Source organism: Lissotriton helveticus, chromosome 2_1 (assembly GCF_964261635.1).
Source record: "Lissotriton helveticus chromosome 2_1, aLisHel1.1, whole genome shotgun sequence".
NCBI lineage: Eukaryota > Metazoa > Chordata > Amphibia > Caudata > Salamandridae > Lissotriton > Lissotriton helveticus.
In genome coordinates, this window is record NC_136059.1 from 999,765,681 (window position 1) to 1,000,784,441 (window position 1,018,761).

Below are 1,018,761 nucleotides of genomic sequence, written 5' to 3' on the forward strand. Positions count from 1 at the left end.
CTCGTGACCGCTCCTGCATGCGGAACAGACTTCTGAGGCCCACTAAAATAGACATGATGATCCCTCCTCATTCTCTCACAGAAACCAAAGCACACACGCCCAGAGCTCAGAGCCACACTAACAAGGATGTGGAGACACAAATACAAAGACCATCCAGAACAAAAGCAGCAATGTCCGCTAAAGAAGCTTTGGACCTAGCCTCCACCTATGACTCCTCTTTCCTAATGCCCTCTAACTCCAATATCCAAGTAATTACAGGCTTTGGAAGAGACCGCCCTCCTGCGAAAACTGTAAGACCCCCGCCCTACCTCACCTCCATACCAAGGGCCCCACTGGAAAAACACCTGAACAAAAATAATCCAGCAACAAACTGCATGCTCATTAACTGTAGATCCGCCCCCAAACATACAACGGAATTAGCTGAAACCATCCTATCTCAGAACCTTGAAATTGCGTTCAACACGGAGACATGGCTAAAGGAAACCTCCCCACCCTGTCTAGACATGCTGGTACCCCCAGGTTTCAACATCATCAACAAAGACAGAAAAGGTCAACGCGGGGGGTGTAGCCATCATACATAAAGATGACATTGACATCGCTGTTACAGACTCATGCAAATACAGCTCTTTTGAATGTCTATCTGTCTCCGCCCTTTAGTTGTTTACCTTCTCTACCACCCACCTGGCAATTCCTCCACTTTTGGCGAACACCTATCTGACCTGATTGCCCACTGCGCTCTCAAAGACACTAACTTCATAATCCTGGGTGATCTCAATGTACGCTGGAACGTTACCAACAACACATTAATTCAATCTCTCAACAATCTCCTCTGGGACAATAACCTTACCCAACACTGCTCTCAAGAAACGCACAACAAAGGAGCAACCTTGGACGCCATCATTGCCCACCAAGACGTAATCACGATTGACAACATCCTCCCAGTGGACTGGTCGGACCATCACATCATTCTATTCCGCATCAACCAAAGAATCCTATCCCTGCCCCCTGCTCAAGATCCCCCAAATGGTCAAGAAATCTAAACCTGATCCCCTTGGACATCATGGAGGAGAGACTCAAGTTTCTCCTACCCAATGACAAAGATCTCTCCACAAATGACCTCACCTCGCTCTATAACGAGAGTTTGGGCTCCCTTCTTGACCAACTAGCACCCTTGAAACTAAAAAAAAAGCGAGCCACCCCATCCAGATCCTGGTTCGACTCTGACACTAATGAAGAAAGGAGACAATTAAGGGCAGCAGAAAGACGCTGGAGGAACTTGCCCTCTACCTACCATCGTGACAAACTCAGAATTATCCGGAATTAATACAATAACCACATCAAGAGCAAAAAATGTATGTTCTTCTGCTCTGCTCTGGAGAGCGAAAAAAATAGACCTAAGGAACTCTTCAGTATCATTAGACAGCAAACCTCCCAACCAGATACTTCCCTGGAGCTGGCCTCCAAAGAACGATTCGACAACTTCGACAACTTCTTTGATGATAAGATCTCCAAGATCGAACAATCTCTGGCCACGACCACTCCCTTCCCCCTCACAGCAAACTAGGTGGGTTGCCTGATAGCGCCCCCCTCCTTCTATTAAACCCTGGTCATTCTTTCAGCCCATCCTAGAAGAAGAGATAGTCAAACTTATCGCCACCTCCAAACCTTCATCTCACACCCTTGACCCCCTTCCTGCTCAACTCACCAAAAAACTAAAACTCTCCCGTGCCCAACTATGGTGCAGGATTATCAACAGCTCCCTAAAATATGGAGTAGTCCCAGACTGTTTGAAAGTGGGACAAGTCACCCCTCTATTAAAAAAAACCTGGCCTGGACAAAAATAACTTAAACAACTTCAGACCCGTCTCTAACCTTCCTCTTCTCTCCAAAATCCTAGAAAAATGTGTTCTCCACCAACTAACTCGGCACTTGGACAATACCAGTCTCCTCAACTCACATCAATCGGGATTCAGGAAAAGGTGCAGCACAGAAACCGCAATCCTCAAAGTAATTGATGATCTGCACAATTCACTGGAGTCAGACCATTGCTCCCTCCTCATTCTCCTAGACCTATCGGCGGCTTTTGACACGGTCGACCACATTCTTCTACTCAATGCTCTGGAAGATAGGGCTGGACTTGACGACGTGGTCCTTAACTGGTTCTCCTCATTCTTACACAACCGCTCACAAAGAATCAAAATCAGAAGCTCCGAATCCGACCTCCATCCAGTCATAAGGGGAGTACCTCAAGGCTCAGTGCTCTCCCCTCAACTCTTTAACATCTACATGGAACCCCTCACCACCCTACTCAGAAAAGCCAACATGCCCTTTCACCTCTACGCTGATGATACACAACTCTACCTAGAAATTTCCTCTTCTAAAGACATCCATAGACTAAATGAAACACTAAAGGAGGTCTAACGTTGGCTGTCAAGCAACCATTTAAAGCTTAACCCAGACAAAACTGAACTACTTCTTATCTCGAACAAAGAAGAGAATCCACAAATTGAACGAATGGCTAAAAGATATCGACACGCTCAATGGGAACCTCTCCTTGGCTGACTCCGTCAAGTCATTAGGCATCACGCTAGACTCTAAACTTGATCTGACCAAACACATCTAGATTTCGGCCAAGAGTGCCTTCCTTAACTTGGACCTTCTAAACAAAATTAAACCTTTCATTCCATCCAAAGATCTCAAACAAGCCACCCAAGCATTGGTTCTGTCACAACTAGACTATGGAAATGCAATCCTCTCGGGAATTCCCAAATCTCAACTTGCTCCTCTGAAAACAACCTTCAACGCGGCAGCCAGAATGGTCACTGGAACAAAGAAATTCGATCACATTTCTCCGGCGCTAATAGAACTCAAGTGGCTACCTATTGAAATGCGGGCGAACTTTAGAACTGCCTGCCTCGCCCATAAAGCCCTTCACACAGGCAAACCCGAATATCTGGCATCCAAACTCAGAAAAGCGGGTCAGAACAGGACTCTCAGAAGCTCTAACACCCTACTTCTCATCCCACTCAAAGTACGAAAACAAAGAACCACGACCAGGTGCTTTGCCCGAAATGCCCCCAAAATATGGATCTCTATCCCCCCACATTAGAACTATTCCTCACTTCCCGAAATTCAAAGGCCAACCCAAAATCCTTTTCCTCGACCCCTCTCTATCGAACAGATAGGAACCGTTTGGATTGTTCAAAGCGCCTTTGCTCTCATCTTCGATGCGGTTGACCATTTCTACTTGATTCATATCCTAAACGCCTTGCTGAATGTATTATATTTGCTTTCTTTTGCACTGCTTTCTACTTGTTGTAAAGCGCTCCGATACCTTCCGGTCAGGCTAGCGCTATATAAAACTTCTTAAATAAATAAATAAAATAAATAAAATATCCCCCAATAGATTCCAACTGCTCAAACTCTGTCAATGGTATTTTTATATTATGCTCCTTTGGTTTGAGATAGAGAATAAAATCATCTGCAAACAGTTTTAATTTGGGCTTACCCTCTAATGGTGCCTTTATCTCCTGATTAGCCCTGATCCTAGCAGCAAGTGGTTCATTAACCCCTTCGCCGCTAGGCCTTTTCCCCCCGTGCTAAGCCTTTTTTTTGCTATTCGGTGTAGTGAGCGCTTAGGCCCCTGTAACCTTTAGACCACATAAGGTATCCACGCCAATTTTGCGTCCTTTTCTTCCAACATCATGGGGATTCTAAAGGTATCCAGGGTTTGTGGATACCCTTGGAGGGGTCCCAAAAATTAGCTAAAATACAGAAAATATTTGTTTGTTTTCGAAATAATTAGTAAAACGGGCTACAAATGAAAGCGTCTGGGTTTTCCCTACAAATGTTATCAAAAGAGGCTTCATGGGGCTGAAATCACAATTTTCCCAGGTTTTAGGGAATGACAGACTTTTGTCAGAAAACCAACATTTTTTACACAGTTTGGCATTTTTCTGGGTCATAGCCTATGATTGCTATTTTTTGTGCTTTCAACCTCCTTCCAGCTAATGGTAAAAATTAGTGTGAAAGCAATAATGGATCCTGGAAAGCTATACATTTGAAAAAAGTAGTCAAAATTCTAAATTCAGCAAGGGGTCATTTGTGTAGATCCATCAAGGTTTCCTTATGGAAAGTAACAGTTAAATATTGGAAAAAGTGAAAAATAGTTCAAAACAGCCTTTTGTGTCAACGTTTTTAACTGTAACTTCTTGTAATTATGACAGCTCTTTGAAAGCAATATACCATTACATCAGCTGGACCTTCCTGGTTTTGGGGATATACAGAAGTTATAGGTTCACCAAGAAGCAGACGAACCCAGAGTCAAAAACTGATTAGAAATTTGCAATGGCTTTTTATTATGTACAAGGTATATAGCAATTATTGTGTGAAAATGTATACATGTAAAAATCGGTAAGAAAGACACCTATGTATTTCTGAAATGGAAACAAATTGTAGAGTTTAGAAACAGTACATATTTGCACATTTTCAAAATTGGGAATATTCATACTAGCATGAGAATTATTGGTCATTTTTCAAAATGACTTCTTTTTTACACAATGTCTTTCATTTGGAAGGCAGAAATGCATCACAAACCAATAGGTAATAACAGTTGCTTTACAAATCTGAATTACTCTAAGTCTCCCAATAAAAATGGTACCTCACTTGTGTGGGTAGGCATAGTGTCCACGACCGGAAAGGGCTCAAAACCCAATGTGAACACACCACATTTTCTTAATGAAAATTTACCCTTTTTCTGCGAAGTGTATAGCTGTCGTTTTTTAACCCTAGCGCTGCCGGCACCTAGGGAAACCTAGCAAACATATACATTTATGAAAACTAGACACCCAGGGAAATCCAGGATGGGGTGACTTGACTGCTTCCCACTAGGTTTTGTTACCCAATATTCCTTGCAAACCTAAGAAACTGTCATATAAAAGACATTTTCCCCCCATTTCTGTGGTGGAAAGGTCTGGAATCTGCGTGGATCTGCAAATTTCTACCCACCCCGCGTTCCCCAAAGCCTTACAAGAAAAATAATACCTCACTTGTGTGGGTCAGCCTAGTGCCCGTGACAGGAAACGGCGCAAAACACAACGAGGTCACACTTCAATTTCACAGTGAAAAATAACCCTTTTTTTGCAAAGTGCCTAGCTGTAGTTTTTGAACCCTAGCTCTGCCGGCACTTACGGAAACCTAGAAAACCTAAACATTTCTAAAACTAGACACCCAGGGAAATCCAGGATAGGGTGACTTGACTGCCTCCCACCAGGTTCTGTTACCCAGAATCCCTTGGAAACCTAAACAATTGACAAAAAAACAATTTTTTTCCATATTTCTGTGGTGGAAAGTTCTGGAATTTGCATGGATCTACAAATTTCCATGCATCCCGCGTTCACCAAAGTATTATGAGAAAAATGATACCTCACTTGTGTGGGTCGGCCTAGTGCCTCCGATAGGAAATGGCGCAAAACGCAACGTGGGTACACCTCAATTTTGCAGTGAAAAATGACTCTTTTTTGGCCCAGCTGTCGTATTTGAACCCTAGCTCTGCCAGCACCTAGGGAAACCTAGCAAACCTATACATTTCTGAAAAGTAGACACCCAGGGGATCCCAGGATGGGGTGACTTGAGTGCCTCCCATCAGGTTCTGTTACCCAGAATCCCTTGCAAACCTATAAAATTGGCAAAAAACACATTTTCTCCACATTTCTGTGCTGGAAATTTCTGGAATCTGTGTGGATCTACATATTTCCACTCACCCCGCGTCCCCCAAAGTCATACAAGAAAAATGGTACCTCACTTGTGTGGGTCAGCCTAGTGTCTGCGACAAGAAACGGTGCAAAATGCAACGTGGTCACACCTCAATTTTGCAGTGAAAAATGACCCTTTTTTGGTAAAGTGCCTAGCTGTCGTTTTTGAACCCTAGTTCTCACGGCACCTAGGGAAATCTACTAAACACACACATTTCTGGAAACTAGACACCCGGGGGCTCACAGGGATGGATGGCTTGCATGGATCCCCCAGCGTTTCCTTACCCAGAATCCCTTGCAAAGCTCGATTTGTGCTGCAAAAATCACCTTTCTCACACATTTTTGTGTGGGAAAGTGTGGCATCACTGGGCTCACACAAATTTCTTACCACCCAGTGTTCCCCCAGGTCTCCCGATAAAAATGGTACCTCACTTGTATGGGAGGCCCAAGTACCCGCGACAGCCAAGGGCCCAAAACGTAGTGAGGCGACATTAAATTTGCCTATCTCCAAACCACCTGTTTTTGCAAGGGGGGTCACCTGGGTTTTTGGCCCCATACTCGGCGGCCATCTAGGGAAACCTACCTAACCTACACATTTCCAAAAACTAGATACCCAGGGGCCTCCAGGGAGCTTTGGCTTGCGTGGATCCACCAGCGTTTCCCTACCCAGAATCTTTTGTAAACCTCAATTTTAGCTGAAAAAATATTTTTTTGTCACACATTTTTGTGTGGGAAAGTGTGGCATCACCGGGCTCACACACATTTCCTACCACCCAGCATACCCCCAGGTCTCCCGATAAAAATGGGGCCTCACTTGTGTGGGAGGCCCAAGTACCTACGACAGCCAAGGGCTCAAAACGTAGTGAGGCGACATCAAAATTGCCTATCTCACAACCACCTGGTTTTGCAAGGGGGTGTCTAGTTTTCAGAAATGTGTGGGTTTGGTAGGTTTTCCTAAATGGTTGCCGAGCACAGGGCCAAAAACTCAGGTGACCCCCACCTTGCAAAACCAGTTTGTATGGTGATAGGCAATTTTGATGTTGCCTCAATACGTTTTGGGCCCCTTCCTGTTGCTGGTACTTGGGCCTCCCACACGAGTGAGGCACCGTTATTATCGGAAGGCTTCGGGGATCGTGGGGTGAGTGGAATTTTGTGTATCCACGCAGATTCCAGAACTTCCCACCACAGAAATGTGAGGAAAGTTTGGTTTTTTGGGACAAATGTTTAGGTTTGCAAGGGATTGTGGGTAACAGAACCTCGTAAGAGCCAGTCAAGTTACCTCATTTTGGATTCCCCTGGGTGTCTCATTTGGAAAAATGTACAGGTTTGCTAGGTTTCCCTAGTTGCTGGCTGCGCTAGGGCCCAAAATCGACAGGTTGGCATATTGCTAAAAAAAAAGTCAGTGCCTAGTCTGCTTTCTGCCGCCCTGGGGGGATATCGGGGAGGGGGGCGGTGTTGCCCACATATGCCCCCACGGGAGTCAGAAACACTGTGGCTATTTGTTTGGGGGGTGGGGGCATTGGTATGCCCATTCTGGTCAGCCCCCACCCCCACACATAAAAAAGACAGCGTAATCATTGGCGTCTAGCGGGCTTTTTGCCCCCCGGGGCGGCAGATTGGGAGCAACTGCCCCATCTTCCCCCCAGGGAGGGCATAAAGGCTGTAATTGTTGCAGGTGGGGGTGGGGGTGGTGGCATGCCTGTTTTGAGCAGCCCCTACCCTAATTAAAATTTCCCCCCCAAAAACCCTGGCATCCAGTGGGCCTTTGGCCCCCCCGGGGGCAGATTGGGGGCTACTGCCCCATATGCCCCCCAGGGGGAGTTGCAAGGCTGTCATTTTTGTGGGGGAGGGGTTGGGGGCATGGGCATGCACGTTTTGGGCAGCCCCACTCTAATTCAAATTTGCCCCCCCAAAAAACCTTGCATCTAGTGAGCTTTTGCCCCCACCCCGGGCGGGGCACATTGGGTGCTAATGCCCCCATCTGCCCTCCAGGGGGGCTGAAAGTCCACTAGACGCCAGGGAGTTTTTTGGGCAAATTTTAATTAGGGAGGGGGTTGCCAAAAACGGGCAGGCCAATGCCACCACCATAATTAAAATTTGCCTGGAGTCTAGTGGGCTTTTAGCTCCGGGGGGGGGGGGCAGATTGGGGGCTACTGCCCCATCTGCCCCCCATGGGGGCAGGAAGGCTTTTATTTTTGCAGGGGAGGGGGTGGGGGCATGGGCATTCCCGTTTTGGGAGCCCCACCCTAATTCAAATTTGCCCCCCAAAAAATCTCTGGCATCTACTGGGCTTTTTGCCCCACTGGGCGGGGCAGATTGGGTGCTAATGCCCCCATCTTCCCCCCAGGGGGGGCAGAAAGTCTACTAGACCCCAGGGAGTTTTTGGGGCAAATTTGAATTAGGGTGGGGGCTGCTCAACATGGGCATGCCAATGCCCAAACCTTAATTAAAATTTGCCCCATAAAATCCCTGGAGTCTAGTGGGCTTTTAGCCCCCCCGAGGGGGCAGATTGGGGGCTAATGCAGCCATCTGCCCTCAAGGGTTGGCAGGAAGGCTGTTATTTTTGGGGGAGTGGGGTGGGGGCATGGGCATGCCCATTTTGTGAGCCCCCACACTAATTCAATTTTGCCCCCAAATAATCCCTGGCGTCTAGTGGGCTTTTTGCCCCCCCCCCGGCAGGGCAGATTGGGGGCTTCTGCCCCCAACTGCCCCCCAGGGGGGGGCAGAAAGGCTGTAAATTTTGCAGGGTGGGGGCACAGACATGAACTTTATGGGAAGCCCCACCCTAATAAATTATGTGGCAATATCTAAATATCCCTAGGGTCTAGTGGGCTTTTTGCCTCCCCCGGGGGGGCAGATTGGGGGCTACTGCCCCCGTCTACTCTCCAGGGGGAGCAAAAAGACTAAATTACACCCAAACAATTTGGGGGGAGCAAAAGCCCTTGCCCAAGGGGCCGCTCCCCCCCCCTGGTGTCTAGTTGGTGGATCCCTGCTTGGGGATCGCCCTTTTGGGGCAATCCCCAAGCAGGGATCCATTGTAAAAGGGAGATTCTCCCGTTTCCAATGATACATCTCCCGTCTTTCTACGTGCCCGGGGGGCTGAGATAGTTTTCGGTTTCTGTGCAATGACGACAGCGCGATGTGCGCACTGATCGTCATGGCACAGAAACCAGGGAGGGGGCCTCGGGAGCTGGGGAAGCTCTTTTCCAGCTCCCGAGGTCACAGGGGAGAGAAGGAAATCCCTCTGCTGTCTGCAGCAGAGGGATTTCCTGCGACTGTGCTCATGATGGAATGGTTCCATCATGAGCAAAGGGGCACTGATGCTCATGATGGAACCACTCCGTCATGAGCATCGAAGGGGATAAAAAAGGTAAACAATGCAGGGGATAGGGGACAACTCTGGAGAGTTCCGCTATTTATATCCACATACCCTGCTAAATGTAACTTTATAAAAACTTGAGCCTACGCCCCTTGATATAAGTGTCCTAGCATTAAATTATTTGTATTTGGAACTCCAACCTTCTGAAACCATAAAAAAAGAGCGTCCCAATTAACTAAATCAAATGCTTTTTCAGCCTCAACCATTATTAAGACTGGTAGCTTGTTGGTATTAATAAAATCAAGTGCTTGAAGTAAAAAAACTGTATTTGATGACGTGTCTTCTAGAGACGAATTCCATCTGATCTTTGTGTATTACCTACTGAGTTAGTTGAGAGAATTGATTTGCCCAAATTTTCATTAGTATTTTATAGTCCAAATTTAGCAAGCTAATCGGCCTATATGAGTTAACTTTTTTAGGGCCCTAATCCTTTATAACAAAGCTAACTATGGTAGATTCTTTGATGATAGATGGAAACCTCGGTCCCCACTTTCACAAAGTTGAAAAGCTCTACCAAAAAAGGTGCTAATTCTTCTGAAAATACCTTATAAAACTCGGCTGGAAGGCTATCGTTACATGGGGCATTCCCACTGGGCATTAAAACTAGAGCCCTCTTTATTTCTGCAATTGTAGTTGTCAACTGTGGAAGCTTAATAACTTTGAAATATTGACTTATCGCCTTGTTTGAAGCTGTATATTTTGTTGCATATAGCTTGTGACAGTGGTCAAGAATGACTCTGGTTCTTCCAATTCTGTTAATACTGCGGCCTCCTGCTTAACTCTGCTTGACCAAGTGAGCAGTTTCCCAACCATTTGACTTTCTTCATACATGCTAGAATGTCCGTGAGCTAGTTAGTTCTTCAAGAATAAACATTTGTCTTAGCTCCTGCTTAGCTTTATCTAATACTTCCTTAGCTACAGAGCGCTGAATTGAGCCACTATTTATCTGCATTAAGGCAGTATCAACTGCCTGTTGTAGTTCAGCTACATGTATCCTCCGAGCTTTAGACTGTGAGACCGAACAAGCCAACATCTGTCCCCGCTATGTGACCTTAAAGCACCCCCAAACCGAAAATAAAGCTGTTGTGCCCTTATTCTCCTGCAAGAATCTTTTTATCCATCTTTTTATATCCTCCACTCATTGGAGATAAGAGAGGAGGAGACGATTCATCTGCCACCCGGACTTCTCTCTCCTTGTTGCCTATATTATAATTTCAATTATTACCAATGAATGATCTAAGAATTAATTTACTCCAATTTTTGGTCTTAAGCAATTAATGTATTGAGGGATAAGAAAGAAATCAATATGCTACACTAACTGAACTCAACAAGAGTAACAACTAAATTGTGAAATATCTTTATGAGCCTTACGCCATGGGACTATTAAATGATAATCCTGTTTTATACAATCTAATACTTTTTTAGTCTTAGGCCTTAGTTGTTTTTTAGTTCATTTCAAGGTATCCTTTTTCAAGTCTTGAATAAAGTTACAATCACCCCCTAGGATTAAAGGACTCACTATCCCTCTGACCAACTCATTAATCTTCATAAGGGCTTTAGGATCATCTTCTTTCGGGGCATAATAGTTTACAAAATTAAAGAGCCTCCCATTGACCCAGACAGTAACCCAAATCCACCTCCCTTTTGGGGCTCTTAAAACCTGAGAGATGTCCCAATCGATCCCTTGCTCAAAATAGATAGGTCCCCCTACTGCTAATCCAGCAGAAGCAAAGAATACCTTCAAATAATATTTTTGTATAGAAAGTTTTGGTGTGTTTGTTTTTAAATGGGTTTCCTGAAGATATAAACTCTGGGGAGAAAAAAAAGTTAGCCCTCTAATCAAACCACAATATTTTTGCTTGTTGGACAGTCCATTTACATTAATCAAGATTATCCTTACTTTCTGATCCATTTCACCTAAAGGATAAAATCCAGTAACCAATCCATCTGTTTTCATTATTGCTCATTCAAAATAACACAAACACCATCCCGGATTTGTTTTCCTTATCTACTTTTCAGTAGTAACTTTCTGTAACAGCTCCTGAGCCTCATCAATATTTGAAAACATATGAAATCTCCCTTGCACCAGGACTTGTACCTTAGATTGCTGAGCTATAGCCGCCTGAGCCCCCTGTGCCTTAAAAAAGTACAGAAGTTTAACAAATTCCTTCCTACGTGAAGCTGCTGCTGCTGACATGTCAGAGAAAATGCGACAGCTAGGAACTTCGCGAGTTGAAAATGGTCTCTTTTGGATGGCCCTGGTCGATACCTGTTCTTTGACCCAAACATCTGCCAAGTTCACTAATATTGTTTGCAGCAACTTTGGGTTCGGATATGGCCGGGCTGGGACTCTATGTCCTCTCGTGATAGTAAGGTCTCCTGAGAATTCTGGCAACGTATTGCCCTTAATAAATGTCTCAACGCATTGATGCACTTGTGATCCTTCGCAACCTTCTGGAACCCCGACCAGCCACAGGTTGGAGCATCATGAATGGTTTTTCAGCTTCTCCAGCTTGCTTTTGAGTAAAGGTTTCTGTTTGTTATCCGAAGTAGCCTGGTGCTGCATTGTGTTCATCTGGTCTTCAAGCTGTGATATCTGAGACTTGGCCTTTTGCATTCTTGCCGCTTAGCTACCAACTGCCTCTTCAGTTTTTGACAAGCGATGATGTAATGCTGCTAGCTTGCTTGCTTGCGTTGCTTTAAGCTAACATATCTCATCCAAGATAAGATTTAGCATGGTTTTTATGTCATATTAGATGACACCCCTTTCTTCTGACGTCTGCTTTCCTGAGGGTTCTTCTGATGTTTCTCGAGCCTGATCTTGCTGTCTTACATCTGGGATTTTACCCCAAATGGAGGATAAGGGCTGACCTCCCATCGAGAGCCCCTTCTGCTGTTCTAGGGGTCAACGAGGCCCCATTTCTTTTTCCAATTCAATCTTTGACGAAGTAGAAGCCTGAACGCCTTGTGACACCTTCACTTGCTTTTTACTGCTGGGCTATTGCTCTTGAACTTGTGCAGACGATGAGGATATTTTAGATTTCATAAATAATGGGTATTCCTTTGTTTTCCCATAAAGCGAGCTAGAGGAAACTTCCTTTGAGTCTTACCTCTCCTCAATATTCCCTGTTATCCCGCTGTCTTCATTAGAAATTACAACTTTCCCAGCTGAGCCAGATTGAGCCTGGGGTGATCCCTCACAGTCTAATTTCTCAAAGGATTTTTGTTGCCGAGGAGGTTCCAGGGCTTGATCATCCCCTTTAACCACAACTCTGTCCTCCACTACATCCTCTTCAGAGCTCAGAAGGCTTGGTATAGGGTCTGACCCTCGGCGAGATTTTTGCGCCCGATCGGTTCTTGCTGCTGCTGAAGCTATCTTTATCTGCGCTGCTTGAGATTTAGACTTAAGACCCACACTTGATTCAACAAGAGCCATTACATTGGCAATCTTTAAAAGCTTCCCCATCATGGTCAGGATCAAGAAGTCAAAACCGCACTTTTTTAGTAAGAAAAATCGCTGCCCCAACAGCAACTGAATATGCCAACTTATGTGCAGAGTTATATACTATTTTCTCAATAAGTCTCAGATGTCAACTTTAACAAATAAAAATAGAAAAGAAGGGGCTTGCGAAGTAGCAATCTCCACTTCAGAGTATGCCCCCACAGCTCCATAGCCCCTGTCAACAGTTAATAGTCCTTTAGATTTTTTTTCCTTTTTCCTTCCATTTTCTTTTTCCTGCCAGTATTCCAAAAAGGACGATATTTGTATCCCCTAAGGGGGCCTCTAGGGCATCCCTGTAGCAGCAGCAAAAAAGAACAAACAGAATGTCTTGGGGGGGGGCGGGGGGGGGTGCCTACATAGCCGACTCACCTCAAGCTGACAGTCTGTGAGGGTGTTCGTGCCCGACTTTGGGATTCAAAAGAGAGCCCTCCACCACCACAGCACTCTCTTTTACACAGACCCCCTTCAGTCGGGGGGTGGGGGGGGCTGGTCCGTTCAAGAGCAGGAAAAAAAGGCAGCAAAACTTCCCGGGTAGTACACTTTAACTGGGCCTTTGTCACTCGGCTTGGCATTTTCTCTGCGTTCTCGTCATCTCCTTACCTTGCTACAGGCAGAATCAGCTTAGAGACAGGGGGAGGGGCAGTGCGGTCACCTGCGGCTACGCGAGGTGGGATTCGCCGTTGCCGACCATCTTCCCAGTAACTCTTTTTTTGTTGCTGCATTGGAGGTTACTTATTATCATAAAAAGGTGGTACCTTTAGGGGAAGTGTACCCTTGGACTTCCACAGCAATAGCGATGTAAAGAAACTCTTCTTCAGGTTATTTCAATTTAGCAATAAATGCATTAATTTTGTTTATCATATTCAGATAATGTAATAACGATCCATAATCATATGGCACAGCATTTGTATTTGCCCAAAAATAGGATGCTACTATAAAGGGACAGCACAGTGAAGGTGAGTAAAGTGACTAAAAAAGTACACTTGTGTTATATACAGAAATATATAAACGTGACTGATTGGGACAGTATGTTGTTACAGATGGCACTCAAAACATGAGTGACAAAAAACACAAATACATTTAAAAACCGGTCCACATATGTTGTTGTCAACGTTTCAACCCACTTGGCACAATTATTTAGGTCAGGATTGTCATCAGTACAGAATAAAGGTAGGAGACAGCAAGGAATTGGGGAAAAGCGACCCACAACCATAGATGTGTCAAATGCAACTTCAAAGGAAAGTCTCATAGAACTGTATTAAATAAGCGTGTCATAATTCCTTACAGGCACCGCTGACGCTTGTGTCCCATCTGAATACCCAAAAATAATTTCTGGTTCAGTAAGTATTTAAGCGCCCAACAGTTCAAGGAAAGGTTGCCTGCATGAGTATTCGCTTTTATCTGTGTTCTCTGAGCCTAAACCATGTGCAGGAGACTTCGCCAAGAGATGGAAAAGAGTCAAATTATATTCATCTCTTCGTAGGTACATAACATAAATTACCTTGGTGGAAGGATGCAAAACAATTCTCCCAAACTCAGGGAATAGTTTAGTAAGTGTCTCTATTTATAGACACCCAAAAAACTTGCTTGTATGTTCCCAGTGTGCTCATTTTTCCCCATTTCAACTTATAGGGGAGATATTGAAACTGAATAGCGCGCAGGCTGGGTCTGACTCCTTAGTGCAAGCAAGTACTTTGGGTTTCTTTAAAAAGCATGATTGCTTTTGTGCCAAGCTACCAGAAGGGTTGGCACAGGTTAGTTTGGGGTTTGTTTGTTGTTTCACCCTGGCCAATGTTGTGGTTTCTGCTTGAGAAGGGTTCCACCATCCCTCACCCAGTAACCCAATTTCCAACAATCAGTATACAATGTACAAGAAACGTGTATATAGTGAGAGTCATATTTCCCTTGCGTGGGAATGAGATTTTTGCCTGGTTTGTTGCAAATGTAGATATTCCCGATATAAAAATGCAGACACATATCAGATCCTATTTTAATATTGTTGTGTTTAATATTTGAGAAATAAAGTCCAAAACATGTATTATGCTTACAGGGATATGCACAATACTCTGTCCTTTTCTACGGCTATTACAACAATATTAGGACAGTTGGCTGGCTGCAGTTCCGGTTGCCTCTCTCCTACCTACTAGTGGGACTTGGAACCCTTGCTTATAGCTTCATGGTGGTAATCAGAACGTGAGTATTTAAAAGACATGTTAAATTTTAGAAAAAAGTTATTTTTTAATATGGTGTGTGTACACAGAAGACAAGTCATATACCGGGGGGGGGGGGGGAAGAGGGGTTGAAAGTAACTGCAGAAAGGTCGAACGATTGCCTGAAGGAAATACCAGGATAGAACAGGACAGTCTCAGATTTTCCCTGTGGAGTTGTCTTAAAAGCAAGAAATAACTGCATTAGAAAATATAAAAAGAAAGAAAGAAAACGTACTTGCTGGTCACTGGTCACCAGCTGCCACCTCTCCTCTGCACAGGAAGCACCCAGGTTCCCAGACTCTCCCAGCCAATCACAACGCTGCCTTTCAGCAGCATTGTGATTGGTCTGAGCATCGTGGTTAGGTGCTCAGAGAGGGATAGGGAGGCTAGGCATGTTCTCCACCCAGGTTGTGCAATATAGCTGGTGGAGAACATGCAAAGTGCGCATGACTTTTTGTTCTGCCCGAAAGGGCCGACTAAACTGTCATGCGCACTATAGAGTAGGCTCAACACTCCTCCATCTGGCCCCTGCTCTGGTCAGCCCAGTCCTGCACCTAAGCAGGAATGGAAAAATAAAATGACAATAACGTTCCTTTATTATCATTTTATTTTTCCTCTGCACTGCGCTTAAAGCAGTGGGGCGATGCTCCTCCGTGTTAGCGGATGAGCTGCCGCTGGTCAGTATTAAGGAGACATAAGGAGAGAGAAAAAATAGAGATGGAGATACATAGAGTGAGAGAGTTTGAAAAAGATAAAATAAGACAGAATTATAAAAGAGGGGTAGAAAGAATGATACAATGGGGCATAAAAAGTTAGAGGCCTGTAGAGGCCTGAAGAGAAAGTAAAAAAAGTATGACTGAGTACAAGATGGTGTCAGATAAAGAGGGAGAAGGACATGCATGCACCCATCTGCTGCGTGTAAACCCCCTTGAACCTTTCTTTTTTCCCTATATCTCGTCATTGACCACCACTGGTCATTGTGGCCTATAACTTAGCCGCAGAACTAATCTTTTTCTGTGTACACTTAGCAACATGGAATCACTTTACAGACCCTACTATAAAACAACCTTTTACAGGCCTGATGTACAAGAAAATAAACTTTTAATGTGCACGTTGAAGCCTTTTATTTGCATATTGACAGATGACTTTACAAAAGATAGATAGATTTAAGGCATACGTAGTGACGAATACACAATTATCTTCTTTTAGCTCGTTCTGCAAAAATGTCCGATGACCTTTTAATTGAACGAAAAACACATCTTCCTAGTGGTGACCACATTTTAAAGGTGTATGCAAAGTTATTTAAAAGGCCTGGTTTAAGTAGGATATTGTTTCCAAATTGCGTGTTTATCAGAGGTTAAGAAAAGTGTTATAGAAATTCAGTAAGCCTACATTGCAAATATGTATTCTTTTTTGGGTGCAGAACTGAACATGCTAATCTGCATAATATTTATCTTGCCTGGAATCCCCAACCACAAGTTGTTACAGGTGCACTAATCAAGGTGAAAATTACATCAGTATTTAGGATGATTGGTCTCTGAAGACCCAGATCTGATCACTAACCCACAGTCCAACGGGTGTTTTCCTCCTCCTGCTCTGACGGAGATGTGGATAGGGAGGGTAGCATTAGGAAAGCGCCTCTTCTCAGGTTGCAAAGGCATGTAATATGCTGATTATGGGAAGAAAAACACTGTATGACTTGGGATGCACCAAACTAAATGTGTCAGAATTTTGAGATGGTACATAGTGGCTAAAGGTGTTGTTAACTAGCTTAGGAAACAGCATAGGATGTGTGCCACCTTGATAGCTTTACTATCACACCAATGGCATTGAAACTTCCAGTTATAAAATAAATGGCAATTGCATCTTACATATTGTCAAGGTCTTCCTATAAAATGATGTACCCCTTATGAAGACCCTTGATCAAGAAGCAAAAAAATCGCTTTTCACGTTTGTTCTTTTCTAAACTTAACATACCTTCCAGCACTAAGGAACCATCTTTTTGATGGAGTTTTCTGGGCTAGTGTCTGCTGCTGTTGCCCTGATTGGTGGCTGTAATATCTAGCAAAAAGTGAGGATAAGTAGACCTGTCAAAGATCATTCTTAACGCAAAAGCCCAGCTATACTAAGCCCTGAACCTAGTTGTTTGCAGGAGAAGTTCGACAGACAAAGCTATACTCAAGGTCTGAAGATGACCATGCGAAACAGTCTTGTCTTATTTTCAGAATCTGAAGTCTGCAAACGGCCATCTGCAGAATTACTGTGGTATACAAAAACTATACTACACCATTGAGAGTATTTGTTTAAGGTCTATACCCATTAATTGAGTGCATACTGTAACACAGGCGTTTCACCCATGTGGGCAGAATCAAAAAGGGAGATCTGTGTAATTCTGTATGCTATAAACCGATCTCCCTTCTCGATTCCTTAGCAAAGATAGCTGGTCATATCATCTTGAATAGGCTACAGGATTGGGCAGAATCTTATGATATTTTGTCAGATCTACAATATGGAACTCGAAAGTATACCATACTGGGCTGGGCGGCCGTCTGAAATCCGGTGAACGTTCACCAGACCTCAGGATTCAGTCCTGCTCGGCACGAAGATCTTTAAGGACTCGTGCTGGCTCTTGGCGGATTTCAGACGGCCACCCAGCGCTCCATTGCCTTGCCCCATACAGGCTTGAAATTCATTTTCTGACGATCGTCACTGATCGCCCCAAATCAAGTTCCGTTCCAGCACACCCCAAGTCAGACAACCAAGTCCTGATGACGATCCTTACTAACGTGGATCGAAACGCCGTCGACTTTACAGCTTATTAATAGGCGTACTTTTCTAATGTGGTTCAAACAATGAAAAGAAATCTCTTATCTGTGATATCACTTTGTCACATGATCTGAGCCACTCACTGTAGATTACTTGCACCTTGTTCACAGTGCGCCGTCCATGCTGTTCACTCTTTCACTTGCGTCGCCACCTCCACTACAGTCACTTTTGTAGAGCACCAAGTTTTATATGGTTGTCACTACGCTGAGTTTATGCAGTGCTGCTCATAACTGTATACTACTGACCATGAACTTGCATCATAAAATAAGATGATTGACTATCTTGTCTTTAATCAAAGAGTGTTCTCCTTTTTCCTTGCGAGCAATGCGATGTGCATGCATATTTAATTGACTGTTTATTCTAACCTATTGGGACATTGTTTTTTTGATTGCAATCCCACTAGCATCATTTAATTTACAGGCCCTGGGCACAGGTAGTGCCACTTTACCAGGTACTTAGACATAAATTAAATATTTCAATTTAGTATAAGCCAACATTACCATGTTTTACGGAGTGAGCATGTGCACTTTAGCACTGTTTAGCAGTGGTAAAGTATGCAGAGTCCTAAGGCCAAGATCAGTAATAATAAGGGAAAGACAGTAAAAAGTTTGGAGGGACACCCCCTAACACGGAAAGGTCTAACTCGTGTCTCCTCAGCTAAAAGTGGAGAGAGCTACCCAATGTCCTTGGAGTTCTCATCACTAAGGCGTAAAACTCTCAGGGACCATCAGCATTTGTGTGTCCCACCCAAAGGTCCATTCCATGTAGGGAAATGGACCACTTAACAGTTTGGGATTCTCCTTCCTCATCTGCACCAATCATCTAAGGGGACTTTGGTCTATCTGAACCAGGATTTGATTCCCAAATTGGTATGGTCTCGGCTTCTTCAGTGCCCGGGAAAGGCATCTTTCTTGACAGCACTCTACCTCTGTTCCTGGGGAAGTAGCATCCTGCTGATGAAGGCTACAGGCTGGTTTAGGACCTCCTCATTTAACTGTGACATTACTGCCCCTATATCATGCTCTGATGCATCAGTTTGCACAATAAATTACTCGGAAAAGTCAGGGGCTTTAAATCAAATCTAGGGGCTGTACACATGGTCTGCTTGAGGAATTCAAAGGTTTTATGACAGGCCTCAGTCCAGATCCCCTTGCTTGGCTGCTTCATCAAAGTCAGCTCAGTCAAAGAGGCAACATGGATGCCATATCCCTTGACACACTTCCAATTGTGATCAGTGAGACCCAGGAAGGCCCCCCTTACTTCTGTCTGTGTCTCTGGGGCTCACAGGCCATGATGGCTTCCATCTTGTCCTGGACGGGCACCTTACCCCTGCCCATCAGTTGTGTCAGGTACACCACAGACCCTTGCCCATCTGGCACTTAATGATCCTTATAGTCAGGCCTGCCGGTTGCAGAGCCTAAACCACTTCCTGAAGGTGATACCAGTGGTGCTCCCAGCTACTAATGAAGACAGTTATGTCATCCAAGTAAGCAGCACTGAAGGCCTCCATTAAAGCCAAAACATGGTTCATCATCCTCTGGAAGATGGCAGGGACATTTTTCAGGCTAAAGGGCTTTACCCTGAATTGAAAGTGGCCCTGTGGTGCATACTTCTCTTTAGTCCCCTTAGTCAGTGCAATCTGCCAGTGCCCTGAAGTCAAGTCAAAAGTACTCAGGAAACTTGGCAGCCCCTAACTGATCAATGAGCCTTTCAGTTTGAGGAATGGGGTCAGCATTAGACTTTGTAACTGGGTTGAGCCCCCTGTAGGTAGTACACATGGAACAAATGTTCTGGTGTGGTGCCCAGTATGGCACTCTTTGGAATCAGCACCAAAGGGCTGGACCAATGACATCTGGAGTGCTCAATCACTCTCAACTCCAGCATGTTGGACACCTCTGCTTGATTCTAGCCCTCACTTTGTCTGACAGTCTGTAGATTTTGTTCTTGTCATGGGGCTATCACCATTGTCAATATTGTGGGTCCAGAAGTGTGTTAATCCAGGTGTGCGAGAGCACAGAGAGGCAAACTGTCCCAATAGATGACTACGTTCCCTCTGCTGCTCTGGGGGTAAGATTAGGGGGGAGACTGACATCCTCTACAGACCCATCTTTGTCCTTGGAGGCCAGAAGATCAGGGTGGGGTTCACTTTCCTCTTCTACTTCATCATCTGTACCAGCACCATGGCAAACTTAGACTTCCCATGGTGGGAATTCAGGCGATTGAGATGGAGGAGCAAAACACACAAGATGATGGACTTAATGTTGCACATTGGCAAAACATTCACCCCCAGTCACAGATCTGGGTTTAATCCATCATTATTTTGCTCACCACGCCGCCCCAATTTAGCAATGGTCTTATGCAAATCAGTCTTAAGCCTGTGCCTCATGGGAACAGTCCAGCCCGAACTGCCAAGCCATGTCTTCCCTGGACCGGAATCAAGCATCCTAGGACCGGTTTCTGGCTATCAGCCGTCATCAGCCAGGAGAGCTTGACTCCAGTGGTGTAGTGAGCACGGGACCCATGTCTTTGCATAGCCTTCCCACATAGGGCGAACAGCAAAACACACAAGATGATGGACGGAATGTTGCACATTGGCAAAACATTCACCACCAGTCACAGAGCTGGGTTTAATCCATTGTTATTTTGCTCACCACGCCACCCCAGTTCAGACATGGCCATATGCAAATCAGTCTTGAGCCTGTGCCTCATGGGAACAGTCCAGCCCGACCTGCCAAGCCATGTATTCCCTGGACCGGACTCAAGCATCCTAGGACCGGTTTCTGGCTATCAGCCATCATCAGCCAGGAAAGCTTAACTCCAGTGGCGTAGTGAGCACGGGACCCACGTCTGGGCATACCCTTCCCACATAGGGTGAACAGCAAAACGCACAAGATGATGGACGGAATGGTGCACATTGGCATTCACCCCCAGTCACAGATCTGGGTTTAATCCATCGTTAGTTTGCTCACCACGCCACCCCAGTTCAGACATGGCCATATGCAAATCAGTCTTGAGCCTGTGCCTCATGGGAACAGTCCAGCCCGAACTGCCAAGCCATGTCTTCCCTGGACCGGAATCAAGCATCCTAGGACCGGTTTCTGGCTATCAGCCAGGATGGAGGACCTGTAGAGGAGCTTTTGGGGGTCTTGAGGCCAAGATAGGTGGCCTCCCCCTTCCTCTTAATCACCTCAAAGGACCCGGTCCAATGATCTTGGTGGGCCCTGGGCTCAACTATCTCCATAACCCACACAAGGCTGAAACACTACCAGAGAGGTTTTCCAGTCCTGCCACTGTTTTATCACCTCCTGGCTAGCTCCTAAGTTCTCAGAAGCCTTCTTCTAGAACTTCTACACTTGGTTGTGGAGTGCTAGCTTGTAACTAGCCATGTCCCGCAGGGGATTTCTAGGGAGCTTGCTTCCACCCCTACTTAACGAAACTGAGATGTCACCTGACAGGTTGACCAAAGAAGAGTTCAAAATGGCTAAACCCCACTCATTTCTGTTTTACCTCCCTGTAGGCAAAGAGCAGACAGGGCAAGAAGATGTCCCACTTCTGCCCCATGGGCATTGGTAGGCCCATAAATATGCCCTTAGGAGTCTTGTTGAACCTCTCAACAAGCCTATTAGTCTGGTAGTGGAGAACTTGTAGGTTACCCCACATTCTTTCCCAATGGAATGGGGAAAGAATGGCAAGTTAGTGCCCCTATCTGGCACCACTTCCTTGGGGAAACACACTCAGGTAAAAGTCCCCACCAAGGCCCTGGCCACGGCCGGTGCAGTTATGGTCCTCAGAGGGATGGCATCTGTGTATCGTGTGGCATGGTTCACCAAAACCAGGATAATCCTATTGCCTAGGACAGTTTTGGGGTCCAAGGGCACAAGAATGTTGATGCCCATCATCTCAAAGGGGTGTCTATGACCGGTATGGGAGTCAAGGGAGCCTTGAGCTTCTTCCTTGTCTTCCCACTCAATTGGCAGGCAAAGCAAATACTACTGAAAGCATCTGAGGTTCTTCCCATCCGGGACCAGTAAAGGGGGTGACAAGCCTGTGAAAGGTCTGGTCCTGCCCTATATGTCCTGCCAAGGATGTCTCATGACCCTCGAGGCAGAACCAGTAGGAAGGCCCTGTGACATTGGGGAACTACCAGCACATGTGCTGCTCAATGTACTGGTGCCTTAGGTTGTTCTCCCAGCAGATGGCTGGGCTATGTCCTGTTGCCTCAGCCTCTCAAGGGTTGGGGACTCTTTCTGCTTGTCAGAACTCCTTTGCTGGTGGACCCAACCTCAACTTGCCACCCTCAAGCTCAGGCAGGTCATATAGGGAGGTAATATCCTCCCTGGTCAACTCCTCTGGTGCCCCATCCACCAGTACTGTGGGAGCTGCCAATGTGGGTTACCTCTGTCTCCTGTTCTTCCCTTTCTTTGCACCCACCTGTGCCATTTTTCCATCTCTCTTGATTCTCCTGACGGGGCAGCCAATGACCGAGTGATCACACAGACGCACTGAGGCAACCCCAACATTTCCACGTAGGACTTGAGCTCCACTTCATTCCAGACAGTGTTCTCTAAGTCATTTCCTAGAAAAGAATCCACAGACATAGCAGAACTCACAGCTACCTGAACCCCCCACATCACTCAAAAAGTCTTTCACTGTTGTCCATTACTACAATCTGGTGAAATGTATTGGTTATCACTTGTCCGGATGATACCAGATGACACCTTTCAGTAGTCCCTCAAACCCTATACCCTCTGCCCAAGGATGGTAACCCACTGCCTATACATGGAAGTATTTGAAGACATGTCGGCCTTAGGTACAATCTCTCCTTCACACAGGGACACTAAGGTTACCTCAGCATCCCCCCTCCACTGACTGGGACTGCCCTATTACAACACTTGGCATCTGCCTTGATATGCGCATACTGGTGGCACTTATAGTACTTAGGGACAATTTTACCAGAAATGTTGTCTACAAAATCTTTCTTAGGGTGGCCAGATTGGGAATGAGATGCTTTCCCTTGAGAACTATTTAGGGGGCCTTGCAAGAACTCTTTTTTGTTTTTATCTCGCCTCTCTTTCTTCTGGTGGAAATCCTAACCACTATTTTGTGAGTCCCCACCAATGCCTTCTTGGACACCAGGGAGCTGACACATGTGTCTGCCACCTGAGCAAGCTTCCTGGGATCAGTCTAGTAGATCCTAGCACAGCTCTGTGAAACAAATATTGAGCATCTGGGCACTCATAATTAGGTGTTACAGCCCATCATAACCATTGCCTTTGTTGCTCCTCATCCAACCATTCAGTGCCTTTCTAGAGTAACCTAAGAAGCCTACTCAAGACTGATGTGGAAGTTTCTGGCTGTCCCTGAACTACTGGTGGTATTTCTCGGGGGTCAGCCCAAATGTTGTGAAAGGGTGGCCTTCACGGTGCATACTTGATCTGGTAATCTACCACTAGTGTGAGTATAGGATCCCTAGCCACTGCAGTCATATGTTTCCACAAGCCACCCCCCAGTGTTCCTCAGGCACCTGTGCACCCTCAGTGCAACCTTATAAGGAGCAAACCACATGTCAATATCATCACTCACCATATAGTTGGGCACCAAGTCTTTGGGTATATGTTCCTTTTTGTCACTTTCAGACACTGCATGAAAGCTTCCACCATTGCTGTATTTGAGCATTGTGTTGCTTCAATCTCTAATTCTTTCAGGCTCCTCTCATGCTTTAGTAGCATTTTCTTTTCTTCCAAGGCTTTCTCAGCCTTTTTATCCTTTGTTTTCATTTTGGTGATTTGGAGTCTGACCTCCCTTTCTGCTTTCCTACTCCGCCAGCTCTTCTGGGGACAAGTTCCTGGAAGACACACTGTTGCCTGCCCTCACTCTGGGTTCTCTTGGTGTAATGGCACCTTCATCTATGAGGCACAGTCTCGAGGGACCCAGAGACCAATTCTCATGGGGAATTGTTCCCGCATTTAAGGGAGTACTACTACTACACTTTCCCAGTGGCACTAGATTACTATAGGCCATTATCTTTCTTACTCTTTATAAATTATCTTTATTGGTCCTGAAGAAGCACTTTTGGATCTCCTCCAGAGACCGAGATTTAGCGCGACCTAAAAGCATATCCATTAGGGGTATGCTACACACCTAGCTACAGCGGGCCATTATATCCCTCACAGCACCACCTTCTTAGTTTTTAACAATAACAGAGGGACTTCTTTTTTCAATAAATTCACCTACTACCCCTCCAGTCATTTTTTAACTTCACATTAGGGCTTCATTGCCTCTCACACCCATGCACCCACACAGCTTTAGCAAAAGATTTCCATCAAAGTGACCCTTCGGTGGACCCGTATGGCATTGCAGCACCGGCCCGACGAGGAGAATAAGCCTAAGGATGAAGCATGACATCCTGGGGGTGTGTCAGGGCATCATTATCAGGACACACTGTCCCCCACAAACAGAGTTCCTTTCCCTAACTTTATCTCTCTTCTGATAGGAACAGTGACTCTTGTTGGTTGTAAGGTTCTCCTCGGGAGCATGAGTCACTGGACTTTATGTAGCTCCCTGTGTCCCCCTTCTCTTTAATTTTGTATATGATAAGAACTATAAGATCTAATGTGTTGGAAAGCTGCAGCTGTGCTACTGTGTTATGTTTAAAATATTAGGAATTGTTGCTGACTGGGCAAATAAAACAGTGCACCATGTTGCTATTTATTTTAGGCAACCTTAGATAAAATGTACAGACTGAATCCCAAGAAGAGTCACTGCATAATAAACAACAAGTACAGCGTATTCCTAAAATAATATCACAAAAACAAATGTGTTGTGCGTGGCTGTGTAAAGCAGAGGCAGCCTAAAACATATAAAACGCAAAACTAAGCAAGAACCAAAGTGGGCTCAGAAGGGAAATCACTACATACCTTCCTAGATTGGAAGAGTAACTTAGCAACTAGCAAATTAATAAAAAATACAAGAGAAGCAAACTCAATTTGATGGTAATAAGCATAATATTCAAATTTATAGGTATAATAAAATTTTTAAAGAATGGAACATGAACATTTAGAAAAGGGGACCAAATTAGGTTTAGCTGGAGGCACTAAAGAGGTCTTCCAGTAGACCAATGTTTAGTGAATCCAGAATGGATTCTGTGGATGATGATTCCTCAATAGCCTCAGTCAAAAGCTCCAAAGAACAGATATGATCCTTGTTACCGGCCAAAGTGGAGTAATTAGTCTGTTGTCCTGCATCCACGTTATTAGAAACTGAGTTCTGAAATCCTGGTGCTGAAGCACCCATCTCTCAGTAGAGAGCAACTCACACCATGCATCTTAAAGCAACTGCTAGATCATGGAACTGTCCCAAAAATGCATTGGTATTGGACTCATTAACAGGTTCATGTCGGAAGGAACAGGCAATTGCAGCACAAGGCAAACATCAAGTGCCCACTCGAATGGACACCATATGCAATAAAACACAAGTTATACACTGGTAAACCAGGTGGGTCGGAATGACAATGACCAGCCAGCATTCAAGTCAGTATGGAGCAGGGGGATTACAAGGAATCGTATCATGCGCTCACAGCACAGCTAGACCAGTGGTAGTTCCATTATCAGTGGGCGTTGAAAAGGAACATCTTTTTGTGGCATAACTAAAATCTAACCAAAATGCAGCAAAGAAGAATAACATCAAGTGTATGCCCCCAAAAAGTCTGGAAAACAAAGAATGTATAAAGGCTGGTGTCACTCCGAAAATTTTCTGAAAGGTACTGATGAAGCCAGTTCTGATTGTTTAAAAAACGTGTCCTCTATATCAGCAGTATTGGAAGCAATAAAGATGTGAATTACAAGTGTGCCGAAATGTAGCGCTAAATTGGTGCTTAAAAAGTACTGTATTTCGCTCAATGTCCTCGCAACCTCCAGTTCAAACGTTTCTCAAGCAGATGTTAATGGCACATCTTTTTGAAACACTATGACTCTGAGCCAGCTTTACTTATTGAAATCTGCCTTCAAAGTTGGAGTTGAAGGCCATAATGAACTATCAGAAACTGAATGCATTTGAGGGAAACACACGGTATTTCAGCAGGTCACTATCTGAGAAAAAGAAAGGACATATGGGATGTTGGCCTTCATTGCACAACAATCTTGGTCGCTTAACATGAAATAACTTCTACTGGAAAGGTGCTGGTATTCCTTTTAGAAAAAAGGCCAAATTTGCTGCTGAAGTAGTACATGCTTCATGAATGGGAACATGTTTTCAAACAAGTGAGTGACCGACAGAGGAGTCGCATTCGTTTCCAGTAAGGAATACCTCTCTGTCCGCCATTCACATCGGTAATCAAAAGGAAGAGACCACAACTTGTGAATAAAGCTCCCTCCCAGGGCTTCATATCTATCTACTGGAAAACGCATCATACAAGATGCAAACTGGAATGTTGAAATTGGCAAAGATATTACGCAATGTATTAACCACACTGCGGAGGGTGTTTTAGCTACTTTGAATGGCAATTCCTCTAACTTAGATCAATGGAAGAACCACAGCACTCCGAAGTGATATAATGTAATCAATGCTTTAGTAGAAAGTTAATCCGGTATGAGGATGTCGAGATGTTCGCCTCCTGACGTGAGGCGCAGCGATATGCAGGAACTCAATGAATCTCACACAGTGTGAGATAAATCTCGAATCCTCCCAAAACGCCAATGCGCGTTGAATGATGTAAATAACAAAGTGATTTAAATTGTTTTTCAGAAGTCAATGGTTTAATTTGAACCAGTCTTCAAAAAGCTTAAATGAACGTTTTGTAAATTCAAAGTAAAGTTACTGCATCATTGCAATTTTTAGAAAGTTTAATATGTACACGCCATTCATAGATGCATCCCCAATGCATTTCGAGGGGTACTCTTCATCAGGGGGATTTCGCAAATATGAAAGAAAACGTGCTCAGGTCACAAACACGAAGTGAAACGATGGTATCTGCCGTGCGCGATAGTGTCGTTTGCCAAACGTTTTCTTTCATGTCTGTCTGACTCTTTATGTGAAGCCCTCATTGTGGTTTTATTCAAGTCTGGTAGGGACCCCCTAATGGTCAGCTCTTATCATTCCCTATCAATGTTGACCATTGATTATAAGATCTTGAGTAAAGTGTTAGCGAATTGATTGCTTCCGCTCCTCCAGGCATTGGTATGTACCAAACAATGCATGTTCATACCCCACAGGGCCACCTCTGGAAATATACATATGCTGTGTCATATCATGGGGGCGGTCGAGGGGTCCACAGAGCTCCCAGTTGCGATCTCCCTTGACTTTGAAAAAGATTTTGACACCTTGGGGCAGTCATACTAGCTTCATGTCTTGGAGGCCCTGGTAATGGGTCCCGAGTTCTTGGGATAGGTTTGGCTGCCTTATGTGGCACTGCGAGCCAGGGTGCAGATGGGATACCAAATCTCTTGTCAGTTTTCTATAGGTAGGGGGACTCATCCAGGGTGTTCAGTGTCTCCTGTAATTTTTTGCACTGGCTATGCAACCCTTGGCCACTCTGCTACAAGTTAGGGGCCCGGACTAGGCATCTCGGTGGGCTGCAATTGCACGCAGTCTCATTATATACCGATGGAATTCTGGTTTATGTACGGGAGCCTGCTAAGGACCTCCCTGCTCTTTTTAATTTGTTGGACCTTTTTGGAGATATGATGGGACTTCAAGTTAATTGGGGTAAATCGTGTGTCTTTTCCCTGTGGGGTGAGCCGTGAGGAGGAGAAAAAACTGGAATTTGATTTTTTCCTTTGTCAACTTGAGTCATTCTGGTACCGAGGGGTCAACTTCGATCACAGTGACAAATATCTCCTGGGCGGATATAATATTGTTGGACAGGGTGCACCTATCAAATCTAGTCAAATTAACTTTATTCGGCACATGCCCACAGAAGTTTCGACAAACGAACAATACAAATTTAAAATACATTTTGTTTTCTAAAAAACATTAAAAAAGATGAAAGTTCCTTTGCAAGTTTAAACCATACTTATGCATAGGTGTAATGATGGCTAAAGAATTTCGCACCAATTTGACATAAAAAAGAATGCAAATCATTTCATCTCCCCACCCAATTATTGTGCTTCATTGTGTTTCCTAAACCCCATTGCTGTTTTAATAAAATTTAACACAGCAGTGCAAATAACAGGATTGAACAGTGATTGCAAATGTCTGTACCCCTCAATATATGTGCATGTGTGAATATTCATTAGTAAGGGTATCAAAAATCTACTCCTTGGTTCTTTATAAAATGCACAAAAAAGAGTAAAGTGTAAGGTGTTCCAGGAAGTTCTTTAGCTCATGGGCAAGAAATAAGTTTGACCATCCACCGAGATTGTTTGGAGAACGCTACCAAAAAGTGCAAAGTGCAAAGTGCCAAGGCGGAATCTTGTTAAAAGAAAACGCATCTTGTGGTTCTGTAATTCTCAAACCTGACTCCATTTTAGTCTTGCCCTCACGTAGGCCTGTGAAGTAGGCCCAACGAACAAGTGGTCTGCCCTTCTGAGTTCGTGCATATATTAACTTGGGTTTTTCTGACTCTGAATGAACTGCAGAGAGAGTAACCCTTTTCACCTGAAACTGACCTTTTGCAAAAACCAGTTTCACTAGCTGATCGTTGTCTGAGTTTTTCAATCACTGTTCAGGACCTCGTTAACCTTTAGTTTCCTTGCACATATCTTATCCTAAACAATATCTAAATTGTTTCTTTCCTTACGACTTTCTTTTCTAAACATGGGTTTTTGCCATGTGTCGTGACTGCCATCTGGTGTTGCCTTTTACTAGGCCTCAGAAGTTATTCTGCGAGCAAAGCAGTCTGACCTTTTTTGGGTCATATATACATTAACTAAGGTTTTGTTCGTGCACTGGAGTTAATTTCAGAAAGCTGGCCTTTCACCTAGAATTGACCCTGCCAAGTCAATTTCCCTGCAAGATCGTTATCCACTTTTCCCAATCACCATTCAAGACATTTGTTAACTTTTAAGTTTCTTTACGTTTCTGTTATCTTGCACATTATCTGAAACTACTTTTCTTTACTGTTTCTTCATTTCATGGGTTACACTTTTCAATTAAGGGTTTGTTCGGCCCTTCCAGATTATTATTTAGATATGCCTAAATATTAACTTGTGGGTTGGGACACTGTAAAATGAGCTTTACTGTATGATGCTGTGTGATGTCATGTATTTTCTATTGGTTGAGTTTTGGTGCAGGGGTGTGCATTTTACATGTACCTTTTTTGTGTATAAATAGGGATGTCTCGCCTTAGTAAAATTGAGCAGTTTCTTGAGTTGTACACCGTGTTGTATTACTGGGATTTCTGCTACTGGCTGCAGCTAATAAATTTGATCTCTGACGCCACCTAGAAGTATTCAGTGTCTCTGTATACCAAGGCAAGGGAACCCAGAGGACTTTGGACGTGTCCCTGGCGCTGCTGGGTACTTGAAATCCCAGTTCTTCAGTTGGCACCCAACGTGGGGCGACTTCAGTAGTACCGGTCCAAGCCCGAAGATTGCGAGGAGCCACGTGAGGAAACTCTGGAGGAGGGCCCCCACTTCATCGACCCCTGCATGTCGACGTGGACCGAAGGGCTTTTCTGCGAGGCTTCCCGCTTTCCAATGGCTACGAAGGACTGCTGCCCTGACTATCGCCTTGCCTTGGACCCTCCGATTGATGTTCATATAGCAAGACGATAGACGGTCTTCTGGTGGCGTGACAGATATTTGGTTAAGTATAAGTGGGTCGCTCCCAAGACTTTGTTTGGTTCCTTGGTTTTGATTTGGTTGCTGCAGTACCCAAAGCCGAAGGGCTTGTATATTTACGAGTGTATCATTTTTTGATTCCCTTTGGAGTTTGAAACCAGACTAGTGAGCAAGATGCCTGGTCTTGGTAAATTTGGTAATTGGTTTGTTTGTGGTAGTAACAGGGATTCCCGATTGGAGGATTCATGTCCGATACCTCCGGTTGGAACTCCGACTTATGACCTCTATTCAAAACACGGAGTGGGCCCATATGGGTCCACTACTCTAAAAATGATGTTGTTTTGCAATGGCCCCCACATGGTAGTTTTGAAACAGAGATTTCAGACAACCTAGAAGTTAAGCTATTTAAGAAGAAAGCCCGACCGGCAATGTTTGACTCTTTCCGCCTTTGGCGTAAGGAAGCCAAACAGAGAGAAATTAAACAAGCAAAGAGAGATAGGAAAGATAAGAATATGTCAGTATTACAAGCTGCTAGACAGTTTAAGGAAGATGGAGAAGAGCGTGCGAGTGAAGTTTTAGATAGACAGCGTTGTATGGCCATAGATAAATGTTATCCGGCCTTGCTGTCTTCTCCTCCAAAAGTGATTGAAGACCTTGAAAAAGATCCTTTGATCTCTCATTTACTGAGATTGCCACCTCCCTATGTGCAGGGTGCTACTGCGCCTCTATTACCGCCGGTTGTTCCACCCTTTGTTGTTCAACCTCCTGCTGTTGTTCAGCCACCCGGTGCTCCACAGATGGTTTTGCCTCCTCCTGCGCAACCCATTCTAGGGTCACCAGCCTTGCTACCAGCTTTGCCTCAAACTCCTTTGCCTTCTGCTTCTGCATCTTCGAATTCTACTGTTCTTGTCCCTACACCTTCTTTGCCTCAAAATACTTATTCTCCTGTTCTTATGTCTGCTTCTTCTCCTTCTGTTCGAAAACGAATGACAGAAACCGTTTCTAATTTGTTGTCACCATTGTTTGGGTCACTGAATATGACTCCTGTTTCGGAGCGTAAGCAGAGTCATAGTCAGCTTCCTGGTTCTGAGGAACGGGCTGTGTTGGATTTGTTGGCTCGTAAATAGATTATAAATGCCTCAAGGTATAGTTTGCCAGCGGTTATGGATGTTTTCTTTCAGTGGGAGCCGCCTAAGCAAAGGTATGTTTTTAATATGATGTGTATGTTTTTGCGTCAGGAATGGGAAGATAATGATTTGGGTTTGATCCCGCAGGAATTACTTGATGTTCAGTCGGATTTTGCTAAAGGGATGATAGTAGAATCTGATATTACAGATGCCGTAGAGACGATACTGGCTTTTAGATCTAGCCTTCCGCCTCAGACATTGTATGAACCTGATTCTTCTGTTAGAAGAAAAGCGAGACAGTATCCAATGAGAGAAGTTCCCCCAATTTGGAAGGAAGGGGACCCAAACGCTAATCCAGTTATTCTGCCGCATTTTCAGCGAATATGGGTACATGTCCCTTGGAAGAGAGCAGAGGTCTTGGCTCTTAAGCAGTCCTTACCTGACCCTCGTGAGAATCCTGCTGGTTATTACAAGGAGTTGTCCCAGACAGTTGAAGCGTGTATTATGAATTTAGCTGACATCGATATGTTGATGGGTAATGTAGTCCCCCAACCTTTGTGGGCGAAGATTCGTCATGAGAATCATGCTGCTGAATTAGGTGATACCTGGGCGAATATTGTTGCCGCAGATGGTAGACAGGAGGGAGGTTCTAAACCTGAACCTCTAGTTTCAGAATTACTAGATAGAATTATTAATCTGATGAAAACGATGATGCCCGCTTTACGAGTGAATTGGGATAAGTTAGCGGCATGTAAGCAGAAGAAAGACGAGAGTGTATCTGATTTCTTCACTAGGTTTGAAGAGACGTTTATTGATCATAGTGGTCAGGATATGAGTACGGAGGGTGGTCAAAGGTTGTTTGTGGATAAATTTGTCTTTAATTTGCTTCCCGAACTTTCTAATAAGTTAAAGGACTCTGAGAGTTCATGGGATGTCTCTTCGTCGGCCCAGATATTGGCTACTGCACAATATTACGAGAATAGGGATAAAGATGAGAAGGATAAAGTGGAGAAGAAAACGAAAGAGTTAAAGACGAAAGTTCTTTTGCAGCAAGCTTATCCGCCTCGTCAGAATCAGCCTCAGTTTCAGCAACCTTCACAATTTCAGAGATTGTTACAGAAGCCTGAGCCTTATGTTCAGCGATTCTTTCCTGGCCCTAATCAGTGTGCCTATTGCAGAGAGGGAGGTCATTACAAGAATAGTTGCCCGGCTTTGTTACAGCGTGCGAATGGTGTATCTGGTCAGAGAGGTCGTGGTAGTTTTCAGCAAGCTCCTAGGGGTAGGGGATGTGGTGTGTTTCCCCAGAATGAGCGTTCCTCTTCCCTACAGAATTCTGCGAATTATTTTGACAGACAGAATGTTCCGAGTGGTCAGTCTGCCCAGTATTATGTTGAGGATTACTATGTCGAAGGTGAGTGTTCTGGTTATAATGATAACTAGGACAGCCAAGGACAAAGTGAGGGAGTAGTGTCAGTTCCAGTAGACCAGAGTTGACCTTATGTTGAAGTGATTACATCAGGTGTGGTAGAACCTTTTCTTTTGGATACTGGTGCGATGAAGAGTTCTATTATGCATTTTAAACTTCCTGGCGCACCTTTGTCTGGCTTGACCAATGTTTCAGTAGGATTTTCAGGCGCCCCAGTTCGTAATCCGGTTTCTAGTCCTTTGTCCCTTTTGATTGGAAGCTCCACTTATTTTAACGACTGGTTGTGGTGAGAATCTGTTGGGTTTGGACTTGCTGAAAAGATTGTATGCAACATTGCATTGTTCTCCTTCGGGAGTACAACTTACCCTTGGTAAGAAAGTGATTTCCCCAATGTAATTTTTCTAAGGATTGTTTGCCACTGGAATTGCGTTCGCTTCCTGATACACTTTGGGCTACAGGTCCAAATGATGTTGGTCTTTTGCAGATTCCTCCGTATGTTGTTACTCTTAAGTCGAATGCTAGGCTACCTCGTATTCCCCAATACAAGATTTCGAGCGATGGTGAGAGAGCTCTTTTAGCGATTGTTTATGATCTGGTTGAGAAGGGTGTAGTTGAGGAAACGGGAGGTAATGTGTGTAACAGTCCTGTTTTGCCTGTTCTTAAACGTACTGATGCTTCTCAGCCACCTGTGTACCGGTTTGTGATCGACCTTCGAGAGGTAAACAAGATAGTCGTGGCACAGTTTCCTGTGGTACCTGCTATCACTGCTTTGTTGACTTTGATTCCTGCTTCGGCAGCTTGGTTTTCTGTCATCGATTTGAAGAATGCTTTCTTCAGTATTCCTATTGCTGAGGAGAGTAGGGATATTTTTGGCTTCTCATTAGGAGGCCGAATCTTCCGGTTTAAGAGAGCTCCCCAAGGTTATTGTGAAAGTCCCTCCATCTATAGTCAAGCGTTGAAAACTCAGCTTGACGGTTTTGTGTTACCTGTGGGTGCTACTCTTATTCAGTACGTCGATGATTTGGCGGTTACTGCTGATGATGAAAAGATTTGTAAAGAGGCTACTCTTTCTTTGTTGCGGTATTTGTCTGACCTTCATCATAAAGTGTCACCTTCAAAGTTGCAATATTGTCGCCAAGAACTGACCTACTTGTCTTGTCGAAGGAGGGAAGGAGATTGACCCCAGAACGAATTCAAGCAATTGCGCAAATGAATGTGCCATCCACACAGAGAGAAGTGCGTGCCTTTTTAGGTATTACATCGTATTGTAGACAGTGGATCCCCAATTTTTCACTGTTGGGCGAAACCTCTGTTAGCATTGACTCTGAAAGATACTCCGCATCCTCTTCCTTGGTCTGACGAATGTTAGAAAAGTTTTTCTGAACTACGCGATGCATTGTGTTCGGCTCCTGTGTTGGGTACTCTAGACTATAGTAAGCCTTTCACGTTGTACGTGCACGAGAGAGAAGGTTGTGCGTTGTCAGTGTTGACACAACCATTTGGGGACAAGCAGCGTCCATGCGCGTATTTTTCAGCAACGTTAGACCCAGTTGCTAAGGCGTTGCCGAGTTGTCTGAGAGCTACAGCTGCAGCGCCTGTTTCTATCCGACAGTCTGCTGGTTTGGTATTGGACAATACGTTGATTGGGATGGTCCCACATGCAGTGGATACCTTATTAAACAGGACTAAGACACAGCACCTTACTAGTGCACGTCTTTCAGGTTACGAGTTGACACTGTTGGCTAGCCATGTTCACATCAAACGATGTAATGTGCTGAATCCAGCTACGTTGTTACCGATCTCTACAGAGACGGATCCTCAGGAACAGCATGATTGTTTTCTTCGTACAGAGGAAGAAACGAAAGCTAGAGTTGACCTGAGGGATACTCCCCTTACGGATGTTGATGGTACCCTATGGGTAGATGGTTTGTGTTTTAAGCTTCCGAATGGTGAAACGACTGCAGCATATGCTATTACAACTTTACATACAGTTGTTGAGACAGCACGCATACCACAGAATTCTGCGCAAGCAGCAGAGTTGATTGCACTGACTAGCGCTTGTGTGTTGTCAGAAGGAAAGCGAGTGAATGTTTACACCGATAGTCAGTATGCGTTTGGAGTTGCCCATAGTTTTGGGCGTTTGTGGAGAGAGCGTGGGTTCCTTACTTCGCATGGGACAAAAATACAGCATGGACAGTTGGTGAATGAACTTTCGGAATCTCTCACTCTCCCAAAGCAGATTGCAATTGTGAAGTGTAGTGCGCATAAGAAAGTTGTGGACGATGTTGGTCGAGGGAATGCGTGTGCAGATGAAGTTGCGAAGGAAACGGCGAAAGACATGATGAGCCGTATGTATGTTGCAGGCCCAGTTAATTGGGTTATGGCTGGTAGAATGTGTGAAGACACAATAGAAAGTGTGAAAACGATTCAGGCTGAAGCGACTGAGAAAGAAGTGAGTGTTTGGATAGAAACTACGGGTATGTTGAATTCGACAGGTTGTTGGGTTGAGTTGTCAGAACACCAGCGATGGTTGTTGCCTGATGCATATGTGCTCCCAGTGGTTACAATGGCCCATGGATTGGCTCACATTAGTTCAAAAGGGATATGCAAGTTGTTGGCTCCGGTATGGCAGAATAGTGGAATTCCCAAATGTGCAGAGAATCTGGTCAAGAATTGTATGGTGTGTTTGATGCATAATCCTGGCAAGGGAACTCCAACTCCTGCAGGTCATTTTGCTCCTCCAACGTATCCGTTCGAGGTTCTACAAACAGATTATATACACATGGAAAGATGTAATAACTTGAAGTATGTCCTTGTGGTTGTTTGTGCCTTTTCCAGATGGATAGAGGCCTACCCCCTAAAGGATAATACTGCCTTGTCTACTGCCAAGGTTTTGCTCAAAGAATTTTTTTTCCCCAAGGATGGAATGCCACGGATTGTATGGTCTGACAATGGAAGTGAGTTTGTGGGTCAGATAATGAAGAAAGTGTGTGCGGGCTTGTGCATCAAGCAGAAATTTCATGCTGCGAATCACCCACAGTCAGCGGGTTTGGTTGAGGGTTATAATGGGACATTGAAGCTTAAGTTAGCGAAAGTGCAAGCAAGCACTGGCCTTACATGGCCCGATGCTTTGCCGTTGGCTCTTATGTCGACAAGGACAACAGTGTATTCTCGTGTGGGACTTAGCCCATATGAGATTGTGTTTGGGAATCCTGCCAACGTTTGGGGTGTCCCTAGACCGAAGGAATATAGCGACATCGAACATCCTATGCTAATTGACTACTTGCACAATTTGACTATTAAACTGCATGTCCTTCATCAACAGGTCCACAACCAGCTCCCCTCAGCATATGTGGACCCAGGCCATACCCTCAATCCAGGACAATGGGTGCTTGTGTGTAACTTCCAACGAACAAAGAACCTACAGCCTCGTTGGACTGGTCCCCACCAAATTCTTTTGGCTACTCGGACTGCTGTTAAGGTGTTTGGAAAAAAGAATTGGGTGCACGCTGCCCATACGAAGCGCGTACCCCTGCCTTTGCCGTACGACACTTGGGTTAGAGAGGGTGTGGGAGATTTTGAAGGAGAACGTGTCCCTAGGTTTGTCCCTTTTAATGACGCACAGCTTGAATGGACTCAATCTGAACTGGAAAATGACAATGTGTTGCAAGAAGCTGTTCCTCCACGTTTGAGATTGGACACTACCGAACCTGAACTTTTGTTTACGGACCAAACTGTGCCGACTAAATTACGTTACAACCTCCGATCTCGGAATAAATAAAGAGACTTTGAACATTATTTTTTCCACACTGAGATCAAAAAGAGACAATTTCTTCGAGTATTTTGCATTTGACTTTTGTTTTTTTTCTCTTGCTTTTTCTGAAATTGTATTATGGTTTTCTGTTAAATTTTTGATTGGTTACCATTTGCCAGTTGCAGGGTCACGTAGGAGTACCAACGGTTCAGTTTGTGACCTGAGTAGTGGCAATAGGTCTGCAGGACTTGTGGTGTCCTTACGACCTGCTAATAATCACAGCTGAAGTACTCTGTCAAGATTGCGTGAGCAACATTAGAAAATGAAGATTGTATTGGGGAATGACGATAAAAGGCGAGAGATGAAAAACCGATATTATAGAATGTTGTTCTCCAAGTGCGGTATAGCTTTATCTATTTTAATACTTTTATGCATTCTATTAGGTACTATATTCTGGTTTGTTCCTTTTACACAATTGACGTCTGCACCAACTTCTCAACCTATGCTTTCCTTTACTACTGTTTCTTCGCACCAATTTCATACTTTGCCTGAACACGAACAGATAAGGAGATCAGAGTTTGTCAACAATTCGTTTATTCAGCTGTTGCATCAGCATCAGTTAGTAGTCAATACCACTAATTGTTGGGTGTGTGTTCTTATGCCTCATACAACAGATAGAGGCATGCCATATTTGGTTTTGCCCTATAGTTTTAATGGTTCTGCATGGGCTTTCCAGACTATGTTCATCTATGCCAATGAGGTATATCCTTTACGTTCCATGAAAGACAATCCGAGCAATAGTGCCTTGATAAAGGGAATAGCCGATATGATCAGAGATATTGATGCGTACAAGGCTATCCCTAAGGATGAGGTGCTGCCTTACATTGGTTGGAATGTGACTGGATACAGTGCTAAGTTGACAGAGAAGGAGAGACGAAAAAGGTCTCCTCCTATTTGGATTGTGCCTCATCGAGGTCAATTTTGCTTACAGCGTAATGGTCGGAATCCGAGAGCTCAGTTAGGTAAAAGTGTCTGTGATCACACCTACGTTTATGCATCCAGAACTTCTCCACCATTTGTGCCAGCTAAAGGTACATATTTTGTTTGTCACGACAGAGCCTACACTTGGTTGCCACCTGATTTTTCAGGAACGTGTTATGTGGCGTTTCTGCTTCCCCCGACATATACTGCCTCCTCAGACTATCATAGAACAAGATATGGTAGAGCTGTCTTCGATCAGGAAGATACTGCTGCACAGGAAGTAGGAGACTTCTTTAAGGGTTTCCTGGCCTTTTGGGGTCCTATGATGAATAGTAGGCATATTCGACAGCTTGTCCGCGTAGTTGAAGCTACCATTAACGAAACAGCTGGAGCGTTGAGTAATATTACAGAGGAGCTTCGAGCGGACCGCCTTATGACTTTGCAGAACCGTATGGTTTTAGATATTATACTTGCAGATCGAGGAGGAGTATGCAAATTGATCGGATCCAGTTGCTGTATATACATACCAGATAATGCCCCGACAGTGTACCAGGCCATCTCTAGATTGCACAAGATCTCTGAGTCTATTCACGTAGACGAAGGAGATTGGTCATTGACAGGATGGTTTTGGGGACTACTGTCCACATGGGGATGGAAGATCTTGACGTTCCTTGGTATGGTTTTGGCTATTCTCTTCTCTTGTTGCCTTTGCATCCAGTGTGGTCCCGCCATTTGTAGTCTTTGTGCTACAATCTGTGTGAAAAGACCCGTCCCGAGAGAAGTGAAGGATAATAAGATGATGTTACAGCAACACCTTGATGACCTGATGAGAATAGATATAGACCTAGATTCAGATTGACATGAGTTTAGGTTATTGCCTACGTAATGGCAAAAGGAGGGTCTGTGGTTCTGTAATTCTCAAACCTGACTCCATTTTAGTCTTGCCCTCACGTAGGCCTGTGAAGTAGGCCCAACGAACAAGTGGTCTGCCCTTCTGAGTTCGTGCATATATTAACTTGGGTTTTTCTGACTCTGAATGAACTGCAGAGAGAGTAACCCTTTTCACCTGAAACTGACCTTTTGCAAAAACCAGTTTCACTAGCTGATCATTGTCTGAGTTTTTCAATCACTGTTCAGGACCTCGTTAACCTTTAGTTTCCTTGCACATATCTTATCCTAAACAATATCTAAATTTTTTCTTTCCTTACGACTTTCTTTTCTAAACATGGGTTTTTGCCATGTGTCGTGACTGCCATCTGGTGTTGCCTTTTACTAGGCCTCAGAAGTTAGTCTGCGAGCAAAGCAGTCTGACCTTTTTTGGGTCATATATACATTAACTGAGGTTTTGTTCGTGCACTGGAGTTAATTTCAGAAGCTGGCCTTTCACCTTGAATTGACCCTGCCAAGCCAATTTCCCTGCAAGATCGTTATCCACTTTTCCCAATCACCATTCAAGACATTTGTTAACTTTTAAGTTTCTTTACGTTTCTGTTATCTTGCACATTATCTGAAACTACTTTTCTTTACAGTTTCTTCATTTCATGGGTTACGCTTTCAATTAAGGGTTTGTTCGGCCCTTCCAGATTATTATTTAGATATGCCTAAATATTAACTTGTGGCATGGGACACTGTAAAATGAGCTTTACTATATGATGCTGTGTGATGTCATGTATTTTCTATTGGTTGAATTTTGGTGCAGGGGCGTGCATTTTAAATGTACCTTTTTGTGTATAAATAGGGATCTCTCGCCTTAGTAAAATTGAGCAGTTTCTTGAGTTGTACACCGTGTTGTATTACTGGGATTTCTGCTACTGGCTGCAGCTAATAAATTTGATCTCTGACGCCACCTAGAAGTATTCAGTGTCTCTGTATACCAAGGCAAGGGAACCCAGAGGACTTTGGGCGTGTCCCTGGCTCCGCTGGGTACTTGAAATCCCAGTTCTTCAATCTGGCTGCTCATTGTAAAGGATAGTTAATATTGCTATTTGGGCATGAAAGGGCAGCTAGGCCGGGTACCTCCAGTTGGGATTGACATAAATTTGCCCAGACTCTGTACTCCTCTTTAATTGTACCCTTCGCATTTGTGGTGCACCTATCAATATCACTGCTGGTGCAGAATGGCGGTCGCACACTAGAAATTGCTATGGTTGGATGAAGTTGAGAGTGTTCATATCAATATCACTGTTGGTGCAGAACAGTGGTAACACCTAGGATGGAGTAGGAAGTGCTCATATCGTGTAACTTCATAGTGCCAGTGATTGAGAAAAGAATTATAAAGAAGTAGTAGGGGGCGTACCGGTGTTGATGAGAATAAAAGTCCTTAAGCCTAAAATATTATTGTAAATATTCCATGAGCATTTTCTAAGGATACACTCTTAGGGCCCCATTAGGATAGCGGGCGGAAAACCACCCCGCCCGCCATGGAGGCGGAAAACAACCGCCCGCCATGGAGGCGGTGCAACCGGCAGACAAATTAGGATCGACCGCCACTAGAGACCGACCGCGGCGGTAGCGGTGAAAATAAAACCGCCCGACGTGTGCGGTTATGACAAAACTCCGACCGCGGCGGTCGGAAAAGCAGCGGAAAAAACAAAAACGCCCACAGGGAAAGCGGAGACACCGCACAGGAAATTACGATATCCCCGAGGGTGGCGCGGGCGGAACCGCAGTCACCGACCGCCGCGGTCGAAGGCAGGATTGTATGGGATAAATGGCGGACAAGCACCAGCAAAGTCACCGCAGCGGACGAACATGAAATCCATGGTGGTCGATGTCAAAGCACCGCAGTGATGCCAAATACTGCATAAACAAAGTAGCCCAGCCTCCAATAGATACAACACACACACACAGATACAGAAATGGGAAAAAAATATACAATACTACATAACAACACCCACAACACACCTGACAACCACTATCCAATTGGACACACCCACACAGCTGGGTACAAAGCCACCCCCTCCACTCACCACAATCCTTTGCATCTTTCCAGAACAGAAGGCCATACACCACATCTGAGAGGAGAGGCAAAATCGCACACCACACCCACCCACCCAAAACCACCATCAACACCACCATCACACCATCACAATCAAACCCCCAGCACATAACACACCTCATCACCACACCCCTGCACCCACACCCCCCTGCACCCACAAACACCTCAACCCCCCCACACCATGACATCACTAAAAATGCCAAAATTCACAGAGAGTGAGTTGACAGTCATGGTCAACGAGATTGTGAGAGTAGAACCACAACTATTTGGGAACCTGGTCCAACAGACACCATTAGCCACCAGGACACAAATGTGGGAAAGGATTGTCCAAAGGGTGAATGCAGTTGGGGCCACCCCAAGATCCAAGAAGGAGATCCAGAAGCGGTGGCATGATCTCAAGAGGGTTGTCAAGGAGAAGAGGAGCAAGAACTGGAATCTGGCAAACGTGACTGGCAGTGGCCCTCCCATCCCAATGAAGACATTCACACCATGGGAGGAGAAGGTGCTTGCTATCCTGCTACCTGAGAGTTACACAGGAGTAGCCGGGGGAGCGGAGGCTGGTAAGTACAGACAAATGTTTAAGACCACATTGACATTTACCTCCTTGCAATACCCAACCACCAATACACTGTCCATCCCTAATCAACATGTAGCCAGCCATTCTGCTGAGGAGGCCTGTATGGGGCCGGAATGTCAGTACAACAACTCCCAGCATGCCCCCCTGTCCCACAGCCCAGCAGCATGGAGGCCTGCCCCACCCAGGAGAAAGTGTCAGCCATTGCACTGTTGAACAAACAAACTCACAGGTTGGTAGCCATCTTCACTTGGAGCCTGTTTGTGGGTGGGAGTGTGGAGGGAGGCCTGTCTCACTACTCCCAGCATGCCCCCTGTCCCACAGCCCAGCAGCATGGAGGCCTGCCCCACCCAGGAGAAAGTGTCAGCCATTGCACTGTTGAACAAACAAACTCACAGGTTGGTAGCCATCTTCACTTGGAGCCTGTTTGTGGGTGGGAGTGTGGAGGGAGGCCTGTCTCACTACTCCCAGCATGCCCCCCTGTCCCACAGCCCAGCAGCATGGAGGCCTGCCCCACCCAGGAGAAAGTGTCAGCCATTGTACCCTGCACACTCACCTTACAGGCATGTAACTACCATATATCTACATGAAGTGTGTGTGTGTATTAATCAATTTACTATTGTACAAAATGCATAGACAATCAACCTTTAGGACACCATGATGTAACTCTCCACTATGTAATGTAACACGGTGTTGCCATGATTTGTACAACTGAGGACAGCAAAATGCACTAGTGTACAGACAGCTGATGATACGCAGATGACACAAACACTGACCACTCCCCATCTACTCCACAGGTGATGAAGAACTCACTGCTGGGGACAACACCAACGACCAGCAGAGCCAGTCTCCAACTCCGGCACATGGACTCACAGATGCAGACTCCCAGGACAGTTTGGATGATGAGTTCCAGGCCGGCTCATCCGGTGTTCCACAGACCCAGAGGTCCCAGGCACCCATCCTCCCCACCACCACCTCTGCTGCAACAACAACGCAGCAGACCCCTGCTGTCACGGCCTCTGCCTCCACCGCAACCACCACCGCAACCACCACCGCAGCCACTGGCACCAACACCACCACTACCACCAGTACCACCTGCAGCACCCTCCGTGTTCCTAGGGATGACCAGCCCACACCAACAACTGTGGAGGGCAGGGAGCCAGTGCGTGGCGCACCAGTGGCGAGGGAAGAGGTCTGTGGCAGCAGAGCAAGTGGGAGGGCAAGGGTCAACACCAGACCTCGGGAGGAGTGGACACCATCCCTGGACCACTTCACCAGAGTTGTGGACGCCTACCAAGAGGTCCAGGGACAAAGTGGCCGGTCGGATGAACTATTAAGGGAGCTCATCCTAGTGATGAGGTCCATCGATAACCGCCTGGGACAGATGGTGGACCTCATGGGCCAGCAAGTGGCGTTGCAGAGGGACAGGCCTGTGTCCCAACCATCACCCTCCTGTTGTGCAGCAGGATGACAGTCCACCATCCTCCCCTGCGCCAACAGAGAGGGGCGAGTCCTCTGACCATTCAGCAGGCCCCCCACCGCCAAAAAGATCTAGGGGGCGTCCGAAGAAGAGCCTGGGAGTCTCTGGAAGCCAAGCACCTGCCACACGCCAGTCACGGAGCCAGCCGTGAAGACAACCCTCTCCCCAACTGCATTGACTGTTTTGGACTATCTTTCCCCACATTGCCTTGGCAATGTCACCTGTCTGTTGGACTGGGTCACCACATCCATGTGGTGTCTACTCTTGCATCTCTGCGACCATGACTGTCAACTCACTGCTCATTCCCCACCTTCCTGTAAATATTCCCGGACAATTCACATGTCCACCCCGTAAATAAAATACCTTACAATCCAGATTTTGTGTATTGAATTCTTTAGTGCAGTATTTACAATGATGATAATGTCCATGATATGTAAACATGAAGTACAGTATGCAGGGCAGGAACACTCTGGAGCACCTAGGGAGACACAACAGAACTACAGTCACTGGTCTCATCGTGGCAACAGACACAGATCACAGCTCCACAAATATCCAAATTATCACAGGTACACTACACATTGTCTAGCTGATATGCACAAATACCGTCCAGAATACATCTCCGTACGTAACGTCCATTCCAACAATACCATACATAGGTGACAGAACATGTGGCATTGTGAACATCTGCGCATATCCATTCACAACATAAGCAACCACACTAGACTATGTAGACGTTGTAACTCGTCACACACCTTCAAGTGAAGTAGCGTTGGATTAGCTGCTGCCGTTGGTCAACTTCTTCCTCCTCTCCACTGTCCTCATCACTGGATTCAGGTCCCTGAGCAGGTTGTGGCCTTGGTTCCTCACCGTCGTCCAGGAGCAGGGGGACCCCCTTGTGGATGGCCAGGTTGTGTAGCATACAGCATGCCACAACGATCTTGCACACCTTCCCAGGCGAGTATGCGAGTGCGCCTCCAGTCCTGTCAAGGCACCGGAACCTTGACTTCAGCAGCCCAAAAGTCCGTTCAATTACCCGTCGTGTCCTGCCATGGGCCTCATTGTAGCGGATCTCAGCTGGTGTCTGGGGATTCCGGAGTGGGCTCAATAGCCATGGCCTACTGGGATATGCAGAGTCCCCTGTGAATAAAAAAGACCCATAGCAATGTTGTACGACCACAGTAAAGCCAGTGAAACATAGCACGTGATAGCAGTAGTGTAACTCACCCACAATCCAGGCACGTTCAGGATGCAGATTCTCCATCATCCGTGGCACCATGCTGTTCCTCATAATGAAAGAGTCATGTGCGGCACCGGGATACTTAGCACACACATGTGAAATTGTCATGTCTGCAAGGCACACCACCTGCACATTCATGGAGTGGTAGTGTTTGCGGTTCCGATAAATGTGCTCCGTCGGCTGCGGTGCCACCAGAGCCACATGGGTGCAATCTATTGCACCGACTACATGTGGGATGTGCCCAAGTGGATAGAAGTCCCCCTTAACGGCAGCCAATTCACGTCCCCGGGGGAAATGGATGTAGCGATTCCGATAAATCATCATGGCCTCAAGTACATCCCTCAGCACCATGCTGAACATGGGCTGCGACATTCCCCCAGCGTTAGCCACGGTCTCCTGGAAGGAACCAGTCGCAAAGAAGTGTAGTGCTGCCATTACCTTGTAGGTGGGTGTGAATGCCGTAGGATAGTGACGGCGAGGCTGCAGGTGGGGCTCCAATAGATCACACACGATCTTCAATGTCGGTCTGTCCAGCCTGAATTTCCTGATGATTGCCTCATTCTCCATGTCCTCAAGCACAATCAACTGACGTAGGAGATTTGGCCTCCTCCTAGTTTAGGATTAAAAAGAATAGGTCAATGACAAGCATCATGAGATGGCCATAGCACAAAGCATCAATGATGTAATGGGGAAACAACAAGCGCCAGAGAGATGCATGGCACATCTGGTTACATGGCTGCCCAATAGCTACACACAGAGGGCAGGACTCTCCAGTGACAATACCCAAGTGACAGCAACACATCGGGGACTGTGAAAGTGGATACAATGATAGAACTTGTGACATGCGCAGACATGGAGCTACTAGAGCCACAAATCTAATGTGACTTAACATGTCTGTCATACCCATCTGCCGTACCTGCCACACCTCAATGCATCATGTACATTCTGCAAGCATTCATTAACACAATGATCACAATAGCAGGGACACTTCTGGTTGTGTGCATGATCAGTTCTGAATGCACAAGTCAGGTACGATACAATGCAGTGGCACCAGCCCGGTCAAGGTCTGCACTGACCAACAACACATTAAACCTCACGACATCTATGTAGAGCACCTGACGTCTGTCAATCATCATCACCCATCAGAACCCTTACTAAAATGGCACAAACACATGCTAAAGTGGCTCACACTGAACGTGCGTCCTCCTGTGGATGCAATGGCTCTGTGGCATCGTGTGTACAATGATGTGCCCTACACCATGTAGCTGCATGGTACTTATACATTGTCCAGGATTGACATACACAGCACTGTGTACGAAAATGCCAGAACCTACCGCCGGTCCCCAGCGGTGTGACCCCAGCACCACCATCTACCCAGCCAAGGTAGCCATTGGCACATGGACTTGTGGACATGCCGCTGGCTATGCTCCGCCGCATGAGTCGCGGTACCTACCGCCGGTCCCCAGCGGTGTGACCCCAGCACCACCATCTACCCAGCCAAGGTAGCCATTGGCACATGGACTTGTGGACATGCCGCTGGCTATGCTCCGCCGCATGAGTCACGGTACCTTCCGCCGGTCCCCAGCGGTGTGACCCCAGCACCACCATCTACCCAGCCAAGGTAGCCATTGGCACATGGACTTGTGGACATGCCGCTGGCTATGCTCCGCCGCATGAGTCGCGGTACCTACCGCCGGTCCCCAGCGGTGTGCCGCCGCCGCGGAGGCGATCATTGGATGCTTTTGAATGATGCACCATCGCGGTAGCGCACCCCGGACACCCGTGGTGCGTCACCGCCGTGGAGCATTGCATACAGCCAATGGCATGGGTGTTCTATGTGGCATGATGCAGATTTGTAAAATGCGGAAGCGGTGCGCCGCCGCCGCGGAGGCGGTCATTGGATGCTTTTGAATGATGCACCATCGCGGTAGCGCACCGCGGACACCCGCGGTGCGTCACCGCCGTGGAGCATTGCATACAGCCAATGGCATGGGTGTTCTATGTGGCATGATGCAGATTTGTAAAATGCGGAAGCGGTGCGCTGCCGCTGCGGAGGCGGTCATTGGATGCTTTTGAATGATGCACCATCGCGGTAGCGCACCCCGGACACCCGCGGTGCGTCACCGCCGTGGAGCATTGCATACAGCCAATGGCATGGGTGTTCTATGTGGCATGATGCAGATTTGTAAAATGCGGAAGCGGTGCGCCGCGGAGGCGGTCATTGGATGCTTTTGAATAAGGCAGACCCAGACAACCAATTGTAGCATCTTATCAGCTTCCTAACGACCCCCGGGGCCTATAAATCTGTGGGAGTGAGCCACACATTCCCACTGCTCACAGAGCCTGCTGCCTGGGACCCTCTCCTGCTGCTGCCTGGGACCCTCTCCTGCTGCTGCCTGGGACCCTCTCCTGCTGCTGCCTGGGACCCTCTCCTGCTGCTGCCTGGGACCCTCTCCTGCTGCTCACAGAGCCTGCTGCCTGGGACACCTCAGAACACACTTCCGCCACAGGTCTGCCATATCCACAGGGATGTCAAGAACAGATAAGATCCGTGCCAGTCCATTCACGAGTGAGGAGCTGGATGTCCTTGTGAATGAGGTGCTGGCACAGTACCCACGCCTGTTTGGTGGCCCCAATGTCGTGGTAAGTCACCATGTAGGGAGCAGTAGGGCAGGGTGGTGTCAGACGTGTATTCATGATGCTGCAGTATGTTATTTTGGATGTGGGGTGCTGACAAACACTGACAGACAAGAAGTTTCCAGGTGGTGGGAGTGTGTGTTTAGCATTGTGACTCTGTCCTAGGCCTATACTTGTATGTGTGAGTGGGATTTGCTAATTTTTGGGGCAGACATGACCAACGGTTGTTTGCCTTGTAGCTGGTTGGACAGTGTCCGCTTGTGATGTAATTTCAGGGTGCCCCTGTAGTCATCGTCAGTGTGGCCCACAGAGTAGGTTCAGTGGCTGCACAGCCAAAGTTTGTCCATCAGCCAACTTACATGCTACAGTTGCTGCACACTGATTAGTGGATATGCCCCATCAATGCCCTGTACAATTTCTGATTTACACAGTGCTGTCGATGCATTACTGTTGAAGCATCATTGTTTAGCGTGATCATCATGGAGACTACGAAGCTCAATGTGTGCATGCATTCACTAATGTTTATGCCATGCAGAGTGGCCTTGTGAGGGTACCCCCAGTTCTGGAGGGAGATTGGTCACTGTGAGTCCAGAATCTGTGTCTGGCTGCTGTACTGAAAGATGCTGACATATGACAATGTGTAAATGTTAATTTGGCCTTCTTTACTCTCATACCTGCAGCTCAAAGTACACCAACGTAAGGCTGTCTGGAGGGCCATAGCAGCAAAGGTGCGAGCCCTGGGGGTATCAAACAGACGACACACACACTGTCACAAGAGGTGGGACGACATCAGCTGGCTGGCTAAGCAAGTGGCAGAGATGACCTTGGGGATGGTACCACGCACAGGGCGTGTGGCACGGCGCACCATGACTCCGCTGATGGCACGCATACTGGCAGTGACCTATCCAGACCTGGATGCACGTCTGAAGGGGCTTCAGCAGCAAGACAGAGATGGTGAGTATCCGGGGAGGGAGAGTTTGTCTGGGAGTGTATGCATGTGTAGAGTGCCTGTGCCTGCGGTGACACATGTGATGTGCGTGTGCTGCCATGCTGTGATATGTGATGTGAGTGGCAACTGTGATGTGTGTCTGTATGAGGCATTGGCACACCATGGCCTTACTCTGCAGCTCCTGCCTGCAGTTTTCTGTCCTTGACATATATTTTGTTGTCCACATGGTCACTCTTCTTTGTGATGGTGGGTGGAGGCCCTATTATGCCGTACAGCTGTGTCCACTTAATGAGTGTGACACCATGTCTGTCTACTTTGCATGCACCTGCATGGTAGTGGCCCACACATCTGACAACAATGTGAACCCAGATTGGCACATGGTGATTGTAATGGCCTATTTGACAATTTGGCATGTGTAGACAATACAGGTGTGTGTATTCCCCTCTGGATCCCTTTAGGGTCTGTAAGTGGTGATGTTAGTTGTGGCTACATCATGTCCATGGGGCAGGTCAATGTGGGCTGGGGGAACACCATCCATGGGCAGGGTGTAGTGCTGTGTGTCAACGACATTGGTCCACTCCTGCCTGTTTGTCCGCATGACAGGCACTGTTGTGGTCTATATGGTGTGTAGCTGCACATTGATTTGAGGGTGTGGTGGTTACCATGTAGCTGTAGGCCTCCCATGTGCTGCATTGCTCTGATATCGTGTGACCAGACAATGACACTTATACAACCATGTTTCTGTCACTTATGCAGATTCGCAAGACACCACGGCGGAACATGATCCTGAAAGTGGTGGTGAGACCAGCACGACAGCGGCAGCAGAGCATAGTGCGACGTAGCAAAGTGACACTGACCACACCAGCGCTGATGAGGGTGACAGGAGTATGCATGAGGAATCTGTGGCTGAGACACAGAGTACCACTTCATCTGAGGGCAGGGGGGATGCGTCCCTGTTAGCAACCACAGGAGATGGGGAGTCTGCTGCTGCATCTGACTACCAACGGCCACTGCCCACCCTCCCATCCACTTCCTCTGGGGCTGGCCGTATCCATGTCACTAAGAGGGGACGTGTGACATTCACACATGGCACCGCTGCACCTGCACCTGTCCCCCCTGCTGCCCTCAGTGCAGAGTGTGTAGAGCTCCTGCGGCAACTTTGCGTGGGCCAGACCGCCCTGCTCAATGCCTTCAGTGCACAGGATAACAAATTAGGCCAGGTTCTGGCATTCATGGAGGGCATACACTCTGACGTGGGTGGCCTACATCGTACACTCCTGTCATTGTCAGGTACAGTGACGTCAGCCCTCCAACAAGCACATGCCCCCTTTGCAGCTCAGGTGCCTGTGACGTCCACCCAGTCAGTGGCCACATCAGATGACAGTGAGCACTTGGGACATACATCAAGTAAACGTTACAACACTAGGAGCACAGGTCAGACCCAAAGCAAACAATCCCGTCCACAGACTCCATCCCCAAAGAAGAGCAGGGACCCCCCAATATGCACAGACAAGCTGAAGTCACAGAAGAGCAAGGCCAGAAGAGCATTGTCTCAGACAACAGGCTCACATGCTGCAGAGCCATCACCAGCAATTGACTCTGCTATGCCCACAGAGGATGTGTGGGATGAAATGGCTACACCTGGGGAGAACACAGGGACAGACCCACCTACCACATCAACCCCAAAACAAAGTACATCGAGGCAGGTGGAGGGAAGCCCTGTTGTGACCAGCCCGGTCATTGTGGCAGTGGAGACCCCTGTCGTGACCAACCCAGTCATTGTGGCAAAGGAGGGCAGTGTAGTGGCCATCCCTGCCAAGAAGGGACAGGAGGGCACTGTAGACACCACTCCTGGGGTAAGTGGGAAGGTGGTCACTGTGGGGGGTACAACATCCAGAGAGGGTAAAGTGGTCCGGAGGCGTAGCCAGCCCAAGCGTACTGCAGGATCAAGCACTTCTCCAGAGGGAGTGCCAGTGTCTGCCCCTGATGTGGGACAGTTGGGGTGTGTGCCGGTGGTGTCAACGCCACTTCCCATCAACCCCATGACAGGGAAGCAAATTCATATTCCAAAGAAGTGGAAGGGCACCCCTCCTACCTCTCCCACTCACACTGTGTGAAGGGTGTGCATGACTCCACCTCCACGTGCCACAGTGCCACCTGGTCCGCACAGCCCTCCACCTTGCAGGCCCTCTGTTATAGCCACATCACATGTCCCTCTGTCACACCAGTCAAGTGGCCCTGCAGTCCCTGACACACAGCCAGGTCCCACTCCACATGACAGCCAGGAGTGAGTTGTCAACACCCTCAGATGCCTGTGGCACACATAGGTGTGCTACACTAGACCATTGTTAGCGACGTGGGTGTGTTCCTGGGCCTGTTGCTCTGAAGTGCTCTCCCCTGCCAAGGACTCTGGGCCTGTTGCTCTGAAGTGCTCTCCCCTGCCAAGGACTCTGGGCCTGTTGCTCTGAAGTGCTCTCCCCTGCCCTGCCAAGGACTCTGGGCCTGTTGCTCTGAAGTGCTCTCCCCTGCCAAGGACTCTGGGCCTGTTGCTCTGATGTGCTCTCCCCTGCCAAGGACTCTGGGCCTGTTGCTCTGATGTGCTCTCCCCTGCCCTGCCAAGGACTCTGGGCCTGTTGCTCTGAAGTGCTGTACCCTGCCCTGCCAATGACTCTGGGCCTGTTGAACTCTGATGTGCTCTCCCCTGCCAAGGACTCTGGGCCTGTTGCTCTGATGTGCTCTCCCCTGCCAAGGACTCTGGGCCTGTTGCTCTGATGTGCTGTACCCTGCCCTGCCAAGGACTTTGCACTTCCCGATTGTGATTCACCAGTGCATAGTCTGTGCCATTAGTACATGATTTTGAGACTTGCTGGTGTCTACTAATGTTGTGTACCTACATCTGTGCAATATGTGAATAAATACAGTACATTATGGTGTTTTTTCTCTGTCTCCTTACTGAATAAAGTCATTTTCTTGTTTGCATATGCTTGACTGAGTACCATGGTCTATTTTGTACATCACCATTGCAAGGCTCTATGTGGCCATATGATTTTTAGACAGGGGGACAGGGTCTTCAGTCCATTGTGGCCCTGCTGATGTTGTACTCTGTGATGGTTATTTGGCAGGCCATGCAGTTTTCGTGTTGGTGATTTGCTATTGCTGCATACACTGTTCACAGGTCACCTTGGGGGACACTGGCAGCACAGGGTGTGCAGCTGTGCTGTGGTGTAGTCGATGTCTATGATGTGATGAGGTGTGTGTTTTCCTTTCTGTGTGCCCAGGCGTGTATGTGTATGTTCGTCTTGTGTTGGCCCTTAGTCCTGGTGGCATGGCTTACATGGCATGTGTGGTGTTGGGTGTGGCAGAGGTGTGCAGTGTGAAGGGCGTTAGTTTGTAGTGTATGTATGTGTGCCCCTGTATGGTGTGAGACACACATGTGTCAGCCAGGAGTTGTATGCCTGTTGTATGTTTTGTCTTGCCCTGTGTGGATGATTGTATGCAATTGTGTGGGCTGTGGGGAGTGCACTGGTGTTGTGTGTTCGTTGTCAGCCAATCCTGCAGTGCCTGTGTCCCTGGTTGTGTGTCGCAGTGTGTGTGTATTGTGCTTGTTGTTACAGTGCTTGTTGATGTGCATGGAGGTGCACGGGATGGGCACCTGGCCTGTGACTAGTTAGGGTGGTGTGCAGTGTTGGTCGGGGTGGTGTGTCGCAGTGATGTTTGGGAACTGCCCATGCCTTGGTGTTGCCCTGCCTTCTGCATAGTGCGCATGTGTTGACCGCGGCGGTGACGTGTCCATGACCGCGACGTTGCTGCAGGTTGGCCGACGTAGTGTGTTCCGGATGCCGTGGGGTGCCTTGTTGTGAGGTGGGTGATGTGTGGGTGCCCATGTGGATGTGGTGTGCCCCCCAGCAGGATGCCAGTGTTTAGTTTGGGCCCTGTGTCGGCATGTGAGATGTGTGGTGCATATGTGTAGTGGCGTACCTGCGACGGCGTCCGCGGCGGCCCATCTGGCGATAGTGTTGCAGCAGGTACATGACCGGATGCATGTGGAGGGCTGGGTCCATGGGGTTCATGTCGGGTCTCGGCGTGCGTGCTCCGCTGTCGACTTTCCGCCTGCTAGAGCTGTGCGGTGTCTCCGCTGCGGTGCGTCTGCTTGTTTGGGCCATCCTAATTTGTTGAGCGGGGCGGACGTCATCGGCCGCGGCAGAGGGTGTCGATTGGCTGCAGCCGCCGCGGTGGCGGGCGCACTTTGATGGCGGTGCGCGGCGCTCCGCGGCGGACGGGAAATGACCTGTGTTTACCTATCCTAATGTGGCGGACGTGAATTCCACTGCTCGCGGGCGGAAAAAGCTGTTTTTCCGCCCCGCCGACATCCTAATGGACCCCTTAGTATCCACGCATATATCAAATGGAAGCAGTCAATACGAGTAAGTCCTACATCTGTGCCGGTTATAATTCCGTCCCAGCCGTTAGGAGGCTGGGAAAAGGTAAAGATGCTCCAAGTTTCTAGTCCTCAATGGGATCTGAAATCTAAATTACAAGTGCCCTTATTATTGGTAATCATATATCCACGATGAAAAGTGTATTACGGTGTGAAGTGCCATAATGTCAATTCCTGATCCCAGAAATGTATAGGGCAATCAAGCTGACATCTCCTTCCTTCCATAGTGTGCAAATCAGACTTGTGAGTTCTGATCATTAACTCAGGTTAAGCCCCCCATTTAGGCTACTTGAAGTGCCTACAAGGTTTAAATAAGCTCCTAAAGGGTATTGGGCCATGAAATGATCAAGTGCGCAGGCTGCAATGTAGTGTCCTTTTACAAGTCACATCGGGGCATATTATCAAGCGGCAGTGATAATTATCGCTGGCTGCTCTTAGCCAGAACTTTTTTATCGCCGGCTATTGCTGGTAATTATTGCCATGCTATCGCTGTATTAACAACGCATAGCGCAATGACGATAATTTTCCAGCGATATCGGTGTTTTCCATGGAACATCGCTGATTTTCCAGCGATGTCTGCAAAAATGCATGGGCCTCCTTGTAAATATTGCAATGTACATTTCGCGATATTTTACAAGGTAGTCCATCAGGGGTACACCCAGTGACACCCACTTTGCATCTCATTAGAGATGCGAAGTTAGGCATGCTGGAAACGGGCACTAAGTCGAGGAAACACTTGCTAGCGTGTCCTTGATGATATTGCGATACAATTATCGCCGCTTTTCGCTCACAAACGGATGCTCAAGCAGCGATAATTATATCGCCAGCCCTTGTTAATATGCCCCTAATACTTTAAAATCGTGTTTAAGTGTTGGTCGCGTCATAGAGACTCGGTTGCCCAGAGTTTCTCCGATATGCTCGTTGTGTTGAGTATTCTCAAAGTTAAATGTTAAGTTGGAAGAAGAAAGAGAATGTCTTACCCGACATCCACGGTGAGTGAGACAGTTGACGAGCCTCCAGTGATAGCTCGTTATGGCACTGCAATCTGAACAGTATCAGTAAATCAATAGTATAGTTACAGAGTGTCCCAACTAATAAATCCCAGTCTTACCTTTTGTGCACGGATGTTTCTCAGCGTCCAACACCGGCTCCTATTATGGCCGTTGCATGTGAGAAAACCAGAAGTCACCGGTGTATTTAAGGATTTCAATTGTCAGTTAGATCCCTAGAGATAATACCTTCGGAGGAGTGGATGTTTCCTCCTGCCTTGAGCACCATAATAAGGAATAACGAAGTGGAATAGGACTGTCACTAGTGAGCGCCAACACCACACGGGGCCATATCACCCAACACAGTATTTACTTTACAACATACTATACATAAAGAAAATGGCTTAGTGCCCTTCCTGTCAGCAATTAGTTATTGCAAGCGGTGATGATTCTTTAAGCAGCTATGGTGTAAAACAATAGTTTGTTTTCTTATGCATTTTACATTATTATTTGTAATGTCTTGGAAATATGCAAACATTTCAGCAACCCTCCAAAACCCACACTGATGTAACACATGACTCATTTATGGTCAAATTATGAATGGATTGTACAATGGTTGGTTGTCAATACTTGTGCCTATAAGCATGTTTTAGATATTTGGTACAGCGGGACGTGCAAACTCTTTCTTGCCCGGTCATGTATTTTGCCAACACAGTGTATACGTACTAACTCATACTATGTATCCGAAAATAGGATGGCAAAAAATGCAAATGATGAAGGCGGCGGGGATGACAACAGTTTTAATTTCAGCTGGAAAATGTATACAAGTTGGGATTACTTGATTGGCAACCCAGAAACTGCTGACAACAAGTTTGCATCAATCACAACTAGCTTTAAGGTAAGAGGGGAGTCTAGTGGGTTTGTTTGTACTGTCCTATATGAAATACCATCTCAGATTTGCAATTGAACTTTATTGAAGTGCCAAAGACGATTGTAAAAGTAAAAGACAAAGGCTTCTTGAAACTAAATATGGCTTTACCTTAATATTTCTATGTATCCACTTAATGGAGGCGATTTTATAGAATGAGGAGCAACCATCCATACATTCATAAATAAAGACCATGAATAATAAAAAGACACATGTGAGAAATTGTGTTGCTAGTTGAGGGATGTGTGAGCCCTTCTCATGCAGCAGCCACAGTCCTCGTCGGGGACAACCACAAAAGTCACTAAATTAATCTACGCTTAACCTTCCGGTTGGTTGGCACAAAAACAGTCAGGCTTTATTAAGAGTCAATGTGTAATGTATTTATGCAGCACTTCAAACAGTAATAAATTGAAACACAACACAAGGAAAATGCAAAAAATCCAATCAGTAGATCCTGTGATTATCCGGTCTTGTGAGATTGGGTGAAAGTCACAAGTTCAGGCCGACCGCAATGGATTGTTGACCGGATACAGGGATACACTGCAAGAGTTACCTTCTAAAGTCCAGGGCATAGAGTTCAGTTCGTGGAGAAGGGGGCTGCGAGGAGCAGGAAGAGCGTCACAGATGCTAGTCACTGTAGGGCGAAGAGCAGGCCAGGTGTCACGGATGGGCGTCACTGTAATGCAAATATACTGTCACAGACAGCCATTGCTGGAGATTCATGTTGGCGGTCACAAAGGGCTGTTGATGCTGTGGCGCAAAGTGCAGCTTTCGCGTTGCCGGTCATCACTGACTGGCGATGTAGCAGGCAGAGTCGAGTATCCTGGAGCTTTGCGATGATGGTCAACTGGCTGGCATGATCTTGGCATGAACTGGCCTGTTCGTGATTGTGAAGAGCCCCAAAAGTCAGGATTTCTCCTTTTCGTAAGGGAGGAGCTCGACTGATACCACAGAAGGGTCAAGGACCTGAGGGGCACCTCTTGAGTATCAGGAATTCACTCAAGCAGAGGCCAGAAGGGCTCAGGAAGGTCCCTTTGCAGGTCCAGGCAGCAGGTCAGCTAGGCAGATGCCTGTAGCTCAGAACAGGAGGTCAGTCAGCTGACCCTTGGAGTCACTCCGGTCTGGGATGAAGGGTGCAGGGCCAGTCTTGCTTCTCAGTGAGCAGGGCAACAGAGCAGTAAAGTAACAGGGCAGCAGAGTGCCAGCGCTTCTGGCAGTAAAGCAGCACAGCAGTCCTTCTGTAGTATCCACAGGTTCAGTAATGTCCTGAAGAATGGGTCTGTGGGTCCTATTTTTATACCTGGCACCTTCTCTGGAGTGGGAGAAATTTCTCGAGAATCCCCTCAGAAGAGCTTGAAGTTTCCAGCTTCCCCTGCCCTGGCCCCTGGCTGTCCACATGAACAATGTAGGGGTGCCAAGTTTCTGTAATAAAAAGCATTTATTTTTTGCCTTTTTTTTGGCATGAACTCAGTTCTTTATGCTGCCAATATTTATTCCTGTTTAGACTCTAGTAAATTGTGTTTTCCTGATGAGGAGTGTAGTCTCTGGAGACGTTGGAGCTAAATTATTTAGGTCTATTTCAGGATATCAAAATAATGAGGTTCAGATGAATATTGTGGTTTGGTTCCCACAAACCAGTAGAAGCAAGTTCTCTAAAGAAAGGTGAAGGTTTGATTAAGCAATGTCATTCTCTTCCCATAGTATAGCATTTTCAGCTATTCTATCATGTCCTATATCATCTTTAAGGCGTAGGTCAGCTTTGGTGCTAATGCTCAGGGGGCATGCCGAATAGAGAAGTTCATATCCACTTCCTCCTTTACCAATGCCTGATAGTCAGTGCAAAATCTTGCGCTGGCTCTGGATTTCACAGCTTCATCTGTGCATAACATCCTTGCTGGTATATTGTTATATTCAGTATAATTTACATATAGCCTATTTAATTGAGACTGGTGATAGCGTATTTTGTACAACATGAAATGTCCTTCATTCTTTATATGCTTTCACCCCCTGTCCTTCTGTGTGCATACATGTGTACTGTCTTAACTATATTTGTGCTATGTGGACTCTAGGTCTGCATGCATTTTTATTGTCTGTGTTTGTCAGCCTCAGATGTCTTTATCCAAGGAAGAGTGAGTTTATTGCTGGTAAATAGAAATTACAAGGATGACATTTGACTTTGTTTTTTCTATAATTTGTATTTTTTCTCCTGCAGAAAATAATTTACATTGTTTCCCAAAAATCTCACAGGAATCTATTTTGGAAGAGCAGGAAAACCGTAGAGATGAAAATATTCATTTAACACGATTCTTGCGAGTGCTGGCTAACTTTCTAGCCCTGTGCACCCTTGCTGGAAGTGGCTACCTAATTTATTTTGTCGTGAGGCGATCCCAAAAATTTGCACTGGAAGGCCTGGAGAACTACGGATGGTGGGAACGAAATGAGGTCAGTTTTTCATGCTCATTGACTGTATAATATGTTTTAGAATATATTCCAACAACAGCTAGAGATGCTTGCCAATCCACAAGAAGCAAAGTGGTTAATTTAATTTAAGGTCAGTATAGTGAGATGTATTGAAGAAGCAGCAAGCACATCCTAATCACCTTCTTGTACTTTGCATGCATGAGAAAAGACATTGGGATGCTGTACAGCTAGCAATAGAACACCCATAAGATTATATTTTGTCCAGTAGTAGAACTTGGAATAGTATTTGTTTAATAATAATTGATTTAATGACTTACAAATATATCTAAAAAAACCAAATATACATTTACATAATTGGTGGGTGGGATGTGCAGTCACCGAAGAAACATACACTTCAACCAAAGCACAAACATGATGGCCATATAGTACTCCCTCTGTGCTAATCTCAGGGTCGTCTTCGCTGACATACAATAATTCTGGCGCCAGCAGAGCTCCAGCCTCTTGCACCGCAGTTTCAAGTCCCTGAGCTTAGAGGAATACCAGGGCTGCGAGGGGAGAGAGCGCCGAATGCTACCACTATTAGCTTTGGAGCTGGCACTGACCCCTTGACTGATACAGTGATCAAAGTTGTCTACCGCCCCTGTTAAATCCGAAGCGGGAGCCGGACGAGCCGGACGAGACTGGCGTAAGGCCATTGTGAGGGCTGGGAGATTAATCTTCCTGAATTGTAGAGCGGGAGGTGGGACAGGGCTTCTACAAGTCCCGTCATATGACCAGGAGAACCTAATCAGGTAATGGTCGGACCACGTTACAGGCTCAGGATCAGCGACTTGGATGGGGAAGTTGGAGCAGACCAAGTCAATGAGACGGCTGCCCACGTGGGATGGAAGCATCGCATGTTGAGTCAGCTGGGCGAGGCCCAGGGAATCCAAGAGAACCCTCGCCTCGGGAGCGGATGGGGTATCCAGATGGATATTAAATTCTCCTAAAAGGAGAGATTTGGGGTAGTGGAGGGCACGTGGGATGATAATATCATCAAATTCCTTGAGAAAAGCTCCGGGAGGACCTGGTGGACGAAAAATCAGAGTCCCACCCAGTGTAAAGTGAGGGGTGATGGTGAGGGCAAGATCCAGGGCTTCCCCCTCCGCCCAATCCCCTATAGCTTCACTAGTGAAGGTCCACGAATCCCTAAACACTACCGCCGTCCCACCCCCTCTCCCAGATCCCTGATCGGCTCTGGCAATTTTGTAGCCCCTAGGATTGGAGAACTCCACTATTGGAGCACAAGACTCGTTGAGCCAAGTCTCCATAATAAAAAGGACATCCAATTTGGCATCCAATAACAGCTCAAAGATGTCAGACGCATGCTTGACCATCGAGTGTGCGTTAATGAGTGCTGCCTGAATCCTAGGTTCGCCGGAGACCGGGGGAGAGGGATAGAGCAGCTGGTTCAGAAAACAGAAATTACAAGCCAGACATGTCCTAAAAGATTGTCCAGGACATCCCACTGCCCACCAACATCACAACTAGAGCCCCTCAACTTTAGCAAAGCATCACAGGAGTAAATGATCTTCCTGTTAGATGGACTGGGCACACTCTGACCAGAGTGGCTGGCGCTGGTCGCTTCTGGGGCACGGACAGGCGCAGACGGGCTTGCCTTTGGCGCGCCTTCGGCACGTCACCTGTGCGTCTGGATAGCCATGTGCAATAAATAGCCAAGCCCCTCCCCCAGCTAGACCGCAGCCTACAGTCCCACCGGGATCCGGGACTCACCTAAGATGGGGCCCTGCCCTCCACTCAAACGGCACAGCAGCCGCAGTGGACCGGGGCAGGGGGAGCACACCTCCCACACAGGTGAGTGATAGCGAAATCAAAGGCTATCCGCAGGTCAGAGTTAAAAATTACAAGAATTTAAAAGTAGCTGTGGTTTTAAAAAGGTAAAAACAAGTGGCGATAAGGCGGGGAACAGAAGAGTCAACACAACCACAAGTGCCTTGCAGTCTGCCCCCAGCGCTCAAGCGGTCCCGTAGGAGCTGCCACCACCTACGAATGCCGCCAATGTGGAAAGAAATAAAGAAGGAGCTTTTTCCACAACTCGTAAAGATCTGCTGCCAATCCTTGAATAGCGTAGGACCATCACTCTGGAAACAGGCTGCAGTTACACCACTTTTGAAGAAAGTAGATGACCCAGAATTGTAGAATGCAGAATGCACCGGAAAAAGGCACTTACGAACTATTGCATATTCGAAGTCCCAGTACACCTTATATCTAGTTGTATCCGAAATCTACCTCTTGTCACTGTATATATTTTTGTTAACCCTTTATTTTTGTTAACCCTTTAATATTGTTAACCCTTTATGGATGCATCTTACCTACGTCATATCACCGTGAATTGTTAGACTATACAAGACTTGTCTCTCACCTACCTCATGTAATGTGAAGCGCTCTGCTACCCAAGGGTCATGTTCGCGCTATAGAAAACTCTTTAAATAAATGAAAAAATAAATATGTTAGATCCTGTGAGCCCGAAGAACTACAAGCCTATTTTCCTTTTACCTTATCCGGTGAAAATAATAGAACAGTTTGTCAGCAAAACACTTTCTCGCTTCCTAGAAACCAATTGCAGGCTGGATAATGAGCAATTTGGCTTCCGGCCTGGACATGGAACAGAAACCGCCATACTAACAGTCATGGATGAACTTAGAACACTAGCAGACAAAGGACAATCAGTTATATTGATCCCACTGGACATGTCTGATGCATTCGACACGGTTAACAACAGAACCCTCAAGAAACGGCTTACTGCAATTGGGGTAAGTGGCTCCAGTCAAACCTGTCAGACAGGCAATAGGCGGTGGCCATACCCTCCTTCCAATCTAAATTGGGAAATATTAATTACAGTGTCCCTCAGGGATCGGCAATTAGCCCTACATTATTCAATATCTTTACGAGACCCCTGATTTCAATCATCAAGTCATACAAAGTTAACCTGGTGAACTATGTGGACGACAAACAACTTAACCTGTCACTGGAAAGGAAGCAATCAGTGTTACTCGACAGTTTCCATGAGTGCATGCAAAGGACTGCAGGATGGCTTAAAGATAACTCCCTGCAGTTTAACAGTGAAAAAACTGTGATCCTATACTGCATGGCAACGAACATTCCCTTCCCCCTCCCGACTAATTTTTGTCCTATCCGTACAGATAAGCCACTGATACCCTCAGAGACAGTCTGTAATCTGGGTGTAGTTTACCACAAAAAACTTAGTCTAGAAACGCAGGTGAATAAAACAGCTGGGACTTGTTTTTCTCTCATCACAGCTCTACAAAAAATGCATCCAATATTACCTGTTTCAGCCAGAGCACTAGTAGTAAGAAGTGTCATCCTGAGGCGATTAGATTACTGTAATGCTCTGCTACTAAGTGCCCCAAACTTCCTGATTAAGAGGCTTCAGAGAGTCCAGACAATGGCTGCAAAACTAGTCCTAAACAGACCACGCCGGTCATCGGCTTCCATGTCTCTAAGGGAGCTCCATTGGCTCCCGCTGATGCAGAGGATACAGTTTAAATCACTCTGTATTATGTTTAAGGCACTACATGGTCTTGGGCCTATCCCGCTGCAAAACAAATTCAAATGGTATGTCCCGACCAGAAGCCTTCGTTCGTCATCAGCCAACCTGGTTAGCAGATCCAGGTTTAGAACAACAAGATTTGGAGGAAGAGCTTCTAACACCGAAGTAGCATGACTCTGGAATGAGCTCCCTTCAACCCTAAGACAGACAGAAGATCTATCAGTTCAGAAAGAGGCTTAAAACATGGCTCTTTCCAAAGGAGTAACTCAGATAATCTGATGACACCCGGCAATTGACATCTGTCTAGCAATATGTGTCAATAGTGGTACTTACGTAATACAGTAGCAGCATACCCATGGGGTGATAGTGCGCTTTATAAATATATATAACATAACATAACACCACCTGATACGTTAGGTAGATGTTTGCAAATTGACACCCTGATGAAATATGACTGACTATGACTGCACCTGATTGAAAGTTTGTGTGAGTACCAAAAAAGACAACGCCTAAAATGTTCACTCTTTTGTCAAGCGGGTGAATGTGGCTGTGCCATACAGATGTCTAGGGGAAAAGTAAATGAACGTATGCCTTATATCTTTTCATTATGTTGTTTGTATTGTTGTGAAACCCAGGCTTTCTGCATAGACTTCTAGAGCACAACATGCTGGCTTACTGCATGCAATGCAAACAATATGTTAGGAGGGCTTTAAATGATGGAGAATAAGATTTCATCCATGAAAGTATGTTGTTTGATCATGAGGGTATTTCACTTACGTATTGTTTCAAAATATTACCAAAATATCGTGGCAAAAAATATTGAGGACTAAAATGTTGAGCAGGTATTTCTATATAGATCAGTATAATTCCTATTTAATTTAATTGCAAGTACATACACTTTGACTATATATTTTGTTTCAAGGTACATAGGTGTGCAGTCAAGAATAAATCTATGTTTACCTATATGTACTAAATGTTAGACACTGGGTTACAGGTTGAGGGGTGCAACACCCTACTCAGGTAGTAACCACAATCCTTGTCAGGGTGATACACAATCAAACCCTAAATGAACCTCTGCTTAATCCTCTGATAGCTAAGCACAAAAGAAGTCAGGTTTAACTGAGAGGCAATGTGTAAACTATTGTGCACTTGAAACAGTAATACTGCGAGAACACTACAAAAGTAAAATTCCACTTGGAGTTTGTTTAAAAAAATTATTTGGCACCAAAAGAGCAAAACTCCAATCCTGTGAACTGGAGAGATATGCAGTGTTAAAGGTTTAGTTCCAAATAGTGCTTAAAAGCACAAAGCACCAACAGTGGTTATCTGGTTGTGCTGGACTGGAACAAAGTCAGACTTTCAGGCTGACCACAAAGGAGCACTGGCCGAATACAGGGACCAAGTTAGTCCAGCTGAACAAAGTAGCTGCATTTCTGGTTGAGGAGCAATGCGAGGTCTGGTTTGAGGATGCATTGTGCAACAGGGGTGGTGAGGCTGTGATGTGAGGTCCTACATCGAGGATACATCGCATAGTAGTAGTTCTGAGGAGCTGCTGGGCTGCAATGCGAGGTTCTGCATTTTAGGATGCATCGTGCAGTGCCAGTTCCGGGAACCTGCAGACTGAGATGCGAAATCCTGCATTGAGAATGCATTGCACAGCAGCAGTACAGATGAACTGTGAGGTCCTAAGTCAAAGATGCGTCATGTACCGGTGATCCCGATGAGGAGCTACGAGGCGTAGTGTCGTGCTGCATCAGTTCTTCTAGAACCATGATAGGACTGAGAAGGCATCTTCAGGCGCACTTCCGTGGGTCCAGGACTAGGGTGGCAGCCCTGGCGAATGAATTCACAGCAGGCAGAGTTCTGGTACAGTGTACAAGGTGGTGGGAGACCTTTCTGTCCCCGAGGCTCTGATCAGGAGTGCAACTAACTAGCCCTTGGAGTCAGTCTTGTGGTCCTGGGTTCCATATGAAGTTCCAGTCCCTATCCTTTAGGTAGAAGGGCAGAAGAGTAGTAGGGCAGCAGAGTAGCTGTCCTTCTTGCAGCAGAGCAGCACAGCAGTCCTTCTTCTGAGTCTTACATAGGTTCAGATGTATACTGAAGAGTTGGGTCTGAGGGTACAATATTTATACCTGGTGCCCAATTTGAAGTGGGAGAAGCTTCTGGAGACCTCACCTTACAGCAGTGTCTGTAATTTCTTTCCTCACTGCCCTGGCCCCAGTTTGTTTGGGGGCACAAAAGACTAGTGGGAAAACCCATTGTGAGTGTGCTGAGGCAGCGCCTTTGTGATGTGCAAGTGTGGGGGGTGACAGCTCCTCCGTCTCATTCTGACAGAGATGCTAACACCTATTCCCCTTTGCATCAATATCTGGGAGCAACACACAAAGATCAGCTGCCAGCTACACCTAGTCATGTGACCCTAAATACAGGTTGCAGGCACCAAATAGTTTGGATAAGAAATGCCAACTTTCTACAAATTACATTTTCAAGAATGTGACTTAAAATGTTACTTTCCCATTAAAGAGGAGAGGGTTCTGAAATTACAATTCTTTATACACCAAACTTGACATTCCTACCTGCTCCAAATTGAAAGTAATCACTTATTAAATACAATAAGGTAATCAAAATGTTATGCTGTGGGTGAGGTAGGGCTTGCCGTAGCAACATATAAGTCACCTCTAGGGTCATCCTCAAACTTTTTGCCTTCACACTCCTGTTTTCTTAAGCCCCCTGCCATGCAAATTGCTGTAATCAATTATGCCATTTTAGATGTTGCAGTGATGTTATCAATGATGTAATTGAACATGCCATGAGTGATGTAATATTTGAGTTGAGTTATAGTTACTTTAAGGCACAATTATAATTACTTGAGATAACTATAATCAGTGAAGTTCAGTGGTTTTGTTTATTTAAAATGGTATCTTTTTAACTGACATTTTCACCTAACTATACAGTTCCTTTAACCTTTTTTTATTTCCTAAAAATAACTGTCACTTTAACCTTTGTTCTTTTTGTGAATTTGTAGTGTTTAAAAATGTAAGTTAATGTCAATATATAAAGGGCAAGCCTATTGTTTTTGGCACTGAACATCTAAATAAAGTATTGAGAGTGGAAACAACATTAAACATGTGGCAGAGTCTTTTATTTACACTCTTCAGACACCATAATGCAGCAATGAGACTAACCACAAGAGGTCCCTGCACTCACAAGCTGAAAGCTCCAGTTCTGGGGCTGCTTAATATAACAAATACCTTTTCTTGGGGTCATATTCTGTAGGCCTGGGCCACATTTCATTCATGCTGGAGAAATAACAGTAATTCTGGTAACTCTGCATTACTCTTTGACACAAAATTACCGATAATAATATGAGTACGCCCACTCATGTAATTAGGAGTAATTTGAGGGGAAAAAATCCTACCAAGAGAGCACATTTAGTGAGCAAGAGAGGATGCTCCCACTGCTATTTATGTTCTTGACAGGAATTGGCATGTTGGTTGACTGGGGTGTGAGCCCTGGTCAAGCAGCAGCCCCAATCCTCGGAAGGGTGAGTAACAAGCCAACCCTAAATAAGCTTGTGCTCAACCCTCTGGTAGTTTGGCACAGAGCAGTCAGGATTAACTTAGAATAAAATAAGTATTTGTGCAACATTTCGAACATTGATAAAGTGAAAAACACCTCATAAAAGGATAGCACACCAGTTTAAATAAAGGTAAGAGTCATTTTTAATAAATAAATTAAGACCAAAGCAACAAAAATTCGATTGGTTGAACCGAGATATGCAGTTTTATAGATTCTAGGGAACGTAGCACCAAAAAGCACATAGGGCCAACTGTGGAATCTGGTCCCACCGGGACAAAGTCACAAGTTCAGGCCAGCCACAATAGATTGTGGACCAGCTACAGAGACCCCGTTAGGCAGCCGAACGAAGGGGGATATGTACAAAGAAGTGGCGGAGGCTGTCATTAGCCTCCTTGGATTAACGACATGCTGCGCCACTTCTGAAATGCAAGGCTGCACCTTATTTACAAGAATGTGGTGCAGCCTTGTGTTTCCCCCTGTGATAGGGCAAAGTTTAGCAATTAAGCGCCAACGCAGGCACCCTTGCACCATAGTGGAAGGGTGTCTGCGTGCTGGGGAGGATTGTTTATGTGTAGGAAGGTATCCCTTCCTGCACATAAACAATCCTAAAATGTAATTCTCTTACTTTCAGGTTTTTTTATCGAAGGTTTGTTTATGTACAGGAAGGGAAACCTTCCTACACATAAACAAACCATGAGGAAAAATAATGCATTTTTCCTTGATTTGCCAACTTAAGACCAGGGTTTACATAGTCTTAATTTTGGCGCTGCCTCCTATGTACGCCACCCTTTTACATAGGGGGCAGCGTCAAATACAATAGGTGTTGCGGTGGAATGCCCACCACAACACCCACTGCACGCCCCTTGCCTTATGTGCAAGGCAGAGTTAAGTCACGTTAAGTGGCTTAACACTGCCTTGTCCATAAGGCGCAGCTCCTATCGCCACCACAACGTCTGTAAAAGTGACATTGTGGTGGCGATGGGGGCTTGTACGTATGCCCCAAAGTATCTTAAATCCTGGCTTTGCAGTGCGTTTCAAGGATCTCTGTCAAAGATGTGTTCTGGAGCCGAAGCGATGAATCAGTTTTAAGTTGCAGCAAAGCTGCCATGTGAGTTCCTATGTTGTCATCAAGGATTCTCTTGATGAGGGCTTACAATGCGAAGTCCAGCATTTAGGATGTATCATGCAGTCATGGCAATACGTTGGTTCTGAGGAACTGTGAGGCTTTGATGTGAAGTCTAGCATCGTCATCGAGGATGCTGTTGAGGAGGAATTCAAGGGCCTGCGCCAAGGATATATTGCACTGTGGCAGTTCCAAAGAAGTTGCAGAGGTGCTGCAAATCTTTGCGACAATTCTGACCCACACAGCAGCATCAATGCACCGGGTGCTGTTTGTGGTTGTACCGCACAGCAGAGGAGATGAGTCTGTTCTGCTGGATCCCCAAAGCCTTGCAGGGAACAAAAGGCCCACTTCTAAGGGTCCAGGACTGGGGTGGCACCACTTGGTAGGGTAGACTCACAGATGGCAGAGTCCAGGTGCTGGGTTCAAGGTTGTTGGAGCATTCTGTACCTTAGGCTGGAGTCATCTAACTCATGGAGGCATTCTGGAGGTCCTAGGTACAACAGATGCAAGTCCAGTCCTTCACACCTAGGCAGGAGAGCAGCAGGTCAGCACATCTGGTCAGCAATTCTTCAGAGCAGCAGCCGAGAAGAGTGGCAGTTCTTTCGGCAACACAGCAGTCCTTCTTAGCAGAGTATTCACAGGTCCAGCAGTGTAATGAACAGTTGGTGTCTGAGGTCCTATTTTTATACCCTCGTACCCTCTTTCTGGAAGGTGTGAGAAGCTACTAGACAGTGGTTTTGAAGTGCGTGGAAATTCCTGACTCCCCTGCCCTGGCTCTAAACTGACTGCAGTCACAATGTGGAGGTGATAGGTCATTTGTGTGAAGGCATTCACAAAGTCTAACTATCAGTTACACCCAGTTATGAGACCAAGGTCAGGCTGCAGGCACCAAAGAACAGAAAAATGCCAACTTTCTAAAAGTGGTATTTTCAAAATTGTAATAAAAAAAAACAGATTTTGACATTAAATAGGGTTTTTCATTACAATTCCAAAAACATCAAACACGATACAGCTACCAGCTCCCAACTAGAAATTACAGCATATTAAATGTAATGAGTCCCCAATGTTATCCTACCAGAGGGGTAGGCCTCACATTAGTGAAAAATGAATTTAGGAGTTTTTCACTACCAGGACATGTAAAACCTAAGAGAATATGTTCTACCTTTCAAATACACAGCAACCTGCTCTATGGGTTACCTAGGTCCTACTTTAGGGGTGACTTCTATGTAATAAAAGGGAAGTTTAAGGAGTGACAAGGGGGTTTAAATGCCAAGTCGACATGGCAGTTTAAAACAATAAGTGCTGTAGGCCCACTGGTAGCATTTAATTAACAGGCCCTGGGCATATGGTAAGTCACACTTATACTTAACTAAAACATACCAATTGAGTATAAGCCAAATGAACCATGTTTTAGGGGAGTGAGCACAAGCACTTTAGTACTAGTTAGCATTGGTAAAGTGCACAGAGTCCTAAGGTCATCAAAAATAAGTTCAGCAAAATGGAGGAGTGGAGACAAAAGGTTTGGGGGAAGGCTGACAGGTATAACAGTACTCCTGCATTTAGCGCTATATTCTTTCTGGATGCAAGGGTGCATTTTGCAATAAGAAAATAGTGCTAAATGCTGTGAGTAAGCTGGGGGAAAATCCTACACCAAGTGCACATTTAGGCCCTAAATATGAGTCTGGTGGTCCGAGGCCCGCCAGATTCGCTGGGGTGCGGTGGTGGCAGTACAGCAACGCCTGCACCAGCAGTCTGACTTCCCCATTACGAGTTGGGTGGTTGGACCACCCTGGAGCTGTCGCCGCTGCCAGGGAACCACCTTTCCCTGAAGGTTGGGCAGCGTTTAGGGTACTGCAATATGATTCACCAAGCATATTACGAATTTCCCCTCCGCTGGCGATGCCGTGGAGGTTCCTCCTCCATGTACACTGTGGCAGAGAGGATACAAATGGGGCCCTACAGGGCCCCCTTTCCCTCCTACGCTTGTGGATGCACATGGGGGTCATAACAACATGTGCCCCCCTGTGTGCAGACATAACAGTTTCTGCATGGCATGGATTTTCAAGTCAATGCAGTGCAGGATCCTTGAGAGGCGTCTATTGCTGTGCTGCCACCTTTGAAAGAAGTACCGCCCTGGGACAGCCATGCCTCCAACCCGCAAGACCACTTTAAAAATGTCATTTGACGGGTGGGCGGAGGCAAGTTTGGGCAGTGTGGTGGGGAGGGGTGGCGTACCGCCTGTCTTTGCACCAGTGAAACTCGTAATCAGGCCCTTAGTGAGCACAACCAACTGCTCAATCTCTCTATTCATGTTCTGTTCCATTTAGCACTATTTTTTTGCACAAAATATATCCTTGCTTTGACGCAAGCGGTCATTTTTGCGCTAAGAAAATAGAGCTAAATGAAGGATTACCCATTTTTGCGGAAGTCTGTTTAATGCAGCAGAATTCTTGGGTAATTCAACATGATTAAACTATACCGAATTATGCAAGTTATGCCCATCCCGAATATTCTATAGATCCCAGGAAAAAAAGTTTTTTTATTTTTTAAGGAGGGCTGCTTACACCCTGTAGCTCCCACAACCCTTAATATGCTGCTGGTGCCCCTGTCCATATTGGAGCACCACCATCAAGGAAAATGTGTGCAGATTAGCCCAGGGCATTATGGAGCACTCTTTGCCAAGAACAGTAAAAAAAATAAATGAACGGCTCCAGATGCTCATTTGCTATTCTTCTGTTCTTAATTTATTTTTGTTGGTGTCCTTGTCCCACCTGGGACACCCACAGTTTTTATTGTGGTAGAAGACCATGTGGGAGTTTTAGGGCACTCAGAACCTCACCGGCTATCTTCATGCACCCTTATTCGTTGGGCCCATATAGGAGCCAGCAACAACATTTAAAAATACCTTGGAGTGCCTGTGCTCACCTGGGCACCCCGCATCATTTTAAAATATTTTGGGCTGCAGGGCCACAGCTGCACCAGCTCCCTACAAGTGCTGGAGCTGGCCACCTTTATTTATTTTTTAAATAGTGGGTTGCTCTGGTGCCTACCGAGGGCCCCTCATAAGATCTACCACATTGGGGTTGTGGGGTGCAGCCCGTGGCCACTGCAGCCCCGCCAACTTCCTTGCCGGCACACATCCCACTGGTATAGACATTGAGTGGTTAAGGTAATGTTATATAAGGCTGTTTCTGCCTTCTGACTGACACAAAACATTAGGCTTCACCTTACCAGAACTCCATTGTGGCTGTCTACAAAGGCACCTAATATCTGGTCACCCATGAATGCTGGAGTAATATGTACTAATGAGATACCCTCTGTTTTATGTGGTATTTTCTATAAATGTGCATTACTCTTAAACTGATTTTTTTTTATATCAATGTTGTTTTCTTCATTAACATTTCCATTGTTTTACTCATTTCATTTGTGAATTATATTTGGTTTACTTTTGACATTATCTTTTTGGTGCTGTTAAAATACTTTACTCTCATATTTTCTGAGTGAAGCGTTTTGTTTAGGCCATAGTTTCAGGGCAAGCCTAGGATTTCTTACCGGAGACAGATGGCCAGATGTATGACCTGCAAAATAGCGCATTGCAAATTACGAGTCATTTGCGAATGGCAATTTGCGAGGCGCTATTTTGCATGTACAACAGTGTGTTTAACACTGTTTGCGATTCCCAAAGGGGTCGCAAATTGTGAGGCTCATAAATATTAATGAGCCTCCCACAATTTGTGAGCCCATTGGGAATGACAGGCCCTCCCAGGGATGGTGGCCTGCTAGGCTCAGCAGACCACCATGTCTGGGACTGCTTTTTTAATAAAGCAGTTTTTAAAAAAAAATGCAGCCCGTTTTCCTTAAAGGAAAACGGGATGCATTTAAAAAAGCAAAATTAAACTTTTCAGTTTAATTTTTTTAAGGGCAGGCAGTGGTCTCTGGGACAATGCCTGCTCTTAAAAAATATTTTCCAACATACTCACAAAGTGAGTGGTTTACCAGCTACTTGAAGTAGGTGGTAAACTACAAGTGTTTTGCGACCGCAAATGTGGTTGCAAAACATTAGTACATAGCGTCCCTTCCTAATAATGAGAGTCGCACATGCTATTTTACGAGTCAGTGACTCACAAAATAGCATTTGTACATGCTATTACCCTTTTTTACAGACGCAAACAGGAGGTCCTCCGGTTTTCAGTCGCAAAAAGGGTCATACATCACGCCCTGAGTCACTAGATTATTGAAAAAGACACACAACCACAACGATTCTACTCATTTATTCATTCTTCCTGTTGCGTTGGCAGAATGCACGAGAAAGAAAGCCACTTTAAATCAGGATACACAGCAACATATGTATAGGATCAAGTTCACTTGATTCTCCTACCACAGTCAGGAAAACAAACCACCACCAGATCAATGTTATAATAAAATATTCTTCAATTCATTCGAAACAGCAAATGATAAAATTCACATTTTGACATACAATCTCCCCATCAAAATTCAACAGAGGGGAAGAATAGCAAACTGAGTTAACTTTATTGCAGTGCTTGAAGTACAACATTAAATTGGTCTCTAACAAATTCAAATTTCTCAGCAAGATTCAGGAGGATCAAACCCTGCAATCATCAGAGATGAGATTCATTCTTGAGATTCATTCAAGCACTCCACCCATCGCTTTATTTTTCAAAGTGAGATGTCACAAGTGCTATGTTTAAGCCTCATTGACTGTAAATGCTATGGGTAAGCAAAGTGAAAGGTCCTATGCTCCATCTTTCATTGGACTCAAGCTGCACCTCAATCATTCAAAATACCCAAAATGTGTCTAGAGTTGATTATTTTTCCATCTGGAATGTATCTGACCTGGCAGGTCAAGCTGGCATGTTCCTGGTTGAGCAGCACCAAGTCTGATTTGCATATAGATGTTATCTCTCTAGATTAGTAAAGTGGGTAAAACATGTTAGACTACAATATCACCTGAGTAGTTACATGTGGCTAATTCAAGCATTCTAGTTATAATTTACATGTTTTTTAGCAGACACCCTGGGGCCGATTCACAAAGGGCCTCATCACTCGTGTAGGAGGCCCTGCAGTCTTGGCGTAGGTCCCACATTCATGGTGGGGACCCACACTCATGGCGGGCCATCTGCACTGCTGTCACTCATTGTGGATGTTCACCAACAAGTGCGGGCCCCAGCAACAAGCGCGCCCCTCCCCCCCCCACCAGGAACGCGGTCCCCGCCATGACTGTGGGACCTCCGCCACATGTGCGGAGGCCCTTTGTGAATCGGAACTTCTAAGTCGAACAGGTATGTCTAGACAAGATTCTCATACTCACTGTGCCTTTGGACGCAAGCTACATCTCACTGATGAGGCCTAAAAGGTAACAAGAGGCCTGGAGTTGCTTGTGTTCCTTTCTAGAGGGGTCCTGGCCATTCAGCGATGACGGCTTTGCCTTGTGCTTTTGAACTTGAGTGGGATCACCGATTAAGAAGATGGATACTTCCTGCCTGCTGAAGAAATGCCTGACAAAAGGGAATTGTAAGAGTTTGTTTCTCTCCCTGTACTGAATGTCGGTGCCCAGGAATTTTGTTCAGAACTGTTGAGAGCAATTCAGAACTCCTTGTACAAGGTTATTTTGACATGTGGCTTCCAGAAAACACTACCTGCTGGATGGAGTTTCCTCACATGTTCTATGTGCTTGGAAGCAGTGGATGTCTTGGACCCTCAGGAAAGTGCTGATCACATACTAACATAGAGTACGTGACCTGGGTACTCAAAGTTTGGTCTTGAAGCAGTGTGAGCTTGGAGGTGATATGCTCCGTCAAGCTAGAGAATTAATTCTGCATTGGAATAATTTGTTTCTGACTTGTAGAGTACTGGAGAGGTTAGGACAGATATGTGTTGGTGCAAGTAGGTTCAACAAATATTACAGATTTGTAAACTCCTTCTAAGCTTCCGTTAATATCCCCATTAGAAAAGAAGTGTTGTTTAAATTATGTTAAATTACTTTTCCCCACCCTATCCATCTTACCACCAACTTTCCCTTCAATAACCTACATTAATATACTCATTGGCTCTGGTGGACAACATGCTTTATTGCTTCATTTTTTACCAGTTCCTATTTTGCAGCCCATTTTTTATCAATCTGAATTCTGTTATAATCTATGATTGGTTTAAGGTATTACTATTTTTAGGATACTTTACCTGTCAGATTCATTTCTGTTTGATTCCATTTGTTTTGGACTTTTACATTCTTTATTTCTAATGTATATGGTTGTTTGGATGTGCTGCTACATATAACACTTCATACAGTTTCCTAAGGTATTGACTTACTGCTTAGGCCTAGCAGTTAAAAGTGAGCAATGGAACCCTTTGAGATAATAATTTCATCTCAGTGGATTTATCATTGTGGTATGACCAACTAAACCAGTTTCCTATGATAGGGAAAAGTAAACCACATTGTAGAATGTATAGGGGCTGGGACTGTCACAATACTATGGGCCTCATTTACAACAAAGTGACTCAGCACGGTGCTGCAAGCCATTTTGCTGTGCCGCACTTAGTCACTTACAAAGTACAGGAGATGCATTATATCTACAACAATATGACGGATCCCTGTGCTCCCACCTGCGCTGGTGCACAATTGGCTTCCATGCGCCAACGCAGGCACCCTTGCAACATGGTGCAAGGGTGCCTGTGTCGCTCAGCGATTGTTTTTCTGAAGGAAGGGGTACCTTCCAGCACAAAAACAATCACAAGAGGTGATTTCCTCTTACTATGTGTGCTGCAGAACGCAGAAATCATAGAAAGAGGAAACAATGAGGAGAAATGAAAACATTTCTCCTCGTTGTGCCTCCCCTATGCCTTCCCGTGGGTGTAGGGGGGTAGCATTCTGATACATTCCCAGGTTTACAACTTTTTGTAATTCTGGGAATGTGTTAAGTTCCATGGTTGATGTTTGGGAACACCCACAGCAACACCCATGGAACGCCGCTTTAATGCCAAGTATTGTGTGTAAATGGGCCATATTTACAAGGACAGGAAAAGACACGCAGGGTGGATTTTTGTGTCCTTGTAAATATAGGGCAGCAAAATGCGCACCCGGTTTCGTCACAAAAAGTGACACATCGACGGTGCAAGGGGATTGTAAATATGCCCCTATGTTTTCAAGGAATGAGAATGCTGGGAAAACAAATTTGTTATTTAGGAAAATGTGTTATTAATTGCAAAGGATATGGATTCTTTCCGAAGTAGTATGTCTGCAAACTCCTGTCTATTGGGAATCTAGTATCCAGTTGTAGCACTTGACTTTTTCAAGTAGTGAGAGGCAGAACAGTCCAAAGCTTACTCAGAGTAGGTGGTGTGCTAGTACCGAGTCTATAGGCAACAAATAACATCCAATAATTCTTTGTCTAGCTGGTACGTTTACTTATAAGAAAAAGTACATTGTTACAATTACTATAATCAATACTAGACATTAATTTATATGATGTCATGTGGGAATATCTATGGGTCACAAAAAAATCGAGTACTTTGAAAGAAAACCTGCCCAAGGGAAATGATACTCGGATACAGTGAGAATCCACTGTATTCACTTACTAGAAAAAAGCTTTTTTGGAGACCCATCACCCACCAGGGTTGCTCCTATGTGGCATGCTTCATCATTGGGTTTCATCCTAATCCTCTACGCATTGAGGCGTGCTGCGACTAGACGATTGCGCAGGAGCACTAACTGGTTACATATCAAAAAGTGAAGTGGAGGGGAGTGTTAAAAGTGAGGTTAAATATGCCTAACCAGTAGGCCACTGTTTTATTCCCGCCCCTAGTTGACAAGGATAAAATCAGGGGTAATGACTGGAAAAAACAGACCTTAATGAGTCGGGTTATCTCAGTAAAGCATACTATCTATGGGAACAACCCCCCCAATAGTTTATACTCCTTCATGAACCCTAAACCCTATAACCACAATGCGGCACACATACACTAAATACAATATAACAGAGTGTATTTATCAAAAGGCAGCTCCCTTTCTACTCTTGGTCAATGGCGCAAGTACTGGTAGGAGCAAGTTTAAGTGTTCTTTCTGTACATGCTGGCTGCAGGTGGGAGAGTTGCTGTCAGGTGTGCTTGTCCCTCCCAGATACTGCCATGTGGCATGGAGGCAGCACCTGACACACTCTCCAGTGCCTTTGGTCCCTTCGAAGGGGGGGGGACACAGAGACCCACAATTAGAGAGCACAACTGTTGGTTGTTGCATCAGTTGATTTAATTGTAGTGTTGGTTCCCAGGAACTGGGCTTCCCTGCGAATAATGGGCATTTATGGGGAGGTGGCCCACTCACATACCCCCTTTAATGCTCCATTTTGTTTGCACCAACCGTTGGGTTTTAGTCCTCCCCAGGAGTATCCTGGTGGTACAAGGACGAAATCTGCTTATGTCGAACTGGACTCGGTTCTTCCATTGGAGGAAGAGGTTTTTCTTGGTACAGATGGGCCAGTTTGTAGGGGAAAGATCTCCTCTTGCTCCTGGTGGTCTGCTTTAGCCACCATGACTGTTCATTCAAGACCTTCTGGGCTCTTAATTGGCTACATGTGGAACACCTGCTTCCACTCCTTCTAGAAGTCATACTCCTGCAAGACCAGTTTACAGGAAATCAAGGGGAGTCCTCTTGGCCCTCCAGCAGGTCGATCCCTCTGTTGTCCTGTAGACACCAGATGGGGCCAGAAACAATGGCCCCAGAGAAACAAATTTTAGTTTCTGTCAACTGAAGTCAATGTTCTTGAACTCATCATTGCAGAAGGGATCAGGTGTGTTGTTTCTCTCAAGTGGCCATTCCTCAGTGTCGCCCTGCCCAGGCCCAGATTGATCTCTCTCTCGTGGAGGGGTTTGTAAGCATTGGTGGAATTTTCTATAAGGTAGGCACCTCTGCCCAATCCTGGGTTAAAACATCATCACTCCACCCATGCCCACCGTTGTGCCCACCATTTTGGAACAACAGGGGGACTTGAACGGATCGACAGAAAGATCCCTCTAAAATTAAGTTTTTCAACTTCTATGTATGCTGCATATAGCAGCACACATAGAAGTTACAAAAAGCCATTTAAAGATTGTTTTTGTGAAGGAAAGTAGACCTTCCTGCACATACACAATTTTCCCATCAATGCAGATCCCCTATCACTAAGGTGCAAGCGTGCCTGCGTTGGTGCTAGGCTGATAAATTTAGCGCCATTGCAAGGGGAAACACAGGGCTGTACCATATTGTTGTAAATAAAGTGCAGCCCTGCTTTTCAGAAGTGGCAGGGGGTGGCATTAAGCCAAGGAGGCTAACGCCGCGCTCCGCCACTTCGCATTAAATATGCCCCTAATTGCCTTATCTTGAAATTCATACTCACTCAGGAAAAGCATGAAAAGAGATTAAAAAGAGAGTACAACTGTGAAACTCCCTCAAAGCGGAGCTAAAGAACATCCCAACATCCCAAGTTTACCATCTTTCAAAAAAAACTTAAAACCCACTCACTGAAAGAGGCTTTCCCCTCTTCAATCTATATGGCCTAGACTATTTCCGACTAGTAATAATGTCTGGACCCCAAGGAGCATGGAACAACTTTAGACAAGGTTCAACCCTAAATTAACCTTTTATCAGATTCCAAACCTACCTCAATTGATTCATAAGCAAAGGGGATCAACCAATATTATTGATTGTCTCCCTTTGTGGCAAAAACAATAAGAAGTGACTCCTGCCACAAGCTAGCGGGTTACAGAACAATGAAATAGGCAAATACATATATAAGTATAATGATGCTGGCTAAATTTGCTTAGACCCAAACAGGAAAGACATCACTTTAGAAAAGCTTTCCTGGCACACGATGATACAATGGGGCCTATTCACAAAGGTAAATCTACACATGTAAGTTTACTCTTACGCTTTTGAGTAATTTTACTACTTTTGGCTATTCTTTATTTAGGAGAGTGAAGTAACTCAAAATTGTTAACGTACTTGTTAAACACCTAAAACAGGGGGTGGAGCAAAATGAGCAGGACTTCGACTACATAGAAAATAAGGGAGGCAAGCAACTTTTTAAATATTTACATAAAAATAAATGTAATAGTAAAAAATAAAAAATAACTAAAAAGAAGTATTTATTAAATAAAAAAATGTATTATCTTTTTTTCTGCTGACCCCAGTGGCAGATATCTCCATATGGTAAAGTACAGGGAAAATTTGAAAAAAAGAAATTATAGTAAAAATACATTTATGGTAAACATTAATATAAATTAATGTTCTAATGTATTTTAAATGTAGAAACAAAAAGGAAAATGCTATTTGTAAATAAGTCCCATTAATTTCATGTTCATATAAAATGTATGTTACATTTAATTTTCTGAACTATTGAAAGTGAATTCCAACTCAAATATGTCATATTTGTAAATGTATAGAAATGCCATATACATACATACATGAATAAAAAATTGCCACGCCTGCAATGTAACAATAAGTGATATTTTTACTTGTCTTTCTCTTTTTATAGGTTAACATGGTTATGTCGCTCCTGGGCATGTTTTGTCCAACTTTATTTGATGTAATTAGCGGTTTGGAAAACTATCATCCTAGAATAGCACTGAGATGGCAGCTGGGACGTATCTTTGCTCTATTTTTGGGAAACCTGTACACGTTCCTTATAGCCCTGATGGACGAAATCAATCTGAAGGCAAGCAGCTTACATTACGTTCACCCTCACGAGATCTAATTTTGAAAGCTACCCATAAAGGGATGCATCTATTGTGCCAATACTGTATTGTTAACCTGCCTTCTTTCATACTTTTAGCGAGAAGAAGAAAAGGTAGTGATGTATAATATGACTATATGGGAAGCAAGTTTGTACAATGGAACAGTATCTGGAAACTCCACCGCCCCCCCTATTCAAGTGGATCCGTCCGACGTTCCCAGAGGACCCTGCTGGGAGACAATGGTTGGGCAGGTAATACTAGATTCAGCCAAAAGACTCTGGGCAGGACTGCACTTTGTTCTTTAGAAAAGCAAATTAAAAAAGATCCCACCTGTTACAGCAGGTGCATCATACTCACAGATTTGTCCTTGAATATGGCTTACAGGTTGTCTATTATTTCCACAATACCTAACGTCATAAATTTGACAGAAATCAATTCACTAAGGTACATTATGATACAGCTTGATATTAGTATTACTACCTTATGTGAGAGTATGTGTTATATGACTCATTTAAATGCATCACTGAAATATTCAAGTGACAGGCAAACAAGTAATCATGTTTATTGAAGATAGATATTATTGAAAGATTGAGTTATGCCATGGTGTACCGTTTCAGGTACCAAACACAGCTGATTTATCTGACTTTTTCCGTCTGAACATGATGTTACAATAGAGGAGAATGTGAATTGTTGACATTGACAGTCAATGGGAGCGATCACCACACTATAAAGAAACATGGTAATAACCTATGAAGCTTAAAGACATGTGCATACATGCAGTGGTTAAACATTCCCTTTTTTATGAGTTGGGCTATTACTTGTGACCCAGAGTAAACTCAAATATTATGTGACTTGTTTTCATTGACGCTCCTTATTTGTATTCACAGGAATTTGTACGCCTGACGGTATCTGACATAATGACTACATACATTACCATTCTCGCTGGAGATTTTCTGCAAGCTGTTTTTGTCCGTTTTTTCAATTATTGTTGGTGCTGGGACCTGGAATATGGATGGGTGAGTTGCATTTTCTTTAATTGTATTATATAATTGTTACTTGCACAAAGATAATGCAATATTAACAGTAGGCAACGCCAACAAGAATGTGCTTGTGATTAGCACAGTTCAAAGTTTCAAAGTCAGGAGACTCACGACTTTGTAAGTGTTGTGATGCGTGCAAAATTTTCTTTTTTTTAAAGGGGGCAGAATTATACCCGGAACACTTGAATGAAATACTGTGCTTCTTTCAATTTCTAAAATGTAGTCCTACCCAGCCAGCCTTACTCTTTTGCATGTGAGCTTAAAGTGTGTATCCAACTCTTAACTTCTTACATTTCCAACATAGTTAATGCACAGCTATATTTTGGAAAATGCTGCCCTGCTAGAAGGAGCTTGTCACGAGGAGCCTGGACAGGATTTTTGAACTCAGAAATTGGATTCTTCCAGCCACGGAAAAACTCAGGACGAGCAGGGTTTCGAGCCAAACCAAGCTCACCAACTCAATAGCTGCAAGTAGTCATAAATAACCCCACACCATGACTGGACAGTGTTTCCAGTGAGCAGCCCTCGCTTATTTGAGATCCAGCCACCCCTTCATAGCTCGACCCAATGTTTGACACCACCTTGCTGGAGTTTCAGCACCATCAAGCTTCTTTGATCCAGTGACTGAGGAAGCACAGTTCTCCTTGGATCAAGAAATCCGACTTAGTGACCCATCATTTTCATGGCTACTTTTTGACGGTGTTGAGACAGATCTCCAGTGCTGCATCTTTGAACCTTCCATGAGGCTCCTGGCGAAATCAACATTGCTTGACTGGGTACATCAGTGTTGCCCATCCTCCTGAGCTGATATGAGAATTGCACTTTCAAAGTGGACCTGACTCCTGCGGGTCTATTTAGAATTTGGCGCAGGCCTTACCTCACCCATCCACCTCCAAACTATGTTTCACTTTGAGGATATGACGCATTGACAATGTCCCTACCTATGCCCCACATTCTAATTTGTAACTGAGGAGCAGTAGGCAGACATTTGCAAAACAAATCAGGGTGTTAAAAGCTATGCACTTATCAGTGCTTGTCCAATGCCAGCTATATGGTACATGTTCTGATAGTGGAAAGCTAGTCCAGAAATCTAGATGGACGTTGAATCAAGTCCACGGTTTAGCAAAGATGTAGCTCAGAAATATCTGTTTTTAATACCCAATTTATAATCTGTTGTTAAGAACTTTGGAAGTTTTTAACATGATTGTATGATTGTAGTTTAACACCCACCAAATACCACCCTTACATGTAATGCAGGTCTGCCTGGATTAATACTATTGTCGTCCACTGCTGAAATTAAAATTGTATTTACTGTAAACTTTACCCTTCTGCATTAAGAGAACCAAGCTGTGTCCACTATAAAATCATGAGAAATGAAGAGTAATCTAAGATTCATTCAATATTCCCCAATGCAGACTTAGATAAAGGGAACCTTTTGGATTGGTTGAGGATAGTCGTTCTCATACAAACAAACATTGTTATGCTTAACAAATCCATTTCTGCTGACTTAAAGGACATGATGACAAAGATACACTAAAAAGAGTCTCATCTTAGGAAATACCGGGATATAAGATAGATATATGTAAGGACAGCTTTGTCCCGAAATCTGAACTTTGTTGTCATCCCACCAAATCCTAGGGAAAAAATAGAAGCCTACAATCCTGCGAGCTTCAGTCCCAGAGATCACAAACAAGCAAGCGTCGGAAAACTCATGAAGTATAATATGAAGAACACTAAATAGTATAATCAATGATGTAAGGGTTATGATATTACTTCCGTAGAAAACAACTCAATTGACGTAGTGTTCCTTAGAGAACGAGAGCATTTAACATGCTGTTTCTCCAGCAAAGGATTCCTAAAGTATGTAATTGTAGAAGCTGCTTGATCTTTTATACAGCTGGTTAGTATGGTAAATTAAGTTTAGGCAAAATAATGGACCATATTCTACACGTCTTGCAGAAAATGTATTAGTTTGCTGGCCATTGTTATACTTGTTAGAAAGTTTAATTTAAAACATATGCAATTATCGACAGACTGTCTATGGGTTAGTGTATCCGGAGCACAGCATACAGTCACATTCTACTTCATCTTTCTCAGTACTGCTGATTATGTTCTCAGATCCCCGGATGGTGGGTGCGACATTAAATGTTACATGATGATATTAATGATGTGGCTTTGCCTTCTGCTGTCAAAAGTAAAATCAGCTATGAACTATATTGGATCCTTTTCTTCAGTGTGTCTCTTGTACTGCTTTAAAAAACGTTAGTTCACTTTCACAAACTTGCCTAGGACCATTATGCTCTTTACATCATATCTGTGTAAATGTTTGGTAAACCTTTGCACATAAACTGCACATAACACACACTAAGAAATGTGAGACACGTTCTTCTCACAGAAACTAGTTTAATCTTGTGGATCACAGTGTCGAACGGCCACATGCATCAATGTTGCCGTTTGTGAATCCTTAATTGCGAAAATTAAGGAATCGCAATTAAGAATTCGCAAACGGCAATGTATGAATAATTTGCATTTTTTTTAGCGATTTCTTATTTTTCCTTAATTGCGATTCACAATTTGCGAATCGCAATTAACCGCATGCGTGCGGGCGGAATTCCGCCCGTACGCTGGGTTTTTCGTAATCGCACTTTACGTGACGAGCTGGGCTCGTCATGAGCGTGCGAGGAGGCTACGCCATGACGAGCCCAGCTCGTCATGAGCGTCGAAGGGGTTAAGGAAAACCCTTCCCATTGATTCCTATGGGCCAAGAGCCCCATAGGAATCAATGGGAAGGCATTTACAATTTGCGATTTTCAATTTGCGAATCGCAAATTGAAAATGCAATTTCAAGGGTGCAGGGGGGTCCAAAGAACCCCTCCCTGCACCCCTGAAATTAAACTTAAGTGCAATTTACACACACACATGTCCCAAGGACATGTGTATATGTAAAATGCAACTTTCAAAATGCATTTTTGTGCATGTTTGACGGTTTTCGGTAAATTAGCATGAGGTTCAATCTCATGCTAATTTACCACTTCCTAATTGCCAATTCGCAATTTAAAAATGATCATGCATTGCATTTAAGAAATCTGAAATTGCGATTTCTGAAATGCAATCGCAATTTTAGAAATCGCAACATGATTGCGATTCCTAAAATTGCGAAATACATGATGAATTCCAATATTGATAATTGCATTCGCAAACGGACGAAAATTCCGATTCGCACCGTTTGCGAATGCAATTATAGTTGATGCATGTGCCCGTTAGACCCTTATTACGAGTTCACCAGTGGACCGCCGATCCTGTGGCAGTCCATCTGCCACATTAGGACCGTCACAGGACCACTGCTGCTGCCAGGGTTCCACAATCCCAGGCACTGTCGCAGCGGTCTGGGACCCCTAATATGCTGGTGCTGTCACTGCAGCACCCCCGAGCATATTAGGAATTTCCTCACTGCCACAATTTTCATGGTGGTCCTGTGGGACCCCTGTTGCCTCTGCACCATGGGGTGCATGCAGGGGGTGTACATGTTGTGCCCCCTGTATGCATGCAACCCCAGTTCCTGCAGGGCATGGATTTGCCAGTTGATGCCATGCAGTAACTACCTTTAAAGCTCCAATTGCGGTGATTTTTTCAAAGGCACGGCAGTGGGACCGCTGAAGAACTGGCCTCCAGAATAAGTCATACTCTGGCAGGCGGTCTTTAATGGCTTTGGTGGTCTCGGAGTGGGGCGGCAGCAGGGCGGCCCGCTTGAAGACTACCAAAGTCACAATAAGGTCCTTATCCTTGTAGCCTTGTGCAAGCTCAGTCCCAGCTCACATCAAGACTGCGGTGTTTCTGCCCAAACCCTTGAATTTTCTTTACCAAAAATGGGGTTCTAATTTTATCGAGCATACACTGTAACGAACTCTCTTTTATCTTTTCGAAATTTAGTACACGTGTGCATTTTCCATTTGTAATTCTATTTTGCATTTTTCATAAAGCAATCTGTTTGCCTTTGCAGCCTTCCTACTGTGAATTTGATATCAGTGGCAATGTCCTTGGATTAATCTTCAACCAGGGCATGATCTGGTAGGTGATGCATAATTGCGTTTTAATGTTGCAAATTAATTATTAGGTGAACATTGCATCCACAAGCATTTAGAAGCACACAGATGGGCATCAATGTATGTAATTGTATGTGGCTTTTGTTGGCATTATTTGGGTAATTGTACACTGTCTTGTTACTTGGTTTCCACATTATAATTTATTTATGGGCATGTTTATCAAATTTACACGCAACACAAAACAACAAGTCACCTTGCTGCGCTACATGAAAGAGAGAGAGCAGGAATGCCCGTATTTAACATTATACGTATGTATTCCTGCTCCCTGCCTGCTCTGGTGCACAAACTGCTGCCTAGCACCAATGTAGGCATCCTTGCACCACTGTGCAAAGATGCCTGCATTTAGGCAGGATTGATATTATGCAGGAAGGCATACCTTCCTACACAAAAACAATCCTCATAGGTGTTTTCCTTTTTTTATGTGTGCTGCAGAATGAAGCCCACATAGAAAGAGGAAACAACGGGTAGAACTCAACATATTCTCCATGCAACACCTGTCCTGGGGAGGCTCAGCATTTTGAGGAATTCCCAGGTCTACCACTAATGGCAAATATGGGAAAGCGCCAATAAGCATGAGTGGATGCGTGGGAACACCCACACTTCTCCCATGTAATGCCTCCTTAGGGCAGACTAACGCAAGGCAGCAACCTGCGCTGACTTGTGTTACTCCACATTTACCAAGTCATGCAGAGTCATGTAAGATAGCCTTGCATGGCTTGGTAAATATCATTCAAGGTTTTTCATCACCCTCACGAGGCACAAGGGCAGTGCAATCCCATGATAAATATGGGCTTTAGTGTATTCCAGCATTCTGCATGAAGAATGAGATTTAGCACTGAATGGTAGCAAATCTATTAATCTTAGTGGACAGGCATGTCATTCTAAGCTAGAGAAGTTGTGGATGTGTCATCTTTCTTGAGTCTCAAGCCTATAAAGAATTGCTAGGAAGGTATTATACGAATAATCAACATTTTTTCAGCTAAGTGTTGAGCTCCTATATAGTGATATTATCGATGTTAGGGGACTCTCTATGTTTTAAGACTGTTTTAAGTCACATAAATGATCATTAACAGCTCTGTTAATTTCACAAGAGTAAGGGGGTTCTTTATGAAAGGCATTCTACCTTGAACCAAACGGTTTTGCCACCACAGAGGAAGTTTATCTTTTTCAAGTGGTGCTTAAAAAACTACTTGATGAGAAGCTAAGGGTTGATATGAGACTAGAGGGTCTGGATCCCAAAGGATCATGCTGCTGTATGGCTCTCCCTTATGGCATGCAGCGTGCAAGGGGGCTCAATTGCACTAGCACTGGTTCATCCCCCACCCCTATGCAAGGGTCAGTATAAAGTGATCTCTCCCCTCTGTATAGGGTATAGGTTGAGAATTTGGTCTGAGAAAAATAATGGGGATCTCCCTGAGAAGGTACTATTAATTTGTACTTGTCTGTGAGGTGGTAAGTTGTGTGTGAATTAAAGTGTTTTCCTTTTTTCAAAGTAAAAACACTGGCTGGACATTGAGATACTATATCTTAGCGTGTTGTTTTTTTTCTGAGAATTGAGTTTCTATCCCATATCGACATCCTGTGCATGCCTTTGTCTGCACAGCCTCACTATGCTGAGAGTGACTTGCTAATAGTTGTGTACATTGAATTCAGTTTGCGTACAATAGTAGTGAGTCCGCAGGCCAGGACACCAGAGTTGAACAACCCTAATTGATACAGCTTGGGCCACGCCATCACTGGTTGACGGGAGATTACAGAACCATTGTTAATCTCAGCAAATATATGTTAATGTAGGTCTTCCCATTGCAAGTATGGTATCTACAGAAGGTACAAGCTATACTAACAGGAAAATAATGCAATGTCTGCCCTAAAAAAATGAATAAATTAAGGTACACAGAGGAATATGGAATAATAGAAGTTACATGATGTCTCATTTCTTTTTCTGTCAGGCATAGAGGAAGGCCTGGATTTTAACTTAAATAAAGACAAGGAGGGTCAGAGGGGAATATTTAATGACCGTACAATGATATCATCCCCTATACCGTAATTCTAACAAAGATAACAGTAGGTCAAGGAAAGTAGTAAACTATCTAAAACTATGTGTTTGATTAGGGAACAGTCACGAGGTCCATATAAAATGATACGTGGTGACCATCAAATGATTCCCATCAGATACCTGTCCTGTGCCGCCCTACATCATTTGGGATCCTTCAGCCGAAGGAAGTGATGTACAACCACTAAAGATTAGGTGAACTGTAACCCAATCAAGTGGTATCGAACTCAAATGTGGTAGCTTGGTTTATGTGGCATAAGGAGGGTAAACTGACTAGCAGTGCAAAAAGTATGATCAAATAACGGTGCTTAATCTAAAAAAGTGAGTGCTTTAAGATTGGGTTGTGGAAGTGGAAAAAATATATTTTAATAGTATCCTATCCACACCCAACAATAAAAACAGTGCAAGGTAGTTTATACAAATAACTACTCAGATGGATTAAAGGTCGACATGTTTCTGCGGTGGACATGGAGTCTCGAGATCTCCTCCTGCTTCATCAGGACCTTATAAAAATGCTACTGCGTGATGTGAACAAATAAGAAAAAGTGAAATTGGTATCACCTGAAATTCGCCCAATTTGCGGGGAATATACGCCCCACCTCACCTGGCTACAGCGCAGGTAGAAACGGAGCACCGCTCTGTCCGTCGGTACTCCGGACATCCGTCTAGGCTGTCATGGAGGGAGGCCTTCCTCCATGACAGCCTAGACGGATGTCCGGAGTACCAATTTCATTTTGTTCACATCACACAGTAGCATTTTTATAAGGTCCTGATGAAGCAGGAGGAGATCTCGAGACTCCATGCCCACCGCAGAAACAAGGCGACCTTTAATCCATCTGAGTAGTTATTTGTAGAAAAAGGGCTGCAGCACAAGCCTCAATGCGGCGAGGCATGTTTGTGAACATCCCTGCAGGCGGTGCCTGCCACATGGTACATGGATGTTTATGGAGGCACCATAGGTGCCTCCCAAGGCCCATAGCTGAGGGCCAGAGGGGAAGGGGGGCAGGGCCCATTGCAGAGGGCCAGCCGGGAAGGGGCCCTTAAGTCACTTTCCGCCTGCCTTTTAATGGCGGGTTAACCACCATGAAATGGCCAGCAGAAAGGGACATTGTAATCCCTATGACGGTGCATGAGCAGGCACTGCCACTGTTGTCCGACAGTCAAGGAGCCCCTCGAATTTGTGGCGGATGGTCTCTCTGCCCGCTCACCATCTGCCCGCCATCTTAATGTGGTGGACAGAGCTGCAGGGGCAAATGGCAGTGGGACAGTCACCGATGGCTTGATAGTGGCGGTCCCACTGCCATCATATTCATGCTCTTAATGTCAATTTATAATATATTTATAGTGTTAAGGCTAGAAATTGCATATTCATAGAGTTTGAACAAGCTATTTTTCAAACAATTCTAAAAATATACTCCTACACAGTCATATAAGGCTGTTACTATTATTTTAATCAAAGTGTGTGGACACAACACTAAAATCTACAGTAAGGGCCTGATTATGAGATTGGCGTTCCGTGAACCACTGTACCCACAGTTGCAGCCTGACCACTGTGATCTCGGTGGTCTGACCGCCGTATTACGAGATTGTTGGATTGCCTTTCAAATACAGAGGTCAAACTGCCGACACCACCAGCCATCCACAGACCGCTGCAGGTGCAGGTGGGGAACAGCAGCTTCCATAGAGCGGAACTGAGAAGTCTCACTGCCGTCGGTATTATGAGTTGGCTTTCCGATGAGCTGACCATGGTAGTGGGACCACCATATTCAGATCGGAGGATACAAAGGATTTGGGGTGCATACTTACCCCTTTCCTGTTCTGTCTGTCAGAGTTCAATGCGGATCCCTTTCTCCAGGTCCCACCTTCACAGCAGCATCTTTATCCAGAAAAATATGACCCTGTTTGGCGTAATCTACAAGCAAGTCCATTTTGCACAAATACACACTAAGTGGACTACCCACATATCGGCCAGACTCTGGCAATGGGTAGGTGTTATTTTTCCACATGTATCATGTTTATTTGTGCATTCGACACATATGCAGTTAAAATACTCACACAGGCATCAATATAAATGGTAAACAATTCTCCACCGCCACTAGATCTCAGGAGCCACAACGCAAGCTTCGGGGTCAACACTCAATAGGGCTGTCGAGAGATCGCCGGCACTGCGGTCTTCTAGAAGCCGCATCGTTTGGGCTGTTGGACCGCCAAATTCGTAATCAGGCCCTTTGTGGAGAAAAGTCCACTAACAGCCAATTCGCTATCAAAATCAAAAAAATGATAGCACTAGCCTACGGCCCTGTCACAGAGGTAGTCAACCACTACCACTTACTAATAGAAATCCCTTTCTACCAACAAAATGAAGGCAAACATAGTCCCCATATAGACTATTTAAAAGATACATGGGTTGGCAGACTGCATCAGTCGGGAAACAGATGCCAAGCCAAGTACCAGATATCATGTTGGAATGTCCATGGCAGCACCTTGGCAGTGGAAGGATGGCACAATGCCTTCCAATCCACACTATGCAGAACTCGACCTACATTATACAGCTTTTTCAAAGCATGAAAAGAGCAAAACCACCAAGAATTAAGAATAGAACAATCTGTTACCCAAATTGCCTCTAAACTAAGCAAACAAACTAAAAGAATATACAATATGTTGCAATTTAAAGTCAACCTCTTCATAAATAACAAAGGACCACATTACAGAGAAATGATAGCCATAAGCATAATATGAATAAAATATACATCCATCAAAAACCTCAAAAACCACAACAAACTGCAATTCATTTTATTTTCTTTTTTAAAATATTAACATTAATGTTTTACTACATCAGTGAAGCAGTTGTAAAAAACACCAAGTTATTCAACACTGATATAATAAAATATATACAGTAAATATTTAAAAACTATGCCAATATTCCACCAACCAATGTAAACAAGTTCAATACAGAACATCAAATAAATGTAACAAATATTCAAAATAATTGCACATAATATTAACATACACATAGCAAAACCAATATAATATCAAGGTTCCCATCCACACAAAATAGTAAGAAATAAAACTTACTGCTTTGCAGCTGCAGATCTTTCTGCATCCCCTCATAATAAAAAATAAGAATCTACAAAAAAGTCATAAATCCGAAAGCAAAAAGCCCCCCAACAAAATCCAAACACATAAGCTATGCAATCAAATCCCCTCAAAGTAATCCAAAATCTGCAGGTTCCATACAAAAACAAAAAAAGTATTAAATAAAAAAGAACTGCTCCTGGAAATCCAAAAAAGGAAAGGAAAGGAAATCTAAATAAAAACCCTTGGTTTATTGCAGTAAACCAATATAGATTTCCTTTAAAAAGTAAACTCCAAACTCCCATAGAAATAGTTCAGGAACAAAACCTCTAAAACAAACATTAAACTGCTGTCAGAGCACTGCCTGCATGTTCCTGCATCATGTGGCATACATGCCACACCATGCAGCAACCGGGAGTGCAAATCCAAGGGGGCACTACATGTGCCCCACACATGTGCCACCTTGGGCCCAAATGTGTCAGGGAGTCCTATGAGGGCCCCCTTAGTTGCCCCACTGCCACCCTTTTCATGGCATGCTTACCGCCATGGATAGGGTGGTAGTGTGGTAACTCATAATATGCTTTGCTGTGCTACTGTGATACCGCCAGCTTATTCCGGCCTCGGACCACCACCCCCATGCCGCAGGAACCTGGATCCTGATGCAGGTGGCGGTCCAACTGTCACACTCAGGATGCGCCCACAGTGCCACAGTGTAGCTGTGGTTGAACCACCACTGCAAGTACGCCATTCTTGTAATCAGGCCCTAGGTGGTGTGGTGTAGCTCTGGCTCCTGTGGTTGTCATCACACTGGCACTGCAGGTCCTTGATGTTAGACGCTTTGGACAGATCCACAAACTGGAAAATGTTTTGTTAGTAACATAAATATCATAAGCCAGTGGGCTTCAAAAACATTGGTCACCTAACCCCCACTTCTGCTGCACTCATCCACATACATTTCCTTGTTCCTTCTCCATTTAAATGAATAGATATCAATATGATTAATAGTGAATAAAAATTATTATTTGGTAAGCATTTATTTTGAAGGAATAACAAATGAAGAGGAGGGTTCAATTCTATACAGGAGTATCTGTTACAAAATCAACAGATGGTTAAACTGTCATGATGTGATGAATGAAAGTTATTAAATAAAAGTTATTTGAATGTCCTATTTGTTTACGTGAACTCATATGAAGCAGAAAGGATGAAGATAAGATGGGAGCGCAACACACCATCAAGTGGTAAAAAATTGTATATATGAGGATTTATGAGAGAACAGGAGCCAACACGGGGTGGAAGACAACATTGGGATATTGATCAAGCCCTTATGGAGTTCCACAAGGATGAACAGCGTTGGCTGGGCTGAATGTATTGCTTCTACCAAATTGGCATTTTTTGAATAAAATTAGAATCACAGCAACTTGCAAGACTCCTGAATAACGTTTATTAATAACATCATGAGTATTTGACCAATTGCTGGAGAACAGGTTAACCATCTGTTGATTTTGTAACAGATAATCCTGTATAGAATTGAACGCTCCTTTTTTATTTGTTATTTCTTGACCTTGTGTTGAGGTGGCCTCTTGGCAATTGGGTCACAAAAGTAGCGCGCTGGAGGAACCAGAATTGGCATTAATTACACCCCATTGCTTTTTTCTAGTATTTATTTTGAAGAGGAAATGTGCTCTAGCATTTTTATTTAATAGTTGCAGGGTACAATGAGTATTTTAATATATTTTACTTTCATATTTTACGATAAAACAAATCAAATACATACACTTTTTTTATAATTACCAAACTTTAATCATTTTCCCTATTCTTTTCATAGGACAGTCTGCACCTCAGTGATGGAGATCTCCCCCATAGTGGCAGAGATCTCCATCCAGGTGCTCGAGATCTTCGCCTATGTGTGAAAACCTACAAGTGTTAACATTAGACTAGTAAATGTGGCTCCACCCCTGGTGCAGGCATTCAATTCTATATGTTTGAGTACATTTACATTCAGAAATGGTGAACATACAAAAGTAGTTCAAAACATAAAGAACACCCAATAGCCATATATCAAGCAGTATTTGAAACGTAACACAACAAAGAACATGAATCATGTGTGACAAGAAAAAATCTAGCAGTATTTCATCATTATTGTGCTTAGCATTACCACAAAGAAGTTTTAGTATAAGTACACGCTCAAAATAAAAGACAATTCAAAAACAAACTCTTTTGCACCTTGGATATAATAAATATCTGTAGTAAATCATGATAGCTCAAAAAACAAAAGAACTGACATAGATTGTGCATAGTTATGGGTTACAGCTTTCTAAACATGACATTTTCAAAATTGTAATCTAAATTCCAACTTTACAATTGGAGTGGATTATAGATTACAATTCATTTGAGTGTAAACAGTATTTCTCTATTGAGTCCCAAACTGGAGCTAGCAATTGAAATAAGGTAACACAGAGTTAGTCCATGGGCGAGATAGCCTTACAGCAGTGAAAAACGACTTTTCCGAGTTTTTTACTGCCAGGACATGTAAAAAATACCCACATGTCCTACTTTTTAAATACCCGGCACCCTGCCCAATGAATCTTTGGGGCCTACCTTAGGGGTGACTGATAAGTAATAATACTTACTATACATGAATAATTGGTTTTCCCCCAATACCAAAGTATGCTGCTTCTTGTAGATTGTAGTTTTAAGTAAAATGCCAGATGTAATCTTTTATACCTAAAATAGTATTACAGTTGGTTTTAGGATGTAAATTATATTGTCAAAGACCTTTTATTTCTACTTTTATGATTATTAATAATTGAATAAAGAAATATTGATTGGTATTAATACTTTGCTAGGTTGAAATGACAGTTTTAAACTGCAGTGTAAAGTGACAGGGCTGAGACATGTTTTAAAATGCCAGTTTAGTGCTTCGGGCAATGAGTGCGGCAGTCCACGAGTAGCATATAATGTGCACCCCCTGGGTACATCTAGTACCATTTACTGGGGACTTAAAAATAAATTAAATGTACCATTCAGGTGTAGGACAATTTTGCCATCCTTTAGGGAGAGGGCACTGGCACTTTACCACTGGTTATCAACAAAAATGAATTCAGCAGAAAGTCAGGGTGCGAAGGCACCACTTCTTTCCTGTACAAAAACAAAGCTCTGCCTATCACATATGGCTTTGTATTTAAATTGAATTTTTTTAATATTTCTGAGCTGAAAACTATGAACGTCTTATACCTTTCCCATTTCTGAGATGTGGGACTCACATGTGCAAATTAGGCAGCCAAAATACCTTCTATGACCATGAAAGAACTTCCCATGGCAGTATATTAAAATCACACTATTGCATTAAGGATCCAGATGATGTCTAGATTTGCTCTGAGGCTAAGAAAAAGTCCAAACAACATCTTACTCCGTAATCCAAACATCTGGCTTCTCCACCAGAATGAAGTCAGGCCCTGCTTGGATATTTTCCTAGTCTAAAAAGTTATACAAACAGTGTTGGGCACAGGCACAGACACACTGTTCTTTTATTTCATGGTGCTTCTGTTGGACTGAGTAGCATTGTGAAATGAAGGAACTGCCTGAAATTGAATGTGGATTTGTTGTTTGGAAAGAGTGGGATTAGGAACATTGAATGAATGTAAGTGAGCATGAGTAAGAATGTGTTATTTGTGAATCTGTCTTGGCAAGCATCTGTGAGAAAAAGTTGACACTGGCATACTGGACGTACATACTAGAGCTAGTTCTAGGTATATTGGACACCCTCGGAATGAAGTTGGAATAAAGTAATTCATAAAGAAAGGCCACTGTGGTATATGGGAGGGAGGGGCGGACATGACCATATGCTGTCCCTGACATGCTAGAGGTAATCTGCTTTAAATGTCACTCATGGTATATGGAAAGTAAAATGATGCCACAGATATCATATGTAATTTTTAAACTAAGGACAGAATCCATGGCATACAGGTGCCCCCATGAAAACATGCTGGACTTGGCACAAAATAGGTAAAGCCTCCTTAGGAGCATCCTTCGTCCAGACACTTATACATCTACTCATTCTTCAATATGTAAAACATATTTAAACTTTACAGAAACACACAGTCACTGGATGATGTCATCAGTGATGTCATCAGTGATGTCATTTGAGATGTCATCAGTGATGTCATCAGTGATGTCACTGACCATGTCATGAATGATGTAATATGTGACATCATCAGCAGTGGATTGCGGGTGCGCGATATATAGTTAGTGCAACTAACTATATATGGAATTTCAATGGTTTTGTGTGAGTAAAATAAGGTTTTTTAAATGCTAATTCCTAACTATATATGGTCTATAACCTATGGTTTTTTCAGTGAATTTTCAAGGTTTTGTAAATGCTAATTCCTAACTATATATGGTCCATAACCTATGGTTTTTTCAGTGAATTTCAATGGTTTTTTAATAGCAAATATCATAAGCTGTCGAATGTCAAGTACGTGGTAAGTGAAAACATTTTCGTGTTTATGCACACTGATCTGCTTTGAATGGTGCCCCCCCCCTCATTTCTATTAGGAGTACTCTCTCTTTGCAGATAGTGAAAGGTAGTTAACGCAGGCCTTTGCCCCCGTTGTAATACGTCGTGCCTGCTTCTCTCTCCATTTGATTGATTGTTATCCAAGCATTTACTGTTTTAGAATTGGTTCTCTTTGGTTCATTCTCTATTTACAAACAGACACAGAGTCGCAATACTCTGTTTAGTCTTTGCAGATAACGAAAAATCGTGTAAAAAAAAAAGAAAAGGAATCGAGCAAAATCAGTAGGCCACTAATGGGATCTCTTTTTGACCTCGCTAAAATAGAAACATTAGGAACAACCCCTCATGACAAATACAAAACTAGTGAGATGAACTGAACTCCACACAATGATGGCTGCAAAACAGCTCGGCTCCGCCACCCACCCCGCCCAAAATAACGATAAAGAGCGGCTGCCATGATTGGTTGCGGAATGGCCACGACGGAGCTACGAAATGGTGGTGCTCTCATGCTAACCCCAGCTTCAGTCTGAAACATCCAGAAACACTGTAGACTACCAATTCGATCAGTTCCGGTAGCGCCCCAATGTAACCCGGTAGAGAAGAACTAGCCCTCCCCTCTTTGACTGATGGTTCTTGTTGCCTGTCCCTTCTGTTGTCATTTAACAGAACTATTTAGCCTGCTGAAAGGGGTTGTGTTCCGACCGCTGGTTGGTGGAGACATTTTGACTATATTCTGGACCTGCGTTGTCGCGTAATGCGTCATATGACGCGCCGCGTTAGCGCATCCGGAAGTCATCCGGGGCGCGACGCGCAGCGCGTAACGTAAGCATACCAAGTCATGTGACTTGTTAATAAAACTTTTCATTGGTTCATTTTACTTTTCTTATTCTAATGATGAAAGGCTTGGTCATATGACCTAAAAATTACGCTTTTTATTACTTCCGAACATTATTTTTTCTTAAATATATGTTATAATGTTCCAGGCTAATGTACTTTCCCGGAAAATTTACAACTGTCCTGCAAGTAAAATATATTCTTTTTTCGAGAAAAAGAGCGTTTCTTCGTCCCATGACGGAGCCGTTGAGCAAAAGAGGGTCGACCTGCTGTCTTAGTCGCCGATACGCCTGAATATGAGATTCTTATCGATCACTTTATGTTGCAGGAGTAGAAAACACAACAGCCCTTGACCATTTATCTTTACTGCGTTCCTGCGTATTATACCTTTTACCCTTCATGTAATTGGTCTGCTTTATTTCACTTGCCTTTTAATGATTCTAAAACAGTGACTATTATTAAAAACTTTACCAATGTATATACTACTACCATGTTTTCTTTTAAAAACCTTTATTGTGAAAATTTCATTATACAAATACGAGCCTATAACCACGTGGGCCGGCCACGGAGCAAACTGTAATCGTATATGATGAGTAGACATTTACACTGTAGAGGAACGTAACGGGCGGGCCATTAGGTTGCAAGAACTAAGGTGTCTAACAGTTGCGGAATCGGTGGACGTACATTTTATAATTAAAATACGACAGGGCCAGTTACAATAAAATTATCTAGATATACATTTGCGGGCAAGTACCATGGGTGACGTTAATTCGAACTTTCAATAGTACAGTAATCAATAACACATCAGAACTTAATATCAATAGGGATGTCGAAATATTCAATCAATTCTCGTCCCCGCCCGCCATATGCTTCAAAACTGCATACGTATCTCGTGATTTCAAGGTTCTGCAACCAGTACACAACAAGGAGTTACGAGTCCCATTTATTCCGGCGCCATTTTGGGCGAGGACGGGCAGGTCCAGGATATAGTCAAAATGTCTCTACCAACCATCGACTATGATGATGTTCATATGCTGTATTTATTAGAGTAACACTCATCTGTCCACATGAAATTAATTTGCCACAATCTAAACATGTCATTTTAATCTTTCCAAAGTTCTAAATATTTGGGACCATTTCCCTTGCCTCTGATGCTGTCAGTGCCACTTCTTTGATGAATGTACTGGCAGGTCGGGGGTTCTCCTCCAAATCTCTCTTTTATGCAGCACTATAATTAATTGGTGCCACCTCTCCATATGACTATGCATGGTATAGTTACCATAACTATATTTTTTTTCGGTTCCTCTGGAGAGTACATCGTGGCAGATGAAGCGTGTAACGTACCGGGCATTTACCTTTTTTTGCATGTACAGGAAAGGAAAAAAAAAAATCGAGCGTCCGAGTTCTAAAGTGTCCCAGGGCCATTTTAGTAGACAAGGCCCAAATCCAAAGAACAAGCCGCCATTTTGAGAGTCCTGTTGCAGCCGCCTGTCGCTGTAGCATCAAGAGCAGCCGAAACTCAGCTGAATGGCAACTGAAACGGTAAAGGGGCGCCCCACTACAGCAGACGAGCCTCCACCTAGGAAGGCCCGTTCACGCCGCCTCCCCCCCCCCCCTTCGGGCACCCCACGCCGTTATTCGTAGCAGTATTGTAGGATGGCCACACCAGTGCGGCAACTTGCTAGACATCACCTCGGTGGTAACCGAATCTCAGCGCCTTGTGGTGTCTTCTATTCAGAAAACATTGTTGTGCTGCCTTCGACCTATTCGCCGCAAGTGCGCACGCAACTCAGCTGCATAGCTTGCTAGACACCACCTCGGTGCCATCCGGATCTTGGAATCTCAGCGCCTTTTGGTGTCTTCTCTTCAGAAAATATTGTTGCGCTGCCTTTGGCCCCATTCGCACATCGGTCCGCTACTGACGCCATCTCACAGGCTAATGGGGCGCCCCACGCCGAGTTTCAGCATTGTAGGATGACCACACCAGTACAGCAACTTGCTAGACATCACCTCGGTGCCATCCGGATCTTGGCATCTCAGCGCCTTGTGGTGTCTTCTATTCAGAAAATATTGTTGCGCTGCCTTTGGCCCCATTCGCACATCGGTCCGCTACTGACGCCATCTCACAGGCCAACGGGGCGCCCCACGCCAACTTTCAACATTGTAGGATGGCCACACCAGTGCGACAACTTGCTAGACACCACCTCGGTGCCATCCGGATCTTGGCGCGTTGTGCTGCCTTCGGCCTATTCGCACATCGGTCCGCTACTGACGCGAACTCACAGGCCAACAGGGCGCCCCACGCCGACTTTCAGCATTGTAGGATGGCCACACCAGTGCTGCAACTTGCTGGACACCACCTCGGTGCCAACCGGATCTTGGCGCGTTGTGTTGCCTTCGGCCTATTCGCACATCGGTCCGCTACTGACGCCGCCTCACGTGCCAACGTATTTTCTCCGCATTTTATACCCTATGCCGCATAACAGGTCATGTGACTTGTTTATAAAACTTTTCATTGGTTCATTTTACTTTTGGTTTCCTAATGATGGAAGGCTTGATCATATGACCTAAAAACAACACTTTTCATTGGATGAAAACTTTTTTTTTCCCCAAACGATGAAAGCCCCACCTTGTTTCTGGATGTTTCAGACTGAAGCTGGCGTCACCATGAAAGCACCACCATCTCGTGGCTCCGTCGTAGTCATTCCGCGAGCAATCATGGCAGCCGCTCCCCACCAGAAGCCTGCAGGAGTCGGGGGCCCCCAAAACTTTTGATGAATCCTCAAGGCGGAGGGGACGTTTTCGAGAATGGGGTCCAAGACCTAGCAGACAAGCGTCCGATTTCCAAGGTGTCCCAGGGCCATTTCAGTGAAAAAGGAAACAGCCTGCCGCCATTTTGAGAGTCCTGTGACAGCCGCCTATCGCTGCACCGCAAGAGTGGGCGCAACTCAGCTGAATTGCGGCTTTTGACACAGTGGACCAAAAGCGGACGGAATGGCAACTGAAACGGTAAAGGGGCGCCCCACTACAACAGACGACACTCCACCTGGAGAGGCCCGTTCACGCCGCCTCCCCCGGGGCGCCCCACGCCGTTATTCGGAGCAGCATTGTAGGATACCAAAACCAGTGCGGCAACTTACTGGACATCACCTTGGTGCCATCGTTCTGCTGCCTTGGAACTATTCGCACAACAGTTTGCTACTGATGACCCACCCCCCGCGACGCCCCACGCCGGATGCCGAAATCAGTGAAATCTGGACGTTGTGCTGCGTTGGGACTATTCGCACAGCCGACCGCTACTTCGTTGTTTTTCCCTAAAAATGTTTATATGTTATTACTGTTTTTGTTTTCTTGTATATATTTATAAGTTATTAAAGTTTTATAATCTTACTACTTTGTTGGAGTGCTATATATTTTTAATGTGACACATAATTGTAAAAACTTTGATGTACAAAGAGTCATCCCTGGAATCTTCCGCTTCAGGCTCGGTCCCCTCCCCAATCACAATACAGGATGGTTTTCAGATAATAGGAACGCGTCTGCTGTGACGGATCTCATCGAGTGTGGGCCTTGATCTACTATAACTCCTTTGAAGAGGGGTGATTCTTTACAGCTGGGGCCATAAACTACATCTGCAGGGCTAGCTGATACCCTAGGACCGGCCTGGACAATCGGACACAGAGGAAAAGGAGTGTCAGAGGGTGCGGTAGTGAATAGGGCGAAAGGGAGGTGTCGGGCGGGCACAGGGTGTGATTCTCAGTGAAGAGCAGCGCAGATGGGGGGTGGTTTATTACCCATGCATAAGACAGAGAGCGGGGGTGACCACTGCCTGGGGGAGATGCTTGCGAGGGTGGGGAGCCATGCTAAGGATCGACAGCGTGCAGAGAGTGGGTCTGGTCAAGGCATCTAAAATGACTGCCGTGCACGACAAAAGTGTGGCATTTGAAAAAAGGCAAGATGGCGCAGACAATGTTTTTCAACACTTCCTGATTTCCTTCGAATCGAACGTTAACAGACGTTGGGGCATATTACCAAAGTTAAGCGATATTTATCCCTAACGATGCTTAGCAACAAATTTTTTACCGCTAAGCATCTTCAGAAATTATCGCAGATAAACCTTGCTATTATCAAGGTTTATCGCAAATACGATAAAAAACGACCGCAATGCATTAATATCGCTGAAAACTCAGCGATATTCATGCATTACCGAGCTAATGCTCTTAGCCATGTTATCCACCTCCCATTGGATAACATGGCTAAGAACTGCTCAGGGCAGGTGGTAGCTTTTGGAGATATTCGCGCTTATCGCGAATATTTCCAAAAGTTGGTAATAGGAGATAGCGATGTTAGCGACTGTTTCCAGTCGCTAACATCTTGGCATGCCCACTTTGCATGTCATTAGTGATAAATATCACTCACATGCAAAGTGGGGCCCAAGATGGTCGCTATCTCCTACTAGCCGTCGCTAACTGGTGTTAGCAACAGCTAGGTAATACAGAGATAATTTTATCTCCGCGAAGCGGAGCGCTGTTACAGATATATATCTTGTTTTTGAACGTTAATTTCTCAAAATCCACTGAAGCACATATATTGAGACCTAGCAAAGGCACATCGAGCTACCAGTCCCTACAATTTTGCCAAGTTTCGTGCAAATCCATTCAGCCGTTCGATTATTATTATTATTATTTTTTTTGCCCCGCGGGGCCCTTTTAAAACCTCCACATCAAACCTAAGAGGTCAAGGAGGATCTACTATGCCCCCTTATGGTCATTTGCCCCTTCGCTTTGGCCTCCTCTTGTCTCTCGATCCTACCGAGAGACAAGATGGCGGCCGCTACGGACTGTTTGCAATGTTTACAGACGCCGGAGAACCAATCAGCTTCGCAAACCTCCGTTACGCGAAGCGGAGCGCTGTTACAGATATATATCTTTTTTTGAACGTTAATTTCTCAAAATCCACTGGAGCACATATATTGAGACCTAGCAAAGGCACATCGGGCTACCAGTCCCTAATATTTTACCAAGTTTCGTGCAAATCCATTCAGCCGTTCGATTATTATTATTATTTTTTTTTTTTGCCCCGCAGGGCCCTTTTAAAACCTCCACATCAAACCTAGGGGGTCAGCGAGGATCTACTATGCCCCCTTATGGTCATTTGCCCCTTCGCTTTGGCCTCCTCTTGTCTCTCGATCCTACCGAGAGACAAGATGGCGGCCGCTACGGACTGTTTGGAATGTTCACAGACGCCGGAGAACCAATCAGCTTCGCTTCACAAAGCTCCGTACCGCGTAAAGTCCGCGAACCGGAGCGCTGCCCGGTCCGCTGTTACAGATATATATCTTTTTTTGAACGTTAATTTCTCAAAATCCACTGAAGCACATATATTGAGACCTAGCAAAGGCACATCGGGCTACCAGTCCCTACAATTTTGCCAAGTTTCGTGCAAATCCATTCAGCCGTTCGGGCTAAAAGTGAGGCCAACCGCCCTATGGAAAACTCAATGTTAAAAACACGTTTTGGGACCCCCCTTTTTTGTCGGCCCCCCCTTGACGAACCCCCCCAAATTTTCAAGGGCTGCTCAGAAACAAAATGTGCCATTTTCCTGAAAATTTCAGCCAATTCCGTCCACAAACGCCAAAGTTATTAGACATAGAATTTTCAAAAATCCCATAGAGAAAAAATCCTAACTATATATACCTACTGGCGACCGCCAGTAGGTAATATATATTTGTCTGTGTTGTGTTCCTATATCAATCATGCAGCTACTATGGAACTTCGACAATACCAATTACTGTCATCAGATTTATTGTCAGGTGACAACATTTCGAGTCATAGGTCATATGCTGTCTGTGTGATATTCGGTTGTTGGTTGACTGGGGTATGAGCCCTGATAAAGCAGCAAACCCAGTCCCTGTGAGGGTGAGGCACAAGCCAACCCTAAATTTACCTGTGCTCACCCTCTGGTAGCTTGGCACACAGCAGTCTGGCTTAAGTTAGAGGTAATGTGTAACGTATTTGTGCAAAACTTCAAAAAGTAATAACACCACACAAAAAGGATCCGACACCAAGTTAGAAAAATAGAGTAAAATGTAATAAATAAAACAAGACCAAAATGACAAATTTCAATCGTTAGAACCGAAGGTATAAATTTGTAAAGATTTTTGTGAAAATAACACCAAAAAGCACAAAGCATCATCTGTGCACATCTGGTCATCGTTGGACTGGGTCAAAGTTGCACTTTCAGGCTTACTGTGATGGAGCACAGGTCGGATGCAGTTCCCAAATTGGGCCTGCTGAAGTGTACCTTCTCAAATCCATGGCAAGAGTCCTGTTCAATGTTGAGGGGGTCCGAAGAGCAGGGAGAGTGTTGTTGGAGGCTGTTAGCGTAGCACGAAGATCCTGGAGTTGCCATGGACATGCATCACTGGAGCTTTGCAGTGGCAGTCCCTGCTAGTGGAGGATGCTGTATTACAAAGAGGGTGGCAGAATGGGTGGCACAATCAGTGCTGGAAGGTCCAGTGGTAGCATTTATTTAAGAGGATCTGGGCATAGGTAGTGCTATTTTACTAGGGCCATATATTCAAATTAAAGATGGCAATTGGGTGTAAGCCAATCCTACCATGTTTTTAGTAGAGAGCAGAAGCACTTTGGCACTGGTTAGCAGTGGTAAAGTGTGCAGAGTCCTAAAGCAACAAAAACAAATTGAGAAAAAATTGGAGGTCATAGGCAAAAGGTTTGGGGATGACTCTGAAGAAAGGGCCCAACAATGTCCCTTCCTGTGATGTTATAGGTACAAAGGGTAAGTGATGTTGGTTCTCCTACCCCTGCCATTTTGGTATTGATAAAAACAGGAAGAATTCTGTCATTTCTGTCCCATCAAGAATCCAATGTAAACTTTCAAATTCTAATAGATTTACCACAGGAACAACCATGTAAGAAATGAGAAGAAAGATGGAGAGAGAGAGAGACGAGGAGTGAGAAGGGACAGAGAAAACTAAAGACAGACAAAGGGAGATGAAGTTAGAAAATTAGAAAGAAAAGAAAAATACAGCGATAGCTGGCAGGTGAAAGAGAAAAATAGAAAGTCAGAAAGCGAGCGACAACAGAGAAAGTGAGAGGGAAGAGATAATGAAAGACAACGAAAGAGAGATGGAGAATATCAAGCTTTTGCATTTACCTCTCTCTCTCTCTCTCTCTCTCTCTCGCTCTCTCTCTTTCTCTCCTTAAGTCTAATGATCAACAGTGTTCTTTTTTCTTGAGGTAACTGACATATGTAATGCCTCGTTTGACGCAGCATGTATATTATATTGGGCCCGATTCACAGAACTAACTTAAGACAAAATCCTAAACTTACTACCATTTTGGTATTCACAGAAGGCACTTACTCATTATGGTATTCACAGAAGGCACTTACTCATTTCGGTATTCACAGAAGTTAGGAGTCCTAACTTTAGGACTCCTAAATACCTTCTGTGAATACCGAAAGTCTTAAAGTTAGGATTTTTCTCAGTTTAGGAGTAGTAAAGTTAGAAGTCCTAACTGGAACAGATATGTTTACATTATTTTGCATCAATGTAAATGAAAGTTCTATTGAATACATTCTTTTTAATGTTTTCCAGGATGGGTTCCTTCTATGCGCCATGCCTTCCTGCTATCAATGTCCTCCGTCTCCACACCTCTATGTACCTGCAGTGCTGGGCCGTCATGTGCTGCAATGTTCCTCATGCACGAGTCTTTAAAGCATCCAGGTCCAACAACTTTTACATGGCAATGTTACTTTTCATCCTGTTTTTGTCCATGCTACCCGTCGTCTACACAATTGTCTCCATTCCACCATCTTTTGACTGTGGTCCATTCAGGTGATTCACATTTATTTATATATCTTCATCTATATCCAAATATCTATCTATCTATCTATCTATCTATCTATCTATCTATCTATCTATCTATCTATCTATCTATCTATCTATCTATCTATCTATCTATCTATCTATCTATCTATCTATCTATCTATCTATCTATCTATCTATCTATCTATCTATCTATCTATCTATCTATCTATCTATCTATCTATCTATCTATCTATCTATCTATCTATCTATCTATCTATCTATCTATCTGTCTATCTGTCTATCTGTCTGTATATCTATTTAAGCACTATTAGAGTTTATGATTTACAAAAACCTTTGCTCTTCCGCTTAATAGTATTGTGGGTGAAGCACAGCAGGTCTTGTGACATATGTCTGCACTTAGTCAATTGTTATCTTATTCAATAGAGATGTAAAAAGGGGCACTTTCAAGGAATATGAGCTCACTGCTCACCTTTAACAATATGTGTAGCAGATTAGAATGCTTTCACCCTATAATTCTCAACCTTCACTTGTTTTCTCTTATTTCTTATCACATTTATCACTGTAAAGTAAAATTCGTTTAGTCTGATGAAGTGAAAAACCTTTATTTATTAAATGAAATTTAACATTGACAGATCTTCGGACAGCCAATGCAGTCCCATAGGGGACTGCATTGGGACATCGTCTAGGTTGGAAGGTGGGTTCAACTCCTGGATGTATCATACACTTTTGCCAATAATCTGAGTGCACCCGTTGTCATGGTGAAAATAAGGCTTATTTTATTTCTATGTTCTAATTCATTTTAGTTTATCCCTACTTTACTGTTATCTTTATTTTCTACTTCTCCTAACATAATTATTTGGTTTTCAATACAAATATGAAGGTATTTAAAAAACTGTTGATGCCAGATGTGGAGGACTGACTGGCTGTTTAGAAACCCTTACATACATGGGGGTGAAGGCAGTCCTCTCTCTCTTCACCCTTGCAGACATGGCCAAATCCAGGAGTGCAAAACAGACAGTCATGTTGATGGTCTGTATCCTAGATGTCACAGACAAACCAGAGATAAGGTGGCTGTCGGCTAGATCGATAGAATATAATTTGTCCTTAAACCTATTCAAGCATTTGGAATAGTGATGGAAGCTAAAAAAGACTCTGTAGCCTTGAAAAAGGGATTACTATGAACAGGTTACTGGAAGCTAGTCGACCTGGTTGATTCCATGGAGCAAAACATTGAAGCACCCCATCAGAATTCGGAGACGCAAGGAAAGAGATGTCAGATGTGAGATAGGATACATATTCTGGAGCTCCTTGTGAAGGATGCAGGGGAATAGTGAGGACGACTATGATTGAGTAGTTGGGCTATCACAATGTATGGACAGAAAGGACAAGGTTGAGTTTCAGGAGCACTAGACACAAAATTGTGTCCCTCTAGGGGTACTTGCCGGAACTGGAATTTATGAATCTCAAACGTCGGGTATAATCATCATGCAAACCCTGCCTGTCGTATGGACCTTTTGTTAGTTGACATGGAGAGTAGATAAGTGTGAAAAAGTCAACTTTTTTGCTATGATCACCCTAATTTTTTGACTGAGACTGGTGGTTACTGTCTTTACTGTGTCCTTTGCTCTGCTAAGCAGACCCAGGGCCAGAACTCTGTTTAAAAGGTATATGGAGTGGCTACAGGAAGCTTTTGATATCCTGATACCACTCAAACCCACACAACAGAACAACAGAAAACAAGCACCTTGGAAAAATACAGACATAAAACTACAAATTAGAAAGCTGCAACATCGATTAGAAAGAAAGAGCGGCTGACCAAGGTTATGCAGACAGTATTTCAGAGTATGAGATATAAGTCCAAAAGTTGTGCACAAGACATCCAGAGTATGCCACACCAATACTATCTTGCAAAGCAGATCCCAAAGTTCATGTGAAAAAGGACGGTGCACCAAAGGAAGTACTCAGAAGCTCCAGAACTTGATTCAAGAAATTGTTTTATTAAATTTGTTTCTCATTTAAAACAGACTCCTCAGCCAACGCGTTTCGTTCACATTGAACTTCGTCAGGGCTGAAACAATTAAAAAAAAAAGTGTAATCAATACACAATTTCAGAAAGCCCAATAGAAAAAACACCAACTTACAAAACATGACAACATTACAAACAAATAATTACATATACCTTGATCACATAATATAACATTAATTCATAACCTGGAAGGAAAAGCAAGAGAAAAAAAAACAGTACATAACAAAATACAACATCTAAAATCAATTGTTCCAAGTGTAAGAACATCATCACCTAATACAAACCACTACGTGTGCCTTTTCATAATTTGTATAAACCAGTAAATATGTGAACATATTATGTACAAACATCGTGTGCTCCCTACATCATGAAACATTTAATTGAGTTCTTATATTCAGTACTAACAATACGAGGGAGAAGAAAAGAGAACGAGAAATACCTATGTATCTCTAGTTATCATGGAGATATGAAGAAATCATGATCACCAAGTTTCCACCCGACCGTACCCTATTAAACGCAAAATCCTCACCTTTTAAGGTGAAGGAACAATTCCGTAGTATTTAGCTCGTCGCAGAACTGTTATGATCTTTCCAAACACGAGAATTCCAAATATGACCGTACAATGGTAGGCCAATTTATGAATAAATAGGTGGTTGTCCGTTCTGTAAAGAAAACCAAAAACAAAACTAATATCGAGGGTTTTTTGATGTTAATGAAATTCAGATTATAAATGGTATATATCCGTCCATATCCCATTATCCCTAAGGAGATTTTCGTCGGGTGTCATAGATCAAACGTGTAACCTGTACTTAAAAGACAGGAGAGTCTTACCTCACTGAAATAGCTGATTAGGTCCCAGTAGCCTGATAACTCTGGGAGGGTCCGACCTAGGTCTTGGTCGCCCGTTCTACCTTAGAAATAGAAAAGCGAGGGGCATCAGTTAGAATATAAAAGTACTACCCACAAAAGAACATATTTTATAGGACAAGTCTCCTTAGAGCAATACTAAAGAAGCTATAGTAGCAAACATAATTCACCATATCTAGCTCCCACCATATTGAGGCGTGGATGTATATATATATCAGTTACTCCCAAGGAAACCTGGACAAGGGCATGTCAAAGCCTGTACCGCCGAGAAAAACTCATATATGGGAAACAGCCAAAATATATAAGAAAAAATTTGCATTTGATGAATATGGCGTGACGTTAGCCATAATATCAACCAGATAGAGCGGATAAACGGTACAAATTAGTTGAAAGTATATGGGGTCCTCCATTGTTACACTGGAGCCCCAGACCATGATAAGACAGTGTTAGAATCCTATTGGTAATTAAATGGCACACATGGTTAAAATCTGTGTCAAGATACGAGCCACAGTGTTAGAAACCCGAGGACAAAACCCCAAGCCCCTTCCTTCACACTCACCGGATAACTCGCAGTGTCTCGATCAAAGTGGTCGCAAACCGAGCCATAGTCGATGCCCGGTTTAAATATCCCGGCAAACCTCCTTAGGAATCAATCTCCTGCCCGAGTGAGTTAGGTCTCCACTATTACTATGTATTGACATCGGCGCCATATTGGAGTGTTTGGGATCACATAAATACATATTGCATTCGTCTATATTCCAAATTCCAGACTGGGATTAATATGGGATCTATACATATATGATTAAGTAATTTGAAAACGTTATACTAAGTTTGATTCGATAGATCTGTTACGATGATATCGATCCAATATACATTACCATCTTTGCAAATTGTATTCATGTTCACAGCACCAATATTTAAAAATGTATTCATATTTCATCAATTCACCATCGACGTAATAGCCGTATGTATAAGCGTTTTCTAACTCGCAATATGCATAGAAGAGGAATTTGAGACATTGAAGATGGACTCCCCGGGTAATGGCATGGCCGCCATCTTAAGACGGTCAGGTCATTCATACCGCATTTTGCAATCAGACCGAATGTGATCCTACTCCCCCTGAAGTACATGTTTGTAATTTTACTAGATGCCTCATATGTTATAATGGGTCCAAATAGTCCAATTCTGGTCACGAATAAATAAGAACGTGATCTAAAATTGGAATATCTATTACAAGAAGGGCGCCACTATTTCTGGGTCCCATCACATATATATTGGTACTGTCTGTTCAACAGACAGTAGGTTATCTACTCAGGTGCAATCGGTGAAGGAAAGATTAAAGAACATGGGCTAAAAGAATAGAATTTAATGCATTACATCCACACGATTCAATTGTAGGATATTTTGCTTAATACAAAATGTCAAATATTTCATCTACATTGTCCTGATTATAGGGGTTCCATAAAGTATCATAAACAAGTGTACCCACTGTGTTGTGTAGAATTCTCCATTGTGGTACAGTTAAATTTCAATTTCATTATTAGAAACACACAGCGATTCATGATAAATTGTCTCATTCATACATCCCACTGGGCCAGTGGGAGATGATTAAAAAACAGTGTACCTCACAGAAAGCTGCAACATGCCTGGCTCAAAACAAAAACCAAACAAGACAAACTTTGCCTACAGAAAATTAACAGATTATACAAGTCAGCTATCAAAAAAGCAAAGAAAAGGTACTATTCAGATAGAATTAAAAATGCTAAATGTGCAAATAAAGAATTCTATCAAATACTCAATGAATTTTGTAAACCAAATTGCCTAGACAGAACTCATCCCCTTATTCAAGATTTCACAGACAAACTGGCAAATCATTACATAGACAAAGCAGACTTGTTGAACTCATACTTAAAACTGAGACAATGCATCAGCACTAACCCTCTTACAAAACAACAATCCAAGAATACTCTAACTCAGCCTCTCAGTTCCTTCCATCACATTTCACACAATGAGCTTATGGACCTGGTCAAAGCAATCAGGCCTGTCAGTAGCCTTTCTGACCTGTGTCCACCGCAACATTTCAAGACAATTCTTCTAACAACCTCTACTGCCACTCCAGGAAGAAAAATCATCAACGATTCCTTAACTACCAGAACATTTCCAGAAGAACTCAAAAGTTATACATATGCCCTTTACTGAAGAAAACAAACTTGGACCCAATAAACCCTGACAACTACAGACCCATTACAAATGGGCTTTTCCTGGGCAAACTGATAGCCCAGATGTCAAAATTCATTGAAGAGAATGTCATACTACTTCCAAACAGGATTCCACCTGGGAAGGACACAGAATGTACCCTCCTTGCCATTTGGGATTACCTGAAGAACACAGTTGACGGCAACAGGGCTGCTGCGTTACTCCTCTTGGACCTCTCGGCTGCCTTTGACACGGTTGACCATGACACTCTGATACAAAGACTCTACGAAGCTGGCATAGAGGGGACTACTCTAGACTGGTAACGTCCTACCTTTGAAACAGAACTAATGTCATCCATACATTACCTTTCTTGTCCAAACCATACTCCAAAAAAGTTGGGGTTCTTCAAGGCTCTATATCTTGCCCATGCTTTTCAACATCTACATGAAGTCATTACTGGCACATATCAATCACTTTCACCACATGTGCTATAACTATGCAGATGACACAGAAATACTCCTTCAACTGGAATGCCCCAAAGACATTGAAAACTCGCCAGTTTTCCATTGTCTCAGATCCGTGTATCAATGGATGACTTGGTGCCATCTCAAATTGAATGCTTCTAAAGCAGAAATACTCATGTGTGGCAAATGGAAACATTATGACCTGCTTGCCTCTGGCCTGATGAACTGGGATCACTGCCTAAAGTATAGTAGGAAGTAAGAAACATCTGAATGACTATGAATTCCAAGCTATCAATGAATGCCCAAGTGGACAAACTAGCAAGATCAAGCTTTGCTACTATAAAAACACTGCGACAAATCTTCCCCCATTGGGATTTCCACACAAGGCCCAAGCTACCATCTCCCTTGTTTTGGCCAAACTCGATTACGCCAATAGCTTCTACCACAGGTCACTTTTAACAACCATGAAAAGACTACAACGGATTCAGAACTCAGCTGCCAGACGACTGTTGCATATCAAACTGTGAGACCACATCTCCCCTGCCTTGAAAGACCTGCATTGGTTACCGGTTGCAAGAACATCCACGTTCAAGATGCTTTGTATCACCCACAAAGCAATACATGGAATGGGACCACTCTTAATCAGGAATAAAATCACCAAACACATTCAACAAAGGAACCTCCGCTCTAGAGTGGCCCCTCACCTCACAATCCCAAGATACAAGAAAAAAACCATGGGTGGCACATCCTTCTCTGTTCAAGCACCCAAACTATGGAACTCTTTACCCCCCAATATAAGATCCACGGACAACCACCTTATCTTCAGAAAACTCCTCAAGAATTGTCTCTTTTCCACATAAGCACCATAGGCAAATAGAAATACAGCATATCCCTCTGTATATAAGCATTTATTTGTACTATAAATATGTACCTATATATGTGTATTTCTTTAAATAAACATGCAGAATAATTGTTTTAAAAAAAAATAAAAAAATTACAACACTTTAATACCAGAGTTTATCTAATCCATCTTTAATCTACATATACTTCCTTCCTTTATGCATCTATGTACCTTCCATGCACTTGGCTCTATATCTGTATTACTTTTCTCCTCCCAAAACGTTTTCAATGCACTGCCCTACTTTTTACCCTTTACCTCTATCAATATCTTTGGTCTACCTATCCTTACCCCCTTTATGTATCTATATACTTTCCATGTACTTATAGATCTATATATTTATCACTTTCTTCTAATTCAGCATGTCCAATACCCTACCCTATTTCTCACCTTATACCTCTCTCAATATATCTTCTACCTCAACTCTCTGACTCATCTCAAACCTCTTCCTACTACTCTTTACAATGCACTACCCTATGTTCCACCCTATACCTCTATCAATATATCCTCTACATCCACTCTCTCATGCATCCCAAACCCCACACCACTACTATGATCACCAAAATAACCCTTTCTAGACTCTCCCCTACTCTACCCCTTCTTGTGCCACCTGACACCTCTTTTACTATACTGATCCCCCAAAACAAGCCTTTCTAAATTCTTCCCTCTGACTCTTCCCCTCCACATATCTTTTTACTCATACCAAGCCTCCTCCTACTGCTATGACCGCCATCCTTCACTCTTCTATACTTCCACTGTCCTTTTCAATCAAAATAACAGACTAATATGTCCACTTCTCAAATTTCATATTTCAGTATACTAATTCACCACTAATCCTTCATAGGTTCCAGATTAGCGTGCTACTCGCTGAAAAAAGCGTGTCAACACCTCATCAGGGGTAGCAAGCACTATATAAATGCAAACCATTTTCCCTCTTCTATCCCTCCGCTACCCTTCTCTATCCAAAGAACTGAATAACATATCCACCTCTCAAATTACTTTCATATTTCACTATACTAATTCACCACTAATCGTTTATGTGTTCCGCAGTACCGTGCAACTCGCCCAAAAACGCTTCAACACCCCATCAGGGGTAACAAGCTCTATATAATTGAAAACCCTTTTCCCTCTTCTATCCCTTCACTATCCTTCTGAATCCGAATCACTGAATAACCTATCCAGCACTTTCATATTTCACTGTACTAATTCAAAACTAAAAGTTTGAGAAAGGTCTATAGCTAAGAAAAAACCCAGCGATAAGTGAACTAAATAAATAACCAAAAAGCCAATGAAAAAGCCCATATTAAAAGGACTAATCACTAAATTGATAGAAAGATTCTTATATTTTTATTAGTCAAAAGTACTTATTTTGTAATTTTTTGGTTAAATTTCATAAGGTTTGGTTTTTTAGGAATAATCGATTATTTATACAATAGCATCATAAAAATTCATAAAAAACATGACAGACATAGACAATGCATAAGACAAAAAAGACAATGGAGGCAATGCGGTAGATAGGAACACTACGCGCGTTTCGGCTTGACAGCCTTCATCAGGTGACCGTCTAATGTACTACAATTAAATAAAACATATATAAGTAATAGTCAATAATGTACAGTGGGCAACACAGAATAGAGAAAATTTGTTAAACATAATCTACCTAAATATATAGTCTCACTAAGAGATAAATATTTACACAACCACATATGTTATATATACAAAGCCACATATATTATATACATGTATAAATCTGATATGTACATAGAAAATGGAAACTTATATTCAAATAAAGAGATCAAGGTGCATTCATCCGCTTCACTTCCTAAAAATTCAAAACTAATCCTTTATGGGTGCCGGAGTAGCGTGCTACTCGCCGAAAAAACACTCCAACTTCTCCTCAGGGGTTGTAAGTGCTATATAAATGCAATTGCAATACAATGGTAATTAGGTGTAATTACAATTGGCATAACAAATTACCTGTAAGACCATAGTATATGGAAGGGCATGTAGGTTTAGAGGCCCAGTAGATTTCATGCACTTAAGTGTGCACTGCTGTGCTGCCTCCTGTCATTTTAAAAGCAGTCCTGCTTTGCAGGCTGCTTTTATAGTAAATCATTAAAGGGAATTCCAAAGTCTCAGACTACCTTATTTATACATATAGCTTGCCCCTGAGGGAAAAACTGCTAATTTAATTTTTCCTCATTATAGCCTAGTGACTTTATAGTCTAACATGGTAATACCTAAATAAAGTATAACTACTGATAGAAGTGAGCTAAAAATATACTTCAAAGTGTCAAAATGATAGTTAGAATAAAGCTACTATGTTGCCACTGTTAGATTTATTATAACTATCACAGAAAGGAAGTTATATTGCTTTTCTGATGAGCCAAACTCCAGCCTTCCAGCAGCCCTTCTCTGAGGCTGAGCCAAGCTGAGTCTGAGCCAAGCTGCCTTAATAAGGTAGAGTAGGTCTGAGCTGAGACAAAGGAATCCTCTTGTAGTAGGAGATTTGCAGGATGGGATGGAGTAGCCAAACTTGTCTTCAAAGAGGGAATGATAATTTGGACAGGACACAGGATAAGCACCACATCCTGCCACCCTAGCCAAGCAGGAGGCCCGGTAATTTGATTAGCTGTGGGGCTGGAAGGGGAGTGTTAGGGAAACTTAAACACACGAGTGGGATGGCTTAGCCAAATCTTAACCTCCAGGAGAGAGTTTCTCCATTTTGGATTTTAGAAGAATAATGCTTTCTGGGTCAAGAATATGCCACACCTTGGAGGAAGTAGTCATACCTGACAGTGACACCCTGCACCCCATTGGTCAGGGGATAAAAATGGAAGCGCTCCCCAGCAATTAAGCTCCATGCCTAAAACTACAAGGTTCAGAGGGACTGCCCTGCTGGATCCCTGGTCTGCACCCCGAAAGGTTTGCACTTTGAATGACTGCACCTGCTTCACACTATGGAACTACAGCCCTAAGGACTTTGCCTTGCTTCAGTATGTGAAGGAGCGGACTCTCTGTTAACACAGCTCACCCTGCATCATCTCCAACAAGAAGATCTGAGCTGGACAGCGCCTAGGGAACTTTTAAGGTTTTGGCCAGGTGCATTGAGGGAAATGCAGTCCCAACATCCCAAGGAACATCTCAGAGGTTCTAAACCATTGGATGCGTGTTCTGGACACTTCGAGACCCACAGAGGACCTTCTGGGAGGAGATCCAGAAGTTTGGAGACGACTGGAGAAATATTTGTAAAAATCTCCATAAGGTGACCAACCTGTCGACGAGAGTCAAGCCAGCAACGTGGAACTGCGACCCAGCCTGAGATTCAGGTTTGCCCCGCTGAGCTATGGAACTTTTCATCATCAATGAGATTTCCAGGGGATAACCGAGGCATTGTGCTGAGCCAAGCCGCTGCCTCGAAACCTGGCCTAACAAGGGGCCTCGTTCTACATCAAGATAAAAAGCTCCAGAAAAACATCTAAGTGAGAAGGTAAAAACTTGACTGAGGCCTCCACCTCAGTGTACCCGCCCCGCACTCCATTGTGGTCAGCCTCAAACTTTGACTTTGTTCAGTCAAGCGTGGCCAGGTGTCCCAAGTTGGCGCTAGAAAGTATTTAATCTTTAGAAATTCATATCTCTGGTTCTCTACATTGGATTTTTGTCATTTGATAGAATACCCCATTTTTATAAATTGGTTTTGGATTTTGGTTGAGCAAGTGAATAATTTATTGAGCCCTTGACTGAGCCTTTCATTGTGATTGTGCCCTTAACATTAGTGGCAAGTACCAACTTTTACCTATTAATAAACCACCTTCCAACAATAAAGAGTTATCATTTATATGTAATTTCAATAGATAGTGAATATTTGAGTATATTTATCAATACGTGACGCAGTAAGCGCAACAAGCTACCTTGCTGGGCTGTGTGGCAAGGAAAGGGAAAGAATGTGCCGTATTTAACATAAACCGGTAAATTTTTGTCTGTTCCCAGGGCAGGCGCACAATGTTCTGCCTAGCATCAATGCAGGCACTCTTGCACCATGTTGGAAGGGTACCTGTAGTGTAAGCAGTCCTGCATCTTGCACAAAAATAATCCTGAGAAGCATTTTCCCCTTTCTATGTATGCTGTAGATGCACACATAGAAAGAGAGAACAAAGAGGGAAAATAAATAAACTTCGCCTCACTGCACCTCCCCTGGTGATGCGTAGCAGTTTTGATGCATTCACAGGTCTAACACTTATGGTAAATCTGCGAATGCATCAAAACCCATGGGTGCTGCGGGGAAATACCCCCGCACCACCCATGGAATGCCTCCTTGGGGAAGAGTAACGCAACAAGTGATTTGCACTGAATTATTCCAGATTTATCAAGCCATGTAGGGCCAAGCAAGGTGGCCTTGCGGGGTTTGATAAATTGCACTTCAGGGTTGCGTGATGCATGCACCCCATTCCATGGTGCAAAAGCAACCCAACCGTTTAATAAATATGGCCCTGAGTTTAAAGGGATTTATTAATACATAAATTCAAACCACATCATTCGTTTATTAAGTATTTATATTTTTGTCAGCATTATTACAAATTTACATGATCTAAATTCGATATGGCAAAATAAGATGAACTAGAACATTAGTAAGAATTACAAATTGAATGCAGAACATGCAATATGTGGGAAATTGCTAATCTAAATTAAGGAAGGGTAGATCAAGGAATGAGTTTGGTTTAGGTAAATAAGGTAAGGTGTCATCTTCAGAAAACCAAATGAAGGTTTCTAATGAGAGAATAGGAATGCAGAGGCATGAAGCCTTAGCACTCAGGCTGTGGAGATTAACAGAGGCAAAAAGTACGTTCTCAGCTGGAAGTGGGCAAGAACCTCTGAGAACTGCACTCTTTCTCCTAGCTAGTCTAAGGAACACACGCTATTAAAATCCTACCAAAATTAATTCCAGCATTTCAGCATGTTCCCACTCTCGTAAACCAAGCTTGGGGAGCAGGGGAACTCCCATATTTTTCAGACTATGACAATGGTACAAACATGACTACACCATTCAGTTGTTACAGTAGACAGAATCTTGTGGTTCAGACAGCTCTTCCCATGAGTCCCGCTTACAGGCATCTTCCACTCCTCCCAATGGGAACCTCACTTTCAGTTGTCTAAATACATACCAAATGCCTTTTTACTAGCTAACAGAAAGTTTCTGGATAAATACAGCATCTGCAGTGAGAAAAAAAAGAAAAACATCTTGTGCAAAGCAACTGTGCATATATGAGAGCTGTCCTTTTAGTCTTAAAGTGTAAGGTCGGCATTCAAAATTATATTAATATTATACTAAATTAATTTAATTTCAGCATATTAACCTGAGGGTTTGCTTATAATAGCTAAATGTGCTTACCTACGTCAAATTACATGGTAAATGTGCACGTTATTTAGCATGGTGGATCACACTTTATTAATGAATGCATCTTGTTTTGCAAATTGAGAAATTGTACTCTATCAGTTACCCCCTCTGATGGCTAGAATAACCATCACATTAAACACAAACAAATCTTCAAGGAACACTTCATCTCCCTGCTTAGTCATCTATCTTGCCCATTGAGTTTTTGCTTCTCCTTCCTCTCTTTGTAAGCCTTACTCTTTCTCTCTTCCATTTCTATTTTTTCTCTCCTTTGCCCCTTTCTTCCCTCCTTTTCCTTCCTTCTAAATCCCTAATGTAAAGCAAAGAAGCAAACACCAATATTTTAAATAGGTTTTGATATAGCACCTAAACATCCATCATCAATGTTTCCAAGCCACCTACCTATAGCAGAAACTCTCTTATCTAAGGTTCCTAAAACACTTGTTGCTTCTAAATTCTCTAATTCAGGTTTTAAGTCAGAAATGTTATTAATAAATTCTTCCATTTTCCTGCTCTTGTCTGGTATGTATGTGCAACAATGTTGCATTTTCAACATTTTACAGACTCCATTTCTCTGCTAACAAAGGTCTAAAGCTAATCCGTCTTTCAAAATCATTGAGCTAACTGCTACTAATTCTTATTTACTGCTAACAAAGGATCAGATGTACTAGTGGCTAATTTATCTACTACTGTAGAAAGCTATAAAGATGAGGTCTGCACACATTCAATAAACTATGGGGGATATTCTCAAGAACGTGCGATAATCATCGCCAAAATAGTTTAACACAAATTTTCATATCGCCGCCTATCGTGGGAAAATAACTCTGTGTTAACGTTGTATTCACAAAACGTGGTAACAGGCAATAATTTATCAATAACGTGTCAAATGTCTGCGATAAAATCACGGGGATGGCGATAAAAATCTATACCCGAACCTGAAAAAAGTTGCGATGGGCCCAACTGCGATAAAAAACTACAGCGATAAGCAGTTCCAGGCCTGCAAGTCCCACAAGTCAGGTGGGAAAAATCACTATAAAAGCGGCAACAAAAACACAAACAAAGCCCAAACAACTGCGAAGCACCAAGGAGGTAGGCGGAGCAAGTACAGAGGACAACCAGAACCCTACAAGCCCCTCGGAGGACCAGCCTGGGACCATCATTGAGGAGACGGTGGAAGGAGTTGGGGTTCCGGACGCTGCACAACATGACCTGAGCCAACAGCAACAGGGTGAGTAACGACCAGGGACTAGGGGGACGGCGGGAGATGGGCACAATGGCACACATGCACAATTAGGTACAGCACATCTGTGGACAAACCATGCCCAAGAGTCACAACTCCGACCAAGAGCACAATTTACCCAAGTCTGCAACACCTCAGCACTGTATAAGCTCAGAAGTGAAAGGCACACCGCTTGAAAGGGATAAGGGCCAGCCAAATCAGAGCTGAAGGGGCAGCTCACCCATAATGCAGCACACACACACATAAGAATCAGAGCACCTCAACATTGACAACAATGTGGTACAAACTGCAACACTTTCACAACAGAACAGAGGACACAACTGCTGCCGCTTGTGTGTAGAAAATGGCCATTCGCATTTGGCATAGCAGGAAACTGTGAGATGACAATATACAAGTACAACCTCACATCCGTGGTGGTATAGAGATGTTAACTGTCCCACATCAAATAGGCATTTCCTCACAAACAGTCACAATGTACATTGTCATGCAGTCTGTTACTAAACTTGTACAATGCGTGAACATACATGTGAACACAATGTCAATCTACATCTCCCCTTCACATAGCAGAGGGAGAATCAATACCTCCTGCAGAGCAGACCCACAACACAGCACTGATGATGAAGAGGACCTCCCCAACATCGACACCTACGCCCTCCAACAGTTCGTGGACAGCTCCGGCACCCCACCTCCAGGAGCAGGGCATCCCAGCTGCAACGAGGAGACCCCCACCCCCTACATAGACCACACAGGAGGAAGCACCCACCACCACAGATGTCTCCCAGGATCCCCACAACCAACATATGGCATTCCAAAGCCATGTGTTAGGGTGCCAGGAGAAGATGGCGGATCAGCTGTGGGTGGGGTTCGACCTCATGGCAGCCAAACTAGATGACATACGTGAGTTTATAAGTACCATCAGGGACCACTTACAGTCCCTAATGGACAATCACTGCATGCTCCATGCTCTCCAACAATCCATGGCTGACATCGCTGGAGTCATGACTCTGAGTCAAGAACAACAGTCTATTCAGAGTGGCTCAAGAGATGCCAGCCGGGAGTTGGGACACATAAGGAGAATGATGAAGGGCTTGGAGCGGATGAAGGTGGAAAGAATGTGTGCCATGGCTGCACACCAGCGAGATGTAGCTGTGAACTTCCATGCCCTGCAGATCCTTTTCATGGCATTGCCACCACAAGGCTTGGCGCAGATGAATGCTGCTGCTACCACTCCATCGACATCTGCACCTCCTGAAGTGTCAGTGCCACACAGTGTGGCAGACATTCCACCTCTGGCCCCTGATGTGTCACTGCCATACAGTGATGCAGACAAAACACCACCACCCACATGTGAGGCACCTGACACATCAGAGGACGAAGATGATGATGAATATGGCTTTGTGGTAAGAATGAAGTGGTAGCATTCATCTCCGCCAAATGGCTGGTTTCAGCTTGGTTTTGCCCTCTGCATCATGCCCTGGAATAACACCTTCCACTGTCCCCGATACACTCAGCGACACTCACCTTGGACCTCGACATGGACTGACATATTTGACTCGTTACCAATGACACAGCAATCACACTATGGACTGAAGTTTTCCACTTCCGATGAACTTGTCAATCCCTAAAGGACTTTGGCTGGCCCTCAACGGGGCAACAATGCAAAGTGGGGCTTGCATGGCCCTGTACTGGTCCAGCTTCAACACTCCACTGAATATAAATAAACATTCTAATTCACACAGATGTATCATGGCTATGATCAATCAAGTATGTAAGTGTGGATGAATGTAGGGACAGTGATTCAACAAAAAGGTCATCCCTGGGTAATGCTATCAATGCACATGTATGGCCGTGAGACACATATTGTCATTCAAATCAACACTCATCACAGTTGAATACAAGTGAAGGTGCGTAGACTTTATTAGCATATGCATGTCAGTACGGGCAAGATAAGTGCCACAACATACAGACCAATGCAGCAGTATGTCAGAATGAGGAACGTTGCCAAGCGCCCCTGTCCACTCGGGGGGAGTGCCTCGCCTTTCACAGGTGTGTGTTAACCTGCGTCGTTGTCCGCTCATGCATCCAGAGTCCAGGTAAATACAGACATGTCCACTGTTGTCTTGGGATATGTGACCAGATCCCCAAGATGCAACAAGGTGTTGGAACATGTGCAATGGGTTTCAATCAGTTGTGACTCCAGGTACGTAGTTACTCGTTCATGAAAGCGATTGCAGCTTCCTAGGCTATCATTTCCGACATGAGGTCGTTATCGACTTCATCAAACAAAGCAGCGAGTCGATCCATTAGCAGATCCGGACAGATGTGCTGCGTCCACTCCTTTCACCAATTAGCACTACAGCCCAATAGGGGAGCGGTTCAATCTGGTCACTGCACACAAGAATTTGTGAAATCTCCCAGGTCCAGCTGTCAGCATGTATGGCAAGTATCACGGCATCCCATAAACGGGTATCACGGTGACACTGCTGCTTGTGTGCCAACAGGGGGCGCAGACACATGTCAAAATCCAGTTCAGCTACCGTCTTGTGGGATAGGCCGACATCCATGGACCACTCGAATATATACAATCGACAATACAAAACAGACTGTACGCAGGTGAAGTTGGCAAGGCGGAAGCTTAGCCGGTAACTGATCCGTAGCACTGCCAATGGCAGTGCCCAAGTAAATGCAGCATATGTGCACGGTACAGTTCCATGTGACAGGGGTTGTGCATGTATCCGGGATGTTCTGCCATCGCGTCCGTGGCTCTCGTTGAAGCAGCACTGTTCTGACCTGCGCCAGTTCTGTGGATGAAATGCCACAGCTCGGATCAATGAGTTTTCTTAGTGTGCAACAGTTGTGTGCCTGGGGGGTGTGGGAGTAATTGTGAAGGCCATTCCATGCAAATTATTTTCGAGCAAGGACTTCTGTCAGTGGGGTGTGTATAGGTTGGTCTTTCTTCAGGCTGTGCATAGTGTGGGAGTCGTCATCAGCTGCTACAGTATCTGTCAGGGGATGCCTGGCACATGCAATTCCGATTTCGGAGGTGCAGATGTGCTCCTGATAGTTCATACAAAGGAGCTTTCATCCCTAATGTTAGTTTGTCATCCGCTTGCATTCAGAAAATGTGATGTGGCTTGTTGGGGGGGGGGATATGTGCGACTTTGGGATTCATGTTTGACATGTCTTGCATGTGGCAAATGTGTGGCATCACTGTGTGTTACATTGCCTCACAGCTGCTCCTACCTCCCCCGAGCCTATTTACTTGTGTGCGCTGATGTTGGCCGTTGAAGGTGGGCGGTAACTGAGTGTAGGCCTATTGTAAGGATAGGGCGGACACAGATGTAGAGTTAATGCCTGGCTGAACCCTCGCTGCGATTAGGGCTAGGTATGTGGCTCATGCTGTGGCAATACAGATACACACAACGCTTGGCATGTATGAGCCAAGACCCCGAGCGGTCTTCACTCCTTTATTTCTCAGTTTGTGCAAGCCCGCCCACCGGGTGCATGCTACATTGCAACATTGTCGATTGCGGGCCAGGTGGTGCCGACACTACAACAGAAACACACGCATTAGTTACTTCCTTGTCCAGGCCAGAACTGAACCACGACCAGAGCCCTGGGCATATTCTTCACACCCCTACGCTAGACTGGCGTACGCCAGCCCAGCCCACTCCGCTTACGCTTACAGGGGGGATGACAAAGCTACATGACCGGGGTCTTCCCCACTGCCTGTGATAACATGGTTGCTTCCGCTGTCCACAGCACAATGTAATGTGGTAGGGCCTGGGGCCATCATGCATACATAATGACCACACATACACACTTAGGTCAATAGTGGAACTGGCTACGGTCATGTGCTCCCGGTCCCTTTTTATTACCAGGGTCACATGTCCAGTGACGCCTGTGCTGGATGGGTGTGGGGTGAGTGTAAGCAAGCCTTCAGGGAGTGGTTGGTGCTTGCAACAACTAGAACAGTGATCATTGGATCACACACACATGTTAAATCATAAAGGTTCCATGACTACTATTCTTTATTGTTTGGTTAAAAACCATTACAAATTAAAACTTGATCAGTTCATTGTAAAAAGGACCGCTGAGTAGAAACCCACTAGAGCATTGTTAATAAATGATAGTCAGCATATAAAACAAGCATTTGCAATGCATAAGTTCTCGCATTAGGAAAGTTTGAGCTATTGGTATTGTAAATGACACATTTTTTATTTATGTGTTGGTTTTGAAAATAGCAAAAATATTAGCTTTGTCATTTACAATGCCAATAGTTATAACTTGTGACACCTATAGCATTTGTAATGCAATATGTGTTGTATTCACGTGACTTAGATGTATTGATATTACAAATAACAATGACTTTAAATTTTTTTAATAATTAATACTTAAATAAAAGTTATTGTAATTTATAATGGCAATAGCTTAAACTTTTGTAAATAACTTTTGTGAAGAATATGTTCAGTGTATTTTATTGTGACGAAAATCCAAGAACAGAAGTGAAATACTAACCTCTTTTTGTGACATTTGTAATAAAGCTTGAAACATTGAGAGAACATATTTGACCCAGTTGTTGTTGAATGGTTGCACAGATTGATGCTGTGGTGGCGCTGAGTGATGTTGTGGTGGCGACTAGTGATGCTGTAGCATTCAATGATCCTGTGGTAGCGCATAGTGATGTTGTTGTGCCCCTTAGTGATGCTGTGGTGGTGCTGAGTGATGCTGTGGTGATGCGATAGATAGAGTGAGTGGGATAGATAGATAGATAGAGTGAGGGCGATAGATAGATAGAGTGAGGGCGGTAGATAGATAGAGGGAGGGCGATAGAGAGATTGAGTGAGCGAGATAGATAGATAGATAGATAGATAGATAGATAGATAGATAGATAGATAGATAGATAGCTAGATAGATAGATAGATAGATAGATGGATAGATAGATAGAGTGAGGGCGATAGATAGCTAGACAGATAAATAGAGTGATGGCGATCAGTATCTAGATAAATAGATAGATAGAATGAGGGCGATAGATAGATAGATAGATAGATAGATAGATAGATAGATAGATAGATAGATAGATAGATAGATAGCTAGATAGATAGATAGATAGATAGATGGATAGATAGATAGAGTGAGGGCGATAGATAGCTAGACAGATAGATAGAGTGATGGCGATCAGTATCTAGATAAATAGATAGATAGAATGAGGGCGATAGATAGATAGATAGATAGATAGATAGATAGATAGATAGATAGATAGATAGATAGATAGATAGATAGATAGATAGATAGATAGATAGATAGAGTGAGGGCGACAGATAGATAGATAGAGTGAGGGCGATAGATAGATAGATAGATAGATAGATAGATAGATAGAGTGAGGGAGATAGATAGATAGATAGATAGATAGATAGATAGATAGATAGATAGATAGATAGATAGATAGATAGATAGATAGATAGATAGATAGATAGATAGATAGATAGATAGATAGATAGAGTGAGGGCGATTAGATAGATAGAGTGAGGGCGATAGATAGAGTGAGGGCGATAGATAGAGTGAAGGCGATAGATAGATAGATAGATAGATAGATAGATAGATAGATAGATAGATAGATAGATAGATAGATAGAGTGAGGGCGATAGATAGTGAGGGCAATAGATAGATAGATAGAGTGAGGGTGATAGATAGATAGTGAGGGCAATCGATAGATAGATAGAGTGAGGGTGATAGATAGATAGTGAGGGCAATAGATAGATAGAGTGAGGGCGATAGCACGATAGAGTGAGGGCGATAGATAGATAGATAGAGTGAGGGCGATAGATAGAGTGAGGGCAATAGATAGATAGAGTGAGGGCGATAGATAGAGTGAGGGCGATAGATAGAGTGAGGGCGATAGATAGATAGATAGATAGAGGGAGGGAGATAGATAGATAGATAGTGAGGGCAATAGATAGATAGATAGATAGATAGAGTGAGGGCGATAGATAGAGTGAGGGCGATAGATAGATTGATAGAGTGAGGGCGATAGATAGAGTGAGGGCGATAGATAGATTGATAAAGCGAGGACGATAGATAGATAGATACATTGATAGATAGAGTGAGGGCGATAGATAGATAGATAGATAGAGTGAGGGCGATAGATAGAGTGAGGGCGATATATAGAGTGAATGCGATAGATAGATAGATAGATAGATAGATAGATAGATAGATAGATAGATAGATAGATAGATAGATAGATATTTAGATAGATAGATAGATAGATAGATAGAGGGCGATTAGATAGATAGAGTGAGTGAGGGCGATAGATAGATAGATAGAGTGAGGGCGATAGATAGATAGATAGATAGATAGATAGATAGATAGATAGATAGATAGATAGATAGATAGATAGATAGATAGATAGATAGATAGAGTGAGGGCGATTAGATAGATAGAGTGAGGCCGATAGATAGATCGATAGAGTGAGGGCGATAGATAGACAGATAGAGTGAGGGCGATAGATAGATAGAGTGAGGCCAATAGGTAGATAGAGTGAGGGTGATAGATAGATAGCGTGAGGGCAATAGATAGATAGATAGAGTGAGGGAGATAAAGTGAGGGCGACAGATAGATAGATAGAGTGGGGGCGATAGAGTGAGGGCGATAGATAGATAGATAGATAGATAGATAGATAGATAGAGAGAGAGATAGATAGATAGATAGATAGATAGATAGATAGATAGATAGATAGATAGATAGATAGATAGATAGATAGAGTGAGGGTGATAGATAGATAGTGAGGGCAATAGATAGATGGAGTGAGGGCGATAGCAAGATAGAGTGAGGGCGATAGATAGATAGATAGATAGAGTGAGGGCGATAGATAGAGTGAGGGCAAAAGATAGATAGATTGATAGATAGATAGAGTGAGGCCGATAGATAGATAGATAGATAGATAGATAGATAGATAGATAGATAGATAGATAGATAGATAGATAGAGTGAGGGCGATAGATAGATAGATAGAGTGAGGGCGATAGATAGAGTGAGGGCGATAGAGTGAAGGTGTTAGATAGATCGATAGATAGATAGATAGATAGATAGATAGATAGATAGATAGATAGATAGATAGATAGATAGCGAGGGAGATAGATAGATAGAGTGAGGGCGATAGATAGATAGTGAGGGCAATAGATAGATAGATAGAGTGAGGGCAATAGCAAGATAGAGTGAGGGCGATAGATAGAGTGAGGGCTTTAGATAGAGTGAGGCCGATAGATAGATAGATTAATAGATAGATAGATAGATAGATAGATAGATAGATAGATAGATAGATAGATAGATAGATAGATAGATAGATAGATAGATAGATAGATAGAGTGAGGGCGAATAGATAGATAGAGTGAGGGCGATAGATAGATAGATAGAGTTAGGGCGATAGATAGAGTGAGGGCGATAGATAGAGTGAAGGCGATTGATAGATAGATAGATAGATAGATAGATAGATAGATAGATAGATAGATAGATAAATAGATAGATAGAGTGAGGGCGATTAGATAGATAGAGTGAGGCCGATAGATAGACAGATAGAGTGAGGGCGATTAGGTAGATAGAGTGAGGCCGATAGATAGATAGAGTGAGGGTGATAGATAGATAGATAGAGTGAGGGCGATAGATAGATAGACAGATAGAGTGAGGGCGAAAGATCGATAGACAGATAGAGTGAGGGTGATAGATCGATAGACAGATAGAGTAAGGGTGATAGATAGATAGATAGATAGATAGATAGATAGATAGATAGATAGATAGATAGATAGATAGATAGATAGAGTGAGGGCGATAGATAGATAGATGGATAGATAGATAGATAGATAGATAGATAGATAGATAGATAGATAGATAGATAGATAGATGTGTGTGTGGTTGTGTGTGGTTGTGTGTGTGGTTGTGGTTGTGTGTGCGTGGTTGTGTGTGTGTGGTTGTTTGTGTTATGCTTTGTTTTGCTATGCTATGTTTTGTTATGCTATGCTATGTTTTGTTGTGTTTGGTATGCTATGCTATGTTTTGCTAGGCTATGATATGTTTTGTTTTGTTATGCTATGTTTTGTTGTGTTTTGTTAAGCTATGCTATGTTTTGTTGTGTTTTGCTATGTTTTGTTATGCTATGTGTTGTTGTGTTTTGTTATGCTATGCTATGTTTTGTTATGTTATGCAATGTTTTGTTATGCTATGCAATGTTTTGTTTTGCTATTCTATGCTTTGTTTTGTTATGCTATGCTTTGTTTTGTTATGCTATGCAATGCTTTGTTGTGTTTTGTTAAGCTATGCTATGTTTTGTTGTGTTTTGCTATGTTTTGTTATGCTATGTGTTGTTGTGTTTTATTTTGCTATGCTATGTTTTGTTATGTTATGCTATGTTTTGTTATGCTATGCAATGTTATGTTATGCTTTGTTTTATTATGCTATGCTATGTTTTGCTATCCTATGCTTTGTTTTGTTATGCTATGCTATGTTTTGTTGTGCTTGTTATGCTATGCTGTGCTTTGTTATGCTATGCTATGTTATGTTGTGTTTTGCTATGCTATGCTTTGTTTTGCTATGCTATGTTTTGTTATGCTATGCTATGCTCTGTTATGCTATGTTTTGCTATGCTATGCTTTGTTTTGCTATGCTATGTTTTGTTATGCTATGCTATGTTTTGTTGTGTTTGATATGCTGTTTTGCTATGCTATTATATGTTTTATTTTGCTGTGCTATGTTTTGTTGTGTTTTTTTAAGCTATGCTATGTTTTGTTGTGTTTTGCTATGTTTTGTTATGCTATGTGTTGTGTTTTGTTATGCTATGCTATGTTTTGTTGTGTTTTCTTATGCTATGCTATGCTGTGTTGCTATGCTTTGCAATGCTGTGTTTTGTTATGTATGCTATGTTTTGTTGTGTATAGTTATGCTATGCTATATTTTGTTGTGTTTTGCTATGTTTTGTTATGCTATGTTTTGTTATGCTATGCTTTGTTTTATGTTATGTTATGCTATGTTTTGTTATGTTCTGCTGTTTTGTTCTGCTGTTTTGTTGTGTTATGTTATGCTATGCTATGTTTTGTTTTACTATGCTATGTTTTGTTTTGCTATTCTTTGTTATGTTATGCTATGGTTTGTTTTGTTATGCTATTCTATGTTTTGCTGTGTTTTGCTATGTTTTGTTATGCCTTGTTTTGTTATGCTATGCTTTGTTTTATGTTATGTTATGCTATGTTTTGTTCTGCTATGTTTTGTTGTGTTACGTTATGCTATGCTATGCTATGTTTTGTTGTTTTACTATGATATGTTTTGTTTTGCTATGCTTTGTTATGTTATGCTTTGTTTTGTTATGCTATGCTATGTTTTGTTGTGTTTTGTTATGCTATGCTATGCTTTGTTGTGTTTTGCTATGCTATGTTTTGTTTTGTTATGCTATGTTTTGTTTTGCTATCCTATGCTTTGTTTTGTTATCCTGTGCTTTTGCTATCCTATGCTTTTGTTTGTTATGCTATGCTATGCTGTGTTTCGTTATGCTATGCTATGTTTTGTTATGCTATGCTAGTAAGGGTATGTGAGGGTGTGTGTGTGAGTGTGTGTGAGGGTAAATGAGGGTGAGGGGGTGAGGGTGTGTGAGGGTGAGGGTTTTTGAGGGTGATGGTGTGTGAGGGTGAGGGGGTGTGAGGGTGAGGGGGTGTGAGGGTGAGGGTGTGAGAGTGAGTGAGGGTGTGTGAGGGTGAGAGGGGGTGAGGGGGTGTGAGGGTGAGGGGGGTGAGGGTGTGTGAGAGTGAGGGGGTGTGAGGGTGAGGGGGTGTGAGGGTGAGTGAGGGTGAGAGGGTGAGGGGGTGTGAGGGTGAGGGGGTGAGGGTGTGAGGGGGTGTGAGGGTGAGGCGGTGTGAGGGTGAGGGGGTGTGAGGGTGAAAGGGTGAGTGATGGTGAGGGTGTGTGAAGGTAAGGGGGTGTGAGGGTGAGAGGGTGTGTGAGGGTGAGAGGGTGAGCGAGGGTGAGGGTGTGTGAGAGTGAGGGGGTGTGAGGGTGAGGGTGAGGAGGTGTGTGAGGGGTCGGGGGTATGAGGGGATGAGGGCGAGTGAGGGGGGTGAGGGCATGAGGGTGAGTAAGGGTGAGTGTCTCCAATGAATGTCGCTGCTTCGCCTTCTTTGAAAATGTTCAGTGCTGCAAAGAGGGCATGCCGCCCTAATTATCACAGCATGAGGCCCCAAAGTGATAATTATCACAGCATGCAGATAGGCGCCCCACGCTGCTGGAGCACTCAACTGCACATTAATTATAGTTGAGTGCTCCAGCAGCCTGGGGCGCCTGTTGACATGCTGTGATAAGTGGGGTCTCCTGCTGTGATAATTGTTACTTGCGGCGCACAAGCTGTTCCACTGTGAAGCGCGTTCACAGACCTGAATCGGCTCGTGCCCATACTACAATCAGCTCGTGCACAGGTCTGTCTCCAGGTCTGTCTCCCTTGGAGGCAAACACGGTGACTATAAGTCTCATTGGCAGCAGCGCTTCGCGCTGCAACGCCAGCAAGACCTAAAAATGGGTATTTTTTCTAAAATAGAATGCAGAAGTTATAAGTTATTTAAAACATTTGAATGCATTGTGGGCAGATTGTCTTCGCCTGGAGGACCGGGAACAGTACAGCTGATATTAGCAATTTGAGGTTCTGTTCTTAATCTGGCAGGCTGGCTCCCGCCCTGCTTCGGAGGGAGAGATTTGGCAGCGCTAATTTCTTCCAGCTGCTTTGATGCTTTGTGGACTAATTTAGTGAGCCCAATGTTCAGCTTGGAGTTTTCAGGATTGAGGGCTGCTATTATGGTCTGACGGCAGGTTCGAACTCATAGCCTAATCCATTCACCTCGCAGTATTAGCCGTCTGTCTGTGAGCATAGCGGGGCATGCACAAACTATGTGTTCCAGTGTCTCAGAGTGATAGCCACACAACCTGCTTTCGATGTTGTTATCTGGACAACGCCAGTCGGGCAGGTTTTTTAAGAATGGCCAGTCACCCATCCTTAGAGCTAAGAACTTTTGTTTCAAGTAAAATGAAAAGGAGCTGTATAAGTGAGGCGACTCAACTCCTGGTTTGAAATTTGTGATTACTGCCCAGGCGTGATTCCTTTTTAACAGAATTGCCCTGTCTGAATGAAATGACCACAGTCGGACGCTCTTCTTAATACCAGCCATAAGCACCTGCTGGGAAGGGTTTGTTTCCCAGAATTCTTTGACTCCTAGTAGTTTTAAACTGTGATCCAGGTGATGACAATGATTCAGGCTGGACTGGCTTTTTGCTATTTCTCGCCAGCATTTTGCCTCCAGGAAGCCCTCCCTTGAATGGTGCAGTCTATTACAGAACTTTATAAATGCGCCGGCCTCGATGCTGTGATGATCCAATAGGCCCGGTTCAAGATGAACCTGCGATGGTGAACTCGATTTTGGTAGGCGGAAGGCACGTTTAAAGATTTTGGTTGTTAATTTGTTTAATCATGAACTAGTTGTCCCCTTCATGATCTCTTGCCCATACGACAGAGAGTTGATTATCCTCGCCTTCATTACTTTCAGCATGGGAGTTAGACTTGGGCCAAGTAGTTGTTGTGATAATTTGCGGCAGCAGCCTCTAGTGACAGGGCTTTGGTCCTTAGTGTTTCTTTTTGTTTGACGAAAGAGCATATGCGGTCCAAAAAAATACCCAAATATTTATAGTGAGATGTTGGTTCGATTTTTGTTTCCATGACTTGTGGTGCACTGAGGTAGGGGCACCAGATCTGAAATCACACATAAAGATTCAATCATAAAGGGTCCATGACTTGTGGTGCACTAAGGTAGGGACACCAGATCTGAAATCACACAAAAAAGATTCAATCACAATGGGTCTATGACTTGAGCTGCACTGAGGTAGGGGCACCAGAGACGAGCGTGCTCATGTGAAAAAATTGTTATTGATTGTGTCCCTTTGGAATAATCCTGATGCCGCTGCAGTGGGGTGTGGTACACCTGCCTCACCTTCATCATCATCGTCCCAGGTCTTCCCCACTGCCTGAGGTGACATTGTTGCGTCCGCTGTCCACCGCACAAAACTCAATCATAAAGGGTCCCTGAGTTGTGGTGCACAAAGTTAGTGGCACCTGATGAGCTCAGCGTTTGCGCAGCCAGTAATGATGGCGTGTCCTTGCAGGTCAGGATAGGATTTGATATGTGTGAGCCCTGCTGACCAGAGTGTAGGCCGGAGGCAGCGGTCAGCAAAGGACCACAGCCATGTGGCGTTGAATTGAGCTGCATAGAGTTAGTGGCACCTGATGAGCTCAGTGTGTGCGCAGCCAGCGATGATTGCGTGTCCTTGCAGCCCTGCTGACCACAGTGTAGGCCGGAGGTAGCGGTCAGCAAGGGCCCACAGCCATGTGGTGTTGACATGAGCTGCAGAGAGTTAGTGGCACCTGATGAGCTCAGTGTGTGCGCAGCCAGCGATGATGGCGTGTCATTGCAGGTCAGGATTGGATTTGATATGTGTGAGCCCTGCTGACCACAGTGTAGGCCGGAGGCAGCGGTCAGCAAGGGCCCACAGCCATGTGGGGTTGACTTGAGCTGCACAGAGTTAGTGGCACCTGAAGCTCTCAGTGGGTGCACAGCCGGCGATGATGCGTCATCCGGGCGGGCTGCACTGGATGCAATGTATGTTGCCTACTGGACTGCGCCATCAATAAATAAAGTCTCAATTTGAATTGGGGAACCTGCTGACCGCAATGTAGGCCGAAGGCTGTAGTCAGCACACATGATTCTGTGGTGCTGTGCCGCTGGGTGCGCTGGGGGCCTGAGTCGCAGAAGCCAGCAATCGGCTGGGGAGGCTAGTGGTCATGGTGGCGGGCTTGTGGGAGGGTGAAGTGTACCGCCCTGGCAGATGCGTTGGCCATCCTGGAAGTGAACCACGCCCAAAGCCCCGGCCTATTTATTCACACTCCTATGCTGGACTGGCATAAGAACGGCCAGCCCACTCTGCTTATGCTTACAGGTGGGGACGACAAAGCTACATGACCATGGGCTTCCCCACTGCCTGAGGTAACATTGATGCATCCATTGTCCACAACACTACAAACACCAGCCGTATATGTCTACATGGACATGTCTGTGCTCTGCATACTGAAGTCTGTCCAGCACATCACCACCACACTTGGCATTATGTACATTCTTATTCATGGGTGACTTGCCTCCTTTACACATACTTGGTTCACACCTCTCCCCACATTCTGCAATGGTGTGGCTGGGGGCCATACCGTTTTCGGAAGGTCAGCTGTCTTGCTCTGGGCTGCCTCGGTGGTAGTCCGGGGAGGGGTCCTGGGCGGGTCTGGGGATGGTGGCGGTGGGTGTTGTGGCCCTCTTGGGTCTCCGAACTGCAGGATCAGTAGCTCCATGACATGTGTTGGTCTTCAGATGTGGCTCTGGGCTGGGCTCCCTTTCATACTGCAGGTTGTCATCCTGCTTAACACCAGTAAAAGGCAGGTGTTAAATCCCTGCTGCTAACGTGCATTAACGCCTGTTTTTAGATCGTATCCCAGATCTGGCTGGTCATTGAGAATGTCGCAAAGTGGTTTTTTTGTGTGTTTTTGCACGGGAATGCCTACTCTGTATACCATTAGCGTTAGTTGTCGTTCTCATCCGTGGCAATGTTTTTTGCGCCAGCTATCGCTGGAAAACTGGAGATGTCAGCAGTTTGCACCAGCTTGAGAATAGGGTGATAAATCTATTGCTACTTTTGCGGCGCTAAAGTGCCGATAAATCGGCAATAGGTCCTTGTGAATATGCCCCTATTTCTTTAATTGTTGAGTCAGATACACATCTCCAGCTGACCTACTTGTGATCCTCCCACCTCCCCAGCCTCTCTCTCCATTGCACTCTGGTGACACCTTCCCATCATCACATTCTACTTTCCTTGTGGAATTCCCTATCTTATTTCCACACATCCCCCCCTTTATACCATCATGAACCTTAACATTTGGACAATATACGTACAATATAATTCACATTACAATATCACAAGAGTCATTTTTAAAGTGCCTTACAATACAATCATCACATGTAACAATAATAATAACATACAGTACATATATATACTTCTTGACAGATAATAATATCAGCTTTCAAACTTTCTTTACCCATTAACATTACACATACCTCCCCTATTCCTCATAGTTCCAAACTCCCGAATTACCACACTATTTTTGATTTCTTTTCCTCTGCACGGAGTGAAATACGTACTGTCTCTTTTATGGGCAGAGCTCCATCTCTTACAACTACCCAATCTCTGTTTTTTACACAGTGCCTCTTCACGCCTCTCCTTCTATTTTAACACCTTTCATTCTTCTCTTGTGATTCCCTAAAAATCTTTTCCACATTTCTTCACGATCAACTCTTATATTCACTTTTCCACTCAACCACACAGGGCATTCCTTCCTGCCAGGTTCCATTCCTTCACGGATACAAATGGTTACCCGTCCGAGAATGTGGAGCTGTTCTGTATGCCCAAATCATCCTCCTTAACTGTTTGCTCCAGGAAAAATGATTGGCCGAAGACAACTGGATATTTTCAGTTATTAAACTGTTCACCCTCTCTACCAATCCTTTGGCCTGTGGTCAAATGAGGGCTACCTTCTCATGGACTATTCCTATACTCGAACGATAGCTGTTAATTTCCCTAGAAGCAAATTGCACCCCATTGCTAGATACAATGATTGCCATTATTCACTCTTCCATAAAAACTTCCTCTAGAAACTCAATGACCCCTGCAGTGTTGACTTCCTCCAGTTTTTGCAACAAACCATAAAGGGCCAGATGTAGGTAATTCCGATTTACCTACTCTTAAATACCGAATCCTACCGATTCGGTATTTAAGAGTAGGTAAATAGGTAGGAGGCAGATGCAGGTAATTCCGATTTCACAATTACCGATTTTGTAGGATTCGGTATTTACCGATTCGGTAAATACTGAATCGGTATTTCCCATTAATTCCTATGGGCCTTGAAGCCCATAGGAATCAATGGGAAATACCGATTCGGTATTTACAGAATCGGTAAATACCGAATCCTGGCAGGGGGAACGGGGTGTCACTTTGACACCCTGTAGCTCCCCAATTGCAGGCTTGTGTGCCATGTGGCACACATACATGCCCTAAGGGCATGTCTGTATGTCACATGGCATAGGTGTACATGCACAGATGTGCATGTACACTGGAATTCGGTATTTTACCACCCAATAGGATTCGGTGGTAAAATAAGAATTCCTAAGGGCCTATGGCACTGCAAACTGTGCCACCTACATATGGATTTACAGAATCGGTATATTTACCGATTCGGAAAAATACCGAAGTGGTAAATTTACAGAAACGGTAAATATACCGATTCTGTAAATTCCGAGCCACCTACATGTCAAAAGCCAAATACCGGTCGGTAACGGCCGATTTCGGCCGTTACCGACCGGTATTTGGCTACCTACATCTGGCCCTTAGTCTTATAATCCACTAAAACTAGAATGTATTTGTCTCTTGATCCCAGCCATGCTACAGGCTCAACTAAATGAATACCATTAAGTATAATGGGGCGACCCTGTAACCCTCAGAACCTGGGCGGGTAGTTATACAATCAATAATGGTTCTGTCGGACGGGAATACCTAATGATACTTTCATTCTTTTACTTCATCAATATGTCCCTGTAGTGCATATATAAATACGTGATGAAACAATTATTAAGGATTGTCAACTGTGAACACAATAGCCAGGTAGGCCAATCAATTAGTTTTTGTTCCTAGTAGACTTTGTACAGTCGGATCTCAAATGTGGTGCATCACTTATTTATATATGTATGTTTTAATGTGTACCAGTCCTTCACAAATCTCCGTGTTTTGTATTGTATAGCTGTTGAGGAGAGAACGGAAGCCCTCTAGGGTGTAGTCATGAGTCACAAACCACCCTGCTGTGGTCATGAGCCGTGGTCACATGTCATCAACGCAACACTTCACTGAGGAATAAGGAACAATGATATGAGATAACAAAAGATCACGTTTGAAGTGGTATTTTATTCGTTAATCCTTAAGTACATCAGAAAATGCATTTATTACCCATGCAAGTTTAACATTCCAAAGAGATCCAAGGGGCATACGGACTGGGATCATTTAAAAAGGCACAATTGAAATTAGTTAGGGAAAGCAGAACACTCTATAAAGTCTAGTGCTTAGAAGCACCTCAGCTATGGAGACTTTACCAGCAGGCCCTAATAGCTTAAGGGAACCTAAGAATGCACGGAATTAGGTGTGAATGGAAAATACAGAGCATGGACAGACATTTACAAAGACAAAAGTATTATCTGGCTTTGGGAGCCCACCACCTGAGAGAGAGGAATTGACACCCTAAGTCAGACAATCGACTAGCCGGAGAGCTTTGCATGCAAAAGTCGCATTAGCAGAACTCTGGCTTCAGATTTGATGGGCTGAATCTAATATACCTGAAAAATGCAGAACTAACACTGTTCTGACGCCTTTTCTGACGTACTCTCTGATGCAGGTGGTTTGGCCACATATGTTCTAGGACACCGGAAGGACACCTTTAAAGAACATTTTGTTATTTAAAAGAGAACATTTTGTACATTCCAAAAAAGAGAACATTTTGTTACGTACATTTCTAAAAATCTATTGTGAGAGCGGAACTTACGACAGTTGCTGAGGTGCTGTGACATTTATCTCATGCAAACTATCTTTCAAAACAACATTTCAGCCAGAGTCCAAGATGAGCCAACTTTTACTGGCTGGGTCTGTACGTGTGTGCGTGGGGTGTCTTGCAATGGGGCTTGTGAAAGGCTACTGTACTTTCCAGCTTTGCTCAATTGCCTCGCTGTGTTTAGTACATCAGAAATGCACGTTTAAAACTTATTTAGGCCCAGTGGATTTTGTTAACATAAGGCGGTGGCCTTTGGCCTTTGGCTTGGGCCTACAAACCCGGGATTCAGGGAATCCGTGGGATTTCATTTGCTCTTTTTATATGGTGAAAATTGGTCATTTTAGCATATTTTCAGATTTTGTCAAGTAGGGCTCACATCAGACCTTCATCCTACCAAGGTCGATAAAAATGTCCTTTCTGTGTTTAAATGGTAGAATACGACTCTCTATCATCTATGTTCATTTGTCGCTTGGACAGCACAACTAATGTTTGAAAATAATTAAAAAATAAGAGAGTATGGGCCAGATATACGTAGCCAAATACCGGTCGGTAACGGCCGAAATCGGCCGTTACCGACCGGTATTTGGCTTTTGACATGTAGGTGGATCGGAATTTACAGAATCGGTATATTTACCGATTCGGTAAATTTACCACTTCGGTATTTTTCCGAATCGGTAAATATACCGATTCTGTAAATCCATATGTAGGTGGCGCAGTTTGCAGTGCCATAGGCCCTTAGGAATTCTTATTTTACCACCCAATCCTATTGGGTGGTAAAATACCGAATTCCAGTGTACATGCACATCTGTGCATGTACACCTATGACATGTGACACACAGACATGCCCTTAGGGCATGTATGTGTGCCACATGGCACACAAGCCTGCAATTGGGGTGCTACAGGGTGTCAAAGTGACACCCCGTTCCCCCTGCCAGGATTCGGTATTTACCGATTCTGTAAATACCGAATCGGTGTTTCCCATTGATTCCTATGGGCTTCAAGGCCCATAGGAATCCATGGGAAATACGGATTCGGTATTTACCGAATCGGTAAATACCGAATCCTACAGAATCCGTAATTGTGAAATCGGAATTACCTACATCTGCCTCCTTCCTATTTACCTACTCTTAAATACCGAATCGGTATGATTCGGTATTTAAGAGTAGGTAAATCAGAATTACCTACATCTGGCCCTTTATGACTAAAAATGTACCCTCTCTACATGTGGGGTCAGTGTTTTGTTTTAGGTGTAAGTGCCACCACATATGTACCCCGACATATTGATGAAGTAATAGAATTTGAATACCGTATCATTAGGTATTCCCGTCCGACAGAACCATTATTGATTGTATAATCAACTAAATGAATAGCCAACTTTTCCATTGTCTTTCAGGAAAAAACATCCACTCCAATAGAGCTTACCTTGGTTTTATCACTGTTGAGGCAAACAACACAGTCACTTCATTTGTAATCCAGGGATGGGGCTGTAGAAAAAATGTGTCCCTTGTACAGACAATGCTCTTCTCCCATCCTTGTGGCCAACATAAACATGAGGTCTGCACTCATTCAATAAACAGTGTCTTTAATTTTAGATTCAGGTATTCATCTCCAGCTGACCTTCTTGTTGTCCTCTCAGCTCCCCAGCCAGTCTCTACATTTCACTCTGATGACACTTTCCCATTAGCACATTCTGTATGCCCTGTATAATTTCCTTTGTGATCGTCACAAAAGCTTTCTAATATTCTCATCCTTTAGGACTATTCCTACTGGAGGAAAAAGTGCATTGAAGATTTTTTCCATTAATTGTGCCCCATCATTAGTACCAATTCTAGGTCAATGACAGGGATTTATCATTAAAGCTTCTATACTATTCACATGATACATTTTCGGGAACACCGAAGCTAAATAACAAGTGCCTTCTGAATCAATGGACAGTTGGAAATATGCATTCTGTCTGCCTGCAAAGTATACTACAGGGATAACTGCTTCTTCTCCTTGTAAAATTTGAACAGACCCTCCAAGAACTTTGAATATGTGTTCCCAACTACTTATTCTTATGTATGGAGTATTCCCTGAGAGGAAAACAGGGAACTGAGAATTAGCGCCGGGCATTTCTCTATTTTTCCTATTTTGGGATTATATATAAATGCACATATACATATGTACGTATGTTAGGTCTAATCCTGCACTTGCACTTTTTGTAACTGAATGTACTGTAAAAATAATGTCAAAATGGCCGATAAATTAATCTGTCTGATCGAGAGGATCAGCAGTCTAGTTAGTAAACATTAACAAGGGGTTAAGCACTGAGCACTTTAAAAGTACAGTCTAGATGCGAAGGACTCTATGGTCCAGTAGAAGGTTATTGGAAGCAGAAACGCATATACCGTCCTGTTTTGCTTGTTTTGCACTATGGTGTGGTAATAATTTAACTTTAAAATAATTACCTCCCTTGTGGTGCCGTGACTTTCACAGTGCAAAATAACTACACACGGAACGCAAAAGAATTCCATATATGTGTGTATATATAAATATATATATATCCTGAAAAGGGTTTCTATGATTATGAAACAGACTCCAGCACGCTCGGGATAGCTGCAACACAAGTTTATTATCCAACCATGCAAACCAGGTATATATATATTCTTTATTTTTTGGTTAAAAACCATTACAACTTGATCAGTTCATCGTAAACAGGACCGCTGAGTAGAAACCCAATAGAGCATTGTCAATAAATGATAGCATATAAAAAAAAGTTTTTAAAAAAATAGAATGCAGAAGTTATAGGGTATTTAAACCCTTTCAATGCATTGTGGGCAGATTGTCTTCGCCTAGCGGACCGGGAACAGTACAGCTTATGTCAGCAATTTGAGGTTCTGTTGTTAATCCGACAGGCTGGCTGCCGCCCTGCTGCGGTGGGAGAGATTTGGCGGCGCTAATTTCTTCCAGCTGCTTTGACACTTTGTTGACTACTTTAGTGAGCCCAATGTTCAACTTGGTGTTGTCAGGATTGAGGGCTGCTAATATGGCCTGACGGCAGGTACGACCTCCTAGCCTGATCCATTTGCCTCACAGTAGTAGCCGTCTGTCTGTGAGCATAGCGGGGCATCACGCAAACCAGCTAACGCTTTTCGACCATACAAACGGTCTTTGTCAAACCTGTTTTTGCCCCTATTTTTTGCCCTTTTATAGCCAGCTAAATTTTAAAAGTGACAGTGCAACAAAATAAGTGACGTTTTTCAACCAATTTACATTAAAGTGACAGTGCAGCATTGGTAGCCAAAGTGACATGTGCAAAGCAATAGATTGGAACTTATCCACTTAGCCAAGTGGCCTATATGCTGTGCAAAAAAGCGTTGTCAATAAATACAACATTAAAATCGCATTAAAATTGCATTAAAATCATGGCGATTATTTAGGTGGGATTCAAAGTCATTATTACTTTGCTCTCACAAACTGCAATTAAATTCATCATTTAAGAGAATGATGCATGAAACAAGTAGACATGGGACTAACTTCATTTGCCCAGTCTTTGGCAAGTGCCCACTTAGCATCATAATCCTACCCGCTTTGACCAAAACTTCCGGCCTTTTGCAATGCTCAATACATAAGCATAATGAAAGTGCTTAGTGCAGTGTCACTTGGACAATAAAGTGACCAGTGCCTCAGAACAAATATCCTATCACAATTAAAATTCATAATGACATAAAACTGTTTTCTAAAAAGGTACATATATAGATGCATTGAGGACTGAACTATAATTATTTTTCCACTGTTGTTCAGTCCCTCTTACTATTTCTGGCCAGTGCCCGCAGTGTTGTGCTCATCTGCACATGTCACTCGACTCCAACCAATGTAGCCTCCTCATCTTCCTTGACCTATCGGCAGCGTTCGACACAGTGGATCATACCCTGCTACTCAACGTCCTCCAGGAGAGAGCTGGCATCGAAAAGACGGTCTTAAAATGGTTCTCCTCTTACCTCAACAACCGCACTCAAAGAATAAAGATCAACAGCTTCGAATCAGACCCCCTCCCCATTAGCAGAGGAGTTCCTCAAGGGTCAGTACGCTCGCCACAACTATTCAACATTTACATGGAACCCCTCACCTCACTTCTAAGGAACTCCAACTTCCCCTACCATCTCTACGCAGACGATACTCAACTCTATTTGGAAACCACTTCGATCAAGGACATTCACAGACTAAACGATACACTCATGGAGGTCCAACACTGGCTCTCAGCCAACCACATCAAACTTAATGAAGAGAAAACGGAAGTACTCCTCATTTCAAATAGAGATGAAAACCCACAAACAGTGGAATGGCTCAAAGCCGTAAATGCCCTCAATGTCTCTCTTGCTCCAACGGACTCCGCAAAATCCCTAGGGTTCACGCTCGACCCCAAACTGGACATGAAGAAACACATCTCAAAAACCGCCAAAAGTGCGTTCCTGAACTTGAAACTTCTCTACAAAATCAAACCTTTCCTCCCCTCTAAATACCTGAAACAGGCCACCCAGGCATTAGTGCTCTCCAGAATTGACTATGGCATCGCAGTGCTGACTGGAACAGCCAAATCGCACTTGGGACCTCTCACCTCCACCCTCAATGCAGCAGCAAGAATGGTCACAGGAACAAAAAAATATGAGCACATCTCCCCGGCACTCAAGGAACTGAAGTGGCTCCCGATAGACCAACGAGCCAACTTCCATACGGCTTGCCTCACACATAAAGCCCTGCATACAGGCAAACCAGAATACCTGGCCTCAAAACTCAAAAGGGCCGGTCAATCCAGGAACCTCAGAAGCTCCAACACACTCCTACTCATCCCTCTGAAATCTCAGAAACACAAAACCGCGAATAAATCCTTTGCGGGCAATGCCCCAAGGATCTGGAACTCCATCCCCCCCCACATCAGAATGACCGCCTCCTTTCCGCAATTCAAGACGCTACTCAAACCCTCTTCCTAGAGTGCTCTGGTTCGTAGTGAGAACGCCACACCGGACTGCGAAAGGCCGCCTTCTCTTTGAACCCAGAGCCGGATGATTCGCTCCTGATCTCCGTCCCGTAAGCCGCTCAAGATGTTGATGTACTATCTTTATGTCCGCCGGTGCGCCTTGTTCTTTTATTGCATATGTGTCTTTGATGTGAAGCGCTCTGATACCCTCGGGTCCAGCCAGCACTATACAAAACTTCAATAAAATAAAAAAATATTAAAAAATTGGGATCCTACTGTTAAAGCGCAAAATATATCGTGATTCAAGTTGTCTCAGGCATTGCTCTCTATTGCCCCGTCTTAATCTTTGTGGTACTTGATCTAATGCAAAATACCTCTGATCCTCCAGCTTATTCTCATGACACTGCTGGAAATGTCTGGACATGGGATATGCCTTATCCCTATTGTTTATTGCCCTAATGTGTTGTAGGATCCTTTGGTGCACTGGTAAAATGGTGCTCCCTATGTGCAGTTTAAGGCAACTATATCTCAAGGCATATACCATAAACTTACTCTTACATGTTAAGGGCTTAAAAATCTGCCATTTCTTGTCTGTGAACGGTAAGGGTACTTCCGTTGTATTCTCTCTGTACCTGCATGCCTACACTTATGGCATCTCCTGAAACCCTTGCTTTTACTGAGCCAAGTCTTAGGAGGTGGAATTCATGGAATGTTCGTTACCAGTGCCTGCCGTAATGGAACTAGCCTTGCGGAAAGTTATTAATGGTCCATTCCCCAACTTTTGTTGCAGGAAAGCATCCCCTCGTAGTACATGCCAATGTTTCTGTATAATAGATCCTATATTTTCGTGCTGGTTGCTGTACTCCTTAATGAAACGGAATTGTATTTCTGCTTTTTCTGTTTCTTCAGACCCCTTAGCATCAGAAGAGTTAGCAAATAGTAGCCGATCTCTAGGTTTTGCATTAGCCTTCTCCCTTGCTGCTTTTAAAATTGCCTTCCTGTATGCCCGCTGCTAGAACCTTTCATTCGACTCTTCCTGTGCTTGATACAGTTGACTAGGGCAGCTACAATTTCCTTTCATTCTAAAATTTTCAGCGTAAGAGATACTATTCACTAGTTTCAGAGGATGAAAACTGCGGGCATGAAGTATTGTGTTGCCCGCAGTCTCTTTTCAGAATGTTTTTGTGTTTGTTTCACCCTACTTTACATATATATATTCAGTTCCCTGTTTTCCTCTCAGGGAATAGCCCATACATTTGGTCATGCACTGAGAAAAACACACTTTGCGTCTTGAGTGCCCATACACATTCTTTTATTGCATGTCCTTTTTACGGACACTTGAAAACGTTCATCTTCTCTTTGAATAATAATCATATTCAGAGAACATCATATATATGGTGACAAATCTTCATCAACATGTAGTAGATTAGACAGCCGAGCCAATAGTATCATGATACTATGCACACTGACAAGAGGCTACTGCCGGATTATGTTATTGGAAGCTATTATTACATATGCCATAAGGCCATCAAGAACATTTTGAAACCTCTTATCAAGAGATTGGAATGAACTTCCCTTGGATGAATTAAATCTCTTAAACCCTGAAGAAGTGAAACAATTTTGCAAAAAACGTGTTGGCTTGGCTGTCTAATCTACTACATGTTGATGCAGATTTGTAACCTAAAATATGATGTTCTCTGAATACAATTCGTCCATGTTGCCATAGCCTTGATCACACACATATATATACATATATATTCTCCACAACTTCATTGTTCAGGAAAATGAAAACGCACTCACAGGAATCAGCGTTTCCCCTGTTTCCTTAATTCATAATAACACCCAGGTCACAAAAAATACGGACGCATTTCGTTATCAACTGATAACTTGATCACGGTTGATATCAACCGTGAGCAAGTTATCAGTTGATAACGAAACGCGTTAGTATTTTTTGTGACCCGGGTGTCAATATGAATTAAAGAAACGGTGGAAACGCTGATTCCTGTGAGTGCGTTTTCATTTTCTTGAACAAGGAAGTTGTGGAGAATATTTTTTCAGCGTGGCTCTGCCGAGGATTTTCGCACCGGGAGGAGAAGCGCCATAGGTCTGTTTTTTTTAGCCTTGCTGTGGTATATATATATATATATATATATATCCAAGCTCACTGCTCCAAAGTCCGGTGCACACTTGCAGCGGGTGCTCGTCTCAGCGCGTCAGAGCTTCGCGCTTCTATATGAAAGCTCACTCCCTCCCAGTCCTGGGGGAAATAAAGACAGCACACACGGGAATCTCTATAATGGCAACTTTACTCGCACAGTTTACTGTGCGAGTAAAGTTGCCATTATAGAGATTCCCGTGTGTGCTGTCTTTATTTCCCCCAGGACTGGGAGGGAGTGAGCTTTCATATATATATATATATATATATTCACTGAAAAAACCATAGGTTTGACACCAGTTATAGTTAGCTGGAAATTTTACTGATATAAAACCAATGAAATTCCACGTTATAGTTAGTTGGACTCACTATAACTTGCGCGTGTAATGCACTGCTGATGACGTCACATATTACATCACTCATGACATCACTGATAACACCATCCAGTGAATGTGTGTGTTGGAAATGGGGGTTGCCCACGTCTCAAAGGGGGTAGCATGGCATCAAGCGGGCAGGCCAAACTTCGAGGACATGTGAAGCATTCACGCAGTACCCACAGACGACACACCAATCACACCACAAAAGAGTCACGACACCACCTTTGGTTGGAAAAGAATAAGTTTAGTGTTATCTCCAACCTGCAAGGTAAAAAGAAATAGAATAGTGGTAGTCACAACAAGGCGCCAACTGGCACCAGAGCCAAGTACATCATGGGGAATTATTTACATGGGACAAAAGGGATGAGTCCATAAGTCCATGCTGCAAGGAAAAAGGGATGGTTAAATAAACATTAGCCCTGGAGCCAATCTGGCGGGGCCAACTCAGGCTCTCATCCTTAGGGGGTTGTAAATGCAGAATACCACATTAGCATAGGTATATATATCATGCACAATCACGCCAACCCACCCCTGTAAAAGAAAACAGAGCATCACAGCACATCTAATATTAGACAGGAGCACCTGTCATGAATCAACCTGGCTGGCTCATTATCAAGGGCCCTGAACAGGGGCCTAGAATAACTCATCAGGCCAACAAGGCATTTATGCATTTAACATGGGCCTGACTTTAGGCCTATGAACCTCAACCTAGGGCAAACCCTCCTCAGAGTATAGACATATAGATTAGATGTCAGGCCTAACATTTCAGGGAACATCAGGCAGAACGGTGGCATCACTATAAACATACACAGCAGGGTGTACACAACAGCCAATCCCCTGCATGAACATTAAGCCTACACATTATAGAGCGATGTTAGGCATTAACCCATGAGCATGAGCCTAATCCTCCACACTGGTGCACCGTTTAATGAAGGTTCCCTAGGCATCTGTTCCCTCCCAGCTCACTCAAGCCAACCTATATGGGGGTGTGCCCTTAGGCCTTGCCACACTAACACAAATCCCAAGCCCTACACTAGCTGGCATTCACCTCGTCACCCCAGGCAGGGATTACTAATGTCATGGCCCAGCTCAGAGGCCTGGCAATCCTGCTAGTACTTCTCCCGGGGGCTCCGGTGTATAATTAGGGCCCACTAGCTCAATTACAATGTCTCCCGGGGGAGAGGGGGGCGAGCACCGACCCTGTGCCCCGTTGCCCTCTTCACTCCCCACACAGTTTAATTAAAGCCCCACTCACCGGGCTACTCCGGGGGTCCTCTTCCCCTGCATGACTCTTTTCCGTGAAGGGGGGCAGGCACCGGCAATGTGCCTCGATGCCCCCTCCTCTCTCTCAGAATGACAGCCGGGCCCCACCTTTCTCACGGGGGCCCAGGACTCCACTGTGCCGGTGTGCAGGGCTCTCCTCACTGGCTGGGAGCCCCGCAGGAATACAGACTTCCTCCGGCCGGCTCCTGTGCGTGATGGCAGGGCTCCTCCACCACACGGAGCCCTGCAGGCGACGCGCTGCTCTCGTGGTGCCCTGCTTTGCTTGGGGAGGCGGGGCTAGCACCGACAGTGTGCCCCGGCCCCGCCTATCCTCCCGGCCCCACACTCAGGGCATAGACCGGCAGGGTAGGCTCCTGCTCCGGTCAATCTCAATCGGGGCTCCCCTCTCGCGATCACGGGGCCCCGCAACGACTCTTCACCCGGGTCCCCCTCCTTCCTCACGGGGACCCGGGGCTTGAATTCAGCTTCTCCGGGCCTTCCCGGCCAACCACCAATCCCTGCGCGGCCTTCAGAGGTCACGGCTGCGCAGGCCAATCCGTGCGCGGCGGGGGCGGGCCGATGACGCAGCCTGGCCCCCTCGTCACGTGTCACGGGCCGGAACGGCTTCAGGGCCTAGCGCGGCCCTCTCTCAGCTTCGGCGGCCCCCTCCTGGTATCGGGGGCTGCCGCAACGTTGCACACCCCAGCAAGGGGGGGGAAATCTCCTCAAGACAGCGCCGGGCTGCGGCGGTGATTTTCGGCGCTGCCACACAGCGCGAGGACAGGACAAGGGGTAGGCTCCCTTTCTTGTTATAAAGTCCCCTCACAGTCTCCTCAGCACCCGGGCTGCGACGGTGATCTCCGGCTGCGACAAGGGGTAGGCTCCCTTTTTAATTAATTATTTAAATCGGCCCAAAGCGCGCCTCCACAACAGCGCTATTCACAGGCTGCCAGTCTCCTCAGAAAACAGCGAAAACGGCGCTATTCACAGCGCACTGCTCCTCCCTCTGCCCAACAGAATAGAGGCAGTTCAGGGCTTCTAGGGACACGCAGCTCCTCACAGTCCTTCTCTAGCGCTTCCAAATTATAGCGCTTTCCAGGCAGGACAGTTCAGGTCAGGGCAGCAACAGTCTTGGAGTTTACAGCGCTTAGGTAGGCAACCCAGGGCTTCTAAGTAGGCTCCTCACGGAGGGGGGGCGAACAGTTCCACAGCCAGCCCCAGGGGCACACTCCTCACCTCCTGGGGGGTTCAAGCCCACAGCATTCCTCCTCTTCTGGGTACCTTTTTCCCTCAGCGCTGGCGTAGTCCAAGGTCCCACAGCGTCAGGGACCTATGAAGAGTCCTCCCTTGTCAGGGGCCCATGGGGACAGCAGCGGGGGGGTTTATAGGGGTGCAGGGCCCAGCTCACAGGTCCATGTGGCGGTAGCACCTCACAGCAGGTCCCCCTCCCTTCCTTGTCCCAGCGCTGACTGACTCTCTGGTGACACTTCTCCCTATTTATACCCTCCTCCCAGGCAGTGCCAGGACCTTCTAGAATGTTGGCACATCTAGCCTAAACTGGTTCTAGGGGAGGGGGTGAGCACCCTGGGTGCCAGGCTTTCCCTCCAAAACTAGGGGTAGCTGGGTAATATTATCTAGACTGCTGACCTATGTCAGTCCAGTGGCAAAACCCATGGCCATGGCATCCATTTTAAAAACAATACATTTCAGTCAGGTACATTTCCAAAATGGGAGTGCAGTTTTAAAATGGGGGATTTTACAAGTGCTCACATTAGGTCAGGTAATTACATTTTCACAAGGTGTCTCACACCACTCATGGCCTATACAGGTTTAATCCCATGGGGGAGGCATTCAAGTTAGGGGGTCAAAAGCGAAAAATTTTGGGGGGAAAAGGCCAAGTCCAACAGTGTGTCTTTCTGAAAAATAAATATGTGTTACATATGTATATATTATTGAATATCTTAGTGAATACATATGTTACTGAGTAATGCTTAAATATTTAAATATAGGTATTAGTGTTTCACTTTGTGTATAAGTGGCTGCATGGGTTGATGAGTAAATACATGTGTATGTATATAGGTTATTAGATGTTTTTCTTAGTATCAGTATGAGTGTTTGCATGCTTTGGTGGGAGTATTACTTAGTACATAGATGCAAGAAGGACTGAGTCTGTGTTTGTATGTGTTTTGAAGACAGCATATGTGCAGGACTGTATGGGTGGATTAGTGTGCATATGTCTGTGTTAGTGAGTGAATGACTGTCTTATTAGTGTCTTTATCAGTAACTACATATGTTTTAATGTAGTATATGTGAATATTGATGTATATAAGTGACTATATGTGAGAGTGAGGTATTGTAAGAGTTCCTGTTTAAATTAGTATGTGTTTCTATAAGTGATTTTTAAGAGAGTAAGTATGTGTAAGTTTCCTTAGAAGTAAAGTGGTAGTGTGTGTATAGCTGTTTATGCAAATAAATGGATGTTCAATAGTTTATTTGCATGTGTGAGTATGTGTGTGAATAACTTTTGGATGACTGTCGGTGTGTAACAGGATGTGTAGGTGTATCACTACATATGATTAGTGAATATATGTATGAGTGACTATATAGAACTGTTGGTGAATTAGTGCATGTGTATATAGATGGTGGAATTATTGAATTGGTTGTTGTAACTGGTATGAGTATCTCCATTTTTTTGAACATTTTAGTTTCTATTTTTGAATATGCGTTTCAAGGGTTAGATTACAGTGAAAGGAGGTCTGTCACTGTGTCACAAGGATGGTGTTATCAGTGATGTCATGAGTGATGTAATATGTGACGTCATCAGCAGTGCATTACACGCGCAAGTTATAGTGAGTCCAACTAACTATAACGTGGAATTTCATTGGTTTTATATCAGTAAAATTTCCAGCTAACTATAACTGGTGTCAAACCTATGGTTTTTTCAGTGAATTTCATAGGTTTTGTAAATGCTACTTCCTAACTATAACGTGTGTAAAACCTATGGTTTTTTCAGTGAATTTCATTGGTTTTTAAAATGCTAATTCAAAAATATCTCGTGTATACAACCTATACTTTTGTCCATAAAGTTCTGGCAATATTTTTTCGGAAACAAGCCGTTTTCTTCACTGTTCAAGTTGCATAGAGACTCCTTGTAAAGCGATACAGAATTAGAAAGTCTGTACCTTGCCTTTTTTTCAACGCATTAAAATTTGTCTGTAAATAAAAATAGCCTTTCTAAACTTTCGTGCGCGACCCGGTGTGCGCACTCTCGGCAACAGTTCTCAATAAAATGGATAGCGCATTTCCAGGCTTTCGTGCGCGACCGTGTGCGCACACCCACCTATATATTTCGTGAAAACTTTGCAATCTGAACTTATTGAATTTCTTCATAGACCCATCAAAGAACTTATAATACGTCAAACAGACTAAACCTAGGCTTCTTTTTTAATATTATGAAAATTTTCATTAAATGGAGCCGAATGTCTTTTTAAACTTTCGTGTGTGACCGAATGTACACACCTTGGTATTTTAATAAAATATATAAAAGGTTTTATACTTTAACAATTGTATGCTTGAATCGAGCTCAAAAGATATATTAAATCCGAATATGTTTGAATTTACTTCTTTTCACGTTTTGAAACTTCGCTGAATTAGACCGCTACTTCCAAATGACATACGTGACTAGATACTATCACCACGTACACGTCCTGAGACGCGCATGTGAAGTCATGTGACTTGAAAACAACACTTCCAATTGGTTCTTAGTAGTTTCTATTCTGCAATTTACACGGAGGACTCCACCCACTTCCCTCACTATCTTTTGTACTCTCAAAAGAGAACAACGTTCAACACCCTTCGGAAGACTTTGCTGAAATGGCTGCCGCCCCGCATTCATCTTCCGAATCTGAAGGAAATGAGCGACTACCTTTAAAAAGAAAAAAGGAATGTTTTATTTGGACATTTTTTACTTATCCTGAAGAATTAAAGAAAGTAAATGCGCCAAAAGTTACCTGCACGATATGCAATTCGGTTCTCTCAAGAGGAAATCCAAGAAAAAAATATTCCTTTTCCATACATACCATGATGCGGCATGTCAAACAAGTGCACCCTGTGGAATTTGCAAAGGCATCGACAAGAGCCCTGGCCACGCTATTACCATCAGAGGTGGCCAGCACATCTTCTGGTGGACGACCTGTATCTCCATCGAGTGCTGTGATGGACTTGAGACCATATCTTGCAAAGGTGCACATGAAATGCAACAAGTGTGGAGAAATTCTTCTGTACGGAGAGCAGAGCCTCATTCTTACTAAACTAAAAATTGAGAGTCATAAATGCCCCGAGAAAAGATAAATTTCTTCATTTCATTTAAAAAACAACATAACAGTTGTTTTAAAAAAAAAAAAAAAAAGTTCTTTTCAGAACTAACTCATTGTACCAAAAACAGCTCCAGGAGCATATTATAAAGGGCATTTATCTCCCCGTTTTTGGCTATCGATCGTGCGCGACCGTGTGCGCGCACCCGCCGATATATTTCGGGAAAACTTCGCGATTGTAACTTATTCAATTTCTTCATAGACCCATCATAGAACTTATACTACTCAGAAGATATATTCAATCCGGATGTGTTTAGATTTACTCCTTTTCACGTTTTGAAACTTCCCTGAATTAGACCGCTACTTTCAACCAGATACTATCACCGCGTACACGTCCTGAGACGTGCATGTGAAGTCATGTGACTTGAAAACAACACTTCCAATTGGTTCCTAGTAGTTTCTATGCTGCGTCAATACCTACGCCTGCTTCAAGCACATGCACAGTTTTGAAACAGCATGGGCCTGAAAGTCACTGAGTGAAATATCATACATTACAGTCAGCCACTTTCAAGACGCATTCCTTCAGAGGAACACTTACCGTTTATTATTAGAGGTAGATCGTCCGACTCCACCGGAGGACACCCCTAATAAAAAAGACATATATATGAAATGCGGACTAGCCGCTGTATCGTACTAGCAAACTTTAACTTAAAAATCGTTAGAGAAAACAAAAGGAATCGAACAAAATCAGTAGGCCACTGATAGGATCTCTTTTTGACCTTGCTAAAATAGAAACATTAGGAACAACCCCTCATGAGAAATATGAAACTAGTGAGAGAAACCGAGCTCGACGCCATCTTGCCCCCTTTTAGGCCCCATCACGAACATAGATAGCCCCACATAGCAAAACGTGATCTTATCGCCTGCCCAACTTCAGATCTGACCCCCCCCCCTTTTGCTCTCATGTCCTGTCGGAATGTCCGGCTGTAGATTACAATCACATGTTACATTTGGGAGGGGAAACGACATCAGAGCGACAAATATTAGAAATATACCACACGACAGCAAAATAACAGGTTAAAACGTTTTTATTCTTGAACAAAAATATATTAAAACAACTATGGAGAACCATTACGTGAATAGTCCGGAGGCGACACCACACGCCAAGGCCTGTCCCCAGGATGAACCAAGGTATCCGTTCCTGGGGCCGTGGCAAAGAGCAGCCGGCCGCCATCGGCCGGAGAAGGCATGGGCCCGACCCGAGATGTAGTTGTGGTCCCATTCTCTTCCTCTTTCGGCGCCTTGCAGGCCACGAGGGGGGGATGTCTTGCATATGCCTCCGACCCCCCCCCTCTCTTCATCGCCTGGTCCGGCCATAGCAAATGTCAGCAAGACGCCGTGGGGTGCACTGGGAGAGAGAGGCGGCGCGGACGATCCTCTTTCGGCCCCTTGCAGGCCACGAGGGGGGATGTCTTGCATATGCCTCCGACCCCCCCCTCTCTTCATCGCCTGGTCCGGCCATAACAAATGTCAGCAAGACGCCGTGGGGTGCACTGGGAGGGAGAGGCGGCGCGGACGAGCCTCTCCCGCCTCCCCACGTGGAGGCCCCTCAGCTGCACCCCCAACGCTCCACGCACCCGTCAAAGGACTCGTCCACTCTTGCGGTGCAGCGACGCTCCACGCACCCGTCAAAGGACTCGTCCACTCTTGCGGTGCAGCGACGCTCCATGCACCCGGCAAAGGACTCGTCCACTGTGGCGGTGCAACGATGCTTCGCCCGACAGGCTTGAGTCCATCAGCTCCTGCAACCCAGTGACTGCCGGTGGTTGCAGATCTTTCCTTTCAAAATGCTGCCAACAATATTTTCTGAATGGCGTAGCCACGAGACGTTGGCGCTCTCATGCTGACGCCAGCCTCAGTTTGAATGACCAACAATCCGGGGCGCGGCGCGGAGCGCGTAACGTAAGCATAACAGGTCATATGACTTGTTAATAAAGCTTTTCATTGGTTTAGAAATATTTTTATGAGCATATTTGACTATTTTATTAAAAACACTACACATAACCTGTTTTTCAAGTTATGTTTAATTTTAAATGAAACGGTTTACATTTTCACTTTTTATTTCCAGTACATTTTAAAAATAAATGTTTATAGTTCCATATGCTGAAGCACGTCAGCTTCCCACCCTATGTCATACAATTCTGACAAATCGGCATCCTCATCATGTTCTTCATCATCCTCAGGATTTAATTCATCTAAGGGATCCACTTCCACTGACGTTTCAATGACAAGTTCAACGATAAGATCGAGATCAACGGATTGCTTATTATCACTCATGGTTAATGTTGTCGTTATCTTTAAAGAAAGAGAACAACAATGAGATGTTGCAGAGTAAGAGACAAATCTCAGAGACTATAATAGTAATTTTTTTTAACAAGAGTAACATTTTGCAGCTATTATTTAGCCATGTCCAGCGATGCTGAGGAGGTGAGTCCTATGTCCAAGTTTTCAGTGAACAGGACTCATCTCTTTTTAACCTTGGATAAGCCTCACCAAAACTGTGTCCCCTGCTCATACTTAAATGTAAAGGGGCAGATTTATGTTAACTGGCGCATCCCCAGAGATGCACCAGTTAAAGTGCACCGCTGCTCTGCCACCCATGGTGTGCCGCATTTACAATGTGGAGCACCATTGAGCAAAAACAACACAGATGCGTCACGCACCTGTGCCGCAAAAGCAGCACATTGCAGGAATCATGTCGTAAGCACGACATGTCTACTCCAATGCACAGGAGCAAGCCACACATTGCATGGTGCATCACTCCTTATGCCTGTTTCAAACAGGCGTAAGTATTTGATTCAGGAATGCTATAAAGCTGACTCAGTGAAATCTTCTAAATTTCACTGTGTTAGTTTTACATGGCTTTCATGCAAATGAATGCCCACCTGCAACAAAACGCCTATATGAAACCTGACGCAGGTTTCATGTGGTGTAGAAAATGAAAATGTATATGTACATAAGCGGCGTTCATTTGTGTTCACCCTCACCACTGTTGGAGTTAAAGCGAAAGTCACGGCACAGTGGCCCCGCCATCTTGCCCCCTTTTAGGCCCCATCACGAACATAGATAGCCCCACATAGCAAAACGTGATCTTATCGCCTGCCCAACTTCAGATCTGACCCCCCCCTTTTGCTCTCATGTCCTGTCGGAATGTCCGGCTGTAGATTACAATCACATGTTACATTTGGGAGGGGAAACGACATCAGAGCGACAAATATTAGAAATATACCACACGACAGCAAAATAACAGGTTAAAACGTTTTTATTCTTGAACAAAAATATATTAAAACAACTATTTACATGACAAACGGCCGCAGCAACAAACCCACAATGCATTTCGCCGTCTACTTGACGAGGTCCCTATCCCTCCTTCCCCAAAGTAGCAATGTTGGGCTACTTTTGGGCTGCTTTCTAGTAGGGTTTTGGAGCGTCAGAAAGTCTACAAAAGCCGTCGGCAACGGCCTGGGGTGGAGAACCATTACGTGAATAGTCCGGAGGCGACACCACTCGCCAAGGCCTGTCCCCAGGATGAACCAAGGGATCCGTTCCTGGGGCCGTGGCAAAGAGCGGCCGGCCGCCATCGGCCAGAGAAGGCATGGGCCCTACCCGAGATGTAGTTGTCTTCCCATTCTCTTCTTTTTTCAGCGCCTTGCAGGCCACGAGGGGGGAATGTCTTGCATATGCCTCCGACCCCCCCCCTCTCTTCATCGCCTGGTCCGGCCATAACAAATGTCAGCAAGACGCCGTGGGGTGCACTGGGAGGGAGAGGCAGCGCGGACGAGCCTCTCCCGCCTCCCCAGGTGGAGGCCCCTCAGCTGCACCCCCAACGATCCACGCACCCGGCAAAGGGTTCGTCCACTGTGGCGATATAGGGACGCTCCACGAGCCCAGCAAAGGGTTCGCATACTGTGGCGGTATAGGGACGCTCCACGAGCCCAGCAAAGGACTCGCCCACTGTTGCGGTACAGCGACGCTCCACTCACCCAGCAGGGTCTCGTCCACTGTGGCGGTGCAACGATGCTTCGCCCGACAGGCTTGAGTCCATCTGCTCCTGCAACCCAGTGACTGCCGGTGGTTGCAGATCTCCTAAAAATGGCGGTCGACTTTGCAGGAATGGGCCTGGCGTGAAAAGTTGGCCTGGTCGCCTGTTAACCAGAAAATGGGCCCCTGTCTTTCCTTTCAAAATGCTGCCAACAATATTATATCAGACTCTGCATCGGTACTTACTTATAAATGCAGAAACAACTCAATTAACACAAGGGCTCTTTTCAGAGCCACCTTATATCAAAGCACTCAAACTTCTGATTTATCTCCATTTTCACACTTTTGTAAATAGTTGTGCGCGCCCGAGTGCGCGCACCCCGCAACTTTTTTCGGAAAAAAATATATATATATTTTCGCCTTTAAGGTCCTTACTGCACACCCTGAGAAAACCTACGCAGCAAAACAATCTCTACCTTCTCCCCTTTCCATGTTCCAACGCTTTGAAATGACAATATATTTACTCGCAGTAACAAAATGGCGGTCAACACTTCCTGATTTCCTTCGAATCGAACGTTAACAGACGTCACGCAGCAAAAAAAAATTCCGCGCGTGCACCCGTCCGCGTTTATAGATATATAATTGACTTTAACTTTAATTTTCTCAACAACTACTGAACGGATTTACACCATTCCACAAAAAGCGTAATAACTTCAGATCTGACCCCCCCCCCTTTTGCTCTCATGTCCTGTCGGAATGTCCGGCTGTAGATTACAATCACATGTTACATTTGGGAGGGGAAACGACATCAGAGCGACAAATATTAGAAATATACCACACAACAGCAAAATAACAGGTTAAAACGTTTTTATTCTTGAACAAAAATATATTAAAACAACTATTTACATGACAAACGGCCGCAGCAACAAACCCACAATGCATTTCGCCGTCTACTTGACGCCGTCCCTGTCCCTCCTTCCCCAAAGTAGCAATGTTGGGCTACTTTTGGGCTGCTTTCTAGTAGGGTTTTTGAGCGTCAGAAAGTCTACAAAAGCCGTCGGCAACGGCCTGGGGTGGAGAACCATTACGTGAATAGTCCGGAGGCGACACCACTCGCCAAGGCCTGTCCCCAGGATGAACCAAGGGATCCAATCCTGGGGCCGTGGCAAAGAGCGGCCGGCCGCCATCGGCCAGAGAAGGCATGGGCCCTACCCGAGATGTAGTTGTCTTCCCATTCTCTTCTTTTTTCAGCGCCTTGCAGGCCACGAGGGGGGAATGTCTTGCATATGCCTCCGACCCCCCCCCCTCTCTTCATCGCCTGGTCCGGCCATAACAAATGTCAGCAAGACGCCGTGGGGTGCACTGGGAGGGAGAGGCAGCGCGGACGAGCCTCTCCCGCCTCCCCAGGTGGAGGCCCCTCAGCTGCACCCCCAACGATCCACGCACCCGGCAAAGGGTTCGTCCACTGTGGCGATATAGGGACGCTCCACGAGCCCAGCAAAGGGTTCGCATACTGTGGCGGTATAGGGACGCTCCACGAGCCCAGCAAAGGACTCGCCCACTGTTGCGGTACAGCGACGCTCCACTCACCCAGCAGGGTCTCGTCCACTGTGGCGGTGCAACGATGCTTCGCCCGACAGGCTTGAGTCCATCTGCTCCTGCAACCCAGTGACTGCCGGTGGTTGCAGATCTCCTAAAAATGGCGGTCGACTTTGCAGGAATGGGCCTGGCGTGAAAAGTTGGCCTGGTCGCCTGTTAACCAGAAAATGGGCCCCTGTCTTTCCTTTCAAAATGCTGCCAACAATATTATATCAGACTCTGCATCGGTACTTACTTATAAATGCAGAAACAACTCAATTAACACAAGGGCTCTTTTCAGAGCCACCTTATATCAAAGCACTCAAACTTCTGATTTATCTCCATTTTCACACTTTTGTAAATAGTTGTGCGCGCCCGAGTGCGCGCACCCCGCAACTTTTTTCGGAAAAAAATATATATATATTTTCGCCTTTAAGGTCCTTACTGCACACCCTGAGAAAACCTACGCAGCAAAACAATCTCTACCTTCTCCCCTTTCCATGTTCCAACGCTTTGAAATGACAATATATTTACTCGCAGTAACAAAATGGCGGTCAACACTTCCTGATTTCCTTCGAATCGAACGTTAACAGACGTCACGCAGCAAAAAAAAATTCCGCGCGTGCACCCGTCCGCGTTTATAGATATATAATTGACTTTAACTTTAATTTTCTCAACAACTACTGAACGGATTTACACCATTCCACAAAAAGCGTAATAACTTCAGATCTGACCCCCCCCCCTTTTGCTCTCATGTCCTGTCGGAATGTCCGGCTGTAGATTACAATCACATGTTACATTTGGGAGGGGAAACGACATCAGAGCGACAAATATTAGAAATATACCACACAACAGCAAAATAACAGGTTAAAACGTTTTTATTCTTGAACAAAAATATATTAAAACAACTATTTACATGACAAACGGCCGCAGCAACAAACCCACAATGCATTTCGCCGTCTACTTGACGCCGTCCCTGTCCCTCCTTCCCCAAAGTAGCAATGTTGGGCTACTTTTGGGCTGCTTTCTAGTAGGGTTTTTGAGCGTCAGAAAGTCTACAAAAGCCGTCGGCAACGGCCTGGGGTGGAGAACCATTACGTGAATAGTCCGGAGGCGACACCACTCGCCAAGGCCTGTCCCCAGGATGAACCAAGGGATCCAATCCTGGGGCCGTGGCAAAGAGCGGCCGGCCGCCATCGGCCAGAGAAGGCATGGGCCCTACCCGAGATGTAGTTGTCTTCCCATTCTCTTCTTTTTTCAGCGCCTTGCAGGCCATGAGGGGGGAATGTCTTGCATATGCCTCTGACCCCCCCCCCCCTCTTCATCGCCTGGTCCGGCCATAACAAATGTCAGCAAGACGCCGTGGGGTGCACTGGGAGGGAGAGGCGGCGCGGACGAGCCTCTCCCGCCTCCCCAGGTGGAGGCCCCTCAGCTGCACCCCCAACGAACCACGCACCCGGCAAAGGGTTCGTCCACTGTGGCGATATAGGGACACTCCACGAGCCCAGGAAAGGTTTCGCATACTGTGGCGTTATAGGGACGCTCCACGAGCCCAGCAAAGGACTCTCCCACTGTTGCGGTACAGCGACGCTCCACTCACCCAGCAGGGTCTCGTCCACTGTGGCGGTGCAACGATGCTTCGCCCGACAGGCTTGAGTCCATCTGCTCCTGCAACCCAGTGACTGCCGGTGGTTGCAGATCTCCTAAAAATGGCGGTCGACTTTGCAGGAATGGGCCTGGCGTGAAAAGTTGGCCTGGTCGCCTGTTAACCAGAAAATGGGCCCCTGTCTTTCCTTTCAAAATGCTGCCAACAGTATTATATCAGACTCTGCATCGGTACTTACTTATAAATGCAGAAACAACTCAATTAACACAAGGGCTCTTTTCAGAGCCACCTTATATCAAAGCACTCAAACTTCTGATTTATCTCCATTTTCACACTTTTGTAAATAGTTGTGCGCGCCCGAGTGCGCGCACCCCGTAACTTTTTTCGGAAAAAAAAATATATATATTTTCGCGTTTAAGGTCCTTACTGCACACCCTGAGAAAACCTACGCAGCAAAACAATCTCTACCTTCACCCCTTTCCATGTTCCAACGCTTTGAAACGAGAATATATTTACTCGCGCGCACCCCGCAACTTTTTTCGAAAAAAAAAAATATATATATTTTCGCGTTTAAGGTCCTTACTGCACACCCTGAGAAAACCTACGCAGCAAAACAATCTCTACCTTCTCCCCTTTCCATGTTCCAACGCTTTGAAATGACAATATATTTACTCGCAGTGACAAAATGGCGGTCAACACTTCCTGATTTCCTTCGAATCGAACGTTAACAGACGTCACGCAGCAAAAAAAAATTCCGCGCGCGCGCAGCAGCTTGAGTGCGCGCACCCGTCCGCGCTTATAGATATATAATTGACTTTAACTTTAATTTTCTCAACAACTACTGAACGGATTTACACCATTCCACAAAAAGCGTAATCTGCGAGCCGGACTCTACAGTTTTGCCAAATTTCTTATAAATTGTTGGACTTGGGCCCTTAGGGCAGGTTCACCCCTAGACTTTTTGCTTGAAATGGTGACCTGGAGATGGTGATTTTTGGATTCTGCGCACTTTCACTGTGTCCCAGTGGAAAGTGCGTGCGCACTCTGAGTGCATGTGCTGAGCTAGGCCTGCCCGCCCAATGGAATGCATGGGGAATGTATGTGTCCCTGGTAGTTCCTGATGCGTGGGGTGTACAGGCTTGAGTCTGGTATGTGTGAACTCGTGAGAGTGAATGCTGCGAGATGGTGTATGCAGCATGTATGTGTCTAGTAGAGAAGCGCCATTTCTAGACATGGCTGTACGTGTGCTGTGAGGGTGCTGGCGTGTGATTGGCTGGAGCTGGCTGGCATGCCAGGCTCCAGGAAGTCTGGATGGGTCTGCCCGGTGGTGAGTGGGAGATCTGCATGAGTAATGTGTGGGAGGAGTGTACCTGTGTCCTGGATGGGCTGGGTTTTCCCCACACAATGCTGGCTCCGCCCCCCTGTGGTGTGTCTAATGACCCAAGCCCTGCCAGTGAATAGAGAGGGTGGTTGAGGTAAACAGAGTACTCAAGAACCAGCTGCGACTGGTTCCGCCCCCACTCTGCACCCTTGAACAAAGGATTTCTCTGTATAAAAATGGGGCTGTGTCCCCACAGAAGTTGTTCTACTTTTGGATCCTTGCCAGAGGGGGCTGCTGCTGCTGCTGGGGCCAGGAGGACCGCCACTTGGACTGTCTCCCTGCCTGGAGACCCAGTGTGCTGGCTCTGGCCCTGCCCTGCCCCTCTGCCTGCCTCCAGTCCCTGCTGGAGCTTTTGCTTTTTGCTTAGAGTGCCTGGAGGCGCTCTTATTTGATTTATAGCGCTAGGAGCGCTTTCCTGGTGCCCCAGCGCTCAATAGCGCTTTGCTGATATTCCTAGCGCTAGGAGCGCTTTTCTTTAGCCCCTAAGCGCTTAGGAGCGCTTTCTTTAGTCCCTTGGCGCTTGAGAGCGCTGTGCCTTGTCCCCGAGCGCTGGGGAGCGCTCGTTGTACAGCCGGTGCCCACCCGGCATCTGCCCGACTGATTGTGCCGATTTGCGACATTCGCGAGTGCCTACCTCGCTTTATATTTTATTTAAGGCCGGTGCCACCCGGCATTGCCCCGTACTTGGATTTCGTAAATTACCACGAGGGAGCCCACTCCTCGGGTACTTAGAGCCCGCCTGCCTGCCTAGTACGAGCCGCCGCGCTGCCCGCGACGACCCGGAAGTGCCGCCTCCACGTCTCCAGGGCCGCGCTACTACTGGCTGCCCTCAGCAGCGCGACCCGGAAGTGCCCGCGACACGCCTGGTTGTAGGCGGGGCTTCAGGCAAAGGAAGGAGGAAGCCCGAGGCTGCCGGGAGCCGACCCCGGGATCCGGAAAGCGAGGAGTGAAGCCGGCGTCTTCCCTTGTCCCCCCCCCGGGCTCCCAAAGCGAGGGAGAGCCCAGGAGAGAGGGGAGAAGTGCTTCAGGGAGCGAGGCTCCCGTGAGAGGAGGAGAGCCCCGCCCGTCCGGGGGAAGCCGGTGAGTGGGCCTTGTCGAGTCCCTGAGAGGGACCCCACCGCTATAGTTTGTGTAGAGCCACGAGGCTCTGGGGGCATTTCCTCCTGATGCAGAGTCCCCCGTGAGGGACTCCAACGCCCCACATTTGTGCCTAGAGCCCTGAGAGAGGCTCTAGGCGCGCCAAGTGTTCCTGGGTCCCCCGTGAGGGACCCCACAGCCCAGTGAGGCTGCACCTTTGTTTTGAGAGCCCAGAGAGGCTCTAGGGGGGCATTTTGATTTACTTGGAGCCCAGGGAGGCTCAAAAGCGCCACAGTTGTGTCTAGAGCCCTGAGAGGCTCAGGGGGACATTTGATTTCTGCAGAGCCTGTGAGGCTCCAGCGTTGGCCCCATCCTCATCTCCAGCTGCCCAGCACTTCGTGGGCAGCTGCCACGTTTAGGCCCTGACATTGGGACACATGGACAGTCACAGGTGGTGACTTGTGAGTTTGGCGCAATTGTTCATTTTGCTTACACCTCTGAATGTATTGTTGATGCATCATGTGTTTTCCTCCTTTACACCTCTGCAGGTATTGTGATACATAGGTGGTTGTTTTCTCCCTAGTGCAGGTGGTGCTAGTGAGGTCCTGTTACCAGTAGATACTGGTTGTGTGCTATTTTGTGCTAAAGTACATTTATATTTTACCTTCTACGTGCTGTTTCTGAAAGTGCTACTTCTGATCCCTGACAGTGGTCCAGGTGGCCCTGTCTTGTAAATATCCCCTTGTAAATTCTGCCCGTGCCTCTGGCACATTGTAAAGTGTGTGTTTTATCTAATGTGTTTTGGTGTAATACAAAGGCTATTTTTATATAACCTTGTGTGGAGTTTCCTTTTTGGTGGGCCTTTGGTTGTTGTTGCTGGGGTGCATGCGCAAATACTTAACTTACATCGCCTCCAAGTTTAGCCTTGCTGCTCGCGCCACGTTACCTAGAGGGTGAGTAGGGGTTATCTTGGCGTGTAACTCCCTTGCCCTGACTTGGGTGTGGTGGTCTCTGACTGACTTTGGCGAAAGCCCTGGCCAGCCGGGGATCACATTTCCAACATTGGCGGCAAGCGGTGGGATAAGGATTTGTGTTTGCCTTGTACCTTAGTAGCGGCTGGCTGCACCACAAAACTCTGCATTTTAGATGACCACATTTTAGGGGATTGTTTTTTTTGGGAAGTTTCATATTTTCTTCTCCTGAAGGTATCATTGTGCAATTGTGTCAGTACATTTGTCCCCTACCCTGCGCCCAGAGTCGGTACCTGTGTCACTTGTGGTCGGGTTGAGGAATCAGGGGTGGTAGAAACTGCCTTACCAGTCCGAGGGGAGGGTTGTGTGTGGATGAATGGTGTGTGGCACTAGGCAAGTGAGTGTGAGTTCTCTGGGGTAGAGAGCTTGCTGATACCTTTGTGAATTGTGTACTCCTGTGTTAGCTCAGACCCCTAGGTTCCCTGTGTGATCTTGTCTCTAGAACGTCTGCCAGAATGGATCTTGTTTTTGATTTCAGTGATCTAGATACCTACAGTACGTGGGAGCTGGTAAGGTTCTGTGAGGAGAGAGACCTAGGGAGGGGTGAGTCAAACTGGTACGACCTTAGGGACCGCCTGGTCAGATGGCACGATGGTCACTGGGATCGTGAGCGCAGTGAGGAAAGGGTCTGGGCCCCACACCAGGAGGGTGGTGGGTCTGTGGGGACCCCTGAAGATTCAGAAGAGGAGGAAGAAGATGACAGCACCTGGACGCCAGTAGAGAGTAGAGACCCCATAGATAGGGAGTCCCTTGCTGGGTCCAGTGTAGGAGGCAGCGCCTCATCCCTTTCCCTGTCCCCAGAGGAGCTGGAAGATAGGAGGAGAGAAAGGGAGCACCAGCTGGCTTTAGAAAAGCTCAGGTTGGAGCATGCCCAGGCTATGGCGCAGCTGGAGCTTAGGAAGCAACAGCTAGAGACCGAGATGGTCTTAGCGCAGGAAAGGATAGAGGAGGCTGAGAGGGCCTCCACCAGAGGCAAAGTAGCTCTGGAGGATAGACTATCCCCTGCGCGCAGTTTTAATTTTCTGGATTCCCCAGGGAGGGCTGAGTCCAGTGGTGGCAGCTATTTAGACTTCAGTGCAGACAGTCCCCTACCCCGTGCCCAACGAATGGTCCCTTGTTCCCAAGAGGAGGAGTTAAGGTTAAAGTTCAGGGGCAGTAGGAAACCGCCTCAACAGAAGTGGGGTTTTTTTGTGGATGACTGTTCTGATGCAATGTGGGATTGGCTGGCGGCTAGCTCGGATGATGAGAAAGACGGAGTACTGAATATGTTTCTCAAGGAGCAGTTGCTCAGTGTTGTTTGTCCAGAGTTGCGCCAGCACCTGTTGAAGTCTGAATCCCTTAGTCCTTGGGCGCTTGCTGAGGAAGCAGAGCGCTGGGAGAGTGATAAAGGTTCTCTAGGGTCATTAGGGAGTGACTCCAAAAGTAGTGGTTCAGGTATCTTCCAGCCCAGCGTGGTGGAAGAGGCTCAGTGTAGCCCAGCTAGGTCCCAGGATAGCGAGGAGGGTGTAGGGGCTCACTGCCTGGCTCAGTGGAGCAGGAGTGAGGGGGAGACCGAGGTTCCCCGGACGCCCGAAGCCCTGCCTCAGGACTTGGATGGTTTCTGGAGGGAACACCAGGTTGGGGACCTAGGCTGTCCTGTTAGTCCACTTGAGGAGGATCTCTTAGTGAGTAGAGGACCTGGAGCGTCTGTAATCAGAGCTCCTGTGGTTCTAGAGGCTGGCAGTACCGCTCCGGTAGGGAGGGTACAGGAGTCCAGCGTGAGGAGTGATTGGGGGATGAGTTCCCCAGTGGAAGGACCAGTGGGTCAGGGACTACCCAGTTGGGCTAGGTTCCCGTGTAGTGACCCGGGTGGCACCACTTCTGGTCTGGGGGATCGTCACGCACTGTCAGGTGGACAGAGGGCGGGAGATCTGCGCCAGACAGACAGTCACACAACATATGTCTCATTTGTTAGCCTCAGGGGGATGGAGTGTAAGTCCCCAGAAGTCCTGGAGTGCCAGGCAATTGTTTCACCGAAGGTTTTAGACCAGAGGTTGGAAGGCCAGGTTCAGGATCAGCCTGACCTGAAGGGTAGGACGACTGTAACCAGTGTCCTGACCGGTTCTTCTTCCAGAGGAACTTCTCCAGGTGGGAGAGGGCAGACCTCTGGAAGGGGGTGCAGAGGGTGGGAGAGCCCACCTCTGACCCCGGTGCAACCTGAGTGGATAAGTCCTGGGTTGGAATGGCGTTCTAGGGGTACCCCTCGCAGAGGGAGGAGGAACCCTAGAAGAAGAGGTAAGGGGAGGAGAGCCTTCCCTGAGACTCCTGGTCCGCCTGAGGTTGTAGGCCTTAGGCTGGAGAACCAGTGGCAGTCTAGTCCTGTCTTGCAGACAGGAAGAGTGGAAAATGGCCGCTATGTGCCAGGGGTTACTACCCCCCGCTCTGCGAATTGGCAAGGACCAGTGGCACCTGGGTGGCCCAGGGCCTGGTCCTGGCCGCGGACAGCTTGGGAGTACCAGTGGGGTAGCCCAGTTGGTCCGGATAGTGGTTCTAGAAGGAATCCCATGGGTTCACCGTGGCGTAGAACAGGAGGGTGTCCCTGCAGTTGCGGGCCCGCGTCCGTGTTCTATCGCCCCAAGCAGGGAAGTCCATCACGGTGGTGATTGTTCTACCCTGCGTTTTGGCTGGAAGGGGGTTGTGTTGGACTTGGGCCCTTAGGGCAGGTTCACCCCTAGACTTTTTGCTTGAAATGGTGACCTGGAGATGGTGATTTTTGGATTCTGCGCACTTTCACTGTGTCCCAGTGGAAAGTGCGTGCGCACTCTGAGTGCATGTGCTGAGCTAGGCCTGCCCGCCCATAGGAATGCATGGGGAATGTATGTGTCCCTGGTAGTTCCTGATGCGTGGGGTGTACAGGCTTGAGTCTGGTATGTGTGAACTCGTGAGAGTGAATGCTGCGAGATGGTGTATGCAGCATGTATGTGTCTAGTAGAGAAGCGCCATTTCTAGACATGGCTGTACGTGTGCTGTGAGGGTGCTGGCGTGTGATTGGCTGGAGCTGGCTGGCATGCCAGGCTCCAGGAAGTCTGGATGGGTCTGCCCGGTGGTGAGTGGGAGATCTGCATGAGTAATGTGTGGGAGGAGTGTACCTGTGTCCTGGATGGGCTGGGTTTTCCCCACACAATGCTGGCTCTGCCCCCCTGTGGTGTGTCTAATGACCCAAGCCCTGCCAGTGAATAGAGAGGGTGGTTGAGGTAAACAGAGTACTCAAGAACCAGCTGCGACTGGTTCCGCCCCCACTCTGCACCCTTGAACAAAGGATTTCTCTGTATAAAAATGGGGCTGTGTCCCCACAGAAGTTGTTCTACTTTTGGATCCTTGCCAGAGGGGGCTGCTGCTGCTGCTGGGGCCAGGAGGACCGCCACTTGGACTGTCTCCCTGCCTGGAGACCCAGTGTGCTGGCTCTGGCCCTGCCCTGCCCCTCTGCCTGCCTCCAGTCCCTGCTGGAGCTTTTGCTTTTTGCTTAGAGTGCCTGGAGGCGCTCTTATTTGATTTATAGCGCTAGGAGCGCTTTCCTGGTGCCCCAGCGCTCAATAGCGCTTTGCTGATATTCCTAGCGCTAGGAGCGCTTTTCTTTAGCCCCTAAGCGCTTAGGAGCGCTTTCTTTAGTCCCTTGGCGCTTGAGAGCGCTGTGCCTTGTCCCCGAGCGCTGGGGAGCGCTTATTGTACAGCCGGTGCCCACCCGGCATCTGCCCGGCTGATTGTGCCGATTTGCGACATTCGCGAGTGCCTACCTCGCTTTATATTTTATTTAAGGCCGGTGCCACCCGGCATTGCCCCGTACTTGGATTTCGTAAATTACCACGAGGGAGCCCACTCCTCGGGTACTTAGAGCCCGCCTGCCTGCCTAGTACGAGCCGCCGCGCTGCCCGCGACGACCCGGAAGTGCCGCCTCCACGTCTCCAGGGCCGCGCTACTACTGGCTGCCCTCAGCAGCGCGACCCGGAAGTGCCCGCGACTCGCCTGGTTGTAGGCGGGGCTTCAGGCAAAGGAAGGAGGAAGCCCGAGGCTGCCGGGAGCCGACCCCGGGATCCGGAAAGCGAGGAGTGAAGCCGGCGTCTTCCCTTGTCCCCCCCCGGGCTCCCAAAGCGAGGGAGAGCCCAGGAGAGAGGGGAGAAGTGCTTCAGGGAGCGAGGCTCCCGTGAGAGGAGGAGAGCCCCGCCCGTCCGGGGGAAGCCGGTGAGTGGGCCTTGTCGAGTCCCTGAGAGGGACCCCACCGCTATAGTTTGTGTAGAGCCACGAGGCTCTGGGGGCATTTCCTCCTGATGCAGAGTCCCCCGTGAGGGACTCCAACGCCCCACATTTGTGCCTAGAGCCCTGAGAGAGGCTCTAGGCGCGCCAAGTGTTCCTGGGTCCCCCGTGAGGGACCCCACAGCCCAGTGAGGCTGCACCTTTGTTTTGAGAGCCCAGAGAGGCTCTAGGGGGGCATTTTGATTTACTTGGAGCCCAGGGAGGCTCAAAAGCGCCACAGTTGTGTCTAGAGCCCTGAGAGGCTCAGGGGGACATTTGATTTCTGCAGAGCCTGTGAGGCTCCAGCGTTGGCCCCATCCTCATCTCCAGCTGCCCAGCACTTCGTGGGCAGCTGCCACGTTTAGGCCCTGACATTGGGACACATGGACAGTCACAGGTGGTGACTTGTGAGTTTGGCGCAATTGTTCATTTTGCTTACACCTCTGAATGTATTGTTGATGCATCATGTGTTTTCCTCCTTTACACCTCTGCAGGTATTGTGATACATAGGTGGTTGTTTTCTCCCTAGTGCAGGTGGTGCTAGTGAGGTCCTGTTACCAGTAGATACTGGTTGTGTGCTATTTTGTGCTAAAGTACATTTATATTTTACCTTCTAAGTGCTGTTTCTGAAAGTGCTACTTCTGATCCCTGACAGTGGTCCAGGTGGCCCTGTCTTGTAAATATCCCCTTGTAAATTCTGCCCGTGCCTCCGGCACATTGTAAAGTGTGTGTTTTATCTAATGTGTTTTGGTGTAATACAAAGGCTATTTTTATATAACCTTGTGTGGAGTTTCCTTTGTGGTGGGCCTTTGGTTGTTGTTGCTGGGGTGCATGCGCAAATACTTAACTTACATCGCCTCCAAGTTTAGCCTTGCTGCTCGCGCCACGTTACCTAGAGGGTGAGTAGGGGTTATCTTGGCGTGTAACTCCCTTGCCCTGACTTGGGTGTGGTGGTCTCTGACTGACTTTGGCGAAAGCCCTGGCCAGCCGGGGATCCCATTTCCAACATAAATCCATTCAGCCGTTCGACCTGTAGCCGTGTCTAAACGTCCTATGGAAAATAACATGGAGAAAACACGTTTTGGGACCCCCCTTTTATCTCAGCCCCCACTTCACCAATCCCCCCCAAATTTTCAGGGAAGGAGCGCAGCGGACCGAGCCATCTTCTTTGAGAAATTCGCAAAGATTCATCCACAAGGGCCAAAGTTAGTCCAAATAGAATGTTGACGATTTCCTATGGAAACTAGGTCCTAACTACAACTACCTACTGTGCCTTAGCCAGCCAGCGAAATACAGAGGACAAACACAAATGGACCGCAGATGTATCAAGGGTATCATCTGGCCAGGTAAACAGCAGTTGGGTATCATCTGCATACCCTATGATCTTAGCCCCGAACTGTTCCGCTAGATAGACCAGGGGGGTGATGTAGACATTGAACAGTAAGGGGCTAAGAGTTGACCCCTGCGGGACACCTGTAAGCAGCGGTTTGGACTCAGAAGCATGGGGGGGCAACCAGACCTGCTGAGTCCTATCAGAGAGGAAGGAGGACAACCAGTCTAACACAGTCCCTCCAATGCCTATGTCAGCCAGCCGGTCAAGGAGAAGCTCATGCGGGACGGTATCGAACGCGGCAGAGAGGTCCAATAAAATTAGGACCGCTCTGCCACCTCCGTCTAAGCAGTCCCGGATGGCCTCACTAATCTCCAGCAGGGCCGTCTCGGTGCTGTAAGTGGCCCTAAAGCCCGATTGGGCAGGGTGGAGGGCATTGGAAGTTTCGACAAAGCTCTCTAATTGTCGAAATACTACCTTTTCACAGATCTTCGTCAGTGCCGGCAAAAGGGAAATGGGTCGATAGTTCCCAGGGGCCGTCCAGTCCAGTCCGGGTTTCTTCAGAAGCGGCAGAAGCTTAGCCTGCTTCCATGCAGGAGGAACCTCGCCCGTAACCAGAGAGAGGTTCACTATCTGCGTAATTTCAGTGCAGACTATTTCTGCGACCTCCGAAAGCACCCGGGCCGGGCACGGATCGGCTGGAGAGCCTGATTTCAGGGACTGGAGTAGCGGAAGAGTAACATCCTCCGTAATATGCTCAAAATTCAAGAGCTACTGTTCAGGACTAGGGCATAGGGAGGGACACGGATCAGCTATTAGGCAATCGGCGGGAAGAGCTGCTAAGAGGTCTTGTTGGATCCTTGTTATTTTAGTGACAAAAAAGGAAGACAGCTCCTCGCACCATTGCATCGAGGATGGGTGAGAGACTGCCTCAGCGACGGGTGCCACAAAGCTTTTAACAATGGCAAAGATCTCTCTGCTGTTATTATCTGCCTTGGCGATACGCCCAGCATAGTAGATCCCTTTAGCAGTCTTGATAGCTGAGTAGTAGTTTTTTTGGGCAAGCCGTAGCATAGATTTGGCCTCAGGGCTGTAGCCGTGTCTCCACTCACGTTCATGCTTTTTACACCCCAGTTTTAATTCCCTTAGTTCAGGGGAAAACCAAGGTTGGGAAGGAATGCGTCTGGATCTGGTCAGCGTGGTCTGCTTAGTAGAGGCGGTAGCCGCCTGCTGTACCCACTCATTAAATTCGCACACCGCGTCGGCCAGAGGCAGCTTAGAATTTGGACGAGTTTTTGCCAAAGCCTGTCTAAACGCTGGCAGATTAATCTTTTGGGATTGGCATATAAATAGCGGTGGACAGAACTCCGCAATCTCCCACTTAAATCTGACCAAATCATGGTCAGACCAGGTCGTTTTTTCAATAGCCACAGCCTGGATGGGGAAATTCGAGCAGACCAGATCAAGCAGATGTCCCCCCGTATGCGTCGGGGCAGTCACCCATTGCTTGAGCTGTGCAAGCTCCAGAATTTCACCAAGCCTGTAGGCTTCAGGGGAATCGGGAGCATCCATGTGAATATTTAGGTCCCCGACCAATAAAAACCTAGGGAAACCTAGGGCCCTCGGGACCAAATATTCTTCTAAGGAGTCCAAAAAGTGGGTAGCCAGGCCCGGGGGTCTGTAAATCAGAGAGCCTCCTAAGGTAAAATGAGGAGAAGTTTTAATAGAAAAGTGGAGGACTTCACCCCCTACATCCGCAATCGGGGGCTCAGAAGCAAAGCTCCACTCTTCCTTAAAAACAATTGCTAATCCACCCCCTCTACCCAAGGGTCGGTCCACTCTGACGATCTTAAATCCCCTGGGGACAGCGAGTTCTACGCTAGGTGCGGAGGTGCTGGTCATCCATGTCTCCGTGAGGAACAGCACCTCCAACTGGCCGTCCACCAGTAGTTCAAAGATCTCGGCGGCATGCTTAACCGCAGATCTAGCGTTAATCAGTCCCGCCCGGATGTTAGCAACCGAAGCGTTGCCAACAGAACGGGGAAGGTGGAGTGGTTGGGGCAAAAAATCACAGGTGGGGCATTTGAGCATATCATAGTTCAAGTCGCCAGTAGGTATATATAGTTAGGATTGATTTCCATAGGGAAATCGCAACATTCTATTGGGAATAACTTTGGCGCCGGTTGAGGAATCTGCCTGAATTTTTCAGCAACTTTGCCTCGCGGCGCTCCGGTCCTTCCCTGAAAGTTTGGGGGGATTCGTCAAGCGGGGGCCGAGATAAAAGGGGGGTCCCAAAACGTGTTTTCCCCATGTTAATTTCCATAGGGCGGTCTGTCGCACTTTTAGCTCGAACTACTGAATGGATTTTCACCAAACTTGGCAAAATTGTAGGCACTGGTACCCCGATGTGCCTTTGCTATGTCTCAAGATATATGCTCCAGTGGTTTTTACGAAAATTAACTTTGAAAAAATATATATTGGGCTACATTGGGCTATATATATATGTTAGAGCCCAAATGTAGCCCAATGTAGCCCAATGTAGCCCAAAGATGGCCACCAGAGACAAAAAAAAACAAATGTAGCCCAAATATCAGCCAGATGTAACCCAACTATAGCCCAATGACAGAATGTCCCAGAGTGTTCTAAAGAACAACTAGAGCGCTAACAGTCTTACTTATGACAAAAGTATGGCACATCTGAAGTCATCTTGATTGGAATAAAGTGTTAACACTTAAAACATTTAATTTGCAAAGGAACAAAATGAGGGGGTTCATTTTGCCATAGAAAATATGATTAGTGCTGAAGAAAGAAAAATTAGGGCACATTTTGAGTGACTTCTCAAAACCTCTTATATTTCATTAAATAAATTCTGATATGCAGTCTCCCAAGATGGCCACCAGAGACAAAAGAGCCCAAATGTAGCCCAAATATCAGCCAGATGTAGCCCAACTATAGCCCAATGACAGAATGTCACAGAGTGTTCTAAAGAACAACTAGAATGCTAACAGTCTTACTTATGACAAAAGTATGGCACACCTGAAGTCATCTTGATTGGAATAAAGTGGTAACACTTAATACATTTAATTTGAAAAGGAACAAAATGAGGGGTTTCATTTTGCCATAGAAATTTTATATATATACGGATTAACATTGGCAATCGGCTGCTCGCAGCTTTGGGACATCGAGGTATCGAATTAGCCGTTGACCACCAGGAACCACGAGCCGGGATGAGCGGACCGAGCTATTTTAGCTCAATGGGGCGGGATGCCTCTACTTGGTAGCCCCTGTTTATTCACAGTCTTGTGGCAACTGGTTGCTGTGGCACGAGGGGACTCGGGGTAGCAGCTGTGGACTTCGCCTGTTCAGAGGTTCCCCACACCACCCTTCTGCATGCCCGCACCGACCTATTGTCTAAACCCACTTCCCTACGCCACCTACCCAGCCTGCCGCCACAGGGCATGTTGGGATTTGAAGTTCGCGCACCTTCACGAACATCTTCAGGTGTGCCGACTGCATAAAGGGGAGGGGCCTAGTGTGCGAGCAATCACTGGAGCAGTAAGGAGCACATTGGTGCAGGACTCGTAACAGCGCAGGGCGCTGAGGAAGGCCGACATGGCCGAAATGCATTCGCCGCCGCTGTGGACATTTGAATAAAGCACGCTGTGATCCCTGATACCCCCTCTGGCCTCTGATTTCTTCTTGGAGAAATGTTTTGGATTATTTACTACGCTGGCCAAAGGCGTATACAGATGGCCCTGCAGCACTAAGTGTCACGGATTAACATTGGCAATCGGCTGCTCGCAGCTTTGGGACATCGAGGTATCGAATTATTCGTTGACCACCAGGAACCACGAGCCGGGATGAGCGGACCGAGCTATTTTAGCTCAATGGGGCGGGATGCCTCTACTTGGTAGCCCCTGTTTATTCACAGTCTTGTGGCAACTGGTTGCTGTGGCACGAGGGGACTCGGGGTAGCAGCTGTGGACTTCGCCTGTTCAGAGGTTCCCCACACCACCCTTCTGCATGCCCGCACCGACCTATTGTCTAAACCCACTTCCCTACGCCACCTACCCAGCCTGCCGCCACAGGGCATGTTGGGATTTGAAGTTCGCACACCTTCACGAACATCTTCAGGTGTGCCGACTGCATAAAGGGGAGGGGCCTAGTGTGCGAGCAATCACTGGAGCAGTAAGGAGCACATTGGTGCAGGACTCGTAACAGCGCAGGGCGCTGAGGAAGGCCGACATGGCCGAAATGCATTCGCCGCTGCTGTGGACATTTGAATAAAGCACGCTGTGATCCCTGATACCCCCTCTGGCCTCTGATTTCTTCTTGGAGAAATGTTTTGGAATATATATATATATATATATATATATATATAAGTAATCGGACTCCTCACAGGTTGGAAAGGAGAAGAGGCCACAGAGGGAAGTAAGCAGGAGCCGTTTAATGATGGACAGCATTGCAATATGCATTTCGGCGAATAGCCTTCTTCAGTTGCTGTTACTGTCACGTGATCACCCCGTCTGCACCTTTGAAGTGTCCAATATCACCCTCATTGGAAGGTGAGTATGATCCCGCCCCCAAGTCACATGTTGATTACACCATGGTGGCACAAATGAGACTTCAACTCCCAGAAGCAATATTTCTGGCGAGCATGTCGTGGGGACGGCAAATGTAGTAAGGGACAAAGATGCAGTGATGAAAAGAGGTTTTGCACGTCAAATGAAAGTCACACACACTCCTTCCAGTCCCCAACAGTCCAAACCTCTAGTGAATTGCCGCCAGGAAATAAGCCAAGTGTGGAGCCGAAATAACAATGAATTCGACTCCTCGTTCGGTGACGAGCTGCCGCTGGCAGTGGGCTGAGGCGAACAAGACGCTTGAGGCGGGCAGGAAATGATCCGGGGAACGGAGAAACAAACAAGCCTTTACAGCTGGTGCCAGCACGTTCCTGCCGCTTGTAGAACCGGAGCCTCCAGCGCACCTCTGGCATGTGCGCAAAATAGATAAGTAATTTGACTCCTCACAGGTTGGAAAGGAGAAGAGGCCACAGAGGGAAGTAAGCAGGAGCCGTTTAATGATGGACAGTATATATATATATTACCTACTGAGTAGGTATATATAGTTAGGATTGATTTCCATAGGGAAATCGCAACATTCTATTGGGAATAACTTTGGCGCCGGTTGAGGAATCTGCCTGAATTTTTCAGCAACTTTGCCTCGCGGCGCTCCGGCCCTTCCCTGAAAGTGTGGGGGGGATTCGTCAAGCGGGGGCAGAGATAAAAGGGGGTCCCAAAACGTGTTTTCCCCATGTTAATTTCCATAGGGCGGTCTGTCGCACTTTTAGCTCGAACGGCTGAATGGATTTTCACCAAACTTGGCAAAATTGTAGGGACTGGTAGCCCGATGTGCCTTTGCTATGTCTCAAGATATGTGCTCCAGAGGATTTTGATTAATTTAGGTTAAAAAAATTAATATATCTATGGCCGCGCCCCGGTACGCTCACCGGGGAGCGCTCCGGGCGCGCCACGCGACTTGCGCACGGGAAGCTGATTGGTTCTCGGGTGTCTATAAACATTCGAAACAGTCCGCAGCGGCCGCCATCTTGTGTCTCGGTAGGATTGAGACACAAGAGGTGGCAAAAATCAAAAGGGGAAATGACCAAAAGGGGGCAGGGTAGACCCCCCCCGACCCCCTAGGTTTGATGTGGGGTCCATTAAAGGGTCCCGCGGGGCAAAACATTTTTTTTTTTTTTCCGCGGGGGGGGGGGGGGGAGCGCCCGGTATGAGCACCGGGGAGCGTACCGGGGAGCGTACCATGGGGAAAAATAGTGAAAAAAATTATATAATCATAATAATAAATAATAAAATAATCATTTTGAGTGATTACAGGTAGGGTAGCTCTGAAAAGAGCTTTTGGTTCTGTGGCTGTTTTAGGTACCTACAAGTATGTCCCACACACACCCACACGCACACAACCCCACACCTCCACACCCACACACTCCCCACACACACCTCACACACGCACACCTCACACACGCACACCTCCACCCACACCCAAACACCCCACACCCCCACACCGACACCTTACACATCCACACCCACACCCACACATCCCACACACACTCACTCACACACACACCTCACCCCCAACACACGCACACACAGATACCTCACAGACACACCTCACAGACACACCTCACACATCCCACACACACACCTCCCCCCACACACACACACACACGCACACCTCACAGACACACCCACACATCCCACACATACACACACATCCTTCACACATACCCCCCACACCCACACGCACCCCACACACACCTCACACACCCACACCCCCACCTTCACCCAAACACCCCACACACCCACACCCACACACACACCTTACACATCCACATCCCCACCCACACCCACATACCCTACACACCTACACACACCTATACACCTCATCCCCCTCAGACACACACACACACACACCTCACAGACACACCCCACACATCCCCCACACACACCTCACCCCTTCCCCACACACACACACCTCTGACACACACCTCACACACACACACACACACACACACACCACACACACCTCACACACAGACACACCCACACACACACTCCTCTCACACACACACCCACACCCCCCCCCCACACACACACTCACACACAGACCCCACACACACACCCACACATCCTACACACACACTCCCCACACACATACCCCCCCACACACACACACCCCACTCCCACCCCCCCACACACACACACCACACACACACTCATTATTTTTTTTATTTTTTTGAGGGGGTGCCCCACACACATACCCCGACACATGCACACCCCACACCCACCCCCCACCATACCTCATACACCCACACCTCCACCCACACCCAAACACCCCACACACCCACACACACACCATACACCCCCACACCCCCACCTACACCCACACCCCCCAAACCCTCCCCCACACACACCTCACTCCCTCCCCACACACACACACACACACCTCACAGACACACCCCACACATCCCCCACACACACCTCACCCCCCCACACACACACACCTCTGACACACACCCCCCCCACACACACACACACACCCCACACACACACCTCACACACACACACACACCCCACCCACACACACACATTCCTCACCCACACACACACATTCCTCACCCCCACACACACACACACACACCCCACACACACACCCACACATCCTACACACACACACCCCCCACACACACACCCACACATCCTACACACACACACCCCACACACATACCCCCCACACACACACCCCACACCCACCCCCCCACACACACACACCACTCACACACACACCCTCATTATATATATATTTTTTTGAGGGGGTGCGCGCCCCGGTACACATATCGGTACACGTACCGGTATGCGTACCCTGGAGAAAAAAAGAAAGACAGAGTTTTTTAACAATGTAGCATTTTTATATAAATTGGAGGTAGTTCTGAAAAGAACTGTTTTTTTATTCTTATTGTTGTTTTATATTTTTTTATTGTTTTTTTGTACCCCGCGACTTAAAAAAAATATATATATTTATTTTGCGTTGGGGGTCCTTGTGGGACCCCCTGAGCAGGCCTAGGGGGTCAGGGTGTTTCTACTCTGGCCCCTTTGCGAGTTTCACACCTTTGTTTCACTGCTTTCTTGTGCCTTGGTTCGAACAAGGCACAAGATGGCTGCCAGGGACACCCAGTATGCAAGGGGAATTAGTTCCCCCCTTCAAACATGCACGGGGGCTGCGTTGCAGAGAGGTGTAAAAAAGGGTGTGGCCTCATTACACCTCTATGCAATGCAGCCATCTGGCGCATACTGGAGGCTCCTGGTGGGCTTGTTGGCCCCCAGGGACCCCATTATGCAAGGGGAATTAGTTCCCCCTCTGCAAACGCGCCAGGCGGCTGCGTTGCAGAGAGGTGTAACAAGGGGCATAGCCTCATTACACCTCTGCAATGCAGCCCCCTGGCGCATACTGAAGGTTCCAGGTGGGCTAGTTGGCCCCCAGGGGCCCCCAGTATGCAGGGGGAATGAGTTCCCCCTCTTCAAACATGCACGGGGGCTGCGTTGCAGAGAGGTGTAAAAAGTGCCGTGGCTTAATTACACCTCTCTGCAATGCAGTCCCCTGGTGCATACTGGAGATTCCTGGTGGGCTTTCAGGTCTTATATAGTTAGGAATTAGCATTAAAAAAAACTTTGAAATTCACTGAAAAAAAAATAGGTTTCAGGCCTTATATAGTTAGGAATTAGCATTTAAAAAACCTTTGAAATTCACTGAATAAACCATAGGTTTCAGGCCTTATATAGTTAGGAATTAGCATTTAAAAAACCTTTGAAATTCACTGAAAAAACCATAGGTTTCAGGCCTTATATAGTTAGGAATTAGCATTTAAAAAACCTTTGAAATTCACTGAAAAAACCATAGGTTTCAGGCCTTATATAGTTAGGAATTAGCATTTAAAAAAACCTTGCAAATTCACTGAAAAAACCATAGGTTTCAGGCCTTATATAGTTAGGAATTAGCATTTAAAAAACCTTGCAAATTCAATAAAAAAAACATAGGTTTCAGGCCTTATATAGTTAGGAATTAGCATTTAAAAATCCTTGCAAATTCACTGAAAAAAACATAGGTTTCAGGCCTTATATAGTTAGGAATTAGGCACAAGAAAGCAGAAAAACAAACGTGTAGAACACAAAAAGGGGGCAGGGTAGGGACTCCCTGACCCCCTAGGGCTGCTCAGGTGGTCCCACTAGGATATTAATATATTTAAACGTTATCCGCTAATAGAATTAGCATTTAAAAAACCTTTGAAATTCACTGAAAAAACCATAGGTTTCAGGCCGTATATAGTTAGGAATTAGCATTTAAAAAACCTTTGAAATTCACTGAAAAAAACATAGGTTTCAGACCTTATATAGTTAGGAATTAGCATTTAAAAAAAACCTTTGAAATTCACCGAAAAAACCATAGGTTTCAGGCCTTATATAGTTAGGAATTAGCATTTAAAAAAACCTTTGAAATTCACTGAAAAAACCATAGGTTTCAGGAGTTATATAGTTAGGATTTAGCTTTTACAAAACCTTTGAAATTCACTCAAAAAACTATAAGTTTTAGTGGTGTTATAGTTAGCTGGACATTTTACTCATTCAAAACCATTGAAATTGCTCCTATATAGTTAGTTGTACTAAGTATATATCGCGCACCCGCAATCCACTGTTGATGATGTCACATATTACATCATTCATGACATGGTCAGTGACATCACTGATGACATCTCAAATGTCTCCCGCCTTGTCATAGCAAACTGTGGTTTGGATTTTGTAAGCGAGAGCAGGTTTCCTGCTCTCGCTTACAAAAGTCAAACCACATTGCTTTTCCACAAGGGGAGCTGCATGTCAGCAGCTCCCCATGTGGAAAAGCAATGCCAGCTCCCGCAGGACGCGGAGAGCCGGCAGGGACTGTGGGGGCATTTAGTCCCCAACGAAGAGGCAAGGCCCCAGGGGATGGGGTCCTTGGGGCCAGAAATGGCCCGGGAGGGGGGCCACGTGGCCCCGCTCCCAGGTGTATAACAATTTATTTTTTAAACGGAGAGGCCGGCCCTGGGGGATGGGGTCCCCGGGGCCATGTTTGGCCTGAGGAGGGGGGCCAGGCCCCGGGGGATGGGGACTGGGAGGGGGACCACATGGCCCCCTCCCCAAATAAATAATTAATTAATAAAGGCCGGCCCTGGAGGATGGGGTCCCCGGGGCAAATAGAGGCCTCAGGAGGGGGGCCATGCAGCCCCCCTTCCTATTAAAAAATGTGTGGCCATGCCTCGGGGGATGGGATTCCGGGGGTGGAATTGGCCATGTGAGGGGGGCCCACGTGGCCCCATCCCCATTTGGCCCCAGAAAACACAAAATAGTTTTTTTTTTAAAAAGCCGCCATTGTGGCTAGCCCCCGCCCCCTCCCTGCAGCACTTAGCAAATGCGCCCCCTGGCACGTTGTAAGTTGGGGAACGAATTCCCCTTGGATACTGAGGGTCCCTGTGGGCCAACTAGCCCTCCAGTATGTGCCAGGGGTCTGCATTGCAGAGAGGTGTTCGGGGGCCACGCCGCTTTTTACACCTCTCTGCAACACAGCTCTGTGACGCTTACTGGAGGTACCTAGTGGGCTAGTTGGCCCCCAGGGACCCTCAGGACTCAAGGGGAATTAATCCCCCAATTTACAACATGCCAGGGGGTGCGTTTGCACAGTGGTACAGGGAGGGGGTGGGGCTAGACATAGCAAGGGTGCAAACGCACCCTCTGGCACATTGTAAATTTAAAGGATTAAGTCCCCTTCAATCCTGAGGGTCCCTGGGGGCAAACTATCCCACCATGTACCTCCAGTATGCACCAGGGAGCTGCGTTGTAGAGAGGTGTTCAGAGGCCATGCCCCTTTTACACCTCTCTGCAACACAGCTCTGTGGCCCTTACTGGAGGTACCTTGTGGGCTAGTTGGCCCCCAGGGACCCCCAGGGACCCTCAGTACTCAAGGGGAATTAATCCCCCAATTTACAACGCGCCAGGGGGCGCATTTGCACAGTGGTGCTAGTTGGCCCTCAGAGACCCTCAGGACTCAAGGGGAATTAATCCCCCAATTTATAATGGGCCAGGAGGTGCGTTTGCACTTTGGTGCAAGGAGGCACTCATAAATTCACTATGCACTCTCATTGCAGTACTCTAATCTTCCATTCAGTACCCATGTATTCATGTAGTGACCAGGCACTAACACATGCAGTGCTACAATCCCCTGTGCACTACCCATGCAGACCTCTAACCACCCACACAGTACTGATTCACTCTTCCAATTACCCAGGTTGTACACATGCACTCCGGAAATCCCTCTGTCCCTGCCCATGCACTCCTCCAATCACCCATCCAGCATCATGTACTTATCCAATCACTCCGCCAAAATCCAAGCAGTAATAAAATTACCATGCACTGTCCTTGCAGTACTCTAGTCATCCAGTCACTACCCATGTACTCATGCAATGACCCAGGCACTAACTCATGGCAAATACAGAGGAGATCATGCTCATTACAGGGGTACCCCAACTCATAGTGTTCCCTAGTGTATGTAGGTGTTTTCACTGTATTCCAAGTGTCTTTCATAGCACTTGCTCCGGTCCTGGTTAGTCAGAGTCAGTTACCACCAGTACCCGTCACTAAAAAGTTGGGGGCACAGGAAGACTTTCTGCTCCTCTGTTGGTTCTTTCTGCACATCTCTTGCTTCTTCCTGCACTTTTCCTCGTCTTTCTGGACTTCTGTTGCCTCTTTCTGCATTTGTCTTGCTTCTTGCTGCGCTTTTCTTCCTCTTACTTCACATGTCCTAACTTTGTAGGCATAGTTAGAAATTAGCATTTAAAAAAACCTTTGAAATTCACTGAAAAAACCATAGGTTTCAGGCATGTTATAGTTAGAAATTAGCATTTAAAAAACCTTAGAAATTCACTGAAAAAAACATAGGTTTGAGGAACGTTATAGTTAGTTGGACAATTCACTCGTACAAAACCATAGAAATTCCCCCGTTATAGTTAGTTCAGCTAACTATAACTCGCGCGCCGCAATGCACTGCTGGTGACGTCACATATTACATCATTCATGACATGGTCAGTGACATCACTGATGACATCTCAAATAACATCACTGATGACATCATCCAGTGACTATGTGTTTCTGTAAAGTTTAAATATGTTTTACAAATATGTCATGTCATATTTCGATAATCTTCATCAGTTGCTTGTCGCATACTCTTTATAAGTTCTTTATATTCAAAATGTAACCATATATTCACATTTCCAATACTTCACAAACATTTCCTAGTGTCTTTATGTACAACTGTTTTGAAAACTGGTTATCCTTTTATAGGAGTTAGTTGTAGTTGATATCCAAATACAATTATATATTTGCCTCCAAACAGAACATCGTAATCTGTTTTTAAAACCTTTTGCATTCTCAAGGGTACAAAAGCAAGCATTAAGTTTGAGACCATGCTCACCTCATCTATGATGTGAAGTTTCATTTTCTTCAGCACTCTTGCCACTTCATAAGAAGCATCTCCAGACAACTTCTGACATTCTAATTTATTATCATGTTACACATAGCACACAGAAATGCCAACTTCTAAAAGTGTAATTTCTAAAATAACCACAATAAATCTGCGCACACCATTACACACCATTTATTCTCACAATTTCATACATACTAAATTTGACCACACTGCTCCTCCCATACCATGAATTACCACTGACACACACTGATCAGGGAATCTCCTTTGCATTCCTATGGGAGGGCAGGCCAATCTCAGCAAGGTAACACAGAGAGCGCACGCACTTTACACTGGACCACAGTGCTAAAGTGCCCAGAGGCCTAAAGCCACCAACACCTTGTCAGAAATAAGGTAGGGAGAAAGGAAAAAAAGTTTAGGGATGACCCTGCAAAAAGGGCCAAGTCCAACAATTATCATGTTCAACTGGTAACATAAGTAGTCTATGTAAAGAAATTCCTTTAATATTGTGCGCTGCTAATCTAGTCGGAGCTGTTACAACGCAAGATAAATGTGAATCTGTAGTTTTTTGGAGATAACTAATCAAAACTTTGATTAAAAAACGTTTACCTGTTCCAGTTTGACCACTGATGTACATAAGAATAGGTTTAAATGATAAACATATACATTCCTTTGTTTCATGCATCAATTCATGATGTATCTGTTCTGTCACTTGTACATATATTTCTTTCTGCTCAACATTTAGCTGTTCTTCCAAGTTTTCCAACGTAGTATTCTCTTGTTGTGCTTGTTGCATTGCAATTTCTACTTCATACATGGCTAATGCTGCTTCATTTTTGATAATTGGTTGTCCCAGTGGATCTTGACTAGCTGGACCAGAACTTTGACTATCTTGAGAACTGTTGTTAGCTATTTCAGCGGTAATAGTCTTTTCTTGTTCAATTTCATCACTTAACATTTGTAGATATGTAGGAAACATTGTACATGCAATGTTATCTTTGCATGCATTAAAAGAATCTTCATAGCAATCAAAATGTCCAAGTAATTCAGTTTAGCTACGCCATGGCTTGAACAGTTGCAAAAGTGCTAAATATGGAGTTTTGCGACTAAGTTTTCTATGAATAATGAGATTTTCTTTGGCATGTTTCACTACAACCATCACGTCCAATTACAGCATATTCATTTAAATTCTGTGTAATATTTCTTTGAAAGTTGTAATGTTGAAGTATTTCATACAAACAAAGCTCTTCCAGATGTGGACTCATTTTAGGATAGTATGTATCCAACATATGAGTTTTAAGAATTTCTGTACTTTCCGGATCATTCTCTGCTAAGTATTGAATTTCTTCTAATGTTTTCAACAATCTATTTCGTGTGCAGGAAAACCTAAACCCAAATGATTCCACATGACTTTGAACATAAATTAGAAGAGCACAAGCGATCCGAACATTAGTAGGATCCAATTTCTCTGTGGGAAAGCATTTTCAAGCTAAAGCTGTACAATTTTTTGCTATAGCTCTTCTCTTGTGAAATTTCTTCCCTCATTTCTTTCATCTTTTTTTCTGATTTAATTACATATGATGTAACATAGGGTGCAACTGCGATTGAGTTATCTGCAACATATTGAATGTCCATGTTTGCATTCCACATTTTCAAAATAACTGGATTGTAGTCATTAATATAATTTGACTGTTCTGTTCTTTTTAAGTTTTACGTATTCTTCAGCAATTTCCGAGTTATTGTGTGCCTCATAGCAGACATATAAAGAATTTACTCTTCCTTTAGAAATTACTGGACATGGGAATCCAAACCGACACTTGGTATAAAATTTTCCTTTAGACTTGTATTTTCGTCTATAATACTTTCCACAATGGTGACTCTGGAAATGTAAAACTTGTTGTCTCAAGCTTTTTTCTCCTCCTTCTCTTGCGATCTCACACATAACATACTGTTCGATGAAAGACATTTCTGTTTCATCGGAATCCGTTCCAAATTTTGGAGCATTTTTTATCCATAATAGCATGTGTGTATGTGGAGCAACTCTCGCTTGATACTCTTTTCGCCAAAAAAATCGATAACTTCTCCAAGAGGACAATTATTTTTATTGCAGATAAAAGACATCATAGATTGAAACCTATGATTAAAATACCTGCAAACATTTACAGGATCCAATGAACACATTTCAATATTTTTGATATTGGAATTTGCTTCTCGTAGAAATTCAAGTAAATCTTCCCATGCATACTCAGCACAGCTAAGTGTTACAAACCATGTTTGTGTACCTAAGTTTCTTAATATACACTTAAGTTCACCATGACAACAAAACCATTACTCATTGGTTCCACATTGACATGCCATTAAATTAATTAACTGTGCTTCTAAATTTTCAACTGTACGTTCAACTTTGTCCATGAATTCTTTGGCTGAAACAAGTGATTGATGAACTCCTGTTTTAAGTATGTGGTTCACTGCATAAAAAAGAGAAGACAAATCACTTTCAAACAAAAGGTGAAATATATATGGAAAGCACTGTCGAAACCTTGGATCTTCATAGTATAATCTTGTTGAGCAATATTCTGAAGCTGGAATCCGTACAGGTCGCTCATCAAATTGTCCACCTTGTCCAGTAGATACCAGCTGTGAAAAACAACGAGCTTCTAAGCTTTTCTCCCATATACTCATTGGAGTTCCCTTTGATTTTTTCATTTGAAATAACACAATGCTGTTTCCCATTACTTCTTTTGAATGTAGAGGACATATTGTATAATGTTCATAAATCTCTTCACTCCTCGACTTGTCCACTTTCTCTATTTGACCACTTGAAATTTCTGATTCATCAACTAAATGTATTACCTCTTCATCAACATTTACATTTTTATAAAAAATATTGTTCTGTACAAGATATAACGTAGCCTTTTGAAGTTTATTAACATCTACCAACTCTTGCCATATTTTCCGAATCTTTGTTGGTACACCATTTACTAGACTACCTACTGCCTCATTTTCCTCTCTGTCTCCATCAACAGTTTCAATATTTTTCTTAAAATCTAAAGGTAAGTACACTACACTTCCTTTCAGACCTCTTTGTAAGTCTGTTGGTGGCAGTTTACCTGTTTTAGGCTCCAGGCGAATTATAGCTTGAAATGGGTGAACAGATTGAATAAGAACTGACTCATATGTATTCAAATTTAGCCAGTTCCTCTGGAATAGATACTAATTCTAAGTTGGTTTGTATTCCTCTAGCTGGCATTTAGTTCTCTTCTAAATTGTTGTAGCAATATTTACAAATACGTTTATCAGTACCCAACTCAAATTGACCTTCCACGAACAAGTAACCTCCAAATTGCTGCTAACTATCATTGTTCTCCTTTTCGCTTTTTAAATACAAATTAACATTCCTAGTTTGACTTTTATAATGAGTACATTGACAACAAATACAAACTTAGGGCCTAATTAGGATGGCGGGCGGACTGGCCGCCACTGGTGCGGCGGTCCTGCACCTGAAATTAGGATGCCACCGCCACCGTGGCGGTGGCATCCTCTATTCCCAGCATTGTGGCGGCCGGTGCTCACAGCACCGCCCGCCACAATGTTGGGAATACACTGTGTGCATTGTCATGCACAAGGTGACAGGCACCGCGCAGTGCCTGCCACCTTGTCCATGCCAATGTAGGGGGAGTACCATTGGTACCCCCATCCCCCCATTGTCCTGGGGCCCACAACGGGCCCCCATCAGCAGAATCCGCATGCCTTTCCGTGGCGGCATCGTGCTACCCGCAACCATGCTATTATGGATGGCGGTGTCTAGCAGGCACTGACACCATATCAAGCCCCTTTTCCGCCCAGTTGACTGGTCGACCCGCAGAAAACCGGCAGACGGTCTTTCCATCCGCCGGGGTCCCCCAGCCATACTAATATGGCGGAGGGGAAATAAGTGGCGGGTGGGAGTGAATGTAGTGCGGATCACCACGGCCAATCGGGCGGTGGCGATCCGCCCTACATTCTAATCACCCTCTTAGTTTGGTTTTTCAGAACACACTGTCTTAAACTACCTGTATTTTATAGATATCAGATATTCTAATACATAACTTGTGTGTAAATTGATGTTAAAGCATAGACAAAAACTGTTAAGACAAATCATCAAGCAATGTAAATTGGAGTCATATGTAAATTGCAACTGTGTGCAGTTTTTTCCTATACCGTAGAACTACATTACGACTTTCTCTGTGCTCCTCACATGTCCCCAGAAGACCAGTGAGGACTATTCGCAGATAGGCCTCTGTTACCTTCCTTTTGCAAAGAAAGGGACAGGAACTATTACACACTGGAAGGAAACAGGAGAGGAAAGGGGGGCTCAAGGGATATGTCATTCCAGTCTCTCAATCTGCCGCCCTTGTGATGTATGCAGGTTCAGCACAAGCAGGAAGCTTGACAATACCTTAACTTATATTCATGTGTGCTTCACAAGTATGCACAAACTAATACACGAAGTGTGCAAAGAACATTTAACTTTTTGCTTCTCACTGAAGTTACTAAAGCATGTCTGTGTTAAAGACCCCTCCAACAGTATTTTCCCACAAGCTTCAATCCACAGAATGTCATTTTTTGTACATTACTTCAGCACATTTTAGACCTCAATTCATCCCTTTACCTTAGACACAAGACCACGTAACCTTTGCAACATAACACACGCCACTCATTTACCACTGAAACCAATTGCACCTTTCTGTGCGCTGCACAGATGCTACCAATGAGCCATGGAAAGTCTAACTTCTATTTTTTCATGTTACATGGGCCTCTCTTACCTTTCTCTAACAAACGATGGGACAAGAACCATCAGAGAGCGAGAGGAAGGAGGAGGGGGCTCAACAGACGTGTCATTCCAGTCTCTCGATCTGCCCCCCTTGTGATGTATGCAGGTTGAGCACGAGCAGGAAGTTTAACAATACCTTAACTTATATTCATGTGTGCTTTACAAATGTCCACAAACCAATGCACGAAGTGTGCAAACAACATTTCATTTTTTGCATCTCACTGAAGTTACTAAAGCATGTTTGTCTTAAAGCCCCCCACTTAGTATTATCCCAAAAGCTTCAATCTGCTGAACGTCATTTCTTGTACATTACCCCCGCGCATTTGCGCATTTTAGACCTCAATTCATCCCTGTACCTTAGACAGGCGACCACGTAACCTTTGCAACATCAAACACTGCACTCGTCTACCACTGAAACTGACTGCACCATTCTTTGCGCTGCACAGATACCACCAACAAGCCAATGAAGGTCTAAGTGCTATTTTTTACGGTACGTGGGTCTCTGTTACCTTCCGCTAACAAACAATGGGACAAGAACAGTCACAGAGCTGGAAGAAGGAGGGGGGCCCTCGAGGGACTTGTCATTCCCAGCTTCTCAATCTGCCGCCCCTGTGATGTACACAGGTTCAGCATGAGTAGGAAGCTTGACAATACCTTAACTTATATTCACATGTGCTTATTAAATGTCTACAAACCAATGAACGAAGTGTGCAAACAACATTTCCTTTTTTTCATCTCACTGAAGTTACTAAAGCATGTCCGTGTTAAAGCACAATCCCCCCACGCCCTCCCACTATTTTCCCACAACCTTCAATCTGCTGAAGGCCATTTCCTCTACTTTACCCCAGCCGATTTTGGACCCCAATTCATCCCTGTACCTCAGACACAAGACCATGTAACCTTTGCAACATCAAACACTGCACTCATATACCATTCAAAACGATTGCAACTTTCTGTGCGCTGCACACAGTGGTGGATCCCCCACTGGGGAGTGGGGGCATTGCCCACTGCTTTCTCGCAGTGCAAGAAGGCAGAAGCATAAATGGTAATAACTACCATTTTATGTTTCTGCTTCTCGCACTGCAAGAAAGCAGAAGTGCCTGGTTCCGGAAGGGCGGTCCTGCTCGAGGGCAGGGGGGCTTGCTCACTGTTGTGGGAATTGGCTGTTTGGTCGGCCCTGGTGCCGACCAAATAGTCACTACCCACAACAGTGGGCAATCCACTCCTCCCTGCCCTCGAGCAGGACCACCAACTCTCCCTTTATCTCTATGTAGGCTGGTACATGCAGCAGCCTACATAGAGAAAATGGCCCAGGTGGGGCGCTCTCTGACGCCTCGCCAATCACAAAGCTGCCATTACAGCGTTGGGATTGGCGGAGGGGAGGGAGTCTGCCTTTCCTGATGACGAGAGCTGCAGGAATTGAAAATGCAGGACAGCTAGAGTCGTGGGGCCCATCCAGAAGCGGGACGGTAAGTTTTATTTAATATTTTTAATGAACACCTCCCCCATCCCCCACGCGACGACCCCATTTACACCCCCTTCACCCGCACGTCATGCCGCGACTATGGCTCATTATCTTTAGGTTGTTCAGGAACGTGTTCCAAAGTTTGCAAGTCCGATCACCCACCCCATCGAGTGTTTTTCCTATCTGTCTTTTTTTGGGGGGTTATACAAGGGGGAGGTGGTTGGCAATGGTGCCATTGTCTATCTGGCAATCCTCATTTGGTAACAGAGTGGCCGTTTAAGAAAAGTGGGATCACCCGCTTAACCATACAGGGAGCTTTAGATAAGATTTACCTTCTATCCTGTAGGAGCCAGTGCAAGGCCGTCAGCACCGATGGGATGGGGTCACACCTGAGAAGGTTGCACAGTTATCGGTCTCGCCTACAATCTTCATTTTCCACGGGGTCAGTGGTCAAGCTACGCTGCAATGCCTGCTTGGAACCAGTTTCAGGTAGACGGGGGCATGGCAGTCTTTGTGCGACGGTATTTACACTTCAGTTCATGCCTGTATTCCCTCAGCTGCAAGAGTTTGGCACAAAACAAGCTTGCAGCCAAGTCACTAGGGCCGTTTGCAGCCGTGCAGTCGATCAGGTCAGAGTATCTAGTTAGAACACCGGCACAGAGTGATCAAGTAACTTGAGTCCATAGCTTCACTCTCAGTGGTCTATTCCGCTTGGGCAGCGCCATACCAAAAGTCTTTTCAGAGGCTCAGGTCACTAGGGCTCACTTACAACAAATGCCACAACTGCAAAGGCAGAGACTAGCTAGTTTGGGCACACTTGGGAGAGTGTTGCATGTTTGTCAAAAGTCACTCCTTCAGCAGCACAAATCACTTAGGCATACTCAGGGTACCCCTGCTGGAAAGTTTGCTATCACACTTACTATGTATGCGTATGTCTATAGTAGAAAGTTGCCATGATGAGAAAAGATGTTTTTCACCCGCAGGTCAAATGTAACCCCTGGGCTTTGTGTCTTGAAGCACGTGAGGTGCCAAAGTCTAACATACCCCCACCACCCTTCCTCACCTTAAACACGAATGAAGTAAGTAGCGCTTTACCCGGGCACGGTCATTCATTATCTGTTGATTAGCCAGCGGCTGGTAAATATTCTCTACCCTTGATCGAAATTCTTAAATTCCTGATGGTTCGGGAATTAGATATTATAAACTGTACTCCCCTCTCCACCCCCCTTCCCCTCCCCCCACACGCACACTCCTGTTCCCATGCACAGGACGAGCAGCACTGAGGCAGGTAACTACAGGAGGTAGAAAGAGGCAGCGAGTGTCAAGAAGGCATGGACAGAGAGAGTGGCACAGAGAGTGGGATGTAGAGGGGAAGGGAGAGAGATCAGGAGAGAAAGGGGCAGCGACAGATGCATATAGCTTTAGGTAGAGACAAGCAGTCAGAGCTAATGAGACATTTATAAACTGGGAGAGAGAGTTAAAGAGTGAGATAAGGACAGTTTCGAAGGAGGAGAGAGAGAGGGAGACAGACTGTGAAAGCTAAAGAGACTCAGCGATGGGCAGGGGGAGCTCCATGGCGAGAGGCAGTGAAAGGCAGAGAGAGCGAAAGAGAGTGAGTGAGAGACAAAGAGGGGAGGAGACAGACAGTGCAAACACAACTAAGAGAGAACTAAAGAAAGAGCACAAGAGGCAGAAATCCACAGCCACAGAAGAGAAACGGAGGCGAGAAGAAAGAGTGAGAGACAGGCAGATAGAGCCAAAGACCAAGAGAGTGCGAGACACAACCACATACTGCTGAAGAGTAAGAGACAGACCAGGGAAGAGAAGGAGAGTGCAAGAGACGAACACAGCAATAAAGCAAGGCAGAGAAAGGCACTTATGGCTAAATATAGAGAGTGCCAGAGAGAAAGTGAGTGAGTGACAGACAGAGATCTAAATAGAGTGAATACAGGCACAGAGACCCAAAGAGAGTGAGAGACAGGCACAGAGGTCAAAAGAGAGCGTGAGAGACATGCAAAGAGATCTAAAGAGAGAGTGAGAGACAGACACAGAGGTGTAAAGAGAGAGTTCGAGACAGGCAGATAGAGCCAAAGACCAAGAGAGTGTGAGGGGCAAGCACAGAGTGCAGAAGAGTGAGACACAGACACGGAAGATAAGGAGAGTGCAAGAGATGAACACAGCAATGAAGGTAAAGAGGGATACATAGAGAGAGCGCTATAGAGAAGGAGAGTGGGAGACATCAGAGAGATCTAAAGAGAGATTGAGAGACAGACAGAGAGATCTAAAGAGAGAGAGAGAGATGGACAGAGCACTCTGAAGAGAGAGAGAAAGACAGGCACAGATCTAAAGAGTGAGAGACAGGCATGTAGACATAAAGAGAGATCTAAAGAGAGTGAGAGACAGGCAGATAGATCTAAATAGAGTGAAACAGGCACATAGGTCCAACGAGAGATTGAGAGACAAGCAGAGAGATCCAAAGAGAGAGTGACAGACAGGCAGAGAAATCTAAAGAGAGTGGAGATAGGCAGAGAGAGCTAAATAGGGTGAGAGACCGGATCAGAGATCTAAAGAGAGAGAGAGAAGCTGGTACAGAGGTCTAATGAGAGAGCGAGAAGCAAGCATAGAAAGCTAAATAGAAAGTGTGAGACAGAGGAGACAGCTAAGGAAAGAGAAAGAGAGTCAAAGAGTGAGCTACCAGCAGAGATTGCTAAAGAGTGAGAGACAGAAGGAGAGTGCAAGAGGCGAACACCCCCCTGAAGCCCCCGTAGGTTGTTCGGTCTCGGTCGATATGCTTGCCGCAGTACAGTATGCAAATAATTTTACTCCGCACCACTTTCAAATTCCACCAGGCGCCACTGGCTGCACAGATGCCACCAACAAGTCAATCAACGTCTAAGTGCTATTTCTCAGGGTACATGGGCCTCTCTTCTGTTCCTTTTACAAACGAGGAGAGACATACCATTAAAGAGCGGGAGCAAAGACAGGGGAGAGGGGGTCAACGGACTTATCATTACCAAACTCTTGATCTGCTGCACCTCTTATATAAACAGATTCAGCACAGGGAGAGACCGTGACAATTCCCTCCATTTATATTCACATGTACTTCACCAGTGTGAACAAATTTGTACATAAAATATGCTGAGAACATTTCCATTTCTTTTTTATCTCTCACACATTCATAAAACATATCTCTAGCAAATAAACACACACACTTCTCTCCACCACCTGTATTTTCTGACAAGGCACAATCTACAAACATTCCTATTTCTCTTACATTCACTGGGCCCATATTCAATATTAATTCAACCCTGTACCTAACTCGCAACACTATGCAGACCTTTCAAAATAAGAGACTGCAATCCTCATTTCACGAAAATACTTAAATATGTATGGCGCATTTCAACAATACCTTCCCAAACACTCATACAAACTACCATAATCACTAATCCCTTTACCACCATGTATTTCACCTCATCTGTCTTTTCATTCTTCACTACTCACCAACTACTAAGAGTCTTCACTCTATCCAAATGCAAAGCACAAACACTTTTCATATCACAGTTGACTGTCACCATTTCAATGAAAGCATGCGTACATACAGCTGTATCTTTTCCTAGTAGCACATACTTTAAAGAAACATACACATAGATGGATACCACTGTTATATAGTTATCTAATCTTCCGATGCATAACACATGTAAAAATACATATAGAAAGGAATGTATCATTCTTAATCTCTCCATCTATCGCCTTCTAATATCTGCACAATCTGCACGGCCAGGGACTGTCAAGGTTGCCTACACTTACATACAAATATAGCTCACCAGTGTGAAAAGTCCAAGCCCAACGACTGCAAGCAACATTTCTTGTTTTATGTTTCCCTCAAGTTAATAAACCCCCTCCCTACTTTTTTTACACAAGTAACAATGTGAAAATATACTACAATTTCTTTATATAGACCAAATTCATTTTCGAGCGCAAATTAACTCTGTACCTCACTTTCAAAACCATATACTACTTTAAACATGACAAACTACACTTCATCCTGTAAAACTCCTAAATATATATGGGGACTTGTTCAGCAACTACTCATACTCTATGCACATTCTGTACAAAATGTGAAACAGCACACTTCACTATTACAATGTGATTTACCCCCAAAATTGTTTTTCAAACTTACAAATATCGTCTCAAACACTCAACCACTACTACACAATATATAACATGCCTTATTGATTTGTAACTCACCTCTGTAGTTGGTATTTAAATTTCCAATTTCACAAACACATGCAATATTTTCTTTCTCAGACAATAAATGTAATTCTAGACTATCGTCAAGAATAGAACAAATAATGGCAAAATGCCCCTCTCTTTTCACACATAAATACATGTACGTAACAAATCACAATCCTTCCTTAATTATTTTTAATTGCAAAACACATTCCTATTGGTTACTCATATTAACACTCTCTAACTTTCTTCTAAAATACCAACAACTGGTTAACTTATTTTGTGGATTGAACACTCCCCCTCACTGCTGCATGGTCATAGAGCCCCAAACCCTTACAACAATTTAGAAGCCTATTTCTAATAATACTACTGCAAATTTTAAAGAACACACTTCTTCTAGACATGCTACTTATTTTGAAAAATTAAATTTAATAGCTTAGCAGTTGTAATTAATTTTGCATTTCATATTTTAATACCACAGTTATTTCTACTGCGCCACCAATCAACTTTTCGCCAATTTCCATGCCAACCGTTTCTGCAACATTCAACAAAAGACTGCAGGTCACAAGTTCACCAACTTTCATCCCAACAGTTTCTTCAACATTCAACACCACATGCAGGTCATAAGTTCACCATACTTCATCCTAACAGTTTCTGGAACATTCAATGCCATGTGCAGGTCATACGTTCACCGTACTTCATCCTAACGGTTTCTGGAACATTCAACAGCACCTGCAGGTCACAAGTTCACAATTTTTTAATGTTCAGAACAGTACATTCCAAATGCAAGTTGCAGGTGTGGTTGCGCTCCGCACACGTGATCGTATCCAATGTAGTGTACATTTCAATTTTTTTTTATTAACCAATCAGAAACATACTTTCTCACCAAACTGACATGCACCCTACTTTCAGTACGCAATGTTCTTTACCACACAATCAGTTGTCGTTTTACCCCCAAAAAGCTTCTTCTCCACCTTTCAAGATATCTCTCATTCTACCAACGGACTACAAGAGCTACAGACATCATTTGATTCCTTCCAGCCATACCTTCATAATGCTAGTATAGATCGTAGGACACAACAATGTTTTCTGGTGCAAAAGGTATGCTGAACACTGATGTATTGACAGAGACCTAGGTTTACAAAATGTGGACATTAAATGGTTTGCCCAGAGAGAATTAAAGTGGCACCAATTGTTGCCTTCGGTTAAAACCTCTTTGCATCTCCGACCCCCTGACCTCATGATTGTGCACTGTGGTGGCAATGACCTAGGCACATTGACTGGGGGAGGTCTGGAAATGCTCATGAAGGATACCTTTGGACAATTAATGTTGCTTTCACCTCAAACTTTCTTTGTGTACTCCAATATATGCCAAAGACAGAAGACAAATCAATTCTGTCCTCAGATTGAGAAAGCTATGAAGAATGTAAATAAAGATGTGTCTCCATTCCTTTGAGATCATAGAATGGGGTCCATCTACAACAACAACATACGTTTTGATATGGATGACATCTACAGGAACCTGAAGCTGTGCAGCTGCACTTACATGTAGTTCCAACAAACTTACAATTAACACAAGGGCTCTGTTTAGAGCCACGCTATAACTCACCAACACAGGCCCCCCCAGGCCTCAGGGGGCCCCTTCAGCACAGTGCTCCAGCTGGAGAGCTCCTGATTTACTCAGGAGAGAGCCCCTCCACCTACCTTGCAGGAGGGCCCCCTCAAGTTTCGTTGTATCACCTTACCCAGACCATTTTAAACCAACACCAACTTTCCTCCTCTCGCTTCCATCAAGCGAAGCAAATGTTTGCTATCACATAGCTGGAATTCTGTATAGAATCCTGCATTGCCATAGCAAACCACAATGTCCATGAGTTACGCACAACGGCTCATTGTTGAATCTAGCCCTCGGAGATGGTGATACCTAGGGCCACCGAAAGCTCCTCAAGGGAAATCGGACGATGCTCCTCCATCCAATTTAAAGCCGACAACATCCTACTCCCCGGGGCCGGCAGTCTGCAACAGACCACACATTTTAATTCATAAATGCCCAAAGAAGTAGTGCCCCCCGGGAGAGTGTGGGCAAGCTTGACCCGTCCACACTTAAATTTTACATATACCTCCAAACACGTGCTGCTCCTTGGAGCATAGGGGGAGTGAACACGCATAATCCCCTCCTACCCCATATCATTATATTTGCTCCAAGGAAGTGTCGCTCCCCGTGACAGAAGTAAACTCGCATCATAACTAACCATTTCTCCCGGAAACTACCCACCGGGTGCCTTAATTAAATGAAGCACTCAACACAGCGCTTCCTTTTTCTCTTTTCCCACCGCTTTTGCAGCCCATACGCAAATCCTGCCGAAAGCATATAAAAAATGTTTTTACGTTCGGACTCCCTCTGACACGCCCTCAGCACCCTAAAAAGATCACAGTGTTCCCAACCCTACCCTCTTCTACTTTTTTTCCCCTTTTACCCCCTACTCGTTTGAACCAAGTCACAAAATGGCTTCCAAGACTTCCTGGTTTGAAGTGTTCGCAGCCAATCAGAGGCACCCTCGTGCTCCGGAGCGCTCAGTCAATCAGATCTCTCAATTTTCAAATATCGATATCTGTAAATCTTTAAATATCTCAATAACTACTCAACGGATAAAAAAAAGCATGCTTTCTGGACCAAGAGCTATCTTTCTGCCAAATTTGATGTAATTCCGTTCAGACGTAAACAGTGATGTCATCAGTGATGTCACTGACCATGTCATGAATGATGTAATATGTTACATAATCAGCAGTGCATTACGGGGGTGCGAGTTATAGTTAGCTGACCTAACTATAACAGGGGAATTTCTATGGTTTTGTACGAGTGAAATGTCCAACTAACTATAACGTCCCTGAAACCTATGTTTATTTCAGTGAATTTCTAAGGTTTTTTAAATGCTAATTTCTAACTATAACGTGCCTGGGCCGCGTGGCCCCCCTACCGGGACACTACTGGCTTCGGGGACCCCATCCCCTGTGACCTGGCCACTTCGTTGGGGACCGTGGGGGGAGCCCCAATGCTCCCAGTGGCAAACACTGACAAAGGCAACCCGAAACGCGTCTGTTTTGTGAAAAATAAAGATTTGAACATCCCCCCGCGAGTGTTGACACTCTTTTCTGAGCAGTGGAAATCAGTGGAAATTGAGAGTAAGGAGCAGGATATAGTGTGGTGCACCACCACGAGAAGCACCCGCCCGAGAGTGACCCGCATGGTGCAGATTGGAGCGGGAAAATATATGTATATATACATATATATATGTGTGATAGATTTGGGGGTCTCTATTTGGCACAGGTAGGTACTTGTGACGAATAGGGACCCTTGCCTCTAGTCAGGATAAGGGGATTACACTCCTAAAATAACCCCTGCTCACCCCTTTGGCAGCTTGGCACGAGCAGACAGGCTTATCTCAGAGGCAGTGTGTAAAGCATTTGGGACCACATACAGTAACCAAGTGACAACACTACAAATGGACACCACTCAGGTTTTATATAAAAAATATGTAGACTTTATATAGAGTTACCACAAGACCATAAATGACAAAAATACACAATACGGTTACTTTAAGATGGTAGATTTAGCTTAGTTTAGTTCAGTTATATAGATGCGACACTTTGCATCAATGTACCTTGCGATGCGTTGCGCTTCCACGACAAGCAATGTCGCAGCGAGGGAAATGCGGCAAAGTTCAGGTGCAAAGAAATAAAGACGTGAAGATCTTCCTGATGTGGCACGCTTCTCCGGGGATGCGAGCAGTGCTAGATTCGATGCGTGAACTGCAATGGTGACACCCTTGTTTCGCAATGCGACGGCAGCAGCTCCACCTGCGACACTATTTTCCCACGATACATGAAGCTTCCGCACGATGCGACAACTACAGCGGCGACATCCACGATGCGACGGCAGCAGCTCTGACGGCGGCGCGCTTCTCGGTGATGGGAGGCGCTTTTCTGCGATGCGTTGCAGTTCGACAGTTCCAGCAGTGACACCCTCCTTCGGAGTTGTGACGGCAGGCACAGCGACAGCGACACGCTCTGACCTCGTTGCGAGACTCTTCTCTCGATGCTGTGCAATACGACAGCTACAGTGGCGACACCCTCCTTCGGAGTTGCGATGGCAGCAGCAGCGAGGGAGACAAGCTTCCTCTTCGTTGCGGCACGCTTCTCTCGATGCGGTGCAATGCGACAGCTACAGCTCCAACATCCACGATGCGGCAGCAGCAGCAGCGACGGCAACACGCTTCTTCTTTGATGAGTCGCGCTTCCAGCTCCTTGCGACACGCAGTTCCTCAGAAGGCCCAAAATAGCAGCAGGCACTTCCACAAGAACTCTGGGGAGCTGGGGGTTGAAGTCTGTTGTCCCTGAGACTTCAGCAGGAGGCAAGCTCTCTTCCAAGCCCTTGGAGATCCTTCACAAGTTGAAAGCAAAGTACACACAGTTTCTTTCTCCTTCCTTTGGCAGTAAGGCAACCACTGCAGGCCAATCCCCCAAGCAGCACTTCAACTTGGGAATAGTCTCTCCTCAGTTTCTTCAGGTTCCTCTCCTCAGTAAAGGTTTCTTCTTGTAGTCCAAAAGTGATCTAATTTCATGGGATCAGGGTCCCAATATTTATACCCCAAAAATCATTTTGTTCTCTGAGGGGAGAGGGGCCTTTGCCCAGTCCAAACCAGTTCTGAAGCACTCTGTTTACCAGACTTCTCCTTTCCTTTCACAGTGCAGGGCAGGCACATCAGATACCCCACAGGAGGTGGAGCCAGCAACGTGGAAGGCAAGTACAGTCCTGGAGCACTTTGTTTACAGGACTCCTTCTCTTCTTTCAGTGTGCAGGGCAGAGACATCAGCCGCTCCCCAGGAGGTGGAGCCAGCATTGTGGAAGGCAGGCACAGCCCCATTCAAGGTTCAGGTGCAACTCCTCCCTCCCATCTAGATGTAGATCTCTCTATTCACCACTGGGCTGACTCATTCTGTCTCTTAGAATCCCCCAGCCCTGTCACTCACAAAACCAGATAAAGGAATATACAATCTATCAGAGGCAGGCTTGAAAGGTTAGACAAGCAAATACCTACTTTCTAAAAGTGGTATTTGCAAACACAGAATGTTAAAACCAACTTCACTAAAAGATGTATCTTATCATTCTGAGTTCAGGCATACTAAACTCGAATTTCTACCAAGTTCCCTGAGACAGTTAGGATTATAAATATGTAATAATCCAACAGCCTATTCCGGCCTCTGGAGAACAGGTAGCCTTGCAATAGTGAAAAACGAAAATGGCTGTAATTCACTATTAGGACATGCCACACACATCAGGGCTTGTCCTACCTTATACTTACAATGCACCCTGCCCTTGGGCCTACCATAGGGGTGACTGATATGAAGCAAATGGAAGGTTTAGGGACTGTCAAGTGGGTGCACTTGGCCAGTCAGCATGACAGTACCAGAGAGCACACAGGCTCTGCAATGGCAGACCTCAGACACATTTTACAAGGCTGCTTCTGTGGTTGGCACAACCAGTGCTGCACGCCCACCAGCAGCATTTGGATTTACACGCCCTGGGCACACTCAGTGCACTAGACTAGGGTCTGACAAGTAAACCAAGTAGCCAAACAAGGAACCACTGATTAATACATCAATTTACTATAGGGAGCACTTGCACTGTGGCACTGGACAGCAGTGGCACAGTGCCCAGCAGAAATACATGAGGCAACAACAAAAATGGAAGGGAGACCCACACCAATGGTGCCAGGTCTAACAATATATATATTTTACTGAAAAAAACATAGGTTTCAGGCACGTTATAGTTAGTTGGACATTTCATTCGTACAAAACCAGTTAAATTCAGCCGTTATAGTTAGCTGAGCTAACTATAACTCGCGCCCCGCAATGCACTGTTGATGACATCACATATTACATCATTCATGACATGGTCAGTGACATCACTGATGACATCACTGATGACATCATCCACATAATTATCTGATGCACCTCCTCATACCCTAATATAACTTAATATAACCTTTCATACACCCACTCTAAAATATGTACTTTGTTGTAGCTACATGTGAATCACAAGAAAAAAAGATGAAAAAACAAGAAAAATGGGCAGGGTAAAAACACCCTGACCCCCTAGGCCTGCTCAGGGGATCCCACAAAAACCCCCAGGGCCCAAAAATTATTATTACTTTCTTCTTTAAAAAGCGGCTGGGTGCGCGAATCTGGATGAAAAAAAAAAAGATGGGCCGAATTCTCAAGGACTTATCGCCGTGTTATCGGCACTTTAGCGCAGCAAAAGTGGGCAAAGAATTATGATCCCATTCTCCACCTAGTGCATCCTGCCAATGTTGCCAGTTTTCCAGCGATAGCTTCCGCAAAAAACATCTCCACGAATGACAACTAACGTTAATGATATGCAGAATAGGCGTTCCCGTTAAAAAAAACCACGAGAACACCACTTCCCGATATTTTCAACGACCAGCCAAATCTGTGATGCGATCCAAAAACAGGCGATAAGCCGCGTTAGAAGCAAGAATTTAACATGTGCCTTTTACTGGTGTAAACCAGGACTACTACCTACAGCATGAAAGGGAGCCCAGCCCAGAGCCATATCTGAAGACCAACACATGTCATAGAGCTACTGATCATGTAGTTCCGACACCCAAGAAGGCCACAACAGCCACCGCCATCAACCCCAGGACCTCCCTCGGACCACCCCCCCTACTACCACCGAGGCAGCACAGAACAGGACAGCGGACCTTCCGAAAACAGCATGGCACCTCAGCCACACAATAGCTGAATGTTGGGAGAGGTGGGAATCAAGTATGTGTGAAGGAGGCAAGTCACCCATGAATAAGAATGCACACAATGCCAAGTGTAGCAGTGATGTGCTGGACAGACCTCACTATGCAGAGCGCAAACCTCTCCATGTGGGCTTATACTGCGGGTGCTTGTAGTGTTGTGGACAGTGGATGCAACAATGCTACCTCAGGCAGTGAGGAAGATCTCGGTCATGTAGCTGTGTCGCCCCACCCCCTGTAAGGGGAAGCAGAGAGGGCTGGTCCAATGTACGCCACTCCAGCATAGGAGTATGAATAAATAGGCCGCCGCTCTGAGCGTGGTTCCCTTCTAAGAAAGCCATCACGTCTGCCAGAGCGGCGGCCCTCACCCTGCCACGAGGCCGCCACCGTGAACCGGACCATGTATCATCACTGGCTGTGCACACGCTGAGTGCTTCAGGTGCCACAAACTGTGCAGCTCAACTCAATGTCACGTGCCTGTGTGCCCTTGCTGACCGCTGCCTCCGGTCTACAATGCAGTCAGCAGGGCTCACAATTTAAATTCAGTCTTGATTCATTCATTTCAAAGTCCATTAGGCAACTAACTATAACTTCCCTGAAACCTACATATTTCGACAATGTATTCCATACATATTTAATCTTTTGTTCAATAAGCCTACACTGCGGTCAGCAGGGCTCACAATTCAAATTCAGTCTTGATTTATTAATTGCAGAGTGAATTGTACTCTATGTCCTCAGATTTTGTCTTCGATTTATACTGCGGACAGCAGGGCTCACAATTCAGATCGAGTCGTGATTGCAGATGACACAGTCCAGTAGGCAACAGACATTGCTCCCAGTGCGGCCCGCCCGCATCACGCATCATCGCTAGCTGCGCACACGCTAAATGCTTCTGATGTCACTAACTCAGTGCACCACAAGTCACCGCCACGTGGTTTATTGAGGCACAATTCATTAGGCAAAAGACATTTCTCCCAGTGCGGCCTGCCCGAACCACGTATCATTGCTGGCTGGCACACCCTGAGCGCCACTGTTGCCACTAACTCAGTGCACCACAAGTCAACCCCACTTGGTTGTGGGCCCTTTCTGACCACTGCCTCGTGCCTACAGTGCGGTCAGCAGGTCTTACACATATCCAATCCAATCCTGTCCTGCAACGACATGCCATCATTGCTGGCTGCGCACAAGCTGAGCTCTTCAGTGCCACTAACTCTGTACATAACAACTCATGGACCCTTTATGATTTGTGCTGTAGACACCGGGTGCAACAATGTCACCTCTGGCAGCAGGAATATTCCGAAGGGACATTAACAATTTCTTCACATGAGCACGCTCATCTCTGGTGTCCCTACCTCAGTGCACCACACCTCATGGACCCTTCATGATAGAATCTTTTTTGTACGATTTCAGATCTGCTGCCCTTACCTCAGCGCACCACAAGTCATGGACCCTTTACGATAGAATCTTTTGTGTGTGATCTGATAATCACTGTTATAGTTGTTTCCAGCACCAACCATTCCATGAGGGCTGGCTTACACTTACCCCACACGCATCCAGCACAGACGTCACAGGACATGTGACCCTGGTAATAAAAAGGGGCCAAGTGCAAATGCCTGTAGCCAGTTCCACTATCTATATAACTTTGTCAGTGTGTTTAATATGTGTGCATGATGGCCCTGGGCCCTACCACATTACATTGCGCTGTTGACTGTGCATGCTACCATGTTACCTCTGGCAATGGGGAAGACCTCCATTATGTAACTTTGACTGGGTCATTCTATGAGTACATGGGTAGGGACTGGATGATTAGAGTACTGCAAGGAGAGTGTATGGTGAATTTAATAGAACTTGGGGATTGGCAGAGTGATTGGATAAGTACATATGCTGGCGGAGCCTAACACCCGAGCACAAGCTAGGCTCCAATTGGCTGCCAACCAGTGGCAACCCCAGCGGAGCGTTAGGATTGCAAACCAAACCTTAGGAGAGCCGGTGCTACCCACGGAGCGTGAGTAGGAACCACGCCGGTTCCAGAGGCGCCCGCCTTCCTTGCTATGGGAATCCCCAGAGCCTTTGCTCTAGTACCCTGGGTTCCTATCCACTAAAATCTGGGCCACTGGCTAGCGGAAATACTGCATGGATGCCTGGAAAACCGAGTCCAGGAGCTTGTAATTCTCATTGTGGTATACTGCATTATCATTCAGTGGATACCCTCCCGGGTCGTTGATCTCTGGATCAACGAATTCGGACTGTGGGATCCCCGGAGTCCCTTCCACTGGATCCCCTAAAGCGAGCTGCTGGGTTCGGGGAGCACCGGTAATAAAAGGCCCAGAATCCTGTCTGCAAGATATTCCCAGCCCCACAGCTGGATCCTTGACTTACGACGGATAGAATCTATGGACTTCTGTAAACGTAAGCAGAGGTGTCACAGACGGCATACGCCAGTCAGGTGCGGAACTAGAACCAAATTTGGGGGGTAGGCTGATAAAAGCTTTGGGGGGGCTAATTCTTCCAGTCATAGGCAGAGTGGAGATGCCGTGGCTCTAAGAAGGGGTGAAAAAACAATGAAGCCTCATTAAGAGGTAAATGGTCTTTTAAAGACCTGTGAAGTACTCGGGTGCTGCGCTGAAAGACGCGCACCCAGCTCGTTCACACTAGGATGCCTCGCTGAGAGCAGCTCACCCAGCGTGTTCACACTAGGGGGTCGCGCTTAGATTTGTGCACCCTGCGCGTTCAGACTAGGGTGTCGTGCTGAGCGCCGTGGTAGGATCGGCACGGCAAGCTTTTCTAAAAAAAAAGAACAGTCCATTCCAAAAATTTATATTCGCCCCGAGGACGCCATCCCCCGGGGCATGCCCAATTCTTGAATGTTTTTGTTAAACATTAGGAATGGGGGCCGCATGGACCCCTTTCCCTTATCCACTTCTGTCCCAGAGGACCCCATCCCCCGGGGCCTGGCATCTTCGTTGGGGACCATGGGGGAAGCCCCAATGCCCCCACGCTCCAGCCGGCTCCACGCCTCCTGCAGGAACCGGCATTGCTTTTGGGCCAGGGGAACTGCTAACATGCTGCTCCCCTTACCCAAAAGCAATCCTGCTTTGCTTCATTGAAGCGAGAGCAGGTTTTCCTGCTCTAGCTTCAATGAAGCAAAGCAGGGTTTGCTATGAAAGGGCGGGAGCCATGCTCCTGCCCTGCCATTGCAAACAGCAATTTCCTGGGGGTGGGTACCCCGGAACATTGCATGAGCCGGCCCTGGGGGGTGGCTATCCCCAGGGCCATCAAGGGCTCTAAGAGGGCAGCCCCCCTCCCTCTATTTTCAAAGCCCTGGGTAAGTGGTTGTCTCCCGGGCTTCGGGGGCCCGTGAGGCCCCTCCTGCATATTTAATTAATCCTCTGGGGGTGGTGATCACCGGGGCTTAAGAGAGCCTCGGAGGCCCCCTACTAATGACAAATAAAGCCCCAGGGAGGTGGTTGTCCCCGGGGCTGTGGAGGCCCCGCAGGCCCCCGCAATATAATTATAGGATTGCCCCCGGAGGCTCATTTAAATCAAGTGGGGGAGTCCCCGCTTCATTTTTTTTTTCATCCGGATTCACGCACCCAGCGCGCATTCGGACATTTACAAAAATATATATATATATCTTTTTTGGGCCTGGGGGTCCTTGTGGGACCCCCTGAGAAGGATTAGGGGGTCAGGGTGTTTCTACCCTGCCCCCTTTTCTCCTTTTTTAATCTTATTTTTTACTGTGTTCTTGTGACTCGGTTCTACCGAGTCACAAGATGTCTGCCAACACTTCCTGGTTTGGAGTGTTGGCAGCCAATCACAGTGAAGCTCGTGGTTGGGAGGGTGCGCGAACCCACCGCTGACCCAGATATCGAAACTTTAATTTAAATAAATTAATTTGAATGGATTTACACCTATTCAAAAAAAGGTCGCTTTCTGAACCAAGCACTACCTTTTTGCCAAATTTGGTGTAATTCCGTTCAGCATTTCGGGCTGTAGCGTTGGCTAAAGTTTCCTATAGGAAATTGTTTTTTAGACTATTATTTTTTGAATTTCTCAACAACTACTGAGCGGATTCACACCATTTAAAAAACAGGTTGCTTTCTGAACCAAGCGCTACCTTTTTACCACATTTGGTGTAATTCCGTTCAGCAGTTCAGGCTGTAACCTGTAATCAAATTCCTAAGGAAATTAACATGGAGAAAACACTTTTTGGGACCCCCCTTTTTTCTCAGCCCCCGCTTGACGAATCACCCCCAAACTTTCAAGATAAGAGCTAACCAGGATAGAGCTTTTTTGGGGAGAATGTCGCGAAGATTCGTCAAACAACGACAAATAAAAAAACGCTTTTCCTATGGAAATTAGGTTCTAACTATAACTACCTTCTGGCGACCACCCGTAGGTTATATATATATATATATATATATATATCACAGCTCCTAAACTCCCCTCTCCCAGCCGGGAAAGAAGCACGGCACTCGCGGGATAGTTGTCAGTTTTTTCCTTTTATTTACAACGCTCGCACAGACGCGTTTCGGGAAACCCCTTCCTCAGTGTGTTCACAACATGTGAACCCAGAAAGCATGTATTTATGAAAATACTCTCGGTCAAGAAGTACAAAGATAGAGGTGGGACTGGTCACCCTAAGTGTATAATGGGCGCCGTTTTGGAATGTGCAAATTCGACATCGTTATTCACAAACAATGCCCAATTCTCGGTTATTAAGTTTCAATGACATTACAATATGCATCAAACCAGTAATAGATATTACATTGCACATTAAATCAGCAATCTTGCCGTGGATCGGCAATTGGCGGTTCCAAATTTTGGAGCCGCCTATCGTCCTCTGTTTTTAAGCCGTGTATCGGCATATTTACACGTACTTCAGAATTTATAGTTCATCACACATTTGTGTTTTAAGGGTTTTCAATTAAAGATGGGACGGACTAGTTGCCTAGGTGGACTGCAAGTTCCTCTCCTCTATTCAGTCCCCCAGGATTCTTTGTTTGTAAGTCAATGATAAACCTGGATTCCAACCTTCTCAATTTCAATGTCATATCTCCGCCCCTTATGTGTGTCGGGATATGGTCCAGTCCAAAATATTGGAGCAAGTCCCTGTTACTTTGATGTTTAATTGCGAAGTGCCTTGAAACTGGATATGACAGGTCTTTATTGGCAATGGCACGCATATGCTCCAATATTCTCAGTTTCACAGCGTTTATCGTGCTTCCCACGTATTTTAACTTGCATGGACACATCAAACAGTAAACCACATGCGTGGTTTGGCATGTTATGAATTTGTTTATAAGTCTTCTGTCTTTTAGGCCTGGAACCTCATAGCCCAAAACTCTCTTGCTATGTGCGCATGCCTTGCATCTTCCACAAGGGAAGAAGCCTCTCATTGCCGCAAGTGAGTTCGAGTTGGATGGGAGCATATCAAGATGGCTATGCACCAACTTATCTTTGAGTGATTTAGCTTTTTTGAATGTCACCAGAGGTCCAGGAGAGATATCCATACCAATAATAGGGTCAGTTCTTAGGATGTGCCAGTTCTTTCGCAGTGTATTTTTTAAGAAGTTTGCATCTTCGGAGTAAGTTGTAATCATGCGGAATTTGTCCTCGTTTTTCTTTTCATCCCTATTCTTCCGCAATAGTTGCTCCCTAGGTATTCTTGTTACTTTCTTGAGTGTATTTTTAAGATGTTTAGTATCATAACCTCTGGCTGAGAATCTTTCAATACTTTCAATTGCAGCTTTTTGGAAATCCTCCTCCTTGGAACAGTTCCGTTTGAGGCGTAATAGTTCACCATAGGGAATACTTTGTTTTAATTTCGTAGGGTGTCCACGTGCTGCGTGCAAAATGCTGTTGCCAGCAGTCGGTTTTCGGTATAGGGAGGTGGTAATTTGGTTATTTCTGATTTCGACCTTGAGGTCGAGATAGCTCACTGCCACTGAGTTTATCTCGCCCGAGAATCGTAAATTGATATTATTATCGTTTAAATTTTCCATATACTGATTTGCACTTTCCACAGACCCCCTCCACACCAGGAAGAGATCGTCTATATAACGATACCAGGTGACAATTTTCCCTGTCCATTCTGCATTTCCGGCGGACCAGGCCCCCTGCTCCTCCCACCAGCCCACGAATAAATTTGCGTAACTGGGGGCGAAGCAGGTGCCCATCGCGGTCCCCGAGACCTGTCCGTAAAGGTCCCCTTGGAAAAGAAAAATATTGTTCAGCAGACAGAATTCGGTCATTTCTAGTAACATTGTACAAAGTCCTGCAAATTTCAGTGCTCTTTTTTTGAAAAAATACTCCACAGCTTTCAGACCCTGTGAGTGTTCAATACTCGTATAAAGGCTCGTGATATCTAGAACCATCAGAGTATAGTCTGGATCCCACGTAAGTTGTTCAATGTGTGAGATAAAGTCCTTAGTGTCCCTGATATAGGATTTCAGGGATAAAACTGACTGGAATAGAAAATGATCTATGAAAATTGACATATTTTCAGTGAGGCTTCCAATTGAGGAGACTATAGGTCTTCCTGGTGGGGCCTTTGTGTCCTTATGTATTTTGGGTAATTGGTAAAACGTTGGGATGATGGGATTTGTAGCTCTTAAAAACAAATACTCCTCAGTGCTCAGCATAGATTTATTGTGCCACTTTTTAATCAGGATCTGATATTCACTAATGTTTTCCTGATATTTTTTCATCGTTGTCAATTCATAGTGGTTTTTGTCTGTGAGCTGTCTCAACGCTTCTCCTACATATTGTTCTCTTGATAATAGGACGATGTTACCTCCTTTGTCTGAAGGTTTGTATATAATATTGGGATCATCCTCTAATCCTTTTAGAGCGAGTGCTTGAGCCTTGGTTAAATTGTTTATTTTCACTGTGCCAGATTTAGTTGTATTCCCTTTTGATCGAAATCTCACTAGATCTTTGATTACTGCCTCTGAAAAGATGTCAATTGCATCCTGTGGTGTTTTTGGCAGAAATTGTGATACCGGTTTAAACGGACTTAGCGGAGCCTCTTGATCCACTCCTACATTTCTGCTTCTCTGTGTTAGGGTTACATTGTCATTGTCTCCCCTTGTAGTCTCCTGTATCATTTCTTCCAGTATTTCTAATGTTGTTAGGTCATCCAGTGTGAGTAGATCAGTGTCCTTGATTTTTGTTTTCATTTGTCTGGTTTCTCTGACAGTTGGTTTAGTCTTGAAATATTTGTGCAGCTTTAGTTTTCTTGTGAATTTAAAGAGATCTATTCGCGTTTGTGTAAATTCCAATTTAGTTTGAGGACAAAAGGAGAGTCCTAGCTTTAAGACAGATTCTTCTGTTTCTGTTAGTTGTTTCCCACTCAAGTTGACTATCGTGAGTGTATCTGCTACATTTACCATCTGCCTCTCCTGGTGCTTCTGGTTATTCTCACTGGGGTGTTCCCTCTGCCTCTTCCTCTTCCGGCCACCTCTCCTTGTTTGGCGTCGTCCTGCTATGGGGGTTTGTTCTTTCCCCTTTTCGATCGCGTTTGGCGGATGATGTCGAACTCTACATGAAAAGGAGTCTTGTTGCTTATCCCAGATGGGCCGGCTATGTCCTCTCCTGAGAGTTCATTTTCTGTTACTTCAGATTCTGAAGTTTCTATTCTCGCTAGGACCTGAGTTGGATTTGTTTTCTTTTGATTCATCTCTTTTATTGGTCCATCAAACTTTTTCGCGAATGTTAAAATGCGACCCGTGGAGTAGTCTCTTTCATCCCGGTCGAATTTTTCTTCTTTTCTTTGCCTAATTTTCAACTCATATTGTTGCAATCTTTTTTCATTTTCTCTTTTAATTCATCTTGTTTTGCTTTGTCAGTGTTGCTTTCAAGTTCATCTTCTAATGTTTTTATTTCATCCAGGGCTTTAGCTCTATCGCTCCACGCGAATTTGACTAATATCTCCAAACTGCCCTTGCAGTATAAGGCTGTATGTTGGGTCCATTCCTCTAATAAACTTGGATCAGGGTTCTCATAGGCAGGTATTGTATTCACTCGCAAGCCGCGTGGGACCCTCTCCACTTCGATGTAATTTTGGAGAGAGGTCGCCTCCCACCACTTGCGGATTTCTCGTTCATACAGCCTCTCCAGTTGCATGTACTTTGTTGTTAAAGTGTCCACTGTTTTATTATTTATTATCACATTACTGCGTGCAGTTCCATCCCTTTTCTTTTTGAAAATCCCTGTGGCTGCTTCCTCCTGCGCTGATAAACTGAACATGATTACTGTTCAGTGATGGAGCACCGATCCCGGTCTCCACGGTTTTTCCTCTCCTGACAACTGTCCCTCGCCAAGACCTTTTAAACCGGAGTATATTATGGCATGTGAAGTCAAAGTTCTGCGAAGTCGCAGCTTACCCGACTTTCCTCGTGATCGCTCGTTCAGTTCCTTTCCGATCACCCGTCGGGTATGTTCAGTCTTCCTTGTGTCTTTCACTGCCCAATCCGGTCTCCAGTCGGTGCCTCCGTTGAAAATATAACATCGCTCCTGGTGCACCTCGTCAACAACGGGGCACTCCTAGGCGGGTGCCGAGAACACGGCGGTGCTCCGTGTCAATATCACAGCTCCTAGACTCCCCTCTCCCAGCCGGGAAAGAAGCACGGCACTCGCGGGATAGTTGTCAGTTTTTTCCTTTTATTTACAACGCTCGCACTGACGCGTTTCGGGAAACCCCTTCCTCAGTGTGTTCACAACATGTGAACCCAGAAAGCATGTATTTATGAAAACACTCTCGGTCAAGAAGTACAAAGATAGAGGTAGGACTGGTCACCCTAAGTGTGTAATGGGCGCCATCTTGGAAAATGCAAATTCGACATCGTTATTCACAAACAATGCCCAATTCTTGGTTATTTAGTTTCAATGACATTACAATATGCATCAAACCAGTAATAGATATTACATTGCACATTAAATCAGCAATCTTGCCGTGGATCGGCAATTGGCGGTTCCAAATTTTGGAGCCGCCTATCGTCCTCTGCATCCGATCCACGGCAAGATTGCTGATTTAAGGTGCAATGTAATATCTATTACTGGTTTGATGCATATTGTAACACGTTGGTTTGGGTCTGTGGATTAACCTCTGTTTTTGTGATTTTGCAAACCTTATGAGAGTGCACTCGGTGTGTCCTTTCGACAAGGGATGATTTTTTGGATGATATATATATACATATATATATATATCACACTGCTGCAAGGTAAAAAAGGTACAGCACTCACGGGAAGCTTTTACCCTGATTTTTTGGGGTATTTAAGCACACAGAAGACGTGTTTCGGCAACTGCCTCTCTCAATATATATATATATGTATATATATATATATATACTAACACTTATGTGATGCAGCCGGTTCAGGCGAAGGTACATTTTGATGCTGGACTACTAAAAGTGACACATCAACATGGATGCGTCATCTTGTAAATGTGGAGTATTGACTTTGCGCATGAGTGGCGCAAGCTCCTTACAAATAAGGCCCCCAGTGTTTCTTCACTAGAACCCAATCACCAGGACTAAGGTAATGGCACTGCACCTAATGTGGAAAGGCACTAGCAGCTTCAACCTGGAGAGAGACGAAACCACATCAGCCATGTGATTTTACAAGCTCATTCGAAGGCCCAGCAGGCAGTCCCATGGCGCGTCCCATGAGTTCTTCATGTGGCGACAATCCTGTTCTTCTGTCAGAAGTACTTCAGAGGCTCATCAACACCAAAGGCAAAACATCTGGCCATTTTAGAGAAGTGGATACACGTACTTTAGCCAAACAAGATTTCAGTGTGCCATTAATTTGTTCAACAATTCCTGAAGCTACTGGTCTGTAATGAGAATGTAATATTTGTTTCCGTTATAGTGCCACACACACCCTTCTGAGGATCGCAATTTTAAAATGAATCCCCCTGTCTGACTCCAGAGAAATCAGAAATCCAAATCTTGGTATGAGTTCTTGCAACAGCAGTTTGGCTACATTGAGTCTGACATTCCTCTGTGTTGGGTAGGCTTCCACCCATCAGTAGAAAATGCACACTATGACCAGGATACATCTCAGCCCATTACAGCAGGCATCTTGATAAAATCCACTTGCTTTCTATTAAAGGGTCCTCTTGATATTTCTATATTGCTCCATACATTTAAATGCTGGACGGTCACACATGTGCGTGATAAATTTCCTCAGCATTACTCTAAATCAAGGATTGAACAAATTCTGTGTGAACAACCTTACCATGGCATCCCTCTCTATGTGGGCGGGACCATGAAAGTAATCTAGTCATTGGAAATAACAAACTATTAGGAAATGCAGCTCTTCCATCAGTTGTAACCCAAATCTCATTTGCATTCTTAACACATCCTGCTCTGACCCATCCTTGTTATTCAGCATAGAAAAAGTGGTGTTCACATCAGATTGATTTGCGTATTCTCCATTAAATGCACATGCCACAGTTGCATAATACTGGTCCACCTCGGCGGCTTATCTGTTTACAATGGTTACATATTAATTTCCACTCCTGCAGGATACGCTTTTAACATCTGGCAAGTGTGAAACTTCCAACAATCTCATCACACATATTATCCGTTCTGGACAGGAGATTGAGAGAAAGTCATGAATCCCCTTTGTGACCATAACTGTCCAAAGTCATGGACCACACCAAAGCCATATTGAATGCCAGCAAATATTGTCACCCTCATTTGGTCAGAAAGATACATGCTCTGGTAAGGGCGACATGTTCTTCTACTTGAGCAGATGTTACACCTTTAGAGCCAGGAGGCTTTCACCACTTCCTGCACTGTACATACAGCATACACAGGTCTCACATTCCTCTCAAACTGCTGTCTCTTGACTGGCCATCTTGAAGCCAACATGCTCATCATCTGTTTGGAACTCAACACCATGTGGTGTACAGTGAATAGTACAATTTATCTTGCACAAAGGATCCCTCCCTAACAGGTTTACAAGACTTGAATCACACATAACAAATCATTGAATTCCTTCAAATAAGCCTATTTTTACTGGAACTTTCTTTAACACAGGGTTAGATATCTATTTATTTGTAACACTTATAACTTGGATCTTCTTTCCTGACAGGGGTAGGTTAGAGATGTCCGCTGTTCTAACATTGGAACGGGTAGCGATTTGGTCCCATTCACCTCACCTTCTATGGACCACTTTGGTCTACTTCTATGACTGATCCACTTAAGCAATTGTCCTCATCACTCATGCACTGGGATTGTGAATTATCAGAGCCAAACCTGCGTTCTCAAACATGAGGCATTGTTGAAATGGTTTCTGAGTTTGTAAAGGATTTGGGTTTGCTCTTGGAACTTGATTCGTATTAAATCTGGAGTTATCCATGTTTTGTGGTGGCATTGGACCCTGAAGGACTTGAATCATTAGGGCTTGTGATTGATTTGGTGTCTGCATTCGCTGAACTGGAATATTCTGCATTTGAGTCGGAGCAACATTTTGCATATGCCTATCACCAACTTCCCTATCGGGATTCGGTTGGCACTCCCTCTTTTAATACTCAAGCTTGTTGCGATAATGGCAAGGAGTCGACCTCTTCAATGTCAGGATCTCTATGGCAGAATTTGGATCAACCAGAAAACCTCGAACTGTGCCTTGTGAAACACCACTTCCACCTTGCATCATCTGACCTCTTCTCTGAAACCCAATAACTTGCATTCCAGCAACATTTCCAACATATGGCTGATTTTTTAAACCTTTCTGGGTCAACTGCATTTGGGCAAGCACAAACTTTTCTCTAAGTCTTTTCTGGTTCATCTACTGCTCTTCACTGCAGTACGTGGCATACCGCAGGATTTCATCAAATATTTTAGTCTGCCAGGAAATCACATTCTGTTTACGGGTGGGCAGACATCTCCGTTCCGCCCACGGAGTGTGTGGTGATTTGCCCTTCGGCCCTTGCGCAAAGAAGGCGGAGATTTGAGGCAAATCTCCGCACATTCGGGGGCAGAACGGAAGTTGGATGCCTGCCCGCCGCCCGCCTCTCGCCTGCCTTATTAAATTATATTTAAAAGCCTAAAATGAAACTTAAATAAAACTTACCTTATTGCGGCCGCATCCTTCCTCATCGCAGCTTCATCTGGAAATTACGAATGTGCGGGAGCCTGCGCATGCGCAGTCCCGGCGAGGAATGCGCATGCGCAGGCTCCCGCGCATGTGCAGTTTCCAGATGAAGCCGGGCGGGCGGGTGTCGCATAACGGAAATATGCGGAGAGGCACGGAGATTGGTTCAATATCCGTGCCTCTCCGCGAAAGTCAATTACGCGATTTCCGCCCACCCCTAATTCTGTTATATGTGCGTACTGATTTCTGGGTGCAACCCAAGAATGAACTGTGACACAAAGTTTCTCACATCTCCTCTTTCAGGATTTTCTTGACCACGGTGCTGGTTAAATACTTGCAACAATTGTTCATAGTAGGCATGTACTGATTATTTAACTTCCAGAGTCGTTCTATTGACCTTTAGTCAATCAGTGTATGTTGCTGGGATCTTTCCCTTCAGGAAAGTGATCATCTCATCATACTTTGTCATCACTGTAGGAGATGTTGCATGAGTATGTAGATTCCTTGGGGGATTCTGTTTGTGGACACTGTATAGCTATCTTACACTCAGCCATAGGTCACTCTGTACCCCAATATCAAAGAAAGTATTCAATTCTGTCCACAAAACATTTCAGATCTTAACAAAACTGTCAACTTGGGTGTACCATTGGGCAGGATTTTCTCTCAATTTTAATTGTTTGTGAATGTCACAAGATCACGTCAACTCCATGGCACTTGGACATACCCTCCAACAGGTTTCTCCCTCATTGGATTGGGAATGTCTGAGCCTCATGTTCATCTGGGGGTGTTGGAGACAGTTTCTCATTTACCTCTGCACTGTCTGTCTGTTTCTTTTTCTTTCTTTGCTTTTTCACCCATTTGCTTGCCAATCTATCATACTCACTCCATTTCTGAACTTATTTAACTAATTAAGCAATGTTTAACCTTATCCCCAAAGAGCACATATTGACAATTGCTGGATCATCTAATTGTGCCCTGACATGTTTCTGCAAGGGAATGCTCCTAGAGAGGTCAACCTCATATTTTCCTGTCAGTTCTGCTATTTTCTCATCTGTTGTAGCTGCATACCTAGTCATTTCTTTACTCAGATATTATTTTCCTGATATTGACTCAGATGTGAAAAGTCTAAACATCTCCTAATGATTTTCCCATATTCCGCCTTTATCTTTGGTAAATCTAATGGTCTGATTTTTCCTTGATTCATGGATGGAGACTCAGTCTATTCTCTATTCTACCCTCTATTCTCAGGAGATTCCTCAAACTTTTGGGGCAAAATCTCATTATCAAAAGATCCTACTCCTGTTTGAGCAACTAGAGTTGTGGAAATTAGTGGTCTCCCTTCTCTTCAGGGGTGGGCAGTGAACTCCACTCCACGGGTGGAGTTCACTGAGTTTTTGCCACTCCGTTTGATGCGTGGAGTTCAGCAAAAACTCCACCTATGCCACGTGGTGGAGTTTACCAGCAGTCACATGTTTTTTCTGGACGCAGTCAGGCACTGTTTATCACCTCACTGAGTGCCTTGAAGTGAGTATGTCATAGGGCATAGCGCTGAATAAATTCCCCTCTTTTTCCTTGTTATTGAACCACCACCAGCTGAGTCTGCATCTATTCTTAGTTTGGAAATATGAATGGGGGTGAGAAGGGGTGGTTCATTTTCAGAAAAACGGCGCTCCTCCAAGCAGAGGTTGCCAAGACATGGCCAACCTCAAAAGAAGATGTGCGAGTTATTATAAGCATACCTCATTTTTCCTCCAATCATGTTCAGAAATTATAGGAATCTCCTTAGACCGAGAATTTCTCCGTGGCAGGCCACCTCCTCCGATTTTGCTAATTCTGAACGTTTTGGGGGTGGGTTGACAGCGGGACCAGACTTTTATTTTGTCATGCGTTTTGGGCTAAGGAGAACAGGGTCAGCCAATGGCAGCCTGGCACAGGGGAGGTGAATCCAACAGTGACAACTCTTCACCATCATTTGGCAGAGGTACATGTGAGCTGGTGGGTGCACCGAGGGGAGACAAACAAGGATGTGCGGGATTGGTTTGCTTTTAGCCAGCTGAAAGCTGCCTGCAGACCCAATGGGAGCCATGCCGAATGATTGACAACCCAGGCCCTGATCTCAGGTAAACACGGGACCGTGAAGCCTTCTTTATAATTTTATTGGAGTGGTATTTATATAACGCCTGCCACCCCTGACTAAGCACTGACGGGTAGTATGGTGCTTCATAGCTCAAAGTTAATAGTTAATCTAATCCTGTGGTTCCCCCTTTCAAGCAGCGTAGGAAGGGATACGACACTTGGTTGCAGATGGGGCGTAGGGCACAGGGCAATGCTTTCTGTTCACTCCCCTAACCATGGCCAAAGAAGGCCAGTGGCAGGTCATTGCCGGGAAAGTTTGGAGAAAGTCACTTGTTTGAAAAGTGTCTCTGCCATAGTTTATACATACATTAATTACTCATGCCTTGGAAGAGCAGCATAATGAAGGAGCAGTTGGATGACTGTAGAGGCAGCTCTTGCATTCGTACCTCACAGCCAGAGTGCAATTCTTGTAGGGAATGCGAGAGGTTATTTGTAGAAGTTGCTGTTGTAGGGGTCCCCGATGAGTGCTGCTGTTTGGCTTGAAGTTGCAATTTATGCGTGTGACCATTTATATATAACTGGTGGGTATTCATTTGCATGAATGTGTTTTATGATCCCATTTCACAACTCCCTGTGTCCTGACCTGCAGACTCTGACATAAATGTTTACATTCTATTGATTGCTTGCAGAGCCTCTATTGCTGCCGGCTTACTGCTATGTCGCAGGATATCCCCTTTCCCCACTCCAACCACCAGATGCACATTCCCTTCCCAACAAATATGGTGTGGCTGGTAGACGTTTTACATTTACAACAGAACAACGTAAGCCTCCCAATGCCTTGCACCAGAAATGTTGCTCGACCTGCTCTGTTTCACTTCATGGGTTGATCCACTTCTGCAAATGTGTATTTATCAGTCAGAAAATATGCTTGATTTCTTTTTTCGTGTGTCAATGAAAGGGCCACATGGTTGTGGCTTGAGCTTAGTAAGCTAGCACAAGAGAGAAAGGTGTCAGATCAACCCGAGAAGGAGCTTGTCCATTCCATTGTGTCCTTTGAATGGCAGGACATTAGGGATTGTTTTATGTATGAGGTACGACGTGTGTGGCATCAATTTTGCTATATCCGATAAGCATATTGAAGTGGGCAAAACTCTGCAGAATATTTATGTAACTCTGCCCACCACTACTTCTCTCAGGGATTGGACATTTGGTGGTGGTATCCAAGCAACAGTTTCTGAATTGTGCCACATTGGGATCAACCCTTTCATGGCTACTCCACCTACAGCTCCTGAAACAGCAACATTCAGGGCAATGGTTATTGTATTGGTGTAGGGAGAACAGTGATAATTAAAGTTTGAGCAAATATAATTTGTTACATTGGTGCAGCAATAGTCATAATGCAAGCAGAAACAATGAGGGCAATTACATTAGCAGCTGTCTCAGTAGTTGCAGCTGCAATTGGAAGAGTTGGAAGTGGTCCCCCAATCTGAGCCACATTCAGATCAACAGGGGATGAGGTAATAGTACCAGTAGGGGCTAGATGTTAGAAGCATTTCTGAGTTGCAAATGGCCTGAATCATAGAATCGGGCTGTGTACAACCACAAAAAATGCATTTTGGTATGCATTATTCCCAAATTGCGATTCGGTAACATGTTACCGAATTGCAATTTGGAATTATAAATACATACCGATTTGATATTTGGAAGCGGTGTGTTTAGGGTGTACCTTCCACATACCAAATCAGAATGGGATGTATGAATGTTTTGTAACCGAAATGTGGTCACAAAACATTCCCACTTTACCACCAACTCAAATTTGGTGGTAACCCATATGCAAATGGGAAGTGGTTCCCATGGGAACCCTTCCCCTTGAGAAAGTTTGAAAAAATATTTTAGGCAGTGGTCCGATGGACCATTGCCTACTCTTAAAAAATAAAAACGAAACTTCGTTTTTTTAAAAATGCATCCTATTTTCCTTTAAGGAAAAGAGGCAGTATTTAGAAAAACATGATAGATTTAATCAATCACAGACACAGCGGTCTGCTAATCCCAGCAGGCCGTCATCTCTGTGATGGCAGCTAATTCTAGGGAGTTAGAAATTGCGACCTACCGCCTTAATATTCATGAGGTAGGTCTATTTTAGACCCACTGCAAATCGCTATTTAGGGAATAGGGGCTAGACCCTCCTTTGGAATTCATTCATTCATATTCTCTCTCTCTCTCTCTCTCTCTCTCTCTCTCTCTCCTTTGGAATTCATTCATTCTCTCTCTCGATCGCTCCTCCTTTGGAATTCTCTCTCTCTCTCTGCCTCTCTCTCCGCAATAGGTTCTACTAGCAACGAACACTATTAGTGCAATCACAACAATCAGTTACAGGTCTCTATTTCAAATGTGCGCTTAAAGGTACCTCACAAATTAACACCAGAAAACCCAGCAGACAAGTAAAAACACAATATTCTCTTACACAATATTCTCTTATCTATACCAGGATCTTGGACTGAGATACGTCTGATAACAACTTCAACTGCTCAGCATCAAACACACATACACATTAACATAACTAAACCATAGTAATCACCAGAATGCAAAACGCACAACTTCAACACAAAACCTTAAACTCAACATGAACAATTATGATAGACAATCTTATTAACACTCCCTCCTCCACCACTGCAAACACCTTTAGAACAGCCGAACTCCGTCAAGCTTCAAAGTTGGCCCATTGACTTTAGGGACATGGCAAAATGAGCTTGAATATAAATGTGTCTGTTGTTTTTTTTTTCAGTGGTAAAGAAAAAATGTTTGCAGCGATTACAGAAACCTTGGATAATGACTTCCCGGCTTGGTTCGCAAAAGTTTTTAGCTACGCATCGAATCCAGGACTGATCCTGCCTTTCATTCTGATAATGGTGTACGTATTGCCAGCACCTTTCAAATGTTGTCATTATACTGCCTACACTCCGTCACAAGGGGGTCACACTGAAGCATTGTTATAGACTTGGGATTTATTAGTCACTAGCAGCCTGTCCCGACATTGTCCGGGTATGAATAGCTGCCGGCCAGTAGTATATTGTTTTGTAGGATTTCGTTTTGATAGCATTTTTTATCTGTGACAGGCCTGTGAAACGCTCCGATTCACAGTGCACTGCTGATGCACTTAAGAGTGCGCGTTCATTAGTGTGTGAACTCGAGTTTCCCTACTTTATTTTTACTTGCAATATTATATAGCGCGAACTCGACAACATGGCATGAGCACAATTTACATTACAGAAGAACACATTCATTTGTGGTAGGCACGGGGTGACAAAGCGATTTGCCTGGAATCACAGGATGTTAAGCTGATGCCGAGATTCGAACGTAGCTCCCCAGCTCTAAAGTTCGCAATTCTAGAACTTGTGGCGGGAGGTGTGTCTAAAAGTGTATGTCGCTGCTGGCCATCAATGAGAGAGACCTGTGCATTTTTCAAATGGGTGGTGAAAAAAATATGAGTATGTTGCTGGAGATGTGGGCCGCCGTGCCACCAATGTACTTACCGGGGGAGGGTAAACACCCATTATTCCGCAACTCTCTTTCCGCATACCATCACTCCGCATACTTTCATTATGAAAGTACCATGACTCCGCAATGCCATTATAATGCATGGCATTATATTTTATATGCTTTTACCACGCATATTTTTTACAACGAAATTCGTTGTAAATGCATGAATGGTAAAAGCATGTTTTTTTAAAATGTTTGGATAAGGTAAGTATGGGTACAGGGGTACATGTTTTGGGGTACTGAGGTATATGTTTTGGGGTGTTTGGGTATTTTAAGGGTTCAGATATAGTTTTGGGTTATGGGGTACAGCGGTAGTTTTAGGGTTCAGGGCTAGGTTTGGGTTTTGGGGTATTGGGGTATTTTTAGGGTTCAGGGCTAGGTTTGGGTTTTGGGGTACAGGGGTATTTTAGGGTTCAGGGGTAGGTTTCGGTTTTGGGGTACAGGGTTATTTTTAGGGTTCAGGGCTAGGTTTGGGTTTGGAGGTACAGGGGTATTTTTAGGGTTCCGGGGTAGATTTGGGTTTTGGGGTACAGGGTATTTTAAGGGTTCAGGGCCAGGTTTGGGTTTTGGGGTACAGGGGTATTTTAGGGTTCAGGGGTGGTTTTGGGGTACAGTGGTATTTTTAGGGTTCAGGGCTAGGTTTCAGTTTTGGGGTATTGGGGTATTTTTAGGGTTCAGGGCTAGGTTTGGGTTTTGGGGTACAGGGGTATTTTAGGGTTCAGGGGTAGGTTTGGGTTTTGGGGTACAGGGTTATTTTTAGGGTTCAGGGCTAGGTTTGGGTTTTGGGGTACAGGGGTATTTTTAGGGTTCAGGGGTAGGTTTGGGTTTTGGGGTACAGGGTATTTTAAGGGTTCAGGGCTAGGTTTGGGTTTTGGGGTACAGGGGTATTTTAGGGTTCAGGGGTGGTTTTGGGGTACAGTGGTATTTTTAGGGTTCAGGGCTAGGTTTGGGTTTTGGGTACAGGGGTATTTTTAGGGTTCAGAGGTAGGTTTGGGTTTTGAGGTACAGGGGTATTTATAGGGTTTAGGGATAGGTTTGGGTTTTGGGGTACAGGGTACAGGGTATATTTATAGGGTTAAGATGGGTCAGTGTTTAAGGGTGTTGGGGTATTTTAAGGAGTAAGGGTGGGTTATGATTATGGGGTGCAGGGGTATTTAAAGGGAGCAGGGTGGGATTAGCACACGATATGAGACATGGCATGAAGGGCGGAACATATCACACCCCCCAGCGTTTGTCACACCCCTAGCACACGCCCACAGCACAACGCAGACACGCCCACAAGGGACTACTTTGCTGTCACGGTTCTTTTACCTTATAAATGTATATGGTGGGCGTCTGCATAGCCTATGTCCTTCTGCTGCAATTGCCCTTTCCAACGCTGTATTGGGTGTTGTGACTGGTGCAGTGGTTCCTGAGATTACCCGCCTCAAAGGTTTGGGCTCTCTCTTTATTATATTAGTATAGATTGCATGACTAATGGTAATTTAAATAAATGTGCACAAAGTCGGAATTCACTCTCTTATTCTCTGTCCTCACAGATAATCACTGCTGTTGATCAGAAATAGATTACTAAAGAGAGAAAAGACAGTGGCGGGTGGTGACATTTGAAAGTGGTAGGACGTAAAAGTTTTGGATGAGTGACCTGTGGCGAGGAAGTATTGCGAGCAAGCCTGACCGTCATAAGGGAGTTTGGGGTTTTTCTCTCCTGAGAATATTTTGAAGAAAAAAGTGGGTGAAATGGTGCATTTTCAAGCAAATTTGAGAAAGCAAGAAGGTTAATAAGGCAATTGTGAAAGTGTAATTATGACATCAATAAATAGATTTCATATGATAATGGAAGAAAGGGAGGGGGACATTTGAAATAGAGAAGAAAAAAGGAAAGGCAACAAACAGAGGGGCATATTATCAAGGGGGTTTATCTCCGCTTTTTTGGCTTTAAAAGCCAAGAAAGCGTAGATAAAATTATCTCCCTATTACCTAGCTGTCGCTAACACCAGTTAGCGACAGCTAGTAGGAGATAGCAAACATCTTGGGCCCCACTTTACATGTCAGTGATATTTATCACTAATGACATGCAAAGTGGGCGTGCCAAGATGTTAGCGACTGGAAACAGTCGCTAACATCGCTATCTCCTATTACCAACTTTTGGAGATATTCGCGCTAAGCGCGAATATCTCCAAAAGCTAACACCTGCCCTGAGCAGTTCTTAGCCATGTTATCCAATGGGAGGTGGATAACATGGCTAAGAGCATTAGCTCGGTAATGCATGAATATCGCTGACTTTTCAGCGATATTCATGCATTGCGGCCGTTTTTTATCGCATTTGCGATAAACCTTGGTAATACCAAGGTTTATCTGCGATAAATATCGCCACAGCTCAGTGGTAAAATTTTGTCTCTAACCAAGCAATAGCGATAATTATCGCTATTGCTTGGTAATATGCCCCAGAGGTTTTAATTAAAGGGCAGTTTTTAAAGCTGGATTTAGGGAATGTAGGGGCATATTACCAAGCAATAGCGATAATTATCGCTATTTCTTGGTTAGAGACAAAATTTTACCGCTGAGCTGCGGCGATTTTTATCGCAGATAAACCTTGGTATTACCAAGGTTTTATCGCAAATGCGATAAAAAACGGCCGCAATGCATAAATATCGCTGAAAAGTCAGCGACATTCATGCATTACCGAGCTAATGCTCTTAGCCATGTTATCCACTTCCCATTGGATAACATGGCTAAGAACTGCTCAGGGCAGGTGTTAGCTTTTGGAGATAATTGCGCTTAGCGCGAATATCTCCAAAAGTTGGTAATAGGAGATAGCGATGTTAGCAACTGTTTCCAGTCGCTAACATCCTGGCACGCCCACTTTGCATGTCATTAGTGATAAATATCACTGACATGCAAAGTGGGGCCCAAGATGGTCGCTATCTCCTACTAGCTGTCACTAACTGGTGTTAGAGACAGCTAGGTAATAGGGAGATAATTTTATCTCCGCTTTCTTGGCTTTTAAAGCCAAAAAAGCGGAGATAAACCCCCTTGATAATATGCCCCGTAGTGAATATTTTTGAGATGGCATTCAGTTCAGTTTGAGGATTCAAGAATGTAGAAAGAAACAGCATTATTTACTTGTGAAGATTGAGCTTTATTGAAATTTTAATAGGCATTGGAATCATGAAAACATCTCTCTTTTGCTAGACTACTTCTAGACCAGGATTCCAGCTAGGTCAGTTGATCAGGTCAAGGTTTGAAAGTGAAATATTATGAGTGGACGCATATGTCGAGAAAATACTTGGGAACTAATGTACACATTGAAAAAGATTCTGCAGGTCAACCTCAGGTTTGACTCAGAGTATTAATTATACATCAGAATGGGGTACATTTAAATGCCACTGGTTTGCATTGACACTGGATGGAAGGTGAGAACATTTTCCCAGACAGTTGAAGTGTTTTACCTGCATTCCAGTGCCTGGAGAGCAGGGAATACAAACACTGGTGTGATTGAGGTGAAGGAGAAAGGGCTCCCTTTACAAATTTTATGAACACTTTTGTTAGCAAATGAATGCTGATTAAACTTCCTGAAGCTATTGTTTTAGTAGGTGCTATGGGTGAGTAGGGGTGGAGTTTCAGATTAACGGAGACCCTGTAGGTCAGGTCAAACATTGTCTACCTCTATTTCGACACAACCAGTGAAAATGGTGCATTATTTCTCCAGACAGAGATTAGAATTGTTAACATATATGAACACATTGCGTCTCCATCCAAAATGAGTAGTCATGGAAATTTACATTGAGGATCAGTGCACCCCTCTACATTTCCAAGCAATATAAGGTACACTGTAAATCATATGAGTGTGCGGAAGTAGAACAGGGATTTTTGAGTTATTAGATAATAGCACAATCATTTTCACACTTTAATGCAGAGCCCTCACACCTCTTTGTGCCTCTGTTGTGGGTGCTCCATACTAGAGACAGTCCTGCTCTGAGGGACATTACTATACAAAGGCTGTGTCTGGAGTGCAGCTTAGAAGGTATTTGAACTGTAAAAATATTGAATTTTACGTTTCCTTAAGAGGAAAGATAGCTTCTGCTGTCCTCTTGTTTATGCAGATATAGGTAATTTTAAAGTGCGGTCCTTTGTTAAAAGTATGCACCTTTAATTCCAGCCACATCCCCATGACGTTTATCTGAGATAAGGGAGACTCAGAGGCCCCTCATCATATTTTGCAGGGAGGGGGCATCATCTTACATTATGCCGCTGCTGCAACTCTCTGTTGCCTTTAAGAATAATATTTTTCATGCCCTGGGCTGCTGCCCTTTTTTTTGCTTTCGTTCACACAGACCTACCTACTGTCTCTCAGTTGTCTACAACCTCTAGCTGTGTGTTCTTCCCTCCCTTTGTACTTGGAGTCTCTTCCCCTGGGTCATCATAAACTTCTACCCTCTGTATGTTTGCACCCAAGAACCCCCTTACTAAACCCCAGCACCATCATCCACAGTGTGCTGACCCTTCCAAGCTGTACCTCCACGTGTGACCTGTGCGTGACTCATTCCACTCGTGGGCCTGTATGGGGCCCAAGAAGAAGTTAACCAACTGCAAACAGCTGAACAGGTATTACAAAGTTATTTGTATAACGTACGCTATGTAGGAGCGCCCAGAAGCTGTTTGTTCATGCAGTGTGCGCTTAACAAAAAAAAAAAACGTCCCGAAGGTAATTTCATTTGCCCTTTTGCTACTCCCTTCTCCACCTGCACAGCATGGACGTCCTTCAAGCCCATCACTTGGCCTTTCACACTCGCTCCAGCAACTACTATGGCTGTTTGACACCCCCACAGATTTATGAGAAGTCGTAAATCAGATGCAGTGGCAAAAATGTATGCCTTCCTAGGGAAGTCGTAAGAGGTACACAGCAGAGAAATATCTTTATTTCTCCTTGTTTTTCCTTTTTCCATGTGTGCTGCATTCTTCAGCACACATAGAAAGAGGAAAATGCCTCTTGTGATTGTTTTTGTGCAGGAAGGTTTAACCCTGAGCCCCTTCCAGCAGTTTAACGCTTCAGGTTAATCATTTCCTTGACGTGCTTGCAGCGTGAGTCTTGCACCACGTTGCTCTGTATTTAAAAAGTGACGCATCCAGGCATATGTTTGACCTTGTGAAGCCCTGTGCCACATTACGCCTGCATCTGGTATGATGTGTGCAGGGTGGGCATTTCCACTGCAACAAAGCCTTGTAGGAGTAATGCAGTGAAGTCTCTCAGATTGCACTGCGATAATTCTAGGACACCATTGCGTCAAAACCTTATGACCTGCCTCATGGGAGGCGTAAGGGTGATGCAGTGCCAGAGGAATAGGCTGGTCCCATGCATTGCTAGAATTGTGTCATGCTTGCAACACAACTGTAGCAATGCATGACTTTAGCGCTGCCAGATACATCAGGATTCCAGACGTATCTGTCATTGATTTTGCCATGGAGCCCTGTACATTGAATACAGCGCATCCATGGTGTCGCAAGCAGGGCGCAGTGAAAGTTGTCGCAACATATTTTATTGCATCGATGCAATACTTTTCATGAATGGGGCCCAGGAATGCACCCTATCTTACTGATAGGGCCCATCCCTGTCCTTTTGTTGTGGCGCTGGGCAGCGCAGCAATGTTCCATGCAGCACTCTCCAGCACCCAAACATCTAATATGTGGACCCAAGATTTTGCACCAATTTTAAGACCAGCTATTTGCTGGTCTTAAAAAACTGCCTCTAACTGGACTGAGCAGCAGTTTGGGGGAATTATCACCGTATGGGAATTTCATTGTAAATATTGCAAAGTGGGGTTATCTGCAGTTTTTGCTAGGGAGCACCCACCTTGCATCTCATTTCCGTTAAGACCCACTAACAGAAGTGGTGATCTTAAAAATTTGCATTTACGCAGGAAAAGTACTGCTGACTGCAGTTAGCCGCAACTTGAAAATATGGAAAGAAAAAAAAGCTGGTCTAATGTCAAAAAATAATTGACGCTACAGTGGCGTTAAGTTCTTGTACATATGCCTCTTGGTTCCGCAGGTCCAAAGTCCGTTTTTAACTCTCACAGTTTTTGCTTAAAATACATCTTGCATTTCGACACAACCAGTGAAAATGGTGCATTATTTCTCCAGACAGAGATTAGAATTGTTAACATATATGAACACATTGCGTCTCCATCCAAAATGAGTAGTCATGGAAATTTACATTGAGGATCAGTGCACCCCTCTACATTTCCAAGCAATATAAGGTACACTGTAAATCATATGAGTGTGCGGAAGTAGAACAGGGATTTTTGAGTTATTAGATAATAGCACAATCATTTTCACTTATTTTCAGCTGAAATGACCAGGTCCATGAGAACCCCCAAAAAAGATGTGGGGTTTGAAACCCACTGACCCCGCTCTTGGGAAAAGGCATTTATAGTGTGTTTGGGAGAGTTTGTATTGCTACTACTCTCCATTTTTACAACACTTTAAGCTTACGTTTCTAGAGCTATACACAATGGCAGGATAAAATACATAATTTGAAAGTGAATGTTTCCGCCTAGTGTTTCAGAAGTTAGGGGCAGATTATGATGGAGGATTATCCGCATCCTCCGGGCTGGCGGAAGCCACCGCCGGCCCGGAGGATGCGGATAATCCTCTGCGGAGCCTCAAAAGACCCACCGCCATATTAGGATGGCGGTGGGTCTTGAAATCTGTCCGCAGCTTTTCCGCCGCGGTCGCCTTCCGACCGCGGCGGAAAAGCATTAACATGGCTGGCGGTGTCTAGCAGACACCGCCAGCCATATTAGGATGGCGTAAGATGTATGCTTTTCCACGGCGGCATTTCCGCCGTGGAAAAGCATATGGACCTTCACTTCGGGGGCCCGTTGCGGGCCCCCTGGGTGAAGGAGGTGTGGGAGGTGCACATGGGGGGTACCTATGATACCCCCCTACATTTGCGTGCACAAAGCGGCAGGCACCGCGCGGTGCCTGCCGCTTTGTGCATGCAAATGCACAACTTTCATTTTTAACATTGCGGCGGATGCTGCTTCAAGCAGCACCCGCCGCAATGTTAAAAATACAGGATGTGACCGCCAGGGTGGCGGTCACATCCTAATTTGCACGGAGGGACCGCCGCTGCCCCTGCGGACGGTCCCTCCTACTCTATGGTGACGGACGGACTCAGGTCCGTCCGCCATCATAATCAACCCCTTAGTTAGGACTGGTCAAATACGTCTTATAAAGCAATATGTCAGTAGGTTTGTATATGTCACTTATGTAAATACAACTATGTTTAATGTATGTTTGTACTTTGTTTTCAAGTGTGTTCAAGAACTATGTGTTGCCCTTCATGATGACATGCTTTAAATGGCCCAAATTTTTTTGGGAATAAGCCAAAGAAAAGTTAAATAAATCACGCTGGCTAATAAATTAAAAACATTGGTTCTTTTTGTTTTTGAACCATTGACAAACATGGCAACTAGATAATTTGTCTGTATAAAAATACAGGTGGTCCTATCTAGTTTACGCAAGGACCCAAGCCTCCCTTGAGTAAAAAGCAGGTCCAAAGTCAGCTGCTTTGACCGTTACGCCAGCTACCATCTTCTGCCTTTAAGCAATTGGGGGGAGATTTACAAGCCCCTTGCGTCACTTTTGCACCGTCGTTGCGTCACTTTTGTGATGCAGCGGCGGCGTAAAAGTTGCGGCCTATTTACAACTTGATGCATCTAGGGAGATAAGTCACGTTGTAAAACCCTGCGTGACATTATACCTGCGTTGGTATAATGTATGCAGGGTAGACGTTTCCACGCAGGAAAGCCTCGTAAAAGTGACGCAGTGAAATCTACAAGATTTCACTGCATCACTTTTAGGATGCTACTGCATCACAACCTTAGTCTGCTTGAAGCAGGCGTAAGGAGTGACACACTGTATTGGGAATTGACCGCAACACGCATTGCTGGAGTTGCGTTGTGCTTGCGACACAAATCCAGCAATGCGTGACTTTTCCGTCAACAGATGCATCAGAATTTCTGATGCATCGGTCAATCCTTGCACCATGGTCCGCCGTATTATAAATATGGTGCATCCATGGTGCCGCAAAGGTTTTGCATGGTGGCGCAGGAAAAGTGATGCATCTCAGATGCGTCTCTTTCTTGTAAATCTGGCCCGTGGTTTGAAGTCTGGCGAATCTTTTGTTGTGAAAGCGCAGAGTAGGAAGGTCACCAGTCTTATAAGCCAGAACAGGCTATTTGTTTAGGGGCTGACTTCGTCCCTCCACTCTAACTGCTTATAGTAGGGGATTAAAAGCAACGGCAACACGAATTGCCATCCTCTCCTCCAACTTCACACATGAAGATCATTTATTGAATTCACAGTTACTCTGAGAAGACATATTGCTGACATACTTTTGTTCTGCCCTTGAGAGCAGACGGCAGTGTTGCAAGGGATGAGTCAAAGCACCTCAATCTCTGTGGCTCCAATAAAATACCTGAAAGACAGAGCCTTACACCAAAGGCTGCTCCCACATGTCTCACAAACTGCTCTCCGATGAATATGCCTCTTTATTCAGCTTGCCGTCACCCTGCATGTTGTTACACCCCAGTCGTTACAACAACCACATTGTAACAACGCATACCATTACCCCGCACGTCGTAACAATGACTTGCGGAGGGAGGGCACAGAATGTTTGAATAGTATAATTTACTATTCCAACTCCAGTCTGTGCGGACAGTAGGGAAGGTGTTGGATATTAAATCTAACACCTACTCCCCCCTCCGCAAGTCGTTGTTACACCTTGCGGGGTAATGGTATGCATTGTTAGAACAAGGTCATTGTAACAACCACGTTGTAACAACACGCGGGGTGATGGATTCATAACGCGGGGTGATGGATTCATAGTAAGGGCTGTTTACCCTCTCTGATACGTCCTTGTGATGTAAATGGTCAGATATTGCTCCTGCTTATGGCTGACCTAGACGCATTTCCAGAGTGGGAAGGGGACCTGAACATTCCCAAATTTGGTGGGGGTTGTGGAAGAAGAGCTTCCCATTTGTTCCCAGAGAATTATAAAAAAAAGACAAACGTGGAATTGCTTATTGTCGCTGACTTTTACCAATGCAGACTTGTTCTAGTAGCACTAACATCTAAAATGACACAAGACGTTCATGATAGACCATCTGTAAAGCCGAGAGTGCTACAACTATCGATACGAATTACTTGGAATATATGTGGATTCCCACAAGTCTAAAATGAAACCAAGTGCTGACGAGTACAGGTGTGCATGTATTACATTTTAAAACCGATATTAGTATGTTCTATTATTCAACGGCCTTTGAATTTTTTGTATAGGCATCACATTGGCTGATATTTGACGGAAAGACAGAATGATGCATTCATATTACTTTGTTTATAATTCATTATTAAAATAGATGTAATAATAAGCGTTGTTTTCACTGTCATTAGTTCTTCACTAGTGGAATGGCCTCCTCAAGCATAAACTCAGAGTAGGGAGACATTACTCTCCCGGTGTGATACATAACAACTCTCAGAGATCATATATAAAAAACAACATTATTTGAAGAATAAGAAAGGGCTTGTATTGAGAGGGGGCTGTTGACAAATCATTTGAAACTGCTCTTGTTTTTGTTTTGTCTAGCATGAGCATTTATTATTTGAACGCTACATCGAAAGCGTATTTGGCACAAAATCTGGAGCTAAGAAAGAAGTTACAACTTGTAAGTTTTCATCAAGCATTAAATATGAACCAGTCGAGTGTGTTTATTTCAAATAACTACATTTTAAAAAACACTTCTCCTTTTAGCAAGCTGAAGAAAACAAGAAAAGAAGCAAAAAAGCATCTGAAAAAGTAGCAGACAATGCCGAACCCACTGCCAACCCAAAAGAGCATAAAAGGGATGGCTCACCACACAAAGGTACAGAAAACTAAGATTTTAGAAATGGATTTCAGATTGGCCTAGTCAGATTAAATTGGTGTTTCATACTGTTATATAATTTCTACTGTAGACTATACCAATAAATAATTGCCTAAGAAACAAGTTAACACGATACAGGGACAAAGAAAAGCAGATAGTGCATATTGTATGTATATCAGTAAGATTTTAATTGTATAACTTTTATTATTTGTCATGGAACTTCAATTTTTTAACTGCAGTGAGCAAGATATCAAGCAACGACTGGGTGTGTGGTGCTTCATCCACAAAAAAAACACACACACACACACACACACACACACACACACACACACACACACACACACACACACACACACACACACACACACACACACACACACACACACACACACACCCCCCCACACATATATTTAACAAAGACATCAAAGTATATACAACTCAGAAAGTAAATATCAATAAATAGCAGAACATAATACCTAATGATGCTGTAGTTTAAACAAATAGAAGGGAAATCGAGTGGAGGATGTAATGGTCTCATGGATTGCTGATGCTACATCAGTGCTCATGGGTGACATTAACAAAGTGGAAGCTGTTCCTCACGGACAGCTGTCCTTTTGCAGATGGCCATTAGCTGCTCTAAGGAGCGAACGCAAATCACAGTTGTCAACCTTGTCACCATAACTGAAGTCTCTGATCACTTCTTCTCCGCTGAACCCTCTAAGCTTGACATATGTCTGCTCCCTTACAACTAAGGACGCAAGACCGGTCTTGCACAACATTGCTTCCCTCAGATCCTGGTGCGCATGGCCACTGACCATACTCAGTTGGTCCTCAGAGCATGGTCTGGCATTCACATTCTGCTGGGGTTTGTTGAAGCTATGGCTATGCTCAGCTAGTTCAGAGAGCACGATCTAGCATTTCTATCTGCCCAGTATTTGGCACCTCCCTCTCATATCTATCTGAATATATTCTTTGGCATTTAAAACAGTGTAGGTTAACACCTGAGTTACATAACAGTCACCTGCCTGTTTAGTGATGTCCCAAATTGTGTCAATGGTGACGTGGCAGCACAAGCACTACTGGTACTTTTGAAATGATCACTGTGTGTTATTGACTCTCATTACTGTGGACCACAACTCCCAGCAGTCTCTAGCAAAGAGGAACATGAAGTGACAGACTAACACCACTCCTGTTAGCCAGTGACTACATCTCCTCACCGGAAGCATGCCTTGGTACTAATTTTCTTAGACAGAACAGTGGCAAGGATTAATCAAAAGGATGCAGCTAAATGTTTTATGCCATTCGCTGCCATGCTCAGTAGAATGCTGCCTGAACTTGTCAGAGATGGGAATAATGGTTTTCTGTGTGTGCTGGACAGCTACAACTAGTGTGTGAATTTTTAAGTTACCATTTGGACTTGGTGACTATCAAATTGTACTGCTGCTTAACTTGTTTCTTACTGATTCTACAAATAAGTCTTTGTGCCACATTTACTTAGAAATGTTGTTATGTGTCTTTGCATGAAAGGGAGGCTGCGGAACAGCGGCATATATACAAAAATATGGTGCTTCTGCTTTCATTGAATCTGATGGCACACTTCAGGCTACCATGTGCCACACACAATCTTTGCACCACAGTGGAAGGGCGTGTGCATGATGCCTAGCATTGGTTTTGTAATGAAAGGGTATTCTTGCAGTACAAAAAAACTCCTTTTAGACATAATTTAAAACCTTTCTAACTTTGTATGTGTGTTGTACATTATAATGCACATGAAAAGTTAGAAGAGTTCTGAGAAAAGAATACTTTTATCAAAATGTATGCATGCCCAACTGAGGCATACAGTTTAGGTGCAGGGCTCAGACTACCCTTTTTTATAGGATGGGACTGGAATACAAATCCCAGATCAAGACTTTGAATCAGTTTGCCTCACTATTTGTGACAATGCACTGGCTTAAAGCCTTGATAAAGCTGACCCTTCATTGATGCACTCAGTATTCCAAAATGATTCAAGGTTTTAGATAGTTTACTACTTTAACTTATGAATAGCCCTAAACAACATTTACTTCACTGAAGCAAAATAAATTAGGCATCGCAATATCAGGATTTCAAATCCCTCTTAATCCATTCAGATTGTATACATGAAGAGTGCATCGTCTATTATACACATACTTTTTCTTCTTTTCATTATGTATGAAATTTGCAAAGTTTTTACAATTCCTCAATGTTTTTGGAACCTTATTTTGCCTAATTAGAATGAAGTTCAAAAATATGTTTCTATACCAAAATGAAATAAAATCGACCTAATGTGAAAGACTCGACAATATAACATCAAAACAATCATACGAATTACAGAAATTGTTTCCTACACAATAATTCGTTACAATTCCACTCAAACGTCATTTGAAATTGTCCCCTCTTCTAAAGTTCACACATTTTTCACTGATTCCAATGTCTTGATATTATTCACTATATGTATAAAGCTTTTCTGACACCGCAGTAAGACACCAACTAAACAGCAATACTCTCCACAATGTGTGCAGTCCTTCCTGTCCATCAGGTAGTGCCCATCCACCACCTGATATATGGAGAGTCCTTTTCTTTGGCATTTGGAGTTCAACTATTAAAAAACATTACAAAGAACTGTTGTAAATGTGTCACTTGTTCACCCCATCTGTGAACAAAAAAAAAGTTTGCAAGCAGTTAATTTACCAGTGTTCACTTTGCAGCAATTGTTTCTGAGTGCCAGCTTAATTGAAAAACGTGTTCTTATGTTTCATAGATTTGAAAATGTAATTGTGTGGCATGCTAGCAACTCCAAAACACATACTTAATGTATGTATCTTTATTTCTGGTAGATGATTTGTGCTAACTGATAATTCATCTTAATAAGATTGAGGTTTGCCCCACCTTCTCTTTGCCGCATGGGCACCTAAATGGATAACAATTGTAGAAATACATATGCTCTATTGATTTATTGTTATATTCTCACTGAGTTCAAGGATTTGAAGTATTCAGCCCTTTACTCACAATTGGAATTAATTTATACTGCTTAAACATGGAAATGTACCTGCTTTGTGTACACTAAGTATACTTTGAACATTTTCAGGGGGTTTATCGATCAAATACATCCTTATATGCGTTTTTGCTATTGAATACCGTTATAGGTTTGTTATTTCACATATCTTGAAGGTTTACGTCTGTTTTAACAATGTTTCAGTGCCTATGCAAAATAGTTTAGTTATGATTTTTTTACTAAAAGGCATGTTTAATTCAAGTTGTTTTTCAGTATTTCGGTATTTCTCATTGTATTGCATCTATCTAATACTTCATTTCTAGTAGGAGTATTCTGTCTAGTCAGACTTGCAAGTCTTCCACCATATCATCTATAAGACACCAGCACAATATTATGCAGTTTTTGCAAATTACATTTTCCAATATATTTTCCTATTTTACGCTTATAACAAAAATTCATGATTAGCGTCACCCCATCCTGGTTCCATTATTATGCTTTCTGATGCTCTCAATTCCTCAACATTAGGAATGTTCCCGCATACATTTGTGACATTACAATTAAATATCATGCATTGCACTAATGGCTCGGGTCAGATAGACTTAACAATAAATCATTTGTATCTATAATAATGTGTTTAATGCCAAGAAGCATCTTTTAAAAAACATCACCATGTTTAGCTAAAGGAATGAAAACCAAGCTGTTGCTTGAGAGATCTGTTGTCACTTGTGTATTTGCTTCTGGGTTTTCAGCAGTCCATACAGTACACCAGTCGTGCTCTTTAATAATGCTGTTGGTAGCATATTGATGATTCTTTGAATCACAGCCACTGGTATATTTTCTGTTTCCTCGGATAGGATAAATGAACAAAAATGTTAGAACTGTTTCCTGTAACATTTTGATAGTTGAAGTACAAATTCCAAAGAAAAATACTCTTTTGTTGTAAAATGGGATAATTTAACAGGAAGTGTGACACTCATCATGGCGAGAGTTGGCCAAACTGGCTTGGTGGCCAAAATACCTAAGGTACCTTAGGTGACATCCTCTTAAATCCCCTTTGCAAGGTATATTAAAAGATCCATGTTGATAAATGTCTTTCATTTTCAATATTTATTCGTATGGCACAATAATAACTTTCATAACTTTCTCTAAATAAAAGATAGAGTGAAATCTGTTATTGAAATTGCACAGATTTGAATGTGTGCAGTCTCACTTGTAACATGGTATTTAGCTTGTGCTCCCATTTTTGAATGCACCTGACACGGCTTGCATTTATGATATAATCACTCTGCAGCTGGGCCTAATCTTTGCAAAAAACAAATACATCTTGTAGTGTAGTTCATTTATTCCCAATAGGCTCTGCGCATTGGAATAGTATATCCTATAATTTAGACATAGGACTGAGGTTGACTAAGTCTCTATCGAATATACTAAACTTAATAGTGAGTGCCAGCTAGCTCAGAGGTCACTAGAAACTTTCTCGAATTCACAAGAAGGGATTCGTTTCTGACAACCGCATAAACATGACAATTTTGTTTCCCAAGAATAAGAAATCTATCTCTAGAGTCGTGGAAACAATAGATAAGTATTTCACTGAGTCACTCATGCATGCTTCGTTTCTACAGAGGTGTAGAGAAATAGAGAGACGGGCGTTTTCAATAAAAGGTTTATTGGACAGTCTTCTTTCTCATGCAAGTAAAGTGAACTGCCACAATCGTAATGCAGACTGCAAAGTATAATGCGTACAACGAGAACAATATTATAAAATAATACTGTAAGAGTATTGTATTGTTTCTAAACCAGATATCAATACATACATAAACAACAATGGCTAAAAGTACTCAACTGTTGCTTCTAAAATACGCCTACCCCAATGTACCTAACCTAAGTCTAGTACATGGAAGGGAGTAAGTGTGGAGTAGCATAGGTTTAGTTTTTCTTTGCCAAGAATCTATCCAAGGTTTCTCTAGGTTCTAATCGGCTCCATACCTTAGTTAGAATGAAGGAGGTCTGGTATCTCAGTCTCGGGACTCGATTTCCAAACACCCTGCAAGGGGAGCTTGGAAACACTGGAGCTGGATTCTCGCTGGGAGAAAAGCAGCCTCTCGATCAGTGCGTGAGCTGGAGGGTCGGCTACCTTCGGCACTTGCTCTAGAGAGCTGCGTCGGGCAAGTAGATAGTTGAACTGCTCCGAACCACCGTATCTTGCTAGAGCAAGTGAAGGCATATATATACCTTGAAGGTGCCTAGTTTGACATAAAGTTGGGCATAATAACGTCAGTAAAGAACCCCAAGGGAATAGTAGTTCTGTGTAAAGTACATGAGTTCTTGGACATATCAATATTCAAGCAAGGGGAGGTCCCTGACTGCTTAAGCAGATTTTCCAAGAAATCGTTGTGACGTTTTGGTACGGATGGAAGTAGCCATGCCTGTATTTGGACTGCATGGGCTATGTCTAAATAAGGGAATGATTTATATGCCTATATTAGGGCAATGTAATTTTTACCTATATAAGGACATGAATCGGAAAAATTCACTTTGGATCCTACAACGCCATACAACAATCTGACTTACATGGAATTAAATTTAGCAATCAAATTGAAAACATTGATTCTGTTCTCCTTTGAGCACTCGGGTCTTGCCTGAATATAGTTGCGCCTCAGCTTGTGTGGTAGATTTTGCTGCCGATATGAGTGGTAAAAGGTTTTTCTGGAGGCTCAGATCTGGAAATTAATATTTAGGCAGCAAGAGCTGTTTGCCTAAATCCTACAAGCACAGTCTGATCTTTGGACATAAAGTAAATCAATTCAGCCAGTTAGTTATTTACTTGGGGGCTTAGAATTGCTGTACTTGTGGTGGAGGACCGACCACCTCCACCCCTGCGGGTCTGCCCGCTGTGCTCAGGTATGGTGGTCAGAGTGCCACAGGAGCTCTGCCTCCACTGGGAGCTCTGGATGTTGCTGGATTGATTTTAGGGAAAATAAAGTAAAGTCTTCAATCTTGGAGAGATGGGGAGGTGTGGCTAATGTCTGACAGTAGGTTGAATAGTTTTTGAATTCTCAGTAGTTTGTTCAGTGTATTTGGGGACAGGCCGGATTAGTTTCCATTGCAATAGCCAAGGCATTTCTAGAATGTATGAGCACTATTTTGTGTCAAAACTGTAAGAGCAAAAGAACATGCAATAGGAGGGATGCACTTGACTTTGGCTCAATTCTGACTTGTGGCAGGAAGGGTAAGTCTGAATCATGGGTGGCCACAGGTCATGAACTTAGTTGTTTGGAATGGGAGGCAGACCCATAAGTGGGACATTTTGAACATTTGGAGACCTGAAGCCACAAGGCTAAGTAGAAGGACATTTAGGGCTGCTTTTAGGAGGAAATCACAGCAAGTCAGCATACTACCCTGTACTGTGTGACAGGGAAAGGGCAGGCATGCTCCATATTTAAGGTAATATGACGCATTCCTATCTTTTCCCTTGTGTTGGCACCCTTTTGGCAGCCTAGCCCAACGCATCATAGTGCAAGCGTCCCTGTGTTGGATGCAGGATTGTTTTTGTGCAGGAAGGGGCATTTTCCTGCACAAAACTAATCCAGGGAGGCATATTCTCCTTTCTATTTATGCTGCAGAATGCAGCACACAAAAAAGGAAGAAATGAGGAGATCGTTCTCTTTGTTACGCCTCCCCTGGGAAGGTGTATATTTTGGCACATCCCCAGCTTTGCAAGTTCTTGTAAATTTAGGGATTCGTCAAATCCATGGAAACAGCCACATTACTCCAGATTTTATAATCCACTCAGAGCCACACAAAGTGGCTTTGTGTGGCTTTAAGAATCGGATTTCGAGTTTTGCGTCACATATATAACATGGTGTGTGGTGCAAATGTGACACAACCCTCTCATAAATGAGGCTCCTAATGTAGTGCTTTCAGGCAGAGGAATTTTACAATAATCTGGTTCAGTAGACAGTTCACATTCAAGTGACTGGCAGAACCTCTTAAGTTATGTCTGGTTCATATGGATATTGTCAGCAAACTTGTTTTGACGGTGTAGCTGCACGTTATGTGTGTGTAGCATGGGCACATAAATATTGAGGAGGCCAGGTAACAAGACTGACCCTTGGTGCCTCTCAGACAGGATAATCATGGTTGGTAAAAATAGTTTTCACATGGTGAGAATGGTGAGAATGGAGAGAAAAAGGCAAACTGTCTTGTTGTGGTGTAGTCATACACCTTAAGGGCCTAATTATGAGTTTGGCGGTCCATGGACCACCAAACCCAGGGTGGCGGTGCGCACCAGCAGTCACACCGCCGTACTATGAGTTTGGCAGTCGGACCGCCATTGGAACACCACAACGGCCAGGGATCCATACTCCATCTACAGTGGCGCGGTGGTGTGAGGCCCACAATATGCTGCAGGTGCCACCACTGCTCTGCCAAGCGTATTATGAGTTTCCTTACCAGCACAGTTTTCATTGTGGTGAGCCTGCCATGGAAAAGTGTGGCAGTGAGGAAACTACAAGGCCTCCTGTTGCCTCAGGACCACGGAGAAGCATGCAGGGGGCACAGAGTGTGCCCTCCTGTATGCATGCACCTCCAGTTCCTGCACGGCCTGGACTTGACAGTTAATTGTTTTTTTTCTTTCACAGCTGCTGCTGTGAACAATGCCCACTCAGAGCAGGAGAGGATTTAAACCCCCTCGAGCTCTGAGAGGCCTTTGTTTTTGCTAATTAGAAAATGTTGCCATCTAGGGGCGGAATGTTCTAATAGCCTTGGAGCCTTTAAAGGCCTGCTCCCTTGTGAAAGGCCCTCGCCTTCAACTCAGGACATTAACGCTGGGACAGGCCTTTATTGGCTGGCAGAGCACGTTAGGTCAGGCTCTAAGTCTATATTAGAACATTGTAATGTTGGGAGCTTCAGTGAAGACAGTGGAGTGCTCCAGGATTCCAATGGCTGTTAAAAGCCTTGAGCGCCAACATTCCAAAGTTTGTTGTTCTCATCTGTTGCTGCGAAGAAAGGTCTCATTGAGCACGAGGGGATTTAAATCCTCTCGTGTTCCCTGAGGTCTTTGTTTAATTTGTTAGAACATTATGCCCTCTAATTGTGGAATATTCTGATATTCTTATAGCCCACCGTAGCTGGGCTACACCGCCCATTAAAGGCCTGCTACCTTGTTAAAGGCCTTCACCTTTGGCTTGGGTCTTTAACGCTGGAGCGGGCCTCTAATGGTCAGTATAGCATGCTACAACGGTCTATAAACCTATATTCTTTCTGATTGAAAGAGAACTAATGTGACAATGTTTAGACCATACAGGTACTTACAATGTGACGCATCTGGGAGATGCGTCACGTTGTAAAACCCTGTGCAACATGTAGGCGTTCCTGCGCAGGGGTGGGCGTTCCTAAAAGTGGCTGAGTGAAATCTACAAGATTTCACTCAGTCACTTTTAAGCCCATGCTGCGTCAAAACCCTGCACTTGCTTGAAGCAGGCGTAAGGATTGACACAGCATTAACAGGTTAGGGCACCCCCAAGCCTTGCTGGAACTGCGTCGTACATGCAACGCATCTCCAGCAATGCGCCGCCTTTACGGCAGCAGATGTGCCACGCATCTTTCCATTTTTGCCCCATGGTGCGCCGCATTGTAAATGCGCCGCATCCATGGTGGCGTAGCCGTGACACACAATAACTGGTGTATCCCTGCTGATATGCAGGGATGCGCCAGTTATTGTAAATCTGCGCCTATGTTTCTAATTATGCTCCGGACACGCTAGGTTAGATTGGGCGTCAAAAGATGTGGTAACCAACAGCAATCAACCTCCAATCCTAACTTTTTTGAAGTTAGGGTTCACTGCCAAATGTTGGGAGTTAGAATGCAATGTGAGAGATGCAAGGAACAAGGAAAACGAAAGATACTATATATATTCCTACAGTATATAAATAATCCAGTTTCATTGGAGGACAATGTGCCATATCTTCTCGTCCCACATTGCATTGGTGAATATGAAGCAGTTTAATTAAACTGGATGAGGTAAACTGATTTTTATTCAGCAAGATGTCGGAATGATACAAAGAATGCAAACTAAGAACCTAAGACAAGAAGTTAAGCTGTATCGTTTTTCATTGGACAAGTAGTGCTGCATCTACATGCAAAAAATACAGGGCACTAAAATGGTAACTTCGAATGTACTCTGTGTAAAACAGCAAGTGATAAAATGTGTGTGGAAATATGTAATTGAAATATCGTATACAGCATCACAACACCGACAAGCAAAGTAGGGGTTTCATGTCTGAGAAATTGGCAGGAATTTGTGCAGGAAGGAGCACTTTCCTGCACAAAAACAATCCAGAGAGGCGTTTTCCTCTATCTACGTGTGCTAAAGAATGCAGCACACATAGAAAGAGGAAAAACAAGGAAACATATTTCCCTTGTTACCCCAGCTCTGGCTTAAGGTTATGACGCTACCCCAGGTTTGTGTGATTACGTAAATCTCTGGCAGCACCATAATCCATGGGTGCTGTATGGGAAAGCCTACTGTAATGCACAGGGAAAGCCTGCTTGATGCACCGTAAGGCAAGGTAGCAACTTTTGGTCGCCTCATAAATATGACTCAGAGGCTTCCGGCACTGGAGCATCAAAAGGAGTGAGGCTCCTGTGGTGCAAGCCTCTCATAAATAAGCCCCTAGATCTATAAGTTAACTGAATTATTTCTTGCCTCTGGAGGATGCATAAATAGGTCCATACCTTTTGGCCTCCATTAATTTATGATTTACTATCATTCATCCATCTTCATACGTATTCATCCACATGTTTCTTCATCAATACACCCATTTATCGTTCCATCTCCAGTTAATTATCCTTCAAACTCCATCTTTTCACCTTTCTCTAATCTAGTTTGTATTCATCCACCCATAACCTTAACCTCATACTCTCATCCATCCTCCCACATAATCATCCAGTCATACATCCGCCCCCATCCTTTTCACACTTTCTCCCTCATTCTTCCTCCCACACTCATTTTCACTCAATCATATTTTTGCTCATCGCTCATCTTACACATCTCATCATCTTTTCACCCATTTATATATCCATTCATTTGCCATATTTTTAATGTTCACTGGCCAATCCTCACGCTGTTTTATCCAACTGCACCCTAGTGTATTCTTCTGCCTAACCTCACAATATTATGAATTCATCCTTCTTCACACTCCTACCCATCAAGCCACCAATTCATCCATCCTGTTTAAAACATTCATGTACATATCCATCCTCAGAATTTTGATCAATCCATCTATCTATACCACACTCTCATTCATAAAATCACCTGTGCTAATACTCTCACTGATCCACCCTACCAGCCTTAAATCCTCATTTATTCGTACATCTTCTTTCTCTCACCATATCAGTCATTTATCCTTTATGCCCCCATTTATTCAATCATCGTCATACACCTCTGATGCACTCGCTCACCAGCGCAACCCTTAGTACAAACGAGTTCCCTTACAATATAAAGCCAGATCTTATAAGTTTTGTTGATGCTTGCTCTGCAGAGGCATAGCTTCGGGGTGGGGGGGGAGGGTATTTATGTTACACCCCCAACTAATGTATATTATGATAAATAGTTGAGAACAGATGCTTTATGTCCGGTATGGTGAGATGACTGACTGTAGGATTTCACCAGGAATGTTTTCATACACAGAGACAAAAGCACATACACACTCCCTTTTGACTTTGAAAGTCCTAAAAAATGTTGGTTGTTTTACAAAACGTGTTTTTTCTCTTAGTACTCCCACCAATCTGCATTCATCTCCCTTTCCATTGCCCCTTAGCCCCATCTCATGCACTCTGCTTGTCATATGATGTATTTTTAGATTACATGCCAGCCTGATTGCTGAAAAATCTGAAGCTCATACACCCCCACCCCCAATCTTACTGACCAAGCCACACCCCTGTTGCTCTGTCTTAATAAAATACTATAATTAATCGTCTCATGGTGAATTACAGAACATCAGAGAGAAGACGGCGGCCATTCCAACAAGAGAGCGCATCGCCACAATGAGGAGGGGTCCTCTGGAAAGAATCTCGAGCCACCAAAGATCGCTGTGACCCGACCACCAGGGCCGAGAGCACCGTCGGGGGCGCAGGGAAACCCCCGGATGCAAGGCTTCCCTGCAACACCACCAAGAATGCAAGAGGGCCATAGATAGTCCCACATTTACATGCATTCCGGATATTTCACAAAACGTATCTGGTATTAAAGCTTTTTTCGGGAACTTTGTGTTCGTTCTCTTAAATAATTCACTAAAAACCAGCATGTGACGATGGAATGCAGCCAAAATAAACTTGAACTTCATTGCTCTTTTGGACACTTTTGAACTATTTCTACCAGTAGTAAACGATGTAGGTGGTCAGATCCGTGTATCAAGCAAAGACCAATACAGTTTGTCAGAATTCTCCTGATGCAGTGCAAGTGCTCGCCACTTAAGGTCATTTCATAATGTATTCTAAGTTTCAACAAAACTACAAATTTAAACTGTATTCTAATGTCAGCAGCAGGTGTGACCTGAACTACAATTATAATTGCTTTGTATATTTCAACATATGTTTAAATGTTAGAGTTAGATTTGCAAAATTATTTGAATACATTTCAGTTTCACCAATGTTCTGGTGTATAACAATGTCATGAGCTGCTTTATTAGCTGAGGATCGTTAATTTATTGCAGTGAAAATCAGAAGGAGGATAGGAGCAGCACTCAGAGTTTAATACTATTAAATTGCTTCTACAATGAATATTGGTAAATAAAAGATTTCTATTGGTATACCAGTCTTGCTTTTAGATGGTGTAAGTGCCTGCTGGGTGCATAGGTGATTGCTACAGTTGCAACCTACAACCTATCTTTCATCAAGGACTTTCTATTCCATTGTCAATGCCCTAGAGTAACAGAAGTGGTAGGGGCTTCAAAATGTCACGGTCAAAATATTGATTTGCAACAATATCAACTCCATAATGTCGACTATGTCAAGGCCAGGGGACGTGGAATTAAAAATAGTAAATTAATACTTTCCTAGATATCCATACCTTCTGTATATAGTGGTAGTCAATATTATGACTTGGTAATTTTCGAGGTTAGGCAGGTGGATATTTCAGATTGTGGCGAAAGTCCACCAGGGCAACAGTGGACAAAGTCTCAGTTGACGGGTCAGGGAGAGTGCCTATCTAAAGGATACCTAGTACCAACACTCATAATACCAAGCGCCAGATGTATCAAGGACTTGTGTTGTCCTTGCATCACGCAAGGTGACACAAGAGCAACACAAGCCCTTAAGTGAGATTTAATATGCAAGTTCTTACAGTGGGAGGAATTCAATTTTTTTGTGTAAAAGAAATGTTGTTTATTGATTGTGAGTGTCTTAAATTTGTTATGCCCCCCATGAGGACCATCTGCAGACACTACAACTATCACAGCGGAGGTTTCTTCATTTGGACGTGGACACTGATGGAGCGTAAAAGTTTAATGATGGTTGCATCTTTCAATTCTCACCATCGAATGAGATTTAGGACAGTATATTTTGATTAAAAAAATGTGTAAAACGGTTGAAGACGAACAACTTGAGATTTTCCACAGCATTGTGAAAGCACGCAGAAATTTTATGAAACGTAAAAATGTGAAAGATGTAAATAAAGAGAGAGAATACAAACATAGTTAACCTAGAAAATGGGCTGCTGATAACTTCTGAAAATGACAAATGAAATTAATGCTTACGTAATGAAGCACTTAAAAACTAAAAAAATGCTGAGTTTAAAGATGCTTGACCATATGAAGATTCAAAGTTTTATTTAGTACTGTGTGGTACAAACGTATATATCAAAAGTAACATGTATATTAATCTCTTTTAAAAATATAAACTTGCACAATACGGTTATAGTAATCCTAATATTGCTATGCAACATTTAAGAGAAGATTAATGAGTGAATTAACTGGGAAAATGAATTAGTCATATTAATGTGTGCTTTAATTTAATCATAAAGTGATAGAGTTTTCATGTAGGCCTCAAATGCTTTCTTTGAAAAGCAGAATCTAGCTAAAGTAAACATTTTGAACACTGTGAGAACCTTTCATGACATTTCTTTCTTAGGCTTTGAAACAACAGACTCTCTCTTGAATCAGCAACACTTTTGACAGAAATGTATCAATACAATTGCAAACCCAGAGAGAGCGTCTGGGAACGAACAGACAGTGGAAAAAGTGGATTTTCTTACTTCCAAGCAAAAGATGGAAATATAAAATTATTGAATTTGATGATTTTGAAAAAAGATTACTTAAACTTAATGCTTTTGGATGTCTTAGTGAGGTATTGATCACACCATGACAGCCCACTGTGGACAACCAATGGAAACCATATTGTATGATGGAAAGAATGCTTTGTGGGAGGTAAACTGAGAGCTTTTGGAATTCTAATTGCCCTCTTGGAGAAGGAGTCAGGGGATGGTTGTTATTTTACATTTTCCTGCCTGGCATGCTGCCTGACTGAACTTTGATTTCTTTATGCTAATCCCATTTGAAGTGAACTCTCCAAACCGACTCAAACCTGTACTTGGTCACTGGTAAAGTATTCAGGTACAACTCTTCAGCTAAAGAGTTTATGGATTTATTTTCCTGTGACTCATTGCGCTTCGACTCTGCATAAATGGTTGCGATCGGCCCAGAGGTGAGGAGGGCGAGACGGGGCATCCTTGCCCAGAGGCACGCTCCAATTCCTGTGAGCTTTGTCGTGTGACTGGGAGAGCTTGCCACTTCCGTCTGTCCCTAACTGAATGGCGGAATGAGAGGGGTGTGACTCCCCGCTGGAAGTGTCCAATATAACTTACTGTGAGGTGTGCAGCTTAGAGGACTGCGCATTACAACCCCCTTTGGCCTTTCCACCCATGAGGCTTTTTAAAACCGGTTTGGCTGCTGGTTCTGCTCCCCACAGTTACCAAGGGGAACCAATGCGCCTGTTTGGAGGAGGACGCTATTTGTAGAGGGACTGCAAGTCCCAGGGGGCTTCTCTACCGCCCGCACCTGTGCTTGCTCTATCCCGCCGAGGACGCTGAGGACTGAAGCATCAAAACTGAAAAGGAGAGTCAGTCTGTGGGAGGGTCACAGCGACCAATACTGGGGAATGGTCCGAGTAGGTCTGAGGGAGATGGGAGGAGTGTGTCACCCACGGGGCAAGGCCCCTAGTAATGATCCATGCATCTATTCTCGACCAAGAGACCCGTGCTGTGGTGTAGCAGGTTTCCTTCCACCTTGTTGGCTACCTGTGCCGCCATGCATCAACGAGTTCATGATCCTCAAGTAGTGCTTATGAGCGAGAGTAGTGGTGTGGTTGCGGGTGTGAGCGGTCCAGGCAAGGATTGGCTGTCACATTAAGACCCCCCCATAGAAGATGCATAGACCCAATCTCCAGTATCTTTCCCGAGAGCACCCGGAAATACTCTGGATCATCTGTGTTTGGCCCATAGCACGAAACAAGGGTGAAGGTCTGATTGGCTATCCTGCCCCAGAGAATAGAGTACCGGCCCTTGTTTATCTGTGACAATTCCCAGCGGGGTGTATGGGAGGGACTTCCTCACTAGGAGGCACGTGCCGTGAGCATACAAGAAGTAGGAAGAGAAACATGTGTGACTGGCCCATCGGGCAGCAAATGTCGAGGGGACAGTGGGATTAAAGTGCTTCTCTTGCAGCATAGCGCAGTGTATGTTGTGCCTATCTAGATAGGATAGTATGTGCCTGCATTTGCGGGCCTCCCCCATCCCTCACACATTCCAGGTAAGGAAGCGGTATGTAGGGGGTCCCGAGCATTCATCCATTGCAAAACCTGGGGTTATGCATTTTCATTAAGCGGGATAAGACAACTTGGTAGGGACATCTAGGCATAAAACTGGTAATAAAATCAGTGGCTTGTGACTTGTCATGGGGTCTTTCACTACTTGCATTCACACACAACCCCTTCCCAACCCCCTCCCACTTCAGCAGCCCAAACCTGCGTGGCTCACTTCCCTTCCTCCTCCCCCCCTTCCCACAAGACCATATTCCCAACAGGGGAAAACAACTTAGTCTGTACCACAACTAGCAGTAAGAAACCAACAACCATAGCAGTAAGGGGTCACCTGTGAGGGGGGGGCCAGAGGGCATCCAGGGGTCTTCCTCGCCAGAGCGAGGGTGCTCAGGTGATCGTATGGATGGTCATCTTGAAACTGAATTGCATATTAGTTACATTGCCATATGAATCCGCCCTCTCAGCAGCAGCTGGGGCAGAGTACAACTGTCCAGAGAATTGCAGACGGTCAGGGGGCAGGGAGACAGATAAGTCATTTCCAAAGCGTTCATTGCGTCCACTGCCTCTATGGCAGCGGCTAGTTTCTCATGCTTCGCAGATTGGCATCATCTCCTCTTTAAGGGTGGATTGTCAGCTCCCTCTCCAGTCCCCCCCTGCGATGTCCAGCTGCCCCTCTCTTCTATACTGCCCGGCTCAGTATCATATGGCATGTTTTCTCATCAGCGAGTGGAAATCAGGGTGTCTGAGATCATTCTACATCCGAAGTGCCGCCACCAGCTTCAGGGCGATGGGGCGGAAAAGCCTGTCCCGCCGCCAGCCTTGGCAAGGTTTTCAGGAAGTCTTGGCAAGCTGCGGAGTGGTGAAGAAATGTTGTTTCATTTTATAAGTCACTTTGAGTTTTGCGGCGAAGAGCATCGCATATGGAATATTAAGCTGCTGTAGTTTCTTCTTCACCGGTAGAAATTTCCGTCTTTGCTCCTGGACAGCCATGTTGAAGTCCGGATATATCGAAATGCCCATCTCCTCATGGCGGAGTTGTCCTCGCTCCCTGGACAGGCGAAGGGCCACATCCCGGTCCCGGTAATTAAGCAAACGGGCTATTATTGGGCGAGGTGTTGCCCCAGGCACCGGGCGGGCCACCAATGAGCGGTGAGCTCTTTCTACCACCAATGCCGGTGAGAAGGCCTCCCTTCCAAATAGCGCAATGAAAAGGCGTTCCACATAGTCCTCCATCTTCCCAGTGGCGGTTGATTCCGTCACTCCCAAAATTGTTTCTCCGAGAGTGGGATTCGAGATCCTCGTTTTTGGCTGCTATCACTCGCAGGACCATCTCCATTTCCATCCTGCGGGACATTGTCGTGGTAGATGTGTCTTCCAGATCCGAGATCCGCTGTTCCGTTTCCGCCAGGCGCTTCTCATGTTTGTCTACTTTATGCGATAGTCCATCTAACCGTGAAGACATGGAGTCCATCTTGGATTCTATGGAGGTCAGGGTAGATTGCATGGCCAGTAGTAGGTCCTTCAGGTCAGCAGTCGAGGACGCCTGAGTCTCCACCTGTTCTTCTTCAGGGTCCATGTGTGAGCGTGTTCCCTTCCTCGCCTCAAAGTTGAGCTTCGTTTGGTGTCCGTCCGGCTTCCCCATGTTGGCCGGCAGTACAGAACGGCCCACAGTAGCAGTCTTTCAGGCCACCATGCGGTTTCTGGGCCTGGTATAGAGGAGGGTTACCTCTGCTCTGCGCCTTACGCCTTCAGTTTTCAGCACGCCTCCAGCAGTGGGCCCAGCTCAGTATGCGGTCAGGGGGGAAGCCAAAACCCCCTCACACTGTGTTCCCAGGGGGGCGGGGAAGGTCTGAATTTTGTCTCCAATATACCTTTAACAGTCCAGAATGGGATCCCCACGCTCCTTCCCGGGTTCCACGGGGGACCACAAGGCGCAGCAGCTATCGGGCGTTCCAGCAGTTGTCGTGCTTTCCCTAGAGTGCCGGAAGCACCCCTCTGCAGGAAGCGCGGCATCTGGTGTCCACAGGGCTGCTATTCAGACTTGTTTCATCTCCCACAAGGAGGCCAGGAGCGCAGGCCGCAGGTCAGCCAGTCCGTCGCTCCCTATATTTCACCTGCAGCTCCAGCCCCACCTCAGTACCTGTGAGGGAAGTGTCGTCCGGTAGTCCCGCAGGTCAGTACAGGCCCCAATGTCTCCAGGAGCAGAAGCAGGCCTCCCAGGGAAAGGGGAGGCCCATCACGCCGCCCGTCCACCCCAAGGCTACTCCTCCTCCTCCATGGTTGGGCCAGCACAGCTTCCTGTGGCGATCTGTACCCTCGCCGCATCCCGCTTCAGTTATGCCTTGTCGTCTCTCAGGGGGGGGTGTTCCCAGCCGAGGCCGCAGGGTCCTATCGCGTGGCCGGGTCTTGGAAGGCTTCGAAGCCGGCAGTCAAAGGCCCTCCCCGCCCGCACAAGCCGAGCGGCGCCACCAGCTTCACGCCACCCCCCCTCGCGCAGAGCGTAGTCAGCCCAAGGGGGGGTGTCAAATGGGTATCTCGCGGCGCTCCGGCCGCAGATCCAGGTCTCTCTCTCAACCCAGCAGCGGCCTCCTACCTGCCAGGCAAGCAGTAGTATCGCGGCTCCTCTCCTGCTAGGTCGGAGGCTCGTCGCCAGTCGGGAGCAGCTCTCCTCCTCTCCGCAGGCAGCAGCGGGCCCTCCGATCGATCAGGGCTCTCAGTTCTCCTAGCTACAGGCGGGTCGGTAACAGCGATCGTCGCAGCTCTTCCTGCTCCGCCAGCCGATCCCTCAGCACCGCCATGTTACTCCGATCCAAAGCTGCAGGCCAGGCGCAATTATCTGCGCTCCACGGCAAGGTAAAGCTAATTTTCTCGTAAACATAAATGCCGTGTAGTTTCTCTGCTCAGATTTTTGTTTTTAGCCTCTCGTAGGTTCCGGATGACCAGGATAAAAGTCGGATATTTCCCCGAGCCGCAAGAGCATCACGCAAGTGCGGCCATCTTGCTTTGCACCCTCTAGCGCCCCCTCTCTAAATATATATACATTGTTTCAAAATTGTACCATATGCAATATAAGATAGACTGCCTCAAAATATGCAGATAATTAGTGGCTATTATAAAGGAAATGTTCACTTTCTGCTGTCTCAGGGGGTTTGGAGCAGAGTGAAGATATTTTTAGAACTTCTCATTACTGAAACAGGTGTAATTTGTGATATTTATCTGTTTTCATGCACTTCATTGTTTGGTTTTACTCCAGACAAAGTGTCATTCTAAGTGTCATTATTGGCAGTTCAATGTGACTCATAAGTGTGAATAAAACACAGAAATGTTACACATATGTAATCTGAAAACTTGCCATCTATGTTTTCATGTTTCCCTCGTCTTCATTGGTTGATTTTGCTCACGAGAAAGTGTCACTCATAGTCATTGAATGTCACTCATAATTACACTGAAGTTATGAAAATGTCCCACCCAAGCAATCTGAAACCTTGGCAGCTATGTAATAAAGCGGGGCAGATTGTGTGCCATGCTCTATTAACAAATGAAATGCAGCACGTCTACAAGCATGACAAGTGCTTTTAGAAACACCTGAAAGCACACATTAGGCTTGTAGACTTCAGAGATGTTTTGAAGGCATGGCCGTGGGAAGGGCGGGGGGTGAGCCACCCTTAAACATACCCAGGAAATCACAGGCTTTCGTCCCGCCTTCACATAAATGTTGAGTTATACCTTAGGGTTTTAAGACCGTGAACTAACAAGGGTGCCTTCAGACGAGCAGGAAACAAAGGCCTGTTACAGTCGCAGTTTGGTAGCAAAAGGAAGCCATACTTGGGTGAGGTGGGTCTCTCAAGGTCCTGTGCCCAGTGCAATGCACCAGTTGCTCTATTGACAGCTCCACCCTGCATTCAGTTTGGGGGATATTTTCTCAATGCCACTCACATTTCCTCACAATAGCTAAAAGGATATTGTTGTCTGTATTAAAAAGTTTGCTGCTTTCTAAATCATTTTGAATGTGCTGCATTATAACTACACTTAGGACCATCTCACGCTTGACAATAGCATGTTCTATGGAGTAGGGTAAAATGTAGGGGATAATTGCTTCACACAACATGGACAGAAGAATCACATGCACAGCGCTCTCCACTGTTAACCTCCTTGATGGACGTGGTTGTATAAAAACTGTGTAACATGACTTATACCTCTCAACATAGCCATGCCATGCATGACCATAACGTACTGGGACTCCTCCATTAGGGTGGGCTCAAGCTGAAACTTTCTGATTAATGCAAAGTTGAGTTCTGCTGGTCGAGCCACCAGATAGTAACATTCAGCCAGGATTTTAGAATATCTACAGTGAAAATGTCTGAGAAAAATATACCTTGCATATATTTAATTGGAAATCATTTGTATATTTGATAGCTATCCCAAAGTTGGATTGTGCGTAACTAACTATTCGCTGGATCAAGAAAACCAGCCAGTAAAAAATATATACCAGGGCTCTCGTCAGGAGGCCACTGCGGCTTGCACCACACATTGTCCCAGCCAGCGCTGCCAATTATAGTAACAACACAACTACTAACCATCACACTCCTCCTACAAGTGTGACAATTCAAACTATTACAGGCCCTCAAAGCTTTATGAATGGCTTGGGTGGCAGGTAATAATAGTTTACAACGTATATTGAATTAATAATTTACTGTTGTTGTGGTCATCTCTAAATTAGCCAGACACTACCACCTTGTGGCATACTGTCACAAGCGCTGGTGTTGACAAGTGCTGGTGCCAACATTGGAAACCACCAGCTCAAATTAGCCACTGAACCCAGAGCTAATAAAATGGCAAGCCATATTTTTCGAGACTTTCCGCTTGGACATGCGGACAAGCGCCACACTGTCAGGGATCCAATATGACTGCCTGCTTTCGAGGAGACTGCAAGGAATTTATTGTGCCCAAAAAACCACTAGGGAGAGCTTTGGCAAAACCCACAACAGCATGCAAATTAATAAGCACAGAAGCACAGATGGTCCCATAATCTATGAGAATGTTACTGTTTCACTTGGATCCCTCCGCCTTGCATCTGGATCTACACCTTTGTTTGAAATAGCATTAAGCTCTCATATGTGTTGTATAATATCTCCCAATTGCTTTACATTTCAGCGGACTCTACTGCGGAGGGTGGCAGATCTACAGAAAAGTAGGTATTTAACGTACATAAGGGCTGCCTACTCTGAATCTAGAGACTTTGCTTTCGTGCCAGATCTGTGATTGTTTGGGTCTCGCCTACCACACAGCTCAATCTGTCTGGTTGTGGAAAGACCTATGGTAAACTTTCAGTGGTCTTAGATGCTGCCTACTGCTTCCTATTGTTTGGCTTTATTTTCACTATCAGCTTGCTCATTATTAATTTCCTTTACTTCCTTCAACCACTTACTTTTCGGGAACAGAATTTTTCTTTTTGGTTGAGTACTCCATGAGAGTGCATGTGTTTTCCAGCTGTCTCCCTCATGTACTTCTCTTCCATATTCTGCTATGCTTCATGTTGCCCTCTCTTGCCCATGAGTTTCCTCCCTCTCTATGGGTTTCCCCATCTTCGTGTGCTACTTCATCACTTTGCTTCTACACTTCTGTTCTTCTGCTACAAGTGATATCTTCCTCAGCTGCTTCCCATTGCTTCCCTCCCCCAGGCTATCTCCTCCTCCCCTTCCAACTTAAAAGCACGTTTGTGCTACTTCTATTCTATTTTTTTAAATCTACTATTCCATCTGAGATCTGTAAACATAAAACATTTTGTAGGCATGCATGCGTAATGCAGCATACTCGTGCCTACAAACTAGCATGGCTGCATAATAATACCATCCATTTTTTAGCTTTTTATTATGCTGCACAGCATCTTGATAATGTTGAATAGCATAGCTAAAAGGTTTAGGCAAAGAGCCCGTTAAAAACAAGACATATTGGATTTGACAATGCTTGTTATTATTTGTCTAGTTTTGCTGCAAATTCCAGGCATTTACTACACATTCTGAGCTACTCCTCAACCAATCCTGATCTATAGAAATGCTTCTCCTTGTATATGATGGTCTCTTCAACTGTATTTATACTGTTGGGTATTTTACCCTCTACATCATCTTACTCCTCGCCTCCACAAAATATGTATCAATTTTATGTCTTAACGAGTCCTCCAAAAATTGACGAAAACGTGAAAAGCAGTGCAGTGCGCTACATAGTATTAGGAAAGTGAAACCATTTTAGTTCACGTGGAAACTAGGGAGCAAGTCGGAGTGTACGATGGAAGGAGAGAGTTAAGTGTGATAGAGTTTCTTCATGGTTGGACTCATAGACAAAGGAGCTAGGAGGTCCTTATCGATGCCAGGTGAGGTGATCATTGAAGAGAAAATACTTTAGTTCCTTTCTGAACTTTGAGAGTGATGTGCTGAGCCTGAAATCCAGAAGGAGTTTGCTTGGAGGTCCTGGTGCATACACTGTCCTCAGTTTTCATTCTTGCATTTCCCGATCTGAAGTGTTCCAATGTCATGATTTTCAAGCAGGTGAATCAGTAGACCTGTTGTTACTGATTTGTAGGTTGAAGCCTTAAAGTCGATGCAGTCTTTGATGGACAGCATTTGCAGATTAATCACTCTCGCTGTGATGTGATATATATTAAATCTGAAAAAAGGGGGTTTCCTTTCTGTGTTCTTCAGTTAAGTCTAGGCCATTAGGCAAATAGCAGATAAACTCAAACAATTTTCACATGACATGTAGAAAGTATAAAATGCTAAAGAAACTATTAAGGTTCCTTATATCTCACAAATTTATTTTTGGAAAATGCAAGTTAAAATATCAATTCACATAAATTAAAAACAATAATTATAAAAACAATTCGAAGACAATATGCAGTCAATTGCTTTAAACAAAGAAATTCCTTTGTTTAAAGCAAGTGACTGCATATTGTCTTCGAATTGTTTTTATAATTATTGTTTTTAATTTATGTGAATTGATATTTTAACTTGCATTTTCCAAAAATAATTTGTGAGATATAAGGAACCTTAATAGTTTCTTTAGCATTTTATACTTTCTACATGTCATGTGAAAATTGTTTGAGTTTATCTGCTATTTGCCTAATGGCCTAGACTTAACTGAAGAACACAGAAAGGAAACTCCCTTTTTTCAGATCACATATACCCAGTCCTTTCTGGTTTATCTGGGAAACTCTCTTCTTTTTGAAGTGATATATATTAAACTCCGTGATGAGATGGGCTGTGGATGCAATGCCATGGAGCGAATGCGGAGTGATGGAAGCTGGTGAAAAGAACATTGCCACCACCCAGGTGAGAGAGAATCAGGGCTTGTGCATTACTTCTTACTCAGTTAGAGCTGTGACTTGTTTTTTAATGTCTCTCAGGAATTGAAGAATTTATCCAACCAACCACTGTTTCCTGTAAGGTGACCTTGCACTTCCGCACACAGAGGAAAGAAATTAGAGGGAACATTGGTAATGAGTGCCTTTTGGTTGTAACAGCAAAAGAAGAAGCTTAAAGAAAAGTCTAAAATAAACTTTATTTTTAAGTTCTGGTTCCTCGAGATAACTGTAAGAGCTTAAAAAGGATTAGTAATAATCAGTGATTTAAGTGGGCAGGTACTGTCGAGTAAGTAATTGCCTGCACTTGTTCAGTTTCAAAGGGAGAGTGCCAGCTCTTCTCATCACAGATGCAATAATAATGGGTGAGTACCTGCACTTATATATTTTCATTTAAAGCACTGAGTATAATTAATATAACCAGAAAGATAGCCCTATCTGCTAAAGATAAATTAAATTCATTTATTTTAAGCAGACTTGATTAACCCTGCCCAAAACACCAAAAATGATCCGGATTTGATATATGTAAACCAAGAGCTTCCTCCTTTCGAGGGTGAGAAAATTCCGAGTGGCTAATTCATGAACATAACCGGCATTAGGAAATGTTTGATCACGACAAGCCTGAAATTGATAATGGAGTCACAGACTCCAAAGAAACCCAAATAACAGGGGCCTCATTTATCAGAAATGACGCATCGCTGCGTGAAAGCAGCGATCCGTCACTTCTCAGTGCGCACTCCTTGCGACATACCTGATGCGTCATATTTAATGTATGACGCACCATGTCGCAAGGAGTTAAAGATACGTCAGTATTTCTGAAGTATCTGTAAGCGCAAAAGTGACGCATTGCTGGAGTGTGTCACAAGAGTGACACAACTCCAGCAATGCTTCCTTTCACATGGGGCAAGTCCCATGTGAAAGGGCTTGCGTCAGTCTTACCCCTGCTGTGAGGCAGGCGCAAGATTTTGACGCAACGGTGTCCTAGAAGTGATGCAGTGAAATCTCATAGATTTCACTGCGTCACTTCTACGACCCTTTCTTGCGTCAATACGCCCCCTTTGCATACATTATACCTGGCGCAGGTATAATGTGGCGCGGGGGTTTACAAAGTGACGCATCTACCTAGATGCGTCACTTTGTAAATATGGCGCAACAAGGTGCATTGTTTACACCACTGGTGTGTCACAAAAAGTGACGCACCGGCGGCGTAAAAGTGACGCAAGGGCTCATAAATGAGGCCCCAGGTTTCTAAAAGGAAAGACGAAAATCACTAAGGATTATGAATTTCAAAAATAAGTCACTCTTTTCCGTCCAAATTATAGGTGCCTCTTTACTAGCATGTGTGCGAAACTTGATTGTGCATCTATGGTGAGAGTAACAAGATCTGTGGCTGAGCTGTAACAATTTAATGTAGTGATTACTGATTTGGAAGCTGTTTTAACAAAAATGAGTTGGCTGTTATTCTCACATTTTGCCACGAGATGGCAGCAGTGTATTCGTTTTTTAAGCACATTAGCGTAGTACTGGGGAACAAGTATCCCTTTTCAATTAATAATATAGTTTCACCTATGCAAAATAAAAAGCTTTCGTCCGCTATGTACAGAGATGGGGCAAGAGAAGTTGAAAGGTCAGTATAGATGTATGCTTCGATTGGCCTCACCGAAAAATATGTCACACACATTTGCTCTTAGTACTATACAACGTGCAGGGAAGAACCCCAAAGGTTCTCTGGCCCCCTTTTATTACCTTCCTATACATTACTTGCCACAACCATTAGGTAAACATAAACAGTCAGAGGGAGGAAAGAGATATGGACCTAACCACTGATGTAACTCATGCGCAACACCACATCCTTCCAAAAAGAAAACGTAAACTCATAAATTATCACTAAGGGACATAACAAGCAGTTGCGTCGCCCTTGCGCCACTCAACCGGCGCAAGGGCAATGTAACTATTAAATACAATTTAACAAACCATGCAAGGCCACCTTGCGTGGCCCTGAGTGGCTTGATCAATCTGCAGTAATGCAACGCAGCGCAAATCACTAAGGGGCATATTATCAAGGGGCTTTATCTCCGCTTTTTTGGCTTTAAAGCCAAGAAAGCGGAGACAAAATTATCTCCCTATTACCAAGCTGTTGCTAACACCAGTTAGCGACAGCTAATAGGAGATAGTGACCATCTTGGGCCCCGCTTTGCATGTCAGTGATATTTATCACTAATGACATGCAAAGTGGGCGTGCCAAGATGTTAGGCACTGGAAACAGTCGCTAACATCGCTATCTCCTATTACCAACTTTTAGAGATATTCGCGCTAAGCGTGAATATCTCCAAAAGCTAACACCTGCCCAGGAGCAGTTCTTAGCCATGTTATCCAATGGGAGGTGGATAACATGGCTAAGAGCATTTGCTCGATAATGCATGAAAATCGCTGACTTTTCAGCGATATTCATGCATTGCAGCAGTTTTTTATCGCATTTGCGATAAACCTTGCTAATAGCAAGGTTTATCTGCGATAATTTTTGTCTCTAAACAAGTTAGAGACAAAAATTATTTCTATTGGTTGATAATATGCCCCTATGTTGCCTTACTCTACATCAGGAAGGCGTTCCATTGGTGGAGCATGGATGTTCCCACGCATCCACTCATGGATTTTGGCACATTCTCAGATTTACCAATACTGGTAAGATCTGGGGATGTTGCCTTCCAAGGCACGGCGTTACAAGGAGAAATGTTTTTATTTCTCCGCAAAGTTTCATCTTTATGTGCAGGCATACATAGAAAGAGGAAAGTGCCTCAGGGGATAGTTTTTTATGCAGGAAGGTGTCCCTTTTTACACAAAAACAATCCTGCTTACTACGCAAGGAACCCTAGAACTATGTGTAACATTAACATGCAGATTATAAATAAACAAAATACATATTTTATTAGTGCAAATTTACACGAACTAGGCCCTAAAGGCATTCGAAGCAGCATTGCTGGTTGGACTAAAATGTGATCATACACGTTTTAAATGATAAGCTCTTGACCTTTTCAAGATCATGTTTTATTGAAATAAATGTTACACTTAAGCTCTGCAAAATGTTTCTTCTTATAACAAGAAGAATTGCAGCATAATAAATTGAATTTCGAAACAACAAAGTTGCATATGCTAAGGTTACTGTTGGAATGCTATGGTATCTTGTGCGAGATACAGAGGAGTAAACCTGTCCCCAGGAAGAACCCTGAAAGATGATTGGACGAGAGGAGGAGACAATTCAACACTGACTGCAACATGATTTATAAACCATATATAATAATACATGTTCCTAGAGTTGGTTAACACCAGGATGCTTTCATCATGCCATATTTCCTCACTCTACGCTATGCCATTCCACAGCATTTACCCTTTGCCGCCCCATTGATTGCAGTTGCTACTGCTACTGCACATTTTCTCCCTACCCTATTCTTTATTGCTTTGAGACTCTATTGAGTTTCATGATCATCTCTTCATGGGAAGTTAAGCTTTGATTGATTACTGATTTATTGATATTTTGAGCTTTATGCTTAATCTCGCTCTCTTTGCAATCTAAACTCTTAACCCCTTGGCTGCGGGGCACATTCCCCTGCTGTGCTGGGGGGAGGTGGGGCGCACACAGCGCCCCGGTGCTCATGACGAGCCACGGTTCTCGTGTGCTCATGACGAGCTGAGCTCGTCACGACCACGCCCGTTTGGACGCTCAGCTCAGCAGGAGAATTATCCCCACTTGTGAGCGTTCCATGGCTCATGATGAGCTGAGCTCGTCATGAGCATGGGAGGGGTTAATGGGTTCTGACCAACACTTTTTCCTCACATTCTTAGAATAGGGATTTTCGTCCGTTATGGAACATGTTTAATGCTTTGTACTTTAATCAAACTAATCCTTATTTTCTCTATCAATTATGTAAAAGATTGATTATTTCAAATTATTGAACCTAATGTGAATAAAATGTATGATTCTGAATAAAGACAATTTACTACACTTTAAATAAAGAAAACTTAAAAAATCTTCATTAACTCTCATCATTGACTGAATTTAGATTGACTGTGATTAATATTCCTGTGACGTTTTGCCCCTGATTCTTAGATTGGGCATCCAAGGTCCATTGGCCTATTGGATGAAATTCAGCAGGGTTCAGCTCTGTGTGGTAAACGTGTTTTATTTTAGCTGATTGCCACTGCATAGCATAGCAGTTCCTTAAAATTCCAACCGATTACACAGAATTACAGAAGAAGAGTAATTCTGCATTTACCTTTATTAGTGCAAAAATGCCCCGCGTGGAGGCACCTTGCTTAAAGAAATAGCGCTGAATGCAACACTACATAAACAGCAGCGCAAGTAGCCACTAGTACTTGGTGAATGTGGTCTTGATAGGATGTTTGCCCGAAATGGCTCCGAATCATGCAAGCAGGTGTAATTGCATTGTTATCAGTAATTCCACATCAAAGAATAGCATGGAGTTGGCTGAATTTACTTCTATTACTCTTGCATAAATAAAATTGCTCCATGGCCTTGTGGTGATGCATCTTAATTGATGGTCAAGGAATTGGTGTTCTCCAGCATTTAGATTGTTCTTCGAAAACCATTTTCAGTCATTCAACTCTGCTACTGCATCATCTCCAGTTGGAGTTTGGTGACATTCCTGGACTGCAACATTCGGGAGTCTTATGTCTAAAGATTCCCACTTCTTCAGGTTGTCGTGCTATGAGAGGTATGACAATTAGTGATGCTTTTGAGTTAAGTCCTACTTATTCCATGACTTTACAAAGTTGTTCCTCCACTTTGGCTTGATAGCGTAAGACAACCATCATGTGGCAGAAGGCAAATGTTTGGGCCAAAGATTTCATTTATTCATATATCTCTGTGTGAGGTGAGGGTTTGGTTTTCTTTGACTTGTGTTGAACAGGGTGCTGACTGTGAATCCTTGTACTTGGGCATGCAAGGCTCTAGATTTTAGCTTGATCACTAGGATTTGGCTGACCATTCTCAATACCACTGAGATATTGTCAGGTAGGTATCCATGTAGATTTTTCTCGGCCTCAGTGAAAAATAACTAACACACAGTTGCTGGATGTACAGCATGCATCGAGGAATCAAAAGGGCTCTCTGTTCATCCTTGTATTGGCTCCTCAGAAGACACAGGCCAAAACCATTCAACGCCCATAAACAAAGGGGAGAAAGAAACACAAACCCAACCACTAATGTCAAGATTGCCCCCCCCACTCACTCCCCATCCTATAACTGGGCCCCCAGCCTGCTTTATGCATTCCTTACATTCCTACTGTCACTATGGTTGCTGGAAAAAACATTAAGAGTAAGATAGAGAACAGTGATTTTGTGAAATCCTTCGTTTAAATAGGGGTTTCCTAATCATCGATTCTGTGACTGATAGCTGTATACGATTAATGTATTCTGTCTGTATCTTTGAGTACCCCGCATCCCGATGTAGGTCCAGGTCTTCAGCAGCTAGGCATGCAGTACTTCAGTTTGTCAAGTGAGGTGGCCCTGCCCCTCTATAACCTAACACTCTTTGTCGACAATGATGCCTATCATCACCACTGGGCTTTGATTTAGAAGTTGTGTTTTGACAGAGAATTGAGGTCTTGGCACCCTGAAGGGGTTTTAAAATCTCCAATACTTCAATGAGTGTTTTGAGGCAGGTTGGTGGTTAGAGTTGGACGTCTCAAAAAATTAACTGGGAGAGTTGAACTAAAGCAGAGCCAAGGACAGCGCTTGGCTGCAAGAACCAGTGCACAAACCGAGCTATGAACATTTTCTGGCATGCAATTCATGCAATAAACATCATATGAACATTATATATCTCATAAGAATTCCAGTGCCACTTCCTTCTCAGACCCCTCCTATTCTTCATCCAGCTTTTCTTTCTCTGGAATTCCAGTTCCTTCTGGAGGTTATTTGCCCTGAGGGTTTTTCCTCGGTTGGGATGCCTTCTGCAGGGCACTTTTCTGCATGGACATTTCCTCCGTCGACAGCCACTTGGCTGATAAAAGGGGTCACCCTTACCTCTGGCCAGTGCTTAATTTGTAAAATAATAAGTGCCAGGGCCCTGACCAGGAGGCCACTGCAGCTTGCACCACCCACTGCCCCGTCATTGCTGCCAATTACGGTACCAACACAACTACTAACCATCTCCCTTGCCTTCTAGTGCGACAGTTCAGACTATTCCAGGTCCCCAAAGCTAAAGGAATGGCTGGGGTGGCATGTATTAGTTATTTTTTTATGTATATTGTATTCAGAAACAACCTTTGCTCTGCTCATCTCTAAATAAGATGAGTAGCGCCACCTTGTGATAGACTGTCATAAGTGAGATCTTGACAATTAAGTGCCGGTGCCGAGCACCGGAAACCAATTAAGTGCCGGTGCTGAGCGCCGGAAACCACCGGTTCAAATGAAGCATTGCATCTGGCAGACCAGAACATTTAAGACCTGCAGTTTTTGATCCAACCATGACCGAGAAACTCAACAAGGCATCAGATGCCTGACAATTATTAAAATCGATAGCAGCCAATTCACAAACTGCATTTTGCAGTACAGTAGTCCTACTTCAGCACTACAAAATGCTATTCAGAAACCTATGTGTAGAGCTTATGCCTCCGTCTCGCCTACCTTTTTCTGTGCAGAGATCTCTGCCCCAGCTGCGGTAGTTACACACATGTATATATTTTAGTAGTGAATATAGGAGGGACAGAGAGGAGTGTCTTGAAAATGTGGAATGCCTATTGCAAAATGAGAGGGGCTAGTAGAGGATTAAGGAGGGGTTTAACAAGCACAAGCTCAAAAAAGTAAGCTTACTCACAAACTGCACATATAAAGTTACACAAGCACAAGCTCAAAAAAGTAAGCTTACTTACACACTGCACATATAAAGTTATCACTCAAAACAGTTATAAATGGAGTAAGTCCATCATCACAAATCGCAAATCACTTCTACTGCAACACCTTCTGTAATAATGAAGGTAGGGACTTCAAATAAAACCCCATTGGAAATAAAGTTATATCAAATAAAATTATTGACATTACTTAAAAATATAATTTATTGTTAAGAATTTATCTAAAAATAACACATTTCTACATAGTGTAATAAATGGTTTAAATTTAAAAAGTAACATGACATTAACTTTGTTAAACTATAACACCACTGTTAATTATTTTAATACATTATGGGCCCGATGTAGGTAATTTCGATTTACCTACTCTTAAATACCGAATCATACCGATTCGGTATTTAAGAGTAGGTAAATTGGAAGTAGGCAGATGTAGGTAAATTTTCTTTTTAAATTACCGAATCTGTATGATTCGGTATTTACCGAATCGGTAAATACCGAATCAGTATTTGCCATTGATTCCTATGGGCCTTGAAGCCCATAGGAATCAATGGCAAATACCGATTTGGTAATTACCAAATCGGTAAATACCGAATCCTGCCAGGGGGAACGGGGTGTCACTTTGACACCCTGTAGCACCCCAATGTCAGGCTTGTGTGCCATGTGGCACACATACATGCCCTAAGGGCATGTCTGTGTGTCACATGGCACAGGTGTACATGCACAGATGTGCATGTACACCTGAATTCGTTATTTACCATGCAATAGTATTACATGGTAAATAACGAATTCTGAGGGGCCTGTGGCACTGTTTAAAGCGCCACCTACATCTGCATTTACAGATTCTGTATTTTTACCGAGTCTGTATTTACCAATTCAGTAATTTTACCGATTCGGTAAATACAGATTCGGTAAAAATGCAGAATCTGTAAATACATGCCCCCTACATTGGAAAAGGCATTTACCGGTCGGTATCGGCCGAATTCGGCCATTACCGACCGGTAAATGCCTACCTACATCGGGCCCTATATGTTTTAACTTTAGGTGAGAATTTCTTTTTATATTTTAAACTTCAGTAACATAATTAATATTTCAACTTAATGTAATATATTCAACATAATTACATCTAAAATGCAAATCAAATATTGCTGTAGTTTGTTTTGTATTTTTCTAACATTAAAAATATATACAATTATTTAACATTAAAATGTTACATTAAAATATTTTTTATATCATTTTTAAAGTTTTTTAAACTCTTGCACTTTTCCCTGCACAATACCATATGGTGATCTCTGCTCCAATAGAGACCTATGCCAACATGTGAAAAGTTATTTTAGAAAATTTTAACTATTAACATATTATTTTTATAATTATTAAATTAATTTAAATATAGTAAATTAAATAGAAAAATACTTTTGAAAAATGCATTAAAAAAAATCCCACCTAAATTAAATGTTTGAATTATTCTGTCTTTTGCGATGTTCACAGGAACAACCCGAGACTCTGCACCATGCGCTTGCGATCGCAAGCAAGATTTGATGGCCCTTGATGCGATTTCCATTGCGATTTGCTGCAGCTCAAGTACATTTTCTAATCGAGTCGCAGTAAAGTAAAATCAGCTGGAATGGTGGCACTCGCTCTTGCACAGCGAATAGTGCAGTTTGTGCTGATTTTCAGTGCTTCTCATGGTACTGACTTTAAAGTGCAGCATGCACTGCATATTTTCTGCCCGTTGACTGAATCTTGCAGTTATTCTACAGAGTGAAACTCTGTTAGCTCTGCCCACCCCAACCTATTATATACTACAAGTTAGAAAAACTATATATATATATATATATATATAGAATACATTGGAATTAATTGAGATTAAAGTCTTAAGTTTTTTTAATTTAAAAAATGTGTTTAAATACTTAATAATTGAATATTATTTACTTCGAAAAAATATATATTTTTAATGGGAGGGCGTTGCAGTTTCAGTGGTTGGCCATGTGTCATGCTGACCTTACTATTGTTCCTTTTTGGCAGTAGTAACTTCCACTCATAAATTTGGCTACACCTGCTGTTTCAAACTTTAAGTTTACATTTTTTAGTAACTTTACACTTGTAAATGGTGATTAATCAAAAGTAAAAAAGCTACTCAAAAGTGTAAGAGTAAACTTACAAAGATTTAGTTACTTGTAGGTTTATCTTTGTGAATATGCCCCATATTTTTTTTGAATGAAGAACTTTGGGACATTAATTTTTTCTCCTACCCTGATGAGAATGTTGTTAGTGAACTATGAGTGAAGTCAGTTGTCTTCTGCACCATATATGTGGCAGAGGTTCTTATTATATATCAAGCAACATTATAGTCTGGTAAATCAAACACAAGAGATGTTTTGTACAGCACACATCCTGAACTCACGTATTTCAGGATATTTTTGTATGCAATAATGAGGCAAAAGGAAGCACAGAGAAATTAAATATTTGCATAGTATTGAACAAATGTGTCAAGCGGGGAAGATAGGATTAATCCCATGTTATTTGGTTTCACATTGTGGCATTCCACCACTGGACAGGTGTCTCTTTCTCTCTTCTGTTTTACATCAAAGGTTAACAATTCTTAGTCTTTAATTCTTGGCACATGAGTGGTGGCAGGCAGAAGTCATCCAAAGCCAGTGCTTAATTTGGCCGGTGGTTTCTGGTTTTCAGCAACGGCACATAATCATCAACACTGGGGCTTGAGCAACAGTTAAGGACACATTCATTTTTGGTGGGCACAGGAAGATTAAGTGATCCGCCCAGAACCAAAGGATGTTGAGCTGATGCCAAGACTTGAACCTGGTTCCCCAGATCCAAAGTTGTCAGCTCAGGCCGTTTCACCACACCCCCTCACAAATTGTAGGGTTTGTTGGTTTTGTGTTAGGTATAGCTGGCAAGAGAAATGGGCTAGTTGAAGCTGCCTCCTAACAAGAGCCCCAGCATTTCGTTTTTTTTGCAAATTAAACACTGCATGAAACATTGGCTCTTTTCAGACTTGAGGGACCAAGAGGATCCTTGAGCTGAACCATATCCAGTGATTTGGCTTGAGCTTGCAGTAGCTCACCCCTCTAGATTGAGGCTCGCTACTTTTAGACTCCATTGCTTTGTGATCAGAGCCTTTCTCAACCTGTGAGCTTGAGTCACCCCAAGTGAAATATGTTTAAACCTGCGTGTCGGCTATTAGGTCTGCCCTGTGATCTTTATTTTATTGTGGGGATTCAAAGTCTCTTTTTCACACCAGTTTTGGAGGTGAATTTTATGTTCCTGCCACTCAAATGTTTGCTTCTGGAATCTATTACTGCTTCTAAACAAGTGGGGGTGTTGGTTCCCTGTGGTGTTTTCTTTATCACAGGCTTTTTTCTTACCACTTACATTTAAAGTTCACATTTGTCACAAAACGCCATTTTTCCTTTAACTCTTGAGTCCTATCTTCTTCTTTTTTAGAACCGTAAATGTTGCTTGATTCACCTGATGTCTGAAGCTAGGGCAAATTACTGGTTAGGGTTAAGAGTATTTAGCTGGTGTGATTGTCCATGCATTTTGGTTTTATCAGATGCAATATTCAACCCTCAATTGCTTTTCTTTGTTGAAGGCTAGATGCACATATTATGATGGCTAATTCAGAGCCACAAACTGATGATTATCCGGGGGTTCATGCACAGCATGAGCAGAATATCAAGATTATATTGCTGGGCTGCAACAAGGGCACAGCCATTCCTCATTTATCTGACATTACCATATACATGTAAGAGATGAAAGGCCATTCATACTTGATGCACAGAGAATGATTAAATAGTGCTGATGGTAATAATATCACATGTGATTGTGTATTCAGTGTAGTTCCTTTAGAGCTCTGTGGGGACCAACAGGTGCAGAAGAGACACAGGGCTGTGCTGTTCATGTGGAAGACAGCCCACCATATTTGGATCTGCTAGTCTTGTTAGCTAAGTTGATTCGATGAAAGTATCACAGATGGAGCAAACATGAAAGTAGAGATTTATTCCTGCACAAGTTGTCCTATATTTCACAGAGGTTCTGGTCAGGAAAAATAAGCATTGTAAGGCTCACCCTTGATAGGTGTGGGACTTTTGATGCATAGGCCTGACAAAAATCTGGCACTCGTGCGATTCTGTGAGATGTTTCTAATGGCCAACTCAGCTGAGGGAACAATGTGGGAAACCTAGTGGTTGCCCGATCTATAAATAAGCCAAAGAGACCTAAAGTTTGGTGGTTCCACACTACCTTGAACTGAGAATGTTCTACGCATTATGGTGGGTTAGTACTTTCCCACGAGATTCCTTTTTGGCCTTATCCAGTTAATAGAGACTAAGGGCCTGATTTGGATGTTGGTCGGAAAGCCACCGCCCGCTGGTCGGAGGATTTCCAACCAACATATAAGGTTTAAACTCCGACTGCCATCTTTCAAAGATGGTGGTCAGGGTTTAAACCAGCTGGTTATTTTTTGACTCGGTTACGATGGGTTCAAGGAGCCGGTCGGTAAGTCGGAAGAGCCTCATAATCCCTAACTGAGGGCATTGCCGCGGTCGGGATTATGATGTCGGTTCCTGACAGCCTTTCCATGTTGGCCTTTCCACCATGGAAAGGCTGTTGTAAAGCAACTTTGGGGGAACCCTTTCCCCTGGCCTTCCAGTTGTGGTCCTGGGGTGCACCTATGGTGCCCCCTGAAAATCCCAGCACCGTGGGGCAAACACCATGATCAGGGGAAGACTTGATAGGTTCTGTAACAAAAAACATGGGAAGGCATTTGGGAATGTGGTACAGAGAACAGTCCAAGGCATGGGACCTCTATTACACAAACAATGAAAAGGACATGGAATCTCTTAAAAAGACAAGCCATGGAATAGGGCTCTGTTAGTTTACTACTTTTTGGTTATTCATAAACTTTGAATGCAAGATACACATTTACAGTACATTTATACTTGTATAGAAGTAAACTTATTTAAAAGTGAAAATTCCTCTAAAGTGTATAGCCGCAGGTCCTTCAATTTGGTGGAGACATGTGATCTAGACTTTCAGAGTAAATTTACACTCATATTTTGTGAATAGCCTATAAGCAGCAAGCTTACTTAAAGGTGTAAAATACTCAATAAGTGTAAGTTACCTTTGTGAACCTAGCACCAATGGCCTCACAAACTGATCTTTGTAGTACATTTTGCAGTACTACAAAACATGCTAAAAATGACAATTCAGAAATTACATGCAGTTTTATGCCTACTCATTAGCTACATTCTATATGCGGAGTTCTCCACCCCAACTGTGGAGTCTCTGCACACAGGTTTCAGCAATAAATGTGGGGGGTACTGAGGAAGTGGGTGAGAAAAAGACCAAATACACTACAATGGGGGATGCTATTGGGGCGACTAAGAGGAGTTTAGGTAGGGCTAAGGAGGGGTTTAGGGAGGGACGCCACACACACCCAAGAGTCACCCAATTTAATTACGCTGGGGTGGAGACATGTAACTTATAGTTTTGTAGTAAGTTATCTCTTGAATTTGTAAATACCAAAAGTAGTAAACTTACTCTGAAGTGTAAAGTTAATCAAAATTGTAAAATACCTTAGTAAATCAATCCTTAAGTGAGTTTTTTAAATTCGGTGTCTTGCTATGAAGTCTAGCTATGATAAAGCGTGGGTAATTAGTAAAGATTTTCACTTTGAATGCTAGGTGTTCATGCATTTATTTAGTCTGTTTGGAGATTTTGGTTTTGAATTGTGTTAGGGACTATTCCATTTTTAGATCCTGGTAGCTTTGTTCTTTTTAAGTATTTCTTAAAGAATTTAGTCGAGTGTAGGGTGGCTTCTTCCAAGTAATCATTGGAAGGAATTGGGCCACATTCTCTTGCATAATTTGCCTCTTGGGACATGGTTATGTCAGAGCCCTTTCACCATGAAATGAGATACCGGGGTTGGCGTCTGTGGCCTGCTTAGTACAGGGGACCAACCATCACGGGGCATTTAAATGTTCACAATCCGGGCTCAGTCAAGACTATCAATGAGAGAAGCACACCACTAGAAAGATCATTTGCCATCTTCCTACACAACTATAGATACACAACTATAGATTTACCCCTGCAGATGCCCTGGCAAAAGATGTCCAGCCCAATGCACCTAGTACTTTCTCTTCCAAAATTACACAACCATTGACAATACCTTTCTAAGCCTGAAACTCAAACAATTTGTGTCAGATTTCTCAGTGATCAGATATGGAATAAGTGATCACACAATGCTCAAAATCGAATTTAAACTACGGGGCAACCATTGTCAACATACAGAGACCATCAGTCACACAAAGGGAGCAGAGGATCATACGATAGTAAGAAGGATTTGATTATTAGATGGAACACATGTAATGCTGCCAATCTGTGGGTGTTGAAGAACGAACAAGAAAGTGGAAGTATCACCTGCAATAAACAATTGGGACAAATGGATGACAGATCTATGTACCTCCTCTTGGGGGGAGGCTGGAGGTAAATACATAAAAGGGAAGGACAACTAGGGTTTAATTTGAAATATAATTAATACCTAAGGGATTGCACATGCAAACTAAGGTGGGTAAAACAAGTCCATCAGAAAGCAGGAACACTTGACACAGGGAGAAAATTAAAAGAAATGTACCTGGACCGCAAACTAAAACATATTGAGGATGAATGGATTAAAGTCAATGAAGTATCTAAGAACAATAAACTGAAACAACTCTGGGAATACATTACCTGTCTAGAAAATGATAAAACTGACATGCCTAACTATGTGACAGTGGAAGCATGGTTACCAATGTAGCAAACATACACAGAGACAACTCAGATGAGACACCACAAGGTCATAAAAATGGACCAGCAAATGACAGAGTAAATAATGATACTGAATCATCCATGGACAAAGGACACAAAGCACAGGATGAGCTGTCAGTTATGAAAATCATAAAAAAGATAAGAAGGGAACTGGCACCTGGTCCCAATAGACTCCCGGGTGGCACGTTTAAGGAGGAGTTGGCATACTGGGCAGAAATCTCTCCTCCCTGTTCACAGAATGCAGGCTGCAAGCAGACGTCCTTGACTCATGACTTGGCTCTTTGCTAGTGCCACTGTTCAAGAAGGGTAAAGTTAGGAACCCTAAAAATTACATTAAATGCCCCTCTGGATATAGAAGGATAAGTGTTTGCCAGTACTATACTAATAGAGCTATCCAGATGGAATGAGGAAGAAGAAATATTACCTTTCTACCAAACTGGGTTCCGCAAAGGCAGATCAACAATTGACAATATAGTTGCTCTATACCCAATAGCACAGCAAGCAAACATAAAAACAAAATGCCGGTGTTTATGTGTTTTGTAGACTACTCCACTGTGTGTGTTGGGGTAATCCATAATAAGTTATGGAATAAACTCAAAAACTGGAAGACACCCAACAATCTTCTGAACTCCATGAATACAAAGGACTAAAACATTGCTGCATCTTTGCCCCAACGCTTTTCAACTTATTTATGGCCGATCTGGGCAAGGCCCTGAAAAGAGCAAACTTAGCCACCCCAAAAAATAGGGCAGCAAAATGTGCTTTTCTTGCAGTATGCAGACAACCTGGTAATATTCAATCATACATAAACAGGTATGCAGGAGGGGATAAACGCTCTAAACGTCTACAAAAAATGCAATGCCTTGGTGGCCAATCCCCATAAGACCAAAGTGGCGGTTTTCGGCCACTATGTAGAAAAGGCCCCACAAAGATGGAGATTGGGAGGACAGACTTCAGCAAATGTGGGAACGTACAATTACCTCGGAGCATGGCTCAGCAACACAGGGAAGCCATCTATTCACCAACATATAATGAATGCAAAAGTCCAAACGACAATCAATGCTCTGTTCAAACTCCATGGGAAGCTATGTCGCCCAAATACAGTACCAGTCAGGAGGATCATAAAAGCCAACCTATCGGGGACATCAGGGAATGCACAACAAGCCTTCCCAGGCGAAATGGATGCCATGCTGGAGAAAGCCCAGGGCTACAAGTTTATCTTCAGGCTACCAAAATACATGAGCAACAGACTATTTTGCCTGGAGTTGTGCCTTATACAGCAAAAATACGACTGTCTCCGAAATAAGGTGAAATATTATTATCAGGTTGTTAAAGCTGGAGACCCTGCTCCTCCATATCCATGTCCATGTCCTCCATGAAGACAGTGCTTAAACCAATCAATCATGGAAAGGCCAATCTCTGGATGAGCTACATTCAAAAGGCAGTGGCATCCATAAATCGGGCAATCAAAAACTGGTCAATTGATGGGATAAGTTGCACGGCTTTAAAGAATGTTATAAATAAACAAATCTGCAAACTATCGTGTGAAGTGGATATGGCTAGTTGCATGGGCAATAAAAGGCAGCCAGGTCTCATCGCATCTTACGAGGCCCCATATCTGAACCAGTTTCTGGGAAGAAAATGCTTAAAAGAGTCCCAGTGGGCCAGGCCGGTGCCCCTGTTAATAAAGCTAATCCCAGAATGGAAATCCTTATCATATATTGTTAAATGCAGACTTTGCAAGGATAGAGAGGAGTCCATGTTGCACCAGGTATGCTGCTTCCCATCTTTGCTACAACAACAATGGAATGGTTAAAATCAATCATCTTGTCCAAGGTGTAGGACATGTGCAAAAGCCTTATCAGCTCTTTTCTCTAGCATCGCTCCCTCCAAACCCCCAAATTTGGTAAATACATGTCTGAAGTGAGATCCATACTGAGCAAATCCAAGCAACCCGATGATAATAAAGACACGAAAGATGAACTTGCCCCAGACAGCTGACAGACACAGATGAACACTGCTATGATCCATGCAGACTTTTTTCGGACTGAATAACTGAGCACCCTATTATGCTAATTTAAGAGCCAACAGGACAGAAACATTGTAGTAGAGTTAAAGGGACACTAAGCACTCTACTCTGCGCAACATATCCCAGCTCTCGTAACAGCATTTAGCAAAACCTTAGAACATACAACGTTCTGCACATATATCTAGCACTTTAAATGTATTGAGCTGTATTGTCATGAAAATAAAGGATACACGTTGAGTAAGGGTTAACCATATGAGATAATCTCTGTACTGTATCTTACTAATTTGCCCACAGTTCAAATAGGTTCACTAGACTCCAATTTTTAACAATGGTCCCCATCTTCTTTTTTTTCCTATACATTGTCTGTTGGATATAGCATGGTTTAAAACATTCTTAGTGTTCTGCGAGAAATCTAAGTTTTTCAAAGGATTTATGCACAATTTGCACATTGCGACTAGAGGTGATACGCACTACAAGCTAGGACCTTCTGCACATTTATAACGATTAGCACACAATGCCATGGGCTATTATAACTAACCATGCCCTAAAAAAGAACAAATTGCAGACTAGCGTAGCACAATTTTGCCTCCAGTTTTACCTCTTACTTGTAACATTGTGATTGTTTTGAGTGCAAATTGTATGACATAGCTCCAAAATGCTCTTTTGCACACTATTTTATTGTTTCACATTATGATTGCACTAACTGAAAAATTGAAAAGATTTTAAGTAATCGCACAATAAAAATGTAATTAATTTATTCATTCCTCATATTTTCCTCCTGCTTTGTGGGCCGCATTTTGCGGCACACAAAGAAAGAGGAAAAAGCCTCCAGGGATTGATCCTGCACAAAAACAATCCTGCTTGCAACTCAGGCACCCTTGTACCATGTTACAAGGGTGTCTGCATTGGCAGAAGGCAGCACATTGTGTGCCATCACAAGGGAAAGGACAGAAATGCATCATATAATGTTAAATATGGCACATTTTTGCCCTCCCCTTTCACGCAGCAAGGAGTCTTACTGCCCTACATTGCGTGAAATTTGATCATTCTAGCCCTTGGCGTACTTACATGATTAAATGTTACAAAAGTGTGTTCTTTAACCCAAAAATCAAATGGAAGTTAAATAAATGACAGTGTTTGATATGATTTGCTAAGCTGACAGACATATTATGAATTTGTTAAAAAAAGTTTTTATAGTAGTCAATTTCGCAAATTGCGCACAGAAATTCTCAAATCGCGTTCAGAGAATGTCTATTTATTTTACAGCTGAAAAAAGCAAATACAATTCCCGCAAACATTTAGGGGCAAATTTACCCTTGTGCCTCCTTGCGCTGCCATTGCATCACTTTTTCTGATGCAACTGCGGTGCAATCAATGCGGCAAATTTACAACATGACGCATCTAGGGAGATGCGTCATGTTGTAAAGCCCTGCGGCACATTATACCTGCGCAAGGTATATTGTATGCAGGGTAGACGTTCCCACGCAAAAAGCCATGTAGAACTGATGCAGTGAAATTTACAAAATTTTACTACGTCACTCTACGCCTTCACTGGTTCAAAATCCCTTCACAAGCTCAGAGCAGGCGTAAGGAATGACTCAGGGCTTTTTGTATGGGACTCACCTATCTGTTGTAACACATTGCTGGAGTTGCGTCACTTTCATGAGCAACTCCAGCGATGCGTCACTTTTGTGCCAACAGATGCATCAGTATTTCTGACGCATCTGTTTAATTCTTGCATCATGGAGCTCTGTATCGTAAATACAGAAAGGCAGATTTACAAGCCCCTTGCGCCACTTTTGCGTCACATTTCCCATGTTAAAAGTGATGCAAAAGTGGTGCAAGGGGCTTGTAAATCTGTCCCAGAGTATCCGTGGTGGCACAAGGACATTTGGCACTGGTGCAAGGAAACTGACGCATCTATGCAGATGCGTCTGTTCCTTGTAAATCTGCCCCTAAGAAAACAAATCCTCAAAGCAAGGAAAGCGCACATTGCATTCAGCCCGATAGCACAGCGCTCAGTAATCACACAGCCATCACATACAGGAGATAAACTAGGTACAAGTTGTGAGTCAGAGACTGGAGATTACTTTGGTACATGAAGGTAAAGCAACACTAGACTTACAGAGGTTTGGGCACCCACGTCACTGACATTTTTATTAGTTGGGTTTATTAGGGGTGAGAGTGCATTTTCTGTAACCAGCTAGCATTACAAAACAATGACTTTAGGGATACGCAAATGTGAAAATAGCAGAGTACCTTGTATGTGGGTAGGCCTTTTGAGAGGAGATGACCAGGGAAAGGGGATGCAGCTGTGAATGGTCTGGGATATGGCTGGATATGCTGAATGCTTAAACAGGAACAGGCGATGTTCCAAGAACACAGCTAAATTGTCTGTGCAAAGTAAAGCAGCTGCAAGGTATATAGGGGCATATTACCAACAACTAGCGATAATTATCGCTATGTTGGCTTAGCGGCAATATTTTTATTGCCGAGCTGCGGCGATTTTTATCGCTTAGGAACCTTGCTATGATCAAGGTTTATCTCCTAAACGATAAAAATCGGCCGAAATGCATGAATATCGCTGAAAAGTCAGCGATATTCATGCATTACCGAGCTAATGCTCTTAGCCATGTTATCCACCTACCATTGGATAACATGGCTAAGAACTGCTCAGGGGCAGGTGTTAGCTTTTGGAGATATTCGCGCTTAGCGCGAATATCTCGTATCTCCAAAAGTTGGTAATAGGAGATAGCGATGTTAGCGACTGTTTCCAGTCGCTAACATCTTGGCACGCCCACTTTGCATGTCATTAGTGATAAATTTCACTAACATGCAAAGCGGGGCCCAAGATGGTCGCTATCTCCTACTAGCTGTCGCTAACTGGTGTTAGCGACAGCTAGGTAATAGGGAGATAATTTTATCTCCGCTTTCTTGGCTTTTAAAGCCAAAAAAGCGGAGATAAACACCTTGATAATATGGCTCATAGAGATCAGAACATCCGTGTAAAATGTAAGATCTACAACATATTCGTACCAGTGAGTCAAAAGGCAGATAGCCCATTACAAGCCCAACAGAAACAAAGAATCAGAAAATGGCAATCAATTCTCACTTTCTAAAGTCTGAATCCAATGTTAAAACTAGAGAGCCGGGAACGAACTTGGAAATAATTATCTTCCAAGCAATTTCAGTGCCCTCGCCCTCTGCCAGAGATACAGAGCAGTAAATGTAAACATCCAAACATGCAAAATCTGCACCCATTTCAGGGAGTAAACCTGCGGGTGCAGATGTATGCTTTTTTCAAATACTAAGAAGCTTAGTCCTTGCAAATGTACGTATTTCTCTTCACACTTTTTATATTTTTGTTAAAGTTGCAGACCTCTTGAACTTTGCAAAGTTTGTGAAGTTTCAGAAAAGAAAGTCAGCCTTCTTTAGGGGTGGTTTAAAGAGACAAGTTCTTCTCCCCGAATTTCATGAATCATAATAATGTTATAGAAATAGTAAAATACTCATTCATGCCTACTTTCTTAATAAACAATTATTCTGAAACCTTACATGAATAGTGATGGAAAAAATGTTATTTAATGAAATTGTGGCAAATAATATCTCAGAAGAGTTCAAATAAAACAATAAACATCAACATCACTAAGAAGTATGAATGCACCACGATTGCTGGGAAAAAAAAATCAACATTTGAAAACTGATTCTATTAAGTTATCTGTTTACAACAAAAAACATAAACAACCACACACATTGAAGGCCAACCATAACATTCTCACCTTTGTTAGAAAGAAATGTTATCCAGGAAGTGCAAAGCAAAAGTGTTAGGAATTCGAGCTTTCTGCAGTGAGTGAAAGACAACACACAGCCCTGTACAAAACTCCCAATAATCAAATAAGTAAATAAATATAGTAGACATACAGCACCAGTTCAAATTCAGACTGTCATAGATGTAGTTGGGCTAAACATAATGGTAGCCATAAAAGGTAGTGACAGATATTAAAAATCACCATTCACAATGATTTAACTTTAATAGTTCATAACATTTCCCCAAATATTTATATGGACCCCACTCATTGTTTCAATCACATACTCCTTAATATGAGCATTTTCAGATAACGTATGTACAAATAGTGAATAAGTTGGCTCAGTCCGTGTAGGGAGCTCCAGTCATGCTCTGCGGCAAGGGTATCCAAGAAGGCTGGCATACTGCAGTGTCCAGCGCCCAGCCGCTCCTCGCTGTGAAGTAAACCAGCGTCTCCAAGGCTTTCACCAGCCTATGGCCTTGATAGGCAAATCCTCGCAAACCTGTGGGTCCCTCAGTGACAATAGCCTTTGTGACTGGACAACAGGCGGCAATATTTGGCAGCTTCCTACGTGCAGTTACACCCCTCACTCTTTTAGCTGCTCGGTTGATGAGAAGACTAGCAGGCTCACCTAGAGCGTACAATATGGATGCAGTAACAGAGGCAGAACGTGAGTCAAGACCAGTGGAAGTTTGAATGTTTATATTAAAGCAGAAGCTGCTTGCCTGCTTCATAATAGCTGCACTAAGGCCTGACTAGTATCAGAGTGGTGTGAAAGGGGAGGAGGAGTCAGAATATCGGGGTCTTCATAGTCTGGTAACAAGATGCCATGAACATTCATAGAAAAGAATTTGGTAGCACATCAGGCTTCCTCAGGGTAGGGAGGACTTTTGGGGCAGTTACGGAGACAGCCCGTGCAGTCTCTGGTGCGGCTTGTAACCCCCAAGAGGAGTCCCAGGTACGGCCAGTTGAATACAATGAAGCAGATTTTTCCTGAGTCTAAGATTAAACCGCACACTTCCACAAAAGCAGCACTCAATCTCATGCATCAAAATTATAATTCCTACGATTGGTAATCAGGACTGGGATCCACAGGGACAGTTGTACAAGCAGCTTCACCTGATCCTCTGGTGAACTCCTCAGCCAGCGTGGAAAAGGAAGTGCCCCCAAGTTCAGCAATTGCAGACAAGATTGGTGGTAAAAAAGCACTCATAAACTCAGTGGAGGTTAATGAAAGTGCCCCCTTATCTAAGACAATTTACAGCCCAATTTTAACTTTGCATCCAAATTAGTGGGCAATAATATAACAAATGAGGAGGGATAAAAGAGCAAGTGAATAGCACCTTTGTAGTTAAGAAGTGTCAAACATATACCTGTTTGTGTCTTCCGAGCCTAAGAAATTCTTGAAAGAGGTTGTATATTCAATACCCAGTGTTATTAACCTAAAAAGGATAAAACCATGTACAATTTAGCCTCTAAAGTTCAGAATTGCATGGCCGACCCACTGTATGGATCAATCTACCTGCCTATATCTATAGTGGGACAAATCCCGCCATCACCAATGATGTGGGAAAGTCTACAGGGAACTCATACAGCAGTTCCACAAGCAGCGCTATTACTCGCTGACCCCGGGTACCCTTAAATATCCATACAAACTGGTGAAGCAGGTGAAAGGCCCACTGAATCTATGAAAGTTATTCTCGTTCAAATATTAGGCAAACTCAAAACAATGAAAATTCTTCGGACGAGGCAAACAAAAAGACAGAACAACAATTAAGTCACTCTAGTAATAACATGAAGCAGCTCATCACACGAACTTGTGAGTTTGAACAGGGTGTATGGGACTTAGATGACACAAGGGCTCTTTTGGATACATCCACTTCCAAGCTGCAGGCTGAACTGACTGATCTGCAGGTTAAAATAGTTGATGCTGAGAATAGATTGCGCTGCTCAAACTTAAGGTTCACAGGAGTACCTGAGGGCCATGAAAATGGGCAGGCAACATCCAGTCTTGTCTCAGAACTCATATTAAAGCATGTCTACTCTGAGGCCGTGGCTCAAAACTTAGATCTCACCATTACATTGACACATCGCGTCCCAGCGATCCAATCTCCCAATGCCAAATACCCACGGACGATACGTGCAAACTTTGGGATTATAGGATTAAGGCATGTGTTCGCTCAAACTCAATAAAAGACAACCCTGATCAGCAACCCCAGTACACGGCCTATCCCTGCTGACGAGGGGTGATACCCCGAAACATGTGTCCAGGGATGGCGAAGACAGCGAAGATAGCCGAAGATCGAAAGATGATGCATCGCGAACACTTTACTACATTGACCAGAGTCCTTAGGGGCGACACCGCCGGTGTGTGAGTAGTGTGCGACCCCACCCCCATTTGTAACTTTAAAGCTCCCGTGAGCAGTGGGCTGACGAGCCTGGGATCCCGCACCTACGAGCCTGAATGGTACTATACCTGGCAGATATTGGCAGCCATCGGCAACCCTTGTACACGGCCTATCCCTGCTGATGAGGGGTGATACCCCGAAACACGTGTCCAGGGATGGCGAAGACAGCGAAGATAGCCGAAGATCGAAAGATGATGCATCGCGAACACTTTACTACATTGACCAGAGTCCTTAGGGGCGACACAGCCGGTGTGTGAGTAGTGTGCGACCCCACCCCCATTTGTAACCCTGATCAGATACCAGGGGATTTCTCCTATAAGATTTCCTCTGATATGTATGCATTTTCATCACGTTACAGGAAGGAATTTAAAGGTCTGCTCAGCAATTTTTAGAATGCTGGCAATCCAGCAGGTATCGTGCAACAATCATGACTAAAGGTTCTCATTAGAGGACGTTTTCAGTAACCATTAGCTATGTTTAAACAGATAAGAGATATAGATGATGTCGAGATGGTGATAGGAGTAGCTTTCATTTACTGACCTAACTTAATTGAGTCAAGTATAATCTTTATTTGATCCAATTTTGCAAAAATAAATAAAAGTAGGGGTTTCTGCTTTCTAGCAGAGATGCCCTTGGTGCCCTTAGGCCCTCTCCTTGTGTCATGTCAAGACACCATTCAAGAGGTTGGTAGTTAGGCCAAGCAGGGAAGTAGGTTGTGGGAAAGCACTCGGGTAGGAAGAGGTGGGTGGGGAGTTCCTGCCTAGGAGGAAGTTTAGGACAGTTTGGGCTTCAGGGTTTATAGGAGAATGGCAATTGGAATGGGTGATAGAGGGTAGGGAGGCATGTGTGGGGTGCGCATTGGGGGAAAAAGTGAAAAATATGAAGCTGACAGTCTGGAATAGAAGATGCTCATAGAAATGCCACGTAACAAGCTGAAAATTGTCTCATGCAATGTGAATGATACATAGGTAGTGCGGAGATGCACACCTTGTTTCTTCTTTAATTTTACAATATTACTTATACTGTCCATTTTAAACTTTGTCGGCGTGCTCGCTCTCCGTGCTCCGCCCATTTGCACTGCAAACAAGAGAAAAACGCAAAGGAGACACATTTTGGTCTCCATATAGCTGCACAACCTATTATTAATGAATTTAATGAATTAAATTCGTAATCAGTCCTTTTTTAATTATTCCTCAATTTTAACATAAAGTCTTCAATCTTTCTTCACTCTGTTGTATTTCAATCCATTATATCCATTAGCTTTGTTCCTTAGCCTTTCAAAAAAACACAGAAGAATCCTTGTTTCCTTATGCCACGTTTTTAATGCAAATCACCCAATGCATTTCGGGAAAAAATTCCCTTCTTCGGGGGTTTCTAGAGTGCAAACAAAATAAAACCTAATCAATTTAAAGGCATACATACTTCATGAAAACAATCATTTTAAATACCATGTATATTTCAAAAGAGATGACATATACCTTATATTCCTGTTATTTTATCAGTGCACAAACTATTAGTGTCATTTTTTATATATACATGCATAGTTAAAAGCAATAGCCCTGTTCAGTATCTTCACTCCTATACGTATCTCACACCAACATTGCTACAACCTTGCCGAATCGTGAACTGGTATCTGTTCTCTAGAAATCATTTAGTGAGCTGATTAAGAAAGTATACTGTAGCGCGCTTACCGTGGCACTAATTCATTCGACCTTTTATAAACATCCAATTCTGGAAAAGCATCCCACGGCTAAACTGCATTTCGCTCCCTCTTCTCACTTCAGGGAAAGCTTAACTGAACACTGACAAACGCTTGCTCTAATCACCCTACTCCTTTTCAGCTGTGTGAATGGCATAAATATTAAATTAAAATGTCAAAGTATACTAGTCTGGCTCAGGTCTTTAGAGGTAGATGCGCTACTTCTGCAAGAGACGCATTTAAAAAATAAGGGCCGTCAGTCTTGCTTGCTAATATATATCCAACACTCGCACTTCACTTCATCTCAGGCTTCACAGCGTGGGGTAGCAGTATTGATCACATGCACAGTCCAGTTTGAAATCCTTGGAGTAGTGGGAGACCTGGAAGCCAGATGGATTTGGGTTAAAACCAGAATCAGTAAGAAAATGTTAGATTTTGTAAGTTATTATGGACACATTAAGGACTCACCCTCCCCATACAGGAACTTCATTCTTTATTACAGCAGGTGGTGAGCCATTTTCTCATGAGGGGAGAGTTCAATTTAATTCAGAACAAGCCCAAATCCGTTTGCACTCGACAAATCTTAATTTGCGATTTTGCTTTTATTGACCCCTGGTAAGCATACCACATGACAGCGCGTCAATATAAATGCCACTCTAAGCGATACAGCGCTGCCTGACAAATAGCCTTCATTTCATTACCTCATGCAGTCTCATGGGCAAATACCACTATATTAGCTAACGCATTTTCCGATCATTCGTTAATCGGCCTAGAAGTCCCATTGACAGCACCACTATCTCAAAGATCAAGATGGAATTTTAATAAAGCATTACTTACAGATGACTTCTGGGTTATGCAGATTGGGAACATCCGCGAATCCCCCGATACTACTTGTTGACCAGATGAGATTAGTCTATTGATTTATTGCAATTGTTGTTTACATAAATGTTTTTTTAACCGTCCTTTAAAAATATTTTATTTGTTTCACAACAATCATCAATGTTTGTCTTTTTCTTATATCTTTCATGTTCAGCACCCAGGGGCAGGCAGGCAGGGACTCAGTCGGCGGGAGGAGCAGAACAGCAACAGGAGGACAACAACGAGGGCTGCTGGTCCTAGTAAGTCTTCTTGTTTTTAATATTAATAATTCTTATGCCGGAACTTTTACTGCACCATATTGTTTCCGAACTATTGTTTCCGTTTCCTAATTCTATTTTTTACAAACAATTATCCTTCGATCTGGACTATCTGTTTCTAAATTCTTGTTATCCCTGCCTCTAACTGCCTCTGCTATGATGACTCTCTGTGCTACTACTATTAGTCTGTCTGTAGCTTAGCTTGCCCATATGGCCACTCTTTAATTTAAAGGTTTTAAATAAAACTCAGATTCCCCAGTAGCTCTAGCCATTGAGTCCAGTCCTTTGGGGTTTCCTCTTGTACTACTTCTATTCTTATTGATCTTGAGTCTTTGTTAATCTTGATCTTTTCGACAATTCCCACCAACAAATGTACAACCAGATTTTACTATTTTGATAGGATAGGATATACTATTACTGTTGTAGGGATTTTGCACACACAGAACTTTGCACAAGAAAATAGGACGGGATGCACTGCATGGACGGGATACTTGAAAGGCCAAGTCGAACGATGGCCAGTATAAACAGCTGCTGGGGGCACGCATCTGGCTTAAGGAAATTAATATCGGGTGCGGTTTAAAACCTTGCAGACCCGCTTGAGAAATGCGTTGACTATCTGAGTTTAGGTCGCTATTTGTTTTTAAACAGTTAGGGAAATTAGGAACATGAGCCACTATAAAAAAAAAATTTTTAAATAATTTTTTTTGATGTTCCCTACGTAATGTGCAATGCATGGACGGGGTACTTGAAAGGCCAAGTCGAACGATGGCCAGTATAAACAGTTGCTGGGGGCACACTTCTGGCATAAGGAAAGTCTGAGCATGACGAGGGGCAACTTATTATGGTTGGCATTATGTGTCGATTACAGGATTGAGTTGATGGGCACATTGGTAGTTTTATGGCAGTGTGAGACCGGTATTTGGATAGGCTGTGTCTTTGACAGCCTGTATGTAAATTAGGAATAATGCAATGAAATATACAATTGGCAATATAACAAGTCTAGAGACACACAAAATAATCATTGGACTTCGACAATAACTGAAATGGGAATGAACTTCTTTTTCTAGATGGAACTTATCATGGCTCCTTTAACACTTGACTAATTCATGGACTATTGAATGAGGAATGAACTTAGAAGCACTAGTACTCTAAGGAATAACTTTCACATCTATTATTGAAAGGCTCTAAGGTAAGCCGTTGGATATGGGATGGGTCCTGGATAAACTGTAAAGTGTAATATGACACACTCTAAATACCGGCGCTATTTGGTTTTACAGGAAAAAAGAGAAAGATTTTTATGTCTTTTATTGATTTATACGAGATTACGCCACTCACCATTCTACTTTGTTTTGGTAAGTGGACTCTTTTAAATACTAGCTGGCAATATCTATGCACTCAGAGTCTGACTGGGCATGTGAAATATGAATAAGTTCTGAATACGGACAGAGTGTGGTGATTATGGGCACATTGATATGCTGTCTAATAAAAAGAAACTGAGGCATAAGTGGCGGTCATCTTGAGTGACATGATTGGCAAGTATAACTTAAAAGGGATTATCTCAAATAGATATTATGAGCTAACTATGTGAAGTAGGCTGACCACCAAATAAGATATGCAAGTGATCTTTTTAATAAATGTATGCTTGCGATTGCTTTCAAGGCAATGTGCAGTGACACAGATTCTACTCATTATACTAGAAAAAGATTACTGATGTATGATATATATTAGAAGTTGGAATTTGGTAGAATATGAGTTGGAGTGTTTGGTTAAACATTGATGGGCAAAGGTGGCCTTTAATGTATGATTTTACTGATTGTATGTATTTGTATACTGATTTGCAGCCTTGAAAAAGCCCGTGGAGGGCGAAACGCGCGTCGGCTGTGACGATGTGGCAAGAAAATAATCAATAAACAGGAATTTGAAAGATTGATGGACTGTGTACTACTTGATTATCTATGTGGATTTGAAAGAAATTGATCTATCAAAGTGATTGAATTACGACCCAATTGGAGAAAAGTAACAAACAGGGATGTGCACTGGTGGAATTATCTTTACATATGGTTCATGAAACTCTACTACAGTTTCTGTGGGTAGATTATCGTGACGGAAATTGCTTAAGGGTGAATAAGCATCTTATCAGTTGGGCACTCCCAAATTGAGTATTCTTGTGTGACTGGACTATGACTACGATGGGAAAGATACAACAGTGATGTGCTGATCAAAATAGCAAGTTCACCCTGTCTTTCTGTTGATACAAGAAAATAGGATGTTGGTGATGGTAGGTTAGATCTTCCTCGCACCTCAATCAGAAGTTCAGAACCCACCACAATCCCCTGCTCGACTAGTTAGTAGTGTCTCGTCATAACTATTAGCTCTCCGAACCCCCCAACAAGTAGACAACCCAGAACATAACACTCCCGACCTCTCAGTCATGGAAGCAATGCACATGCACACCCTTTCTTTTGCTAGCTCACTCGTGTAAGTCCACACCAAATACCACCAAGTGTATGTAAGTTCAAAAGTTTTATTTTCAATTGACAAGCTCTGTACATTGTTCTATAATGCAGCACCAGCATGAAAAGGCATACCATTAAAACAATAAACATTGTTACACTTAGCTACAGTTACAACAAGTACAAATTATACATGAAGATCTCTTAGCGTATTCTGGGGACCCCTCACCTTAGAAGAACCTAGTACTGGTAGTTGTTACATCATAAGCTCTGCAAAGCTCTGTTTCGTAGAAGGGAATCTTCTGTCTGTAATGAGAAAATTGGTGTGCGTTACTATATTGCAAGGATTTCTCAGCCGTGCCAAAAAGTGTAGCATTTTTATGGATAAGCAATATGGACTAACACCAGAACTCCATAATGTGGCTTGTTAATGTTTTGGTTGACCTGGTACGCAGCGCTTAGACAGTAGCAGTATGAGATCATGTGGGCTCAAAGGTGTCTTATACAAAAAGCTGCGAGGTAACGTCACGTGTGCTAAAATAAAAGACACAAAGGTAAAATGGCTGCATGACTCGGGCTAACTAAGCAAAGACTATAATTACTCTAGGGACCATGTAACTACTAGTGTCTACTCTACTACTACCTGATTTGTACTAGTGATGTATGTATTACTATTAACTCATTTTTCAATCCTGCTACTGACCAATAGGGGAGGTGTATATGATACCTACAAAATGTGTAATGTTTTTTCTAGGCGCACTACCGACCACCAGTGCCGGGGCCAGCGGGTGAGGTGACGCGGCTGGCGAGGATGCAGCAGTTGTGGATGGAGCTGCAGGGGGTGAGCCAGCACCAGAGGCGGGCGGTGGTAAGTTAGATTCATAATCCTTAACTATTGACATTACACTCACTGCAAGGGTGTACTGTATGTATACTGTACTTTTGAGACTTAGTAAGCAAGAAGTTGTTGTGAATGTTTAAAGAGTGAAGACACCCTTTAATTGGCATTGGTAAAGGCATTAGGGGTTCTTCTATCTGATTTCAAGTCCGCTTTGAAAGTTTTATGGAGAAGGCTAAAAGTCAGATCAGATCACCTGGTGTTGAACTAAAAAGGGAAAGACAGGTGGAAGGAAGTAGGATGGGCGAGATTTAATATTTAGGACTGACAGAGAGAAGGATACGTGTGATGCATGCATGCAAAGGTGGCTAATAGTAATCAGATGCATGGTTGGTTGAATGCCTGAAAATATCCAGCAAATGTTAAAGCCCAAGCTAGTGGGAGGATAGATACATACCACAAATGTTATGTACTGTGCTTTATAGTGCTACCATGCCACTATGTGTATAATTAACTTGTCTTACTGTTTTTCTAAGAGTATATTTTACAATAGCCTTGTTTTTTCTTTCTGATATACAGCTACTCCTTCCACGGGAAAACCGGATCAGAAGGAGTTGGCCGCCAAGGTACGGCGCCAGAAGCTGGAGGCCATACAATTGGAATATCGTCGGCTGGTGGTCCTGGAAGAGGAGGAGGAGGAGGAGGAGGAGGCGGCAGCAACTGAAGCCTCCTCCAATTCCCCGGGCCCCAGCAACCATCCTCCAGCGGTACGACACCACCGTCTGGTGGCCGCCCGCTGCCGCCATTCCCTGTCCATCACTGGTGCCTCCCCCTGTGGCTGCAACTTCCGTGCTCTAAAGCGCCGCGTCGCCCTACTTGGCCAGTGCGTGTCCTCAAAAGACAATCCCGCCGAACATAGGAGACCCTGTTTATTGCCCTTTTTATTTATTGTTTTGGTGGGTGGGAATTGGGCGTTGGGCTTTTGGACAATTGGACATTTGGTTGGACTTTTTCTTTACGGACATTGGTAGGGGTTAGGGAGAGGGGTGGGTCAGGTTTTTTTTTTACATAGTTTACTTTTGTTAGGGTTATTAAATCAATATTTCTACTTTACATACAATGTTGTTAATGTTTTGTGGGTGGGGTTACTGTTTTACATCATACTGTTTCCTTGCCGGTGCAGGGCCGCCCATAGCCAGAGTTTGATTTAAATAATTGGCTGACTTTGTAAGACACAAACAGATAGATGGGGCACCCCTCACTGATTGAGTTGTCCTACTAGTACTGTCAGTCTCTCCCTTCTAGTCTATGCATTCTTTAACTGGACTCAAAGGGGTGTGTGAATTGATTGAAAACATGTCCATTATTAATTATGCCTCCCCCAAACTTCTCTTACCTTTGCTTGATGTTTAACTTAGTCACATCGATGGCTGCCTGGTGATGATGGTTTCCTTTCCTAACATGCCATGGTTGTGGTGGTGGTAGTAGTAGTAGACACTGGCAGGGCAGCAGCATTTGCAAAAAAAGAAAATGAGATAGTCAATCGCCTGAGAGAGACTGTTCGAACGGTAGTAGAATGAAGTACAGTAGAGAACTTACCGCGAAACAATAATATGCAAAAAAATTTACAAGAAAACATAATGGTGGTGGGGATAGCCTACTAAACAGAGTTACAAACTATAGTTGTGTCGACTCACTTGACTAGGCCTACAGTACACTCAACACAAGCGTAACAGTTAGTGCTGTGTATGAGGATGACAACAAATCCAATCAATGCCGGCAATTAATGCGGATGTATATGTTCCTTTGGTAAAAAAAAAACACCTCTAAAATATACTGCTCATGGGTGGGCAAGCAAAAGAAGATCCTCGCTCTGCCTTAAAACTGAAGTATCCACCCCAGCAAGCGTATGATAAATTATTGGTGAACATTTAATTTAGTCACACCTCAATAAGTCACACTGCCATGGGGAAGAGGGTTAGGGTTTGTTGAATGGAAGGGAAGGGGGGTTTGGGGAAAGGTTTGAAAATGAAAAACATTACGCATGGACAAACAAACAACAAACTCTGTAGACTACCATATCCATATCAATATGTTAAGGGAGAAAAAGGAAATGCATGCATGATAATGATTGATAAGGAGACCCGGATTACATACAGTTTTTGTTCAGTTGTTTCAGGCTTACTTTTACAGATAGCAAACAAATGTTTTAAATATTGGTATGGATGAATCATAAACAGAGAGCAAACCTAATGATAATAACAAGAAGAACACACTGTTGTAAAGATTGTAGACAAAAAAAGAATCAAATTATTTAAAAGATGATGAAAGTTGGTACTGTTACTGTGTTATCCTGGTCAAAAATGTGGATTTGCATCTCGGCATTCCTCTTGGTCCTCTCGTCCATCAATCATGGGTGTTGCCATTGCCTGCCTGGCAAATGTAGATTTATTGGTAAGGTAAGTGTGCATTGTTTTCCCAAGTATAGCACAGGGTAAAGCCCAGCCTGTAATTGTTGATGGAAAAACAAAAGGGATATTGAGAAAGAAAGTTGAAAAAAATGCACAAGTTGTGGTGTAGTGCAACAAGAACACTTTCCGAGGTGGCATGTATGAATCATCTCTACTCTAGTCTGTTTCCAGCATTAACCTACAACAACAACAGGACAGAGCAGGCCCACAGTGATGGCCGTCGCTTAGCACATCCTCAGTTTAGAGTACCTTTTTTTAAAGCATTGGATAAAGCACATATACAACAACATAGCATTTAAAATTTAAGTGACTAAATCAATGCACCGCAGTCATACCACCGCTGCACCCAAATCCACTTCTACACAGACATTTAGGTCTGCTGTGGTTGTTGTTGACCTGTTTACCTTTTCTGCCACTCATGAAACGTCCTGACTTGTTATTATTCCATCAATCATCTCCGATACTTGTACTGACTGACTGTGAAGATAGGCCTGTAGTAGAAGTACAATTTTGTTATTAAACAACAAGAGTAGAAATATTATTGACTTGAGTCACTCTGTAGTGTGTACAGTAAAGATGATTATTACAAATAGTGCACAATGAAATAACTTTATGCACAACAAACAACAACAAAATCACTCAGTCTGCGTCCAATGCATGGCATCATTCATTACCTGTTCCATCTCATTTTCAGTTAATGGGCAGTCTCTCTCAGCTCAGAAAGGAGGATAGCTATAGTAGTCGTCTTGTTCCACTTCTTTAGGAGGGACTAGGAAAGATATTTTTTTTTCTTCTATTTTGCATCATCCAATCATCATCTGTCTTGAGGGCAATGGATTTAGGGATATTCAGGGGGATGGAGCGGAGGAGCTGGATTTGGAGGACTGTACTGTGAAATGCAGACAGCTGAAACTCGTATATTGAAATAAAAAGAGTAGAAGATGGTGGTGATGGATTTGTTGTGATTCAAAGTTTGTAACTGGAAAGACAGACACACAAAGAAAAAGGAAATTAAGGGAGGAAGACAGTAAGTGCAAGCCTAATTGTCAGGGAAGTATAGCTCATCCTCAAACTCTGGGGGTTCAACCAGAAGTAGGTAATCATCATGTAACACACTACTTCTGTCACCTGAGCCGCTGTCCTCATCTTCCTCCCTTCATTCATATATTGTGTAATTCGGTGGTATAAAGTGCTGATTCATTTTGATCATTGTTAACCTTTCCATGTTTTTAGGTGAGAGACTGGTCCTCCTCACTGTTACAATGGAACCAGCAGCACTGAAAACACGTTCGGAAGAGACACTTGCGACAGGGCAAGCCATATAGCTTATCGCCAGCCTGCTGAGCAGTGGCCATTGGGCCCTTTTCCCATACCAATACCGCAAGGGGTTTTGATCAAAGTACACATCTGTTGGGTCATCCAGATAGGCCTGGACCATCCGCTCAATGTTCAGGGGTGCTAAACTTTTTTCTGGGTCTTTTCTCTGTGCATCAGCACTGCGTTTACCAATGCCTAAATGTAAATACCAATCCTGTAAAGATTCTACTGGGCCGAATGATCCAGTTATTGCTGTTGTCGATAGTGATAGTGAGTGTTCTGAGCCAAACGCACTGCCCTCAGCCTCCGAAGTTGCACTTGATGCCGGATGCCCTGCTGCAGTACTTGTTGTTGGTTGATCTAGCTGGCTTTTAAATTTAATTAGCAGCCTTTCATTTTCCAACTTACTTGCTGCCTCAGCTATCCAAGTTTTTTATTGAGCAAACATCCATCTCTGAAAAAGGAATTAATGTCTTCAGTGCCAATTTTGTTCGTGGATCCAGAATTGTGGCAGAAATGTAATGTTCTTGTGACAAAATCTTATTTTGCACCCTTGTATTGTCAGCTAAGTGACAGGCTAAGCTCTCCACCAACTCACAGGCTTCTTTTCTTTCCTCTACACCTTTGTATGATTCAGACACCGCCTTCAGCTGATGCTGTAGCATTTGCAATAATGGGATAGCTTGGCCCATAGTACAGTCCTCCTTGCTGACTTCACCTGTGAAGACTTCAAAAGGACGAAGCATGTCAGTCAGGCATTTAACTAGGCACCATTGGTCCATCTGAAGGGTCATGCCTTTAACAGCAGCATCCCCTCTTCGCATGACATATTCATTGAGTGGCCTGTACTGCTTAAACAGACGATCAAGCATGTAATAAGTTGAGTTCCATTGTGTTGCCACCTCCTGTATGAGTGCTTTGACTGGCATTTTATAGTCACTTTGAATGATCCTCAGCTGCTTCCGAGCTTTAAAAGAATGGCTGAAATGAGTGCAGTCAGTCAAAACAAACTTTATTTGGTTTGTTACAACCATAAAAGTACAAATTACACCTTATCTTACTAAAAAGGATAAGATACATAGCACGGCGGTATCAATAGACATATTACTTCTTGGTATACATATGAGTACTATCATTTTTAAAATCGGAGTATTATAACAATTAAATTAATAAAATCACTTAATTCATACTATACAATACCTCCCTAAACATGCAGCACTTACTGTTTTAAACACGAATTGTTTCGGACTTATTTAATATCGAGGACTTATATAATTAGATCTTACTCTGTGCAGTTGAGGAACCCCTTAACCGTTTTCATATATTTCCCCAAGGCACATCTAAGTTCCCCATTTCCATCAACAATTTAGCGGCTTGCATCCTGTTTGTAATATTATACTTTTTGAAAATCGGGCATAAAAACTCCTTTCGTATATCTAAAAACCACAAACAATCTAATAAAATGTGAGTAATATTGCAGGTAGTGCCTAAAGTGCAAGTGCAATTCCCATTACATCCCATCATTTGATTTCGAGCTCCATCATTAGCGAAACATGGGTTTATTCCAATTTTCATTTTTAGGACTTCCCGCCTTAAGCTATGGCTTGGTAGCTGATCTACATAGGGAAATTGTTGGTCAAACTCCCAGGCTGATGTCATATGGGCTACCGAGCATTTTTGTGAGAGGTACTCCCGGTCATAGGTACGGGACATATCGGTTCCTTGAAGCCTTAGTTCTTTCTTACCTATTATTATATGGTCTTGTAGCGGGCAGACCTTCAGTTTGAGCACCCTGTAGGCATTCCTTATTGATACTCTAGACTCTTTTGCCCAGGGTAGCTCACTCGTGGTAATTTCCTTTTTGGCCCATTGGGAAATTTTGAGGGACTCTTCAGTTCCCAATCGCTGCCAAAATCGTACAAGGGCCATACAGGTGGTTATCGCCCACGAGGTAATTCCCAACTCAATTCTTGCCGCCTGTACCATAGAAGATTTAGGCAGTACGAATAGGCTTTTTAATATATTTCCCTCCTCTCTATCCCAAGAGGTCTTACCGCTTAGGTAAATTACTTCGGCTCCATACTAGAATTGAGGGGGCACCATTGGTTGATAGGCTTTCAGGACCGTCTATCCGACATTTCTCCATAGATATTATTGAATTTTTTTAAGCCATTCACGGACGATAATGCCCTCATTTTGAATGCTTGTATATGAGTATACCATTTCAGGGTACCAGAGAACCACATTCCCAGATATCTATTATCGCATACCCTCTCAATCAATACTGTGCCCAAGTACCAAGAGAACTTTGTTTTCCTCCTACCAAAGCAAACAATTTTTGTTTTCTCCATGTTCACTACTAATTTTTTGCTAGTACAGTATTCTTTGAATCGATTTAATTTTCTTTGGAGCCCTATCTCCGTCTGATCCATGATTACCAGATCATCCGCATAGAGGAGGCACGATATCTGGTTTTCTCCCAGTTTTGGGTTTGCCCCTCTAATCTCTCTTAATTTTTGGGGTAGGTCTGCTAAAAACAGAGAGAATAGTAAGGGGGCAAGTACACACCCCTGCCTTAAGCCGTTCCTAATTGGGATTCTCTTCGTCAATCCTCCCTCCTTATCCAGAATTATCTGTGCCCAGTTTTCAATATGCAGTGCTTGGATTAGGGCTAGGAGGTCACCCGGTATTTCATACCCTACCAGTGTTGACCACAGTTGCTCCCTGTCCACCAGATCGAAAGCTGCACGGAAGTCCACGAAACAGCAGAATAATTTCCCCCCCTGATCGATAGACTTCCGTGCAATGGAACAAAGAGCAAAACAGTGGTCAACCGTTGAGTGGCCTTCTTTGAACCCCCCCTGTTCTGGTGGTACTATCTGTTTATCATCCACCCAACCCTTTAATAAACCCAAAATTGCTTTAGAAAAGACCTTTTCGCCTATATCCAATAGGTTTATTAGGCGATAGTTTTTTGGGGAGTTTACATCACCTTTTTTATGTATAGGCCTGACAATTGCCCCTTTCCAATTATCTGGAAACGTGCCTGTTTTTAGTATCTCTTGGAACATATTAGAAAGAAACTCAGCCCACCAATCTATGTTCGTTTTTATTATAATTGCTGGTAAATTGTCAGGTCCTGAAGCCCGTGTTAAGTTTAACCTCTTTATTATACCTCTAATGGCATCTGGGGAGAAGTGTACTTTAATTTCTTCCCTTATTCCAGGCCAAACATTGGCCATTCTTCCCTCCCTGTCTGGCCATATACCATAGATTTATTCCAGGTAGGTCACCCACTTGTCCTCTGGTCCCGAGCAGTTTAGAGTTCCTAAGACTTTCCCCGTACATTCCTGAACTAACTTCCAAAAGCCTCTCACATTCTTTTCTTCAATTGTCTCAAGTAAATTCCCCCAACATTTGTCCTTAAAGGTTCTTTTTTTATCTCTAATAGTGGCCTTATATTTTATTTTTAGATTCTTAAGTTCTATTACCGCTTCATCACTATAGTTAGCTCTTAGGCGTCTCTCCTGTTTTCTAATACTGGCCTTTACCTTCCGGCATTCATCACTAGTGGGGTATGATTTCGCATTATTTACTAATTTATGTTTACCGTGCTTTAATTTTATCCTGAGGCATTCTACCATATCCCTTATTGTATCCTCATACCAGGTTATGCCCTCCTCTGGTGCTAGGTTATCTAAGTTCACAGTTAACTGGTGTGCACTCAGTTTTTTTATATATTCATCGGTAATTCTCGTAGTTAGTCGCTTAGGGTATTCCCCCTCTACTGGTAGCACTTTTTGTCTGTGTGGAGAACTATTCACCTGGAGTTCTATCTGCAGTGGGTAATGGTCACTACCCTCTAGCCTAAGAATTTCAATTTGTTTAATTAGATAAAAGTTCCAGGCCTGTATGAATGCGTAATCTATTGGGCACATTTGATGCCCTAATTTAAAGGTACGATTCGCAGGCCGGTCTGCTTCCTTTCTTCCATTTACGCAGACCAGACCCATTGCCCCCAACAGTTGCCCAAGCTCATCATCTTGGGTTGAGATCTCACAACTGGGAAAATGTGCCAGCTCTATTTTGTATACTCCTAGCATATCTCTCAGCCAAGGGTCCGTTTTAATGGGATTTAATCTATGATTGAAGTCCCCCAGTATCATTAGCACATCTCTTGGATAGCAATCACTACGTATTCCAGGTCTGATTTTAAACATTCCAGGTCAGTCCTATATTCGTTCGTTTTACCTTTCTGTATGTACACATTGATAATACATAGATTTTCGACCCCTAGCATATTGTTTAGGGTTCGCACCCTACTACCCAAAGCCCACTTACACTTGAGCTCTAGGGATTCCATGTCTTTGGCTATCCTTGTTGAGACCAGCGTCATCTGGCCGCCAGAGGGTCTACCTGATAAGTTCTTTTTTGCAGGTTTTACGTGGTGAGTGAAGCCTTCCGTTACAGGGGTTTCGTCGCACAGCCAAGTTTCCTGGAGGCATACAATGTCATTTTCCTTCAGGATGTTTTTGAAATCTTCCTGTGGCATTATTCTAATGTATCCATTTACATTCCAGGACAGAATGGATAGGCTGTGCAACGACCCTTCTTCCTAATTAATGTTGCTCATGTAACCGTCTTCCTCACCATTCATGTATGCCAGTTCTCTATATCTATTCCCAGCAAGTACATCTTCCCCATCCCACCTCTGATGTTTTGGTTTTATCGTAATTTCCAGGGCATCTTGTTTGCCTCTCCCCAGGCTAATCATTTTTATTAGTCTTTCTCCTAGGGCTGCATGGTTTCTAAGGAAAGAGTTCCCTATTTTGTTCTGTAACACCTCCTCCCTTTTTACTATTCTAATTCCTTCCCAAAGCATCTCGGACTCTGCCTTTTCTATTGCATCTTTTATTAAGGCTGAGTGGAGTAGGACCTTTGTTATTTCCTCCCCCTTGCTATTAGCCGTAAACCCAACTTCTTTTAGATCAGCAGTACTGACATATCTTAGGCTGGGGCACATTGCAAAAGACGATAGGAGCTGTGAGCGATTTAAGGGGTTTAATTTCCTAGTTCTTTCCCCCCCCCCTTTTCCTGTCCTAATGGCTCTACAAAAACCCAATTGTCTGTATGCAATTCTGGCTGCCGATGTTGTGCTGTTCCCTCTGGCATCTCTCCCCTTCTGTGCCTACTTGCTTCTTCCCTTTCTCTGGCTCTAACCCCCTTCACCTGGTTTAGGTTTGTGGGCTCCACACCTACAGACGTGTCCAGCCCCCAATCTACTACTGTGCCCTCCTTTGTCCCAGATTGGGTCCTCATGGTAGCCTTTTTGCCTTTTCCCAATCTGTTCCTTATTATCCTCGTACTTTGATCGTCAAGGCTATTGCTACTTGCTCCTATTTCAGCGAAGTTTCGTTTTTTGGCTCCTTGCCTTAGCTCCTTATCCGTTGTCTTATGAGCAGGAGGGGTCCCCCTCCCATACACCTGTTGCTTTGCGGGGCGGCAGTTAGCTGCGGCCTTTCTCCCCCTCCTTTGCTTTGTTGTTTTTTGTGTTCTATAACTCCTTCCCCCATACCTTTTTATTATCATTGGGCAGTAGGATATGTATTCTGTAGGTACATCCTCTGAGTGACTACTAGCCCTTCTCCCTACTTCCCCACTTTCCGCTATATTCTCCTCCTGGCCTTCTACTGGCCTTACTAAAGCGGGCATCATGTTTTTAATCTGTACCAGCTCTCCAATTATATCCTTGTATTGGTCACCTTGTCTTTTTATAATATCATTATTTAGGACTGAAACCTCTAAAATGCCCTGCAAAGTCTTCTGAAGCATAACATAACCTCAAGCATGGATAAGCTGGTGGACCCAGTCACCTCCAAACTACATAAAGGCACTCCTGATGCATCGAGACCGATAACATTTGGGCTCACTGGTCTTTGGTGTCCATTAAAACTAGCTTCCCTCCCAACTGAATTCCCTTCACCCAAGGGGTTGCTACTGTCTGTATTGTCTTCATTCACCACATCTACTCCTATGTCCTGGGTGAATAGTGACAGACACATCCTTGGTGAGGAAGACAGACGAGGTTCCAATGGTAACTCAGCGATATTGAAGTCAGACTGGTTCAGAGCTTCCGTGCTAGATTCTGCCGAGTCTTCGATGGTTTGCGGGGTCTCTAAAACACTTGTCTCCTTACGTGCGATCTCTCTTCCTTTAAAATGTTTCCTGATGAAGTCCTTAAAGGATTTTGATACCGCCGACCCCCCTTTTGCGCCGGCTGACTTCGCAGATGTAGGCGCTGGGAGTGGAGTTGAACTCGGGGGTGAAATTTCTCCATTAGCCATTACTCCATTAGCCATTACTCTGCTATTGGTTGGTGTTGCCATATCTTTGTTTGCATCGTCCAAATTTTTCGATACGTTGATCCCATCCACCATTCCGGATTTATTTCCTACTTTTTTAGAGTTTTTCTGGACCTTACGTGGTTTGGTTTTCCCTAAGGCCATTTGTCTTTTCGAATTCTTCTTTACTTCGTGGCAGAGAGTGCAAGGGAGTTTTGTTACACTGGGAGGTTTCTGCCCCTTAACGGGTGTGCATCTACTCTCACCCCCAGTTAACTTCCCGTGATTGTTTAACTGTGGCAAAATAAAAAATCAGATTAGGGATTGCCCCTTTCACTTACCTCTGTTTCTGTAAGCCTGCACTCCTTCCTCACCTCACCTCTCGAATTTCAGGATCTTCTGTAGATTTCTGTGGCAGTATTTAGTGGCAGTAATCTCCTCTCCTTGACATTAATCATTAATAGCTTTCCTTCTGCCACCACCGCCTCTCAAATGTATGCGCTTAGCGGGCTCCTCTCCAAGCAGTCCTTGTATTGCCGTCTCGGAATTTTCTAGCCCAGGCTCTGCCCCTCATGCAATAGATATTTCCTTGGCAGTGCGCCGGTCCTGAGTCTGTGGGCCCCCACGGCATCCACTGCCTCCACTGCCCACGTAACACGGCTTCGGTAATTGCCGCTGTACGCTAAAGAAGTCCGATTTAATTTCGTGTAGGCGCGGTGGGAGCGGCCGTGAATGCAGCTGGCGGCTGGCGGCTGGCGTTCTTTGCGAGGACCGGAAGTCGAGCGTCAAGCATTGAGCATCGGGAAGTTCTGAGGTGGACGGTCCGAATGGAGTGCTGCAGTCGGGCGCAGAAACGGAGCCAATTCAGTCCAGTCCAAGTCTGCCGGCCCTGGTGTGGTGGAGGGAGAAACTACAGGGACCACAATCCACCTTGCGCAGGGCCCATGACAGCCTGGAACAGTCTATCGGGCTCACTAACAGGACTGCACCCTCTGTGTGAGCTCCACCTGCAGCTGCAGTGACACAGGTGAATACCCACTTACTGGTACTCTCTGGTACGTTCTGTTCGGTGCCTCTGTGCTCGCTTTCGTTTGTCTGCCCTGTGAACTGCAGACCTTGAGAGGCAGAGGCAGCCGCCCCAGCACTCCGGCTCACTGGACGGCAGGCTGACAAGCAGTCCGGCGCAATGAGCAGCCCCAAACACGGTGCAGACCAGCCTGCGGCAGTCAGTGATCAATCGCTCCGTGAGCCGCGGACCGCAAACAGCGGCGGCGGCGAGAGGCACTCCGGAGCTCTGGGCAACCGCAGCAGATCGGCAATCCAAGCAGCCCCAGCCGCGGGCAGAACAGCTGAAAACCGGCAGCCAAACCGCAGGCTGCAGACCGCAGGCGGTGTCGGGAGCAACAGCGTTAGACCAGTGATCTGCAGGAGATCAAGGTGCGGGCTGAAATGAGTGCATATTCTTTGGCAGGTGGTCAGTAAGTTGCTGACTATGGGTTCTTTTTTCAGAAAGTCTTGAACAATTATGTTTATGCAGTGCGCCAAACATGGAACCCTGAAATAGGAACCAAGCTCCATGGCCTTAAGTACATTACTGCCATTATCTATGGAAACAAAACCAATATTAACCCCTCTTGGGCGCAGCCATTCAAAAACCTTGCTGCAAAACTCTTCCAAAATGTTTACAGCAGTATGAGATTTCTCCATGGCGAACATGGCTACAGTTGCATGTTTCCGAGTAGCTGTAAAATTCTCAACTGTGTCAACAGCACCTCCTTCAGATAGCTTATCTCTAACCCCCACAAAAGAGACCCAGTGTGCAGTGATGCACATGTAATCTGTGGCTTGGCAGCTGGTCCACATGTCTTGTCAGGTGTATATTGTGAACAGCACTCTGCTGCAAAACTTGTCCAACCAATTCTACCACATCATGATGTAGTGCCGGAACGGTAGGCGTGGGCGGTACCGCTATACTACTGGGGACAGGACCTCCCTTTTCTTCACCTTCCACCGCAATAATATCGTCCCCTGATTCTTCATGCCCAACATCAATGGGTTGATTTTTTTTTACTTTGTTGTAAGTGAAGTAGGTGATTTTTCCACACGATAGTGTGGTCTATTTTGAGATGACTTGTTTGGCCTCTGGTACCATAGTTTGTACCAAGCTTACCCCGCCGAACACCTTGTCGACAAATTGAGCATATAGCAACGTTCTCCTCCTTAGTGCTAACCGAAAAGAAGTCCCAAACTAGGGAGGGGAACTTTCTGGCGCTGCTGGATGTGCCACTTTCAATACCAGATGAACTGGAGGGTGTGCTTGGAATGTGACTCTGTGCAGCTACACTGTGACTTCTACTACCACTACCTACTGAGATGGTTGAGCTGGATGTAGGTCCCTGCCGGGCCTTTGAAAGTATGGCAGCTGGAGGTCGTGGTGGTGTAACCTGTGTAAATGGTATCTGTGCTACATCCCGCTCAGCAGCAGCCTTTCTGGATAGGGTGATAATGTTGGTATCCATCCCCTTTGGGGCGGGAGTGATGTGCGCGACGACTGTCTCGTCTTCATCAACATCATCCCCCTCTTGTACATCTACCTCCATAACTCTAAGTTTTCCTGGTACCTTCCTTTTCAGAAACATTGTCTTGGTGCGTGCATGGCTCTCAGACTGAGTGGCATCACGATCATCAGAAGCGGGGCTTGAAAAGAAGATGATGGACTAAGTCTCCTTTTCCTTGCTGGTGGTCTGGAAGACAATAGATCTTCCGAAACAGTGGTTGCTCCACTTTGTCTGCAGGAAGCTCGATTTCCTGAAATGCCCGTACTTCAGGAGCAATAACTACTATTGTGGGCTGTTCTTGCGGCTGCTGCTGTTGTTGTTGCGGCTGCTGCTGCACACTTATCTGCTGAGTTTCCGCCTGCGTTGATTGTGTACTACTTTGCGATAATGACATTTCAACATCACTTAGTAGACTGGCTACCTCTGCAACACCCAAGGGCTTGGGCCAAGGTTGGTGGGGTTGGACCGCTGGTGCGGAGGTACTGCTCCCAACTTGGTTCCCGGACAACGCTACTGCATGCGTAATTTATTTGGTCCCAAAATAAACATTGTCCGGCACACCAGTCGTGGTTAGTGGCACTTCTTTTTTCTGTTCCTTCTTCTCACCGGCAACTTTCTTGGTACTGCACCTGGTACCTTTATTTGGGGCCATCTTCTTCAGATGTCAGGCAGGACGCAGGAGCACAAGTTGTGGTCACATGTGTACTTCTGTCTGGCTGTCAGTACAACAGGTGATGATAATGACACCTCCTCCTCTGGCTTTTTATGCACCTAAAAGCAAATAAGTCAGGAGAAGAACATCAGTTAAATGTTGCGTTTGTTGTTGTGGTTCAGTTACTACTGTACTAGTACAAACAAACAAAGAAAAGAAGATATAGTCTAGCCATTTTTAGACTTTGTCAACAAGGGCTATGGTATACTACTGTGTACACACTACACTCTCAGGAAGGATAGGGAAGAGAATAAGAACCACCAAAATACAAATGTAATGGATGTGGGGTGGACCCTATTTGGCATTAAATTATTTGAGCATCACATCATTCATGGAGCTGCTGCTGGCAAAGGGGATGGATGGAAGCAGTAAGCCAATAGGAAAACTATGCAGGCCTATATGGCAAAAGAAGGACACTAATAACTCCCACCACAAAAAAAGGACACCAGTCACATGGACACTCGCAAATCACAAGCAAAAAGCAGGAGTCCTGGGAAACATCATGAACTGACAAAAGGCCTATAAAAGCCAGGCAAAGGATGCATGCTAAAGCACACTGCTCTGCCTTTTTAATGCAATAAAATGCAAAAACGAAAATACACAGGCCAAAAAAAAGGTCAGCAGGGTGCATGCATTGCACACCGACCCACACCAGACACACACAACAAAGGCATGTCTTTAAGACACCCAACAACAGAAACCCCACCCCAAAAAACACATTTCCCAACTCAATCCAATGCCATCCATGCCCTAAATGATGTCTAAATTCAACAGACCACACAGAAACACTTGTTTAATGCACCTGTGGCTACCTGCTCTGAGCCTACTGGATGAAAGCAGGCCTGTTTGCAGACAAGGCCAAACAAGCTTTCAGGCTTAGGCTTCAAAATGGCCACCAGCCACATGGCCAGGACCACCCAACTGCAAGAAACAGAAGACAGACAATGCACTGCAGGCCTATTGCAAAAAGCACACTGCCAGCCTTCAAAATGGCCGCCAGCCTCATGGCCAGGCCTACCCACAACAAGTAGCCTAGGCCACAAAGGAATAGCATGCAGGCCTATATGACAAAAGCAAGACACTAATAACTCCCACCACAAAAAAAGGCCACCAGCCACATGGACACTCACAAATCACAAGCAACAAGCAGGAGGCCTGGGAAACACCATAAACTGACAAAAGGCCTATAAAAGCCAGGCAAAGTATGCATGCTAAAGCACACTGCTCTGCCGTTTTAATGCAATAAAATGCAAAAACGAAGGCATGTCTTTAAGACACCCAACAACAGAAACCTCACCCCAAAAAAACACATTTCCCAACTCAATCCAATGCCATCCATGCCCTAAATGATGTCTAAATTCAACAGACCACACAGAAACACTTGTTTAATGCACCTGTGGCTACCTGCTCTGAGCCTACTGGATGAAAGCAGGCCTGTTTGCAGACAAGGCCAAACAAGCTTTCAGGCTTAGGCTTCAAAATGGCCACCAGCCACATGGCCAGGACCACCCAACTGCAAGAAACAGAAGACAGACAATGCACTGCAGGCCTATTGCAAAAAGCACACTGCCAGCCTTCAAAATGGCCGCCAGCCTCATGGCCAGGCCTACCCACAACAAGTAGCCTAGGCCACAAAGGAATAGCATGCAGGCCTATATGACAAAAGCAAGACACTAATAACTCCCACCACAAAAAAAGGCCACCAGCCACATGGACACTCACAAATCACAAGCAACAAGCAGGAGGCCTGGGAAACACCATAAACTGACAAAAGGCCTATAAAAGCCAGGCAAAGTATGCATGCTAAAGCACACTGCTCTGCCGTTTTAATGCAATAAAATGCAAAAACGAAGGCATGTCTTTAAGACACCCAACAACAGAAACCTCACCCCAAAAAAAACACATTTCCCAACTCAATCCAATGCCATCCATGCCCTAAATTATGTCTAAATTCAACAGACCACACAGAAACACTTGTTTATTGCACCCGTGGCTACCTGCTCTGAGCATACTGGATGAAAGCAGGCCTGTTGGCAGACAAGGCCAGACAAGCTTGCAGGCCTAGGCTTCAAAATGGCCACCAGCCACATGGCCAGGCCCAACAACAGTAACCCCACCCCAAAAAACACATTTACCAACTCAATCCAATGCCATCCATGCCCTAAATGATGCTTGAAAATGAAATACATTCAAAACACACCAAAGGAACAGTTGCTTCATCATGCACCCACCCATGACTAGCTCTGGGCCTACTGACTACTACTACCCACAACATTTTTAAAAAAAAGGAATGATAAGTACCAAAATTAAATTGTAGTTGCAACAACTGCAATGCCCCCAATCAAACAGACACAACACCCACTTACTTGTAAAATATCCAATTAAAAAATCCTCAAATCCAATGATAATGAAGCAGCAGACAAAAAGAGTGATCTTTCTAGCTCAAAATCCAAAGGCAGAATGAGCAGGACATGGACAAAGCACTGTGAGGAGCCTTCTGGACAGGAACAGGAAGTTGGAGATTCTGTGGCATTTCCTCCCTCTCCCCCTATTTTAAAATAGGACTCCTTGCACAATAAAGGACAGCCAAATGTCAATCTGAGCAGTTTTTTTCATCCAAATCATCATTTACAGAAGGTTTTATGCTGCTAGAGATGATATTTTTCTCCAGATTGAACATTTTACATGTTCGAGTTCTCGAGCTTCACCTTACTTCCACCGGATGTCGATGGCGCGTCCAAAATGACATGTTAGTGTTCTCTCACTCCCTGTCACATTGGATATGACGTGTTCAGGTTCTCTCGCTCACTGTCTCGTTCGATATGACGTGTTTGCGTTCCTCACGCTCTCGCTCGACGTGGAAAATGACGTGTTCGAGATCTCATACTCTCGCGGTGCATGATCGCGAGACGAATGACGTGATCGCGGGCGCCAAATCTCACGAGATTGCGCAAACGGCTACCAACATCTTGTGGAGCACGCGACCATATCGGGAAAACTTGTCGGCGAACGCGGGGATCCCGGTAAGGCGATCGGGCGAGCAAGAACGTATTTTCAAAGTGGAAGCCTGAAAAAAATATCCGGTACGCTGCGGATCGCTGAAATTTTGGCTTTTTCACGCTCTCCACAGAAAACAAAAATGTCAAATTATCGCAATCTCCGCGAGCGGAACCGGACTTGAGGCCCACCAATCCTCTGATGTGACTCAGGTGGTCTGAGACCATTTCACTAAGCCATGGATACTCAAAGTATGGCCCAGGGGCCCCCTGATCATTACATTTGGCCCCCTGATCAACAGGAGCACTGAGTTGCTGTTTACTCTACTGAGCACTAACAATAACAGAGATATTAAATAGACAGGCAGGTATTTTTTTCAAGGTTAATTGGTGTCAAAGAGATTAAGTACCTTGGGAGTCCTGCACTTAACTTTGGAAACACCTTCACTTTTAAAGACATCATGCAGCAAAAGTGTAAAAGTATGAATCTCTGAAAAACTCATAAAGGGTATTTAATTAACACATATAAACTGTTCACCTTGGTATAATTAAATATATCAGTGCATTGAGCTGTATTAATTTAAAATTGATCGTTTTTAAACATGAATTTAGAAATATTACTTCTTCCCCATCTCCTGTCAACAACACAATAGTGAACAAAAGAGGCAAATTATGTTCACTTTTCGGTTGGCCTGGGCTCCTATTATACATGATCAACAGTATAGTTTATTAAATCAAACACAGGAGCAGGTTTTGTACAGCACACAACCTGAAATCAAGTATTTCGGGGTCCTATTATATGTGATAATGACGAAAATGAAGGGAATGTGAAATTAAACAATTGCCTAGGATCACACAATTTGAAAAAGTAGGGAATCCGGGATTAATCCCAGGTTTTGTGGTTTCACATTTTTCAATCCAGCCAATACATGTATATCCTTTGCTTTGCCTACACCTGCCTTACCATCAATCCCTCCCAACCCCGTCGCCCAACCGCCACTGTGGTGGCATCAATGTGGGCCTTGGGCACATCACAGACCAAACGTTTTGGCCAATGGGAAAATGTTTGCAAGTACCTATGAGGAGGGCTATATTCTGAGTCTTATAATTGCCCCCGAGGTTCTTGAAGAATGGTTAAGAGATATCAAAGTGCCATCATTGACATTGGCATTAGCCGAATCCATCACCACTCCAATAACACTGGCGGAAGTACAGCTGGCAGTTGCCAAGCTCGCTCTGCTCCCGAACAAAAGAGGATGAGGATGACGCAAGAGCACTTTGCATTCTAATTGATGCTTGTGTGTCTCCTGTCCTGCCTCTCTTCACTTACCTGACTTCCTTCTGGGTGGTTCTAGTGTCCGTTGAAGGTCTCTCGCCAAAATCTTGTCCCTTGCCTCTAAATTCACCCGATGCTGCAGGGGCCCTCAAACCTTGTTCTTTTTTGCTGATTTCACCATACGCCGTGGGGGCATTCAGGTGTTTCCATAATTATGGCAGTTCTTCCGACACAGCGGGGGCCTTCTGTTGTTTTCCTAAAAAATCAAACAAAAAAATTGATCACAAAGAATCTTCAGTTTTCTAAGTGGTAACATTTATTTAACTTTGCTTGAATCATACATGGTACTTATCTGAGATAGTCTCCTCTGTGTATGGAGAATATGTTCCCTTGCTGACAATGTATGTATATATATATATCAGCCTCCTGAGATTGAAGGTGCTGAATTATATTCTTAGTAATTATCCCTGCACATTCATGTGTATTTTTTGGGAATTATTTATCATCTTTTCTGGGAGAATACTTTTTTGGTTTTCTTATGGTTTTATTGGATGTGAATAAGTTGGGTCCTACTTGAATTCCATTCTGAACCTCTTTTAGGTTAGTATAATGTATACCTTTTTGATTACAGTAGCTTGATATCCTTAGTAGTAGATCATAATTTCTTATCTCTTCCGTTTATACCACTGACCCTGTTTGCTATTATCGATATACCTAGGTGGAAAGGAGAATTCAACAGGTAGTTCTCCCATTGCATCATTAATTGGGCCTTATTGTTGTTTTCATTCTACATGCGCATGGTAAGACACATAACCTATTCTCTACTACAGGAATTGCATAAGGACCATCCAACAAGAATATCCATACTTGATGCATGTTGATGCTGTGTCTTCCCTTCTCCCATTCCTTGTTTTGTTTCCCCTCTTCACCAATATCTACTGTGTCAGCTTTGACACAGGGTGTGGGAAGTTGGGACTTATGTTCAGATCTTGCATCTAGCCCCTGTGGAAACAACAGGTGAGAATTACAGCAGTAAAGTTGTTGCCTATTGCCGAAGCTGGTGGGAAGGACAGCATACCCGCAGAGGTATATAGGATGTTTTCCCCGCAATTAGCGCCATTTTTTGTTCACCCTTTATTCAGATTCCTCAGGGGTGTCCTATAGCCAGCACCTTTACCGAATCATTAGTCATTCGTTTTTTTTTTTAAAACAAGTCCGAAACGGACTTTAACTCGTACCCTCCCATAAGTCACCTCAACAGCAATTGCAAGCTGTTTGCTAAGATCATCGTGAACAGGATATCATTTGCAGCCCAGTCAGGCAATCATATAGAAATAACTGATTTCTTCCAAGGAGGAATATCTCCTCAAACACAAACTTTCTGATGCAAGCGATGAATATTTTTTCCCAACCAGAGAACTAAGCCTGTCGCTATAAGCTCGTTCAGGAAAACGCCTTTGATTTAGTAGAATGGGAAGTAATATATGCAATCTTGGCTTAATATGATATTTAATTGTCCCAGATTGTTCGCATTCTGGACCAATAAATTCAAGGAAATCGGGAATCGAATGGGACAATAAATTGTTCCTGATACGCAGCAAGCCCTCTTTGGTACTCCATCAGGGTCAAACAATCTTCCTACCCAAAAAAACACAGCTCTGTTTCATAGCTATCCTAGTGGCAAAGTCCCTTATTTTAGCAAATTGGGAGTCAACCGCAATGCCTACTGTCGATTAGTGGTGCAACAAAATGTATAGGGTGAAAGGCAATGAGATTCTATATGCAAAACAAGTAGGTGCTAATTTGCTGTTTATAAAATTTAGCGGAACTGGGAAAGAGTTGGTAATGGCGAAACTAGCGGGTAGTTAGCATTTCCAAGCAACTGTGCGACATAAGAGATGGCTGTTCATAATGTATGCTAATACCTATGTTATAAATTTACGACTGTACTTTATTGGGAATCTTTGATCGCATGAATTAATGCTCGGGTTTAAGATGAATCATATATCTGCTGCATTTTGATAAATACACCAAAAAAAAGAATATGGTGACTCAGGGAGATGCAACCAGTGTATTGCAATGATGGCCTCTGGTATTTATCCTACATAGACAAGGTAAATAAACTGCCCCTGAAATTTAAATTGTGTATATTACTTGAGGGATCCCAAGAGAAGGAAGGGGACAGATATTGGCAAAGGACATTTCAGGAAAGAGAAGCCACATATCTTGGATTAAGATTTACACCTCTTAGGCATTTCCTGGTCATCTGTGTACGAAATGCACCCTTCAGAGTTGAACAGCTGGAGCTTGCATCTCATTTGGATGATTCCATGCACTAGAGTCACACGCCTGTGATGTACCTTTTATGAATAAATGCATACAGGATTAGTCTATGTCTGACATAGACGGAAAATGATTTGATCAGTTGAGAGCATTCACTCCGTAGATCTGCAAAGAATGAGTTTCTGATATTTACCAATCTTTCACTTTCTATGGGAAGTAATAATCTGTTGACTTCCGTCGTACAAAATGTAGAACGATGTTGCTATCATATTTGGACTGCTCTCAAGGTTGGTATTGGCTCATAGGAGGAGTGTGGAGCAGGAAGACTGATCCAGGAATACCAGTATTGTTTCATGGCGTATTTAAGGAGTACATAATCAAGACATGGGTAAAAGGTTACAGTATTGTTGAAGGATGCAGCGGTCTAGTGATTAAATATGGAGCTGAAGAACATGGCCCACGTTTCCAGGGCCCTGCCATGCTCGGAAGTGAAGGATAACTGGAATATTCCAGATTGGCATGCCTGGTAGATAGGCAAAAATTATATTGTGCCAAACCAATAAGCAGGGGTGCTTAATATCCGTACAAAACCAGGGCAGGGTTTTAACAAAGAGGGACTTACTACCTGTAGTGTTTGTCCAATGGTCAATCAGACTCTGTTTCACAATTTCTTTATTTTAGGATCCATTTGTCTGCAAAGGATACATAGTAATTGATTTAGTACTCCCTCGAATTGCAGGAAGTTAGAAAGTTTATCATAGAAGATGCAGAGCCCTCAACTAATCTTCCCACATCCCAATATTGATATTTATATTGAAATAGAGTCGAATGGCTCCTGAAATAAAGACATTTCATCCCTCTTTGTTAAAATGCTGCCCTAGGATATTAAGCACTCCTACTCATTGGTTTGGCACAATATGATTTTTTTCAGCGAGTGCTCTTTTCAGCTCCCCCTCAACTGTATCGTGCTGTGGAGTCCTTTTCCAAATTTTGCACTGACCATCTTATGAATGATATCTCTCACCTTTTATGGTAGGCAAATAGGTAGCTCACACAATTGGATAATGGTGGTATAGATTGTGGCCTTACTTTAAAGGATGTGTGCTTCAGTAGTGAACATTGGTGCTTTCTGGGAGATAAGGTGGAATTTCTGTATTTCCCATGATTGGTGGAAGTTCACGGTCAGATGAAGGAATGATTATAGGTGGTGGCTCTCTAGCACACTATATACTATACACTATGAATATAACTTAATATATGCAGCTTAGTAGGGATTATGCTGCTGTTTTGCAGGCTAGGGGCCAGATGTAGTTGGCCAAATACCGAGCGCTAACGCTGAAATTCGCGTTTGCGATCGGTATTTTGCTGCGAGCAATGTAGGTGAGTTTAAACCTACTAGCAAGATAAGGAATCGCAAAATTGCGATTCCTTATTTTGCTCTTGCATTCAAGGAATCGGTGATTGCGATTCCTTAAATGCAATGTAAGTAGCGCAAAAGAAAGTGCACTTTAGCCTTAAGGAATCGCTAATTACCACCAACTTAAAGTTGGTGGTAATTAGCGATTTCCTTTAAAAAAGCACTTTTTTGCTTTTTTAAAAGTACCTTGTGCCACACATTCATGCCCTTAGGGCATGTATGTGCGCCACATGTGCACACATGCACATTTCGGGGGTGCAACAGGGTGTCCTTTTGACACCCTGGCACCCTTGAAATAGCTCCCGCTATTTGCGATTCTTTAATAGCAAATCGCAAATAGTGAATATCTTCCCATTCATTCCTACTGGCCTCCTAGGCCATAGGAATGAATGGGTAGGTATTCCTTATAAGCGAATCTCAATTTGCGATTCGTTATTAAGGAATAGTATCCTGTCCTAGTCAGTAGTAGCACACAGTTTCATTGTGACACGGTCAACGTATTTTAACTGTTTGGTTGTCTTTTAATTATACACACATGGATTTGGTAACTAAGTTACTTCCATGGTTGAGCTTATGGAGAACTCCCGAGCAGCGTTTTATCTGGCACAGCGCTGGTTTCCCTTCATAAAAAACTGTGGAATAACTGAATCAACAGAACTTGCACAATTGGGTTGACTCCGGACTGACCCTGATGTGGCTTCCGATGCTAAGAATCTCATGGCAGTGTAATAACCATTCCGATGTAAAGAATCTCATGGGAGTGAAATAACTATTCCTGCCCTACGTTTTGAATTACAACTCCCGCTTGGTTTACGTGGGGGTAAGCCTCTAAACTAATGTACAGGTAAATCTTATTGGATGTGCTAGCTTGTTTAGTGTACTGACAGCCACCCCCTTTTTTTCGCCATCAGATGAGGTTTTCAAACCACGTGTTGGTTGCCTCCGAACCCCCCGTATTCCCGTCCTGAAGAAGACCCGCAGGCCAAGGCCCAACCTCCCTATGTGCCGCAAGCCGAGTCAAAACTTCGACGAATATATAATCATACACCTGGACCTGTCCACCCCTTCACTATTACGTGCCTCACATAAATACAATCTGTGATTGTAAGGAATTTATGTAAATAGACCATGTAAAATATTGTTGGGCCAGGATATTAAGATTGATACTTTGGATCAATCGGACACTGAAACTTTCCTCTTTTTTCTTTCATCTCCACTTTGGGATTATCTTCCCACTCACTCGCCTAACTTCGAGCACTTCCTCTCTTTTGCACGTTCCCCCTCGGGAGCAACCTCATCATAATAACGTTCTTTGCTGAAATGTATGAATTGTAATACATTTACCTTGTTTCAGAACAAATACAGTGGCTGCACAACCCCTTATCTTTTCTCTATGTGGAAGTATTGTTCTCACCAGGAGCGTTACATTTATTTAAGCTCGTAATACAAAATGAAACTGTAAATTGATTTTACTTCAATGATTTATTGGTTTGAGGACCATTGTTATCCTATATCGTACTGTACCCAGGTCCACAGACTTACATTGGGTTAACCCCTTACCTATAATGGCCCTAGTGACAGTGGCTCTTTTTCAGGATATACTCTGGGGTGGTTGGGGGCAGAAATATTGGCACAGTTATTACACCTGGTCAGCCACCTCCTACTTGTTGGGAGGCTAGTAGCGCTCTGACGCCCCCGAATGGGTGTACCCCACATGCAAGTTTCTCATTTTTGTTTTTGTTGGGGAAGGGCTAAACTAACATGGGATGGCTTTGGCGAGTTGGGGATGCTGAAGTGGGTGGGGTGTGGGGGGGGATTGTGGCTGGGGTGTGGGCCAGCATTACCTTTTTCTTGTGAATTTGAATCTGAGCTGCAACATGGAATTCTAGGTACCCGCAGTGGGTCCGATTGTATTGGTATTAGCATACAATGGTATGGATTGAATGAGGGGTAGAGTAAAGTTCCTGACCTGGATTGTGCGGGGTCTTTAATAGCCTTAGGAAAATCAAATCCGATCTGTTCTGGCTTATTTGGACAGGATGGATGTGCAAGTAGCTTTTCTTCAAGAGATCCACCTCAATAAGGAATCGGAACAGAATGTGTGTACACGCTGGGCAGGTGTAAGAATTGCATCCTCGTACTCTACTTACTCCTGGGGTTGATGATCCTTGTTAAGATGGGGGTCCCATTTACTGTAATTCGAGCTGACACAGACGAGCATAGGCAAGTGGCGATGGTTCATGGTCAATTGGGTGGTGTGAGTGTATTACTTGTCAATGTATATGGGCCAAATATTGACAATCCGTCCTTTTTTGCGGATGTATGGTGCCGTATCTCGGGGTATCCTCCTGTTGAGATACTCTGGAGAGGTGACTTCAATGTTTGTCTGGATGTGGCCCTGGACCGAGTAAGCAGTGGTGCAGTGTGGCTTAAGCAGGAGTCTGAGGCGCTGGTGGGGATATTGGAAGCGGAGAATCTGCATGACATCTGAGGTATTCAACATCCTGGGATGAAAGAAAGCACCTTTATATCCTCTGTGCATGAGGCGTGGTCCCGCATAGATTTCTGGCTTGTTATCGAGGTCATTTGCACTTGGCAAATGAAGGTCAGCCACATGGCTAGAATGCTCTCAGGTCACTCTCCGGTGGTTCTTGAGCTACAGGTATCAACATGTGAAAGGCCGCCCTTTACATTACACAGCCATTTGATATTGAAGATGTTAAGTTAGCCATAATGTCACTTCCTACATGCAAGGCTGCGGGGTTGGATGGGCTCCCCAGCGAGTTTTATAAGGCTTATGTAGACGACCTGGCCCCTAGGCTTCTGGAGGAATATGCAGAGGCAGACGAGATGGGAGATTCCCACCCACCCTCAAAGAAGCTCTTTTGGTGACACTTTTGAAGACGGAAAAGGCTGCTAATCGGTGTGATTCCAATAGGCCTCTTTCAATGCTTAATATAGATGCCAAAATGTTGGCAAAGATGATGGCCCAAAGGCTTCTGGCGCTTGTTCCCCTCCTGGTTCTTCCAGACCAGTCAGGTTTTCTGACCGCCAGATCTAGCACACACAATTTGCGTACGGTGTACTCTACTCTACGTTACTTTGACCCAGATTTCCAGGCAGTGGTGGTGTTACTTGATGCAGCAAAGGCCTTCGATTCCTTCCAGTGGGACTATATGTACAATGTCTTAACTAGGATGGGCCTTCCCCAGTTCATTCTCCAGTGGATTAAGGTGATGTACACAGAGCCTTTGGCCCGGGTGCACGTCAATGGGTGGGTGTCGTCGGCTTTTCCCATAGAAAGAGTCACGCGTCAGGGGTGCCCCTTGTTGCCGATGCTTTTCGGGCTGGAGCCTTTGGCCTGTAAACTGCATCAGCGGCATTCAGCGGCTGCATTGCCCTTTCGGCAACGACCACTTGTGGTCTCACTATACGCCGATGATCTGCTGCTATATGTTAGCGAGCCTGCCACTTTTTTACCGGAACTGCTCCGGGAGTATGTTAAGTTTGAGAGATATTCTGGCCTAGGGAATAATTGGACGAAGTCAATGGTGTTCCCACTAATGTCTGGTACGCAGGAGGTGCGCTAGACTTCCCGCTGACGTGGACTCAGGATCTGGTGAAGTATTTGGTGATAGGGTTACACAGGGATCCAGGTTATCTCTGAGAACTATGGCTGAGCTATCACACGGATCACTGAGCAGGCCAAACGGTGGGCTCACTTGCCTCTTTCGCTCGCTGATCGCCTCGCTGTTATTGAAATGGCTATCCTGCCCAAGCTGCTTTATCTCTTTGGAAATATCCCTATTAAGCTGAACATTGCACTGTTCAAGACGCTTCAGTCGACATTGCTCACATTCGTAAGGGGTGGTAAGAAGCCCAGATGCAGTTGGGATAGTTTGGTGCAACCATTTGATTGTGGCGGATTTGAGGCTCCTGACTTGCGGTTATACTACCTGTGCGTGCAGGCGCAGTTTGCACACTTTTGGCACTCTCCACAGCAGTTTATGCCTCATACTGCGATTGAGTCAGATGCTGTTCTCCCACTGCTGCTGCAGGCGGCAACCCTTTATGGGGGGCTGTGTGGTCCCAGGACCGAAATCAACCCTGTACTAAGCACTGTATGGGCCTGGAGGGCTCTAGCCAAAATGTCACAGCATTCCTATCTATACGCCTGTCAGTGCCGCTGACTGCACACCGTGATATTTCGGCGGGGCGGGAGAAGTCCGCACTGCGGGAGCTGGCGGCTGTTGGAATCACTCAGATGGGGACCTGTATAAACAAGGTCAGTTTCGGTCGTTACTGAATGTACAGGGTGGTCAGAACCGTGGTTTGGTATTTGCACCAGTTATACTATACCCCACTGCAACTTATTAGGTTTTGTTTGTGTGAAACCCCTAGCTGCATGAGGTGTGGGCAGGCGGATGCCGATTTTCTGCATCTGGCATGAATGTGTGCAGGTATATTTGAATTCTGGTCTAGAGTGGTGAGCGTGCTTACTGATATTGTGCTGGAACCTGAGCGCTGTGCTCCGGACGTTTGCCTCCTAGGTAGTGTGAAGAGTCTAAAGCCCTGCGGCCAGCGCATTGCAGCAATCTCAACCCTGTTGGCTACAAGGGCTGTAGTGCAGAGTTAGGGGGCGAAAACGACTACCACTGTAAAAAAATTGATCCATGATTTACTTTATCGTAGAGACCAGCTGGAGACGTATGCGGAGGAGTTACCAGAGGCCTCGAGGCCCAAAGATTTCTGGGCCCCACTCACTGTATATTTAATGAGCCATCCTGACTTGTAATAATTTGACAGTTTATATGCTGCTTTTTGCTTGGATATTGGTTGCCTGTAAATGGAATTCCACCCTTAGCTCTTGTTAATGATGTACTACTCATATGTGTCTGTAATCCTCAGGAGTCACCAAATGAACAATGTAACGTCTTCTGATATGCCGGGGTGGGGTAGGGGGTTTGTTTATGTGGGTTATTGCTCTTCGATTTGTATTTCCATGTACCTTACCAAGTGTTGGACCCGGCCTCATGGCGTGGTCCTACCCCTCCCGCACGGCGGGCCCCGAACGACATTGGCCCTCCGCCGGGCATCGGGCGGCCCTTGCCCGGCCCTGCACGCCCCAACCCTGCCGGTCCGGTTGGTTACCACCCCGGACCACCACTACCGGCCTAACTCCATCCTGGGCCATCACGTCACGAACCACGTCCTGAGCACGAGGCCTCGCCCGACTCCATCTTGGACCCACCACGTCACGACCACGTGGCCTTGGCCCCGACCAAGGCCCCAGCGAAGCCCCGAAATCGAGGCACCAAGATCCACCCAGGTGGTCGAGTGGCCACTCAACAGATCCCAGAGGAGGGAAGTTTCGATGGGCCTCCAGCCGTCCCCGGATGCCTGGTATCGATCGTCCTCCGGCCTCCCCGGGCGCTGGCTCCACCCCCCTGCTGGGTGTCTGGACACCATCATCCTGGCCCATCTGACCCCCAGGCGCGAGGGTCCGGACATCAAAGGACTCCAGTCCTATATCTGGGCCAGCCCCGGAGTAGGACGGCAGTTGTATTCTGGACTGGAAGCCCTGCTGACGCTGTCGCGGCCGACACCAGAAGAACTCTTGTGCCTGTAAACTGAAGATACCCTGAGAGCCTGCTGGCGCTGCCGCGGCCTACCTTCTCCGAAACCACCTTGAGAGCCTGCTGGCGCTGCCGCGGCCTACCTTCTCTGAAACCATCTTGAGAGCCTGCTGGCGCTGCCGCGGCCCATCTTCGCCGAAACCACCTCGAGGCCTGCTGGCGCTGCTGCAGCCTCCTCTCCGTAAAGACCACCTGTCGAGTCCTGCTGGCGCTGCCGCGGCTCGGCCTCTCGGAACCCCCGGCTCGAGGATTGAGAGCTGTGCGTAGGGTATCCCTTCCTACACCCGTACTGAGACTGTCCCGCTACCCTGTCCCTTCCTTACGAGACTTTACAGATCCATCGATCTGCCTGTATATATCGCTACGAACAAGTAACCTTTACTCTTGATAAAGCCTAAGAACTTATCTTCTTGTGTGGTGTCCGTTTGTAGTGTTGTGGTTACTCTGCTGTACGATCCTAGGAGAGGGCCCTCACCCAGGAGGCCTCTCGGTAACGCTCAGGTACTTCTCGAGGAGAGGTGGACCTAGGGGTGGTCAGTCAGACATCTTCTGCCTCCCCTGGGATCGCCTTTCTACCATTGGTGGCAGGCGAAGGGATCCGAGCCGACGCAGACCGTACAGAGAGTGATTCACCCACTACCGAGAAAAACACACTAAGACCATGACTACTCAAGAAAACAGACCGACTACGGAATTCCAGAAAGAGAAAATGGAAGATTACAGTCATAAGGAATTAAAACAATTCTGCAAAGACCTGGGCATCGCTACCACTGGCCTAAGCACCAAGGACGACTTTAAATCGGCCCTACAAGCAAGGGTGGAAACTGGTGACACGCCACCCCAGAACGAAGATAACCCGGGCCCGAACGGACGCCGGGAGACCGAGACGACCCCAGCGGAGGAAAGACCCGCCAACCTAGGCACGGGACTCTCCCACAAAGACGCCCGAGAACGAGAGAGGAACAGGCTCCACGAATTAGAGCTCGCCCGACTCCGGCAAGACGGAGAAATCCAGCTGACAGAAAGAAAATTAGCCCTCGAGCAACTACGACTGGAAGGACACATGGAGGAAAGACGAAGACAAATAGACCTCGAAGAAAATAAACTCATGCTCGAGCATGAGCGCGGCTTAAAGGAACTAGAATTCAAGGCCAAAACGAATGATGCCAGCGCATCCGGGGGCAAGACCTCGCCCCCCCCCTATGGACACGAAGGTGCACATACCCAAGGATGTCGTCAAAGAGTACTATAAGAATGACGACATCCAACAATGGTTCAAAGCCTACGAAGTAGCCATGACCGCCCATCGAGTACCCCTCAAGGACTGGGGCGCCGGCCTGTGGGGGAAGTTCATCAACGAGGGGAGAGACGCCCTGCTAGAGCTTCCCGATGCTGAGATGACCTCGTACGAACACATGAAAACAGCCCTCCTCACTCGCTACGGACTCACCCCCGAAATGTACCGACAGCGGTTTCGAGACTGTAAAAAAATCCCCGGTACCACATGGGTGGAGTACGTGAACTTTTTCAGCAGAGCCTTCGAAGGGTGGGTCAAAGGCAGTCAGGTCACCACCTACCAGCAGTTGGTCGACCTCATTATATGGGAACATCTTTCCAACAACTGCTTCATCGAACTCCGGCAGCATCTCCTCGACAGCAAATTGACAGAGCGACGAAAACTCGCTGTCGAGGCTGATAGATGGGTGAGCACCCGAGTCCCCCGAAGCCCGCTGGGAGACTACGGCCGGGGATCCCCCGGAAAACACAGACCCCGAGGCGGAGGAGGAGGCCAGAGCAGGGGCCGAGATTCCCCCCCCGGGGTTCTCCCCTACTTCCACTTCGCCATCACTGGGCCGGCGGGGGGGCCCTCCCGTACGACCGGGGCCTCGCCCCAACGTTACTTGCCACAGATGCCAGTGACAGGGTCACTATGCGAATGACCCCCTCTGCCCGATGAACCAGCGACCCGGCACCACCGGCCCCCCGAACCGCCAGATCGCGGCCGCCGCCCTGGGTACAGAAGGAGGCGAGGAAGAGGACAACGACCCCGAGCAGGCCGAGTGGGAGGCCGCCGCTATGATCTTGGCGTGCCTGGGTGAACGAGACATGATCCCCGAGACCCGATCCCAGGCAACACCCAGAAATACCGCCAATGGGTCACCATCAATGGACGCCGGGCCGAAGCCCTCCAGGACACTGGAGCCAGTGTGACGGCGGTCCGCTGCCACTTGGTGACCCCAGAACAGATTCTACCCAATGTCCTGTGCCCGGTGCGGTCGGCGGATAACTCCGAGAGTTGGTGCCAGATGGCCCGCATCCCCTTCGAATGGGGAGGGGTGTCGGGCATGCTGAAAGTGACCGTCCGGGATGATGCCCCCCATAGACTGCCTCCTCGGGAACGACCTGGAAAGTTCCCCCTGGGCCCAAGTCGAGCGGAGAGAGCATCGGGGGATGCTAGGCCTTCCCGAGTGGGCCTGCGTGACCACCCGATCCATGACCGCCCGGGCCTCCGCCCGATCGAAGATACCCTGCCAGAAGAACCGGAGTGGCCCGCACCTCCACCGCCCGCCGTCCCCGAGGACGCCGACCCCGAACCCGGCCCTCAACGGCCCAGCCAGGAAGACCTCACCGAGCTCGTCCACCTTCCAGAACTAGCTCAATGGCGCCAAGAAGGTGGCCCCACCCGCGAACAATTCCGGCAGGAACAGAAAACCTGTTCCTCCCTCGAGGGAATCCGACAACAAGCCGCCACTCAAGCCGCTGGAGACCCCTTGGGGTCCCACTGGATCTATTGGGACCACGACCTTCTCTACAGCAAGCAGAAGATTGCCGAACTAGGGGCCAGCCGGGTGCTGGTCGTTCCCCTCCGATTCAGAGACTTCCTTTTTAACTTGGCACATGACGTGCCCCTCGCCGGGCACCTGGGGCAGGACAAAACTTACAGCCGCCTGGTGACCCATTTCTACTGGCCGAAAATGCGCAACGATGTAAGCAATCACTGCCGATCCTGTCCGACCTGTCAAGCCAGCGGGAAGAGCGGGGGAAGAGTCAAAGCTCCCCTCCAGCCTTTCCCCGTGGTCACCACCCCCTTCGAGCGAGTGGGGATCAACATAGTGGGACCTTTGGACCCCCGCACCTCTCAGGGGCACCGCTTCATCCTCGTTCTGGTGGACCATGCCACCCGCTATCCCGAAGCCATCCCCCTCCGAACCATCACGGCCCCAGTAGTGGGCAGAGCCCTAATGGGGATCTTCTCCAGAGTCGGCTTCCCCCGAGAAGTCGTGAGTGATCGGGGCACAAACTTTATATCTCAATATATGCGGTCCCTGTGGCAACACTGCGGGGTCACATATAAGTTCACCACCCCGTATTACCCCCAAGGAAATGGACTTGTAGAGCGGTTTAACCGAACCCTGAAGGGGATGATCAAGGGCCTAGAAGAGCCGCTACGGCGCAAATGGGATGTCCTGCTGCCCTGCCTCCTGTTTGCCTATCGCGAGGTACCCCAGAAATCCCTGGGGTTCAGCCCCTTCGAACTATTGTATGGGCACCCGGTCCGAGGCCCCCTCAGCCTGGTCAAAGAAGGCTGGGAGACGGCTGCCCGGGGTGCCCCACCAGATGTCTACCAGTACCTCCTGACCCTCCGCAACCAGATTCGGAAGTTCCGGGAACTCGCCGAAGCCAACCTGGAAGCCAGTCAGGAGGAGATGAAACGCTGGTATGACCAGAACGCCTCGTCCATCGAATTCGAGCCGGGCCAGCAGGTCTGGGTCATGTCCCCGGTCGAACCTTGTGCCCTCCAGGACAAGTGGACGGGGCCCTTCAAAGTGGTGGAGCGCAAGAGCCCCGTCACCTATCTGGTGGACATGGAGTCCCCCAGGAACCCCCTCCGGGTTCTACACGCTAACCGTCTCAAGCCGCACTTCGCACGCACTGAACTAAGTCTGCTGCTAGCAATCGATGACGGAGCTGAAGACGACTCCGACCCTCTACCCGATCTCCTGAGCACCACCGAGAAAGACGGCTCCGTCGAAGGAGTCACGCTCTCCTCTACCATGACCCCCGAACAGCACCAAGATTGCCGGAAGCTGCTGGGGCAATTTACAGATCTATTTTCCCTCACTCCTGGGATCACCCGGTGGTGCGTCCACGATGTAGACACCGGAGACAGCCCGCCTGTAAGACACCGAGCTTTCCGAGTGCCCGACCGAGTTCGGGCCTGCATTGAATCCGAAGTAACCAAGATGCTAGCCCTGGGGGTAATCGAACCCTCCGACAGCCCCTGGGCCAGCCCTGTTGTCCTGGTCCCTAAGGCCGCCGCTCCCGGCACGCCCCCGGAGCTCCGGTTCTGTGTTGATTACTGGGGGCTGAATGCAGTCACCAGGACCGACGCCCATCCCATCCCCCGGGCGGATGAGCTGATCGATCGCCTGGGGGCCGCCAGGTATCTCAGCACCTTCGACCTCACGGCCGGATATTGGCAGATCGGCCTCTCCCCTGGAGCACAAGAGCGATCGGCCTTCTCGACCCCTGATGGTCACTACCATATAAAAGTGATGCCCTTCGGCATGAAAAACGCCCCGGCCACCTTCCAGAGACTCGTGAACAGGGTGCTGGCCGGACTAGGAGCGATCAGTGCCGCCTATCTAGACGACATTGCGGTGTACAGCCTCCACTGGGACGAGCACCTGACCCACCTCTGGGAGGTCCTGACGGCCCTCCGACGAGCCGGATTGACAATAAAAGCCAGCAAGTGCCAGATAGGCCAAGGATCCGTGACCTATCTGGGGCACCAAGTAGGGAGCGGCCAGGTGGCTCCCCTCCAGCCAAAGATTGATGCCATCCGGGCCTGGGAGCCCCCTGTCACCCAAATAGCAGTCCGAGCCTTCCTGGGGCTCACCGGATATTATCGGCGCTTCATAAGAGACTATGGAAGCATTGTGGGGCCCCTCACAGAACTGACCTCCAAAAGGTTACCCCAAAAGGTGCGCTGGACCCCCGAGTTCCAAGTCGCCTTCGACACCCTGAAGACCGCCATGTGCACCGCCCCTGTGCTCCAAGCCCCCGACTACAGCCGAGAGTTTGTGGTCCAAACCGACGCCTCGGAGCACGGCATTGGGGTGGTCCTATCCCAAGTAAACCCTGAGGGAGTCGACCTTCCCGTTGCCTTCATCAGCCGGCGGCTGCTGGCCAGAGAACAACGATGGAGCACCATCGAGAGGGAAGCCTTCGCCGTCGTGTGGGCCCTAAAGAAGCTACGGCCCTACCTCTTCGGCACCCACTTCCGGGTCCAGACCGACCACCGGCCCCTGCTGTGGCTGATGCAGATGCGGGGCGAGAACCCGAAGCTACTGCGATGGTCCATCTCCCTCCAAGGGATGGACTTCACTGTGGAGCATCGCCCCGGCAACGACCACGCCAATGCTGACGGCCTGTCCCGATTCTTCCGCCTCGGCGAGGAGAACACCCAAGAAGATGGGTGACTCTCCCCTGCCTTCAGCTGGGGGGACGCGTGTTGGACCCGGCCTTATGGCGTGGTCCTACCCCTCCCGCACGGCGGGCCCCGAACGACATTGGCCCTCCGCCGGGCATCGGGCGGCCCTTGCCCGGCCCTGCACGCCCCAACCCTGCCGGTCCGGTTACCACCCCGGACCACCACTACCGGCCTAACTCCATCCTGGGCCATCACGTCACGAACCACGTCCTGAGCACGAGGCCTCGCCCGACTCCATCTTGGACCCACCACGTCACGACCACGTGGCCTTGGCCCCGACCAAGGCCCCAGCGAAGCACCGACATCGAGGCACCAAGATCCACCCAGGTGGTCGAGTGGCCACTCAACAGATCCCAGAGGAGGGAAGTTTCGATGGGCCTCCAGCCGTCCCCGGACGCCTGGTATCGATCGCCCTCCGGCCTCCCTGGGCGCTGGCTCCACCCCCCTGCTGGGTGTCTGGACACCATCATCCTGGCCCATCTGACCCCCAGGCGCGAGGGTCCGGACATCAAAGGACTCCAGTCCTATATCTGGGCCAGCCCCGGAGTAGGATGGCAGTTGTATCCTGGACTGGAAGCCCTGCTGACGCTGTCGCGGCCGACACCAGAAGAACTCTTGTGCCTGTAACCTGAAGATACCCTGAGAGCCTGCTGGCGCTGCCGCGGCCTACCTTCTCTGAAACCACCTTGAGAGCCTGCTGGCGCTGCCGCGGCCTACCTTCGCTGAACCATCTTGAGAGTCTGCTGGCGCTGCCGTGGCCTACCTTCTCCGAAACCACCTTGAGAGCCTGCTGGCGCTGCCGCGGCCTACCTTCTCTGAAACCATCTTGAGAGCCTGCTGGCGCTGCCGTGGCCCATCTTCGCCGAAACCACCTCGAGGCCTGCTGGCGCTGCCGCGGCCTCCTCTCCGTAAAGACCACCTGTCGAGTCCTGCTGGCGCTGCAGCGGCTCGGCCTCTCGGAACCCCCGGCTCAAGGATTGAGAGCTGTGCGCAGGGTATCCCTTCCTACACCCGTACTGAGACTGTCCCGCTACCCTGTCCCTTCCTTACGAGACTTTACAGATCCATTGATCTGCCTGTATATATCGCTACGAACAAGTAACCTTTACTCTTGATAAAGCCTAAGAACTTATCTTCTTGTGTGGTGTCCGTTTGTAGTGTTGTGGTTACTCTGCTGTACGATCCTAGGAGAGGGCCCTCACCCAGGAGGCCTCTCGGTAACGCTCGGCTACTTCTCGAGGAGAGGTGGACCTAGGGGTGGTCAGTCAGACATCTTCTGCCTCCCCCGGGATCGCCTTTCTAACACCAAGGATATAGAAACCTTAATAAACATAATTTTTTTTAATTTGTTTTCTATTTTAACCTGGATTTATAATATAGAGGATGAACACTTATGTTGATACAAATAAGTTACATATATAGAATAACATTTGCCCACAGAGTAAAAATATTGATGAAATATGGATATAACATGGTAGATTTATAATTTGAAAAGATCAAACAAAAGGGGAAGGGAGAGGTCAGGTTACTGTGGACTTGACCTCCTTTCTTCCATAAACAACCAAAAAGAGTCCACTCGTACTCAAAGTAGCTATCTTCCCAGTGATAATTATAGTATTTAAGGGAAACAAAATGTTTTCTTTAAATAACCCTCCACAACCAAAATGTCCCTTGTTGGCATGCTACATCATCAGGTTCTTCCCGCTGCGGAACGGGGCATTCTACAACCAACGGGGACGTGGGAGCACTTTGTAGTGTGTGGACTGTTACATCCTTATCTGTTCCTTTAATTTTATTTAGAATGTTAACAATGATGACATGTTAGAATGTCGGTGTTAAGCTGGGTCTTGGGGAAGAACTGTTGCTGGAGCAGGACCTTGGGGGTTTTAACTGCAATTAAACTTATAAAAAATCACTTCATTTGTGTATTTCCACTTTGTTAAAGTGGCGACGAGGGAGAACCCACTTGAATCGACCCCCAGGGTAATTAAAAAAAAATATATATAAGGAAAAGATGAAGCTTTAAAAAATATATATATAATTGACTGACAGAAAAACGCCTCAACGAAAACATCTTTAAACGCTTTAAGGAAAACTTCGCACTGAAAGAAAAGGAATTTATCAATTCTGTGAACTTTTGAACCTGTTTTCTTCAATTTACACGAACATCTGTTAACAACGTGTGCCTCATCTCTTCAAAAGACTGTGAGTAATTGCATTATCCTGCTAGTTAAATGTCATGTGAATTTAAATGCCCGGTTACTTACCGGTAATACACATTACTCCGAGTCCTGGTCTCCCCGTCCCATTTCTGATACGTGAGCAGCTAGTCTGCTCCACAGAAACCCCTACCTAGCTGAGCTGTTTGCACTTCCCCCTATGATGATGTCACCATCACGTGACTATATAGGGGGAAGTGCCACAAACTACATCCTGAAAATACCAAGGATACCCAGAATGAAAAACACAGACAATCACCCAAACAAAAACCCAAACCAGGGAGGGAGGGAAGGGCTCAGGAATGGGACGGGGAGACCAGGACTCGGAGTAATGTGTATTACCGGTAAGTAACCAGGCATTACCTCCTCGTCCTGTCTCCCCGTCCCATTCCTGATACGTGAGCCCATACCCAAGCACACGGTGATTGACAGAAAAAAAACAGACCACACAGGTTTGAGACAACAAACAGGTCCATTTAATCCCTAGAAAACAGTACATTTCAAACATCATGCACCGCAGAAAGGACATGAGCCCCAAAGGCAGCAGAGGCCGCCATCCCCAACTGAAGCCGGTAATGGGAAACAAAAGTATGGGGAGAAGCCCATGTGGCAGCATTGCAAATGTCCCTCAAGGAGGCCCCCTTGAACATGGCCCAGGAGGACGATACTCTCCGGGTCGACCGACCCTGAACAGAGGAAGGCAGAGGACAGCCGGCAGAGACGTAAGAGGAAACCACAGCACCCCGGACCCACCTAGACAAAGTGGACAAGGAAGGACGCAGCCCCAGCCCCGAGAGGCCATAGGTGACAAAGAGGGAATCAACCTTCCTGAAAACAGCCGTACGCTCCAAATAGATGCGGAGAGCCCTCAACACATCCAAAGAATGAAGGAGCACCTCCTCAGGAGAGGCAGGGACCGGAAAAAACACAGGGAGAACAATATCCTCCTGACAGTGAAAGGAAGACACCACCTTAGGGAGAAAGAACTGACTCGGGCGGAGAATCACCTTATCCTCGCAAAAATGCAAGAAGGGCGGGGAGGCCATCAGCGCCCCAATCTCACCAACCCGCCTGCCAGAAGTAATGGCCACCAGGAAAATAACCTTAGCAGAAAGGAATTTCAGGGCCACGGAGTCCAAAGGTTCGAAAGGAGGACCCGTCAAAGCCCGCAGAACCAGGGGAAGATCCCAAGGAGGCACAGGAGAACGGGAGACAGGACGCTGAAGCAAGAAACTCCGCAGAAGGCGAGCCACCAACGGGGAGACAGAGGCAACAGAGGAACCCCGAAAAGCAAGAACGGCAGCCCACTGAGCCCGCAGGGAAGAATCAGCAAGACCCAGGAGGAAACCATCCCGCAGGAAGTCCAAGACCCTCACAGCGTCACAGGAGGCAGAAGAGAGACCCTTCCCAAGGCACCAAGAAGAGAAATTCTTCCAGTGACTGGCATACGATTTCAAAGTTGAAGGACGCCGAGAGAGCTGAAGACAATGGGCAACCTCCACCGAGCACCCGAGATCCAGCAAACTCAACCTCTCAAGTGCCAAACCCCCAGCCGGAGGCGGCGCAGAGAGGCAAGGCTCAGAAGAGGAACCCACAGGGGACACAGGGGAAACCGCCAATGAGGGTGAACAGAAAAGGCCAGCAGAAGGGGGTACCAAGACCGCCGAGACCACTCCGGAACAACCAGGAGAACCTCCGCCCGATCCCAACGAACCTTCCGGAGGACCCTCGGAATTAAGGCAAACGGAGGGAAGGCAAACAGCAGACCCTCCAACCAAGGAATCGAGAAAGCATCGGAGGCCCACGCCAGTGGAGAGGGAACGATGCTGCAAAACCGAGGAAGAAGGGCTGACTCCTCCGAGGCAAAGAGATCCAGCCAAGGAAGGCCGAACCGGAGGACAATCAGATCAAAAAGATCCGGAGACAGACAGAGGGACACCGAGGACGGGAACACCCGGATCAAAGAGTCCGCAGGCCCATTCTCCGTCCCCGGAAGATAGACCGCCGTCAGAGACAAGAGATTCGATTCGGCCCACAGGCCGATCTTCCGGGAAAGGAGAAACAGGGCACGACACATGCCCCCCTGGTGATTCACATAAGCACGAACCACCTGATTGTCGGTTGCACAGAGACCGCCCGACCCCGAAGGAGAGGAGCGAACCAAAGAAGAGCCAACCAGACAGCCCGCAGCTCCTTCCAGTTCGACGACTGGAGAGACTCGAAGCCGGACCACCGACCCTGAGCCTTGGAGGCACCCAGAATGGCACCCCACCCCAGAGCACTGGCATCTGTGGACAAAACCACCACAGACCGGGGAGGAAGGAGATCGAACCCCCGGGACAGAGACAGAGGGGACAACCACCACTGGAGAGCCGCCCGCATCCCCGGAGTGACAGGGATGAGAGTCTCGTAGTCCAAGGAGGCCGGATCCCAGTGAGACAGGACATGATGCAACAGGGGGTAGAGATGCAGCCTGGACCAAGGAAGGAGATGCAGAGTGGACGCCATCTCCCCCTGACTCCGCAACCAGAGACGGGCAGACTCCCGGGACTGGGACAAAAGCCAGGAAAGGTGACGAAACAAAGTCAACTGGCGCTCCTGCGAGAGAAAAACCATGTCCAAGTCCATTCTGAAGAGAGCCCCCAGGAATTTCAGGGACTGGGAGGGCACCAGGGAGGACTTCCTGTGGTTGATAAGGAACCCAAAGGACCCCAGCAGAAGACACACCCGGTCCACATCCAATAGAGCCTCTACAGGATCGCAGAAAAAAAAGAACAGGATGTAGTTTGTGGCACTTCCCCCTATATAGTCACGTGATGGTGACATCATCATAGGGGGAAGTGCAAACAGCTCAGCTAGGTAGGGTGTAGTATGATGAAAAAACAGCTCTCAGTCAGTTTCACATGGCTAGATTTGAACTTTCAAACAAAGTACAACTGTCATTGTAACTAGAACTTGCTGCCAACCACGAAGTCATCAAACTTCTTTTAAAAATCTCATTATAGTAACAATGTCGATCTCCTTTTAATGTAGAGTCTATTACATAGCACTAGATCAAAAACACAGGCAGTCACCAATTACCTTGATTACTTAGGTACATTCTTCATTAGTTGTGGGAGCCTTGACGTTGGTTTTTCATCTTGTACCATTTTTGAATGAATTGGTTCATCTCAGAAACGTAGACAGCTTTGATATCAAATTTCTTGAAGTTGATGACACTGAGATGACACAACAGCATGCTTTTGCTGGGGCTGCTTGGTTTGTTCGGCACTGGTGGGGCTACTTTACGTGTTGGTAGAGGTTTCTTACTTTTGATGATTGATGCTTGTTCCACTTTAGTTGCAGGTTACTCCCATCTCTTGTAAATAGGTATATTTTGCGCAGGAAAGTCTCCAGATCGTCGCCAAGAATAATGTAGTATTTGTGTCCATACATACATATTGAGATGTAGCCGAGGCAGATGTAGATGAGTTGTAGAGTAGGTTTATTTAACCATAAGTAGATTTACAAGAAGTATTATGCTGGAACAAGCAGCCCCACCAGGAGCAGCCTCTTAGCTACTCAGCCCATACTCCAACTGTCAAACCTCATACCAGTCACCCAAGCATTCCATCCATGTCAATCACACTCACATTCTAACCTGGAACACTCACACTGGCTGAGTAGCTAGATGCAGAGAAGTGCAGTAATATAAACACTAAACTCAGAACACTACATAGGGGTTTCTGTGGAGCAGACTAGCTGCTCACGTATCAGGAATGGGACGGGGAGACAGGACGAGGAGGTAATGCTGTATGATTTAAAAGCCGATATTCTTGGAAGAATATAATGAGCACAGAAAATGAAAGAAATCTTTAAGGGTTTTAAAACATTCACAGTGAAGCGCGAGGCAGTGTAAGCCTTTGTTTTCAAATCTAAACACTGCATGAGCTACGAAGCGCGAGGCAATGTGAGCTGTCTATTTGGAATGTAAACAAAGCACGAGCAGTGGAGTGCAAGCAGGTGGAAGCGTCTTCACAATGCGAAGAAATGGAAGCGTCTTCACATGAAACGTGATCACTGTACGAACGTAAAACGCAACCCGAACATTCTAATATAAACACTGCAGCTTGAACTGACTAAAAAAAAGTCAACCTTGTTTACTCAAACAACGAACTATTATAATAGTAATCGTACCATAATTAAACACGGTGAACAGTAAACAGTGTGTCATCTTCGAAGGAAGCAGCCTGAGTGAGCGTCGCAGTGCATTCTGGAACCTATCATCATCGCATGGCATTCTGGGCGGATTCCATGACAACCTGGCATAACAACTAACCAAATGCATCGTGTTTCATTTTGGATTACATCATTTACCATTTAACCTCGTGTTTGACTATTTTTAATCACGGACAGCGGTGACTACTTTTATTATTTTATTATTACTTTACAGATGTACTTTAACAAAACACATTAATCTAATTTATATATTGACTACTAATTGTCACATTATTCACAGGCTAATAATTTAATTTTCATTGTGAATTATGGAAACAAACACCATTTTAGCTCCTCCAAAATTTTTACAAGATCCTGGTATTCCACCTATGATATGGGAAGATTGGCAAGAATCTTTTGAAGCATATTTAGAAGCCATTGGTGGGGAAGTTTTTCTTCCATCACGCAAATTAGCTTTATTGAAACATAGTCTGGGTGTTGAAGGGAGGAAAGTATTGAAAACTTTACCTATACGTACTTCTAATGCTAGTGCTACCACATTGAAAGTCAGTGAGGGTGGAGATCAGGATGCTAGTGATGAGGAAGTTGTGTTTGATAGTTCGAAAATTGAGCTGTTTTCGTCTGATGAATATCTTGATGCATTAAAGGCGTTAGAAGAGAATTTTGGTAGAAAATAAGTATAGTAGTAGAAAGGCATAAATTCTTTTCAAGGGCACAATTAGCTGGTGAAACAGTTGAGCAATATGTTGCGGTATTAAGAAGATTAGCTGCCACTTGCAAATTTAAAGATTTGCATGAAGAAATTATTAGAGATCAATTTATCAACAGAACTAACAATACTAAGATTCAGGAAAAATTATTAGATTTAAAAGATCCATCTCTTCAAAAGACCATTAGTATAGCAAGAAGAATTGAGAATAATTCTCGTTACGTCAAGGAATTAAGTAGAGATCATAGCAAAGATCGCAAACTTTTTGATGGGAAAGATTTAAGTGATGTATGTGCTGTAGTTAATAACAAACCAAAATTCCTTGATAACAAATATAACACAAAATATGATAATGTCAAGGTTAAACCTCTGACATTTTCTGGTAACAACAAAAATGCTATGCCGCCAAACAAATCGTTTCCCAACAAAACACAAGGTTTTAACAAACGTTTTTGTTTCAGGTGTGGTAATAACAGGCATGTTGCTGAAAATTCTTGGTGTCCTGCATCAAATGTCACATGTTTCAAGTGCAACAAAACTGGGCATTTTGCCAAAATGTGCAGGTCTAATAATCCTAGTGCATGGAAAAATTCTGTTAACTTGGTTGATCAATCTTATTTAAGTAGTGATAGTGACGTATAGGTTATGGCGATCTGGAATAAGGAAGTGAATGAAATATCTGAAGAAACCTAACCACCTAAATGTGATATTTTTATCAACAATTGCAGTTTGTATTTATGGGCTGACTCTTGTTCGCCATATACTATAATTGACAAAAACATGTGGGAGTCATGCGGCAAGTGTGATCTTACAGGTTCTAAAAAAACTCCTGTGGGTTACATGGGTGTCAGATTACCCGTTATTGGATGTTTTGTCAGTGATATTGTATTTAAAGGCAGGAACACACAAGGTATTATTTATGTTGTAGAAAAGGGCAGAGCTTTGTTAGGATGGAAGGAACAAAAGAATTTGGGAATAATTCTGAACCCAAATCATCCTGATCAAGTTCTTTTATCTCATAATGGTAAAGAATTCAAAAGCGACAAGAAAATTTCTACCCAAGTTTTATCAACTCAAAATGATGCAAGTTTTAAGTGGCATAAAAAATTTCCAGACTTATTCAGTTCCAATTTGGGATGTCTTAAAAAATTTGAACATCGCATAATTCTTAAACCTGATTGCATACCTGTTGTTCACAAAGTGCACAATGTTCCTTTGGTATTAAGATCACAACGGAAGATTGAACTGGACAGGTTGTGTCAACAAAACATCATTGAGCCTATTGAGGCGTCGGATTGGCTTAGTCCAGTAGTTTTAGCGTGCAAACCCAATGGCAAATTACGCATGTGCATCGATTTAAGGGATTTAAACAAGAACATTTGGGTGGATCGTTACCCTTTACCTAGAATTAATGAGATGATAGCATCAGTTAAAGATGCTGTGTAGTTTTCATCTATTGATTTATCTAATGCATACCATCAGATAAAGCTGCACTCTGAATCCCGCCATTTAACATCATTTATAACTCCTGAGGGAGCTTTCCAATTTTTGAGGATGCCTTTCGGGTTATCCTTTGCGTCTGCTGTTTTTCAGAGAGTTATGTGCAGAGTCCTTGAAGGTGTATCTAACATGTTGGTGTTTCAAGATGATGTACTGGTGTGGGGAAAAAGTATGGTTGACCATGACATGGTTTTAAATGAAGTATTGTCCAAACTTCAGAGCGCTGGTTTGACTGTTGCTGCCGAGAAATGCAAGTTTGCAATGAATGAAATTGAGTATCTCGGGCATACGTTGTCTGCCGAAGGTGTAAGACCTAAAAAAAACTTGTTAGATGCAATTAAGAATGCTCCGTCTCCATCTGACAAAGAACAATTGCGTTCTTTTTTAGGTCTAGCGGAGTATTACTCCAAATTTTTGTCCAATTTTGCTTCAAAAGTTTTTTGTTTAAGGTTGTTGATGAAAAAAGGAGCTAAATTTGTGTGGGATACTGAGTGCCAATTGGTTTTTGAGAGCATTAAGATGGACATCATGAATGCTGTAGCACTTAAACCTTTTGATCCCAACAAGAAATCAATCATTGTTGTGGACGCGAGCGCATATGGTCTGGGGGCTGTCTTAATGCAAGGGAAGGACAAGTATGAATGGACTATAGCATTTGCATCACGTACTTTAAAAGGTGCTGAGCCTTTGTATTCGGTCATTGAAAAAGAGGCGCTTGCTTGTTTTTGGGGTGTGAATTATTTCAGGAACTATATTTGGGGAACCAATTTTGAACTAAGAACTGATCATAAACCTCTTGTGGATATTTTCTCAACTAAAGGTGCTGGCAGGGCTACCCCTAGAATTGCAAAGTGGATTTACAAGTTGCAAGAGTATGATTTTCAAATGAAATATGTACCTGGCATTAAGAATGTCAATGCAGATTGTTTATCTCGTCTTCCTGTGTGTGAAGGTGACATTGAAATGGATCAGGATGAAGATTGGTCAGTAGCTACGGTGAATGAAGCTTGCGGTGGTGTTATTGATTTGAAGGAATGGAAGCAAGCTGTTCAGGAGGATCCTGTATTGAAGCAAGTGATTGCATGGTTAACGTCAGTGTGCAATCGTTTTTCATGCAGTGATTGTGAGTTATCTGAATATAAGACTGTATGGTCAGAACTTTCTTATGATCCTGTTGTTGGTATTGTTAGGAGGGCAGACAAACTTGTTGTACCTTCAGGGTTGCGTAATAGGTTGTTAGATCTTATTCACGAGGGGCATTCAGGTATGTCTGGTATGAAGAGAAACTGTAGGTGCGATTTCTGGTGGCCCGGTATAGACAAAGATGTTGAAAGGTGTGTCAGGAACTGTACAGCGTGTACTTGTAGTGACAAGTCTCATGTTTCTCAAGAATCACACATCAGTCCTGTTCCATTTCCAGATAAACCGTTGCAAAAAAATTAGCTATGGATATTTGTGGTCCATTTAGTGTTGGTAACATTGCAGGGAAATTTGCCATTGTTTCAATGGATTATCACAGTAAATGGCCAGAAGTAGCATTTGTTAGAGAGATCAAAGCCTCTAATATGATTAGTTTTTGTGAAGAGTTGTTCCATAGGGAGGGATTTCCAGAAACAGTTACCACTGATAACGGTCCACAATTTGTGGCTCAGGAGTTTCAAAACTATTTACGGTCATGTGGTGTAAGACATATTATCACTGCGGTGTATTGTCCAAGGGAAAACGGTATGGTAGAAAGATTCAACCGTGTTTTAAAAGAATGTATCCAGTTGGCTGTGGCAGAGGGTGCAGATTGTAAAATTGCTGTCAAGAAGATGATTTGGAGCTATCGCAATACCCCCCATTCTGCCACATTAGTGACTCCGTTTAATCTTCTTAAGGGTCGTGCTGCATGTAACAAAGTGACTCCAGCGTGGATGCTTAAAACTTCTTCTAGCAGTGTTTCTAAAGAAAGTCTTGGTAAGAGAATAAATGCATATCAGGGGAAGTATATCAACAGACACAACTTTAAAATTAAGAAAAGTGTGCAAAAATGTTGTGTTGGTGACTGGGTGAGGTCTTCCTGATTTGGTTTGTCTAAGGATGGTACTTCTAGGTGGTCTCAACCTAAGAAAATTTTGGAGGTAAAAGGGAATTGCGTGTTGTTGGACGATGGTCGCAAATGGAATTTTAATAGTGTTACCTTGTGCAGTGATTTAGAACGTAACTGCTGGTTAAACAAGAAAAGTAATGCATCTGTTCAATCAAATTCTGGTAATACTGGAAAGGTTCAACCTGGCAAAATTCAATCTAATCCAGACATCTTGCATCCTGAATCGCTACAGAAGATTGTTCCTAACATTAGAAGGTTATCTGGGCGTATAGTGGAAAAACCAGTCAAGCTGAAGGATTATATTTTGTCTTCATGGGTGTATATATTGTATATATGATGTTACCAATCCTAGAGTGTGTATATTGTATACATGATGTTAACAACCTTAGACTATTCCAAATTATATGGTTCATTTTTTTTGTTTTTGTTTATTTGAAAAGGGAGATGTGTTACATCCTTATGTGTTCCTTTAAATTTATTTAGAATGTTAACAATGATGACATGTTAGAATGTCGGTGTGAAGCTGGGTCTTGGGGAAGAACTGTTGCTGGAGAAGGACCTTGGGGGTTTTAACTGCAATTAAACTTATAAAAGAACACTTCATTTGTGTATTTCCACTTTGTAAAATGGACTATGAAGTGATAAGAGGGGGAGGGTCTGACTTGTGAGTTACAAAATACCTGTCTACATGGAAACTAAGTTTTATTAAATACTGTAGCTGGTATTATTAAAAAGGGGGATGAGGAGAAACACACTGTGATGGGTGTGTGTCTCCTGGTCTACATGTTTAAAGCACATCCCCTAAGGCTCTTCATCAGGACCAGACTAAATGATCTCATGTACCACTACTAGAACAGTACCCTATAGGTCTTCTTAATAACTATTAGGTGAGAAATTCTCATGCACATACAGTACCTAGTAGGTATATTTCTTGTGTATGATCTGGAAAGATAGAACATTATGTTATTGTTAAGTTATATTTAAAACACATCACCAACTGTGGAACAAGAGTGATATATTTTTCACTAGTGCACGACCAATTCTTGCATTGACCTTGGTAGTGTTGTGCTGCCCGTAGAAAAACAAAAAAGATAATACAATACATATATCACACACTCTATGAGGTAGTTTACTGCATGCTAAAGAAGCAGCTTGGGTAGCCACTCCATACATGTGTGCATTGATAGGTTGGATGAATGACTCGTAGTGAGCACATGACCGGTTCAAATAATAAAACGGTGTGCTTTGTGAGAAAAATGCTTTAGGTACTGAGAAAACATCATTTTTGCCTAATTAAGGCCTCATCAGCTCAATACGGGAGGGACAGGGCGATTGTAGTCACACACCAAAAGAAAAAAGTTTTCAACATGAACTGGAAGCTGATCAAATTCCAAAAGAACTGCACCTTGGGATTCCAAAATAGAAATGCTCATTGTCAAGGGGGTCGGCTATGTTGTACTCACGTTCTCGAAGCTGCACCCTTGCCCTGCATACTCTGCCTGCCCGTAGCTCCGACGACGATTGCGCGAGTGGAGACCGTCCTGTTAAATGTCATGCGGTCTCGTGCTTAGCATCCGCGTGTACACTATAGCTAGACCGCTAACCCAACAAGATGGCTGTCCATTGGTAGCACGCTTCCTGTATTCTCCATGCATAACTCGTCCAGTTTGTTTTAAACCAAAGCACAGGTGCACCACATATTAGTATCCAGGAAGAACAGATATAAAGTCTATTTCCAACAACGGTGTTCATTTCCTTTATTCCAATTACAATTTTTTTTTTCTTAAAAACAAAGTCGTGAGCATCACTTGTTCACAAGGCCACAGCCCGCGCGTTTTGTTCTTGAAACGGACTTCTTCAGGGCATTCGTCGTTCCCCATCTGTATTGGGGTAGCTAAATAACTGAATACAGCGCACCTTCCTCCAAAAGTTTGAGGCAGAATTGTATTAAGGTATGGGCAGATGTATTAGTCCAGTCCTAGGAGTAGTTAACAGCAAAAATTGTATACCAAGTTCCTACTCAAGAGTGGTCCATAATATTATCTAAAATATAATTAGATCTAATCCAGAAACTGCATGTTTCTACTCATGACAGGAGCATGTCAGCAAATATACACTTCCTTCCACCAGCTTGATTCAATCACAATAGTTGGCACTTGACAATCAAATTATTGTCCCCGTATACACAAAGCATCAAGGATAAAAGCATGGGTCACTGTTGACTTTAATAATCCACAAATGTCACGTCCCTCACACGCTTATTAGCGATATTGTAGTCAAATTCAGAACCTGCAGCCTGTATTAGCCTGTCAGGGATGCCATCAAGATTTCAGCAGAGGACCAAATGTCGCAGCAGGGTAACGAAAAACGGAAGGGAGACAGTTTGTGCCTGCGATATTCTGAATGTAAGAAGAATGATTTAAAGCGTGCACCGTTAAAAATTAAATCTAAATGTGCGAACAGGTATTCTTGAAAAAATGTATTTAATAATTGCTGGGCAGAGAGTGTCTGGAATATTTGGCAAGAAAGGGTTAAATGTAAATGAAGACTAGGCAGATCGTGCCTTGGTCATTGAAAATTATGGATTAAAGAAATTTCAAAATTGGAGATTGTTAGAAAAAGAAGGTATGAAATATTCATTATGAAACATTTGAATGAATTAAAAAAGGAGTCTGAGGACTGGAAAGATTTCGGGCCTGAGGACTGGAAACATTTCTGAGGATTGGATACATTTCGGCCCAGGAGACATAGGGAGTGTCACAAGATATATCATCCCTTGTCCACAAAGTGGTGGAGCAAAAAGGCATATAATCATAATTATGTCTCGAAGGATTGTAAGAGAAAAACATTAGGGCCTCGTGATGCTCTGAGTTGCCTGGGGAAAAAAGAGGTTGCCTATTAAAGTGGTGCTGATGGGGAGACCCCACTTGGTAGAGTCTTACGTGCTCTGAGATGCCTAGGACAAATGGTTACTCTTCAAAGTGTTGCTAGTGTGGTGTTATACTTGCTAGAGGGGCGTATTGCAAATTATGAAGAGACTGGTAATCACTTGAGAAGGCAGTCATTAAGGGTAACTATGTCCTATGCTCTGTTTGAATCCTTCCTCTGCCCTTTGCAAAGTGATCAGATGCTCACCACACTGGCAGCTGGACACACACACTGGCCCAAACTAGCTCTCCCCAAGGTTGAGAGCCATCTGTGTCCCCCTTATCTGATTTTTTGTTTGTTTTTTATGAATCTGATGATTTCAAAGAAAGCCAAAGTGTTTTATTGTGCCCACAAAATGTGTATATAGGTGTCCAAAACTTCTGTACTTTGAGACTGTCTCCAGACACCCCAATACTCTCCCAGCTGCTGCTTTTAATTAAACTAACTTGTTCCTGTTTTATAAAACGCCTCTTATCTTTTCATTTATTTAAGATAAATTTATATTAGAGCAACATTTTGGAGAGCCAGCCAGGAGAGATTTGTTCATCAAGCCTGACTGCTGTCGAAAGAATGACCCATACCTGAACAAATTCACATTTGAGCAACGAGATCTCTGAGCAGATACCATAATTAATTAGAAGTTCTGCTGAATCCACGGGGCGAAAGTCCATCTGGAGACAGCCGTCACAGTGTATGAGACTACAGCTGATACTTTGTCCCAGTATGTGGCATGTGGCAAACTAGGAGAAGAGCATTGATCACTTTTGATTTTCCCCTAGTCAGAACGCTAAAGAAGGTGAAGGTAGCTACGGTTTTTGAACCACTGAGCATGACACAGGGTAGGGGTGTCAGATAGGGAACACTTGGACCACTGGGCATGACACAGAACGATATACATAGGCTCTTTGAGTGATATAGGGCCCGCATCATGATCTTATTTTTTTGTCTCAAATAGTTTTTCTTAGTACTATCTGGTTTTTTACACTGATAGTATCTGAAAGAAGTGAGAGGTGTTTTTTTCGCTTTGACTGTTGTTAGGCTGTCGGTATGCCTTACTCCTGGGTGGGACATAGGGTGTAATTTGGACATTAGGGAAAAAGTAAGAGCTTGGTGAATAATGTATAGGTTCTATCTGGCTACAGAGGGCAGTTAGTTGTCAGCTGTCCTTTTTTAACTCCATAAATCGTTGCTATTTTTGTACTCCGAGCCGATATTGACAGACTATTGAGCTCCTTTGTGTGTTACACAGAGCATCCCTCTCCTCGGGCTGGATGCAGAAGGAGGGGACTAAGGGTTTCTGGATAAAGCAACCATTTTTTCTGTCAAATCTTTTCTCTTCTAGCCTCTTTTAGATTTTTCCATTTAATGCATTATTGAGGTTGTGGTGCAGTTGAAATTTTGCAAATTGTATTTTCCATAAATTGTGATTTTAATTGTGAGTCCAGAGACATCAAACTTGAAAAGCCCATCTTTTTTCTAGTTGGAAATTACACTTATAAATGTAATAAGGTAATCCCAATGTTAGCCTATGGGAGAGATAAGTCTTACAGCAATGAAAAACAAATGTAGCAGTTTTTAGCTATCAGGATATGTAAAACATAAAAGTACATGTCCAACCATTTAAATAGGCTACACCCAGCCCTTATGGCTGTCTAGGCCCTACATTAGGGGTGACTTATATGTATTAAAAAGGAAGGTTTGAGCCTGGCAGGAGGGTGAACTTGCCTGGTCGAAATGGCAGTTTACAAATGCATACACAGACTGTGCAGTGGCCTGAGCCATGTTTGAGGGGCTACTGAAGTAGGTGGCACAATCAGTGCTGCAGGCCCACTCGCATTTAATATACAGGCCCTGGGTACATGTAATGCCTTTTACTTGGGAATTATAAGCAAATTAAATACACCAATTGTGGCTAAGCCAATGTTATCATGTTTTAAGTAGAGAGCACATGCACTTTATCTCTCGTTGGCAGTGGGAAAGTGCCCAGAGTCCTAAAGCCAGCAAAAATCAAGTCAGCAAAACAGGCCAGAAGGCAAATAGTCAGGGGAAACCACGTCAAGGATGCCCCAACACATACTATTTGTCGCTTTACGTGCCCTAATAATGCTCTACGAATTATGTAGCTTTGATCGTAGGCACACACTTTTCTCTGATATTGTAACTCCTCACAGTTAGTAATGAGATTCGTAGGCCAGCAAGCTTGTTATCGTATTCTATTTACAAGACCATCCAAACACTGATCGAGGGCGGCAAACATCCAATTATGCGATTTTCTGTTCTAGTCCTAACTGGATCCTAAATGTTTATTTTACATTTTTCAACAAAGAAATCAAATGTGTTTTATATGCGGTTAAGACCTTCCATTTATTAGTAGCATGTGTCCACACCCTTTTCTCGGATGGGTTATTGACGGGTCAGGATAACTGGACCAGCAGTCCAGACTATCATACATTAGTGGCTCGTTATTTTTCTGTGTGACCTGGCGACAGCCGGTGTGGCAGCTAAGTTGGAGTTGACCGCTTTCTGTACTTGTATCTAACATTGTGTCCTGCGTATTAATATTGCTTATTTTTTCTCAGATTTGAGTCTCAAATGTACTCCAAAATGTCAAATAATAGTTGATGCGTGAGAGATAGCAATTTCCTTTGTCTTGGTATTTGTGCGTTTAACTGATGAAATAGTGACTCGATTGTAAGTATGTATCAGTGCACTACGAATGCATCACAAATCGTGGCATTCTTTGCAGCTAAAGATGTAAAACGAAGGAATTAAAAAAGTATTTTCGCCCTCTTTTCCTATAGTTTCTCTACCGCAAAGGTACTCTCCTGCTCTTGTCACGAATCAACGACAAAACTGATGTAACACAGAACGCACATCTCTCCAGCTCACTTGACCCTCGAAAGCTTTTTGCTTTGATGTTTAAATAATGAACTGAGAAGCCTGCAGGTGCGATATGCAAAAGAGGGCGTGGGCGAGAGGAGTGGGCAGGTGCCCCTCCGCTGCCCTTTGCAAACATCCACCCTTTTCTCTTCATTTCTTTGTCAAAGGGCGCAGCTGTATTCTACGGGTGGTCTGAGTAGGGCAGGATGTGCCCTTTGGCCTTTCACCGCTTCTGCCTTTGTTACCTCACCTACCCAGCAATGGACAGACCCGCTGTTAACACCCCTGATTGCCATGGAGACCAAGTGCAATGAAGTCACCTTTTCGTGTCATCAGACAGCCCTGAAGAAGAGGGTGTGGACACTCTAGTTCATTATTTAGCGTTAGATTATATTACTTTAACTCTCAATACATAGAATTCGTATGTTGCACGGCAGTTTGTTCAGAAGGTTGGTGTGTATCCAACCAAAAAGACGAAAACCGTATCGGAGTAGTTTCCAGAAAAGTATATATTTTTTTACTATAGCGCCAAGAGGAAACAATAAGTTTTAATAATGGTTCGAAAAGGGAGGAGTCGTGTGGAAGAACTCATGGACGATGGTGAGTAAAACGAATCGAACGTCTAAGTTGGTATACACCTTTTAATGCCAAGTAATTCACATGGTGTTATTGTGTCGATCAATTAAGAATACAGTAGGTATTTAAGGAGGGTATTTAATGATGAACTAACGTTTAGCAGCTTACTGGATGTGAAAAATGAGCTAGAAGTATTTCATAGCATCCGAAGTCTTGTGTGATGAAACAGAAACAGCCCCCTGTAGAAAAAAACTTATGCATCGAATTTGTGTCCCTGCAGTTGGAATTGACATCGATGGAATGGTGGAGTCCAGTGAATCGGAGGAAAGTGATGGTGAGTGGTGTTGCTGCACACAAATATTTACCTTAGTTGTGTCTCGAGCAGACCATGCCTGCACATGTGCTCTTCTGTTTAGTGATATTATTTTTACTCAGTTGTCACGTATATGTTAGGACTTTGTACTTTAATGTTCACATTCTTTTGAAAGAGCGATACGCATCCTGAGGCTGCTGTGGTACTAGACACTTGTACAGCCTTGTTGTTCTATGTGTATTCTTCCAGTGTAGGACTCCTGTCTTCTTACTCCCCCTTGACTGGTTTCCCTGAAAATTCAGAATCCCACTTCCTGTAGTGCGGTTATCTTTGGTTTACACTTTAGGGTTCCATCAAGAGTGATGCATGAACACCGTGTATAATTCCCCACCTACAATTACCGATGCTGCAGGGTTTGGTATTTCCGGGATCCAGAATTACTGTTATATCCAGAGGAATGAGGAACTACCATAGACAAGGGTGTTTCTGAGCCAATCTCATCATATAATTCCAAACGTGTGGGCAGTTTTACATGGGCAAATTCCACCTTTACCAAATCACACCTAACATGGCGCCTGGGGTGTGCAGTACAAATACAGGTTCAGCGGACCTTGACCCACATTTTAGGTATCAGGGTTTGCGACTCTGGATAAAGAATTTAGAACAAGGTAAGCTTCATAACTGAGTACCACAAATCCAGGGCACCCCAGATCCCAGAAAGGAGAGGAATGGGTCACATAAGTTTGCCCTGTGTTCTTGCTAACAGGGCATGAGGCTGGGACTGTTTTTCAAGTATCCAAATTAGGATTTGTGAATTCCCAAAAATATCTAAAAGAAGAAATCCTGGCCAAAGGTCAGGCTCTACAGGCCAAATCTTTTGAGTAGCGGGGTTTGGCCAATTGCAGTGCGTTTGGTGAAGGGGTTAACTCAGCAGGGGTTGGCCACTCACAGTGGTTTGGGCACCAGTTCTGGCACCTACCCCGCTTTGCACGCCCAGTTGGGGGTTGACCACCTAAATTGGGTTGGATGCAGGGCATGGCTTTTGGCAGTATGCAGTGGGATTTGGAAACTACGTACATCATACTGATTAATGGTTCTGGCTCAAATGTGCAAAACCAGTGAAATCCCCCAGTTATGGCTATTAACACACACACATATATTAACTCGCCCTGCCTGCCATGCTCAAAACACCAATCTGCCAACAATAAAGATACCCAAAAAAGCTACCAAGAGAAGAGCATGGCAGGCGAAACAAGTTATGGCATGTGTTGTGTTCTTTGATAACCATAGATGGCAAATTTCAACGGTTTTACTTGTTTGTGTCAGAATCATAACAGTTTTTAACAGTTGTTTTCATATATACATGTAAACACATTGGATACATATAAAACCATATTGTATGTATAACATATTTACATAAAGGGGGGCTCACGTTATCCATTGGTTTGTTATTGTGACATTCACGGTTTGCTTCCGCCCACTAAAGCATACAGCATGGGACAATGGCTCAGCCTACTTTAGCCACTGGCTAACTTTACTTTGAGTGACTGATTTTAGCCCTTTTCACAAGAAGCACATCTGACACGAGGTAGATTCTCCAGTACGAGCGTTTGTTTTTACGTTATTATTACTTTAGTGTTGCCTTTTGGTAAAAATCGGGTCTGTAGTTGACAGAGGTATGCACCCTGTCCAAGTAGAGACCCACCCACTCAGGGTACGTGTAGTACACACTAAAAGTTTACCTGCACTCACCATCTGGTAGCTTGGCAGAAAACAGTCAGGCTAAACTTAAAAGGCAATGTATAAATTATTTGTTCACACACACACACACACAGTAGTAACACAGTGAAAATACCACAAAGCACTCCATACCAGTTTAGAAAAATAGCCAATATTTATCAGAGTAAAACAAGATCAAAATGACAAAAATCCAACATACCCAAGTCAAGATATACATTTTTAAAGATTAAATAAAAATGTAATGTTTAGAAGTCTATAACTGGAGGTATCTGGTCACGCTTGACTGGGACAAATCCAAAAGTTCTGACCGACCGCAATGGAGCATGGGCACAGAGAAAGTGACCAACGAGAGACTATGGGGGATGCACAGCACGTTTTTTTTTTAAATTTCAGAACATATTGAAAAGCAAAATGTAATTAGGTTGGGTGCTCCACCAGGTAGCGTGTCCGTCCTAAACATGCCTATGAATTTAAAGCTAAACAAGTGTCACTATAAACCTATAGAGACATCCCTGTGTCGTGGGCACACCTTTAGTTCTCCAAAGCGAGACTCTACAAATGTTGATATTACTTCTTAATTCTTTCTTTATTCAAAGATTTTCATGATTTTCACAATGATTCTTCATTTTGATGTGTCATTCATTATTCATAACGATTGTTCTTAACATCCATCATGTTTTAACAAAGACGCCGATTGCTCCAATGCATTTCGGGTAATCTACCATTCTTCTGGGAGGTCTACAACATAAAGATATAGCTCTAAGTGTGTGTTCACTACAATAAAATAAATGTTAAAGTTTGTATTTGTACTGAGCGTCACAAGCAGGTTGGGGTTAGTGAGGATGTGATACGGCTGGTCGTCTGTTTCAAAAGGCTTGTGCATGTGTTAAATAAAACATGTACTTGTTACGGTGCCTAAAACCGAGGGTGATGTTTGTGGAAAATTAAATCTGTAAATAGCGTGACTTGCTTTATAGTTGTGAACTGGAATATTATCGTGCCTACAACAGGTGGCATGCAAAACGTAACGAGGTACACTCACGTATCCTAGAAAGGGTAATGGAATCTGAAAATAAGCGAGTAAATCGCGGTCAAATAACATATTCGAGTATGTTATAGCAGACGCTCAGTACAAATACAAACTTTAACATTTATTTTATTGTAGTGAGCACACACTTAGAGCTATATCTTTATGTTGTAGAGCTCCCAGAAGAAGGGTAGATTACCCGAAATGCATTGGAGCAATCGGCGTCTTTGTTAAAACATGATGGATGTTAAGAACAATCGTTATGAATAATGAATGACACATCAAAATGAAGAATCATTGTGAAAATCATGAAAATCTTTGAATAAAGAAAGAATTAAGAAGTAATATCAACATTTGTAGAGTCTCGCTTTGGAGAACTAAAGGTGTGCCCACGACACAGGGATGTCTCTATAGGTTTATAGTGACACTTGTTTAGCTTTAACAGAGAAAGTGAGGCATCATGGATGCAGGTGAGGCATGGGTTCCTTAAGGCGGTGCAGGGTCATTGAAGCTTTGATGATGCACTGTGTTCACTTTTAATGTCCTATCTTTTAAATACACTGCACCCTGGCCATGGGCTACCTAAGGCCTACCAATGGAGTGCCTTACACGTAATAAATGGGCAGGTTTGGGCCTGGCAAGTAGGTGACCTTATTATCACAGAGTACGTCTGGCTATATGTGAGAAAAAGAAAAATGAAAAGAAGAAGTGGTGTAATGTCAGAAGAAAGAGCCAGGAAGAGAAATTTCCTTCAGGACTAGAACCCTCACTCGCCGTTAGGTGACATGCTTCATCATATGGTTCCCTCCGCACACTGAGGTGTGGGATACAACTCCCCAAGGGGAGGAGCTGAGCTGTTTCCTCAAGATGTGCGTATGTATGGTGGTGAATGAGGGGCAGAGTGCGAAAAGTGTGAGGATTAAAAATGTCTCTCCGGATCCACTAAATCTTTATTGGGTGGCCTCAGGGGCACAGTTAAAAAGCGAAAGGAGTAGGGATTAAACCAATATATCCCTAGATATAGGTCAACTTGTTTCTTCCATAGGTTGGTCCCCTAAAGAGATTCAGAGGCATTCATCAGGAACATAGTTAAATAGTCAGTCCGCATACGTGAAAAAAAATATATAGATATACTGGCCACCACAGGGACAGGGCGGTCAGGTGTTCAATGACCCAAGTCACTTCAAAGGGATTCGTCTACTCTGAAAAGCCAAATAAACAAGATTCAAAACTACATGTATTGACATTACCAAAAATGAGCTTAATTTCCTTGTTATTGGTTATGCTTACCTATAATGTGATATACCAAACCAACTCACCATGCTCTTGGAACGTCTTATTGTGCTCAACTGTAAAGAACATAGATCATAATGTCTATTTATGTACATTTGTCACAATAAGTATTGAATCATTTTAACACCTAGAGTCAATTGGGAGAAATCAATACTCTATTCCGTCCCACCAGAACAACAATGATCCAGTGTAGGGTCTCACAGAAATTAGTGGACCTGTGTCTCCCACATTACATTATATATCATGTCACATGCAAGATTTTATGTGTGTATATAACCGCCCCAACACTTGGGGGCTGATCAGTCCTACGTATCTCTGGTCTTGTGTCAGGTATGCATGGCAGTTGTGTGGAAGTACAAGCAATCGGTGTCTAAACTCAATGACAGCCGTGACATACAACGGTGTCTCATGCTGATCTCAGAATCCAAGAAACTGAAACCACATCAAGTTTGCTTTTTGGTGGTTTCAGAGGGAATTCAGCTTAATGGCAGCAGTCAATATGGGTGCACCATTCCGGGTTTCTTGACGTACTAAGGATCATATGTAACTAGATGCATAAAGAAAACTTGACGACAAAAGGGAGTCCACACTCAATAACTATTGATTGGAAAACACCCATGGGTCTTCTTCTGTGTTGGTCTTGAAACTGAATAATAATCGAGAAGGGCACAGTCTCGCTTCGAGGTTATGAATCTGCAACTCGTTGTCTCTATCGTGCAGCGGTATCAGTCTCTGATGGACTGAGTCAGTAGGGAGCCCAACAGTATTCACTCACCAATCCTTTAAATAGTCCTATGATCGTGTTGTTTGCTTACCGCATTGGTATAGTGCACATTGTCCAAAAATGAGAGTAACCCTGTCACCGCCTGGAAGTTTGAAATAGAAAAAACTAGATACTGCGTCAAGCACGTACCCGGATGTGTGGCGCTTGTCACGTGGGTCCAGAAACTAGCTAAAGATTCTGGGAACCGTAGTCCCAGTGCCAAATAATGAGCCGCCTCCCACAAGTCAATAACCAGCCGATGGTTATACCATTGATAGACAGATCTGCTGGGGGTTCATTTACCCATGAAAGGATGTGCGTAAAAGTGTATTTGGGGAAGAAATGCATTATCTGCTCCTCCCGGCGAAACTGCAAAATGCAGGGAACAAGTGTTCTTTAATCATTAGTGTACTAGAAAACGTCACTGCACATCCATAGGTTACCGCGTGGTAAAACTCACACGGACCGTTAACCCCTCTGAAATTCAACCAATTGTATCAATACTGTACACAAATAGAATAACAGGGGAGTGAGACTCTGCACCAGGTTGCTGGATAATGGGCAATCTTGGTACATGGGTTGACAGGAGGAATGGAATATGCATGTATGGGCCCAGGGTCAAGGTACCTAGAAAACATTTGCAATGCAGTCCACTGCGTCTTTCACACCCCATGCCAAGCAGCACGCACCCTGCCTAGGGCCAGAGATGCAGACTCATCTAGTTATCTGGATAAATTGGTCCACGGTATCTTGTCGTTGAGACCCGCGCTATCACTTTTCAGTTTGAACGCCCAGCTTTGTTCTCTGTAGAAGAGTACTGACTCTAATGAACCCATATTTGTGGTGTGGTTGGGCTTATCCAATACTATCCAGAAGATGTCATTGGCTGTGTGGCCAAGGTGTAGGCAATATCTTGTGAGTTTTGTATTGGTCTTCAGGCATCTAATGGCACTTCGGTGCTCAGTGATCCTAGTTTTTACTTTATGAGTCGTCATCCCTATATACATCATGTAACACCGACATTTTAGTAGATAGACAACCCATTCAGTGTTCCAGTATGTGTGTTTGTTAAATGTCCATGGTATTTTCAGACCCAGATCAATCTCATGTGTTGGTCTTGTTGTTCGGACAGACTGCACAGGACACACAAGGAGGAAAGTGTCTCACATTAGAGGGTAGGGACCAAAGAGGCCGGGGACCTGATTTCTTTGTTATTGTTCATGGTCTAGATTGTACAATCATGCATTTTATATTTTTGCTTCTTTTGAATGCAAAGAGCAGTTTGGGAAGTTATCTATACCCTACATTCAAAATCAGCCAGTTTTTTTCAATCACCTTCCTTACAGTGTCCGTGAGATTACTGTAAGTATTCACACATACAAGCCTCTCCGCCGATGGTGTATTGTATGACTCTAGCAAGGCCTCTCTTTTCTTGTTCCTTGCTATTTTTCTGCTTTTCTGATCAAATGAGAAGGGGATGATCTCTGTACCAAACAATTGCTTAGTGTCGTGGCATGGTCTTTGAATGTTTCAAGGCCTCTGCAGTTCCTCCTTATCCTCAGAAATTGCCCCACCGGTAAATTGTTTCTTAGGGCTCGTGGGTGAAAGCTGTCATAGCAGAGTAATGAATTGCGTGACATGTTTTTTTTTATAGAGCTCTGAACACAGGCTTCCATCTTTTGGGTACAGTGGAAGGTCCAGGAAGGATAGAGATGTCTTACTGTATTCACAGGTGAACTTGAGGTTCCTGTTTCTTACGTTTAGTCAGCCAGAGAAACTCAAGAGGGAATCCAGGTCACCTTCCCAGATGACCAAAACATCATCTATATATCTGTGCTGTTTCTTCCTTGGAGATGTTGAGGGATTTTTGCTATGGATTTCAGATTCTCAAAATCCTTGAGATCCGCCTTCTCAAAGGTAGCCACTTTGGCAGGGACGAGTTGTAGTGGTGGATTAAAGGTGGACTTGTTGAACAATCCTGTGTTCATTATAGAGTCTCTGGTGTAATTTGTGAATTGTTCAAAGAAAAAATTCAATCTAATCTTTCGAAAAAATTCTATGAAGGTGGTAAAGTCATCTCCTGGGTGTGTAAAATGCAACTGAGAAAAATGCACTAAAGTGCTTTTTTCTATTTTTTCGCTATTTACCACGAAGTCAGACTTCGTGGTAAATAGCGGCCAAATATTGCGAATTCGCAATTTAAAATTGGTTAATGAATTGCATTTAAGGAATCTCAAATAGAGATTCCTTAAATGCAATTCCTCGCAAATATGCGATTTCGCAAATAGCGATTTTTGCATTTGGGATGATGAATCCCAAATGCAAAAATTGCGCTCGCAAAGGGCCAGATTCTGAGAATCTGGCCCTTTGCGAGCCGATTTTTCGTTCATGAATCTAGCTGTTAATGTCTAAGCTGTAACAGAAAAAATTAATGTTTTAAATCACCGGAATGAGTGCTGCTCAACCTCGTCTCCTTGTGAGAAGATTCGTTTTATATTTTGGGGCTTGGTCCCGCCTCGAGCTGCACCGCCTGCGATGAGCGACGTAATTTTGCCCGAACCTGGACCCAGTTGTGATGTCTGCGCGAGCAATTACAGGGCAAAAGGCTGCAGCCAGAGACCGAACTTTGGAAGGTCCCCAGCTGTCTGAAAGTTGCAAGCAAGAGGGATTCCGGCGTATTTAAGTGCAGCATTAACAATCAGCATTACCCACGAGGGTAGCGACACCTAAGGCACACACACAGCACCACGTTAACCAACATGCACTTGGAGCAGCTGCCAACCCTTCTGAGGTGACCACTAGAGGGCAGCAAGCTTCAAATAGTGAGAATGGCGAGTGCTTTGTGAAACTGCCTGGATGCTGTGGCTCTACTCTCCCGAAGAAGGTCACAGTCCTGACCGAAATGCATCGGGAACTTAATGCCTAAGCTGTAACAGAAAAATAAATGTTTTAAATCACCGGAATGAGTGCTGCTCAACCTCGTCTCCTTGTGAGAAGATTCGTTTTATATTTTGGGGCTTGGTCCCGCCTCCAGCTGCACCGCCTGCGATGAGCGCCGTAATTTTGCCCGAACCTCGACCCGGTTGTGATGTCTGCGCGAGCAATTACAGGGCAAAAGGCTGCCGCCAGAGACCGAATTTTGGAAGGTCCCCAGCTGTCTGAAAGTGGCAAGCAAGAGGGATTCCGGCGTATTTAAGTGCAGCATTAACAATCAGCATCACCCACCGAGGGTAACGACACCTAAGGCACACACACAGCACCACGTTAACCAACATGCACTTGGAGCAGCTACCAACCCTTCTGAGGTGACCAATAGAGGGCAGCAAACTTCAAATAGCGAGAATGACGACTGCTTTGTGAAACTGCCTGGATGCTGTGGCTCTACTCCCCCGAAGAAGGTCACAGTCCTGACCGAAATGCATCGGAAACTTAATGCCTAAGCTGTAACAGAAAAATAAATGTTTTAAATCACCTTAATGAGTGCTGCTTAACTTCGTCTCCTTGTGAGAAGATTCGTTTTATATTTTGGGGCTTGGTTCCGCCTCGAGCTGCACTGCCTGCGATGAGCGCCGTAATTTTGACCGAACCTGGACCCGGTTGTGATGTCTGCGCGAGCAATTACAGGGCAAAAGGCTGCCGCCAGAGACCGAACTTTGGAAGGTCCCCAGCTGTCTGAAAGTGGCAAGCAAGAGGGATTCCGGCGTATTTAAGTGCAGCATTAACAATCAGCATCACCCACCGAGGGTAACGCCACCTAAGGCACACACACAGCACCACGTTAACCAACATGCACTTGGAGCAGCTACCAACCCTTCTGAGGTGACCACTAGAGGGCAGCAAGCTTCAAATAGCGAGAATGGCGAGTGCTTTGTGAAACTGCCTGGATGCTGTGGCTCTACTCACCCGAAGAAGGTCACAGTCCTGACCGAAATGCATCGGGAACTTAATGCCTAAGCTGTAACAGAAAAATAAATGTTTTAAATCACCGGAATGAGTGCTGCTCAACCTCGTCTCCTTGTGAGAAGATTCGTTTTATATATATATATATATATATATATATATATATATATATATATATATATATATATATATATTCACTGAAAAAACCATAGGTTTTACACCAGTTATAGTTAGCTGGAAATTTTACTCGCATAAAACCATTGAAATTCCCACGTTATAGTTAGTTGGACTCACTATAACTTGCGCGTGCAATGCACTGCTGATGACGTCACATATTACATCACTCATGACATGGTCAGTGACATCACTCATGACATCACTGATGACACCATCCAGTGAATGTGTGTCTTTCTGAAAAATAAATATTAGTGAGTAATGTTTAAATTTTTAAATATATGTATTATTGTTTCACTTTGTGTATAAGTGGCTGCATGGGTTGGTGAGTAGCTACATGTGTATGTATATGGGTTATTAGATGTTTTTCTTAGTATCAGTATGAGTGTTTGTATGGTTTGGTGGGGGTATTACTTAGCACATAGATGCATGAATGACTGACTTTCTCTTTGTATGTGTTTTGAAGACAGCATATGTGCGGGACTGTATGGGTGGATGAGTGTGTATATGTGTGTGTTAGTGAGTGAATGACTGTCTCACTAGTGTCTTTATCAGTAACTACATATGTTTTAATCTAGTATATGTGAATATTGATGTATATAAGTGAGTATATGTGAGAGTGAGAGATTGTAAGAGTTCCTGTTTAAATTAGTATGTGTTTCTATAAGTGATTGTTTAAGAGAGTAAGTATGTGTAAGTTTCCTTAGAAGTAAAGTGGTAGTGTGTGTATAGCTGTATATGCAAATAAATGGATGTTCAATAGTTTATTTGCATGTGTGAGTAACTTTTGGATGCCTGTCAGTGTGTAACAGGATGTATAGGTGTATCACTACATGTGATGAGTGAGTATATGTATGAGTGACTATATAGAACTGTTGGTAAATGAGTGGATGTGTATATAGATGGTGGAATTATTGAATTGGTTGTTGTAAGTGGTATGGGTATCTGCATTTTTTTGAAAATTTTAGTTTCTATTTTTGAATATGTGTTTCAAGGGTTACATTACAGTGAAAGGAGGTCTCTCACTCTGTCACAAGGATGGTGTCATCAGTGATGTCATGAGTGATGTCACTGACCATGTCATGAGTGATGTAATATGTGACGTCATCAGCAGTGCATTGCACGCGCAAGTTATAGTGAGTCCAACTAACTATAACGTAGGAATTTCAATGGTTTTATGCGAGTAAAATTTCCAGCTAACTATAACTGGTGTAAAACCTATGTTTTTTTCAGTGAATTTAATAGGTTTTTTAAATGCTAATCCCTAACTATAACTGGTGTGAAACCTATGGTTTTTTCAGTGAATTTCAATGGTTTTTTAATAGCAAATCTTAATAGGTATAGAAAGTGAAACATTTTAAAACGAATTTTATATTGTATAAACATGTAAAAAAAAAATTTTAATTTTTAATTTTTATTTGTAACCCGGGGGCGCTCCCGAGGCGCGTACCGGTGAACGACGGGTAAGCGCAATGTTACGGCGCGCCCCGGGGCGCGTACCGGGGAGCGTCCCGTTAGCGCTATTCTCGCGAACGAAAACAACATCGTGACGTTTCGCGTAACCGCGTGATGCGTCATATGACGCACAGCGGAATCGCAACCGAAAGCACGCGATCGCATACGATCGCGAAACGTCCTGACGGGCTTACGCTACGCAACCGGGGCGCGCCCCGGGGCGCGACTACCGGCGCGCCCCGGTGCGCGTAGCATAAGCGCGTCGGGTCATGTGACCTGAAAATAACACTTTCTATTGGTGCAGAACAGTTTTGGTTTCCAAATGAGTATAGCCTGGGTCTTGTGACCAGCCTGGGTCTTGTGACCTGAAAATAACACTTTCTATTGGTGCAGAACAGTTTTGGTTTCCAAATGAGTAAAGCCTGTGTCTTGTGACCTGAAAATAACACTTCTGATTGGTTCAGCACAGTTTTTTTTTCCAAATGATAAAAAACCCCACCTTTCTTCCTCACTCTGACTTTGTCTTTTGACTGAGGAAGACCTGTTTCATCTACAGAAACAATTCTTTTGTACTTTGAAATGGCTACTGTAGCAGCAGCTGGAGCATCTGCACCACCACCACAACCACAAAGAGGACCACCACAACAATACATTGCTGGTGGAGAAGAGGAGGAGGAGGAAGAGGAAGAGGAGGAGGGGAGCAGATGGCTGCTGGAAGAAATTACCCCATACAAGCCAAAAGAACACATTGTATGGGAGTTTTTTTCTCTTCCAGAGGGCAAGAAAAAAGTTAATGCGACCAAGGTAACGTGTCGAATCTGTGGTGCAGAACTCTCAAGGGGCAATCCAAATAAAAAATATTCATTTGGGAATCATACCATGATTCGGCATATGACCCGGAAGCATCCTGCTAACTATTCTCGTGCAGAGATCAGGAAACTGGCCAGTCACCTCCCCCAGTGTTCAAGGACCAGCTCAAAAAGAAAGCAACCCAGTCAATCGGACCCAAAAATAACGGAGACGATGCCTTGCATTCAGCAACAATTTGGTACTTTTAGAATCACTTGTACTGAATGTGGCAAGCTCATTGCCTATGGTGAAAAGAGCGTAAAGCTGATTGTCCTTGCTGGTCAGAATCACATTTGCCCCAAACAAAAGAAGTAATTTTTTTCGTTTTTTATTTTTTGCTCTAGTTGAGCCATTTTCAATTCCCTTTCTCTTTGTTTCTTCCCATAAAAAATACAAAACAAATATAAAACTGTTTTGAAAAGCCAAAAAAAGTACAAAATGTTCAAAAAACATTAACAAATATATAAAACAACAAAAAGAAAAAAAAAAGTTCTTTTCAGAACTACCTTTCATTTATAAAATTAAACCTATATTTTTAAAGGATCTCTGTCAATTTTTTGTCCTTAGGGTACGCGTACCGGGGCGCGCCCCGCAAAAAAATAGAAAAAAAAAATTTAATGAAGCAGTTAGCATGAGGGAAGGACACAAAGAGAGTTATGTTAAGAGAAAAAGAGCTACAAGATGACCACAGAGGGATTATTTTTTACATAGTAAAAAATAGAGAAGGTGTAATTGGATGAAAGTGAGAAAAGTAAAATGAGTAAAGGAGCGAAAGAAAGGAAGAGAGAGGAAGAACACTAAAGTAGAGATAGTGTGAGACTGTGATTGGCTGTTAAAAGAAAAAAAAGGACAGTAAAAAATGGACAATGAAGGGTAGTGGCGGAACCACGATAAATGAAGAACGATGAGGGAAAGTGAGAAAAGACCAGGTAGTATAAGTAAAGAGGGATGAAAGAGGGAGAAAAATTGAATTAGGATAACACATGGGGAGTGACAAAGAGAGAGGACAAAGAGAGTAAAGGAAACAGTACCTCAATGGACTTGAGTAAAACAGTAAAAAAAGATAAGTAATGCAGTGTGTGTGACTTATAGGGAGTCAGTGGGTGTAGGTCGGAGTGTGGGTGTGTAAGGTGTGTCTGTGGGTGTGGTTGTGTGCAGTGTTTTGGTGTGGGTGGAGGTGAGGGTGTGTGAAATATGTGTGAGAAGTGTATGAGTGTGGGGTGTATATGTGTTCGATGTATGTGTGTGTATGGAATGTGTGTGTGTTTTTGAGGAGTGTGTGTGGGAGGTTTTTTTTGTGTGTATGAGGTGTGTGTGTGGTGTGTGTGTGGGGTGTATGTTAGAGGTGTGTGTATGTGTTGGGAGGGGGATGAGGTGTATGTGTAGGAGTAAGGTAAATAATTAAGAAAAAGAGAATGAGTGAAGAAGCAAAGGAAGGCAACAGAGGGCAAGTGAAGTAAAGAATAGGGATCGAATGAAGTTGAATATGAGAGTGTAAATAGGGAAAGGGGAGTAAACATGTAGAATAAGAATAAGTGAGAGAAGCAGAGTAAAGACACAGAAGTGAGGTAGATTGAGAAAATGTTAGTGACCTTAAAGCAAAGGGTGATGACAAACTACATTTGTTTAGTCATACTTAACATATAATATGTCAGTTTAATTAATTTTTTTTACTACAGTTTGTATCTGTGAAAGAGAGAAGAAAAAATAAGTTATAATTAGTAAAATATGTATTTTAAATTAAAAGATACAAATGAAGAGGTTAAAAATCATAACACTCTATTTACAAATAAAGTTAGAGTGAAGGACACAGAAAGGGAAATAAACTAAGGTAGAAGGACAAAAAGAGAGAAAAAGAAATAGAATGAGAGCAAATTACTAAGAGTAAGGCATATAGATTCACTGACACAGAGGAAGAGAAGAACAGAGAAATGAACTGAAGGGAAGAAAGATACTAAAACAATGTGAGTTAGCAAAACTAAATCAGGAAACAGTAGTAAGTAAAAAGATAATGACTGAGACAGAAAACAGTCTAATTAAGGATGCATTTAGAAGAATGAGGAATAGAAGATAACTGAGAGTAAGAGAAGAATAGTCATAGAGTGAAAGGATGAAGGGAGAGAGGAGAATATACAACGATTGAGGGAAATGGACTGAGGAAGTTAGAAGGCAGACACACTAAGAGAAAAACTGAGTGAGGTGGAGTACAATGAGTGAGAAAAGGAAATGAGTAAGGGAGCAAAAAAAGGAAAGAGAGGAGAAGACGACTAAAACAGTGGTACTGAGAGAAAATAATTTGGTGATGAAAGTAAAGAGAAGGACATTGAAAGAAAGAAAATCAGGGATAGTAATAAAATCAGAGTAAAAGAAATGGGATGAAGAACGATGAGAGAAGAGCAGTGAAGTTGTTCTAAAAGAAATGATAGAAGGTAGATAAACACAAGTGAACATAAGACAAGGACAGTGAGGCACTGAGGACATAGAAGTAGTGAACGAAAAATAGAGAGAAGAGGTCAAAAGTAAGGATTAAACAAAGATAAGCGAGGAAGAGTGGGTGATTTATAGTGATAGAGTGCAACAATACTGCTGAGTGACTAAAGAGGAATTACTAAAAGAGCAAAGGAGTAAAATACGGAAAAGGGAAGTAAAGCAGAGAGACTGAAAGCTGAAAAGTTATGCAAGGGAGAGAGGGGATGCACACAATTGAAATGAGAATGAGGGGTTGTCAAAGAAGTGGAGTAAAGGAACGGGGGTTACAGACAGTGAGAGAAAGACATTATAAGTGAGTAAAAAGAGCTGAAAGAGGACGGAAAAAGAAAAGTGAGTGTCAGACAATGGGAATACAATTTAATTTACACAATCCAAAATATACAATAACTTGTACAACATGTTACACAGTTTATTTTTGCTGTTCTCAGAATATATTGAATTTCACTTAAAACAGTGAGTTCAAATTAGTCATCATATGACAGCGGGAAAAAAACCCACAATCTAAAAGATTGTGTTTTAAAAAAAAACGTAGATACTGACAAATGACAAATGTACACTAATCTTGGATTGACTTACTTTTCCTTGAGGCCAAATAGTATATCATGGAGGTCCTTTTCACGTTGCAAAGTACTTTGCTGTTCACTTAAAAATCCATTTCATCGACTTTCTATAAGAAAAGCTCCAAGAACATCTCAAATATTTTCATTATTTTCATATACTCCTTTTTTTCAGTCATGACTCTTTACTCATTCCTGCACCTTTCCATTTGGCCAAATAGTGTCAGATTTATGAGTATATATGAGTACTCCTCCCGTCTTCATAGGCCAATTACCTTTACCTAAATTTTGGCTGTAAAAACACTAGGTATGAATTTATAAAGCCAAAAGGCAAACGTTGTTTGAAAGTCAAATGAGTGTTGTTACATTGGGTCCAACCTTTAGAAGTTTTTAAATAGCATGTGTAATGCCCTGATGTTGTAGAAGGACCGTCATGAAAAATAATAGCTACAGTTATAAAGGTTCTTCCTGATATCGATAACTGAGAAGCCACGAAATTTTTTATAGAAGTTGTCAATTTAGTTCCATCAGGTCTACATCGTTGGAACATTAAAACGACATAGTGACCATAATTTAGTAGAATTAATGTGGACAGCATTGCAGACTTACATTGGGTACACACCATATTGTGATCCGCTGCTTTAACTATATTATTAAAAGGCACTGATTTGCAGTCTGGTAAAGTCAAATATATAAATCTTTCAGAGTCTATTCTAGTAGTACTTGATGAAGCACAGTTATCACAGTCATGTTGCCATTGATAAGAAAGGTTAAAAAGATTTTTTATATTTACTCCTTCATCTTGCAATAATCAAACATATACATTAAAAATTCCTGACAATCCTGCTGAATATTCTGTGAAAATTGATTTTGACCTGAACATATGTCTAGAAGATTTCTAATTTCTGAAACACTTTCTATTTTTGCTCTATCACTACTACATTTCTCTAACACAGAATTCAATAAACAGCACAATGTTTGTTCCCGATTTTCGACAATCTGTTTTTGTAAATTTTGAAGAAAAAAAACAACATTAACTACTACATTAGCATAGCAGTTGACACCAGAACTGTTTTCAAACTGAAATCCAACAACATCTTCAACAGAATCCTTTTTCTTTCTCTTTACAATTACACTTTTATCTACTTTATGCCTTTTTTCTGATACCTCACTGCAATTACTCTCATTTCTTCTTTTTCGGCCTACCACACGTTTTTCAATCAGAGGATATTGAGGCAAATGTGGAGCATACTCTCTTCTTAACCTATTGTATTCTTTAACATAATCTAGATCTGCACAAATCTTTGTTTCATCACACTCAATCAAGTACAATCCTGATAAATTTCTGACTCGTGGTAATGCCACATATGCCATACCCTCTTTAAACACAGAACTTCCAATGTTCACCAAAGCGCTATCTACACTTAAACCTTGAGACTTATGAATTGTCACCGCATATGCCAAACAAATAGGAAACTGTTTTCGGCGAACATATAAGTCTTTCACGAGCAAAAATCTAGCTTAACAACGACAAATTTGTTCTATTTCATCAATGCCATCAAATTTAATTTTTAAAATTTCAATTCCATCTCTATTTTTGTAATTCACAAAACCAACAACATGACCCATTGCTCCATTTACCAGACCTCTTTCAACATTTAAATTCCTTCTCAAAATGATACGACAATTTAAACACACATTCAGAGTCTTTTCAAAACCAGCAGTTTTAGATATAGTCTTCTCTAATGAATCCAATTTTGATTTCAAATTTTCAGACAAAATAATTGTTGCTCCCGTATGCTCTATTTTATCTATAGCTTCCAGTTTCACTATCTCTTCATTTTCTAACTGTAACATTTTGCTATTGAACATGGAACATTCTTTCAGAGTTGGCATCAAACATATGCCAGATTTCTTCTCGTTAATTTTCTTAAAAATATTCTCTGGAAGAATGTTTTCATTTGGGTACAAATTTGAAATTAATCGTCCATGTAAAGCTTCTTCCCCTTGCTCACTTAGTTTTCCGATTCTTACATCTTGTAAAATATTTTTATAATCTTCATCCTTTGCCTGCCGCATATTTTGAAGCAGTTCTGCATATTTGAAGTTTAACCATATATTAACGTTTCCAATGCTCCCTAAGCACTTCCTGGTATCTTCATGCATGAGCATTTTGAACACAGGTTGTCCTTTCACTGGAGTCAACTGCAGAAGATCTCCAAAAACAATAATATGTTTTCCTCCAAATAAGACATCATAGTCTGTTCTAAGAATTTCTTGCATTCTCAAATACACAAAAGCAAGCATTATATTTGACACCATGCTTACTTCATCAATGATAAGAAGTTTCATTTTCTTCAGGACTCTCGAAACTTCGGAACACGCATCTCCAGATAGCTTGTGATACTCCAATTTGTTATGATGCTCCACGGGCAGCATCAGTAAACGATGTAAAGTAATCCCTTTAATGTTATGTGCTGCCAGCCCAGTTGGAGCGGTAACAACACAAGACAGCGATGATTTAGTCCTTTTCTGCAGATAAGTTGCAATTGCTTTAATCAGAAAACTTTTTCCAGTTCCCGCTTCTCCACTCACGTACAGTTGGACAGCCTTAAATGATGTACATGAGCACTCTTTTTTCTCATGACTGAATCCATGTTCAATCTGTTCTGTGACTTTGTCATATATCTGTTTCTGCTCAAGGTTTAGTTGTTTCATCAAATATTCTAAGTTAACTTCATCATCTTGAGCTTGTTCCATAGCTCTTTCCACCTCATCCATGGCAGTGGCAGCTTCATTTTGGATAATTGGTCCTCCAAGTGGATCCTGACTCAATGAAGCAGAACTCTGACTGTCTTGAGAACTGTCTCTAGCAATCTCTGCAGCAATTGTGGCTTCTTGCTCTATTTCTTCGTTCAACATTTGCAGATAATTTGGAAAAACAGGACATTCTATGGTATCCTTGGTTGCATTAAAAGAATCTTCGTAACAGAGAACATCTCCAAGTAGTTCCTCTTCTGTACGCCATGGCTTAAAGAGTTGCAAAAGAGCTAAATAGTAAAATTCCCTTTTCTCTGGATTTTCGCAACTCAATTTTCGATGATTAATCAAATGGCCTTTTTTCTGTCTCACTAGACATCCTTCACACCCAATGATAGCATATATTCCATTGTTAATATCTTCTCTGATGGTCCTCTTATAAATATAGTTTTGCAGAACTTCATACAAACAAACGTTCTCAAGATGACTACTTCTATTTGGATAGTATGTATCCAACATGTTGGTCTTCAAAATATATGTACTTTCTAGTTCTTTCTCCGCCAAATACTCTATTTCTTGTACATATTTCAAAGCTCGATTTCGTGTTGCAGCAAGACCTAGACTCACCCAAATGATGGTTCTAGATTTGGCATATAGACTTGCTGATGACAATCGATCAGAACATTCATATGCTCCAATTTCTCGATGCGACAACATCTTCAGACTGTAACTGTATAATTTCTTGCTTAGACTCTTTTCATGTGAAATGTCCTCCCACATTTCCTTCAGTTCTGTCTTTTCTTTTTTTGTGATGTAAGACGTCACATATCGAGCCACAGCAATAGAGTTGTCAGCAACGAATTGAATATCCATGTTAGCATTCCACATGGACAAAATCACTGGGTTGTAGTCGTTGATGTACTTGGACTCTTCATTTCTTTTTAAATTGTATGTATTTTTTTGTGATTTCCTCGTCACAGTATGTCGCAGAGAAGACATCAAATTATTTACTCTTCCTTTAGAAGTCACTGGTCGTGGAAAGGCGAAACGACATTTTGTTTCTGAATTTTCGACGACAGTACTTTCCACAACGATGGGATTGAAAGCGTAAAACTTGTTGCCTTAAACTGTTTTCTTCAGTAGTTTTCGGAACAGCACATGTTGAATACTCTTCAATACAACTCATGACTGTCTCATCCGAATCTGTTCCAAATTTGGGTGCATCTTTATTCTACAACAACATATGTATGTGAGGAGCACCTCTCGCTTGATACTCGTTTCTCCAAAAGAAATCCAAAACCTCTCCAAGGGGAGGATTTTTTTTGTTGGTAATAAAAGACATCATAGCTTCAAATCTATGATTGAAATATCTGCATACATTTACTGGATCCAAAGAACACAGTTCTCCAGGTGTTTTGAATTCTATATTTTGTAAATTTGCATTTGCCTCTCGTAGAAATTGAAGTAAGTCATCCCATGCATACTCGGCACAGCTAAGAGTGAGGAACCATGTAGGAGTTCCTAAGTTTCTTAGCATACATTTCAATTCCCCATGACGACGGTACCAATACTCGTTTGTACCACGCTGACATGCCATGAGATTGATTAGATGAGATTTCAAAATATTATCTTGCAGATTCGCTTTCTCCATAAAGTCCCTCGCCGAAACATTTTGTAGATGTGCTCCACTTTTCAGTATATGGTTTACTGCATAAGAAAGCCCAGACAAGTCACTTTCATACAGTAGATGAAACAAATAGGGAATGCATTGACTAAACCTTGGATCTTCAGCATATAATCTTACAGTTCGATATTCAGATGCAGGAATTTGAAGTGGTCGATCGTCATATCGTCCACCTCGACCTGTTGGAAATAGCTGTGGAAAACAACGAGCTTCCAAACTTTCTTCCCATACACTAACGGGACTTCCTTTTGCTGCTTTCATTTGAAACAATTCAATTGCATTCCCCATTACTTCTTTGGAATGCAAAGGATGAACAGTATAATGTTCATATATTTCTTCACTTCTAGAGACATCAACTTTTTCAATTTGGCCGACTGAACAATCACTGTCTTCATCTGCAGCTGTTTCCTCTGCTGCAACACATACATGTTTATAATACTCATTGTTTTTGACTAAATACAACGTTGCCTTTTTGACTTTCCTAACATCCACTAAATCTTGCCAGATTTTTTTACTCTTTGTCGGAACCCCATTAACTAGAATAACAAAAGGTTCCTCTTCTACTTTTTCTATACCAATTGTATCAATATTTATTTTGAAATCTAGAGGCAAATAAACAACTCTTCCCTTTAATCCTCTCTGCAAATCTGTAGGAGGCAATTTCCCTATCTTATGCTCCATGCGAACAATTGCCTGAAAAGGGTGGACACATTGAATCAAAATAGACTCATATGTATTTAAATCCATCAATTCAGGTGGAATGTCTACCAACTCCAGATTATTATGAACAGCTCTAGCAGGCATTCTGTTTTGATTTAATTTATCATAACAATATTTACAAATACGCTGATCAGAACTCAAATCAAAACAATTCTCCACCCATAAATAAGTTGCAAAATCCTTCCACTCATAATTATTCATCTTTTCACTTCTTACGTATAAATCAACTAATCTAGTTTGATGGTTATAATGACTTCGTCGACAACACACACAAGTAAAATTTGGCCTTTCACTTGATTTGTTATGTTATGTTATGTTATGCATTTTTATTAGGCGCACAGATGCTCCAGCCAAGGAGCGTCCTGGCGCCCGACAAGGCAGCTGCACAACACAACGAAACAATAATCAAACACAATTAAACTAAGGGAATAAAAAGGTTTTCACCGCCCTGCGAAAAGAAAGCAGATCCCCAAGGGCACGAATCGCCGGGGGAAGGGAGTTCCAAAGCACCGCTGCCCGAACTTTAAAGGAGCGCCCACCAGCTCTACTCCGCTTAAAGCGCGGGACAACAGCCAGTTCTAGATCAGCAGATCTTAAAGCTCGGGCTGGAATGTAATGGGCCAAAAGTGTCAACAGAATCACAGCTGGAGACCCCTTCAGAATCTTGTATGCGACACAGAGGACCTTAAACTGGATCCGCTGGGCCACCGGGAGCCAGTGCAATGAGCGCAGAGTACTGGAAGTGGAGCAAGATCTAGGTAATCCTACCACCGATCTTGCTGCAGCGTTCTGGATTCGTTGCAGACGTCCAATCTCAGCCTGGTTCAAACCTACCAACAGGGAGCTCGCATAATCCAGCCTAGAGATGACGGTGGCTTGGATCATGAGCTGCCTCGTGGAGGCGTCAAAGAACTTGAGCACTGGACGGAGCCCGCGCAGAATACCAAAGCAGCAGGCCGCCGTACGCTTGGTATGGCAAGCAAACGTAAGGGACGGGTCCAGCCAGACCCCGAGGTTTTTAAGCTCGGCAACTGGGATGGGAATCGGACCCAGATCCCCTGGCCACCATCTCTCTCCCCAGCGTTCCGGTTGTTTGCCAAAAATCATGACCTCGGTCTTACTAGCGTTCAACTGGAGACAGTTGGACGTCATCCAGCCGGCGACCGCGCGCAGTCCTTGCTGGAACCTGGGGGCATCAACATCGGCATCCCGCGCTGATCGTAACCGCTAGCTGGGTGTCATCGGCGTATGACACCATTGTCATACCCCATTGCCTGACAACCTCAGCTAGCGGCCTTACGTATAGATTGAACAACGTAGGACTCAGCGAGGAGCCTTGAGGAACCCCCAGGTCCAAAGGATGGTATTTGGACTGGTACGGCGGGACGGTCACGCTAAAGGCCCGATTGGCTAAAAAAGGCCGGAACCACTGGAGAGCGATGCCGGTGACACCGACTTCCTCTAAGCGCCGCAGAAGGATCGGGTGCGATACGGTGTCAAAGGCGGCGCTCAGATCTAATAGCACCAGCGCCGCCGTTTGACCCGCATCGAGCACGGAGCGAAGATGCTCCACCATATACAGCAGAGCCGTTTTCACCGTAAACCTGGTAATTTCCTGCTCAAACTTTTCTGTACTTGAAATCTGTACATTGTCTTCCACATTACCTTGAATTGCTGTGTCAATTTCTACACTATCCTCTTTTTTTATCAAAATAACAAATCTTAATTTCTTCACAAATCTTCTTCACATCTAATTCAGTTCCATGCAAAAGAACACTGTTTAATTGTTTAAGCTTAAGTGCTGGACTTTTTGCATAATACAACATTCTCACTAATTTCCTCATTTTGGTATGATGCACTGCTAACATCCTGAAATGATGAAAAACACTCTGACAGACTTTTCTAGAAAGACAAGCCAGTGAATGGCTTTGCAAACCTGTCTTTTCTCTCACTCTGCAAGGATCTAAGTCTTGCAACAACTTCACTTTCTGCTTTAGACTTTTCTTACTATATGTACGTAAGAAATTATAAAACAAATCAATTGATTCCTGTCGCACACTACAAATACGACTACACTTCCAAGTGTACACTGGACCCTTAGTACGTCTCCCTAAAACTTCATCAGTTAACACCTCTTCTGGTTCTCTAGGCACAAGTTTCTCTTTTTCAATCGGACAACCGTCTTTCACTTCATACGCTCGACCACTGGTGTCAACTGCATGCACTAAATCATTCTCCTGGAAGTAACTCTCCTCATTAAAAAATGGCTCACAACTTGAACTGTGCATCCATTCTCCAGAAAAAACGTTATAAAAATTAGTCCGATTAATTACTCTTTTCCATCTACTGTTTGATTTGAAAACATCAATTGTCTTGTTAAGTGTCCTAATTATATTGATTATTAAAATTAATAACTTTTTCTTAACTTCAAAAGCCTGATCAACAATCTTCTCTACACTTTTTTTCTTATAAAAAGCAGCTCTCTGTTTACCTTTCCTAATGTTTTTTAACAAATTTAAAACCACTCTATTGCGAAACATTCGTCTACGAATGTCTCTAAACTGATTCTGCCTTCTAATCCTATACATATTATTCTCTCCTGCTCCAGTTGTAGGATTCTTTGAGGTTCTCTCCTTCATTTTCAAATTTACTCTCTCATTTTCTTTTTCTACATGCTGTCCATCATTTTTTTTTAAAGTACATATGTTCCAAATAAAAGACTTAGTTGTCTTACCAGGAGCTTGGTTCCTGTTTTTCGAAGTATTTGTTGTGGAAGAGTGCTGTAATTCTGTTGCTGTTTTTGATTTTTCTCGGTTACGTTGTTTTCTTGTCCTTTCCCTTGTGGGCATCTTTGCTTACTCTGGAAATCTTGATTTCAATCTGTGTTAAAGAAAAAAATAGCACATTATAGACCACTATTACCAAACAACAAAGCAATGACAAAAAACAAACGATCTATTCAGGGTTACAGATCAGGTGAGGATTCTCCAGGGGTACACAAAAGGTAAGGCTTGTATTGAAGAGTATAGTGGAAGACAGCTCTGTCCACAGGTACAAAGAAGATGAGACCTATGTCTAAGTCCACTGCACTCTTATACACAGGCTTCACCACCTATGCTTCCCGGGAAAGCCCTCTCTCCCACTACAGTCTTGATCATAAACCTCACCTCCTCTGTCCCTCTGGACATGTCTCACCTCATCTGTACAATCTACTCCCTAATCTCAGGTAACACAGATGACATAATTGATCCTCATTCATAAAGCCATGCATCAGTTTTGCGCTACTGAAGCGTCACTTTTTGTGACGCATTGGCATCATAAAACAGGTGCCTTGTTGCACCATATTTAAAAAGTGACGCATGTAGGTAGATGCGTCATTTTTAAAACCTTTTGCACCACATTATACCTCTGTCAAGTGTAATGTACAGAGAGGGGTCATTTCTCTGCAAAAAGCCTCGTAATAATGACACAGTGAAATCTATAACATTTCACTGCGTCACTTTTAGGAAACTGTTATGTCAAAATCTTGCACCTGCCTCACAGTAGGGATAAGACTGAGGCAAACGCTTTCACATGGGGCTTTCCCCATGTGATACGATTCTCACATCTAAGCAGGAGTGCAGATGAGATGAAGACTCTCCAGGGGAGCACAAAACGTGAGGCTTGTGTCCAAGAGTGCAGTGGACAGGACTAAACTGGAGTAGTGTGCAAGAAAAAGATGAGCGTCATTTATAAAGCCATGCGTCAGTTTTGCGCTACTGATGCGTCACTTTTTGTGACGCATTGGCAGCATAAAACATGTGCCTTGTTGCACCATATTTAAAAAGTGACGCATGTAGTTAGATGCGTCATTTTTTAAACCACTGCACCACATTATACTTCTGTCAAGTGTAATGTACATAGAGGGGTCATATCTCCGCAAAAAGTCTCGTAATAATGACGCAATAAAATCTATGAGATTTCACTGCATCACTTTTATGACACTGTTACATCAAAATCTTGCACCTGCCTCACAGCAGGGATAAGACTGAGGCAAACGCTTTCACATGGAGCTTTCCCCATGTGATACGATTCTCACACCTAAGCAGGAGTGCAGATGAGATGAAGCCTGTCCAGGGGAGCACAAAAGGTGAGGCTTGTGTCCAAGAGTGCAGTGGACAGGACTAAACTGGAGTAGTGTGCAAAAAAAGATGAACCTCATTTATGAGGCCCTGCGTCAGTTTTGCACTGCTAATGCGTCACTTTTTGTGACGCATCGGCGGCATAAAACATGTACCTCTTTGCGCCATATTTAAAAAGTGACGCATGTAGGTAGATGCGTCACTTTTTAAACCTCTGCACTACATTATACTCAAAAATGTAAAAACCATTAATTTTCCCCAAAATCGTTTTTGACATCACATTTAGGAAACACAGCACAGGTCCTATGTACAAGCATTCCATGTCATTACTGAAACCTCACTATTTTTCAAAATACAATTCCTCTATGCAAACAAACTCAATATGCTTCCTACACTGAGTTAACACAGGTAACATCATAGTAAAGAGTCAAATTTACGCCTGTGTCTAAGAGTGCAGTCAGGGATAGGCTTCATGAAGCCTAGTCCACTGCACTCTTAGACACAAGCCTCACCACCTACGCTCCCCAGGAAAGCCCAAACATGTACTTTTTTGCGCCATATTTAAAAATTGACGCATGTAGGTAGATGCGTCACTTTTTAAACCTCTGCGCCAAATTACTCTCAAAAATGTAAAACCATTAATTTTCCCCAAAATCGTTTTTGACATCACATTTAGGAAACACAGCACAGGTCCTATGTACAAGCATCTGCCTTACAGCAGGGATAAGACTGAGGCAAACGCTTTCACATGGAGCTTTCCCCATGTGATAGGATTCTGACACCTAAGCAGGAGTGCAGATGAGATGAAGACTGTCCAGGGGATCACAAAAGTCGAAGTTTGTGTCCAAGAGTGGAGTGGACAGGACTAAACTGGAGTACTGTCCAAAAAAAAAAGAACCTCATTTATGAGGCCCTGCATCAGTTTGCACTGCTGATGCGTCACTTTTTGTGACGTATCGACGGCATAAAACATGTACCTTTTTGCGCCATATTTAAACAGTGACGCATGTAGGTAGATGCGTCACTTTTTAAACCTCTGCGCCACATTATACTCAGAAATGTAAAAGCCATTCATTTTCGCCAAAATCGTTTTTGACATCACATTTAGGACACACAGCACAGATCCTATGTACAAGCATTCCATATCATTACTGAAACCTCACTATTTTACAAAATACAATTCCTCTATGCAAACAAACTCAATATGCTTCCTACACTGAGTTAACACAGGTAACATCATTGTAAAGACTCAAATTGACACCTGTGTCTAAGAGTGCAGTCGGGGATAGGCTTCATGAAGCCTAGTCCACTGCACTCTTAGACACAAGCCTCACCACCTATGCTCCCCAGGAAAGCCCAAACATGTACCTTTTTGCACCATATTTAAAAAGTGACTAATGTAGGTAGATGCGTCACTTTTAAAGCTCTGCGCCACATTATACTCAAAAATGTAAAAGCCATTCATTTTGCCCAAAAACGTTTTTGATATCACATTTAGGAAATACAGCACATTTCCTATGTACAAGTATTCCATGTCATTATTGAAACCTTACTATTTTACAAAATACAATTCCTCTATGCAAACAAACTCAATATCCTTCCTATACTGAGTTAACACAGGTAACATCATTGTAAAGAGTCAAATTTATTTCTTTAAACATGCACACATTCTTTATTCTTTTTAAAAAATGTAAAAGCCATTCATTTTTCCCAAAATCGTTTTTGACAGCACATTTAAAAAACACAGCACAGGTCCTATGTACAAGCATTCCATGTCACTACTAAAACTTCACAATTTTACAAAATACAATTCCTCTATGCAGTAAAAACTTTTTACCAAGCATTATCAAAAAGCATGACACAAAGCAACATTGAAAAACCACAATTTGCTTCCAAATCTTCTCCATAGAGTATACAAGTCTCTATGTATATTAAATGAATCATAACTCACCTTTACAAATGCTTTAGGAGATTCACAACAGTGTCAGATACACACACCAATATTTCTTTAGCAGAGCAAAAGGTATGTTCTCCAGGCACTGCAAACCTTAATGGCACAGAGAACCTCTAATTCTACACACATATTCCTCATGGTAACCAATCAAAACTCTTCCCTCTGTATTTTCAAACCAACACCCTTCCCCCCCTCAGGCCTTTCTACCTGTTACCATAGCAACTCCCTCCTCACTGAGCTCTCAGGTTTAAAAGTTTATTCTACAATGTTGCAAATCACCTCAGCAAGGATGTTTGACCTGCGAATACACCAGCTTATCTGGTGCAATGTTTCTTTAAATGACTTTTTTTTAACCATTAAAATTACTTCTTACGCAGAACACAACCATGCACCCTAACTTTCAGTTTTCAACTATCTCAATCTACCAATCATTGCTTGTGATTCAAGAGCACTGAAAGTCTACAGTTTTTTTTTTGCAAACTCCTATTGTTCCAACTGCCATTTCTTTCCCACACTTCATCTGACTGCACCAGAATCTCCTCTCACCATGTATTCTGTCTGGATTATTGGACATAGCTATATCCACTGGGCTCAAAGGTATGCAGCTACCAGAAATTTTCACAACCTTGATTTACAAAATGTGAACATTAAATGGATTGGCCAGAGAGGATTAAGATGTTACCAATTAATTCCATTGGTGAAAACCTTTTTGCATTTGCCACACCCTAACCTCATAATTCTGCACTGTGGTGGAAATGACTTAGGCACTTTGACTGGGGTAGGTCTGGAAATGCTTTTAAAGGACACCTTTGGGCAATTGATGGCACTTTTTCCTCAAACTGCCTTGGTATTTTCCAATATTTGCCAAAGACAGAAATGGAAGTGGTCCAACCAATTTTGTCCCCAATTTGAGAAAGCAAGGAAACAGGTGAATAAATCTGTTTCTGCTTACATGAGAGACTATGGAATGGGTTCAATATACAACAACAACTTGCGTTACAACATGCAAGATATCTACAGAGGAGATGGTGTGCACTTCTCAGATGAGGGAAATAGAATATTCCTCCTGAATTTAAGACTGTGCATTGGTACCTACTTGTAGGTACCTAAATCAGCCACAGGACCCAAAAGCTCTTTTCAGAGCTACCCTACCTCTGATCACTCAAAATGATGATCTTTTTCTAACTTTTTTCACCAAAGCTCCCCGGTACGCTTCCCGGTGCGCGTACCGGGCGCTCCCCCCGTGAAAATTTTAAAAGATTTTTTTTTTTGGTCTACATGGGCCTCCTAACACCCCCTCAGAAAACCTAGGGGGTCAGGGAGTGCCTACCGTGCCCCCTTATACCCTTTTCCAACGTTGTTTGTCCTCCATTTTCTGACTCAAATGTACCGAAACACAAAATGGAGGACTCCCGTAGCGCTGCCGGTACGCGTACCGGGGCGCGCACCGGGAAGCGCTCCCAAAAATGTTAAAAGTTAATTTACATAAAAACCACTGGAGACACTTTCACCAAATATAGAATAGGCCATACTACATACCAGTCCCTACCATTTTCCCAAATTTGGTGGAATTCCATTGAGCCATTTGAGCTGTAGCACTGTCTAAATATCCTGAGGTAAATTACATGACTAAAACACATATGAAAGTGTTAGAATTTGCAACCAATGAAAATGTTACTTTCATTTTGTATTTTTATGTGCTGACATTTCATTGGTTATGAACATGAATATATATGAAAAATGAGAGGGAAACACGGCCATTTTGAGTACTACTACCTGAGGTACATTTATAAAGGATTTCCTCTGAAAACATCAACTCCTTTCTGAAAGGTAATTTGTTAATTTTTAAGGGGAACTATGTTCTGCACTTTAAGTTAAATTGGAAAAACGTTTTCTGATAGTTTTTTACTGTCCTTCTGTTATAGTTATAGATTCAAATAGGCTTCTCTGTTATAGTTATGGATTGATTTAGGCTTCTCTAGTATATTTATGAATTTACTTAGGCTTCTTCACATGTACTTTTTTTATATTTCTACTTCCTGACTGACACCATACACTGCCCAAAGATAACTTGACTGTTAAAAACTCAAAAGTACCTCTCTGAACTTAAACCCAACAGTGCCCTATCTCTACTGATATATTTATTTTTTATGCAATTTACAGCAACATAATGGAAGGAGATCAAAATAAATGTAAAATTTCATTCAAACTTGATCTTCAGGACAACCCAGAGGAAGAGAATAACGATTCAGATTTTTTGGATCAGTCTCTTGATGAAGAGTTTCTCGAATATGTAGAAGAAATGGAATCATGTAATCCAAATGAGGACATTCCCGACGACATAATGTTGGAAGTCTTATTAAATTTTGAAAAATCAGAGCAATAAATTTATATTTAATAATTAAAAATTGTTCCAGACATTATTCTTTTTTATATGTAATCAATGAAATAGTACCAAAATGAATATAATATAATGTGAGACTTATAGTATACTGTGCAATTTTTTTTGTGATACATAGTAAGTTTGCTCATAGTTACTTCCTTTCTCCCACTATATTATCTCCAAAGTGTATTTGACATCTGTTTTTCATCTCCTGCCTCCTTTCTCTCACAGTCTGTCTCTAATGCACGATATCACCACCAATTTTTTATACATTTAGAAGAGATTAAATGTAATACTGGAAAACATCATAAGGGAGCAGGATAGACTACCTCTGATCCCCTAGACCTTCTCAGGGTGTGCTTAAAGGATCTGTTTCTACTTTCCTGACAGACTATGCTATGGATTCCATATACCACAATAACTTCTGTAACAACATACAAATTATCTACAAAGGAGACGGTCTACATTGAATTTAAAACTCTGCATTGGTACCTACATGTTGGTACTTAAATATGCCATAAAACACAACAACTCTATTCAGAGCTACCCTACCTCTAAGCACTTTAAATTATTATTTTACTGTTTCACTGAGTTTTCCCCATGTGTGGAGGGCGGAGGTGTGTGTGGGGGATGTGTGGGGTCTGTCTGTGAGGTGTGTGTGTGTGTCTGTGGGGGTGAGGTGTATAGGTGTGTGCAAGTGTGTGGGGTATGTGGGTGTGGGTGGGGGTGTGGCTGTGTAAGCAGTGTGTGTGGGTGTGGGTGTGTGGGGTGTTTGGGTGTAGGTGGAGGTGTGAGTGTGTGCGGTGTGTGTGGGGGGTGTGTGTGTGTGGGGGTATGTGTGCAGGATGTGTGTGTATGTGTGGGTTGTGTGGGTGTGTCTGTGAGGTGTGTGTGTGTCTGTGGAGGGGAGGGAGGTGTGTGTGTGGGATGTGTGGGTTGTGTCTGTGAGGTATCTGTGTGTGCGTGTGTGTGTGTGTGTTGGGGGGGTGAGGTGTGTGTGTGGGTGTGTGGGGTGTGTGGGTGTGGGTGTGGATGTGTAATTAATTATTACATATGCGTACTTGTCAATTTAAATCTACTTTATTATTTATAACCAATTTACTATATGCATTGTCTGATCAATCATTTATGTCTGTACATCTGCAGCTTCTGTTTCATATTCTATCTTCAAAATAATAACATTCTTTTTAAAATAAAAGTCTGACCATCTAAGGGAAACCACATCTGATGACACTTCATTCATTTCAAGGTTGGGGACGTTGAGTTGCTGAGCAAGTTAATTGAACTTGCCTTTTGGTGGACCTGCACTGTCACTTTATTTGCCCCTACTTCAATCAATTAGTCAATCAGGGGATTGTAAGTGCACTACTCACCCGTGGGGGTCTCAAGGTGCTAGGGGGGTGAGGTTTCCGCAGATCTGCTTAGCTGAAGAGCCATGTCTTGAGGGTCTTCCTGAGGTTTTCAGGGAGGGGGCGCTTCTGATGTCTACCAGGAGCTTGTTCCAGGTCTTGGTTGCAATGTGAGAGAAGGGTCTTCCACCTGCCCAGGCTCTGTGGATGTGCGGGGTTTCGGCTAGTGCGAGGTTGGTGGATCGGAAGTTTCTTTTGGGTACTTGGAAGTGGATTCTGTCGTTTAGGTATTTGGGTCCAGTGTTGTGTAGGCATTTGTAGTCGTGGGTGAGGATTTTGACGGTGACTCTTTTCTCCACTGGGAGCCAGTGGAGCCTTCGTAGATGTTGCCTGATGTATTAGTGCCGGGGGTTGCCCAGGGTGAGTCTGGTGGCATTGTTCTGTATCGTCTGGAGTTTGCGGAGTAGGGATTTGTTTTTTTTTAGTTGTTTTTTTAACTTTGCTCATTGGGTGAGTCCCAATGTGTGAAATGTATTTAAACATTTTATTTAGCTTTTCTTCAATATACACATCACCAATTACATTGAATTATAGTTGATCGGGTATACATTTGTGCGGTCACGAACTTCTCATTGCATTGCATTTACCACAATCTTGAAGATCACAGTCTTTACGTATACAGTTTGGGTCCCTAAGCATCCCACAGAGGATGTGACCGTTTCCTCGTGGCTGTTCCCACCACCCCACCGGTCTCTATGTCGTTCGTTTCTCAGTTTTTGACATCATCAATGAAAGAGCAGACCCACTCCCCTCCCTCCAAGAACAACACAAATCCAACACAATCGTAATATGCTGCGTCTTCCACCCCCTCATGGACTTGCTTCTGGGTCCGACAGTTCTGGCGGGGGATCACATATCTGTCCTCGGTGTTCGTTCCACTTTCCCCAGATCTTGGACCATTTCTTGGGGCAACCCCTATGTATATATACAGCCCTTTCAGCAACCATAACTGCGTCCATGTCGTTTCCCCATTGTGTTCGCGAGGGTACCATTCCAGAACCCCACTTTCTAGCGATGTTGCGCTTCACCAGCGCGAGGCCTAGTGTAGCCCACGTTTGCAATCCTCGGTTCATATCAGTCGGCGACCAAATATTTAACAAACAACATCTAGGTTCTCCCTGCAGTTCCACCCGGATGCCTCGGAGATTTCCGACAGAACTTGGTCCCAGTATCTCTGTATCCTTGGACAGTCCCATAAGATGTGAAAGAATGTGCCAGGGGAGCCACATCCGCGCATGCAATTCGGATCTGGGGTGCGGCCCAATTTATGTAAAAGTGTACGGGAGTAGTATATTCTGTGTACTATTTTTAGTTGTACCAGCTTAAGCCGTGATGGTATGGAGGCCTCTCTGGCCGACGCCAGGGCATGTAGCCAGTCTTCGTCCTCAATGTCTCCTAGTTCTACCTCCCATTTGCTACGGAGAACTACCGTAGGATCCAGGAGATTGTTGATCAATTTCTGATATGTAAGCGATATGGCTTTCTTGTCTATTTGGTCCGTGAGGAGTCTGTCCTCTAGGGGGGATGATTCTGCGAGTGTTGTACCCGTCGGGATGGCGCTCTGCAATGCGTGTTTGATTTGCATGTATCTATATCTCTCTGTGTCTGCCATCCCGTATTGCTCCTGAAGGGCGGGGAATGAGATAACCGCACCCCCCTTCCACAGATCACCTATCCTAGAAATGCCAATAAGGTCCCATTGGCGGAAACCCTTAGTGTTCGCCAGGGTACCGAGATGGCGCGTGTCCCAGAGCGGTGTGGCTAGTGTGAGCACTCCCTCCCAACCCAAGACCCTCTGCGCTGCATGCCATATTTTAACCGTGTGGGCTGTCGGGCCTGTAAGTGTGTGGCGTCTTTTGTTGGAATAGAGCACCTTTAGTAGTTGATCTGGGGGCAGTATAGTCCTGTCAAGGCGGAAGGCTGGGTCCTGTTGTGGGGCATGTATCCACCGGTTCACTACCATCAATTGTGCCGCCCAGTAGTATAGTTTAGTATTGGGTAGGGCGATTCCCCCATCATACCATGAGCGGGACAGTTTGGAGTGTGATATGCGAGGAGGTTTTCTGTCCCATAAGAGAGTAGAAACTTCTGCGTCTATTGATTTGAGATAAGTGAGAGGGACCGGGAATGGTGTGTTCTGTAAGATATATAGGAATCTAGGGAGTGCCAGCATCTTAAAGAGCGCTGCCCTCCCCAGCAGTGTCAGTGGCAGAGAGCGCCAATGGGAGACATCCGCTTTCAGCCTCAGTAGAGGTTTCATCAAGTTTTCTTCCATAAAAATCGATTCCTGAGGTGTAATGTAAATTCCCAGGTATTTGAAACCTCTGGTGACCGTTTGTACCGCGCAGTCTGGGGGCAGCACGGGTGGGCCACCCAGTAGGACATATAGTAGTGATTTTGTCCAATTAATGGTGTAACCCGACACCGCACCGTAGGAGTCGAGTATGTCCATCAGGACAGCCAGGGATGCGGAAGGGGATGTCAGGTAGATTAATACGTCGTCTGCATACAAAGAGATGCGGTCCTCCCAGGTTATTCCCCTGATTTGAGTGTCAAGACGGATTTTCGCCGCTAGTGGTTCCAAGATTAGCGCAAAAAGGAGTGGGGAGAGTGGGCATCCCTGTCTCGTTCCACGCCCTAATGTTATTATACGTGACGTATGGCCATTTGCAACCACCTGTGCCTGGGGGGCAGTGTAGAGGAGTCTGATCCATCCACAGAACCTTGGACCAAACCCCATTTTCCTAAGCACCGCAAACAGGAATGGCCACTCCACAAGGTCAAAGGCCATTGTCGCGTCCAGGGAGAGAACGGCCGCATCCTCCCGCAGCAGTGTGATACGGTGCATGGCCCCATGAATACGCCTCAGGTTAACGGATGTGTTTCTCCCAGGCATCCATCCCGATTGGTCCGGGTGTACTAATGTCGTGAGGTGGGGCTGTAGTCGGAGGGCTAGGAGCTTCGCTAGGACTTTCGTATCTACATTCATCAGGGAGATTGGTCTATAGGAGGACGGTCGGTCAGGCGGTTTGCCCGGTTTGTGCACTGAGATAATGGTAGCTAGTCTTTGGTCTGTTGCGAGTGTACCCTTTTCCAAACAGTCATTATACATGGCAAGCATGTGTGGAGTGAGCTATTGAGATAGTGTTTTATAAAGTTCAACTGGTAGCCCGTTCGGACCTAGGGCCTTTCCCGTGTGCAGTGCTGCTAGGGCCTTCCCCAATTCCTCCCCTGTTAAGTCCTCCCCAAGTGCCTGTGCGTCTTCTGAAGCTAGTGTGGTCATGGGTATGTCTTGGAGGAATATCATGCCGTCCTCCTCTGTCACCCCACTACGCGCGGTGTATACAGTTTCATAGTAGGTGGCTAGCACTTCCACTATGCGTGCGGGAGATGTCGTATGTGTCCCGTCTGGGAGTTCCATCGTCGCAACCACCGATTTGCCCTGTCCTTACGCTCAATCCACGTGAGCATTTTCCCTGTTTTATCCCCCAGTTCGTATACTCTATGCAGTGTGTTGGTTAGTCTTGTTTTGGTCATCGCTTCTGCGTATGCCCTGTATTCTTGCATCGCCAGTGCAAGGGTGTGAGCTGTATCGTCTGTGGTGTCTAACACATGTGCCCTTTCTGCGGTGTGTAGAGCTGTTTCTAAGGACTCGATGGTTGCCCTTTGTTCTCTCTTGTGGCTAGTGATAGAGGAGATGGCTTGCCCTCTAACCACCGTCTTGTATGCCTCCCAGAGGATGGAGGGGGAGTCCACCGAGTCAGTGTTTTCGTCAAAATAGTGAGTGGTGGAGGTTGCAATGGCCTTCAAAATCGATCTATTTTTTAGATATCCCGGATAGATCGGGAATACTCTCTGCCGCCTAGAGGGTTGCGTCGTGTAGCTGAGTTGTATCGGGGAATGGTCCGATATCCCTCGGGGGAGGTGCTCTATGACTGACACCTTCTCCGGAGGGACCGTTAGAGTCAACATGTAGTCTATCCTGGAGAGACTATTGTGTGCTCCCGAGTGAAAGGTGTATTGGCGGTCATAGGGATGTTTCAGTCTCCACATGTCCACCAGTCCGAGGGCTTCTAGGAAGTCTTTAAATAGGTGATGGGGTATAGTGGGTTCACGCGGAGGGTGTCGGTCAACCGCTGTGTCTAGGACTGCATTGAAATCGCCTCCCATGATTAGCTCTCCCTCTGGGAGTTCGAGCAGTAACTTCCCCAGGTCCTGGAGAGTTTCTTGGTGTAGTGCTGGGGGGATATATATCGATAGTATATTGTAAGGTTTGCCCTCCCATTGACCATTAATTGCTGCGAAACGCCCCCTGTCGTCAGTCCAAGTGTGTTTGATGAGGAAAGGAGTGCTTTTCTGAGCGAGAATTCCCACCCCGCGGGAGCCGGAGGAGAACTCTGCATGTGCGACCATCTTAAAGCCCCACCGATTAAGCGCTTTGCATGCAGTCCCTATTAAGTGCGTTTCCTGCAGCAGAGCCAGGGTGGGCGCTTTCCTCTTCAAATATTGCAAGACCAACCCCCGTTTAATTTTATGACCCAGTCCGTTTACATTCCACGAGATAATCGTCAGTGGGGGGATACTAATGGTTGTGATTGTGGGTCTACTGTCAAAGTGTCAGGATCAGCCATACTCTCCAGCAAGGAAGCATATCTGTTCCGTCTGGGCAATCACCCGGGCCGAGGCCCGGTCGTCGTCCATGATAAGAGAACCTCCTGAGGCCTGCAGTGGCGTATAGACCTGGCGTGATCCAGGTCGTATCAACCATGAGCGTTCGTATTTGTGCAGTGACCGCCGTCCGGTCTGTGTGTCCGTGTGTGTGGCGTGGATCCCTAGTGTATATGGTGTGTGCCCAGGAAAAGCTAAACCTTTTAGGAACAAGAAACGAAAACTAAAACAAAGTAAACTCAAAACGCAGTTAACCCCAACCCCCCACCCTGCCTCCCTGCCCGGCGGACAATAAACCTTCCACCACCCCAACTGAGCAGAGTGCTTGTAGTCCCAACTATTGAAAATTGTTCTTGGGGGTGAGACTTCTGTGTCCGCTGACGAGCCCCCCCCTCTGGGAGCAACCATGCAGTGCCATGCGTAACTAGATGTCCTACCTGCATGGAGCTTGATGTGCGCGACCAGCGTCTTACCATCTACAGCCAGCCGCAGTTGATGGCTCTCTGTCCCATCTCCTCCTTGCTTGTTTGGGAAGTCCTATCTCCGGTCGGGAGGAGTGGGCAAAGTCGTGTTGAAAAGCAGCGGCTCCAAGGGATGTGTCTTTACTGCTGCATCTATTGCTCATCGTCTTGTCCTTGTTCCGCTTCGTCCTGCATCCGTGGGCTTCTATTCTCGTGATTTCGCTGTTTTTCGCGGTTCCTAGGCCCCTTTGCAGGCCTCCATCCCTCCAGCCAATCCTGGGTTGCCTGCGGCGTGTCAAAGAACCATATTTTACCTTCAGCCTCTACACGCAATTTCGCTGGAAAGATCATAGAGTACTTGAGTTCTCGGGCACGTAGTTCTTTCTTCACCTCTGTGAAACCGCGTCGCTGTTGGGCTACGGCCACCGTGTAGTCAGGATAGAGGTGGATCACTGCATTCTCAATTTTGATCGGTGGTTTTGTGCGAGCTGCTTGTAAAATCGCGTCACGGTCCCTGAAGTTGAAGATGCGGGCCAGTATGGGGCAAGGTGGGGCCCTGGGTTTTGGCTGGCCCCCAGGCACGCGGTGGGCGCGTTCCACTGAAAAATAGTTCGACAGACCTTTGGGTTGCAGCTGTTTACAGATGAGGTCCTCCACGTAAAGGTCCAGGGCCGGGCCGCGTACAGATTCCGGCACACCAATCAGGCGTATATTATTGCGTCTCGAGCGGCCTTCTTGATCATCCAGCTTCGCCCGTAGCACGAGGTTGTCATCTTCTAGCTTCTGGACTCTCCGCTGTAGATCAGACGTGTCCCCCACAAGGTCGGTAGTCGTTTTTTCGACCTCCAGTACGCGGTCTGACATTTTGGCGAAATCAGCTCTGATCAGTGATACCTCCGTGGAGATCGTACCCATTGAAGCTTGCATTGTCTTCAGGGCCGCCATGACGTCATGCAGGGTAATTCTCTCCGTGGCATTTGTGTCCCCCGCGGGTTGCGGTGGTGTTCGGGTCGGGTCCCCCTTCGCCGTGTCAGGTGGGTCCTTTTGATAGGCGAATTTGTCCAGTTTTGAGGTCTGTTGGCCTCTGGTCCCCCTGCCACTCATCTCGGATGGTGTAGTGTTTAGGTTGGCTGGTGCCTTGTTTCTTGCCACCCTCTTAGTGAGTTACTTCTTCTTTTATTGCCTGGAGCACCGCGTGGGATGGGTGTGGGTCGCGGTAAGGAGTTGGTTAGAGTTCGCAAGAGGCTTCAGTGGCGGGCAGTGCATGGCAATAATGGGCCCTCGGCCCGGATCGTGTTGCGTTGCGTCGCTGGTGGCCGGTGTGTGGGATAAGGAGCCAGTGGTTAGATCCCGTCGTCCGTTTGGCGGCGCTTTTTTGCCCTTCCCTCTGTCGCGGTCTCTCAAAGCCCCTGGTGTCGCAGACAGCGCGTAGCAGGCCCCACTGGCGGGGAGATGGCGGCAATATTTGTCCGAGTATAGTAGCAGGCAGCAAGTCAGTTAATAATGGGATTCTTGCGTTAGGCCAGCGCCAGGCATTAGTTCCACCCGCCACCGAGGACCCCCACCCCCTCTCTGGTACTCACAGGCATTTTCAGGCTATTAGTAGTTTCACGCACTTAGGAGGCTCTGTCCGGTACGTGCGTGGCAATAATGGGCCCTCGGCCCGGATCGTGTTGCGTTGCGTCGCTGGTGGCCGGTGTGCGGGATAAGGAGCCAGTGGTTAGATCCCGTCGTCCGTTTGGTGGCGCTTTTTCGCCCTTCCCTCTGTCGCGGTCTCTCACAGCCCCTGATGTCGCAGACAGCGCGTAGCAGGCCCCACTGGCGGGGAGATGGCGGCAATATTTGTCCGAGTATAGTAGCAGGCAGCAAGTCAGTTAATAATGGGATTCTTGCGTTAGTCCAGCGCCATTCGTTAGTTCCACCCGCCACCGAGGACCCCCACCCCCTCTCTGGTACTCACAGGCGTTTTCAGGTTATTAGTAGTTTCACGCGCTTAGGAGGCTCTGTCCGGTACGTTCCTGGAGTCGGCAGATTATTACAGGTGCTTTCGTCCCTTCCAGACCCTTAGCAGGGGGGGACGTCTGTCGCAACGCCGGTTTCACGCTCCAGTCCTCGGAGCAGGCCGTGGTGTCTCACCCGGAGTTGCACGTAGGTCGACGTGGACGGCAGTCGAGTGCGGATTCCCTCGTGCGTTGCAGGTAGGAGGGGCGCCTCATCTGGGTTGTTGCTGGGATGCAGGAGACGGCGCCTGCCACAGTGTCGGTGCGCCGCCGGGTTCACTCCGTACTCGAGTCCCCGGTTCCAATCTCCGGATAGGCCTCAGTATTGCACACGGCGTATCTCCGCGAGGGAAGCTCGTCGGACGTTGCAGTAAAAAGCCGGGTGCACCGGATCGTCAGACGCTTCTGGTCGTGTCGGTCAGGCAGTGCCAAGAGTGCGGATTATTATGCGGATTTCTAGAGGGAGGCTCGTTACTCACAGAGCTCGCTTAGTGTGCGGCCATCTTGGCTGTTGGCTAGCCACGCCCCCCGAGTAGGGATTTGTTGATGCCAGCGTAGAATGCATTTTCATAGTCCAGTCTGCTGGTGATGAGTGCATGGGTGACTGTCTTCCTTGACCTGGGGGTGGGGGGATTCAACTGAAGGTCTTTTGGAGGATGCAGAGGGTGTTGAAGCAGCTGGAGGTCACAGCATTCACCTGTCGGTTCTTGGTGAGGGATGAGTCGAGTATGATGCTGAGGTTTCTGGCATGGTCAGAGGAGGTAGGTGGGCTTCCGAGGGTGGTCGGCCACGAGGTGTTGTCCCCATGCTGAAGGGTTGGTTCCGAGGACTTCTGTCTTCTCAGCGCTTAGATTTAGGCAGCTGTTGGTCATCCAGACTGTGACGCCCTGTATTCCTTTCTGGAAGTTGAGTTTGGCAGTGGTGGGTTCTTTGGTGAGGGAGAGGATGAGCTGGATGTCGTCAGCGTAGGGTACAATGTTGAGGCTGTGTTGTCGGAAGGTTGGTGGCGAGGGGGTCCATGTAGATGTTGAAGAGGGCCGGGCTTAGTGATGACCAACGGGGGACTCTGCAGGGGATTTCAGTGGGATCAGAGAGGAAGGGTGTCAGTCTAATTCTTTGGCTTCTTCCGGTGATGAATGATCCGATCCAGTCGATGGCTGTTCCTTGTACACCGGCGTTGTGTAGTCTGGCGACGAGTGTGCAGTGGGAGACGGTGTCAAAGGCTGCTGATCGGTCAAGTAGGATAAGTGCTGCGGAGAGGCCTTTTTCCAGGACTTTTTCCTTCAAAAAAACTTTAGAAGTGCACAACACCTCCGTTCAATCCCCATCCCTGGCTCCAGACACACTACAGGGAGGTGGAGACAGCTTTGTGAGAGAACAGGAACAGCCCTATTCAGGTGTCAGTGATAACTCCTCCCATCACTCTAGCTCATGAAGTTCCATCAGCTGATGGACCATCAGGATATGAAGGGCACACCTCAACTCCTTTTGTGTGTCTATCTAGAGTGAATGCACAAAAAGGCCCCTGTCAGTCTAAACCAGACTTTGATTGGAGTCAGGCTTTAAAGCACAAATCATCATAAGCACTTAGAGATTCTCACTTTCTAAAAGTGAATCTCTAAAATAGTAATGAAGAATCCACCCTCTCCAATACGCAGGATTTGTCACCACTCTTCCAAACATACTAAACATGTCAACACTACCCCTTTCAGATCATAAATACCACTGAAAGACATATCAGGGAAATACCTAATGGTGCCGTGCTGGCCTGCTGCCTGCTGCCCTCTTGCTTGATGAGAAGGACTGCATCTGCATCTCTTTATCACAAAACCCAGAGTGACGGCAAGGGCTAGTTGGCTGGACTCCTGATCTGAAGCCTAAGGGACATAACAGGCTTCCAACAACTTTGGATCCACACCTGAACTCTGCCATCTGTGAGTCGACCCTGCCAAGTAGTATTATCACAGTTCTGGACCCTTGGAAGTGGGCCTAAGGTGCTTGTCAGCGGAACCAATGCATCTTCTCTGCTGGACGATGCATCCCTGAGCAGAAACAACGCATAGCCACTGCTGCGTGAATTGGACTCTTTGCAAAAACCTGCATTGCCTCCTCAGTCTTCAGAACCAACACATCGCCTATGGCACAGCACATCTCTAGCCTAGGTCCTCAAATCTCTCATCGAAAGCAGCCTGGACGACACCGGACTCCCCATTACCGCCTCTCACCTCCTCGGAACTGATGCATTGCCAGCTGCGCGCCTCCTCCCAGACTTCAGGACTTTGCATTGCAAGCCCCGTTGATGTAATCTTCAATATCAATGCAACAGGACCTCGCACCGCCACCTCATCGCATCTCCTAACTGAAGCAGCACTCCTGCTGCACAACAAATCTTCAGCGTGAATTCATGCAACGCTCCACAACCAGTATCTAAGGTACTTTGTTCAGTGGGCCTAACAGGGTTCCTGTAGTCGGCCTGAGCTCCATTGTAGTTGACCTAAACTTGTGACATTACCCCTGTCTGGCGCAACCAGATATCCCTTGTTGGCTCTTTGTGCTTTTTGTGCTATTTTGACTTAAAACTTTAAAATTGAATATCTCCAGTTTTACTGATTGGATTTATGTAGTTTTGATCTTGTTTTATTAATTTAAAAAATACTCTATATTTCTAAACCTGGTGTGGGATCTTTTTGTGTGCTATTTTCACTGTTTTACTGTTTGAAGTATTGGACAAAGACTTTACACAATGCGCCTCAGTTAAGCCTGACTGCTCTCTACCAAACTACCAGTTGGTTGAGCACAGGTTAATTTCGGGTTGCTTGTGCCTTACCCTGACTAGGACTGTGGTTGTTACTTGACCACGACTCACACCCCAATCAACCAGTAACCCAATTGCTAAAATCCGAGATCAGTGGTGAGGATAGGGTTTGTGTTTGTGCAGTGCTATACCTAAGATCAGTTTGAGTTTAAATTGTCCCTGATTGACCCCTTTGCTTTTTAGGATTAATTCTTACTCTACCTGTCTCTTTGTGTCTGTTACCTCACCTGCAGATGGAGTTTGAGCTTGTCAAACTTGAGAGCTACACAGGAGTTTTGTGAGAAGTGGGGTCTGCCCACATAAAGGAGTAGCAAGAAGGTGGAGCTCCAAAAGGTTTTCACAGCATAGGCAGATACCATAAATTCCCAATCACAACAGATGACCAGGAGGATGAGGATCCATCAGAGCAGAACCCCTAGAAGGGTATTGCCCTGCGACCTGTTAAGGAGGAGAGTAACCTCGGGATTGGAGAGCCTCAGGATTGGAGATCCTTTCATGTGCAGGGAGTAGTGCATCCTTCAACAACCTGTCTTCAGAGGAGCTGATGGAGAGGAAGACAGACAGGGAGTTCAGATTTGAAATGGCTAAGCTCAAAATAGAGGAAAAGAAGCTAACTATGGAGACAGAGCAAATGAAAGTAGCCATGGAGGCAGAACAAAAGAAGATAGAATGACCTTGGAGCAATTGGCTCATGAGAGAAGCCTCAAGGAGTTGGCCGTCAAGGCCAAATTGGCAGTGTCCAACAGTGATGGTGTCAGCATTTCTTCAGTACCCTCTAGAGATGAAAGGGTCCATATTGCCAAAGCTCTGGTACCTGACTTTGTTGTGGGAAACAACATTGATAAGTGGTTTGATTCTTATGAGATTACCTTTCAGATGCATCGGATCCCTGAGGAGAATCGGGAGGCTTGTTTGTGGAGGTATATCCCTAGCAATTGGAGGGACACCCTGCAGGCCCTAGAGGAGGACAGAATGAGGTATCTCACTCCCAAGAAGGAAACTCTTGTCAGAAAATATAGTCTCCCCCAGAGAAGTACAGGCAAATGTTCAGGGACAGCTGGAACCTGCCCCTAGAAGTCCTGGGTAGCTTTTGTGGATTACTTTTGCAAAGCACTGGATGGTTCGGTGAAGGGCAGTGAGATAAATGATTACATGATTACATGGGGCTATATGATCTGTTTGGAAGAGAACACATGTACAGTCATTCTTTTCCAAAGCAAAGCCAACACTTGATTGATAATAATCTCATTGACCCCAGGGAGCTTGCGAAGGACTCAGCACCAGGATCCATAAGATGGTGTCTGGGAAGGGGCATATCAACACAAAGGTGGGCATGTTCCCCAGCAGAAGTAGGAGGGTGGGGGTAAACATAAACACAAGCGTTTTCTAAAGTGCCCCAAACAAGTTCCTCTGGTAAGGACTTCCACTCTCCAACTGAGAAAAAGGAGAGATGGCTCCCTGACCTTATGTCTTCAATGAAGGCACCCCCCCCCCCAAGTTAAATGCCAACAGAAAGTGCACTTCAAGAGCATTGCCAGGTGACCTCTGCAGCCACAGCACGCCACAGTTGGGCAATCACTGTTGTTGGATAGTGTAGTGCTTGTTGAGGAGATTATCCCAGAGAGTGTGGGGGACAGATTCGAGGTCACCCTAGTGTCCCTGGGTGACAGAGATGGTGCAGAGAACTCATATGCCTAGTAATACTAGGAAACACAGACAGTGGGTCATCATCAGTGGGCAAAGGGTGGAGGCTCTGAGAGACACTGAAGCCAGGCTGAGAACCATCCAATGCCATTTTGTGACCTTGGAGCAGGTAGTCCTTAGTGCATTCTGCCAAATTGTTGCAGCTGACAACCATGAGAGTCACTATTTAATGGCTCTAGTTCCCTTTGGGTGTTGGGGAGGGGGTCTCAGGGTACTTGAGGGTAGCTGTGAGTGAGTCGATTCCTGTGGATTGTTTGCTGGCAATGACCTGGAGAACTCCATCTGGATGGAGGTTGCACTTAGGTCTCACTCAAAGCGTAATATACAAAACAGTTCTGAGCATCAAATTGATATGCAGAAACTTGATAGTCTTACCAATGTTGTCGCTGCTGCTTTTTCTTTATTTTCAAACTTCATATGAATCCAGCAAAAATACAATACAAACTCATAGCCAACACGTGTTTTGACTCACGGTAATTCTACTGGTGACTTCATCAGGGCTTCTAGACAAGCAATATTAATCCTGATTATTTTTTCATAGGCTTCTTTGAAGTTCCTAATCCATCACCAAACTTAATATTAGTGTCCGTGGAATGGCACATGCTCACGTCATTGCCAAAACCATCCGCACGCTGATGGTGTGACTTAAAGGGTAAGTAACACTCGAAGTGAGAGAAGACAGATATGCGGCACACAAAAGCCCACGGATAACAAAATTTACAGGAGTATTAATTCTGTCTTCTACTTAAACATAGGCTAGAGGTGAGTGAAGGATAATAATGGTAAGACACAGGCCAGCACACACTCACCTTGCCGCAGTCCAGCCGTGAGGGCAACGGCTCGCGAACTCCACGAATCCTGCATCCTCTCCACGCCGTGACGGAAACGGCCGAGGACCCCAACTCCCAGGTGCCCCGGGGGTCAGGGCGCACCTGTGACGCCATCGTAAGCGCCCTGAGGCTCTTGAAAAGCCCAGAGCGCCGAGAGCTCCGTGGGGAAAGACACAGGTCAGCACACACTCACCTTGCCGCAGTCCAGCCGTGAGGGCAACGGCTTCCGAACTCTACGATCCTGCGTCCTCTCCATGCCATGAGGGAAACGGTGAGGACCCCAACTACCAGGTGCCCCGGGGGTCAGGGCGCACCTGTGACGCCATCGTAAGCACCCTGAGGCGCTTGAAAAGACCGGAACGCCTCCCTCACCGCGGGACACGAGTGGGTGGCGCCGGGAGAAGCCCGGGACAAGGGCGGGACCGTCTTAGGCCGTCAGTGGCTAGAGGAGGCCGGGCTGGGCCCCCCTTTGACACCTGCTCCGGGGAAAAGTACTGTTTCATTTCACTTGTTAATAATGGGAAAGAAGAGAACCGACGGACTTAAACCTAATGGAGGGGGAGGGGCTACCCTGGACTCATACTTAGTAAAAGTATCCAGCTTGCTAAATGAGGAGATTGAAAGAACTGAAAGACGTCTCTCTATGGATCCAGGTCACACTATTACCGCTATTGTACATGATATCCCAGAGGTTGATGATTCCCAGCCCATAATGCTAACCCCGGGGCTACCACGGGATTTGATAGATTTGGCCCAGATGCCTTGCCCGTCTTTCAGCTGTCATGATCTGTCCCAAAATGCTTCCTTACCAGGCTCTATTGAAGTAGCCCCAGTTTGTAATTCTCCTTCGCCTGCTCCGATAATTAGGAGAAGTACCAGAGCTGGGGGTCTGGCAACCCTTATTAAAGCTAAACAACAGAAGGCGGTTAGGCACTCGAAACCAAAGTCCAAATTGATTAAACAACCACTCCTCAATAACCAGTCATCTATGGAGGATATGTCTAATTCGCTTTGGGTAACATTTAAAGAAAAACTAGATTCAACCTTGGCTCCCATTATGAGTAGACTAACCTCTATTGAAGAAAGGGTTATGGCTCTCGAGCAAAATAGTGGTCCAGTTCCCTCGAATAATTACCCTACAACGTTAGTCCCAGTACCCCAGGAGAATCCCGGGCAGTCAGTTATGTCAAAGGCGCAGGTTTTGCTGGAGTCTTTACCTAAGTATGTAGCCCATCTCCCCTCTGTCTCGAATAATTTATCCATTTAGGACATAGCTACAAATAGCGTTGTTCAAGACTCATACATACATAAATCCCACCAAGTGAAAGAGTCCTTTCAGTTTATACCAGAGGCTGTATCATTAGTTCTTGTCCTGGCTAACGTACCCCATTTGGGACCAGGTCAAGTTGAATCAACAGCCACACTAATCGACAAAGCATTGCATTGGCTGACCAATAATATGAAGATATCTGGAAGGGGTGGCCAGTATTTAGCTAGGGAATTTATTATGGATAGAAGGGTGCCATGGGTGGGATACCATAAGAAAATATTTGGAGGCGATTATATAGCTATGAATTTTTCTAGTCCTGAAGTGTTATCTAATGTGTTGGCAAACTTACTCCCGCCCCAACAAAGGGGCTCTGCAATAATACCACTAACCTTAGATTTTTTCTATGATAGGACATGGTGTTTAAGGAGAACCATGAGCATTAGGCCATATCGTTTGTCTGCATGCTTGCCATATGGGAGGGAAATTCCAACTCTGTTGGATGGCTTTGGCCTGAGGAATCGTTTTGGAGCCTTGTCTGATATGGAGGAATGCAACTGACTACAGGCTGACATTAGTAACTCATTGGGTAATACTTTACCTAACACCCGAGTTTGTGAGCTCCAAATGCAAGGTAATGTGGCTACCAATCTAGATAACACGTTGCTTGACCCCCATTTGTTTAGCGTATTGATTAATGACAAGGATATCCAGGAATCTGACACTACTTCATTGGCACACCCCAATCCTATTTTAGATCCAGGAGCCTGTACTAAGACCTTATTTCCGGTTATTATTCCAATTTCTACATTTACCACTGCCCAGCCGATACTAGAGAGTGTGGCTGACATCCCAGTAAGCATAGCGAGGCCGTCAAAGGTTAGGACTGCCCTTAAGATTGCAGAAAATTTGTCCCTACTCTAATGGAACATTGCGGGCATTGGTAACAAAGTATTGTCCCCGGATTGGTGTAGATTTATAGACCAGTATGACATATGTATTTTCCAGGAGTCTTGGTCAGTGGCCCCTGTTTTTCGTGTGGGTTTCCTTAACTTTTACATCCCAGCAACAAAAAACCTAAAGGCCGTCCTGCAGGTGGCCTGTTGGTTTGGGTCCGCAGGAGTTTACGTTGCAAAGTTCAGCACACGTGGTCCCCAGTTAACGATATCCTGATGGTTAAGCTTGGATGGAGCCATGACCGCTGGGTGGCCATTTTTAATGTCTAGGCTAGAGGGCTAAATGGGGGGCACACTTCCGAAATAATATCTTCTCTTGATTCTCAGCTAGATGCTCTACCAGACCAAATTGTTACTATTGTGGCCAGAGACTTTAATACCAATTTTGAACCACTTGGCCAAGAAGACCAGGAACTATCTGCAGATCAAGATTCCAGATGGGGTAGCCCTAAACTCGATGTTCCAGCTGTAAAAAGATGGTCAGCAGCTGCAATTCAATTAAAAGCCATGTGCTTAGAAAGAGGTCTTAGAGCGGCAAACGGGCGAACCCCTTCAGACCAGCAGGGAGCAAATACATTTGATAATGGACGTAATAGTAGCCGTATTAACTACTTGCTGGTTGATTTAAGATTATGGTATAGTCTAGTGGATATGGCTATTATACCCCGATTGGAAAGTGACCATAACCCCCTTTGTTCGTCATTCCTAATCCAAAAGGGGGATAGAGAGGACCCACAGAAGGGAGGGGTATCAACACTTGACATCGTAGCTTCTAACAACATGGGCCATGTCAAATGGAACACACTTATTGAAAATCCAGTCATATTGGCTGCACTTAAAGCAGAGGTCGTGAGCCAACTGACCAATTTAAATACTCAAACCAATGGCTTGGATTTTCCTCAAATTATGTTAGAGGCTCACTCCCGATTCTTTTCTAGTTTAAAAACCTATTTCTGAAAAGAATTAAAAAAGAGCAACCAGGGTACAATAACCAATGTGGCTAGGTGGTACAACGAGGCTTGTAGACTAGCTCGCCATAAACTGAGTATAGAATTAAGATCTAAAAACCCCGTTAGAGTAAGAGAAGCAAGGGATTCTTATAGGCATACTCAGAGGGTGGAAAAAAGGGAGTGGGATCAAGATAAGTGGCGGGACTTGAAGCATGCTTGCGAAGCCAAAGATTCCAAACAAATTTGGAATATTGTTAAATGGGATAGGGGAGGACTGGCAGAGCCTCCTCAAAATAACGTTCCTCAATCCCAGTGGATAGAATTCTTTAAGCCCCAGTACGCTTGCAGCCAGACAGAGGAAGATTACCCTATACCTCCCTATATCTTTTATTAAAGTCAGGTTTTTCTATTAAAGATGTTAGGTTAGCACTAGACTGTGTGTCAAGTGGCAGAGCCCCAGGTATGGATGGTATCCCTGCTGATGTCTTCCTAAGCGATAGACCGACCTGGTGCCAGTACTTTGCACTGCTAGCCAACTCAGTGGCAAAGGGTGCTCCCATTCCACCCTCGTGGAAGGGAGCAGAAATAATCCCTGTTTTTAAAAAGGGAGATAAATCTCTCCCTAGCAATTACAGGCCTATTAGCCTAATAGATTCAGCCCAAAAGGTAGTGGGCCGATTAGTCCAAAATAAAGTCCAGTTGTGGGTAGAGGAACTTAACATATTATCCCCATTTCAAGCTGACTTTCGCCCTTGCACTAGTTCTATAGACCAAGTCTTCCGCTTTATTACAATCTATTGGAGAAATGTGGTCTTGACAAAAGGGACACTTTACGCAGTATTTGTTGACCTGAAATCGGCTTTCGATTTGGTCCCTCGTTGTAAACTTTGGAGAGTCCTCGGTGAATTGGGGATGGCACCTGAGTTATTAACACTCCTCGTCCGCTTATATGAGAACAACTTTGCGAGGATCAGATGGGGGGCACAGGGTGAGGTTACCGATTCATTTCCTGTCGAACGTGGTGTTCGACAAGGATGTGTTTTGGCTCCCACCCTGTTTTCTTTATACATCAATGGAATAGTGGACCACCTCTGTAGATCCCCCACTGATGCCCCAATTTTGGCTGGGGTTCGCGTACCTGTCCTCATGTTTACGGATGATACCCATATCATCTCCGGTACTCCGATTGGCCTGCAGAAGGCTGTCAATGCGTTTGGGGAATTTTGCTCTTCTCATGGGCTTGAGGTCAACACCGCAAAAACAAAGTTTATGTCCTTCAACCAGAATAAACCCTTTAAGGGCAAAATTCTCTTGAATAACATCCCCTTAGAGCAGGTGGATGACTTCACCTACCTAGGTATTATGCTCCAGAACAACATGGGATGGAAAAGCCACATGGATATGATTATCTTAAAATATCATCAGCTTGTAGGTGTATTAACTTCCAAACATAAATCCTCTTTCACTAAACCAATCACTCCAGCTTTGGAAATATATAATATTAAAGTGATAAGCTCTGCCCTTTACGGAGCAGAGTTATGGGGATTTAATAATCTTAGCCACCTTTTAAAAGCTGAAAACAAATTCCTACGTGGTTTAATTGGTGTCCCCCAAAGTACCCCCATGGTTCCGCTTTTACTACACCTAGGTAGGAAAAGGGTGGTGGACATGGTAAGGCTACGTCCACTTTTGTATTGGAGGCGAATCTGGATCACTCCCGAACTTATACATTATGCCCAGGGTTTAAAGGACGTGATTCTTGTAGATCGCTTTCACAAAATCCAGTGGTTAAAAGATCTAAGGTCTCTCTTGGTAAAGCTGGACTTAAGATTATTATGGGATGAACCAGACACTGCAATTTTCCCTACAAAAACACAGTTAAAAGATAAATATTGGGAAATGGTCCTGTCGTCTTTCTACCTGTCCGGTATGAACACAAATATGACAGGACGTTTTTTAGACCACAAATCTTGGCCATCCTGTGAAGCATACTCGGATATAATTGAGAGTCCCGTCGATCGAAAATTGTACTTTCAATTTAGGTTAGGAACCCTACCAATAAAAGCTTTTACTCATAAATGGGCCTCCGCTTCAGAAGAAAAATGCCATAACTGTATAGACATGGTGGAGACTATAGCCCATTTATTTTTTGTATGTCCCCTTTATGCAGCCCCACGACGTAAATGGTTGAGACCTATTTGTTCTTCCCTGGGCACTCAGAGGAGTACAGAAGCTCTAAGCATACTAGCATCTAATTGTTCTCCCCAAATAGTTATTGCTTTAGCCAAATTTTTAAGGTGGGCTTGGATCATCCGGGCACGCACCTCACTGCCAATTGCTGCTAATTAGTTATAAGGCCTTATTCTTATTTTACTGCTCTGCTTTTATGAAGTAATTTTAAATGTATTATATATGAATTTTTAATAGCTTTGCTATCCGACAGTATAAATTGGAATTTAATACCTTTTAATTATGTGTTTTGTATATGTACTATTTATTGTGTATTGTGATAGTTTGTGTATTGTATGTGCTTTTATTACTTACTGTCGAATAAAGCTTTTTCGAATCGGTAAGATTTGTAGAGAAGTGTGAAATAAGATTCTAGAGAAGAAGTAAATTACCAGTCATCAACCTAAATGGTGCATGTATAAATATATTGTGTATACTAATATTGTTAAGTTTAAATTAAGATCAAGATCACACCTGTAACAGACTTCAAGTCACAGTAACACTTACTCTAGCAAAATTAATACAGTGATGTCTTCCAATATACAGTATTGTGTGTCCGTAATAAAGTATTGAAACACTGCAAAGTGTGATAAGTACTAATTAGCACCCCATGGTTAAATATCAATGGAAAAGAGAAAACTAACCTGGGGTCCTTATCATATCTAGTAGCCAATATACAATATTCTCGAAAGAAGTCTGCTTCAAAGTCCAAAACCATATCTGTAATCCAATTCTAAATATCCAAATATTGTTTCTGTAAAGTAGATTCAGTATATACCATGAGTCTGAACCCTTGCATCTCCTCATATGTAAATGTATATTTAATTTAAAGATGAGAAGGTGACAACAGTTCTTTTATCAGCAGGAACCATGGTCTAGTCCCTACAAGTCCCAGAAGAGGTGGCATCAGACCATGGCACCAACTTCATGTGAGGGTACATGAAGTCCTTGTGGAAGGAGTGTTGGTAATGTAGAAGTTCTCCACTCCTTACCACCCTCAAACCAATGGGCTTATTGAAAGGTTCAATAGGACCCTAAAGGGCATGATAATGGCATGTTGGATCCCATGAGGTGGAAGTGGAAAGTCCTCATGTCATGCCTTTTATTTGCCTACAGGCTGGTACCACAGCATGGGTTTTGCTTCATCCCCTTTGAAATTCTGTACTGGCACCCCGCAAGAGGACCTCTGAATTTGGTGAAAGTGGGCTGGGAATAAGCTCCCAGGAAGCCCCCCAGTGTGTGATCAGCTAAATGCTGGACTTCCATAGCCAGATGAGATATTCCCAGAAGAAAGCACAGGAGAATTTGGAAGCCAGCCAGGAGGACATGAAAACAGCTTTATCACCAGAATGGCACTCTGGCCTAAAAATTTAATTTATGGAGCCCGTGGAGCCCAGGGCTCTACAAGACTGTAGGTCTGGGTCTTATGAGGTGAACGAGGCACAAGTGTGATGTCACATACTTGCTCTTTAAGGTTCTTGCGTGTCAATCACCTCAAGCCCCACTTTGACAGATCTGAGTTAACTATCCTCTCAGTCATGGATGAAAGAAGAGAGAGAACCTCTCCCTGACCTCTTCTCTTCCAAGGAGCAGGACAGATCAGTGGAGGGTACCGGCCTCTCCCCTACAGTGAACCTAGAATAACCGGGTGACCGCCACAAGTTGCTGGGGCAGTTTGCCTCTTTATTCTCCCTGACTTGAGGACTCACTACATGGCATACCTGTGATAGTGATACTGGGGGAAGACTACTTGTGAGGAAAACAAATGAAAGGTTGTCTGATAAGGTGAGAGCCATCATAAAGAAGGAGGTCTCCATTATGTTGGAGCTAGTGGTTATTGAGTCCTCCATCAACCCTTGGTTCAGCCCAGTGGTGCTGGACCCCAAGGTTGCCCCTGCAGGTGTCTCTCCAGAACTTAGGTTCTGTGTGGTCTACCATGGACTCAATGCAGCCACCAAAACTAATGTACACCCCATCCCTAGAACTGACAAGCTCGTAGATCGGCGAGGAGCTGTAAAGATCCTCAGCACATATGATTTAACATCTGGGTAATGCAGATTGCCTTGAATGAGTGGGCCAAAGAGAGGTCTTTTTTATTACCCTCAGAAGGGCAATTCCAGCTGCGGGTAATGCCCTTCAGGTTGAAGAACGCCCATGACATCTTCCAGAGATTGGTCAACCAGGACCTGGCTGGATTGGAAAACTTCTGTGCTTCCTATTTAGACAACATTACAGTCTTCAGTTATAGCTGGGAGGACCATCTGTGCCATTTCAGAAAATTGCTTCAGGATCTGCATAGAGTAGGCCTAACAATCAAGGCTAGTAATTGCCAGATAGGGCAGTTATCAGTGGTCTACTTGGGTCACACATTAGAAGGAGACAAGGTACAGCCCCTCTAGGCCAAGATTTAAATTATTGTTTTGGGAACCCAACCCCTCAATACCCAGACAAAGGCGAGAGCCTTCTTAGCCCTCACTGGCTATTACAGGAGATGTATTACGGGGTATGGCATCATTGTTGCAACCTTGACATAGCTGACTTCTAAGAAACTGCCACGTCAGGTGATCTGTATAGAGGTGTGCCAAAAAGTTTTTGACACCATGAAGGAAGCCAAGTCACAGCACCAATGCTCAAGGTCCCTGACTTCTCCCAAGAATTCATTGTGCAGACCAAGCCTCAGAACATGTCATACGGTCTGTACTCTCACAGCTAAACGAAGAATGCCTGGATGAACCTGTACCCTTTATAAGTCAGAGGTTACTTTCTTGAGAACAGATGTGAAGTGTAATACAGAGATAAGCCTTCGCTGTGGTCTAGGCACTGAAGAAGCTGAGACCATACCTATTAGGTGCTTAATTCTAGGCTTAGACAGATCACAGTCCCCCCAGAGGGTTAAAGCAGATGAGGGGAGAGAATTCCAAACTGTTGAGGTGGTCCAGCTCTCTACAAAGTATGGACTTTAAGGCGGAACACCGTCCTGGTAAGTCATCCTTAGTGTAGACCCTGGACAGCCCAGAGGGAAGGGTGTAATGTATTCAAAAAGATGGATATGTACTTTTAGGTTTTAAATGCCCTGGTAGTTAACAACTGTTACATTATTTTTTTTACAACTGCAAGTCCTCTCACTTCCATAGGAGACCATTTGTATTATCTTATTACATTTTACAAGTATAATGTCCAAATGGAAAGATATAAATGGATCGTGTTTGGTATCTCTGGAATCCTCATATAAAATCCAAATTTATGGTGAAGTTGGATTATAAAATGACATATCTGAAAATGCCACTTTTAGAATGTTGAAATGTTCTTGCCTTCGCAATTTAGTTCCTACAGACTGTCTAGGGTCTAATGACTGGATGTAGTTGTCAGTTGGACTTTGTGTATTACTCCTGAACAGCCACACACAGTGGGAGCTTAGGTGTGACTAGATGGGCCATCACTAACAAGATGGGAGACAGGAGCTCGGGCCAGCCTCACTTACACCTGAATAAGCTGTGCCCTGTGTCCACACAAAGGACTGCCTACTCCCTGTAGCTTGTCTGGAGCCAGGGCAGGAGAGACAGGGCATCTGTGCATTTCAAATGTATTTGGCTAGGTGTTTCTCCCCACTTCAAAGGCACAAATGTGTATGAAAGAAGAACCTCAGACTCCACCACTTCTGTAAACTTCTTGATGAGTGGATACTCTGCCAGGAAGAAGGACTGCTGTGCTGCTGAAGAACTGCCACTCTGCTGGACTGCTATTCTGTTGGACTCCTCCTTTGTTGTGCTGACCTTCAGCCTGCTGCCCTCTTGCCTGGGTGGAAAGGAATGCACCTGCATTTCTTGAACCCAGAACCCAGAGTGACTCAAAGGGCTATTTATCTGAAGCCTGAAGGACATAACAGGCTTCACACAATTTTGCAGCTGCAAAAGGACTCTGCCATCTGTGAGTCTACCCTGCCTAGTGGTGCCACCCCGGTCCTGGACCATTAGAAGTGGGCCTAGGGTGCTTGTCAGTACAAAAGATACATCTTCTCTGCTGAGTGGTGCGTCCTTGAGTAAAACGCACACATCTCCTCAGCTGAGCGTTGTATCCTCAAGCAGAACAGATACATTGGCCCTGCTGCATCGATTGGACTTATCCCCCAAAACTGCTTTGCCCCCACAGTCTTTGGAACTGTTGCACCACTGATGGCTCAGCACATCTCCAACCCAAGTCCTCGCATCTCTTGGCTACGACAGTCTTGACGACTCTAGAGTTGGCATTGCAGCCTTGCAGCTTCTCTGAACCAATGCATCACCAGCTGGTCACTGCATCCCTAATGCCGGGACTTCTCACCACAAGCCCCTTCAACTAGATCCTCGACGTTGTTGCACCAGGACCTTGCATTGCGGCCTCATCGTATCTCAGAACCAACAAATTGCTGCTGGTGGGATCCATGCAACGCCTCGCAACCAGGTTTTAGGATACTTTGATCAGTGGGCCTAATGTAGTTCCTATCGCTAGCTCGCGCTCCATCACGGTCAGCCTGAACTTGCGACTTTTCCCAGTCCAGCAGACCAGAAATCCCTTGTTCGGGCTTGGTGTTATTTGGTGCTATTTTGACCTAACACTTTAAAACTGAATATCTACGGTTTTACTGATTGGACTTTGGTCAGTTTGGTCTTCTTTCATTTATTAAACACTTGTCTATTCTTCGAAACTTGGTGTGGGATCTTTTTGTATAGTGACTTACTGTTTTACAGTTTGAAATGTTTGACCAAAACGTTACACATTCCTTTCAAGGTAAGTGTGACGGATCTGTGCCAAGCTACCAGGGGACTGAGCACAGATTAAATTGGGGTTTGCTTGTTCCTTACTGTGACTAGGATGTTGGTTGTTGCGTGACCAGGGTCACACTCCAGTCAACCAGTAACCCGATTTCTAACGATCCCTGATCTAGAATCTCCGTAAAACCATTGTAGGAAGAGCAATAACATCCATATCTGTGAAGGATAATTCTTTGCCTTGTTGAGAAATGCCACACAAACACAATTGTGCGCACACACCCACACAGACCCCGACCATTGACAGGAATTAATTCTGTAATTATTATTCTAACTACACCTTTGCTCTGATAATGGGAGTGGTTATGAAGAGGACCAAGGACAATTTAACTGCACTTTTAGTTTTTTGATGCACTCTCTCGAATGTACCAAAACACCATATGGGGACCAATCCTCATAACGCACTGTTCCTCACAAAGATAGTGTTTGTCTGGATCTGTAAGGGTGTACCTATGCTATGAGGACTGACCCGATCCTCACAGCATGGGTAATACACCCACACACACACACACACACACACACACACGCACACACGCACGCACGCACACACACACACACACACACAGATACAGATCAGAAGCCCTGATGAATTCAAGTGAACTATGTTTGCAAAAATTGTTTTGGCTTTAAAAAGAGTACAAAATCATCTCCTTGGTCTGGTTTCAGTCGTGTGCATGGGATACAGGTTTAAAGACAATTGACCTACTCAGAACGATATTTGTAATGAGTGAATGTCTGACCGCTGAAAGGAGGGAAGGGATTAACAGAGTTTGTACTAACTCGTTAGAGGCGACAATACCAGTGCAATGAGGGAAGGTGAGATTGATAGTTAGAGGAGTGAATGTAGATAATTGTTTAAATTTCGATTTACCTACTCCCTGCATAGTACCTGAGATCCCCTGATTGTGTGTTCTGTCTCTCGTACAGTATCGCACTAAATACATTTCTAGGTAAATACTACAAGGACTCTGACTGGTACAACTAATGAAAACAAGACCTCAATATTTCTCATTTGATTTAGGGCACTTTTTAAAAATGTTTTGGGTCTAGAAGAAGAAATTGTGCTGTTATTCACGAATTATACTCATAGCTTTCCAGGAAATTGAGCTATTCTCTTTGAACACTCTGGTGGAAAATTTGGAATTACGAGCTTCACTGCTTGGTAGGGAGACAGGAGTATTTTTGTTTTCATTTATGTCTGAATCATCTATTCAATTCAATTCCAATTTATCGGTTACTTATTTTAAATAAACATAAAAGCACATACACATTTCTGCATAATCAATATTCCATTAAAAAAATTATTAGAATGCAGTCGTAACATAATTACAAAAAGAAGTAAGACTGAACACATATTCATACTCATAATAGTCATCTATTCATTGTAATGCTCTTTGTACGGCAGTGAGTGCCCTCTTGAGCAACATTTTTGACCAAAATAGTTTCTGCTGCTGCAAATAAATAGCATCAATGCATAAAGGAACACAAAGCAGATTGACTGCACTTCATGAAACCTATTTTGATCTTCATTTCTCAGGTTACTGTATTTGTGGTGAATGCGCTTAAAGGAAAAACCACTGTTGAGCATTTCAGAAAAAAAATTAAACAGTATTTTCTTTAAACCAAAAATTCACTAACCTCGCTGATAATTTGAAAACAGGAGATCTGAAATAATGTTTGAATTTGTTTTCATTACCAGATAATGACTCGGAGAAAGAAAAGCCCAAGCAAGCTGTCAAGCCCAGAAGAGGCAGAGCTCGATATGCAGTAAAAGCAATTGACAGTGATGAAGAGAATGAAAGTGAACAAGAGGAAGAAGTTAAAGCACCGCGAAGGAAAAGAGTCAACAGAAGAAAACCAGTTAAAGACGATGACAGTGAGGATGAGAGCGAATCAGAAACAGAAGATCCGAAAGGCAGGAAGAGAAGCGGGCAGTCTGATAATAAAAGTAAAGGATCAAACACCAAAAAGCAGAAAGAGGAAGCAAATAAAGGAAAACAAGCAGGCAAAGGGCAAGCTAATAACCAGAAGAATGGCAAAAAGAAGAAAAAGAAGGACACCAGGTACAGTGAGGTCAAAGTGCATTAAAGAATACAAGCCCCATGTATGAATCGTTTTTAATCCTCTTTTGATAGGTTGAAAAATGAAAATTAAATGTATCAAAGTTATGATGTGTTTGTATACATTTTATTGACCTTTCTTTTATGTATAATCAGACCAATATGAAAGACAGTTGCAAAAGATGGGTAATAATGTATGACTGAACAAACGAAATAAAATTATATTCTAATACATTCCACTGAGTGTCGGACAATAAGAGAAGGTAGTACACAGTAAGGGACAATATGACGTTGGATAGGGTAATGATCCAGTACTTCACACAATATTGTAGGAAGAAGAAATCTACTTACAGTTCGAAGAAAGCTACATTCAGGAAACCCTAAACATACATAGTAACTATCCAGGAGAGAATGGGGGAAATATCCATTAGCAATGCAGCCAGGCGAGTGTAAGCATAGGAAGGTACCCCAAATGTCCTAGAAAATTTGTGCTTGATCGTTCAGTCTGTAGATCAGACGTTCATGGGCTGCACTCGTAACCATGTAGTCCATCAAGTCCTCGAGAATAGGAGCTACGGGTTTTGATCACCTGTTCGGGAGGCTACAAATCTTTGCTGCAGCCATGGCAGTGTCCATCTATCGTTTGTTATGCCGAAAAAGGGTAGTGATGTTTTGATTATCCTGCAACACAGCAATGGAGGCAGAAGGGGCAAAGTTAAACCCAGAAGTACTGTAAGAACTTGCCAAAGCTGAGTCCAGCAGGATAGAAGCACGGGGCACACTTGTAGGACATGCAGAATATCACAATTCGATTGGGCACACCTCTAGCAGTTGGATGTGTTTGTCAATTTCACTTTGAAGAACTTGTCTGGGGTTTAGGCCAGTCTTGGAGGATTCTAAAATAACAACATTTTATCCGGGTTTCTTAGAGACCTCTATCGTGTTTTGCGCTAAGTTGCTTCTGTTCGGATGGGGAATATGTAGCCATTGCTGCCAGGGGCAGCAAAGGAGCTGTTTCATGGAATCAGAGAACATTTTGGTGATGATAAAGTCAAAGAGGTCTGTGATCAACTTCTTATAGTGCCCCCATCGTACCAAGTAGAGATGGAATGACTAGGAGATATGGAGCCATTTGCAAGCCATCCATAATTAGTGAAAGCAGTGGTGTAGCTGCATGTATATCCTGAATTGAGCTCTAGGCAATCAGTATTGTTCAAAGAGTTCTGCAAAGGTCTTTATCAATCCATTCACCAGTAGGTGACTCACCTTGGTAATTCCCCTTATGTGTCATTCTACCATTAGGAAGGGTTGGGTATCTATGGTGAGAGCAGTGTTATGCCATAAGTGGGCATAAGATGCATGAAACCATCCTCCTGAAGGAGATAATGCGTCGTTGTCCAAACATTATTCATTTCCAACAGGATAGGGTTATGGGTGCCCATGTAAGTCTTAGGAGCAGCAAAGAGAACTGATGGGCCTTGGGCTCTCTCATGTAGTTGTTGTTCGATCATGACCCACATAGGCGGTTCCTTATGCAGGTTCATATGGTTAGCCATTTGGGAGAGGTGTTGCACCCTGTAGTGAGATTCGATGTGAGGGAGGCAGAATTCTCCTGAGGTTGTAGCTGCATATAGTTTGGGAGCTGCCAGTCTAGGTGGGGTAGAGTCCCAATTGTACCAGTGAATAGCAATATCAATTCGGTTTAAAATTCCTGCCGGTATTATAACTGATAACATGCTGAAAATCTAATTGAAACTGGGGTCTATGATCATCTTAACTGCTTGGATCATGCCTATAGCAATAATTGAAGGGATCTTCATTTTTGTTTTATCCAGTAGCTCGATGGGGCCATCATTGTCTTGAATTATGGTGGGGAAGTCAGAACCTACCTGCTCTCCCCAGTAGTTCAGCCCACTGGAAATCCAGATCACTGGTAATTGATGCAAGGAATGTTGTGCTGTATGAAGAGTCATGGGCATCGCCTCTGTTTTAGACCACTTTATTCAATATCCTGAAAAACAGGAAAAGTTGGTAATAAGTGTAATCCGCTCCGATATGAAGCTAATGGGCTTCCTTAATTTCAAAAGTACATCATAAGCATACAGAACTAGCTCAAGCTCACCTGATGGCATTCGCATACCCAAGATGGTTGTGGAAGAGCAGATGGCAGTGGTTAGACGAAAAAGTAAAGGGGACAGGATTCATCCCTGTTGCTTATCCTGTTGAATAGGAATAAGGTCAGAGAGGAAGGGATTACAAATTATCCATCCAGAATGTGTATTATGGAGCCATTGAATCACATTTAAGTAGCGTTGGCATAGTGCCCAAAACGTGTCATGGTGTGTAAGAGATAGGGCCATTCCTCACAGTCTAACATCTTCTCAGTGTTAAGTGAAAGTAGCAGTTTTGTGTTTTAGTCGGACCTGGTTTGCCAAAGGATATGTATCAAAGTATGAAGGTGGTTACGGGAAGAGCGATGTTTCACATACCAAACTTGGCTTTCAAGTAGATCACTTTCCCAAGCCTGTTAGCCAGGACATTCGCCAAGATCTTCATTTTCCAGTTCAGTAGAGAAATGAGGTGGTAACTGGTACAGCAACTATATCCTAATCTAGTTGAGCATGAGGGAGATGTGTGTTCTGTTAAATCCCTCTCTCAATGGACATGTGGCTGTAGCATCGCAAAGGAGTTAAGTGAGGAGTGGTACTGTTTTCAAAAGCGTGATTTTGTAGAATTCTACGAGGAATCTGTTGTTACCAGGCACTTTGCCAGTTATCATTAACTGGAGAGCCTCGCTCACTTCTTCCCTTGTGATATTGTGCGCTAATTCCACCCATAATCGGTCAGGGTGAGTGGGCAGATAAAATAACGAATCTTCACTTGTGGTATACCCAGGTTATTTCGAAGTGTTTAGATTAGAGTAGAAAGAGGCAAATTCACAAATTCACGGTCTATGAGGTCAGGTTGGGAAAGGTAAAACAGCTGGTATAGCAGATTTGCCTTCTTGTTGCTGAATCTGCATAGCCAGCAGCTTGCCTTCTTTCTTATCAAGTTCGCAAATCTTCTGCTTGATCCCCGTTAGAGCCTTTTTCATCACCATGATATAAACAGAATTCAGCTCAAATTTCCTCTCCAGTAAAGAACGTAAAACAGGCCTGTGTGGGCGGTATTGATATTCCTCTCGCAAGGTCATTATTTCGGATTACAAAACTCTCTCTTTGTTTTCAGATGTATTTCACGCTATGTAAGATTACCTGATCAAGAGCACTAGGAGAGAAGCCTACCCAGCCACCTATAGGAGCTGCTTAGAGATATTTTTAAAGGCTTGATACATATTGAGCCAGGAGACAAGTTTATATTTCACTTCCAACAAGCAGAATTTTCACCACCTCAAGCAAATGTATTGGTGCATGATCAGAGATACCTCCCACCATGATCTCACAGGTCCGGATCTTCAGTGGGGCAGCTGCATTTGCGAAAAAGAAATCAATTCTGGAATCAAAGCTGTGGGCTAGAGAGAAGTAGGTATGCTTCTTTCCCGTAGGGTGGATTAGGTGCCTCGGGTGCTGTAAGGAATCATCAGCCATGATATCACTCAGGATAGCTATATCCTGAGTACGTCGAAGGTCAGGACAGCCAGTCTTATCCAGAAAGGGGTTTAGCACCATGTTCCAACCACCCCCAATAATTACTGTAGCAGAGCCAAAGTCAGTTAGCAGACACGTTGATTTGGTGAACCATAGTTGCTTAGTTCAAATAGGCGAATAGACAGATCCCACAATGAGGGAGTGGCCTGATATTTGCAGGCAGGCACAAATTTATCAGCCATTAGAGTCTGTCTACCTGCACTGGCAGCCTCTTATGAAGACGATTGGCCACCCCATTCTTCCTAGAGGGAGTCGAGGGGCCAGGATAATCCATAAATGAAGCATCCAAACCATAGGCGGATATTACTTTATCCATGCACTCACATTTAAGTTCAACAGATTCAAGGGCATTAAGATGTGTTTCCTGCACCAGCGCAATGCCAGGTCATATGGGCCATGCTGTTGGCGTTGAAGGACCATATGTCTAGGTCCTTGAAACGGTGCAGCGTCATGGTTGTGAATCATCGTGCAGCAAAGATGGTCGTACGAAATGAAGTCAGGTATGTAGAGCGGGGCCCTATGAAGTGGCCCAACTAAAGGCCTTTGAGTGGGGTAGTAGAAGTCCCCGGTATGTCAATCTCATCCTACTTAGCAAATGAAGAAAAATGAAGTGATCCATGGTTGAGGGAGGGTGATAACAGCAGTTGACAAGGTTGTAAAGGAGGGCCATAGGACATAAGGAGAGGTTTCTTGGGGGAGCATGATTTATCTCTGTAGGCAGGATGTGAGAAATCCTCCAGTTTTTTGCATTCCCTTTCCACCTGCTGTAATTAGGCATCAGAGGGCTTTGGGACATCTTGGCTGTCGATTGTGAAGTGTCCATGTTCATGGTTTGGGTCCCAGTATTTTCAAACCAGAAGGCTAGCTCCACCTGTGTCATGAGATTCTTTGGTATGGCCGTTCACAGTAACAATTCTAAGTGCTGGGCCTAAGAGAACAAACTGTAAGTCAGGTTTTTCGAGCATGGGATGCAGGACCAGAAACTTCTTGTGTACAATGCATTTCATATCAGAAGTCTGCTGAGATTATTATCCTTTTATCCTTGAAGGAGTATGGTCCGTGCTTTATGGCATCTGATAGAATTGCGCTTACATTTTGAGAATGAAGGAGGTTAGCTATCGGGTGTGTGGTGGTCCAGGAAGTGGCGTTATGGGCCGCTGGCCGATGTGCTCATTGGAAATCCAGTGGTGGGGTAAAAGACCTAAGGTTATACACCTTAGACCTAAGGCTATACATGATGTAGTTCATAAAATAGTTCCGGCTCTTACGACTTTGTGTAATACCATCATTGAGGAGAGATATTTTCCTGGGGAATAGAAAAAAGCCTATGTCCTTCCGCTTTTAAAAAAGCCCTCTCTAGACCCTTTGATAGAGAATAATTATTGACCTATGTCTCGGCTACCTTTCCCTGCAAAGGTTATAGAAAAACCTTTTAATAAAACTCGTAGACTACCTCGAAAATAACCAAATACTGAACCAAGTACAGTTTGGTTGTAGGCCAATTCACAGCAATGAAACTGCACTGGTAGCAGTCTCAAAAGAAATAAGATTCATTATGGATTGGTGAAGGCTGTAGGGATTTGTTTGGATCTTCCCACGCCTTTCATACTGTGAGCCATGTGGTTCTGTTGAAGTGGCGGGAAGACTTTGGCATTACAGGATTACCCTGAATTGCATTGCCTCATTCCTGAAAGTTCCCAAACCAATGGTGACCTTTGTGGCGTTTAATTCAAAATCTTTTGCCCTGCCTTGCGAGGTCCCCAAGGGGTCATCTCTCAACCCAATGCTTTTTAATATCTACGTGGCTCCATTAGCCAAGCTTATGCAATCTTTTGGCTTCGCCACAGTAGTGTGTACTGATGATATTGATTTCTAACAACGTAATGGTGGAGGCTGATTGATTCAACAGATGTATGCTAGCAATCAATGGATGAGCAAAAACTGTCTAAAACTTAACTCCCAAAAAACTGAAGTCCCTATTTTTAGGAAGAAGATCGACTTCTGGGGTCATGCATGGTGGCCTCAGTCTCTCGGGTCTCTTCCTTTGCCAGTTTCCAAAGCAAGGAACTTATGGGTAATTTTTGATGCAGAGTTGTCATGCGAGGCCCAGAGAAATAAACTGTCATCATCTTGTTTTTATCATGAGAATGTTGAAGAAAGTGTTACCCTTTATACCCCCAGATCTGAGAAAATCAATGGTCATATCCTTAGTCTTATCAAGGCTTGATCACTGCAATGCCCTATATATTGACATTATTCAGCAATCACTTATTAAGCTACTGATGTTGCACAGCACTGCTTGTCACTTACTGCAAAAAAATCCAAAGTTCGCGTCTGCAGCAGGAGCATTGATGGAGCTTCATTGAATCCCGGTAAGGAAGAGGATTGCCTTTTAAGGCTTTGTGTCTGGCACACAAAGCATCACATGGTTTAGGTCCAGAGTACCTCAAAAGTAAGCTTAGGAGGTACTTTCCTAAGAGACTCCTACAGTCAGCCACCTCAAAATCAGTGATTATTTCCAGGATTAAGAAAGTGGCGTGGGCGGCCCTAGCTTTGTTAATTTCACATGCATTCTCTGGAACAGCCTGCCCCAGCACATAAAAAGTCAGACTAATTTTCTCTGTTTCTGGAAGCATTTAAAAACTTGGCCATTTTCTCCTTCCTTATAGCCTGGTTGTTCTTAGTGAATGGTTATTGATGCCTCTGTGACTGGAAGTATAACTATGCAGCGCTAAGACGCCTAAGCTCAATGACAAGCTTTAGAAGTTCTTGCATCATTAAATTAAAGATGTCTGTGAGCTAGAGAATAACGTTTGTATGAAGCTTAAGACAGCCTAAGGGTCCTCTGTTTCTGATGTTGTTTCAACAGCTTTGATCCTCCAAATCTGTGAGTTTCTTTTGTGTGTTCTAGAGTGACGCAATCCATGTCATAGATTCCGTCACCTTAAGATGAAAATCATCCAGACGTTTGTCAGCAGAATCCAGTCTGTGTCATAGATGAGGCATTTCACTCTTGAAGGTCTTGAGCTCACTATTTTTTTCTTTGGTGAATTGTTCTAACGTAGATATTGTGGGTTGCATAAGTTTGTGTTCGGCAATGATCCAGTCTAGTGTCACTCCAGAAGCTGTTTTTAGGGCCTGGAGGTTGTTTAGGTCGGGTAGCTTTTGCAAAAGTCAGTTGATGATTACCTTTGTTACCTGGCATCTATGCAAGCAGGGTTAAGAACAAGGAGAGGGGTGTCTTTGTCCCCCAACCGAGTCTTAAGAGGTGCAGCAAGTCACATTAAGGATTGTTCTGGCAAGACATGGAATCACTCACAGTAGGTTATAAAACAGGGGCAGTGCAAGTGTCCTCAGAGTTCAGTAGTGGAGACATTTGGAACCAGTAAGAGACAAGAAAAGGAAAAACAGCAGCAGCAATATTGAAGATGTTCACTAGATGGCAGCTAATGATCACCAAAAGGATGTCTTCTACAGTTATTGCATTCTCAGTGGGTGGACATGTTGGTGGATCCCAATTCAAAATGGCAAGCCAATTATCAGGTAAGTACTTGTATCAGGAAGGTAAGATTCCCAGAGCCCCCTAGTGTTCTCCTCAAGGCCCTGAAAATTGCTAGTGAGTGAGTTTTGGCGGCACACCAGGAAGTACCAGAAAGGGTCAATGTAGGGGAAAAAAGGTCCCTTGGAGGCAGTCTGCTGTCAGGAGACACTGTGGCAGCACCTGCAACCTCCTGGTGATAGAGTGGATTTATTTCAAGGCAATACCAACAGGTCCCATTGTGTGAGCTGCCTGGCATGCTCACATACCTCCAGCACAGTGCTGCAGCAGAGAAGAGCCAAATTGCAGCACCGGTAAGTGCCCCAGAGGTTGTGCTCCCCGTGGATGCTCCTGACAGGGAGGGGGATGCGAATCACTTAGTACAGAAAGACCATGTAGGGTAAGCATCACTGGAGCAAAACTAAAGAGCAGTCATTTTTATCATGGGTGTGCTCCGCTTCAAAGTGATATTGTGAGTCACATAGTGGAAGTTGTCCGTCAGTAAAAGTAGCAGCTATGGATCATAGGGGTAGCAAAAAATGGTTGGAAGGATCACTATATGCTCTTCTAACGAGTGTTTGCAATGGGAAACTTTTCTTGGTATGGTGACCTTGACCCTTCGAGTAACAGAATAATAAAGATTGAGGATCCCTCCTGCCACCATTCCAATCTCTATGGTCACTGCCGACCTGAAAGAGGGTTTGGAAGGGTGGATGGTAGTCTAATGTGTCTCTGCTAACTCCTGCCAGTCTTGAGCTCTCAGATCAGAGGGAGGTGGAAGAATGTCAGTGATTTGCTGCAATCAAAACACACACATTTCTGTATGTTCCACTTGCATTGTCACATTTATTTATAAAGATACATTGCACATTTTGCGAAAAGTTAATTTTTTCAATAATTCTATTGATTTTTCTTCTTCATGCTGCAGACCTTGAAAAAGCTCCAGGCCTGTATGCCACTAGGAGGAGAAACATGTGTTGTCTGTTTTGTTGTTCAACTACAATGACGATTCAGCATGAAGAAAAGAACAAAGTACAATTACTAAAATTAACTTTTTGCAAAAATGTATCTGTATAAGTAAATTTGATAATGGCTTTGGGACATTATGAAGTGAACCAAAAAGGATATTGACCTATGGGTGCAAGCATTCCTAACGATAGTCTCTTCCCCTGGGGAGAAGTTAGCCCCGCCCTTCCCTCACAAATGCAATACTTTGGCAAACCATTGTAAGTGCAGAAGACCAGTGAAGGTAATCCTAGTGGGAGTCACAGGGCCTTGCATTTATATTTAATAACACACACCCTTGCCCCAGGGTTTATTTCCTTAATGCATGGATCAATTTCTCTGCTCTCCTTGCACAGTCCTCAGTCTGGGAAGGGCTGCAAAGGCCTACAGGTAGGCGGGGAAAGGGTGGCAGTATGACAAGAATAGTTTTTTTTATTTGGGGTGAATGGAGTATTGCCAAAGAAGGTGGGAATGCTGGCGCATATACATTTTTAATAATTGGGCGGGGGGCTAAGAGAGGTTAGAGGGTGTTGAAAACGGTTATTTTGTTCATCTTCACTGCTCAGCTGCTCTTGCATAGCAGATCATTGGGATCCATTTACATGGTGTAATAACGTGTGGCATCCAAATATTAACATGAATATGGGCAGCTATCGATAATGAGGAATTTTACATCACTGTTTTACGAATGGCCTCATAGACAAACTGAACTTTGCTCTTGTCAATTTCTTTATTTAAAGCATATCGGTGGAAAGGTTTTTATATTTGTATACATACCTATCTATATGCTGATTGCTTCTTTTTATGATGGCCGTGACACTGATATAACTGAAGCTATTATTCTGCAATCTCAAATCTTCATGTGAAATCCATTCTAGTAATATCTTTAATCAAGGTTTTCTTATTTTATTGTCATGGATGAGGCTGGGTTCACACTGAAATAATAATTGATGTTACAGGGAGATAGGAACATTTGATAGCTTTTGTGCAGTTCTTGTTAAGAAGTGCAATTTAACTTCCCAGGCATTAACCAGTTACCACTTTCCACTAGCTTTGTTGGTTATTGGAACTGCTAATTCCATACAACTCAACAACTCTTTACTGGTAAATATTTCACCCGGTCTGTTGTGTTTACCTCTTAGCCTTACACATTCTTCAGCTTGAACAGTACACCTGACTTTTAACTAAGCATAGTAAGCAGATCACTTGGGATTCAATCAAATAATTTAGCATCAAGATTCCTTTTAGGTTCATATTTTTTGACCAGTGACTGTCCCCACAATTACAATATTTTATAGAATTCCGATAACTCGACCCCTGGCACTTTTTGGCCATAAGATTATGTAACTGGCCATTGTGGAATACCAAGCAGGTTAATAGACTTAATAAACTTAACCCTACCTTCTTTTTCACTAAAATTATTGGGGATGATTCACAAAGACAAATATGCATAGGTATATCCACTCACTCCAAGATCTACTTCTTCAGATAGTAGTACATCAAATGTATTTCTCTATTCACCATTTACTAGTAGAAATTTACACTGTAAATTAAATTAAAATAATTATTATTGACATGAAAATTAAATAATACAATTACAACAGATTAACCCCTTATTTATCAACAATGATTTAAAATAAAATAACCCTTCCATGGTTTTTTGAATTATATGTGAATAAACTTGATTAAAAGTGATGTTTTTCTTTTGAATTTTGTTATATTTTAAAAAAAATAGTTAAATTTTTCAGTCATTTTTAAATTATGTGTAATATTAAATTTATATGAAAAAGCAAAATCTTCAGTAATTAAACCTAACTGTTATCACTAAAATAAATCTATTTAATTCATATGTAGATTTAATTTATTTAATTCAGCATCAATTCCTATGGGCTGTTAATTTATTTTAATGCCTCCATTATTTTCTAAACATGTCTGTTCTGGTACCATATGTTGACCGTTTATTTAATTTTGTAAATATTTTTTAATCATTTTGAATTGGAGTGTGCTAGTACTTTTTAGTTTATCCTGGATTTCTAAACAAAATATCATAAACATATTTAATTTATTATGTATATTTAAAAACATCTATTTAATTAAATTAATGCCTCCTTATGTTTTGGGTTATTTTCGAATTAGTTACAGTTTTTTTGTTTTGAATTATTATAATATTTTTTCTGTTACAGATTTGAAAATATTTATAATGCTGGAATGCTTTTAAAATGTGGTTTATATTTGGTTAAAAAAAACATGAAAACGTGAATTATAAAAAACGTAGGTTACACAGAAGGGTAAACCCGGAATCACTGGGACCTGGGTACTAGACAATTTATAATTGGGTGGTCCCAGTATTTATAACATCACAAGTGTTAGCGGTCAAGACAAATTGTAAAACAGATATTCAAGATAAACAAATCATAACCAAATTTGAGTTGCAGTGTTATTTAATCACACTGACACTGATCATAGGTTATTCAGACGGAAGAAAACCACATTGAACATTGAACATTCAATACATAATTGGCGACATTGCAGTGCCCAGCAGATGGGGTAGGGGTAGGGGTGGGAAAGGCTGTGATTCTGGTGAGGTAGTGGGATGGAAAAAGGGCAAATCACATATAATGCAAGCACATATTATTAATGTGCCAAAAAAGAACACGAATCAAAAACAACATAAAATAGAAGTACACAATATCTGATTAATTCAGGATTTCGATGCATGTTTACTTTCGGATTTGTATCCCAGCTCACCTGTTCTTTTGATCCACTTGGACAGTACTTGTTTCAATTCATTTTCTGTGTAAGTTTTGCGCTTGTTAGCCGAACACCTTTTGTCTCTGCAACCATACCCATATACTAGGCCTGGCTGACGGTCACCTTATTCTTTCATGTGGCTTCTCACTCCTCCCTTGCCATGAGCCTATGTCGCCATGTTTGTCCCCAACATTGATTTGTGAGAGGACCTTACATCCTCATTCACGGTAATTATATATGCACATCCTTCCCTAGGGACGTTTTTAATCTTCCACCATATTCGCTAGGGGTGTGACCATCCTTTCTCTCCTTAGGTGCCCCTTAATCCCACTCCACCCACTCACTTTCCTGAGAAAGACCCCAACTGTAAGGCTCTCGAGGAGGCCTACGTCTTCAAGGGGGTCGAAACGTCGACAACCGTCAAATGCCGGTCTTACCTACAGTACTTGAATTACTGAGCAATTATATGTTACATGGCATACAAGTACAGATATTGTGTACTTCTATTTTATGTTGTTTTTGATTCATGTTCTTTTTTGGCACATTAATAATATGTGCTTGCCAAGTATGGGTGAATGTTGCAGATCTGCGGTCCGCGAATTCGCGCGAAATCGCAAAAAAGTCAGTCAAAAAAGATTTGTGATGTTATAAATACTGGGACCACCCCATTATATACAACGTTATAAAAACGTAAACATTTAGATGTTTAATTTTATATATATTTAAATTGAAAGTAGGAAATAGGTTTATGTATTTAAAATGATGTCCCACGGGGTGTTGTATTACGTTCACACATCCATTATTGTCTGTAGGAGTAAGCTTGTCTGGTGCTAAACTTACTCTAAGGTGGAGATAGAGTACATTTACACCTTTTAGAATCTATTTCATCGTACTGACTAAAGAAGTGTACTTTGTGAATAGCATTGGGATTAGCCTTTTGAGGTTAGTTGTTTGCATTAGCATGTCCACCCTGAAATCCCTCTGCAACAATATTTCAAATTATTTCTATTCTGTTTCATGTTTGATGCTGAAAGACTGAGAACCAACTACTTTGCACACACTATACCACTGAAAAATTCTGCTTCCTGTGGATGCCATATTTATATTATCCTTGATCATGATGTAATGTACATCATGCAGCAACTGAACTAACTGGTAAAAATGACGGCCATCTATTCCTTTCTTTTGAAATTATCATAATGATGTCCAAGTAAATCATTAGGTATACCCCGAGTTCATGAGAACTGGACCATTCCTATATTGGTTAAAGTAGTTGCGTGTTTTTGTTTCTCTTTCAGAAAATCTAGAGTTTAGTGCTTTTTCATCAATCCTGCCATGTTACTAAATGAAGTTTCCATCTGCCTAACAATCATCTACTGCGTCTCTGCCATAAAGTGGGTGCTTGCTTCGGCATAGCATTTCGAGAGGCAGTAAGTGGATGACACTAATTGTATCAGGAATGACAAATCTTTAACAAAAACTTTTAAAAGGTTTTATCCAGTATCATCTTAAGGATTTTGGGACCCTGGGCAAGACACATTTTGTGGCTCCATTATTCATAACAACTTTTAATTTTATTGCCCACTTCTATGCTAAGTGTAGCCCATATGTTGTCAACCTTAAAGAAATGGGTTTCACACAAAAACTGTTGAAATATGACTTTAAGAGGACCCCAAAAACCTATAGGATGACACTGGCTAGGAATCCTGCCAGCCACACCTCATCTTTCACCATGGCTGAGAAAAAACTATGGGAACTCATGCCAGCTATGTGGAGTCGGAAAGGAGGACATGAACAGAAAAGGATTGGCCTGCTAAAAACTCATTTTAATGAACGAGGCATACGCACTCGAAGACAAGCAGTTCCCGCATGCTTCAACCCACTAGATCCACAACTGAATGGAAAGCTTGTCAAGTTCTTATCTCTAGTAACATCCAAGCAAAAGATGCTCGATACTACAACTAGTGTATAATTTTTCACAGGCTCCCAGCAAAGTGACTCTGGACGCTCTGTACTTTTAACTCATGCACATGTGCACCGTCACTTAAAAAACCTTTTAACAGATCATTGATCGAAAACTCATTTTATCAAAACGTTTTAATTGAATGTATTTTTGTAATGGTTTTAAATAATCAAATACAATGTTTTGTTACTTACTTACTATGGGATGACACTGGGCAAACCGAGACAGAGGTAAAGGTAGGCAGAGAGAAGAGAGCTTCAGATATAGAAATAGTTAGAGGTGAGCTAGATAGAGATTATTTTACTTTGCCCATGTTAATTTCAATGCTAAATAACACAAGCACAAATAATGCAGAAGTTGTAGCAGGTATTCATATTTATGTAATAATAACAGGGGAAACCCAATCAACCATAGGGCATCTGGGTGATTCACAACTAACAAAATACAGGTGATGCCATAGGTGATTCAATTTGAAACGTAATTATTTAGGACACAGATACAATCAATTGTCTGTCTCCAACATACATATTTATACTGATTCAATCCAATGTTACATTTATATGTTCATCTTATGGAAAAAAGTGGCACTCAAAAGAGCATGGTTCACGCCCCGTGAGACCCTGTTGATACCAAAAGCTAGAGAGGAAATCGAAACTCCCCTTACGTGTGTGTTGACTTATGACCCGAGAGCAAATAAGGTGAAAAAGATTATTCAAAACAACTGGAAATTACTTGGTGATGTCGAAATACCTAAACCATTGTTTGCTTTTAAGAAAGGCCCAAATGTACGCAATCAATTGGTAAGAGCCAAAAGCAATCCTACTAAAATTATGTCTACTACTACCAGGGATTTACTAAAATTACCCCCACTTGTCGGTCACTTCAGATGCCACAACTGTGTGGCCTGTGAAATGACACATGATTCCAAAGAGGTTAGGATCAATGGACACTCGCACACCCAAAAGGGTTTTTCTAACTGCAATACAAAAAATCTTATTTACTGCATCATGTGTCCATGTAATCGCTTTTACATAGGACAGACAACCCAGGCTGTGAAAGCAAGGATCTTGCAGCATAAATCGAGAATTAAATACTTGACATTAGGGGCTCCTTTGGTCAACCATTATCAGACACATAACCACTCATTCGATGAGATACGATGGTCTGTTTTATGCGTGCCAAGATGTTAGCGACTGGAAACAGTCGCTAACATCGCTATCTCTTATTACCAACTTTTGGAGATATTCGCGCGAAGCGCGAATATCTCCAAAAACTAACACCTGCCCTGAGCAGTTCTTAGCCATGTTATCCAATGGGAGGTGGATAACATGGCTAAGAGCATTAGCTCGGTAATGCATGAATATCGCTGACTTTTCAGCGATATTCATGCATTGCGGCCGTTTTTTATCGCATTTGCGATAAACCTTGATAATAGCAAGGTTTATCTGCGATAATTTCTGACGATGCTTAGCGTTAAAAAATTTGTTGCTAAGCATCGTTAGCGATAAATATCGCTTAACGTTGGTAATATGCCCCTATATTAGTTGTGTTCCTTAGTTTGGAGAGCTTCCTTCTTTCAAAGAGCTTCCCTTTCTCACCCAGAGACTAGGTACGGAGAGCTTGTTGCAGGAACAGAAAACAGACCTTAAGGATGCCTGCTGACTTTAAGTTGAGAATACCTTTCAGCTTTTGCAAATTTCCATTGCTTGAGTGCTAAGACTTCATGCTTAGGGTTTTTTTGTTATCTAATCAGAGCCCTTCATATGGGTTTCTGAAACTGACACATTACTGTAAAGATGAACTCCACACCACTGTAAGTTAGTCTTCTTTATTATGAGTTAACATCGAGTACCTCCAGCTCCATCCTCCATCAGCTTCACAGCTTAACAACACTGTTTCCAATAATAACATTCCAACTCCATAGCAACAAGTGTACAATCCAACTTACAGAACTCTACGCATCTTCCCCTATATACATTATGTCAATTATATGATATATTAAATTCATAGCAACTAAGAATTGAAGAACAACGTAAATAAAGATTACAATACAAATTTACAAAACTTATTTCATAGAATAAAAGCATGCAATAAAGATAATGAACATTAATCACTTGTTAATGCTTGAGGAGTACAACATATGGCAATATTTGATAAAGAACATTAATGTTTTATTAACGGTTGTGGAGTATAACATTTGGCAATATTTCCAAAGCTCCAAGCTGATCCATCATCCAAAATAACAACACTCTTCTTTACATTTTTTACCTGATGAGGTTTGGAAAACTTGCTGTCACCTTTTGTAACAACACCACCAAGTTTAACTACCACCCAGTCACCAATCATTATACTAGGAAATTTGACTCCCTTCACACAATTGTAATAGCTAGAAGCAACAACTTGCCGCTCAGTAACATCCTTATCAATCCTTTCACGATCCACCCACACACAATCTCTGTCCTTCAACCATCTTGGTAATTCTTTCAGTCCTGGTTCACGCCCTTTAAGGGAAACAAAAGGTGACACTCCTGTTACAGAATGTGGCGTCACTCTATAAGACCACATTAACTTCTTGAGCTTATCCGTCCATGACAATCCATTGGATAATGAAAGTTGTATATTATCCATGAATAACCTGTTTGTCCTTTCCACTAAACCATTGGTTTGAGGTCTGAAAATGGCAACTCTTTCATGCTTCACACCCAACTTCACAAGATATTCTTCCATCTTCTTAGAAACTAATTGGGGTCCATTATCTGACACAAGTATTTTAGGAATTCATTCATTCATAAAGACTTTGACAAGAAACATACTAACTTTTTCCGTGAAGATGTTGTCAGCTGTTTCAACAACAAACCATTTAGAATGGTAATCGACTAAAACCATCAAAAACTTACAATTTGAACCTAACCTGGAAATTGGTCCAAGAAAATCTATTGCCACCTTCTCCCAAGGGCGAACTGGAAATTTTACACAGGCAAAAGGAGGCTGACGTACAACCTTGGTTTTATCACTTGTGGCACAAGCATAGCATTCCCTAACTACACCTTCAACATCTTTATCTAATCCAGGCCACCAGAACGACTGACAAACACGTCTTTTGGTCATGTTTCTGCACAAATGTCCTTCATGGACAATATTGACAATCCTAGATCTAAGACTCTCTGGTGGTACCAACTTGTCCCTTCTACATAATTTCTCTTCTCTGACATTCAACTCTGACTCAATATTGTTAAATGCTTTAAAATGCAAATCTTGAATTAGATCGCCAACCCAGCCTGTAGAGACGCCATGCATGACTTTTTGTAACACTTCATCATTCCTCATGGCAACGTCCCATTCTTCCTTGTCAAATGTTTGCTCCTCCCTATATCTTATCACATCAACTTCAACTTCAGATTCCTCTTCATTCACAGTAATGGGCATCCTGGATAAACAATCTGCCAATATATTTTTAAGTCCCTTCACATATTCAACCTCAAAATTATATTCAAGCACAGATAAAATCCACCTTGAAATTCTTGGAGTCACGCTTCCTTCCAATTAGAGAGAAAACAAAAGAACAACCCTGCCCTTGATATATTATGGTCCCTAGAGGGATCCAACTAATACTGGAGGGGTGGTATATCTAGGAACCAGAACTGCACGAAATATAAGGCAAGTCAATGTACATATACATCAAGAGAGTTTTGGCTTTTTTGTATATATATTATTTATTAGTTTTAAATAATATATATACAAAAAAGCCAAAACTCTCTTGATGTATATGTACATTGACTTGCCTTATATTTCGTGCAGTTCTGGTTCCTAGATATACCACCCCTCCAGTATTAGTTGGATCCCTCTAGGGACCATAATATATCAAGGGCAGGGTTGTTCTTTTGTTTTCTCTCTAGTTGTCTCTCCCCATCTGCCTGCCCATATCATTAAAACCCACTGGGGAACCCCCTTCTTTCCTCAACGCTTCCTTCCAATCCCTTTCCTCCTTTAAACAAGTGTACAAGTGGTTTATGATCAGTTCGAAGCTTAAATGGCAAACCCCAAACAAAGGGGCCGATTAGGATGGAGGATTTTCTGCCTCCTCCGGGCCGGCGGAAGCCACCTCCGGCCCGGAGGAGGCGGAAAATCCTCTGCGGAGTCACCAAAGACCCACCGCCGCATTACGATGGCTGGTGGGTCTTGGTTTCTGTCCGCTGCTTTTCCGCCGTGGTCGGATTACAACCGCGGCGGAAAAGCTCTCATTTGGCTGGCAGTGTCTATCAGACACCGCCAGCCAAATTAGGAAACATTTGTAAACATGCTTTTCCGCGGCGGTGTTTCCGCCGTGGAAAAGCATGTGTACTTTTGATTTTGGGGGCCCGTTGCGGGCCCCCAGGGTGTAGGCGGGTGGGGGGTGCACATGGGGGGTACCTTTACCTTTACATACCTTTACATGGCACATTTACATGCACAAAGCGGCAGGCACCACGCGGTGCCTGCCGCTTTGTGCATGTAAATGTTAAACATGCACTTTTAACATTGCGGCGGGTGCTGCTTGAAGCAGCACCCGCCGCAATGTTAAATATCCAGGATGTGACCGCCAGGGTGGCGGTCACATCCTAATTTGCACGGAGGGACCGCCGCAGCCCATGCGGACGGTCCCTCCACCTCTGGGATGGCGGACGGACGCAAGTCCGTCCGCCATCCTAATCGGCCCCAAAGTATCTGAAATGTTTAATTCCCCAGCAGCGTGCTAATGCCTCTTTCTCTATCACAGATTATGGCATTTCTGCACCTTGTAATCTCCTGGACGCAAATCCAATCATCCTTTCCTCATCACTAATCACTTGTGTAAGAACTGCACCAATTCCAAACGCACAGGCATCTGTTGTAATCAAGGTTTTAGCTTTGACATCAAAATGTCCAAGACAGGTGCACACAAATTGCCCTCTTTGACTCTCTTGAATGCTTTCTCACACACATCACACCATACAAAATTCACACCAGATTTCATTATTGCCCGTAACGGTTCAACTATTTCAGTGAACCCTCTGACAAATTTCGAGCAAAACTCTGCTAGACCTAAAACACTTTTGAGTTGATCCTTATTTATAGGAGTAGGAGCATTTTTAATTGCATCAACAATGCTTTTCTTTGGTTTAATTCCTTCTCTGGATATCTCATGCCCTAGATAATTCACTCTATCCTTCTTTAATTGGCATTTCTCTCTCTTTATAGTCAACCCATGTTGACGCATGCGAATCAGAACTGCATCCATCGCTTTGTCATGATGTTCATGATCTTTTCCAACAATCACCACATCATCTTGGAAACAAAAAACATATTTTATTCCCAAGAGAACCTTTTGCATCACTCTTTGAAACACCGCTGAGGCACATGCTAACCCAAATGGCATTCTGCAGTAGAGGAATGTCCCCAACCGTGTTACAAATGATTTGAGGATTTGGTGGAAGACTACAGATATGTCAATTACGCTAAATATGCTACCACCACCCATGGCAGTCAACATTTCTGAAATATTTGGCAATGGCTGGCTATCAACCCATATATTGTTGTTTAAATTGCGCAAGTCAAGGCACAACCACATTTTCTTTCCTCCATCTTTTGGTGCGACAACAATGGGTGCCAACCATTCTGAAGCTTCTATCGGTTCACTTACCCTCAGTTTCATTAACTTATCAAGCTCCTCTTTCTGGGGACCTCACTTTATGGACAACAGGTGTAGCATTTTTTTTAAGTATGATTTCGTGAGAGAAGTCTTTTAGTTTTACCAACTCTTCAGAAAAGACATCAGGATATTTTTCCATTATCAGAGAATCGTAATTTTCAACATTGTGTACCACAATAGAACTAGAACAGGTTCAGCAGCAACAGGATTCAGCATTATTCCTAAATCTTTTTGGTGACGCCATCCTAACAAGTTAGATCCTTGTTTGGTTAAATAGACACGACCAAACACTTTTTTAGTTTCAAACTTAATCACCATCCATTTAAGACCTAAGATGTCTATTGTCTTCCCACCATAGCCTACTGCTTTGATATCAGGAGCATCCCAATCTTCTTCATAACTTGATTCACCCGATGTCTCAAAATACGTTTCTTTGGACAACAATGTATATAGACTATCAGAGTCAATTAACATTCTCACACCCTTTGATTTTAAATTGATGAAATAATGTGGTTTCTCTAACTTATTGTGCTTTCGGCAACGATAACACTATTATCAACATTGTTATTAGGCATGATGTTGCAACAACCTATTCGAGAAATAACAACATCGTCAATACAAGGTATAATTTCATGAATATCCTCGCAAAAATCATCAACTTCTTGTACAAAAGGCATTTTTGTCCTACATGCTTTAGCAAGATGACCTCTTTTACCACATACTCTACCAATGGCATTTCTACTCATACATTTTGTACTGGAAGCTATGTGTCCTGTTGCGGCACACAGATAACACTTAATAGGTCGTATTCCAGAATTAGGAAGAAACTTGTTAATTTGAAAAGAATCGCTACCTTTATCAAAATTCTTGCTAATAGGTTTTTGCTGAGATTTGACAACTGACTTTATTACTTTGGTCTCTTCAACATATGCTTGAATCTCTGAGCCCTTGGATGCTGCAACTTTAGATTCAGAATCTTTAACTGTAACAGAATTTGTACACTTATCCATCTCTTTGATCCGCATGGCAGTATGTTCTAACCCCTTAGCTATTTGTATAGCCTCTTCTAAAGTAGAATCCCTTATAAGTAATTTTTTTCTTACTCTTTTATTGTTAGTACATCTTACTATCTGGTCATGTATAAGTGAATCTGCCAACTTTTCGAACTGACAGGTTAAAGATAATCCTCTTAAGGCAGCAACGTAACTTGCAATGTCCTCATCACCTCTTTGAACCCTACAAAAGAATGTATGTCTTTCAAGAACTACATTTATCTTAGTAGTGAACCTTGCTTCTATCATCTGTAAGCTCATATCATATACATTACTAGGTTGTCCATCACCTACCCCAAGCGAAACTTCAGGAAAGTTTTCATATAGACGACGTCTTTCTACCCCTAGATTATGTAATAATATGGCTTGCTTACGCACAGGACCATATTTGTCTGCACCTGTAGCTAAGATATATGTTAAAAAAATGTTTTCCATTCGTTCCATGGAATTACAGGGTCACCAGGAGTTGACATAAAAGAAGGTGGTGCACATAACCCTTGATCAGCCATTAATTGTGATGTCTTGAATGTTTTGTAATATTATAGAATAATGTAATACTTTGATGACACATTTAAGTAAGTCTTCCTGTAACTGAAATAATGTTAGTAAAGTTAAAAAAAATGAACTAATACAATAAATTTAAAAAAAATACCTTGTAGAGTTGTTCTTCTCTTCAGCTATCAGCCTTCGGCTGCCTTCTCTCATCAACAGTTGTTTGAAATCGATGACTTCCAGAAATCAAGATCAAGATCAGTACTTTGAAGTTCGCTGTGTGTTCAATGTTATCCAATGAAAGTCTTCCCAAAGTTATAAGATGGCCGCCACGTTGCGTTGTTTCTGCCCGATTTCTGAAGGCAATTGGTCTTAGCAGAAGAACGTCGAAGCGTCAGGTTCGATTTGATTGTTGCGCACAGACTTGGCACTTGCGCTTGGCATTCGCGCTCAACCTCCCTGATAAAGTTTTAAGCAAGAGTGCGTCTTTTGAAATTGCGGTAAGGTTCCAGTTTGCGCTAGCCTCGACTATGCATATAAGTAGTTACGCATATATTTTAAAAGACGCTATGGCTCCAAACTTCTTTGCACTTTGAATAGTAATTACGCTATGGCTCCAAACTTTGCATCCAAACTTCTTCGTGGTTTGAATAGTAATTACGCTATGGCTCCAAACTTCCTTGCACTTTGAATAATTCAAAAACGAATCGGAGCCTTCTCATCTAGCCAATAGTAACCACATTTGTTTATATCGTGCAGCAGTTGAAGTTGTGAGCTCACACATGGTGCCTTCAATACATTTTAAGTACATAGCCCAAAAATCACTAGAATGTAGGTGATGTTTATCAAATAATCGCGTTATAAAGATGTTGTAGACATCAAATTTATTGTAGGAAATGATGAATCATCAAAATGCAATGTAGTAATAAAACTCTCCTCAGGATAGTATGCTCCCAGTCTTATGATTCCCTCATCATTTCCAATCAGTCACAAAGGAATTTAATCAATGTACTCACAATGTAGAGGATGGTTTCTTTGAAGTATTTATAATCCAAGGGTGAAGGTACAGTATTTTGCCCCTTGCGCAGAAAACGGTCCAGTTTCCCTTGTCGCCAATGTAAAGATGAACTCCACACCACTGTAAGTTAGTCTTCTTTATTAGGAGTTAACATCAAGTATCTCCAGCTCCCTCCTCCATCAGCTTCGCAGCTTAAATACACTGTTTCCAATAATAACATTCCAACTCCATAGCAACAAGTGTACATTTCAACTTACAGAACTCTACACATACCTTGTTTATTGTAGATAATTGCCCTTTACGCCTAAAAACCCCATTAATATAGATCAGGGATTTTCTTTTATGGAAAACACTTGCTGCATTTATTTGTAATTCTTACTAATGCAGTATTTTATCTTGTCTTGAAAAATCGACTAATAGATTATTTGACTCCGTAACAATGAAGGTTAAATTTAATAATTACTAAATGAATAAATCAATTTGAATTAATTTGTTGAAAAAAAAACCTTTAACTCATAAAAACTCTCTTCATCAGTTCTTTCTAAGCCCTATTTGGTCTTCACTGTTCTTGGTGTTTGATGTAACTGAGTGCTCCTTATCACCACTCCTTGTGGACTAACAAAGTTCCATACAACCAATGGTGAGGGTATATAATTAGTATACTAGATAACTGAAATACAGGAGTCGCTGCTTTGGCAGGCAATTGCCCATTTTGCCCATGCCCATGCCTTAAGACGTCAATGTTTAATTCCTCATTCTCAGCTAGGTGTCTTAATTTGGACATAATAACTTGCGGTGAACATTCCCTTGTTCAAGAATACAATTTCGGTTTATTCACCCCATGTCTTCATTGAGGAAGTTCTTACATAGTGCAAGGTCCTTTGGAGTTTTCATTGCTATGGTTGGTAAACGTCTTACACTGCCTTTATGATGGGGGTGAGTGATTTCTGAGGCAGTGCCATTCACACAAGGTAAATAGGGCTCTCTAAATGGCATGATTACGTTATCCAATTCTATTCTCTTTTTACCTGATTAGTCACATTTTACTACTGAGTTGAGAGAGGAATATTAACACTTCTCACTGACTTCATTTCATCACATCACAAGGCATCTGGGATGAAGAAAAATACTCTGTGAGAAGTGCTCTGAAATTCTTCCTGTCGATGAATGAGAGTATCCATGACATGTGACTAGCCACTATACGCCGTTCTCCACACCTTCAGTTCCACATTAGAGGCACATGTTGGATTGAGGCTCAGGGCACTGGTGTATTTATCTATTCTCTCTGGCCCAAGGTAGACAGCTATGGACATGCATGTTAATGCAGCCATGGTAACTGCACGAGTATATGTGCCACAGCACTCTTAAAATTAAGATATATTGTCTCCTTAAGGTAAGAAAGGGCCGGATGGGCATGGGTGAGGGACATGGTTGTGTCCTGTGCAGCCTCAGATGGTAAGATCAGACTAAATTCAAGCATGTGAGGTTGTGCTTTGCATTTAGGCTGCAGTAACTAAATAGTGTTTAAGGCTATACTTGGTATATCATGCTACATGTGTCCATATTAATCTGTAATAAGCACATAGGACTGTACCAGGCAAATCAGTCTTTACCTGGGTCTATAAGAAAGTACCTAGATATATGACACTATACCAGTGTATAGTAGGCAGAATGTTGGTTTAGGAGGCCGAATCTAGATGTGCAAGTCTGTGCAAATGCAGGAGGTTGCACTTGAGCACATATGGGTGTTCCTTGACATATGGAGCCTATGAGTTTATACTCTGCCCTTTTCTGGGCTGTGACTGGCCATATTAATAAAACATGAATAGAAGTTTATGCATACGAGAATGTGCTTTGTCACATGAGACAGTGCTGCAGCATATGAAGATTTGGGCATATAAAAATGTGTCTGAGCAAAAGAGTCTGTTCCTGGGTACACTAGGTTGCACTTGACACCTTATGGCAGTGCCTAAGTGTGTTCCGCTGTGTCTTTGCATATTATCCTGATATGGCACTCAATGTAGGCATATCGGGCTGTGCTTAAGCATATGTGTTCCTGTTTCCTAAAAGGCTATTGTTAGGCATATGAAACTTGGGTTGGTCATATGTGCTGTACTGTGCGTAGGCAAACAGATTGGGGACACGGGCTATTTGGCGGCTTCTGAGGCTGTCCCATAGCATATGTAAATGGGTATATTAGAATTGTCCTGGACTTTCTAGAATATATATATGCATATGAATGTGGATTTGGCATATAAAGCGTTGCTAGGACATAGGATGATTGTTTTGGAATATGAGATTGTAGTGGAGCATTTGAATCCATGCCTGTTTGTAAGACCTTGTTCCTGAGTATATGATGGTGAATGTTTCATGTAACGACTGCCTTCAACATGTGAAATTGCAGCTGGCTATAAGAGGCTGTTTCTGGTTATATGGAGCTGAACTTGGCTTATCTATACTACTATTATAAAGAGAGAACACAAACCTTTGAGCCAGGTAAACTCGGGAACCACTGCGCCAATCCACACACCCAATACATTGTAGAAATTGTCAGGGTGTGCAGATGGACATAGGCTATAAAAAATAAAAAATAAACGTAAATTTAAAAATATAACTTTTTAAAAAAAGCAGTGCCCTGAAAGTAGCGCCGGCTGCGATGCTGCGCTGGCCGCGATGTAGCGCTGGCCGCGACGTGCGTGATGACGAGGAGGAGTGGCGGACATGGGTGGCGGTGAAGTGAGGAGCGCGGGGAGAAGCGGCGGCTCAGGTGCGTCATGACGAAGAGGAGCGGCGGACATGGAGCGGCGGTGAAGTGAGGAGCGCGGGAAGGAGCGGCGGCTCAGGTAAGGTAAAGGCACATTGGAGTCGGGGCGGGAGGGGGTCAGAGCGGGTGTGCACAGAGGGACGGGCGGGTTGAGTCGGGGCGGGAGGGAGTCGGGCGGGAGGGGGTCGGGGCGGGAGCGGGTGTGCACAGAGGGACGGGCGGGAGTCATTAGTGCACAAAAAGCCTCAAATGCTGCCCCCAGCCCCTTTCTGCCCCAGGCAACGCTGGGGCGGGCTGCTAGTGTTATATATAGTGAATGATGTGTTGTTAATAGATAGCATCACCTGGTTTATTAAGGCTGTGTGTGGACATCAGTGTGTCTATGAAGTTGAAAGGGGTATATGAAGTTGTACCTGGACATAGAGGAATGGACCTGCTCACATGAGCTGATTTGAGCCTATGAATCTCAGCTTTGTTTATAGAAAGTTTTTCTTTTGTATGTAAGGCTGTACATGGTGAAGGTAAGTTGTGTCATTTAGATGCACAAGGCTGTGCTTGGCAATATAAGGCTAGGCATATTCATATGATTTGTTCTGGGACTGTATTGGAAATATATGGCTGCACTTGACATTTCTGACTGCCATTTGTAGAAGAGGCTATATCTGCACACATGGGGCTTTGTCTGGAATATAAGGCGGGGCCTACGCCTAAGCATATGATTCTGGCACTTGGCTTATGCCTGGATACACAAGCATGGCCACTGTCATTTAAGTTGCCACTAACCATAACATGTCAATATTTTGGCATGCAAGCCACCCTGATCAAATGGGGCTGTGCTTGGGGAGGGCATGTAAAACTATACCAGGTATATTATGCGAGTATCTGGGCATATGGAACTATCCCTTGGACATAAATTACCACTCTTGGGCATTGGAGGGTATGCTTGAAAATACCGAACTGTACATGGCATATACCTGCTGTGCTTGGCATATAATGCCACATTAGACAAATGAAGCATATCTGTGAGGGTCTATCTCTAAACTATCAGAATTTTGCCTCTGACACATCTTGTCCCCAGCTCTGGCATTTTAGGATGACACACTACGTGATATGTGTAATTGCTAAAATGGCATTCTATCTACTTCTGTAAACCAATTTATTCTAATTAATACTAGGCTTATGGTTGTGGTTTCATTTACTGGATGTCATGTTGTCACTTCTTTGTAAGTTGTCAAGGTCACAGGTCATGTTTTGTCACTTCACCTGGTGTGTCACTTCCTATTGGTCAGCATAAAAATTCAACCATTGAACCTTTGTATCCTAATATTCTTAAGGCTCTTCTTTGAACATAGTTAATCACTGGAAATAGTTAAGAGCTGAAAGGTGTGTTAATACCAATTAATATTGACTGTGATTCCACCTTTGTATTACCATTGCATATAGTTTCTTAAAACATACCTTTTGTTGACTTAAATTCAACAGCAATTTTTATTTATTAAATGTATTTACACTTATCCAGTTATAAGATAATCACTTGGATTCATGCACACCCTAATTTTACACTTGCTAATGTTGTCACATGATTCATGAATTGTAAATGTTTGTAAATATTACAAAAGCATGCATGAACATTACGTAATTAGATGCACTATTTTATTATGTTAGACATCTAATTATTAGATACACTCAGAGCAGTATTTTACACAGTTAAACACCAAGAAATTTGGGGAAGTAGTTCACCCTAAAGAAACCCTTGTTGTATGCACAGTTGTCCCACACAGACTCCCCAGGGCGTATGGGACAGCCTTTATATATTTTTAGTTGTTTCTATGTGTCCGAATCAGGGAGTGCAATTTTTATCCCCAGTTAACCCTGATATCTAATATACTGACATGGCTTAATCTCCAAGGTTCTCTGCATCATACTGTTCCCACCACATAAATTATACCTAAGACTAGTTTTAATTTAGAATACCTCCTATGTCATAAAATATTCTAAATATTGTTTCCAAATATTTTCTATTATTAACTCCAGTATGGCAATATTTTTGTAGACAATATTTGGGGCACGGCATTCTGGTTTCACACCCTCAGTTGAAAAAAAGGAGCATAAGTAATGTAACATACCTCTCACCAGGTTTAAAATTGACAGAGAGGGTTGAAGACTTTTTCTTCCCTTCCAAGTATCTTCTTTCAGAACGCCAGAATTAAAAATGATATCATTTAATTAAGACAAAGCCAACTGATGGGCCTTTGCAATGATGCTCACTTTTACAAACCAATGAGTACGTCTACAACACTAAGGCCCTCATTACGAGGTCACAAGTCCGCCCAACACTGTTTCAGTGAGGGAACCACCCAACCATAGGTTGGCAGATCCGAACAACTAATTAGGAATCGACCGCACATGGGGGTCGATCAGGATGGCGGACGGAAGAGCCACCGCGGCCCTGGAGTAGGCGGAAAAAGCCTTTTCCGTGTCCGCCTGCCGCGGATACTCCGTCCGCCATATCAGGATAGGAAAACGTGTCAAATTTCCGTCCGCGACGGAAAAACACGCTCCGCCGGCCAACTACACACGACCACGCGGCGGACGGAACACATCCGGACGCTCCGCTGTACGCACTGACGTCGAAGACCGTCCCCCAAATCAAGATGGCGGAAAACACACATAAAACCGCTGCGGAAATACAACCTGTCTTAACACGGCGGAATCCCCACAGCGAACATAGGTGACACAGCCGAGATACCCACCGCAAGCTGACCACCACCATGGACCCGGCGCTACACGCTTTCCCGATGCTCTTCGCGATCCACCACGTCCTAGTCATGGCCTACTATGGACGACGACGCAGGTAAGGTACAAACCATTGGCTGTCTGGAGGGGAATACCAGCAAGGGACGTGACGTAGGGAGGGGGAGTGTCATGTTACCGAAACCACTGATGAGAAGCATATACGAATACACATTAGCAGTACGCAAGCAGGAATGACAACGACAGACCACGAGACTTGATAGACTACCTTTATTGTCAAATAATAGGGGTCAAATCACAGTGTATGCGTGAACATGGGCAAAGTGGGCACCAGAGCAGGTACAACATAGCAGGTAACGAGAGGGCAGCATGCAGTATCAGAGCATCAACAGGGCATTGTGCATTACAGAGCAGGTACATCAGAGGCAGGTAACGAGAGGGCAGCATGCAGTATCAGAGCATCAACAGGGCATTGTGCATTACAGAGCAGGTACATCAGAGGCAGGTAACGAGAGGGCAGCATGCAGTATCAGAGCATCAACAGGGCATTGTGCATTACAGAGCAGGTACATCAGAGGCAGGTAACGAGAGGGCAGTATGCAGTATCAGAGCATCAACAGGGCATTGTAGAGTACAGAGCAGGTACATCATAGGCAGCACGTGAGAGGGGCAAAGTGCATCAACAGTCCATTGCACAGAACAGGCCCATCAGAGGCAGCACGTGAGAGGGGCAAAGTGCATCAACAGTCCATTGCACAGAACAGGCCCATCAGAGGCAGCACGTGAGAGGGGCAAAGTGCATCAACAGTCCATTGCACAGAACAGGCCCATCAGAGTCAGCACGTGAGAGGGGCAAAGTGCATCAACAGTCCATTGCACAGAACAGGCCCATCAGAGGCAGCACGTGAGAGGGGCAAAGTGCATCAACAGTCCATTGCACAGAACAGGCCCATCAGAGGCAGCACGTGAGAGGGGCAAAGTGCATCAACAGTCCATTGCACAGAACAGGCCCATCAGAGGCAGCACGTGAGAGGGGCAGTATGCAGTATCAGAGCATCAACAGGGCATTGTGCATTACAGAGCAGGTACATCAGAGGCAGGTAACGAGAGGGCAGTATGCAGTATCAGAGCATCAACAGGGCATTGTGCATTACAGAGCAGGTACATCAGAGGCAGGTAACGAGAGGGCAGTATGCAGTATCAGAGCATCAACAGGGCATTGTAGAGTACAGAGCAGGTACATCAGAGGCAGCACAACTACGTGTCCCTACCAACCCGTCACAGGGACCACAAGAGTGCCACGCAGTTCTCAATGGACACACCATGTGAATTAACATTTGAGTGAAGTGTACAGCACGTCACATCACAGAATCAGGGGGGACTGCGTGAACTACCTGCCTCGGACACACTGGCAGCACCAGCAACAGGAGTGTGAGACACAGCCACAGCCCGAGTGACACACACATGGGCCACGGACCCAGACACACTGGCAGCACCAGCAACAGGAGTGTGAGACACAGCCACAGCCCGAGTGACACACACATGGGCCACGGACCCAGACACACTGGCAGCACCAGCAACAGGAGTGTGAGACACAGCCACAGCCCGAGTGACACACACATGGGCCACGGACCCAGACACACTGGCAGCACCAGCAACAGGAGTGTGAGACACAGCCACAGCCCGAGTGACACACACATGGGCCACGGACCCAGACACACTGGCAGCACCAGCAACAGGAGTGTGAGACACAGCCACAGCCCGAGTGACACACACATGGGCCACGGACCCAGACACACTGGCAGCACCAGCAACAGGAGTGTGAGACACAGCCACAGATGTAGTCACTGACACGTGAGCCACTGACCCAGACAGACTGCCAGCACCAGAAACAGGAGTGTGCAACACAGCCACAGATCTTCTAACTGACACGTGAGCCATAGACCCAGATACACTGCCAGGACCTGCAACAGGAGAGGGCACAACTGACACTGTGCTACCATCTGATACATGAGAGTCAACTGCACCGGCGCCACTGGGACAACTGAAATGATGAGCCACAGGGCTGTATGGGCCAGGAGGCAGGGTGGGCCTGGGAGCTGGGGATAGCTCACGTAGAGCCAAATCGGGGTTTGCAGGTGTCAATGGTGTGTGTCTGCGTTTCTTAGGGAGGTGTGAGTGCACCCTGGACAGGACAGGACTGCCAAGTGGTGGGGACTCCAAAGAATCACCACCCAGCATAGGTGGAGCAACTGCTGCCGGGGATCTGGTTTCGGGGGACGTGCTGGAGCCTGCTTGTCGTTTGCTCTGTGCCTGCCGCCTGGACTCGGAATGATGTGTAATGGGGGATGCAACAACAGGGGACACCCTCCTCTGCTTCTGACTGGCCTGGATGGGAGTGGAGGTATGGGGGGACTCCGCCGCGGAGACATCAGTTTGCCGTTTATTAGAAAACATCAGCCTCAGTGCAGCCAGGGGTGAAGTATGCCTGTCCTTGATTGCGCCATTGTCCATGCTAGATGCCTTGTCCGTAGGATGTGCCTTATCCTTAGGTGGAGTGTTGTCTCTGGATGTAGCCTGTGCCCTGCTCGCCGCCCTGTTCCTGCCAGCAGACTTGTCGTCTGTGGTGCACCTGCCTCCAGCAGACACCTGCTCCTTGTGTGTGTCGCTGCCCTTGGGAGTGTTCCTATCCACTGCTGTGGGCCTGCTCTTGGGAGTCTCCCTGCTCTTAGTAGGTGCCTTAGTCTTCTCACTGTCCTTGGGAGTGTTCCTATCCACTGCTGTGGGCCTGCTCTTGGGGGTCTCCCTGCTCTCAGTAGGTGCCTTAGTCTTCTCACTGTCCTTGGGAGTGTTCCTATCCACTGCTGTGGGCCTGCTCTTGGGGGTCTCCCTGCTCTCAGTAGGTGCCTTAGTCTTCTCACTGTCCTTGGGAGTGTTCCTATCCACTGCTGTGGGCCTGCTCTTGGGGGTCTCCCTGCTCTCAGTAGGTGCCTTAGTCTTCTCACTGTCCTTGGGAGTGTTCCTATCCACTGATGTGGGCCTGCTCTTGGGAGTCTCCCTGCTCTTAGTAGGTGCCTTAGTCTTCTCACTGTCCTTGGGAGTGTTCCTATCCACTGATGTGGGCCTGCTCTTGGGAGTCTCCCTGCTCTCAGTAGGTGCCTTAGTCTTCTCACTGTCCTTGGGAGTGTTCCTATCCACTGCTGTGGGCCTGCTCTTGGGGGTCTCCCTGCTCTCAGTAGGTGCCTTAGTCTTCTCACTGTCCTTGGGAGTGTTCCTATCCACTGCTGTGGGCCTGCTCTTGGGGGTCTCCCTGCTCTCAGTAGGTGCCTTAGTCTTCTCACTGTCCTTGGGAGTGTTCCTATCCACTGCTGTGGGCCTGCTCTTGGGGGTCTCCCTGCTCTCAGTAGGTGCCTTAGTCTTCTGACTGGCCTTGTCCAAGGAACAGTCCATGGACATGTGAGTATCCCTTGCCTTCGGAGTACCTTTCGTGTTGAATGCCTGTGTAGCTCCGGAAGGCATGTCCCCCAACAACACTTGTGGATCCTGTGTGTGTACTCCAGTGCATCTGACGTCGTCTACGTGAACAGATTTAGCTGATCTAGGGGATGGGGTCTGTGCCCTGCGTGCCCTGACGTGCTGTCTGACGCTGCTTCTAGTGCAATAACCTGTATTTGAGTCCTGCTCTGAATAATCACTACCCCCTGAGACATCCAGCGGTGTAGATGGGGAAACAGAAGTAGCACCCTGTTCATTCGACTGTACTATTGCAGACGACACACTGCTTGCCAATGACTGCACTGTCCTGTGTAGACCTGCAAGATCGCCATGCATCCCTTCCATGAATGCCACCACCTGCCCCAACTTCCTATCATGATCCTGGAAAGCATTTGTCATATTGGTCTGACCCACACACAGCTGTCGCAGCAGATCAACGGCCTCAGCACACAGTGCATTTTGGCTCACCGTGGCAGGGGCAGCGGTGCCTGCACCGAACGCCACTCTGCTCCCCCTACTCCTCCGGCCACGAACAGTACATGGTGCAGTTGGCGGAAGTGTGGGCCCTGTGTGCTGTCTTCCGACAGAAGGTGATGAGTGCCCACTCCCAGTCTGTGACAACAGTGCAGGCTCACCAAGAGTGTCCGACGAGGAGGACGATGGTGTCTCCACATGCGAGTCCTCAGGGACGGTCCTGTCCCCCTCTCCGGCGCTGGCCTCCTCCGTGTCAGTCTGCGTGTGTGCGAAGTCTGAGCCGGACTCATTTCCTCGGCTACTCTCCACCGTCTGTGGCTGAGTGTCCTCTGTCAAAGCTGAAATGCACAGAAAAGATGTGTGAGTCATGGGCACACTCACGTACAGAAGGAACAGGATAGCCAAATCACATAGCAGACAAAGGTTCATGAGCCCTCATCCTGCACATGGCCCACCCCTACCAGTCATCCTCACATTTTCTGCCATGGGGACATGGACCACTAGGGGATGTGCTTTAACACTCAACTACTAAGCAAGTGGCGTGTCAACATGGCGGACCTGGATGTCAAATGAGTACCACCCAATGGGACCAAAATGCCATCACAGGCATACATACGCAACACGGAACTCAATAGTGTGTCTGTGCACCAATACATGCATAGCACTCACAAGTTTCCTACACAGACAGTATGCTCACCGCTAGTTTGCTGTTGATCGGCACTCAGACGTACGGCCAGTTCAGGATGCGTCACTGCAATGATACGGTGCATGAGAGGGGTCATGGAGCGTCGGGCCAGACGGGGCGTCCTTGGAATCAGGCCCAGTGTTACTTCCGCTACATTCTTGCTCAGCCTGGAAATGTCGTCCCAGCGTTTGTGGCAGTGTGTATGTCGTCTGTTGCACACCCCCAATGCCCGTACTTCCCGTGCTATGGTCCTCCACAGGTCCTTGCGAAGGTGCAGCTTGACCTACCATGATGGGAGACAAAAGGGTTTAAGTCAGTGGACAGGTGGCCTGTCACACACATAGGGGCAAGACGTTACTGTCAGCAGCCATGCACAATCAGGAACATATGTCTAGCCCACACTACACAGCTAAGATATAAATAGGCCTGATCATTTGGCCCCCTCATGCACACCAACATGTCCCACACTGCACTTACCACCCGTCCCGGTGCGCCGTAGAGGCGTCCATAGTTGCGGAGTACACCGTCCACGAGGACATCAAGCTCCACGGCGGTGAAGGGTCGAGACCGGATCTCTTTGCCTCTCGACATGGCAAGATCACGGAGTATGGCACTAGAGCAGCAGTCGGTGGTCAGCTCAGCAGCAGCAGCAGCAGGTCGAGGTGATGGTCACAGGCAGCAGTCGGTGGTCAGCTCAGCAGCAGCAGCAGCAGGTCGAGGTGATGGTCACAGGCAGCACTGGTCCCCAGGGTAGGAAGTTTCATGTTGGCCAAGACACATATATAGGGCCCTCAGCACGTGTCAGTGGCATACGTCGCCAGCAATTGGTCAGCCCTGGAAGCGTGATCGTGAAATGGGCCAATGACTGGCCCTGTTGTTGCGGTGCACAGCTTCCGCTACTTGCGATTGGCCGTATGCGGCCAGCGTCCCTCTTCCCATTGGCTGCATGTGCAGGGACCGTCACGGGCACACATCGGCAACCGCACGTGCAAGCTTCAGGCACGGATGCTTCAGTTGCAACAATGTACTATCACTGGCGCCTCCATGGCGGTGCACGTACACAGCGGGGGAGGTGCAGGCCTATACACCCTGCAGATGTACTCAATGGACATGGCAGTTCATGACCCCCCTTACAGTCACCTTGCATCATCCACCGTACACCGGCCGGAGCGGCCGGCCCATGAACATCCGCCGTGCCCGGCCATGAACACAACCGCCATGGCCGTGCCCGGTCATGAACAACCGCCGTGCCCGGCCATGAACACAACCGCCATGGCCGGGCACGGCCATGGCGGTTGTGTTCATGGCCGGGCACGGCGGTTGTTCATGGCCGGGCACGGCCATGGCGGTTGTGTTCATGGCCGGGCACGGCGGTTGTTCATGGCCGGGCACGGCCATGGCGGTTGTGTTCATGGCCGGGCACGGCGGTTGTTCATGGCCGGGCACGGCCATGGCGGTTGTGTTCATGGCCGGCCACGGCGGTTGTTCATGGCCGGGCACGGCCATGGCGGTTGTGTTCATGGCCGGGCACGGCGGTTGTTCATGGCCGGGCACGGCCATGGCGGTTGTGTTCATAGCCGGGCACGGCGGTTGTTCATGGCCGGGCACGGCCATGGCGGTTGTGTTCATGGCCGGGCACGGCGGATGTTCATGGGCCGGCCGCTCCGGCCGGTGTACGGTGGATGATGCAAGGTGACTGTAAGGGGGGTCATGAACTGGCATGTCCATTGAGTACATCTGCAGGGTGTATAGGCCTGCACCTCCCCCGCTGTGTACGTGCCCCGCCATGGAGGCGCCAGTGATAGTACATTGTTGCAACTGAAGCATCCGTGCCTGAAGCTTGCACGTGCGGTTGCCGATGTGTGCCCGTGACGGTCCCTGCACATGCAGCCAATGGGAAGAGGGACGCAGGCCGCATTCGGCCTTTGGGAAGTAGCGGAAGTTGAGCACCGCCATGGCGGCGCCAAATATGTGATCTTGTCAGACGCTGCACCGTGATGTGTTGTGTGCAGTTGCGTCATGAGGGATGTGAGGGTGATTGTGAAAGGTCATATGTCATACAATATAGCATGTGTGTCCATACAATGGACATCGGTCGGCACACAATGGCCAACAGATGTGCATTCGTACGTGTTGACGTCGGGTTTGACCCTACAGACGTTGTTACATCTTCACAACTACACAGTACATCACGGCTGTGTGGCCAATTCATGCATCTGTTGTCGGTTTATTGTTGTGTCGAGGTGACTACAGTGGTGGTGGTACACATGCATTCCGTGTATGTGATTTATACGTTCTGTCACCATGCATGTCATTACCGTATGCACATCATCATTGGTGGTGGCATTTGTGCTTGATGACATGGCGTGTGTAAACTTATCGTTTGTGTGCATGCAGTTGCATGAGTGTCTGTGATGTGTCTACGATACATTAGGGTGACGACTGGAGTTATGTCAGTAAGGTACACATGTGATGGAGTTGTACACGTATGCGTCGTTTGTACGTTGACCTAAGTTACATCTCTCTCCCACACAGGAGGGCTCCAAATGTGCATCGCCCATACACTCAGCTGGAGGATATGGTAGACGAGGAGGTGATTCGGAAATTCAGGCTGGATCGACGTCGGTTGCTGGAGCTTGTGGCTCAATTGGCTCCTCATCTGCAGCCACGTAGAACGTATCCTGGCTCGTTTACACCCACTGCAAAGGTCATGGCGGTACTACATTTCTTCGCTACTGGCACATTTCAGTATACAGTTGGAGGTGCCGGGGGTATGTCACAGGCAATGTTCAGCACGGTTCTTCGGGATGTGTTAACAGCTATGATGCTGTACAAGGATGAGTACATACATTTCCCACGTCCGGAAGAGTTGCCAGCTGTCAAAGCTGGTTTCTATGCACTGGGCCACATACCTCACGTTGTGGGCTCAATTGATGGCACGCACATCGCGCTCATTCCACCACGGGCACGCGAACAAGTGTTCAGGAATCGCAAACACTTTCATTCGCTGAACGTGCAGGTGGTGTGCCTGGCGAGCAACATCATCTCCCATGTGTGTGCAAGATTTCCTGGATCCGCACATGACGCCCACATCATGCGAACCAGCAATGTCCCACGACTCATGGCAAATCTGCCACCCGGTCAAGCGTGGCTTGTTGGTGAGTGTGCAGTGGGGACTCTTGTGATCTCTGTGTTGCATGGGGTACCCACCATATCTTGTTCTGATGTTTGTCTCTGTCATCCCCCTACATAGGCGACTCGGCTTACCCAAACCGGCCCTGGCTCCTCAGTCCCCTACGTAATCCGAGGACGGCGGGTGAAATGCGGTACAATGAGGCACATGGAAGGACACGGAGAGTCATCGAACGTACCTTTGGACTGCTGAAGTCTAGGTTTCGGTGCCTCGATAAGACCGGAGGGGCACTGCCTTACTCACCAGGAAAAGTATGCAAGATCGTGATTGCCTGCTGCATGCTCCACAACCTGGCAGTACGCAATGACATTGAACTGCTGTTGGACCCTGAAGACGAAGGAGTTCCTCGGCCTCCCATCCCACCCATGTCGACTGATGAGGATAGTGGTGAGGAGGAAGGTGTGGACCAGAGGCGCCAGCTCATTGATCGCTACTTCCCTTGAATGTGAGTATCTACCTCTAGTGGCGGTTGACAATGCCTCATGTATGTTTTCTGGTGTTGTGTGGATATGGGGTTATTCAGCTGGGTGTGGTTTGTGATGGTTGCACATGTGTGTCTTCATGTCTTTGGACATAGGAGTGTCCATGATGTGTGTGCTCCCATCCCATGCTTGTGTGATGGTTGTCGTTTGTGTAATGTTGCTGTGCATTGTGTTGTGATGTGTGTGAATCTCTTTACTGACGTGTGTTTGCTGTCTCTGGTTTTCTCTAGGTCACTCCCGCAGCGCCATGATCATGTGCGACTATGATCCCTGTACCTGTTTAGGTCTGTATCTGATGGCAATCATGTGAATAAACATGGAGGCAAAACATCATTGTGTGAGTAAATGCAATTTATTGACAGGTTGTGCTTTTGTGCTGGTGAATATTTACAAGTAAGTGGGAGGGAGGGAGTTGGAGTTGTAGGTAATGGCAGATGAAATGTCCGTGCTGACACCACATTGGGGGGTGTCAGGCTAGTCCAGCAGACCAGTGGCAATGATTGTCTATGTGGGACAGGATGGTTTGCAGGGTGAATGTCTGGCACAGGCAGTGGCATTGTCAAGGTCGTCCCCTCTTGGAGCGTGTGCCTGGCGCTCCAACACTGCTCTCAGCAACTTCCTGCCTCGGACGCCCCCTCCGTCTCGGAGGTGGTACAGAGGCAGCTGGGAGGGCAGGTTGGTGATGGGCCACATCCGTCGCCAGGGGCTCAGGTGGTGGTGGCGGCGGTGGAGGCGGAGGCGGAGGTGACGGGGGAGGCGGAGGTGACGGTGGCGGTGGCGCTGACACACATGGTGGAGGGGGGGGGGGTTGTTCCGGGCAACCCATTCCCTCCACATCGTTGCCTGCTGGCCCATGATCACCAACATCTGGCCAAGGATGCCAGAGATCTCGCGCAGGCTGTTGGTGTTGTCCACTGAGTCCTGGTGAACACGATCGGCGTTTGCCTGGGACCGGTCGTATGAGGCCTGGCACCTGGCAAGAGCTTGTAGGGACTGTGCCACTGGCTCGGGTAGCTGTCCCTCCTCTGACCGGCGGTGTGTGGGTCGCCTGATTGGCAGTTGTCCCGTTGCCTGTGGCCCACTCACCCTGCTTGTGTGTGGGGCCGTTGGACCAGCGTTGCGCGCTGGGTCATGCTGGGTGGCACCGGCAGGAGTGGTGGTGCTGGTGGTGCTGGTGGTACTGGTGGTACTGGTGGTACTGGTGGTACTGGTGGTGGTGGGGACTGTGCAGATCACAGAGACAGGTGTCGCTGGTGTGACACTTGCGACGTTGGTCGGTCCTGGGAGTCCCTGTGAGCCAGATGGCCCTGGCTGCGTGCTTGGTCCCGCTCCATCCTCCGCCCCGGAGCTGCCTGTGTCGTCGTCGGCAGAGAGTCCTGTAGGTGTGGGAGGCGAGGCTGGCGGCCGGGTACTGCTTTCCCCAGTCAGTTGACGATCACCTGAGGGACAAGATCGAGCAGGTCAGTAATGTGGACAGTACATGGTTACATTGATTTGTAGACATTTCTGTTTCCTGTCGCACACACCCCACCCTCCACCACCACCGCCACCCTCCCCGTGCACATGGGGGCCTGTTGGGAGTTGTAGTTTGGGCCTCTCACACACCCCACCCTCCACCACCACCGCCACCCTCCCCGTGCACATGGGGGCCTGTTGGGAGTTGTAGTTTGGGCCTCTCACACACCCCACCCTCCACCACCGCCACCACCACCACCACCCTCCCCGTGCACATGGGGGCCTGTTGGGAGTTGTAGTTTGGGCCTCTCACACACCCCACCCTCCACCACCGCCACCACCACCGCCACCCTCCCCGTGCACATGGGGGCCTGTTGGGAGTTGTAGTTTGGGCCTCTCACACACCCCACCCTCCACCACCGCCACCACCACCACCACCCTCCCCGTGCACATGGGGGCCTGTTGGGAGTTGTAGTTTGGGCCTCTCACACACCCCACCCTCCACCACCGCCACCACCACCACCACCCTCCCCGTGCACATGGGGGCCTGTTGGGAGTTGTAGTTTGGGCCTCTCACACACCCCACCCTCCGCCACCGCCACCACCACCACCACCCTCCCCGTGCACATGGGGGCCTGTTGGGAGTTGTAGTTTGGGCCTCTCACACACCCCACCCTCCACCACCACCGCCACCCTCCCCGTGCACATGGGGGCCTGTTGGGAGTTGTAGTTTGGGCCTCTCACACACCCCACCCTCCACCACCGCCACCACCACCACCACCCTCCCCGTGCACATGGGGGCCTGTTGGGAGTTGTAGTTTGGGCCTGTCACACACCCCACCCTCCACCACCGCCACCACCACCACCACCCTCCCCGTGCACATGGGGGCCTGTTGGGAGTTGTAGTTTGGGCCTCTCACACACCCCACCCTCCACCACCGCCACCACCACCACCACCCTCCCCGTGCACATGGGGGCCTGTTGGGAGTTGTAGTTTGGGCCTCTCACACACCCCACCCTCCACCACCACCGCCACCCTCCCCGTGCACATGGGGGCCTGTTGGGAGTTGTAGTTTGGGCCTCTCACACACCCCACCCTCCACCACCACCGCCACCCTCCCCGTGCACATGGGGGCCTGTTGGGAGTTGTAGTTTGGGCCTCTCACACACCCCACCCTCCACCACCGCCACCACCACCACCACCCTCCCCGTGCACATGGGGGCCTGTTGGGAGCCATGGACATGTTAGTGTGTTGGTGTCCAACGTGCATGGGTTGGGGCGTGGGGGATGTTTATTCTCAGTTGTGTGAGCCTGACCATGTCGTGCTGATCGTGGTGCTTGGTTTGTACTCACCAGTCTCTTCTCCTTCGTCAAGGCCGTCTAGGCTCTCTGGGTGTAGTATCACCAGCACCTTCTCCTCCCAATCGGTGTAGGGTATGGGCTCCGGGGGTGTGCCACCGCCAGTAAGATTGGCTCTGGCGTGGTTTTTCGCTCGGATGCCCTTGACCCTGGTCTTAAGGTCATGCCACCGCCTCTGAATGTCGTGCTTGGTCCTCGGCACAGTCCCCGACGCATTCACACGAGTGACGATCCTGTCCCACATGTGGTTCTTTTGCGCCACGGTCGTCTGCTGGACTTGGGCCCCGAAGATGTTGGGCTCCACACGGATAATTTCATCTACCATTACCCGCAACTCTGTCTCCGTGAATTTGGGGTTTTTTTTGGGTGCCATGGTGTGTGGTGCTCAGTGTGTGAGTTGAGTGAGTTGGGAGGTGCAGGTGTGTGGTGTGTGATGTGTAGGATTTGTGTGGTGGGTGTTTGTGTGGTAGGGTGGTGGGTGGGTGTCTTCTATGTGATTTTATGTGAGTTAGCAGTGTCTCGAATGGCCCTCTTGCTGGCAGCAATGCTGTGGTGCAAGGGATTGTGGTTGTGTGGGGGTGTCTTTTTATAGTCGTGTCTCGATGGTTGTTGGCAGTCAGGTGGTAGGTGGGCGTGTTGACTTGTGTGCATTATTGGATAATTGGGACGTGTCATGGTGGCTTGTGCTGGGGGGGGGGGGCCTTGTCAATGTTCGTATGTTTGCTTAGGACTTGCGGTGCACTTTCATACATTTGTTAGGCGCTAGGGATGTTGTGCGTGTTGGCCTTCCGCCCTGATGCTGTGGTTCTCGTTGCATTGTTTCCGCCGCGGACGTGGATGGCTGTGAGTTCCGTTGTACGGGCGGATTTATCCTAATTGCGGCCACGGAGTATTCTCTGGGATGGCGGTACATGTTTTATTTTCCGCGGTCATTTCCGTCCGCGGCAGTGGTTGTTCATTGGACTCCGTCCGCCGCGGACGGACTTGGTTGTGTTCCGTCCACCGCGGACGGTGTTGGTTGTGTTCCGTCCGCCGCGGTCGGAGTTTCGTGACATGAATATCCTAATCCCAACCGCGGTTTCTCCGCGGCGCAGCCGGGAGTAAAATTTCCCCCACCATGGCGGACAGTACCCATTTCCGTCCGCCATCCTAATCGGCCCCTAGATGTGGTCGCAAACTTCTATTTTTCAATGGGAGCTTGTGCAGCGGGCTGAAACCGCCAACAGCACAAGCTTCCATTGAACTTTTTGCACATCCCTGCACCATGTGTCAGGCACCTCACACTGCCTGCCTCCCGGTGCATGGATGGGAAGGGGGCACCATAGGTCACCCCTGAGCCCCAACCGGAAGACCAGGGGGCCCCAGTAAGGGGCCCACAAAGCCACATTGCAACAGCAGTTCTATGTCAGAAAGCCCAACATGGAACTTCTGCCGGAGGTGCCATCATAATCCCAATGGCGGAAATACCATCCGTTAGGGACTATGAGGCCCTTCTGACTGGCTGTCGGGCTTCTTGAGCCCATTGGAACCCAGTAGGATTTATCGGCCAGTTTAAACTCCAACCGCTGTCTTTGTAATATGGTGTCAGAGTTTAAACCTTAGATGTTGGCTGGAAAGCCTCAGACCTGCGATCGAAGGCTTTCCGACGGACATCCAAATCAGGCCCTTACTGATTTTTGCATATCCTGACTATCAAAAGGGAAATCACCTTTGAAGCTATCTTATAAACAGTGTTCAAAGTTCTCTAAAAAGCTTTGCTGTATATTATTTATAGCAACTAAATAAAATACTCCATATCATACTAGGCTACTAAGCCTACTTTGAATTTCCTGCACCTTCTTTAACAGCCCAGGTCAAAAGTAACTATGATGGACCAAGGAAATAGGAATGCTCAGTAGGGTAGAATTACCTATAACATCTAGCTAATGTGCAAATATGAAAATGCATTACAAACCAGAGTTAAAATCCAACCAGGTGATAAAAGCCACCACAAGCCAGTACCAGCATTATTTAAAATTACATAGTAATGTGAATTTCAAAATCAAAACTTCATAAACATTACACTCAATGTTCCCACACTGATATTAGTATTTGGATTGGTATTGGAAGAACAGCAATCAAAAAGGAAGTGGCAAATGGCATAATTTGGAATTTCTGTTACACAACTACTCTGTTAAGAACAATCTGCAAAAAAAATGCTAATGTTTGGAAATATAAAATAAAGCAAAACTGTAGACCATGTGAGCCTCTTATCTTCAACGAAAATCAGAAAGAGTAAAGGTGAGAGACAAGTTTGTTTTTTAGCCATTACTGGAATTGTGCTACAGTCTTAAAATGCGTAGTTTAAAGTTTTAATCATGCTTAAACAAATATATTATTGTCATGTAGTATTCAAAAATGTATTTTTTAATATGCAACTAGAATTTGTGTCAGAAATAAAATCGTTGTGGTGTAGACAGCATATCAAATCAATTTTTTAACAAATGTTATTAGACATTTATAAACTTTTATCTTTTAGCTCATCCTCATCATCATCCAGCTCTTCATCCTCTTCTGATGAATCTTTGTCAGAGGGCGAGATAGCTAGGCTAAAAGAACAGGTAGAAGAAAAGAAGAAATTAATTGCTTGTATAAGGAACAAACCTTGGCGTATGAAGAAAAGATTGGCATTGATCAGGTAATGTGGACAATAATTTGTAAACAAATCCTGTTTAAGGTGAGGGATTACAAAACAGGTCATTTATTTTTAGTAATTATTTTCTCCTTTTCTTTTATATTTGACAAAAACTTTTGAAAACATTTTAATTGGGGTGTTCTTGATGAAGAGTAAGTAGAATGGGATAGGTGAAAGCGAAAGCATGCAAAAACAATGGAGAGCTAACACCATACTGAGGCGGCTTCTGCTTAATATAGTTAATTGATATCTCCTGGCACATTGTAGGAATGCACTAATGAAAATTATTCTTTTCACAAATGTCATCAAAGTGCAAGAGTTACCTTACCAAATGAAACCAAGGGACATGATTTAGAGTTTGATGGCAATGGGAATTCATCAGTTCAAGGTTTCCCCACTTGTCGAAAATCCTGTGGTAGAAATGTTCTGCCTTAACCATCATTCCGCCATTAAGGTCTCCACCGGCGTAGAATCCTTCAACAGGGTATATGCCACTTTCTACACAAATCAAATAATGTTTCTTCACATCCCTCTCTAACAATAGAATTAGATGTAAAGTACAATATTGTGGGCAGATTCATAATGTTTCATTGTTTCAATATCCAATGTGCTATGGGAGCTGCACATGAGAATGGGTATAAAAAAATGAAACATTTATTGTAATGGTCCCACGTAATGTGGATATGCTCCTGTATCCAATCCAGTTTTCTGTGTTCATACATATATATTGGATCTATTCTAAAGTTTTCGACAAGTCTCGCACCATATTGTGGAGACAATTTTTACCTACCGCATCATACAACAGTTTTACCAATAATAACCATTCTGAGCATTCAACAAAAATATACAGTAGGTAGTGTTTGATATGCATGACATTTGAGGCCTATCACTGGTGACAAGCTGATGAGTATTGTTTTTATACCTGTAACAGTACACTAAAAAATGTCACTTTCTACAAGGATTCGAAACAGTGATGTCAAAACCTTTCGCTGCCAATATTTCACAACAGAATGCACCCAATGCTTCCTTACACACTTCTTTGCTTTGGGTGATAGAATTTCACTCTGTTTTGAACAGCAAAAGCAGTTAAAATTAAAATCATTATTCAAAGGCTGTGGACTCTTCAGTCTGAGTTTTAATATTTGCTCTAGTTCACAAAATAAACATTATTTCGTAGTTACAAATTGTACGACTGACACAATATTGTGGTAAACAATATCGTTGACAAAAATATAGAGTCAAAAATATTGTTTACCACAATACAGTGCTCCTATACTTATAAGGGTAGGTAAAAGACTATCAGAAAAAATATCGCTGACACTAATATCGTCCAAAAATAGACAAAAATATAGATTATTGTAATATTAATAGAGTTTAAAGAAATGTTAAATATTTTAATATATACATTTAATATAATGGAAATTAAATATATCTAAATATTATTTAATACTATATATATACATATACCAAATTCATTAGCCAAAGAAGAGAGAAACATGCACTCCGTAGTTGCTGCAATGTTGATAAGTGGATTCCTAAATCCAGACATAATAAAGGCACCATGCAATGACATATAAGCACCCAATGCGTTCCATCATAAAAACGCCATGTGCACAGGTGAACGGTGTTTCCCCCCCACTAAACATAAATACCATTGCATGAAGCATACATAGACATAAACATAAACAAAGGGCTATGTAGCAATACAATGCCAGTATAATGTTAACATATAAAAGCCATAGTTTGGAAGCTCTGAACCTGTCTAAACCACTGCTTTCAACACAAGACAAATAGCTGAGTGGCATGATCCAACCAAATCAAATGATAAAAAATGTAAATCACAAATCAATAATACATCATATAGAAAATCTGAGTACATGAATTCCCAAAGAATGACATATGAGACAGGGATAGTTGAATTTCAGGCAATGACATCGGCCGTCTTGCGAGTCTCATTTACCGCTAAAGTGGGGACATAATTAAATGGCAAGTCACCCATAAATGCAGTGATGTTGAACCCATGTGGGTCTGTTTATTTGAATATTGCATTGATCATACATTCAAAGTTATAAACTCCAATTGTTATACCTCCTGCACCACATTTCATTAATGCAATAGTCTGAATTTTAAAATAATTCATATCCACTAATAATTAGCATAGATACAGTATACATCTAAGCTTCCAGCCCCATAACCTTCAATCAATCAGGGAATTGTGAAGCACAACTACTCAACCGTGAGGGTCTCAAGATGCTGTGGGTGTGGGGGGGGGGGCTGCTCCATGGAGTGCTGGGGTCATCTGAAGAGCCAGGTCTCGAGATCCTTTTTGAACTGGGGCAGCATAGACACTTGTCGGAGATGGAGGGGGATGTCATTCCAAGCCTTGGATGCAAGGTAGAAGAAGGACTTTCCTCCCATTCTGGTCTTGTAGATGTGTGGGATGGTAGCCAGATAGAGGTCAGCTGATCGGTGGTTTCTCCTGGGTGCATCGAAGGAGAAGCGGTTGTTTAGGTATGCTGGTCCGATGCTGAGGAGAGCCTTGTTTGCGTGGGCGAGGAGCTTGAAGGTCATTCTTTTTTCGGTGGGGAGTCAGTGGAGATCGTGGAGGTGTTGGGTGATGTGGCTGTGATAGGTGATGTCTAGGATCAGTCTGGCTGCGGCGTTCTGGACTGTTTGGAGTTTGCTGAGTACTTTCTTGTTAACACCGGTGTAGAGGGCATTGCCGTAGTCTAATCTGCTACTGAAGAGGGCGTGTGTGACTGGTTTTCTTGATTCGGGTGGAATTCATCCGAACATTTGTTTGCAGCAGGCCGAGGATACGGTGTTGATCTGGAGGTTTATTGTGAGCAATGAGTCAAGTATGATGCAGAGGTTTTATGAGTGGTCTGTCGAGGTGTGGGTGTGGGGTTCTGAGGGCGAGGGGCCACAAGGTGTCTTCCCATGTGGAGGGAGTGGAGCCAACGATGAGGACTTCTGTTTACTCAGAGTTGAGCTTCAGGCAGCTCTTCTTCATCCAAGTAGCGACAGCTTTTACTCCTTTTTGGTAGTTGTACCTGGTGATGTTGGATTCTTTGGTGAGGGAGAGGATGAGCCGGGTGTCATCGGCATAGAAGAGGATGTTGAGCATGGTTTCTGACGATGGCTGCGAGGGGGGCCATGTATTTGGTGAAGAGGGTGGGTCTGAGGGAGGATCCCTGTGGCACTCCACATCTGGTTGGTTCCGAGAGGTAGGGCAGGAGTCTGACTCGCTGAGCTCTGCCTGTGAGAAATGAGCATACCCAGCCAAGGACTTTTCCACGGATACAGTTGTCACGGAGTCTAGTGGCTAGTGTGCTGTGGAAGATGGTGTTGAAGGCAGCTGAGAGGTCCTAGAGGATGAGGGCTGGTATTTGGCCCTGGTAGAGGAGAAATTGGATTGCGTCGGTGGCGTCGAGTAGGGCCTTCTCAGTGCTGTGGTTGTCCGAAATGCTGATTGGGATATGTCCAGTTGAGTGTTGATGACCGTTTTCATGCTCTTGGCTATGAATGGAAGCAGGGCGATGAGCCTGAACATCTTGAGGTCAATATGGTCTGTGGAGGGTTGCTTCAGGATGGGGTTGACTTCGGCTTGTTTCCAGTCATCAGGGAATGTGGTGGTTTTGAGGGAGCAGTTGATCATCCGGTGTAGTTCGGGTGCAATGGCCGCCGTGGCTCTGTGGAAGATGTGGGGTAGGCAGGAGTCTAAGGGTGCTCCAGCGTAGATGCTATTCATGGTCTTTAACATTTCTTCTGTCATGAGTGGGGTCCAGGTGAGCAGGGTCTGTTGGGTGGGGTTGCTGGGGGTGGTATCTGGATCAATGCGGAGGTTTTGGATGTCAAAGTTGTCGTAGGTCATCTTAATCTTAAGGTGAAAAAAGGTACTGTGTCCGTTGCAGAGGTCTTGGGAGGGTGTGATGACTGTTGTTTTGCTGTTGGGTTTGGGGAATTCCTTGCTGATGGGGAAGAGTTCTTTGGTGTTGTGGGCATTGGTGATGATTCTGTCTTAGAGGACATCTTCTTTGTGGACTTGATGAGTTGGCGTTGTGCTGTGGAAGCTGCTCTGTAGGCGGTGTGTGTTTCGGGGGTTCTGGTGTTCCTCTATTTTTTTTCAAGTCATCTGCAGGAGCTCTTGGATTTTTGGAGTGCAGGGGTGAACAAGCTTGCTTTCATCATGTGTTGTCCTGTAGCTTTCTTGAGGGGGTGAATGTGTCAGCGCAGTTCGTGATCCAGGGGTGGAAGTTGCGTGCTGCAGTTTTAGCATCTGCTGTCTTTGCTGGTGGCGTGTCCATGAGGGCGGAGGTGAGCTGTTCTTCAGTGACTTTGTTCCAGCTTCTGCAGGGGAGGTGGTGGGCATGCTTGTGTACGTTGGGTTTTCTGAAGGAGAAGTGTATGCAATGGTGGTTGGTCCAGAGGAGTTCCGTGGTGTGGCTGTTTCTGTCTGTGAAGCTCCAGTCGAGTGTGCGTCCCACTGTGTGTGTGGGGACTGTCACCAGTTGCTTCAGTCCTATGTTGGCGAGGTTAGCTAGGAAGATGGTGGTGTTCGGGGTCATTGTGGTTGTCCAGAAGTAGGTTTAGGTCTCCGAGTAGAATTTGGTCTGTGGAGGTGAGGGCGTGGGATGCGATGAGGTTGGTGACAGTGTCGGTGAAAGGGGCGCAGGGTGGGTGGCCTGTAAATGAACGTTCCGTGAAGATGTGTTTTAGGGTTGGTCTGGATCTGGAAGTGGAGGTGCTCCATGAGGATCGTAGTGTCATCCAGGCTGGTGGTTGTCGTGCACAGGGTGCTTTTGTGGGCAATGGCGATGTCTCCTCCTGGGCGGGTGGGGCGGTCTTTCCGCAGGGGCTTGTAACAGTCGGAAATGGCAGTGCTGATGCGTGCAGGGAGTTGGCGTTGATACAGAATTCTGTGAGGAAGACATCTGGATCGTGGTTGTAGATGAGGTTCAGGATTTCTATGGTGTGCTTTTGTAGTTCGCACACATTGAGGAGGATGCAGTTGAGTGGTTTGTGAGCTGTGATGTCTGGTAGACTGGGGGCTGCTGCTGGGGTCAGGTGGTGGGTGAAGGTGCAGCAGCAGTGTCGACAGGAGATTGAGCCCGGGGTGTTGCTCGGCATCGAAAGCTGGCAGTTATTGCAGCGTCCAGGGTTGAGTGCATAGCAGGTGCTGGAGTCGTAGCGAAGGTAGGTCGGAGGACCAGGGTCCCTGGCACTGGTCACATTCGGGTCATTGACGGGCGCCCACAGGCTTGCCTTTGGCTCACCTATGGAGCGGCAGCAGCGCGACTACCCATTGGCCACCATTATGTACTTATCGGGTGAGGGCTGAAAGCTGAGAGGTGGGAGTGGGAAAGGATATACTGGAGGGGGAAAACCACAGGCAAAGCAGCAGCATGGAGCAAGCAGAGAGGGAAGATAGAAAAGAGGGGAAAAAGAGAGAAAAGAGCACAGAGTGAGCAGATTAAGCAGAGAGAGAAAGAGAAAAAAGAGAGAAAATAGGACACAGAAAAGCCAAGAGAGGCAGACCAGCTGAACAGCAGAGTGCTCTCGCACTGGACCACTAGGGATGAGGAGCAGGCAGGAGCTTGCAGGTGAAGGAGGGCCTCACACACCCAGCAGTGGTAGGCAAAACAAAGAGCTCAGGGGGCAGCACTTAGTGGTGGAGCTGTGCGGGGGAGAGCAGTCAGACTAACCAGGTCAGTGGTTTAGCTCTTTTTGCAGTGCAGTTGTTGCCATTCAGTAGGAGTCAGGCCTGGGCTGTCAGCTGGGAGGTGGGAGCGGGAAAGAACACACTGGAGGGGGAGGGGCTGAAAGGAACGCAGCATCATGGAGCAAGCAGAGAGTGGAGATTGAAGAGAAGGAAAAAAGAGAGAAAAGAGCGCAGAGTGAGCAGAGAGAAAGAGAAAAAGAGAGAAAAGAGTTCACATAAAAACCACGAGAGGCAGACCAGCAGAAGAGCAGATGGCTCTCCCACTGGACCACCAGGGATGAGGCACAGGCAGGAGCCAGCGGTGGAGAAGGGCCTCGAACAGCCAGCATTGGTCAGCAAGGCAGAGAGTTCAGGGGCAGCACTTAGTGGTGGAGCTGCGTGCGGGGAGAACAGTCACAGTAACCAAGTCAGTGGTCTAGCTCCATAAAACCTTAGCTCCATAGCTTCATAAAAGAAGTGTTACAACTATAATGCCCAAATGGGCAAAATAAAGAAAAACAATTCCTTGGCTCAAAGTGGATACTGGCAACCTTATTCCATCAAATCTATAGCCCTGTGTGAAAAAGAGAAAGGAAAAACAAATACATAATTAAAACCAATTTAGAAACCTTGGAAGATGAGAAGGAAAACAGCAGAGAAAATAGTTGGTGCGCATCTAATTCATCATTAACACATCACAATGAACTGCCAATCTTCAACCCAAATGGTTATATAATTTTTCATCAATATTCAACCCTCATCAGCAGTGCATTGCGGAGGCGCGAGTTATAGTTAGCTCAGCTAACTATAATGTCCAAATTTCTCTGGTTTTGTAAGAGTGAAATGTCCGACTAACTATAACGTCGTTTTTTCAGTGAATTTCTAAGATTTTTACTATAACTATAACGTTGCTGAAACCTATGGTTTTTTCAGGGCATTTCAAAGGTTTTTTAAATGCTAATTTCTAACTATAACATCCCCGAAACCTGTGTTTTTTTCTGTGAATTTAAAAGGTTTTTTAAATCCTAACCTAAAGTATAAAATTACTATCATCTATGCTTTTTACAGAATTCCTTTTTATTTCAAAATGTTTGGAATTTTTTTTTAACTTCTCTTTTTAAAATTATTTATAATTTTTCTAAAATCTTCTTTAAAAATTGTAATCACTTTTTAATATATATATATATATACACACATATATATATATATATATATATATATATATATATATATATATATATATATATATATATATATCAAAGACTATTAATGACTTCATAGTGTTATTTATTTGAACATATTACACGTCTATTAACTTGAAATAATGCTTTTAATACTATGAAAGTTGCTTTGTTTTATTCTTATGACAACTATACTTTTTCCCTTTTAAAAATAGTTTTTTTTTTTAAAAGGGGTAGCGCACCCTACGTAAACCTACATGCATGGATCCGGTATAAGAATCTCAATCTCAAAAACACATTTAGAAGAAATTAATAGTTGTTTTAGACGTTAAGTGTATTACTGACTTCATGAAAATAGTAATAAAAGTGTTTTAAATTTGTTTTCAAATGTTTTTGTCCGCTTTTTGTGGACACAATGTTATCGCGTAAGTGACCCAGTTCTACGTGGTGGGTGCGCAAACTCTGCCGGCAAGCGCCAAGATGCTCCTTGGAGCGGTAGTAGCGCTATATAAGTGTGATTTTACATTACATTACATTACATGTATTTTCCCGGGTCGCATAGGCGACGCAACTCAACCATAATTTAAATAAATAAAATATCACTATGGAAACTTTAAATATCAGTTTTGCTTAAAGACTTTCACTAAAACAATTCATAAATAGAAGTTTATACTTTAGAATTAACTATATCAGATTTTACGGGTACGTGACGTATACGCGTTGGATGCATGAACCTTGCCGGCAAGTATTTCCGGGTTCGCGTAGGAGACTCGACTCGCCATAATTTCAAAAGTATGAAATATCACTTATGAAACTTTAAATATCATTCGTTAAAGACTTTCACTAATATACTTTACAAAATATTTTATAAGGAGCAATTTATACTTTAGAATTATGTATTGGAGATTTTACGGATGTGCAACATCCATGCATTGGGTGCGCGTCCCCTATGCAATTCCATGTGACCTGGAAAGAAAGCTTTTGATTGGTTGAAAAGCTTTTCATTCTGTTAAAGGGAGGATCCAACACCTGTTTTATTCCTCTTATTTTGTGTGATCTTCCTGTCAAGACCTGTTTTTTGTAGGCTCTTCAGATAGTCAGAAATGCTTTATTCGATTTTAGAGCAAACAGAAAATCATCAAAGCAGCGATCACAATAAACCATTTCATACAAATGTCATAAAGATACATTAAAAATAAAGTTATACAGTTACAATAACAGGCTAAAATCCTTCAATGCTACAATTAATGTGTTAAAAAATTCCGTTTCCTCAGGATACTTTAAAAAAAAAACAGACATAGTTGCTATACAAACTTCATTTTCCAGTTGTTGTAGGAATAAGTACGCTGGCCGGCATTGCCGCCATATGCCCGTCTTCAAATATTGCTTGATCCACCTTTTACGTTTATTCTCATAGTATTTACAGAATAAAACCATGTGGAATGTGGATTGCAATCATAGGTTATCACACGGACAGAGCTCCAGATTCTTTGACCAATCATTTTTGGATAGAAATGTTACCAGACGATGGAATGTTTCGAATCTAAACCTGGTCAAAATAAATCTATCAAAACCCTTTGTGCAATGGCACAAATAAGGTTGAATAGTATTGCAAGCCAGGGTCATTTGGTGTTTAATCACAGATGTTTTAGTGATTTCGCCCGTTGATCTAAGCAGTTCGAAATGGTTCATACATAGGATTTTCAATTCCTTTCTCGATATCATGCAGATTAGTTCAGGGTTATTATACAGTTCGGGTCTATGCAGACCCGGTAACGTTTTCCTCACATAATCTAACCATGGAATTTGTCTAAAATTATCCAATGCCATTACGTACTTTATAATTTCACGATTAAGGCCCATCGCATCTACAGACCAAACTCTCTGCCAGAGTAGAATAGGTTGTAATTTTATGAGATCTGCAATAAACTCCATTCCTAGTTCTGCGTGACAATTAAAAACGGAAGAGCCCTGAGGTAATGCTAAAAGATATCTTAAAAAGCAATTTTCTGCGATTTGAATAGACGCTGCGTTCTGAAACCCCCAAATGCCTGCCCCATAAAGGGCTATGCTTCTACATTTGGCTACATATATTTTTAGAAGAATCTCCGGTGGCCTTGTTCCTAATTTTTGGGCAAAGTTCACTAATGCTGCAGTTGAGCGTTTAAACAATAAGGTCCTGCTCCTGACCGCAGGACCCCAGGAGCCCGACCCATCAAGGAGCACCCCCAAGTAGGAAAATGTTTGAGTGTGCTCAATGGTGACGTGTGCTCAATGGTGACGTCACCCACCTGGATAAATTTACATTTGGCCCGTCCTTTCCCACACATCATCACAAATGATTTCTTGGCATTTAATCTTAAGCCCTTTTCATCCATGGACTCAATGTATTTGGAAAGTGCCTTCTAGGTGCCTGTTTTTGTTCTTGACATTAGCACTGCGTCATCCGCATAGAGAAGGGTGACAGCCTGCTTATTGCTAAATCTTGGTGAATACACTACCCTGGCCTCCATCTCCTCCTCCAAAGCGTTCGTATATATGGAGAAAATAAATGGGGCCAGGACGCAGCCCTGTCTGACACCCTTCTCTACGCGGAAAGACCTGGTGCATTCTCCCTTAAGGCCATGTCTCACCTTTGCTGTGGCTCCTGCATATAGTTGTCGGAGAAATTGCACAATCGCAGGTTGCACCTGCAAATCTTCCAGGACTCCCCAGAGCTTATTATGGTCAACACAGTCGAAAGCGGCTGTGAGATCAAAAAAGATGGCGTATAAGCACCCCCTCTTTGCCTGTGTATATTTCCCTTGAAATAACACAAAATTTAGGACCTGCTCCACAGTACCCATCCCCACCCTAAATCCGTACTGGACCCGGCTCAAGATGTTATTGTCATCAGCCCAGGTTTGTAGTTTGTTTAAAACCACCCTACCTGCTATCTTCATTAGTGAGTCCAGGAGTGATATGGGCCTGTAGCTAACAGGATTCTCTCGGTCCCCTTTTTTATATAAAGGTATTATTACCGATTCTGACCAGGTTTTTATGAATCCTTTGAAACAGCAGGCCGTTATAACACGTGTTAAGAGTGGGGCCCAAAGATCAATAGTTAATTTGAATATGTCATTTGAGATCCCATCAGGCCCCGGGGCTTTATTTCCTTTGCTAATGTTAATTGCCAATATTACTTCCTCGTACGAAAAGTCTATGGGTATCGGAAAATGATCCTGCTCATCTCCATCCAGCAAACTATTCTCTATGTGCCTAACAGAATTGCTGGCCTCATTGCTATATACCTTCGAGAAGAAATCGATCCAGGTGTTTTCATCTATCGCAATTTCTATTCTCGGGGTATCCTCTTTTGAAAAGAAAGGGGCATTCATTGCCTGCCAAAACAAACAGGAATCTCTAAGTTGAGCAGCCTCATACAGGTTTTGCCATGCCTGTTCTTTTATTTCTTTTTTACGTTGTTTTAGGGCTGTATTGTATGCCTTCCTGCAAGCTCTAATTAGGTCCTAATCCCTTATTTGTGTGCTGAGAACAGCCTTGAGAAGGGAGTGTGTTTTAGTGCAATGGGTGTTAAACAACCCATTGCTCTTGGGTTGTCTCTTTTTACTTGATATAGAGAGGGAATTTTGTATAACACTAGTCACCTGTAAGAAAGCATCCAAGACCTCAACGTGAGAGGTGTCTTCATCTAGACAAACAAGGATAGGTGTTAACGCCTTTGAGATAATGTCGGCGTTTATTTTTATAGGTTTTTTTTACCCCACCTTAAGGCGAAACCATTCCGTCTCGCCAGAACAATTTCTTGCGACCATACCAAACGCTCTATGGTGGAGGAATCTGTAGTGTAAGGTCATTTTAAATGTAGACTAAGGGGCAAATGATCACTTAGGCCATTTGGGCAGATCATGAATTTTTCCACCCAATTAGAGTATCGATTTGAAAGAATAATAAAATCGATAACTGAGTTAAATCCTTGGCCTATATAAGTGAGACTGAAGTTTACCTTTGGTGAGCACATCATATTTACAAAACCAAGATCAAACATGGCCATGATGTCATTGATTTTTTCCCCTCTTTCTGTATGAACAAAGTGTTTCAGACAACCACTTTCTTCAAGTTCATTTTCCCCAAAGCCACATGCGTTCAGGTTACAGACATTTATATTAAAATCCCCTGCCCACAGCAGAATTACATCTCTTCCTTTTGCAGTGGTTTGAACCTTTAAATATTCTATATACATTTTTATCACATCGATAAAATTAACATTGTCAATATTATTATAGAAGTTTACCACCAGTAACTTTATGGGTGAGTATAAGCCAATGGACACCATTTGATAATAAGCTGTACTCTTTAGCATTTTAGCACTCTGCACTCTAAGCCTATTGGATACATAAACACATATTGCCCCTTTATGTCTTCCATGTAAGGACTGCACCGCTGGGATATGAAATGTTTTGTAACCATCCAAATGCTTTTCACTTATGAGCCAAGTTTCTTGGATACAAATTATTTCAAAATTCTGAATGAAATCTTTCCAGACATTATTTGAAACTTTACTCTCAAGCCCACAGACATTCCAGGAGACTATCCTAACAAGCCCAGAAATTATTGAAGATCTCGCTGCTGTGTCGCAATCATCCTCTTGAAGAACCTTTGGTGCTCCTATCTCGATGTCAGCCTCCCCCTGTTCTCCGGCCATACTAGCCCATGAGTTTCCTGCTTCAGGTCTAGCCTGATGACTGTAGAGGGTTACTAAACTAACATGTTGGGCCTTGTTTCTATCAAAATCTACGTCATCGTTAAAGGTCACATCTTCAATGTTCACGGAGACTACATCTAGGGGCATATCTACCTCTGTCTAAGACTCTAGAGAAACCTTATTTGAATGCTGGACTAGAGGTATATCAGCCTCATTTTGGGACACGGATAAAACCTTATTTGAATGCTGCTCTGGGGGTATATCCACTTTCTTAACTGGGCTACCCTTTTTATAGGTACTATCATGGAGTCAATCCACCTCATCGAGTTGTCTCAAGGATTCGAATCTATTATTAACCGCTATATTATAGATCAGGTTATCATCATCAAAACAATGTCTCACCGTGGGGTTTCCCCTCTTTAACAGACGTGGGTGATAAAAGAAGCCCAGTGGGAGGATTTTTATTCCATCAGTTCTCAACTAAACTTGCCCCACGCGTTTAAGAATTTCGTTAACCAAATCCGGGAAACTCAGGGTCAGAACCACGCAATTCCCCGTCCAGGGCTTCCTCTCCCGACCCAACCAGGCGACACGTCTCACCATTTTAAAGGCCTCAAACATATTCTTAGCTAGACCTGTCTTTAGGCCCAGGTAATGAATGGACTTGTTCCGCAGGGTGGCCCAACATTCTTTATCTGGATCATTTATCTGCGGGACATTTGCCAGAACTATAGTATAGGGAGCTGTGGCAGGTGGAAGATTTAGAATAATGAATTCTTGGTGCACTATTCGTACATGAGTCTTTAATACATTTCCCTGTAGGTGCACATTATTAGGAGGTGTTCTCCCTATGTTTGAATTAACCATACCTCCTAGGCTCTTACAAATGCATTTTTTTGAGGGAGGGTGCATTTTTCATTTTTTTCACTGAAATGGCATCCACATCCTAAGGAAGATCTGCTGGAAGAGCCTGAGAAAGTGGAGGAGCCTGTAAAAAAAAAGAAGAAAAGAAAGCATAGTAGGGGCTTTTTGTTACAGTTCCTGAGGGGGAGAAGAAAGTCAATGCCAGAAAAGTTACTTGCACTGTGTGCCAAAGAGTGCTTTCAAGAGGTTCAGACAAAAAACATTTGTGCAGAACCTCCTCTATGAAGAAGCACATTGAGACAATGCAACCAAAATGTTTGGCCAAAGATCTGATGCTGCGTCAGAAAAGTGATGAAGCTTGCCAATCTGATCCTAATGCACCATCAGCATCGGGTGCAGCAGTTCCACCTTCACCTCAGCCAATCAATCAATCAATTAATCAATCAGTCAGAACATTTGTAAAGTGCACTACTCACCAGTGGGGTCTCAAGGCGCTGGGAGTGGGGAAAGCTGCTACTGCTCGAATAGCCAGGTCTTGAGGAGTCTTTGGACGGTTAGCAGGTCCTGGGTCTGCCATAGGAGGGTGGGGAGAGTGTTCCAGGTCTTGGTGGCGAGGTCGGAGAACGATCTGCCGCCAGAGGTCGCTCTTCGGATGCGGGGGACAATGGCGAGGTCGGCGAAGAGGAGCTGGCGGTTGGGGGTATAGAAGCTGAGTTGTCTGTTGAGGTATGCTGGTCCGGTGTTGTGGTGTGCCTTGTGTGCATGGGTGAGGAGCTTAAAGGTGATCCTCTTGTTGACGGGTAGCCAGTGTAGGTCTCTCAGGTGGGGAGTGATGTGGCTGCGGTGAGGGATGTCGATGATTAGACGTGCAGAGGCGTTTTGAATGCATTGAAGTCGTTTCAGGAGTTTGGCCGAGGCTCCTGCGTAGAGGGCGCTTCCCTAGTCCAACCTGCTGCTGACGAGGGCCTGCATGACCGTTCTTCTTGTTTCGGTGGGGATCCAGATGTGGAGGGTGTTGAAGCAGGAGGACAAGATGGCATTGACCTGCTTTGTCATTGAGAGGGTAGAGTCGAGGATGAACCCCAGGTTGCGTGCATGGTTGGTGGGTGTTGAGCTGTTCCCCCAGTGCGGTCGGCCACCAGGAGTCGTCCCAGGCCGAGGGGGTGGAGCCGAGGATGAGGACTTCCGTCTTGTCCGAGTTTAGTTACAGTCGGCTGTTCTTCATCCACTCGGCGACGGCTTTCATTCCTTTGTGGAGGTTGGTTTTGGCAGTGAGGGGGTCCTTGGTGAGGGAGAGGATCAGCTGGGTGTCGTCAGCTTAGAAGATGATGAAGTCGTAGCTGAGTGGTTGCTTGTTAAAGGATCAATCTATCCACTGTAGACAATAGAGCAAAAAATACAACAAACATCAATTCCAAGAATGAAGATCCAAGCAGTCCAAAGTAAATTCTTTGTCAAATGTCTTCTGATTTCATCCACTCTTTATTAGTGTTCAAAAATGTCATATAAGATCTCCCAGCACGTAGTTTTCCAACACGTGTTTCGTCTTGCACTAAGACTTCATCAAGGCTGGAAATATTAAACAAAGCTAGTATAAATATGACATATAAAATTACAAACATTTCAAAATACAGACATATAACTAAGATGAACTTAACTTGCAATAAAAGATCGACATCCTAAAACCATAACCAAAACAATTGTTTGTGCAAACACATGAAAAACATGAAATGAACCATATGTTCTGTGACAAAGTAAATTGTAAACATTTCCTACTTGTGTCTATCTAGTAAAGGTGTGACAAAAATGTATTAAAGTCGTAGAAACTAGTCAAAGAAATTAATCAAGAATATCTGTCAAAGATATAAATGAATAGTTTGAAAATAGATACAAACAGACATTAACCATCACCAAGTGCGAATATAGATTAAATAGAGAAGGTAAAAGGGAAATGTATCCATAAAATAAACCCACCATGAATACTGTAGGTGAGTATCACACTCATAATAATTTCTTCACCGACAACAAGATATGGTACCACCAACATTCGGGTGTCGCGATGGGTGCTAAATTTTCACCTTCCTTCGCAAACATTTATATGGGTTTTTTTGAGAAATTTCACATTTGGAAACACAGTTCACACCAATTAATGAACCACATCATATACTGGTGTCGGTTCATAGATGACATTCTGTTGATATGGGGGGTGATGAGATCACACTCAAAGAATTTGTGACATATATGAATAACAACTCGTATAATTTGGGCTTTACCTCTAATCACAGCAAAAATAGTGTGGATTTCCTTGATGTAACCCTGTTTATTAACAATGGGCACTTGGAGAGCAAACTATTTAGAAAAGAAACCGCATGCAACTCAGTTTTGCATGCAAGTAGTGCTCACCCCACTTCCCAAATACAAGCTATCCCGTATGGTGAGATGACTAGGCTGCGACGTAATTGCAGCTCGGAAAAGGATTTCCAACATGAAATAGTGAACCTGAAGAAATGTTTTTTTGGCAGGGGTTATGAGAGGTCTGTATTGAATCAAGCTCATAATCGTATAGATAAGATATCTAGAACAGAGATTCTCAAACGCAAGCCTAAAAAAAGAAAGGTAAATGAAGGAGAGGAAATCTCATTTATTGCTCAATATAACTCACACAGCAACCAAATCTTCAGAACCCTAAATAAACATTGGAAGCTTCTCAAACTTGATCATGATCTGGATGCATATGTAGCAAAAAATACTAAAATCGTGTACAGAAGAGGTAGAACTCTTAGAAACATCTTAAGTCCCTCTGTGATAAGCAATGAGGCTACGACTAACACGATTGCCACATGGCTCCCAAGTAAACCGAAGGGCTTTTATAAATGCTCCATGTGCTGTGTTTGTCAATTTGCAGATGATAAAAAGATAAAAAGAAAACTTTCAGTTATATTACTGAGCAAACCAACCATATAGAACAATTCATTAATTGTAATACGAAATTTACTGTTTATTGCATAATATGTCAGTGTGATCAGATATATATTGGTAGTACCATAAGACCATTAAAAGAGAGAATACAGGAACATGTCAGAGCTATTCGAAATCGAAATGAGACCTATCCCTTAGCAACACACTATCACACGGCACATCCCATTGTCCGCTTGGAATGCGCAGGACCACAAATCCATCCAAACGCAACAAACCAAGATCAAGAAAACCTCATCCTGTGTGGGATTGCGTGCAACCGTAGTGTATGAGTTTTCATCTGCCAATTGGTGATCAATTTCTGCAAAGTAATCAATTTTGTTCAATTTTGTTCAATAGGACAATGTTGCCCCCCCCCTTATTTGCTTCCTTCATTACTATCTCATTGTAATTGGAAAGTTGTTTGAGGGCTGCTCTTTCTTGATTACTGAGATTGTCACATTTGCTATGAGAAACCCCCTTAAGTCTGTCCTCAAGTCTATACAGTTCCTCTGTGACTGCTCTACAAAAGCAGTCTATAAGATTGTCAGAAGGTAATTGGGGAACAAATGTGGATTTGGTTTTAAGTCCACTGTTCATTTGTAAGTTGCTCTCAATGCCCAGATCTTGCATCATTTCCTGTATGTTTGGAGTACGTTCAAGACTATCATCAAGTTCTAATAACATCTGTACATCCTGAATATCTCTAATAGATTGACCTCTTTTAGCAACTGAATACAAAGGTATGGTGGACACTCTCTTGTTTGCATCAAAGAATTTCTTTAATTTTAATCTGCGTATGAATTTAAACAGATCAATATGCAACATAACAAAATCAGGTTTTGAGAGAGGACAAAAATGTAATCCTTTTTTTAGTACACTTTCCTCTGCAATACTTAATACAGTTCCCGATAAATTGATAATAGAGACATCTTCAGAGTTGACAGGGACCTTTACAATTGATGTATTCTCAATGTTACCACTCTGGTATCTAACATATTCCACTATTTCCTCTGAACACGCGATGCTGATCTGGTTACCCTTTTGCTTTCTTCTGTCTCTGGTTTTTCTACCCCCCCCTCCTTGTTCTTTTCCTCCTGTGTTCTTTCGGTTGAAACCTGGTTTGGTTCCCTTGCGATATCTCTCTAGCTCCAATAAAAAAGCAGAGCCTGTACCAGTGTTATCGCGGCTCCCGCTGTGAGTGAGGACTCGCTTCTGCTGTCACTGATTTTGCTTTTACAGCTGGATAGATCAGACTCACTGGCTGATATAGCAGCATCTGATCTCTTGCCCTGAAGAGTCGCTACCCCTGATCTCGATTTGATTTCATCAAATCTCTTGGCAAAAGTAAATATCCTACCATTACGATAGTCATTCTCATCCCTTTTCAATTTTCTGATCTTTTTGTCCCTAATATAGGTTTGATGTGAACTAAGTATTCCCTTGAGTATCCTATAATTTTTTTTCCGTTATTTCAACCATATTAAGCTGTTTGATCTCCTCCTCTATGGCATCGATTTCTGTTAATAGCTTCGCTCTTTTACGTTCGGTATGGCGGATAAGGATATCCATTTGGAACACTACTGCCTTAATCCTGCAGTAGCGTAGGAGATGATGTTGAGGTTGTGCAGTCGGGCGACGTGGGCGAGCGGTGCCATGTAGATGTTGAACAATGGCATGCTGAGCCCTGGGGTACGCCGCAGATGATCTTGGTGGCTTCGGAGTGGAAAGGGGGAGGCAGACCCTTTGGGTTCTGCCGGAGAGGAAGAAAGTGGTCCAGTCCAGAGTCTTGTCTCGGATCCCAGCATCGTGGAGGCGTGTGCGTAGGGTGTGGTGGCAGACAGTGTTACAGGTCCAGGGGGAATGAGGGCCACAGTTTCTCTGTTGTCCAGCAGGGCCCTGATGCCATTGATGGTGGCGATGAGGGCAGTTTCGGTCCTGTGGTTGTTGCGGAACCCGGACTGGGATGGGTCCACATATCTTTCTGGAGCTAATAGATGCTTCCATCAACTGTCGTAAATGGCAAGCTAACCTGTGAGTTAGGGAGCAATGCATTGATGTAATTCTCAACTCAATAATAAAAACACATGTTATTTTTTTAATATGCTTGACAATCTTGTTTCTCCTGTATTTTTTTTAACTAGTCATGTTGGACTGTTCAACTTTTGTTAGAAAAAAGTCAAAGGCACCCCCCAAAAGAATTGTTCGAAATACAAAAAAAAAAAATGTTTAAAAAAAAACAGTTCTTCTGGAACCATCGAAACTGGTTAAAAATAGAAAAATTGCTTGTGTGAGTGCATGAGTGAAAGGGTAATGCCAGTGTCATAGGAGTGCATGGGTAGTGCCTGAGAGAATACATGAGTTCATAGGTACTGTTTGAGGGAATGGATGAGTGCACTAGATGTGCTTGAGTGATTGGAGGAGTGAATGGGTAGTGCCTGGCTGATTGCTTGAGTGCAAGGGTAGTGCTTGAGTGCATGGATGAGTATGTGAATAGTGCCTGGGTGATTGCATGAGTGCAGGGATAATGCCTGAGTGTATGGATGAGTTCATTGGTACTGTTTGAGTGAATTGATGAGTGCAATAGAAGTGCCTGAATGATTGGCGGAGTGCATGAGTAATGCCTGCCTGATTGCATGAATGCAGGGGTAGTGCCTGGGTTATTGGACGAGTAGAAGTGCCTTAGTGATTGCATGAGTGCAGAGGTAGTACTTGAGTGCATGGATGAGTGCGAGGGAGGTGCTTGCGGGAATGGATAAATGCAATAGAAGTGCCTGAGTGATTGGAGGAGTGCATGAGTAGTTCTTGGCTGATTGCATGAGTGCATAGGTAGTGCCTGGGTGATTCTAGGAGTGTATGGGTAGTGTTTGAGTGATTGCATGAGTGCAAGGGTAGTGACTGAGTGATTGTAGGAGTGCATGGGTAGGGCCTGAGTGCATGGACGAGTGCATGCATACTGTTTGAGGGAATGGATGAGTGCAGGGGTAGTGCCAGAGTGATTGGAGGACTGCATGAGTAGTGCTTGGCTGATTGCATGAGTGCAATAGTAGTGCCTGAGTGATTGGATGAGTGCAACAAAAATACCTGGCTGATTGCATGACTGCAGGGGTAGTGCCTTGGTGATTGGAGGAGTTCTTGGGTAGTGCCTGAGTGCACGGACAAGTGCATGGTAGTGCCTGGGTGATTGGAGGAGTGCATGGGTAGTGCCTAAGTGATTTCATGACTGCAGGGGTAGTGCCTGAGTGCATGAATGAGTGCATGGGTAGTGTTTGAGGGAATGGATCAGTGCAATATAAGTGCCTGAGTGATTGGCAGAGTTCATGACTAGTTCTTGGCTGATTTCATGAGTGCAGGGGTAGTGCCTTGGTGATTGGATGCGTGCATGGGAAGTGCCTGGGTGATTGCATGAGTGCAATAGTAGTGCCTGATTAACTGGATGAGTGCTACAGGAGTGCCTGGGTGTTTGCATGAGTGCATGGGTGATTGAACGAGTGGAGGGGTAGTGCCTGAGTAAATGAATTAGTGCATGGGTAGTGTTTGAGGGAATTGATGAGTGCAATAGAAGTACCTGAGTGATTGTAGGAGTGCATGAGTAGTGACTGGCTGATTGCATGAGTGCTGGGGTGATTGGCGGAGGGCTTGGGTAGTGCCTGAGTGCATGGATAAGTGCATTGGTAGTGCCTGGGTGATTGAAGGCATGCATGGGTAGTGCCTGAGTGATTACATGAGTGCAGGGGTAGTACCTGGGTGCATGGATGAGTGCATGGGTTGTGTTTGAGGCAAAGGATGAGTGCATGTAGGGAATGGATGAGTGCAATAGTAGTGCCTGAGTGATTGGATGAGTGCACGGGTAGAGCTGAAGTGCTTGGATGAGTGCATGGGTAGTGCTTGGGTTATTGGAAGAGTGCATGGGTAGTGCCTGAGTGCACGGATGAGAGCGTGGGTAGTGGTTGAGAGAATGGATGAGTCTAATAGTAGTGCCTTGTGTGATTGGATTAGTGCATGTGAAGTGTCTGGCTGATTTCATGAGTGCGGGGGTAGTGACTGGTGATTAGAGGAGTGAATGGATAGTGCCTGAGTGACTGCATGAGTGCAGGGGTAGTGCTTGGGTGCATGGATGAGTGCATTGGTAGTTTGTGAGGGAATGGATGGGAGCAATAGTAGTGCCTGAATGCTTGGATGAGTACATGAGTAGTGCCTGAGTGATTGCATGAGTGCAGGGGTAACACCTGGGTGATTGGGGGAGTGCAAAGGTAGTGCCTGAGTGCATGAATTAGTGCATGGGTGGTGTTTGAAGGAATGGATGAGTGTAATAGTAGTGCCTGAGTGAATGGACGAGTGCATGGGTAGAACCTGAGTGCATGGATGAGTGTAGGGGTAGTCCAAGGGTGGTTGGAGGAGTGCATGGGTAGTGCCTGAGGCATTGATGAGTGCATGGGTAGTGATTGAGGGAATGGATGATTGCAATAGTAGTGCCTGCTTGATTGGATGAGTGCATGGGTAGTGCCTGTGTGATTGGAGGACTGCATGGGTAGTGTCTGAGTGCATGGGTAGTGTTTGAGGGAATTGATGAGTGCAATAGTAGTGCCTCTGTGATTGGATGAGTGCATGGGTAGTGGTTGGGTGATTGGAGTAGTGCATGGACAGAGCTTGAGTACATGGATGAGTGCATGGGTAGTGTTTGAGGGAATAGATATATGCATGAGTAGTGCATGACTAGCGCTTCAGAGAATGGATGAGTGCAGCAGAAGTACCTGAGTGATTGCATGAATACAGGGGTAGAGCCTGAGTGCACTGATGAGTGCATGGGTAATGCCTGGGTGATTGGAGAAGTGCTTGGGTAGTGCCTGCGTGCATGGGAGGGAATGGATGAGTGCAATGGTAGTGCCTTGGTCATTGGGAGACTGCATGGGTAGTTCCTGAGTGCATGGATGAGTGCATGGCTAGTGTTTGAGGGAAAGGATGAGTGCAGTAGTAGTTTTTGAGTCATTGGATGCGTGTATGGGTAGTGCTCTGCTGATTGCATGAATGCAGATGTATCACCTGGGTAATTAGAGGATTTTTTTTTAGTAGAGCCTGAGTGCATGGATAAGTGCATGAGTAGTGTTTGAGGGAATAGATGAGTGCATGAGTAGTGCATGACTAGTGTTTCAGAGAATGGGTCAGTGCAACAGAAGTACCTCAGTGATTGCATGAGTGTAGACGTAGACACTGAGTGCAGGGGTAACGCCTGGGTGATTGGGGGAGTGCAAAGGTAGTGCCTGAGTGCTTGAATTAGTGCATGGGTGGTGTTTGAAGGAATGGATGAGTGTAATAGTAGTGCCTGAGTGAATGGATGAGTGCATGGGTAGAACCTGAGTGCATGGAAGAGTGCAGGGGTAGTGCCAAGGGTGGTTGGAGGAGTGCATGGGTAGTGCCTGAGGCATTGATGAGTGCATGGGTAGTGTTTGAGGGAATGGATGAGTGCAATAGTAGTGCCTGCTTGATTGGATAAGTGCATGGGTAGTGCCTGTGTGATTGGAGGACCGCAGGGGTTGTTTCTGAGTGCATGGGTAGTGCTTGAGGGAATTGATGAGTGCACTAGTAGTGCATGTGTGATTGGATGAGTGCATGGGTAGTGGCTGGGTGATTGGAGTAGTGCATGAACAGAGCTTGAGTAGATGGATGAGTGCATGGGTAGTGTTTGAGGGAATAGATATGTGCATGAGTAGTGCATGACTAGCGTTTCAGAGAATGGATGAGTGCAGCAGAAGTACCTGAGTGATTGCATGAATGCAGGGGTAGAGCCTGAGTGCACGGATGAGTGCATGGGTAATGCCTGGGTGATTGGAGGAGTGCTTGGGTAGTGCCTGCGTGCATGGGAGGGAATGGATGAGTGCAATGGTAGTGCCTTGGTCATTGGAAGACTGCATGGGTAGTTCCTGAGTGCATGGATGAGTGCATGGCTAGTGTTTGAGGGAAAGGATGAGTGCAGTAGTAGTTTTTGAGTCATTGGATGCGTGTATGGGTAGTGCCTGACTGATTGCATGAGTGCAGCGGTATTACCTGGGTAATTAGAGGAATTTTTTAGTAGAGCCTGAATGCATGGATGAGTGCATGGGTAGTGTTTTTAGGGAATAGGTGAGTGCATGAGTAGTGCATGACTAGTGTTTCAGAGAATGAGTCAGTGCAACAGAAGTACCTCAGTGATTGCATGAGTGTAGACGTAGACACTGTGTGCATGGAACAGTGCATGGGTAGGAGCCTGAGTGCATGGATGAGTGCATGTGTTGTGCCTGGGTGATTGGAGGAGTGAATGGGTAGTGCCTGCGTGTATGGATGACTGCATGGGAGTGAATGGATGAGTGCAATAGTAGTGCCTGAATGATTGGATGAGTGCATGGGTAGAGCCTGAGTGCATGGGTAGTGCCTGAGTGATTGGAGGAGTGCCTGGTTGATTGCATGAGTGCAGGGTAGTACCTGTTTGATGATATCTGAAATGTTGTAAATAGTGTAAATGTTCAAGATTATTGTTATTATGAATAAATAACATATACATTAACGTTATCATGCATATTATATGTTCTTACCTTCTTTAGTAATTTAGATGCATAACTCTTTGGAACTATTTCAGAATAGTATTGTTGTAATCTGTATTAAAACTCTTTTCAAACTTCACCATTACCTACTGTAAAAAAGAAAAAAAGTCATATAATGTAACGTATTACAGAAATTAAAATATTACACTTTTGAGAACACAACATAATTTTAGAATTACATAACATTTTCAGTTTCCCTTTTTTGCTGTTCTCAGATTCTACTGAACTTCACATACACAGTGATTTCAACGTAGTATCATCATTGAACAGCGGGTAATAAAACAATCAACGAGATTGTGAAACAAAAAATTACCGCAAAGCATTATTTTCAAAATGTGTAGCTATATCTTTACCTATCTGCAGTTTCTTAATTACATACAACTTGGCCATTAAGTATTTTATTACTCTCAAGTACATTTGCTAAACTGTACATTCTCATTTACCTCTAGTGCAATAATGACAACTAATATATAAACTATTCTTTTTAAACACAATTTTCCAGTCCAAATGCAATATCAATTAGTGTAAATAATAACCCAAACACTAATTATAAATAGTAATTGTTTCAATCCTGTCCACTTCCTGTTAACATCTTCCCAATAGGCCGAATAATGCATTAAAAACCTTCGCTTCAAAAAATGTAATATAAATGTGTTATTTCGTGTTCACATTTTCCCAATAGGCTGAATAATGTATTAAAAACTTTGACTTCAAAAATATCAAATATGATTTTGGTCATTCAAAAGGCAACCTAGATTTAAATTGCAAGTGGGCATCATTGCAATGTGTCCATCCTTCATTACACTTTAAATACACAGTAGAAGTGTCCACATGTTGTAGTAGGTCGATCATGGAAAATAATAGCCACTGCTATAAAAGTTCTTCCTGAAATAGATATTTGACTTGCAACAAAAGTTTTTATTTTGGTTTCCAATGTTCTTTCGTTTGCTCTACAGCATTGGAACACTAAAATTAGATATTTTCCAGATCTTTCTATATGTAATGTAGACAACAACTCTGAATTACAATGCGAACATTTCATATCCTGATAGGCTGTTTTTACTAATTTGTTAAAAGCTACTGATTTGAAAGTAGTATCGTCAAGTATATGAATGGTTCTGAGACTATTTCTGTGCTGGAAGTAAATGAACACTCTTCACTTTATGATCCCATCTGTAACTTACTCCAAATAAGTTTTCAATCTGTATTCCTTCATGTTCTAATACTTCAAGCACAAGCATTAGAAATTATTGCGCATCTTATTGTGTATTAAGAGTAAATGTCAAGGAACCAGGACATATCTCCAAAAGATGTCGAACACCAGAAGCAGTATGGATTTCACTTCTGTCAGTTACCAACCGTTGAAATACATGATGTAATAAAGAACATCTTTTTTCATGATATCCCATGATTTCCCAATGATGCGCTTCTAGATAAAACATAACATTCAAAATCACATTCGTATAGCAGTTGATAGCTGAACTGTTTTCCAACTGGTATCCTACAATCTCATCAACAGTTTCCATTTTCATTTTCTTTACACCTTCATAATTCTCTTCAATTGTTTTCTTTTTTGAACCTCAATTGAATGTTTGACTTATTTCTGTCTTGGACACACTACACATTTCTCATATTTGGGATATTCACCTAAATTAGTATAAAGTCTTCTTAAATGAATATACTCTCTTACACAATTTGCATCAGCTCTTACTTTTTTCTCATCAAAATCAAATACAAACTCAAACCAGATAATGTTCTTTCTCAAGACAATGCAACATATGCAATTCCCTCTTTGAACACTGGGCTTCCAATATTTACCAAAGCACTGTCTATACTTAAACCTTAAGATTTATGAATAGTTACTGCATATGCTAAAGACAAAGGAAACTGTTTTCTGTAAACATACATTTCTTTTACAAGCAAATAACGTACAACACAACGCCCAATCTGTTTTACCTCTTTAATCTGATCAGATTTTATCTTCAAAAATTATATTCCATCTCTGTTCTGAAAATTTACAAAATCCACAACTGTTCCCATTGCTCCATTTACTAAACCTTCTTCTACATTCAAATTACTCAGTAAAATTACCAGACAGTTTATACATACATGTAAAGTCTTTTCTAAGCCGGCAGTCTTAGATACAGACTTTTCCAAAGAATCCAATTTTTAGTGTAGTTTCTCTGTGAGAAAAATAGTCACTCCTTGATGTTCAATTTTATCAGTAGCTTCAATTTCCACTATTTGTGGTTTTCTCAGTTCTTGATTAAATGTAGAACACTCTTGCAGTGTAGGCATTAGGTAAAGTATAAACTTCTTTTCTCCAAGTTTATTGTACATTATTTCAGCTGCAGTGTTTCCAATTGTAAAAAAGTTCCTTAGTAACCGACTTTCTAAAGCTTGTTTAAAATGTTTCATCAAGACACCAATTCTGATATATTGAAGAATATTTCCATAATGTTCATCACTTGCTTGTCACATATTCTTAATAAGTTCTTCATATTCAAAATGAGACTAAATGTTCACATTTCCAATACTTCCCAAAGATTTTCTAGTATGTTCATGGACAAGTGTTTTATAAACAGGTTGCCCTTTTACAGGAGTAAGTTGTAGTAGATCGCCAAACACAATTACATGTTTTCCTCCAAACAGAGCAGCGTAATCTGTTTTTAAAATCTGTTGCATTCTTACGTGATCAAAGACAAGCATTAGATTTGAGACCATGCTCACCTCATCAATGATTAGAAGTTTCATTTTCTTCAGTACTCTTGAAACTTCATAACAAGCTTCTCCAGATAGCTTGTGATATTCCAATTTATTTTCATGTTCAACTGGTAGCATAAGTAATCAAAGTAAAGTAATCCCTTTAATACTATGTGCTGCTAATCCAGTAGGAAAAACAACAGTTGATGGACAGAATGCAGAACAATGTTATACATTCACCCCAGTACAGAGATCTGGGCCTAAATCCATCGTTTTTTTGCTCACCATGCCATTCCACTTTGAACCCAGCCATATGCAAATTAGTCTTGACCCTGTGCCTCATGGAAACAGTCCAGCCGAACTGCGAAAGCCAGGTACTCCCTGGACTGGAAACAAGCATCCTAGGACCGGTTTCGAGGTTTCACCCCTCTTCAGCCAGGATAGCTTGATTCCAGTGGCATGGAGAGCATCCGTCCATCATCCCCTTTGGTATCACTTTGTTCACCCTAAGTTGGCAGTGTATGCCCAAACGTGGGTCCCTTGCTCATTTTGCCACTGGATTCAAGATAGCCTGGCTGATAAGGGTTATGAACCCGAAACTGGTCCCAGGATGCTTGCTTCCGGTCCAGGGAAAAACATGGCTTGGCAGTTCAGGCTGGACTGTTCCCATGAGGTACAGGGTCAGACTGATTTGCATATGGCCATGTCTGAACTGGGGTGGTGGAGTGAGCTAAAGAATGATGATGGATTAGACCCAATCAGTTGACTGGGGGTGAGTGTTTGATTTGTTCAAACGCTCCGTCCATCATCCCCTTTGGTATTGCTAATCCAGTAGGAGCTGTTACAACACAATATAAATGTGATTCTGTAGTTTTGTATAGATAACTTGTCAAAACTTTAATTAAGAAACTATTTTCTGTTCCAGTTTGACCACTGATGGAAATTAGAATAGGTTTAAATGATGAGCATTGGGATTTTTTTTTCATGTTGCAAACCATGTTGTACCTGTTCTGTAACTTGTAGATATATTTCTTTTTTTTCAATGTTTAGTTGTTCCTCTAACTTTTCCAAATGAATAATATCCTGTTGTGCTTGTTGCATTACAGTGTTGACTTCATTCATGACTATTGCTGCTTCATTTTCAATAAATGGTTGTCCTACCGGATCTTGACTTAGTGCACCCTGAACTTTGACTATCTTCAGAACTGTCTCTAGCTATTTCAGCTGCAATAGGAGTTTCTTGTTTAATCTCAACATATAACATTTGTAGATAAGTTGGGAAGATTGTGCATTGAATGCTATCTTTACATGCATTAAAAGAATCTTCATAGCAGGCAAAATCTCCAAGTAATTCTGCGGCAAAATCTCCAAGTAATTCTGCTTCACTACACCAAGGCTTGAACAGTTGCAGTAGTGCCAAATAGAAAAATTCAGTCTTATCTTGACTTTCGCAACTGAGTTTTTGGTGGTTGATAAGATTTCCTTTGACATGTTTACCAAACATCCATCACATCCAATTACTGCATATTTTTCTTCATTTATATTTTCTGTGATGTTTGTTTCAAAGCTATAATGTTGAAGTATTTCAAAGAGACATACGTTTTCCAGGTATGGACTCCTTTTGGGATAGTATGTATTCAACATATTAGTTTTAACAATATCTATACGTTCTGTTTAATTCAGTGCTAAGTATTTGATTTATTCTAATGTTTTAAATACTCTATTTCATGTGCAGGCAAGACCTAAACTTATCCAAATGATTCCTCCTGACTTTGAATATAGACTGGCAGAGATCAACCGATCCAAACATTCATGGGATCTAATCTCTCGACGGGAAAGCATTGTCAAGCTAAAGCTGTACTATTTCTTGCTAAGACTCTTTTCCTGTGAATTTCTTCCCACATTTCTTTCACCTCTGTCTTTTCAGATTTAGTTATATATGATGTAACATAGCGAGCATCAGCAATTAAATTATCTGCAACATATTGAATATCCATTTTTGCATTCCACATTGTCAAAATCACTGGATTGTAGTCATTAACCCCGTCGATGCTCATGACGAGCTCAGCTCGTCATGAGGTACACCTCTCATACACTCATGATGAGCTGAGCTCGTCATGAACCGTGGGTTTTTGAATTTTCCAGCGCACAGCGGGAAAATGCACCGCATGCATGGAGTTAATGTACTCTGATTCTTCAGTTCTTTTTAAGTTGTCTGTATTCTTTGGAGATTATCGAGTTGTTGCATGCCTTACTGCTGACATAGAACTGTTTACTCTTTGTTTTGAAATTATTGTATGTGAGAATCCAAAACAACACTTTGTATACAATTTTCCCTTAGACTTGCATTTTCATCGACAGTATTTGCCACATTGATGACTTTGAAACTGTACAACTTGTTGCCTCAAGGTGTTGTCTCCTCCTCCTCTTGGAATGGCACATGTAACATACTGTTCAATGAAAGACAAAACACTTTCATCAATATCAATTCCAAATTTTGGAGTATTCTTGATCCATAATAGCATGTGAATATGAGAAGCACCTCTGGCTTGGTACTCTTTTCACCAAAAGAAATCAGTTGTTACTCCAAGAGGAGGAATATTTGTATTGCAGATAAATGACATCATACTTTGAAACCTATGATTAAAATATCTGCAGACATTTACATGATCCAAGGGACATAGTTTGCCAGGTGTCTTCAATTCAATATTTTTTACATTTGAATTTGCTTCTCATAGAAATTCAAGTTCATCGTCCCGCGCATATTCAGCACAGCTAAGTGTCACAAACCATGTAGGGGTACCTAAGATTCTTAACATACATTTAAGTTCTCCATGACGACAATACAAAATTACTCATAGGTACCACGTTGACATGCCATCAAATTTATTTACGGAAACTGTAACTGTTCATCTCTTTGTTGAACTTTGTCCATGAAATCCTTTGCACAAACATGCGGAAGATGAACTCCTGTTTTTAATATATGGTTCACTGCATATGAAAGTGCAGACAAATCACTTTTAAAGAGAAGATGAAATATAAATGGAATACACTGTTGAAATCTTAGATCTTCTGTATTCTTTGGAGATTATCGAGTTGTTGCATGCCTTACTGCTGACATAGAACTGTTTACTCTTTGTTTTGAAATTATTGTATGTGAGAATCCAAAACAACACTTTGTATACAATTTTCCCTTAGACTTGAATTTTCATCGACAGTATTTGCCACATTGATGACTTTGAAACTGTACAACTTGTTGCCTCAAGGTGTTGTCTCCTCCTCCTCTTGGAATGGCACATGTAACATACTGTTCAATGAAAGACAAAACACTTTCATCAATATCAATTCCAAATTTTGGAGTATTCTTGATCCATAATAGCATGTGAATATGAGAAGCACCTCTGGCTTGGTACTCTTTTCACCAAAAGAAATCAGTTGTTACTCCAAGAGGAGGAATATTTGTATTGCAGATAAATGACATCATACTTTGAAACCTATGATTAAAATATCTGCAGACATTTACATGATCCAAGGGACATAGTTTGCCAGGTGTCTTCAATTCAATATTTTTTACATTTGAATTTGCTTCTCATAGAAATTCAAGTTCATCGTCCCGCGCATATTCAGCACAGCTAAGTGTCACAAACCATGTAGGGGTACCTAAGATTCTTAACATACATTTAAGTTCTCCATGACGACAATACAAAATTACTCATAGGTACCACGTTGACATGCCATCAAATTTATTTACGGAAACTGTAACTGTTCATCTCTTTGTTGAACTTTGTCCATGAAATCCTTTGCACAAACATGCGGAAGATGAACTCCTGTTTTTAATATATGGTTCACTGCATATGAAAGTGCAGACAAATCACTTTTAAAGAGAAGATGAAATATAAATGGAATACACTGTTGAAATCTTAGATCTTCTGTATTCTTTGGAGATTATCGAGTTGTTGCATGCCTTACTGCTGACATAGAACTGTTTACTCTTTGTTTTGAAATTATTGTATGTGAGAATCCAAAACAACACTTTGTATACAATTTTCCCTTAGACTTGAATTTTCATCGACAGTATTTGCCACATTGATGACTTTGAAACTGTACAACTTGTTGCCTCAAGGTGTTGTCTCCTCCTCCTCTTGGAATGGCACATGTAACATACTGTTCAATGAAAGACAAAACACTTTCATCAATATCAATTCCAAATTTTGGAGTATTCTTGATCCATAATAGCATGTGAATATGAGAAGCACCTCTGGCTTGGTACTCTTTTCACCAAAAGAAATCAGTTGTTACTCCAAGAGGAGGAATATTTGTATTGCAGATAAATGACATCAAATTTATTTACGGAAACTGTAACTGTTCATCTCTTTGTTGAACTTTGTCCATGAAATCCTTTGCAGAAACATGCGGAAGATGAACTCCTGTTTTTAATATATGGTTCACTGCATATGAAAGTGCAGACAAATCACTTTTAAAGAGAAGATGAAATATATATGGAATACACTGTTGAAATCTTAGATCTTCTGAGTACAATCTTGTTGAACGGTATTCTGAAGCTGGAATCTGTACTGCTCGTTCATCCTATTGTCTACCTTTTCCAGTGGGGAACAGCTGTGGAAAACAACATGCTTCTAAACTTTTTTCCCATACGCTCAGAAGAGTTTCCTTCACGTTCTTCATTTGAAATAATTCAATATTGTTTCCTATGTAGAAGATGTATACTGTAATGTCCATACATCTCTTCACTCCTAGACTTGTCCACTTTTTCTATTTGGCCACTTGAAATTTCAGTTTCATCTTCTAAATATATTTCCTATTCATCAATGCTTGCATTCCTATAATAAATATTATTCTGTCTGTACCAGATACAATGTAGCCTTTTGAACTTTAACATATACAAACTCTTGCCATATTTTCAACTCTTTATTGGTACACCATTAACTAGAATAACTACAGGCTCACGTTCCTCCCTGTCTATACCAACAGTTTCAATATTTTTCTTAAAATCCAAAAGTAAGTAGAAAACTCTTCCTTTCAGTCCTCTTTGTAAATCTGTTGGAGGCAGCTTACCTGTTTTAGGCTCCATACGAAATATAGCCTGAACCGGGTGCACAGAATAAATAGGACTATGTATTTAAATCTGCCAGTTCCGGAGGAAAACCTACCAACTCTAAGTTGTTATGTTCAGCTCTAAGTGGCATTTTGTTCTCTTCTAATTTGTTGTACCAATATTTACAAATACGTTGATAAGTAGCCAACTCAAAATGACCATCCACCAACAAATAAGCACCAAATTGCTCCCACCGTTTTACTTTTCAATTTTTAAATGTAGATCAACATTCCTAGTTTCACTTCTATAGTAAGTATGTCAACAACAAATACCACCATAGTTTGGTTTTTCAGATGAAACTATCTTAATCTTTGTAATTTCTTCTGCAAACTTCTCAGTACTAATATCATCCACCTGTTCTTCAACACCCATACTTATCACACTCTCGCTTTCTCTACACTCCCCATGTGAACCAAAGAAACGAAACTGTATATCATCACAAGCTTTCTTTTTACATCTGATACTGAACCCTGCAAAAGAGCTGTGTTCATTTCACTTGAACACAATGCAGGACTTTTTACATAGTCAAGTTTCATGACTAACTTCTGCATTTCTGAGTGGTGTACTGCTGACATTCTTAAATGATGGAAAGTACTTTGACACACTTTTCTGGAAAGATAAGCCAGAGAATGACCCTGAAAGTTAGTATATTTTCTTACATTACATGGATCTAGTCCTTGTAACATCTTAATCTTCTGTTTAAGACTTTTTTGGCATATTTTTGTAAAAATAACTCATAATATGTCAATCGATTCCTTTTAAATACTACATATACTACTACAATCCCACTAATATACTGGAGCTTGTGTACACCTTCCTTGAACTTCTTCAGCTATTACTTCTTCCACATTCCTAGAAACCATCTTTTCTTTTTCAATTGGACAACCATCTTTCATCTCATAGCAACGACCATTTCATGCAGTTTCAACTGCATGAACTCATGTATTTTGTTGAAAATAGCTTTCTTCATTAAAGAAACGCTCAGTACTAGAATTGCGCTTCCATTTACCAATAAAAAATTTGCAAAAGCTACTTTACAATAAACATTAAAATAATTTAAAAAATAAATTTAATATAACAAATAAAGCATTTAAAGCAACAAAAATTCTAACCAATATTCTGAAAACTATTGGCGTCTAATAATATTAAATGTACTATTCCCACTTTAGTTTATGCAACTGTAGTTTTGGACTTCTGAGAAGCTAGATTTACTATTACTACGCTATTCACCATAATAATCTGGAAGTGTTGGACTTCAGAAGAGCTAGCTTTACATTTCGTGCTGCAGTCAGTGCAACAGTAGGAAAACCGTTGGACTTTGGAGAGGTGTACTTTACTAGTCTCACTCCGGTCTAAGCAACAGAAGAGAAATCGTTGGACTTCAGAAGAGTTGAAATTTCAAAATCACACGCCAGTCTACACTACAGTCGGGAAAGAGTTGGACTTTGGAGGGGTGAAATGTACTATTCCCACACTAAATAGCACAACAGTAGGGAAGCTGCTTCTCTTTAGAGGGGTCAAATTGGTTATTCCCACTACAATCTGAGCCCCCTTAGGGAAAGCGTTGGACTTCGGAGGGGTCAAATTTACTACTTCTCCTCAGGTCTGTGCAACAGTGAGGAACCATTGAATTTGGGAGTAGTGAAACTTAATGTTCCTATTCAAACAGAGCAAAAGTAGGGTAGGCAATGGATTTCAGGGAGGTCATTCCCTTTCCAAACTGCGTAACAGTAGGGAAAGTGTTGGACTTTAGAGGCATAACATTTACTATTCCCAAGCCAGTATGTGCAACAGTAGGGAAAGCATTGGATTTTGGAGTGTTGAAATGTACTTTTCCCACTGCAAAAAGTGCAGCAGTAGAGAAAATGTTGAACAGTAAATAGGTTAATTTTACTATTCCTACTACAGTATAAGCAAGAAACTGTAAAATACTTAACTTTAAACAACTTACATATATGAGTAACTCCATGAATGTAGAAAATATATCAAACTCTTAACGAAAACACATTAATTAATATTATATATGTATATACATATATATATATACATATACATATATATATATATATATATATATATATATATATATATATATATATATATATATATATATATATATATATATATATATATATATATCAATATTTGAACAGTAACATTTGCGCACTTGACCACAGGTCCCATCATGCACAGTACCTACAAGGCATGTTATGGATTATAAAAAGGGTGTGGTCATTGTGCGAACTCATTTCACCGCAGAACGTCTCTGATGAAGGAGTACCGAATCGCGTCAGGTATTGGACGACGTGTGAGCTGTAATGTCTATTGACGTGCTGAAAACTGCCTATACCATTAAATATTTTCAGCTTTTGGATGGCTACGGAGTGCTTTTTCAAGCTTTTGGGAAACTTGGAGCAACATATGTAGGCGGCTGCCCCGCCACCGAGAAATCACCACCTCGTAAGCTGGGGGCCGTAATGTTTGGGATTTCCTGTAACACCTTTTGCGGTGTAGCTGGATTGGATTCAGAGCGGTGACGGCATGTTGAGGCCTATTGAAGGGCTCATATCGATTTTTTAACAGTAACATTTGCGCACTTGACCACAAGTCCCATCATGCACAATACCTACAGGGCAGCCTAATAATGTAATTACTGTGCCTCCAGCCGTGGGTCCCGGGAATCCTGTCCATGTGCCAGTACCCCAGGACCAACCCACCTTACGTACACCTACTTTACCAGTCACGTTACCAGCAGCCGCACATTCAGTATTAATTGACGATTCTAGTTCAGGAGGAGCAGGGGGAGGTACTCCTATCACCCCGCCTCAAACAAAGCGCCTGACGCTGAGAGACACAGCATTACAGCGTACGCCAAAAGTGGCTACGTACGAAGCCCTCAAAAAGTACCTTACTGATTGTAGATATGACCCAGTGCCAGGTGAAGATCACATGATATTGCATTCCGTACGTTTACGACGAGTTGTAGACTTTTTGATTACCATATCAGATATGAAAGAACATTTAGACAGAATATATCATTTCATTCGAACAGGGGAGAAACCAGAAAGTATTCACGAAGCCATGGCACACAGGAAAGTCGAGACTCAAGGCATGATTTTGCAATTTCTAATAAATTGTTTAATAAGAGAACAGGATCGTCCTGATAAAGACAAAGAAGAGATGAAAGTCCTGATAAGATGGAGTGACAATATAGCAGACGGAAAACACAAGACACAAAACAGTATAGAAACCATGTACAGAAAGATTCGTAAAGAAATTATAGGCATACACGAGAGGGAGAAAGCAAGAATAATAGCAGAGAAAGAGAATGACTCTTCAGATGAAGATGTAGACAACGAGAATCCCACCAGAATAGCGTATGTAGGTAGGACGAGACCTTCTGATAGACACACACGCCTAGACTACAAGAAAGCTTTTCCTCCTCCCGTACCAGAACAGTGTTCTCTTGAACAAGTATTCCAGGCTACCGATAAAATTCTGAAATTACGAATAGGTTACAGTGAACTTAGTACCATGCATGAACAGGAACTAGCCCGATCAGCAGTCCGATGGACTAGTGATTCTACCACGTATTCAGACGAAGTAGTGGCTCAAATGTTTCTGAAACTGCCCCCAGCCGAGCAGCGACTGGTGGGTATGTACATGATCCAGCACCTCATTACACAGTACGAGAGTCAGCATTCTGATCCAGGTCCGTTATATAATGTACTGAACGAGTTACTCCTAAACAGATGGAAAGGTCTAGGTACCGATTTAATTAGCGTCATTTTAGAACAACGCCACAAATACAGAACGTTCCTGACTCCGCATTTTGTTCCTGTTTCACCCCCATTCTACATAGACAGACAGAATCCGTTGCGAGAAGTGCATCCTGTTAAGGGAACGGGGGGTGCTCTCGAACGAGTATTTGTTTACACCCCTATAACGAAAATAGAACTACTAGAAATGAAAAAGTTAGTGCCCTGTCACGATAAAGATCCAGCAGGGTTCCACCGTGAGTTAAAAGACATGCTCCGTATGGGAGAATACACGTATCCTGATATCATCAAAATGTTAAAGGTCCTGTTGCCTGCGGGCATATATGAAAAACTTAAAGAAAAAGAATGGGAGGTGGGAGAGAAAAAGATTGATTGGACCGCGTTAGAGAACGAAGATAATACACGAGTCCCAGGTACTGGTCTTGGGGATAAAGCTAAAGAATTGCCCGAACTGTTAATACAAGTCTTGCCAAGATTACTAGCCACGAAAAAGGAAGACTGGGATGCCATCTCAGCCTGTAAACAGAAACAAGACGAAGGCACTAGTGATTTTTATTCCAGATTTGAGAAATGTTTCATTATTAATAGCGGTCTGAAAACAAGTAGTGAGTCGTATCCCCATCTTTTTGTTACCAAACTAGTTGAGAATTCTTTACCACAGGTTAAAAATCGAGTATTAAAAGTCGAGAGTACCTGGCAAGCTAATACCCCGTCCCAAATGCTCCAGATGTTACAGTATCACCAGAATAGAATCAGGGAAGAGCAAGAATACGAAAGGAGACGTATGAAAGACACGAAAATGAAAGTTCTAGTTGCACAGTCTGTTCCACCAGATAGTCAGAAGAGGGGTACGAATCAAACTAGTCATTCTACAGCTCCCGTTAAAGGGACATGCAATTACTGTAAACAGCCAGGTCATTATATAAACGAATGTGCAGTTCTGAAACACAACATAGCTACAGGTAAGACGAAAGAGAGACCGCGTCCTCCTAGACAAGAACATGTTCCGCAGACTACGCAACCGCCGCAGAACGCACAACAGACAGTTACAGTACCGCAGCCTATAGCTGCCACACAACACGTCACACAACAGATGTACCAGTACGCACAGTCAGATTATCCAGAATATCAGCAGTATTCATGAAACAGCCTAGAGAGGGAGGTTGCCTTGCCTCTCATCGAGGTTCCTGTAGATCAAGAGGGTCCCTATGTACACAGTCAAGTATTAGGGAAAGACAGAAAGTTTCTGATTGATACAGGGGCAAGTAGGACTACCATCAGTCATGACGAGGTTCCAGGGGCTCCACTCTCAGGCTCAAGAAATGTTTCCCTGGGATTTTCAGGAAAGCCGATTGTTAATGAAATATCGAAACCAGTTTCCCTAGAAGTTGGTCCAGTGTCCCGAACTACAGACTTGTTACTTACGAAATCATGTCCTGAAAATTTACTTGGTATTAAAACATTGAAAGAATTAGGAGCAGTCATATGCTGTTCTCCGGAAGGAGTGAGATTGTTTTTACGTGATTTTAAAGGTCATTATGTGTTACGTGATTTTGATCCAAGATTACTGAATGTACCACAGCATTTATGGGCGCAAGGTCCAACTGATGTAGGTTGTATGCACATTACACCATATCGTGTCACTCTGAAACAAGGTGTTGTATTACCACGAATCCGACAGTACAAGTTGCCACCTGAGGCTGTGGCAGCCTTATCGAAAATTATTGACGAGCTCATTGCTCAAGGAGTAGTTGTAGAAACTGACTCCAATGTATGTAATTCTCCTATCATTCCGATTCTTAAACGTACTGATCCAAATGCACCTCCAGTTTATCGATTAGTGATTGACCTTCGAGAACTCAATAAATGTATCATACCCCAGTACCCAGTGGTTCCAGATATCTCATCCCTATTGACTGCCATTGATTCTGAAGCTACGTTCTTTACTGTTATTGATCTCAAGAACGCATTCTTTAGTGTCCCCATTCATCCAGACAGCCAGTTCCTTTTCGGATTCTGTTTAAATGGAAGAAGCTATAAATTTACACGTGCTCCTCAAGGTTTCACAGAAAGTCCTAGTATTTACAGTCAAGCACTTAAGAGACAACTAGACAGTATTCACATGCCAACTGACACTGCCCTGCTCCAGTATGTCGATGATCTATTGATCACAGCCCGTACAGAACGTGACTGCGAACGTGCGTCACTGACAGTCTTGGATTTCCTGGCGGAAATGGGGCACAAGGTGTCCCCTTCGAAACTGCAATTCTGTGTCCAGCAAGTGGTATACCTTGGACACTTGCTGTCCAAGAGGGGTAGACAGTTGACACCAGACCGTATCCAGTTAATAGCACATCTTCCACAGCCCCAGACACAGAAGGAGGTACGAGCTTTTATCGGCCTCACTTCTTACTGCAGACAATGGATCCCTCAGTATGCATATCTAGCCAAACCACTGATACAGTTGACAACACAGGAGGCAGCGACATCGACTGTCCTCCCTTGGACCCAGGAACATACACTTGTTTTCAATGAGTTAAAGAAAGCTTTATGTAATGCACCTGTGCTAGCGACACCGAACTACAGTAAGTCTTTTACACTTTTTGTTACTGAACGTGATGGTACAGCATTATCTGTTCTCACACAAGATCAAGCAGGACAACACAAGCCTTGTGCTTATTTTTCTAGCACATTAGATCCAGTAGCCCAGGCTCTGCCTGCGTGCCTCAAGTCAGTTGCAGCCACAGCTCTAGCTATCAGACAAAGTGATTGCATAGTGTTAGGACATTCCCTGACAGTACAAGTTCACACTCCGTGGAAGTTCTTTTAAACCGAACACAGACTCAGCACTTGACAATTGCACGTTTAACAGGATATGAACTGACTCTGTTTCAGCCACACATAGAAATCAGACGCTGCAACATTTTAAATCCTGCTACACTGTTACCCTCGATTACATCAAATCCTGCCACACATGACTGTGTGGAAGTTATTAACACCATGACAAAGCCAAGACAAGACTTGACGGACATTGCATTACCTGACCCAGACCTGACACTTTACGTGGATGGTTCATGTATGAGAACAAGTACAGGAGAGTTAGTAGCCGCGTATGCAGTGACTACTGAAACTGAAGTTATAGAAACACATCGTATTGACACCCTGTCTGCTCAAGCAGCAGAGCTCATCGCTCTGACCCAAGCCTGCATACGAGCTGAGAACCTGAAAGTAAACCTATATACAGATTCACGTTATGCATTCGGAGTCGTACACGACTTTGGAGTACTATGGCAAGAAAGAGGTTTCATGACCTCTCATGGAGCCAAGATTCAGCATGGCCCCCCTCATTCAAGCTCTGTTAGAAGCAATACATTTACCGACAGCCATTGCCATTATGAAGTGCAAAGCACATACGAAAGCCACTGACACCATTTCCCAAGGTAACGATCTAGCAGATCGAACAGCCAAGCTTACAGCTCAGACTCCAGACATTCCAGTTAACACGACAAAGACAGATGTTCCAGATCAGACGACTTGTATGACAGTTAAGGACCCTACACAAGACGTACTAGATATACAGACACATGCTACCCCAGATGAAATCAAGAAATGGTCTGAAAAAGGAGGGGTCCAGACAGATCAAGGATGGTTGACGAAGGGAAAAGCCACATGGTTTCTCCCCGACTCTATGGTTCAAGTCATTATTAACACAGCACATAGTCCAGCACATTTAGGAGAAAAAGCTATGTTAGACAGTATCCAGAACCTTTGGTTTAACAAGCATTTACGAGCAGCAGCGAAGCAGAAAGTACGTACCTGCATGATCTGTTGTCAGTTCAATCCAGGTAAAGGTGTTCCGGTGGAACAAGGTGGATTCCATCCTCCTGACCACCCTTTTGAAGTCCTCCAGATGGATTATATCCAGATGGAACGATGTTGAGGTTTCAAGTATGTCCTCGTAGTTGTATGCGCTTTGTCCAGATGGACAGAAGCATATCCAGTTCCAGATTACACTGCCGCGACCACTGCCAGGCAGTTGGTTCGTGAGTTTTTCCCCCGCTATGGTTTGCCCAGGGTCGTGTATTCAGACAACGGCCAGCCATTCTCATCCGAACTCATGAAACAAGTATCTCTTCTGTTAGGGTACCAGTGGAAGTTCCACTGCGTACGACACCCCGAGGCAGCTGGCCTCGTCGAGAGACACAATCAAACTCTGAAAATCCGTATTGCAAAGGTCTGTGCCGAGAAAGGAGTAGATTGGATGGTAGCACTGCCAGTCGCCCTTTTTTATATGAGAATGGTCGCTCACTCCCGTTCAGGTCTGTCACCCTTTGATATTGTATTTGGCCGTCCCCCGAACATGTGGGGTACACCTATGCCACGCAAAATTACCGATGTTGACAGTAATATGCTGACAGATTACCTAGCTTCCTTGATGTCTGCACTACTCTCTTGTCGTTCACAGGTCGCGGCTGCCTTTCCAGACAACACCCAAGTGAAACCGCACGAGGTCATTCCAGGCGACCTCGTCCTTGTTAGGAATTTCGATCGTTCAAGTCCGCTGGAGCCCCGCTGGAAAGAACCGAAACTTGTTCTGATGACCACAAGGACCGCTGTGAAACTGGAGGGCCGGAAGGGCTGGCTACACTCCAGCCACATCAAGCGTTTTCATGGACTCCGTCCAAAGACTTTTTTCAAGGACTGCCCCGATACTGACTCTAAACTTCCCCTGTTAGAGAAAACTCCGCAGCAGGAGTATAAAATCAAATTACGGTCTAGCAAGTCAGACAGTTTAATTGTTTAAATCCCTCTCGGGTGAAGCGGTTAGACAGGTTCCTGACATGTATGAGATAGACCCCCATAGTGAGAGAGTTAGACGAAACTCCAAGAAAATACGTTATTGTAAGAATCTGCGCAGCAGATGCGTTATTACGTTATTGTTTATGTTATTTCTGAGTCTTACGATCACATGCATAAGTTATGTTTTACATGTATTTTTCCCTCCTCTTGATTCGCATGTACATCTTTCCTCTAATGATACAGTAGAGCACACTTTTAGTGAACTACCCTCTCACGAGTTATCCTACCGACTTGCAATGCGCAACAATACTTTTATACGTATGTTACACTATTCACACCAGACCAGCAATGCCACTAATTGTTGGGTGTGTGGTCGACTCCCCCCTTTTCAGACACCGAAGGGAGTTCTGCCACTCTTTCCCTATCCGTTTTCACACAATGGTTCGTGTGGAGCATGGTTTACGATAACATCATCCTTAGACGATAAGTCCCTTTTGAATAGAACATGTTTCCCAGACAAGGAAGGTCTCTCCCATAGGACAGGGTTAGATCTAGAAAATGAAGTATATGATCTAGGTAATTTCTCCTCGAATTTCATGGTTTTGAATGTTCAGTCCGAGACTACTCCAGACTTGCCTGCTATTACAGTTCTACCAGTGAAAGGCGAGTTATGTGTTAGAAAGAATGGTTCAGTACATCTAGGACACAGTGATTGTAATACTGTGGTCGAGTATAGTGACAGTTGGAAATCTTCTTTCAAAGCCTCACGTCATTCATATTTTGTATGTGGTCAGACCGCATATGTACGTCTGCCCCTAGATTGGGATGGAACATGTTACATTGCCTTCCTACTGCCACCAGTTTTCCTAGCCCCATCCGATTATCACAGAAATACACATCTAGTACACACCAGACATAGAAGGGAGATCGAGTCCCCAATTGTCGATCAGACTGAAACTGCCTTAGAACAGTATACAGACTTCAATAAAGGTTTCTTTTTCTTCATAGGACCTATCCAGAATAGTAAGCTAATACGTAGGTTAACCAGAACCCTTGAAGCAGTAGTGAATGAGACTACTTCCGCTCTAGGTAACTTAACAGAAGAGCAATCTGCTATGAGATTTGTCGTTCTTCAGAACCGCCTTGTTCTTGACGTCATACTGGCCGATAGGGGCGGAGCTTACAGAGTCATCGGATCTAGTTGTTGCATTTTCATTCCTAATAACGCACCGTCTGTATATTCAGCTATAACAAGACTTCATAAAATAGCCCATCAGTTACACCAGAATCCAGGCACCTGGACATGGTCCGGTTGGCTCTGGAATATAATATCTGCATGGGGATGGAAAGTACTGTCATTCCTAGGAATAGTAGTAATGATCATATTCAGTTGTTGTCTCTGTTTACAATGTGGCCCTGCGATTTGCGGCTTGTGCGCTACCTCTTGTATTCCAAGTCCAAAGTCCTATTCCCAGAAGATAAGAGACGAGCAAATGATGCTGTATGAACAGATAGATGGTATCATGAATATTGATGTTTCTTGAAGGAAATGTAGGGAACAAGGAGGGAATGAGGAAAATTGAATTTTGCCCTGTCATGTGTCCCTACGTGTTCCCCATTATATGTTATATGTGCATGATTAATATGCATATTTACCCCTTGCCCGAATAAAGACGCAATTATAGTTGTGTCCAACGTCAGTATGTCAGTTATCCAGTCCTCCGGAAAGCAACAAGTATTAGGCCTATGTTGCCAACGTCTTTACGTTGTGCACGTTAAATCATCGAGTTGTCCCCGTTTCTAGGCCTCACAGGGCCCGGACACCAGATTCGAGCCTCAAGTCTCCTGAAACCACTCTGAGGAGCGATGCAGCCCCTCCCGCATCCCTGACCCTTCACTTACTTTCTGCCAAGCAGTGCGGTGCCCGGCCTGGCCTGCCTGCCTGTCTGCCAAGAATATGTTATGCTTATAGTTATCAGTTCAGCTCCCCGGCTTCACATTCCTAGCTAACGAACTGCATAAACATCTTCATCTATAGTCTAGTCTTTCTGTCTCCATGCAAGAGAATTACTGAATTAGTATCCATAGAAGATTCATAGCACACGCAATACATTAGGAAATATATGTATGCACTAGCCTTGGTGACAAGTAGCCTTTACCCTGATGACTTTTAGATTCAAGCAACATGTACCCCAAACACAAGATATCAGATATGCTATAGGTACAGGTCGTTCTGACATCCCAGACTCTAGTCTCCTCTTCTAGTGCCAGAAGTCAGAGCCCCCAGCTCTCCCCAGTTACACGTCATGGCCCGTTTGCGCGCACCAGTAGGTTAAAGGTTCCAGCTGGCCAGGTAGCCCCCTCCATGTATCCACCCATTTATGACACTTCTGTGACGTTTACATCACATGTCTCCGTGCACGCCCTGTGCACGCCTTCTTTTTACGCCCATATGTTCTTATCTTTCGTTTGTCACTTGTTACGCCTACTGTATTCAATGCAATTGTACTGTTTTACTATATATACTGTATGATGTTAATATGACATTGCGCGACTTCCCTTTGTCCTGTGTCTGTCCCTTCCTGAACCTTTGCAGGTGATGGAACCCGATGGTCCATTGGCTCGAGCCATCTAATTAAAGCCCGTATGACTCAGATACCACGGATTCTGCCTCTTATTTATTGAGCTATCCTTTTCAGTTAATGCATAGAAAAATAGTACCGGTAATTATTTATTTATTTACCACACCACCCATGGGCGTGTTATGGATTATAAAAAGGGCGTGGTTATTGTGCAAACTCATTTCACTGCAGAACGCCTCTGATGAAGTGGTACCAAAATGCGTCAGGCATTTTAGGACGTGTGAGTTGCAATGTCTAGTGACATGCTGAAAACGGCTTAAACCATTAAATGCTTTCAGCGTACAGCTCGCTACAGAGTGCTTTTTCAACCTTTTTGGCACCTTGGAGCAGCATACATACATATATATATATATATATATATATATATATATATATATATATATATATATATATATATATATATATATATATATATATATATATATATGCATTAAAACCAAAACCTATTAATTCACATAATTACCATTCAATAAGAAAAGAATTCTCAATTAATAAATAATTTGTATTAGCTATTAAATAATTAACTAGACTCCCTGTACCTTTTATACCATAACCGGTCGGCACATCAAATGTAACAAAAAAATAACTATTCCATGTCTTCCATGTTTAAAATAATTACATAATTAGAGGATGTGGCCTAACGACTAGGGCAGTTGACCTCAAATCTGGAGAGCCGGGTTCACGTCTCGGCAACGACACTCAGCATCCTACGTTTCTAGGCAAATTACCTAATCTACCTGGTTTTAGCAAAAATAAATAAGTGATTGTGTCCTTGTGTAACACAACTGGTGTTCATGTAAAGTGCTCGGACACCTGATACCTTCGGGGCAAGTTTGTGCTATATAAAACTCCGGGAAAAAAAAAGAAACAATATTGAATTGCTCATTAATTTGTAAGTAGTTAACTTCCCACCCTAAACCCCTACAAACCTAACATCTTGCAACTAAAATAAAAGTTAAAATAAATACTTATTCCACAATTTACATATTGAAAATCCAATGAAATAATTAAGTTACAAATAATAACTAACAATGAATTATTATGTAATAAACTTCACACCCTATACCCCTACAAACCCCTGATCCCGCAACCAAAATATAAGTAAAATTAATCAGTACTCCATATCGTACATAATTAAAAACCAAATAATTAATAAATTGTTACTAAGTGATTACTTAATTAACTCCCCATACTACACTACTACAAACCTAGCAGCCTGCAACAACAATATAAGTAAAATAAGTATTACATAAATTATAATATAAAAAAATGAAATAAATGATTAATTAACAATCATTTTTTAAATATTACTTAATAAACTCCCCACCCTATACCCGTACAAACCTAACACACCGCAAATATTATTTAATGAAAATAAATCAGTATTACATGAATTACATGATAAATATCAATCATATAGATAAATAAAATGTATAAAATTATTCTAAGCTATTTATTACCTAATTAACTACACAGCCTATATCCCCCTAAATTCCCAGCAACCAGCTAAAATACTATAAATTACCATTACAAACAAATACAAAATTCTAAATCACTTACGATTACAGGCTATATTTTAAAAACAATTTAACAACATTTATGTAAACAATAGTAAGACATTTAATTACTATATCAACTAAAACACATTGAAATGATAAAAATAATATTTTTAACAACTATATTAGTGAAAACGATATTAGGACACCAATATTATTTACAACAATGTTACTTACCTCAAAATACGATATTCTTGTCAATGATATTTCTGCATCACAATATTTGTCTGTCACGAAATTTAATTTCTGATATTTTTGTCTCCTGATATTTTTTAACCAATATTTTGTCCAAACACCGCTCAAAATAACCATTCCCTTCTGATTGTTACTCTGGTGCATAGATTTGTGACCTTTATGGAGTGTTTCTGCAGCTCATGTGATCTAGCGGTATCAAGATTGAGATCATCCAAAAATCCATATCTTCATACACCGGCCGGCATTTTTTCGGATTTAGGCTTATTGATGATGGTACTTCTGTGTCAGGAGTTCTGTAGTAGGGCTCATGGGTAATGATATGAGCGGGTCATGGGCATCAAAAGTGGCTTCTGCTCCAGGGTAGGTCAACCTGCCACATTATGCATATTATGAAAATTTGGAAATGTGATAGAAGGTATTTTTCCTATGTCTGATTGAATTCAACTGACATACCTGTTCTAATTATGACATAGCATGTTGACGTACAAATTGAGAGTCTCCTGCTTTGGTAAAAATGTTTTCTGGTCTGCAATATATCATAATTACATGTAAAACATAGGTAAAAAGCTCAATGGTAGAGTTGCCCAAATATAAGTTAAATGTATTTAAATTTCGTGTAAATTATCACTTTTGTCACTAGGGAAGCACAAGACTTTGTGGAAAAATTTGAAGGTGCTTTAGGAAAGGGAAAAGGGAGAAAATTCTATGCCTACAAAGTAATGATGACAAAGGTACGTAAGCAACAATATGTCACATCTAAATATGTTTTGATGCATTTTTTTGTCCATACATAGATTGATTCATGTAAATGTTGATATGTGACAGAAAAAAGTTCTGTTAATGTCATAATTGAAAACTTGAACTCAATTGAAAAAATGGCGGGAATTGTAATATAAACAACTTTGTTTAGAATATGAGCCATCCAAGACACCTATGAGAGTAGTTAAAGTGTCAGTAATACATAATGTGTTGCTTTAATTTCCCAAGATGATCATGTCACTCCATGGCATGCTCTGGGGTAGAGGTGGGTTAAAGAAATATCCAATTAGGTGGAGGCACCTAAAGTATTTGCAATTATTTTCAGGATACAGAATGTGACCATCCATGTTACATTTGCTATCTCTGTTAAAGCTCAAGAAGTGGATGAGTAGGCATATATTAGTTTCCCAGTCCAAGATCAGAATCCAGGGACGGTATCCCTATCCAATGGTAACTAGCATGAGAACCCTGAGGTTGGGGTACCCGGGGCCAATAACTGGCTTGAGGAAGGGGGCCACACACACAGTGGTAGTTGACAACGGACAATCAGATATTATCTTTTGATCTGCCACTCCTGCAGGTCTCCTGCAGCGCTAGATATCTATGGCTTTTGAACCCAAATTTCTTGAACACTACAGAACAGATTTACACCTAACCAGAAAAAGCATATTTCTGGGTACAGATCTATCTTTCTGCCAAATTAGCGGAAATTTTGTTTTTGTTATAGCGTTTTCTAAAGTTCCTATGAGATATTTCTTTTTTGAAAATGCGTTTTGCAACATCGCCTCCCCATTTCTCAGTCCCTGCTTAATGGATCACCGCAAACCTTTCCAGAAAGGAGCTGAGGTGTATGATTTTCAAGCTTTGCCAAATGGTGCCAAAGTTTTTTGTAAAACAAAAGAATGAAAATACTCTTCCTAAGGACACTCTGACCTAAGAATAACTATATAGGAATGGTCACCACTGTGTAGTTATAGCAATGGCTGGGTTTCCCATGGAAATACATTTTTTTGGTTTGCTAATAACTTTGGCACTGTTTGACAAATATTCACAAAACTTTCCACAAAAAAAGGTTAAGCTATCTCGGCTCCTTCATGAAATGTTTCGGGGTGGTCTATCAGCAGGGGCCAAGAAGAAACGGGGGCCCCAAAACACATCTTTCCCATGCAATTTCCCGTAGCAAAATTGAGCAGCTCTATAGCCAAAATGGAACTGAACAGAGTTACAGAAAATTTGGTAGAAAACTAGGGGGCATATTATCAAGGGGGTTTATCTCCGCTTTTTTGGCTTTAAAAGCCAAGAAAGCAGAGATAAAATTATCTCCCTATTACCTAGCTGTCGCTAACACCAGTTAGCGACCGCTAGTAGGAGATAACGACCATCTTGGGCCCCACTTTGCATGTCAGTGATATTTATCACTAATGACATGCAAAATGGGCGTGCCAAGATGTTAGCGACTGGAAACAGTCGCTAACATCGCTATCTCCTATTACCAACTTTTGGAGATATTCGCGCTAAGCGCGAATATCTCCAAAAACTAACACCTGCCCTGAGCAGTTCTTATATAAACAACAAAACAAATGCCAATGCTGGACTACAGTCACTACTCTTTATATCAAGTGATGGTACGAATAAAGCATACCAAACCGTTTATTACTTACGTCAGGGATTTATTTAGATCAATTTGAGTCTCTAAATTAAATTATTTTCATTCTATTTCATAAGACAGTTTTTTTGTGCATATATACATTATATACAGAAGATACAAAACACGATAATTATTACAGTTGCATGAAATTTTTACAAATTTACACTATAACAACACATATACATATCACTTTCGCTCCTCAAGCATACATCTTTCAAACCCAAAAAAAAGAACCTTTAAAGTCATTTGGAAATGGTCCCTATGTCACTGTCTTATTAAATCCTATACAGTCATGAATGATGTTTGTCTAGTCGTTTGAATTTGAGTATTGAGAAAAACAAATCCATAAAGGTTTGAATCATATCCTATCTAGACAACTATTTTTTTGAAAAAAACATCATCAGTGACAGAGAGACCAGAAAGTGGTCGACGCGTTTCGAATCCCTTGTTATGGGATTCTCCTCAGGACCAAAAGATTCTAGAAAGACAAAAAAATGTATATCCAAGTCACCATTTGTAAATAAAGACACTTAAGTTGTTTCTAAGACAAGACCAAACACCAGTATGCAGCTGCCTACCTTAGAAATCCTGCAAAGTCAGAGTTTCAAAAATGAAGGTGTAGACAAAGTCTGCAATAACAAACATGAATGACAGTGAACTTTTTACACACATAAAGTCAATTGGTTTTCCAGAGGCTAAGCTAGTTGTCACAGTGTCTTAGCAATACACTGACCTGGGCATCATGTTATCCGTAATGGAGGAATCTGAGGAGTAAAGTATAGAGCACTTGTAAGAGACTTTACACGAGAGGGCGGGCAAGCATTGTGTTATAAAAATGCCGAAGCATCTTACCCGTTTTTGAAAAGTGTTCGCCCCAGACTGGGGGTCAATAAGAGACGCGTTACCAATCTGCACGGAGCAGTTCTTAGCCATGTTATCCAATGGGAGGTGGATAACATGGCTAAGAGCATTAGCTCGGTAATGCATGAATATCGCTGACTTTTCAGCGATATTCATGCATTGCGGCCGTTTTTTATCACATTTGCGATAAACCTTGATAATAGCAAGGTTTATCTGCGATAATTTCTGACGATGCTTAGCGGTAAAAAATTAGTTGCTAAGCATCGTTAGCGATAAATATCGCTTAACGTTGGTAATATGCCCCTAGATCTTTACTCAGAAAGTGTGCTTTTTGTGATGTGGTGTACATTCGTTAAGTAGTTTTTGAGAAATTAAGGTTCAAGATATATGTACATATAACAACACTGCACCACTGTGTAACTGCCACACAGTACCGCAGAAATGCAAGGGCAAAACACATGATCTGGCTGCAACATGATGAGAAAGTTGCATCTGCCATTGCATGACTTGGGACTTGTGTTGTAGAAAACAAATAAAACTAAGGAATAAATGGGCAGAATACGGATACCATGATCCCCAGGACCTTGTGATGGCCCCAGGAAGACACCTGCAAGGTTCAAATTAAAAATATATTTTTTCCACTACATCACAGTACTGTGGCACTACCATGGGATTCAGCATTGTCCCGTCTAATCTTGTGGTAGTACTGTGGACCCAAAGAAAAGGGCAGTGCCTTTGGGGACTCTGCATGACCATGGGGGCTGGCAAGCAACTGGGTTTTGGATGCCTATGGTGAGTTGAGCATATGGCCTGGCCTGTCCCTGGCCCTGTGGCCTACTGTAGGTGTGCATGGCAAATGGTTATGCATGTTGGGGGTTTCCAGTTGGGAAGGGCTTTTAGCGTAGAGCCGGGCCACAGCCCAGCATTTCCCTCAGCCTACAGCGCAGCCACCACACAGGTCACTCCTCTTTAAGGTTAGTGATCATAATTGGCCAGGTGGTCCTTCTTCTGGGGAGCAAAGGCTGCATCCTCTGCTGAACTAGCAAAGTAGGGGCGCATTTGGACAACTTAATAATAGACTCATTTGTATTTTACTTTTCCAGAAAATAAAACCTGCTTGTCGGATTGTTGTTGAAAAGAAAAAGAGAATGGCAAGCAGGTTGTGAAGCACTTAAATGTGATAAAAATACATCTTCGTGGATACACTTTCATAATGGATATCATCACCAGCTTGGGAATCTGTAAATGTGGTGGTCAGTCTGCTAGTCTTTCAGTCTAGATACAGTTGGTATTTAGGGGCTTATTTACAAGAGGCCTGCGCCGCTGGAGCATTACATTTTTTGACAGGCCTCTCAATTATATCTATGAGGTGACGCAAAGCCATCCTGCCTGGCGTAAGTCTAGGCATTGGAAAACGCTGCCTTACTCTGTGTCAAGGAGGCATTCCATGGGCATTGTGATGAGTTTTCTCACACAGCACCCATGGATTTTGATGCGCTCCTAGATTTACAAAATCAATCAAAATCAATTAAACCTGGGGAAGAACCAAAACCATACTTCTTGCCAGAGCAGACGTAATGAGAATTTTTTTAATTTCTCCTAATTTATTTTCCTCTTTCCATGTGTGCTGCATTCTGCTGCACACATAGAACGAGGAAAATTCCTCCATGGATTGTTTTTGTGCAGGAAGGTGCCCCTTCCTGCACAAAAATAATCCTGCCGGCAATGCTGACACCCCTACACTATGTTGCAGGGGTGCCTGCGTTGGTGCCGTATGGTGCACTAGCGCAGCCAAAAAGAACGCATCTTGTAAGTACAGTGCATTTTTGGATGAACCGTATTTATTGGATGGTGCATCATGTTGCATGGAATGACAGATATGCCTGGAATCCTGAATTATCTGTTGGCGCAAAACCTACGCAATTCGTGAGTCGTGTTGTAAGCATAACACAACTCCAGCAATGCATTTAGGGGGCCTATTCCCATTGCACTGCGTCACCCTAATGCCTGCTTCAAGGCAGGCGAAAGATTGTGACACATTAGAGTCCCGGACGTGGCGTTGTGAAATCTGATAGATTTCACTGCCCAACTTCTAGAAGGCTTTTTGCAGGAAACACCCACCCTGCAAACATTATACCTGATGCAGGTATAATGTAGAGCAGGGCTTTAAAAAGATGCTTCACTTTGTAAATAGGGGCAACGTGGCAGGGATGCGATGGCAGATGAAAAAGCATCACAAGCATTTATAAATAAGGCCTTTAGGCTTTAGTGTATTATTCATACAGTAATTATAACTATGAATGACAAATGTATGAAAAATATAATAAGTACTAGATAACAAATGATCTACACTTCAAGGAATAGATGCTTAATAGGTCTGTGGAGTTTCCTTCTTGAGTGTCTGAGGAAAATGAAAATCCTCCCAGTAGCCATTGAGCCACTCTACACAGAATATGTAACAAACATAATGATTCACTGCTTGAATATAAAGTTATCACAAACAAAAAGAAAATTCAATCATAATTTAACACCAATGAATATATACAGATTTACAAAGTAAGCCACCAACAGGAGGGATACAAAAGAGAATAAACAAATCAGTACAAATGTATTTTATAGAGAGACAAGGAACTATTATGACGACACAGTGTTTTGGTGACGTTTGAGGTGTGAAGCTCTTCGATTAAATAAAACAAACAGTTTCCAAAAGCAATAGGACATTTCTAACTTTTTGCAATATGGACTGTTCTGTTATTAATAATTATTATAATTTGTTGTGTCCTTTGGTCTTTACTGACTGAAGTTACATGAGTTCTTTGGTTTATAAGTCATATTGCTTTCTGTAAACTGTTTAATTTATTGATTTTAAATCATTTCACACCTAGCTTATCACTAAAAGACTGTGTTGTCACAATAGTTCCTTGTTATTCTCTTTTTTTTCTTTACTGTTGGCGGATTCCTATGTACATTTACAGATTTTATGTCAATAAGTTATGAATGATGTGCCCTTTTTCTTCACAATAACTTTAGATTCCTCGACATGGTCCATTATTTTTATTATTTTGCTATCGCCCTTGATATTAAGAATATCAGGCTTGCCCATTCTTTTGATACACTCTACACAGAATAATATACGTGAAAAGTGTCAAGTGTCTCCTCCCAACTTAGACAAAAAACCTACAAAGTGGAAACAAAAGACCTTACCAATTAATAGCTCTTAATTGAAGATGAAAATGAATGCTAAAGAACCCATTGTGGGAAATGATAATAACAGGTGATTTTAATTCTAACTTAAAATATACACCAGAGGAAGATGATCACTTAACTGTGGAAAACGCAGTATGGGCAGTGAAAACCCAAGCACCACCACTCCTCAAACGAAATGACTTAAGAGGACGGAAATTAGTGACAAATTTAGAACACCTTAGCATGAGAGTAGTCAATGGGAGAACCCAACATGAGACAGTTCCGAACTTCATGTATTATGGAACGAAGGCGCGGTCAATTATAGATTACACAATACTTACCCTGCAACTGCTCACTTTAGTAAAGGACTTTTCCATCAAATACACCACCAAAAGTGATCACTCACATCAGCATCTCAAAATATTTGCCTCCCTTCCATGGCTCATGATACCCCCTCCATCGGTAGGACAAATATCAACAATAAATCTAAAGCGTCATTTAACCGAGTCAATAAAGGAATCCTATGGAACAAATTAAGGCAGTGGGGTCTCCCAGCCGCTATCCTTCAAGCCATAATGCAGCTGTACACAAATACGTGGATGCAAGTTAAAGTAGCAGATGGCACTAGACTTACTAGGAAAATATAAACTGAAACTGGTCTGAAACAAGGTTGCGTTTTAGCCCCTCACCTGTTTAATCTGTTTACTCCCGATTTCTCCTCAAAGTTGTACCAGGCTAACTTGCACCCGCCACGTCTAGGTCCACTACGATTAGCCCATCTGTCCTATGCAGACGATATAGTTCTGCTAATTCAAACAAAAGTAGGTCTGCAAAGAGGGATCAATAAACTGAACTACTTCGCAAAGGAAAACTTATTAGAAATAAACAAAACAAAAACAAAAGTATTGACCATAAGTCACCATTTGCAGGCACAGCAACAATTTAAGCTAGGTAACATGAATCTGGAGGGAGTCACAAATTACATATACCTTGGACTACACATAGACAACTGATTACATTTTAAAACACATAACAATAATTTAATCAAGAAAGGAAATGGGTTGATGTATGCTTTCTGCACCATAGCAAACAGTTTAAGCGGTCCATCATTTAAACCATTATTAGATGTCGGAAAAGCGAAACTCCTGCAGACCTTAGCCTATACTACTGAAGTCCAATACGGCAAAGAAGTAGCAATCCTTGAGTGAATGCAAATAAAGACATACAAAACAGTTTTTGGTCTATTGCAAAATTCTTCCCCAGCACAGATCCGCCTAGAATTTGGACTACTGCAGCAACACCTAGCAAGAATGTAGGCGACAATAAAACTATGATATAAAATATGATCAAACCGTCAGAAACCGCTTAATAGAGCCATCTGGAAAGCTCAGGAAAATGATCCTCAATCAGCATACCTGCAACTATCAATAAAGTCAACGAAGGTGACAGATCTTTGGCAACTGAACTTACTGTACACAATATTTCGACGAACAATGAATAAAGTAGAAAAAAGGCACTCACTAATGGAAGATTAAACTATATTCAGTAAGCGCTCTCACGCTTGGATGGTACTGCAATCGTATTTGATTTTACAACCTGCAGCATACCCGAGTATAACATACTCCATACACTAAAAAAGGAAACTGCTAGCAATACGTCTTGGGTCACTAACAACTAATGCTGATCAACCAACCTGGAAATATAATGGCCCTCCGTCTTGCACTCTATGTGGTGCACCAAAGCAGGACTTTTCATTGAATCTACATATGTCCCGTTTTAAAATCATATCAGCTTTTATTGCTAAAAAAAACTTTTAACGCTATTGGCATTCGCACTTGCAGATCTGCAATACTAAAGTGTTGTGATCCAAACTACCCGCAACTTAACTGCAATCTGGTAAAATTCTTACTTTGATACGAGAAATTAATCTGAACTAGTATCCCAACAGGAACAATAGCACTTTATCAAAAAAGAGGAAAATCCCGTGACACATTTGTTCAAATATTGTCTAGTCTGCCTGTAAACGTAACTTCTCGGACCTTCAGTTTTCAATATGTATATTATATTGGTGACAAAATTGTCCTGACATGACTCTCTCAACTGTAAACATACTACTGGTAACCAATGATTTTACCATGTATATTATATTTTCACATGTCTGGTTTTATTGCAATATTGTTATGGTTTTAATTAACTTAAACAATAAACAATAAAGAAAGAAAGATATTAGAGAAATAAGCAGGGTACCAAACTTCTTCTGACATCAGAAAGGAGCAGACAACCCAGCACAAATTCCAGGCGAAGAATTTCAGACGAAGAACAAACTTCTGAAGGCAAATATCTGGGATCGAAACTGTATTAATTAATTGAAAAATTTGATGAATAATAAGGGGAACAATGCATTTCAACACATTTTCCTCCCATACTTGTGTCACTTATGTATTATTTAAATGGAAGCTGGCATTACAGGAAAGGACTCTACTCATCTTATATTGGGAACCATGACTTGTGTTGAATCATCAGCAAACCATCTTGGGAAGGGCTGGTTGTCCATGTCTCTATTCAGAAAGTCATAGTGTTCATTTAGTGAATGAAAAAGAAGCCTAAGTTACACATCATTTATTCCATGCTGGATTTCTATGTCCCACCACTTCTTTAGATGTCTGGTGCTCCAGACAGCTAGTGAAACACCCCTCAGGTTGACTGAAATGCCAGGGCGATATGGGGGGTGTGTGCTCAGAACACACTGATCGCGATGTTCCAAGCACACAGAGACCATCAGCATGAGGACTGCTTCATTTTCTTGAGCATCCACAATCTTTGGTAAGACCTTAACTTGACTCTCAGCACAGTTGTAACAACATACCCTCTTCCTGAAACTTTGGGAGTATCAGTGTGCTTGAAAGAAAAATGGCAAATTTGTGTATGAGCCTGAACTGCTCCTAATAGGATAATCTTTCTGATGAATCAAAAACTTAAGATGACCATCAAACTCCCAAAAATGATCTATACAGGTTGTCCTCGTACAATAACTAGCAGGGGTGAAGATGGAAGCCATTCATAAGGAAGAGGATCTATGGCTTCAATTAAGAGGAATGAATAACAGAATAAATCTTCCAAGTATGAGGCAAATTCAACCAAAAGACAACAGGATTACTTTGATGAGGTATCACACAGGACTCAAAAACCCATAGTCAAAACTGTACTGTCAATGTATGAAAAGGAAGAAAATTAAAAGTTAGCCAAATCTTTCGTACAGGAGCAAGGAAAGTAGAACTTGCCCTTTCTCTGCATGTTTTTCAGAAACAAATTGTCTTTGCTTTGGTAAATGATTCAAATAACCCGTTGTTGCAGGAACCAGAGGATCAATAAGAGGGTAAAATCCTTGCATACAGAAGAAAAGTGAACCCTTGATAGCACTATGATTTGCGTTATTATAGAAAATGTAATCGACTCATAAATAGGAAAATCCGTTATTTAGAGTTACATTGAAAAAACATAACTATGATTGCTCTTTACTTTCATTTGTTCACCCAATCTCTTCATTTGATTGAGGATGACAACCAGATGATTAAGCCTGTTCAACTTTCAATGCCTTACACAAACCTCTCCAAAACATGAGAGCTAATGAGTACTTCAATCAGACGTGATACTGTCAGTCAATTATTGAAGACGTAAAGCACCATTCAAAACACTTTGGACCATTACTTCAGTGATTGGGAATTTGAGCAAAGAAAAATGAGCCTGTAACCATTACCACACAATATCGTACTGAAGGTGAAAGATCTGGTATAGAATTTGTAGAATCCGATGGGACCAGGAGCTACTGGTTAAGAGTATAAAGAATTATGCTGAGCCTAAAGACAATAGGTCAGAATGTATTTCTAAATGTCATAGTGAATGGTTAGCTAGCAGAAAGATTGTAAAATTAAGTCTAACATAGTATTGAATCCTCTATGACCAGAAATAAAGTTTGTTGAGTCATGAGGCATCAAGCTATTATTTATTCTTTTGAATAAAAATATAGATAACTTAGGGCCTGATTTATATCTTGGTGATATGTGTACTGCAAAGGTGGCATGGTATACATACCACCGATTTATAGGTCTTTCTGCCTGTCTTTGCCATGATTAAACCTCTCCGACAGCTCTCCAGAGTAGGGCCGCCGGAGTCAGACCTCTAATTCTGCCCACCTAATTTATATGGGTGGAATTAGAGGTCAGATTTACTGCTTGTCTATGCCATGAAAACCCTGGCCGTAAGAGTAAGGAGCAGTGAAACCTGCTAAATGCTCCCCTTGCCATGGGAGAGGACTCCCATGGCAAGTGGAGCATTTTGTTTCTTGAGATTTTCTTTTTGAAAATAAAAAATAAAGTAGTTTAGTGCAAACTCTGACATGTTGACTGAGCTGTGTACCAAACTTCAAAAAGCACTGACAGGAACCACTGCCACGGTGGCTCCTGCCAATGCTTTAATAAATGACCAGCTGCTTGGTGGACATTTGTCAATTTGGCAGGCGGCACCTCCGACAGCACTATTGAGCAATTTACTCCATCTCCCTGATGGAGAAATGGGCCAACAGCCAAAATCTAAATTAGGCGCCAAATAACAATTCCTTTTATAAACATAGTCTTTATTTGAAAATCATGTAGGGGCTGATTACGATGGCGGGCGGACGTAACGGGACAACACACAGTCCGTTGGTGGTCCCGACTTAGACATTACAATGTGACTGCCACCAAGGCGGTCACAATGCCTATATTTTGTGTTGTGACATGTGCTTCTAGCTGCAACACACGCTGCAAGACAAAAAGGGGACACTGCACATATACTTGCATTAGGAAGCAGCCACCATGCACTGCCTGCCACATGGTGCAGGGATATGTAGGGGGTACCATAGGTGCCCCACAGTGCCCATATCTGGGGTACAGGGGGAAAGGGGGCCCACTACGGGCCCCCAAAGTCTCTTTTCACCTGCTTTTTCATGGCGGGTGCCCGCCTTGAAAAAGGCATGCAGATAGGGACATCATAATCCCTAGGGCGGTTTTATTGACCAGAAGTCAACACCTCTTTCTCACCAAAACCAAGTGTGGTGTACTGTATCTTAGATAGAAATATTAATTCCTTCTCCACCAATCACAGCAGAATGGCAAAGCAAACATTTCAAGTACTTGTCACGAACAGTATATTTTGTAAGTGGAATCACTAAACATCAAAACACATGGCTGTATTTTAAAAAGGTTTAAGATGCAGACTATGTTTCTGTATCATAACCCCAGCAATGTCCCCACTGCCAGAAGCACACCATGTTGATAAGCAGTATGCCTGTATACTAGGAAACAGTCTCATTTAAATTTTGGCAAAGGAGGAATCTTGCAAAAAATGCCACATCCATTGATCCCCAAGTCTCAATTAGAGATGGGAAAACTTCCACTGTTCTGACAGAAAATCATCAGCTGTCTTCTCTGTCAGAAATCTTTCACCGGTAAACCCATTTACCATAGGACTGACTGGTCACAGTGAGTGAGGACCTGTCCATTGATGGCGGGTTACTGCTGCATACTTTTTCTTTCCTGGGTACCCCATACTGAGCTGAGCAGTCCCTCAAAAGAAAACAATGTCCCTGATTCATAGAATCAAAAATTAAAATGGTAAAAAATGAAAGCCTTTCTACCTCCTTCTTTTCTTTTTAAAGCGACGTTGAACACTAGACCAAATCCCGCCTTATATTCAGTACCACCCTGCTCATCAAAATAATAGTCTGTCTCGACATGCCAAACAGGGCTCACCTCCAGAAGGGACCACAAGCAACTCCAGACTCACCTTATCAGTGAGGTATAACTTGAGTCTTATGGCTCAATGAGCACTGGACCTATGTCTGAGCATATCTGCAGCACTTAGTGCATAAATTGCAACAACAACAAAAATGATGTATGGAATGCTTTAATTAACCTCAGACACTGACAATAACTCAGGCCACAATGCATGTCATTGTTTTTCACCCACCATGAGTAGACTGAACTATGCAAAGGTTTGCCTTATGTAAATCAGTACCGACAGGGCAAAGCCGGTCTTGGGTTATTTGTGTTCCAGTTTAGGGAGGACTTAGGGAGGACTTAGGGAGGACTTGGTCAGGCAGTTCGGGCTGGACTGTCCCTATTGGAGCAGGGTCAAGACTAATTTGCAAATGTATGGGTTCAAACTGAGGTGGCATGATGGGAAAAAGAATGATGGGGTGGAATGCTACCAAATAATTGCCAGTGGTTAGATTTAATTGCAGTACAAAAGGGGGTGGTGATGGACGGAGCATCTGAACCAATCAAACACTCACACCCAGTCAACAGATCTGGGTTTAATCCATCACCGTTCTTTAGCCCACTCTGCCACCCCAGTTCAGACATGGCCATATGCAAATCAGGCTGACCCTGTGCCTCATGGAAACAGTCCAGCCCGAACTGCCAAGCCATGCCTTCCCTGGACCGGAAACAAGCTTTCTAGGACCGGTTTCTGGCATTACAGCCGTCTTCAGCCAGGCTTGCTTGAATTCAGTGGCAAAGTGAGCAAGGGACCCACGTCTGAGCATACCCTGCCAACTTATGGCGAACAAAGCGGTACAAAAGGGGGTGGTGATGGACAGAGCATCTAAACCAATCAAACACTCACACCCAGTCAACAGATCTGGGTTTAATACATCACCGTTCTTTAGCCCACTCTGCCACCCCAGTTCAGACATATCGCAGAACCTCATCCATGGACTTGTTCTGCCAACAAATCAATTGCTGCTGGATCATAAAGCTAATTTCTATTCTCAAACCCAGAAACAACTTGGAAACAAATTGTCCCATATCTTTGGAATCTAGAGTATCCAACCCGCTGTACTGCTCTGAAGGCTTGCTAGAGCCTTTTGTAGTAAACACATATGGTTTCCTTAGGCTCTTGAGTGGTTCGATCTATCTTAACCCAATCAATATCTTGTGGCGAGATCTCAGACTGCAACCATGTGATTACTTGCTCCAATTTGTTCAGGTAAGTATATTTTCAATGAATAAAGCGATTCTTCCCTTAATGGCGGTGAATCATTTCTGGGGATGCAGGCGCTCGCAATGGCCTGTATTCTGTATTGTCCTCCGCGATATGGCCTCTCCAGCTGGTACGATGACCTTCCAATATTTAGCCCTCTCCAAGAGCATTGAACAATTACTGCTAAACATACGCAGCGGCCATTTTAAGGCATTTTCTGGGACTACTTTTGTATTACTTTGAGAGCACTTTTCACAAGCGCTACTGTCGTTCTTTCTTTCATGCTCGTGCAGCCATGTTATTTCTTTATTTTTCTTTGCCTGTCGCAATCCATCTATGTTTCTCTCTCACACTCCCTTTTTTCACTGTCTGTTGTTGTCCTCTCTTTGTCCACCGCAATTTTTTTTGCTGTTTTTCTTATAGCGTAATTGGATGTATGACATTACAACGCATGCATTTACATCGCATGCCTTTACAACGCATTTATTACAACGCAGTCCATTACAACGCATAGTGCTTTGGGGGCTGGATAGTGAATAGTTTAATTTACTATTCCAACTCCAGTCCCCGTGGACACTAGGGAAGGTTATTGGATAGTAAATTAACCTATTCCCTATCCTAGAGCGCCCCCCAGAGCAATGCGTTGTAATAGTTTTTGTTGTAATGGTTGCGTTGTAAAGGCTCTGCGATGTAAAAGTTGCGTTGTAAGTGTTGTTCACCAGCGTAATTCAATCCAAAGGGATAAGAGAGCTTCACATGAGCACCAGTTACATTACACAAGGATGCATTCCTTTCTTGGTAGCCCTGGGGAGACGTGATTTGCCCACAGTCGCAGGCTGTTGAGACGACGCCGAGATTCAAACCTAGTTCCCCACCTCCAGAGTCAGCAGCTCAGGGTGTTACGCCACATCCTCTCTCCAGCAGATGGACAATGACCAGTACAGACCTAGGGACAGCGCACCCTGCTATCTTTAATGAACTTTGACCATATTGTTCAACTTCATCGTAATACTTTGTATGCATTTTTCTGCGGCTACAAAAGTCACCTGGGATTTACATTTGCTTGCTCAAACATTAACAACCGAGCATCAAATTAGTAGGTTGGCATCTCACTGGTCCCTGTATGTAGCTCCCAGCAACATGGCCATCGAGGCTAGCCGCAGTCTTTTAACATGCACATAGAATCCATTTTTCCCATAGTCCATAATTACGCCATCGATAAATTCTAATATTTTAAAAATCTTCTTTAGAAAGTTCACAAATGTACAGCTTTGACACCTAAAGGCCTGTGAGCTAGAAACAAGATTTTTGTTCAGTGTTCTTGCCTTGTAAAAAGCAATGCAGTTGAAAAATAATATACTGCTACACTGCTGGCCTATCACTGAAGGGGGTTCGGGGTTGTATGAGACGTAACAAAACAGCATTCCTGAGCAAAAGAGTCATGGTTGCTGAATGAGACATTTTTGAGTGACTTAACAAAAGTAACTTAATATTCTGTCTATCTGGATATTCGTGCTAAGAATGGTCTCTCTCCATTTTTTCTAAAGAGAACAGGAACAACTGAGTATTTGGAAATAAGAGTTTTTGGGGTTCCGTCGGGAATGTACTGTTTGAATATGACAGAAACATGCGTTGACTTAATGGATAATGCGACACGAGCTGAGGAAGTGATGTTTTCTTTATTAGCATATATACCGCCTACATTCAAATGAGAGGACACTCCTAGGTGCGTTGGTGCTTTAATGTAATGTTGTAATCAGTAGTACAAATGGTGTTGTGAACTTCCTTTCTTCCAATGTGTATGTGGTGCCAGGGCTGGCTCTAGGGTGGTGCGATCTGTGCTACTGCACCGGGCGCTGACTTCGGGTGGGAGCGTCATGTTTGCAAGTATATTATCTTTACAAAAGAACCTGCTGCCGGCGTGCATTTCTTGCCCCCAGCAATTTTCAGGCATCAATAAAATTGTCACGGTAAGTCCGTGATTAATATTCATCCTGAAAACAGATTGGAGTTTTGTCGAGTGGAAGCTCTGACTGATTCTTCATAAGGTAGCCAGAGGGTTAATATGCCAGCTTCAAAGCATGTGTACCATGGAGATCACAAAGTGCATTTAATGTAAATAGGTCAGTGATTTTGTCAATCAATCAATCAATCACTGCATTTCTAAAGCGTGCTACATACCCGTGAGGGTCTCAAGGCGCCAGGGGGGTCTGCTACTGATCGAAGAGCCAGGTCTTGAGAAGTCTTCTGAAAGCCAGCATGTCCTGGGTCTGTCGTAGGCTGGTAGGGAGAGCGTTCCAGGTTTTGGCAGCGAGGTAGGAGAAGGATCTGCCGCCGGCGGTGATTTTCCGGATACGAGGAACTGAGGCGAGGGCGAGGCTGGCAGAGCGGAGACTGTGGGTGGGGGTGTGGAAGCTGAGTCGGTCGTTGAGGTATGTAGGTCCGGTGTTGTGTAGCGCTTTGTGTGCGTGGATGAGGAGTTTGAAGGTGATCCTCTTGTTGACGGGGAGCCAGTGTAGGCTTCTCAGATGGGGTGTGATGTGGCTGCGTCGGGGGATGTCGAGGATCAGTCGTGCCGAGGTGTTCTGGATTCGTTGTAGTCATCTCAGGAGCTTGGTTGCTGTTCTTGAGTAGAGGGCGTTCCCGTAGTCGAGTCTGCTGGTGACGAGGGCCTGGGTGACGGTTTTTCTCATGTCGGGGGGGATCCATTTGAAGATCCTGTGGAGCATTCGGAGGGCGTTGAAGCAGAACGCGGAGACGGCGTTGACTTGCTTGGTCATGGAGAGGGCGGAGTCGAGGATGACCCCTAGGTTGCGTGTGTGGTCGGTGGGTTCCGTTTTGTCTGAATTCAGCTTCAGTCTGCTGTCCTTCATCCAGTCGGCAACGGCCTTCATTCCTCTGTGGAGATTGGCTTTGGTGGTGTGGGGGTCTTCGGTGAGGGAGATGATCAGCTGGGTGTCGTTGGCGTAGGAGATGATGTTGAGGCTATGTTGTCGTGCGACGTGGGCGAGCGGTGCCATGTAGATATTGAACAGCGTCGGGCTGAGGGAGGATCCCTGAGGGACGCCGCAGATGATCTCGGTGGTTTTCGACCGGAAGGGTGGTAGGCGGACGCTCTGGGTTCTGCCGGAGAGGAAGGATGTGGTCCAGGCCAGGGCCTTCTCTTGGATTCCGGCGTCATGGAGGCGTGCTGATAAGGTGCGGTGGCAGACTGTGTCGAAGGCTGCTGATAGGTCCAGGAGGATGAGGGCGGCTGTTTCTCCCTTGTCCATCAGGATCCTGATGTCGTCGGTGGCGGCGATGAGGGCGGTCTCGGTGCTGTGGTAGCTGCAAAAAACGGATTGGGAAGGGTCCAGGATGTTGTTGTCAGCGAGATCCTTTGGTTACTTGCAGTTTATAAGTTTAAATCCTAATATGGAACATTGAGCTATTAACTGTCATGCAAACTGCAAGTTATATGTAAGAGCTATATGTTTTTAATTCTAATCTTGCAAAAAGGCTTCACTTGGGCAGAAAGTAATTCCTATTATTTAAGAGAACCCCTAAAAATAGTGTAACTTTTAAAATTCTGAATCTGTGCTTTTCCAGACCAAGGACTCTTACATTTTATTGCCTACCAGTATGAATGAAATTTGACTTCTACAACTTGTAGTCCTGTTTTGTGCAATGCTTAATTTGAGCAGGTGGTTTCCGGTGCTGGCACCGGCATTTAATTGTTAACACCGGCACTGGAAAACAGTCTGCCACAAGGTGGTGCTGTGTGGCTAATTTTGTTATGACCATAAAAACAGGTCATTACTATTTCAATATACATTCAAATGACAATTACAAGCAACTCAAGCTATTCTTATGGCTTTGGAGGCCTGAAGCAGTCCGAATTGGCGTGTGATGATTAGCAGTTGTGCTGTTACTATCATTGGCACTGAACTAAGAGGCACAAGGGGAGCTTGGCCCTGGTGGACAAATGGGGAGGCTGGGCCCAATTAAATCAATAAACAAAAGAAATTGCCTCGCCACTTCTTCTTTATCCTACACTTAAGGAAAAGTTGAGAACACTGTTTGTCGTACTCAACTAGGTATTTTTATTTATACCAATCAATTTTTGATTTCAAATTATATTTTGTCATAACAACCTACTTATGATCAGACAAACATATATATACACAATATGCAATCAACATTTAGTGTAACTTATATACATAACGACATGTTATCACAACAAATAATATTCACTATTAGCAAAGAGATTTAGATACAAAAGCTTTTCACAACAGACAACAATATTTACAATATAATAAGTGAAACACAAATTGACAAATGAAAAAAGACTTTGTGCGAAACACAAAATTGGTGATGAAAAATTAGGAAAGGAACGTGAAAACAAATTCAAAATTGATTGTCAGCCAGCGAATGCTGCTATCCAAATTGTCCTTTCTAATTGGCCGACGCGTTTCGAATCCTGGTGATTATGTACCGGATTCTCATCAGGGCACAATTATTCTGTCTGTGAAATTTTAAAGAGAAAAGATAGCGTTTCAGTTTGTGGAATTGAAAAGACAGAGCTCCCTGTATAGTGACATACAGCAGAGGGACCTACCGGGTCTTCAGCAGAAACGGATTCAGGGTGTAGTTGGGAATGCAGGCTGGATTAGCTCCTAAAGGAGTCAGGGGGGCAGAACTACCTGCAATAGGGTGGATTACTATTAGCGCGGATAGAACATATAAAGTGCCCAAGTAGATTGAAGAGAAGACTCAAAAATGCAGAAATGCAAAAAGGCACATACCGTCAGCTGCTTCTTTGCTGAACGTGGGCAGTCGCCTTCGGAAGTGGAATTTAATCCTTCCGTGAATTTGCACTGAATGGTGAGTCCGGGCGCTGTGCATGAACAGTGCGGGATTAATATATGTGGCTGGAGTTGGTGTGTACATCGAGCACAAAATTAGTTGGTGAAAAAACGTACCTTTGTTTTTTGATCGCTCTGCGCGAGGGGTCTGGTCATGCGGATCAATCTGACTTCAAACGCCAGCGCGTACAATGTTCCCCAGGCTCCGGTTACTATGGGCAAATGGAACCGGGTTAGTCTGAATGCGCGAAGACGCGAGAGTGATCAATGCGGGCGGCGTGGCTCCGCGGGAGCGGTGCTTACCTCCGTCTTGCTCGGAAAGCGTTTCCCGCATACTGTGTGGATCCAAAGATGGACGCCACCGGTGTTGCCATGGCAAAAAGCACACCGCCGTGCGCTGCGGTTTGTGGGGCTTGTAGTTCTATCCGCGCAGAAAAAATGAAGTTAAGTTACATGCAGTGAATCAACTGAGGAACTAATGAGACAGACCTGTCCAGGCAATAGGACTAGAGGCACAACTGGTCTATAATCTCGCAATTTCAGACAGACTGTTCAAGCCCTTGCGAACACTGTTGAATTTTAAGATAAGGTATGCTTCCTTTTTAAGGAGCAATCGGTCCAAATCCGCGTTGGTCGTTGATGGACGTAATGTATACAGTACCGTCCACCTTAGCTCATTGGCATCGTGTTTGGCAGTCAGAAAATGTTCCACCATGGGGGCAGTCGTGATTTTGTTTTTAATCCGAGACCGATGTTGGCAGATGCGTGTATTAACTTGTTGGGTAGTTTTGCCAATGTAAATTTGGTCGCAAGGGCACTGCACCAAGTACACGACATTTTTGGTTTTACAATTAGAAAATTCTCGGTGTCTCCATTTCGTAGCTCCATGTTGGAACTCGTCACCTTCGATAGTATTGGGGCACACAACACAGGTGCCACACTTGTGGTGTCCTGTGATTGGCTTCAGGTTCCACTGGCTTAATAGATCAATTTTCTTCTTGGGTAATGACACGTCTGCTCTCGTGATATGTTGTCCCACATTTTGATTCCTCTTGTAGGCGAACAACGGTCGCGGAAGTGGACAATCTAAGTTCGCCATTAGATGCCAGTTGTTCAGAACAGTTTTTCTTATCGTGTGTGTGTCCGGTCCGAAAGTGGTGACACAGACCAGTCTCTCCAGTGTAGGTTTGGGCCGAACTTGTAGGAGTGTTTCTCGGGGGGTGAAGCGAGCTCTTTTGAAAGAGTGCTTTAAAGGTTTCTTGAGGTACCCCCTTGTTTGCATTTCCTGGCAAAACGTCGTTGCGTGAGACGTGAAGTCATCCAAGTGGGAGCAGTTCCTCCTTATGCGCAACAACTGCCCATATGGAAGGTTGGACTTTAAATTCCTCGGATGGGCACTTCTGTGGTGCAGGGTTGTATTCCTGTCAGTGTCTTTTTTGTAGAGGGACGATTTCAACACCCCATTGACGTTTGATATTTCTACATCAAGAAAGGTCATCCTTTCATTGCAGCGTTGTTGCGCATAAGGAGGAACTGCTCCCACTTGGATGACTTCACGTCTCACGCAACGACGTTTTGCCAGGAAATGCAAACAAGGGGGTACCCCAAGAAACTTTTAAAGCACTCTTTCAAAAGAGCTCGCTTCACCCCCCGAGAAACACTCCTACAAGTTCGGCCCAAACCTACACTGGAGAGACTGGTCTGTGTCACCACTTTCGGACCGGACACACACACGATAAGAAAAACTGTTCTGAACAACTGGCATCTAATGGCGAACTTAGATTGTCCACTTCCGCGACCGTTGTTCGCCTACAAGAGGAATCAAAATGTGGGACAACATATCACGAGAGCAGACGTGTCATTACCCAAGAAGAAAATTGATCTATTAAGCCAGTGGAACCTGAAGCCAATCACAGGACACCACAAGTGTGGCACCTGTGTTGTGTGCCCCAATACTATCGAAGGTGACGAGTTCCAACATGGAGCTACGAAATGGAGACACCGAGAATTTTCTAATTGTAAAACCAAAAATGTCGTGTACTTGGTGCAGTGCCCTTGCGACCAAATTTACATTGGCAAAACTACCCAACAAGTTAATACACGCATCTGCCAACATCGGTCTCGGATTAAAAACAAAATCACGACTGCCCCCATGGTGGAACATTTTCTGACTGCCAAACACGATGCCAATGAGCTAAGGTGGACGGTACTGTATACATTACGTCCATCAACGACCAACGCGGATTTGGACCGATTGCTCCTTAAAAAGGAAGCATACCTTATCTTAAAATTCAACAGTGTTCGCAAGGGCTTGAACAGTCTGTCTGAAATTGCGAGATTATAGACCAGTTGTGCCTCTAGTCCTATTGCCTGGACAGGTCTGTCTCATTAGTTCCTCAGTTGATTCACTGCATGTAACTTAACTTCATTTTTTCTGCGCGGATAGAACTACAAGCCCCACAAACCGCAGCGCACGGCGGTGTGCTTTTTGCCATGGCAACACCGGTGGCGTCCATCTTTGGATCCACACAGTATGCGGGAAACGCTTTCCGAGCAAGACGGAGGTAAGCACCGCTCCCGCGGAGCCACGCCGCCCGCATTGATCACTCCCGCGTCTTCGCGCATTCAGACTAACCCGGTTCCATTTGCCCATAGTAACCGGAGCCTGGGGAACATTGTACGCGCTGGCGTTTGAAGTCAGATTGATCTGCATGACCAGACCCCTCGCGCAGAGCGATCAAAAAACAAAGGTACGTTTTTTCACCAACTAATTTTGTGCTCGATGTACACACCAACTCCAGCCACATATATTAATCCCGCACTGCTCATGCACAGCGCCCGGACTCACCATTCAGTGCAAATTCACAAAAGGATTAAATTCCACTTCCGAAGGCGACTGCCCACGTTCAGCAAAGAAGCAGCTGACGGTATGTGCCTTTTTGCATTTCTGCATTTTTGAGTCTTCTCTTCAATCTACTTGGGCACTTTATATGTTCTATCCGCGCTAATAGTAATCCACCCTATTGCAGGTAGTTCTGCCCCCCTGACTCCTTTAGGAGCTAATCCAGCCTGCATTCCCAACTACACCCTGAATCCGTTTCTGCTGAAGACCCGGTAGGTCCCTCTGCTGTATGTCACTATACAGGGAGCTCTGTCTTTTCAATTCCACAAACTGAAACGCTATCTTTTCTCTTTAAAATTTCACAGACAGAATAATTGTGCCCTGATGAGAATCCGGTACATAATCACCAGGATTCGAAACGCGTCGGCCAATTAGAAAGGACAATTTGGATAGCAGCATTCGCTGGCTGACAATCAATTTTGAATTTGTTTTCACGTTCCTTTCCTAATTTTTCATCACCAATTTTGTGTTTCGCACAAAGTCTTTTTTCATTTGTCAATTTGTGTTTCACTTATTATATTGTAAATATTGTTGTCTGTTGTGAAAAGCTTTTGTATCTAAATCTCTTTGCTAATAGTGAATATTATTTGTTGTGATAACATGTCGTTATGTATATAAGTTACACTAAATGTTGATTGCATATTGTGTATATATATGTTTGTCTGATCATAAGTAGGTTGTTATGACAAAATATAATTTGAAATCAAAAATTGATTGGTATAAATAAAAATACCTAGTTGAGTACGACAAACAGTGTTCTCAACTTTTCCTTAAGTGTAGGATAAAGAAGAAGTGGCGAGGCAATTTCTTTTGTTTATTGTTACTATCATTGGCAGCATAGCAAGGAGAATGAGTGGTGCAAGCTGCAGTGGCCTCCTGACGACAGCCCTGGCACTTTTAATTTTTAATTTTTTACAAATTAAGCACTTGTCTTGTGTAAGATTTCCTATACACTGATTTACACATGTATTATTGTCTTTGTGCAATGCGTGTGTCATGTAAAGTGCTGTGACACCTTACACTGGTATTAGTGGCTCTATAAAAATAAATGAATTTGAGAGACAGTGGTTATGGAGACTTGAAAGGCACTGTTCAAGGGTGCTAGTGAGGGCATCCGTGGCAGAGGTGGTCATTGGGGGGGCTGCCAACAAACATTGTCGCACGGGGCGCTAGCAGTGCTAAAGCCGGCCCTGTGTGGTGCAAACAAACCCACTTCAAAAGTCTTTTGAGCATTACACCCGCGTCATGCTATCTGCTCCAGAGTCTCCTGAAGACGCTGTTTCCCTGCCTCCTACCAGAGCTCGAAAAGTTCATGAAAAGCTCAGAACTCAGGTCATCCACTTGTAGAAATAAATCGCGCTAAAACTGCCTAACAGTGTGGAAAGCAATCACCGGCTACCTGTCGCCCCAAGCAGTTTTGAACTGATGATGCTCAGCCAATAAGAACTGGCAGGTGTTCTCCCTCTTGCATAACTGCAGATGCTCAGATTGGAGGGGACAGAAAAAGGCATGGAAGCCGCATGATTGACTCTCAATTTCCTTCCAGAAAAACATAATTTCATAGCCATTACCTCCCATCGAGTTCTCTCCCGCCGATGCAATCAGCAATGATTTTTGCTGCTTCTTAGTTCAAAGGGATTTTTCGAACCAAAAGCCAAACCATGCCCTATTCCCTGGGGTTTGTCAGGGCTGTGCATCACTGCGAATGGACCCCTCACTGCACCACAGACGCAGACTGACAATCTCGACAGGCCACTGTAAGGCACAAGTAGTTTGCGTGGAACAGACAAAATAATTCCGTTCCTGTCGCCTACGTGCCTTGTCCTACAATTACTGCATGGGAATCTGCTAAGAACGGGACCTCACAGAATTATTTCAGTCAAACGTCAGGCAACACAGCTTGAGGGAGCCTTAAACCCAAATCCCTTCCCTGCCCCAGAACAGCAAAGAACTGGATTCCAAAACTCATGTCATGTTGGTCTGTTGTTACCTGCCCCTGCACGGCCCCTCCGCCTTTAAACTCCACCCACAGTCAGAGACTGTCGCGGAGGTCCTTGCACTCTGCCAGCAATGGTTCTCACCAAGGCGTTAGTTATCTGAACTATCTATGTATACGCGGCTGTTTTCTCTTTAATTTACTGGTATATCTTTACTCATATTCTTAGGAAAAAGTGAGTGCCACATCCTTCTTATATTCCTGTCTGCAGTCCTCATTTTTTTATCATTTTTTTTCTGTTAAACTTTCCTATTGGATTAAGTCTTCTTACACAAGTTCATTTTTGTGCACCAGTGACCAATTGGTTAATAGTATATTGAAGTCCAGAATACATCTTGTTCTATTCTGCAGAAATATGCGGTACTTCAAACATTTCATAAATCACAGTGCATTGTTGGTATCATAAACCATCTGCTCGATAACGTGATAGATTTTTCTGGACAAAATCAACTGCAGCAAAGTCACATGGCTGAGGAAAGCTGATGACATACTGCTTCGCCCTTGACTTATATTTTAAAATAATCATAGTTAACATGCCGAACGGAGACTAAAAATTAAGCAGGCCTCCATCTTGTATTATAGAGTTAAGAAATGTGCTCTATCATCTCTGCGTCTAAATAGAGCATTTGTAGCTTACTTAACTAAGCAATCAATCAATGGCTTGTATCGCGCGACTACTCACCCATAAGGGTCTTAAGGCTCAGGGGCGTGGGGAGGGGAGGAGATGCACGTCCATTGAGGGCACTTGGTTCAATCGAAGAGTCAGGTCTTGAGGTCATTTCTGAATTGAAGCAGTGCCGGAGATTGCCTGAGGTGGAGAGGCAGGGTGTTACAGGTCTTTGCTGCCAGGTAGGAGGCCTGCATCACACACAAAACCCTCCACTCTCCAGCCCCCAACTACCTGAACAGCAAACTGGTAAGAGCAGGTCAATCCAGAACACTAAGAAGCTCCAACTCACTCATTCTCATTCCGCCGAAAATGAAAAAGAAAACCACCCAATACCGATCGTTTTCTGGCAACGCTCCCAGGATATGGAACGCTCTCCCTGGAGTCCTCAGATGCAACCCCTCCTTCTCCTGTTTCAAAAGGGACCTGAAACGCCATCTCCTTAACAAATACTTTCCAGACCAACGTCAACTAACCTAGACTTCAATACACGAGTTGACTCCCATTCAAGCATAGTCGGTGAACGGACTATGCTAATCACCTTCTTTTTATTGTTCTCTCCCCCTCTGTTGCACTGTTATTTATTTTTCATGCTGTATTAATTATCCTTGGTTTGCTTACTTACTGCCAGCCTTCTATGTAATGTAATTGTCCTTTTGTTTTTCACAGTGTGTATGTAAAGCGCTCTGATACCTACGGGTCTAGCTAGCGCTATATAAAACTTTTAAAATAAAAAATAAAATAAAAAATAAAAGATCTTCTACGTGGGATGGTAGCCAGGGCCAATTGGGTGGAGTGGAGGTGTCTTGTGAGCACGTGGAATGTGAAACATTGGTTAAGGTGTGCAGGTCCTTTGTCATGAAGGGCTTTGTAGGTAGGTTTGCAACTAGACCCGAACTTCAGGGGGGGCTAACACTCCCAGCCAGGGCTGGTCCTAGCACTGGTCGCACACAGTGCAACAGTCATTTATGGCGTCCCTTGCCTTATTCCTCCTTCTCCCTGGATTCCCTCACTGACACTCACCAACAATGCTCCTCATCTCTCTATAGCACCTTTCTGACAAACATTTCATTTTTTTATAGCGCTACTCATAATTTACTCACATTCAGTTCTGTGATCTGCATAGTACACATTGTTTGTAGTAAGCACATTAACCCTCTGCGCTGTGTGGGTAGCAGGAGTGTCCATGTGAGTGCACGGTGAGCGATGTAACAGTGTGAGAGTAGGGTAAGAGGAGTTACTGCAGGCTAAGTGAGGTGACCATTTGAATTTGGGTGCGGATTTAAGTGCAGAGTGGGACGTATGAATGCATGGTTAGTGATGGGCTTGTTTGATTGGGATTGCAGTTTGAGCAGTGAGGGGGACAGATGAGTGAAGTGTCACAGGAGTGCAGGGTGAGTAGTGTGCTTGTGTGACTGTAGGGTGAGGCATAGGGTGAACAGAGCAAGTGCATTGTGAGTGTAAGGTGATCACTGTGAGTGCAGGGTGAGCGGGTGAATGGTGTGAGTGCATGGTGATCAATGTGAGTGCATTGTGATTGCTGTGAGGGCAGGGTGCGCGTGAAAGTGAAGGGCAAGAATGAGGAATGAGTTGTCTGAATGCAGGGTGCATTCCCAGACACATGAAGTAATTCAGCTTGTTAAACTATTGCTATTATGGCAGTAATCAGAGATCAAAGGGTGCAGGAAATAAATAATATGCTAATCCTCCAACAAACTTCCAGTCTTATGATTAGGGTTGCCAGCTCATTATTTTCATGTGCCAGACAGCACAAAAATAAGCAGTCACCTAAAGCCATATCTGTGCATACTTCAAACGGAAAATATAAATAGAAAGCACGTTTAATTGTGTTGTAGGGCTGCCTGAATGATCCATGACTGATAATTAAAGGGAACAAAGACAGAAAAGTAATATTACAAATAAAAACATACTTTTTTACTTATAACCCTATTTAGTGTCAAGACGAGGTCTGGCATTTTTCTTTTGGCAACCCTACTTTATATTCCTTTTCATGAAATGCATTCTCACACAAAGGCAGTAAATGTAAAATACAAATGTAAAGTATGGGCAGAGTGGGGGCCCTGGGGGTATTAGAACCAGAAAAACACTATGCAGCAGTAACCAGTTTACAAATGTATGCAAATGGTCTTTCTAGACCTGTGAAAAACTCGGGCATGCCGGAGATAAGACTCCAGACACTTCACAGCCGAGCCCACAGCAGCTCAAGCTGCAGTAGTCCAGGCTGAGACACATGACTGGGAGGGCTGAAGCCCTTTTAGACCTATGGTCTTTGCTTACCTGTTTGCAGGCATGTGTGGGGAGCTTAAACATTATTGTTTTTGTTGACTGGGACCCAGTGGAGGTCTCTTGGGGGGCTGGAGATGTGGCTGTGGCGCAGGAAACTAAGCTGTTTGACTGAAAATATGGCAAAGTGCAGGCCTGAAATTAAGTAGATATTTCTTGCCTTACAATTGTTTTTGCCACTTGAGTCCATTGTGAGGGTGTTTCTAGGATTAAGAGGATATCTTCAACCATTATTTTAACAAGCGTAGCTGTTATTTCTCTTTGCCTTTCACAATTCCTCTATGTTGATCGTCTAGTCCTTTTTCTTTCGCTGTCTGTTGTTGCATCCTCTCTCTGTGTTCCACCAGCTTTTTGTTGTGCAGTTTTTTTTATAGCGTAACTTAACCCAAAAGGGATTTGAGTGTTTACATGAGCAACAGTTATATTCCACAAGGATACAGTCTTTTCTTGGAAGACTGGGGAAATTAAGTGATTTGCCCAGAATTACAGGATGTTGAGCTGATGGCAAGATTCAAACCTGGTTCCCGAGCTTCAATGTTTGCAGCTCTTTGTGTAACACCACTTCCTCTCGCCAGCAAATGAACAAAGATCAGTACAGACCTAGAGACAGCACGCCCTGCTATCTTTAATAAATAATGCCAATGTTAGAAATGGGAGTCTCTAGTTGGCAGAGGTAGGTACCTTTGTTAAAATAGGTACCCTTGCTTCTAGTCAGGGCAAGGGGGATACACACTTTAGATAACCACTGCTCACCCCCTGGGTAGCTTTGCGCGAGCAGACAGAATTATCCCAAAGGCAACATGGGAAGTATTTGTACTGAAAACAGACATAATAAAGTGATAAAACCAAAAATGTTTAGAAAAATAAAGTATCTTTATCTAAACTCAACAAGACCAAAACAACAAAAATCCAACATACATGTAATAAGAATATGACTTTTAAGGTTTCAAAGAACTTAGTCCATAGAAAACTATGGATGTATGATTTCTCTCAAAGTACCTGTAGTTGCAACAACATTCACAATGCCAAACAGCTGCAGAATGGGAGGCATCAAAAACAAAGAGATGCATTGTTTCCTGAGACCTTGGGGATGTGATGCAACAGTTCTGCTGCAGGCCGGCAAGTGCTGATTCGGGTCCGGTCCGTAGGGGGAAAGCGATGCGTCGATTCTGAGGCAACTCTTATCTGCAGGTGATGCGCTGGGAAAACTGCAGCAAGAAGAACTATGCATAGATTGTCTTGTAGTTGCGTTGCTTTTGCACCTCCCAACAGCAGAAACAACCTCCAGAGGCCCAAAACAGTCACAGGCGCCTCCTGGCAGGTCAGAACTCCCAGCAGGGAAATTCAGCTCAGCTGGGGGTGAAGTCTTTGTGTCCCTGAGACTTCAAAACAGGAGGCAAGCTCTACTCAAGCCCTTGGTGATCTTCTTCAAGCAGGGGACACAGCACACAGCAAAATCCTTCTCCTTTCCTTGGCATAAACAGCTACTGCAGGCCAATCCCAGCCACACAGCAAAAGGGCAGTACTTCTGCCCAGTTTCTCCAGCTCTTCTCCTTGGAAAAACCTCCTCTTGATGCCAGAAGTAGTCTAAAGTACAGGGGTCTGGGTCCCACTTTTTATAGTACCAATTCCTTTGCTCTCTGGTGGCAGAGAAGCTCTTTGCCCAGCCAAAACCAGTTTTGTTCTATCTGGTGCAGCTGCCCGGCAGGAGGTGGAGACAGCATTGCCGAAGGCAGGCCCGGCCCATTCAGGTGTGAAAGTAATCTCCTCCCCCTACTATAAATGCAGCCCAGGTCTATTCAGCCAAGCTCTGATCCATCCAGGAAAGGCCGGACAAACATCACCCCCCCCCCGTGGCTGTCTGAGATAATGCACCTCCCCAGCCCCTGTCATTCAAAAGCCAGACAGTAAATCCACAAACCAGCCGAGAGACACAGGATGGCTAATACTTTCTAAAAGTGGTATTTTCAAGCACACAATATAAAAATCATCTTTACTAAAAGATGCATCTTTATATTCTGAGTTCAAGCATACTACATTTTATATTCCTATCTTGTCCCAGTGGGAAGTTATATTTATATTGGATCACTGAAATATTATCGACGGACAATATATCGAGTTGCGAAAATATCGTTTACAAAATATCGACTACAATAATATCGAGTTTATATACTTATTTAACAAATGAAAAAAATATCGAGTAAAAAATATCGAGTCTATAAAATATCGACTTCAGTAATATAGACAACAAATATATCGACTACAAATATATCGTTTTTAAGCTAAATAAACCTAACACTACAATAATATCAACAGCAAATATATAGACAACAAAAATATCGTCATTTTATGAATATCGATTTAGGATTATAAACATTAAATATGTAAAATACAATATAAATGGTCGTATAAAATACATTACACAATCCTAATTAAATAAAACATGTTAAATAACTTGTTTTAAAACCATTTAAATGTGTTAACATTTTTCCAACATATCATTAAAACATTGCAATTAATATATACATATTTCGAAAATATTATACATATATTATAACATTATTATTATATATATATTTATAATAAAATAAATAACTAACCAGCTTTAATGCAGAACTCTTCACAAATCACCATTCCCACATCAACAAACAAACCAATTAATTGTAAAAAAATTCAAACTAGCCAATAAAATGCTCCCTTTCTTAAATCATCCTATTAAATGAGAGAACACAAAACATAAACACTATAAAAGAGGTACATGCCTACTACCATTTTCTGCTGCTAACTCTATCGAAAGAAGAAGGCAACACTTTGGCAAAATTGTTCCTGATGAATCTACAATACAAAAGAAGATTGCTACCAAATTAATCAAGTAAGTTAAACTTTTTCGTGGGAATACGGAAGTAGTAGTCTAAAAATGTAACTATATCTCCTAACTGTTTTAATAACATTTATTTCTCTCATTCTGCATTTCTTATATAGACATCTCCTAAACACATCAAAAATGTGCTCCTATTTCTTTACCACTAATTACTGATAGTAAGTATATATAAATGTTCTCTAATACACCAACTGCTGTTATTAAAAACTATTTAGGAAAAGCCATTCATTATTTACTCTATCTTCTTAACAGATATTCAGAAAACATCCTATTTCTACTCCACTAAATTTAAAAATGACACAATTTAAACAAGTAAGTATATGCGTACATTTCCTAAAAGGGCCCAAAATACTAAAGCAATTTTCTAAACAGCATTTCTTGTTTATTCTATCTTCCTTACAGATATTCTAAAGACATCCTACATCTACTATACCAAAGGCAAAGACTACACAATTAAAAAAAGTAAGTATATTTTAAATTTCCTAAAAGACCCTAAAATGCTAAAGCTATTTTCAAAACACCATTTAATATTTATTCTATCTTCTCTACAGATATTCAGAATCCATCCTACATCTACTCTACCTACAGCAAACACTACACAATTTAAACAAGTAAGTATATGTATTTACTTCATCAAAGTCCCTAAAATTATAAATATATTTACTCATAAGCATTTCTTGTTTATTCTACCTTCTCTACAGATATTCACATTACATCCTGCATCTACTCCACCAAAGGCAAACACTCAACAATTTAAACAAGTAAGTATATCGAATAATTTCACAAAAAAGATTAAAAAGCTTAATATAATACAGCTTTCTCCTAAAAAATTATCATTATTTATTTAGACAATCACTTATATTTTTTTACTTTTCATACTAACAGGAAAACAAGAAGAACAGAAAAGAAATAAATTGAAAAAACAGTTTCTGCATTTCACAAAACAAGCTATACCAACTGTAAGTATGAACAGTGAAATATAAATGTGTCAAACACTAACTAAATTATTTTACATTTAAACATGTTTCTTTCTAATCTTTCCTAGACAAACTAATACAAAATGACTGAAGGTGCAGAATTTGTAATGTCACAGAAAAATAAATTGTTGTTATGTTATATGGGGTATGTTTATAATCAAGAAAGACAAACAGAAAGGAAAGTATTCTGGAAATGTACCAAATACTATTCTAACAAATGCTATGGTAGGGCTACTACTGAAGAGACAAATGTATTATTTACCAGGGAACATAATCACCCACCCAATGTCACAGAGATAGAGATAAGGGATGCTTTGGAAACTATAAAAACAGCTAGCACAGGGAGTGACAAACCTACCACACAAATCCTAAAAGAAGAACTGTTAAAAATTCCTGCACATGCTTCAGGGCAGCTACCCTCAATTGACTCCCTTAAACACACAATAGCGCGCACAAAAAGACTAACTACCACAACACAACCTAACCCTACAACCTTTGAAGAAATTGTAATTTCCCCAGAAATGAGCGTTATACATAGTAATGAAAATGTTTTACTTTTTGACAATGAAAGCCCCACCAACAGAATAATAATGTTTGCAACTGCAACAAATTTAAGAAAAATACAACAATGCGAACAATGGATGATGGATGGGACTTTTAAACCATGTCCCAAACCATTTTATCAGTTATATACCATACATGGATTATACCATCACTACAATATCCCTTTTATTTACAGTTTGTTACCAAACAAACAACAAAATACAATTACTGAAATATTAAATGTAATCAAAAATGAAATCAATTATTTTTTCCCCAGAAAATAATTATTGATTTCGAGCTAGCTATGATAAATAGCATTTTGAAAACATTTCCCCACACAGCAATCCAAGGTTGCTACTATCACTTCAATCAAAGTATCTGGAGACATCTCCAGAAATCCACCTTAAGCATTCAATACTCAACTGATAGCAACTTTGCATACCAAAGAAAAAAATTAATAGCACTAGCCTATGTTCCAGTTACTGATGTAGCGGAACACTATAACTTACTAATTGACAGCACATACTACCAAAAGTATGAAGATAAACTGGCCCCAATACTAGACTATTTTGAGGATACTTTGGTGGGGAGGTTACATAGATCTGGGCACCGACGCCAACCAAAATTCCACATACCTTGATGGAATGTATATCTAAGTACCTTAAACCAAGAGGCAAAAACTAATAACAGTGTTGAAGGATGGCACAATGCATTCCAAGCTACCACTAGCAGAGCCAAACACACCTTCCAAAATCTAATTCAAGCTTTACAAAAAGAACAAAGCTACCAAGAGCTAAGGATAGAACAATCTGTTACACAAATTGGATCTAAACTAACCAAACAAATGTTTAGACTCCTACAAAGCCAAGTGACACTATATCCTTCAACCAGAGGTCTAGGGTACCTATCACTAATAGCTAAAAGCCTACTATAAAGTTTCCCAAAAAAATTAACAATAGCTTCTGAAAATTACTTAAAATGTAAGAAAAATTAACAATAGGATTTATTAATAAATAATACATATTTGTTTAACATATTTATACAATGTTTAAATACATTTTGTGGACAAATATGCAATATTTATAATAACATTAAACATGCCAATGACATATAAATCGACATTTCCCACCCAAATAAAATAGCTTATAAAGACTTACATTTTTTGTAGCTGAAGAAGACGTAATCGAGCCACGTATAATCCATACAATCCAATGCAATCCAGTCCAAACCCAAATCTCGAAACAGTCAAAATCCCAAAAAATATATAATTTGTAAAAAACGATCCAGGACATCCCGATAAAACAAGTGTGGACACTTTTTAATTTAAAGTGATATACACACACCTTGTAAAAAACTCTAACGCATATTATTATCCAAATACAATGCGACACCCTACAAAAGCACGAAAATTAGTAAAATATTCCAAAAATCGCTCCAGATAGCCCGGACTAAACCAAGTGTGTTCTTCATGTAAAATATGAACATACACACACCTAGTTCCAAAAAAACCGCACTATCTTCTCCTAATCCATTCCAAACGAGCAACCATAAAAACCCGAAAAATAGTGAGAAACAGTTAAAATCACTCCAGGAAATCACGAAAAAAGGAGAGAGATGGTAAAATGTTACATTAATGAGTAATACACTCTTTTCTCAAAAAAAAAAAACGCATCATTCCATGGAATAATACTGCTATGTTCCGGAACCTGTAAAAAAGCATACATAAAATAACCCACCCACACAAACACCCAAACATTTCGAAATACACATTAAAATTAAAGTAAAACATTTCAAAACACATATCCTAAGCATAAAATAACACTACGTCTCAAACATACACGACGCCTCCGTAAGAACTAAGTTTCACCTAAAACATACCAAAACCACGACTACATACACACAATAACACTACAAACTTCTAATATACCCTCAAGCACTACTACTCCCTAAGAAATATTAGTTAAAATTCACCTTTCTCAACGCAACGCAGCTCCCAACCGCGAGCTTCTCCAGTCCTGAATGAAGCTAAATAACCTTACGCGGTAAAAAAGTAGTCCCCTTAAACAATATTAGAAACATTCACATACTAAATACAATGTTCTAATAATAAATAAAATACATACCCACACTTATAATTTCTAAGTTAATTTTGTAACACAACTTACAAATTAATTAGCTTAGATATCCTTTCTTAATTAATATTTAATATTAATATAACAAAATATATATATATATACATTGTAATAAATATATATTAACAATTTAATGTTAATTTATATTTATTATAAATAATTTTTCCTTAATTTAAGTGAATATAGATTTATTTTACATTTGTAAATTCATAATATAAATAAATAAAAAATAATATTTATTTCTATTAATAATAAAATTTTATTATGTCAATAGGAAATAAATACAATTACAACTATAACATTGAGTTACTATTTGCAGAATGTTTATTTTTTATTTTAAAAAAATGTAATAATCAATTTTCAATTGTAAATTAATTTTAATAATTAATATAAAATATTAATTAATATTATTAATTATTCTTACCATGTATGTAAATATTTCTAATGTAATCAGAAACATTATATCCAACTAAGTCATTGTTTTACTATTTGATATAGTATTAGAAATAATGTTCTTTACCAAAATAATAGTATACATATAACAATAATTAATGTTTATTTATTGTTTATTAAGAACATTGTATTTAATATCTATCTAAGTATCTTACAGTGTTTTTTATATTACATATTTACAACATATATTTACTTTCTTATTAGTTTATAATCATTTATATATCAAACATATATATTTAATAATATTAATATATAATATATTAACATTATTAAATAAATATGTAACAAACTGTTAAAGATTTTGATAATAATTTTTTATAATTTTTACTAATTGTTACACAATTATAAATATAAAAACGTTTCATATTTGTTGTATAAATACTATGAAAAACAGATTTTATGAAAATGTACAACATTTATAAATCAAAATAAATGTAAAGCAATACATCCTATTTTCCTAACTACTTATATAAAATGTAATTTTTGGGGAATATTGTACTGTACTTATTATAAATACAATTTGACAATAAACATTTTAAAAACATCCGTGTACTTATTTTTCTAAGATTATGACAGTTATTTTAAAAAATCTGGGAGGGTGCTGAACACTGACCAATTATAATTTACTATTCCAACTCCTGTCATGCATATATCAGGGAAGGTGCTGGACACTGACCAATTATAATTTACTATTCCTACTCCAGTCAAGCTTCTATCATGGAAGGTGCTGGACACTGACCAATTATAATTTACTATTCCAACTCCAGTCATGCATATATCAGGGAAGGTGCTGGACAATGACCAATTATAATTTACTATTCCAACTCCAGTCATGCATATATCAGGGAAGGTGCTGGACACTGACCAATTATAATTTACTATTCCAACTCCAGTCATGCATATATCAGGGAAGGTGCTGGACACTGACCAATTATAATTTACTATTCCAACTCCAGTTATGCATATATCAGGGAAGGTGCTGGACAATGACCAATTATAATTTAGTATTCCAACTCCAGTCAAGCAAATATCAGATAAAGTGCTGGACACTGACCAATTATAATTTACTATTCCAACTCCAGTCAAGCAAATATCAGATAAAGTGCTGGACACTGACCAATTATAATTAACTATTCTAACTCCAATCAAGCTAATATCATGGAAGGTGCTGGACACTGACCAATTATAATTTACTATTCCAACTCCAGTCAGGCATATATCAGGGAAGGTGCTGGACACTGACCAATTATAATTTACTATTCCAACTCCAGTCAGGCATATATCAGGGAAGGTGGTGGACACTGAACAAATATAATTTACTATTCCAACTCCAGTCAGGCAAATATCAGGGAATGTGCTGGACACTGACCAATTATAATTTACTATTCCAACTCCAGTCAGGCATATATCAGGGAAGGTGCTGGACACTGACCAATTATAATTTACTATTCCAACTCCAGTCATGCATATATCAGTGAAGGTGCTGGACAATGACCAATTATAAATTACTATTCCAACTCCAGTCAAGCAAATATCAGATAAAGTGCTGGACAATGACCAATTATAATTTACTATTCCAACTCCAGTCAAGCAAATATCAGATAAAGTGCTGCACACTGACCAATTATAATTTACTATTCCAACTCCAATCATGCATCTATCAGGGAAGGTGCTGGACAATGACCAATTATAAATTACTATTCCAACTCCAGTCATGCATATATCAGGGAAGGTGCTGGACAATGACCAATTATAAATTACTATTCCAACTCCAGTCAAGCAAATATCAGATAAAGTGCTGGACAAAGACCAATTATAATTTACTATTCCAACTCCAGTCAAGCAAATATCAGATAAAGTGCTGGACAATGACCAATTATAATTTACTATTCCAACTCCAGTCAGGCATATATCAGGGAAGGTGCTGGACACTGACCAATTATAATTTACTATTCCAACTCCAGTCAGGCATATATCAGGGAAGGTGCTGGACACTGACCAATTATATTTTACTATTCCAACTCCAGTCATGCATATATCAGGGAAGGTGCTGGACAATGACCACTTATAAATTACTATTCCAACTCCAGCCAAGCAAATATCAGATAAAGTGCTGGACAATGACCAATTATAATTTACTATTCCAACTCCAGTCAAGCAAATATCAGATAAAGTGCTGGACACTGACCAATTTTAATTAACTATTCTAACTCCAATCAAGCTAATATCATGGAAGGTGCTGGACACTGACCAATTATAATTTACTATTCCAACTCCAGTCAGGCATATATCAGGGAAGGTGCTGGACACTGACCAATTATAATTTACTATTCCAACTCCAGTCAAGCAAATATCAGGGAAGGTGGTGGACACTGAACAATTATAATTTACTATTCCAACTCCAGTCAGGCAAATATCAGGGAATGTGCTGGACACTGACCAATTATAATTTACTATTCCAACTCCAGTCAGGCAAATATCAGGGAATGTGCTGGACACTGACCAATTATAATTTACTATTCCAACTCCAGTCATGCATATATCAGGGAAGGTGCTGGACGATGACCAATTATAATTTACTTTTCCAACTCCAGTCATGCATATATCAGGGAAGGCGCTGGGCACTGACCAATTATAATTTACTATTCCAACTCCAGTCATGCATATATCAGGGAAGGTGCTGGACACTGACCAATTATAATTTACTATTCCAACTCCAGTCATGCATATATCAGGGAAGGTGCTGGACAATGACCAATTATAAATTACTATTCCAACTCCAGTCAAGCAAATATCAGATAAAGTGCTGGACAATGACCAATTATAATTTACTATTCCAACTCCAGTCAAGCAAATATCAGATAAAGTGCTGGACACTGACCAATTATAATTAACTATTCTAACTCCAATCAAGCTAATATCATGGAAGGTGCTGGACACTGACCAATTATAATTTACTATTCCAACTCCAGTCAGGCAAATATCAGATAAAGTGCTGGACACTGACCAATTATAATTTACTATTCCAACTCCAGTCAAGCAAATATCAGATAAAGTGCTGGACACTGACCAATTATAATTAACTATTCTAACTCCAATCAAGCTAATATCATGGAAGGTGCTGGACACTGACCAATTATAATTTACTATTCCAACTCCAGTCAGGCATATATCAGGGAAGGTGCTGGACACTGACCAATTATAATTTACTATTCCAACTCCAGTCAGGCATATATCAGGGAAGGTGGTGGACACTGACCAATTATAATTTACTATTCCAACTCCAGTCAGGCATATATCAGGGAAGGTGCTGGACACTGACCAATTATATTTTACTATTCCAACTCCAGTCATGCATATATCAGGGAAGGTGCTGGACAATGACCACTTATAAATTACTATTCCAACTCCAGCCAAGCAAATATCAGATAAAGTGCTGGACAATGACCAATTATAATTTACTATTCCAACTCCAGTCAAGCAAATATCAGATAAAGTGCTGGACACTGACCAATTTTAATTAACTATTCTAACTCCAATCAAGCTAATATCATGGAAGGTGCTGGACACTGACCAATTATAATTTACTATTCCAACTCCAGTCAGGCATATATCAGGGAAGGTGCTGGACACTGACCAATTATAATTTACTATTCCAACTCCAGTCAAGCAAATATCAGGGAAGGTGGTGGACACTGAACAATTATAATTTACTATTCCAACTCCAGTCAGGCAAATATCAGGGAATGTGCTGGACACTGACCAATTATAATTTACTATTCCAACTCCAGTCAGGCAAATATCAGGGAATGTGCTGGACACTGACCAATTATAATTTACTATTCCAACTCCAGTCATGCATATATCAGGGAAGGTGCTGGACGATGACCAATTATAATTTACTATTCCAACTCCAGTCATGCATATATCAGGGAAGGCGCTGGGCACTGACCAATTATAATTTACTATTCCAACTCCAGTCATGCATATATCAGGGAAGGTGCTGGACACTGACCAATTATAATTTACTATTCCAACTCCAGTCATGCATATATCAGGGAAGGTGCTGGACAATGACCAATTATAAATTACTATTCCAACTCCAGTCAAGCAAATATCAGATAAAGTGCTGGACAATGACCAATTATAATTTACTATTCCAACTCCAGTCAAGCAAATATCAGATAAAGTGCTGGACACTGACCAATTATAATTAACTATTCTAACTCCAATCAAGCTAATATCATGGAAGGTGCTGGACACTGACCAATTATAATTTACTATTCCAACTCCAGTCAGGCATATATCAGGGAAGGTGCTGGACACTGACCAATTATAATTTACTATTCCAACTCCAGTCAAGCAAATATCAGGGAAGGTGGTGGACACTGAACAATTATAATTTACTATTCCAACTCCAGTCAGGCATATATCAGGGAAGGTGGTGGACACTGAACAATTATAATTTACTATTCCAACTCCAGTCAGGCAAATATCAGGGAATGTGCTGGACACTGACCAATTATAATTTACTATTCCAACTCCAGTCAGGCATATATCAGGGAAGGTGCTGGACACTGACCAATTATAAATTACTATTCTAACTCCAGGCATGCCTATATCAGGGAAGGTGCTGGACAATGACCAATTATAAATTACTATTCCTACTCCAGTCAAGCTTCTATCATGGAAGGTGCTGGACACTGACCAATTATAATTTACTATTCCAACTCCAGTCATGCATATATCGGGGAAGGTGCTGGACAATGACCAATTATAATTTACTATTCCAACTCCAGTCATGCATATATCAGGGAAGGTGCTGGGCACTGACCAATTATAATTTACTATTCCAACTCCAGTCTTGCATATATCAGGGAAGGTGCTGGACACTGACCAATTATAATTTACTATTCCAACTCCAGTCATGCATATATCAGGGAAGGTGCTGGACAATGACCAATTATAAATTACTATTCCAACTCCAGTCAAGCAAATATCAGATAAAGTGCTGGACAATGACCAATTATAATTTACTATTCCAACTCCAGTCAAGCAAATATCAGATAAAGTGCTGGACACTGACCAATTATAATTTACTATTCCAACTCCAGTCATGCATATATCAGGGAAGGTGCTGGACACTGACCAATTATAATTTACTATTCCAACTCCAGTCAGGCATATATCAGGGAAGGTGCTGGGCACTGACCAATTATAATTTACTATTCCAACTCCAGTCAAGCAAATATCAGGGAAGGTGGTGGACACTGAACAATTATAATTTACTATTCGAACGCCAGTCAGGCAAATATCAGGGAATGTGCTGGACACTGACCAATTATAATTTACTATTCCAACTCCAGTCAGGCATATATCAGGGAAGGTGCTGGACAATGACCAATTATATTATACTATTCCAACTCCAGTCAAGCAAATATCAGGTAAAGTGCTGGACACTGACCAATTATAATTTACTATTCCAACTCCAGTCAGGCATATATCAGGGAAGGTGCTGGACAGTGACCAATTATAATTTACTATTCCAACTCCAGTCAGGCATATATCAGGGAAGGTGGTGGACACTGAACAATTATAATTTACTATTCCAACTCCAGTCAGGCAAATATCAGGGAATGTGCTGGACACTGACCAATTATAATTTACTATTCCAACTCCAGTCAGGCATATATCAGGGAAGGTGCTGGACACTGACCAATTATAATTTACTATTCCAACTCTAGTCATGCATATATCAGGGAAGGTGCTGGACAATGACCAATTATAAATTACTATTCCAACTCCAGTCAAGCAAATATCAGGGAAGGTGCTGGACAATGACCAATTATAATTTACTATTCCAACTCCAGTCAGGCATATATCAGGGAAGGTGCTGGACACTGACCAATTATAATTTACTATTCCAACTCCAATCAGGCATATATCAGGGAAGGTGCTGGACACTGACTAATTATAATTTACTATTCCAACTCCAGTCATGCACATATCAGTGAAGGTGCTGGACAATGACCAATTATAAATTACTATTCCAACTCCAGTCAAGCAAATATCAGATAAAGTGCTGGACAATGACCAATTATAATTTACTATTCCAACTCCAGTCAAGCAAATATCAGATAAAGTGCTGGACACTGACCAATTATAATTTACTATTCCAACTCCAGTCATGCATATATCAGGGAAGGTGCTGGACAATGACCAATTATAAATTACTATTCCAACTCCAGTCATGCATATATCAGGGAAGGTGCTGGACAATGACCAATTATAAATTACTATTCCTACTCCAGTCAAGCTTCTATCATGGAAGGTGCTGGACACTGACCAATTATAATTTACTATTCCAACTCCAGTCATGCATATATCAGGGAAGGTGCTGGACAATGACCAATTATAAATTACTATTCTAACTCCAGTCAAGCAAATATCAGATAAAGTGCTGGTTAATGACCAATTATAATTTACTATTCCAACTCCAGTCAAGCAAATATCAGATAAAGTGCTGGACACTGACCAATTATAATTTACCATTCCATTCCAGTCATGCATATATCAGGGAAGGTGCTGGACAATGACCAATTATAAATTACTATTCCAACTCCAGTCATGCATATATCAGGGAAGGTGCTGGACAATGACCAATTATAAATTACTATTCCTACTCCAGTCAAGCTTCTATCATGGAAGGTACTGGACACTGACCAATTATAATTTACTATTCCAACTCCAGTCATGCATATATCAGGGAAGGTGCTGGACAATGACCAATAATAAATTACTATTCCAACTCCAGTCAAGCAAATATCAGATAAAGTGCTGGGCAATGACCAATTATAATTTACTATTCCAACTCCAGTCAAGCAAATATCAGATAAAGTGCTGGACACTGACCAATTATAATTTACTATTCCAACTCTAGTCATGCATATATCAGGGAAGGTGCTGGACAATGACCAATTATAAATTACTATTCCAACTCCAGTCAAGCAAATATCAGATAAAGTGCTGGACAATGACCAATTATAATTTACTATTCCAACTCCAGTCAAGCAAATATCAGATAAAGTGCTGGACAATGACCAATTATAATTTACTATTCCAACTCCAGTCAAGCAAATATCAGATAAAGTGCTGGACACTGACCAATTATAATTTACTATTCCAACTCCAGTCATGCATATATCAGGGAAGGTGCTGGACAATGACCAATTATAAATTACTATTCCAACTCCAGTCATGCATATATCAGGGAAGGTGCTGGACAATGACCAATTATAAATTACTATTCCTACTCCAGTCAAGCTTCTATCATGGAAGGTGCTGGACACTGACCAATTATAATTTACTATTCCAACTCCAGTCATGCATATATCAGGGAAGGTGCTGGACAATGACCAATTATAAATTACTATTCTAACTCCAGTCAAGCAAATATCAGATAAAGTGCTGGACAATGACCAATTATAATTTACTATTCCAACTCCAGTCAAGCAAATATCAGATAAAGTGCTGGACACTGACCAATTATATTTTACCATTCCAACTCCAGTCATGCATATATCAGGGAAGGTGCTGGACAATGACCAATTATAAATTACTATTCCAACTCCAGTCATGCATATATCAGGGAAGGTGCTGGACAATGACCAATTATAAATTACTATTCCTACTCCAGTCAAGCTTCTATCATGGAAGGTGCTGGACACTGACCAATTATAATTTACTATTCCAACTCCAGTCATGCATATATCAGGGAAGGTGCTGGACAATGACCAATAATAAATTACTATTCCAACTCCAGTCAAGCAAATATCAGATAAAGTGCTGGGCAATGACCAATTATAATTTAGTATTCCAACTCCAGTCAAGCAAATATCAGATAAAGTGCTGGACACTGACCAATTATAATTTACTATTCCAACTCTAGTCATGCATATATCAGGGAAGGTGCTGGACAATGACCAATTATAAATTACTATTCCAACTCCAGTCAAGCAAATATCAGATAAAGTGCTTTACAAGGACCAATTATAATTTACTATTCCAACTCCAGTCAAGCAAATATCAGATAAAGTGCTGGACACTGACCAATTATAATTAACTATTCTAACTCCAATCAAGCTAATATCATGGAAGGTGCTGGACACTGACCAATTATAATGTGCTATTCCAACTCCAGTCAGGCATATATCAGGGAAGGTGCTGGACACTGACCAATTATAATTTACTATTCCAACTCCAGTCAAGCAAATATCAGGGAAGGTGGTGGACACTGAACAATTATAATTTACTATTCCAACTCCAGTCAGGCAAATATCAGGGAATGTGCTGGACACTGACCAATTATAATGTACTATTCCAACTCCAGTCAGGCATATATCAGGGAAGGTGCTGGACAATGACCAATTATATTAGACTATTCCAACTCCAGTCAATCAAATATCAGGTAAAGTGCTGGACACTGACCAATTATAATTAACTATTCTAACTCCAGTCAAGCTAATATCATGGAAGGTGCTGGACACTAACCAATTATAATTTACTATTCCAACTCCAGTCAGGCATATATCAGGGAAAGTGCTGGACACTGACCAATTATAATTTACTATTCCAACTCCAGTCAAGCAAATATCAGGGAAGGTGCTGGACAATTACCAATTATAATTTACTATTCCAACTCCAGTCAAGCAAATATCAGGGAAGATGCTGGACACTGACCAATTATAATTTACTATTCTAACTCCAATCAAGCTAATATCAGGAAAGGTGCTGGACACTGACCAATTATAAATTACTATTCCAACTCCAGTCAGGCAAATATCAGGGAAGGTGCTGGACACTGACCAATTACAATTTACTATTCCAACTCCAGTCAAACAAATGTCAGGGAAGGTGCTGGACACTGACCAATTATAATTTACCATTCCAAATCCAGTAAGGCATATATCAAACTAGGTGGATGGACACGGATCCAATATCAATGTTAACACATAATATTTTTACTTAACATGTTACAAAATTTATAAAATTAATATATATATATAAAAAAAATTAAATTTAAAAATATTTTTTTTTATTTGAAATACATTTCTAAATTTTAAAAAAGTTCTACAAATATTGTAAATTTTAATACCAAATATTTAATAAAAACATTAATATTTTATTTTTATTTATAATATCTTATTTTTTTTTTTTTTTTTAAATTTGTAAAAATTATTTACAAATATTTTATATTCATATAAATATGTTAAATATTTATTTGTAATTGTTTCTATATTTTAAAGTTTATAATAAACATATTATTTTATTTAGTTAAATGTAATTTTAAAATAAATTAAAAAAATATTCAATTTTTTTTTTACAATCTTTAAAATCTAAAAAAAATTATACATTTAAAATATTATATTTTTTTTCTTTTTAAAATTTTTATAAAATTTTATATTTTTATTTTTTGTAAATTTATTTCCCAACATTTTCTTAATTTTTTTTGTTTTTTATTTTTACTTTTTAATATATTTATTAACTATTTTAAAATACCTAAGTAATTATTATTATTTTTTTTTTTTTATAAATATCTAAATATTACTATAATATTTTTACTATTTCTATTATATTTTGAAATTACTCCCCACCCTTATCCCCTATTAACCCAACATCCCGCTCCTAAACATTGACATATTTTTCAATATTTATATAATAAATATTTTTTTTATAAATTATTATTATTATATTTTAGGTTAACATTATTTTTTTTTTTCCCATTTTTAATGTTTTTTTATATTTTTTTAACTATTTATTTACAATTTACATCTACATTTTCGATATTTTTTACTATTACTAAATATCGATATTAATACTACTCGATATTTTTGACACAATATTTTTTAACTCGATATTTTTTTCCTATTAAATATTACGATATTTTCTATCTCGATATTCTTTCTTTCGATATTTACTTATACTCGATATTTTTGACTCGATATTTTGTCCATTCGATATTTTGGAATCGATATTATGACTAGTTACCATTTATAAGGTGTTACTAATTAACTCCCATGTTATTCTATGGGGCAAGATAGTCTTTCTATAGTGAAAAACAAAACTGCCAGTATTTCACTATCAGGACATGTCACACACACCAGTGCATGTCCTACCTTTCACATATACTGCACCCTGCCCAACGGATACCTTGGGCCTACCATAGGGGTGCCTTACATGTAGGAAAAGGGAAGGTTAGGGCCTGACAAGTGGGTGCGCTTGCCAAGTTGACATGGCAGTTAACAAACTGCGCACATACAATGCAGTGGCAGGTCTGAGATACTTTTCCAGGGCTACTCATTTGGGTGGCACAATCAATGCTGTAGGCCCACTAGTAGCATTTGATTTACAGGCCCTGGCACACTCAGTGCACTTTAATAGGGGCTTACCAAGTAAATCAAATATGCCATTCATGGAAATCCCAATCTATAAACACAATTTACATAGAGAGCACTTGCACTTTGACGCTGATCAGCAGTGGTATAGTGTCCAAAGCATCTAAGCCAGCAAAGACAAACCCCAGCACAGCCTCAAAAATACAGGAGGGAGAGGCAAAAAGTCAGTGGAAACCACAAAGATGCCAAGTCTAACAGCCAATATTGTTCAACCTCAACGTAATACTTTTTGTGCATTTTTTCGCTGCTAGAAAAGTCACCTGGGATTTAGGATCGCCAGCTCAAACATTAGAAACCAAGTATCAAGCTTGTAGGTGGGACGTCTCACTGTTCCTGTCGGGCGTCTGGGTGGAACCATGGGTGCGCGTAGGAGCACTGTGCCACCAGAAAATAAAGATAAAAATCAGGGACGCCAAGGCCCCCTCGCTCATAGGGAAGCGTCAGTACTTGCCAGGACACTCGCGGCAACTTATTCCCCCACACCAGCTTCAACAACAGCGAGTGGAGTTGTGTGAAAAAAGTTTTCGTGAGGGGCATGGGTATATTGTTGAACAAGTATAAGAACCGCGGCAGTACTATCATTTTAATGATGGCGATACGCCCAACCATGGATAATGGCAGTCGAATCCATCGCTCAATCTGTCCCTCCAGGGCTGTGAGCGCCGTACCGTAGTTTTGTCTAATAATGGATTCCGTGTCTAAATGCACATGGATGCCCAGGTATTTCACAGAATCCCGGCTCCATGTGAGGGGGAAGGGACATGACCACTCAACCGTAGTGGGCGTGAGTGGGAATACTATGGATTTATGCCAGTTAATACGGAGGCCTGAGTACTTGCCAAATCTGGTGATTTCTAATAGCAGCGGTTCAAGATTGGTCTGGGGCTGTCGGACATAGAGGATGGTGTCATCTGCATATAGCGAAATCAAGAGCGGGCCCGTCCTAAATTGGAGGCCTCGGTGTAAATGTTTCTCTTGGAAGTGCCGGACCAACGGGTCCATTGCCAATATGTACAAGAGCGGCGATAGGGGACAACCCTGCCGCGTACCTCGCGCTAGGCGGAACTGCGCAGTGACCGTTCCATTTAGGCGTAGGCGAGCCACCGGGAGGGTATATAATAACTCCACCGTATTAACTAAACATTCAGGTATCCCCATACGGCGCATCACCCGGCATAAGAAAAGGCCACTCTAAAGAGTCAAATGCCTTCTCGGCGTCCAGCAGTATCGCCGCCGCCGGGACGTCAGGGTCAACACGATGCAGTATGGAGAAAAGGGTGCGAAGGTTAAGAGAAGTGGAGCGATGTGGGACAAAACCAGATTGGGCAGGGGAGATTATGGATTCCATTAGAAGCGAAAGTCGGATGGCGAGGACTTTCGCCAGAATTTTGTAATCTAGGTTCAGTAAAGATAGTGGGTGATAGGAGTCGCAGAGAGTGGCATCTTTACCCGGTTTGGGGAGGAGCACAATGACTGCCTCCCTGAGTGTAGGGGGAAGACAACCCGTTTCCAGTGCTTCAGCACATACTTCCACAAGGCGGGGAACCAATAAATCTTTATAGGCTTTATAAAAGTCGGCCGAGAACCCGTCCAGCCCCGGAGCCGAGGATCCCTTCATGGAGTCTATGGCCTCCACCACGTTGTCCAGTGTAATGGGATCCGCCAGAAAGTCAATCATCCACTTATCTAAGTATACCATTGCGATCTCGTTGAGGTAATCACCACGGTCAGCGGCATCGTCAGTTAGTGTGGATGTATACAATGTAGTGTAGTAGGATAAAAATGCATCGCAAATCTCGGGGGTAGTGTGTAGCGTGTCTCCCGCCGGGCCTATGAGGGTCGTGATGTAGGAAGAGGCGCATGGGGGGTGAAGTAATTGTGCCAATACCTTGCCAGGTCGGTCACCCTCCCCATACTGCCTAGCAGTGTGTGTTCTAGTCAGGAATCTGAGCTCCCTATCGGCTTCCTCCCTAAACTCCACCAGCAATTGTAGGCGCTTAAGGTCCCCCTCTGCAGTGTGTAGACGGAGTTGTTCTGCCTCCAGTGTCGCTATGTCACGTTCAAGCCGTGAGAGGGTCGCACGTATAGTTAGCAGCACCCCAGTGTGCGTAGCAATGCAGACTCCCTTGATGGTTGCCTTAAAGCCCTCCCATAGGACAGCCCAGGTGTCGACTGTGCCTGTGTTGAGTTCAAAGTATTCCTCAATGGCGTCCCTGATGGTCTCAGTGAAAACCGGGTCCGACAAAGCCTTCCCAGGAAAGTGCCATTGCCGCTCATATCCCCCCGCCCGAGGGACCCGCAATCTAAGCACTATAGGTGAGTGGTCTGACAGTGTACGGGGGAGTGTAAGGAGTTCGTCTACCCACCCAACCACTTCCGGAGAGATAAGCCAATAGTCAAGTCTCGTCCATGTGTCATGGAACCCAGAGTAGTGGGTATAAGCAGGGGTGGAGGTGTGTAACTGTGCTTCAATGTCTACGAGAGAAAAATGTGTACATATGTCTCGCAAAACGGGGCGTGAGTGAGGCCTGGTGTCTGGGGTGGCTGCAGTACTATCTCTCAAAAAATTAAATAGGAGGTTGAAATCACCACCAAGCAACAACAAATCCGGATCCGATTGCAATAGGCGTAGCTGAAAGTCATTGAAAAAGGTAGGGGTGTCAGTGTTAGGACCATAAATACCAGTAAGCGTGACCTTGTGGCCCAGTAGGGTCCCCGAGATGATAACATATCTGCCTTCCCCGTCAAGGACGGAGTGAGCGAGCACAAAAGGTATCCGCTTGTGTATACAAATAGCCACTCCCCTGGAATACCTAGTGTAGCGGGAAAAAAAACGATGCATACCCCAACTCCTGGCTACTTGTGAAGCGGACTCTGCAATCAAATGAGTCTCTTGCAGGAAGACTATATCGATCCTATGCCTGGCGATATAATTAAACACTTGTTTGCATTTCCTGGCGTCATTCAATCCCCTTACATTCCAGGACATCAATGATAGGTCAGAGGGGCCCACCTGCAGTCCTAACCTAGTCATGAGTGGCAGGTGAGTGTAGGAGACCTATGACATGAGCAGCTCAATACAATATTCGGAATTATGAAGACTTCGTGACACTTCCAGAAAAAACAAAACCAAACAAACCCCATAGCCCATCCCCCACCCAACCTCTCAGAAACCCCAAAGAGGAACACCCAACCCATCGTGGTGGCAAAATAGCATTTCACAAACAGAACAAGTAGAATGGAACCCCATCCCACCACGTCGAAATCAACAAATTCCCCAAATAGAAGGGCAGCCGCCATAGGGGGTGGCAACGCCCTGTCCTCCGGGCAGGACCATGGTCGTAGATTCAGGTGATCAATCCAGTGAGTCCTGAGTCAGAGTGCCGAACGTCTAAGCTACGGAGGCAAATGCGTGTGCGAGAGTGCAAGTGTCAGGCCTGGCCTGAGGTTGAGAATAGATGCACGCTATTCTGAGAGTCACCCTGCAACGGCGACTGAGCCCTGGAATGGCCCGCATTCTGGTTATCTCTGGTTTTATACGAATGACAGAACTCTTGCACCTCCGTCGGATTGTCGAATATGCGGGCCCTGCCAGCCACCTCCACCCTGAGACGCGCAGGGTAAAGCATGCCATACTTAAGGCCTAGGTTACGCAAAGTAGCTTTAACCCCAGTGTACTTTCGACGCGCTTCTTGTACCAGGATGGTGAAGTCTAGGTAGAATGAAAGTGAGTCGCCCTGCCACCTTATCTCTCCCTTCTCTCTCTCGAGCTGCACGGAGGGCTGCGTCACGGTCCCTGAAGTTCATAATCCTTGCGATGATGGGCCGTGGTGGCAATCCCGGCTTCGGTCGGGGTCCCAAAGACCGGTGGGCCCACTCCACCACAAAGCCTGGAGTAAATTGGTCCCTGCCAAACAGTTCAATGAGAAGCTTGTCCACAAAGACGTCCATCCGGCCAGTCTGGGTTGACTCCGCCATGCCTAATATGCGAACGTTATTCGTCCGCGTGCCTCTAAGTCCTCATTTTTAATGGCTACCTCTTTCAGTATCTTCTCGACGCGTTCAAGGCGCTTCAGCGTTTTTGCGCCAGCATCTTCGATGTCGGAGACGCGAGATTCAGCCACATCCAGTCTGCGGTCATGCACTTGAACTTTAGAGCCCAGATCAGCTAGCTTTTGTTCCAAAGTGTCAAATCTACCATCTAGAGACTTGAACCCAGCCCTCGTCTCAGCCATCATGGTAGCGACCAGTGCAGTGGCGTTGTCCTGGGGAGGGGGAGGCATGGCGTCAGATGAGGAGCCGGGTGCGGTGTCCGCAGTTAGCATGGAGGTTTTGTCGAAACTTAGTTTCCGCTGGTTGGGGTCTCTATTCCCCATGGTGGTCGGTGTCCCGTCCGGTGAGGGCAGCAAACGGGGATCCAGGAGCAGGGCGACTGTCAGGGCCTCGGGCAAGCAGGTCAGCAGGAATGCGCAAAATGGCGCGAGCAGGTCGCCTCCGAGGATATGGCAGCTAGGTAGATCTGGGCTTGGTAGCACCGAGTGTGACTCGCGTGCAAGGAGTGGGTCTTCCGTTGCTGCGCGACTGCCAACTATAAATGTGCCATTCCTGGGTGCCAGGACACTCTGAGCGGCGTCAGCGCGACTCTCAGTCAAAATGGCCGGCAACCAGCAGTCCCCTCACTCCTCGTGGCCGGTGGGAATCAGGGGCGGGACACCAAGGGAAGGCGGGGCCGCTCGGCCGTGCAGCAGTGCCAGCCCCCGGGGCGCCCACCGCCGCCCACCCGCCCTCCCGCGGCGCCCGGGTCGGAATGTCCCCAGCGCCCAGCCCGGGGCAGCCGTCACCCAAGGCCCCGGCTCCGTCTCACTGCTCAGGCCCGAAGGCCGCCGTGAGCCACAGAGTCCCGAAGTGGGCGCGGCAACCCCCCGGGCCGGACTGCAGCAAACAGCCCCACGCCCCCAGCGCCACAAGAAGCCGCGAGTAGACCAGCGGCGCGCCCCCAGCGCAGCACCTACCAGCAGGCCGGGCGCAGTGAGAGCGGACGCCGATGGGGTGGCGACCTCGCTCCTCCGCCAGAAGAGCCCTTCCGGTGCCTCCACGGACCCAAAACCGGTGCCGGATGGCAGCGGATCGCCGCAATTGCAGGATGGAGCTGAGTTACGGGGTTAAATCCGCCTCAGGGCCTCAGGATGGCGAAGGTTGGTCGCCCAGGCGGCGGAGCTTCAATCGAAAGCGGCCATCTTGGTTGCCTCCGTGACCACGCCCCCTGTACCATGTTTCTAAGCCTGCCTGCAAGCGGAATAAATGAGTGTACCATTAAACAAACAAGTTCAATAAAAGGTGTAGGTACATCCGTGCAGGTCTGCATTTCCTTATGTTTAGACCTTAATAAGGGCACTAAAAACATTTTCCTTGGAATTGTATAAAGGTTACAGAAGAAAAGGAAACACAACATGGATTGTGGAGACTCAGAATCACAAGGGCAAGGTACCAGATCCAAGTCACTATACACAGGTTTTGGATAAGAAAGCAAAAAGTGAGTTATGTTAAAAACAAATCTAACCAGATAAAATCTGTGACAATGATTAGGTACAAAATAAATGTAACTTTCCATGTGGGCTGTAATTGATAGAATTGCCATACTCTGCTTGCTGCATTCGGCCACCTTCCTGATCCTTGTTAACATAGCAAGAAAGTGTGTTTACAGATGCTTTAATAGCAGGATTAAAACACTCTGAGGGGGTATATTCACAAGGACGATAACTGCCCAAAAATGTACCTCCGCAGTGAACACCACCAACTAACCCTAATAAGATGCAGAGTAGGTGTTCAAATGCAAAAACACACAAAAAAAACCCACAACACCGCTTTCACAACGAAATGTCGGATCTGCGAAGCACCACAAAAACAGGCGATAAGCCGCGGTAGCAGCAGGGATTTAACATCTGCCTTTTGCTGGTGCTAAGCAGGATGACTACCCACAACATGAAAGGGAGCCCAGTCGAGAGCCACACCTGAAGACCCACACAAGCCACGGAGACAATGATCATGCATAATCTGGACGTAAGGAGAGGCATGGAGCAGGCATGTGTGAGAACGGCAAGTGACCTAGGAATGTGAACCTACCCAATGCCAGGTGTAGCCTGGAGGTGCCTGACAGACCACAGAATGAAAACCACGGAATTGCCCATGTTGTGAGCATCTGCTGGTGCATGGAGTGCAGTGGCCATTGCACGCTACCATGTCCCCAAAGGCTGTGGGGCAGAAAGCGGAAATGTTGTACGTTATGTCTCCCCCTGCATGCACCTGCATAGTGGGTTGGACCTGCGTACGCCAGGCCTGCGTACGCAGTCGATGGTTCTCATTCTGAATGGAGAAAGTGTCTGCCAGGGCGGCACCTCCGAGACCGACACAAGTCCTGGCCGAGCGCGGCGGGGCCTACGTCCCTGTGTGCCTGCTGCACCCTGGGCCGCTTGTCCCCAGACCACTCATGCCTGCCCCAGCGCACCAACGAGGCTCCGCTCACCTGCCTACACCGGTGTGTGTCAAAGAGGGCCCACCACGTGCCAGTGCTAGCTCCAAGCACCAGGCCCGTGAACTCTGCAGCCTCCGCAGACCATCGCTGGCCCCCCGAAGCTGGCCCACAGTACTCCTTTCTCATTTACATACTCCACCGGCGTCCTCATCGGCCCAGTAGGCACTGCATGTGGAACTGAATGGCAGTGTCCCCAAGTCTGTGGCAGCAGCCACAGCACCAGACCCCCTTCGATCAGTGAGGCATAATTCCATATGGCAGGCCGGCGACACGTGGTGCCACTAACCCTGTTCAACGCAAGCCGGTGACACGCGGTGACACTAACCCTGCTCAACGCAAGCTGACGACACGCAGTGCCACTAACCCTATTCAACGCAAACCGCCGACATGTGGTGCCACTAACCCTGTTCAACGCACGCCGGCGACACGTGGACGTGGGCCCAGGCCTACCCTGCGGAGCAGTAGATCACACATCCAGCACTCTTCTGCGAATCATGGATGGCAGAGTCTACACTAGTGAACGCACGGAGAGGTGTAAGAGGAAGATGCGGTTCAGTCCGGACGACAGCCGGATCAGAGTCACGGAGGTGATCGAACACTATCAACAACTGACCTGGTGCCATCAACCCTGTCCACCGCAAGTCCGCGTCCCGTGGTGCCACTGAACCTGAACCACGCAGGCCGGTGGGGCCATCCAACCTAAGCCAGCGACACTTGGTGAATGGCCCATGCTGACCGCTGCCTCAGGACTACACTGCGGCCCAGTAAGTCACACACAATTTTGCATTCAACTTTGATTCATTTATGGCAAACTTGATGTCATTGTACAGGCCCCATCGCAGACTGCATCCCCTTTCAGCCCCAGTGCCTCTGAGTCTGTTTCCCGAGACCTACGACACATTCTGTTTGGACTCTGGGGGCGACTGAATCCATGGACTTAGGTTTGTCATCGCCATCATGTCAGTGATACTGACTCCATGGTGAAAACGATGCAGTGGCAATCCATTCCTCCATTTGCTGCTTCCAGATAGCCTCCACCCTCTGCATCATGCCCTGGAGAACACCTTCCACTGTCCCCTGCAACCCTCCACCACGTGCACCTCAGACATTAATGAGGACCCGCCCAGGTCGCATGGCCCATCTGACTGCACCCCAAGTCACCGTTCCGTGGTGGTGGGCCTGTTACAGTCGCAGTGCATCCAGGCCACTAACTCTGTGCAGCACAAATCATGGGGCCTTTGTGGTTGTATGGGTATGACCTTTACGATGTGCACTGTTGTCAATTTCTGACTGCACCAGGCAGCCCTTGCTGGCTGGTGCTCTGCATCTGCAGCTCCGAGCAGGAACTTGCATGTGGCCAGCACCCCTGACAGATACGATTGCATTTGCTTGTGTCACCCACCTTACTTACTGCCCAAAGTGGGACCAAAGTGTACACATCCCACACGAAGGAATCCTTGGTCGTAGTTAGCATGCATGAAATGGCCTTCACAAGTACTCCGACCCCACCCCAGACCTGCACCCGTTGCATGTAGACACTGCTCAATGCACTGAGCTGTGCCATTCCATACGCAGGTCTGGCGCAGGGCAAGCCAGTGCCGCTTTGGGCAGAGCCCCTGACGCAAAGGCAGACCATCCCAGGCACATGCCCAACTCCAGTCACGTGGAGCTGTACCGTGCACGTCTGCTGCGTGTCCTGGGGGCACTGCCCTTGGCAGTGTTGAGGATAAGTTACCGGCTGAGCTTCCGACTTGAGAGCGTTACTTGTGTTCAGCCTGTGTTGCATTGTCGCTCGTGCATATTTGAGTGGTCCATGGATGTCTGCCTCTCCAACGTCACAGTGGCTGACCTGGACTTCGACGTGTGTGTGTGTGCACCCCCTGTTGGCCCACGACCAGGAGTCTCACCGTGATGCCCGTTTATGGCATGCATGGATGTTTGGCATGTAGGCTGGGAACTGGGCCTGGGAGATTGCACGAGTCGTCGCGTGCAGTGAGCACATTCAGCCACTACCCGATTGGGCTTTGGTGCACATTGGCTTGAGTGGTTGGTGTCAGCACATCTGTCCGGGTCAGATGATGGAAAACGTCGACGACATGTCGGATGTGTTGGACGACGATGGCTCATTGGAGCAGTTGGCCTACGCTGCTGCACTCGCGTTCATGGATGAGTGACAAGGTACCTGCAGCCACGACAGAAAGTGACCCATTGCACTTTTAGTGGATCTGGTTACATGTCCCAAGATGACAGTGGACATGGCTGCATTGTTCTCGATACATGATCCCGGCGCGGACAACCAACGCGGTTTGCCACAGACACACAAAAACCTTTAAAGACCAACTGACAGCCACAGCCTACACCTTTACAGAAGCCACCATCCCATGGCCCTGCAGGATATTTTACCTTATGGGCAGTTTTGGAGACCACGTCGCAACTGCAGTGAGGTTAGTGATTACAAAGAAAAAATCTAATGGGTTAGCAGGCCACCTGGCGACCCACCAGTATCCTATCAAGTGTATAAAAACTGCAAAAAAACGAGCACCCAACAACAACAGAGAGGCTCTATTAGAACCCAATGAGAGACTCAGATCTGATGTACTAACTTGTGTTACCACCTTTACTCCTGCATCCAACACAATGCAAAGAATCATTAAGCAACATTGGAAAAGCCCCAAACTGGATACCTCACGTTAGCCCCCCAAGATGTTCATACAAAAGAACACCTAATCTGAAGGATATGCTTATCCACATGAGGCCCCAAAAATTCCCAGCTCCTCGCAGAAGCCACTATGGAATCTGCCCCCTGGTGTGGGACATTACCCATGCAGACAATGCAATGTATGTACCTTAACTGAGGCTACTAATGTCATTCAGCTCAATGAAACCGTGCATGTAGACATAAACAAGCATTGGAAATGCAATAGGTCTCGGATTTTTTGAGTTAGAGCTAATGGCATTGTGAATGGCAATGTCTTTTAGCCATGTGTTATGGAGTGTATGCATGTGGTATGTAGTAGAAATATGTGGGTTGTATTGGAATTGTATCAATGGTGGCATGCTGCGCTTTAGATGAATATGTTTAAAAGTAAAGTGCACCATACTGCGATAGCTACAATAGTTTATTGTGGATGCGTTAACAATTGATGTGTGCACTGATGGCTGTTGGTGTGTGTGCCCGTAGAAATTGTTCACTGATGGCTGGTGGTGTGTGTGCTTGGTGGAAGCGTGCACTGCCGGCTGGAGGTGTGTGTGCCTGGTGGAAGCGTGCACTGACGGCTGGTGGTGTTTGTGTGTGGTAAACGCATGGACAGATGACTGGTGGTGTGTGTGCCTGTTGAAAGCGGGCACTGACGGCTGGTGGTGAGTGCGCCTGGTAACAGGGGGGGGGGGTTTGCAACTCCCTCGAGGCGTGCGTGCACTGACGGCTGGTGGTGTGTGTATGCCTGGTGAAAGCGTGCATTGATGGTTGCTGGCGTGTGTGTGCCTGATGAAAGTGTGCAGTAATGGCTGGTGGTGTGTGTGTGCCTGGTGAAAGCATGCTCGCCCTGCACACTCACACACTGCTGGCCCCGGACAACCACACACTGATCACCCTACATACTCACACTTTGCTCGCCCTGCACACTCACACACTGCTGTCCCTGGACACCCACACACTGATCACCCTGCATACCCACATACTGACCACCCTGCATACTCACATACTGATCACTCTGCATACTCAAACACTCACCCTGCATATTCATATACTGATCACCCTGCATACTAAAACACTGCTCGCCCTGCACACTCAAACACTGCTGGCCCTGGACGCCCACATACGGATCACCCTGCATACTCACATACTGATCACCCTGCATACTCACATACTGATCACCCTGCATACTCACATACTGATCACCCTGCATACTCACACTCTGCTCACCCTGCATACTCACACTCTGCTTGCCCTGCACACCCACACACTGATCACCCTATATACTCACACTCTGCTTGCCCTGCACACTCACACACTGCTGGCCCTGGACACCCACACACTGATCACCTTGCGTACTCACATACTGATCACCCTGCATACTCAAACCCTTACCCTGCATATTCACATACTATCACCCTGCATACTCACACTCTGCTCGCCCTGCACACTCACACACTGCTGGCCCTGGACACCCACATACTGATCACCCTGCATACTCACATACTGATCACCCTGCATACTCACACTCAGCTCACCCTGCATACTCACACTCTGCTCACACTGCATACTCACACTCGGCTCACCCTGCATACTCACACTCTTCTCACCTTGCACACTCACACACTGCTGGCCCTGGACACTCACATACTGCTCACCCTGCATACTCACACTCTGCTCACCCTGCATACTCACACTCTGGTCTTGAAACTCATCCATGCAGGAAGCTTTCTTTCTGCGAGAGGAGGCCACTTTCAATGTGGTTTATATAATCAATGCACAACATTGAACAAATGTTTACCACCCTCCACCCACAAATAAAAAACAGCAACATTTTTAAATTGAGACATTCTGGTAATGCTTTTCGCTTTTAAGAAATACTGCACTGGCCCCCTTTCGATAATGAATTACACAAAGCAGGCCTTCACGTGCACGCTTCCAGTCTGAGTCACTGAGGACTCACACAGGCCTTATTTAGAGAGAAAATGCCTTGTTGTAGGTTCAGTGGCATGTTTAAACTTCTGCGGGAATGAGCGTCCACATGTGATCACAAATGGTTTGGAGTATGAATCAGACACTAAATCTTAATACGAGGGAGGGCCCTTTTCTGAGACTAAGGAAGCCTGTATCGCCCACCTTAAGAGGGACCTTTTATTTTGGCACACAATACCGCACTTGGGATGTACAACTATTGCAGGGTGAGGTATTTACTAGGCACGAGCACTCCCTCAGTACCTTTTGCACACCTCAAACCGAGAGATAGGACGGTAATTCCGCGCAGACTCCTTGGCGCCGAGCTGTAAAACATGGTATGGTACTGTGTTCCCACATCATTTCCCCAGGTTTTAATAGGCGAAAGTTGTGTGTGGGATAACGTGCAGCATTTCTACACCAATTTAGGAGCAAGCTCCTGTTTGATTCCCGCGCTCCCTCGAAAGAGTGCCAAGAAGCTGACTACATGGAATTCGGAGCCGTTTCTGTCTGGACAAAGAGCCCCCTCGCACCATGGGAGGGCACGCAGCTCAAGGGGCAGGCAAGGATACAAACTCATGGCCCAGGAAGGGGAACAAGAACAAGGAGACAAAGCGATCACATATCTTAGTGGAAGGTCGGGGGTTCAATACTGGGGGCAGGGTCGTCGGGAGTCACAGGGAAGCCTAGTTCTCAAATTTTCCATAATATTCTCATCATAATGCAATATCTCTGCCAGTGCCTCGAAAACGCATTTCCCAGCCAGGGATGTAGGTTTCAAGGAGAAAACAAACAAGCTAACCCCACTGAGGGAGGAGAGAGAGACACACACGGGCTCCTCTACTCTGCACACCAGAGACAGGTGTCTACACTGCACACATCAGCATCACACAGATTTTCTCTAGCATGTCACTCAGCGACGACAGCGACATACTCCAGCAAAATACAAAGAAACCCCAGAGACGGACAGTCCCAAAGGCTGCACATACATGGTGACGCCAGCGACCAGCTTCAAACCGCCAGAGAGACACCGGTAGACTCCAGCACGTGTTAACCACAAACCTGCATTCAACATCAGAGGCCGACCTACCCCGCACGCAACATACAGATGCAGTGAGACTGCAACTCACCACATCTAAACATAGCCCCACAGACACAGCCGCCAGAGCCCTGTACACAACAACAAAAGCACAGAGGCGCTTGTACACTGCACTTCAGAGGCAAACAACAGCACTCCGACAGGTTATTTCCCTGCACAGAAAAAGACGTCAAATACATGCAGACTTCAGCCATATACACACATACACACGAGACTAACAGATCTGGTCACTACTGCACAAGAGACAGACTCTCAGCCATGTAGACACACACCCGAGACTAGCAGATCTGCTAACTACGGCACAAGAGAGACTCTCAGCAATGTAGACACACAGCCAAGACTAACAGATCTACTCACTCGGGCACAAGAGACAGATTCTCAGCAAAGTAGACACACAGCCAAGACTAACAGATCTGCTCACTCCGGCACAAGAGACAGACCTCAGCCATGTAGACACATATCCTAGACTAACAGATTTGCTCGCTACGGCACAAGAGACAGACTGCAAAAACAAAACCAGAGATAAGCTTACTCCCTGCACACAATTGAGAGAGTCAGACTTCAGCTTTGCATACTATAGAGACAGGTAGACTTCAACCCTGCAAACAGCGACACAACAGACAGACAGGTATACTCAAAAATTGCACACGCCGAGAAAGATATACCCGAATGCAGCACACAACAGAAACCAGGAAAAGGTGGACACAGACCTTGTCCGTAACTGCACAGAGACAGACTTACCGTTGTATTTAAGACATACAGCCTCCAACCATACAAATACCAGAGGCATACTCTGACCTTGCACTCTCCGCAGTACCTCACACTCGCCAGGGGTCCTTAAATGCTCCATGTTCTGTGAAATGGATCCAAAAGCAAAGAAGCAGCACTGAAAGCGATTGCGATCGCTATTGTAAAACCAGGCTGCGTCCGATGGCCATGCTCAGCGTCCGTCGGCCTCCAGCGCTGCGGGGCTCATGGTAGAGGCGCGGGAGGCAGGGGGTGGGGGATGAGGAACCAGGGGAAGTTATATGGGGGAGAGTGTGGGGAGGAGGGCAACAGCCACGAGCTCTCAGCGCGAGGAGACAGAGTGCCCTTGATGCGCGCACCCAGCATCTGTCTTCAATTACCGCGAGCCATGACAGCTGGTAATTGAAGAAATATGCCCTTCTGCTGCCTGTGTCCGCATGGAATATGCACTAGGCGGAGCAACTCTAACGCCTATGGCCTATTGCGTGCTCTCTTGTAAAAACACACGCATGCGAGGCCCAATTGCCATGCAGCTGGCAAAAATACCCAGCAAAAATCACGAGCTCTCTGGAATTCGGTAGGTACGATTTTCGAAGCCCTCAGAAAAGGACTCTTAAGCCACGCCTACTTCGTGGGACGTAGGCCGAGCCCTAAAAAGCACACAAATAGTAATTCACGGACTTGCATTTACATGAACATCTGCCCTTGTCAAATGAAATATATAAGGATGACAACAAGAGCGGTTAAGGTGAGAATCAAATAGCATCGGAGTAAAGTAAGGTGTAAGAAATCTAACACCAAAATGAGTGCACATTTTCTCAAAGCTGGCCACTCTCCCGATGACTTTAGATGGACTGTCCTTGAGATGCATCCCTTTATTAGACAGGAAGCCTATTAGCAGAAAAACTGCATTGGATTTTCCATTTATCCACACACAGGGAGGGCATGGACGATGATATCCGTGGGTGAAATGAACCAAATAACCACACTACTCAGGATAAGGTGAAGAAGATAAAAACCAACAACACTATAGGGGGATACACTAAACAGCACAAGTGGTGAATAAGAATAATTTGACTTCCCCGGCACCCATTTGAAAAAGCATTTCTACAACCATAGTTATTCTACAGGGTCTCCAGTTGGCTTTATGAATGCGAGCATGTATACTGGGATTCTGAGTACAGCGTAATCATGATATAACAACCGTCATTGGCCTTTGACCACGACTGACGGTACCCTTTGGCAAACAACAATTGCAGGAAGGGATACACCAACATGATCTATGGTTTGAGGCCATTTTAGCTTAGTGCACAAATACTGAACATAACAAACCTGGCACTTCAAATCCCCCACAGGTTTGAGTGCAATCTTCCTATGTCCGTTAGCCTCATAAATGCGGCCTTATTAAATCCACTTCCTGTTTCTTCTTTAAAAAAAACCAATTACTTAATTTGCAGTTCCATTTAATTTCACGACACCTCTACAAACATCTGCTGTTCCTCACCCTCCACCCATCATGGCGGGTGAGGTAATCGCTCCATTCACTTAGCAGAATCATGCATGGACGTAGGCAAGCAGGGGCCGCTTTGAAATAGACCATGCCCAGACCCTCACCTCTCTTCGAGGAAGCAGGTCTCACGGCGGACGCCGCACCGTGTCCAAATAAGTAGGAAGTATTTTTTCATTTCCCGCACTGGAGCCTGGGTAAGACGATTCCTTTTTTACTGAGGCATTTTCCCATAATTTGTGCAGGACGCCAATAAGTGTTTCCCTCTGCCATCACCTCCAGGATTAAGATTTTACCCATCTTAGGGTGAGTGTTGAAATGCTTCCTCAAGTCTATGTTGTTCTTAGAGACAAATAAACCCATGCACGATATTCTGGATGGTGGTGAAGTTGTGAGTCTTCTTTGTAGCACATAGGGCATGCAGTTAAAAATGTATACACCAGACACTGATTTTTTAATGAGGAGTTGAAAATCTAAATCTAAATGTAGGTTTTATCTGTAGTGTTTGTCCTTTTGTGTTCCAGGTTATTATCCAATTCAAGGTTCAGTTTTAGTTTGTGACCTGATGTAGAACTGATTACTTTAACACAATGCACCGATTTCTGAATCTAGTCATTATGTAGTGTAGGTCAGCTATGTTAGGTCCTGAAGAATTGCCATTTGATCCATTTGTAGAGACACAGGTGAAAAACTTGTTGACCTTATTTTAGCATCACTTGGCCTACTTATTAGGACCATTGAACCCTAGATGAGCACCTGATCTTTTAATTAGGTTAGTGTGCTCAATCAATAAAGAATCTGACGTTGAACATCACTATACCTATTTTAACTCACTTTTTCAACACCACTCTACACACGCTACAAAAGCCCACACACCCCCACTTCATCATATGGCTATTACCAGATCTCCGGCAAAGAGCCCCCTTGTGGGTGCCCGTCGGGCATTGCAGCGCCGGCCCGACCAGGGGCTAGCCCAATGATGAATCATGACACCCTTTTAAGTATGTGAGGGCACTTGCTCCTACTGGAGCTCCCTCCCTGAACTGGGCAACTAGTATACCTCCTCTCTCTTAATCTTAAGAAACAGCACACCTTTGTTTACCTATAAAATGCAGGAAGTCCACTTTATCAACATGCCCCAGGATGCCACAAACACCATCACATATAAAGATGGATAGTCTACTAATGAAGTCACCTGCTCAAATTACTACTGATTCCCCCTCTAAATTACAAAGTACATTGCTTCCTAATCAATCTAATGACTTCAACATTTCAGTATTATGCTGGTTGAAGCAAAGAGTCAGAAATCAAAGTTAGACCGGCCACCTTTGTGTTGGCCACTAATTGAGGAGATAGTCAGGGTGGCAAAAAATAACCCCATCTATATATATATATATATTCACTGAAAAAACCATAGGTTATACACCATATATAGTTAGGAATTAGCATTTAAAAACCTTATTTTACTCACACAAAACCATTGAAATTCCATATATAGTTAGTTGTACTAACTATATATCACGCACCCACAATCCACTGCTGATCATGTCACATATTACATCATTCATGACATGGTCAGTGACATCACTGATGACATCACTGATGACATCTCAAATGACATCACTGATGACATCACTGATGACAACATCCAGTGACTGTATTTTTCTGTAAAGTTAAAATATGTCTTACATATTGAAGAATGAGTGGATGTAAAAGTGTCTGGATGAAGGATTTAGTAGGTGCATGACTGACTGTATGAGTGAGTGGTTAAATGTGTCTCACTGAGTGCATGGGTTAGTGACTAAACTGTCTTAATTTGTGCATCATTATGTCTGTTGTTCTGTAAACTGCTGCATGTGTTGATCAGTAGCTATATGAGTAACTATATGGGTGATTGATTGGTTGCCCAAGCATTTGTATGGGAGACTGAGAGTGTGTGTGGGTGGCTGGGAGGTGTATGACTCTGTGCATAGATGTATGGGTTCAAAAGTGCATGTGGAAACAGCTGTATGGGTGGTTGACTGTGTGCATGACTGTATTGGTGAGTGAATAGATATCTCAGTGCTACATGTCAAAGTAAGTACATATGTAAAATACAGTACATGTGAGAGTTGACATATATAAATAACTGTGCATAAGAGCCAGTGAATGTGTGAGTGGCTGTATGGATCATTGTGCTCTTGTATCCAGGATTGTATAAGTGAGTAAATATGTTTTAGTATATGTTTGAATAAGTAAGGTGTGTATAACTGTATAGTTGTGAAAATGGAGCTGTGATTGATTCTTTGCATGACTGACTAGGTGTGTAAGTAACTCCATGGATGAGTGACAGTCTGTGAGTGTCTGTTTACACTGAGTGTATCTAAGGTTATATTAGAGTCTGAAGAGGTTCATCGTATTATCACATGAATGATGTCATCAGTGATGTGATCAGTAATGTCAAATGAGATTTTATCAGTGATGTCATCAGTGATGTCATTTGAGATGTCATCAGTGATGTCATCAGTGATGTCATTTGAGATGTCATCAGTGATGTCATCAGTGATGTCACTGACCATGTCATGAATGATGTAATATGTGACATGATCAGCAGTGGATTGCGGGTGCGTGATATATAGTTAGTACAACTAACTATATATGGAATTTCAATGGTTTTGTGTGAGTAAAATAAGGTTTTTAAATGCTAATTCCTAACTATATATGGTGTATAACCTATGGTTTTTTCAGTGAATTTTCAAGGTTTTGTAAATGCAAATTCCTAACTATATATGGTCTATAACCTATGGTTTTTTCAGTGAATTTCATTGGTTTTTTAAAAGCTAATATCTATAGCTGTAAAATGTATTCTTCTTTAAATACAAAAATATATTTTATATGTTTATTAATAATTTTTTTTAAATATTTTTTTTGTTTCGCTCCCGGTCCGCGAACTGGGAAGCTTTCCGTTAGCTCAAATTGATGCCGCGACCCGGTCCGCGAACCGGTAAGAAATCAACATAGTGACGGTATCGCGTTGCCGCGTAATGCGTCTTATGACGTACTGCGTTAGCGCACCCGGAAGTGCCCCGGGGCGCGGACCGAGGCGCGAAACGCAGCTCCCCGAAAGCGATTTGCGGCACGTCGCAAAAGCGCGACGTATCGCGTTGCCGCGAAATGCGTCTTGTGACGTATCGCGTTAGCGCACCCGGAAGTGTCCCGGGGCGCGGACCGAGGCGCGAAGCGGAGCGACCCGGAAGCTAACCGGGGAGCGTTCCGCAGCACGTAACATGAGCGTGAGAGGTCATGTGACTTGTTAATAAAACATTTCATTGGTTCATTTCACTTTTGGTTTCATAATGATGGAAGGCTAGGTCAGGTGACCTAAAAATAACACTTTTCATTGGTTGAGAAGTATTGTTTTTCCCAAATGATGAAAACCCCTCCTTCTTTCCTCACTCTGACTTTCATCATTGTGAGAGGAAGACCTATTTTGCTTGTTGGAAAATGGCTTCATTGGTTGCTTCAGCTGGTGCACCCCCACCACCACCTCCACCTCCTCATGGGAAGAGAGGACCACCTCCCCAGGTCATTACCAACACTGAGGAGGAAGATGAAGAAATGGATGAGGAGGGAGAAGAACCACAGTTCTTAGAAGAGTTGCCCCGGGTTTCCAGAAAGAAAGCCAGTTTCATCTGGCAGTTTTATTCGATCCCTCCTGGCCAAAAAAAAGTCAATGCGAGGTATGTCACCTGCCTCATATGCAAAGAACAATTGTCCAGAGGGACGGACAAAAAATATAGCTATGGAAATCACACAATGCACAGGCACATGACAAGGAAGCATCCACTAAATTACAGCCGGGCGGAAATAAGGGATATGCAGGACAATCCAAGACCAACTCCTGTGGCCAGACCAACAATACCGATTTCTCTAACACCAGAAGAGGCACGGAAAACTGTGCCAAATATTCAAGAAAATTTTGGGCACATGATTCACTTATGTATGCACTGTCATGCATTATTAGCTTGTGGCAACATGAGCATCAATGCACTCAACCTGGCGTATGAACACCATGATTGCCCTAACCGCCCCCAGTAATTTTTTTTGCTCCTGTTGAGCCCTTTTCAACGCCTGTTTTTTGTTGTTTCCCCCCCCAAAAAAAACCAAAAAAAATATAAAATCGTTCAAAAAATACAAAAAAAAGAAAAAATGTTCAAAAAAAAAAAAAAATATATAAAACAACAAAAATATAAGAAAAAAAGTTATTTTCAGAACTACCTTCCCTTTAAAAAAAAATTGCTAGAATGTTTAGCACTCTGGCAAGCTCTATTTCTTTTGGTTCGCTCCCGGGTTAGCTTCCCGGTACGCGGACCGGAAGCTAACCAAAAAAAAATTTTTTTTTTAAAAAGTGTAAGTATAAGGAAAGTAAACAGAGAGTGATGTTAAAAGAAAGACAGCTATAGGGAGTAAAGAAGAGATACTGTTTAATAGATCTATTTACCGAAGAAAAGACAGAAGAGGGTATAATTGTGAAAAACAAAATAGATAACGAAGTGAAAGAAAAAAAAGAGAGTATAACATTAACAAAGAAGAGTTTCTTGGAGAATGTGAGTGAATGTTCAAAATAAGATTAAAACATGAGGAATAACAGAGAGAAAAAATAGAAAACAGAAAACAAAAAATAACAGAAAAAGATTAATTGAAACAGCAAAGAAATGTAAGTAACATAGAGCCATATCATCAACATAGGCAATAAAAGTTTTTCAGCTTTTATTGGCAGAAATGTGTCGCTAAAGCTGCTTTTGTGGCAGAAAACTGCCGCTAAAACCACTTTTGCACCAGTTTTCTGCCAATAAAAAGAGCAATAATTGTATTGGCTGTGTTCATAATATTCCCCTTAGTGTGCTTCAACTACACAGAGAAAGCATTATGAACAAGTAGTGATAGAGTGATCAGTCAAAGACACTAAGAGTAATAGAGACGGAGTGAGTGAACAAGAGTGAGGAACTATGAGAAGAGAGGGACTGAGAAAAAGAGTGGAAGGAGTTGAGTAAGTAGGTAATAGAGAAAGGAATGAGGGAAGTAGCAAAGGCAGGAAACTGAGGGTTAAAGAAATGAAGCAGTGGAACTAATAGTAGTTAAATGTGATAGAAATGTAACAAAAAGAGTACAAAATATTTACCTTATAATTGTCGTTAAATTACTCACTTTTTGTTTTTATACTTTCAATCTGTGAAAGAGAGAACAAACATTTGAAAAATATTAAAACATGTATTTAAAAATTAGAAAAGACAAGGGAAAAGATTGAAGGACAAACAGTTTTTCAACAACTTTGACACTTACAGAAGCTTCTGCTTCTCCAGGCCCCCTACACAGTCCTAAAGATATACATTTTAAACTAACAGTATCTTGATGCAGATGAAGTGAGGCCTATCTTAAAACATGGTGCATCTTTTGCATTGCTGTTGTTTCAGAAAAGTGTCGCAAGACACTAAAATTTTAAATAATTGCTTCAGGATGCCAATAAGATGTCTACTATCCAGAGGTTTGTTTGAGGTGAGGCCTACTCAGGGTTGCAGATGAGATTTACACTTGTTGAAGAGTACAGAGGAGATAATACATGTGAAGGTCTACCAATGAAGTGAGTCATGTCTACTGCACTCTTCAACAAAGTCCAAACCTCCTATGTTTCCCTGGACAGACCTAAACTTGATCTGCACAATGTGATTCGTAATGATAGGAAACACAGGTGATGTAATTGAAATACGTGCAATTTATTTTGCTCATTTCACAATCACATCACTTGTGTTTCCTTTGCTTAGGTATCTCATTGTGCAGATGTAGTCTAGCATATGAAAGAATACGCAGAAGTGCAGCACTGCATGCAACAACTTTGACACTTACAGAAGCCTCACCTTCTCCATGCCTCCTACACAGTTCTACATATACATCATAAATGCAAACAGTACAGAATTAATTATACATGTTAAATGGTTTATTTTTGCTGTTCTCAGAATGTATCAAAATTCACTAAAAACAGTGACTTGAAGGTATTCATCATATAACAGCGGGGAAAAAAAAACACAATCAAAATGATTGTGTTTAAAAAACCCATACAACATAAGAAATCAAAATTCAGAACTCCTTAAAGTTAACTTACTTTCCATGACGTCCAAGGATGTCCTATGAACAGCTTACACTCTTTTGTGCTGTTATTACTTTCAGCCCGCCACTTTCTGAAAGAAAATCTCAATCGTTTTTAAAAACACGTTACATGCAATAAATGACTTCTTGCTCTCTACCACAAGTTTCCACAAGGCCAAATCTGGTCAGAGCCATTTATAACTCTTGGATTTCTTGTAAGCCAATCCCGTCATTTGGCATTTCCGCAACTTTCAGAATTAAAATGTTGAAGATCATTTTCACAATCCTGGAATAGTAATATCTTCCCCTTCTTGCTCAGTCATGTTCTACATTTCCTATGACACTGATACTGCTTACTATGAAGCAGACTTACACTACCTCTATGACTACTACAATTATTTAATTCTCTACATCACTTTTAATCACAAAGCAATGTAAAACAGTAGACAGCATTGCAGACTTACATTCCCTCTACTCCATGTTTTGATTGGCTGCTTCAATTAGCTTATAAAAAGAAACAGTTTTTCTGAACTCATTCAAAGTGCACGTATTTCTCCATGACGTCCAGTCCTATGGTTAGAAGTTATGTCTCTGAACTACACTTATCCTCAAGGCCAAATTGTGTAGGAGCCATTAGAACTTCTTGAAATTCCACAGAGCACATCCCGAGATTATTTCCCTAAAATTTTGGTTTTAAAAACACCAGGTAAGAGTTTTTAAGGTCATACGGCAATTTTTTTTTGAAAATTAAAACAGAATCATTGCAGAATGACCAGCCATTTCTAGACTTTAAATAAGCTGTGTAATGTCCTGATGTTATTGAAGGGCCGTCATGATATATAATTGCTGCAGTTACAAAAGTCCTTCCTGATATTGACAACTGCGAAGCTACAAAATTTTTAATTAAAGTTGTCAATTTTGTTCCATCAGGCCTACATCGTTGGAACATTAAAATGACATACTGGCCATATGTTCGTATAAATAATGTGGACATCATTTCAGATTTACATTGGCTACACTCCATGTTGTGATCAGCTGCTTTTACTAGCTTATTAAAGGAGACTGATTTACTGTCTGGCAAAGTTAAATATATAAATCTTTCTGAGTCTACACTAGTAGTACTTGATACCATACAGTTCTCGCAGTCATGCTGCCATTGATAAGAAAGCCCAAACAGCTGATCTACATCTACACCTTCAGCATGTAATACATCAAGCATATACATTAAAAACTCCTGACAATCTTGCTGAATATTTTGAGAGAATTGTGTTTGGCCTGAACATCTGTCTAACAGATTTCGAATTTCAGACACACTTTCTATGTTTCTTCTATCAGTGCTACATTTCTCTAACACAGAATTTAACAAACTGCAAAATCTTTGATCAGAATTGACCACAATCTCTTCTTTTACATTTTCTAGAGAAAACAAAACATTAACCACTACATTAGCATAGCAGTTGACACCAGAACTGTTTTCAAATTGAAAACCAACAACATCTTCAACAGAATCCTTTTTGTTTCTGCTTGTAATTTTAGGTTCATCGACTTTTCGTCTTTTTGCTACAACCTCCCCAGTATTGGTCACATTTCTTCGTTTCCGGCCTACCACACGTTTCTCAAACAAAGGATACTGAGGCAAATGTGGCGCATACTCTCTTCTTAACCTATTGTATTCCTTAACACAATCTAGATCAGCACAAATGTTTGTGACATCACACTCAATCAAGTACAATCCCGATAAAGTTCTAACTCGTGACAATGCCACATATGCCATACCCTCCTTGAACACAGAACTGCCAATATTCACCAATGCACTGTCTACACTTAAACCTTGCGATTTATGGATTGTCACCGCATATGCCAAGCAAACAGGAAACTGCTTACGGCGAACATATAAGTCTTTTACAAGCAAAAATCTAGCAGAACAACGAGCAATTAGCTGTACTTCCTCAATGCCATCAAATTTAATTTTTAAAAATTCAATTCCATCTCTATTTCTGTATTTAACAAAATCAACAACATTACCCATTGATCCATTTACCAGACCTCTTTCAACATGTAAATTCCTTCTTAAAATTATACGGCAGTTCAAGCACACATTCAGAGTCTTTTCAAAACCTGCAGTTTTAGATATACTCTTCTCTAATGAATCCAATTTTGTTTTCAGATTCTCAGACAAAATAATTGTTGATCCCATATGCTCTACTCTGTCAATAGCTTCCAGTTTCACAATCTCTTGCTTTTCTAAATGCAACATTTTGTTGTTAAATTTGGCACATTCTGCAAGAGTTGGCATCAAACATATTCCAGATTTCTTCTCAGTAATTTTCTGAAAAATATTCTCAGGCACAACATCTTGTTCTGGATATAAATTTGACAGTAATCGTGCATGTAAAGCTTCTTTCCCATGCTCGGTCACTTTTCCAATTCTAACATCTTGTAGAATAGTCTTGTAAACTTCATCCTTCGCCTGACGCATATTTTCATGCAGTTCAGCATAATTGAAGTTTAACCATATATTGACGTTGCCAATGCTGCCTAGGCACTTCCTGGTATCTTCATGCGTGAGCATTTTGAACACAGGTTGCCCTTTCACTGGTGTCAGCTGCAGAAGATCTCCAAAAACAATGATGTGTTTGCCACCAAATAACACATCATACTCTGTTTTGAGAACTTCTTGCATTCTCAAATGCACAAAGGCAAGCATGACATTGGAAACCATGCTTACTTCGTCAATGATAAGAAGTTTCATTTTTCTCAAGATTCTTGAAACTTCAAAACAAGCATCTCCAGATAGCTTGTGATTTTGTAATTTGTTGTCATGCTCCACTGGCAGCATCAGTAAACGATGTAAAGTAATCCCTTTAATATTATGTGCTGCCAGTCCAGTTGGAGCAGTGACAACACAAGACAGCGATGACTCTGTCCTTTCCTGCAAATAGCATGAAATTGCTTTAATGAGGAAACTTTTTCCAGTTCCCGCTTCTCCACTCACGTACAGTCGGACAGGCTTCAACGACGTACATGAGCACTCTTTCTTATCATGACTTAATCCATGATCAATTTGGTTGGTAACTTCGTCATATATTTTCCTCTGCTCAACGTTGAGTTGTCTTTCCAACTCTTCTAAGTTAACCGCATCCTCCTGAGCATGTGCCATGGCTCTTTCCACTTCATTCATAGCAGTGGCAGCTTCATTTTCGATAACAGGTCCTCCTAGTGGATCCTGACTCAATGAAGCAGAACTCTGACTGTCCTGAGAACTGTCTCTGGCAATCTCGGCTGCAATCGTTGCTTCCTGCTCAATTTCCGCATTCAACATTTCTACATATTTGGGAAAAGCAGGACATTCTATGGTCTCCTTGGCGGCATTGAAAGAGTCTTCGTAACAGAGAAAATCTCCAAGCAGTTCCTCTTCTGCACGCCAAGGCTTGAAAAGTTGCAAAAGTGCTAAATAGAAAAACTCCTTTTTTTCAGGAGATTCGCCACTCAATTTTCGATGGTTTACCAAGTGGCATTTTCTTTGCTTGACCAGACATCCCTCACTTCCTATTACAGCATACACTCCTTTCTCAGTATCTTCTTTGATGTTCCTCTTGAATATGTAATTTTGAAGAACCTCATACAGACAAACATTCTCAAGGTGAATGCTTCGATTTGGATAATATGTATCCAACATGTTGGTCTTCAAAATGTCGGTACTGTTTGGCTCCTTTTCCGCCAAATACTCAATTTCCCGGACAGGTTTGAGAACTCGATTACGCGTTGCAGCAAGACCAAGACTCGCCCAAACGATACTCCTGGACTTGGCATAGAGACTTGCTGAAGACAACCGGTCAGAACATTCGTACGCTCCGATTTCTCGATGCGACAACATCTTCAGACTGAAACTGTACAACTTCTTGCTGAGGCTCTTTTCATGGGAAATGTCCTCCCACATATCCTTCAATTCTGTCTTCTCTTTTTTGGTGATGTAAGACGTCACATACCGAGCCACAGCCATACAATTATCAGCCACAAACTGTATATCCATGTTAGCATTCCACATGGACAAAATCACCGGGTTGTAGTCATTGATGTACTTGGACTCTTCGTTCCTCTTCAAATTGTATGTGTTTTTAGGTGATTTCTTCATGACATTGTGTCGCAGCGAAGACATCAAACTGTTTACTCTTCCTTTAGAAATCACCGGTCGTGGAAAGCCGAAACGACATTTGGTGTAGAACTTGTCCTTGTTTCGGAATTTACGACGGCAGTACTTTCCACATCGATGGCTTTGGAAACGCAGAACTTTTTCTCTTAGGCTTTTCTTCTCCTTTGCGTTTGGAACAGCACACGTAGAATACTGTTGGATGAAACTCATCACTGAGTCTTCTGGATCCGTTCCAAATTTAGGTGCATCCTTGATCCACAGCAACATATGTATATGAGGAGCACCTCTTGCTTGGTACTCCTTTCTCCAGAAGAAATCCAACACCTCTCCAAGAGGTGGATTCTTCTTATTCATGATGAAAGACATCATAGCTTCAAATCTATGATTGAAGTACCTACATACATTGACTGGATCCAAAGAGCACAGTTCTCCGGGTGTCTTGAATTCGATGTTATCTACATTAGCATTTGCCTCTCGTAGAAATTCAAGTAAGTCTTCCCAGCCATACTCGGCACAGCTCAGAGTGAGGAACCATGTGGGAGTACCTAAGTTCCTCAGCATACATTTTAAATCACCATGACGACGGTACCAGTACTCATTAGTACCACGCTGACACGCCATGAGATTAATCAGGTGAGAATCCAAAATACTGTCTTGGACATTGACTTTATCCATAAAGTCACTTGCCGAGATGTTTTGCATGTGTATACCACTTTTCAAGATGTGGTTCACTGCATATGACAGTCCAGACAGATCGCTTTCAAACAGGAGATGAAACAAATAAGGAATGCATTGTCGAAACCTAGCATCTCCTGCATACAATCGCAAAGTCCGGTATTCAGAAGCAGGAATTTGATGAGGTCGCTCATCATATCTTCCTCCCTGACCTGTTGGAAAAAGCTGTGGGAAACACCGAGCTTCCAAACTTTCCTCCCAAACACTAATGGGACTCCCTTTGGCTTGTTTCATTTGAAACAACTCAATAGCATTCCCCATGACTTCCTTGGAATGCAAAGGATGAACACTATAATGTTCATATATTTCTTCACTAGTAGAGGGTTCTACTTTCTCAATTTGACCAGCACACAAATTGCTATCCTCTTCCTCACTTACTTCCTCTTCTGCAACATATACATTCTTATAGTATTTATTATTTTTTTTCAAATACAATGTTGCCTTTTTAACTTTCCTAACATCTACTAAATCTTGCCATATTTTCTTATTCTTTGTCGGAACCCCATTAACTAAGATAACCAGAGGTTCCTCTTCCACTTTTTCTACTCCAATTGTGTTAATGTTTTTCTTCAAATCTAGAGGCAAATAAACAACTCTTCCCTTTAATCCTCTCTGTAAATCTGATGGAGGCAATTTCCCTGTCTTTGGCTCCATTCTTACAATAGCCTGAAAGGGATGGATACTTTGAATCAAAATAGATTCATAAGTATTTAAATCCTTCAATTCAGAAGGAATCTCAACCAATTCCAGATTATTATGAACTGCTCTAGCAGGCATCTGGTTTTGATTTAATTTGCAACAACAATAAGTACACACACGTTGATCCAATCCCAAATCAAAACAATTTTCTACCATCAAGTATGTTGCGAAATCCTTCCATTCACTATTATTTTCCCTTTCACTTTTTGCATATAAATCCACTAACTTAGTCTGATTCTTATAATAAGTGCGTCGACAACACACACAAGTGAAATTTGGCCTCTCACTTGATTTCACCTCAAACGTGGCAATTTCCCTCTGGAAATTATCTGTACTGGAAACCTGTACACTATCTTCCACATTACCCTCTTCTTCTTGGTCAATTTCAACATTCTCCTCTTTACTTCCAAAGTAACAAAACTCAATTTCTTCACAAATATTCTTCACATCTACTTCAGAACCATGCAAAAGAGCAGCGCATAATTGTTTAAGCATAATTGCTGGACTCTTAGCATAATACAACATTCTAACTAATTTCCTCACTTTATTATGATGCACTGCTAGCATCCTGAAATGATGAAAAACACTCTGGCATACTCTCCTGGAAAGACAAGCCAGTGAATGACCATGCAAACCTGTCACTTCTCTCACTCTGCAAGGATCTAATTCTTGCAACAACCTTATTTTCTGCTTCAAACTTTTCTTATTAAATGACCGTACAAAATCACAAAGCAAATTGATGGAATCCTGTCGCACACTACAAATACTACTACACTTCCAGGTGTAGACAGGACCCTTAGCACGTCTTCCTAAAACCTCATTACCTAACACCTCTTCTGTCTCTGTTGTCACAAGTTTTTCTTTTTCAACTGGACAACCATCTTTCACTTCATAAGCACGACCACTGGTGTCAACTGCATGCACCAAATCATTATCCTGGAAATAACTCTCCTCATTAAAAAATGCCTCACAGCTTGAACTATGCATCCATTCTCCAGAAAAAACTTCACAAAAATTACTACGATTAACTATTCTCTTCCATCTACTATTTCTTTTGAAATCATAAATTGCCTTGTTTAGCTTCCTAATTCTATTGATTATCAAAATAAATAACTTACGTTTAATTTCAAATGCCTGATCAATAACTTTCTCAACTTTTTTTTTTCTCTTATAAAAAACCAGTTTCTGTTGACCTTTCTTAATATTTTTTAACAAATTGCCAATTATCCTGTTGCGGAACATTCGTTTACGAATCTCCCTGAACTGTTGTTTCCTTCTACTATCATGCACAGAGTTATCTCTTGCTCTAGCAGTAACATTTTTGATTGGCCTTTCCTTTCCATTTGAATTCCTTCTCGTTTTATGGACTGAAACATTTTCTGTAGTAATAATTTTTTTTACTACACATATTTCTTATGAAATATTTTGTGCTCTTACCCGGTGCTTTCTTCGTGACTTGACAAATCTTTTTGTTAGAGGACTGCTGCTTATTTTCTTTCACCTGCTGTCTTTGACGTTTTGCAGCCTTTCTCTGTCTTTCTATTGTTGGCATGGTGAAATCTTGAAATGATCTGCAGTTGAATCTGTGGTAAAATATAATAAAAAATGTTATTAACCATTATTACCAAACAGTAAATCAATAACAGTGATCAAAAACTTAACACACTACTTGACATTTTAATTAGAAGATTTTTTAGTCGTTGGCAAATTTACAATACAGAAATAGCAGAAAAGAAATGACATTTATATTTATGTTACCTGTGCTATTTTATATGTGAATCTGATCTAATTTTATGAGCATATTTTAATATTTTATTGAAGACACTACACATAACCTGTTTTTGAAGGTGTCTTTATTTTTAAATTAAACGGTTTACATTTTTACTTTTTATTAATTATAAATTTTAAAAATAAATGTTTATATTTCCATAGGCTCAAGCAGGTCAGCTTCCCACCCTATGTCATATAATTCGGACAAATCTGCATCCTCATCACGCTCTTCTTCATCCTCAGGATTTAAATCATCCAAAGGATCAACATCCACTGATGTTTCAATTACAAGTTCAATGATGAGGTCAAAATCAACTGATTGCAGATTGTCGCTCATGTTGATGTTGTCTTTATCTTTAAAGAAAGATAACAACAATGAGATGTTGCAGAGTAAGAGACAAATCTCAGAGATTATAATAGTAAAATTGTTTAACAAGAGTAATATTTTGCAGCTATTATTTAGCCATGTCCAGCAATGCTGAGCAGGTGAAGACTATGTCTAAATTTTCAGTGAACAGGACTCATCTCTTCTTAACCTTGGATAAGCCTCACCGACTCTGTGTGTCCTGCACATACTTAAATGTAAAGGGGCAGATTTATGTTAAATGGCACATCCCCAGGCATGCACCAGTTAACGTGCACCACTACTCTGCCACCCATGTTGTGCCGTATTTACAATTAGATAGGAGAAAGCTTCGTCAAAACCCTGCGCCTGCTTTAAGCAGGCATAGGTCTTGACGCAACATTGTGGAGATGGGGCACCCCTGAGCCTTGCTTGAGCTGCATCGCACTTGCGATACAACTCCAGCAATCACTACCTTTACAGCACAGATACGTCACGCATCTGTGCCATTTTTGCCCCATGATGCCCCGCATTGTAAATGCAGCACACCATGGGTGGCGGAACAGCGGCGCAGGATGACTGACACATCCCTGGTGATGCACCAGTCATCATAAATCTATCCCTAAGCTTCTTATCTTGTTGGAGATGAACCGCCATATGTATCATCAAAGTTTTTTCCATTTCCTAAATAGCGAACTTTAAGGAATAAATAGCGATTCATTACCATTCCTAGTTTGCGATGACCTATTTGCCAATTACAAATTACCCATTCATTTCCATGCAGCAGGAGGCCCATAGGAATGAAGCTGCAATTTGCGATTAGCAATTAGGAATTTTTCCAAGGGTGCAGGGGTGTCTCAAGAACACCCTGCTGCACCCCCTGAAAAAGAAATTTGGGGGCATATGGCGCACATACATGCCCTAAGGGCATGTATGGGCGTCATATGGGACCTTTTGTTTTTTGGAAAAAAAGCTTTTTGAAAAGAATTCACAAATTACCACCAACTAGAAGTTGGTGGTAGTTTCCAAATCCTTAATGTCATTTTTTTACATATTTTTTGTTTGATACATTGCATTTAAGTAATCACAAAATTAGCAAATCCTTCAGTGCAATTGCAAAATAAGGAATAGCAAATTTTGCTACTCCTTATTTTGCATCAAACTTGTTTGATACATACCATTTGTCTAATTAACATTCGCAAAGGCCGAAATTCGTAGAATTTTGATCTTTGCGAATGCTAATTAGCTTGATACATATGGCCCCAAGTGAGGCCTGTCTTGCGACATGGTGCATCTTTTGCATCACTGCTGCATCGGTTTCATGTGGTACGTTTTTTTTACACCATGACATATCTGCCTAAATGCATCAATTTGTAATTTTGTCGCCTCATAGCAAATCTTTTGCACCGCTGCTGCATCATAAAAGTGACGCACAGTGGCACAAAAGAAGCATACACCTATCATAAATCTGTCCCTAGCATTTCAAATGATTAATCCAGGATGACGATAAGGTGTGGCCTATCCAGAGGTTTGTTTAAGGTGAGGCCTACTCAGGATTGCAGATTAAAGTTACGCTTGATGAAGAATACAGAGGAGATAATACATGTAAAGGCCTACCAATGAAGTAAGTAATGTGCACTTTATTGCGCCAGTCATCATAAATGTATCCCTAAGCTTCTTATCTTGTTACAGATGAACCACCATATGTACCATCAAACTATTTTGCATTTCCTAAATAGCAAATTTTAAGGAATAAATAGCAATTCTTTACCATTCCTAATTTGCAATGAGCAAATTGCTAATTGCAAATTAGCACCGCCGCTGCATCATAAAAGTGACGCACAGTGGCACAAAAGAGGCATACACCTATCATAAATCTGTCCCTAGCATTTTAAATGATTAATCCAGGATGACAATAAGGTGTGGCCTATCCAAAGGTTTGTTTAAGGTGAGGCCTACTCAGGATTGCAGATTAAAGTTACGCTTGATGAAGAATACAGAGGAGATAATACATGTAAAGGCCTACCAATGAAGTAAGTAATGTCCACTTTATTGCGCCAGTCATCATAAATGTATCCCTAAGCTTCTTATCTTGTTACAGATGAACCACCATATGTACCATCAAACTATTTTGCATTTCCTAAATAGCAAATTTTAAGGAATAAATAGCAATTCTTTACCATTCCTAATTTGCAATGAGCAAATTGCTAATTGCAAATTACCCATTCATTTCCATGGGCTAGGAGGCTCATAGGAATGAAGGTTGCAATTTGCGATTAGCAATTAGCTCATCACAAAATAGGAATTTTTTCAAGCGTGCAGGGGTATCTCAAGAACACCCTGCTGCACCCCTGAAAAAGAAATTTGGGGGCATATGGCACACATACATGCCCTAAGGGCATGTATGGGCGTCATATGGGACCTTTTGTTTTTTGGAAAAAAATGCTTTTTGAAAAGAATTCGCAAATTACCACAAACTAGAAGTTGGTGGTAGTTTCCAAATCCTTAATATCATTTTTTACATATTTTTTGTTTGATACATTGCATTTAAGGAATCGCAAAATTTGCAAATCCTTCAGTGCAATCGCAAAATAAGGAATAGCAAATTTTGAATTAAGGACATTTTAAGTCATTTCCACATGTGCAGTGTTTTCAAATTATGATTTGAAAATCGTTTTTGGGGAAAAGTAATGGTTTGCAAATTTATGACAAGGACATAATGGTGTATGCTTCTCTATAAGGCATTTCAGTGTCTCTGATGTCATTTTTCCCATGTTACATTATAAGACCTTTCCCCATGGAGCACATTCCTTGTAAATATCCTCCCACCTGTGCATGGCGAATTTAGATTTTGACTGTTTGAGTCACATAGCCATGTTAAAAGTGACCCAAAAAAATTGCAAACGCTTTAAAAAACCACATTCATGTGTCTTAAGGACATTTTAAGTCATTTCCCCATGGACAGTGTTTTCTAAGTGGCGCAAAAGAGGCATACACCTATCATAAATCTGTCCCTAGCATTTTAAATGATTAATTCAGGATGACAATAAGATGTGGCCTATCCAGAGGTTTGTTTAAGGTGAGGCCTACTCAGGATTGCAGATTAAAGTTACGCTTGATGAAGAATACAGAGGACATAATACATGTAAAGCTCTACCAATGAAGTAAGTGATGTCCACTTCATTGCGCCAGTCATCATAAATGTATCCCTAAGCTTCTTATCTTGTTAGACATCAACCGCCATATGTATCATATAACTATTTTGCATTTCCAAAATAGCGAATTTTAAGGAATAAATAGCGATTCTTTACCATTCCAAATTTGCGATGAGCAAATTGCTAATTGCAAATTACCCATTCATTTCCATGGGCTAGGAGGCTCATATAAATGAAGGTGCAATTTGCGATTAACAATTTGCTCATCGCAAATTAGGAATTTTTCCAAAGGTGCAGGGGTGTCTCAATAACACCCTGCTGCACCCTTGAAAAAGAAATTTGGGGGCATATGGCGCACATAAATTTTAACAACATTCCTTTACCTCAAAAACGATTTTCAAATCATAATTTCAAAACACTGCACATGGGAAAATTACTTAAAATGTCCTTAAGACACATAAAAGCGTTTTTTGATTGCCTTTGCAGCATGTTTGTATCACTTTTAACATGGCTATGTAACACAAACATTCAAAATCTAAATTTGCCATGCACAGGTGGGAGCATATTTACAAGCAATTTGCGCCACAGAGAAAGGTCTTACATTAAAATGGGAAAAATAACATCAGGGACAGTCAATTGCCTTATAAAGAAGCATACACCATTATGTCCTTGTCATAAATTTAAAAACAATTCCTTTTCCCCAAAAACGATTTTCAAATCATAATTTCAAAACACTGCACATGGGAAAATGACTTAAAATGTCCTTAAGACACATGAAAGCGTTTTTTGATTGCCTTTCCAGCATGGTTGGGTCACTTTTAACATGGCTATGTAACACAAACATTTAAAATCTAAATTTACCATGCACAGGTGGGAGCATATTTACAAGCAATTTGCGCCACAGAGAAAGGTCTTACATTAAAATGGGAAAAATAACATCAGGGACAGTCATTTGCCTTATAAAGAAGCATACACCATTATGTCCTTGTCATAAATTTAAAAACAATTCCTTTTCCCCAAAAACGATTTTCAAATCATAATTTCAAAACACTGCACATGGGAAAATTACTTAAAATGTCCTTAAGACACATAAAAGCGTTTTTTGATTGCCTTTGCAGCATGTTTGTATCACTTTTAACATGGCTATGTAACACAAACATTCAAAATCTAAATTTTCCATGCACAGGTGGGAGCATATTTACAAGCAATTTGCGCCACATAATTCATAATTTTCTCCTTAAAGCACACTATTCTCTATCTAAATTAAAGAAATATTTTCTCACCTTAGCAAATACTTTGAGTTTGAAAACAGTCTCAGAAACACACCAATTTGTCTTCAGCAGAGCAAAAGGTATGCACTCCAGAGTCTGCAGCTATCAAAAGCACAGAAATGCTGTAATTCTTCACACATATCTCTCATGTCACCCAATCAAAACTCTTCCCTCACTTTTTTTCAAATGAAAACCCTTCCCCCCTCTGCCCTTTCTGCCCTTTCTGCATGGCAACCACCTCTTGGAAGACCTCTGTTGTTTGCAAGTTCACACAACAATGTTGCAATTGAACTCTGAACTCTCAGTGCACCTGCATATCCAGTGCATTCTTTCATTTAATGATTTTTTATTGACCACTCAAAATACATCTTTCAAAGAACACATCCGTGCACCCTAACTTTCTGTTTTCAGCAATCAAAATCCACCAATCACTGTTACTGCTTCATGAACACAGAAACTCCACAGTTTTTTTTCATTTTACACTCTCATTTTTTCAACTGCCATTTCATTGCCACAATTCATCTGACTGCAGGAGAACCTTCTCTCACCATGTTTTCTGTCTGGATTGTTGGACATAGTTATATTCACTGGGCTCAAAGGTACGTTGAAAACAGGAATTTACCTAACCTCAATTTACAAGATGTGGAAATTAAGTGGTTTGGCCACAGAGGATTAAAATGTCACCAATTGATACCATTGGTGAAAACCTTTATGCATTTGCCCAAACCTGACCTGTTAATTGTGCACTGTGGAGGTAATGACTTGGGCACTTTGACTGGTGTAGGTCTGGAAATGCTTTTAAAGGACACCTTTGAGCAATTAATGGCACTTTTTCCTCAGACTGCCTTGGTATATTCAAATATATGCCAAAGACAGAAATGGAGGTGGTCAAACCAATTTTGTCCACAAATTGAGAAGTCGAGGAAGCATGTAAACAAATCTGTTTCAGCTTACATGAGAGACCATGGAATGGGCTCCCTGTACAACAATAACTTGCGTTACTACATGCAAGATATCTACAGAGGAGATGGAGTTCACTTCTCAGATGAGGGCAACAGAATTTTCACTCTGAATTTAAGAATGTGCATTGGTACCTATTTATAAGTACCTAAATGTACCATAAACCCAAAAGCTCTTCTCAGAGCTACCCTACATCTAATCACTCACAATTATTATTTTACTCTAACATTTTTCACTAATTTTCAACAAAGTACGCTCCCTGGGGCGCTACACGGTACGCGAACCGGGAGCTAACCTCGCGAAATTTTTTTAAAAAATGTTTTTTTTTCGCACATATAAGCCTCCTCAGCCACCCTCACAAAACCTAGGGGGTCAAGATAACTCTACCGTGCCCCCTTCTACCCATTCTGAACATTATTTGCCCTCCATCTTGTATCTTAATTCGACCGAAACACAAAATGGTGGACTCCCGGAACGCTTAAGGTCCGCGAACCGAGGCGCTCAACGGTTCGCGTACCGGGTCGCTCTCTGGGAAGCGCACCATCAAAAAAGGTGGGAAAGTAGTTCACAGAAAAGCCACTGGAGACAATTTCACCAAATATAGATTAGCTCATACTACATACCAATCCCTACCATTTTCACAAATTTGATTGGAATTCCATTGAGCCATTTAGCCTGTAGACCTCTCTAAATACCCTGAGGTAAATTACTTCACAAAACACATCTGAAGTGTTGGAATTGACAACCAATGAAAATGTTACTTTCATTTTCTACTTTTTTTACCTGACATTTCATTGGTTATATACCTCAATATATATAAAGGAAGAGAAGAAAACACAGCCATTTTGACTACTACTTCTTGGTGTACATTTCAATAGTATTTTCACTAATTCCTTCAACTTCTTTCTAAAGGTAAGTTTTTATTTTTAAAACTGAAGTATATTGTGCACTATAAGTTAATATGGTAAACTTTTTCTGATAGTTATATACTATCCCTCTGTAGTAGTTATAGATTTAGATAGACTTCTCTGTTATAGTTGTGGATGGAGTTAGGCTTCTCTTGTATAATTATGAATTTACTTACGTTAAATCACATACACTTTTTTATATTCCTACTTCCACTCTGATACTATACACTGCCCAAAGATAAATTCACTGATAAAAACTGCCTATCTAAAATTAATCCCAACAGTGCCCTATCTCTACTAATATATATTTTTTTAATCTAAATTTCAGGCAAAATGGAAGGCGAACAGAAAGTTGAATTTCAAATTGTCCTGCAAGAGAGCAGCCAAGAAATCATTGATGAAAATGATATTGAATTTTTCGATGAAACTTGGGACAATGAACTACTGCAATGTGTACAAGCAGTAGATAACCTCCTTGCAAATGAGGACATTTTACACCCTCAGAGACTACAATGTATATTCCATGATAATTATGAAATTTCTGACAATGAAATGTTAGAAAGTTTAATAAATTATGAAACACAATCACAATAAAAAAAAATGCTTAAAAAATAAAGAAAATAAAAAATAATCAACAAAACCAACAATCAATTAACATACAGCATTTGAAAAGTCTATCATTCATTTTTCATTGTAGTACGCTGCCCAGAACGCTTCCCGGTTCGCGGACCGGGCGCTACCCACGCAAAAAAACAAACAAAAAAATATTTTTTTTTGCCCCGCGGGGCCCTTTTAAAGCCTCCACATTAAACCTAGGGGGTCAGGGAGGATCTACTATGCCCCCTTATGGTTATTTCCCCCTTTGTTTTGGCCTCCTCTTGTCTCTCAATCCTACCGAGAGACAAGATGGCGGCCGCTCCGGACTGTTTGGAATGTTGACAGACGCCGGAGAGCCAATCAGCTTCGCTACGCGAAGTTCTGGTACGCGCCCCGGTCCGCGAACCGGGGAGCTGCCCGGTCCGCTGTTACAGATATATATCTTTTTTTAAACGTTAATTTCTCAAAATCCACTGGAGCACATATATTGAGACCTACAAAAGGCACATCGGGCTACCAGTCCCTACAATTTTGCCAAGTTTCGTGCAAATCCATTCAGCCGTTCGGGCTAAAAATGAGGCCCACCGCCCTATGGAAAACTCAATGTTAAAAACACGTTTTGGGACCCCCCTTTTTCTCGGCCCCCCCTGGACGAACCCCCCCCCAAATTTTCAGGGGCTGCTCAGAAACAAAATGTTCCATTTCCCAGAAAATTTCAGCCAATTCCGTCCACAAACGCCAAAGTTATTAGACATAGAATTTTCAAAAATCCCATAGGGAAAAAATCCTAACTATATATACCTACTGGCGACCGCCAGTAGGTAATATATTACCACAGACCCAGGTCTCCTGCAGACATACAATTTTACATTCATTTATCGTAGTGGACCAAGAGGAATCTCTGAGCTTTCTAGCAAGACCAGCCACATTCTAGGACATTAACTAAACATTTTGTGTGGTAGCTGCATGAGAGTTTAAAGTGCATACTAGAGCCTATTGGAGTGCAGTTTATTATATCAATGTGTACTGATAAATGAGACTTTGATGGTCCAGAGTTCAAGGTCAACAACGTAGAAGAGTCCTCATTACTCTAAATAGTGGAGTCATCATCTGCAGATGGGAAATATCCTGTACCCCGCAGTCTCAACAACGACCAGCCTTTACAGCGGAGTCACTAGTAGACTCCAACATTACCACGCTTTACATTAACCAGCAAGTCATTACGATGACTTGCGGTCGGGGCGTGTTGTTAGACTGGTTTTGTTTTTTCTAGGCTAATACCTTCCCTACTGTTGCGTAGTCTGGAGTTGGAATAGTAATTTATACTATTCCAAAGTCCAGCACTCCCTAAAGTTAGTCGTTGTAACGACTTGCGCGGTGAAGTAACAGGCGGCAATGTCGCAGTCTGGGTAGTAACTGCATTGTAAAGGCATACGGGGTACATGCATAGGGATTCCATCATACAACCTTTGCAGATACATTAACCTTGTGAACGGGGGAAATCATGGGAAGGAGCAAATCAAGGACAGCGGGCCTGGTACCTTCTGATCTCTCTATGGTTGGAAGTCAATCTACCTGCTCCACAGGTTGAAGGGGGTATACCTGCTCTTGGTCTCTATCAGAAGTGATGCTTTCCTAATCCACGAGAAGAGCATTATTAGGAATTGCACAGTTGATTTGTTTGCAAGCATAGCCCCAAAGGGTCACTTTTATGTTACCGTCCACGATACCAGAGCAATTTGGCATATATACCAAAATAAAGCAATCATTTATGGGTCTTTAAACTGATAACAACAAATACCCCTATCTCCATTTTAGGACAATTTCCCACCGAAGTGGCCCTCTGGACAGCAATAATATCATTATACAATCTCCCAATTTCTGGTGTTTCCAAGTGTTTTTCCCATCCAATGGCTAACTTTGTTTTTAAGTTGGAGATCATCTTCAGTTTGATATGAATGTAAAGTGTGAACATTTTTTAGAACAATCACAGGCGGGGTAGTTTCCAGAGAAAATTGCAGTGCCTTTGGATGTGATAGATTATCTGAATGCATTGTGTGGGAGAAACAGTTCCGAACTATAGTAGTGTGTGACTGAGATTAGGTATGCCTTAATTGTGACCTTACTTGGGTATCTCTAGATGAAGGCATAACATTAGGGTGAGGGGCTTCCATAATGCTCAGTGTGGAGGAATTAGTAGTTGTTTTGCTTAAGTGTCCTATTACCAGTCTGGATTTACTGGCTCTGCGATCAGTTCCCAATTTCTCTGGACCACTCAAAGATGACTTGTGAGAGTCTTGTTCTACTAGCTGCTTGAGAGAAACTTCTGTGGCCCTGAGTGAAGATAATACAGGCTCTAGGACTGATTTGAGCACCCTATCAATGATCTTGACAACGTTATTTACTATTTGATCATTATCAAGCACTTTGCCAAAGTAGGACCCAAACATTCTTCCACAACTGGGGGGAAAATCCTTAACTGATGGGCCAGCTCTTGACTTAGTCTTCGCCTGGGCATACGCTGCTCACATCTCCTGCTTTGGCAGACTGTAACGCCTAAAATGTGCCAGTTCGCTGGAGGTGTAGCTGGACCGCCTCCCAATGGATGAATGAGTCTAGGGCTGGTGGTCCTGGCTCCGATAGTTCCCAACAGAGAATTTTGTGCCCCGCACTTCGGTAGGCTATGCCACCTTAAATGCGCCTGGTCACCTGAAGTGTAGCTGGACCACCTGCTGGCAGGTGAAGGATCCTGGGGCATGTGGTCCTGGTCCGATGGAGCCCAGCAGAGAATGTTTGGGCATCATCAGGCTGGAGCTGTGCTAGGGCTCATCCATAGAAGCTGCAGCTGCATATTTGACAAAAGGCTATTGCATGAAGAGCACATGCCACAGACATATATACACCACCTCTGTCCCTATGTTTGATGAATAGAGAATGATTTTGTGGGCTCTTTATACTGTTTTCACAGCCAAAGCACAATCAGTGGAAATGCATACTACCTAGTGCATTTTAAGGAATCCAGACTTTAACGTTTATTAAGAACCTCAGATTAGTGACATTATTATTCAATTTCTGAAAGTTGTTATAGAGTCTTACAGCTCAGCAATCACTTAATTGTTGCATTGAAACCATGGATCAACTCACACACTTAAGTATTTTATATGTGAGTGATTGATTTTGTTTTTCAGAAATGGATTAAATTTAAAAGAGATTTTGACAATTTCAAAACTTCGTGCATCCCATGGGAAATGAAGATAAAGGAAGTTGAAAGTAAGTAAAAAGATCTTACAATGATTTCTTTTTATATTTTCGTGATACAGTATTATTTATATACCATAAATGTACGTCTCAGTGTATATCATAGATCACTTTCCTGGGCTGAAGTTTGAATTGCAAACCTCAATTCTCTAATGCGAAATACAATTCAGCTCATAAATCTATTTATGACTATTTCTAAAAAGTAACTTGTAGTATCCCTCGAGTTTCTTTATGAATAATGCATCTTTAGCAAACCAATTTTCAAAACAAGTGACAAATTCTTTTAAAGTTTACCATTTTAAACATTTAACTTATGGAGGTTTTGAAATGCATTGCGGAAATACCGTCAGCGACATTTTCTCTTAATCTAGCTGGCTGTAAAACACTTGGGGGCATATTTACAAAGCAGTGACACAGGGCGGTGTTAGCCTTCTAGGCTAAACGCCGCGCTCCGCCACTTCTGAAATGCAGGGTTGCACCGTATTTATAACAATACAGTGCAACCCTGCGTTTCCCCATGCCCTGGTGGTAACTTCAGCTGCCTAGCACCATGTAGTAAGGGGGCCTGCTTTGGGGGAAATTATTGCTTATGTGCAGGAAGGTATCCCTTCCTGCACATAAACAATCTTAAATGGCGATTTGTAACTTCTAAATGTGCTGCTTTGTGCAGCACTCATAGAAGTTGCAACTCGTCCTTTTTAAAATGATTGTTTATGTGCAGTAAGCGACACCTTCCTGCACACCTTCCTGCACATAAGTAATAATGTATGGCTTTTTGCTGTTTCAATATATGCTGCACAATGCAGCACACACAGAAACAGCAAAAGCATGGAGAAAAAAGGCCTATCTCCTCGTTTTGCCATGTTAACACCAGTTTTTTTAGGGTCTTTTGGTGGTACCTCCTATTTACTCCACCCTTGTAAATAAGGGGCAGTGTCAAAATCAATGGGTGTTGCATTGGAACGCCCACCGCAACATCCATTGCCCGCTTCTTTCACACTAAGTATAGAGTGAAAGGGTGCCTTATTTACAAGGTTGCGTTAAGATACGTTAAGTGGCTTAACACTGGCTTGTAAAAAAGGTGAAGAACGTATCTTTAAAAGGGACGTTCCTGTGGCAATAGGGCCTTGTAAATATGCCCCTTTGGGGACAAGCACCTGTGGCTACAGGAAAGTCACTTTTAGCGACTGTCCGGTGGCAATAGATAGGGGCTTCACCTTATTTACAAGGCAGCATTAATCCACTTAACGTGGCTTAACGTTGCCTTGTAAATTAATCAACCAAACAAATGCCAGTGCTGCAACATTACTGTGGACATAAATGTTGAAAACAATGACCAAAACAATTGCTTTCAAGAAACTACTTTTTCCGTTTCATGCAAAAGTCAGAAACCTTTATTTCAATTCTTTTTCATTTTTTCTACATTAAAGTCAATCTTTTTGACACTATTTTTTCTTTTTATGAACAAGATAAGGAACTATTTTTTTTTTAAAAGGAAGCACCATGGAGTGTTCTAACACATTCAACCTCTAAAATGTATATGTTTTGAGTTTTGTAATCAATTTTGACGGCCTATAATCTTTGTACACATAGGTTCCGTGTACATAAATGTGCAAAAAAAGTAATTTTCTGTGATCCACCCCAAAAATTATTTTGGTTCCCCAAATTTGGTTTCCTGGGTGGGTAGTGTATGAATGAAGTGAGTATGTGGTTGGATGTGGCAAAGATCTATATTGGGATTGGGTAGCTGGAAGACTCTGGAATAAAACTAGATCCGATTCCATGACGGGGCGTTTTGTGGTAATCAAACTGTATCCTGTCTTGGAACCATATTGGGACAGCATTACCAATCCTGGGGATAGGAAGCTTTTCTTCCAGTTAAGATCAGGTGCCCTTCCTTTGAGATCATTGACAGGTAGGTGGAGGAGCTCCTCCACCACTTGTTGTCCAGCCTGTGGTGCAGCAAACGAAAGTATAGGCCACTTTCTATTTTTGTGCAAAGCTTACACCACCCCGAGAAAAGTCTGGTTAGTCCCTGTCTGTAGAAACCTAGGGACATTTAGGGGTGTAGAGGCCCTACGAATACTTTGTACTTCCACTGATATGCCTGTTGTCCTAGCAACAGCAAAGTACTTGGGGTGGGCATGGTCTATTAGACGGAGGGCAATTCTCTAAAGTAAATTGATTGGGGTATTTCTTGTGGCTTCTGTGCAATCATGCATCAAAGTTTTTCTGATTATTGTCTATGTCTGCACAACTGTTTTAAAACTTATTGTATAATCAGGACACAATCTTTTTAATGATGTATTTTAAATGTATGTTTGTGCTTTTATGAGTATAACCCTCGAATAAAGCTTTGATGATGATGATGACAAGGCAGCATTAAGCCACTTAACGTGGCTTAACGTTGCCTTGTAAATAAATCAACCAAACAAATGCCAGTGCTGCAACATTACTGTGGACATAAATGTTGAAAACAATGACCAAAACAATTGCTTTCAAGAAACTACTTGTTCCGTTTCATGCAAAAGTCAGAAACCTTTATTTCAATTCTTTTTCATTTTTTCTACATTAAAGTCAATCTTTTTGACACTATTTTTTCTTTTTATGAACAAGATAAGGAACTATTTTTAGTGTTATTTAAAAAGGAAGCACCATGGAGTGTTCTAACACATTCAACCTCTAAAATGTATATGTTTTGAGTTTTGTAATCAATTTTGACGGCCTATAATCTTTGTACACATAGGTTCCGTGTACATAAATGTGCAAAAAAAGTAATTTTCTGTGATCCACCCCAAAAATTATTTTGGTTCCCCAAATTTGGTTTCCTGGGTGGGTAGTGTATGAATGAAGTGAGTATGTGGTTGGATGTGGCAAAGATCTATATTGGGATTGGGTAGCTGGAAGACTCTGGAATAAAACTAGATCCGATTCCATGACGGGGCGTTTTGTGGTAATCAAACTGTATCCTGTCTTGGAACCATATTGGGACAGCATTACCAATCCTGGGGATAGGAAGCTTTTCTTCCAGTTAAGATCAGGTGCCCTTCCTTTGAGATCATTGACAGGTAGGTGTAGGAGCTCCTCCACCACTTGTTGTCCAGCCTGTGGTGCAGCAAACGAAAGTATAGGCCACTTTCTATTTTTGTGCAAAGCTTACACCACCCCGAGAAAAGTCTGGTTAGTCCCTGTCTGTAGAAACCTAGGGACATTTAGGGGTGTAGAGGCCCTACGAATACTTTGTACTTCCACTGATATGCCTGTTGTCCTACAAACAGCAAAGTACTTGGGGTGGGCATGGTCTATTAGACGGAGGGCAATTCTCTAAAGTAAATTGATTGGGGTATTTCTTGTGGCTTCTGTGCAATCATGCATCAAAGTTTTTCTGATTATTGTCTATGTCTGCACAACTGTTTTAAAACTTATTGTATAATCAGGACACAATCTTTTTAATGATGTATTTTAAATGTATGTTTGTGCTTTTATGAGTATAACCCTCGAATAAAGCTTTGATGATGATGACAAGGCAGCATTAAGCCACTTAACGTGGCTTAACGTTGCCTTGTAAATAAATCAACCAAACAAATGCCAGTGCTGCAACATCACTGTGGACATAAATGTTGAAAACAATGACCAAAACAATTGCTTTCAAGAAACTACTTGTTCCGTTTCATGCAAAAGTCAGAAACCTTTATTTCAATTCTTTTTCATTTTTTCTACATTAAAGTCAATCTTTTTGACACTATTTTTTCTTTTTATGAACAAGATAAGGAACTATTTTTAGTTTTATTTAAAAAGGAAGCACCATGGAGTGTTCTAACACATTCAACCTCTAAAATGTATATGTTTTGAGTTTTGTAATCAATTTTGACGGCCTATAATCTTTGTACACATAGGTTCCGTGTACATAAATGTGCAAAAAAAGTAATTTTCTGTGATCCACCCCAAAAATTATTTTGGTCCCCCAAATTTGGTTTCCTGGGTGGGTAGTGTATGAATGAAGTGAGTATGTGGTTGGATGTGGCAAATAGGTTAATGAGTCTGACACTGTATGATTGACGTTTTCTTGTCCTTTAAATTTTAGAGGTTGAATGTGTTAGAACACTCCATGGTGCTTCCTTTTTAAATAAAAATAGTTCCTTATCTTGTTTCTAAAAAGAAAAAATTGTGTCAAAAATATTGACTTTAATGTAGAAAAAATGAAAAAGAATTGAAATAAAGGTTTCTGACTTTTGCATGAAATGGAAAAAGTTGTTTCTTGAAAGCAATTGTTTTGGTCATTGTTTTCAACATTTATGTCCACACTAATGTTGCAGCACTGGCATTTGTTTTGTTGATTTATACATTGGCGCGGCCTTGCTGCGTAAAAGCCAAACCCTGGTTGTTGTTTCTTCTCGCCTTGTAAATAAGGCACCCTTTCACACTATACTTAGCATGAAAGGGGTGAGCAATGGGTGTTGCAGTGAGCGTTCCACTGCAACACCCATTGAGTATGATGCTGCCCCATATTTACAAGGGTGACGTAAATATGGTGCAGCGCTTGAATTAATAGCAGGGCAAACGTGGTCTTAAACAGGCACAAAGAGGTGAAATACTTTATTTCTCCTCCTTTTTTTCTGTTTCTATCTGTGCTGCACACATAGAAACAGCAAAATGCCATTGATTGTTTATATGCAGGAAGGTGTCCCTTGCTGCACATAAATAATCAGTGTAAAAATGACAAGTTGCAACTTCTGTGTATGCTGCTCAATGCAGCAAACATAGAAGTTACAATTCGCCATTTCAGATTGTTTATGTGAGAGAAGGGACACCTTCCTGCACATAAACAATCTTCCCCTGCAATGCAGGCACCCTTGCACTATAGTGCCTGGGGACTTGTGTTGGCACTAGTCAGCTTCATTTAGTGCCAGCACAGGGGAAAACGCAGGGCTGCACCGTATTATTATAAATATGGGGCACCCCTCCTTCTGGTACTATTATTACACCAAGCTTCCAACAAAGGGTCTGGTCTGGTATGGCCTAAGCAAATGCAGTAGCCGCGGGGTGCACAGATCGGAATGACGGCTTCCTTTTAAGAATTGCAGACGCTTATTGGTGAGATGAGGGCAATAAATAAATAAATGAAAATGGCGAACCCTTGAGTTTCTAAAGTGGCGGAACAAGGTTAATACTGCACTCCATCACTTTATTGTAAATATGCCCCCAAATGGGGGATCTCTGGGACATTTTGGTCCCTTTCGTTCAAGCCCTGGCTGAGGCAAAGGTGAATCCCTAATGTGTATCCTGATTAAGTACAATGCTGATTACTTGGCTCTCATATGGAATTTGCTGGAAAGTTGTCAGCTATGTGAACTCCTCTTTGCACAAGTACTTTACACATCTGCTAAGTTTTGCTAAGAAGAAGGAAAATATTTCCTGGACAAACGCTCATTGACTATCCATAGCCACTGGTATAGTCTCTTTACATCGAAGGTCCATGCTAAAGCAACAACCAGGAAATCATGTGCAGGTAAAATGTTGGGATGTTGTGGGGCAGAATCTTTCAGAAAAATGTGCTACAGGCTATTTGGCCGAGAAATTGACCCGTGGAGCACGGCTGGTTTATTTAACTCCTGAGGACCTGTGGTAGCTAAATCCCAGTGTTACTCAAGATCTGTTGCAAGAACCCACCTTTTGCCATTTCTGTTAGTGTAAGCCAAATGCATAACATTGTTTATAAATGTAGTTGAGCGCCCTGTCACCTGTATTGTTGTGGTACATGGACTGCAGTATTAAGTCAATCATGCCCTTCATGTTTTCCCACTCATTCCTTTGTGTTTGCCCTGCCGTGTAGGTGACACCTCAGTTCTATTTTTTTTGTCAGTTCTTATTTTCCAGATTGTCATCCTTCTCTTTAGCAACCATTTTAAGAATATTAAATCAATCAAAATAATATATAAACCACAGTTAGAAAGTGGATTATTAGTGGTGGTAAATATATACCCACTACTGGCAATAAGGCCACTAACACAATATAGGGCGCAGAATAGGTCTCAGAAAATGATTCCCATGCTCAACCCTTGGTAGATTGGCTGCAAGCAGGCAAGCTTCACTTTAGAGACAGATCTGTAAAGCATTTAAAAACCCTAATTTACAAAAATAGGAAATATTTTCTATCTTTCAAATGAAACCAAAACAAAACCTATAGCGCCTATTGGGACATACGGGCGCACTAAACCGGGACAAAGTTAAAGTTTCAGGCCAATCACAATGCTACCACTTGGGGTAGGCCTCGGTCAAAGTTTTTACCTCCTGACTTAGAAATTTCTCTGGAGCTTTTCTTCCTATAGTCCCTTGAAGCTCTGAGTCAGTCTGGATTCAGTGAGGGTACCCTGGCTTGCCTTACGACAAGCTCACTGTCAAACCAATAGAAGTCAGACCTCAGGAGCTTTCCAGCGGGACGAACCAGAGATGCAGGCCCACTCATGGTTGAAGGTGGGCAGCTTGAATCTCACGGTTGGTCCCACTCACCTTTTCTACATTTGGACTTAGAAACTTTTACAGAGCTTTTTTTAACAGGGGTCCCTCCATGCTCTTAACCAGCTTGGCTACCGTGAGGGTTCGCCGCCTTGGGATTCGACCAGCTCCTGGTCAAACTCTGGAAGTCGGACCTCCGGAGCATTTCAGCAAGAGCAACCTGGACAGCTGGCCAGGTCGCAGTTGAGGGTTGCCGGCTTGGCTGGCCAGGCAGAGTCGGTCCATTTATGGAACTTTTTTTCAAAGTTGCTCCAAAGTTCTCCTAAACTCTGGAACGAATTCCTGACGTTTCTCAGAGGGTCCCAAGGTGTCCATAAATCACTATAAGGGTCTGAAATCTCCAAGATGGTCCTTGAAAGTTTGGGAGTTCAGTTCCCACAATCCACTTGGCGAAAACCCTTCCCATCCACTGGTAGTACTCCAGGCTGGGGATTCTTGGTGGTGATGGTCCAGGTGAGCTATGTTAACCTGCAGTTTGTGGGGAGTGCACTCTTTAGTCCTTTTGAAGCAAGTTAGGTCCACAGGGAGGTAGTTGCAGATTGTTCAGCATGCACAGTCTTCAGGGTGCAGGGCCTGGAAGGTGTAAATCGAACTTACAGCATGGACCCTTCTTCTTCTTCTTGTTTTAAGCAGTGTTCTCCGGGTCAAGCAGAAGGGCACATCTGTCCAATAAGGTGCAGGGCAATACCCCAGATCATGACCATTTCCTCCATAGTGTCTCACTATGGTCTCTCAGAAAGCACTATTTCTCCAAAATGCAAAATGGCTGAAGTATCAGCAGAGAGGCAAGAGCCAGCTCATGATGGCATGTCTCCATAAGCTGCCTCCCCCTAGCATCTGCACATTTCTTCCTAAAGCTTGCCATCTATCTGGGATCAAAGGGTAGGGGTGTATGTGAGCCTGGCTTCTTCTGCCTGTCCCCTCCTCACTTTGATGATCATTGTTTATGACCCCTCTCCCTGCTCTGACATTCCTATGCAGCAGAACCCTCTCCTCCCAGAATGGCTGGTCACCCCAGGGCTACTTATCACCTCATCAAAGCAGCCTGGCTAATCCACTAAACGCTGATCAATCAGGGAGGATCACTGGAAGGCTGGATTTTGGCTTATAGACAAGAAAGTCTTAGAACTTCTTGTCTGTACATTTTAGGATAAATTCAACAATCGCATGTTGTTGGATTAATCAATACCATTCTCTTGAGTCCTTGAATGATACTTTTTGGTTATGCCTAACATTAGTTATTAACTAATAACTTCTTGTTATGTTATCCTTTGTGATACAAAAGGGGATGATGGATGGAGCGTTTGAGCAAATCAAACACTCACCCCACCCCCATATGCAAATCAATCTGACCCTGTGCCTCATGGGAACAGTCCAGCCCGAACTGCCAAAGCCATGTCTTCCCTGGACCGGAAACAAGCATCCTTTGTGGCTGGGTATCTGCAATGGGGACAAATGAACTGGGAAATTTCTCCAACACCAAGGCTTATAAAACATCTTTTATAGGGACAGTGCCTATATCTATAGGATCCCCCCCACCCCTGGAACACCTAGGAGAGACTTTAGGGCTTCTGAATATCTGAACATATTGCAGACCCTCACTCAACAGTGCTTTTGGGAAGCACTTTACTTTAATGTGGGAAGTGAAATGTGCAATTTCTCTATTTTACAAGGATTTTCCTTATAAGTACCTGTACCCACACCCCAGGACACCAAGGGGAGACCCTGAGGGTACCTAAAATACAAAAATATTGTAGCAATAACAGTCAGCAAACCAAAAAAGGGGTGCACAGGAAGACTTTTCAACATAGACCCCCAATTAAATGAAAGGTGATATGTTACTAACCTACATTCCGGTAGTGCTCATCATCTGAGTGGAAAAACCTGGAAAGTCCATCAGCATTGGCATGCATAACCCCACGTCTGTGTTCCACTGTAAAGTCCATTCCTTGTAGGGAAATGGACCACATTAACAGCTTGGAATTCTCCCATTCCATCTGCATGAGTCGTCTGAGAGGACTATGGTCAGTTTGTACATGAAAGTGAGTCCCAAACAGATATGGTCTCAGCTTTTTCAGGGACCAAACTACAGCAAAAGCCTCTCGCTCTCAATGGCACTCCACCTCTTCCCCCTGGGAAAGGATCGCCTGCTAATAAAGACAACTGACTGATCAAGGCCCTCTTCATTCAACTGTTAAAACACTGCCCCAATCCCTTGTTCTGAAGCATCTGTCTGAACCAAAAATTAATATGTGTCGTCAGGAGCCAGTAACACTGGTGCTGAATGCATAGATGTTTTTAGAGTGTCAAAAGCCTACTGACACTCTAGGTTCCAATCCATCTTTTTGGGTGTCTTCTATGAAGTCAGTTCTGTTGGTGGTGATGGTCCAGGTGAGCTCTGTTAACCTGCAGTTTGTGGGGAGTGCACTCTTTAGTCCTTTTCAAGCAAGTTAGGTCCACAGGGAGGTAGTTCCAGATTGTTCAGCATGCACAGTCTTCAGAGTGCAGGGCCTGGAAGGTGTAAATCGAACTTACAGCATGGACCCTTCTTCTTCTTCTTGTTTTAAGCAGTGTTCTCTGGGTTAAGTAGAAGGGCACATCTGTCCAATAAGGTGCAGGGCAATACCCCAGAGCATGACCATTTCCTCCATAGTGTCTCCCTATGGTCTCTCAGAAAGCACTATTTCTCCAAAATGCAATATGGCTGAAGTCTCAGCAGAGAGGCAAGAGCCAGCTCATGATGGCATGTCTCCATAAGCTGCCTCCCCCTAGCATCTGCACATTTCTTCCTAAAGCTTGCCATCTATCTGGGATCAAAGGGTAGGGGTGTATGTGAGCCTGGCTTCTTCTGCCTGTCCCCTCCTCACTTTGATGATCATTGTTTATGACCCCTCTCCCTGCTCTAACATTCCTATGCAGCAGAACCCTCTCCTCCCAGAATGGCTGGTCACCCCAGGACTACTTATCACCTCATCAAAGCAGCCTGGCTAATCCACTTAACGCTGATCAATGAGGGCAGATCACTGGAAGGCCGGATTTTGGCTTATAGACAAGAAAGTCTTAGAACTTCTTGTCTGTACATTTTAGGATAAATTCAACAATTGCATGCTGTTGGATTAATCAATACCATTCTCTTGAGTCCTTGAATGATACTTTTTGGTTAAACCTAACATTAGTTATAAACTAATAACTTCTTGTTATGTTAACCTTTGTGATACAAAAGGGGATGATGGATGGAGCGTTTGAGCAAATCAAACACTTACCCCACCCCCATATGCAAATCAGTCTGACCCTGTGCCTCATGGGAACAGTCCAGCCCGAACTGCCAAAGCCATGTCTTCCCTGGACCGGAAACAAGCATCCTTTGTGGCTGGGTATCTGCAATGGGGACAAATGAACTGGGAAATTTCTCCAACACCAAGGCTTATAAAACATCTTTTATAGGGACAGTGCCTATATCTATAGGACCCCCCCACCCCTGGAACACCTAGGAGAGACTTTAGGGCTTCTGAATATCTGAACATATTGCAGACCCTCACTCAACAGTGCTTTTGGGAAGCACTTTACTTTAATGTGGGAAGTGAAATGTGCAATTTCTCTATTTTACAAGGATTTTCCTTATAAGTACCTGTACCCACACCCCAGGACACCAAGCGGAGACCCTGACGGTACCTAAAATACAAAAAATATTGTAGCAATAACAGTCAGCAAAACAAAAAAGGGGTGCACAGGAAGACTTTTCAACATAGACCCCCAATTAAATGAAAGGTGATATGTTACTAACCTACATTCCGGTAGTGCTCATCATCTGAGTGGAAAAACCTGGAGAGTCCATCAGCATTGGCATGCACAACCCCACGTCTGTGTTCCACTGTAAAGTCCATTCCTTGTAGGGAAATGGACCACATTAACAGCTTGGAATTCTCCCATTCCCTCTGCATGAGTCGCCTGAGAGGACTATGGTCAGTTTGTACATGAAAGTGAGTCCCAAACAGATATGGTCTCAGCTTTTTCAGGGACCAAACTACAGCAAAGCCTCTCGCTCTCAATGGCACTCCACCTCTTCCCCCTGGGAAAGGATCGCCTGCTAATAAAGGCAACTGACTGATCAAGGTCCTCTTCATTTAACTGTCAAAACACTGCCCCAATCCCTTGTTCTGAAGCATCTGTCTGAACCAAAAATTAATATGTGTCATCAGGAGCCAGTAACACTGGTGCTGAATGCATAGATGTTTTTAGAGTGTCAAAAGCCTACTGACACTCTAGGTTCCAATCCATCTTTTTGGGTGTCTTCTATGAATTCAGTTCTGTTAGGGGACCCACAATGGTTCCATAATTTTGAACAAAACTTCTATGGTACCCAGGTAGTCCAAGGAATGCTCTGCCCTTAGTCTGGGTAACAGGAGCTATCCAATCAAAAATGGTTTGAATTTTGGCTTGGAGAGGCTGTACATGGCCTCCACCTACCAGGTGGCCCAGGTACACCACATAACTGTGCTCTATTTGGCACTTACTAGGCTTACTAGTCAAGCCTGCCTCCTACATGGTCTGAAGCACTTCCCTCAATTGGCTTAAGTGATCCCCCAGGTGGAACTGTATACCGTTATGTCATCCAGATAAGCTGCACTGAACTGCTCCAACCCAGATAAGACCCTGTTACAAAACTTGGGAAGGTGGCAGGTGTATTCTTTAAGTCAAAGAGTATTAGCTTGAGCTGATAATGTCCCTCTGGTGTGAATACCTTCTCCTATGCTCCATATGTTAGGGCAATCTGCAGGAACCTGAAGTCAAATCTAAAGTACTCAGGCACTTAGCAGCCCCTAACCTGTCGATATGCTCATTAGCTCAAGGTATAGGGTGAGAATCAGTCTTTGTGACTGCATTCTGTCCTCTGTAGTCCACACAAAACCTTAACTCTTTTGGTCCCCAGAGGATTAGGTTTGGCTCAGCACTCCTGGACTGGCCCATGGACTATCAGATGGTCCAATTCCAGCATCGAAGCTACCTCATCCTTTATGCTGGCTATGACATGGCCAGGCAACCTGCGCAGCTTATGTGTGATAGGTAATCTGTCACCAGCGTCAATTTGTTGCACACACTACTCATTAATGCCTGGGGTCAAAGAGAACAGGCCAGCCAATTGCTCCAGCACCTGCTTGCAGTCTCTGTGCTGCTGGTCTGTCAATTTGGGAGAAAATACCACTGCCTCCACTGACCCATCTTGCACATTATTGGAGAGGAGGTCGGGCACTGGCTCAGGTTCCTCCTCCACTCCATCATCAGTGACCTGCAACATGGTTATATCTCCTCTTTCATGTTGGGGTTTCAATATGTTCACATGCAGAATCCTATGATGGTTCCTGAGGGTGCCACGGTCAACCTGATAGGAAACGTCATCCTTCTTTCTAATCTTGGACAGGGCCCCCTCCACTAGTCATGGAGGGGCCTGGGATCCACAGACTCCAATACTCACACCAACTGTCCTGGGGTGTACTGAGGCATAGTAGCATTCTGATCATACAAGTGCTTCCTGAGCTCTTGGCTAGCCTCCAGTTTCCTACTTGCCTTGGATATGTACTGTGCCATTCTTGATCTCAGGCCTAGCACATCAAGCACATTGTCCTTTGCTTCTTTGAGAGGCTTTTCCAAAGACTCTCTCAGCAGGCACAATGGCCCCCTCACAGGGTGTCCAAATAACAACTCAACAGGGCTGAAACCAACCCCCTTTTGTGGAACCTCCCTCTAGGCAAACAGTAGGCATGGAAGGAGAACATCCCATCTCCACCTGAGTTTCTCAGACAGCCCATTGATCATGCCCTTCAGAGTCTTGTTGAACCTCTCCGCCAGATCATTTGTCTGGTTGTGATAGGGGAGTGGTAAACTTGTAGTTGACACCACACTCATCCCACATGGTAGTCAGATAGCTAGACAGAAAGTGGGCCTATCTGACACAACTTCTTTCGGAAAAAACCCTCTGATTAATACACCAAGCAGTGTTTTAGCCACTGCAGGAGCATCTATGGTTTTAAGAGGTATTGCCTCAGGGTACCTGGTGGCATGGTCCACCACCATCAAGAGATACCTATTCACTGATGGAGTAGGTGGGCCCAGGGGACCAATAATGTCCATCCCCATCCTTTCAACCACTGGCAGTGGCATTAGCGAATCCTTTGTCTTGACACTTGCCATGCCACAGGACTGACAGGTGACACATGAGCTGCAAAACTCTTTTACCTTTTTAGACATATGGGGCCAGTAGAAATGTTTCACTTACCGGTTCCATGTCTTTATCTGTCCCAAATGTCCTGCCAAGGGGATATCATGACCCAAGGTCACGATGAACTCTCTGTACTTCTGGGGCAACCCAACCTCCTGGTGACCCCCTCCTTGAGGTTTTTCACCTCAGTTTAAAAAGTCTATCTTCACAGTATATTCTATGAAACCCACTGTCATCTCTCTCCTCTTGCTTAGAGGCAATCCACCTCAAGCTCTTAAGGGTGGGTCAGTCTCTCTGTCCAATACAATACTCCTCTCTGGAGGGTCCACCTGCTCCTGTCAGTTATGCCAAATCTGACAGCTATGTGCGCCCCTCCTTCTTCTAGTATCAATCTTTGTTTATTGCAAACATCAACTACGTTGCTCGCTTCCTTCTTTCGTTCACAGTTAACAGTGTACGAAAGAAGGACAGTGTTGGAGACAAGCTAGAAGGAAGCGTGGAAATTAATAACATTTGCAATTAACAAAGATTGATATGAGAACAAGGATGGGCGCACAACATGAAATATAAAGTCATGTGATTATCATGATATTAGAAGCCCTGATGATGTCTACGTAGGACGAAATACGTTGGCTGGATACATTGGATAATGTACCTTTGTGTTGAAAAATTGGATTAAATATTAAATTAGGCTGGATAAATTGGATAATGTACCTTTGTGTTAAAAATTGGGTTGAATATTACATTTGGAATTGGCCTTCCAATTAAACAAGGCTCCCTTGGAATTTTTTTGATTGGATACACAGAGAATGAACAATACATGAGCGCACTCCTTGGAACACTATCATTATTTGGATGAATCACACGCTCCTTTTGTATAGGTTGTGCTTCTACCACCTGCCTACCTCTCTCTGGCACTCTCGAACCCCACACTCGCACTGGCAATCCCTGGGGATGACCCCTTAGTGGCAGGCTTCTTGGTGCAGACAGCATCTCTCTTTTTGTGCCCCGGCACTTACCCACCTTTGAGGGATCAAAAAACCTACCATCCTTTTCCTGATACCCACTGCCTTTGTATTTGGGTTGGCTTAGGCCCCCTTCTTGTTAAGGTTTTTTGGGTCTTTGGAGGACTCCTTCTGTTTTTGACCTTCTTTCCCTGGGGCTTTCCCCTGGGGAGGGCCTTGTCCTCCTTTCTTCTGGCCACCCCCCTGGTGTTGATTGGAAGCCCAGGTTCTCACCTTCTCACCAGCTACCTCCCCCAGCTCTCTGGCATTTGTCAGCTTAGAGTCCACTAGATACTGGTGTAATTTCTATTTCAGACAATGAGTCAAAATATGTTCTTTCAACAACGGATTATACAATCTCATATATGTATCAACTTTGTTACCAACAATCCAGCCTTCCAGTGCCTTCACTGGGACATTCACAAAGTCTATCCAAGACTTTGAACTCACTTTCTGTGTTTCTCTGAACTTACCCCTGTATTGCTCTGGTATCGGACCAAATCTCTTGACCATGCATGCCTTCATCTGCTGGTACGATTCTGCAACATCCCCCCACAGGGTAATCAACTCCCACAGGAGTGCACCCCAACACTTAGAGTAGACCCAGCTCATTCTAAGGGCCCTCTCAAAGGCTGCTATCCACTTATCAATGTCATCCCCCTCTGTGTACTTGGGCACTATACCCTTGGGAAGTTTGTGATCAAATCCACCACTCCTGGACATCTCAAACACTTAATCATTTTTACTGCCACCATTTATTTTATCCTCCTTCCTCTGCCATCTATTCTTAGCTAATTCCAATGTCTCCATTTCCAAGGCAATGGAAGCTAGTTGGGGTTCAAGGTGCCTCGCTGCAAGGGACAGTCATGGTTCCTGAGCAGGGGACCCTGCCCTCTACCCACGATTTGGAATCACTTTACCTAACACTGAACAAAATGGAAGAGGCACCATCCTCGCCCTCCTCTTGGGTGAGGTTGGGGGGAACACCCTCCATCCCACCTTGAATCTCTTCAGCTACCCCAGCCCAGGCCCTAAGGGACTTAAGCAACCCTACCTTTCTGATCTTGTTGGAAGCAAGCAGCCCACTAAGCCTACACTGCACTCTAAGATCAGCCATCCTGAGCTTAGGCAGTTTTTTCCACGTCTAGCTCCATGGTTCCCTAGTTTTGGGTTACAACAACTAGCAACACAGACTTAGAACAATTTTGGGAAAATCAAAACAATGGATTAAAAACTGTTTAGTCCAAATTCCAAAATTCAAACTCAAAGGTTTTGTTCCAAGGCAATTTAGAGGATTTTTAAAATCTTAATTCACTTTACTTAAAGGTGTACTTTTTAAACACAAGTCCTCATCCACACTGCTACCATCAAATTTTGGAAAGTGGAGTATTAGAAGGAATAAATATATAAATACCACTGGCAATAGGGCCACTAACACAGTAAAGGGCTAATGGATGACGGAGTAGGAGTGAAATCCAGAGGCTCCCTGGGTTTGGGATCGCAATCTGCTTAGATTTGCTTAAATCCCTGTATTACCCAGCCCATCACATAAAATTTGAACCCCTCTCACTCCTAGCCTTGCTTTGCAGAATAGTGTAAAGCTGAAAACTGCAATATCGTAGACAATCAGCATACCTCAGCTGCAGCTACGTGAGGCCAGCACCCCGACTTACCGTACTAGGACGGATGATCTCCCTCTTCCTGCGATTGCAGCCCTGTCGGGCTGAGGTGCAACCCACCTGCCCTCACCGCCTGGAGACCCGAGGTGCTGACTTCTGATTTTGCCGTGCCCTCATGTAACTGCTGGCTGCTGGGTAAGACGAGCACCTAGTTAGCTTTAGAGTCGATCTGCTGCATCTTGGTTGCCTCCCTGTCGGGCTGTGGTGCTCTCCGCCTGACTTCTCCTTGCCGCCTAGAGACTGGGGGTTGTCAGTACCTATATTCAGACCTCCCGGTTGGTCTGATCCCGATTGGCCCCCATGCAACCAATGGCCGCAGAACAGGACGAACATCCGGACAGCTGTGGACCGATATGCTGGTGGTGAGAGCCGCCCCTTCGGGCTGTTCCGAGCAGGGACTCCTTGTGCTGGCGGTGGGTCTCCTCCATTTGGCCGTGTAGATTTGCCCGGTGGTCCACTGCCCCAACTCCCCCCACGACCAGCAATGCACGTAGGTGAGTGAGCGATTGCAGCTCCTGTGAGTTCCAGCGAACTTGCCTTCCTCTGCAGGGGTCTTCTGTGAACCACGGCGCCTCCTTCGCACTCTGGCTGGCCAGCTCCCAGTCTGGTCCTCGGCTGACTTTGCTACACGCTGCATCTGCTCATTGCGACAGCTGGCTGGTTTCCCACACTATCCCAGGAGTTATGGATTAAGTCTACATTGCGGGCTATGGAACCATCGCTTCAAGATGGCTCCCTCATCGGCGCTTCCAAGGGTGACACATCCATTTTGTATATTGATGCACCCCTCTTCACCAATAACCACCTCTGCAAGATGGTGCTCGTTTTTAGGCTCATAAACCAAAACACAATATGAGCTGCTGGCAAAAGGGAGGTAGGACTAGCCTCTCCTTAACTCAACTCCTGACTGATCTGAATGATGAGAAACTATAGTAGGACAACTTACCTCTTTCAATCAGAGGATTAAAGACAAAGATAGGACTCCCATTCTGGTTCTTCTCTATTACTGTCGGCCAGCTTTCCACAGCCCTCCAATCCTGAATAAGTGCCTACACATTCCCATGATTACCTGCAGTAAATCTCCCGCTTCTCAGGTACCCAGCCAACTCGCGTGTTTCTATTTAATTCCACCCTGGCTCACAGTTTTCTTGCTGCCTGCTCCTTCTACCTTTTTTTCCCACCCCTCCAGTCCCCCTAGTCTCCCTTCACAGTCTCCCTCCGGCAATTAACCTACTCATGCATCATAGAACACTTCAAGTCCGCAATAACCAACTCCCCCCTCTGATTAGCAGTGGTAAAGTGCACAGAGTCCTAAGACCAACAAAATCGAATTCATCAAAACTGGAGGAAGGAAGAAAACAAGATTGAGGGAAAACCATGCCAAGGATGTCAGGTGTAACACACAGTAAATAACAATTAACTCGCTATCAGTCTCTAGTGCATCTTTAGAAAATGAATAGGTCTCTTAGTAAAAGGTAAGTAAAAGGAACATGTAGTATCATGTTGAATTTAAATCCTGCTATCTTCAGAAAAAGATACAACCCCAAACATTTTTATTGTGTTAATGCACTTGATTTTTAAACTATTGCACCGTGCCAGTGTGATTCTGTGGGGGCAATGCCTGTAAGGTCTCAGCTTTATTTGTCAGTCATTCGTTTTACTTCAGTGTTCACATATACAATTTCAGACAATCAGACAGAGGTGCATAACTGGGTTTCCTGTTTTAAAATGAAAACAGAACTCCTAACCAAACACGTCCCATCAGAACAACAAGGGCAAGCATGTCAAACATTTTGCTTGGTCCACATCAAAATCTTCATAAGGGACCCAAAAGCTCAAATTCTGTTTTTTAAAGGGACAGATTTGATGAATGTCAGCAATTACTACGATATCCATTGAGAAAACAACATTGTAAGGTCCCACATATTGAACACGCATTTGCAATGCAATCAGTCTCGCCTTTGGGACCTTATATGTATTTAGCTATGTAGCACATTAGCCTGGGTGCTGAAACATCCAATGTTCTTTAACATGGCGGGAAAGTAAACACCATACTGCATAACACACCAGGTATGGAAACACATGGAGAGAAAAAGTGCCTTTCAGTGAGAAATGGTATAGTTCAATGCTCTCTTTTTAATATAAAATCAAAGCCTTCGGTGGTCATATCACTGAAAATACAAGATTTGAAAAAAAGTTATTGTCTTCGGGTGCTCGTGGAAGACAGTTTCTATGGATTGGAATCTAGAGAATGCTAAAGTGATTCTGGTATTTTACTGACCTCTGCTGGTCGTTTTCAATCAAAAAAGTTAAATAGAGGCAGTTGCACAAGCAGAAAGCAATTCTGGTATTTTACTGATCTCTACTGGTCGTTCCTATCAAGATAGCTAAATAGGGGCAGTTGAACAAGCAGAAAGCAATGATGGTATTTTACTGATCTCTACTGAACATTTTCTATCAAGACAGTTAAATAGAGGCAGTTGAACAGGAAAAAAGTCCCTAAGCGGAAGCAGACAAGTCCTAGGGCTGAACTCTAGAGCCCACAAAGTACGTACACATATAAGTATATACTAAAGTATATACAGGAGATCTTAGATACTCGACCTAATATTTATGGTTGCTCTGATGAATTTTTCCTTACAGGGATACAGACAAACTGAAGCTTCCACTAAATCTTCATTGTTTGTGACTAGCGAACTGGACATAAAACTATGAACGCTAGAAGGGTGTTAAAATTATCTAGAATGTGGACTACTGGCTTCAGCCAACAGAAAACAGAAAACAACCTAGCTGATAGGGTTATGAAGGAAATAATTTGATGACCCAGTTGTGACAGGAAAGGACGAATACAGGCACTCTAAGATTACCCATTGAGTACAGGATGGATCCAGGGTGATTCAAACTCATACAGCAAACAGTCCCTGCAGTTTTATTACTCAGACAATCTCAATCTATTATTCTTTGTTTGGGGGCAGTGGTCTGAGAGCCCTGAAGAAGGATGGTGGTTTTGAGAATATGGCAGTAGTGTCACAAACAGCCCCGGCTAATTGGATGTTTGGGGGTCCCTAGAGGGCAGTGCACAAGAGGGCCTGTTGATAGGTGAGCTCTCCCGGCCTACACACAAATGAAGCACACATTGGCCACCGCAAACTCACTGAAAACAGTTAGCTCTAATACTGAGAAGACTGTTCCTCAGTAGTGAGCCACAGTTCAGTAAATCCTCTAGTTCACTCACAGGAGGCTTACCGTGAGTGAACTCAGTACCAGTTTTGATTGGCAGCTATAAAGCAAAATTGCACTGGTGGCTAGGATGGACCTCAGATGTCTTGTTGTGCCTCGATCGGAGGGAGAGTAATGCGCTGCAGCAGGGGGCCCACATGTTGATGACTCCGGCACTGTAACGAGGCTCAAAACAAGTGCTGAGATGGCTGCCACTGCTGGTGCTTGGGACCAAGGTGGAGAAGGATGAGGGTTACAGAGATTTGAAGGCGGTGACCCGCCCTGTCCCCTTACCCCCTATTGTGACAACACACAATCATAAACCGAGCAGCATAGGAGGCTACATCTCAGTGGAATAAGGGACATGGCAGTAGGTGCAGCCTGGGCAGTGGCACGGGGCCTGCTAATCAGAACTGGGTGGTGGTGAGGACCCAATGAGGGTAGCTACCTAGAGCAACACATCAGAGGCTTGTGCCTGATCCACTAGTGGCTCTTCTACTCAAGGGTAACCAGTGCCACAAATTACACTGGCCATTGGTTAGACTGAGATAAGGCCAATGCCATTTGTGTTATTTCTCACTTCTCAGCAAGCATAATCCTTGTTTATCTGTGGGCGACACAGGTATGAAGGGGAGGGGAGTTGGCCCACACTCTCTTGGACACCCTAAGTGTTGAAATATGTATGGGGCTGATGAAACAATTGTTTACACAGTTATGGATACCTACAAGGGCCAGTACCTGCTGTGTGCTCCCTGGTTCCTCCCAAGTGTTTAGTGCACAGAAGCAGTTATAAACACTGTTGCAAGGGTATTTCTATGTTTTTGTTCCAGGAAGATTCTTCTTCTGACATTTCGAGTTGGCAGAGGAGTTACTGGGTTGATGTTATATCACATATTTGCGAGAGCTGCAGGAGGCTCCATTACTTCCCTGTCTTCAGTAACAGTACATATTATACTCTCTGTTATTAGTCTTTTAAGATGTTTCCTTCATTCATTTAAAAAAAGCTGGGCAGGGGTAGTGTCTAAGATGGAAACTGCGTAGGAGCTGTTCTGCCATGCTCCACTGTGCCGAGCCGCCAAACTACACACTTTGCTGCTGCAACGCATCTGGAACCTCACATGCAGCCATGTCGAGAGGCCTGCGGAAAGTCACATCATGAGAGGCTGTTGTTAACTAGTGGCAATCACCTTGACTGCTCTCCTCATGGCCAGCTGTAAAGATGGAGGCCACTGTGCCACATGGTGTTCTGACTCACCTGTGCTGATGAGACTAAGCCCAGGTAGGTGTAGCCCGGGGGAGCAGTAACCTTATCCTCCAGACCTTGACTGCCCTTTGCAGCCTCCAGGGGGCCAGCGGATGTCACATCAGGCACAATGTGATCTCCACCGGTGGTCACGGGGGTTAGTGGCAAGACTGGATGGCCAAGAACCCACAACGGCCTCACCAGGGGACAGCGATGAGCACTGGAGGCCCATCCTTCCCCAGCTGCTGAGACCGCACCAGCCAACTCTCACTGACTATGACGGAGATCACCAAAAGCTAACTGCGGAGAGCTCAAATTTGCACAATAATTGCAACCAGAAGCCTTGCATCAGCTTTGGGGAGGTCTGGACCCAGCCAGTTTGCTGCAGACAACTGAGTGGCGCTACCGCAGGTGGGAATATGGACAGAAAAACACTGCTAGTTTATCGCATTACTCTGCGGTGCTTAAACAGACTCCCCCGTCTACATCTGCATCCCTCAGTCCCTGAATGAAGGAGAAATACAATAGCAATGGGTGAAAAATGGCACAATTATCAGAAGGATATGCTGGCTAAAGCTGCCAGAGAAAGCCAGACCCGCCACCTGACTTGCTTTTACCGATCACACTGCTCTAGACCATTCTCAGCCGACCGCAGGCACCCATCACTCCCTCCTCCTTAAGTCCCTTTTCAATAAATTATGGGAAGGGAAGACTTCACTACCCTGAAGGATGAAGTGGTGGAGGACATGAATGATGTCCAGATGGACGTGGCAGATTTAGGTCAACAAGTAGCCACCTTAGAGGACAGTGCTGACGCTAAAGAAGATAACCACAGGTGAGCAATCCTGGGCCTGCAAGAACAGAATCATGCTTTGCCGTCACAATTTCGATGACCAAGAAAACAGAATGTGCCTATCCAACATTAGAACTAAAGGTATCCCTTTTAACACAAAGACTGGAGATCTTGAGGGCCTGGCCCCATGCCTCTTCAAACAACTCGTTCCTCACCACACAGAAATGAACATAGTATGTGACCACACCTACAGAGCAGGATGGCCTGCTGAATCCCAAGGGGGTGGATTGCTGCAGGAGATGGGTTATACGGACATCTGGTGGACAAGCCACCTGGCATCAAAAGTTTACACTTTTTTCTCTGACTCCCACCAGGCACATGCCAGATTAGACTACTTCCTGGCCTCCCCCCACATGTGCACAATGATTACTCAAATTGACGTGAGAGTGGCTGCACTCTCTCCAAACATACTCCTCCCTGTCTTCCCTTCAATGTTCCCTTACTCCTAGCACCTAGCCTACCATGCTGATTAAATGACAGGCTGCTCACCTATGACTCTACCCGAAAAGAAATAGCAACAGTGCTCAATGACTATTCCCAACTCAACAACGCAGCAGAAACTCTGATCCCTTGCTTGTTAGAGACCCTGAAAGCAGTGCTTAGTGGTAATTTCCAGGCCATTTCAGCTCATCTCAACAAAGTTAGAAGGGATAAGAGAGCAGAGTTGGAAGGGAGGGTGCTCGCCTTGGAAGTCGACCACCAATGCACAAGAGCCCATAAATGTACTTAGAAAGCAGCTGAAAGCCCTGGATGTCAACAAGGCAGGATGTGCACTGCTACGGACCAAACAAATATACTAAAAAGGAGGCAATAAAGCAGGGCGACTCTTTGCATGCTATCTACAATATCAAGCAAAAAAGATCAAAATATCAGAGATCTCCATGTAGGGAGGACCAGTCGTAATGTCTGATGAGGGGATTGTCAAGCTCTTTACCAGTATACTAGTAGTCAGACGCAGCCCATATATGCAAGGCCTCACTGAACTGGACCAAGCTGGTTTTCTTTGTGAGCAGAATTGTAGTGACAACACCAAATGCCTACTACACCTGATAGAGAAGGGGCTAATTTAGATCTTGGCAGGACTACCATCGTCCTGCTGCGACAGCAGTTTTAAGTACTCCATTGAGCTGACCGAATCCCTCCATATTTAGATATGACATTAACAGAATGCTATCTGCCATGTTGATAATCTTCTCAGCTGATTGACAGTACTCCATCACTGTAAGGATCACCGGATTGTGCCAAGCCAAATTAGATGTTCCCGTTATTCTGGCGATGTCCTGGTCGCGAAGACCTGACAGAGTCAGAAGAAGAACGGATACAGCAGTCCGACACTGGGTCACTCAACCCTAGGTCCATCCCTTCACTAGTCATAGACTGACAACATTAAAAAATGGATAGTCACCCCTACTAGTGACAAATGACTGCTATCTGACATCTACGGCTTTCCGATGAAACCTCTCAAGCCATCTATAGTTCAAGCCAGATAGGAAGCTCAGCTCAAGTGCACCTTCTCACCCAAATAATGAGTGGAAATCCTTTTCAGAACCTGCTTTTACGCCTGCTACTCTCCAGGGCGGGAAACCATGCTCAAGACAACTCATTACTGGTACTACATCCCAGCCAAATTGGCAGTGTGGAGGCAAGGCACAACAGACAGATGTTTGCGTTCCTGCGGAGAGCCTGGCACACTCCCCCACCTCCTGTGAATTTGCCCCAGACTACATCGATACTGATACATCTTTCTACCACGACATCGATGAATTAAGTGATGCAGAGCTTCTCAAGATACATTTTATTGGGATTACCCAATGTCCAGACCTACCCCCTGCAATCTTGAAAAGTGAAAGTTATTAAACCTGCTCTCTGAGCAGTGAAACAGGTGATTGTAGCTAACTGGGGCGCAGATAGCACTCTGACCAACGCAGACTAGCTACACAAACTGTGCGATCAACTGGAGATGGAAAAACTCACTGCAGTCATAGAGTCCCACCTACCAAAGTTTGACAAAATGTGGGCAACCTGTGTGCATTTCTTAGTGCAGGACTTCAGAGAACTTTCTCGCCCTGGCTGCCTATGAGTTCTTCAACTCACAACAACGTCCTCTCCCCCTGCCTAGACACTAAGATGGAACTCTATCCCGTCAGCGGGCGATTTTCTCCTACTCTTGTTGAGGACTCGTCCCTACTGGAGATGTTTGCATGTTGTCCTCTATCACCTTCCTCCTCCTCTTCTTCCCACTCCCCCTTTCCAGACCTAACCCCTTCCCTCCACACTCCATTGGACCCCTCCTCGCTCTCGAGTGGATTCTCCCCCTCTCAAGTTCTTCCCCTCACCGGCCTATTGGATGTACTTGAGTGTATGTGTTTGTTATAAAACTTTAATAAAAAAAGTTTGGAACCATAAATGAGCAGGTCAAAGTAGTTTAAACAATGCTAGCTCTACAGGTGCACTTTAACTACAATCAGATATTCATCTACTCAGGAATGCATACATACATTGCCACTATTAAATACACATCATGTCTGCTTTTCTATCAAATAATGATCAAGGTCAGCATATCGATGAAATCTTCAGGTAGTCCATTTTCTGTGCATGCTTGGTGTATTTCCTATTTACTTGATTTTTAATGCCTATCAATTAGCCTACTTTTCAGAATTGCCATTATTTATTCCGTAAATCTGATAGTTCAGATTTTACTAATATACTTTATAGTCCTTCAACCATGACTACTGTCAGAAGACATAAAGGGATTCAGAAATCAAAGATTCATTGGCTGCATTGACATACTCAGTTTTTATTCATTGTTTCTTAATTGTCTTGGCTCATTGCTACTGTATATATAATGAATATATAAACTATGTGCCTAATTCAGATTACAAGTAAATGCTCCCAATTGAAAACATATGTATTTCAGCATTTACTTAAGAGAGGCTATTCGTGATGTTTTTAATAAAATGCTTGGAGTTGAGCTCTACTCGCCTTTAAAAAACAGATGTGCTATTGCTTTTCGGTCATACTGATGTTTTCTATTTTCTTATGTTAAAGGTCACTTTGGGTCTTCGGTAGCATCATATTTTATATTCCTCCGATGGTTATATGGCGTAAACATGGTCCTTTTAGGTTTAATGTTTGGTCTGGTCATCATTCCAGAGGTAAGATGTTTGATATAATACAAAAAATATTGCTTTACAATAAATTATACTCATGCATGTACTTTTACTTCTAATGGCGCTTGTGTAGAAAGTTTAGGAGAGCGATGGCCAAATGCCTACAAGGTAGCAGTACTTTTAAAGCAGGTACGTAGGATTGGTTCTCCTGTCTGGTTACTCTGCAGAAGGAGGGATTACTTAAGCATAGTACTTAGAGGGTGAATGAATGCCGGAGAAAGAGTGAAAATCAATGGAAAATGGTGTACAACCTTTTGAGTTGGATTCAGAGGGACTGGCTACAGGACCTATAGCTAAGCCTTGCTGCCCCTTACGTGTCACTAACCCATACATTTCACTGCCTTTGGGTCTCTACAAGGGGACTGGCTGCAAGAGCTGGACTTTGGCCAAGCCAGCATCCAACACGCTTTACTACTACCCATGCTGCAAATGATCTTTAAACAAGTTTGTAAGGATACTTCAAGGTATTAATAATTCATTTAAATGATTAAACCATTCAAAGGTAGTGGAAATCCTAGCAAAGTAGGTAGTGCATATATATATATATATATATATATATATATATATATATATATATATATATATATATATATTACCTACTTGCGGTCGCCAGTAGGTAGTTATAGTTAGGACCTAGTTTCCATAGGAAATCCGCAACATTCTATTTGGAATAACTTTGGCGCTGGTTGACGAATCTTCGCTCCACTCCTATCCTGAAAGTTTGGGGGTGATTCGTCAAGCGGGGCCTTAGAAAAAAGGGGGGTCCCAAAACGTGTTTTCCCCAATGCAATTTTCCATAGGAACCGTTAGACATGGCTACAGCCCGAACTTCTGAACGGAATTACACCAAAAAAGGTAGAGTTTGGTCCATAGATTGTGCATTTGTTAAATGGTGTAAATCCGTTCAGTAGTTCCTGAAAAAATCAAAAAGTAAAATCATATATATATCAATAGACGAAGTATGGTATCCGTACTGTCCGCGGATAGTCCGCGTACCATTACGAGCACGAGCTGCATGCTAATTGGCTGTCAACTGTCTGTCAACCGGGAAGTGTTGGCAGCCATCTTGTGCCTCGGTAGAACCAAGGCACCAAAAAACAGAAAAACAAGAGAGCAAAAGACGCAAAGGGGGCAGGGTAGAAACACCCTGACCCCCTAGGCCTGATTAGGGGGTCCCACAAGGACCCCCAAGGCCCAAAAACATTATTTTTTTAAATCGCGGGATGAGCGTAGGGTATGCGTACCATGCCGATCCCCAAAAAAAACACCACAGGCGCGTTTGCAGAGGGGGAAGTTATTCCCCTTGAATACTGGGGGTCCCTGGGGGCCAAGTAGCCCACCAGGAACCTCCAGTATGTGCCAGGGGGCTGCGTTGCAGAGAGGTGTAAAAAGGGGCGTGGCCTCATTACACCTCTCTGCAACGCAGCCCCCTGGCGCATACTGGAGGTTCCTGGTGGGCTACTTGGTCCCCAGGAACTCCCAGTATTCAAGGGGATTCAGTTCCCACTCTGGAAATGCACCAGGGTGGCTGAGTTGCAGAGAGGTGTAATGAGGCCACGCCCCTTTTTACACCTCTCTGCAAGGCAGCCCCCTGGCGCGTACTGGAGGTTCCTGGTGGGCTAGTTGGCCCCCAGGGAACCCCTATATTCAAGTGGACTTAATCCCCCAATGTGGAATGCGCTACGGGGCGCGTTTGCAAAGTGGTGAAGGTAGGGGGCGGGGCTTGAGGTGATATGTGTTAAAACAGAAAAACAAGAGCGCAACAGACGCAAAGGTGGCAGGGTAGAAACACCCTGACCCCCTATGCCTGCTTAGGGGGTCCCACAAGGACCCCCAAGGTCCCAAAAATCTATTTTACATTTTTTTTTAAATCGCAGGATGCGCGTAGGGTACGTGTACCCTGCCGATACCCCCAACAAACACCACTCTGCAAACGCGCCTCCTGGCGCGTTTGCAGAGGGAGAAGTAATTCCCCTTGAATACTGGGGGTCCCTGAGGGCAAAGTAGCCCACCAGGAACCTCCAGTATGTGCCAGGGGGCTGCATTGCAGAGAGGTGTAAAAAGGGGCGTGGCCTCATTGCACCTCTCTGCAATGCAGCCCACTGGCACATACTGGAGGTTCCTGCTGGGCTACTTGGCCCCCAGGGACCCCCAGTATTCAAGGGGATTTAGTTCCCACTCTGGAAACGCGCCAGGGGGCTGCGTTGCAGAGAGGTGTAATGAGGCCATGCTCCTTTTTACACCTCTCTGCAACGCAGCCCCCTGGCGCATACTGGAGGTTCCTGGTGGGCTAGTTGGCCCCCAGGGAGCCACAGTATTCAAGGGAACTTAATCCCCCAACTTAGAACGCGCTACGGGGCTCATTTGCACAGTGGTGAAGGTAGGGGGCGGGGCTTGAGATGATATATGTGAAAACAGATAAACAAGAGCGCAAAAGACGCAAAGGGGGCAGGGTAGAAACACCCTGACCCCCTAGACCTGCTTAAGGGGTTCCACAAGGACCCCCAAGGCCCAATAAATATATATATTTTTTTAAATCACAGGATGCGCGTAGGGTACGCGTACCCTGCCAATTCCCCCAACAAACCACCACTCTGCAAACGCGCCCCCTGGCGTGTACCCTGCCGATTCCCTAAAAAAAACACCACTCTGCAAACGCGCCCCCTGGCGCGTTTGCAGAGGGGGAAGTAATTCCCCTTGAATACTGGGGATCCCTGGGGGCAAAGTAGCCCACCAGGAACCTCCAGTATGCGCCAGGGGGCTGCGTTGCAGAGAGGTGTAAAAAGGGGCGTGGGCTCATTACACCGCTCTGCAACGCAGCCCCCTGGTGCATACTGGAGGTTCCTGCTGGGCTACTTGGCCCCCAGGGACCCCCAGTATTCAAGGGGATTTAGTTCCCACTCTGGAAACGCGCCATGGGGCTGCGTTGCAGAGAGGTGTAATGAGGCCATGCCCCTTTTTACACCTCTCTGCAACACAGCCCCCTGGCACATACTGGAGGTGCCAGGTGGGCTAGTTGGCCCTCAGGGACCCCCAATATTCAAGGGAACTTAATCTCCTAACTTAGATCGCGCTACGGGGCGCGTTTGCACAGTGGTGAAGGTAGGGGGCAGGGCTTGAGGTGATATGTGTGAAAACAGAAAAACAAGAGCGCAAAAGACGCAAAGTGGGCAGGGTAGAAATACCCTGACCTCCTAGGCCTGCTTAGGGGGTCCCACAAGGACCCCCAAGGCCCAAAACTTTTTTTTCTTTTTTTTTTTTAAATCGTGGGATGCGCGTAGTTTACGCATACCCTGCCGATCCCCAAAAAAACACCACTCTGCAAACACGCTCCCTGATGCGTTTGCAGAGGGGGGAGTAATTCCCATTAAATGCTGGGGGTCCCTGGTGGCCAAGTAGCCCACCTGGAACCTTCAGTATGCACCAGGGGGCTGCGTTGCAGAGAGGTGTAAAAAGGGGCGTGGCCTCATTACACCTCTCTGCAACGCAGCCCCCTGCCACATACTGGAGGTTCCTGGTGGGCTACTTGGCCCCCAGGGACCCCAGTATTCAAGGAGATTTAGTTCCCACTCTGGAAACGCACCAGGGGGCTGCGTTGCAGAGAGGTGTAATGAGGCCATGCCCCTTTTTACACCTCTCTAGAACGCAGGCCCCTGGTGCATACTGGAGGTTCCTGGTGGGATAGTTGGCCCCCAGGGACCCCCAGTGTTCAAGGTGATTTAGTTCCCCCTCTGGAAACGCGCCAAGGGGCTGCATTGCAGAGAGGTGTAATGAGGCCACGCCCCTTTTTACACAATTTTCTGCAACACAGCCCCCTGGCGCATACTGGAGGTTCCTGGTGGGCTAGTTGGTGCCCAGGGACCCCCAGTATTCAAGGGGATTTAGTTCCCCCTCTGGAAACGCGCCAGGGGCCTGCATTGCAGAGAGGTGTAATGAGGCCACGCCCCTTTTTACACCTCTCTGCAACGCAGATCCTTGGCGCATACTGGAGGTTCCTGGTGAGCTAGTTGGCCCCCAGGGACCCCCAGTATTCAAGTAGATTTAGTTCCCCCTCTGGAAATGCACCAGGGGGCTGCGTTGCAGAGAGGTGTAATGAGGCCACCTCCCTTTTTACACCTCTCTGCAACACAGGCCCCTGGCGCATACTGGAGGTTCCTGGTGGGCTACTTGGCCCCCAGGGACCCTCAGTATTCAAGGGGATTTAGTTCCCAATCTGGAAACGCGCCATGGGGCTGCGTTGCAGAGAGGTGTAATAAGGCCACGCCCCTTTTTACACCTCTCTGCAACGCCGCCCCCTGGCGCATACTGGAGGTTCCTGGTGGGCTAGTTGGCCCCCAGGGACCCCCAGGATGCAAGGGACTTAATCCCCCAACTTAGAACGCGCTACGGGGCGCGTTTGCACAGTGGTGAAGGTAGGGGGCGGGGCTTGAGGTGTTATGTGTGCAAACATGCCCTGTGGCGCATTTTAAGTTGGGGAAATAATTCCTCTTCAATCCAGAGGTCCCCTAGGGGCCAACTAGCCCAACAGGTACCTCCAGTAAGCGCCACGGAGCTGCGTTGCAGAGTGTTGTAAAAAGGGGGAGTGCCCTCTGAACACCTCTCTGCAACGCCGCTCTCTGGCACATACTGGAGATACCTGGTGGGCTAGTTGGCCCACAGGGGACCTCAGGATTGAAGAGGAATTAATTCCCCAACTTAACACGCGCCACAGGGCGTGTTTGCACACATGTCACCTCAGGCCCCGCCCCCTTTCTTCACTATTGAGCAAAATATTCCTCTAAAACAGCCGAACTACGAATTCCGATTTATTCACCTGCTTTCACGAGAGACCTCAGTGCTACATCTATGAGCCCAGTACGGACCCTGAAAAGTAAATCTAAGTGTACTTACCTGTAACTTGTATTTCCTTCTATAGGAATCTATTGTGTGGTTTTCACCAGAAAAGTTTCTAAGTGTCTATTTTTGAAATGTACAAATATTCCTCTAAAATCAGCCGAACTACGAATTCCGATTTACTCACCTGTTATTAGGTGAGACCTCAGTGCTGCATCTTTCAGCCCACTACTGATCCTGAAAAGTAATTCTAACCATACTTACAGTAACTTGAATTTCCTTCCATAGGCTAACATTGACTGGTTTCACTTGGAAATTCTTGTGTGTGGAGTTTTGGAACTTTAAAAAATTCCTCTAAAATCAGCGAAACTATGAATTCGATTTACTCACCTGTTATCAGGAGAGACCTCAGTGCTGCATCTTTCAGCCCACTACTGATCCTGAAAAGTAATTTTAACTGTAATTACCAGTAACTTGAATTTCCTTCCATAGGATATCATTGCCTGCTATATAAAATATATATAAATAAAAAATATATAAAATAAAAAAACAAAATATTACAATTTCAATATTTTTAAAAACATTTTTTTCAATTTATATTAAAAATATGTAATGTAATTTAAAAAATAAAATATCTAAAAATAAATACTTTAAAACAATGTAGTAAATCAGTATAAAAAAAAGATAACAATTAATACATTTAAAAATTATCATTTACAAAACCTTTGAGTGATGTCACTGACCACGTCATGAGTGATGTAATATGTGACGTCAGAAGCAGCGCATTGCGGGCGCGCGAGTTATAGTTAGCTGAACTAACTATAACTGGGGAATTTCAATGGTTTTGTATGAGTGAAATGTCCAGCTAACTATAACATGTGTGAAACCTATGGTTTTTTCAGTGAATTCCTAAGGTTTTTTAAATGCTAATTCCTAACTATAATGTGGCTAAAACCTATGGTTTTTTCATTGAATTGCTAAGTTTAAAAAAAATGCTAATTCCTAACTATAACGTGGCTGAAACCTATGTTTTTTTCAGTGAACATATTTCAGCCTAAACGGAGGCCTTGATCACATGACGCCTAGAGAACAGATAGGCCGACTTTTAAAGTGCAACTGCAGAAAAAAAACAAGTATTTGATTGGTGGCAAGAGCAATTATGGACATAAAGAAAATACTACCAAAGTGGTTTTCTAGTAGGTAACAATTTCAATCAAAATATCGGCTAATGCCTGGCACCAATGACATACATTTGGCAATCATTTACATAGATAAATAAATAAATAAAGAAATAAATGCATAAATACAATGAAATATAAATATATAAATATATAAGTATACCAAAATCTATGCATAAATAATCACCAATATCATCGGAATATATATATATACGGGTTGCTTTTATTCATTTCAGGTTGGCTTGAGTTGGTATTTTACCAATTCAAAGCTGTAATATTGTGCCTGGAGTGATAAATGGCTTTTGTTATTTGACAGCTCGGCAAGGACTGCACTGTACTAGTCCTATGCTTAAAGACTTTGCTGTTTAAATGGCGAAAGACTTTGTCATTTTCTATCTCGGCATGGATAGCACTGTCTAATCCTATGCTTAAAAACTTTGATAGAAAAACAGACATTTGAGGTGAGCAGATCTAGAGTGTCGCTGGTGTTGAGAGTGCTCTAACAGGAGCTGCTTTCCACCTAAACTGAGACCTATCCAGAGTTCTCTCCTTCTTTTTTGCATAATTTATGCGTCACTCTATGCCTGAAAGGGTTTTGTTTTGATATATATATATATATATATATATATATATATATATATATATATATTAAAGCTCCTGCAAACACCAAAGGCACGCACTCTCAGGCGGGTGCTCCTCGTAGTGGGGGTGCACCCACTCAATAAATTACTGCTCCGTTCCGCGTCCAGGACACATCCACTGTCCACGCGGTGAAAAAAGCACTCTCGGGGGACAATTTGGAAAATTTTATTCAAATTCCAAACAGCACTGCACGACAAACCAAACAGACGCGTTTCGGTAATAAACCTTAATCTTTGTTTACTGAAGCGCCATCTTAGCACAGCTTAAGAACACATGGTTAATAGAAAGCAAAGAGGGACAACAGAAAATCAAATGGAAATCAGTTCCCAATACGAGCGCCATATGCAAATAGCAAATCCACAGCAAAAATCGCTCGCAGTCATGCCCCTAATGGGCGTATCCATATACACAACAAATTGAAGTATATACGAAATCAAACATAATTGAGCCCTGGATGGGCACAAGCCTCATGCTGCTACAAACCTGTGTAAAGCTGTGACCAAAAAGAAGAATAGCAAATGAAGAGAGAGACATGTAAGAGAGAACAAAAAGGATGAAGAATCAAGAGGTTAGAGAGGAATATACATATATACAAATATGCAATATAATACAAGTGGCAAGTACAGTTTAAATTGGAAAACCTGGCTAAGGAAAGATCTTCCAAGAGAACATCATAAGAGCAGTTAAATGCAATACATCACAGCATACTAATCTCCCAGATGTACAGCTAGATCTTCACTAATATTAAGACCTAGGGGGTGCTTTGTCTGCATATCAACGATGTAACGGGACTCTAACCTTCGGAGTCTAAGCAGTCTGTCGCCTCCTCTGGGATTACTGGGAACATGATCCAGGCCAAAATAACTGAGTAAATCCCTGTTGCGTTGATGGACCTTGTCAAAGTGACGCGCAACAGGGTAAGTCTCATCGCCCTTCACGATGGCCCTCATGTGTTCCAGTATCCTCATTTTCATGGGATTGATGGTGCTCCCTACGTAACGTAGCCCACATGGGCACGTTAAACAGTAAACACAGTAGGGGGTAGTACACGTGAGGAAACTTCTGATTTTTCTGCGTTGTCGCTACATGCGGGATTTTATAACTCAAGACTCTTTTACTCATTTTACATGCTTTGCATTTGCCGCATGGGAAGAAGCCTTGCATGGAACCAAACGCAGATTTAGACTTTTTGACAAAGTGACTCCGCACTAAGGCATTCTTCAAGGATTTAGCCTTCCTGAAGGTTATCAGAGGATTCGCTGGTAAATCTTTTTTGAGAATCTCATCTGTCTGCAGTATATGCCAGCTCCTTTTCAGAATCTTTTTAAATTGCATGGCATTTTTAGAATATGTAGTGATGAGGCGAAATTTCCCTCCTGGTTTCATATCCTGCTCTTTGTTCTCTTTGGGCTTAAGGAGATCTAACCTTTTAAGTTTATTAGCTCTTTGATATGCACTGTCAAGTATGCCTTCACTGTAGCCTCGATTTTTGAAGCGTTGTATACTTTTTCTGGCAGCACTTTGATATTCTTTCTCATCTGAACAGTTGCGTTTGATTCTCAGTAATTCCCCGTATGGAATACTTCTGATCAAATTAGGGGGGTGGCAACTATTGGCTTCAAGCAGAGAATTACCCGCTGTCGGTTTACGATATAGTCGGGTATTCATAACTCCTGCCTCTATATAGATGTTGATGTCTAGGTAATTTACCGATGTAGTGCTTACTTCCCCTGAGAATTCCAAATTGATGTCATTATTGTTTAAGATCTCAATATATTCTTTAGCCTTCTCTAGGGGCCCATCCCATATGATTAGGAGGTCATCTATGAAGCGGTACCACCCCACAATGCGATCTGTCCATTCCTTATTGGGTGCACCCCAGGCAACCTGCTCCTCCCACCAGCCAACTAATAAATTCGCGTAGCTGGGGGCGAAGCAGGTTCCCATGGCTGTGCCAGCCAGCTGTCTATACAGTTGTTTTTCAAAAATGAAAATATTGTTTGACAGGCAAAAATCCACGAATTCCAATAACATAGCACTATGTTGGAAATATTTCAATGGCCTCTTATCTAGGAAGTGTTTAGTGGACATCAGACCGTCTTTGTGAGCTATGGAAGTATACAAGCTGGTTATGTCCAGGACCAGCATGCAATAACCCTCCTCCCATTTCACCATTGACAATTTTTCCAGTAGGTCCATAGTGTCCCGTATGTAAGAATTTAAAGTTTTCACATGTTGGATGAGGAAAAAGTCGATACAAATCGATAGGTTCTCCGTTAAGCTTCCTTGTGATGCCACAATCGGACGCCCTGGGGGAAAAGTCTTGTTTTTATGGACCTTGGGCAGGTGGTAAAATGTAGGGATGGTGGGATTAAGACGTCTTAGGAATAGATATTCATCCATCTCTATAAATTTCTTCTGATGCCATTTCGATATAAGTGTCTGATAATTAGTCATGCTTTGCTGATACTCCTTCACTGTAATAGGACAATAGGTGGCCATGTCATCGAGTTGCCGCAGAGCCTCCTGCTTATAATTGGACTTAGTCTGGATCACGATATTACCGCCTTTGTCGGACGGTTTGTAGACAACATTCTCATCATCACACAATGTTATCAACGCTTGCTTTTGTTCCTGTGTAAAGTTATTCTGTGTGGATTTGTAAAATTGTCCTTTACTTCTCAATTTCGTTAGATCTTTGACTACTGCATCAGCAAACACATCTATGGCATCAACGGCCATCTGAGGATGGAACTTTGAGGCTGGTTTAAACGTCGTTAAACCACCGACCTGTTCCACTCCAATTACATTCAGTTGTTGTGAGCTGCTCAGCGTGGTCAATTGGTTCTCCGTTCCTAATTCCTCAAGTGTCATGACCGCAGCCAAGTCCCTTACGGCCAATGTGTCAGTTTCAGTCGCTATGTTGCCACGTTTAGTAGGTCTACTAGTCTGAACTTTTGTTTTGAAAAACTTATGAAGTTTAAGTTTCCGTGTAAACTTGAACAAATCGATGCGGGTTTGAGTGAACTCCATAGGCTTTTGGGGGCAAAATGATAGTCCTAGTTTGAGTACTGATTCTTCCGTGCTCGTTAGAATCTTCTCTGTCAGGTTAATAATGGTTAGGTTCTCTTCCATTATTTCCGCTTCTGGTTGTATATTTTCTTGCTCCTTGTTGCTGGCGGTGAGAAGTTGCCTCTTCCTGCTCCTCTGCCCCCTCCTTGTTTTCCTTGTCCCCGATTTTCTGGAGGTTTGCCTGCCCCCCTTGTCGTCTGGTCTGTCGGATTAGTTTGAACTCCTCGCGAAAAGGGCGTCCCAACCTCAGTGCCCCAGTGCCTTCCTCTCCTGACCATTCGTTCTCTGTGACCTCTGACTCTGAGGTCAATAGTTCCTCCGTTGCTCCAGCCGACTGCTTCGTCGGGTTACCTTGTTGTTTCTCCTGCAGTTCCTTACGAGGGGCGTCAAATTTTCTTGCTAATGTTAATACCCTTCCTTGGGCGTAATCCGCTGTGTCCCTATCAAACTTGCTCTGTTTACGTAATTTAATTTTTTCTTCATAGGCTTTCAAGCGTTTTTTCATGTGTTCTTTATATTCCTCAATCCTTGCTTGATCCTCCTCTCCCTTCAATTCCTCCTCCAATTTCTCAATGTCTTTTACCGCTTTGTCGCGGTCACTCCACGCGAACTTCACCAAAATTCTCAGGCTTCCTTCACATGAAATAGCGGTATGTTCAGCCCATTCATCCAGTAATAGTGGGTCTGGTGACTCATAGGCTGGCACAGTGTAGTTTCTCAAGCCTCTCGGGACCCTCTTCACCTCGATGTAATTCTGGAGGGAGGTCCCCTCCCACCACTTCCTGATTTCGCGCTCGTATAGTCTTTCAAGCGCTATACATTTAGTGGTTAGGTTCGTTTTGCTCGATCCGGCTTGTGCTCCTTGATTTGTTTCTCTCTCTTCTCTATTTTTAAATATGTTTAGGGCTGCATCCCGGCGCTCCGTTTCACTAAACATAGTCGTCAAAAGAATGTAATGGCAGGATACCGACACTGTCGGTGTTTACGTCCCCCTCGCCTTGGCCGAGTAAAGCAATATCAAAATAAATAGGGTGCGCCAGCCGGCGCCCTACCGGGATTTTCCGCTGTATTTGACAAAGCGGTCCTGCACACTTCCTCCGTGCTCGGCAACCCGGAATCCTTTGTATGCTTCACTCGAACGGTGCGCAGTCCACATCCATTAAAGCTCCTGCAAACACCAAAGGCACGCACTCTCAGGCGGGTGCTCCTCGTAGTGGGGGTGCACCCACTCAATAAATTACTGCTCAGTTCCGCGTCCAGGACACATCCACTGTCCACGCGGTGAAAAAAGCACTCTCGGGGGACAATTTGGAAAATTTTATTCAAATTCCAAACAGCACTGCACGACAAACCAAACAGACGCGTTTCGGTAATAAACCTTAATCTTTGTTTACCGAAGCGCCATCTTAGCACAGCTTAAGAACACATGGTTAATAGAAAGCAAAGAGGGACAACAGAAAATCAAATGGAAATCAGTTCCCAATACGAGCGCCATATGCAAATAGCAAATCCACAGCAAAAATCGCTCGCAGTCATGCCCCTAATGGGCGTATCCATTACACAACAAATTGAAGTATATACGAAATCAAACATAATTGAGCCCTGGATGGGCACAAGCCTCCTGCTGCTACAAACCTGTGTAAAGCTGTGACCAAAAAGAAGAATAACAAATGAAGAGAGAGACATGTAAGAGAGAACAAAAAGGATGAAGAATCAAGAGGTTAGAGAGGAATATACATATATACAAATATACAATATAATACAAGTGGCAAGTACAGTTTAAATTGGAAAACCTGGCTAAGGAAAGATCTTCCAAGAGAACATCATAAGAGCAGTTAAATGCAATACATCACAGCATACTAATCTCCCAGATGTACAGCTAGATCTTCACTAATATTAAGACCTAGGGGGTGCTTTGTCTGCATATCAACGATGTAACGGGACTCTAACCTTCGGAGTCTAAGCAGTCTGTCGCCTCCTCTGGGATTACTGGGAACATGATCCAGGCCAAAATAACTGCGTAAATCCCTTTTGCGTTGATGGACCTTGTCAAAGTGACGCGCAACAGGGTAAGTCTCATCGCCCTTCGCGATGGCCCTCATGTGTTCCAGTATCCTCATTTTCATGGGATTGATGGTGCTCCCTACGTAACGTAGCCCACATGGGCACGTTAAACAGTAAACACAGTAGGGGGTAGTACACGTGAGGAAACTTCTGATTTTTCTGCGTGTCGCTACATGCGGGATTTTATAACTCAAGACTCTTTTACTCATTTTACATGCTTTGCATTTGCAGCATGGGAAGAAGCCTTGCATGGAACCAAACGCAGATTTAGACTTTTTGACAAAGTGACTCCGCACTAAGGCATTCTTCAAGGATTTAGCCTTCCTGAAGGTTATCAGAGGATTCGCTGGTAAATCTTTTTTGAGAATCTCATCTGTCTGCAGTATATGCCAGCTCCTTTTCAGAATCTTTTTAAATTGCATGGCATTTTTAGAATATGTAGTGATGAGGCGAAATTTCCCTCCTGGTTTCATATCCTGCTCTTTGTTCTCTTTGGGCTTAAGGAGATCTAACCTTTTAAGTTTATTAGCTCTTTGATATGCACTGTCAAGTATGCCTTCACTGTAGCCTCGATTTTTGAAGCGTTGTATACTTTTTCTGGCAGCACTTTGATATTCTTTCTCATCTGAACAGTTGCGTTTGATTCTCAGTAATTCCCCGTATGGAATACTTCTGATCAAATTAGGGGGGTGGCAACTATTGGCTTCAAGCAGAGAATTACCCGCTGTCGGTTTACGATATAGTCGGGTATTCATAACTCCTGCCTCTATATAGATGTTGATGTCTAGGTAATTTACCGATGTAGTGCTTACTTCCCCTGAGAATTCCAAATTGATGTCATTATTGTTTAAGATCTCAATATATTCTTTAGCCTTCTCTAGGGGCCCATCCCATATGATTAGGAGGTCATCTATGAAGCGGTACCACCCCACAATGCGATCTGTCCATTCCTTATTGGGTGCACCCCAGGCAACCTGCTCCTCCCACCAGCCAACGAATAAATTCGCGTAGCTGGGGGCGAAGCAGGTTCCCATGGCTGTGCCAGCCAGCTGTCTATACAGTTGTTTTTCAAAAATGAAAATATTGTTTGACAGGCAAAAATCCACGAATTCCAATAACATAGCACTATGTTGGAAATATTTCAATGGCCTCTTATCTAGGAAGTGTTTAGTGGACATCAGACCGTCTTTGTGAGCTATGGAAGTATACAAGCTGGTTATGTCCAGGACCAGCATGCAATAACCCTCCTCCCATTTCACCATTGACAATTTTTCCAGTAGGACCATAGTGTCCCGTATGTAAGAATTTAAAGTTTTCACATGTTGGATGAGGAAAAAGTCGATATAAATCGATAGGTTCTCCGTTAAGCTTCCTTGTGATGCCACAATCGGACGCCCTGGGGGAAAAGTCTTGTTTTTATGGACCTTGGGCAGGTGGTAAAATGTAGGGATGGTGGGATTAAGACGTCTTAGGAATAGATATTCATCCATCTCTATAAATTTCTTCTGATGCCATTTCGATATAAGTGTCTGATAATTAGTCATGCTTTGCTGATACTCCTTCACTGTAATAGGACAATAGGTGGCCATGTCATTGAGTCCAATTATAAGCAGGAGGCTCTGCGGCAACTCGATGACATGTAAAATGAGTAAAAGAGTCTTGAGTTATAAAATCCCGCATGTAGCGACACGACAATCGACAATCTGAAGTTTCCTCACGTGTACTACCCCCTACTGTGTTTACTGTTTAACGTGCCCATGTGGGCTACGTTACGTAGGGAGCACCATCAATCCCATGAAAATGAGGATACTGGAACACATGAGGGCCATCGCGAAGGGCGATGAGACTTACCCTGTTGCGCGTCACTTTGACAAGGTCCATCAACGCAACAGGGATTTACTCAGTTATTTTGGCCTGGATCATGTTCCCAGTAATCCCAGAGGAGGCGACAGACTGCTTAGACTCCGAAGGTTAGAGTCCCGTTACATCGTTGATATGCAGACAAAGCACCCCCTAGGTCTTAATATTAGTGAAGATCTAGCTGTACATCTGGGAGATTAGTATGCTGTGATGTATTGCATTTAACTGCTCTTATGATGTTCTCTTGGAGGATCTTTCCTTAGCCAGGTTTTCCAATTTAAACTGTACTTGCCACTTGTATTATATTGTATATTTGTATATATGTATATTCCTCTCTAACCTCTTGATTCTTCATCCTTTTTGTTCTCTCTTACATGTCTCTCTCTTCATTTGTTATTCTTCTTTTTGGTCACAGCTTTACACAGGTTTGTAGCAGCAGGAGGCTTGTGCCCATCCAGGGCTCAATTATGTTTGATTTCGTATATACTTCAATTTGTTGTGTATATGGATACGCCCATTAGGGGCATGACTGCGAGATTTGCTATTTGCATATGGCGCTCGTATTGGGAACTGATTTCCATTTGATTTTCTGTTGTCCCTCTTTGCTTTCTATTAACCATGTGTTCTTAAGCTGTGCTAAGATGGCGCTTCGGTAAACAAAGATTAAGGTTTATTACCGAAACGCGTCTGTTTGGTTTGTCGTGCAGTGCTGTTTGGAATTTGAATAAAATTTTCCAAATTGTCCCCCGAGAGTGCTTTTTTCACCGCATGGACAGTGGATGTGTCCTGGACGCGGAACGGAGCAGTAATTTATTGAGTGGGTGCACCCCCACTACGAGGAGCACCCGCCTGAGAGTGCGTGCCTTTGGTGTTTGCAGGAGCTTTAATGGATGTGGACTGCGCACCGTTCGAGTGAAGCGTACAAAGGATTCCGGGTTGCCGAGCACGGAGGAAGTGTGCAGGACCGCTTTGTCAAATACAGCGGAAAATCCCGGTAGGGCGCCGGCTGGCGCACCCTATTTATTTTGATATTGCTTTACTCGGCCAAGGGGAGGGGGACGTAAACACCGACAGTGTCGGTATCCTGCCATTACATTCTTTTGACGACTATGTTTAGTGAAACGGAGCGCCGGGATGCAGCCCTAAACATATTTAAAAATAGAGAAGAGAGAGAAACAAATCAAGGAGCACAAGCCGGATCGAGCAAAACGAACCTAACCACTAAATGTATAGCGCTTGAAAGACTATACGAGCGCGAAATCAGGAAGTGGTGGGAGGGGACCTCCCTCCAGAATTACATCGAGGTGAAGAGGGTCCCGAGAGGCTTGAGAAACTACACTGTGCCAGCCTATGAGTCACCAGACCCACTATTACTGGATGAATGGGCTGAACATACCGCTATTTCATGTGAAGGAAGCCTGAGAATTTTGGTGAAGTTCGGGTGGAGTGACCGCGACAAAGCGGTAAAAGACATTGAGAAATTGGAGGAGGAATTGAAGGGAGAGGAGGATCAAGCAAGGATTGAGGAATATAAAGAACACATGAAAAAACGCTTGAAAGCCTATGAAGAAAAAATTAAATTACGTAAACAGAGCAAGTTTGATAGGGACGCAGCGGATTACGCCCAAGGAAGGGTATTAACATTCGCAAGAAAATTTGACGCCCCTCGTAAGGAACTGCAGGAGAAACAACAAGGTAACCCGACGAAGCAGTCGGCTGGAGCAACGGAGGAACTATTGACCTCAGAGTCAGAGGTTACAGAGAACGAATCGTCAGGAGAGGAAGGCACTGGGGCACTGAGGTCGGGACGCCCTTTTCGCGAGGAGTTCAAACTAATCCGACAGACCAGACGACAAGGAGGGGCAGGCAAACCTCCAGAAAATCGGGGACAAGGAAAACAAGGAGGGGGCAGAGGAGCAGGAAGAGGCAACTTCTCACCGCCAGCAACAAGGAGCAAGAAAATATACAACCAGAAGCGGAAATAATGGAAGAGAACCTAACCATTATTAACCTGACAGAGAAGATTCTAACGAGCACGGAAGAATCAGTACTCAAACTAGGACTATCATTTTGCCCCCAAAAGCCTATGGAGTTCACTCAAACCCGCATCGATTTGTTCAAGTTTACACGGAAACTTAAACTTCATAAGTTTTTCAAAACGAAAGTTCAGACTAGTAGACCTACTAAACGTGGCAACATAGCGACTGAAACTGACACATTGGCCGTAAGGGACTTGGCTGCGGTCATGACACTTGAGGAATTAGGAACGGAGAACCAATTGACCACGCTGAGCAGCTCACAACAACTGAATGTAATTGGAGTGGAACAGGTCGGTGGTTTAACGACGTTTAAACCAGCCTCAAAGTTCCATCCTCAGATGGCCGTTGATGCCATAGATGTGTTTGCTGATGCGGTAGTCAAAGATCTAACAAAATTGAGAAGTAAAGGACAATTTTACAAATCCACACAGAATAACTTTACACAGGAACAAAAGCAAGCGTTGATAAAATTGTGTGATGATGAGAATGTTGTCTACAAACCGTCCGACAAAGGCGGTAATATCGTGATCCAGACTAAGTCCAATTATAAGCAGGAGGCTCTGCGGCAACTCGATGACATGGCCACCTATTGTCCTATTACAGTGAAGGAGTATCAGCAAAGCATGACTAATTATCAGACACTTATATCGAAATGGCATCAGAAGAAATTTATAGAGATGGATGAATATCTATTCCTAAAACGTCTTAATCCCACCATCCCTACATTTTACCACCTGCCCAAGGTCCATAAAAACAAGACTTTTCCCCCAGGGCGTCCGATTGTGGCATCACAAGGAAGCTTAACGGAGAACCTATCGATTTATATCAACTTTTTCCTCATCCAACATGTGAAAACTTTAAATTCTTACATACGGGACACTATGGACCTACTGGAAAAATTGTCAATGGTGAAATGGGAGGAGGGTTATTGCATGCTGGTCCTGGACATAACCAGCTTGTATACTTCCATAGCTCACAAAGACGGTCTGATGTCCACTAAACACTTCCTAGACAAGAGGCCATTGAAATATTTCCAACATAGTGCTAAGTTATTGGAATTCGTGGATTTTTGCCTGTCAAACAGTATTTTCATTTTTGAAAAACAACTGTATAGACAGCTGGCTGGCACAGCCATGGGAACCTGCTTCGCCCCCAGCTACGCGAATTTATTCGTTGGCTGGTGGGAGGAGCAGGTTGCCTGGGGTGCACCCAATAAGGAATGGACAGATCGCATTGTGGGGTGGTACCGCTTCATAGATGACCTCCTAATCATATGGGATGGGCCCCTAGAGAAGGCTAAAGAATATATTGAGATCTTAAACAATAATGACATCAATTTGGAATTCTCAGGGGAAGTAAGCACTACATCGGTAAATTACCTAGACATCAACATCTATATAGAGGCAGGAGTTATGAATACCCGACTATATCGTAAACCGACAGCGGGTAATTCTCTGCTTGAAGCCAATAGTTGCCACCCTCCTAATTTGATCAGAAGTATTCCATACGGGGAATTACTGAGAATCAAACGCAACTGTTCAGATGAGAAAGAATATCAAAGTGCTGCCAGAAAAAGTATACAACGCTTCAAAAATCGAGGCTACAGTGAAGGCATACTTGACAGTGCATATCAAAGAGCTAATAAACTTAAAAGGTTAGATCTCCTTAAGCCCAAAGAGAACAAAGAGCAGGATATGAAACCAGGAGGGAAATTTCGCCTCATCACTACATATTCTAAAAATGCCATGCAATTTAAAAAGATTCTGAAAAGGAGCTGGCATATACTGCAGACAGATGAGATTCTCAAAAAAGATTTACCAGCGAATCCTCTGATAACCTTCAGGAAGGCTAAATCCTTGAAGAATGCCTTAGTGCGGAGTCACTTTGTCAAAAAGTCTAAATCTGCGTTTGGTTCCATGCAAGGCTTCTTCCCATGCGGCAAATGCAAAGCATGTAAAATGAGTAAAAGAGTCTTGAGTTATAAAATCCCGCATGTAGCGACACGCAGAAAAATCAGAAGTTTCCTCACGTGTACTACCCCCTACTGTGTTTACTGTTTAACGTACCCATGTGGGCTACGTTACGTAGGGAGCACCATCAATCCCATGAAAATGAGGATACTGGAACACATGAGGGCCATCGCGAAGGGCGATGAGACTTACCCTGTTGCGCGTCACTTTGACAAGGTCCATCAACGCAACAGGGATTTACGCAGTTATTTTGGCCTGGATCATGTTCCCAGTAATCCCAGAGGAGGCGACAGACTGCTTAGACTCCGAAGGTTAGAGTCCCATTACATCGTTGATATGCAGACAAAGCACCCCCTAGGTCTTAATATTAGTGAAGATCTAGCTGTACATCTGGGAGATTAGTATGCTGTGATGTATTGCATTTAACTGCTCTTATGATGTTCTCTTGGAAGATCTTTCCTTAGCCAGGTTTTCCAATTTAAACTGTACTTGCCACTTGTATTATATTGTATATTTGTATATATGTATATTCCTCTCTAACCTCTTGATTCTTCATCCTTTTTGTTCTCTCTTACATGTCTCTCTCTTCATTTGTTATTCTTCTTTTTGGTCACAGCTTTACACAGGTTTGTAGCAGCAGGAGGCTTGTGCCCATCCAGGGCTCAATTATGTTTGATTTCGTATATACTTCAATTTGTTGTGTATATGGATACGCCCATTAGGGGCATGACTGCGAGCGATTTTTGCTGTGGATTTGCTATTTGCATATGGCGCTCGTATTGGGAACTGATTTCCATTTGATTTTCTGTTGTCCCTCTTTGCTTTCTATTAACCATGTGTTCTTAAGCTGTGCTAAGATGGCGCTTCGGTAAACAAAGATTAAGGTTTATTACCGAAACGCGTCTGTTTGGTTTGTCGTGCAGTGCTGTTTGGAATTTGAATAAAATTTTCCAAATTGTCCCTCGAGAGTGCTTTTTTCACCGCGTGGACAGTGGATGTGTCCTGGACGCGGAACGGAGCAGTAATATATATATATATATATATATATATACAGCCTTAATATTTAGATTCTGAGATAAAAGAACTGCTTAAACAATGTGTAAACCGACAATCGAATAATTTTTTTTTTTTATCAATTGTGTGTTTCTCCATATAATAGCAGAAAGGTGCCCCATGATGTTCACTACATAATGTAGTTGGCGTAACCAGAATGGTAAAATTCCAAGCCTTGCATAATGCCAACACATTTGCCGATACTTAATAACTATATTTACAATGAACCCTAAAGTGCTAAGTGCAAGTGAATATAAATAAAAAAGGAACATTATTATATAATAACTAAAATTGAGTCATTAAGTATCAGGTTCTAAACAATGTACTAAATATACATATAATAATACAGGAAGGATTGAGGCAGCTCAATACATATATAAATATTAAAGGATATGTTATGCTACGGGATAGAAAGATGGAATGATTGCATCAGACAGAAAATACCTTTTTAAAGTTCCTAAAGAACTGAGGGTTTAGAGGCAGGTATAAAAGTCCTCGCTTGAGTTCAGACCATGAGGCGTCTTGGTATCTAAATCAATGATGTACCTAGTTTCCAGTGCACGTAATATAGCATCACAATTGCCTCCCCTGCGTAAGGGGGCATCTTGGTCCACCACAAAGTATCTCAAAGATTCACTCTTGTTCTCACGGCAGTCCTTAAAGTGACGTGCGACTGGATATGTTTGGTCGCTGGTGTGAATTGCCCTGATGTGCTGGAGTATCCGTTTGTGGACCTGCAACTTGGTACTTCCAATATATTGCAGGCCACACGGACACTCCAGCACATAGACTTCAAATTCACTCCGGCATATCAACTGTTTAGAGATGCGACAAGGTACATCACTAAAGGGACTTGTGTATTGGGTCCTGTTGACCCCATGTTTGCAAGCCTTACAAGTTGCGCATTTCTTGAAGCACTTGATGTTATTTAACCAAGTTTTATTGGTACGTAGTTCTGGGCTTGATTTAACCAGCGCATTACTGAGAGAACGCGGTTTTCTAAATGCGATATCAGGCATGCCAGGCATGAGATGACCAATAAACGGATCCTTGCACACCAGACTCCAGTTTTTATTCAATATTTTACGGAGTGACTGGTGTTGCCGACTATATGTTGTAATTAGTCTAACCGGTTGGATGACTGGATCACTGGATGTTTGAGATATTTTGGGCACTAATGTGGCATCCCTGGAAACATTATTGGCTCTGGTGATGGCCGAATCGACCACTACGTCTTTGTAGCCTCGAGCCAGGAACCTTTCTCTACTGGCTGATTGGGCCAGGTGGCATTCTGAGTCAGAACTGCAGACACGTCTTATACGTAGCATTTCCCCATAGGGGATGCTACGTATTAGGTGCCCCGGATGGTAACTGGAGGCGTGCAGGAGGGTGTTACCCGCTGTAGTTTTTCTGTGGATTCTAGTCTCTATTTTCTGGTCTTTGACAAAGATCTCAACATCAAGAAAAAATGCCTGCTCCTGACTAATGTTAGAAGTAAAGGTAAGGTTCAATGTGTTGACATTCAATTTCTCTACAAAGTCAATTGCCTCTAATTTAGTACCACGCCAAATCATAAAGATATCAACAATAAAACGATACCAATGTACAACATGTTTGATAACCTCATCATGGTGGATGCCATGGAGGACCTGCTCCTCCCAGCAACCCATATGTAAACAGGTGTAGCTGGGAGAAAAGCAGGCCCCCATAGCCACACCCCTTACTTGTTGGTAGTATTGATTCAAGAACATAAACAGATTATTGTTCAAACAGAAAGATATCAAAGAAATCAACATTTTGTTGTGCTCAGCCACCTCAATAGGGCGTTTTCCCAGATAGTGGTTCACAGCTCTTAACTCATCCCTATGGTGGATGCTTGTGTATAAGGAAGAAACGTCCAATGTGATGAACCACCAATCCTCCTCCCATGTGAGATTAGAGATCTTCCTCAGAAAGTCACTAGTGTCTTGAATTTAGGAGGGTAATGACTTGACAAATTCCTGCAAAAAGGCATCAATATAGATTGTTGTGTTCTCAAGTAGGCCATTCCTTGCCGAAATAATTGGTCTCCCCGGTGGTTTTGTTATGTCTTTGTGCACCTTAGGAATAAAATATATTACTGGGGTGACCGGTAAGTCATTTTTCATGAATTTAAACTCGTTGAGGCTAATCAAACCTGCACTTCTCCAGGCCATGAGAAGTGTATAGAATTCAAGTTGTGTTGATTTAATTCTGGCAAGGTCACAGTGTTTATAGCATTGATGGTCATTGAGTTGTGAGTATGCCTCCTCCATGTATAAAGTGCGGGGCCATAGGACCACATTGCCCCATTTGTCAGCTTGACGCACAATGATGTTATCATTGCTCTGTAATTTATTCACTAACTGGAAGTAGTTGTTATTGATTCCAGCTAGTTTGTTTCTGTCCCTCAAGGTTTTGATATGGAGTTTCTTTATTTCAGCAGTTGTTAAATGTTATCGTGGATCATAAGGGGCGTATATGTGGACTTTGGTTTGAAACTCGTCCTGGCAGAGGCATTGTACACAATAGGATCTTGCACATTTCCTGATTCTTTATCTAGTTGTTGTACATCTAGCCAGATGCCCAGATCGTCCACTATTAACCCTTGGTTCATTTCAGGTGTAGATCCTAGTTTGATTTCATTTTTCTTGCCCATAAATATCTTTTTAAGTTTCAATTTGCGAGCAAATTTGTACATATCAATCCTGGTACTCGCATAATTAAAATTACTAGGTGGACTATATGTGAGTCCCAAAGACAGGATTTCTGTTTCTTTCAAACTCAATTCAGTATTGGTTAAATTGAGAACAGTTAAACCAGTATCAGTTTTGTTGCCTTTCATTGTTTGTTCCATCGTTTGTTGTTGTAGTTCCTTCTTTTTGGTTTTACTACGGGTTGCTGCTTTTCTGCTCTCCCAGTGTTTTTGGTTTTTTCTTTTTCGCCGATTTGTTTTTGATTCCTTGGGCGTAGGGTGTCCCGTCGGTCTTGGCGCATACAATCTACCTCCTGCGCCAGGGAGTACCGTGTAAACCCCAGTCTACCACTGCTTCTATTTAGTTCTGGGTCAGAATCGCTCTCTACAATCGAACTTAAATCAGAAAATGAAGAGGCTGGTTGCTGGGCTGCCACTGAGTTGGATGAACCGGTGGACAACTGCGGCTGTTTGCGTGAGGCTTTGATGGCGTCATATTTCCTAGCGAACGTAAAGATACAACCTTATTCGTTGTCGTTCTTATCTCGCTGAAATTTAAAAGCCTTTCTTTGTTTGATGGTGTCTTTCTCTTTGCTTAGCCTCATTAGCATGTCCTTTCTGAATTTGGCCCCCTCGGTGATATCACCCAAGTTTTTTATCTCCAACTCCAATTCTTCTATTTTAGTCTGCAGCCCAATTCGGTCACTTTCCCCATATTTGACTAATATTGTCACAAGTTTGCGTGATGACTCTAAATTGCATTCAGCCCAATCGTTTAGCATATTTGGATCTGGTTGTTCGTAGCTGGGCGCTAACATGATCTTAAGACCTCGCGGGATGCGCCCTACTTCCAGGTATCGGCTTAGGGAGCGGTGCTCACCTCTCATTAGTTTTTTGAGCCATTTATATAGTTCTTTCAAATCATTGCCCGCCTCCGTTACAACGGGTATCTGTACAGATGCAGTCGATCCCCCAGCCGGGGAATCATCAAATAAATTAGCAGCTGCCTCTTCCCTGCTTCTCAAGGCGTCCGCCGACATGCTGTTGCTTAGCAAGTAATAGATATAATATCGCACCGGGAGACAGACTTGCGGGTTCAGTGCCGCAGTCCGTCACCCACACACTCCTTCTCCGGGCCAATATGCAGGCAAGCCCCCACCGCAGCGAAGTACCTGAGCATGTGGAGAATCCACTGACTCTCAGCTCCGGTCTCCATTCTCGATGTCCAGGGCAAATGGTGCGCTCCGGGGGCGAGAACAGCTACTCCACACCGGAGCCTTCAAGATACTTCCGGGTCATCGAAAGAGAGGCTTCCTGCTGTTCTGCCACGTAATTAAGGAGGGGTCAGCTCGATGCCGGAGAAGCTGTTCCGGTATAGTAGATGTCTGGAAGATCGTCCTTCAAGAAAAACTAACAGCAGACCCAGAGGTGCAGATGAAGATCTTTATTTAGGTGGATAAAGCAACAGCAGCCAGCATGACGCGTTTCAGCCTCAACAGAGGCCTTGATCACATGACGCCTAGAGAACAGATAGGCCGACTTTTAAAGTGCAAGTGCAGAAAAAAAAAGTATTTGATTCGTGGCAAGAGCAATTATGGACATAAAGAAAATACTACCAAAGTGATTTTCTAGCAGGTTACAATTTCAATCAAAATATCGGCTAATGCCTGGCACCAATGACATACATTTGGCAATCATTTAAATAGATAAATAAATAAATAAATAAATGCATAAATACAAGGAAATATAAATATATAAATATATAAGTATACCAAAATCTATGCATAAATAATCACCAATATCATTGTAATATATATATATATATACAGCCTTAATATTTAGATTCTTAGATAAAAGAACTGCTAAAACAATGTGTAAACCGACAATCGAAGATTTTTTTTATCAATTGTGTGTTTCTCCATATAATAGCAGAAAGGTGCCCCATGATGTTCAAATATATATATATATTCCAGCTCTACTTTCTCTCCGCCACGGCTTCCGCCAGGAAAGAATTGCACTCGTGGGGACTTGTCACCATACGTTTATTACAGCAACAGAGCAACAAGTAAACAGACGCTTTTCGGAGTAAACCTTTCTCTATGTTTACCGGAACGCTGTACATCCAAAGTATTTAAACTAAATCACTTCCGTCATGAACATCAAAAGAAGACTAACATATATCTAGATAGTACCTCTAAACCAGCGCCATGTTTAAATAACAAACTGGTCAGCTTTCGAATGCTAAATTCATACAAAAATCAATTCCATAATAAATTGAAAACACTAAAAGCTCTAAATGGGCATATGTCTTTGATTAAATAAATACTGAATGATTAAAGCCTCTTCAACAAAAAATCCAAATCATCACAAATATATCAAATAGGACACATTCCAACAATGATACCATTGAAATGAAATAAAATTGAAGTATAGAGAGGATAGGAGAGGAAAAAAGAATAAATAGAGAATTTAAAGTAGAGGAAGAAACATTACAGGAGCAGATTCCACAAAATTAAAACATAAATATCAATAACTCTTCAGTTCATTTAGACATTATTGACATTTCAATTCAATTCAGTCATTAGGAGGATACAGACACATTTAAGGACCAAAGAGTCCTCTTATTCCCCCAGATGTATTGCCAGTTCTTCACTGCTGTTAAGACCATGCGGTGTTTTAGTACGCAGATCGATTATATAGCGTGACTCTAATCTCCTGAGTCTAACAATCCTGTCTCCCCCCCTGGGATTGTCCAGAACATGGTCTAAACAGAAGTAGGCTAAAACATCCCTGTCCCGTTGATGTTTTTTTATCAAAGTATCTTGCGACTGGATATGCCTCATCGCCCTTAGCTATCGCTCTCATGTGCTCAAGGACTCTGATTTTGGCAGGATGGATCGTGCTGCCGACATATCGTAAGCCGCACGGGCATAAGAGACAGTAAACAACATAAGGTGTCCCACAGGTCATGAATTTGGTTATATGTTTCCGTATGCCTGCACTCGGGATATCATAGGACAAGATACGCTTACTGGCCCTGCGGGCTTTGCATTTTCCACATGGGAAAAATCCTTGCATAGATCCCAATCCTGTTGGTAATTTGGGTGCAGGGTAAGTACGTACCAGTTCATTCTTTAGTGATCTTGCTTTCTTGAATGTGATGAGGGGATTGGGGGGAAGATCCCCTCCTATCACCTCATCAGTCCTCAATATGTGCCAGCTCTTATTCATAATCCTTTTTAAACTCCCTGCATCACTCGAAAAAGTGGTGATGAGACGAAATTTGCCCTCGCTAATGTTAGAGTCACTCGTAGATGTAATCTTGTCTTTCAACAGATCCTTTCTTTTTAACACATTAACATTTCCATAAGCTTCGTTCAGAGTCTCTTGGCTATATTCTCTTACTAGAAAGCGTTGCATGCTTTCTCTAGCAGCCCTACGAAACTCACTGTCATCAGAACAATTCCTCTTAATTCTGAGGAGTTCCCCATAGGGGATACTTCTCACCAGGTTAGTTGGGTGACTACTGGATGCATGTAGGACCGAATTCCCCTCAGTTGCTTTGCGGAAAAGTCTGGTCTTCAAATAGCCATTTTCTACCTAGATGTTAAGATCTAAATAATTTACTGATGTAGAACTTACTTCTCCAGAGAATTCAAGATTGACCGTATTGGTGTTCAAAATCTTGATATATTCCTTAGCCATCTCTAATGGCCCGTTCCACACGATGAATAAATCATCGATGAAAATGTACCATCTTACGATATGTTTAGTCCACTCCTGATTGGTCGAGCTCCAGGTCACCTGCTCCTCCCACCAGCCAACGAACAAGTTCACGTAGCTGGGGGCCAAGCAGGTGCCCATCGCTGCCCCATCGCTGTTTGCCTGTACAGTTGTTTTTTGAAAAGAAAAATGTTGTTACATAAACAAAATTCATCAAATTCCAAAACCATGTAACTGTGCTGAGTGTACTTTAGTGGTCTTTTTTCAAGAAAGTATTTCATGTCTACCAAGCCGCCCTGATGTCTTATTGAAGTATAAAGGCTGGTAATATCCAGCACCATCATTGTATACCCATCCTCCCATTGTAAAAGGTCAATTTTACTTAACAGATCTTTCGTGTCCCTGATGTACGACTGTAGGACCTTCACATGGGGCAACAGAAAAAAGTCAATAAAGATTGACATATGTTCAGTAAGACTTCCTTGCGATGCCACAATGGGTCTTCCTGGCGGTGCAAATCTGTTCTTATGCACCTTGGGTAGATGATAGAATGCTGGAATAGTCGGATTAAGACGTCTCAGAAATAGAAACTCGTCCATTTCGAGTAATCCTTTCTTGTGCCATTTAGATATTAGACTAAAGTAATTGTCAGTGCTTTCACGATATTCATCAGCCTTGATAGGAATATAGGTGTCTTTGTTGTTTAATTGTCGTAAGGCCTCCCAATCATAATTAACCTTTGTTTGAAGGACAATATTCCCGCCTTTATCAGACGGCTTATACACAATAAGGCATCGTCTGAGGTCTCTGTTCTTAATTCTTCCAAGACCATAATTGCCTCAAGGTCCTTACTAGCCAAGGTGTCGGTTGCTAGAATTAAACCTCCTGTTTTCATACTTTTGCTCGTTTTAGGTTTAGTTTTTAAGTATTTGTGCAATTTCAGCTTCCGTGTAAATTTAAAAACATCAATTCGTGTTTGGGTAAATTCCATGCCCCTTTGTGGACAGAATGTAAGTCCCAACTTTAATACTGACTCCTCAGTTTCTGTTAGTTTCTTATCTGTCAGAGTGATGATAGTTAGATTATCCGTGGGCGTTATCGTTTCTTGGTTTACACCATCTTGCTCTGTGTAGCCGGGGGTGAGTAGTCGTTTCTTGCGGCTCCACTGCCCCCTCCTCGTCTTTCTCTTCCTCCCCGTTCTGGGGGTTTGCCTCTGTTTCCCTTCTGATACGATTGCCTCATCAGTTTGAACTCCTCGCGAAAAGGAGTGCGAATCAGGCCCGATCTTAGGGTGCTGCGGGCATCGTCTTCAGAGGATTCATTTCCAGTGACCTCCGATTCCGAGGTAATTGGTGTTTCCAAAGAAGGTTGTACTGAAGCTTTTCCGCTCAACAGTTCTTTTCTTGAATTATCATATTTCTTTGAGAATGTCAATACCCTCCCCATGGCATAATCATTCTCATCACGGTCAAATTTGCTTTGTTTGCGCAATTTGGATTTCTCTTCATAGGCTTTGAGGCGTTTTTTCATTTGATCTTTGAATTCTGTAATCTTGGATTGATCTTCCTCTTTCTTAAGTAGTTCTTCCAACTCTTCTATATCGTGGATCGCTTTGTCATGGTAACTCCATGCAAACTTGACCAGGATACGTAACATGCCCTTACTCGATTCTGCCGTATGCTCCGCCCATTCATCAAGTAATAGGGGATCAGGCGATTCATAGGCCGGTATTGTATAAATCCTGAGGCCTCTTGGTATCCTGTTCACCTCAATATAGTTTTGGAGCGATGTCCCTTCCCACCACTTTCTAATCTCGAGCTCGTACAGCCGTTCGAGTGCAGAATCCCTCCTTGCAGAACAAAGAGGCACACCGACTCACGCTGAAGTTCTGCATTTCATTTATTCATGGAATAAGCACGAAGGCAATACAGCGTCCTTTCCCAACGTTTCTGCTTAACAAGCCTTGATCACGGGAGGAGTCTCTGGCATTTGAATGACCCACGTGGTTCTTTATACACACTGCAAGGAGGGATAGTGTGTATTATGGACTGGAAGCCTCGTGACAGACACACTGGCCGCCCTTCAAGGTTCTGATTTAGTTTGCGAGGCAATTCGTGTGTGCAACTAAATTGTTAAAATCGGACCTGCTTGCTCCCTGTGAAAAGGTTTCCAGGGGTGGCGAGTTGGGAGCTAAGGGAAGGAATTTCCAAGGCGGTGAGCTGAATGTGCATTTCCACAATGGAAAATATGAAAAACGAACTGTGCTTTGTGGCTGACTGTGTTTTAGCGCTGGGGGATTGATAATGTAAGGATGAAGATTACACGCATATTGAAGCGCTTCATGTTATGTTATGTTATGTTATCCGGATTTATAAAGCGCACAGATGCCCCAGCAAAGGGGCGTCCTGGCGCTAGACAGCACAAAACCGGACAAAAGGTGGAAAACACAACACAGCAGCAGAACTAAGGGCCTGGGGGAAAAAGAAAGGTTTTAACAGCCTTCCTAAACACAAGAAGCTCTTCAATGGCACGAATGTGGACCGGCAAGGAATTCCATAGCTTGGCGGCGAGGACTCAGAAGGATCGACCGCCAGTCCTGGATCTCTTGAAACGAGGAACTATGGCAAGATGTAAAGCAGAGGACCTCAGAGAACGAGCTGGAACATAAGGGGAGATAAGTTGCTGCAGAATCTGAGGTGAAGAAAATTTTTAAATTTTAAAAGTCAATATCAGGGATTTAAACTTTATTCTCTGAGCCACCGGAAGCCAATGGAGATTAAAGATGGTTTGTCTAGCTGAGCAGAATCTGGGTAAGCCGACCAGAGCCCTGGCGGCAGCGTTTTGGACGCGTTGGAGGCGAGAGAGCTCGGCCTGATTGACTCCAAGAAAAAGGGAGCTAGCATAATCCAATTTAGACAGGATCATGGCTTGCACAATCAGGTGTCGAGTGGGAGCGTCAAAATATTTGAAAGTGGACCGAAGCTGACGCAAAATCCCAAAACAGGAAGCAGCAGTCTTGTTGGTGTGAGTGCAAAAGCTCAATTGGGAGTCGAACCAAACCCCAAGGTTTTTCACTTCAGAAACGGGGGTAGGGGTAGGACCGAGCTCAGATGGCCACCAGCTATCGCCCCACAAATGAGTTTGTTTCCCCACAATGAGCACCTCGGTTTTCTTGGCGTTCAATTGCATGAAGTTATCATTCATCCAGTGGGCAACAGATATAAGTCCCTCACGGAACTTAGCTGCCTCGAGATCGGAAGCTCCACTAATCGCAACCGCCAGCTGTGTGTCGTCTGCGTAGGACACGATGGAAAGGTTCCCACGCAAGGCGACAGCAGCTAGCGGCTGAACATAAAGATTAAATAGGGTGGGGCTCAAAGCCGAACCCTGTGGAACTCCCTGGGCACTCGCATGTGGTTTGGATTCAAAGGGGGGAGTGATGACCCTAAAGGAGCGATCAGATAAAAAAGATCTGAACCATTGAAGAGCCACCTTATCCACCCCAGCCTCAACCAGACGTTGTAATAGAATGTCATGGGAGACAGTGTCGAAAGCGGCACTTAAGTCAAGAAGCACAAGTGCCGCCGAAACGTGAAAAGTCTTTTTTTCCCCCCTGCGCACTCTGCAATAGAATACGGCCTGCAGTGTGTATAAAGAACCACGTGGGTCATTCAAATGCCAGAGACTCCTCCCGTGATCAAGGCTTGTTAAGCAGAAATGTTGGGAAAGGACGCTGTATTGCCTTCGTGCTTATTCCATGAATAAATGAAATGCAGAACTTCAGCGTGAGTCGGTGTGCCTCTTTGTTCTGCAAGGAGGGATAGTGTGTATTATGGACTGGAAGCCTCGTGACAGACACACTGGCCGCCCTTCAAGGTTCTGATTTAGTTTGCGAGGCAATTCGTGTGTGCAACTAAATTGTTAAAATCGGACCTGCTTGCTCCCTGTGAAAAGGTTTCCAGGGGTGGCGAGTTGGGAGCTAAGGGAAGGAATTTCCAAGGCGGTGAGCTGAATGTGCATTTCCACAATGGAAAATATGAAAAACGAACTGTGCTTTGTGGCTGACTGTGTTTTAGCGCTGGGGGATTGACAATGTAAGGATGAAGATTACACGCATATTGAAGCGCTTCATGTTAAACGTGAAAAGTCTCTTTTTCCCCCTGCGCACTCTGCAATAGAATACGGCCTGCAGTGTGTATAAAGAACCACGTGGGTCATTCAAATGCCAGAGACTCCTCCCAAGATCAAGGCTTGTTAAGCAGAAACGTTGGGAAAGGACGCTGTATTGCCTTCGTGCTTATTCCATGAATAAATGAAATGCAGAACTTCAGCGTGAGTCGGTGTGCCTCTTTGTTCTGCAAGGAGGGATAGTGTGTATATATATATATATATATATATATATATTCACTGAAAAAACCATAGGTTATAAACCATATATAGTTAGGAATTAGCATTTAAAAAACCTTACTTTACTCACACAAAACCATTGAAATTCCATATATAGTTAGTTGTACTAACTATATATCGCGCACCCGCAATCCACTGCTGATCATGTCACATATTACATCATTCATGACATGGTCAGTGACATCACTGATGACATCACTGATGACATCTCAAATGACATCACTGATGACATCACTGATGACATCTCAAATGACATCACTGATGACATCACTGATGACATCTCATTTGACATTACTGATCACATCACTGATGACATCATTCATGTGATAATACGATGAACCTCTTCAGACTCTAATATAACCTTAGATACACTCAGTGTAAACACAGACTCACAGATTGTCACTCATCCATGAAGTTACACACACACCTAGTGAGTCATGCAAACAATCAATCACACCTCCATTTCCTTAACTATACAGTTAAACACACCTTACTTATTCAAACATATACTAAAACATATTTACTCACTTATACAATCCTGGATACAAGTTCACAATGATCCATACAGCCACTCACACATTCACTGGCTCTTATGCACAGTTATTTATATATGTCAACTCTCACATGTACTGTATTTTACATATGCACTTACTTTGACATGTAGCACTGAGATATCTATTCACTCACCAATACAGTCATGCACACAGTCAACCGCCCATACAGCTGTTTCCACATGCACTTTTGAACCCATACATCTATGCAGAGAGTCATACACCTCCCAGCCACCCATACACACTCTCAGTCTCCCATACAAATACTTGGGCAACCAATCAATAACCCATATAGTTAATCATATAGCTACTGATCAACACATGCAGCAGTTTACAGAACAACAGACATAATGATGCACAAATTAAGACAGTTTAGTCACTAACCCATGCACTCAGTGAGACACATTAAATCACTCACTCATACAGTCAGTCATGCACCTACTAAATCCTTTGTTCAGACACTTCTACATCCACTCATTCTTCAATATGTAAGACATATTTTAACTTTACAGAAACATACAGTCACTGGATGTTGTCATCAGTGATGTCATCAGTGATGTCATTTGAGATGTCATCAGTGATGTCATTTGAGATGTCATCAGTGATGTCATCAGTGATGTCACTGACCATGTCATGAATGATGTAATATGTGACATGATCAGCAGTGGATTGCGGGTGCGCGATATATAGTTAGTACAACTAACTATATATGGAATTTCAATGGTTTTGTGTGAGTAAAGTAAGGTTTTTTAAATGCTAATTCCTAACTATATATGGTTTATAACCTATGGTTTTTTCAGTGAATTTTCAAGGTTTTGTAAATGCTAATTCCCAACTATATATGGTCTATAACCTATGGTTTTTTCAGTGAATATATATATATATATATATATATATATATATATATTCACTGAAAAAACCATAGGTTATAGACCATATATAGTTAGGAATTAGCATTTAAAAAACCTTATTTTACTCACACAAAACCATTGAAATTCCATATATAGTTAGTTGCACTAACTACATATCGCGCACCCTCAGTCCACTGCTGATCATGTCACATATTACATCATTCATGACATGGTCAGTGACATCACTGATGACATCACTGATGACATCTCAAAAGACATCACTGATGACATCACTGATGACATCATCCAGTGACTGTGTGTTTCTGTAAAGTTTAAATATGTTTTAGATATTGAAGAATGAGTAGATGTATAACTGTCTGGACGAAGGATTTAGTAGGTGCATGACTGAATGTATGAGTGAGTGATTAAATGTGTCTCACTGAGTGCATGGGTTAGTGACTAAACTGTCTTAATTTGTGCATCATTATGTCTGTTGTTCTGTAAACTACTGCATGTGTTGATCAGTAGCTATATGATTAACTATATGGGTTATTGATTGATTGTCCAAGTATTTGTATGGGAGACTGAGTGTATGTGTGGCTGGCTGGGAGGTGTGTGACTCTGTGCAGATCAATGTGTACTTGTATCAATGATTGTATAAGAAAGTAAGTATGTGTTACTATATGTTTGAAAATGTAAGGTGCTCTATGTTTAACTGTATAGACAAGAAAATGGAAGTGTGATTGATTCTTTACAGGACTGACTAGGTGTGTGAGTAACTCCATGGATGAGTGGCAGAGTGTGAGTGTCTGTATAGGTGTATGAGTGCATATGATAGTGTTGTAAAGATGAGTGATTGTATGTATGAATGATTGTATGGGTGAATGAGTGAATGTGTGTGTAGACGTAGGAATCAGTGAGTACGTATGTAGTAACTAGTATTGGTGTGTCAATGGTTTCAAAAATTATACTCTGTATTTAACACTGGGTGAAACAGAGGTTATATTAAAATGTGAGGAGATGCATTGTATTGTCACATGAATGATATCATCAGTGATGTGGTCATTGATGTCAAATGAGATGTCATCAGTGATGTCATCAGTGATGTCATTTGAGATGTCATCAGTGATGTCATCAGTGATGTCACTGACCATGTCATGAATGATGTAATATGTGACATGATCAGCAGTGGATTGCGGGTGCGCGATATATAGTTAGTGCAACTAACTATATATGGAATTTCAATGGTTTTGTGTGAGTAAAATAAGGTTTTTTAAATGCTAATTCCTAACTATATATGGTCTATAACCTATGGTTTTTTCAGTGAATTTTCAAGGTTTTGTAAATGCTAATTCCTAACTATATATGGTCTATAACCTATGGTTTTTTCAGTGAATTTCAATGGTTTTTTAATAGCAAATATCATAAGCTGTCGAATGTCAAGTACGTGGTAAGTGAAAACATTTTCGTGTTTATGCACACTGATCTGCTTTGAATGGTGCCCCCCCCCCCCTCATTTCTATTAGGAGTACTCTCTCTTTGCAGATAGTGAAAGGTAGTTAACGCAGGCCTTTGCCCCCGTTGTAATCCGTCGTGCCTGCTTCTCTCTCCATTTGATTGATTGTTATCCAAGTATTTACTGTTTTAGAATTAGTTCTCTTTGGTTCATTCTCTATTTACAAACAAACACAGAGTCGCAATACTCTGTTTAGTCTTTGCAGATAACGAAAAATCGTGTAAAAAAAAAAGAAAAGGAATCGAGCAAAATCAGTAGGCCACTAATGGGATCTCTTTTTGACCTCGCTAAAATAGAAACATTAGGAACAACCCCTCATGACAAATACAAAACTAGTGAGATGAACTGAACTCCACACAATGATGGCTGCAAAACAGCTCGGCTCCGCCACCCACCCCGCCCAAAATAACGATAAAGAGCGGCTGCCATGATTGGTTGCGGAATGGCCACAACGGAGCTACGAAATGGTGCTGCTCTCATGCTAACCCCAGCTTCGGTCTGAAACATCCAGAAACACTGTAGACTACCAATTCGATCAGTTCCGGTAGCGCCCCAATGTAACCCGGTAGAGAAGAACTAGCCCTCCCCTCTTTGACTGATGGTTCTTGTTGCCTGTCCTTTCTGTTGTCATTTAACAGAACTATTTAGCCTGCTGAAAGGGGTTGTGTTTCGACCGCTGGTTGGTGGAGACATTTTGACTATATTCTGGACCTGCGTTGTCGCGTAATGCGTCATATGACGCGCCGCGTTAGCGCATCCGGAAGTCATCCGGGGCGCGCAGCGCGTAACGTAAGCATAACAAGTCATGTGACTAGTTAATAAAACTTTTCATTGGTTCATTTTACTTTTCTTATTCTAATGATGAAAGCCTTGGTCATATCACCTAAAAATTACGCTTTTAATTACTTCCGAACATTATTTTCTCTTAAATATATGTTATAATGTTCCAGGCTAATGTACTTTCCCGGAAATTTTACAACTGTCCTGCAAGTAAAATATATTCTTTTTTCGAGAAAAAGAGCGTTTCTTCGTCCCATGACGGAGCCGTTGAGCAAAAGAGGGTCGACCTGCTGTCTTAGTCGCCGATACGCCTGAATATGAGATTCTTATCGATCACTTTATGTTGCAGGAATAGAAAACACAACAGCCCTTGACCATTTATCTTTACTGCGTTCCTTCGTATTATACCTTTTACCCTTCATGTAATTGGTCTGCTTTATTTCACTTGCCTTTTAATGATTCTAAAACAGTGACTATTATTAAAAACTTTACCAATGTATACACTACTACCATGTTTTCTTTTAAAAACCTTTATTGTGAAAATTTCATTATACAAATACGAGCCTATAACCACGTGGGCCTGCCACGGAGCAAACTGTAATCGTATATGATGAATAGACATTTACACTGTAGAGGAACGTAACGGGCGGGCCATTAGGTTGCAAAAACTAAGGTGTCTAACAGTTACGGAATCGGTGGACGTACATTTTATAATTAAAATACGACAGGGCCAGTTACAATAAAATTATCTAGATATACATTTGCGGGCAAGTACCATGGGTGACGTTAATTCGAATTTTCAACAGTACAGTAATCAATAACACATCAGAACTTAATATCAATAGGGATGTCGAAATATTCAATCAATTCTCGTCCCCGCCCGCCATGTGCTTCAAAACTGCATATGTATCTCGTGATTTCAAGGTTCTGCAACCAGTACACAACAAGGAGTTACGAGTCCCATTTATTCCGGCGCCATTTTGGGCGAGGACGGGCAGGTCCAGGATATAGTCAAAATGTCTCTACCAACCATCGACTATGATGATGTTCATATGCTGTATTTATTAGAGTAACACTCATCTGCCCACATGAAATTAATTTACCACAATCTAAACATGTCATTTTAATCTTTCCAAAGTTCTTCTAAATATTTGGGACCGTTTCCCTTGCCTCTGAAGCTCTCAGTGCCACTTCTTTGATGAATGTACTAGCAGGTCAGGGGTTCTCCTCCAAATCTCTCTTTTATGCAGCACTATAATTAATTGGTGCCACCTCTCCATATGACGATGCATGGTATAGTTACCACAACTATATTTTTTTTCGGTTCCTCTGGAGAGTTCATCGTGGCAGATGAAGCGTGTAACATACCGGGCATTTACCTTTTTTTGCATGTACAGGAAAGGAAAAAAAAATCGAGCGTTCGAGTTCTAAGGTGTCCCAGGGCCATTTTAGTGGACCAGGCCCAAATCCAAAGAACAGCCATCTCACAGGCTAATGGGGCGACCCACGCCGAGTTTCAGCATTGTAGGATGACCACACAAGTACAGCAACTTGCTAGACATCACCTCGGTGCCATCCGGATCTCGGCGCCCCACTGCAGATGAAGTGCCTCTCAACTATGAAACCACCACGGTGACATCCGGATCTTGGCGCGTTGTGCTGCCTTCGGCCTATTCGCACATCGGTCCGCTACTGACGCCATCTCACAGGCTAATGGGGTGACCCACGCCGAGTTTCAGCATTGTAGGATGACCACACCAACTTGCTAGACATCACCTCGGTGCCATCCGAATCTTGGCATCTCAACGCCTAGTGGTATCTTCCATACAGAAAATATTGTTACGCTGCCTTTGGCCCCATTCGCACATCAGTCCGCAACTTAGACATCACCTCGATGCCATCCGGATCTTGGCATCTCAGCGCCTTGTGGTGTCAGTCAGAAAATATTGTTGCGCTGCCTTTGGCCCCATTCGCACATCAGTCCGCTACTGACACCATCTCACAGGCCAATAGGGCGCCCCACGCCGACTTTTACCATTGTACGATGGCCACACCAGTGGCACAACTTGCTAGACATCACCTCGGTGCCATCCGAATCTTGGCATCTCAACGCCTAGTGGTATCTTCCATACAGAAAATCTTGTTACGCTACCTTTGGCCCCATTCGCACATCGGTCCGCAACTTAGACATCACCTCGGTGCCATCCGGATCTTGGCATCTCAGCGCCTTGTGGTGTATTCTCTTCAGAAAATATTGTTGAGCTGCCTTTGGCCCCATTCGCACATCCGTCCGCAACTTACACATCACCTCGGTGCCATCCGGATCTTGGCATCTCAGCGCCTTGTGGTGTCTTCTACTCCGAAAATATAGTACAAAATATTGTTGCGCTGCCTTTGGCCCCATTCACACATCAGTCCGCTACTGACACCATCTCACAGGCCAACAGGGCGCCCCACGCCGACTTTTACCATTGTACGATGGCCACACCAGTGCCACAACTTGCTAGACACCACCTCGGTGCCATCCGGATCTTGGCATCTCAGCGCCTTGTGGTGTCTTCAAATCAGAAAATATTGTTGCGCTGCCTTTGGCCCCATTCGCACATCGGTCCGCTACTGACGCCATCTCACAGGCCAACGGGGCGCCCCACGCCGACTTTCAGCATTGTAGGATGGCCACACCAGTGCGGCAACTTACTAGACACCACCTCGGTGCCATCCGGATCTTGGCGCGTTGTGCTGCCTTCGACCTATTCGCACATCGGTCCGCTACTGACGCAAACTCACAGGCCAACGGGGAGCCCCACGCCGACTTTCAGCATTGTAGGATGGCCACACCAGTGCGGCAACTTACTAGACACCACCTCGGTGCCATCCGGATCTTGGCGCGTTGTGCTGCCTTCGGCCTATTCGCACATCGGTCCGCTACTGACGCAAACTCACAGGCCAACGGGGCGCCCCACGCCGACTTTCAGCATTGTTGGATGGCCACACCAGTGCGGCAACTTACTAGACACCACCTCGGTGCCATCCGGATCTTGGCGCGTTGTGCTGCCTTCGGCCTATTCGCACATCGGTCCGCTACTGACGCAAACTCACAGGCCAACGGGGCGCCCCACGCCGACTTTCAGCATTGTTGGATAGCCACACCAGTGCGGCAACTTACTAGACACCACCTCGGTGCCATCCGGATCTTGGCGCGTTGTGCTGCCTTCGGCCTATTCGCACATCGGTCCGCTACTGACGCAAACTCACAGGCCAACGGGGCGCCCCACGCCGACTTTCAGCATTGTAGGATGGCCACACCAGTGCTGCAACTTGCTGGACACCACCTCGGTGCCATCCGGATCTTGGCGCGTTGTGTTGCCTTCGGCCTATTCGCACATCGGTCCGCTACTGACGCCGCCTCACGTGCCAACGTATTTTCTCCTAATTTTACACCCTATGCCGCATAACAGGTCATGTGACTTGTTTATAAAACTTTTCATTGGTTCATTTTACTTTTGGTTTCCTAATGATGGAAGGCTTGATCATGTGACCTAAAAACAACACTTTTCATAGGATGAAAACTTTTTTTTTCCCCAAACGATGAAAGCCCCACCTTGTTTCTGGATGTTTCAGACTGAAGCTGGCGTCAGCATGAAAGCACCACCATCTCGTAGCTCAGTCGTGGTCATTCCGCGAGCAATCATGGCAGCCGCTCCCCACCAGAAGCCTGCAGGAGTCGGAGCCCCCAAAACTTTTGATGAATTCTCAAGGCGGAGGGGACGCTTTCGAGAATGAGGTCCAAGACCTAGCAGACAAGCGTCCGATTTCCAAGGTGTCCCAGGGCCATTTCAGTGGACCAGGCCCAAAAAGGAAACAGCCTGCCGCCATTTTGAGAGTCCTGTGACAGCCGCCTATCGCTGCACCGCAAGAGTGGGCGCAACTCAGCTGAATTGCGGCTTTTGACACAGTGGACCAAAAACGGACGGAATGGCAACTGAAACGGTAAAGGGGCGCCCCACTACAACAGACGAGACTCCACCTGGAGAGGCCCGTTCACGCCGCCTCCCCCGGGGCGCTCCACGCCGTTATTCGGAGCAGCATTGTCGGATACCAAAACCAGTGCGGCAACTTACTGGACATCACCTTGGTGCCATCGTTCTGCTGCCTTGGAACTATTCGCGCAACAGTTTGCTACTGATGACCCACCCCCCGCGACGCCCCATGCCGTTATTTGCTGGGTGGCAACTTACTAGACATCACTTTCGTGTCATCTAGATTTCGGCGCGTTCTGCTGCCTTGGAACTATTCGCACAACAGTTTGCTACTGATGACCCACCCCCCGCGACGCCCCACGCCGGAAATCTGGACGTTGTGCTGCGTTGGGACTATTCGCACAGCCGACCGCTACTTCGTTGTTTTTCCCTAAAAATGTTTATATGTTATTACTATTTTTGTTTTCTTGTATATATTTATAAATTATTAAAGTTTTATAATCTTACTACTTTGTCGGAGTGCTATATATTTTTAATGTGACACATAATTGTAAAAACATTGATGTACAAACAGTCATCCCTGGAATCTTCCGCTTCAGGCTCGGTCCCCTCCCCAATCACAATACAGGATGGTTTTCAGATAATAGCAACGCTTCTGCTGTGACGGATCTCATCGAGTGTGGGCCTTGATCTACTATAACTCCTTTGAAGAGGGGTGATTCTTTACAGCTGTGGCCATAAACTACATCTGCAGGGCTAGCTGATACCCTAGGACCAGCCTGGACAATCGGACACAGAGGAAAAGGAGTGTCAGAGGGTGCGGTAGTGAATAGGGCGAAAGGGAGGTGTCGGGCGGGCACAGGGTGTGATTCTCAGGGAACAGCAGCACAGATGGGGGAGGTTTATTACCCATGCATAAGACAGAGAGCGGGGGTGACCACTGCCTGGGGGAGATGTTCGCGAGGGTGGGGAGCCATGCTAAGGATCGACAGCGTGCACAGAGTGGGTCTGGTCAAGGCATCTAAAATGGCTGCCGTGCACGACAAAAGTGTGGCATTTGAAAAAAGACAAGATGGCGCAGACAATGTTTTTCAACACTTCCTGATTTCCTTCGAATCGAACGTTAACAGACGTTGGGGCATATTACCAAAGTTAAGCGATATTTATCCCTAACGATGCTTAGCAACGATTTTTTTACCGTCAGAAATTATCGCAGATAAACCTTGCTATTATCAAGGTTTATCGGAAATACGATAAAAAACGACCGCAATGCATTAATATCGCTGAAAACTCAGCGATATTCATGCATTACCGAGCTAATGCTCTTAGCCATGTTATCCACCTCCCATTGGATAACATGGCTAAGAACTGCTCAGGGCAGGTGGTAGCTTTTAGAGATATTCGCCCTTATCTCGAATATTTCCAAAAGTTGATAATAGGAGATAGCGATGTTAGCGACTGTTTCCAGTCGCTAACATCTTGGCATGCCCACTTTGCATGTCATTAGTGATAAATATCACTCACATGCAAAGTGGGGCCCAAGATGGTCGCTATCTTCTACTAGCCGTCGCTAACTGGTGTTAGCAACAGCTAGGTAATACACATATAATTTTATCTCCGCGAAGCGGAGCGCTGTTACAGATATATATCTTGTTTCTGAACGTTAATTTCTCAAAATGCACTGAAGCACATATATTGAGACCTAGCAAAGGCACATCGGGCTACCAGTCCCTACAATTTTGCCAAGTTTCGTGCAAATCCATTCAGCTGTTCGATCCTACCGAGAGACAAGATGGCGGCCGCTACGGACTGTTTGGAATGTTTACAGACACCGGAGAGCCAATCAGCTTCGCTTCGCAAAGCTCCGTAACGCGAAAAGTACGCGAAGCGGTGCGCTGTTACAGATATATACCTTTTTTTGAACGTTAATTTCTCAAAATCCACTGGAGCACATATATTGAGATCTAGCAAAGGCACATCAGGCTACCAGTCCCTACAATTTTGCCAAGTTTCGTGCAAATCCATTCAGCTGTTCGATTATTATTATTTTTATTTTTTTTTGCCCCGCGGGGCCCTTTTAAAACCTCCACATCAAACCTAGGGGGTGAGCGACAATGTACTATGCCCCCTTATGGTCATTTGCCCCTTCGCTTTGGCCTCCTCTTGTCTCTCGATCCTACCGAGAGACAAGATGGCGGCCGCTACGGACTGTTTGGAATGTTGACAGACGCCGGAGAACCAATCAGCTTCGCTTCACAAAGCTCCGTTGCGCGAAAGTCCGCGAACCAGAGCGCTGCCCGGTCCGCTGTTACAGATATATATCTTTTTTTAAACGTTAATTTCTAAAAATCCACTGGAGCACATATATTGAGACCTACAAAAGGCACATCGGGCTACCAGTCCCTACAATTTTGCCAAGTTTCGTGCAAATCCATTCAGCCGTTCGGGCTAAAAGTGAGGCCAACCGCCCTATGGAAATTAACATGGGAAAAACGCGTTTTGGGACCCCCCTTTTTTCTAGGCCCCCCCTTGACGAACCCCCCCCAAATTTTCAAGGGCTGCTCAGAAACAAAATGTGCCATTTTCCTGAAAATTTCAGCCAATTCCGTCCACAAACGCCAAAGTTATTAGACATAGAATTTTCAAAAAACCCATAGAGAAAAAATCCTAACTATATATACCTACTGGCGACCGCCACCAGTAGGTAATATATATATATATATATATATATATATATATATATATATATATATATATAACATTTCTATGGCAAAATGAAACCCCTTATTTTGTTCCTTTTCAAATTAAATGTATTAAGTGTTACCACTTTATTCCAATCAAGATGACTTCAGGTGTGCCATACTTTTGTCATAAGTAAGACTGTTAGCGTTCTAGTTGTTCTTTAAAACACTCTGGGACATTCTGTCACTGGGCTATAGTTGGGCTACATCTGGCTGATATTTGGGCTACATTTGTTTTTTTTGGTCTCTGGTGGCCATCTTTGGGCTACATTGGGCTTCATTGGGCTTCATTGGGCTACATTGGGCTACATTTGGGCTCCAACATATATATAGCCCAATGTAGCCCAATATATATTTTTCAAAGTTAATTTTCGTAAAAACCACTGGAGCATATATCTTGAGACATAGCAAAGGCACATCGGGCTACCAGTCCCTACAATTTTGCCAAGTTTCGTGGAAATCCATTCAGCCGTTCGAGCTAAAAGTGAGTCCAACCGCCCTATGGAAAACTCAATGTTAAAAACACGTTTTGGGACCCCCCTTTTTTCTCGGCCCCCGCTTGACGAAACCCCCCCAAATTTTCAGGGGCTGCTCAGAAACAAAATGTTCCATTTTCCAGAAAATTTCAGCCAATTCCGTCCTCAAACGCCAAAGTTATTCAACATAGAATTTTCAAAAATCCCATAGGAAAAAAATCCTAACTATATATACCTACTGGCGACCGCCAGTAGGTAATATATATATATATATTATATATATATATATATATATATATTACCTACTGGCGGTCGCCAGTAGGTATATATAGTTAGGATTTTTTCTCTATGGGATTTTTGAAAATTCTATGTCTAATAACTTTGCCGTTTGTGGACGGAATTGGCTGAAATTTTCAGGAAAATGGCACATTTTGTTTCTGAGCAGCCTTTGAAAATTTGGGGGGGGTTCGTCAAGGGGGGGCCGAGAAAAAAGGGGGGTCCCAAAACGCGTTTTTCCCATGTTAATTTCCATAGGGCGGTTGGCCTCACTTTTAGCCCGAACGGCTGAATGGATTTGCACGAAACTTGGCAAAATTGTAGGGACTGGTAGCCCGATGTGCCTTTTGTAGGTCTCAATATATGTGCTCCAGTGGATTTTGAGAAATTAACGTTTAAAAAAAGATATATATCTGTAACAGCGGACCGGGCAGCGGCCCAGGACGCGTACTTTTCGCGCAACGGAGCTTTGTGAAGCGAAGCTGATTGGTTCTCCGGCGTCTGTCAACATTCCAAACAGTCCGTAGTGGCCGCCATCTTGTCTCTCGGTAGGATCGAGAGACAAGAGGAGGCCAAAGCGAAGGGGCAAATGACCATAAGGGGGAATAGTAGATCCTCGCTGACCCCCTAGGTTTGATGTGGAGGTTTTAAAAGGGCCCCGCGGGGCAAAAAAAAAAAATTATAATAATAATCTTACGGCTGAATGGATTTGCACGAAACTTGGCAAAATTGTAGGGACTGGTAGCCCGATGTGCCTTTGCTAGGTCTCAATATATGTGCTTCAGTGGATTTTGAGAAATTAACGTTCAAAAAAAGATATATATCTGTAACAGCGCACCGCTTCGCGTACTTTTCGCGTTACGGAGCTTTGCGAAGCGAAGCTGATTGGCTCTCCGGTGTCTGTAAACATTCCAAACAGTCCGTAGCGGCCGCCATCTTGTCTCTCGGTAGGATCGAGAGACAAGAGGAGGCCAAAGCGAAGGGGCAAATGACCATAAGGGGGCATAGTAGATCCTCGCTGATCCCCTAGGTTTGATGTGGAGGTTTTAAAAGGGCCCCGCGGGGCAAAAAAAATAAATAATAATAATAATCGAACGGCTGAATGGATTTGCACGAAACTTGGTAAAATATTAGGGACTGGTAGCCCGATGTGCCTTTGCTAGGTCTCAATATATGTGCTTCAGTGCATTTTGAGAAATTAACGTTCAAAAACAAGATATATATCTGTAACAGCGCTCCGCTTCGCGGAGATAAAATTATATCTGTATTACCTAGCTGTTGCTAACACCAGTTAGCGACGGCTAGTAGGAGATAGCGACCATCTTGGGCCCCACTTTGCATGTGAGTGATATTTATCACTAATGACATGCAAAGTGGGCATGCCAAGATGTTAGCGACTGGAAACAGTCGCTAACATCGCTATCTCCTATTATCAACTTTTGGAAATATTCGAGATAAGCGCGAATATCTCCAAAAAGTAACAGCTGCCCTGAGCAGTTCTTAGCCATGTTATCCTATGGGAGGTGGATAACATGGCTAAGAGGATTAGCTCGGTGATGCATGAATATCGCTGAGTTTTCAGCGATATTAATGCATTGCGGTCGGTTTTTATCGTATTTGCGATAAACTTTGATAATAGCAAGGTTTATCTGCGATAATTTCTGACGGTAAAAAAATCTTTGCAATGCATCGTTAGGGATAAATATCGCTTAACTTTGGTAATATGCCCCAACGTCTGTTAACGTTCGATTCGAAGGAAATCAGGAAGTGTTGAAAAACATTGTCTGCGCCATCTTGTCTTTTTTCAAATGCCACACTTTTGTCGTGCACGGCAGTCATTTTAGATGCCTTGACCAGACCCACTCTGTGCACGCTGTCGATCCTTAGCATGGCTCCCCACCCTCGCAAGCATCTCCCCCAGGCAGTGGTCACCCCCGCTCTCTGTCTTATGCATGGGTAATAAACCTCCCCCCATCTGCGCTGCTCTTTCCTGAGAATCACACCCTGTGCCCGCCCGACACCTCCCTTTCGCCCTATTCACTACTGCACCCTCTGACACTCCTTTTCCTCTGTGTCCGATTGTCCAGGCTGGTCCTAGGGTATCAGCTAGCCCTGCAGATGTAGTTTATGGCCACAGCTGTAAAGATTCACCCCTCTTCAAAGGAGTTATAGTAGATCAAGGCCCACACTCGATGAGATCCGTCACAGCAGAAGCGTTGCTATTATCTGAAAACCATCCTGTATTGTGATTGGGGAGGGGACCGAGCGTGAAGCGGAAGATTCCAGGGATGACTCTTTGTACATCAAAGTTTTTACAATTATGTGTCACATTAAAAATATATAGCACTCCGACAAAGTAGTAAGATTATAAAACTTTAATAATTTATAAATATATACAAGAAAACAAAAATAGTAACAACATATAAACATTTTTAGGGAAAAACAACGAAGTAGCGGTCGGCTGTGCGAATAGTCCCAACGCAGCACAACGTCCAGATTTCCGGCGTGGGGCGTCGCGGGGGGTGGGTCATCAGTAGCAAACTGTTGTGCGAATAGTTCCAAGGCAGCAGAACGCGCTGAAATCTAGATGACACGAAAGTGATGTCTAGTAAGTTGCCACCCAGCAAATAACGGCGTGGGGCGTCGCGGGGGGTGGGTCTTCAGTAGCAAACTGTTGTGCGAATAGTTCCAAGGCAGCAGAACGATGGCACCAAGGTGATGTCCAGTAAGTTGCCGCACTGGTTTTGGTATCCTACAATGCTGCTCCGAATAACGGCGTGGGGCGCCCCGGGGGAGGCGGCGTGAACGGGCCTCTCCAGGTGGAGTGTCATCTGTTGTAGTGGGGCGCCCCTTTACCGTTTCAGTTGCCATTCCGTCCGTTTTTGGTCCACTGTGTCCAAAGCCGCAATTCAGCTGAGTTGCGCCCACTCTTGCGGTGCAGCGATAGGCGGCTGTCACAGGACTCTCAAAATGGCGGCAGGCTCTTTCCTTTTTGGGCCTGGTCCACTGAAATGGCCCTGGGACACCTTGGAAATCGGACGCTTGTCTGCTAGGTCTTGGACCCCATTCTCGAAAGCGTCCCCTCCGCCTTGAGAATTCATCAAAAGTTTTGGGGGCCCCGACTCCTGCAGGCTTCTGGTGGGGAGCGGCTGCCATGATTGCTCGCGGAATGACCACGACGGAGCTACGAGATGGTGGTGCTCTCATGCTGACGCCAGCTTCAGTCTGAAACATCCAGAAACAAGGTGGGGCTTTCATCGTTTGGAAAAAAAAAAAAGTTTTCATCCAATGAAAAGTGTTGTTTTTAGGTCATATGATCAAGCCTTCCATCATTAGGAAACCAAAAGTAAAATGAACCAATGAAAAGTTTTATAAACAAGTCACATGACCTGTTATGCGGCATAGGGTATAAAATGCGGAGAAAATACGTTGGCACGTGAGGCGGCGTCAGTAGCAGACCGATGTGCGAATAGGCCGAAGGCAACACAACGCGCCAAGATCCGGATGGCACCGAGGTGGTGTCCAGCAAGTTGCAGCACTGGTGTGGCCATCCTACAATGTTGAAAGTCGGCGTGGGGCGCCCCGTTGGCCTGTGAGTTTGCGTCAGTAGCGGACCGATGTGCGAATAGGCCGAAGGCAGCACAACGCGCCAAGATCCGGATGGCACCGAGGTGGTGTCTAGTAAGTTGCCGCACTGGTGTGGCCATACTACAATGCTGAAAGTCGGCGTGGGGCGCCCTGTTGGCCTGTGAGATGGTGTCAGTAGCGGACTGATGTGCGAATGGGGCCAAAGGCAGCGCAACAATATTTTCTGACTGACACCACAAGGCGCTGAGATGCCAAGATCCGGATGGCACCGAGGTGATGTCTAAGTTGCGGACTGATGTGCGAATGGGGCCAAAGGTAGCGTAACAATATTTTCTGTATGGAAGATACCACTAGGCGTTGAGATGCCAAGATTCGGATGGCACCGAGGTGATGTCTAGCAAGTTGCTGTACTGGTGTGGTCATCCTACAATGCTGAAACTCGGCGTGGGTCGCCCCATTAGCCTGTGAGATGGCGTCAGTAGCGGACCGATGTGCGAATAGGCCGAAGGCAGCACAACGCGCCAAGATCCGGATGTCACAGTGGTGGTTTCATAGTTGAGAGGCACTTCATCTGCAGTGGGGCGCCGAGATCCGGATGGCACCGAGGTGATGTCTAGCAAGTTGCTGTACTGGTGTGGTCATCCTACAATGCTGAAAGTCGGCGTGGGGCACCCCATTAGCCTGTGAGATGGCGTCAGTAGCGGACTGATGTGCGAATGGGGCCAAAGGCAGCACAACGCGCCAAGATCCGGATGGCACCGAGGTGGTGTCCAGCAAGTTGCCGCACTGGTGTGGCCATCCTACAATGCTGCGCCGAAAGTCGGCGTGGGGCGCCCCGTTGGCCTGTGAGTTCGCGTCAGTCAGTGGGGGCTGTTTGAGGATCTGACTGCATTGGAAAGCAATGTGATGCTGTGCGTCGCCCCCAAGATGGAGGTTCCTCGGCTGCAGTGGGGCGCCCCTTGGTGTTTCACTCGCTATGCAGCTGAGTTGCGTGCGCACTTGTGGCGAATAGGCCGAAGGCAGCACAACGCGCCGAGATCTGGATGGCACCGAGGTGGTGTCCAGCAATTTGCCGCACTGGTGTGGCCATCCTACAATGCTGCGCCGAAAGTCGGCGTGGGGTGCCCCGTTGGCCTGTGAGGTGGCGTCAGTAGCGGACCGATGTGTGAATAGGCCGGAACCAGCACAAGGCGCCAAGATCCGGATGGCACCGAGGTGGTGTCATAGTTGAGAGTTCTGAGCAGCGCTTGTAACACTGTCTGAAGCTTATTTGCACCTGCTGCAGCTTCACTATTGCCCTGGTGTGGCCTAAGATCGCCCATGACATAGGCGGCCACCTCCCGGGGTCCGGCGGAACTTTTTTCCTTTTCCTTTGTGCATCTTGTCCCACAATCCGTTTGACCTGAAGACACGACCAGGTCCCTGAATGTGTGCAGGGGGACGCTATTGATTGAATCAAAATGGCGGCTTCACACAAAGCTGACTCAAGCGTTGCTGCTGATGCTATCCAGACAAAAACTGGTTTTCAGTTTGTACATTCTTCAGGATTTTTCCATCCAAGGCTGGTTGAGAGTTTGTATAACAATGGCTTCAGATTTTCAACATACTACTCTTCAACATTCTTCCTAAATGTAACAATGTGAGACTCACTAGGAGAACGGTGTAGTGAGGGCCACAAACGGCTGTTTATCTTTCCTTTCAAAATGCTGCCAACAATATTTTCGGAATGGAAGACAACACAAGGCGCTGAGATTCGGTTGGCACCGAGGTGGTGTCCAGCAAGTTGCCGCACTGGTGTGGCCATCCTACAATGCTGCGCCGAAAGTCGGCGTGGGGTGCCCGAAGGGGGGGGGGGAGGCGGCGCAAACGAGCCTCTCCCGCTTCTCCATGTGGAGGCAGTTCATCTGCAGTGGGGCGCCGAGATCCGGATGGCACCGAGGTGGTGTCTAGCAAGTTGCCGCACTGGTGTGGCCATCCTACAATGCTGCGCCGAAAGACGGCGTGGGGTGCCCGAAGGAAGTGTCCTTATCCAGGGCATTATCGCTGTATCATGTCCTCCACTAAAATGGCCCTGGGACACCTTAGAACTCGGACGCTCGATTTTTTTTTCCTTTCCTGTACATGCAAAAAAAGGTAAATGCCCGGTACGTTACACGCTTCATCTGCCACGATGAACTCTCCAGAGGAACCGAAAAAAAATATAGTTGTGGTAACTATACCATGCATCGTCATATGGAGAGGTGGCACCAATTAATTATAGTGCTGCATAAAAGAGAGATTTGGAGGAGAACCCCTGACCTGCTAGTACATTCATCAAAGAAGTGGCACTGAGAGCTTCAGAGGCAAGGGAAACGGTCCCAAATATTTAGAAGAACTTTGGAAAGATTAAAATGACATGTTTAGATTGTGGCAAATTAATTTCATGTGGACAGATGAGTGTTACTCTAATAAATACAGCATATGAACATCATCATAGTCGATGGTTGGTAGAGACATTTTGACTATATCCTGGACCTGCCCGTCCTCGCCCAAAATGGCGCCGGAATAAATGGGACTCGTAACTCCTTGTTGTGTACTGGTTGCAGAACCTTGAAATCACGAGATACGTATGCAGTTTTGAAGCACATGGCGGGCGGGGACGAGAATTGATTGAATATTTCGACATCCCTATTGATATTAAGTTCTGATGTGTTATTGATTACTGTACTGTTGAAAGTTCGAATTAACGTCACCCATGGTACTTGCCCGCAAATGTATATCTAGATAATTTTATTGTAACTGGCCCTGTCGTATTTTAATTATAAAATGTACGTCCACCGATTCCGTAACTGTTAGACACCTTAGTTCTTGCAACCTAATGGCCCGCCCGTTACGTTCCTCTACAGTGTAAATGTCTACTCATCACATACGATTACAGTTTGCTCCGTGGCCGGCCCACGTGGTTATAGGCTCGTATTTGTATAATGAAATTTTCACAATAAAGGTTTTTAAAAGAAAACATGGTAGTAGTATATACATTGGTAAAGTTTGTAATAATAGTCACTGTTTTAGAATCATTAAAAGGCAAGTGAAATAAAGCAGACCAATTACATGAAGGGTAAAAGGTATAATACGAAGGAACGCAGTAAAGATAAATGGTCAAGGGCTGTTGTGTTTTCTATTCCTGCAACATAAAGTGATCGATAAGAATCTCATATTCAGGCGTATCGGCGACTAAGACAGCAGGTCGACCCTCTTTTGCTCAACGGCTCCATCATGGGACGAAGAAACGCTCTTTTTCTCGAAAAAAGAATATATTTTACTTGCAGGACAGTTGTAAAATTTCCGGGAAAGTACATTAGCCTGGAACATTATAACATATATTTAAGAAAAAATAATGTTCGGAAGTAATGAAAAGCGTAATTTTTAGGTCATATGACCAAGCCTTTCATCATTACAATAAGAAAAGTAAAATGAACCAATGAAAAGTTTTATTAACAAGTCACATGACTTGTTATGCTTACGTTACGCGCTGCGCGCCCCGGATGACTTCCGGATGCGCTAACGCGGCGCGTCATATGACGCATTACGCGACAACGCAGGTCCAGAATATAGTCAAAATGTCTCCACCAACCAGCGGTCGGAACACAACCCCTTTCAGCAGGCTAAATAGTTCTGTTAAATGAGAACAGAAGGGACAGGCAACAAGAACCATCAGTCAAAGAGGGGAGGGCTAGTTCTTCTCTACCGGGTTACATTGGGGCGCTACCGGAACTGATCGAATTGGTAGTCTACAGTGTTTCTGGATGTTTCAGACTGAAGCTGGGGTTAGCATGAGAGCAGCATCATTTCGTAGCTCCGTCGTGGCCATTCCGCAACCAATCATGGCAGCCGCTCTTTATCGTTATTTTGGGCGAGGTGGGTGGCGGAGCCGAGCTGTTTTGCAGCCATCATTGTGTGGAGTTCAGTTCATCTCACTAGTTTTGTATTTGTCATGAGGGGTTGTTCCTAATGTTTCTATTTTAGCGAGGTCAAAAAGAGATCCCATTAGTGGCCTACTGATTTTGCTCGATTCCTTTTCTTTTTTTTTACACGATTTTTCGTTATCTGCAAAGACTAAACAGAGTATTGCGACTCTGTGTTTGTTTGTAAATAGAGAATGAACCAAAGAGAACTAATTCTAAAACAGTAAATACTTGGATAACAATCAATCAAATGGAGAGAGAAGCAGGCACGACGGATTACAACGGGGGCAAAGGCCTGCGTTAACTACCTTTCACTATCTGCAAAGAGAGAGTACTCCTAATAGAAATGAGGGGGGGGGGGGCACCATTCAAAGCAGATCAGTGTGCATAAACACGAAAATGTTTTCACTTACCACGTACTTGACATTCGACAGCTTATGATATTTGCTATTAAAAAACCATTGAAATTCACTGAAAAAACCATAGGTTATAGACCATATATAGTTAGGAATTAGCATTTACAAAACCTTGAAAATTCACTGAAAAAACCATAGGTTATAGACCATATATAGTTAGGAATTAGCATTTAAAAAACCTTATTTTACTCACACAAAACCATTGAAATTCCATATATAGTTAGTTGCACTAACTATATATCGCGCACCCGCAATCCACTGCTGATGATGTCACATATTACATCATTCATGACATGGTCAGTGACATCACTGATGACATCACTGATGACATCTCAAATGACATCACTGATGACATCACTGATGACATCAGTGATGACATCATCCAGTGACTGTGTGTTTCTGTAAAGTTTAAATATGTTTGATATATTGAAGAATGAGTGGATGTATAAGTGTCTGGATGAAGGATTTAGTAGGTGCGTGACTGACTGTATGAGTGAGTGAATAAATGTGTCGTACTAAATGCATGGGTTAGTGACTAAACTGTCTGAATGTGTGCATCAGTATGTCTGTTGTGATGTAAACTGCTGCATGTGTTGATCATTAGCTATACGAGAGGCTATATGTGTTATTGATTGGTTGCCCAAGTATTTGTATGGGAGATTGAGTTTGTGTGGGGGTGGCTGGGAGGTGTGTGACTCTGTGCATAGATGTGTGAGCAGTTGATTTACTAGGTGTATGAGTTCAAGAGTGCATGTGGAAACAGCTACATGGGCGGTTGACTGTGTGCATGAGTGTATTGATGAGTGAATGGATATCTCAATGCTACATGTCATAGTAAGTACATATGTAAAACACAGTACATGTGAGAGTTGGCATATATAAATAACTGTGCATGAGAGCCACTGAATGTGTGAGTGGCTGTATGGATCATTGTGAACTTGTATCAGGGATTGTATAAGAGAGTAAATATGTGTTAGTATATGTTTGAATAAGTAAGGTGTGTATAACTGTATAGTTGAGGAAATGGAGGTGAGATTGTTTCTTTGCATGACTGACTAGGTGTGTGAGTAACTCCATGGATGAGTGACAGTGTGTGAGTGTCTGTATACACTGAGTGTATCTAAGGTTATATTAGAGTCTGAAGAGGTTCATCGTATTAGCACAAGAATGATGTCAAATGAGATGTCATCAGTGATGTCATTTGAGATGTCATCAGTGATGTCATCAGTGATGTCACTGACCATGTCATGAATGATGTAATATGTGACATCATCAGCAGTGGATCCGGGTGCGCGATATATAGTTAGTGCAACTAACTATATATGGAATTTCAATGGTTTTGTGTGAGTAAAATAAGGTTTTTTAAATGCTAATTCCTAACTATATATGGTCTATAACCTATGGTTTTTTCAGTGAATATATATATATATATATATATATATATATAACATTTCTATGGCAAAATGAAACCCCTTACTTTGTTCCTTTTCAAATTAAATGTATTAAGTGTTACCACTTTATTCCAATCAAGATGACTTCAGGTGTGCCATACTTTTGTCATAAGTAAGACTGTTAGCGTTCTAGTTGTTCTTTAAAACACTCTGGGACATTCTGTCACTGGGCTATAGTTGGGCTACATCTGGCTGATATTTGGGCTACATGTGTTTTTTTTTGTCTCTGGCGGCCATCTTTGGGCTACATTGGGCTTCATTGGGCTTCATTGGGCTACATTGGGCTACATTTGGGCTCCAACATATATATAGCCCAATGTAGCCCAATATATATTTTTCAAAGTTAATTTTCGTAAAAACCACTGGAGCATATATCTTGAGACATAGCAAAGGCACATCGGGCTACCAGTCCCTACAATTTTGCCAAGTTTCGTGGAAATCCATTCAGCCGATCGAGCTAAAAGTGAGTCCAACCGCCCTATGGAAAACTCAATGTTAAAAACACGTTTTGGGACCCCCCTTTTTCTCGGCCCCCGCTTGACGAAACCCCCCCAAATTTTCAGGGGCTGCTCAGAAACAAAATGTTCCATTTTCCAGAAAATGTCAGCCAATTCCGTCCTCAAACGCCAAAGTTATTCAACATAGAATTTTCAAAAATCCCATAGGAAAAAAATCCTAACTATATATACCTACTGGCGACCGCCAGTAGGTAATATATATATATATATATATATATATATATATATATATACATATATATATATATATATATATACTCCTCCAATCCTGCCTAATTAAAAGACAGGTCTGACACATGCTCAGGTTTCCCAAAAGTGATTTATTTCCACCGGTGCACATTTATCAAGCTTCGCAATGTCCACAGTTATCAGCGTCCGGCAGACGCGTTTCGGCATGTGCCTCATCAGTGCCGGTTAAGTAGCTGAATGTGCCAAGGTGAGTTTTATATATCGCGCTCACACCTTTGACTTCTCCCCAAAGGAAACTGCACTCACGGGGATGCTATTTCAAATTGCTTTATTTTGCCCGTTATAAAGCAATTTGAAATAGCATCCCCGTGAGTGCAGTTTCCTTTGGGGAGAAGTCAAAGGTGTGAGCGCGATATATGGCGGTTTGGACCAGGACCGCAACCGCACCCGCTCAGGAGAGTGCTCCGTTTGTTTGTGGTCGAAAGGAAGCGCAAATATATATATATATATATATATATATATATATATATATATATATATATATATATATATATATATACTCCTCCAATCCTGCCTAATTAAAAGACAGGTCTGACACATGCTCAGGTTTCCCAAAAGTGATTTATTTCCACCGGTGCACATTTATCAAGCTTCGGGATGTCCACAGTTATCAGCGTCCGGCAGGCGCGTTTCGGCGTGTGCCTCATCAGTGCCGGTTAAGTAGCTGAATGTGCCAAGGTGAGTTTTACCACGTAGCTGCTGTTTAAAATACAGTCCAAGTGTTTTCATTGGCTGGGAGTCGTTCTCACAGACAGCGGACAGGGAAAGTTCCTCCGTTGATGAATACCGCTGTGCTCCCTGCCGGGAAACCTCGGACACAGTGCACCACATCCCGCAATAAGGAACCAACGAACAAACAAAGTCAGATTAAGGTACAGTGACCCATCCTCGCACACGATAATGCTTTTGTTGCTCTTTCTGGGTCCTTTAGTTGCGGGAAACACAGGTCGGCATTCGTCACTGCTGGGTACTCCTTTAAGCAAACGCAATGTCTGCTCCCTCTCCCCATTACCTTCGAGACACTCCGGGTTGGGGGGGGGCGCCGCATATGTGCCTTCTAAGCACTCCAAGCCAGGAAAGTTTGTCGGTTATTTTGCGGAGCTCCAGAGCGAGGGGCGTGTCAGATGAGGCAGAGCCGACCTCCACCTTAACATACTCCTCCAATCCTGCCTAATTAAAAGACAGGTCTGACACATGCTCAGGTTTCCCAAAAGTGATTTATTTCCACCGGTGCACATTTATCAAGCTTTGCGATGTCCACAGTTATCAGCGTCCGGCAGACGCGTTTCAGCGTGTGCCTCATCAGTGCCGGTTAAGTAGCTGAATGTGCCAAGGTGATTTTTACCACGTAGCTGCTGTTTAAAATACAGTCCAAGTGTTTTCATTGGCTGCGACACGTTCTCACAGACAGCGGACAGGGAAAGTTCCTCCGTTGATGAATACCGCTGTGCTCCCTGCCGGGAAACCTCGGACACAGTGCACCTCATCCCGCAATAAGGAACCAACGAACAAACAAAGTCAGATTATATATATACATATATATATATATATATATATATATATATATATATATATAGGCAAAAACGGGGGACTGCCATGAGAGCCTGCTTTGTCCCCAGCTACGCGGACTTGTTCGTTGGCTGGTGGGAGAAGCGGGTGGCCTGGTCAGACTCCTGTGACCACTGGGTTGAGAAAACCATTATTTGGAGGCGGTACATAGACGATCTCTTTCTTGTCTGGCGAGGCAGCGAGGAATCTGTCACTGAATATATCAAACATCTGAATAGCAATACTTTGAATCTGAGGTTTTCTGGTGAGATCAGTGCGAGGGAAGTCACTTACCTGGATGTCAGGGTGTTTGTAACAGATGGTAGGATGCAGACATTATAATTCAGTGCTTCATGCACTCAGTAGCCACCCGAGTAATCTGAAAAGCAGCATCCCGTACGGGGAACTTCTGCGCCTAAAACATAACAGCTCTAGACCAGAAGATTTTGTTGAGGCTGACGCAGAATGTCTCAACAGTTCCAGGGATCGTGGCTACAAAGAGAGGGTTTTGAAGGAGGCATGTAAAAAATCAGAAACAATCAACAGATCAGAGCTCATCAAGAATGTGCCGAAGAAGAATAGTACAGGGAACACAGGAACTTAGACTCATCACTAATTTTTCTAATGCAGCCAAGAGTCTAAAGAAAATCATGTACTCAAGTTGGAGCATTTTGAAATCTGACCCCATTATTGTCCGAGACATTTCCAACCACCCATCCATGACCTTCCGCAGAACTAGGTCTCTTAAAGATCACCCAGTCCAAAGCCACCTACCACCCATAAACAAAGGCATACAGGGACTCGCAGGTTTCCATCCTTGCAGTAAATGCAAAGCCTGTGCTGATAGTAAGAAAACTTTGACTTACTCAATACCAGGGCGAGCAGTTCAGATCAAAATTAAGAAATGTATGAATTGCCACACACCTTACGTTGTCTACTGCCTATCAATCAATCAATCAATCATTACATTTCTAAAGCGTGCTACATACCATTAGGGTCTCAAGGCGCTGGGGGGGGTGCTGCTACTGATCGAAAAGCCAGGTCTTGAGGAGTCTTCTGAAGGCCAGTAGGTCCTGAGTCTGTCGTAGGGTGGTTGGGAGGGTGTTCCAGGTCTTGGCGGCGAGGTAGAAGAAGGATCTTCCGCCGGCTGTGGTTTTCCGGATGCGAGGGACTGTAGCGAGGGCGAGGTTGACTGAGCGGAGGCATCGGGAGGGGGTGTGGAAGCTGATTCGGCTGTTGAGATAGGTAGGTCCGGTGTTGTGGAGTGCTTTGTGTGTGTGGATGAGGAGCTTGAAGGGGATCCTCTTGTTGATGGGGAGCCAGTGCAGGCCTCTTAGGTGGGGTGTGATGTGGCTGCGACGGGGGACGTCGAGGATCAGACAAGCTGAGGTGTTCTGGACTCGTTGTAGTTGTTTCAGGAGCTTGTTAGTAGTTCCTGAGTAGAGGGCGTTCCCGTAGTCGAGTCGGCTGGTGACGAGGGCCTGGGTGACGGTCTTTCTCGTGTGGATAGGGATCCATTTGAAGATTCTGCGGAGCATTCGGAGGGTGTTGAAGCAGGATGCGGATACGGCGTTGACTTGCCTGGTCATGGAAAGGGTGGAGTCGAGGATGATCCCCAGGTTGCGTGCGTGTTCCGTGGGTTCCGGGGCTGTGCCTAGTGAGGTGGGCCACCAGGAGTCGTCCCAGGCCGATGGGGCGGATCCGAGGATGAGGACCTCCGTCTTGTCTGAGTTCAGCTTCAGTCTGCTGTCCTTCATCCAGTCGGCTACGGCCCTCATTCCTCTGTGGAGGTTAGCTTTGGCGGTGTGGGGGTCTTTGGTGAGGGAAATGATCAGCTGGGTGTCGTCGGCATAGGAGATGATGTTGAGATTATGTTGCCGTGCGACGTGGGTGAGAGGAGCCATGTAGATGTTGAACAGTGTTGGGCTGAGTGAGGATCCCTGTGGAACGCCACGGATGTTCTCGGTGGTTTTTGAGCGGAAGGGTGGGAGACGTGTGGAAAAGTAAATTTTGCCATGTTCTGTGTCCCTACGTGTCATCCATCATATGTTATGTGTGCATGATTAAATATGCATATGCGTTCCCCATGTTTGATTAAAGACGCAATTACAGTTGTGTCCACCTCTAGTATGCCAGTTTCCAGTCCTCGTGAATACTACGAATATCAGGCCTATGTAAAGCTACGTTGCCACGTTTCTCAGTGTGCACGTTATTCCATTATAAAGTCCCCGTTTCTAGGCCTCAAAAGGGCCCGGACACCAGATTCAGCTCCTGTCTCCTGAAGCCTCGCTGAGGAGGGATACAGCCCCCACCTGTATCCTCGACCTTTCACTTACTTCCTGCCTCTCAGTGCCCGGTGCAGCCTGGCTCTGCCTCTGAGTCTGCCAAAAGTATGTTATAGTTCCAGTTATCAGTTCAGTCCTCCTTCTCTGCATTCCTAAGCTACTGAACTGCATCAATAGTTTCCGTCATTGTCTAGCCTTCACGTCTCCACGTTAGAGAAATACTGCATTTAATGGTCATTTAATATTCTTCATCACGCACTACATGTAGAATAATGCATGGTCCAGTCTCAGAATCACGTTAACTTTTCCCCTCCTAACTTCTAGTTTATATCAACATGTTCTCTAAACATCAGATACTAGATACTGTTTAGGTACATGTCGCCCTGACTCTCCAGACTTCAGTCTCTGCTCCTAGCACAGAGTTCATAGCCCCCAGCTTCTCCTAGTGATACGTCATTGCTAGTTTGCGCGCACCATCAGGTTAGAGGTCCCGGCTCCTTAGGTAGCCCCCTCCATGGTTTCCGCCCCATTCATGACATATTCTGTTACGTTTGCATCACATGTCTATGTATACGCCCCGTTACACCTCTTTTCGCCCTTATCTTTCGCGACTGCTACGCGTCACGCCTTCTGCTCCACCCACTGCTACGCCTACTGCAATGTAATGCTATGTGTTTGCGTTATGTATATATGCTCATGTATTGTTATTAAAAGTTAGCGCGCTCATCCCAGATCCAGCCCCAGCAGCTGCTGGGCCCTGCCATCCTATTCCTATGCAGGTTGTCCTGTTCCTGTCCTTATGCTGTATTAAACCTGCAAAACTCCTACTACCTCGAATCTTGACTCTTATTTATTGAGCTATCTGTTATGTTATATGTCTAGTCAAAAAGAGAGGTATTATTTATTTATTTACCACAGACGGACGCTCTGGGTTCTTCTGGAGAGGAAGGATGTGGTCCAGGCCAGGGCCTTCTCTTGAATGCCGGCGTCCTGGAGGCGTGATGATAGGGTGCGGTGGCAGACTGTGTCAAAAGCTGCTGATAGGTCCAGGAGGATGAGGGCGGCTGTCTCTCCTTTGTCCATCAGGGTCCTGATGTCGTCAGTGGCGGCGATGAGGGCGGTCTCGGTGCTGTGGTTGCTGAGAAAGCCGGATTGGGAGGGGTCCAGGATACTGTTGTCTTCAAGGTAGTGGGTTAGCTGTTTGTTGACGATCTTCTCTGTTACTTTCGCCGGGAACGGGAGCAGGGAGATGGGCTGGAAGTTCTTGAGGTCCTTGGGGTCCGCCTTGGGTTTTTTCAGAAGGGCGTTGATCTCGGCATGCTTCCAGATTTCCGGGTAGGTGGCTGTCTCGAAGGAGCAGTTGATGGTTTTCCAGAGGTGGGGCGCAATGGTAGCGCTGGCCTTGTTGAAGACGTGATGAGGGCAGGGGTTACACCTCTTTTCGCCCTTATCTTTCGCGACTGCTACGCGTCACGCCTTCTGCTCCACCCACTGCTACGCCTACTGCAATGTAATGCTATGTGTTTGCGTTATGTATATATGCTCATGTATTGTTATTAAAAGTTAGCGCGCTCATCCCAGATCCAGCCCCAGCAGCTGCTGGGCCCTGCCATCCTATTCCTATGCAGGTTGTCCTGTTCCTGTCCTTATGCTGTATTAAACCTGCAAAACTCCTACTACCTCGAATCTTGACTCTTATTTATTGAGCTATCTGTTATGTTATATGTCTAGTCAAAAAGAGAGGTATTATTTATTTATTTACCACAGACGGACGCTCTGGGTTCTTCTGGAGAGGAAGGATGTGGTCCAGGCCAGGGCCTTCTCTTGAATGCCGGCGTCCTGGAGGCGTGATGATAGGGTGCGGTGGCAGACTGTGTCAAAAGCTGCTGATAGGTCCAGGAGGATGAGGGCGGCTGTCTCTCCTTTGTCCATCAGGGTCCTGATGTCGTCAGTGGCGGCGATGAGGGCGGTCTCGGTGCTGTGGTTGCTGAGAAAGCCGGATTGGGAGGGGTCCAGGATACTGTTGTCTTCAAGGTAGTGGGTTAGCTGTTTGTTGACGATCTTCTCTGTTACTTTCGCCGGGAACGGGAGCAGGGAGATGGGCTGGAAGTTCTTGAGGTCCTTGGGGTCCGCCTTGGGTTTTTTCAGAAGGGCGTTGATCTCGGCATGCTTCCAGATTTCCGGGTAGGTGGCTGTCTCGAAGGAGCAGTTGATGGTTTTCCAGAGGTGGGGCGCAATGGTAGCGCTGGCCTTGTTGAAGACGTGATGAGGGCAGGGGTCCGATGGGGATTCGGAGTGGATGGAGTTCATGGTTTTGATGGTGTCTTCGTCGCTGATGCTGGACCAGGTGGTCAGGCGGTTGGTGCGGGTGATAATCGCATGGGTGGAGGGCTCGGTGGTGAGTGCGGGGGGGTCGGAGTTGAAGCTTTCGTGGATGTCGGTGATCTTGTGGTGAAAAAAGGTGGCCAGGGAGTCGCACAGGTCTTGCGATGGTGGGATGTCGTTGGTGTTGGAGCTGGGGTTGGAGAGTTCTTTCACGATGCTGAAGAGCTCTTTGGTGTTGTGTGCATTGTTGTCGAGTCGGTCCTTGAAGGCGGTCCTCTTGGCGGACCTGATGAGTTGGTAGTGTCTGCGAGTGGCGCTCTTGATGGCTGTGTGGCTGTCTGGTGTTCGGTCGTGGAGCCATTTCTTCTCCAGCTTCCGGTAGGTGTGCTTGAAGGTCCGGAGGTCTTCGGTGAATCATGCGGCTTTCTTGTTGGTGTGGTTGGTTGTGGAGGTCTTGAGAGGGGCGAGGGTGTTGGCGCAGTCGCTGATCCACTGTGTGAGGTTGGTTGCGGTGGTGTCTGGGTCGGTGGGGTCGGTGGGCGGTCTCCGGGCGAGGGTGGTCGTCAGTTGGTCCTCAGCGACCTTGCCCCAGCAGCGGCGCAGCAGCTGTTGGGTGCGGTGGTGTGTGGTGGTTTCCTGAAGGTGAAGTGGACGCATCTGTGGTCGGTCCAGTGGGGTTCGGTGGTGCGGTTGAAGGAGATGTAGGGGCTTGCGGAGAAGATGGGTCCAGTGTGTGTCCGCTGGCGTGGGTGGGAGTCGTCACGAGTTGTTTGAGTCCGAGGTTGGCGAGGTTGTCAATCAGGGCGGTGGAGTTGGCGTCGTTGTTGTTCTCGAGGTGGAAGTTCAGGTCCCCGAGGAGAATGTAATCCGTGGAGGCGAGGGCGTGGGTGCTGATGAGGTCGGTGATGGTGTCGCTGAACTGCGGTTGTGGTCCGGGAGGTCTGTAGATGAGTGTTCCTCTGAGGATGGTGTTGGGGTCGGTGTGAATCTGGAAGTGCATGTGCTCGGCAGTGGTGTGGGTGTCGTCGGTGTTAGTTGAGATTCTGATGGAGTCTTCGTGGACGATCGCGATTCCCCCTCCTACTCCGTTGTCACGGTCTTTGCGGGAGATCTTGTAGCCCTGTGGGATGGCTATGACGACATACCTGCCCCTGTGGGCTTAGGTATGTGGGCAGCACGATTCATCCAGCCAAAATGCGTGTATTAGAACATCAGAGGGCTATACAGAACAACTATAGCAATTATCCCGTAGTACGTCATTTCCAATTGCATCATGACAGCAATCGCAAACTCCTAAGGTATTTTCGCTTAGATCATGTGGCCCGAGACCCGCGAGGCGGGGATAGAGAAAAACGTTTAAGGAGACTCGAATTTCGGTACATTATAGATCTGGCCACCAAAACACCCTTGGGACTGAACATGGGGGAAGAACTCAGGCTACACCTGTAAATATTGTCTGTATATATTTCTGTTTAGTCATTTGTTTTCACATTTTTCTAGATTGAAGGTCACTAGCCAAACCATTATTGCCAACCTTTACAACTCATTGATCATTATTTTTGTATGTTTTTTGCACTTGATTTATTGTAAATAGGAGTTTTTTCAATTTTTTGAATTAACAATGCCCATTCAGGGCCGTATTGAGTGTTTTATCCAGCCAATATATGCTGCATCTGATTTAATCTTGGAGGCCCATCCAGGGCAATATCGTGAATGATGAACATGTAATAACATGACAATGCATGCCCTTTCAGTTGATTCACAGACTTTTTGAAACTTTTTTGAAATTATCGAAACTGGAATAATACGAGCATTAATTATGCAAATAAGTGCGACTTGGATTGACATGATTCACAGATCTATTGTTATTTGCATTTTGATTCATTTGTAAGTTCAGAATATCTCAATAATCATTGTGATTTGAATTGTAGAGCTTGGCTTATGAATTGCACTTTTGATTTATTTGTTATATTTAATTTGCGCCATGCCTGACATCAACATGGCGCCTAGTGGTGACCATCTCCCACGTGATCGTATTAACGATGCTTTGTGTTTGTATTTAAATGAGCTGAGTCATAGCGGCCGGCTTACACTGCCGAAGGCGTCCCGCCGAAACGCGTTTGTACGTTTGATTTTATTGTGTCAAATAAATCCAGCCCAGATTTAACCCCCCGTGAGTGCCTGTCTTATTTTCGGAGCTCTGTATATATATATCTATATATATATATATATATATAGAGAGAGAGAGAGAGAGAGAGGGATAGATAGATAGATAGATATAAATATATGACCTAATTTCATGAATCAATGTGAAACTTTATTTAAAAAGTTCAGAAACATGTTGTGCGGTAACAGTTGGAAAAGGGCGCAATGCCGAAATGCGTACTGTTTGCTGTGTTAATACGGGAATATATCCGTATTGCTTGAACCTCATAGAGCGGTCTATTCTTTTGCAACAGAGTGAAGGAAGCCGAGAGAAATATATATATATATATATAGTTCGAGGCCCAGTATAACGTACAGTAGGGGGCAGTCAATGAGGGATGAATTGGTTAAAACTAGCCCTGAGGTACTGGAAGAGTCAACCTGGTACCTAACACACACAGGCTTTTACAATTGTAAAGTCTGCAAAGCATGCCAACAAGCAATCAATAAAAAGAGCTACCATTCCCCCTTTGATAGCAGGGAACACAGAATCACCAAACTATTAACATGCAAGACAGAATTTGCCATCTACGTGTTAATATGTCCCTGTAATTTGCTGTACGTCGTGAGCACCAAGCTTCCAGTGCACAAAAGAATTTTGCAGCACCTACCGGCAATTGGGAATCAGGATAATACTTATCCTGTAGCGAGGCATTTCAAGTCAAAACATAACTCTAGAAGCAGTGACCTTAGATATTATGTAATTGATTGTGTACAGGCCAGTAGGGGAGGAGGCAACAGAGAAGACAAACTACGCCGCCTCGAGACGCAATATATCATTGAGCTTAACACCAAGCACCCCTCAGGTTTGAATATCACAGAGGACTTATATACCTGCCTATGAATAAAATGTATAGACGATATGAATATCCGTCAATAGATAATATACTTAAGTACCTTATGGGCCTCTCCAACATACAGAATATTTTAGATTATTTATGTCCTTTTGTACACTTTTTTACCATATATATTAGACAATTGTTATTTTAACAAATTTTGAAGATTTTAGACATGTGATCCATATTCATCATCTTTTTATAAAAATAACCATTTTAAGGTTTTTATAGGTGTATGTATGAATTATGATTGGTTTCATGTCCTCTAAATCACTGGGCCAACCTTGGTATATTGTACAATTGATTCTTCGTGAATAATGCTATAATTTTCTCTAACACTACACACTTGGTCCATATATCTTTTCTGGGAGGACGACAAGCACTTGGTTAATATCATGTATTTTACAGAAACTAATTTTCGACCTATTGTGCAATATCGATGCTGCTAGCGGAGAATAGGTCCATAGAAATGTGGAAAATGTCCAGGCACTTTGCACTTGCACTTTAGAAGCACTGTCCGTGACTAGTAGTAATTTTGCATATTTTTCTGGGCATTGCATGTGCATGTGGGGCTCCACATGGACAAAAATATCATGTATTTTACAGAAATTATTTTTCTATTTACTGTGCATTATCGTTGCTGCTAGTTGAGAATAGGTCCTCAGAAATTTGGAAACTGTCCATGCACTTTGCATTTGCACTTTAATAGCACTCTCCATGACTTGTATTTTTGCACATTCTACTGGGCATTGTATGCACATGTGGGGCTCCACATGGACACTTGCCATAACAGTAGGGTTTCCTTGGAAAAAGGTATTATTACCAGAATTCGAACATTACTGAAAACCGCACTTTAAACCGACAATGAATCTTAATTGTTTTTTCTGTCTTGAATCAAAAGCATTTTTCTTTGGTTTAACTCACTTTTAATTTACTATCACCAAATATTTATTTCGCACGTTTTCTATATGTCTACAATTGGTCATTTAAAGTATTAATGCTGAAATACACTCCAGCAAACTACAAGTAATAAATGCATTTGTAAAATATTAGAGTAAAAATTTGAGTAGTTCGTAGGGAGCCAACTCTTCTATCTCTATTTCACTTGTAGTTTGGCCTTTACTGGTAGACTGTATTTAAACGTGTGTCAGGTGATTACCTGTGTCATGTGATCAAGCGCTCTGTGAAGCGCGAAACGCGTCGTGATGACTATGGGAACATTACCTGCTAAATAAATCACTTTTGCACTGAATTTTGGGTTCAAGTCAGTTTTTGCCAGCTGACTGAAATCTCTACGCTACACCGGATTACTCCTGGAATATATATATATATATATATATATATATATATATAGAGAGAGAGAGAGAGAGATAGATAGATAGATAGATAGATATAAACATATGACCTAATTTCATGAATCAATGTGAAACTTTATTTAAAAAGTTCAGAAACATGTTGTGCGGTAACAGTTGGAAAAGGGCGCAATGCCGAAACGCGTACTGTTTGCTGTGTTAATACGGGAATATATCCGTATTGCTTGAACCTCATAGAGCGGTCTATTCTTTTGCAACAGAGTGAAGGAAGCCGAGCGAAATATATATATATATATATAGTTCGAGTTATTTTAAACTTCACCACCTTCACAAATCACTGGACACTACTGCACATAACCTTGGATGACTACCTCCTGGTGGAGGCTGCATACAAATCAACCCTTTGATTATGCAGACACTCGAGTGCCTTAGCGGAGAATCAAGATATACCGCTATTTACGACAACAACTCGAGTGCATGAGGGTTTATTTACCGAGGGACGCACGAAATACCTGAGGAATCCAGGTTGGCAGGACAAGTGATCCACCCCCCAATTGATTGAAAGATTTGAACCAAAGGAAACTGGATGGATCAGGAATTTCCTTCTCCCCACCCCCATTGATTGAAGACTAAATGCAAGGCATGCAAGAACAGCACAAAGGTCCAAACATTTCAATTGCCAGGTACAAAAGTTACTAAGAAGATAAAATTCTTCTTAACCTGCACTACACCTTTTTGTGTTTACTGTTTAATTTGTCCTTGCATGAAAATCTACGTTGGCAGTACCAAACATCCTGCCAAAAAGAGAATTCTTGAGCATGCCCGGGCTATTGAAAACAGAGATCCCACTTATCCAGTGGCGAGACATTTTTCCGAAGTTCATAATAGTGACCGAACACTGTTAAAATTTTACTGTATTGATCATATCCCAGTGAGTGACCGAGGTAGTGATAGATTGCTAAGATTGCGAAGGCTTGAATCAAGGTATATTGTTGATTTACATACTGCATTCCATTTGGCCTTAACTCTGAAGAAGAACTTTCTATACATCTTGGATAATAATAATTTGTTCTATAGATGTACCCGATGACATATATATACCTTTCTCTGCCAATGCTGATGTAAATATTTCCATGTTCTTGATGACTATGAATGTTGCAATATACATATACAAATGAGAACATTGATTTATAGAACTAATAACACTTTTGGTAATCTGAATGCATTATTCACATCATCATCATGCCCATACAGGGCTCAATTTTGTAGAAACTCTATGAATTGAGTGTCATTGCCCATACAGGGCTTAATTGTTTATTTATGTTGTCATGAATGATATGTTATATGACTTTAAAGTATGGCGGGATAATAATTTACAATTAATATAATGGTTCTGTATTTTTTTGAGTATTAAGTAAACCACTTTAAAATGGCCGCCAAAGTCACAATGATATTTTTGTCCGCCTTTCATGTCAATGAACTCACACAAAAAAATGTGTAATTATTTGCTTGTTAGCTTTAAATGGCGGCAATTCTTGCAGATCAGGTTGACACAGAGGAAAAAGGCACGTCTGCCGAAACGCGTCCTGTTGTTTGTGCAATAAATATCTTTTGAAAAATCTCCACGCGAGGGTAGCCGCTTCCTTCCCTGGCAGGGGAGGGGATTTTTGGAGCTGAATATACATATATATATATATATATCCGAACCAACAAACTCCGGTTGTAAAAGAAGCCGACAGGCAGGGCGGTCTGTGGGCAGGGCACCGGCAGCCCTGTAAACTATCAAAGTCCAGCACTCCCCAACTCCGGAAGAAATACCACAGACACCTTGCAAGGATTGCAGGTAATTTATTCAAAATGTAATGCTGCACCGCAACGCGTTTCACCTTTCGGCTTGATCACGCTAAGGAAGCTCCGCAGTGTACACATTTAAATATTTCGTGATAAACATAAACATAGAAAAGGGACTCAAAACCACAGTGAAATCAGTATCAGTGAACCACTTACTAACTTGTTCCGCCATTTTGGCCTAGTCACAGTTAATGGTAAGTATATACAATCTATGGTCGTACACCCTATTTACAGTGCAAATATTACTTTGTGCCCGCATTTCACAGTGATGTTTTGCCTACTAGTAAAGCAGTGTCGATCAAAGTGTTTCCAATCAACCTGTTTGTAAACATGAAATCTGTATGAATATAGATATGTAGCCGCCCGAGTGGGCCATCATTATTCAAAGATAACTGAGAAACTGCGCTGCATGCAAATCAAGTTAATCTAGATTAACATGGAACGTAGAAAAGTCTCGCCCCAGTGGGCATGAGCATCAAAGAAAGAAGGGTATACTGAACAGTTTGGCTGCGCCGGTCAAAATCCAATTGGCGTGTCCCACCTTCACCAAAAATGTGCCATCACCTAAAAACAATAAAATATCATACAGTCACAAAAGCATATATACAGGTTACTAAAAAACAATTCAGAAAACGGCTGCAGACAAAAATCGAGCACACTTAGATAAAACCCATTAGTATAAGTGGCCACTCCAGAAACAGATCCATTACTACCTATCATATCACTAGCCAGTGACACTGATTCTTGACACTATATACATATCTAACATATATTACAAGTGTTACAAATTGTTCAGATCAAAAAGAGCGCTAAGTCATAATTGTTTAACTCGATTCTTAACGTAGATGAATTGACAATTCCTCACTCGAGTTCAAACCCTGTGGCATCATCGTTTCCATGTCGATGATGTATTTGGACTCTAGTTTCCGGAGTGCCAATCTACGGTTTCCACCACGTATGTTGATTGGGATTTCATCAATCACAACCATTCTTAGTAATTTTTCATTTTGGAAGTGTTGTTCATAAAAGTGCCGTGCAACCGGATACTGTCTGTTGTTATGTCTTATAGCTCTCATGTGTTCCAGCACACGATGTTTGGCACATTTGATGGTACTTCCTATGTATGCTCTATTGCAAGGACACAACAGTGCATACACGCAATACATGGTGTTACAATTTAACTTTTTTCTGATTGTAAGTTTCTTCCTAGTGCCTGCAATAGATAGAACTTTACAGTCCACACTGTTGCTGCAGGCCTTACATTTCCTACACCTAGTAAAGCCTACTGTGACAGGTCTCGGTTTTCTAGAACTGCCCTTTATCAGGTTAGGACTTAGCTCATCCCGTAGGGAATTGCTTTTTTGAAAAGTGATCTGAGGTTTGACACTCAGGTGTTTCTCCAAATGTGTGTCAGTCAGTAACACGTGCCAATGCTTGTGTAGTATTTTGCGCACTTGTGAAGCCCCACCTGAATACTTGGTAATGAATCGTAAGGTGTTCTTTTCACTGGCCTCAATTTCGGGATGGAGTAATTTAGTTCTTTGCATGGTGTCAACTTTGGCACATGCTTCCTGGATATTCTTAGGACTATATCCCCGTTCCAGAAACCGACCAATCATGGTCTGTTTTTCCAGCTGGTAATTGTCATCCGAGCTACAATTACGTCTTGCACGTAACAGTTCTCCATAAGGGATACTGTGTATCAATTGTTTGGGATGTGAGCTGGCAGCATTAAGGATACTGTTACCCGCCGTGCTCTTGCGGAACAATTTTGTTTGCATGGTACAATCAACGATTTCCACTATCACATCCAGAAATTCAATTCTGGTTCTGCTCATGTGTTCAGTGAATTTTAGATTGTGATCGTTGTCATTTAAACGCTCCACAAAGGCACGTGCTGAATTCATATCCCCATCCCAAATTAAAAAAATGTCATCTATGTACCTCAGCCACAGGACACAGCGATCATGATTTTCCAAATGGGCGGCCACCCGCTCCTCCCACCAGCCCATCGCCAAATTGGCGTAGCTGGGGGCAAAGCAGGTGCCCATAGCTGTGCCCTGTGACTGATGATACACTCCAGAATGATCCTTCAGATGATGGAATTTTGCCTACGGAACAATTTTTTTCTTTTTGATGAGGACGTGTATCATCAGTCACAGGGCACAGCTATGGGCACCTGCTTTGCCCCCAGCTACGCCAATTTGGCGATGGGCTGGTGGGAGGAGCGGGTGGCCGCCCATTTGGAAAATCATGATCGCTGTGTCCTGTGGCTGAGGTACATAGATGACATTTTTTTAATTTGGGATGGGGATATGAATTCAGCACGTGCCTTTGTGGAGCGTTTAAATGACAACGATCACAATCTAAAATTCACTGAACACATGAGCAGAACCAGAATTGAATTTCTGGATGTGATAGTGGAAATCGTTGATTGTACCATGCAAACAAAATTGTTCCGCAAGAGCACGGCGGGTAACAGTATCCTTAATGCTGCCAGCTCACATCCCAAACAATTGATACACAGTATCCCTTATGGAGAACTGTTACGTGCAAGACGTAATTGTAGCTCGGATGACAATTACCAGCTGGAAAAACAGACCATGATTGGTCGGTTTCTGGAACGGGGATATAGTCCTAAGAATATCCAGGAAGCATGTGCCAAAGTTGACACCATGCAAAGAACTAAATTACTCCATCCCGAAATTGAGGCCAGTGAAAAGAACACCTTACGATTCATTACCAAGTATTCAGGTGGGGCTTCACAAGTGCGCAAAATACTACACAAGCATTGGCACGTGTTACTGACTGACACACATTTGGAGAAACACCTGAGTGTCAAACCTCAGATCACTTTTCAAAAAAGCAATTCCCTACGGGATGAGCTAAGTCCTAACCTGATAAAGGGCAGTTCTAGAAAACCGAGACCTGTCACAGTAGGCTTTACTAGGTGTAGGAAATGTAAGGCCTGCAGCAACAGTGTGGACTGTAAAGTTCTATCTATTGCAGGCACTAGGAAGAAACTTACAATCAGAAAAAAGTTAAATTGTAACACCATGTATTGCGTGTATGCACTGTTGTGTCCTTGCAATAGAGCATACATAGGAAGTACCATCAAATGTGCCAAACATCGTGTGCTGGAACACATGAGAGCTATAAGACATAACAACAGACAGTATCCGGTTGCACGCCACTTTTATGAACAACACTTCCAAAATGAAAAATTACTAAGAATGGTTGTGATTGATGAAATCCCAATCAACATACGTGGTGGAAACCGTAGATTGGCACTCCGGAAACTAGAGTCCAAATACATCATCGACATGGAAACGATGATGCCACAGGGTTTGAACTCGAGTGAGGAATTGTCAATTCATCTACGTTAAGAATCGAGTTAAACAATTATGACTTAGCGCTCTTTTTGATCTGAACAATTTGTAACACTTGTAATATATGTTAGATATGTATATAGTGTCAAGAATCAGTGTCACTGGCTAGTGATATGATAGGTAGTAATGGATCTGTTTCTGGAGTGGCCACTTATACTAATGGGTTTTATCTAAGTGTGCTCGATTTTTGTCTGCAGCCGTTTTCTGAATTGTTTTTTAGTAACCTGTATATATGCTTTTGTGACTGTATGATATTTTATTGTTTTTAGGTGATGGCACATTTTTGGTGAAGGTGGGACACGCCAATTGGATTTTGACCGGCGCAGCCAAACTGTTCAGTATACCCTTCTTTCTTTGATGCTCATGCCCACTGGGGCGAGACTTTTCTACGTTCCATGTTAATCTAGATTAACTTGATTTGCATGCAGCGCAGTTTCTCAGTTATCTTTGAATAATGATGGCCCACTCGGGCGGCTACATATCTATATTCATACAGATTTCATGTTTACAAACAGGTTGATTGGAAACACTTTGATCGACACTGCTTTACTAGTAGGCAAAACATCACTGTGAAATGCGGGCACAAAGTAATATTTGCACTGTAAATAGGGTGTACGACCATAGATTGTATATACTTACCATTAACTGTGACTAGGCCAAAATGGCGGAACAAGTTAGTAAGTGGTTCACTGATACTGATTTCACTGTGGTTTTGAGTCCCTTTTCTATGTTTATGTTTATCACGAAATATTTAAATGTGTACACTGCGGAGCTTCCTTAGCGTGATCAAGCCGAAAGGTGAAACGCGTTGCGGTGCAGCATTACATTTTGAATAAATTACCTGCAATCCTTGCAAGGTGTCTGTGGTATTTCTTCCGGAGTTGGGGAGTGCTGGACTTTGATATATATATATATATATATATATATATACATATATATATTTATAAACAAAGGTTAAGGAAACGTTATAGTTAGGAAAACTTCATTTATGTTTGCTATACAAACCATTATATATTCTAAAGGTATAGTTATATTTTTAGTTCATCATTTATGCACCAGCTCCAAATTAATCATATTGCATTCTGCAGCACACTTAGAAACAGCAAATCGCTTTTAAAGATTGTTTATGTGCAGGAAGATGTCCCTTCCTGCACAAAAACAATTGCCCCTTGCAACATGGCACGAGGATGCCTGCACTTGTGCTAGGCAGCTTTTTGTAGCTCCAGCACTAGGTGAAATGCAGCGGGGTGTTGTATTTTTGTAAATAGAGTGCATCCCTGTGTTTAGGAAATGTTGGAGCTCAGCGTTTGTTATTTTGGAGTAGCACTGCATTCAGACCTTTTATTGTAAATATCCCCCTAAGACTGCTATCAAGAATGTTAAATTAGGCAATTAGGCAAGGCACCTGGGCCTGAGAAAGTTACGAGAGGTCTCTTCCAAAATGATTGTTCAATATGGGCCCCTTACAATAACTTGTTATCTAATTTAACATGGAAGTGGGCGGAAATTACCCTCATCTTTAAAAAGTGAGACAAGAATGAAACTAGCACCTATAGACCAATTCGTTTGCTAGATAGCCTGCAAAAGGTTTATGCAAAGCAGATTTTGAATAAATTGAATGAGTGGATAGAGGGTACTAAGGTTCTCTCCCCAAATTAGTCGGGCTTTAGAGTAAAGGTCAGTACAGTAGTTCAGGTGTTCAGGCAATCCATCATCATGTGGAAATACTTAAAAATGAAGAAGACCATCTACATGTTGCATTTGTCTATCGGAGGACGGCATTTGATTTGGTCCCAAAACATTTGTTGTGGGGCTCCTTCAGGTCAGCAAATGTCTCAGAAGCTTATCCTTGTACAAATAATAGGATAGCATGAGGAGAACTCTGCGCAGGTGCGTTTGGGAGCTCAGAGCGAAATTACTAATTGAATCTCAATGCGAAGGGGAGTTAAACTGGGCTGTATACTTGTGCCCACACTCTTTTATTTGTATGTGAATTATATCATAAAGGTTTTGTTAGAGTGTATTAATCACTATTAGAACATTGGAATGTCTGGGACAAAAATAATTGGAACATGCATACGAATTTAAGTACCCGGGTATTGCGCTAAACAGTAACATGACATGGAATTCACATATCCAAAAATGCAAAGCCACTCCCCAACATAGAAGTGCAGCAATATATAGGAAGCATCAGTCTACGATTTCTGGAGCCTTCTCCCCTGCCTTAGTAGTTTACAATGATCACAGACTGTGTTTATGGTATGTGCAATTCAATGTGAATTTGTTTGTATATATTTGTGTTGGTATTGTATGTATACGGGTTTTCAATTGGGATATTTTTCAGAAAAATAAAGTGTTCTAATAATTGAGCGCACAGACATAGGGTTTCATTAAGTTATTGATTTAAGTTTGCTTTAACTGTTTAGTGGGCCGCCCAAACAATGCTTTTTTGGCTGGCTCACATTTTCATGATAAACTGTTTTGTCTCCTCCACTCCCCTTCTGTAAGGTTGATATGTTATCCCTAGAGTGGCAGTGCTCAAAAGGGCACCCCCTGTTTTTCACATTTGAAGTTTACAAAGCCAAAGCCGAGGCCACTGCTTTATATGGTGCCACCACCTGGGGCTCACATAATGTAAACTCATTGCTATCAGGTGCGAATTATTTTATAAGGGCAGAATGATACCTTCCAGAAACTACACCATTTACCCTTTTGTTTTTTTAGATAGATTTGAAAATGATAGAGCATCTGGCAGGACTAGGACCTCTCCTCTATTGGTTAAGGATCTGGACAGTACTGGAATGAGCACCCTAAAGGGTGGGTCTAAAGGAACTGATGACGATTCATAATTTCATCACTTTACTATGGCTTCAGTATGTTAAATCTTGACTTGGCATCCTAGGTATAGAAACCTATGGGACTGATCCTTCCTAACAATTGCATGCAAGCATAGTTTGAAGACTGGAAATATGTTATATTTAGTCTGCATGAATGCCCTAATATGGGGAGGTTGAATGCACAGTTTCTGGTCTCTAAACCTATACCTTTATTTGAAAAGTGTTTTGATGTTATGCAGCCACTTTTAGCTAAGACACTTTATATAAAACTCAATATGCTAGAAATTAGATTCTTTGCATCAAAATGGAAAAACGAAGATATCAAGCGTGATAACTGTAATTGCATTTTCTGCTCAGCTTCTACTATGAGAATGCAGTGCACGTCTTGTTCTTTGGTCCAGCATTTTCGAAACCCAGAAGGTAATGGATACTCCTACTAGACTTTAGACAACATTTGTAAGCTTTAAGATGACTGAAAAGTAATACATCTGTGCACATTGTCCTTAGCGTAAGTAGGCATTTACTTTAAGTTGGGCTAGTATGAAAACACAGGGGATTGAGCTTTTAATTGATAGCATTATCGAGCAGGCATTGGCAATACAGAGGATAAGGATCATACTGAGATACGATGCACCTAAAACAGCTAGATTTAGTTAGTTACTGGTCTTCTAGCAGATTGTTCTTGGTATGGATTCTTGAGAACAAATTTAATTTTTTTTATATGGACAAGTGTTAACTATATTCTCAGTTCACGATAAAAGTATTTATTGACCACAAAAAAACAACTTTTATGTACAGCAGTTACCGAGTTGCTATAAGAGTTAGTGAACTTGGTGGATCATTTCGAGGTTTTTGTGAACTAGACTTATAAACACCATACAATAATCTGGTGCTTTCTCTGTTTAATCCTCAAGTTATTAATGTGTTATCTGTTTCATCCTCTGTATGGTATTTTATATGCTATTTAGGATCATAGCCCCCATCAGTCGATTAATGGCGGATATTTTTTAATGTTTGTAACTTGTGGATATATCATATTTTAATCTATTTTTATAAATGAATTTTGGTATTATTTTGTGTTTTTTATTGTAATGCACGTCAATGGTTCTGTATAGAGCCGAATAAAGTATACAATAAATACATGCATACAAATACATAAAAGTGTGTGTGTATTTGTTTTTGTCAAATTTTCTGTTATTGACATTTTAACATAAAGCATCATTCATTCATTCAATGCAGTGGAATAATTAGTACACAACTCAACATCACACTATAGATCTTCAAAATATGAGGACAGAGTCTTGATGAAGTGAAATACAGTCAAAAACGTGTGTATAATACGATACTGCAATTTCCACATTGTTGGCGTGGCTCATAGTATACAGCACCCTACATGAAATAAAAAAACACCCCCCTCCTTATCTTCCCCTATCTCGAGTGAGGGAGCAACGAACAAGAAACACCAAAGGAAGAAATAAATGAAATTGTTTTCTTTAAACTCTTTTTATTAACATTGCTCAAAAGAAAAAGACTTTACATCAATCACATGCAGTCTTACATGGTGCAGCTCTGACATTACAGCTTTTGTATGAGGGATAGGCAAGGAGTCATATACCTTCAGTAGCTTTAAAGGCACAGGTTGACCACAGACGACATCCACAGGAAGGAGGCGAAGTACCCAGTCCAGCAGTTCCTCCCCCACACTTATACAAGACGTAGCCTATACATTTTACTCTTCACCCAACGTTTTTCTATATTGGCGCCATGATTGCCATATTTTCTCCCACTTTTTTACACAACCCCTACTTTTATACACTGTTTCTTTGGCTCATTGGCACCAGTCCAGGTCCATTTCCCACTCTCTCAACGAGGGTGATGAAGGCGATCCCCCACCACCTTGCAATGTTCCTTTTAGCAATCCCGCTGCTAGGACCAAACATATTCCAACGTGTCTGGGCCAGTTAAGGTCTCCCTTAATCATCAAGAGGAGCCATTTGACGTCCATTGGGACCTTCACTCCTGATATCCTAGACATTACTTCTGTGACCTTCTGCCAGAATCGAGCAATCTCCTGGCATTCCCATAGGATATGAAAGAAAGTCCCATCCCATTGACAACCCCTAACACACAGCTCTGTGTGCGCTTTACCCCACTTAAATAAGTGTGTACATGGATAATAGATACTGTGCAAAATCTTAAGTTGCTCCAGTCTAAATGTTGTCCAGATTGCAATCTCTCTTCGACTTATTGCCTCTAGCCATTCTTCCTCATCTATGCTCCGGAGTTCGTCAGCCCATGCCGAACGTAGGGTAGCCAGGGGGTCTGGCACATTATTTATAAATTTGCTATATATCGTGGATGTCGCTTTTCGGGGATGGGGTCTGGTAATAATCGATCTTCCAGGGGGATTGGTCTGGAACGGGGGTACCATGTTAGATATATTGCCGCAAGGCGTGCATCAACCTTAGGTAGTGATATGTCTGTGTCTGATTTAAATTGTATTACTGCTGTAGATCTTCAAAGGCGAAAGGAGCCTCTCCCCTCCACACGTCTCCCAGGTACTCATTTCCTATCAGTTTCCACCCTCTAAAGCCCTTTAGGGCAGCTACTTCTTTCATTGTGTCCCCTGAACACAGTGGAGTCCGACTAGTCAATTTCTCCGTCCAGCCCAGAAATCTGTTAGCCTCCCTCCAGCACCCCACTTCTGCCCCAGTGTGTGTCATCCATCCCGGGCGAGCATTCCGGAGTACGAGAGTGGTTCGTAGTTTCCACCCGGCATACTGACTCTGTCCAGTCTATATCCCGACTCTTGCATGTCTGCGTATATCCAGTCATTTATGACAAGCAACTGCGAGGCCCAGTATCAGAGTCGAATGTCTGGGACCGCTAAACCATCATCATGCACCCCTTTTGTAGTTATGGAGTGCTATTCTGGGAGAGCCACCCTGTCACATCAGTGTTCTAAATTCCTGGGCTATTCTTTTAAAAACTGCCGGGGGAACTGGACAGGGGGTGTTTTGGAGAACATACAAAAGGTGGGGCAAGGCCTTCATTTTAAAAAGGGGCTGCGTACAACCTCCTTAGATTGTGGCAGCTGCTTCTACTTGGCATGAACCCTGATTGGTCTGCATGTATAACCTCTGAAAAGACCGGCACCAGCTTGTCCGTTAGTACCTTGGCTAGCACGTTTGCCTCTACATTGATCAAAGAGAATGGGTGATATGAGGCGCACTGGTCCGGTGGCTTCCCTTCCTTGTGTGTTTCTACCACTGTGGCTGCCTGCTGATCCAGTGGGAGCTGCCCCTGTTCTCGTGCCTCAAACAGCATGTCTTGGTGCGGTGGTCTTTTCATGGATGCCTGACATTTACAGATCTCAACAGGGAGTCCATTTGGACCCGCTGCCTTCCCTGAGTTGACAAGTCCCAGGGCCCCTCTTAATTCCTCTTCCATGAGGTCAGTCTCAAGGGTCTCACTCACTTCTTTGGTTAGCATGGGTAGAAAGAAATCTCTAAGTAGCTCTTCGCAGTCGCTTTCAGATCTAGTGCATAAGGGTGCATACACCTCCTCAAAATGTGCAGCAAATGTTTCTGCTATGTCTCTACTTTTTTTCTGTAGCCCATTTTTGTCACGCACCTCAGTCACTCATGATCGTTGCCTATAGCGCTTTTCCAACCATGCTAGGAGTCTTGATGCTTTGTCGCTTACATCACATAGGTGATGCTAAGTTGCCAGGGCGTAAGCCCTCGCTTCATTTTCAGCCATGGCTCGTAAGTCATGCTGACACATCGCTAATCTATGGCGCAGGTCACTAGTGTTGTCACTTGACACCTCTGCCTCCATCGAAGTTATCTACTGCTCTTACAACCTAATTTGTAAAGTATCCTTCTTCTTCTTGGCTCCAATTAGGGCCTGTGCTTGCCCCCTCAACACCGTCTTGTAGGCCTCCCATCGAGTTATGTGTGAGTCTACTGTCCCTTAGTTTTTCCAAAAGTATAGCTCCGAGCTCTCTCAGATTTTGTCTTAGTGCCGGATCTCGCAGGTGCCAGGGGTCGATCCTTGGGAATGCTGCCTTGTCTAGGAGTGGGCCCCTAATGGTCACCCCAATCAGGGAGTCATCTGAGATGCCCCTTGCCATATGCCTGAGGTTTGAAAATTCTCCCACCCTATCATTCCATGTGAAGAGGTGGTCCAGCCTAGAGAAGGCTCCAGGGCATGCAGAGTAATATGTATATTGCCGTGCAGATGGGTTATACACCCACCACAAATCTACTAGGCGTAGGGTCTCCAGAAAGGTCGGCAGGTCGCGCTCTCCCTTCTGGCCCACTCGGGTGCCAGAGCGGTACAGTTCTGGATTCACAACAGCGTTTATGTCTCCCCTCACTAGAATCGTGCCCAGATGCAGTGCAATCAGGAATGAACTGACCTGCACACAGCACCCTACATCATCTACCCAGGTGCCATTCACAACCAGGGATAACGTGTTACGAATCAGGATTCCCACTCCCCATGCCCTGGTCGAATACCCGGAGTGGGCCACTAGTCTGTAACCAAAGCGATCCAGAGCCCTGCATTTGCTCCCCTTCAGGTGGGATTCCTGTACTAGTACTACATCCGGGGAATGTCTCTTAATGTGTTGGTGGACCAGTGTGCACTTGATCTTATTCCCCAGCCTGTTTACATTCCAGGTCCACACCTGTATATTAGCTAGTCCTCCCATAACTTCCGATCATCACCCCTCCCTTGTGGTACTCTTATGTCAGCCTGCTGTATTGTGTGGCTACCATGGTCTTGAACACACTTACAAACACACATATTAAAACTAAACATTTTACTCAACTCCCCCCTCCCTGCAACCCTGCTAGGTAAGTGACAAACCTCCCACCTCCCAAACACAGAGAGTGCCTGTTGCGCCAACTGTGCAGTAACTAACATAAATGAGGGGTGATAGGCCATTCTCCAGCACAAAGTAGAATAATTCTGCTGTTGTATACTTGCAAGCCCTTCCAGAATATTTCAATAGCAACCTTGTCTGTCAGTACTAACCCTGGGCAAAGCACTAGGCAACGCTCGTGTAGTTTGCGAAGTTTGCGCTACTTCGCACTACGCGAACTGTACGTAGCACAGTGCAAACAAGCGTAGCGTACTGCAGCGGTCATTTTTTGCTTGCTCGCGGTCAACATCAAGTTGGCGACCGCGAGCAAGCAAAATGACATCCCAGCGAGACTTTTTCCTCGTTCGCGATCAGCAACATCAAGTTGCAGATCGCGAGTGTAGAAAATAAACCTCCCGGCAAGATTCTCAACGAGGGGAGGTCAGGTTTCTCATTGCGAGTGGTTGCGTATGCTCACGACCGCTCGCGAAGAGAAACTACCAGTCCGCGTTGAGAAAGCTGCTGCTCGAGTAAAAATCCTCTCGAGCGGCAGAAAATTACAGCTTGCACTGTGCAAGATACCGTTTTCAATGATTGCACAGTGCCGGAGACTTGTCCGCACTGTATAATCATTGAAAACGGCATCTTGCACAGTGCAAACAGGGTACTACGCAGTTCGCGTAGTGCTACGCGTAGCTCGCGTAGTGCGAAGTGCACTTTGCGTAGCTTCGCGTAGCGATACTTTGCAAACTACCCCCAGCCCTAGTTAGTACCCTCCGCGGGTCAAAGTAAATAACAAGGACCCCCTGCTAATATTCGAGACTCCTAGGGCAGGGCAAATACATAATTGGCAAGAAATTCCCTAAGCAACTATAGGTCTCTAACGATTTACAGACCAAACAAGCTAAACACATAATATAAGGACTCAGTGTACACTACAGATAAAAACATTTTTTAATTCATTACTTTAATACAAAATATTTGAAAGCATATTGAAGGATATGGTGTCATACATTTAATCAATCGATCCATCAATCAGCAACTTTAGGTATTTGTCCCCTTTTTCTCCTAATCACATTGCACTTTGATACTTCTTGTATGAATTTGTTTTCATTTATTTGTCTGTTTATATTCATGTTTGTCAACTGCACCATGTATTTCTTCAAATCATATCAAGATATCATATTATGCATGTAATGAAATGTATGACGCCATATCCTTCAATATATTTGTAAATATTTTGTATTAAATTAATGATTTCTTTTTTTTAATCTACAGTGTACACTGAGTTCTTATATTATGTGTTTAGCTTCTATGGTCTGTTAATCGTTAGTACCATCCGCTTGTCCCTGGAATGGATAACAATATTCTTAGCACTACTAGTGTTCGATTGAGCTCCTTGCTTCAAATTAGAACATATCCTGTTAACATCCGTCCTGAGCTTCCTCATCCCCCTATGATTTCTCCAGTAGAGGACTATTAGGTTACAAACTGAGGAGAGCACCCTTTTCGTCACTTATCTGTTCATTGTCACTGATCAGGGCTGTTCGGCACTCACTCCACCTCTCTCCCCTTGGTAGAGTGGCGGTTCTTGGGCAATGTTCGACTTTTGTCCCCTTTCCGTTTAACAGTTTGCCAGCCCTCTAGCCAGTTGCTCGCCTCAGCCTGTGAGCCAAAGAAATACACCTTTCCTTCATCAATTATTTAAAATTTCGCAGGGAATAACATCATGTATTTCACAAATTGCTCTCGAAGGTCCCTTTTCACTGCATCGATGTGCGCCTCTGGCCCTGGACATGAAGCGTAAAATCCCTTGAAGAAGCGGATAACTGCATTTTCATGGTGCAGATCCCCATGCTGGTGCGCCGCCTGCAAGATGGCGTCCCCATCCCTAAAATTCAAAATCCTGGCTATGATTGTGCGAGGGGGTGCTCCCGGACAGGGCTTGCCTCCCAGGGCCTGGTGCGAACTTTCTATAATGAAAAATTTGGATAGCGTTTAGACTTCAATTTGTTCAGGATCAGGTCTTCCAGGTAGAGGTCCATCGATGGTCATTACAATCCCTTCGATACTCCCACCACCCGGATGTTGTTACGTCTTGCTCTTACCTCCTGGTCTTCAAGTCGGGTAAATATTTTGGTTTGATTCTTGGTGAGTGCTGAGACCTGGTCTTCTAGGCACTTGGTTTTGGACTGTAGGCCCCCAATACCTGCCTCTGCCATGCATACCTTCTCAGAAATTTGCCAGAGATCAGCAAGAAGTAGGTTTACTTCCTCGGTGAGAGAGTCCAGCTTAGGCTCTAGGGTCCCACGCAGTTCCTTAATTGCCATCATAATGTCCTTCAGGGAGGGATCTGGGAACTAGTCGTCATGCCCTGGTGGTGTTTCTCCTCCTATAGCACCTCCCTCGCGGCCCATTGCACAGTGTATTTACCTATGTGGTTGACCTGCCCAGGCCCCCCACCTTGTTGCGACCCATAGCCAGATTGTGCAAGGCCTCACCGGTAGGCTCGGGTTCTGATCTCTGTTGTGTCGCTGGCCTGAATATGCGGTACTGGCACCGGTGTCCAGGGCCTCTGTACAGTGTCTCTTTTCCCTGTGGGTGCAACCCTGGATCTCAGGAGCACCACCGCTTTCACCTTGCGGTCTGAGAGTACCCTACCATCTTGGTCGCTCCAGGGGGGATTTCACCCAAACCCCTCCAGCCAGGGTCACACCCTGTATGTCACAGGTACTCACTCAGGCTGTTATGTGGGGCTCTCACTGTGCATACTGTTACACATCCAGCCCTTCACACCCAAACCGGCTGCTGATCCTGTATCTCTGATTGGCCGTGTCTCAGCTCAAACAACTTTGAGGAATTTCTCTGTTTGCACCTGCAAGGAGGGGGGAGCGTATCACTAGCACCTATTCCACCTTCCAACAGCCTGGCTGGCTGGCCTCCTCTTCTGCATTGTCCCTCAATTGCACTTTCCCTCTGCTGTCATTCCCCTTACCAGCTCAATCGCTGGCAGCCGGGAACCGGGCGAAGCTCGATCCAGTACATTCCCCCAGTGCAGAGCATTCCTACTGCTGCAGGCCCCACTTGTGAGAGGCTCCTGCAATTATTTGTGTCGCAGTAGTGGGCGCTGCAGAATTAATGTGTGTTGGGCCGCGAGGGGCCTTGAGTCTCAAACCTTTTTTGGCTGTTTTCTTGCTTCATTCATTACGTGGGTGGCGCCATCTTCCTCCTGTTGCCCGCTCCTCTGTTTAATTGCTTATCCAATCCCCTGCTACGATTTAAGCAGCTGTTTCAAGTAACAAGGCAGCGACCACTTGTTCCAGCGGCTTCCTATCCCCTGTTGCTCTTCAGACAATGGATCATGCCGGATATATCAGGCTCATTTGCTGCCAGCTAACGCAGCTCTCTTACATAGCGGCCATCTTCAGCGGCTGCTGGCCACGTCCCCATAATTGAAATTGTGATAGAAATAAAGCAGTGTGTGGATGTATAGAGGCTGCTGAAGCATATGTTTTGCTAGTCTTATGGGAAGAGGCTAGAGAAGAACCACCTGTGGGGGGGCATCATTCTATCAGAGGAGAAAAGGTGTTCGAATTGTATCAGAAACTGGAAAAGAAGGAGGGCTCTCGTTCTAGTGGGGCAAGTCATTAGCGGGAGACCAGTAGAGAGATAAGCCACCAATGGATCTCATGTCGATTCGAAGGCTTTGAAGTCCTCTCAGAAAATATCCACCATTCTTTCCATAGTAAGGGCCTCCCATAGGCGAGCATACCACTGAGTTAATGCCCGCCTCCTTTTGCTTTCAAGCTGCGACATTGGCCAATTTTGCTGCCTCTAGGGATAACACATAATCGCTTTGTCCCCTTTAGTTTGATACTTAAGGGTATCCACTTGCAAGCCTAATAGTGTGGAGCTCGGTGTCCCTGGGATTGGATAACCCAAAATGTTTTTAATTTGCGCAAAGATCTCAGTGCAAAATGGACGCATAGTCAGGCATTCTCAACATATGTGACGGAAGTCTCCTAAGATTGTCTTATAGTGTGCCTTTCTCATGCCCACTGAATAATCACACTTTTCAATATCGCCCCAAATACGTGTCCATTTTGTCTCCGGTGTGTCCACCTATAACACCTGTTCAAGCATTGTTTTTGTCGTCGTTGTGGATTGTTTGGTGTATCTACTAATAAGGAGTAAAGGAAGGAGACATTTCCCCTAGTATTCCCAGTCCTCTTAACACATTGTTCAATGGGGGTAAGATCTCTGGTGGCCGCTGCCATATCATTTTGTTGTAATGCCCAATGTTTCAAAAGAATGAAGTGGTAATGTTCAGAGTTTGGAAAATGGAAGTCTTGTTTACCATTTCGAAACATTAAAATATCCCAGTGGTGAAAGAGATCTCATAATTCTAAGCACCCACTCTCCTACCAAGCATCAAAGGGACCTGGTTCTAGTGCCAGTGGAAGGCTGGATTGTGATATATGGGCATGTATGGTGAGGGGAAGGTTACCCATTCTGCTTGTCTATTGACGTCATCCCATACTTTCAAAGTTGTCCTTGTGGGTGTGCTCAGATAGGCATTTGAAGGCTGTTACACTTTTGATTTCTACAGGACATTCAAAAAATCTTTCCCTACTATGCCTCTGTCCAAATGTAGCCATTGCTTGTCCGATGGTCAAAGGGACCACTCGTCAATCACTCTTAATTGAGCTGCTTTATAGTAAGGGTGGAAATATGAAAGGGCTTGCCTTCCCGACCCCTCGGCAGTCTAAGAAGTGTGTGCATGCTAGACAAGGTCTGCGGTTTTGCCAATCAAAACAGTTAATAATTGTGCACAAAATTAAGAGGAAATCTTTTTCAGGGCACAAGGAAGGCATCAACAAAGATAAAAAATCTGAGGCAAGATGGTCATCTTAATCGCACTAATGGAGTCTACGGTCTGCTTTCAGCTGATTAAGAAGCGATGGATAGGCCGCCTTTTAGAGATGTGATAGTCTGGGAGTGATTTTTATGCTTAAAGAGGTTATGTCCTTTTTTGCCCATTTTAATGGGGTGGAGGTCACCAGTAACTCAATAGCATTGTTGGGTAGGGTCAAATTAAGGAGAAAAGATTTGGTTAACTTAATGTGAAAGGCCCCTATGTTCTCAGATTAATGCAATTCTTCTTGGAGAGCCATGATAGAGGAAGTGGTTAAGGTGAGAGTTAAAAGCACATCGTCCGCGAATAGACATATTTTATGTTCTGTCACACCAAAAGTGAGGCCCTGAATTGTTGGTGTAGACCTGAACTGAGCTGCCAAAGTTTTGATGCTTGGAGCAATTAACAGCAGGGAGAGAGGACATCCATGTCTCATCCCTCTCCCAAGCTGAAAGGGCTCAAAACTGACTTCACTAATTAATACCCTAGATCTCAAGAGAGCATCATTAGCTTGGACCTTGGCTATAAATGCGTCATAGAAACCAAACCGTTTTAATGTTAGAGAAAGGACCAGTTTACTGGGTCAAACGCCTTTTCAGCATTGAGACCAAGGAATACCCCTGGGATTTGTTTACTTGTGGCTTTCTCTGTCAAATGAAGTACTTGTCTCAGGTTGTTGTGAGTCTGCCTGCTCTTTTTGAAGCTGGATGGATCCAGGTGAATCAGATCCAGCATCAGTTTATCACGGTGGGAGGCCCATATTTTTGTATATAATTTAGCGTCTAGATAGAGAAGTGCTGTGGGTCTTTAAGACCTGCAGGACATTGTGTCTTTTGCTGGTATCAGGATGACTTTCATTCATAGCTCATTCATAGATGAGGTGACTGACCCTTGTCCTGCAAACTGCTTAAAAAGAAGAGTTAACTGTGGTACCAGATCCAAACTAAACATCTTATAAAAGCGAGCTGTGAGGTCATCTGGTCCTAGTGCCTTATGGAGTTTCAGGGAAGCAATAGCTTTGAGTACCTCTTCTACATAAATGGGTTCCCCATATACCTTATTCTGGGTCTCTGCTATCTGAGGAAGCTGCACACCATTCAAGTATTCAGATTGTGTCTGGAGGTCTTCTCTTTCCGATGTGTATAGTTTAGCATAAAATTCCTTAAAAATGCGTGCCTACCCTGATTGGAAGGACTCCAGATGGACTGACTGTGTGCTGATCTCTCCAATGTAGTCTTTTTCACTCTTTGTTCATATTTGGCGGGCTAGGTATGTGCCCACTTTATTACCTTGAGAGTAAGAGGCCTGTCTAAAGCAAAGAACACTGACCTATTGTAAGAAATAGCATTAAGGTTTCCCCTCACCACTGTGACTTTTCACTGTAGAGCAAGTCTCGGGGTAGATTTGTGTGCCTTTTCAAGTTGTTGTTATTCTGTTTCAAGTGCTAAGTGTTTTACTGCTCTCTGTTTTTGAGGACAGAGTTCAATGCTATGCATTTACCCCTAGTATTTGCCTTAAGCGCATCCCAGTTACTAGCTATGGAGGTAGCTTGAGGGGTGTTAATTTTAAAATGTTCCCTGATTGTCTTTCTAAGATCGTCCCTTAGAAAGCGGTCTGTCCTCAGGGAAGAGGGTCGGTATTGCTTGGTGGAGTACCCCATTCCAATGTCAGTAAGATTGGTGCATGATCTTAAATGGAGATGGGGTGGACTGCGGTAGTCTTTAAGTCTTGCCTCAGGGCTTGGCTTACAAAAATATAACTAAACAAGAGTGTGTTCATTGTGTGCGAAAGTAGAAAGTGTAATTATGTGTCGTTGGGTGGAGCATCCGGAAGGCCTAGGGTCTGGAAAGCGTTTTAAGAGGTTTTGAGAAACTACCTATTGATGGTTTGAGTGGGTGAGTACTGTCCTCGCTGTAGTGCCATGCCAATTTGAAATCACCCATCAGGATTATGTCTCCCTCAGTGAAACCGCCCAGTAGAGTCAGAAAAGAGCAACGAAAAGGAAACCTGAGCTGAATTCGCAGCAGAGACAAAAGCAAAAGTGCACACTCTGCCTCCAAGGCGACTATTGGAAATGGCCCTTTTTGCAGGGTTATCCCCAAACTTTTTGCCTCTTCCTCCCTTGTTTTTCCTGACCTGTGGTTGTTGGCAATAGGACTCTGGGCACGTTACCACTGCTGATCAGTGCTAAAGTGCATATGCTCTCTGTATAAATTGTTATTGTGATTGGTTATCCATGATTGGAATATTTGTGTTACCAGGAAGTCCCTAGTAAAGTGCACTGAGTGTGCCAGGGCTGGTGATTCAAATGCTACTTGTGGGCCTGCAGCACTGATTGTGCCACCCACAGGAGTAGCCCTTGGTGTCTCAGGCCTGCCACCGCAGTGCCTGTGTGCAGTTGCTAACTGCCATGCTGACCTGACCAGTGTCCACACTGGCCAGGCCTAACCCTTCCCTTTCTGTACATATTGGACACCCCTATGGAAGGTCCTAGGTACCCCCCTGGGCAGGGTGCACTGTATGTGAAAAGTAGAGCATGTACTAGTGTGGGTGACATGCTCTGGTAGTGAATGACAGCCATTTTTGTTTCACTATTCAAAGGCTATCTTGTCCATAGACTATAATGGGGAATGCTGTGTATAATGTTTACCTGCATATCTTCCCATAGGAGCAAGATGGTAAATTAAAGTCTGGTATCCCTGAACTCCGAATTTAATAACTCATTTTTTAGGAAGGATGTTTTTTAAATCCTGTGTTTGAAAACAGCACTTTTAGAAAGTTGCTGTTTTCTTGTCTGACCTTTCTGTGTTCCTTGGCCTGTTTGTGAATTGACTGTCTGGTTTGTGAGTAACAGGGGCTGGGGTGGCTCCCAGAGGCTGAGTGATTCATCCCTGGGCTGAATAGCTCCATCTGCATCTTGAGGGGTGGGAGGGGATAGCACCTGGGCCTGAATAGGGCTGTGCCTGCCTTCTACAATGCTGGCTCCACCTCCTGCTGGGTGGCTTGGCGACCCTGCCCCTCTCTCTCAAAGGAAGGAAGAAGTCAAGTAAACAAAGTGCTCCAGGACTGACCAGAACTGGTTCTGATTTAGCCAAGGCATCTCTGCCCTCAGGGAACAAAGAGAAAATTGGTATAAAAAGGACTACCCACACTACATTAATTTAGATCATCCTGGAATCAAGAAGGAACCTCTGACAAGGAGAAAGGTGGAAGACTGAAGAGGAAGGAATGTCCTGCTGTGTGTTTGTGAGCTGACCTGCAGTTGCTTTGTTGCCAAGGAGAGGAGCAGGACTTTGCTGTTGCTGTGTCCCCTTGTTTGAAGAGATGTCCAACGGCCTGAGGAGAGCTCTCCTCCTGTTCAGAAATCCCGGGAACAAAAGGACTTCACCCCCAGCTTCCCTCTGAACTCTGCTGAGTGAGTTTGGCCCTTCCTAGAGTGCTTGATCCAATTGTGGGGCCTCTGGTAGTTGTTGCTGTGGTTCTGAAAATTCTGGACTCGTGTAATAAACTTTGTCGTAGTATGACGATTTTTGTATCAAAAGACCGAGAATGGCTAGTACACTATGTACAAGCATTTTCGTCATACTCGAGTGACGATTTCACCTCGAAATCGTAATTTGCGTCCTGAACCCTCGGCTTCCATTTTGTGTACGGCAGCCATTTTGTGAGTTGCCCTCACATAGGCCAATGATTAAAGCCAAACATGATTCCAAAGGACAAGTACACCTTGGTTGACTTCTCTGCGACCCGGGCAAGCTGGAACCATCGCCCAAGGCCGAACCTACCCGGCCAGTTCCTTTCCCAGTGGCCGAGCGAGATAGCATCAAGGCACAGCCTATCATAAACCTTTTTCATCGCACACACACCCTGCCTAATCTTGCTCACATCTGTCCCTGTTTCTTTTTCTACGACTTGCTTTACGAGGAGGAGGTGCCCGTTTTTATTGGGGGTCCACTGATATCTGATGAAAATGTTGGTCCTTGCCGGGTAATTTGTTGTGGGCCGGACGAACTGAAATGTGGGCTTGTCATCATGACTCTGCTTTTTCTTTGTAGTGAAACTATGTGAATAGTCAACTGTAAACCTAAGTATGTTTGCCTGAAGCATAATATTTTGTATAAAAAGAGAAGACTGGCTTTGTAAGTTTGAGCAGTCTCCTGAGAATATACATTGTGTTGTACTTCTAGGAAGCCTGTTATTTGGTTGCAGCCAATAAATTCGATCTTTGACTTCACCTAGAAGACTCTGAGTTTCTGTGTCTGAATCAGGAAAGTACCCGAGGTCTTAGGGTGTACCCTGACACCACTGGGTTCCGAAAAACCCAATACAACAGCTGGCGCCCAACGTGGGGCGATACCAACGGTACCGGTCCAAGCCAGAGGTTCGTGAGGAGCTTCGTGTGAAAATTCTGGAGGAAGGCCGCCACTTCATCGACCCCTGCATGTCGACGTGGTCCAAAAGTCTTTGCTGCGAGGTTCCCCGCTTCCCAACGGCTACGAAGGACTGCTGCCTTGGCTATCGCCCTGATTTGGACCCTTGACGATTGGTAGAGCGAAACGATAGACGAGTCTTCTGGTGACGTCATCGATACCTCAGTTAAGTATAAGTGGAGCGTCTCCCAGTCCTTAGTTTGGTTCTTAGTTTGGGTATCCCCTTGGGATCTTTGATTTGGAACTTGCAAGTACCAAAGCCGAAGGATTCGTGTATTCACGAGAATATCGTATTCGATAATCCTTTGAAGTTTGAAGCTAGACTAGAGAGCGAAGATGCCTGGTCTTAGCAGACTTGGAAATTTGTTTTGTCTTGGTTGTAATAATAGGGATTCCCGATTGGAGGACTCGTGTCCGGTTCCTCCGATTGGAACTCCAACTTATGAATTGTATGTGAAAAATGGCGTAGGCCCCATCACATATAATGAAGTGTGGATCCGATACACCAGAAAGGATGGTGTTTTAAAATGGCCCCAATACGGTAGCTTTGACACGGAAATCTTAGATAACCTCGAAGTTAAACTTTTCAAGAAGAAAGCCCGGCCGGCGATGTTTGACTCTTTTCGCCTATGGCGAAAGGAAGCCAAACAGAAGGAAATTAAATTAGAGAAGAAAAATAAGAGAGAAAGGGGAATCTCGATAATGCAAGCTGCTATGCAGTTTAAAGATAACGAAGAGGAACAGATGAGTGAGCAGTTGCACAGGCAACGTAAAATGATAATCGATAAATGTTATCCAGTCTTGCCGCCTCTTCAGCAAGATGCAGCAAAAGACCTTGAACAAGATCCCCTAATGTCGCATTTATTGAGTTCGCCACCCCCTTATGCGCAGACTGCTACGGCACCTCCGCCACCTTTAGCTGCGCAACCTTTGGTTGTATTGCCTCCTGCTCCTCCACAACCACCAGCTGCTCTTCAGTTGGCTCCTATTCCTCCGGTGCAGCCTCCTCAAGGGCCACCGGCTTTGACATCTGCTCTGCCTTTACTTCCTACATCTTTGACCACTATAACGACTACCACTCCTGGTACTCCTCCTGACACTGCCTCTGCGTCTGCCTTGCCTTACTCTGCTTTTCCGCTTGTCTTTTCATCGACTTCTCCTTCTGTTCGACAAAGAGTGGCTAGCACTGTCACTAGTCTCCTTCCTCCTCTCTTTGGTGCAACAAGTGTAACACCTGTCACAGAGCGTAAACAGTTGCGTAGTCAACTGCCTGATTCTAGGGAGAAGGAAACGCTGAATTATTTGGCACATAGATGGGTGACCAACCCGGCAAAATATGATCTAGAATCTGTCATGGATGTCTTCCATCAGTGGGAAGAACCAAAGCAGAGATACGTTTTTGAGAAAATGTGTACTTTCCTTTCTGAGGATTTAGAGGAGAATGATTTGGAGCCCAATCCGCCTGAGTTGTGCCATGTACGGTTCGAGTTTGGGAAAGGCGCTTTTGTGGGTTCAGATGTTAAGAAAGCAGTTGAGACGCTGTTGTCGCTTAGGAGTGAAGGCGTTTCTCGTTCATTGTTTGATTCCTCTGTTAAAAAGAAGGGACAACAGTATCCCATGAGAGAAGTTCCTCCGGTATGGAAGGAAGCAGTGCAGGCTGATGTGGGTCGTAATATTGACGCTGTTCCTGCACACTTTCAGCGTGTCTGGGTACATGTTCCATGGAAGCGAGCTGAAGTTTTGGCCCTTAAGCAGACATTGCCTGATCCCCGTAAGAATCCTGCAGGGTATTACAAAGAGTTGTCACAGACTGCAGGTTCATGCATTATTAATTTAGCGGACATCGATATGTTGTTTGGGAATGTTGTTCCACAGCCTTTATGGGGAAAGATTCGTCATGCAGATCACGATCAGGAGTTAGGTGATTCATGGGCTAATATTACTACTGCAGATGCCCGACAAGTTGGTGGTGCTAAACCCGAGCCCTTAGTAGCAGATCTCCCAGGTAGGATCATTAATTACATGAAAACTTTAATGCCTGCAATGCGTGTAAATTGGGATAAATTGTCTGCGTGTAAGCAGAAGAAAGATGAAACGGTGTCAGATTTCTTCACCAGGTTTGAAGAGACGTTTGTCGACCACAGTGGTCAAGATATGAGTACAGAAGGTGGCCAACGGTTGTTCGTCGATAAGTTTGTGCACAATTTGTTACCCGAGTTATGTAAGAAGTTAAAAGATTCAGAGAGTTCATGGGCCATTTCCTCTTCAGCGCAGATATTGGCTACTGCACAGTACTACGAAAATAGAGACAAAGATGAGAAAGATAGAGCAGAGAAGAAAACTAAAGAGTTAAAGACGAAGGTTCTGTTACAGCAAGCGTATCCGCCACGTGGTGGTCAGAATAGTGGTGGTCAGAATAATTATCCGCAACCTCAACAGTATCAGAGGAACTCGCAAAGAGTCGAGTATACTCAACCACGTGTTCCTGTAGGTCCCAATCAGTGTTCATATTGTAAGGAAGAGGGTCATTTCAAGTATAGTTGTCCTATCTTGTTACAGCGTACAAATGGTACTTCTGGTGTAAGAGGTCGAGGTGTTCAACAAGCGCCTAGAGGTAGAGGACGTGGAAATTTCCCCCAGAACGCACGTTCTCTTCCGCCGCAAAATTCAATGAATAGGTTTGACCAGCAGAATAATGCATCTAGTAGGACAGCTCAGTACTATGCTGACGACTACTATGCAGAAGATGAGCATATGGAAGGTAATGATTACTAGGACAGCCATAGACAAAGAGAGGGAGTTGTTTCAGTTCCAGTAGATCAGAGTGGACCTTACGTTGAGGTGATTACATCAGGTGTGTCAGAGCCTTTTCTGTTGGATACTGGTGCTACAAAGAGTTCTATTATGCACTCTAAACTCCCTGGCGCACCTTTGTCTGGCGAAACGAATGTTTCTGTAGGTTTTTCTGGCACCCCGGTTAGGAACCCAGTTTCTAGTCCTATGTCCCTGTCGGTTGGACCTTGTGAATTCGAAGCACCCCTTATTTTAACGACAGGTTGTGGTGTAAACTTGTTGGGATTGGATCTTTTGAAAAGATTGTATGCGACTTTGTATTGTTCTCCTTCGGGAGTACAACTTACACTGGGTAAGAAAGTGATCTCTCCAATGTATTTGTAGAAGGACAAACTTCCGACAGAATTGTCATTTCTTCCTGATATTCTTTGGGCTACTGGTCCTAATGATGTGGGCCTTTTGGAAATACCGCCATGTGTTGTGACATTGAAAGCCAATGTTAAAATGCCACAAATTCCCCAATACAAGATTTCTAGTGAAGGTGAAAAAGCTTTGCTAGCGATCATTTACGATTTGATTGAAAAAGATGTGATTGAAGAGACAAGAGGCAACGTTTGCAATAGTCCTGTTTTGCCTGTTTTGAAACGTACTGACCCTTCTCAGCCACCTGTGTACAGGTTCGTGATTGATCTTAGAGAGGTGAATAAGATCGTTGTGCCACAATTTCCGGTTGTTCCTGATTTCACTGCCCTATTGACCATGATGCCAGCTTCTGCCACATGGTTCTCGGTGATTGACTTGAAGAATGATTTCTTCAGCATCCCGATAGCCGAGGAGAGTAGGGATATTTTTGGCTTCAGTTTAGGAGGACGAAGCTTCCGCTTCAAACGCGCTCCCCAGGGCTACTGTGAAAGTCCATCGATATATAGTCAGGCTTTAAAAACACAGCTTGATACAATTGTTTTACCTGATGGCGCTACCCTTATTCAGTATGTTGATGATCTGCTTGTTGCTGCAGATACTGAGGAAATCTGTAAAGAAGCCACATTGTCTTTGTTGCGTCACTTGTGTGATTTGGATCACAAAGTGTCTCTCTCTAAATTGCAATATTGTCGACAAGAAGTGACCTACTTAGGTCATCTCTTATCGAAGGAGGGAAGGAAACTGACCCCAGAAAGAATTCAGGCAATAGCGAAATTGAGTGTGCCAAGAACGCAGAGAGAAGTGCGTGCTTTCTTGGGCATTACATCGTACTGTAGACAATGGATACCAAATTTTTCGTTATTGGCCAAACCTTTGGTGGCATTAACTTGTAAAGATACACCAAATCCCGTTCCATGGTCTGAAGAGTGTCAGAAAAGTTTTTCCGAATTGCGTGATGCATTATGTTCGGCTCCTGTGTTGGGTACCCCCAACTACAGTAAGCCCTTTACATTGTATGTCCATGAGAAAGAAGGTTGTGCATTATCAGTGTTGACTCAGTCTTTTGGGGACAAGCAGCGTCCATGTGCGTATTTTTCGTCGACTTTAGACCCGGTAGCTAAAGCATTGCCAAGTTGCTTGAGAGCCGCAGCAGCTGTTTCTATTCGACAGTCTGCTGGTTTAGTAATAAACAATACATTGATTGTGATGGTTCCACATGCAGTGGACACGTTGTTAAACAGGACCAAGACACAGCACTTAACTAGTGCTCGGTTGTCAGGTTACGAGTTGACACTGTTAGCGAGTCATGTGCACATAAAAAGATGCAACACACTTAACCCAGCTACGTTGTTGCCGACTGTAGCAGAGTTAGATGCTTCTGAACAGCATGATTGTTTTCTCAGGACAGAAGAAGAGACGAAAGGAGAATAGACCTTCAGGACACTCCTCTTGTGAAGTGTGATGGTACATTATGGGTGGATGGTTCATGCTTCAAGCTTCCGAATGGTGATACGACTGCAGCATATGCTGTCACAACTTTGCATACGATTGTTGAAGCTGCACGTATCCCACATAATTCAGCTCAAGCAGCAGAGTTGATTGCACTTACACGAGCATGTGTGTTGTCGAAAGGAATGAAAGTGACTATCTATACCGACAGCCAGTATGCATTTGGTGTGGCTCACAGTTTTGGACGATTGTGGAAAGAGCGTGGGTTTCTGACTTCGCATGGAGCCAAGATAAAGCATGGTCAGTTGGTGAATGAGCTTCTCGAGTCACTTACTTTGCCACTGCAAGTTGCGATTGTGAAATGCAGTGCACATAAGAAGGTGACTGATGATGTTGGTCGTGGAAATGCATTTGCTGACGAAATCGCAAAAGAAACAGCAAGGAATGTGATGAGTCGAATGTATGTTGCAGGCCCTGCAAGATGGGTTGGTGACGTTGGAATGTGTGAAGACACGATAGAGAGTGTGAAATCGATTCAAGCAGAAGCTACAGAGAAAGAATTGAGTGTGTGGAGGGAAAGTACGGGTAAAATGGATGCAAATGGTTGTTGGATTGAATTGTCAGAGCATCAGAGATGGTTGTTACCCGATGCGTATGTGCTTGCAGTGGTTACAATGGCCCATGGAATGGCTCACATCAGTGTGAAAGGGATTTGCAAGTTGTTGGCTCCGGTATGGCAAAATGCTGGAATTCCTAAGTGTGCAGAGAATGTGGTCAAGAATTGCATGGTGTGTCTGAAATACAATCCTGGTAGGGGAACCCCAACTCCAGCTGGTCATTTTGCGCCTCCTACGTATCCGTTCGAGGTTTTGCAGCTAAATTTCATCCACATGGAAAGGTGCAACACTTTAAAATACGTACTCGTTGTTGTTTGTGCCTTTTCAAGATGGATAGAAGCATATCCGCTAAAAGACAACACTGCGTTATCCACAGCTAAAGCCCTTGTGAAAGAGTTTTTCCCTAGGTTTGGAATGCCTAGAATGGTCTGGAGTGACAATGGGAGTGAATTTGTGGGTCGAGTGATGAAGAAAGTATGCGAAGGGCTAGGCATCCATCAGAAATTTCACGCTGCAAATCACCCCCAATCAGCTGGACTAGTAGAATGCTATAATGGCACGTTAAAACTTAAATTGGCCAAAATTCAAGCGAGCTCTGGTCTTAAATGGCCTGACGCTCTGCCTTTAGCACTCCTATCAACAAGAATGACTGTGCATTCGCGAGTGAAACTTAGTCCGTATGAAATAGTGTTCGGCCGCCCGGCCAACATATGGGGAGTGCCAAGGCCCACCAAATTCAGTGAAATCGAACACCCTGTTTTGCTTGACTATTTGTACGAATTGACGGCTAAATTGCGTGTTTTACACCAACAGGTTCACGATACTCTGCCTCAGGCCTCTGAAGCTCCAGGTCATCACATCGACCCTGGATCCTGGGTGCTGGTGAAAAACAGCGAACAAAGAACGACCAGCCCCGGTGGACCGGCCCTCCCCTCGTCCTTCTGTCGACAAGATCAGCTGTTCGAGTGGAAGGGAAAAAGCACTGGATCCACGGTGTACACTGCAAGAGGGTGCCTTTGCCTCTGCCGTACGACCGGTGGGTCCTGGAGGGTGTCGCCGACTCAGAGACTGAAACTGTGCCTCGTTTTTCACCTTTCATTGATGCACGTATAAAAGGAACAATTTCCGAACAAGAAAGTGACAATCTCTTGCAAGCAGCTGTGCTGCCGTCAATTCGATTGGACACTACAGAACCTGAACTCCTTTTCCTGGACCAGACAATACCGGGAAAACAACGATATAATTTGAGACCGAGAACTATGGACAAATAAAACATTCTCTTTTCTATTGCTATGTTTTGAAAGTGCAGCTCTCCCATCTGAGAAACTTTTTTATTTTTGTTTTTCGAACCACCATCCGGGTTCTGCTGTAGGGTCGCGGTTGCCCAAAGTCTTTGGTGTACAGCTGAAGACGTTAGGTCAACAGTTCTGGTTGGTCTAAGGGAGTTGCCCTGGACTGACAGAAGCATTCCTTAGCATAGAACACCCAACCATCGCGAGCAGCATATTAGAGAGGATGGAGTTTTTCGAGATGGAGAGACCTGCCAAAGAAATGAACTTTAAAAGCAGAATATATAAAATGATGACCAAGAAAAGCTTTTTGATATTGTGCATTTTCATGTTATTTAGTGTAATGATATTTTTAATAGGATATGTTTTATTCTCTTTTCGAGTGACATTTGCACCCACTACATCGCCTATACCTCCTCCTCCTACTGTTTTCCCCAATTCTTTTCAGCCCCTTCCTGAACATTAATCCGCTAGGAGATTAGAGTTTATTAATAACTCCTTCGTTCAGCTTTTGCACCAACTAGTAATGAACACGACTAACTGTTGGGTGTGTGGTCTTATGCCTCACACAACGGATAAAGGTATCCCTTATCTGGTCCTGCCATTCAGCCACAATGGTTCCGTGTGGGCATACAGAACAATGTTCATCTACGCACATGAAGTCTACCCCCTACGTTCTGTAACAGACAACCCTAAGAATAGTGCTCTAGTTAAGGGTATAGTAGACATGATTAAGGAAGATATTTCCTATGAGACTATCACTAGAGATGAGACACTAGTATGCATAGGATGGAACGTGACCGGATATGGAGCTACTCTGAGTGAGAAACAGCAAGCTAAGAGATCCTCCCCGATCTGGATTGTACCCCATCAGGGTCACCTGTGTCTGCAAGGTACTGGCAAGAATCCCAGAGCTCAGTTAGGGAAAAGTATCTGTACTGAAACGTATGTTTTTGCATCTCAGACTTCCCCTTCATTTTTAGCAGTTAAGGGTACCTATTTCATCTGCCATGATAGAGCCTACACATGGTTGCCCCCTGACTTTTCGGGCACATGTTTCGTTTCGTTCCTGCTGCCTCCCACCTACACAGCTGCGGCAGATTACTATAAGACAAGGCTAGTTAGAGGTGTCTTCAGTAAAGAAGACACAGCAGGACAAGAATTTGGGGACTTCGTAAAGGGTTTTCTGCCATTCTGGGGACCCATGGTTAACAGCAGGAACATAAGGCAATTGACAAGGGTGGTTGTATCCACCGTGGTTGAAACTGCCGGTGCCCTTAGTAACTTGACTGCTGAGCTCCAGTCGGATCGTCTCATGACCCTTCAGAACAGGGTCGCATTAGATGTCATACTTGCAGACCGAGGTGGGGTATGTAAATTGATCCACTCGAGTTGCTGTGTTTTCATTCCAGATAACGCTCCAACAGTGTACCAGGCCATCTCCAAACTACATAAGATTTCTGAATCTATTCATGTGGATAAAGGAGATTGGTCGTTGATGGGATGGTTCTGGGAACTGATATCCGCCTGGGGATGGAAAATTCTGATGGTCATTGGGATTGTCTTAGCCATTCTTTTCCTGTTCTGTCTGTGCGTGCAGTGTGCTCCTGCAATATGTGGCCTCTGTGCTACATCATGTGTAAGGAAACCTGTTATCAAGAGACGAGCTAAGTACTAGGATGATGTTACAGCAACATCTCAATGACTTTAGGAATATAGACCTGGACTCAGATTAGTATGAGGATAGGTTAATTGCCTATGTAAGGGCAAAAGGAGGGTTTGTGGTTCTGAAAATTCTGGACTACCCAGAGTACATTAATTTAGATCATCCTGGAATCAAGAAGGTACCTCTGACAAGGAGAAAGGTGGAAGACTGAAGAGGAAGGACTGTCCTGCTGTGTGTTTGTGAGCTGACCTGCAGTTGCTTTGTTGCCAAGGAGAGGAGCAAGACTTTGCTGTTGCTGTGTCCCCTTGCTTGAAGAGATGTCCAACGGCCTGAGGAGAGCTCTCCTCCTGTTCAGAAATCCCAGGAACAAAAGGACTTCACCCCCAGCTTCCCTCTGAACTCTGCTGAGTGAGTTTGGCCCTTCCTAGAGTGCTTGATCCAATTGTGGGGCCTCTGGTAGTTGTTGCTGTGGTTCTGAAAATTCTGGACTCGTGTAATAAACTTTGTCGTAGTATGACGATTTTTGTATCAAAAGACCGAGAATGGCTAGTACACTATGTACAAGCATTTTCGTCATACTCGAGTGACGATTTCACCTCGAAATCGTAATTTGCGTCCTGAACCCTCGGCTTCCATTTTGTGTACGGCAGCCATTTTGTGAGTTGCCCTCACAAAGGCCAATGATTAAAGCCAAACATGATTCCAAAGGACACGTACACCTTGGTTGACTTCTCTGCGACCTGGGCAAGCTGGAACCATCGCCCCAAGCCGAACCTACCCGGCCAGTTCCTTTCCTAGTGGCCGAGCGAGATAGCATCAAGGCACAGCCTATCATAAACCTTTTTCATCATACACACACCCTGCCTAATCTTGCTCACATCTGTCCCTGTTTCTTTTTCTACAACTTGCTTTACGAGGAGGAGGTGCCCGTTTTTATTGGGGGTCCACTGATATCTGATGAAAATGTTGGGCCTTGCCGGGTAATTTGTTGTGGGCCGGACGAACTGAAATGTGGGCTTGTCATCATGACTCTGCTTTTTCTTTGTAGTGAAAATATGTGAATGGTCAACTGTAAACCTAAGAATGTTTGCCTGAAGCATAATATTTTGTATAAAAAGAGAAGACTGGCTTTGTAAGTTTGAACAGTCTCCTGAGAATATACATCGTGTTGTACTTCTAGGACGCCTGTTACTTGGTTGCAGCCAATAAATTCGATCTTTGACTTCACCTAGAAGACTCTGAGTTTCTGTGTCTGAATCAGGAAAGTACCCGAGGTCTTAGGGTGTACCCTGACACCACTGGGTTCCGAAAAACCCAGTACCTCATTGCCTGCTGTTTGGGGAGCTGGACAAGAAGAAAAGAAGATCTGCAATTTCCACGCATCACTTGCTTGCGGAGGTCATCGTCGACAGTGTGAGATAATTCCCGTCACCACGAAGATCATCGCAGCGCCTGTTGCCACTGCAAGAACCGCTTGCAGAGCGCATCGCCCCGGTGCTGCGAGTATCGTCGCAGAGCCTGTCGTCGCTGGGTGAGATCGTCGCACCGCTTGCTTGCGGACCACATCACGTCACTGCGAACATCATCACAGATCCAACGCATCGAGGGGCCGCGAGAGGAGATCAATGCTGTGCCGCACATCGTCGCCGCACCAGAGATCATCACCGTCCCGAAGATCGTCACATCGTACCTGTGTGAGATGCTTCCTACCGAACCTGCGCACCGGAATCCATACAAGGTATCGCATCCCTCCATATTCAGACTGGATTCGTCGCAAAACGCCCCCTGCATGCAGAGGGGCTGTCGCTTCGCCTCCCCAGGGTCTCAGGAGTGACGCATCGCTTGTTTTTCAATGCTGCAGCTTCCACTTGGAACTTTTGCTGCATCTACAGTACAGTTAGTTTGGGCTAAACGTGACTCAAGTGTGGATTATTTTGACGCAAACCCTCAAACTCTTTGAAAATCATATTCTTGAACTGTGCATGTTGGATTTTTGTCATTTTGGTCTTGTGTAGTTTAGATAAAGATACTTTATTTTTCTAAACTCGTGTGGAGTCCATTTGTGTTGTTTTCACTGTATTACTGTGAGTGTTGGTACAAATACTTTACACATTGCCTTTGATGAGCCTGTCTGCTCGGGCCAAGCTACCAAGGGGGTGAGCAGGGGTAATCTAAAGAGTGTATCCTCCTTCTCTGACTAGAAGCAAGGGTCCCTATTTGGACATTGGTGCCTACCTCTGCCCACTAGAGACCCCAGATCTAACAGCGACCCTTGACCATGATGATCCTACCCTCTCTGTCTGTTTTGTAGCCTTCTGGTTTAAGTTGCATAGAGGACTAGTAGGGCCACGCCATAGTGTTTAGTGGAGGCCGCGGGCTTATAAACTAAGGAATAGGTTTCATGTTTTAGTCTATGATCGTCATCTCTCTTAAGATGTGTCTCCTGGACAGCTACCATATCATAGCATTGGTTCCCCCAAATATTTCCATAATTTGTGGCGTTTGGCTGGTGTATTAAGGCCTTTAACTTTCCAAGTTAGTGTAGTAATCACCATGGTCACTGTGAGCATTTACTCCACCATAGCATTTTTCCCCACAGTTTTCTAAAATCCATTCTCTATAATGCAGTGCCTCTCAACCCCTACCCCAATCTATTCTCATTGTCCGCCCCACAGGTACCACCCCCAGATCCTCCCAGTCTCCAGAACCATTCAATGTAGTCCATCCACTGTAAAAATAAATACATAAATAATCAACAATAACTCATAAACTTCTAACTAATGCAACATTTAAGCCCCAGAACTCTTTGTATGGGGAAAAATTCTAAACATGTCAGGTTATTCGGTCTAGTTCCACTACCCTTGTTTCTTAATAACTTTCAAAGTTAAGGCATTTTTAAGCGTTCAAGTGGGCAGGCCCAGGGAAATAAAAAGTAGCTACTATGTAAATCACCGGATACTTCTCAAATTGTTCCTGAATCGCTTTATGGGTATCAAGTGATCTCCCTGGTCTATCTGGCCTCTGCTGGTTGTTCTGGTGGCAAGCTGCTAACTGTCTAGATTAGGTTGTGTGGATTCTCTTGTGATGAGTAAACGGGATCCGATGAGCTGCATTGTTGATCAATACTTCTTGGTTTGACCTGGACGGTGTTGGGTGAGCAATTGCCCTTTGTTTTGGAGGCTACGGGTTTAACCCCCAGAAGAAACCATTCAAGCAAAAGGAGCCCTAGGGGAAATAATGGAGGAAGCCGCCCCCCACTCAGTCAATATTCAACAACACAGGCCTCCCCCACCTAAGACCAGTTCACGTTGGACCGATGGCAGAGTTAAACAACCAATTACACTACTGCCCTACATGCGTTTCTTAACATTAATCTAAAGGGTCATGGTGTATTTACGTAAATAATTACACCCAGGTCTAGTCCCACTCTCAATTGTGAAAATAAAGTGAGCAAAGAGAGAGTACCTCACGGTAGCAACACCCAAGGGGGTTCCTGGCAGGCAATTGCCAGTTTACCCACTTCTCATCGTTGGTCACTCTCTCTTTGTTGTGAGTAAAGAACAAAGAAAAACACACAAATAGTGATTCCCCAACTAATATTGGTGTGGTGCAAAAATGAACAACCTATCTGTCCACTCATCTTAATTAGAAGTGAGAAAGTGAGTGTGTCACTATTTGTGTATTTTTCTTTGTTCTTTACTCACAACAAAGAGAGAGTGACCAATGATGAGAAGTGGGTAAACTGGCAATTGCCTGCTAGCCCCCCAGAAGGCCTGGAAGTTCCTCAGTAGAGGGTGTATTCAGATGTCGTATATCCAATAGTTTCAAAGAGTTCGCTAGGTCAATTACATGGTTTGTTGTGATGCTCAAATGCCAGACCACAAGGATATGTCCAGCGGTAATTGATACGTTCATTTCTTAGTTTGTCAGTAACTGGATGGAATTGTTGACACCCAAATAATGTTGCTGGGGCAATGTCCTGAAAGTGGGTACAGAAAGCTCCTTGAAAAATGACTGACTCTATTTTTAGTAAACAACAAAACAAATGCCAGTACCGGATACTACTTCACTATTTTTAGAAAAGACCTATATGAAAAAAGCATAAAGGTCCGTTTTTTATGTTTACGTCACTAGTTTATTTATTTATTTTAGCACTAGTGGAAAATTTTATTTTCTTAAACAACCAACTTAGTTATGGTGTATATGCAATTAGATCAAGGAAAATTACATAGAAATATTTACACATAATTCATACTGTACAAAACAATTTGCAAAATTTACAATACATCCAACCTAACACACTGGCCAAATCATTCATCCATCCACAGTCATACAAAACAACAGTACAAATCCTCAGGGTCTAATGTCAAAAAAATATATACTTTTGTGGTTCCTATGTACATATATACAATTGCATATGATATGATTGAAACTTAATGAGATTCATAGGAATTAATCCTATTAATACATCCTATTTAAGATTACTATTTTAATTTTGACAGAAGAACCCAAAAACCGGGTCGACGCGTTTCGAACTCCCCAATGCGGAGTTCTCCTAAGGATCAACAATCGACAAAAATAAAAATGAACAAACACTTTTTAGGGATCATTAAATTCAAGAATCCATTCTCAATAATAAAGTAACGCCTCCAGTTGGCACCTCTCACCATACCTTAAGGAAGTGAACAAAACACTCCACTACTGGATGTCATACAGACGGTAGACAGCTGTAAAACGGGAAGACATAACATACATTTATGGACACGCCTGTTCATAAGGGCCATCTTTCATATCTATTCGAGCTCTAATTTATCCAGGTAAGTAAGCAGCCCACTTACCTATATCAAAGTATTTACCGCTTAACTAATTTATAGCTTAACAACAGGGCTATTCAACCATGCGGTTTTTTACAGCCCCAATGTTGCACAAATAGCTCCAGCCTAAATTAGTTTTTCGTAGCGCATTCGAGATATAACTAACATCAGTTGTTCAGAATTCTTGATTGAACGCTAGGAAGTTACTTCTTTGTTTTGACTCCTAACCTTGTGCTGTATTAAACCTCTGCACTCTAACGAGAATTAACATCCGAATACCTCTGCCCTGTGAAGAGATAACCGCACTTCGGTAGACAATGTGTAGCAGCTGATGGTCTCTTGTGGAAGAGGTGTGGCGCCGCGGCCAGGGCGACTGACACTGGAATCTGGAGACCACGGTTCGATCCCCGGCTCCGGCGGCAGGTTAGCCCAGCACCATGTGACTCTGGGCAATAGCTCGCTTAATCTTCCCGACGGCCCCCAGCGCCTAGAGACCCTTACGGGTGATTGTGCGCTTTACAAATGTGGACTTTACTTTGATTCCATCTTATTTGCCAATGCCTGCCATTTTCATAATAATGAGAGTTCCATTTTTTGATAATTCAAAGAATACATTCCCCCAGTATTCTCAGGGTACTTCTAGTGTGTTCCTGTTTTAACTGATAAAGGAGGCGACGACATTCTCTTGTTTTTGCTTCCTTTCAATAGAGCGGTGCTTCCCTCGTGTCCTGAGCCGTTGCCAGGCGGGGTGGAGCCCTCTACTTCGACTATAAGGGTAAGACGAAGTACAGAAACACCTCATGTGAAAATGACAGCTTGGTGTTCACATGTCAATAATGTGATCAATGTGTTACTGTACTAAAATGATTTGGAGTTAAATGTGGATTTAATACACATTAACTTTATCTGTGTCTATGTGGTCGTTTTTCTGTTGTGTGTCTGTGTTTTTTCTCCTACTAGTGACATACATCAACTGCAAGTAAAGACGACACCTAGGGACTCAGGTGATCCTTTTCCATATTGCAGATTGTTTTATATGTAGTCACCTTTTAAATACACCTCACATTATAATTTTGCAGTAGCATTACTCTATACCCAGGTCCTGATGAAAGCAATGGACTCCTCAGTCCTCAAATTTGCTGAAACATGTTGACCACCTTTACATCTTGGTAAATATTTGTTTAATTTACCAGTGCTGCTTTTTTAACATTGGTGGAGCGAGCATAAAACAGAATACATTTTTTCCTGCTCTCTCACCCAATTTTAAACTCACCGAACACTTTTCCTTCACATGCACTGCAGATCAGTCACTCTCCTCTTTCTTACTGATGAGTGGCCTGTGACACTCCAAACCATATTGGTCGCCACTAGGTTTACAAGGGTTGATTACATCTTACCTTCCATCTGAAACCAGTGGTGTACCCTGTATATGGCCAACAGGAATCCCAGATGATGAAGGGCGGTTCCGAGTGGTGACTGATGGGTATCTTGTTAGTGATCACAGGGCACCTATCTATTCTTTTCCTATTTTCATGTAGGGGTTAACACTGACGTCTTCAGTTTAATGCACCACATTTAGACTTTCTGTTTAGACCCTGTGACACTTTTGTTTTTTATACGTTATTGAGGGAATGTGTCTCAGCACGGTCTTTAAACTCCCTTAGGCCCCCCTTACCTTAGTGTTTTTTCAATTGTATATATGTACATAGGAACCACAAAAGTATATATTGTTTTCACATTAGACCCTGAGGATTTGTACTGTTGTTTTGTATGACTGTGGATGGATGAATGATTTGGCCAGTGTGTTAGGTTGGATGTATTGTAAATTTTGCAAATTGTTTTGTACAGTATGAATTATATGTAAATATTTCTTTGTAATTTTCCTTGATCTAATTGCATATACACCGTAACTAAGTTGGTTGTTTAAGAAAATAAAATTTTCCACTAGTGCTAAAATAAATAAATAAACTAGTGACGTAAACATAAAAAACGGACCTTTATGCTTTTTTTCATATAGTTCTTTTCTAAAAATAGTGAAGTAGTATCCGGTACTGGCATTTGTTTTGTTGTTTACTTAGCTTGGGCTCAGCCTTACTGGTTCAGAGTCACGACCCTGTGTCGTTGTTTCTGACTCTACTTTTAGGGCTGCCAAGTGGATGACTCTTTAGTCTTGAAATAATGTAACTCGGCTATAATGTCTCTGGGGCGTCCCCTATCGCCGAGCACCTTTGGACCTACTCTGTGAACTCCATCAATCTTCACTTTTGGCGTTGGGCTGCCAAGGAGCTCTGTGAAAGACCCATCTCAAAGGTCTCCAAATCTTGCCCTCAACCCCTTCTTCCAGACATCGGCTCTGAATATTCTGTTGGAGCGATCTGTTTTCCATGTCTTCGCATTTGAGGAGCACTGCATAAAGCTGTTGACAATGTATACTTGTTGACTCCTCCACCTGACTGGCTCGCTGTTCAAGATTTCAAGTTTCAGGAAACATGTGCCCACTGAGTCTACATCTAGCTGGAGAGCGATAAGTTTGCCATGTAAATCTGCACAAAATTTCTCTAAGGATGCGTTCAAGTCCGTTTTAAGCTCTTCTCGCAGTTCCATCTTGAAATACTGAAGGGAAGGTAGGAGATTCTCCTTCATGAGTGACATGTTGAGGGTCCCTGGAGCATTTGTTGAATGTTCCCTTGCTTCTGATGGAGAAAAGTAGCTGGACACCCGATTGGGCTATTGCTTCTTTGGAGGCATAAAGACTGGAGGGTCAGTCAGGCCGGTCTGACTAGTGGCATTGGAGGTGGGCTGAAGATCTCAAGTTTCCCCTGTTGGAGGTCCCTCTCCGCAATCTGTGAATTGTGTATACTTGTGTTGTCCCTGCAGTCAGGATAAGCGTGACCCAGTTATGTACCCATGGCATGAGTAAAGGGTATCAAATCACCCCTTGAAGCTTATGGTTTGCTCAAAATTGGAAGCTGAGGTCTTGAGACTTGTCTTGTAGTCTGTTTAATGATCCTCCATCTATCTGGGTGGGGACTCAGATTCTAAATATGTGAACAGTTCTGTAAGATCAGCTCTTGATGCATACCACAGCTTCAGCCAGACCCAGCTGTGTGCATATATAAGTCCACCCTCTTATTTGCCCTGTCATTGGCGAGAGGCGGTTAAAGAGCCTATTTATCACAAATCAGGCCGGTGTGTCTAAAAGGCTTCCTCTGCTCACCTTGCTTAGGCCCATCCTTGTGTCTGTAACGAATTCCAGGCCCTGTCCCTGAAGAGCTCCATGGTAGGGTCAGGCAACAAAAAGGATGGATGGGGGGATCTGGTTGTGAGCGATGTCTTCTTTCTTCCTGAGGAATATCCCCTTGGGCTTCCCTCCATAGCCGCATTGTTACCTGCGGCGCCATGTTAAGGTCAGGCAGACAATGCAGTCAGGTGTCTGGGCTGCTCCTGAGTGTCCAGCACACAATTCCCCCCTGTCAGAGGACCCCTCCGCAGCCCTCCCTGCGGCGATGCCACCAGGTGAGGGGATTCGACTCTTCATCAGCCTCATAAGGGTGATACTGGCTGTAGGACCCAGGAGTGCCACTCATTGGATCCTCCGTTGACCTCTTGCAAGTCTTCCAATGGCTCCACTTTATTCCACTGGGTCTTCACAGTAATAGGGATGAGCTCTGGTGTAAAGGAGGTGGGTCAGAGGGTCTTTTCAGGTTTATACCTCTGTGGGCTCCCAGTTTGCAGCTTCAGGTGCGAACTTACCTCATACTTTCACTCTTGAATCCTCACTAAATCTTCTCGCTGTGGGACCATCTGGGCATCTCCGGGCTTCCTGGTCAACGTCTGTACCCTTTTCTGTGGTAATTTAAGTCGGGTCAGGTAGCCTTAACCTGGATAAAGACGTAGAGGAGCCATTACCGGTCTCGTCCACTCGAACATCTTGGCTCTGTGTATATTTTTTTAATTCAAAGTAATTAGATTAATTTAACATTATTTCATATGGGGTTCTGTTTTAAGGCTTTGCTTCTATTGTATTCTGTGTGAGGATGTTGAGGTATCAGTGGTTGATCATGTGTCATGCTGAACTGCTGCTCCTTTTGTAAACAGTATTGTACACTTTACACTTGTAAATTTGGCTCCACCCTCTGTGTCCTGGGGTGGACAGGTACATCTACACTGTTGAGTGCGTTTACTCTCTTAAAGGGTGAATAGCCAAAGGTAGTAAAGTTGCCCAAATTCATAAAAGTAAACTTACACCTGTAACTTACTCTCAAGGGTAAGTTACCTTTGTGAGTAGCCAGGTATATTGTCAACTTACCAGTTTGTTTTTCTTTTTGAGGTGTGAATCCTTACATTCTTAGATATACTTTGAAGATGTTTTCTTTTGTAGTTTTTGTAACTAGAAGGCCTTCAGAACAATTATCTGTAGTGTGAGTGATGGTAAGCTGGGTGTGGCGCTCAATATCATGTTATAATATAGTCAGTCAGTTAGTCAAAGCTTTTATTATCGGTAAAAAACTATAAAATGGCATAAATACATAATTACAGAAGAAAGGACATAGTCACAGCTAGAAAAAGATTTAAAAAGATAATACATTACAGTTCTAGAGCACAATAGATTCATAGAATAGTTAAAAATGTGTCATAATAAACATTAAATGCGTTAAAATCTGGTGGCACTCCCCAGCCCTAGTTTTAGTGACGAACCACGTTCGATAAAATTATTACGCTACATCAGTGTTGGTGGTTTGTAGGTTTCCGACTTTTAGTTTTGCACACTTTGAGTACCACCTGGACAAAAGGAATCTTGCGGTTGCAAAGACTATCAGGGGCTTGGTATCATATTTGAGTATTCTGAATACCTCCCTATAACCCCTGAGTCCCCTGGCCTTACAGAGTTGTATAATCCATTTAGTTCTCGCCCTAGTGTAGAAAGGGCAGAAGAGCAGAACGTGCAGATCTGTCTCTCTGTTACTCGAACACCCAGGGCAGGAACTCTCTATATGCAGGGCATTTGACCACTTATATGTTACGCCCCTAAGCGGCAAAGCACCATATCTAAACTGGGTGTATAGTTTCTTAGCCGGGGGGGTTGGATATCATCCAAAAATTTCTCAAAATGGGGATGGGCCTTGATGTCCAGAAAAGTGTTGGTCAGCCTACCTATGGACGCATTTGTTATTATAAGTTCCATACGGTGGCGCTTAAGTGCCATACTTAATGTTTTCTTAGAATACAGGGCACAGCTCTCCTCGGGAGACGACCACATGTCCCCCCTTCCTATGTCGTAACAGAGTTGCTTAATGTGGTTTAACCAAGGGATTTTTCCCGCACTCCTCCTAGACAAGAGATCCCCCAAGTCCTCCCTGTAGCTTGAGAGCTCAGGGGTTGACCACAGACGTCTCCAATACAAGAGGGGACGATTTGATACAATCTCCTGAACAGGTACCAATCCTAAGTCCAGCCGAAGAGGTGTTAGGGGGGTCCTCATGGGGAGCCTCAAAAGACGCCTAAGGAAACTATTCTCAGTCAGGGACAGGGGTGCAGCACTCACGTGACCCCATAGGTCTGCGCCATAGAGCGCTCCGCCTCTCGCCTGAGCTTTGTAGATTTCCATAGGCAGACCCAGCAGTTTGAGCAAAGTATCATTAAAAACCTTTAAAATCCCCCCGGATGATTGAGCCAACTTCAAGTTAGCCTTAGCCATGTGGGACCCCCAGTCCATTCTGTCGTTAAGTGTGACCCCAGATAATCAAAGGTGGTCAATCCAGTACCGTTCCATCCAAGTGGGGGTGGGGGCAATTGGCTAATCTGGTGTTATAGACCATGAACTTGGTTTTAGTAAGGTTAATCTCCAAGTTCCTCAATCTGCAGAAGGAGCAAAATGCCTCTAATGTGCGCTGTATGCCCACAGATGATTTTGACAGTAAAAGGGTGTTATCAGCGAAAATCAGGGCAGGTATCTTACGCCCCGCTAGGCTTGGGGAGTCCAGATCTTTTGCTCCCAATAGATGGTCTATCAACCCGTTAAGGAAAAGGGAGAAGAGTGTGGGGGCCAATATGCACCCCTGCCTCACTCCCTTTTCGACCGGGAACGGAGCCGACAACTCCCCACTCCTCCCATATCTCACCCTTGCGTATGTACCTTGGTGCATAAGTTTGAATAGATGGCACAGGTAGGCCGGGGCTCCCATGTCCAGGAGTAAAGCCCACAGCTTATCTCTTTAGACCAGGTCAAATGCGGACCGTAGGTCCACAAAAATCAAGTACAAACTACCTGCCCGAATAAAAACCGTCTTCCAGTAGACCAGCTGTAATCTAAACAGCTGGTCGATGGTGGAAACCTTTGCTCCAAAGCCCGCTTGCAGGGAGGTTAGGATGTGATGTTCGTCCATCCAACTCTGCAACCTAGTTAGAAGAAAGCGGGCAAATAATTTCTGGAGGACGTCAATCAAACTAATGGGGCGGTAGATGACCGGATCTAGAGGGGAAGCTTTTTTATGAATAGGGATGATTTCCGCTCCCAACCATGTTGGGGGGATCTCCAAACCCTGTAAAATGGCATTAAAATAGACCCGGATATAAGGGGCCAAAACCTTTTGTTCGCTTCTATATAGATCCCCAGGGTTCCTATCTAGGCCCGGAACTTTTCCCATCCACAAGCTTCTGAGGGCCGCCTGGACTTCTAGAAGGGTACACGGTGGACAATTAGGGCCCAAGGCCTCCAGGTGCACTGGTTCACGGGAGGTTATTTGGTCCACTAAATCTACTCGAGGATCAGGGTTGCTGAGTGAGTAGAGGGGCTTAAAATGATTTAGCTAGACCTCTTCACTAAGGTTAGGAGTGATGGCGGACAATCCTTCCACTGACCCTGAGCGAACAAGGTTGCAAAACGACCCTTAATCTTTTCCCACCTTGATGCCTCCCACTCAGATCTGGACTCCTTGATCAAACTTTTATAGGTATGCCTCGCATTTCTGATACTTAACGGGGACCCAGATTTTACCTCCTTTATCAGGGTGTTTTTGGCCAGCCTACAGCTTTTAATAAACCAGTGGTTGCGCTTATTTCCACTTGGCCTTTTAGTGTTGGTGGTATAGAAATAACTGGCCAGGGAACAAAGGAGCTTGGTATGGATGGGCTGAAAATCCTGGAAATGCAGGCGGGGCAGTTCGCAGTTAGAGCTCAGAAGGTGGGAGACCTCTGTTAGAGAGCGTGCGACATGGCCGTATACCTCAGCTAACCTTTCAGGTTCTAGCGCAACCTTCGCCCACCTGATTCGTCTACCACCAGCCACCATGACAAGGTTTGAATTATTGGGAAACTCAGCTCCCCCCAGAATGTTTTGGTGACCCAGGGTATTTAATAGTTCTAGTGACAGTAAATTATGGTCACTATCAACCCTGGGAATTACTGAAAAGGCTCTCAGACGGGCCCAGAATTCTATGTTTACCATAATATAGTCTATGGACGTGCTTTTCCCTGATCTATTTAAGGTGAATGCGCCCGGGAAGTCTGGGAGAAGTCTGCCATTACAGGCTATAAGAGAATGTGATACGACCAACTTGTTGATCGCAAGGGCCATGGTCAGTAAGCGCTTTTCCGGATATGTAGTACAATCCGGAATTAGCCAGTTTTCGTCCTCGTCCGAGGTTACCGAGGGAATTCCCCAGAGCGGTTCGAAGTGACAGTTAAGGTCAGCGCCAATAATTTTGTGATGCGATGAGGGAAGTGAGTGGAGGAGGGAATCTAGGGTGTCCAGGGTTGATAAACCCAGCTGGTGTAGTTGGGTATGTAAATACATATTAATCACTGCCAACGCCAAACCATCCAAAAAACTAAGTACAATACATAGGATGTCCGGGCAGTGAGAGTCTATAGTCTTAACAGTACATCCTAGGGGCAAGGCAACCCAAATACATAGCCCACCTGAGGGTCTACCCCTAGGTCCCTGGACAGCAGGTGAGTAGAAGGACGCAAATCCTACCCTAACGGGAGTGGACAACAACCAGGTCTCTTGGAACAGACATAAATCATAGCTATCCATCAGCTTCCCCCATTCCGGGTTATGCAACTTTGCCCCCAACCCTGCTACATTCCAAGACCCAATGAGTGGTCTACGTGTCCCCACCACTGCTATTGGATCCTCGACTTGTTGGTGCACGATATAGGGTGGGGGTCCTAAATCTGAGAGCGTGGCCACCTCCCTATCATCCCCTATTGAACCAGTGTTTTGGGACGGTATCAATGTAATTGGGCTACCCTCCTCGGCTCTTGGGGCCTGCTCGAGGGACTGCACTGAGCTGGCACCCTCCACTACGTGATTCCCAGCCAGGATCAGACCCATTCCATCTGTACCCAAAGATGGCAATAGTTAATCTACATTGTCCAATACGCTGTATCTATTTCACACTGGTATGTTATAATCAAGGTCCTGTCTACCGTGGCGGGAGTGGGTTGGCTCTAGTCTAGCCGAAGCAAGAGTACATGAGTAGAAGTACTCCAGGTGGAAAGTGTTAATAGCACCTGCTTTGTAGGGCCCTCCGTTGGCTAATATGTGTCCCACCACACTAGGATCCCTAAAATTGACAATGACACAATCACCACAGATGTCTTAAGGTCGAGTCCCCAGCCAACTGACTCTTCGTGCAAACAGAATCTCCCCCTGACCCGCACCCATTAATGGTCTATTACTCCTTAGACAGAAGATAATTTTATTCTTTAACTCGGGGAAGGTTCCCCTCGCTCGCTGGCCAATGGGGGTACTCCCATGAGCACCACCCCATACGGGGATGCTTCTGGGGGTAACTGGGGGCGAGGGGGGATTTGGGAGGTCCATTTGTTCCGAATTTCGGGACAGGGTTAGGTTGAAGCCTAACCAAATCAGAACCCAAATTTGCTGAGCTAGTCAGGGGGGGGAGTAAGTCACATAGTTTAGAGCCAGATACTGCAGGAGGTAGAATAGGGTGATTAGTTTGGCCAGACCCCATATGGGCTGGGGTGGGTTTCAACTGGCTAAGAGGAGTCAAAGCAGATGTAGAGGTGTCAGGACAGATGCTCGCACCTAGGTTAGGGCCCTTAGTAGCGGGCTTAGATGTGCCTGAGGCTCCTATGGTGGCGGGGTTCCCCGTTGAGGCGGTTGGCTGGACTCGCCCTAGGCCTTTGCAGTTGATCAATGAAACTAGTTTATCAATCCTAATGGACAAGGATTTGAAATGGGAATTGATAAGCTGTTCCATATGTGTCTGGAGATCGATTATCAGATGGGTAGCCCAAACAGGAGGTCCTATAGTAGGGAGTGAAGGGACGGGGTTAGACTGAACCGGGTTAGGTGTAGATGCAGTACCCCTAGCAGGTTTTTTCACAGGTTTCGATTTTTCAGTTCTAGCACGGGGTTTGCTAGCCTTTATACGTGCCGGGGGGGTGGGGACGAGGCAACCTCCAGTGGGGCGTTCTGCTCTGGCAGAATCTGGGTACATGGAAGGTCGGTAAAGGAAGACATAAGTAATGACGTAGATTTGGCGGGATTGATTGTAGCTCCAGAGCAATCCCACAGAGACATAGGGGGGGGGCATAGCAGGGGTGATTGAAAGTCGCCTTTCAGTGTTTTCAATAGCTGTTGCCACTACCCCGATTGTTTTCTGCAGCATTTTATCAATAGCTGTAAGGGTAGGGAGTGGTTGGGTCGTTGCTGCTAATTGCCTTGTCATTGGGCGGGCAGTGGTAGACTTGCTATTTTTACCCATACTACTCATCATAGTAATTTCGACAATATGTGTTTAGCTGCAACCACACGTTATTGGGCAACAGGTTAAAATGCACAATTAAGAACAAAAGATATAAGAATTAATAAAACTTATGCCCCCTAAAAGACTACTAGTTGAAACCACAAGTAGCAGATACCGGTGCAAGCTTTGACTGGTTAAAAAAGAAAGGTGGTAATTACTACGAAAATGGGAGAGTTCCAAGTGTCCAGTGGACTTTTCAAGGGAACTTAGGGGGGTGGCCCAGCCCGGCCTCTTCCGGCCTCGGACGGCCACAGATGGCCCGCCCTTTGCCCGGGCTTCTCCCGGCGTGCGACTGCACGCATCCGCGCAGCGGTAGGCCCACACAGTTAAATACACACAGGTAGAGGCGGGAAGAGGCACTCAGCTGCGCTGGGTTACGGGGCTGCTGGTCCTCGTAGTCCCGTCGCGCTACTCCTCCCCAAACAGCAGGGTCCACAGTCGACCTCTCTCCAGCAATAGAACAAAGTCCCAATGTCACCAGCGTCAATGAAAAGCCACGGCGAACGGGGGCCGTGAGATGTTAAGTAGCAGCAGGGAGGTAGGGGCGGGAAGAGGCACTCAGCTGTGCTGGGTTACGGGGCTGCTGGTCCTCACAGTCCCGTCGCGCTACTCCTCCCCAAACAGCAGGGTCCACAGTCGACCTCTCTCCGGCAGTAGAACAGAGTCCCAATGTCACCAGGGTCAATGAAAAGGCACGGCGAACGGCTCCCGCGAAGCGGGGGCCATGAGATGTTAAGTAGCAGCGGGGAGGTAGGGGCGGGAAGAGGCACAGAGCTGCGCTGGGTTACGGGTCTGCTGGTCCTCGCAGTCCCGTCGCGCTACTCCTCCCCAAACAGCAAGGTCCACAGTCGACCTCTCTCCGGCAGTAGAACAAATTCCCAATGTCACCAGGGTCAATGAAGGGCCGTGAGATGTTAAGTAGCAGCGGGGAGGTAGGGGCGGGAAGAGGCACTCAGTTGCACTGGGTTTCAGGGCTGCTGGTCCTCACAGTCCCGTCGCGCTACTCCTCCCCAAACAGCAGGGTCCACAGGCGACCTCTCTCTGGCAGTAGAACAAAGTCCCAATGTCACCAGGGTCAATGAAAAGCCACGGCGAACGGCTCCCGCGAAGCGGGGGCCGTGAGATGTTAAGTAGCAGTGGGGAGGTAGGGACGGGAAGAGGCACTCAACTGCGCTGGGTTACGGGGCTGCTGGTCCTCGCAGTCCCGTCGCGCTACTCCTCCCCAAACAGCAGGGTCCACAGTCGACCTCTCTCCGGCAGTAGAACAAAGTCCCAATGTCACCAGGGTCAATGAAAAGCCACGGCGAACGGCTCCCAGAAAGTCACACAATAGGGGGATTAGGCGGGCTTGATTAGGCCACCTGCTGGCAGGATGGAGGCGCAGTTTAGCACAGGCCCAATTGCGACTGAATTGTCTGTGCTTTGCCTTCACTGACAGGGCCTAATGACCATGAGCCAGTTTCGAGCTAGGGTAGGGGAGACAGGAAATTCCATGCGCTTTAAAGCCACTGTCTAGAAGCTTTTCCCACCTTCCAGAACCTGGGCTACAAGGTATGAAACTAGGACCTCAGAGACCAACTCTTCAGTTCATTATTGGCCCTGTGGAAGGAATCTCAGAGGACTGTCTGCTGCTGTGACCTGCTGTGTACTCTGCTAGACTGATGCTGTAAATGGAAGGACTGCAATGCTGCTTGGAGCCTGCTTTGAACCCTCAGAGGCCAGCCCTGCTTATGAGCCCTGTATCTATACCTCCACCCAAGTCTACAGCCTTCTGCCTTGTCCTGCTGGAGATTTTTAAACTTTCATTTTGGTGAATACGTCCAAACCTAGAAATCTTCACCGCGGTTTCGACCCAAGGGCCTCCGACGATTACGCTCCTTACTCTGACACCTCTTTCAGTCTTGCCCAGCTGAACTTTACCTTCTCAGACACTTTTCTTCAGAAAGTTTTCTGAGTCTGAAGGAAAGCACTGACCGAGCCCCATCCACTTCTTGCATTCGAACAACGCTCCATCACAGTCGGCCTTAGAGGTTGACTTTTACCCGGTCTCACTTGACTAGATGTCCACGGTTGCCACTTTGATCTTTCAAGTGCTATTTTGCCCCTTAAACTTTAAAAATTCATAACTAATTCTACTTATTGAATTTTGTTGTTTTAGTATCAAATAATTAATTAAAATGTACCCTATTTTTCTAAATTGGTTTGGGATTTTTCTTGCGTTGTGTTTTCACTTTATTACTGCCTGTTTGCTGCATCAATACTTTGCACATTGTCTTTAAATTAAGCCGGACTGCTTTTTGTGCCAAGCTACTCTGGACTAAACAAAGGTTAATTTAGTGACTTTTTCTGGTTCGCTATGCAAGGGATTGTCGTATCCAATAAAGTATACGGCCAGCAACCTAGAGTTCCAATCCTGGCATCCTCTCTGGTCTCAGGAAGAATGCATGGCCCAAAAGGCCCCCCATGATCACTTTTTATCTGGGTGGAGGCTTCAGCGCCTGCAAAAGTATAATTGCCATCGCAACTTAAAGTTTAAATGGTTGCCAACTAATCATAAATCATGCTGCCAATTTTCTCGCATCCTCCATAGAGCCACAAATCTCTTGCACTTCATGCTAGGAGATATACCTATATTAACCTTCAAAAGCCTGCTTTAAACCTTACTGTTACACAGGTATCTCAAACTTTTTTGAACAGATTTACTCCAAAGAAAAGGCTTGAGTCTAAGCTTTGTGACGTTTCATTCAGTGGTTTTCGGTGTATAAGACAGCTAACTTTCCTATTGAAGTTCAAATGGAAAATACAACTTTATTGACCATCCTATTTTAACCCCCCTTCTTATAAACATCAGAAAATAAACTTAGTTGTACGGTTCCATAACTAGAGAGTAACTATAACCAACTCTGTCATATGTATTCTTACTGAAAAAACGTTTTTTTATGTTATAATGTTGTTTTGGTTTCTTCTGTTAATAAGACACCTTTGGCGTGCCATGTTGTGCTAATTTTACAGCACGGAACAGACTCCTGGCGATAAAAATCAGCACAAGCAGTGAGATGTGCTCAATTCTACCTACTAACGAAACTCCACCCACCCCTAGTTGGGATGAATTCAAATGTTACAATCTGTGCTATTAGCCCCCAGACATAGACCCTCATTTGTGATTGTTGGAATTAGGTGCAGGGATACTGGGAAAGAGGGGTGGGGAGTCTCCGATTCAGGGTCGTGTCTCTGCACCAAATTCCAGCAATAATAAGTTTTCTCCCCAGAATGAGGAATAACTGCACAGATGTGGAAATACCAGGTCGTTTTACGTGAGTTATTTCCACATTGGAAGGCGAAAACTGCTTCATTTTTCACTTGCTCGGGGCAGGTGGAAAGTGTCAAGAGGAGATCAAGTGGGGTGCAGGAGTGATGGAGGTGCAGTTTAGGGGTCTATAGCAGGTGTCAGCCTGTCTGGTGGAGGTTTTTCTACTCTCCCCACAGTGCGGCTGCCACATCCTTGTAGCAGAGCAAACATATCAGGTGTCTTCAGGGCTAGAATTAATGGATCAGGAGTTTTGAGGGCTGATAATTCTGAATCTGGAGACACTTGTCATTGTGGCTGGTGTAATTCCTGATGGAGTATTGGTTCTGGGTGAAATAGTGACATTTGTAATGAGAATTAGAACATTGGAATGTTGGGAGCTCCTTTGTAGACAATTGAATGCTCCATGCTTCTACGGGCTGGTATAGGCCAGCAGACAAACATTCCAATGTTTTACAAATGCCTCTTTGAGCTCGAGGGGATTTAAATCCCCTCAAGCTTCGAGAGGCCTTTGTTTTATTTGCAAGAACATTCTGCCCTCTAGTGGCAGAATGTTCTAATAGCCTTATAGCCCTTCGTAGCAGGGCTATACTGGCTATTAAAGTCCTGGTCCCTTGTTAAAGTCCCTCACCTTCGGCTTGGGCCTTTAACGCTGGAGCCGGCCTTTAATAGCTGGTATAGGCCGCTATGGCGGGCTATATGGCTATATTTTAGCCTCCAATTCTGTTAAGTTATTTGTGCATTATTACCTTGTTCTATGTTTGATTAAGTCTTCACCAATAAATAGCAGTTATAGTAATTTTTATCATAAAGACCCATTTTATGATTTTGTTATTCTGTTTTTCATGATTATGGTTTTTGCTCAATTTAGTCCCCATATACTCTTATTGTGGGTAGTCATTACATTTTTTAATTATTGTTTATGCAGAATTTTACTCAAGTAAACATTTAAATGCATTTAATAGATGTATTTCTTTGTTCAATTGAATTTTAAATGTTCTTTTTTTTCAAACAAGGTACTAATGGGACAGCCATATGGAAGTATGCCTAGAAAGACTGTACCAAGGAGCGAAGAAGCACATGCTATGGATTACAGTGTACTCAGTGACTATGGGGTATACTCAGATTTATTTCTAGAATTTTAGTGTATACAGTGTCTACAGAATTTCATAATTTGCACAATTCTAAGGAATGTACTTATTAAACAAGCAAAAATTATTTGGATAAAGTTTGAAGAATTTTAGAGACCAATCATCTAACTACTTATAAAACATTAGGTCACTGTGGAGTTCCTTAACCATAGAGATCACATATAAATAGACGACATGGAACTCTTAATAGTATAATGTACACACGTTTTCTATGTTGCAACATTAATATTCTTTATTCTTCATTGTGACCAATAATGTTATATCATGCTCCTGGGAACAGTTCTACACCTCATCTTATCACCAGAGTGCAATCACCCTTTAACCATGTGGCCCTGGATGTTGCGGCAGAATCTTTCTTGTTCTTCAAATCTTCTTCCCATGATTCTTCCTCCATATTGTTTATATCCTTTACAGAGGGAACCTCACCTTCAGTTGCCTAATACAACAAAAATCTATTCATTAACTGATAAACAGTAGCTTCCAAAATTGCAACGTCTTCAGCAAAGAGCAGAAAAACATGCTGCACAAAAGTTGTTTAAAGTGAAAAACAAGCATTTCAATATTAATGGGCCTTTATGTTGAATCCTCACTCATTCAGCCATGCCAGTTTAACAATAATAGTTGCTTCATCACTATATTGCAGGTCTATAGGTTTTAAGTATAGTCTCACCACACTGCCGGGGATTGCTGCTGTCCACCGCGGAGGTCCAGAGGCACGGGACCCGCGGTATTTACTACCGCTTTGAGCGCCGCAGGAGCGGCTGAAAAACTACATTTCCCAGCGTCCCCTGCTTCTTCCCGGGGACGCCGGGTGCAGCGTCAGGCCACAGCGCACCGAGGCGCATAAGAGAAGGGGACTCCTGCAGAGGAGCGGGGGGTCTCACCACACTGCCGGGGATTTCTGCTGTCCACCGCGGAGGTCCAGAGGCACGGGACCCGCGGTATTTACTACCGCTTTGAGCGCCGCAGGAGCGGCTGAAAAACTACATTTCCCAGCGTCCCCTGCTTCTTCCCGGGGACGCCGGGTGCAGCGTCAGGCCACAGCGCACGGAGGCGCATAAGAGAAGGGGACTCCTCCCGCGTCGCGGGACCGCGCGCGGGTCAGCGCCCGGGGCTAAGCCCGGGCAAAGGGCGGGCCCTCTGTGGCCATCAGAGGCCAGAGGAGGACGGGCCTGGCCACCCCATTTGGTGTCATCAACAGAGGAGGTACTGAGACGTTTCATTTGTAATCTGTACTGACTTTGACCCTGTTGCTGTTGTCTCCTGGGTTTTTGCTCCCAAAACTAATATGTCCATCTGGGAAGAGCTAAATGCCCTGTGTGGCACAAAGTATGTCCCAGATGCTCCAACTCCCCCTATAGCGGGCAGAGACACTGGTCAAATAATCTGTACGCCCCTGGATATACCTTCATCCCCCGAAACATTCCTCTCTCAAGCGAATACCGACCAAATGTGCTGTAGTCCCTTATTATTATCCCCCCCCAACCTAACCTCACTTGTGTCGGATAAGGCCGGGACTCAAACAAATGATTATGCACCCCCCTTCGAATCAACCCTACTAGCCAAAATTTATCAATTGCTAAACGCTGCTTTATCACCGTTGGTCGCGAGAATTAATGAGTTGGGGGACAGGCTGATCAGGATTGAAAAAATTGTAACAAGGTCCAATCCACCAACTGAAAATACTATTACACCTACATGTTCCACTGTCATTAACTCCCATGGAAAGCCGATGAACACTGCTCCCAGGAAATCTCAAACTTCTGATTCCCACATGACAACATGCATTCCAAGTGGCCGTAACGCTACATTTAATCCCGGACATACCCCTCACAGAGTTCGAGAAAGAAGGCTTCGAATTGATCTACCCCCCGAAGCCGCCCCGTATGTCACCGTTCTCTCTGGGGTCCCTGCACTCAGTCCAGGCAAACGTGAATCACACCAGGACCTACTGAATAAAGCCATCTTCTGGCTCAAAAACAATAGACCGTTACCACCTGCCCTAGATGGCGGGATCTTGAGGGTCAGGAGGGTGGAGTGGCTAGGTTTGCTGCCCAAGGACATTCCGGGGGACCTGATACTAATTAAATTTAAATACAGGAACATTGCCACCTATTTACGATCTACCCAGCCCACAGTTGGAGACGGTCCCATCTGTATCTGGGACCTGCATGACTTTTATCCTGGCCCCCGAGCACCAAATTATAATATCAGATGAAAAAGGGGGGCTTTGTGTATTTTGGGTTATTATTTTGAACAGTCGATTAGTTAAAATATTTTAGTTTGTTTTAAATAGTTAGCTTTTCTTTTCTTTAACTTTACAATGAACTGCTGAGTTATTTTTGTATGTATGTAATTTTCTCTGTTGCTTTTATGGTTTGAATTCAAAAAACCGAATAAAGCTTATTTGATTTGATTTGAAGTATAGTTGTTCACTACAATTGTTGCATTGAGCATACTTAATTTGTAAACGTAAAGTCCGCACACCGCATTTTTATTGAAGCATTTTGCAAATAATAATACTCACGTTAGCAGTTTCCCCACTCTGATGGTTGAAAATCATCACAATTTCTTCACAAATGAATCTTGAAAGTGCACTTTCACTCTCTGTTGAGCCTTCTTCTTCACTTCTATCTTTTTCAAGTTCCCTCAATTTCTTCAATTCTCTATTCTTTTCCTCTTCCTTTTTTAATTCTCTTCTAATGTCTCTGTTTTTTTTGTTATTCATTCTTCTCTTTAGGCAACATCTAAATATTTAATATAAAATGGATCAAGTTATCAAACAAACACCTATAATAAGTACAGGTTTCAAAATGACTCCAAAAGGTCCTCCTCCAACTGTTGCAAACCAGTCACTAATAGCAGAAACTCCATTATATACATTTTACAATTCACTAGCAGTTTTTATGACTCTGGTTTAGCTTTCAGGTCAGAAATTTTCTTTGCAAATTCTTCTATATTTTTACTCTCATCTGGTATATATTAAAAGCAATGCTCAGCTTTCAACATCTCGCAAACTCCAACGTTTTCTGCCAGCAATATATCTAAATCTGATCAATCTTGTGAACCATTCATCTAACAGCCAGTACTTTAGTGTTATTAGTCAATAAAGCACCCAAAGTACTAGTTGGTAATGTATCTACTCCTGTTGACAGCTTTCTGATAGTCTCATAATTTAGGCTTAGTCATACTGGTTGTCTGATTGCTCCAAAAGCATCTCTCGCTAATTGTGTTCGATCATAAACACTTCTTGTAAGTGTACCATGGTTAAAGCACCTAAACTATTTGCAGGTACATTTTAGAAAACAGCAAAACTAAGAAGCAAATACCCTCCCAATCAGCAGGTAAATGAAAATAAGGGTCTTGTCCACAAACAAAGTAAACCCCAGGAATTGCTGCTTTTTCTCCTGTAAGAATTTGGACAGGTCCTCCCAGAACTTCAAATGTGTGTTCACAACTAGTGATCCCAATGTGTCTTCTTCTAAAATGATTTCTTCTTTTGCAAACCCATAGTTTTACTTTTTGTCCATTGTCTAACTTCAACTTTGGAGATATAATTTTCGTTTTATATTTATCTTCTTCTTACTTCAAAATGTTCTTATAAAAGTCATCTTTCTCTTTACTATGAAAACTCTGAGCTCTCAATTCCTCTAATGTCAAAATGTATGTCATTTCTAATGGGCTTATCAGACTAGTTAAATGTTTTCATTTTCGTTAACAGTATCTATAACAGTGGTGATCTAATTATATACCATGCAGTATCTTGGGGCCAGATGTACGACCCTAGTAAATTGTGACTCGCAATTTGCACTAGATTGCGAGTCACAAATTGCGAGTCACAATTAGCTATGCACAACAGTGTCAGAGACACTGATTGCGATTCCCAATGGGGTCGCAAAATGTGAGTCTCATTAATATTAATGAGGCACTCGCTTTTGCGACTCCATTGGGAATGGCTGGCCCTCCCAGGGAAATGGCCTGCTGGGCCCAGCAGACCACCATGTCTGGAACTGCTTTTAAGTAAAGCAGATTTTTTTTCAACTGCTGCCCGTTTTCCTTAATGGACAACGGGATGCATTTAAAGAAATAAAAATGAAATGTTTTCTTTTCATTTTTTAAGGGCAGGCAGTGGTCCCTGGAACCACTGCCTAACCTTAAAACATATTTTCACATGCATTTGCAAAGGGGTAGGGGTTCCCCAGGGACCCCTTTCCATTTGCGATTGCATTACCACCTATTTGAAGTAGGTGGTAATTCGCAAGTGTTTTGTGACCGCAATTGCAAAACATTCAAACATGGCTCATGAGTCGCTATTAGGAAGGGAAGGACCCTTCCTAATAGCGAGAAGCAAAACCTATTTTGCGAGTTGCTAACTGATTAGCGAGTTGCAAAATAGGTTTTGTACATGGGCCCAAGGTTTTTAGCGTGCGCAAACGGTTCTAAAACTCATTTGCACACACTAAAAAGCGTTGTACATCTGGCCATTGGTCTTTTGCTTGTGGGTGTAAATTCATACTTTTCTGAAGAGGAACTGTTATAGTTAGAAAAACAATATTCAAAAAGTTCTTGTACATAAAATAAGATAAGCCGTATAAAACATGCGATTGCATATGATAGTGGGATGTGGTGATAAGTCACCTCATCTGCAGCCGAAGAAGTTAAGTGTGTGCAGACATAGCAATCTTTAGCATCTAAAGCGTGTGTGTGTTCCTGATCTGATCTAAAATATACATTTATTGAAAACTCTTCTTTGAATAGTCTACAAACAAAGGGCCTAATTTAGAGCTCGGTGGACCGGTTACTCCATCACAACTGTAACAAATATCCCTCCGCTGAAATATAAGTCTCATAGGATATAAGTGGATTAATAGTTCGGTGAACGGATATCCGTCACCGTTGTGACGGAGTAACCTGTTGCCGAGATCTATATCAGGCCCAAAACTTTAAATTTAGTTTTATCTATTGTGTGTGTAGGTGTAGGTACAGGTATCTCTATCTCTGGTGTAAACATAAATCCCACTAACAGTGTTATTATTACTAATAATATAAATAATAAAGTGACAACTACAATAATGCTGCATCTAGCTTTGTTAAGGAAACACGTTTGTCTATAGTCAGACCTTTCATAGAATGTAGCAGCAGGCTGAGTCGATTCTCTGCCTTAACTTTGACATGTGCAAAAAGTCAAACTGGTTGACAATTGACTTGCAATTAGTTCATTCAGCAATAATTTTTTTGAGTCATCCCTGACCTTACTCCATCTTCTTCAAAATGTTATCCCTACTCTTCTATTGCAACCTTGGGCCTACGGAATTCTTCTTAAATCTTTGTTATTGTTTGTATTTGTTCCTTTTTAATCATTTCAATGTTTTGTTTTACTTATTTGACTTTTAACACAGTTAACCACTTGGTGTTGAAGTTGCTTTTCAGTCTCGAGTTCAAATCATAATGTTTGTCAAGTTCTCAATTACAATATCTAGTGCAAATATTTTGTTTTAATCAATGCTGTTTATCAGTGTGGGGGCTTAAACAACTCAGAGCTGAATTCATTTGGACTTTGATTTGAACCATTTGGCACATCTCTTGAACAGTAAATTAATTCAGGTACTGAATAACTTCGACAAGGTACTCTTGTTCTTTTGGATCTCCATAGTGTCTGTAGTTCCATCTCTATTTCACTTTTACCACTTGATTCTATTTATTTTATGATTGTAGGCTGTATACATTAAATTGACACACTTGCTCTCAATCACCTTATACCACTTGATTATTCAAATCTCCAGATTAGTCTTTCTTGTTTCACACTCACTCCTTCATCTGGTTGATTCAACTGGGTTTTTGATTCTACAACAGTTTTTTCAGGGAGTACGTCCACACCACTCTGCAATATCTCAGGAACTTGTACATATGCTGTCACATGTGCATTCTGATTTGGCTCAAAGAACACTATTTCTTCATGTGGACAACTTACTCTCTGAGTGAGCAATGCATGCACCCAATTAGGTATCCCAGCACATTTGACATCAGTGTTTTTGTCAGAATGACTTAATAGGGGCCTCTCCCCACGCTCAAAACTGGACTTCCGCACATGTTTCTTCATCAAAACCCCGTCACTGGGCTTAAGGTCAGGGCGATTCTCCTGATGTGGATTGGCAGTGGCAGCTCTAACCTGGTAGAAACAGAATGCACCACGCCAGCCAGTCCTTTGCAGTAATCAAGTATCATGTCATTTGTAATGTTCCAAAGTGCATTTGCAGGAACAGCAGGCATTCTCACCCAGCTGTGAGTTCAGACTTCGGTTTACTTGCTCCACTAATCGTGAAGCCTCAGGACGATAGCTACAGTGTAATGTCTGTTCCACATACAGCATTCTAAGGACCTCATTATTAAAATTAGTCCCTTAGTCTGACTTTAGAGAAAACAGAAATATCTGCCTGGGTATTAGTTCACAAAACAGCAGTTTAGCCAGAGTGAGACTGTCATTTCAGTGTTATGGTTAGGGTTCCACCCATTGAGAAAAAATGCACACTATAACCAGGACGTATCTGAGCCCATTACATATAGGCATCTCAATGAAGTCCAACTGCATTATATTGAATGGTCCACCTGATCTTCATACATGACTCATGGTTACCTTAGTTCTCCTTCCTACATTCATCTGCTGACATGTTACACTTTTGTGATACAATTCTTCTAGAACTCTGAATCGAAGGTTGAATGAAATTTGTCTAAACAACCTGACCATTACATCCCTTCCTATATGTGCAGGACCATGAAAATGTTGTGTCATGGAAAACAACACATTGGCAACACTGGTATTTCATCAGCTGAATTCCAAATCTCATTATCATCCTTAACACAATTTGGTCTTACCCAACCTTGTTGTTCTGCTCCTGAAACATCTTCTTGCAATATTTTAATCTCTTCCCAAGTATCAGCTACAGACAACAACATATTAATCAGTCAATCAATCAGTATTTGTTTTGTGCAACACTATCACCCCTAGGGGAATCTAGGCCCTGTGGGTGTGACATCCCCATCAAAGATCCAGGTCTTAAGTTTCTTTCTGATGTTCGCCAGGAAGGGTGCTCTTGAAAATGGAGGGGTAGGTCGTTCCAGGTCTTGGCGGTGATGTAGGATAAGGAGTAACCCCTGATGTGACTGCGATGGATGCCGGGGTGTGCACAGGTTATCGAGGAGGAGTGCAGGTGTCTTGCGGGTAGGTGGAAGTTCAGTCTTTGGTTGATGTAGGCCAGTCCTTGATCATGCAGAGCTTTGTAGGCTTGTGTGAGGATCTTGAGCTGGCATCTCTTCTGGATGGGGAGCTTGTAAAGATTTATGAGGTGGGAGGATGTGGGTCAATTTAGGCTGGTCCAGAATGAGTCGGGCAGCAGCATTCTATGTGGCTGGGAGTCTTTTCAAGAGCTGGGTGGAGATTGGGGAGAGAATGCGTTGTCGTAGCCAAGGCGGCTGGTGACGAGGGCCAGAGTGATGGTCTTTTTGGTGTTGATTGGCATCCATCTGAAGATTCTATGGAGTGTGCAAAGGATGTGGAAGCAGGAGGAGGTGACTGTGTTGACTTCATGGTCAGTTCCATGTCGAGGGGATACCTAGATTGCATACATGGTCTGTAGGTGTAGATGTTTGTCTGAGTTCTGCTGGCAACCAGTTGTGGTCCCATCCTGCTGTGTTCTTCTCAAAGATCAGTACTTCTTTATTGTCGGAGTTGAGTTTAAGGCAGTGCTCTCTCATCCAGTTAGCTACGTTGGCCATGGCATTCTAGAAATTGATTCTGGTGTGGGAGCTGTCTGCATGAGCAAGAGGATGAGTTGAGTGCCGTCTGCCTTGAAAATCATGTTGAAACCATGGGGTCTGATGATATCTGCAAGGGGGGTCATGTAGGTGTCAAAGAAGGTGGGGCTGAGGGATTATCCTTGAGATATGCTGCATCGGATGTCCTTGGGTAACCCACAAGTGCACAATACCGGGCAACTTTTTCTTCATATCAATTTCCAACTGTGACGAGGGGCGTGGCCAAGCAGCATGGCCGACAGGACGTGAGCTCTACCAGCTCCCGTCTTGCGGACCCAAACATCCTAGAAATAATCCTGCCCGGGCTCTGATTTGCAATACCTGACGACCGGAGGCATAGCTGGTGACGGGGGGAACATCCTGGCCGAAATACAGCTGACAGGAGTGGCGATTCTGCCGGGGAACAGAGCCGGTGTCCCGAGCACGGCCGCCACTTCTACGTGAGTCCGTGGTCTGGGCCTGTGCGGACGGGAGCGGCTGAACCCTGTGGAGCTCCTGAGTGACTGCGGGGGGTTTGGAGATCGGAGGAGCCTTCCCGGATCGAGATCCTGCCCCAGGGGACAACGTGGCGGACCGTGGTACAGGGGCCGGCGCCGGACCCGGAGACGCCTTGGGGAGAATCGCAACTCAGGAGATCCTGTCCACAAGCTCCGGTGAGCAGGGAAGGGGGCCTCAGGTCCACGTGAGCACACCAGAGTGCGGACCCTTTGAATCCCTGCCGGGACATATCGCCGCCTGAACGGGTGAGGGGGCTTCCTTGGTGAAGCCGGGGAGCGGCGGGAGCGCCCGGGTCCGTGGTGTGCCCCTCCCCCATCGAGCTGCCATATTTGGCGCGGCCTTCCAGGCCGGAGAGACTGGGATTGTCCGTCGGCATTTTAGGGGCCTTGGGCCGACATAGACTGATACTGACCTTCGGCTGGAGCGGGCCGAGGGCCCGGAGTGGTGAATCCGTGGGGCGCCGGTGGTGAGTAATTGGAACACTGCCCCCGGCCGATTATGCGGGGCCGGCCCTGGTCTCCCGGGCCTACCTGCTCCCTGAGGCGAGGAGGAGAGGGACACGAGAGTCAACACTAGCTCCTGGAGGACCCTGGGCCTATGTATGCGGTGCTGGGCACGAGGCATCAATTTGGACCCCCCGCCTAGCCATCGACTAAGTAGCAGGGCCGAACGAGCCAGTCCCTGGTAGTGGAGCGGCCCGCTGCCTGTCGAGACCGGCTGGTCGAAGTGGCGGAACCTCGCATCTACCCGACTGGGACCCGTGGGTGTCTCTGGCGGATCGGGGCGCCCAGAGGGTGCCGGTTTTCTCTTTGCCGGACCACGACTCGGCTCACGAAGACCCGCAACTGTGCCTGGGGGGTCCTAGAATCTGTCCTTAACGGGTGTGCTGGCGGAGCAGGGTGACCCGCATGCCTGCCAGTGGGTGACTGAGCTGGTGGAGCACCTCACAGATCTGTCTGCCGACTGGAGTACAGTGAGTTGGTGTCTACTGCAGTACCATACGCACGCTATCCCTCCATTGGGCTTACCCTGGAGATGCGCAAAGACAGGATGTCTCGGGCGTCGCAGGTCAATACAATCACCCAGTTCAACACACAGAGGCAGCAGTCCCAAAGGATTACACGCCAATCGGGCCAAGAGGAAGAGCCGGGGGATCCTGGCGAACCCTCCCGGGCGGAGTTGCTGAAGGCAATACAGGGCTCCCACTCAGCGCTGGAGAGGCAAATCGAGACTGTCTCCGTCGACGTCAACCTCCTGCGGACGGACCTCCGCAAGGTGGCGGACAAAGTCACGGATGCAGAGGCCAACATTGAGCAGCTGCAGGGGGAGGTAGCCTCCCTCAAAAAGACGGTCACACACCTTACGGCGGCGACAAGTGCCTTGGAGCAGCGAGCGGAGGACGCGGAAGGGAGGGCGCGTCGCAGCAACATAAGAGTCCTAGGGGTCCCGGAGCGACTGGAGGCTGGTAATCCTGAACGTTTTCTGGAAACATGGATCAGAACGAAGCTGTGTCCACAGGGTCTCTCAGAGGTGTTTGTTATCGAGCGAGCTCATCGAGCCCTGGTCCCTCCGCCGCGTCCGGGGGACTCTCCGCGAGCCCTGATTGCCAAAATATTGAACTATCGGGATAGAGATTGCATCCTACGAGCGGCAAGGGAAACGCCGGACCTAGCCATTGAGAACAATCGGATCTCAATATACCCGGACTATACCCATCAAGTTCAAGAGATGAGGAAATCCTTCCTGGGGGTTAAGCAGAAGCTTGTGCGATGCAATTACAATACATGTTGCTGTATCCCGCCAAACTTAAGGTGCTCACTCAGGGCAGGGCACACTTCTTCGAATCCCCGGAGGAAGTATGGGAATGGCTGGAAGTTAGAGGAGACGGCGTTCTGCCAGGAGAACGTGGTGGGTCCAAGGAGACGTGGGGAAGGCGCCCACAGTGGAAGCACCGGGACAGACAGAGACGCCGCTCTACGTCGGAGAGCGCTGGGGAACCTAGAGTCACGGTTGGGGCGGATGGCGCCATGCTTCTGGAACCTCTGCTGCTGGGGACCGAGTCAGGGTCTGCGAGCCCGCTGGAACCAGTGGAAACCCTGGTCCCGGACACGATACAAGCTGCGGAGCGTGACACAGCGCCATCGGACCTGGTGGTCCCTGAGACTGGTGGAGATGGGGCCCCGGAAGTGAAAGGTCCACCATGAGGTGATATGGAGCTGTATATCCTTTGTCTCTGGCTGGCTGCTGTGGCTCCTGGGGAGGGGGGGGTGTTGATGGACACGGAAGGACATTGTGTCCAGAACCACCAGACTTCACATTGCGGGGTGGGACAGGGGGCCTTTAGCTCTGTAAGAACTAGTGAATAATCGGGAGGTGGGTATGCAACTATCGGCTCTGGACCTGCTTAGTCGAATACAGTTGTTACGGAGCCGGACGTACTCTATGTGAGCATTGGGTCGTGCGGGGAGCTGGGGGGGGGGGGGTGAGTTCAGTTTCATAGTTGTGAGGGTGTGTGATGTGTTGTGAGGGGTGTGTGGGGTGGCTGTGTACGTCCTGGCACCAGCAGGGGAAGGGCAGGCTGACATGTTGGGTTGTTGTCGTTATCCTGCTCGTGGGTGGTGGAGGGGGGGGGTATTCTGCAAATGTTGCGATACTGGGGGGATGGGGGGAGGAGGGGGAGTTGTTGAAGGAAGTTGTTTCAGGCATCATGTGTATCACTGTTCAGGCCCTTAGGAGGCGGTATGTTGGCAGCAGATTACATGGCCCGGCTGGGCGATCACAGGAACCATGGGATACAAATTCCTAACTTGGAACGTGCGTGGGTTAGGCACTTGCACCAAAAGACACAGGGTCCTGTCCTTCCTTCGGAGGCATGGCGTTTCTGTCGCATGTTTGCAAGAAACACATCTGAATGAGGAGGGTGCGCAAAAGCTGGCTAAAAAATGGCAGGGTCAGGTGTTTCACTCTTCCTTTTCTACATATGCGCGTGGGGTCTTGATCTGGGTGGCTCCCGGGGTCCCCCTCGCGGTACAATACGCGGAGGCGGACATTGAGGGCAGGTACCTACTGTTGAGGGTGAAGCTGAATGGCAGGGACCTTACACTACTTAATACATATGCACCTAATGTGGATGACGCGACCTTCTACTCACAAATGCAGGAGGTCTTGGTGTCGGACTTGGATAACCCTCTCCTATGGTTTGGGGATTTTAACTGTGTTTTAGACCCCGTCTTAGATAGGCACCCTCCCCGAGCTGGAACGAAACCTCGCATGACGGCGAGACTACGCGAGGTCATGGCGAATTTGGGGGCAGTAGATGTGTGGCGGCAGGGTAACCCCTTACAGAAACTGTACACCTGTTACACCCCTACGCACGACACCCATAGCAGGCTGGATAGGGTCCTTGCTGCAAATTGCAAATATGGATGCGTCGTATTCAATAAAGGTCACGTATCTGGCCCGCTTCCTATCTGACCACTCCCCGGTATTGTGCGCTACACAGGAGGTCGACCAACCTTGCCGCCCCCGCACCTGGCGGATGCCTACGGACCTTTTACAGGACCAAGTGGGTAGAGACCATGTGCAGACAGCCCTCACGAATTACATTGAGCTGAACTGGGAGGGGGATGACGTGCCCCTGTCGACAAAATGGGACGCTCTGAAAGCAGTGGTGCGGGGTGAATGCATGGCCCTCACCTATGGGGTCCGGCAACAGCTGACTCGCGAGCTGCGGGAAGCTGAGGACACCCTCCGGACTCGTCAGGCCTCACCAAATCCTGGCAAACCAGAACTGGCGTCGGAGCGAGAAACCCAGGAACGGGTACACGATATACTTACGCGCCTCGACAGATATACACTAGGGCAATTTAGACAGCGTCTCCACAGGGAAGGGGATAAATCCGGCCGATTATTGGCCTGGATTTTGAAGACAGAAACGGCCCCAGTTCGGCTAGTTGCCCTGAGGGGCCCTGATGGGGTTATGGTGCATTCGGAATCCAATATACTCTGTGTTCTCCGAACCCACCTGCAGCAAGTATATGCGGCGGACCCCCTGGTCACGGAGGCAGCCTATCAGCCTTACCTCCAGGGAGTGCCTCTTCCGACCCTTTCGAGAGATGAAGCGGAAGAATTGGATGGGGCTTTGACCCTTCATGAAGTGCGGGTGGCTATGGCTGACCTCCCGAGGGCTAAGTCCCCAGGAAGGGATGGGTTTTCTTCCGAATTTTACCACGCGTTTGGAGACATCCTCGGCCCCCTCCTCCTCCAGGTCTTTCTTAAGGCACCGGAGGTTGGATCTCTCCCGCCCACAATGTATCAAGGAGAGATCTGCATGCTTCTAAAACCGGGTGGTGATGCTTACGACCCCGCGGCATTCCGCCCTATTACGATGATCAACACAGATGTGAAGATCCTGACCAAACTGTTGGCCGCTCGCTTGGCACCACACATGGCCCAGTTGGTTCACCAGGACCAGTGCGGGTTTATCCCCGGACGCAGCACCGCAATGAATCTGCGGCGATTAAACCATATCCTGCATGAGGTGCGCGGCAGGGAGGATCCCCAGGTCCTGGTTTCGATAGATTTAGCCAAAGCATTTGATACAGTTAGTTGGGGGTACCTGCTAGAGGTGCTTCAGCGGGTGGGATTGGGGCCCGTGTTTTGCAGATGGATCCAGATATTGTATCAGGCGCCTCGAGCCAGAGTTAAACTAGGGGCTGCACGCTCCGAAGACTGGGCGTTGGAGAGTGGCACCCGTCAGGGATGTCCCCTCTCACCGCTCCTGTTCGCCCTGGCAATTGAGCCATTGGCGGTTGAAGTCCGTACCACGATGACTCAATGGGGGATCAAAGTGGGGAGTAATGTACACACGGTGTCCTTGTATGCTGACGATGCTCTGTTTTATTTAACGTCTCCGCGGGAGGCGCTGCCGGTTTTGTTGCAGCTGCTGGACCGTTTTGGTTCAGCCTCGGGCCTGCGTATCAATGCAGAGAAGGCCCTGATATTCCCCCTAACGGGATATGGTATGCACATGCGTGGGGACTTACCAAAACTTGGACTGAGGAGGGAACAGGAGGCCTTCCGCTATCTGGGGATCCAGGTGGCGTCGTTGGACGAACAGTTACTGACTCGTAATGCGGATAGGGTGGTTAACTCCTTGAAACAGTCGGTGTCTTTCTGGAACACGCTGCCTCTCTCCCTAATGGGACGTCTAGCGGTGGCAAAAATGGTGATGCTGCCGAGAATGCTTTATGTGTTGCAGAATTCGCTGTGCCCACTTCCCCCGCGGATATTCCGCACCCTTAACTCACTCTTTACGTCCTTACTCTGGGCGGGCAGGCGAAGTAGAGTTGCCTTGCACACGGTTGTCCGGAGCTGGGATGAGGGGGGGTTGGAGGCGCCGAGGTTTGACCTTTACTACTATGCAGCTCAGCTGTTGCCGGCGGCCAGGTGGTTCGCGGACTCAGACAACTGGGAACTGCGACTCCTAGCGGGGAGTGCGGACGAGAGAACGGTGCAGATGGCCCTGTTGCACGGAAAGGGTGCAGATGGAGATCTGCCTCACATAGTGCGCCACACCGCAGCAATTTGGCAGCGTTTTGTGGAAAAAGTCTTACGGAGAGCCCCCTTTCACAGGGAGCTGCCGATATGGATCATGGCCCCCGTAGTGGCCATGGAGGCGCATATGCCCTTCCAAGAGTGGAGAGCGGGTGGATGCAAGATATTAGCTGACCTTTACCCAGATGACACGTTTCTATCCGTCGAGCGGGCAACGGAGACGTTCGGACTCGGTGAGGGCCAATTCTTACACTATAGAGGCCTTCAAGCATTGGCACGGGATACTTGGACTCAATTCCCTGACACGCCCCTGATGTCCCATACCCTCAATGTTATCCTTTCCTGTGGTAGGGGCAGGAGGCTGATAACCCTATTTTACTCGGCCATGCGGCTGGACTCCACCACACCGGTCCCTCCGGCCTAGGCGGCCTGGGAGACTGACCTGGGGAATGTGCTGGAACCGGAGCAGCGCAAACGCATAGGCACTCTCACCCGAAAGGTGTCGTGCAATGCACGGTTTAAATTGACCCATTTTAACTTTATGCATCGTACATATGTGACTCCGGTTCACTTGAGACGTATCTCCCCGGACAAACGGGATGATTGCCCTAGATGTGGCGCGGCAGGTGCGACCTTCCTCCACCTGGCGTGGGACTGCCCGTTAGTTAAAGCCTTCTGGCAGTCAGTGGTGGAGCACATTCGCACAGTTACTGGTCTCCGGATGGAGCTGACCCCCCTCCATTGTTTACTAGCCTTGGTCCCTAAGCCCAGGAAGTGTAATCTGTCCTACAAAATGTTACAACTACTTTTGGTGTTGGCGAGGAGAAGGGTAGTGATTACATGGATGGGACAGAGGGCCCCGGAGGTATCGCAGTGGCTTAGGGATGTGGGGGAATGGTCCCTAGCGGAAGAAACATTCATGCAGAGCGTGCAAAGAGATGTAAAGCTAAAAGACGACCTGCTTGCGTGGAGAATGATGCGAGTGGTGGGAGCGACCGCCGAGGATTCAGATGGCACGAGTGCAGAGTTGTTCACCCCTGAGGATACAGGGTCTGAGGGTGAGGGTGGAGGGGAGGGGGAGGGAGGGAGGGCAGTAATTGGGGGGAGTGCCTGGCCGTTCACGCACGTACATGATATATATTGGAGAAGTTATGTTTTGATCCCGGAAGGTTTCATTCCTATCTAGTCATTCATTGCTGTCTTATCTGCCACTAGGAGTGCCATAATGAGGTGAACGAACTGCATACACATGTCTTATTCATTGATGCCGGGGGTTTGTTTTGTTAGGGGGGGGGTTTCCATTGGGGAGTTGGGGGGTAACCTGCATAAAAGACAAATAAAGGCAGATCAGAATATCCTGCCGTACAGTTGCTTTGCTAGGCTCTTCGCCAGTTCTGGCATGCTCCCGCATACCGCCGCCCGGCCTTCGGGATGTGGGCTGATGGGCCGTGTGAAAAGTTACATGTGGCTTGACGGAATGTCATTATTTTTATGGAACTGTCGGCGCAACTGTTTGTATACTGGAACTGTCTGCGACAAAAATAAAGTTAAAAAAAAAAAAAAAAATTCCAACTGTGACATAATTGTTGCCGGTTCTATGTATGGTGCACATTATCACTCCAACTGCCTGGGGTAACTGCAAGCATCCAACAATTATTTTACTAACTCCCCATTTCGGATGGGAGTTCCGGATGATGTCATGAAACCCCTTTGTGACTGTAACTGTCCAAAATGATGGACCACACCAAAGCCATCCTGACTATCTGTAAATATAGTCACTCTCATTTGCATTGAAAGGCAACATGCACTCATAAGGGCAATCAATTCATTCACTTGTGCAAAGGTAACACCTTGAAGTCATGAAGCTTCTGCCACTTGTTGGACTATGAAAATTACATAGGCTGTTCTCAAAGTTCCTTCATTATTTCTTAAGCATGAGTCATCCACAAACTTTACATTATCTGGCTCACAAAGAGTTAATCTTTTATGTCTGGCCTTGGCGCATAAGTCTGTGACATCTAGACAATCATGTTCAACTTCATCCCATCAAACTCACTTTCAGGGGAGGGTAACAGGGTTGCTTGATTGAGCATGTACCATCTTTTAAGCACAACATTCTCAGCTGCAAATGTTTGTTGTTCGTACTTTGTGAGCTTGCTGTTTGTTAAATACTGAGTGTTTATTCGGGTATGCAAAATCTCTGACGAGTGAGGAGACATCAATGTAAGAGGACGTTTCATCACTTTGCTTTCACATCTCTCAATACTGACACCGTCTGCCACAACCACTTTAAGGCAGCCAGGCATTCCTGTGGTAACAGGATCAAGAGTAGTCGAAAAGTATGCCACAGGTCTTCTTGAATCTCCATGCACCTGGTTAAGCACTGCGAGAGTGCAGGCCTCCCTCTTACTACAAAACATTGTGAATGTCTTTCTGTAATCTGGTGTTTCTAGTGCCGGGGCACAACAGAGACCTTCTCTCACCTCTGGGAAAACTTTCAAGCTCTTGTTGTCCGATGGAAGCAGGTAAGGCACATCTTTGCATGTCAACCTCTGTAAAAGCTTGGCCACTAGGGAAAACTTCAGTACCTGTGTTCTGGGTGGATTATTTGTCAGAATCATTTCCACTTTCTCTTGTGACATATTTCTTGTTCCCTTCTCAATTCTGTGTCCCAAACATTGGACTTCTTTTTATCAATATTGCAGTTCGCTTGGGGATACTTTTGTCCATGTTCAGCCCAATGATTCAGTAGAGTAATTGTATCCTGTTTGCAAGCTTCTCGTGTATTTGATGCCACAATCTGGTCATCAATGTACAGTATGAGAACAAAATTGCTCAGTATCTGAAGAGTCCCAGGATTCTTTTCCAAGATCTGATTTAAGATTGATGGACTCTCTGTATACCCTTGTGTAACTTAGCACCATGCCAAAACTCTATTTCCAAACACAAATGAGAACAAGTACTGGCTGTCCTCATGCAATCAAATAGTGAAGAAGGGATAACAGAGATCCACATGTGTAAACAATTCTGCAGTGCAAGGAATCTGAACAAGTATTGTTGCTGGATTCGGTACCAGGGGATAACATGGACCAACTATGTTATTTATCTTTCAATGATCCTGTACAATCTAGTACTTCCCATTTGCTTTTTATAAACTCATAACAGGGGAATGTCAAAGACTTCCAACAATTGTTTTTATAATTGCCTGTTTTAGCATATTCTCAATCTCTTTTTCCGGCAACTGTCTCTGGTGTCAGGTTTTTTTGGGAAAATTGCATTCTGCTTTACTGAAATTCAGACATGTTCTACACCTTTTATCATCCTTTCCTGTAAAGTCCCATACCTGCAGGTTTACTGTATCTTTTAAATCAAGAAGCAAGTCCTCAATTATTCTCACCGGGTACATTCCCGCATCTGTTCTTTGTCATGCCATTTTAAATTCAACATCTTCATCATGTGTTTTGGATTCAAAACCATCCAGTGTTCAACAAAAGGCTCAATTTAATTTGCACAAAAGATCCATTCTGAACAGATTTATAGGACTAGACTCACACATTAAAAATTGATGGTTCTCTTCAAATGAACCTTTTTTTACAGGCACTTTCTCTGAAACAGGATGTATTGTGTTTATTTGTAACACCTACAACCCTACAACTTGGATCTTTTTTCCCAATAGGCGTAGTTCTGGGACTTCCTCTGTACTAACTGCGAATTGGGTAGCTCCGGTGCCAATGAGAAATTACACTTGGTGGCCATTAACATCTCCTTCTACAAATGGTCCACTTTAGTCTACCTCTAAGACAGTGCAATGTACGTGATCTTTCTCTCCCCTCAGGCACCATCATTGGGAATTGCCAGAGTCAAAACACAGATTTGTCAGCATTGGGAACTGTTGAAATGGGTTCTGCTTGTGAAATTGAATTTGATTTGCTCTTGGTACATTATTCATATTAAATGTAGGATTTCCCATCTTCTGTGGAGCCATTGAAGCTTGCAGAACCTCCATCTTATGAACGTGTGGCTCTACTGGCATTTGTATTCTTTGTGCAGGCACTTGAATTGGAATATTCCGCATTTTCATTTGATTTACTCCCTATATTTGCCCTTCACCACCAACTCTATTTGGATCTATCTTCACTCCCTCTTCTAATGCCCAATTGTGTTACAATAATGACAAAGAGTTGACTTCTTTAATGCTGCAATATCCATCCCAGAATTTTGGTCAATCGGAACACCTCTGTTCCCTGAGCAACCTGACCTCCAGCTTGAAAACCAATGCCCTAAATTCCCCCAAACGACTGCTTCAAAAATCCTTTTTGAGCTAAATTTGTCTGTGCAAGCATACATTTTGCTTTCAGTTTTTTTGGCTTTATATCTTGCTCATCCTTACAGTATTTTGCATACCTCAGGATCTAATCTAAAAGTTTCATCTGCCAACAAATAGTACTTTGCTGTATGAGCATACTGGTCTCATGTTACAATCCAAGAACAAACTGTGACACAAAACTCCCAATATCAGGATTTTCTTGTCCATTGTGCTGTTTAAACACCTGTAAGAATCGTTCATAATAAGCATGCAATGATTCTTTTGTCTCTTGAGTAGTTCTATTGATTTTCAGCCAATCAGTGGCTCTTGCTAGAACTTTCACTTTTGAAAATGTAATCACCTCATCATACTTTGTGATTAACACAGATGAGGGTGCACAAGTATGCACATCTCTTATTGGATCAAAACGTGGCCATTGTACAGCTATTCAACATTCAGCCCCCAAATCACCTGCCACTACAATGTCAAAGAAGGTATTCATATCTTTCCACAAAACCTTTGCAATCTTAATGAATTCGTCAACTTGTATATACCACTGTGGAGGATTCTCTGTCAATCTGAGATTTGTTTTGTAAATGTTGCAAGATCACCTCTACTACATAGCAGATGCACATAACGTCCACTTGGTAATTCCCTTATGGAAAAGTAAATGCCTTATCTTCATTTGGAGGTGCTGTTGGTGGCCCAATAGAAGCTTCTGATGGATCTGACAGTTTCTTTTTCTTGTCATGCTGCTTTACCTATTTGCTCTCTAATCTCTCAAAATCACTCCATTTTCAGATGCATCTGACTAATTCCGCAATGTGTAATCTCATCCTTGAAGATCGAATTGTTAGAATAGCTTCATCATCTAATTGTGCCCTAAAGCTTGTTTGTAATGGGACTCACTTTGAATGATCCACTTAATACGTTTCTGCTAATTAAGTTAATCGGTCATGTATGGCAGCTGCACGCCCTGTGATTTCTTTACACAAATATATCAGATAATTTTACTGATAATGTTCCAATTGTAAAATGCCCAGACAACCCCTAATAATTTCTTATAATTCTACCTTTAACTCTGGCAAATCTAAAGGTCTTGCCTTCTCTTGACTTGCATGTAGTCTCTCTGGTCGTTCCATTCTCTTAGTCTCTGAAGTCTCTTCAAATCACAGGGGGAAATCCCATCCTCAAATTGACCTGTATCCCTGTGCAACTGGTGTTGCAAAGACAATAATCCTTCCTTCTATCAGTGATTCAACATTTTGATGTGGTTTCGAAGCAACGATCTGTGAATTCTGAAATTTTTAGATTAACCGCAGTTACTCCTCCTACAGCTCCTTCAGCCTCAAAATTTGGGACAATATTTATTGGGGCATTCACAACTGGCATTGCCAATGTTTGTGGTGTTACAACTTGGGGTACTGAAACAGTCACAATCAAAGCAGTAATACATGGATTTATGACAGTATGAGCCACTTCAACAGGTGTAGGTGCAATTTGAAGTGCTGCAAATGGTCTCTCATTCTAAATTATATTCGGTTCAACAGGGGCTGTACCAACTATAGCGCTAGAAGCCCAATCCTTATCAGTATTTATTCTAGAGGCCACATATGGTGGTGGACGCGAAGACAATAAAGCATTAAGAATGCCATCCCCTGAATCACTATCATTGTCTGTTTTCTTCGCAGATTCTTCCTTATTTCCCTGCTTCCGGTTGTTTTTTTCACCTTTTCCTGCTGTTATAACTGGGTAGATTCTCACACCTCAATCATACATTTTCTCCATCTTCGCAGTCCTTCGTCCATTGTGCATCTGCGTAATTTCACAGAGCTTTTTTTTTCTGAATTCTGATATTTTTCCTTTTCTTTAGCATGTGCAGTTCTTTCCCACGCATTTAATGCTTCATATTGTGTGGATCTAGGAGGTTGTTTCATCTCTTATAAATGTTCCATTAAATGTTCAATAACCTTTAGATCAAATGTACCATACTGTGGAAATTTAAATGGACCCTCATTTTCAATAATCGTGCACTATTGACATGTATGTAATACTACACATAATGAGCTGGTGTATCCTCTGGTGGTACCTCTTCACCTTCCCTAACTGGGACTCTTACATCATCCATCATCAAATCTCTAAAGGTTTTAAAACATTTTATTTTTACAATAATTGAACAATAAATGCACAATAATACATTTCAACTTCGATATTTTGATTCTGTTCTCATTCCGTAACCGTCAGTCTCTTTCTCTAATCCGGTTACAACTTGGTGCTTAATGACTCGTTAACTAATCTCTGCATGGTACTTTCACAACAGTTGTTCTGTGCCAGCGTGGCACTCCGTGTCGTCTTTAACCAATTGCAACATTATAGCAACCGCCCAATCTTAGCGTGGCACACTATAACGTATTTTCTCACTCCTTGCAGCGGTTTACCCTCCCTTCCAATTTCTTGTATACAATTTCTACAACCCTAAACAAGCGTAAAAAACAAATAACGTTGTCTGCTCCACTGACAAAAATCACAGTATTTTAGTCAATACAAGAAACAATCAGTAATACGGTTTTAACACCTTCTGACTTCCCTACTCTTACACACACATGCACAAATGAAATCTTGACTAGCGGGATATCGCCCTAACTGATTTAGCTTCCCCTTTGCACAATAGGCTCCACTAACACCAATCAATATTAGTACAATTAAATCAATGTTATAGTTCCTATATCAATTGTGCAATTCAATGGTACTTCACAAATCCGCACCACAAAACGTAGCACACAAACATCAACACCATATCAACTGTTTAGTTATATATCCAGGGATCTTAGACTACTGTGATTCCAACGACCACTTCAACTGCTTAACATCTAGCGCTTACCCATCACGTATTCCCAAACACTACGATAAGACAAAATCTCAACAAAGACAGTAACAGTGCATGGCCATATTGATACTCACACCTTCACCATTACAACCACCTTCAAAACAGCACCATGCCTATCTTCAAGTTTGAGCTTCCGGGCTTTGGCATTTATAAACTAAGGCTTATTACGATGGTTCTTGTCTCGTGACAAGAATCATCCTCTGCTACCAACTATTGGAGCACAGGATTTGACCTGTCACTTATTCATTACCAGGGACCCCATGCTAACAGGCCGATGGATCTTTGTTGTCAGCTGAGACGTAAGAATTTGAACCTCAATATAAATCGCTATTAATTGTCATTAGCTTTAGTTCAGTCAAAAGAGAGAATTAAGTAGGGTGGGCTGAACTCATTGAGCTTTACTTTGCGCCATTCTACCGAGTTACACAGGAACTCGGTCAGTAACTCCGTAGAGTTCCACCCACCTCTATCCCAAACATTCACATGTTACTATCTGTGTGACAAGCCCAATAATAGAATATGTTCATATTTGGACATAAATTGTTGATCCACATTTGGGGCATGCTTTATCATTTGGTTCTATCTATACTTAGGACTGTTTCATCACCTGAGTGTGCTCAGCTTAATGAGGAGGCACTCGTCTGTTAGATATGCAGAAGGATCTAAGTGTATGAAATTATCTTGTCGAACACCTAGATTTATTTAAATAGGGATGTCCCTAATACGTTTGAAAACATGCAGTAGGATTTATTTGAAGCCTTATTATTCCTACATCCATCCATCAATTTGTTTCTGTCATCAGTAAAGCCAATGAAGTGACTTTCTTTTGGACATAAGTTATACCTAACACAACTAATACACAAACATAACATTGACACTCATGTATATTCACATCAGCTTTGTTTATTCAGATGGAAGCAGATTAGTAGGTATTTTCTTAAACACTTATCCTTGATGAATGTTTGACTACCTGTAGTGTCTTTTACTTTCTAATTGGGTGCCCAAACTTTCCTTAAGCTAGGTAACTACCTTTGGCTCATAACCATGTTCATGTGAGTGTACACAAGTGTCAACTGCTCTCTAGGGGTAGGCCGAACTCGCAGAGTTTCGCCCTGAGGAATTTCACGAAGTTACATAAAAACGCTGCAAGATTGCTGCTCACACTGATATTTAGTGCAAGGAGCTTGTTCTGTGCTGTAAAATGAGCATGAACGGGACAGACAACATGCTTCTTTCTTCTGCACGAGTAGGTTTTCTACTTGAGCAGCAGCTTTCTCAGCGTAAATGGTTGCGGCCTGCCACAACCACCCACATTAAGAAATCTTGACAGAAGGCGTTCAGCGCCTGCAAAGCGCTTCTGGGTACGTAAATTCTCAATCATGCTCCCCAACTAACCGCTGGTGAGCCGCACGTGATAAACACTCTGCCATGTGATGGTTGAAGGAGTTTTGCCAGAACTCCACGTTCCAAGGGGAACGCAGAGTAGGAAAATCACTGCAAACTCCACCGGCGAAACAGAGTATATCTCCTGCCCCTACTGCTCTCCAGAATATAACCATTTGCTCTGCCTCCTTTCTATGAAAGACCTGCTAATTCCATTTTGGGCTTTTTGTTTAATTGAGATGTATATTTTTATATTTTTTCAAATGAATTTGATTTTATAAGTAATGGAGACTACACATAGGATTTACAAAAGAAAGGAATCCATGCTTTATGTTTTAGTCTCATATAGCATCACAACTTTCTTTCTACAAAACTGTTAGTGTCTATTGCACAGGCAATGAATCCGGTGGATAATAACATTTACAACACTTCACTAGAATCTGGACACATGCCATCTAGATGGAAGCAGGCTAAAATTCTGCCACTGCTTAAAAAAACGTCCGCTAACCAGAACATTCCAGAAAGTTACAGGCCCATCTCCATTCTCCCCGCCTTCTCTAAGGTGTTGGAGAAATATGTTAAATCAGTGATTACTGACTATGTGGAAACCAACAGCCTTCTCCACAGTGGTCAGCCTGGGTTTAGAGCTAACTATATCACAGAGTCTGCCTTACTAGAAGTCTCTGAACACATAAGAGAGAGCTTGGATGGGGGAGGGAAAGCCATTCTGATGCTGTTAGACTTGTCAGTGGCCTTCGATGTTGTGCCCCATGACAAACTATTGGACAGGATCCAGGCTCTTTATATCGAAGGCTCAGTTTTAAAGTGGCTTGCCTACTATCTGAAGGACAGGGTTCAGGAGGTTTGGATTCCTCATTTTGCTGCTGGAATCTTGAGACTCGAGGTGGGGATCCCTCAGAGCTCCATTTTGAGCCCAACATTATTCAATCTTTACATGTCTCCTTTAGCTGTCTTAGCGGAGATATATGAGCAAAAATGTTTACGTACGCTGACGATACTCAGCTCTTTTTCTTCTGTGATAAAGGGAAGAGTTTCAAGGGATCCAAGATTAAAATTTGCCTCTCAAAAGTGTTTGCATGGTTAAGATCGAACCAGCTTAAATGCAATCCGAAAAATTCGGAAATGATCTCTTTTGGCACCCAACCGCTAGTCGATATGAAGCACTGGTGGCCAGAAGATATGTTGCCACCTCTGGCTACACAACAAAGAATAAAGAATTTGGGCATTTTGACAGATGACCGCTTATCTATAAAAGCCCAAGTCCAATCTAAGGTGAAAACGTGCTTTGGCCTCCTCAGGATGCTGAGGAAGTTCCTTCCACTCCTGACCTTAGATCACAGAAGATCTGTGGTACAGGCACTGATCACTTCAAGGCTGGACTATGTGAATATTCTCTAGCTCGGTATTCCTGAATATCTTCTCAAGTGTCTGCAGGTGGCACAAAATGCCACCGCTAGAGCCATTTTCAGGCTTAAAGCTAGGACTCATATATCCCTCCATCTCGGAGAGCTCCATTGGCTCCCGGTAAAGAATAGAATCAGATTTAAGGCTATGGTGCTATTCTTTAAAGCGTTGCATGGAATGGGGGCTAAGTACCTTTGCAGAAGGATCGCACACTAAGTTCCTTCCAGAACTTTGAGATCCTCCTCAATGAACCTAGCCACGGTTCTTGGAATTTCTTGTGTCCAAGCTGGGGGCTCTTCGTTTGGGTTCCTCGGGGCTCAAGCATGGAATGCGCTGCCCGCTTCACTCAGAGCGGTGACAGATTTAGCTACTTTCAGGAAAGGTCTCAAACTCTGCTCTTTAACCAATAATTCTGAGCATTCTGTCCTCTCTCTCTGAGGTCCCTGCTTCCCTTCTTTTTCTTGCAAGTGCAGCTGGTAGGGGGGGGTGTATTCCAGGGGCCTCTGATGACACTCTTTTGAGAAGCTGTGCGCAATAGTAATGTCTTTTTCATTATCCATTATTCATACATACAATTTACTTAAAAATATTTGTCTGAAAAACAGCTCCTCTTAAACACAGTTTAAACTAGCATGTACCATCAAAGAAAGGTTTACTTCTATAGGCTTAGGCCCTCACAGATGTATATGTTAATTATACAAACATGTGATATCAGTGTTACCTCAGGATAGATAATGATCATGGATGTAGAATAAAGTCCTGATACCGAATTGCAAATGTGATACCGTGCATATCAAAGCACCGAGTAAACGTGGCAGGATATCACAAAAACGTACAGAAACTTAAGTTGTTCCTCATTTATAGGTGAAAAAGCATAAATTAGTAGAAGTACCACATCTAGCGGTAAGGGTCAAAGTACTTATTATGTATGGAGGGAGAACCCCTTAATTTACCGCAGCACTGTATGAGCTTCATTGGCCACAAGATTTAGGTCACGGCTTAGTTATGATCTAATTAATAGACACTGAATAATATCATGCTAATGTTCTCTCTTTCTCCTTTCAGGGTTATGTAAAATATTCAGCACTGTTTTATGGATACTACAATAATCAAAGGACCATTGGATGGCTGCAGTACAGGATGCCATTAGCATATTTTTTGGTTGGAATTGGCATATTTGGCTACAGTTTGATAGTTGTCATTAGAACGTAAGTAAACAAATTATGTTTAAATTTGTGTGCTCTCTAAATAGACGTATATGGTTAGAAATTTTGGAATTGCATCGTGTTAAATACAAGTGAAAATACTATGCATAACACCCAAATACATAATGAAAAAAGGTCCCTGTAAAACATGAATTATTCCAAATGTTTTTAAAAGAAAAAATACAAACCTCTTGAATTCTTTTTGTATTAAAAGTCCAGTTGTGCGATACCAGACACAAAACTGGTTAGGGGAAACTTAACAAGACTTTGCACTTGCACAAATGTGGTACAATAGTGATGCAAAAGTTAGATAAAGTATTGAGGGGCATACTTATCAATGAGGTGCGTCGCTCTTGCAGCACACAAGGGGGTGCAAGGGAGATGCAACTACTGTCTAAGATTTATCAAGCCCTGAATCAGTGGCATGATACAGATGGTGTATGGGTGCTCCCTTAGCTTTAGGGGGGCACCCTCCCCACAGTAACCTGGCCTGGGAGCTCCTGACTGAGTCCGGAGGGGGACCCCTCAATCTAAACTAATGCAACCCAGCGTAAATCATTGCATTACATTACTCTGCCAGGTAGGCATTCCAATTTATCATTACTGGTAGACCTGGGAATGCCACGCCTCCCCAGGTGAGGTGTAACGAGGAGAAAAATCTTTATTTCTCCTCATCTTTTCCTCTTTCTATGTGTGCAGCATTCTGCAGGACACATAGAAAGAGGAAAATGCCTCTAAGGATTGTTTTTGTGCAGGAAGGTGTACCTTCCTGTACAAAAACCATCATGTCTGCAACACAGACACCCTTCCACCAACACACTAGGGAGCTTGCATTGGTGCTAAGCAGCACATTGTGCACCAGTGCAAGGACAGGATAGGAATGCGCTGTATAATGTTAAATAGGGTTTATTCCTGCCCTCTTCCCTTTCACACTGTGCAGCACAGCAAGGTGGCTTGCTGTGTTGCACTGCATGAATTCTTGATAAATGTGCCCCTTAATTTGCAGTGCAAAACTTTTTTTACATGGAAAGTTCCTTTTAACGTAGTGCAAATAGTGTTACTTTATTTGCTGCACTGTGTTGTGCTACAAAATATTAACACTGACTTTGCACATGGTATTAAAACCCAGTTCTACCTCCGCAGTTCCTTCCACATAGAACCTGGAGGTATAAAGTGCAAAACTAGGGCCCACATGCATCAATCTTCCCATTTGCGATTTCTTAATTGCGAAAATTAAGGAATCGCAATTAAGAAATCGCAAACGGCTATGCATTAAAAATTCGCAATTTTTTTGCGATTCCTTATTTTTCCTTAATTGCGATTCACAATTTGCGAATCGCAATTAAGGAATCCCTCCCCATTGATTCCTATAGGCCTAGAGGCCCATAGGAATGAATGGGAAGCCATTTTCATTTTGCGATTCGCAATTAAGGCATCGCAAAATAAGAATGCAATTTCAAGGGTGAAGGGCCCCCCTGCACCCCTGAAATGTACCTGAAAGTGCTTTTTTCACACACACATGCCCAAACGGCATGTGTGTGTTTGAAATGAAACTTTCAAAAATTCACTTTTGTGCATTTTTGAAAGTTTTCGCAAATTAGCATGAAGTTTAACTTCATGTTAATTTACCACTTCCTATTTGCGATTTTTAACTTAAAAAAATAATGCATTGCATTTAAGAAATCGCAAAATTGCGATTTCTTAAATGCAATCGCAATTTAAGAAATCGCAAATAAATTTCGATTTCTTAAATTGCGAAAAAAGCAAAAAAGGTTAATGTATCCCAAATTTATGAATTGCATTCTCAAACGGCCGAATTTTGCGATTCGCACCGTTTGTGAATGCAATTCAGTTTGATGCATGTGGGCATAGGTGCATATACTTCCAGATCTTCCACTTTGCATCCATCTCGGAATGAGGCCGCCTGTATTTTTGTACACTTCAGGGCTGCCGTTGCTATAATCCTGATTGTAGAATAGCACTGTGAGCAGGAAACCAAGCACATGAGAGAGAGGATTGTTCAACCCGTTGTGATTGCTGTTAACTTAGTTCAGTGAGATCTTAGTTGTATTAAATCCTCTCTTTATTGCTGCACTAAATCTCTATCGACGCTGTCAGATCGATTCGAAGCCCTATATTTTTGTATTACCCTCTCTCCATCAGCCTCTTTCACTGGTATTTTGATTTATAGGCCTCCTGGTCCCAGAGCTAGTTTCCCTTCTGAACTATTGACACTCTTGGAACCTTACTTTGGGAAAACGGCTTTCACTATTTTGGGTGACTTTAATTTTCACTTGGATGAGGTCTACTCAAAGGATACAATATCGCTGGTTGATTCTCTAGGTGCATGTGACCTAGCCCAACTTGTGAGTAGTCCCACCCATAAGGCTGGGCACATACTTGACGGAGTATTTTCCAACGACGTCAGGATTTCTACTGGCCCTCCGTTACCACTGGTTTGGTCTGATCATTGTGCCGTGCCATTAGAACTTTCCCTTCCTGCCCTAGGGATTATTAATATGGGAACTTCCCCATTTATCCTTAGGAGAAACCTCAGGACGATATCGGATGAGGCCCTTATCCCGCTTGTCTCCACCCCCGAATCTCTATCATCTAAAGACGTAGCGGTGGCAGCTCAACACCTGACGGATTCTATATCTAGGGCAGTGGAACAACTTGCTCCTCCTTCTCTGCGCTATGTCGCACGTCGAAAGCCTACAGCACCTTGGTTTACTGATCAGCTGCGTCTCATGAGGCAGAGATGTAGGAGTAGTGAGAGAAATTGGAGGAAATCTTGGGACGCCAATGATCGGGAGGCTCACAAGTCCGCACTGCGGGAGTATAAACGGAGTGTAGTGATAGTGAAGCAGGACTATTTTTCCAACCTTACCAGCTCACTCTCCTCCTCCAGGGAGCTTTTTAAAATTGCTGACACCTTATGCTCCCTGCAACTCCCAGACCCCGTAGTCAGTTCGCAAGAACTCTGCGACAATATCTCTGACTTCTTCCACAATAAAATTCTTGGCATTCACTTATCCTTGGAAGCTCACTGTCATGACCTGGATCAAAGCGTATGTTCTGCTATTTCTAGTCTTGATTCCTTAGGTACAGTTCCCTCCTGCTTTCTTATGGATTTTCCATCTGTATCCCTGGAAGGACTGAACCTGTTGCTTGACAGGACTAAATCTGCTTCCCCTCTGGACCCCCTACCTCTGAAAAAACTTAAAGAGTGTAGGAATAGCCTTCTTCCTCCTATGCTTGAGGTAATGAACATGGCTATTACTCAGGGTTCCTTCCCTGCTGTGTGGAAGAAGGCGATTGTAAAACCGCTCCTCAAGAAGCCGTCCCTAGATCCGGCCTTATTGAAGAACTTTAGGCCTATCTCCCTCCTCCCTGCCCCTGCCAAGATGCTTGAGGCGCATCTGAATTTTCATCTGTCCTCCTTCCTTGAATCATCCAAATACCTTGACAACACGCAACATGGCTTCAGAAAGCACCACAGCACTGAGTCCGCTCTCACTTGTGTGGTCAATAACATCCGACTTAAAGTGGACTCAGGTCAAACCACGGTCCTGGTTTTGTTGGACCTCACGGCCGCGTTCGACACCCTCTCCCCGGCCATTCTGACATCTCGGCTTAGGGAAGTTGGTGTCAGGGGAACGGCCTTGAGTCTCCTCAACTCTTTTCTGTTGGACAGGGAGCAGAGAGTGATGCTGGGGAACCACCTCTCCCCTGCCAAGTCATTGCAGTGTGGGGTGCCACAAGGGTCGGCTTTAAGTCCGACCCTATTCAACATCTATGTGGCTCCCTTGGCAAGACTAGTAAGATCGCAGGGGATGGAGGTGGTATCCTATGCAGATGACACTCAGATCATGGTGTCACTGGCTCACTCTTCTGTTAGGACATCTGCCGCCTGTTTCAGGGTATGCATGCAGTATGTGGCAGACTGGATGACTATAAATTCCCTGAAACTGAACGGCGAAAAGACGGAGGTGTTGATTTTTGGGAAGGACCAAGATGTTTGGTCAAGTGAGTGGTGGCCATCTTCTCTTGGCATCTGCCCCACCCCCTCCCAATCTGCCAGAAACCTTGGCGTAATTTTCGACACCTCGCTTTCCCTTTCCCTCCAAGTCAACAGGACCGTGGCCACTTGCTGGGGTGTGATTAGGATACTCAATAAAATCCGTGGGTATCTTTCCCTTCAGGCTCGTAAGCAGGTTGCAGTTGCCTTGGTAGGATCGAGATTGGATTATTGCAATTCCCTTTATACGGAAGTCAATAAAAGCCTTTTGCATCGATTTCAGGTTGTGCAGAACGCTGCAGCTTGTTTTGTCTTGGCCCTTCCTAAAACCTCCTCTGCCACTGCAGCTAGGAAAGAACTCCACTGGCTACCGGTGCAGCACAGAATCTCTTTTAAAATTCTGTGCTTAGCCTACAGAGCTGTGACGGAAGGTTCCTCCAGTGCCATTGGCTCTCCCCTTACGCGCTACGTCCCTACAAGAGGCCTTCGGTCTGCGGGACTCTGTCAATTGGTTGTTCCGCGTTTCAAACTAGCCAGATGGGGAGCCAGAGCGTTTTCCGTGGTTGCCCCTCAGCTTTGGAATTCTATCCCTCTTGATATAAAAACCCTTCCCACAATTGAGCTATTTAAAAAAGTTCTTAAAACCTGTCTCTTTAAGAGGGCATACCAATGAGAGCATGCTGCTGAGTGTTACTGTAGGGGGCTTAGCTGATATATTTGATTTAGGCGCCTTGACGCCCTTGGGGCTAAGTCTGCGCAAGAGAAGATCCTTTTCATTCATTCATTCATATTATGTTATGGATTGTTGCAGTTGATGTCTGACAACTACTTTAAAGTCAGACACCACCTGCTGCTAGTTTGTGAACTTCATATTGGCAGGAAAATCTCCACCAGGGATGGGTAGAACTCACTGAGTTTTACTCTGTGGAATTCCGCGGAGTTACATAAAAACTCAGCGAGGTTCCATGGAATTCCATGAACAGTGGAATTCGCATGTCACATTGTTTTTTGGTCCTGGTGCTTATTCTTGCATAGAACCTGCCACGACCACCCGTGTTCAGAAATCTCACCGAGAGGTGTTCTACCTCTAATTGGGGTGAAGAGGGCCCCTTAAACCCTGGTTTCTTGTACCCCTGCACCAACTGAAAGGCCCTGATGCCATCCACCTGCTGCTCAAATAGAAGCTTGGCTTCTGATACTTTGTTAAATGTATGGATTCACCTATGTATTTATTAAATCAGTGTTGTGGTGTATTGCTTTGGAATTCTGCTGTCATTTTATATTTATATTTACATCCCATAAAACTAGATACCATTGTCATACGAATGTTCCTTGGGTTTGACTTTGAAGAAATCTATGTAAAAGAGGAAGCTAATAGTGGATTCACCCTGATTTGGATTAATAAATCTTGAAGTGAACAATTCTGTTTCCATGATTATTGGACGCTGTCGTTAAAAGCTACCTGCGATGAATATGCACAGGTGTAATATATTAAAATGTGATGACTATGGTTTTTCACAGTAACTAATTAAGGATATGGTTATTATAGTAAGCAGAATTCATGTATACTTCTGCAGGATGATCCAATGGATATTTGGAAATGGGTTTAAGGTTTTTCGGTATTATTGTGTGACATCTTCAATGTGTTGTGGATTATTTCACAATAATCTCAGGACAATTTTAGTGCAATTTCTTTGATTGGTACTATTTCACATTCTGTTCAGAGCAAGAGAAAGACACCATCTTTTCATTTCTCTGTCACTATAGTCGTGCATTAATGAAGGTAACTGGTGTTTGGGTTATCAAATACTTGAGGGCATTTGTTTTAGTAAGTAGTGGTTCATTTATTTATAAGGGAACAGATGTGTGTTGTGCTGTAGTTGAGGCAAAGAATGAATGATTGTAGATGCCTACTGCATGTGTCCTTTGTGAATGAGTGAGAAATGTTTTTGAGCCGTAGTATACAGCATTAACCTAGTCAGTAGCTGGATGGTCAATGATGGTCTGAAGTTAAAAGTTTCAAAAATAGGAGTTTTTTCTCTGCACCCTCCCTGCCTAGTTACTGATCTTAGGCACTGCCCTTGGTGCTCCAGCTTTCTCAAAACACAGAAGGTATTTATGTATGTGTGGGAAAGTGGAATATTAGTTGAGCTGGATGGGAATACACCACGGTAAATACCATTAATATCTTGTTAGGTCCAGTAAAGGTTTCTGTATTTAGAGAAGACAGTCTTAACTTAAGAAAATGGTTGAAGAATTTAAGTCAAAAATAAAACAAAATAAAAGTCCCACATCAATTTATAAAAGCAGAATATAATTTAATGAACAAAATGACAATAATCTTCTTGTAATCAGGGATGAGGGAGAGAGAAGCTGCGATTAATTCGGCTTCTGGCCAATAGAGGTGTAATCAAAGGGGAATGAATCACTTGTCCTGAATGTTACCTGTGTCGGGGGTTCTTCTCGCCTTAAAAATCCTCATTCACAAAATAATCATGTGTGTGGTATATCTTGTTTCTACACGTGTTAGGTTACTTGTAAAGCATCATTATAGGGTCTTGGGTATGCTTTCCTCCGCCTGGAGCAAGACCGACTGGTATTTACAGTAGTGATTAGCGAAAGTGAGGGTGAGAGTGCAGTGGCATCAAAATGACCTCCATCTGTCGATCTTGGTTTTATTGTGTCGAGGATGGGGTAGAGGTAAAAACAAGGTGGTGATGCTGTGATAGAAGAGGTACTGGTATCTGGTCGACATGTTTCAGCCCACGACCATTGGAAAGCACATTGTGGTAACGTGCATAGGTAAGTAGTGCACTTACCCTTCTTCTTTAGTGCGCCTGTTCACACACTTGCAAGTTATAGATGAAATTGTGTCTATAACTTAACAGGAGGTCGTTCGGCTCTGTCGGGAGAGGGGAGGTCGGACTTTCTCTCTATGGGTCCTCTCAGCAAATTGTGCTGGCACGGTAGCATTGTTGGGACAGAACATGCTGGGCACCACATCCTGCTGTTTAGCCAAGTACACAGATTTGTGATGCCTTTCACCAGGAAATGTAGCAACACAGAATAAAAATGGTCCCACTTGTTGTGAATAAGAATCAGATTCTCTTTGTCAATCATTGGTTCTCGGGCCTCTGGTGAGAGAGAGAAAGGGAGCAAGCTTCTTGCTGTTCTCAGTCTGCAGTTCTGAACTTGAGGTATGTGAGGTCTTTCAAGCAAGTTCAGCAGGAAAGCTAATATTTTCCAGGGCATCAGACCTAGTTCTGGCCTTTCGGAAACGGTCATAACAACTTTCCACTTGCAACCAGTTTTAAAATATGGTTCATACCGTTCTGAGTTGCTAAAGATTTTCCTAAAGTGGAATGGGCCTCCAGCGTATGTTCAGAGTTGTTGGTCACTGACAAGCAGCTCATAGCCGAGAAGTGACAGGGCATCCCCAAAGTAAAACATTTCAATCATGCAGGTTATGATACCGTTTCTCTTCTCTGAGTGGATTCTGCACACAGCAGGCCTTGTCCTCCTCACAAAATGCCTCTTGGGGACAAGTAGCAATGTGGCACCAGGGGTGTACAATCTTTAAGGACTTGTTCTGGCAGGATCCCCATTCAATCAAAAATACTATGCCTGGACAAACTTTGAAGCTTTTCCCACTTTGGGTGTGTGCTGGAAAGTGCAACACACATGCAAACTGGGAAAAATGAAGAGAAATAAAAGTGTTTCACCTTTTTGATGCCTGCTTGAACGTGGTGTTATTGCCTTGGTACAAAACCCTGTATCATATTGTTAATAGATTGGGGTTTGCTTAAAAAAACAACAGTGGTTGATTGCATGGGAAAGCCTGTGTACCATCCATGGTTGCGTGGGAATGCCCATGTATCGTCCATGTAACGCCCTCTTGATGTAGAGTAACTGCTTTGTGTCATTTTGAGACAACTTTCCAGAGCAGCCGGAAAGTAAATGAAAAAAATAACATTTTGGGCAGGTTTGCATCATTTTTGTGATGCAAACATAGCGCAAAACGGTTGTAAATCTGGACATACATGTAGAAATCAAATGCATTGCAATATATATGGTACCCATGGATTGTGGTCCCTTTTTGGAGGAGAGGGTTGGAACTGATGGTTTCTTAGATGAACGGGAAGGCTTCTTTAAAGCTGCTTGATTCCTGTGAGTAGGGCCCAGGCCGTTTTCCAGCTGAGCCCCTGCAATGTGGACTGACTGCCCACCACAGGTCTTTTGACTTTAGACACATAGGCTGTCAGTATGAGTCGCCCAGGTAATCCTGAAGGGGGCAGCAATTTAAATTAAACTATTCAATCAAGGATTACAAGTCTTGTTTCTCTGTGGATCACTGAGGAAAACAGAATCAATGCAGAAACACGGATTCCCCTATGTTGCGATCTAAACATATAAAACCCCTTTCTTTCTTAATTCTACCCCCATGGAATCACTGGGACGACTGGTAACGGCACTTCCGGATTGGTAAACTAACGGGGATTATTCCTTAAAGGAGGATTTCTCAGAAACTGGATCAATAATCAAGCAAAGTTTTTTTAAACTTCACATTTTAACAGATTGTTCAACTTTAAAGTTTATACAAGAGGCACAGGCAATGTTTACTTTGCCACCTCAAGGCTGTATCTGCCAAAACAAAGGATGGAATTAGGGTGTCACCTATTTCATCTTTAGATTTTCAACATGTCAGGAACAAATGATTTTTAATAATTAACACATGTATTACCTGACTGACAAACATGCATATTCACATACCTATATGAGAGAAGCAGGTAAAACAAACATTGTATCAAAATGAATAGATTTTTTTCTAATCCCAATAACACCTACATTTTGTTCACCTCACATATCACAAAGACCTGTGAGATTCATTAAGGGTTTAAAGAGTTCACTTGGCAAAACAGGTAAACAAAACCACATATAAGCAGACATTGAAAAACGTTTGGCCCATAGCTTTTGAACTTTTATGCAATAAAAACGTTTTCCTTTAACCTGTTTTATTGTATGCAAGCAGCATTTAAAGCTAATGGTTCGCAAACGTTGAGCAATATACTTTTAATATGTGTGTTTATGTAAATTAACAGTTATCGATATCCATCTGGTTTTATTCAGTCTCTTGAAGCAAACAATAAATGAAAAGGATTCCCTAGCGTTAATGGTCCACGGGGATTCTCACACAGTACCGATTGTTAGTGATGGATTGGTTCTTTTAACTTCCTGATTTCTTCCTCTAATTCCATGTCAGGACATTATAGTAGATACAAGCAAAAACACTTTTTATTTAATGTAAAGTTACGACAAACGAGAAACGTTGGGGGGCAGATTTACAAGAAACTTACGCATCTGTAGAGACGCGTCAGTTGCCTGCGATACCCTTGCTCCACCATGGATGCACCATATTTTTAATACGTGCACAATGGCACAAGGATTGACAGATGCGTCTGTTGGCCCAAAAGTCACGCATTGCTGGAAAAGTGTCACAAGCATGAAGCAACTCCAGCCATGCATGTTGAGGCCTGTACTTATTGTGCTGCATCACTCCTTATGCCTGCTTCAAGCAGGTGTAAGGTTTTGATGCAGTGGCATCCTAGAAGTGGCGAAGTGAAATCTTGTAGATTTTACTGTGCCACTTCTACAAGGCTATCCTGCATGGGAACGCCCACACTGCATACATTATACTTGGCGCAGTTATGATGTGATGCAGGGCTTTACAACGTGACGCATCTCCCTAGATGCGTGACTTTGTGAATTGGGTGCATTGTTTACGCAGCAGTTGAGTGATGCAACTGCAGCGCTAAAGTGTCACAAGGGGCTTGTAAATCTGCCCCTCAGTTTTTTCTGTAGTACTTCTGACTATAAGGTTAGTGTAATTCTTGACATATGCCATATAAGTAGTGTAGAGCTTTCACACGGATCAGTTCTGCTTTATGAAGAACTAGAACTTTTTTATTTTAACACTTTAATATTTTGTGAAGTTCTTTCTGCTTTCCTGTCATCCCACAAGAGAGATTCCCCATATTCTTAAAGTATATTTATTCGCTTGCTAACCACACACCAATGGTATTAACACACATCAATCACTATCTATGATTTGTGAGCTTACAATCATATCACTAGTATCAGTCTTCAACTTCCCATAATGTTTGCAATTATTTTCTAAGACCCTTCAATGCTGCATAAAGCAAATAAATCCACCAACCTTAGTACTTTTTACTTGGTAATGTTAGGCGTATTATATTTGTTGCCTATATGCTTTTTTGAAGTTATACTTTGATACCATTTAATATTTTTTAACTTGACCAATTCATGTTAAGAAAACCAGTCATAGATGTACAATCCCATTAATTCAGTAATTCAACCATTAATAGACTATCCTATCAATACACTAATATTCATTATAGTTAATAATTCTAAACTAATCAAGTCCTATATTGGGTATTGCTCCCAAATTTCCCACTAAAGACAATGTTAGTCATCAATGTGCTTTTTAAGGCATCATGGCATGTTTCAAGTTTAAGTTGTTATAGTTTGAAATTTAATATGTAGCACAGTCTACTTGCGATAGATGCACCATCCCATTAGGTTTAAGCCTACAGTTCTATTAGCAAGTATCATTTAAGAGTAGATTGTATTTACAAATGTTACCTGGTCCTTCCAGGATGGTTGAATGGAATCTACAGATGGTCCAGAACATGGAAATGAGGTTGGTTGTCGGCCAGTGGAAATTTGACCATTTATCAAAAGCACATCAAGCTTGCACTAGCTCCTTCTTGCTCAACTGCTCTATTTCAAGGTTGGACACATCAGGCTACAAAGGGTCTTTTGGTTAAGTCCCTTCAGTCAAGTCCAAATCAAAAAGAAGTGCATAGTAGGAGAAGCCTTTTCTATTGTAGTGTCTCAGCTAAGAAATCAGATTCCACTTTCACCCCAGCAGATTGAAAATCACAATACCTTGACAGTACACACGCTTTTATTTGGTTAATTGATTGCTGGTTGTTTGAGGGGCTTGTACAGTTAGTTCTAGTGCCAGAATTCTTAGAGTTTATGTGCCTTCACTGAGGGATATACCATGGGGACTCGTTGGAGGGTTACTCGGGATGGTCAGACAGGTGGCATCAGGCATTCAGTGTCCTATGAGTACTATTGGAGGACTGTGTACTATGCTACAGAGGATACATGTACTATGTACTATGATACAGGATAACTGTGTTATCGGATTTGGATGCCATCTCACTACATGATCTATCTACATTTTGGGTTGGGGAAAAAGAGGTCCACTTTTCGGTCATCAATGAGTCTAACAATCATCAGGAAAATGTGAGGATCCAACATCCAGTTTCTGAAGTACATACTAATTTATTTTATTTATTAATTTATTTTTAGAGTTTTCTATAGCGCGGACCAGACCCAGGGAAGGGTATCAGAGCGCTTTACACTGAGGGCACAATACGAATAAAACGATTTGCAAAAAGAATAGCATACATAAGATCAACTTATTTTACAAAGTTCGTAAGGTCACAGGCGTGAGAGTATGTCTTTCGAGGGATAGAAGGGGCCAGTTTAGGGTGTACATCTGGAATGGTCCATGTGATAGTTTATGGGAGGAATTTGCACACAAGGAAGGATTTTGCTTCTTTTTTGAACAGAAGAGTAGAGGAGATTTTTCTGATGTAGGGAGGAAGCGAATTCCATATTCTTGGTGCTGCTCCAGGGAATGCTCTGTCAGAGTTTTTTTCTTTCTGAAGCGTAAGGGTTTCAGGAGTAGATTATCAGCACTCCTTGAATGTCATATTCCTCCAGATAAGGTCCATTTTTGGGATAGGTACCGGGGAGTATTTTGGTGAAGCGCTTTGTGAGTGATGCATGCCATTTTTAGCTGGATTTAAGCTTCAAAAGGAAGCCAGTTCAGCATTTTCAGGTGTGAGGATATGTGGTAAAATTTCCTGGATCCTGTTAGGAGTCTTGCTGCGGTGTTGAGACAGGCTTTTAATGGGGCGGTTGAGATTTTGGGAAGTCCCGCGAGGGTGGTGCATCCGTACTCCAGCCTTGAGATGACTAAGGGCTGAACTGCAGTTTTGAGGTCCGGGTTATCGATGAAAGGTTTTATTTTCTGGAATTAGCTGAGGTGAAAGTGTGCATTTTTAGCTAACAGGTTGATGAGTGTTTGCATGTTAAGGTTCTTATCTAGAGTAATTCCAAGTGATTTGGTGGAGTCCACCAGAGTTGGCGTGCAGTTAAGTGCAGTGATCAACTTGGACCATTCTTTTGTCTCCTGGGAGCTATTAGGGTGGGAGATTAGAAGAAATTCAGTTAACCTTGAGGAAGTTGGTTGTTAGCCAGTGGACGGTCTTTTCGAGTGCCATGTTCATCCATATTATGTCTTCAATGGAGGAGATTTTGATGTAGAGTTGAGTGTCGTCCGCGTACATGTGGTAGGCTATGTTTGCCTGCGGTAATAGTTTGGTTAGCGGTTCGACATATAGGTTGAATAGGGTGGGGGCTAGGGTAGAGCCTTGTGGTACACCCAGAGGGTTTGGTGTGGGGCAAGAAAGATTTTTGTTCACCATGAAAGATTGCGTTCTGTTTTCCATAAAAGATTTGAACCATTGAAGGACTGAGCCAGATAAACCCATCCTATTTTCCAGTCCTTTTAGAATTTTGTCGTGATTGACCGTGTCGAAGGCTGAGGAGGGGTCAAGCAGGACTAGTAGACAGGGTTCGTTGCGGTCAAGAGCAAGGAGGGCATTGTCCACTATATGTAGAATGGCTGTTTCTGTGCTATGGCCGGGTCTGAAACCTGAATGGTGGGTGTTCAGAAGGTTGAAGTCCATGATGTGTTGGTTCAGTTGTTGAACACATTTTCTAGGACCTTGGCTAGCATGGGAATATTAGTTATGGGTCGGAAATTGTTGGGATCGGAGGAGTTCGCTGTCGGTTTCTTTAGTATAGGGGTGACCTAGCCTGTTTTTAGGTAGTCCGGTATGTGCCCTTGCACTAGCGAGGCGTTGATGCTTTTGGTCCAGAGAGAGGAGATGGCTTGGTAGATGTGGGGAAGACAATTTGAGGGGACTGGGTCATTGAAATGGTTGTTGAGTTTGGTGGTTGCTAATGTTTTGGTTATATTACAAAAACAGGAGAACAGGGTCTTAGGGGAGTTTAACGACCAAGCCTAGGTTGAACCCCCAATGCAATGATTTAAACACAAGAAAACCTAGGGGTCTAGAGTATGGTACCTTTCGTACACTTAAACCGCAGCGCCAGCTTGCTGGAAAACTCTAGTAGGGGTGGAAAACAGATGCAACTGAAATAAAGTGGTGTAAGTGATTGTAACAAAGAAACCCGCTCGGTTTTGAGGATTCCCATCAAACACTTGTATGATCAAATTCTATCATTTGGTCATCCTCAGGGGTCTGGTGTCTCTAGATCATTGAGACCCAAATGTCCCCTGTAGTGGAGCGGGGTCAATGCCCACAAGCACTCAGTAACCAGTGATAGACTGAAGATGGGTATAGGTGCAGTGCAAAACTAAAAAGAGTGGTGAATTTAAAATAGAATAGAGGACAGAAAAATAGATTTATTAGGACGCTGTCCTCTTCCTAATTAAAAACAGCATGAACAGTGCAAGGATGCAGTATGGAAGCAAATTACTGCATATCAGGCCAACATGTTTCAACCTCAAAGGGAAGGACCCAAGGTTTTCATCAGGGCCCTGTTCACAACGTTGCTACTGCGTAGTGAGAAACAAATAATTTATTTTCAAATATTACAGATCCAGTGTAATAACCAAACAAAAGGATACAGCGTTTGGGTTCAAAACTCCGCCGTGCAGAAGGTTCCAAACAGTGATCTACAAGAACAACACAAACACCCCAAATATCAGAACATCTCACATTTCAATCCTACACCCTCCAGTGTTTCATAAAGGTCAAAACGTACCACTCACCCTATTCTGCCGGGGAGTAGACCTCACCTCACCTGGACTCTAACTCAGGAATAAAGGGGAGGCCACGCTCTAAAAAGGAAATACGAGGCGTCAGGAGTGGAAAACAGTGCAAAGGTGTACTACCCTGCTTAACATATTATCCCTCCACACAAATGTGTCAAGCCTCTATTCCTAAATCCACTTCTTCGAACAACTAACTCAAGAAAAACTAGCTCTACCTCATAACACTCCTCTCAACTAATAGTTATTGACCTATATGATGGTCAGTGAATTATGGACAATACATGTAATCATAAGTCCATCAAGGTACTACTCTTAATACAACTGTCAGGAAAAGGCATGCCAGGAAAACCTTCTCATATAAGTCCCAGTCTGCCCGTGACAGCCCTTACCTCTCCGTCGTTGCCCCAGTCAAACGCTGAGTCAGGGGGAGGCAACGAGGGGGAGAAGTTCCGGTCATTAAGAACCGGCGCCGGGCCCCGCCCTAAGGGAGGTGCCCTCCGTTCCCGTCAATCGCGGGTCGTGTACCAGTACTAACCGCTTTAGTTGGAAAAACGGCACCGCCATTGCTTGTTTACACCGCGAGCCTCACCGGTGATTGTGTGTAAAGCTGCGCGCATGCGCAATGGTGATTGGTGAAGTCGCGCGAGACTCGCGAACTACAGAATGACGTCAATCACGTCCCTCCTGTAGTTCGCGCCCGCTCCGAAAGCCCAAAGGGAAAGGGAAAAGCGCTGTAGGCATAAAGAACCTTCTCTATTATGCTCGGGACTATGTAGGCAACGGATAAGTCTCCTAGAACACCATAGTCCCCACTCTCCGCTGTATGGAAAACTCCCAAGTTATATTAAAGAAACGCTGCACCTCTTCCTATAAATACAGATATCGCCCGCATGGTAGGAATACCAGTGGGGGCTTTAAATTCGTCAAATTTGCTGGGGGGGGGGGACCACTCACGAGTTGTAAACAGACAGTGTCTCCGTGAAAAGTCTATAGGCAAACAGTACCCTGAAAAGCCTTTTGAATTATGCACAATATGTCTAGTGCTAAATGGACAGTACTACCCAGGTCCTTACAGAGTGGTCCACGGGATTTCATCATTGAGTCCCTGGCTCTCTAAACGTAATACATAAATCCATTTTTGTTCTTTCAAATAAAGAAACCGTGTGGGGTTCGTAACATGATTGGGTATGAATGGTTTCTCTAGGACCACCCAACTGAACTCGTCCTCTTTGTGATTGAGCTCCAAAAAATGTTTGGTTAGTTTGGACACCGTTTTCTTACAATTGAAAGAACTTTTATGTTCAAGCATGCGGGTGTGTACTTTCCGGGTTGTCATGCCCACATATCTTTTATTACACGGGCACGTGAGAATGTATATAACATTTGTGCTGTTACAGTTGGAAAAATGCTTTAGAATCCACGGGCGCCCAGTCCCTATATCAATTTGACTTGTCTTCTGTGTCAACCCACACATTCAAACTCTGATGCGTGACCCCTCGATAGTTATCAAACTGCCGACAAGGGTGGTACCATAGTGCTACAGGACACCGAGGTATACAGAGCAGAGTGTCAGCGCCAGTTGAGTGTTGAGAGCTCCTACAGACTATTGACTACTGACCCTACGAAAAGACTGATGGGTGAAATCCGTTTACTAATGGAAGAAGCCTTAGCAGAGGGTTGGATTACACCACATGAGTCCCAATTTTTACAGGTTGAACATCCTGTTATCCCCTACTTCTACACCTTACCTAAGGTGCACAAGGAACAAAGACCACCACCGGGCAGACCGATCATCTCAGGGCAGGGCTCTGTCCTGGAGCCGCTATCAGAATTTGTGGACTATTTCTTGAGGCCTATAGTGTTGACCATGCCTTCTTATTTAAAGGACACTAAAGATGTCTTGCGCCTGCTGCCATGTATTGATTTCAACCAAGAGACTGACATTCTTGTGTCTATGGATGTTGTATCTCTATACACTTCCATCCCCCAGGATGACACTCTGAACGCCATATGTTCCATCTTGAACTCCGCTACCTTGGATACCATTACACCGGTTCCTTTTATAATGACGCTAGCTAGAATGGCGATGAAAGAGAATTATTTTAGGTACGAAGAAAATCTGAACCTACAAATCTCCGGGACAAGCATGGGCAGCATTTTTGCGCCGAGCTTGGCTAATTTATATGTTCATACTTTTGAACAACAGGAGATACTAGCATCTGACAACTCTTTCTTATCATCAATTGTTTGTTATAAACGCTATATCGATGATATTTTCATGGTATGGCGTGGGAATGAAGAGTCCCTTGTGAGCTTTCATGAATGGCTGAATAGCCGGAACAGATTCTTGCAATTCACCATCGAGACGAATAAAGAGAGGATCACTTTTCTGGACCTCTCCATCTTTGCAACATCTGAGGGCCTGCATAGTGAACTTTTCCGCAAGCCCATGGCGAGGAACTCACTTTTACTGTTCGAGAGTCAACACCCTAGGTCCTTGTGTGAGAACCTCCCATATGGACAGTTTCTCCGGGTTCGCAGGAACTGTTCCACGCATGAGACCTATAGCAAACACACTGACAATCTGTCGACAACTGCAGGTTCGACATTATCCCACCACCCTGGTAAAGCGCTCATTGAAACGAGCAAGCAATAACAACCGCGAAGCCCTCCTGGAGATACCGGTGGAGAAGTCACCTCTAACCAGAATGACTTTTGTCAGCACTTTCAATGAGAAATCCAATCAAGTGCAAAAAATTGTCAGACGCCATTGGCACATTCTTAACAGTACTACAGATAAGATTGAACCCCCACTGTTCGCTTTCAAGCGCTCTAAAAATCTAAAGGATTGCTTGATACCCACCCGGCCACGTGAAGTACGCCGGGAGACTAATGACACTCTGTGGCAACTACCACCGGTACAGGGGCACCACCCTTGTGGTGGATGCTCAATGTGTGGGTTGACACAGAAGACAAGTCAAATTGATATAGGGACTGGGCGCCCGTGGATTCTAAAGCATTTTTCCAACTGTAACAGCACAAATGTTATATACATTCTCACGTGCCCGTGTAATAAAAGATATGTGGGCATGACAACCCGGAAAGTACGCACCCGCATGCTTGAACATAAAAGTTCTTTCAAATGTAAGAAAACGGTGTCCAAACTAACCAAACATTTTTTGGAGCTCAATCACAAAGAGGACGAGTTCAGTTGGGTGGTCCTAGAGAAACCATTCATACCCAATCATGTTACGAACCCCACACGGTTTCTTTATTTGAAAGAACAAAAATGGATTTATGTATTACGTTTAGAGAGCCAGGGACTCAATGATGAAATCCCGTGGACCACTCTGTAAGGACCTGGGTAGTACTGTCCATTTAGCACTAGACATATTGTGCATAATTCAAAAGGCTTTTCAGCGTACTGTTTGCCTATAGACTTTTCACGGAGACACTGTCTGTTTACAACTCGTGAGTGGTCCCCCCCCCCCAGCAAATTTGACGAATTTAAAGCCCCCACTGGTATTCCTACCATGCGGGCGATATCTGTATTTATAGGAAGAGGCGCAGCGTTTCTTTAATATAACTTGGGAGTTTTCCATACAGCGGAGAGTGGGGACTATGGTGTTCTAGGAGACTTATCCGTTGCCTACATAGTCCCGAGCATAATAGAGAAGGTTCTTTATGCCTACAGCGCTTTTCCCTTTCCCTTTGGGCTTTCGGAGCGGGCGCGAACTACAGGAGGGACGTGATTGACGTCATTCTGTAGTTCCCGAGTCTCGCGCGACTTCACCAATCACCATTGCGCATGCGCGCAGCTTTACACACAATCACCGGTGAGGCTCGCGGTGTAAACAAGCAATGGCGGTGCCGTTTTTCCAACTAAAGCGGTTAGTACTGGTACACGACCCGCGATTGACGGGAACGGAGGGCACCTCCCTTAGGGCGGGGCCCGGCGCCGGTTCTTAATGACCGGAACTTCTCCCCCTCGTTGCCTCCCCCTGACTCAGCGTTTGACTGGGGCAACGACGGAGAGGTAAGGGCTGTCACGGGCAGACTGGGACTTATATGAGAAGGTTTTCCTGGCATGCCTTTTCCTGACAGTTGTATTAAGAGTAGTACCTTGATGGACTTATGATTACATGTATTGTCCATAATTCACTGACCATCATATAGGTCAATAACTATTAGTTGAGAGGAGTGTTATGAGGTAGAGCTAGTTTTTCTTGAGTTAATTGTTCGAAGAAGTGGATTTAGGAATAGAGGCTTGACACATTTGTGTGGAGGGATAATATGTTAAGCAGGGTAGTACACCTTTGCACTGTTTTCCACTCCTGACGCCTCGTATTTCCTTTATAGAGCGTGGCCTCCCCTTTATTCCTGAGTTAGAGTCCAGGTGAGGTGAGGTCTACTCCCCGGCAGAATAGGGTGAGTGGTACGTTTTGACCTTTATGAAACACTGGAGGGTGTAGGATTGAAATGTGAGATGTTCTGATATTTGGGGTGTTTGTGTTGTTCTTGTAGATCACTGTTTGGAACCTTCTGCACGGCGGAGTTTTGAACCCAAACGCTGTATCCTTTTGTTTGGTTATTACACTGGATCTGTAATATTTGAAAATAAATTATTTGTTTCTCACTACGCAGTAGCAACGTTGTGAACAGGGCCCTGATGAAAACCTTGGGTCCTTCCCTTTGAGGTTGAAACATGTTGGCCTGATATGGTGTAATTTGCTTCCATACTGCATCCTTGCACTGTTCATGCTGTTTTTAATTAGGAAGAGGACAGCGTCCTAATAAATCTATTTTTCTGTCCTCTATTCTATTTTAAATTCACCACTCTTTTTAGTTTTGCACTGCACCTATACCCATCTTCAGTCTACCACTGGTTACTGAGTGCTTGTGGGCATTGACCCCGCTCCACTACAGGGGACATTTGGGTCTCAATGATCTAGAGACACCAGACCCCTGAGGATGACCAAATGATAGAATTTGATCATACAAGTGTTTGATGGGAATCCTCAAAACCGAGCGGGTTTCTTTGTTACAATCACTTACACCACTTTATTTCAGTTGCATCTGTTTTCCACCCCTATTAGAGTTTTCCAGCAAGCTGGCGCTGCGGTTTAAGTGTACGAAAGGTACCATACTCTAGACCCCTAGGTTTTCTTGTGTTTAAATGTTTTGGTGATGTCATTAGGATCGTAAAGTTTGAAAGTGGACCAGTGAGAGTTATTTTTGGGCAAAAGTAACTCAGGTTGTTCAGGCATTTCAGCTTGAGAGTACTTTGGGGTGCTTGAGTTCGCTGCGGTAATGTTAAGCTCGAGTTGGAGGGAGTTTGTTTTGTTGTGAAAAAGGAGTAAATTCTTCACTGCTAAGAGAGATGATTTAGCCAATTTGTTAGATTGTTGTTTTAGAATGTCAAAGAGTTTTTTTGGTCTGTTCTTGGCATTGTCTAGTTCTGATCCAAAGAAGTCTTTTTTGGATTGAAGAATACTTTTGTGATAGGAGTTTCTAGCTTGCCGAAGTAGTTTGAGATGGAGAGGGGAGGGATGCTGTCGCCATTTCAGTTCTTCTTCATTTATAGCTCTGTTAAACCAAGGGTTTTTATCTTTGTCTGGAATTCGTTTGAGCTTAGGTGGGGCAGCTTGGTCAAAGATCTTGGTCATCGTGGAGTTGTAGTAGTCGTTGAGGTCACTGACGTTAGACATGTTGTTGGGGGGGATGAGAACTTTCTCACAGTGGAAGGCTAGAGTGTTCCAGTTGAGGTTTTTGTGTTTCTTATCCATTGCTTAGGTTTGTTTTGTAGCGGGAAGGTTTTCTTGGTAGCAGAGGAAATACTGAAGGTGATGATGTGATGGTCAGACCAGTCACAAGGGGTGATCTGGATAGATTCACTAGTGTTTTGTTTAGAGATGAGCCAGTCAAGAGTAGCACTTTAGCATGAGTGGCCTTTGAGATAGCTTGGATCAAGGAATGGTCTGCTAGGAAGGTTTTGAGGGCGTGGACCTTTTTGTCAAGGGGGTTTTCCCAATAGAGATTGAAGTTGCCGAGGAATATGTTGTTGGAGAGAGGGTTAGAGTTTGTTGTGATGATTGCCATAAATTGGTCTATAAATACTGCGTTCTTGCCTCGGGGATGGTAGAGGATATGTTATGTTATGTTAAATTAATTTATTTCGCGCTCGGCTACTCGTGAGTGTCCTGGCGCGGAACCATAGGAAATGGCAGAGGGCTTCACATAAACAGACGAGTCTTCAGTTTTTTCTGGAATACACTTAGGTCCTGGATGGTGCGCAGGACCAAAAAAAGGGCATTCCAAGCAGCTGCAGCTTTGACTGAGAAGGAACTACCCTCTATCCTCTGATGCTTAAAACGAGGGACCTGGGCCAAAAATAGGGACGAGGGGCGCAGAGAATGCATAGGAACATAAAAAGAAACGCGCTTCTGCAGATAGAGAGGGCCATGCCCATGGAGCGCACGGTGTGCCATGACCAATGTCTTAAATTTCACCCTAGCAACCAGGGGCAGCCAATGGTACAGTCACAGCTGGAGAGGAACACTGTCCCTGGATGACAGACCCGATAATAGTCTGCCTGCGGTATTCTGTACCACCTGAAGCCTTTTTAGACGATAGCCTGGAATACCAGCGAAAAGGGCATTCACGCAATCCAGCCGAGACAAGATCAGCGCGCAAGTAATTGTTTGCCTTGCAGCCAGAGGCAGGAGGGGAAAAACATCTAAAAGATTTCAATAAAGCGAAACAGCCACCGGCCAGCTTTTTGATGTGGTCCGCAACAAAAGGTCTTCGTCGAACCAAACCCCAAGATTTTTGTGAGATGTCCACATTGACTACTCATCTCTAAGCACCTGTAGGTCACCTCACTAGGAGCAGCCCCACTTGTGTTTAACATTATGTGTTGGAGGATGGCTAGCTCCTAGCGCCCTGTGCCTCTTGTTCCCTCCCCCGGTTATACACTGGGGCTAGTGTGGTTTTCTTACTCCATAATACATGACATAGTGGGCCTGATCCACACAAATATGAAACTGCAAGTTTATTACTTCCAGTTGGTGTAGGTTTTCAGGACAGGTGCTGTAAACCTGTTAAGGTTGCAGTTTTCGCAAAGTGTTTCTTGAAAACATTTCTGAATTCCTACCTTTGACCTTGTAAACAGAATTGTGCATGTGTATTCGTGTATTTGTGTACCGTGGAGTGGCACATTTGAAAATGCCAATGTATGAGTGCAACTTTCTCTTGTCATTAGATCTGGTTTGGGAACTTATGTAATCAACTGAAAAGCAGTTTTACGGAGCTGTTTTTAGAGTGGGACTTAGGGCCTGATTTAGATCCCATCGGGCGGATACCCTGTCCACCGAAATGTAAATCCCATCATGTGATATGGGATTTATATATCGGCGGACAGGATATCCGTCACTGTTGACCAAGTAACCCATTCCTCCAAGACCTACATCATGCCCTTAGTCTCCATTCACATGTTGTTCTTATCCTCTACAAGCATTTGATTAAACAGAAGGTGTGTGCCTCCACTGAAAAAAAGTGCTTGTATTCTACTTTTTGCCTCGTAGGAAACAGTATGCTCAGCACAATAGGCCTGAATTGGTTAAGGTGACATGCTACCAATCAAAGGCTGATTTATTTACAAAGGCAGTATGCCTGACTTATTTATCGTGAAAAGTATATGTAAAATACAGATTGACTTTAAGGATGGATTTTCTTTACACTGAGACAACAGGTATTTTGTAAGAAGTAGCACACACATGACTCTTTGAGACACAGCTTTTGATGTTGTCGATCCACTCTGACAAAATCTGTGAGTAGAATAATTGCCTTGCGATTATCCTTGTTAACATTGTATATTGTGTTGCCACCTATAACTGCATTAATATTTATAATTTGTTGGTTTTGTGCCTGATGGTTGCCTTGTGGGAAAGCTTATGTTCAATGTGGCAAGCCTCAATTTCTTTAGGCAGCAAGATGACAGTAACGTCTGTAGGCCTTATTGGTTGTTTGGGGAAAGTTCTATCAAATGCCATAGGGGCCTGGTGTACATTGTATGCAAAGTTACCTGAGAAGTAGGCTTGTCTTATTTATTATAAAAAGCGTGTGTTAAAATAAATAGGGTAGTTTGATATTTTATGTTTTAAAGCCTGTAGACATGCACTTTATTACATGAAACCTGGCTTTAACCACATTAAGCAAGGATTTTGGTGCTGATGTCTTTTCTGACATACTTTGGGTGTAGACTATTTGCACAGACTATCCTTGCTAAGCCTTTTTAGGGGGGTTTTCATATTGAGTGTATGCCTGACAGTTTCCTTGTAGGAAAGCGTATGCTCCATAAAGGAGGCTACATGGCTACATTTGGTTATTGTAATAAGTCAATGATAAAAGCTACAGACCTCCTTGGATAATGGGAAATTTTATGTCAGATCACACAAGCCTAATCTGTTTCTTTTAGAACTGTGACAGGTTTGTGTCTTAGTGGTGTGTCTAGGGTCCTTGGAAACATTTGAATACAAGAGTCCAGTGTTGCATTTTCAATATAGTAGTTCTGTATTTATTCTTTGTCATAAATACAGTTGAAGCAAAAGAAACAGCAAACACGTGTTTCGCCCGTGTGGCCTGTAAGTCAAGGGCTTTCTCAAGGCAAATTTTTTTCATAGAATAATGTCAGTGAGTGACACGTGTTTCACCCGTGTGGCCTGTGAACCAAGCGCTTTCTCAAGGCTGATTCATATAAAAGTGCACATATGTATACAATAGGAGTATAAGTACGAATAGTCACATATAGTCCAATGAATATATCATGTCCATATTGATCAAGGTGAGCATAATGGAATAAGGTAAGGGTAGATTTAGAGGATGGTAAGTAAGATATTAAAGCGAGTACCATTCCAATGTGAATAGAAGGAAAAATACAAAATGCCCACGCCTTTGTTTGCTTACCCATGTTTCTTTCCTTCTCTTTACCTCAATGTCTCTCACCACTCCACCAACCCATTACCTCAGATTGTTTCCTTCTCTCACGTTGGTCTGTGCAGGGGTTTTTGTAGCACCCCCTATGATGAAGCATGTCACAATTTTGTGAGTGATGGCAGTTTTTTTTCACAGGAAACACGTGCCACTGTCTTCTGTGTTTTTATATGTGTTGTATACACATAATTATACATTCCTTTTTTTCCCTACTTCTCTGTGTGCAATTCACTGATATAGAGTTTGGCAGACAGGTTACTCTCTCACAACATAGCAGATAGCACATGAACCTAAACGTTCAATATATTCTTTAGAATGAGGCAGATGGGATATCTATCATATTTATTATGGGGTATCTAGCCACCAAACTCTTAATCATGCCCCAAGTACCCACTTGCGGCTGTATTGTGAAACAAATTCTGTGAGGAATGTTGTCTCAAATTGCACTGTTGAAGTGTGAATCTCAAATAAAAATAGGAACTATGCTACTGTAGGAGTGAAATGGAATGTATTTAAACAGTGGAGTAGGGGAGCACACTGTCTGCATCCTCTCCCCCAATGCATTCTGATAGATGCAGTCCTCTATATTGTTTATATTTATAATAAATTATTTGCCACTCACCGTTGGCACAAAAACTGCTGAATGTATGAGATTTTGCCTCTGGATTGGGGAATAACCAAGCAAATCTGTAATCACTAGAATCTTACCCAAATGTGGATTCCACATTCTGGGGACTAATATGCTCCCATTTACCGCATAGTCTGAGCACAAACGGCATTCCTGTAGGAGGGGATCAGGCAGGGAGAAAGCTACACGTGTGCCTGCAACTCCTATCTGGAAAAGCTGTACACAATTTCAAATGCAGTTTTTTCCTGCTGGTAAAATTGGGTCCTGCATTGCAGCACTTAGTAATCCTGGGCTGTGCAAATACCAAAACCCTTGAGTATTCCTCTCCAGCTGACTTGTATCAACTCCATACAGTTTTAATTCCATGGTGGTGTTATTAGTTCGTTTTCTTAATGATTAAAGGAAAGCCAACATGGTAGGTGAGCCAAAACATACGTTTGATGGTCTAGGGTGCAATGTCAGTAATAAGTACATTCTAAAACATGGAGGATGACAAGCAGTGCCGTACAGAGAACCCAAAGCAGGCCTGGCAATGTTTTTGCACCCTTCACAAAGAGGTTTATGTCGGAGGGGGCTATTATCTACCGGATGCGAAGGGTTTTCCTTGTTAACTGCCTGTTTCTCCCCCTCCCACCATCTGCTCATCAGAATCATTATAAGAAGCCAAGTACCCAGATATCAGGGACTATGATGGGACTATGAGGCCCACAGTCCTGCACAAATTGGCACTGATCCATTAATCCAGCCTGATATTACAAAGTCCATTTTTCATGCTGCCATATGCTGCCTAAGAGTTTTATTCTGTGTTGGTTGTTTTTTACTCGCCCACTCACTACAATCCCCAGCGGAAGACCCAGACATCAGGGTCTACATTTCTATGAGTCCCTCAACTCCAGTGCAACCTCTATCCTCCTTCCTTTCCTCTGGGGGGATGGGGAACACAAACAACACAAAAATAATTAAATATAATTAAAGAAAAATGCACATACCTGCTCCAACGGCTGCCGCCTCTTCCTGATCCTTGCCGCCAGGAACTGCTGCACACTGCGCAAACTCCCAGCTCCCAATACCAGTGCTGCTCACTTGCTGATCTTGGTTCGGTGCTCAGAAATAGACTGGGAGCCTGTGTTGGTTTCTCCAATCAGCTGTGCAGCACTGCTAGATGGAGAAATGTCAAATGCGCATGATGCTTGGCCTGCACCAAAGGGCCGGCCAAAGCGTCATGCACACTTGGCAGTGCCCACCACTTCCCCTCCTTCTTGGTGCTGCAACTGCAGTAACAGTGTAGCTGCCCACGCCCCTCCCTCAGCTCGCAGTTCCAGCCTGCAGGACTAAAAGCAAAAATTATAATAACAATGTTTTAATTGCTGTGTCACCTCTTTTGGCTATTAAAAGTAGTGTATGAGTAGTGTTTGACTGGTGGAAGGTGAATGGCTGTCAAGGTAATGTGTGTGTTAAATAAGCTGTTCTGAGACTGTCAGGCCACTGTGAATACTAGCACAGCACTTTCCTAAGGATCACGTTGAAACAGGCATGTAAACAAGTCTAACTTGATAACTGTGAAATTGGAGGGCCAATGCACAAAATGAGATGGAAGATCTACAACTTGCCTCATCTGTATTGGTACTTGAATAGTATTTGTAGAAAGGGGGAATGTTGGTAGTGTGGAGAGTTGTGATAATAGATGTCAGGTATATATGAGGGCCAAATATTTTATATTCAGACGAAGCCTGCAGTGGTCACTTTGGCACTAGTACTATTATGGGAATCACCCACCTCCAAACCCCTTGATTTGGTGACGTTAATCTAAAAACCTAAGATTTCTCTAAATGTATTCAATTCAATCTCAAGGGCCCTTATGGATGTTTCTGGACATGCAATAAAACAGAGTATATCGTCAGCAAAGAGTGCCACCTTATGCTCAATCCACCCCCTTCATGACTCCCTCAATATGTTGATTCTGTTGTGTTTTCTGGACTAGTGGCTCCATGAAAAGTGCAAATGTTAGTGGTGCCAGGGGGCAACACTGTCAATTACCCCTAGTGATTGAGTTGAGAGAGGGTCTGAGAATTAACATTGATTTTTATTTTGGTGGAGGATTATGTATAGAGGGTATAGATATACATTTTCATTTTTCAGGACATTAGATAGGACTGATAATTCGACCTTGTAGCCAGGCATGTCTTTACTTGAGTCACAGACCTCCTGTGAGGAAGTTTCCTCCTCTAGGTCCTTGGGGTCTTCTTGTATTTGTGGATAGTTGTAGTCTGAGCCCCGGAGACCAAATGTTGGCAATCAAAGAGTGCCTGGTAGTAGACTGTGAAAACAACCAGTGTTACTTTTGTCATTTCACCCTTGTTGGAAATTGGGCTATTAGTTGCGTTGCCATCACAAGTAATAGATCCACAATTGTCCCCAGTGGAAACCAAACACCCCATTGTAGCGCTTGACTCTCACAGGGTAGCGAAGCAGAGCAATCCAAGGCCTACTCAAGGGAGGTGGTTTGTGCTAGTAATCACTAATCCCTGCCACACAATAATAACACTCAATAAATGATTTTCCAGTCAGTACTTTTCTTTAGAAAAAGGAGAAGTGTTTTTATTACGAACATACTACTAAATTCTATGTAATAATTTACAAATACATACATTGGCAGATAGAACTTACCATTCATGACATTGGGTAATTACTGGTGATCCCCTAGAGGGGTTACCCTGTAATGTAGTTTCTATATTCTCAATAGGCTCTGCTCATTGGAATAATTTACACTATAGAATTGACATAGGACTGAGGTCAGTATGTCTCTATCGAGAATACTAAACTTAATTGTGTGTGTGCCAGTTAACTCAGAGGTCACTAGAAACTTTCTCGAATAACAAGAAGGGATTAGTCTCTGACAACCGCATAAACATGACAACTTTATTTCCCCTAAAACCGGAACAATATCTTCAAAGTTGTGGAAACAATAGATAACTATTTCACTCAATCAATCGTGCATGCTTTGTTTCTACAGAGTTGCACAGAAATGGTGAGACAGGTGTTTCAATAAAAGGATTAATTGAACAGTCTTATTTCTCATGCAAGAGATATGAACTGCTACAATTGTTAGACAGAATGCGAAGTATAATGCGTACAGCGAAAATAATACTGTAATAGCATTGTCTGTTGCTATGACATATATAAAAATACATACATAAATAACACAGGCTAAAATACTCAACTGGTGCTTCTAAAATACGCCTACCCCAATGTACCTCACCTAGGTCTAGTACCAGGGAAGAAGCAGGTGCTGTCTCTAGCATAGGTTTAGTTTTGCCAAGAATTGCCAAAGGATACTCTAGGTTCTAATCAGTTCCATACCTTAGAATGAGAGAGATTGGTATCTCTTTATCAGGACTCGATTTCCCAATACCCTGCAAGGGGAGTCAGAAACACTGGAGCTGGATTCTCGGCAGGAGGATGACAGCGTCTAGTCAGTGCTTCAGCTGGAGATTTGGCTTCCTTCGGCAATTGCTGTAGTGAGCTGCGTCATGCAAGTAGGTAGTCCAACTGCACCAAACCGCACCGTGCTTTGCGATAGCAAGTGAAGGTATATTTATACATTGAAGGTGTTTAGGAATGCCAGTATTGACGTAAGAGTCGGGCATATGAACGTCATGAATGAACCCCTAAGGAATAGACGTTCATACATAATAAATGAGTTCTTGGAGAAATCAATATCCAGGCAAGGGGAAGTCCCTTCTGCTTATGAGTCTGGTTATCCAAGAGATCGTTATGACGTAGATGAACGGATAGAAGTAGCCATGCCTGTATTTGGGCAGCATGGGCTATGCCTAAATAAGGACTGGATTTCTATGCCTATATAAGGGCAATGTGAATTGTACCTCTATAAGGGCATGAATCGGGAAATTCATTTGGAATCTAAAATAGAACACAACACCCACTCCACTTTCTTATGGACGACGTTACTAATTTCTAAACATGTCGAAACATATGTAAATCATATCTACACATGAAGTGTGAAAACCCATCAAAAATACATACAAAAAATCCATTAGAACTGGTTGTACACATAAAAGATGCGTAGGTGCTGTATGCATTAAAGCAATGTTTCATTCCAAGCATATATTTACATTTGAATGCTAAATGGTCATATATTGTCTCTTGGAAGTATTCAAAGAAATCTTGTTCTATATGAATAGTTCTACTATTAGCAGATTACTTGTTCCGAAAAATGAAAAATACAAATTTGGAGAAAAAAAATTAATCACAGGAAAAAGTTCTTTGTTTTAAAAAATGAAGGTCAAATTCAGAGTCTCTCAGAACACTGTGTGCCAAATTCATAAGTCAGTGTTAGTGCTTGAAGAAAACATGAAATCTTCTATGTAAAAAAATCATCTATCATTGTAGATGACGGTTGGATTACCTCGTGAACCGCACATAGATGTGAAGCATCGCTTTCAGCACTGGTCGCTTTAGCAATATTCGTATTGGATGTTACATTCGCGCCTGTAGCTTCCTCTCGTACCTCAGCATCAGCATTTTGCTTCGTGAGATCTCAATGAATGCCGGCATCAGAATTGGTAGCCGCTGTGGACAACACAGAGCATGGGCCGCCGTTACCGGTTCAAGCAAAGTATCAACATCAGTTGGCATGACTGAGGGAGTGTAAGACAGATGTCTAGCACGCATTCTTCTCCACATAGCAGGCAGCGTAGACAGGTAAGATGCAATCTTGCCAGAATGGTCTGAATGACAGAAACCATGTGGTATTTTATTTATTTTTTTATTTATTTATTTTGGGCTTTTATAAATAAAAAAAATAAATAAAAAAATAGTATCCTGGCGCGAAGAAGGGGGAAGAAGAGGTAGAGGAAGATCCTATACATTGATGTTAAAAAGATAGGTCTTCAGTCCTTTCTTGAACAGAGTAATGGAAGGAGCTGTTCTTAGCTGTTGTGGGAGGGTGTTCCATGCTCTCGCCGCTCGGACTGAGATGGATTGGCCGCCAAGCCTGCTGTATTTGAATTTTGGAACATTCATTTGGTGTAAATTAGCTGATCTAAGGGGGCGGTTGGGAACATATAGGGAAAATCTTTTTCTTAAGTACACAGGACCGGCTTGATGGACCGCTCGGAAGGCAAGGACCAGGATTTTAAATAAAATCCTGTGAGCAACCGGGAGCCAATGTAGGGTACGGAGAGATTGACGGACACTTGAGCTTTTTGGAATGTTAAACAAAAGCCGTACAGCGGCATTTTGTATAACCTGGAGACGATGGACCAGATAAGCAGGAAGGCCGCAGAAGAGGCCATTTGCGTAATCTAATCTGGATAATATCAGGGCACGGATGACGGTCTCTTTGGCCGCTCTCGGGAGAAGTGGAAAGAACCTGCGTAAAGTTTTAAGTGTAGAAAAAACAGGTCCCGGTGAGTCTTTTTATGTGATCCTCATATTTAAGGTCATTATTAAACCAGACTCCGAGATTTTTAGCAGGGCCACCGATGGATTTGGGACAAGGTAGATCGGGTGGCCAGAGAGAGTTGCCAAAGTTGTCTGGGAAGGAGCCATAAAGCAAAATTTCAGATTTGCTTTGGTTGCATTTCAACGAAAGCAAAGGTATTTAATTCTTGTAGACGAGTTAATCCCCCAAAATTTGGACGATGCGCTCACAACACTTCATCTCCAATAGAGCTCTCTCTGTGGTGCTTGGAGTGATGCTGGTAATTTGGCTTGCCATATACTTTGCTGAGGGTATGAGGGCAGTGTCACATTGGATGGCTGTGAATTGCCTCCAATGCAATGTGGGAAAAACAGAGGTTATGCTCTTTGGCAAGGCGAGTCTCCTCTGGTCCCCAGATTGGTGGCCATTAGATTTGGGCCCAGTACCCATATCCAAACCTCATGTTAAGAATCTAGGGGTGAAGTTGGACCAAAAACTGACCTTAAAGGAACACACCAATTATATCGCAGGGCTGTGTTTCCACACCATCGGCCTTCTTAGACGTGTCTTCCCGTATCTCCCTGCCACCTATAGGAAGACACTTGTACAGGCCTTGGTCACCAGCCGCCTGGACTACTGCAACGGCCTGCTGACATTAGCAAATGCAGATGCAGTAGGTCGTTTGCAGGTAGTCCAGAATACAGCGTCAAGATTGGTCATGAGTGTACCGGCCAGGACTCCCTCTAGGCCCTTGCTGGAAGAGCTACATTGGCTCCCCATACGACAGTGCATCAACTTTAAGATATGCTGTACGGTCCACAAGTGCCTATACGGAGCAAGCCCTAAATACCTGTCACAATCTCTTGAGCTGTATCAGCCTAGCAGGTCTCTCCGTTCAAGCAATCAAGCCCTCCTCAAACCCCCTGCTACAAAGAAATCCAGACAAGGAGACCGTGCTTTCTCCTCGTTTGGACCTGCCTTATGGAACAAGCTCCCCACCGATGTAAGAATGATCACCAACCACCTGTCTTTTAGAAAGACATTAAAGACCCTTCTTTATCAAGAAGCATTCCTGTCCTCTTAACTCCTGTGTCACACTACCTGATGATCCTATGGCTGGCAAAGCGCGGAGATACCCTTACGGGATTGATTCCAGCGCTATATAAGAAATTAAAATAAATAAATAAATAAAATAAGTAGCAGAAGGAGCAAAAATAGTATCCCTGCAATGAGTCGCAAAAGTAGGGGCAGTCCGCTAAACACAGAGTGGACGAAGTTTGGAAATATTCAGAGGACTGCTTGAAAAGGTGCTAACAGTCCGTAACATACGTTCTTAAATAGATGTACAATACCGCTCGTATAAGACATGTTTAAAATACGACTTAACATTTCCGAGAAATGTATAGGGCAGTTTGTAGTTAAAAGGGCATGTATCTCGGCAGAAGTCCTTGCGACTTGCAGATCATAGATCTCTTTGGCCGAGGTCAGTGGCACAGTTTTTTACAAAATAATGGCTATCATTCTGCTTAGAGTATCAATTCGTATAGAAGAGATGTTCAGTGAAGGCCATAACGGCGACTCCCTGGCTGTCTTGGTTTTAGGAAACAATACTTGCATACAGCAAGTGACCCTGGCTGACACAGTTACTAGATATGGTATACCTGGCAACATGCCACAGCAGCCGCGATCGTTCAACATGAGGTAACTCCCATTTGAAAGTTGTCCAAATGTTGGATCAATCACTGCAGCTAGTGAACCTTGCAAGTGACAGGATACGTTGTTAGAGGAACCATTGCCGGCCCTGTGTAAATTAATACCCTGACAAAGGAGAGAACCTCCTAGTGCGTTTTCACATTTTTTACCGCTAAGAAACACTTCACGTCCCCCACTCCAACCTCTGTGTGTGTATGGTAATTCCCAGGATGTCTTAATATTCTTTACGCAACCTTTCATATGTGCCTGCTGGTATGTGTTTTAGGCAATGCTGAAAATGGAAAATTGTAACAGGCAGAGTGATTGTTCCATGTATAATCTATTCAGTAGCTGGTTTCTCTGCTACCGTAAATGGCAATCTTTCCAGTTTTTCAATGCTCAGCTCCGTATAGTCTGCTCTCCTTTGTGCCAATTAGATCTGTTTATCAGTTAGATTGAATTCTGAAAACAGTGACGAGGTATTGATTAAACACCAAGGCCTGAATAAAGGTTTTGCAATGTCCAGCCTAATAGCATGATAGAACGTAATTGCGACTGACCATGTTGCAACATGACCAAGTCCTGTTCCATGATATCTGTGGCAGAAGACACTATGCTGTCCAATGAATATATCCTGGACGACAGAGTCTTTAACCCATTGTCAACCACAGAGAGTTTTCTCTAAATTAATACTATCAATTTCTCGTATTCTTTCTGTAGTCTCTGCTTGCGTAATCTTCCATGCTTAATTATAAGCAGCATAGATACCGGCATATATAAAACATTTATGATGCGGTTGTTTTGGTCCTAGCAAGAATTCCCTATGGTCTGCGCCATCTTTAAGTAAAGATAAGTGTTGCTTTACATCCCTAAGTGTAGATCTTTGTAGCCAATCAAGGCAGAGTTTCCCTACACTGTATGTTGTTACTATTCCAGGATGCTGTCTTTGAACATATCTTGGGTCTGGCCTATTGTATTTAACCCCTTGTGTTTTGTTCAGGAATCTTTTTTGACAGTTTTTTGTGTCTGTGTGCCAGATCAACCATTTTTTCCAATCTGGATCTGTTCTGTTGTGAAGCAAAATAGTATGTACATCGACCTCCCTCCGTGTCTTCGCTATCAGGTGTAGGTGTAGGTATGGACGGATTGTTCATGTCTTTGATCTTGGCTAACCCAAGGCAAGACATCTGTTTGACAGTGTCATTCAAAAACATAATTTGCTCAGGTATTATACAGGCTCTGAACTTGCCAATGTTTCATACCCCAGTTTTTTTCTCAATGTTGTCTTTCCAAAGGTCGAAACCTAGTACAGACAGTTGGGCATAAAAGGCTGCAGAAGAATTCTGTTTTGTGTTTGTTAACATAGTTTTCAGACCCGGTCTGTTTATATTTCTAAAGTAAAATGATTCTGGATTGGATGCATTGTATGCCGATAAGTATGGAAACTTATTGGCAAAAGTTTTTAAAATACCCTTTGGTGGCGTTGGACAATGTTCCCATTGGTTATACATATATAAATTTCTAGGCATTGTTGATTTGTGCAAGAAATGATGACCATTGTAATTATAACAATACATTTGTTCATAGTCTGAAGAAACTTCTAAATATTCAGGATTAGTGAACTCTGCAGACATTTCTAGGTCTGACATCATAATATTAACAGTCTCGAAGCCCCAATCATCAGAAAAGGTACTAGATCAAACAAAGTCACTTAGTGAAATCTTGAACTGTTGTGGAATCTTCAACAGCTCCGACGGGCCAAAAATGTCGAATTCTGTTTTGTCCCAAGTTAAACCATCAGGTACAGGAAAGGCTGTGATGTTCACTGCTGACAAGTCTCTTTGCTCACGATGAGATGATTTGTGTAGTTTGAGGAGTAAGTTGATGTTCTTACTTGCTGTGTCCATTTTGACATATCTTCCATTTATCAGCATACACAGAGTTATTACCAGAACTAACCAAAGTAGAAGAACAAATGTTTCCAACACAATCCAAAGTTCAATCCATGGTGAAATCAAAGAAGTTTTTTCCAGGTGATGAAAAAGATCAGTTGCTTGTTCTTTGAAAGTTCTTTTTGCTGGCATCGTTTCAGGTTCGCTGGGATCATCAAAAAAGGTATCAAAGTTAATGAAATAGCCAGAGGCAGTTCTGTCACTTGTTGGGATTGCATCGGAATTCATTGAAATTGCGGGAACCACTTGATCACTTGTTACTTCGTTGTAGACAGGTGGTTCTTGACAAACTGTTATTTGGGTCTCAAGAGGTACAAGTTCCATGGCTTTGTTGCATAGTCCTTCTTTTCGCACTGCAGATTCCTCAAAGGTGATGAGTCTCTCAGTTTGAACCTCTTGAATAGTGGCTAGAGAAGTCCGTCTGCTGCTTGGTCCGAGTCCACTGGGCTTACTGATTAGAATCAGCCACATAGTGTGGTTTGATCAGGTCGATGGACACAAATCTGTTCTCCTTTTTACCAGCAAGGGGCGGCAGTAAAACGGTTCTTGATCCATGGATTGCTAGGACAGGTACTGGTTGTCTGTAAGAAGGCCCAAATTCCTTCTTGTCCACGATCTTCTCTCTGACTAGATCACCAAGCTTTGGGATCCAGACAGGCCTTGCTGGGACGGTTGTTTTTTCTTCAGTGGTGGTTGGCTTCAGGAACACGTTGCTTAATTTTGTTCTAAATTTACTTACATCCTGTAAAACAGCCAAACGATCTTTGATATCAAAATACTTTTGTTCCACCACTGATGTCTGACAATCAAGGTCCGCGACCAACATTCTTGTCCCAAAAAGGACCTCATATGGAGGGATACCCCTTAGAGAGCTTCTTGGCAAGTTGTTAGGACTATGTTGGACACTTATTAGATGTTGTACCCACTCGTCACCCGAACCCAATACCCTAACTGTTATAGATTGCTTTATATCCCGTTTTTTTCTCTCCACAACCGAATTTCCCTCAGGATGGAATGGACTAGAATACCGCAATGCAACGCCCAAATTGGCCATGGCCTCTTAGTAAGCTCGAGAGCTAAACGCAGGACCCAGGTCAGAAGGTAGCGTGCCGATTGCGTACGTGCCGATAATGACTCTCAAATCTTTTATAACAGTTCGAGCATCAGCCGAGCGCTGAGGCCAAATCCAAAGGAATTTTGTCTTAATATTTATGGGACCGCATTTGTCCACTCGGATGTCTGTGTGTAGAAAGTCTAACGTTGTCTCACAATGGTGTCTGTACTGGGCTGGCTATGCTATAGTCAGGAATATGGCGGCGTTCTGTGCTGCGATCTCCATTGCAGTCTTTGCAGTTAATTACAAATATGCTAATATGTGCACTCATTCCTGACCACCAGTACATCTCTTTTAATTCTAATATCATTTTAGAGATCTCCTGATGTATCAGACCCTCTCCCAGATGTGCTTCGTAAATCAAAGCTACCCTATGTTTCCTGTTTGGTATTACTCTATCCCCCGCTCCAGGGATTTGAGCAAAAGGAACGCTGTTTGCATCAATTATATATGAGTATTTGAGTGGAAAGTTTTGAGGTAACGCTGCACCGCTGCCTTTGCATGTTGAATTGACAGCTAGCATTATTTCACTGTCTATTTTCATTTTTGAACGAGTGATCGCAGCTAAGGAAGCCGTTTGCACAGCCCCCTTCGCTGCTTCATCAGCCAATGAATTCCCTTCAATGTGGACGCCATCGCATTGATGACTCGGTGTATGTATCACGTGAGTGTTTTGTAGTCCTTCTCGTAACTGAACTACTTTTTCCCAAAGCATTTTATGCTTAATTTTGCCACCTTTTGCATCTTTGAAACCATTTAAAGCCAATTCTGTAAATATTCATTATAAGACTGCAAACAATAGAAAGAATCGCACACTATGAGTGTGGGGAATTAGCGATCCATATTCTCAAGTGCCATCTTAAATGCTTGTAGTTCAGCTTGCTGAGCTGTACAATCTCCTAAGGATTGAGTTTTAGTGACCATTGGTCTAAATTTGCCATCATGCCAGCAACTTTTAACGATCGCGCACGCCGCACTATAGGCTTGTTTACCCCACATAGTGGGTTGAGCTGATCCGTCAGCATAAATTATACATTCATACTGGTTCAGAGGCAGAAAAACGTATTCAACATCTGTTGCAGTAAGAGAATTAACCCATTGTATTATCTCTTTAGCATTTGGAATGCTCGATTTTGTCACTGCCTCTAAGGCAGGTACAGGTGTTACGAACGTAATGGTTTTCCCCTGTGCAAGGGCTCTTTCTTTGCTACATCGGTTAGAACAGCTGTCAGAATTTTTTATGTAGAAGTGAATTTCATTTCTGCATGTGTGTACAAATGTGCTTTGTAAGCTATTGGAACTTTTTCACCTTCATTAAAAGTTAAGTAGGTGAATCCTCATTGACCCGGAATGATTCGGATCACTAGGTTGCGTACGTTTATGCATTTTTGCAAATGTGCAGTTGCTAACATGTCTTTTTGTAATGAATGCTAAATTTCTGTGTGTTTTTGTGTCCAATTTACTGTTTTAAAATCAGGTTTAATTAACTTGTAGAGAGGTTTAACCCTTTCTGGGTAGTTTAGAATGTAAGTTCTTCCAAAATTTATGAAACCTAGAATTGACTGTACGTTTTTCAGCGTTTTTGGAGGTTGGAGCAGCGCACACTTTTCTAGAAAGTTTGCTGCCAGGCTTTTGTCTTCACTTGGTAGTTCATATCCTAAAAAGAGTATGTTTAAATGGGCAATTCTAGATTTTTTGAAATGTAATTTATAACCCTCAGAAGCGAATCCAAGTATAATGGTGTTCACCCTATTCAAGTGCCTATCCAAGTCATCACCTGTCAGATAGATGTCATCCACATATGACAATGCTTCATCGTCATATGTTTGTAGTAACTCTGTTACTCTTGCTGAGAATAACCCCTGACTATTCTTGAATCCTTGAGGGAGGCAACAGAAGTGACGCTGCGTCCCCATAATTGAGGAAACGGTCAAATACCTGCTTTCAGGTACAATATTTTGACAAAAGAAACCGATAGAAATATCTAATGTGGATTTATATTTTTTACGCACAATGTTATTCATTAGTGCCTTACTGTGTGCATTGTGCACTGCAAATGTTTTGCAACAAGAGTTTAGATGTCTGTAATCCAATACTAGACGATATGTATTGTCTGGTTTGGAGACAGGAAACAAAGGATTGTTCATTGACGAGGTGCATGTTTCAATCAACCCTTGGTATTCAAGTTGATCTAATATCTCCCTGACCTGTTTGTCAGCTTCTTGCGTAACTGGGTTCTGCCTTTGCGCAGTAGTTTGATTCTTTAGTTGGATTTGATGGTGAAGCGATTCCTCATTCCATCCTACATGATTTTTGTATAATGCTGGGGCTTGGGCGACTGCCCATTTCTAGGCATATGTATACTTTGAATGAATTGGAATATGGTTAGAGAAGGCTGGCATAATGATGTCTTCACCATGTAGGCACTCCCTGAAAAATTGTGGTGGCCGGTCAGCTAGAAGTATGTAACCAAAAGAGTGCTTTCACTTTTCTAGGTTTGCTCCCTCCATCTGGAGTATTATTTCATATAACCTATGTGGGGAACTAACCCTAATATCTGGAGTTTCAACTTGAATTAATTCATTCAAGTCCACTGTCTCCAGAAGATCCTTCAGTTTCTGGCGAGCTATTGTGACTTCTGCTGCACTGTCCAACATTGTCTGAGCCCATTCTCCGTTCTTGAGTTGTGTCCTCAAGATCCCCGGCATGTCTGATTTTTAGACCTGCTACCTTCTTTTTGGTGAATTGAGGTTTCTTGTTTTTCTGAACGTGTTGATCGTCTTTGGACTTCACGCATTCTTCTTTGTTTTCTGACCGTCCTCTTCTTTCGGATTTCTGTGAAGAAATGTCTGCAAGGAACGAGAGGAATGTGTATCAGTATCTTGATATCTATCTTTTTTTTCTAATTATCCCTATTCCTGGGGTTATACTTCCTTTCAGAGGGCTCCTTTTGAGGAGACCTACCTCAGGAATGAGAACGCTTCTCTTTAGAAGTTTGTCTGCTATTTTCCCACATCTTTTTAGAAGAGGTAGGAGTGTTTTTAGTAAAGAACTTTTCAGGACTTTCAGACAGTTGAGGTTTAAGTGGTTTCCCACCCAAACTGTCTCTGCCTAATTCGGCATGGGATTTTTCAATTATTCTGGCTAGTTCTTGTGGTTGTTCTGTTACATCAAATTCCCTCAACTTCTGGCGGATCGTCACTGATGCTGCTTCTCCTTTAATATTAGCTAAGGTTATTGCTGAGACCTGTTTTAAATTTTTCAGTAGTTTCATACCCAAATTGAAAGCAGGCTCTGCCCGTATTCGTTTTGAATCTGTTTCAGGACGTCAGGTATTACCGCCATAGATGGAACACCATGTGTTTTAGTGAAGATTGCAGCGAAGACTGTTCCCCAAGTGGTGCAGTCCTCCAGATGTGGTGTGATACCCATTGGTAAACAGATTGTTAAAATTCTGTGTTTCTCATGAGGGCTAGTATTAGGGAATACTGCTTCGATTTGAGTATTTTTTTTAGCTATCCAGAACGGGATTTGTTCTCGTTTTGTAGTTAATTTACCAATGACTGAGTGTAAAGTCTGTGGTGTAAAGTTTAGTGTATTCCCCTGGTGAGAGATTTGTTGTGGAATATTTACTGTAGGTTGGACTGTAAGAGTCCGCATGACATATTGGACCAATTGTCTATAGATTTTAATTAACTCTGAGTTGAGTTAGTAAATCTATGTCTGACATTTCTTTAATGTCAGGATGAGGTGTATAACATGCTAAATTTGGCCATGTTGCTCCTGGTCTACCTAGTGGACCGAGTCTGGTAATGTGATTTAAATATTTAAGGGCGCCTTTAAAGCAGAGCTCATGCTCCTGGTATGTGAGTGGAATTTCAATATCCTCGAAAGGAATATACTCATCCGGTGGTTCATCTTCTTTGTAGAATTGAAACATATGTGTTACTGGATTTGCTTCTGGGAAGACCATCCATGAATAGAATACCTCTGTCTGGTGATATTCATGTGCTTCTACACAAAAACTGCCCTACCACCTCTTGATGTTAGGCCATGTTTTATATGTTTTATAGTGATGGCTTTCGTTAAATTTGGAGGAATGATTATAGCATTCTCATCGGTTTCTTGGAAACCTGTATAGTTTAAAACTGCATTGGCTGGATCAGCCACAGCTCAACCGGTTTCGGTGGTGTTATCCCCGTTTAGGGACATTTTGGTTTAATGAAAACTGCAGAGCAAGTTTCAAGAGAACAAAGATAAGGTGCACAATATTTTGGAACACTGTATCCTTCAACGTTGAACAAACCAAAAACGAATACATAGGATTTTTCGTCCTACTCAGTTATGGCGGATATTATCCCTTACCCACTCCAGACGTCTATTGGAGTTTTATGAGTATGGGGTCTCTGAGAAAAGCACAACTGAGTTACTCCAGTATCTAGTGTTAAATTAGTGCTGTACCGAACCATTGTGTGCCATGTAGTGTAGTTCCTATATTCCCAAAAGGCCCTGTGCATTGAAATAATATACACTATAGATTTGACAAAGGACTGAGGTCAGTATGGCTCTATTGAGTATACTAAACTTAATTGTGTGTGTGCCAGCTAACTCAGAGGTCACTAGACACTTACTCGAATAAACAAGAAGGGATTAGTCTCGGACAACCGCATAAACATAACAACTTTGTTTCCCCTAGAACCAGAACAATATTTTCAGAGTTGTGGAAACAATATTTCACTCAGTCAATCGTGCATGCTTCGTTTCTACAGAGTTGCACAGAAATAGTGAGACGGGCGTTTCAATAAAAGGATTTATTGAACAGTCTTATTTCTCATGCAAGAGTTATGAACTGCTACAATCGTTAGCCAGAATGCGAAGTATAATGCGTACAGGAAAACAGTATTGTAAAATAATACTTTAATAGAATTGTCTGTTGCTATGACATATATAAAAATACATACATAAATAACACAGGCTAAAATACTCAACTGGTGCTTCTAAAATATGCCTACCCCAATGTACCTAACCTAGGTATAGTACCAGGGGAGAAGTAGGTGATCTCTTTAGCATAGGTTTAGTTTTGCCAAGAATTGCCAAAGGTTTCTCTAGGTTCTAATCAGCTCCATACCTTAGATAGAGAGAGGTTGGTATTTCTTTCTCTTGGCTTTATTTCCCAACACCCCGCAAGGGGAGTCAGAAACACTGGATCTGGATTCTCAGCAGGAGGATGACAGCATCTAGTCAGTGAGTCAGCTGGAGAGTTGGCTTCCTTCGGCACTTGATGTAGCGAGCTGCATCGTGCAAGTAGGTAGTCGAACTGCACCGAACCACACCGTGCTTTGCCATAGGAAGTGAATGTATATTTATACCTTGAAGGTGTTTAGGAATGCCAGTATTGACATAAGAGTCGGGCATATGAACGTCATGAATGAACCCCTAAGGAATAGATGTTCATACGTAATAAATTAGTTCTTGGAGAAATCAATATCCAGGCAAGGAGAAGTCCCTTCTGCTTAAGAGTCTGGTTTTCCAAGAAATCGTCGTGACGTAGATGAACAGATGGAAGTAGCCATGCCTGTATTTGGGCAGCATGGGCTATGCCTAAATAACAAAAGGATTCTAAGCCTTTATAAGGGCAATGTGAATTGTACCTATATAAGGGCATGAATCGGGAAATTCATTCGGAATCTAAAATAGAACACAACAACCCAACTATACCAAGTGAGTTTCAACAGTCATTTTGTAGTAACTACATTACCCTGGAGAAAGTCTTTGTCATTATTGCATAGGAATGAACCAATAAACGATGTGCAGTCATTATTATAACCTAATAAAACATTTATAAGAAATAAACCTGGTGTTTGTATATTTGTTTCATGTATTAAGCATCAAACTATAATGTTAGATCAACCCCTAAATTACAACACTGTGAAAAAGCATTGCATTGCAACCATACAGGTAACCCCTGGAAAACACAACCACATGAACATTACATTTGCCCATTTTCAGACCTTCCTATATGTTACCACACACCAGGCCCATAGGTAAGCAGCACTCACAGCTGTAGAGCAAACACTTCATACATGAAAGAGCGTGACACAATATTCACACCCAAGGAAGGTGATAATATTGGGGTCCCCCAACTTAAGACGAGGACCCAGAAAGTACCCCTGGGAGAAAGGATGCATTATGGTGAGTAATTTGGTGGCGGTCCCATCATCCTGGAACCACCGCAAGCAGAGATGTGGGCAAATATGTAAGTGAAATAAAATGCCCCGCAAAGCATTATGGGGTGAGTATCCTGAAAGAAGTTAATAATTGAAGAGAGTCTCTTCCGCTGTGCTGGAGAGAGCTGTGGTGTCAGTTTCCTTTTTGTTTTTTTGATTTCCAAGCGTCCTTGTGCCGCATTTCCATTTTTATTGATGTGCCTGGTCCCACTCGGACACCCCAGAGATTTCCTCAATTTGAGGGCAGCTCGGGGAGTCCTCCCAAAGCTGTACTCACTGGCTCCCCCCACTCACAGCAGAATCGCATGCTGCTACCTGAGCAGGCAATGTCCATTTGTGTCTGCCCTCAGATGTGCAAGTTAGGGGATCACCTCTGACGCCCCAGATACTGGCACAGGCATGGGGATCGGGGAGAGCAGATCACGTGAGGGTGTGTGCAGCACTCCCTCCATCTTCATAAGTGGTGGGGGGCCCAAGGACAGGCTCCCATGCGCAGCACGCACATGTGTGCATACGTGTGTGCACCCATGTTTACGTGTATCCAGCCACAGACGCCTTACCCTTGCTGTATCGCATTGACTTTATCTTAAAAGGTGGACACTGGTGGTAAGCAAGCACAGTCCGTTTTCCATGAGGTTGCTGCAGGTGAGACACTGGTAATGAGACTCATTTACCATGAAAAGCTCTAAAAACAGGTGATCAAAAACGAAAAAAAATCTGCAGGGGAAGAACCCAATACAATAATGCTTTTTGCCCTCCCTGTTGATTATCATTTTAATATGATTAGGGGTTCTGTATTGTTTTAATTTATAAGTCAATAGTTTCCCAACTTTATCTCCAATCTCATTATATTGTTGGTGAATATAAAGTAATTTGCAAGCTGAATCTCTCCTAGCCAATAATTGCCTACGCATCTCCCTTCACACTTGTAACTAACCTTCTGCATGTGACTTTGTTCTGCCTGGCTGAGTTGGGCCTCTAAGTCCTCCTTTTTGCCTCTATCTAAGTGCTCAAAGGTAGCAGAATAAGCAATCAGTTATCCCCGGATGGCCCCCATGCCGAATGGCAGAGGGTCAATATCAAGACCATTATCATTTATTTTAAAAAATTGTTTAATTGTTTTATTAATGTTTTCCTATACTGTTAGGTCTAAAAAAGTAACCTTGTTAAGCATCCAAGGTCTCGATTTGAGGTTTTTGTGGTGGTGTGGTGGATACGCGGAGCTCTACGGAACAGTGGTTGGATAGCGCCTGCACGTCTATTGTGGAATCTAGGATATCTGGTTTGAGGTCTCCAGAAATTGAAAACAGGTCCATGCAAAAATGTTTCTATGAACATTTCAGTAGAATTTAACATCTTTTTATTTGCATGTTGACTCCTCCTTATATCTACCAGGTTTAGAACTTCCAAAGCCTCAGAGAGAGCTTCCGGACAGGTTGTTGATGCAGAGCCCATCAGGAATCTATCCAGGTGGTGCTGGAGGACTGTCTTAAAACCCCCTCATAAATAACATACCCATTGAGAAGTGTTAAGCCTTAGGGAAGAGGTTGTTAAAATAAATGGTCTTATTTTCATTCGGACCCTAGGCATTGATGATTGTGAATGCAAGTCTGATTGGACCCTCTTTAATACCCACCTTCTTGAGCCACTATTTACCCTTTAGTACAAAATCTAGACCTCCACAGAGGAAAATCGCTACTCCTTCTGATTTAGTCCTGTATGTAGAGTGGAACAGGGCCGGTAACAAATAGAATCATAGTCCCTGGGTGTCATCTTCTAACAGATCATTCTCCTGTAGTAGGGCCACGTCAGCTTCTTTGTTTTTGAGCCATTGCAAGATTGCCCTGCTTTAACAAGAGAGTTAAGGGCTTTTTGGGTCACCACTTTTAGGAAAACTGTCATGAATTCCTAAACAGGGGCGGCTCCCTGCACCGCCAAACATGTCCCCCAGAAAAGCACCAGAAAATTAAAATGGTAATAAAGTTAAATTATCACAATTTTATTTTTGATCTACATTCCCTGAACCGAGTGTCAGGACGGGGCGGGGCCACTGCTGCTGAGAAGCAGCAGTGAGCTGTGCACTTCAGTTTAAAGTGCGCATGTCTTATTGGCTGGCCATCTTGTGACAGCCAACCAGACATGCACATTTTAAAATTCTCTAACCTACCTGCTTTAGACAGCTAGGATTGAGCAAGCAAAAGCCTACAGGGCCCTCATTAGTGCTGCGAAAGGCCACTCCCTCCATTTCTGGTGCTGCTCTCTTGCTGGTGAGAGCAGCGTCGGGATTGGTTAGGGGCATTTGCTGGAGACAGAGCAGAACATGGACAGAGTGAAGAGGATATCAGACGTTAAGAAGCAAGCACGGTAAGTGGTTATTTATTTTTATTTACACTTACCACTCACCTTACTTGCATGCACACAACAATCGAACATTTGCCCGTCCCCTCATTCTGACTACTTGCCAATCGCTGCTGATTGCCTTGCCTACCCCTTTATGGCAAATCTTTAACATACTTCCCTACAGCCATCCCAATGTTTCCCACAAAGATCCAGTCACTACTACTCCCCCTTCCCTCCACCCACTTGGTCAGGAACCACTATTGCATGTAGCTGAACAGTAGTGGTTCGAGAAAAAAGGATTTGTAATAACAACAAGAAAACAAAATTAAAACTAATAACTGAAACTCTGTGGGATATTCCCTAAACAGTATCCTTTAAATGATGGGAAGGCTTATCAGAAAACCAGTCTGTAGAAAGGTGGCCGGGATAGTTCCATGAAAAAAGTAGTTATCCGCCAGCCAAACATGCTTTAAGGGACAAGATGTTGGTACTCTTCTTGATGCCTTGCTTGCACGAGCGGAACTGTGCGCTAAGTTTGTTATTTGTCGGAGGATGGTGTTTGATATCTTTGTCTCGTTGCCATTGTTGTTGTCAAAGCTCTACCCTGTCCTTGGCTGTTGGGATGTGACTCCCTCTCCCATCAGAGGCGAATAATAATTTTCATCATCAGGTAGTCATAGTCCTAGTAGACCCTGCAAGTCTCTTACAACAATACGCGTAACCTTTGTTGTAAAGTGTAGATTGACTGGGTAACCCCATCTGTAAGCAATTTGTTCTTTCTACAAGTAGGTCCTCATTTATTTGAATTCCTTTCATCATGACAGGGTGTATGTAGATATCATTTAATAGAGCGTAATTATGTCCCATTTAAACTGGATTGTTTCTTCTTTTTGAGTCTTTCCAAGGAAGTTTTCTTTATCCTGAAAGTAATAGATTTGTGTTAACACATCCAGTTTCAGGTTGTTTGCACTGCTGAGACTCTAACATTACTCTATGAGTACAATCTAAGTGTACCAACTGATTGTCTGGGCATTGGAGCAAGTGTGCAAATAATTCCTGGACATAGGCCTCTAGGTCTCGGGCATCTATGTATTTATTGATGCCCTACAAGTGTATGTTTTTGCACCTTGCTTGATTTTCAAGATAATCAATCTTCTCTTCCATTACCTGGTATCACTGATATAGGTGATTTGGAGGGCTTGCTCATCCTTCTTGTGAGCCTGTTTGGCTATGCTTCCCTTCACTTGATCCAGGCAAATGTAAGCTCTCTGAAGGGCGTGATCTAGGTTAAACATTTCTGATCCTCTCTGCAATAGAAGTCTAAAGTCCTATTCTGTGGCAGGGGCTTGCTATTTAGTCATGCTGGGCATGCACGGTTCCAGAGTCAAAAACCAGACACCAAGCGGGTTCCGATGGTGCCCGGTTGGTGTCTGGTTTTTGACTTTGGAGTGTGTCTTTAACAGAGGATGCCTGAGGTGCCTTGTCTCCATTGCTGTCCCTGACCTATGCATAGGGCATCGTTTTAGGAGGAAGGTCTTACCAGGATGGACCCCCGTGTGCTTTCACCTGGTTCGGGGGGAAGGAACACCTTATCCCACCAACAATTTGTAGAAAGGGGTTCTTCATTTTATTTTAACGTGTTATATCGAATTGACAGCCCAGCGATAATCCTGCAGGGGTGGCCGGGAGGAACAGAGCACCTTGCCAGTTTCCTCGAAAGTCCCTCCACGTGATTTGAGTCGTAATAGATAGTGGTAAGAAAGAGGGACAGTTCTCATTCATTCGTAGGTGACACTAGCCCTAAGACTTCCTCTTGAAGAGCAGCGGTGCTCGAATTACCCACCAGAGAAGACTCTGGGTGTGACTTTCTATTTGCCCTTGTTACCTGGTAAACTCCACACATGCAGTCAACATTCCTCCACCACTTCTCAGCAGTGGTTAGGGCTCATTTAGGGGGACAAAACCATTGTTTGTGGACTCTGCGGGCCACAAAACCCCTAGTAATGTTCCTTTGTAATGTGGCACGCTTGGAAAATGCTTAAATATGTCAAGGACTTACCTCAGGAATTTTCTGCAAAACCATTGGCTTGATGCTCAATATATATGAACACTTATGCTGCAAATGTCACCACCAGGTTCCATAGATTTGATATGTTCCTAGTTGTGGAGTCACCCCACCCCATTCCAAAAAAACCTGGGAAGTATCAGGCTCATCTGTTTCTTAATACATCAAAAGTTACTCTTTGAAGAGTAACTTTTGATGTATGAAGAAAGAGATGATTAGCAAGTACTAGAGTTCAATTTATATATTCTACATTAAGAATTTAACTTGTATATACTTTATGAATTGTATATGTATTTTATCAGATGTTATATGTTTGCACTTTATTATTGATGTAATATGTGTTTTGTCATTGTCTCACATTCGAAGTGTTGTTCGTTGAGTTTCATTACATATTGTGAATGTATTAGTATTATTAGATGTGCTGTGGATTTCCCTCTTTTCGTTGATTAGAATATTTATATAATCGATAGTCTCTAAAGGATAGGATTTGTAATTTATCTACCTGCTAAATGAAATAACAACAAATAAAAAATATGATAAATATGATAAATATCGGAAATGGCATATTCATACATGACCTTTATTGTGTAGTTACATGTAAATCTACTGGTTGCCAAGGGGTTCTTTATTGTATTGCTGGTTAGAAATGCATGTACATGGAGTGTGCCTTCTTGAGTTTCTGATGAAAGCTTGCAGTGTAATTTAAACAGATATTTTGTTGAGTAATGAGCAGCATAACGCCAATTCATTGCAAAGCTTGGAAGGCGCCACAATTCAGGTATGACCCTCCATGCAGCTACTGATAGGATAGTAGGTTTTTGCATTCTAGTGTCTGAGTAGAAAGTATCCCGCTCAAGGCCTCATTAAAATGCTCCTGGAGTTGAACCAAGTAGGTCTGCTTTCCTTGCATCTATAAATCTGAAGTGGGAGTTTTTGGTCATTATGGTGATTCCCATTAAAAATTGGGAATTATATCAGAACATTGAACACTGCCCCCGACTCTACCTGTAAAATCTTTCCAGAGTTTGACCCAGGAATTTTGGCTGTATTGGTCATTCCAATGGGGACAGTGACTTAAAATTGGTCCTATCAGAAGTACAAGGACACTCTTAATGAATCTTGCACATGGGGGCATTGGTAGATCTCACATGCTGTAATGAACCAGCATCTTGGAAGACTTTTTTCCCCTCATTTATGGAATCCCTGTTGGCCACCTGCATAAGCAGGGCTCCCTCGCAGACCTTCCTCTGTCGAGGAGGGATTTTTGCGTTTACACTCCGTTGGAACACTGGGCAGACATCACGAGATCAGTAAACAGTAGAATTGGTGCCTCTTGGTACACATTTTCTGCATGTCAGGAACATTTACCAATCAAGCAGATTCTACATTTTCTATTGTGTGGGACATACCGCTAGTATCCTTGACTCTCTAAATGGGACACATTTCAAAGGAAAACGTGTCCAGCTACCTGATATGATTTCAGGTGTTTTATAAGTGGTTGAATCGAATATTTCTTTTTGTTTGTATTTATGCACATTATGTAAATGCTTGCCAAGATAAGTGTATCCATTTCCTTCTACCAAAAGATGCCTTTGAGATACATAGGTCGCTTTTATAGGATGCATCTAGTGACGTCACTCGGTGGGCACTGCTCTTAACAACAAGTGATCTGGTATTTCTGGATCTGAAATTAATAGGTCGGGAAATACCGGACCCAGTTGTAACTCCGGAGTTTACGAGGAACCTAGAACGTGAGCTATAAAGACCACGGGCAGATTTACAACTTCTGGCGCATCAGCAGGGATGCTCCACAACAGTTGCGACACGCCAAACCACCCGTACGCCACCACTGATGCGCTGCATTTACAATGCTGCGCACCGTGGCGCACGGATGGGCAGATGCGTGTCGCATCCCCCGCGGAAAGGCGGCGCATTACTGGAGTCGCGAAGCAGTTCCAGCAAGGCTCAGGGTGCCCCTATGCCTACCATGCTGCATCAATCCTTACGCCTGCTTCAAGCAGGCGCAGGGTTTTGACGCAGCATGGCCGAAAAAGTGACTGAGTGAAATCTTGTAGATTTCACTCAGCCTGGCCGGATCCCCCCCCCCCCGTGCCGGAACGCCCACATGTGACGCAGGGCTTTACAACGTGACGGATCTCCCTGATGCGTCATGTTGTAAATACCTCACAGCATGGCGCTGGCTTTGCGCCGCCGCTGCCTCACAAAAGTGAAGCAACGGCGGCGCAAATGTGGCATACGGGGCTTGTAAATCTGCCCCCACATTTTCAATTGAGAATAGGGGTTTGACTGTGAGTAATTGAAAGTTATCTTCCTAAAAATATATCTGTAGATTATGTGTCTCCTTACAGAATGGCTAAGAATGCAAATGAAAATACAGGCGATGGAGACGACGGGCAGTATGGATTCAGTTGGAAAATGTTTACAAGTTGGGATTACCTAATAGGTAACCCTGAAACAGCAGACAACAAGTTTGCATCTATCACAACCAGCTTTAAGGTAATCTAACATGTTTTTATAAAAATGAACAAATGATATACAAATACTTCTGTTTCACTTTCAGACATTGTTTAAGATGTAGAAAACATACCCAGCTCGAGACTTCAGGATCTTATCAATTATAACTTACAGTGTCATTTAGACCTTACTTGGGAGCCTGCGGGACCACCAGGATGGTGAAGGACACTCCTCTGGAAGATAGTCCAAAGAATATGTTTAATATTTCCCATTTTTTTTAAAAGCATGAAACTTGGTAAAAAATTCTTGTTTGTATCCAAATTGCAAATTTAAGCATTGTAAGCACTGACCTACAACCTTAGAGAAAACCTACAAGGCAGGCGCCGACCTGTGCCTTCAAGTGAGCTACCGAAGGCACTGAACTTTGCCTTGCGGGAGCCATGTTTGATGCGCCCACTCAGCAAAGTTCTTTTGTTTTGAAGAAATAAATTCTCAAAGTATGAGTTTATTTATTGAAAATATACATCTGGCCTGATTTGCAGGGAGTTTTCTCCTTGTACATTGGGGCGTTTCTTTTATTTTTCAGAGCAGGACCCGAGCCTCACACGGTGGTCCTGGGCAAAGAAATCTAGTCATGCTCCCTGCCCTACAGAAGGCAGGGGGACCAGTGCAGAGATCTGATGGCCCTGTGAAAAACGGGCCTTTGGGTCAGAGATACAGGCTAATATTCTGCCTCTGTAAACCCTGCAGACCTCACCCCTCTAAATGGAGGAGGTAAAGGGTGGGAGTTGGTAGTACTGCTAAAGGAAATGGCCCTATGGTCACACTCCCTTCTAGCACTGATCGAGGATAAGAGCGAAACTACTTTGTGACCCATAATTGTCACCAATATAAAAACATCACTGTCGCAAGCAACGTGCATTATTCTTCATTGCACAGAAATATCTTGACAGAATAAGTAAACGAGCTGGAATCCTACTATGTTAAGCCGCAAAGGAGTAGTACGGACCGCAATGATACTCTCAAATGTGTGAAAAAGGCTGCTTTATTGAAGACAGGTGCACCTTATAAAAACATACCCTTGGCCTTTGCCTTTCAAAACTAAAACTCGCTATACATTGCTTTATTTACTTATCCTCCTCCCTCACCCCTGAGGTTTCCCCACCCTTCTTTCTTTGCAACTATTTAACAACCCCAACTCAGTCATTAACTGTTGAAGCTTTCAACCCTGCAACCTCTTCTCTACTTCTCTAAAGATATATCTTACTAAGTATCTCCCATCATAACCTCATTACCTGCTCTCGTAGTAACTTGTTCCCAACCCTAAAGTAAACTGTAAACCTGTACAGAACTAGGTACCATACAGACTCCTTGCACCTGTTTCCAGCGACAACCATATACATTCTTTTTAACTCCCTCCCACCCCCACCTGCACTCACCAACCACGGCCTCCCTACCTACACCTCTGCCCCCAGGGACCTCCTCTGTACTGAGAGGGAGGGAGGGAAAATTGATGCCACTGTCCCTGTCTTCACCGGCTGCCGTGTCACCTTCCCAAAATGGTGACACGGCGCCTGAAATAGCCGGTTAAAACCCCCCAGTTCACCAGCCCAAAGGGAGCCCAACGAGAGCGCAATGGGGCCAGGGCTGATCCAAGAGGCCCAAAACCTCTGGGGTGTGTGAGCCTCTCTTTTGATCGGCCGCCCCCACAAAGCCCCATTGGCCTTCCTGTTGACATTAACAAGATGTGTAGAATGCTGATGGCAGTGCAATAAAAGAACATATATATATCAGATAAGCCAAACCATGTAGCAGCGGGAAAATGTAATTTATATTCATGGTGTAGGCAGCACCTGTACTTTTCAATCCACAGGAGAGCCATCTCCAGACTATTGTGACATAGACTGTCACTGACGTACTCAGTAAATGTTTACTTGTACCACCCAAATATTGAATCATTGCTTTTTGATGCCTGATGTTGAACACTGCAGACACATAGCTTGGCAAACGTCAACCTATTAGTTTCAGTACAATATGGTAGTGTTGTTGCAAATCGCCGAAATAACAGACTGGGGATCCAGATGTAGGAAGGCAAATACCGGTCGATAACGGCCGATTTCGGCCGTTACCGACCGGTATTTGGAGTTTGGGATGTAGGGGCATGTTAAAAAACAGATTCGGTAATTTTACAGAATAGGTATAATACCAAATCGGTAATATTACCGAATCTGTATTTTGAAATGTAGGTAGCACTGTAATCAGTGCTACAGGGGTTTAAGAATTTGTTATTTACCAGCAACTAGAAGTTGGTGGTAAATAATGAAAACCCTTTAAAAAGCATTTCTTTTGCTTTTTAAATAGTGCCATGCAATTGAGGGGTGCAACAGGGTGTCAAAGTGACACCATGCCACCCTTCAATGTTTCCCCCAATTACCGAATCGGTATTTACCGATTCGGTAGTTACCGAATCGTTAAATCGGTAAAATTACCTACATCCCGATTGCCAGTTCCTAAATACCGAATCGGTATGATTCGGTATTTAAGAATCGGTAATCTGGGATTACCTACATCTGGCCCTGAGACTTGAGTGTCTTGTCTGCTTTGATATTTGTGTTTTAAACATATTCGCAGCTGTGAAGCTGCCTCATGCCAAGAGTGAACACTTCAAACAATTCTGGTAATTTTCATTCTGGGATTTTTGAGCCAACACTTGTATTTGAGCAAGAAAAGTAAATTTGTCTAAAATGCATGCGCTGCTGAAGATGTCACACATATCATGAACTTAGCATCTATCTTCAAATTAAAAATGCATGTTTGATGTAATGGCTGAATGCACAGACAGAAAACACACTCATAGGCTCCCTTATGCCCAGAAACAAGGCACAGATGTGCACACACACAGACACATATGCAAAACATTCATACACACACACATATTCTTTCAGGTAAATAAGTAATGTTACTCCTGCGTTCCGTCTCATACACAGGAGTTATGTTACTCTCTGGACCATAAAATGTTTCATCCCACAATGGATGAAAGATTGTGCAATAGGAGCTATTACAAAATTACCTCGATTGACTTCAATTCCAAAGCACTCTTGCTTCATTTTTTGAAAGACACGTAGGGGCATATGTACAAAGAGAAAGAATGTGCAGCATTAGCTTTCTTCAGCTTAACTCTGCTCTTCGCCACTTGTGAAATACAGGGCTGCACCATATTTAGAACAATGCGGTGCAGCCCTGCGTTTCCCCCTGCACTTGCAGTAATTTCAGCTGCCTAGCTCCAAGGCAGGCACCCTTGCACCATAGTGCAAGACTGGCTGCTTTGGGGGGGAATGATTGTTTATGTGCAGCAAGGTGTCTGTTCCTGCACATAAACAGGAACAACACATAACTAGTGACGCTATTGGGATTCCCTTACCTCGCTGATACCCTGGGCACATATACCTTGCTGCTTCGCCTTTTTCCCCCGCTGTACCCACTGGCCAAAAACGATAATTCCGCCAGGGGGAACACTCAAGGGGACTTTGGATCATTTTATAATGCGGGCAACTACAGCCATAGAACGTGAAATGTCCGGGCTGAGCGATGTTTATGTTTAGAAACGACATGTTATAAACGCTCTTCTCTGGGATTAATTGAACTAGCCCTAACACCACCAACATTGGGGATTGTAAATGACCCAAGTAACATTACTGGCACTCCGGCAGAGTTGGACTGTAGATCTAATAGGACCGCAAGCAGTGAATCTATCATGGAAAATCTAAGTATTGAGCCCTGTATACAAATTATATCGGAGGAGAGCCTTTCAGGCTCATCACCTATTCCAATAGTTAAAGAGAAATTGCAATCTATTGCGCTGGGACAGGGCCCATCTTCTAAAAGGAAGCGTGGGGGAGTTAAGCATAGGGGGAGATTAGCAAAAACAGCGAAAATGCATATAAGTCCCCCTAAGGCCAGCATTTGTGCCCCTAGAAATATGAAGGATTATTTAGGACCACAAAGGCCTGTACAAACCCTACCCTTAGATCTTCTGGCTCAAATCGAACTATTAGTGAAATCTTTGATTTTACCCTTAGTGGAAGGAGTTAAGAGAATAGGGGAGAAGGTGGGGACCATAGAGGATGTAATAAAGTCAAACGCTGTACTCATTAAGAAATTGGTGGATAACCCGCAAACCCAGCACTCTATTCAAACTAAGCTGGGTAAAACAAACGGGGCAGTGAAAATTATTATCCCAAGTGAACCGGCCCCGCCGATAGTACCATTATCTAACGTGCAGGCTTCAACATTAACCTCTAGATCTATCATATCAAATACTGCCACAATTCAAGAAGGTCAGATTAATAAACAGATAAGCTCAGATAGGCAAGACACCAGCATGGGTGGACGAAAAAGACCTAACTCTCCTATTGATTTACCACCAGAGGCGGCACCCTACGTGAGCGTCCTGTCAGGGGTGCCTGAACTTGCAAATGGGAAATCTGAAGGGTATCATGAATTAAAAAACAAAGTAGTCTTTTGGCTAGGTAAAAATAGACCACTTCCTCCTAACATTGACGGGGAAATTCTACACGTGAGAAGGGTGGGGTGGTTAGGACAAAGACAAAGGATGTAGAGGGGGATCTGGTTATAGTTAATTTTAGGGACAAACGTGTGATTCCCTATCTCCAAAGCTGGCAGCCTCAAATGGGAGATGGAGGTATAGTCACGTACGACCTAGGCCACTTTTATCCCAGACCCCCACTCATGACCTTTGAAAGACTGCAAGCAGGAAATACTTATTTTGGTAGAACAGTAGGTCCTGGTTTGAACGGTTATACCATCCCAACATTTAACTGATTTGATCTACTTTCAAGCCTAGAAGCGGTCGACTGACTTACTGGTGATATCCCCAACTTTAATATAAAACCCATTTTACAAGAAAATGTGATAGATAAGGGGCATATGGTAGTACTTATGCCTTGCGAGGGGATGGCTGACTTAAATTACGTAAAATATGCCCCATCAGAGAGAGGTACCTCGCAAGAGGGGGAATTAATCAACCATATCCCTGACACCGTAACATTTGAGGCTGGAGATTCTGGCACATCTAGTGGTATAGTCGCAGTAGGTGATACGGTGAGGGCTGGTTTACCCGTTGTAGATATTGAGTCCGGAAATCCTAATAGTACCATTGATAAAAAGGATATATGTTGCCTCATTTTCTGGAATGTGGCAGGCTTAAAATCCAAAATAAATAATATTATATGGGAAAATATTGTAAATAGGTATGATATTTTGGGACTACAGGAAACATGGGTAACAGAGCCCTTACATATCTGTGGATATAAAACCTTGTTCACACCTGCAGTGGAAGGTCCACACGGCAGGGCTAAGGGAGGTTTGTCTATATACCTGTCCAACCAGCTCAAATATGAGAAAGTACAATTACTATCCCACAATAGCTACTATCAGCTGGTGAAGATAGATATTAATAAGGCTGCTTGTGTTATTATTATTAATTTTTATAATAACATCCCAATTATTGACATTGTTTCGACTATAAAAATGTTGGGTGTTGATTTAAAGCATGAAATGGACACAAACATAAAAGAAGTATCGGTTATTTGGGGGGGGATTTTAATTGTGCACTTTGTAAATGGGGCAGACAAGGTACCTGTGGTCTTATGCTGTACCAGGATACTACCCTTACACATTTTGAGCATACAACATGTGGGGACTTGCTAAATGAAATATTGTTCTCCTGTGATTTGGGTTATGCGAATGAAATTAGCCAAACAGAATCTCCCTTTGTCCCGACTTTTATTGGTAGGGGAGCGTCCACTACCATTGATTTTATTTTATTTGCAACTAGGTATGGACGCCAGACTAAAAAATGTAAGACCCTTGATATTGTGTTGAGCGATCACCGACCGTTAACTATGGAGATCGGAAACCCATTTCGGGACCTAGATAGGGAGCAGTCAATCAGGCAATTGGTTCCAGATGTGATACTTGGAAGACAAAATGGTTACTCACTTAAATGGAGTAAACTGGCCCCAGACAAATTCTTACATAAATTGGTGATTATGGGCTAGATGTAGGTAATTCTAATTTACAGATTCATAAATACCGAATTTTACCGATTCGGTATTTATGAATCGGTAAATTAGAAGGAGGGAGATGTAGGTAATTTGTAATTTTTAATTACCCAATCGGTAACGTTCGGTATTTACCGAATCAGTAAATACTGAATCCTGCAAGGGTGCAGGGGGTGTCACTTTGACACCCTCTAGCACCCCAAGTTAAGGCTTGTGTGACATGTGGCACACATACATGCCCTAAGGGCATGTCTGTGTGTCACATTGCACAGGTGTGCATGCACAGTTGTGCATGCACACCTGAATTCGGTATTTTACCACCCAATACATTGGGTGGTAAAATACCGACTCTTAAGGGCCTGTGCCATTCTTAGGAGTGTCTACCACATATGGATTTACCGAATCGGTAAATATACCGATTAGGTATTTTACCGATTCAGTAAATTTACCGATTCGGTAAATTTACAGAATCTGTAAAATATAGGCCCCCTACATCCGAAAACCCTAATACCGGTCGGTAACGGCCGAATTCGGCCGGTACCGACCGGTATTAGGGCTCCTACATCTGGCCCTAAATGCTTAGAAAGTTTTCTGATCTGTCTGGATGGGCACGCAGACAGTCAGTGCATAATTAAACATTTTAACTTTATTGCATCCTCTATTAAGGATAGCTTGTGGGTTGAATTAAAGAGCCGGGGGAAAACAAACAAGAGATGGTTTGATTCAACATGCACAAAGGCACTTTCGGACCTTAGGAATGCCCTACACTGGAATCCCCACGACCTCTTACTGGTTAGAGGACTGAGGAAAACTTATAACGAGGCACTGAAAAAACGGAAAGCTGTAATAAAAAGGGACGCCTGGGAATCCCTGTGTGAGGCCTCGCTTTCTAGAGACCCATCCGCTTTTTGTAAAGCGGTAAATTGCCCCTTTTTTCTATGATGACACAAAAGCACGCATAGAAATAGCGATCACTGAGGACGAATGGGTAAACCATTTTTCCCAGTTGTATAGTTCCATACAAGGGGCACAGCAACTGCTACCTGACACACCTGGGGAAGAAAGGGTTAAGGATATGAAACTGGATGTAACCCTGAAAGAAGTAATGGCGAGCCTCAGAATAACCCAGGGTGGAAAAGCTGCAGGCCCTGATGGCATCCCGGCGGATTTGTTTAAACATAATATTGAGATTTGGGGGCCTATTTTAGTACATGTTTTTAATGCTACCTTCGAGAGGGGTCTAAATGCTTCATGGTTCACTTCCGTAATTGTGCCGATATTTAAGAAGGGAGATAGGCAAAATTGTGCATGCTACCAACCCATTTCCCTTCTAGATTCATCTGTAAAAATCCTTGGGAGAGTCATCCTAGGGAGACTTCAAAGCTGGGCAGAAGAAAATGGGATAATTAGCGACTTTCAGAAGGGGGTAGGAACAATAGAGAGGGCCTAAATTTATTTATTTTGCACCAAAAATATACCAGGGCAAAGGGGGAACGTATATATTTTACATTTGTTGACTTAACGTCAGCATTCTATTGCGTTTCTCACAGTAAACTTTGGGCAATATTAGAAAGTTTGGGGGTGGAAGAAACTATCATTTGTTTTTTAAGGGAATTATACTCAGGTGCAACAGCATCTGTTCGTTATGGGAAGGATGGAGAATGCACTAGATCCTTTGGGATAGGTCATGGGGTACGTCAGGGGTGCGTTTTGGCCCCCTTTTTATTCTTAGTTTACATTAATGGCCTTGAAAGAATAGTGCTCCAAGAGTGCAGGGATATGCCCATGGTAGATAAAAGATCAATCCCTGAACTCTTGTATGCAGACGATGCGGTCATAATGGCACGGACCCACCTTGCCTTACAGGGCTTGATAACATCTTTTAACAACTTTATGTTAAATTTGGATCTAAAAATTAATTGTACAAAAACGTTCTCAATGAACTGTGGCACAGGTAGTAGTAGACGGAGAAAAACCATGTATATAAATGATAGTCCCTTGGATTCCACCCCTACCTTTCCTTACTTAGGCATCTTGTTCCACGAGTCTGGTACATGGGCAAGTGCAGTAAAAGTAAGAAGCCTTATGTTTTCCAAATCAATAATGGCTTTAAAAAACTTTATTGAAAAAATGGGAAAAAAGCCGATCAGGGATTTTTTTTTTTTATGCGACCTGTATATCAGTTGCTCTTTATGGTTTGGGACTCTGGGGTTACGCCAACACAAAATCCATTCAAATAGTGGAAAATGCGTTACTGAGACACATTGTAGCCGTACCTGAGAGTGCCTCGACTTACATTTGTCACACGGAACTCGGCCAGCCACACATTGAAGATACAATTAAAGTCCGGCCTATACTTCTCTGGCACAGGGTTTGGACAACAAACGAGTGTGTATTGAATCGCACTATTTTGCTGGATGTTTTAAACCTAGAATATGCGAGTAGGATCAAATGGCTTGCCTATGTAAAACATTTCTTTGTTGAAATGGATTGCCGAAATTATTATGATGATCCTCTCACATTGGCTAATATCCCGAGGAAGATATTGAAAAAACAATGTATGGAGTATCTCGAAGATAAAAGAGCTAGTGAGGAAGTAATGAAAAAGACTGTATGCTCACACCAATTGATATTAACTCAGGACAAACTACAGCCATATTTAACTTTACATATGACCAACCACAAGAGGTTTGTCCTGACACGTTTCAGGTTAAATATTCTTTTTAGAGGTCTTAGTTTCCCTGTCGTGAATACCTGGTCACATGATTTAATTAAGTGTCCATGTAATGACTTATCAGCCCAATCTGATATCCACATTTTATTTTTCTGTAAATTTTATATATTACCACATAGGAAATTCATTATTCCAGTTTTAAAGGAAATGAATGTGAATCGATGTCGCCCAGCCTTTTTAGAAATGCAGAGATTGGACACGGTATTAACTGTTGTATCTATTTCTGAATTTTAAAAAAATGTTTTTAGATTAAGAAAATTAATTTGCATTTATGAATGTTAAAAGCTTTTTAAGTTCAAAATGGCCTTTTAGGATGTATTTTATGCATGATACTTCTTTGTAACTGAATTTTTCTTGCTGTGTACTTTTATGGTTATTGCTGATTAACCGAATAAAGTAATAAAATTGAATTGAACAAGGTATCCTTGACAAATTTAGCAAGGACCCGGAAGCGACCTATAAACTATCAGGACAAAGGTGAGGCCACAATGGGGACTCGCACAATGCAGTATGACATGAAAGCACTATAACATGTTACACATAAGAAGGTATTTTTGAAATTTGATTCAGACTCAACCATGGAATTCAAGAAAACTATAGAAAAGATACTTCAGACTGCAAAATAAGAAGACTGGATTAACATAGATCCAAACACTACTCTACAAACTGCAAATTCAGGCCTGATATATGTTTAAAGAGCTTATTTAAGTGGGTGGCTCAAGTAGTGCTGCTGTCAAGTAGCAGCATTTATTTTACAGGCCCCGGGTGCCCATAGTACTATATACTAGTAACTTGCAAGCAAATTAAAAGTGCAAATTAGGTGTAGTGTTTTAAGAGAGCAAATTCACATTATAACTGGTTGGCAGTGGCAAAGTGCACATAGTCCGAAAAGCCAACCAAAACGGGTTGAGCAAAGTAAGGGAGTGAAGGCAAAAGAAATTTAGGGTGACCCTGCAGAGATGACCAGGTCCATCTATGATTTGTAATGAGGAAATTCAGCCTTGTGAGTAAGGAGAGAGTTAAATGGACTACATTATCATATCTGTGTCACATGAAATATTGATTGAAACTATTTTGTGTTGTTGCTCAAGATTCTGATAAATATATATGACACCACTTCTTATGATTTGATGTTCACATTCTTAGAGTAATTGAGTGATCCTATACTATACACCATTTGAAAATAAATATCTAAATTGGGCATAGGGGGAAGAGCTTTTGATTGGCTTGCAGATTTCCATCATAAGCTTGTGTGATCAACCCCCTTCAGCAGGGAGTGCAACAGGTTTCAGCATTGAGTCCTACTCTTTTCAACTTGTATCTCCGCCCTCTGACAGACGTAATTGAGTGCCATGGCTTGAGAATGGTGTTGTATGCTGACGACACTCAGCTAATCATCTCATTGGCACAAGATGATGGCAGTGCTGCAGCAAACTTTAAATCCTGTTTGGTTGACCTTGCAGCAAGGATGCATGCCAGGTGTTTGAAATTAAATGCAAACAAGACCAAGGTCATGGTGTTAAGGAAACAGCCTTCAATTTGGTCCTCCGTATGGTAGCCTTGGGCCCTACTCCAATCCCAAATCTAAAGTGAAAAATCTGGGCATCATTTTTGATGTGCAATTATCATTTGAAAGTCAGATCAAGGCCACGGTGGACACTTGTTTTGGAGTGTTGAGGTTGTTGAAGAAAATGATAGGGCTTATACCGGACTCGGTAATGCAAGCTCTCTTGGTGTCCTGGCTTGACTATTGCAATGTGCTCTATTTGGGGGATCTCCAAAGGCACACTGGGGGGAAATGCTTCAAAGAGTACAAAATACAGCAGCCCGAATGTTGCTAATAATTCCGAAATGGCTTACCATTAGTCCAGGCCTTGCTTACCTACACTGGCTCCCCATTAAGCACAGAGTCTATTTCAAAGCACTCTGTTTTACGCATAGGATACTGAATCCGAGGGGTCCTAGCTACCTTTTTCCCCTGATTAAAACTTATATCCCCTCCAGACATCTTAGATCCGGTGAAGCGGCTCTGGCAGTGATCCCTAGAGGGCACAGAATGCGATTCGGGGCAGCTCTTTTAGACTTCGGGCAGCCAAGCTGTGGAACTCAATGCCATTGAACATGACACTCGAACCTTCAGGGGCGAAGTTTATTAAAAACCTTTAGACTTGGCTCTTTAGGGAGAGTTAGTAGAACAAGTGGGCCTTAACTGTTTCTGACTCTATCTGACCACAATATGGTGCTACTGCCTAGCGCAGGGACGGACACTCCATGGAGTAACCAGGCGCCTTGCAAATCTCTTCAATAAATAAATAAATAACATAACATAAATATTAGGTAAACATTTGATATTAAAGAAAAACAAGCATACCTGATTTGAAGTGTAAGAATGTGGAATTTTAGGTATGTCACAGGAGAACATTTTGAAAACTAACATGCAGATTGGTGTTTTCAAAACTATGCTTGAATCATTTATATGCTTAGCCGATCATTTGCACTGAAGTAGGATAGGGATTTGTAAAGTTATGTTTCAACTAAGTAATATCCAGTTACTACTTCTGGTAATTCTCTCTGTATATGTTTACTTGTCCATACCTCATGGTTTCAAAGAAGGCACACCTCTTCTCCTTTTCCCTGTAGTCTTTGAGTAATGTGTCATACAAATTCATAGTGCATGCTGCTTGCCGCTGTAAGTTGAATCGATTGACAGAATCGTTTTTTTCGAATTCTGTATTTAGTTCGTCACAGACCTTTTTAATATCTTTCTCACAATCTGGCAATTGTTCTTGTGTCCTTACCCTTATGCAGTTTATTTTTTAAGTCCAAGTTTGATTTCATACTGCAAGTGTCACAATACCTGGATAATATGTGTGATTTTCTTCACATTCAAAGGAATCCATTGTGGATGAACAGGAAAATACAAAGAGTGAAAATATTCATTTGAGAAGATTCCTCAGAGTTTTAGCCAACTTTTTCATATTGATCTGCTTGGGCGGAAGTGGATACCTAATTTACTTTGTGGTAAAAAGACAGCAAAAATTCAAACAAATGGATAATGTTGGATGGTATGAAAGCAACGAGGTAAGCTGTTGGATACTTTCTGTTGTGTTTCTTCAATTCTAATATCCTAACGTGATATATGTGATAAATACCCCTGCTGCACATTATATGGATATTGTAAGACACTGACAAGATTTGTGGCCATACAGAGGGATGATGCTGAAGTATGAGGGGTATATATACAAGAAAATGTTGTAGAGCGGTGTTACTCCAAAATTGGTAACAACGCGCTCCGATATTTTTTAAAATGCATGAATGCACCATATTTAAAAAAAATACATTGCACCTCTGCTTTTCCCCTAGCGCTTGCCCAGGTACCCTTGCACCATGTTGCTGCGGGGAGTATTGTTTATGTGCAGGCAGGGACACCTTCCTGCGCATAAGCAATCTTTGAATGTGATTTGCTATTTCTGTGTGTGCTGGAGAATGCAGCACACGTAAACAAAGTGAAATATGAGGAGAAATTATTAATTTCTCCTTGTATCATCATCCTAAATCCAGGTTGTACCTGGCCTTAGTTTTTGGCAGTACCCCATCCTTGTAACCATGGGGCAGCGTCAAAAAGCAATAGGTGTTGCGGTGGAACGTGCAGTGGAATGCCCACTACAACTCCCAATTGCCTGCCCCTTTGCCCCAGCGGACTGCTGCGGATAGGGGCATATTTACAAGTTGGTGTTAAACCCCGTTAAGTGGCTTGTAAATATGCCCCTCAATTCCTTTACAAGGTCATAGAACTCCTATGCGACTTTCAATATCATTATAAAGTGGTTCAAGGAATACTTTAGTCATTACAATACATTGTGTCACCGTAACCCTTCCCACAAACCACTTAAATCCTTTGTGTGGTGCACTTTCAAATGATTCATGTTTGTAAAAAGGAAACAAAAAAATTGTAATTTCTAATGGAAAATTAGACACACCTAAAAACAGTAGGCATTTACTACGAAAAGATTTTAGAATCAGTTTACAAAGTCCGATTGTAAAAAAAAAGCGCTGCAGCTCAGAATGGTAGAAACAGACAGATTATTCTCTAATCTGTGGACCTAAATGATAGAAAAATACACATAGCCCTGAATATTTATTTTCTGCCTTTCACTGTTCATAAGAAAAACAGAGCACAAGAAAGGAACGCCTTTAGTTTCATGTTTTTTTACGTCTAGCTTTCATTATGCTCTCTTGGTTGTTTGTTCCTAAATTGTTGGCTCTGATAGCAGGCATTGTGACATCAGAACTCAGATGAAATAAACGATCAAAGCTGAGCAGCTACATCATATCTTTTTTTACAGGTGGATGGGTCCCATACAAGTCTCCTGAAATAAGGAAATTAGAAATGGGTTTTTTTTCCCCAAGGATTGCAAGTTCCCATGTATCCTAAAATTCTAAACTGGTGGGTTGTCAGACAGTCTTTGACCTTGGGCGCATCACATGTTGGTCCGAAGCCAATGTTATAGTTGCGGGCTCTTTGAATGTCCGGGCTGTCCTGATAGATAATAATTTCAGAGCTTTATGTTCAAACGTTGCGCAGCTGCCATGTCCCAAGATGCATTGCATTCCCAAGGTGCTATGGCTGAAGTTAAAATTCCAAAGGTAATGTATTAAGGCCTTTGAAAAGCAATGTCAACCCAGTTGATTTACAGTGTGATTTAGTCCATAGTTCAAAACATCTGTATGATGCAATGCCTGGATTAGCAGCCGGGTGCTTTTGTGCTTGCAAGCATCCTGCATTCTTTAACTTCTGCTGCTATGCTGCTTGTCGCTAGAGTGTGTTTATGGAGACAGGAGAGCGGCAACCACAGAGGGCGGTTTATGGGTGCTTTAAAGGATTATTGGCACACTGACTCAGCTCATTCTGGGATTCGCAAAGGAGGCACTTAAAAAGTCTAAAAGGTGGTTAGTTTGAGCACAGCGCCTTCTCGCGCCTTTTACGGAACCGGAACCCTTTCGGGATGTAAAGGCCATAGCTTATTTTAGCGCACAGCCTGAGAAATAGGAGTACATAATTATCAAATATCAGTTCTTAATTAAAGCCGGTGGTTTCCATCTTGCGTTCTGGTGTCACCTGGACAGATGGTAAGGTTGGTGCCACTAAGTGACGACTGGTATTGCCTCTGTAAGGCTTGAAAAAAATCCCTTCTGCACCATTATCAAATATAGTGCAAGGGTGGGGAGAGGTTTCTGTCATCTTCCCTCGTAGTTCTTAAAATGCATAGCAGGGACTACGGCAAAGAGGTACATTCAGGGGTGACAACGAGGCGGGTCAAACTCCTGTAAATGTCAGAGCACCACCCTGTGTCAAGGTGCTGGTTTCCTGGGACAGTGTCAAACAAAAAAAAAAAACAAAAAAAAAGACCCAGTCCTTAGGCGTCACAATATGTCAGTGACTATAAAGTAGGGCAGTTAGTATATACTGCTACTTCCCAATCTCTTATACATTTTATAAGGAGATATTGCACTGCACTCCCGCCCACGTTAAACAAATTCTCCGCCTGTTCACCTTAACAGCAGCACCGAACAACAACACTCGTGGCCTCCCTATGTTGGTCACACGTGTCCACACATTTGTGTTGGACTAAATTCTCCTTAGAAAAAATGTGTGTGAGACAAGTGACACCTCACGGAAACACCACCAACGGGGTAACTGGTATGAAATTTCCAGACAGGCCCCTGTCTCATCATCGGTCGTCACTTGTCTCTCAAAGAAAAAGAAGAAGACAGAAAAGGAGTGTCCACAACAAACAACAGAAATTGTGACAAACAGTGGATAGCAGTGATATCTGCTAGTGACAAACACACAACATACAAAAGTGCTTAAAAACCAAGCGTAAAGTCCCCTTAACCAACTTTATTTATGGGGAGTAACTTATGCTATGGTGTCTAAAAAGGCTGGTAGCTATTACTGCCTACCATTACCATATTGCCAGTGCCGACATGTTTCACTGCTATAGTTCGTTAAGCAGTTTCATCAGGGCTGCACTCTTGTGCCACCACTCCACTTTTGGACACTAGTTCAGTGTATGCTGTCAAAGGAGAAACAGGCGAAGAAACAACTCATTAAAATCATGTGAAACAGGTGTTAGCAATCTGTATGTGACAAAGGGAACCAACTGCTATTACCCAGAGACAGCCAAGTTGCGCATACCAGCTGCTCAGGGCTTGAAAAGATGTCAGGGTGCTCCAATCGTGAGCTATCACCTCAGCTTATCCTTAAGCTTTCTATTAAAAAACACATTTCATGTTTGCACAACATTAGTAAATCAACGCCCAGAATCAGAGCAACGAGGACCTGGGCGCCCTGTTGAGGTCTTTTTTGTCCCAAGGCCAAAGGAACAACCATCGTGGGGGAGGTCAGGCCGGGGGAAGAGGCAGAGGAAACCAACCCAATCAAACGAACCAGCAACGCCCACAATGGCAAACATTCTCACCCAGGTTGACCCGCAGCAGAGGCAGAGTTCAGAAATAACAGCTAACATTGTAGTTAACCTGTCTGACCATGTCCTTACAGTAAATGAAGAAAGAGTACTCAATAAGGGCCTTGGATTCATTCCCACCCCCATTCACGATGCTTTTAAATGTAGGGTGGAATTCCACGAAACTATGAGAAGAATTAAGTTAAAGAAATTCCCTTTGTCACATACAGATTGCTAACACCTGTTTCACATGATTTTAATGAGTTGTTTCTTCGCCTGTTTCTCCTTTGACAGCATACACTGAACTAGTGTCCAAAAGTGGAGTGGTGGCACAAGAGTGCAGCCCTGATGAAACTGCTTAACGAACTATAGCAGTGAAACATGTCGGCACTGGCAATATGGTAATGGTAGGCAGTAATAGCTACCAGCCTTTTTAGACACCACAGCATAAGTTACTCCCCATAAATAAAGTTGGTTAAGGGGACTTTACGCTTGGTTTTTAAGCACTTTTGTATGTTGTGTGTTTGTCACTAGCAGATATCACTGCTATCCACTGTTTGTCACAATTTCTGTTGTTTGTTGTGGACACTCCTTTTCTTTCTTCTTCTTTTTCTTTGAGAGACAAGTGACGACCGATGATGAGACAGGGGCCTGTCTGGAAATTTCATACCAGTTACCCCGTTGGTGGTGTTTCCGTGAGGTGTCACTTGTCTCACACACATTTTTTCTAAGGAGAATTTAGTCCAACACAAATGTGTGGACACGTGTGACCAACATAGGGAGGCCACGAGTGTTGTTGTTCGGTGCTGCTGTTAAGGTGAACAGGCGGAGAATTTGTTTAACGTGGGCGGGAGTGCAGTGCAATATCTCCTTATAAAATGTATAAGAGATTGGGAGGTAGCAGTATATACTAACTGCCCTACTTTATAGTCACTGACATATTGTGACGCCTAAGGACTGGGTCTTTTTGTTGTTTGACATTTCCTGAGTGGAGGGCGACCCTTTCCTTTCTCCCTCTGAGCTCCTATTGTGTTTTTGAGTTCCTGGGACAGTGGCCATTTTGGGGTGAGCATCACTGTGGCAGCCCTTTTGGCCCTCTACGGTGACTTGCATGAACATGACTTGGTCCTGGCCAGCCACACTTGTTTCTCCCTCGGATGAATGACGTTACAACGCATACTTTTACATCGCATGCTTTTACAACGCGGTTTTTACATCGCATACCATTACAACGCATAATTCTTTGGGGTTCTGGATAGTGAATAGTTTAATTTACTATTCCAACTCCAGTCCCCGTGGATAGTAGGGAAGGTGTTGGATAGTAAATTAAACTTATTCCCTATCCTAGAGCGCCCCCCAGCGCAATGCGTTGTAATGGTTTGCGTTGTAAAAGTTGCGTCGTAAAGGCACTGCGTGGTAAAAGTTGCATTGTAAAGGATGTTTCCCTTCTCCCTCGTGCACCCTGCTGCATCTTCTGCTCCTCCCAAACCGTTAAGACCCTGACATATGTTGTGCCACATGCCTGTGCAGGTCACATAGACCCTGGATGGTACAGTACCAAAATCCCACCTTCTGGAAGTAACAACCGTACAGTTTGGGACCCCAGAAGATTAGTGAGGGCAAACATAGGTAATTGGAAGCAGATGAAGAGCTGAGGAGTACTTGGTTCATAGGGGTCTCTGTGACTACTTATTGCCATGTGAGATTATACTTTCACTTCTTTGTGGTTACCAGTTACCTGCAAAGACTTCACATCCATTTTCTCATGAATGTCTGTTGTTCGTTGCACAGGAATTGCCATAAAATGCAAATCTTAGCATGATCTCTCATATGGCAGGATGGGAGCCATCATCACCAGCACTGCCCTGAAATGACTGTAAGGTTTTGAGATCCCTGCACTGGCTTCCTTTCTTGTTTTTAGCATTTCATCCTCTGTGCCCCATACTGTGCTAATGGTTTCCAGATTTCTTCCCCTGGTGAAGACATTGTAAAATAAGAGAGAGCAAGAGTAGAGGCAGTGGTGAATAACTCATCTTCAAAAGCTTTTCTTTGAACTGCTTAGACACGTTGGTTGCTAAATCTGAACCACCTCCCTTTCCCCCCCTAGAATCTCTCCTCTTTGAGTAGTGGATCTTGAAGTCTCATATTTCTTTAATCCATACCTCGTGAGGCTCTGGGAAATTCAAAATCACTTTCTCACCTTCCTTCCTTCCTTCCTTTTCTATCCTGCAACTTACTACTTGCCATTGTCTTGTATCCTTCCCTGTCCTTGCCCCTTGGCAGGAACTCTGAAGAATAGCTTTACTGCATTAGGGCTGTATCATGAGCAGGTGCACAGGGTCAGTAAAGAGCAGAATGCCTGTTGTTTTAGTTTCTCAGAGTTATTCAATGAACACCAGGCAGCACAAATCGAGAAAAGAGAGAGGCAACCCCTGCGCACTGTTCCAACTTAGTGAAATATTATTTGAATGAACCTTGCACACTGCAGGTGCAATAGGACTGGCACTCTGGTCTGTGCTGACCAAGGGCACCTGTTCATATCACTGCGCCAGTTGATCGGCACATCTCTCCACTTCTGCCACTCCTCCTTCGTGATATAGACTAGGCCTGGGCGTGAAATGACGCTCTGCTCATGAAGTTTGCAGCGTTTCTTACACTTCCCAATCCACGTAGCCCAAAGAGTTCCGAAAAACTCTGCAGGGCAGAGGTTTTTTACTCACTCGCCAGCGCAGATCTGGAGAGAGCATACCCCTTAGCCACTTTTTGAATAACTTTTTTGTTACTTTTGTCAACATCTTCTCGAGTCTTCCGACTCCTGGTGCATGAGGGATGTCCTGTTCTTGGACCGACTTCAAGCCTTGTGACTCCTGTCACAAGTTGATGTCCGTTACTTATCTGGACCTCCTATGCCTGATTCCAGTGACAATGCCCCCGACACCGGCTGTGCCCTTGGCCAGCGTCAACCCCAGACTCACCCCCGACTTGGACACGGAGCTGGTCTGGCTTTGACCGGTACTTTGGTACCACTGTTCTTTCCTGGTGTTCCTTTCTGCCATGACTACCAGCCAGAGGAAGGTGAGGAGGACTGGGAGGGGGTCTATTGACCCTCTAGCAGACCAGCGGGAAGAGCCGGAGGGAGGAGTTGGGTGAAGCAAGTGGTTTGGATACTTCCCTAGACCTTGGTATGCTTTCTCTCCCTACCGTGGCTAGGGAAGAGGGAGCCTCCTATGCTGTGGTGTTGTGTAGGGCAGCGGAGGCCTTGGGCCTTGAGCTTCCTACGGTGGCTGTCAGGACTAACCTTCTGACTGAGGTTCTTCAGCTGGGAGCAGCCTCTTTGGAGCTCCTGCTGCCTTTCAATGAGGCCCTCCTTGATATCCTACTGGGCTCTTGGTCCAAGCCCAGCACAGGGGATCTTGTGGATAGGATGATTGCCCAAAGCCAATGCCCGGCTCCGGGTGACACACTTTTCTCTGCCAACACCCTACGGCCGAGAGCTTGGTGGTCCAAACCTCATCTTCAAAAGGAAGCACATTCCCTACAGCTCCTCAGGATAGAGAATCCAAGAAGCTGGACCATCTTGGGTAGAAGATGTGTTCTCCCGCCAGCTTAGGACTGTGGTTGGTGAACACCACATGTCTCTTGGGCCATTACACACAATCGCTGTGGGACACGGTTGTGCAAGTGCTGCCACAGTTCCCGGAGGAGGCGCGGGCTGTGCTTTCCCACACTGTTGCTGAGGATCGAGGCGCAACAAAGTTTACCATCAGTTGTGGCATGGATACCGCCTACTCACTGGGTAGGACTATTTCACATCGGTAGTCCTGAGGCGCTATGCCTGTCTGAGAACCTTTGGCTTCTCTGGGGATGTCCAATCTACCATTTTGGACATGCCCTTTGATGTCTGTCATCTGTTTGGTGACAAAGCAGACAATGCGCTCCAGCGCTTCAAGGACTTTAGGGCTATCGCCAGGTCCATGGGCCTTGCAGCAGCCTCTCACCCCATGCAATCTGCCTTTCGCCCCTTTCATGGCCACAGAAGAGGTGCCCCTCCACATTCCACCCAGAGCCACGGGGCAGTTCAAGCCACCCAACCTCTGTGCGGCCGGGGACGTGGGACCCAGTGTTGTGAGTCCCAGGGCCAGAGGGTGGGCCAGTCCCCCAATGCCCCCCTAAAGCTGCCTCCAAAACTTCGTAGTCTGACTTTTCAGGGCCACCAATTGCCAGTAGGCAGTAGGATCCACCATTACCTCCCCCACTGGCACAACATCACGTTGGACAGGTGGGTATTGCAGATAGTCCGAAGGGGCTATTCCCTCCCCTTCAAGACTACCTCTCCCTCCATGTAAGTATGGGTGAATTTTGAGAATCAGCGGTTTGCGAATTCACGCGAAATCGCAAAAAAATCTGCGAATTCACAAATTTCCCCGCGATTTTGCACCATACTTAACTGGAGTACTTTCTACTGGCTAATCAGTAAGTGCTACCTCGTTGGGTAAATGTATAGTGCTTTTCCTGCACTACAGCTGCCTAAAGTGCCAGAAGAGTTGTCTCCAGTGACCATGTGTGTGTTACTATGCCATCGCGCCGAAGGGTGCAGGGGTCCCTTGAGTGAGCTGTCCACATTAGTGGGTAAATGGCGGGAAGATGGTGCACATCGCTAGAGTGTGGGCGGGGCTTCCATGCGAGTTCACATGCCTCTTGTGTGTATAAATGGTTAGAGACCGATCAGAGCAGCAGATGGTTTTGAATGAAGCTCCCGTGACCATGTGTGTTACTATGCCATCGCAACGAAGGGCGCAGGGGTCTCTTGAGTGAGCTGTCCACATTAGTGGATAAATGGCAGGAAGACAGTGCACACCGCTAGTGTGTGGGCGGGGCCAAACGGGCGAAGCTTCCATGCGAGTTCACATGCCTCTTGTGTGTATAAAAGGTCAGGCACGATCAGAGCAGCAGATGGGGAGAATGAAGCTCCAGTGATTTGTCGGGGCTGACTGAATTTGACCTTCAACTCGGGCACCTGTTTTATCTGTAAGTGCTTCCTGTTCTCCTGTTCACGGAGCCTCCTTGTCTACTTGTAACTATTCTCTGACCCTGCTTCGAGGGTCAGAGCAGGGTCAGAGAATAGTTGCAATTAGGCAAGTAGGCGCCAGGAAGCACTTACAGGGTTACAGCAGGTGCCCAAGTTTAAGTTAATTTCTTTGTAACCATTTTGTAAATGGTTACAAAGAAATTAGCTTCAACTTGGGCACCTGCTGTAACCCTGTAAGTGCTTCCTGAGCAAAATTCGTCCCGCTCATGAATTCGCGGATTTTACCGGGAATTCGCGCGATTCGCGGATTTCGAAATCGCGGAAAATCCCCAAATTCCACAAGCGGAACGAATTTTCCGCCCATACTTACCTCCATGCCACTAACACTCTATTGCATGTCGGAGAATCACTTGGTCCTTTTCCATCCGGAAGTTACAGCTCTCTTGGCCAAGGGAGCTATCGAGTGAGTCCCTGTGCCAGAAGTATGTTGTGGTTGTTACTCCCACTACTTCCTGGTACCCAAGAAGGACAAAGGCCTGTGTCCTATCTTAGATCTCAGGGACATCAACCGCTTGCTCCGGAAGGAGAAGTTTAAAATGTTGACATTGGCTCAGGTCCTGTCTACCCCCAACCCTGAAGACTGGATGGTAGTGTTGGACTTGCAGGACGCTGACTTTCACATCACCATCTTGCCTTCCCACCAGTGCTACCTGCAGTTCATGGTAGACCACAAGCATTTTCAGTTTACCATGCTCCCCTTTGGCCTTACCAGCACCCCTCGGGTGTTCATGAAAGTTTGATCGCAGCTCATCTGCGCAGATCAGGTGTGCCAGTCTTCCCTTATCCCAATGACTGGTTGTTGAAGGCGGACTCGTACCAGGCTGTCGTCTCCCACCTCCAGACTATGGCGGACCTCCTGCATTAGCTTGGGTTCACTCTCAACCTGCCAAAGTCGCACCTGACAACCTCTCGGAAATCCTTTTCATCTGAGTAGTTCTGGGCATGGCGCAGTTTCGGGCCCATCCTCCTGGGCAGCAAGTCTGGCATATTCAGATTATGAAACCGATGTTTTAGCCTTTATCCCAGATTTCATTGAGTATGACCCTGAGGCTGCTGGCCTCCTGCATCCTGCTGGTGGATCATGCCAGGTGGCATATGCAGGCACTGCAGTGGGACCTGAAGTTCCAGTGGGCGCAGCATCAGGGAAATGTTTCTGATTCCATCCAGTTCTTGGAGGGCACTGCCCACCAATTGAAGTGGTGGCTAACGGACCAGGATTGGGTCAACAGCAGAGCCATCTCCCTTCCCCAGCCAGAGTTCACAGTGGTGACAGATGCGTCAGTCCTGGGTTGGGGCAGCCATATCAAGGCCAGAGGCTTCAGTCAGAGGCCTCTGGTCTCCAGCAGAGTCCAGGCTCCACATCAACCTTCTGGAGCTCCGGGCAATTCATCTTGCACTCAAAGCATTCCTTCCTGCTGTCAGAGGAAGGGTAGTGCAGGTAATCATGGACAACAACACTGCCATGTGGTACTGCAACCAACCGGGCGGGTTGGGGTCATGGACCCTATGTCAGGAGGCTCTTTGCCTTTCGACATGGCTTAAACATCGGGACATGTCTCTGGTGGTTCTGTAGTGTAGCTCCTATTTTCCCAATAGGCTCTGCGCATTGGAATAGTACCTACAGCAGTAAAGGCCTAGACCAGACGTTAACTAGGTCTACTACTGTCGATACTAGACTTAATTTTTGGGTTTGCCAGCTAAGCTCAGAGTTCGCTAGAAACTTTCTCGAATGTTCAAGGAAGGATTAACTCCCCTGATTAGACAAGAAGGGATTTAGTTTCTGACAACCATAGAACATGACAACTTTGCTCTCCCCTAATCAAGAGTCAATCTCAAGAGTCGTGTGAGCACAAGGCAATTATTTTACTCAGTCAGTACGTGCATTCTTAGTCTCATCAGAATGTAGAGAAAAGGAAGTCATTTATTGATCAGTCTCTTTTCTCGTACAAGAGAAATGGATCGATATTATTGAAATACTTATAGTTAAGTAAAGTGCATACATTAGAAGCAATAGTATAAAATAATACTGTAAAAACATTGATATGGTTTCTGAGCCATATGATGTTTAAAAATGATTAAAATATATTTACATACACACATACATTTGACTAAACGTACTCAACTGGTGTTTCTAAATACGCCTACCCCGTGTACCTGACCTAAGTCTAATGCGTGGGCGGGAATAGAAAGTTACAGTTTAAGTTAAGTTTGTTTTTGCCAAGTGAATAACTAAAGAATTCTCTGTGAGGGGTTATTCAGTTCTGTACCTGGAATTTAGGATGGATGAGGAATGGTATCTCTTTCTCTGCTCTCGATATTCCAGGCTGCCTGCGAGGGCTGCCCAGAAACGCCGGTGCTGGGTCTCTCGGCTTGAGATAGCAGCGCGTCTCTCAGCGCGTCAGGAAGGCGGGGCTGCTGCCAGCGGGGTCTGCTTCTGCTCTCGGCTTCGGCAAGTATGGCTGCTCCGTCTTGTCACCACGCGTGTGTTTGCATAGGGCAAGGTCGGCAATATTTATACCTTAAAGGTGCCGAGATTGACGTAAGGATGGACATAGGTACGTCAATAAAGATGTCATACGACTTGCTCGTTAGCACATTCTTTTGTAAAAGTTCTCTGTGAAATCAAAACAATGGCCGCACGGATTATCCAGGTTGTCATAGGTTTGATTTGTTATGAGAACGTCGTATGCCTTATCAGGGGCTGGAGGAATGTCGCTTGTCTAATTAGATCTCAAGCGTTATGACCTAATCAGATAACACGTTCCTGTGCCGTAGTGTGACTGCGTCAGATAACGGTATCTGCATCATGGGGGATTTCTTGCCTCATGGGCTGACTGTTAGTTAACTTGATAGTTAGTTTAACCAGAATAGGGTCAGGAATAGGGGGACTGATTCAGAACCTATAGAAATACACGACAGTTCAATACCTGGCAAGTATCCTGAACGCAAGGGTGGACAAACTCAGTCGTTGGTGCATGATGGATCATGAATGGCGTCTTCAGTCAGAGGTGGTGCAAGGTCTCTTTCAGCAGCGGGGAGAGACTTGGTTAAATCTGTTCACCATCAAAGAGAATGTGCAATATCAGCAGTTCTGTGTGTTGGGATTTCCAAGGCGGCACTCGTCAGCGACGCTTTTCAACGCAAGTTTAATTGCAGTCTTCTATATGCCTTTCCACCTATACCACTTCTGCCCAGTGTGCTGAAGAAGATCAAGCATAAACAGGCTCCAGTTATTCTTGTGGCTCCGGACTGGGTGCAACGAGTATGGTATCCCGAGCTCTTGAGCATGGCCATCGATCCTGCGATCAGACTTCCATTTCAGGAGGATCTTCTGTCGCAGCAACAGGGGACGGTCCTCCACCCAAACATGTCCAGCCTCCACCTCCTCACGTGGAGATTGAGCGGCGACAGCTGACAGCTTTCGACCTTCGTCCCGAAGTCTGTAATGTTATCTTGGCAGCCAGGCGTCCCCCTACTAAAACTGTATACGCCTGTAGATGGAACATTTTTGTGGCATGGTCGGCGGCAAAGGCTGTGGATCCCCTTTCTACCCCACTTTCTGAGGTTCTCCTCTTAATACTTTCTTTGGTCCAGCAGGGCTGTGCTCTGGGCACCCTTAAAGGCAATCTTTCAGCCATTTCGGCCGTCCTTTGCCTTCCTGACCAGCTTTCTCTTTTTAAGACCCATATTTTAAATAAGTTTCTTAAGGGCATTACTCACCTCTTTCCTCCTATTCCTTTCATAATGCCTCAATGGGAATTGAATCTTGTCTTAACTTACCATATGTGTGCTCCTTTCGAGCCACTACATAATTGCCCTCTCAGACTCTTGGCTTTAAAGACTGCTTTTCTGGTTGCCATCTCCTCTGCTCACAGGGTGAGTGAGGTTTAGGCTTTATCCTCTAAACCTCCTTTCCTTGCTGTCCATACAAACAAGGCTGTCCTTCCTTGCTGTCCATCCGGACAAGGTTGTTCTTCGAGCTAGACCTTCTTTTCTACCCAAAGTGGTTAACTCTTTTCATATAGGACAGACCATCATTTTGCCAACCTTCTTCCCGCCCCCCACATCCTTCCAAGGAGGAGGAGAGACTCCACTGTCTGCATCTAAAACGTGCGTTATCATTTTATCTGGATCACACGAAACACATGTGGGCGCCAAGAAAGGTCGGGCCATGCAAAAACGACCATGTCTCGATGGGTCCTCCATTGCATTAAGATCTGTTATTACTTGACGAAAAGGGAGCATCTGGTAGGACTGCATGCCCATTCCACCAGGGCGACAGCAGCCACTACTGCTTTGGGCCGTGGAGTCCCCCTCAGTGACATCTGCCAGGCAGCCACATGAGCATCACTGCACACTTTCACTAAACATTACTGCCTGGATAGTCAAAGCCAGAGAGACGGCTTTTTGGCCATTCTATTTTCCAGGACTTTCTGGTGTGAACTTAGTTTGTAGACCCACCTATGGGGTTGGTATTGCTGGAGTATCTATTCTAAGGTAAGGAATCTTTAAATAATAGTGTCTTTCAGATGAGCAAGTTACTTGCCTTCGGTAACAATATATCTGTAAGAGACCTTTATTTGTTATAGATTCCATACCACGCCACCCATCCTCTCCTTTTTTTATTAAGTTTATTGAACAAATAGAATAAAGATAGATAAATAGTGACCAGGCATAAAAATACATGATACGTCTTTCAATCTATTATTTAGCAAGGCAACGGAGGAAATTGATTCCCACCTGGATCATATACATTTACTTCATGATGCCTAAGAATGGACACTATTGCTTTGAAGTTGGAGGATAGCAGTCTCATTTTAGCTTTCACCGATTCCACATCATTATAAATATATATATATATATATATATTTCAGTGATACTCCCTGGTCCCTCATGGTCTAGAACAACCCACTCCACTAGTCCCTTGTACCACAACCTTGTTGTTCCCATCAACGTCATTGGATCCTGTACTCGTTTCTGTATTTAGGAGGTATATTTGATAGGGACACCAACAGCTCTTAGGTCTACTGATCGGGGGGACTAATTCATTATCTGCATCTGCCTGTGTGTTGCAATAGAGCATGTCTGTGTGCCATTCCTTTATTGTCGGCAGAGGGCCTCAGGCCCATCTCATAGCCACTCCTCGCGTAGCCAAGAGGGGGCCAATGGCTATTTAGGGGTGTGCAGCTTTTTTCACACCTAAATCCCATCCCAACAATGCCATCTTAGGGTCTGTCTCCAGATCAGTGCTTATGATAATGTAGACCTCTTGAAATAATGCACAACAGAATGACTGTATCCAGGGGCACTGCCAGGCCAGATGCCAAATCTCTGTTTTTTTACACCCGCATCTCAGGAAATTGGAATTTTCTCTAGATCCTTATCTGTACTGCCTTTCTGGAGTGTAGTATGCTCTGTGTAAGAATTTATAATGGATAAGTCAATGCCTCCCGTTCAGAGAGACAGTTTTGGTGCAGGCACAGCAGTATTTTTTCTTAAATTCTCCACTTTCGTCATTTACTTTTTTCATTTTTTTCACTGCCTCATTTCACAACTAACAATTCCAGCGGTGTGTTATGTGCAAGCAGTTTTTCGATGACATGCATCACTTGATACATAAAAAAACCTTGTCTGAGCATCATGTGATTTATTATCCATTAAGGCTTCTGCCTGGGTTAACAGGTCATCCACCCTTCTTAACCCTCATACCACTCCTGCCATAGCCATTTTTTAAAAACACATACTGTCATCCGCAACAGCTCATCCTGTACCATTTTGAATGTTTTCAGTTTATGTTTTCAGATACTAAGTCCCCTGATGAAGAGTTAAGCCTGAAATGCATTGGGCAGAAAGGGCAGAAATTACAGAATAATCGTTCAAGCAATATACACTATGAAAACAATAGTATCAACATAAAATAAAAGAAATTATAATTTCATGAACATTTCACACGGAAATGTTTTCATATTTATTTTAAGGAGTGCAAATTGGGGACACCACTCTCATAGGAGACAGCGCTTGTTCTCGGCACAGCAGTATTGCCATTCTTCGTTGCTCAGTGGAGCACCTAAATCTCTCTGCCAATCCAGCCTAACTTTCAACATTGGCGCCCAACGGGTATCTTGCATACTGTAATAAAACCTGGTAATCAACAGTGAGGGTGTGCTCGCATTGGTAAGGGGGTACCCATGGCCGACGGTTTTATCACGTTGTCCCCCAAGAGGGCTTGCAAGGTGTGACGGGCCCTGAAGAAGTGGAACGTAGCTATTCATGATGGCTGTGACGCATGCCTCTGAAGTGCTTCCCAGCTGCATACCAACCCATCTTTGAATAAGTTCCCCATTTGCTAGATTCCCAACGTGCGTAGGGCCTGATGCGTCCCTCCGCCCTGACCCAGAGCAACCCACAAAAACCAGCACAAAGGGAAGTGAGTACATAATGGCCGCTGCCTGCATATGTAACAGCACTTGCCAGGCCTGTGTCGTAGTGGCTAATGAGTCAAAAACTTGTTGTCACCTGGAGGGTGGTTGGTAGAGGGTCTGGGGCAATGGTAGCAGGTCAGCGGCATTTTTTTCTAAATATAGGTAGTGGGTGTGATGTGGACTGTGCAAACGTGCTTTGCGCTGCTCTGTAATATGCATCTAAGTCTGGCGCACCTACCCCGCCTAATTCATAAGGTAAAGTGTGTGAATCCTCCACAAAAAACCGGGCTGCTTCCCTGCACATGCTAATCTGATAAACTGTGTGCGTAATTGGTTGAATAGAGTGCGCAGCAATGAAATCAGTATGTTTTGGAAAAAGAAAATAAATCTTGGCAGGACAACTATTTTTATTCGGACCACCCGCACCATCAGAGACAGCGGGAGCCGAATCCACCTGTCCATATCATCTTTCAACTTCTGCGCTGCTGTTCCATAATTTTTCATATATAACAACGATTGGGTCTGTTTGGACTCTGATGCCCAGGCATCTCACTGAGTCTGTGATCCAGTGCAATGGGAACTCCAGGACCAGAGATGTGGGGACGGGGTGAGAGGGAATATAATAGACTTGTCCCAGTTAATACAGAGCCCTGAGTGCCTAACAAACTGGACCACTACCCGCAATATAGGGGAGAGGTTTACATCTGGATTATGAATATACAGCAAGGTATTGTCAGCGTACGCAGGGATGTTCAGGGTATACCCTGGGAAACTCAGCCCCCTGTGACCATGATATTCTTAAATTGCGCACACCAGCGGTTCAGCTACAATTGCATACAGTAGCAGAGACAGAGGGCATCCCTGTCTGTGCCTCGTGTAATATTAAAGGTATTGGAGACTGTGTTTCCAATTCTTACGCTGGCGGTGGGCAATGTGTATAGAACCAAGAGCAAGCATAGGAATAGTTCTCCCACCCCTATCTTGTGTCGGTCTGCAAACATGAACATGAGCCCCCACTCCACCGAGTTGAAAGCCTTCTAGGCATCAAGGAACACCACGGCAGCCCTGACCTGCGGATTCAATCTCTGCACTACAACAAATAGTGTTCTCAAATTTTGCATTAGATTCCGGCCAGGGATGAATCTTGCTTGTTCTGGCCGAGTAATACCTGGTAACAATGGTGCCAGCCTGTTTGCTAAGATTTTCGCATAGAGATTTGCATCCAAATTCAGCAAGGACAATGGCCTACACGAGGAACAGTGAGTGGGCTGCTTGCCAGTCTTCAGCAATGATACTACTACTGCCTCCCGTATATGAGGTGTACAACGTCTTGTAATAGGATGTAAAATGTTCTACGATTTCTTCTCGAGTGTGGAAGGTGTGCCCTTCGTCATCCATAATTTCTGCCATTTTGTCTAAATCTCTCTGAGGTCGCAATATCCCCACTAGTGTAGCTCCTGGTCTCATCTGCTCCCAATAAGAGCGAGCTGGGTCATATTTTCCCATGTGCTTGATTTTGTCATTGGCTGTTTCTTGAAAGTCTGCTAATTTTTGTTTAAGGTCAGCAGCGGTGTGGAGTCCCTCGCCTTCCAATAGCGCCGTTTGTATCCTACCAATATCCTTTTATAGGGTCGCTAGATTACTTCGTATAGAATGGAGGACTCCTGAGTATGAAGAAATCACTACCCTCCTGATGTACACCTTAAAGGGTTCCCACACCGTAGCAAATGTTTTGTCAGAACGTAAGTTATTCACGAAGAATACTTCTATGGCTCTCGTCAGTTATGCTTTGAAAACAGCATCTAGATTGAATATGGTAGAAATCGCCAGATGAATGCGGGCACCCTGGGCGCTCTCTATTCAAGTGTTAGCTGGACTGGGGAGTGGTCGGAGTATGTTCTGGGAAAATGGGTGCAAGCTACTACCCTCAAGCTCAATCTCTGAGACAGTAACCAGTAGTGGATTCGAGTATGTGTATCTTGTGCCTATGAGTAGTGCGTGCAGCCACCCTCGTTAGGGGATCTGTGTCTCCATCTGTCTAGAAGGCCCCCTCTACGCATTATGTCTAATATAGCTAATGCTGCAACAGATGGGCGCCTGGCCTGCCCCTTGGAACTATCCATATCCACATTAAGGATGCAGTTTAAATCCCCCCACACCTGTGGAATCACAGTCCATTGCATCAGTTTCGCTTCCAAAGAGTTATAGAAGCGGGGGTCATCATAGTTCGGCCCGTAAACACCCACCAATACGAACTTGAAATCTCCATTGCTGCAAAGTGCTACTGCGTATCTGCCATTTGGGTCCCTGAGAAGCCTGGTCATAGTTACCCCAGCCTGCCTGTCTGCCCTTAGCAGTACCCCTCTGGCATAGGATGTGTACTCCGCTGTGTAGACTGGCCCTGCATTTTACGCTGCACTGCTACACTGCTTTCTGATTTGAGATGTGTCCCCTGTAAGATCGCATAATCTATTGAGTGTCTCCTTAAGTATGCCACTACCTTCCTGATTTTTCTGCTGTCATTTAGACCCTGAACATTCAGGTCATTAGTTGCAAGGGTTGCACCTTGGAACCATCATGTGCCATTCGATTCACATATTGATGAAAGGAATCTTATCACAATATGGATGTAATGCCTGGTATGTTTATAATGCTTATTTTCCCTTACTCTGAACAAAACAGTACATAGCTTCATCTACATCGCTCTCACACTATGGGTAACCCCAACTTCCATAGCTGCAAAGATCCCTCCCTTTGTCACTTCTTTTCTTCACAACCCCTTTCAAAACATGCTAGGTAGTGTGATACACTTGGGCACAGATGCTGCCATCAGTCCTACCTCTTAACAACACCATTTTGTCGCTTACTTCAGCTGCGGTGCCCAAATCCATGCACAGAAGGTATTACCTGGCAACTGTACCCCTCCCTCAACCCTCAGATTATCCCTAACTGATACATTTAAGAACATACTAGGGAGATCTGGTAATTGCAATGCCTTTTCCTAGACTGTGTCCCACTTAAGTTCATTACAATGCTTTCATGTCATCTAACATATAGGGGGTACACTACTAATCAGTCTTGCAGCGGTGTTTGACAGTTCCTGTGGCACTAAAGTTCCCATCCCCATGAAGGGCACACCGTCCCATCATGATGAAGGACACCTGTGTGTTGATCTGCTTGCAGCCCCTCTCATTCTCTCCTCTCGTCGTCAGTCTCCAGTATAGCGTCTGCACTGGGATGAGGGCTGCTTGGTGACCCTTGCCATCTTGAAGAGCTTGTTCCTTTTTCTTCAGGAAGCGCACGACTGCTTTAGGGTCAGTAAAGAAATGTACCTTGCTTTCCGTTCTGACTCTCAACTTGGCTTGGTATTGCATGATGTACTCTAAGTTCATTTCTCTGAGCCGTTTTTTGACGGGTATGAAAAGACGTTTTGCTTCTTGGACCTGTAGGGTAAAGTCTGGGAATCGGGATATGTCTGGGCCCTCATGCCGTAGTTTCCCCAATTCTCATGCCTTCCTTAGGGTGGCGTCATGATCCCTGTATTTTAACATCCTTGCTTTTATGAGTCTTGGTGCCGCCCCTAGGACCGGTCAGGGCACCAATGTGTGGTGGGCGCATTCCACCACGAATATGTCTGAAAAAGTATCTCTGCCAAGGAGATCGATCAGTAGTTTCTCTACATACTGCTCCATATTCTGACTCTGCTACACCCAAAATGTGGATTTTGTTTCGCCTCGACCTCACTTCGAGATCTTCCTCTTTGGATTGAAGTGCTTGGAGGATTTTGTCTCTCTACTTGTGTGACTCCGTGTCTGCTTTCACGATGTCCTCTACGTCCAATATTCTTTGTTCCGCCACATTCAACCTGTCGCCATGCTTGTCGAGGCACTCAGACATTCTGTCCATACGGAACTATAGCGCATCAATTTTGCTGTCTATTTTTGACTAACTTTGATGCATGGTGTGCAGGATCTGTTTCAGATCTGTGTCAACTGATGCTTCCTGGTCGTCTGATGTAGCCTCGGGATCCGATGGGTAGGCCCTCACGATTTGGGGATTTTGGCAGGTCAAACTGCAGTTTCGTTTGAATCTTGTCTGTTTTACCCATCTTGTAGTGGCAGAGTATTCCCTGATAGATCCCAAAGGCTTGCCACTTATCAGCCCTATTGGAGGCTATGTCAAGATTCACTCTGGGGTGATAAGGCTCCAACCGGGCGCAATCCACTATGGAGCTGCCCCAGTTCCACACACAGGGGCCACCGCGGATAATAAATGCGTGCGCGCTGTGCTTCCGTTGTGCCACAGAGTACAAATTAGCAAGAGAATATGTTGAGGGAAAAAACAGGTAATATACTGTTCCGGCCCCTCACCCCGATTGCACCAAACGGCTATTGGAAAAAAGATCTCCACCAAAGTTTCCCACATTGGGTGCCCATTGGGTATTGCAGCCCTGACCCGCCGAGGAGCAGCCCGATGATGAAGCATGACACCCATTTGGGGGTGTGAGGGCCCTCAATTCCAATAAAATTGATTCCCGCCCTTTGATTCACTCTTAGACAAGCACTTTTACATCCCTTCAACTAACTCAGCCTTTTAACGATTAGGAACAGCATGTTTTTTTCCATGATTCTGGGTGCATATGCTGAACCTTGCCAAAAGCCCTCTGTCCCTCATTTCGTATATCAGTATGTTGAGGGAGCCACCTAGGCCGCACCTCTACAAAGAGGTGAGTCTGCCCTAAAATGACCCATAGGATTCCCACTGCCGCAAGCGTGCTATGCTTCACCTCAGCGGGAGCGTTACCATATGTAGCTTCTGGTGGGTTCTATGTTCCGTCCTCGACGGAGAGTATGATGCCCCTGATAGCTCCCCAGCAGATCCGACATTCATGCCGGGCCTCAGCTACTTACCGGGGTAGATGTCTCAGGTCTGCTCACACTCATGCGTGCTAATATGGCAGGCGCTGCAATCTTTGCAGAAAGAGACAATAGTAGTGCAGAAAGAGGCAAGAGAGTTGCAGAAAGAAGCAAGAGGGGTACAGAAGAAAGCAAGGGAAGTGCAGAAAGAAGCAACAGAGATGCAAAAAGGGATCTATGACGTTACAACGCAACTTTTACAACGCACTACCATTACAACGAAATTTTTACAACGCAAAAACCATTACAACGCATGTATTTACAACGCATGTTTTTACAACGCAGATACTTTTACAACGCATACCATTACAACGTAAGTATTGGTAAGTATATAATAATATTTTTAATGTAAATTAATTTTAATTAATATAATTTAATTTAATTTAATTTAATTTAATTTAATTTAATTTAATTAATTTAATTTAAATTTAATTTTACTTTATTTTTATCCTGTACCCCTGTACCCCAAAAACCCAAAACTGACCCTGAACCCTAAAAGTACCCCTTTACCCAAAAACCTAAAACTGACCCTGAACCCTAAAAATACCCCTGTACCCAAAAACTCAAAACTGACCCTGAACCCTAAAAATACCCCTTTACCCAAAAACCCAAAACTGACCCTGAACCCTAAAAATACCCCTTTACCCAAAAACCCAAAACTGACCCTGAACCCTAAAAATACCCCTTTACCCAAAAACCCAAAACTGACCCTGAACCCTAAAAATACCCCTTTACCCAAAAACCCAAAACTGACCCTGAACCCTAAAAATACCCCTTTACCCAAAAACCAAAAACTGACCCTGAACCCTAAAAATACCCCTTTACCCAAAAAACAAAAACTGACCCTGAACCCTTAAAATACCCCTTTACCCAAAAACCCAAAACTGACCTTTACCCAAAAACCCAAAACTGACCCTGAACCCTAAAAATACCCCTTTACCCAAAAACCCAAAACTGACCCTGAACCCTAAAAATAGCCCTTTACCCCAAAACCAAACCTATAACATTTTAAATATAATTATATACTTACCAATACTTACGTTGTAATGGTATGCGTTGTAAAGGTATCTACGTTGTAAAAACATGCGTTGTAAATACATGCGTTGTAATAGTTTTTGCGTTGTAAAAGTTTCGTTGTAATGGTAGTGCGTTGTAAAAGTTGCGTTGTAAAGCTTGTTCCCCGCAAAAAGAGGGAAGAGAACTGCAGAAAGAGGCAAGATAGGTTCAGAAAGAGGCAAAAGAGATGAGAGGGTACAGAAAGAAGCAACAGAAATGCAAAAAGAGGCAATAGAAGTGCAGAAAGAGGCAAGAGAAATGCCGAAATAGGCAACAGAGACGCAGAAACAGGCAACAGTGGTGCAGAAAGATGGAAGAGGAGTTCAGAAAGAAGCAAGAAAGGTACAGAAAGAAGCTAGAGAAGTAAAGAAAGAAGCAACAAAGGTGCTGAAAGAGGCAAAATGGGTACAGAAAGAAGCAAGCGAGGTGCAGATAGAAGCAAGGGAAGTTCAGAAAGAAGCAGGTAAGGTGCAGAAAGAGGCAAGGGAAGTGCAAAAAGTGGCAAGAGAGGTACAGAAAGAGGCAAGAAAGGTGCAGAAAGAGGTAATAGGGTGCATAGGAGGCAAGAGAAGTGCAGAAAGAAGCAACAGAGGTGCAGAAAGAGGCAAGAGAGGTTCAGAAAGAAGGGAGGGAGGTGCAGAAAGAGGCAAAAGAAGTACAGAAAAAGAAAGAAAGGTGCAGAAACAAGGAAGGAAAATGCAGAAAGAGGCAAGAGAGGTGCAGAAAGAAGCAAAAGAGTTGAGAGGGTGCATAAAGAGGCAACAGAAATACAGAAGGAGGCAAGAGAAGTGCCAAAAGAGGCAACAGAGGTGCAGAAAGGGGCAAGTGACATGCAGAAACAGGCAAGAGCTGTGCCGAAAGAGACAAGAGTAGTGCAGAAAGAGGCAAGAGAGTTGCGGAAAGATGGAAGAGGGTACAGTAACAAGCAAGAGAAATTAAGAAAGATGCCCCAGAGGTGTAGAAAGAGGCAAAAGGGTTGCAGAAAGAAGCAAGAGGAGTACAGAAGAAAGTAAGGGAAGTGCAGAAAGAAGCAACAGAGATGCAGAAAGAGGGAAGGGAACTGCACAAAGAGGCAAGATAGGTGCAGAAAGAGGCAAAAGAGATGAGAGGGTACAGAAAGAAGCAACAGAAATGCAAAAAGAGGCATTAGAAGTGCAGAAAGAGGCAAGAGAAATGCCGAAATAGGCAACAGAGATGCAGAAACAGGTAACAGTGGTGCAGAATATGGAAGAGGAGTTCAGAAAGAAGCAAGAAAGGTACAGAAAGAAGCTAGAGAAGTAAAGAAAGAAGCAACAGAGGTGCCGAAAGAGGCAAAAGTGGTTCAGAAAGACGCAAGAGAGGTGCAGAAAGAAGCAAGGGAAGTTCAGAAAGAAGCAGGTAAGGTGCAGAAAGAGGCAAGGGAAGTGCAAAAAGTGGCAAGAGAGGTGCAGAAAGAGGCAAGAAAGGTACAGAAAGAGGTAATAGGGTGCATAGGAGGCAAGAGAAGTGCAGAAAGAAGCAACAGAGGTGCAGAAAGAGGCAAGAGAGGTGCAGAAAGAAGGGAGGGAGGTGCAGAAAGCAGACGAGATGTGCAGAAAGAGGCAAAAGAAGTGCAGAAACAAGGAAGGAAAATGCAGAAAGAGGCAAGAGAGGTGCAGAAAGAAGCAAGAGTGGTTTAGTATCAATTTAACACCCACATCTAGCAATAAGTAACAGTTGACCATTCCAGGTTTGCAAAGGGCCTTCCACATGCTGTAACACTTGGTAACGTTTGAGCTGTTTCAGCTAGAAACACGTTTTTTTTGTTTAAATCTGCAGATTATGCAGCAGATAATGGATTATGTGGCAAATGCAGAAAATGTATAATTATGCAAAAACCTGTGCTGCCAAACAGTTGCATAATCCCAGTGGCCCTGCTCATAAAACTTACTAGGTCTAGAAGTGCTCCTCAGCGGTTCCTTCTTTTTTTTGTCTCATTGAGTTCATAGTTTAGCTTCTATGGAAACGAGGAAGACTAAACCCGAGGTTACCACGCCACAACTCAGACTACCATACCACATAATTACTCTCCAAAACACATAATCCCACTCCACATAATTCCTATACACTGCATTCCACTTATCCCAACGTACTTCCACTTCACTCCTAAAAACATTACTGAAAAATGTTTAAATTTACAACATCAATAGCTCTAACTCTCGCAAATGCTAGACCGATTACATTGCAAATGCTTCTTTAACTAGTAGTCGCATTTGCGTGGTGGAGAAAGGGGGCTGGCTTCCGACCAGAGCTTAGGAATTTCGCTTCATAGGACTTACAGGAGGTACCAGGAGGGATTCTTGGCCCCCAAAGTCCCTCAGGAGTAAAGTGGACTTCATCCCCTAACCAGTAGTGGGCCAGGAGACACGTTTGCAGAGTGGTGGAGAAAGGGGGATGGCCTCCGAAGACCTCTTAGCAATCTCACTGTGTGGTACTTACTGGAGGTAACAGGAGGTGTAGTTGACCCTCAAGAACATTCTTGGCGGCCAACTACTCCTCCTATTATCCACAGTAAGTCCCAAACAGCAGGATAGCTAAGTTCTCATAGCAGGCCATGCACCCTTTCCCCACCACTCTGCAAGCGCACTCCCTGGCGCGCTCTTGGATGGAGATTGAAATCCCCTTTTCTCCTGGGGGCCCTTAGGGGCCAACTAGCCTTCCTGTTAACTCCAGTAAGCCCCACACAGTGGGATTGTTGAGAAGTGGACACAGGCCATGCCCCTTTTTCCATCACTCTGAAAATGTGCTCCCTGGCGCTCTCTTGGTTGAGGGATGAAGTCCCCTTGTCTCCTGAGGATCCCTGGGGGCCAACTAGCCCTCCTATTACCTCCAGTAAGCCCACACAGCTGGATTGCTGAGTGTGGTTAGAGGCCATGCCCCGTTTTTACAGCAATCTGAAAACGTGCCTCCTGGTGCACTGCTGCTTGGGGGATGGACTCCCCTTTACTCCTTAAGTCCTCAGGACACAAGGAGATCTCATCACCCCACCAGCAGTGCGCAAAGAGGTGTGTTTGCAGAGTGTTGTAAAAAGGAGCGTGGTTTCGGACCACCTCTCAGCAACCCACTGTGTGGGGCTTACTGGAAGTACCAATTTTTTGGGAGGGTGCCCTTGTGCCTCCCCCTCCTTTGGCCAAGTTTGGCCAGGGATCCCTTTCCCCGGGGCCCGATCTTATGTATTCTTTTTTTAAGCTTAATTAAAAAAGGGAGTGGGGCCGAGTGGCCCCCCTCCTGGGCCATTTTTGGCCCCCTGGGACGCCATCTCCCTGGGCATGGCCATAATGTTGTGGCTCATGGCGAGAGCCCAAATGCCCCCACAGTCCCTGCAGGCTTGCAGGAGCCAGCATTGCTTTTGGGCAAACAGAGCTGCTGAGAAGCAGCTCCCTTTGCTGACATGCAGCTCCCTTTGCTTAAAAGCATTTCTGCTTCACTTCATGGAAGTAAGAGCAGTTATTCTGCTCTCGCTTCCATGAAGCGAAGCAGAAGTTTGCTATGGCACCCCATTACATTGCTGGAGTCGACCCTGGTGGTTGGCGGTCCCCATGGCCATTAAGGAATCTACAAGGGCGGCCACGCGGGCCCCCTCCAACTCGTTTAAAGGTCCGGTGAGGTGGTGGTCGCCAGAGCTGGGGTCCGCAACAGACCCTTGTATTTACATAGTCTATGGCCCAGGAGGTGGTGGTCCCTGGGGCAGTGTGAGAGGGCAGGAGCCACCCACACCTTGTTAATTAAAAAACAAATCTGGGAGGTCAACGGTCACCGGGGCTGCATGAGGGATGCGGGGCCCTCTGCATTTAAAGATAAAAAAACCTGGGGAGGTGGCTGTCCCCGGGGCAGCATGGCGGTGGGCAGGAGCCCCCATGCATTTTTATTGAAAGAAAGCCTGGGGGAAGTGGCAGGGCCCGGTGCTGTAGGGGGGCCACAAGGCTGCTTTTGCATTTAGAGATAAATGCCCCCTGGGAGTTGGCAGTCCCCAGGGCAGCGTGGGGCCAGGCAGGAGCCCCCTATGCATTTAAAAAAAAAGAATGCCCGGGGAGGTGGTGATTCCTGGGGCTGTACGGGGCCGCGAGTCTCCCGTATATTATAAAGAACGCCTTGGGGAGGTGCCTGTCCCTGGGGCTGGGGGGCCCGCACCATATATTGCATTCCCCCCAGTAAGCCCGGGAGACCACACTTCATTTTTTATTTTTCGCTGGGTTTGCGAATGCCACCAATCTATTTCTTTTAATGCTTTTTTACCCTGACATTTTTTCTTGATTGTAATACTTTTTTTTACCTTTTTTCTTGTGACTCGGTAAAACTGTGTCATAAGATGGCTGCCAGCACTTCCTGGTTTGAAGTGTTGGCAGCCAATAAGAGTCAAGCTCGAGATTGGGAGGGTTCGCGGATCTACTAATATTTCCAAAAATATGAATTTCTCAGGAACGACTGAACAGATTTACACCATTTAAAAAAGAGTCCAAGAGCTACCTTTCTGCCAAATTTGGTATAATTCAGTTCAGCAGTTCGGGCTTTAGCTGCGACAAAACTTTCCTCTGGATATTAACATGGATAAAATGTGTTTTGGGACCCCCTTTTTTTTCAGGCCCCGCTTGACGAATCACCCGAAACTTTGAAGACAGGAGCTGATCTGAGCGGGCCATTAGTTTTAAAAATTTCACGAAGATTCGTCAAATGGCGCCAAAGACATTGGCAAAAGAAAAAAACGCTTTTTGAATTAAAACAAGGTCCTAACTATAACTACCTGCTGGCGACCGCCAGTAAGTAATATATACATATGTATATGTATTACCTACTGGCGGTCGCCAGTAGGTATATATAGTTAGGATTTTTTCCCTATGGGATTTTTGAAAATTCTATGTCTAATAACTTTGGCGTTTGTGGACGGAATTGGCTGAAATTTTCAGGAAAATGGCACATTTTGTTTCTGAGCAGCCCTTGAAAATTTGGGGGGGGTTCGTCAAGGGGGGGCCGAGAAAAAAGGGGGGTCCCAAAACGTGTTTTTAACATTGAGTTTTCCATAGGGCGGTTGGCCTCACTTTTAGCCCGAACGGCTGAATGGATTTGCACGAAACTTGGCAAAATTGTAGGGACTGGTAGCCCGATGTGCCTTTTGTAGGTCTCAATATATGTGCTACAGTGGATTTTGAGAAATTAACGTTTAAAAAAAGATATATATCTGTAACAGCGGACCGGGCAGCGCTCCAGTACCTGTACTTTTCGCGCAACGGAGCTTTGTGAAGCGAAGCTGATTGGTTCTCCGGCGTCTGTAAACATTCCAAACAGTCCGTAGCGGCCGCCATCTTGTCTCTCTGTAGGATCGAGAGACAAGAGGAGGCCAAAGCGAAGGGGCAAATGACCATAAGGGGGCATAGTAGATTCTCGCTGACCCCCTAGGTTTGATGTGGAGGTTTTAAAAGGGCCCCGCGGGGCAAAAAAAAAAAAAAATAATAATAATCGAACGGCTGAATGGATTTGCACGAAACTTGGCAAAATTGTAGGGACTGGTAGCCCGATGTGCCTTTGCTAGGTCTCAATATATGTGCTCCAGTGGATTTTGAGAAATTAACGTTCAAAAAAAGATATACATCTGTAACAGCGCTCCGCTTCGCGTAACGGAGGTTTGCGAAGCTGATTGGTTCTCCGGCGTCTGTAAACATTGCAAACAGTCCGTAGCGGCCGCCATCTTGTCTCTCGGTAGGATCGAGAGACAAGAGGAGGCCAAAGCGATGGGGCAAATGACCATAAGGGGGCATAGTAGATCCTCCTTGACCTCTTAGGTTTGATGTGGAGGTTTTAAAAGGGCCCCGCGGGGCAAAAAAATAATAATAATAATAATCGAACGGCTGAATGGATTTGCACGAAACTTGGCAAAATTGTAGGGACTGGTAGCTCGATGTGCCTTTGCTAGGTCTCAATATATGTGCTTCAGTGGATTTTGAGAAATTAACGTTCAAAAACAAGATATATATCTGTAACAGCGCTCCGTTTCGCGGAGATAAAATTATATCTGTATTACCTAGCTGTTGCTAACACCAGTTAGCGACGGCTAGTAGGAGATAGCGACCATCTTGGGCCCCACTTTGCATGTGAGTGATATTTATCACTAATGACATGCAAAGTGGGCATGCCAAGATGTTAGCGACTGGAAACAGTCGCTAACATCGCTATCTCCTATTATCAACTTTTGGAAATATTCGAGATAAGCGCGAATATCTCCAAAAGCTAGCACCTGCCCTGAGCAGTTCTTAGCCATGTTATCCAATGGGAGGTGGATAACATGGCTAAGAGCATTAGCTCGGTAATGCATGAATATCGCTGAGTTTTCAGCGATATTAATGCATTGCGGTCGTTTATTATCGTATTTGCGATAAACCTTGATAATAGCAAGGTTTATCTGCGATAATTTCTGACGATGCTTAGCGGTAAAAAAATCGTTGCTAAGCATCGTTAGGGATAAATATCGCTTAACTTTGGTAATATGCCCCAACGTCTGTTAACGTTCGATTCGAAGGAAATCAGGAAGTGTTGAAAAACATTGTCTGCGCCATCTTGTCTTTTTTCAAATGCCACACTTTTGTCGTGCACGGCAGCCATTTTAGATGCCTTGACCAGACCCACTCTGTGCACGCTGTCGATCCTTAGCATGGCTCCCCACCCTCGCAAGCATCTCCCCCAGGCAGTGGTCACCCCCGCTCTCTGTCTTATGCATGGGTAATAAACCTCCCCCCATCTGCGCTGCTCTTCCCTGAGAATCACACCCTGTGCCTGCCCGACACCTCCCTTTCGCCCTATTCACTACCGCACCCTCTGACACTCCTTTTCCTCTGTGTCCGATTGTCCAGGCTGGTCCTACGGTATCAGCTAGCCCTGCAGATGTAGTTTATGGCCCCAGCTGTAAAGAATCACCCCTCTTCAAAGGAGTTATAGTAGATCAAGGCCCACACTCGATGAGATCCGTCACAGCAGAAGCGTTGCTATTATCTGAAAACCATCCTGTATTGTGATTGGGGAGGGGACCGAGCCTGAAGCGGAAGATTCCAGGGATGACTCTTTGTACATCAAAGTTTTTACAATTATGTGTCACATTAAAAATATATAGCACTCCGACAAAGTAGTAAGATTATAAAACTTTAATAATTTATAAATATATACAAGAAAACAAAAATAGTAATAACATATAAACATTTTTAGGGAAAAACAACGAAGTAGCGGTCGGCTGTGCGAATAGTCCCAACGCAGCACAACGTCCAGATTTCCGGCGTGGGGCGTCGCGAGGGGTGGGTCATCAGTAGCAAACTGTTGTGCGAATAGTTCCAAGGCAGCAGAACGATGGCACCAAGGTGATGTCCAGTAAGTGTCCGCACTGGTTTTGGTATCCTACAATGCTGCTCCGAATAACGGCGTGGGGCGCCCCGGGGGAGGCGGCGTGAACGGGCCTCTCCAGGTGGAGTGTCATCTGTTGTAGTGGGGCGCCCCTTTACCGTTTCAGTTGCCATTCCGTCCGTTTTTGGTCCACTGTGTCAAAAGCCGCAATTCAGCTGAGTTGCGCCCACTCTTGCGGTGCAGCGATAGGCGGCTGTCACAGGACTCTCAAAATGGCGGCAGGCTCTTTCCTTTTTGGGCCTGGTCCACTGAAATGGCCCTGGGACACCTTGGAAATCGGACGCTTGTCTGCTAGGTCTTGGACCCCATTCTCGAAAGCGTCCCCTCCGCCTTGAGAATTCATCAAAAGTTTTGGGGGCCCCCGACTCCTGTAGGCTTCTGGTGGGGAGCGGTTGCCATGATTGCTCGCGGAATGACCACGACGGAGCTACGAGATGGTGGTGCTCTCATGCTGACGCCAGCTTCAGTCTGAAACATCCAGAAACAAGGTGGGGCTTTCATCGTTTGGGGAAAAAAAAAAGTTTTCATCCAATGAAAAGTGTTGTTTTTAGGTCATATGATCGAGCCTTCCATCATTAGGAAACCAAAAGTAAAATGAACCAATGAAAAGTTTTATAAACAAGTCACATGACCTGTTATGCGGCATAGGGTATAAAATGCGGAGAAAATACGTTGGCACGTGAGGAGGCGTCAGTAGCGGACCGATGTGCGAATAGGCCGAAGGCAATACAACGCGCCAAGATCCGGATGGCACCGAGGTGGTGTCCAGCAAGTTGCAGCACTGGTGTGGCCATCCTACAATGCTGAAAGTCGGCGTGGGGCGCACCGTTGGCCTGTGAGTTTGCGTCAGTAGCGGACCGATGTGCGAATAGGCCGAAGGCAGCACAACGCGCCAAGATCCGGATGGCACCGAGGTGGTGTCTAGTAAGTTGCCGCACTGGTGTGGCCATCCTACAATGTTGAAAGTCGGCGTGGGGCGCCCCGTTGGCCTGTGAGATGGCGGCAGTAGCGGACCGATGTGCGAATGGGGCCAAAGGCAGCGCAACAATATTTTCGGAATAGAAGACACCACAAGGCGCTGAGATGCCAAGATCCGGATGGCACCGAGGTGGTGTCTTGCAAGTTGTGGCACTGGTGTGGCCATCCTACAATGGTAGAAGTCGGCGTGGGGCGCCCTGTTGGCCTGTGAGATGGTGTCAGTAGTGGACTGATGTGCGAATGGGGCCAAAGGCAGCGCAATAATATTTTCTGACTGACACCACAAGGCGCTGAGATGCCAAGATCCGGATGGCACCGAGGTGATGTCTAAGTTGCGGACCGATGTGCGAATGGGGTCAAAGGCAGCGCAACAATATTTTCTGTATGGAAGATACCACTAGGCGTTGAGATGCCAAGATCCGGATGGCACCGAGGTGATGTCTAGCAAGTTGCTGTACTGGTGTGGTCATCCTACAATGCTGAAACTCGGCGTGGGGCGCCCTATTAGCCTGTGAGATGGCGTCAGTAGCGGACCGATGTGTGAATGGGGCAAAGGTAGCGCAAGAATATTTTCTGAATAGAAGACACCACAAGGCGCTGAGATGCCAAGATCCGGATGGCACCGAGGTGGTGTCTAGTAAGGTGCACTGGTGTGGTCATCCTACAATGCTGAAACTCGGCGTGGGGCGCCCCATTAGCCTGTGAGATGGCGTCAGTAGCGGACCGATGTGCGAATAGGCCGAAGGCAGCACAACGCGCCAAGATCCGGATGTCACCGTGGTGGTTTCATAGTTGAGAGGCACTTCATCTGCAGTGGGGCGCCGAGATCCGGATGGCACCGAGGTGATGTCTAGCAAGTTGCTGTACTGGTGTGGTCATCCTACAATGCTGAAAGTCGGCGTGGGGCGCCCCATTAGCCTGTGAGATGGCGTCAGTAGCGGACCGATGTGCGAATGGGGCCAAAGGCAGCGCAACAATATTTTCTGAAGAGAAGACACCAAAAGGCGCTGAGATTCCAAGATCCGGATGGCACCGAGGTGGTGTCTAGCAAGCTATGCAGTTGAGTTGTGTGCGCACTTGCGGCGAATAGGTCGAAGGCAGCATAACAATGTTTTCTGAATAGAAGACACCACAAGGCGTTGAGATTCGGTTACCACCGAGGTGATGTCTAGCAAGTTGCCGCACTGGTGTGGCCATCCTACAATACTGCTCCGAAAAACGGCGTGGGGTGCCCGAAGGGGGGGGAGGGAGGCGGCGTGAACGGGCCTTCCTAGGTGGAGGCTCGTCTGCTGTAGTGGGGCGCCCCTTTACCGTTTCAGTTGCCATTCAGCTGAGTTTCGGCTGCTCTTGATGCTACAGCGACAGGCGGCTGCAACAGGACTCTCAAAATGGCGGCCTGTTCTTTGGATTTGGGCCTGGTCCACTAAAATGGCCCTGGGACACCTTAGAACTCGGACGCTCGATTTTTTTTCCTTTCCTGTACATGCAAAAAAAGGTAAATGCCCGGTACGTTACACGCTTCATCTGCCACGATGAACTCTCCAGAGGAACCGAAAAAAAATATAGTTGTGGTAACTATACCATGCATCGTCATATGGAGAGGTGGCACCAATTAATTATAGTGCTGCATAAAAGAGAGATTTGGAGGAGAACCCCTGACCTGCTAGTACATTCATCAAAGAAGTGGCACTGACAGCATCAGAGGCAAGGGAAACGGTCCCAAATATTTAGAAGAACTTTGGAAAGATTAAAATGACATGTTTAGATTGTGGCAAATTAATTTCATGTGGACAGATGAGTGTTACTCTAATAAATACAGCATATGAACATCATCATAGTCGATGGTTGGTAGAGACATTTTGACTATATCCTGGACCTGCCCGTCCTCGCCCAAAATGGCGCCAGAATAAATGGGACTCGTAACTCCTTGTTGTGTACTGGTTGCAGAACCTTGAAATCACGAGATACGTATGCAGTTTTGAAGCACATGGCGGGCGGGGACGAGAATTGATTGAATATTTCGACATCCCTATTGATATTAAGTTCTGATGTGTTATTGATTACTGTACTATTGAAAGTTCGAATTAACGTCACCCATGGTACTTGCCCGCAAATGTATATCTAGATAATTTTATTGTAACTGGCCCTGTCGTATTTTAATTATGAAATGTACGTCCACCGATTCCGTAACTGTTAGACACCTTAGTTCTTGCAACCTAATGGCCCGCCCGTTACGTTCCTCTACAGTGTAAATGTCTACTCATCATATACGATTACAGTTTGCTCCGTGGCCGGCCCACGTGGTTATAGGCTCGTATTTGTATAATGAAATTTTCACAATAAAGGTTTTTAAAAGAAAACATGGTAGTAGTATATACATTGGTAAAGTTTTTAATAATAGTCACTGTTTTAGAATCAGTAAAAGGCAAGTGAAATAAAGCAGACCAATTACATGAAGGGTAAAAGGTATAATTCGAAGGAACGCAGTAAAGATAAATGGTCAAGGGCTGTTGTGTTTTCTACTCCTGCAACATAAAGTGATCGATAAGAATTTCATATTCAGGCGTATCGGCGACTAAGACAGCAGGTCGACCCTCTTTTGCTCAACGGCTCCGTCATGGGACGAAGAAACGCTCTTTTTCTCAAAAAAAGAATATATTTTACTTGCAGGACAGTTGTAAATTTTCCGGGAAAGTACATTAGCCTGGAACATTATAACATATATTTAAGAAAAAATAATGTTCGGAAGTAATAAAAAGCGTAATTTTTAGGTCATATGACCAAGCCTTTCATCATTAGAATAAGAAAAGTAAAATGAACCAATGAAAAGTTTTATTAACAAGTCACATGACTTGTTATGCTTACGTTACGCGCTGCGCGCCCCGGATGACTTCCGGATGCGCTAACGCGGCGCGTCATATGACGCATTACGCGACAACGCAGGTCCAGAATATAGTCAAAATGTCTCCACCAACCAGCGGTTGGAACACAACCCCTTTCAGCAGGCTAAATAGTTCTGTTAAATGACAACAGAAGGGACAGGCAACAAGAACCATCAGTCAAAGAGGGGAGGGCTAGTTCTTCTCTACCGGGTTACATTGGGGCGCTACCGGAACTGATCGAATTGGTAGTCTACAGTGTTTCTGGATATTCAGACTGAAGCTGGGGTTAGCATGAGAGCAGCACCATTTCGTAGCTCCGTCGTGGCCATTCCGCAACCAATCATGGCAGCCGCTCTTTATCGTTATTTTGGGCGGGGTGGGTGGCGGAGCCAAGCTGTTTTGCAGCCATCATTGTGTGGAGTTCAGTTCATCCCACTAGTTTTGTATTTGTCATGAGGGGTTGTTCCTAATGTTTCTATTTTAGCGAGGTCAAAAAGAGATCCCATTAGTGGCCTACTGATTTTGCTCGATTCCTTTTCTTTTTTTTTTTACACGATTTTTCGTTATCTGCGAAGACTAAACAGAGTATTGCGACTCTGTGTTTGTTTGTAAATAGAGAATGAACCAAAGAGAACCAATTCTAAAACAGTAAATACTTGGATAACAATCAATCAAATGGAGAGAGAAGCAGGCACGACGTATTACAACGGGGGCAAAGGCCTGCGTTAACTACCCTTCACTATGTGCAAAGAGAGAGTACTCCTAATAGAAATGAGGGGGGGGGGCACCATTCAAAGCAGATCAGTGTGCATAAACACGAAAATGTTTTCACTTACCACGTACTTGACATTCGACAGCTTATGATATTTGCTATTAAAAAACCATTGAAATTCACTGAAAAAACCATAGGTTATAGACCATATATAGTTAGGAATTAGCATTTACAAAACCTTGAAAATTCACTGAAAAAACCATAGGTTATAGACCATATATAGTTAGGAATTAGCATTTAAAAAACCTTATTTTACTCACACAAAACCATTGAAATTCCATATATAGTTAGTTGCACTAACTATATATCGCGCACCCGCAATCCACTGCTGATCATGTCACATATTACATCATTCATGACATGGTCAGTGACATCACTGATGACATCACTGATGACATCTCAAATGACATCACTGATGAGATCACTGATGACATCATCCAGTGACTGTGTGTTTCTGTAAAGTTTAAATATGTTTTACATATTGAAGAATGAGTAGATGTATAAGTGTCTGGACGAAGGATTTAGTAGGTGCATGACTGAATGTATGAGTGAGTGATTAAATGTGTCTCTCTGAGTGTATGGGTTAGTGACTAAACTGTCTTAATTTGTGCATCATTATGTCTGTTGTTCTGTAAACTGCTGCATGTGTTGATCAGTAGCTATATGATTAACTATATGGGTTATTGATTGATTGTCCAAGTATTTGTATGGGAGACTGAGTGTGTGTGTGGCTGGCTGGGAGGTGTGTGACTCTGTGCAGATCAATGTGTACTTGTATCAATGATTGTATAAGAAAGTAAGTATGTGTTAGTATATGTTTGAAAATGTAAGGTGCTCTATGTTTAACTGTATAGACAAGAAAATGGAAGTGTGATTGATTCTTTACAGGACTGACTAGGTGTGTGAGTAACTCCATGGATGAGTGGCAGAGTGTGAGTGTCTGTATAGGTGTATGAGTGCATATGATAGTGTTGTAAAGATGAGTGATTGTATGTATGAATGATTGTATGGGTGAATGAGTGAATGTGTGTGTAGACGTAGGAATCAGTGAGTACGTATGTAGTAACTAGTATTGGTGTGTCAATGGTTTCAAAAATTATACTCTGTATTTAACACTGGGTGAAACAGAGGTTATATTAAAATGTGAGGAGATGCATTGTATTGTCACATGAATGATATCATCAGTGATGTGGTCATTGATGTCAAATGAGATGTCATCAGTGATCTCATCAGTGATGTTATTTGAGATGTCATCAGTGATGTCATCAGTGATGTCACTGACCATGTCATGAATGATGTAATATGTGACATGATCAGCAGTGGATTGCGGGTGCACGATATATAGTTAGTGCAACTAACTATATATGGAATTTCAATGGTTTTGTGTGAGTAAAATAAGGTTTTTTAAATGCTAATTCCTAACTATATATGGTCTATAACCTATGGTTTTTTCAGTGAATTTTCAAGGTTTTGTAAATGCTAATTCCTAACTATATATGGTCTATAACCTATGGTTTTTTCAGTGAATATATATATATATATATATATTCACTAAAAAAAATAGATTTCAGGGACGGTATAGTTAGAAATTCGCATTTAAAAAACCTTAGAAATGCACTGAAGAAAACACAGGTTTCAGGGATGTTATTGTTAGTTGGACATTTCACTCATACAAAACTAGAGAATTTTGGCCGTTATAGTTAGTTGAGCTACCTATAACTCGCGCCCCCGCAATGCACTACTGATGACATCACATATTACTGTGCCAGGAGGTGCATTTGCAGAGTGGTGGAGAAAGGTGATTATAGCCTCCGAAGACCTCTTTGCAATCCCACTGTGAGAGACTTACAGCTGGTAGCAGGAGGGGTAGTTTGCCCTCAAGGACAACCATGGGTGCCAGAATCTCTGGCCCGAGTGCGGACATAAAGTTAGTAGTCGTAAATCCATTCTGTGAATACCAAAAGTAGTAAGTGCATTCTGTGAATACCAAAAGTAGTAAGTTTAGGATTTTGTCTTAAGTTAATTCTGTGAATCGGGCCCTACTATACTGATTTACACTTTTATTTTTTAAAGTATGCTTTTTGGACCAAGAGCTATATCTCTGCCAAATATGGTGTAATTCCTTACAGCAGTTTAGGCTGTAGCCGTGTCTAAAGTTTCCTAAGGAAATTAACATGGAGAAAACGCGTTTTGGAACCCCCTTTTCTCTTGGCTCCCGCTTAACGAATCACCCCAAAACAAGACAGCGTCTGATCTGAGAGGGCCAAAGGTTTTGAAAATTTGATGAAGATTCGTCAAACGGTTCCAAAGTTATTGACTACTCAAAAAAATATTTTCCTATGGAGAATTTAGAGATGTTATAGTTAGATGGACATTTCACTCGTACAAAACCAGTGACATTCGGACATTATAGTTAGTTCAGCTAACTGTAACTCGTGCCCCCGCAATGCACTGCTGATGAGATCACATATTACATCACTCATGACATGGTCAGTGACATCATTGATGACATAACTGATGACATCTCAAATGAAGAAAAGAAAAGCCGGCATCTCGCCGGAGGCCCCAACGTCTCCCTGCAGCACTCTGCGAATGCTCCCCCTGGTGCGTTCTAAGTTGAGGTATTAAGTCCCCTTCATTCCTGAGGGTCCCTGGGGCCAACTAGCCCACCAGATACCTCCAGTATGCGCCCCAGAGCTGTGTTGCAGAGAGGTGGTCTGATGCCACACCCCCTTTTTACACCAGTCTGCAAACACAGCTCCTGGTGCCCCACTGCTTGGGGGATTAAGTCCACTTGTGTCCTGAGGTCCTCAGGACACAAGAGGACCTTATCGCCCCACCACCAGTGCGCCAAGAGGTGCATTTGCAGAGTGGTGTAAAAAGGGGCGTGACCTCAGACCACTTCTCTGCAACGCAGCTCTGTGGCGCTCACTGCAGGTACATTGTGGGCTACTTGGCCCCCAGGGACCCTCTGTAATGAAGGGGACTTAATACCTCAACTTAGAATGCACCAGGGGGCGTGTTTGCAGAGTGCTGCAGGGAGGGGGTGGGGCCTCCAGCGAGATGACGGCTTTTTAAAAAAAAAACATTTTTTATGGGGGTCTGTGTTGACCTCCTTCTTTCACAATATTTGGGCCCTGGGGACCCCGTCCCCCAGGGCCTTATCCCTTTTAATTCATTTACAAAAAATAATTGGGAAGGGGCTCACGTGGCCTCCCTCCAAAAGCCAATTTAGGCTCCCGGAGCATGGCCTTTTATTTTTTTATTTTTTATTAATTCTTTTGAGGGGGACCGTGTGGCCCCTCTCCTACGGCCAATTATGGAATCCCCCGGGGCCTGGCCTCACCATTGGTGACCTTGGAGGAAGCCCCATAGCCCCCACAGTACCTCCAGCTCCCCGGCTCCTGTGGGAGCCGGCATTGCTTTTCAGCAAGGGGAGCTGCTGAAATGCAGCTCTCCTTGCTCAAAATCAATTCTGCTTTGCTTCATTGAAGCAAGAGCAGGTTTTCTGCTCTTGCATCAATGAAACAAAGCAGTGTTTGCTATGTGCCCTCTCACATTCGAATTAATAAGCCCCGGGGAGATGGCAGTCCCTGTGGCTGCGGGGGCCCCTGTTGGCCCCCACAAATTATTCACTGATTGACCCCGAGACCTGGCCCACCCAGTGGCTTTTTGAAAATGAAGCTCGGGAGCCCGCACTTCAATTTAAAAAACAATTTCACAGGATTCGTGACCCCAATGCGAATTTTGCCATTTAAAAAAACAAAAAAGCATTTTTGGGCCCTGGGGTTCCTTGTGGGACCCCCTGAGCAGGATTAGGGGGTCAGGGTGTTTCTACCCTGACCCCTTTTCTTCTTTTTCAACCTTTTTTCCCTGTTTTTCTTGTGACTCGGTTACTGAGTCACAAGATGGCTTTGGAGTGTTAGCAGCCAATCAGAGTAAAGCTCTAGCCCGAGAGGGTTCACAAACCCTCCTCGGTGCTCAAATATCAATATTTTTGGTTTTTTTTAATTTCTCGGAAACTACTGAACGGATTTACACCATTTAAAAAAAAGGACTATTTCTGAACCAAGGGCTACCTTTTTGCCAAATGTGGTGTGATTCCGTTCAGCAGTTCGAGCTGTAACCTGTTTCAAAATTCCTATGGATATTAACATGGGGAAAACGCGTTTTGGAATCCCCCTTTTTTCTCAGCCCGCTTCACAAATTACCCCGAAACTTATAAGACAGGAACTGACTAGAGTGAACCATTAGTTTTGAAAATTTTGCGAAGATTTGTCAAACGGCACCAAAGATATTGGCAAAAGAAAAAACACTTTTTTAATAGAAACGAGGTCCTAACTATAACTAACTACTGGCGACCGCCAGTAGGTCATGTATATATATATATATTCACTGAAAAAAACATAGGTTTCACACGTTATAGTTAGTTGGACATTTCACTCATACAAAACCTTTGAAATTCTCCCGTTATAGTTAGTTCAGCTAACTATAACTCGCGCACCCGCAATCAACTGCTGATGACATCACATATTACATCACTCATGACATGGTCAGTGACATCACTCATGACATCACTGATGACATCTCAAATTACATCACTGATGACATGTGTGTCTTTCAGAAAAATTTATATTTTTTATTTATGTATATCTAAAGGTCGATAGAAGAATAAATGGATTTTTTTTAATAAAATTGATTGGTTAACTGACTTATTAAGTGTATCTTAGTGAATACATATATTAGCGAGTAATGTTTAAATATTTAAATAAATGTATCAGTGTCTCACTTTGTGTATAAGTGGCTGCATGGGTTGGTGAGTAGCTACATGAGTGTGTATATGGGTTATTAGTTGTTTTTTTGAGTATCAGTATGAGTGTCTGTATGGTTTGGTGGGGGTATTACTTAGCGCATAGATGCATGAATGACTGAATCACTGTTTTTATGTGTTTTGAAGACAGCATGTGTGCAGGACTGAATGGGTGGATGAGTGTGTATATGGGTGTGTTACTGAGTGAATGACTGTCTCAATAGTATCTTTATGAGTAACTACATATGTTTTAATCTAGTATATGTGAGTATTGATGTATATAAGTGAGTATATGTGAGAGTGAGAGATTGGAAGAGTTCTTGTTTAAATAAGTATGTGTTTCTATAAGTGATTGTTTAAGAGAGTAAGTATGTGTAAGTTTCCGTAGAAGTAAGTGTGGTAGTGTGTGTATAGCTGTATATGCAAATAAATGGATGTTTGATAGTTTATTTGCATGTGTGAGTATGTATGTGAGTAACATATGATGAGTGAGTACATGTATGAATGACTATATAGAACTGTTGGTGAATGAGTGGATGTGTATTTAGATGGTGGAATTACTGAATAGGTTGTTGTTACTGGTATTGGCATCTCCATTTTTTTTGAAAATTTCTGTTTCTATTTTTGAATGTGTGTATCAAAGGTTATATTACGGTGAGAGGAGGTCTGCCACTCTTTCACAAGGATGATGTCATCAGTGATGTCATTTGAGATGCCATCAGTGATGTCATGAGTGATGTCACTGACCATGTCATGAGTGATGTAATATGTGACATCATCAGCAGTGCATTGCGGGCGCGCGACTTATAGTTAGCTGAACTAACTATAACAGGGGAATTTCAAAGGTTTTGTATGAGTGAAATGTCCAACTAACTATAACATGTGTGAAACCTATGGTTTTATCAGTGAATTTCCAAAGGTTTTTTAAATGCTAATTCCTAACTATAACTTGTGTGAAACCTATGGTTTTTTCAGTGAATTTTCAAGGTTTTTTAAATGCTAATTCCTATCTATAACGTGGCTGAAACCTATGGTTGTTTCAGTGAATATATATATGCACTAGAAAACTAAACACCCACTTCCTTTACAAAGAAAGGGGAAGTTTGCATTTCTGCAACCTCTCTAATTTTTCACCTTAGTCATCTTCCGCTCAATCAACACAACAACCACAAATACACACACCTTCTTGCTACCATTCTTGGCTGAGCTTATCATTTATTCTTCTTTAATTCAAATTCAAATTGCAGGCCCTTTATTCAACCTTCTTGGTAACTACTACCCGTGAAAAGCAGTGGGTAATTTGCACACTTCCGTCCTTCCTTGCGTCTTTTCTACCACACACTGGGGCATGTTTACAAACCCCTTGCGCCACTTTTGCATAATTTTTCCCACAAGCTTGTAAATCTGCCCAACTGTGTGTACTTTATGCACTAGCTTTCTTCCTTAGATGTGGTACTAGTTTCTCTTGCTCCCACTGCGGAATCCAACACTCTATCTGTGTAATGACCTGGAAATTCAAAGATCCACTTCACTGACAATGCAGTGGGTAGTTTGCGTCTCTCCAGCCTTTCGTTTTTCTCACGTTTTTTATCTTCCACTCAATCTACACATCATCCACACATACACACATCTAATTGCTGCATTCCTGAGCTGTGATTATCAACTATTCTTCTATTTTATATTCATATTCAAAGTGCAAGCCCTTTATCGAGCCTTTTTGTTGTAACTACTGTTTCAGGAATTCTGCTCATACACAGAACTGTGCATAAAGACTTAGGACCTCAGTGAATTACGGTGTACCAAAACCCACCTTCCTACACAAACCCCCTAACCAGGGACTCATTGGTTCTTCGCCCTAGAGCAAAAACACCAATAACTAGTCAACCCAGAACATGCGACTTAGATTACATGAAGTAAAGTGGATAACAAGAGCACTCTTTCATTATAGTCTTACACCAGTCCAAAACAAGATGTAAATAAAGACACGTGCAACTTTGAAATGTTTATTTCTAACGCCATAATCTCATGCACAGTACCTTAGAAAATACAACCAAACATATTATCAAAAACAAGGTTTTCAGCATTGGTACTATTCTATGAAATCCAAACGCAAAAAAGCATCCTATAATGCTAAAGGTAAACAAATTTAAAATATACCTACATTTCACCCTCCCTACTTAGCAGAATAGTTTATAACTACAGAAAGTCTCATGGGATTACATGGGCAGACCCATACCTCTGGTACTCAGCAGTGATGGATCACATTCAGTGCTCCACAAACTGTCAAGATACGAATGTTCTCCAACTGTGTGTAACTTTGCCTCTACAATGGATTATGAAACGCGCAAGTATCAGAGGTGGCCACAGCTCCATATGTATTATGGCTCGAACGTGCGAGGATCATTCTGAATAACAGACACAGTATTCAAGATAACCTTGATGTTCCATGCTCTCACTATACACACAAAACTAGCGAGGCAGTTTACAAATCTAGCATACCAAATTATTCTCATATAAAGCAAAATACTCAGCCTTCTCTAAACAATATCACAAGTACGTGTCGTGTGCAAAGCAGAGCAGGAAAGCAAAAATAGCGTATAAGCTTCTAATAAACCCATGCTAACTTAACAGGGTGTGAGTGCAACGCTCAGCCCCACGGCACCCTTTCTTGATCAAAGCACGTGATATAAACATGGGCAAATTAGAAACGCAGAGTCCAAGCCTAAAAAGCAGAGTCAAGTTCACATTTCCAAAAAAAAGTTATTCGCTCTTTAATAGAATTCAGTAAATAAATAATAAAGAATACGTAGAAAAGTCAGAGTCTTAATCCAACAGCGTGTAAGCACAGTATGTGGCAACAGCCTCCAACAGGAAGTCATTGTTCTCATCTGAAAACATTTCAGCCATCCAATTCAATAGTGGGAATGAACATACATGTTCCTCAAAGACCGGAGCCTCTGTCACCATCGGAGGAAAACTCGGGTCATCTTCAATGTAACTGCGTGCCAAGAACTCAAGCGCCACTGCAAAAACATTCCAACATCCCATTATTCCATGTGTCGCTGCTAAGGCCATAATCCCGCCACCAGAACAGAGCACGTCATGAACCAGTAAGGGGCTCATCAGCTGGGCATAATCCGCGTTGGGAGACACCGTACTGCAGAGACACAAATCCATGGCCCAGTCGAAATCACAGCTCAGGCAATGGAAGACAGGTTGAACGCATGTGAAAAAGGAGAATCGAAACGATAATACATAAGCTGCACTCAATGTTGCAAGAGGCAGCGCTCCATAGTAACTAATCATTCGGTTGCGAAGCAGCAACAGCCGGGACATATTATCGTCTGCTGCAGGATGTGCATCCATATTTATGTAACAAATTAATAAAAGCACACCGGCAACTAATGCAAGTATTAAGCGCAAACCACCAAAGATGCTGGAAAAAATCGAATGAAAAAATCCCGAAAAGACACCAAATATACTTTCTACAGAAGTCACAAGGCCGCTGCTTCTAACTTAAAAAAAGTAAGGTAACCCCGCAGTCAAGGATACATTAAAGATACTCTAAAGTAACTCCCCAAAATTCAAGAGCACGTCTGTATTTAATAAATCATGCACTTCTGTGCGCGTGTTTGCTACATGAAGTACAAATGTTTCTGTACCAGATATAAGAGCGACCTCTTTTTGAGACAATAGCGCTCTTATACGACTCATTTGGTTGACTCTGCTTTCAAGGTCGATATCGACACCCAGATGGAAACATCCAGCTTCCCATGCAGAGGAGTTAACACAACTTTTTTTTAATCAAACCACACGCTCAGTTACCGTAATCATGTAAGCGATGCCTGCTAACATTGCACAACAATCTCCATTATTTCAAAGTAAATAACTCCTGTTTCCAGTAAAGTGAACGTTGTTATGATAGCAGGTGTCGGACTACCTTTCAAAACTCAGTCCAAATTAGGTGCATCTTTTATACAAGAGCCATGCAATTGTATGTGTCTACAAATTAAGTAGTGATCTAGTACTATTGTGCAATCCTCCCCATTCACATAGACTTCTTTTCCCTCCCTCAGACAACTATATGTAAATGGTAATAACCAAGCTTCATGCAGATAAGCGCTCCCTAAACATCCATATCTGCCTATAGCATAGTATTTCATGCAAACCTCAAACTTAACCAGGTTAAAAAATAACGTTATGATACTGTGGATAAGCCACACACCTGAATTGGATCTCCAATGAGTCAGCACTTCTAACCATTCTCATAGCGCGCCCTGAACTCTGATTTGACAGTGAGAGAGTGATCACCATAGTTTGTACTGCTAATCATTCTCAGCATACGCTACGAATACCCTTTGACGTTACACGTCGCATCAAAGCTTCCGTGTGACGTCATGTAGGGCGACCCGTACCAAAAAGACGCGAATGTTTTTAATTGTTTAAAAACATATATTCATGTATTTAATGAACATACTAACAGAAGACTTAATCTAGGATAATTATGGAATAATGTTTTAAAAAGTTTTACAAATCCTATATTACTTCTATATTGTATGAGTGCAGCTGCGTGCCCGTCCGCCTGGTACCCTAGACTCCACCACGCCCAGACCCAGTTCATAAGCACGCGTGATCGTCACCACAAAACCATTAGCACGCATATCGCTTTTCCACACATGCTTTTACAACTAGTATGCTTTTACCACACATGATAAATGCATAATCTTAATAATGTTTTTTTGTTGACCAACACGTGTTGTAATGCCTGTGCCTTACGTCCTTCAAATTAGTTTCTAGCTATACGTGTGACCAAGTCTGATAAGATCGGAGACCAAGGACAAACACCGTGGTATCTGTGGCACGAAATCTCATCGATCACAGAGAAAATATGCACAGGGTAAAATGAAAGTAACAGGTAAAATAAAAATACCGGAGAAAAACTACTAAAATGGCGGTTGGACGGAGTATGTAATCAACGTTTGGTGCCTCTACACTACATTTCAAATAAATATACATATAATATGTTTATTAATATATTACAAAAGTATAGCACCGGATGACACACATGACCCGGGAAAAATAAGTGGCAAATGTAATACCTAAAATCAGGAGAGGTTTGCTTGGCGAACTTGAAGAAAAAGAACAAAAGTGCACTTGCAAACAAGGCTGCGCATGCGTAGAGAGTACAACTGATGCAGGGGAAAAAAACGGAAAGTTTTACATACTGTCATAGAAATATAGCTCTAAAAATTGCCCCTGTAATTTGCTCCCCCGGGACCTAATAAACAAAACGGACTTCTAGTTTTTTTTCACCTTTACCGCCGCGTACAAGTACTGCACGAGTACCCCGCCATTTTTTATTTTATTTAATATAAAAATTGAGCCTAAAGATCCATGTACCATCCCCCTGACCAAGACTATAGGGTGAGAATGTTTCTTCCCTGCCCCCTTTCCTTATTTCTCAACTTTGTTTTACTGTTTTCTTGTGACTCGGCTCTCGCGACAAACAAGATGGCTGCCAACATTTCCTGTTTTGGAGTAATGACAACCAATCAGCATGCAGCTCTTGCTCGTAATTATACGTATTTCCATACGCGTACGCCGCGATTTAAAAAAAAATAAAAATAAAAAATAGAGCCTAAACATCCATGTATGACCCCCTGAGCAAGCCTAGAGGGTCAGAATGTTTGTAGCCTACCCCCTTCCCTTATTTCTTAACTTTGCTCTACTGTTTTCTTGTGACTCGGTTCTAGCGAGGCACAAGATGGCCGCCAACACTTCCTGGTTTCGAGTGTTGACAGACAGTTCACAGCCAATCAGCATGCAGCTCGCGCTCGTAATTGAACAGATTTACTTACGCGTGCTGAACTTCGTCTCTAGATATCGCTATGATTTTACTTGCAATTTTCTCAGAATCTACTGAACGGATTTACACCATTTAACAAAAAGCACAATCTGCGAACAGAACTCTACCTCTCTGCCAAATTTGCTATAATTCCGTTCAGCCGTTCGGGCTGTAGCCCTGGCTAAAGGTCCCTATGGAAAATTGCATGGGGAAAACACGTTTTGGGACCTCCTGTTTTTCTTGGCCCCCACTTGACGAATCACCCCCAAACTTTCAGGGAAGGAGCGAAACTGAGCAGGCCATTTTCTTGGAGAAATTCATGAAGATTCGTCCACCGCGCCAAAGTTATTCCAAATAGAATGTTGTGGATTTCCTAGGGAAACTAGGTCCTAACTATAACTACCTACTGGCGACCGCCAGTAGGTAATACATATATATATATATATATATATATATATATATATATATATATATATATATATATATATATATATATATATATATATATATATATATATATATATATATATATATATATATATATATATTCACTGAAAAAACCATAGGTTATAGACCATATATAGTTAGGAATTAGCATTTAGAAAACCTTATTTTACTCACACAAAACCATTGAAATTCCATATATAGTTAGTTGCACTAACTATATATCGCGCACCCGCAATCCACTGCTGATGATGTCACATATTACATCATTCATGACATGGTCAGTGACATCACTGATGACATCACTGATGACATCTCAAATGACATCACTGATGACATCTCAAATGACATCACTGATGACATCACTGATGACATCTCAAATGACATCACTGATGACATCATGACACACCAATACCAGTTACTACATACGCACTCACTGATTCCTACGTCTACACACACATTCACTCATTCACCCATACAATCACTCATACATACAGTCACTCATTATTACAACACTATCATATGCACTCATACACCTATGCAGACAGTCACACACTGCCACTCATCCATGGAGTTACTCACACACCAAGTCAGTCCTGTAAAGAATCAATCACACTTCCATTTCTTCATCTATACAGTTAAACACAGAACACCATACTTCAGTGACATCACTGATGACATCACTAATGACATCTGAAATGACATCTCAAATGACATCACTGATGACATCATGACACACCAATACCAGTTACTACATACGCACTCACTGATTCGTACGTCTACACACACATTCACTCATTCACCCATACAATTACTCATACATACAGTCAGTTATTATTAGAACACTATCATATGCACTCATACACCTAGTCAGTCCTGTGAAGAATCAATCACACTTCGATTTCCTCATCTATAGTTAAACACAGAACACCATACTTTTCACACATATACTAACACATACTTACTCTCTTATACAATCACTGATACAAGTACACATTGATATGCACAGAGTCACACACCTCCCAGCCAGCCACACACACACTCAGTCTTCCATACATCCACTCATTCTTCAATATGTAAAACGTATTTAAACTTTACAAAAACACACAGACACTAGATGATGTCATCAGTGATGTCATTTGAGATGTCATCAGTGATGTCATCAGTGATGTCACTGACCATGTCATGAATGATGTAATATGTGACATCATCAGCAGTGGATTGCGGGTGCGCGATATATAGTTAGTGCAACTAACTATATATGGAATTTCAATGGTTTTGTGTGAGTAAAATAAGGTTTTCTAAATGCTAATTCCTAACTATATATGGTCTATAACCTATGGTTTTTTCAGTGAATTTTCAAGGTTTTGTAAATGCTAATTCCTAACTATATATGGTCTATAACCTATGGTTTTTTCTGTGAATTTCATTGGTTTTTTAACAGCTAATATCTGTAGCTGTAAAATGTATTCTTCTTTAAATCCAAAAATATATTTTATATGTTTATGAATAATTTTTTTTTAAAATATTTTTTTTCTTCGTTCCCGCTTCGCGAATCGGGAAGCTTCCCGTTAGCTGACCTTGATGCCACGAAATAGACCGCGAGCCGGTAAACGTTTCTTTACCGCAAGTGCTGCGTTAGAAAACAACATCGTGACGCCTCCCGTCCGCATGACGTTTCACGTTGTCGCGTGATACGTCATATGACGTGCTACGTTAGCGAACTGGTACGCGAAGCGAGTCGCAAAGCGCAGGTTTCTGGAAGCAAACCGGGAGGCCCTGCAAAGCGCTTAACGTAAACACAGCAAGTCATGTGACTTGGTAATAACACTTTTCATTGGTTCATTTCACTTTTGGTTTCCTAATGATGTAAGACTAGGTCATATAATCTAAAATGAACACTTTTGATTGGTTGAGAACTCTTGTTTTTCCCAAATGATGAAAATCCCTCCTTCTTTCCTCACTCTGACTTTCATCATTGTGAGAGAAAGACCCTTTGTGATCACTGAGCAATGGCTTCTTTAGTAGCTTCAGCTGGTGCTTCCCCACCACCTCCACCACATCCAAGGAAGAGTGGACCACCTGCTCAAGTTATAATTCAACAAGAAGAGGAAGAAGAGGAACAGGACGACGAGCACGAAGAGAGGCAGTTTTTGCCTGAGCAGCCCAGGACGTCTCACCGGAAAGAAAACTTCATTTGGCAATTTTTTAAAATTCCCAAAGGTCAGAAAAAAGTAAATGCAAGATACGTAACTTGCCTTATATGTCAAGATAGACTGTCCAGAGGGACCGACAAAAAATACAGTTTCGGAAACTACACAATGCATCGCCATATGACTAGGTGGCATCCTAACAACTACAGTGCTGCACAGTTTCGGAACGACCTAGATAATCTCCCTATTATGGCCAGAAGATCTGTTGTACCGGAAGTAACGGGACCAGAGGGCAGGGAGATGGTGCCAAATATACAAATGAAATTTGGTGAAGTAAAACACATCTGCGTATTTTGCGATGGATTCATTTCCTACGGAGAAAGAAGCATCACTCTGATCAACAGAGCTATTGACTATCATATGCAAGTTTGTACGAAACGCCCAAAATAATAAATACTTCTTTTTTTGTTTTGTTGCTCCTGTTGAGCCCTTTACAATGAATCGTTTTCATTGCCCCCTCCAAGAAAAACCCAAAAAAATATAAAACTGTTCAGAAAAATTCAAAAAAAGTAAAAAAATGTTCCGAAAAATAATAAAAAAAATATAAAACAATTAAAAAAAAGTTCTTTTCAGAACTACCTCCCCGTTATTAAAAAATTGGTACAATATTTGGAACTGTGCCAACCTCTATTTCTCTTAGATCGCTTCCCAGTTCGCTCGCCGGTACGCGAACCGGAAGCGAACCAAAAACAGTAAGTATAAGGGAAGGAAACAGACACTTATGTTAAAAGAAAGACAGCTATAGGGGAGTAAACTAGAGATACTATTACCCGTAATCCACTGCTGATGATGTCACATATTACATCATTCATGACATGCTCAGTGACATCATCAGCAGAGGATTGCGGGTTTTTTGGCAACGTGCCTTATCCACGGTTTAATAACGCTGCCTTTTGCTTTATATAAGTTTTCAAATTGTATGAAATATATACCAATAGGTCGTTATGAACCTTTAGGTAGTGCTTTTCTTCATGAGGTCTGGTCGCTTCCATACACATACAGATGTTTCAAAGATGATCAAGAAGTTTATCTGAATGGAGAGGAATGCATTGAGACGCCAGATCATTCACTAATGTGTAGGCACATACAGTTACACGGTTCATGCAACAAACACCGACCAAATATGGCTTGCGTGTTGCAAGGCACGCCAGTTCCTGCTATCATCCCCACGTTCAAGTTGTTGAAAAATGGTAGTTATTTGATGCTCAATAATGAAGATTGTTCTGAGTTAATTAAAAGTATTCCTTTTATCGTAACAGTAAGTGAACGGGTTATTTGCTGCAGAAATGTTCTATTTCCTCCCACACATGAACATAGGGAGTTTTCAATCTGGCCACAAATACCAACCTTGGGACAGATTTCAACGGCATGGCAAGAATAAGAGCTCTTTTGTCTCACAGAGAGGTGGCCTTGAGTTCGGCCCGTGAAACTTTCGTGCTTCACATAGCGAACACCCGTACAGAGGTGCAGACCCTTTTCAATTCAGATTTGCCTTTCAATTTCAGCAAGATGGTTCCGACTATCTTTAACGCATCCTCCACAAAGGCCCTGGCGCACGTTTTTAAAGTTGTTACCAGTGGTCTCGTGACTTCATTTGAGAAAATCTTTGGAGTCATCCCTGCTTCCTTTCATTCTATTTTCTCCACTCTGGTTCGTGGATTGGCATTTTTACTTGCATTACCAGCGGACGCTCTTGTGCTTTTTTACATTTTTAAATATGGATGTCCCTCCTATGCAACCTCCCACCCTGCAGCTGCTGACACTGTTCCGCAATCGCATGCTAGAATATTATGGCACAATGCCGTTGGCGATATTAAGCACGGCATATGGATTATCTTTTCGATTCTCCTACTTCACCTGTGTCCAGCCTGTATTTCACTGCCTGACCTGTGATTTCGATTGGGCCATTGATTTGTGTCTCTGCGGACCGGTTTCTCCTGACGTCGACTTTAATCAGCTGATGACTCCTATCATTACTCACGAGTTGGTTTGTCCTGGCGAAAGGATTATGGCTGTGGCATTGATGCATGGACTACTTGGTCCCTGGAATTTACTGGCGGCAGCACAGTCTTTCTTGGAACAGAGCTTTCTTGAAAACCCACCGAGCTGTCCTCTGATGGTGATAGAGGATCCGGTGCTGGGAGAGCACGTATGTTCTTTTCCGCTTTTAAATTGGATGGCTGAACTGTTTTCGGATGAAGACGGTGACTTCCTATTGGAGGCTGTTGCAGCTTATTTTGCATACACAGTTATGTCATAGACCTTTTTCATGTTTGATATGCTGAGTACTAGCATTTCATTGACAATTCATTGACTTATTTGTCAAGTTTTTATTATTTACCTTGCCTATTGGCTTAAGACTCGATAAAGTACTTGGCTGTTTTATTTTTCTTTAGCATTAAATTTTCCTAGTTTTTAATGCTTTACCTTGCGGACCGTCCACATATAAACTTGCAATCTGCTCTCATGAGATGGCACTTCTATTATCTTATTCAGTTCGTTTCCGGATCATGGGGAGGTGTCATCTAGGTCCTGGATATCTTTACACCGTGTTAAGTTAGCATGGGCTCATTACCGGTTTAAACGCCATTTTTCCTTTTTTGCAACTTCTGCACACGACACTTAGTTGTTGCTTTAGCTTTCCACCTAGTAGTTCATCATGGTTTACATGAGAATAATATGTTATTGCTCTACTATCTGCTTTGCTTGTTAAACTATATCTGTACAGCGAGTGCTAAAGTTTCAAGAACAACACGATACAGAATTGTTATGAGGTCTGATCTCCACGACTTCATACTCATAACATAAGTGCAACTTCTGCCAATTCTGGGCATGAGGCGGGTTTTATATTGCTTTGCCGAACACACATACACAACAGTTGATGCGGTTCACATGAAGAGAGAGCTGGTGTATGCTGATGTGATTCCTTCAAATCTAAGACACTAAAGTATGGGCACGCCCTAAACCAACACAAAGAGACCTTCTTAGCAAATAATATAATATGTGTATTAGGGAGGGTGAGATATAAGCAGCCGCGGGCCGTGGAGGGAGTTACGGTGAGGCAGGGAGGCGGGGAGGGGGAGAAGCAGGGTGGAGCCCTCTCTACCTTGCCCCTCCCCCTCCCCGCCTCCCTGCCCCACCGTAACTCCCTCCACGGCCCGCGGCTGCTTATAAGTGTTGCTAACTCTTATTCATTTACAGCATGTTAACATACTATCACCATTCGCTTTTTATGTACTAGTAACTATGCTGGTAATTTTGCTACTGATAATATGTGTACTTGTATTATCTAAGATACTACGCCTGAGAAGACGGCATTAGTAAATAAACATTTCAAATACACATGTGTTCTTCTTAACTCCATGTTCTGGTTTCTAAGAAATATATAACGACCGACTGTTCATGAGTTCCACGTATCCTGAGGTACTATAAGTTCATATTCTGGATTGTCTAAACATTGAGAGTTTGTTATATCCAATGTGACACTGTACCTAGCTTGCTAAGGAGTTTTTGATTCTAACGTGAGTTTTGGGACACCCTAATTCGCCGAGGTTCCAATCCTCTGTCCACAGTTCTGTGTGAGAACAGAAACCCTGCGACAGGGGCACCCCCGACCCTTGCTGGAGCTTCATCACACTTGCGATACAACTCCAGCAATGCGCCACCTTTACGGCACAGATACATCACGCATCTGTGCTGTTTTTGCCCCATGATGCGCCGCATTGTAAATGCAGCACACCATAGGTGACGGAACAGCGGCACAGAATGACTAACACATCCCTGGTGATGCGCCAGTCATCATAAATGTATCCCTATGCTTCTTATCTTGTTAGAGATGAACCGCCATATGTATCATCAAAGTTTTTTGCATTTCCTAAATAGCGAACTTTAAGGAATAAATAGCGATTCTTTACCATTCCTAGTTTGCGATTAGCTATTTGCTAATTACAAATTACCCATTCATTTCCTTCATTTCCATAGGGCGGTTGGACTCACTTTTAGCTCGAACGGCTGAATGGATTTCCACGAAACTTGGCAAAATTGTAGGGACTGGTAGCCCGATGTGCCTTTGCTATGTCTCAAGATATATGCTCCAGTGGTTTTTACGAAAATTAACTTTGAAAAATATATATTGGGCTACATTGGCCTATATATATGTTGGAGCCCAAATGTAGCCCAATGTAGCCCAATGAAGCCCAATGTAGCCCAATGTAGCCCAAAGATGGCCGCCAGACACACAAAAAAACAAATGTAGCCCAAATATCAGCCAGATGTAGCCCAACTATAGCCCAGTGACAGAATGACCAATCAGCTTCGCAAACCTCCGTTACGCGAAGCGGAGCGCTGTTACAGATATATATCTTTTTTTGAACGTTAATTTCTCAAAATCCACTGGAGCACATATATTGAGACCTAGCAAAGGCACATCGGGCTACCAGTCCCTAATATTTTGCCAAGTTTCGTGCAAATCCATTCAGCCGTTCGATTATTATTATTATTATTTTTTTTTGCCCCGCGGGGCCCTTTTAAAACCTCCACATCAAACCTAGGGGGTCAGCGAGGATCTACTATGCCCCCTTATAGTTATTTCCCCCTTTGTTTTGACCTCCTCTTGTCTCTCGATCCTACCGAGAGACAAGATGGCGGCCGCTACGGACTTTTTGGAATGTTGACAGACGCCGGAGAACCAATCAGCTTCGCTTCACAAAGCTCCGTTGCGCGAAAAGTACGCGTCCTGGGACGCTGCCAGGTCCGCTGTTACAGATATATATCTTTTTTTAAACGTTAATTTCTCAAAATCCACTGGAGCACATATATTGAGACCTACAAAAGGCACATCGGGCTACCAGTCCCTACAATTTTGCCAAGTTTCGTGCAAATCCATTCAGCCGTTCGGGCTAAAAGTGAGGCCAACCGCCCTATGGAAATTAACATGGGAAAAACGCGTTTTGGGACCCCCCTTTTTTCTCGGCCCCCCCTTGACGAACCCCCCCAAAATTTTCAGGGGCTGCTCAGAAACAAAATGTGCCATTTTCCTGAAAATTTCAGCCAATTCCGTCCACAAACGCCAAAGTTATTAGACATAGAATTTTCAAAAATCCCATAGAGAAAAAATCCTAACTATATATACCTACTGGCGACCGCCAGTAGGTAATATATATATATGTGTGTGTGTATATATATATATATATATATATATATATAATATATATATATATATATATATAATATATATATATATATCAACTATATTAACACGAAACCCTGCCGGGCATAGAGTGACGCATTAATTATGCAAAAAAGAAGCAGGGAACTCTGGGTAGTTCTCAAGTGAAGGTGGAAAGCAGCTCCTGTATAGAGCACTCTCAACTCCAGCTCACCTCAAATGACTGCTTCTCTATCAAAGTCATTAAGCATAGGATATTAGCACAGTGCCATCCAGGCAGAGATAGAAAGGGATAAAGCCTTTGGCCATTTCTACAGCAAAGTCTTTAAGCATAGGATTAGCACAGTGCTATCCATGCCAAGCTGTAAAATGACCAAAATGACCAAAGACTTTTACCACTCAGGCACAGTATTACAGCTTTGGATTGGTAAAATACCAAGCAAGCCAACCTGAAATGAATAAAGACATCCGCTGACACTCTTTTGAATATATATCAACCCCCAACCTCTCGCAGCATGAGAACACAGTGGGCACCCCAGACGGGGGTAAGAAATACTCCTTTATTGAAATTGACAGCGAATCACCTTCCTCACTTGTTTTGGCTGGTCCCTGCCAGATACACTGACCATCCGGCCATTTCCATTAAAGGTACATTGTGTCATAGACATAGAAGACATCAATGTTTCTGAAGTCTTTCTTCATTGTTCAACATATTTTTATTTTTTATTTTTTATATATATTTTTTCTCTCCTTATAATTACAATGCAATACATAGGTATAACACACTCCTGTGTACCTTACTTTCAAGTGTACCGGATTTAGACCTGAGAACTGGGCGGTCTTAGTTAAATATTTCGTCTCTTGTGCTAGTGCTCTATTCAATCACGGCTAGTTATCATCTAAAAATGTAAAGGTAAAATGTATATGCAGGAAGAAATGGACACAGTTTTTCAGAGATTAAACCTAGATAAAAACATATGCATATATCTCAATTCTATAAATATCTAAAGGATAAAACCACTAGCACCAATTGATTAGTATATATCAAAAGAATCATATCTCAAATATATTTAAATCTATATAAAAGAAATAGGGGAAGGTTTGTTTTCTGAAATGTAAATACTTATGAATATCTAATTACAAAATGTTAATAAATTCATCAATGAGGCTGTCCATTTCATGAATAAAGACATAGATACTGTCACAGGAGAGATGTTATAAGTACAATATTTAAAAGTGGGGGCTAAGTACAGTTCCTAGTCCATTTTACTTAGTAAACCGAGCATGGACTGCTCTAAGCAGATACTGGGTGCATCAATGGAATCACTTCCAACTCTTCATCCCTGTTAAGGCCCGCCGGGAATTTAGTATGTAAGTCTAAGATATACCTGGACTTGAGGCATCTAATATTGTTCGCCCTATTCCTGCATCTGGTATTTGGAGCAACTCTATCTACTACAAAGTAATTCAGTAGTCCTGGATCATGCTCATGGTTGTAATAAAAGTGCCTGGCCACTGAGTAAGTAAAGTCATACTTTCTTATCATCAATACATTTTCAGTCAACCAGCACGCTTTAAAATGATTGTATTAAAAAAAGCCCCTCTTGGCAGATAGCCAAGTATCCACTTTATTTCCTGACAAAGTAGCTGTGTTTTAAGCTGTCTCCCAACCTTCTCCCTTTCCTGTAGTTTACTGGAGGAATTTGTGGGAGATCTCTCCTTATCACTGTGTCACTTTTGAAAAGTTTGCAGTGATTTCTCATTAAATGGGAGAACCTTGGGAGACATAGAGTTAAAGGATGTGATTAATCTGGTTATAGAATTACCTTTTTCCTTGTTGTGTTTGGATAAAGTCACTGGTTCCTAGTTATATTACTAGTTTTGGACATCGCAATATTCAAAGTACTTGAGTCATAGCCTTTCTATTGGAACCTATTATTCATTTTCATCACTTGTCCTTCAAATTCTTGTTCCTGAATACAGACCCTTTTCAGTCTCAGGGATCACTGTAGGGAATACTCTCTTTCAAATGCTTGGGGTGCTGACTTTTAAAGTGCAAAGTGCTATATCCTGCCATTGGTTTGCCATGGACTGTGGTTTTAATGCACCCATCCTTTAATTGTAACAAAATATCAAAAAAAGAAATCTCACTAGAGCTCATATGTGATGTAAAGTAGAAGTTTAAATTATAGTCATTGAGAAACTTTGCATACTCCTCTGCTTTAGAGCTGGACCCATTACATAAAAAAACAAGTCATCAATGTAACGGGTCCAAATTAGGGTTTTCTGGACATCTTTGGAATTCACATCAGCCCAGGCTACCTGCTTCTTTCACCAGACCATCACCAAGTTGGTGAAACTAGGGTCTAAGCAGGTCCCCAATGCCGTTCCCATCTTCTGTCTATACAGGGTTCCATCATTTCTAATGATATTATCTTTCAGACAGATGTTCATCATTTTAAGAAGCATCCAATTGTCTTCCACGAAGCAGGCCTGCCTCTTCTTAAGAAAAGATTCACAGGCCTGTAGCCGTGTCAGATGGATGTATATAGGGCAGTTACAAATGCAAATAGCGTTGCAGCGTGTGCAATTTAATTCATTTTATTTATTTATGTACTTACCTTAGGTCGGTCGTATGCCGGAGTTTACTACCCCCCCACCCTGCCCCTCCCCATTGCCCTGCAGCAGTCCCACTACAAGCCGCTACTGCATAATGTATGAGTCTGCCCGGAAAAGGTTATTGATCTTGGTGAGGAAATCACCACTGTCCTTACAGTTTTCACATATGGAAATAGAAATAAGTTGAGATAGATAGCAGTGTTCTCCAAGAAGCTGCCATTGGAGGAAACAATGGGCCTCCCTGGGGAATTTTGTAGGGACTTATGTATCTTGGGTAATACACACAATAATGGATTTCTCAGATATTCAGATTTAAAAAAAAAATATTTCCAAAATCATTTCATCAAGCCATCTTTTAAGTTGTGTTTGATATGAATCTACACTCATCCTGTATTTATTCATGGTTATCACCTCGTAACAGTTCACATCCCCCAATTGTCCCATCACTTCCTGGTGGTATGAGTCCGCGTCTCTCACAACCATGTCACCTCCTTTGTGACTGTTTTTAATAACAATAGAGGTGTCATCTTTTAATGATTGTAATGCTTCCCTACATTCTATTGTCAAATTGTTTATAACTACCCCACCAGATTTTCTCAATTTCATCAAATTTCTGATTACCATTTCATGGAACACATAGCCCGGACAGAGCAGAATATAACTAATCCATGATATGCTATCCTATGTGTATTGAAAATGTATATTGATTATGTATTTATCATGTATTTATCATGTATCCACACAATGGTATTGTCAGCTCAATGGGCTGATTGGTTTTAACCCATATGGCTTATTATGAGCTAGCCCACTGGGGCGAGACGTTTATTGAATTGACATTATAAATTATATGATTATATTCAAAACTTTGGATAACGTTATAATAGCAGAGTTGATCTTTCCAAGGAAGATTAAATAACAGGAATCCCAGGCACAGGTTTCAATTTTATACCTGAATCTATATATCTATGAATGCATGAATGTATTGACGGCATTGACTAGGTTAAAATGGCGGCACAGCCACACACCATTTGTTTTACTTTTAAGTAGTGAATCCCATCACGGTGTTTAAGTCCTTTGTTTATGTTTGGTAACAAAAAGTGTATTTACTGTGCAAACTGTAAATGCTTCTTAGCGTGACCAAGACGAAAGTCGAAACGCGTTGCTGTGCAGTCTGATGTGCGAATAAATTACCTGCAAACCCATGCGAGGTGTCCGTGAGAATTCTTCCTGAGTGAGGCGGGGCTGTATGTAATATATATATATATATATATATATATATATATATATATATATATATATATATATATATATCTCGGGAAGATGGAAGTCCTGTTTTCAAAAGAAGTCCAGACGAGCCCCCCGTTTTTGGTTTTATTCAGCTTTTATTTCTTGTGCCACAAGCGAGGACGACGCATTTCGTACACAGGTGTGTACTTGGTCTATACATACTTATAGGAAATACACAAACTTCAGCATGCATGTTAAATCAAACACATGTACAAAACCTTACTAATTTAACAAATCCCCCATGCAAATAAATGTGTGTTTCTGTATCTGCATCATTTATTTGTGCAGGAATGCATGAATGTATGAAAGTAGGTTGCAGTTTGTAAGTTGTTTTCTTAAGTAAACTTGGGGAAGTTTTCAAAGAAATATTTACACTTTTGGGATGCTAGCTAGTTCTTTAACTCTTCGTGTCCATATAAAGAGGATTTCCGTTAGATAAAACCATAGCTGTTGCTTGAAACATTTACACCATTCATAGTTCTAAAACAGGTGTTTAGCTTGTTGAAATCAAGCTTGGCCATTGGAAAATTGCCAGGTTTTTTTACATTTCTTATGGGCTACAATGAATGCCCATGGTTCTTGTCACACATCAGTCGCTATGATTACACGCTGGTAGAAAAATACACTTCTCTGACAAATCCAACAGAATGACTTTTCATAGACCTGTCCATGGATTCTTTATTGTCACAAATGTGTATGACACACTGACACACACACACACACACATATACATGTCCAGTTTTTCCCCATAAGATGTTTGGTGGCCGTAGTTATAGGACAATCTGCAACAATAAGGCCCAAAGCTTCCCTGCCATCTACTAGGATGCCTTCCTATTGAAATGGAAGAAGTTAGGTTATTTGCAGTTGAGGGTCTCTGGAAAGAATATATTTCTCTATCTTGCCTCTAACACCTACATGTGCAGTGTAGTGCTACACTGACATATGTTCATCTCCTCCTTGTGCAGCCCCTCATATATGGGCCCTAAGGCACTCTTGCCTTTAACCATCCCCTACATCCAACTATACCTTCCTAGCCCATCTTTTACCCCATGATGCCCCCTTGTCGCTGATCTGTAGCCCCAGGCCACATCCCTAGCACCAGAGGTGTGCCGAAATCCACTTTTTTGTCTGCAGTGAGGACGTTGTTAAGGGACTGGAGGCTTGCTGTTTTTGGAGGTGGGTTCCAGTGAGGGTTTTTTGCAGAGAGAGCTGCGCATCAGCTCTTGCACCCCGGCCTGTCCCCTATAATTATTTATGAATGATATTCAGTGCCTCCATTCCTAAAATATAATAAGCCAATTAGGCAAGGCTGTGTACGGGTTGGAAACAATTACCCAACATTAAAAAAAATAATAGCTTTGACAAAATAAATAGTCGAGCAGATTATGCGTGTGTTGAGATGCTGGAATTCTAGGTGAAAAAGTGAGTATGAGAAACAAGCTGCCGGTGGTGAAAGACTGTTGCACGCCACATTCTGCAGGGTGTGCATTTAGTCTCTGCTAGAAGCTAGCATGTCCACGGTGCGGGGACCACACTTTGAAGTGCACTTAGTTACATCAGCACTAGGGCCTGGCCAACAGCACGGTTGAACACTGGAACGCTGTGTCATCCTCGCCAAAAACATGAGTGGCCCTTTGGGGCAAAACATGGTACCCATATCCAATAGTAGGGCCCGATTCAAAGTACTAACTTAAAACAAAATCCTAAACTTACTACCATTTTGGTAGTCACAGAAGGCACTTACTCATTTTGGTATTCACAGAAGTTAGGAGTCCAAATTTTAGTCTTAAAATTGAGATTTTTCTCAGTTTAGTAGTAGGAAATTTAGGACTCCTAACTTTAGGACTCCTAAATGCCTTCTGTGAATACTTGCTACTCCTAAACTGAGAAAAATCCTAATTTTAAGACTTTTGGGGCCAGATGTAGGTGGCCATTTACCGACCGGTAACGGCCGATTTTGTCCATTACCGATCGGTAAATGGGTTTTTGGTATGTAGGGGGCTAAATTTACCGATTCGGTAAATTTACCGAATCGGTAAATTTACCGAATCGGTAAAATACCGAATCGGTAATTTTACCGATTCGGTAACTTCGGGATGTAGGTGGGACTCTTCTGAGTCCCAAAGGCCTTTCAGATTCGGTATTTTACCACCCAATCTAATTGGGTGGTAAAATACCGAATCCAGGTGTGCATGCCCATCTGTGCATGCACACCTATGCCATGTGACAGACAGACATGCCCTCAGGGCATGTCTGTCTGCCACATGGCACACATGCCAGTATTTGGGGTGCTAGAGGGTGTCAAAGTGACACCCCCTGCACCCTTGCTGGAATCGGTATTTACCGAATCGGTAATGCCCATTGATTCCTATGGGCTTCAATGCCCATAGGAATCAATGGGCATTACCGAATCGGTAATTCAATTAGCGATTTTACCTAAATCTCTCCCCTTCTATTTTACCGATTCATAAATACCGAATCGGTAAAATTCGGTATTTATGAATTGGTAAAATGGTATTCACAGAAGGCATTTAGGAGTCCTAAAGTTAGGATTCCTAACTTTACTACTTCTAAACTGAGAAAAATCCAGATTTTAAGACTTTCGGTATTCACAGAAAGCATTTAGGAGTCCTAAAGTTAAGACTCCTAACTTCTGTGAATACCGAAATGAGTAAGTGCCTTCTGTGAACACCAAAATAAGTAAGTGCCTTCTGTGAATACCAAAATGGTAGTAAGTTTAGGATTTTGTCTTACGTTAGTTCGGTGAATCGGGCCCGTAGTTTTTACCTCCGGAAACAGCCATACAACTGATGTGTCAATTCCCCTTCTGAATACATTTTTGCCTCTGTGATATCGACAATTTCTCTTTCTTGTGCATGTAAAAGGTATAATACTATGACAGTCAGTTGCCATCTTGTAAACATTATTCATGACAATCTTTTGTTTAGAAATTGTGTACACTCTGCAAATTATAAAACCAGTCTCAGTCTTTCTCCGAAAATCTTTTGGTTTTATCACTTTCAATTATACGGGGAACTTTTGTTTTCGATTTCTGATCATCCTTAGTATACCTAAACACTCTAAAAAAAACGACAGATATAAGTCTCATGTTGAACATAGATGTAAAATAATGGACCCAATAAATTAAATAATCCCCCGGCACCTGGCCCACTCGGGGGCATTATCAAAATTAAGCACTTTTTCTAAATTTTACCGTGGCTTTGTGGATCTGTGGTAAAATTACCACCCAAAAACTTTTTAGGCCCCAGGCGGAGTCCCACCGGGACCCCACCACCAGGCCTAGAGGGTCAGAGTATTCCTAACCTGCACCCCTTCTCTTTTTTAAAGCTTCTCTTTGGACTCGAACGAGTCAGAGTTCCAAGATGCCAATCAGATCTCAGCATGAGATTTGTCAGATCAGAGGAAGATTTGCATCACAAGATATACAAATGTATTTTCTTTATTAACTCCTAAATTACTGAAGGTATTTACATCAAATTATAAAACAGGCTATTTCTGGAGCAAGATGTACCTTTCTGCCAAATTTGGTGTAACTCCATCTAGCAGTTCGGGCTGTGGTCGTGGTCAAAATCCCTATGGGAAATTGCAAATAAAAAACCTTTTTCTCAGCCACCACTTGACAGATCACCCCGAAACTTTCCAGACAGCAGCTGAGGTGAGTTGTACTCTAGTGTTGCAAATTTCGAGAAGATTTGTCAAACAGCGCCAAATTTATCAGCAAACGAAAAATGCTTACTCTATGGAATCTGGGTCCTAACTATAACTACATACTGCCGACCACCTCCAGTGGGATCCAGCATTTCTCCCTCCCACGGGGAGCAGCTAAAAATGCTTGGCAGTGGACTGGAGCTGGCTGGAGAAGCGGAGGCATTGGCGCTCCCCCAGAAGCCCCTACCAATGGTAAAGAGGGTGCCTCTGTGAGCTCCAAGGCACCCACCCTTTATTGGCCAGACCCAAGGGGTAGGGTCCCTGGGGCCATAAACAGCCCTAGGAGGGAGTCTGGGCGCCCCCCTCCCCATTTGAAATGTTGTTGGGCTCCGGGAAATGGGGTCCCTGGAATGAAATCAGCCAGAGGAGTGGGGCTGCATGCCCCTGCCATAAATTAAACGATGGGCACCTGGGGATGGCCACAACCCCGGCTTCACAAGGCTGAAGGCCATGTGCAGTGTGGGCCTTGCTGCAGATGAGTATGGTATGGTAATTATAAATTACTATACATTAAAAGAAATCCTAGAAATTCACAGAAAAAAAACAAAGGTTACAAGAATGTGTATAGTTAGGAAATACCAGGTAAAAACATAGAAATTCACTGAAAAAAACAGGAAAAGAATTATTAAAAAACCTTAGAAATCCACGAAAAATACAAAGGTTAAAAGGACGATTACATTAGGTCAGATTTTACACACACAAATCCATACAAATTCAGGAATTCTAGTTAGAGCTATCGCAAGTAACTAAAACTTTTGGCCTACGGTAACTACGACTCGTTCCCTCGCCATTCACTGCTAATTACCCCACATATGACATCACTCATGATATCTCTTATGACATTATTGATATCAGTGCAACATATTTATTGGTGAAAAAACTGTACATGGCGGGAACACGAGTTATAGTTACCTTAGGACACAAGTTTTAATTCCAATCAACTATGAGTAATTAATATTAAACTTTAAAAAAATCTGTGAATGCAGCTTGACGTATTCTTCACCATTTTATATGTTCTGGATGGGAACACATACATTATTTTTGCTGCATTGCGTTGGAAACCTACATATTACTTTAGCTGCATTTGGAATCCACACACTTAAGCCCACTCTAAAAGAAGTTAGTGACCTCTGTTACCTTGCAGTTTTCACTTATGTTGGTATTGAAACCACTCAAGTAGTGTGTGAACTGACTAAGGAGCACATTGTTCAGTGACTTTTATTATTATGTCAGCCCATCAAGCTGCAAGCATGGATATTATGTTGACGTGACTAATATAAGTTACTGTATGAAATTTATAGTAAAGTGTGTTTCATGAATTCTGCACTGTCACCTCAGTTTATTTCTGCACTGTAAAGAATGAGAAGCTCAATGTTAACTTACAGCAAAGCATAAACATGTGATACCCTGGAAGGTCTGTTGCCTGCCCAAGATGTGGGGAGAGTAGAGCTTTCTTTATATATATGATAGGAGTATGTAAAGCATTATCTGATTACATGGAAAATGTGAAGACTAAACTGTGTCATAATATGAACATTACACAGTAGGTTTCAAATTAAGCAATGGATTTCAGGCAGTATACCCAAACCAATGAGAAGGAATTGATATATAGATTTGCACTATTGAGGGCACTACTGGCAAAGCACTGGATTGATATACATTGTATACAATCCTGGGGTCTCCTGATAAATACATGGGTCAAAGATACTTTAAAGTGAGCTCTCGCAGAGAAATCTCGGTGAAGAGTAAAAAGGTGCGTTAATAGAGTGGTTGAAGATCTAGGTTTATGGACAGAGGTGATGCACTTAATAACAGAAATGGCATAGAAGAGACCACCAAAGATTCAAAGCTGCTCAAGAAAGTATGCAGTAGTGTGCCCCTAACAAAGTCAAAATCATCAATAAAACAGGCATTATAATCAAATAAATACGTATTCATGAGACAAGGTATAGATTAGAAACCATAAAAGTTTATTAAGAAAATAAAATGCATAATAAATCACATATAGGCAACTAGCATAATGCGTAGTCAAATGCAACAGGGGACCCGATAGTCAAGCCTCATGAAGAATCTTAAAATTATTCTAAGCCCTACGCATTAGACAGACTGACAAAAGGTCTACAAGAATCAAGAAATGACTGCATGGCTCACTCTCAAAATGTGCCTTTTAAAAAAACCATACAATTATATCTTATGTCACTTGTATTTAGGAGGAAAGGATATTTATCACAGTTGTGAAGGTGGGACCCTTTGACCAAACTTAAAATCAGGCCCACTACAGAGTGCAGTGTATTCATTTTTAATTAACCCTGGGCGGACAACTACGCTACGCTCATGTAGTTTGTGAAGTTTGCGCTACTTCGCACTAAGCGAATTGCGCGTAGCACAGTGCAAACACGCGTAGCGTAGCGGTCATTTTTTGCTTGCTCGTGGTCCTCAACGTCAAGTTGGTGACCGCGAGCGAGCAAAATTACACCCCGGCGAGACTTTTTCGTCTTTTGCGATCAGCAACATCAAGTTGGCAATCCCGAGCGTGGAAAATAAACCTCTCGGTGAGATTCTCAAAGCGTGAAAGTCAGGTTTCTCATTGCGAGTAGTCTCCTATGCTCACGACCGCTTGCGATGAGAAACTTCCAGTCCGCGTTGAGAAAGCTGCCTATCGACTTGAGCGTCAGAAAACGTCAGCTCGCACTGTGCAAGATGCTGTTTTCAATGATTGCACAGTGCGGACAAGCATCCGGCACTGTGCAATCATCACGAACAGCGTGCAACGCAGTTCGCGTAGCTCTACACATAGCTCGCGTAGTGCGAAGTGACCTTTGCGTAGCTAAGCGTAGCGCTACTTCGCAAACTACGCCCAGGGTTATTATTAAGGCAAAATGTTCATGATGCTAGTGCGACATTATTAATTATTCAAAATAGCTGTCACAGATTTATGATGAAAAGAATTATCTCTTATAACCATCTTATTGTTTTTCTGTTTGTATATTGACTGCTTTGTTTTCAATATTAGTGAGGGGGTGAAAAGAGTTGATGGTTCTAGACTTGCTGAACATAAGATGCATTGAAGTTCCCTCCTATACACCTGTTGACTGCTAATGTCTGGGCTCCCTATCAGTTCCTTCTCTTGGATTATGCTTTTAGGTGGGCTCCATCCCCACTGATTAACTCTGCCTTTGTTTCAAACAGAAGAATAATGTCTGAGTTGTTCACAAGTAAGCCTTCTTTGTTATCTGTCTCTTTTGCAGGTTGAGATTGTGATGTCACTGCTGTCGATGTTTTGCCCTCCACTGTTTGAAACAATTGCTGTAATGGAAGATTATCATCCACGTGTTGCATTAAAGTGGCAACTTGGTCGTATTTTTGCTCTTTTTCTTGGAAATCTCTATACCTTTTTGCTTGCTTTGATTGATGACGTCAATTTAAAGGTGAGTGTGACTAGACCCTTGTAAAAGTTTTTAACGCATAATAGAAGAACACATGCCTTATGTGTCTAGCTAAAGGAGATCGGAATTCAAAGTAAGCATATTGCACTTCATCTTTAAAACTAATAATAAGCTTTTTGTGGTGCACAATGATTTTCCAATAGACTTCGTACAGGCCATACTTTGCTTCCTGATTGAGCTCTCTCTTCCACTTTAGTAACTATTTTTGTTGACTACTGCAAACTGTGCTGCAAATTATGTGTTAAGTGCGGTATATGTAAAATTATGCAGCTAATGCCTTATTCACATAATCACAAATTTACACTAACCCTGACCATTGTTTCATCAACAGTCTATTCATGAAATATAACCAAAACATAAATGTTCCAGTTCCAGTCAGTGTCCACTGTTATCTGCACCTTATAGGCAACAGCTTCTACAATATCTTACTTTTAAGAAAGAATCTGTTTGATAGCAAAGAGTTTTTTTTCAAAATGTCTACATTCCTATCTACAAAGGTATTTTTCGCTACTTTTTACTGTAGACAATCAAGCAGTATAGTAATTATTTTACTATTTTTAACAAACATTTCCCTTTTTAAAAGAGCAATTTCTTGAAGCTAACTTTCCGAAAACAAACATGTAGGGCCTTATTTATGAAGGCCTTGCGGCGCCGGTGCGTCACTTTTAAGATGGGAAAACGTGACATACCGGCGGCGCAAGGCCTTCATAAATAAGGCCCGTAATCTAAAAACAATACAAAATGGGTAACCAGAGTGATTTAGGTCTTAATATAAATATTGGCCGCTGGCCTGTCCTCCACCAGGGTAACAGACTAAATTACTCTGTCGCCCTGATGGAAGTGCCAACTGCCAGATTTAGAACTGTTTGCTGGCCCAGCTGCCATTTCTGCTGTCATTGCGATTCCTTCCAATGCATTGTAAGTTTGCTGTAGGCTCCATCAACATGACAGAGTCATCCATCATATGTAAAAAACAAATGACATTTTGAAAAAGAAAATCCCAAAGCGGGATTTTCCTTTTGAAAATAATAAAAAGCTGTGCATGGGAGTTTTGCCCAATGGTGAGGGGGTATAGTGCACTTTTAAATGACCATTATTTGCTAGGTTTTTCATGACAGTGATGGGCATTAAAAAATGGCTGTATGTCTGCCCATCTAAATTAGAGGGGTGCACATGTAGCCAAACCACTGACGGTCCTTACTCGGTTGGGCCATTGGACGAGTTTGAACAGAGTGGAGAAGTCTTCAACGTCAACAAACTATGGTCCATCCAATTTTTAAATTGGGCTGGCAGACCATAACGGTGGTAGATCACCGTTGTGACAGACTTAAATGGGGCCTTAGGGATTGGGATGGCGGAGGTTGTCCTGACTGCTCAACCTTGCTATTCATGAGAGTGATGGAGGCCATCTTTCCATTGAGAACTGAATACTCAGACGTTTGGTCAGTAAATAACACATACAATCCTACCTTTGCTACTTTTTTAGATGTTCGATCAACTGCAAAGATCGGGGCATAAACCTGGCATGAAGGTGTTGCTATGTTGATAAGGCAATGGCATAAAAAACTGTAACCACATGATGCACAAGTTAACTGAGAATAGTTAAATAAGCTGCTTTGAGCATGTGGATGTTGCATGTACAGCATGTGCACTATGAAGGTTTTTTCTTGTTGGTGATGATGGCAGAGAACAAAGTGGTATTTGGTTGTAAGAATTACTGGTGAGTGCTGGAGGTTTGTGGTATGGTAGAGTATATGGAAATGGAAATAAGTATATGGAAATTAATACAAGTTTATTAAAGTTTTAAAAAACAATTTTTTGTATGTTAAATGGTAATGTTAAATATTTAAATATATGCATTTTAAATGTAGAATAATGTTTTATTAATGTTATTGCACAATTAACTAGTTTTTCAATGTTATTTTATTAATATGTAGTATATTAAAATATGTTAAAATTAATTTATAACTATTTTAAAATAACTTAATATTTATCTATAATGTATATATATTTTTTAACATTAGAATATTTTATATACATCTAAAATGTTTTGTTTTTTAACATTATTTCTTATGGGTTTTGTTTTAAATCCCCATTTCCATTATTTTCATGTGAGTGTGGTGCAGTACCTGTGAGTGGCCATGGTTGATGCTGGACTTACTCCAACTCTGAGCTGGGGTTTATATTTACAACTGTTGAGTTTTTTTTTGGCTGTAGTAACTATAGAAGTGCAGTTTGTGATGAGGAATTGGCTTAATCGTTAGTTGGTGCTCGAATGTCACACCCTAAGTTTCATCCTAACTTTCTTCAACCCCTTAAACCCTTCTCCTTTAGTCGTAAGTATTCCCCATTTTCCAGCCACTTCCTGCGTCCCACCCATATTTACTACTAAAATGTGTACCTAGGAGTGTGGAGGTGTCCGCAGTTGGGGAGGAGATCTCCACACATAAAAGATAGACACGGAGGTGTAGACTGTTGCATGTAGCTTAGTGAATAGCATTTTGTGGTACATTAGTACAATTATTGTTGTATTGCTAAATGTACTAAACAATGGAGTTTGTGAATAGACTCCTTTGATTTCTTGGTAGCCATGATACAAGTGAGTTTCAGTCTTCTGTAGGTCCAACATATTCTGTTTGGACTGAATCCCAAGATGAATGAGTTGCTCCATATGTTGAAGATTTGTTCACAGAATGTATTTAGAAAAATGTCTCATTTAAATAGAGCTGTTGCTAAGCATATAATGTGACAGGGCCAATGTGTATACAAATACTTTGAGGGGTAACTCTTTCCAAAATTAATCTAAAATCGAGTGTATTAGACCTGGCGTCCTTGGCGCGATTTCCCCAGACTTTTGGTCTACTGCCCTCAAGTTTTACCAACTTCACTTTTGCTGGCTCTATGATTTTGGGCACTTTACCACTGCTAACCAGTGCTGAAGTGAATATGCTCTGCACTCAAAACATAGTAGCATTCACTTATCCAATATTGGCATATTTAATTTATTTGTGTTTCCCTAGTAGAGTGGGCTACATGTGCCCAGGGCCTGTTAACTAAATGCTATTAATGGGTCTGCAACCCTGACTGTGCCACCCACTTTCATGGCTTTTAAACATGTCTCAGGCCTGCCACTAAAGAGCCTAATTGTGCAGTTTAAATTGCAATTTGACCTGGCAAGTTTACCTACCTGCCAAGTCTAAACATTCCCTTTTATTGAATACAAGTCACCCCTAAGGTAGGCCCCAGGCAGCCCTATTGGCAGAATGCAATGTATTTAAAAAGTAGGACATGTAATTTTTGAGTTTGAAATGTTCTAGTACTTAAGCAATGCCTATCTCTCCCATATGGTAAAATTGGGATTGCCTTAAAACTTCTTTTAAGTGTAATTTCCAATCAGGAAAAGATGGAGATTTGGAGTTTGGTGTCTCTGGACTCCAAATTTAAAATCACAACTTATGGTGAAGTCGGAATTTAAATTGAAAGTTTGAAAATGACACTTTTAGAAAGATGGCAGTTTCCTATTTGAGCAATTATGTGCCTCTGCCTGTCTCTGAATACATATCTGGCTTGGGTGACAGCTGGGCTTTGTGCATTTCCTCCGGACAGTCACACAGAGGAAGCTGGGGTGTGACATCTGCATCCTTATGGCCCATCACTAAGCTGATAGACCTTCCTGAGGTAGACTGGGAGGGAGAAGCTAGCACTTTCATCTGAATAGGGCTGTACCTGTCCCCACATAAAGAGCTATATATAGCCCCCTGTAGTGATTCTGGAGCCAGTTCAGGAAATACAGAGATCTTCTGATCTTCAAAGGCCTCTTTGAAGTCTCCCTTACTTCAAAGGCACATTGCTGAAACCAAGGACATTCTGCCATTAAGAAGAGCTACTGTGCTGTAGGAGGGACTGATATTTTGCTAACTGCATTTCTGTGTTGGCCTGCTGCCTGCTGGTTGGTGTGCTACAGGAAGGACTGCCACTTGGCTACCTGCTTTGCCGTGTTGGCCTGTGGCCTGCTGCTTCTTGCCTGGGAGTGAGCAGGACAGGTCTATTCATCGTGGTTATCCCAAACTTTGTATTTACCTCTGCCTAGCCCGAACTCAAGTAACCTTTTAGCACTATTGACTTTTAAGCACTGTTTTCGGATTTTATCTTTAAAAAAACATATCTTGACTTCTACTTGACTTGTTTTGGTTGTATTTTACTCTGATAAATATTATTTATTGTTCTAAACTGGTAAACTGGTGTGGAGTCTTTTTTTTGTATTGCACAGGCACTTTAAACATTCTCACTTAAGATAAGCCTGACTGCTCTGTGCCAGGCTACTCGAGGGTTAGCACAGGCTAATTTAGGTTGTGTATCCGACTTACCCCAACTAGGATGGTGGTCCCTATTCGGCCAGGTTGCAAACCTCTGCCAACTAGAGACCTGGTTTCTAGCAAAGTTCATATGGTTTACTCAGCTCAAGCATGCTACTGAATTTACCTGTGAATTTAGGCACTCAACCAGATGGGGAGATAGCAGTGCAATAGAAAGATGGACTGAAAGAAATTGAATGAAAGGAATTGTTCTTCTCTGATCTATCAAAACCAAAGACAGGCACCAAATCCACCAACAAAAAGTATAATGCAAAATCCACAACCTTGATCTACAATGTTGCACAATAATGGCTGTGGAAGTCAAGATCCTTTGCATGAGAAATAAGAGAAGCTATCACAAATATTTGAATAAAGCAAAAAAGCTGATGCTGCTAAACGCATATATAATGCAAAAAAACACAATCTAGGCATATTTTTAACATCTACTAGGAGATGTCTTGAAGAATTGTTCCTACATATAACGCAATAATGATGTGAGGGCCTTCTGATGTTTTTGAGGTATTTAGAATGTACCATTTCTTCTCCATTAACACACAACCTACTTATACTCACTCCATTTCATTCCTCATTTGCACAATTTCTCCCAAAACAAGGAGGAGATAATGGAAGATATTAAAAAACTGGTGTCCCACCTGCTTGCAGAGCTCTTTCAGTAGGTTGGTAAAGCAAATCCTCCTCTCTCTAAAGGAGGACCTCAAAGAGCATTGGCTTCCTTTAATGAAGTAATTTGTCAACCCCAAAATCACATCATCCTCACACATCTTCTGAAGAAATTAACATATTCTCAGAATGACTTGACTAACTACTAACTGACATCCAAGCTATCTTAACTCAGGACAATTTTGGAAATGTATGCCACTAGAGAGCTTCAAGAGCAAGTAAAACTAAATCACATCCTCAACGGCCATCAGCCTAGGCTTATACCTAGAGGGTTAGCAAATTACCACCGGTTGATGTCAGAGATAAACTCTTACTCTTATTTGATGAGAGTGGATGATCAACCCTCATACTCTCATCTTTCTTTTTTATTTTTTTTAGTTCTCATTTATCATATTATGTTCTGGTTTCAGAAAGCCAGGGCCAGACCAAACCAGAAAGCGGCAGTGGGGCACCTGTTCTCTCCACAAGGGAGGAGGGATAGAAATATCCGAGGCCAGAAAAGATTTTACCTTCTGGATGGACAGTGGCACTGACTCCTCTAATGACTGGTGCTAAGAATAGGTAACCCGGACACTAAAGCAATCTGTATAGCATACAATTAAACATTGGACCCTGAGGTTTCAAAGAAAGCTTAAACATCTGTCATGGAGAAACAAGAAGGTGGGAATAAACAGGTTTAAACAAGAAAGAAAAATAAAGAGGAAAACAGCCTGAAAGAACGTAGTACTGGGGGAGAATTAAAGGGATTATGTGCTCAGTGAGATAGGCTGAAGACATAAAGCTTAAACCAGTCATCCCAGAGTTCCCAAAATTTTGTTTTCTTGACAAATATATTAGCCCGGTCTAGATACAAGACTTTTTGTATGGAGCTAATCCATTCGTCCTCATTGGGGGGAACAAGGGAGGATCCACAGAACAGCACAGCTCCCTTCATGCAAGAAGGATCAAAAAGAAAAAGATAAGGGCTTTATGGGGTTTAAGAAGACCCCAGAAAGCTGCCCCACCTGGCAACACTCCAAAAATCACAAGAGCTCAGCTCATATTAATGTCCTGGTCCATAATACCCGAGATGATCTTACCCACTTTCTGCCAGAAAAGCTGGATTGAGGGACACTGCCAAAACATATGGGCATTGTTCGCATTGTTCCTCCACACTTCGGGCATTTCTTCATTAAACTGTGCCTCAGCTTCGATTATTTTTTACTGTCCTTGTGGACAGTAAAAAGATGGTTCTTCCTTAATGGAGCGGATTTCACATATGACCACAAATAAGACATAGATACTTGCCCTAAGGATTCGAGGTCTTCGCCTGGCAGTTCCCTCCTTCAGATCTTTGTAAATGAGTTTTGCATCTCTTCTCCATTTTGGATTAGCATCCAGTACCACTCTGCAACTTCTTTCTGTGCAGTGGAGCGTAGGCAGATCTTGGACGCCAAATCCATGTTCCCTTTGCTCTCCTCCTCCAACGCTATAACCCAGCTTAAAAGTTGATTGTATTTTAAATTTTTAGACCGAATCTTCAGAGATCTCTGAGAGGCGTTGCCTTCAGAAAAACCTTGATGCCCGGCCATCTGGCACTTGCCCCCCGCCCTCACTAACTAAAAAAGCATCTGCACAAAAAACACCTTTGTCTGTTGGTAGAAGGCAGCCCAGAAGTAAACCTGAAAGAATTCGAATCACGCCCTCACTTCGGTCCAAGCTAAGTCCACTCAGTCTATTCAGCCAATCCCCATTGCTATGGCTGCTACGGCTGCTTGCTCTGTTTCCACGCACAGCCCTGAGCGGCCCGGGCATGTAAGAGTCATAGATAATCCTGTTCCCACTGAGGTTGGGAACAACATCCTGTGCCTTGAAAATAGGTTTACCCCTTTGGCAGCAATGGAAGAGGATGACACAGAAACCCAGCATAACCTCAGGTCTGAGAGCCCCCCGAGCCAGTCTCCCAAACAGAGAGAAGGGCCTAGCGCAACAGTCACAGCGGCCAGCCTGGGGGACCAATCTTCCACAGAGGGCCTTCTAGCCACCTTGCTAATGGAGATAAGAGAAAAATTAGCAGTTTCCGAACTCAATCAACAAGAGATCCAGTGCGCATGTGAAATGCTAAAAGGCAAGATAAATAACATTGTGGAAAGAGTTGGAGCAATGGAGGTAGCTTTTGAGGAACTTTCAAAACAAGCGGACACAAATAAGATTGAGATCACGAAGTTATAAAGGATAGTGATAGAGAACTTCGAGATACACTAGAAACTTTGGAAAACAGTTCCAGAAAAACAAGATCAGGATTTTGAATGTTCCAGAAGATCTCGAGGGAGGGGATGTGAGGAGCTTTGTCATCAATCTTCTTGGAGAATTTAAGATTGACATAGAGAAGCAGACTTTGAAAGACGACATCAAGAGAGTATACCGAGACCCGGTTTCTAGGAGATCAGGGAAGAAAAACCCGAGAAGGATCCTAGTAAATTTCAAGACGCATTCAATCAAAGAAAAGATCCTTGCCGGGGGTCTCATTGTAGAAGCATATAAGAAAGGGGAGTGGTCCTTCCGCATCAGGTCAGACATATCACATGCCACATAAGATAGGCAATGGGAGCTAGGGAAGTTCATACAAGATCTGAGGGAGTTGGATGCCACTGCCAACCTCCGGTTTCCTGCCTCCCTAAAGGTGATGTGGAACAATAGAATATATAACATCAGAGACCCCTCCGAAGTTAGCTCCCTGATCTAACAGCACATCCAAAAGATTAGACCGAACTCTGCTGTGATGTAGCGAGAGAGCCCAAAGTGGAGGTACCATCTGTATACCTCTAGTCCTTGGGGAGGGTGCCCCGAGTTGTGTGGGTGGCAAGGAAGGGTTGGGGGATCACAAGCAAAAAGAAAAAACAAAAAATTAACACAATTTATATTTGCACTGGATGGGGGAGCTTGAGGGAAAAAAGAAAAAATGGTCCTCATTTATTAATAAGATCCAAGTATATCTGAGTGGTTTGTATTAACCCGCTATCTTTCCAATCATGTGTAGTACTCTTAGGTTTTTCAGGCCACTACGCATCCGTTTATATTTTCTATAACAGATTTAGATAGGCTTAAGAAATTGAAAATTCTATCATGGAATGTAAATGGCCTTAGGATTTCCTACAGAAGAAGGAAAATCCTAAAGTACTTGAGACTTTCTGATAGCAAGGTTTTCCTGGTTCAGGAGTCACGTCTGCATAAAGAGAAGTGGGTAGAGATACTTAAAAAACAGATATGGTAGGAGCATTGCGTTTTGACCACCCAGATGTGTTCAGTGAAAGTGGTTGCCCTTCTCTTTAAAAAATCCACCCAAGCCATACTTGGAGACTGTGCTGTTGACCCACTCGGTAGGTGGGCACTAGCCAGGGCCAAAATCAACGGTTCTTGGTTGACCTTTGTGGGCTATTACGTCCCCTATTTAGATGACCCAGTACCACTACGCACTTTACTGCTTCAGTTGGTCGACAATAAAGATCCTATTATACTGGGTGGAGATTTCAATGTAGTCCTGAACCCAATGCAGGATTCACCTTCTAGGAGAAAAATGGCTGCAACTCACACAATATGAGAGTCACCCTGAAACAGTTGATGACAGATATGGGCCTTTCAGATATCTGGAGTGTGATGGGAAGTAAGGCTGGGACATCAGGGGGAAACTTTACTTTCCATAACAAAAAATGTGGCCATCGCTCTAAGATCGATTTATTTTCGGTGGACTCTTTTATTAGTAGGAATACGACAAGGGTCAGTTATGTCCCTGAAAATGTGTCTGACCATTCGGGTATTTTTCTGGAAACCACTTTTGTGAATGAACCCCTCTCTCGTAGGTGGACCCTTAATCGCTCTTTACTTCTGGAACCATTTGTAATCGATAAACTGAAAACTGTCACCAAGGAGTTCTTTTTATTTAACATAGAGTCAGCCCCCTCACATATTGTATGGAATACGTACATAGCTTTTTTAAGAGGCACTTTCAGGGGCCGATTAGGATGGCGGACGGACTTGCGTCCGTCCGCCACCCCTGAGTAGGAGGGACCGTCCGCATGGGCAGCGGCGGTCCCTCCATGGCAATTAGGATGTGACCGCCAGGGTGGCGGTCACATCCTCTATTATTAACATTGCGGCGGGTGCAGCTTCAAGCTGCACCCGCCGCAATGTTAAAAATGCATGTGTTGCATTTACATGCACAAAGCGGCAGGCACCGCACGGTGCCTGCTGCTTTGTGTACGCAAATGCAGGGGGGTACCATAGGTACCCCCCATGTGCACCCCCCACCCCCCATTCACCCAGGGGGCCCGCAACGGGCCCCCAAAGTGAATGTCCGTATGCTTTTCCATGGCGGAAAAGCCGCCGTGGAAAAGCATATTTACACAAACATCATAATATGGCGGACGGTGTCTCAGAGACACTGCCTGCCATGTTATAGCTTTTCCGCCGCGGTCGGAAGCCGACCGCGGCGGAAAAGCGGCGGACGGAATTCCAGACCCACCAGCCATCCTAATTTGGCGGTGGGTCTTTGGAGTCTCCGCCGCGGTTTTTCCGCATCCTCCAGGCCGGCGGACACTTCCGCCGGCCCGGAGGATGCGGAAAAACCGCCATCCTAATCGGCCCCTAACTGTCCTGTCTACTGAGCAAAACAAGAGAGTACGAGAAAAATTTAGAGCATTTGAAGCTGCACTACATATTAACCAGTTAGCGCTAGAACAAACACCCAAGAGCTTAAATGTGATACAAAAACCAAATTCAGCAAAAACTGAGCTCGCCGATTACCTTGAAGCAATAGTCAGAGGAAATGGGAAGCAAGCAGGTTATCCTATCATGAATATGGGGAGGGGTGTGGTAAATTGCTTGCATGGGAAGCCAAAGTTGTCAGTCTAGGAATTTGATAAAAGATCTCAGCTGTCCAAACTCTGTTAATATCATCTCCAAGGATACTGAGATTGAGAATGCTTTTGCTCAATTCTTCCAAGGTCTCTATTTAGAGAATCGAACTGTAAGTGAAGAACTTATGGAGGACTTTCCCCCCGAGACCTAGAACTCTCTATGCTTCAGAGCCCAGAAAAAGACAACCTAAACAGCCCCATTGGTCTGGAGGAAATCCTTCATACCATCAGTACCTTAAAAAAAAGGGAAAGCCGCTGGGAATTTTATTCCTAATGAAATTTATACTATATTGCTCCAATTGTTCAACTCTGCCTTTATAACTGGCCAGGGCCTCCCTTCGTCCTGGGACGAAGCCACCATAACCATCTTCTTGAAACATAATAAGAAGCCAGAGTCCTGTGAGTCTTATAGGCCTATTCTCTTCTTAATAGTGATCATAAAATATCCACCCAGATTCTAAACATATGGATAAGGTGGCAGTATCACTAACGCATTCCGACCAAAAAGGCTTTATGAAGAGGAGGCAACTCCACGAGTTAACACATGATCTGATCGGGGCGATCGATATGGCAAGAGAATATGGGGTCCCTTTGGCAGTAATGTCCTTTGTCGCAGTGAAGGCCTTCGATATGGTCAGCTGGGCTTTTTATACAAAATTATCCAATGCTTTAACCTAAGGGAGGCATTCTTAGCAGTAGTCGGGCCCTATATAAAAATCCGTCGACTAGGGTTCTGGTCAATGGGAATCTCACTAAACCAATAAAAAGGGGTAGGGGGACTAGATAGGGATGCCCTCTTTCCCCCTCTTTTTTCATCAAACCATTGGCATGCAAATTAAGGGCATATCGGAATATTCATCCTTTCCTTTGTAATGGTTGGGTGAAGAAAAAATGGGCTATATGCTGACGATCTTATGATCTTGACCGGGGATCTACAGCACCTGCGATGTGGGAGCAGTTGGAAGGCTTTGAAAGGGCATCTGGATATTCCATTAACCAACAAAAAGCGGAGCTCATGAAATGGAACACCTCCTATAGGAGTGATCTAACAAAGCAGGAGATAAGATATCTGGGAGTCCAAATAGTACATAATGTAGAGAAAATAGCCCAGGTGAATTTTGATAAGGTAGCAGTGGGAGTCAAATCACAGTTACGAGCATGGAGGGGCTCTACCAATACTACTGCTCTTTTCATTTGAAGAACTTTCATCAGTTGTTGATGGGAGCTCTTGTTTGTCCCCGCACTTTAGGGCCCTCACGGTGAGCTCTCCATATCAAGCAGATTTCTTCCTTCTAAAGTTTGGTCTCCCCAAATTCTTTAAGAAGGTGAGGCTAAAGGTACTTTTAGCTGCCTCTAAGGTTTGGTATTAGGTTAGACTGGCTCTACAAATACCTTACTACTGTGATGTTTACAAAAAACACAGTTGATGGACAGAATGTAGAACAATGTCATACATTCACCCCAGTACAAGGATCTGGGCCTAAATCCATCGTTTTTTTCACTCCACACCACCCTGGGTTAGACACTGGCTATATGCAAATCAGCTCTGACCCTTTGCCTCATGGGAAAAGTCCAGTCCGAACTGCCAAGCCCTGTCTTTCCCAGACCGGAATCAAGCATCCAAGGACCGGTTTCTGGCTATCAGCCTTCATTCAGCCTGGATAGCTTGACTCCAGTGGTGTGGAGAGCCTGGGACTCACGTCTGAGCATACCCAGCCCACTCGGGGTGAAAATTACAAAAAACACAGTTGATGGACAGAATGTAGAACAATGTCATACATTCACCCCAGTACAAGGATCTGGGCCTAAATCCATCGTTTTTTTCACTCCACACCACCCTGGGTTAGACACTGGCTATATGCAAATCAGCTCTGACCCTTTGCCTCATGGGAAAAGTCCAGTCCGAACTGCCAAGCCCTGTCTTTCCCAGACCGGAATCAAGCATCCAAGGACCGGTTTCTGGCTATCAGCCTTCATTCAGCCTGGATAGCTTGACTCCAGTGGTGTGGAGAGCCTGGGACTCACGTCTGAGCATACCCAGCCCACTCGGGGTGAAAATTACAAAAAACACAGTTGATGGACAGAATGTAGAACAATGTCATACATTCACCCCAGTACAAGGATCTGGGCCTAAATCCATCGTTTTTTTCACTCCACACCACCCTGGGTTAGACACTGGCTATATGCAAATCAGCTCTGACCCTTTGCCTCATGGGAAAAGTCCAGTCCGAACTGCCAAGCCCTGTCTTTCCCAGACCGGAATCAAGCATCCAAGGACCGGTTTCTGGCTATCAGCCTTCATTCAGCCTGGATAGCTTGACTCCAGTGGTGTGGAGAGCCTGGGACTCACGTCTGAGCATACCCAGCCCACTCGGGGTGAAAATTACAAAAAACACAGTTGATGGACAGAATGTAGAACAATGTCATACATTCACCCCAGTACAAGGATCTGGGCCTAAATCCATCGTTTTTTTCACTCCACACCACCCTGGGTTAGACACTGGCTATATGCAAATCAGCTCTGACCCTTTGCCTCATGGGAAAAGTCCAGTCCGAACTGCCAAGCCCTGTCTTTCCCAGACCGGAATCAAGCATCCAAGGACCGGTTTCTGGCTATCAGCCTTCATTCAGCCTGGATAGCTTGACTCCAGTGGTGTGGAGAGCCTGGGACTCACGTCTGAGCATACCCAGCCCACTCGGGGTGAAAATTACAAAAAACACAGTTGATGGACAGAATGTAGAACAATGTCATACATTCACCCCAGTACAAGGATCTGGGCCTAAATCCATCGTTTTTTTCACTCCACACCACCCTGGGTTAGACACTGGCTATATGCAAATCAGCTCTGACCCTTTGCCTCATGGGAAAAGTCCAGTCCGAACTGCCAAGCCCTGTCTTTCCCAGACCGGAATCAAGCATCCAAGGACCGGTTTCTGGCTATCAGCCTTCATTCAGCCTGGATAGCTTGACTCCAGTGGTGTGGAGAGCCTGGGACTCACATCTGAGCATACCCAGCCCACTCAGGGTGAAAATTACAAAAAACACAGTTGATGGACAGAATGTAGAACAATGTCATACATTCACCCCAGTACAAGGATCTGGGCCTAAATCCATCATTTTTTTCACTCCACACCACCCTGGGTTAGAGACTGGCTATATGCAAATCAGCTCTGACCCTTTGCCTCATGGGAAAAGTCCAGTCCGAACTGCCAAGCCCTGTCTTTCCCAGACCGGAATCAAGCATCCAAGGACCGGTTTCTGGCTATCAGCCTTCATTCAGCCTGGATAGCTTGACTCCAGTGGTGTGGAGAGCCTGGGACTCACGTCTGAGCATACCCAGCCCACTCGGGGTGAAAATTACAAAAAACACAGTTGATGGACAGAATGTAGAACAATGTCATACATTCACCCCAGTACAAGGATCTGGGCCTAAATCCATCGTTTTTTTCACTCCACACCACCCTGGGTTAGACACTGGCTATATGCAAATCAGCTCTGACCCTTTGCCTCATGGGAAAAGTCCAGTCCGAACTGCCAAGCCCTGTCTTTCCCAGACCGGAATCAAGCATCCAAGGACCGGTTTCTGGCTATCAGCCTTCATTCAGCCTGGATAGCTTGACTCCAGTGGTGTGGAGAGCCTGGGACTCACGTCTGAGCATACCCAGCCCACTCGGGGTGAAAATTACAAAAAACACAAGTGTACTGGGGATGCTCAGACGTGAGTCCCAGGCACTCCACACCACTGGAATCAAGCTAGCTGGGCTGAAGAGAGGTGTTACCTCGAAACCGGGCCGGTCCTCGGATGCTTGTTTCCGTTCTGGGAAGGACATGGCTTTTGTAGTTCGGACTGGACTGTTCCCATGGGGCACAGGGTCAGCGCTGATTTGCATATCGCCATTGTCTAACCCAGGGTGGTGTGGAGTGGAAAAACTGTGGATTTGGGCCCAGATCTTTGGACTGGGTTAAATGTGTGACATTGATCCACATTCTGTCCATCATTGTTGTGTTTGCAGTTACCGCTCTAAGTGTACTGGGGATGCTCAGACGTGAGTCCCAGGCACTCCACACCACTGGAATCAAGCTAGCCGGGCTGAAGAGAGGTGTTACCTCGAAACCGGGCCGGTCCTCGGATGCTTGTTTCCGTTCTGGGAAGGACATGGCTTTTGTAGTTCGGACTGGACTGTTCCCCTGGGGGCACAGGGTCAGCGCTGATTTGCATATCGCCATTGTCTAACCCAGGGTGGTGTGGAGTGGAAAAACTGTGGATTTGGGCCCAGATCTTTGGACTGGGTTGAATGTGTGACATTGATCCACATTCTGTCCATCATTGTTGTGTTTGCAGTTACCGCTCTAAGTGTACTGGGGATGCTCAGACGTGAGTCCCAGGCACTCCACACCACTGGAATCAAGCTAGCCGGGCTGAAGAGAGGTGTTACCTCGAAACCGGGCCGGTCCTCGGATGCTTGTTTCCGTTCTGGGAAGGACATGGCTTTTGTAGTTCGGACTGGACTGTTCCCATGGGGCACAGGGTCAGCGCTGATTTGCATATCGCCATTGTCTAACCCAGGGTGGTGTGGAGTGGAAAAACAGTGGATTTGGGCCCAGATCTTTGGACTGGGTTGAATGTGTGACATTGATCCACATTCTGTCCATCATTGTTGTGTTTGCATTTACCGCTCTAAGTGTACTGGGGATGCTCAGACGTGAGTCCCAGGCACTCCACACCACTGGAATCAAGCTAGCCGGGCTGAAGAGAGGTGTTACCTCGAAACCGGGCCGGTCCTCGGATGCTTGTTTCCGTTCTGGGAAGGACATGGCTTTTGTAGTTCGGACTGGACTGTTCCCATGGGGCACAGGGTCAGCGCTGATTTGCATATCGCCATTGTCTAACCCAGGGTGGTGTGGAGTGGAAAAACGGTGGATTTGGGCCCAGATCTTTGGACTGGGTTGAATGTGTGACATTGATCCACATTCTGTCCATCATTGTTGTGTTTGCAGTTACCGCTCTAAGTGTACTGGGGATGCTCAGACGTGAGTCCCAGGCACTCCACACCACTGGAATCAAGCTAGCCGGGCTGAAGAGAGGTGTTACCTCGAAACCGGGCCGGTCCTCGGATGCTTGTTTCTGTTCTGGGAAGGACATGGCTTTTGTAGTTCAGACTGGACTGTTCCCATGGGGCACAGGGTCAGCGCTGATTTGCATATCGCCATTGTCTAACCCAGGGTGGTGTGGAGTGGAAAAACGGTGGATTTGGGCCCAGATCTTTGGACTGGGTTGAATGTGTGACATTGATCCACATTCTGTCCATCATTGTTGTGTTTGCAGTTACCGCTCTAAGTGTACTGGGGATGCTCAGACGTGAGTCCCAGGCACTCCACACCACTGGAATCAAGCTAGCCGGGCTGAAGAGAGGTGTTACCTCGAAACCGGGCCGGTCCTCGGATGCTTGTTTCCGTTCTGGGAAGGACATGGCTTTTGTAGTTCGGACTGGACTGTTCCCATGGGGCACAGGGTCAGCGCTGATTTGCATATCGCCATTGTCTAACCCAGGGTGGTGTGGAGTGGAAAAACAGTGGATTTGGGCCCAGATCTTTGGACTGGGTTGAATGTGTGACATTGATCCACATTCTGTCCATCATTGTTGTGTTTGCAGTTACCGCTCTAAGTGTACTGGGGATGCTCAGACGTGAGTCCCAGGCACTCCACACCACTGGAATCAAGCTAGCCGGGCTGAAGAGAGGTGTTACCTCGAAACCGGGCCGGTCCTCGGATGCTTGTTTCCGTTCTGGGAAGGACATGGCTTTTGTAGTTCGGACTGGACTGTTCCCATGGGGCACAGGGTCAGTGCTGATTTGCATATCGCCATTGTCTAACCCAGGGTGGTGTGGAGTGGAAAAACGGTGGATTTGGGCCCAGATCTTTGGACTGGGTTGAATGTGTGACAGTGATCCACATTCTGTCCATCATTGTTGTGTTTGCAGTTACCGCTCTAAGTGTACTGGGGATGCTCAGACGTGAGTCCCAGGCACTCCACACCACTGGAATCAAGCTAGCCGGGCTGAAGAGAGGTGTTACCTCAAAACCGGGCCGGTCCTCGGATGCTTGTTTCCGTTCTGGGAAGGACATGGCTTTTGTAGTTCAGACTGGACTGTTCCCATGGGGCACAGGGTCAGCGCTGATTTGCATATCGCCATTGTCTAACCCAGGGTGGTGTGGAGTGGAAAAACGGTGGATTTGGGCCCAGATCTTTGGACTGGGTTGAATGTGTGACATTGATCCACATTCTGTCCATCATTGTTGTGTTTGCAGTTACCGCTCTAAGTGTACTGGGGATGCTCAGACGTGAGTCCCAGGCACTCCACACCACTGGAATCAAGCTAGCCGGGCTGAAGAGAGGTGTTACCTCGAAACCGGGCCGGTCCTCGGATGCTTGTTTCCGTTCTGGGAAGGACATGGCTTTTGTAGTTCGGACTGGACTGTTCCCATGGGGCACAGGGTCAGCGCTGATTTGCATATCGCCATTGTCTAACCCAGGGTGGTGTGGAGTGGAAAAACGGTGGATTTGGGCCCAGATCTTTGGACTGGGTTGAATGTGTGACATTGATCCACATTCTGTCCATCATTGTTGTGTTTGCAGTTACCGCTCTAAGTGTACTGGGGATGCTCAGACGTGAGTCCCAGGCACTCCACACCACTGGAATCAAGCTAGCCGGGCTGAAGAGAGGTGTTACCTCGAAACCGGGCCGGTCCTCGGATGCTTGTTTCCGTTCTGGGAAGGACATGGCTTTTGTAGTTCGGACTGGACTGTTCCCATGGGGCACAGGGTCAGCGCTGATTTGCATATCGCCATTGTCTAACCCAGGGTGGTGTGGAGTGGAAAACCGTGGATTTGGGCCCAGATCTTTGGACTGGGTTGAATGTGTGACAGTGATCCACATTCTGTCCATCATTGTTGTGTTTGCAGTTACCGCTCTAAGTGTACTGGGGATGCTCAGACGTGAGTCCCAGGCACTCCACACCACTGGAATCAAGCTAGCCGGGCTGAAGAGAGGTGTTACCTCGAAACCGGGCCGGTTCTCGGATGCTTGTTTCCGTTCTGGGAAGGACATGGCTTTTGTAGTTCGGACTGGACTGTTCCCATGGGGCACAGGGTCAGCGCTGATTTGCATATCGCCATTGTCTAACCCAGGGTGGTGTGGAGTGGAAAAACGGTGGATTTGGGCCCAGATCTTTGGACTGGGTTGAATGTGTGACATTGATCCACATTCTGTCCATCATTGTTGTGTTTGCAGTTACCGCTCTAAGTGTACTGGGGATGCTCAGACGTGAGTCCCAGGCACTCCACACCACTGGAATCAAGCTAGCCGGGCTGAAGAGAGGTGTTACCTCGAAACCGGGCCGGTCCCCGGATGCTTGTTTCCGTTCTGGGAAGGACATGGCTTTTGTAGTTCGGACTGGACTGTTCCCATGGGGCACAGGGTCAGCGCTGATTTGCATATCGCCATTGTCTAACCCAGGGTGGTGTGGAGTGGAAAAACTGTGGATTTGGACCCAGATCTTTGGACTGGGTTGAATGTGTGACATTGATCCACATTCTGTCCATCATTGTTGTGTTTGCAGTTACCGCTCTAAGTGTACTGGGCATGCTCAGACGTGAGTCCCAGGCACTCCACACCACTGGAATCAAGCTAGCCGGGCTGAAGAGAGGTGTCACCTCGAAACCGGGCCGGTCCTCGGATGCTTGTTTCCGTTCTGGGAAGGACATGGCTTTTGTAGTTCGGACTGGACTGTTCCCATGGGGCACAGGGTCAGCGCTGATTTGCATATCGCCATTGTCTAACCCAGGGTGGTGTGGAGTGGAAAAACAGTGGATTTGGGCCCAGATCTTTGGACTGGGTTGAATGTGTGACATTGATCCACATTCTGTCCATCATTGTTGTGTTTGCAGTTACCGCTCTAAGTGTACTGGGGATGCTCAGACGTGAGTCCCAGGCACTCCACACCACTGGAATCAAGCTAGCCGGGCTGAAGAGAGGTGTTACCTCGAAACCGGGCCGGTCCTCGGATGCTTGTTTCCGTTCTGGGAAGGACATGGCTTTTGTAGTTCGGACTGGACTGTTCCCATGGGGCACAGGGTCAGCGCTGATTTGCATATCGCCATTGTCTAACCCAGGGTGGTGTGGAGTGGAAAAACGGTGGATTTGGGCCCAGATCTTTGGACTGGGTTGAATGTGTGACATTGATCCACATTCTGTCCATCATTGTTGTGTTTGCAGTTACCGCTCTAAGTGTACTGGGGATGCTCAGACGTGAGTCCCAGGCACTCCACACCACTGGAATCAAGCTAGCCGGGCTGAAGAAAGGTGTTACCTCGAAACCGGGCCGGTCCTCGGATGCTTGTTTCCGTTCTGGGAAGGACATGGCTTTTGTAGTTCGGACTGGACTGTTCCCATGGGGCACTGGGTCAGCGTGATTTGCATATCGCCATTGTCTAACCCAGGGTGGTGTGGAGTGGAAAAACGGTGGATTTGGGCCCAGATCTTTGGACTGGGTTGAATGTGTGACATTGATCCACATTCTGTCCATCATTGTTGTGTTTGCAGTTACCGCTCTAAGTGTACTGGGGATGCTCAGACGTGAGTCCCAGGCACTCCACACCACTGGAATCAAGCTAGCCGGGCTGAAGAGAGGTGTTACCTCGAAACCGGGCCGGTCCTCGGATGCTTGTTTCCGTTCTGGGAAGGACATGGCTTTTGTAGTTCAGACTGGACTGTTCCCATGGGGCACAGGGTCAGCGCTGATTTGCATATCGCCATTGTCTAACCCAGGGTGGTGTGGAGTGGAAAAACGGTGGATTTGGGCCCAGATCTTTGGACTGGGTTGAATGTGTGACATTGATCCACATTCTGTCCATCATTGTTGTGTTTGCAGTTACCGCTCTAAGTGTACTGGGGATGCTCAGACGTGAGTCCCAGGCACTCCACACCACTGGAATCAAGCTAGCCGGGCTGAAGAGAGGTGTTACCTCGAAACCGGGCCGGTCCTCGGATGCTTGTTTCCGTTCTGGGAAGGACATGGCTTTTGTAGTTCGGACTGGACTGTTCCCATGGGGCACAGGGTCAGCGCTGATTTGCATATCGCCATTGTCTAACCCAGGGTGGTGTGGAGTGGAAAAACGGTGGATTTGGGCCCAGATCTTTGGACTGGGTTGAATGTGTGACATTGATCCACATTCTGTCCATCATTGTTGTGTTTGCAGTTACCGCTCTAAGTGTACTGGGGATGCTCAGACGTGAGTCCCAGGCACTCCACACCACTGGAATCAAGCTAGCCGGGCTGAAGAGAGGTGTTACCTCGAAACCGGGCCGGTCCTCGGATGCTTGTTTGCGGTCTGGGAAGGACATGGCTTTTGTAGTTCGGACTGGACTGTTCCCATGGGGCACAGGGTCAGCGCTGATTTGCATATCGCCATTGTCTAACCCAGGGTGGTGTGGAGTGGAAAACCGTGGATTTGGGCCCAGATCTTTGGACTGGGTTGAATGTGTGACATTGATCCACATTCTGTCCATCATTGTTGTGTTTGCAGTTACCGCTCTAAGTGTACTGGGGATGCTCAGACGTGAGTCCCAGGCACTCCACACCACTGGAATCAAGCTAGCCGGGCTGAAGAGAGGTGTTACCTCGAAACCGGGCCGGTCCTCGGATGCTTGTTTCCGTTCTGGGAAGGACATGGCTTTTGTAGTTCGGACTGGAATGTTCCCATGGGGCACAGGGTCAGCGCTGATTTGCATATCGCCATTGTCTAACCCAGGGTGGTGTGGAGTGGAAAAACGGTGGATTTGGGCCCAGATCTTTGGACTGGGTTGAATGTGTGACATTGATCCACATTCTGTCCATCATTGTTGTGTTTGCAGTTACCGCTCTAAGTGTACTGGGGATTCTCAGACGTGAGTCCCAGGCACTCCACACCACTGGAATCAAGCTAGCCGGGCTGAAGAGAGGTGTTACCTCGAAACCGGGCCGGTCCTCGGTAAGCATAAGCGAAAAATCTGCTCCGATCGCGGATTTTGCGGATTTTTGGTAAATTCGCGATCCGCGAACTCTCGCGAATTTACCGAAAATCCGCAATCCGCGAGCGGCGGATTCCTCGGTCAAAAGTTCAAGCCTAATTTACGATGGCGCCGGCAAGCTGCCAGCGCCATCCTCAAATAGTTACTTAATTAGCTTCAACAGGAAGCTCTAATAGATAAGATAAAGCAGGGGCTCGAGCGCCTGCTTTATTTTACCAATTGGAGCTTCCTGTTGAAGCTAATTAAGTAACTTTTTTACGATGGCGCTGGCAGCTTGCCGGCGCCATCGTAAATTATTTACAGCAGGCACAAAACGGTGGTGAGTCGTGCACTGCTTACCACCCTTCGCTTTATGGACTCAGGTGTCGGCACTGCAGCCTGATGAAATATTGACATTGTCTGGGAACACCCCTGAGGCACAGTATATCTACAATGCGAAACTAGGTGGGAAAATACAGAGCGGTGCAGAAGCAGAAGTGATTTTCCACGTTGGACTTTCCTGTAAAGACCATCTGCGGCCTCGGGCAATGAATTATTAACATGTATCCATCCCAGCTAGAGACGGTAGACTAGTTTGCTGTATTTAAAGGCTCTCCTGTAAAATGAGACAAAATAACAATTTCTTGCGCTGTTCATGTGCAGTTCGTCTGCGGCCTTCCTTCTGTCAAGCAACCCTGGAGCGAGTGTGAGACTGTAATGAGCTCTCTGAAAAGTCAACATCGCGATATTTTCAAACTGCCACCGTACGCTACAGTATCACACGCGCGGACACTTTTATCAGGCTCTGAGCATGGCCGTTTCCAAGGCAGCGGCCTAATCTCCTTTGACGTGTTTGGCGCGAGCCACACGAGTGGGCCCTGAGGAGCCTGCGCATCACTCACGCGCTGTCCGAGGGAAGATCCCGTGCCAGCTTCTGAGGGCATCGACTAGAACAAACGAGGACAGACTGTTCGACCTGCTCGGCAAAGCCCGCGCTTTCCTCTTGGCCGGAGGTGAGCGAGGCAACATTATCTGTCAGCTGAGAAAGGAGGTCAAATCAAATGGCATACAAATTAACGAGCGGCGGTATGGTTGGAGGCTTGGAGCGTGTTAAATTATAGCAAAGTACACTACCTCCAACCAGGGATTCTACCTTACATTTACTTAAGGTTTCTGCAGAAGATATGTAAAATAATACAAGCAAGCGTTTCCCAAGTTATAAAGATTATAGAGAACACGTTACCATTTAATTTCGTTGAACTCATCCAGCAGACTCAAAGGTTTAATTTCTCCTCAAGCCATTATGAACGCTTATGCAGCTCGCTTAGCTTTAGGAAATATGAAGTGTGAATACTTTAGAATTTTAATTGTGTACAGATTACAATCCATAAGAACATACGTTTGGCCCCGCCCACACACTCGAGGAAGCCCCGCCCCCAAATCCGCCGATCCGCAAAATCCGCGGATTTTGCGGATCCACGATCCGTGAATTCGCAAATTCGTGAATCGTGGATCCGCAAAATCCGCCCATGCTTAGTCCTCGGATGCTTGTTTCCGTTCTGGGAAGGACATGGCTTTTGTAGTTCGGACTGGACTGTTCCCATGGGGCACAGGGTCAGCGCTGATTTGCATATCGCCATTGTCTAACCCAGGGTGGTGTGGAGTGGAAAAACGGTGGATTTGGGCCCAGATCTTTGGACTGGGTTGAATGTGTGACATTGATCCACATTCTGTCCATCATTGTTGTGTTTGCAGTTACCGCTCTAAGTGTACTGGGGATGCTCAGACGTGAGTCCCAGGCACTCCACACCACTGGAATCAAGCTAGCCGGGCTGAAGAGAGGTGTTACCTCGAAACCGGGCCGGTCCTCGGATGCTTGTTTCCGTTCTGGGAAGGACATGGCTTTTGTAGTTCGGACTGGACTGTTCCCATGGGGCACAGGGTCAGCGCTGATTTGCATATCGCCATTGTCTAACCCAGGGTGGTGTGGAGTGGAAAAACTGTGGATTTGTGCCCAGATCTTTGGACTGGGTTGAATGTGTGACATTGATCCACATTCTGTCCATCATTGTTGTGTTTGCAGTTACCGCTCTAAGTGTACTGGGGATGCTCAGACGTGAGTCCCAGGCACTCCACACCACTGGAATCAAGCTAGCCGGGCTGAAGAGAGGTGTTACCTCGAAACCGGGCCGGTCCTCGGATGCTTGTTTCCGTTCTGGGAAGGACATGGCTTTTGTAGTTCGGACTGGACTGTTCCCATGGGGCACAGGGTCAGCGCTGATTTGCATATCGCCATTGTCTAACCCAGGGTGGTGTGGAGTGGAAAAACGGTGGATTTGGGCCCAGATCTTTGGACTGGGTTGAATGTGTGACATTGATCCACATTCTGTCCATCATTGTTGTGTTTGCAGTTACCGCTCTAAGTGTACTGGGGATGCTCAGACGTGAGTCCCAGGCACTCCACACCACTGGAATCAAGCTAGCCGGGCTGAAGAGAGGTGTTACCTCGAAACCGGGCCGGTCCTCGGATGCTTGTTTCCGTTCTGGGAAGGACATGGCTTTTGTAGTTCGGACTGGACTGTTCCCATGGGGCACAGGGTCAGCGCTGATTTGCATATCGCCATTGTCTAACCCAGGGTGGTGTGGAGTGGAAAAACGGTGGATTTGGGCCCAGATCTTTGGACTGGGTTAAATGTGTGACATTGATCCACATTCTGTCCATCATTGTTGTGTTTGCAGTTACTACTGTGATGTAGCACCTACCTGGGACTCTCCAGGTACTCCGGACTGCTTACTGGATGCACTCGCTATCCCGCTACAGGGCTGCGGCATTCTTGGTGGGGGCAGTTTATTGTGGATACCAAGCTAATCTCATGGCATACTCTCATTTTTCATCCGCCTTTAACGACATTGAACATAACATACTGCTGACAATGCTTGGGGTGTTCATATTTACCATATAGTGTATTTGTTTCTTCCATCACAGCAGAAAAGTTCAGGTTTAGTCACTAAAATTGTTGTGATACTGGCTAACATGCAGAGCTCAAAAGAAGTAATCCCTTTGTGTTTTTTCTGCAGTACCAATAAGCACCTTTAGACACTGCTCCATCAGAAGTATCCGAAATCCCTTGAAACTTATTTCTGGGTTATGTTTTTCTGAGGATGAAAGAGAGCTTCCTTTGCATGAAGGGAGCTAACAATCGGAAACTTAAGCTGGGAGGAGCCGAATTTGGTACATTATCTCACGTTGGACCTTCTAATCTGGAATGCCAACATCTCCTAGCCTGAGAGTACCTGGAAGTCCTTTTCAGTTCTAATCACTCCAATATACCTCAAATGAATTTCATGGGCATCGACCTGTCACTTTTCTGGCTATGTAAGATGTCAAGTTGATCATCTGAGAGAGCTAATGAGAGCACTGGTGATAGAACACTTAGATTATTGCAACATCCGTTAGAGAGGGCTCCCAAACAAACCTTATCAAGCTACAACAAATAATTAAAAAACAAATCTGCAACAATTTTGCTTAGCTTGCAATGCATCATCTGTAAATAAAGTTCATTTGCTCTTGCTGGATACAAAAATCTATTTTATAGTTTTGCCGCCAAACACCTGGGGTACATGTAGACACGTGCACCCCACTGTCAATTGGACATGCACTTGTCTGCTGCACACTATGGGGCAGATTTATGATAACTGGCGCATCCCCAGGGATGCGGCAGTTATTTTGCGCCGCTGCTCCGCCACCCATGGTGCGCCGCATTTACAATGCGGCGCACCATGGGGCAAAAACTGCACAGATGCGTGACGCATCTGTGCCGTAAAGGTGGCGCATTGCTGGAGTTGCGTCACAAGCGCGACACAGCTCCAGCAAGGCTCGGGGGTGCCCCATCTTTACAATGCTGCCTCAAGGCCTACGCCTGCTTCATGCAGGCGCAGGGTTTTGACGCAGCATTGGCCTGAAAGTGACTGAGTGAAATCTTATAGATTTCACTCAGCGAGGCGCACCTGGACCGGAACGCCCACCCTGCGCCGGAACGCCCACAAGTTGCGCAGGGCTTTACAACGTGACGCATCTGCCTAGATGCGTCACGTTGTAAATGGGTCGTAGGGATGCGCCATGTTTACGCCGCAGTTGCGTGACGCAAACGTGGCGCATTCCCAACATAAATCTGCCCCTTAATCACCAACTTCACTTCAATACATGTAGCATGTGTACAATATGGTTGATAGTAATGGTTTGGAGAACGCACCTATTGTAGCAAATCTTTGTGGAGGTATCTATCACTAGACATAATACTAGAACAGCAAGTGATAGATAGTTAGTTAGGTTGGTGCTATTGTGGAACCTACTACCATGGGTGCCAGCACACATTTATTAACACGATTCTCCGTGTAAAGAATATAAACAAAGATAGCAAATCACTCAATGGAAGTCCAAACAAAGTCAGTCCATAAAGTATGGATTCTTTTAGATATTTCAAGTCTGTAATTTATTGTAGACAGAAGCCAGGTAACTGTGCTCATCTATAAAAAGCATGTTGAAAAGAGCAGAAAACTGCTGACTCGTGTTTCATCACAAAGTGTCCTCTTCAAGGCTGTAGATAAGTATAAACATATGTCACTCAGATGCATCTTTAATTATATACATGTTTCAAAAATACAAATTCCAACTGTGCTCAGGTGCCGTAGAACGGAAGGGGCTCCTGCGCCCGTGCTCCAAAAAAGTTTTTAAAAAATAAAAGAATTTTAAAGCATGTGTCGAGTAATGTTGCATCCAAAAATTATGTATAGTAAGTAGAAGTAAGGATAGTCCCATAGATATACATGAATAAAGATGAGACATCGATACATTGATCACAAAAGATGTGGAAAACATGAAATCCAGAGTTTACAGACTTCCCCCAATCCCCCAAAGTTACCACCAACACCAATATCCATCCAGTGCATAGGTTAGAGTAAAGCATGTACAGAGGTAAGAGATACTGACCTAGGCAAGTAATAATATCCTGGTAAGTAATTCACAAGTGGAAGGATTTGGAGAGCCACAGTATGGTTGTCAGATAGAACCTGAAGAGTAATAGGTATGGTTACTCAACAGCAAGAAATAATGAATCTAATATATTAGGTTGAATATGTTGCAAAACTTACAAGAATCACGCGAGAGAAGCCCCCATCCTTCAGATATCAATGGATTGGTTCTTGCATCCAATGTTGGAGATTTATAGAGAAAACTTCTGCCGTAAATGTAGTTTTGTAATATTTAAAAAGCCACAGGTAGTCTAGTGGTGAAGGTAAGTGAAAGCATAAAATGAATGTCACTCTACTTACTGGTGTAAGTTAAGATGTAGGGGAATTATTAATATGTCGAGGAACCAACCTGCGGCCCAAAGATGTACCTATCAAGGGCAGTACAGTAAAAATGGCTGAGATTCCAAAGACTATTGTAATGTAAGAGAAAAGAGGGGGGAGAAAGTAATATAAGTGCAAATGCAAGCATGTAGGGGCGCCAAATTATTAGTCTGAAGAAATCTCACCTGTGGACCATAAACATCTGTTGATGGTCCAAAATGTATTCGCAACTTAGGATGTGACAGTATTAAGTCAGAGAAAATAAGAACAGTAGTTGATAAAAAGTTAGGTATCACCACAAATAAGTAAAAATTACAGTGGGTACAAAGAAGATATTGGATATTAAACTCTGGGTGTTAATGTGGCATATGTTTTACCCACATAACCAAAAGGAGTATGCACCTGTTGAACATTGAGTAGCAGTCAAAAAGACCAGGTGGAGACCATGATAAGTTTCTTCCAGTGAGATAGGAACATGTAATTATCTCCAAATGTGCAAAGTCAGAGGAACGAGACAATCGTAAAAGATGGTGCTCCAAATAGCGAGTCTCAACATTCTTCATGGCATGTGGCTGCTTAATAAAGTTAATAAGAGAGACTCCAGTACCGGTATCCATACACAATAAGCAAATAATAACTATTGTAGGCAGGCTCTCGTAGCTTTTAATAAAACAAGGTACTGTAAATAAGTATAGGTAAAACATTAAAAACCAATATATCATACCAGAAAAAACACATGTAAAACCCCTTGTGCGCAATATATGCTGTCCAAGGCTGTGGGCATGGAAATCTCTAAAAGTCAGAAGTAGCTACCAGAAACATAAATGCCTTAATAAATACAGACGGATTATACACGAACCGACAAGTGCAACGCATATATGTAAACCATCGCGAAGGTCCAACGGCATGTCTTGCATAAGAATTGTAAGGCAGCACAATAAGTAACAGTATTTCAAAAGCTATTAAGAAACTGCAGTGACACGACACATAGAAAACATAAAAGACAGCGTGCAGGAATCTAAATATATCGGTGATGTGATATTTGCTCACTTAGGTACGTGGAGCTATGGAGCCCACTCCTGACCCAGGTATTGAATGCCTCTGCACGTCATGGGTGCCACGATCTTGGACTTCTGTGGTGATAGTACCTTTATTTAACAATCGGAACGAGGATAATCCCTAAGGCTATTGCCCCCTCTCGCCGATTGATGCAGTAGTTAAGGTCCTTAAGAGGATTGTACTAAATAGATTGATGGCATGGTTGGATGCTAATGACATTCTGACGGACGTCCAGTACAATTTTAGGCCTGGGTGGTCTACATCAGACCAATGCTTGAATATTTATTTAATCATAAATAATTATACTGTCACACGGCCAGAGATCCTTCATCTGGCATTTTTAGATGTTACATCCACATTCAACAGGGTCAACCAAGCTAAACTATGGGTCCTATTGCTTGAGTTAGGATTAGAGCTCAATACAGTGACTCTCTTGGAAAATCTACATATAAACACCTCAGCATCAGTAAGCTTCTTGCCTGACCATGTCACCACCAGGTCTTTTACCACTAGGAAGTGTGTGGTGCAGCAGGGGTGCATCCATGCACCATTTTTTGTTCACCCTATATGTTAACAGGCTTGAGGAGGCCCTACTTGCAGCTCTGGTCAACTGCCCCAAGATATTCCAAAGGTTGCTCCCGGTGTTGTTATCTGCTGATGATGCGGTTCTGATGGCCTGCGCTGCTAGGGGGTTGCAGGATCTCCTTGATAAATTTGAAGCTTTAATCGATATCCTTGACCTGGCCATACCTGTCTCCAAATCTTATATTATGTTTTTTTGGCCCACAGTCCAATAACTCCAAGACTTTCAAGGTGGACCAGAAGACTGTGGGCAAAGTCTAAGCCTTTCCTTATTTATTTGTATTTTTTTATACTAAGAATAACTGGCATACCCTGCTAGAGAAGAAAAGAGCGGAGCTTATTAAATCAACTGGGGACCTTGCCTGCTTCGCTCTATGCCTGGATTCTTGGTCCCCGCAAGTCTTGCTTAAAATGTATATGGCTGAGTGCATTTCGCAGATCCGCTATCGTAGTGAGGTTTGGGGTTATGTGAAGACCGACTTATTCCAGTAGAAAATAAATTTCTCAGACAATTGGTATAGGTTCAACAACTGGCTTGGTATGTTCACAGTGAGCTTGGAGCCACATTTCTTGCCAATCTAGTGGCCCGCAGCCCTCTACTTTAGTGGGTAAAAGCCAGGACCAGACAGGATCTTAAGTCAAATGATATCGATCCTCTCTCTGATTGTTTGAAACTGGACCGTGCAGCTAGAATTCCATGGATTGCCAATATCTAGACTGCAATTATGGCCCTAGTGAGAGCAGAATCCTATCTGACCCGTTATTTTCTGAGACCACGTGATTTACAGGGAACAAAGGCACTGTTCTTTGAGCGGGCAATGTCAAATAGAGAAGGGGTAGAACTGTTGGAACCTCTAGTAAGACGCCATATGCTTTTAAAGTCTGTTCAGGGAATGGAGCAGTATTTGTTGAAGGTTACCAACGGACGTGATCAATTTCTACCGGACAGGTTTAATTTTAATAAAATTCACCATTCACTGGCCTACCGTGTTGGCTTGGTGCACTCTAGTAATAGGTTGCCCTGCAGCTCCAAAAATAGGCCTCCGCAGGACACCTTACACTTTGCCATGTTTTGTAATTACACTAGTTGTCCCAGACGAGGTTCCTGCTACCACTGCTGAGGTCCTTGAACTTTAACCAAGTGCGCCCTGTTCTTATGTATTTACAATGGCTTCCTAAAGAATATGTTTTCCTTGCTGTGTCGAGTTTTCTACGGGCAGCCTTGGCATCTAGAAGCTCGTGGCCTGATTGACAACCGTGTCTATGCAACTGATATTGTCTTTATAATCTTGTTTCTATTCTGCATTGTATGCTGTTTTTATGTAATTGTTTCTTATTTATAGACTGCTATTGTAATGTATGCTGTTTTTTATGGTTCTTTTGTTTGACTGAATAAAGATTTTGTGATGATGATGAATATATCCTGTGCGTCTGACAGGCACATGTTAGAGTTGCACAGGGTTCCACAATAGTTCATGTTCAAAAAGTACTTCGTCTTTTATTGTTCATATTCTTTGAATTTCATTCATTCAATAATTTCAATTATTTCAAAACGACATTACTGTAGCATACTCCAATGCATTTCGGGCACATACATCACCCTTCTTCAGGGAGTGGTACTAGGAGATAAACAATAAGATATGATATAACCTCATGCTGTGAGGAGTAACAGCATAGCATGTGTGTATTGGTACTTGTGCTCGTCACACGCGTTAGACGTTGAAAATCCTAATGTGAACTATTGTGAGTGGCGTGTTTACTGAACGTGACTCTAAGTACCACCTTATCACCTTACTACCCATAAACGGCTAAACTTGTGAGGCCGTGTACAACCGAAGTTTAAACACTTACATGTCGTCTATCCTTGTCGAATGACAATCTACAAATGAAAACCAACATAACACCAACGTCATAACCTGTTCCTTTTTTCTGCCGCCGCTTACCATCTTGGGTAGAAGTATGTATGTATTGTGCTTTCAATATATTTATTGTTTAAGGCCAGCTATAGCAGTCTTTTTTTGTTGTTTTGAAATTGTTTGCTTATGCTGGGCATACGCGATCACGGGGTGTCTAGGCCTTGCGTGGCAGCCCGTGATGGCCTCAGGGATTTGTTTTTTATTCCCCCGTGTATGCATGCAGGTATTTTGGTATGTATTGCCAGCTGTCGCATGGTATCTGCCTGACTTTATTATGTAGTCCCAAGGCCTTGCCATATGTGTGTCCCTGTGCTTTCGCCTGTCTTTGTGTGGGCGGGAGTGCAATATGGGAGCAGAGCAACACTTAGACAACCAGACAGTTTTTATCAGACAGTATTTTCCTGTGCCATTCTGGTTTCTGTTCTTGACGTTGTCTCACTGGTTCAGTTTCTTGGACCTTGCTGCATTGTTCTGTGATATGCTTATTCCTTGCTACTTCAGTCATAGGATTAGTGATGCTGAGGACAATTTTGCAGAGACTGGCCCATCCTCTGGGGTTGCTGTAGCCCCAGATCTCCTGGCCATTAGCGCAGCAGATGTAGAGGCTGCATTTCAGGCCCTGAAGGGCCACCTCCTACTAAGGTTCCTAGGGTGGATATTTCCTTGGAAGGTGGTAATGATGACCTCAAGGGCCATTTTGTTCAGGGCGCAGATTTGGCCGAAATGGCGTCACTAGGGTTGGTGTCACCTGGTGCGTGTAACTCATGGTGTCACCCCCTCACCACCTACCAGATGGACCAACTCACCCTCTGCTTGTACCATGTCCCCTCTGCCTGCACCATCTCTCCCTCTGCCTGCACCATCTCCCCTCTGCCTGCACCATCTCCCCTCTGGTTGCACCATCCCTCCCTGTGTCCACACCATCTCCCCTCCGCCTGCACCATCTCTCCCTCTGCCTGCACAATCTCTCCCTCTGCCTGCACCATAAACCTTCTGCCTGCACCATCTCCCCTCTGGTTGCACCATCCCTCCCTGTGTCCACACCATCTCCCCTCCGCCTGCACCATCTCTCCCTCTGCCTGCACAATCTCTCCCTCTGCCTGCACCATAAACCCTCTGCCTGCACCATCTCTCCCTCTGCCTGCACCATCTCCCCTCCGCCTGCACCATCTCTACCTCTGCCTGCACCATCTCTCTCTCTGCCTGCACCATCTCTCCCTCTGCCTACACCATCTCGCCTCCGCCTGCAACATCTCTCCCTCTGTCTGCACCATCTCCCCTCCGCCTGCACCATTTCACCCCCTGCCTGCACCATCTCTCCCTCTGCCTGCACCATCTCACCCTCTGCCTGCACCATCTCGCCTATGCCTGCACCATCTCTCCCTTTGTCCACACTATCTCCCCTCTGCCTGCACCATATCTCCCTCTGCCTGCACCATCTCTCCCTCTGCCTGCACAATCTCTCCCTCTGCCTGCACCATCTCACCCTCTGCCTGCACCATCTCCCCTCTGCCTGCACCATCTCTCCCTTTTGTTCACACTATCTACCCTCTGCCTGCACCATCTCTCCCTCTCCCTGCACCATCTCCGCCTCTGCCTGCACCATCTCTCCCTCTGCCTACACATCTCCCCTCCACCTGCACCATCTCTCCCTCTGTCTGCACATCTCCCCTCCACCTGCACAATCTCTCCCTTTGTCCACACCATCTCCCTTCCGCCTACACCATCTCTCTCTCTGCCTGCACCATCTCCCCCTCAGCCTGCACCATCTCACCCTCTGCCTGCACCATCTCCCTCTCTGCCTGCACCATCTCACCCTCTGCCCGCACAATCTCCCTCTCTGCCTGCACCATCTCCCTGTCTGCCTGCACCATCTCCCCCTCTGCCTGCACCATCTCCCCTCCGTCGGCACCATCTCTCCCTCTGTCTGCACCATCTCCCCTCCGCTGCACCATCTCACCCCTGCCTGCACCATCTCTCTTACTGCCTGCACCATCTCACCCTCTGCCTGCACTATCTCCCGTCTGCCTGCACCATCGCTCCCTCTGCCTGCACCATCTCACCCTCTGCCTGCACCATCTCCCCTCTGCCTGCACCATCTCTCCCTTTTGTTCACACTATCTACCCTCTGCCTGCACCATCTCTCCCTCTCCCTGCACCATCTCCGCCTCTGCCTGCACCATCTCTCCCTCTGCCTACACCATCTCCCCTCCACCTGCACCATCTCTCCCTCTGTCTGCACATCTCCCCTCCACCTGGACAATCCCTCCCTTTGCCCACACCATCTCCCTTCCGCCTACACCATCTCTCTCTCTGCCTGTACCATCTGCCCTCTGCCTGCACCATCTCCCCCTCAGCCTGCACCATCTCACCCTCTGCCTGCACCATCTCCCTCTCTGCCTGCACCATCTCACGCTCTGCCCGCACAATCTCCCTCTCTGCCTGCACCATCTCCCTGTCTGCCTGCACCATCTCCCCCTCTGCCTGCACCATCTCCCCTCCGCCTGCACCATCTCTCCCTCTGTCTGCACCATCTCCCCTCCGCTGCACCATCTCACCCCCTGCCTGCACCATCTCTCTCTCTGCCTGCACCATCTCACCCTCTGCCTGCACTATCTCCCGTCTGCCTGCACCATCGCTCCCTCTGCCTGCACCATCTCCCCTCCGCCTGCACCATCTCTCCCTCTGCCTGCACAATCTCTCCCTCTGCCTGCACCATAAACCCTCTGCCTGCACCATCTCTCCCTCTGCCTGCACCATCTCCCCTCCGCCTGCACCATCTCTACCTCTGCCTGCACCATCTCTCTCTCTGCCTGCACCATCTCTCCCTCTGCCTACACCATCTCCCCTCCGCCTGCAACATCTCTCCCTCTGTCTGCACCATCTCCCCTCCGCCTGCACCATTTCACCCCCTGCCTGCACCATCTCTCCCTCTGCCTGCACCATCTCACCCTCTGCCTGCACCATCTCCCCTCTGCCTGCACCATCTCTCCCTTTGTCCACACTATCTCCCCTCTGCCTGCACCATATCTCCCTCTGCCTGCACCATCTCTCCCTCTGCCTGCACAATCTCTCCCTCTGCCTGCACCATCTCACCCTCTGCCTGCACCATCTCCCCTCTGCCTGCACCATCTCTCCCTTTTGTTCACACTATCTACCCTCTGCCTGCACCATCTCTCCCTCTCCCTGCACCATCTCCGCCTCTGCCTGCACCATCTCTCCCTCTGCCTACACCATCTCCCCTCCACCTGCACCATCTCTCCCTCTGTCTGCACATCTCCCCTCCACCTGCACAATCTCTCCCTTTGTCCACACCATCTCCCTTCCGCCTACACCATCTCTCTCTCTGCCTGCACCATCTGCCCTCTGCCTGCACCATCTCCCCCTCAGCCTGCACCATCTCACCCTCTGCCTGCACCATCTCCCTCTCTGTCCGCACCATCTCACCCTCTGCCCGCACAATCTCCCTCTCTGCCTGCACCATCTCCCTGTCTGCCTGCACCATCTCCCCCTCTGCCTGCACCATCTCCCCTCCGCCTGCACCATCTCTCCCTCTGTCTGCACCATCTCCCCTCCGCTGCACCATCTCACTCCCTGCCTGCACCATCTCTCTCTCTGCCTGCACCATCTCACCCTCTGCCTGCACTATCTCCCGTCTGCCTGCACCATCGCTCCCTCTGCCTGCACCATCTCCCCTCCGCCTGCACCATCTCACCCTCTGCCTGCACCATCTCACCATCTCCCTCTGTGCCTGCACCATCCCTCCCCCTCCGCATGCATCCCCTCCCCCGCCTGCTGCTCTTTTTACCCTTTCCTCGTCGCCTTCTCCACCCCCCCATGATTTCTCCCTCACAGTTCTCAGCTTTTCTCAAAGTGACTGAAATAAACACATGAAATAATGTGCTTTGAATTTGTGCGTGCGCCGCTGAGGATAATTTTAAATAGACGCAGAGGTGAGGCTGCAGGGCTGTGTTACATACACAGCGCATAACCATATGGTGTCACCCCATGTGAGAGTGTCACCCGGTGCGGTCCGCACCCCCCCGCACCCCCCTAGTGACGCCACTGCTTACAGCATGTGCAGGATCCTTTGAGCTTTGCTTCTTTGGCTCAGGCACTAGCTGATGATGACTTTTCTGGAATCGTTGCCCTTGCATGCTTTTATTCGCTGTTGTGCTTGAGAAGGAATGGAAGAATGTTGAAAAGCATCCTTTTCCTCGCTTTTTGTTGAAATGTTACCTTTTGAATACATTTGGAGAGGAGTTCGTAGCCTTTAAGATTGACAACATTAGGGCTGGGTTGTCAACCCAGCGGTCTGTGGTGTCAGAAGATGCTTTGCTATCTGATGCAGTGGACAAGTAGGTGGAAGGGCAGTGAAACATGCCTATGTGGCTTTAAACTTTGAAGTCCTTTTGAATGCCTACTTCACTTGTGCTATTCCGTCACTCCTTAAGCATTTCCATTCTTTAGCGAAGAAAATTCTGGGGGTGCGTATTTCTCTGTCCTCTTGGCATTGATGAAGTAACAAGTGCGATTTCTCTCGAACATTACATTTGATAACCTCTGTTCATCTGTGGCAGCTTTGAGCTCTGCCATTGTGGCCTGCCACAGCATCTGCATGTCCTCTTGAAACTTCCCTTTATCTGGTTCCAAGGTTTTTGGAACATATTTGAAGGGGTTGTGTGATGGAACCACATATGTGTTTACCACGCATGTAGGTTCCACGCGCTCTCAACCACGTAAGTCTTAATCATGCATATGCCTTTACCGTGCATACCTTTACAATGAAATATACATTGTTAAGGCATGTATGGCAAAGACATCTTGTGGTTCAGACTTGACAGGTACCTCTTACCCCCGCCCCTTCCCTCACCCTGAGTCCTAAAACTACCCACTTCCTCCTGAAAATTAACACCCTCCAAACCCTAAAAACTTCTCTGCCCCAGTCCTAAAAACTACACCAACCACCGCTAAGCCCTGAAAACTAACCCAATCCCTGACCCCCACCTGAGCCCTAAAATGCCCCTCCAAGCTTCTGCCCTGACACCTAAAACTACCTGCTCCCTGCTAAACACCAGCCCCTTCCTCTCCAGCCCTCAAAACTTCTCTGCCCTAAAAACTACTGTGCCCCCCCATGCCCTAAAAACTTGCCCGACCACAACCCAACCCTGAAAACAACCCAGACCCCCTAACCCTGTAAGCTTTCCGACCCCGCCAGCTCTGAAAACTACCCTGCCCCACCAATCCTGAAAACCATCTGACCCTCCTTAGCCCTGAAAACAACCCTGACCCCCCCTGGCCTGAAAACGTAACCAATCCCCCAGCCCCAAAAACTACACCCAACCCATACAAACCCGGCCCCAGCCCCACTTAACTCTCCATGTCCTTTGGCTCTCACGATCCTTCCGCCCAGAATCAGCTAGACCGCGCCCTGCCTTAACCATGCATATGTGTGGTTAAGGCACATGCGTGGTTAAGGCAAGCATGGTAGCACTTACGTTGTCGAAACACACATGGCAGGGCCTGCGTTGTCCGAATTTTGCCATTTGAAGCAGCTGATTAAGAAATCAGCTGAGTATAGTAAACTGGATACTCCTGTTTGTCCAGTCACAAACTAGCTTAGCCCGTTGGGGGTAAGGCTCCTCAACACCAGCCCTTTCAAGTCAGGGGTCCTGACTGGGACAACCCTAATGCTGACAACCCTGGTACTCATCAGCTGCCACATCTTCACCCGCCCCTCCCAAGGCATGACTGCTCCAGGTTTCATCCAGTGGAGGGACGTCCATCGTACTTTCAGGACATTTGGACTCGTACCATTTTAGATGCTTGGACCGTCCAAGTAGTCTCAAACAACTACAGGATAAGTTTCAACAATACTCATCCTCGCCATTTTTTCGAGACTCTTGCTCCTCACTCCTGGAGAAGTTGCTGCACTGCTCCAGGGAATTCAGTTGCTGCTCCAGAAGGCTGCCATTATTCCAGTTCCTCCTGGGGAACTTTTCCATGGCTATTGTTCCATGCTTTTCCTGATGCAGAAGGCGTTAGAACTCAAGGGGGTCAAGCAGTATATTTCTCATGTACCATTCAAGATGGTGTTTTTCAAGATGACACTTCCTCTCTTATGGGAAGGTGAGTTCCTAACCTCCATCAAACTCATAGATGCCAACGTCCATGTCCCTGTACATCCTCCTCACCAGAAGTTCCACTGGTTCGCTGACCATGGCAACCATTACCATTTCCGTTCCTGCCCTTTGGGCTGGCATCAGCAGCAAAGTGATCATAAAGCTGTTAGCACCGTTGGTAGATAGCTTACATTCTGAAGGTGTCTGACGCTTCCCTTATTTGAATAACTTACTAATTGCCTCTTGTTCTTTTTCCAAGTCCCAGTTGGAGGTTCACCGGGCGACCACGCTGTTGCAGCAGTATGGCTTCTTGATCAATTAGAATAAGACTCAGGTACAGCTGTCTCAGGATCGACTCTTCATTGGGCCCACTTCGGGATGGACTTCTGGGAGATGTTTGTGTTAGAGGAGCTTTGTATTTCTCTCCACTCATATTTGTCGTCTCGCTTTCACCGTTCGGCATCTGAGAGAACATGGCTCTGCAGTCAGGGGGAGATGTCATCCATGTTGGCCCTTATTCCCTGGTGTAGACTGCACCTATATCTTCTGAGGCATTGGAAACCTTTGTCTCTGGAGTACAAGAAACTGGTTCCAGTGACTCCCTAGATCCACAGAGATCTCCAGTGGTAGTTGGACCTCACTCATCTGAACAGGGGTTTTTCGTTGGTTCCATTCTTCTTCGGTTTGGTCACCCTTGGATGAATTTATTCGCAACCGAGGAGAATGCCCTCCTTCCTCAATTTTGCATTCTGGTCCTGCCCTTCGAGAGCTTTGGCAGTAGATGCCCTGGCTGTTCCAGGGCCCAGGGGCCTCATTTATTGTTTTCCTCCCATCTCTCTTCTTCCATGGGTGGTTCAGAAGGTGGTTCAGGACCAGGTGGAGATTCTGCCGATTGCCCGGACTTGGATGAGGTTTCCCTTGTCTTCTCCATCTGTCAGTTCAGACTCATTGGCTTTTGCTGATTTATCCATTCCGTTGCATCAGCCACCCCTTCTTCTGGACACGGTTCGCCGGTTGAGGCTTGTTGTCTGGCACTTGAGAAGCAGTCCGTCTCATATCAAAGGTATTCTTTGGATGTGGGGGAGTTGATCCAGCAGCCATCTACCCAGATGGCCTTTAGCCGTCATTGGCGGAAAATTTACATCTGGTGTCAGGACAAGGGTTTGTCATCATCCTCTTGAGATCCTACTGCAGTGTTGGAGTTCCTTCGGGAACAAGTGTTCTGTCTGTTGCCCCTCTGGCTGCACGCTTGATATGAAGTTGTTTTCTCAGGCCTCCTGTTTTGCATTCCCCAGTGCCACTTTGGGACTCTGGTTCTGCTAGGTTTGCGGAGTGCTCAGTTTGAGCCTTTGACATCCACTGATTACAAGTTTCTTTCAGACAAGGTTGTGTTTCTGGTGGCCATTTCTTCAGGGAGACGGTTGGGGGATATTGGAGCTTTGTTGTCCTCCCCTAAATTCCTTTGTTTTCTTCCGGAAAATATGGTGTTGTGTCCTAGTCTAATCTTTCGCCCTAAAGTGGCTCCATCTTTTCATTTGGATTCTGACATTGTTTTCCTTGCTTTTTGCCTGTCTCCTGTGTCTGACAAAGAGGTGCGTTTGTATTTAATTGATGTCCATTGTGCGCTTTCTATGTGTTTGCAATGTACAGCTTTGTTCCGCAGGTCTGATGCTTTATTTGTCTCCCATGGTCTGGCGAAGAGGGATCTCAAGCCTTCTCTGTCCACCCTCTCCCGCTGGATTAAGTTGGCTATTAGTATTTCTATTCTTTGGCTGGCCAGCCTGTTCCAGTGTCTATCCCTAGGAGGCCTTCTAGGGGTGTGCCTGCCTCTGGGGCAGCATTTAAGGGGGCTTCAATTTGTGACAATTTATTTGCTGCCACTTGGGCTTTGCCTCGCACTTTTATGACCCATTACCGATTGCAATTGGGTAGGGATTTAATTTCTGATTTCGGTTCTGCTTTTTGAGTTCGGAGGGCCCTCCTGCTGTGTAATGTATTTGGGTCATTGCATTAAATACGCTTGTTTTTGCTATTCTGGAAGTGTATTTATTTTCAAAATCAGTTTCTTGGTTTGGGTACAAACTTGTACGTAAGGACTGTGAGAGAAAGACAGACGAGGAGGTAATGCCCAGTTACTTACCACTAATTTTCATAACTTTGAGTACAAGTCTTCCTCATCATAGTCTTGAATGCCCTCCCTCAGCTCTCTGTTGTGCAATTGATTTCTTTCTAGGATTTCTTATTTCAGGAAGTCCGTCCCAGTATGTGACACATTTGTACTCCATTGATGGGGCCAAATTCGTTTCTGAAGGAGAAGTCAAGTTTGGTGTTAATAGTATGCATGGCAAGAGATAAACTCATATGTAAGGACTGTAGCAAGGAAGAATTTGACTTGGATTAGAGAAAATTACCACTAAGTAACTGGGCATCCCTGTTTGTTATCTGGGAGCATGGACACTGGGAAAGAACATTTTTCTCATCCATTATTAAGCTGCAGAAATGTAAGCACAAGTGATATTATCCTTCAACATTTATTGTTGCTGTATATAGATATGTATATGACAGAAGCAATTGCAGATAATGTTAAAAAAACAAGTTTGGATGCTCCCTTAGTTTAAAAAAGATTTTATTGCCTATAACCCTGTTTGTGCTTCAAACAGTTGCCCTCAATCTTAAAAAAGATATTTGCTTGCATTTGGCGGTCTGACTTTTTATATGAAAATACAGATTCTGTTTAAGGCAGGAAAATGCTTTATTTCGCACATTGTTTCTTAAAGCCTGAATATTTTCATGAATCGGTATTTGCTCCCTTAGATTGTTAATATAAGTTATTACACCTGGGAAGAAGGTAGGCTTACTACACGTGGGTATGAGTAACCAAGGAATACGCAAGTTATCATTAATGTATCTGATGTATTTATATATGTAAATGTTCCTGTATACAAACATTTACGTATAATTAATAAAGATTCATTTTCTGACAACCAAGTCATATGGGGAACGTGTAGGGTCTGACAGAGACGGAGACAGAACTCTCGCGCCTAGACCCCAATCTGACAAGTTTGATGACCTCCTGAAGAGTAGTATCAACAGACATTTCCTTAGACCAATCACTAGATGAAAAAACACCTTCACCCACAAAGACTGCATCCTCAACTGAAGCCACAGCAACATCATCCAAATCTAGGGACACCACAGAATTGTGAGGAGAACGCCAATTTCAAGGATAGCCTCGAAAGACAATCTGCCTGGACATTCCTCCAACCAGGAATGTATTCCATGGAGTACTGAAATTCTTGTAATCTGGCTGCTAGTTTCATGAGCCGAGCTGAACCCTTTCTCGCCCCACCAGGAGAGAGGACTTTGATGAGGGGTTTATGATCGGACCTCAAAATGAACTTCATGCCCCACAAATATGTGCGGAAATATTCAACAGCCCATGACGCAGCTAGTGCCTCCCTCTCTATAACAGAATAATTTTTCTCTGTGTCAGTGAGAGTCCTAGAGGCGAAGGCAACGGTGAGTTCTGTCGCCCCTTTCATTTGTGACAACATAACACCCAAACCATGTGCACTGGCATCCACGGTAACAATTGACTTATTGTGAATATCAAAGGAAGACAACATTTTAGCATCACAAATCTCATTTTTGATATTTACAAAGCATTCTTGTTGTTCAACTCCCCAGGTGAAACTAATACCCCGTTTTAACAAAGATCTTATGCAAACAGTCTTGTCGGAAAAGTTCTTGACAAACTTCGAATAATACTCTATTAGTCCCATGAAGGAACGCAACTGATCTTTGTCACAAGGAGGGGGTGCAGAGCGAATAGCCTCACACAAGTCTTTTTTGGGTTTGATGCCAGAGGAGGTGATAGTGTAGCCCAAATAGTCCACTTGATCTACTCCAAACAAACACTTATCTTTGCGCAAGGTAAGACCAGCATTAGATAATATCTCCAGGACAACTTTAAGTGTGGAATTGTGTTGACATTCAGTAAGACCATAAATCAGGATGTCGTCCTGAAAGTAGACTACCCTGGACACCCCTTCAAAGATGCCAGAAACCATACGTTGGAAAACGCTCGCTGCTGACTTGAGGCCAAATGGCAGACGAGTAAATTGATAAGTACCCCAAGGTGTGATGAAGGCCGTTAAACTTTTGGAGTCCTTGTGCAAATCAATCTGGTGATACGCACTCCTGAGGTCTAGTTTAGAGAAGAATCTGGCACCATTGAGGGTAGTGACTAATTCTGCTATGTTAGGAAGAGGGAAAGTATCCGCTACAACACAATGATTAAGAGACCTGAGGTCGACACAGAAACGGAGCTTGCCATCCGATTTCTTGGTGACGACAATGGGCGAAACCCAAGGAGAAGCTTCAACAGGCTCAATGACACCAGACGCCAACATGTCATCAAGAAGGACCTTGACTTCATCCCTAATGACAATGGGGATGCGTCTCACTCTGTGCTGGACAGGAATTGAGTTGGGCTTAAGTATAATTTTATGTGAGTAGCCCTTAAGACGGCCTAAGCTTTCCTCAAAAACATCTTTAAAGCTAGAGAGTAAAGAGAGTAACTCTATGTCCTCTACTACCATGACCTGGGGATCAGCACGTGGATTAACAATAATGGAGAGGTCGTATTGGTGTATCCAACCAAGAATAGCAGGACCTGACTCTGAGACTTTCAGCCTGATTCATGTACGGGCCGTTTTGCGTGTCCCTAATAGCGATTAATAGCGACTCGCTATTGAGGAAACGCAAAACGGCATTCATGTACTTTTCGGGGAAAAAATAGCGACTCGCACGCGGGCGCTAAAGCCGTTAGCGACCGACAAAAAACACAGAAAAATCGCTATTTCCGGCTACCTGCGATCGGGATAGCGACTCGCAATCCCGATCGCACGGGATAGCGACTCGCAATCCTGATCGCACGGGATAGCGACTCGCAATCCCGTGCGATCGGGAATGCGAGTCGCAATCTCGCGGGATCTGGAAAACGGGAAGACGCATTACGAGCACCGTGATGACATCACAACCAGGAAGCAGCCAAATCCCACCCCCAAACAACACAGTGACGCTATCAGTCGAGTGTTCACGACCGAAAGCTGCCGCTAAACCGCCGTTAGCGACTCACAACCCCGCCGAAATAGCGACCGCCATGTCGGACGAACCCCAGCCAGGCCCCAGCAACAGCGCTGGCCGCAAGCGCAAACTGAAATTCTCCGAACAGGAGCTGGAGAACCTTATAGAAGGGGTGGTGGCCAACCACGACCAGCTGTTTGGTGCCAACTCCCGGAGGGTCCCAGAGCAGGAGAAGAGGAGGATCTGGGTGGGGATTGCCTCCAGTGTCAACTCTGTGGGCGTTGCGGACAGGTCTCTGGAGGAGCTTAAAAAGCGGTGGTACGACCTCCGAGGGCGTGCCAAGGAGAGGGTGGCGGAGCGCCTTGGTGAGGCATCAGGCACCGGAGGTGGTGGACCGACTGTCCCACCCAACACCCCCCTGGAGGACCAGGTAGAGGACACCTTGGAGAGGGAGGCGTGTGTTGGCGTGACCCCTCTGGACTCCTCCCGCCCCACCCACGACACCCAAGGTAAGTGGCATGCGACTGCGACCCTGTCCCCTATGACCGCCCCTGACCAAATAGGCTCACTCATTGGCCCTTAGTCATGCCTATGTTGTGCATCAGGAAATGCCCTGAAGCATTGTGGGAGACGTAGTATGTCCACAATGTAGTAGTACCACAATGCGGCCAGAAAGGTTCCAAAGTGCGCAAATACACAGCCACCCAGGGAATGACACCCAGCATGCATGTAACATCTGCACGTCTGACAGTCACATGCACCTAATGAGTATCCACTTACCCTCACAGGTGCGGGTGATAGCAGTGACAGTGAGAGGCTGCTGATCGATGAGGAGGCCCAGGAGGAGGAATCCCTACCTGATACCCAGCCACCAGCCCCTGCAGCAGCGCCAACACCAGCAGCCAGGCCCCCCACCTTACCTGCTGCAACATCTGCAGGCCCACCGGCTGCCAAGGCCAGGCCCCCCGCCTCTGCTGCTACAACATCTGCAGGCCCACCGGCTGCCAAGGCCAGGCCCCCCGCCTCTGCTGCTACAACACCTGCAGGCCCACCGGCTGCCAAGGCCAGGCCCCCCGCCTCTGCTGCTACAACACCTGCAGGCCCACCGGCTGCCAAGGCCAGGCCCCCCGCCTCTGCTGCTACAACACCTGCAGGCCCACCGGCTGCCAAGGCCCCCCGCCTCTGCTGCTACAACACCTGCAGGCCCACCGGCTGCCAGAGCCAGGCACCCCACCAATGTGCCTCCAGTGGCTGCCGCACCTGCAACACCAGCTGCTACAACACCTGCAGCACGTCCAATAAGATCTGGGCCAGCCACATCCGCTACACAGCGGCCCAACAGCAGGCGGGGCAATGGGCATCTCCATGCCTGCATGAGCGTGGAGCGGCGCATGCTCCGCATACACCAGCGCCAGTCCCAGCAGCAAGGAGCCATCCAGCTCCAGCTGCATAAGATAGGCCGCAATGTGGCTGGAGTCGGCGAGAGGATGGACCGCATGACGGCGGCCATGGACCGCATGACGGCGGCTATGGAAGACAACACTGCAGCGCTGGTGAAGCACCGCAGTGTTGCAAGCAGGCGCCACCACCAGCTGCTGAGCCGGCTGTCCACCTATAGCCGCTCCAATTATGTCTCGGCAAATGCCACCTCCCTGCTTGCGCGGCGCTCGTTGACCCAGCAGCACCAACTGGTCCAGTGCTGCGAGGATATTACCCGGGTGCTGGAGCACTTGACCACCGCCGTCACCGCACTGCACGCACCTGTGCTACCGGCAATTGTGGGGGGTGATGATGCTAGTGAGGGTGCCTCCAGTGTCAGCAGCCACTCTGCCACGCAGGCCCCCCCACCTAGGCGCAGCACCAGGGCTACGCCTGCTACAGCTGCCCAGGATGAGGAAGAGCCTCACAGGCGCCTGGGAATTGTGCGCCGGAGGCGCCAATGACATTGTGTCAGGGACACAGGCGCAGGCTGAAGTTAAGCCTGCCATGAACCGTCTCATGCAGTATGCATGAATACTGCATTTTGTAAATAGTTGTTTCCATGACCCTTTTTTTTTTGTGATTCAAACAAATACATTTATTTTGCTGCACACATACGCCTTGTGTAATCATTACAGTTTGCATGCAATTGTGATATGTGGGGTGGGGGAAGGGGGTGGGCTAGAAATTGTTAGCTGTGATGTGGTTGCGACGTCTGTGGCCTTCAGCTGGGTTCTCCCCGCGTGCATGGTGCGCATGTGCTGGTGGCCGGTCGTCCCCCTCAGATTCACTGCCTGAGATGTCAACTGGTATCCGGCGCTTGGTTGCAATGTTATGAAGCATTGCACAGACAGCCACAATGCGGCAGCACGCTGCAGGACTGTAATACATGGCCCCACCTGTCTTGTGCAGTATACGGAACCTGCTCTTGAGCAGGCCAAATGTCCTTTCAATACAGTTCCTTGTCCGGATGTGCGCAACATTGTAGCGGCGTTGCTGAGGTGTGGCAGGGTTGAGGTAAGGGGTCAGGAGGTATTCCCGTAGGGCGTAGCCACTGTCACCTGAATGAGAGGAGCAGATGTTGATTGCCTGTGCAGCGCAGTTACTTCATAGCAATGTGACATTGTCGACAAAGTGTACTTACCAAGTAGGTGTCCTTCCCCAAACTCTCCCCTGATCAGTCGTGTGTGGAGTCCGCTGTGCCTGAAGATAAAGGAGTCATGGGTACTCCCTGGGTACTGGGCCACAATGTCAGTGATGATGGTCTTGGCATTGCAGACCATCTGTATGTTGAGGGAGTGGTACGACTTCCTGTTGCGGTACATATACTCCGTGCCAGCTGGTGGGCAGATGGCGACGTGGGTACAGTCTATGCACCAAGGACATGGGGAAAATGGGCAACATTATAAAATTGTAGTTTTGTGAGGTCCAAATCCTGTTGGCTCGTGGGAAATGTGATGTGCCGGTGGAGCTGGGTGAGCATGGCGTCAACAAAAGTGTGGAGGCAGCGTGACATGGTGGGCTGGGATATCCCCCCAGCAGCGGCTACTATGCCCTGGAAACTGCCGGATGCCAGGAGGTGCAGGCTGCACAATACCTGCACATGTGTGGGCACAGAATTGTTTCGCCTTGTTGGGTGCTGCATGATGGGGTCGAGTTCTTGTATCAGCCAGGTGATCATTTCCCCATTCAGCCTGTATTTAGCATAAATCTGTTCTCTGGTTTGCCCCAGCAAGGTGACCCGCTGCCGGTAAATCCTTGCCTGCCTCATGCGTCTCCTCCGTGCTGCTCGCTGTAGCCTTCGCCGCCTCACCACCATGTACATCCCAGGCATTGTGGAACGCCTATTGCTGCTGCTGAATGTCCTTATGTGTGATTGGTCAGGCCTGGACCTGTTGGTGATTGGCTAACAGTTTTTCAAATTTTGGTTAATCATGGCTTTTATGGTTACCACCTGCTTTGAGTTGTCCTTAAATTGCGCCGCGCAAATGTGCGATTTAGCGCTTTTTCGCTAATGTATTTCTTTCATGAATGCCGATTGAGACAATATTGCGTTTCGCTATTCAATTCGCAGATTCCGTGGTTGGTCGCTATTTCAGTATCGCTAATGCTCGACTTCCCGGAGTCTGCGACTTTTACAGCGTAATCGCTATTCCGCTCGCTATTATTTTTTAGCGATTTCGCTATTTCGTACTTGAATGCCGATTCCGTGTTTTGCACCCGCAATTGCGTTTTCGCAGCCATTGCGGGCGCTATTTCGCTTCATGAATCAGGCTGATAGACCTTGCCAAAGATCTGTCTCGTACAAAACTTAATGTTGGCTTCAAAATAGCCTAAGATGTTCAGAGGTTCACCCTGATACCCACCTGGCGAAATATCTCTGGGAAGAAGTGGACTCATTCCCCACAAGTTAACATATAACGAGTTGGGAATGATGGTGTAACGTGAACCAGTGTCCACCATTAAATAAACATCTTTGGCATCTATAATGAAAAGTGCTTTAGGTCTGTTTTTCCGCTTGAGCTCTTCATATTGAAGATCACTATCATCACCAACAACCAAAATCTTATCCTTGTCATCTTTGAATTGAGAAATATCACTTACATATGACACAGATGAACGAGCTTTACCCCTGCACACACGAGCATAGTGCCCCAACTTGCCACACTTCATGCACTCTTGCTTAGCTGCAAAACAAAATTTCGAATCAGAAGCATGTGCTAAACCACCACATCTCAAGCATTGTCTAGGAGGAATAGACCTAACAGTATTTTGACCCTTGACGTTAACCGTTTTCCTGTTGAAAAACTTCTTCTGCTTGATGAGAGCAATATCGTCTTGGTCATTATCTTCCTGAGAGGAGAATAAATGTGAATGACAAGACACTTCACTAACGTCACTTGAAATTGTTCTTTTTTCCAACTCCTTCATACACCCTTCGGATTGCTCAACAACTTTTGCCAAGTCAATTGCTGTTTGAAGATTAGGATTCTTTGCCGCCCATAAACGCTCTTGTATCTTTTTGTTATTACACTGTACAATAAGCTGATCCCTAATTAGTTCATCGGTCATATTCCCAAATTTGCACTTGACGGACATCTCGCGCAACCTGGAAACAAAGTCATCTATAGTCTCACCCATTCTCTGACTTTTGGTGTAAAATTTATATCTATTCATTACGAGGTTTTCCTCCTTAGCATATCTGACTTCGAGACGGGAAACCGCCTCCTTATACTCATCTAAAGCAGCTTGTGCACCAGCTTGGAGAGCTTGCGGCAAGAACCTGAAAACACGCTGGCCCTCTTTACCAAGGGAACTCAGAAGAAGTGCTTTTTTTCTTTTAGCAGAGTATTCCTGCGCATCCAGGGCATCCAGATAATTCTCGAACATGGGAAACCAATCTTCCCATGATATGCTGGGTTGGCCTGGAATGGGAAGAAAACTGGGAGGAAGAACAACAGTGCCACTCTGCAAAGCCACTTGCTCAGACATAGCTGATGTTATGAGTATGCACAACGAAGTAGAATAAATACTGAGTTGTCTGAATTAAAGTCTTAACAAAATTAGTCAGAAATAGTTGTGAGGAAATCAAATGTGAAGAAATTGAAATGACCACAGCAGATGAGCGTTTAGTCAAAAGTCGCTAACACAATTAATTAAGATCAAGATTTACTTGAGGAGAATGCGCAAAAGACGTGTGCATCGTCGTTGCATCGCTGGGGATGATTCGGTAACTACAGCAACAAAGAAAATGGCCTCCAAGAGCGTGGTGACGTAGGACGTGGCTCCAACAGCGTCAAGTGCGCCAAGTGCGTGTGTACGTGATAGAGCGCGTCTTCAAGCGCAGGACTGGGAGCGCGAAGAATACGAGCAGGCAGACGTCACAAACGCAATCACCAACTCCCCCTCAGCATTCCAATACGTCATCAGTCGGAGAGAGGCAGGGAGCGGAGCAGGAGGTAGGCGGAGGAAGAACGGCAGGGCACAGAGGAGGAGAACAGCAAGGTAGGAAATTGAAAAACTTGCCGATTGTTCCTGAAAGTCCTCCGTGAGGCCAGCACGTCTTCTTGGCAGTACTGTAGTAGCGTAGTAACCCCAAGACGAGAATCATCTCATATGGGTCTGCTCTTAGCTGCGAGGATCCATGGGTTCGAGAAAACGTCGCCAAAATATTGTAGTAAAGAGATCCGGAGACAGTAGTTGCTAGTAGTAGGGTTCTTTATTGTAGAAGTTAGGAAGTAGAGTAAGAGCAGACCCTCCACTGCAGCAGCAACCAGTTAACTGCCACAGTGTAGAATCCACAAGACAAACACAGGAGGAACATAGAATATGGAACATCAGGTGCAGATATTCTTACAAAGACTAGAATGTCAACTTATAGCAACTTACTATGTACTACAGAACGCACGCAGATGTTTACTTGAGACCGCATCATTTGTACTTAGGTGAAGCATAGAATGCTCACAGTTCTATTTCTGCTTTGTTCAATATATGCTTCTAAAGGCCTGTGAGCACATGATACAGAATTGCCCAAGAACAAAGTAGAGCAAAGGTTTCAAAAGGTTCTAGGGCCTGTAGTTAAGACTGAGCACAAGGGGCCTTTTTACAGATAGGGCACACTTTTCCTGTTTGCGCCACAGAGCACTTTAAATAGGTGTGCAGTACACAAACAGGAAAAGTGTGTTTCATAATGACGAATGCGCTGTCCTCAGGGAGGCCGTGAACTCATACTGCCCTGGGGGTAGTGCATTTAAGTGGATTACGGCGCAGCTGCTTCAAAGCCGCTGTACTTTTCACTATTCAGCGGGTAATCCGCCTGCACCTTTAAGAGGGATTATAGATCACCTTGGAGGCGGGTGCAAGGAGTGGCTGCACCCACCTGCAAGGGGATGTCTTGGGTGTCTATAGGACCGCCTTGGCCCCTCCAAAGGGCTGCCATGAGGGGGTGCACTGACAGTACACCGTCTTTTAGTGGTGCACTGACAGTTTCTTTGGCTTTGCACCCACATTCATAATATGGCACAGGCGCAAATATAAAGAGATTTCCTTATTTGCATGGGCCCACACCCGCATGCAAATGGAGGAATGTCCTCTTGAGCTAGATGGTGCTACATGTGTGCCACTGTGTTCTGTGTTATAGAAGAGGCCACACAAGTGTCTACGTGCCCTTCCGTAATACCAATGTGCGACTAGAGTACACAAAGCGGTCACACATGTCTGTTGCGGCCCCGGGACACTTTCTATAATATGGCCCCAGACCTCAGCACAAGATGAATAGATATTGTAATGTCCCCAATAGGTATTAAAGAATCTCTGGGGTTGTAAAAATGTACTGTGAAGAAATAGAAAGGCTGTTTTCAAGAATAGTAGACTCGGATGAAGTGGTCTTTGCAAGTGGAAGTAAATTGTCAGAAATGTAAAGATCAATTGAACCAGTTTCAAAAACCATTAGGCTTTTTTCTGCTTGGTGGTGGACGGAACTCACAGAGTTTCACTACACCAAATTCTGTGGAGTTACATGAAAACTGCAAGATTCAGTGGAGTTCCGCAAACGAGCAGAAGTCAGCATGTTGTGCGGCTCACACTGATTTTGAGCGTCTGATGCTTCTTTCACACTGCAAAATCAGTATGAACGCACCACTTGGTATACCAGAGGCTCTGCTTCCTTGCTGCTACTCGAATAGGTTTTCTACTTGAGCAACAGCTTTCTCACCCCGAACGGTCGTGACTTCCCCCTTGAGAAAATCATGCCGGGTGCTCTCCTAGCACCAGAAAATGGCACTAGCAAATGCCAATTCTCAATCGCACTCATCAACTTACCGTTGGCTAGCCATACACAAGATAGAACTCCGCAACACAGCAGTTGGTGGAGTTTGACTGGAACTCCATGTTATAAGCGTAACACGGAGTGGCCAAAACTCAGAAAACTCAGTCGGCGGAGCGAAAATTATTGCTCAACCCTAGTTTGTACATGAGTTTAATGTTTATGAAGGGCAAGTGCATTCATTTTCACTGTTAGGCCAGTTTCTGTAATATTCCTTTCTTTGTGTTGTACCACTTTTTTTGTTGCTGTTTATAATGTGATGAGTTTTAGCATTGCATTTCAAATTTGAAATACATTTGCATTTCATTATTTCTATCGTTGCTGATGACTAACAACATTTTGCATGATCTACTCCATCAATTAAAAGAGTAAATGTTGCCTCTCTGAGCTGGAACGTGTGCAATAAAGAAAAAGGAAAGCAGCTACAGTTCAATAGCCCTCAAAATTTCGATCTTGTCATTATTTTACATGATCTTGTGCATGCCTTCCCTGTATTCCTTTGCAATGATACACTAATGAAGTATTACTTCTAATTTTAGCTTGCAGAAGAGGATCATGTGAAAAACAAAACTTTAGAGTTATTTGCTAGTTACTACAATGTAACATATCTCAATGGAAGCGCAGTTACGCCACCACCCATTGCACCAGCAGATGTGCCGAGAGGACCCTGTTGGGAAACAACTGTAGGCATTGTAAGTAATTGCTTATTCTGTTGAGGTGGTCAGACTCTACTATTTTATTAAAAATGCAATCTTTTTATACGAATTAAAAGAGCACTGAGTAAATGAAAACTCTCTTACTCGAAGAACGTAGCTTGCTTGAAATGGAATGGGTGTGAAAGAAGGTAGATGCCTTGATTTAGAGTCTGGTGGATGTGGTACTCCATCACATATGTCGTATTCCAAGAGCTGTAACATATAATACACTTGTTAAAAGTCACGGTATCCGTCACAACTCAGCCTCCAAGTTCTAATTCAGACTTATAGTATTATGCATGTCAGAATCAGGCGGAGTAGGAAATCAAAAATCGATGTCAGTCAGTACGATATGTTTGTTCTGGGTTAAAGATGAGCATTTAAACATTGAAAACGATGGAGTTGATGTAACAAATGCATGTGGCAAAGCAATAACAATCCCTACTACAAACATACAATGTCACTATTACCACTTATGTGGCTATTAAAAGCATAATATGCAACAAAACTAAAATACAATTCTAAGTACGTCAGTAGAGCACTACACCATACAACAACAGAACAAGAATTACTTAAAAACATTAGATTTTATTATAAAAAAGAGGGATTAGCCTCCACATACAGAAAAACCAAACAGTCGAAGCAGCGTTTCGGTGATCTGGAGATGTAACACCTTCTTCAGGACGGTTTTCTCTAGTCTTTACATGGTGACTAGTAATCAGGCTTTAGTTTAAAAACAACAAGTCAGCTTTATGATTTGCATTGTTGCCGGTCCTAGTGTGGGTAAAATAAAACAATCTGTTAGGTAACAATCAAAAGCAATATATGTGCCATACGTAGGATGGCCACCGTATTTAATTAACTCTGGGTTCCCACATCACAGTAATATTGTGATGAATCGTATCCTGATTTGTGGTTTTTATCTTCTTAGTAGTGCTGATGATTGCACATACTTGGAACTATTCATAAGGCCATGCTGTGTCTGGACCACTTTTTTAATATAATTAAGGGTCTGACGGCCTCCCTGCCTCCAACAACCTACAGCTTCCGGAAGCTAAACGTTGCAGCTGGCACTAAGTGCTGCGCAGCTGTGCAGGCAAAGATGGGGGCGAAGGAGTGCGTCTCACTCCTGGCTTAACCATGTTCCCTAAAAGAAAACAAGACCTAAACTGTGCAGCTGCCCACTACTTGCTGGGCAGCTGTAAAAGGTAGAATGCGGCATGGGCTCACACTGGCCCTTGAAATGACTGTGCCCCATGTTGGAGCCATCTGGGCTCTAAAACAAACACTGCGGGGGGGTGGAGCCATCAGGCTCGGAAATAATTAGCCAAAACGTTGGAGCCCTCGGGCTCTGGAAACAACTGTGGGGCCTGGAACTGCCCCTGGGCCACTCTGGCCCTTTAAGTAACAAATGCTCAGCCGTGGGAGTGTCCCGCTGACAGACGGGGCCGCTCTGACGCGGTGCCTCGCATTGGCATCGCAAACAATCTGCTCCCTCGTGGAGCGGGAGCGAGAATGCCCCCATGTCCCCTGCCCAGCCCTAACTCACCGGGCTCCTGCGCAGGGGACTTCTCTGTTTGGGCAGATGCCACCCTGGGACTCTTCTCTCGGTGGGGGGTGGGGGGGGGGGGGCGGCGCCACGCTTTACCCGGTCCCCCATCTCGGGACCGGTACTTAAGGTAGGGAGCACTCGAGGATCCGGACTAACTCCTTTTCCGGGGCTCCCTCCTGGTAATGGGAGCCCCGCAACGCTCGTGCTGCTTCGGGCTTCCGCCGGCCCAGCTTCCGACCACACTCATCACTTCCTTCCGGCGGCCCCGCCCACAGTCAGGCGGGCTGTGGATCGCGGCGAGTCCTTCGGGTGGTGGCAAATGAGGGGTAGGCTCCCTCGGTACGCAAAGTGTAAAGCGGGGTGGGCAACTGCTCGGAGTGACAACCATGTGGGGTGGGCACCGGCCGAAAACCATAAAGAAAGGCACAAAAACACGCAGGGTGGAACCTGAATATAATTAACACAAAATAAGCTCACGAGGAGGGGGGAATCCCTACAAGGGGGATTCCCTCAGCCAGGGCTGCAGCGCCATGCTGCTCAGCCCCGAGGCTCTCCCTCTCCTAGGGAAATTAAAGCGCGCCCAGTCTCAAAAGGAAGCGCAGGAAGGCTGCTGAAAGTCTTGCAAGGTCAAATATAAAGAGCAGGAGGTCCAAGAAGTCCTGGAGTATCAAGGGGGCAATGTAGGGCCCAGGGGCCAGCACACAGGGGACTCCAGAAAGGAGACTGTCCCCATAGCAGTCCCTTCTGGGCCCCACCAGCAGCAAGCCCCCCTCTGTCAGGATCCAAAAGCAGAACACTTTACATGGGGTCACAGCCCCTTTATTTATACCACTATTTCCTTTGTCTAAAACTGTAGTGCAAGGGGAGAACCAGATACAACTGTCTCTAGAGCACTTTGTTGTGCTCAGCTCCCTTCTCTATTCACAGGACAGGCCAGGGACATCAGACGCACCACAGGAGGTGAAACCAGCATTGTGGAGGGAAGGCACAGCCCTATTCAGGTCCCGGGTGTAACTCCTCCCTCCCATCTACATGCAGAACTCCCTATTCACCACCGGGCAGACCCATCCTGGCTCCTGGAGCCAAGCACACCAGCCAGCCACTGTCAATCACAAGCCAGACATGCAATTCACATCAGGCAGGTAGACACTGGACACAGAAATGCCAACTTCTAAAAGTGGCACTTCTCCACTGGCCTCAATAAATCTGCTCACACCATTGCGCAGCATTTATTCTCACATACCAAACTCGCCCCTACACTCATCTCACATCAGGAATTACCATGGACACTCATATCCCCCATGCATTTCTATGGGAGGGCAGGCCAATCTCACCACACGCACTCAGAGAGCGCACGCACTTTACACTGGGCGACAGTGCTAAAGTGCGCAGAGGCCATAAATCACTACCATCATGTCATATTAAAAAGCAAAAAGTTCAGGGGTGAATCTGCCAAATGGGCAAATTTCAACAACAAGCATGTTAGTCCTGGTTAGTAGGGGCAAAATGCACAAAGTGCTAAGGCCAACAAAACTAGATCAGCAAAAATCTGCCTTTTATCTTTGAATAGTGAATTTCCCCTTTGGCTATCCTCCATGTCCCATTCCTCACTGCTTGAGGAGGTACCTCACCTCCTAGACAGCTTTCCCCACATCTAAAAGAGTTTACTATGCATATGCATAGTACATTATTTTTTTCTAATTTACCTCACTATGATGTATAATTACCATTCTCACTCCTGATGGATATGCACCTCAGTATCTTGGGAAAATCATTGAATATGCACCTCAGTATCTTTGGAAAATCATTGAATATATTTCCCAAAAGGTCATATGGACCTTTGTTACTTGACTTGAAGTGCTGTAAGAGATTTAACATCAGAAATACGTTTTTTTCATTTGTGTAGCCAATATGACCCCACAATTGAGACCAACAATCGATCAACTCAATTAAATGGGTTTATTTCAGGGGATTAATCCATCCGGCATACATGCAAAGTACAAAAATAATTCAGAAGGTACAGCAATATAGTATGAAAGATAAAATGTGCCAGTATGTTAAGTTGTAATAAAAGGGGATACAAAATAGTAACCACTACAGTTCAAAGAACCCCATTTGTTGCAATGAGGTATTCCATAAAGAAACTTTCATTTTCTAATCTAAACATAGGTTGAGACTATAATTCCTATAGGTAAATTCTAACCGGGAGCATAGAAGGTGTCAGCATAGAGTCGAACTCCTGTAGAAGTCCAACAAAACAAAATACGTTTTCAGCAAGAAGCTTATTAAGCTTTACACACTGGGAACGTTCAGGAATGTGATCTGTTCTCCTCAGAGTCAGGGGAAGGTCTGAGTAGCTAACTATGGAAACGCCAATGAAATATAGCATGTAGCTTCAAGAACATCCATATCTCTCTCCCACCATCAATAGACAATCTAATCATATTGCATGGAGGGAGTCGTTCTCCCCAACTTCCCATCTCCTCAGAATTAGGTACGCAGCTCATAGCCTTGGACATCTCAAATTCCTGGTACGCCGTAAACAGAAGACTCCCTTTCACCATTTTTTTCTCTGAGTTTGTTGAGAACCTCCTCCCCGCAAGCCTCACTATCAGTGGTCTAATACAAACAATAAGCCCTTCTCTTTTTTAAGTTCAAGAAAATTTTATTTGATAATGACAAGAGAAAGCAAGGTGTCAAAACAAAGTACATTGGAAATATAAAACATTGAAAATGATGATAAATAAAACAAGCATATGGTTGTAAATAGTGTCAAAAGGGAAATCTGGGCAATAATAAAATAAAAAAAAAGGAAAAAGCATTTGAAACATTAATCATAAAAAGCATGAAGATACCTGAAGGGAATATAAAGTTGATACGATGAAGAAAAATGGAATGCAGTGAGCATTTAAGGAGGTTTGGGGACTTCTTGTTGCGAAGGCAGTGGACGAAACAAACGACTAGCACAAGTGTCCAAGTAAAGCGTGACAGGGAGCCATAAGTCCATACGCTTTGCAGCCATGCGAGCCGGAAAGACAAAAGCAGTCTATGATTATGGCAAACATTAAACCACCACGCCTTAAAGGAGATATTGGAGAAGTCCTTCCAATTTACCGTTATCTGCTGGAATGCAGCAGCCAATAGCAAATCAATAATCTGAGGCTTTAGTTCAACATTATCCCAGCAAGGGGAAAGGCTGCCTAAGAAAATGTTTATATGAGAAAAGGGGATACATGTGTGAAAAATCAGATTAATTTTAGCCGAAACCTGTAACCAAAAATCATGAACAGAGGTACATAGGAATAACATATGAAACAGAGTGGCCTGTGGGGATGAACAAGACCAGCAGGTATGAGAGGTGTTTGGAAAGCGTTTATGGAGGTCAAAGGGTGTATAAAGAAGTCTATTATAAATGAAGAACAAAGACTGTGTCAAAGTTGCCGCTCTCGAGGATTTACGGATCTTGATCCAAACTTTGTCCCATAGTGAAATTGGCCAGGACGTGGAAAGGTCATGTTCCCAACATTCCTCCACTTTGGATTTAGGTCTAATAAAGACAGTAGTGTGAAGGTACTTGTAATTGGTGGAAGCCTTTGGGGTGTTACTCAAAAAGGAGTGAAGCAAAGAGATGGGAGCGAGAGAAGCAGGAGAGGGGCATAAATAATTGAGAGAGCCGATTGTAAGTTGTCAGTGCAGCCTTTCTGAGTGAATGATATTGACGAATGAAAGAGGTAGGTAAGCCATAAAGGGAACGGAGAGTGGTGAAAGGTAAGAAAGAGGATTGAGAAAAGAGTTGGGAGACCCATATCAGCCCCTTGTGGTGCCATGCTTTCCAAAAGAAGGGTTTGTTACGGATAAGTAGAGCGGTGTTATGCCAAATGGTAGAGGAAAGGAAATCAGCAATGTTCATGGGAGGGGAATGAGAGGAAGAGAGGAGCAGTTTAGTGGTAAATTTGTGAATGGGAGTGGAAATGGAAGAGGGTTTACGGGAGAAGGAAAGATATTCAGCAAAGGAAAAAGGAGAGAGAAGAAGGCGCTCAAATTTAATCCATAAAGGAGAAAGAGTGCTGGGATCCTGCAACCAGAAGGAGGCTTGTCGTAATTGAAACGCTTTATGGTAAGCAGGGAAGTCTGGGAAGTTAACTCCACCCCCCGTCTTAGGACGGATCAGTCGAGCTAGAGACATTCGAGGCCTCTTCTTATTCCAAAGAAAGGACATTAGAATGGAGTTAATTCTTTTTAAAAAATTTGGAAGGAATGGAGACTGGAATGTTAGAAATAGTATAAAGGACTATGGGAGACAACATCATTTTAATAGTGTCAAGGCGGCCCCACCAGGACAGGTAAAGAGGATGCCACTTGGACGTTAAGTCCACTAATTTTTGGGTGCATTTGGACAGACAGAGGGAAACAGTATCTGGGATGGTAGGAGTAATATGCAATCCAAGATATTTAATATGGGAAGATTTCCATGCAAAGTTAGATGCAGCGAAATCAGGCCTAAATGTGAATTTCGTCAGGGGTAGGATCTCGCATTTATCATTGTTAAGTTTATAACCGGATATTTAGGAATAATCATTTACTTCAGAAAGGAAGGCGTGAATCGAATCAGTAGGGTTAGAGATAAAAAGAAGGATGCCGTTCGCGTATGCGGCTAGCTTAATATGGGAATCTGATATCTGAAAGCCCTGAATGGAAGGGTTCTGACGGAGTTTAGACAGAAAGGGTTCTAAGCCCAAATTGAAGAGAAAATGAGATAGGGGGCACCCTTGACGAACGCCTCTTTTCAAATCAAAACAGGAGGATATTTGACCATTAGCACAAACAGCTGCACGTGGATTAGAGTAAAGTAAGGAAATCAGAGAAATAAAATTAGGACCAAAACCAAACCAATGAAGGGTATGAAAAAGATAGGTCCATTCAACTCTATCAAACGCCTTTTCAGCATCAAGGGCAATGGCCGCAAGGGAATGGGGCAAATGACGGGACTTAGATAAGACATTAAATAGCAGTCTAGTGTTGTCAGTTATGAAACGGCCCTTGACAAAGCCTGACTGTTCCTCACCCAGAAGATCCGGGAGAAGAAGATCGAGACGTGCTGCAAGAGACTTCGCAAATATTTTATAATCAATGTTAACCAAGGAGATTGGTCTGTAATGTTTACAATGTTGAGGATCTTTCCCTTCCTTGGGTATGAGACAAATGTGTGCATCAGTGAAAGAACCTGAGGAAGATCCCAAGGTGAGGAAAGCATCAATAAGGGAGTGTAGTTTTGGGATGAGAAGTTTTGAGAAGTGAAGGAAAAATTCAACAGTAAAGCCATCCGGCCCAGGAGCTTTATCTTTTTGAAGATTCTGAAGTGCTGTGAGTAACTCTTGTTGGGAGAGGCTAAGCTCTAAATGAGAAAGGTCAAGCGGGAAGTGAGCTGGCTTTTGGATGTTGGAGAAAAAGTGGTCTAAGGAGTGAGAGGAGGGTTGGGTTTCGGAAGAGTATAAAGTTCTGTAAAAGGTAGAAAATTCTGCAAGAATGTCTGTATCCGTATGTTTAAGAACAGAGTGTGTGTCATAGATTGATTCAATATTTAACTTGTTGTGCTTTACCTTCAGGTAATTAGCTAAAACCTTACCAGCTTTATTTTTGCCCCCATAAAACTTGGCACTCGATTTCAACAGATATAAGGACGCATCTTCCGTGGACTTTTTGTTAAATTTCATTTTAGCATTAATCAGGGCTGTTAAACTTTCATGCGATCGGGAAGTAAAATAAGAATGCTCCAATTTCTTAATATCAAGAAGGATGGCAGCCGTAAAGCTAGGAGCAGCTCTCCATTTTTTCGCCACCAAGCCAATTATAAAGTCTCTTGCTGCAGCCTTGAAGGCATCCCAAATGGTGTGCTTGGGAATAGAGGGAGTGTCATTAAGTAAAAAAAATTCATCTGAAAATTCAGTGAAGGATGCAGTGAACTTGGGGTCCAAGAGAAGGGAGTTATTAAAGCGCCATCGCTTGGGCCCAACTGATTTAGGTAGGATGTCAAGTTGAACCAAAGTGAGGGCATGATCTGAAAGTAAGATCGGACCAATCTCTGCATGGGTAAGGGTTTGGACAATGTTGTGAGTAACAAAAATGTAATCAATCCGGGATTGGGAGTGATGACAGGGAGAGTAAAAAGTGAATTCCTGCAGCTCTGGGTTACATAAGCGCCAAGCATCAGTGAGCTTACGTTGAGAGATAGCTTGAGAAAAGGATTTATGTGACTTATTAGGAATAAAGTGAGCCTTGGAATTTCTATCCAAAAAGGGGTCAAGGGGCTGATTGCAATCTCCCGCTAAAATAAAGTTGTCATCAATAAATCTGGTAATATGACGGGAAAATGTATGCCAGAAAGTAGGATCGCCTGCAGTGGGGGCATATACATTTAAAAGGGAAATTGGAACATTCTTAATAGAGAGCTTAGCATATGTCCAGCGACCATCATCGTCTGATTCCTGAGCAAGCAGAGAGTGAGAAAGATTTTTGTGACATAAAATGGCTACTCCATTACGCTTGCCATCCCCTGGAGAATAGTAAACATCACCCACCCAAGCTCTCTTCAGTTTAACAGATTCTTCAGTAGACAAATTAGTTTCTTGCAAAAAAGCAATATCAACATTTAAACGTGCTAGGTGCGACAAAATTCTCTGTCGCTTGATGGGAGAATTAACGCCCTTAGCATTCCATGTAACTATTTTCAACGACATATCATGGAAGTGAGAAAGAAAATGTCAATGAGAGAGAAAGATATAAAATAAATACCCAGAAGGAGAAAGTGAGCAAAAGGAACAGGAGAGTCAAGAAGAAGTAAGATAATGTGAGATTGAAAAAGTGAATAAGGAAGAGGAATATAGAATAAAAACCAGTTGAATGAGGAAACAAAGTAGAGGAATGTAAGTGAGAGAGAAAAAGGTATGAAAAAAGTTAAAACATAATAGTTGTCGAAAACAAGAAGAGTAAGACACCTGTAAACAAAGGAGAACTAGGGAAAATAAGAGGATGAAGGATAATAAGGAGGCAGCAAACAACAAGGGAAGGGAGGAGAACATACTTACGGAGGGAGGAACTGGGGAGGAACGATCACTAGGGAGAGGAGACGAGAAGAAAAAACTGAGGGGGGGAGCACCAACTGGAGGAGGCAAAACATCCAATGTAAGCGAATCACCAGACCGAGGGGGAGACACATTGTAAGTTGTAATACCTGTGGAAGAGAAGAAAGAACAAAAAACCTGAGAAGAAGGAAACATCAAGGAATTAAGTAATAAAAACGAAATGGCAGACAATGGCAGACAACATATGACTACGTTGTAGAGACATAAGGGAACAAACGAGAGGAAAAAAGAATCATATAGAAGAAAGGGGCGAAACAACGTGATATATGCGAACATAGAAACAGTCAACGTGAATTGTGCAGACTAATTAAGAAAACAAAACAGCAACTCATGAAAGTCATGGAGGAAAGGCTGATGAGGAACTAGATAGATCCATATCAGACGCTTGAGCAGAGTTCAAGAAGCTCCGGAGGTGAACAGGATCCTCATAGGTCGTCGTTTTGTTGTTGTGAGTAACTCTGAACAGGCAAGGATGGAAAAGGCCATATCTGGCGCCAATGGAACGGAGCTCTGGTCGCATATCCAAGAAGGCTTTACGGCGGCTAGCTGTGGCTCTGGCGTAATCCTGCGCAAAGAAGAGAGTGGATCCAGACCATGTGAGGCGAGGGGAGGCACGGGCCGCTGAAAGGACTTTGAGAAGATCAGTGTATTCTAAGAAATACATGATGACACCTCTTGGTCTTGAAGAAGCAGAGGAAGTGGAGGAAATGCGACCCAACCTATGTGCTCGCTGGATGTTAAGCGTGGTACCTTCGGGCAAGTGAAGGAGCTTAGGTAGGAAGGATTTGAAGAAAGCAATGGGGTCATTTCCCTCGCAGTTCTCCGCCAGGCCGTAGAGACGAAGGTTGTTGCGTCTATTACGATTCTCAAGCTCCTCAACCTGCTTCTGGAGAGAGGAAATCTGCGACTGCATGTGTGTCACCTTGGAAGATGACTCTTGAAGAGAGGATATAGAGCGTTCCACTGTAGTTACTCTCGCATCCATCTGTGACCAGTTGTCAGTTAGAACCTGCAGCTTGGAATTGGTTTCCTCCATGAAAGGTCGGAGAGCACGTATTTCCTCCAACAGCAACTCCATAGATACAGCTGAGGTAGAACCTGTCGGTGATGGAGGATCCTTTTTAAGACGTTTCGACGTGGCTTTCCCTGAAGGTTGAACTGAACGTTCCGCGTTGGACTGCGACATTTGGACAGCAAGTGCCTGAGAAGCTTCCAGATGTGCCAATGCAGAGAAGACTCTTGAGTTTTTGATGAAAACACGTCGTGGAGTTTTGGAAATACGAGTATTTGCACTTCTCTCCATACAATGAAAGTCACCTCCAAAGAGAAAACGAGGGAAAAGCTAGCACCAGGAGTATTCTATGCGTGCCTGCGAGAATTGGTACATGTGTGGAGGAACGCCTCAATCAGCAGAAGCCCATAAGAACCAAAAAGGACCAAAGAGGGTTCCCTCTCAGCCACTTAGGAACGCTAGAGGATCACCTAGAGGCGCGAAACAGTATCCATCTACTTATGTCAGGAAGTCCTCACACTGAAGAACGAAGCGGAGAATGTCCATGACAATGAGAATGAACAGGGTGGTGTATTGTAGAGAAGGAAAAGTCCCTCAAGAAAAGCACAGCGTCATAGTGGAGAAGGGCAGCCAGAGACAAGTACGTAAACAAGAGAATGCGTGCGTGGCGTGAAGAGCTGCCAAAATGAAGACATTCCAAATGTGGGAGAGTGCAAGGAAATTGTATTGCGCCTGGTAGAGAGCAAACGCAGAGAGTGAGCACAGGTAAGCTGTGTGAGAAAAGTGTTCCAAAAGGACAAAATGGCCGCCAAAGTCGTAAATATCGCGAGTGAAACTCGCACAAATCAGCACAGGCAGGTTAAGGGCGATAGTAGCTTGAAAATGTGAAATTTAGCTCACCAAGAGCGATTTCCGAGGACTGGAGCACTGTAGGGGACAAGCATTGTCCGTAGCGAGGTGCGCGCTGAAAGCGCGATGCTAAAAACAAAATGGCGGTCGCGGCCGTCAGAACGCCGCGGCCGCTCGAAAACTTGCCAAGAAAACCAGAAAAATGCCCAAAAGCTGCCTCGAACTAGGAGCACATCATTCTACTGATGCTCCGGTGGAAGAAACTGCTTCTGGCAGGTGATGGCAGTGGGCAGAAGAGAGCGAATCCCCCGGTCGACCTGGAGCGCTCACATCGGAGCCGCCGTCCTCGTCGGGCGCTAAGCCACGCCCCCAATAAGCCCTTCTCTAACTAACGAAAAACTAAATAACGCACTTGCAAATGGAAGGAACCAGTATAATGGCATTGTGAGAGCAAACACTTTAACCTGAGGCCTACTGTATGGCTACGCAAACTTGAGAATAAAATGAATGCATGCTACAAAATTATAAACCAGTGAAAGCAAATAATCATTATTATTCGTGAAATTGCAATACATATTATTATGACCGTACATTATTCAATCTGTTACACTTCTATATGAATTCTCAGTGGCTGCAATGGTTACATACTCTTATTAATTTACATTCATGATGCATGTTAATGAAGTTAAATCACATGTTGAATACAAATGTTGTCTAAGGGTGCAAAAATGTATGTACATGACCATAGTTGGGTGGAGCCTAAATTACGATGGCCTAGGAGTTTCTGTCCCAGACAGGTAGACACTCTTTCATATATTTTTTTGTAGCTACATTTTGTTTCGCCCAGTAGACGTATAAGCAATGTGAAAGTCTGAGATGCGTTGGGCTGGGGCAAAATCTAGTTAAAATAGCACGCCTTGTGGATGGACCGATTTTCCCATTCCATGGTGGTGTGCATTTTTGCTCATACTATTTGTGACACGCGTGAAAGAGTGTTACTTTATTCTGTGTTTTCATCTTGTGGGATGAGAAGCAGTAACCTAGCAACATATGTAAACAAGTACTGCTGCTGCTAGCACAGTTGTTCTTCTCGTTGCAGCGATGAAAGTGCTCTAGTAAGTCTCAATTTATTGCTATATAAACTGAGGTCGACGAGGTCCTGACTAACTAGGTATGATTTGGAGTCAATGGTTTAGGAGGCTGTGGATTCAGCTCTTAATGAACCCCAAGCAAAGAAACAATGTCTTGCTCAGGATGTAGATGAAGAGCAAGATGGGATTCTAAAAGGCACAATATGTGCAAAAAGCCTATTTGCAATAACTTTTAGCGCATATGAGAGACGTTTTGGGCCTTGAACAAAAATTGAGCAGGAGGAAAAGTTCTATTTTCAATATAATTCTCCTTCAGTGGATGATTTTCTTTCTGTTATGTGATAAAAATATATTTTTAAAGGAGTGGAATGATATTGGTAAGGCTGGCAGACACGTAGTTTTATTAAAATAACATCCAATGGATACATTTGAAGAGGAATGTTCCCATGTTCCTAAAGTAAACTCAATGCTTTCTACTATAGAATCTTTTTCCCCTCTGTCATCAGAGGAGACTGCGCTTTCAGATGTAGTGGACAAAAAATTAAAAGTGGTTTTGGAAAGAACCTTTGTCACCTTGCCAGCTTCAAATTTGCCATAAAAGTCATTACATTTCCTGCCTCCTCCTCCCCGTCCTTCTTTAGTGATAACCCTATGCTGTACGTCTTGCAAATGCGCATACGCATGCATCCAGGTGGAGGATATGGATGTGTTCCCTGTGATTTGGATGAATGAGGTAAAAACAGGGACCAGGATTTGTCTGGTTGCATCAGAAGGGGCCGCAAAGTATTGGGTTAGTCTGGGATTTTCGTGGTTTGCGACTAAAGTGGGGTTGGTTCAGTCCTCTAGATTAACGTTTAGGTCTCCTAGGATGATGTAGGCACAGGGGTTGATGACTAGTTTATTTATTTATTTATAGAGTTTTGTATAGCGCGAACAAGACCCGTGGGTATCAGAGCGCTTCACATGTAGGATAAATTACAGACATTATGGAGGCAATTGTAACAACAGATATACATGAGTATAAGGTCTAAGGCGATAGGCTGTAAGAGGGATTATAAGTAAGAGTTCTTCAGCCTATCCAATTAACAATAGGAAGTGAGTGAGGTAGGGTTGTATAGCATAACAGTGCAAATATCGTGTGTAAATAGCATTAAGGAGTAAAAAGTGTTGCATGTATCCGGGATCCTAGGCAATAAAACAAAGTGAGGTAGAGGGTATATCGTATTGTCTGATAGTTACAGATATCGGATCCCTTTGATTTAAGGTAGTACTAACGTGTGTGGCCAATGTATAAACATGAAATCAATCTGTTAACAGATAATTGATCTTCAGGAAGTTCCAGTCGAGGCCGTCTCTCTTTGGTGAGGATAATCTCATCAGTAATCAGTACTCTTCCCTAAGAAAGGTATTTGCTCATCATGTGGTTCTTCAGTTCGCGTTTGAATGATATCAAGTTTTTAATCTTCCTGATGTTCGGAGGTAATGAATTCCAGACTCTGGGGGCGGCTCCTGAGAACGCTCGGTTGTAGGTCTTTTTCTTACGGAAAAAGGCTGGCCTCAGTAGCAGTTCTTTAGCGCTTCTCGTTGGTCTGTTGCTTCCCGATAGCTTAATTTTCTTGGCAATGTATCTCGGCATGTTGTAGTGAACTGCTCTGTGGGTAATACAAGCAATCTTCATTTGAATTCTGGCTTCATAGGGTAGCCAGTTTAGTGTCTTCAGGTGAGGAGATATGTGGTCGAATTTCCTCGATCCAGTGATCAGTCTTGCCGCTGCATTGAGACAGGCTTTTAGCGGTGCTATGGATGTTTTGGGTAGACCCGCTAACGTAGTGCAACCGTATTCAATCCTCGAAATAACTAGGGATTGTACAGCCAGTTTTAGGTCAGTCTTTGAGATGTATGGTTTCAATTTTCTTAGATAGTTCAGATGGAAGCGGGCACCCTTGGCCATTGAGTTTATGTGGTCTTTCATGTCAAGGTTCTCATCCAAGGTAATTCCAAGTGATTTAGCTGTCTTAACTAGGGTCGGGGTGCAGTTCAGTGCTGTCACCAGTTTCGTCAGTTCCTTTACCTCGAGACGGTTCTTTGTCGGTGAGATTAACAGGAATTCTGTTTTATGGGCATTTAGTTTCAAATGGTTCGTGGTTAACCACTGTAGGGCTCTCTTTAGTGTCTTGTTCATTAGGTCAATGTCATCACGGGAGGCGATCTTTATGTATATTTGCGTGTCGTCTGCATACATGTGATAGGGTATCTGTGATCCCCGAAGGATCTCCGTGAGAGGTTCAACATATAGGTTGAATAGATCTGGGGATAGTGTTGAACCTTGTGGGACCCCGACGGCAGTAGGACAAGGGGAAGAGGTCGTTTGATTGACCAGGAAACGTTGGGTCCTATTCTGCAAGAAAGATCTAAACCAATTCCGCACATTTCCTGACAAGCCCATCCTTTCTTGTAGCCTGGTCATCAGCATTTCATGATTTACCGTGTCAAATGCAGATGACAGGTCTAGGAGAATCAGTAGGCATGCTTGATTTCTGTCTAGGGCTTGTAGGGCGTCGTCCACGATGTGCAGGATCGCAGTTTCAGTACTATGCCCAGCTCTGAATCCAGATTGGCAATCATCTAGTAATGAGAACTTAGCGATGTGTTGACTCAGTTGGCCTTGTACGCATTTCTCAATAATTTTGGCCAATAAAGGTATGTTGGTCACTGGTCGATAATTGTTCGGGTCAGTTGCATCCGCTGTAGGTTTTTTGATGATGGGCACAACCTGACCAGTTTTTAGGCAGTCGGGCAGTGTCCCTTGGGTAAGTGAGGCATTTATTATCTCAGTCCAGATCGGAACTAGGGTATGGCTGATTACTCTTACGCACTTTGCCGGTAGAGGGTCTAGATAGTGGTTGTTCGGTCTGATTTCCATTAGCGTTTTGGTGATCTTATCTTGGTCATAGAGATCGAATGTGTCCCACTTTGCCTTATTTTTTGTTTGGGGACTCTATGTTGGCTCATTGGCCTCTTTTGTAGGTGAGGTAAGGGTTGAGATGTTAATTGCGGCAGTTGAGAGTTCCACTTCAAGCAGTTTGGTTTTTTCCGTGAAAAATTTAGAGAATTCCTCACAACTTAAGGGAGTTTTTGGATTCTCGTGAACTGTTTTAGCTAGCTTATTCGACTGTTGTTTTAAAATCTCAAAGAGTTTCCGTGGTATGTTTGAGGCATTGTCAAGTTCGGCTTTTATAAAATCTTTTTTGGATTTAATTATCTTCTTGTTATATTGGCTTCTGGTATTCCTGAGGGCTATGAGCTCGGGAGAGGAGGGATGTTGCCTCCATTTCCTTTCGACCATTCTCAATTTGCGCCTGTCCTCATTTAGTGACTCACTGAACCAAGGATTTTTGGGTTTCTCGGATACTCTTTTCAGTGTCTGTGGCATGGTGTCATTGACGATATTTCCTATTGAGGTTAGGTAGTGCTCCGTTAACTCGCTGACATTCAGTCTGTTGTTTGGTGGCTTCAAGACTTTCTCACATCTTTCCACCAATAGTTCAATATTAGCCTCTTTTGTGTCTCGGACCAGTTTTTTGGCCTTGCGGGGTTGTATGGTCCTGCCCTTTTTCATTGTGGTTATCGCAAAAGTTATGGCGTGATGATCGGACCAATCACACGGGTCAATAGCGAGAATTGAAGTCCCTTTATTCCTTGAAATAATCCAGTCTAAGGTCCCTCCTTGTGAGTGAGTGGGATATGTGCAAGCTTGTGTAAGGTTTAGCTCGATGAGGAAGTCTTTAAGTGAGTTAACTAGTTTGTCATTGTCGTCCTCCCAGTGGAGGTTAAAGTCACCAAGGAATATATTGTGGGCATCAGGGTTAGAGTTGGTTGTTATGATCTCCATGAGTTGCTCTGAGAACTTTGCGTTATCTCCAGGAGGGTGGTAGAACGCATGCATGTTGCATCTTTGGTTGTTTGCTGATCTTATATTAAGACCAAGGTATTCACAAGACTCTAGGGGGTCAGATTGGAATTGGCTGACCTCAATCTCAGACCTATGGATGCAAGCTATACCTCCTCCCACTTTCTTAGGCCTGTCTAATCTGACAATGTTATATTGAGGAGGAACTAGGAGATCTAAATTAGGTGAAGATGATTCACTGAGCCAAGTTTCAGTAAGGAAGGCCAGGTCGATTTGCTTGTTAATGATGAGAGCAGCTATATCAGATGCATGTTTCGTTGCCGAACGACAGTTTAATAACAGGCATTTCAGGGGTTCGTGTGAGTTCGGGACGTTGCCATGATCAGATTCAGTTGCCGTTACCTGGATGTGTCGTAGGTTGTTGTGGATAGCTTTCCTGTCATTCTTTCTGGACGATCTATTGGAGTCAATAGGTACTAATTTGATACTCTCCTCTCTTCCATGGACCGGTTGTTCATAAGATCTGAGTAAGGCCGAGGCTTCTTCATTTGATAAAGGATCGGTTCTGTTTGGTCTGTTGGGCCTGAGTACAACATTCTGGATGTGAGAAACTTTAGTGTGGGTTCCTAACGTCATCTCCCATATTTTCTCAATTGTCTGTGAGAATTTCGCCGAGACTTGTACCAAGTTACCTACTAGTTTCTGGAGCTCCTTAACTTCATTCTGAATTCGTGAAGTTATCTTTATTGCAGTAGCCCTGCTTGTCTGTGTTCTACTTTTTGTTTTCCTCCATGATTGGTTCGTTCTCCTTACCACAGATCTTTCTTTTTTGTCCTTCATTTCGTTGGCATTACTGACTCTATTACAGGTGTGCTCATTGTTCCCTAGGTTGAGTGGTGTAGGGGGTGAATCTATGGGTAAGGCACTGTGATATTCAAGACTCACATTCCCAGGTAGATGTGGAAGGGCGTGGTTATCTTCATCGGGAGTTTTCCTTGGAGCTGAGGTAGTCACTTCAGGCGTGGGGGCGTTTTGAGCTGGCAACATCTGCTCTTCGCTTAGGGCCAGATTCTTCATTCTGTTACCAATGTTAGTAGACTCCGTGATCCCTTCTATCATACTCTCTGGTAATGCACTTCCAAATCCAGTGACATCTCTGGGATTAGCTGTTAGATTGTCCTGGTCGCCCGATTGGTTCGAGTTAAAGGTGATAGGGTCGTTGGGGTCGGGAGTGACAACTGGTGGGGTCATGTGTTGTTGGTGGCTTGTACCTTCAATGGATTCCTTCAGGGTTTTGAAAGTTATCTTAAATTTCTCGAGTTCTCTGTTAGCTGCTTGTATCAGAACTATTCCCTAGTGGCATGACAAAGTCTGTTATGTTGCTGGTGATGTTGAAGCAGGGTACTGGGGGGCTAGTAAACCAGGGTTCCACTCAGGGTGAAGTTGACTGTGATTGGCAGTTTGAAGTTGAGATGTTTCATGTGATCTGGTCTGATTTCTGTGGCAGTGGTGCAGCTGATGGTGTGCTTGAATAGAATTTCCAAACCTCGCTCCCTGTGTCTGTGTTGGCTGTCTTGCCTGTTGATCTTGTAGTATGGTTGGCTAGTGTGAAGGCTGGTGTTGATGATTTGGTCGGCCATGTTTCTGTGAGGAGGCATCATCGTCCAACTTGTCCCAGATCTCTGCAGCATGTTTATTGAGGGAGCAAGTGTTGAGGAGCATGCATGATATTGAGGAGTTGGGTGTTCAGGGAGTGGGTGTTGACGAGCATGCATGATATTGAGGAGTTGGGTGCAGGTGGCTGTTGGTTTGATAGTGTTTGAATGGACGGGTTGTTGGGCGCTGCAATTTGGTTGTGGTAGGTGTTTTGTGAAATGGGTGTCGTGGTGCAGGTGAAGTGACAGGAGGTGCAGGTGAAGGCTCCACACTTCTGTGGTGTGGCAGTAGTGCGGCAAACGTTGGTTGGGGTCGCCGGCTTGGGGCACTGTGGCAGGGAAACAGTGGATTGGAGAAGGACCGGAGTTTCTGTTGCTGGACTTGTTCATGGCATGGATGAGTGGAGAATGGCTTGCCTTTGGGATGCCTTCAGATAGCCAGTGGGCAAAGATTAGTTCTTTTAGGGAGGCTGGAAGTAAATTGTCTAGGTTGTTGCCTTTCGCTCTTAGTCTCCTTAAACATATCAGGCTTCAGAAGCCATAGGATCCCAATTCATTTCAAATGTGGGTCTTTTCAGAGGTTCTCAGAGGTCTTTGAGATTATGTTTTTGAGCCTTTATATTATGTTGGGAATGTCCTGGATATCAGCTTAAGCAGCCTTTCCTATTACCATCACATCTGGTAGAAGATTGGATGAGCTAGGGGTTCTTGTCATTTCTTTCCCTTATCTTAGAATATTGCCATGTCCTTACCTAAACTCAAAGTTCAAGCCAAAGGCAAATTTCAAGGTTTCATCTTTCTGTAGAGATCATTTTGCCAGTATTCAAAGGTGCACCTGATGTTTTTAGTGCTTCAGCTCTGGATGTTAAGAATATTTTGTCTTTAAATCATCCCTTATGTGTGCCCTCTTTTTCTGCGAACAAGGGCAGGAAGATTTTTACTTCAACTCTGAGTAAATAGGTCCGTCACACCCTATTCCAAGGATAAGATCTGTTGGGGAACCTGTTCCAGACAATTTTCAGGTATGTTCTATGAGGGCAATGTATATGTCAGGAGCTGAAGCTCATATCTTTTTCTTGCAGGAGATTTGAAGGTTGGCTTTGTGGTCCACGCCACATTCTTTTGAAAATCATTATAGGTTATAGTCGAATAATCCTTTTTTTGAAACTTTTGGTGCTTGAATTCAGAAGTTAGCAATGAAGCTGTTAGTACCTTTGACCAAATAGGGACCCTTGTTTCCAGTCAGGGTAAGGGGGTACACTTCTAAAATCACCCCTGCTCACCCCCTTGGTAGCTTGGCACGAGCAGACAGGCTTACGTCAGAGGCAGTGTGTAAAGCATTTGTGAACACATACAGTAATACAGTGAAAACACTACAAATGGACACCACACCAGCTTAGAAAAATAAGTAATCCTTACTAGACTTAACACAAGACCAAATGACAAAAATCCACAATACTGTAATCAAAGATAGTCTCTAAAATGGTAGAAATAGCTTAGTTCAATGTAGATGGTAAATGCAACACTTTACTCTCAAAGTACCTTAGATGCGTCACGCAATACAAACAGAAGGGCAGCAGGGAAGGTGATGCGTCAGATCCGTGCTTCGGGTGAGGTGATGCGTCGGTTCTTTACTGCAGCACAGGGGAGTTGATGCTTCGGTTCCTTACCGGAGAGGAGGTAATGGGTTAGTTTCTTACTGTGATCCGGTGCGATGCGTCAAGATGGCGCCTCAATGCGATGCGTCGATCCAGTGCAATGAGAGAAAATGGCGTCCCGATGCAATGCGACAACGTTGGATGTGATGCGTGCACGCCCGACGGCCGTGTGGCAAACTCGGTGACTTCTGAGCCACGACAGGACCTGCGACACGCGGCGGCGGCGGCGACACACTTCTCCGGTGATGCGACGTGCTTCGTCAATGATGTGACGGTGAACAGCTGCAGCGGCGACAAGCTTTTTCGGCGATGCGACGGCAACTGCTGTCGTGGCGACACGCTTCTCCTCATTGCATGAGGGCCCAAATAACAGTACGCACCTCTCTGCAGGCAGAATGCCACAGCAAGGGAATTCAGGGGAGCTGGTGGTGAAGTCTTGTATCCCTGAAACTTCAGGCAGAAGGCAAGCTCATTTCAAGCCCTTGGAGATTTTTCTTCAAGATTGCAAAAGTACACACAAAGTTCCTTTTCTCCTTTACTTGGCAAATAAAGTAACCACTGCAGGCCAACCCCAACAGCACAGCACAGGGCAAGTCTCCTCCTTCAGCTTCCTTGGTTCATCTCCTTGGCAAAGGTTCATCTTGATTCCCAGAAGTGATCTAAAGTTCTGGGGTCTGGATCCCCCCTTTTATACACCAAAATCCTTTGTCTCGGAAGGCAGAGAGTGTCTCTGTACCTAGTCTAAACCAGTTCTGTGCAGTCCTGGAGCACTTTGTTTACAGGACTTCTTTCATTTGACATTGTGGGCCAGGTTCATCAGACACACCACAGGAGGTGGAGCCAGCATTGTGGAAGACAGGCACAGCCCTATTCAGGCCCAGGTGCTACCCTCCCACCACTCTACATGCAGATAGTTCTATTCAGCCTTGTGCTGGCTCACCCTGTCTCCTGGAGCCACCCCAGCCCCTGTCACTCACAAACCAGACATGGAATACACAACCTAGCAGAGACAGGCTTGGATGGTTAGGCAAGAAAATACCTACTTTCTAAAAGTGGCATTTTCAAACACAGAATGGTAAAACCAACTTCACTAAGATGTATTTTATCATTCTTAGTTCAGGCATACTAAACTCGAATTTCTACCTAGTTCCCTGAGTCAGTTAGGAATATAAGATGTTATAATCAAACTGCCCGTTCTGGCCTATGGGAACAGGTAGCCTTGCAATAGTGAAAAACGAAATTGGCTGTAAATCACTATCAGGACATGCTACACACATCACGGCATGCCCTACCTTTTACGTACAATCCACCCTGCCCTTGGGCCTACCTTAGGCGGTGACTAATATGTAGAAAAGGGAAAGTTTAGGGACTGGCACGTGGGTGCACTTGCCAAGTCAACATGGCAGCACTAGGCTGCACACAGGCTCTGCAATGGCAGGCCTGAGGCACATTTTACAAGCTGCTTCTGAGGGTGGCAAAACCAGTGCTGGAAGCCCACCAGAAGCATTTGATTTACAGACCCTGGGCTCACATGGTGCACTGCCCTAGGGCCTGACAAGTAAATCAAATGAACCAATCATTGAGTCATTAATCCAATACATTACTTTACAATAGGGAGCACTTGCACTTTGGCACTGAATAGCAGTGGCAAAGTGCCCAAAGCTTCTAGACCAGTAAAACACATAGCAGAAACACAGGAGGCAACAGCAAAAAATGGAAGGGAGACCCACGCCAATGGTGCCAGGTCTAACAGAAGCCAATGCTATTAATAAATCTCACATATTAATAGTTGCCGGTGACTTGTTTAGGAGTTTTGGTAAATCCTCAAACAGTGAAGACTGGGATGAAGAGGATGGTCGAAGGGGTAATACACTTATTACTTCCTGGTACTCTTCATTACTCTGAGCCATAGTCCAGTCTTTACCCCAGTCCTATACCCTCTGTCCCTCTCTTCTTTTGACACAGATGAGGGTATTTATGTGTCATAGTGAAGTAAGTTCGGAGAAAATCTATGCAATGCATAGTTAAGTTCGAAAGCATGGGGAAAGTTGTTTGGGGTGCGACGTCTCCTCAAGCAGTGAGGACTGGAACAAGGAGGCCTATGGCTCAGGGTAATAAAGATTACCTGTAAGTAGTACATTCAGTAACTGTTGGTAAGTTCTGCATCTTTTCTGAGCTGTTTTCAATTACTGAGCTGTATCGTGGTAATTACCAGTAATGAATAAATGCAGCTTAGTGAGAAAACTGTCCTGTAGCCTGAATACTTTACATTTCTACCACCTAGTTGCGTTAGATGCGAGCCCTAAATGAGGGCATAATGTGCCGAATATCAACACCTGTTATTTAATGCACTTGGCAAGACTGTGGTAGAGAAATCTCTGTATAAAACGTTAATATAGTTCCCCCTATTGGTAGATTTTTCATGTACATTTTTAGTTTGCTTTAACTGAACTATTGTTGAAAAACTCTTTTTTTGCGTGTGTTGCTTACACAGAGGATTTGTCACCTTTCATATAATAATTGATATACGCTAAGCTTTGGTTTCCAGTACTGATTTGTTTTTCATTCGTAAGTTTACAAAATATATACAGCTTCTCCAAAATAAAAAATACTGCGTTTTATTTTCAAATGGCCACCGTTGCACAGTCATGCATCATATTTTTTTAAACATTATTGTTAGAGAAGCTTCTACTTTTTTCCTTTGCAGTAGGGGTTTTTAGCCTCCTGCAAACTGTGGCATTAAATCTACCATTCCATTACTTGGTTAGCCCTTTTCCTATATGTAGGTCCAAAAGAACGGCGGTAGCAGAAACATCACTTACAGCACCCTTAAATTGAAAATTTAGCAAAGATGATAACAGTAGTACAACATTTAAAAAAAAGGTATACCGCTATATGTATCAAGCTATTTAGCATTCGCAAAGGCCGAAATTCTGCGAATTTCGGCCTTTGCGAATGCTAAATAGACAAATGGAATGTATCAAACAAGTTTGATGCAAAATAAGGATTAGCAAAATTTGCTAATCCTTATTTTGCGATTGCACTTAAGGAATTGCAAATTTTGCGATTCCTTAAATGCAATGTATCAAACAAATATTATGGAAAAAATGCCATTAAGGATTAGCAAATTACCACCAACTTCTAGTTGGTGGTAATTTGCGAATTCTTATCAAAAAGCTTTTTTGAAAAAACCCAAAGGTGCCATATGACGCCCATACATGCCCTTAGGGCATGTATGTGCGCCATATGCCCCCAAATGTCTTTTTCAGGGGTGCAGCAGGGTGTTCTTGAGACACCCCTGCACCCTTGGAAAAATCCCTAATTTGCGATCAGCAAATTGCTAATCGCAAATTGCACTTTCATTCCTATGGGCCTCCTGGCCCATGGAAATGAAGGGGTAATTTGCGAATGACAATTTGCTAATCTCAAATTAGGAATGCTAAGGAATCGCTATTGGAAAGCGATTTTGTACATACATACCGTTTTGCATTTCCTAAATAGCGATTCCTTAAAATTCGCTATTTAGGAAATGCAAAATGGTTTGTTGATACATATAGCGGTTTATGTATAAAGAATGCTCAGTGCAATGCGCTAATTTGTGAATATTTTTGCGTAGTGAAAGAAAGAGGTTTTGTTCGTTTGAATGTTAAATAATTTCTTTTAAATGCTGCAGACTTTGAGTGGAACTTGGCCTGATAATGTTTGTCATTTGCTTTTTCCCGCCATAGGAATTTGTTAAGCTGACTGTTTCCGATATTCAAGTGACATATCTAACTATCCTGATAGGAGATTTCTTCCGGGCTGTAATTGTTAGATATCTTAACTACTGTTGGTGCTGGGACCTAGAAGCTGGTTTTGTAAGTAATGTATTATTGAAGTTCTAGATAATGTGCAATTTTCAAATTGGAAAGGCTCCAGTTTATTATCCTGTAAATGACTCTGTCTCAACTACTTACAAATTACAAAACATACTTTCCAGTCATATTGTTGAAAAAACATAATTCTTACCTCCAACAATTCTTTTTTATATTTATTTGGGTTAAGAATTCCATGAATATCCAAAATGTATAATATACCAAAAGCAACTGGTTGCAATAATACAAACATTATTCTCCCTAAGCTCTTCCAAGCTTCGAAATCATGTCGTATGAGAAAGTAAACAAATACTATGTAGATTCGAAGGGGCTGTCGCGTCAGAATTATGAGCTCTCACAGGTGTACTGTTTTATTCTAGCAAGTGGCAGCTGAAAGCCGTCAACATGTCTGGCTTCAACACCACAACAAATTGAAGAACCACCAGGGAAATAGGGTATAGAATCATCAATTGCACTGTTTTTTCTTCATTTATATGATTACCCAGATACACCGCCTAATACCCCGGTATTTCCCCGGCAGGAGGGGTAAAGGGATTATACCAGCCCAAAAACTTGAGCACTCATAATAAGGCCCTAATTGGTTTGTCAACCAATCAAACTGTAACAAATTCCTGCTATCATAAGAAGAAGGTCACATCACTGGCCCGATCCACAAAGCCTTTTGCATGCCTACATTCAATTTAAGTATGGAAATAGTTGTATTAATGAGTTCAAATTCACTGTTGTAATTCGCAAAAGTTACATCTGCACTCATTAAAGAGGGTTGGTTTACCTGATCATAATTATACCCCAATGTGGTGAAATCGTTAGTGTAAGTATCTTCTCCTGGGGTGTGAAGTAAGGACTCCCTGGAAAGTTTGGGAACACCTAAACGCCAATGGATGTGTGAGTTTAAGGATATTCAGAAAGGTCTCCTTTACACAGTAAACCCCTGGAAAAGTTGGAGATGTACTGTTGAGGGCAGGAGTGTAGGGCAAAGTGTGCATCACACTGAATGGAAAAGGAGCCTCCTTACATTACCTCTATACACCTCCATCAAACAAAGGCTATACGTCCTGCAAGTATTAAGCACAGTTCATTTTTTATGTTTTTCTTGGCACCTGTTGGTTGATGATAAGGCCTGCTGCCTTTTGTTTCCACTTTTGAGTCCAGAAAGTTAGCTAAATGAAGAGTGGAAATGTTGGCAGACTAAAATATATGTCCCATGGATCATTCTTAAACTAAATAGAAAGGAAATGAATTCTCAACAAACAGAGTCTGACCTAACTACAGCATTGTCTATAATGAGTTACTGTCAGTATGAACACTGTTCAGCATTCTAAACAGACACCCTCAACTGGGAGCTAGTAGTAATGCCAAGAAGACTTGCAGGCAAAAAGCTCAACCGACCATAGCCAGACCTGAAGCATGCCAGGCTGTTGACCCACGCTACCCCAATGCATCCATTCAAAAAGCTACAGTCCATGTCAAAGAACACAAGCCTTAAAAACAAGACTAGAGTTAATTACATCCTTCAGTAAGAGAGTAGACCAAACCCTCTTGTCAAAACCAACATTTTAAACCTTATGGGTCATTGTGCAATGGCACGATTAATCTAGCAGGTGGAACAGCCGTGTTTTCTAGTTGGATAGTGATAGTCTGGTAACCAGGGACATTATTACATTTCTATTTCTTTATTCACTGCCACCATTTCTTGAGAGGAGATGCAACTTTTCCTATGGAAGTCTGCTTTTTCCTACGTGCAGCAATGCCAGCAGCTGAGAAAAGAAGATGCTTCTCACCCCAGGATACAATAACTATGTGGCAAAGGTAGGAGGTCTCAAGGAACATCAGGATGGGGTCCAAAGTGTTTCCAAGGCTGCCATTTGATCCTCCTTCTCCTGTCCAAATGAGACACCAGCGGGGACTGGACCTGAGTTTACATGGGAGGAGCAAGCCTGCACTCAACATCCCAGTCACCAATAGCATTAGTTTTCCCAGAGAACAGGAATACCACTGTCCCTAGTCCAACAGGAAGCAAGATATAGGTGTCCAGGATGGGACGCTGTGTAGGTCTGCTGAGTTCTGTTAGACCTGGAATCCTTCGTATGATTTCCCCTGACTTTTTGCCTTCTGTCCTCCTGTTTTGCTGGCTTAATTTTTGCTGTTTTTAGGATTTTTCAAACTTTACCACTGCCGACCAGTGTTATAGTCCATTTGCTCCATACTAAAAATATGGTAACATTGGCTTTATCACAACTGGTATTTAATTCACATATAGGTCCCTAGTAAAGTGCCCTACCTGTGCCAAGGGCCTGTAAATTAATTACTACTAGTGGCCTGCAGCACTGAGTGTGCCACCCACTTGAGTAGCCCTTTAAAATGTCTCAGGCCTGCCATTGAAAAGCCAGTGTGTGCAGTGTATTTAAAAAGTTGGATATGTACTTTAAAGTATTACATGTCCTGGTAGTGAGAAACTATTAAATTAGTTTTTCTCTACGGTTAGGCCCATCTCTCCCATAGGCTAACATTGGGATTACCTCATTACATTTTATAAGTGTAGTTTTCAATTGGGAAAATGTAGATATTTCGAGTTTGGTGTCTTCACAATGTAAAATCACAACTTATGGTAAAGTTGGATTTTAAGCTGCAAGTCTGAAAATGCCCCTTTCAGAAAGTTTGCTCAAACAAACAATGCCAAAACTAACTGATCCTTTTTAACTTCAGTGTATTCGTGACCACTATACTCAATAATAGTGATCACCATTTATTTTTTTACCATCATACAAATACTTCCTTTTTTTGTCACACACAGAAGACCAATTCAAAACAAATCAAGAATGTTCTTCCCTCCTACCTACATGAATTGATACACGACAGTGGATACAAACAAACAATTTCGCAAACAAGTATTTACAACAATACACAAGAGAAAATGATAAAATACAGTAATAAATAGTTCTGATTTTTTAATGTCCTGAACAAGAGCTGAAAATAAGTATGACTTCAATGAATTCGTAAGCTCTTTTTTCATGGACAGTGCACCCCTACCAAAACTATACTACTGCAGCCAGGTAACATTTTTTTCATCACTTTACAATAGTTCATTCCCTGGTTCTCAGTGTCACTCTTTTTATGCTCATTGCGTGCACAGATAAATGTCAACGCATTTCAAACACATTAAGAAATCTTTTTGGGGGATTTCCTCCAGACACAGAACTGTTATCCACTTTACAACAAATAATCAACAAAAAATGCATATTACTATCTACAGAGTGCTTAGTGGGTCTGAAATACCTCAGCACTAACAATGTAATTACCTCATGTAGATAGAAGCATTGGCACCAACAAGATGATCAAGTTATTTTTTCTGAAAAACGTGTATATATATCACAGTCACATTCCCTATTTACTCCAATGCAACCAGCAAAAAATATGAAATAAGAAAATAAAAAGCAGTACCCGCTACAATGGGACTGACACCCCTTCTTCATATCACGGTCTCTGGATTGTTTCCAGATAATGTTTGTTGCTGTGCTCTATACAGCCACACACAAAGGGAGCCTTTTTGAGCCTGATGAGCCATCAACATCCTGATGGGTCATTGCATCCAGAATGGAAAGGAGGAGCTGAATAGGGCTGTGCTTTTCCCCACATCAAGTGCTGCATTCCACCCCATAGTGGGCAGCGACTGTGTACTTCAAAGGCCTCTCTTTGGCGTCCCTCCCACTGTAAAGGCATAACTGTGCATAAGTACTGGGCCCCTGACACCACCAACTCAATACTTGCTTGATAACTTTATTTCGGTCACCACAGACCATAAAAGTGCAGATAAAATACTTACATACAAGCACAGAATAAATAAAACAATACATGGCATAACCAGTAAAATGTAAGCCTAAAAATAGATTAAACCTTAATGGTTATCAAGATATGCAGAGTAAAATATAGAAATAGACATAATTGTTCTAAAAAACTTTTCCGTCTACGCCACATGCCAAATAGAAACCGTGAGACAGCAAAAACAATAGGGGGGTGGGTGTCGTACCATAGGACCCTACAAGCTTGGGCACATTGACTGAAGCCTAGGTTCCTACAAAGTGGGATCAACCAACATTTCCTTGTTGCCTGGTAGGCAGGGCAAAAAAACAAAACGTGAAATACATCCTCTTTCTTATAATTGCATGCCGGGCACACAATGTTCTCTGTACTATCCCATTTACAGGTAAATGCCCTGAGTGGGAGACTACCGATCCTAAGCTGCATGTAGAGTTTCCTCGCAAGTGGGGGATAAATTACATCCAGAAAATCCTCCTTTTTATATTGAATTTTTACTTGGAGGAACTCTACTGTCAATCTTCCCATGGCCGTACACCTCGGTAAAGATAATGAGTTGTAGTACCTAAGATGATGTAACAGCTCTGCCTTAGTTATCCCTGGGCAACTTTCTTCGGGATTATCCCACAACTCAGGTAGACCAATCCGAATGCTCAGTGCGCTGATATATAGGAGCCACGGAATGTTCTTGGTTTTTATTTCAACATCTTTTTATTAAGTCTCATTCCGAGACACACATAAGAAAAGGGTCACATTGACACAGCGATAAGCCTACAACCCTCATGGGGCCGGCCGCGTTATAGAACTCGTGGTGTGGACTCTGCGTGGGTTGGTACCTCCAATCATACTCGTCGACCTGCACATCAAGATCAGTCCAGATCCCATTAAGTCGCTCAAAAAGGGGGGTCCAAAAGCGCAGTCCAGCACTCCCCAGTGATACCCCGCCTTATATATCATCCCGCGAGGCGGGCAGGTATGAACAGTTCAAACAGAAACAAACAACTGGCCCTAGGGGCCCAACACTCAACCAGAAGCCTATTAGAAGGCAGCAAAAAGAGTAGAGACAGAGACTAGAGGGAGCAGAGAAGAAGAGCAGAGGAAGCTAGGGGGGACAGCCAGAGCAGCGAGGGCGGGAGAGCCCGGGGAGAGGGGGGGTCGCAGCCATCGGAGCATCCTTCAGAGGGCCCATTCCCGCGTCACAGGTTGCGAGGGGTAAAGGGGGAGCACCGCATCCTTCACCAGTTGCAATGCTCGCAGCGCCGGGGGCATATTCCTAGCATATTCGCTCCTGCAAAGATAAGACACTAGTGGTCGCCAAACCTTTTGAAAGTGGGTCGTGCGAGACTGTAGCCTCGCCGAGAGTAATTCCATAGTGATGACCTGCCACAGTCTGCCGAACCATACAGCTAGAGGGGGGGCCTCCACCTTCTTCCAATACAGGGCGATAAGTTGTCTGGCGGCACCCAACATTTGCATCGCTAAGGTCCAGTCACTGCGGGTCAGGGCCAGCAAGTTCACAGGTTTGATTCCCAGCAATATTGTACTAGCAGCATCAGGCAGAGGAAATCCCAGCACCCCCCGAATGTGGCTCAACACCTCCTCCAAAAGATAGCGATCACAGGGCAAGTCCACCAGATGTGTAAGAAGTCACCAGGCACATGATGGCACCTCCAGCAACCGGGCGGCACAGAGGGGAACATCCTGTGCAGTCGTTGAGGCGTATAGTACCACTGCGTCATTACTTTATACGCGTTTTCCTGTTGTGGCACGCTGCGATATACCTTAGGAACATCCCTCCAGAGGCGGGTCCATTGCGCATGATCGATATCAGCGCCCAGCGTCTCCTGCCATTGTCGCTGATACGGGTGAGCAGGGGGGGTATGAGGATGCTGCAGAATCTGATAAATTTTAGATATAAGGCCCTTCGTGCCCGCACCAGAGCGGGCCGGCCTCTCGAACGGGGTAAAGGCCCGAGTGGCCCCTGGGTATATTGCATCAGATAAAGCCCAATGACGCAACTGCAGAAACTGCAATTCGGCCTCTGGGGGAAGACGAAACTCCTCCCGACAGTGGGCAAAAGACTTAACGGAGCTTCCGTCAAATAGATCCGTAAGGACTTTGCAGTCCTCTCGTGTCCACCTGCGAAAGGCGGGAGTGTGGTTGGCCGGCGGGAACCATGGGTTATCCTCTATGGGGGTGTGTGGTGAGGGGAAAGTCGTCAGGCCTTTCCGCACCGCCACCTTGTCCCACACGTCCAGGACCGTCCTCGTGGGAACCGCCAAATAAGCACTAGGGGACCGTCCCGCCCTATGGGTCCAAGCCAGGTTCCAGATTGTGCGACCTGTGACCGCCCGATCCAGATGTAGCCACCCCTTCTCACTCCGCCTAATACCCCACTCTATTACAAATCGCAAGTGAGCGGCCCAATAATAGTCCACCAGATTCGGGCATCCCAGTCCTCCACGATCTCGCGGGGCCATAAGGAGTGCCTGAGAGAAGCGAGGTCTCTTGCCCCCCCAAATGAATTTAGTACAGTCCCTTTGCAAGGCTCTAATCTTCGGCAGAGGGATAGGCGTAGGAAGGCATTGAAACAGGTAGAGTATTTTGGGTAGTATAGACATTTTGATTGCGTTCAATCTACCCAACCAAGAGGGGATAAAAGGCTTCCACCGTTGTAGATCAGTGAGGATAGATTTGCGGCATTCCGCCCAATTGAGTGCCGACCAGCCTCCCAAAGAGGGAGTCAGGGAGAGGCCGAGGTATCGGATATGTTGGTCCGTCCACCGGTAGGGGCACAGTACCTCCAGGGGAGGAACATCGGCCTGAGGGATCGTAAGGTTAAGCACCCACGACTTATCGTGATTAATTTTCAAGCCAGAGGCGCATTCGAAGGAGCAGAGCACTGCGTGAAGCGCCGGTAAGGACTGTCGTGGCTCCGTGAGAGTGAGGATGAGGTCGTCCGCGTATAACGCCACCTTATGGGTTTGTCCCCCCATCTGAACGCCGCGAATGTCTGGGTTCCGCCTGACCAAGTCCGCCAGTGGTTCAATCGCCAGGGCGAACAGCAATGGCGAAAGAGGGCAGCCCTGCCTCGTCCCCCTGCCAATGGCGAACGGTTCTGTCAACCTCCCATTCACCCTGACCCTCGCCCGCGGTGCAACATAGGGTGCCATGATCCTGGCAATCATCTTTGGGCCGAGCCCCATCTTACAGAGGACCGCTTGGAGGAACCCCCAGTCCACGCGATCAAACGCTTTCTCAGCGTCTAACGACAGGAGGCATGCCGGAATGTGCCAGTGATGCACCTTCCCCACCAAATGTGCCAATCTCCGCACATTATCTGCCCCTTGACGGCCCCGGATTAAGCCCACTTGGTCAGGGTCAACAAGGTCCGGCATGTGGGGATCAAGTCTTTTAGCCAGCACCTTCGTGTAAATTTTAAAATCAGTATTAAGCAGCGCAATCGGGCGATATGACAAGCAAAGCGCCGGATCTTTCCCAGGCTTAGGGACTAGAGCTATTTCCGCCATTCCCATGTCTGGAGAGGGACCCTGTCCATTATCAAAGGAAGCAAAGAGTCTGAGAAGGTAAGGACCTAATTGCCCCTGAAAAAGGCGGTAGAAGGAAAGCGGTAAGCCGTCAGGGCCCGGTGTCTTCCCCAAATTCAGATCCTTGATGGCCGCAGTCACCTCAGCAAGCGAGAGTGGCTCCTCTAACCTTTCCGCCGCTTCGGAATGCAAGCGCGTCCCGCCATAATGCTCCAGAACCTCCTCCGACAGGGTAGAGCCCGGTGGAGCCGCCGTGTACAAGGAGGCGTAGTAGTCTCGGAACGCCTTCATTTTAGCCTCCATCGCCGTCGCCCGAGACCCGTCTGGGAGCATCACGTTCGCTATGTGGGATCTGGCCGCCTTGACCCTCAGTCGTCTCGCCAAAAGTTTCCCCACTTTGTCCCCCCGTCAAAATGCATGCGCTTTAGTGCCAAGAGAGATTTCTCCGCCCGATTCGCCCGTAGCATGCGCAATTGCCCCCGCAGATTCGCCAGGTGTCTCCGCGTCTTCAGGGTGGGTTCCTCCTGATTCTGCGCCTCTGCCCCCCGCAAATCCGCCACCAGGCCCTCCTCCACTGCCCTCCTCTCACGCACTCTCGCAATCTCGAGGGAGGTGATGTGTCCCCGAATTGTAGCCTTGAAGGCGTCCCACACCACCGGGAACGGCGTTTCCGGTAAATCGTTGAACTCGAAGTAGGAGGTAATGGCCATGCGGATGTCGTCAACCGACGCTGCATCTCTGAGGAGGTGTGGGGGCAGGTGCCATTTCCGTTCTCTAGGAGGACCGCTCCGCAGATCTCTAAGGAGCAACTCCACATGCGCATGGTCCGAGATGGATATGTCCGACATTTCCACATCCACCACATCACAAAGCAGATCGTGAGATACGAACAGATGATCGATGCGGGAATAAGAGCGGTGAGCACTAGAATAAAAAGAATACTCCCTCTTTTCGGGGGAGAAGTAGCGCCATGCGTCGAAGAGACCTAAATCGCCTATCTGTTTGCGTAGCGCCGAGGACATCGCCCCCGCTCCATGAAAGGAGCCCGCACTCCGGTCCATCGTAGGGCACCATACCAGGTTAAGGTCGCCCCCCAGAACAATCGAGGGTCCACCCCGAAGGACGTGAGCACACAGAAGGTCCCGAAGGAAGCGATCCTGTGCCAGGTTGGGCGCATACACATTGCACAACGTAAGACGGCAGGAACCCACCTCGACCGATACCTTGAGGAAGCGACCGTCACCACCCCGGAAGAGCTTGTCAGAGCCCCGCCTGATGCCAGCTTTGCACAAAATTGCCACCCCTGCCGTTTTCGTATCTGCTGTAGCCCAGTATTGGAGGGGGTATCTAGGGTGCGCCATGCGCTTTGTATCTGCCTGGAGAAGGTGGGTCTCTTGTATGAAAATGATGTCCGGGTCATGTTGCAGGAAATAATGCCAGAGCTGTTGGCGCTTATTAGGTGAATTAAGGCCTTTAACATTGAGTGATAAGATCTTAAGGGGTCTGGCCATATCACTCGTCATCTTGGGAGTCCCTAAGGTTAGTACGCAAAGCTACGCGCAGCAGAGCACCCACCGGCCCATAGCCCCACCCAGAGGGCCCACCTCCGCTCATCTCACCACCCCCCACCCCCAGCCCCTCATAGTAGACAGAAATAGGAAGGAAAGAGAGAAAAAAGAGAAAAAAGAAAGTCAAATGAGGAAACCAAACTTTCAGCAGCCTGAAGGGCTGACGGCCTAAGCCGTGAAGACGTGGCCAACTGGGCCAAAGTACACTGTCCCCAGAGTAGGGCATCCTACACCCACGGGTTTGAATGTCCATCGGGATGTCACTCCCCAGGAGACAGTCCTGGTGGGACATGACTGGCCAGAAACACTAGGAGGTATGGAGCCCCCACCTTCCTAGGCCCAGCACAAGGGAATCAGGAGTCCAAGCAACTTCTCTCCCGCCCCACAACCATCCCCGCCTTCCGGAGGGGTATAAGGGAACAGTACCTCAAGTAGAGTGACACATGTGCGCTGTCCATCTCACGGTGTGGAGGACCGTCCCGCAGGGGAGCGGTCCGCATGGTCGATCTCCGCCTCCTCCAGCGCTCTAATGTGGGCGATGACATCCTGCCTGGCTTGGCTAGTCGTAGGTGCGTCAACAGGCGACGCACGCTGTCTCCTCGGCACTGTGGTCCAGTCCGGAGCAAGCGGTGTCCTCTTGGTTGGAGGGTGTCTAGGGGGGCTCCCCGGAGGAGAGCTTGCAATGTTGAGGAGCCGCGCCGCCTCGTCGTAGGACCGCAAGGATTTACGCTTACCCTCCCATTGAAAGATAAGTGCAAAGGGATGGCCCCATTGATATGAGATGTTCATGGACCGCAGTTTCTCCGTTACTGGGTGGAAAGCGCGTCGTCGCTTCAGGGTGTTGGGCGCCAAATCTTGGAAGAGCTGAATCTTATGGCCCTTGTACTGCAGGTCCGGCTTGTCTCGAGCACGCTTCCAAATCTCCTCTTTCTCCACAAAGAAATGCACCCGTGTGATGATGTCCGGGAGAAGCCCCGATCTCCCCGCGGGCGCCGCTACTCGATGAGCCCGGTCTAGTGTGGGAGGTGATACATCCTCGTCGCCCCGCACCTCGTGTAGGAGTTGTGCCACAAAGTCCATTACGTCCTCCCCTTCTTCTCCGAGCGGCACGCCGCGGATGCGGATGTTGTTCCGTCTACCCCGATTCTCTAAGTCCTCCTGCTTGATTTGGAGTTCAATATTCTGTTGTTCCAGGGCCGTTAGGCGCTGCCATAGATGTTCCTGGTCCTCGGTGCGCGTGTCCGCGGTTCTCTCCAGGCTGTCCACGCGGTTCCCCAGTTCCGTGACTTCTTTCCTGAGCTCCGTGACGCATGAGTGGACCTCCGACCTCAGGGATCCGATCTCAGTCTTAAGGTCAGTCATGAAGGCGGCCATGAACGCTTGCGTGACCGGGGGGGAATCTGCCATCTCTGCAGGTGGGCCTCCACTGGCCGCCGGCACTCCCACCTTGCTCCACATGGCCGTCACCGGGTTCCCCTTGGGGGTCGGCGCTGGTTCCGCCTTGCTGTTCCTGTTCGTGCGCGTCATCCTCCGCGCGGTCCACAGGGTGCCGCCTAGGCCGTGTCAGGGCCCTCGTCCGATGTAGGCCGCTTGAGCGAAGGCAAAGGGGGGAGGTGGGGGGGCACCGGCGCGAAGTCTCAGTGCACTCAGGGGATCCGGGCTCCGTACCGACACCCCTCGCAGCAATGAGCTCCCAGCACACACCCCACGTGGCAGAGCAGGCAGCCCAGGGATCCCTCGTCCACGGCGCCTCACTTTCCAACGCGCGGCCAGCCAGGCCAATGAGCAGACCCGCTCGTCTTCAGAGGAGGCCACTATCTCCCTAGGGGGGGGTTAGCACCAGAAAGTGCCACTCACAACAGTACCAGGCCTGCACTCACCCCCAGGGAGGAGCTGCTGTGATATCTCGCTGCCACGGTGTTTCCCCGCAGGCCGTATCTCGGCTGGCGCCGTCCGCTCTTCAAAGTGCCCCAGGGGCACCGGCCGCATCAGAGCACCGCTCCGATCTTCCCCGCTGCTCTCCGTCGCGGATCCGCAGTGCCGCTCTTCCTCAGCAGCCCGCTGGGGAGGTGAGACTAGTAGTGCCTCCGATCCTCGCTGGGGCCAGATAGCGGGTCCCGCCGCTTCCCAGCTCCGCCCTGAAGCGCGGGAACCGGGGCGCTCCAGACTCAGAAGCCGCTCAGGGGCCCCCGCCCAGTCACCCCGCCTCACCGCAGCGGCCACAGGTAAGGGCGCCGTAGGTTCTCCGTGTGGGAAGGGCGGGGGTCGCTCCAGCCAGCGGTCGCCGACGGTCTCAGTGTCTGCTAGGCTCCGCCGCAGGCCGCCTCCCCCAGGGTCAAAAGATGGCGGACGGACCGGGCGGTCCCTCTCGTAGCGAGCCGACCGCTCGCTTCTGCCGTCTACCAGGCGGAGCACGGAGGTTTCGTGCCTAGAAGTACTGCCCAGCTGGTCAGGGGCACCGGGGAGGTGTGTGGCGGGTCTGGACACCTGTATTCCGCTTAAATAGCCAAAGATGGGCCCAACGGCGGCGGGAGCTCCGCAGCCACGCGTCTGCTCACATCGCCGGTCAAGCCACGCCCCATGTTCTTGGTTTTTAAAGAGGCCCACACCTCTGTAAATTCTTCTTTGTAGGAAACCAATTCAGGCACTGACCATAGTCTCTTCCAATACAGCATCGGCAGTGCTGCTACTGCCTCCTCTATAGGATCTAACCCCAGGTCCATTCGTAAAGGAATGAGCGGTGTACTGGCTGGTAAACCCAGTAAATTCCTCATGAAGGTATGTTCAACCTTCATGAGGCTGGTTATTCGTTGGTGTCCCCATAAATCTGCCCCGTACATAGAAGCCATTCTGGCCTGAAGTCTATAAATTTCTACGACCGGGGTACTCAAAGGTCTTGACTCTTTCCAGAGGAGTACCATTCAAAAGTGTGTTAGGACGGGTCTGTTTAGGGGGATTAAAAATCATAAGCTTAGTCTTGTCTAAGTTTATCTCTATTTACAAACAATATGATCCTAACAAAAAGGTTTAAGTTTTATTTTATTTTGTAATTTTATATTGTTGTGAAAATAGTGGATATATCTGATCCTTGTGATTGACAAGGAAAAGCACTAAGTGTTTTTAAAATACCCCTCACACACTATGAATCCCATAGTGTCATGCTTCATCATTGGGGTCTTCCCGTCCCTCTACGGGGTGGGGCGTGCTACGACCTGCGGACTACGCGGGAGAATTTGTTGTTATGACGATAGGCTATGTGTAGTGTAGGAGGATAGTGTGAGTGGTAGGGGGGTTAAAGTGAAAATAAAGTTAAAAATTCCCTGGCTAGTGGAAAAAATAATTTATTCGCTTCCCTAGTTGGAAATGTTAAAAAAGGGGTTGTGGTAAGGTTGATTATTATGCCTTACTCGGTCGACATGTTTCATAAGCAAAGCCCCTCTGCCTATTCATCAGGACCTATGTTGATCCCTACTGCACTCAAAAACTAAATAAAGGATAATATGCCTACTTTCCTAAAATAAATCAGCAAAAATCAGCTGGTTTATTTATTCCAGGTCTTGAGTGGGCCCTTGTCAAAAAATGACCCAATCTGGTCTCTGAAAAGAAAGGAAGAAAGAAAACTAAGAAAAAGGATTCAAAAACGTTTTTTAAACTCATTGTTAATAACACATCATCTTTACGCAGATCATGATTTGAACCTGTTGAGAGAAGTTATATATTTTTCTTTTTCTCATAATCTTTTTTCTCATGGGTTACCTCATTTTGGCCTTAATCGCCATGATTACATTTTGTTATGCCATTTTTGGTCGTTTCATTGGGAAAAAAATGCACACACACATTTTAACTCCTACATCTGTAAAAAATGCAACACGATGTGGCCATTACTGAAATGCGGGCTGTTTGTTATTTAGTTCATTCACACAGAGCATAGGTGAGCCTTTGAAAATAGGGACCAAATGTCTAAGTGCATCGCGACTTAAAAGTAATGCAAAGAAGGTCTATATGTCGGCATGACCACCAGACCGGTAAAAACAAGAATAGGGGAACACAAAAGCAACATCAAATGTGAAAAAACAAGTACCAAAATGGCTTCCCACTTCCTGGAAATGGGACATAAACCTGACGATATCGCATGGACTGTCATTGAACAGGTGGACAACGAGAGATACCTATTTGAGAAGGAACAGAGGTGGGTATTCCATCTCGATACTAACCTACAGGGCCTTAACGATGATATCCCGTGGGGACCACTATAACACCAACATAACATCGCAACGGTTCCACCAGGATCGGCTTTTCATAAGGTGCCCAAATATCACTGGATCATGACTTAACACAGCAACTAGAACAAAATTAGTTGATATTGCATTCCCACTAGACTGAAATAGAAATCGTTTGAGAGGGTATTGATTCCACTCTCTTATTATCCTTTGTCTCAACTCGTTTTTAGACTATAGGGCCTGAAAGGCTATATAAATCAAAATCACGACAATAGACAATGCCTGTAATCCTTTAAGATGTACCTTTCATAATGCAGTAATTGTAAAAGGATGTATATATTTATATTTTATAGTTTTTTCACCCCTTCGAGAATTCTCGAGGCTCATCATTGTGGCAGCAGAACAGTAGCAAAACTTTCAAACAAAGAAGTTACGCCCAACTTGACTATCTCATTATCCACACACCGTTCCATTTTGCGGATACTAGACAAAATTATTTCCCCCTTTTTCATTTTATCACAAGCCCGGGGATAGCGCGACAGCCACACGCAGCTAATTGAACAGTCACCCTTCAAACACACTCGGTGTCATAATCGGCAGCCATTTTTGTTAGCAGTCTAGCGTTTAACTTCAGCCTCACACACTTCTGCCTACTAGACGGAAACTGAGGCAGCGGTCTGGCTGTCAGAAGCATTTTTCTGTTTTCGCTGGCTTTTTTTCCGTATCTAAGAAACAGATATAAAACGGAGTCACAGTGACGGCAAAGTAAATCCACGGAGCGGCAGTGAGGCACAACGGAGGATTGATTCCGGCGGTATTGTGAGTAAGACCACAGCATAAAGTCCTTAAACCATGGCCATGCACAGAGTAACCTAGACTCATTTATATATGGTTCCCTTTTACAGCGACCTTGTTACCGACCACCTCAGATGCCACGCTCATGGGGCACGATAACTAATTGAAAAATGTATGTATATATTTTTTATAAGTACCCTTCCTAAAAACATGCCTCATGCTAACGTATTTTCTGACAATAATACCGTTATCTTTATCCGTTAACAACGAGCGGTCCAGACCTTCCTTTCATTACTTTTAAGTCCCGATGCACATAAACATTTGGTCCCTATTTTCAAAGGCTCACCTATGCTCTGTGTGAATGAACTAAATAACAAACAGCCCGCATTTCAGTAATGGCCACATCGTGTTGCATTTTTTTACAGATGTACTAGTTAAAATGTGTGTGTGCGTTTTTTTCCCAATGAAACGACCAAAAATGGCTTAAGAACATTGAATCGTGGCGATTAAGGCTAAATTAAATGTATGGTCCCAAAATGAGGTAACCCATGAGAAAAAAGATTGCGAGAAAAAGAAAAAGAAAAATATATCACTTCTCTCAACTGGTTCAAATCATGATCTGCGTAAAGATGATGTGTTACTAACAATGAGTTTAAAAAAATGCATTTTTTAATCCTTTTTCTTAGTTTTCTTTGTTCCTTTCTTTTCAGAGACCAGATTGGGTCATTTTTTGACAAGGGCCCACTCACGCCCTGGAATAAATAAACCAGCTGATTTTTGCTGATTTATTTTAGGAAAGTAGGCATACTATCCTTTATTTAGTTTTTTGAGTGCAGTAGGGATCAACATAGGTCCTGATGAATAAGCAGAGGGGGTCTGCTTATGAAACATGTCAACCGAGTAAGGCATAATAATCAACCTTACCACAACCCCTTTTTTAACATTTCCAGCTAGGGAAGAGAATAAATTATTTTTTCCACTAGCCAGGGAATTTTTAACTTTATTTTCACTTTAATCCCCCCTACCACTCACACTATCCTCCTACACCACACATAGCCTATCGTCATAACAACAAATGCTCCCGCGTAGTCCGCAGGTCGTAGTACGCTCCGCCCCGTAGAGGGACGGGAAGACCCCAATGATGAAGCATGACACTATGGGATTCATAATGTGTGAGGGGCATTTTAAAAACACTTAGTGCTTTTCCTTGTCAATCACAAGGATCAGATATACCCACTATTTTCACAACACATATAAAATTAAAAATAAAATAAAACTTAAACCTTTTTGAAAGGATCATATTGTTTGTAAACATTGACACTGGAGGTTGATTCTATCACTCATACCTCTATCCTCCCCCTTTTTGATTAACTCGCATAAGTTTATCTCTAGCCCACGCAATGCGGCGAATGCTGCGAAACCGTCCAGGGTGTGTTGGATGCCCGCTGATGTTTTGGACAACAACAGGGTGTCATCCGCGAACATCAAAGCGGGCACCCGCCCGGACGCTAGCCTTGGGGCATCGTTGTCTTTTACTCTAAGCAGATGATCTACTAGCCCATTTATGTAGAGACAAAATAAAGTTGGGGCCAGGAAACACCCCTGGCGCACCCCTTCTTCACAGGGAAGCGAGCCGACAATTCACCATGTCTCCCACACCTGACTTGGGCGTAATTATCCGTATGGAGTCTATTCAAGACGTTCAATAAGTAGGTGGGTAGGCCCAAATCTGTTAATACTCTCCACAACTTTTCCCTCGGCACTAAATCGAATGCGGCCAGCAGGTCAACAAAGATGAGGTAGAGGCTGCCACCCTCCACTCTCACCGTTTTCCAAAATAGTACCTGGAGCCTAAATATTTGGTCTAAGGTAGAAATACCCATCCTGAACCCAGCCTGGAGAGTACTAAAAATCTTGTTTTCCTCTATCCACCTCTAAATTCTGTCTAAAATAATCCTGCCCATTAGTTTTTGCGTAGTGTCTATCAAGCTGATGGGCCTATAATTAGACGCTGTTAGGGGGCAGCCTTTTTTGTGGACAGGGACTATCTCTGCTCCAAGCCAGGTATCTGGGGGGTCCATCCCTTTCAGTATTGCATTAAATAAAACAACCAAATATGTTGCCCAGATTTTCGGTTGAGACCGAAATAGATCCCCAGGCAACTTATCTAAGCCAGGCACCTTGTTAGGTGGAAGTTTGGCTATTGCGGTTTCAACCTCGGTAAGCGTGATGTCCAAAGGCCCATCCAGTCGATACTCATGGAGGGTTCCTGGTGTAGCGAGCAAGGGGGCCACTACAACCGTACCCAACGCAGTGTTGAAAGACCCCTTCAATCGATGCTCATGGAGGGGTCCTGAGGTAAGGAGGAACGGAGTCTCTTCAGCCACACCCAGCACAGTATCCACCGGCCCCTCCAATCGATTCTCATGGAGGGGTCCGGGGGTAAGGAACAAGGAGGCCTCTTCAGTAGGATTAGCATAGAGTGCTCCAAAATGGGCTTCCCGGACCACAGGTGCTATGTTCGATACGGGTGCTAATCCACCCTCACGCACCCCAGAGCTAACAACGGCCCAAAATGACTTGGAATCCTTGCGTGAAAGTGCTGATCTTAGTTTTTCCCATCTATTCGCCTCCCAGTCTTTCTTTTCCCTATTGATAACCTGCTTATACTTAAGCCGACGTTGCTTAAGGCCCGTTTTTTCCTTTTCTTTTATTACGGTTAGAAAATCTTTTTTTCCTTTCCGACAGGATGCATTGTACCAGGGATGGGTTAAAACTGGGCTTACCTTCTTACTACCATAATGGTAAAACACATCAGACAGTTTGGCAACCAACTGCTTGTGAATTTCTAAAGTCCTGATCTGAGAGTATCGGTGGGGATCCTTTTCTCCCATCTCCCCCATTTCTATCAGCTGCGGTAATGCCAGCTGGTATATTCCTGCAAGTTTAGTCGGAGAGCCCTGCAGGTAAGACCATTTAACTCTCGGCCTGTTGTTAGTTAGCAGGAGGGGCGGTTGAGCAGCATTAGGCTCAGGGGAGGGGTTGGACAACCCAAAACTCCTGGGTTTCATTGTCAGGACCAGGGCATTATGGTCACTGTCTTTCCTTGGATGTACCCTGAAATCCAGGACCTTATCCCAATGTCTGAGTTCGACCATTATATAGTCAATATTGGAGTTTTGCCCTACTCTGTTGAAGGTTGATGAGCCCGGTTTATCTGATTCTACCCTCCCATTACACGCCCGCAGGGACGCGGGCGTGTAATGACGGGGACAGTATTCGGGATTGCCTTGGGGCTGTTTTTCACTGGTTCCATCTAAACAGCCTTAAGTGCAATTCCGACAAATCCGAAGTACTTTTCTTTGGGTGTGACACCGAGCCTGACTGGCAGACTTGGTGGCCACTGGATATGTTCCCTCCATCCTGCTCCTCTCAGGTTGCAAAGAATCTAGGGGTGAAGATGGATAACAGGTTAACCCTGAAATCTCAGATACTGGGGGTGTCGGGCATGTGCTTTGGCATCCTTAGGATGCTGCGGAGGTTCCTTCCTCTGTTATCCGTGGAGCATAGGACGCTGACAGTTCAGGCTCTGATTGGGTCCAGGTTGGATTATTCCAACATTCTTTACCTGGGCCTTCCAGAGTACTTGCTGCAGCGGCTTCAAGTGGTGCAGAACGCCGCGGCCAGGGCAATCTTCGGCCTTAGTAGGCGCTCCAGTGCCTCTGGCCTGTTGGCAACTTTACATTGGTTGCCCATCCGCAAGAGGATTGCCTTTAAGGCGCTGACTTTGGCCTATAAAGCTCTGCACAAGGGGGGAGCTAAGTACCTCCAAAAGAGACTGGTCTTTTACCATCCGACCAGATCTCTGAGGTCGGAATCCCTGCACCTGGCTGCTGTCCCTCGGGTAAAGAAAACACGCCTTGGCGGCCGCTCTTTTGGATTGCTGGCATCTCAGCTATGGAACTCTTTGCCACTGGCCCTGCGGGGAGCCACTAGCTTGCTGGCTTTTAGGAAAGGCCTTAAAACGTGGCTGTTTACTCAGTAGCCGGTCTCTTTCGAATCCTTGGATCACTTCTCTTTTAGTCTTTTTTTTGGTGTTATGTTATTATGTTGCAGCTTTTTCTTTCTCCAATAAAAGCGCCGGGACACTCTTTTTGAGTAGCCGTGCGCTATAAAAATGATTAATTAACATAACATAACATAACATAACGCTGTAAGGGAAAACGATTTAATTTGGAGAACCAACGGGGTCCATGCTCTAGCAGGTGGTATCTGCGGCTCTGGGATGCGCCAATACTGATCCTCATCAGCTAATCCTCCCATGTCTAAGCTACTAAGAGGTTCAAATTGGCAATTGAAATCTCCGCCAACTAGTAGGGCTACTGTTGGATCAAGGGTCAGGATAAAGTGCCTTAGTGTATCGATAGTACCAGATTCTTGCCCACTCTGCATAGGCCTGGAGTAGATGTTAAGTAAGGCAATCTGAGTGGAATCTGGGAGCGTTAGAAGGACACATTGGACGGATGTATGACATTAAAAAGCATGCTTTTACCACGCATGCTTTTACATCGCAACTTTTACAATGCATGCCTTTACAGCGCATAGTGTTGAGGGGTGCTGTATAGTGAATAATTTAATTTACTATTCCAACTCCAGTCCCCGTGGATAGTAGGGAAGGCGTTGGATAGTAAATTAAATCTATTCCCTATCCTAGAGCGCCCCCCAGCGCAATGCGTTGTGTAATGGTTTGCGTTGTAAAAGTTGCGATGTAAAAGCACTGCGTGGTAAAAGTTGCGTTGTAAAGGATGTTTCCCCATTGGACATCGGGTGAGTTAGTTGGAATTTGGGCTGCTTTGGCACCCAGGTGCGTACCCACTCATGTGGTTAGGCCTCCCGAGGGTCTGCCCCAAACCCGTGTTGTGGCCAAAATATTGAAAGTGGCAAAACTGGCCCTCACAGCCTCTTCCAACGCTCACGTCTCCTGCATCAAGCAGATGTCGTGTTTTTCTATAAAAAGACCCCACTCAGGCAAAGATAATTTATTTCTAATCCCTGCCAAGTTCCAGGACAAGATTTTAATACTACCATTGATTTCCCCAGTGCTAGTTGGACCTAAATCTCTCACTGGGCTGTATTACCCAAAATGAGATGCTTCACCAGTTTCTACCCCACTAAAACACGTTGGCCTGTCGATCTCTTCTGTTCTTTTCTTGGCCCCTCCCGTTAACAACTCAGCTGTAGCACCACCTGCTTCCACCTGAGTTTAGGGAGATAGGGCACCGAAATCTACAGCAGCGTGATCCCTCCCCTTGATCTGCCCCACAGACTGAATACACTTCTTGACCCATAGAGTATTCTGCCAGGAAGAAGGACTGCTGTGCTGCTGAAAGGACTGACACTCTACTGGTCTCTGCTGGACTCCTGCTTTGCTGCACCTGCCCTTCTGCCTGCTGTCCTCTTTGCCTGGGAGTGAGAAGGAGAGGACCTGCATCTCAATACTCCCAGAACCAAAGGGACTTCAAGGGCTTGCTGGCTTGCCTCCTGTTCTGAAGTCTCAGGGACATCAAACACTTCCAACAACCCTGCTACAGCCTCTGGACTCTGGGAGTTCTGCCCTGCCAAGCATGACCAGATAGCTCCCATTGGCGCTATTTGTTTCTAAACACTACAGTTTATTCTTCAAAAATGCATATCTTGACTTCTACTCATTGGATTTTTTAATCTTTTTGATTTTGTGTTACTCATAAGGATATTCTCTATGTTTCTAAATTGTGGAATCTTTTTGTGGTGTTTTAGCTAGGTTACTGGTTTGAGTGTTGAACAAATACTTTACACATTGCCTCCTAAGTTAAGCTGGACTGCTCTGTGGCAAGCTACCAGAGGGTGAGCATAGGTTAATTTAGTGTGTGTATCTGATTTACCCTAACTAGGATTGTGCTTCCTGCTTAGACAGGGTACATTCCTCTACCAACCAGGAACCCAATTTCCAACAAATTCCCTTTTTTATTAGCTGACAAAAGGGCAACTGTTCTTAAAATCCTAATAAGAGGGTATGCTAAGACAAGTAAACAAACATCTGCATTTGTTAATAAATGAGTTTCCTGAGCCAATGCTGGTACAGGAAGGAAACCAATCAGGAAACCCTCTTTGACTTGACTTTAACCAAATAGTGCAGCACAAAAAGCAAAGCTGACCCTTTCTAAGAGAATTAAACATTTCTCTTAACTTTTCAGAATCATAAGAAAAAGAAAAGCATCTGAATGGGTCTACTAAAGTATCTGCAGACCATGACACCAAGGTCTGCTTTAGATTCAAATTCTCAATGTGCAGGGTCCTGTGATGAATCAATAGCTTTACCAAAGTAATGCGGTAGATCCAGAAGTTGCTGGAGTTTTATAATCTGTCAAGGACGAATGCTGAGTAGGTCTGTTGAGCTCCCATCTTGATAAGCTGAGAAAGGGAAAAACCAATGTGCCACCCTGGACAGGACAGTATATGTAAATGGTGTAAAGTATCTCCTTGTGAGTATCCTAGTTTAGAAAAAAAAACACCTAAGGCAAAAAAACATTTGGCCATCTCTTAGCTCTTGATTGGAGTTAAGAATGAAGATTTTGGAATTCAACAAGGCACCAAATTCCTCCTGACATCAAGAAGAAGAAAAGAACTAGAGACAAATTCCAGGCAAAGCCTTCTAAAAGATGATCAAACTGCTGAAGGCAAAAATCTAGGACAAAAATAATAGCATGAGTGACTAACGCAATGAAAAATAAAGGAAGTAACGCATTGCAATGCATCCTCCTCTCATATGAGCCTCCCTTATACATGATTTTAACAGGAACTAGTTCCTCAAGAAAAGAGTCTACTCCATCATGGGACCCTTGAATAATGTTCTATAGTCAATGCGCAATCTTAGAAATGGCTGGATGTAAGGCTTGTGCAGGACTCCATCAGAAAATCATGGTATTCACTTGGCGATCAAAGAGGTCCGAGTTTGAAAACCTTTGCTATATGCTAGATTTCCTAATCTGCTGCTGCCATTCATGCCTAGTACTCCAAGCAGCTCCTGCATGGTTACACTGAGCGCAATTGTTGGGATAGGAATGTGCCCATCATTGCATACAAGCTTGTCCCCCTGTCCTGAGTGTCCAAATTTATGTATAGAGGGTATCCTGATATTTCATTTTGATCCTGGTGGGAATTAATCTAAGTTTGTGTGCAAAGGCCTAGGCTTATCCCTGACTATGAGGTGGCCTGAACTTGTCCTGTGAGCTGCAGTGGTGCCTCAAGAATGGCTTCACTAATGACAACTTTCTCTCTCATGGATACATCAAATATTATCCTTGTGGCATTTTCTCATTCTTAGGACAAATCTGTAGTGCGACGAGACCTTTTTATCTTTGTTATTCGGTTTGAGGCCCGCAGGAAAACTAAAACAAAGTTCCACCGCTATGTATATACCCAGGCCTTGTTCTGACATCCCCTCCATGTGTCTATTTGTGTAGTTAGTGTTGCATATTTATGGTGTGCTGGTGAACTAGAGTAATGGAAGTTAGAGAGCTCCATTTTAGATTACTTTGGAAGGTCTTAGCAAAAGATGAAGGATGGAGACTGCTTCCAGACAGTGTAAGTGTATTTGTAGCTGGAGTGAGAAGACAGTGAAGTGAGGGAAGAGAGATAGAATATATTATTTTATTCTATGAGCCTTTTGGTTAACAAGGAGCTGCTAATTAGTCTCCATAAGAACTGCCATTTGGTGGATGGCAGATGTGATGAGTGGGACTGCAGGCCCTGTTGTGCAAGGGAAAGAATGCTCTAGGCAATGCCTGCTCTTTTGTCTTTCCATGATTGATACTTCAGTTTGGTTGATGACAGGTTGGTGCAAAAACCTCACATTTCTTTGGTCATCTGTCTGTTGCACCGCAGGTAATGGCTCAGCCCGTGGTTCTGCCCGCTGCATCATTGTGGACAGCAGTGCCCCCTGCTCCTCCTTCTTCTCCGGCACGTTGCGGTGCTGCTGGCTGCCCTCTGTTTGAGCATCACAGTTACACTCTGCGACGCTTACGTCTAGTCAGGCACGCGGCAGCCCGTTAATGCTCATTACAACACAGTAATGAGCTGCGGCTTCCAGTACGTCTATGGGGCATATTTTCAATCACCTTTGCTTTGCACATTTCAGTGTGGCTTACAGTTATTTCTCCTGGTGACATATTGTTACTTCTTCTTCCCATGAGTTCTCAGTCCTGTTTCCCAGAGGTTCTTGGGATGGTTCTTTGTTTTACCCTTTCCAAGATGGCAACCTTTCCTATTCTTTGCTTTTCCTTTTCACTATCCCAGATGCTATCTGCTTATAACCTGTTACATCACTTCCTGTTACATCACTTCCTGCCTATGGGTATTTAAGGGGCTGAATCCTTTATTGCCTTGCCTTGCAACATTCCTTGCTTCTGCTGGTGTGTCCTCACTTCTGTTGGTGACCTTTGCTCCTGCTTGGTGTATTTTTGCTTCCTGTTGGCACACTTTTGTTTCGGGTTGGTGCTTCCTGTTCCAGTTTGGACTCTTTTTAACCTTCTACTCCTAATTGGAATTTTTGCCTTCTATTCTCCACTCCTCGCTGGTGTTTGCTCTTATATTGGAGTCCTTTCCTTCCTTTCCATTTCTGGGATCACCGGCTTCAACAGATGTTTTCCCTATGGGTTTTTTAATCTTGGGACTCCTTTTGGAAGGTACAGTCTGCTCTGGCTTTTCATTGTCGGCAGCACCGTGGCTACCAGAAAGGGTCGCCCTTACCTCAAAGAGACCTCGGACAGACCATAACCCTCAAGAACTGAAGTCGAGAACCTCTCTAACATGCCAAAACTGATAAGAACATTACAAGTAGGACACTGTTGTGCATGCTTTGTGGATGGAGAAAATACAAAATGCTAACTGCCGTGAGAAGCCTCACTCCACTTGATGGCTGCATTTCGAAAACACCCTGGAGAAGACACTTGAAAGGTCAACCACCACAAACCATTTCCTGAGTTTAATGCAGTGGACCCACCTCCCCTGTCGGAAATGTTTACAAAAGTGGGACTTAAATCAATACAGCTTTGTTTCTGTGCCACTTCCAATAAAACCAAGGACTGGTGTGCCCTGCAGAGTATTCAAACTACTCCTCTAAAACCAAGACTGGAATTTGCCAGCCAGTTTCTGAGAAGTGAAGGGACATCACCTTAAGTCTAGACATGAGCTGCAGAATCTGTCTAAAGTGCCTGCCTGCTGTGAAAGGGAAGGAGTTTGCCTGGTCTTGCAGAGGGGGGGAACTGTCCAGGCGAGGTGAGGGCCAGTGCATCCCGGGTCTTCAATTGGCATGACTCTAGAGAGATATCACTTTTAAACAAGGGCACAAAAATCACTGAAACATTGGATGAATTCTTTACTGCAGTTGCGGGTTAAGTCAATTCATGTTATTTTTGGGCATCTGTGGATGAGGTTATTAATAATCAACTGATTGTTAATACAAATTTCCAGCCAAAAAAACTGAGACATTTTACGTGATGCCAAACTGAAGGAAGTTCTAACCACATCCAGAGGTATTGAGGTATTGAATAGATGTGTAATAACGATGGATCCTAGCACATGTAAGCGATGGGGTGGACTTTCCTAGTGTTCCAATAACTGTATAGACTGTAGCTTTAACGTCACGTACCCTCAATGACAAGCAACACAAGTACATATTGATCAAGAGAGTACTTCTTGCTTGTGTTTTTTCCAGTGATGATTTCCAGTACTAGTTTGGGAAAATAAGTTCATAGTTAGACCGGACTACAAGACTTTCATTAATATTCTATTGACTGGTGGCGGTAGAATTTCTCTGACTAGAATAGTACAGTTATGCTCCAAGTTTCAGGACTACAGTTTTGATGAGCATTTTATCCCTGGCAAAAAGATTTTCACAGCTGGCTATCTCTCACAACTCACCTTAAAAAAATCATCTTCCCCTAACAAGAATGATTGTGAAAGAGATGTGACATCCATCTTGTAGGAGAGGGTCAATCGGTCTGCCTGGGAGCTTTACTGGGGAGGAGTGCAAGATTGTGGACTTGAAGGCTCAGACACTCAATCAGAAAAATATCTTAGTGAAGATTGACCATCACCTCTTGTCATTATATGGGAATTTGAGAGCAATTTAGCATGTCACAACAGTTCTTACTATTGAAGGTCCCTTAGTATTGTGAAAAGGTAAGTGTGCTCAACTGAGGGAATTATACAGATGTTCATTGATAATGGGCACCAGGGTCACGTGAGAATGTCACTTTCAAGAACCTACTTAGATTCCTTTCTTTGATGGTCCAACATCGACAATCTGACATGTGGGTCTGAGATTGTGACGTTTTTGCTGATTCTGATAAGTCTGCTAAAACCTCCACCTTACATTGAACCCCTGCTAAATGGCCCAACTCAATGGACAGTATGCCCGAGTATGCATGCCTTAGTCCTGGTAGACTACCATTTTAAATGGCCAAATCTCAAATGTTTAAACAACCCAACACTAACAATGTCTAAGAATGTTTAATTGATGTCTTCTGTAATTTAAGGTACCCAGAGAACCTGACTATCTAATATGGCATTTAAATATGTTCTACGGAGAAGGAGCATGTCTTAAAGACTATGACATTGTTCACAACACATCACTCTTCTATGACCCTCAATGCAATGGGCAACTACAACGGTTCAACTAGTAGCTTAAATAAAGTATTGTCCTCGAATAAACCACTGTCAATCAAATCTTTTTGATAATGACTTTGGGCATCCAACATTTTTCCTAATTTTATCAAGGGTGAAAGTCCTTTCCTACTTCTTAAAGATAGGATACATACTGGCCTGCCATGTTTGTCCAGGGTGGCTAGAAAACTAATTTCAGATTTCAAGAAAAACTATTTCCGTACATCAAAACTGCAGAAGTAAGAGTGTCAGATAAATAGTTGAAATCTAAAGCTTGCTATGGTACAGGCAACAAACCTTGACTATATGACATCAAAACAGGTGACTGGGTAAAGATCTAATATCCAAGCATGACACAAAGAATGACTCTTAATTCTCACGCTCCAGGAAAGTTATGAAAATGAACAAGGATAGTGTATTAATCCATGATGGTAAGTTTTGGAATGTACAGAGGATCGTGGGAAGGGAAACAATTTTCAAAGAACACTCTTCAATGGATCCGATGAAAACCTTTTGTTTGGTAGCAAGTATGTGTACAAGGATCAAAGAAGGTGTGATACCAGTCCTTAGGTTGCTGATGGACAAGAACTTACTAATGTCCTTTCAAGTAGTATTACATTGCTTGCTGGGGAAGACACAGTGGATTCTGTTGCTTACATGTTGAAGTTCCAGGGTTTGGAAACCTGTTTGGGGACTTATACGAGATCGATCTGTTCTAATGTTGAGGTATCCGTACGTTATTGTTACCAAGAAAAAAGAGGTGCTTCATCTCATTGTGATATTTTCATATGGTACCCTACCTCTTCTCTTTCCATCCTGGTTTCCCCCACCAACTTCTTCTTTGGTATGCTCCTTAGAACCTTTGCTCTCAGAATTCGATTATGTCAGTTGGACGGTACTTGGTCAGGGATCTGCAGTGCTGTAGCACTTTTTAGCTTGAGTACACGCCCAAGTTACCTGAAGCTACATCTTCATTTTTATAGAGAGTTAGAAAGTTTAGCAGACAAGAAGAATTTATATTTTTGAGCGAATTCATCTAGGGGAAGTAAAGTTAAAAGGGGATTAAAAAGTATTAGTGTTCTGATAACTTGTAATGTTAAGCCCAGTAATAGTATTTTGAGGGTTGTACAGATCCATCAAGGAGCGGGTGGAGGGACAATAAAGCTTCGATTTTCAGTACCTTTGGTTCTTCTAGCTGGATGAACCTACATGAATCATGAGGTGCCAGATGCTATGGGGATCTGGTTTGGTGGAACATCAACAGAAGTTTATGCCTATCCTTTTCCTTCCACTGTTATTAAGCAAGAGAAAGAACATACTTATTTAAAGAAAGCAATCTGATCCATTGAGCAGATTATTAGTGGGAGCTGGTGATACCAGACATAGAGAGGATTTGAGGAAACGTCCTGTATACAGAGTACATTCTGCCATTGACTCAATGAAAATTAGTCAAACCGTTGGTGAGACTTGGGGTGTTGTAGCAGGTTTCAGTGATTAAAGACACAGATAACCTCCATTGTGATTAAAAGTGTCTCCATTATGTCAAGTTGCACAGGAAACTTGTGAAGGGTACGTTTAAAATTACATATTGACTGTGTACGTATGATTGATTTTACCTACAGTGATAAACGCAGGAATAGTGTCACCTACACTGCATGATGCAAGGCCTTTTGGTAAACCTAATAAACTGAATAGATTTTGCATGAAATTCTTACTACACTACTTTTACAAGTGCGCAGATTTTCCATGTGTGCTCAACACAATCAAGTCTAGAAAACAAAATTGCTCGGTTCTCTAACTTGATATTTTTTAAATAATTGTGTTGTCTATTTGTCTGTTGGAGTACAGGTGTGCCTGTGTAAACTTACCGGCATAATTATTGACAAATTCGATTTGTTTCAGCTTCTCTTGGCCTAGACGCCTGGAGCAAAGAATCAATACGACAGTTACTCATGATGGTGGATTCGAAATGTCTGAGTGTTCAATACGTTTAATACCTCCAATGCCACAATGGTAACTTATTCAAGAAAAAAACATGGATTGACTATGTTGTAAAATATACCAAAAGCAGTGCTGAGCATCTGACTCTAAATAAACAACATTTTGTGATGTGTTAAAATATGATATAATGGGCACTGTAAGGCCGAGATTACAAATGGGTGGTAGAAAACTTAAAAAGTCGGCATGGCTTCACTGATTTCGGCATGGTATTCCAGAACCTCGAGCCTTTTAGTAGCGGCACATTCCTCCAGCTTAGACCCAGCGAATTTATCCCTGAAAAAACAAGTTTTTATTTTGCATGCTATAAAAACACCGTATCCTTTTACTGTATGCCTTGCCTGGCAGGGCAAATTGATATTCAAGGTAACCTATATATTGATTACTGATTATATTTTACTTTTCTTTAACAGCCATCCTATGCTGAATTTGATATCAGTGGGAATGTACTAGGATTGATATTCAATCAAGGAATGATATGGTAATCACAACTACTTTCAATTTAAACTAAAATGTTTTTATTATTTCCTTACTTGTGACCAGGTTAGAGAATATAAAAAAGGACAGCTGTGAATCTCATTCCTTAACATAATGCCCGTGCAAGTCATAAATGCTGCAGGACAGACAAGATCTAAATCCAAAGACAAAAAGAAATGTCTTCATCAATGCATGTCTGAGATTTCATTTGGGACTGTTTGGCTGTTAGAAGGTGAGGAATAAAAAAAGAAATCAGTGTGTGCCATAGGTATAACAGTATTCCTGCAGCACCCAGCATGGCCTTCACGTGAGTTACAGAGATACGTATGCAGGAGCTGCTGCTTAAACCTCACCCCCATGGTACCACTATACCGAGCAAGCTTCTTCAGGAAATCTTGCATGGGACAGGAGTGCCATGGGGGTGATCCTTGAATGGTAGTACTGAGGTGCTCTCAATTTAAAAAAATAAATAAATACATATTGGATGTCCATGGGGAGATGAACATTTAGACGGGATCGGGTGCAGAGTGTAGCCAGGGGCCAGCCCTGCAGCCAAGGCACATGCCCAGTGGGGGATGGCCACCCGTAGCATGGTTGACCATGTGCAGCAGAGAAGTTGGCTGAATATGATAAAAAGAAACAGAAATTTATAGAAAAAACAAAGCATACAGTGACCATTATAGTTAGGTATGGTATTAAGATCTCTCCTTGTGTTAAAAATTCCCAAAGATTGTACTAAAAAAGACAAAGATTACAGTGATGTTAAAGTTAGATATGTTATTAAAATCTTTGCTTACCTTAAAAAAAAAAAAGAAATAAGGCCTAGGTGAAACGTAAACATTACTGGCGTAATTTGCACAAATTTGAGAAGCTCATGTTATGCTTCTTACACGAACGTTTCAAATTATACGATTACAGTACTTAATTACTCATTATTTGTGGTAAAAATTAGCAGTGAACCCACCATTCCCTGTAAAAAATGTTCAGCAAACGTATGGGAACAACAGAACGGAGTAGATGCTTTTCACTGTGCTCTTGTTTCTTACACTATTTCCTTTGCATGAAAAGCATCCCTGTATCTAAAATTGAAGTGAGGCCATGTTTAATACCAAAAGCAGCTCAAAATGACAGATCTTCATTTCATTTAGTTTTGCATAATTTTGCTGAAATTTTGCGTAATTACGCAAAAGCAAATTACTCAAATTTCGCACACCCCTACTAGAAATTCACTGAAAAAACAAAAGTTATAGTGAGTTCATAGTTCAGTCTGGTATTAAGATCTTAGCTACGTCAAAAAAGAAATACCCTAGATAAGTATCTAAATAAAAAACCAAAGGTTAAAGTGAAGTTATAGTTAGGTGTTGAAATAAAATTAAAAGAATATTTGAAAAGCAAAAAAACTGAGGAGGTGCCTACTGTAATGGAGTGGACCCTCCCCTTTGCTTCACACCTCCTACCCACAGCGACCTCCCCTTCCGATAGGGCCCCCTTCCCTTTTACGATTCATTCACCTGATTTGTAGCGGGAGTCATGCAAGAAATTTAGTTTTCCCATTTCAATAACTGTATGAGCCAGGTTCACAAAGGTAAACTTACACTTTTGTGTAAGTTTACGACTGTTTGCTATTCCCAAAATTATTTTACCAGTAGCATGTTTAAAACTGTGGAGTCTCCGCACAACAAAGAGGGCCTATTCTACATATCTCGGCTGGGAAATTGTTCCAACTCTGTACTACAATACCTTCTGGCCTGTGTGTATATGTTGGGGTCTTCTAGCCCTGCTTATTTCTTTTGATAAATATGAAAAATTATTATTGCAAAAAAAGAACTGAAATTCACTGGTTATTGTTTAATGAGATAACTATAACTTGTGCCCCCTGCCATGCACTGCTTATCACATCCCATATTACATCTCTCATGACATGTTAAATGGCATCATTGCTGGCATCTTTGATGACATTTCAAATGATATTATTCATGAAATCAATTACTATATTACTGATAACACCATGGTCATGTACAGCAGATTTACAGAGTCTACAAGTACATATAATGGAAGCTACTTAAGCCCTGGTGGCAAATGTGATTGCGTATGTTGAAAGTTATATGGCGTACTATTTCTATATCAATAAAGTTTGGGGTGCAAGTGTTACTACAGGTTAAGCAACGCAGAGACATGTTTGAAAGTATCTCGGCTGGGTTATCGATATTGCTCCGAAGCCAAAACTTGTTCCATAAAAATCTGTGAGAAATGCCAACTCTTCTATCAATAATAGATTATCCACTAGTGTATATCAGGGCATGTGCCTATTTGTGCCCATGTTGAGTAGCTTTAATACAGTAGTATAAACACATTCTTTGCAGTGAGGACACTTACATGACATGGATATTTATTTCAAGAACTTTACAGAAGATTTTAAAGCATTAGAGATTGTTGAATAATTTTTAGTTTAGGGATCTCCCTTTGAGAAGATCATCAACAAACTTTGGGATGTTACATTTTGGACCAAACAAATAAGAGAGTTGCACTTAGCGCTCATGAGAGGAACAACCTCAAGAACCAACTCATTTTCCACTCCAGACACGTCCGCACAAGGTAATTTCTTTATAGTAAGTGTAGTTTATGCAAACACACAAAGCATCTAGGACTATAGACCTGGTGTAAGAAATTGGGTTTTTGATTGAGGGGGTGAAGCCCCTTCTCAAGCAACAACCAAAATCCTTGTCAGGGTGGCTTACATACGTCACTAAATTAACTTGTGCTTAACCCTCTTGTAGATTGGCACAAAGTCAGTTAGGCTCAAATTAGAAGCTCAGTGTTAAGTATGTTTGCAGTACACAAACAGCAATACAGTGAAAACAAAACACACAAAAAATCCACACCAAACAGAAACAAATTTAATAAATAAAGTGACACCAAAAAAATGTAATCCAATCAGTAGAACAGAAGTTAGGAATATTTAAAGCGTTTAATGAAAAATAGCACCTAAAAGATAAAAGTGCCAGCTGCAAAAATTTGTCGCGTGAGACTGGGGCAAAGTCAAAAGTTAAAGTTGATCACCATGTAGTGCGGGTCACATGTACAAGTAGGATTGAGCCTGGCCTCTGCTTATGGTTGGATATAGAAGAATATTTTATGAAAAATTAATTAGAAGGTAAACTTCAGCGGGGCAAGGCAGCCGGGGACTGCTGAACGGAGCAGCGGTTAATATTGTTACTTTCAGACCTAGTCACTTTTTTGGGAAGTTGAAAATCTCCTTCAGTGAGAGGTCCCACTGAACAGGATTTGCTGCTGCAGAGAACGTAGCAGGAGCTACCATGGAGCCAGGACGACCAGCAATGCACCTTGGGCAGATAGACAATCAGGTAGATCCTGGTCTTCTTCTGTCGGTTCTCAGGACACTTTTTGGTGAGAAACGTTTTAAGTCCCAACTTTTAGGGTTAGTCAGGAACAGCATATTCAGCACCACCAGCAAGGGTGGGGGGGGTGGAGTTATGACTCACTTCAGCAGAGGCCGAGTGTAGGGTTCAAGGTCTGTAGCACACACAGGAGGCCAGCCAACTAGCCCTTGGAGTCATCTGATAGTATTGGGTTCAAGCAGAAAGGCAGCATCAAGCAGCAGGGCAGTCCTCTGAGTGTACAAGGCAAGCCTCAAGCAGCAGAGGACATCCTCTTGAGGTCAAGGGCAGCCCTGATGTCCTCTGTAGGTCCAGGAATGTACTGAAAAGTTGGTCTGAGTATTCAATATTTATACCTGGTGCCTGCTTTTAAAGTGGGGTAATGTTCTAGGCAATCCAATGTCTGTTTTTAGAAAGGTCTTTCTTCCTCTGCCCAGGCTCCATGTAGTTTAGGGTGACAAATGACTGGTGTCAAGTTCCTTTGTCAGTATGCTGGAGTCAGTCCTTTGAAATGTAAGTGGGGCACGGAACAACTCAGCTACACCTATCCTGGCAGGAATCCCACAAAGGGAAAGTCTCCCTTTGTCTCACTGTCTAGGAGGAATACACAAAGGCCCAACTCCCAAGTTATTCATGGTCATGTGACCCAGGACAGAGGCTGCAGGCACCAAATGGTTAAGACAAGAAAATGCGTCCTTTCTAAAGTGGCATTTTTCCGAATTGTGACTTAAAATCCATCTTTACCATTAAAGAGGATTTTAGATTGCAATTAATTTGAGACCAACCAAGCTATTTTTACCTGTTCCCAATCAGATGTTAGCAATTGTAATAGAGTAACCCAATGTTATCCTATGGGAAAGATAGGCCTTGCAGTAGTGTAAAAACAATTTAGGAGTTTTTCTCTACCAGGACATGCAGACCTGAAAAACACATGCCCTTCTTTTTAAATACAATACACTCTGCCCCATGGTCTGTGTAGGGCCTACCTTACCTTAGGCATGACATATATTTAGTAAAAAGAAATGTTAAGTCTGGCAAAAAGGGTTATTTTGCCAGGTTGCATTGGCCATTAAAAACTGAGTACAGCTGCAATTGCATACCTGAGACTTGTTTTAAATTACTACCTTATTGGGTGGCACAATGAGTAATGCAGGTTTACTGTATCATTTACTTTACAGGGTCTGGGGACATAAAGTTCTATATACTACAGACTTAAAAGTAAATTAAATGTGCAAATCAGGTGTTGGCTATCTTTGCCATGGTTAAAGATAAGAACAGAAGCACTTTTGCACTGGTTAGGAGTGGAAGAGTGCACAGAGTCCTAACATCTTCAAACATTAAATCTATCCAAACAGGAACGGAAAAGGCAAAAAGTCTGGGTTAGACCACATCAAGGATGTCAGGTCTGACACCTGAGATTTCAGACCATGTGGGAACTAAGACAGTTTACAATCTATAACACAGCTTTTGTAGTGTATTTAGTTACATCCCTTTGTGGCAGCTCTACTACATTGCCATGACCAGGAGAGCCAGGATTGAATATAAATACAGCAAAGTCTGTGTGCTCATGTTAACTGAAATGGTGACTTACTTTCAGGAATGATTTCACAATCCTCATAATATCACATGGAGAAGTTTGGAGAAAGTTGATCAAACTAGAGACACAAGTTCCACCCACTGTATCCTTCCAAACAAAGATGAGTGTTCCAGATGGCCACAAATATACCTGTGCTTAATGATGGCAGTAGAATGGCACCTACTCTGAAACATTATTAACACAAGGAGAAGCACAAGATGAAGTTGCATTTTTGGCCCTCAAATGCCAGAAAGTGATGCACCTGTTCAAGGCAGGGTATTTATAACAGTGGAGTAGTGGGTTTCCACTTAAATCACAGAAACCTCTAGGTCAAGAAGGTGTGCCGGAAAATGGGTGACAGCACATTTTTTTCTATTTTCTCAGTGTCCCTTCAGGCCTGTTTCTTCTGATGCTGCTGCACATATTTCCCAGGTAAATAAAGTCCTTTTAGCATGTTGGTTTGCTTTTCCAGGGAGTGGTAATGTTAACCCACTAGCTGTGAATTTGAAAAGCTGTCTGCTTTCTCACCCACTGGGCTGTTTAACCATTGATTGCCAGAAAAGAAAAAGGGAGAAAGTGAGGAGATACATTTTATTTTGCATTTCACTAGTCTGCAAGTAGCAGTATGACTCACGATCCCATCAGGTATTCCTAGCTTTTTGTGCCAAAAGCATGTTGCACTGTGGGGCTTATAGTTTAGCTTTTAGCAATCTCCTTAGGAACGTATAACCCCATCATCCAAAATGCTTTAGGCTAAAGTGTTTAGAAAGTCATCTAGTTCATCTTACAAAACAAACACTGCTTTGTACATAAATAAAGCAACATTAAACTGTTCACATAGTCATTCACATCATGCATTTAAACAATCAATGGCACTGCAAATCATGTTACCTCTTGTGCAGTGGAACGTTTTATATCAAACTTCACAGCACAGCAAATATAATAAACAATATGGGCAGAAGCAGTGCTACCTTCTATAATACAAATCAAAAGTAAAATACAAATGGGAGTAGCAGAAGAAATATCACACAATAGTCCCCCACAAACATACAGGTACAACCCAGGTAGCCAACATACTAAAGAGGGAGTGAGAGGAGTTAAACGACTATTTTACAGTATCCATAAACAGACATATTCATATAAGAAATACAAAACTCCTGGAAGAAACTGCCAAACCTTTTGTATAATTACAATACCTTCATGTTTTTTACATTGGATGATGAAGCCTCATTTTCCTAATGTGATGTGATTCATATGTGAGCTCCACATCTAGCACTGGGAAGCATCTGGGACTGCTACTATTGACAGGTTGTACAGTCTTCCAGTTATGGATTCCCTAGTATAGAGTAGGTTATGTTGACACACGGAGCATTATAACTACATTAAAGTTGACTGTGGCTGAGCTAAAAATAGTTTTTTTCTGGAGTCTCCCTAGCACAAGATTAAAAACAGGAGGATAAAGCAATGGATGCTGCTTCTCTTTTCCGTCAACATGTCTTTGCACTCAAGAATAGCACCTACAGGGTGTTCCGCAGGAGTAAAGGTCTTGGTACCTCACATCATATGTTTTGAAACTGTCCCTGGGTGATAATGCGCATAACGAAAGTGCATTTGCTACATACTTTGTTGTTTCAGAAGTTGGGACAGCAACAATTGAAACACCCTATGTTCAGAGAACAATTTGGGCAGAAGAGGTGTAAGCTTTCCTCCTTCAGAGCACAAGTACAGCTAGAGCAGCTCTAGTGCTAGCTTTTGGCATCGCAGGACACATATCAATTGGTCAGCAACAGTACAAGCTTTGCTACCCCACCAAACAGGTACAGCATGGCAGTAGAAAAGCAAGCTTCCTGCTCTTCCAAAGCTCACAGAACAGTTTCAGGAAGGAAGACTAGTGCCAGCTTTCATTGTTCACAGAACACGTACAGTTAAGGTATGACTGGCACAAAGGTTGCAGTCAGATTACTAAAGCGGGTGCTTAACTCACTGAGACAAATGTTGCTTCTTTGGATTTCATGTATTGAGAAGTAGTTTGTACACAGTGGGCCATTGTTATTAAGAACACCCAGCCACAGTGTAAGGAACAATGAACTAGACATGCACACAGGCGGTAAACCTTTCAAAACAATTTTGAAGGTGAGGTCAACAGGCCCTGTGCATTCCCAACTTCAGTGCTGCACCTGTTAACATGTTGCGGGTGCCACCCTGTTTGACGTGTCTGAATGCAAAAGCAACAGGCACTATGCAATCTTGACTTTAGTGCTGCTCTTGTTCAAAATGTTAAGGGCTGTCCAACTGCCATAGTCTGAGTTGGGCGATTGGACGCAATATGCTGGTGGTGCCGTTGTGGCACCGCCAAGCATATTCTGAGTTTCCAGACCTCCACACTTTTCATGGTGGTGAGGTAAGCAAACAAAAGGAGATGATGGACGGAGAGCTGATACATTTCAGACCCCCACTCTTTAGCCATGAACATTGTGGTGGTCAGGAAACTAAGAGGGACTAGCAGGGCCCCCTATTGCCTCTGTACATGGGGGTGTATACAGGGGAGCACTTAGTAAGCCTGTGCTTACCACTCTGGTAGCTTGGCACAAAAGCAGTCAGGCTTAACTTAGGGACAATGTGTATAGTATTTATGTAGCACTCAAACCGTAAATTAATGAAAACACAACCCAAGAAAAATGACAAATTAATTTAGAAAAATAGAGAATATTTAAATAGGATCACCCAAAACAACAACAATCAGAGAGTTTTGAGTTAGTACAAAATGTAAAATATCTAAGTTTCATAATATACCATAAACGAACACTGACACCCCTTAAAATCACCGAATTAGGGTGCTCAACACCAGTGAAGACCAATAAAATAAGTCAGTAGAATCATACCCAAATAATAGCCCCATTAAAAGCAGCCTTTAATGCAGCTTTAAAAATGATTTAAAACACGTGGACATTTGACATTTGTCCCCATCTAACTTGAATGGCTAAACCTCCAAGCCTTTTCGAATGACATGCATCGTTCTCAAACTCTGAAACTGAACACTGTCCATTACCTGAGAAATAAACTGAAACTCAGGCGGAGATACCTCTGCAGTACCAACAGCTGCCACCTGGGAACAAAGCCACCACGTAACATCCCCTTATACATCAGGCAGGACCTCTCTTCCACAGCCTTCAGAAACCCCCTGAACTCTCACTTATACTCAATAGTGATGGTGACTCTGTAATTTGTTTTCACCACCTTCGTAATTCTAATTTCATGCCATATTTTCAACACTTTGGCAATTCAACAAATAGTCAGCTGTAAGGACTCTATAATGACAGCATTTCATATGAATATATTGTAGTATAATTGTAATTGCATTTATATAGCGCTTACTACCCCTGATGAAGTGTTGAAGCGCTTTTTCAGTGAGTAGCACGCTACTCCAGAACCCATAAAGGATTAATGGTGAATTAGTATAGGAAGATATGAAATTAATTTGAGCGGTGGACATGTTAGTCTGTCAGTTGGATTAAAAAGGACAGGGGGGTGATTGCAGACGGAAGGGTGTGCATTTATATTGGCGCTTGCTACCCCCGATAAAAGTGCGTTTTGGCGGGTAGCATGCTACTCTGGAACCCAAACAGGATTAGTGGGAAATTAGTATAGGGTAATATGAAATTAATTTGAGCGGCGGCCATGTTAGTCTGTCAGTTGGATTGAAAATCAAGGCCTCAAAGAAGCAGCACAGTTGCAACCTACCAGAATAAGCATCTTCCAAAAAACACAAGTACTCTACTTGATGGGTCTCATTATGAGTATCCCATTATTATTTAGTGTGGGATACTGAGAGCTGGGGTCTATGATTCCAGCCAGTATGTCTGTACCTAATAACGAGCATTACAACTTATTGGCCATTGAATGGTAAATAACATGTAGACCAGGGAATACTGGGTCCTTTTCCGCAAGTCAATCCCTCTTCCTGCCCCATACTGTGCTATTTACCATTGCAATTTACCATCTGCTTCAAGCATGTAATGGTAGCATAGGAGTGTGGCGGATCAGGGCTGGTGCAGCAGTTATTTGCTTACCTGTGCTTCAGGATGGGGGAAGGTGATGAAGATGGGGATGGGGATGGGGAAGTTGGCCATTTTGCGCCTCTGCCTGCAGGTTGGGATTAGGCAGCTCTACCATTTTGCACTCATTAAAAACAAGTCTAGTGTTTCCAAACGCTGCAGTACTGGGTGCAGAAACACTGAGCCACTCGTAGATGCCAGGAAAGGTGTCCGGGCCATAACACTTTAGGCAACTCATACTCAGGCTTTATGTGTAATAGTGCCTCTAGGACCTTATGTAGTCTACCTAGAAGCAGCACAGGTGCGACCCATCCGAAGACGCAGCTTTCATAAACCACCAGGTTCTTAGGTCAACATTTCATGAGATGATTAGGGATTGCGGTGAGTAGGCGGCTGCCTGACCCCACTTACATCCTTTTGTGTCTCCCCTGAGGTGGTTCACTCGATTTCTGAGCACTGTGGGAGATTATTATTGTAAACCTTTGCTGTACTTTTAAATGTTGTATAGTGATTCACGATTTTATAAACATTTGAATTTGCCACTCGCTATGTTTTAAAAATGAAATACGATTTTTTTAACATGTAACTTTGCTATTTGCACATACACAGTACCTTGGTGCTCCCGCCTCGGTCCCCGCAGCTGTGTGCTGTTTGAGTGGAGGGCGTGGAGACCGGCACCAGAACGCCCAGGGCGTTGCCGGCAGCACATGGGGCGGAGCTGATCTTGAGCTCCGCTCAATACTTAAGCCTAGTGGCTTCACTGCACACTGAGGATTGCGGTGAGTAGGCGGCTGCCTGACCCCACTTACATCCTTTTGTGTCTCCCCTGAGGTGGTTCACTCGATTTCTGAGCACTGTGGGAGATTATTATTGTAAACCTTTGCTGTACTTTTAAATGTTGTAAAGTGATTCACGATTTTATAAACATTTGAATTTGCCACTCGCTATGTTTTAAAAATGAAATACGATTTTTTTAACATGTAACTTTGCTATTTGCACATACACAGTACCTTTGTGCTCCCGCCTCAGTCCCCGCAGCTGTGTGCTGTTTGAGTGGAGGGCGTGGAGACCGGCACCAGAACGCCCAGGGCGTTGCCGGCAGCACATGGGGCAGAGCTGATCTTGAACTCCGCTCCCTTTATATCCCATGTGCCACCGAACGCGCAGCGGGCGAGCGCAGCGGGCGCGCCGATGGCGCGCTGAAGGCGCGCCTAAGGCAAGCCCGTCTGCGCCCGTCCGCGCCTGTCCCGTGCCCAGCGCTGGTCACTATGCCCAAATCGATCTGGTAGAACGTCGCAGCTGGCCTAGAGAAAGCCTCTTAGAACTCAGACCTCTTTTAGCCGACAATCACATAAGGTATAATCCAGTGCTGGCTAAACAACGGTACACCTGCCCAACCTGTCAATTTTCCCTCCGTGTAACTCCACGGTATATTTGTGGGGACGCCAGCAAGAGTAGCTCTCCCACTCCTCTGCCTCGGGTTGTAAAGGCCTGTTTAATCAATTGCCGCTCCTTACCTAAACATGCTAGCGACATTTGGCTTTCTTTTACAACTAACGCCTGGGACCTGATGTTCCTCACTGAAACGTGGACTAAAGACGTCTCGCATCCGGATATTGCCCTTGCAGTCCCTCCTGACTATCAATTTGTTGGACTGAATAGATCTGGACCTAAAGCAGGGGGGGGAATAGCTATTATTCTCAGATCCCACTGGAAAATAGCTTCAAGAAAATTAGACAATCTGGGACCCATAGAAGCAATGTACTTTAGCATCTCGGAGGCAGCTCGTTCGATCTGTGCAGGGGTACTTATCTATAACCCTCCCAGCACCCCTCCCACCCATATGACAGATCTCCTCACGATCTCAGCTGACCTTTCCCTGAAACACCCTCACTTCACTGTTCTGGGGGATTTTAATGTACATGCTGATGACAGTAATTGCGCAAAGGCGTGCTCCTTGTTAGATACAATGGAGGGCATTAATCTCTGTCAGAAAGTCGTGGGCCCTACACACATGGCCGGTCACACGCTGGACCTTATCTTTTCTAATCTTCCCTGTCTCTCCACATTGACCCCTCTCCCCGTGACCTGGTCGGACCACTTCATTATTCCTTTTAATCTTAGTTTCCCACCTATGGCACCCTCGGTCTGTAGGATCGAGAGGACGGGAAGAAAGTGGTTTAAAGTTACGCTGGAGGAGTTCGAACCTGCCTTAGCCAAACTTAACTGGCAACCCTCCACTAACATTAATAAGGATGTTGCCAATTTGAATCAATGCTTGACTGTGCCCATTGAAAACATCGCCCCCCTCACTGTTCTCTCCTCAGCCAGATCTAAACCTTCTGCCCCCTGGTTCTCCCAGCTGTTGAGGGAAGAAAAAAGTAAATGTAAAAGACTGGAACGCCTTTGGCGTCGTTCTTATGACCCAGCCGCCAAATTATCGTATAGGGTGGCACTGAAAAAGTTTCACAAACTCAAACAAACAACTATGAGGGAGTATTTTTCCAACAAAATCAAATCGGCAGACAACTCGGCCAAGTTACTTTTTCAAGTGGTGAAAGACTTCACCAATCCCGCAGCCCTTCTGCGCAAAACAGAACCTTGCCAAGAACTCTTCGATAAACTGTCTGATTATTTTCATGAGAAAATTGCCCTCATTTATGCCTCATTTAAGGTAGAAAATAACTTAGACATAGCGTGCCTACCTCCCAGTGATCTCACGCCCAAGGTCAATGGGCTTGGGGCGTTTAAACCCATCACCTTAGATACGGCAATGAAGAAACTTCAACTATGCAAATCAGGCTCACCCTTAGACCTTATGCCCGCTCAAGTCTTCTCTACAGTCGCCCCTGCGATTGTTCAGCCCCTCCTGTCAATATGGAACTCTTCTCTGGCTTCTGGCCAGTTCCCGGATACCTGGAAGCAGGCAACTCTTATTCCTTTGCTGAAAAAATCTGATGCAGACCCTGCTGTGCTCAATAACTACCGGCCGATATCTCTCCTACCTAAACCGGCCAAAGTGTTGGAAGAAATTGTGCAAGAACAACTGTCGGACTTTGTTGAAAGCAATGGTCTGCTACACGACTCACAATCCGGCTTTAGGACCGGTTATGGCACGGAGACGGCCCTTCTGGAGGTGGCGGAGACCGTGCGTGAGACTGTGGACAGGGGAGAGGTAGCCATGCTTGTGCTCCTCGACCTGTCCGCAGCCTTTGACACGGTCTCCCATGCCATTCTCCTGAGCAGACTACGAGAGCTGGGAATCGGTGGCTCCCCGCTTGCCTGGATTTCCTCCTTTCTTACTGATCGCACACAACAAGTCTGGTGCCATCCTTTCTGGTCTAAGGACAGGAAACCGCTAGGGTGCGGGGTGCCCCAAGGATCTGCCCTTAGTCCCCTTTTTTTTAATATTTACGTGGCACCTTTGGCAAAGCTGATTGAGTCTCTGGGGGTTAGAGTAATATCTTACGCTGACGATACGCAGCTTATTGTCTCCCTCCGAGATAACTCACTTTCTGGCTCTGAAAATTTTAAAATCTGTCTCTCCAATATTGTGGCCTGGATGACCGCCAATACGCTAAAACTTAATACGGATAAGACGGAGGTGCTGTTTTTTAATCAAACTGTCCCTTCGTCGCCCTCCACCTGGTGGCCAAAGGAACTCAACCCTCCACCTATTCCGGTAAAAGTGGCTCGCAATCTTGGAGTCAATTTGACAATGATTTATCTTTTAAAACACACATCCAGAAAGTCACCTCAGCATGTTTCGGGAAACTTCACATGATAAAGAAAATTTCCCCCTTCCTCCCGACGGAAGCACTGAAGACTGTGATACATGCCCTGATCACCTCGCATTTGGACTATGCGAACTGCCTGTTTGTGGGACTACCGGCGTACCTCCTCCATAGGCTGCAGATTGTGCAGAACGCCGCTGCTAGGTTGATCTGCAAAGTCCCTTATCGACACTCTATCTCCCCCCATTTAAGGAAATTACATTGGCTCCCGATCACGGCCCGTGTCAAATTTAAGGCCCTGGTCCTTGCTTTCAGGGCTCTCAATGGAAAAGGCCCAAAATACCTGAAACATAGATTAAAACCAGTCCATTCTTCCCTTAATCTCAGGTCTAACCATCTTCACCTTCTGCTCACCCCTAGATTCCGTCTAGTAAGAAAGGGTGGCAGAGCATTTGCAGTGGTAGTGTCAAAAACTCTGGAATTCACTACCCATCAGCCTTCGGCTCATTGACATCGAGTCTCAATTCAGGGGCAAATTAAAAACCTTTCTATTTTTCGGGTCAATAAATTTCTTCCCCCTTGATCTGCATTCCTCAGCGCCGGGACACCCCCGTTGGGGGTAGCTGTGCGCTTAATAAATGTCTGAATAATAATAATAATAATAATTAGGAGTCTCTTCTTCCTGCCAAGAAGTGGCATAGGTGTAACCCACCGGAATACACCGCTTTCGGAAACCACCATGTACTTTGGTCGTTTGTATTTACTTACGGACAAAGCTTGTTTTTTTTGTTGCTTTTATATTAAACATTGTACTAGCATTAGCAGGACTGTACTTAGCACAATATAACAGGTGGGCATTACATGAATAAGTAGTAGGGAAACATGAACGGACAAAAACAGCACCATTTCTGATAAGTGGGACGAACATTTCCGAGGATTAAGTGACATGAAGGATCCATAGGGTGCCATTGGGCAATGCCATTGTCGCTTAAGGAGCAGGACCTAGAGGCATCCATATTATGACAGAGAAACGGAAGATGGTAAAAGGGGGATATGGAGGTTAGCCGACCACTGGGAGCTCTGCCCCTCGGGTATTTTGGGGAAGTGGAGCAGTTGGGCGAATGGTCGGGGTATGAGTGTTTTTTGGGCTACTTATCAGGGGTATATATGCTGCCATTTTACCGCACCAGCCAACATTTTATTTTGACGACGCAGTGGCTGGTACTTGGTAGATAACATTTTTGTTTAATAAACTTTTAGTCTCCTTACCTGTGGGGTTTTAATGGCGGCCGATGGCTTGGCCAGTTAAGGGCAAGTTGGCCCTGGTTTTGAGGCTGCTGGCAGCGCACCCTACTGTTATGAGGAAGGGGTGGCGCAGCTTGGCGTTCATCCCATACAAACAGCGGCTCACTGGGTCACTGTGGTTGTTTCTCTCTTTCATCCGGCGCCGGCGCCTTAGAATGGTAGCGATCCAGGTAGGAGGTATGTTGCATATATTGCACGTGCTATTTGTGTTCCCTGTCCTACATCCTCAAATTATACAGGGGTAAAGTACATCTTTTTACATATCTCATTGATTAAATCGTATCATAAGCATTAAGGAGTGCATATTTTAATTGTTTGAACCGTTTTAATCAACTATCAAATAAACATTCATGCCCTCAAATCATACCTGCTTAACTGAATTTCTTATACATCTTAATTCTTCTTGTAAGGGCCACTGTAAATATTGAGCTGTAAATATAACGGACTTGTTAAAATCCAATGAGCCATACAAGCGCAAACTTAGGACATGCCCTTTGCCACAATTTTGGGCTGGGCATCCGAAATAGTTGAAAAGTTGGAGTAGTGCTATTTCAGCACATTAGCGAGTGGCAAATAGTTATTAGGCACAGGACATTTTGAAAGCAACTGCTTCTGTTGGCTGGAAATGTAGCAGCATTTGATTACATCTCTACAGTAAACTACATCAAGTAACAGCTAACACAATAACATATAAGACAACATAACAAAGTAACTCAAAACAATCAGCATACCATAACAACATAACAAAATGCCACCAACAAATATGTACAAACTTTCTTGGCACACATTACCACGACCATAACCCTGCTTTCATAATACAATAAACTGTGTTTGCAACAAGCACTGCCTTAACTTACCACCAAGGACATGAAATAGCTGCAGTCAAAAATGTTTTGTGATACTACCCAAAATGTCTTGTCCTCCATGTAAAGTGGTTTAATGTCCTTTCGGATTAGCCTCATCTGCTGCTCTAGTGTCTGAGGGCCTTTCCTGTTGTCCGGTCATCACACGCTTTAAAATTTTGAGTGAACATTGAACCCGATTCACAGAACTAACTTAAGACAAAATCCTAAACTTACTACCATTTTGGTATTCACAGAAGGCACTTACTCATTTTGGTATTCACAGAAGGCACTTACTCATTTCGTTATTCACAGAAATTAGGAGTCCTAACTGTAGGACTCCTAAATGCCTTCTGTGAATACCAAAAGTCTTAAAGTTAGGATTTTTCTTAGTTTCGGAGTCCTAAAGTTAGGAGTTTTAACTTTACTACTCCTAAACTGAGACAAATCCTAACTTTAAGACTTTCGGTATTCACAGAAGGCATTTAGGAGTCCTATAGTTAGGAGTCTTAACTTTACTACTCCTAAACGGAGACAAATCCTAACTTTAAGACTTTCGGTATTCATAGAAGGGATTTAGGAGTCCTAAAGTTAGGACTCCTAACTTCTGTAAATACCGAAATGAGTAAGGGCCTTCTGTGAATACAAAAATGAGTAAATGCCTTCTGTGAATACCAAAATGGTAGTAAGTTTAGGATTTTGTCTCAAGTTAGTTCAGTGAATCGGGCCCTATGTGTTTCAATATTTCTAGAAGTTGCCAAGCAGCTAGATATCTATTTAAAATAAGCTTTGGAAGCTGAAAACCCCACCTAGTTCTGCACTAGAGAGTTCCTAGAACGCCAGAACCAGAGCCAGAACGCCAGATCAAACGGGACGAACGGACCTCTGTTGCCGCCGCTGCTGCTGCTGACGAGGAACTGGTCACCGGCCGTCGGCCACCGGTTCACAGGTTCCCCGCGGAAAACCTCTACTAAGTCCTGTGCCAGCTGGGGGGGCTCCTGCCTGCCTGCCTGCCTGCTGCCTTGCCTTGCCTTGCCTTGCCTGCTTGCCTGCTTGCTTACTGCAGTGTGCGGTTCCGTGCGGCTCCGAGGCCGTGGTCAGGCTGAGCTGGGCTGGCTCGGCTTGTCACATTGTAAGCGAGATTCGGATCCGGACTGACCTGAGCGGCAGCGGGGAGCTGAGAGCCGGTGTGAGCGCTGCACGGAGCGCTGTAAGAACAACACCGCCGCAAGCAGCAGCAGCAGTCGAAGGAGAAGCGGGATCATCCGCGGAGCTACCCGCCGGGTCTTGAGACTTGGCCTCCCCCCCCACCACACCCACCGCTGAGGGACAGGCACAGAGTTCTATGTGAGGCTGCGCGAGATTTGGGACAGCGAGCAGCTAAGGAGCAGGATGAAAACAGGAAAACTGGACAGCTGACGGGGCCAGCAGGTCAGTAGGGCGGCGGCTCACGGAGCTGGCTGGGTGGGGCGATCCGACCAGGGGCCGAGGTAATAAGCTGAAGCCGAGCCCTAAGACCTAAGATCTAAGCCCTAAGCCCCCAAACCCCGAATGCTAAGCCTCAAGTGAGCAAGTGAGAGGGGAAGGAGTGTGAGGAGAAGCGAGGCTGCCGCATAGGGCACTGGTGCTTCGTATAGTACCTGCACAGTACCTGCTTATCCGGCCATCAGCCCAACCATCAGCAAGGGGGGCCGCCAGGAACGCCAGAGCTGCAAGTGGCTGAGGAAGCTAAGAGGTCCTTAGACTCCCCCCCACCCCCCATACCACAGCTCACTGAGTCAAAAGATTCACCCAAGACTGACACAAGCCTCATTCGAGTCTAAACTAAGATTCATCTAAGTCGCAATCGGCACCTTTTCTGCGCAGTAGCCCCAGAGGCCCGCACGGGGGGAAAGCAGGGAGCCGGAGCAGTGCAGAGCGGCAATTAAGCCCACTTTTAGACCTTGGTCAGCCATGAGGTCAGGAACAGTGAGAAGGTCTCTCACAAAATCAGTATCCAGATGGAAAAGGGGGGTCATAAAAGAGGCTTGAGTACCCCCACCACCCACAGATAACACTCTCTGCAAAACAATAAACGCAAAGGAAAAAGACAACTTCAATTAAACCAACACTAGCAAAGAAACCACAGACGACATGGGCTGCCTTTGGTTCACAGGCTCGGAACCCACTAAAGACAATCACCCACCAACGATAACGGGCCTAAAAAACGAAAAAAATGTAAGAAAACCAAGTAAACCAACCAAAGGTTTAAGAAGAGTCAGAACTGAAGACCTTATAACTATAGACGGAGAACCAGCTAGTAAAACCCCACATACCTATCAACCAAAAATTTACACGAAATTTGCGTTCTTAAAACACCCCGGAACAGCAATCTTTACAAAAAACGGGAATATAGAACATCTACCCACTCCTCTGGAACCTGGGAAGATAGAATATCCCCCACTAGAAGCACAACAACCATCGGAAGCAGAAAGACCCTCAAAACTTGTAGTGGTGGACATTCACATCGGCAATTCGCAGAAGGTATCAACTGAAAGCGGGCGAACAATCAACAAGGAAAAAGGCGTCATAGCCTGCACAACAACAGATCGGTCAGAGGAGTCTAGCAGCCCACTAAATATGGCATTGAGGAGTCCCCAAAACACACAGACTCTCCTCGGAAGGATAAAAACAGAAAGCTCTCTACTCAAGGATACCTCTCCAAGCGGGCCAAGAGTAAATAGAGCACTAGATGCTTCCATCATTTTTGAACTTCAAGATCTACATGACTGGGGCGATCTATCAGTCCGATCGCCGCAGCAAAAAGCCCCGAGCGAACAGGACGGAATGGAAGTAACACCTCAACCAAGTGCCACCCCCCCATCTATGCCCACGAGCGGGCAAAACTCTCTCTAAATGGCACCTAAAGAGCAGAGTGACATAGGCCGTTTTAACACACCCAACACACCTAAAAGCCAGAAAAAAGAGAACCCCTACGCCACAGCTAACGACATGACCTTCCTTGCATTACAGGAGTGGCAAGACTTAGTGGCGGCTTACAACCTAAAACCCACCAAAACCTCTAGCACCAGCAGACTGAATAACGAGAGCAAAAGCTTGTTCACCGCATTCTGGGCAAATCTACTAAATACAATACAATTATCTGCAACAGCTTTACAATATCAATCAGAAAAATTAGACATGCAGCTAACAGTACTACAAACGCTAGCCGAGTTTACCTCAGGGATTGAGAGGAAACTAGGCGACCTAAACGGTCTTATAAAAAGGGGACAGGAAGCAGCAGAACTTTCAGCGCTAGCAAAAACAGAATGCGACTGCCTCCCAATAATAAACAAGCTAGCGGCGTTACCAACAATGCTAGAGAGCCTTCTGGACGACCCGAAACCAATCATGGCACCGGTCCCAACAAACCCAGTCACTGAGGGAAATGAGTTCAGGGACCTACAACCAAATGGAAAACAGCCAAAAACAGAGAATAAACTACACCAAAATGAGAAGACTTGCTCTCCCAAAGCCACCCAATCGCCAAAAAATTTACTCTCAACCCTCCCGTCTCCCGAAGTAAGGAGCACAGCAGTGCCAACTAACTCACGAGCCCGCCGGAAACAAATAAGGAAAGGCAGGAACAGGAAAACGATAGTTATCATCCAAGAGCAGGAAAGGCAACAAAGGAGCCCGATAACCAGGAGGAACAAGGTGAGACCGCATCTTCCTACAATGAGGCCGAGCGGATTCCGCTCGCAGGCAAAAAACTGACTCCAAGTTAAAAACAGATTCCCGCAAGAACCTCCGACAAACTAAAAAAACCAAACACAACAGAAGTATTTACAACAACAATCGATCACTCTGGGCACAAGGAGGAGATAAATACACAAACCACAAAACAGCGGAAAAGCCCAGAGGGAGCGACCAACGAATGCAACCCAACTAGTAGTCACACCTCTGTGCCACAAAACGAGAGCCAACCGGCTCTGGAGCAGGATTATGAATACCCCGAACCAAGGGAAACCACAGCCACAACAGATTACAACCGCAGCCAACCTTTCAACAGGGTTAACGACCCCGTCAAAACTGCAGTCCAACCAACACGCGCTGCTTCGTCCAACAAGACAGACGCATTAACATTTGTCCCAGAGTACAAATCCAGAGGCAGAATGGACGTCTTGAATAGAGGGAACATTATACAACTGATTAACTCAATTGAGGGCCTGGAGGGAATTTTTTCAACCGACCTACTTCAAATCGAATTTCAACCTGCATCTGTACAGAATAACTCAGAAACAACTAAGATGACATGGTCTACAAATGACCTGGTCGATCGTATCCTAGATAAGTACAACGAATTCGCACAGTGGGGAATAAAACTTGAACCAGGCAGAAGCCCACTCTACCCAACGCCATTCTTAAAAGAAAGCGAAAGAGAACATCGCCCCAAAGTCACACCAATATTAAAAGGAGCACTCAGCCAGTCACCAGGCTACCAAGGCAGGCCATCCCATATTCAAGCGGTAACAACAAAACCTCCAACAACGAACCCTGACATAATTCTGCGAACAATAACTAACAGAGGTGGGCATTGACAGGAGCACCCAGCAGAGCCCCCGGCACCCGCAAATTCATCTGCCCTCAGAATATGCATCTGGAACATCAACGGTCTGACTGACAAACTGGACGACCAGGAAACATTAAAATACCTAAGGTCATTTGACCTAATATTACTACAAGAAACCTGGGAAGTAGAAGAGATAGCCCTGGAGGGATATATGATGCAAACCTTCCCTGCAACCAGGACCTCATCCTTTGGCCACAGCTCAGGAGGATTAACGATCCTTGCCTCAATACTCACAATAGGATCAATGAGGGAAATAAAAACTAAAACCATAGCTCCTAACGTGATACAGGTGGCAGTCATTACACTCAACACAAGGAAGCCGGATCATCCTCTTGTAATAATTAACTCCTACATACACCCGAAGCACAAGCAGAAGGGTGCAAGAGAACTGGCCAAGGAAACAGCAAGAATCTTGACTGAGGGGGAAGCTGAGGACATAATCCTGGCAGGAGACTTTAATCTCTCACTCCTTGGCACCGCAACGGACGACGAACTAGCACAAGAACTCAACAGAGCCTGGGGAATACCAGTGCAAGTGCCGGCAACAAAACCAACAAAATACTCAACACAATTGCTAAAAGACCTAGAGTAACTAAACTTAAGAGCACTGAATGGGCGGTTTAAAGAAGACACCCCCCCAGCAGCAACCTACCACTCTGCCACATCTTCCTCTTACCTAGACTACACATTTGTAACCCTCCCTCTATTTGACGCCATCAGATCATTTCAATTGGGCGACAGCGATCAAAGCGACCATCTGCCGCAAGAAATTGTCCTAAATACCCTTAGTGGAAATTCCAAGGAAGTCAGGGCTACCATCGGCTCTGAATACACAACAGACTTGAAACGTATCAGATTTAAACAAGACAACATTGAAGCACTCTCCACCGACGCAAAGGAGCTAATACAGCAAGGCAACTCAGCTGCAAACCAAATAGAGGTCGGGGAAGGGTTCTCAAAGGCCCTCGGGACCAAACATGCAACCAAACCAAGAACGTCTAAAGGCAAATCCTCGAAGAGCACAATGAGAAAGATAAGTACACCGGAGATAAAAAGCCTCAAAAGGGACATTAAGCAAACTTTGAAACAACTGCGCATACAGCCCACAAAAGAACACTTACAACACACCCTACGCGGTTTAAAAGTAAGCCTAAAAAAGGAAATTCGGGAAAACAAAAGGCCGGCGAACGACGAACTCCGGGCAAAAATAAAGTATGATTCCAAACTAAAAAACAGCGCCAACTTTTGGGAAACGGTTCACAGTTGGCAGCGACCAGGGCATCACGGGATAAGCTCACATATATCAGAGCCAGCCTGGGCAGACTATTTGCACAACCACTTCAACCAATCCAACAAAAACAACCCCTCAGGCCCGATAACACAAGAACAAGAGCCTTATAAGGAGAACAGCGAAACAAAAAAGTCTGAAAAAGGGCTTAGAACTGCAGTAGAAAGTACAAGAGCACAATACAATCAAGAGAAGGTAGGGGGGCAAAGAATGACAGCACATCAACACTCAGCATCGAAAATGACATTAAAATAACCGCAAACCGGATTAAAACCCAAATCAAGAAGGGGAAAATAGAAGGAGCCCCGGGCCCAAATGGGATTCCACCGGCAATATTCAAGCATGACTCAGAATTCTGGAGCAACACATTAGTGCCACTTTTTACGAGCACTCTGGAACTAGAAACATGTCCGGAATCCTGGAAAGGATCTATCATAAGCCCAATCTACAAGCAAGGAGACAGGAGTAATCCTGGTAACTATCGGCTGATTGCCCTATTAGATATAGAGGCAAAGTATTACGCGGGCATACTACTAGAAGAACTGACATCGTGGGCAGAGACAAATCACATAATTCCACCAACTCAAACAGGATTCTGTAGAGGACAAGGAACTTCCACCAACATTATGGCTCTGTCCTTACTGACGGACGCGGCAAAATTGGGAAAGAACCCACTGTTCTTGAGCTTCATAGATTACAGCTCAGCCTTTGACCATGTGGACCGGGGTAAACTATGGCAAAAGCTCGAAAAATGAGGGATACCATACCCCTCTTGAACCAACTCATCCTACTCCACACCAATACTTGGGTCAGGATCAAGCTGGGTGACGGGACGCACCTTTCAAGGCGAATTAACACCTCCAACGGCCTGAAACAAGGGTGCGTCCTAGCCCCGAGCTTGTTCAACCTTTATCTGGCAGACCTACCAGAGGAATTGGACAATACCAAATCGCATGCCCCACGGTTGGGGGACATTGCGCTGACCAACCTCCTCTATGCCGACGATCTCGTTTTAATAAGTCGCACCCCAACAGGCCTCCAACATCTTCTAAACACCACTAGCTCATTCTCACACCGCAACGGCCTAACCATCAACCTGAAAAAAACAAGAATCATGGCAGTGAACTACAAGAAGATCGGGAAGAACAATTGGTTTTTGGACGGACACAAACTGGACAAAGTGACGTGCTACAAGTACCTGGGTGTTCTGGTGGACAACAGAGGGTCGTTTAAACCCCAATTAGAGTCGCTATACCGAAAAGGAATCATGAGCCGCCTCGCAATGAAACCCTTGAAGAAGATTCTGCCAGATCACACGCTTGATCCTTTTCTACAGGTACTAAGAGCCCGTCTCCAACCAACACTAACATATGGGAGCGAATCCACTTTCGGAAGAGATGCATTGACACTCGACAAGGTGATCGCCAAAACCTATAGGTCAATCTTTCAGCTACCCAGCTACACATCTCCTGCACAAATTCGCCTGGAGTTCGGGGTACAAAAACAAACAGTGGAAAGAAGGGGTAGCTTTATAAATGCTGGCACAAGATTAGAAATGCAGAGCAAGGCACCCTAAATACCCACCTTTGGACCGAACTGCAAAGACGAGAACGATCGCATGCCAGAGAGTATCTGACAGAATCTCTAGCAAGTCTCGAACTGACTGTCCTCTGGAACAGCACAGTAGACAACAAGAGCTTTAAAAAGCTAGTAACAAAAGCAACGAAAATAACATCGCTACTGGAAGACAAAGAAACTCTGGCAAAAAGGGCCCATGGATGGTTAGTCTTAAATGACTACAAAACTTTAAAGCCCCAAGCGTACCTAGACCATGGGTTCAAATAGAAGACCAAAGAGAAATTCTTAAAGCTGCGCCTAGGCATATTACCAATACTCCATCACCTGGCCCCATGGGAAAGGAACAAGGAAGACCAAACTTGCCGTCTCTGCGGAGCAGGCTCTGAAGATCTAACCCACGTAATATGTATTTGCCCATGTTTAACTGACATAAGGAGAACACTACTACGCGCAATTTGGAATCAGAAGGGGATTAGATCCTGTCGACAGGCAGTTAAACTGTGTTTCAACCCGCAAGAGACTCAACTAAACTGCAGAACCACAAAATTCCTTGACGCAGTGGCAATGAGGATCAAGGAAGCACAAAAAAGATGTAACAGTGCAATAGCCAGACAGTGACACTGAGCATTCTTGTGTTGGCGAACCAAACGAGGCGCATAGATTGACCAACCAATTATATGAACTAGAATATTTTAACTTTTGATAACCAACTTTTTATCCTTGACATACTTTCTTTTATAAACAATGTATTTTAATTGTGAGTTTTAATTAACTTGACAATAAAATCTATTTCTATTTCTATTTCCCACCTAGTTCTGGCATTTTGAATGTACCTACATCTGTACAGTCTTCCCAAAGTATTTGCCGTGTTATGCACCTTAATATGAATCCCCTCAACATATACATACACGTTTCATATCACTTTTACTGCATTTTCCTTTCTTTTTGTGATTTCTTGTCTGTGTGTAGTCACCTTTGTGGACAGGTAGCATTCTTCTCCTTGGCTGTGCTTCTAGTGAAGAGTATGGCTTTAAGTGTGGCTTCAATAACTTGCATATCGATGACCTGCACGATGACTAGAGTTGTGCTCTTTTCATGTTTGCACCTATGACTTGCAGTAAAACAAAACGAGTGACAGAGAGATTATGTTTGCTTATAAGCCGATAGAGCGTAGACAGGGATGGAAAGGTGTGTAAAAGCAGGTTGGCCATGTGGTACATGTTTTAGATTAATCTTGCAGACAAATGTTCAAAAATGTAAGGCCAGGTGAGTTTGTTCAGTTCGCTAATTTCTGTTTTCTTTTAATTTTGAGTGAAATTAGAATGTCCTGGGCAAATAAGACCATTAGTTTAAAATGATAAAAATATAGCAAATATGAAAACGTGCTCGCATGCATTCATATTCATGCAGTGATCTTTGTATGCCCAGCTGTACTTTATTTATAGTAGTTATTGACAACCCTTTGTATTTTCTGTTTTCTTTTAGGATGGGCGCCTTTTATGCACCAGGTCTTATTGGACTGAATATACTGCGTCTGATAACGTCAATGTACTTCCAGGTCTGGGCCGTTATGAGCAGCAATGTCCCCCATGAGCGTGTATTCAAAGCATCAAAATCAAACAACTTTTATATGGGGCTTTTGCTGCTTGTTCTTTTTATGAGCCTGCTGCCGGTAGCTTACACGATAATGTCGCTGCCTCCTTCGTTTGACTGTGGACCATTCAGGTACTGTGGTACACTGTTTTTATGGCAGTATCACCAGTAAAGAGATTAAATCAAAGGTTAACCGCATTTACGTTAAGGTTAACTGTAGTGGTGCCTAGTAAATTTAGAAATGAATTGGGGAGAAAATACTACTTCGATTTTGACACAGTGATCAAGCTTGACCTCCTTAAGAAGGCTTTGGGGGTTTTCTCTCCCTTTGAGCAATATGAAAAAACGACCACGTGGTGCATTTTAATGGTCGAGCTTTACATGAAATCAAAGTTGTGATTTTGCAATATTTTGTGGTGTGACAGTCATGCCTTTCCATTCCCAGGAGTTTTGGGGTTCACCTTCTCCAAGAAAACCTTCGCAAAATGGTGGCAAGTCAGTGGGTTTTCAGCACGATTTCTCTTAATATTGACTATAGAGATACAATCTGCAATTTCAGATGGATTATCATTTTCAAAACATATTTATCATCCTCTACATGTCTTCTTTTCACTTGCTTTCATTTGGATACACTCTCTCTTCCAGGAAGAGTTGCCCAGTGACGGCTGGTGACATTTGAAAGTGGTTGGCTTAAATGTTTGGCATGACGTTTATGTAGTGAGTGACGCAGGCAAGCTTAATGGACAAATGTGGGGTCAAAGCTGGATCCTACTCCAGAGAAAAAAATTGAAAAAAAGATTGGCAAATCATGCATTTTAAAGCAAATTAATTCAGTGATAAAGCAAGGCTTATAAAGCAGTGGAAAGTATAGGTTTGAAATATTAAACACATTAAAAAAACTACCCAATATCTTACTGAAATAATATATTCAACAATTAATGTAATGTGCAAATTATACTACGCTACAACTTCAGCCTTTTAAAGTGTGTGCTTGCCCAGTGTCTTGCTCTGCATAAGGCATCAACTTTGGAATAAAATGCTCTAACCAGGTTTCGGGAAGGACCCACAGCTGCTGATTGCAATTAGTCATATCGAAATATGTGAAGACAGGTCTTTAACCCGTTCGCTGCGGGTGTCGGCCAACAGCCGTCGCGAGCACTACCTCCGTAGTGCTGCGCACGTCCGGTGACCGACGTGGCCCCGCCCGCTTAATAGAACGTTCCGCACTGGTGCGGAACGTTCGAAGCAGTTAAGGTGTGAAGTGGGATGAAAAATTTGTTGACTCTCTAAAAGGAAACATGTAAAATAAAATATGTTTCTGTGATTCCCCGAGTGTGCTACCTGACTGGTATTTTGGTTTCTCTCTGAGATGTAATTGCATCCAGATATAAACCACAACAACTGACCGACACGTAAAACCTGGCAGTACGATTGGCTTTGTCAATGGCTGTTAGCTGTATAACATAAATGAGTAACAACAAGGATTTTTTATAAATAATTAACCTTCAAAATGTTTAAATTCTGAAATTTCAATAGTATTGAGGCCTGTGGAAGGAGTTTTGGCTTTCAGTTATGTGCGCTTTATGTTAGATATATGTGTCCTTTTTCTTTGCACATCTCGTCGATTTGCACATCTACAACCAACTCTCTTTCTTCTTCAGCAACCTCTTTTCACTCTTCCCTGAATGCACTCCCTTGAATCTACCTCACTTCAACACTTCCAAATATACACTGCACGCACTCACTCACATTTAAGCAATTCATTTACTTTTGCTTTTGCCCTGTAAGGATTTTGCCATCTGTGCACCCCTTCACACACAGTTTCACAAAATTGCTTTTACAACTGGAATACATGACCAATGTTCTGTGTGCTCTGCAGAGAGGCCAACAAACTGACATGCCCTTTGCTTTGGCTTCAGTGTCAGAGCTCTCAATCAAAGCCCCTCATAAACACATGTGCAGATCAAAGTCTGTATGGAAAACAATACAGAAAGAAACACACCATGATTAAATAGCTGCATGCATTGCCTTAACATTTTTAACACTCATTGTTCATAAAGCCAATCCTTGTTTTTGCCATTAATGTTGTTAAGGGCAAGTCATTGGCGTCAGAGACTGCCGAAATGGGGTGGAAGGGCATGATTCGGACTACTATGATAGCTAATGTCCACCTTTATCTTGTAAATCAAATTAAAAAAACTACACTCAGTGCTTTTCATTTTAGAGTATTATTTCTTAAAACCTTGATAACATAAAACTGTGCCATTAATGCCATGTTTTTGTTAAAGTCTGCATTGCATGCTTTTGGTCTGTAGTCTAAGCACCATGTAGTAATTACAGTGAGGCATGCAGCTGATTTAAAGACACTCTGCCCACAGACCACATTAGAACTGCAATGCACCACATATACCAAATGAGACAACATAGCTCAGCTGGTCTGGATAGGCTTTAAGGCGCACCGTATGTACTTCTCTGCAGGACTCGATACTCAGGGACAGTTTTAATGTCACACAGCAGATAACAGCCTACTGTAAGCACATTTCTCTCGCTTTGCTCTTAACTGGGATATTTGCTTCAACTTCAAAAGGGAGCAAGAACCCGATCCTGCTCGCCTTTTGGATCAATTTTGCGGGAAACAAATGCAGCAGCTCCACTCCTAACGGGGCCAGCAACGTGCAATCAGTTCCTGGATATCACAGCGGGGGAGGTATGAATGATGAGGGGTCTCAGCACAATATGTATAATGGAAGATTAGCATTCTAACACTTACCATTACTAAGGACAAGGCACCATATCATGTGCTCACATCCACTCCTATGTGTGATGAATGGGAAAGGGTGAGATCTATGCCTGTGAATGACGGACGGCTGCTCTCATGCAGGGACGGAGACTTCCACACCAAAAACTATGATGCTGCAAGCATCCCTGGCATATAATGGATACTGCTGTGGAATAAATGGCAGTGATTCATTATGAAGAACTTTAAAACAGTAAGCCCTGCATCGTGCATCACAGTTCAGAAATTTGATTTACCGTCCTGCTTCCATCTTCTGCTTCGGAGCGAGGCGGGGCAGACAGCCTGGGACACAAAGCCCAGATTTAAATACATCAATTTGTTTAAAGATATGATCTTATCTCTAAATAAATTGATCTATTTAATATTTGTTCAAGAATGTAAGGAAATGTCAGGAGGCTGACTCCCCAGAGCCATAATGGAGAATCCACCCCTGATGCCTGCTGTAAGTTTCAAGGCACCACTGACTTTACATTAAGGGCCTGATTTCGATGTCGGTCAGAGACATCTTCCAACTGATATCACCGCAGGACCAACCTAACTCCAGTCACAGGTCCCAACCGCATTATTACGATGCAAGCTCAGATGGTGCGGTCGCACACTCCTATTTCCCTATTGGAGCTTGTGCTGCAGTCGGAAACCAGCCACAGCACAAGCTCCCATACAGAAATGGGAGTTTGTGTAAATCCCTCCCAACTGTAGCAGGTACCTCACAGTGCCTGCCACAGGGTGCAGGGATTTACAAAGAGACACCATGGGTGCCCACCAGACCCACAACCGTAGGCTGCAGAGGCAAGAGGGCCCTGCTAGGGGGCCCCCAAAGTCACTTTTCAAAAGCCTTTCCAAGTCGGAAAGACTGGCATGGAGAGTCTGTCTGAAACCGACATCGAAATCCTGACGGCAGAAACAACTTCCTGAATGTTATGAATCTGACTGGCTGACGGGCTGCTTGAGCCCATTGGAAGCCAGATGGAAAGTCCGGCTTTTTTGACTTCCTTTCGCTTACAATGTAATTAGGGGGTCGGAAGTCCAACTAGGTATGTTGGTCGAATAGCCTGTGACCTCCGGATGGAGGCTTTCCAACTGACATCATAATAGGGCCCTAAATGTAAATGCAAATTCGACTTTCAATTCATAGGTACTTCCAAAGTCTCAAACTAGCTAATTTTTACATATATGTCACCCCTAAGGTCCATGCTAGATGCCCCAGGGGCAGGGTACCTTGTAGCTATAAGCAGGGGCATTATAAAATATGTCTTATAAGCACTGGTGAGGTAAAAACTACCAATTCCATATTCCCCAACTGTAGTGAATGACTCCATAGGCAAACATTGAGATATGTTATGTAATTGTAAATATTGACAGAAGTCACCTACAAATATACTACAAGGTATATAATGAATCATTACGATATATCCAATAATTTGCCACTGTTAGATTTATAATAACTATTACAGAAAATAAGGTATTAAACTTTCTTTCCTGTGAGCCAAAATCCAGCTCTACAGCTTTCCTCTCTTGATTGGTCAGCCGCTCCCAGGCTGTACCAGAGCTGCTTGACTAGGGGTGAAGTATCCTGTCAGAGTAGAAAATGAATTTCTTGTGGGTGGGAAACTTTAGCAGCAGAAGTCAAAAGGTAGAGAGTGGAGGAGCAAAACTGGCCTTCAAAGGGAGGATGACAGTTTGAGACCTGCATAGGATGACCCCCACATCCTGTACTCCCAGTCTCAGTAATTAGATTAGTTAGAGGGTTGGAAGGGTTGTGTCAGTGAAACGTAGCCACACCAGTCGGTTGGCTACGCCAGATCTAACCCCAAAGGAGAGACTTTCTCCATGTTGGATTTTGAGAGCCTAGTGCTTTCTGGGACAAGAATATGCCACACTTTGGATGAAGTGGTCATATACCTGGGTGGTACCCTGCACCCAGATGGTCAGGGGAACCCCCTTGCTTGATGCCCAGAAACAATGCATACATATGGAAGAGTTTCTAAGCAACTCAGATCTGCTGCCCTGAAACTACAAGGAGGTGAAGGACTGCCTTGCTGGTACCTTGGACGGCATCCCTAAGGATTGCACTCTGACAGTGTCTTGGGTCATATGACTGTGAACGGCTGACCTGTGATGTGTTGCGTTTTCTTTACAGGCATGGGGAAAAATGCCCTTGGGTGTGAGGCAGGGTGTTCCTCTCCTGAACAGCCCTTCCTGAGCTTCAAAGGGTAACCTGAGAGCTATGCCCACCTTCTTCCTGACTTCTAAGGCCCCCTGCTCTGTCAAATGAAGCTTACGCCTATGCCTGCCTGCCTTTGTCCCTCTAGACATATTGGAGCCAAACTTAGAAAAAGGGGAATGTTAGACAGAGGGGGCATCCCCCGCCTAAAGGCTGGCACTGGTCATAAGAATGGCCCCCTCAGAACCTCTCATCCGAAAACATCCGGACCTGTGGAAGATTCAGAAGAAGAAATTACCTGCTGTCTGAAGAAGGAAGACTGTTTTTTTTTTGCCTGAAACCAGAATCCCCAGGGGTGACTTCAACGGTCAGTTGGCTGACCTCTTTTTTAGGCTACAGAGGCATGGGAAGCTTCCAGAGGCCTTCCCTGTAACTACCCAGGTGACAAGCCTTGTTGCTGGCCTCTACTGGAGTGATTCATGATCACTAAGAGGTGTCCCCAGGTCCTGGATCCTTGGTTGGCATCAGGAAGTACTCCTTCTTCTTCAAGACTGAGCTGCAAGTGAAAACGTAGGAACTTGGGGGTCTTCGCCACTATGAGTGGGCTCCTCGCATCAGCAACGATCGACGCATCTCATGCCAACACGAAGTTCCGATGGTGACCTGCTCTTCATGTCAAGCAGCCTGTGTATCCTGCCAACGAAAATCTCCAGCAGTGATCTGCTGCATGCACCAACAATTACCTCCTTGCAACCCTTGCCAACACGAAGCTCCAGCTGAGGCTCCTCACGTGGACTTGGACTTTGAGACAGTAAACCCTTCACCAGGAGAAACATAGTGCCTTTATCTGACCTGCACTTCATTGCAATCTGCCTGAACATGTAACTTTAACCAGTTAGAGCACAACCAGATAACTCTTAGTGGCGCGTTGTGGTGTTTGGCGTTATTTTCACCTGAAATGGTAAAAACTAATATCTCTGGTTCTGCTGCTTGAATTTTTTATGCCATTGTATTTATTAAAGTTTGCTTTATTATTTCTAAATTGGTTTGGATTTTCTCTTGTGTTATATTTTCCGTGCATTTGTGTGTGAGTGCTGCATAAATGCTTTACAAATTGCCTCTAAGTTAAGCTTGACTTCTTTTGTGCCAAGTTACTAGAGGGTTAAGCAAAGGTATGTTTAGTGACTTTTTGATTCACTCTGAGAAATATTGTGTTTATTATTTGGGAGGCTCTCACCCCTCTCAACTAATAACCCAATCTTAATACTTTTTAAGAAAAAAACAATATTTTTTCAGCAAACAGACATCACTTTATTTTTAGTTAATAACTGTTTAATTCTCCTACTTTAATGTATATTTTCATAAAGTATTCTAATAAACTGCTGCCACACGTGGACAGTTTCAGACTGATGGGCCATCATTATGCTAGGGAGTTTATGAATGTTGTCAAAAATACTCACAATGTGTAAATCATTTTCCACTACTGGGAGAGCAAAGAATGTTGTCACGTGTGCTCACTGTATGGGCCACTGTTAGCCATAACGTTGTCAAGGAAGCCTACACTATGTCAAGGGCTACCGTACCAAGGATGGAGAATTTTGTCCAGAAGGCCCACAGTATGTCAAGAATGGCCAGTTTTCCTCCATGGTTAGCCAGACAATAAAATATACTTCAGGCATGGGTCACCATCAAGTTTTATCACACCAACCATCAGCTTCTTTCCCAGAGAGGTAACCCTTCACATACACAGGCAGACATCGAAATACATAATCACTTAAACATGCTCACATATGCACATTTATACAATTGTTCACAAGTACATCCATCAACACAAGCATACACACATTAGCATCTGTCAGACTCTGCCCACTCCCCTCTCCTATTCGACCTAATGGGTGTTGGCAGTGATCCTGTCTCCCATCTCAGCGATGGTTTCCATTACCATTGGCTCAACATTGTCCAGTACTGGCATCATCTGGCTGGAAGGAAAAGGGAGCTGCATCCGAATAGAGCAAGTCTTATGGTGCTAGGTCACCCCAGGCCTCAGGAGGCGAGGGGCTACTGTCAGCAGCTCTGTGTCTCCTGAACTCTACGGAAGCTTAAACAGTTAAACATAGTGAGCAGATAACAAGTCGGGGTCTGCAGTGGACAGTCTGGGCTGAGGAGAACAAACAATAAGAAGGCAGGCAGAAGTGAGGGCAGGCAAACACACAATAAAAATACTGATTTACACTCATGACTGCCATACCTTCATCCTGCACCCACCTCTCAATCTGTCAATGAGATCAGGGATGATCTCAGCCCAAGTCTGGACTCAGTTTAGGTCAGAGCTCAGGTCTAGACACTTTCTCTACCCGAGCTCTGACAAAACAACCACTGTTGGCAGCACCTGCCACTCACTACCTCATCACAGGCACACACAGAGTATATGTGTGGGTGGATTTGAAGATGCCTTTCTCTTGCAAGAGCATTTCAAGGGTGTGTATCCAATATGCAGCATTTCTTCTGTCAGCGTCACTTGTAGGAGAGCAGCAGACCAGTATGCACTCTCCTCCTCCTTCCTCATCTTCGCCTGGTGGGTTGACCCACGAGCAATATCGTAGGTGAGCTGCCTCTTCTGCAGCATTCCATTAGAATCACATTATATTCAGGGTTGGATTGGGACACAAAATAGACCCAAGCACTAGAATAAAAGTGTCCCCCATTAGTGAATCACAAAGCTAAAAAAAGTTGCCCATGTTTGCAAATTAGGGCTTTATTGAACTTGTGGAGCCACACTGTACAAATGTTTTGCAGGGTATGGACGACTGAAAGGATTTGAGCTTGATGTAGGTCATATTTTTATTAACATCAGAGAAATCAACAGAAAAAACTATCCAAGCACATCGTAAAACAGACCCAGAAGCAGTCCAAAAAACACACTAATCACTTTCCTGTGAGGCCTTAGCCCTGCGGACTTAATTATTTTTCTTCTTCGAACACCTTCTGCGGTTCAGTGCTGTAATGGATACACAGGGGAAACAACCTTTACAACGCAACTTTTACCACGCAGTGCCTTTACGACGCAACTTTTACAACGCAAACCATTAAAACTCATTTCTCTGGGGGGCGCTCTAGGATAGGGAATAGGTTTAATTTCCTGTCCAACACCTTCCCTACTATCCACGGGGACTGGAGTTGGAATAGTAAATTAAACTATTCACTATCCAGCGCCCCAAAGCACTATGCGTTGTAAGTGTATGCGTTGTAAAACTCGCGTTGTAAAAGCATGCGATGTAAAAGCAAGCGTTGTAATGCCATACATCCCACACACAGGATTAAAGGGGAACAACCTGAGGGAGGTCTGAAGGTGAATAGGATTTTGCTACTTAGTCTAGTGAATTACTATTGAGGCTCCCTGTTTTCCGTTTTTACTGATTTCTACAAATAAATACAGACAGAAAACCATTAATTTTCCTGTCTCTATCTGTTTTTAAATGTAGATAACATCGGAAATTGGGTTGTTATAAATTCTGTTAGTCCTGACTTCCAGGCCAATAGTTGTGTGCATTGACAGGCATGGGGATTTTAAAAAAAAAAAAGCTAATTACTATCCAGCTTGATATAGAGCAAGCACATGTTCTTTACATGCCTGCACATAACATTACTCCTCAAATCTGTGCTAAATTCTGAAGTAATGGAATACGTTATAAACTGTTGTTCAAAATGTTATGTGAACGCTTTGGCTTTCAAGACTATTGTGAGAAAATGTATAAAAACATTTTTGAGTATGTGAAGTAGTACTACAGGGGCGGTATTACGTATTGGCATTGTTTGCGCCCGGCGCCCCCTTTAAAAATGGGCACCGAGCGCAAACAATGCCAATGCGCCCCATTATGGTGAGTGCGCTGTCCTGGGGAAGCTGTGAACTTGCGCTTCCCTGGGGGCAGCGCATTTAGGTCAAAACACCAAGCAGCTGCTCCGTGTTTTCACAGTACAGGCAGCACCCGCCTGCACTTTCAAAGGGGATGTCTGGGGGGTCCATGTCACCCCCTTTACTCCCTGCAGAGGGCTGCTCTCAGGGGGCGCATTGATAGTGCACCACCTTTTAAATTTATCAGTGCACCTTCTGGGGGCTTCTTTGAATTCCCTCATTTGCATAGGGCATGCTCCTATGCATATATGGGAACACCCTCTGTTGATAGCACTGGCACTTTTAGTGCGCCAGCGTACCGGTATTATAGAAGGGGACGCACAAGCATCTGCGCCCGGTGCGCCCCTGGGGCACCTTATGTAATATGGCCCCAGGAGTACTCAGGAATGACTTTTTGAAATGTCCCAAATGCTCGACTTCTTATTAGTACAGGTCTTTCTATCAGAGCTAATTTAATGTAAAAATTCCATGGATATTCTTAGTTTAAACGTGTTGTGACCAATTCATAAAGGCATTGAAGACCCCCTTAAATAATACTACAAGAGTAGCACTTCTTATACTCAAGAACGAATATCTTTGTGATCTGGCTCCAATATTTTCAGAGTTGTGCTGAAAAATATACAGTTTGTCCCCATTTAAGAAATTATTCTTGGCAGGAGATCTCAACAAACTTCCATGGAGAGGGTTAGACCATTCAATATCATTCTGATATAAAAATATTTTCTTGGACGGCTTTTACTTTGAAAGCTGAACCTCTTAAGTCGCTCAAATATAGATCTGCATTGCAAAGCTATGTTGTGGGTTCTCAAGGACAGCCCCTCCATGTGTGAGAAAATACAATGCAAATTTATTTTTGTCCTCCTCAAAACTGATGATCACATTCTTATATAACTTCAAGATCAGTTATGTTTTTCCCAGCTGCATTAGGAAACATCATAATACGGATGCTCAGCTATGCCTGGTTGACATTCGCATAGTTTTGCCAGGATAATGAGACCTGTGTTTTGATTCTAGTGGAAAAAACAAAATGTATGATGTAATCCAGGAGACCATGGAGTCAGATTTCCCAGCATTTGTTGTACAGATATTCGGCTACGTGGCAAACCCAGGGCTGATCATACCTGCCGTTCTTCTTATGATGTAAGTGATTCATGTTTAATTTGGTTTCTTAATATTTATTCTTGCAGGGATCTAATTGCTAACAAAGCCTGGTTTGTCTAGAGAACATTTGGGAGTGTGGGAAGTGATCTATCCGCTATAAAAAAAAAATATTTGATGGAAAATGGGAGGTAAAAAAAGTTTAAGGAACAATGTTATACCAACTAGTGTTCACCTGAGGACAATCAGTCAGGTATAAGTGTAGGGAATGAGAGTTACTTATATCAGTCTGTTGTACATTGATTCTTCATGTAATATGGTTGTCTTTTGTCTTAGTCCTTTCTTTGTGTTTTCTTGTTCTCTGTCTACCACAATGCCTATGTATGTTCTGACTTCTACCTGGAGGATTCCACTAGTGTCAGTTGGTGGTCTGGTCAGCTGGCGAGGTTGTATGCTCGGCTGTGTCCTACAATAAATCTACATGTAATCAACTAGAAGTATCTTGTCATCTGTGGCCATCCTATTTACAACATTTTGGCGACGTTTTCTGCTGACCAGACCAGAGAAGAAACCATCTAACACAGCCTGAGCTACACCTCGCGGAAAGAACCCACTGCTCCTCACCTATCTGCTGCCGGTAATATCATCAAAAGAAGTTTGAAACCAGATGTATGAGGAGTATTTCAAAGAAATTTAAAACAAGAAAAGAACTGTGAGTATATTACTCATCGCTGGCAGTATGGCGCAATTTTAACTGTGGCAAGATGTATAGTGTAGGAAAGTAATAGCAGTGAAGTAACCAGAAACCTTTAAAGTGTTGTGGAAAAGGAAGAAAACCATCTGAAAATATTTGTAGCGCCTTGTTATTTTGAGAAATCTTTCTAAGTTACTGCAAAACTCAAACTAAACTGTTCCCCAACCAGCTGCAGCCAATACCAAAGATTTAAGGGAATTGCCTATGATGGAGTAACGCATCACAATAATGAGTATAAACCAGTAATGTTTAGAAAGAAATCCAAAGAATTTATCCTCTGCTCTGCTTCCTGTAATGCTTCTAATGAAGAGTTTGACACGTGAAACAGCATGGATTTTAACTAAGTACTTTTAATGTTCAAGGCACAGCTGCTGGAAAAACGAGTGAATCGGGTGGACACATGATCATTAATCTGTAAATGAAATGAATCATTTAGAGTCACGTACGGCAGAAACAAGTTCAAGTTCATCTACTGTGAATCTTTAGTGCTTGTTAATACCGTTATTTTCCCTTCGTGTTGATACGATCTTCACCATGGCAGTTTTACTACTGATGACGCATTAGAATCTCTGTGGGACTCAGCGGAGTAGCAGTCTGTTCTAAAGTGTTGTTCTGTGTCCAGCGTCAATTCAGCGTGTGGAGGAAGCCTGGGTGCATCATCCCGAAAGCCGTGCTGCGTGAAACGTCACTGCGCAGCGTCAAGTATCCATTTTGTAATTCCATTCTCCGTGGTTTTTTTTGTTTTGTTTCCATGACAATCCTGAACTCAACGCAACTCTCTCTAAGGGCGGTGTCTAGAGCTGCATTAACTCACCACGAGTTTTAAGACTCTTAAAAAATCAAGCGGACGGTGAGAGAAGTGAAAGGAGTTCTGCGTGTGTTTTGTTTCAGAATGATGCCTGCCGGAAATCATAAACATATGGAGAAATGAGGTATTGTCAGTTTCACGCTGTATGTAGGAATATCGATTTCAATGTGTATTCCATTCAGGAGTCAAAAAGCTGTTTTTCAGTGAACTCTTTAACAACAGTGCCATCTAGTGGTTATTTCCTGTATTTATTAATATTTTGGCAGAATATAAGAAACGTGTCAGTGAGCAAGCATAAGAAAATGTACTGTGTTTCGTGAAGCCACTATTATTTTGATCATTTTGCCTATGCTGTTTACTACCAACTGGAAATTAAAATTAGTTAAACTTCAATGTGCGGATTATTACCAGGGTACATAACTGAGGCAAAGAAGCCAAGTGTGACACAAAAAAAAAAAAAAAAAAAAAGTACAGTGCGTCCAGGAACAAGAAAGAGAAGCACAAATCAGTTAAGGAGCAGAGGCTGTTCAGAGGATCTAGAACATAAATAAAGTCCCACACAATTAGAAGATGGTCGAAGAGCCTGAAAAAAAAAAACAGAGCATGGACAATGGTCTTGCAAGTAGAGTCAAGTTTGCAAGATGAACAAAATGTTCACAACCGGGACAAAGGTCCCAGGTGAGAGTCTCGACGGAAGGTCCACATCGGGGACAGAGGTCCCAAGTGAGACTCTGGATAGTAAGTTCACAACGGGGACAAAGGTCCTAGTCCCATGTGAGTCTCTGGACGGTAAGTCCATAATGGGGACAGTGGTCCCAGGTGAGAGTCTTGGCGATAAGTTACGGGGACAGCGGTCCCACGTGAGACTCTGGACGGTACGTCCACAACAGGGACAGAGGTTCCAGGTGAGACTCGGGATGGTGAGTTCACAATGGGGACAGAGGATCCACGTGTGACTCTGGACGGTAAGTCCACAACGGGGACAAAAGTTCCAAGTGAGTGTCTGGACAGAAAGTCCACAACGGGGTCTCTTCTCCTTTTGTATTCTTTATTATGAGGTTGCACTAACATTTAGTGTCTCATTCTAGTCTGCAGGGCCATTTCCTCCGATGTACTCTATCTAGGAGGGCTTATGTGTTTTTCCTGGTGTGTTTAACCTTTTGAGCGTTTTGGGGGTCAGTGTGGAAAGTGTTTTGAGGTACCCATGGTATACCCTATGTAGGGCATGTTGGTGTATAAGTTCCATGTGCAACCTGTGAGAGTTGTTGTTGTTGTACTTTCCTATGGTGGTGTTTTTACCCATTGGTGTACCCTTCTTTGGGGAGGGTGTGGGGCCTGTTGGTACCCATGGTATACTCTTTGTAGGGCATGCTGTAGGTTTGGTTGCAGGGTTTGAACTCTGTGTTGTACCCTTCTTTGGAGAAATAGTGTTGGTAGTTAGTCAATCTCCAGGTTAACCATCCTGTGCTGTCGTGTGGTGTAGCCTACTTTGGAGGGTTTTTCTGAAATAGGTTGTAGTGTTAGTGCTGCTCTTATTGGTCATTGGCCATGTAAGTTCCCTGGTTGTCTATCCTGAGGTATACCCTGTTTAAGGAAAGTTGTGTTATTTACCAGGCTTAGTTTCTTATGTTGTTCCTTATTTTGAGGGGTCTTGTTTACACTGTCTGTGTGTCCGTAAAAAGGGAACTGTTGGTTTCTTTAACTTTCTTGGGGTATATTGTGTTTCTCCCAATCTCTAAGGGAGGGGAATGGAGTGTAATGATATTTCGGATTTATCTTGTTATTGTACAACATGGGGTAGGTGTTGTTTGAGTGTTTTGTTTCACCTCACTCTTCTCTTTTCTTCCTGTGTCTCTGAATACTCGTTTGTCTTTGTGGTTGTCGTTGCAGTCTTTTGTATTGTAATCTTTGTTTTCCTTTATTTCTTTTCTTTTCTATAAAGGAGGGAGATGTGTTGTACATTGATTCTTCATGTAATATGGTTGTCTTTTGTCTTAGTCCTTTCTTTGTGTTTTCTTGTTCTCTGTCTACCACAATGCCTATGTATGTTCTGACTTCTACCTGGAGGATTCCACTAGTGTCAGTTGGTGGTCTGGTCAGCTGGCGAGGTTGTATGCTCGGCTGTGTCCTACAATAAATCTACATGTAATCAACTAGAAGTATCTTGTCATCTGTGGCCATCCTATTTACAACACAGTCTCTAAGTTGGATACATGTTTATTTGTGACACATCTCAGGACAAAGCAAACGCAACACAGGAGGAATTAGAAATTCACAAAGAGCGTCCACAGTCATGGCGGATCTCCACAAAGAGAAACTGCAGTGAAGTGGTCCTACCACAACTGCCTGGGCTCTTTGTGGTGTGGTTTTAAGCAAGGTCAAAGATGGTTTCAGTGTCAAAGGTGTGCAGCAGTTCAAGTGCGTATTTCCCATCACGGGCAGCTAACACACATTGTAACTATTTTTATTGTTATTTGATATTTGTTCAGCATGTTAAGGCCACTTGTGTGACTCTGTAGCGATCAACCTGGTAAATATTATTGCCAAAGAGACAACTTTTGCCTGAAACTGAGAGCTTTTAAAGACATCTGGGATTGCAATTATTATTTCAGTGGTAGTGAGAGTAGCAGTAATAGTACTAATAGAATAAGAAGTAGAACAATAACATTTTAGCATTTATATAATATTTTATGTCAGTGACTTGAATCAATAGAAATCTCTATATAAGAAGTGTCAAATTTAAACTAATTTGCACTAGAGCCACCTCAGCAGAATATTCTTGCTCTTTTTTTCCTGACCCCTTCATAAAGGGTAAAGTCTGAATGTTATTGATGGAAATCATTTAACTCCAAAACTTAAGCAACCCAAATAGATATATGTACTGAGGGATTCTTCAGAGGACTGCTGCTTTCTGCACAGTTTTTCTGAGTTTTATTACTAGGCAGCTTTTTTACTTTATTACTAGGCAATCTTGAGTGGTATATCTCATGATGGCTGAGGCTTATGGGCAAACTTTGCTAGGTGAAGTATTGCAACTCTCTCTGCAATGAGACAAGGCTTCATGTAGGGCTCTCATGATGTCTACTGCTGAGACACATTGAGGTGCCAGGTTGATCGATGGCTTGCAGTTTCAGTGGGTCATGAGGGCCTGTCTGCTTCCAGCGTGTTAGCATTCGTCGTGCTACAAAAGGGAAACAACTCATCATCAATCTCTCAGGCCACCAACCAGTTTGCTGTCAGGGGACTCTGCTGCTAAATATGTCACAAACCACTTGCTACCTAGTCTACTAAAGATTTTTTTTGTGTATTTCTATCTCTTCCCCATTACAGATCTTTATGTGTTTCCAGGCTATATTATTGTCTGATATCCCTCACCTTCAGGCTTCTTCAACCCTATTCTTGTTTTACTTATCTCTGCCTTCTCGAATCCCATCACTGCAGTTCTTTTATGAACATAACATCTTCATCATTCACATTCTACCAACATTTTGGCTGTCATATTTTTTTCCTGATTCAACTTTCACACATTCCCTCATTTTCTGTTATGTTTGTGCTCCATTGTTAGCAATAAACGTCCTTCTTCTCCGATTATTCCAATTTTCTATTTGCCCTGCCTAATTTCCACCATCTGAGCTCTCCTGTCTTATTCACACCCCTTCTTAACCTATCACCATCCCCCTTTATTATTATTCTCAAACCCTGCTGCTACTATTAATTTCCCAAATTGGAGGATGCTGCTAATGCAAATTTAGCAAATACAAGGAGATGATGGATGGAGCGCTGAAACTTTTCAGACACTCACCCCCAGTCACTAACATCCCTCATCATCCTGTCTAGCTTGAATCCAGTGGCAAAGTGAGCAAGGGACCCACTTCTGGGCATACCCTGCCAACTTACGGCAAACAAAATAAACACATGGAGATGATGGACTGAGCGCTGTACCTTTTCAGACACTCACCTCCAGTCACAGATCTGGGTTGGATCCATCATCGTTCTTTAGCTCACTTCGCCACCCCAGTTCAGATACAGCTATATGCAAATCAGTCTTGACCCTGTGCCTCATGGGAACAGTCCAGCCCGAACTGCCAAGCCATGTCTTCCCTGTACCGGAAACAAGCATCCTGGGACCGGTCTCGGGCTATCAGCCCTACTCAGCCAGGCGATCTTGAATCCAGTGGCAAAGTGAGCAAGGGACCCTCATCCTCTCCTTGTGTTTGCTAATGCAAATTTCACATAATTATGAGAGATTCTTTAGAAATGTATCAATTTTCTTAAAATTAGAAAAGTGCCTAAAAACTGAACATATCTTTTACATAAACAATTGGGGGTAAAAATATCTACGATTATATGCTTGATGGCAGAAAAAAACTGCAAATGTTTTGTTAGTGCAAATGTTCCGAAAAATAAGTGAAATTTCCATTGGTTTTTTTCAGGTATTTTGGTGAAAACCACAGAAAGCGTGTATTCTGCATAGAAGTGTATTTGAGCAAAACAATCATCATTTTATTCTCTGTAAAATTGCCATTTTTCAGTTCGCAAGCCATTGGAGGTTAAGTAGTTTGCTTTTATCCAAGGTTACGTGCTCAACACGCAACAGTTGGTAGCTCCTGACTGTTTTTGTTTATCGTTTCTAGCCCATTCTCCCATTACTGCATTTCTCAAATCTCTTGGGGACTTTCTAGCTTGGGCACAATACACCTATAAAACATGGATGATACATAACTAAACTGGTAGGACTCCACTCCAGAGCAAAGCTTTCAATTACATATATGTTTAGGTGACTTTTCATCATTTAAATTCAATGCACTCAAAACTTACTTTCTGCTCAGTGCCTCCATCCACACTCTCCCAATTCTTCTCACACCAGGTTGACCTATGAAGTGGTCCAATTCTTGGTTCTAGCCTGACTTAATTACAGAAACTCCAGGGATTTTTAAATTATTCTAGCATCTCTAAAGACAGTTCTCCATGCCTCTGCCCTCCTACATCTCCACTAAGAGGAGATGTATTTTTTAGGGGTACGAACAAAAACACAAATCCTTACATTCCAAAACTTCATGCAATCTGGCTCAGATAGGAAAAATTAAAGGGGTCACTCTCACTACATAGGTTGGAAGATATGCAGCCAAAACTTTGAAGACAAATATATCCAAAATTATTATTTCGCTCAACGCCCAGAATGTGGAACGTGTTGCCTTCCTCCACTCACACCACTGTCTTCATTCTCATTTTCATGAGTGGAATGAAACAAACCCTGATCAGCCAAAGCTACCGATTCCTTGTCAAAATACACTGACAATCAGAACGTGTTACGCAAAGTGTGATCTTTGCATAATTGGTTTGGGTGCAGCTCAAAATGTGTCACACCATTCAAACCTTTCCACAAACTGCTGCTACATTTGCCCGATTAATGAATCTTCCCAATGTATGACTGACCAGTGTAAGACGGGCCCAAATCTTAAAACAAGAATTTATCAAAAATGTAACTTTCACCAACACCAAGTATCTGTGGTCAAAGTCCTGTGGACCCTTTGGAGGGGAAGACCACATTGTATTTTAATAAAGTGAGATTGTGAGTAGGCACTTACCCTTGCCAGATGGAAAATACTGCGGGGCAGATTTATGTTGGGAATGCACCACGTTTGCATCACGCAACTGCGGCGTAAACGTGGCACATCCCTACGACCCATTTACAACGTGACGCATCTAGGCAGATGCGTCATGTTGTAAAGCCCTGCGCCACTTGTGGGCGTTCCGGCGCAGGGTGGTCGTTCCGGGGCAGGTGCGCCTCGCAAAAGTGGCTGAGTGAAATCTATAAGATTTCACTCAGTCACTTTCAGGCCAATGCTGCGTCAAAACCCTGCGCCTGCTTGAAGCAGGCGTAGGTCTTGACGCAGCATTGGACAGATAGGGCACTCCCGAGCCTTGCTGGAGCTGCGTCGAGCTTGCGACGCAACTCCAGCAATGCGCCACCTTTACCTCCTGACTCGCTCAGAAGCGGTCGCTCCCCACGCTCCCTGGCTCTTGGTATCGTAGCGATATTACGCTAATTCCGATCACTGCTGCTGATAGTTGATTTGCGCATCGCTCGCATTGCTGGCATTATTATTTGTGATATTTTTTGTGATTGTTTGTGATATCGTAGCGCTGTATTGTTTTTGCATTGCTCTCATTGCCTGCACTGTCATTTGGAGCTGCCTGGTATCGTGGAGCTACATTGTATTGCACTGCTCGCATTGCTTTTTAAGTCATTTGTGCCGGATTGTGCCTCTGCCCATATCTTGGAGACACCACAGACTGTGCCCCAGTCTCGCCCTGTTTCGATTTTGTTTTTGCTGCCATTTTGTTGTTGTTGTGCCTCATAGCCCGTCTCTCCACCCCGCTCCCGCCTCCCAGCTGCTCCTCCCTCGCTCCGCCCCCTCCACTATCCACTTATGACGAATGCATTTGCGCGCAGCGTTCACGCGCAGCGGACGCGCCCCATGCGCGCCAAAGGCGCGCCAATGGTAAGCCCGTCTACGCCCGTCCGCGCCCAGCGCCAAACCCCTTGGCCCCCGCAAAATCCACTCAACCCACATAACGTATGACGCCGCATCCCTCTCTGCACTCAACCCCGGACATCTCCCAGACTGCTACCTAGCCGCCCCAGGACTTACCCATGGACCCTTCACCTGCCACTCCTGCAAGTTCGACTGCATCAGGAACCACACCAAACCCACAAACTCCAAACAGAGCTCCGACACTAACCACCTGAAGTGAATCCTGCTCAATACCCGCTCGGTTCACAAACACGCAACTGAACTATGGAACCTACTAGACACCACATCGCCGGACGTTGCCTTTCTTACAGAAACCTGGATGAACGCCTCATCAGCGCCCGACATCGCCATAGCCATCCCGGACGGCTACAAGATCATCCGAAAGGACCGCATCAACCAAACAGGAGGAGGCATCGCCATCGTCCATAAGAACACCATCCGCATCAAGACCAGTTCCGACGATAACCTCGCAGCCGCCGAACACCTTCACTTCCAGATACACACCGACCCCAAGACCACACTCAGAGGCACCCTCATCTACAGGCCACCAGGACCCCGCACACAATTCAGCGAAGACATCACTGACTTCATCAGCCCACACCCCCTCCCCTCTGAGGACTACATTCTACTGGGAGACCTCAACTTCCACCTGGAAAAAAACAACGACAACAACACCACCACCCTTCTGGACAACCTCGCCAATCTCAGACTCAAACAACTTGTATACACCCTTACCCACTATGCCGGGCACACGCTCGACCCAATCTTCTCCTCCAGCAAGCACATCTCCTTCAACCACGCCACAGGACTCCATTGGACGGACCACAGCTGCGTTCACTTCAACTACAAAAAGACCACGACCCACAACCACCCACAACCAATTCCCCGCAGAAACTGGAACAAAATTACCACCGACCAGCTCTTCACATCGCTTCACCAAAACCCTCCTGCCAAATCATTGGACCCAAACCTTGCAGCCATCAACCTCACACAAAGGATCACCCACAGCGCCGACGAATTAGCACCCTTGAAAAACCATCAAATCAAGCAAGGTAGCAAAAAAGCCCCCTGGTTCAATGATGACCTTAAGAAATCCTATTCAAGATCGTCAAAGAGTTTACCAACCCCACCGCCGGCACCAACGACATCACTCCCTCCCAAGACCTCTGCGACTCTCTAGCCTCGTTCTTCCACAACAAAATCGCTGACATACATAACAGCTTTGGCGACCAGTCCACCCCACCCGCCTCCGAACCAAAACCCCCCTCCAACAACCTTTGCGCCTGGAACCCAATCACCACTGAAGACACCATCCGCTTGATGAACTCCATCCACTCAGGATCGCCAACCGACCCATGTCCCCACCACATTTTCAACAAAGCAGACTCCATCATCGCACCCCATCTCCGAGATGTCATCAACTGCTCCCTCAACTCCGCCACCTTCCCGGAAAGCTGGAAACATGCCGAACTCAGCGCCCTCCTGAAGAAACCCACAGCAGACCCCCGTGAACTTAAGAACTACCGCCCCATTTCGCTCCTCCCATTCCCTGCCAAATTCATTGAGAAAACCGTCAACAGTCAGCTCGCCGCCTTCCTCGAATCCACCGGCTCCCTCGACCCATCACATTCCGGCTTCCGAGCCAAACACAGCACCGAGACCGCCCTAATCGCAGCAACAGATGACATTCGAACTCTACTGGACAATGGAGAAACAGCTGCCCTCATCTTACTTGACCTCTCCGCAGCCTTCGACACAGTCTGTCACAGCACCCTTATACAACGCCTCAGCAACGTCGGAATACAAGGAAAAGCATTGAACTGGATCATCTCGTTCCTCGCCGGAAGAACCCAGAGAGTCCGCCTCCCCCCTTTCAAATCGGTAGCCACTGAAGTCATCTGCGGCGTTCCACAAGGATCATCACTCAGTCCCACCCTCTTCAACGTATACATGAGTCCCCTCGTATCCATGGCGCGCCAACACAACCTCAACATCATCTCCTACGCAGACGACACCCAGCTGATCCTCTCCCTCACCAAAAACCCAAACTCCGCCAAAACCAACCTACACGATGGGATGAAAGAAGTGGCCGAGTGGATGAAGAACAGCCGATTAAAACTGAACTCGGACAAAACGGAAGTCCTCATCTTAGGATCATCCCCCTCCGCTTGGGACGACTCACTGTGGCCACCGGCCCTGGGAAATGCACCCAAACCAACGGACCAAGCATGTAACCTGGGCGTCATCCTGGACTCCTCCCTCTCGATGACCAAACAAGTCAACGCCGTCTCATCATCATGCTTCAACATCCTACGTATGCTCAAAAAAATCTTCCGCTGGATCCCCACCGAAACAAGAAAGACGGTCACCCATGCACTGGTCACTGGCCGACTGGACTACGGAAACACCCTTTACGCCGGAACCACAGCCAAACTACAGAAAAAACTCCAACGCATCCAGAACGCCTCAGCCAGACTCTTCCTAGACATCCCCCGCCAAGCTCACATTTCCGGTCACCTGAAAGCCCTCCACTGGCTTCCTGTCAACAAGAGAATAACGTTCCGTCTCCTCACCCACGCACACAAATCCCTTTACGACCTAGGACCCGAATACCTCAACACGCGCCTGAACTTTTACACCCCCTCCCGCCAACTACGATCGTCCAATCAAGCCCTCGCCGCGATTCCTCGCATCCAAAGATCCACCATGGGGGGAAGATCCTTCTCCTACTTAGCGGCCAAAACCTGGAATTCTCTCCCCACGCACCTCCGCCTCACACAGAACCACCTCTCCTTCAGAAAACAACTTAAAACTTGGATATTCGATAAGTAACGTACACCCCCTCCCTCAAGCGCCTTGAGACCCTCTGGGTGAGTAGTGCGCTATACAAATCTTGACTTGACTTGACTACGGCACAGATGCGTCACGCATCTGTGCCGTTTTTGCCCCATGGTGCGCCGCATTGTAAATGCGGCGCACCATGGGTGGCGGAGCAGCGGCGCAAAATAACTGGCGCATCCCTGGGGATGCACCAGTTATCATAAATCTGCCCCACTGTATGCTCTTCATGCATATCAAAACGCAGGTCTTGCAAAACAAGAACTGTCTTGGAGATTTCTTGTTTGACAGGTAGTAGTATAGGCATTGGATTAAAGAAGAACAACATTTGGGGAAACAATCTATTTTTTTCTCATCTGGTTTACTTTTTAATTTGAGAAGGCTGTAAGTATGAGGCATCTAAAAAGACAAAATTCAGTCATGTTGATTTGGCGTTTGCTTAACAGCATATCCTTTAGCAAATCACTCAAAGTTTGGTAAACGTGTGTTTAACTGTTTTTATTTTGCAGTCTTGCAATTTATTATCTGAATGCAGTTTCAAAAGCATATCAGAATTCCAACGCAGAACTGAAGAAGAAAATGCAGATGGTAATTACACACGCTTCTTACTCAAAGCAGACTTTCCAAAAAATGAGTACACATTTGATAATCCATGTTTATAACAGGGTTGAATTTTGCATTTATTTTTTGTTTACTGATGATTGAAGTCTTTGTAGATACATTTTTGTCCCTGTTTACCATGTAGAGTCAAAGTTCAGTTGCTGGCTGAGATAGCAGCCCTACCATCTGAATAGGTGGTAGACAACCAGGTAGGTTAATGTTGAAGAGGGCAAATTGAAGTTTCCACATAATGATACTGGCTAGGTGTCAAGGATTATTTCGCTTTACCAAATATTTTTCATGCATTATTTCCTTGTTCCACTGTAGGTTTCACAGCAAGATGCCTATTTGTTGCACTTAAACTTCTTACACGCAGCTAAAATATCTTCATAAAGCAGAAATGCAATTTACTCTCTGGAGTGATTTGCATTTCTCAACAGTACACAGGTGTCCAAGTCGAGAGACTTCCATGGTGACAGAAGAATCACCCTGACAAAGCGCTTGGTTTTCGTGCTCACACCCTCCCTCTCCCATTTGGGGTTCCACCGCATTACTTATAAAGTTTGCCCATGGTGTTTCATGTTTAATCCCTGGAGTGTCAGAGGGTACACGTTCATCAGGGTGAATCTTCCTCATCATACTCCATCTTTTCCCAACCTGTAGCAGGGTAGGATGGTGTCTGTGAGAATCAATACACCCCATTCAATTGCAAGTTCGGAAAGGGTGGGATTGGGAATAAAGCATATTGAACCTGCAGAAAGCTGAGCGCGAGAGTCTGCACAGTGCAGCAGCACAAACATAGGCTCTGAAGACAGCAATAGAGCAGGACTAGAAGCAAGGCTCAAGAACAGGTGTGGTGGCAAGAGCAAAGAAGAACGTGAGAAGGATGGAAGAAGAACGCAGCACCTTAACCAGCAACAAGCTGCAGGGTGAATGAGCCAAATCATGTATTTTCTTACTTCATTTGTGGTGGGAGAAAATAGGGTTGAGGCCTGGGGACATTTGCACCTAATGCATACATTAATCACCAGGCAGCCTTAAGGAACATATGTCTGGCAATGGAACCTGGGCAATAAACCACCTAGCTGCACTGGATGCCCAAAATTACAAACTCAAAAACTTCAAGCATGTCAAATGTCACTCTCTAAAATTCAAAGGACATCATTGATCACACCATTGATCACCTATTTTAGAAATGGGGTCTCTAATTGGCAGAGGTACGCACCCTGTCCAAAGAGCAACAACCACACTCGTCAGGGTAAATCAGATACTCTTCCTACGGTAACCTGTACTCACTATCTGGTAGCTTGACAGGGAGCAGGCAGGATTAATTTAAGAGACAATATGTAAAGTATTTATGCAACACTAATGACAGTAAAACAATGTTAACACCTCACAATAATAATCCACACCTGGTTAGATAAATAGAGCGTGATTTGCTGAACACAACAAGACCAAAATGACCAGAATCCAATAAATAGAACTGGAACTATGAATTTTTGAAGATTATATTATAATCCAGTGCTTAAAAGTCAATAGCGATAAAAGTTTACTTGAGGTCACACATGGCATCAAACCTCAACATTGGGACACGCGTCATTGTCAAAAAATGGCACTGCATTGGCATTGAGGTCAAATGCGTCAGTTCTGAGCGGCGCAAAGTCAGGACTGCATGAGTTTTTTACCAGAACAGCACAGAAAACAACTTTTGAGGCCCTGGACTGGAAGGGGCACCTCAGGCAAGGGTAGACGTCCAGGTGCTGGATGAAGTGTTGGATGTCCCTGAGACTGCAGAACAGGAGGCAAGTAGGTGAAGCCCTTTGAGCCACTCTGAGTTCAAGTGGTGAAACTCCAGTCATGCACACCCAGGCAGGGAGGCAGCAGGCATGGCAGCACAGTACAGCAAAAAAAGACTGCTGTCTCAGAGCAGCAGTCCCACAGAGTAGCAGTCCTTCAGCAGCACAGCATTCCTTCTTCCTGGCAGAGTATCCATAGTTCCAGAAGTGTACCGATTTGGTGGTGTCTGAGGTCCAGTATTCATAGCCTAGTGCCCTGCTCCTAGAAGATGTGAGAAGTTTCTGGAAAGGCCCTTTGAACTTGTAGAAGTTTCCTACCTCCCTTGCCCGGGCTTCAAGCTGGTTGCACCAACATTACAGGGTTGTTAAGCCTAATGTGAGAAGACTGGGCACAGCCTAATCAGATGTAAGTGTGAGCTCCCTCTCCCCCTTTCTGCCCAGGAAGGCTATCAGAATGCAGATGAATGCAGAAGAGTGCTCTGTCACACCCACCCTTCCTGTGTTTGTGGCTGTCTGGAGGGAATGCACAAAGCGTAGCTGTTGCCTTGTCCAGACGTGTATTGGAGAAAGGCTGCAGGCCCAAAGAGCAAAGTTAGGAGCAGAGAAATGTCCACTTTCTAAAAGTGGCATTTCTAAGATAGCAATGTAAAATTCAACTTTAACACTAAAGAGGATTTACCATTACTATCCTAAAGATATGGACCATGAACTAATTACTCCTTTTTAATCAGGAATTACAGCTTAAAAGTGTTTTAAGGAATTCCCAATGTTAGCCTATGAGAGGATTAAGCTTCATAGTAGTGCAAAACAAATGCAGATGTTTGTCACTGCCAGGACATGTAAAACTAAAAGTACATATCCTACCTTTTACTTACACAGCACCCTGCCCTTAAGGCTACCTTGGGCCTACCTTAGGAGTGACCTATGTATCATAAAAAGGGAGCTTAAGGCTTAGCAAGGGGTTTTAAATGCCAAGTCGACATGGCAGTGAAACTGCACATACAGGCCCCAGCAGTGGCAACCCTGAGACCTGTTTGCAGGGCTACTTAAGTGTGAGGCAGAATCACTGCTGCAGGTCCACTAGTAGCCTTTAATTAACTGGCATGGGGTACATATAGTGCACTTTACTAGGGACTTATAAGTAAATAAAAAATGACAATTGTGGATACACCAATGTTACCATGCTTTAGGATAGTGAGCATAATTCACTTTAGCACTTGTTAGCAGTGATAAAATGACCAGACTCCTAAAACCACAAAAAAAAAATCCAGCAAAAAGGGAAGAAAAAGGAAAAAGTCACAGGCATTGGTCATGTCACCAGGAGTCTGGAAGGGTGGGGGCCGTATTTGCCGGGGGCGGTTTTACAGCAGTGATGCAAAATCTGTCCCCAGTACTAAAAGCAGCAGTGCTTCACACTTGCACCACCTCCCTCCCCGGGACGGGGGCCTTGTCCAACAAAATCGCCAGGTCTGCTTTGGGTTCCCAGTCCAATCTTGCTAGGGGTGACCCTGCAGAAAGGACCATTTCCAGCAACATCACTGATGACATCTTCCACCCAGCTCACCTTTGCTTCTGATAATGAAGAATAAATAGTAAATGTAAATTGATACTTGTTTAGCACACTACTCACCACAAGGGTCTCAAGGCGCTTGTACAAATACCGCTGTGGAACCCATCCTGGCTCTCCCTGTGAGGTGTCCACTCCTGGGCACCCCCAAGGTGGAGGCCAGGCATCCTTAGCGTTGTGGGGGCCGTTGTGGATATTAAGCAAGCTATTGCCCAGAGTTGTAGAGTGGGACTCCATAATTGGAATAGGCACCGAGGCGAGAATTATCAGGTCCGTGGAAATTTGAGCCCAAGACCCACCAAGGCGTGGAATTGAACCCTGGTCCCGGGCTAGACCTCTGCATCAGGGTCTGCCGCTCTAACCATTGAGCCACACTTCCCCACATAGAGCGCTACCTTTACACTGAAATGACTGTAGTTTCTGTACTGCTGATTTGTGTAATACATTCCAAGAACATTACACTAGTACTGTGTATTTAAAGCTTTATGGGATTATGTAGGGTATCTGAAAAGCTGCAATCAGGACAATGGCTGTTTGTGGTAAGGACTTTGGCACTGTACAAAGTTTGTCAATATGTAAGCTTTAGGCTCTTTATAAGTAGTGTCTAAATCGGCGTTTCTAGATATTAGACGTTTTTGTAACTTAAAGTTGCGTAGTTTCCTTAGGCAGTTGATCCTTTGAATAGAGGCTTGGCCAGGGTGAAGGCTGTCGATATTAGAAAGTTTGGTAGCTACATGGATGTGGTTCTAAATTGAAAGTGTCCTTTCTCTAGTGCATTTTGCACTGGACAAAGGCTGGTTTCAGTGGTTTGCATATCGTGAAAGTAGTCCATACCACTAGTGTGTGCTGTAAAGGGTGAACACTATGCATACTACAGTGTGCAGAGACAGTGATTTAGGGAATGTGGACAGTTACTTGATCCTAGTTGGATGTGGTGTACTGCAGCCCTTTCTGCTCTTACATCTGTAGAAGATGAAAGCTGTTACTAGTTGTTGTGGCGAGCGACTTCGGAATTCATTCGAACCTCTGTACTGTTCAATGAGTGTATACTGAAAGTTGTGACATTATTTTTAAGTGTAGTCACTGGCGTAGCTAGGGGGGGCTGAGGGGGGGCGGTCCGCCCCAGGCGGCGCTATTTTGAGGGCGGCGGCCGCACGGCACTGGCCAGTTGCGGTGGCCTTTATAATTTATTTGGGGACATTGACTTCTGTCAGTCAGTGTTCTCAAATAAATTATAAAGGCTGCCGTAATGGGCGGGCCAGTGCCACGCGGCCACCGTTTTGCAAGCACTACTCCAGCATGCTTGAGGGCTTCTGCTGCAATCATGCTGTTCTCGGCTCTGTGCAGGCGCAGCAGCACCGCACCGCACGTCAGAGCAGGAGCCCTCGAGCTCTCCTGACCCCAACGTGACAACGCGCGTTAGTTAACCTCTACCGCGCTAGCGGGTTTTTCCGCTGTGCGCTGAAATTTGAAAATCGCGCTGTTTATGACAAAGCCAGCTCGTCATCCGCGTAGCGCAGGTAACGCCCATGACGAGCTGGCTTTTTCATCAGCGCTGAATGGGTTAACTATGGAAGCTCCCGAGTTCCTCAACTCTGCCTCCAGTCCCTGTGCTGCTCAAACGCGCTCGAGCCTGCAAGGTGAGGGCTTCCTTGTGGCGGCGCTGCCCAGAGTGTTGGCAAAAAAGCAGAAAGTCCTGCCCAGGCCTGTACTTGTCGCCTGGCAGGCCAGAGGGCGAGGCCGGCACCCGGGGCACCTGTTTGTTTAGCTGTGCTCTATCTCCTTGGGTACCGCGGGCACTCGGCCATGCTGCAGTCCCACGCAACTTGAAATCTTGGCACCACAGCTTGCTCAGCCTTCCCTCGTTCACGGTGAGCTTAAATTGAGCACCACCGGGCAGGTGCCTAAACAACACTCATTTATAGCATTTCCAATCGGTCGACCTCTAGGAGCAAGCGCTATAAAGCCATGTATTATTAAATGTAGTAGAGGTATTTCTATTCTGTGCCACGACAAATAAATCACTTTTAAGTTGCTGCTGGCCGAGAGCGCTAACACCGCTGGGCGCGCAAAGCTAGGCTCACATTTCACTTGTCTAGACAAGTGCTCACTTATTTGTATCCTTTTGCTAAACTAATTGCTTCTAGGTGCTTCATAGAGCCGCGCCGGGCCTGGGGTCGTGATTGCGAAGCTTGGTTTGCCGGTGTCTTTAGGTAGTGAAGGAGTTGTAGGGTCTGTAAAGCCCGAGTCCGGGCCCGGTAGCATCAGGGTGCTGTAGGGAGCTCGTGTACCAGTCCTGGAAGTCCAACTGGACAGAGCAGAGCCGGGCCAAACAGGGCAGAGAAGCACTTTTTTAATGTTTATTAAACACCAGGGGTTACTTTTTAATGATGGTGCATGTCAGGATGATGGTTTATGTGATTGTTACATGTTTTTAATGATGCTGCTTTTCATGTTTTATGGACATTTGTCTTAATAAACTTCACAATTGCTCCTACAACCAGAAGAGACTAGACTAGATAGGAAGCTCTGTACGACTTCAAGGCACACGCTGCTGAGCTGGGGGATCGGCTCCTCGAAGCGCAACAGCTCCACCTATTCAGAGTGCACTGAGGGGCAAAGTGATCCAGGAGAGAGCTCCTGAACTCACTCTTTGCGTGTTTGTGATGGCTGAGCGAGGTCCTGCTACCTCTTGAGAGATAGCTAACCGAAGATAAGCATTTTTTTGTAAGCGTCTGCCCTCATACAGCGCAAAACGTGGAAGGTTGCATCGTACGTTATGTAGTGCTTCATACTCATGACAAGGTCACTAAGCGCTCTGATGTGTATATGGGGGCACTGGGGACTTTGTCTGCTTCCCTTGCAAGAGGGCTGCCTCATTAAAAGAGCGCGAGGATGGAAGAGGGTTGGGATTTAGATTCTGGAGAGAGGAGAAGGGGAGGAGAGTACTGAAAGTCGAGGTGTCTGGGGAATAGAAGAGCCCACTGAATGTAGACGTCTGTGTGAGGAGTTTGTAGGACGAGTCTGTGGAGTGGAAGAGACTGGGGACTGGGAGAGTCTGCGGAGTGGAACATGGAAGAGGGTGGGGGGAGTGTTTGGGAACTGGAAGAGTCTGCAAGTAAAGATTCTGGGTAGGGAGAGTCTGGGGAGTGGAAGAGGCCGAAGACTGGGATAGGCTGCAGAGTCGAAAAATGCAATAGGTCTCACCTGTCATTAAGTTAAAGCCATTTGCTTTTATTATACAATACCATTAGCCAAGCAAATGGCTTTAACTTAATCAAAGGCGAGACCTGTTGCATTTTCAATGCTTGTTTTTCGAGTGCATCTGCCACAACATACCACAGAATCCACCCTTGTTTTCCATTGAATGGAGGTGCCAGATACCTAAAGAATGTAACTGAAACATGCAAAACCCGTAGTATTATATTATGGATTCGGAGTACTGTCCCAGTCTGTGCCGCAGCACACACTCCAGTCTGTGCACAAAACTGGGACAGTGTGCTGTATTACGAATATTTGATCCCCCTGCAGGCCTTCATGATCGAGGTAACTATTAGCGGCGATACTACATGTCTCTCGGACCTCTTTCAGGTGCTCGCCGTCCTTTTTCCCCAGCACCCCCCCCAGGGGGGCGGCAATATGAAGGGTAGCCCCGGGCACCACAAGCTCTAGCTACGCCTCTGAGTGTAGTTAGATTTATTTTTAATGTGATGACTGTGTGTTTTACATGTTCTAAAGGATTAGACTCTGAGCTGCATTACCTTACCAAGTCAATAGGTATGCGTTACATCTAGCATGTTTAACTTATTTGGCATAATTTCAATATCCTGCAAATCTTTCAAGGTGGCATCCATGTTAAAAGAAGGTGTACAAAACAGGCGGGTCATAGAAATATGTCGTTGCAGCTGTCATTACATAGGACATAGAGATGTTTTCAATGCTTAATTAATAATTCTTTTTTAAGTTCAAGTAGAATTTTATTAGGATAAACAAAATTGGTAATACAAAGAATGAAATGGAATACATCATCATCAAAAAGTATAATAGACTAGGGTGCCACAGTAAATATCAAAAGATAAAGAATGCAAAGGGGGAAAAGGAAAAAAGGAAATTAAAAAGTAAATGAGGCTGGAAACTTAAAATATACACTGTAAGAGGCTTAGTAACATGGGAAACAATGCAAGTATATGCGGAAAAGTAAATACTAGAGAAAAAGAAGGAACGAAAGGTAACTCAAGGGGGTTTCGAAACTTCTTGCTGAAATGGGGGTAAGTGAGAGGAACGCTTGGCACAAACATCCAGATAGAGGGTGATAGGAAGCCATAACACATGTCTTTTCGGGGCTAGGGTGAGGGGATAAACAAATGCAGTATCCAGTCTGTGATTATAACATACATTGAACCACCAAGCTTTGAAAGTAATACCCTTTGAGTCTTTCCAATTAACAGTAATCTGTTGAAACGCAAGAGCTAATAACAAATCAATAATATGAACATTCGTTTCAACTACGGTCCAGGAAGAAGAAAGTGAGCCAAGGAAAATGTCAGGGAGAGAAAAGGGGATAGAAGTCTGGAAAATAGAATTGATTTGGTTCCATACCTTAATCCAAAATGCGTGCGTAAGAGGACAGAGGAAGAGCATGTGAAAAAGCGTGGCATTGGGAGCAGAGCAAGACCAGCAGAGGTCCGGGACCGAAGGGAATCTTCTATTAAGGATAGATGGCGTATAAAGGAGTCGATTATAAAGGAAGAAAAGTGTTTGTGTAAGAGAGGCAGCTCTAGAGGATTTGCGGAGCTTAGTCCAAATTTTATCCCACAGGGAGGTGGGCCAAGATACGGCAAGGTCAGATTCCCACTGCTCTTCCACTGTGGTTTTTGGCCGAGGCGATGGAGGGTTGTGAAGGGAGTGATAGATGGAAGATGCTGAAGAGTTGGAGCGCAGTTGGGAATGTATAGAAGAAATTGGAGTAGTAGAGATCGCAGGCGGAGAAGAATGAGGAAGGGAGTCATATACAGACATAACTGCAGTCTTGAGTAGGATGTATTTATGGATAAAGGAGGGGGGGAGAGAGAAGGTTCGGCTAAGATCAGAAAAAGATGTGAAGACAGACCCAGTAAAGAGGTGGGAAACCCAGATTAAACCCCGCTGCCTCCAAGTTTTCCAGTAAAAAGGTTTCAGGTTGATGAGAATGCTATTATTATACCAGATAGTGGTGGTAAGAAGTTCAGTGATGGAGGAGGGTGGATCTGGAGCAGAAGCTAAAAGTAGTTTCGCAGTGTATTTGTGAATTGGAGTGGACAAGAATTGGGGTTTGCGAGAGAAGGAGAGATATTCAGCAAAGGAGAAGGAGAAAGAGAAAGGCGTTCGAGTTCAGCCCATAGGGGAAGAGGCTCGATAGGATCTTTAAGCCAGATAGAAGCTTGTTTCAGGAGGAAAGCTTTGTGATAAGCGGGAAAATTTGGGAAATTAACCCCACCCTCCGATTTGGGGAGACGCAGTCGTGATAGAGACATGCGCGGTTTCTTGCCAGACCATAAAAAGGAGGATAAAGTGTTATTGATTTTTACAAAAAATTTGGCAGGGATGCAAACAGGAATATTAGAAATGGTATAGAGGACAATTGGGGATAGCATCATCTTGATGGTGTCAAGGCGGGCCCACCAGGAGAGGTAGAGGGGATGCCATCTGGAGGTGAGGTCAGATAATTTCTGGGTACATGTAGTTAGGCATAATGAGATAGTATCTGAGATAGAAGGAGTAATATGCAAACCGAGGTATTTTATGTGGGTCGGACTCCATTTGAAATTGGATGCTACAAAGTCAGGCTTGAAGGTGAATTTTGTGAGGGGAAGAATTTCACATTTATCGTTGTTCAGTTTATAACCAGAGAGATGGGAGTAAACGTTAACTTCGGCAAGGAAAGCTGGGATGGAGACAGATGGATTCGAAATGAAGAGTAAAATGTCGTCTGCGTAGGCAGCTAACTTGATTTGCGAATGAGAAAGAGGGAAACCATGAATGTTTGGGTTTTGACGTAGCTTGGATAGAAAAGGTTCCAGAGCAAGGTTAAAGAGAAAAGGGGAGAGAGGGCAGCCTTGCCTAACGCCTCTGCCAAGGTTAAAAAATGAGGAAATTAGGCCATTGGCACAAACTGCTGCTCTAGGGTTTGTATAAAGAAAGGAGATGAGGGAAATAAAATTAGGGCCAAACCCAAACCATTTGAATGCAGAGAAACGAAAAGACCATTCTACCCTATCAAATGCCTTCTCGGCGTCTAAGGCGATTGCGGCTAGGGAATCACTAAAACGTGATGACTTAGAAAGAACATTAAAGAGGAGTCTGGTGTTATCTGAAATAAAGCGACCCTTAACAAATCCTGATTGTTCAGGACCAAGGAGGTCTGGGAGAAAAGGATCTAATCTGATGGCTAAAGATTTGGCATATAATTTATAATCAATGTTGACGAGTGATATCGGTCTGTAATTCTTACAGTGTTGAGTGTCCTTCCCTTCCTTTGGTATAATGCAAATATAAGCATCTGAAAAAGTGCCCGAGAAAGCACCACTAGTTTTGAAGGAATCAAGAAGTTGATGTAGTTTGGGTAACAAAAGAGTGGCAAAATGTTGATAAAATTCGACAGTGAAACCATCTGGGCCGGGGGCTTTGTCTTTCTTAAGAGAGTGAAGTGCAGTGTGTAATTCGCGAATGGTGAGGGGAGTTTCAAGGGAGGCCAACTCAACAGGAAAGTTGGGAGGAGGTTGAATGTTCATAAAGAAGGTGGAAAGAGAGTGAGCAGAGGGTTGAGTTCCAGAAGAGTAAAGTGAAGAATAGAAACGAGAAAATTCCTCCAAAATATCAGTATCTTTATGTTGCAGGACATTATTAACATCGAAAACAGACTCAATATTCAATTTGTTTTGTTTAACTTTCAAATAATTAGCAAGAACTTTCCCCGCCTTATTTTTCCCACCATAAAATTTCGAACTGGATTTCAATAAGTACAACGATGCATCTTCAGTAGACTGTTTGTTATAATTCATTTTCGCATTTACAAGAGCTGTTAAACTGTCCTGGGTGTGAGAGGTATAAAAGGAGTGTTCTAGAGCTTTGATCTGAGATAAAAGGTCACTGGTACGTTTACGGGCAAGTTTACGCTTTGCGGCAACATGTCTGATGATAAAGTCTCTGGCCGCAGCTTTGTAAGCGTCCCAAATAGTGTGAGTGGCTAAGGAGGGAGTATCATTAATGACAAAAAATTCGGTAGTAAACTCAATAAAGGAGGCAGTAAACTTGGGATCAAGGAGGAGGGTATTGTTGAAACGCCATCTCTTAGGGCCGGTGGATTTGGGTAGAATATCAATCTGAATGAGGACTGGGGCGTGATCAGAAAAAACAATGGGGCCAATCTCAGCGTGGGTGAGGGATTGGGATACATGGTGAGAGAGAAAGATATAGTCAATACGTGATTGGGAGTGGTGAACCGGGGAGTAGAATGTAAATTCTTTACTGGTTGGGTTACATATTCGTCAAGCATCAACTAGATTATGTTGAGAAATGGCGTGGGTGAACAGCTTATGGGATTTGTTAGGAATAAAAAAAGATTTGGAGTGTCTGTCCAAAAAGGGATCCAATGGCATATTGCAATCGCCTGCTAAAATGAAATTGTCATCAATACATTCAGTAATACGAGAGGCAAACGCATTCCAAAAAATAGGGTTCCCACCTGTGGGGGCATAGACATTAAGCAGGGAAAAAGGGACACCTTTTGAGGAAAGTTTAACAAATAACCATCTGCCATCAGGGTCAGATTCGGAGTGCAATACAGAATGGGAAAAAGACTTTCGAATTAACAAAGCAACACCATTTCTTTTGCCATCACCAGGAGCTGAAAAAACCTTTCCCACCCAACCTCTTTGGAGTTTAGCAGCCTCAGTATCAGATAAATGGGTTTCTTGCAGGAAGGCGACATCTACATTCAATTTAGCTAAATGGGAAAGGATCTTTTGCCTCTTAATGGGCGAGTTTAAACCTTTAACGTTCCAAGAAACAACGCGTACTGACATCAAAAATAATTAGGAAGGGAAAGTGTAAATAAGGAACATAAGAAAGCCTCATAAATGATGAGAAATGAGAAAAAGGGGGAAAAAAAGAGAAGGAAAAGGGAGAAAGGAAAAGCAGAAAGTGTTGGAAGAGAAGAGAGCTCAAAGGAGAATCTAGCAAAAGTAATGCAAAAAAAGACCGCAGAGGAAAACAGAGTCAGTGGAGAAAATGGAGAAAACTGATGAAATGAATAGGAAGAAAAGGAAAAGAGCCAGATAGAGAGAACAGCAAGGAAATCAATGTCGAGAAACCTGATGAAGAAGAAGAAGAAAAAGAACGATGTGGCAGGATAATTGAGTAGTGAGAAAGAGAGAAAGAGAAAAGCGAACCAAAAGGAAGAGAAGTCAATAGAGAAGAGAAACATAAGAAAGTGTATAGAAAATGCAGTGTAAAAATGACGAGAAGAGAGAAACGAAATCAACCAAGAGAATAAAAAAAGGAATAGAGCATGAAGAAGAAACATGAAGAGGACAGGTTCAAGTAGACAAAACCAACTAACGATGATGAGGAGATTGACAACTAGGAAGGGAGAACGAGCAGATACTTACAAGGGTGAAGAAATAAGGGTATAAAATCTGGAGGGAGGACGAAAGGGATGAAAACGAAGATGAGACGAGGGGGGTAAGGCCAACCAACGAAGGGCAGGAAACGGGGCAACGAAACGTCCAGCCAGGTAGACATGACGGGGCGCTAGAATAGGGATCTGCAAAAGAAGGAAAACAGCATAGTTAGGTGAGAAGAGATATCACAGGGAAAACAATGAGAATAAGACAAACATGTCAAAAATGCAATAGACAGCAAAATGGGTCATCTAGTCAAAAAGGACTAGTCATGAACAAGGTTGAGGATTAACAATCGGTACAACGAGGAAAACAGGGATAAAAAGGGTAACAGAGCATCAGGAAATCCAAGGGTAACAATGTGAAAAGTCACGGAGGAAATGAGGATGAAGAACCGGAGCTGGAGAATTCCATGTTAACAGGACCGCAGGAGTTGAGGAAACTTCGAAGTCGTACTGGCTCTTCATAGGTTGTGGTCTTATTGTTGTGGGTAACCTTGAATAAACAAGGATGGAATAGGCCATATCTTGCTCCAATAGATCGAAGTTCTGCTCTCATGTCCAGGAAGGCTTTACGTCGACTTGCAGTGGCCTTGGCGTAGTCTTGGGCGAAGAAAAGGGTGGAATCAGACCAAGTTAGGCGTGGAGAAGCTTTAGCAGCCAAGAGGACCTTCAAAAGATCTGTGTATTCCAGAAAATACATTATGACTCCTCTAGGCTTTGCAGTAGGAGAAGTAGAAGAGGGGAGTCGGCCAAGCCTGTGGGCACGCTGAATATTTAGCGTGGTGCCTTCGGGTAGGTGCAGAAGCTTGGGCAAAAAGGACTTGTAGAAAGTGATAGGATCATTCCCCTCGCTACCTTCTTTCAGGCCATAAAGAGGAAGATTATTACGTCTATTTCTATTTTCAAGGTCCTCCACCTGCTTCTGGAGAGAGGACAACTGCGTATCTATGTGGGGAATTTTGATGGCTGATTCCTGAAGCGTTGAGACAAATTTTTCCACATTGGAGACCCTGGCATCCATCTGAGACCAATTGTCGGTAAGCGTTTGCAACTTGGCGTTGGTCTCCTCCATGTATGGGCGTAATGCTCTAATCTCCTCAAGTATCAGTTCCATGGAGATGGCTGAGGAGGGTGTCGTGGGAGAAGGGGGGTTCTTCTTTAATCTCTTTGGAGTGGTTTTAGAGGAGTTCTGTGAAGGAGCATCCATTGTAGACAGCGAGTCACAGGCGCCAAGGGATGTAGAAGCTTCTAAGTGAGCTAGCGCTGAAAATAGTTTGGAGTTTTTGATGTAATTGCGCTTAGGGGTCTTGCTGGGATTATTCGCCATGCAAGCGTGCGTGAAAAGGATTGTAGAAGACGCACGAACAAAGTCTAAAGTAGCAAAAATGGGTATTAGAAGCAAACAGCAGGAAGTCATATAAAAGAGCCAAAAAAGGGTCAATGTATATTGTGACACAAGAAAAATATCAAAATGGCCAAAGGAGAAAGGTAACTCCTATTATGGAACGCAATAGGATTGGAAATAAGAGAAGTGCATCACAAAATGGCGGCTCTCTCTGAGGAGAATGCGAAAAACCAAATGTTTCCCATTTATGGAGCCAAGGAGCAAAGAAGAGTCACCTGAGTCGGTTCAAAGGCTGTCCCCATGGTGGTAGATAAGATGAGGACAAAACAGGAAGCTGCATGGTGCTGGAAGGCAGACGTGAAGGAACATCGCGTCGATGAGCAGCTCCGCTGTGGAAAACAAGATGGCGGTCGCGGCCGCTTCAGAGCCGCGACCGGAACGAAAATGGAAAACTGCGTGTGTAGGGGCTTCAAACCACGGCAGAAGTCCTCACGCTGGAAGCCTGGCGCTGTCCCATGTTTGGCGCTGTTCCTGCGGTGGAAATTGGTGAGCGCGAACCGCCAGTCAACTCTGGCGCGGACGGAGCTCTACCGCCGCACCGCCATTCGGATCGGGCACTTAGCCACGCCCCCCTTAATTAATAATTCTAATTGTGCTCTGTGACCTGCACATCGTCCTGTCTGCTTCATATGGCAGAAAGCTGTGACATCACAACTCAAGCGCTGTACGTTATTACAATTGAACACTACGTCACGTTTACAGATGACTAATAATGGTGCATTGAGACTGTAATAGGAAAATCAGAAACATGTTTTTATAAGTAGATTACTTTCTTAATATATTCTCTTGCTATGATTCTGTATGGGCTCAATATACCCCTGTGCTATGATTCTGTGTTTTTGAATGACGTCCAAATGGCATAAGAGTAAAGGGAATGCTTCCTGGCCTAACGAAGAGAGTAAGATGCTCACATTGGTCTAAGAGTTCTCTATGTCATATGAATTTCATAACTGGGTATTTTTTGATATTTTATGCAGAACCAGTAATTATTAAACATAGTAGGTGATTGTACATAATTGTGTTTGACCCAAAAGTATGCATTTTTGTTAGGCTGTATTTTTTCGATAAAACTTGTAGGTCATTATACTGGACACATGTTAGAATACGTGAAAAAGAATAAACTATTGCTATGTGTAATATAAATGTCAGTTCTGATAGTATTTGTCCTTTTTGTTTATGTGTAGCAACGCGAGGAAGAAAAAAATAAGAGAAATAACACAGCCACAACAAATGAAACTACAAAGGATTTGGAGGATTTGCTCCCTCCTAGTGCAAAGCTAGCTCTAAAAAATGGGCCAATTCCAGCAGGTAATTGATTTGAGTTCATTTCATGCTGAAAATAGCTTTAACAAAATATTCCTAAAATTATCTGAACTATAATAAGGGGGGCTTTTTAAAGATTTGTATTTAAGAAGGAAATGACTGTTGAATTTTCTAATATTTTAAATGTGGAGTCCAAACAATGATTCTGAAAATTATGTTAGCGTTTAAAGTCAGAGTGCATTTTAGAGGAGCCACACACAGAAACATGCTGTGCTTTCAATTCTATGCCTATTGGCACATGTTTCCTTGTTATCACGCTACATTATCAATTGAAGCATAAATGTATGTTACTCTGACATGAATAAGGAAATTTGAGAAAGATATGTTACACCTTCGTTGTACACAGAGAAAAAAGTCCCTGTTTCAGCTTTGACCTTCACTGAACATCTACATAATATACTCACTGAGTTCCAAAGCTGAACAACATGGTGGCCATTTGAGTGAAGTGGGTATGCGGCACACCAGATACAGTTTGGATCAGGGACCAAGCACACTAAAGAACTAGGACTCATGGAGAGGAAACTCCAAAGGCCTATTACAAGCTGATTGCTTCATAGATAACCCAGGACATAGCCTGAGACAGAAAATATTGATGCTGTAACTAAAAGAAGGAACACTAAGGGCCATATGTCTCAAGGCCAAATGAGTTCGCAAACGCTGAAATTCGCAGAATTTCGGCGTTTGTGAACTCATTTTCGCAAAATGGTATGTTTGAAAGAATTTGGGTGCAAAATAAGGAATTGCAAAATTTGCCATTCCTTATTTTGCGATTGCATTTAAGGAATCGCAATTCCTTAAATGCAAAGTATTAAGCAAAAAAAAATTCCAAAATGCCCTTAAGGAATCGCAAATTACCACCAACTTCTAGTTGGTGGTAAGTTGCGATTTCCTTGAAAAATGCACATTTCAGCATTTTTTAAAGTGCCATGTGACGCACATACATGCCCTTAGGGCATGCATGTGCACCACATGTGCACCCATGCTTATTTCAGGGGTGCAACAGGGTGTCCTTTGGACACCCCTGCACCCTTGAAATTATTTTCAATTTGCGATTAGCAAATTGCGAATCGCAAATTGAGAAAAAAATCCCATTCCTTCCTATGGGCCTCCTGGCCCATAGAAATGAATGGGAAAGTATTCAATCCAATTTGCGAATTCGCAATTAAGGAATATCAAGAAATCGCTAAAAAGTTGCATTTTTCTTGCTACATACCATTTTGCGATTCTGAAATAGCGAATTCTTAAAAATCGCTATTACAGAATCTCAAATTGGTTCCTTGATACATATGGCCCTAAGACCGGCCAACTACCTAGTAGCCACTAGACTGTAAGATGTGGAGCGATGTGGCAAAGGGAAAGAGTAGAGGGGTGACTCCACATGCTGTACAATGCAGCAGTGTTGAAGCTTACACAGACAGTGTGTTGGAGTGAGTCAGAACATCCCTAGGGTCTGAATAAAGCAGCGTATAAGTGCAGGATAGTTAGTTCCTCATCTGGGCATTGCTTTCGACTTATGGAACACCTTGTTACCCTATCTTGCAAATCGCTACCTGCACTTTGATCAATCAAGCGGAACATTGTTTTGGTTTTCTGCATGTGTTGACAGCAAGCCTGTTCTAACCATTGTGGAACTGTATAAAATGAAGTGGTTCCCTATCTTTACTTAGGGGGCTACCATTTGGGGTTATCACGAGTGCTTGAAGATGCAGTATGAGGAGAACCACTTCTGTAGGAGGGTGTCGGTCCTGGGTCCTGCTAGTCCTAGTTTTTCTGTACCTGTAAAACTTGCTGACTTGCGACAACAGAAAGCATGCCTAAAGTGAGAGATCTGGGTAGCCTGGCACAACAACGAGGATACCCTTTGGGTAAAACTGCATGCAGACACCAAATTAAAAAACAGTGCAAGATTTTGGGAAACTATAAAAAGATTTACTCACCCAATGCACAAGGGCCTGTCTTCAAATATATCTGAAGAGGACTGGGCCACTTTTCTTGAAAACTACTTTAAGCAAGGAAGGTCTGCTTCGCACTTGAAACCAGCATTGATTCTACAAAGCGGTATAGGATCTCAAAGCATCAAGTCAATGAGGGAAATGTAATTTCTGAGGAACTGTTTGAAGGAGAATCATCGGGACTTATTCCTTTAAGTGATTATACAAAATCAATTAATAAGTACATCAAGAAGGGAAGGCAAGCAGGGGCTCCGGGGCCTAACGGAATCCCACCCGTGCTCTATAAACAAAACGTAGAATACTGGGCAAAGGCTCTTAGCCCTTTGTTCTGGGAAAAAAGAACAACAGGCCGACTCCCTCCATCTTGGAGGATCTCGATAATTTCACCAATCTACAAATCAGGTGATAAGTCCCTCCCCAAACGTTATCGGTTAGTCGCCCTCTTGGACAATGATGCAAAATACTTTGCTGGGACACTGCTGGATGAGCTGCAACTTTGGGCGGAAGATAACTCAATCATTCCCCTAAATCAAGCAGGCTTCTCTAAATCCGTGGGGACCTCGACAAACATAACAACAATGGCCTTGTTAATTGACAAGGCTGAGGCCACAAGAACACCACTACATTTATGCTTTATCGATTACCGGGCAGCCTTAGACCATGTGAACCGACAGAAACTTTGCGTGAAACTGGCAGGCTGGGGCATTCCCAGGTTTTATTGAACCTGTTAATCAACTTGCACACTGAAACCTGGATGCAAGTAAAGCTCGGCGACGGGTCAATGCTATCTAGTAAAATTCCATCAACAAAAGGCCTTAAGCAAGGCTGTGTACTGGCCCCAACGCTATTCAACCTGTTTCTTGCAGATCTAACACTACCATGTCTCCTTTACGCTGATGACCTAGTATTAATTAGTCAAACCAAGGTGGGTCTGCAGCGTCTTCTAGACATCACGTCCCAATACTCTGAGGCTAATGACTTAACCATCAACCTGAAGAAAACCAAAACCATGACAATCAAAAAGAACCTAAAGAAAATACCTGTCTGGTTCTGGGATAAGATCCAAATAGATACCTGGGGGTTATTATTGACAAAGGCGGGCATTTTGTAACCCAAAGAGATGTTATCAAAAGGAATGGCATAGCCTTAGCCGTGTCAATGAGAAACCTAAACTCCAGATTAACTGGCCCCTCACTTGCCCCTTTGGTCGAAGTTATCCGAGCACAACCTCTTCCGACAATAACTTACGGGAGCGAGGCACAGAGAGCAAGGGATTCCAAGCTCTTGGACACCGTGGTTGCTAAAGTATACAGAATGGTCTTAGGTCTCCCTACACGAGTCTCTCCAGCACAAATCAAGTTTGAGTTTGGCGTGCAAACACAGACTGTTGCAAGGAAAGGTGCAACAGTTATTTTCTGGGACAGAGTCAGGAAATCCAAACCAGGCACCTTAAATTGGCACTTATGGACTGAGTTACAACAGAAACAGTCATCTCCAGCAGCGAAATATTTAGCTACTAGTGTGTCAATCCTGGGCCTAATTGAACTTTGGGCAAACCCGACAAGCCACTGTCTTTTCAAAAAAGCTACAAAGAAAATTGTAAAAATGGAATCTTGGATGGAAGACAAGGCAACCCTAGCAAAGAGGTTGCATGGTTGGTTGACCCTGGGCACTTAGTCTTCTCAGGCTGCACAAAAGTACTTAGCTTCCGGCTTCACCAAACATATAAAAATTAAAATTTTAAAATACAGACTAGGCGTATTGCCATGCACAAGGCACTTTCCACATTGGCTGAAAAACCAATCTGATTTTAAATGCGTCTGTGTGGGACAGCGGAGGAAGATATGCTGCATCTCATCTGTACATACAAAGACCTAACAGAGGAAAGGAGACAGCTTTTAAAACCACTCTTCAATCAGAGAGGCATCCGTACACGGAGGCAAGCCGTGATAGCGTGCTTTTCACCTGGGGACACGCAGCTTAACTGCAGGCTTGTGAAATTTTTAGGAAAAGTGGAGAAGAAAATGTTAAATCAGATCGGCACTGCAGCTGACAAGGAAAGAGACTGACGCTGTTAGAATAATCATTTTTATTAATGGAATGTAACTTTATAATGTTTTTTAATCGATTTTAACTTTTGAACTTGCAATGACTTGTTTGTAGCAATGATTTTAAGTAACTCTGCTAAATAAAATTAAACTCAAAAACTCATCTGGAGAGTATGGGTGATTATGCGAAAACTAAAGAGCGGTTTATTAAGGGTGCTTCTGAGGAAGAGAGATTATGGCCTTGGCAAAACAACCTTGAGAGACTATCTGGTCATAAAAATCAAAGATGGGCCAGATCCCTATGTTTCCCTTGTGAGAAACTCATGAGAAAGATCTCTTAAACTAAGTTTGTGTTGTGCTCAATTAGTACACATCTTTGCTTTCCACCTGGCCAACTGACCCAAGATCCATACGGATTTGCCCTTGTGATGGAAGTTTCCTAAAGACATTGGAGCACTTTATTTATTCTGTAGTTATTATGATCCCTTTATGCACAGGGGCTTGTTACCAATTCTTAAAACTCTGGGCTTTCACCAACAGAGACTTGCATTCTTTTATCTTCAAATGTAATCCGAGCCTGCTGTCTGTTTCTCTGTTGGTTTTTCTTAAGTGCCTTGCATTCGCACAAAATAAAGAATTCTTAATACATACTCTGTTTTCACTTAATGGTTTAATCAAATGTTGTGTATTTTATTTTTTCATTCTTATAAGTAGAATTTATGCATGATATTGTAAAGTACCTTTTTATGCAGCTATGTATGCCTACTGTGTTATTATTTTATGAGGGATTTTTAAATGCTTTTTGCACAACTTTTTCTCTATTGCTCTTTTATGATAATTTCTATATTCGGATAAAGACTTTTTCATTCATTCATTCAATTCAAGCTGATCGTTTTATGGCTTACCTACTGTGGTTAAGTGTGCAAACTGCCACAGAGAGTGAAGAGGAGGAGTTACGGGGCTGCCAAAAAACAAGGACATAGCCAAAGACAAAAAAGATTGATGTTGATGCTTGAGGGAGGAAAACTAAGACCGGCCATCTGCCTAGTCACCACTAGACTGTAAGATGTGGAGTGATGTCCCAAATAATGTCAGCCCCCTGATATACCTCCGTAAAAAAAGTGTTCTCCATAGATTTTCATTTTTGATTTGTATTTTGTGATCATTAGAGAAGTAATTTAGATGGGTAGAGATTGCTAATCTGTGCTGAATTTCTCTGGACGACAATTTTTAAAATGGCAGATGTGTTGCAGCGATGATGTAATATTTCAGGAACCATGAGAACTATGGGGCTCATTACGAGGGTGGGTGGACCCGAGTCCGCCCGCCATCTATGCGATGTTTGGGACCGACCGCCAGTCATGAGGCGGTCCCACCACACATATTATACTGGTGGGCGCATCCCGGGCCTTTAACATTGTCGACAGTGCTGCATGCCATTTTAACATTGCGAACGGGGCTGCTGGCTACAGCCCCGTTCGCAATGTTAAAATGGCATGCACTGCATTTCCCAGCACTAAGTGGCAGGCACAACACGGTGCCTGCCACTTAGTGCTGTAAATATAGCTACCTCACCCCAACACAAGCGGGGCCCACTAGGGCCCCCATATCCGTTTCCGCCTGTCTTCTCGTGGTGGGATGACCGCTGTGAAAAGACAGGTGGAAAGGAATATCCTAATCACTACGGTGGTGCCTGCAAGGCACCACCACAATGCTGGCTTATGTTTTGGTTCCGCAAGGCGGGAGGAAAAGGCCCACCTTGCGGAACCGTGGTGGACGGTCTTTGCATCGGCCACTCTTCCCTGTGAATTCCCCTCACCATCATAATCTGGTGGAGGGAAAATTGCTGACAGATGGTGGAGGGCCCGCCACCGCACGGCTGGCGGTGGCGGTCCCTCTGCCATTGTAATGAGCACTATATACTTATTTTTTGTGTCAAAACATAATATTGAGGGTCAAGTAGTCTTATAGGGACAGAAAATAACTCCCCAGAGCAACCCTTCTCCCATTTTCCAATCCAAATTGTGGCTATAATAGAGGAAGAAGAGACATATATAGAAATCAAACAAATATTGGTTTTGAATCTTTAATGTATACACCAAACAATGTTTATGACCTGCATATGAAAATAAAATAATGATTATCACTCCTACTTTAGGCACATTTTCATAGTTCACTTTATTTATTTGTTTCAGCAATCGCTCATGGTGCATTTGCAGGATGTTTAACATTGGAGAAGAGCATGTCGACAGGGATATCCTTTTGTAGGACAGGTTTTGCAAGTACACGTATGCGTAAATTCTGTGGGTAGAGGCTTTAGAAATTTCATAGGTCTTGGCATCCCATCAGTATCTTTTCAACCAAATTCACATTGATCTTTCTCTACATATGCATGATTCAAAATATTTAGACATCTTTTGATCAAGCAGAACACTCTTTTAATGTGTCCAAGCACAGATTATGTTGTCGGTGGAAGGTCACTTCGCCGGAAATATCTCTCGAACTCACTGTACCGAAGATCATCAAATGTGTAATAGTCAGACCTCTTTTCCCATACACTCGCAAGGTATTTTTCTATGTCTTTAAAATCTCATTCTTCTATCTCAGCAAATACTTTTAGAAATTTCTCAGGTACAGCAGTTAAAGCTCCAAGCTTTGTTCAGATTTTGCTCATAGTGTCATCACCCATAAGAATATGTGCCTTGATAAGAATACTAGGTATCTCTGGGTAAGTTTGTTGTACAAAATATGAAGCAAGATTAGGTGGCTTATCTCGCCTGTTCCAAACCATATCTATAACTCTTACAATCCTTGACTTATTAACATTCCAACAAATCTAAGTAGTACAATAATACATTCTGTGTCATTTGACAGTACAATGACTCGATTGGAACCATTTGGAACAGCGCACTCAATATGTGGCACAACAAGGTCAGCTTTCTCCAATTTGCTGTAAAGTTCTTGAACAATATGGCCCATACATTTTTAGTATATCTCTGCAGGCACCAACACCTCACTGACACCATTCCACTTGCAATAGTTGGAAATTCAATGTTCACTGAAGCAACAGCAATGTTTTAGCGAGTTAACATCTCCAAGTTCATCTTGTTTGATGTTGATGACCAGAATTTATCAAGGTGCCGAATTGTTGATGCAGGCAAGGTCAATTGTTTGATTTGTCGACAATAAAATAATTTTCTGACATTCTTTGACAGATATTTCAAGAAAACTGTTAAAGACTATGTGCAGTTCTTCGCAAGGTGCACAGTGATAGTTGTAGAACAGTTTGAATGACCTCTCCAAAGTTTTGCATGGATGAAATCTTGACCATTTGCAATTGTGATATGTAGTCTACAACATTTTGCACAAGTTGGCAAGGTAGTTGGGTTATACGTTTTCAGTTTTGTTAGCTTATTCCTACAAATGACACAGCTTGTTTCCCAGAGCTACTTCATTGGTACAGTCTTGAAAAAGCACCATGGCAGTATAACGTGTGCTGGATGTTGGGGACAAAGAAGAGCTGTCCTCAAAATCAAAATTATCAAGAGCAGCAATTGTAAATCCTTTCCTTCTAAAGTGACTTGGCATTGGTGTGTTGTCAGATTCACATGATTTTACAGCATTAGCTTCTAACAAGTACCTTCTCAGTTCTATGTCATCATAACTTGTTGATACACCAATCCTATTAATTGAAGTGATTAGCTCTCTGCTTTTGCACTTGTAATAGATTGCCTGGGTAATCATCATGTGTAGTGAAGTTTTCTTTTTGCCGTGATGTAGTTCATAAAACGTGATTTGGAAAAGGCAGTACATGTGCTCAGCATAAGCCTGTCGATTGATGGGATTGTCTTCCACTTCTTCGCTTATATCTCCAAAGCCGTTATCAATGTTGTCAGCTTCTATTCCGAACTCAAGAACTTTAGTTTGTTACAGTTTTGCTTCGCTGATATTAAATAATGATGTAAAATATGTTGAGCAACCATCAGACATTCTTGTTGGCTCCCATGATTTGTGGAGCTCTGGGGCATCACAAAATTTGTCATTAAGTCCAAAATCTACATCTGTCAGGACATTTCTTAAAATGATTCCTGCTGATTTTACTGCATTCCGTGGTCCTATTTTGGCTGCAAGAATTTCAGGAGAACACCATAAATGGCTCATTCTTTTTGTAATTTTTTTTTTAAAACAACAGTGGTCCCATGCACAAGAAATATTCACAGAGCAATCAATATAGACACAATGGATACTATATTCGTTATGACATGTCCAGCCGGACAGAGGACGCAATCTTTTACTAGGTAGAAATAATAAGAAACAAAATTCCTTCAACAGTTCTTCGTAGTGGGGCACAAGCCTGTACCCTAACACATACAAATTGGCATGGTGAAGAAAATCCCAAACAGAGCAGGGCTTTTAGGCAAAAAGCTACAGATTCCTGTGGTTGATATTTATAACAGAAATTCTAGTGGCACCATTACAGCTATATAACACATAGTATACATTTTTTGTATTTGGTGCACAGAGAAATCGACGGCGTTTCGATCCCACTATATAATCATGGGGATCATCATCAGGACACTAATAATGCCTAAAGAATAAAAGCCTCTATAGCCAAGAGCGCCCTACCGAATGAGTCAGGGCAGCGAGGGAGGAATTGGTTAAGTAACCAGGCGGTCCAACAATCTGGAGCCTTGGATGAACGAGTCAGCGATATGCTTGATCGCGTTCCAGGGGGCAAGGGTCCGGGTCAGTCGGAGCTTCGGTCTTCCAGGCAATGCGATGGCGTAGGGAAGTCAGGGGAGCAACACACTTAGAGGAAGTGGAAGGCAAGAATTCTTTTTGTAAGACTTACAAAAACGAATTCTGTCATTGTACATTCTCACCAGAAAAATCGCAATTTCATTAATATGGATAAATATAGTTTCATCAGTGTTGACCATTATTTCTCTGAGTGTGAACCCGTAGCGAGCACTCAAGAGTGGCTTTAAAACTTAGGGCCTCATTTATGGTCCTTTTTAGGACTGCTGCATTGCCCCACGGCAAACGAAAAGGGCAGGAATGCACCGTATCTATTAGATACGGAGCATTCTTGTACTTATCCCCTGCGCACAATGGGCTGCCGTGCGCCAACGCAGGCACCTCTGCATCTTTGCATGATGGTGCAAGGGTGTCTGCTTTGCGGGGATGATTATTTTTGTAGCTTTTTCCTCTTTTTATGTGTGCTGCAGAATGCAGCACACATAGAAAGAGGAAAAATGAAGAGAAATACAAATATCTCTCCTTCTTGTGCCCCCTTACCCTTAGGCCTCCCCTGGGGAGGCGTACGTTTTTGGCGTTTACTCAGACTTACGATTTTTCGTAAATCTGGGGCAGCGCTAAAAAGACATGGATGTTGCTGGGAACGCCCCCAGCAACACCCATGGAACGCCCCTTTCATGCAGTTTCCTGTGTGAAAGGGGCACATATTTATAAGGTCATGAAAAGCCACGTAATGTGGCTTTACGTGGCCTTATAAATATGCATGTGGCACATTGCACAACTGGAACGTCAAAAAAGTGCAGTTCTGGTGTCACAAAAGTGTTGGAACAGTTCATAAATAAGGCCCTTAATTTGATTTTTCAAATAGTGCAAACTTAACTGACGGCTGGTGGTTACGTTGCTGCTGGGAGCTCATTGTGCATTCATATTTTTGAATGTATGCATGCATGCAGTACGGGTGGGCATACAGATCATCTGCAAATACATTCACCTCCTTGTTTAGATCAGCTACTTCATCTTGGAAGAAACTAGCTGCAGATAAAAACATGTTTTCTCCTCGAAGACTCACATACTCTGCACTTTCATCAATCCCTTTGGCCCATGTTCTGGCTAAATCACAGATAAAAAAACTGAAGCTCCTCTGTTTTCTGATCAGTTGTTGGAGGTGGACGAGGGCTAGCCATCGATCTTGGATGGTCATTGGGTTTGGTTGTCGTCACTTTCTCAGAAGACTCACTGGTTTCTGCCGTCTTTTGATGATTTGTTTCCAGGCTGTTTTCCATTGTATATGACTTGTAGCACTTGTTGTTACAATGATCAAATGTTTGATACTCTTCACCCATCAGCTTCAATCTTTTGTGAACTTTGTCTTGCCCTTTTTCTACAGCATCCCAAACTCTTTTGTTCAGCCGCAGTTGATGTTAGCCTTTCTTTCGGATTAGTTTGCAACATGACACATTTTTCTTTATTGAAGGCAACACTCTCTCTGTCAGTGGTAAAGCTCCTCTGCTACCACCTGCTTTGCTCATGTTTACAAATTAGAATCAATTGAAAACCTGAAATAAAAACAATAATAAAATTAATTACTAATATGATGGTTAAAACACATCATTAAAGAGCTGCTATTTCGTAAAATGGCAGCAGGGTTGCTCTGAAGAGTTATTCTCTTTCTTTATAAGACTACTTAACCCCCAAAACCTATGTTTTGACACCCAAATGAAGTAGGTATGTCTCATGGTTCCTAAAATATTACAAATAACCAAAGAAAGTCCACCCGTACTTAAAACTATCCTTCCAGTAATATTATTTAATGAAAACAATAAGATTTCTTAAAATAACCCTCATCCACCATAAGGTTCCTTGGTGGCCTGGTTCATCGTCTGGTTCTTCCCACCTGCTGCGGGACGGGGTGTGCTATGACTGAAGAAGACGTGGGCTATATAGTGATGTGAGAGTGGGAGGGTAAGAAAAATTGTGAATTAATAATACCTGGCTACGTGGAACTTAACCTTTATTAAATCGTGTAGCTGGTATTGGGAAGAGGGAGAAATACAATATAATGGGTGTATGTCTCCTGGTATACATGTTTCTAGCCTATCTCCTAAGGCTTTTCTTCAGGACTAAACTAAATGATCCCCCCTTTAACCACTCCTAAAACAGCCAAATTGGTCTTTTCAATTGTACTTAAGGCTTCAGAGCCACGGGCAGGCTGAGTATGCGGATGAGGGTGCAGCTTTGACGAATGTGTGAGTACAAGTGCCTCTCCCCTCCTGTGAAGGGCTCATGGGGCCAAAATTAGACACTGATTATACCTTTTTGAATAAATATACCGACTATGTATTGTATTTGCATGACAAATTCTACACTTTACCATAAATACATACTCAAAACAGGGTTAAACCTTACAAAGATGAAGTGCTTCAGTATTTAGTTTGATGAAATAAGCCAGTTAAAAAGGGAAAAATATAGAGGCAGTATGTTTAACAATTAACTAAGTATAATCTCTAATAGTTTGCCTAATCAAATTGGGCAGATGAGGCGAACTTCTAGTAAAGTGCAGACTAATACAGAAAAATGCTCTCTTCATTCTATCGGATGTTGTTTTCTGAATTTTTCTCTACATGGCTGGTGAAAAAGGTTTGTTTGCATTCGAGATTAAGAATATACTTATTTTATTGTTTTCAGTTACTCAAAGTTAATTGTTGTTTTTTAGTGAAACTATTCTAAGGAATTTAGGGCCATATTATCAAGAAAGGGAGATACATTATCGCCGCTTTTATCGGCAGGAAACTGCCGCTAAAGCGGCGATAATGGCCTTGATAATATGCCCTTGTGAATTCCCATAGAAGCCCAGGTTAACACCAGAACCTGGGCTTCTATGGGAATTTACAAGGGCATATTATCAAGCCCATTATCGCCGCTTTAGTGGCAGTTTCCTGCCGATAAAAGCGGCGATAATGTATCGCCCTTGCTTGATAATATGGCCCAATGTGTAAGTTGTGACGTTTTTTATTTCACCATGCTAACATTGGTAGAATGTTAAATTCTTGAATTTCGTCATTTAATCTGTAGATTTGGGTGAAAGGTTGGGGGAAATATTGAGCCTTCGACTGGTCATCCAAACATCAGTTTCTTTCTGAGGTTTTATAATGATGGAAAAATTATTACTTTTTTCCAGAACTTGTTTTGTCATACAATAGGAATATTTAATAGATTTTGTTAGTTATTATGGTGTGGAGATGTGAGAAAATGTAGAGTGTTGTCTTGCATGTTCTTTTTTGTAGGCTTGTCTTTGGCTTTTGAATTTTGGATACTTTGTAACCGATTAGCTAGATAATGAAGTATACAATTTTGCAATGCCTCATCTGTTGTTTCTGAGGAATAAGTGGCTTTTGTTAGGTCTAGCATTAAACAAGACCTTTTGATTTTTCTAATATTATTTTTATATATATAACACTTTCCTATGGGCACTCTCAGCCAGCCCTCCTCATTCATTTTGTGTCATTGAAATTTTTGTTTCGCTCACTAGCCCCTTCTCTGCTAGGCCTTTTCCCCTCCTGTGCTAAGTCTTTTTTTAGCTATTTGGGGTAGTGCACGCTTAGGCCCCTGTATCTTTTTGACCACATAAGGAATCCACGCCAATTTTGCATCCTTTTCTTCCAACATCATGGGGATTCTAAAGGTACCCAGGGTTTGTGGATTCCCTTGGAGGGGTCCCAGAAATTAAGCAAATTTTTTCAGAAAAATGGGAAAACGGGCTGCAAATGAAAACCTCTGGGTTTTTCCCCGCAAATGTTATCAAGAAAAGGTTTGTGGGGCTGAAATCACCATTTTCCCAGATTTTAGGGAATGACAGTCTTTTGTCAGAGAACCAATATTTTTCACACAGTTTGGGCATTTTCCTGGACATAGCCTATTTTTGCTATTTTTAGTGCTTTCAACCTCCTTCCAGATAATGGTATAAAGTAGTTTGAAAACAATAATGGACCCTGAAAATCTATACAATTTAGCAAAGAAGACAAAATTATGAATTCAGAAAGGGGTCATTTGTCTAAATCCATGAACGTTTCTTTATAGAAAAGAACAGTTAAATATTGGAAAAATTGAAAATTAGTTGAAAAAACCAGCCTTTTGTGTCAACGTTTTCACCTGTAACTTCTTGTAATTATGACAGCTCTTTAAAAGCAATATACCGTTACATCTGCTGGACCTTCCTGGTTGTGGGGATATATAGGACTTGTAGGTTCACCAAGAACCCGACGAACCCAGAGCCAAAAACTGAGCAGCAACTTGCAATGGTATTTTATTATGTACCGGGTATAGAGCAATTATTCTGGGAAAATGTATACATGGAAAAATCGGTATGAAAGACCCCTATGTATTAATGAAATGGGTACAAATCATAGAGTTTCAAAATTGGGAATACTCATACTAGCATGAGAATTATTGGTCATTTTTCAAAATTACTTCTTTTTTACTCAATGTCTTTCATTTGGAAGGAAGAAATGCATGACAACTCAATAGGTAATAACAGTTGATTTACAAATCTGCATTACCCTAAGTATCCTGATAAAAACGGTACCTCACTTGTGTGAGTCGGAGTTGTGCCCACAAAAGGAATCGGCGCAAAACGCAACGTGGTCACACCTCAATCTCGCAGTGAAAAATGACCCTTTTTTGGCAGATTGCCTAGCTGTAGTTTTTGTACCCTAGCTCTGCCGGCACCTAGGGAAACCTAGCAAACCTGTACATTTTTGAAAAGTATGCACCCTGGGAATCCATGATAGGGTGACTTGATTGTCTCCCACCAGGTTCTGTTACCCAGAATCCCTTGCAAACCTAAACAATTGTCCAAAAAATGAAATTTTTCTTACATTTCTGTGGTGGAAATTTCTGGAATCTGTGTGGATCCACAAATTTCCACGCACCCCGCGTTCCCCAAAGACTTCAGAGAAAAATGGTACCCCACTTGTGCGGGTTGGCCTAGTGCCTGCGACAGAAAACGGCACAAAACGCAACGTGGTCACACCTCAATTTCGCAGTGAAAAATGACCCTTTTTTGGCAAAGTGCCGAGCTGTAGTTTTTGAACCCTAGCTCTGCCGGCACCAAGGGAAACCTATGAAACCTATATATTTTTGAAAACTAGACACCCAGGGAAATCCAGGATGGGGTGACTTGACTTCTTCCCACCAGGTTCTGTTACCCAGAATCCCTTTCAAACCTAAACAATTGGAAGAAAAATCACATTTTCCCCACATTTCTGTGGTGGAAAGTTCTGGAATCAGCACGGATCCACAAATTTCCATGAGCCCTGCGTTCCCCAAAGTCTTCTGAGAAAAATAGTACCTCACTTGTGTGGGTCAGCCTAGTGCCTGCGACAGGAAACGGCGCAAAACGCAACGTGGTCGCACCTCAATTTCGCAGTGAAAAATGGCTCTTTTTTTGCAAAGTGCCTAGCTCTAGTTTTTGAACCCTAGCTCTACCGGCTCCTAAGAAAACCTAGCAAACCTATACATTTTTTAAAACTAGACACCCAGGTGAATCCAGGATGGGGTGACTTGACTGCCTCCCACCAGGTTCTGTTACCCAGAATCCGATTCAAACCTAAAATATTGACAAAGAAAACACAATTTCCCCACATTTCTGTGGTGGAAAGTTCTGGAATCTGCGTAGATCCACAAATTTCCTTCCACCCCGCGTCCCCCAAGGTCTTCCGGAAAAATGGTATCTCACTTGTGTGGGTAGGCCTAGTGCCTGCGACAGGAAACGGACAAAACGCAACGTGGTCACACCTCAATTTTGCAGTGAAAAATGGCCCTTTTTTGGCAAAGTGCCTAGCTGTAGTTTTTTAACCCTAGCTCTGCCGGCACCTAGGGAAACCTAGCAAACCTATACATTTTTGAAAAGTAGGCACCCTGAGAATCCTGGATAGGGTGACTTGATTGCCTCCCACCAGGTTCTGTTACCCAGAATTCCTTGCAAACTTAAAAAATTGTCCAAAAAACAAAATTGTTCCTACATTTCTGTGGTGGAAATTTCCGGAATCTGCGTGGATCCACAAATTTCCACTCACCCCGCGTCCCCCGAAGTCTTCCGAGAAAAATGGTACCTCACTTGTGTGGGTCGGCCTAGTGCCTACGACAGGAAACGGCACAAAACGCAACGTGGTCACACCTCAATTTCGCAGTGAAAAATGGCCCTTTTTTGGCAAAGTGGCTAGCTGTAGATTTTGAACCCTAGCTCTGCCGGCACCTAGGGAAACCTAGCAAACCTATACATGTTTTAAAACTAGACACCCAGGGAAATCCAGGATGGGGTGACTTGACTGCCTCCCACCAGGTTCTGTTACCCAGAATCCGTTGCAAAACTAAAAAATTGACAAAAAAGCACATTTTCCTCACACTTCTGTGGTGGAAAGTCCTGGAATCTGCATGGATCCACAAATTTCAACCCACCCCGCATTCCCCAAAGTTTTCAGAGAAAAATGGTACCTCACTTGTGTGGATCGGCCTAGTGCCTGCGACAGGAAACGGTGCAAAACGCAACATGGTCGCACCTTAATTTTGCAGTGAAAAATGGCTCTTTTTTTGCAAAGTGCCTAGCTGTAGTTTTTGAACCCTAGCTCTACCGGCACCTAGAGAAACCTAGCAAACCTATACATTTTTGAAAACTAGACACCCAGGTGAATCCAGGATGGGGTGACTTGACTGCCTCCTACCAGGTTCTGTTACCCAGAATCCCTTTCAAACCTAAAATATTGACAAAGAAAACACAATTTTCCCACATTTCTCTAGTGGAAAGTTCTGGAATCTGTGTGGATCCACTAATTTCCTTCCAACCCGCATTCCCCAAAGTCTTCCAAAAAAAATGGTACCCCACTTGTGTAGGTCGGCCTAGTGCCTGCGACAGGAAACGGTGCAAAACACAACGTGGTCACACCTCAATTTCACATTGAAAAATGACCCTTTTTTGGCAAAGTGCCTAGCTGTAGTTTTTGAACCTTAGCTCTGCTGGCACCTAGGGAAACCTAGCAAACCTATACATTTTTTAAAACTAGAAATCCAGCAAAATCCAGGATGGGGTGACTTTACTACCTCCTACCAGGTTCTGTTACCCAGAAACCCTTGCAAACCTTAAAACTTGTAAAACAAAAAAACAAATTTTCTCCATATTTCTGTATTGGAAAGTTCTGGAATCTACGAGGATCCACACATTTCTAACCACCCTGCGTTCCCCAAAGTCTTCAGAGAAAAATGGTACCTCACTTGTGTGGGTCGGTCTAGTGCCTGCGACAGGAAATGGCGCAAAATGAAACATGGTCGCACCTCACTTTCGCAGTGAAAATTTGCCCTTTTTTTGCAAAGTGCCTAGCTGTAGTTTTTTAACCCTAGCTCTGCCGGCACCTAGGGAAACCTAGCAAACCTATACATTTTCAAAAAATAGACACCCAGGGAAATGCAGGATGGGGTGACTTGACTGCCTCCCACCAGGTTCTGTTACCCAGAAACCCTTGCAAACCTAAACAATTGTAAAAAGAAACATATTTTCTCCACATTTCTATGGTGGAATGTTCTGGAATCTGCGTGTATCCACAAATTTCCTTCCACCCCGCGTTCCCCAAAGTCTTCCGAGAACAATGGTACCCCACTTGTGTGGGTCGGCCTAGTGCCTGCGACAGGAAACAGCACAAAACACAACGTGGTCACACCTCAATTTCGTTGTGAAAAATGACCATTTTTTGGCAAAGTGCCTAGCTGTAGTTTTTTAACCGTAGCTCGGCCGGCACCTAGGGAAACCTAGAAAACCTATACATTTCTGAAAGCTAGGCACCCAGGGGAATCCATGATGGGGCGACTTGACTGCCTCCCACCAGGTTCTGTTACCCAGAATCCCTTGCAAACTTAAAACATTGTAAAAAAACACATTTTGCCAACATTTCTGTGGTGGAAAGTTTTGGAATCTGCGTGGATCCACAAATGTCCTCCCACCCAGTGTTCCCCCAGATCTCCCAATCAAAATGGTACCTCACTTGTGTGGGTGGGTCAAGGACCTGTGACAGGCAAGGGCCCAAAACCTATTGTGGCGACATCAAAATTACCTATCACAAACCAACCTGGTTTTGCAAGGGGGGTCCCATGAGTTTTTGGCTCGGGGCTCGGCGGCCATCTAGGGAAACCTACCTAACCCACACATTTTTGGAAACTAAACACCTGGGGGAGTCCAGCGAGGTATGGCTTGCATGGGTCCCCCATCATTCTCCTACCCAGAATCCACTGCAAACCTCAAATTATGCCGAAAAATTCACTTTTTTCTCACATTTCTGTGTGGTAAAGTTCTGAAATCTGTGTGGATCCACAAATTTCCTCTCACCCAGCGTTCTCCCAGGTCTCCAGATAAAAATGGTATCTCACTTGTTTGGGTAGGCATAGTGGCTGCAGCAGGAAGTGGCCCTAATTGTACTGTGGAGACTTCAAAATTACCTATGGCGAAACTACCTGGTGTTTTGGGGTGGGGGGGAACCTGAGATTTTGTCCGGGCTCGGCGACCCCAGTACCAAAAATAAAATTACAGGAAAGCTGTAATTGTTGTGGCGGGTGGGCAGGGGCATTGGCCCCCACCCTAAAAAAAACATCAAAAAACAAAACCCTGGTGTTTAGTGGGCTTTCTGCCCCCCAAAGGGGCAGATTAGGGGTCAATGCCCTATCTGCCACACTGGGGGCAGAATGACTGTAATGATTCCGGGGGGGGGGCATGCCCATTTTGGGCAGCCCCCACCCTTATTTTTACTTTCTAACAAAAACCCTGGTGTCTAGTGGGCTTTCCGTCCCCCCCGAAGAGGCAGATTAGGGGCCAATACCCCATCTGCCCCCCAAGGGGGTGCAGAAAGTCTGTAACAATTGTGGGGGGGTGGGGGCATGGACATGCCCATTTTAGGCAGCCCCCACCCTGAAAAAAACTTTCAAAAAAGAAATCCCTGGTGTTTAGTGGGCTTTCTACCCCCCCGAAGGGACCGATTAGGGGCCAATGCCCCATCTGCCCCCCAGGGGGGGCAGAAAGACTGTAATGAGTGTGGGGGGGGAGTGAGGGCATGCCCATTTTGGGTAGCCCCCACCCTTATTTTAATTTTTTTTTTAAATCCCTGGTTTCTAGTGGGCTTTTTGCCCCCGGGGGGGGGGGGAGACTAAATTGTGCCCGTTAGAATTGGGGGGAACAAAGGCCCTTGCCCAAGGGGCTGCTCCCCCTTCCCTGGTGTCTAGAGGGTGGATCCCTGCATGGGGATCGCCCTCCTGTGGCGATCCCCAAGCAGGGATCTACTGGGGAGACCATTGGAAAGGCGATATTCTCCCCTTTCCAACGATACCCCTCTAGTCTTTCTACGTGCTCAGGGGGTTGAGATAGCCCCCTGAGTACGTAGAAAGGATAACTGAAATGAGCTCATTTAAGTTTCGGTGTCACTGAAATGACGACAGCGCAACATGCGCGCTGATCGTCATTTCAGGGAAACCAGGGGGGTCCTCGGGAGCTGGGGAAACTCTTCCCCAGCTCCCGAGGCTTTGGGGGAGAAAAGGGAATCCCTCTGGTGCCCGCACCAGAGGGATTTCTTAGGGTGGGTGTCATGTCGAGCTGAGCTCGTCATGAGCACACGAGCACTGTGTGCCATGACAAGCTGAGCTCGTCATGAGCACCCAAGGGGCTAGAGGATAGAACATTTAGCCACTGGCTTACTTCACTGGGAGTGATGACATTGCTAGACCTCTTGGTTTTCCCAGTGCTTTTTTAAATTTATTTATTTATTTTTTAATTGAGCATAAAAACACAGCAGACATATTTTGACCAAGGTACATACAACTGACAAAGTTCCGAAATCTCCAATCTCATATTAAAACCAGACAGTAAAGAGATCAAATTTCATCATCCATTTGTACACAATAAATATAATAAACAGGATATACAGCAAAAGATAAAATCTATAAAATATCAAGTCACATATTTAGGTTGTGTAAAAAAATGGAAAGCGCAAATTCATATATCATTTTGCATAATGAGCAAAACCAGCATTCTACATAGCAGCTCAGTAGTAATGTGTACCCCCTACCTCAAAAACCTATGTAAAATCAGACAGTAAATAGATCAAATTGCTTCAACCATTTGTACATGATAAATATGATAGACAGGTTTTACAGAAAAAGATAAAATCTATAAAATAACAAGTCGCATATTTAGGTTGTGTTAAAAAAAACAGAGGAAAGCGCAAATTCATATATCATTTTACATAATGTGCAAAACCAGTATTCGACATAGCAGCTCGGTAGTAATTTGGTTATGTATCCCATACTTCGCCTAGGGACAACCCGCCTTTTGACTCTTCCAAAAACATGCAGAGTTTACTAACCGTTGATGTGAAATTTATATAACGTAACCTTTAAATTACCTAGTGTTGTTTATTTGCGTGGTCACCACATATCCCTCCCAGGTCAATCCAAATCTCCGCAGAGACCCTATCCTCTTTGCATAGGCCTCTTCAAATCTATAGGTCCTTTCCAGCTTAAGTAGCCACTGAGCCAATGTAGCTATTTTCTGCGATCTCCAATTCTGTAATATTAAAGATCTGGCTACCACTATGGTTAGGAAATCAAAGCATTGACTATATATGGAGAGTGGACCATGTACATAGAAAAACACAAATAAAGCCAACGGTGCAAATGGGAGAATATCTATTGACAGACATTTACTAATAAACCTAAACACTTCCTCCCAAAAGTATTGTAATCTCGGGCAAGTAAAAAATGTATTAGTCCAATCTCCTTCTTCTGGCAAATTACATCTAAAACAGTTATTCGGTGGTGTAGGAAACCATTTATGGATTCTAGAGGGAGTATATTAAGCCACCCATCTAGAAAGAAAGGATATTCTTTTAAAATTGGCAGTCAAAGCCCTATGGCCAAGTTCACAAACTCGTAGCCATTCCTGGCTATTGAACGAGCAGTTGGTTTCCTGAGCAATTTTTGGGAGCATTGTTTCTACCAGGCTCTTATTCGGCTCCTGGCGTAGTAGCCTGTGCCAACTATTAATGCCAATTAAATTTACCACAAGTGCTGCTTTTAAAATTACTCAGGCTTTCTCGCTAATTCCTGTATAGATGGTCGAGAGAAAGCATGTAATCTGCCTGAAGCTAAACCAAAGATCGCGGTTCTGAGGTTTGAATTGATTTATGAAAACATCCCATGACAACAAATTAGTGTTGTTGTAAAAGTCCCCTAGCTTACGAAAACCTAACGTATTGTAGGTCTGAATCATCTTTTGCGAGAGCTTAATGCCCCATAACTCACAGTCAACAAGAGAGGAATATGCATGCCATGATGGGAAATTATATTTCTTATGAAACCTCGGTATGCGGCTTAAGAGTGTATTCATGACCTTATATCTTGTTTTTTGGGTAGTTTTGCAGCACGCAGGAATACTGGTAACTTAATTGCACTCTCTGTTAACATAAGATCCATTAAAAAATTATCAAGATTCGAAACAGGGGCCAATAGCTGAGGTGTTCAACTAAATAATGCAGGTTGGTAATACATAGCTAGGTGAGGTAAGGCAAAACCCCTCCTGTTCTATATCTAATTGTGGAATAGATAAATTAATCTGAGTTTTTTTCTTAGCCCAGACAAACTTCTGAATCACCTTATCCACTTCATTAAAATATGAGATTGGTATCTTTAAAGTAAGATTTAAAAATAAGTATATCAACAGGGGAAGAATCAACATCTTTATCATAGAGACTCAACCTATTATCAATAAAGGTAAAAGTGTCCATCTTTCTAGCAGACTTTTTATTTTATCATGTGTTCTATCATAATTCAGATGAAAGAGTTGAAGAAAGTCCACTGTCACACTTTCCCATTGCTGGTTTTGAATGTTTCTATTGTGCTTCAGTTTTTTGATTCAGCTGTTGAGACTGTGTAATTGTGGTCTATTGTGAGGATTACAATTTTCTTTTCTGTGGTAACCATCCGGTTGCATTTAGAAGTTAAATACTTCATATACATTTCCAGTGTGTTTTTCATTCTATACTTATCTCTTTGCAATGGAAGTAACCCCATTGCACAGAAGCTTTTTTCCTTTTCTGGGTTGTATATAAATAGCTTGCATTTCTTGTATACTCTGTGATAAATATAATTAATATCAAAGTCTGGGTTATTATTATTTTTTTTAAATACGCTTGGCATTTTTGAGTTTAGCAGAGTTTCTTTATTCACCTCTGTATTTTTTCGGATTTTCACAATACGTTGTTGGTGAATATTTTACATTTCTTTCACAATTTGATGAATATCACAGTTGTTTGTTTTTCTTGTTTGATTTTCCTTTTTTATACGAAACAACTTCTAATTATGATTTCCCACAAGAAATAACAGAGGATCTGTTATTACTTTATGTACAAATTTTTTTTTTACATTTTTGTTTTTTATTGATTGTGATAGTTTAGTTGTGATATTATCGTTATCAACATTAAATGTGAAATTTAAATGGTACTAAGGGGTTTCTTAGTTGATATTGGTGTGAGAGCTCTGGCCGTTAGCTTGTCCATCTTCTCTGAATTTAGCATGTATTATTGCAGACTACAATATTTCCTTATTTAATACTCTTTTTAACTGCATTTTTAGCAATAATTGTTTTTATTAAAGATTTATTTAGAAAACCTTTCATTTCTAGGTCAAAGACATATTTCTTGTAAATGTTCAAAATTAGAAATGGTAAATGAATTGGTATTACATATTATTAATTTAATTGCTGTAAAATGGCATCATATTACTTAAAAACAAAATAAAGTGATGTAAAAATGGTTGATGCAGATCTTGATTACAGATTATGCGGAGAGGAATCCCAATTTGGCATTCCATTCTGTGCAATTATCAGAACCTGTGTTCCTACTCATGGATTTTCCAGGTGCATGGACATCAGATTTGATTTTAGTAGCTGGATAACCTGGCACCAAAAAATCGAGTTTGAGGACGGGCTGCATTGCAGCCTGGACTCTTTCCTGGCCCCAACATAACTCTGAGCCATGTCACAGGGTGCTATATAATACGCCCACTAGGTGATATCATTCCTTTCATCTACTTCCCACACTCTCTCCACACCACTACCATCCTCCAGCCTGCACAGTAACTCTCAAGATATTTCCAATGTGCTGTGCTTGTACATGTCTACATTAAACCCAAACAGAATTGGGAATTCTGTGAGGAATGCTGGTGGGGAAAACGTTTTCTTCATAGCTGAAACTGCTGGGTTTAGCTCCTAGTTGCAGGAGTTCCATGTGGAGATTCCGGTTGGTACCATAAATTCTGTCCACCAAAAATCTCTACATGGAATTTCAAATTACTTGCAGTCAGGGACATGGTGATATCTTGGTAGTGTTTAACCTCTTCCATGCTTGTGACAAGCTCAGCTCGTCATGAGGCACAGTGCAGCTGCACTCATGACGAGCTGAGCTCGTCACAGCCGTTGGAACGTTCGCACGCGGGGATAATTTCCCCGCTGTGCTGAACGTTCGAAAACGGGTGTGGCTGTGACGAGCTCAGCTCGTCATGAGTGCAGCTGCACTGTGCCTCATGACGGGCTGAGCTCGTCACAAGCACAGCGGCGCAGCACACGGCCCCATTTTCCCCGCACAGTGGGGGGAAAACACCCCGCAGCGAAGGGGTTAAATACGTAGTGACGATGTAGCGGAACATTGATGTAGTGAAGGTGACATAGAACAGTGAAATACCAAGTACTGACCTTTTAGGAACCTTGCAGAACGGCATAATGCAAATTTAGATGGGAGTAATGATCTTGCTCCATTTAGTGAGCAAAGAAATACTGACATTAAACAATAGAGGATGTAAAACCCTCTGAGCTACATATCAGATCCACTACTGTATTAGCCAGGCACTCCTAACCACTCAGAATCTCTTTCATTGTTCTGCTCCCAACCACCATGTTATTCTATTTTTAGTTTACCTACTAATCCCATAAAATGTATTACAAGTAATAAATGGTTTGCTCAGGATCCCACAAGCTGGAAGCTGGCATTTTAGCTAAGATTTCCTGGTTCGACGTCTTCAGTTTAGATCCTGGACCACATCTACTCCTGCCTTTACTTTTAATTTATTATTATTTAGTATGTTAAGCTTGTGTACATCTTCTGGACGCTAATTTCTCATAGTGAACAGTGCCATCACACTGTATATATATATGGATTCTTATGGAAGGGGGATTGTTAGACCTTGCATCCTTGAAGTGGTTTCACCTAACTTTTTGCCTTCTAACCTCCTGGGTTTGACTGTTGTACTGAACTTCGTTTTTGTTAGTTGTGGAACTCTGTGCATGTTTTCACTGCTGACCAGTGCTAAAGTACATGTGCTCTATAGCTAAAATGTGATAACAATTGGTTTATATCTGATTGGCATATTTGTTTACCTATATGGTCCTTGTACAGTGCACTGCATGTGCCCAGGGCCTATAAATCAAATGCTACTGGTGGGCCTGAAGCAAAAGGAACAATTGATGAACAGAATGCTGAATAATGCAAACATTCACCTCCAGTCACAAAGATCTGGGTTTAATCCATCATTCTTTTGCTCATCACACCACCCCAGTCTGGTCCCAGCTATATGTAAATCAGTTTTGTCCCTGTTCCTCATTGGAACAGTCCAGCCCGAACTGACAAGGCAGGTCCTCCCTGGACATAAAACAAGGGTGCTGGGACTGGTTTTGTGGTATCACCCCTCATCAGCTAGACTAGCTTGAATCCAGTCTTGCAGTGAGCATGGGGCCAACGTTTAGGCATACCCTTTCAACTTAGGGAGACAAAAGCAAAAGGAACAATTGATGGACGGAGTGCTGAACAATGCAAACATTCACCCCCAGTCATAAAGATCTGGGTTTAATCCATAGTTCTTTTGCTCACGACACAATCCCAGGTTGGTCCCAGCCATGTGCAAATCAGTTTTGACCCTGTTCCTCATGGGAACAGTCCACCCGAACTGCCAAGCCAGGTCCTCCCTGGACAGGAAACAAGCATCCTGGGACTGGTTTCTGTGCATCACCCCTCATCAGCCAGGCTAGCTAGAATCCAGTAGCACTGATTGTACCACCCACATAAGTAGCCCTTTAAACATGTCTCAGCCCTGTCACTGCAGAGCCTCTATCTACCGTTTTACATTCATATTTCACTACTGCAAGGTCTGTCTCTCCCATAGGATAACATTGGAGCTGCCTTGTAACATTTTATCAGTATAGCTTCCAATTGGGAAAACATGGGTAAACCATCGTTTAGTGAATTTGGTTTTTAGACTGTAGTTCTGAAAACACCACTTTTAGAAAGTTGGCAATTTCCTACTGCAATCATTTGACACCTTCTGCCTGTCTCTGGAATACATGTCTGGGGTGGGTAGCAGCTAGATTCCTGCATTCCCTCTAGACAGCTGCACATAAAGGAAAGGTAGGTGTGCCTGAGTGGTCTTCTGCATGTTGATTGGTCTGCCTGAGCGGGAAGAGGAGCTGACACTTCGACTTAGGACTATGTCCTGTCCTGACATAAAGTGTTGCATAACACCCCTGTAGTGAGTCTGGAGCCAGGGCAGGGAACAGCAGGGTTTTGTGCACTACAAAGACCTTTCTTTGACGTCTCCCTATTTCAGAGGGTAAAATGAGTATAAGTACTGGAGATCTCACACCATGTACTCAGAACACTGAAGTAAGGACATTCTTTCAGGGAGAAGACCTGCTGTGCTGTAGGAAGGACTGCCACTTTGCTTCCTGCATTTCTGTGTTTGCCTGCTGCCTGCTACTTCTTTGCCTGAAAGTGAGAAGAACTGGACCTGCTTAAGTTTCTCCAAGGACTTGTTGGCTTGCCTCCTATTGCTGAAGTCTCAGGGACATCAAAGACTTCACCTTCCAGCTTCATCTCAGCACCTCAACTTTACTTTCTGTAAGTCTTGCTCTGCCAAGTGATGTCAATCCAGTCCAGGGCCCTTGGATGTGAGTTTAATGTACTGCATCTGCCGTAATCTGCGCATCAACATCTCTGCACTGATTGCACACTGATGTATCGCCTGCCGTGACATCAGGATAGACGCATCACTGCCACTGCGAGGTCTGGACCCGGTGTCCTGCACTCGGCACCACTGCAGCGCCTCCAGACTCAACCCCTTCAGGGATCAACGCATCGCTGGCAGCATGTGAAGAAGATCAACACATCGCCTCTAGTGTGGATTAACCCAGTGCATCGCCCTTGTGTTCTGTTCTGGACTATGTTAAGTCAACGGAACCGACATCTCGGCCCTACTGCATTTCGTTCTGCGAGAAGAATTAAAGTGCTTTGCTCAGCAGGCCCTGTGTGGGTCCTGTAACCGGCCTGCTCTCGGTCGCCAGTGTTCTGAACTCTTGAATTTGGCCCAGTCCAGTGCAATCAACAGTAACCCCAAAGTGCTATTTGCTTCTAAGTGCTTTTTTTCACTTATTCTTTAAAAAATCATATCTTCACTTGAACTGGTGTTTTTGTCTTGTTTTGTACAGAATGTACAAATCTATTTAGCTAAAGTGGTGTGGAGTCTTTTTGTGTTGTTTTCACTGTGGTACTGTCTGTGTGTGTGCGGGCACAAATACTTTACAAACTGCCTTTCGAGATTAGCCTGACTGCTCTGTGCCAAGCTCCCAAAGGGTGAGCAAAGGTGATCTTTTAGTGTGTGGCATGAGGCACAGGGTCAGACTGATTTGCATATAGCCATGTCCGAACTGGGGTGGCAGAGTGGGCTAAAGAACGGTGATGGATCAAACCCAGATCTTTTGACTGGGTGTGAGTGTTTGATTGGTTCAGATGCTCCGTCCATCACCACCCTCTTTTGTACCGATCTTTGAGTGTGTACCTCGTTTACCCTGACTAGGATTGTGCTTCCTGCTTGGACAGGGTGCACACCTCTGCCAACCAGAAACACGATTTCTAACAGGGATACTTTCTAGTTTCATACAAACTATGAGTAAACAGGTAGCAATATTTATATATGTACTTTTTTATAAAGAAATTGTTTACGTTGTATTTTTTATGTGAAACAAATTCCTGTTTTTATATTTCTGTTGAGGAAGTAATCCTAATTTTAAGAAATGAACCGACTTTCAATAAACATAAATTTTAAGTACACAAAACACTTGCCAAATCTGTCTAAACAACAATGAGACATTTCAGTGCTGAAACTGCGCTTGAAATACCTCAAATCCACTGTTTATTTTCCCTGCCTGGAAGATCAAAGGATCTAAATGAAAGCACGCACTAACTGGAAAGAGCTTAGGCAGGATCCCAGGTGGGTCAGCAGCTATCACGCCAAGACTTTATTTGCCCTGACTACTTGACGGGCTGATGAAAGCTACAGCCTATGAGGCCCAGGTCCTGACACAGCAGCGTGGGCACTATGGGCCAAATGTAGGTCGCCAAATACCGGTCGGTAACGGCCGATTTCGGCCGTTACCGACCGGTATTTGGCTTTTGAGATGTAGGTGGGTCTGAATTTACAGAATCGGTATATTTACCGATTCGGTAAATTTACCACTTCGGTATTTTACCGAATCGGTAAATATACAGATTCTGTAAATCCATATGTAGGTGACACTCCTAAGAGTACCACAGGCCCTTAAGAGTCGGTATTTTACCACCCAATCCTATTGGGTGGTAAAATACCGAATTCAGGTGTGCATGCCCATCTGGGCATGCACACCTGTGCCATGTGACACACAGACATGCCCTTAGGGCATTTCTGTGTGCCACATGGCACACATGCCTGTACTTGGGGTGCTAGAGGGTGTCAAAGTGACACCCCCTGCACCCTTGCAGGTTTCGGTATTTACCGAATATGTAAATACCAAATCGGTATTTCACATTGATTCCTATGGGCTGCAAGGCCCATAGGAATCAATGTGAAATACCGAATCGGTATTTACAGATTCGGTAAATACCGACTCTTACAAAATCGGTAATTTTTTAACCTACATCTGCCTTCCTTCCTATTTACCGACTCTTAAATACCGATTCCGAATGAGTCGGTATTTAAGAGTCGGTAAATAGGAATTACCTACATCTGGCCCTATAAGTTTAACTATATGTGGGATACAGAAAGAGATCTATTTGCAGATGTTTTGGAAATAAATAACTTTTACATTTTAAGCTTAATGTTGTCATTCGATTTATATTTAGCAGAATCCCAAGTTTCCCTAAAAAACACTAAGCATGACACCAAATCACTTGTTCTTCAAAACGCGATCTGTCTATCTAGATGATCGTGAAGTACTATGGGAGTTCATTATACATGCATACATTTCAATATTTTATTTTCATATTGCAACCATGTTTTGACTCAGAATACACCACCTTAAACAAAATCATATCACTACTCGCTTGTAACAGTTTAGTACAAGTGTGTAGTGATGTCACAATACTCATGTATTACCACCAGCAGAGAATGAGTGACTGAATGTCCTAACAAATTGTGAGAAATGCATGGCCACACTAACACTCTCTGATCATTGGAATCAGAGAAAAACCCAAACATCTACCCCTTTGTGCTCATAGAGACTGTTTCTGTCTTTCTTATATCCCTAACAAACCTTGAGGGATGACCAGCAGCTGGCAGTTTGCTGTTTCAAGGACAGCAGTAACTTGCAGGCCGACCTCGACCTTAACAAACCAACAACGCAACACACATGCGTTATACAAGAGAAAGATTGTTGATCCCTCTTTCTGGACCGGCCTCCAGCTTTTGATGAGAGTTAAGCAAAACTGGAAAAAAGAATCGAGAATGAAAAGGACCAGCATTTCAGTACTTGTCTACAGAGTCCAAGCGCTTCTATTTAGTTTTATTGGCATCATTTCATATGGCCAGATTTGTGAAAAGTTGTGGTTGGGTTGTGCTGGGAGTTTTGAGAACTTTTTGGACCTTTTAAAGCACTCAAGGCTCATGTTTACCTTCAATTTATATGCTGTGCCTTTCAATTTACAGTCAGTCGCGGCTCCTCCGCGAAGGAGGAGAAAAAATAAAATAATAATAATGTATAGTAATTAGCATTCTTTTTAACCTATTGAATGAGTGGCTCTGAGGGTGGGGCAGAGCTGGCCAGAGCAGGGATAGGAGTGGTTTGCACTCCTTAAGTGCGAATGACTGCTTGGCAGGCCTCCTCGGGCCGGCAAAACAGTCTCGTACACTTTGCATCTTCCCCACCAGGCTTGCTTTACATAGCCTGGTAAGGAGCATTCAAAGCCTACCAGTTCCAATCTGAGAGCCATGGTTCAGCACTCAGACCAATCAATTAGTTAGGGGGAGCTGGAGATCCCGGATGCTTCCTGTACCTTCCTGCAGCCGATGGAGAAAGGAAGAAGAGGACGGAGAAGAGGCGGTGGCTGGCCAGCCCACGTGAGTGTTTTTTTCTTCTATTTTGTTCTGTTCTGTCCAGAAGCCCCCTCCCCGAGCCCCTGCCCCACCTCTCCCGATCGGTAGCAGCCACTACTGTTTACAGTATATGATGTACTGGCTCTGTGGTGATAATATATATATTTTTTTGTTTAATTGTGAAATGCATTTTTGCCTGCTTCTGCCTGGAGTGCAATGCTATTGATTAATATTTCCTATCAATTGTCATACGGATATCAGTTCTAATAACTGAGGTCTATTCATTGTGGGTGGTGTCACTGTGATTTGAATGCAAAATACATACTTTTTTTTTTAATTGTCCTGACTATGAATGCTTAAGGCGGTTTAACAGGCTGGCAATTAGCAGCCAAGTGCAAAGGTGAATCATTGAGACATATGATGGGAAATTGGCTTCTTGATGGAGTGAAGCAAAGTGCAGTGCGAAAGATTTAACTGAGCAGATTCCTCTTTTTTCAATTACTATAAGAACACAAAGTTTACAGGATGCTTTATAATGCAATGTTCAGGTAAACAGGTAAACAAACTGATACACATTACAGAATTTCAAATAAAGCCAGTTACACAATTGCAATTATGCTTTCTATCAGTTTACTTTCATGAAAGACATCATGGGGTATATGTATTAAGTTATCACGCAGCGCAGGAAGTCACCTTGGGAAAGGGAAGGAATGTACTGTATTTAAAAGAATATGATGCAATATTGTCCTTGTCCCTCCGATGGTGCTATTTTGGCTGCCTAGTGGCAATGCAGGCCCCCTTTTACCATAGTGCAAGAGTGCCTGTATTTCATGCAAGGATTGTTTGTAGGATTGTACCCCTCCTATACAAAAACAATCATGGGAGGCTTTCTGAAGCACACATAGTAAGAGGATGTAACAAGGAGAAGCAAAGATATTTTTCTCATTACATGCCCTAAAAAGCCACCCGTGAATATTTCAGCGGTATAGTAAAGAAGTCCTCCAGTTATTCTAGTTCAGAATTTCCAAAATCCATAAATCTATCACCAAGAGCCCAAGGGAGCTTCTCTATCTACATTCTTATCTACCTCCCCCATATTCTAAGCTGGCTTTACTTTTATTAAACACTTGAAAAATGTTGAAATGGTTGACCTGGCTCTGAAAATGTTTTGAAAATACGCTTTTGTAACAAAATGTAAATTGCCATATCTCCTGTCAATTTTATTTCACCTTAGCACACACCTCACAGAAAGAGTCTTGTGAGATGCTGGCAGGTGACTTGCTGGAGCGGAAAATGTCTGTCTGCAAGCCATTTTCTTAAACCACTAGCATCTTGTGAGACTTTCTTATAGGATGTGTGTGCTTTGATAAAGTAACATTAAGAAAAATCATGTTAAAAAAAACTTTGTGAATATCAGATAACATCAAATTCCAGAATTTTATACATGTTGCCAACATACTCAAAATTTTATCCAGGCCTAATAGCAACCCATTCCTGAAAGAGCCCACCTATTAAGCAATTGCTGGGCTTGGTCTCAAAAGCATTATAATTACTAGACATTATAAGCTGCTACTGCTAAGTAATCTGTACAGAAGCATATTATAGAAGCTGTTGTTGTGCCACACAGTATTGGTGCCCATTATTATTAGGGTAATATGCAGCTAGTGCAATACTGTACTCAGCCTTATAATGATGTAATGTGTATAACCATTCTCCTGGGGGAAGTGTGGAAACCGTATTACAATCTGCACTTTGTGTTTACTGTCCTATAAGACATGTATGGAGAATTTGTCGGGTGTGTGTAGCAGTAGAGGCATATGTTGCAACCCTATTGCTTGTTGTGCCAACAATCAGGTGATGCAAAACAGCATTATGATAGAAAATTGTGTTTAAAAGGCCAATGACTATTAAAACCATGCTTCAATGGTGTGAGGGGGACAATGATATGGTGATGGTAGTTACAGACAAGAGAAGTCAGTGTGATTGCAGTTTTTGATGAGTACTGCAGTACAGGGCCTGAACCAAATGCTATGAGGCAGGTTACAATATAGTTCATTGGTATGTGCCTACCATAGGAACTTTGAAAAAAAGTGCAAGCAATAACAGTAATGATAGCACAGGTGTTTTTGTTAGGGATAAGGTAGTAGGGTGAATGCAGAAAATACACCCTTTCTGTGTGGTGACCTCAAATTTTTCATCTTTTGCTGGACTCTATTTTTACTGGTTGTAGATCTCTGTGCACCTTACACCTGCTAACCAGAAGTAACATGTCTGAACTTCTCCTTTGAACATGGTTTTCTGACTTTATCCAAAATGGCACAATTAACTTGCCTTGGTGTAGAAAGTGCTACCAGGGCTTGGAAATTAAGTACCACTTGTGGACTGGAGCACCTGCAGTGCCATCCACTACAGTGGCAGCACAAGCATAGCTACAAGGACTACCCTGCGGGCCTGACTGTTGCAGTGCAAAACCTACAGTGAGACCTGTCAAAACAAAAATTTTTTGTTAGGTAACGATGATCTTTGGATATATTAACACGTCACCCCTATCTAGACCCCGTAGCCCACAAGTCTTGGTGTATGGTATTTAAGGTGTGTCAAGTAGAAAATTATTATCACCATGTCCCTACATGACAAAGGTCAAAAGACAATTACACTGTGAGCTGCCCAATAGAGAAAAACAGGGAGCAGATAAAAATAGTAATAGTAATAACTTGGGAGACGGACCAGCTAGAAAAATTATTGAACCCGCTATTGTAATAGTTATTAAAAATCCAGTTCAACTGTGAATTCCGATTTTTAATAAATATTAAGGAAAAGGAACTTTTAGAAACTTAATCTTTACCTACCTAAGCTTTCGGAAGACTATTTAGCACTAACCTCTTCCAACTACAAGCATGTGCTCAGTTTTGAATGAGGTATGAACAAGGTGTGTAATTCCTCCAAGGAACTTAACAATTGGTTGACCCGAATGGGCAGATGGATCCCTCTGAGCTCTGCAGAATCTTCAAGGTGGGAAATGTGGGTATCCATTTTGACACCACAGTGTCAATCCCGATCTGACATGTCTGTTTGAGCCACATATAACAACTTGAGTTACGGGCCTGTTTCAAACTGGATTTTAGTGTTAGATATGTGAGAACACTAGCGAATACCACAGTGCATTCCCCTACATACCCACAACCATCAGTGACCACGTTTTGAGCAGGCAAGGAATTGTGCTATCTTGTAAATGCCCTACTACCTGGCATTTTGGGTCTTTTTCAAAGTAAAGCTACTACTAAAAAAGTGGGTACAGTTGTTTCCAGAAACGTTCAAACCATTGGTTAGGGAGTGCCCAGGGTTCACCCCCACCCACTAGCTAGAGCCAAGCATAAATGTAGCACCCAGAGGCATCTCATCAGAACATTCCTGGACCTTGTGAAAAACAGAGGAGGACTGCGCCTGATATCTGTGATTTGTGAGGAGCTCTGGAGGACTATTCTCCCTTATACCTAAGACAAAGAAGTGAACTCCAAGGTTCCCGTAACTTGCCTCCTTTGTGGCTATAGGGACACAATAAGATGCTAGATTCCTTTACTGGACAATTCCCAGCTGACCAGTTTCAACTGGAGCCTGAGCTGGATTTTGCTGGTGGCCTTTGCCTAGCACACCGAGAGTCTCCAGGTAGCCCCTCGGTGGTTCTAAGGGTCCTAGAACTGTATTCCTGTTTTTGCTTGGGTACCAGGAAAAGGTTTTGAAAACCTTTGCTCCAGAGCCAAGGGGACCCAGTGCAAAAAGAAAAGGAATGGCAGTTCCACAGCATCCGATTGAGTTTCAGACTTGTCCCCCTGAAAGGCTTCGGCCCCTCAGAACCTTTCTATTTTTGGACTTGGAAATTCTTTCGGGCAAAAATCATAAAAGCTCCTGAGCCTTGTTGGGACCAACCTGTGGCAGGTGTCTGACTGGCAGTTCCATGACAGTGACTATGATTTCAGATTTGTCCTATGGGAATACAGCTTTTTCATCAAATAAAAGAAAAAGTCCCTTCTTGGATTGGGTATTTGAAACATTTCAGATGTTTTTGGCTTCCAGATATTCATCGGGATCAATTCTCTTTGTGTGTCTGACCAGGCCTCTATTTTGCCCAGCTTTAAATCATGCCAAGTTCCCAGCCCACGGTGTACATTTACTACCATTTTTTGGGCACTATTTTCACTTTTATTTAAACTTTCATGTCTTTGGTTCCCCTTGTTGGATTTTTAGTGTCATTTTGTTAATTAAAATATTCTCTATTTTTCATTTTCCATTATCCATCTGCACAGGAATTGACATCACTTTCTGTCTTCTCCCTACTTCAGTCAACTCCCCAGGGTATCACCCGATCAGGCCCATCAAAGAGAGAACACAGACGAGGACCTTCCATCTTTGGGCCTGCTAAAGGTGGAGACAAACAATGTCATTGTCTGTTTTGGGCTTTTAGGGTGAAATAGGACCTGGGGCCAGAATCCCAGTTCCAGTAATACATACAAGGTAAGATAACATCATGTGCATCGTCAGCAGCCCATACTACCATTCCAAACAATCACACCCAGATGAAGATGAAACAGACATTCATACAGCGTTTATAGAACACCTAGAGCTAGCTTGTACAAAGCTCATGAATTAACACACACTTACAAACTACAGAACACACATTCCAACTAATGCTTATCAATGCTCGCTCTGCAGTGCTTCACTCACTAGATATTGCAGCCCTCATCACCCATCACAGTGTTGATACTCTCTCCATTACAGAAACACGGTTTATGCCTACGTGTTTGCACATCCAATTCATCCATCTTCTACAGGCTACAGCATCCATTTTGTGAACCATGCACGTTAAAAGGAGGCGTTGCTGTCATCAATAAGTCATTCTAGCCTTGCATCCTCAAAGAGCAAGTAATACACTGTAGCAAGCTGGCTCTGTATATACTATACCAAAATGGGGTAAAGTGTGCACAGAGTTCAGTGGAACCCCAAAAGTAGGCAGAGGTAAAAAAAGGTAGCACCTTACTCTCTATTTGTGCTAGTGTGGGCAAGCAGTAAGGCTTTATCAGAGGGTATTGTTTAGCATTTGTTGTACACACTCAGTCAGCAAATGATGTCACACACTCAAAGACTGAACTCAGACCAATTTTGTTTGTATAAAAATATTAATAAGTTATTTCATTTCTAGAACAAAACCAAGCCTGGCACAGGTAAGTGAAATAAATGCTTTGCAAAATTCTATGCAGTGTTTTACAATTGAATGCAAGTTCAAAGGCAATTGGCTGAAATACAGGTAAGTCAAAATGTCGAAATTACTTTTCAGATTACTTTTCAGTTACTTTTCAGATTATTTTTTAAGTTACTTTTTCTACATGCCTAGATATCACACTGGGACATTTCCTAGAGAAAAGGTAAGTAAAATCAGTTTGGTTGGGTTGTTGTTTTTCAGGTTTTCATACAAATCAACTCCACGCTTAGAACAATTTTTAAGTACTCAGTCTTTGGGGTTGAGTTCCTGGGGTTAACACAAGGGTTCCCCCAGGGTCGAGGATGCACTCTCAAAGCACCCTCAGTGGCACTAGGTTGGCGGGTGCAGAGTGCTGAGGCCCAATGTTATCCAATAGGGGATAGAGAGCCTCCGGTTGGTGGCTACTCATAAGCAGGCCACAAGGTTGTGGGAGTAAAGCTCCTGGTGTTAGGCTCAGAGCAAAGAGGAATCAGAGTTAGCACACAATATGCACCCTCAGCGGCACAGGGGCGGCTGGGTGCAGGTTGCTATTTTGGCGTCGAGTGCCGGGTTGTTTTCAATGGGGATTCTCAGTCTTGCTTTTTAGATGCAGGCTGGGTCCTGGAAGACTTTTGGGAGGAACGAACAACTGGGCGAGTTAGTTGGAGGGCTCGGGGACATAGGTGCACCTCAGGTTCTTTTCTCCAGGGCGCAGGGCGGCTGGATGCAGGGGTGTCTATTGAGGTCGGATTTCACCTTACTGGGCCACTCCCGGGTCACTCGGGGTTGGGGGAGTCTCCGTGCAGAGGCAGCAGGTGACGTCGTGGAGTCCAGGAGGGGTCAACCCAAGGTGGACTTGTACTTAGGAGCGCTGGGGGACCTCGTACTCGGGCCATAGGCATTGGGTCCAGTGGTGGTTCCAGGCATCGGTTTCTTTGTCCTCAGCAGGCTTGAAGTCCATCTTGGCTGTTTCTTTTGAATAGAGATACTGTTCACAGGAGATCCAGTCTTTGTTGCAGGCAGTCAGTCCTCCCAGGGTTCTGGAGGCCGCTGACTGCAGGACAGGGCAACTTCTGGCGCAGGATCTCTGGAAACTGCAAACGGGCCGTTAGGGCTGGGGCCAAGTCAGTTGTTCACTGCTGTCTCCTCTGCTGGGCGTCTTTTTTTGTCTTTCTTCTTCGTAGGTTGCAGGAATCTGTCTTCTTGGTTCAGAGCTGCACCCTAAATACTGTATTTAGGGGGTATTTTAGGGGCCTTGTGGTCAGTAGCCAATGGGCTACTGACCTTAGGGTGACTACACCATTGGTGTGCTCACCTCATGTTGGGTAGTGGGCACAATCCCTAATCCTGATTGGGGAGTGCCTGCCATCTGCAAGATGGCGGGCACTGAAGAGTGGACTTCACCTCGCCTCCCCACCTGAGGGGTGGGATTGGCGGATGTGGGCTCACATTCTGGGCTGGCTAATTTTTCCCGCCTGTCTTCCCACTGAAAAGGAAGGGGAACAGGAAGGAGGCCTGCTCCTGATAGCAGGAGAGGCTGGGGGTTGCATTACAAAGGCGGCAAGGCTTTTGGAGCTCCCCAGCCACAGATTGCTCTGGGGGAGGTGTGAACACCTCTGCCCAGGAAAGTCTTTGTTTCTGGGCTCCGGGAGCGAAGGCTCCACCCCCAGGGGTCCAGAAACATGTCTTGTGGTGGCAGGCTGGTGTGTACCAGTCAGGGAACCCACAAGAGACTGGTCGGTTTACAGGAGGCATCTCTAAGATGCCATCTGAGTGCATTTTTCATTATATCTCACGCTGGAATCAGTGTGGGTTTAATGGCTGAGAAGCTTGATACCAAACTTTCCAGTTTTCAGTAAAGCCATTGTGGTGCTGTGGAGTTCGTAATGACAAACTCCCAGCACCATATGCTCTTCATGTCATTACTGCACTTACAATGTCTAAAAATTGGCTTAGACACTGTAGGGGTACAGGGCTCACACACCTGTACCCTCACCACTGGTATAGTACACCACCTAGAGGGGTGGCTGACCTATGTCAGGGCAGTGGGTTGTAGGCATGGCACACAGGGATGTGTGCCATGTCGACTCCTCACTTGTTCTGCACAAAAACAAGCAGCCTGCAATGGCACTGTGTGGGTGTAAAGGTACACTGCCTCTATGGGTGACACAATGAGTGTTGCAGCCCTTAGAGGTCTTCCCTGGCCACAGTGCCCTTGGTACCCATGGTACCTTTTACAAGGAACTGACTTGGCCAGAAAGGTGACAATTAGGGATACAAAGTACAGTTTTGGGAAAGAACACAGTCCCTGGGAACATGATTGGCAGGGACTCGGGGCATATAGAGACAAAGGGCATCAGTAGTTTCGCACAAAAGTGTGGGGGGAAGGTTACTGCAACAGAAACACAGCTTCCTACATACACAACTCCATGGAACTGCTGACATGTAACTTTCCACTCTCTTCAACTCAGGCTGCCACCTTTTATCTCATCTGTAGGTCTTCCAGGCAGAATAAGGGCTTCATTGATGAATTCTCAAACCTCCTCACCATGTCAGTTCCCCACACATCCACATGGGGGGGAGGGGCATCATCCTCACAGACAACACATGCTAAAAAAATGCTACAGACAACCATTTCAACCTTTTCCTTACATTCAATGTGGTACAGTATGTCGCACAACCAACTCACAGTACAAGCCACATCCTTGACCTTGTCTTCACAGCATCAACAACAATCAAATGCAAACCACCAATATCCCTGGAATTGACCAACCACTTTTCCAGCCCTACCTCCATGTTTAGCATTCTACCAACAAACAAAGTTCAACACAAAAGAGAATATCTAACCTTAAGATCCTTTTACACACCTCTCCACAGACAGCCTAATGCTTGAACCCATCTCTCACACTATATACAACACCCTTCTAAACAACTTTAACAATTTTTTGGACCGCTATGTGAACATCCATCCCTTAATTACAATACGTGGAAGCCAAAGCCATTGGCACCCTACTACTAAATCAACCTTGCTGACAATAAATGATCAATCCATGGATGGGAGAATAAATGGATGAAAAACAGAATTCCAGAGGCCCTCTTGCTACTGAAGTACCTCCGCTCAACACTTGGACAGCGCATCACATCAGCCAAAGCAAAGAACTTTACCAATATCATCAATGAAGCCACAAACAGAAGCAGAATGCTATTTAAGACATTCAAGCCTCACATCACCCCCAAGCCAGTTCTACCCATGTTTCACTCACACAGAAAAGTGCAATACTTTCAACTTCTTCTTCACAGAAAAAATACAGAAGATCTGACATTAAATCAACAACACCAAAGCCTGATTCAATTCTTACTCTCATCACTTCCAGTAGAATCCCGCAATGGTCACCCTTCAAAGTCCTACCTCTTCAAGATCTTGCCACTTCTTATGAAGACGATTGAAGATGATGGCTTACTGTCAACCTTCATGAAGGCTCTCTCTGGGGAGACTTTCTTACTCCCGCTTGCCATTATCAATTATGATCTGTGTAATAATTAAAAAAAACAATGCTTTACTTGAGATTTACTTGATGGCACCCATGATGCATGGTGACCCAGGCTATGGTCTGTGTTTCAGGCAGGAAGGTGGTAGTGGCTTGGCAATAAGGTTCCTCCCTCTTGTCAGTATTCAGAATTAAGACCCTGTACACTATTATTTCACAGTGTCTTGTGCCTTGGGAGTATGTCTTGGTATTAGTTGCCAGGCTCGAGTAACATAGAGAGGCAGTGTTGTCTAGGCTATTAATTGCAAAGTTGTGATCACATACTTGCACAATACTCTCCCTGGAACTCACAAATTCAGCTGCATTACATTTCTTCTCATATAGGTTTTTCTATAGGTGTTGGGGTTGCTATGCTGGTCTGTTGTCGAGAACAAGTCACATTATGAGGCTATATACAATGATTCAAAATGTGATTAGTCTTCTGGTCTTCTTAGTCTTCAGGATTCATAGCTTTTAGCCTTTAACCTGGGTAGCTACAGCAGTACTTCATAGGCATTTCTTAATGCTTCCCATGAATCTTTTCTTGTTCAAAACCTGCTTAAATGTGCCATTTGTTACCACTTCATTCGATTCATGTTTGAGAGGATTGCAAAAAGGAAGCTGCATTCCCATGGCATATGTTAAGGAATTGGAAGTGAAAGCTAGCCTTGTCCTGAGTTATTTGATCCTGTTTCTTGAAAGCACAGTATGTGTTTTATGATTAGGTGAGTCATCGACTGACTCTGCAGCCAAATGTACATACACCAAGTGCAAGAATAAACTGCCACTAGTACATATTTGTAGTGATTGTCATGTAGCAATGCCCCAATCTGATCGAGAGAAATTATGTTAAGGGGAAATTCCATTTTCATTAGAGGGGCTGGTGGTGGCCCTGTAACAATGTATGGATTTGTACCTGGCAAACCTCACACTGCAAAACATATACTAGTAACTGAATAAGACAGAACGTCGCTGTGACAATAGCGTAAGCAGAAGTTATACCCTTATGGGCTGCTTTAAATAAGTCCATTCCCAGTGATACATTTGGAAGATATCTGTGCACCACCCCTGGATTGAGACAGTAAATGCACATTCAAAAGCCAGAAATCATGTATATTTTGCTGGGAATCCTGCAGTTGGGGACTGATTATTGCTTGCCTTTATCGCTAGAAACATCGCTGGATCTTCACAGGGTGCCTACTTTCACTTTGACATGTTATTGTATGTGCACTAATAGAAGCTGGACATGGCGAGTTGCTGTCCTTCTCCAAGGTTTTTAATCAGTGTTTAATTTGTAAAAACAATAATAGGGATGCCCCAAAGGTTTCTTGGGAGGCCACTGCCCACGTTCATCACTGGTGCTGCCTTCTTTCCCCCCGGCATTATACACTGCCTGCAATGACTATGGCCTGAGTAAGATTGCAGCAAGTGGAGAGAGTGAAGCTGCATTCCTCAAGGCGAGATTCTGGTGAATCTTCTCCTTGGAAAAGTTTGAAAAAATTGGGTCAAATGGACCATTTACAGCCAAATATTCACATAAATGTGCTAAAAATCCATCCGGAAGAAGGGAAACGGTTGAAAGGAAAGAAAAAGGAAGGAGAAAATGCCAAAAAGAAAGACAACTAAGAAATATAAAATGGAAAATAGGGGAAGAGACGGAAGGAAAGAGAAAAGACAACATTGTTAATGAAATGGTAAGTGAGGAAAAGAGAAATGGGAAAATCGAAAAGAAGAACCAACAAGAAGATGAAAGTAAGGCTCCAAGAGAAAGGAAACAAGATGATAGGAAAGAAAATGAGTGGGAAATGGAAAAGAAGAGGAGAGAGCAATAAAGATTGGAGGGAGCAGAAAGTGAAGCAGAAAGTGAGAGGACAAGGGATAGAGAGTGAATAGGAGGGTTCGAAGATGAGAGATGAAATGAAACAAGAGCTGAGAAAGCTGCGGATACGAAAATACTGGCTTATAAAAAAGATGTCAAGGGAATGCAGAAAGTGAATGTGGGAAAGGGGAAGGAGTCATCCGAATAAGATGGAACAGGGGAGAATTGGAGGGGGAGAGAAAAAGTGGGATAATGGAGAATATCTGAAGAGTGGAGAGCTAGAAATAGAATAAAAAGGAGATGATAGGAAGGGACTAGTGAAAGAAGGTAAGAGAGGAGTATAGAAAAGAGGAGGAAGAATGGAAGAAGATATCGAGTCATTGGGAGAGAAGCAAATAGAAATGGGGTTGGGCTTAAAGGAGAGTATAATGCAAAATGAAGAAAAGTGATGATGTTCTTGGGGAAGATACTTGTGAGCAATTGCAGCTGAGAAGGTTCGGGGTAAGTGCCTTCAGCGAAGGCAATATTTACTCCTCAGAAATGACAACATTGGTAGCTCGCTTTCGAAGTATGATTCGGCTAATGGTAGTTGAGCTAGTTGAGGTGTGGATGGTCTGAGTTGGTGTATAACAGATTTGGGAGATGAACATGACTTTGTACTTCTGCGGATAAGGAACTGTTTGGAAACTGTTTTAATAAGGAGCCTATGGAGACCTGTATTGTGTTGTACAGGGTGATAGCAGAAAGAAGTATCTATGGAGATGTAATGGGCTGTTGGGCAGTGCATTGTTAGGTGAAGGCTGGCTTTTTGCAGGGTGTGGCATCCTGTGTGTGCTTTCATTAGACACTGGATTCCCCTACATGTATCTTAATGGCAAAGCTGCCAGCCCCATTGTATTTGTTTTGTTCCATAAGGGCTAAGGGCTCACTTTTTTGGTTTAGCTTTTTGGGTGTAGCCAATCTGAGATTCAGTTAGAGGCCTTAGATCTGATCATGAAACATTTGCTGGAGACATGGTTCATACATATCATTTTCTACCTTAGGAACATTTTCTACAACAGAAAAAAACTAGCAATATGGCAATAATTCCAAACCCATACACATGGAATCCTTTCCTGTGACTGGACAGTGTATGCTAGAATCAATTGTGGTCCTTTAAAACCCCGGGTATTCTGCAGCTTCAGACCCCTTTAACACACAGCAGCAGTAAAGGATCACCTTACAGATGTTGTATAGTAGCTCACCTGAAACAAGAGTGTAGAGCAGGAAGAGTGAAATGGAGACAAATAAATGACAGTTCATGTACCACTCCTGCTCAGGGCCACATCCCTCCCCACGCATGTATCCTTGTAGTGCAATGCTTGGATGGCAAGTGTCAGAGTCCTATTATCCAGGTCATTGCCTGGGTTAAACATGCAGCAGGACGCACCGATCTTGGTACACATGCCTCCCTCCATTGTGGTCATTAAATCCAACACATGTTGATGTTTCATCACCATGCTGTGCATGGCTCTCAGTTCTTCCTTGATCACATTATGGCTGAGTTCAGTGCTGTTCAGCATCTTGAGCATCTCCCACCCGCTTATTTGTAACAAGCAAGCTTTCTCTTTCATCTGCACGGTGAATATGGGTATGAACCCTTCTGCATTTATATGTGTGTGAGGAAACAGCCTAAATTCTTCTGGAATCTCCTTGTACTGATCCAAGCCAAAATAATCAGCACCTTTTTTTATCGACTCTGATGCAACAGAGTCATCTACTTCTTTAGAGGGTGTTGGGCAACTCTGACAAATCTTTTCCTGGAATGACCAGGGTCTGGGGGTGTATGTTGATGAGAGAGCAGAAACCACAACATCTGGGGACAAGCTGAGTGTATGCAACTCTCCACACTGCCCGTATCTGTCAGCATGGAGGTGCCCCATTGCGTGTCTGGTATGTAAAGAATTGTGCCACAGTTTTCAATTGTTCCCAGTGGACTTACTTTACCTCTGAAACACAAGGTAAGTTCCTGTACAATTAGGGGTCGCCCCATCTCTTCTAACCACGTATATCTATTCATTTCAGTATCTCAGATTTTCTGACATGGGGTATCCATGCTGCTGTTCAGCTCTTCCCTACAAGACTTATTTCTCTTTGTATCATTGAGGTGGATGGCCCTACACTAGAATTCCATGTCTGGGGTCCATTTGTTATTAAAAAATACAGCCTCAAATATATTAAGGGCCACCCTTGGACCACAGATGGAAGAGGGAGCAGAGGTGTTCGTGCATTGGTGTGGTGGTTTTGCTACCTCTGAGGATCTCTCCTCTGAAAAGTCTTGGGTCCAAACAATATTCTCCTCTATGGTGCCCCTCCTTCGCATCCTATCTAGCTGTTTCAATATCGCTAGGCTCAGTGAAAAGGTGTAATGCTGTGGGATTTGTCTTGTGTCAGGTCAGATTCACTACTACTCTATGGGGTTCTACTCTGTTGGGTTGTATTTTGGCACTAATCCTACATAGGTATTGGTGGAAAAGGCATTTTTCATTTTCGTGTGCTGAATCTTGGAACAAGCAAAGGCTGTCTGTGCCTATTGCGGGTAGTATCAGTGAACAGGCGTAACATGACCTGGCCGATGTCTTAGAGCCCACAGAAGTCGTGTGCTGATAAAATCTGTTGTGTAAGAGGGCACTGTGTAGTGGGTGTGAAATGCTAGTGGTGGGTTTGGTGTAATTATAAGTGATGTGAGAGAGATCCCAATGCATGCGCGTTGATATCTTTGGGATGACTCAATTTGACTAGGCAGTTCTTTTGTGAGGAATGGTGTAACATCTTACTTCCACCAGTGCCAGACCTCCTCCGGTGTCATGAAGAAGGAGATGGTATCCCTCTCAAAGCGGAGTTTGCATGCTAGAGAGGCAAATAGCGGAGCCCCAGATGGCGGAGCTTTGTTTTCACTTGCAGGAATGAGTTCCTCCTCCTTTGGGCAAGGATCGTGTAGTCCGGGAACAAGTTCACCTCGAAAAAGGCTAGGGTTTTATTATAAATGTGTTGTATGAGTCATTTTTCAAGATCGGTCCTGGCCTTGTCCTTCAACTTTTCCTGGAAGGCCAATGATCTGGATATTTTTTCTTTGAAAGCAGCCCTCCCCACCCTCAGTACGCTCCCGTAGTTGGGCCATGGCATATGTCAGTTCCTCAAATAAGATCTTCATGTCATCAATGGCCGGGTCCATCCGCGCTACTGTTGTCTCCGCAGTGGTCAACCTATCTGATAGTTTTCTATGATATATTCCAAGGATGCCTATGCCAATTGAAAATCTAAACTGATGGTGAAGTTGGATTTAGAACTGCAGTTCTGAAAATGCCACTTTTAAGAAGGGAGCTGATATAATTAAATGTAACTTTCTATGGGCAACCTAAAGTATTGAAACAGGTGCCCTTGTTAATCATCAGTTGATACAACCTCTTTGTATTGCGGGAAGTTAAGAGTCCCAAAAAAAGTGAACATTTTAATATTTGTCTCTTTTTTCTGTGTTTATGAAAAGTTCAAGACTGGTTGAAAGGTTAACACTGTGTTTGGAAAAGTTTTGTGAAAGGGGTTTTAAATGTGGGAAGCACTTAACTTTGAATAGGTTTAGACATTGTAAACAACTTTTTGTGAATGTTTTGCATTCAGGTTTGATTTGATCAAGGGCCCACTGGTCCATGAAACCTTTGGTATATGTGATCCAATGTGTATAGTATAAGGAATGTTTATAAAAGAATTAAGATAGTTTGTTAAATAAAAAAAAATCAAGGTTCAAGGAAATTGAAATCCTGGCCCTTAAAGAACACAGTTGTTAATAATTCCATACAAGGCAAAACAATGTGTTCTCATTATAGATGCAGTCTAGCCTTAGGTTGAGTTATAGACAACCCCTATAGTTTGAAAGACTTTCAGAAAGTTGGCATTTTCTTTCTTTAGCCATTTGGTGTATGCACTCTGTCTCTGATCAATTGTATGGGGTGGGTGACAGTTAGGCTTTGTGTATTACTCCTAGACAGCCACATACAATGGGAGTTTAGGTGTGACTTGATAGTCCATTCTGGAAGGATCGGAGGGAGGAGCAGGATCCAGCTTCACTTACATGTGTCCCCACACAAAGGGCTGTATACCCCCTTGTTGGGAAGGGAGGACATCTGTACACGGCCTGTCTTTGAAGTCTCACCCACTTCAAAGGTACAACTGGGTATAAGTATTTGATTTCAAACACCACCTTTTCAGCACACTTCTGGACCTATGAGTACTCTGACAGGCAGAAGGAATGCTGCGCTTTTGTAGGACTGCCACTCTGGTGGACTGATGCTATGCTGGATTCCTGCCTTACTGTGCTGCCCTGCTGCCTGCTGTTCCCCTATGTGGGTTAGAAGGACTGGACCAGTATCACTTAAAACCAGAGTCACTCCAAGGGTTAGCTGGCTGGCCACCTGATCGGAAGTCAAAATGGCATAATAAACTGCCAACCATCCTGCTTCTGCACCTGGGCTCTACCTTCTGTAAGTCTGCCCTGCCAAGTGGTGCCACCCCAGTCCTGGACCCTTGGAATTGGGCCTAAAGTGCTTGCTCCAATGGAACTGATGCATCTGCTGATGCATTCATTCATTGGCACTGCAGTTTTGATGCATCACTTCTGCTGCATGGATCAGAGCCAGTGCATTGCCTGTGCTACGCGGAACACCACCAACACATCGCCACTGCTGTGCGGATCGGACCCGACGCATCACCTTTGGAACCCCCACTGAGCAACGCACTTCGTGAAGCAAGGTCCTTACATCTCCATCGTTGGCAGCGTCGTCGTCTATGCTGAAACCTCTCCATCAGAGCTCCCCCCTTATCGGAGATGACGCATTGCTGATGCTGCCTGGATCAGGACCAGCACATTGTCGCCACTGCACGGACCTGCACCAACGGATCGCTTTGACTGTTCCACGCATCCTCGATGCCAACGCATCCAGGACTAAAGTCCTTTTGCTCTGAGGGCCTCACTGGTTCAACGTATCTCACCCATGCGCCATTGCTGTCAGCCTGAACTTTTGACTCTGTCCCGGTCCGGTGCGATCAGATATCCCAAATAGCACTTTTTGCTTCTAGGTGCTTCAAGTTCTACTTATTGCATTTTTGTCGTTTTGATTTTTGTTTTATTTAATACATTAAAATCTATTTCCCTAACATGTTATGGAATCTTTTTTGTGTGGTGTTTTAACTGTTTTACTGTTTGAGCATTGCACAAGTGCTTTACAAATTGCCTCCAACTTAAGCCTGACTGCTCTTTGCCAACCTACCACAGTGTGAGCACAGGTTAATTTAGGTTTGCCTGCTTCTTACCCTGATTAGGATTGTAGTTGCTGCTTGACCAGGACTCATGCCCCAGTAAACCTACTACCCAGTTTCTAACAGTTACCATTCTGGTGGACCACATTCTGGGCTTTGGGTTTTACCTGATGTCCTGTGCTTATGACATGCAAAACAGTGGTCTCTTTTGTGGACAGTTATACAAAGTTGCCTGCTGGATGAGTTTAAATTAATTAAAGCTGAACAGTGAAAATACAGAACTGTTTTTTTTTGTGGTGATTCTATCGCCTGGTCCGTCTCATGGTTGTGGCCAGAACTGGTAAAAGTTCTCATTTTCAAAGAATTAGTAACAACACTTAGGAGTATACCTAGTTGTCTCTTTGTTTAAAAAACTAAAAATAAATCAAGATGATTACTACAACTTGTTTTCACTATCTGAAAATGGTCTCGAAAGTTCATCTGCTTCCTCCTGGGCTCCGTCACTCAGTCATTCAAACAGTCCTTATGTCACGTACTGACTAAGGCAACTCCCTTGAATTAGGGCTTTATCAAGGACTTCCACATAGTTCTCTGCAACAACTTCAAATTATTCAGAATTTTGACAGCAAGACTGGTACTCAGTCTCGCTCCTCAATCCTGTGTAGCATCTCATCTTAGAAATTTGCAGTAGTAACCTGTAAAACAACTCTTGCACTTTGAGCCCTCTGTATTGTTTATCGTGCCTCTTACATCCTTCGTTCCGGCTTTAGTCAATCTAGGATTATTTAGAATGTACCAGGGCCGGACTGGCTACCGGGCGTTTTGGCATGCTAACGAGCTGGGGGCTGATTTTGTTGATGGGGACCTGTGTGTGCTGAACGAAATTCGTTTTGCTTAGTTTATTTCGATGCACACGCAAGTCTTCATCAACAAAATTAGCCCCCACCTCAGTGACATCAGGCCCAGCTCAGCAGCATGCCAAAACGCCGGTAGCCAACCCGGCCCTGGTATGTACCTAGGAGGAAATGACCTGTTGGGAGATGCTTTATTGCTCACGGTCCCCCAAATGTATTGTTCAAGATCACTGGAAGAGCTTTTCCTACTTAGCATTCAGACTGCTGAGTTCTTTGTTCATGTCTCTCTGCTCAGGATCCAATCATTTTCAAGTTCTGTGATTTGCAGAGCCAAGTGCATGTTTTTAGGTCTTGCCTACACAGCGCGCATGCGCTGCTTGGGAGAGAGACCATAAGCCATCGGCACCGATATGGGGGCAAAAACGTGCACGCGTTGCATTGCTTGCAATGCAACACGTGCACGTCTGGCGATTCCCTAGTGGAAGCGCGCAGCGCCATATGGTTTTGCCATATGGTTGCAGCCATCACGCCTTGCTGCACGCTCCCACAAGCGAATCACGCAGGCCCCCACCTCCTGTTGCCGCATGCTTGTCTCTCTTGCCCTCGCTTCTCTGCCATCACTCTCCTCTCTCTTCTCACCCTCTTGCCCACTATTTCATCTAATCCTCAGTTCTCTACTTTTATCTCCACTCTCTTCTGACCATCTGTTTCCCAATAATCTACCCTTCCCGCCATCTTCCCTCTACTTCCGCCTCTCACACCCTTGCCCCTCCTTCCCCCATGCACGCGCCCTTTCCT

General features: G+C 44.0%; 3 protein-coding genes across 3 annotated transcripts in view; all 3 read left to right on the plus strand.

Annotated features, from left to right (window-relative positions):
- The window catches only part of TMC1 (transmembrane channel like 1), a 654,455-nt gene extending 428,610 nt beyond the window's left edge, over window positions 1-225,845 (plus strand). Inside the window, exons 10-18 of the mRNA XM_078677802.1 lie at window positions 74,123-74,302; window positions 74,420-74,572; window positions 75,209-75,337; window positions 79,362-79,429; window positions 97,561-97,800; window positions 203,342-203,467; window positions 213,746-213,824; window positions 213,911-214,022; window positions 225,031-225,845. Of these exons, the coding sequence (XP_078533928.1) occupies window positions 74,123-74,302; window positions 74,420-74,572; window positions 75,209-75,337; window positions 79,362-79,429; window positions 97,561-97,800; window positions 203,342-203,467; window positions 213,746-213,824; window positions 213,911-214,022; window positions 225,031-225,233 (1,290 nt within the window). The 3' untranslated portion in view covers window positions 225,234-225,845. The remainder of the gene's footprint in view (window positions 1-74,122; window positions 74,303-74,419; window positions 74,573-75,208; window positions 75,338-79,361; window positions 79,430-97,560; window positions 97,801-203,341; window positions 203,468-213,745; window positions 213,825-213,910; window positions 214,023-225,030) is intronic.
- A 163,621-nt stretch (window positions 225,846-389,466) lies between these two features.
- LOC144820192 (transmembrane channel-like protein 2-A) lies at window positions 389,467-973,054 on the plus strand. Its single transcript, XM_078677803.1, has 17 exons — window positions 389,467-389,483; window positions 408,542-408,700; window positions 452,113-452,203; window positions 533,553-533,634; window positions 557,402-557,508; window positions 668,372-668,470; window positions 693,439-693,581; window positions 740,382-740,529; window positions 752,197-752,385; window positions 814,650-814,829; window positions 862,791-862,943; window positions 885,544-885,672; window positions 912,753-912,820; window positions 936,690-936,929; window positions 946,686-946,811; window positions 958,218-958,296; window positions 972,923-973,054. The coding sequence occupies exons 1-17, from the start codon at window positions 389,467-389,469 to the stop codon at window positions 973,052-973,054; spliced, it is 2,142 nt and encodes a 713-aa protein (XP_078533929.1).
- LOC144819125 (uncharacterized) lies at window positions 641,555-643,993 on the plus strand. Its single transcript, XM_078677112.1, has one exon. It carries the CDS (start codon window positions 641,555-641,557, stop codon window positions 643,991-643,993), a length of 2,439 nt encoding a protein of 812 aa, XP_078533238.1.
- Window positions 973,055-1,018,761: the final 45,707 nt, after the last annotated feature.

Excerpts from the sequence above, each read along its gene's own strand:
- LOC144819125 (XM_078677112.1), top strand. The coding sequence starts at position 641,555 with ATGCCTGGTCTTAGCAGACTTGGAAATTTGTTTTGTCTTGGTTGTAAT.
- LOC144820192 (XM_078677803.1), top strand. Across the intron at positions 740,530-752,196 it reads CTATCACAACCAGCTTTAAG|GAATCCATTGTGGATGAACA; the intron begins GTAATCTAACAT and ends TCACATTCAAAG. Across the intron at positions 885,673-912,752 it reads GGGACCTAGAAGCTGGTTTT|CCATCCTATGCTGAATTTGA; the intron begins GTAAGTAATGTA and ends TTTCTTTAACAG.